Source organism: Narcine bancroftii, chromosome 6, assembly GCF_036971445.1.
Source record: "Narcine bancroftii isolate sNarBan1 chromosome 6, sNarBan1.hap1, whole genome shotgun sequence".
In the NCBI taxonomy this organism is placed as follows: Eukaryota; Metazoa; Chordata; class Chondrichthyes; order Torpediniformes; family Narcinidae; genus Narcine; species Narcine bancroftii.
The window spans coordinates 160,291,027-161,334,733 of record NC_091474.1 but is presented as its reverse complement, the minus strand read 5'-3'; the positions used below and the strand labels follow the sequence as shown (position 1 = coordinate 161,334,733).

General features: G+C 40.4%; 6 protein-coding genes, 4 long non-coding RNA genes and 4 other non-coding genes across 42 annotated transcripts; 10 read left to right on the top strand and 4 right to left on the bottom strand.

Annotated features, from left to right (window-relative positions):
* Positions 1 to 33,280: 33,280 nt before the first annotated feature.
* Positions 33,281 to 110,831, top strand: tmem214 (transmembrane protein 214). Of its 2 annotated transcripts, XM_069886512.1 has the most exons (18): positions 33,281 to 34,203; positions 47,234 to 47,436; positions 57,144 to 57,215; positions 58,977 to 59,040; positions 59,463 to 59,597; positions 68,630 to 68,712; positions 70,062 to 70,167; positions 72,517 to 72,598; positions 79,199 to 79,300; positions 80,050 to 80,191; positions 87,534 to 87,625; positions 89,706 to 89,754; positions 91,411 to 91,524; positions 94,074 to 94,191; positions 98,389 to 98,485; positions 102,627 to 102,795; positions 103,290 to 103,441; positions 108,417 to 110,831. In XM_069886512.1, the coding sequence occupies exons 1-18, from the start codon at positions 34,080 to 34,082 to the stop codon at positions 108,541 to 108,543; spliced, it is 2,031 nt and encodes a 676-aa protein (XP_069742613.1). In that variant the 5' UTR covers positions 33,281 to 34,079; the 3' UTR covers positions 108,544 to 110,831. The 2 variants fall into 2 exon arrangements, with proteins under 2 accessions (XP_069742613.1, XP_069742612.1); XM_069886511.1 differs by lacking the exon at positions 58,977 to 59,040 and having other exon boundaries at positions 33,282 to 34,203; positions 57,144 to 57,294.
* A 19,251-nt stretch (positions 110,832 to 130,082) lies between these two features.
* trnay-gua (transfer RNA tyrosine (anticodon GUA)) lies at positions 130,083 to 130,168 on the top strand. Its single transcript is given in 2 exon segments — positions 130,083 to 130,119; positions 130,133 to 130,168. It is a non-coding gene; the product is annotated as a tRNA-Tyr (tRNA).
* Positions 130,169 to 130,366: 198 nt separating this feature from the next.
* trnaa-agc (transfer RNA alanine (anticodon AGC)) lies at positions 130,367 to 130,439 on the top strand. The gene has a single exon. It is a non-coding gene; the product is annotated as a tRNA-Ala (tRNA).
* A 453-nt stretch (positions 130,440 to 130,892) lies between these two features.
* agbl5 (AGBL carboxypeptidase 5) lies at positions 130,893 to 297,906 on the top strand. 11 transcript variants are annotated; one of them, XM_069886501.1, is made up of 18 exons: positions 130,893 to 131,395; positions 157,763 to 157,834; positions 161,267 to 161,566; positions 165,988 to 166,159; positions 172,275 to 172,441; positions 177,766 to 177,943; positions 185,987 to 186,165; positions 186,335 to 186,890; positions 188,600 to 188,769; positions 190,535 to 190,670; positions 192,699 to 192,880; positions 195,665 to 195,885; positions 232,059 to 232,265; positions 251,206 to 251,321; positions 260,300 to 260,349; positions 262,064 to 262,221; positions 263,031 to 263,146; positions 297,526 to 297,906. In XM_069886501.1, exons 3-18 carry the CDS (start codon positions 161,346 to 161,348, stop codon positions 297,880 to 297,882), a joined length of 3,186 nt encoding a protein of 1,061 aa, XP_069742602.1. In that variant the 5' UTR covers positions 130,893 to 131,395; positions 157,763 to 157,834; positions 161,267 to 161,345; the 3' UTR covers positions 297,883 to 297,906. The 11 variants fall into 11 exon arrangements, 10 of the variants coding, with proteins under 10 accessions (XP_069742602.1, XP_069742608.1, XP_069742604.1 ...); XM_069886505.1 differs by lacking the exons at positions 157,763 to 157,834; positions 297,526 to 297,906 and adding exons at positions 264,314 to 264,395; positions 272,609 to 272,645 and having other exon boundaries at positions 130,895 to 131,395; XM_069886503.1 differs by lacking the exon at positions 157,763 to 157,834 and having other exon boundaries at positions 130,894 to 131,395; positions 161,378 to 161,566.
* LOC138736658 (uncharacterized) lies at positions 140,336 to 147,868 on the bottom strand. The gene is made up of 2 exons (XR_011340475.1): positions 147,787 to 147,868; positions 140,336 to 140,633 (listed from the first exon to the last, which is right to left on the bottom strand). It is a non-coding gene; the product is annotated as an uncharacterized lncRNA (long non-coding RNA).
* A 9,276-nt stretch (positions 297,907 to 307,182) lies between the features above and the next one.
* LOC138737803 (U6 spliceosomal RNA) lies at positions 307,183 to 307,289 on the bottom strand. Its single transcript, XR_011341245.1, has one exon. It is a non-coding gene; the product is annotated as a U6 spliceosomal RNA (small nuclear RNA).
* A 2,868-nt stretch (positions 307,290 to 310,157) lies between these two features.
* On the top strand, positions 310,158 to 378,040 carry selenoi (selenoprotein I). Its single transcript, XM_069886499.1, has 10 exons — positions 310,158 to 310,349; positions 355,333 to 355,401; positions 358,438 to 358,546; positions 360,697 to 360,771; positions 361,551 to 361,813; positions 364,077 to 364,185; positions 366,030 to 366,078; positions 367,122 to 367,302; positions 370,297 to 370,479; positions 373,456 to 378,040. Exons 1-10 carry the CDS (start codon positions 310,173 to 310,175, stop codon positions 373,519 to 373,521), a joined length of 1,281 nt encoding a protein of 426 aa, XP_069742600.1. The 5' UTR covers positions 310,158 to 310,172; the 3' UTR covers positions 373,522 to 378,040.
* On the bottom strand, positions 368,061 to 378,240 carry LOC138736655 (uncharacterized). The gene is made up of 3 exons (XR_011340473.1): positions 378,126 to 378,240; positions 370,150 to 370,398; positions 368,061 to 368,156 (listed from the first exon to the last, which is right to left on the bottom strand). It is a non-coding gene; the product is annotated as an uncharacterized lncRNA (long non-coding RNA).
* Positions 378,241 to 378,320: 80 nt separating this feature from the next.
* On the top strand, positions 378,321 to 471,034 carry drc1 (dynein regulatory complex subunit 1 homolog (Chlamydomonas)). 5 transcript variants are annotated; one of them, XM_069886490.1, is made up of 17 exons: positions 378,321 to 378,476; positions 379,057 to 379,147; positions 390,756 to 390,868; positions 394,039 to 394,222; positions 408,789 to 408,926; positions 415,706 to 415,792; positions 418,134 to 418,256; positions 419,509 to 419,648; positions 426,608 to 426,742; positions 440,331 to 440,566; positions 443,742 to 443,929; positions 445,308 to 445,397; positions 448,151 to 448,240; positions 449,894 to 450,111; positions 455,562 to 455,705; positions 458,428 to 458,530; positions 465,337 to 471,034. In XM_069886490.1, exons 1-17 carry the CDS (start codon positions 378,361 to 378,363, stop codon positions 465,397 to 465,399), a joined length of 2,259 nt encoding a protein of 752 aa, XP_069742591.1. In that variant the 5' UTR covers positions 378,321 to 378,360; the 3' UTR covers positions 465,400 to 471,034. The 5 variants fall into 5 exon arrangements, with proteins under 5 accessions (XP_069742591.1, XP_069742593.1, XP_069742590.1 ...); XM_069886492.1 differs by lacking the exon at positions 465,337 to 471,034 and adding an exon at positions 461,736 to 463,978; XM_069886489.1 differs by lacking the exon at positions 465,337 to 471,034 and having other exon boundaries at positions 458,428 to 458,732.
* On the bottom strand, positions 468,808 to 1,016,788 carry otofa (otoferlin a). 11 transcript variants are annotated; one of them, XM_069886480.1, is made up of 47 exons: positions 859,525 to 859,866; positions 858,000 to 858,049; positions 828,144 to 828,202; positions 768,111 to 768,199; positions 714,158 to 714,257; positions 670,278 to 670,480; positions 632,331 to 632,413; positions 628,956 to 629,082; positions 614,371 to 614,425; positions 604,876 to 605,007; positions 603,396 to 603,458; positions 601,588 to 601,672; positions 598,367 to 598,526; positions 595,016 to 595,202; positions 592,104 to 592,290; positions 591,719 to 591,942; positions 585,738 to 585,846; positions 583,796 to 583,979; positions 573,872 to 573,992; positions 556,069 to 556,169; positions 555,248 to 555,338; positions 553,275 to 553,391; positions 542,222 to 542,374; positions 537,910 to 538,099; positions 536,929 to 537,053; positions 535,556 to 535,690; positions 526,748 to 526,909; positions 526,354 to 526,473; positions 525,303 to 525,464; positions 523,013 to 523,175; positions 516,969 to 517,039; positions 515,464 to 515,493; positions 514,140 to 514,265; positions 513,191 to 513,260; positions 509,224 to 509,366; positions 507,443 to 507,577; positions 503,248 to 503,385; positions 495,652 to 495,779; positions 494,354 to 494,524; positions 493,716 to 493,876; positions 493,305 to 493,447; positions 489,789 to 489,877; positions 485,976 to 486,074; positions 479,393 to 479,634; positions 474,357 to 474,535; positions 471,842 to 471,942; positions 468,808 to 469,324 (listed from the first exon to the last, which is right to left on the bottom strand). In XM_069886480.1, the coding sequence occupies exons 1-47, from the start codon at positions 859,560 to 859,562 to the stop codon at positions 469,144 to 469,146; spliced, it is 5,982 nt and encodes a 1,993-aa protein (XP_069742581.1). In that variant the 5' UTR covers positions 859,563 to 859,866; the 3' UTR covers positions 468,808 to 469,143. The 11 variants fall into 11 exon arrangements, 9 of the variants coding, with proteins under 9 accessions (XP_069742581.1, XP_069742584.1, XP_069742580.1 ...); XM_069886483.1 differs by lacking the exon at positions 485,976 to 486,074 and adding an exon at positions 486,159 to 486,257 and having other exon boundaries at positions 509,224 to 509,336; positions 859,525 to 859,865; XM_069886479.1 differs by lacking the exon at positions 485,976 to 486,074 and adding an exon at positions 486,159 to 486,257 and having other exon boundaries at positions 859,525 to 859,864.
* On the top strand, positions 653,149 to 669,524 carry LOC138736653 (uncharacterized). 2 transcript variants are annotated; one of them, XR_011340471.1, is made up of 3 exons: positions 653,149 to 653,209; positions 658,776 to 658,858; positions 669,379 to 669,524. It is a non-coding gene; the product is annotated as an uncharacterized lncRNA (long non-coding RNA). The 2 variants fall into 2 exon arrangements; XR_011340470.1 differs by lacking the exon at positions 653,149 to 653,209 and adding an exon at positions 653,222 to 653,315.
* Positions 721,159 to 721,265, top strand: LOC138737798 (U6 spliceosomal RNA). The gene has a single exon (XR_011341240.1). It is a non-coding gene; the product is annotated as a U6 spliceosomal RNA (small nuclear RNA).
* Positions 788,930 to 792,687, top strand: LOC138737643 (uncharacterized). The gene is made up of 4 exons (XR_011341102.1): positions 788,930 to 788,970; positions 789,739 to 789,869; positions 792,015 to 792,167; positions 792,533 to 792,687. It is a non-coding gene; the product is annotated as an uncharacterized lncRNA (long non-coding RNA).
* Positions 859,661 to 888,237, top strand: cimip2c (ciliary microtubule inner protein 2C). 3 transcript variants are annotated; one of them, XM_069886496.1, is made up of 4 exons: positions 859,661 to 859,843; positions 864,271 to 864,544; positions 867,154 to 867,266; positions 872,462 to 872,970. In XM_069886496.1, exons 1-4 carry the CDS (start codon positions 859,770 to 859,772, stop codon positions 872,475 to 872,477), a joined length of 477 nt encoding a protein of 158 aa, XP_069742597.1. In that variant the 5' UTR covers positions 859,661 to 859,769; the 3' UTR covers positions 872,478 to 872,970. The 3 variants fall into 3 exon arrangements, with proteins under 3 accessions (XP_069742597.1, XP_069742596.1, XP_069742598.1); XM_069886495.1 differs by lacking the exon at positions 872,462 to 872,970 and adding an exon at positions 888,034 to 888,237 and having other exon boundaries at positions 859,662 to 859,843; XM_069886497.1 differs by lacking the exon at positions 872,462 to 872,970 and adding an exon at positions 888,034 to 888,120 and having other exon boundaries at positions 859,662 to 859,843; positions 867,154 to 867,300.
* Positions 1,016,789 to 1,043,707: the final 26,919 nt, after the last annotated feature.

Here is a 1,043,707-nt window from a genome sequence, read left to right as displayed (position 1 = left end):
GAAATTATCGTCTTTAACATTGAAATGAAATATCCATAAATAACATCTGTATAAATTTCCAGTAATGTTTATGAACACAGTCAACTAAAATTATGGCAATCTCATTCCCCCTTCTTTACGTTGCTGCCATGCTTTATCACATTATATCTAAAACTCCAGATTTGCTTCTGCTCCACCACGCATGCTCCAACTGGCACTCAAACCTTGAACACGTTGTGCATGCTCCTGGAACCATACATACACACAACAAAGATGACCGTGAAAAGTAAACACTAACTCGGGATGTCTCCAGGGACCAATGGGTCGCCGAGCTAACAAGATAAGTAAATTCTTTACACATTTTTGGCCCCTACAATATCGCCCCTTAATTATTATAATTAGACATAATATCTTAAATGATAATTACGCAATAATACAAATAACATAAATGTCAAACTTTCTATAGATCTTATTTTTTTCATAAAGCCAGAGGTTACCAGCACACTCTGGATCAATAAAGTCTGTAACCTATATAGCATAAACAACAAAATAAAGTCAGTTTGTACATAAAAGTTTCTTTGTCTCCAGAATCTTTGAACAAAATGGACACAGCTTTCCCTTTGACATGAGGTACCTCTTCAGCATGTCTTTTGGCTTTCTACAACATTTTGCTTCTCAAGAAGAATTTCCTCTTAACAACACATTTTTTAAAATTATGTGTTTCGATTTCAATAGTCTCTTTAACCTTCCCTGCAACAGATTTGCTCCTCTTTCTCTTTTTCTTTCTTTTCTGCAGTTGTTTATAAATAAATTTCAAACAACATAATTTCTTCATCTTGTTTGTCACTTTGCTTGTCTCTTTTTCTGCATTGTTTTTTTTAATATTTTACTTAAAGTTTAAAATCACAAAACAACATTAGTTACTACATTTGATACATTGTGATTAATCATTTTTATATATAACTTCCCCCCCCCCCCAACCACCCCACTAATATACTCCCACCTCCCTTCTTCACCTACAAAGAAAAAAAAAATCATCTAGTACAATCACTTTTAGAACTTTAAAGCTTCTTGGCTGCAGGAGTGGCGACATCCATTGGAGCGGACTGAGAGTTCATATTCTAAGATCAATAGTTTTCAAATATGGTGTCCAAACTTTAGCGAAGAAAAATATTTATCTCTCAAATTATATGTAATCTTTTCTAAAGAAATGCAGGCTTTCATTATGCCATCTTTTTATCCCTAAAATCAGGTCTGATTTCCATGTAATAGCTAAACACATTTTAGAAACCGCTAATGACAGGCACAAAAATTCAATCTGATACATATTCAATTTCAATTTTAAAGCTATTGACAATATCTCCTAGTAAAGACAACATTGGGTCAAAAGGTAAACTTACTTTTAATACCTGCTCTATAAACAATTTGCAACCAAAAACTTTTAACCTTAGGACAAGTCCACGTCAAATGAAAAAATGTACCTACTTCTTGGCCACATCTAAAACATAAATCTAAAGAACTAAGTTGAACATTTTTCAGTTTATATGAAGTCAAATACAATTGATGTAAAAAAATTACACTGCACTAATCTAGAGAGTACATTTATTACCTTAGTCATACTATCTTTACACATAGTTTTCCAAACATTTCCATCATTCTTTCTAGCTAAATCCAATTCCCATTTCATTCTTGATTTATGAAGATCTGGTTTAGGCATTTTATTTTGTTACAACCTATACATTTGGGAATTTTTTTTTTAAATCATCTTTTGTAAGTAATAATTCTGAAGAAGATTGTCTAGGTAATTTTAAATCCTGACCCAATTGTTCTAATACTTTTTTTTTAATTTGGTAAATTTAAAAAAAAGTGAAGGAATTTGAAATGTATCTTTCATGCAGTTAAAGAACAAAAATTTCCCTGCTTCAAAACAATTTTCAACTTTGTTTCTGCATTGTTGATAACTGATCCTTCAAGTTACATTCTTATTTGTTTTCTGTAGACAACTGTTTTGTGTTATTAACCAATGACTTATTCTTTTTCAAAAGATGAATTTCTTCCTCCAACCTCTTACATTTTGATAATGCTGAATCTCTTTCCTCAATAACTGTATTAATTTCTTTAGCAGTTATTCTTTTCTTTCATTTTCTGACCTGAGAATTTTATTTATAATTTAATCTTTATTCTCGTCAACTTTCTGGATCTTTCCCTCAGTTACTTTTGAAACTGAAGAATCATTCGAAACATCCTCATCCTTTTGAAATCCAGTTTTGGTTTCAATTACTAAGTTAACATCTTTCCTTTCACCATTTTCATGATTATCTAATATTTCTAAGCCCTTTTTCAACATTTTGTTCTCAGAATGCAATTTTACCAAATTGTTCCTTTATTCCATCAGTGCAATTTTCTGTGTTTGCCAGTTTTGCAGCATGTTGTGAGAATTCTTTATTCCTGTAATCTCCGTGATACAAAAACTACTTTCAAATTTGGTCTCTCTCTTTTGGTTTAGTCCTGCCTCTGATTCAATTACACAGGAATAATCACCAGCAGTAATTGCAACAGCTTCTAATACTTCATCTATTTCTGATGAAAATAATTCCTTCAATATTATTTTTTCCTTTGGAAGTGAATTTCTTATTTACTGTCTTGCTGTTCCCACAACTCATCAAATTTCACAACCAAAATCCTGTTGACACTTGTCTTTAACTGTTCCTGACCAATATAATTATTTCCTTCTAACTGTCCATCCAAGTCTGGTTTTAACAGCATAAGGTCCATCTCCCCTACATCTAAAGGTTCCAAAGCCTTTGGTACATCTGAACCAATCATCATCTTTACCTCAATTAATGCACACAATTGGGCAGAAATCAGAAGTGACAGATGATGGGAATCATGGGTGTTGTCGCTGGAAGTTGGTTGAAGCAGCTCAAGGAAAATAAAGTTGATTAAAGTGTTAAAGCCCAGATAAAGTCATTTGAAAGAACAAGCAAAACATGGTGACAGTGGTGTCTGAGTGAGTAAGAAAAGACAATAGTTTGTAAGCATGGCTATGTTAAGTCCAGTCACACCCATGCAGTTTACCAGCAATCCAGCCGATAATTGGAAACACTTCAATCAACGATTCACATTTATTTAGAAGCTGGTGGAATGGGAGAGACCAATGGAAAATGGAAAGCATCTCCGTTTCTGCACGTGATGTGTGAAGATGCCTTGGACATCTATAACAGTTTTCAAAATGATGAGACACCTTTCACATTGGACACACTGATGACAAAATTTGAGTATTTTGTTCCAAGTGAAAATGTTATTTTTGAGAGATTCAATTTTTTTTTCCCCTGTGACCAGAAACAAGGTATGAGCTTTGGCCAATACCTAGCCGAGCTTCACACACTGAGTGAGTCCTGTGAATTTGGAGATTTGAAAAATTCACTCATTAAGCAGAGAATAGTTTGCAAAATCCCAGATAATGGACTTAGAGAAAGACTGCTGCATGAAAAAGATTTGACTCTGGAAAAGGCTGTGGGTAAGTAAGGGAAAGAGACCAAGCAAGCACAAACTCAATGCAATGAAAACATAAGCAAAGCGAAATGGTAATCTCAAACAACAAATGCAGCAGGTGCGGAGGTAGACATATTTCAAAGATGTGTCCTGTTTATGGAAAGTCATGCAATAAATGTGGAAAGAAAAAATATTTGGCAAATTGCTGCAAAGCAGGGGATACCAAGAGAAAGATGCACAGTGAATGAAGAAATTCAGATTCACTACATACTGTAGTGGACTGTTCTATTGACTGTAAATGAGACAGTAATTCAATTTAAGCTTAACAGCAGAGCCCAGGAAACTCTGTTATCAATGGTTGATTACAAGACCCTCACTGTAAAGAGCAATATTTATCCTGTGAATGTAAAAGTGGCAGGCTACACTGGAGAGAATATTCCTGTAAAAGGGGGCTGTGTGGTGACCTTCTAATACAAAAGTGGCATCTAAAATCACAGCTAATGATTGTAGAAAGAGTACAGCCAATATTAGGTGAAGAGATCAACCTGGTGAAGAGTTTTCATAGTGGCTTCACAGACTGAAAATGAGCACACAACACTCACAGATGAGTATGCAGAGGTCTTTGAGCAGATTGTACACAAGATCCACGTAGATGACAGTGGTTCCTGTCATCCATGTATGCAGGAAAGTTCAGTTTCCACTTTGAGGGAAACTTTTTTACTGAATATTTTATTTGATTTTCACTGATTCATATAAATTCAAACATGCAATACTTTCTTCTTTCTTTGGCTTGACTTCACGGACGAAGATTTATGGAGGGGTATGTCCACGTCTGCTGCAGGCTCGTTGGTGACTGACAAGTCCGATGCGGGACAGGCAGGCACGGTTGCAAGGGAAAATTGGTGGGTTGGGGTTGGGTGTTGGGTTTTTCCTCCTTTGTCTTTTGACAGTGAGGTGGGCTCTGCGGTCTTCTTCAAAGGAGGTTGCTGCCCGCCGAACTGTGAGGCGCCAAGATGCACGGTTGGAGGCGATATCAGCCCACTGGCCACCACATGCAAATCAATCTGTATATAATATACAGAGTTCATTTTTATCTCCTCCCCCACCTTGCCCCGATACAACTAAGAATAACTTCATATAACTTATACAGAGGTGAAAAACACAAATACCAGTAAGGTCAACAACCTCGACAGAAACCAAGGCAAAAGCCCAGTAAAAAAAACAACCAAGGTAAGGAATAGTAAGGAATAAAAAGAAAAAAAAAACTGACGAACAGGGGTGTGGCAAGAAACGCCCGTTTTTACAATAATTTTCTAACAGCATAAAAGTTTTCTAAAAGTTTATGAGAAGAACTAAGAGATAAATATGAAGACTAGAACTCAAACAGCAAAGAAACCAAATTTGAAACAGTCGGTAAGCCTGGAAGAAGTGAGTGGAGTTGGAGCGGAGACTCGGGCAGTGCTCCTCGCCCTCGCCCTCAGTGACGACAGGTGGCCATTCCAAAAGTGACGCTGGTGCCAGCGCCGCGGAGCTCCGGGAAAGATGGCGCCGACGTCAAGCGCTGCTCCTGGAGCAGTTGTGAGCACGTGCACCTCTATGCGCGTGCGCACTCTCCCGAGGAGACTTCCCCCCCCCCCCCACGCAGCTCACTGACCCAATGAGTGGGGTCGGTGGAGGGAAAGGAAGACAGATTAAACTGGTGAAGGCAGAAGGACTGGGGGCTGGAGATACTGAACCTGAAAGCTCTGAAGAAGAACTGGAGTGTAGTGAGGAGGAGGATATTGAAGAAGAAATATCTCTAGCTTGTGGTAGGCCTACCGCTCAATATAAAGATTATTTTGCACAGCAATTCAACAGATTTCTTCTGGTTTTACATCTGTGAATAAACATCTGTTAAAAGTGGATGTGGTAAAATATGCCAAGTTGGTGGATAAAGTACAAGACAAACTTGAGGTTTGTGTTTACGATATTGAATCATGTCAAGTATTCAATTGAATACTTTGGATGATTCTTTCACTGGGTGGAGAATCGAGAAAAATGATTTATTAAAAAAAAATGATTCTTTAGATAATCAGACCTGGAGGAATAATGTGAAGATAGTGGGACTTCCAGAAGATTTTGAAGACTCTGAACCAGTCATTTTTTTTTTCAAAAATGGATTCCAGAAGTTTTAGGATAAGTTTTTTTTTCCGAATAGGCTGGAATTAGATAGGGCTCATAGAGCAATTCGAAAAAAAAGCCATTACCTGGTCATCCGCCCCGATTTGTTTTGGTAAGGTTTCTTCATTATCGAGATAGAGAGTTCATTTTATGATTGGCAGTCCAGAATACTCATCATCATGGAGGTCCATTGATGGCTTTACGAGCCCAAAGGACCCCAAAACCCAGCAGCAATAGACATTCACCAAGACAAGTAGATACTTAAACAAAAGTTGTTTTTAATTATCTTTAAACATGAAAACAACTTCAAACTTTAACTTATCTCTATACTTAACTAACCCAAAAGAAACCCCCTTCTAATTCTAAGCGCACGTGTATGATGTGCGTGTAAATTTAAGAAAAGTTATTTGGTTCACAGTTCAATCTCACTTCTCCTTCTTCCAAGTTCTCTGGTTGGAGGCAATTCTTATACTGTGCACAGAATTTAACATGTATAAAGTTCACCAGGCTTTGGTGCTCAAAAGGTAAATGTTTACCACTCAGGACGGTTCTTGTGGGGTTTGCAGAGAGAAATTTGTTGATCCAGGATTTCCACAACTGAGGTACCACCATTAGTCATTTCAATGTCTTGCTGATGAAATTTGCCCCATCAGGGTTCTCCAGATGATAACCTCTTTCCTTCATGCTATGACAAAGTTCCTTTTTGTTTCACTTATTCCAAGAGAAACATCAGAGAGATGGCACTTTCAGCGATTCACCACTCTGGAACTTTTTGTTTCCCACCACCTTTCCCTGGCTTGTTTCAGCCATGACTGTTCAGTTTATTTCAGTGTCACACACACACTGGCTGAGAGAGCTTGTCTTCTCTCTCTCTCTTTTTCTCTCTCTCCAACCGAGCCTGCTAGAAAGCCCATGTGACTCTCTCACTTGCAAAAACCCCCACCTTCTTTAGCAAACAACAGGAGTTATCCTTCTTATTCAAGCTGTTGTCTTAGGTAAACAAAACCCAGGAGTGACCTTTCTGTAAGCACTCTGTAGGTACTTGCAAACAGCCAGTTTGTCTCCTCCAAGACAATGGTCTAATCATTTCATGACATCATTTCAATTAGCACTTACTTGTGAAATGTACATATCATTCTCTGTTGTTTTTTGTAAAGTTCACTGAATATGAATTCTTAGTTTTTTCAATCTTACCAAATTTTCCCAAATATTTATCCATTACAATAGTTAAAAATAGAAGTTTTTTTTTAATATGCAGACCTTAGTCAAACTATTATTAAAAGATGTAAAGAATTTAATTCGGCGAAAGCAGTCCTCTGGAAAAATACCAGATACCCAGCTGTATTAAAGGTTTTTTATGGAGAATATGAGGCACAATTTTTTGATGATGATGGAAATACATTGGTATTTGTCAATTCTTTACCTGATCTTAAAAAGGGACAGGGTTCATCTTCTCAGATGCAGAAATCAAATGGTACCTTTGGAAAGAAGGGAGAACAAAAAGAGAGAAGGAAGAAAACCTTGAAAGATCAGAAGGATGAGCCACAGAAGAAGGAGAGTAGTGATTCTGAAGAGATATCCATTGATGATGATCAAGTGAATAAGGACTTTGAAGAAGCTTACCATACTTGAACTTTATATGAAATTGACAGTTTTAAACATGCGTCTATAATGTTCCCCAGAAGGTACAATTCCAGATTCTGTGGGAAATCCACCTTTGAAATTTTTTTGAGAATGTTGCCCAGGTCCTCCCAGAAGAATCTCACAAATGTACGCAGTCAGGTTGAATGGATAAAGGTTCCAATCTCCACACCAGACCTAAAACACATTTCCAAGATTTCTGCTTTAGATTTAAGTTTTTGAGGTGTGAGGTAAAGATGATGCAGAAAATTGCACTTAAACATGAGCTAGCACGCATGGAACAGCTACAGATTGGGTCAGCTCATTGGTTATCATGCAAAAGAAAAATGGAGGATTGCGTATATGTCTGGACCCAAGAGATCTCAATAAAGCCATCAAATTGCCGATATGGGAGGAAGTCATGGAGGTGCCAAGTGGTTTAACAAACTCATTGGGGTTTTGGCAGATGAAACTTGATGAGGCAAGTTCAAGACTATGCGCTTTCAATACTCCACAAGGAAGATACCACTTTCTTCGGCTACCATATAGGATCTTCTCCGCACCAGAGGTTACCATAAAACCATCCACATGATCTTTGAAAGTATACCTTGAGTTGAGTCCATGATGGATGGCATCATTGTATGGGGGTCCACCGAGGATGAACATGATACACAACTAAGGCAAGTGCTTGACATGACATGGATTGTCAATTTGAAATTAAATAAAGAGTACTGGAGTTTGGAGTAAAGACACTGACCTTCATAGGAGATGTCATATCTGAACAGGAGGTGAAGCTTGATCCAAGACATCAGCTATTGAGAATTCTGTGAGGCCCCAAAACAAAGAGAAGAGGTTTCTTGTGATTTTCCTGGCTAAGTTCATCCCTCATCTGTTGACTGTGTCAGCAGCACTTAGACCACTCCTTGAGCAGAAAAATGAGTGGATCTGGTCACAGGAGCAAGAAAATTGCTTCTGAAAATGTCCTAACAGAAGAGCCTGTACTAACATTTTTTGATCTGGATCGATGCACCAGGATCTTGGCTGATTCATCCCAACATGGCCTTGGAGCAGAACTACTGCAGCAGCATGAGGACACATGGCAGCCTGTGGCCTATATATCAAGGGCTTTAACAAGTGCAGAAGCCAAGTATGCACAGATAGAGAAAGAGTTTTTGCCAGCACATAGGCATGTGAACAGTTCCATTAATATATTTTTCAACAAGCTTTTGAAGTGCAGACAGACCATAAACCATTGGTCTCAATTATGTTCAAATCACTGAATGACTGTCCCATGACAGTACAGCGCATGTTGATAAGGCTACAGAAATACAATGTGAAAATGACCTACAAACCAGGACAATACGTGTTTGCAGATGGTGCACTGTCTCGAGCAGTTGACAAGAAAGGAAAGAGTGACCAAGACGTTAATGCAGAGATACAGGCCTATGTTAACATGATTATGGCCTCACTTCCAGTATCCCGGAATAGAACCGAGCAGATCAGGAAAGTAACAGAGACAGTTGAACCAATGAAAGACTCAAAAGATACAATATTGAAAGGTTGGCCAGCAGCTAAGAATGACTGTCCAATGGGTATTCGGGATTACTGGACATGCAGAGATGAACTGTCAGTTGTGAAAGATATAGTCTTCAAAGGGAACAGGTTTGTAATCCCAGAGTTGCTACACGAGGAAACGCTCCAGGCAGGGCCGGTGCCCGTCTATTTTGCGCCCTGGGCAAGGCCAACTACTTGCACCCCCAAAAAAAATTGCCAACTTCCATTTTCAAAACTAGATGTTTTGTAGAAAAAATTAAAAGCACAAAATATCTCTCTCTCAAACTTGTTGGGTACTTTTAACATTTTCCAGTTATGTTCCACGCATCCAGAAATCTCTTTCCTCTGAACAATGGCTCCTATCACATCAATTCCCATAATAATCAGCAGGGCTATGCTCAGAAAGAAAGATTGATGTGTTTTTGTTGGGTGGCTAAATAAAATTAATTGAATCAGTTGGCAAATTGATGTTTGTCCACTTGTACAACTTTGTTTACCTGCCAAGGCAGAAAGTGGGAAATCAACTGTGGCGTTAATAGTTATTCCAAGAATAGCAGGAGAAATATTAACTGTGTGATGTGTGCACAATGATCGGATGCACATGGACAAAGATCATGCAAGCCTTTGATTTCTTCTAGGTTGTTTTGATGAACTTCAGCATAACATTTTTTTAAACATTGTTTTCATAATTTAAATTATGTTACCACATAATTCCATGACAACTCAAATTGCAGAAAAAAAATCATCTTGCATCAACTTATGCTGATCATCTTACATCAACTAATGTAAGGTTACTTAAATCAAGAAGTGCATGCATTTTTATAATTACATTTGCCCGATTCAGTTTGAAAATTGTCTGTTGCTAATAACAGAAGTCAAATTATGTATTTAGTTGGCTATTTTTGTTCTCCTCCGAGTTTAACAAAAAATTCTCCATGGAATTTAAAAAGCTCAGTTGTTATCCATTTTCAAGCTCTTCTGTTTAAAGGCAGAATATTGATTTCATCTTTGACATGGGTTGCAGCTGAAAAAACATGAACTACCATCAGAGAATTTGATCTCTTAAGGGAATATTTTTCACCTTTTACACAGACTTCAGTCTGTAACGATACCAAAGTGGCAGATGCTCCTAATTTGCCCATAGATATTGAGCAAGTGAAGTAAATTGCTGAAAAATAGGCAATTACACTAAGCTGTTGTGCTCATTTTACACCTGTAAAGCAAAGAATAAGCCAGCTTGGTGGGGAATTGGGTAAACCTTGCTTCATCATAAGGAATAAGCCAGCTTGGTGGGGAATTGGGCATCATAAGCAAAAGTCATGATCAGTTCTTAGTTGGAAATTGAATTGGAGGCTTCACTCTCTGGCAGTTGAGCAAACTCCACATCAACAATTCCAGAGGCCTGAGAAGACTTGTATGACTTGAAGTAGAGCATCGGGAGAAGTACTGTGAGTACACGTGAGTACAAGTGTAAAGGATAGATATTTGTGAAATGTTATATAGGCTGTTATATCTGCAACACATGGAAGACTTTGTTAGCACTGCAGAAGGGAATGAGGATGGAGCCATTGGCTCAATGTGCTTGTTACTTGGAACCCCAAAAATTCTTAATTGCATAGAATCTGAATAGCATGAGAAGATGAAGGTGGGGTTGCTGGTTGACTACCTGTGTAAATTTGTAGAAGCCCAGAGGCAAAGCTCAGCTAAACTACATAGCTTGGACTTAAAGAGTATCTGCTACTTTAAGCAATTTGGTATATATGTGGCAAAAGCAAGGCAGGTCTGCAGTATTCTTTGGAGAAGATTACCTAATTTACCAGGTAGGTTTTTTTTTTGCTTTGGGCACAGTGGGGGAAAAAAATGTTCAGATATGCTCTGGTTGGTTTACATTTCAAGCTTCTATGAATTTTATTTTACTTAACCAAAACATTTGCATGAGCTGCATTGAGCAGGGTGATTCTTATATTAAAAACACTTCAAATAGTGATGTTCATCTTGCAATTACAGATGCATAAAATGTAGTTATTTATTAAAAGTAAATCCCATAGTAGACTGTCTTTAATGATTTTAAATTGCATTAAAAAATATACTGAGCAATTTACTAATTTAAATGGTGTGTTGACAAGTACATCTTTTTGTAGATTGTTTATATTTTTTAAATGAAATATTTTTGAAAACCTGATTGTCCAAGAAATTTACAAACTACAATGGCTGAAGATTATTTATTTTATGATGGCAACATGTATTGAAAATAAAACTAGAGTCATACTGATAATCATTTGTTGAACATGAAATAATGATTCCAGTTTTATTTCCTGTGCCTTTTTGAGAAGCAAGCTCAAAGGGATCAAATGTTGAAAATGAGTTGAGCTTTGTCATTTTTGGGATATTTTAATATTCTTCATGACAGAATTTGAGAAAGAAATTACATTTATCTCATGTTTTATAAAGTGAATTTGAACAAATTTTTAAAACCACTTTTGATTATAAACATTGAAATTATGTTTTAAGTTCAGATATTTCACCGTATGAAATCTCAAAGTCTGCAGGCTACTTCAGACTGATATAAAGAAAAGAGTTTGTTTACTTATCCACAGTCCATCAAATCAGGGAGGTTCTTTTATTTTTTATCATCTCAAAATATGTTTTCTTCAATTTGACCATCTCCAAAAGAAAAGAAGGCTATTTTATTGACAAGTTTGGTTAACTGGGAAAGTAGTCTGAAAACAACTCAGAAAGATAGTTGAAACAATCAGGTTTCAGACTGGATGGATGTAAATAGTAAATGCTTAAAGGATCAGTCCTTGGCTTTCAATCATTTATATTAATGACCAAGAGGAGCAGATAGAGTGTGAGCTAACCATGTTTGTTGATGTCTCTCAAATCAATGGAAAGATGGATTGCAATTAAGATATTTAGATTTTGCAACAGGACATAAGCAGGTTGAGTGAGTTCTTAAAAACTTGACAAATGGTGTTTAATGCAGGGAAGTTTGAGTATATGCACTTTGGTCTGAAAAATCAAAGCACACTATATTATCTGGATTGAAATTTTAATTTGGCCCATCAAATCAAAGCTGCTCCTCATAGACCGCACCTCTTTCCTCATAATTATTTCTACAAAAAACACCCTATTCCCTTTTGAAAGCTCTGGATGATTGTTTCCATCACCTCTGCAGGGAGAACTTTCCAGATCATATCTTCTTATGCTGTGAAAGTGAGTAAAATGCTATTTACCTCCAAATAATTATTAAATTATATATTTTGTGAGGAATATATTTCTATAACTTTTGTGCTGATGATGTCATTGTTTCACAGGAAACCACTGCTGATATTTTACTCTGTTTCTGCCTCTATAATCTTGTAAATAAATCTGCATTTCACTTGTTGCTGTAGCACAATAATGAGTGGTTTGTGAGGTACTTGCCAGCTTTTGGAAAAGGCAAAATAATTCATTGGACTCTGTACCTGATTGATGATGTAATACAATTAAGGGATAATTTTGGCCCTTGGTGTGCTATTTCACTCATGGCATGGGTGAAGGTGTCAGATTTGGCTGAATGATTACTTCTTGTGGAAACCATTCCTCTGGCAAAAGCACTGTTGACAGAAGGTAAACTAAAACAATAAGAAATCAACAGGTCAGGCAGCATTCAGGAAGACAGAAAGAGTCAGTGGCATGTCTTGGTAAAATAGTGCCATTGGCAAGTACTGAAAATGCTCCCCCCCCCCCCTGTTTAAAAACTGCACACAAAGTTGACAATTGGAGTAACACTAACTGCTACTCCAATAATGCCACCCGACATGTCCCTGTATATTTCACATGTCATGTTGTAATTTATTAGAAGTGAAGCAGTGGATCAACTCCCACCTGGGCCCCTAGGTTACTCCCTGCTCCCCCAGCTCCTCCCCTCATTAACAAAACCCTCAATTGTGAACCATGCCACACCACATTGAGGTTTATTATTTTCAGTCATCAAAACATAGGACGATCCAGCCCGCGTTAAGCGACCCAAGCTTTATGTTTATTACCTGCCGTTCCTGACTGGAATCACAGGCAAAGTGGCTGTTTTCCTTTCCCATAATCCCCCACGCAGCTGGAACCATTCTGCGTTTCTCTGTCACTGACAGAGCGATTCCAGCTGCGTGGGGGATTATGGGTAATGAAGAAGGCCATTGCCTAGTTTACCTGTGCCCGGAGGTTTGTGAATATTTCAATTCAAAACTTGAAAAATCACAACCAGAATCATTTGAATTCTAAATTACAACTTTTTTGTCTTTTCAATCCTATGTTCTTGTCTTCAATGCGCACACTTTGATTAGGAATGCATTTTAACAATCTGTTCACTCATAAGATGATCTGTGCCTGTGCATGCGATACTTAACCATACATTTTAAATACATTTTTAAAAATTGTTTCGCGCATGTATAGAATGCTACTTGTTATAAAAAGCCTTTTTCTAACAACGGGTAGCTCCCATGAAAATCACCTGCTGGCGCTCGCACTCAGAAACACTGGAAATGCGAGCGTGGACAGCGGAAGAAGTGACAACCCCCTTCCACTCATCCAGCTCCATGGGTGGTCTGCTCCCATTCACACGGTGCTGCGGAGATGCCGGTAGTCTTCGTGCTTTTGGCATACTTTCTTTTGTTTTGGATACACTGAGCAAAAGCACAAACTGATGCAGATCAATCCTTACATATCATCTGATATCTGACCACCAAGGAAATCGCCTACCTTCCATACCGTGGTGCTCGGCAGCTTTGTAAGGAGTTCTCCAAGGTAACTTACTGGAGTGACAGCGGGGACCGTCAGGGCAGCGGGAGCTGTCAGCGGGGACCGTCAGGGCAGCGGGAGCTGTCAGCGGGGACCGTCAGGGCAGCGGGAGCTGTCAGCGGGGACCGTCAGGGCAGCGGGAGCTGTCAGCGGGGACCGTCAGGGCAGGGGGAGCTGTCAGCGGGGACCGTCAGGGCAGCGGGAGCTGTCAGCGGGGACCGTCAGGGCAGCGGGAGCTGTCAGCGGGGACCGTCAGGGCAGCGGGAGCTGTCAGCGGGGACCGTCAGGGCAGCGGGAGCTGTCAGCGGGGACCGTCAGGGCAGCGGGAGCTGTCAGCGGGGACCGTCAGGGCAGCGGGAGCTGTCAGCGGGGACCGTCAGGGCAGCGGGAGCTGTCAGCGGGGACCGTCAGGGCAGCGGGAGCTGTCAGCGGGGACCGTCAGGGCAGCGGGAGCTGTCAGCGGGGACCGTCAGGGCAGCGGGAGCTGTCAGCGGGGACCGTCAGGGCAGCGGGAGCTGTCAGCGGGGACCGTCAGGGCAGCGGGAGCTGTCAGCGGGGACCGTCAGGGCAGCGGGAGCTGTCAGCGGGGACCGTCAGGGCAGCGGGAGCTGTCAGCGGGGACCGTCAGGGCAGGGGGAGCTGTCAGCGGGGACCGTCAGGGCAGGGGGAGCTGTCAGCGGGGACCGTCAGGGCAGCGGGAGCTGTCAGTGGGGACTGACGGGCCAGTGGGGGTGGCCGGTGCAGGCTAGGACAGCCACACCTGACCACTTCAGCCTTCGGGGCTAAAAATGCAGCAGAGCAATGGTTGTCTTTCCTACCCATAATCCCCTATGGAGCTGAAACTGTTCTGGGAACCAGAGAGCAGTTTCCGCTGCGTGGGGGATTATGGGTAGGGAAGACGGGCATTGGTCTGCTACTCACTGATGACGGGTGGTGCAACGGCACCAGTCGCCCCACCTCCATCGGATCTGGAGGGCGCTATGAGGCGTCTCTGGATATGAATGGGACACTGGAGCAGCCTTTTAGGACTGCTGTCTGAAAGGTAAGTTCCCATTTTTCTATTCGCTCCATAGCCGGTCTCAAGGCGGAGCCCTGACATGAAATGGCCTACTCTTGGCGGCAGCGATGCTGTGCTTCTTGGCGAACCACCTTGCCAGCGCTTAGGAGAGGGCAGGGGCACTGGAGACGAGCTATCAGATGGATGGCCGCTACTGTGCAAAGAGCTCCGCCAAAATAAATGCCACAGGGCAGCTGATCCTCATCCAGATAAGCAACGGTGCCGAAATGGTCAAAGTCATTTCACGCACTCCATCAGATATTAATGCACGGTGTATATGTTTTCTATGCCTAAAGAAATCTCTTGGTGCCTGCCACATTAACCACCGCCAGTGGGCTGATATCGCCTCAAACCGTGCATCTTGACGCCTCACAGTTTGGCGGGCAGCAACCTCCTTTGAAGAAGACCGCAGAGCCCACCTCACTGACAAAAGGCAAAGGAGGAAAAACCCAACACCCAACCCCAAACAACCAATTTTCCCCTGAAGCCGGTGCTACCGTGTCTGCCTGTCCCGCATTGGACTTGTCAGCCACAAACGAGCCTGCAGCTGACGTGGACATTTACCCCCTCCATAAATCTTCGTCCGCGAAGCCAAGCCAAAGAAGATATTGACTGTACATATTGAACTGTGAATTAAATGTAAACGGCAATCTATTTTCCTGAAAATATTATAGGGTAGTGTGTATGAAAGTAAACACTTGATATTTTTTCTAATACTCCTAAAATTTGTTTTGTACAGACAATAAGTTTTATCAAATATTTTTATTAATAATTAAAGAGCACCTTCAGATTACATGTAGATTCTTTATTATTTTAATGAAGCGTTGCTTGCATAGTTTAACAACTGGATGATGAATGTGACACAATTCGTGGCACAGTATAGCGTCTACACCAAGTTTTAGCATTTTTCAGCCATGGTCCACATTACTTAGCTTCAAGACAAATAAGGTATAAATCCACGCAAACAAAAAACTGTGGTGCGACTTCCTGGTATGAAATTTTGATTGGGAGTTTGGCTTAGAACTGTGATAATGATTTGTAATCTAACATTAACATGTGCTTGTTGATCTATTCATGGATAGAATTAGCTTTACAATGAGACTAATTGATAAGCTTTGTGGATCTCATTATCACCCATTTACAAATCAGTTCAACCTGTTGACACAGACACTGGCTTGATTTCCATCAGAAGCAAAATGTGACTGTGTGGCAGCACACCACTAGGCAGGACAACGGGCCCCTCTTGTAATCCACGCTGGAGGGCAGCTGGCCAAAGTGGCACCGTTGGGGATTTCCCCTTCTTCTCAGCACAGGGCTCAGAAGCCCGGGTGCTGAAAGAGGTGCAAAATGCGGTGGCCTGGTCCAGGGCGGTGACCATATGGTAGAATTTGGTGGTGTTGGATGAAATCTGGCAGAGATGAAACTGAGCCTCCGCGTGGCCAAACCAAGTCTCCGGCTCCTGAACCCAGAATTCAGGCAGCTTGACGGCTATAGCACTGATCCCAGGTTTGCTCATGATGTTTGAAACAGTAGGGGTCACCAATTGTAGCAGCAGCTACACTGCTACTGAAAGAACACACAACCAGATGGGTTGAGCTCAGTGAGCAGAACTGATTTATTGCAGGCTGCTGGGCTGGACTTATACTCCCAGCCCGGAACTGCCTTGAGTGCTCCTGGACATCTGCTCCACGCCCAAGGAGGATCTGCAGGCATCAGCTGAGCTGGTCTACGGCGCACCACTGGCACTTCCTGGTGAATTCATTAAAGCGCCTCACAACCCCTAGCGGTCGCCGCACGAGCTGCTTCCCCACCTCTGGGCCCGCTTGGACTCCTTTGCACCCCCACCGCCGCTCAGACACAGCACACAACCATCTCTCGTCCCCAGCGAGCTGCTTTCCACAGAGTACGTTTTTATTCAGTGGGGCCCATCCGCGGCACCTCTGCAGAGACCTTACGAGGGGCCGTACAAGATTGTCCAGTGTTCAGGGTCTACGTTCACGCTGGACGTCGGCGGCAGGCGGGAACTGTTTACTGTGGACAAGCTGAAGCCAGCGCACCTTGACCCCACTGAACCAGTGATTGTGGCCCAGCCCAAGAAATGAGGCCGCCTAGCTAAAAAGGACATTGGCGCCGGTTCTGGGTGGCTGTGTGGCGGCACACCACTAGGCAGGTGAACCGGCCCCGCTTGTAATCCACGCGGCGGGACAGCCAGCTAAAATGGCGCTGTTGAGAGTTTCCCCTTCTCAGCACAGGGCTCAGAAGCTCGCGCTGGGGGACCATGTGATGTCTGGGTGACGAGAGCACCCCCCAGCGCGGTTCTCAGCCAGGTCCGGACTGGGAGTACAAGTCCAGCCCAGCAGCCTGCAATAAATCAGTTCTGCTCACTGAGCTCAACCCGTCTGGTTGTGTGTTCTTACAGTAGTAGTGTAGCTGCCTTGTTCTTTTCTGCTGGTTCCGCCTGGAGGGTTGGAGCATAGACACTGATGAGGGTGATGTGACGCTTGTTTTGAAGTGGGAGTCGCATGGACATGATTCGGTCCGAGAGGCCTGTCGGAAGGTTTTCGAGTTTGGAGGCAATGAAGCTCTTGACCATGAAGCCTACACCAGATAGGCGTCGTTCATCCGAAGGCTTGCCAGACCAGTAGAGTGTGTAGCCCGCGCCGCGTTCTTGGAGGCTGCCTACATCTGCCAGGCGGACTTCACTGAGAGCGGCTATGTCGATGTCAAGTCTGAGGAGTTCATGTGCAATGAGGGCAGACCGACGTTCAGGTCGGTGGCTGTCAGTCTTGTCTAGCATGGTTCTGATGTTCCAGCATGCTAGCTTGAGTTTGTGAGCATCTTTTGAGGGGGAGGACGTGGAGGGGGAGGACGTGGAGGGGGAGGACGTGGAGGGGGAGGACGTGGAGGGGGAGGACGTGGAGGGGGAGGACGTGGAGGGGGAGGACGTGGAGGGGGAGGACGTGGAGGGGGAGGACGTGGAGGGGGAGGACGTGGAGGGGGAGGACGTGGAGGGGGAGGACGTGGAGGGGGAGGACGTGGAGGGGGAGGACGTGGAGGGGGAGGACGTTGAGGGGGAGGACGTGGACCTGTCCTCGGGCCTGCGCAAAGGAGCTTTTAGGTGGAGTGCAGTGCGCGCAGTACTGGCCCCACCCTTTACACCCATGGTTCGTGTGCCGTGGCCAAGCAAGCTGGGACGTGGCAGCGAGGTCCTTGGGTCGTAGGTTTTATATCGGAGTGGCCTTCTCCTATGCAGGTTTCTTACCCGGGCTGGAGGGGCCTGTCTCCCCTCCTAGGTCGGTCCATACTGCCCGGACCGGGGCCGAGGCCGCCGCAGTTCACCCTGTGCCTGGACTGGGGCCGCCGCCTCCCACTCCCTGCCCGGACCGGGGCCTCCGCCTGCCTCACTCGACCGAGGCCGGGGCCGCCGTCTCCCCCTTGCTCCTGCCCATATCGGGGCCGCCGCCGTCTACCCTTCGCCCGGACCGGGCGACCTGCGCAACCTCATCCAACGTACCCCTACAGCCGACAAGGTTGTCATCCTGGGCGACTTCAACGCTCGTGTGGGCAAAGACTCAGAAACCTGGCCAGGAATCCTGGGCAAGCATGGCGTCGGCAAGTGCAACGACAATGGGCGCCTCCTGTTGGAGCTCTGCGCAGAACAGCGGCTTGTCATTACAAACACCCTTTTTCAGCAGAGGGACAGCCTTAAGACCACCTGGATGCATCCCCGATCCAAACACTGGCACCTCCTGGACTACATCCTGGTGCGAGAAAGTGACAAACAAGATGTGCTCCACACCAGGGTCATGCCTAGCGCGGAATGCCACACTGACCACCGGCTGGTTCGCTGCAAGCTCAACCTTCACTTCAAGCCAAAGCCCAGGAACAATAAAGCCCCCAGAAAGAGGTTCAATGTTGGAAAACTGCAGTCAGACGAAGCGAGAGGAAACTTCCAGGCAAACCTCAAAGCAAAGCTCGACGTTGCAACCCGCCTCACGGACCCGTCCCCTGAAACCCTCTGGGATCAGTTGAAGGCTACCATACTGCAATCCACTGAAGAGGTACTGGGCTTCTCCTCCAGGAAAAACAAGGACTGGTTTGACGAAAACAGCCAGGAAATCCAGGAGCTGCTGGCAAAGAAGCGAGCTGCCCACCAGGCTCACCTTACAAAGCCGTCCTGTCCAGAGAAGAAACAAGCCTTCCGTCGCGCATGCAGCCATCTTCAGCGCAAACTCCGGGAGATCCAAAATGAGTGGTGGACTAGCCTCGCCAAACGAACACAGCTCAGCGCGGACATTGGCGACTTCAGGGGTTTCTACGAGGCTCTAAAGGCTGTGTACGGCCCCTCACCCCAAGTCCAAAGCCCGCTGCGCAGCTCAGACGGCAAAGTCCTCCTCAGCGACAAGATCTCCATCCTCAACCGATGGTCAGAATACTTCCAATCTCTTTTCAGTACCAACCGCTCAGTCCAAGATTCCGCCCTGCTCCAGCTCCCTCAACAGCCCCTAAGGCTAGAGCTGGATGAGGTTCCCACCCTGGATGAGATATATAAGGCAATCGAACAACTGAAAAGTGGCAAAGCAGCAGGTATGGATGGAATCCCCCCAGAAGTCTGGAAGGCTGGCGGCAAAACTCTGCATGCCAAACTGCATGAGTTTTTCAAGCTTTGTTGGGACCAAGGTAAACTGCCTCAGGATCTTCGTGATGCCACCATCATCACCCTGTACAAAAACAAAGGCGAGAAATCAGACTGCTCAAACTACAGGGGAATCACGTTGCTCTCCATTGCAGGCAAAATCTTCGCTAGGATTCTACTAAATAGAATAATACCTAGTGTCGCTGAGAATATTCTCCCAGAATCACAGTGCGGCTTTCGCGCAAACAGAGGAACCACTGACATGGTCTTTGCCCTCAGACAGCTCCAAGAAAAGTGCAGAGAACAAAACAAAGGACTCTACATCACCTTTGTTGACCTCACCAAAGCCTTCGACACCGTGAGCAGGAAAGGGCTTTGGCAAATACTAGAGCGCATCGGATGTCCCCCAAAGTTCCTCAACATGATTATCCAACTGCACGAAAACCAACAAGGTCGGGTCAGATACAGCAATGAGCTCTCTGAACCCTTCTCCATTAACAATGGCGTGAAGCAAGGCTGTGTTCTCGCACCAACCCTCTTTTCAATCTTCTTCAGCATGATGCTGAACCAAGCCATGAAAGACCCCAACAATGAAGACGCTGTTTACATCCGGTACCGCACGGATGGCAGTCTCTTCAATCTGAGGCGCCTGCAAGCTCACACCAAGACACAAGAGAAACTTGTCCGTGAACTACTCTTTGCAGATGATGCCGCTTTAGTTGCCCATTCAGAGCCAGCTCTTCAGCGCTTGACGTTCTGCTTTGCGGAAACTGCCAAAATGTTTGGCCTGGAAGTCAGCCTGAAGAAAACTGAGGTCCTCCATCAGCCAGCTCCCCACCATGACTACCAACCCCCCCACATCTCCATCGGGCACACAAAACTCAAAACGGTCAACCAGTTTACCTATCTCGGCTGCACCATTTCATCAGATGCAAGGATCGACAATGAGATAGACAACAGACTCGCCAAGGCAAATAGCGCCTTTGGAAGACTACACAAAAGAGTCTGGAAAAACAACCAACTGAAAAACCTCACAAAGATAAGCGTATACAGAGCCGTTGTCATACCCACACTCCTGTTCGGCTCCGAATCATGGGTCCTCTACCGGCACCACCTACGGCTCCTAGAACGCTTCCACCAGCGTTGTCTCCGCTCCATCCTCAACATCCATTGGAGCGCTCACACCCCTAACGTCGAGGTACTCGAGATGGCAGAGGTCGACAGCATCGAGTCCACGCTGCTGAAGATCCAGCTGCACTGGATGGGTCACGTCTCCAGAATGGAGGACCATCGCCTTCCCAAGATCGTATTATATGGCGAGCTCTCCACTGGCCACCGTGACAGAGGTGCACCAAAGAAAAGGTACAAGGACTGCCTAAAGAAATCTCTTGGTGCCTGCCACATTGACCACCGCCAGTGGGCTGATAACGCCTCAAACCGTGCATCTTGGCGCCTCACAGTTTGGCGGGCAGCAGCCTCCTTTGAAGAAGACCGCAGAGCCCACCTCACTGACAAAAGGCAAAGGAGGAAAAACCCAACACCCAACCCCAACCAACCAATTTTCCCTTGCAACCGCTGCAATCGTGTCTGCCTGTCCCGCATCGGACTGGTCAGCCACAAACGAGCCTGCAGCTGATGTGGACTTTTTACCCCCTCCATAAATCTTCGTCCGCGAAGCCAAGCCAAAGAAGAAGAAGAGTGTAGCTGCCACTACAACTGTAGCATTAAAGAACAACAGACCCGTACCTTGAAGTTATTTTGTCAGATGGAGATTCTTTGTTGGATTGAGGAGTTTGATATTGTGTGGGCAAGGCGAGGACAGTGGCACCCCCTTCAGGTGGCACCCAGGGCATGTGCCATATCCTAGACACGCCGATGGAAAGAGTCAACAGTCCAGGTCAGAGACACTTCAGAGAAAAGTGAGGAAAAAAATTAAGCACTTTGAAAGTGAACTAATTTGACAAGGAAAACAGAACCAAAATAAAAAAGGAAGGGAAATTATTGGATCAGAGGACCAAATGATGAGAAATGTCTTGTTTTCTTTAGACTGCCAAAGTAAAAATTAATATGTCAAGACTGTGGAAGGGGGCGTGGCAAGATGGCGTAGGGAGCGGATGTGCATTCCCAGTCTCCCCCAGGCAGTTATATAAATACCCGTTTTAAGAATATTTCTTTTCTGTTAAAAGTCTTTGTTTTGTTTATCAATTGTTTTTAGTTTAAAATGGCAACAAAGATTAAGGAAAATAGAGTTCAAATACAGAACAAAACTACACTCTCCGACTTTGGAAGAAACTCGGCCTACTTGCCCAGACAGAACCACGGAGTCAAGGCTGGAATTTTCTTAAGAACGGAGCTCATTAATTGGACTGTTGGATAAGCTGGCCTTGGACACCCCTCTGAAAGATGGTGATGAATATTGATTTGAAATGTTTTATGAAGATAAATTGCAGTAATTGGCATTGGTTGCCCGTGAGTTTTAAAAATCCAGATAACATTAAAGTTTATTAGTGATTTTTTTTTTGGATGGAATATCGGAAGGATGAATTTATTATCTATAAATACAGAACAAAATTACATTCTTTGACTTTGGAAGAAATTTGACCCATTTGCCCAGTCAGAGCTGGAGTTGGTGCTGGAATTTTCTCAAGAACAGAACTTATTAAAGTTGATTTCGGACTCCTTTTTGAAAGATGGCAACGAATGTTGATTTGAAATATTTTCTGAAGATAAACATATATATGGAACTCCTTGACCTGCAATAAGGTTTATCAGTGATTTTTTTTTTTGGATGGAATATTGGAAGAGTGAATTTATTATCTGTGAGTATGCATACATTGCAAACAGATTTTAATAGTTTTGAAAAGGTTTTTTTTTAACTAAACAACAAGATCAGTTTAATATTGAGAAAATTGGAAAAAACGGAAACTTTATTATTAAATTTGGAAATTCAGTAGAAAGAAACTATGAACAAGATTGATGATTTATAAAATTAAAGTCGAAGGAGCAATGTCCAAGAAGAGTTAAAAATTTTGAATGAGTTTTTTTTGAAAATAAACAATAATTTCAATTTAACATTGAGAAGATTGACAAAGTGGAAAATTTGGTATTAAATTGGGAAACACAGAAGAAAGAACTTATGAATAACATTGATGCTTTAGAAGATCAAGACCGAAGGAATTATGTTCAAGAAAATTTTAAAAGATTTTTAAAAAACTTTTTTTGAAAGTAAGCTACAAATTCAACTTGAGACTGAGAAGAATGGAAGATTCGATGTTGAACTGGGATGTTCAGAGGTGTTTTAATTCAGTGGATGAAATTCAGGAAGACTTGAAAAAAAAATTAAAAAAAAACTTTTATTGATTGTAAACAATGTTTAACTCAGTGTTGGGAGGGTGGAAAGGGTGCAAAATTTAATATCAAGTTTGGATTTTCAAAAAAAAGAATTTATGAATAAGATTGGTTAAATTGATGGACCGGGGTTTTATGGATATAAGAAATGATGATTTTTCGGTTTATACGTGTATTTTGTCTGCCTGGGGGGGGGGGGGGGGAGGGAGTGGTACTTCTGCTCCCGAAAGTCATATGCCACTTGTGGTTTATACCACACCCATTTGGGTTTTGGGGAATTAACCACCACAAGGTGGTTTCCTAAGGGGTTAGGGGAGGTGGGGGGGAGGTGAAAATTTGAAAATTATTTAGTATCTATTATGTAATATACTAAGTCAATTTGAAATTAATGTATGGAGATACTATAAATAAATTTCAGAAAAAAAAAAGGCTGTGGAAGAAAAATAATTTCAGGTATATGTATAAGAGAACATTTTCTATCGGTAAAGTAGAAAAATGTTGATCAAAGTATAGTACTAGATGTTGAAGTGGACAATTTGCCGTATTGAAGTCTTGTTAACTAGATGGACTTGTACAGGTATGCAATCCTTTATCCAGAACCCTTGGTGGACAATGTGTTCTGAATTTCAGATTTTTCTGGATTTCAGAAAGCCCACCCAAAATGTTCTGCCTTATCCACTCCCTCCCCCTTCCAGTCATCCGGGTGTCGCCCCCGACCGCGGTCCCTCGGCCGCCTCCCCCAACCACCGGTCCCCACTTTCCGGATTTTGGAGCTTTCTGGATTTTAGATGTCCGGATAAAGGATCATGTACCTGTAATTGGCTTTGCAGCAGGAAAATGAATGAACGATTGAATGAAGAATATATCAATATTAGTACACAAAGATGCGATGAGATGTCACCAGGTACATGAAACATATTAACACAATTTAAGTATAATTAACATATAAAAAGAGAAAACATACAATATATAGAAAAGGAAGAGCAATAAGATTGTTAGATAATTTTTAGATTTAGACATACAGCCCTTCCAGCCCATGAGCTGCAATACACCACAAAACCTATAAACCCCATACATTTGTGAAGGAAACCAGAGCACCCAGAGGAAACCCATGCAGACACAGGGAGAACATACAAACCTCTTACAGACAGCACCATATTCAAACCTGGGTCGCTGGCATTGTAATGGCATTGTGCTAACTGCTATAACTGTGCAGCCTGAATAAGTAACAAATATTCACACAAAAGGTTGGTTGGTTGGTCGTGGCATTTCAGAATGGTAGATTGGTTTGTCGTATATTTCTTGTGGATCAATTATGAGCCTCTTAATCTTTTTTATTTAAATTAATCTCAGGTGTAGAGAGCAAGGCTACAACCCTTATGGATGATGCAATACTTGGGAGGATGGCAGTGGCTTGAGAAGGATATAACCAGGATAATAAAAATGGGATAGAAGTATTCATAGCTGGAGTTCAATTCAGAGAGGTATGAAGTGACATACTTTGAATGAAATATATAAAACTGATAATTCAGCACACTTGGCACATTAGTGGCGCAGGACAACTAATTTTTCTGAACTGTTGGATGATATTTTTATTAAAATCTAAACACTCTTAATTCACAATTTTTTAGTTATACTATATATAATAAATTTAGACAAGAAAGGCTGCAGTCACTTAGGTTGAGTGCAATGCACAAATGTGCTGGAGAAACTCAGCAGGTTATGCAATATCCATAGGAAGTAAAGGGTAAGCAATAAATTTCCCAGTGAACCAATTGTAAAGGAAAGTCGTAATTGGAATCCTTGTAAGTTGGAAGAGCGTGATAAATGGGGCGCTGGAAAATGGAGTGGGAGTGCAGGAACCAGTGCCCAGTGAGCGGAAAGGGATCATGGCAAATGTTACCCAGTGAGCTAGATGCCAAAGTATCGGAATATCTGAATGACCTAACAGCAAATTAACAGTTTCTCAGAGTATTGCAGCACAGTGTTGGCACTTCAACACATTTCCTCACTCTGTTACCATTGGGGAAAAAGGTACAGGAACCTAACGACAAGCACAAGGTCAGCTTCTTCCCCACTGCCATCAGATTCCTGAACCATCAATGAACCAAAGCCACTGCCTTAGTTTGACTTTTTGTGCACTTATTATTTATTGTTGTAAGGTGGTTTATATGAACTTTTCCCCTGTGATGCTGCCGCAAAATAACAAATTTTGTGACTTGTTCATGACAATAAATTCTGATTCTGATGTTGTACTGGCCCACGTAAGCCTACTGCACAATAATCTAATTTTCCCTGACCTCACACCCTTAACCTTCTATTTTTCTGACATCCATGTGCACACCTGGGAGTCTTTTGAATATCCCTATTTTACGAACATCCTCCAGCACCCTCGGCAATGCATTCCAGGCACACATCACACTCTGTTTAAAAAAACCTTAGCTCTAGTATCTCCCTAAACTTCCTACACGCAAACAGAAACATGTCTTCTGGTGTTTGTCATTGTCTCCTCATTTGCTATTTTCACTGTAATATGGTAAAAAAGAAAATGATAAATGGCATAATTTTAAAAAGTGTAGTCAGAAAACTCTGTCCATCAGGGCAGCATATGATAAAATGGCCAAATTATCATGTTCGTTATTTGGATTTATACATTGAATAGAATATAAAAGCAACAAGATCAGCTGATTTTTCTGGACAATTCTAGATGAAGATGAAAAGGCCAAAAAAATGAGTACAGTGAAGATTTTAGCGATATGGTATTTAGGGTATAGTAAAGACTGGATAATTAAGGAATGTTTTTATTGAAACAGAGAAGTTAAGTAGGTGGCTTAAAACATGCTTTCATGATTAGAATAAATGAGGAATAGCTAAAGACCTGTCAGAGAGCAGAGGAGAATATTTTTTTCCCATTCAGATAGTTGTTGACCCATTTTATATAACTTACTTGTCCATAAATTCATTAAATGTTTCAATATTGGTACATCATAAGTTCGTAACAAATTTTTATTCCATCGAAATAAAAATTCATTCGAAAACTTTTCAGAAATAACTGCCAATTCTATCTGTGCCCAACTAGGCGTATCTTGTGTGGCCATTAATGCGCTAGGAAATCTAAATTGAGCTGCTTCATAATAAAATTGAAAGTTAGGTAGCCGTAACCCTCCAAATTGAAAATCCCACATCAATTTTTTCAACACCACCCTAGGAAATTTTCCTTTCCACAAAAAATCCCTAATTACTTTATATAAATCCTTAAAAAATCTTTTTTGTAAACAACAAGGAATTGATTGAAATAAATATTGTATACGAGGAAAAATATTCATTTTTATAGTATTAATTCTTCCTAATAAACCCAAAGGTAAATCTTTCCATTTAACTAAATCTGCCTTAATCTTCTTCATTAAAGGAAGATAATTAAGTGAATATAAATTTTGGTAGTCAGTATTAACATTAATTCCCAAATATTTAATTTGTTTTGTCCACTTCAAATTCGTAATATTTCTAAACATTGAATAATCATCTTTACTAATTGATAAAATTTCACTTTTAGTCCAATTAACCTTATAACCAGATAATTGACCATAAATCTCTAAGGAATCTTGAAGTGCTGGCAGAGAAACATCAGGATCCACCAAATACAGCAAAACGTCATCCACAAATAAATTTATTTTATAATCTTCATTCAAGACTCTCATACCTTTGATACTATCATTCTGACGTATTAATTGTGCTAGAGGTTCAATAACTAAAGCAAACAAGGCGGGTGATAATGGACATCCTTGTCTAGTAGATCTTGTTAAATTAAAGGATTCTGAAAGCAAACCATTAGTAACAACTCTAGCTTTCGGACCATTATACAGAGCCCTAATCATACCAATAAATGAGAGACCAAACAAAAACTTTTCAAGTACTTTAAATAAAAACTTCCATTCTACTCTATCGAATGCCTTTTCTGCATCCAATGAAATCACCATTGGATAATTCTTCTGAGATTTAGATCTATTTATCAAAGTAATTAATCGTAGAATATTATCCGAAGCATACCTATTTTTTATAAAACCTGTTTGATCACGATGTATTATCTTTGGTAAATACTGAGCCAACCTATCAGCCATAACTTTAGCCACTATTTTATAGTCTACATTTAACAAAGATATAGGACGATAAGAAGCTACCTGTAAGGGATCTTTATCTTTTTTTGGTATAACTGTAATTATAGCATTAGAACAGGACTCAGGTAATTGAAAAGTATCATAAAGTTGTTGTATTACATTCTTAAATAAGGAAGATATATCAACATAAAAAGTCTTGTAAAACTCAATAGAAAAACCATCTCTACCAGGCGCTTTTCCATTTGGCATATCTTTTGATCAGGTTTCTGGTACTTTTTTACATGCTGTTTGGTTGTGTGATCGGTTACAACAATTTTGGAAAGGTATTCAATCTGTATTTAATAATCTATATAATCTTCATATTGTATTAGACCCTGATATATTTTTATTAGGGAATATGCAACCGTTGATTGATTTAGAATTAGATAATTACCAGATCTCTTTTATTTACTTAGCGCTGGCAGTGGCCAAGAAATGTATAGCGATTACTTGGAAGAATAGAAATGTATTGTCTTTAGATAGGTGGTATTCAGAGATGAAGTTTTGTTTGGTTATGGAAAGAATATCTTTTTCTATACAAGATAAGATGTCTTTTTATGAGTTAAAGTCGACCCCATTTATTGATTATATACAATTTAAATAAGTTTGAATTAATCGTTTTTTTTCTTTAAAAAACTTTTTTTATTATATTTTTACTATATATGTTTTCTTTTTTTAAGTTTTTTTTATTATTAGTTGTTTTTTTTTCATTTGTTCTTTTTGTTTTTGTTTTTTCATATATATTTTTATATAATAATTTTTTTTGGATTAATAATTAATACTTAATTAATATTTTTTTTGGTTTTTTTAAATATATATCGATCTTTTTTTAAGAAATATATTTTTAATTTTTTTAAATTATACTAATAGTATTAATTCTTCACTCTTTACCGTGGGAGTGGGGAGGGGGGGGTTTAGGGGTTAAAAAAAGTTTTTTTTTAGTCTTAGTTTTTAGTTGTTAGGGATTGCCGAGATTGGTATTGTATTAACTATGTTACTTTGTACTTGTATTACTTTATTTTGTATTTTTTCTGTACGTGAATTACTTACTTTCTTCATATGTTAAAATTAATAAATAAAGTTTCGAAAAAAAAAAAAAGATAGTTGTTGACATCTGGAAGATGTAGTGGAAGCTGATTCCATAAATAAGAGAACGAGGCTGGACAGGTTACTCAGAATAAAGACTGCATCATATTATGGGTATAAAGATCTTTTTATATAAAGATGAAAAAGATGGACATTAGAAAACCATGAGATGGGTGCTGCAACAAGAGAATCGCCAAGCAAGAGCAGACCTCTGAGAAGAAGCTGCGAAGTTGGGCAGACTCTAATGTTGAGGGAATAGTTCTTCTAGTTGCGGCCTTGATGGCTGAGGGGACCAAGCCTCTTGTGTGGAGATGTGGCCTCAGGTCTTTGGCATTGCTTTTTGCCGCTGGTGAGGAGATGGAAAGTGGCGTAGTCAGAGGACGTGTTCCATGGAGTCTGGACTGGCGGAGTGGTGTGCCCAGTTCGGGGGTCCTGGTGGATGTGATGTCCTGGATCGCAGGGCCTAGTGCCAAAGCTTTGGGTTCTGAGGGATTGTGAACTGTGTGGCGCTTTCAAGCTGGCAGACTTTTAATATCTAGAATCTAGTAGATTCTGGTAAACCTGGCCTAAGATGGCAGCACAGCAGTAGCCTGCAGCAGCCTCTCCAGACCAGGTGAATGGTTTCTTCATTCAAACTAGCGGACATTTTAACATCTTGGGTCTATGATATTGCAACTTGGCTTTATCCATTACCTAGTTTTGATAATTAATGTATTATAGCACTTTTTAAAATATTTTAAGTAGTTTTGTGTAATTGTAGTTTTAGTGAAAGAGAAAGTTGGTGATGTTGGTGATGAAGTCATTCCAATGAATGTTGAGGATGGAGCGGAGACAGCGCTGATGGAAGCGTTCTCGGAGCCGTAGGTGATGCCGGTAGAGGACCCATGATTTGGAGCCAAACAGGAGTGTGGGTATGACAGCGGCTCTGTACACACTGATCTTTGTGTGTTTCTTCAGGTGGTTGTTTTTCCAGACTCTTTTGTGTAGTTTTCCAAAGGCGCTATTTGCCTTGGCGAGTCTGTTGTCTATCTCTTTGTCGATCCTTGCATCAGATGAAATGGTGCAGCCAAGGTAGGTAAACTGGTTGACCATTTTGAGTTCAGTGTGCCCGATGGAGATATGGGGGGGGGGCTGGTGGTCATGGTGGGGAGCTGGCTGATGGAAGACCTCAGTCTTCTTCAGGCTGACTTCCAGGCCAAACATTTTGGCAGTTTCCGCAAAACAGGACGTCATGTGCTGGAGAGCTGGCTCTGAATGGGCAACTAAAGCAGCATCATCTGCAAAGAGTAGTTCAAAGAGTAGAGCTGCCCTCAGACAGCTCCAAGAAAAGTGCAGAGAACAAAACAAAGGACTCTACATCACCTTTGTTGACCTCACCAAAGCCTTTGACACCGTGAGGAGGAAAGTGTTTTGGCAAATACTAGAGCACCTTGGATGCCCCCCCAAGTTCCTCAACATGGTTATCCAACTGCACGAAAACCAACAAGGTCAGGTCAGATACAGCAATGAGCTCTCCGAACCCTTCTCCGTTGACAACAGCGTGAAGCAAGGCTGCGTCCTTGCACCAACCCTCTTTACTATCTTCTTCAGCATGATGCTGAAACAAGCCAATAAAGACCTCAACAATGAAGACGGTGTTTACATCTGGTACTGCATGGATGGCAGTCTCTTCAATCTGAGGCGCCTGCAAGCTCACACCAAGACACAAGAGCAACTTGTCCATGAACTACTCTTTGCAAAAGTACATCCAAAATGTAGTTGATTGCAGGTCAGAAATTTTTGTTCATATTAAAGTTAACAATGAACCAGTCCAGATGAACTTCGACACATTAATTTTGAAAGATCTGAAAGACAAACTACTGCCCAAACTTGAAATGAAACAGTTGGACATAGTGTTAAAGATGGTTACCGGAGAAAAAGTCAAAGTGCTATGGAAATGTTAAATAGACATTGAGTATAAGGGACAGACAAAGAAAGGATTACCCCTTTACATTGTAGACACAAAAGGAACCACCTTGTTTGGAAGGGATTAGTTGTCACACATCCAACTGGATTGGAAGGAAATTGTTGTGGTGAAGAATGTACAAACTGTGAGAAAAAAGAAATCAAAACAGAAGCATGTACTTCAGATGCATTGGATAGTTTTTTGAGAAGGACCTGGGAAAAATTCAGGGAGTCCAGGTAAAATTGCAATTGGAACCAGAAGTCAAACCTAAGTTTGTTAAACCAAGGATGGTACCTTTCCCAATAAAAAAAAATAACTGAGATGGAGCTCAATAGATTACAAAATGAAGGAAATCTTAAGAAACTTCAGTACAGTGACTGGGCAGTTCCTATTGTACCAGTCAGAAAACCCAGTGGTGAAATCTGAATTTGTGGTGATTATAATGTCACAATTAACCAAGCCCTGCAAGTCCCCAGATATCCTATTGCAAGAGTGGAGGAATTATTTCAAGCTCTGAATGGTGGAAAAAAATTCACAAATTTGAACACCACTAGCATATCAACAAGTCAAATTAGACCCTGAATCTAGGAAGTATGTTGCTACCAACTCACCTGGGATTGTTCACCTATACCAGGATCCCTTATGGGAAATCATCAGCTCCAGCAATATTTCAAGCTGTCATGGACAAGCTATTGCAATGGCTAAATGTTGGATATTACCTAGATGACATCATCATAACAGGTCGGGATGACCCAGAGCACCTAACAAACTTTGCCAGGTTAGAAGAGGCCAAATTCTGTGTGGTGAAAGGCATTTGTATAGATGTATGGACTGGCCAGTTTGAACCTACCTGACCCTCTCTGACCTTCCCTAAGCCCCCCCTTGGCTCTCCCCAGATTTCCCAATAAAGGCTGGTGTGCCCAGACTTTCCCCCCACCCCTTCATACTCCTGTACCTGAAACCTAGTAAAGTAGTGTATCAGTAATGCTCAGGATTTTGGTAATTAAAGCCATTTAATCACTCCATCACATCAACGAGATTATTGCGTGCACCACAATTTAATTACCAAAACAAAAGCCATGGAAGCTTCGCATACAGGATAAAGCAGCAGCGATTGGGAAGATGCCCAGTCACCCAGCCCAAAGATGGTGGAATTAAACCAATGGTGCAGTAACAGACACATCATCTCTGCAACAGGTAATGGGAGAAGTTTGCCAACTGACCATGCTCATGATTGAACCCAGGGAGCCCAACGCAGACGTTATCTTCGAGAGGTGGCTGCATGGGATACAGATGTTCATGCCCCACCACAACCTAATGGATGCTGAAGGTATGATCTTCTGTTTGCATCCATGGGCGATTGAGCATTTCAAATAATTAGAGACTGCCAAACATACGATGAGGCAATGGTGCTGCTCCGGAAGCAGAGGTACAAATCAATGACCCGGTGTTAAAGGTCCCTGGGAACCCTTCGCACAGTTTGTATGGGCAATGAGAGAGATGGATAGAGCCTGTGGGTGTACCACAGTGAATGCTTCTGAGTATGCTGATGAACTGATGCGGGACGGACTGCTGACAAACATGATATTGATACAGGACCATCAAAGACTTCTGGAAAAAGGTAACTGCACGTTGCAAGAAGTACTGGATTTGGGGGAGGTGATGGAGACTGCGGTACAAAGCTGTGAGGCTTACACTGCTGGTGGTCTGGTGTCCTTTTGGGGAACTGCCATGTTGGGATATGTCACTGTTGGCAGTAGCAGCCAGGGCCAGGAAGTGTGGGTTCTGTGGGCTGGCCAGGCACCCTCGTAAGTCCCGCCTGGCCAGGAATACAGTGTACTCAAATTGCAAAAAGAGAAGGCACTATGCAAAGGTGTGCCACTTGCGATCTGAGGGAACGTTCCCGTATTTGGATAACGTCAACATCTAAGAATCTAAGGATTGTGACCAGGTGGGTGCTGAAACTCGGATTGGAGGAACTGTTGGCTGCTGTAGGGGAAGGCCCTTGAGATTGTGTTTGAGTTCAAAATATGTTGGCAGAATGAGGCTTATCTATCCCCCTATGTCGACTAGGAAGTCCTTCTTTGTTCGCTGCCCCTGAGGTAGAATAGGCCTTTGTGTGCCAACCACCGAGGCCACTATTGGCGGTCAGCCTGTCCATTTCCCGCTGCCGTGCTTGACCTAGCACTGGAGTACGAGCATGGAGGGACGCACCGCCGGGCGTTACGGCCCATCTGTGGTGGTAGCCTGAGTGCTGGTTACATTGCAGTTGGGCCGTGGTTACTGCTGGCGGGGAGCTGGCGGCGGGGCTGAACCGGCGGTGTTGACAGCGTAGATCAGTTGCACATATATGGAGCTCTGTTGCAGGGTGCAGATGTCTGTCTGCTTCTTTGGCTACCAGGTGTGGGGTGCTGAAATCCATGTCAGATAGTGCCGAGGAAACATGCACCAGTAGCTTGGAGAGGAACAGGACCTCGATTAAGAAACCGTTTGTCTGTCCATCTGCGAAGTTCACCATTTCGTGTTGAGCTTGGAGGGGTTCCTTTCACGCAGGCCTTGTATATTCAGGTTGTGGATGGCATACTCGTGTCGGCTGAGTTCCAGGGAATTGAGGAGGAAACGCCGGAAATGTTTGTAGGTGGATCTTCCAAAAAGGAGCTTACTTTTGTTGCAGTAGGCAATCAGGGCTCTGACAACTTGACATGACTTGATATCCTCCGAGACGATGCCTCTGACCTGTTACTGTGACTTGGCCAGGTGTAACCAATTTCTGGGCTGATTTGCCTAGGGCAGCAAATACATGCCCACAGCGTTGGTTGCAGCTGTTGCGACTGTAGCAGCCTGCATTTTGTTGCGTTTGAAATGGGTTCCAGAGACGTTGGAACCGTCGGGTAACAACTGTAGCGTCTGCTAGTGGCAGCGTTACCGAAGTGAGGAACATCCACACAACACAAGATGAACCAGGAGCGGAACTTTATTTTGAATTCCGAAGCTGCTCGAGGATACCACCGACTTCCTGCGAGGGGCGTGGTGTCCTTAGGAAGTGACATCAGCGCGTCACTCCCCGTCCAGCAGCACGAAACACGGTAGCGGCGCTGTTCCCCAGGCCACGTGTGAGGCTGCTCCTCGGAAGGGAAGGGAAAGGCAGGGTGGGGGGCCTATGCCATCTAGTGTCAAGACGACTGGGACGGCGATTCGTCCCGTCTAACTGCGCGGTCACTTGGCCTGCTACACTATGTTGTTTTTACTTGGAAACATTTCAAGCCAAAATAAAAATTTATTTCAGAATTTCTGAAGATAGAGTTAGCTATTGCTAGGAAATGTATAGCAGTGTATTGGAAACTGCTCAAGATCCCCGTGACTATTTTATTGCTAGGGGCATGAATGCTGTAATGGCCATATCACACTCATGAGTGGTGCATATGCACAGACGTGTAACTGTATTGTTACGCATGGCAGTGAACATTGGTGTAGTTACAAGAAAGTTAGCTGGAAATTGCGTCTCTCGAGTGCTTTATTTTGTCCTCCCTCTTACAAAAGGGACACGGCATCCTGGAATGCAAGTCATTGAAATTTACCACATCTAATATTTTACTGCCAAATGACTTGAACAGAAGTGGTCCAAGTGCATTGACGTAGATTCACTCTCTTCTAAAAAGGACCCACTTGCCCGAGTTAATCCAGTTAAGACGCCGTTGACTGGTTTCTGACAAGATGTGTAAACTCTGCTGAGAAATTGCCAAAACGAGCCTTACAATCTCCAGTGTTTAGAATCAGGTGATCTTGTTGACATTTGCTTGGTTCTTGTACGGCTTGACAAGGTGAATGATTCTTCAGAGTGACGAGTGGTTATCGTCTCAGAATAAGACCATCAAGGACTGAGGCGAGTCGTCATTCCGAGAGGAGTGAACATCTACCAGGGAGGCGCAGTCACAGATTTCCATCAAAACACAGAGATGAGATGAGAGACGGGGACAGTCGAGGAATCACGGCACAAAGGTGGACAATCAGCTACAGAAGGACAGTAAAGGCCACATTTAGACCTTCTTGACGCGAGACCACTTCAAACACCATCTCCGACACTCCCCAGCACCGGAAATGCCGTGAACGGCACCCATGTGACGTGGCGCAACGCACGCGGAGTTGGCGGGTTTGGGGCGCTGTGATTGGACGGAAGGCGCCGTTTGAAAGGCGCCCGGCTGGGAAGGGCTTGAAGCATTATCGGCCACAGGTGGCGTGAAGCCCCCTGAGTTGCGGCGAGCGTTGGTCATGGCGTCCTCCGGGAAGTGGGAGATCGTCAACAAAAAGAGTAAGAAAGCCACCTTCACCAAAAATGAGAAGAAGTTGGCCCGGAAAGCTCTGTCGGAGAACATGCCTCGGATAGACCCAGTCCGTGAGTATCGGGCGCCGTGTTCTTCTTCCCCGGGACTGCGAAGCCCTTCGGGGGTGGGTGGGGGGAGGAGGAGAGGAGAGGCGGCTTGTCGACCGTGTGGTCGGCGCCGAGCGAGACAGTAGTGGCCTGAGAACGACTTATCTGCTTTCAGAAATCTAACAGAACATTTTGCTGCTAACGCTTAAGGAAAGTGACACTCAGTCTTTCCTAAAAATACTGGGACCCCGACATTAGAAACAGAAGCCAGTCAAAGTGTTGGAGGGGCGAGAAACAACACTGAGGCTTTGGGTCAGGGCCTTTCGCCAGAAGAGCGAAGTTGGAGAGACGGGGAGTGGTGAACGATCAGGGTGTAGGCCAAAGTTGTCAAGATAATAACGACTTTAATAATCCTTTCTAGAGAAAGGGATACAATGACATAAATCGAACACAGAAAAGTGTCATCGCATCCAGGGAGGGAACCAAAGAAGTGTCCCCCTTTAGGAAGAGCATGTGCTCCTCCTCGTCCCCTTTCAATCGGTGTGCTGTTATTCCTCATGAAGGTTCAAAGCCCGAAACATTAACTATTTCTTTCCATGGATGCTGTCTGATTCGCTGACTTCATCCAGCAAGAGTTGGGGCCTGGGGCAGATCGATCCTATTGAGTGGTGGGACAGGCTGGTGGGGGTGGGCAGAGTAGCTTACTTGTTTATTCGTTTGCTGCCCTGTTCTCACTGACAACGTTGCTCCAAAGCATCCCAGCAAAAGTTTGTTTTAGTTTAAATTTTCTCTTTGCAACAGTTTAGTTTTTGTGTATATATGCTATATATATCTATAGATCTATATAGATCTATATAGATATATATATCTATATAGATATAGAGAGGGCCTATATATATAGATATATATATATCGATATAGATATATCTATATCTATATCGATATAGATATATCTATATCTATATAGATATAGATATATCTATATCTATATCGATATAGATATATCTATATCTATATAGATATATCTATATCTATATCTATATCTATATCTATATCTATAGGCCCTCTCTCTATAGGCCCTCTCTCTATAGGCCCTCTCTCTATAGGCCCTCTCTCTATAGGCCCTCTCTCTATAGGCCCTCTCTCTATAGGCCCTCTCTCTATAGGCCCTCTCTCTATAGGCCCTCTCTCTATAGGCCCTCTCTCTATAGGCCCTCTCTCTATAGGCCCTCTCTCTATAGGCCCTCTCTCTATAGGCCCTCTCTCTATAGGCCCTCTCTCTATAGGCCCTCTCTCTATAGGCCCTCTCTCTATAGGCCCTCTCTCTATAGGCCCTCTCTCTATAGGCCCTCTCTCTATAGGCCCTCTCTCTATAGGCCCTCTCTCTATAGGCCCTCTCTCTATAGGCCCTCTCTCTATAGGCCCTCTCTCTATAGGCCCTCTCTCTATAGGCCCTCTCTCTATAGGCCCTCTCTCTATAGGCCCTCTCTCTATAGGCCCTCTCTCTATAGGCCCTCTCTCTATAGGCCCTCTCTCTATAGGCCCTCTCTCTATAGGCCCTCTCTCTATAGGCCCTCTCTCTATAGGCCCTCTCTCTATAGGCCCTCTCTCTATAGGCCCTCTCTCTATAGGCCCTCTCTCTATAGGCCCTCTCTCTATAGGCCCTCTCTCTATAGGCCCTCTCTCTATAGGCCCTCTCTCTATAGGCCCTCTCTCTATAGGCCCTCTCTCTATAGGCCCTCTCTCTATAGGCCCTCTCTCTATAGGCCCTCTCTCTATAGGCCCTCTCTCTATAGGCCCTCTCTCTATAGGCCCTCTCTCTATAGGCCCTCTCTCTATAGGCCCTCTCTCTATAGGCCCTCTCTCTATAGGCCCTCTCTCTATAGGCCCTCTCTCTATAGGCCCTCTCTCTATAGGCCCTCTCTCTATAGGCCCTCTCTCTATAGGCCCTCTCTCTATAGGCCCTCTCTCTATAGGCCCTCTCTCTATAGGCCCTCTCTCTATAGGCCCTCTCTCTATAGGCCCTCTCTCTATAGGCCCTCTCTCTATAGGCCCTCTCTCTATAGGCCCTCTCTCTATAGGCCCTCTCTCTATAGGCCCTCTCTCTATAGGCCCTCTCTCTATAGGCCCTCTCTCTATAGGCCCTCTCTCTATAGGCCCTCTCTCTATAGGCCCTCTCTCTATAGGCCCTCTCTCTATAGGCCCTCTCTCTATAGGCCCTCTCTCTATAGGCCCTCTCTCTATAGGCCCTCTCTCTATAGGCCCTCTCTCTATAGGCCCTCTCTCTATAGGCCCTCTCTCTATAGCATATTTAAAATCGCATTGACCAAAATGCTGTACCAATCATGAATTCCATCTTAAGCAACTATTTAAAATGCAGTATAAAATAGGTTCTCTAGGTTCAGAATTGTACATACAACATGGTAAAAATCCACAATCACCTCAAAACGCTTGCGAGTAAAAATACAACTTCAGCCTAGATTTAAGAGTAAAAAGTAGGGGCTGATTTGATGGAAGGAGGAATGTTGTTCCATAGTTTGGGGACTACAATAGCGAAAGTGTGATCTCTCTTAAGTTTGCGATTTGAGTGTGGAACAACCAAGCATTCTATTTTGGCTGATCTGAGGACCTTGAAGTGGAATAGGGTATTAAGAGATGGGTGATGTAGGAAAGGACTAGTCCATTAATGGCTTTGTAAATAAACTGGAGAACTTTAAAATCTATTCCGAGCTGTATTGGCAGCCAGTGAAGGGAGGCCAGAATATGGTCCCTCTTCTTGGCTCCTGTCAGAAGCCTAGCTGGCCCACCCACTGATGACTTGTTCCCTAGTAACTCCTCCCCTTGTGACCCAGCCATAAAGGTCGACTGACCTTCTTCCCCCCCCCCCCCCCACCCCTCTCTGTCCTTCATTCGACCACGTGGAATAGGGCCAGCTACAATCTAAAATGTATTAGAGCCTATTGTTTCTCACTCACTGACTTTGGAGTTATTGATAGAGCTTATCAATTTAATGTACTTTAATTTCCACATGGGATGGATAAACTGCTGTGACCCAACTGGCTAGACATTGATCCACAGACATCTGGAGCTACCGAACAATACGAGTAGTGGATTGAGTGCTTCACAAACTTTCTGGAAGTCGCAGTGGACCTTGTGAACTCCGAGGAGAAGAGGCTCAAGGTCCTGCGAGTGAGAGTCAGCCACCGAGCATGCCAGGTGATCAGAAGCTGCACAACCTACCCAGCTGCAATGACTGAACTCCACAGCCTCTACCAACCCTGGGTGAATGATGTTTACTCACGGTACCTCCTATCCTCAAGGCAACAGCAGCCTGGTGAGTCCATGGACAAGTTCTTTTGAACCCTGCATGACCTAGGGAGAGACTGCAGCTGCAATATCTCGACCCCGATTTCTGCAGACCAGTGTGTGGAGGAGTTGATTCAGGATACCTGTGTGTCTGGGGTGAGATCCGACTACATCTGTCAGAGACTGCTTGAGGAGGACAGGCTGCCTCTGAAGAAAGCCCCCCAATTTGCTAAGACTAGATTCAGCCCAACGCAACGCTGAATTGATCGCTGAAGGTAAAACGGGTCCTCCATGTGCAGGTGCTGCCATTTTGGGATTTGGCTTCACAGACTGCCTCCATGCAAGGAAGCCCTGACCCGCCGTTGTGATCGAGCACCCGAAGTGCTACTTCTGCAGCCAGCTGAAGCACTCCCATTAACTCTGCCTGGCAAAGGAGGTCACCTGCTCGGAGTGTGGGAATAGAGGGCATTATCAGCGAGTTTGTAAGTCTAAACTCTCCTGATCGAGTAGCTCCACGTGCACCTCTGGGGATGGGCTATTGATCCTGATGTCACTTCTGGTCCTGAATGGCTTGACTGTGCGCAACCCAGGAGTTGCTATCTTCCTGGACAGCGTCACCTCCGTCTTCCTCCTCCTCCTCGTCCAGTATGGCAGTGAGATCAACATGGGGGCCACCATCTTACTGATCAGGTGACCCCCCCCTCCCCCCCCCACCAACAGTGACAATGATCCATTTCTGGCATCCATCATACTGAATCAAGGCAGCCCTCACCCAATCACCCACTCGATGATGGAGATTGAGGTAAAAGAGAAAAGAGCTAACTATCTGTTAGACCAACGAGTGGCATGATCTCAATGGCCGCAAAGGACCAATCTGATGAGATCTGCGGGTATTCTATTGCATTGTTAACGGTGGTGCGGGGGGGGGGGGGGGTAACGTTATGATAATTTTCATTTACTTGTAATGTCCCAGCTCTGCACGCCGATCCTCCTGGGCCTTGACTTCCAAAGCCAGTTCAGGAGTGTGACGATGGTGTTCGGAGGACCACAATTGCCCATGATGGTATACAACCCCCAGCTTACGGACCCCTCCCCTGCAGCCTCTCCACCTTCCGCATACCCCCTCCATCGTTATTTGAGAACCTGATCCTGGACTGCAAACTTATTGCGACAAAGAGCAGGCGCTATTGAGCTGAGGACAGGGCATTTATAAAGTCCGGGGTTGGCAGAGGGGGTCATAGCCCATAGTTCCAGCCCATGGAGAGCCCAAGTCGTGGTGGTCAGGGATGGAAGTAAATTCTGTATGGTGATCTACTAGATGATCAATCACTTCACACAGCTAGATGCTTACCCCCTCCCCTGGATTACCGATGTGGTCAATAAGATTGCTGAGTATAGGGTGTTCTCCACCATTGACCTGAAGTTGGCGTACTACCAACTCCTCCTTCATCCAGGGTACTGCCAGTATACCACATTTGAAGTGGATGGCAGGCTCTTTCACTTCCTCCGGGTACCCTTCGGAGTCACTAATGGTGTCTCTGTGTTCCAAAGAGAAATGGATTGTATGGTAGACTGACAAACTGATGGCCACTTTCTCCTCCTTAGACAATGTCACCATCTGTGGCCACGACCAGTAGGACCATGACGTGAACCTTGCTAAATCCCTCAATTTGGCCTACAATAAGGACAAGTGTGTTTGCCACAACTCGGTTGCATCATGTGATGTCATTGCCCCTGATCCCGACCACGTGTATCCCCTCATGGAGCTCCTGATCCTGCACAACCTTCCCCTTTATCAACAGAAACCTGGGCTGCATTCGCCCAAATCAAAGGCAACATCGCCAAAGCCACAATGCATGCTGTCGACTAATCCACCCCTTCCAGGTGGGAAGAGAGACCTCCAACTTCGCACTGGCTGCCACTCTCAATTTTCCCACACTCTTCACAGCCCGGAGACACAGCACTCTGTCAAGGAGGAGGCACAGGCGATCGTTGAGGCAGTACACCATTGGCGTCATTACCTGGCTGGGAAAAGATTGATAGTTTCGACTCTCCAATGGCAGTGTTCCATATAGATTTCCTCGATGGTCGGGAGAGATTTGCCTATGATGTACTGGGTTATATCCACTATCATTTGCAGGGCTTTCCGCTCAGAGGTATTGATGCCTCTTATCCCATGTCTTTGAAACTCATTTGCCCCCATCTTTATTGCAGGTGAAAATGGACAAGCATTTGTTGCCACAAGAAAAGCAAAGTACAAAAGTGCAGAGTTACAAAGAGGGTATGAAGCAAAGGCAAAATAGTTTGATAATGCAAGAAATTATCCTTTAAGCTTGTGCTGCGTGATCTCAAATTTGTGAATCTTCTTCTAGATGGTAGGGGTTGAAGAGAGTCTGGCTGGGTGGGATGAATCTTTTAATGTATTGGCTGTTTTCCAATGCAGCCGAATTTGTGATAGTCAATGGATAGGAAGGGGATGTATATGATGGAATGAACCATGTTCACAGCCCTCTATGGTATCTAGCTGTATTGGATGGAGCATTTTCTGTACTTTGCAGTGATGCACCCTGGTAGGATGCTTTCAGTAATGCACCTGTAGAAGTTGAGGGATGCTTGTGAAATGTCAAATTTCCTCAACCTTCTGACCAAGTAATGGTGCTGGGTGCTTTCTTGATGTGGGTAGACCAGGACAAGTCATGGTAGATGCTTACCCCAAAAAACAGAAAGCTGTCTCCTCAACATTTTAGCAATGTGGATCTATTCTGGGAGTGAGCTCTGCCCCTCCTCCAAAAGTCTACAACCAGATCTTTGGCCTTTCTGACATTAAGGGAGATGTTGTTGCCCTGACACCAAGCTGCAAGTCCCTCTTTCTTTTGAACCTTGATTCATCATTGTTAGAGATCTTGCCTATGGTGGTGGTGGGTCTGAATTTCTAGTTGGAGTTGTGTTTGGCCAAACAGCTGTGGATGTACTGAAAATAAAGTAGAGGACTGAGTACACACATTGTGGGGTCCCTGGTGCTCAGCAAGATCATGGAGGAGGTGGTGTCACCAATCCTTAATGTAGCCTGTGGGATAAAAGTTGTGAAATCTTTTTCAGGAGTCTGCTGAGACAAGGTTGGAGGATTAATTAGTTTGAAACTATTGATTATCCAGATTTTGCAGACCGAAGTATCAGACCAGGGAGGCAGCATCTGCTGTGGACTCATTCTGCAATTGATCAACTGAAGCCCAAGGAAGACTTTGCTCCTGTGTTTTCTTGTTATAAGGGCCGAGGTACTGTTTTCCCCCTTGATTGTCAGCAAAATTCGCACATTGGTCTTCAGCATTTTTTGTTTTGGAGACCTCTGAACATTGGATCTACCAACCTCGCCCCATTTGACAAATTCTTTGCCTTTCTGTTGTGTCTGCTAGTGTTTAATCTCATTAATATGTTCCATCCACCATATTCTTGGCACTCACTTTGCTTATTTGCCTCTTTTCTACTTGCAATCCCACTGAGGCTAATGTGATTAGCAAAATTGGAAGCATGCCATTTGGCCCCCTCAGACAGCCTTTCTCAGTGGCACCTCCCAGGGGCCACAGCACATTTAAGTAAAAGTCTTGTTTTCTTTTCACCTCACTGTATTTATGCAGTTGGTAGAAGAGAAATACAGAAGAAACCAAAACTTGACTGTTACACCAGGAAGGGGCCCCTTAAACTTTGAGCAGAGCCCTGGAGGGCCATAGCTGATAAAAGGTTGAGAATGGCTGATGTGAAAAGCTATGACCCTGGAGTTTACACCCTACTAACATGAGTGTGATCTGTTGATTCCCACTCTTAGCTTTGTCTGATTTGTTCTGAATTCATATTGATGCTTTATGGCCAATTTCATGTGCTTTCTTGACCTTTTTTTGGGAGTCTTCTGAAAATTCAAATACCAATCTCCAATCCACATGAACAGTTCCAGAATCTCCACAGTCAGTACGAGAACCACATCTCTAAATGTACATCTTTCAAAACTCAACTTTGCAATACACTTAATCACTAGCATTTATCAGCTAAAGGGTTAAACAAATTTTTATGCTGAGTTGGCTAAATGAAGGTGAACAACCAAAGTTTTGGATGTCTGTCTTGAAGAGATGGGTGGCAAAGAGCATCTTGAGAGTTCAAAGAAGAAAGTTCTGGATATTTGACCCATCTTGGTTTGGACATGGCTGCCTGTGGTGAAGTGCTTTATCAAATAAGAAGTGCTCAACACCAGAATTGCACAATGATAGCTGCTGGACAGTTATTTGACAGGAAGAGGAGAGGCCAAAAGGGGATTAGAAAAGCAGGGATGAAAACCTCAACAGTTTAGAGTTACAGAGCAATATTCACTTCTTGGTCCTTTTATGTTTAAAGGTACAGCTGAGGTACTCTGATGTTGGTGAATGAGTGCCTGGCCCATATTTTAATATAGTTTCCCTGAACTAAAGCTTTTGTGTGGGATAATTTTACAGGTGTTTTTACTTTGTTCAATATTTATACAATTTTTTTTACTATAACTGCAACACTTGAATCTATCCTGCAAATGGAAGAGTCCAATTATGACCTTTCAATATGTAGAATAAATAAAATGGAGCAATGGTGATGATTAGCTTGATCAATTTACCTTCGTCTATCAGTAAAGCAACAGTATTTGTTTGTGTAGTATCTGTGAACCTTGATTAAAACAAAGAATGAAGGGGGTAATGTTATAACACAAAAAGTAAGATTATGGATTTTGGATGTGGAGAATGTGCTTGGCATCTGCCACACCTGACAAATAAGCTTCATCTACCAAATTGCATATTTGTATGATTTTAAAGGTATTTCTTGGGCAATGATCTTGATGTCTGGTTTGATACTCTGGGTTATCTGTCTCACTTAACTGTAGAAGCTGAAATGGGAGTGTGATCTGGGAGCATTAAAATCATAAATTCAGCTTTGTTAAATTGTTTCTGAAGTGTTTACGAAGTAACACAAGGCACCTTTGGAACTTGGTACAATATCACATTTAATTACTGAAGTTCATCCTTCAGTTTTTTGTGATCTACTTTGAATTTAACAGCAAGTGCATAATGCATATACAAATTTTTTTCAATAGACCTTTTACTGTGAGGTACACATTTCTGTGGTGCCACCATCATCACCCTGTACAAAAACAAAGATGAGAAATCAGACTGCTCAAACTACAGGGGATTCAATGCTCTCCATTGCAGGCAAAATCTTCGCTAGGATTCTCCTCAATAGAATAATACCTAGTGTCGCCGAGAATATTCTCCCAGAATCACAGTGCGGCTTTCGCGCAAACAGAGGAACTACTGACATGGTCTTTGCCCTCAGACAGCTCCAAGAAAAGTGCAGAGAACAAAACAAAGGACTCTACATCACCTTTGTTGACCTCACCAAAGCCTTCGACACCGTGAGCAGGAAAGGGCTTTGGCAAATACTAGAGCGCACCGGATGCCCCCCAAAGTTCCTCAACATGATTATCCAACTGCACGAAAACCAACAAGGTCGGATCAGATACAGCAATGAGCTCTATGAACCCTTCTCCATTAACAATAGCATGAAGCAAGGCTGTGTTCTTGCACCAACCATCTTTTCAATCTTCTGCATGATGCTGAACCAAGCCATGAAAGACCTCAACAATGAAGACGCTGTTTACATCCAGTACCGCACGGATGGCAGTCTCTTCAATCTGAGGTGCCTGCAACCTCACACCAAGACACAAGAGAAACTTGTCCGTGAACTACTCTTTGCAGACGATGCCGCTTTAGTTGCCCATTCAGAGCCAGCCCTTCAGCGCTTGACGTCCTGTTTTGCGGAAACTGCCAAAATGTTTGGCCTGGAAGTCAGCCTGAAGAAAACTGAGGTCCTCCATCAGCCAGCTCCCCACCATGACTACCAGCCCCCCCACATCTCCATTGGGCACACAAAACTCAAAACTCAAAACGGTCAACCAGTTTACCTGTCTCGGCTGCACCATTTCATCAGATGCAAGGATCGACAACGAGATAGACAACAGACTCGCCAAGGCAAATAGCGCCTTTGGAAGACTACACAAAAGAATCTGGAAAAACAACCAACTGAAAAACCTCATAAACCTTGAGTTACAAGAAGTTCTTTTTAACCAATCGCCATCAGTCTCTTGAACCTCCCTTTGTTACACTAATCATAGACTGTCATCCAACACCATAAAATGACTATGTTTGCTCTATTGCAAGGTTTTTTTTCTACTGAAATAACTGACTCAAAATGTGGAATCAGAGGCAGGGAATCAGATATGGGGAATCAGAAGCGGGGAATCTTTTATATTTCTTTAATTCACTGGTGTATATTATAAAGTTCCTGTTCAGCTCCAACAAGTAAGAGTTTTGGTGCATGTGTATATTGTACAATCATGCAGTTTGGCATGCAGAGTTTTGCCGCCAGCCTTCCAGACTTCTGGGGGGGATTCCATCCATACCTGCTGCTTTGCCACTTTTCAGTTGTTCGATTGCCTTATATGTCTCATCCAGGGTGGGAACCTCATCCAGCTCTAGCCTTAGGGGCTGTTGAGGGAGCTGGAGCAGGGCGGAATCTTGGACTGAGCGGTTGGCACAAAGTTTTTCAAGCTTTGTTGGGACCAAGGTAAACTGCCTCAGGATCTTCGTGATGCCACCATCATCACCCTGTACAAAAACAAAGGCGAGAAATCAGACTGCTCAAACTACAGGGGAATCACGTTGCTCTCCATTGCAGGCAAAATCTTCGCTAGGATTCTACTAAATAGAATAATACCTAGTGTCGCCGAGAATATTCTCCCAGAATCACAGTGCGGCTTTCGCGCAAACAGAGGAATCACTGACATGGTCTTTGCCCTCAGATAGCTCCAAGAAAAGTGCAGAGAACAAAACAAAGGACTCTACATCACCTTTGTTGACCTCACCAAAGCCTTCGACACCGTGAGCAGGAAAGGGCTTTGGCAAATACTAGAGCGCATCGGATGTCCCCCAAAGTTCCTCAACATGATTATCCAACTGCACGAAAACCAACAAGGTCGGGTCAGATACAGCAATGAGCTCTCTGAACCCTTCTCCATTAAAAATGGCGTGAAGCAAGGCTGTGTTCTCGCACCAACCCTCTTTTCAATCTTCTTCAGCATGATGCTGAACCAAGCCATGAAAGACCCCAACAATGAAGACGCTGTTTACATCCGGTACCGCACGGATGGCAGTCTCTTCAATCTGAGGCGCCTGCAAGCTCACACCAAGACACAAGAGAAACTTGTCCGTGAACTACTCTTTGCAGATGATGCCGCTTTAGTTGCCCATTCAGAGCCAGCTCTTCAGCGCTTGACGTCCTGCTTTGCGGAAACTGCCAAAATGTTTGGCCTGGAAGTCAGCCTGAAGAAGACTGAGGTCCTCCATCAGCCAGCTCCCCACCATGACTACCAGCCCCCCCACATCTTCATCGGGCACACAAAACTCAAAACGGTCAACCAGTTTACCTATCTCGGCTGCACCATTTCATCAGATGCAAGGATCGACAATGAGATAGACAACAGACTCGCCAAGGCAAATAGCGCCTTTGGAAGACTACACAAAAGAGTCTGGAAAAACAACCAACTGAAAAACCTCACAAAGATAAGCGTATACAGAGCCGTTGTCATACCCACACTCCTGTTCGGCGCCGAATCATGGGTCCTCTACCGGCACCACCTACGGCTCCTAGAGCGCTTCCACCAGCGTTGTCTCCGCTCCATCCTCAACGTCCATTGGAGCGCTTACACCCCTAACGTTGAAGTACTCGAGATGGCAGAGGTCGACAGCATCGAGTCCACGCTGCTGAAGATCCAGCTGCGCTGGATGGGTCACGTCTCCAGGATGGAGGACCATCGCCTTCCCAAGATCGTATTATATGGCGAGCTCTCCACTGGCCACCGTGACAGAGGTGCACCAAAGAAAAGGTACAAGGACTGCCTAAAGAAATCTCTTGGTGCCTGCCACATTGACCACCGCCAGTGGGCTGATAACGCCTCAAACCGTGCATCTTGGCGCCTCACAGTTTGGCGGGCAGCAACCTCCTTTGAAGAAGACCGCAGAGCCCACCTCACTGACAAAAGGCAAAGGAGGAAAAACCCAACACCCAACCCCAACCAACCAATTTTCCCTTGCAACCGCTGCAATCGTGTCTGCCTGTCCCGCATCGGACTTGTCAGCCACAAACGAGCCTGCAGCTGACGTGGACTTTTTACCCCCTCCATAAATCTTCGTCCGCGAAGCAAAGCCAAAGAAAGATATTGTACAATGTATATAACAATAAGCTCATTATCATTTCATCAGTCTGTTGATCTCTCCTTAGACAATTCTGTCATTATCACAGTTCATTATTCCTCTTGGGTTTTGTGAAATGTTGCATTTGAAATTGTCCTGTTCACTCAAGTCCATGCATATATTAAGCAAAGCAGTGGTCTTGGTATCAACGTAATGTTGTCCACTGTACTTTTTCCTGCTCAAATTAAATGGGTTAGATTTCGCTTGCTGCAGAATGCTCAGACTCTATAGTTATAGCTGCACCTGGCTTCGCTGTTGCAGTTGGTCTGAAAATCAGTTTGTACTGTCAGAAGGCGCTCCACTATATAATATCTCGGAGAAACATTCAAATGTGGGAAAGTATTTATTACTGGGTTGTTAATACTCATTATCTAACTTTTTGAATTTTTTATTTTTATTGTTTATTAATGGATCATTCATTATTCAAGACAAATTCAATGCACATAAATTAATGAGAATATCAAAAAGCAGAATTTGATCGATAATTATACCTTCGTGTGCATTTTTAATGTTGGTCATGTCTTTAAATTGAGTCATCTGCATTGGATAGACTATTGGCAGCTGGCATGGAACTTTGATGGACACTCGGGTAGTGTATCTGGCTCCTCTCCGTAATAAATTTGTGGGATATCCCTATGGTGAATCCATGGACTAAAGAGGAAGCTAATTATGTCTGCTCTGACCTGTAGCCTTTTCTATATATCGGTCATTGCAAGCAAACCAATTACCTTGCACTTGTGGCCAATTTTTTTGTTGTTGGCAGACTACAGTATTACCACCCTTGCATTTAAGTATAAATCATATGATATACCTCAGAAAGCAAGCAGCTATATTCCAAGATGGTCAAAAAGACTACTCATCCATTACCCATTTGCTCCCTGTCAATAGGCAATTTTGAGACACGTTTTGCCACTTTAATCAGTTCCTGGATTCCTGGACAACAATGGAGAGTTAGTGATTCTGTCCAAAAGCCTGCAATTTGATTGCATTTAAGATTTTTCCTTCACGGTTGTCAGTTGAAAGGAAAGCAAGTGAACTTTTTAGAATATCTTGGTGTAGTAACCCTGTTATTTATCAATTGGCTATACCTATTAGATAGAGTTTGCAAATCCTCCCTCTGTGAGTTTATCCTCCCAAGTCCTCTGGGTTCCTCTTGTGTTCCAAAGTCTTGGGTTAATTGCTGACTAAATTGCACTAAGTTTGTGGCTTAGTGGTAGAATCCAGGGAATTGAAAGCCCTTGGAGAGAATAAAATGAACTTGCTTAAATGCCTTCTTCATGGGAGACATGTTCTTGGCATTGCTCTGATTTCCAGATGTTTGATTTCACTGACCAAAAGCACAAATGGTTACATCAAAGTCTATCTTCACTGTTTTATTGTTAAAATTTCATTTGCAAAAGGAAAATTATCTGACTTTTTTTAAACAGCTCCTTTGAAACCTTCTGAAACCCTCTTTGAACTTGGGTTTGAAAAAATGGGAAAGAAACAAAACAAAGAGCAAGTTCCTCCAATGTCATCTGAGCAACCACAGCAGAAACCATCCTCTGGGGGAAAGATGGTCAAGAAATCATGTGGTCCTAATGAACTAAAGCACAAGACATTTCCTTCTTTGGAGGCTGCCATGAAAATTGTATGTACTTGAGAAATATTTCTTTTATTATATTCCTTTGATGGATTTGTTTCATTAAACTAATCTTAGATAGAAATCTATTGAAATTTTGCACTGAAAATTTTAATAATTGCAAATGATATCTCCAAAATGAGTAGTTTAAATTCTGCTCCTGTAGAATAGATTATTAATAAACCCTATGTGCTCTAGAAAACATTTGACATGATCAAGACTGAGTACTTAAGGATGAGATGCAGCTGTTGCCAACCCTAGATTCTCTTGTTCCTGCAATATGCTGTTAAAATGAACATGGGAACAGTAGTAACCTGTTTCCCTTCAGGCCTGTTCTCCCTTCATGGAGACTCATTGTTGATCAGTATTTAAACAGCATGTTTCTTTATTCCTTATCCATTCTCACCTTTTAGTTAAAATCTCAGAATTGCAGGTGATACAAAGATGAGTGAAGGGGCAGGTTGTGAAGAGGAAATGAAGAGACTTGGATTGGGAGAATGGGTAATGAAGTGGCAAATGAAATACAATGTTGGAAAGTGTGGGGTCATGCACTTTAATAGAAAGAATAAAAGGGCCGACTGTTATTTGGATGGGGGAGAAAATTCAAAATTCGGAGGTGCAAAAGGACTTGGGAGTTCTCATTCAGGGTACCCTAAAGGTTAACCTTTAAGTTGAGTTGGTGGTGAAGAAGACTAATGCAATGATGGCATTCGTATCGAGAGGAATGGGATGTGATGTTGAGGCTTTATAAGGCACTGGTGAGACCTCACTTGGAGTATGGTGTACAGTTTAGGGCTTCTTATTTAAGAAAGGATGTGCAGACATTGGAGTGGGTTCAGAGAAGATTTGCAAGAATGATTCCTAGAATGAAGGGATTAGCATATGATGAATGTTTGACAGCTCTTGGACTGTACTCCTTGGAGTTCAGAAGATTGAGGGTGACCTTGTAGAAGCATTTTGAATTTTGAAAGGCTGGGATAGAGTAGATATGGCAGAGTTGTTTCCCATCGTAGAGGAAAAGTAAAAACAATGCTGGAGAAACTCAGCTGCAGCATTGTTTTTTACTTCAACCACGGTGTCTCCAGACTTTGGTGCCTTACTTCTAATGGTAGAGAAGTCGAGGACAAAAGGGCACAACTTCAAGATTGAAGGGCTTCCATTTAAACCAGATGCGGAGGAATTTTTTTTTAGTCTGGAAACTGAGTAACTCAGTTTCTTTGTATTCTGATAACTTATTAGTTTTCAATTCCTGAAAGATCTATCTGTTATCTGTGTTTTCTCAATTCATCTTTTTCTTTGGATATAAATTAAGCATTCATAAAATGAACTTTTTCCAATTAATATGCAGGTTCCTATCTACACTCAAGTTCAATTAAAGATTGCCAGAGATAATTTCACATACTTGGGGGTTAAAGTTACTAAATGATTTAAAGATTTATATACTCAATTTTTCTCCTCTTTTCGAGTTTGTGGGATTTTTTTTCTATATGGCCTCCTTTATCATAATCTTTAATGGGTCATATTAATGCCGTTGAAATGATAATGGTGAAGTGGGCTGAATGGTCGCGGCCTGGATGGGCAGAATCGCCGCGGTGTACTCACCTGAGAAGATGGCGTGGGTCCTCTGAAGTCTTGGGGCAGAAACATGCCCTGCTGGGATGCTTTGCAGACGCGTTGTGACATCATTTCCTGTTTCAGGTGTCTAAACCAGAAGTGGCATAAAAGCGAATCGCATGATTAAAGTCATTCTGCTGATGGTTGAGTAGTGTGCATTTATTTGGTAGCTCTGCTGTGGCAGACGCTACAATATTACCTAAATTTTTGCATCTATTTCAAGCAATTCCAGTTTTATCCCAAAGTATATTTTTGATAATATTGACTCAAATGTTTCTTCCTTTATTTGAAGAACAATAATTATAGAATTAGTAAATTTAATTTGCAAAAATTGAAAAAAGTGGTATGGTCCTAGCTAATTTAGATTTTATTACTGGGCTGTTAATACTCATTATCTAACTTTTTGGATTTTTAATTTTTTATTAATGGATCATTCATTATGGACAGATTTAGAATTGAAATCTATAAAGCAGTATTCAGTGGTCTCTTTATTGGGTACCTCTCTTCCATCTAGTTATTCCAAGATTAATAAAGATTGGGAAAGACAGAAAAATACTGGAACCCAGGAGAGAGAGTTTGTAGAAAACCTAAGAAGTGGTTTTTTTGAACAGCTTGTTGAGAAGCCCACCATGGGATCTGCAGTTCTGGATTGGATCATGTGCACTGCACCAGAGGTCGTTAGGGAGTTAAAGGTCGTAGAATCTCGAGAAAGCAGTGATCATAATATGGTTGAATTTAATTTAAAATTTGAAAAGGAAAATAATTTATCAGAAGTATCAATTTTTCAGTGGAATAAAGGAAATTACAGTTGTATGAGAAAATAACTGGGTCAACTAGACTGGAAAAGTAAACTAATCAGAGGATCAGAGCAGGATTGGAAGATATTTTTGCAAGTAATAAAAGGCATGCAGGAAAGATGTATTCCAAGGAGAAAAAAAATTGTCAAAGGAAAGATGGTACCAATGTGGCTAACAAAAGAGGTGAAGGCTAAGATAAAAGCAAAGAGGGGGCATACAAGGAAGCTAAAATTAGTGGGAAATTAGAAGGCTGGGATTCCCTTGACACTTGCAGAAAGAGAGAAAGAAAGTCATTTGGAAAGAAAAGATGAGCTATGAAAGGAGATGAGCTAACAATATTAAAAATGATACTGAGTTTTAAAAAATATTTAAGGAATAAAAGAGGCATGTGTTGACATAGGACTGATAGAAAACGATGCTTGGGAAATTATAATGGGTTATAAAGAAATGGCAGAAGAACTAAATCAATATTTTGCGTCTGTCTTCACCGTGGAAGACATTACTTCTATCTGGGACAGACAGAGGCTTCAGGGAGTAGAGTTAGATTCAGTTAAGGTTACTAGAGAAATTGTGCTAGGCAAACTAAATGGATTAAAGATTGATAAATCTCCCGGACCAGATGAGGTGCATCTGGGGGTTTTGAAAGAGGTGGTTTTGAAGATGTAGATCCATTGGCGATGATCTTCCAGAAATTGATAGACTCTGGAGAGATGCCAAAGGTTTGGAAGGTCGCAAATGTGGTTCTGCTGTTTAAGAAGGGTGGGAAACAGGAAAAAGGAAACTTTAGGCCTATTAGTCTGACATTGGTGGTTCGATATTCAAGGATGAGGTGATGAAATACCTAGAGATGCATGACAAGATAGGTCTAGGTCAGGATGTTTTTTTTTAAAAGGGTAGATCCTGCCTGACCAACCTATTAGAGTTTTTTGAAGAAATCTCAAGTAGGATAGACAAAGGAGAGGCCGTGGATGTTATCTATTTAGACTTTCAAAATGCTTTTGATAAGGTGCCACATATTAAACTGCTAAATAAGATGAGGGCCCATGGAATTACAGGGATGTTATTAAACTGAATAGAAAAGTGGCTTTTAGGCAGGGAGCAAAGGGTTGTAATTAAGGGATCCCATTCTGGACGGCTGCGTGTAACTAGTGGAGTTCCGCAGGGGTCGGTATTGGGGCCTCTGCTGTTTACAATTTATAATAATGATTTGGATTGTGGTACGAATGGTTTTGTGGTGAAATTTGCAGATGACACAAAGATAGGTGGCAGAGTAGGAAGGGTAGTAGAAACCATAAAGTTGTAGAAGAATATAGACAGATTAGGAGACTGGGCAAAAATATGGCAGTTGTACATTTTGACAGTGGAAATAAACAGGCAGAGTACTATTTGGATGGGGTGAAAATTCAGACCTTGGATGTGCAAAGGGTCCTCGTGCAGGGAAATCTAAAAGTTAATGACCAGGTGAAATTGGTAGTGAACAAAGCGAATGCTATATTGGCATTCATTTCAAGAGGAATAGTGTATAAGAATAAAGAGGTGTTGATGAGGCTCTTTGGGGCACTGATGAGGCTCATTTGGAGTACTGTGTGCCCCCTATCTTAGAAAGGATGTGAGAGGGTGCAGAGGATATTTACTAGAATGATTTCTGGAATGGAGGGGCTAACATATGAGGAGCGTTTGGCAGCTCTTGGGTTGTATTAATTGGAGTATAGGAGAATGAGAGGAGATCTTATAGAGGCATTTCATATTTTGAAAGATTTAGATAGGATGGATGCAGGTAAGATGTTTCCCTTGGTGGGTGAATTGAGGACAAGGGGGTCATAGTCTGAAAATGAGAAATGAGAATTTATCCATTTAAAACAGATCAGGAAGAACTTCTTTAGCCAGAGGGTCATGGATCTGTGGAGCTCACTGCCGCATACAGCAGTGGAAGCCAGATCACTGGGAGTATTTAAACAAGTAATAGACAAGTAGCTTATTAGTGAGGGCATCAAGGGGTATGAGGAAAAGGCTGGAAATTGGAACTAGTGTAGAGTAGCTTAGTGTAGATTTACGGAACAGACTCGATGGGCCTGATTCTGTTCCTTTGCCTTGTGATCTATATCTAATCCAATACTCAAACATGCATTGCAAATCTGGTTCAAATTTAGGAATTTTTTTTAATTAAAAAAAAAACTTGGCCTTATCTCATGCAATCTCTCAATTTTTTTTGACCCTCAATAATTGAGCAATTCTCTATATGAAAAATCAAAAGTATTATTTCTTCTGTAAATTTATCTAAGGAAGGTGGTTTAATGGCTTTTGAACAGGTGTCAAGTAAATATGACGAATCAAATATTCATTTTTTTAAAGATATTTATAGATTAGAAATTTCTTAAATGCCATAGTACTGGACTTTCTATTTGTATGTCCACCAGATCTAGTTGATGATAGTTTTCAATTGAATCATTCTCCGAAAGGATTAATTGGAATTATATATGATAGATTATTTAAATTGTGTACAGTAGTTCACGATAAGATTAAAAAGGCTTGGGAATTGGAAATTGCAAGACTCTTATTGGAGAATCATCCAGGTGAAGCCACAATCCAATCCAATAACTGCTCTTTTTGGGGTCATTGAACCTGTGCAATGGGTTGTGGCCTTCTCTACATTGTTTGCTAGAAGAGCCATCTTATTCAAATGGAAAGACTAGACTTCCAGCAATGTTTCAATGGTTCTGTCATGTCCTGTTTAAGTTTAGGAAAAAAAATTAGATATGTACTTAATTCATCAATGAAATTTGAAGAAACATGGCAACCTTTTGTCCTATTTTCATTTGATGAAAATGTTTTTAATGGCAAAATGTATGTAACCCTCAGGATAAGCTGCTCAGATTTTTTTATGGTAAGTTTTTTTTAAATAGAGTAGGTTGGAGTGGGGGAAAAGAAGGAATTTATTTTTTCCAGTGAATGGTAAATCTCTGGAATTTGTTACCATGGGTGGCTGTAAACTGGCCAGTTTGTTGGGTGTACTTGAAGCAGAAATTGATGGATTTCCAAATAGTCAGGGTATCAAGAATTATGGGGAGAAGGCAGAGGAGTGGTGCTGAGTGGGAGAATGGATCAGTTCATGATGGAATTACAGAGCAGATTTGATGGGCTGAATGGGCACCTTCTGTATCTTGTGGTTTAAAATTAACTATTGACTGGGAATTGATGGCCATTTGCACAGGAGTTCCAAATTGGTACAATATCACCTTTTGTGTGGTGACCAGGCTTTCTGAATCTGGAATCCCAGCTGTGGTAATCATGGAGGAGGAGAGTAACTAATTTGCCACTGAATCTAAAAGGTAATTGAGTTGCTTCCTTAAATTCAAGGGATATGAGGAAAAGGCTGGAAATTGGAACTAGTGTAGAGTAGCTTAGTGTAGATTTACGGAACAGACTCGATGGATGCCAAAAATATGACTTTAATTTGTTTTCAGTCCCCAGCAATGACACTTGTTTTTTAAGGAGCCTCTAAATTTTGATTTTTCAGAATTTACAAAGTGGTATGTTGTATCTTTTCCATCGTGGGTGGATAACCTTTCCATTTGCCATTTACTTTATTATTTTGGTTGCATGATATTTACAGCCTTGTGTTGTCTAGCCTTTTCCTCATAAGTGACAAATTGGGGGTGTGGTCATGTGATGGACCTTGGTAGATGTGTTTTAATCGAGCTCTCCATGAAGAGTATTAAAAAGATGGTTAAAACTTTAAAATTAAGAATTTTTTTGCTAATAATTGGACAAAACAAGTACTGAAAAACCAAGACAGCCAAAAACAAAAATGAAGAAGTTTCTACTCGGCCAGGAACATCAAGCGAAAGCACCAAAGGGAACGGTGCAAGAGGGGCCTCGGGACCAGCTGAGGAGTTGGGACAAGAACTAAATATTATCCTCAAGAAAAAGGAAAACTTGAGCAATGGATTTGCTGGCATCGAAAATGCAATGAGAGACGTGACTGAAATTAAAGAAATCATTGAAGACTTGACTGAAAGAATGACTCAAGCAGTAGTAGAATTGGTAAAAACACATGACAAGTTAAAAGCTTTGTAGAAAGATGCAAAGCAATGGGAGTCAGACAAACCAAATCTGCTGGACAAGATTGACCACATGGAGAATTTTACCAGATGAAATAATGTCTGAATTATTGGACTAAAAGAAGGAATTGAGGGAAGTGATCTGGTGAACTTCTTTGAAGCATGGATCCTGCAAGTGCTGGGAGAAGACAAATACAGAGAAAAATTGCATATTGAAAAGATTCATTGGACCCAAGAGAACTGGCAATCAGTGACCATGACCAGTCCTAGTAAGACTTTTGAGTTACCTGGAACAGGAAACAATTCTGGAAGCAGCATATGAATACTCTAAGCAAAATAATGGTCAGCCTGAGATGACCATGAAAAAGTTCTATTTTTCCAAGATTTTAGCCCTAACTTTGATTAAGCAAAGGAAGGAGGTTGATGATGTGAAAAGACAACTGTGTTCCAAAAACTTGGTGTTCCATGATATTCCCCATGACTCTAAGGGTTGAAGTGACATAAGGTAATCGACTATGAATGAGGTGGAAGACTTCCTGCAAGGTAATGAAAAGGTTACAGTTGCCAAAGAGGAAGACAGTGAAGAATGGTTACAATGGAACCAAGTAAAAGCTGTATTTTTAAAAATCTTGTATATATTGTTTAAAAGTAAATTTTATTGAAAAGTTCACAGAGAGCTCAGAAAAGAGAAAAAAAAAACTTGGGAAAGTAGCAAGATGGAAACTCCATTCTAAGGTTGGGGGGGGGGAAGAATGGTGCCCAGAGAGGAGTATTTATGAAAGATGACGCTAAAGGAAAGGGTTCTTCTTCCTTGAGAGATTCTACAAGCTTTTTTCGTGGGTTTTCAAGGTTTTGTCGATGTCACCATCAGGGCAGGGACATTGTATGTGTCTTATTAAAGAGGAAAGATAACTTATTTAAATTATTTTAAAAGTTTCATTATTAAACAATATTTGTTTTTTAAAGAAAAGTATCGATAGAATGTTAAAATTAATTAGTCTTAATGTTAATGGGGTGATGACCAAGAGGTGGGTCTTTGGCACCCCTTAAAAAAAAATTAAAGGCAGATCTAGTCTTTCGACAAGAGAAATGCATTACCAAATAGAACATGCTAAATTAGAGGATGGGTGGGACAATTAATATCATATTTATTTGGCTCAGAAGCCAGAGGAGTAGCTATTCTAAATAACAAAAATATACCAATAATAATAAAAGAGAAACTGACTGACCAAGCTGGAAGATTTGTAATGGCGCATTGTAAAATTTATGCAGAATCATGGACATTTATGAACATCTATTCACCAAATTATGATGATGAAGTCTTTATGAAAGATATATTTTTAAAAACAGCAGAGGGAAGACCAAATAAACTGGTCAGAGGAGATTTCAATTTCTGTCTAGATCCAATAATGGATATATCAGTCAGAACAGTGACAAGGATAAAAGCTGCAAAAACAACATTATCATTTATGAAGAATTTAAATTTGGTTGATATATGGAGGCAGCTTAATCCAGTAAAAAGAGACTATTTGTTCTACACAAGGGTACATGATTCACATACAAGGACTGATTTGTTTTTTGTGTTCGCCCAATTTAAAAAGTAGTGGTAAAAACAGAATATTTGGTGAGGCTTCTATCAGATCATTCGCCTTTAACTATTGCAAAAATGGAAAAACAAAGTGTATATAGATGGCATATCAATACCACACCGTTGAAAAGGAAGGACTTTTGTGAGTTTATTAGAGACCAATAGAACAATCCTGTGAAGCTAATATTTCTTCTACTGATGAGCTTTAAGCATATCCCATATTAAAAACTATTATCTAAGAATACAAATTATTTTCTTATACAAAAAGTCTTGAGAGAATATGCTACAGAGCTGGATGGTCTACAGAAAGATGTAATGAACAGGGTCACAAGAAAAGTATAGACTTAAAGAATTTAAAATTTGAAATATAACACTACAAACATATAGAATGGAAAAAATATATTAAAAATGAAACAAAAATGTTAAGAATTAGAATGGGTGCACAAATTTTTACCTTGGCAGTTAAAGGCAGAGGAGTAATCTAGAATGATTAATACAATAAAAACATGCTGATATATAATCAAAAAGAAATAAATAATATTTTTAGATAATATATGAAACTATATAAATCAGATTTATTAGGAGATGAAAATGAGATGGATGAATTTTAACAAATGTTGAACTTCCAAAATTAGAGGATGAATTGATTTGGATGCCTCTTGTTACAGAAGGTTGTGGTTTGATTTTGCAATCTGAGAAATTAAATAATGTTTGAAATTGAAGAGAGCTTGGAGTCACTAAATACTGATTATCTGCCTCCTCATCCATTCAAGTTCAAGACTAACATTACCGTCAGTCCTTATTGCCCTTGAACTGAATGGGTTGTTAAATTTAAAAAAAAAATTGAGACAGGCCATTTTGGCCCATGAATCTGTTCCTCCCAATTTACACTGAATTAACCTTCACCCCTGGTATGTTTCGAACAGTGGAAGGAAACCAGAGCTACCCAGGGAAAACCCATGCAGACACGGGGAGAACGTACAAACTCCTTACAAATAGGGATTTGAACGCCAGTTCCAATTGCTGGCACTTTCTCCATGTGCAAGACGCGTGGATCGTGTAGGCTTGATCCATGTGCAAGACGCGTGGATCGAGTAGGCTTGATCCATGTGCAAGACGCGTGGATCGAGTAGGCTTGATCCATGTGCAAGACGCGTGGATCGAGTAGGCTTGATCCATGTGCAAGACGCGTGGATCGAGTAGGCTTGATCCATGTGCAAGACGCGTGGATCGAGTAGGCTTGATCCATGTCCAAGACGCGTGGATCGAGTAGGCTTGATCCATGTGCAAGACAAACTATGCAAAAATGGTGGATTTCCTTCCCTGTAAAGCATGAATGAACCACGTGGCTTTTTAGAGCAGTGTATTCATTTCAGGTGTGATCCTTCATAAATCTGAATTGTATCCTAAATTTAAGTTTCTCATTGACTGTGGTAGGAGTCAAATTTGTGAATGCATTTCTGATGTTAACTGAAGGTAGCCACTGTGCTAGCAAATCATAATTTTGCCATTGAAAATCTATCTTACTGAACACCCTGCACTGCCTCCACCCCCCCCCCCCCCCCCCCCCCCGGGTTATTGCTGAATTAGGCAAAAATAGTACAATTACTCAATGTTTCCAAGTTATCTTAATTGAAGTTGTTGTTTTCTTTGCAGCTTGATTTGAAAGAACTTCAGGAGCAAATGAATAAAAGTCAGGACTTGTTTCCTGGGAATCCATCTGTCTGGGTAAAGGATTTGGCTGGATACTTGAATTATAAACTGCAAGCACCAGATTCTGACCCCACCCTCAGTCACTATTCTTTTGGTCAGTTGGACTTTTATGTTTAGTTTTTCCAGTTAACCTGTGTATTACCATTGATTCATACATGTGAAACAAAACATCTATTTCTTTTAATATTTTCTCATTTTAGCATAAATTCTTAATGGTCTCTTTCCTTCTAGTTGAACAAAAGTGGGAAATGCCACTTTTTTTTAAACCATGGCTATTGCTTTCTTTTGGGACCTGGATAAATTTTGATTGTTTTGAGCTCTGATTAGAAACTGATAGAACACTGCATTCCTGGCTTGAACTACAATGCTCCTTCATATTTTCTAGTCAGATGATAAAGTATTGGAAATTTCAGACTTAAAAACTGTACTCTTTGCCCTTGACTTCTAATTCCCTACCTTCTCTTGAAACTGAAATTATGTTCTCCATGTTTATTAACATGTGTGATCTCTAATTCATTTTTGACTTCTCTTACTTGCATAATTCTGATGCTCCATTGTAAATATTAGACCCCCATCTACAAGACATTGTTTCAGTAAACATTGCAAGTTCTATTGTATTTTTGCCTCCTGTGTCTATTCCTTGTGTGAAGGTGCCTTAACCTAATCAATGAAATTTAATCATTTCACTCAAAAAGTTTCATTCAGAGTTTAGTCAGTGGTAAAGTGATGGCAAGTCCTGGAATTCATTCTCTACAAGTAATGCCCATCTGTATAGCACAAATTTCCCTTAATTGGTACCTCCAGTTGTCAGATATTAGTTGAAAACAATCCCAACTGTGGTATCACTTAGTTAGCTGCACAGCTATTCACAGCATAGAATATCAACAGCACAATTTTTCAGTTGACTTTCAGCGTTTAGAGTGCTAAATAAGCATATTTGGTAATAGATGCCATGGTGAATGTGGAGACTGACCTGTTAAGCTTAAAACTCAGGTCTTGTAATAAAGTGTGACATAATTATTTTCTTTCTTTGGTAGAGAGAAATATTACATTATAAATTGTCTGCATATTAGTTACAAAACTTGTATAATGTTGTACAGAATATGGATCATAAGTGATTTGTACATTGTCTTGTAGACAATGCTCGAATAAAATAGAATTCCCTTATTTAAAAAAACTTATCATATTCTAATATTACAGCATATTCATTGTTCGTTATCTAATTGGACTAATCTCTTCTACTTATAATGGAAAAAGAAGACACCCCCCCCCCCCCCCCCCCATTCTAATCCTAAACATGGCCACCAGAAAATAAAATGTAAATAATTGAGTCCCAGCCTCTGGACGTCAGACAGAAAGTCCCCGAGAGCAGCCCACCTATGTATTGAAAATATGATAATAGTCTAAGAATGGACCCCATATCTTGTCAAATTCAATCTTGATCTCTTTAATGTTATATCTAATTTTCTCCAAACTCGAGCAAGACATAATGTCCTGTACCCATTGCATATGAGTTGGTGCTAACCTATCTTTGCATTTCATCAAAATTACTAGTCTGGTTATCATTGAAGTAACAGCTACTATTCTTTTTTGAATTATATTCAAGGAAATATTTTCCTCTAGAGTATAGTCAAACAAACTAATAAAAGGGCATGGTTCCAATTTAATCCTAAGAATTTCTGATAAAGTTTGGAAATGTTCCAAAGTTCTTTTAGTTATGATAATTATTTTAAAAGGTTAAATTGTATCCATTAAAACTAGTTTCCTTGGTTCCAGTGGAAATGGCTAAGACAGTGTAGCCTGGTGGAAATGTGCCTCGAGACTCACACCACCACGTCAGGTACAGTTGTTCCCCTCCATCAGACACCTCAACAACAAACTCAATCAGGGGCTCATTTAAGGACTCTTACTTTTGCACTGCATTCTCTCTGTAATGCACAATTTGGTTTACATTTCATTTTCTGTTTACAGTTCTTTATTTGTTTACATGTGTATGTTGTGTACAGTTGTGTTCTTTGCACTACCAATAAGTAGTAATTCTGCCTTGCCTACAGGAAAAAGAATCTCCGGGTTGTACATGATATCATGTATGCATTCTGACAATAAATCTGAAATAGGAATCCTCTTCGTGTGGGCACTAAAATCCCAGATCTGTTTTGCTGTGGTTATCATTCTACTTTAGATGATGTTTCATGATATTCATTCTTCTATTTGCAAGAAGCAACATTTCTTTACTGTATCTTTTTGAAAAATACTTTGCAGATTATCCGTACTGCCTTGCAAATAAGGAGCTTAGGAATATTATCAAATCACTTCTGGGGAAAGCATCTGACAGCCTGGAGCACTTTTTTGATCACTGTATCTACACAATGTTGCATGAACAAGACAAGGCTGCAGGTAAATAACTGCCGAGACCCATTTCAGCAATTTTATGTTTCATTGCAAGTCATGTTGGGTTTTGATGTCACCAAGAGAGCTGTCCAGATTTTTCAGTATCATAGCACACTAGTGTTCAGACTGATTATTGCGTTTAGTTTACAAGTCTAGCTCTGTACATTTTTATAAAACTGATGATAGAGCTACAGTCAACCATGAAAATGAAGATTAAATCAACCTGACTTTTGTTTCTGAAGTCTGAGAAGCAGACTAGCTTTACTGGAGGATCCCCAATCTTTGATTGTCTTTATGCATTATCTTTTCAGTTAAGTGTCTTGGCAACAGCTGAAAGTTTATATGATGATGAATAATTATCGAGAGCTGAATGAACTCTGAAGATAATTGGTGAATACTTGTTGTGGAAAAATCTTTGAGTCTAGCTCTGAATGATGTCCAAGTCGCGCGTAAGAATAGGATCTTATTAGGTATATAGGAGGCCAAGTATTGCTGAATGAAGTATATTAGGATGAGGATATTCATTCTATTTCACTGTGCATGATGTAATTTATTGGTTATGGAATTGTCTAATTTGATAGAATGATTTTGGAATTTGTCATGTTCATTAGAATTCAAAACAGCAGCACTGCTGCTGGTCTAGACCTGAGAGAGTGGAGACACGACATTGCTTCGAAGGGTTTAGCCACCCGCTGGTGGCTAAATGCTGGTAGCACTATACAGTTTTTTAATTTTTAATTTGTTTTCCATGTATTTATGTCAAAATACAAAGTGTAATAATATAGTAATAATTAATATATAATATCAAATCCATTATACATGAAGGTTTATATCCCCCCCCACCAAGCCCCCCCAAAATAATAACCCCACGAAGAAAGAAAAAAAAGAGAAAAAAAAAAGGATATAGGCAATGTTTGAAAAAGGTATTGTACCTAAGGGAAATGTATTCATTTTAATACAATCAACTCTTCCCAGTAATGTTATTGGCAATTCCATCCATTTTTTTTTGTCTTCATCAATTTTCTTAAGTAGAGGGATATAATTCTGTTTAAATATTATTTAAATTGTTATCTACCCATATCCCTAAATATTTTATTCTATTTATCAGCCATTTAAATTGTTTATCTCTTTAATCTGAGTATCTACTGAGTATAATTACCTCTAGTAAGAGGCATAATTTCACTTTTATCCCAAATTACTTTATAACTGGATACTATCCCATATTCTTTTAATTTTAAATGTAGTTTACATAATAATCCTTCTGGTTCTGTCAAGTAAACTAATACATCATCTACAAATAAATTAATTTTGTATTCCTCTCTGTCAACTTTAAAACCTTTTAATATCAGAGTCAGATTGAATCAATTCTGCTTGTGGTTATATTGTTAAAATAAATAAAACTGGAGATAATGGACACCCTTGCCTACTAGACATAGTTAAATGAAAAGGTACCGATATTTGCCTATTTGTTACCACCGCAACTTTTGATTCATTCTATAAAGCAGTGGTTCTCAATCCTTTACTTTCCACTCTGAGATTTGTAACGGATTGCTTAAGATGGTATGTGAGGGAAGGTTGAGAATCACTGCTCGAGACCTAAGTATTACTGAAATATTTTGAGAAAAATTGTCATTGGCCCATTTCCTTTGGAGTTATGAAACAATGCACATAATGAGACGATTAGGTACAATTAAAACAGTGGTTTTCAAACTTTTTCTACCCACATACCACCTTAAACAATCCCTTACTAATCACAGAGCATCTATGGCATAGGGAATATTGAAAGTGGTATGTGAGTGGAAAGAAAAAGGATGAGAACCACTGATTTAAAGCTTTAATGCAATTTGTCTCAACCTACATTTTTCAAGCATTTTGAACAAAAGATCTCATTCTAATCTATCAAATGCTTTTTCCACATTGAAAGCCACTGTTGTGCCCAAGTCTCCTTTCTTTTGTGCCAAAGGTATTGTATTCAATACTCAAGTTACATTATCTGCTGATTTAAAAAAAAAGCATGCAGTCTGGTTCATATATTAACTTTGGTTTTAAAAAAAAATTGCCAACCTATTAATAGCTTTGCTACTATTTTATAATCTGTTTTTAATAGTGATGATGTCTTTAAAGGGTCCTTATTTTTTTTGGTATTACAGTTATTATTGCTGTGTTAAAAGATTCCGGTAAGGTATGCATTTCTGCCACCTCTGCTAGTACCCTTCATAAAAATGAGAATCAATAAATCCATAATTCATTATAAAATTCAGATGGGAAGCCATCTCCTGGAGACTTGTTACTTTGTAATGAGCTCAGTGCTTCCCTCACATCTAGTGGGGTAAAAAGAGCACCCAGTTCTCTTTGATCTTACAAATTTAATTTTGGTAAATTTATTTGTACCAAAATTATTTATTTTATTATCATTTAGAGACTTTGATATAGTTTTGTATAAAATTGTTTGTAATTTTCATTAATTTCTTAAGGTTTAAAAGTAATTAAATTAAAATCATTTTTAGTTTCAATAATCATTCTTGATATTTGGTCTGTTTTTAACTGCCATGGAAGAACCTTGTGTGCCTTTTCACCTAATACATAATACCTTTGTTTAATTTTCAATATTGCTCTCTTTGTTCAATATGTTTATAAAGCAAGTTATCTTCGCTTCTCATTAATGTCTCTGTAAATCTTTTTCTAAGTTTGTTATTTCTATCTCCAATTGTTCCACCTTTTTCATATAGTCTTTCTTAATTTTAAAGGATAACTTTTTTGACCTTTCATTGCATCCCATAAAATTTATTTATTTACTGAATTAGAGTTGATTTCAAAAAAGGATCTTGTCTGTTTTCTAATGAAATAGCAAAAATCTTTTAATAATGCAGAGTTACAAAGAGTAAACTGATTTTTTTTCCTCATTTGTTGTTGATAATAACAATGTTGGATAATGATCAGAAACAAATTCTTGCCTTATAATCAACGTTTTGGATTCTATCCTGAAGTTGTGTGGATATTAAAAACAATTCTATTCTAGAATAAGAATCATGCCTATTTGAATAAAAGGAATAGTCTCTTTCTCTTGGAAGTACTTTTCTCCATGCAGCTATTAAATTTGGTCCTGTTATTTCTCTTGTTGATATATCTAAAACTGGATCGAAACAAAAATTAAAATCCACACTTATTAAAATGCTGTCATGTACATTCGCCATGTTGAGAAATATTTCTTGTATAAATTTTTCATCTACATGGGGGGGTATGTATGTATGTGTGTGTGTGTGTGTGTATATGTATGTGTATATGTGTGTGTGTGTGTTTCATAAGTGTCCAATGTTCTGTGGAGAAAAAAATGTCAATGTGCCATTACATATATTCCTGCAGGGCTTTGTATTTTAACTAGAAGAGACTTGTTCATTAAAATTACTATTCCACTTGCTTTTGAATTAAATGGAACAGCTGCGATATATCCTACCCAATCTCTTTTTAGTTTTTTAAATACTTTAATTATGTGGTCAAACAAGTATTAACCATTGCAAATACATAAAATGAAATAAAAAGAAAATCAGTGATACAGTTTTTCCACATTTCCAAACAGCCCCATCCTTCATTCCCCTCCCTCCACAAACAAAACCCCAAGATAGAAAATAGAAATGAAAGAAAGAGAATGAATAAAAGAGGGAAAAAAAACAAAAAAAGGAAGGAAAGAACTGTTGGGATCCGGGATCCATTTCAGAAGATCTCATTCTTGCCTGGATCTCAAATAAGGGTAAGAACAAGGGGCTAAAACTCAAGAACAGAATACATATCTTAAATATTCAACCCTGCATTGTGCAAATATGGTTGCCATACCTGCAAAAACAAAGTTTACTTAAATTGTAAGTAATTTTCTCCAGGGGAACATAACTATGCATTCTATCAGGCTTTGTCCAGAAGGGAATCAGTCTTCCAAGTAACTGCAGTACATTTCCTGGCCATCACAATGCAATTTTAAGAAATTCTAATTGGTTTTTAGACAGTTTAATTTTAGGTCTTATGTCCACAATATTTCCTAGGAGAAACAATTCTGGACTTTGTGGCAATTGTTTCCCAATAATTTGGTGTAATAAAATTCTTAAATTTTCCCAAAAGTTTCACTTTTGAGCATGAACAGTTGGAATATAAAAAGGTTCCTGTTTCTTTCCTGCATCTAAAAAATATATCAGATGTATTACAATTTAATTTATGTAACTTCTACGGGGTAGGATATAGCTGATGCAAAAAGTGTATTGCACCAATCTATTATCTTACATTAATTGTATTGGTCACGCAATCCTTGCACAAGTCTGACTAATTCTTATCACAATACTAATATTCAAGCCTGATTTCCCATCTTTGTTTTGATTTGTGTAACTCCCGCTTAAGAGTGCCTGATTGGAGTAAGGAATACATTATTGATGTAAACTTCTTTGTGTTCACTTTCAAATTAAAATCTCCATCACAATCCACTCTGGTAACATCATGATTGGTCCTAATTCATCTTTATTTTTAAATAAAGCTCAGTTAAAAGGAGCAGAAGGTTGTATTACTAAGAATATTATTTATTTTTTTAACTGTTCTAATGACATTAGTTGCCCTTGGATATCTTGCACATTTCTAATTCCTTTACAAGACCATGTATGTAGAATTGTATTATCCATTGTTAAAAGAATTTATCTATTTTGGGTCAAGGGCATTTTTGGAGATATTTTTCTTTTTGATCCAATGACGTTATTCAATTTATACCAGATATTAAAAATATGCTTTATTAATGGTCCTTCCTTTCCACCAGAAATAAATTTGTATCCCATTTACGTATAAGATTTTTTTCCTACTCTCTGACTTTGTGCAGTTCAATTTCAACTTATGAAGGCTTATCTCTTCCATCAAAGGGAGAAATGATAAATTTCATCTGGCTGCCCAATAATAATATTTAAGATTTGGGAGTTGCAAACCCTGATATGATACTTCCAAGTTAATTTTTCCATGGGGACTCTGACTAACTTACCTTTCCAAAGAAACTTTCCAATTATTCAAATTTTGAAAAAAAAACCCTTCTGTGGTAATGGTATTGGAAGAGTCTGAAAAAGGTATTGTATGCGTGAAAGTATGTTTGTTTTAATACAGTTAACTCTTCCAATCAAAGGTGTTGAAAGAGTTATCTATTTATTTAAGTCTTCAACTTTTTTAAGCAAAGGGAGGTCATTCATTTTGTACAAATTTTTCAGGTCATAATATCTGTTTCGATCCCCAAATATTTAATCCCATTCTTTGGCCATCTAAATTGCATATTACTTTGACAATTTGTATAATCCCCATCAGTTAATGTCATAATATCACTCTTATCCCAATTTATTTTGTACTCAAAAACCCTCCCATGATATTCCAGTTGCAAGTGCCACCTTTGCAAAGAAATCTCAGGTTCTGTCAGATATATTAATACATCATTTACAAACAGACTAATCTTGTGTTTATCTTGGTTAACCCTGAACCCCTTAGTGTCTGGATCCCACTGAATAATTTCCACCAAGGGTTCTATCGCCAATACGAAAAGCTGGAGATGGTGGACATCCTTGTCTGCTAGATCTGGATAGTGGGAATGTTGGAGATACTTGACCATTTGTCACAACTCTGGCCTTAAGTTCGAATCCAGTTTATAAAATTTTGACAATCCAATTTCTCCAATACTTGGAATAGAAAATCCCACTCCAGTCATTCAAAGGCCTTTCCTGCATCCAAGGCAACTGCCACACTTAATTCATCACTTTTCTGGGCAAAATGAATTATATTAAGCAGTCTTGTTGCATTGTCTGCTGATTGCCTTTTTTTTTTAAATCAAATCTTGTTTGGTGAAATTTTTACCAAAATTGATAAAGATCGATCTATTTGCCAAACCTTTGGCTAGTATTTTATAGTCCAATATCAACAAGGAAATTAGCCTATGGTGATGGTTTCAATGGATCCCTATCTTAGGAACTACCATCATTATTGCTGTTGAAATGGAATCTGGCAAAGTATGTGGTCCAACCGTTTGATTCAATACCTCCATAAAGAGAGACATTAACAAATCCTTATTTTTTAATAAAATTCCAGTGGAAAACCATTCTCACTGGGAGATCTATTAACATGCAAAGAATTAAATTCCTCCTCTCTTCAATTGAGTAAAAGATGCATTTTAATTCTATCTATTCAACCAAATCCAAATTTGGAAAAGCCAATTGTGACAAATAATTTATTAATATCTCCTTGAGATTCTGATTTATGCAATTTAGAATAACATGATTTGAAGACCTCAAATATTTTCTGTTGCTTATAAGAAATTCTTTGGCTTCTGTTCCATTTGCCTTAATTGTTTGAGAGACCTGTTTTCAGTTGCTTTGTGCATTCTTTCCCCCAGCTCGTAGTATCTGTCCTGTTCTCATTATTGCTTTCTCTATCTTATAAATTTGTAAAGTATTATACTTGAGCTTTTTATTAATAAATACTCTTCACTTCTGTTCTGAACTCCTCAATTGCAGGTCCTTCTCCAAATAGTATATCTCTTGTTCTAGTTTGTCGAGGTATAACTAATTATTTGACCCCTTAAATAATTTTTTAAAGTATCCCATACTGTAAATTTAAGGGAAATAGAATGGCAGTTAGTCTCACAGAAGATTCCAATATGCCTTCTAATAAAGTCACAAAATTCAGATCTTCTCAACAGCAGTGGATTGAAAAGCCATCTATCTACCATGTCATGTATATCGGGCATAACGATAGATAGTAATATAGGTGAATGGTCTGATAGGACTTTTGTCTTATACTAATTTTCCATGAAAGTCTATCCTGGAGTATGAATCATGTCTATTAAAGCAAAAGGATAGTTTATTTGTCTCGGATGTAATTTCCTCCAGGCGTCCATTAAGTTTAGCTCTCTCATTGACACTACTCTTTAGTTTCTGAAGCTATTTTTCAATTAAATGAGTTTCTGGGGTGGGGGGGAGCTGTATCTACTTTCATTTTCTTAATATGTGTCAATATTCTTTTTCTTTTCATCGGGCTTTTATGCCCATTCATATTAAACTTTAAAGTATTCAATATTTTACTCATTGATTTTTTTTAATCAACTTCAAATAATATCTCCCCTTCACCTATCTCCTCGCAACTCCTTGATATTTCAAACCTTTATTTATTATCTATTGTGCCAAGGCATGTCCATATCATCATTACATGTAAGAAGAAAAAAAGTAGAGTAAAAACAACAACCAAATGCCCCTCTATTAATGATTAAATAATAAACATTACCCCCTCTATTTTATGGGTTATGGCCCAAGCCACAAATACACGATTCGATAGAAGTCAGTCCATATCCCTCCAGCTCACTTGGATCTTTGCTATTATTCTAAATATACAATCTTGAAACAGCCTGGTAAAGGAGCCAACAGTGTTTTAAATTAAAATCATGCAACTTTTGGGTCTGTGTCCAAGATGGTAGTGCCTCTGCTCGGCAACGGCCACGAGGGGTTGCTTACTCCAGGGGCAGGGTTCCAGAAACTGGGAGAACACTACCACTGTTCCCCATCACCCCATTGAGAGGGAAAGGTATAGAAGATGACACTACAGTACAGTGACCATGGGAACAGATCACCAATAGGCTCAGCAGCTGAAGGACTCAATCTGGCTGTGGGTTGTTGCCAGATTGTGGTCAAAGGGCTTGCACAGGCTGTGTGGTATTCTGTGACTTGCAGTCAAAGGACTTACACCGGGCTGCAGGAAACTGGCTTATGTGATTCGAGAAGGTGCCCTAGGCAAGGAGAGATCTTGAAGGGCCTCAGATGCTGAAAGCCTCTTGATCATATCGGACGGAGGTTTTTGGATCTGGTACTCGGGTTGCCAATGGATTGTATAGAGGCTGCAGGAGCACAGGAGGAAAATCCACAGACTCTCTCTTGTTGCTTTTTCTATTGTTTGGGAAGGCAGACAATGCTCATGGTGACTCTGTGCCTTATGGCAGACAAAAGTTGAAGCCTATCATGTATATTACATTTTTAATGTATTTACGTGACAACTAGGCTGAATGATGCACTCAAGGTCACCAAAACCAAAAATCAGGAGGGGACAATCGGAGCTATATCATCCAGTGGTAATTGGGGGAATTAGGTTAGCAAATTTAAGCTCTTAGAAGTCACTATCTCTGAAGATCTTTCCTGGATCCTACTCACAAATGGCATCGTGAAGAAAGCACATCAACGCCTCTACTTCCTCAGGAGTTTGCGAAGGTTTGTATGACCCCAGAAACCCTGGCAAATTTCTACAGATGTATTGTGGAAAGTGTGCTGATTGGCTACATCATGACTTGGTATGAGGACACCAATCCCCTGAGCAGAAAACACTCCAATGTGTAGTGGATATAGTCCAGGACATCACAGACAAAACCCTCCTCACCATCGAGAACATCTACAGGAAACACTGCTGTCGGAGAACTGCAGCAATCATCAAGGATCCACACTTCTTATTGCTGTCCTCAAGAAAGAGGTATGGATGCTATAAGACTCGCACAGCTGCTACCCCTCCACTATTAGACTCCTCAATAACAAACTCAATCAGGGATTCATTTTAGGACTTACTTTTGCACTTTATTGATTATTTCTATTCTCACTCTATTGTACAGTTTGTTTACATTTCTTAATCTGTTTAAATTTCTTTATTATGTATGTTGTGTGCACTTTTTACGTTACCAATAAATGGTAATTCTGCCTCCCCTGCAGAAAAAGAATCTGTTGTATGTGATGTCATATATGTACTCTGAGAATAAACCTGAAATCAATAAAAGGAACCTTTGATGTTGATTAGGATGCCATTCCATATTTCTGAACTGTTAAACACAGTAGTGCAGTGAGCACCCTGGTAATAAATTTGTAAATAACTGCTAAAATTCATTTCATCACCATTTCTCTGCTCTGTCGGGTCTGCACCAGCGGCAACACTGCTGTTTTTGAATAGATGTGTAAATGAAAAAAGTGTACAACTATTTTTAATAAAGAACATTTTGCTACTTTTAGGTGAATCTCTGCATGGTTACAGAATTTGTATTCAAGCTATACTGGCAGACCAATCAAAAATTGCAACAATGAATGTTGGAAAGGTAAGGAAATTATGCCACCATTGTCTTGTTTCTTGGAGACTTGCAAATCAAAGCAAAATCCACTTTGTCTTATTACTTAGAGTTGAAACATTGGATGAGTATCTGAAGAAAGGAGGGTTAAGCTGATTTAAATGAGGAAAGATGACACCTGAGTAGAACTTTATTATCTTCCACTAGTTCAGCCGAATAGTTGATTTCCCCGTGTTTTTTGTGACCCACTGAACTTGGGTGGAAAGCCATCCTTTTAAAGCCAAGCTCTGCCCTTTTTTTTGCTCTTCTAATTGTTCATGCTGCTCCACCCATATTTTCCGTCATCAAATTTCTGGACCATTTGTCCTAGAGTACACGCACAGATTCATTTAAGCTATATTATTCTATCTTGTGTCAGCCTTGTATTTTGCCTTGATTGTAGCTATGTAGTTTCAATAAGCAACAATTGAGTTGTACATTGGCTGCATGATTCCTTCAGAATGTTCCCCAACTCTCAATGATTGCACCATCTCTATCATATTTGATTGTTGAATACGAGTTAATAAGTCCACAATTAATGAGAAAGGTCATTCTATTTAACAATTCAGTGAGAAATTTTGGCTTATCAGAATTCTGAGGAGCTGATGAATGAGTTTCATTTCAGCAAGAATCTGGAGCATTTGGATTTTGAAAATACTTCAGACAGTGCAGTTAGTGTAATGCTTTTTACAGTGCCAGCAATTGGTTCTGGGGTTTGAATCCCGCACTGTCTGTAAGGAGTTTGTATATTTTTTCAATGTCTGCATGGGTTTTCATTCGGGGCTCTGGTATCCTTCCACCCTTCAAAACATACTAGGGGTTAATTGGGTGTAATTGGGCAGCATGGGATTGTGGGCCAAAAGGGCCTATTAATTGCTGTATGTCTACATTTAAAGGCTTGTGGAGTAAAACAGATATAGCCAAGATTGCTATTTTAAGATTGTCTTGAATTTCCTTCAGCTCACTTTTTTTTTAAAAAAGCACACATTTCTGTATTTGGGTGTCAAGACCACAAAACTGCCTTGCAGCTATACAAGTCCTTGATGAGGAATATCCTGGTTGTTAAGATGCCAATGACATATTTCAACTTGCTTTGCATAACATGTATTATAAAAATGTGGTGATGCTATTTTATAGAAAATTATTGTACTAAAAACACACATCTTATGGAATTGACTAGCTTGAAATAGAGGTACATTTTTGATCAGTAAATGTAGCCACTGTCAGTGGATTCTCAGTCAGGGATTTCATTTTTTTTGGTTAATTACAAAGCTTTCTGCCTGGTAACATTTAGTGTTTTGTCTTAAATGTACAATCAACTAATATTTTTAAATTTTCAGTACCTAGAAATGCTAAGATCCCAGCATAATAAACCAATTAAATGCCTTAGCATCATGTGGGCCCTTGGGCAAGCTGGTGGAACAGATTTGGCGGAAGGACTGAAAGGTAAAGAACCATTGATTAATTTGGAATTCTTGGAAATTGAAGTGATTGGAATTGTTTTATAGTTTGGCTAATGTTATTTATTTCCATTTCCGAAGTGTATAAACTTCTGTCTCATTTAGTTTTAATTTTTTACTAAGTTAGCTGCTGGGGGGGCTCAATAAATACTGAAAACACTCAGCAGATCAGACAGCATCTGAAACGTTAGAGGTAGCACCTCTCAGATGACCAACTGTAACTTTTATATTCAAATCCATCTGTTTGTTCCTCTGGTATTTTAATAAAGATGATTCATAATTTGAGTTAATGTTATTAAGATTGAGAGGCGACTGGGTGGGTTTGTTGACTTGCATTTAAAATCTTCAAAATGTTTGAAGTCGATCCTATTGAGTCTCCACATCATTATATACATAACAGACCATAATATTTGGAATGGTAAGCAAATTTGCAGCCTCCAACTAGACACCCTACTGATGATGAGTTGTGCTGTGCTCAAGCATAACTGAATCATTCGAAGTGTGAAGTTGGTTAGGGCAATAACATTATGAATAAAAGAATACTGTTACAGATTTGTTATTTTAATTATTTAATATATATTATATTTTAGAAAGTTACTTAGTGGTTTGGACAGGATGACACACAACACTATTTTGAAGCAGTAGGAAAGGCACCCATGTTCAGAGTAATAAAACTAGTGTTATTATTCTCTATTGAAAGCCAGAAACAATTAATGTTTGTTAAGAGCGACAACTGTTTAATCAAAAGGGGCCATCTGCTTGATGACTCGTGTTTTTGAAAAATGAAATGGTGAACTGATATTGCTCAAGAAAGTCATGTGATTTGAGACACTTGAAAAACAGCATTTTTAGTATCAAACCAGAGTCATCTGGCGACAAAATCTGTGACTTTGGGAAGGATAGTCGCTTCTGCTATTACTCCTTGTAAAAGGGGATAATGTTACCATTGTCACTTGTGATTGACGCATATGTAGGTAAAGATCACTCTTGCATTTAGATCACGGCCATTTTAATAGTTATTCGTGCCTGAGTCTGTGAAAGCATTGTGGAGGTCACAAGAAAAAGGGGACCTGTGACAAATAATTTGTACAAAGAAACATTTTATTTTTGAAAGCAACTTGCCAAGAATTTGTGAGTTTTGAGATGTCTGATGTCTTGGTGTCTCAATTACATAATTATTTCTGAAAAACAGTTTTAAAAGTTCTAAGTTTCAACACAAGATTTCTAAAACTGAACTTTGAATCGACTTCAAAATTGTGCCTTAGCCGCAATGGTTTGGGTAGTTCACACACACTTGGATTAAGTTTAGAGTTAAATAAGATTTTATATTTCTAATAATTATTAATAAAAAATATTGTTTTGAAGATACCATTATCTTGGTGAATTTCTGTTGCTGTTGGTCTTTGTCGTAACAATATAAACTTCATATCTAAGTGTAGGCTGGCAGTTACCTGTCAATCTTCCACACTTAAATATTGATGAATTTCCTGCTTGAATTTCACATCCTTATCTGTATCTCTTTTAAATGGCTCGTTGGTTTGTCGTCTTGCAGACAAATCTATAGTCATCTTTTCAGAAAAAAATATTTTTGCTTTATGCTCATCATCCTTGAGTGGTCCTACAGAATAAGCATGTTTTGAACCTGATTGTTCTCAGTGGTCCAGGCAACTTTCCACTATTGTCAACAATTATTTTGCCAGTTGACCTCTTAAATATTTGACGTCATTGCCAATGACAGAAAATGAACTTATCTGTGAGTAGGTGGATTTAACCTTGATAAAGTCTGGAATTTATCTCCCATTGGAGGCAAATCAGTTGTAAATGTTTAACTTTTAACTTGATCATACAGATATTTTATGAATGCCAAACACATCCAAAATCCTTCATCAGAACAGGGAGAAAAGGCTTGAGAGTTTAGGGATAGAAAAAGTAGTTCTCAATAGTCTAGAAGATAGGCAAGCAGAATGAGAACATCTCTGATGGAATGAGACCAAACAGATTGATGTGGGAGAAAGAAGCACCTTTATGTTTGTTTTTGTTGCTAATGGCATGGCTATGGACATGTCCAGCAGATGAGGCTAATGGAGAGAGAAAAGTCATCCACCTGCCTTAGAATCAGCTGCTTCAGTTAGTCAATTGATTTTCAATATTTTTATGAATGAGATTCCCAGTATCTGGAAATTATTCTTTCTACAAGTATTATCATTTTAATTAACCTAGTTTCAAAATTTCCATCATTGCATTCTCCCCAAGTAATTAAGCAAAATGTTTAAATCGAAAATGAATATAATGCAAGCAAATTTTCTGCCTGAGAGCTGCTCTTTCTCTATTCTAGTATGGCTCAACATTATGCTTCCTGTATTGGGCATGAAAGCGCTATCGGCCTTTGCAATCAGCTACTTGGACAGATTGCTGATGTGAGTACACATTTAAAAAAAGATTTTAAATTGTGAAATCTGATGCCAAGTCTATAAATGTATCTGACCAGTTTCATGACAAGTATTCAATAAAGAATGGTTTGCTACTCTCTTCTAGTTGAATAGTTAAAAATATCATTTTTTCATTTTCCAAGTATAACTCCTGAATACTCTTCATTTGTAGATAGTGAGGATGGTTGCCAAAGATTGCAGCAGGATCTTGATCAGTTGGGCAGAGGAATGGTTGATGGAATTTAATATAGAAAGTGAGGTGTTGCGTTTTGGGAGATCTAACCTGGGTAAGGCCTACACAGTGAATGGTAAAGAATATAGGGCGTACTGTAGAGTGGAGAGAGCCACGAGTATCTTGAAAGTGACATCACAGGTACATGGGCAGGTCAAAGGTTTTCAGCTCATTGGCATTCACTCATCAAAATATTGAAGTTGGGAAGTTGTGTTGCATCTGTACAAGATCCAAGTGGGACCCCATTTGAAGTATTGTGTTCATTTTTGGTCACTGTGCAGGAAAGCTGTTGTGAAGCTGGAGAGGGTGTAGGGAATATTTGTAGGATGTTGTCAAGACTCTACGATGGGATGGGGGGTGGGGGAAGGGTATTGAGCCTTGGGGAGAGGCTTAGTTGGCAAGGACTATTTCTCAGAGAACAGGTTGATCAGTGATTGCACGATTTACCAAAACCATGAGTAATGATTTGTATGCAGAGAGCCTTTTGCCCAGAAAAAGGGAACTCATAACCAGAAGACATAGGTTTAAGATGTGAGCAGAAAGACTTAACAGGAACCTGAAAGGAACTTATTTTGCACAGAGGTGAAGTTTATGGAGGAGGTTGTTGTGGTAGGTGCTTTTACAACTTTTAAGAAAAATCATGAACAAATACATGGATAGGATAGGTGTGGAGAGATATGGGCCAAATGTAAGCAGGTGGTGCATTTTGGATGTGGGCAAATTGTGCTAAATGGCCTGTTTCCATGCTGCATGACTCCATTGATCTTTTGTCATGTAGTTATCTCTGGATTCTGTCAAATACAGTTGATCAATTGCCATTGAGTAAAGATGTGAATTTAGTGGCACTGCAAGTTCCAGCAAACTGACTGCCGAATGTCATGACATCAGGACACAGTGACATCATCGGTGTGGGAGACGCGGTGTTTTTAAAAAAGTTGCACGTGCCTATAAAGTAAATATAGTGAAACCTTGTTAGAACGTGATTCATTAACCCGTGGAATCGCTTATAGCGTGGGTGTCTGTGGACCCCAAACTACTAAGGGGCAGGCTGATGACAATCAGCCAGCGACGCCCCCCTCCCCGTTGCCTGACAGCCCCCTCCCTCCAGCGTGGGACGTCAGGGCAGGGACGCCGGCAGTCCCGCACTCTGAAATATATGCATCAGTTCCGTGACTCAGCTGTAACATGAAATCTTGGACCCCAACTACCGAATTCTAACAAGGTCTTACTGTAGTTTTGTTTCAACTTCCTCTCGACTGCAATTTGTTACTCTCTTCTCGAATTACCCACTGCAACATCAGTGGCTACAATTGATGACCATGACTGGCCCAAAATGAAATTTCAGACCAGCGATAGTGTAACACTATCCCTTAAGCTGCCCGTTTTCTGGATGTTGCAACCCAAAGTCTGGTTCAGACAGGCAGAGGCACAGTTCTATATCTGAAAAATAGACATGGATTCTACCAAGTATTATCATGAGGTGAGCAGCTTGGACCAGGACACAGATGGCCAGATTGTAGATTTCCTTCGGGAACCACCACTGCACACCAAGTATGACGTGCTGAAAGCACTCCTACATATTTCCGGGCTCTCCCGGTGTGAGTGAGCTGCGCTGCTCCTCCACATCAATGGCCTAGGAGACCATGCCCCTTCAGAGCTTGTGAGTGACCTGTTGGCATTGGAGGATGGCCGCAAGCCATATTTGCTCTTTGAACAGCTATTTCTAGAACGTTTGCCAGTTGACATCAGCCTCATCATGCAACAAGGATTTCAGTGACCCTTGAGCAATGGCCACACAGTCGGACATCCACACGAACCAGCAGGATGTGAAGCCCATTGAAATAAATGCTGTGTCATGCCCCAAGACACCAGACCTTCAAGTCTCAACGACAAGAATACAGTCTCCACCAGATGTAACGTGACCTAGAGAACAGCAGCTGGTGCTTCTTTCACCAATGTTGGGGTGCTGCTACCTGCAAATGCTGTGCTGCTTGCGTTTTCTTGGAAAATGCCCAAGCCAGCCATCGATAATGGCTATGGTGGCTAGTCACCGAAACAGCCTGCTTTATGTCTGCTACAGCTCTCGGTACAAAAATTCCTCAGGGACACTGGTTCGGAGCTTAGCGTCCTTTCTCCTTTAGGATTCGACACGTACCAGAGGAGCAGGTCCCGACCTCATGGCTGTAAATAACAACACTATCTCTACTTGCTGGACAAGAACATGGTACAAAATTTGACAGTAGCAAGTTTACATGAAGGTTCACTCTTTCTGCCGTATCCCAGCCATTGCTGGGAGCAGACTTCCTCCACACCTAATCCCTAATGGTGGATATGAAAGGACACTGCTTGGTGGATAGCACAACTTTCCAAATCTTCTGCCTCGGAGATTCAAAGTTACCTTCTCCACACTTGCACACCCCCAAATGTATGAAGAACGAATTTGCCAGAATCATCAAAGCACTCCCAGTTCTTTACTGCGAAAATGGTGTAAGCCACCATATTTTGGCCCAAGGAATGCCTGTATTCGCCAGAGCCTGTCATCCGCCGCCTGAAAAATTGCACCTTGCGAAGCAGGAGCTTGCTAAAATGGAGGAATTAGGCATTATACGCAGATCTTGTAGCCCATCGGAATCACATATGGTGCCCAAAGCCACGGGAAACTGGAGACCCTGCGGTGATCGGACACCTAAACAATGCAACAACAGCAGACTGCTATCCTGTGCCCCACATCCGAGACTTTACAGCAAATCTTTATGGGGCCAGGATTTACCACTGAATACCTGTTAACCCAGAAGACGTGCCTGAGACAGCAATTGTAAAGCCACTTGGCTTATTTGAATTTTTCCAGATGTCCTTCAGGCTGAAAAATGCTGCACAAACTTTTCAACATCTGATGGATGCAGTAGGGTATGGCATGGAATTCATTTTCATCTACTTAGATAACATTCTTGTCGCCAGCCACACCCACTAAGAACGTTGAAAACACCTGCATTTGCTCTTTAGCCATTTGAGAGTTCAAGCTCACGGTTAATCCAGCAAAGGGCCAGTTCAGACAGTCAACCATTGAATTCCTGGGACACATTCCTCCCCGTAATGCACAAGGTAATGTTCTTGTACATAAGAAGGATAATCACAGTGAAGGCAGCAATTGCCCTTCATCCATTCTGGTGTAAACTTTCCATAGCTGATTTTTGGCATTTTTAAACTAAGAATTTTGGGTCTGACTGAAACTCACTTCCTTTACCAAAGTTGCTTTGCTTACTTTTCAGATTGATTTATAATTTTTTATAAACCTTCATTCCATTCCAAAATTGCCTGCTCATTAATTGTGATTACTTGCCATAATTCTAGAGGCACATCAGCTTGGGGCTTACACACATCTCTATTTCCTGCTTCCTGCCCTGGCCCTCTGTCCCAAGACGCAACAAAGACTTGATTCCCCTTGTCCTCATCTACCACCCCAAGAGCCTCTGCATCCAAAATCAGAAATTTTCGCTACTGATAATAAGATCCTACCATCTTCCCCTTCCCTCTCTGCTTTTCACAGGAACTGCTCCATCTGGGACTACCTCGCTCACTTATCCTTTCCCATTAATCTCCCCCTTATGACCACAAGAGATGCTACAATGGTGTCCATTGCCTCCTCCCTCACTACCATTTTGGGCCCAAAACAGCCCCTCCAATTGACAATTGTGAATCTGTGGGAGACATCTATTGCATCCAACGTTCCCGATGTTGTTGCCTGAACGTTGTGGCTTTTGCATGTCCAAAAATGAGTCAGGAAATTCAGAGAATTTTTCAGAAAAGTTTGTCTTTATTTACAAACAAAAGCTGAGACAAATCAAAGCATGGACTCTGAAATGCCTGTTGCTATGAGACACTGCCCTTTTTTATATATTATAGTCCTGACTTAATCACATTTCTGCACCCAATCATTCATAACCTCATATCTTAACAGGACTTCATCCCTTGGCTCGCCAATTAGTTTCATTATTTTCCACCCATTAATCTAACCATGTTTATAACCACATTTTTCATCATATCCAGCCACTTACTGCCTTCTTTTCATTACTGTGGCTTTGTGTAGTAAATACATAATGGATTATAACTTTTGTAACATAGTGTGTATAAATTGTTACATAGTAAGGATGGTAGTTCATGTGGTTTATTTTCCATAAGGTCAGAGAGATTGGACCCAGACTGGGAGATCATTTCATTATGTTATGAACCATGTGTAACGAGCAGCAACAGACAATGAACCAGACAGTGTTTAATTTTGAAATACTAATTTTATTTCTAACTCTTAAACTGTAGTCTTTTAAACTGTCCTTAACACTAAATCTGTCCCCCCAACTATGCACAGTAGTACTAGTGTGTGTGTGTGTGTGTGTGTGTGTGTGTGTGTGTGTGTGTGTGTGTGTGTGCGCAGTCCCTTACAGTTAAATCCCTTACACTTTACTAAAATGGGAGCTTCCAATAACTATACATCTTCACTCTGTCAGCTGCAGTAACATGGTCCTCCCAGTGCCCAGCTCTTTTATCTTCCCACACCAACATGTCTATCCATGGCGTCATGCATTGCCAAACTGAGGCTACACCCAAATTGGAGGAACAACCTGGGCACTCTCCAACTAGACAGCATTAACATTGACCTCAAATCTTCATGAAACCCATCCGTGTCTCTCTTACCCTATCCTTCTGTTTCCTTTCCTTCAGTTCCCCATACTTTTCCCTTCCCTCTCCATTTTGAGAGCTACTCTCTCCCCATTATTTGTTTGCTTTTTTTCTCTTCTGCCCTTTCACCTGTATCCATTTATTGTAGTGGTTTTCAAATTGCCCCCCTCCCCCCAAACTTGCTTTCCATCTTGAGCAATTCCTATGCCATAAGTGGTCTGTGATTAGTAAGGGATTGCTTAAGGTGGTATGTGAGTGGAAAGAAAAAGGTTTGAAAACCACTGTTCTCATCATACCAAATCGACTTGTTTTGTGCACGATTTCTTAACTCCAAAGGAAATGGACCAAAAACAATTTTTCTCAACCAAAATATTTCAATGACAATTGGGTCAAGAGCAGTGGATCTCAGGAACAGGTTGTGGAGACTCACTCTGCCCTAGGGGAGGAGGGGACAGGTTGTGGGGACCCTTCTATTCTAGAATGGGAGGGGACAGGTATAGGGAATGGACATACCACCTTAAACAATCCCTTACTAATCAGAGCACTTGTGGCATAGAGAATACTTGAGGTGGAATGTGAGTTTAGGGGGGGCAGTTTGAAAACCACTGATTTATAACCTCTTGTGTGTTGGTCTGTACTTTTTCCCCTGCCCCTTCCTCCCTCTCTTTCCTCCTACTCCCACATATTCTTTTTTTCTTTTTGCTGGTACCTTCATGAAGGACTCTGGCCTGAAACTTTGGTCACCCTTTACTTTCTTCAGATGCTGCATGACCTGCTGATTTTCTCTTTGTGTATTGCATGATTCTTGTGTTTCTGGTTTTTTTTGCATTTGGCTACTTAGGTTTTGGTGTGATGTCTGAGCTGGTCAAAGTAGCTCAGTTCTAGGCCTGGAAGTAAAAATAAGATTGCAATAATTATGCAACATGCAGTTAAACAAGGGTAAAGACAGACATTAATAATATGAATAAGACACCGAACCGGAGGTTGTAATAAAAACAGTTCGGCAGGTTGGGCAGCATCTGTGATGAGGGAAACAGTATACATGTTTTAGGTTGATGATCCTTCAGTTCTAATGTAGGGACATTTATCTGAAATATCAATTCTGTTTCTCTCCACGTGTTGCCTGATCTGCACATTTGCATTTGGTTTTTAGCGTCAGTAGTTCTTCAAATTATTTTTTGCAGATAATTTATGCTAGGGATTTGAAAACTGAAGGATATTGATTTTAAAAAGGTTTGGGGCCAGAGGAGCAATGATGTTAATTTAAAAAAAATCCTTTGTAGACATTTTTTTTGTGGCGCTATTATTGGTGGACAGTTAGAAAGTATTCAAGAGTATTCGTGATGCTATTGGATTGATTTTTTTTTGTTCAGAACTATTTTAGTGTTACTTTGGATTTGCAGAGTATCTGAGAATTCCAGAGAGTTTAACAGTAGGTGTACCAATGCCTTGAGTTGCTATTAACTTTACTGTTGACATTATTCTTAAAATCAAATTGGGGCTGCTGTTTTGGTGAAGTATTTGACCTGTTATGTCTTAAGGAGCCCAGTATTTAATTCCTCAAAATCTATCACAATTAAGAATGAAAGTCGATTTTGGATAAATGAACAATCAGCTGTCAGGTGTGTTACTATAACGTGTGTTAATAAACATTATTATTTAGATTTCTAATTACTTTTCAGGATGCATTCTAATTTGTCTAAAGGATTTGGAACAATTGGACCCAAAGATTTTTTCCCATTGCTGGACTTTGCATACATGCCAAATAACTCACTTTCATCCAAGTAAGTTACAATGTTGAATCCCGTGCTATTGTGTGAAAACTATTGGTTTCTGAGAATATTCTTTTTGAAATTTATTTCAAGGCTGCATATTACCCCTTTTTCCCCTCATCAGCTACACAAATCCACTCTAATTTTGTACTGATATTAAAAGTGACTTTACTGTTTCTGAAATGATTGGAAATATAATACCCATTACCTGACCCTTTCTCATTGTATTTCCATGATTGGAAATTCACCTATCTTCATAAACTCTATAATAGTTTGTTGGTACTTGATCATCCTTAAATGTTGCCTTGTAATTTTCAATCTTCTGTTGGATTTTTATTTGTCGATGTTTTTGACTTATTAGCACATGGCCATTTTAGGCTAGGAGAAAGAACAGATGAGCTATTTAAACTTGTGTCGTTTAGATGTAAATTGACTCAATATTAGCAAAGGCAGAATTTTTCTCAACACGGGAGCTTCTCTTCCCCCAAACTACTCTTCCATTGATTGTCACCATTGTATCAGAAATTCAAAATTGCATATCTCAGAACTATTTTGTAATTTAATGCATCCTGTTTTGTAATGCAAAATAAATGCAGCACAATCTCAACTGGATTATATCTAACAGCAATGAAAGAGATTAAGATGTGCTGTTTCATGCAGCTTTTGGTAATTATTTCAGAACATGGCCTAGGCAGTGTAATGACTTGCAAATAGGAAAGTATTTTAATTGGTAATCTGTTACCATTTTCCAAATCTTTCAGTTTACAGGATCAATTGCGCCAACTTTACCCAAAATTAAAAGTGTTGGCATTCGGAGCCAAACCGGAATCTGCATTACACACCTACTTTCCCTCCTTCTTATCCAGAGCAACGCCTAACTGTCCTCCAGACATGAAGAAGGAAGTGAGTGATCAACTAATTTTTCTACAAAGTACTACAAGTTTGAGAGAATTATGAAATTTTTTGAAGAACCCCCCCCCCCCAACAATGTTATTTGTAGCATTTCAATTTTGTTTAAAAAAAAAAATATTTTGTACTTGGTATTTGCAAATTTAGTTAATGGCAAGGGCTGGGATGATATCAAATTTCTTTAATTCGACTGAGGCATACAACATGTTTTGCAATTTTTTTTTAGGTCACTTTGTTGTATTTACACCAAATCAATTTTCATTTACAATCCAGTTAACCTTGTGGAGGAACTGGTCCTACTTAATATAATTGGAAGCCAAAGACTCTTGTGTTTCAAATTAATTTTTGTTGCCTGAAGTAAAAACTGGTTGCATAACCAACTGATACCAATTAATGCTGTGCAAGTAGATCTCTGTTCCAACAGTCCTTTATTTATCTATTAGTTAACATTGAAATGAATTGGTTATATGTGGAACTCGACTTTCTGAAATTGGAGAGGTGAACTGTTGGTGAGGAAGATTAAAAGGGGGATTTAAGTAAATAATCAGAAAGAAATAAGCGTGTGGATTTGTGAAACTTGCATGACTGATTTTTGTTTAATGTCCCTCAGTTGAGTTGTTTGACATGATGAATTGATATGAGTGTAACTGTTTGCAGTTGAGCAGTGATATTGAAAAGCACATTTGAATTGCATCACATATGGTTGCAGGGTGGAGATAACTGGAAATGAAATATCCAATGGTATCAGGTGTTTTTGGAAGATAGGAAGCTGGGGTAGCACTCTAAATTAAGAATGAGATTGCAGCAATAGTGAGACTATTCTATTTTGTCAATCTGAGTAGAATTTAGGAATAGAAAAGGGGAGACAATTACTAGGAGTAGTCTGTAGGCCACCAAATAATGTGCTGCACAGGCAATAAAGACATAATGTAAGAATGGAACAGGACTCATACCTAGCTGAGTGACATTTGGGAGAGGAGAAGGGAATAGACAGTGCAGGGTACCCTTGTGGCCATTTCCGCAGCAACAAGTATACCTCTTTGGGTACTGCTGAGTGGGATGACACATGGCCCAGGCAATAGCCAGACCAATAGCATTGGGTTGGCTGAATCTCAGAAGGGAAGGATGAAATCAGGTAGAGTGATAGTCAGGGAAACGGATAGGAAATTCAGTGGCTACAAAGAGACTCTAGTTGCTGGGAGCTTGGGTCCAGGATTTCTCTGAGCTGATGCAGAATATTCTTGGCACCAATGACCTAGGCAGGTGCTGCAAAATGAATTTAGGGAGTTGGGAAAGAGGCCAAAGAGCAGAACCTCCAAGGTAGTAATCTCTGGATAACTCCTGGGACCACAAGCTTGGGAAGGTCAGAACAGGAAGATAGTACAGACAAATGTGTAACTGAAGTGATGGGGGAGGGTTTCAAGTTGGTCGATTATTGGAACCTTTACTGGGCTGTCCTATACAAGTGGGTCAGGTTGCAGGGAAGTTTGCTAATGCTGTTAATGAGTGTTTTAAGGGGATGGGAACTAATGTGAAGAGACTGAAGAGGTGGTTGGCACACAAATAGCAAGAGCTGGTAGGGGGGTTTGTGTAGAAGAACAGACAGATGGGGCAAAATTTGCAGCCAAAGGGATGAGTTGCAATGTAACTGGGACACAGTCAAAAGAAACAAATAAAGGATAAAAGTTTTGTTTTTAAATTAAAATGGGTAACCTTGTAGTACAGCTACACATTGACAGATATGATGTGGCCATCACTGAGTCATGTTTTAAAGGATTGGTGTCATTGGGAGCTTAATGTCCATGGATACACAGTGTATCAAAAGGATAGGCTGGTAAGCAGAGGGGGTAAGGAACAACATTAAATCGTTAGAAAATGTCATAGGTTAAGAAGATTATAGAATCATTGTAGGTTGAGTTCAGAAATGGTAAAGGTTTAAAAAAACAACCCAATGTTGACAGTTTTGTATGTAGGCCTCCAAACAGTAGACAGGATGTGGACAACAAATTGCATCAGGAAATAGAAAAGTCGTGTTAGAAAGGCAATGTTATGGTAGTCAGGTGGGATTATTACATGCAAATAGATTGGGACTGAATCTCAAGAGAGAATTTGTGGAAACCTGCAAGATGTTTTTAGAGCAGCTTGTTGATGAGTCCACTCTGGGATCAGCTGTAATGGATTGGATGTTGTATATTGCACTGGAGGTGATTAGAGAGCCATTCGGAGGTTTTGATCACAATATAATGGAGTTCAATTTGAGATTTAACCAGGAGAAACTCAAGTTGGATATGTTGATATTTCAGTGGAGTAAAGGGAATTACACTGGCTTGAGAGAGGAACTGGCTAAAGTAGATTGGAAGGTGACACTAGTAGGGAAAATGACAGAGCACCATTGGGTGGAGTTTCTGCAAGAAATGAAGGTGCAGGATAAATACATATCAAAAAAGAAATATTCAAATGGAAAAATGGCACAACTGTGGCTGACGAGAAGTTATTCCAATGTAAAAGCAAAAGAGGGGGCTTACAAGGAAGCAAAAATTAGGGGGAAAATAAAGGATGGAAAGTTTTTTTTAAAAAAAACTTGCAAAAGTTAAGTAAAAGAACTTGTAAGGAGGGGAAAGATGAAGTATGAAAGTAGGCTAACAAATACAGTTCAACTCTGATTATCTGAGTTGGTCAGGACCGGGCCTATTTTGGATAAAAGTTTTTTTTTTGGAGAACGGTCATTTTAAAAAAAAACAGACCAGTAGCGACAGCAAATCACATGTATCAGTGATAATATAACAACAAACAAGGTAAGGCTTTTTAAGATTTAAAATAAAGTTTGATTCTCACCAAAAAAAAAATGCTGTCCACCGCCGATCACCAATCCTTCCCTAATGAGGCCCCGTTCGTGCTTGGAGCCTGAGGATCCCACTCCTGCCTGGAAGCTTGAAGTTCCTCCTGCCGCTGGGGACCCAGGAGCCCAAGATCCTTGGTCAGTTTGGCTCTGAAAAAAATTTCAGATAAATGAGGATTTCAGATATCCTCGTTTATCCAAAATTTTTTTTAAAATTTGGATAACTGATGATTTTGGATAATTGGAGTGGTACTGTAATATCAGAGGATGCAAAAAGCTTAAAGTATATAAAGAATAAAAGAGAGGGGAGAGAAGACATAGGACCATTAGAAAATGGCACTGGAGAAATAATGGGAAATGAGGCAATCACAGAGGAACTAAATGAGTATTTTGCATCATTGTTCAAAATGAAAGACATTAGCAGGGTGCCAGATGTTGAGGGGTATCAGGGAAAGGAAATTAGTATTTATTATTTCAAGGGAGGGTGGATAAGTGTCCCAGACCTGATGGATTGTACCCTCGGGTCGGAAAGAGGTAGTGGTGGAGATTGTTGAGACATTGATAATGATTGTTCAGGAATTAATAGACTCTGGCCTGGTCCAGAGGACTGGAAAATTGCAAATATCACTCTTATTCAAGAAGGGAGGGAGGCAGGCAGCAGAAAGGAAATTTATAGATCAGTTAGCCTGATGTCAATGGTTAGGAAGATGTTGGAGTCTATTGTCAAGGATGAGGTTATGGAGAACTTGGTGGCTCATGACAAAATAGATCAAAGCCAGCATGGTTTCCTTAAGTGAAAATCTTGCTTGACAAATATATTGGAATTCTTTGAAGTGACAAACAGGCTAGATAAACGAATTGCAGTGAATGTTGTGTATTTGACATGGTGCTGCACTTGAGCCTACTTAACAAGATAAGAAACCATAGTTTAAACTGAAAACATAGTAGTGTTGGTAGAGCATTGGCTGATTGGCAGGAAGTAGTCAATGTAGGGATCATACTCTGGTTGACTGGCGTTTCTAGTGATGTTCAACAGGGGTAAATGTTGCGGCTGCTTCTTTTTGTGTTGTATATTATTGATTTGGATTATGGAATAAATGGCTTTGAGCCCAAGTTTGCAGATGATAAGGTTGGAGGAGGAGCAGGTAGTATTGAGGAAACAGGGAGGCTGCAGAAGAACTTGGATTAGGAGGATGGGCAGAGAAGTGATAAATTAAATTCAATGTTGGAAAGTGTACTCCCATGCTCTTTGGTATATTAAAATAAACAGGCAGACTATTTTTTAAATGGGGAGAAAATTGAAAATATCCAGTTGCAAAGGGATCTGGGAGTCATCGTGCATGATTACCTGAAGGTAATTTTGAATGTTGAGTTGGTGGTGAAGGCAATGTTGACATCCATTTCAGGAGAAATAGAATACATGAGAAGGCGAATGACACTTGGTGATACCTCACTTGGAGTATTGTGAGCAGTTTTGGACTGCTCATTTAAGAAAATATGTGCTGGCATTGGAGGAGAGGGTTCAGAGGAGGTTCACAAGGATGATTCTTGGAATTAAAGGGTTATCTATGAGGAGTGTTTGCCAGTTCTTGGCCAGTGCTTGTGACTGAGAGGGTATCTCATTGAAACATTTTGAATGTGGAAAGGCATGGCCAGAATATCTATAGAAAGGATGTTTCCCATGATGGGTGAGTCCAGGTCAAAAGGGTATAACTTCAGGGTTGAAGGGTGTCTGCTTGGAATAAAAATGTGAAGGAATTTCTTCAGCCAGAGGGTGATAAATCTGTGGAATTTGTAGCCACAAGCAGTTATGGAGGGCAGGCCATTGAGTGTATTTAAGGCAGAGATTGATAAGTTCTTTATTACCAGGCACCATATGTTACGGGAAAAGGCCAGGCAGTGGGGCTGGGTGGGAAAATGAATCCGCTCATGATTAAATAATGGGCAGACTTGATGGGCTCCTATGTCTTATGGTTTTACGACAATTGCAGTTATGGATTTTAATCTGCAAATTGATTGGTCAAATCCAGTTGGTTAAGTTGGTCTTGGGAAGTTCGTTTTCCTGAGCTGCATTTTACAAAACCTTCAAGGGAGTGTGCTATGTTAGAGCTGGTCCTCTGTAATGATGCAGGTAAAAATGAGTGATTTCATAGTCAAGGATCCTCTTGGAAAGATTAATTGCAGTATGGATGGATTTCTAACACAAATGGAAGGTGAAAAATTTAGATCCAAAGCTAGTGTCTTTCTCATATTTTTCATAATGCTCAATAAAAGTGTATTCTAATTTAAAAACAAGGACAGTAGGATAGCCAAGGAAATGAAGGTATAAATTAAATGGTCATGCAAACAAAGACATCAACAGTAGTGGGGCTTAAAAGAATTGGAGATATTTAAAAAAGGGACAAAGAAGCCACAAATCAAAGCAATAAAGAAAGGAAGGATCCATTAGGAACATATCATAGCACTGAATACAAAAACAGTGAAAGTTCTTAAAGTAGAAACAAGAGCCCTAAAAATGAAAAGAGGGAATTATCGGATAATGTGGAAATGGCTGAGTCTTTGAATAAGTATTTAGTCAATTCTCAGAGGAAGTTGAGTAATATGCCAGATATGGATGTTATCTCCAAATACCTCAGTACAATTGCTATCGCTCAGCAGAAGGTGCTGGGCAACGTAGTGGACCTGAAGGTAGATAAGTGCTCTGGTAGAATGCATCCCAGAGTACTGAAAGAAATGGTGCAAGTAAGAACTGAAGCATTTGTTATATCAGTAAGGAAGAAATAGTGAGACATCTGCATAGAAATAGTCTAGGCGGACATAGCATAGATTTAGAAAGTGTTTATTATGCTTAATAAATCTGAGGGTGTAATGAGTATAGAGGACAGAAAGGAACAGGTTGTATCTGGTATTTAAGTTTACAGATGTTTGAGTGGGTGTCGCACAAAAGACTTCTGCACAAGATAAAGAAGCACCCAATTGTTGTAATACATTAGTATGGTTAGAGAATTAGTTAACTAATAGAAGGCAAAGTGTTAGGGTATAACATTTATCTGTGCCATCAGGTTTGCCTGGAGTGCTGGAGTATTGTTGCTGAGCCTGTATCTGTTTAAAAATATGCATAAATGATTTGGAGGAAGGGACCAAGTGTAGTGCCATTTACTAATACGAAATTGGGTGTAAAAGCAAATTATGCAGAGAGGACTCTGTAGATTAAGTGAGTGTGTTAGGGCTGGCATATGGAGTGCATCATTGGTCAAGGTGAAGTTGTCCACATGGAAGGAAAAATAATAAATCAAACTTCTATTTAAAAGATGAAATATTGCAGCTTGCTGTTGTGCAGCGGCACTTGGTAGTTCTTATACAGAACAAAAAGTTGGCTTGCAGATGCAGTAAGTAAAAAGGAAAATGGATTGTTGATCATCATTACTGGAGAAATTAAATTCGATAGCTGGGAAATTCTGCTGCTAATATATACTTGTGAGGCTACACATGGAGGACTGTGTACAGTTCTGGTCGTCTTACTTTTTCAAGGCAATGCAAAGGAGGTTCACCGAATTGATTTTGGGAATGAGGTTAGTTTGAGGAAAGATTGTGTATCCTCAAACTACATTGGAATTTCAAAGAATGAAGGGGTATTTTAAAACATGAAATGAATAGAAAAGATAGAAGCTGGCAAGTTGTTTTCACTGGCAAATGAGACAAGAACTCAGAGACATCGCTTCAAGATTTGGAGGAATGTATTTAAGACAAATGAGGAGTTAATTCAATGGTATGGCAGAGCAGATAACCTCTTATTTCTTCTGTTCTTGTATCTGGAGCAACTCAGCCAATTTTTTCAGCGTCCATAAAAAGCAAAAAAAAATATTGCCATGTTTTGGGCCCGAGTTGTCCTTCAAGGAATAAACAGAATGAGTCAAAAGCAGGAAATCTCAGAATTCAGACAATGCTGGTTGGGGGAGGAATCCAGACCAACAAAAAGTCTTAATTTGGAATAGGGGGAGGTAAGAATTTATCATGTTTATGTGAAAGGAGACTGAGAAAATGTAGAGAGAGAATTTGATATTAATGCCATTATGACATTAATATCAAATTATCTGGCTTTCATTTAAACACCCCACCCCCACCCCACATCTTCCCCCAGCTCTGTCTTTCCCTTTTTCCCTTTCTCCTTTTGCACAGACATGATATATTCTTACATCTTCCCTTATCATATCCAATTAACATCTTTTGTTGGTCTGGATTCCTTCCCCAGCCAGCATTTTCTGAATTTTGAGATTTCCTGTTTCTGGCTCATTCTGATTATTCTTTGAAGGGTTCAGGTCTGAAACATTGGCAATATATCTTTGATTTTTAAGGATGCTGAAAAAAGCAGCAGAGTTCCTCCAGCATTTCCGTGTGTTTTTATTACAATACACTGTTTGCAGACTTTTGTGTTTCACCCCATTGTACCGTGTGCAGTTTGGTATAAAAATGTTGCAAATGTTTTTGTTTTTTCAGCTCTTGAGATGCATGGTTGAATGTTTGACCACAGATTCTAACAGCTTCAGTGTTTGGAGACAACTTTACACTAAACATCTTTCTCAGTCCAGGTAAATGGTGCACACCAAAAGACATGGTTGTGAGTAAATGAACAGTTTAGTGGGTTAACTGTGACAAACTGCCATGCTGTTGAAAGTAACTTGTGCAAATATAGCTCTAGCTTGCATAAACTTTTTACTTAAAAAAAAAGACAAACAGCACAGTAACAGGCCCATGATGCCCAATTAACCTACAATCCCCAGGTCATTTTGAATGATGGGAGGGGGGGGACCAGAGCTCCTGGGGAAAACCCACACAGATGTGAGGAGAACGTACACACTCCTTACATTCAGCACAGGATTCAAACTCCGGTCATGATCTCTGACACTGTGTGCTAACAAGTATGCAAAAAGTGCCCCCCTAAGATCTCCTTTGAATGACCTGGTCCATTTTGGAAATTCTGTTGCAGCTTGATATGAATGTTCAGAATTTTCCTGATTCCAATGCATATTGGAAATCTGTTTTCCTTTTGACTGAGCTACTTTGTCATCCAATCCAAATTTCCAGGGCGGAAGTTAAATCTTTAGCTCTACAGCTGTCAAGTTACTTACAATGGTAATGAACAGATTTTTGGATTCTTTAGCCTTGCAACCTCTCCCAATTATTTAAAGGTGGTATGTTTGGTGATATTTAGATTATGCTCAGTGAAGACTTCTTTAAAACAGTGTACAAGCTTAATGTCCATGATATATTCTGTGAAATTGGGTATTATGTGATGTGGACTTTGTGGAAAATCCTATTATACTTCAAAGCTATATGGGATATTGTTGTGTGCCTGTAAACTTCTTATTTGTAAGTAGGGATCAATGTGAGCACCGACATTGGGTTGTGGTGAGAGAGTGGGGCAGTCAGATCAGCATGGGGTCCAACACAAGGCTGTGGGGAGAGAGTGGGGCAGTCAGATCAGTTAGAGTATAGTTTCCTATAGCTAGCGATTGCTTTTTCTAAATTCCTGCGGACTTGCTCGCGGTAACTGAATGATTATGGGACCACGGACTTGTATGCGGTTGGACGTTACCTGAACAGATGTTAACTGGCGCATACCTGTATCATGTATATTTTTTATGTTCTGAGCAGAAAGATGCCAACTAAACAATGTGGCTACTTTTGAATTGCTATCTTGTTTACTCTCAAGTCCTTGGGATGGAAAGGAAATTTAAATGACACCAGGGATTTCCAGCATGGATGAATGAATTGCAGGTTATTAGAGAAATATGCCCCCCCCCCCCCCCCCACCCTACTTCAATCACTAGACAATTGTGGAGCTATGTCAGAGTATTTCCTTTTGAGAAAAGTTTTTATTTTCACACATGAATCAATAGTAAATGGAGTGTCAAGGATCTTTTTTTTTTATCATAGGTAAGTTTTGAGTGATAGCTGTTGCCTTTCCACTGTCAAAATTTCATTTGTGTAATTGCACGATGCTGAGAAAAGGGCAGGTTACTGTCATTTTAATAATGTGAAGGCCTCCAGTTGCTTTTCAAAGCATTGTTTACTCTGGAATAGTTTTTAGGTGTGTATCTGCCATTCTAGATGAAGATTTGGGACGAATGAAGTGGATACTATTGTGTGGCCACCAGGGGAAAAAATTGGGTATGCCATGTAGTCATTTAACATTTGGCACAGTGTTAATATTTGCTATTTTTTATTATCAAAGCAAGCTATGAGTGATGGCCATAATCAGATAAATATCTATATATTGGGCTGTAGTGGGATTAACTGATTCAGCACAAATCTTATTTTGATGCATCAGTTTGCCTTGGTAGAAGTTTAGTCTAATATTTTCTTTGAGGTAAGTTAATTTAAAACATTTTTTTGCAAAATGCAAATAACAAAAGAATTTTCTGCATTTTACTCAGCCACAGTTGTGATCTGCATTTCTTAATTTCAAGAAATGCGCAGTTTGAATGTGACAGAAATATTCTGTCAATTTCTTAAATTTGTGTGAAAGCAGCTTTTATCTTTCTTTACCTCTTTGTAGAGAACTTGTATGTTTACCCATCAGCATTTTGTGATCATGTTTGATTGCAATGTTGTTTTACTAGGATGGTTGATATTACTACCAAATTTAGTGATTTATTTTTCTTCTAGTCTTCTACTCAGTCATCTTTTGGAAACTTGGGACAATATTCCAATCAAGGTAATTTTATTCAATTCTACAGGAAATCCATAAGGTCATTTTATTTCATCTAAGTTTTACTGTTCAACCAGTCACCTTTCTATAGTCTTAATGGGGGGGGGGGGGAAACATTTTTTCATTCACTTTAACTAAGATGTGGGTATGATTGGAGGTGAAATGGAAACGGTTTCTTCAGACTGCTGTACAGATATGCATAATTATAGTCATTTTCTATTCCATTACATTTTGCAGATTTAAAAGGAATTGCAATGTTCCCATAATAGGTAATTGTTCAGAACTTGTGTTTTCTGGAATGATTTTGCTCAGAATAATTTAATTGGAGTTGGACATTCTGTTAAAAACCAAGGTGGTGCTGCATCTACTTATGGCAAAAAAAATTCCTGATGCAGTATTAAATGTTATTTTCCTCCTCCTCTGACTGAGATAGTCGGGCTATAATTTCTATTTGGACTCTGAAAGGGGAGTAGAATTATTTGCAAAGCAATTAAACAACTGATCTTTTTTGAGTTCTTTTTTTGTATCATTTTTTAACATTCACAGAAGTTTCTTTTGAGATTTCATAATATAGAAAACAAACCAAATAACAATTGGGGAGAGGGGGGACTGGTTTTAGTTGAATGGGAGTGAAAAAAGTACCTTTTATTATGAGCTCCCGCTTTAGTAAAATGGGATTATCACTGTAAGGGATATTATAGACAGGAAGGACTGAATAGTCACAGCACCAAGCACAACACAAATCACAGCCCAGCGATAATTCAATACATTGGAAGAACTGAGGGAAGGTTTATCACAGACTGTTCCAGATTCGATACATTTTGCAAAGACACTGATTTTGCTCAGAAGAACCATGCTGACTGCTGGATAGGAAACAGGTCTTTGAAAGTAGCTCTTGGGGCCAGCCATTTTTTTTTTTTGTGGAATTTAGAGCAAAGCATGCACTGTGAATGACTGGGCCTTTTTGGTGGATTGACCTGTGCCAGAAGGGGCTTTTTGGGAAGCAAATTATTTCATTTTGATTGTGACTAACAGTGGCGGTCACTTGGAGAGACTGCTTCATTTTGAGTGTGACTAGCAGTGAGAGACTTGGAGAGACCAGTGCCAGCGTCTTGGAAGCTTCATGGAGGCCACCCAGTTCATCTTGCCTACAAAGGACCAGGAGTGTTATGACCTCCGCTCATGTGGATGGACATTTCTTCAATGGCAATGCAGAATTTGTTACTCTGTAGCAGCCACAACTCCAGTTTTCCCATCAGTTCATCATTAATTCTGGGCATCAAATTTCAAAGGCCTACACTTCAACACTGAATTTGAAAGACTGAACTTTGCAGTAACTCTCCAGATTTTGGCCTGGACTGTAATGGTTTGGGTATATCACACATACACTAGTACACCTGTGCATAGTTGGTTACATTTAGTGTTAAGGATAGTTTAAACATTAAGACTATAGTTTGAGTTAGAAATAAAGTTACTGTTTTAAAATTAAACACTTGGAAAGTCACAGGTGAGGAATAATCGTGCCTTTACAGGGCAAACAAATGAAATTTTTAGTGTATTTTTGTGTGAGATAAATTGTAAATCTTTAATGTGCCCAATGTTCACATTTTATAAAATATAGGTGTAATCTTCCATAAGTTGACTTTAAATATCTCATTACAGATGCAGAAATCTGTACAGGAAACAGTGCGATCATTTAAAGTTACAAATGAAGAGCTATCTGGAAAGGGTGTCTTGAGTTCACAAGAAATAAGTGCTTGTGACTCTGCATGCAAAGTAAGATATTAAATTAACTTTGGCTCTGTGTATATTCATTGAATTTGCCCATTTGAATGGGGGTGTCTGGTTGATTTTGCATTTTAGTCACATAAATTATCTTAAACTTCTCAATGTTGTTCAATTTTTTTTCCCCAACACTTATTTTAAGTGGAGTGTGATTGTCATTGGTGACAATAGCATTAAATTTTCATTCCAAAATTCTCTCAGTGGTTTTGAACTGTTGTCTTGAATCATTTCGTTGAAGGTACTCTTGCAGTCCTGCTAACTATGAAATTATAAGCTTTGACCCAATGCTGAAGGAATTGTTTGAAAAGGAGAAGCATAAAAGCTGCAGGTATTGCAATCCTGAGCAATCAAAGTATTGCCAGAAGAGCTCAACAGGTCAGGCAGCATCTATAGGTTGAAATGGTCTGCCAATATTTCATGACTGGATCTCTCATCAATACTTAATAAAGGGTTCAGATTAGAAATGTTGACTGACCATTTCCATCCATGGATGTTGTTTGATCTGAATTGCTGGAGAAACTCAGCAATTCAGTTTGGGACAGACTTGCAGGTGGTTGTAGTGGTATAACCTGAGTGTTTACCCTTGGACTTCAATTATAAAGGGTTCTCGCTTTCCACATAACATCTGTCAGAATCCAGCTCTATCATGCTGCCACTTGGCTTAGCCATAATATCCTATCTGACAAAACATTTCGTCCCATATTTAATACATTATTTCAGGCAAGTGAAAGTGTTGATTTTCTATGCCTTGCTTAAGGATGATATAGACTGTAGCCCTTTTTGAAGTATGGAAATGCAATAGTCAGACAACCAGTGATGATTTTAATCTGTTTTCAATTTTGGAGGTTAACATTTCTCAGGACAATTCTCTTGCTCTCCTGTGAGTAGTGTCTTAAGATAGCTCTCAGCCACTTAATCTCACTGCTGCAGTCTAAGGTTCCCACCTTCTTCAAAGGGGCATCAATCATGGTGGTGCCTAGGAAGAGCAGAGTGCTGCCTCAATAACTGTTCCCCAGTTAGCACTTGCATCTACTGTAATAAATGCTAGAATTAACTCATACCCAAGCAAAAACCTGGACCCACTGCAATTTTCCTGCTGCCACAATCATTTCACGGCAGATGCAATCTCACTAGCTCTCCAATTAGCCCTGGATCATCTGAAGAACAGCAAGATGTACATCGATTACAGATCAAAATTCAACACCATCATCCCCTCAGTACTGGTCAGCAACTTTCAAAACTTTTCTGCACCTCCCTCTGCTACTATATCCTTGACTTCTTCATTGGAAGACCACAGATGGTATGGATCAATAACAGCATCTCCTCACTGACAATCAACAGAGGTGCATCTCAAGAATACATACTTACCCCACTGCTCTACTCCTTTTACAACCGTGACTGTGTGGCTCGGCAGAATTCGATTGCCAAATACAAATTTGCTGATAACACATTTGTCAGCAGAATCACAGGCGGTAATGAGGAAGCGTACAGAAATGAGATCAATCAGCCTGTTGAGTGGTGTCGCAACAACAACCTTGCACTCAACATTAGCAAAACTAAGGAACTTATTGTGGACTTTGGGAAGGGAAAATCCAGAGAACACGATCCAGTTCTCATTGAGGGATCAGCAGTGGAGAGGATAAGGAACTTCAAATTCCTGTGTGTCAGCATCTCTGGAAATATATCTTGGGGCCATGTCAATGCAATGCAATCATGAAGAAGGCTCACCAGTTGCTATATTTCATTAGGATCTTGAGGAGATTTGGTACATCACCAAAGACTCTTGCAGATTCTCTAAGGTTCTACAGGTGTCCCATGGAAAACATTCTGACGGGTTGCATCATTGTCTGGAATGGAGATGCTAATGGACAGGAAAAGGCTACAGAGGTTTGTGATCTCAGCCAGTGGGATCATGAGCATTAATCTTCACTCTTTTAAGGGCATCTATAGGAGGTTGTGTCTCAAGAAAGCAGCCTCGATCATAAAGGACTCTCACCACCCAAGCTATGCCCTTTTCTCACTGCTATTATCAGGAAGGAGATACAGGGGGCTGAAGACCCAATGTTCCAAAAACAGCTTCTTCCCCTCCACCATCAGATTTCTGAATTGGATAATGAACCACAGGTACTGCCTCACTTTTTTTTCTTTTGCACCTATTTATTTTTAAATGATGTATTTATGGAAATGTAATTTTACACCTGTAGTCCACAATAATTCTGCTGCAAAACAAATGTTGTGACACCTGTTCATGGCAATAAACCTGATTCTGACCAAGTAAGAGATGATGGGAACTTGTCTGAGAGATGAAACTTTCAATAGTGCATTAATACCTTCAACTTGCAGATGACAGTTTTGTGCTTGGTTCTTTAGAGTCAACGTTCTGAATTGCATCCAGTGGTATTAACTGATCAGCGTTGATTAAATGCAAGATATGGGTGTGAGATTGTCTTCCTGCTCTTTCTCTTTGGTGCCCAATTAGAGAGCATTTTCTTTCATGCATGTTGGAATGTGTAAAAAGTATTGACGTGTCCATTTTCCAGAATCTCCTGCAGAAGTTGAGAGGTGGTGGCTTTCCCTGGTTTCGTCTGCTACTTGTTCTGATTATTTTTACCGGAGGGTTTGTGCTGCACGATATGAGAGTACATGGATCCTTCAATGGTTAGTAAAATTCACTGTTACTGAATTTTTTTTGGAGGAAGCTTGATGTTTTAACTTTAAAGAAAGTCTACCAAGTTATCAAAGTGACTGGCTTCTCAACTGTTGAAATGGGATGGTATAAAAATCGATGCATAGACACAAGGGAGGAAGTCACCTGCATAAAGGTTAGTGGTGGGATAATCTGATCGGAATTTAGGGAACTACCACTGATAACATCACCTGATTGTGTTGACCAAAATAAGAAAAAAAAGCTAAGGCTTACATTTATTGTTGCATCATAAAGTGTGAAAAGCATTAAAGTAAAACCTAAGGAACACTTTAAAACTAACATCATAAAAAGCAAAACGAAAAGCCATGCAAAAGCAAATAAGAAAACAATTGAAGATGTAAAATTCGAGACAAATAACCAGTCATAAATTGTAAAATATTTAAAGTGCCAGTCACTGCAAATTTGGTCATCTGGATAATAAGGGACAATATGTTGGATTTTTAAAAACTTTAAGATACATTGGTTTTTGGAAAATGAAATATCCCTGGCACGCACGATAAAACCAACAAAAAAAATTGAGGAGATGCCATACAATTCTTTCTCAGCCTCTTTGGTAATGGGATTTGGATCTGGAGTTGTCCTTAAACCTTGTAGGCATTTTCAACAGCTGCCATATTATCGTTGACAAAAATAACATCGGGCTTGATTTCTATTTTAAAAAAAAAAGTGTTATCTAAAAACTAATATTTGTTTATGTCATATAAAATCTGGATCTTATATTGATACTAGCCTTGAGACCTGTTTTGCCAAGAAAATTCTCTTGGACCTTGAGATATTTGAAGTTTTGGGTGAATCACTCAGAAGGACAATGATGTCAATAAAGGCAAGAGCAGCCCAGAAGATGTTTTCTGATCAGGGGTAAACCCCTCTGTCATCCCTATCCAATTAACATAATATGTCCATAATGATATTAAATGAAATGCTTTACCCCTCATAAAAAAGGGATGGATTTGGTTCTGGCCTTTATTAATAAAAGATTCCACGTCAGACTAGAGATGTGTACAAGTTGGACAAAATGGGTGTGAACTTGCATCCTGGCCTAACCTTTTAAAAATCACCTTTATGACCGACAATTTCAAAGGCTATTGCCAGGTGTACAAAAACAATCACCAGGGCTTTTTGTTCTATTAGACCCTGACAGTAAGTTGGTAAGAATGGCAATATTTGGGTTACATCCAGTGGTAGACATGATAAATGATTTCTGGCATTTGTTCAATCTAACCACATCACTTCATCGTTTTTCCAAAGAAAATCCGTGAAAGGATTGATCCAATAATAGTGGGGCACCAATCACCAGTGTTGCAATTTATTGATGTCATCAGATTTAAGAATAAAGACTGTCTGGCTGCTTTTCATAATAGATGGAGTTTTACTGCACTTAGTTCATGAGGAAAACAACATAGTTAAAATATTGATGTCCATCTTGCGAACATCATGGATGGTCTTGGGTTAGATGGTCTTAACTTAAATACTCTGATAGTATGTAAAATCTTGTCTGTGAAAAAATTATATGAGGCCTAGTTACCAGCCCTTGCAAAGCAAGGGCAGAACTTGCATATGTTGGACATTTTATTTAAAACCATGGAATTAAAATTAAAATGTGGATCAAGTGTATCTAAAATGATGGGACAGCCAACCCCAGCCTAGATGCCCATCAGCAGTCTTGCCTGGGCCTTTCTATCCTTTTTGTACATTTTTTTTGTAATTTTGGAATGCAGCCTCCCTGGCAGCAAACCTTTCCTTCACACCTGAATTAAAACCATAATTCTACATTCGTATTACTGTTAATATCTCTATCATCCTATTTCACATTATAGCCAATCTTTCAATCAATGTCTACGCAATCTAAAAAAATCCACAAACAACTGCCTTGAGTGCCAAGAACACCCCTTGCTAAAACTCTCTTCTAATATCAACTTTTCTTGCTTCTCGTTCTGAAATTGCTAAAGGCACAAAAAAACACTCTCCTGACTGTTGGAAGATTAATTACATTGTCAGCACCCACTGTGCCCACCTCATTGACTGCAGTGGTCTCAATGAACTAATTAACCTCTGTGTGGGTTTTCTAATTGAGAAGGGTCAACATTGAATTGTACCAAATCCAAACTACCACTATTTATCAAGTTAAAGGCACCATCACTAAAATCCAAGTTTAAACATTCACCCATCACATAGTATCTTTGACCTGCTACCATCAGGAAGGATGTCCAGGACCATCAAAATCAGGACTGCCAGACTGGGAAACGACTTCTTCCTGCAGGCTGTGAGATTGAACGATATTCTGTAGCTGTGGGTCTCTTTTAAATGAATCAGTAAATTATTTCTACATATTTATTTTGTATTGTATTTTTATCAATGTATTTTATCATTTGCTGTGTGAGAAATGTGTATGCATTTTGGACTGGAGAAATACTGTTTCATCTGGTTGAATGAATACAATCAAATGAGGATAAACTTGAAATCCCTAATACCAGTAACATTTGTAAAACTACCCTTGTTGGACTTGGTATGGTCTCTACCAAAAATACTAAGAGCCCATGACTCAAGCGGTTAAAATGGTATTTAAAATAACTTGAAAATCTTCTAGGCAAGTTGGTTTTCTACACCATAGCCTCTTCAATGCTTACGCTGGTCTTGATATAATCAGCCACAAATGGAATTTTTATTCTCTGCAAGGACCTGAAACTGTCATTCTACTGGATAAAAGAAAATGATTTGGGGAAGACAGAGTTTCCATAATCATCACTGACCCAGTTTGCCTGGGTGACTCGGTCCACACAGTCTATATTTTACCTGGACTTTATGCAGTCCACCCTGTTGCAGTTTTGCTTTCCTCCCACTCAGAATTGTATATCCCACTCAGGAGGGAGCCAAACTTTTAAAGGCAGTTGACGGCTGCTTAACCAACTTGATAGGTTTTGTTAGCCCATGACTAGAGCACTAATTGTGTGGTTTTACCTCTCTGGTTACTGGGCTGCACCATGGAGAGGTAGAACCACAGAAATATGAAGAATACACTACCTAGACTCACTGAAACAATAGTTTTCTGCAATGTCAACTGGTATGACTGCCTCACTGCTGGCAAGTAAGCCACCCAGCCAAAATTGCATGATGCTCTACATCCCCTGGTATCTTGATTATTCCAAACACATCCATTTTTCCAGGAAGTCTGATTTGTTGGAAGTAAAATTTTTATTGAAGCCATGCTGAAATCGTGGACTAATGTGCTCCATGCTTGGATGTCTGTAGCCTTAAACTGCGTGGTTCACAATATTGTGTTCTTTTGGTTTTAAAGCTTCTTGACTCAATTTTAATTGTTGGGTTTCTTGTAAAAGAGGAAAAAAATCATTACTATAAACTGAACTTGTCTGTCAAGTATTTGGCTCTCACTGAAGAGTTTTTAATTATTTTGAGCCAACTAAATGGACTACCCTGGTATGTTGTGAAATTTTGAAAGTTTTCACATGAAAGTTCCTAACTTTTTGACCTTTATGTGGATGTGCTTTTTCCATTGAAGACACATCAGCAATTGGCAACTAAACCATTAGCATGCAATGGTATGAATATAATTTCTACTGTAGATAAATGAGATGAATGGAATCTGATGATTGGCAGTCATGAATCATTTTTACCCAATTATGTGATTGGAACTTTTTAAAATTATGTCAGTTAATTGAATCAGAAGGCAGTTTCAAACTCAGATTTGCCAATATTGTCAGGTTAAATTGAATAGTTGAATGAACTGATTATAATCTAATAGTTCTAGCTCCATTCATTGTTATAAAGGATGTCCATTGCACCCATTTCTCCTCATGAGAGGGATGCACAATTGTAAAAAGCAATTCAGGATTAAAATCAAAAAGCACATTTTCCACACAAGTATGATGAATATTTTCACTCGTATTGTCAGTTGATATAATTGAAATGTTTAAGAACAAGTTGGTTTCTTTTTATTCTTTCAGGAATGTCAAGGAATGTGAATAGAAGGCTGGAGGTACAGATTAACTGTACCTAAATTCATGACTGAACTGAATGATTGAAAATGCTTGGAGGACTGAATGACCAATTTGAGTATAGATATTTCCAGATGTTACCTTTTGTGCTGCTGGTTATGCAGGCTAATCATTGATTCTATTTTTAATCCTCAGCTTCATCATCTGCTCGTATCCTACAACGGTCAGGGGTGATGTCTGTATCTCAGCAGGCTTGGAATAAAGTGTCATACTATTCAAAACAGGGATACAGGTATGTGTATTTGATCAGACGGTTGGAAAATGTTGCTGCCTTTTTTCAGCTGTTCCCTCATCAAAAAATGAATATTGTATAAAATAAAATTTCACGTTTACCTTTCAATTCATTGGCCTTTCTCCATTGTTTGTGCCTCCTCTGTTGGTTTATCTTACCCTCGTTAACTGCTAACATTCAAAATCCAGCGAGTTAAATTAAGTAATTCATCTTGCCAGTAAATATGGTATTGTGTCAAAGTAGTTTGAATATTTCTACAGTCCAAAGGTTTGAAGCAGTAAAGATTAAAACACAAATGGTAGAATCTACTCCATTTAACATATCCAGTACTCTTTGTGGGAACAATTTTCAAGTTTATTGTCACATGTACTGAGGTACAATGAGTTCTGTGAGCAGTCCAGTTAGTCAACCCATACAGTCGAAAGCAGTAAAAACAAGTAGAGGGCAGAGATAGAGAGAACATTTAGAACAGACAATTATTTTATAATTTAAAAAAAAATTATTTTTTAACTTATAACAAAAGCAATATTATTTTGAGGTTTAGTCACAGCAGGGAAGAATGTGACCTTGAATCAGGAGATGGCTGATTTCACATTTATGAATCTTCTCAGTGGGGGACCCTGAAGACGGTGTGGTCGCATGGGATGAACCTTTTAACATGTTAGCTACTTTGCCTTGGGAAATGTTGCCAACACAGACACCCCCTTTAGATGGAGAGGAGGGAGTGTTTGTGTTGTGTCACATTGTATCTATTTGAATTTTTTTTTAACTTGAGGTAGTTATGTATTGATTCTGAAAATTAAAGATACATGGTGCAGTTACATTTCTAGATATCGGAGGGAGAATTTCCTGGGGTCTTGTGAGACGATAGAAGTGGGAATGCAGTTAGCATAAAAATATAAAAGCATGGGAAACTCCTGTGTTTGTGTTAAATTCCATGTCTGTATTTTCTAGTTGCATTAGGTTTTCATTCAAAGTATTCCAAATAATTTGCACACAATGAATAATTTGATAAAAAGTTCTCATTTATTATTTTGGTGACAGATCCCAGACTAGTGCATGGTATTTTTCATCTTGTGCTATTTACTTGAAGTCTGAAGGATTCTGTAGTATGAATCTTCAACATGGAGAACAGTATTCCTTAAATTCATGTCTGAATCTTTGGGGGCGTGGCAAGATGGCGTAGAGTCTAGACGTGTAATTTCAACCTCTCTGGCCAGACTTTTAAGAACCGGTTTTTAACTCTTTGTTTTTAAGTTTAATTTTTTTTTAAACTTAGTTTAAAGTATCAAGGAATTGTTATGGCTACTAATGGCAAAAAGATTAAACCTCAACTGCAGAAGAAACTACATTTTCGGAGTGTTGAAGATTCAGGGCCTGAAAAAACTGCTACGACTTCAGATTTGCTTTTCTCCATCTCGAAGTCACAAAGATTGCTTGTGGAAGCTGAAAGAAGAATGATTACTACTCACCAGGAGAAGGATTTCATTGGAAATACTTGTTCTCAGGAGGAAGGTGCGTGTTCCCAAGAAGTGGATCCTGATTCTGGCAATCTGCCAACGGCAGAGGGAGCTCGCAGAAAAATGAATCCATTGTTTGAAACCACTCAGGCATTACTTCAATCTGAAGAGCTTGATCTTATCCGTGAGTTCTTGAAATAACAGTGAGTTGTGGGGGGAGATCAGCATCAACCCCCTGAGGAAGTCGGGGTGTCATCGTTGGGAGTTCAGACTTGCAGTAAGACTGTTAAAATGCCTGCTGTTGAGTTGCAGCAGGAGTTGCAGTTATCTGGTTCTGACATTATCTATAAGAAAACAGGGTCGGGTCTTTCTGAACTACGTTAACCTGTTAAGTACCGTAACTCAGCTGATATTGCAAGAGTTAGCTCAAATGAAAGATAGTATGAAGTCAGAATTCACTACAGTTAATATACAAATGGAAATATTTTCTAAAGATCTTAAAAAAAATTTCAGTCTGCTTTTTTGGAATGTAAACAGCAAGTGGCCTCTAATACAGAAAAAGTGATGGAGGTGGAAAAATCCGTTAAAGAATTGCGAGAACGTGAAAAGGAGTTAGAGAGGAAAGTAGATTATTTGGAGAATCAAAGTAGAAGGAACAATGTGAAGATTGTTGGTTTGCCGGAAGGTATGGAAGATCAAGATCCTCTTCGTTTTTTTACAGAATGGATCCCACAAATATTGGGACAAGAATTTTTCTCTGGAGGCTTGGTATTGGAAAGAGCTCATAGAGCCCTAAGAAGAAGACCTCCGCCTGATCAATCACCGAGACCCATGATAATTCGATGCTTGAATCATTTGGACAGAGAAATTATACTTCGTCTAGCAGTGCAAAATGCGAGACAACCACAAGCTCCGTTAATGATTCAGAATAGTAGAGTTTTATCCCGATTTGAGTCAAGAGGTTGCTCAACGTCGGCGTCAATTTAATCCAGTTAAAGAAGTTTTGTGGCATAAAGGCTCTAAGTCTACTTTTCGTTATCCGGCAGTGTTGAAGGTATTTTATGGAGACTTTCAATCTTGGTTTTATGAGAATGATCGTGAAGCAATGATTTTTGCTGATTCGTTGCCAGATGTATGCGATTAAGACGTAGTCCACCATTGTTTCCTAAAGAAAAATCTGGTTGCTCTGGAAATGGAAGAAATGGTAGAAATGGGAATGGAAAGAGTCCAACTTCTCTTGAAATGAAGTCACCGAGTCTGCAATTTCTTGGATGAATAGAAGAACCTTTTTATTTTTACTTTCTTTTTATGTCATTATGATATCTTGTTGTTAGTTTTTGTTTGGCTGGGGAGGGAGAGATTTGTTCTATGTTCCATTAGTCATCAGCCACAGGTGGGTGATCCACACCCAAGTTTATAGGGATTACTACCTTTTGGTAGTTTTTTGGGGGGGATTTTTTTTCTTTTCTTTTTATTTTTTTTAAGACTTTGTGGTTTCTTTTTCTCCTATTGGAGGGCCTATTTACGTTGATCTGAGTTTTTGTATATTGATATTATTAGTTCTTAGTTATATTAGTAGGTATGTCAAAGTTGAAGTTCGCTACTTTTAATGTTCGAGGTTTAAACAGTCCGATTAAGCGTAAATGTATTTTGGCGTATATTAAGAAAATGAAAATTGATATTGCTTTTTTTTTACAAGAAACACATTTGAATGTCAAAGAAAGTATGAAATTGAATTTTAATGTTCGAGCCTTAAATACACCAATTTTTGTTTAGATGGAATGTAAAATTGTTACAGCAATATAATGTGCCTATATTAAAACATTTAATGAAGTTATGGACAAAGAAAAAGAAAATGATAGATATTAGTGGTGAATTGTCGGCCTTGACTCCGTTGTATAATAATCAAGCTTTCTTTCTCAATACATAATTGAAGTTTATTACATTGGAGATTTAAAGGTGTGGAAAATTTGGGAGATTGTTTTAAAGAAGGTAAATTTTTTATCTTTTGATCAGATGAGGGTTAGTTATGGAATTGTTAAGAATTCTTTGTTTCTTTATTATCAAATTTGATCTTTGGTAAAGTATGTGTCTGGTAGAGATAATGATTTTACCTGAAGGGTTATATTTCAGTTATGTATTAAATATTACAGGATATAAATTTCAACTTGCTTTTGTATATTTAGCATTATCTATAGTGAAAAAATGTATTGTTAGTATGTGGAAAGATACAAATATGATTGATATTAATAGATGGCATAATGAGATGAAATATTGTTTAATAATGAAAAAATCACATGTTTTGCGTGATAATGATAGGTTTTTTTTGTTGATGGGTGGTTGTTATATTCAGAATATTTGCATTTTGATTTGCATTGATTGGATCTTAATATGTATGCTTAATTTTTTTTTCTCTCGTGGCTCTCCTTAGGAGAGTTAGCTGAAAGAGGGGGGGTTCTTTTTTTTCTTTTTTCTTTTGTGTGTGTGTATATATATATATATACATCGTTAATGCTTGTTTATTGTTATGTATATTACTTATTATCTGTATTTTGAACAAATAAATAAAGTTTTAAAAAAAAATGTCTGAATCTTTGAATTGCATTTTAAGCTTTCTATTGCCAAAGTGCATGCTGGTCCAATTAGTTTTTGATCCATGTTTCCTTTTATTATCTTCACAGTTGGATTGAAACAAATATTCCTCATTATTATTCTGAAACTGTAACTATATTTGGACCAAGTCTTGAAATGGGTTGGAGAAAGCTCTCTGAGTCAGCAATGTATATAAAGGAGTTGTTGTTAAATCACATTTCATGGATCATTGAAAATCTGCCCAATTTTGCTGAATGGGTAAGTGGTAATGTTTTCAAAGAATTCCATGCGTGCAGCAGGTGTGAACCAACTACATCAATTTAGTGCAACAATACAGATTTTTTTCACTTAATTTTACATTATTGAATTTGAACAATTGCTAACTTGCCATCTGCTTTTCACAATTTACTTTTCTTTTGAACTTGAACTCTGACTCCACATTTTGTAATGTAAAAAAAGTCGAGTAAGATTTGTTGATCTCCATTCTTTATTCCAGGTCTTTGGTGTAGGTTAAATGGAGGTTCGTAATATTAATCTGAAGATTATCTCAAAGTATAGATCCTTGCATTGCATATTTTTGGTGTGCATTACACTACTAGAGCTAACTTAAGGGTAGAGTAACGTTCATGTGGAAGCTGTAACTTTCGTGGTACTTGTTTTCACCCAGTTTCATGTCGTGAATTTGTGAAAATCTGAGACTAGGACATGGTGTGAAGTCTACAGTGCTATAATTCATATCTTGTTTTTTCCAGCTTCACTTTAAACTACCAGATGCAGTGTTTGGCTTTGTAGAATATATCAAGGCATTGCTTCTCTTTGTTCATCAGAGTTACTTATTACCAGCTGTGGAATATATGAAAATATTAATAATGAATTGGTGGAGACAACTTGTTAATTCTTGCGAGTAAGTACCTGTAATGTAGTCTGAATTGTTCTATTAGATGCTTGGAGCTGAAATTATCTTTGGCATAAACTTCAGTGTGACTTTCATTCGGAGTAGAGTGTATTTGTGTATATTGAATTATTCCAGTGCAAGCTTATATGACAATTGAATTTCACTGGAAATAGTAAAAATCTGCCAATTTGGCACCCTTGTGGCTCTTGTCAGATTGGATGGACTTTGGATGTTCATACCCCAATAAATATTTCCTTTAGTATTAAATACATAAAGGTGTTGTTGAAACTCTGCAGCGCCCATAAGAGGCAAAGGTATATCACCAACATTTTGGGCCTGGGCCCTTTGCCAAGGTATGAGCAAAAAAGCAGGCAGGTACCTCAATAAAAAGGCAGGGGGAGGAATGAAGAAAGGGAAGGGGCCTAGTCCAATAGCCAAGATGCCATATGTGTACAAGGAGAAAATCTGAGAATTGATTGCAGACCTATAGGAAAAGAGAGAGAGGATAGGGAAAAGAGAGATGGCTGTGGAGATGGAGGAGGAAAGGAAGTATTGGGATAGGGGAAGAGAATGAGGTGGGGGGGGGGGGGTTTGCGATGCTAATGTCAACTTAACAAGGTGATGTTAATGCCATCTGGTTGGAGGATGCCCAGATGGAATTTGCAGGTGGTCTCAGTCTGGCAATGCATAACTTTGTTTCCCTTTGGTTGCATTTTTTGCCCCACTAAATCAGAAGAGATTAAAACAGTGGTTTTCAATTTTTTCTTTCCACTCACATGCCATTTTAAGTAATCTCTATGCCAGAGGTGCTCTGTGATTAGTAAGGGATTGCTTAAGGTGGCATGTGAGTGGGAAGGGAAGGTTGAGAATCACTGCTCTAGACCCAATTGTTACTGAAATATTTTGCTTGAGAAAAATGTCATTGGCCCATTTCCTTTGGAGTTATGAAACCGTGCACATAACGAGTCAATGAGGTACGATTAAAATAGTGTTTTTTTTTTAACTTTTTCTTTCCACCTTAGCAATCCCTTACTAATCACATGGCATAGGGATTATGCAATCTTAGCAAAGATAGATAAAAGACATAACAAATGTTTTGGGCTTGAGCCCTTCAAGGTATGAAAGAATGTAGGTAGGCACCTGAACAAAAATTATTGAGGTTGGGGGGGGGAGTGAGGAGCACAGTCCTACAGGCAGGAGGTAATAAGTGGATCAGGGAGGGAGGGCACACCAAGCAAGGGGAGGGGTGGAGATGTCTACATCAGAGAGACTGAACACAGACTGGGAGTACCTTTGCTCTATCCACATTAGTGACAGGGATCTCTCAGTGGCCAACCATTTCAATTCTGCTCACTCCCATTTTGGCATGGTCTCATGTACTGTCAAAGCAAGACATAAATGGAGGAGCAACACTTAATTTTCCATCTGGACTCTCTCCATCCAGATGGCATTAACAGAGACTTCTCTGGTTTATGTTGGCCTACTCTGTTCTCTGTCCCTTCCCATTCGCTCTGTCTTCTTTTCTCCAGGTCTCCACCCCCTTCCCTCTCCATTCACTGAACCATCTTTATTCCCCCCCCTCCCCAACTCCGCGTGCTGATGTGGCCTTCCTCCCTTATCCACCTACAGTGTTACCTCCTGCCTGTGGGCCTGAACTCCTCCCCTGCCCGTCCTAACCCACCATTTTGTTTGGGCGCCTGTCTATATTTTGTCAAACCTTGATGAAGGGATCAAGCCTGAAATGTTGGTTATGTATCATTATCTATGCTACATAAAGTACACTGTATGATCTGCTCAGTTTCTCCACCATTGTGTGTTTTTTTTAAAGACTTTATTTAAAATTTTATAACATGAATACAGTAAAGAATTACATTTAAATAAAAATAGAAAAAAAGAATTTAAAAAGGTATGATTACAATATTACATCAGAAAACTACACAAAATAACCCCCCCACCCATTAATTGTAACACAATATTAATAGTCTAACTTAAAATTAGTCCAACCCTCCCCCCCCAAAATAAAGAGTGAAGAGTTAATAAAATTGACAATATTATATATGGAAAAAAAAACCCACTTACAAAAAAAAGAGCTAAAACTTAACCTAAAACAATTCTAACAACAACAAAAAAAAATTGTCAATACTAAAATATCACACTTAAACATATATTTAAATCAAACTTAAATGCATATAATTAGCAAACGGAGTCCACTTTAACTTATAAAAAGACATCTTATCCTGAATTGAAAAAGATATCCTTTCCATAGTCAAACAAAATTTCATTTCCAAATACCACTTATCTAAAGTTAGTATATTTCTATCTTTCCAAGTAAGTGCTATACATTTCTTAGCCACAACTAAAGCTGAATAAATAAATGAAATCTGATAATCCTCTAAACCTAAATCGATTAATGATTGCAAGTTTCCTAATAAAAATATATCGGGATCTAATACAAGATGGATATTATATAAACTGTTAAAAACAGATTGAATACCTTTCCAAAACTGTTGCAATCGATCACAAAGCCAAACAGTATGCAAAAAAGTATTGGCCGTCTGATCACATCGAAAACAAGAATCCAACTTACTAAAACCAAATTTTTTAAATTTCTCCGGCATTAAATATAGCTGATGAATAAAATTATAATTAATCATCGCTAGTCTAGCATTAATTAATTTCCGAATACTATTCTGACTAATTTCCATCCAAGCTTCTTCAGCTATTTTATGTCCTAAATCTTTTTCCCATTTCATCTTATCTTTATCCCAGTCTTTTTTTACTATCAATTTCTTGTAAAATACAATACAAATCAGATATATATCCCTTTTTTGGTATTGAAAGTACATATTCTTCAAAACTAGATTCAGGCAATAAAATCATATGTCAACCACATAACTGTTTTACAAAAGATCTTAATTGATAATATACAAATATAGAATTTGCACTAATATCATATTTCCTTTGTAATTTGTCAAAGGAACAAAAACAACCCTCAGAAAAACAATCAGATAAATTTTTTATTCCCTTCTTTTCCCATTGTTTCAAAGTGGCATTAGAGACCGTAAAAGGAACAAGTTGATCATTATATAATGGCAATCTTCCAGAATATATATTTTTAAGTCCCAATTTTTTAAGTTTACTTGTCCATAAATTCAATAAATGTTTCAATATTGGTACATCATAAGTTCGTAATAAATTTTTATTCCATCAAAACAAAAACTCATGAGGAAATTTTTCTAAAATAACCGCCATTTCTATCTTTACCCAACTAGGTGGGTCGTCCATATTCATTAATGCACTAAGAAATTTGAATTGAGCTGCTTCATAACAATGCTGAAAATTCGGTAATCTTAAACCTCCAAATTGAAAATCCCACATCAATTTTCTCATTGCTACTCTCGGAAATTTTCCCTTCCATAAGAATTCTCTAATCGTTTTATATAAATTCTTAAAAAAACTTTTTAAAAAAAAAAAATAAGGAATTGATTGAAACAAATATTGTATTCTAGGAAAAATATTCATTTTTATGGTATTAATCCTCCCTAGTAAGCCCAAAGGTAGATCCCTCCACCTAATCAAATCTAATTTAATCCTTTTTATTAAAGGAAAATAATTAATTGAATATAATTCTTGAAATTCCGTATTAACATTAATTCCTAAATATTTAATTTGTGTAGTCCACTTCAAATTTGTAATATTTTTATATACTGAATAATCACCTTTACAAATTGGTAAAATTTCACTTTTAGCCCAATTTACTTTGTAACCAGATAATTGGCCATAAATTTCTAAACATTCTTGAATTGCAGGTAAAGAAATATCCGGATCCACCAAATATAATAAAACATCATCAGCAAATAAATTAATCTTATATTCCTCATTCAGAACTCTCATACCTTTAACATTTTCATTTTGACGTATTAATTGTGCTAAAGGTTCAATAACTATAGCAAATAAAGCAGGTGACAACGGACATCCTTGTCTAGTAGATCTTCTCAAACTAAAAGATTCTGAAATTTGGCCATTAACAGCAATTCTAGCCTTCGGGCTATTATATAAAGCCTTTATCAATCCAATAAATGAAAAACCAAAACAAAATTTCTCAAGTACTTTGAACAGAAACTTCCATTCCACACCATTGTGTGTTTTTACTGCTATCTGTATTGCAACTTATTAGGATACTTGCTATTCTTCCATTGCATTGCCAGCATTTCCTAGTCCCCAACAGCCACACCCTTAGCTTTACCTTTTTGGGTTGTTCAAATGCATTTGAGAAAGGACATTAAGCTTGATGTAGTTTATCCATTTCAAATCCTCAGTGACTCATCGGGCTCCAGATTTGTGGCTTTTTGTACCATTCCTTTGGTGTCGATGGGAGGTTTTTTGATCAGCAAAGGGCACTGATTAAATTACTAATTTATTCAAAAAAAAAATCAATGAACTCCTCCGTATTCATCCAAAAGTTGATGTCATTAAGTACTGATGACTGAAAAAAGGAGAGAGGAAATTTTCTTGTATTTGCAGGATGGTTTTACATTTGATAATTTGGGGTTTAGGTACAGGTGGTAGAACAGAATGTGCTTAATTGGTGTATTACTGTTAGGATTATTACTCACGCAAACTTGATGTTTAAACTTATTCAAGCGCTGCTACTGTATTTGCACTTGTGAATGATGTGAAATAAATAATTGAATGTTTTAAAAGCAATAAATCAAGAAGTCTTGGAATAACTGTAAGCAACTATTGAATTATTCTTTCACTAAACTTGAATCGATGCTGACAATCTGACCAAAACAGGAAATTATGGAATGCACAGCAGATCGAGCAGCATTTGTGTGAAGAACAATGTTTCAGATCAAATCTCTTGACAGATACAGCCTAATTTGCTGAGTTTTCAGTGTGAAAGTGCACACTCAGCTCGCTTTGTATTTTGAACAGGCATTTGCAATTTTATTTAATTATTCACATCTTTGCTATACTTTAGGGGTGAAATCAGTTGGGACTGTATGAAGAAACATTTTGTGAATGCCACACATGCAACATGGAGTTACCTGCTGAATACAACTACAGCCATCAAAAACTGGGCAGCCTCAATGATTTCCAGTCATTGAACCAAGTAGTAATTACACTGTTTTTGACAATTGATTGGATTTTTGCTGTGGGGAACTTGGAGAATCAGTTGAACTGAAATAAGTAATGCCATTTTCTTCTTTTAAAAAAAAAACAATGGCATGTATTTTGTACCCAATTTTTTCCAGAACTCTTCTATGCTGTATTTACAGAATGTGTTCTTTGCATTACAAATTTGAATGAAAATTCTCAGTACTTATTAATATTTAATATGCTAGAAATAGCTGTTTACTCAATTGCAAAAGTAATGATTTCAAAAATAATATGAATACAGCATTTTAATGAATATCTAATTGTACACAATGTGACAACCTGAGTACAAGATCATTGTAATGTTAATAGCTCTTGGCTAATCATCATTCTTGGTGGTTTGTGTCCAGTTATCATATTTGAGGTTGAATACATTCCTGTTGCATGTAGACTTTTGAAGGGTTTTATGTGAAATATTATTTGTAACAGGTATGGATGCTGAAGTTCAACTGGTTTATTTAAAATGTCAACTTTTAAACAGGTTGCCAAATCTGATTTCTATTTTTTACCTCTATGAGCGTAAATTCTGGCACACGGCCTTGGATCAATATTTTTGTATGGCTGCCTGGTATGCTGTTAATTACAGTACACCTGTTTAACACCAGAATGACATCACACTATTAATTGCTTAGTGATAATAACACAGTGGCAGGACATCAAAGGTCATTTTAAAGATGTTACCTAGTTATACTAAACATTGTCAATTACAGTGCAAATTTATATAAGGGTGTTTTGTTCTGATCTTGTTGCTTTTTGCTGTTTTTGTAACAATTTGCAAATATTAAACATATTCTATTTCATCAGTCCAGTGAAAATGTGATGCAGCCAAAATAGTTTTGATTAACATCTCCCTGGAAAAAAAATTAGATGGCAAGTGAAATATTGTCAATTATGTTGCTGTTTTGGTCCATGTATGTCTAACTCAACTTCCCAATATGAAAAGATTTTAATTGAAAGAAAATTAATTGCAAAGGAATTCCATTTTCAGCCAATGCTTTGTTGAATTATTTATTTCAAGAGGCTAAAACTGATTCATACTTCATTTATAGATAATATTCTATTTTTTCCCCCATTTGCAACAAATGCTCTCCTAAATGTTGTTGCCAGAGCACTGGCTACATTTAGTTAGATAGCAATGGAGCCTAAATAAGTCTGTAAATGAAAATAAATTCAAGTTTCACTTAGATATTGTTCTGATTAAAATTAAAAGTATTACAAATTGGGATGAGAATTTTCCCTATCAATTCTTACTTTCCTTCCTTTGATTTCTTGCCCAACATAAGCAAATTCAAATTTGCCTGTAAATATGTTGTATCTGTTTTGAACATCCCATTTGGCTCCATTTATAATTTTTTTTTGCTGTTGCAATGGAACATTTGTTTGGACACTAATTTATTAAAGGGTCATTTTAACTGGGGGAAATTATACAATGTACATGTGAATCGGAGTGCTAGTCAAATATATCTATTGCAGGACAAATGTGTTGTCTGCAAAAGTACATTTAAATCTTGAATTAATTTTTGGTGAAAAATAAAAGTATTGAACTAGTGCTTTGAAGGTTCAATTTTAAATGTCTTTCTCAACTCTGTTCAAACCATGTCTTCCCTCAAAACTGACTTTCCCCACAGTGCTTCATTTATCTGGGTATTTATCAGATTTTTCAAATCTCTTACCAATAAATATGTTTGAATAGTTGAGTTGTTAATCATTGCCACTGGAGGATCATGTGACCTCTTGGTGGGAACCTGAGCAGAAGCCACCACATCTGTCAATCAACGTCAAGTCATGGTTAACCCCTACCTTATGACTGGCTTTTTCAAAAGGACCACACACGTCACCAGCTCTGTTAATCATCTGGGCTGAGCCCACTGACCAAAAGAGGAGTATAAAACCCAACATGTGGAGCAGCTGGGGTCTCTTCCCCAAGGGTCGAACCCAAACTCCACTCCATGAGCCAATGCTGGTTAATCAATGTGTGCCATTTATGGATGCGGGGCTTTTGTGGTTAGCACTAACCAACCATCATTGTACTGTGCTTTTGAATTAATCTTAGTGCCATTCCTGCACTGGGTTGAGGGGTGGTGGTACTGTTGTTTCAGCATTATGTCAACATTTAGCACGATTTGTGGTGCATGCTTATTTAGTAGTATCCAGTGCGATGGTTGTACACACTATGTGAGTGATTATATTGCCTGTTGCGAATTTCCAGCACAGGCAAATAAAGACTTGTTAGAATCAATCTGTGTCCAGAATCATTGCTTCTCAGACCAATTGAACTTGTTCCTTACATAACAATGAGTTATAATGGATCTGTGTTAATATTAATCCTTAGTTTAATGTTAAAACTATATTTTATCTAGATATGGCTTAATAAGTTAGTTTTAGGTGGTCAAGGTAATGGACAATGCATTAACATTTCAATAGACACACATGGTTCTTTGCAGCTGATGGCTTCAGCATCATTAAATTTTAAACACCATTGACCATAGAAGGCGGTTTGAAAGACAGATGGCTGAGGTTGAAGCCAAGAGATGAAAAGATATATGATGGTTCTTGAGATAATGTAAACAATGGTTGTTATTTCAGAAACGCCTGTATAAATGTATGGCCATTTTGCTCTCGTGAACAGACATTATGGAGGCATAAGAGGACTTGGATGTGAAAAGATATGAACTTCAAAGACAAACAATGTCATATACCATGTAACAGGAGAGATTTGCCAGAAATATTGAAATGAGAGACAAAGAATACAGTTTAAGAAAACCTGCTGCTCTGTTCAGATGCAGAACAGACCAGCAGCAATATTTCCAGCAGAGGGGGAAGAAAGCTGCCTTTGTTACTCCTGGAAAAGGAGCTTTAAAATAAGTAAGCCCACTTCTGACTGTCTCTAAGATAAAGTGGGCAGTTTCAATTCTTGGAACACAGATTTCAAAAGTCTTCATTTAAGAGAAGTAAACAGGCTCCAGAACTCTTAGGCATGATGAGAGGGAGTTTGTGAAATCTCTAATGTGAAGAAAATCTCTCTGAATGATGACTCATCAAAAGAATTGCAAGTTTAAAGAGGCCTGAAGATGTGATGATGTTTAAAACCATCTTATAATTATTTCTGAAGTGAAAATTTAAGACCTTCAAGCAAGACCAAATGATGCTGGTTTTAGACTACACACTCACTTACATTTGCGCGTAGTGGGGGTTTAAGTCAGAGATAAGAAATGTCGTGTTGCTATAGTTTAATTAAAACTTATTGTGAGTTTACCATTGTCTGATGAATCTTTGCCATTGCTGGTTCCTTTGTTAATGCTAACAAGTCTTTTAGTGCCTAACAAAATTGAGAGGGTTGTTAGTTCGTAACAAAATTGGGGGTTTGTGATAGAACCTAAAATCTGATCTTAATTAAAACTTATTTGATTGAATAATATTTAGTTTGCTTAGAAATATTTATGAAAGCTAATTAAAAGGTGTGTGTGTATGTAGATCAACAATTACAATGGATTTTGATAAATGTTTGGCAACACCAATCTGTGTAGATTTGAAAATGGATTCTTGGTAAATGGGTGCAAAAATTGCAGTTGATTATGCTTTAAACCTCAAAACTAAATGTGGGCCAAGTGACACTTTCCAACAGGATATTAAAAAGTTTTTGGTATCACCAAACTTATTTGAAAAAAGTTGGGGGTGGGGAGGATGAGTTGTTGCTGAAGTTTTTAAAATGGACTTTTCAGAGTTTGGGACTTTAACACACAAACAGTTACATATGCGCATAGTGGGGGTTTAAAGTAGAATTTTTAGAGATAAGTAAGAAATGTTAGAATTCAAAAACTATTATTTTGAATTTACCATTTTCTGGTGAATTTTTGCCATTGCTATTCCTTTATTCCCAAACAAAATGGAGAGAGTTGTTAGTTCATAACAGAGTGAAAAGTTCAGAAATAGCAGGGAAGTTGCTCATAAGGGAAAATACAAAGAAAATTGTTTTTTTTTCCCCTGTGTGCTTAGTGCATATTATAGTAAAGGAAGAAGCCATTATGTGTTAACAAAAACAGTGAACTTGGAAATTTTTGAATGTGAACTGCACAGGAATGAAGAATCCAATCTGCAGGTGAGAATATTTTCTTACTTTTAAAATGATTTTTATTGTTATTTAAAGTATAAACAATTGAATGGTACAATTATACAATGTGCTACTAAATTAGGGAAAACATTACAAATATGATCATAATTAATAAATCCTGAGCACATTTTAATAAAGCATAGGAACAAAAAAAAACAAGAAAAAGGAAAAGAAGAAATTTCAAAACCCCTTCCTCTAAGCAAGGTTGAAAATTGACATATATGAATCAAGTAACACCTTCTTGGAGAGGGACAACACAGCTCCAAACTTCCAAAACAAAAAGAAATCTTAAAATTATAATAGTAGTCCGTAAATGACCCCCATATCTCTTGATATTTGGATCCTTGATAGCATATCTTTTTTTTCTAAATTTAAACAAGACATAATATCATTTAGCCAGTGTGCATGTGTAGATGGGGTATTATCTTACCATTTTATCAAAATTGAACATTTGGCTATCAATGAAGTAAAAGAAAATTTGGCTCTGAATGGAAATGAGTAACATTTTGAGATAATACAAAAAGAGCAATTAAAGGACCAGTTTCCAATTTTAAATTTAAAATCACCAATAATGTTTGAAAAACATCCTTCCAAAATTTTTCTAAGTTAAAGCAAGTCCAGAATACATGAACTAAAGAGGCATCACTTGTTTTACATTTGTTTTATAAAGAATTTGTATCTAAATAAAAAATGGGACAATTTTGATAGATGTGCTCTGTGGATGTGAGAATATTTTAATCCAGTAAATGATGGAATAAATTTACAAGGTGCTTTCATGATAGATGAAAGAATTTATTTTGTACTGGTACAAAACAAAAAAACTGGGGGAAAATGGAAGAATTTCTGAAATGAAAAAATGTACAAGGAATGTTGATAATATCTTGACCATATCATGCAGATGTTTCAGCAAAATTATGGATAAATCAGTGAACAAAGAGAAGCAGTGGAGATTCAACAGGACAGGCCACAATCATGGATAGAAATGGTCATTGTTTTGGGTCAGTGCTTTTTATCGAGAATAAGTAGAAAGGTATGATATCAAGTACATTAAGGTGGGGAAAGGTTAATAGATAATTAGGATATTGAACCATAGGTGGAAGAATGTAGGGGTGGGAGGAGGAGGAGGAGGAGAGTGGGGGGAAAGACCATGGGGGCAGGAATGGGTAGGAACTGATTAAGGTGAGAAAGATGAAACAGACAGATCATAGTTATCAGAATTTGGAAAGATGAATGTTCATACCATTTGGTTGAAGGCTGTCTAGGAGCAAAATGATGTGATGTTCCTAAAGCTTATCTTCAACCTCTATGGATGAGGCTGAGGACAGACATGTCTGTTGGAATGGTTAGGGAGATTTAAATGGTTGGGAAGTGGGAGCTTCTAGTTTAGACTCACAGACAGGGTGATCACTTCATCAAACACATGCACTCTCTATGGTTTGGTCTCCATTTGTGGGATAGGTGGTGTGGAAGTGAGAAATGGAAAAAATCCAGAATATGGCTTTATGAATGGCTTGAGGGAGTGAGGAGTATTTTCTTGAAAAAAGAGGTCTCTTGGATGTCAGGAGTGGAAGGCTTCTTCCTGAGAATAGATAGAAATGAGGAATTGGGAGGAAGGTATAACCTTACAGGAAGCAGGAGAGGTGGAATCCAAGTAGTTGTGGAAATCTATAAGATTGTAATAGAGGTCTGCAAACAGTTTGTATTCTAAAATGGAGATCCTGAAAGCGGACAGGTGTTAAAAATAATCTGAGTAAATTTAAGGGTAATCTGAGTAAATTTTGGATATGTCAAGTTCACATGTAGAAGAGGCAGCACCAATGTAGTATTGATCTAGTGAAGAAAGAGTTAGGGAATAGTTCTTCAATAGAATTGGAACACTGTTTCCACATCCCTGACAAGAATCCAGGCAAAGCACATGCCCATGACAACATCCTGGTTCTAGAGAAAATGAGAGTAGAAAGAAGTTAAGGGCAAGGATACCCTGCAAAGTAGAATATTGGTTGAGGGGCACCAAATTGCTCAGTATTCAAGAAAATGAAGCACCTTGTGACCTTCCAAATGGGTAAAGAGATTGCAGATCCATATTGAAGATGAAGTGGTGGGGGCTGAGGAAACGTGTTTTTCAGTGGAAAGCATGAATGTGTCATGCTGATGGCAAGGAACTGGTCAGGATGATATCAAGGGACAAGAGCGTGAGATTGGGGTACCAAATTGTTCAGAGTTTCCCTAACTAGAGACCCTGGATGAGTTAAAATCCCAAACTGCTGAGATCCAGATAATAAGCATTTCTTACACAAGGAGCAGGTATGACCAGTGAAAGTCTTATCACCTGAGCAAAGTGGAGATTCTGGATGAGAATGGAAGCAACGAAGGATAGCTGTGACAGGGCCTAAATGACATAAACTGGCACAAAACTAAATTTGGTGCAATAAGGGACAGCAAAGCTTCACTCCCAGAACAACAATGCTTTCTACCCCTGATTTGATCACCAAAACAAGGAAGAGCAATTGTGCACCCCCATGCCCCCTGGTGATCTTTGACTGTCCAAGAAAGCATTCCGTTTGGATGGAGTATCTGGCTGAGTACTGAAAATCTATGCTGGCCTGCTTTCCAATATATTCATGGTTAGCTTCAACATTTCACTCTGACAGGGTGTGGTGGCCGCCTATTTCAAACTGGCCTCAATCATACCTGTGCCCAAGAAGTGTGGTTATCTGCCTAAAGACTAGTGATCTGTGTGACTCAATAACATTTGGAACAAAGACATTTTTTGCCTTATATATGCCCGTGCTCCACAATTTTAAATTTGCAGTCAAACAATGCACATAAAGTGCACATTCCAGGTTTGACCATGAAGAGATTTACAGCAGTTTCTACACAGTCCCCTCATTTCAGGGCACCATGATGTTTGGGACATTTAGCTTTTAAGGTGTTTGTGATTACTCAGGTATGTTTCATTGCTTCACTGGTAGAGGTATAAGAGAGCAAGGCTTGCTTCTAAGCGTTTGATCAACCTTGGAGTCTGTAGCTGCCATTTTTCAACACCAGGACCAGAGTTGTGCCAATGAAAGGCAAAGAAGCCATTATGAGGCTTTAAAAAAACAAACAAGAATGAAACAGCAAGAGACATCACCCAAACCTTAGGATTACCAAAATCAACAGTTTGGAACATCATTAAGAAAAAAAGAGCAACCTGCTCAAGGGACTGGTCTTCCAAGGAAGAACTCCACTACTGATGACAGAATTCTCATAATGAAGAAAAAAAATCCCCAAACACATGTCCAACAGATCAGAAACACACTTCAGGTAAGACTGGCAAGAAAATGTATAAAAATACATAGTACTATAAAAGAGAGACAATGTAAATACAGAGGTTTAAAGTTGAAAAAGAGAAGGGATAGGGAGGAAAAAAGAGCTTTGTTATATGTATAGAAAATAGTGTTTCTCTGGGGGAGGGGCTGGGGAGGGGGGAAAACCGTCACTGTGAAATTGGTTGACGCTTGTGAGTATTATCGCAAACCAAATGGAAAGAGGAGTTGTGGTTGCCTGGCAAGGGTGTAAGAAAGCAAGGCTTGCTTCTAAGGGTAAAAGTATTGGTTGTGGGGATTTTTGGGGCATTTTGTGTTTTAAGTGTGTTGTCATGTATTGAGAAAAATAAGGAAAACTTTAAAAAAAAAACAATAATGGAAGAAAGGGGATGGGGAGGTGAGGAGGTGGAAAAGAAATGAAAACAAAAGTATAAGATAGCTATGTTGAACTATATGACCATAAACATCAATGGAATACATAACCAAATTAAAAGGAAGAGGCTACTAACACTACTCAAAAAGGTAAAAATAGATATAGCATTTGTACAGGAAACTTATCTAACCGAGGCGGAACATAGCAAATTGAAGAGAGACTGGGTAGAACACGTAGTGGCAGCATCATATAATTCAAAAGCTAGAGGTGTAGCTATACTAGTTAATAAAAATGTACCAATTAAGATAGAGGAGGAAATAGCAGACCCAGCGGGAAGGTATGTAATGATAAAGTGTCAGATATAATCAGAATTTTGGAATTTGCTCAATATTTATGCACCTAATGAAGACGATCAAGAGATTATGCAAGATATCTTTTTGAAGATGACAGATACACAGGGAAACATTCTGATGGGGAGGGGGGGAGATTTTAACCTTAATTTAAATACAGAGTTGGATAAAACTGGAAAGATAACAAACAAAAAGAACAAAGTAGCCAAATTCATGATTAAATCGATGCAAGAAATGAAACTAATGGATATATGGAGGAGGCAACATCCAAAATAGAGGGAATATTCATACTACTTGAGTAGGCACAGGACATACTCAAGGATAGATATGTTTTTTGATGTTGGCCCAAATTCAAGGGAGAGTCAGGAAAACTGAGTATAAAACTAGACTACTTTCTGATCATTCACCCCTGCTATTAGCAATAGAACTGGAGGACATCCCACCAAGAGCATATAGATGAAGGTTAAACCCCATGCTACTGAAAAGACAGGAATTCAGGGAGTTTATTGAATGCCAAATTAAGACATACTTTGAAATAAACACAGAGTCCATAAAAGATAAGTTTATACTATGGGATGTGATGAAAGCCTTCATTAGAGGACAGATAATAAACTATGTAAGCAAGATGGAAAAGGAATACAACTGGGAAGTAGAGCAGTTGGAAAGGGAGGATATAAAGAAAAAGAGAGAGTTGACAGACATAAAAATAAAATATGAAATATTACAAATGTACAAGGTGGAGAAGAACATAATGAAAACAAAACAAAGGTGTTACAAATTGGGAGAAAAAATACATAAAATAATGGACTGGCAACTTAAAACAGAGCAAGCTAAAAGAACTGTATTGGCGACAAGGAAAAATAATAAACAAATCATATACAACCCATAGAGATCAATGAAAACTTTAAGGAATTTTATAAGCAACTGTACCAAACTGAGAACAAAGGGAAAAAATGATAAAATAGATGAGTTTTTAGCTAAAATTGAATTGCCACAACTGCAAGTAGAGGATCAAAATAAACTGATAAAACCGTTTGAAATAGAGGAAGTACAGGACATATTAAGAAAGCTGCCAAACAATGAAACACCAGGAGAGGATGGATTTCCAATAGAATTTTATAAAACATTTAGAGTTATTAATCCCACCCCTCCTGGAAGTAATGAATCAGGTGGAAGAAATGCAAAACTTGCCAGAACCATGCAGGACAGCAATAATCACAGTAATACCAAAGACGGGGAAGGACCCATTAACACCAGCATCATACAGACCAACATCCTTACTAAACACAGATTATAAGATAATAGCAAAATTATTAGCAAATAGATTGGCTGACTATGTACCAAAATTAGTAAAACAAAACCAAACAGGATTTGTAAAGAAAAGATGAACAGCGGATAATGTTTGTAAATTCATTAATTTAATTCATGCAGCTCAAGGGATTAAAAGACCAATGGTGGCAGTTGCATTAGATGCAGAAAAAGCCTTTGAGAGGGTAGAGTGGAACTACTTATTAAAAGTGTCCAGAAAAATGTATTAATTGGATTCTTTGGCTTGGCTTCGCGGACGAAGATTTATGGAGGGGGTAAATGTCCACGTCAGCTGCAGGCTCATTTGTGGCTGACAAGTCCGATGCGGGACAGGCAGACACGGTTGCAGGGGAAAATTGGTTGGTTGGGGTTGGGTGTTGGGTTTTTCCTCTTTTGCCTTTTGTCAGTGAGGTGGGCTCTGCGGTCTTCTTCAAAGGAGGTTGCTGCCCGCCAAACTGTGAGGCGCCAAGATGCACGGTTTGAGGCGATATCAGCCCACTGGCGGTGGTCAATGTGGCAGGCACCAAGAGATTTCTTTAGGCAGTCCTTGTACCTTTTCTTTGGTGCACCTCTGTCACGGTGGCCAGTGGAGAGCTCGCCATATAACACGGTCTTGGGAAGGCGATGGTCCTCCATTCTGGAGACGTGACCCACCCAGCGCAGCTGGATCTTCAGCAGCGTGGGTATTATAATAGGCCGTTGGCAAAAGTAGTGGTTAATGGATATGTATCGAGCCAGTTCAAACTGAGCAGATAAACTAGGCAGGATGCCCATTGTCTGCTTCATTGTTCACCTTGGCAATAGAACCATTGGCTGTGCTGATAAGAAAGGAAAATAAAATAAAAGGGATAAAAAGAAAAGAGAAGGAGTATAAAATTAGTCTATTCACAGACTACATAATGGTATACCTAACAGAACCAGAAGGCACTTTCAGATGGCCACAATACCCGACTATAAGCCACACATTGTACTCCTGTGTGGTTGTCTGGTGGCGATCTGAAACTGGAGTACCCGGTCAGGAGGTCTACTTACCCTACCCTTCTCCAGTAGGTATAATATCCTGCTTGGAGTATTCCTCATTGCAGCTGAAAGCAGTTCAGGCAAAGCTGCTAGCAGCTTTGAGGTGGCTAGCAGCGGGCAGGCTGACTGTCAGCTGGTGACCTGCTGACAGCCACCCTCCCTGCTGGTGACAGCTACCTTCCCCGCTGCCGTCACATCCCTCCCTGCTGCCTGATAGTCCCCTGGCATGGGACTACGGGGCCGTGGCGGCCGGTTGGGGACTACAGGGCATACTCTCGCACACAAAATCCCACTAAATTTAAAAGGTGAGAGCTTTCGATAAGTCAGGATTCTCGGGGATAGCCACCCCGGCCCCGAACTCTTCCCCCCACCGGCTTCCCCAGCCCTACGTCCCACGCCAGGGGCTTCAGGCTGCGAGGATGGGGCTGTCAGGCAGCAGGGAGGCGAACTATCAGACTGCTGTCCCAAGTAGCCGGCTTTCACTGCTACACGGCTATCAGTCAGCTGGCATGTTCAAGTGCCAGAAAGGCGTCCACTCCGTGGCCACCTAAATGTGCCAGCTGAACTCCCCCAGCCGCAACTGCTGGCACATGATCTTCCTGGGAACACCTAAAAGCAGCTAGAGAGACCAATATGAGCTATACAAGAAATTGAAGAAGTATGGAGAAATATCTGGGTACAAGTTCAACACAAATAAAAGCAAATGATGCCAATGGGCAATGTGGACTATACAGAACTCAAAAAAAATCTCCATTTTAATGGCAATCACAAGTGACATGATATCTTGGTATCAGGATAGATAATAACCTGAACCACCTGAACAAACTAAAGCCACTTTCAGGTGGCCACTATATCAGACAGTAAAGCAGCTTATCGTACTCCTATGCGGCTATCGGGTGGTCACCTGAAAGTGGAGAACCCGGCCAGGAGGTTTACCTCCCTAACCCTTCTCCTGTTGGTATAATATCCTGCTCCAAGAATCCTCTGTTGCACCTGAAAGCAGCTCTGGGCAAAGCTGCTAGCAGCAGGCAGGCTGTTGACAGTCATCTGGAGACCAGCTGACAGACCCACTGCCTGATAGTCCCCCGGCATGGGACTACGGGGCTGAGGTGGCAGACGGGGGACTACAGGGCTGGGGCGGCCGGCGGGGGACTACGGAGCTTATGCACGCACACCAAATGCCGCTAAATTTAAAAGGTGAGAGCTTTCGATAAGTCAGGATTCTCAGGGACGGCTGCCTCAGTCCATACTCCCCCAGAGTCCCGTACTCATCGCCTCAGCCCCATACTCCACACCCCCTCCCCGTACTTTCCCTGCCAGCCGCTGCAGCCCCGTACTCCCCGCCGGCTGCCCCAGCCCCACAGTCCTGTGCCGGGGGCTTCAGGCAGCGGGGAGGGGGCTGTTAGGCAGAGGGGAGATGAGCTGTCAGACGTCTGCCCCTGCCCTTGCCCGGACCCAGGAGCCGGTGTTTACTCTATGGTCCCTCTCCCCGCTTCAGACCATCCAGATAGCAGAACACCTCCTTCAGTGCTGCCACCTGAACGTCTCTTCACAGACACTTGCAGCCTGCTCCAGAGCTGCATTCTCCAAGCGATTCCACTGAAAGTGGTTTAAATTATCAGCCATTAATAAGGAAAATACAGGAAGACTTGGAAAATTGGAAAGAATTACCACTAACGTTGATAGGGAGGGTGAACTGCATTAAAATGAACGTGTTCCCATGGGTACAATACTTATTTCAAATGATACCAATTCCCTTGACAGAGAAATTCTTTGTAGAACTAAGGAGAATAATAAAGAAGTTCTTATGGAAGGGTAGCACTGGACAAATTAACAGAGAGATATAAACAAGGTGGATTGCAGTTACCAAACTTCAAAAACTATTACAGAGCTGCACAATTAAGGTACTTATCAGATTTTTACCAGACAGGAGAAAAACTGTATTGGACTAGGATAGAACTAGATAAAATAGGAGAAAAGGTACTGGAGCATATACTTTATAAATGGGATGAAAAACTGATGCAATATAACAATTCATCAGTACTGTATCATTTACTTAAAATATGGAAGAAATACATGTAGAAAGAAAAAAGATAAATTGCCAAATACCAAAAATGCAATTGACACAAAACCCACTAATCCCTTTTACAATAGACAACCTATTTTTTTAGAGAATGGGAGAGAAAAGGAATCTAGAAAATTGTTTTTTTTTGGAAATAATTTATTAATATTTGAACAGTTGAAGGATAAATACAGAATAACTCACAGTACAATGTTTGCATACCATCAATTGAAGGTTTATTTAAAGGACAAATTGGGAAGCAGATTGAGACTACCAGAAGGAACTGTAATATATAATTACAGATACAATGATAATTAAAAGATTTATAACAAACGTGTACATTAAGCTGCAATGCAAGGAAAATGATGAAATAAGGTACAAACCTAAACAAAGCTGGGAAAATGATTTAAAGATAAAGAACGAAACATGTACTGGAACTATGAAGAACACAATAAACACAAGGCTACGTATGATACAATATAATTGGTTACACAGGCTATATATCACTCCTCAGATATTAAAAGAGTGGGACCTAACAATATTGGATAGATGCTTTTGCTGTAAACAAGAAATTGGAACAACAATACACGTAATTTGGGCATGCACAAAAATATATACTTTCTGGGAAGAGCTAAGTCAGATATTAAGAAAAATCACAAAAAAACAACATACCAAAAAATCCAGAAATTTTTCTTTTAAATAATATGAGATCAAGAACTAGGTCTCAAATTGGATAGAGCCCCAAAAAAGATTCATTATGATAGCCTTAGCAGTAGCAAAAAAATGTATAATGTCAACCTGGAAAATGGAAGAGAGCCTGAAAATACAATGGTACATGGAAATGAATAAGTGTATTCCATTAGAAAAAATTATGTATAATTTAAAAGACAAATCTACCTTGTTCAAACAAATTCAAGAACCGTACATGAAATATGACAGAAAATGCCGGCTTCGGACCTCCATCTCCTAAAGTGATAAGAAGATAAACATGATTAGATTTAGTGTGCAAAAGTAGACAACACCAGCTTTTTTGTTTTCTTTTGTGTGAAGATATTATTTTCTTGTATTTTATATGTTTAATATTTAGTGGTTTTTGAAGGGGGTGGGAAGGGTTGGGGAAGAAAAGAGGGAAAATATCACTGTGTATATTTAATGAAAAACATTTATTCATATTTTTGTTGATATGGTTCATAGTGCAATAAATTAAAAGTTACAAAAAAAAAGAGAAAAAAGGGGGAATAACACACTCTCTTTATACATTAAATTCATTGCAACAAATGGTACCCTCTGTTACTTGATTTTTAAACAAATTCTGAGCATATTCTTTGCCTTGTGCATAGTTTGTAAAAATATTGTACAAATATTTTTAAAGTAACTGGATAACGCAAAACAAATCTATAATCTTTATCATATAAAACTTTCTTAACTGGATTAAATTCTCTCTATTTCTTTAATAGAACTTATCTCGTCTGGATAAAATCCCTTCCATAGTTCAAAAGTCCATGTTCTCTAGCTCTTCTCAATGCCAAACCTAGAAGTCTCTCTCTATCCTGGTAGTTCAAAAAGGATAAATTAGGGTCTCTGGCTTGCACTCGGTTTTGGTCTCAAAGCTCTGAGCTCTCTCAATTAAAATCTTGTCCTCAAAATGATCTTCTCCATATATCTTCAGTATCCAGTTTATCTTCAGACATTCCCACTGTTTTAATATTATTTATTCTACTATAATTTTCAGAATATCAACTTTTTCCAACAGTTTTTCATTCATCGAAGTTAAACTGGTCATTGTATCTTGACATGTTAGACCTCTCTTCAATATATTGTACTTCTCAAACATCTTGAATCTTATTTTCCAACTTGTCATCTCTGTGAGATGTTATTTATCACCTTTAAAGCATTATCCACTTTAACTGTCAAAACTGTTTTCACTTGCTTCAATTCTGCAGTCAGCAATTTAAAATTATTTTCCAAAGTCAAATTAGGTCCATCTATTTTTGTCTCAATCTTATTAATTTCTTTCTTAAAAATCTTTTTCCTGCCTCTAAATTGTTCCTCTTCTGAACGTGACATTTCCTCTTCACCCTGATAATCTTCTGAAGCCTCTTCTACTGGAGATATATTTCCTTCTTGTTCAGATGTCGAGACGCTGGACTGCCCCTTTAAGAAGCATATTTTTTGGGGAAGTCACGTGATGGACTAGTGGCCGGTCGGGTTGAACCAGCCCTCTCCAGAAAAAAAAAGTTTGGAAAAGACAGAACTCAATGAATACAAAACTCAAGAAATAGAAGATAAAGTTAGAGAGAAGAACGAGAAGATGGCACCCAAGAAAGAGAAAGTAAGAACAATGGGAAAAAAGAAGAAAAATAACCGGAGAAGAAAGAAGGCCTTACCTACACGAAGGAGCAGGGAGCTGCGTTGGTGAAGAGCAGCTGATCTCAGAGTTTGGTGAGTGCCCAGCGAGGTTGCGACCTCCTGACCAGTGGACTCCAAAAATGGTTCTTGGAGTCAAACAAAAGCACAACTGCACATACGTGAGGAGTCGTGCATGCGCAGTGCACAATAAAAGGAAAAATTGAACATCGGCAGGAGGGGGGGCTCAGCTGAGGAGTGGACAGTCACAGCATGATCCGCTGAGGGATGCCCGGCATCAGGGCACTCAGCTGGAGGACAAAAATAACAGCAAGGAAAGGAGCGAGGAGCCGGATGAGGGAGAATGACAGCAGGGTGACTGACAACAAGAGGATCAACAGCAGGAGGCCCAACAGACAGACAGCCCATGAAAGGAAGACCAACAGCAAGAGGAGGCCCGACAAAGACATAGAAGTAATTCATCAGGAAAAACAAAAGGGACACAGTTACAAAGAAGAGAAGAAGACACAAACACAGGAACAGACACAGAAGAAGAGGAAGAAGATGACCAAGATCTTCACAGGGAAATAGAAGGTAAAACAGATGGACAGAATATAGATAAAGCCTTTTTTGAAGAACAAGTAAGATCATTAAAAGAATAATTGTCATTAGAATTTAGTGCAATTAAAAGAAAAATGAAAAGATCAGAAGATAAAATGCAAAGTTTAGAACTGGTCATGACAGAAATAGGGAAAAGAGTAGAAAATGTGGAGGAGTGGGAAATGGCTGTAGAATTGGAAGTAAATGATTTAAGAGAAAAATTGGAAGAAAGTGACAAAAAATTAAAGAGACACAAGAGTTGTTATCTCAGAAAATTGATATTTTGGAAAACAAGTCGGCGAAACAACATAAAAATAGTGGTCCTGAAGGAGGATGAAGAAGGTGCAGACATGAAGGAATTTATAAAAGGATGGATCCCGAAGGTCCTGGGAATGAAAGAAATTCAGGAAGAAATGGAAATAGAAAGGGCACACAGAGCACTAGCTCCGAACCCGCAGTCACATCAAAAACCAAGATCGATCTTAGTAAAATTTTAAGATGTACGACAAGAAAAAATATACTGGAGCGGGCAAGGAACAAAGTTAGGAAAGATAATAAGCTGTTGGAATATAAGGGACAAAAAATATTTTTTTTACCCAGACATAAGTTTTGAACTCTTAAAGAAGAGGAAGGAATTTAATACAGAAAAAACTATTTTATGGAAAAAAGGTTATAAATTCATGTTAAGACATCCAGCCATGCTTAAAATATTTATACCTGGGGAGCAAAACAGACTGTTCTCGGATCCATAGGAAGCACAAGAATTCACAGAACATTCGCAGGACAGAAGAAGAGATGAGGAGATGTAACAAGAAAGAAGACCGGCGATAATGTATATGTAAAGAACTAAAGATGGAAAAGAGAAGGGAAGGAAGGAAGGGGGGGGGGGGGAAAGAGAGAGCTTTGATATATGTATTAAAAAAAAGTATTTTCTAGGGGGCTGGGGGGGAAAGAATAACTGTCAATGTGAAATAAGTTGACGCTTACGAGCAAGATCGCAAACCAAATGGAAAGGTGAGTTGTGGTTGCCCGGCAAGGGATAATGGGCAACTCAGAGGGGGGGGGGGTGCATTTGGGTTAAGGTGTTATTGGGTGTGGGAATTGTTGGAGTATTTTATGTTTTATATGTGTTGTCATACATTGAGTTTAAAAAGGGAAAATTAAAAGATAAAAATGGGAAAAAGGGGGATGGAGGTGGTGAGGAGGCAGAAAAGAGGTGTAAACAAGATATAATATGGCCATGTTGAACTATATGACCATAAACATTAATGGAATACATAACCAAATTAAATTTTTTTACTGAAAAAAGAAAAAATAGATATAACATTTGTACAGGAAACACATCTAACTGAAGTGGAACATAACAAATTGAAGAGACTGGGTAGGACACGTAGCGGCAGCATCATATAATTCAAAAGCGAGAGGTGTAGCCATATTAGTTAACAAAAATGTACCAATCAAGATAGAGGAGGAAATAATAGATCCAGCAGGGAGGTATGCAATGATAAAGTGTCAGATATAATCAGAATTTTGGAATTTGCTCAATATATATGCAACTAACAATGAGGATCAAAAATTTATGCAGGATATTTTTTTTTTGAAGATTGCAGACACAAGGAGGGGATTTTAACCTTAATTTGGATCCAATGTTGGATAAAACTGGACAAAAGACAAGCAAAAAGAATAAAGTAGCCAAATTTATGGTTAAATCAATGCAGGAAATGAAACTTATGGATATATGGAGGAGGCAGCACCCAAAAGAGAAGGAATATTCATATTATTCGAGTAGGCATAAAACATACTCAAAGATTGATATGTTTTTGTTGTCAGCCCATATTCAAGGGAGGATTAGGAAAACTGAATATAAAGCTAGCCTACTTTCAGACCATTCACCCCTGTTATTAGCAATAGAACTGGAGGACATACCACCAAGAACATATAGATGGAGGTTAAACTCCATGCTACTTAAAAAGCAGGAATTTAGAGAGTTTATTGAATGTCAAATTAAAACATATTTTGAAATAAACACAAATGGTGAAAGATAAATTTATACTATGGGACGCAATGAAAGCCTTCATTAGAGGATAGATAATAAGTTATGCAATTAAGATGAAGAAGGATGACAATCGGGAAATAGAGCAGCTGAAAATGGAGATAGCATGTATAGAAAAGGAACTAGTGAAAAGGGACGATATAAAGAAAAAGAGAATTGGACAAAAAAAATGAAACATTACAAACATACAAGGTGGAGAAGAACATAATGAAAACAAAGCAAAAGTATTACAAATTGGGAGAAAAAAACATAAAACATTGGTCTAGCAACTTAAAACACAACAAGCTAAAAGAATTGTATTGGCATCAAGGAAAAAGGACAAACAAATCACATATAACCCAACTGTTATACATTGTTTTATGATTTTATTGTATATGTTGAATACTTATTGGTTTTGAGGGACGGGCCGGGGGGGGGGGGGTGGAAAGGGGGAAAATGCCACTGTATATTCAATGAGAAACGTTTGTACATATTTTGGTTGATATGGTTCAGTGTGAAAATTAAAAAATTATTAAAAAGCGTATTTTTTTCCAACTTTTTTTTCTGTACTGCACACACCCAACTTCTCGTGCATGTGCAATGCAGTTTTAATTTTTCCTCTGGTGCCTCTTTATGGGACACCACCAAGAAGGCTCTAGAGGAAGGTCCCTCACCAGTGCTTCACGACAGATCCAGAGAGAACTTCAGCGGCCCAACTTCTTCTTCTTCTTCCGATTTGTTTTTTTGGTAGGTGTTAATTTTGGTGTCTTTTCTTAGGCGACATCTTTTTTCTTTCGCTAATCACCTTAAATTAACTTTAAAATAGCTTTAAAAAAATTATCTTAATGTGGACTTTTTAAAATTAAACCTGCAGGAGTCGTTAGGGTGTGTGTTTCTTCTCTCGGCATCACGTGATGTCCCCAGTTCACATTATTGAATGGTGTTCTGATGTTAGCCTCTGCATGGATTCTCATTGGTACTGTTGAATTCTCCCTTTCAAAACGAGCATAAAAGGAGTTCAGATCATCGTTGTAATGAAGCATCACAGCCATTTATAATGCTAACCCTGTAGGGTGTACTGGCCTGAAAGCCTTGCCATACATGGCAAGTATCTGATTCTGTTTCAAACTTTGCTTGGAATTGCCTCTTTGCTGTTAAGATAGCCATACATAGGTCATTCCTAGACTTCCCATAGAGATCTGGATCGTCGGTCTTAACCCCATCAAGCAGGTTGTGAATCCTTTGATTTTTGAGAAGCTAGATATGGGCTCACAACATTTCCAGGCATCCTTTTTGGTACTTCAATGTGCCAACTGTCTAAAATATTCCACTGCAAACTCCATCTCCCTGGACACCAAGATGATTTGGGTTAGACAACTATTCATAAACTGCAGCTCTGCCTTCACTACCATAGTCCCAAGCAAACTCCTAAATGTCAAAATTTTGGCTAAAGCACCCTTGTGCATCTGGATTATTGATATCCTTTCGAACAGTGTGCAATCTGTGAACAAAGGATAGCAACATCTCCACAATCACACTGAATGCCAGTACTCCTCAAGATCCATACACGGTCCTCTACTGTACTCCCCCTGCCCCCATAACTACACAGCCAAATACTATTCCAACTTCAGCTTCAAATTCATTGATGACATCACAGTTATAAGCCAGGGAAGAACACAAAAGAGATTGTGAATCGTGTGCATGGAGACAACATAACCTCTTTCAATGGAAGGAGCTGATCGAAAAGTTTGAATGGATAGAGCTCTCACCATTGCCCACTGAAGTGCAGACAGTTAATAGTCTTGTTTGGGAGTAAATATTTCAAATAACCTGACCTGGACCAACAAGATGACAAATGTCAAGATGACCACACAACCCACCTCCCCCAACAAATCTAATTCCTTGGAAGATGAAGGAAGCTTGGCATGACCTCCCACACCCCACCCATCTCACCCAGTCTATTTCACTCAAGCAATCTCAAAGTACAGCTTCAAAAGTATTCAAGTTGGATGAATCATAACACGTAGAGAAGCTGCCCTGCCCAAGATCAGATGAAGCAATAGAAAATGGTGAATGCAGTGCAGATAATAACATAAAACCTCCCTCCCCTCCTTAGGCTCCAAATACACCTCCTGTTTTCTTTTAAAGGCAGCCAGCATAATGAAGAACCCATCCCACCATAGATGTATACTATTTTCCCTCTCCCATTGGAATGTGAAACAATGGCAAGCTAAAGGGGCAGGGGGTGTCCCTGAACACAGTCTTCAAAAGTAGAGCCTTTTTAGCAATTTTTAAACTCTTTATTTCCCATGTGTGATAAAAGTGAAACATCATTATTTATTTTTAAAACCTTTATTGCATGGCCTTGGAAGAACTTTCTGGATTCAACCTCCTGGTGTTTTGAAATGTATGCTCAGTCTTCAGTGATGCACTGGTAGCCACTAGCATCTGGAGAACCAAAACAAACCATCACCTCCTCTCTGATGCTGGATGATCCCATTGAACTTCATCTTCGTCATGTCACCAAGTCACAACCCCAGAAATATGTATTGGTAAGTTTCAAACATAATTACATTATTACTGAGACATGAATTTAATGAATGTAGAATACAATCATGTATAATATAGCTAGGTTATGAAATATTTTGTGGAATGTAACACAGCCACCTCATAAAACACCTGCACAGAATTTACGATTGTCTCATAGTAGGCTACTGTCCATTATAATTTTTATGGGACGCTCATATATAAGACTGGTTATAACTCAAAAATTAAGCATTTCTGCTGAAAATGCCATAGAAGAAAAGTGTCTTAGAATTAACTACACTATTGGAAATTGGTGAGTAGGGCAAAGAGAGAGTTACACTATATAAAAAGAGGAAGAACCTAAGTGTATCAGAAGGAAAGAGAGATGGTGGGGTACAGAAGCTGAGGATAATCTGAAGTTGGAAGATGTATTGTTCACACCACTGGGTTGTGGACTATCGAGATGCTCTTCTGGTTTGTATGTGGCCTCACACGGGCATTGGAAAAGGCCAAGGATAGATATGTCTGTATGGGAATGGGTGTTGAAATATCTTGTGACCTGGAGGTCAGGGTAGCAATTGTGCTCATTCGTTTCACCAATGCAGAAGGCCACATCTGGAACACCAAATGCAATAGTCTCTCTCTCTCCTTTCATGCCCCTCTTATCAGTCCATCACATAGTTTTGTTCTCCCACCCCCAAACCTGGTTCCATCCAACCATTTTCTTTCTTTGGCTTGGCTTCACGGATGAAGATTTATGGAGGGGGTAAATGTCCACGTCAGCTGCAGGCTCGTTTGTGGCTGACAAGTCCGATGCGGGACAGGCAGACACGGTTGCAGCGGAAAATTGGTTGGTTGGGGTTGGGTGTTGGGTTTTTCCTTCTTTGCCTTTTGTCAGTGAGGTGGGCTCTGCGGTCTTCTTCAAAGGAGGTTGCTGCCCGCCAAACTGTGAGGCGCCAAGATGCTCGGTTTGAGGCGATATCAGCCCATCATTACCCACAGACTTTTCCCATGGTTCCTCTGATGAGAGGTCTACCCATCAATCCTCTGCATCTGGTTCTACTGTCATCTTCCTCACTAGTCGGAATCCAGGATTGGCACTTGGTGCCTCCTTCCATCATCCCTGCACCCTTCCCTCTCTCCCTTTCTCCTGTTGTGTTTCCACCTCAGGCCAATTTCTGTCTCCCCACTCCATCTGTCAATCATCCCATCATTGCCCACCTATTTTCCTTGCTCAGCCGACTCACCCCTGCCCCTCTTCCCAAAATACTTCTCTCTACAGCCTCTGTCGTGAGACACGATCGACGCGCTGAGTCTTTCCTGCACATTTTTCTTTTGGCTCCCGATTCAGGACCTGGGTCTCCTCCCCAATGACTCAGTGACACAATAAAAAGCAATACTATACATACAAGCGACTGGACACAGGAGGCACGAGAGCTACGTATCTCCTAGTACCTTCGATAGCTCAGTTGGTAGAGCGGAGGACTGTAGGAGCTTCCTGGTGATCCTTAGGTCGCTGGTTCGATTCCGGCTCGAAGGACATTTTTTTCTCCACCTTTTTCATTTCAGGTAATGTTGTGCTTTATTTATCTCATAGAAACGCTCTGTCAGCAATTTATCTAGCGATAGGCGGCTCATAATCGGGAGAAAAGGATCGGGTGCATCTTTTAGTAATCATCATTATTCGTGGCTTGGCGCTTGGCCGTTCTTCAGCGTTCTTCGGGACACAGCCGTAAATGGGGGATTAGCTCAAATGGTAGAGCGCTCGCTTAGCATGCGAGAGGTAGCGGGATCGATGCCCGCATCCTCCAAATAAGTTTTTTCCTTCAATTGGTCATGAACTGTCTTGATGGGAAAAGTAGGTTAGCGTGCATGTTTCAAACGTGACAAGTAAATCCACACGACTTTTTCATTGATTAGCCACGTTGGGCAAATTCGTGTTTTAGAAGCAAAGATTAAACCAAAGCTGCTGGAGACGCGTTTTTCCATACATGAAAATCGAGGAAATTTAACATCAAGAAGACTGACATCATTTATTGTTCCAGATTTCTAATACGTGCTATAATTATTTTTGTTTGTTAGTTTGCAGGTTCAATCTATTGCATTACCCATGTGCTGGAGAAGCACTCCAATCACCCTCTGACCCACTCCCAAGTCAACCACCAACTGCGCATGCGTTCTTTATTTGGCTCGGACCCAGTCTTGTTCCAAAGTACAATGCTTTGTTGAGAACCAATCAGTGACCACCATGCTGCTGTGTGCGTGGGGGCCAATGAGGGGGGCTGTTGCTGCTGTCAAGCGGAGTGAGACCAAGTTGGCATCGGTTTGTTTGGGGAAATAGACAAAGCCGCAGGCACCGTTAGCGACCGAGACGGAGCCCGATAGACCGGCTGGCGGGGACCACGACACTAGCGGGCGCCGGAGGGCGGCCAGGGCTTCGGACCAAGGAGGCAGCCATCGGCTGAATCGTGAGCGAGTCGGCGACCTGGACAGCAGCTCAAGGAGCCGCTGGCAGCGGGAAGCCGAGGCGCGGAGGCGGCGTGACCGAGACTCCGTGACCCAGGGCCGGAGAGAACGGTCGATCGACAGCCCTGGAGAAGGCAGCGGAGAGCAGTCGGAGTTCGGGCAGCCGGCTTTGGAGAGCCAGTCAGAGGAAGGAACCGCTGGCACTTCTGACGGCGGTACCGAGAGCCCGCGGGATGGAAGCCGTTATCCCGGGCACCAGCTGAGCCCCGCCACGAGGAGGCGCCGCTTTTGTTGACTCCAGGTGAGTGGGGTTGGGGGTTGGGGGGTGGGGGGGGAACGACAGATGCCCTCGTGATGTCACAGGCGTGTGACGTCACGGCCAGGTGAGCGAGCAGCCTTGAAACGAAAGTCAGTGGGCTTTGATTATAGTAAAACTCAAAAGTGCTGAGGAACTCCGTAGGTCTCACACCGTCCATTGGAAGTAAATATTGTATATATAACCAACGTTTCGGACCTGAGACCTTCAAGATGTGAGCATAAGGCAGGAAACCAGAGAAGTCGATGTTAATGCCATCTGGTTTAAGGGTGCCCAGATGGAAAATGAGTGGACATTCCTCCAATCTGTTGGTGCTCTCAGTCCAACAGTGCATGAGACCATGGACATATACACCAACATACCCAGCCAGATGACAGTAGTGTCGATTTTTTTTCCTCCGTTGGACCCCTACCATCTTTCCCTTTCCTCTATGCCTATTTCTCATTTCCTCTAGCTCTGCATTCATGGAGGCATCTCCTCCCCTGATCAATTCTCACCTTTCCTCTCCTTTCTATGTCCAATTATCACTTTTTGTCTCAGAATTCAAGATGCAGCCTTCAGGACAGGAGGCAACTTGGTACTATGCAATCTGGAAAATAAAGTGTAGTCACCTGCATGACATTGGCAATGTGAGTTGTATGTGGCAAGGTATCAAAACAGATTAGAAGACAACCTTTCAAGTTGAGGACAATGGCACTCCCCCTCTGGACAGTTTGCACATCCAAGCATGGTTTGATGAGAAGAATAGGCTGCTGCCAAGAAAGCTCCGTCTCTCCCTGAAGAACAGGCCCCTTGCATGGCCAAGGTAAGAGGGATCCAATCTACACATGACAGTGAGACTAGACAGCATACCTGGTTGGGTACAGAAGGACAGTGCTGTCCAACTGACAGAAGTCCTTATAGAGGTCTTCAACACATCATTGCAGCAGTCCATTTTCTCCACAGGATTTAAGGTATCCACCCCCATCATCCCAGTACCAAAGAGACTGTCAGTAACGGGCCTCAATGACTTCCACACAGTGGTAGTCATCCACCACTATGAAATGTTTTGAGCATTTGGTGATAGGACATATAAAAGCGCACCTCCCAGGGATGCAGGACCCATTTCAATTTGCCCACAGACGGAATTATTCCATTGGCAATGCCATAACCATGTACCTCCATGTTCTGGTAAACTTGTACCTCTCACTTTGTTCGTTTTAGATTAGTCACAGTGTTTGAGCTACCGAAAGAAAACAGACACACACCGAGAACACTTCAGTTTATACAAATCTTTATTACAAAATCTAAAGCTGATTTCAAACTACAATATTGCAAGCCCTTCCCAATTATACTTATCAACGCCTGGACTGGTCCCAACTGCCAAAGCGAGGCAACGACCGCACACTTTTAGTCGGGTTGTCAGGGCGCCGGTAGCAGCTTCTCCACCTCCCCCGACCGGGACGTTGGTTGGACTCTAGAAGTTCTTCTTCTTGCTGAGAGACGTTTCCACCCCTCAGAGAGTCTGAAACTTCAGCAGTGGGACCATGACTTATATTACCCAAAAATTGTTTACTCATAGCTTATCACTTTGAACAAATGGTTTACTTCAAGGTCTCCTGACAGTCTGCGACCAACAAAAGACAACTGCATCTCTGGGCCTCATGGTGTAAATTAGATTAAGTCTGCTGATTCACATGCATCTCTGGGCCCCATGGTGGAATTTAGATTATGCATACATTATTCTCAAAGTAGGTTCCTGATACTCAGCCTTGCATAAGCAAAAGCATGGTTTAAATCCACCATTGCATTCCAAGCATTCGAGTACAGAAGGAGCAAAAAAGAGAAACCAAAACTACAATAATCACAAAAATAAGCAATAATGAGAGCAACCAACGGAGAATATTGTGGCCCAATCCCCTAAATGTACCAGTTAACCATGAAAAAGGATTCCAATCAAGGCTCAAACTATCCTGTGGGCCACAATACCCAGATGCTGAAGCTCACGAACAGATTTTGAAACATGCTGAACAATATCAGATATATTAGTGGATACATTGGGCCGTGTCCCCCACGGGCAACTCCTTCGGAACATCCTCGACATTACAAATCCAATTGTTGGCATCAAAGCAGCTGTTAAGCCAGATCAGCAGGAGCGCAAGATGGAGGACCTGGAACAAAGAAGCCTGACATATGTCACTCATGATGCCGTAAGCATTCAGTATTTAAACAAACTAAACCATCCTGTCCCTCAATAGCTACCCACCGAGTGTTACCGTGGGCAGGTGTCACTATTTCCCATTTTACAGGAGGGCCACTACCTGGTGGTGCCACCCATACCTTTTGTCCGGCATTCTCTAGCTCGGGAATGGGGGGGGGATTGACTGTTTTTCCTCTGGAATAGGCTGTAGTTCAGAAGCATGAGGAAGTCAGTGGAAAGGTGTACCTCCCTTTAAAGGGCGATGATTCAAATTGTCGGTTGCCTGCTGCAGCACATGGGACCACCCCTTCAGGGTCCCCAGTGGTGTTAACAAACGAATTTGTTCCTTCAGTAAGGCGTTCATTCGTTCAACTAACCCGGCAGCCTGTGAATAATAAGAGATATGGTGGACCCATAAGATACTGTTGTCAGTTACCCAATCACAGATTGCCTTCCCGGAGAAGTGCGAGCCATTATCAGACTGAATCTCCTCTGATACATCATAACGAGCAATTAAATGGTTTAGTCCTTGGATAGTGCTAGCTTGGTCAGCCGTCTTGGTGGGAAAAGCAAAAACCAGCCCCGAAAAGGTGTCAACCATTACTAGGACGTAACGTTTACCCTTACAGTCTGGCATGGGGCCCATATAATCAATTTGCCAGACCGCAGCTGAGCGAGCTCTCCATCTTATTCGGCCATGCTGACCAGGAGGAACGGTGCGGGACTTCACAAGCTGGCATGCTGGGCATGTACGCATGACCATGCGAACATCATCCTGATGGACGGGTAAGGCATGTGTACGGACCCACATAGCTGATCCCTTCTCCCCCAAGTGGCCACTCTGTTCATGTGCCCATCGAGCCAGATGGATGGTATCGGCGCAGCTGATAGTGGCAAATAGTGGGAGAGTGTACATAGCCCTGAGGGAGGCAAGTGAAGGTATGCTGGCGCCCCTTCCAGGTAAATGTCAATTGATCCTGTGGACCTCAGCTATAAGAATACTTAAGAAGGCGTTAATGAGATCAATGACCGCATACCATGTTCCAGAGTTCTCAGTAGCAATGTTTTCAGTAAAGGTAACAATGCCCGGAACTGCCAAAGCAAGTGGTGGGGCATGTTTGTTCAAAAAAATGATAATCCACTGTCATTCTCCAGGAGCCATCTGGCTTCTGGACCGGCCAAACAGGGCTATTAAAGGGCAATGTTGCGGGCCTCACTACCCCTTCTTGCAAAACATCGCGATGGTGGCAGTAATCTTTTCCTGCCCTCCAGGGAGGAAATATTGTGGAATGCATACTGGTTTTGGGGGGGAGGCGCCATCACAGGATCCCTCTTAGCCAGACCCACCACTAGTCTTTGTAATAGTCCGAATTCCAAATGCAAATCCCCCTTGGCTAGTATTAAGGGCCGTACCGGCCAACATATTGATGCCCAGGATATACTCATCAGTGGCAGCCACCAGGGCATGTAACCATATAGGGGAAGGGCCATCACCCACCGTGGTGTGGACTTTTATTTCCTTCGCCAGGGTGATCGCTCCTTCCATCCCCTCTATTTGAAATGTCGGTCCAGTTCAGAGGTCGGAGTTACCAGGAATCACCGAGTACTCCGCACTGGTATCGACCAAGACCAAATATTGGCGGTCATTACCCCCACCCCAATGGATTGTTAATGATATGTAGGGCCATGGGTCCCCGTATCTGCCGTATCTCAATGGAGTAGACACGAGAATCCCGCCCGCACCCTCATGCCTTTGTAGGGTTTGGGGGCTTCCAGGACCACATGCTACTATTATCCATAAGAGCCTTTTTAACGAATTGTTGTATCTCATCACGGGTAACTGGAGCAAGAGAAGCTGGCTCAATAGGAGCAGCAGTGGGAGCAGAAGGCACAGCTGGTCCAGGAGGACTCAACAGCTGGGGATGATGTTCCCCTGCCTTCCTCTTATAAAGGGCATAAAGGACCACAGTAGGTTTCCCATTAATATCACTTTTAGGTACATCTAACTTTAACAAGGTTAGAAAAAGGTCCTTATCGGTCTGTTATTAGCAGCAGCCTCTCCCCTTTCATCCTGCTTGTCTGATTTAACCTGGGTTGTACGTAGTGGATTTTACCTCCCAACTCTAATTCTCTAAACCCAGATAAGGCGTGCACCACCTCAGACACAGGGTGCCCAATTAACGGACTAGTTACGGACAGAACCAGTCCCCAGTTGGGCAGAACGAACCAATTGGGTATGCATTCCGGCAGTGGACATCTCTTCGTCAGGCCTTCCCCCACGTACTCACAGCCTCAAACACCCTGCATACAAGGCAAAGGCCAGGGCCTGTTGATGAATTACTGCTATACCCTCCTCTGGGGTTCCCCAATTGTTTTGCAAATGTTATTCCCAATCTATTGGTGACGGGTATACTTGTAATAGGGCATCCCCTAGAGTGGCAAGTAAGTAATCCACCCCTCTCCTTCTACCACGTAGCTCAGCAGTGACCCGGATATCAGTAGTCAATGTTCCTAATCCCAACGATTCTTCAGGGGTCAAATATACAAATTACAAATATACTTTACCCCCTCCTTGTTCCCAAACACCCAGGCCTCCAGAGTTTCTCCCGTCTTTTGCCTAAATCGATCTCCAATGGCGGCCAGCTCTTTTATAGAGAAGTCATGTATCATTGACTGCTCCCGACCCCTGTTCCCACTTTGGCCCACAGGGCCCTCTGCCCAGTGGACGGGAGGAGGCTGAGGCCATCCCATAGATGGGGGGGCCATAGAGCATAAGCAGGGGTTCGGGTACCTTCCACTGGCTCCGCTTGGGAGGCCATGGCATCTATCCCTTCTATCCCTACCATTACATCATACCCCTTTCCGTCTCCGTCTGTTTGAAAAATCCACTGCCTTAAGGGGCGGACATGAACAGCGGGTGAAGAGGGGAGTACGTCAGGCACATGCCGGGGGGCTATCTGCATTATTACCATTGTCAACATACCAGATATTCCCGTCCCAATCATCAATTACATCAGGATCGTCACCATTCCTTATCATGGCACGAAATCGATGTGGATCGGTTCTACCCCTTGCTTTTCCTTATCTCCACAGAGCTGCTGCCGGATTTTAATATTACGGCAGATCGTTTGGACATGCTTATCCTCCCATTCTTTGGCTCGGTCCTGACTGGTGCGAACAATCTCACTCATCATGGAACACCATTGTCGCATGGCTTCTACCTCCTCCTCTAGTTGCTCTCTCTTGTGCTGGGATTCTACTTCTCGCTGAACAAATTCTGCTTCACGCTGAACGGCGCAGCGTAAGGCTGTGGTCAGCATCCCTTTTTATCAGGAAATTTACTTTCTCGAAGGGGAGTGGCAATCCGCTCTCCCAGAGGTGCACTTGGTGGATCTAACCTCTCATCCCAACTAATGGGTGGTTCCAACAAAGACAGGGTATTGGCCAACATGCCAAACCCATAGTCTTTGGAAGTCCATCCCGGAATCAAGAACTGCTCAGGGCTCACCTCTTTCTTTTGGCGAAACATCTCAAGACCAATCCTGCCGACTACTACCAATTGTTCTGGTAAACTTGTACCTCTCACTTTGTTTGTTTTAGATTGGTTACAGTGTTTGAGCTACCGAAAGAAAACAGAGACACACGCCGAGAGCACTTCAGTTTATACAAATCTTTATTACTAAATCTAAAGCTGATTTCAAACTACAATATGCAAGCCCTTCCCAATTATACTTATCAACACCTGGACTGGTTCCAACTGCCAAAGCGAAGTAACGACCGCATACTTGTAGTCGGTTGTCAGGGCGCCGGTAGCAGCTTCTCCACCTCCTCCGATCGGGACGTTGGTTGGACTCTAGAAGTTCTTCTTCTTGCTGAGAGACGTTTCCACCCCTCAGAGAGTCTGAAACTTCAGCAGTGGGACCATGACTTATATTACCCAAAAATTGTTTACTCATAGCATATCAGTTTGAATAAATGGTTTACTTATCTTCAAGGTCTCCTGACAGTCTGTGACCAACAAAAGACAACTGCAATCTCTGGGCCTCATGGTGTAAATTAGATTATGTCTGCTGATTCACATGCATCTCTGGGCCCCATGGTGGAATTTAGATTATGCATACAATATTCTCAAAGTAGGTTCCTGATACTCAGCCTTGCATAAGCAAAAGCATGGTTTAAATCCTCCATTACACTCCACTCTGTCCTGACCCACCTGGAGAATGATATATCAGGCTGCATGCTGTTTATTGACCAGCTAGGTGTTTGATATAGTCATACCATAGAGGCTGGTAGAGAAGTGGACCCAACATCCTTCTCTGTAATTGGATTCTGGGCTTTCTAATGGAAAGACCACCGTCTGTCCAGATGGGCAGCTGAACGTCGAGCACTATCAAACTGACTACTGGCACACCCAAGTGCTGTGTGCTCAGCCCGCTCCTGTTCATGCTACTGACTTATGACTGCAATACTAGATTCAGCTCCAACAGAGTCCTCAAGTTTGCAGATGATGCAACAATAGTTGGCTTCATCAACAACAACAATGAGAAAATCTCGCAAAATGGTACAAGAATAACAACCTATGTCTCAAAAGGAGATGATTGTGGACTTCAGCTGGAATAGAGGCGGCCTCTCTCCACTGAACGTAAGTAGCTTTGTAGTGGAGAGCACCAAGTTCCTTGGAGTCCACTTAAGTGACCAATCCTGGACACATAAGATCTCCACTTGTCAGTTGTAACTACTTCCTGAGAAGGCTAAAACACCAAATGCTCCAGAAGCTCAGCAGGTCAAACAGTGTTCTTTATGTAGTAAAGGCAGATACATAACCGACGTTTAAATCAAAAGAGTAGATAATGTGGAGAAAGGAGAGAGGGGACAGCAGTAATGGGGGGAGGGGATGGTAAGGCTGTGTGGGTGAAAGAACTGGAAGGACAGGAAAGGGTGGGGGAGAGGGAAGAAAAGGCAAGCAGCTTTAATAGAAAGCAGTAAAGTCAATGTTCATGCCATGTGGCTGGAGGGTGCCCAGACAGAAAATAAGGTGTTGTTCCTCTAATCTGCAGGTGGTCAGGGTGGCCATGAACAGACATGTGAGCATGGGAGGGTGGCCAGGATTGAAATGGTTGGCCACTGGGAGGTCACTGTGGTTGCAAACGGAGTGGAGGTGCTGAAGGAAGCAATCTCCCAGTCTGCGACTGGTCTCTGGTGTGGAGAATGCCACAGAGGGTGCATCAGATGCAGTAAATAAGTCCTCTGAATGAACAACTGAAGTGTTGCTTCACGTGAAAGGCCTTTTTGAGGCCCCAAACCATGGTGAGAGAAGAGGTGTAGGTGTATGTGTTGCACCTCCTGCGGGTACAGAAGAAGGTGCTGGGGGTGCGATAGGTGGGAAGGGATGAGTACATGAGGGAATCGCAGAGGGAGCGGTCCCTACAGAAGCCAAGAGGGGAGAAGAGGGAAAAATGTTTGGTGGTGGGATCCTGTTTTAAGTGCCTAAAATTCCAGCAGATGATGTTTTGGATGTGGAGGCTGGTGGGGTGGCAGGTGAGGATGAGGGGATTGTATGTTTGCTGTGTCTGGGGGCAGATGGGGCCAGGGCAGAAGAGTGGGGAATGGAGGAGATGCTGGTGAGGGCTGAGGAAGCCATGTTTGTGGAAGAAGCTCTAGACTGGAAGACCTCATCTTTGGAAGAAATGTGGCAGAGATAGAGAAATTGAGATAAGGGGATGGAATCTGCAGAGAGGCGGGTGTGAGGAAGTGTGGTCCAGGTAGTTGTGAGAGTTGGAGGGTTTGTTGTACATGTCAGAAGAAAGCTTGTCTCCTGAGATGAAGATGGAGAGATTCAGGAAGGGGAAAGTCTTATCAGAGATAGACCAAGTGAATTTGATATCGGGGTGGAAGTTGGACGCGAAGTGGATGAAGCTGTCAAGCTCACCGCGGTGTTTGAGGCAGACCTGATGTAGTCGTCTCTGTACCGGAGGAAGAGTTGGGGGATCTTGTCTGTGTAGGCTTGCAGCATGGATTGCTCCACAAAGCCTACAAACAAGCAGGCATAACTGGGACCCATGTGAGTACCTATGGCTACTCCTTTGATTTAAACGTGGGTTATGTATCTGCCTTTACTACATAAAGAACACTGTTTGACCTGCTAAGCTTCTCCAGCACTTTTTTTAAATTTCAACCACAGTATCTACAGAATTTTGTGATTTACTTTATTTTATTCTTGAGAAGGCTGAGGCAAGTGGGCAATTGGCCACCATTCTGTCAGTCTTCTAGAAAAGCTCCATCAAAAGTGCCCTGGCCGGCTGCATGCATCATAGTGTCATTTGGTTGCTGTAAAGCATTGGATTGGAGGTCAATTCACAGGACCATAAAAGTGGATCACTGGGGTCTCTCTCCGCCACTACCCAACATCGACTTGATTTACCAGGTTCGTTGTTTAAAAAGAGCTTGCAAAATCTTTAAGGGCCCTTACCACCCTGCTTACAGCATCTTCTTGCTACTCCCACTGGGAAAGAGATACAGAAATATTAGAACCAGATCTGCCAGCTGAGGAACAACTTCCCATGGGTGGTGAAACTGCTGAATAACGACTAGATTGCTAAAACAACTTCCATGAATCTACTACTATTAATAATATTTATTTTAATATACAGTGCCTTCTGTAATGTTTGGGACAAAGACATGTTTTTTCCTTTATTTGCCCCTTTGCATCTCAGTTTTCAATTTGTAATCAAACAATTCACATGTAATTAAAGTGCACATTCCAGATTTTATTCAAGGTTATTTGTATACATTTTGGTTTAACCATTTAGAAATTATAGCACTTTTTATATATCATCCCCTCTTTTCAGGGTACCATAATGTGTGGGACATTTGGCTTCGCAGGTATTTGTGATTACTCAGATATGTTTAATTGCTTCATTGATGCAGGGATAAGAGAGCTCGGCTTGCTTCTAAGATTTTGATCAACTTTGGAGTCAGTAGTAGCCGTTATTCAACCTGAGGACCAGAGTTGTGCCAATGCAAGTCAAAGAAGCCGTTATGAGGCTGAAAAACAAGAATAGAACCATAAAAGACATCGCCCAAACCTTATGATTATCAAAATCAACTGTCTGGAACATCATTAAGAAAGAGTATACTGCTGAGTTTAGTAATTGCAAAGGGATTGCTGTAATATTCCAAGGAAGAACTCCACTGCTGATGTCAGAAGAATTCTCATCACAATGAAGAAAAATCCCAAACACATGTATAAAAGATCAGAAACACTCCTCAGGAGGCAGGTCACTGACTACTGTCTGCAGAAGACTTCATGAAGAGAAATACAGAAGCTACACTTTAAGATTAGTCAGATACAGAAAGAATGGCCAGATTACCATTTGCCAAGAAGCATTTAAAAGAACCTGCAGAATTCTGGAAAAAGGTCTTGTGGACAGATAAGACCAAGATTAACCTGTATCAGAATGTTGGCAAGAGCAAAGTATGGAGGTGTAAAGGAGCTGAACAAGATCCAAAGCATACCACCTTTGCCATGGATTGCATCCTGGAGTGTAGCCTCTGTATTTCTGTTCTTTTTTTTATTTTTTAAATTTTTTTATTTTTCACACCATAAATCACATTAGCCATGATATACATTATTTCTTTTTCACACATATACAGTGACTTTTTCTCCCCCCCCCCCTCCTCCCAAGCCACCCCCCCACCTCCCCCCCTCTCATCCATTTTAGGTATACAATCTAGGTTGCATTAAGCCAGTCAGACAATGTTGTCATTCAACAAAAATACACCAGAAATTCTACTGAGTCCATTCTTTTCTTTCCTTCTCCTTCCATCAACTTAGGTAATGTTTGTCCCCAGTAGGTTTTCGCTATTGTATTTAATGTAAGGCTCCCATACTTGTTCGAATATTTCAATATTATTTCTTAACCTATATGTTATTTTTTCTAATGGAATACATTTATTCATTTAAATTTAGTAGTTTCTTTTAATTTGGTTATGTATTCCATTAATATTTAAAGTCATATAGTTCAGCGTAGCCATTTTATATTTTGTTTATCTTCTCTTTCTGTTTTTCCATCATTGCCTTTCCTCCTTTTCCATTTCTGTTTTCTTATTTTCAACTCTTTATAAGACAACATTCCTACAACATCCAACATTTTCCTTATTCTCCTATTTCTATCTTCTTTATCCCCAATCTCCCCTTCCCCTCCTGAGTTGTCCTTTATCCCTTGTCGGACAACCACATCTCCCCTCTCCATTTGGATTTGCGAATCCACTCGCAAGCGTCAACTGATTTTGCAGTGACCGCTATTTCCCCCCACCCAGCCCCCCCCAGAAAAGATTTCACTTTTCATATGTCACAAAGGTTACTCTTTTAATTCCCTCCTTATTCTCTCTATTCCATTACCTTCCCTTATTAATTCTTGTCTATACTATCTATATTTTCCTCTAAGTACAGATACATTCACGTATGCACATTGTCTCTATTCACTCTTATACCTCTTTACCCACATACATATCAATCGTGATCATTTTTACTCTCATTACCCGTCTTCATCCCTCAGTCTATTTTTGTCTTTACCCACATACATATCAATCGTGATCATTTTTACTCTCATTACCTGTCTTCATCCCTCAGTCTATTTTTGTAATTGTTCTGCAAATTTTCGTGCTTCTTCTGGATCCGAGAATAGTCTGTTTTGTTGTCCTGGAATAAATATTTTCAATACCGCTGGATGCTTTAGTATAAATTTATACCCTTTCTTCCATAAAATCGCCTTTGCTGTATTGAACTCTTTTCTCTTCTTTAGGAGTTCAAAACTTATATCTGGATAAATGAAGATTTTTTGCCCTTTATACTCCAGTGGTTTGTTGCCCTCTCTTACTTTTTCCATTGTCTTCTCCAGTACCTTTTCTCTTGTAGTATATCTTAGGAATTTTACTACAATAGATCTTGGTTTTTGTTGTGGTTGTGGTTTAGAGGCCAATACTCTATGTGCCCTTTCTATTTCCATTTCTTGCTGTAGTTCTGGACATCCTAGGGTCTTAGGGATCCACTCTTTTATAAACTCCCTCATATTCTTGCCTTCTTCATCTTCCTTAAGGCCCACTATCTTTATGTTATTTCTTCTGTTATAATTTTCCATTGTATCTATTTTTTGAGCTAGTAGTTCTTGTGTCTCTTTAGTTTTTTTATTAGATTCCTCCAATTTCTTTTTTAAGTCTTCTACCTCCATTTCTGCTGCTACTGCCCGCTCTTCCATCTTGTCCATTTTCTTTCCCATTTCTGTTAAGGTCATATCTATTTTATTCATTTTCTCTTCTGTGTTGTTTATTCTTTTTCTTAAATCATTAAATTCCTGTGTTTGCCATTCTTTAAATGACTCCATGTATCCTTTAATAAGAGAAAGTACCTCCTTTATCTTGCCTTTCTTTTCTTCTTCTATTTCACTGTACTCTTCCTCTTCCTCTTCTTCTTCCTCTGGGTTGGCCATCTGTTGTTTCTTTGTTGCCCTTTCCTTCTCTTCTTTCTTGTTTCTATTGTCTTCTGTGGTCTCTTCTTGCTGCAGGTGTTCTGCAGCTGTCGTTGCCGGCTGTGGAGATCGACTCCCCAGCTGGTCCCCCCTCCCATCGGTGTGTTTTTTTTCATGCGCGGTTGCGCACTTTTACTCGGCTCAGCGAGCCATTTTTGTAGTCCATTATTTACCGACCTGAGGGAGCGGGTTTCTCTCTCCGCAGCGGGCCTCTTCGAACAGGTAAGGCCTTCACCTTTTTCCTCCGTTGTCTTCTCTTCCTCTCTTCTTACCGTTGCTTTCGATTTTTCTTTTTTTGTAGCCATCTTCTTTCCACCTTTATACTCACTTTTCTGTAACTTTTATTTCTGTGCCTTTGTGTTTTCCTTTGTTTTTCCCGACTTTTCTGGAGAGGGCTGGAGTTCACTGTCCGGCCACTACTCCATCACGTGACTCCTCCCCTGTATTTCTGTTCTTGAGGTTTCTGCGGACAGTAGTCATTGATGTATCTACACTTCCCACCTAATGATTGTTTTTGATTTGACAGACACGCGTTAGGGAATCTTTCTTCATTTTTTAAAAAACTTTATTTATTCGTTCAAAAAAACAAATAATATATGACATATACAGCAATTAAACATGAACATGAATTTTTTTTAATATATAGAAAAAAGAAAAAAGAAAGAATAGATTTTAATATGTATATTTATTTATTTTTAGTAATCAATATAAATTGAAATGTAAATATTCTGAGTATAACAGCCACTTATTAATAAAAAAATTATAATTATGCAAAACATATGTAATTTTTTCCATTATTAAACAATTTTTCATCTCATTATGCCATCTATTAATATCAATCATATTTGTATCTTTCCACGTACTACCAATACATTTTTTTCGCTACGGATAAAGCTAAATATACAAAAGCAAGCTGGAATTTATTTAATCCCAAGCCTTTCAGAGGTTTCAAACTACCCAATAAAAATACTGTTGGATCTAAAACTATTTTAATCTTATACAGATATTCTAAAAACGATTGAATTTTCTTCCAAAAAGATTGTATATGTATACATGACCAAACAGCATAAAAAAGGTTCCAATTGTATCACCACATCTGAAACACAAATCTGATTCATTAAAACCATATTTTTTTTAATTTTTCAGGTGTCAAATATAATTGATGTAAAAAATTGTAATTAATCATTGCATAATGTGCATTTATAAATCTAGTTACACTATCATAACAGATATCTAACCAATCATCTTCAGAAAAAATAAAATCAATATCCGCTTCCCATTTAATTTTAGATCTATCCCAACCCTTTTTATCCATACCATCCTGTAATATTTGATACATAAATGAAATATAACCCTTCTCTGGTACCTTCATAAGAAAAGTCTCAAATTTAGTCATTTTAGGTAAAATCATATCTCTACCAAACATACATTTTACCAAAGATCAAATTTGATAATAAAGAAATAAAGAATTCTTATTAATACCAAAATCTTCCCGCATCTGATTTAAAGACAAAAACTTACCCTCTTTAAAACAATCTCCCAAATTTTTCACACCTTTAAATCTCCAATGCAATAAACTTTGATTATGTATTGAAAAAGAAATAAGTTGATTATTATACAACGGAGTCAAAGCTAGTAATTTACCCCTAGAGCCTATCATTTTATTTTTCTTTATCCGTAACTTCATTAAATATTTTAGTATAGGCACATTATATTGTTGTAACAAATTTATATTCCACCTAAACAAAAATTGATGTATTTCAAATTCAGAAATACTTGCCATCTCAGTTTTAGCCCAACTAGGAGGCTGTACCAAATCCATCAATGAACTAATAAATTTAAGTGGGCTGCCTCATAATAATTTTGAAAATGTGGTAAACGTAGTCCCCCTAACTCATATTTTCAAGTTAATTTATTCAAAGCTACTTTCGAAAATTTACCCCTCCATAAAAACTCCCTAACCATTTTATTTAAATCTCGAAAAAAAAATTATCAAGTAAATATGGAATAGATTGAAACAAATAATGTTTACACGGAAAGATATTCATCTTAATTGTATTTATCCTTCCCATTAAATTAATAGGTAAATCTTTCCATTTAATCAAATCAGTTTTAATTTTTTTCATTAACAGAGCATAATTTAATTTACATAAAGATTGATAATTAGCATTCAAAATTATACCCAGATATTTAATTCGATCAGTCCACTTCAAATTAATAATATTCTTATAAACTGAATAATCTCCTTCACTTACCAGTAATATTTCACTTTTTTCCCAATTAACTTTATATCCAGAAAGACATCCATATTGTACTAAACATACCTTCAAATACAAAAGTGACTGAGCTGGTTTTATTAAATGCACCAATACATAATCAGCAAATAAATTAATTTTATACTCCTCATCTAAAACTTTCATACCTTGTATCTGTATATTTTGTCTTATCAACTGTGCTAAAGGTTCAATCACTAACGCAAACAAAGCTGGTAGTAAAGGACAACCTTGACGAGTTGATCGAGTTAACTTAAAAGATTCAGAAATCAAACCATTCGTCAATACTCTAGCTACCGGTTTACTATATAGAGCCCTAATCCAACCAATAAAAGAAGGACCGAACTTAAATCTCTCAAAAAGTTTAAACAAAAAATTCCATTCAACTCTATCAAATGTTTTTTCTACATCTAAGGATATCACCATCGGATGATCTAAAGATTGTTGAAATCTATTAATCAAACTAATCACACACAAAATGTTATTTGAAGTATATCTATTCTTTATAAAACCTGTTTGGCTAAATTTTTACCAAAGTTGATTCATATTTATCAATCTATTTGCTAATATTTTTGCTATCATTTTATAATCTACATTTAACAATGAAATTGGTCTATATGAAGATACTTTCAAAGGATCTCTCTTTTTTAGGAATTACTGTAATTAAAGCACTAGAACAAGACTCAGGTAATTCATAATGTTCTCCAACTTGACGTAATACATCCCCAAACACTGTAGATAAATCATCATTAAAAATTTTATAAAATTCAACTGAAAATCCATCATCACCTTTTATTAGTCATCAGCCACTGGTGGGTGACCCACACCCAATTTTGTTAGTTTTTTTGGGGGGGGGGAAATTTTCCTTTTTTTTCCTTTTTTCTTTTTTAATTTTTTTTAGTTTTTAATTTGTGATTTTTTTTCATTGGAGGGCCTATATAAGTTGATTTGAGTTTTTATATAAAGATATTATTGGTATTAAGTAATAATAGTAGATATGTCAAAGTTAAGGTTTGCTACTTTTAATGTTCGAGGATTAAATAGTACGATTAAACGTAAGTGAGTCTTGGCGTATGTTAAGAAAATGAAAATTGATATTGCCTTTTTACAAGAAACACATTTGAATGTGAAGGAAAGCGTGAAATTAAAAAGGGCTTGGATTGGGCATGTATATTCTTCAGTAATTCTAGAGCTAAAGGAGTAGCAATTTTGATACATAAAAATTTATCTTTTGATTTACAATCAATGGAGGAAAAGGCAGGATGTATTCTTAAATTGAATTGTAAGATTTTTAGTGAATTTTGGACTTTACTTAATATTTATGCTCCAAATGCAGATGATGAAGTATTTATTTTGGATGCATTTTTATGTTTGGGTCAGGCTAATGATAATATTTTAGTTGGTGGTGATTTTAATTGTGTTTTGGAACCTTTATTAGATAAATCTCCGAAGAAAGTTAAAAAATTCAAGATGGCAATTAAGGTCCAAGCGTTGATGTAAGATCTTAATTTAGTAGATATTTGGAGACGTCTTAATCCGACAGAGAAAGATTTTTCCTTTTATTCATCTAGATATGAATCGTTTTCAAGGATTGACTTCTTTTTAGTTTCAGCACATTTGCAAGGGAAAATACAACAAGCGGAATATAAAAGTAGAGTGATTTCAGATAATTCTCTGTTATATTTTACATATGAAACTTCTGAGAAAATTCAAATAGCTTATCGTTGGAGATTTAATACAATGTTGTTAAAAAATATGGAATTTATTGATTTTTTGAAAAAACAAATTAATGTTTTTTTGAAAGAAAATTCTAATTCTGTTCAAAGTAAGTTTGTATTATGGGATGCGTTAGAGAAACAGATCGATGAGTTAGAAAAGGAATTTCAGAAAGATGCTACAGAAGATCAGAAAATAGAATTATCTAGGCTGAAATTGAAATATAATACTTTGCAATCTTATCAATTTGAATGTGTGATTAATTGGACTAAACAACGGTATTACAAATGGGGAGAGAAAGCACACAAGGTATTGGCGTGGCAATTAAAGAAAGAACAGATATTGAGGACTATTAATGCTGTTAGACGGAATTTTCTTATTATTTATGAACCTCGTGAGATAAATGATGAATTTTATTCATTTTATAAAAAGTTATATACATCTGAAGAAAAACAGGAAACTGGATCGATTGATCTTTTTTTTAATCACAGTTGAATTTACCGATATTAGAGGATGGAGATATACAGGAGTTAGAAGAACCATTTACTGATTTGGAAATTAAAATGGCTATGCTGGAAATACCGAACGGTAAATTTTTCTTCATTATGATGAGAATTCTTTAGACATCAGCAGTGAAGATCATCCTTAGAATATCTGTCACTTTGTGATTACTGAGCTCACCAGTATACTCCTTAATGATGTTCCCTGTGGCGGTGTGAGCAGTGGAAGAAACACAGCCACCACATTGAGGGTTGTTAATGACAGTTTTTATTCAAATTCTGCGCGCCCCTTTAAGGGCAGCATGAGCTCAGTCACCTGGTGCATTGTGACATCATAATCTTTGCCCAGGGTGTGTGCTGGAAGAGATGCTGGAGTCAGAGAGAAACCTCTGACGATGCCCTTTCCCCATGGCTGCCCCGCCACGTGGCGATACAAGCGGGGCCGGTTCGCCATGAGGATATGCGCTGCCATACAACCCCCCCTCCCCCCCAGAACTGGCTACGCGGCGCTTGGCCGCCGCCGTCTGCACCGGCTGTGGTAAGTCCAGATGGGCCACCTTCAGGTGGTCCACTGTAAAAGGTTCCTCTCTCCCCACAATGTCCAGGGTGAAGGTTGTATGGCCCCTCGTACGGTCACTGTAGCGGTGCACCTTGTGGTCCCCTCTGTACCAAAACGAACTGGGCCAAGTCTAGCTGGGTGGGTGCCAGGGGTGGGGGAGCTAGGGATCCCAGTCGCCTGCGTAGGTCTGCCAGCAGGTTTTTGTCGGTGGCCGTGGTGTCAGGGTCTGGGCCGAAAGCAGTGCACCATAGACCATCTCCGCTGCTGAAGCCTGCATGTCCTCCTTGGGTGCCGTCCTAATCCCGAGGAGGACCCATGGTGGTTCATCTGCCCAGTCTGGTCCAGAGAGCCTGACCATAAGCGATGCCTTCAGGTGCCTGTGGAACCTCTCCACCAACCCGTTGGACTGCGGATAGTATGGTGTGGTGGAGCTTGACCCCCAGGAGCTTCGCCATCTGAGTCCACAGGTCAGACGTGAACTGTGCCGGGACTCCGAAACGGGCGATCCATTGGCTGACCAGAGTCCTGGCACACGTCTTTGTAGAAGCCTCCTTAATCGGGACGGCCTTCGGCCACCTTGTGGCCCGATCCACCACAGGCAGGGGTCCAAGGACATCAACGTGGATGTGTTGGAATCTGTGAACCGCCGGGTCGAAGTTCTAGATTGGGGGCTCACGTGTGTCACTGGACCTTGGAGGTCTGGCACCTGGTACAGTTCCTGGCCAGTTCCACCACCTCCTTCTTCAGTTTGTGCCACACAAATCGCTCCGCAACCATCCGCACAGTTGTCTTTACCGCTGGGTGAACGAGGTCGTGGATCAGACTGAAGACCTTTGCCCGAGATGGCAGTCTGCAAGGCCTGCGTCTGTGCATTGTTGCTCTGTGCCTGAGCTAGTTGCTCATAATCCAGGCCGTGTGTGAGAGTGTTGATGGCTGGACGGGAGAGCGCATCTGCCACTTCATTGTCTTTGCCGGCCCTGTGTCGGATGTCAGTTGTGAACTCAGACACGTACGAGAGGTGGCGCTGCTATCTGGCGGACCACGCATCCTTGGCCATCACCAGTGCTTGAGTGAGGGGCTTGTGAATAGCCTGCCCTCGAGGAAGTACCAGAAATGGCGGATGGCCAAATACAGTGCCAGGAGCTCCTGGTCAAAAGCGCTGTATTTGAGTTCCCGTTGGCACAGCTGCTTGCTGAAAAAGACCAGCGGGCGCCATTGTTCATCGAGCCACTGTTCCAGAACCACCCACCCCCCTCACTCCTGTACCTGAGGCGTCCACAGAGAGCACCAGCAGTTTGGTGCTGGCTAGAGCCTCCTTTGTCGTGATGAAAGCCCTGTCCACCTTCTCTGACCACGATAAAGTATTTTCTTTGGTGGCCATGAGCACGAACAAGGGCGTATGGTGCGTGCGGCTCCGGGGATGAAATGATGGTAAAAGTTCACCATCCCCGCGAACTCTTCAGGTTAAACAGCCGCTACCTTCTCTGGCACATGGGCGGCTCCAGCCGATGAAATGCTGTGTCCTAGGAACTGGAGGGGCTCCTTGCCGAACTGGCATTTGGCCATGTTTACCGTGAGGCCGAAGTCCGCCAGCTGGGCAAAGAATGTGCGGAGGTGAGCTTTGTGTTCATTGCGGTTGCGACTGTCAATGAGGATATCGTCCAGGTAAATGGACTCAAAGTTCAGCTCTTTTTCAACAGCGTCCATGAGGCGCTGGAACGTTTTGGCCGCATTCTTTAGACCGAAGGGCATACGCAGGAACTCAGAGGCCAAAAGGGGTGAGAATGGTCGTCTTACCCACATCTTCTGGATGTACTGGGATCTGATGGTATCCCCGCACAAGGTCCACTTTGGAGAAGACCCGTGCACCATGGAGGTTGGCGGAGAAGTCCTGTATGTGGGCACTGGGTACCTGTCGGGGGTGGTTGCACCGTTCAACCGACAGTAGTCCCCGGACGATTTTGGGACCATATGGAGCGGCGCTGTCCGAGCACCGGATAATTCCCAGTTTCTGGAGCCTGGAGAACTTCTCCTTTGCCTGCTGGAGCTTCTTGGGCAGCAGCCCTCTGGGTCTAGTATGCATCGGGGGGCCCTATGTGGTGGAAGACCCCATGCTGGGGCAAGGCGGCATTGAACCATGGCTCTAAGATGGCAGGGAATTCGTGGAGGATTTCATCGAACTTGTCCCTGGTGGCGGCTACGGCGGTGATTTCGGGCTTGCGGGCTTCTGCTATGTCCAGTCGGGTGGAATGGAACGTTCGGGCGTTGACCAGCCTTTTGTCCTTCATGTCAACCAGTAGGCCGTAAGCTCTGAGGAAGTCTGCCCCTAACAAAGCAGTGCCTATGGAGGCTAGGATGAACCTCCAGAGAATCTTCTCCTCCCCAATCTGGATCTGTGCCCTGCGGGTGCCATAGGTCCTGATGGTGGAGCCGTTGGCCGCCCGCAGGGTTGGACCTCAAGATCGGGTGCAAGTCTCTAATGCTGTGGGGGGAAGGACACTGAGCTCAGCCCCTGTGTCCACCAGGAATCGGTGGCCTGTGGATCTGTTCCTCACATGAAGGAGGCTGTTTGTGTGGCCAGCTGTCGCAGCCATCATCGGCGGCTGGCCTGGTCATTTCCCTGAAATCCTCAGGGCTGGCGGCATTTATGGGCTTGTGCTCCCCAGCGCTGGTGGTAGAAACACCAGGTCTACTGGCCCTCCTCTGGCTTAGTCTTGGGAGTGGCTTTCGATCGGCTGGCTCCTGGTCAGAGAAACCTCTGACGACCCAATTTCCCATGGCTGCCCCGCCACATGGCGATACAAATGGTTTGCCATGAGGATGTGCGCCACCACATTCCAAACATTTGATTTTGGTAATCCTAAAATTTGGGCAATGTCTCTTACTGTTTTCTTGTTTTTCAGCCTCATAATGGCTTGCTTGGGACAGCTCTGCTTCTGTTGAAAAATGGAAACTACAGACTCCAAAGTTGATCAAAAGCTTCGAAGCAAGCCTCACTCTCTTATACCTGCACCAAAGAAGCAATTAAACGTACCTGAGTGCTCACAACACCTGTAAAGCTAAATGTCTCAAATATTATGGTGTCCTGAAATGAGGGGACTGTGTTTTAAAAAAAAATTGCTGTAATCTCTACATGGTCAAACCAAAATCTATACAAATAACCTTAAAATCTGTAATGTGCACTTTAATTACATGTGAATTGTTTGATTACAAATTGATAAGTGAGGAGCACGGGCAAATAAAGGAAATAGAGTCTGTCCCAAACATTATGGAGGGCACTGTTTGTCTATAAGACGTATATAGATTTGGTGTATATGTTTATTTGTCTTTATTTGTGTTATTTCTATATGTGTGTATACTGTTTTTGCACCGTGAACTGTAAAACACTGTTTTGTTGGGTTGTACTGTTACAATCAGATGATAAATAAACTTGAACTTGGCCTGTGCTCCTCTCCCTGCCCTTTCTTCCCTTATCCCCCAGCCTTTTTACTCAGGCACCTACCTGCTTTTTGATCATGTGTTGAAGAATAGCTGAGGTCCAAAGTTTTGTTCATGTATCTTTGTATCTATGGACGCTGCAAGACCTGCTGAGTTCTCCAGCAATTTTGTATTTTAATGATAAAGAGTAGCACAGCACATGGTGGTCCTGTGAAATCACTGGTTGACATCTAATGCTGCCAAAGTAAATGTCAGCAATTGGGTCTATGTAACATCAATGTGGATGTGACTGGTACTGGCAATTACTGTTGCTTTGTAGTAGCTTTTTAGGGATAACACTGCCATTAATATTGGACACTGATAATTACTATCCATTAGTACGTAATTTCTGTCAAATACTGTTGTTGCATCAATAACCATGACTGAGTTGAGCAAATATTAATAAGGGAAGAGTCGAGAGACGATTAACACAATTACAAATTTAATCTGCATTTCATGATTGAAAGACCATCATCTAATGCTAAAAATAGAGAAAAATCAGTGTCTTATTTACTGGTTTTTGTCCATTGAATTGTATTGAAGATTAATTAAAGGTATCTAGGACTCAAACTACATTTTTGCAGGCTTAATTGCAAGTGATCCTGAAGGCAAGTATTAGCTACCACTACATGTTCCTTGGCATTCATGAAGTAGCTTTTGGATAAATCTTGTTAAAATGGAAAACTTTGGGGCTACCATCCCCTGTTGAAGTACATGGCAGATAAGATAAGGCAAAAAAAAGGGAATTCACACTGAACACCAAGAATTTAATACTGCAGACATTATGCAAGAATACAGAAATTGTTGAAATGTAAATTTGAAAAACACAAAGAGGACCTGGAAAAAAAAAACTATTGGAAAGTAAAAACCCAAAAATAAGTTACAAAAATTATTGCTTAATTAGTTTGAAAATTAATACTTAGAGAATGACCAAGGTAATGGCAAAGATACTTAAAAGAGTTCTTTGTGTTTGTCTTCAAAAAAGTGACAACAAAGTTGCTGTTGCAAGGAAGATGAGTGAAATATTGGATGCAAAAAGCACAGCAAAAGATTAATCGCTAGACATGAGTGAAATATACTAAAGGTATCCAAATAAGCATGAGAGGAAATTTAGGAGTATTTGATCATCACTTTTTAATCTTCAGGATTAGTGCCAGAGAGAAGAGAGCTACTTTTGTTTGAAAGAAAGTGAAAAGAAAAGCATTGAACTGTACAGTAAAACTCATTATCCAGAATTCAAGCAACCAGCAAAAAAATTTTGAGGAAAATAAATAAATAAGAATAAATACCAATTTAAATAAAGGTTTAAAATTGTAAAAGTAAATGTTCTCTGTAGTTACACATAAAGCTTTGATACAGATGGGAGGAAATATTCAGGTAGTGGATTGCCTTGGCTGAGCTTTGCTCATAGCAGCTGCTTGAATAAAGTTTGAATTAAGCTATGTTTGAATAGAATGGCCTCAGCAAGGATGAAGAGTTGGTTGACACCATTCACCATTGGGATGACTCTCTTAAAGTATCTACTTATCCCTGTTTAGTAAGAATCTTTATTAATATATTATTAAGTATATTAGTAAGACTTTATCTATAGATGGGGAGGGGGTTTAATTATTATGTAATTGTTCATCTTTTGGGCAGCTATGTGGAACTTGCAGTATCAGTTAATTGTTTTCAAAGAATGTGACTGAAAATAAAGTAAAATACTTTATATTCATGCAAGTTTTATATTCATGCAAGTGAAGTTTGTTCAGTGTAAGTACAATGTAGTCTTTTTAACTTTTAAACTGTTTCTTTTTAATGCAGGTGTAATAGCATTATTAGAGTGAGTCTCACTTATCTGGCATTTACCAATCCCTATAGGTGTCAGATACCCGGGTTTTACTGTAATTATACATCTGTCACTTTCTTTTGTTTGCAAGTTGTTTAATTTGATATTTGAGTAAGAATGTAAATCTTTATTCAAAGGGTATGACTTTCTGCACACCTGAATTCCTCATTAATTTGCTTCTGCAATTTTTATCCATTTAGAAAATAGTCTGTTACCAAAGTGCATGACATTATTCTGTTCCATTTTAAACTTTGTTTTCCAAGTTTTTGCCCAATGATTCAATTGATGAATATTCTTTTGCAGAAACCAAACATCCTCATCACATCATGCCCTCCCAACTTTTTGTGTCATTGGCAAACTCAGATACTTCATTGTCTGCCTTCTCTTGCATATCATTCATATAAATTGTAAATAACTGTGAACCAAAAACGGATCTGAGTAACGCTCTATGTTGTATTCTTACTGAATGAAAAACATTTTTTATGAGTTAATGTTCTATTCTATGGATAATCATCAGATAATGCTTACACAATTCACAATTCCCATGAGCTTTTATGCATCAGTCTTATACCTGGAAGCTTGTCACATGCCTTTTGAAAATTCAAATACACCATACTGCAGGTTTCTCTCTGAGTTTGCTTGTTCGATCCTTAAAAAGCTCCAGTTAATTTATCAAGCATGATTTATTTTTCATCGAATCAGGATGAAGTTGTGCTTCAGCCTCTGTCTTGGAATAGTTAAATTACAGGTAGGGGATCACGCATATGTCAGGATGCTCTTTCGTCTTTCATCACCATTTAGATATTTATACGTTGAAATTTTAAATTTTTTTACATTTTAATTTAAAAAAAAATTAGACATACAGTACAGAAACAGACTATTTATGTCCACGAGCCAGAGCCACCCAATTATACCCAATTAACCTACAAACCCTGGTACATTTCGAATGATGGAAGGAAACTGGAGCCCCCAGAGGAAACCCACGTAGACACGGGGAGAATGTACAAACCTGACAGCGTGGGATTCAAACCCCCGTCCAGATTGCTGTTGGTGTAATGGCATTGTTCTAACTGCTACGCCAACCACGCTACCCCTTAAAACCTCATTGCCTGAAAAACATCATCCCCTCAAAACTAATCAGCAAACTCCAAGACCTGAGCCTCAATACCCCACTGGGTAATTGGATCCGAGATTTCCTCATCTCCAGACCACAATCAGTTAGGACTGGTAAGAATATCTTCTCCATAATCTCCATGAGTACCGGAGCACATCAGGGCTGCATTCTTAGTCCTGCTCTACTTGCTTTAAATCTATGATTATGTGGCTTAGTATGACAACAACACCATTTATAAATTTGCTGGTATTGGGTTGTATAAAAGGGCAATGAGTCAGCATACAGGAGTGAGATTGAGATCTTAACTGAATGAGTACTAACAACAACTTTGCATTCAATGTCACCAAAATCAAGGCACTGATTGTGGACTTGAGGAGGAGAAACTCAAGGTGAATGATCCAGGATCAGTGGGGATCAGAGGTGGAGATGGTGAACAAATTTAAATTCCTGAGTCACAATCTCAGAGTTCCTTTCAGACCCAACACACTAATATCAATGTGAAGAAAACACGTCAGTGCCTCTACCTCCTCAGGAGTTTGCGGAGGTTTGGTATGACATCGAAAATCTTGGCAAACTTCTTGAATTAGAAAGTGTGCTGACCAGCTGTATTATGGCCTAGTATGGGAGCACCAATGCCTCTGAGCGGAAAGTCCTGCAAAAGGTAGTGGACACAGCCCAGTACATCACAAGTAAAACTCTCCCCACCATCGAGAAAATCTACATGTAACGCTGCCGTCAAAGAGCAGCAGCAATAATCAAGGATCCACACCAACCAGGACATGATTTGTTCTTGCTGCTGCTATCAGGAAACCGGTATAGGCACCACAATAATGTCCCAAAACATTAGCATCATATTAATCTCTGGTATCTTACTCAAAAATTTAAAGAAGTGTGCTTTGACGTACATTTTTAAAAATATCTGCCCTTGTGTTGCATTTTGGAATGCACTTGGAAGGTATATATTTAATCCAGCTTTTCAGTCATCTGCCCCCAAAATTTTATTTGTGTCAAATTTTCTTTGATAATACATCTGTGAGGTAATTTATGATGTTTTACTGGATAAATGTGATTTCCAAATTGGAGTTGTCCTTGAGGTATTTTACCTAAAAGATTAGAATTTCATTGAGGATTGGTAAGAACATCCATTAGTACTGGAGCACTTCAGGGCTGCGTTCTTAGTCCCCTTCTCTACTCACTTTAGACCTATGACTGTGTGGCTAGGTATGACAATTACATCATATGCACATTTGCCGACGATATCACGATAGTGGGTTTTAGAAAGAAAGGTGATGAGTTGGCATACAGGAGGGAGATTGAAAACTTGGCTGAATGGTGCACCAATATCACCAAAACTAAGGAGCTGATTGTTGATTTCAGGAAGGGAGAACCAGAGGTATACAATCCAGTGATCATGCGGGGGTAGGGGGTGGGTGGGGGGGGGGTGAGGATCAGAGGTGGAGAGGGTGAGCAAATTTGTTCTTGGGAGTCACTATCTTGGAAAATCTTTCCTGGACCCATTGCACAAATGGCATCATGAAGAAAACATGTCACCATCTCAACTTCCTCAGGAGTTTGTGGAAATTTGGTATGACAACAGAAACTATAGCAAATTTCTACAGATGCAGGTGGAAAGTGTGCTGACTGCTTGCTTCATGGTCTGGTATGGGGAGACCAATAGTCCTGAGGGTCAAGCCCTCCAAAAGGTAGTGGACGCATCCCAGGACATGACAGGCGAGACCCTCCCCACTGTCAAGAACATCTATAGGGAACACTGCCATTGGAGAGCAGCAGCAATCATCAAGGATCCACACCACCTAGCACATGCTCTGAACATGCTGCTGCCATCAGGAAAGAGGGAAAGGTGCCACTAGGCTTGCACCACTAGTTTTAGGAACAACTGCTGAACCTCTGACATCAGGTTCCTTAACAATGAACTCAATCAGGGACTCATTTAAGGACTCTCACTTGTGCACTTTATTAATTTTTTTATTCTCTCTGAATTGCAGAGTTTGTTTACATTTGTTATCTATTTATAGTTGTTTAAATGTATACACTGTGTACATTTCTTTTGCACTACCAATAAGTGTATCAGGTATCTACTAGATATCGGAACTGGGATGCAAGGGGGTGGCGAAGGCGCTGAAAGGTTTCTGACCATGTCGGAGGTTGGGATCTGAAGCTCAGATTGCCAATGGTTTGAACTAGACTGTGGCTGTGAATGCTCTGGAGGCGAATCCACGGACACTCGGTGTCTCTTGCTTCTCTTCTTCTGACTGTAAGGAGGCGTTTCAGGCAATTTCTGCTGATGGTGAATCTGTCTGCCTTACAGCAGGCAAAAACAATTTTATGTAATATGATACTGCTTTATTAAATTAACAATAAATTGAATCATGGTAATTCTGCCTTGCCTGCAGAAAAAAGAATCTGAGGGCTGTATGTGATGTCATTTATGTACTCTGATGATAAATCTGAATCTGATTTCATTGGAATAGAAAGAGTTCTTTATTTTCACCCATCAGTTTTGGAACCAAGGATATTATGGAAGGTATTAAAAACAGTAGAATTGAAGGGATTGCGGCATACTTCATAATTTGGTCAGTAAATTGGAGTTTTACTGTGCCTTCAGTGCATTTATAATTCCTGGAAAAAGACTTTGATATGCAAGTTGGCCCCATGCTCTTAATACCTTGATATTTTTTAGTGCAGAGTTAAAAACTGTTACTTGCAAGAAAGATATTTGAAAATGTGTTGACTAGGTATTTGGTATTATAGGTACTTTAACGTATTGTGTTGAGTATTTTAAATGACACACGTTTAGTAGTCACTGTTGGGGAAAAAATAAACTTAAAGATAATATGTTTTGATCACTCTTTGAAAGCTCGTTTCCCACACGCTTTCTATTCACAGTATTTAGAGCTATTATTGGGGAAACAGTCAAAGTTCTATTAAGGCAAACAAGAAAGACTTTAAGTGCAGGAAAACTGGAGTAACCCTCAAAGTGGAGGAAGGATGTGCACATGCCACACAACTCATACACCAGGTTTAGGAATAGTTGCTACCCTCAATATCAGACTGCTGAACAATAGACTCATGCAGAGACACATTTAAGGACGTATTTTGCTCATTATTTTTTACTGTTTATTTTTACCTGCATCTACATTTGTGCATTTTATTTACAGTTCTTTCTTCCTGTGAGTACAGTTTACAGACTGATAATAGAAATTCTGCCTGGCTTGCAGAAAAAGAATCAGGTATGTGATGTCATGTATGGACTCTTGACAGTAACTCTGAAATTAGAGGGTCAAGGCAATAGACAATGTTTCAGGCCAAAACACCTCATCAGGACTGGGAGGAAAGAGTACAGAAGCCAGAATAAAAGGGTGGGGGTGGAGGAGGGGGAAGGGCATGAGCTAGTAGGTGATAGGTAAATACACATGGGAAAGAAGGTGGGTGGGGAGGGAGGAAAATAAATGGGAATAATGTAAGAAGCTAGTTGATGAGAGGTCACATGATGTGGGGAGAGTAAGAGGAGGTGGATTCCAAGAGCTCCCAGGATTTTTGATTATAAACATGGTCAAAACCTCAACTGACCAGTCCAAAATGCCAAAAAAGAATGTGAGAATAATTTTTTTTAACGCAACATGACAAAAAAAAGCAAGTCTGCAAGCAAGAGTGCAAAAGAATCACCACCGAGGCGAGAGGGCAAGCCTGGAATGCCTTGTGGTGAGGAAAATGGCGGGACCGCCCCAGGGCCAGAAATGGGAAACGCAGCTCCAAAGGAGGAACTCGCCAGACGGGGAAAACAGGTCCTGGACAAATCCAGCGTCAATGCCCGGAAGGTATGGAGGGAAATCCCTCTGGAAGTCCCTGGAGAGAAGTAAAGGGCTACCCCCTCCCACAGCAGGACCGTGAAGTCAGGTGCACTCGTGGAGGGTGCGAGACCCGAGTGGTCAGCGTCAGCATTGGGTGGGGGGCAGCAGCGGCAACCCCTGTGGGGAATGGACCTGCCTGACAAAAGAGGAAGTTGCAAGAAACTAGCATTGCTGCCGGGACCAAGGGAGGGAGTGAAACTTACCTCTGCCCTGGCAGCAGGCCAAAAGTCAAACTACAAGTCTCAGTGGGAGTCCCAACAGCAAGCGATTTCAGAGAAAGCAGATCAGCCTGTGAGTCCAGCGCTGGATCAGAGGAGGCAGCAGTGAAGAGGGGTCCAGCTGTCTGGAGGAAGAGGAGTCCAACGGCCAGAGGAGACCCTGTGAAGCTATGAGCCCCAGGGGAAAAGGTCTGTTAAGGAAAAGTAAGCTGGGAGGCTCAGAGCCCTCCATGCAGGATGTAATTAACAAGCTAGAGCAGATGGAGGCCAGGATCTTCCTAGCCATTGACAAAAACACCCAGGACATGGGGGGAAAACTGGACAGGGTCCAGAGCACCTTATCTGGGCTAATGGGCAGGGTGACCGAGGCAGAAGAATGAATAAATAAGAATGAAGATGATATCCATATTATGTCCATTAAAATGGAAAAGTTAATAAATGAAAGGGAGAGCATCTGGAAGAAGCTGGATGCCCTCGAGAATTATAGCAGGAGGAACAATATTAAAATAGTCGGGCTAAGGGAAGGGGTGGAAGGTCAGAACCCAGTGCGCTTCTTTCAAACATGGATCCCTGAGGTGTTGGGTAAGGAGATACTGGGTGAAAGAATAGAGGTGGAGAGAGCACACAGGTCCCTTTTCCCCAAACCTGGCCCTGGACAAAGGCCACGCTGTGTTCTGGTGAGGCTATGTGGTACCAGGTCAGAAAGAAAATATTAGGAGCGGCAGCGATTGGGGCAAAGGAAAGGGGATCCCCTCTAAAGTTAGAGGGGAACAAAATCTTTTTCTACCCAGGTATTAACTCGGCACTCCTGAAGGCATTTGAACTGGGTAAGAGACTGTTCAAGCAGAAGAAATATGAATGTGTGTTCAGGTACCCGGCCACCCTGAAAATATCATTGCCAGAAGGAGCAAAGAAATGTTTTACAGATCCAGATAAAGCCCAGAAATATCTCACAGTCTTGTCCATGTTGGGGAGCACGACGGGAATGTAAAGTCTGGTCAGGGGACCTTTTGGACTTATCCATGTTGGGGAGCACGACGGGAATGTAAAGTCTGGTCAGGGGATCGCCTGGACTTATCCATGTTGGGGAGCATGACAGGAATGTAAAGTCTGGTCAAGGGACTGCCTGCAGTAGTTTTAATAAGTAACAAATTTGACCCATGGGGGATATAGACATGCCTTGGACTTCTTAATGTTATCTAAATTGTATAAATACAGAAGTTGAGAAAGAGGTTAGACCAAACAAATGAAAAGTTGTAATAGTAGTTTTTCCTGGTGAGCTCAGGAGTCGGGCAAAGGAGTTGATGGGTGATGGTGGCACAACCTGTTGTATGAGGGGTTTGTTGGTAATCAGTGAAGGTTATCAACAAAATAGAATGGGGGGGGGAAGGAGGTAGTATGGGATTAAGGAGAAGTATGACTGTGAATTTCTTTTGCATTTGATTTCATGTTGTTTTGCTCAGTTATTTGAGTTGTGCCAATGAAAGTCAAATAAGGCAATGTGAGGCTAAAAAACAAGAAAACAACAGTAAGGGACATCACACAAACCAGAGGATTACCAAAATCAACAGTTTGGAACATCATTGGGAAGAATGTACTGGTGAGGTCAGTAATTGCAAAGGGACTGATATTCCAAGGAAGACCTCCACTGCTGATAACAGAAGAATGCACATCATAATGTAGAAAAATCCCCAAATGTATGTCCAACAGATCAGAAAGACTTTTCATGAGGCAGGTGTGGATGTGCCAATGATTTCTGTCCTCAAAACACTTCATGAAGAGAAATACAGAGGCTACACTGCAAGATGCCAAGCCACAGAAAGGATGGTCAGATTACAGTTTGCCAAGAAGTATTTAAAATAGCCTGCAGAATTCTGGAAAAGGATCTTGTGGACATATGAGACCCTCAGAGTGATGGCAAGAGCAAAGTGTGGAGACATAAAGAACTGCCCAAGATCCAAAGCATACCACCTTTGCTATTGTTTGCATCCTGTTTTTTCATCCTCTTAATGGCTTCTTTGACTTTCATTGGCACAATTCTGGTCCTCATGTAAAAAAATGGGAACTACAGACTCAAAGGTGATCAAAAACTTTGAAGCAAGCCTTTGTCTCTTATAACCTGCACAAATGAAGCGATTAAACATTCCTAAGTACTCATAAACACCTATGAAGCCAAATGTCCCAAATCTTATGGTGCCCTGAAATTATGTATAAAAAGTGCTGTAATCTCTACATGGTCAAATCAAAATGTATACAAATAACCTTGAATAAAATCTGGAATGTACACTTTAATTACATTTGAATTGTTTGATTACAAATTTAAAACTGAGATACAAAGAGGAAAATAAAGGAAAAAAGTATCTTTGTCTCAAACCTTATGGAGGGCACTGTGTTCATGATTCATGCACATGATTCAATCATTTGGGTACAGTATTCTGAGTACAAGAAAAAATGAAAATTTTGGGTGTCAAGGATTAATCAGAATTTGATTCTGAAAAATCTGGATACTTAATTTTATACAACTCTTTTCATCTGCTTTTATGTTAGTTGGCCTTGATTCAATTAATAATGGTTGATTCTTTTCCCCATATAGATCTTCAAGAGACAACTCTCCTCTCGACAGTACAAAAAAGAATGTCAGATGTCTTGAAACGATCTCTCTTGCCACAAAGATGGAAATTAGTTGTGGTGGTTTGCTTTTCAGTTCCATGTTTGATTCTGGAAATATTGCTCGAGTTGAAAAGGTGGAACGTCCTGAAGGAGCAGAGGAATCAACTCCTAGTGGTAACGGAACATCTGGAAACTTTGGGAATGCCATATCCATTCCAGATTATGAATTTAATGTGTGGACCAAACCAGATTGTGCAGGAACAGAGTTTGAGAATAGTAATAGGTAAATTTGCATGTTTTTTACGTCACCAGAATAAAGTTTCTTTCTGTTAAAGATTTACAAATGTTTAAAGGAAGCATGAAGAAAATATTGTATGACAAGGTAAATCTGATATCAACCCTGTAGCTTATAATGACAGGGAAATTAAAATAGGATTTTAAGCAGAAGGTTTTATTGATGCGGACGCATTCTCAGAAATAAGAGTATATATGAAATCATTGGAAAAAGTGGTCATTATTAGCATTACACAATGAGAGTTGGCACTGCTATGGTGGAACCTGGGTACTGAAAATTGATGCAAACCCCTGCTCTCCCTACTGCTGTGGGGGAACCTGGTGCTGATGCTGAATTTGATTGCCTTAATATCAAGAGATTGCTGGTGTTGTACATGCTAGGGCATGTGGTGCAGCCAATTAGTGCTGAGCTGGGTTTTGGAGCTGTATCATAACTGGCATTATGAGCGAGAGTCATTACTAGGGACTTTATCAACCTTCAAGTTGAAGACAATCTTCAAGTTGTCTCTTGAAGATCTATATGGGGAAAAGAATCAACCATTATTGCTTTGACAAAGCGGCCAGAATGAATGGATGTGGTAGATGTCATTCTCTCCTCCTTCTCATTGTTTGACTACAGAGCTATCCTCAAACCAGAGATTTCTCTGTAAAAACAAGCTGAACATTTATGGCTGGCTATTCTTTCCAAAGTGAAATCTACAGGCTGGGAAGTGCTATGCAGCAGATAAAGAGAGGGATAATAAAAATGTCCTTCACATAATTTGGAAGGTACTGAGACCAAAGGACTTAGGACATTCAGCATTTAGAATAAGTGATGCCAGTGCCAAACAATAGCCTGCACTTATCATAACAATTGAGGTGCAGCCCCACTCCTTCATCTTGGTTCCAGGAAGTTAGTTTGACTTGTTCATCACCAGGCTTCACAAGCAAATAATCCTCACTGACCCTTTGGGTACTTCATCCCTAGACATTCCTAGCACAGCCATGGAGAAGTCAGGTTTCTTCTGTGCTTATTGACAGTTTTATATCCTTCTCCTTTGATTGACTGCAGAGCTCACCCTACCCTGGACATTCACTATGATGATTGGCCAGGAGCAACTATTGAGCTTGTTAGTGAAGAGACATTTCTGGTTTGGGGAAAAATATGTTTCAAACCAAAAATAGAGGGACGACAGCATCCATCATGTCTAATAAGAGTGATGGGAGAGGGCCGTTTTCTGTCTCTGCTTTAAAAAAATTAATAAGAGTGGAGGACCATAACAAATTTTTTTTGCCATAACTGGAGCAAAGAAAATTGCTGGATATGAAAAACAAAACTGAAATATCCTTGAAGCTGGCAGGTCAAGCAACATGGGGACAAAAATGGAGTAGACATTTTGAGTTTATGGCCCTTCAATATTGATGAAGTGACAAAAGAAGTGTGTTGAGTTGCAGAAGGAAATAGAGATGAAAAAAAGAAAACCAAGTAAAAGTCTGTCAAAAGTACCAACCTAAGTTGTCATGGAAACAGTTGCTTTCATTTTGTTTGCAATATGGGTCTTTACACTGGTGGAACTAACCACAGTTTTGATGACCACTTTGCAGATCATCTCTGTTCAGTCTGCAAAGGCAATCCTGAGTTTCCTGTTGGCTTTAATTCTCTATCTCACTCCCAGTCTGACTTCTGTCTTTGACATTCTACATTGCTTTAAATAATGCCTAACCAAGCACAAGGATTAGTATCTCAGCCTCGGTATGGAGAAACTACTGTAACAAAATTGAATTCATTTTAAAGTATTCACTCCTTTCTTATTTTTTCAGAGGTCACTGCATTTCTCCTCTTTCACTGTGTTTCATTCAATTGTTTTTTTCTCCAACTGCAGGTCTTTGAAATGATTGTCACTGGGGAAACTTTGAACACTATCAGTTTTTTTTCTTTTCATCACTCACACTTTCTGCAGCTCAAAACGTCAACATGTATTTATTCCATCTTTTCAGTTTTTCTTGGAGTGTATCATATGGTGCAATGCCTCCTGAAGAAGAAGAAAGATAAGTCTCCAACCAGACATGGAATAATCTGTGAAACAACAGTTTACTTCCATTCACAATTTTTTCAGTATAAAAAGAAACAAATTTATTTTGATTGATCTTGTACAGATCTTTACAGATCTTGCAATGGGATAAAGTGGTTACACTTTCTCCCTTATTTTCTAGAGATGTCATACTTAGGGTATGCATAATTAGAGGCATGGTACATTGTTTTACAATATTTTCACCCAATGTACGTTCTTTTATTGGCATAGAATTGATCAGGTAATAGTGAAGTTGTGATCAATAATCATTGAGATCACGGTCTCTGTGTTTTGTTGGCTCTACCTCTACCGTACATTCCTCACAAGATACTTCAGTGGTTTCTGATTTGTTTAACACTCTCAGTACTGATTGTTCACTGCAGTAAGATTAATTCCTACTCCCTGTTTTTATTGCATTCCATTGACTAGCTGGCTCCAAATCTTTCTTTCAGTGGTCAAGGAGACAGCTTGTATTGTTTTCTGTGTTTCTCCCCACCCCACCTATTTTTATCTGTCTTGCTTGTTTTTGTAAAAACTTTGATTGTTAATTGACAAAAGACCAGGGAGAAAAGCAACTTTTATTGTCTTTATTCATGTAGAAATTCAAAATTAACTCTTTGTTACCTGCCTTTATATCTTCACTATCCATCTTCTTATTCAGAAAATAACCCTCTCCAATATGTACATATATCACTCACCTCAGCAGTTCAGAAAATAATAAATATTTGTTTTTTTTTTCAATTTAGGATTCCAGTAGTTTAAATTGGTGTGCAATCTTTGCTTGATTCCATTCCCTTTTCTAAATTGACACTCATAATGAGCAATGCATTTCACAAGCTATTGACTAGAAATTCAAATTGTGTAGCAAAAGGTAATCAATATAATTTGAGGATATAAAAGCTTTTTGATAAGAGAATATTTGAGACTGATTCTTTTCTCAGTGGTCACTGATACAAATGCAACAAAATGCTTTATCCAAGGATATAACAGCGCCCTGATAATTTTTGTTTTGTTTGACTTAAAATGATCTAAAATGCTTTCAGAATATTAGACCCTATGCAAAAATCACATTTGTTTCAGTGTTAATTTTATTTTATTTGACTATCGAAAATTTATACAGTGGATAAATCTTTGGAAATGTTTTGTTGTGTGCATATAAGATCTTGTTGGACTGTTTAGACAACCCACGGCTGTTTATTCAACAAAAAGTACTACAGAGGCATCAAAGGAAATTCTGGATACATTTTGAACTAAATGTGAAAATTATGGATTATGATTATTTCAAATGCCAAACCATTTAAAATGTGTCATTCCTTAAAGTGGATTGTTGCACAAAGTTTTAATTTTTAAAATTGGTTTCATTCTCACTTCTTGTTTGCTATGAAGATTTGTTTCAATTTTGCAAAAAAGACCATTCTAAGGATAATATGATCTATTCCATAGACTCATTATAATTCAATTCTGGTTTTGATAAAGTTCTCTGTTATTAGTTTTTACCTTATTAACACAGTAAAGCATTCTTGTTAGCCTATTGGCTGACAGGCTTTCCCTGGAGATGGAGATAGAAATAGCACATGTTGAGAGTAAACTTGAGGGCTGATGCTTTCCATTATGAGGCATGGATGGAAAACAGATAACTTTTAATGGAATAAAGAGTCAAGAACGGGAATGCTCAATGTAGATGATACTTGCAATATTGACATTTACTGTCAATTTTTTTCCTCTAAACTGAGGCAACCAAGGATCAACTTCAATGACTTTGGACCTATGATTCTTAAGGCTTCCACTGCTGGGGAGTTCATCAAATACTGATTAGATCTGTCAAGGATTCATGGGAAATTGGAATGTAATGGGTGGCACAGCTAGCTTTATGGTTAACTCAACACTTTTACAGCGCAAGCCACCTTGGTTCAAATCCGACATTGTCTGAAAAGTCTTATTCTCCCAGTGACCTGAGTGGGTTTTCCCCGGGACTCTGGTTTCCTCCCACCTCTAAAATTGTACGGGGTTGTTTGGTTGATTGGGTGAGATGGGTTTCAATGGCCAGAATTGGCTTGTACTGTGCTGCAAGTACATTTAATTTAATTGATTGTTTTGATCAGTTGGCAATTCCATTATTGTTCCCTAAAAGTAGCATTTTGATAGCACATAATCTTCTTGATTGTGGCATTTATTTGTGGTGTATCCAATAAAAACACAAACTTTGTTATGTTTGGTGATACTTCCTACATTATAACATTCATTAGACCTTTTCAACTTAAAGACGCATTTTATGTAAAAAATTACTTTTTAATTTTTTTCAATATATATGCCAAAACTTGGTTGTGTTTAATCCTATCTTTGTCTTGATTATCTTCAGGTCCTGGTTTTATTTCAGTGTGAAGGGAGGAATTCCAAGTAAAGTCATTAAAATTAATATTATGAATATGAATAAACAAAGCAAATTATACTCCCAAGGAATGGCACCATTTGTTAGGACCTTACCTGGAAGACCACGCTGGGAACGTGTGCGAGATAGACCAACTTATGAGGTATGGAAACTGTTAAATTAGAGGTACTCTTACTAAATTAAATTGGTGAATTCTAGGTTATTTTCTGTTAAAGTGAGATATAATCTCTTATATTGAGATTATACATGAAATACAAGCGTTAAAAGGTCCATACAAAACTGTATTTCCTGTGTTTGCAAATTCAGGTTCACTGTTCTGTGGAGTGATGGTATAATTAAAATGAGTTCATCAAAAAATATTATGAATTGGGTGAGAGAATCCATAAAGTCCTCTCTTGGCACCTGAAGATAGAGCAGGCCTCAAGGACAATCATTGCAATACAAACGGGGAATGGCAGGATCTCGTACAAGACAAAAGAGATTAACGAGACCTTTCAGGAATTTTATGAGGGTTTATATAATCAGAATTGGTCGGTGTGGGGGAGGGGGGGGTGGTCCTGATAAAACTGATGAATTCCTGACTAAATTAGAGCTACCAAATTTAGACCCAGAAGAACAGGAGGGCCTGGATTTCCCTTCACAGAAGAAGAAATAGGGAAAGCATTGAATTCGCTGCAGACTAATAAGTCTTCAGGGAGGATGGGTTTCCACCCAGGTTTTATAAGGAATTTAAAGATTTATTGATGCCTCTCTATATGGAAGTGGTAGACCAGGCAATGGAGACCCATACCCTCCCAAAATCTTTCTTGACAGCAATCTTCACGACGATTCTAAAAAAAGACAATATTCGCTAATGCTATTTTCTTATAGGTCTATCTCGCTGATGAACATGGACTATAAAATACTTGACAAAGCTCTGGCAAATAGATCAGAGAAGCATATGCTGAAATTAGTAAATAAAGACCAAGCGGGCTTTGTGCAAAAAAGACAGGCAGTGGATAACATTGGCAGACTGTTGGAGTATAATATATTTGGCACAAACCAGAAAGTAGAGGGGTCCGGCTGTGGCCCTGGATGCGAAAAAGGCATTTGACAGATTGGAGTGGAACTTTTATTCAAAGTGCTGGGAAAATTTGGGCTAGGGCCAACTTTTATAAATTGAATAAGGTCACTATACCATACATCCAAGCTAAAGTTGTGACCCATAGACAAATTTCTCCAGCCTTCCCACTGACAAGATGAAGTAGACAAGGGTGCCTACTATTTCCAGCTTTGTTCGTACTGGCTATGGAACTGCTGGCCGAAGCCATTCGCCATGATCCAGATATCAAAGGTTTTAGAGCAGGCCAAGAAGAACATAAAATCAATTTACTTGTTGGTGATGTACTCATATATTTGACATACCCAACAAACTAACAAACTCGTTATCCAAGCTGCGGTGTACACTGGAGGACTATGGGAAGATCTCAGGGTATAAGGTCAATTGGGATAAGAGCAAAATCATGCCATTTACTGAGGAGGATTATAGTCAATGTCAAGAAAATAGTCATCTAAAGTGGCTGCAAAACGGGATCATATACCTAGGAGTTAGAATAGACATAACTTGAATAATTTATATTATCTGAGTTACACCCTTTGCTGGGAAGAATCGAGGAGGATCTAAATAGGTGGATGTCTCTGCCCATAATGCTAGTTAAAATGAATGTGTTGCTGAGGCTTCAGTACCTCTTCCAGACATTGCCCGTAGCATTGCCCTGGGGATTCTTCCAAAATTTGCTTTCGTGAATCAGGACATTTCTGTGGAACAGAAAGGTGGCCAGGGTTTCTATGGAAAAATTGACCTGGGATTATAGTCTGGGCAGATTATAAATGCTGGACTTCAATAAATATTATTGGGCAGCCCAGTTGAGGTAGTAGACGACTTTATTTATAAGTGGGATACTAAATTGTTGTCTGGAAAAACAAGCAGCCCCATACTGAGAAATAATTTATATCTGGAATAAGATCAAACAATATTTAGGAATCAAAGTAGGCTGTCTCCAAAAGCACCCCTGACTTCAAATAAACTAATACCGTTGATGGTGGGTAACGTGATCCTGGACACTTGGCGTTGTAATGGCATCAGGTACATAGAGGACTGTTACAAGTAGGGACGATTAATGTCATTTGAACAACTTAGGAACAAATATAATCTATCAAATAAGATGTTCTACTGCTACCTTCAGATAAGATCTTTTTGGCAGGACAAGTTTGATCCAACTTGGCCCTACCAGAGTGCAGTGACATAGAATCTCTGATTTGAAGGAGGAACGCATGAAAAGTTTATTTCGGCAGTGTATTTCATGCTCCAGGCAGAAGGACCGAGACCAGGCCTTCATAAGTCAAGGTAGAGGTGGGAATTGGACTTGGGAAATATCAATTGGTCTGACCTGTTTCGAACCAGTATGACTGCAATTATTAACTTGCAGTACAGGCTGGTGCAATACAACTTCCTGCACCTGCTATACCTGATGCCGCAAAAACTGAATAGGTATAAGCCAGAACTTTAGATCAATTCTTCAGATGTAATATTGAGACAGGAACCTTTGTGCGCACAACCTGGACGTGTACCAAGGTGAAATCTTTCTGGGTGGAACTGTGTCAAACCTTTGAAAACATTATAGGTAAAGAATTCCCACAGAACCTAGAGTTATTTCTGTTGGGAAACATAGTGGACATAAGACTCACGATGAACCTGTCCAAATTTCAATTCAATTCGTAATGATCACATTAGCAGTGGCCAGGAAGTGCATTGTGATTACCTGGAAGTCTAACTCCTGCTTGAGTGTTGCATGCTTGAATATAGAAATGCAAAGCTGTGTTCCTCTGTATAAAATCACTTGCAATTTAAGAAATAAATATGACACTTTCATAAAAATTTGGCAACCATACCTAAATTCCATAGGAACACAATTAGGGAGGGATGTTGTGCCTTGCTGCCTCACCCTCCCCATCAGGCCTGCAGTTGGCAAGAGGTGGGGGGGGGGCATTCCATTTCAAATCGGAAAATTCATGAGAATAAACAGCCTGAGCTCTGCCTGCGTGACGCGATAAACCAACGAACCCCTGATGTATAACTTATACCTTTGTTGTGACTGTCCTAAGTGTTATGTGCAATTGTGGTTGGTTGAATATTAGGTGTTAAATGTGGAGGGTATGGGGGGAGGGAATGAGAGGAAAAAGCTTGAACTCTACAAGGAATTTTTCTTTTTGTATAAAATTGACAATTGTAAATTGCAACTGGCATTGATATTGTTAATGTTAACATTGTGTGTGTGTATCCCATTTTAAATGATATCTTGTGTATACATATATGATTATTTATATTTGTCCTATTTTGCTTTTTTTGTCCTTCATTAATGAGGTTGAGAATCTGAACATCTTTGTAGATGTTTATCTCGGACAAAACAATTTTCCCTTTTTTTTGTATAAATACTTCAGAAGAATGAGCCTCGCAGATATAAATTTGAGACCAAATTTAATACACCAGTATTGACCAAAGCAATTACAATTGATAAAAATTGAATTCACGGGAAGTATTGTACAAATGGAAGAAAAAAGAACTGTCAAAGTTTTGGGTTGGAACCTCATCAACACTGACGAAAGGATTGGACCTGAAATGTCAACAGTTCTCTTCCACTGGTGTTGCTTGACCTGCTGAGTTACTACAGCAGATTGCTTTTTGCTCCTGACTGCAGCAGCTGCAGTCTCTTGTATCTATAATTGGTTGGACCTTTTTGAAACCTTCAAATTAATGAAATTAATTTCATTTTACTGTCTAGTGCCAGCTGGACATTGAAACTCTGGTCAGGAAAAAGGAGGAGCATGTCAGATTTAAGAAGTCTGCATCAAGTGAGTCCCTTGAGTGCAGGATATGCTTGAGGGAAATCAGGAGGGCAAAAAGAGGATGTAAGCTAAAGCTGCCAGGCAGGACAAAGGAGAGAACCAAGAGATTCTCCAGGTTTATTCAGATTAAAGGGTGATGAGGGAGATAATTAAGATTAACATGGCTGTCTTTGTGTGGAGCCATAGATGATGGGTGTGATTTTGAATGAATACAATCTTTACTGTGGAGGAGATTATGAAAGCTAAGGAATTAGAGGAAATAAGTGGTGAGATGCTGAATCATATTAGAACTACCATGGAAGGTGTTTTTAGCAGCCTTGAAGCAAATTAAAGAGAGCAAATCCCCAGGACCTGATGAAGTGGATCCTTATATCTTAAGAAGAAATTGTGGAAGGCCCTGGTACCGCTGCTATTTTTTCAGCTGTATTAATTATTTGGATAGCAACGTACATGATTAGTAAGTTTGCAGATGATATGAAACTTGAAGGTGTAATGGACAGTGAGGAAAGATATATATGTTTACCATAGGATCGAGGTCAGTTGAGTGGTAGGTCACGTAATGGCAAATGGAATGAACTCTGACAAGTATGACAAAGTTCCCTTTGGTAATTTAAACCAGGACAAGACTTGTATGGTGAATGGTAGGGGCTTGGAGAGAGTTGTAGAATAGAGAGACCTAGGGGTACAGCTGCATAGTTCCTTGAAAGGGCCACTCGGGTGATGAAGACATTCTGTATGCTAGTTTTCATTGGACAGGATATAGCATACAAAACTGAGAAAGTCATGATTTACCTGTATAAGGCATTGGTGAGACCACACGTCAAATACTGTGTCCAGTTCTGATTCCCTAACTTAGGAAGGGTATCAATTAATTGAAAGTGTGCAATGAAAATTCACTGGGCTGTGACTGGGACTGAAGGGTTGAGTTATAGGGAGATGTTGGATTGGCTAGCTCCAAGAGTGAAGGAGCTGTGGGGTGATCATAAAGAGGTTTACAAAATCATGAGGGACATGAATAAAGTGAATAGTCCTATTTATCCTGCAATAGATGATTCTATATCTGGAGGGCATCGGTTTAAATTTTAAATTTAGACCTGCAGCACAGTAACAGGACATTTCGGCCCATGAGCCTGTGCCACCCAATTACACCTGATTGACCTACAACCCCTGTATGTTTTTGAACAGTGGGAGGAAACCAGAGCCTCTAAGAAAAACCCACACAGTCACAGGGAGAATGTACAAACTTCTTACAACAGCGCAAAATTCGAGCCCTGGTCTCAATCGCTGGCACTGTAGCAGCAGTGCACTAACCGCTAAACTAACTGTGCCACCCCAAGATGAGAGGAAAAGACTTGGGACAGACCTGAGAGGCAATTATTTTCAATCAGAGAATAGTCCACATCTGGAATTAGATGCCAGAGGAAACTGTAGAAGCAGGCACAATAATAATATTCAAAACATATTTGGACAGATTTATGGATATGAGGGATTGGAGGAATATGGGTCAATTGCAGGCTAATCCTGCAGGTAAATGAGATTAGCCCAGAATACCTATTGGTCAGCATGGACTAGTTGGGCTAAAGGACATGTTCCATGTTATATAACCTTTTGGTGGTAGCATTGTGAGGCTAAGATAACAAAGCATCTGAGATCTTTGTGAAAATAGGGTCTATTGATGTTTTTTTTCTCTGAGCCAATACAATTTAAGCAAAGATGGTAAAATTGAGGAAAGGTTAACAAATCGTGGGTAGAAACATATGAAGAAAGAAATAAAAAGAGGGAAAGAAGAATTGTCTAAGATACAGTGAGGGAAAATTTTAGACTTTTTAAAATTTAAAATGTCATGACGGAATGAAGCAATCTGTAACTCATTATATAGCTTGACGTTCATACCAGTCACTACCGATTGTCGTCAACTGTAATTTTAATTGTTGAGAAGTTGATGAACAAATGAAAGAATTTAATATAATTTAAATACGTAAAGCTAGAAATATTCAGCATGTCAGGCCACATTTGTGAAGGGGGAAGCAGTGTTAACATTTCAGCACAAGCTCCAACCAGTTTAATAATGTTTTAAAGAAGAGTTAATACTTTCTAATTAAGTCAATACATTAGAAATATCTTTGCATGATGGTATTATTTTATACTAAACACTTCTTCTTGAATCAAATCTAAGGCAAGAGCTTCGGGATGAGTTGGGTCAGGTCAGTGAATATGTTTGTGCCAGCCATGATTGATTGAATCACTATTTCCTTTTATTGACTTGTTTCTTCTTGATGTACAAATTGAGTTCTTGTATTGGATATTCTTGTTTACAGAATGCCAGTGCTTATTTCTTATTATGTTTTCTTGTAATTTTTCTTTCAATTCAGATGGTTGAAAGTCAGTTTATTCTTTCCTTCATGCATCGTTTTCTCGACTATCGTGGAGCAACCACCTACTTTGCATTTTGTTTTCCATTCACATATGCTGAATGTCAGGAGATGCTGATGCAATTGGATGAAAAATTTGAATATTGTAAACACCTGACTTTAAGCAGGTACTGTGCAATCTTGGAGTTTCAACAGACAAACCTGATGCAGTTAATTCTGGTTTTCTATGAAAATATGATATTTTGTTGGAAAACCAGTTGCATACTGAATATTGAATGTATCATTACTATTTGGATTTAATGAGTAAAAATATACAATTGTTTTTCAGTTTCATGAACATATTCTATAAATTTAGGTACAGGCTGTCCGCAAGACTGCACAAACACAATCTACACATTAGGAACTGATGAAGCTTTCGTGAATTTGAAAAAAATTAGCAGTTAAAATTATTTTAATTTTCACTAAAGACTTTCCAATTCCTGATGTGACCAAGAAACAGAAGCAGATACCCATATTGTACTTTGCTCCGCATACCTGGTAATTTAAATTTATTAGTAGATCCACTTAAATTGAGGATGATTTCAAAACAACTGATGTTGCAAATTGCAGTCAACTCATCACATTAGTGAGATATGTCCATGATGGTGTCATAATGGAAGATTTCCAGTTCTGTGAAGATCTGAAAACAATCACAAAAGAAAAAGATGTCTTCCAGTGTGTGAAGGACTTCTTTGTGAATTATGACTTAGATATCCAAATTATTGGTTCGGTGTGTTCCGACGATGCCCCTGCTATGCTAGGAAATAAATCAGGAATTTTTGCACTGATGAAACAAGAGATTCTGCACTTGCAAGGTACCCACTGTTTTCTTCATCGACATGCTTTGGCATCAAAAACGTTGCCTCCAAAGAAAAAGGTCCTTGACACTTCTGTGAAGACCATCAACTGGATTAGGGGCCTTGCTCTGAATCACCGCCTCTTCAAGTCGCTTTGTAAAGATTTTGGAGTGAGCATTCAGTTTTGGTTTTCCACACGGAAGTCCGCTGGCTGTCATGTGGGAGAGCTTTAAAGCGCTTCTTCAAACTGCGAGAAGAAGTCAAAGCTTTTCTGAAGGAACGTGACTATGATCTGCCTGGAGAAATGGAATCACAAGAATTCAACCAAATGCTAGCCTATTTGAGTGATATTTTCACTCGTATGAATGACCTGAGTGTATCTATTCAAGGGAAAAACATAAACCTATTGAAATGCTGCGAAAAGTTAAATGCTTTTAAAGAAAAGTTACATCTTTGGTGTCAAAGAGTTAAAAGAGAGAATCTTTCAAATTTTCCAACACTCGAAGAAATGGTTGATGACGATGAGTCCCTAATTCCAAGTGCGTGTGAAAAAATTGTGGATCATTTGGAAATACTATCAACGTCATTTGATGGATATTTTGGAGGAGGAGAACAGGAAACTTCTGAAGAATGGATTATAAATCCATACTCCTTCAATTTGGATAATATGTCGGATGATGAAGAGCTGAAGGAAGATCTTATTGAACTGCGCACAAATCATGTTCTTGAAATGCAGTTTGAAAGCAAAACTTTGGAACAATATTGGTGTTCGGCAATGGACATGTTTCCAAGACTTAGTGAAAAAACACTAACTGTGCTCATCCCATTCGCGACGACATACTTATGCGAGTCTGGATTTAGTGCCCTTTTGTCGATCAAGACAAAATCTAGAAATCGCTTGGGTGCACAGGCAGACAAAGTGGCACGTTTTGAAAAACTCTTAAGCAATAAACAGGAACAAAAGAGTCATTAAATTTAAATTGGCTTATGAACATTTGAACATTAGTTTAATTTTTTAAAAGAAATTTCATGCATGGATGAAAATTTAATTTTTTTGTAGGGTTTATGCAACTTTTAATTTGTTGTAATATTGTTTCTTTTCCATATGTTTCATTTTTGTTTATATATTATTAAAAATTGATTATACATATTTGTTTTGGTCACCTTCACCTTTATTCTTAAATAAATTATTACTTTAAGGGGTGCGAGAACATATTAAAATTTTTTAGGGGTGCGGGGCATAAAAAAGGTTGGGAACCACTGATTTAGACCAATGATCAATCCTCTTTCCCTTCTGTAAGATTTAAATTTAGTTTCCTTCTTACTGCTTCTTATCTTGCATACTCATATTTGACTTGGTTCAATGGTAACATTCCTGTCTGTAAGGCAGAAACTTGAAGACAAGTTTCAATTGAGTGCTGCCACCAGTGAAGTATAGAGGGGATGATGGAATGTCTGAAGAGTCATATTTTCAGAAGAGAGGTTAAACTGGAGGCTGCCAGGTGTTAGGTCTGCTTTGTTCATGAATGAGTGAGACAAACACCAGGCTGAGTCGAAATCAGGGTTCTTTGTTCTTTATTACCGGATTGTAACACTTGCGACCAACCAAGTTAGTCGGAGAATGCATTCTGCTGTTATCAGCAAAATGGTGATTTTTTATACCCTTGGATACATGCTTAGAACATCATCATATCATTACTTGTCCAATGACTAAAACTGTTGCTATCCTTTCCCTGCTAGCTTCCTGCCTCTCAATCCATCAATGTCTCTCTTAAACTGTTGCTATCCTTTCCCTGCTAGCTTCCTGCCTCTCAATCCATCAATGTCTCTCTTATCTTGTAAGTACAAGGATGCATTCTGTTACTCCTTAGTACTGGGTGACTCCTTCTCCGGTCCCATCTCATGATGTTTTACCTAACAAGAGTACAAGGACACCTCCCCTTCTTGTTACTGCCCTGTACAGGGTAACTCCCTACACATTCCCATCTCATGATGTTTTACCTTACACAGGTTATGACCAATAAATGGGTCACTATTTTGTTGCTGTTCATGGGCTTTGTTGTGTAACTGAAGTGGAAAATTGTAACATTTTACAAGTAAAATTAGCTGTAAAGGTACTTTGTGATGTTCTGAGTTGTAAAGGATTGTTAAAATTAGTTACTCTGAGTAGATTCTGGCAGTTATCTTCCAGACAAAATGTTTATTCTCCTCATTGCTGCAGAACATGAAGATTTTGAGCTACAAAGAGCTTGCTGACCTTAATTTTGACTTGGTATCAAATGAAGGCAAGTGATTTCTAATGAATGAAGTGTAGATTAGCTGAAGAGGGATGAATAACTGAGTTGAGCAGTGGTTCAGTCTGATTAATGTATCAATGTAAAATAGGTAAATATTCGATTACTGGGAATAAAGAAGTTGACTCCATTAATTTTTGAAGGAAGTTGTACCACAAATGTAACATCATAGTTGTTGATTTTTTAAAAAAACTTATACCAATCCAAAATAGACTTCTCTCACCTGAAGTTATGATCAACATTGAGCTTGTGTTTTCAGTTGCTGCATTATGCTAAAATGCATGTGATTGTGACTATAGTTTTGTTATCAACTAAACAATACTTTTCGGTATCAAACTTGTAAAAGGTAAATTTTAGTTATGAAATTAAGATTGGTACAGCAATATAGGTATCTTTTTAAATTACTACAAGGAATTTTTGATCAAATTTGAGTAAATTTTCATGACTAAACCTAAATTATTCATTTTGCAAGATAGAATTTATTACAGATTTATAGTATGTAGATATTGTTGATTCTGATAAAATGTTGAGATTGTTATTTTGATATAAACATTAAATACTTGTTGGGAAATTGGTGTGAGATTTGGAAGATCTACTGGTTAATGTGCTGACTGATGGCTGGAAATTTTGGAGTGAACATGTGGGTATTAGGCTTTTATGACTCAATGATTTCATACATCTCCAAAATATAAGATGGAAGTAAGTCCAAGACATACTGGATACTGGCTTGGCTGACTTACTGGACTAACTATTGAACCCTGTCGTGAAATTGTGGTACTCTGAAGTGAGCATTTAGATGTATTTCAACCTGGTCAGTGGTTTGACAAAGGGGTGAGCCTATCAGCAGCAAACCCCATTCATTTGTTGGTCTCACTGCATAACTGTAAAATCCAGTCATCTCTATGCTTTGGAAGAACTAAATGCAAGCAGGAAAGAACCTTTAGGGGGAAATTAAAATAAAGGCAGTTCAGGTCTGGAACAATGCAGCTTACAGAGGGAAGTGTCTCAGAAATTGTTGTGGGAGCATCAACATTGAATGGGATGATCTTCACAAACTGCTCATTTGAGTGGTTTTCAAACTTCATTATCTCCTTCCATTGGTCTGATGACAGTGGCTAATGTGAATTGCCTGCGGTGTAGCAGAAGATTTTCCTGTAAAATTAGTGATCTAGCCTCTATTCTATTGATAATCCTGTTCAATAATATACAAGGTAAAGTTATCACGCTTTAATAGAAAGTGTGCCATTGAAAAAACTTTTCATTACATTCATATTATGCATCTTTCCCTGAGACTTTGTATTTGCATTGTTGTTAATGATTTCTTTTTGGCAAAAAGTTCAAACTAATATGTGAATTTTTATTGCCATGTTAAGTTCCAACCTTTTTTATTTCACAAAGGGTTCCAAGCAGGAATCTTGTGCAAGCAAGCAGAATCATCTCAATTGTCCCAAAACTCCAAAATGTGACTGAACATTTAGCCATTTATCACTTTAAAAACTTCCAACTTTTATTTTGTAATGATGCTCACCAAAGGTATTGGGAGTAAATCAGAGGAAATGGTCGAAATGCTACAAATTTATAGATGAGTGAAGATCTCAATGGCTGGCTGGTAGAAGCTATTATAGAACTGAAACAGTCAGCTCCTGCTCCAGTAATCACAAATGAAGTGCCGATTGTGCACCAGTTTCTCTGCATTTAACTATTATACTTCATGTGGTGATGCTTATACAGAGATACCTTGTTTAATACAGTTTTGAACAGTGAGGGTTTTGATATAAAGCGGTTTATAATTTTGATATAGTGAAACCAAAAATTGTTAAATTTTATTAATATTGCATTACCAACATTGGCACAATAATTTAATGTGTCAACAACAATGCTTGCTGCTTAGCTGCATTCATTCAGCTTAATTATTGATGAAATTGTTTTAGTGCCACCGTAGACTCTGAGCGGAAAGGCCGTGGCTGTTCTATAATATTTTAATTGTCTTGTATGACAAATATTTTTATTAATAAACAATGTTCACTTATTGCCAATAAATTAAAATATCTGTCATTTTTCAGTTTTATATATCCCTTTTACATATCCTTCATTGTAATAAGGCTTTTAACAGTGTGGTTTTCCATAACTGAACTTTTTTGGAACATATTAACAGAGTTATACAAGGTATCCCTGTATTGTATTTCAGAGCTACCACAGGCTGCAGGTCAGAATTTGATACTCTCCTTGAATTATCCCCTTCTGTGTCAATTGAAAAGTGATTTGAATTGATCGAGCGCTACTTTCTTGCCTACTTTTGATTTTGTGTCTTTGTCCTGAATTTTCTGGTTTGATTTTGTTATTTTTACAAATTTTTTTCAGCCCTGCCGATACTATTTATTATCACCGTGAGCCTCTGTGTTATTCTCTGGACAATCTACACGTTGACCTCATCACCATTACTTCGTGTCATGGAATGATGGTTGCCTGTGAACCAAGACTCGAAAAACTTTTTCCAGATCATTCCACTTCTCGTCCACGTTTATTCTCTGGAAAACAAGTAAGAAAGCATGTAAAATCTGTGGAGAATTTGCTAACTAATGCATTTCCATGTAAAAAGCTGCAGTAATTACAGGAAATTTAGTAATCTGCACTGATGATGATGTTTTGGTGAAATATTGCTTTATATTTACTGATCTGTATATCAGAGATAATTGGTGCAGTCAAGGGCATCAATCATCCCGGTGCCCAAGAAGAGCAGTGTGAGCTGCCTCAATGACTATCGCCCAGTAGCACTAACTTCTACTGTCATTAAGTGCTTTGAGAGGCTGGTCATGGCCAGAATTAGCACATACTTAAGCAAAGATCTGAATCCACTGCAATTTGCCTGTCATCACAATTGCTCCAAAGCAGATACAATCTCACTAGTTCTTCACTCAGCCCTGGATCACCTAAACAATAGCAACATGTACATCTGGCTACTTTTCATTCACTACACCTCAGCTTTCAACATCACACCATCAGTATTGGTCAACAAGCACCAAAACCTGGGTCTCTGCAACCCCACTCTCCAATTGGATCCTTGACTTCCTCATCGGAATATCCTTACACTTAATGTTAGCAGAACTAAGGAAGTGATTATGGACTTCAGTAGGAAGAAAATCATGAGAGCAGAAAGCAGACCTCATTGAGGGGTCAGCAGTGGAAAGGGTTAAGAACTTCAAATTTCTGGGTGTCAACATCTCTGAAGATCTATCCAGGGGCCTCAATGTTGATGCAATCATGAAGAAGGCATGCCAGCAGCTAAACTTCGTGAGGATCTTGATGAAATTTGGTTTGTCATGAAAGACTCTTGCAAATGTCTACAGTTGTTCCATGGAGGGCATTCTAACTGGTTGCATCACTGTATGGAATGGAGATGTGGATGCACAGGATAGATAAAGACTACCGAGAGTTGTGAACTCAGCCAGTGGCTTCATGGATATCAGTCTTCACTCCATCAAGGACTTCTACAAGAGTTAGTGTCTTCAGAAATCAGACTCTATCCTCAAGGGCCCTCGCCACTCAGGCCATGCCCTCTTCACACTGCTACCATCAGGAAGGAGGTACAGGAGCATGAACATGATCACCCAACAGTACAAAAGCAGCTTTTTCCTCTCATTTTCTGAATGAACAATGAACCACAGATAATACCTAATTTTCTCCTCGTTTTTACTAATTTAATTTTAAATTTAATTTATAGTAATATTTGCACTTGAAATGTTGCCACAAAACAAATTTTGTGACCTGTTCATGACAATAAACTCTGATTCTCATTCTGTTTAAAATGTATTTCCCATGTTTGCTTTTATTCTTGATTTAGTTTCATTGCAAAATATAATTGATTCCTTTTACTTCACCCGAAGTAGAAAAAAAAAACCACCTTTCAGTCTCCAAGGGTGCTGTATGTTTGGTGTTAATGAACATGTTCAGAATTAGCACTGCTCTAACCTGGAATGTGTTAATCGGTGATTAGACATCCACTGCTCTGTCCTTGCTTTATACAGTACGTTTCCGATTATCCAAAGTACTTGGGACCTGACCTATCTCGGTTATCCAGATTTTTCAGATAATCAAGAAGGTTTTTTTAAGCAGTAACAGTGGCATCAGCAGAATACTTGTATCCATGGTTACATTTTTCAAGCATAAAATAATGTAATAATGTTTAATTCTTAACAGATAACATCGTGATTTCTGCTTTGTGCAGCACAAAAACTAGGATTTCTGCATGATGGTTTTTTCCAGTGTCATCTGCCTCATTAACTGTCTGTCTTTGATTCTATACACTGACATGTTTTCTTGTTCTGTTATGAATGCACACTGCTCTCTTGCATCAATAAGTCCATCACATAGGTTCTCAATGTTATCCATAGGCACTTTGTCTGCAGTGTCAACTAAGTCCTCTTCACTGCACTCAGCTGGATGCAGAACAAGTTCAGCTATTTCACCATCAGTCAGTGAATAAACAACTGGAGCATCATTATCAATGTTTAAAATCTTTGTCAATATCCACTTCTTCCAGCTTACTGACAGATTCTGAATGTAAAATTTTTGCACAGGCAAGGAGGTCAGACACCATTTTTTTCTCCCCTGGCACACGGAACCCTTCAAAATCACCACTGTCTTCTTCATCATCAAGGAACATTGTTGCAGGCCAGAGATGGTGCCAGGCATGTAAAACTTTGCTCTAAGTGTTAGCAGCAGCATAAAGGGCATCCCTTATGATAAATTCCTTTTGGAAACCCACTACACCCAAGCCTCTGTTCGTTGCTGACAGCATGTTGTTCAAGAAAATGTTTTTATATTCACTCTTCATTGATCTAAGGATACCTTGGTCACTTGGCTGAATTAAGGAAGTCACATTTGGGAGAGGGTACATGACATGAACATTACACTTGTTGAGACTTTCAGCTGGACAATGAGCAGAACAGTCAAGGAATAAAAATAATTTTACAGTTGTCTTCCAGTTCAGCTTCCCTGTAGTGAGCATGAGCCGCTGGCACAAAATGTTTAACCAATCAGAAAAGATTTCTCTGGTGACCCATACTTTTCTGCTGGCATAATAATGGACTGGTAAAAAAAAATACACTCAGTTAAAACAATGAGGATACTGCTTTTGCCTATTTACAGCCACTTACACATATGCATGCCTGCTTCATTAACACATCCCAGCACAGTTATTCTTAATTTCTGTAGAAGCTGTCTCATCAGCTGTTGCCAGTGTTGTTCTGGGGCAAAAACACCAAAACAGTGATGTTTCATTGGCATTATGGACTTGTTCTAGCATCAGGTTTTCATCAGTGATGATCTTGGCATTCTTGTCAATGAATCTCTCTGCTGCTTTGTGATCAGCAGATGATTTTTCAACATTCATCTTTAACATTTTAATGCCATGACTTTTCTTAGATCTGCTCAACCAATCTAGTGAATATTCACAATTCTCTTCATTTTTCAGTTCATCATGAGAGAGCTTTGCTTGTCTCATGATCAGCAAACCATTAAGTGGCGTGTGTCTATCTGTCATTAACTTCTGTTCTTCACTTTCAGAATAAAACTTCAACAGTTTATCCTTCTGTTTCCTCAGGTCATAGATGGTGGTCATTCCAACACCATACTCTTCTGTTAGACGTTTCACACTTACACCATTGTCTAGCTTCGACAGCAACTTGAATTTCTGTTCTATAGACAGACATAAATGCTTCCTCCTTTTCTTCTCACTGATATCGACAGTGCTATCTGCAGATCTTTTTGCCATTGCAGCTATATCTTCCAACAGTACACAAGAGTTCCAGGGCGCTAACAGAGCGACAGACTCCCACAAGAGCTGTATACGAGAGTTTCTTTGATTCCAATGGCGCTAACTGCGTGACAGACCCCCCTCCCCACCTGACCTGAACTGTATCGTTGAACAGTACATGAGAGCTCTGTTAATTCCAATGGCATGAAAGACCCACTTGAGCAGTTGAGTGAAATCTTGCCCTTGCAGCTGTATCTTTGAAAAGTACATAAGAGCTCCATTGGTTCCAAAGGCAAAAAATGACAGACCTCCACCAGAGCTGTATCTTTGAACAGTACTGTACATGAGAGCTCCATTGATTCCAGTGGCGGCAGAGCCCCACTTGAGCATTTGGGTGAAATCTTGTCCTTCCAGCTATATCTTATTTCTCTTTTAATATTTTTATTGATTTTTCACAAATAAACATACATGTACAAAATATTTATGGAATGCATAATAATGACAAATTGCATAACTTAAACTATATAAAGCATATATAGAGCATCCATAATACAAAAAAGAAAATTTTATCACATACCAACCCCATACCAACATTTGCATGACTAAAGAAAAAATGTACTTTGTTCCTGAAATAAAATAGCAAGTATTAAAATTTGGAATTAATATTGTGCTTGGAGGTGATGAAAATAATTAAGGAAGGTCCTCACAACATTTTGAAATCTTATATTTGAGTTGTTAATTGAGTAACCGATCTATTCTAAATTTAAACAGGACATAATGTTCCTCAGCCATTGAGCATGAGTTGGCGGAGCAGCATCTTTTCATCTCTGCAATATTACACATCTAGCCAAAAGAGAAAGAAAAGACCAAGTATGATATTTAATTGAGTTGAAAGAATATCATCTTCTCCAGTTGTACCAAAAAGAGTGACTAAAGAATTAGGCTCTAAATTTACATTAAGGATTAAAGATAAAGTTTGAAATAACTCCCTCCAGTATTTTTTTAAGGCTAAGACACATCCAGAACATATGGATTGAAGAAGCCTCTCCTCTCTTACATATATCTAAATAGATATGAGATCATTTGACTTTAGACATATGTACAACTTTAAATTGTAACAAACAAAGATGTAGTAATAAGCAGCTTAAAAATGAAATCCCAAACTTCATCCGATAATGAAAGGTTTAAATGCCCTGGCTGACTGTCGTTAATGACTGTGACAGCCTTCTATATGTTGGGGATCAGCTATCCCAACATAAATTTTGGTGGACACGGGATCGGAGGTTAGTGTTTTTCCACCAACCTTTTTCAATACACGTCATCCTATCCCTAACCTCTAACCCACAGCAGTCAATAGTTCCAACGTACCCACATATGGCACCAAAAGAATGAATGTTCATTTCGAGCAGAACATTTGCATATGGTCTTTTATTATAGCGGCAGTGTCACAACCGCTATTCAGGGCTGATTTCCTTCGAGCTCATTCATTCATGGTGGTTTTAGAAGGGCGTCGGCTGGTGGATAGTACCACCTTTCAAACTATATGCCTGGCAGAATTGCATGTTTCTGCGCAATACCTTCAAGCCCTGCATAAGACTGTTGATAAGTTCTCCAGACTTGTAAAGGAGTTCCCTGAAATTACAACTCTGCAGTTTTTGACCCCCATTGTGAATCATGGAATATCTCACCATATTTCTACTAAGGGTCCTCCCATTCATGCTAGGGCACGTTGCTTGCCTCCAGAGAAACTGCAATTAGCTAAACAAGAATTCCATAAAATGGAAGAGCTGGGGATAATTCACAGGTCCAACGGCCCATGGGCGTCTTCATTACATTTAGTCCAAAAGCTCACCGGAGGGTGGAGACCTTGTAAAGGTTATAGACAGCTCAATTATGCCACTATACCGGATTGCTATGCTATTCCCATATTCAAGATTTTTCAGTGAATCGGCATGGGGTGAAAAATCTTTTCAAGTGGACGGTGCACGGATATCACCAAGTACCAGTGGAACCAGACAACATTCCGAAAATGGCAATAATTACTCCCTTCGGATTGTTCGAATTTTTACATATGCCTTTTGGTTTTAAAAAATGCAGCTCAGATGTTTCAGTGAGTTATGGACGCAATAGAGCTTGGCATGGCCAACATCTTCATTTATCTTCATATTAGTCACCAGCAAAACTAAAGAAGAGCACATGGAACATCTGCGAATGCTCTTTAGACGTCTGCAAGAATTTGGACTGACCATCAATCCAAATAAATGTGTTTTCGGACACAGTTCATAGAATTCCTGGGGCATACAATCACTGACAAGGGTGAGGTTCCACTGCCTTCCAAGATCGACGTCATTACTGAATATTCCAGATCATCCACTGTCAAAGGTCTGCAAGAGTTCTTGGGCATGGTTAATTTTTATCATCGATTCCTTCCAGCAGCAGCTCATGTTATGAAGCCTCTGTTCAATCTGCTCTCTGGTGATGCCAAATCTATTCAGCAGACAGATGAGAGTCGAAATGCTTTCATAAAGACAGAGGAGCTATTAGATCAAGCAACCATGCTCAGTTATCCAGTCTTTCGACAGATATGCCTGATGTGGCCATAGGGGGCGCTCTTGCGGCAGTATATGGAAGGACAATAGAAGCCGTTGGCATTCTTTAGACACCACCTCTGTGAGTCTGAGAAAAAATACAGCTCTTTTGACCCTAGCCATATATTTGCCCATCCGTCACTTCCATTACTTTTTGGAAGGCAGACACTTCACCATATTCACAGACCATAAACCCTTGACCTTCACATTTTTGAAGGTGTCAGAGCCATCGTCAGCTCGACAACAGCAGCAGTCATCCTTCAATTTGAAATTCTCTACCAGAATAGCACACATTTCTGGAAAAGATAATGTAGTGGCTGATGCACTTTCCCGCTCAGTTGCACTCGAGGTATCAGCTATAGACCACGGTATTGACTACATGGCTTTCACCGCTTCCCAAGCACGATAATGAGATTAAGTCATATCACACCTCGATAACCATCCTACAATGGAAGGATGTATAAATTGATACTGAAGGCAAGCAGCTCTTATGTGACGTGTTCACACATCCATGGCCAGTGGTTCTAGCTTTGTGGAGAGTTGCATTTTTGATTTTGTCCATGGTCTTTCTCATCCATCCATAAAATTGACCGTTCGTCTGATTTCAGACAGTTTTGTTTGGCACAGTCTGAAGAAAGACATCACACAAATGGCCAGATCTTGTATAGCTTTTCAAAAAAGTCAAAATACATTGGAAACTTGTTGCTTCATCAATGTCCTTGTAGACATTGTGGGACCAATTCCAGTTTCACGAAGCTGCCACCATCTCTTAATGGTGATTGATAGGTTTATGAGATGGCCTAAGGTAGTCCCCATGACAGATGCTTCTATGAACACTTGTGCATGAGCATTCCTTAATTCCTGAGTGGCTCACTTTGGCTTACCAGTGCATATCATAAATTAGATCAGCCATGATCATATTGAATGGTGGAGCAGGCTCGATGGGCCATTTTTGGCCTACTCCTGTTCCTACTTCCTGTGTTCCTATATCACTTCTGACAGAGGACCTCATTTTACATCTTTGTTATGGAGGGCCTTACCTTGGCTGCTTGGCTTTAGGCTTCATCATACAAGCGCCTATCACCTGCAGTCTAACAGGATAGTTGAACGATTCCATTGTCACCTTAAATCAGCCTTAATGACTCGTTTGGATGGTCTCAACTGGGCAGACAAATTACCATGGGTGTTGCTCAGCATTAGGTCAACTCCAAAAGAGGATCTTCACACTTCGTCTCTGGAGCTTGTATATGGCGCGCCTTTGGTGGTCACAGGGGAATTCGTTTTATGTGGATCAAGTAAAGATGAAGATCATACTAAGGGCTACCATAAGCAAATTATCCCCTGTACCACCATCATCATATAGCAAATGTTTCTTTTGTACCAGACGAAAAGAAGGACTGTGAATACATGTTCATACGTAGAGGAACACATGGAGAGCCCTTGCAGGTGCCATATAAGGGACCATACAAGGTGATAAGACAAACAAGGTCAACCTGCAGTTTGGACATGGCCGGGCACCCTCTGTCATCCACAATTGACAGGCTCAAACCTGCCCATGCAGACAAAACTGCCCCTATTCAACAGACAGCAGTCCAACACAGGGGTCGACCTCCCAAAAAACTACCAGATTATAATGGCAGTTCTGGGGGTGAGGGTGGTGGTGGGGGGTGTGTAGCGGCACTATAGATAGACTACAACTCCCAGAAGTCTAGTGAACTGGCACTGGACGTCATAATGCGTGTTGGTCAATGTTTTAAAAGAATACGTGCGTGACTTGAGAAAACGAGTTCTGATTTGCCTGCATCTGTGTGTGTTGTTATTTCGCATTCATCAACCATCACTACATTTTCAGTAGCTACAATATCAACATTTAATAAAGAAATTGGCCTGTAGGAGGAGCATTCAGTTGGATCCTTACCTTTTACTATGAGAGATATACATGCTTCGTTAATGAAGTAGCTGTATCTTTGACCAGTGCTGGAGAGCTCTATTGATTAAAAATGGCGCTAACCATGTGTGGACCCCCACTTGAAAAATGTTTTTTCAACTTTTTAAAAATTGTGAAGTCACGACTCCAACAATAAAAAAATTGGATATTCGAGAATTGAGGTAGATCGGTTTCCAGATAATCGGAAACATGCTGTATTTGTAGTCAGCAGTTTATGCTTTAAATTATTTGCATTTGAAACTGATTTGAATGAATGGATGAATATTGCAAATGACTGTCTTCTTTTTTTAGGTATTTTTCCTCAGCAGTCGTGTGCATCCTGGTGAAACTCCCTCCAGTTTTGTTTTCAATGGTTTTCTGGAGTTTATTTTGCGAACTGATGACCTTCGTGCTCAGATGTTGAGACAAATGTTTGTTTTTAAGCTTATACCCATGTTGAATCCTGATGGTGTGGTGCGGGGACATTATCGGTAAGCTTGTCAATATTTAACTGCAATTGAACTAAGGCCACCTGGAAATTTGTAAGGGGTCTATGAGTACTTCTTTCCTATTAATATGTCAGCAAATCTTGTGGTATATTTGGAAGGGACTTGAATTAACAATTTGACAGCATGGAATTCTTGTCTTTGTTTTTTCCAGGACTGATTCCAGAGGTGTGAATCTGAATCGGTTGTATATGGATCCAGATTTTAATTTGCACCCTTCAATTTATGCGGCACGTGCAGTCATCCTCTATCACCATGTCAACAATCGTGTGCCTTCAGACAAATGTGAATTGAAAATGTTCTCTTCATTGTTATCCAATGGACCTTTGTGCCCAAAAGACTTGAATCTTTCCACTAGTAGCCCTTCAATTTCCTCTGAGGTCTCACTGTCAGAATTGGAAAAAAATGAAAATTTAAAAAATGTTGCAAATGTTGAAATGGACAGCCTCATTACCTGCAAAGACCATGACCCATTAGATGCAGTGAATCAAAGCAAAAACAATAATAAGCAGCTGTTCCCAGAATTGTACAATGGGAATGTTGAAAGTACACTCGGTGAGAAAGCAAGTGATACTTCTGACTCTACAGAAAATACTGAGTACATTCCTCCTCAGGAGAGTGGGATTGCATACTATGTGGACTTGCATGGACATGCTTCAAAGCGCGGCTGTTTTATATATGGAAATTGTCTTCCATCAGAAAGTAACCAGGTTAGTATTCATTCTCTATTAGTTAATAATTTTTTGGGACATGCATGCTCGAGCAAACAATAACTTCAATAAGTTCATTTGATAAATGCTGGATTTGATTAATAGGATTGAATTCTGTACCCTCAACACTGAAAATAAGTTTTTGTTATAAATCTTGTACATTGGCTCATAGATATCTAGTCATTCCAGAAAACAGTGATTTGAGGAGTCTGTTTCATATTCAGGATGACAATAAATATAAAGCTTGAGTACTGTAAGTAGGATTTAATGTTGTATCAACAATACCAAATTTTTAAAAATCAACACATTCATGATCTTATTTTCTTTTTTATGCGTATGCTTAATTACTCATGAAAAATCAATGGCAGCTTCCATCATTTTCCAGATGATCAGCAGTATAAGGACTGGGTGCTTATTTGTCAGATTGGATATTAATATTATAGCTGACCTTGAATAGTTAAAAAGTGCAATTAGTTGTGGAGCACATCTTCAGTGCTACTGTTGAAAACTTGTCTGGTTCCATCACCTCAGCGTGATCTCAGCCATTTTACTTTTGTCAAAGCTACACACTATGACCAAGGTACACAAATGGCGGAAGGAATTTTAATGACCTTAGAAATCAGTCACGCTGTTGTAAGTGTCCAGTGAACTAATAATGTAAAATTCTTGAGGTACTTTCCGAAGGTGGGAACTGGATTCACTTCAGGTTTTAACTAACCTTTATTCCCATTGAAAAATCATGCTGACTGCTCGCAGATCTGTGCCCAAAAGGACTGTGATTTCAGAGGTCATTAAACAGTTGAGGTTCCTTTTGGGGACCAAATGCAAACTTTGACAATGCTTCCTCTCACCTTTGATCCCAAAATATGAGTAAAGGCAGCAAATGGAAGTGACCCTAAAGCCGATCTATTTATCATGCCTCTTTAAGGCTATCCAACATACCTGTTCCCTTAAGATTTTCTATCCAGTTTGCATTCCTAATTCCAAAACACGAAGTTCTGAAGTGCTTTATCAAAGAAGATTTTCACTTTATACTTACATACCCAATGGTCCCTGGATTTTTTTTGTTTGCAATAGCTAATAGCATTTTTTTTTAAATTAGATGTGTAACCTGTGAAGGCTTTTATGATGCTTGTGAGTCACAGAGTTGTATATCTTGGAAACAAGGCCATCCATTTCAACTCATCCATGCTGACCAAGGTGTCTTTCTGAGCTACTCCCATTTGCCTGCAATTGGTCCATATCTCTCTGAACCTTTCCTGTCCATGTAACCATTCAAATGTCTTTTTAATGTTGTAATTGCTCCTTCCTCAGCCTTAGGGGGATCTGAGGGGAACTTTTTTCTCCTAGAGAATGTTGCGAAAGCATGCACTGTAGATCAAGTGCAGGGGTCAGATTAACAACGATGTGCCCACTGGCTAGTATGGCTGTGCTGAATGGACTGTTTGACTCTCTGATTGACATATCATCTGAAAGATCAATGCACTGTGCCAGTGGTGTGAGCATCTCACTAAATATGCTATTTACTACATTTTTCAGATCCCAGATACTTCATAATTCCTGAGCGTTTTCATTTGCCAGAACTATCAGAAAAAATAATGAATTTAAATGCTTTTAGTTATATTTACTTCTGTATCTTCTTGCTCTGCAGTCATAAAAAGGGAGAAATTCTATTTTGTTAATTATGCTTTTTGTATTTGTCTTTTCAGGTAGAGAATATGTTGTTTCCAAAACTGATAACCATGAACTCAGCTCACTTTGATTTTGCGGCTTGTAATTTCTCTGAGAGAAACATGTATGCCAAAGATAAAAGGGATGGACAGTCTAAAGAGGGGAGTGGCAGAGTGGCAATTTACAAAGCCACAGGAATTATTCACAGGTGATAGGATGTTCCATGTAACTTATAAGTTGGATTGGATAAAAATATTCTTTGGATATGCTTAAAACCTTGCAAATATATCATGTTCAGTTCTACAGGTTAATTTAGGAGGCTTGATGACTGCAAATTTGGATTGAAAACAAAGTTTTGATGATTTATATAATGTGAAAAGTATGACACTTCCAACATGGAAAGTTTAAAGGATTTAGCATTCAAAATGAACTCTAAAAGTTGGCCAAGCAATAGCAGATGAAATTTAACTTAGACAAGTGAGAAGTGTTGCATTTTGGAAGGTTAAACCAGGGCAGGACTTGCATTGTGAATGGTAGGGTCCTGGAGACCATTGTAGACAGAAAGGCTTGGGTGTACAAGTGCATAGTTCCAGGTAGACCTGTTGGTGAAGAAGGTGTTTGGCACACTTGCGCTTATTGATTAGGACATCGAATACAGGCGCAGGGATGCCCTATTACAAATATACAAGACGTTGGTGAGACTGCTTTTGGAGTATTATGCATAGTTCTTGTCACCCAACTATAGGAAAAATATAATTAAGGTGGAAATAATGTAGAAAAGCTTAATAAGAATGTTACTGAGGCTAGTAGCATTGAATTATATGGAGAGGCTGGATAACCTGGGATGTCTCTTTGGAGCATAGGAGGTTATCGGGGGACCTCAGATGTTTATAAAATCATGAGGGGCATTGATAAGGTAAATGTGTTATTTTTTTCCAGGATAAGGGTGCCTGTCTAGAGGGCACAGATGTAAGATGAGGGGGGAAACATTTAAACGAGACCGAAGGCTACCTTCAGGCGGAGAGAGGTGCGTTTATGGAGCATGCTTCCACAGAATTCAGTAGGGGCAAGGGTAGTTGTAATGTTTTAAAGACAGTTAGACAGGTATATGAATGGAAACTATTGTGAGACAAATGACAAAAATGACTCACTCTGGGTGAGTTGAGCCATCCTGCTAGTTCCCATACTGTATAACTAAATTTGAAGGTAATTTTAAAAATGTTACACTTATTCCAAATAATTTTATTTACAAGTACATTTTCTTCATATGCAATTTTTTGACAAGCTTAAGAATTGTTAGATTTTCTTCAACTTTTAGTTTCAAACCTGATCATACTGTAGCCTATGAATTGAATGCAATGATAAAGTATATCAAGATGCATTTGCTTCAGGCAATAAATTAATTTTCTTTTTGCACTTGAACATTTGAAAATTTAGCAAGTTCGTCTGAAATTGATACATTTAGAACACATGTTTTCTCTTTGAAATATATCTGAAACCAACTCTTAATTAATAGTCAATTAATTTGTACATATTTTTGTTATGGACTGCATAGAGAACTTTACCATGACTACTATATCCTTAAAGATTACTGCCTTCGAATTTTCTTTTCATACTTTCACCCAAGGTAAGAATATACCACCAACTCAGATGTGTAAGATGGAAATATTTAAATTGATTTGTAACCATAGTGTTAGTCTTCCGATTGCAGTCAGCATAAAACTTAACCAGATTATTGTAATGCACAGCTGTTGATCAGAATGTAATATTTCTGTTGAAGAATTTGTATATGGTTCCAATTAAGGGTTGGTTATCAGATGATAGTTAGCAGCCTAATTGTATCTTTCTGTATGAAATAAAACTTGGAACATTTGATTGTGCTTTCAGTTTAACCACTTGATATAAATCTTTGAGAGAATGTTTCCATAAAGCATTGATTGTTTTAAAAAAAGTTTTTTTGTTCCATTCTGCAGCTATACCTTGGAATGCAATTACAATACAGGCCGTTATGTAAATCCAGTCCCTCCTGCATGCCATGACAGTGGGCGAGCAACTCCACCACCAGCACCTGCTTTTCCGCCTAAGTACACAATAGAAGTTTTTGAACAAGTATGTTAAGTAACATTTGCAGTGTTTCGATTAAGTGTTTATAGATGTTTGATTTTAAGGATATTGCAGATGAAGTTGTGCTTCAGGCAGCTTTTAAGGTGATGTTCACATTTATCACGTTCTGTGCAAGCATCACATGATTGGTAATTATTTATTTCTTTTTGGCACCTGATAAATACTAATGAACATTATAGCCACGATTTTGCAGCCAGAAATGAAAAATGTCCCTCACCATCCATGACATTTGACATTTTCCATAAACTCCATCAAATTTTTAATTTGAAGCATTTAATGGGTACCATGAGGCATTTGAATTCATTTCAAGAGCCATGACTTCACAAGGGAGCTCTGTCTTGTGTGAGAGGAGCAGAAAAGAGTGAAGATTTTTAATCAAGCAGATGAAATATTTTTTTTCTGAGGTTCACAAATTTTAAACTTGGAAGAATAAATTATAATACTTAATTTTTTTTTATCAAGAGCTGAGATGAACACAAATGCGGCAAGTATTACAATTCCACACACAGATATGGAATTTGATGGCAGTGATTGATGACAAGGTCATTTAGAAAGCAGCTGTCTGATTTTCATGCTTAACAGGACATTTTAATTTTATTTGACGCCATCCAATTTGCTTTATAATTGGGGAGAGTAATTCGTAATCAGGGAGAATAAAGTTTTCTTGTCCAGGATGTACAACAAAACCCTGTTATCTGGCACCTATGGGGATTGTTTGATGCCGGTTAAGTGAATTTTCCAATTGCTTGAGATCATGTGTTGACTAATTGCTAGGGGTACCAGTTTTAAACTTCCATATTTTTTATCTCTATTTTCTACAATTTTTTTTTGCTGGTTGCTTGAACGGGGGATTTTACTGTAATTTTTACAAAGTATATTTTTTACTTCTCTTTATAAATTATTGGCAATTTTTTTTGCATTCAATGGCATTTTTCGGGTAACAAGTTATGTATTGTCTTGTAATTCAAAGTAGTTAAAATAGACTTTGGCACATGAATGCCTGAAACTATAGAGCATTTACAATAGGCTCATTCACTTTGATGCATAAAGGATGATAATGATATATGGGGGTAGTTAAACATTCCAAGGAATTTGACTTGAAGGTGGGCAGACTGGAAATTAAGTCAGTAATCCTGTCTTAGATACTGTATCAGAATGTCAGATCAATAAAGTTTGAAATCTAAAATGGCAATGAGTGAAAAACAGTTGGTTAGTTGAAAACAGTGAATGCCACAGCCCTTCTTGTAGCAATTGTCATTTTGGGCTGAGAGAAAATTAGGAAATCAGATCTTTGCAACTGGCAGCTGATGTTGCAGAGAAGCAATGAGAAATAACATTTTTTGATTTTTAAATCTCAGAGACTGTCATACTCAGTGCCTTAAATCGAAGATTAAATTTAGTTAATGATCTCAAGTGGATGTCACAGACTTGGCCACATTTACAATGGACTTTGTATTAATCTTCATGTAGATTAGCTTGACATACAAATTCATGGAATGCATTCAAAACAATTTTCTTGATGAAACTCTCCAGGTGGCAATAAGTGGCAAACTGTATTTTAGGTATAGAATTGAATAATATGAGAGTGTTAGTTGATCAAATTTGATCCTCGGGGCAGGTGTGACTATGATAAAAATCAAACAGTTAAAGGTACAAGTTCCATTATTGGAACATAAATCTACATTTAGAATGTAACATACATTAAATTCTTTAACTTTTATCTACTGTAAGGCAGACAGAGCGCCGCTACTTTGTCCAGTGCCCTCACAGAAGCCTACTGCATCTGATGAGCCTAAGCAGTCTCCCTTCCAAGTACTGACCAGTGCTGAGCCTGCTTAGCTTCTAAGATCAGACAATCTCAGACATATTCAGGCTGGAATAGAGACATGACTTGGATAATCTGATCTCACATTTAACTGGTCATTTGAGTGGAGTGTGATATAAGAGAAAGCTGTGGCTATTATGTAAAATGAATTATTTGCTTTGTAGGTCACTCCCTTTTTTTTTACCCAGATAGGGAGAGCTCTAGCCATTGCTGCTTTGGATATAACTGATTGCAATCCTTGGCCAAGAGTTGTTATGTCAGAGTACTGCTGTCTCACAAAACTTCGAGCATGGATGTTGAAACATGTTCGGAATATAAGAAACACTACATTGTCAAAAAGAAATGGACCTCGGGTTTCTAAATGTTCCAGGCAAGTAAGAAAAAAATTGTGTTGGCAATTCCTTATTTTTAATTTTACTTGATAACTTTTCTGATATTAACCATCTGTTCCATTTTATCAACTTATTTTTATTAAGATTTGTGGCAGTACTAATATATTTGCAGTGATAGCATTGAATTTAACATTATATAATTATGTGCAAAAGTCTTTTTATGAAGATGTACAGTATTAGGTTTTACACTGCTTGTTTCATACAGTACAACTTAAAAAAAAAATAAGCGTGAAACTCAAGATGACTTCTGACCACTGCTTTTAAGTTATCCATATTCAAGCATGTTATAGAATCATAGATCTTTACAGCACAGAAACAGGCCCCTTCGGCCCTTCTAGTCTGTTCCAAATCATTTTTTTCTGCCTAGTCCCACTGATGTGAACCCAGTCCTTATCCCTCCACGCCCCTCCCATCCATGTACCTTTCCAAATTCTTCTTAAATGTTAAAATTGAGCCTACTTCAGCTGGAAGCTCGTCCCACTTTCCCACCACTCTGTGTGTTCCCTCTCATGTTTCCCCTAAACCTTTCCCCTTTCACCCTTAACCCATGTCCTCTGATTTGTATCTCACCTACCCTCAGTGGAGAAAGCCTACCTACATTTACTCTATCTATCCCCCTCATAATTTTAAACACCTGTATCAAATCTCCCTTCATTCTTCTACACTCCAGGGAATTCAGTCCTTACTTGTTTAACATTTCCCTGTAACTCAGTTCCTGAAGTCTGGGCGACATCCCAGTAAATCTCTGCATTCCCTATAAATGATGCTTCACCGATTTCTCTGTAAATCTCATCGCTCACCTGGCTCTGCATGGATGGCCATCAGCTCTGCCTCAGACATACTGCCGCCAGCCTTGTGATCTCTGAGCAAACCTGTACACAAACGTTGATAAGAGGAGAACCATGCTCCTGGGTAACTGGCGTCCAGCACCAGTCTAAAGCATACATCTCAGATACAAATCCTTTCTAAATTTCAAATTTAGACTGTCTAGGTAGCCTTAAGGTACACCCAAAATTATCCAATAATAATGCTTTAACCTGATAATAAGAAAAAAGAGTACTCGAAGATATGTCATACTTCTCTTTCATTCAAATAACCGCTTCATAACCATCTTCTACCAATTTAATTCCTTTCTGTTCCCACAACTTCAAAAGTTGATTATTAACCATAAAAGGAAAATGCTTAGTCTGAAACAAAGGAGTTTTAGCTGAAATTTTACCTTGAGTACCTATAATTTCATTCTTTTTATTCCATAATTCCATTAAATGTTTTAACACAGGCAAATTATAAATAATAACTGCGAATTCCATCATAAATAAATTGATCCATCTTCTTCTCACCTATCTGAGATCATTCAATATTAGCTCATATCAATGGATTATCCACTTGAAACATCCTATGAAAATAGCTATTTGTTTACCTTGCAATTCTTTATTTTGTTTAGTCAATATCTGCTCAGCCAGATACCATTGCAAACTACTAATCAATAACTGTTGTTTATAGGAATTAATGAATGCTTCACTGAAATAAAATTAGTGAAGGTTCTAAATCAAGTTTAATTTTATTACTATTAAATGGGATTTCCGTAGTGTGAAAGGCTTAGAGGAGGTGACATTTTTAAGATTCAACAATGAAACACCTTTATCGTTAGTAGACTGACCCATTAGGACTGAATTTAAACTTACTTCATGTAGCCTTGCAAGAGGTTCAGATGTTAGAGGGAAAAGGTTTAAAGTTTCAGACTTAAAGTTTCAAAGCAAATGGATTGGAAATTAAGGTCATGAACTGTGATAAGGATGATGGCATCATCATGAAACCTGTCCTGCATACAAAATTATGAGGGCATATTTTGGGTGACTATTAAGAAATTTCTTTTGACAGCAGAAATGTATAAAATCAAAGGCCATCTGCATTAGCTGAGGGATTCAATGGATTTGGAGGAAGTTTTCACCCAGAGGGTGGAGGGAATCTAGGAAACATTGAGTCAACGAAAAAGACAGGAACTCTCACAACAGTTAAGTATCTGAATGGGCACTTCAATAATCAAGCCATAAAAGGCCACAGATCAAGTGCTGACAGATGGGAATAAATAAGATGGGTTCTTGACAATTAGCACAGACTAAGAACTTACTTGTACATGTCTCTATAACTGTCTTGTATAAAATCTCATAAAATGTGACATAATTAAAGGGAATTAAGTATTTTGCACCTACCTGCCATTTGTTTCGCACTAAATGGAAATAATCAAAGAAAGCCAGATAGAGGTGTCAGGTCAGAACTTTGCAATAACTTTGTAAACTGTTAATGCAGCTAAGGAACTTGCAAGTGTTTGGCCCCATTTGATCTGAGCATCTGAGGCAATGGCAATTACACACAAATGTAATTATTATTTCTCCTAAAGAAGCAAAGTACAATGTTTTCAACAATGATCTCAGCGCATATAAATGAAACAACAGGAATGTATTAATATTCCATTCTACATCCGTCTGTAAACATGAAAATATTGTAATGTTTACAAAATCCTCTGATCATAATTACTTTTCTCATGAATTGTTATTTAGCATCTGTTATTTCTTATGTGCCTTTTCGTGCACAGATATAATCCAGTTGGGCATATGGATTCCCGTTGTTTTCTCTATCCAAGTTTAATATTGTATTAATGTTGCAACTTTTAAAACATATAACATTAAAATTCCCTTTTGTCACTGTAGATAATTGTTATTTGTGTTAAACATTATAAAAGATTTGTTCTCTTTGCTTAGTGGAATAACATCTTCAGTCTCAGAAAATTCCCTCTCTAAGACCAAAAGTAATGGGTTTGGGATTCATGGAAGCAGTAATGACCACCAAAATCCATCTCAAATTAAAGCATCTCCCAGTTTCACATTTGGCTGCACCGCTGGACTAACTAAAGGGATCAGTACACCAGCATGTAATCCTAATCCTTCAAAAGGAGGCCACAAAACACTTGGTCCAGTGAGAGGTAAGTTGCCTTTTGTGTGTGTGGTTTCTGACAAATAACTGCTGTGTTAGACTTTTCTGCAGAAAATTAAAGACAGCTTTAAGATAGTGTATACAGGCAAACCCTGCTTTTATGCAATTAATTTGTCCTAATAGAATCAATGGGAACAATTGCAATGAATCCCATTCCTTTCAGATTGTCTATCAAGACATAAAAATGTGTTTTAAAAACAACTTTTAGCTGCACATAATATCAAACTATTAAGGTTAATAAAATAATTATGAAACTTGCTGCAAAAGTTTGCATATCCTCTTGAAATTTATTTTCTTTAAGCATTGAAAAGATGTCTAAAGCTTTGATTTGAATTTTTTTGTACAAAGTGGTATTCACTTTTGGTTACAATCTTTAATCCAAAGATAAAGTAGCCGTTCCAATTCAAGCATTGATGGACTTCTGTTTCAAGTAATTTGAATGCTTAGAGAAATTGATGCAACTTTACCTTGTTCTTTATATTCATGCTTCTTACTTAAAATTCTGCGTTCTGTTGACTCATTGTAGCCCAGATTGTGTCTGATTTTCACATTGCTGGCACTGTCTTTGTGGTGCTACCACTATGTATATTGTACGTATGTGTTTGTGGGCTGGCCCACCCCTGAAACTGTGACTCCTTCCTCCCAGTTATCCCCATAATGGCTGTTACCCCTCCCTCAGTACCTGCCTTGGAACCAGGCCAGCAACATGTAAGATATGCTGACATCTAAAGGTGATTTAAAGCCTATTAATCACAGATCCTTGTCTAATGTAGTTGATTGGCAGCACAGTTTAATCACCTTTAAGTTTTGTGCCATGGACAAGGTAATATGGGCAGATAAACTCTAAGGATAAAACCTAAGGATCCGGAGGCCTCAGTCAAATTCAACCATTGGGTGCACTGCCTCAACACATTTTATGCGGTACAACGATGTACGAAGCAAAGAAGACAAACGTGATCTGCTCTTTGCTTATGTTGGCCACCGGGTCTTTCAAACAATAAGAGATTGTCCTATTTACACTCTGCAATTGACTTCCTTCAGAAACAGTATCAGGCTCCGATGAACGTCATCTACGTCTGATTTCTCCTGGGTAGTTGTAAACGAGCACCCAGTGAGTCCGTTAACAAATACATGTGAGCACTGTGGGAGTTGGCGCGAGCCTGTGATGCTGAGAAGTCTCAGCAACTGCCCACTTCGAAGGCCTGATATGCAGGCAGAGACTGCTTGATAAGGGCAATCGGAGCCTATAGGAGGTCATGGAATTGGTGAAATCGCTTGAGAGAGTGCAATGGAATGCTGAAGCATTCTCTGGCAATGTGACTGCCACATGGGAACGCAGGTGCCACCATCTTGGGACACGGGGTCCCACATAACCGTTGCCGCCATCGAGCACCCAAAGTGCTACTTCTGCGGACACAGGAAACATGTCCGGAAGAGCTACCTGGCCCAGAAGAGCTACCTGGCCCAAAGCATGACGAGCTCCGCCTATGGGAAGAAGGGACACTACATGAAGGTATGTAGGCCCCAACCTTGTGCCAGCAGTGTGGCTGCCAGCCCCTGCCATCTTGGACCCAGCACTTCCTGCTCCATCTTTGGAGTCACTTACGGTCATGGGAAATGGCTCAACGGAGCCCTGGGGATGGCAAGCCCAGGCAGTGCCACTTCTGGCAGTGAAGGACAGCACCGTGTGCGCGACATGGGGGCTGCCATCTTGGCAGGCACCCCCAAATCAATACAGCAGCAATTCGGAGAGCGGTCAGATGCTGGCCTCTATCATCCTTGATCAAGACAGCCTACATCAACTGGCCAAGGCCATGATGACTATCAAGGTAAACGGCCACACCACAAACTGCTTATTCGACACAAGAAGCACTGAGAGCTTCATCCATCATTACTCCCTTGCGTTAATGCTGGCACAATGTAAGGTCTCCTTGGTCTCCAAATCTCACTCAGCCAAGATCTGACGTTGACTATGCATGGGATGGAGAATAAGAACTTTAAACTCCTGATCATGCCCCACCTCTGCACACCAGTCATACTGGGACTGGACGTCCAGTGTCAGCTATAGAGTTTGATGCCCCACACCTGCTCCTTGTGGTCTGCCACACTAAACTCTTAAACCACCTGTCCCCTCCAAACATGACCTGCAGCCTTTCTACCCTCCAGATCCAGTCGCCGCCCCGTTCGTGAAACTCACCCCCAACTGCAAGCCTGTCACCACCAAGGACAGGTGATACAGTCCTGGCACAGAGCCTTCATCAAAGCAAAAGTCAAACAGTTCTGGCAGAAGGGATCGTAGAGCCCAGCACCAGTGCCTGGAGAACCCTAATGGTGGTTGTAAAGGGCAGGGAGAAATGCTGCATGGTCAGACCATAAACTGCTTCACCCAGCTTGATGCCTACCCACTTCCCTGCATCGCCAACATGGTAAATGAGATCACCCAGTACTGGGTCTTCTCAACCATTGACCTCAAGTTGATGTACCATCAACTGCCCATCTGGGCGGAGGACAGCCCAAACACTGCCTTCGAGGCAGACGGCCGCTTCTACCAATTCCTCTGAGTCCCCTTTGGGGTTACCAGTGGGGTCTCAGACTTCCAAAGGGAGATGAACCGGATAGTCGATGACTATGGACTCAAGGCCACATTTCCATACCTGGACAATGTGGCCATCTGCGGCAATGACCAGTAGGACATTAGGATGTCAACTTCCACAAGTTCCTCCAGGTGGCCAAAAGACTCAGTCCGACCTATAACCAAAAGAAGTGCATCTTTAGCACTTCACGGCTGACCATCCTGGGCTGTGTAGTGGAGAATGGTGTCATTGGGCCAGACCCTAACTGCATGTGCCCCCCTATTGGAATTCCCTTTGCCCCAGACCCTCAAGGCCTTGAAACGGTACTTGGGCTTCTTTTCTTATTATGCCCAATGGGCTCCCAATTATGTGGACCTATTGGCAGAAGCCCAAATGGTGTTCACACACATCATGCCAAGACAATAATGCATGCTGTGGATGAATCCATCCCCTTCCAGGTGGAGAGTGATGCATCCGACTTCACCCTGGCTGCCACACTCAACCAGCCAGGAAGACCCATGGCATTCTCCCGAACCCTCCAGGGCCCTGAACTTCGGCACTCAGCTGTTGAAAAGGAGGCCCAGGGCATAGTGGTAGCTGTGTGCCACTGGAGACACTACCTGGCTGGAAAATCATTCACCCTGCTGACTGACCAACATGCAGTCGCTTTTATGTTTATTACAAGCAGCAGAAAAAAATCAATAATGACAAGATCCTGAGGTGGAGAATTGAGCTATCCACCTTCAACCTCGTGATCTTGTACCATCCCGGGAAGCTCAACAAGCCTCCTGATGCACTGTCCCGGGGGGGGGGGACATACGCCAATGTACAGTTGGACCACCTCCAAGCCCTTCACATCAACCTCTGCCACCCCGGCGTCACCAGGCTCTACCATTTTGTCAGCGCTCGTAACCTCCCCAACTCTGTTGAAGACATCAGGGAGTTGACACAGAACTCCCTGGTCTGTGCCGAATGTAAACCCCAGTTCTACTGGCTGGACAAAACCCACCTCATCAAAGCCACCCGGCCCTTCGAGCGACTGACCATAGACTTTAAGATTTTAAGGGACCCCTCCTGTTCACAAACAGCAATGTGTATTTCCTCAACATCATAGACGAGTACTCCCATTTCCCTTTTGCCATCCCCTGCTCAGACATGTCCATGGCCACCGTCATAAAGGCACTGCGTGGCATCTTCACTCTGTTTGGATAACCCTGCTACATTCATAGTGACTGGGGATCCTCAGTCAAGAAGAAAGGAGCTACACCAGTACCTAATGGGCAAGGGCTTAGCTGTGAGCAGGATCAAGGGCTATAACCCCCTGAGGGAGTGGGCAAGTAGAAAGGGAGAATGCCACCGTCTGGAGGGCAGTCCTCCTAGCCCTGAAATCGAAGGGCCTGTCCATCTCCAGATGGCAAGATGTCTGCCCTGAGATACTCCACACTACCAGGTCCATCCTCTGCACTGCTACTAATGCCACACCACATGAAAGGCTCTTTTCCTTCCCCAGGAAACTGGCATCAGGAACAACATTGCTATCCTGGCTGATGAACCCTGATTCCATACTGCTTTGGAGGCACATCAGACACCACAAGGCTGACCCCCTGGTCGAGAAGGTCCATCTCCTCCACACCATCCCCCAATATGCCTACGTGGAGTACTGTTAGGTCTGCTTTGTTCATGAATGAGTGAGACAAACACCAGACTGAGTCGAAATCAGGGTTCTTTGTTCTTTATTACCGGATTGTAACACTTGCGACTAACCATGTTAGTCGGAGAATGCATTCTGCCGTTATCAGCAAAATGGTGATTTTTTATACCCTTGGATATGTGCTTAGAACATCATCATATCATTACTTGTCCAATGACTAAAACTGTTGCTATCCTTTCCCTGCTAGCTTCCTGCCTCTCAATCCATCAATGTCTCTCTTATCTTGTAAGTACAAGGATGCATTCACATCTTGTTACAGCCCTGCACATTCCCATCTCATGATGTTTTACCTTACAATCCCTCCTTTGTCCTCTTTAGAGGACAATCTCGCCCTGACTATGCTACCACCGCGTTACATTAGTTTGCCTATTATTGCCAAGCTCTATACGGGTTCTGTTCACAGGGTAGTTCGGCTGGTGGGCGAGGGCTCCCCCAACCCTCCTTTGCGTACACCCCCCATCCGTCACCCCGATCCCATTGCCCGTTTACAAGTTTCATCCCATTTGCCCCCAAGCAAAAAACTAGCTAACCCCCCGTACATTAGTAAATTCATAATACTTGTTCTACAATCTGATTAATAATGTTTGTGTTACAATCAATGTTATAATATTTGTTCTACAATCAAGGTTATAATATTTAGGTTACAAGCAAGGTTAAAATTATATGTGTAACAATCTAATTCACAATCCCTCCTTCCCATCACATTCCCCTTCAGACTCCAGATCGATCTCAGCAACTTTCTCCGCCTCCTGTAATGTGAGATAGTCTTGCTCCACAGCCTGCACAGCTTGATATTTCGGAGGCAGTTCATCACGGTCAGCAAAGGCTCTCTCTATGGTCCTCGTGACCAGCGTTCGAATGCATGGAATACAACAACAGCCACAAGTGATAAAAATTGATACAGAAATGAACAAACCCAGCAAAAGTTGTCCTAACAATGTGCTCCATCTCCCAAACACTCCCTGTAACCAGGATAAAACAGGATTGGAGACTCCAGACTGGGCTTTTAATTCTTTCGCCAATGCCCTAAGTTTCGTTAACCCCTTAGTGAGTGATCCATCTGGCCCTGTGTTATTAGAGATAGAAGTGCAGCATAGATCTCCAAACATAGCACACACTCCACCTTTCTCTGCCAGGACCATATCAATCGCTATCCTATTCTGAAGTGTCATAAGGGAAGTTTCTGACAGTTGTTGATGTATTGCCTCAACAACGTCCCTGGTCAAATTTGCAAGGCGCTGGACATTATAGTGAATAAGGTTGATCCTATTAACATTCTTATTTACAGTGATGGGAAAAATTGCACTAAAAACAGGAAAGCTTTCAAACCCAGCTGCAATCTCATCGGCTAATTTAAATTCGTCCGGAATATTCCGGGCTTGGCCAATGGCATCAATCCATACCCCATCAGGGTTCCTTCCTCCCGGCCCCAAGAGTCCAACACTCCTCCTTTTTCTCCACAGCCAACTCTCTGTGTGGTGCAATTCTAGGGAATCCTCGTCTCCCTCCTGCCTTTTGACAATCAGCACTGGCGCATTAAGGGTTACTAGAGCACACCGACCATCCCAGTTAGCGGGGAGCCAGTTGTACAGCACTCTTCCTCCACAAAACCACCAAATATCCGCCCTAGCCTGGGTCAAGCGGGTTGCACTAGTGCTATGTGAGAGATCAACGTGAGTCCTGCACGAGTCGCTGGGCAGCCAACCCACATGGAAAACGTGCGCTGCTGTGTTGTTGTTGGCAAAACAAGTAACATTAGTTATGCCTGTGGATCTAAAGACAGGGGGAGCTACATTAGCCGGAGCTATGGGAAACGTCTGTTCCCATATCAGACACCTATTCAGTGGGTTGGATTCTGACATTAGGGTCAAGGCGCAGTCCATAGCATCTGTCTCCTCAAAAATTGATCTGCTCATCCGTAATAATGGCCTTCCTCGGGCACAGACCCAGCAGTTCCCATAGCCTGCTTGGTCCGCATATTTACCCATCTGATCTATCCAGGAGTTTGACTCATCAATACCTGTCTCAATTGCTATCTTCTCTCCCCTGGACATCTTCGTACTGTCGAATTTTCTCACTTCCCCCTCTTTCGAAGTGGGTTTAATTATGTCCTTTGTGTATGTTAGTAAGTCGAACCTCACCACTCCCCAAGGATCTTTTCCATTAATAGACACTCCAATCATTAGATAGAAGAGGTCTCCGACACCATGTTCTCTCCCTGTGCCTCCCTCGCATGTCTTGTACTGTAGTAGGTTTTCGATACCCTAGTATCATTTCTCTATGTGCCTCAGACATGGCCGTACCGTTTTTACCCACGAGTCTTCCTAGGAAAGTTACCACCCTCCTTCCGACCTGACATTTCGACCTTTTTACTTTAAATCCAGCCTCGCCTAACCCCTTGAGTAAAACTGCTGTCCCTGTCAGGCACTCATGTGGCGTTTTCCTTGCTAATATTAGGTCGTCTACATACTGAATCAGTGTAACATCTTCCGGGAGCTTTAATTTCATTAGGATTTCGCTAAGGGCCTGATTGAACAGTCCTGGACTGTCCTTATAACCCTGAGGTAATCTAGTGTATGTGTACCGATGTGCTTGGTAAGTGAAAGTGAACCAGTCTTGGCATTCCTCAGCTAATTTCAAGCAGAAGAATGCGTTTGCCAGATCAATGACAGTATAGTATTCGTGCTCCGGACTCAGAGCCCTAAGTGCTACATATGGGTCTGGGACTGGTCTCCCGATAGTCTTGGTAGCCAAGTTAATCTCCCGGAGGTCGTGTACCATCCTCCAGTCTTTTCTACCCGGTTTGGGAACAGGCATGATGGGCGTGTTCCACATACTGTCAGGTGCCGCCCTTAAAACCCCTGACTCCATTAACCCTTCTATCGTTCCTTTAATACCCTCCTCCTGACTGGGCGACAAGCGGTATTGTTTTCTCCATATTGGTTTCTGCCCGGGGTTGGCCAATTCTAGAAATACCTCTCCTTTTATTACTCCCACATCATAGGGCCCCGTTGTCCATATATGTGGACTCAGATTAGAAAGATATTTGTCTGAGTCTCTGTGATCAATATTTTCTCCTTCTATGGCTCGGTCTCTTTCTACTTTCTCATTCACAACCTGGTCCCATGCTTCAATATTCAGTCTGACAAATTTTCCTCCCTCCGAGGTGGAATATCCCGGGATTTCTGTCTGCCTGTATTCACACCCTATCGCTTCCTTTACCATCGGACCCAGCTGTCGAGCGTGATGATCTTTGGCAATACCCAAGGTCACATGAGGCACACTTTCTACTCCTAAGCAGAACCACTCCATTTGTTCTTCTGTCATGACAACCATAGCAGCTATTCCCTCCTTACCTACAAAGATAAATGGACAATGTATCGTTTCTGTCTTCCCTTCTTTTAGAGAGTCCCACCTCTCCTCATATTCCTGGTCCGGGTGGATGGTGTAGTTTAATGTAACATGCATAGGATCTAGTGGATAATGGTAATCCCCATACCGAGGAATACTGGCCCTCCACTCAAAAAACTGTTTAATCAGCCCTGGGCCTGGTTCATCATACAGTAGCCGACTCCAGAAAATACTAACCTCCACAGAGTCTTCTGAAGCGTTAGATGGGGTCATTACTATAAACTGTCCTCCCCTTCTTATTGTATCCCCTGGGTATGTTAACCGAAGGCCCTTCTCAGAACATTGTATGGTTATTCCTAGTTTGGTAAGAATGTCCCTTGCTAATAAATTAATGGGGCAACTTGGCACAACCAGGACAGGCGTTTTAACCCTTTGTCGTCCAAATGTCATGTCGATGTTATCTGTATAGGGCTGTGTTTCCTTTATCCCGGAGAATCCTATTGTAGATAATGTTTTGCCCGAAAATGTGCTCCCTGGGGGTTTTTTAATCACTGTCGTAACTGCTGCCCCTGTGTCAACCATAAATTCAATTTTTTCTCAATTTACCGTCTCCCAAATTTTTGGTGGCTCCCAGGGAGGCGTGATTTTTGATTCTCCAGGGCACCTTCAATAATCAACTTCAGCACCTTCCTCAATATAGTCATTACACTGAGGTGCCTGGACTTGTTGATCACTCTGCCACCCCCCGATTCTCTGGGGCCCATCAATGTGTCCACCCCTACCCCTTGCTTGTCCTCTTAAGTTTCCTCCTCTCCCCCGATAGCCTCTAATAGAGGGTAATCTTTTTCCCCTTGCTCTCCCAGCCTCCGGACAGTTCCGCTGGTAGTGTCCAGGATTTTGGCAGTACCAGCATACTGCATGTTCCCCTCTATACATTGTACCTAGCTGTCTTTCCCAACCATTTCTTACTTGGGGTCCCGGATTTATCACTGGCCCCATGACCTGTGGGACTATCTGTTGGGCCGCTAATTTAACCCCTATATGTTCTATGGCTCTCACCAATTTATCGGTTGTCTTGTCCACCTCCTTCTGAGACGCACTTTCTGACCTAGCATGCTCTGATTGACGATGTCGTTTGATTGCATGTGTCAGGTGTCTTTTCCACAAATCCTCTGACATTGTCTCTACTCCCACAATGTCCCTTAATTTTGCTTGAACCGTAGCAGGTAGTCCGTTTATTATCCCATTACGAAAGTGAGCCCTTCCTAAGGGGCTGTGGTCAGGTCTTTCTCCAGTCCCTGTTTCCCATAAGTCCCATGCTCGAGTGAAATACTCGTGTGCAGTCTCTCCTTCCTTTAGTTGAAGCGTTACCAAGGCATCCAAACTATAGGGTGTAGGAAATGTTTCTCTAAGTGCTTCCCAAAATTTATTCCGAAGTGGGTTAAATTCTATTTCATCCCCCAATTTACTACTTCTTACAATTCTCTCTATTTGCTTCAGGGCCCCTTCTGCCTTTAATTTTATCATGATAGTTCTGACATCTGCGAGTGCTAATTGTTCTTGGCAGGTTTCTCGCTCAAAACAAGAAATCCATGGACTAGCCCCATTACTCAACGGAGGTAGTTTTTTCATTAAACTCTCTAAGTCCATTCGTGACCAGGGTAAATATTTTTGAGTTCCCCGTCCCGTGATCAGTAATGGGCATTGATATCTCAATTTTGGGGATTTCTGCTCCTTCTTTACTCTTGGCATGCATTTATTTATCCCACCTTGTTCTGACTCTTCTTCGTCACTGTCACTGTCCCTATCAGCTTCCAATGTCTCAGGGTCAAAGGTATATTGGTCACGTTCATCTCTAAGATAATCTTTTCGGCCATAGTTTAGTTGTTTCACATCTTTCTCTTTTGTTCTAACTATGTCCAGGTAGGCATGTCTATTTTTCTCCCTCCCGAGTCTTTTCTTTTTACTTTCCTCCCATGGTGGATCGTATCTCGTTTCCTCATCTGTACTACACTTTTCGTCCTTTACTCCTATTACCATTCCTTCAGCTTTAATTTCTCCTGACAGTGTTGTAGTTATCTTTTCCACTTCCTTCAATACACCTACCATTAATTCTTTTTGATCCTCACTGATCTGCCCCAGCACATTAATATCTCTGTTTAAGTTTTTAATGTTATCCTGAACCTTTTTCATGTTCCATTTCTGTATCTCTAACTCCTTTTCTATTTTCTTGGACTCCAGAGGGGTCTCCACATCTATTACTCCCCCTTCTATTTTTATTAAAGGGGCCTGTACCTCGTCTGATGTGTCCCTATTCCCGAGGTTCTTGTCACACCCCAGTGTCTCAATATCTGGATATAAGGGACGTGACTCCAGTATCCCATCTGGGGTGCCAGGGGCACCTTTTGACTCCACATATGTATAGGGCGGGGGTCTACAAGCTATTTCTACAGGGGCAGTAACAGGTGGGTTATCAGGGAGACCAAATTCTTCGAATATAGCTAGGACATCGCGGTACTGCATCTCCTTGTCTCTCACCCTCTTTTTTGCTGACTCGCGATTAAAGATTTTGTTTTCTGTGTCCCGTTTGTATAATTGTATAAGACTCACTTATAAATGATTTATTGTCAGAGTACATACATGACATCACATACATCCAGAGACTATGAGAGAGAGAGAGAGAGAGAGAGAGAGAGAGAGAGAGAGAGAGAGAGAGAGCATAGCGAGAGAAAGAGATAGAGAGGCAGATACACAGAGCACAAGAGATAGAGAGAGAAAATGCCTTGCACTGGCCCCACTGGGAGAAAAGTCTTCAGATTAACACTTTCGTTTCAAAGGTTTTAAAAGGTTCTCATCCTGTGATCACTGGTCTGGATCAGATTGGGTCTCCCACCACTGGGAACTATCACTCCTTCCTTCCCTCCCACCTCGAGTGAGCTACACGTCAGCCCACAATGTCTGCCCTGATCCCGCAATGGTGGGGGTGCGGGAAAAAGGGAGGGAGAGAGGATAAAACAGGATCCCATTTGATGCGGAGCTGGAATTGTGGGCACAAAATTAAAACCAAATTGTATTTCTCTGCCCTGCCCAACCTGGGGATTTCAGGGCAGCACCGCCATAGATTGGGATTGGAAGGGGGAGTGGGTGAGAGAGGAGGGGGGGGGGAGAAGAGAGAGAGGGGGAGGGTGAAAGGAGGGAGGGAGAGAGCAAACCCGGACACTTCGTGGCTGGAAACTGGAAACAGGCACTTTTCCTTTCCCTTCTGTGTTTTGTTTCTTCCAGCTTATCTAAGCCTCTACGTTTTAAAATTTTTTTTTTTCCTCACCTGTCAGGAACATCTCAGTGCCCCCGGGTAACCAACCCCTCTTCCTCCAGCGGTCTACACATTTTCGGAGCATTTTTTGTTTTTCCAATGCCGCATTACTGGTATTTCGCTCCTCTAATTCCTGATTAATTTCCTTAATAACTTGGTCAAAAGTCTTAGCAGGCAACTGTACAGCCATAGCTGCGGGACCGCTTTCTAATGCCTGTTTTAATTTAGGTTCTTGTCCGTTTAGGGGATCTATGTCAACGAAAATTGCTTTTAAAAATGTCTCCTTGCAAGCTGGATGACTAATATCTTTTAAAGGAACAGTCTCTAAGTCTTGTCCTCCAATTGACTTCAGACTGTCCTGTATACTCTGATTGCTCGTTTTCCACTCTCTGTTTTCCCAAAGGGGTCTGAAAGTTAAATTACAACTAGAAAACCAAATATTTGGGCTATACTTTTGTCCTGTTTCCCTGTATCAATCTATGAATTTACGTAACTTTATCTCCTTGGTGATGTTGGGAATACCCTCATTTAACTTATCAAAAGTATTTCGAATAAACCGGGTGTCTCTTAGGAGTTTGTCAACTTTTTCATTAATATCTCCTACCTGATCCGGACACAGCTGTCGCAGCCTTCTGTCGTCGTTCTTGTTCACCAGGCAGGCGTCCCTGAGTACTTTTTTTTGTTGTCTCAAGGTCTCTAGTGTCTGCTGTGGTATTCCACCACGGCGAATTGGGGAAATAAATTCTTAACTTCTCAAGTGTACAGACATTATCATACCTACCGGACATTTATAAGTCAGTCTCTCAGATACAATTGAGGCCAATAAGCCTGAACCTTTGTTTTCTTTCAAAGCCCAACCTTCACGTGGGAGATTTCTCCTCTTAATAACCAGTTTAGGGCAGAAAACTCAGGTCCTCAATTGTTTATAGACCACCTTCTCACTCTATTGGACTTTGCAACGACACAATAAAGACTTTTAAACTCTAGTAGTTTCTTGCGAAGCACTTAATAAATGTCATTCAAACACCTTAAGGACTTTTATCTTGTCTGTAATCACTTACGTGTTACAATCCTGGCATGCGACCTTCAATTGTGGTCGTCTAATTTGTCCGATCTCCAGTTCTTACTGACAATCATAAAGATTTTTAAAAAAAAGAGAATTTTGTTAAAACAGGCTTCTCTGGACCTTTTTATTAGCCGGCTGAGATGATTGTCAGAAAAAACAGAAACCGTCGTCCAGTGTTCACTCACCCATCACGTCGGGGTCACCAAATTGTTAGGTCTGCTTTGTTCATGAATGAGTGAGACAAACACCAGACTGAGTCGAAATCAGGGTTCTTTGTTCTTTATTACCGGATTGTAACACTTGCGACTAACCATGTTAGTCGGAGAATGCATTCTGCCGTTATCAGCAAAATGGTGATTTTTTATACCCTTGGATATGTGCTTAGAACATCATCATATCATTACTTGTCCAATGACTAAAACTGTTGCTATCCTTTCCCTGCTAGCTTCCTGCCTCTCAATCCATCAATGTCTCTCTTATCTTGTAAGTACAAGGATGCATTCACATCTTGTTACAGCCCTGCACATTCCCATCTCATGATGTTTTACCTTACAGTACCAGGATGGGTAACAGGGCACAGTCTCCATCTGGGACCTTGCGCATGCAAGGGACCCTGCAACCGACCAGTGCACACCACCCTTCTGTATCCCTGACCAACTGGTCCTGCCATTGGTGCCCAACCCTGACCAACCAGTCCCACCATTGGCACTCGACCCTGCGCCCAAATACAAATGGACCCAAACAATTCCACTGTACCAACCCCCACCCCTCAGCCACAAGAGGCACCGCCTGTCGCACAAGACAGGTATGCCACAGCAGACCCTGCGACAGATGCAGTGATGGATGAGACCGCCAGACAAGCTAAATCTGTAATGAACATTGTACCACAGCACCCTGCCAGGCTTTATTTTAAAAGAAGGGGTGAATGTGGAGCTACCACTGCATACTACCACTATGTATATTGTATGTATATACTTACGGGCTGACCTTCCCCTGAACCTGTGATTCCTCTCTCCCGGTTATTCCCATAAAGGCTGTTACGCCCAAACCCCTCCCTCAGTACCATCCTTGGAACCGGGCCAGCAACATGTAAAATATGCTGACATCCAAAGGTGATTAAAGCCTATTAATCACAGATCCTTGTCTAATGTGGTTGATTGGTAGCACAGTCTTTATGTCATTTAATAACTTCAATTTTTTCTTCTCAAGTACTGGGTAATTGCTTTTCTTTTTAGCATCACTGCCAGATTCTTTTCTACATTTATTTTATCAATTTTTAGTAGGGAGTACACACTGAGTCTGACTGTCATTTGCACATTTAATTTATGGCCGTTCACTTATAACTCAAGTTTTCCAGAAATTTCCAGAAAGATCTTGCTATTACTGCGTAATAATGTGCATAAAACAGGAAATGGATGCACTTCTCCAAATCGCGGTAACTGAATTGCACGTTGATTGAAGTAACGTATAGCGAGGTTTGCCTGTATTTTGTTGGCATGATCTTTTAGATCTTTTAGATCTTCAATCTCTTCCATTGTATTTATTGAGAGCAAAAGTACAATACCTGGAGTTATATCCATCATGCAACAGTTTGTTGCAAAATGTGAGAATGGAGAATATTTAAAGCAACTCTTTGTTTTATCAATTAAAGCAGCAATGCCTAAAACAAAATCAAATATATGAGAACCAGTATAAATTGGATAATCTAAAGAGAAAAGAGTGACAATTAAAATATAGTTACATCTCTAAAATAAAATTTGTGATACAATACAATTATGATTTTCCTCAAACACTGAATATCTCACTTATAATAACTGAAGATTAATATGTACTTCTCATTTGCTGATTTGGTCTGAAATGTAATTGATGTCTTCCGCTTCTCAATTGTTGTGAATTGAAACAGTAATTGGCAATTATATTAAATGGTGTAGAATAGCTGAAGATTATTTTGTTCTTGATTTTGTAGTAAACCAGTATTTTTAAAGTAATTATATTTTGTTATGTTTTGACAAATTGATAATAAAGCTAGTAATTTCTTCTTGTAGCTATGCACCTATTTTTAAGTGAATACTTATCTCTGTACCTTTACTGATCTCTGTTAACCAGACTTTTCTTTCTTTTTAGTTTAGCCAGGCCTAAACATCTATTTAGGATCATTGAACATTACAGCACAGGCCATTGAGGCCTTCTAATCTGTGCCAAACTATTATTCTGCCTAGTCCCACTGACCTGCACCTGTTCCACATCCCTCCATAACTGTTCAAATTTTTCTTAAATGTTAAAATTGAGCCGCATTCACATCTTCAGCTGGCAGGTCGTTCCATACTCCTACCACTCCGTGTGAAAAAACTCCCCCTCACGCTTAACCCATATCCTCTGGTGTGTATCTCACGTAACCTCAGTGGAAAAAGGCTACTTGCATTTACTCTATCTCTACTCATCATAATTTGTATATCTCTCTCAAATCTCCCCTCATTCTTCTGTTCTCCAGGGAATAAAGTCCTAACCTGTTTAACCTTTTCCTGTAACTCAGTTCCTCAGGTTCCGGCAACATCCTTGTGTGAGTGCTGCTGTGTGAATAATTCTGATGCAGACTCCACAGGACTGTACACGGGCTTTAATTAGCTTAAATTCGTACACACCAGTCTCAGTATCTTGCTGACTCCATGTTTTTGACTGTCCCCGAAGGGGCCAGCTCGAGCCTTTATACGGGCCGGTGGGGCCAGCCTCCCAGGTTGCCTACTTGCAGGTACAGTGGTTGCCCCCTGCAGTAGGCTGGTAGGAGTGTGGCCAATGTAGTGGTTGTATCACCACACCTAGTAAATCTTCTCTGCAGTCTTTCAATTTTATTGATATTTCCTGTAGTTCGATGACCAAAACTGCACATCAATACTCCAAATGTGACTTCACCAATGTCTTATACAAATTTACCATATCATCCAAATTCCTATGTTCAATACTTTGATTTACGAGGGCCAATGTGCCAAAAGCTCTTTTTCAAGTCGTGAAGTTTATTGACATTGTGCAAGTACAACTCAACAAAACAGGATTCTCTGATCATCGGGGCGAAACATGCAGACACACAACTGGACTTAACACATATACAGACAAATAATACACATGCGAACAAATATTTTATCAGAGAAAATAAATGAATTTTCTTTTATACAAATGAAAGTACTGTACTGACAGATGTGACAGCACAACAATGTTTCCTGGACATGGTCAACTACCTGAGCAAATTCATCCCAAACTCCAGTGATCTTACTGCTCCACTAAGGCAGCTGACGTTCAAAGACGCAGCCTAGTCCTGGCATAAGTAACAACAAAACACATTCGACGTATTAAAAAGGCAAATGCCATGCCCACCTGTTCTATCGAACTACGACAAAAGAAGACCTGTCTTGCTAACCTTTGATGCATTACAATATGGTCTGGTTGCAGCATGCCTGCAAAATGGAAAACCAGTAGCTTTCATATCCAGATCACTCACCAACACTGAGACCAGGTATGCCCAAATAGAGAAGGAGTTGTTGGCAGTAGTTTTTGCCTGCTTAAAATTCAACGACTACATCTATAGTTGGCCAGTGACCATAGAGACTGACCATTTACCTCTGGTCACAATTCTGAAGAAGCCAATTCCCGGAGCCCCTGCATGATTACAGGGAATAATGCTCAAGCTTCAAAAATGCACCTTGACTTTAGATTACAAGTGCAGAAAAGAAATGCACTAGCCAACACGTTATCCCATGCTCCCAGAAAATGCATGATCCAGCAAGCTGAAGAAGAGGGCACTTTTGATACAATGACAGTAATGCACATCTCCTCATCCCAGTTGGAGGAGCTGAGACAGCACATGACTGAAGATGCAACTTTGAGGACCCTGGGCACTTTTATCAAGGGTGGCTGGCCAGACAAGCAACACAGACTGCTACCTGAGGTACAACCCTATTTCCCATTCTGGGATGAATTACGGATCGATGATGGAATCATAATGGAGGGCCTGAGAGCAGAAGTCCTGAGTTCACTGCAAAACATCTATGTCAGCATCCTGCACAGAGGGCACCCTGGTGCAGAAGCAACCAAATGCAGGACTTGAGCCATAGTTTTTTTGAGCAGGGATGACCAAAGACATAGACCAGGAGGTAAAAGCTTGCTCAGTGTGCAACAGCACCAGGCCTCACCAGCAGAAAGAGCTGCTGCAATTCCACCGGTGCCAGACCTCCCCTGGTCAACCATGGCAACAGACATCTTCAAATGGCACAGTCAGCAGTATTTGGAACTTATCAATTCATACTCTGGATGGTTTGAGTTAGACCTTTAACCTGACATCACCGCTTTGGCAGTCATTACTAAGTTGAAGAGGCACTTTTTTGTGCATGGAGCACCTCACACTTTGCTATCTGACAATGGCACACAGTTTACCAGTGAGAAATTTAGGCACTTTGCAGCAACATGGAATTTCAACCACATCACTAGCAGCCTGGAGTACCTACAGTCAAATGTGTTGGCTGAAAGAGCTGTGAGGAGCACAAAAGAGCACATGTTGAAGTCTCACAGGGAGAAGACAGATGTGTTCCTCAATCTGCTGAACCTAAGGAACATCCCTCGCGATGCTACATTGAGCTCTCCAGCACAAAGACGTGTCCAGGCAGATGCAGACAACCCTGCCGTTGGCAGGGAGGCTCCTGGAGCCCCAGCCAAAGGACCCACAAGAAATTGTCTCAGCTACTAAACAGGAGACTAACACAAAAAGGTGATACAACAGCTGACCGCTCGAGCCATTAGCTGAAGGGCAAGTCATAAGGATGCAGACTCCACAGGGTTACGACAGCATGGGCATAGTCGAAAGGAGCTGCCTGGTAAAATCAGAAGGAAGGGTGTATCGGAGAAACCATCGACACATCCTACCCATAAGGGAGCCAGCCCCATCTCAAACCATTCCTGATGAGACTGTATACCAGGATCTGGAATGTTAACCCAGGGTAGGCAAAGCTTCCTCAGGAACAGCCCATGAAACAATTGGCTGCAATCCTGAGACCATGGATGGCACATCCTCTCAGGTTGAAGCACCCCAGGCATCCACTTCCACCAGTGGCTACTACATAACATGCGCTGGGCATATTTGTAAGCCCAACTCAAAATATCAGGTCTAAACTGGACTGGCTGTCTTTGCTCTTTACCCACTGCAATTGCACTGCAGCTACTGTACTCACCACAGCGCTACTGCGCATGCATGAGTCCCCATGAGGCATGGCAGTTAAAAACAGAGCTTGGCTGATAGCAGACGCCATTACAAGAAGCTCCCATTGTACATAGGGTTATGAGCCCAGATGGCCCCAAAGCCCAGCAGCAATATATAATCACCACAACAAATGGTTACTTAAACAAAAGTTGCTTTTAATTATCTTTAAATATGAAAACAGATTCACACTTTAACTTATCACTATTGACTTAACTAACCTGACTTAACCTCCTTCTAATTCTAAGCACACATGTATGTAATGTGGGTGTAAGTTCAGAAAAGTTCTTTGATTCACAGTCCAATCTCACTTCTCATTCCTCCACGTTTACTGGTTGCAGGCAATTCTTATACTGTGCACAGAATTTAATATTTATAAAGTTCACCAGGCTTTGGTGCTTGAAAGGTAAATGATTACTGCTCAGGAAGGTTCTTGTCGGTTTTCAGAGAGAGATTTGTTGTTTCAGGACACCCACAACTGATTTCTTTTTAATCAGCCACTTTGGTGTCTTGCTGACGAAATTTGCCCCATCAAGTTTCTCCAGATGATAGCCTCTTTCTTTCAGGTCACCACAGAGTTCTTCTCTTCTTTCATGAACCACAAGGGCTTTGACCAGGCTGAACTAAGCACTCACAACCCGTCTTCCAAATGTGGTTTTCCACAAGCTTGCCAGCTTGTCCTGTTCCAGTCAAAGTTGCTGCTGCTGACTAAAGCTGTAGAGCTGATCTGTCTGTCTGTCTGTCTCTCTCTGCCTCTCTGTCTCTGTCTCTGTCTCTCTCTCTCTTTCTCTCTCTCTCTCTCTCTCTCTCTCTCTCTCTCTCTCTCTCTCTCTCTCTCTCTCAGGTACCTCTCCAGACAGAATGCGGCTCCGACAAGTTCTTTTATCTGTTGCCTTTCTGTCAACAACAATCCATTAGTGAAGTCTCTTGGGCACTCTCCAAAGCTTTTGCAAAGGCTCTGGGGCCCTATGTCTAGCATGGGCAGAGCTCCAGTATTTTAAATAGGATCTATTTTAAAATGTTTGTATGTGACCAACATTAATAAACCTGCCCCAATTTATCTCCCAAAAACCTTTCTGTATTCTGTCACATTTTCTCCCTTCAAAGGAATTTTAACTCTTGAGTTAAGATTCAGTTATAATTAAACTGTCTTTAAAATCACTAAAGAGATAACAATATACAATATATGATGTTATAATAAAGTAATGTTGAGAGTATATATTTCTATACATGATCAATTTTAACATCCTGACAAAAAATCTGCTATCACATTATTTGTACCACTGATATGATTAATTTGCAGATTATATTCTTGTAATATTAAACTCCAGTTTAACAATCTTCTGTTTTTATTCTTTATTTTATTCAAAAGCACCAGAGTATTGTGATCAGTAAATATCACAATTGGTTCATGAGAGGTACTGAGATATACATCAAAATTCTGTAGAGAAAATATAGACAACAGTTCCTTCTGAATAGTGGAATAGTTCCTTTGATGTACATTGAATTTTTTTTCAAAAGTAAGCAACTGTGTGGTCAATTTCATTATGTTTTTGTAATAAAACTGCACCTGCTGTTCCTTCACTGGCATCCAATGCTAAAGAAAATGGTAATGGCATAGCATCTCCTTTAAATTTTCCAAAGCTGTCTGACAAACTTTAGTCCACACAAATTTCTCCCCTTTCTTCAAAAGATTGGTTAAAGGAAGAGCAACCTCAGCAAAATTTCCTAGAATATCCTGCCATTTCCAAAAACCTTCTCACTGCTTTCTTGCCATTGGGAATAGGAAACTCAGAAATTTCACTCACCTCAGCTTGAATAGATGCAACTTCACCATGACCAACTACATGACCCAAGTATGTCACAGTGGCATTTGCAAATGGACTCCAAATACCTTTGCAAAAGCTTTGGGAAGTGCCCAAAAGACTTCACTAATGGATTATTGTTTTGAAAAGCAACAGATGAAAGAACTTGAAGGATTAGGTTCGAAGCCTCTGAGTGCTGCTTGCTGCTCTAAGAGGGTCATGTGGTTTTGCAAGCAGAGAGAGTAAAACAGGTTTTTCTCTGTTAGAGAGAGAGAGGGAGAAAATGCAGTTCAGCAGCAGCAGCTGGAACTGGAACATGACAAGCTGGCGAGCTTGTTGAAAAACCCCATTTTGAAGACGGGTTGTGAGTGCTTAGTTCAGCCTGGTCAAAAGCCCTTATGGTCCATACAATAGGAGAAGATTGGCTGCCTAATATTTTACTTGAAATAAGAGAAACAAAAAGGAACTCTGTGGTGACTTGAAAGAAAGAAGATATCATCTGGAAAACTCTGATGGGGCAAGTTTCTTTGGCAAGACAGTGGAGTGGCTGATTAAAATTAATCAGTTTGTGTCCAGGAACAACAAATCTTTGTCTGAAAACCAACAAGAACCTTCCTGAGTGGTAACCATTTACCTTTCAAGCACCAAAGCCTGGTGAACTTCGTAATGTTAAATTCTGTGCACAGTGTAAGAATTGCCTGTAATCAGTGAACTTGGAGGAATGAGAAGTGAGATTGGACTGTGAATCAAAGAACTTTTCTAAACTTACACACACATTACATACATGCTCACTTAGAATTAGAAGTGGGTTAAGTAGTTAATAGTGATAAGTTAAAGTGTGATCCTGTTTTCATGTTTAAAGATAAATAAAGGCAACTTTTGTTTAAGTAACCATTTGTCTTGGTGAATATCTATTGCTGCTGGGTTTTGGTGTCCTCTGGGCTTGTAACAGCAGTCAAACGTCATTGTCCACATTGGTACCAATGACGTAGATAGGAAAAAATATGAGGTCCTAAAGAGGGAATATATGGGGATAGGAAGGAAGCTAAAAAGCATGACCTCAAGGTTGGTATTCTATGGATTGCTACCAATGCCTTGCACCAGTGAGGGCAGGAATAAGAAGGTATTGCAGATAAATAGTGGTTGAAGAGTAAGTGCAGGGGTTCAGATTTGTGGATCATTGGGATCTCTTCTGGGTAAAATGTGACCTGTAGAAAAAGGATGGGTTGCACTTGAAAAGGACGGGGACTAATATTTTGGCAGGCAGGTTTACTTTAGCTGTTGGGGAGGGTTTAATCTTGTTTGGCAGGAGGATGGGAACCAGAATGAGAGGGCAGTAAATAAGTCAGAAGATACACTGTGTAGTGAGATTGTGAGAAAGGATAGGCTGTCAATAGGCTAATGGAAACTGAAGAAGTCAATATTAATACCATCCAGCTGGGATATGAGATGTTGTTCCTCCAAGTTGCAGGTGGTCTCAAGTCTGGCATGAGACCAAGAACAGACATGTCGGCAAGGCATTGGGGCAGGGAATTGAAATGGGTGGCCACAGAGAGATCTTCCAGTTTGTGTTCAGTCTCTCTGATGTACTGGAGATCACAATGGGTGCACTGGATGCAGTAGATGATAGGGGCTCTGAATGATAGTGTCCAGGACGTGAGGGCACGTGGACAAGTGGAGCATCTCCTGTGGTCACGGGGGTAGGTGTTAAGTGGGGTGATTGGTAGGAAGGGAGGAGTGGCGATAAACTCATGGAGAGAGTGGTCCCTGCAGATGGCGTAGAGGGGAGGAGAAGGGAAGTCATGTCTGTTGGGGGATCATGCAGTAGGTGGCAGAAATGGTGGATGATGATATGTTGGATGCGGAGGCTGGTGTGGAGTTAAGTGAGGACAAGGGGAATCCTGTCCTTGTTGTGCATGGGAGTGGAGTGGGACAAGGCAGATGTGCAGTTAATGGAGAATATGCAGGTGAGGGATGAGTTAGTGGTGGTAGAGTGGAAGCCATTTTTTTTTGACGAAGGAGAACTTCTCAGATTTCCTGACATAGAAGACCTTGTCCTGGGAGCAGATGCAACAGAGACAGAGGAATTGAGAGAAAGGAATGGAATCCTTTCAGGGGACAGGGTGAGAGGAGATGTAGATGAGGTAGCTGTGGGAGTTGGTGGGTTTGTAGAAGATGTCTCTTGAGGGCTCGTCTCCTAAGATGGAGACCGAGAGATCGAGGAAAAGAAAAGTGTTGCTAGAGATGGAGCAAGTGAATTTGAGATTGGGGTGGAAGTTGGCAGCAAAGTGGATAAAGTCGATGAGCTCATCATGGGTGCATGAGGCAGCACCAAAATAGCTGTCAATGTAGTGGAGGAAGAATTGAGGATCCTTGCCTATGGAGGCTTGTAGCTTTTATCTTCAACATACAGCATCATAACAAGCTAATTCAGCCCATGAACTTTTGCCACCCATTTGACGTACAACCCCCGGTACATTTTGAATGGTGGGAGGAAACCCATGCAGACACAAATCACTGGTGCTGTAACAGCATTGCTCTAACCATCCATTACACTAAATGCACCGCATGGATTTCTCAGTGTGGCCAACAAAAAGTCAGGCATAGATGGGGCCCATGACTACCCCTTTGACTTGGAGGAAGTGGGTTGAGTCAAAGGAGGTTATTGAGGATGAGGACAAGTTCTGTCAGCTGGAGAAGGGTGTTGGTGGAGAGGGACAGGTTGGGTCTGTTGTCGAGAAAGAGACGAAGGTCTTTGAGATCTTCAGTATGGGGATGGAGGTGTATAGAAATTGAATGTCCATGGTTTGATGAAGCAGTTAAGTTCAGGGAACTGGAAGTTGTTGAGGCCATGTGAAGTATCACAGATGTAGCTGGAGAGGGGCTGAACCAGGAGAGACAAAAATGGAGTTGAGGTAAGCGGATACCAGTTCGGTGGGGCAGGAGCATGCAAAAACAGTGGATCTACTGTGACAATTAGGTTTGTAGATCTTTGGTAGGAGGTAGAACCAGGCAGTGTGGAGTTTGGAAACAATGTGGTTGGAGACTATAGGGAGATAGCCAAAAGTTATGAGTTCAGAGATGGTGCTCGAGAGAATACTTTTAGTGAGTATTAATGGGGTACTTTTGGAGGGATAAGTAAGACGAGATGTTTGAGAGTGGTTGTCTGGCTTTGGCCAGATAGAGATCAGTGCACCACCACAATAGCACCTTTGATGGTGAAGTTAGAGTTAGGGCAGAGAGAGTGGAGGGCAAGGCGCTTTGATGAGGTGAGATTGGAATGAGTGAGGGCAGTGGGGAAATCAAGATGGTTGATGTCATAGCGGCATTCAGAAATGTAAAGGTCCAGAAACAGATAGAAAGCAGGAATGAGGTGTCCAGGAGGAAAACGTTCAAGGTGGGAGGAGTCTGTAGTGGGGGAGGGAGGGGGGGAGAGTGGAGAATCCTGGTTGGAGAAGTGAGTACAAAATAAGAGCCAACAGAAGAAGAGTTTGGCATCATGGCGAGTGAAGAACTCATTGAGTTATAGACGAAGAGTGACGAAGGTGAGGCCTCTACTGAGGACAGAGCGTTCTGTCTCTGAAGGTTGGAAGGGATGGTAAAGACCAGGCAGTGGTTGCAGAGAGGGTCAAAGGGATGAAGGGTGTTGGGGTAGGGGAAGGATGGGGTGCAGGAGATAGAGGGAAGGAAGCATCCAAGGGAGGGGGGGTAGTGAGTGGGGCCAGAGACAGAAAGTTCTCATCTGAGGCTTAGACTTGTGAACGTCATGGCCAGGAGGAGAATTTGCATTTGAGGCTCAGTCATGTAGGCCGCCGAGGTCATGGTAGGATTTCACGTCGGGGGTTCGGTCCTGTAGGCCGCCAGGGCCACAGAGGGAGTTTGCACTGGAGGCTCTGTCCTGTTGGTCACGGGGCTGAGGTGAAGGCCTGTGTGAGAGGTTTGGTCCTGTAGGCCGCCAGGGTGAGAATTTGTTACAGATATTCAGTCCTGTAGTCCACCAGAGTGGGAATTTGTGATGGAGATTCAGTCCTGTAGGCTGCCATGGCCATGGTGGGAGTTTGCAATGGAGGCTTGGTCTTGTAGGCTACAGGGGCCGAGGTGGAGGCCTGCGTGAAAGGTTCAGTCCTGTATGTCATCAGGGCCATGGTGAGAGTTTACAATGGAGGATCAATCCTGTAGGGTGACAGGGGCATGGTGGATACCTGCATTCGGTTAAATGGAATTCAGTCTTTGGCAAGAAGAGACATGTTTCAGAAGACCGCAAATGCCTGTGGGGGTAAAAAGACACTGATGAGAAATGTATACAGACCTCCAAATAGTAGCCAGAATGTGCCTAATGAAACCACAGAAAAGGCATGAAAAAAGGGGAATGCAACAATAATCAGGGGGATTTCAATATGCAGGTTGATTGGGAAAATCAAGTTGATTCTCTTGGGATTCAGTATCCCAAGAGAAGGAATTTATCGAATACCTTCAGGATGGCTTCTTAAGAACAGCTTGTGGCTGAGCTGACCAGGGAATTCAGGATTGGGTATTGTGTAATGAACCAGAGTTGATAAGAGAGCTGAAGGTAAGCGGAGCCTTGGGAGGCAGTAATATGCTAGAATTTGCCCTGCAATTTGAAAAATTAAAATCAGAGGTGGAATTATTCCCCAATGGAATAAAGGGGACTACAGAGGTATGAGAAAGGAATTGGCAAAGTTGATTGGAAAGGCACACTAGCAGGGAAAGTGGCAGAGGAGCAATAGCTGGAGATTCTGTGATAAATAAGGAAAGTGTGGGACAGCTGTATTCCAAAAAATAATAAATATTTGAATGGAAAAATTACACCATTGTTGCTGACAAGAAAAATCAAACCCAAAGCAGAAGAAAGAATAAGCAAGGTACCAAAATTTAGTGGGTAAATAGAGGGCTTAGAAGCTTTTAAAACTGTACAGTTTTAAAACTGCAGCTGAGAAGGTCATTTAGATGGAAAAGAAGAACTAAAAAAAGAGGCTAGGAAATAAAATCAAAAAGGACACAAAGCTTTTTAAAGCTTTTTAAGAGAAAAGAAGAAGCAAGAGTAGATATTGGTTTGATAGAAATGATGCTTGGATAAAATGTAATGGGAGACAAGTTGAAGGACTGAAGTTTGAATCAGCCTTCATTGTGGAAGATATTAGGAGTATACTGAACATTCAAGGGTGTCAGGGAAGAGACTTGAGTGCAGTCACAATCACCAGAGAGATGGTGGTTGGCAAGCTGATAGATTTAAGGGTAAATACAGCACCCTCCATAATGTCTGGACCAACATTTTTTCCTTTTATTTGCCCCTGTGCTCAACAGTTTTAAATTTATAATCAAGCAATTCACATGTGACTAAAGTGTACATTCCAGATTTTATTTGAGGATATTTGTAAACATTTTAGTTTCATCATGAAGAAATTACAGCACTTTTTCTACATAGTCCCCTCATTTCAGGGCATCATAATGTTTTGGAAATTTGTGTTCACTGGTGTTTGTGATTATTCTGTTATGTTTAATTGCTTCATTGGTGCAGGTAGAAGAGAGCTAGGCTTGTCTCTAAGCTTTTGATCACCTTTGGAGCCTGTAGATGTCATTTTTTAACATGAGGACCAGACATGTGCCAACGAAAGTCAAAGAAGCCATTATGAGGCTGGTAAACAAGAATAAAACAGTAAGTGATATTGCCCAAACCTCAGGATTACTAAAATCAACTGTTTGGAACATCTTTAAGAAGAAAGAGCATACTGGTGAGGTCAGTTATTGTAAAGGGGCTGGTATTCCAAGGAAGATCTCCACTGCTGATGACAGAAGAATTTCCATCAGAATGAAGAAAAATCTTCAAACGCATGTCCGACAGATCAGAAACATTCTTTGAGAGGCAAGTGTGGATATATCAATGACTAATGTCCATGGAAGAATTCATGAAAAGAAATGCAGAGGCTACACTGCAAAATGCAAACCATGGCAAAGGTGGTATGCTTTGGATCATAGACAATTCTTTTACACTTCTGCATTTTGCACTTGCCATCACACTGATACAGGTTAAATTTGGTCTCATCTGTCCACAAGACTTTTTTCCAGAATTCTGCAGGCTCTTTTAAATACTGTAATATTTCAGTGGCTAACTAGTGGAACACTGCAGCATCTGTATTTCTTTTCAGGAAGTCATTCTACAGACAGTAGTCAATGACATATCTACACCTGGCTCCTGAGGAGTGTTTCTGATCTGTCAGATGTACTTTTGGGAAATTTTCTTCATTATGATGAGTATTCTTCTGTCATCAGCAGTGCAAGTGTTCCTTTAATATCAGTACTTCTGTGATTATAGAGCTCAGCAGTGTGCTCTTTCTTCTTAGTGATGTTGATTTTGGTAAACCTATGATTTGGATGATGTCTCTTGCGGTATTATTTTTGTTTTTCAGCCTTATAATGGCTTCTTTGTCTTTCATTGGCACAACTCTGGTCCTCATGTTGAAAATAGGCAACTACAGACATCAAAGGCGATCAAAAGCTTAGAACAGGGGTGGGCAATCTTTTCTTAAAACTCACATTTCACCTTAAGTATTCCCTATGCACCTTAAGTATTCCTTATGCCTCAAGTGTTCTGTGATTGGTAAGGGATTGCTTAAGGTTGTACGAGAGTGGTGTAGCGTCTGCTGTGGCAGCGCTGCCAAATAAAGAGACATCCACACAAGGTGAGTGTAAAACAAAGACTGGCTTTACTGGTTTGAATTCCCTGCATGGGTGCGCTGGCCTGCCCACTCCCGGTGATGTACCCTCTGACTTCCGGAAGTGATATGTTTCCCCCCCCCCCACCCCGGACTTCCAGAAGTGATGCCATCGTGTCACTCTCCGGCCAGATGGCTGCTACGCAGGCTCATTCTCAGCAGTGAAGGGGAGCCGTATCATCTTGGATTGGCTGTGTGTTGCAGCAATTTGGCCTGTTTGTCCTTGCGGCTGCTCGGCCAACTACACCAGGAAGGGAAGGTTGAGAACCACTGCTCTAGTCCCAATTGTTACTGAAATATTTTCCTTGAGAAAAAATGCCATTGGTCCATTTCCTTTGGAGTTATGAAATCATGCACATAACGACTCAATTAGGTAGAATTAAAACAGTGGTTTTCAAACCCTTACTAATCACAGAGCACTTATGGCATACTTATGAATACTTAAGGTGGAATGTGAGGTTTTTTTTAAAAAGGTTGCCCATCCCTGGCTTAGAAACAAGCCAAGCTCTCTTATACCTGTACCAATGAAGCAATTAAACATATCTGCTGAGTATCCACAAACACCTGTGAAGCCAAATGTCCCAAACAACATGTTGCCCTGAAATGAGGGAACTATGTAGAAAAAGAGCTCTAATTTCTACATGATCAAATCAAAATGTATATAAATAACCTTGAATAAAATCTGAAATGTGCAATTTAATTGCATGTGAATTATTTGATTACAAATTAAAGTTGTCGAGCACAGTGGCAAAAAATGGAAAAAAGTGCCTTTGTCCCAAACATTATGTATGTTGACATGTTGGTTTGACTTTGTAGAAATGTCAGCACTTTTTGTACACAATCCTCTTATTTTAGGGCACCATAATATTTTGGAAATAGCAATGGTATGTATATTAAAGTAGTCACGTTTAGTACTTTGTTGTCTACCCAATGACCTCAAAGTCTGTGATTCATAAATATCACCAGGTGCTGAGTATCTTCACAAGATCACAAGACAAAGGAACAGAAGCAGGCCACTAGGCCCATCGATTCTGTTCCGTAAATCTACACTAAGCTATTCTACATTAGTTCCAATTTCCGGCCTTTTACCCATATCCCTTGATGCCCTCACTTATGAGATACTTGTCTATTTCTTGTTTAAATGCTCCTAGTGATCTAGCTTCCAGTGCTGTATGCAGCACTGAGTTCCACAGATCCACGATCCTCTGGCTAAAGAAGTTCTTCCTAATCTCTGTTTTATATGGATGACCTCTAATTTTCAGACTATGACCCCTTGTCCTCGATTCACCCACCAAGGGAAACATCTTACCCGCATCCACCCTATCTAAACCTTTCAAAATATGAAATGCCTATATGAGATCTCCTCTCATTCTCCTATACTCCAATGAATACAACCCAAGAGCTCCCAAACGTTCCTCGTACATTAGCCCTTGCATTCTGGGTATCGTCCTAGTAAATCTCCTCTGCTCCCTCTCCAACAACATCACATCCTTTCTAAGATAGGGGGCCCAAAACTGCACACAGTATTCAAATTAGGTCTCACCAGTGCCCCATAGAGCCTCATCAACACCTTCAACACCTCTTTTTTCTTATACACTATTCTTCTTGAAATGAATGCCAACATGGCATTCACTTTCTTCACTACCAATCCCACCTGGTCATTAACTTTTAGGTTTCCCTGCACGAGGACACCCAAGTCCCTTTGCACATCCGAGGGCAGAATTTTCACCCCATCCACATAGTATTTTGCCTGTTTATTTCCACTGCCAAAATGTACAACTGTACATTTCTCTGTGTTAAATCTCATCTCCCATAATTTTGACCAATCTCCTAATCTCTCTATATCCTTCTACAACTTTACGGTTTCTACTACACTTCCTACTCCGCCACCTATCTTGGTGTCATCTGAAAATTTGGCCACAAAACCATTCGTACCACAATCCAAGTCATTAATATAAATTGTAAACAGCAGCGGCCCCAATACCGACCCCGGTGGAACACCACTAGTTACATGCAACCATCCAGAATGGGAACCCTTAATTTCAACCCTTTGCTTCCTGCCTATCAGCTACTTTTCTATCCAGTTTAATAACTTCCCTGTAATTCCATGGGCCCTCATCTTATTTAGCAGCCTAATATGCGGCACCTTATCGAAAGTCTTTTGAAAATCTAAATAGATAACATCCACGGCCTCTCCTTTGTTTATCCTTGAGATTTCTTCAAAAAACTCTAATAGGTTAGTCAGGCAGGATCTACCCTTTAAAAAACCATGCTGACTTGGACCTATCCTGTCATGCATCTCTAGGTATTTCATCACCTCATCTTTAAGGATCGACTCTAATATCTTCCCAACCACCAACATCAGAGTAATCAGCCTATAGTTTAAATTTTTTTTTCTGTCTCCCACCTTTCTTAAACAGCAGAACCACATTTGTGACCTTCCAATCCTCTGGCATCACTCCAGAGTCTATCGATTTCTGGAAGATCATCGCCAACGGATCTACAATCTCCATAGCCTCCTCTTTCAAAACCCGCGGATGCACCTTATCTGGTCTGGGAGATTTATCAATCTTTAATCTGTTTGGTTTGTCTAGCACAATTTCTCTAGTAACTCTAACTGAATCTAACTCTACTCCCTTAAGCCTCTGACTGTCCGGGATATTACTAATGTCTTCCACGATGAAGAGACGTAAAATACTGATTAAGTTCCTCTGCCATCTCTTTATAACCCATTACAATTTCCCCAGCATCGTTTTCTATCGGTCCTATGTCAACACGTCTCTTTTATTTCTTATATATTTGAAAAAATTCTTAATATTGCTTTTAATATTGTTAGTTTATCTTCTTTCATAGCTCATCTTTTCTTTCCGAATGACTTTCTTTGTCTCTTTCTGTAAGCGTCGAAAGGAATCCCAGCCCTCTGATTTCCCACTAATTTTAGCTTCCTTGTCTGCCTTCTCCTTTGCTTTTATCTTAGCCTTCACCTCTTTTGTTAGCCACAATGGTACCATCTTTCCATGGACAAATTTATTTTTCCTTGGATTATATCTATCTTGCATGTCTTTTACTACTTGCAAAAATATCTTCCAGTCCTGGTCTGATCCTCCAGTTATTTTGCTTTCCCTCTTTAATTGCGCCATTTACTTTCTCATACCAGTGTAATTTCCTTTATTCCACTGAAAAATTGATACATCCAATTAAATTTTTTTCCTTTTTCAAATTTAAATTAAATTCAAACATGTTACGATCGCTGCTTCCTCGAGGTTCTATAACCTTTAACTCCCTAACGACCTTGGGTTCATTGCGCATGACATAATCCAGAACTGCAGATCCTCTGGTGGGCTTCTCAACAAGCTGTTAAAAATAGCTATCTCTTAGGTTTTCTACAAACTCTCTCTCCTGGCTTCCAGTATTTTCCTGTCTCTCCCAATCCCCTGCCATGTTAAAATCCCCATAATTATTTTGACGTTATCCTTGTGCCATGCCCTCTGTATTTACTGCTGTAGCTTATTATCCACTTCCCAGCTATTGTTTGGGGGCCTGTATATAACTGGTAATATGGTCTTTTTACCCTTGACATTTCTTAATTCAACCCATCATGATTCTATCTCTTTGACCCTATGTCCCTTCTTTCTATTGATTTAATGTCATTTTTGATCATCAGAACCTCCCCTCCTCCTCTACCCACCTGCTTATCTTTCCTATGGACTGTGTAACCATGGATATTGAGCTCCCAATCACACCCCTCATTGAGCCACGTTTCAGTAATGGCTACAATGTCATAGTTTTTCAGTTGAATCTGAGCAACCAGGTCATCCCCTTTGTTTGTAATGCTACGTGCATTTAAATAGAGTGCCCTTAAACCTGATACCGAAATTGTATGTCCATATTCTTTTTGTACAGCACTTTTTCCTGCCTGCTCACCTGCCTTTTCTTTCTGTTGTTATTGAGTAACTTCACTATTTATTTCTCTCCCTGTTGTAATTCCCTATCTTGCTACCGTCCTATTCTCTGCACTCTCATTTTGAATTCCCTCCCCCTGCCAAACTAGTTTAAACCCTCCCCAACAGCTCTAGCAAACCCTCCTGCCAAGATATTGGTCCCCTTCCAGTTTCTGTGCAGCCCATCCTCGTTACAGAGGTGTGACCTTCCCCAGAAGTGATCCCAATGATCTAGGAATCTGAAGCCCTGCCCTCTGCACCAACTCCTTAGCCACGCATTCATCAGCCATATCTTCCTATTAGTACCGTCTAGCACATGGCACAAGCAGCAGTCCAGAGATTACCACCCTCGAGGTCCTATCTTTTAACTTTCGACCTCACTCCCTATAATCCCTCTTCTCTGGTGATGCTCTGCCAGGCCTCTACTGCAGCCATCTTCCACTCCTGGTTGTTTCAGGGGCTTTTTCCCTTCAGTTTTCTCTTCAGCATTGGATTTAGATCAGATAACTGACTTGGCCATTCAAGAATTTTCCAGTTTTTAGCTTTGGAAAAACTCCTTTGTTGCTTTAACAGTAGTTTTTTGGATTGTTGTCTTGCTGTTGGATGAAGTGCCATCCATTGAGTTTGAAGGCTTGGGGTTTCAATTAATTAGGATTAGAAAAATCAAAGAGCTGGAAGTAATTATATTTAATTATAGTTGATTATAAGACTGATATAAAATAATTTCAGAAACAAAACTAACAAAAACATTGGACTATATAGTCAAAGCATTGATATTGAAGCAGGATATGCTGACATTGTTGGACATCACTCAGACCACTTTGGGAGTGCTGAGTGCAATTCAGGTTGTTAAACGACATGAAGAATGTGCAAACATGACAAAACTGGGGAGAATATGAAGAAGAGTTGAAATGTAAGATCTTGCATAAAACATGCATAAACCTTACAATTCTGCAACTTTCAGGATGAGAATAAACTCCAGAAGGTTGTTAACTCTGCAACACCACAGTCACCAGACTTCACGCCATCGAGGACATCGACATGAGGTGGTGTCTTAAAAAAGCAGCCTCTATCCTCAAAGATCCCCACCAGCCAGGCCATGGCCTCTTTTTGAATTTTTTTTTAAACTTTATTTAAGATTTTATAACATGAATAACATATAGGATTACATTAAAAAAATTAAGAATAAAATAATAAAATTACAATACAGTATCAGTAATCTAAATAAACTATACCCTCCCCAATAATTATTACACATTAATAACCCAACTCAAATTAGTCCAATCCCCCTTTCCCCCCTAAAATAAAGAGTGAAGAATTAATAAAGTTAATAATATATGTGAGAAAAAGAAAAACCCACTTACAAAAAAAAAACAAAAACATAACCGATTAAAATACTAACAAAAAGAAAAGTAATTAATACTAAGATATCAGACTTAAAAAACATATTTAAATCAAACTTAAATGCATATATTTAACAAACGGAGTTAAGATGAAACATATATTTAACTCAAACTTAATATAAAAAATTAGTAAAGTTAGTAACATTATCTATCAAAAATTCTTAAACAATAATCAATTCTTAAAAAAAATTGTAGCATGGAAAAAAAAGATGAAAAAAAAAACTTTCTCTATAGAGATAAACCTTCACCAAATATCAACTAACTTCACATCTATCATCATATTAGTCACATAAACCACCATCTTAAAACAAAATTCAAACCTCATTAAGCATTGTACAATTCAATTTTAGTACTCTTCCACCATTTTTCCCTTTTACTCTTGAATAGTTATCCAATAAAAGCTCCAATACCACATTTAAATATCCCCAATCATTACGTTAAAATTCAGATATCCAAATAATAAAAACACATCTCCAACGAAATCTATATCTTCAACAAATGGAGCATAAACCACAAACAAAATTCAAGCCTCATTAAGAATTGTACAATTCAATTTATAACTTTCACCATTATTCCCTTCGTTCTATAACTAAAATAGCAAAATAATATACACCAGAATTACCACTCCTTTCACCTTAAAGTTAAAGAAAAAATATTAAAAAAACTTATCCATCCCATTCACATTTAAATTTCAAATATTCCTTATCTACTGAATAAACTTTACAAATAAAACCACATCAATTTTTAGTTTTTTAAACAATCAAATACTTTCTTATGCTTTTTTTAAATATTTAAACAAAAAAAAACCCCTTCACTCTTTAATCTAATAATACAAAAAAAAAGAAAAAAAACGGGTAGGAGGTTAAAAATACCCCCTCCCGTCTAAACTGCGCAATGCGGTAACTCCCAAAAAAAAAATGGGTGTGAGATAACTCACACGTAGCAGATGACTTTCAGGAAATAGTGCCTATCCAGTTCTCTCCCCCAACTCTCACTTCATCTTAAACTAATATCATTATTATTTAATATCCCTTTTTTTTAAAAAAAACATTAGAAAAATAAAGGACAACTCTTCTTTTAATCAGCTCCAACTGCCGAGTCACCATTACAACCATTCCTTCTTGGAGCACGGCTCTTTTCTTCCATCTCTTGCCTCCTTAGAGATCGCGGTGGACTATGTCTCTGTTGAAACTGAGTAATTGACAGCTCTTGAGCAAATGCTATAGCTTCCTTTGGAGAATCAAAGAACTTTGGTTGGCAACCATCTTGGAAAACCTTCAAAACAGCTGGATATCTAAAGGTTGCCTTGTAACCTTTCTTCCACAACAACTCTTTAGCAGGATTGAATTCCCGTCGTTGGAACATAACTTCTTGACTCAAATCTGCATAGAAGAAAACTCGATTATTTTGAATCATCAAGGGTGATTTTCTCTGTTGTGCATTTCTAATAGCCACTCGTAAAATTATTTCTCTGTCGTAATAATTCAAGCAACGAACCAAAACAGGTCTTGGACTTTGACCTGAAATAGGTCTTCTACGCAAGGCTCTGTGAGCGTTCCAGTATTATACCTTCCGGGAAATGTTCTTGACCCAGAACCTGCAGAATCCATTCAGTAAAAAATTTTCTTGGGTCTGGTCCCTCCATACCTTCCGGCAAATCAATAATCTTTATATTGTTCCGTCTGGATTGGTTTTCCAAATAATCAATCTTTTTCACCAAATTTTTATTTTGAGTTCGTAAGTCTTCGACCATTTTGGTCACATCAAAAACTTGATCCCGTATTTTGTCTATATCTTCTTCACACAAACTAAATTTATCTCTCACTTCAAGCTTAAAAGCTCCAAACTCAGCCATCTGTTGAGAATGTATTTTCACCAGAGTATTAAACCTAGTACCAAGTTCAGTCATAATCTTGGATAATCCCTGCATTGTATAAGATAATTTAGATTCAAAATTCACAAAAATCTTTTCAATTGGAAGAGATTTTGGCTCAACAGATTCCTGCTTCTTCTATTCTGGTTGCCTTCCTTATAGTATGACTGCATGTGGAAACCCCAGCCACAGCCTCTCCAGCAATGACTGGAGGATGCTGGCCGGGGTTTTCCCCAGTCCATAATGTATTAAGTTCTCCCAGTACATCAAGTTGTATAGGTTCTTCTATTTCAAAAGATGCAGTTTGCAGCGCCACCTCTACAGTTGACAAATGCCTTTGAGTAACTCTTTGTTCTAAAGGCTGTTTGGCGCCCTCTTTAGGGGGCTCTACCGATGTAACATAGAGCTCTACATCCGAACACTGTACCTCTCTCCTGGGATCCATTTCACGCTGAGTCCCGGTGTCTTTCCTGTAGGTAGGCTCCAAAACTTGAACTTTTGGAAAATGTAGTTTTTTGATGATCTGTTGTCGTTTTTTTTTTGCTCTTTTCCACCAATTGTACCATCATAAGTTAAATTAACAGCACTGAAATTATCTAAACTTTTAAAGAATTTTAACGGGCATTTCTAGACAAAACAATAAGATAGAGTCAGGAGAGGACTGGAAGACACGTCTGATCCTCACGCCATCTTGCCACGCCCCCCTCTTTTTGAAAATTTTATTTGTAGTTTTACAGACTCAAACTTTACAAACATTGCAGTGGATCACTCCGCTCCTTTCACAGATCGGTTTATATTGCGTCCTTATTTCCCTCCCCACCACTTTTCATCACCCTCCTACCCCAACATTAACAAAGAGAGACAAATTTCAATTACGAAAAAAAGGAGTGCCAGCCAGGCCTCTAAATTATCTCCTCATTCTCAACATTCTGGGATTTAGGTGCAGAAGCCTAAAGACGAGCACTCAATGGCTCAAGGACAGCTTCTTCCCCACTGCAATCAGATTCCTGAATGATCAATGAACCAAAGACGCTGACTTTTCATGCACTATTATTTAAATTTTTTAAAAAGTAATGTTGTAAAATGGTTATAATATGAACGCTTGCACAATGATTCTGCCACAGAACAGAATTTTCTGACTCATTCATGAGAATAAATTCTGATTCTGATTTTTGGCCACTGCATCAGGGTTAACTGAGTAAATTGTGCTCATGTATTACTCATCCAAGGGAAAGAAATAAACCATGCTTTAAGTGAATTATATCCACATTTGAATTAAGATGAATTTTTTGGAGATTATCTATGGGCATGACCCCAGCCCAGAAATATATTTATCCTGCATGGTAATAACTTTTATTTGAAGACACCCCATCTTCAAAATAATTATGCAAGATTTGACTTTTCAGTATTCTTTGAAAGTGATGAGTGAACCAGTTTTCATATTATTTGTTGATTGTGGGAAACATCGCAAACATTCCAAGAGTGTATGATTCCATGATTGAGTCAAAAGGTGAAGTGCTAGTTCTTGAGTCAAATTGGAATTAGTTGATGGAAAGGAAAAAGAAAGATTTGTTATCAAAAGTGCTGGAGAAACTCAGCAGATAATGCAGTATCAATAGGAAGTAACTAACATTTTGGGCTTGAGCACTTCATCAAGGTATGAGCAAAACTCAGACAGACGCCTGAATAAAAATGTGGGAGAGGAGGGAAGAAGCAGCAGGGGGAGGAGTATAGATTAACAGGTAGAAGGTCATCGGTGGACATAAGTGAGAGGGTAGAAGAGAAAAAAGAAGTGAGAGAGAGGAGGTGAGTAGCTCTCTTCTTGGAGAGGGAGGGAAGGGCAGTAGAGTGGAGGAAAGGGGAAAGTTAGTCTTGGGGGAGAGGTTCAATGGAAAATGGAGAAGTTGATGTTAGTTCCTTCTGGTTGGAGAATGCTCAGTCTAGTTTAGTTTTATTGGGTATCTGCCTGCTTTTTGCACATTCTTCAACAATGGGCTCACATCGGAAATGTTGGTTATCCTATAAATTTTGGATGGCTTGCTTAGTTTCTCCAGCACTTTAGTGTATTGCACTGTAGTCGCAGTATCTGCGCACTTTACTCTTTAACAATTATTACTCAATGTCATTTTAATGCAGATTTCACATTGAATTTGTTGATTGATCAGTACTGTATCTGATAAATGTGACATTTCATTCCTTGTTTGTGTGCTATCCCTTTTAACTGATCTTCCTCACACAGTCACTTGGCTCTCACATGAAATCCTGTGTCTGCTCAATTTGGGTAGCATAAAATATAGCAAAAATTTGGAATTGGTCTACCTGAAGATAGTGCACTTTGGAATTGTATCCCTTTGATGCACAAAAGTTTGAGCTGCTAATTTAGTGATTATTTTTTAAAAACTACATTCCAACTTGTCTCAATTGTAAATACTAAAACTAGTCATTCTGAATGGCTTCATGGAACTAATATTTAAATAATGTCATGCATTAGATGACAAGATTCTTAGTCATGTTGTCATTGTGTCTCAGAACGCAGAGGTCGCATCCAGATTTGAGAGGAAAGCTTCTTATTGTCACTCTTTGGCTTCACCATGAAAGAAATGAAAACTTTAAAAAAATCTTTCACCATGTTTATGTCATCTTCGTTCTGAGCTCCCTACAATGTATTCATGGAAACTTAGTGAAATTTTTGAAAGGTTTTATTACATTTTACTTGGGATCATATTGGACACTTAATTACAGGACTACTTCTTGATCATTCAGTAAGTATTTGGAGAGTATTTTATTTAGGTGAACATGAATACCTCATATGTATTACATTAACTGAAATATAGTTGCTGTGCTTTACAGAATTATTTTTTGAATAAAAGTCAAAATTTTAAAATGAAAGTCATGTAGTAAGTTATGTTGAACAGTTTGATCAGTATATCTCAATTTTTAAAATAAATATTTACATTTGAAATCCATGCAAAATTATTACTGAACCTCGTTTGCCGCACAGGCATTGCCATCAATGGGACAGGAAAGGAACAAAAGTGAACCTGGCTTAACCTTAATTTTTCCATTATTGCAACTGAAATTCTTTCAGATGAAAGTTGGATGTGGAATAAAGTTCATTAATTGTATAGCTTTTGTGTTTCGTTCATTTAGAAACTAGAGCACAGGATAAGCGTCGTCAGCATCAGGTCATGCTGCGAGCAGCAGCGGTCAACAATCCCAGCGGTCAACATCGTTCACCGACTTGTCGATACTTGCAGTGTCCAACATCTGTCTCCCTTGGATCCTCAAGAGACCTATCTCAAGTTCAGCTTTCCAGTTTAAGATCGTGTACTCTTCCAACGTCCTTCAACATGGCAGGTTTGTATGCAATCAAAACTCAAAGCATATCCAAGTATTACCCATCTCTGAAATCCAATGCCAAGCCAAGTTTGTTGAATGAAGCCTTAAGCAAACACCTCTCACCTCTGCTTCACCCAAGTATTTCTTCCCTGGGATTTCTGAATGAAAGGAACAGAATTTTGGGATCTTCGTATAGAATCAAGAGCCAGGAAGGAGGGGAAAATCAAAATTGAAAAAAAAGTGTGACTTACAGAAGGAAGGGATATACCTTCATAATTTTCATTATAGAAACTGTTGAAAGAGTGAGGGACTAACATGATGCAATTGTTTTGAGTCTCTCCTGATCTAACAGTTGATTGTACATTTGGTTCCACGAGCTGATTAAAAGGTTTGTTCCACCACAAAATGCAATTTCAAATTTATCTTTATTTCTTCCTTCTTTGGTGAATTAACATTGAACAAGCTAAGTGAAAAAGTTTAAATATTATTTTTAAAAACATATTTCCATCACAACTGGCTGGATATCAAAAAGTGATAGTCCATTTCTTTTCTCCTTCAAGCTCATCTTCGACAACGGAAATCAAGCTCAGTTGCAGTTCTATATGTTGATCCATGTGAGAATAACCAATTAATGAAAAAAAAAATGGCTTTGTGTTGAGATATAGATGAAATATTTGAATTTCTTTTACATTTTGGATTAACAATGTATAGATAAAGCATAATGTGTTTATAATCTATTAAGTATAAAAGGGTATCATGTCCTTTAATTGTTGATACGATGCTGAAAGCTTGCTTCTGGTTTAATGTGGGTCATTGCAAAATTCTATATTCTATACATTATCATCGTGAGATCAGGAAGTAATGTGAAATGCATTATTTTTCCTAATGCTAACAGGTAATTACAGAATAGCAATTTAATTTTGCGTTTGTTTTAGCTAAAATAGTTTTAGTCATAATAGAGGTAGATAATTATGAACGGTTTATGAAAAATAATTTTTCAAAAGTTGTTTATTGAAGTGTCCACGAGGACAAGGCACAGTTAGTGTAGTGGTTGGCGTAATGCTATTACAGTCCAGTGACCCGGGTGTCAAATTTGTCGCTATCTGTATGTACTTTCTCCCTGTGTCTACTCTGGGTGCTCTGGTTTCCTTCCATTCTCCAAAATGTATGGGGTTGTGGTTAATTGGGGTGAAATTGGGCGGCACGGGTTTAAATGGCTGGAATCAGCCTCAACCATGCTATAAATAAAAAAAAAAGAAAGCATATCAATAAAATTAATGTAACAGTGTGTTAGAATATGGATAGATAGAAAGTAAGTTAAATGTCAGAAAAAAGTTAGAAATTCATAAATCTATTTTATTATTGTTTCATGTGCCTGAAAGCTCTTGTGCCATCTCTCAAAAAAGATATTTAGTATGGTACATCACATCAAAATATGTTGACGTCAGTTATGCAGATAATGGTGAATAAAATTGCAAATTAATCTTATTGGGCCAATAAATTACTGTGTATTTTTATTTGTGGAAGTGTGCAGTACATTTTTGATTTGGAGATGATGTACTGTTGGTGCATCTGATGGTGTGTGGGTGGTGGCGAGGGGTGGAAAGAGTTGCTTCTTTTCATAGCTGGCGTAGAATGTCCCTTTGGAACTTAGAAGAATGCAAATTGCTGAGAGGGATTGACAGGGTAGATGCTGAGATGCTGTTTCCTTGGGCTGGAAGGTCTAAAACCAAGCTCAACATTTAACAGAAATTTATTTTTGGATTTATTCTATATTTATTGTATGCACTTAACAATTAAAACAATTAAGTGAGCCCATTATCACAACATAACATTGATAAGCCTTTCCTTTTTGCAAAATAAGATGAAAAGTAATGTAGTTTTATCAAAAGTGTTTGTTAATTATAAAACAGTTGAGGTTTGCTCTGAAACTATTATAAAACATTTGGATTTCGTTGCATATAGTGATGGAATCAAATTTAAAAGGAACTTCAATTCTTTGGCCATATGCTGGCAGACATGAATTTTTTTCCAGGAGATTTTTTTATTGTAATTATGGTTTGAACATTATTTTCCATCAAGTGCCAATGCAGTTTCTGTTTAGAATATTGGGTGTCTGAATTTGCTCCATCCTACATAAAACTGTGGAAAAGTGATTTTCCTCACATCCCCTTTGAACCTTTTACTGGTTTCTTTGAATTTGCATTCAGGCCTAGATTCATCATAAAAAGTGATTTTATAAAAATTTTTAACATTTTGAAATGCACGGACAGGAGTTTTTCCTGGTGCAGGAAGACTAGAACTGGAGGGCACAGATTGGGTACAAGAGGCAAGAAATTTTTAGGAGATCTGAGGGTAAGTTCTTCATCAGTATGACCCTCTGTGGAGCAAGCTGCCAGAGGAGGTGGTAGAGGCAGATTCAATTACAGGTGCTCCACTACTTATGATAGTCTGACTTGCGCTTTTTCAAAGTTACAGTGGTTCAAATCCGTACTTTCAATTTCGAATTCCGATCTGTTCCTGGACTTGCAATATATGCTTTAGTGTTCCCATCATCCTCACCATCCAACAATTAATTTTAGCTCAGTGCTTCAAATATTCTTCATGTCCAGTGTGCTTCCAGCTGTGGAATAAAGGTATTCAAAATGTAATTATAAAAAATGGTAGATGCGGTATTCTTTTTTGGCTTATGATTTTTTTTAAATTATGATGGGTTTGCCGGAATGTAACCTAAGGAGCACCTGTACAGCAAAATCCCTGTTATCCAGAATTCAAGCAACTGGCAATCTCAAGCATCCGGCAAAAAAAATCGCAGAAAATAGGTAAAGATACAGAGTTTAAAATTGGTGCCCCCTAACGGTTAGTTCACCAATCACATAACACGCAATCTCAAGCAACTGACAAATACACTTGGCATCTGCCAATTTCCATAGGTGCTGAATAACAGGTTTTACTAAAATCTTTGTCATGGCAGTGAAGGACTTGTATTTTTAAAAATAGTTTATTTTAAAAATTTGACCATAAAGACAGTCAATTACAAAATTAAAAATACAAAGTAAATCCACAATTTACTCCATGATGGTTGTACTCCAACCCCCACCACTCAAGAAGACCCCAAAAAAGATAGATATGGAAAGAAAAGCAAGAAAAAGAAATAGAAAATAAAGCAGACTGGATTGCTGAGAAGTGCCACACACTCCACAGGTCATAAATCATATTCTATTTACTTTTCTTTGGAGAAGATCAACGCAGGTCTCAAAGGTTAGGAAGAACACAACTAAAGATTTATACCTGAAAATTGTAAATATGGACACCAAACTTGTAACAATATGTTCTACTTATTTCTTAAGTTAATTCTAATTTAAGTTCTAATTTTCTCAAGGAGAATATAGCTATGTATTTCTGCATTCCAACATGCCATACCTAGATGTGAATCAGACTTCCATGCAACTGCTTTACATTTTCTAGCCACTGCCAATGCAATTTAACAAATTCCATTTGATATTTATATAGTTTCAGTTTAGATTTTTATCCCAGTAATAATAATTCTGTGTTTTGTGAAAATTTAATTCTTGTAATCTGCTCTAAGAAAATTCCTCGATCAACCCAAAAAGGACTCACTTTAGAACATAACCAGGTTGAATGTAAAAATCTTCCTACCTCTATGCCAGAACTAAAACATCGGTCTGATAAGTCTGAATTTAATTTATTTAATTTCTGTTGCGCGAGATATAATTTATACAGAAAATTATATTGTACTAATCTATATCTTACATTTATCGTATTAGTCATACTATCCCAGCATAGTTCAAACCAGATTTCCTCATCTATTCTTACATTTAAGTCTGATTCCCATCTCTGCCTGGACTTATGAACCCAAGAACTTGTATTTTTCAATTGGCACAGTGATTCTTTAATGTCTCTCAGTTCTGGATTGTACTTTAATAAATCCAGAGTTACAACTTCAATATCCAGCATGAATGCTTGTGACCACTCCCTATCAATGTATTGGAATATCATATAAAGGACAATATCTCCATTTGACAATCTCGAAATTTATACCAAATGCAAAATATCTAATTTACATATCTTTGTATATTATGAAGATGATTGAGATCACGTTGTCTTTTGAGATTCAGGATGATGATTGAAATCTGAAAGCAATTTAGTTTAAAATTAATATCACATGTATAAGTTTAAACATGGCCTAATCAAAATTATGAAAAAGGGTTCTTTGAATTGTATGCTGTTTAACATCAACAAAGTTCAGTGAAAATTTATCTCAGTGTTCTTATGAGAGAGTCAATTAATCACACTCATTTTCTTCCATCTTTATGAAGAAGAGAGAATAAGACCCAAGAGCAATTTATCTTTAGATTGTGGAGATAAGTAACATGAACTGGGATCAGACTATCATTTCTGTTTTCATGCTGCGTTATATTCATGTATGCATGCTTTTGAATAAACACCCATTCTTTTCATTTTTCTGAAAGCAGATCTGATTTTGGTGATGTAGTTTTATTTATACCATCTGAGGCTATAACAATCATAATTTATGTAACTCATTTTTTACAAGTTATCTTATTAAATGTTAATAATCCTCAATAAACAAAAAAAACTTGAAATGCAGCCTTAAAGGTAATTCACATGCAAAATGCACTGCAATCTCTTCCAGGAAACCATAGGACACTAGAGCATAGACACAGGCCCCTTCAGCCCTTCTGGTCTGTGCCGATCCTTTTTTTTTGCCTAGTCCCACTGACCTGCACCCAGACCATAGGTATCCATACCTTTCCCATCCATGTACCTGTCATTAATCCGACAAAGGCCCGATCCTGACCATGTCCAAATTCTTCTTAAATGTTAAAATTGAGCTTGCATTTACCACCTCAGCTGGCAACTCATTCCATACTCCAGCTACTCTGTGCGAAGAAGTTTCTTCTAATGTTCCCCCTAAACCAGGGATGCCAACCTTTTAATTTAGATATACAGAACTGTAACAGGCCATTTTTGCCCACAAGTGCATAACGGGGGTGTAGGTTAATTGGGTAGCATGGACTTGTGGGCCGAAATATATGTCTAAATTAAAAATTAAAAGGTTGGTGACCTCCAACATAAACTTTTCCCCTTTCATGCTTAACCCATATCCTCTGGTTTGTATTTCACCTACCCTCAGGGGGAAAAAGTCTATTTACATTTACTCTGTCTATCCCCCTCATAATTTTAAATACCTCTATCAAATTTCCCCTCATTCGTCTACGAAATAAAGTCCTATCCTATTTAGCCTTTCTCTGTAACTCAGTCCCTGAAGTTAGGGCAACATCCTAGTAAATCTTCTCTGCACTCTTTCTAACTTAATGATATCTTTCCTGTAGTTTGGTGACCAAAACTGCACACAATACTCCAAATTTGGCCTCACCAATGTCTTATACAACTTTGCCATAAACATCCGAACTCCTATACTCAATACTTAGATTATGAAAGTCAATATGCTAAAAGCTCTCTTTACAACTCTATCATTCTGTGACACTACTTTCAGGGAATTATGTATCTGTATTCCTCGACCTCTCTGTTCTGCTGCACTCCTCAGTCCCTACCATTCACTGTCTATGACCTTTCTTGGTTTGTCTTCCCAAATGCAACACCTCACACTTGTCTGCATTAAATTCCAGCTGCCATTTTTCCAGCTGGTCCAGATCCGTCTGCAAACTTTAAAATCCTTCTTCACTATCCACAACACCTCTGATCTTAGTGTCATTTGCAAATTTTATGATCCAATTTATCACATTATCATTCAGACCATTGATATAAATGACAAACAGCAATGGTTTCACCACTGATCTGAGAATCTGAGAAGCAATCAACCACTACTACTCTCTGGCTTCTCCTGTCTAGTCATTGACAAATCCAGTATATTATTTAAATTTAATTTTTTAAAATTTAGACATACAGCACAATAATCAGGCTATTTCAACCCTCAAGTCCATGCTGCCCAATTTACACCTCATTAACCTACACCCCCAGTACATTTTTGAATGGAGGGAGGAATCCGAAGCCCCCGGAGAAAGCCCAAGCAGACACAGGGAGGATATACAAACTCCTTACGGCTCTGGTTTCAAACCCTGGTCTGGTCCCATTTGCTGGTGCTGTAAAGGCGTTGCACTAGCCGGTATGCCAACCGTGCTGTGTCTGAACCTTCCTGACTAACTTTGTCAAAGCCCTTACTAAAGTCCATGCAAACAACATCCACAGCCTTTCCTGATATCCTCCTCAAAAAACTATAAGATTAAACACAACCTTCTACAAAGCCATGTTGAATATCCCTAATCATTTTCTGGTTATTCAAATAATTGTATATCTGATCTCTTAGAACATCTTCCAGTAATCTGACGTCAGGCTCACTGGCCTATAATTTCCAGGGTTACTTTGGACCCTTTTTTATACAGTGGAACAATGTGAGCTACCCTCCAATCCTCCCACACCACACCTGTGGCTAATGACATTTTAAACATTTCTACCATAACCTCTGCAACTTCTACACTAGCCTCCCTCAAAGTCTGAGGGAATATCTTGTCAGGCCCTAGGGATTTATCCACTTCCTCCTCTTTAATTTGTGTAGGATCCGTCAACGCACTGCTTGTTTTCCAACAACTCTGCCTGTTTCCTGAGTGAATACTGATGGAAAAAAATTCAAGATCTCTCTTGGTCATGCAAAGCTGACCACTGTGATTTTAAGGGGACTAATGTTGTCCCTTACTATCCTTTTGCTTATGATATACATGTAGAATTCCCTAAGGATTTTCCATCACATTGTCTGCCAAAGCAACCTCATCTTCTTTTCACTTTCCTGATTTCTTTCTTGAGGTTTTTCTTTCATTTTTAAATAATTCTCAATTACTTCATTTGCTCCATGTTACCTATTGCTGGTATATGAACTCTTCTTCTGAACCAGATCCCCAATATCCCTCGAAAACCAAGTTCCCTATGCCTGAGAAACTTGCCTTTAGTCCTGACAGGAACATAAAAATTCTGTACTCTCAAAATTTCACATTTGAAGGTCCTCCACTTACCTCGCACATCTTTGCCTGAAAACAACACATTCTAGATCCTTTCTTATTTCCTCAAAATTAGCCTTTCTCCAATTTAGAATCTCAACCCGAGGCCCGGACCTATCCACACATTCTAGATCCTTTCTTATTTCCTCAAAATTAGCCTTTCTCCAATTTAGAATCTCAACCCGAGGCCCGGACCTATCTACACATTCTAGATCCTTTCTTATTTCCTCAAAATTAGCCTTTCTCCAATTTAGAATCTCAACCCGAGGCCCGGACCTATCCTTCTCCATAATTAACTTGAAACTAATGGCATTATGATCACTGGATCCAAAATGTTCCCCTACACATATTTCTGTCATCTGTCCTGTCTCATTCCCTAAAAGGAGACCCAGTATTGCATTCTCTCTAGTTGGTATCTCTATATATTGATTTCGAAAACTTTTCTGAACACATTTGACAAACTCTAAGCCATCCAGCCCTTTTTCAGTATGGGAGTCCCAGTCAGTATGTGGAAAATTAAAATCCCCTACTATCACAACCTTATGTTTCCTGCACCTGGAAGATTTGTGATTCATTCAACATACGGCAATTTTTTCACCATTTAAATACTAGTCCAATCTACAATTTTTTTTTCCAAAGATGGTAACCTCATAGACTCTGTGCCCTGTATTGATAGATTAATTAGGTTTGAAAACCTAAAATTATAAAACTGACACGTTTCACACATTCAGATTTTTAATGAACATTTATCTGGAGTTTTCAAGATGAATAAACAATGTTGAACAACTTTTAGTACTTTACATATTGTACTTGAAGTTTGACAATTAAAATTGCCATTTTATATTGAAAGTGATATTCGATTGTGCTTTTACTGTTGAATTTTTGCATAAAATTATTTGAAAAATATATTGTAACAAATAGCCGTACTTTATGTCTTATATTTTCTTCATATGCTAGAATATGAAATATCCTGTTGAGGGGCAGGGGATATGGGGATGAAACTGCAGAAAGTTTTATGGCACAAGGTCAGGTAAGAACTATTCAGAAATGAATAAGAAGTAAAATAACAATGTTTTAACACTGGAAAATGGTCACCTAAAAAATGAAAAATATGCACCTGCTGAGAGAAAGGATAATGATGTACAAAGTTTGAGATCTTTGATGTAAAGTAAGTCGATTCTTTCTGTTAGCACAAGTACCAAACAAAGTAAGTAGGATATATTTTGGAAGTGTTACATTTGCAGTTTGTAATTTTTCCTTCAGTGCTCAGCTGTTTTCACTTGATATCCTCAGAAAATATTTGTGCACTTGTCAATAATTAACAATTTTGTGCCACCTGCATATCTCTGTCAATGGAATATATTCTACAATCGAATTATTCTTGTGGAGTTTGTGAAGTTTTTTGTAAATAAAATTTATTTGTATGTTTTCAAAAATATTTTCTATTGCATTGTTCCATTTTTTTGTGATCATGTGTGCACAGCTGATAACAAAGTAAGTCACAATAAAAGCAGAAGACACTCAAAGCATCAGTTGAAAAAGAATCAAAGTTAATGTGTCATCTCTCCCCATAGATATGGTTGGACCTTCTGAGTATTCCCAGAATTTTCAGTTCTTATTTTAGATTTCCAGCATCTGCAGTATTAATCTGTATTAATCTGTATTAATCACAAACTTCTTTATGCATTGATTCATTTTCAGTGCTGGGAAGATTTTTCAATTAAATAGTAGACATTAATCTTGCCTTGCCAAAAAAAGTCTTGCTACCTGTATTTGGTGGGAGACTTTGTAGAAAGGTGAGAACAGTTTAATTGCCTATTCAATGAGAATCACCAATCCCACTGATTAGGAGCCAGATTTGATTTGTTTCAGAATTTGTTAAAATTAAGTGCTTGAAGCAGTAAATTTTGAAGAGATAGTTGCTGACCAATTATCTAAATGGGGTTGGATGTTCATCAGAAGGAATTTCTACCAGTTGCTCAGAGGTCTTGATGGTTCATCTTCTTATGAATTGATTTTGTTTTGCATGGTGAGGATACAACAGAAATGCAGTATTAAGTGGTTTTCAATTGACTTCTTTTTGGGATCAGCATGACTGGCCACTCTAGTTGGAGGAAATTATCCATGCTATTCTGGTGTATGCTGTTCTATTTGTACAATGAAGTCACACACTGTGTGTGAGTTACTGAGCTATTTGCATTCAGCTCTGTCAAAGAGCATATGCAACATTCCAAAGAGATGAAGGACAAATGTAAACTATGTATGTGAAATTTATGAAATCAACATAGGTTTTTAAAGATTCATAGATTTCATATTGTGACAGTTTAAAAATAATGACTTCAATCTCTTCTAGCCACATCAATTCCTAACATTCAAACTTCAAATAGGAAAAAATTTGTTGGCCTGTTCCTCAATCTTCATTAAGAATTAGTCTGGTGGGTTCTTCATCCAATGTAATATCACCTTACCCTGCCAGATGTGGACAGTTCAATGTCATATTTGGCCAACCAAGTTGTTGGACATATCTAGATAAATGGTTGCAGTCTAATCTAATGAAACTTGCTGTGTCTTAATTTATATAATGACCAACAATCTGGTTTTTTGCCCATCAGGAAACATTGAATACTTGTAATTTTTCAGGACTGGCAGTCAGCTGCCTATGAAGCACATGACAGGATATTGACTGGTGATTTATATATATGAAAATTTGGTAGAATGTTGAATTTGCAACCAATTTAATAACTCCACTTTTCTTTCACTGCTAAAAATGACAAGAAGTGTTTTGTGGTTTCCTGTTGGATGGTTTGTAATTAATTTCAATGGGATATTAAAATTCTACACTTAACTTGCCAGTCAACTGCCTACATATATGCCCATCATCCTCACCCCTCCATGGTTCACCAATCCCCAACTGCTTTCAGTCTAACCCCTCCCCCTCCTTCTCTGTCCTCTTTGTACTGGGTATCTCTAGGCATTCAATCTTGATGAGGGATTCTGACTTGAAATATTGACAATTCTTTTTCACCTCCTAATGCTGCTCAGCCAGCTGAGTTCCTCCAGTAGATTGTTTTTTTGGCTGTCTGTCAATGCTGCAAATACAGTTAGAATGCAAATCTAAAAATCTCCTTGCGTAATGCATAAATATTAGAAGGAGCCTCCACTGCTGATGGCCAAAAAACAACTAAGACTTGATCTTTAGCCTTGTAGTTGCAGCAACTCAAGTGGAGAAGGAATTTAAGAATAAAGGAATAACACATAATGGTTAAAAAAAAATCTGAAGGGATAACATGATACCAATAAGTTCCTGTGGACTAGCTCAAAGTCTCTTCACCAAAACCTTGCTGTCTTCCTTTTAATTTTGAATATAAATTCCCATATTCCCCAATTCCATAATCTTAAGATGCTTCAAACTTTCCACAAGACTTGGAAAAAAAAAATCTTAGTTGGACACGCCATGACAAAGGATAAAGTTTAAGTACTTATACAAGTAACATCATAGGCCAATAGCAAACATTCCTTCAGAACAAGAACAAATTTCATTCAGCCAGAGTGTGGACTGAATGAAATTTGTGCATTGGCAGTGAGAATATTTCTGGAAATAATCCCACCCACCCCCCGCCCCACCATTGCATTCAATGCTTTAGATTAATGGGAAAATAAGTTAAAAATGCCTAATTGAATAGCCACAGCATGCTGCCATTTTACAAAGCACCAATAGAAAATGCTGATTAAACCTTGTGGCACTGCAAATTCATTGGGGAGATACAAGATTAGTTTCAAGTTTGAAGAAGTAAACTTTGCTGGAAGATCAGGAAAATTTAGGCAGGTACACAAAGTGTTGGGATGCACTGTTGTTGGATTATTCATTGCTCAAGCAAAGAATCAGTATGTTCAAGGGATTCCTTTACTCAGATTAAATAAAGACAGGATATAAATTTAAAATAAATAGATTTTTAATTTAAAAAATTAGACATACAGCACTGTAACATGCCAATTTGGCCCGACAAGTCCATGCCGTCCAATTTACATCCCGTTTGACAGGGCTGAATGCAAATAGCTCAATAACTCACACACAGTGTGTGACTTCATTGCTCAATACTTTTTTGAAAGATGGGAGGAAACTGGAGCTCCTGGAGAAAACCCATGCTGACACAGAGAGAACATACAAACTCCTTACAGACAGCATAGGATTCGAACCCAGGTCCGTTCCCAATCGCTGGCACTGTAATGATGTTCCACCAACTGCTAAGCCAACCTTAGTGGGATTATAAATATTAATGTGATTATAAATATAATTGAAAATGATTATCAGGAGAAACTACTTTCTTCAAGATGGTAACTTGCACATCATTAAAGGGAATATTTACAATGTAATTGGTGCTTGATTATGCAATCAGGCAGTCTCCGAGTTACAAACGAGATCTGGTCCTAAGTCTGTTTTTATGTTTAATTTGCACATAAGTTGGAACAGGTACATATGGTTCTTATTTAGCGTCAGTCAAATATTTGTCTTGGTATATATATACCTTTCTATGCATATAAAATTACTGGAGTCGCTCTTGAAGTAGGCATCAAGGGAGGTTTGTAATAGTTGAGGCCCTCGGTAACTGTACAGTAAAATTTGGTGAACCTCTGTATAAGGATCTTGCTCCTCTAACTTTGCCATCCCTGCCTCAATAAGACAAAAAGCTTCAGCTAATTCTTTAATCAAAAACTTTTTTGGTTCTGGAGTTTGTAGATCTCAGTCTTCTTCCTCAAATACTATCATCTGCTTCTCTAGTTCCATAAGGTCTTCATTGGTCAGTTCTTTGGCTTGAGAGTCGAGTAACTCTACCACATCATTTTCACTGATGTCTAACTGCAGTTGATTACCAATATCAACCACAGTTTGCCTGGCTTCGGCGATTTTGTCAGCTGTAAACCCCTGAAAACTATGCACAAATTTGGGCACAATTTGTTCCATATTCCTTTCATATTTGACTGGTTCACTTCATCCCATGAATCAGCAATATTTTTGATGGCATCATCGATGTTATAATTCTTCAAGAACTCCCTTAAGCTCATCACATCATCTTGGGTAGCCCTGACTGCTTGTGAGAAGGTCCGCCCTAAATAATAGGCCTTAAAGGAGGCTATGACTCCCTAATCCAGTGGCTGAAATAAAAACGTGGAGTTGGAGGGTAAAAATACAACCTTTATATTGGGGTGAGGGTCATCTAAAATGCTTAGATGTCCGGTTGTGTTGTCAAATACAAGGATAATCTTAAATTTTCTTACCCAAGCAATAACGTTCAACAGCAGGGACAAAATGGTTCAAGAACCAATCTTCAAAGATGGCAATTGTAACCCAAACCTTTGCATTTGCCTTCCAAATAACAGGAAGCTTTTACCTTAATGATATGGTGAAGTGGCCTTGGATTTAGGGAGCAAAACACAAGCAAAGGATTGAATGTGAAATCCCTGGAATCGTTACCCCCCCCCCCCCAAGCAATAATGTTAGCCTATCCTTCAATGCCTTGTGCCATGGTTCATTTTCTCCCCTTCTTGAAATGTAGGTCCTTTCAGGCACTTTTTTCCAAAATAAGCCAATCTCATTTACATTAAATATTTGGTCTGGCAACTAACTTTCCTTCTCAATCATTTTTTTTCAACATTTAAGAAAAACACTTGCAGCACTTGCTGATTCACCTTGCACTCTAATATGTAACTTTGCCCTCACTTTGAAACGATTGAATCAACCCCCACTCGCAACAAAATTCTTCATCACAATCACCTTCACTTGCTGTACGTGCAGCTTTTAAATAATTGAAAAGGCTTTGAGCCTTTTCTTCCACTAAAGTAAGGCTAAAAGGCATATTACACTGATTTTGATTGTCTAACCAAATTATCAATAGCTTTTCCATTTCAATAATTAAACAACTGCATTGCTTAGTAATAATTATAGCTTTCATCGGGGTAGGGCCTTTCATATGCCCCATTATTCTCACTTTATCCTTTAAAATTGTTCTGATCGATGAGTGGCTGTAGTCTTAACGCTTTTCCAATGACTGATGGCTTTTCACCTCTTTCTAATCACTTTATTTTCAATCGTGATCGTTTTCCTTTTCTTTGATGGATTTACACTTTGGAGGTACAGTTACAAGGGTAAATAAGAGAAAAGTTTAAGTCAAATACAAAGTTACGCATTCAGCACAGTGTTAATGGCAACATGATCTGACTTTAAATGGCGGAAGGCATTCTTCTTCCTCGAGCCAAAGAACTGTGTAGTTCATTCGTAAGTATGAGCTGTCTGTATGTCGGACGTTCTTAACCTGGGGACTTGCTGTATTATTACTGTTAGATTTTCTGGAAGCTTTAACTTGAATCATAGATGTCATGTATCATAACAACAAAAATTTGATTTGTTTTGGTTTGTCTATTAAACTAGTTTTTGCCATGAAGTGGTTCAACATTCCTGAAAATATAATGGCCACAAATTCTTGAGCTGTTTAGACGTTATTTCAAACAACCAAATGTTTGAAAACATTTTTTTTAAAGAGCATATATATCCCTTTAGTAATGCTCATTCCCTGTCAGCCTTGTTGCACATAAAATCATAGATTTGTTTATTTCTGGAAATTGCTTCACGTTCATGCAATGGTCCATCAGAGGATGATAAACTTTTATAGCAGAATGCTGCCAAAAAGCCCTCGGGAGACAAATTATGCAGGAACTAAGCTGTCCAATAGGAGGTTACTTGTTATAACCTGGCATTGTATCTCTTGGCCTGAGAATACCAGGAATATTTGGCATAATTGCTTCTGCAGTACAGCAGTCTTTGATTTTACATGAAGGATCTGGACTGGAGGTTCCCCTTGAATTCAAGATTCGGTATCAAATTCATCTTTGTGGATCTTGTTTCTGCTGCAGGTTGTTGCAGATATAATTATGGAGAATCCTATCATCTACAGATTATGTATTTTAACAAATGATTGTCACTCTGAATTAGGAATATCTGGAAATATTTTGTAAAATATTGTGTCCAACTGTGATAATATTTGGGAAAATTGGAAGGAGAGTATAAGCACATTTTTGGACTTGTATTTCCCGAACAAACTGTTGGACATCTTCAGTAGTCATGTTGTATGCTATCAAAGCACCTTTCATATAAAATGCCTCACTGCATCTTTTACAACTCTGAGGACTACACATTTGATCTTTCATCTTTTCAATGACTTGGGGGTTTTCAGTTTCTTCAGTGAGGAAAAGAATGAGAGAAAAATGTAAGGTAGATGTTACTCTGGATTGAGTAAAGCAGTGGTGGTATGGTGATTAAGTTACTGTACAAGTAATCCAGTGGCTTGGCACCCAATCTGGAGACCTTGGATACATTTTGATGGATTACATTCTTATGAAGTGTAAGTGTAGTTTATAAGCTAAAATGTTGAAAAAGAAGAGGAGGTTTCAGTGATGATCAAGATATTACTGGATTGTTGTAAATCCCTAATTATCATGGACAAGCAAAGCCGCCATCTTACCTAGTCTGTAAAAAAAACACAGATGCTGGAGAAACTCAGCAGTCATACCTTGAAGTAGGGCTCAGGACATATCTTTACCTCCTATGGATGCTGGGAGACTGACAGAGTTCCTCCACCATCTGTGTTTTTACTGCAGTCACAGAGTCTGTAGACTTTCATGGTTCACCCCCTTTTATCTTCTCTGCCTTAAAATCCAAATCCATAGCAATGTAGTTGATTGTGAAATGGCTTTGTGAGCTGTTCTCCAGGACAATTTTGGAATGGGCAACAAATGTTGACCTTGTCAGTAATGTCCATATTTTTTTTTTAAAAGTAATTTATTTTATTACAACTTCTTTATTGCTGTATGTTTCCTGAAATGCAATTTTGATTTATTTTGGTTTTTTTAAAGGCCGATATTTTCGTGCTTTGAATTGATTTTCAGATTTCGTTCCCCCACCTTTGTCAGGTGCAAAAATTCAAAGGTTGAGCAAGTAACTTTTAAGAGCCATACTTTGTGCATGGGATGGAATGGTGTAAGAACTGTTTCAAGGGCAATTGTTATTCTGTATTTTAGATGTAGCAGGATGAATACCGAACCCACACTGCATTGATAAATCTGTACAGAATTTCTTGAGCCTACAGTTGGAATTGCAGAAAGAGCATCGGGACCACAATAAACATGTAGATTTTTCTTTAATACCCCAGAGTCACACTTGGGCATCTGTAACTTTGATTCAGTTTTCTTCATTGCAAAGCCAAGGCAGTAGTCTGATTTAAAGAGACTTTAACGTAATTTGGAAAGCAACACCTAAACATTTGAGGGAAAATGAAAATTGGAACATTTGGAGCCATAAGCAAGGACAGCTGGCACAAAGATACATTTTTAAAGCTGGATGATGACAATTTTGACAGCGTAAGGGACTGTTATGGAGCTACTTACAATAGTGGTGCAAATGGGATGCTGCAAGTGTTGTGGGAAAATGTTTATGCCTATAGTGGAAGACTTCCAGGCTATTCAAAGGTATGAGATAGGTGTTGTTTCTGTGCCGAGGCAGAGGTTACATTGATTTCTGGCCTGAGCCCTTCAAGGAAAATCAGAAAAGGCAGAAGCAGAATATATCAGAGTGTCTCCAAATTCAAACAATGGGGGAGGAATCCAACCAACAAAAGGTGTGAGTTGGATGTGATGAGAGACTAGGTAGAATTTATCATGTCTGTGTCAGAAGGAGACAGAGAATGGAGATTTCTCTGGCTTTCGTTAAACACCTCCTTGCTCCCGTCGTCTCTCCGCTCCCATTCCTTCCCCCGTTGTTTGAATTCTGAGACCTTCTGATCTATCCGGCTTTTGCCTTTTCTGATTATTTTCCTTGAAGAAGGGGCTCAGGCCCGAAATGTCGGCGATATATCTTTGTCTCCTATAGCTGCTGAATAGACCATCTGAATTCCTCCAGGATTTCAATGTTTTTTTACTACAGTCACAGTGCCTACAGCCCATTCTGTTTTTCTCTGCATTGCTTTTGGAAGTGGGAAAGCTGCAAAGGTATTGTTTGCATTCAGAATCATGAGAAGAATGGACAGTGCTATCTGATGTAATCCAGCAAAAAATTGGAACGAGGGTCATCCACCTATTTAAGACCTCCTTGATTCTCTTGAGCAATGGGGTGTCGTTTAGCTTATATAAATTATTTAGGTTATTGTCTACCCTAATTCCTAGATATTTGATTCCATTTTATGGCCACTTCAAATGACTATTCTCTTGATATTATGGATGGGAGGGGGATGGTGGGATATGGGCAGAGTGCTGGTAAGTGGGATTAGAGGAGGGTACTTGGATCAGTGCGGACTAGAAGGGCCAAATTGGCTTGTTTCCGTGTTGTAATTGTTATATGAAGTGCCTTAAGTAGTTATATGTTCACTCCTTGAATATGAGAGTGAATTTAGGAGCGGTACTGTGAGCATGATGAGGTGGGGGACTACAGAGGTTTTCCTTGGGATAGGGCACAATAAGTGGAGGTGAGAAAGAGATTGTAGGGGACACAAACTGCAGAGAAATCCCAGTAAAAGAAGGGCAAAGCCTGAAATTGTAATGAGAAGTGATCTGGGGAGAGGGTTTTGCCCAGGAATTGTACAAAAAGAAATGAAGCAATGTAATGCGGGCAGCTGGATACAGAGGCCATTGATGAAGGAAAGAGAAAAGAAATGGTTATGGTTGAAGAGGAAATCTTGAGAAGTGAGAGGGATGGGTTGCAAATAAATCTTCAGAAAGTGATACATGACCAGGATTTAAAAGCAGATGAGAAAATTTGAAGAAAGCAGGATATTCAAGTGTAGGGGGAAAGAGAGCAACATATGAGCAGGCAGGTAAGCCAGTGAGTAAGGACGAGCCCATTTTTTTCAGTTACTGAAATCTCCACAATTCCTTTGGAGAATGTCAAGGGAGGAATAGATATTCACAGGGAATTACAAATAGTAGGTACAGAAGAGCAGTAAGAAGAGTGACGATGGGATAAATTTGTAGGCAAGAGGAAAGAAAATTACATTCTTGAAAGTCAAGAAAAAAGATGAGGGTGACAGTGGCCAGCAGAAGAAGCCATGACACTTGTTTTGGCAGTTTGTAATGCCATGTAGCAAATAACTTTATTTTAGGGTAAATTGGTAATTCATCAAAATGTATTTTCCTTCAATCTTAAATTTCAGGTTGCATTCTTAAGATAAAAGTTCATTTCCATCAAACTTTTGAGAGCCTCCATAAACAGAATGTCTTGGCTGCCAGCATTTAAGAAGATCAAATAAGTTTTAATGTCCTTGATACCAATATGGAAAATTAATCCTGTCTCCACTCATTTTCATTTTTATATTGTTGTGATATTTGTTTCTTAAAGCAAATGATAATAATTTTAACCCCTGATTCTTTATATAAAATCTTGTTCATTTCATCTGCTAATCGATGATCTTGCACATCTTCCCTAAGACTTTTAACAGCAGCTATAAATTATTTTATCACCAGTGAAGATAGGACTTGATTTAAGCTAAGCATTGTGCATCAACTTTGAAGATTAATTACCACATGCAACATCAACATATTACAAAGTAATACAAAATTAAGAGCTTATGCCTTAGCCATATGGGATGTAATTGAGACGAGAATTAGAGGAATCTGTATAGTTTTGGCTCCTTATTAAAAGAAGGCTGGTACAGAATCAATAGCATTTCAGAGAAAGTTGACAAGATTAATAGTTGGATAGTGTAGATTGTCTTTTGAGGAATGATTGGAAAACAAGGCTTCTTTCCACTGGAGTTTAAAGCATTATAACGTGTGTGTGTATGAGTGTGTGTGTGAGTGTGAGATCACATTTGGAGTATAGTGAAAGGTTTTGGGCACCATATTTAAGGAAAGGTATGCAGGCATTGGAAAGTGTCCAGAGGAGGTTGACAAGAAAAGAATAATGTATGAGAAATATTTGATGGTTTGGGTCTGTATTTGCTGGAGTGCTGAAGGAAAATGTTGGGGGGGTGGGGAGGGGGGTGGAATTTCATTGAAACCTTCCATATACTGAAATGGCTAGATAGAGTGGATGTGGAGTCGTGGGAGAGTCTGGGACCAGAGGACACAGCTTCAAAACAGAAGAACGTTCCTTTAGATCAGAGCTAATGAGAAATTTCTTCGGTCAGATGGTGATGCATCTACGAAATTCTTTGCCGTAGATGTGGACTTCAAATCCTTGGATGTATTTAAAGTGGAGGTTAATAGGTTCTTGATTAGTCAAGGTGTCAGAGGTTAATGGGAGAAGGCATGAAAATGGGGTTGAGAGGAAAAGTACATCAATTATGATTTGAATTTCCCAATTCTGCTCCTACTTCTTAAGGTCGTGGTTTGGGAGAGTGAAATGGGATTCATTTAAGACATAAGATTTGGGGATGTTTTGCTGGAGTGGTCATAGAAAGGATGTTTTTTCATGTGGGTGAATCTAAAACTGAGGGTCTTGTTTTCAAAATAAGAGCTGTCCAATTAGAGGCAGAAATTAGATAAATTTTTGTCTCTCAAAGGGATGTGAGCCTCTGGGCAACGGTAATTGGAAACAAAGTGTGAATATTTTTAAGGCAGAATATAGACACTAGATAAGAAAGGGGATTAAAGGTTAGCCTGGGAATAGCTTGAGGGGTTGTGGGTAATTTCTGCTCGCATTTCATATGCTTATACATATATTGAAAATTCCAGAAACACATGGAACCTAGGAGTCATTACAGCAAGAACAGGATGAAAATTAATTTCCTGAAATATATTCTCTGAATTGGAACAGGTACTACCAGGACAATTGAGATTCTTTTGAATAAACAGAGTAGTGAAGATTTTAAGAGTTGCAAAATGCTGAATTCTTACATTTATAATTATTAACATTCTAGGATTCAAAAGCACAACCATTCCTGGTGCACTTAACAATGGCATCCCTCAGGAAATATTAGAACACGCTCAACCATTGGAAAATAATACAGTTACTGGAAAGACGAGCCACCTGCAGGTACAAAATAATGTTTTAATGATGTGACTAAGAAAAACAACTGCTAAACTAACTTGGGAAAAACAAGTTGAATTGTTAACTTGGTTGACACATATTTCATTCTGACTTAGAACTGCAATAGAGTAATCCAATTGGATGATCAATATAATGAATTTGCTTACTCATAATTTGGAGTCATTGGGTTATAGAACACAGAAATAGGCCAATTGGTCCAAAATGACTATGCAAACCAACTTGTCCACCTGAGTTCATCCCATTTCCCTACATGGTTCATGTTCCTCTAAACCTTTCCACTCCATGAAACTGTCTAAATGTGTTTTAAATGTATATTGTACCTGCTTTTGCAGCTTCCTCTGGTTGGTTATTTCATATGCCCACCACATTCTGGTTGCTTTTAAAAAATTTTTTCCCTATCACTTTAAACCTAAGCTCTCTAGTTTTTGACTCCCCTACCCTGGGAAGAAGACTGTTACCATTTACCTTATGATTTACGTTATGATTGTATTTACATTTGTAAGGTCACTCTTCAACCTCCTGTGCTCGAAGGAAAAAGATCACAGCCTATCGAGCATCTCATTATTATTCAAGCCTACCAGACCTGGTAACATCCTCATGAATTTCTCCTGCACACTTTTCAGTTTGATTGCTTTGTTTCTATAGCTGGACAACCAGAACTGTGCACAATACTTAGGCTAGTGTTCTTATCGATGTTGTATTGTTGCAAATGATGTCCCAATTCTTGTACGCACTATCTTGACTGATGAAGGTAAGTATGCCAGTTGCTTTCTTCTGTGTTGCCACTTTTAGGGAACGATGTACTTGTACCCCTAGTTCTCTCTGTTCTACAATATTCTCCAAAGTCCTGCTCTTATTGTGTAAGCCCTGCCATGACTTGACTTAACAAAATTCATCACCTCATACTTATCAGACCTTGGCCCATATCTCCAGTTGAGCTAGATCCTGTTATAAACTTTGATACCGTTCCTCACTCTCCACCACACCATTGATTTTGGTGTCATCTGCAAACCTACAATGTGTGTGTTTATACTAAGGACACCTCGCATCACCCCGCATCACCTCGCATCACCGCGATTTTTTGTCCCTCGCATCACTGTGCATTTTAGGACTACCCGAACTATTTCTACCGAGCGATGAATACGCGGTGATGCAGGGCGATGCGAGGTGATGCAGGGCGATGCGAGGTGACCAGGAAGTCTGATGAGCAATTGAAAACCGCGGGTGAAAAATCGCGACTTCCAGTGAGTCACCCATGGTCGTCCCTCGCATCACCCCGCATCGACCTCCTCAAAAGTAGGACGCCGGAGCACCTTGAATCGCCGCACATCGGCCACAACCGGATGTGTTTACAGTGTGGCCAGATTCGAGGTGTCACCACGCATCACTGCGCTTCACCTCGCATTACCTCGCATCACCGCACTTTTCCCGGCTCAGTAGAAACACCCCCATCGTCAAACAAATTGTTAACATAGTTGACAGACAACGGGTCCCTGTGGCTCATCACTGGTTGAAGGCCTCCAATAAGAAAGATAACTCTCCACTACCATTGTTTCCAACCACCAAACCAATTTTGAATCCAGTTGGAGCACTCAGTCAGGATCCCATGTGATTTAATCTGCTGAACAAGCTACCATGTGGAGCCTGGTCAAAGGCCTTGTTAAAGTTCATATAAACAACATTTATTGCTCTGCCCTCATCAATCTTCTTGGTCGCAATTAAATTTCTGAGACATGATTTCTCACACACATAATCAAGCTGACTTTTTGTAATCAGACATGCTAGATCCTGCCTCTCAGAATCCCCTCCAGTACCTTGCCCATTACTGCTGTCATCAGCAGCCTATGGTTCCCTGGTTTGTACTTGCAACCCTTTTTAAATAAAGGTATATTAACCATCCTCCAATCTTCTGGTACCCCACCCATAGCTAACAAATATCTCTGCCAGGGTCCCAACAATTTTTTTCCATGTTTGCTCACAATATCCAAGGGTACGCGTGGTCTCACCCTGGGAATTTATCCACCTTAAGTCTACTTTAAGACTGCTAACATTTCTTTAGTAATTTGGATATAGTCCAAGACATCACAACTCATTTGCCTCAATTCTTGTGGTATTTTCCACAGTAAATACAGATGAGAAGTATTCATTTCAGACATTAATTTGAAAAGAAGTTCAAAAAAGTGGTATTCTTCAGTTAACTGAAATAAATTAAAACAATATGGGAATCTTGAACAATTAAAAACAAAATCTTCCAGAATACACCATGTGTTATTGGGGGACTGATGTAGAAAGAGGGTATAGCAGGACTAAATGTGAATATCACAAAATGTAGAGATGATTCAAAAGAGGATGTTAGTCTTTCTCAACCATGTATTTTGAATATTTGCAGGAAACCTCTCGTTAGGAAACAGTAATTTCAAATATTTGATAAATATTTTGTTAGTTTTTTTTCCCTCTTTTTTAACTGTATTACTTTATTAAAACATTCCAATAAATGGGACTAACATGGTTGCTTACATTATGTTTATTACTAGATGGAGTTATAAATAACTATTGATATAGTTATGCATATTTACTTGTGTACATTTGAATCATTATGCAATCGTCATTTACTAGTATGCTTATATGTTGAACTCAATAAAAATAATTTTAAAAAAGATAAATATTTTGTATCTGGACATAAAAGCATCTTGGGATGCGGATGATGATAGAGAACAATTATTGGAAAAAACTTTTAAATTGATCTGAGATTAAGGTGGATCAAACACCTTGTGATAATGGTCTGCACCTCGCTTGCTCAAAATTGCTCTGCCCATAATATTTCTAACCTTCTATTAATAAATTGTGCCATGGTACTGAACTGATGTAATACATCTCCCCACAAAGGAGAGGGTAAATGGCTATATCTCATTGTTGCCAGTTTTCACGAATCTCTAACGCAAAGACAATTTAGTCAACATAAAGGCATACGTAGTTAATCAGAAATTGCAGACCCTCTGAACATAGTCTTATACAGATCAGTAAATTTATGGGTAGTGCCTGAAGACTGGAAATTATCATGTGTTTAGGGGTAAACACTGTACCGAGTGACGAGTCAGTTTAATTCCTGTTGGGAAATTCAATAACAGTAATCAGGTATAGAATTGGCAGTCACTTAGATGTCTGAATTGATTAGAGTTCAAGTTTATTATCATCTGATTGTACATATACAACCTGACGAAACAGCATCTATCCACACCATGGTGCATGCGCAAAAACACATAATGCACAGAACGTAAAGATCACAAATAATCAAAATAAATATATATAAGTATTTTGGATGATGGTCACAATAACCGGATATTGTTTATCAGTCTGTGAGAAGAAGCTATTCCTTAGCCTGCCAGTCCCAATTTTGATGCTCCTGTACCTTCTTTTTGATGGTCGTGGTTTGAAGATACTGTGCACTGGAGGGAGATGTTTTCTATAATTCCTTGAGCACTCTTTAGTCAGCGCTCCATCTATAGAACAAAGAGAGACCCCAGTGATCCTCTCAGCGGTTTCAGTGATCCTGTGTATAGACTTCCAGTCTGATGCTTTGCAGCTACCATACTACACACTGATGCAGCCAGAAAGGTCACTCTCAATTGTGCTCCTGAAGGAAAAGTTCTCGTGTTAGGAGCTAATAGCTTTACCCTCACTAGCCTCCTTAGGAAGTGCAGGTGCTTCTGATTTTTTAAAATCATTTTATTTAAAATTTTCTCCATACATGCAGTAATCTGAAATAATATAAATCAGATTGCAAAAGAAATAAATCAAAAGTCACATAAATGATGATATTCACAAGCCCTTCTCCCTCCAAATAGACAATATAGAAGATATAATATAGCTATATAAATGTAGAAAGAAGAGAAAAAAATCAGGCTTGCACAGAGAGATGGCATCTAGCACACATAAATAAAAATTCTTCATTACAACACAGAGGAGAATCTCACAGGTCTAGAGGGACAGAAAGAATATTATTACAAATTTAAGTCTAATATTTGGGTATATGGGAACCAAACTTTGCAAATATCGGATATTTATTTCTCAAGCTATATAAGTATTTTTTTTCCAAAGGAATACTAGTTTTGAATTTCTCATCTTGGCATTCCTGAAAATATATCTGATTTCCAAGTAACTGCAGTACATTTCCTTGCCACCGCTAACACTACTTTAATAAAATTCTATTGATGGTTTTAATTTATGCCTTGTCCTTCAATATTTCCTAATAAAAATAAGTCCAGATTTTGTGGAAAAACAACTCAGAACTTGTTCCAAAATATTTCATAAATATACCCAAGAAGATCTTGCCTTAGGACAAAACCAAATTGAATGCAAGAAAGTTCCTACATCTTTACCACACCTAAAACATTGATCGGATAAATCTGATTTTATTCTATTCAATTTCTGTGGTGTAAGAAATATATGATGTAAAAAATGATACTGAACTAATCTATATCTTACATTGATAATCATACAATCCCTACATAGACCTGCCCATATTTGGTCATCAATTACTATATTCAAATCTATTTGCCACTTTTGTCTAGATAGGAACTCCTCGTTTTAAAAATTCCTACTTGTAATAAAGATTATATCATAGAAGTAAATTTTTTAACAATTCCTCTTCTCATAGGGAGTTCTACTCCAGTACAACTAGGCAACAACATGGTTGGTCCTAACTTAGCCCTCAAATATGCTCTTAGTTGGAAATAACAAAAAAAGAGTGTTATAAGTTGTACCATATTTATTTCTCAATTGCTCAAAAGACATTCATTGTCCTCTTTCATAACAATCTTCAACATTTATAATCCCCTTGTGAAATCAACTATCCAGAAATTGATTATCCTTTGAAAAACATATTAGAGGATTTTGAATCAAATGCATTTTAGGTTATATACATCCTCTTACACCAATTTCATCATTTATTTTATTCCATATATTACACTTAATTTTAGCCAAAAGGCCGAGAAGCAATATTTTATTTCATATATTCATCAAATGTTTCAATAATGGTGTATCTTTATCACCAGCCATTAATCTTGATTCCCACTTATATATATATATATATATATATATATATATATATAAATTCTACTGCTTTACTCTCTTCTATTTTAACCAATTTCGATTTTTCCTTTTCAAAAAAAAAGAAGCAAGAAATCTCATTTGAGCTGCTTGATAATTTTTAAATTAAGAAGCTGTAGACTGCTCAATTCATATTTCCATGTTAACTTCTCTATAGAATCTCTTGACATTTTGCCTTTCCAGAGGAATTTCCTTACATATTTATTATTGAAATTTTTTTTGAAGTATTAAAATAGGTAATCTGTGGAAAAGATACTGTATCCTTGGGAATATATTAATCTTAATACAATTAACCCTTCCCACCAAAGTTGTAGATAAATTAATCTTTTTTTTTTAAAATCTCTATCTTTTTAAGTAATAGTAAATAATTCAATTTGTATAGGTTCTTCAAATTATTGTCCATATAAATACCTAAATATTTAATACCCTCTTATGGCCTTTTAAATTGAGTATCCCTTTGACATTGAGCATAATCACCTTCAGTTAATGGTATAATTTTACTTTTATCCCAATTTATTTTATAACCAAAAATTTGCCCATATTCTTCCAATTAAACATACAGATTTTGTAAAGAAGTCTCAGTTTCAGTCAAATATGTTAAAACATCAACTGCAAATAAACTAATTTTATGTTCTTCTTGACCTACTCTAAATCCCTTAATTTCAAAATCACTTCAAATTGCTTGAGCAAGAGGTTCTATTGCCAAAATAAACAAAGCTGGAGACAGAGGGCATTTACTTCATCTAGCTAATTGAAACTGTAGATATTGTGTCCATTAGTCACTACTTTACCTCTAGGATTAATATTACAGTGCTCTGGCTTTGTTTTTGACAAATAAGGAGGTGTGAGTCCAGTATAGGTCATCTTTCAGATACATGCAAGGAACTTTGTGCTCTCCACTCTCTTCATGTCAGAACCATTGAGAGTGGTCAACCTTCGTCCTCCTAAAATCCTCAATCACCTCCTTTGTCTTGTCTATATTGAGATTCAGATTGTTGTTTTCACACCATTTTATGAGCCTTTCAACGTCCTCCCTATAATGCAACTCATCATTGTTGCTGATGAGGCAAACTACTATTGTATCATCTGCAAATTTGATGATTCTTTTGGAGCTGAATCTGGCAGTGCAGTTGGGAATCAGCAGTGAGAACTATAGCGTGCTGTGGACATAGGCCTTAGGTTTTGTGATAATTCTGTCACAAAGTCCAGAATCCTGTTGTAGAGATGGGTGTTGAGTGCCAGCAAGGATCATAACTCTAAGGTATTATTTGTTAAACGCTGAGCTAAAGTCAGTGTACAACAGCTTGGCATATGTGGCATTGTCCTCTTGATGGGTAAGACCAGAGTGTAGGGTCAAGGCTATTGCATTATCGGTGGATCAGTTTGGTCAGTAGGTTAATTGTTGACTTCAGGAGAGGAAAGCCAGAGGTATGCAATCCAGTGATCATTGGGGCATCATGAAAAAAGCACATCACTGCTCTACATCCTCAGGAGTTTGTGGAGGTTTGCTGTGATGCTCGAAACCCTGGCAAATTTCTACTGAGGTGTGGTGGAAAGTGTTCTGACCAGCTGCTTCATGGTCTGGTATGGGAGCACCAATAACCCTGAGTGTAAAGGCCTCCAAAAAATAGTAGACACAACTCAGGACATCACAGGCAAAACCCTCCTCACTATTGAGATCATCAACAGGGAACTGCCATTGGAGAGCAGCAGCCATCATCAAAGACCCACATGTTCTATTCTCACTTCTGCCATTAGGAAAGAGGAATGGGTGTCACAAGACTTGCACCACCAGGCTCAGGAACAGCTGCTACCCTTCCACTATTAGACTCCTCAACAACAAACTCAATCAGGGACTCATTGAAGGATCTTACTTGTGCAATTTATTGATTTTCTCTTTTATTCTCCCTGTATTGTACCATTTGTTTGTTTACATTTATTATCTGTTTGCATTTATTATTTGTTTACATCTATACGCTGTGTACAGTTTTTGCACTACCAATTAGTGGTAATTTGGCTGCATCCACATGAAAAAGAATCTCAGGGTTGTATGTGATGTCATTTATGTATTGTGAAAATAAAACTGAAATCTGAAATGGTTAACTAGATATGGTTTTCTGATCAATGAAGTAGTGAGGCAATTGTTGATGAATTCATATATATGGACTTCAAAGAGCCATTTCCAAGTGTTGCACATAGTAGGCTTGCATTTGTAATTGAAGGCCATGGAATAAAAAGTGTTGCAGAAAATTAACAAAGTTACGGAAAGCAGTGGGTGGTAGTGGAAGGTTTTTTGTGTTAGAGGGATGTGTCAAGTGGAGTTCTCCATAGGTAGGTCTGAGAATCAGAATTTATTGTCATGAACATGTCACTAAATTCGTTGATTTGTGACAGCATTACAGCTGCAAATATTGCTATAAATAACATTAAAAAATAAATTAGTACAAAAGAATAAGAGAAAGTGAGATAGTGTCTGGGTTCATTATACATTCATAAATCTGATGGTAGAGGGGAAGAAGCTGTTTGTCTTCAGGCTCCTCTAGCTCTTTTGTGATGGTAACAGTGTGAAGAAGGCATTGCCTTTCTTAAAATACAACCTCTTGTAGATGTCCTCGATGGTGTGAAGACTCATGCCCGTGATGGCTTTGGCCAAATTCACAATTCTCTGTTGTCTTTTCCTGTCCTGTGCATTGGTACCTCCATGCGTCCATGTTACCAGACAGAATGCTCTCCGTAGTACACGTAGAAATTTTCAAGCGTCTTTGGTTACATACCAAATCTATTCAAACTCTTCACAAAGTATAGCACTAGTGAACCTTCTTCATGATTGCCTTGATCTGGAGCCCTAGGATAGATCTTCAGAGATGTTAACACCCAGGAATTTAAATTCTTAACCCTTTCCAATGTTGATAAGGACTGGTCATGTTCTCATGATTTCCCCTTCCTGAAGTTTACAGTTTGAAGAAAACTGTTGCTTTTCTTAATCTACATTTGGACTTGGAAATACAGTGCGCAGTTTCTACAGTTTCTACATGGAGGCACAGTGAACCGTGAGAGGACCAAGGAGATCTGGATGGGCTGGAGAAATGATCTGATTGGTGGAAGGACCAATGCTGAGAAATGTGAATCCATCACATTAGATGGAATCCATTAGATGGAAAAATAAGAGATTATAGAAACTCATGCTTAGAATTTTGAAAATACAGGAATGGAGATCTGAGAATATATTTACTGAACGTAACAGGACTGGTTAAGAAAGTAGTTAACAAAATAACTGCAATCCTGAGCTGTACAATGAGAGGCATGAAATATGAAAACATTGCAATGGGAGTTATGAATATTATGTACAATTCTGCATGTCCCACTTCAAAAAATATGCAAAAATTTTGGAGAGGGTGCAGAAGGAAATGAGAAAAATATTCCAGGGATGAGCAATTTCAGTTAGTTGGCTAGATGAGGGGATCTGGGGTTGTTTTCCTTGGAACAGAGAAGGTTACAAGTTCATGTGATGGAGACATTTAAAATGATGAATTGTATAGAATGGTGGATGGAGGTAAAATCTTTCCATTGGGATTGTAACAGTTTTGTGATTTGAGAGCAGCATCAATGGATCATAATTACTTTCCCATACTGCCTTGTTACATGATTTACTGGCTCACCCATGAAAAGTATTCTTAAAATCCTGACACTGCCACAGCACATGTGCTAGTCTTTTTGACCTGACCATATGCACCCTTATGTCCACAAATTTGAATTTGGAAGCTATTCAGTGGGATAAATGCCTTATATTTGATTTTGGGTTGTTTTGAATCTGCTGTGTATTAGTTGTCTTAAAGATCTCTTTTGTTCTCCAGATCCCACTGAAGAACAAATTAAAAGTCAGGGCATCATTTGATATCATCAGGTAGTACAAAATTTATTTGTATTCTTAACCTGATTATTCTCTTTTAAAACTCTTCTTTACCCCCACATCACTCAAGGTCAGCATAGTAAGACAAATGTTTTTATTTTAGCTCCTTTCACTTCAAGTGCCACAGATCAATTGTTTTCTTTAAGACAGGCATCAAAGCATTATGCTTGCAAAAATGTTGTTCAGTGCTCCAGTAATGTTATTTATGAAGCTTTATCGATTTCATGTGAAAATAAAACACACATGTAAATGTAAATATCCCCTTAAAAGTTTTAATTTCCGGTATGAATTTGGATTTGTGGAAGTTTAATGTCATATAATTAACTTAAAAGCAAAATTGCAGTTTCTTTCTGTTGCTTGCATTATAATAAACTTCACAATGCCATGAAATATTTAAACTAAATTTTAATTTCTGACTTCTTAGCCAAAATTTTGATTTTTAAAAAAAATCATAACATGCTTAATTGCCTATTTTATACAGTTTTTTTTCTTCAAATGTTAGGGCTTTCTCCTATTTTATGTATACATCATGACTTGTTCTTTTTGTTTATTAAAATAATTTGGCTTTCTCAGAAAATCTGATAAATTTTACAAATGAAATTGGAAATTTCTTGGTTCACACAAGCTAATGTGACCTGGAAGTTGAGTTGAACTGTGTGCATATCTACAAATGTTTACACCTGCAAGAAATATTCTTTCACAAATTACCCAATTTGAAACTCTCCGATTACTGTTCCTTACTTCAATGCAAGTTACCATGATACCAAGTCTAAATGTAAACCTGTCAGATTTACTAATGACAATTAAAGGGAAATTGCAGCAGAAACTTAGTTGAAAAAGTGCAAACTGTTAAGTAAAACCTGATCATTCACTTTCCCACTATTTACTAAAATGGTTCCAGGATGAAGGGATATCAGCTGCAGTATTAGAGTGGAAAAGCTGCAATGATCTCCTCGAGAAAATATAATAGAAAGGAGATTTGCAAGATCAAGGTTGGGATGATTGATTGATGGATGCTTCAAGAGTTAAAAGGGTGGATTTTAAAATAATCATAATTTTAATTGGAAAGTGGTTATGATCTGAGATGGGCAATAACTCATAGTCCTGCCATCATTGCATTCATTCCACAAAATAAACATTTATTTTTTTCGATTTGTTCCCTTCCTATTTGTCCTCCTGCTGATGATAGTGACCTGCCATCTTGAATTGTTGTCATGCTTTTGCATTGTTCTGTTGTGTGAGAAGTTCCAAGATTTAACCAGTGAAGATGAAGAGACAGTGATATAATTCCAAATTGAAGATCCTTTCATAGAGATCACTTCCAGAGAGCTTCTGAATTTTTCTAAATCTCAGAGATGTAAATGTAAATACATCTTTAAGTTTTGTCTGTCAATAATCCTGGGCATAAAGCTTTAAAGCCATTCCAAGAGTATCCTGCCCTGCCTGATTCTGCACCAGAACCAAGTGTTGTCCAGGATCTTGCAGCTAGATCTTGGAATTGGTACAAAATCTAATCAGTTATGATCCAAACCCTATTTTTTAATTTTTACTGTTTGACTGTATATCCAGCTCATCCCCTAAAAGATCTTCAGAGCCACAAACACAATTTCTTCTGACCTCTGTAAATAAGATTCCTTCAGGATACGTTGAAAGTCTTAATATATTTTGTGTCTTTCTGGTAGTGACTTATATTTTTCTTCCTTCATAGTTCTGAACACCTGAGACCCAGTAGAATCCCAGTGAGAATACGTGACATGCTCACCTCCCAAGGAAATCTACGCCTGTCTACTTCCGCCAGTCATAATTCACAACTGAAAATACTGAAAAGTGATGAGCCAAAAGTTGTGCAACTTGAGCCAAAAGGTGGTAAGTGCACTGTCCCTAGTTCCAGTTGATCTTTCACCTTGGGGTGGCATTGCAGGCATTTTGTTAGATTTCAAAACATGGCATCACACCATTCGACTCACAGATTGGAGTAACTTGAGTTACTGTGGGACAGTTGTACTGTGGTTAGGTTCCTGGTCAACTATCCATCTGATCCAGTAACATGTTTAAACCCCACAATGGTACCCAGCCCTCAGTCACACAAAACCCCACTAATACGTGCTCAGATGAACAGTGAGTGGATGGTCAAATATCAACAGATATGAAATCAACATAAAATAGATTCTATAAAATAATTAACTTAATTCTTTTTATTTTAACCATTAAATTCCATTTGTATTATATTTCTACTTAAGAAAATCTTATTTTCACCCTGTTCCCAGCATACTCTCTTCAGTTTTCTCACTGAAGTGCTCTCTGTGTGGAAATTAAATCCATGTAGGGTAGCTTTAATATCAGGCAAGGGAGCACAATTGTCTTTGGAATCTGAATGCATTTGGCTCGAGTCTGCTGGAATATACTTCATTTTTTGACTTTACCTGGGAAGCTATGTGCAAACTATGATCTGGTCAGGATGGTGCAAGAACATCAAAGATACATACTACCTTTTTTGATCACAAAATTAACCCTTTTTTTAATCTCCTTTGTTTCAATTGTAAACATTGTGAATAAAGCTCGTGAAACCATTTCTATATGTTTGTTTCAATCCTAATTGGATCAAAAGTATCACACAAAATAAATCTTGCTATAATTTAGGAAAAAAGCAGTAAATGAGGGATTTTTGTTGTCAGGTAACAAGTTGGATTGTTCTGCAATGACCTTCACTGCATCGGCACTGAAATGTAGTTCTCAAGACTCTGTATGCACTAACAGTGAAACAGAAACTCGCCTGGATATCTGTGACAAGGTACTTGTTGTTATTTAGCATAAATGTCAGTATCTTTTGGCCAACATGGATCACTGCTGAGCCACTCCAACAGAGTTAAGCTCTTAGCTTCACAGATCTTTGATGACAAGATTATTTCACAGAGATAACTTTCCATAATCGACTTTATAAGCGTAGGACATTCAACACTTCACACTGAAAAAAATAATTGGCTCTTTTCTGCAATAAATGGTGTCTTCTTCCTACCTAGCACGGACATTTTAAAAGCTGAAATAACCTTACACCTTACATAATTTATTTTGTGTTGTGTACTTTTGAGTCATTTCTGAAAATGTCATGAGACAATATATAAATTTGTCTTTTATAGTAATTTAATTTGTATTTACCCCATAATGTGAAAATATTTCAGAATAATAACAAATCTAAATTGAATTCTATGTACACTTTCAAATTTATGACACCAAAAAACAGTATAGCACAGGAAAAGGTCTTTGAACCCACAATATCTGTGGTGAAAATGATGTCAAATTAAACAAATCCCATCAGTTTGGACAAGGCTCTCCATTTATTTATTCTACGGCAGTGCATTCCAGGCACCTACCACTTTATAAAAAGGAAAACCTGCCTCACAAATCTCCTTTTAAACTTTCTCCATCACCTTAAACCTATGTCCTCCAGAAATTGACATTTTCACCTGAGAGAAAAAGAGTCTATCTACTTTCTCTATCTCTGTCAACCTTGGATGCTTTGGATGTTTACCGAAGTTAACAATCCAAATTTGGCCAACCTCTCCTTATTGTGAATACCCTCTAATCCAGGCAATGTCCTGGAGAACCTCTTCCCCATTCACTCCAAAGGCTCCACTCTCTGGAATGTGGCAACCAGAACAGCAAACAAGATGCCAAATGTGGCCTGACCAACGTTTTATGCAGTTCTACAATGACTTGTAAACTTTTATATTCAGTACCCTGACTGATCAAGGCAAGTATGTTGTGTGCCTTTTTCACCATCCCATCTACTAATATTTCAACTTTCAGGGACGTGTCTACCACAAAATCCCTTTTTGCACAATGTCTCAAAGGGTACAACAACATATTGTGGAATTTTTACTTGCATTAGATCTCGCAGAATGCGCTACCTTACCTTGCCCAGATTAAACTCCATCTGCCATTTCTTTATTTTCTTTAGATATACATACAGCACAGTAACAGGCCATTTTGGCCCACAAGCCCGTGCCACTGAATGATACCCAATTCACCTACAACCCTTGGTACGTTTGGAACGGTGGGAGGAAACTGGAGCACCTGGAGGAAACCCATGCAGACATGGGGAGAATGTAGATAACGCGTGGTATTTGAACTTTTGTCCCAGTCATTAGCATTATAACAGCGATGTGCTTTCTTTTTTTCTTTGGCTTGGCTTCGCGGACGAAGATTTATGGAGGGGGTAAAAGTCCACGTCAGCTGCAGGCTCGTTTGTGGCTGACAAGTCCGATGCGGGACAGGCAGACACGGTTGCAGCGGTTGCAGGGGAAAATTGGTTGGTTGGGGTTGGGTGTTGGGTTCTTCCTCCTTTGCCTTTTGTCAGTGAGGTGGGCTCTGCGGTCTTCTTCAAAGGAGGTTGCTGCCCGCCAAACTGTGAGGCGCCAAGATGCACGGTTTGAGGCGATATCAGCCCACTGGCGGTGGTCAATGTGGCAGGCACCAAGAGATTTCTTTAGGCAGTCCTTGTACCTTTTCTTTGGTGCACCTCTGTCACGGTGGCCAGTGGAGAGCTCGCCATATAACACGATCTTGGGAAGGCGATGGTCCTCCATTCTGGAGACATGACCCACCCAGCGCAGCTGGATCTTCAGCAGCGTGGACTCGATGCTGTCGACCTCTGCCATCTCGAGTACTTCGACATTAGGGATGAAAGCGTTCCAATGAATGTTGAGGATGGAGCGGAGACAACGCTGGTGGAAGCGTTCTAGGAGCCGTAGGTGATGCCGGTAGAGGACCCATGATTCGGAGCCGAACAGGAGTGTGGGTATGACAACGGCTCTGTATACGCTTATCTTTGTGAGGTTTTTCAGTTGGTTGTTTTTCCAGACTCTTTTGTGTAGTCTTCCAAAGGCGCTATTTGCCTTGGCGAGTCTGTTGTCTATCTCGTTGTCGATCCTTGCATCTGATGAAATGGTGCAGCCGAGATAGGTAAACTGGTTGACCGTTTTGAGTTTTGTGTGCCCGATGGAGATGTGGGGGGACTGGTAGTCATGGTGGGGAGCTGGCTGATGGAGGACCTCAGTTTTCTTCAGGCTGGCTTCCAGGCCAAACATTTTGGCAGTTTCCGCAAAACAGGACGTCAAGCGCTGAAGAGCTGGCTCTGAATGGGCAACTAAAGCGGCATCGTCTGCAAAGAGTAGTTCACGGACAAGTTTCTCTTGTGTCTTGGTGTGAGCTTGCAGGCGCCTCAGATTGAAGAGACTGCCATCCGTGCGGTACCGGATGTAAACAGCGTCTTCATTGTTGAGGTCTTTCATGGCTTGGTTCAGCATCATGCTGAAGAAGATTGAAAAGAGGGTTGGTGCGAGAACACAGCCTTGCTTCACGCCATTGTTAATGGAGAAGGGTTCAGAGAGCTCATTGCTGTATCAGACCCGACCTTGTTGGTTTTCGTGCAGTTGGATAATCATGTTGAGGAACTTTGGGGGGCATCCGATGCGCTCTAGTATTTGCCAAAGCCCTTTCCTGCTCACGGTGTCGAAGGCTTTGGTGAGGTCAACAAAGGTGATGTAGAGTCCTTTGTTTTGTTCTCTGCACTTTTCTTGGAGCTGTCTGAGGGCAAAGACCATGTCAGTAGTTCCTCTGTTTGCGCGAAAGCCGCACTGTGATTCTGGGAGAATATTCTCGGCGACACTAGGTATTATTCTATTTAGGAGAATCCTAGCGAAGATTTTGCCTGCAATGGAGAGCAGCGTGATTCCCCTGTAGTTTGAGCAGTCTGATTTCTCACCTTTGTTTTTGTACAGGGTGATGATGGTGGCATCATGAAGGTCCTGAGGCAGTTTTCCTTGGTCCCAACAAAGCTTGAAAAACTAATTTAGTTTGACATGCAGAGTTTTGCCGCCAGCCTTCCAGACCTCTGGGGGGATTCCATCCATACCTGCTGCTTTGCCGCTTTTCAGTTGTTCGATTGCCTTATATGTCTCATCCTGGGTGAGGACCTCATCCAGCTCTAGCCTTAGGGGCTGTTGAGGGAGCTGGAGCAGGGCGGAATCTTGGCTGAGCGGTTGGCACTGAAAAGAGATTGGAAGTGTTCTGACCATCGGTTGAGGATGGAGATCTTGTCACTGAGGAGGACTTTGCCGTCTGAGCTGCGCAGCGGGCTTTGGATTTGGGGTGAGGGGCCATACACAGCCTTGTGCTAACACAGCGATGTGCTAACCACTACACAAACCGTGCCACCCATATTTATAACTGATTGATTTCTATCTTGCTATATCCTTTGACAATCTTCTTCACCATCCACAACTACACCAATTTTGTCTCTTTTGAAAACTTAGTAATCAGCCCACTTATATTTTTGTCCAAATCATCTTTATGTATCTTACAAATAACAGAAGCCAGCACTGATCCCTGTGGAACACCATTGGTCACAGACTTCAGGTCAGAGTAACACCTTTCCACCACTATCCTATGACCAAGCCAATTTTGAATACTATGTACCTAGTCATCATAAATCCCATCTGCCTAATCTCTTGGATTTGTCTATCATGAGGAACCTTATTGTGTTCTTTCCTGTATGCCATATACAACATTCTTTGCCCTTTCTTCATCAATTACCATTGTCACCTTATCTAAAAATCTCACTAAAGTTTGTGAAATGTGACCAACCTTGCACAAGATCATGATACCGTTGTCATTGGAAAGAATGCCAAAAAATTAATAAATATGTTTCCGGAACAGGCAGGCCTGAGTTTTCAAGAGATGCTGGCAGGGCTGCGAGTTTTCTCTCTGGATCCAAGGAGGCTGAGGGGGGATCTTTATAGAATTATCTAAAATCATAAAGGCTTAGATAAGATGAATAGTTGAGGTCTTTTTACCAGGGTGCCATAGTCTAAAACAAAAGGTCATAGATTTAAGATGAGAGGGAAAAGATTTAAAAGGGACTAGAGGGGCACCTTTATCACACAAAGTCAAAGTGATGTGAAATGAGCTGCCAGAAGAAGAAGTAGACTGCAATGTCTAAAAGCCAATTACAGTATTTACAAGTACATGGATGGGAAAAATATGGAGGGATATGGGCCGAACAGAGGTAATTGAAACCAGCTTAAGCAGGCAACTTGGTCAAGGTGGACAGGTGGGGCTGAAGGGCCTGTATCCATGCTATTAAACTTAAAGATACTTTCCGAAATATGTTCATGCCTTTCTATATGCGAGTAGATCCACTCCCTAAGAATCTTTTCTAATAATTTGTCTACCACTGATGTCAGGCTCACTGACCTATCATTTGTTTGATTATCTTTCCCTCTTTTGTCCTTGTGTTATGTTTTTCCCTTTCTCTAGCTACCTCATTGTTTTAAATGTATGCATAAAATGCCTTGTGATTAATAATGATATAAATTACCAAGGACAGTTTGTGGCCTATTTTAGCCCTCCTGACTCACTGTTTTAGTTCTTTCCTATTTCCTTTATATTTCTTAAGAGTCTTCTCTGATTTCAGCTTCCTACACCTTACATACATTTTATTTTCTTGTTTGCAGCATCACTCATCATCCTAGTCTGCAGGCCATTCTATCCTTTTATGTCTTCCTAACAGGAATAGGATGATCCTGAATTCTGACTTTTAATTACCCCCACATATCAGATGTGAAATTATCCAATAACAGCTGCTCACAATCTTTTCTCCACAGCTCCTGCCTAATACTGTGGTAATTAGCTTTCCTCCAATTTAGCACATTCCCCCAAGGTCCAGCCTTATCCTCTCAACCTGGCCTGTTTTTTTGACTGCAAGGTCCGCGGACCATTCCCTATTTAGACTACCTCCATACTATTTGCAGAAACCCTCTTGGATATACATAATAAATTCTGTCCCATCTGAGCCTCTAGCACTAAGGAAGGCCCAGTCTATATTGGGGAAATTCAAGTAACCGACTCCACAAACCCTGCACTTTTTACATTGTTCCATAACCTGCCTGCATATCTTATGTCTCCCATCATTGCTATTGCATCTTATTTATTCCTATGCTCTACCCATATTGCTTCACTGAAAAAACTCTTCAGGATGTTCTCTCTCTAGGTGCAGCTGTGATATTTTCCCTGTTCAGTTGCAGCAACTTCTGTACCTCTTTTGAAAATCATCTGAAACTTCTAAACCCAGGAAATTTCAGACAAAATACTATTTATTGTCATGTCATAACCCCCACCACCCTTCCCTTACTGAAGAGATCCTTATTTCTTGTTTTGTTTGCATTGAATGAAGAACTGTTTGATCAAACAGTTTCTAAATCGTTTTATATTCACAGAGAGAGAGCGTACTTTTTTCAATTTCTAAATGTAAATTTGATGTCCACGGTATTTTCCATCTTTGTGAAAGGGAAGTGATTTTTGAGTATGATTACTCAGTCTTGCTGTGTTAAGGGTCTAAAGGCATTTCATTTGGTTATTGTTCATTGGTAAATCAAGGCCAAACAACATTCAGAAATTAAGAAAAAATTAAGAAATAATTGTTTAGGTTAATTGATTTTTGCTTGATGTCCACTTTTATATTGGAAATGATAAACAATTCCAGACTGTCATTTTTTTCTTCAGGTCTGTAAACACAGAACCTTTTGGCAAATCAATACTGTATAATGCACGTAAATTGTTTGGTTCAGAACACTTTAATAGCTAGTTGTACCATTCTGTTGCTGACTTATGTTGGTCATTGCCTTTTACTTGATTATTTACTCTGGAGGAAGTCAGCATGTACCACGTTTAGTCATAAAAATAATTGATAAGGTATATATTGATCAATGTAACCTCCTATTTTTTTTTACTGAGAATTAACTATTTGCAACTCCATTCCAATTCTGGATGATTCTATTACTTCAGAAATGTCATTTACGATTTGGTATTTATACCTGAGTGGGTTAAAAATACAAGTGAATTTCAAGAAATCAATTTGTCCATATAACTTCCAAGAGCTGGGCATTGAGATGACAATGTTCTTTAATTACATATACTGTATATTTCGGCATATATGTCAAGTCATGAAACCCCGAAAAATCTCTCAGAAAATGGGGTCAACTTATATGGCAGATAAACTTTTGAGACCTTAAATTCAGCTCAAAATCCAATCCTTGCTGATCTGGCGTATAAGTCGACCCTTGAAAAACAAAAAAAAACCAACTGCAACAGATTTTCATTGAGATTTTTATTGAAAACAACAGCACAATTAGAACTCTTCAAAATCACTATCATTGTTTGAAAACAACAACACATTTAGAACCCTTCAAGATCACTCTCGCTTTCATTGTCTGAGGCAAAGATGGCAGTAAGTACATCCATACTCACTGTTTAAACAGTCTTCATATGGGTCCCAGTCTGTACCTGATGAGGCAGTTTCAGCTGCGTCACCACTGTCCCACAATAAATCATCTTCTGTGTCAGCAATTGCACAAGAGATACTGCACTTTTAAAATGATTTTATCAAAGTCTTCTCTTTAACTTTGTCCCATGCCTTGAGCATGAAGTTACACAGCAAATCAAGTGAAGCAGCATGCATTTCCCCGCCTTTTGTAAACGACTTTTCTGCTCTCAACATCATGTATTCCATTCCTTGCGCATGTGGTCTTTGAATGGCTTGTTCAAGCAGACATAGAGAGGTTGCAATATAGGCGTCCCACCCGGGATAACCACCATGTAAGTATTATGCATTGCTAATCTATTTTTAATCTTCTCAATTAAGTGGCTACAAAGAATATACCAGACCAGCAAACTCCATTCTTTGTGTATACCCCCGACCGCCTGTTCCACATATTGTCTATCCATAGTTTTACACCATTTTCATCCATCCAGCCTTTTTCATGAAAATGTACGAAAATACCTGCAGGGAATTTCATTTTTGGTTTAATTTTGCAGTTGAAGATGACCATGGGTCTTAACTTTGTCCTGTCAGCCATGCACGATAGATAGCACCATGGTAAACCTGGTTCTTTTGTGGCCTGCACTTCTGGTTTGCACAGTTTTAACACCTTTCCATTCCACTGTTCTATTGCTTATCATGTTGAAATTCATGGGGGTTTTGTCCATGTTGCTGATATTTGCTAATGCAAACTGGTATTTCTGCCGGTTCCATATAATAAACTGGTGAAAACTTAGAACTTTATGATCAAGATCTTTTGCTAGTTTCTGAGCAATTTTTGTTTTCTGTCGTAATACCAGATTTTTCCTGTTCATGAAACGAATGCACCAGTCTACTGTTGCCTCAAAATCTTTACTGAGGTCTGTGTGTGACTTTGCCTATTGCAGTGCAAATGTTCTTATTTTATTTGGGTGACTATGTAGCAATCTTATGTTACAGGCCCAGAAGACCCCAAAACCCAGCAGCAATAGAAATTCACCAAGACAAATGGTTAATTAAACAAAAGTTACTTTTAATTTTCTTTAAACATAAAAAAGGATCAAACTTTAACTTATTACTATTAACTTAACTTTACCCCCTTCTAATTCTAAGTGCACGTGGATTTAATGTGTACATGTTTAGGAAAGTTCTTTGATTCATAGTCTAATCTCACTTCTCACTCCTCCAAGTTCACTGGTATCAGGCAATTCTTATACTGTGCACAGAATTTAATATTTATGAATTTTCAACAGGGTCTAGTGAAAAGGTAAATGGTTACCGCTCAGGAAGGTTCTAGTTGGTTTCAGAAAGAAATTTGTTGCTCGTTGGACATACACAAACTGATTTCCGATGATCACTACTTCAGTGTCTTGCTGAAAAAACTTGCCCCATCAGGGTTTTCCAAATGATAACCCCTTTTTCAGGTCACCACAGAGTTTCTCTTGTTTCCCTTATTTCAGGGGAAACACTCTAGCCAGCTATTTCCTCTTGTAAGGACCACAAGGGTTTTTCAACAGGCTGAACTCAGAACTCATAAACCATCTTCAAAATGGAGTTTTCAACCAAGCTTGTCATGATACAGGTTCCAAAAGCCACTGCAGAAGAACTCCAACTGAATACTTGCAAAACTATATGACCTTGTAGGGCTCCAGACACAGTCTTTGAAAGATATTATCAGCCTCTGAGCGTGGACTGTTTCATTTGCACCTGCTTTTGAAGTTCCTTAGCAAAGCATTTCCAACATAGTTTTTATTGTCTTTGCAAAGGCCCTCGGTGCCTCAATGTCTTACATACAGCAAAGCTCTTGCATTTTAAATGAGATCTGTTTTGTGAAGTATTTGTTTATTTGTGACCTACACTAAACCCCCACAATCTATCTCCTTTAAAAACATATTTATATATAATCTAAAATATAATATACCTGTCAAACTTGCCTCTGTTCACGAACCCATTCTGCAACGTGATTTTCCAATTCTGACCAACGAGTGATTCTTTTTCTCAAAGAATATTGCCTTTTTTGTATGTTTCTTAAAGTCTCTTCTTTCTTCCTCCAATCTCTTACCGACTTCAAATGCACATCAAATGTTCTTGCAGCAGCGTAGTTGTTGGTCTTCTTGGCCATTTCTATTACTTTCAATTTAAAACTTGCTTCATACTTTTGCTGCGAGTTGTGTTATGTCGATGGACCTTCCATGATAGCAATCACCTCCAGCCAACACTCAGGAGATCAATCAGCACAATCTTTGGTATTTGATATATATGCCAGTCAATGACCCATCTCAAGCATCGCGATCTTTGGAGGTCATCTTATAAGTCGATAAATGGACCAACTGAGCTATCCAGAAAATTGGGGTCAACATATGTCGGATATACCATAAAAACCTTAAAATGAGCTGAAAAATGGGGCATCATCTATACTGAAATATGCAGTATATATGTTATTGGGAGTTCTACAATTCTTTATGTTCTGATTTATTTGGAATCTGGTAAGTGTCCATTTATCAAAAATACAAAAAGAACTTTGATATCGAGTGACAGCAACTGTGTCAAGTGGATCCTTTTTAAATAAGTTTATCAGTTCCATGTATGAGCAAACATGGTGCAGTTTTGAATTAGTAAGATTTTGATGTGTGTGCTATTATTTTGCTTTTGGTTATATATAGTTCAACAAAGTTTCAGAGTATTTAATACTTGTATTCCACAAATTATTCAATTCCAGAGATGTGTGTTCAATCTCTAAAATGGGTGTTAGATGCAAACTCTGTCAAATTGGTATGGATTGAAACAATTAAAGAGAACAATAGGTTCTCGCACAATTAGTATGCTTTTGGATAAATGAAGACAAATTAAAAATTCTGAATATTATTTACACAGCTCATTCTGTATCTTTTTCAACAGCTATCTTTGGCCACTGGAACAAAGCAGATACTAGTATATAAGAAGCTCTTTTCATTTTGTACTGATGGCTGAAACCCCAATTACACTATTTTTATAGTTTGTATGGAGTTATTTTCTCAAATATCTTTGAGTCCGCCTAAACTGTATGTGTGTCTGGTGTCAGTTTACTTATAACATTTTTTTTTAGAGATTTTAGCCTAGGTGAGAAAATTTTTCTTTAATTGTTGATGGGTTTAAAAACCTGAAATTCCCTGACCAATAATTTGTTAGAAACCTTCATAACAGAAAGTACAGCAGTTAAAAGATGATTTTCCATTTCTTTTGTGGACAATTGGGGATAGCTGTGAAATGGCAAGAACATTTTTATTGAACCTACCCTTTTTTAAAAACATACAGAAATGGTGCTTCTAGCTAGTTCAAAGCTGCCAATGTAAGTTCATTGAAATCATTATGGTTGTCTTGTTCTGAGTTAAATTAGGTTAACAAGTTAGGCTATTGGTCTGAACACCAGGGTAATTATAAAATATTTTTAAACTTAACACTTAGCCAGCTAAAGAAAGCAACAATGGTGATAGTCTAAATCACAGTTTCTGCTCCTGACCATGGATAGTTACAAACTTGTGGAGTAATTATTTTTAAAAGTAACATATCTGTGTTGAGAATTGTGAAATGTCTCCAGGTTTTTCTTCTACAGCATATCAACAGTCTCCTTTCAGTTTATTTTCCTGGTTCAGTTTTGTCAACTCTGTCTTACTTCCATTTATTACCGCTTTTAGTTAAATTTAAGATATTAGTTTCAAATCTGTTTTTCCCTCTGAAACTGAATTTGAAATTCTGTGCTGCTGTGATCACTCTTCCCTGGAAGACGCTTATGATGAGATCAAACATTACTCGCTGGTTGGTGCCAGCATCTTTAAAACAAACTGTAAACTTCATTTCTTGGAAACCAGTTAACTTCAATTGATATTCAAAAAGTCTAAAGCAATTGAAGTGAAATGTTATCTAATGTACTCCCTGAAAGAAACATGTTAAGATGCACAAAAATGCCAGTAGATCATTGTTTGGAATGGGGTGTAGACCACTAAATGTTAAATAAGTTTTAATTTGTCCATTTGTTTAGGACAAAAATCGAATGACTTCTAATGGATCTAAAGTAGAATCCATTGGGCTTCAGAGAATTGAATCTATCACATCATCAGAAACAAAAAAGTTTATTTATCATTGCAGAATCATTTGTTTGTGGTTCTAAAAATACCAATCTGTTGTAGTGCCAGCTACACTGCTACTGAAAGAACACACAACCAGACGGGTTGAGCTCAGTGAGCAGGAAACTGGTTTATTGCTGGCTGCCAGGCTGGACTTATACTCCAGCCCAGACCTGGTTGAGAACTGCTCTGGGGGGCGCCGACGTCACTCAGGCGTCACGTGGTCCCCCAGTGTGGGCTTCAGAGCCTGGTGCTGAGAAGAAGGGGAAACCCCTGATGGCACCATTTTGGCCGGCTGCCCTGCTGCGTGGATTACAAGTGGGGCCGGTTCGTTTGCCTAGTGGCATGCCGCCACACAGCCCCCCCCCCCCCCCAGAATCGGTGCCCATGTCCTTTTTAGCTGGGCAGTCTCGGTTCTTGGGCTGGGCCACAATCACTGGTTTGGTGGGGTCAAGGTGAGCTAGCTCCAGTCTGTCCATAGTAAACTGCTCCCGCCTGCTGCCGATGTCCAGCATGAATGTTGACCCTGAATGCTGGACAACCCTGTACTGCCCCTCGTAAGGTCTCTGCAGAGGTGCCGCGGGCAGGCCCTGCTGAATAAAAACATACTCTGCGGAGTGCAGCTTGCTGGGGACGAGAGATGGCCATGTGCCGTGTCTGGTGCGAAGGAGTCCAAGTGGGCCCGGAGGTGGGGAAGTAGCTCGTGTGGCGACTGCTGGTGGTTGTGAGGTGCGTTGATGAACTCACCGGGCAGTGCCAGCGGTGAGCCATAGACCAGCTCAGCTGATGACGCCTGCAGATCCTCCGTGGGCGTGGAATGGATGCCCAGGAGCACCCAAGGCAGTTCGACCTCCCAGTCGGGACCGGTGAGTCGCGCCATTTGTGCTGACTTAAGGTGGTGGTGCAGATGCTCGACCAGGCCATTGGCCTGCGGGTGATAGGCTGTGGTGCATTGTAGCTCTATCCCCAACCTGTTGGCGAGCTGTGCCCAGAGCACAGAGGTCAAATGGGCACCCCGATCACTGGTGAGGTGATTCAGAATGCCGAACCGGGTGACCCAACCATGCAACAGCGCCCGGGAGCAGGAGTCCATTGAGGCGTCTGGCATCGGGATTGCCTTGGGCCAACGAGTGGTGCAGTCTACCTCCGTAAACAGGTAACGGTTGCCCGGGAAACTGGTAAGGGCCCGACTATGTCCCGTTCCCAGACGTGCACGAAATCTTGGATGGGTGCCCTGGTGTGCCTGTGCACCTTGGACATCTGGCAATGAGTGCATGTTCTGGCCCAGCCTGCAATCTGCTTCCGCAGCTCATGCCAGACGTACCGCTCTGCCACCATACGGACCATGGACCTGATGGACGGATGCGAAAGGTCATGGATGTGACGGAAGACTTGCCTGTGCCACTGCTGGGGAACCACTGGCCGTGGGGTGCCCATGGAGACATCACATAGGACAATGCCTTTGCCGCTAGCAGTCCTGAAGGCTCGTGTCTCCTCGTTGGACTTCTGGTCCTGGGCAAGCTGGTCGAAGTCAAGGCCAGGTGTCAGCGCGCAGATGGCCGATCATGAGAGTGCATCGGTGACCATGTTGTCCTTCCCCGCCTTGTGCTGAATGTCAGTGGTAAACTCTGACACGAAAGAGAGGTGACGTTGCTGGCGAACCGACCAGGGATCCTTTGCCATCGTGCGTGCCTGAGTGAGGGGTTTATGGTCAGTGAAGATGGTAAAAGTCCTCCCCTCCAGGAAATAGCGGAAATGCCACACCACCAGGTACATGCCCAGTAACTCACAGTCAAAGGCGCTATATTTGCGCTCTGGTGGGCGGAGAAGCCGGCTGAAGAATGCCAGCGGTTTCCATTGTCCATTCACCTGCTGCTCTAAGACAGCGCTGACGGCTGTGGCAGAGGCATCGACGGAGAGCACCATATGCAGGTCGGTGAGCGGGTGGGAGAGCATGGTAGCCTTCGTGAGGATGTCCTTAATGGCCTCGAATGCACTGCAGGCCTCTGGTGTCCAGGTGAACGTTTTGTGCTTGGCTGTGATGAGGGCGAATTGCGGCTGCGTGATGCGTGCAGCTCCCGGGATGAATCGGTTGTAGAAGTTGACCATACCTGCGAACTCCTGCAGCCGCTTGAGGTTGTCCGGGCATGGGAACTCCTTGATAGCGGTGACCTTTGTAGCGGCAGGTGTGGCTCCTTTGGCCGTGATGGTATGGCCCAGGAACTGCATGGACTCTTTCACGAACTGGCTCTTGGCTGGGTTGATGGTGAGGCAGAAGTCGGCTAGCCGGGCGAAGAGGGCGCGCAGGTGGGCCTCGTGTTGCACCCGATCCCTGCTGGCAATGAGGATGTCGTCTAAGTAAATGAAGATGAAATCCAGGTCCCTGTCCACTGAGTCCATGAGGCGCTGGAAGGTCTGAGCGGCATTCTTTAGCCCGAATGGCATGTGAAGGAATTCGAACAAGCCGAAGGGGGTGATGATGGCCGTCTTGGGTATGTCCTCAGGGTGCACCGGGATTTGGTGATAGCCGTGCACCAGGTCAACCTTGGAGAAAACCCTCGCACCATGCAGGTTGGCCGTAAAGTCCTGGATGAGAGGGATGGGGTAACAGTCAGGAGCAGTTGCTTTGTTGAGCCATCGATAGTCTCCGCAGGGGCGCCAGCCGCTGGAGGCTTTCGGAACCAGGTGGAGCGGTAAGGTCCATGGGCTGTCGGAGCGCAGAATGATCCCCAGCTCCAGCAGATGTGAAAACTCTTCCTTCACCACCTGCAGCTTGTCAGGCGGGAGCCGGTGTGCCTTGGCAAGAACTGGTGGACCCTGGGTGGGGATGTGGTGGAACACCCCGTGGCGCGGTGAGGCAGCGGAGGACTGTGGCCTGAGGAGGGCTGGGAACTCATTCAGGATTTGCTGGAACTCATCTCTGGGCGTGCTGATCGTGGCCATCTACAGCTGCTCTGTGCAGGAAACGTCGAGGCGAACAGCCAGGAAAGTCCAGGTGTCTACCAGGCGCCTACCTTGAATGTCCACCAGGAGGCAGTGGGCGAGGAGGAAGTCGGTACCCAGGATGGCTGTTGGAAGGGATGAGACAGTGAACCTCCACAAGAACTTACGCCGGCGGAGGAGGAGTCACGTGATGGAGTAGTGGCCGGACGGTGAACTCCAGCCCTCTCCAGAAAAGTCGGGAAAAACAAGAGAAAATACAAAGGCACAGAAATACAAGTTAAAGAAAAGTGAACATAAAGGTGGAAAGAAGATGGAGACAAAAGGAGAAAAATCAAAATCAACGGAAAGAAGAGAGGAAGAGAAGACAACGGAGGAAAAAGGTGAAGGCCTTACCTGTCCGAAGAGGCCCGCTGTGGAGAGAAGACCCCACTACCTCAGGTCGGTAGAAAGAGAACTACAACAATGGCTCACAGAGCCGAGTAAAAGTGCGCAACCGCGCATGCGCGAGGAGTCGCGCATGCGCGATGCGCATGAAAAAAAACACACCGACGGGAGGGGGGACCAGCTGGGGAGTCGATCTCCACAGCCGGCAACGACAGCTGCAGAACACCTGCAGCAAGAAGAGACCACAGAAGACAATGGAAACAAGAAAGAAGAGGAGGAAAGGGCAGCAAAGAAACAACAGATGGTCAACCTAGAGGAAGAAGAAGAGGAAGAGGAAGAGTACAGGGAAATAGAAGAAGAAAAGAAAGGCAAGGTAAAGGAGGTACTTGCTCTTGTTAGAGGATACATGGAGTCATTTAAAGAATGGCAAACACAGGAATTCAATGATTTAAGAAGAAGAATAAACAACACAGAAAAGAAAATAAATAAAATGGATATGACCTTAACAGAAATGGGGAAAAAAATGGACAAGATGGAAGAACGGGCAATAGCAGCAGAAATGGAGGTAGAAGACTTAAAAAAGAAATTGGAGGAATCTAATAAAAAAACTAAAGAGACACAAGAATTACTAGCCCAAAAAATAGATATAATGGAAAATTATAACAGAAGAAATAACATAAAGATAGTGGGCCTTAAGGAAGATGTAGAAGGCAAGAATATGAGGGAGTTTATAAAAGAATGGATCCCTAAGGCCCTAGGATGTCCAGAACTACAGCAAGAAATGGAAATAGAAAGGGCACATAGAGCATTGGCCCCTAAACCACAACCACAACAAAAACCAAGATCTATTGTAGTAAAATTCCTAAGATATACTACAAGAGAAAAGGTACTGGAGAAGACAATGGAAAAAGTAAGAGAGGGCAACAAACCACTGGAGTATAAAGGGCAAAAAATCTTCATTTATCCAGATATAAGCTTTGAACTCCTAAAGAAGAGAAAAGAGTTCAATGCAGCAAAAGCGATTTTATGGAAGAAAGGATATAAATTTACACTGAAGCATCCTGCGGTATTGAAAATATTTATTCCAGGACAACAAAACAGACTATTCTCGGATCCAGAAGAAGCACGAAAATTTGCAGAACAATTACAAAAATAGACTGAGGGATGAAGACGGGTAATGAGAGCAAAAATTATCACGATTGATATGTATGTGGGTAAAGACAAAAATAGACTGAGGGATGAAGACGGGTAAGGAGGGTAAAAATGACCACGATTGATATGTATGCGGGTAAAGAGGTATAAGAGTGAATAGAGACAATGGGCATATGTGAAAGTATCTGTAATTAGAGGAAAACATAGAGAGTATAGACAAGAATTAATAAGGGAAGGTAATGGAATAGAGAGAATAAGGAGGGAACTAAAAGAGTGACCTTTGTGACATATAAAAAACGAAATCTTTTCTGGGGGGGGCTGGGTGGGGGGAAAAGAGCGGTCACTGCAAAATCAGTTGACGCTTGCGAGTGGATTCGCAAATCCAAATGGAGAGGGGAGATGTGGTTGTCCGACAAGGGATAAAGGGCAACTCAGGAGGGGAAGGGGAGATTGGGGATAAAGAAGATAGAAATAGGAGAATAAGGAAAATGTTGGATGTTGTAGGAATGTTGTCTGGTAAAGAGTTGAAAATAAGAAAACAGAAATGGAAAAGGAGGAAAGGTAATGATGGAAAAACGGAAAGAGAAGATAAACAAAATATAAAATGGCTACGCTGAACTATATGACTCTAAATATTAATGGAATACATAACCAAATTAAAAGGAAGAAACTACTAAATTTACTGAAAAAGGAAAAAATAGATATAGCATTTGTCCAAGAAACACATTTAACTGAATTGGAGCACATGAAATTAAAGAGAGATTGGGTAGGACATGTAACAGCAGCATCGTATAATTCAAAAGCAAGAGGAGTGGCTATATTAATTAGCAAAAATGTGCCATTTAAAATAGAAGAGGAAATAATAGATCCAGCAGGGAGATATGTTATGATAAAATGTCAGATATATTCAGAGCTTTGGAATCTACTTAATATATATTCACCTAACGAAGAAGATCAAAAGTTTATGCAAGATATCTTTTTGAAGGTAGCTAATACGCAAGGGAACATACTAATAGGAGGGGATTTCAATCTGAATTTGGATCCAAATATGGATAAAACGGGGAAAAAAATTAACAGGAAGAACAAAGTAACCAAATTTATAATTAAATCAATGCAAGAAATGAAACTTGTGGACATATGGAGGAAACAAAACCCAAAAGAAAAGGAATACTCATACTACTCGACTAGACATAAAACATACTCAAGGATAGACCTATTCCTGTTATCAGCCCACATACAAGGGAGAGTTAGGAAAACGGAATATAAAGCTAGACTATTATCGGACCACTCACCCCTGTTATTGGCAATAGAGCTAGAAGACATCCCTCCAAGAATGTATAGATGGAGATTAAACCCCATGCTACTTAAAAGACAGGATTTTAGAGAATTTATTGAAAAACAATTAAAAATGTACTTTGAAGTAAATACGGAATCAGTGGAAGATAAGTTTATACTATGGGACGCAATGAAAGCATTCATTAGAGGGCAAATAATAAGTTATGCAACCAAGATGAAGAAGGACTATAATCAGGAAACAGAGCAGTTGGAAAGGGAAATAATAAACATAGAAAAAAAATTAGCAATAAAGGAAGATACAACCAAAAGAAGAGAATTGGCGGATAAAAAAATAAAATATGAAACATTACAAACATATAAGGTGGAGAAGAATATAATGAAGACAAAACAGAAATATTATGAACTAGGGGAAAAAACACACAAAATCCTAGCATGGCAGCTTAAGACAGAGCAAACTAAGAAAATGGTATTGGCAACAAGGAAAAAAGACAAACAAATTACATATAATCCAAAAGAAATTAAGGAAAACTTCAGAGAATTCTATGAACAATTATACCGAACCGAAAACGAAGGGAAAGAAGGGAAAATAGATGAATTTTTGACTAAAATTGAACTACCAAAACTACAAATAGAGGAACAAAATAAATTAGCAGAACCATTTGGAACAGTAGAAATACAAGAGATAATAAAAAATTTACCAAATAATAAGACACCAGGAGAGGATGGACTCCCAATAGAATTCTACAAAACATTTAAAGACCTAATAATACCGCCCCTCCTGGATGTAATCAACCAGATTGATGAGACACAAAACTTACCAGATTCATGTAAAACAGCAATAATTACAGTGATACTAAAACAAGGGAAAGATCCACTCTCACCAGCGTCATATAGACCAATATCTCTGCTAAACACAGATTATAAGATAATAGCTAAACTATTAGCGAACAGATTAGCAGAACAGGTACCGAAAATGGTAAATTTAGACCAAACTGGATTTATCAAAAAAAGACGCACAACAGACAATATTTGTAAATTTATTAACTTAATTCATGCAGTAGAAGGAAATAAAGCACCGGCAGTAGCAGTTGCTTTAGACGCAGAGAAGGCCTTCGACAGAGTAGAATGGAATTACTTGTTCAAAGTATTGCAAAAATTCAGTTTACCGGAGAAGTATATTAATTGGATTAAAGCATTATATAAGGGACCGTTAGCGAAAGTGACAGTAAATGGACATGTATCAAAGCAATTTAACTTAAGCAGGTCAACGCGGCAGGGATGCCCACTATCACCATTATTGTTTGCGCTAGCTATAGAACCACTAGCAGAATCGATAAGAAGAGATAATAATATAAAAGGAATAAAAATAAAAGACAGGGAATATAAAATCAGTCTGTTTGCGGATGATGTGATAGTGTACTTAACAGAACCAGAACTATCAATAAAAGAACTATATAAGAAATTGAAGGAATATGGAGAAGTGTCGGGATACAAGATAAACGTAAATAAAAGTGAAGCAATGCCTATGAATAACGCGGATTTCTCAAAATTTAAGGAGGAATCCCCATTCAGATGGCAAACGCAGGCAATAAGATACCTAGGTGTGCAAATAAACAAAAATCTAGGCCAATTATATAAACTCAATTACAATCCACTAATGAAAAAATTACAGGACGATTTAGAGCATTGGAAAGAGCTACCACTAACACTGATAGGAAGGATAAACTGTATTAAAATGAACATTTTTCCAAGGATACTATACTTATTTCAGGCATTGCCAATACAACTGACAGAAAAATTCTTCAAAGAGTTAAAGAAAATAATAAGGAGATTTTTATGGAGAGGGGGGAAACCGAGGATAGCACTAGACAAATTAACAGAATGGTATAAACAAGGAGGCTTACAATTGCCAAACTTCAAAAATTATTATAGAGCCGCACAATTAAGGTACCTATCAGATTTTTATCAAACAAGGGAAAAACCAGACTGGACGAGACTAGAATTAGATAAAATAGGGGAAAAGATACCTGAACACATATTATATAAATGGGACGAAAAATTGGTACAACATAGAACTTCTCCAGTATTACACCATCTCCTCAATATATGGAAGAAGATTCATGTAGAAAGAAATAAAATAAATTACCAAATACCAAAACTAATATTGACGCAAAATAAGCTACTCCCTTTTACAATAGACAACCTTGCCTTTAGAAAATGGGGAAAAAAAGGGATTAAAAGAATAGAAAATTGTTTTTCAGGAAGTAGATTCTTATCCTTTGAACAAATGAGAGATAAGTACAATATAACGGGAGATACAGCGCTGGCATATTACCAACTGAGATCCTACTTGAAAGATAAATTAGGAAGCAACTTGAGTTTACCAGAGGGAAGTAACCTTGAATATGTGATTACAGATACAATGTTAATCAAAAGATTTATAAAAAATATGTATATTAAACTGCAAGAAAAGGAAAATGAGGAAACAAATGGTAAAACTAAACAAAAATGGGAACAAGATTTAAATATAAAGATAAAAAAGGAAACATGGGAGAAGTTATGCTCTGGAACGATGAGAAATACAATAAATACGAGGCTGCGTATGATACAATATAATTGGTTACACAGACTATACATTACACCGCAAAAGTTAAATAAATGGGACCCAACAGTATCTGATAGATGTTTTCGATGTAAAAAAGAAAGGGGAACAACAATTCATGCAATCTGGACATGTGAGAGAGTAGAAAAATTTTGGGATGATCTCAATCAGATATTAAATAAAATAACAGAAAACAATATACCAAAGAATCCAGAGATCTTTCTCCTAAGTAACATAAAAAATAAAGAATTTGGAATTGACTTGGAGGATGCACAAAAAAGATTTGTTAAGATAGCCCTAGCTGTAGCAAAAAAATGTATTATGTCAACCTGGAAATTGGAAGATAATTTGAAAATACAACAATGGTATATAGAAATGAATAAATGTATTCCATTAGAAAAAATAACATATAGTTTAAGAAATAATATTGAAATATTCGAACAAGTATGGGAGCCTTACATTAAATACAATAGCAAAAACCTACCGGGAACAAACATTACCTAAGTTGATGGAAGGAGAAGAAAAGAAAAGAATGGACTCAGTAGAATTTCTGGTGTATTTTTGTTGAATGACAACATTGTCTAACTGAATTAATGCAACCTAGATTGTATAACTAAAATGGATGAGAGGGGGGGGGATGGGGGGGTGGCTTGGGAGGAGGGAGGGGGGAGGGAGAAAAAGTCACTGTAAATGTGTGGAAAAGAAAAAGTGTATATCATGGCTATTGTGATTTATGGTGTGAAAAATAAAAAATTAAAAAAAAAAAAAAAAAAAAAAGAACTTACGCCGGCCTATCTGGAAGTGGACTGTCTTGTTCCCATACTTCCGGATCTCTGTTGCGTTGGCCGCATGGAGGGGAGATCCTCGAGGTCGGTTCCTGCACTTGATGGCCGTGGCCGGGATGACACTGATCTGGGCCCCAGTGTCGACGAGGAAGTGCCAGCCGCTGACTGAGTTCCGCAGGAAGAAGAGGCTGTGTCCTTGGCCAGCCGCCGCAGCCATTAACAGCGGCCAGCCTGCTCGTTTCCCTGGAACGAGCAGGGCTGACGACACTTCTGAGCCTTGGCTCCCCAGCACTGGTGGTAGAAGCAGAGGCCCGGAGCGGATGTCGTGCCCCTGGTTATGCTCTTTGTGGCCCCTGCAGGGGCCAGGTGTCCTACCGTAGCGCTAGGGGCAAGCTTGGTGTGGTCATGCCTGTGCCTCATGACCTGCTGGTCCATCCGGGAATCACTCCAGCTGTAGCACTTGGGTCTTCTGAGCAACTTTCCTTGGGTCGGTAAAGCTCTCTTGGACTAGTAATGGCTGGATGTCATCGGGCATATGGTTGAGGAAAATTTGCTCAAAGAGTGGGCAGTTGGTGTGATCACCCATGAGCGCGAGCATCTCGTCCATCAGCTCCACCGGGGACCTGTCCCCCAAAGCGTCGAGGTGCAGCATCCAAGCGGCATGCTGATGCCTGGATAGTCCGAGGGATCTGGTGAGCACTGGCTTGATGGTCCCGTATTTGTCTTTGGCGGGCGGGTGCTGAACGAGGTGCAGCACATGTTTGGCGGTGGCTTGTTCCAGGGCGGCAACCACATGGTAGAATTTGGTCCTGTTGGACGAAATCTGGCGGAGGTAAAACTGGGCCTCCGCGTGGCCGAACCAGCTCTCTGGCTCCTGAACCCAGAAGTCAGGCAGCTTGATGGCTATAGCACTGATCCCAGGTTTGCTCATGTTGGGTTCAAAGACGTTTGAACCAGTTGGGGTCACCAATTGTAGTGGCAGCTGCACTTCTACTGAAAGAACACACAACCAGATGAGTTGAGCTCAGTGTGCAGAAAACTTGTTTATTGCTGGCTGCCCGGCTGGACTTACACTCCCAGCCCGGACCTGGCTGAGAAATGCACTGGGGGGGCGGGGTGGGGGGGGCCGACGATGTCACTCGGGCGTCACATGGTCCCCCAGCGCAGGCTTCTGAGCCCGGTGCTGAGAAGAAGGGGAAACCCCCGACGGCACCATTTTGGCCGGCTGCCCCGCCGCATGGATTACAAGTGGGGCTGGTTCGCCTGCCTAGTGGCATGTCGCCACCCACTGTAATCATTCCTGAGGTGCAGTCTTCAGTTAATGCAGTCTGCAAATTTTGCATTGACAGATAAACTGCTACAAATCAATCACCACATCCTGAATTTTTAAAACATTTTTATTTTGCAAATCACCCTTTAACTAGGCTTTCAGCAACATACAATATTATTTAATTTCCTGATGAAGAGTGATCTGTTTAAGCTGGCAACTCAGAACTATTTTTACAATTTGTAGAAAGTTCAAATTTTAAAAAAAACTTTGGATGTTCATTTTTTGTTTTCCATTAGCTTGGTTTTTGACATAGTTACACCACTTTTATTGTTTAGAATGTTACTTGCAACAGAGGTAGTTCATTATTTTAAAAATACATATTTGACCTGCTTGTCATTTGAATATTTCCTCATATTTTTGAATTTCAAAATGAACTTTTTTAAAGCACATGATGTATACCTGATAAGTATATAAAGATAATTTGTGAAGTTGCTAACTTTTGGTCGAACAGTTAGTCATTCTGTAATATTGTGCACAGTTAATGTAATGTGATTGTGGAAATGGATGTACTGGAATTCATTGTCATTGTATTTACAATATACTTAAGTTAAAACATTCCAGTTTTTTGAATTATGCAGTTTAAGACATTTTTCAAATTTGCCATCTTTCCAAAATTGACCAGTTAATGTAACTTTATTTGTGCAAATAGCTTTTACCTGAATTATTGCTGGAAATTTATGCTCTGTTTCAAATGATTAATAACAATTAGTTATTAAATTAATAATGATTAGTTGTGGTAAAGAGACAGTAAACTTTATAACTGTTTGTAAAATGTAACATTATTTTTGATACAATGAAATTGTTCAATATCTGAGTGAAATTTATTAGTCTTTGATTGCTTTCCACCTGTTCACTTAATTGTGCATTCTTAAAAATGATGTTTATTTAAATTATAAGATTCAACACAATTTTTGGGATTATTAATATTTGTCTTTTTAGTGAAGACTCTTTTCTTCATTATGTGCCAGGAAATTAAGGCAACAGATTGTTGGCACTCTTTTTAACTCAGATTAGAATGTTACAACTTTCTCGAAAAATTTTAACATTTTGCATAACAATTCTAAATAAATCTCATTTTTATTAACTTTGCAAAATGAATGCTGCAAAACTAAATTGAGCAATGGCGATCAAAATCACAATTTTTAGTAATCTTTTCCCTCTCTATTCCTCACCATAAACTCTGCACTTTCTCTTAGGTAATAGGTCTTCATTTACATAGCGGTTAAAGAACATTTCCTGAAGTTCAATCAGTTGTTTTTGTATGAATAAAAGCCCAGCAAATAAACTCTTCTGCATCATGGTCACATTGTCCTCACATGTTCTGAAACAAATGTCAAAGGATTTTTATGGACTATACATTGGTAAAACCTTTTCTAATCAAATCTGCTAAAAGTTTACATTATCAACTTGACTTTGGTTGAATGTAATAAAAATGTGTTGCAGTATTTGGATCTTGCGTTTTGGATCTTGGGTTTTCAATTTCTAGACAAAGGATTGAATAAGAATACATTCAAAGATTTATCTAATTGCATCAATCAAATGCATTCTGGAGACTCTTGCAAATGGACATGTAAGATTGAAAGTCAAAACTTTCACATTTGTTGTTTGCAGAACTATAATTTAAAATGGGAAACATTTATTTTTCAGAATAAATCAGTGGAGGAACTAAATTTAATAGATATTTGAGAATAGATTTTTTAATATCAGCACAGTTGCAGGGTAGAATTAATTAATTTTGTTGAGTATAAATCTAGCATATTATCAGATTATTCTCCATTTTAATGGTATGTACAAAGTCTGACAAAAAACCTTCACCATATAGATGGAGGTTTAATATTGTTGTTAAAAAGAGTGGATTTTTGTGATGTTATAAGAAAATAAATTCAATATTATTGGATATAAATTCTAATTTAGGAGATAATAAATTTATTATATTGGAAGCACTCAAGGCTTATTTAAGGGGTCAAATAATATTATTCAATTAAAATGAAGAAATAATATATCAAAGATGAATCAGAATGAGATATAAGAGAATTGGAAAAAGTTGCAAAAGAAATCTTCTAAAGAAAAGAAGAGAATTAATTAAAAAACAATTTAATACTATTCAGGCATTTAGAACTGAAAAATTAATTCAAAAAAACAAAGCAGAAATATTATGAATTGGGAGAAAGAGCTCACAAAGTTTTAGCTTGGTAATTAAAAGCTGAACAGGTATCGAGAACAATTAATGCAATTTAAAAAAAACATTCTGGGATTATTACAGATAAACCACAAGAAATAAATGATTCTTTTAAGGAATTTTATTCTCAATTATATCAATCAGATCAATTCAAGATGAAAATAAGATTAATACGTTTTCATCTCAAATAGATTTACTTAGTTTGAATGCTCAGGAGGGAAAAGATTTGAATTCTCCTTTTATCGCAAAGCAAGTCATTGAGGTAATGAATTTATATAAAGTAGTAACTAGCCAGGGTGAAAATGCGTTTCCTATAGAGTTTTTAAAAAAATTTAAGGATATTTCGATACCTTCTTTTATGGAGGTTGTGGTGGCCTACAGCCATGGCGATCAAGCCAGTGCTCCGGGTGGCAAGTGCAACCAAAGGCCAGCAGCCCGCGCAGTGTCACTAGCCCAAACAAGTGAACTGGCAGGTGAACGGCAAGGGCAGCTTAAAGGCCAGCGACCCCAAAATGGCATTGGCCTTGCTGCACAGCCAACAGACAGAGAGCGCATGGGGAAGAAGAGCATTGTTACATTGTTATGCAAAAAAGTACCCACGAATGGGAAACCTACTTTTGTTATTCATGTTGTGATGTCAGCCAAAGTGGGCCACAGCGGGAACAGTTCAATATAAAAGTCGGGCCTGAGCCCTAATAAAACTCAGAGCTTAACCTGACCACATTACGTGTGTTTCTTCTTTTGAGTAACGGTTTGCGACAAGGTATTAAATCAAGCATTGAAAACACATTCTCTGCTGGATTCCTTTTCAACAGCAATTATTAGATAGATACAGATCTGTTGAAACCAGCTTCATATAGACCGATTTTATTATTAAATGATGATTATAAGATATTAGCTAAAGTGTTAGCAAATAGATTGATAAAATATTTACTGAAGTTAATACATATGGTTTAAACTGGATTTGTTAAAAATAGGAAATCTGCAGATAATGTGGCAAAATTGATAGTTTAATAAATTTAGTTCAAAAAATGGGTGACATGAATGTGACAGTGGCTTTAGTTGCAGAAAAAGCATTTGATAGATTAGAATGAGATTTTCTTTTTAAAGTTTTGTAAAAATTTAGGTTAGGGTCAATATTTATTGATAGGATTAAAATAATATTTAAGAACCCTACTGTGAAAATAATGACATATGGTCAAATCTCAACCACTTTTCGATTGACTAGATCAAGTAGATGAGGTTGTCCACTGTCACCAGCTTATTTGTTTTAGCAATTGAACCCTTTGTTGAATTAATAAGACAGGATTTAAAGATAAAAAGGTATTAAAGTGAATCAGGAAGAACACAAAATAAGTTTGTTTGTGGAAGATGCTTTGATTTATTTAACAGATCCATTAAACTCATTGCGACAAACTTAAATTTAGATTAAAAGAATATGGAGTATAATTGGGGGGAAAACTGCCTTTAGTAGAGGGGGCTTATGTAAAATGTAAGGAATGAATTGATTTTAAATGGCCAAATGTTGGAATAAAATAATTGGGTATTTGCGTGGAAGTGGAATTTTAAAATTATTAAATTATTCTCCCCAAAGGCTTGGCCTCCACAAGCATCTGTAGGAACAAAATAACCAGATTCACCACCCCAAAAGAAGATTTGGAAAGACTTAGTACATTGCCAATTACTTTAATAGGTAGAGTAAATTGTGTTAGGGTAAATGTTTTTCCTAGAATACAAATATATTTTTCAATCAATTCCTCAAAAATTCTTTAAAGAATTAAATGCATGTGTTAGGAAATTTTTATGGAAAGGAAAGATAGCAAGAGTTTCTTGAATGAATTAATGTGGAATTACAATGCAGGGGGTTTGCAGCTCCCTAATTTTATGAGTTATAAAGAAGCCGAGTTGCATTTTATTAATGTAATACATGATTTAAATAAAATTCCATCTTGGGTGTATATAGAACTTAGTAAAATAGGGGAACCAAGTTCACATTATTTTATTTATAAATGGAATTTAAGGTTGTTAACAATGAATAGAGAAACTCCTACATTGAAACATTGAATTGAACAGGTTGATAAAGAAATTAGGGGAGGAGGTTTATTGTCTGGAAAAACACCATTATTCCAGAATCAAGTGATTCAATTTTCCATGGGAAATACATTTTTAAAGATTTGGCAGTGTCAAGGAATCAACAAGATATAAGATGTTTTTGAAGCAGGGAAATTGATTTCTTTTAATAGAATGGTTAGAATGGATAATTTATTGGAACAAATAATTGGAAATAAGTTCCCACATGATCCAGCGTTATTGTTATAGAGTGATGTTAAGGGTGTTGTACCTAAGTTGAAATTGAATATGCATCAAAAGAAGTTTGTTCAAATTGCCTTAACAATAGCAAGGAAATGTATTGCCATAACCTGGAAGTCTGATGCAGTTTTGAGTATAGAAAGATGGCATGCTGAAGTTTGGAGTTGTATATCACTTAAGAAAATTAATTATAATTTAAGAGACAAATACATTTTGGAAGGTATGAAGCCCATATTTACAAAATATGAGTATAAATATTTAAATGAAGCACTGACCTTCCCTTTCTCCTTAAGGACTCAGTATACTATAAGAAATTTTAAATAGGCATCCCTGTTGAGGGTCTCTTGTCCCCTTCTTACCTTTATTTTCTTTAGTAGGGAGATAGAGGGGGAAGGGGTGGTACATGGGTTTTTTCTTTCTTTTTTTCTTATGCCAAATGTATTTGTATTGATTTGTATTATTTTTAATCATCCATATTTTTTGTGGTTCTAAATTTATAATTAAAAATTTAAATTAAGATATTCCTTGGGAAAATCATATTTACTTAAAAGTATTATTATTGGCAGATAATTGTAAGAATAGTGTGGAAACTATGAATATGAAGAAAACTGAGAACACTTGAAGTTCATTTGAAAATGAATTTAATTTTTTTGTATTATTGCAGTGATCTCTTTTCTGAAATGTAATTGATTGACTATTTTGATTCAATAAGAATCATAATTATTCTGATAGTTCAGCTTGATTGGGTTCTTTGTTGGCTGGCGGCTCTGTGAACCAGTATTTCTGACTTATGTGCATTGCATGGTAGAAATCTGGAAAAAGTGAAAGTCAGCTGCCTAGCTGATGTTCCTCAATGCTATTGTTCTGCACCAAGTCTGATTGACTTGAGGGCATCCATTCCTTTTGCTTTATGCTAGTTGTGGATAGTAGATGAAGTGGTGCCCATTCAACTGAATGGGATGTCTGAGCTGATTGACAAGGTATGTGCAGATAAGGTGTTTTTTTTTACTTAACAGCTTTCTCTCACAAACAAATTTTGAAGGTTTTTTATTTAAATTATATTTTCTGATTTAATAATTTGAATCTACTTCTGTTTTTGTCTCTGATCATTCAAACTAATTAAAGCAGTTAATATGGTATTAAAAAGCCCTTAATCAGGGCATTCTGGGGGTAAGATTTCAGGATTGGGCACTTTAGGCTGGACTGCCAATCATGGACTCTCCACTTTGAGGTATGGCAGAGACAGAGAGGACACCGGGGCCTGCAAGATTGCAAGAAATGATTTGAGGATTGATAAAGAGCTGAGTCATGTTGCAGAAGCAAGGTGTTTGCTGAGCAACTTGGACAGGTTTGAAGATTGGAGAAAGAAGTGGCAGATGTTTAGGGAAATGCATGGCCATGCGCTTTGGTCGAAGGAATATTTTCTAAATGGGGAAAGAATTCAAAAAAGTGAAAGTCCAAAGGGACTTGGAAGTCCTAGTGTAGGAGTCCCTGAAGGTTAACTTGCAAGTTGAGTTGGTAGTTAAAAAAAAAAAGGAAATGCAATGTTAGCATTTATTTCAAGAGGACTAAAAACACAGAAATGCTAAGAAAAACAGTGCCTTGCAGCATCCATAGGAGGTTAAAATGTATAACTGACATTTCAGGCCTGAGCCCTTTCTCAAGGTATGTAAAAGTAAGGATGTAATGCTGAGGCTTTCCAAGGCATTAGCCAGACCACATTTGGAGTTTCATAAGCAGTTTTGGGCCCCATACGTTGGAAGGATGCACTGGCTTGCAGAGGGTCCAGAGGAAGTTTATGAAATTGGACCCAGGGATGAGAGGGTTAACATGAGGAGTGTTTGATGGTTCTTAGCCTGTGCTCACTGGATATTCATCTCATTGAAACCTTCTGAATATTGAAAGGGCAAGATAGAGTAAACAGTGGCAGGACAGTTCACAGAAGTGAGAGAGTCTACAACTAGAAGACATAGCCTTAGAAAAGAAGAATTTCCCTTTAAAACCGAGATGAGGAAAAATCTAGAAGAGGGTGGTGAATCTGGATTTTGTTCCTACAGATGCTTGTGGAGGCCAAGCCTTTGGATTTATTGAAAGTGAGGTATGATAAATTCTTGATTAGTAATGGTGATCAAAGGTTATTATTTAAATGGCAAGTGATTGCAGCACGTTGCCGTACAGAAGGACTAGAGCGTGCTTGTGCATGAATTGCAAAAGGTTGGTTTACAGGTGCAGCAGGCTATCAAGAAAGCAAAGGGAATGCTGGCCTTCATTGCTAGAGGGATTGAATTTAAGAGCAGGGAAGTTATGCTGCAACTGCACAAGGTACTGGTGAGGCTGCATCTGGAGTACTGAGTGCAGTTCTGGTCTCTTTACATGAGGAAGGATGTACTGGTTTTGGAGGAAAGCTCAAGACATTAATTCCAGAGATGATAGAGTTAGCCTATGAGGAGAGATTGAGTCGTCTGGGGCTGTACTTGCTTGTATTTAGAAGAATGAGAGGGGATCTTATAGAAATGTATAAAATTATAAAAGGTATAGATAAGATAGAATTAGGTAAGTTGTTTCCATTGGTGGGGGACACCAGAACTAGAGGTCACAGCCTCAAGATCCAGGGTAGTAGATTTAGGATGAGAACGAACTGCTTTTTCCAGAGGGTGGTGAATCTGAAATTTGTTGCTCATTGAAGCAGTGAAGGTGACCTCAGTGAATTTATTTAAGTCAAGGTTAAATAGATTCTTGCAAAGTAGGGGAATTAAGGGGTATGGGGAAAAGGCAGGTAGGTGATGATCATCAAATCAGCCATGATCATATTGGATGGCCTACTCTTGCTCCTATTTCTTATTAGGAGAAGGCTGGAGAATGGAGTTCAGAGGGAAAATACATCAGTAGTTAACCTGTCTGAACCTCTTTAGGAATTGGTATTGGATCTCTTCAGGACATTGCCACATATGTAGGAAACAAAAGATGATATTCAGAAACCAGTCATCACCACTCAGGAGCATCCAAACACCCTAATTCTTTAAATTGTGGCACTACTCCATGAAATGGCCCCAAGTCTTATAAAAATTCACCTTTACATCTTTAACATTATATCTGATTTTTTAAATAAACTTAAGAAGGACATGACCTCCAGTAACCGTGGAGTGCTGTCTTTCCATTTCAACAAGATTTCCCGTTGAGCTATCAATGAGGTAAAAGCCAAAATTTGCCTCTGAAATGGCATCAATAGTACTTCCTCTTCTTGAGAACAACCAAATGGAGCAAATTAAGGGGCCTGGTTCTAGTTTGACCTTAAAATGACTGATAAAGTTTGAAAATAATTTTTCCAAAAATATTCTAAACTAGATCAAGCCCAAAACAATTAAGCCTCAAAAATTTTACATTCATCACTTAATGGATCATTATCAGAATAAAAGCAAGATACTTTAACTTTAGGCACCACTTTGAATTGTAACAAACAGAAGGAGGACTCATTCATCAAATTTAGAAAAAATATCCCAGTCCTCATCTGGAAGTGACAAATCCCAGTCATTCAACCAATCACTCTCGATCTTAACTAGTCCATCAAATTATCATAAATAATTGATATTGAGCCTCTATGAGAAAATTGAAAATCAATAAGTAATTCAAGAATACTTGTTTATGAAATGTGTGGAAAATCAGAGAGCTTGGACTAAACAAAATGTCTGACTTGTAGATATTTGAAAAAATGACTATTGGGTAATTTAAATTTGTTTTATTTCTAACATTAAAACCATTTAATTATAAATTATTGACTGCAGTGTATAGCTTTAGACTTCAGATTTGGATGTTTATTTAAAAATATAAAATTGTTTATGGTGATACAGATGAACATTGAAGAATCTGGATGAAAACTTAACTCTATACAACCATTTATGTTTTACTTTGATACTTGGCAATCAAAAGTTGTCAACACGGCAATTGAATCCTACCTATTCAAGCAGTAAAAATGCACTGGAAATCATGTACTAGAAAGATCAGATGGAGAGCAATAAAAATATACTCGCTTAACATTTATTAAAATATGTGACTTGCTAAAGAGCTTTCTTACAGCAATGTTAATAAAGTCTGTGAGAAGAAGCCCAATTCTCCTTCAAGATTAATCCAGCTGTCAATCTCACATTCCAGGGATCAACCTCATTGAGAGTTTCCTACAGCATGACAATCTCTTTTAGTTGCTCCTAACTTTTTCTAGTTTTCCAGTTCCCATGTTTTGATTTTTTTTCCTTGTTTTTTATTCATAATACCTTCTTTTCACATACGTTCATTATGACTGCTCATGGAACAAAAGAAGAAGAAGCCATTACCTCTGTCCTTACAATGATGGAATATATTAAAGACCTGAGGAAAGATGACAAAGAATGTAAAAATGATGGAAAAGAGATTAAAAATACTCTTGCTCTAGTCACCAAAAATTTTGAAGAGCTATGGTCTTCTTTTGTAATGCATGATACCAAAGTTAAGGAACTAGGAAAGTCAGTTGGATGTTGATACTAAGATATCGTCTATGATTTTGGCCTGTAGGTTAGAAAATTAGATACTCCTTATTATCTCTGAAGATCAAACTGACTTTATTAAGGGTTGTTTCACAATTTAATATCCTTCACCTGTTAAATATCTTATTTAAATCTACTGTTACTCCTTCTGAATGTATTATTTCATTGGATGCTGATAAATCATTTGACAGAGTAGAATGGGATTACTTATTTAATGTGTTAGAGAAATTTAACTATGGTCCTAAATGTATTAATTGTATTAAATTAATATTGAACCACAGTCAATAACTCACAAGATGGGAGCTATGCAACTAACATAGGCTTTTATTAGCAAGAACATGGCAATGTTCGCCATCTATGAGGCTAGTCCCAATTTGAGTTGAGAGCAGGGAACAGGAACACTTGAATGCAAGCAAAGTAGCTATTTCCCCCTAGTCAGCCTATAGCACTGGTCCTCCATACCAGCTAGCAGTGAACAACTACAAGCAACAACATTCTACATGCAAGCATGCAATAACAAGGATCACAACACTCACCCCCCCTTTTTTAAAAACATAAGCCAGCCATGACAGACTGGTCAAATAATGGACTAAAGGCTAAATTAAGAGTACACAAGTAGTATTAGTAGTTACAATTACAGGTTGAGTCTGTCCAGCAGTTTGATGTGACATCTGGTCCATCTCAGCTCCTATGGTGGTGAGATGGAGACTCTTGTCGTGGTGATACACGAGTTGGAGAAGGTCAGTGTCATAGGGGATGGTGGAAATGATGGCATCATGGGTGGATGTTCAGCACCATCATCTGTCGGAGTATGGTTAGATACTTGTAGAAGAAAATGGGTGTGGCAGGGTGAAGGGCCCCTCAGTGGAGTCGACAATTGTTCATCCCCATGGCCATGAGAGTTAGGTGGTTGGGGACCATGTGGTACTTGTGAGGGTGGGCTAGGTGTTTGAGGTAGAAGTGGTGACTCGGACAACCCAGCTGGTGCAAGGTATCGGACAGACATGATGTCCTCCCTCCCGTCTGGAAAAATGACAAAGGTATGAAGGAATTGAACTCATTCAACTAATGGATCTGATCTGTGGGGTCTGACATGATGCTTGAGCCCAGCACAGTTCCAAGGGTTGTGAGCCAGCTAGGCATAGTCTTTCCAGTAGTCAATTTCCTTGGGAAGGAAAACATACATTCGTGAGGTGTCACATTGGTGGCTGTGCTAAGGAGGGAGCAGATGGAATATAGCACAGTTGGGAGAAGTTCCTGCAAGCAGGAAACAGGTAGATGTTTAGTTTTGAGAGCAAGGAGTATGGCCTTCCAGATTGTGGAGTTTTCTTTCTCTACTTATCTGTTACCTTGTGGGTTGTAGCTAGTGGTACGACTGCTGGCAATGCCTCTGGCCAGTAGGTACTGGTGGAGTTTGTCACTCATGAAGGAGGATCTCCTGTCGCTGTGTATGTATTCTGGATAACCGAAGAGGGAGAAGAAGTGATCACTGTAGCGGAGGATGTGTCTTTTCAGGGAATTGCTAAAGGGAAGAGGGGGAATTTGTCAATAATGGTGGGGATGTATATATTGATGTTGGTGGAAGGTAGGGGCCCTTTGAAGTTGATACTGAGATGTTCAAAGGGATGGGTGGATTTGATAAGGTTGGTGCATGGTAGTTGGTAAAACTGGTTTGCAATCTGTGCAGATTAGGCAATTATGAGTGACCGCGCAAACCTCATCAACAGAGTGGGGGGAGGGGGTTGTGTGATTTCCCGAAGTGGTAGAGTCTTGTTACCCCAGGGTGGATTGGGTAATGTTTGGAGTTGAGTGAAATTTACAGAGGCACAAGTATCTCTTGATAGGGTGTCAGAGGGTTCATTGAGTTTGCCCAGGTGATACAGAATGTTGTAGTTGAATGTGGATAGTTCCAATCTCCAGTGGAGTGTTTTGTCATTTTTAATTTTGTTATGAGCCTGGTTGTTGAACCTGAAGGCCACAGATCATTGGTCAGTGACTGGGGTGAATCGTCTACCTGCTAGATAATGCCATCAGTGTCTAATAGCTCAGTCAATTGCCTGAGCCTCTTTCTCAACTGAGGAGTATCATATTTAAGGGCCTTGAAGGTTGCGGGAGAAGTAGGCAACGGGTCTACCTGCTTGATTAATGTAGCAGCCAGGATAAAATCTGAGGCACCGCTTTCCACTTGGAATGGCTTAGATTCGTTGATAGCATGCATGGAGGCTCTGGCAATGTCTAGGTTGATATTAGTGAAAGCAGCAAGAGCTTGTTCTGAGGGGGAAAGAGGACATTTTGATTAGAGGTTGGGCTTTGTTGGTGTAGCAAGGAACCCACTGGGCAGAGTAAGAGAAAAATCCTAGACATCTTTTAAGGATTTTGAGTTGTAGGGACCAGTGGTTCCATGAGAGAGTGCATTCAGTCAGGATCTGGGCTGATCACACCATTTTTGACCACATAGCCCAGGATGGTCAATTTAGTTGCATGGAAAATGTAATTTTGTTCATTGTGAGGTTTAGGTTCTGGGCAACTTTGAGAAATTTGTCAAGAATAGTGTCGTGGTCCTGTAAGTTGTGACCGCATACTGTGACATTAAGTAGGGATAGGGGGCAGTTAGGTTATTGTCATCCACCATGCAGTCCATTTCTCTCTGGAATACAGACACTATGTTAGTGACCCCAAAAGGGACATGGAGAAATTGGTAGAATCTACCATCAGCTTCGAAAGCCGTATAAATACGGACACTTTCAAGAATGGGCAGCTGGTGATAGGCAGATTTCAGGTCTATGGTGGAGAAAACCGTGTAGTGGGCTATTTTGTTCACCATGTAACTTATTCTTGGTAAGTGAATAAGCATCCAATTAAGTGAGTTAGTTTATAATTTGGCATCATCGATTCTTTGTCCCATGTTTTACTACTATGACTTGAGCACGCAAGGGTCTGGTGCTGGGTTTGATACCACCTTCCTGCAGTAGTCATTGTACTTCTGATTTGAGGAATGACCTGTTGGCAGCAAAGTAGTGCTGGGTCTTGTTTGCTATGGGTCTGCAGTTGGGTGAGGGATTGGTGAATAGACGCAATGGGGACACTCTGAGCATCGAGAGGTTGCAGGAGGGTTGTCCAACTACCAGAGATGGGTGGAGTCCATTGTAAGCTAGGGTTACACTTTCATGCAGGCTCTGGAAATCCCGCTGTAAGAGCACATAGGCACAGAGATTGGGTAGGGGGAGATCTTTATATTCAGTGCCCTTGATCGACAGGTTGGCAAAATGTACCTCTGCAGTGTGGGAGCTAGAGACTAGGCAAATTTTGCGGTGAGTGTTTCAGCCACAAGGGTGGATAAAACTCTCGGAGCTTCCACTGTCGAACAGGCAGTTCATAGGGTGTCCAATTACTTCTATACTTAGCATGGATCAGGTTAAATCATGGCTACTTGCCTGATTTAGCTCCAGCCAGGCCAGCATTGTCAGTGTTGCATTATCCTGCTCTTCAGGTTGCTCATCTCCAGGGAGCGCTGTTCAGCTAGATTCGTACAAAGGATTGTGAGCCGGTGGGGGGGGGGGGGGGGGGTAGATTTTGAGCTAAGCAGGCAGAAGGGATTGATGGCTGTTTCCACTCTTCCCCAGAGATTACAGCAGTTTTGGCGGTCCTTTTAGAGAGCCCTCTGTAGGCCTTTCCGTAGTGACCCTTCTTGGCGCATTTAACACACACAGATTGGGAGCTTCTTGAATTCCTTCATATTGAATCTCCCTCAAGAATTAGAATGAAATATGATAGGGAAGAATTATAATTTTAAACTGAATCATTAAAAAATTTATATCAGTTCTTTATGATTTATGTTGACGAGAGGTAATTTCTTGGACAAGACAAAGAAGCAACATTTTCAACAATTATTTTCTGATGCTACATGAGATTTTATTTTGAAATTGGTAAATTTATCTTCTCTATATGCCTGGCACTCATTATTACTATTTAAAGTAGTATATCGAGCTTACTTTCCCAAAGTTCAATTGGTTAAATTTTCCACCAATTCTCCATCACATAACTGCACCAGGTGGATTGATGAAGGTTTACTGCTTTCAGCCTAGTACAAAGAAAATAATTTCTGAATGAGAAGCAATAAAATAATTCCTTTCAAAGTAATCCCTGAAGATTTTTCCTTTTGTCCTTCCTCGTTTGCATTTTTGTCACTATTTCACTTTCTCTGACTGTTGCAGGTTAACATTGGTTGGATCGAAGGCTGCCAGTCACCAAGGTCATGGCTTGCACAGTGGATGACTGGTGTAACATCATGTTTCCTACCAGCAGGGGTAATAGGAGGATGCAGGGGACCATCATGGTGGATGGCCAAACAAGAGGCTGCTGCTGCTGCAGTCAAGGGGCACAGAAGTGCAATGGCCTCAAAGATCCAGAGAACCATGTTCAATCCTGACCTATGTGCCAGTTTGGATGTGTTCCCCCCCCCCCCCCCCCCCCACACACAGAGATTGCATGACTCTTCCCCACCCCACTCTGTTTTACCCAAAAAGTCAAAGGGACTCCGACTGACAGCTTGTTTGGTTAATGGAAATTAGCCCTAGTCTGGTGGGTGGTGGGTGGAGGAGGAGAATTGAGGTGAGGGGAGGGAAGGGAGGTGGGAAGAATGGAGGTAGATGGGAAATAGATGAGGAGGGCCGGGGGAGGGGGATGGTGAGGGATAGGGTAAGGGAGTGATGATCCAAAAGAACTAAAATCAGGTGCCTATTGTGCTCAATATCTATCTAAATAGGCAAGCTGACTGCAAGAAGACAGATGACCTTGGCTTAACATTTATATTACAGTATTCAAAGCACCTCATATCAGTGGTTGGGAAACTATTGAAAAGAATACTTGCTTAGGATTTATGCAATTTTAGAAAGTCGTGGTCAGATTTGGGACATTGTAATGGGCAGGTTAGTGATTTGATTGAATTTTTTGAGGGGGTGACATATGTTGATGAGGGGAGAGTAGTGGATGTTGTCTACATGGGCTTAAGTAAAGTGTTTAACAAGGTCTCATGGTAGGCTGACTGGGAAGGTGCAGGTGCTATGAATCCATGATAAGCTGAGAGTTCGGTTACAAAATTGACAGAGTCAGGCTGTTGTTTATGCTGAAGGCAAGTGACCAGTTTTGGGATCCACATTTGTGAAGTAACTTGTATGAAAAAGTTGATGAGTGGGTGAGTTTGCAGCTGATACAAAAATTGGTGGAGTTGTGCAGTGTAGAGGAAGATCAAATAATACAACAGGATATGGATCATTTATGGATATGAACAGAGAAATGGCAGAAGAATTTAATCCAAATAAGTATGAGGTGTTGCACTTTGGGAGGTCAAATACAAGGGGAATGGGTACAGTTAGTTGTTGGGTTCTTAAAAGTATGGATATGCAGAGGGATTTGTGGGTCAAGGGTGATAGTGGCAATGCAAGTAGATCGGGTGATAAAGAGGCATATGGTATGCGTAGCTTCATTGAGTGGAGCATTGTGTATGAAAGTATGGAGGTCATGTTGAGCGATATGTATATACATCTTTGATTCAGACTTCAGACATACTTGGAAATCCACATGCATTTCTGCATACCATATTACAGGAAGGACACCAAGACTTTGGAAAAGGTACAGAAGAGGTTGAGAGTGTATGTATTTGTAGGGCGAATAAAAGCTCTTACGACTGGAGGGAGAACAAATGGTTTTATTAGCTTATTACTAAGGGTAGAGTCTCACAGAAGTCTTCGGAAAGGTTCTGGGTTTAGGTGGGAAACCAACCAGAGTTATATGTGAGCAGATGGGGGCGGAGCCAGTCATCAGCACCACATACCACCTGTGAATCCCAGTTCACTGCAGTGTTATGGAGAGAGATTGGACAAACTTTGGTTGTTTTCTCTAGAGTGCAGGAGACTGAGGGGAGATTGAATAGAGATTTATAAAATCAAGAGAGGCATTAGTAGGCTGGACAGACAGAATCAGGGCAAAGGTGTCACACACGAGAGGATGTATTTAAGGCGAGGGGAAGAAGTTTAAGGGAGATGAGCGGGCCAAATATTTTACATAGAGAATGGCAGGTGCCTGGAATGGGCTGTCAGGTGAGGTGGTGGAAGCAAACAGGAATGTAAGAAACACCATTTACAATAGCAGATGTTAAATTATCACTTGCCAAAACAGAAATGGAGATAATAAATATAAAAGAATGGATAGATATTCACAGAGGTAATGCAAGCAAAATAAAAGGTGCAAATTGTGCAAACAGACCTTTTGGTGGTCCTGGAATATTTTATGGTTAGAGATGGGTGGGTTTAAAAACTTAGTAGCTGTTGGATCAAAATTGTTCTTGCACCTAGAAGTTCTAGACTTGATACTTCTGTACCTTCTGTTTGAAAGTAGCTGTATGTTGGATTTTGAATCTTCTACCAATTGCTTGTCTGAACCAGGGTTAATAACATCTCATTGTACCCGGAGAAGGGCTTGAAATTGGATGGGAAGTGTGAGGTATTATGGTCTATGTAGAATCCAGTGTCAAAGCAGACCTCATTCCTAATTCGAGCTGATTAAAATTTGAAGGCTGGAATCGAAGTGCTGAATATCTACAATTAATTTTTCATGGTTGAGCTGGGAAAATATTTTTTTTTTGTCATCATCTTCCCACCCCATGATCTGTCTCTGAAACAGATTATCTAAGGACCTCATCCAGCTCTAGACTCAAGGGTTGTTGAGGGAGCTGGAGCAGGGCGGCTTCTTGGACTGAACAGTTGGCACTGAAAAGAGATTGGAAGTGTTCTGACCATCGATTGAGGATGGAGATCTTGTTGCTGAGGAGGACTTCGCCGTCTGAGCTGCGCAGAGGGCTTTGGACTTGGGGTGAGGGGCCGTACACCACCTTTAGTGTCTTATAAAAACCCCTGAAGTCGCCAATGTCGACGCTAAGCTGGGTTCGTTTGGTGAGGCTAGTCCACCACTCATTTTGGATCTCCCGGAGTTTGCACTGAAGATGGCTGCATGTGAGACGGAAGGCTCATTTTTTCTCTGGCCAGGAAGCCTTTGCAAGGTGAGCCTGGAGGGCAGATCGCTTCTTTGCCAGCAGCTCCTGGATTTCCTGGTTGTTTTCGTCAAACCAGTCCTTGGTTTTCCTGGAGGAGAAGCCCAGTACCTCTTCAGTGGATTGCAGTATGGCCGTTTTCATCTGATCCCAGAGGGTTTCAGGAGACGTGTTCGTGAGGCAGTTTGCATCCTCAAGCTTTGCTTGGAGGTTTGCCTGGAAGTTTCCTCTCACTACGTCTGACTGCAAGTTTCCAACATTGAACTTTTGATTGAAGTGAAGGTTGAGCTTGCAGTGAACAAGCCGGTGGTCAGTATGGCATTCCGCTCTGGGCATGACCCTGGTGTGGAGCACATCTCGTTTGTCTCTTCATCGCACCAGAACGTAGTCCAGGAGGTGCCAGTGTTTGGATCGGGGATGCATCCAGGTAGTCTTCAGGCTGTCTCTCTGCTGGAAAAGGGTGTTAGTAATGACAAGCCGCTGTTCTGCGCAGAGTTCCAACAGGAGGCGCCCGTTGTCATTGCACTTGCCGACACCATGCTTGCCAAGGATTCCTGGCCAGGTTTCTGAGTCTTTGACGACGCGAGCGTTGAAGTTGCCAAGGATGACAACCTTGTCGGCTGTAGGGGTGCGTTGGATGAGATTGCGCAGATCAGTGTGGAACTTGTCCTTTTCTGCTGGTTCCGCCTGAAGGTTTGGAGCATAGACACTGATGAGAGTGATGCGTCGCTTGTTTTGAAGGGAGGAGTCGCATGGACATGATCCAGTCAGAGTGGCCTGTCGGGATGTTTTCGAGTTTGGAGGCAATGGAGTTCTTGACCATGAAGCCAACACCAGATAGGTGTCGTTCAGCCTGAGGCTTGCCAGACCAATAGAGTGTGTAGGCCGCGCCATGTTCTTGGAGGCTGCCTACATCTGCAAGGTGGACTTCGCTGAGAGCGGCTATGTCGATGTCGAGTCTGAGGAGTTCATGTGCGATGTGGGCAGACTGACATTCAGGTCGGTGGCTGTCAGCCTTGTCTAGCATGGTTCTGATGTTCCAGCATGCTAGCTTGAGTTTGTGTGCATCTTTTGAGGGGGAGGACGTGGACAAGTCATTGGGCCTGCGCAAAGAAGCTTTTAGGTGGAGTGCAGTGTGCACAGTATTGGCCCCACCCTTTACACCCATGCTTCGTGTGCCATGGCCAAAATGTTTGGCCTGGAAGTCAGCCTGAAGAAAACTGAGGTCCTCCATCAGCCAGCTCCCCACCATGACTACCAGTCCACCTTGCAGATGTAGGCAGCCTCCAAGAACACGGCGCGGGCTACACACTCTGCTGGTCTGGCAAGCCTCAGGCTGAATGACACCTATCTGGTGTTGGCTTCATGGTTAAGAACTCCATTGCCTCCAAACTCGAAAACCTTCTGACAGGCCACTCTGACTGGATCATGTCCATGTGACTCCCCCCTTCAAAACATCTCCATCAGGCACACAGAACTCGAAACGGTCAACCAGTTTACCTACCTCGGCTGCACCATTTCATCTGATGCAAGGATTGACAAAGAGATAGACAACAGACTCGCCAAGGCAAATAGCGCCTTTGGAAGACTACACAAAAGAGTCTGGAAAAACAACCACCTGAAGAAACACACAAAGATCAGTGTGTACAGAGCCGTTGTCATACCCACGCTCTTGTTCGGCTCCGAATCATGGGTCCTCTACTGGTATCACTTGCAGCTCCTAGAACGCTTCCATCAGCGCTGTCTCCGCTCCATCCTCAACATTCATTGGAATGACTTCTTCACCAATATCGAAGTACTCGAGCTGGCAGAGTCCGCAAGCATCGAATCCATGCTGCTGAAGACCCAACTGCGCTGGGTGGGTCATGTCTCCAGAATGGAGGACCATGACGTTCCCAAGATCGTGTTATATGGTGAGCTCTCCACTGGCCACCGAGACAGAGGTGCACCAAAGAAGAGGTACAAGGAGTGCTTAAAGAAATCTCTTGGTGCCTGCCACTTTGACCACCGGCAATGGGTTGATCTCGCCTCCAACTGTGCATCTTGGCATCTCACAGTTCGGCGGGCAACAACCTCCTTTAAAGAAGACCGCAGAGCCCACATCACTGACAAAAGACAAAGGAGGAAAAACCCAACACCCAACCACAACCAACCAATTTTCTCTTGCAACCGCTGCAACTGTGCCTCCCTGTCCCCATCGGACTTGTCAGTCACCAACGAGCCTGCAGCAGACGTGGACATACCCCTCCATAAATCTTCATCCACGAAGCCAAGCCAAAGAATGTGATACCCTTGTCAGAGACATCTTTGCTCTCTGATACTCTGGTTCAACTTCTATCTTTACCATTGTCCATTCCCTTCTCATGACATCTTACTCATGAACTGGGCTTTTCTAGGTTGGAGAAAGTACATGTAGATTGGATGGATCACTGCTTTGCTGGACTCCTTTCTCCATTTCATCCCACAGAGACCTCTTTATCTTTGATCTCTTTGATTCAACAAAGACAAATGAAGGATTTCCTTCTGACATGGCACATTATAATCCATTGGATTTTGAAATGAATTCAATCAACCCATTCAGTTTGCAATAGAACTATAGTTCTTATGAAAGGTCATCAATATGAAAGGATTATTTTTCTCTCCCCACAGTGGCTGCCTGACCTGCTGAGTAGTTCCAGTTTTTGCATTTTGTTTGCTTAAGAACCCATTCAACTGGCATAAGCTCCAATTAATCTTGGATTTGACTAATTTTTTGATGAATCAGAGCAAAAGGCATCTAGATAGAGCTTTTTAAAAGCAAATTAACCAAAGTTTCATATATATATATATATATTACTGTCATGTCACTCGTCTGAGTGCTACTGATACCATGTAACCCAGTACTACCTGTTGCATGGTTGGGTGGTCAGCAACTAAACTGGCTCCTCCACCAGGCTTGCCTGGTGCAGAGGGTGGCTAGACACCCTGAAGGATAAAAATAAGAGGGGCAGACGAACCATCTTGTAGGGTCAATGGCCATCTAGCAAACACATTCTGTGAAGCACGAAAGAGCATCTCTTGCATCAAAGCTTGGTCTGGCCATTCACTGCAGCAGAACATACCCCAGCCATTTTGGACCTCACCATGCCGCTGGCTCCAGAAGGGGAGGTCGAGAGGGAGGGTCTGGACCTGTTCAAACTCTACTCACCTAAATCCTATATATTTATATATGTGTATGTGGTTGAAGTTGTAATAATGTGAATAATGATTTGTGAGCTCTGACATATGGTTCAGTGATTTTAATGACAATTAATTGGTGAAAGAAGTGTAACATACTAAAATTGAACATGCACTATAGATTAATGGCATGATGGGGGTGTAAATGTGTTTGATCTCTTTGTCATTTCAAAGACAACAATCAGTTCTTGCTAAAATTGATTCCCTGCAACATCTCCTGGCTGTTGGTGAGCATCAAGCTGGCAGAGAACATTTATGTTTGACCTGACCTACCTTTTTTTACTTCTGTAATAGTACTTCTGAAGTTATGTATCTGAGCAGCTTGTCATCAGACATCCTTAGAAAGAAGAAGCATGAATCAAGGGAAGAGAAGACCAGGTCCTTATGACTAATTTCATCCATCACACCAAGAGGCTGGTAAATCCTTTCCAAAAGTGAATCCTGGTTGATCAGATTTCATACAGGCCAAGGACAATCCATAACTATCCATGATATATATAATTGATAAAACATGCACCATATTTCATATATTCCCACTAAATTCAATGTCTATCAACCCCCCCATCAAATGCTTCTTGGCATTCAACAAACAAATTTCATACTTTCTTGCTGTGTGCAAATTGGCTGCATCATTTCCCACATTCCAACAGCAACCACTATCAAAACAATTTCATTAGCTGTTGGGAGCACTTTGTCAGGTTATATTTTTCGCAGAAGTAAAATTTGTTTATACAATGTGAATCAGGATGTCAAGGATGTGATGTTTCTTTTATTGTAATAAAGAAACCTGTTTTTATCCTCTGCAGTGGAAGTGGTGGGGGGGGGGGGGGGGGGGGGTGGGAACCAAGTTTATACTGTTTGAAGTTTTATCTTCATATATATACATTTGTGATATTGTATTTTCAGTTATGTTTCCTTTTTTTCATTGTACTATATTTATTATAAAAACCAATAAAAAAGATTGAATATAAATAAAAAACTTGGGTTCTTTTAAAACAACTGTACTTTATTAGCCATGTGAAGGCATCCATCTTGAATCCAAATAAGCTGCAACAAACTAGTCTCCAACTCGCTCTCATGGTCACTAGTAGTCTATCACTCCATCCCCTTTCCTTGATATGTTTAATCTAACAAAATAACACACAAATACAGTATTCATTTCAATTTAATCTTCAACACAAACTTTTTAGTGTGCAGTTCTTTTGTTTCCTCTGTTGCTGTGCAGGCAGAATCTTCTGCATTTGTCTGTTCTTGCTGTGTCTCTTGTGTTTTCAGCAGGCTCTTTCTATTCCTTCTCACTATTTGACTGTTCTGAAAGTGTAGGATCTTGGAACAGTAGCTATTTTGTCCCAAGTATTAGAATCACTGAGCCTCACTATATCATGTTGTGCCAGTGGCCCTAAGCTTCTCACTGACTTGTCATAGCTTGCTTTTTGTCTCCCTTGTAGAGGCATTTGTTTTCATTCAACATCTTCAAAATGTCTGTTCTTGTTTGGGCCTGCAGAGTAGGGAAGTGTAGTGATTAGTCTTCGTACTATCAGAAGCTCAGCAGGTGGCATGCAATGTTCAAGTGGTGAAGCTAAACAAGGATCTGAATCACTGTCTAATACTTTCTTGAGCAAATGAACTCCTTTCTCTGCTATACCATTTGAATGTGGATGCAGAGTCACAGAGTCAACTTGAAGTTACATGTTGAAAATCATACTCTTCTGTGAAGTTCTGGAATTTTCTACAGCTGTAATATGGTCCATTATCACTGTAGACAATTTGAGGAGTTCCAGGTCTTGCAAAGATCTATTTCATACATTTGTTAACACAAGCAGCAGACATAATAAGAAGCAGCTTAATCTCTGGATAGTTCGATAGATAATCAATAACCAGCAAGGAAGTATTTCCATCCATATACAACAGATCAGTCCCAACTTTCTGCCATGATTCTGCAGGTAAGTCGGTTATTATCATGGATTCGTTTGTCTGCTTTGCTTGATGTTTCAAACCAGTCTCACAGCTTAAAACCATTCTGTTGATGTCAGCATTTATCCCTGGCTAATAAACAGCAGTTTTGGCTCTCCTCTTGCAATTTTCCATTCCAAGGTGCCCCTCGTGCACCATTTTCAGCATCTCTTGCCACAGTGATTCTGCTCTGTCTGAGTAGAAGCCCATTAACAACACACAGCTCTGATGTTGTTGTATGGCTGATATTCACCTCTAAGCCATGTTTAGATTCTTGATGACCTTCTGTAGGACTGTGACCTTTTCTCTTTCAGTTGCAATCTGCTTGGATTCCATGTAAGATATGGGAAGAGATTCAGTGATCAGAATGACATGGAGATTCACATCTGTCTCTGTGGAACTCTCATTGTGTGCTTCACTCTGCACTGTTGCCCTGGATAACTCATCAGCTAAACACAATAAGCTTCCCTTGTTTATACACCAGTTCAAAGCCATAATGTTGTAGCTTCATCTTAAATCTTTGGATTTGTTGTGACATTTCACAGAGATTTTTCTTGATTATGGCTATTAGTAGCTTGTGGTCTGTCTCTGCCATGAATGTTGGTAGACCATGACACAACTGTGGAATTTCTCATCCATAGACCAGATCTAGACACTTTTTCTCGATTTGTGCATATAGACATTCAGATGTTGTCATCGTCCTTGATGTGTGTGCTTCTGGCCTCCAATCGTCTCCCACAGTTTGAGGTAGTACAGCACCTATCCCATCTTTTGAGTATCATAGATATTTTTGACCTTCTGGATGCATCAAAGAATGTCAAAAGCACAGTTTCTGTGGTAAGAATGGTCTTCAATTGTCCCCATTCTTCCTCGTGATTGTCTGTCCTCTAGAATTCACATTTGTCCTGTACAGCTTCCCTAGGTACATTGTTTGGAAGACCGGTTTAGTATGAATTTACCAATGAAATTTATCATTCCCAGCAATCTCAATATTCCATTTTTGTCAGTGGGTCTGGACATCTCTAAAATTGATTTCACCTTGCTCTTGTCTGGTTCCATGTCTGCCTCTGACAGTTTATCTCCCAGAAAGGTGATTTCCTTCACACCAAATTGCCATTTTTCTCTGTTTAAGTTCAATCCATAATTCTGGATATGTTGTAGCATTTTGATGAGCTTCTCATTGTGTTGTTCTTTGTGGATCCCTATAGAATCATGTCATCCATGTACACACATACTCCATTCATGTCTTCTATGATGTGCTCCATTCTGTGGAACACTTTAGAAGCTGAGGTAATTCCAAAAGGCATCCTCAGATGAGAGTATCAGTCAAATGGTATATTAAACGTACAGTATTTTGTGCTATCTTCATGCAGTTTTATTTGCCAGAAGCCCTGGTAAGCATCCAATTTAGTGATAACTGTGGCAGCTGTCATATCAGAGCAGGGGATGGCAAATGGAAAATGGGAGTACTCATAAATAATGTGGAAGTCGACATTGTGGACTGTGGAGGGCAGGGGTCCTTTGCAATCAACACTCAGGTGTTCAAAGGGGCAGGTAGCCTTTATCAATTGCGCTCTGTCTGGCTAGTGTAAGTGTGGTTTGCATTCTGCGCAGATGTGGCAGCTTTTGGTCCTTGACCTGATCTTTTTTTAAAAACAATATGGAATGCTTCACGAATTTGTGCATTATCCTTGCGCAGGGACCATGCTAATCTTCTCTGTATCATTCCAATTTTAGTATATGTGCTGCCAAAGTGAGCACGACCTGATCCCTTCAATGGAGTATGGCAGGTTGCAGGCTCTGACTAAGTGGAAGAACCTGGTAACTTTGGGGTGGCAGAGATCATTGTGAAGGGCTTGTAAGCAGTTAATCTGTGTGGTGGCACAAGTCCCACGAGATAGGGCATCAGAACACTCTGAGTTTCCTGGGCTGGTGCAGGATATCATAATTGTAGGTGGACAGTTCAATTCTCCACCTCAATATTGTGTCATTCTTGATTTTACCCCACTGAAGATTATTGAACAGGAATACAACATTGTCAGTTAGCAGCGTGGATCATTTACCAGTCAGTTAGTGTCTCCACTGCCTCAACAATGGCTTGGGCCAGAGGAGTGTCGAAATTCGGGGCCCTGGAGGGTAAGGAAAGAAAAAGGAATGTCTGGCTACCTGGTTAAGGGTAGAAGCCAGAGTTTAGTCTGATACATTTTGCTTTCCACCTGGAACGGGATGGATTATTGCAGCCTTGGCAATATCTACCTTGATGCAGCTGAAAATTACACACGCCTCTGGTGTCAGAGGGAAAGAGGTGGATTTAACTTGAGGGTGGGCCTTGTCTGCATAGTTAGGGACCCACTGGGCATCGTAAGAGAAAAAGTCCTGGTACCTTTTTAAGGCTTTAAGGCTCTGGGGGAAGGAGAGTTCCAGGACACATGGAGTCAGGGTCTGGACCGATGACTCATTTCTCAATGACACAGTCAAGAATGGCAAGGCGGGTTGTGCGAATATGCACTTGGCCTTATCGTACGAGGTTAAGGAGCTTGGCGGTTTGGAAGAATTTTTGAAGGTTGGTGTTATGGATCTTGCAGGTCATGGCTGCAAATGGTGACATTGTCGAGATACGGGAATGTGTGCTGCGGCTTGTATTGATCTACCATGCAGTCCATCTCCCGCTGGAAGACTGAAACTCCATTGGTGACGCCGAAGGAGACCTGCAGGAAGTGGTAGTGGCAGCCATCTGCCTTGAACCCAGTGCAATTTGTTTCACCGTATCAGATTTATGGGGGAAGAGGCTAAACGTCTAGTTGTGTGTACCTATTAATGGTCTGACTATGGTCGATGACCATCCTGTTCTTCTCCCCATTCCTCACTACCATTACTTGTGCTCTCCAAGGACTGGTGCTGGGCTCAATAGTTCCCATTAAATAATGCTGCACTTCTCCTCGAATATAGGTCCTGTCTCTGCCACTGTATCTCCTACTTTTGGTTGTGACGAATTTACAGTCGGAGTGAGATTGGCGATCAACGAAGGAGAGGTGATTTTGAGCAGGGAGAGTCCGCAGCTCATACGTGATGAGCGACACGGTTGCTGGCTGGTTGCGATGGTGGGGCAGGAGAAGCTGAAGGGTAGATGGAATGCAGTGGGCAATTCAAGAACTGCTGGTTACAGGCAGTGAGGGGTGGATGGAGCCCATCGAACTCCATCGTCACGCTTTTAAGGTAACATTGAAAATCACAGGGCTGCGGCAACACCGAACGTTTAAAGTCTTTAACCTGCACTGTCAGAGTCACTCTGCAGTAGCCATGGACATCTGCTGTAATGTGATCTTGAAGCCAAGGAGACCTTTTGATTTGCTGGCCATACCACGAGGGAATAGTGTTGCACCGTGTTGGGATGAATGAAGCTTTCTGTGATCCCACTATTGAATAGGCAACTCATCATGTGACCATTTACCTGAATGTCCATCATTGACTTGGTGAGCTAATGCAGGCTGTCCTGGTAGAGTGTGAAGGACGCCAGTGTCGGAGCTTTGCTTGTTGCTTTAGCGGAGAGGTCGTATGCCAATTTGGATGATGGCGGTGTCTAAGATGGCAACCTCCATGGCCCACACGCACCGTTGCTGAATCCTGAAGATAGCACCTCAGATAATGGTCCCATGCCCGTGGAGGTGCTAGTTCCCAGCGATGGTGGCACCCAGTATGGCGGCCCCCACAATACACACACAGCACTGCTGGGAAGGGGTTTAAATCTACACACCTTAGCATAGTATCCTTTCTTCCTGCAGCTGGAGCAGACTGTGTCTTTCGGGAACCTTTCCTTGGGTGCCCAGCCTGCAGAAATAGCACTTCGGGTGGCTGTGGTTTGGTCACCCACTGCACTTAGCGGTGGTGCTTGAAGGCATTTGCGAGGTATTGCCACCATGGTTGGTGGGCCATTTCTAGTGTACCTGCCATAATCTTTGACCTGATCCCTGCAACATTGGTGTCCCTGATCAGGTTCTTCATGTACACTGCAGCCATCAATCCTTACATTCATAGGCCCTTCTGAGTCGCCGGGACACTGCTTTCGGGTTACTTGGATTTGCCTGGCGGAGATTTCATTAAACTTTCGTAGGTACTGGCCCTTTAGAGTGTCCATGGCCTCCTGATACGATGCTGCGTCCCAGATAATTGAGTCAACCAGGGTGCCAACTCGGGAGAGCAGTACCTGTAATTTGACGGTCTCTGACCACACAGTGGCCGAATCTGCCTCCAGAATGCCTCGGAACAGCGAGGCCAGAGTAGTTGCCTCGTGGTTGAGGGCCGATTTCCTGCTTCTCTGGCTTCAGGATCCGCTCCACTATGAAACTAAAGGTTCCAAGATTGATCAATGGCTCTAAAAGACTGAAGTTGATCAAAATGAGAGGGTTTTATTAGCTTGAGAACAAAAGTGCTCCCAGAATCCTTGGCAGATGTCGTTTGACCTGACCACTGTTCTGCACTGGGAAGGGGGCTGTGGGAGGAGCCACAGGCACAGTCGACCAATGGGTGTGTCCGAACAGTCAAACCTCTGCAGACAGCGGTTGACTTCAGGCAAGAGATGAGTCCTCCAGGTGATGCTGGGCTGTGCGGGGCTCGGCGTGAGCGCCTCGGCAGGTGGCGCTGCACATGGATGCCTGGGACAGACGCGCTCCTGTCTGCGCTCCGCTCCTTGTTGCCGCGGATATCAATGCGGGCGCTTCGGCTCCGCCGTTGTCTGGCCTCCCGAAAGCGTTCTGGCTGGTGGTCATGTTTTCTTACGAGTATGTTACGAAGGAGCAGCTGGCTGGCTTCGACAAGTACAAGGTAACCAGAACCCGACTGGCTTCTTCCCGAACGGCCGACTGCGGGGCACCTGCAGGAGGAACCGGCCGGTCCCCTCCATCCTCCCGCCTCCCGCCCCCGCCGCAACACGCGAATCCCTCGCAGGTGAGGTTGGAAAACCTGAGCACTTGCCTCCCTTGCGTGGACGGAGACTCTTCGGGGTGGCCATTCCGTTCAGCAGCTCTCCATGGGTGTTGGTGCTCCACGCCCGCCCGCCGCCGCCGCCTCCCCCCCTCATCCAACGCCGCCGCCTCCCCCCCTCATCCAACGCCGCCGCCTCCCCCCCTCATCCAACGCCGCCGCCTCCCCCCCTCATCCAACGCCGCCGCCTCCCCCCCTCATCCAACGCCGCCGCCTCCCCCCCTCATCCAACGCCGCCGCCTCCCCCCCTCATCCAACGCCGCCGCCTCCCCCCCTCATCCAACGCCGCCGCCTCCCCCCCTCATCCAACGCCGCCGCCTCCCCCCCTCATCCAACGCCGCCGCCTCCCCCCCTCATCCAACGCCGCCGCCTCCCCCCCTCATCCAACGCCGCCGCCTCCCCCCCTCATCCAACGCCGCCGCCTCCCCCCCTCATCCAACGCCGCCGCCTCCCCCCCTCATCCAACGCCGCCGCCTCCCCCCTCATCCAACGCCGCCGCCTCCCCCCCTCATCCAACGCCGCCGCCTCCCCCCCTCATCCAACGCCGCCGCCTCCCCCCCTCATCCAACGCCGCCGCCTCCCCCCCTCATCCAACGCCGCCGCCTCCCCCCCTCATCCAACGCCGCCGCCTCCCCCCCTCATCCAACGCCGCCGCCTCCCCCCCTCATCCAACGCCGCCGCCTCCCCCCTCATCCAACGCCGCCGCCTCCCCCCCTCATCCAACGCCGCCGCCTCCCCCCCTCATCCAACGCCGCCGCCTCCCCCCTCATCCAACGCCGCCGCCTCCCCCCCTCATCCAACGCCGCCGCCTCCCCCCCTCATCCAACGCCGCCGCCTCCCCCCCTCATCCAACGCCGCCGCCTCCCCCCCTCATCCAACGCCGCCGCCTCCCCCCCTCATCCAACGCCGCCGCCTCCCCCCCTCATCCAACGCCGCCGCCTCCCCCCCTCATCCAACGCCGCCGCCTCCCCCCCTCATCCAACGCCGCCGCCTCCCCCCTCATCCAACGCCGCCGCCTCCCCCCCTCATCCAACGCCGCCGCCTCCCCCCCTCATCCAACGCCGCCGCCTCCCCCCCTCATCCAACGCCGCCGCCTCCCCCCCTCATCCAACGCCGCCGCCTCCCCCCCTCATCCAACGCCGCCGCCTCCCCCCTCATCCAACGCCGCCGCCTCCCCCCCTCATCCAACGCCGCCGCCTCCCCCCCTCATCCAACGCCGCCGCCTCCCCCCCTCATCCAACGCCGCCGCCTCCCCCCCTCATCCAACGCCGCCGCCTCCCCCCCTCATCCAACGCCGCCGCCTCCCCCCTCATCCAACGCCGCCGCCTCCCCCCCTCATCCAACGCCGCCGCCTCCCCCCCTCATCCAACGCCGCCGCCTCCCCCCCTCATCCAACGCCGCCGCCTCCCCCCCTCATCCAACGCCGCCGCCTCCCCCCCTCATCCAACGCCGCCGCCTCCCCCCCTCATCCAACGCCGCCGCCTCCCCCCCTCATCCAACGCCGCCGCCTCCCCCCCTCATCCAACGCCGCCGCCTCCCCCCCTCATCCAACGCCGCCGCCTCCCCCCCTCATCCAACGCCGCCGCCTCCCCCCCTCATCCAACGCCGCCGCCTCCCCCCCTCATCCAACGCCGCCGCCTCCCCCCCTCATCCAACGCCGCCGCCTCCCCCCCTCATCCAACGCCGCCGCCTCCCCCCCTCATCCAATGCCGCCGCCTCCCCCCCTCATCCAACGCCGCCGCCTCCCCCCCTCATCCAACGCCGCCGCCTCCCCCCCTCATCCAACGCCGCCGCCTCCCCCCCTCATCCAACGCCGCCGCCTCCCCCCCCTCATCCAACGCCGCCGCCTCCCCCCCTCATCCAACGCCGCCGCCTCCCCCCCTCATCCAACGCCGCCGCCTCCCCCCCTCATCCAACGCCGCCGCCTCCCCCCCTCATCCAACGCCGCCGCCTCCCCCCCTCATCCAACGCCGCCGCCTCCCCCCCTCATCCAACGCCGCCGCCTCCCCCCCTCATCCAACGCCGCCGCCTCCCCCCCTCATCCAACGCCGCCGCCTCCCCCCCTCATCCAACGCCGCCGCCTCCCCCCCTCATCCAACGCCGCCGCCTCCCCCCCTCATCCAACGCCGCCGCCTCCCCCCCTCATCCAACGCCGCCGCCTCCCCCCCTCATCCAACGCCGCCGCCTCCCCCCCTCATCCAACGCCGCCGCCTCCCCCCCTCATCCAACGCCGCCGCCTCCCCCCCTCATCCAACGCCGCCGCCTCCCCCCCTCATCCAACGCCGCCGCCTCCCCCCCTCATCCAACGCCGCCGCCTCCCCCCCTCATCCAACGCCGCCGCCTCCCCCCCTCATCCAACGCCGCCGCCTCCCCCCCTCATCCAACGCCGCCGCCTCCCCCCCTCATCCAACGCCGCCGCCTCCCCCCCTCATCCAACGCCGCCGCCTCCCCCCCTCATCCAACGCCGCCGCCTCCCCCCCTCATCCAACGCCGCCGCCTCCCCCCCTCATCCAACGCCGCCGCCTCCCCCCCTCATCCAACGCCGCCGCCTCCCCCCCTCATCCAACGCCGCCGCCTCCCCCCCTCATCCAACGCCGCCGCCTCCCCCCCTCATCCAACGCCGCCGCCTCCCCCCCTCATCCAACGCCGCCGCCTCCCCCCCTCATCCAACGCCGCCGCCTCCCCCCCTCATCCAACGCCGCCGCCTCCCCCCCTCATCCTTCCCAATATTGATCAAAAATCCAGAAACATACAGAATAGTCATTGCTGGGAATAAAATGGGCTGTTGAAAACTTAAAACTAACTTGCATTGTGATTTTTTTTTTGGGGGGGGGGAATTTCGTGAATATTTCAATTCTGGGCAAGGACATCTTGCAATAGAGGCAAACAGACTGCAGATGCTGGAAGGCTGGAGTTAAATTTAAAATGCTGGAGGAACTCAGCTGGTCAAGCAGCATTCATGGAAGGCAATAGATGGTCTTCGTTTTGGGCCATTATTTTTCATCAGAAAGAGCATCATCCTGGATAAAAAGAGTATGGGACAGGGATAGGAATACAAGCTGGCTTTTAAAATGGGAATTGAGGTGCCAAATGACTGATCGTCCATGGTGAAAATATAGCAGTCATGGCCAGGAATTTAAAGTTGTTAAAATGATGCAGAGCTTGTGATGTGTCATTGAAGTATGTGGGAAGGGACTGAACCAAGGAGGACTTGATGGAGTTGAGATGTGATGATACGAGTTCATTGAGGCGGAAACAATAGGCCAGCCTCTGCTCCTTCCCCTTACCCCACCCTCTTCTTCAGGCCTCTAATCTTTTCTTGCTATTAACTTCCATGGGTGCTGCCTGACCTGTTAAGTTCCTCCTTTTATTTTTGTTTTGCTCCAATCTTTGCCACCATCTTTCTTGCAAGTTGCTTTTTGCTTATGGCACCAAGTTCCAAAATTATCTAAACTTATTGCCTGGTGTGTAACCTACAATAAGCATCAGTTTTACACAATATTGGGGGGGATGGGGAAGCAAAAGGTTTCTTTTTAGCCCACCCCTATGGCACATGTTTCTTCTCCCACCCATTACCACAAACTGTGCTACTTTTTCAAGAAATCTATCCCTTTGGTCACTAGTAGTCTAATCCCAGACACTCAACAAATAATGATAATTTTATTACTGAAATGCAAACTGCTTGTGCAGATGTGGTTCCATATGTGTCAAAGGTTTAATAAAAGGAAATCAGTGCTTTCTTTTGCATATCTCTTGTTCATGGATTAAAATATTTGCAGTAATTTCAACATTTAAAGAACTTTGACGAGGTGATTTAAGCAATTTAAATGATTGAATTCAAATCTAATTTTGCAGTGTCTTAGGATTGCTTAATAATTCTATCATTTTTAATTCAATATTACTGTAAAGGTTCATTTGCTTGAAATATTTTCAGTTGTGGTGAAAGCTGCAGCAGAATAACTTTCTGCCTGGAGGCATAATTTTGTTTTATGAATCATCATTTTGTCTTATGATGTATCACAACATTATGGAACTTTTCTATTTTTAAACATTTTTATTCTATTAATTTCAGTCTTGTATACTTGTATATTTTTATTTAATTTCATAAATTATGTGGACTACTGTAATCTTTTTATGGCAGTGAAACTGGAGTCAGTAAATTGTTATTTTTCTGGGTTGTTTTGTGTCAGTATGTGCTTCAATAAATGCATCTTTGCAGCAGCATTTTTATTTTGAGTTAGATGTGAAAGACCTTAGAATGTGGCCTCAGTTAATCTTTATTGTCCATCGCTCTTTGAAATGGAAAATTCCGTTGGAAAATTTAAAGGAGCTATTACTGGTCAAATTGATATTTTAAACTACATCCAAGTTTCGTCTTTAATCTTTTTTCTTTTCTGAAGAAATCATATTTTGGGTCTGCTGCAGTCAGAATTGAACCACTGTTATTTTGATTAATAATATTGAGACTGAGAATAGTTAAAAATATTGCAGATAGGTGTACAGGCAGTCCCTGGGTTGCGTAAGAATTCTGTTCCAGAGGTTTATTCAGCCTATTTTTGCGCGTCAAAAATGACAATTTTATAACTACCCATATTATTTTGCTTCATGTACACTGATTACAGTTTCTTTTCATTGAATCTCCCTAACAATAAGCCATAATTAAACTAATGGAATTTTTATCCAGTCATTAATGAACACTATGAAACATTTTATTATTATTGTTACTAGCTTGAACATACTTTAAACTGTATAAGAGAATTTGCTTTGGATTTTGATAATCAAGTCATTTGTAACCAAGGGAGCACATTATAATGACTTTAATTGGGCAAGTGCAGAGGTTAATTAATCATCTGGCAATTTTCAGATGACAGAAGAATGATTGAGTCACTGAACTGGTGTTTAGAGATTCCAGGATTGTTTATCCAGATATGAGTTTCAAATTTGTCACTGGACAAATTGACTTTGAATTTCCTATGGCAGCTGGGGAACTTGAATTCATATAGTGTGAATAGTGACCAACAAATGAGATTGCTTTAAAGTCCATCTAATTAATTTTTTTGGGAATTGAATATCCTAGTCAGGCTTTTATGAGATTACAGATCCCTCAATGTGGTTGACTGTCAACTGCCTTCTGGATTGGGCAAAGTGCTCATTTGGATGTAGACAATGGTTCAGATTTCAGCATCAGCAAACAAAAAGACCCTTGCTTGTGATGTCCATTTTCTGTTGATGAATTAACTAAAATAGACTGTTATCTCACCTTTTGTAATTCTGATAAAGTTTCTGTTATGCTTATTCTTTCCAGAGAATGACTTTATGGGGTTTCACACCCAGCCAACTTTATTTTTAATGAGTTGCTTTAACAGACTACCACTGACACCGCTTCATATGCCACTTCCTGTTTCTATCCAACCACGTGCTTGGAAATGTACTTCTACACAGGACCCTCATAACAACACACCTTTCCCCTTTTTTAAAAAAAAACCACAATACTATGTTTACATAACCAGTGTATTAACAGAGTATGTACAAGATACAGTAAACTGGACAGCTATTGTCTGTCTGCATTGGTTGTGCAGCAAGCACAAAATGTATTTTCATATAACAGGCAAGATCATTCTTAAAGTGGTACTGTAGCGGCGGCTGCACTGCTCCTGCAATAACACACGCAACCAGATGGGTTGAGCTCAATGAGCAGACTAGTTTATTGCAGGCTGCCGGGCTGCACTTGTACTCCCAGCCCGGACCTGGCTGAGAACCACGTTGGAGGCTGCTGACGTCACCTGGGTGTCACGTCCCCAAGCGCGGGTTTCTGAACCTCGAGCTGGAAGGAAGGGAAACCCCCCCCAATGGCGCCATTTTGGCCGGCTACCCCGCTGCATGGCTTACAAGCAGGGCCGGTTTGCCTGCCTTGTGGTGAGCCGCCACACAGCCCCCCCAGAACCGGCGCCAATGTCCTTTTTTTACTGGGCGGCCTCACTTTTTAGGCTGGGCAACGACCACAGACTCGGTGGGATCGAAGTGTGTTGGCTTCAGCCTGTCCATGATAAACAGCTCATGCCTGCTGCCAAAGTCCAGTGTGAACGTCGAGCCAGAACGCTGTATAACTCTGTACGGTTGCTGCAGAGGTGCCACGGTCAGGCCCCACCGAACGAAAACAAACTCTGCGAAAAGCAGCTCGCCAAGAATATGAGATGGGCGGGTGCCTTGCCTGGGTGGCGGTGGGGGCTCGAAGGTGTCCAAGCATGCCCTGAGGTGAGGAAGTAGTTCGTGTGGCGACCACTGGGGATTGTAAGGTACGTTGACGAACTCACCAGTAGAGCCAGCGGTGCACCGTAGACCAGCTCAGCTGATGACGCCTGCAGATCTTCCTTGGGAGTGGAGTGGATGCCCAGGAGCACCCAAGGCAGTTCGTCTGTCCAGTCGGGACCGGTGAGGCGGACCATGAGCACCAACTTAAGGTGGCGGTGCAGGGTTCGACCAGTCCATTGGCCTGCGGGTGGTAGGCCATGGTGCGGAGTAGCTGTGTCCCCAACCTGTTGGTGAGCTGTGCCCAGAGCGCAGATGTGAACTGGGCGCCCCAATCGTGCAACAGGGCTCGGGGGCAGGAGTCGGTGGAGGTGTCTGGCATCGGGATCGCCTCGGGCCAGCGAGTGGTGGGGTCCACCACCGTAAACAGGTAACGGTTGCCCCGGAAAACGGGAAAGGGCCCGACTATGTCCACGTGATTGTGGCTGAACTGTTCCCGTATGTGCTCGAACTCCTGTACGGGCGCCCTGGTGTGCCTATGCACCTTGGACGTCTGACAATGGGTGTACATGTTCTGGCCCAGCCTGTGATCTGCTTCCGCAGCCCATGCCATACGAACCGTTCTGCCACCATCCGGACCGTGGATCTGATGGACGGATGTGAAAGGTCGTGGATGTGACGGAAGGCCTGCCTGCACCACTGCTGCGGAACCACTGGGCGCAGGGGTGCCCAAAGAGATATCGCGCACGATGGTGCCTTCACCGCTCTGAGTTGGGAGGTCTCGGAACTGCAGGCCGGTGATGGCGGTCTTGAAGGCCCTCGTCTCCTCATCAGCTTCATGGTCCTGGGCGAGCTGGTCGAAGTCGAGGCCAGGCGTCAGTGCGCAGATGGCCGGTCGTGAGAGTGCATCGGCAACCAAATTGTCCTTCCCCGCCTTGTGCCGAATATTGGTGGTAAACTCCGACACAAAGAAGAGGTGACGCTGCTGGCGGGCCGACCAGGGATCCTTTGCCATCACGAGCGCCTGGGTGAGGGGTTTGTGGTCGGTGAAGATGGTAAAAGTCCTCTCCTCCAAAAAATATAGCGGAAATGCAGCACCGCCAGGTACATACATGGCCAGTAAATCGCGGTCGAAGGCACTATACTTGCGTTCTGGTGGATGGAGCAGGCGGCTGAAGAATGCCAGCGGCATCCAATGCCCATTCACCTGTGCTGCTCCAGGATGGCACCGACGGCTGTGGCAGAGGCATCGACTGAGAGTGCCATATAGCGGTCGGCATGCAGGTGGGCAAGCATGGTGGCCTTCGCGTGGCCTCGAATGCGGTGCAGGCTTCTGGGTTCCAAGCGAGCATCTTGTGCTTGGCTGCGATGATGCGCGTAGCTCCCAGATGAAGCAGTTGAAAAAGTTGATCACACCTGTGAACTCCTGCAGCCCATTGAGGCTGTTCGGGCATGGGAACTCCCTGATAGCAGCAACCTTCACAATGGGGGGCTTGGCTCCTTCTGCCATGATGGTATGGCCCAGGAACTGCATGGACTCTTTCCCGAACTGGCACTTGGCTGGGTTGATGGTAAGGCCGAAGTCGGTCAGCTGGGAGGAAAGGGCATGTAGGTGGGCCTTGTGTTGCACCCGATCCCTGCTGGCAACGATGATGTCGTCTAAGTAAATGAAGACGAAATCCAGGTCCCTTCCCATTGAATCCATGAGGCGCTGGAAGGCCTGAGCGGCATTCTTGAGCCCAAACGGTATGTGCAGGAATTCGAACAGGCCAAAAGGAGTGTTGATGGCCGTCTTGGGTATGTCGTCAGGGTGCACCGGGATCTGGTGATATCCGTGCACCAGGTCAACCTTGGAGTAGACCCTTGCGCCATGCAGGTTGGCCATAAAGTCCTGGATGTGAGGGAGGGGTAATGGTCAGGAACAGTTGCCTCGTTGAGTCGTCGTTAGTCTCTGCAGGGATGCCAGCCGCTGGAGGCTTTTGCACCAGGTGGAGCAGCGAGGCCCATGGGCTGTCGGACCGCCGAATGGTCCCCAGCTCCAACAGGTCTGAAAACTCCTCCTTCACTACCTGGAGCTTGTCAGGCGGGAGCAGGTGTGAACCGTCGGGCCCTGGGTGGGGATGTGGTGGAACATCCCATGGCGCGGTGAGGCAGCGGAGAACTGTGGCTTGAGGAGTGTTGGGAACTCGTCCAGGATCTGCTGGAACACTTCTCTGGGCGTGCTGATCGTGGCCATCTGTGGTTGCTCTAAGTGGGAGGCGTCGAGATGAACGGCCTGGAAGGTACGGACGTCCACCAGGAGCCTACCTCTAATGTCCACCAGAAGACCATGTGTGAAGAGGAAGTCTGCACCCAGGATGGCAGTAGGGAGGGACGAGACGGTGACCCTCCATGTGAAATTCCGTTAGCCGATCTGGAATGGACTGTTTTGTCTCCATGCGGCCGGATTGGCATTGCGTTGGCTGCATGGAGGGGAGGTCCACTAGGTTGGTTCCTGGATTCGATGGCCGTGGCTTGGATGACGCTGATCTGGTCTCTAGTGTCAATGAGGAACTGCCGGGTGCTGACTGAGTCACGCAGGTAGAGAAGGCTGTGTCTTTGACCAGCCGCCGCAGCCATTAACAGCGGCCAGTCTGGTCGTTTCTCTGGAACGAGCAGGGCTGACGATACTTCCAAGCCTTGGCTCCCCAGCGGTGGTGGTAGAAGCAGAGGCTTGAAGCGGATGCTGTGGCCTTGGTTATGCTCTTGGGGTCCCCTGCAGGAGCCGGGTGCTCTACCGCAGCACTAGCGGCGGGCTTAGCGTGGTTGTACCCGTGCCTCGTGACCTGCTGGATCACTGAGCCTTCCGAGAATCGTGCGAGCCATAGCTCTTGGGCCTTCTGGGTGACCTTCCTCGGGTCAGTGAAGCTCTCCTGAACCAACCGTGGCCGGATGTTCCCGGGCATATGTTCGTGGAAGATGCCTTTGAAAAGAGGGCAGTTGGTGTGCTCACCCATGAGCGCGAGCATCTCTTTCATCAGTTCCATCGGGGACCTGTCCCCTAGGGCGTCGAGGTGCAGCACCCCAGCGGCACGCTGGTGTCTGGATAGTCCGAGGGACCCGGTAAGCACTCGCTTGATGGTCTTGTACTTGTCCTCGGTGGGTGGGTTCTGAACGAGGTGCAGCACGTGTTTGGTGGTGGCCTGGTCCAGGGCAGCAACCACATGGTAGAATTTGGTCATGTCGGACGAAATCTGGTGGTGAAACTGGGCCTGCGCGTGGCCGAACCAGGTCTGCGGCTCCTGATTCCAGAATTCGGTCTGTTTTACGGCTATAGTTCTGAACCCAGGCTTGCTCATGATGGGTTCAAAGATGATTGAACCAGTTGGGGTCACCAATTGTAGTGGCTACACTGCACCTGAAATACACACACAACCAGATGGGTTGAGCTCAGTGAGCAGACTAGTTTATTGCAGGCTGCTGGGCTGCACTTGTACTTCCAGCCTGGATCTGGCTGAGAACTGTGCTGGAGGGCGCTGACATCACTTGGGCGTCACCTGGTCCCCAAGTGCGGGTTTCTGAGCCCCGAGCTGGAAGGAAGGGAAACCCCCCCTCCCCCGACGGCGCCAATTTGGCTGGCTGCCCTGCCACGTGGCTTACAAGTGGGGCCGGTTCGCCTGCCTTGTGGTGAGCTGCCACAGTGCCATTTACTTTTTTGAGGTTTGACAGGGGCTAATTTCAACTCCACAAAAATCAGCCAGTCACACAAACACTGAACAATATAAATGTTGAAGCAGAACTTGTCCTTTACGGATTTTTTGCCTGGACTGATGAAACAATTACCTCCTTGGCAGGACAGGTGGTCTGACAGATCCAGCTCTCTGCCCATTCTTTGGATATTTTTGCCTATTCCAACATTTCCAAGGCTTTCTTTTTCTGCTTCAAACCCTTCAGTTACAATTCTGGGATGCAATCTGAACTGGAGAGACCATCTTATTTCAGGAGCTCACCAATAATAAGCACATTGGATGTGGTGCCATCACCAAGTCATATCATCCTAAGCTGTAACCACTTCAACCATTAAAGAGGCAGTTGGATGTTCTATTTGCATTTCTTGTAACAGCACATTACCATCTTTGGTAAGTTTGATATCTCCAGCACCAGATAACAACATTTTCATGGTATCTTTATGGAGTGGTACCTCTTGAATACTGTGCTGTGCTTCCTTGGTCATCAGTTTACCCTGTAGGTCTTCCAGCTCAGCATGGAGTTTCTTTAGAATTGTTTGGGCATGCGACTTATCTTGTTGCAAGTTGTGTATCTGGGTTATTCTTTGTCCAAGTTCTATTTGTAATTTCTGTACCATCTGCTGGAGTTTTTTGTGTGACAGTAACACGTACACTAGAGTTACTGCCATTTGAATGTTACTTTGCTTTGACTATTAAATGTTGAAAATTTTCAATCTTCTGATTTTCCCTTTCTTCCATCATTGTTATATATCTTAACATTTGCTTTTCCTGATATGCTTCATCATGTAATACTATGGTCAAGGCAAGGTCTTTCTCCTTTTGTTCCAATACCAACTGTACCTGAGAATATTTAGTCTCCAGCAGTGTGATAGCCTTCAGTATTTGGACATTTTCAGAGCCGGCATCATACCTATGCTGTAGTTGTAACTGCTCCACCCTGGACTGCTGATGTTCCAGTGTTGCTAGATGCTCAGTGAGATGCCCATTTTCTTTCTCTAGTTTCTTCAATGTAACAGTCCACTTCAAACTGATTCTCTGTCACTTGTATATCAAGTCTTTTATTCTCCTTTGTTAAGTTATTAATTTTGATATTTGCCTGGTCCATTTGGGTTTCCATTTCTTGTTTAATATGTTCATATTGATGAACTGAAAACTTTAATTTCTCTTTCTGGTGGGCAATTTCAGACTCAAGAAGCATCTTTTGAGTCATTAGTCTTTTTCTCCATTGTTTCAAATTTCTGCTGGACCTCTATAAACTTCATTCTTAAAAATTTAAATTATTTTTTAATTGTTGCTTTTCATTCACAGTCACTAGAACAACCCATTCTGTTTTACCAGTAGCAGCAGTCTGCAGTGAATCCACAAATAATTCCTTCATTTCTTTGTCCACTGTGTACTTTTCTCTTGATAGCCCCTGCTTTGCAGCACTTTGCAAAATGATTCTTCTTCCCACATTAATAGCAGGACTTTCCATAGGCAGGACAAATCTTTGGAATATGTCTATTTCCGCACCTGCTGCATTTGCTTTTTGAGCTTACCACTTTGCTATATTGTTGCTTTGCAAAACTCTGGTGCTTTGCTTCTGTTTCCATCACATGCTCTGTTGTTTCTATATTGTGGAGGTCCTGAGCTTCTGGTCATGTAGCCTCTGCTGCCATACACATTCACAGTCTTTTCCAGAGTCAAATCATTTTCATGCAACAGTCTTTCTCTAAGTCCATTATCTGGGATTCTGAAAACTATTCTTTCTTTAATGAGTGAATTTTTTTGAATCTCCAAATTCACAGGACTTGCTCAGTGTATGAAGTTTGACTAAGTATTGGTCAAAGCTCATACCTTGTTTCTGGTCACAGGAGAAAAACTTGAATCTCTCTAATGTGACGTTTTTCCTTTGTCATCAGAGTGTCCAACCTGAAAGCTGTCTTATCTTCACCCATCATGTGCAGAAACGTAGATGCTTTCTGTTTTCCATTGGTCTCTCCCACTCTGCCAGCTTCTTAAAAAAAAATGTTGAAACGCTGTTTGAGGCATTTCCAATGATCAGCTAGGTTGCCAGTAAATTGGATAGGTGTGGGAGGACTTAACCTATCCATGCTTACAAACTATTGTCTTCTCTTACTCACTTAGACACTTCTGACACCATGTTATGCCTGCTTGTACATGGGTTTCATATTCAGTCGACTTTATTTTTAATGAGCTGCTTTAACAGACTACCACCGACAACCCTTCATATGTCACTTCCTGTTTCTGCCCAACCATACACATTGAATGTTAGGAAATGTAGCTCTACATAGAACATGCAGAACAACACAGTTTAATGTATTTGTAGTAATTCTGAATAACAATTGCATCTACGCAAAGTTTTTAAAATTGGGCTCCGTGGCATTAGTTGCTTATCAGGGCAAGACTGAATTGTTCCTTTGTTGGAAAGGAGGATGTGTGCTGATAGCAAAACTATGGCAAAAGAAAGATTTGTTTTGAGGAGCATGATTCCACTCCAATCGGGAATGAATCTCATTTAATAAGAAACGAATTCGATGGATTGGTGTCAGTTGGGTTGTAGCCTAACTGTAGCCTACTAAATGTGGTTGAGTGCCATGGTAATTTTGCAAGTTAAAATAATTAAAAAGAAAATAATTGAGCAAAAAAAACTACTGTAAGGCTGTGGCAGGTTGAGCAGCAACTGCAGAAGCAAAGAGATGGTCAAAACCTGCGTCAGGAGCTGTTGAGTTCTTCCTGTAGCTTGATATTTGCACTAGATTTCAACAACTGCAGTCTAGCGTCTCCAAAAATAATTTGAATTCTCTTTCTGAATTGGAGGAACTTTATCTTGCCTTAAGGTAAATTCTTTAAGGATTTACTAGTCGTCTTGAGTAAACTTAATAAATAGACACAATGGAAATTATAGGCTGGTGAGCCTGATGTCACTAGCAGATAAATTATTGGAAACTGTTCTGAGATTGGATATACAAGTATTTTGATATCCAGGGACTGAGTAGGGATAGTCAACACGGCTGTATGCATGGTAGATTGTATTTGACCAATGTGACAGAAATGGATATGTTTTTGGGAGATAAATTGGGGCAGGGTTTGTTTATGTAGGTCACGTTCAAACACTTTAAAACAGATCTTATTTAAAATACTGGAGCTCTGCCCCAAGGTAGACATGTCAGGGCCAATGGTCTTTGTAAAAGCTTTGGAGATTGCCCAGGAGACTTCACTAATGGATTGTTGTTTACAAAAAGGCAACAGATGAAAGAGCTTATCGTAGCTGCATTCTCTCTGGAAAGAAATTTGCTGTTCTAGGAGGGTCATGTGGTTTTGCAAGCAGAGAGTGTAAAACAGGCTGTGTGTGTGTGTGTGTGTGTGTGTGAGAGAGACAGAGTTAGTACTACAATGATGCAGTCAGCAACAGCAGCTGGAACTGAAACAGGACAAGCTGGCGAGCTTGTAGAAACCCCATTTGGAAGACTGGTTGTGAGTTCTTAGTTCAGCCTGGTCAAAGCCCTTGTGGTTCATGCAAGAGGAGACTGGCTGTCTAATGTTTCACTTGGAATAAGAGAAACAAAAAGGAACTGAAAGAAAGAGTTATAATCTGAGAACCTTGAAGGAGCAGGGCTCATCAGCAAGACAATGAAGTGGCTGGGTGTCCATCGTACAGCAAATCTCTCTCTGAAAACTGACAAGAACCTTCCTGAGCGGTAACCATTTACCTTTCAAGTACCAAAGCCTGGTGAACTTTATAAATGTTAAATTCTGTGCACAGTATAAGAATTGCCTGAAACCAGTGAACTTGGAGGAATGGGAAGTGAGATTGGACTGTGAATCAAAGAACGTTTCTGAATTTACACACACATTACATACAAGTGCGCTTAGAATTAGAAGAGGGTTAAGTTAGGTAAGTTAAGTCAATAGTGATAAGTTAAAGTGTAATTCTGTTTTCATGTTTAATGTCTTGGTGAATATCTATTGCTGCTGTGTTTTGGGGTCCTCTGGGCTCGTAACACCAATCTTTGCATTTTTTGAGGCGGTTATCCGGAAAGTTAACTTAGTTGCCAGCTTCCCCTCTATGGGATGATTACCCAGAAAGTGGCATCATGAGCCGGTCAGACTTGTTTGTCTCTGATATTGCAGTGAGTGGAACAGTTTTGTGAATAGAAAGTAAATAAGGGCTCTGCACTGATGGCATGTAATCATTAAGGAGAGAGGGTGAGGGTTGCCTGTTCAGAGTGGTGGATTGTGCTCGGACACTCGCTGCCTCCTCCCTGCCTTGCACTGAAGCGCAGCACTCCGCTCTGCTTGCTGCCCAGACTGATAGAGGGGAGAACAGCTGTCTCTGTCACTCTGAAGCCTATGAATTACTGTCAAAAGCTTGTTTGGGGAGCAGGACACTGGGCAGGAGGCCTGCCTTCACAACCACACTGCTTGCCTGGAATCAATTCCCTTCGGTAGGACCATTTAGTTACATCTCCCTTTCTCCCCCTCCCCCCCAAACAATCTGATCAACAATCCACCACCTTGACCCCACGCCCCCCAATCCCTTTCCTCATCCACTGACCTGCACAGACAGCACTCACCACCCATTACACTCCAAAAATGTTTCCAAAGGCGGCCAGCTTCCATCTCTTGGCAGCTCCCTCCATGGAACAATCCTCCTAGAAGCCAGCTGCTCAGAGGAGAAAGCAAGCCTTGGCCGCTGATGGTGGGGGCAGCAGGGAACCAGCTGCTGCGGAGAGCTCCATGCCCATGTCTGTCATCTGGTTTCCACCAACCGGTGTTGCTACCGCACACTGCAGCTCCACTCAATGTGGGATGAATGGGGAAAATGGCCATCTTCCTTACCCACAATCCTCACAACTGGAACTGTTCTGCTAGTGCCAGGGAAACCCAGAGCAGTTCCAGCTGTATGGGGGATTATTAGTAAGGAAGGTAGCTATTTTGCCCATTCATCCCACATTGAGTGAGGTGCTGGAGGGGCCCTGAAGTAGCCTGATGAGATGCTGGCTCAGAACAGCTCTCTGGGATGCTCAAGTGAGCCCTGGCAGCGCAGCACTCTGCTCCTGGGATAAAGATTCATTATTGGGCTAGGGACTCGGACATTGGGGGGGGTAAGGCAAGGACAGTGGCACCCTCTTGCAAGTGGAATCCTGGGTATGGCACGTGCTCTACCTGCCATACCCTAATATGCCACCAGTGGTAAAGTGTGTTGAAAAACTTCAGATGAAATTTATTGCAGACAAGTGTGAGGTCTTGCATTTTGGAAGGATTAAAAAAAGGACAGGCACGTTAAATGGTAGGGCACTGAGGAGTGAGGTAGAACAGAGGGATCTGGGAATACAGATAGACAATTCCCTGAAAGTGGTGTCACATGTTGATAGGGTTGTAAAGAAAGCTTTGGCCTTCATAAAACAAAGTATTGAGTACAGAAGTTGGGATGTTATGTTAAAGTTGTATAAGACATTGGTGAGGCTGATTTAGGAGTATTGTGTGTAGTTTTGGTCGCCTAACTACAGGAAGGATATCAAAAGATAGAGTGTAGAGAAGATTAATTAGGATGTTCCCCAGACTTCAGGAACTAAGTTACAGGGAAAAGTTAAACAGATTAAGACTTTATTCCCTGGAGTGTAAAGAATGAGGTTTAAAATTGAGGGGGATAGATAGACAGTAAAAATATAGATAGGCTTTTTCCTTTGAGGTTGGGTGAGATTCAAACAAGAGGACATGGATTAAGGGTGAAAGGGGAAAAGTTTCAGAGGAACATGAGTGTGGTGGGGGTGTGGAATGAGCTTCCAGCTGAGGTGGAAGATGCAGGCTTGATTTTAACATTTAAGGGAAATTTAGACAAGTACATGAATGGGAGTGGTATGGACTGGATAAGAGGGCTATTGGACTGAATGCAGGTCAGTGGGACTCTGCAAGAAAAAGTGGTTTGGCACAGACTAGAGGGGCAGAGGTGGCCTGGTTCTGAGCTGTAATTGTTCTATGGTAAAGTGTCACAACAATGCCTCTTGGTTCTGATAGCTGCAGCAGAAGGCATCATGCCCGGTGATCTGCCAGATGACTGAATTTATTTCCACTGCTGATTACCCTGGTAATCCTCCATTCTTCAAATGCTCCATTCTTCAAATGCTGTAAGTTGCCATGAAGTAAAGTTGACTAATTATCTCTGATATTGTGACTCCGACTGTGTGGCCAGGCACAATTCCAAATGCTATCTACAAGTTTGCCGATGACACCACAGTTGTCGGCAGAATCCAAAGCCAGGTTTGCATAAATCTGGAGTGAGACGGGAGTCAGATTTGGGTATAACAATTGATGAACAACTCTGGTCAGATCTATGACAGGGTATTTGTTGGCTACCATCAATGCCAGGTATAGATTGGTCCACTATAATTTTCTCCATCAGCTGTATCTCCCCTCACAGCAATTACATAGAATTAAAATATAAAATCTTTGGGGGGGGGGGGGTGGTTTGACGATTTTGCCTCTGCCAATCAGTTTACCTCACAGTGATCTCATTCTGCTCTTGTATACTAAAAGATCTTTCACTGTAACATTCTGCTCTGTAATGTGTCTTGTTCTTCAATTTCGTATTACTGGATTGCTCATGAAAATGACCCTTTTCAAGGGGGGCTTGGCGTGATGGCGTAGGTCGGAGACGTGAGGAGACACCTCTCCCGACAGAACTGCTAAAAACCTTTTAAGTTTTAAAAAAATATTAAATATTTTTATAAAGCACTGTTAACTGTAACAATGAGAGAAACTGTCTCACAGTTTTAAAAAAACTACCCAGAAGCCACCACTATCTACTGAAGAATTTGGGCCTACCTTTGAGATGGAGCCTGGAGAGTTGATTTCTCACCATCTGCGTCCACAGAGACTTATCTTCGGGAAAGGTACAGATGACTCCAGCGCTAACTCTTTGGAGCGCCGGAGAAGATGGCGCTGGAGCTCGGAGATGTTCGTGCATGTGCATTACATCAAGTTCGGCCCGTGGTGCAGAGGGGACCGATCTCCCGTGGCCCAGCGATGCTGGACCTTAGAGGGAGAGGACCAGACCCCACTGATGGGTTGAAATGCAGTCACTTTTGACGGGTAATCAGCAGTGGAACTGAAGAAGAGGAAGTCTATCTAGGCACAGAAGCAGAGGAAACTGTGATACCCAAGGGTAGGCCCTTATCTAAATACGTTCAGGAGAAGTCTGAAACTTTTCATTATCCAGACCCTGCAGTTCAATTAGATACTTTATCTAAACAAATTGAAATTATGTCAAAGCAAATGAATCAAGGTTTTTTATTTTTGAGTAATCAATTTACTGGTATGAAGGAAGAAATGCTAATCATTAATGAAGTGGCAAAATGTGTGAAGCTGGTGGATAAAGTACAAGATAAAGTTAAGAAGATTGAAAAGGACTTTCATGATTATCATGTAAGTGTTGAGCAATGCAAAGAAAGGATGGGGCAGATGGAGGATTCTCTTACTGGTTGGGAAATACAACAAAATGATTTATTAAAGAAGATTGACGCTTTGGAGAATAAGAGTTGAAGGAATAATGTTAAAATTGTTGGACTACCTGAAGATTTTGAAGGGGTAGACCCAGTACAGTTTTTTCAGGAATGGATTCCTGATGTTTTGGGAAAGATATATTTTCCATATGGTTTAGAGCTGGATAGAGCTCACAGAACAATTAGAAAGAAGCCCTTTCCTGGACAAATGCCTCATTTTTTTTTACACTGATTGAGTCATCCATTTGAATAACAATAGCGGGCGGGAATGTCCATGCATATGAATGCTCATGCAGATGAATGCCCTTCTTCCCCAGCCTGTTCCTGCTGAGTTAGCTGGGCAGCTTGACCAATGCCATTTTTGGGATGTTGGTCTGATGCTGTCCCAGCTTCTACCCCCGCTGGCTCGTTGTCCTGGTAGTTGCTTCGGCGATCTCTATCCGTGCCTGCTGCCACGCGAAGTTTCGGCCCGATCGCTGCAATTGCAGGCCACCACATGACCCCCCCCCAGAACCGGCATTACTATCTATAGTGTCCGTAGGTATAGATCTCAAAGTCTTGTGGTCTGCCTCTGTGTCAAGGTGTTGGTATCTCCATGGGTTCTGCTGGGTCTGTGTGGTGGGCAGGCTTTAGTCTATCTGTAGTGAAGACCTTTGGTTTACTACCGATGTCTAGCTCGGAGGTGGCTCCGTTGTTCTGGATTACTTGAAAGGGACCTTCGTATGATTTCTACAGTGGTGAATGGTGGGGTCCTCTGCGTACAAACATGTACTCACAGTCCTTGAGTTTTTTGGGGATATTGGACTTGGCTTGTTCATGTCTGGAGGGTGGGATCAGAGCCAGGTTACCGACATTATCACACATCCTGTCCAGGAAGGTGGTTAACTCCTCCTGCTGTCTTCTGGCCTGGGGATTGAAATCCCCGGGAACCATGAGTGGGGCTCTGTAGACTAGTTCAGCGGAGGATGCATGGAGGTTCTCTTTCGGTGCTGTCGGATGCCCAGTAGTGCCCATGGTAGCTTGTCCACCCATTTGGGGCCCTTGAGTCTGGTCATGAGGGTGGTCTTGAAGTGCCTGTGGAAACCCTCCACCTTGCTGTTGGCTTGTGGGTGATGTACCATTGTATGGTGTAGCTGAGCGCCCCACAGGTTGGCAATGTCTGTCCACAAACTGGAGGAGAACTGTGCACCTTGGTCAGAAGTGATGTCCTGGATTGCAAGATTCGGACTGCCACAGCATGAAAGGAGTGCTTTGGCACAGGACCTGGTGGATGTGTCAGTCGGGGTGATTGCTTCTGGCCACCGGGTGAAGTAGTCGACCACTGAACAGGTAGCGGAAACCCTGAGAGACTGGGAAGGGTCCCACTATGTCCACATGAATGTGGTCAAACCTGCGTTCTGTTGGCTTGAAAAGTTGTGGGGTGGTGTGTTGCTGCACTTTGGCTGTTTGGCACTACATACACGCCTTGACCCACCCCCAGACTTGTTTCTGCAATCCACGCCACATGTACTTGTTGGCCACCAGCCGGACCATAGTCCTGATGGATGGGTGATCCAGCCCGTGGATGGAGTCAAAAACTCGTCGCCTCCATGCTGCTGGGACAATAGGTCGAACCTGCCCGGTGGCCATGTCGCACAGGAGGCTGGTTGTATCTGTGCTGACTGGAGTGTCCTGAAGCCGAAGGCCTGTGACAGCGGTCCTGTACAGCAGGATATCGCCGTCCTGCTGCTGTGCCTCTGCCAGTGCTGCAAAGTCCAGACCATTGACCTTGTCTTGACAAGCCGTCCGCGACCACCTTGTCTTTGCCCGAGATGTGCTTGACGTCAATGGTGTACTCCGAGATACAAGACAAGTGTCTGTTGGCAGGCTGACCAAGGATCGGAGATTTTAGCCCAGGCGTGTCAGTGGTTTCTGGTACATGAAAGTCCTTCCCTCAAGAAACAAGAAAGTACCAGAAGTGGCAGATGGCTAAGAACACCACCAGCAGCTTTCTATCGAAACACTGTACTTTAATTCAGGGAGTCACAGATGTTTGCTTAAGAAAACTAGTGCGTACCGACTTCCTTCTATCTGCTGCTCCAGGACTCCACCGATCACTGTTCCTGAGGCATCGACTCTGAGGGCCATGGGTGCATCTGGTCAGGGCTTCTTTGGTTTCCACAAACGCATGTGCGGATTCGTCATCCCAGGTCAGGTCCTTCTCCTTGCTGGACATCAGGATGAACAGAGAGCGTATCACTCGAGCAGCTGCGATTAAAAGTTTATCATCCCCAAGAACTTCTGCAGATCTTTGGTTGTACTGGGCATCGGGAAGCTGTGGTTGGCCTCTACCTTGTCGGTCAGTGGTGTGGCCCTGTCCTTTGTAATCCTGTGGCCAAGAAAGTTGATGGTGTTCAGGGCAAACTGGCATTTGGCCAGGTTGATGGTGAGGCCGAACTCCTGCAGACGACTATAGAAATTTCGGAATAGCTGAAGGTGTTCCTGTCGGATTCTTCTTGCCACGAGGATATCATCGAGGTAGACAAAAGTGCCATCCAGGTCTCGGCCCACTGCGTCCATCAGTCGCTGGAATGTCTCTGCTGCATTTTTGATCCCGAATGGCATCCTCAGGAATGTGAGCAGATCAAATGGAGTGATGATGGCCGTCTTAAGGATGTCATCAGGATGCACCGCGATCTGGTGATATCCTCGCACAAGGTCCACTTTTGAGAATATTGTTGCCCTGTGCAGGTTTGCTGCAAAATCCTGGATGTGTGGCATGGAATAACAGTCCAGGGTGATGGCTTCGTTGAGCCGGCGATAGTCACCACATGGTCTTCAGCCCCCAGTTGCTTTAGGTACTATGTGCAGGGACAAGGCCCATGGGCTGTCTGACCGTCGAACAACACCCAACTCCTTGAGCTTGCGGATCTCCTCCTTGGCCAGTCGGAGCTTCTCTGGGGGAAGTTGTCTCGCCTTTGCGTGGAGATGTGGGTTGTTGGTCAGGATGTGATGTCTGACGCCGTGTTGAGGTATCTCCGCTGTGAACTGAGGGGAAAGAATTACTGGAAATCCTGCTAGCACCTTGGAGAACTCATCCTCCGAGCTGTGGACGGAGTCCAGGTGCATTGCCGGAAACCTAGCGCCCTTCAGTGCAATGGTCAGGTAGGTCTCGGTGTGGTTGAGTTGCTTACCCTTGAGGTCCACTGGGAGGCTGTGGGCTCACAGGAAATCTGCTCCGAGGAGTGGTTTTTCCACTGCGGCCAGCGTGAACTCCCACAAGAAGTGACTGCCCCTGAACTGCAGCTCGGCCCTATGAGTGCCATAGGTCAGTATACTGCTGTTGTTGGCAGCCCTCAACATGAGTCCCGCTTAGCCTGCGCTTAGTGTCCAACCCTGACGGGGGTATCACGCTGACCTCTGCTCCTGTATCCACCAGAAGCGTCTGCCGGACAGGCAGTCCCAGGTGTACATGAGTCTCTCTTGGTGGCCAGTCGTCATTGGCCTTGTCGTTTCCCTGGAACTCACAGAGGGACTGGCATCGGCGGGCCTTGGTGCCCCATCTCCGGTGGTAGAAGCGCCATCTGTCGCTGGACCTACTCCTCCTTCTCATCTGAGCTGGTTGGATTGCGGGACTTCTTTATGAACCCCACGTAGTTGAGCACTTCTGTTACTGTTTCCACAGAATGTCTGCCCTTGCTGCAACTTTCTGGGGGTCAGTGAAATCTCCCAGGAGCAGTTGGATGACTTCAGGCATCTGTTCCAGGAATGCCTGCTTGAACATGATGCCAGGCTGCTCATCTCCCAGGAGGGTCAGCATCTCATTGATGAATGCCAACGGGGATCAGTCTCCAAGCCCATCCAAGTGGAGCAAATGTGCTCCTCTCTTTCTCTCCACAGGAGTCCAAACATCTCAGTTAATAGCTCTTTGAAGGCAGTCTAAGTGCCTTCCAATGATGGGCTATGGATAAAGTTGGCCACTCTGTCTGTGGATCCAGGGTGCTGACCACATGGTAGTACCATGTGATGCCCCGAATTTGGAACTCTGCCTCTGGTCGAATCACATGCCGGGTTGAACTGTCCAGAAGGTCGGGAGCTTCAGGCTGACTGCTGCTTCGTTAGGTTCAGTTTCCTTCTAAACTGTCGGGATCATCAATTGTAGCCGACCGCTACAAAGAAACACACACGCACAGTGTGGCAGGTTAAGCTCTCTATTAGGACTGGAATGGCTGCTTATATGGAGTTCAAGTTCCCGTCGTTTTTGCTGATTGACTGAGTCATCCATATGAATAACAATAGCGGGCAGGAACATCCATGCATATGAATGCCCTTCTTCCCCAACTTGTTTCTGCTGAGTTAGCTAGGCAGCTTGACCAATGCCATTTTGGGGCTGTTGGTCTGATGCTGCCCCAGCTTCTATCCCTGTCGGTTCGTTGTCCTAAGAGTTGCTTTAGCGATCTCTGTCCGCGTCTGCTGCCGCATGATGTGCCTGCCCGATCTCCACAATTGCGGGCTGCCACAAAATTATGATGTAATTCATTACAAACATAAATTTGAGAAGTTGTTATAAAGAACTAAATGAAGATATTATGAATTAGGGGAAAGAGCTAATAAAGGTTAAGTTTGGCAATTAAAGACTGAACCATTTTCAAGAACAATAAGATTCAATTATTACATATAAACCTCAGGAGATTAATGATATGTTTAGGGAATTTTATGTAAAATTATCTGAATCAGATAAAGATGAAGTTAAAATTAAATTGTTTTTTATCTGACCTTTATTTACCTTCTTTGACTAGTTTGGATATTAAAGAATTGGATGCTCCTTTTACTACTTGAGAGATTATAGAAGCACTTCGATCTATGCCTAATAGGAAATCCCCAGGTGTAGATGGTTTTACTCCAGAATTTTATAAAAAAATTTCAAGATTTATTAATTCCATTATTGATGGAAATACTGAAACAGGTGACAGAGGTTCTTTTATTTTCTGGATTCTTTTTCTCGTCAATTATAGTTATTCTTAAAAAAAGATCGGGATCCTTTGAAAAATAGATCTTATAGACCTATTTCATTGTTAAATGTTTATTTCTAAAATTGTAATGAAGGTTCTATCAAATAGATTGGCAAGATATTTACCAGATTTGACTCATTTGGATCAGGCTGGATTTATTGATTTGGCGGCAATATTGTGAAATTGATTTTTTTGATTAATATTTCTCGGGAGGAATCCAACCTACCAATGGTTATATCATTGGATGCACAAAAGGCATTTGATAGAGTAGAATGGAGTTTTATATTTAAAGTTTTGGAAAAATTTAAATTTGGATCAATATTTATTGGTTGGTTTAAGGCTTTATATAAAAATCCTACTGCTAGAGTTGTGACGAATGTACAGTTATCTTTGCCTTTTACATTGACTATATCTACTAGACAAGGGTGCCCTTTGTCACCAGCTCTTTTTGCATTAATTATTGAACCTTTGGCTCAGATGATAAGGCAAGATAATATTAAGGGTATTAAAGTGAAGTCTGATGAATTTAAAATTAACTTTTTTGCAGATGATGTTTTGATATATTTAACAGAACTTCAGAAGTCTTTAAAATGGATACGTGATAGGTTGGAACAGTATGTTGAAATATCAGGTTATAAAATTAATTGGAGAAAAAATAGTGAGATCATGCCATTAGCAGGTGGATTATACTTCGTGACAGAGGTGCACCAAAGAAAAGGTACAAGGACTGCCTAAAGAAATCTCTTGGTGCCTGCCACATTGACCACCGCCAGTGGGCTGATAACGCCTCAAACCGTGCATCTTGGCGCCTCACAGTTTGGCGGGCAGCAACCTCCTTTGAAGAAGAGCGCAGAGCCCACCTCACTGACAAAAGGCAAAGGAGGAAAAACCCAACACCCAACCCCAACCAACCAATTTTCCCCTGCAGCCGCTGCAACCGTGTCTGCCTGTCCCGCATCGGACTTGTCAGCCACAAACGAGCCTGCAGCTGACGTGGACTTTTACCCCCTCCATAAATCTTCGTCCGCGAAGCCAAGCCAAAGAAAGATACTTCGTGTAAACCTATTGTTAAATTTAAATGGTCGGATCAAATTAAATATTTAGGTATTAAAGTAGATAGTAATTTTAGTAATTTGAATTAAATTATTAACTTTTTTTAAATTAAAAATTATTTGAATCAATGGAAAGATTTATCAGTTGCATTAATAGGAAGAGTTAATTGTATTAAGATGAATATTTTTCTGAGGATTCAGTATTTTTTTCAATCTTTCCTTGTAAGATTCCTCAATTCTTTAAAGATTTGAATTCTATTGTGAGAAAGTTTCTATGGAAAGCTAAAATGGCAAGGGTATGTTTAGAAGGTTTACAGCTTCCGAATTTTAAAAATTACAAAGCGGCACAATTAAAGTTTAATAGAATGTTTGATTTGGAAAAGTCATTGGAATGAACAAATATTGAATTACCTCAAATTGGTGAGAAGATTAATTATTTTATTTATAAATAGAATTCTCAGTTATTATGTAATTATAGTTCACCTATTTTGATACATTTAATGGAATTATGGAATAAAATAAATGATGTAATAGGAACTCGAGGGAAATTTTCAAGTAAAACACCCTTGTATCAAAATAAGCTTTTTCCTTTTATGCTTAATAATCGGTTTTCTAATTGTAGGATCAAAAAAGAATTAAATTTGTACAAGATTGTAATGAAGCAGGTTATTTTATTTCTTTTCAAAGAATGAAAGGAAAATATGAAATATCAAGTAGTCTTTTTTTATTATCAAATTAAAGCTTTATTATTGGATAATTTTGGACACACTTTATGGTTACCTAGACAATCTAAATTTGAAATTTTACTTACTGATCGTGGGAAGAAGGGATTTATATCTGAAATGTATTAATTATTACAGAATAAAATGCCTAAGTTGAATTTGCATAAATCTAGGTTAAAATAGGAAAAAGATTTTGGAATAGTTATTAATCAGGATGATTGGAGAAATTTATGTAAATCTAGTATAAAAATTGTTCATGTAAGATATCATTATATTTAACTCCAGAAAGATTAAAGAGATTTAATTTAATTTCTTCAGATTTATGTTTTCGATGTCAGAAGGAAGTAGATTTTATTTGACATTCTTCTTGGTCATGTGATGTGGTAAAAGCTTTTTGAAGCGACGAGGATTTTTTAGAAGTTATTTTTAAAGTGAAATTTATATTAGATTCATCATTATTTTTGTTAGGTAATATAAATAAGTTGAGTTTAGATTTAAGATTAATTATATTTCAAATTGCATTTTTGAGATTAGCATTGGCTGTAGCCTAAAAATGTTTAATGATTACTTGGAAAAATGAGACTGATTTGAGAATATATAGATGGCATATGGAACTAAGATCTTGTATTCCATTGGGAAAAAATAACATATAATTTACGCGATAACTATTTTTATTTGGATCATAGGAGTTAAAAATTTTGAATTTTTTGAGCACATGGTTGTGGTGTTAGTCTAATCCATGGTAATTATGATATTCTGATTTTCATCTTTTTTCTCCTTTTTACTTATAGGGATAGGTTAGTTGGCATGGGGGGGACGAGGTGGGTGGGATGGGTCACATAGGAGGAGGGTGGGGATTAGTTTTTTCTGGATTATATGTATGAATTGGTTTTTTTTTAATGTATGTATCATGCTTTTAATAAATAAAATATTTAAAAGAAAAAACAACCTTTTTCATTGTCCAAGGTATATGTGAAAATGGATTTGAAACTTGACCTTGGTGGTAAGAGGTCCAGTTCAGGTCACCACACTGACTGAGGAATGAAAGAGCCTTGGAATGCCTAAAAATTCCTGGGATAAGGAAGAGTCATTTGACTATATAGGGATTCTCTCTGAACAGAGAAGATTAAAAAAATGACATTTTAAAATTGAGGGATTCGTGCATGGAGCTGGAAGCTAGTCTCTCAGTGGAAGACTGCACCTAAGGCAATTTTGAAAAAAGCAGCTTTATGTAAATTGCAGGCTACCAAACTTTATCAGGACTAGGAAAGAGCAGTCCCAATGTCCTTGGGTGAGAGTGACACCTGATTTATTGAAATGTAAACTATCTAAAAATGAAGGAGGATTGCATTTCTTCAAAAGAACTTTGGGGATTAATGGAATGAGGCAAAAAAGGTTGGAGTTGAAACCTAGAATCTAATTTGCAAGGATGTGAAACAATGGCACAGACTTTCATATTAATACTGCTTTTTAAAAAAAAGTTGGTATATCCTTATGCACACAAATGGAGTTGTCTTTTATGGAACAGAGTTTAGGGTATTCTGGTTGGATTCCTTGAGTGGCAGAAGTTCATTGAACTGTGGTTTAGAGTATTTCTTAACAGTGATGAAAATGGATTAAAGAAAAAAGATTAACTGTTAAGAATCTCTGAATGCATTGATTTGAATTTCTCCTCTACTTACGATAAGGTTACTTTCCGATTTAAACCCGTTGTGATCGGCAAAATTGAAAAAGAGTACAGGATCCATTGAACATCATTACCTCGCCTACCTTAAATGTGCTCAGACCACTTACCATAGCCTACAGCTGGACAAATCTACCTAAAACAAAGCCTATTTTATAATTAAATGTTTGAATATCTTTTTGAATATCTTTTACTCCACACTGGGGGGGAAAAACAATTTTTAAACACAAAATATAGCACTAATGTACCACCATAACTTTTAAAAATTGTAAGTAGAGGTGCTCCTGGATTAGGTGGGGGGGGGGGTGTGTGGTGTGGAGAGAGAAACTCTTGCATTCTTTTTAGGAAAGTCGACCTCTGACACACAACAGATATTGTAAGATGGAGTAAAACACAAAAGTCTGCAGACACAGTGAGTGAAGTTAAAACACAATGCTGGAGAAACTCAGCAGGTTAAACAGCACACTTTATGCAGAAGTGGACAAGGGACTCGTGGAGGGAGCAGTTCCTACGGAATACGGAGAGGGGAAGATGTGTTTTGTGGTGGATCATGTTGTAGGTGATGGTAATTGTGGAGAATAATATGTTGGATGCGGAGACTGGTTGGGTGGTAGGTCAGGACAAGGAGAATCCTATTATTGTAGCCTTTATGGCAGAGGGGGCCAGGGCAGATGTGTGGGAAATGAAGGAGGAGGATATCTCGGATTTTAGATATTGTAAGATCCTGTTTTTCTTGCACCAAGGTAACTGCAGGGTATGATATTTAAAGTGAAAAGTAGAGTCAAACACTGCATAGCATTCAAGGGTTTAATGACAAAAGGAAAGAAACTGTTCTTGTATCTGGAGGTGGGAGAAGAGATTGTGACTGGAATAGCATCTGTCCTTTAACATGCTGACTGCTTTCCCAGGGCAGCTGGAAGTGAAATGGAGTTGATGAAGGGGAGGTTGGTTTGTGTGATGACTGCATTTGCAACTCTTCAGGTTCTTGTAGTCTTGGGCAGATCAGTGTGATGGACAGACTTGGAATGCTTTAAAAAGGCAGACCACATGCAGGTGACATTAATTTACTTCTAGATATGTGAAGTTTTCTGGAAAAGTAATATCTTTGCTTAAATATTTGTCTTTTTGATAAACAAAGGTCTTGGATTTCTTGTTTTATTCCCAAGATTCTGTCCTGTGTAGAAGTTTGATATTTTCATATCAAAAGCAATATTTTTTCACAACTCATTTTCATTGGGAATTTTGTGCATAGTTGGCCTAACTTTTTCATGTCCGGTATCTGGATGCAGTGAAATTGTTTATATTTTCCTTGATTGTGCACTTGGGAAAGAAATGTGGAATTTCATCACTAATTATTGAAAAGGTGAAATTGCATTCATCCAAAACAAATTTTGCAGTATTGAGGTATATTGTGAATAATTAATTTCAGATTTTTATGACAGCACATAAAACCTTGAGATTCTTTTTCCTGTGGACCAGGCAGAATAACCACTTATTGGCAGTGCAAAAAAAAACTACACATGTAAAGAAACAAAGCCATATGGAGAAGAAAACCAAACAATATGAAGTGCAAAAGTAAAAGTCTTTAATGAGTCCCTGATTGAGTTTGTTGTTGAGGAGTCTGATGATGGAGGGATAGCAGCTGTTCTTGAACCTGGTGGTGCGAATCTTGTGGCACCTCTGCCTCTTTCCTGATGGTAGTAGCGAGAACTGAGCTGGGTGATGTGGATCCTTGATAATTGCTTCTGCATTCCCCTGTAGATGCTCTCGATGGTGGGAAGGGGTTTGCCTGTGATGACCTGGGCTTTATGCTCATGGATATTGGTGTCTCCATACCAGACTGTGATGCATCGGTCAGTTCACTTTACACCACAAATCTGTTGTGATGTCATACCAAGACACCACAAACTCCTGAGGAAGTAGAAGTGCTCATGTGCTTTCTTCACGATGCCATTAGTGTGTTGGGTCCAGGAAAGATACTCCAAGACTCCCAAGAATTTAAATTTGTTCAGCCTCTCCCAATGATCACTGGATTGTACACATCTGGTTTCCCTTCCTGAAGTCCTCAATTGGCTCCTTGGTTTTGGTAACATTGAGTGCGAGGTTATTGTTAGTGCACCACTCAGCCAAGTTTTCAGTCTCCTGTATGCTGACACATCACCTCTATACAACCCACTACCATGGTATCATCAGAGAATTTGTAGATTGTGCTGCTTTTGTACTGAGCCACAGAGTCATAGTGAGTAGAGCAGGGGGCTAAGAACAGTCCTGTTGTGCTCAACGATGGAGATTGTGGAGGAAAGATTATTACCAATCTTCACTGATTATGGTCTGGAGGTGAGGAAATCCATGATCCAATTACACAGTTGGGTGTTGAGTGCCAGGTCTTGGAGTTTGCTGATCAGTTTTGAGAGGATGATGATGTTAGATGCCAAACTGTAGTTGATAAAGAGCATCCTTATCTTTGCTGTGCAGGTGTTACAGGGCTTTGTTTAGAGCCAGTGAAATGACATCTGCTGTAGAACTGTTGCAACAATAGACGAATTGGAACAGATCCATGTTGCTGCTCAGATAGGAGCTGGTATGCTTCAGAAAGGACTGTTTGACCAGCTGAGTTTCTCTAGTATTTTGTGTTTTAACTTTAAACATGGTGTTTACAGATTTGCATGATTTACTTCTGACGACTGCACAACTCAATGAAAGCTCTTCAAGGGATGCCTACCCTGAAGAAGTTCTCCTTTGCTCTCTGAAGGGAGTTCTGTGGGATTCTTTCTCTGCTGCTCATCTCTAACCCCTGCTGTTCTCAAGCTCTACGACTGTGAACTCATCCCGACTCAATTCCACAGCCACTTTGCCATCCTTGCTATTTGCCTCCACATTCATCTTGTGCCTCATGGTTTCTAGCTTCGATTGCAGGCCTTGCAGTTGGACCCCTCCAAGGATCTCTGGTATCTGCACAGCACTGACTGCTGCTCTGCCCGTTTCTCCCAACAAATCCTATACGCCATCCTAGCCTCGATGCGGAGATCCCAGTGGCAACTTCCTGCTCACTGCCACAGCTCCGGACCTCACCAGCAATGGCCTGCAGCAGACCCCTCCTGTACTACATCCATTGCCAGATCTACGTGTTCAACCACCGACTCTTCACCCACCTGGCATTCATCAAGGATTGCAAGCTTGCCTCCCTTGAGACTGCATCCTCTGCTGTGACCTTTAATGTGAATCCCTATCTCAGCCCTGGCTGCCTGCCCTCCGGAACTCCCTTCCCTTCTGCCACCTCCAATTGGTGCCCTGCTGTCGGATCCTCAGCTTCTGTCGCCTATTCCAGCCCTGGCTCCGGCAGCCCAACAAACGGAGCTCCCAGTGCCATGTCTGCCAACTGACTGGAGCTCCTGATGACACAGCTGCAGACCCAAATACTGGCCAAGGCTGCCAACTCGAACACTGGCCCAGGTCGCTAACCCCCACAGAGCTACCATCGCCATAGCAGCCTACTCCAACATGGGCCCTGGCTGCTGACCCAATGGAACTTCCAACATCATGGCAGCCATCTCCAATCCGGGGCACAACCCCCTACTCACCAGAGCTCCTTGTGCTTTGACTGCTGACTCCAGCACTGAACCAGTCCACCCGACGCTGGAGCTTCTCATGTTGACTCCAACCACGTGGCTCCTGACGGACTACTACTGGATTCTTGATCTTGCTCCTGGATCCCTCTCATATTCCCCCTTGCTGCTAATTCCCTATCCTCCTGCACCTCTCCCTACTCTACCCCCATCTCCCCCTTCCTCCACAGCCCCCAACCCTCAGACTTCCCCTCCTCTCTCTGGTTGCTCCCCCTCTGACCCCCCCCCCCGCCAACCCACTCAACCCTCCTCCTCTCTTCAACCTCCCCCACCTTCCATCTCAGACTTCCTCAACCCTCCACCTCCTCTTCCCCCCCCCCCAAATGCCCTCTACAACCCTGATTTCCACTTTGACCCCTTCTTGGTTTTTTACTATCCCCTATGACTTTACTGTCTCTTGAGAAGGAGCACTCAGCCTTTAGTAGAGGCCTCACCTTCATTCCCCTCCGCCCACACCTAAATGAGTTCCACAATGGCGAACTCTCTTTCTGTTGCCTCCAGCCTTACTTTCATGAGTGACTCTCCATGCCCCACTCAGACCCTTTTTCCTGCTTCAAGCTGCCTTCCTCCTCTTGGACACCTTGTCCTGGCTCTGGACTTTTTTTTATTTCCAACTGCTGCTGAGACATCAGCTGCCTGAACATTACCGCTCCCTTCTCATATATTCTAATCTTGCTCCCTCCGAATGCTCTGCCCGACACTCTCTCCACAACAATCCCAAACTCACCATCAAACCCTCAGACAAGGGTTGTGCTGTTGTTTTATGGCACACTGACCTCTACCCTTCTATCTATGCCTCCCACAGGACCCCACCATGGCTCATTAAACCAATGTTTCCAACATCATCTCCAACCTCCTCACCTCTGGTCACCTTCCTTCTTCGGCCGCCAACCTCATTGTTTCCAGCCCTGTACTGCTTGTTTCTACCTTCTACCCAAGATACACAAACCCAATCATCTGGTAGACTCATTGTTTCTGCCTACTCTTGCCCCACCAAACTAGTTTAATCTTACCTTGACTCTATCTTTTCTTTCCTGGTCCAATCCCTCCCCACCAACATCTGCAACACCTCACATGTCTTCCATCACTTCAATTACTTCAGATTCCCTGAACTAGACTGCCTTTTCTTCATGATGGGTGTCCAATCCCTTTATCGCTCTCTCGCTCTCTCTCTGCTTTTTTCTGGACCAAAGACATTACTACCACCACCACCACCCTCTGAACTTGTCGTCACTTTAAATTTTTTCTCCTTTAACTCTTCTCATGTCCTCCAAATTAAAGGAGTAGCCAAGGGTACCTGCAGATGTCCCAGCTACGCCTTCCTGTTTGTGGGCTTTGTAGAGCAATGCATGCTACAAGCCTACACGGTTAAGACCCCTCAATACTTCCTCTAGTATATCAATAACTATATCGAGGTTGACTCTTCCACTTCGCAGCCAACTTCCACCCCAATCTCAAACTTGTCATCTCTGATGACACTCTTCCTTCCTGTATCTCTTTTTCCATCTTGAGAGTCAAGCTTTCCACCAATGTATATTACAAACCCACCAACTCCCATGACTACCTCACATCCTGTCTCCTGCAAGGATCCCATCCCCCACTTTTTCATTTTCCCTGTCTCTGCTGCATTTGTTCCCAAGATGATGCCTTCCAGTCCAGATCTTCTGAGATGTCTGCCGTCCACAAACATAGTTTTCCCTCCACCACAATCAACTTGGCCCTCACCCACATCTCCTCCATTTCAGGCTCATCTGCCCTGGCCCCCTCCGCCCCCAGATGGAACAACAAAAAATCCCCCTCATCCTCACCAGCCTCCGTATCCAACACATTATTCGCAGGAATTTCCAGCACTTAGTACAGGATCCCATCACCATACACATTTTCCCTTTCTTCTTGGACTTCTGTAGGGACTGCTCCCTCTGTGATTTGTGCACTCATCCCTCCCCACCCCGGCACCTTTCTCTGATCATGGGAACACTTGCGCCCACATCTCCCTCACTGTAGTCCTGGGCCACAAACATGCCTTGCAAGTACAGCAATGCATGTTGACAGGACTAATTTACTGCATCTGTTGCTCCCTTTTTGGCCTTCTCTACATTGGAGAGACTGGTCACAAATTGGGAGTTTGTTTGCTTCACTGAACATCTCCACTTCTTCTGCTACAAAAGACCCCCCCCCCCACCACCACCATAGCCAACCATGTCAATTCTGAGTCACACTCCCATACTCTTGTGTCTGTCAATGTCCTTGTATACTATCCCACCCTGACCACCTGCAGATTGGAGGAACAACCCCTTATTTTCCATTTGGGCACTCTCCAGCCAGATGGCATTAACATAGACTGCTTTCTGATTGCCTTCTTACCCTATCCGGTTCCAGTTTTTTCCAGTTCTCCTCCTCCTCCCACCCAGCACCTGTCAGTTCAAGAGCAATTTCTTTCCAATAGCTGTCAGGTTTTCTTGTTACACTAATTGTGGACTGCTCCGACACCACAAAAAGACTGTCTGCAGTATTGCAAAGTTGCTTTTTTTTTAAACACAAGGATAACAGAATAATTATTTGCTATTTCTTGTCTCTTTTTAATTCAATTATGCATACTATTGTAGTTTTTTTGGCGAAGTATCTGATCTGCTGTAGCACATAAGACTTTCAGTGCACATGTACAGCATGTTATATGATCAAAAACCTATCTATCAAGTTGAAGTTTGAAGAACTTGATGCTAACTGATATTTCTACGAAAAAAATGGTATTTTGTCTTGCATTGTAGGATTAATGTTAGGGAAAAGGGAAGGTGCAATGAGAACTGGATACACTTGAATCTGAAAGCAATTGGCTTCAGTTAGCAATTAGGAAGGCAAATAATATGTAGCTGCCTTAGCAAGAATTTTGGTCTTGTCTGACGAGCGATCTTGACAAAGCCTCAAGAGATCCTGAAATAAATGTAATGTAAACTTGGCAGACTAATTTTTGTGAAAGAATGATGCATTTGAGCAGAGATTGGGTTCGTTAGGCCAATATTCACTATTGAAGAATGAGAGCCGACCTCATGAAGATGCACACAAGTGACAAGACATTAAACACGTATACCCAGAACCAGGCATTGTGGCCTTGGAATGCATTTAGAACTAAGGTTGGAACAAATATGTTCAACTGGAGAGGGGCAAACCTGTAAAATTCTCTCACCCAGAAAGCAATGGAAATCATCATCAAATATATTCAGAAAGGGGATGGATATATTTCTAAATGCTAAGGGGATCAAATGCAATCCTGTTGCTTTTGATGAATCCTCTTTATATACATTCAACCTGTTTCCGTATCTGGTGAGTATATGTTTAAAAGGTGAAATTCTGAAATGTGAGATGAAAGGATGCTTTTGCACAGGTGAAATTTAACCATGAACTTGTCCAGGTATAACTTGTCTTCACTCGAGATCTTCGTTCCTTCAATGTTTGTCTTTTCTCCACTGTTCTCCTATTACCAGATCCTCTTAAATAATTAAAGTGATTACAGACAATCCAGAGTAAATGATGCTATCAGATTGTTGCATAGAACTGAACAAAGCTGAAGTATCAGTTACACCACTGGCCTTTCTTGCTAGTACAATGGGTGAGTGTCTCTAAGCGGCATCTGCAGAAGTTTGTGTAGTTGTGTGGAACAATTTAAGGCAAGGTTGCTGAAAAGATGCAAAAAAATATAATCACACTTTAGAGAACCATTTTACCCTGTCTGACTTTCACTGTCTCACACAGAATTCAATAATTTTGATACATTGGCATTCTCAGCACTTCTCCATTATCTTGAATTCATTCATATATTTTTCTTGGTTAATCAACAGAATGTTTACAGCTTACAAGGATATAGTTGGACCAGTATCTAGTCTTGCAAGAGCAGTTCACCTTGTTCCATTTTCTTCCCTGCAAATTCCTTCCTCTTGGAGACTATCCATCTCTATTGTGAATGCTGCTATTGACCTTGATTTCATGACTGTACCTGATAGTCCATTCCAGGCCTAACTCTGGGTTTTTAAAATTTAAAAAAAAATTGCCTAATCAGAATACTGGTTCCTCCATTTTCACTTTCTCCTGACTCATTTGACCCTTTGCCCCTTTTACCACCTTATCACTTTTGTACTAGTTGACGTTATCATTCCCCTATACTCTAAAGAATATTTAACTTTAATTTTCCTTTTGTCTGATACGTTGACCTGAAACATCATCTGATTTTTCAGACATTGGTTTGGCTGCTATTTTAAGAAAGCATAACATTCTTGTCCTTTGAATACTTTATCAAAAACAGATTTTAGTTTAGTGGGAAGTGGGGTGGGAGGAGGTGGAACAAGACTTGTAGGTGAACCCTTACAAGGAAGTTGTGGGGAAAATAAATTGAGTGTGTATTGATATCCCAATGTTTTTTTTAAATGAACTTGCAATGTAGTCATGTGCCATCTGGAGTTTGAAATCTTTTGTGTGATGTGGACTTTGTCAAAGCACAAGGGAAATAAATGATATCATCAATTTTTTTTCTGTAATTTATTTCCTATGAGAAGGTGGTGATGAGCTGCCTCTGCACTCCATAGTTTTTGTCTTCAAGGTACACAAGCACGAATTAGTATCAGGATGTCTTTACAGGTGCCTAACCTTTTTATCCAGAATTTCAAAAACCGGCACTTTTTTCGGTAGATGACATCTGCTCATCAAAGATGGAGTTTGGCACCAAACATGACCTGATGCGACCCTAGCTCAACTCCTGTGTATCTCATCGTGTTCTGCTACTTTGAGTGCCTCTGATTTGCCTATACTGATGTCTGTCCAGTACCGCAGCACTTTCAGTTGGCCCGGTGGTAGTGACTCAGTTGCTGTTGTGGTCTCTACTCATAATTCCCCCATGCAGCTGAAACCACCGTGCCAGCACGGGAACAGAGAAGGGGGCATACTCTTGGCACTGGTACAGCGGGGTGGGGGTGGGGGGAAGAGATGGCAACAGGACTCAGTCAGGTGAGGGGGAGAGATATAATCCTGAGCAGAAAGCTCTGCACGAGGTAGTGGACACAGTCCAAGAAATCACAGTCAAAACACTCCCCACCATCCACAGGGAATGCTGCTGTGGGAGAGCAGCAACAATCATCAGGTATGCACATCACCCAGCACGCACTCTTCTTGCTGCTACTATACCATCAGGAAAGAGGTCTAGGTGCCACAAGACTCTCACCACCAGGTTCAGGTACAGTTGTTCCCCTCCACCATCAGACTCCTCAACAACAAACTCAATCAGGGACTCAATTAAGGACTCTTACTTTTGTATTCTATTTATTTTTTAAAAATCTCTTTATTGCAGTCAATTTGTTTACTTTGTTTGCATGTGTACATTGAGTACAGTTTTCTTTTGCACCACCAGTAAGTGGTAGTAATGTCTCACCTGCAAGAAAAGAATCTCTGGGTTGTAAGTGATGTCATGTATGTACTCTAACAATAAATTTAAATCTGAAATCTAATTCTGAGTTTGCCATGAATCAGTTGGCTAGTTTATTGAAATTCTGCTTTCTTAACATGTTAGAGCATGTCTTGTATATTTCCAATCTAATTTCTGTGCAGCTGGACAAATATGGTTTTGGTGATTGAGTTAGAATCAGAATTTATTGTCATGAATGTCACAAAATGTATTGTTTGGCAGCAGCATCACAGTGCAAACATTTCTATAAACCTCAATTCAAAATAAATGACAATAATGCCAAGTAAAAGACAAAGGCAGGTTATATATGTGGTTAATTCAGAAATCTGATTGCAGAGGGGAGGAAGCTGTACTTGTGGTGCTGAGTGCTCGTCTTTAGACCCTGTACCTTTTTTCTGATTGTAGCAGATTGAAGAGGGCATGGCCTGGGTGGTGGTGGCTCTTGAGGATAGAGGCTGCTTTCTTAAGACCTCACCTCTTGCTGTCCTCGATAGAGTGAAGATTGGTGTCCATGATATTCAGGCCCAGTAAATAACCCTCTGGAGTTTTTTTTCCTTTCTTGAGTGGTGGCATCTCCATACAGACAGTGATGCAACCGGACAAATGTTCTCAGTGGTACACCTGTAGAAGTTCTTGGTGAGTCTTTGGAGACGTACCGAAAATTCTCCTCCAGCCCCCCCGTCCCATGCCTCCCACTTTACTTTTTTTTGGATGCCTGGTGACGTTTTTCCATTCCTTGATGAGGGGCTCAAGGTAGAAACAATGATTGAATTTTTATCTTTGCTATATAAAGGACACTGACCTGCTAAGTTTCTCCAATGTTGTGACGGTGTGCCTTCTTCGTGATTGCGTCGTCGAATGTGGGGTATTTCTAAATAGAACAAAATTATTTTGAGGAATCTTGTTCATATTTGCTGCTGAGGTTGTTATGCATCACAGTGCAGTTACTGAAATCATTATTATGAAGTTTAATGTTGTGCATAATGTAAGGATTTCTGTTTGCTTGGGTGGAAAAAATGGAACAATCAGCTACCATTTAGTGATTCCTTAAAGGTTAATGTATGTAGTTTTTATTTGGCATTAAAAGCAAGTTTGTGGTGTGTGTTAATTAAAAGTATGGAATAAACACTATTTGCATACATGTCTTGGATGGGAATTGAACACTTGTTTATAATGAATTGCTGCAACAAAAGGTTGCTATTCCGCATGGGTATTGCAATAATATGATAGAATCACAAAGGATTTCTTCAGAAAAAATTGCCAATCATTGCAAGAAACCTTAAACTTGCTGTGAATTATTGGAAAAAAATAATTTGCTAATAGTTGTATCCTGGTCAGTTAAATAGATTTCTTATCTAGAAAGCTATGATGGGTAACATTTTCCAATACTGATACAATGTTGCAGAATTTTATGAATTGATTAATTTATAATCAAGTTGCAGATAAAACCAAAATGGATCTTGAATTGGGGAACCAAAATGGATCTTGAATTGGGGAACCAAAATGGATCTTGAATTGGGGAACCAAAATGGATCTTGAATTGGGGAACCAAAATGGATCTTGAATTGGGGAACCAAAATGGATCTTGAATTGGGGAAGGTTTTATGACCAGAAACGTGAATGACTTGAGCTCGGTCACAAAAAATAGTTCACTCAAGATGGTGGTCTCTGTGTCGCAGACTCTGGCGAAGCAGAGGACTGGTGCAGGGCACCAGGAAAAAAGGATTCAACTCTTTTTCCCCCCCCCCCCTCCTTTCAAATTAGAGGAGATGGGCCACAGGATGTTGATGATGACAATGTACCAGTGAGGGCTCCGAGGCCGAAGAACACACAGGTGGCAGGCTGTTGGTGATTCGAGGTGAGAAACCCACGCAGGTTGGAGGTTGTTGGCTGCTTTGGGCAGCTGGAGACTGGCTCGAGTCTGGCTTCAGGAGTACCAGGCATTGGATCCAGGATGCGAGAGGGTGCCGAGGCTGCTGTGGGCTTCCCGATTGTGTCAAAGCTTTGGATCTGGTGCTTGGCTTGCCGATGGTTTGGACTAAGCTACGTGGCTTAGGAGGCTGCGGGAGCAATGGAGGCGAATCCATAGGCACTCAGTTACTCTTGGGGATTCCCTTTTGCTCCTCTTTCTCTGACTGCAACTGGCACCTGGCAATTTATGCAGATAGTGAATCTTTGTCTGCCTTATGAAATGCAGTGAACTGGGATTCACTGGTTGTGTTGTGCTGATGGCTGGCTCTGCCCCCATCTGCTCACATATAACCCTGGTTTCCCACCTAAACCCAGAACCCTTCTGAAGACTATTGTGAAACTCTACCCATAGTTATAGGCTCATAAAAGCTTTTGTTTTCCCTCCAGTTGCGAAAGCTTTTATTTATGCTACAATTTTATTAGCTTATTCCGACACAATGGAAGTGCTACTCAAACCAGGTATGCTACTGATAGACCCTCTGTCCCCTGACGTGGCTGAGGAGTTCATTTACCGGCTAGACTACTTCCAGGTCCACCTGATGACCAGAGATGTCTTTCATACTGATAAACTCAGGAGGTCCGCACTCGTTTTGAGTGTAGGAATCAAAGGCTATGCAGTCATCAGGGACTGCACTACATATGACACTGCCATCGAGGCGTTGAAGGCTAGGTATCTGAAGTTGCAAAATGAGTTTCTAGCGAGGCACTGACTCTCTCTAAGTTGCCAATGGCCAGGAGAGACTATTGATGACTACCTGCTGGATCTGTGGACGCTTACCAAGAAGTGCAGAGGAAGCGGGTATGGGCCATGTTTGTGAGGAAGAACAGATCTTGAATACTCTAGTCACGGGGGTCCACTAGAGGTACATGAGGCAGCAACTGCTTGAGTCGGAAAAGAAGGTCCTGGCTAGCCACGTTGAACTGGCCAAATCGTTGGAACAGGCCAAGCTTGAGAATGACAACCTCAAAGCCAGCGAGCTCGCTCACCCAGGCAACCCCTTCCAAGATCCAGCTGCTGCCGCTACCCATGCTAGGGAGGGCTTTTTCTGTGGCAAGAGCCAGCATCCCCGATCTCGTTGCCCAGCTAAAGACTCTGTGTATTCCAGCTGTGGCAAGAAAGGGAATTGGGCGAGGGGAAGTCCTTGGCCTGCACCACTCCCGGATCTGATTCCATCCCCAAGCTATCTGCCCCGAATTCACCCAAACTCACTTGCTGTGCTGCACGCCTATGAAGAGTGGCAGTGAGGAAACTGCTCGGCAGCCATCTTGCTGTGACTCACATTCAAACTTGGCACCATCAATGTTGGAGGAGGAAGGAGGGCGGCTATCTTGCTGCGCCACTAGGTCAATGCCATCTTACCCATGTAGGGCAACCCATGATGGTTGGGGGCCACTCGAGTGAGGAGTATGAAGTCTCTGGGGACTTAGCCTTGATGGTCCTAGATCCGGACAGACTTCACCAGCTTAGCAACCCCATAGTGATTGTGAAGGTAAACGGACATTTCACTAAATGCCTAATTGACATGGGATCTGCTGAAAGCTTCATAGACTCACAGACTGTGCAAGAATACAACCTAAAGAAGTATCCTTCCAATTACCATATAATCTTTGCGTTTCATTCAAATTCTATGCATGTTCAACAACATTGTATAGTACATCTGTCGTTGGAAGTGGGGGGGGGGTAGATTTCTGTAAATTTCACTTGCATATATTTGATGAATTGTGTGCTCCGGTGTTGTTGGGTTTGGACTTCCTGTGTCACCTTGGAGCATGACCTGGTCCCCTCCCCCCCCATAACAGTTCAGAATGGAGGACCACTAAAATCAGAACCCACATGCAGCCTCTTCACTCTGAAATCGTCCTCCCACCTCTCTTCCTGAATCTGTCCTCTGACTGTAAACCTACCAAGAGCAGGAGGTACAGTACAGCAGATCGTGATTTTAAAGTCTGAGACAATGTCTGTTCGACGAAGGAATCATCGACCCCAGCACCAGCTCGTGGAGAGTGCAAGTGGTAGTGGTAAAAGGGGAAAACCTGTCCAGGCTAGTAATTAACTAGAGCCAAACTATTAATTGGTACACACTCCTGGATGCATACCCCCTCCCTCGAATTTCAGACATGGTGATGATATTGCGCAGTATCGGGTCTATTCGACCATCGACCTGAAAGCTGCTCAACAGCTGCCAATCTGTTTCGAGGACCGTCCACATACGGCATTTGAGGCTAACTGTCATCTCTATCAATTCTGGAGGGTATCACTAATGAGGTTTCAATTTTCCAGAGGTAGATGGATGGAATGGTAGATGCGTATGGGTTGAAGGCTACCTTCCCCTACCTTGATAATATTACCATCTGTGGCCACACCTTGGAAGACCATGATGCCAACCTCACTTATAACTGACAAGTGCTTTTTTGGGACTAAACAGCTGGCTATCCTTGGCTATGTGGTAGAGAACGGCATCATTGGCCCCGATCCTGATAGGATACCCCCCCCCCCGTTAGAGCTCCCCATTCCCAGGACCATAAAAGATTTGAGGAGATGCTTGGGACAGATACTTGGTGTGGAATGCAGTTTCCAAATCTCCATGCAAGAGAGAAAATTGTTTGTATGAAGAAAATTGCTCTGAAAACATCTCTACAAAATAAATTTGAGTTTGAGGTCTGATGACATGATGTATCAAAATAATTAATGATTTTGAGCAAAAATTTAAAGAAATGTGATGCCTCACACCTCATAATTGTTTTGAGCTGCAGTAAAAGTTTCAACAGAAAAGCATTCTGAGACTGAATTTTAAAACCTCTCTTTAGAATCAAGCGCACACAATCACACACTTGCGCATAGTTGGGATGTTAGAGTTAAAACTGCTGTTGATTTAAATTGTAACACTTTGTATATTTTGAATGGTGGGAGGAAACCCACACAGACACTGGGAGAATGTACAAACTGCTGACAATGCGGGATTAGAATCCCAGTCCCAATCGCTGGGACTGTAAAGACGTTGCTAACCACTGGGCCAGCAGTACTGCCCTAAGGTAGGGTAAAGAGTGGTTATGCTTTGAATAGCGAGAACAGAACAATGTTCCCCTTCTGGAGCATCCTCTGCTATTCTGCTAGGGTCATATCAAAGTAACTTATCCTCAGAGTTCTGAAGGAAGATGTAATTCTCCCTGAATTTGCAGCATTACTGATGAAGAGGTCCCAGGAAAAAGGAGTCCCTTTGCTAAAGTCCTTCACTGCCATCGTGACAGTGTTCCGGATTCTTTGTCGTCCCAAGGAATTAATTGCTGCGGCCATCCTCGTGAGACTGGTGGAGGTTGACGTATAATGATTTGTTGTGCTCTATTGACTTACTCCTCTCTTGATGCTACAGCTTATTGATTCAGTTGATCAGCTTACAGTAGGTGAGCTATACGATCTTGGCCAAAAGGCCAAGAAGCAATCAATTTCTAAGACCTATAATGAACATGGAGTTAAAAGCTGGCTGTGCAGTGATTTGGGGAGCCTGTTGGGGTGCAGTGTTGGGGCGATGAGAAATGAATCACTTAAAATTGAAGTCCTCAAGGAGGAGTCTCATGAGTTAAGGGAGCAGAGATGAGCTTTTGAAGTGAGGCATGATGACAGGCCTTTAAAAGATAACAATTTGAAATCCTTTGGACTGTATGTGAAAGTGTTCTCTTTGCAATTGCATCAGCTGAATTGAATGGAAGTCTTTGGACACATATGAACAGTGCTCTTTTTCTTCAAGTTGAAGACATTGTGTGCATTGAATAAATTCTAAGATTGACAATTTGCAATTACCTGTATATTTTGGCAAATAACTTGAGTCTTAAAACTTAAAAATCTCTCAAGAAATTGGGGTTGACTTCTGTGTAATTGAATCCTTGATTTCCTTGCCTCCAGACCACAATCAGTAGAGATTGGCAAAAACATCTCCTCCTCCATCCCCATCAGCACTGGAGCACCACAGGGCTGGGTACTTGGCCCCCTGCTCTACTTGATTTACACCCATGACAGTGTGACTTGGCACGACACTATTTATAAATTTGATGACTATACCACAGTAGAGAACTATATCAAAAGGGGCAATGAGTGTGCATATAGGAGGATGAAAACTTGGCTGAATGGGGTACTCTCATTCAATGTCACCAAAATCAAGAAGCTGATTGTTGACTTTAGTTAGGGAAAACCAGAGGTGTACAATCTAGATCTAGTAGTCTTTGAGGATCACAGATGGGAAGGGAGAGCAAATTTAAATTCCTTGGAGTCACCATCTTGCAGGACCTTCCCTGCACCCAGCGAGCTAATGTTATCGTGAAAAAAAGCACATCAGTGGCTCTACTTAGGAGCTTGCATTGGTTCGGTATGACATCAGTAACCTTGGCAAAGTTCTGTGGATGTGCACGAAACTCTCACCACTGTTGAGGAAAATCTACATGGAATGCTGCTGTCAGAGAGCACCAGCCATCATCAAGGATTCATACCACCAAGGACATCTTCTGTTGTCGCTGCTGCCATCAAGAAAGAAATGTAGGTGCCACGACTCGTACCCCCAGATTCAGGAACAGTTGTTACCTCTCCTCCTTTTAAATATATTTTTAATCCTTTTAAAAAATATTTTTATTGAGTTTGATATAATAATCTCATATACATGTTGCATTAATATAACAAAAAGGAAAATATATAACTGGTAAAAATGCACTAATTAACAATTTCCAATTTTGTTTATTGATTGATATTAAAATTAAAAATGAAAATCACATGAATGACATTTTAAGCAATCTGCACATAACTTGATATATCAAATAATGTTATGGTCTAGGACCATCATACATTAACCCTAATTATTTTTTTAAAAATTAGAAAAAGAAAGGAAAAAAACCTAATGCTAATCGAACCCTTTCCCTCTAATCAAGGTTACTTATAAAAACAAAGAGGAGAAAGAACAACCAAAATGGATCAGATTGCTACCTCCAGAAGCCAGATGGAGCAGCCAAACTACCAACAATGATAATATTCTATGAATGGACCCCATATCTTTTCAAACTGGAGCTTTTTATCTTTTATATCTAATTTTTTTCCTAACTTAAATATGCCATTTACATCTTGTAGCCACTGCCCATGAGTTGGTGGATGTTCATCTTTCCACTTCATTAAAACCAATTGTTTGGCTATCAGCGTGCTTTCTCTTGAGATACTGACAATAGGATAGTCGGATCAGAAATGAAGCCAAACAAGGCAATTAAAGGGCATGGATTTATTTTAGTCTTAAAAATTGTTGATAAAGATTGAAAAATGTTCTTCCAGAATTTTCCTAATTTGGGACATTCCCAAAACATGTGGATTATTGAGGCCTCTAAAATTTTACACCTTTCACACAATGGATCAACACCTGCATAAAAATGAGAATTTGTTTAGACGTGTATTCTGTGTACCATTTTAAATTGTATAATGTCTAGCATAAAATGACAAATCATTAATCAAGCTAAGAATGGAATGCGAGTCCTCATCTGACAAGGTTATATTAAGATCGTGTTCCCAGTCATTTTTAATCTTAACCATTGAGGTTAATCTTAAATCCAGTACATTATTGTAAATGCATGATATTAATCCACTGTAAACAAACAGTAAATCAAAAAAAATATCAAGACTATTTGTCTGAAATTCGAGGAAAATCTTGTAGCTTGGATTGGACAAATGCCTTGCCTTGCAAATATCTTTTATTAAAAAAAAAAAATTATCTATTGGAAAGAAATTTAACTGACAGTTGTTCAAAAGAAGTAAAATTCTTAAGAATAAATAAATCTGTAACTTTTAATACCTGATCTATACCATTCCTTAAAGCTTGCATCTATAACAGAAGGTGGAAAGAAGTGCTTATCTACAATGGGAAGTGCCAGGGAAAAACTATTACACCAAAGCATTTCTGAAATTGATTCAGTATTCTTAACCTATTCCTCATTATCTGATTGAGTCACTTCAGAAAATAATAAGAGGTAGATTGGAACCCAAAAGTATCAACAATGATGTTTTCCTAAAAAAATTCAGTTCCATTTCTATTCAAGAAGGGCAACTAACTAGTTGATGAAATTTTAATAGTAAAAAGTAAACTGCGTACATTAATCATCCAATCATAAAATTAAAGTTTGGAAGTGAAAGTTCTCCATTCCTTAGTTTTCTGAAGATGGGTTTTATTTATTCATGATTGTTTTCCCTGTCTTATATAAGAAAGAATCAAATATAATGAATCAAAGAACGATTAGGGAATAAAAATTGGTAAAGCTTGAAAAATATATAGATATTTAGGTAAAATACTCATTTTAATTGAATTAATGCATCCGATCATTGTAATCGAAAGTGGAGATCATCCAGCTAGTGATACTTTAATCTGATTTAAATAATGCTGCAAAATTTTCTTTCATAAGCTTTTTGACTTTTTCTAATTATAATTCCTAAATATTGAAATTGGTCCTTAACCGACCCTGTGTATCTAAAACACTGAAATAATTCAAATAGTATGTTTTGATTAATTAGAATGGAAACTCCTCTAATCTTAGCATTCAAGCAAGAATGGAAAAACTTGTCCTTTCCATCTAAACATTAACCTATCTTTAACAGACCTTTTTAATGTGTGTTTTCTGAAAAGGGACTAAATCTCCCTTTAAATTCATACCTTTAACATTCCAAGATATAATATCAATTGAAGAAATCGCTAATTTTGGCATTCAATAAACCATTGGATGCTCCGGCCCCCTGCCAGAAATCCAAAGGTCGCCACCCCAATCCAACTTGCATTTTAAAAAAAAAGATATAAGTAACCTGGCTACTCCTACTAAAAAGCTAAGCAAAATTCCACCCCCCCCCCCCCCCCCACCAACCCAGCCAAAAATGAAGGTCAACAACCAACGTTTACATGTTGGTTCTTTCTGGAATCTCAAAACAGTAAACTTATTAACTTGTGTGATAGTATTTCTCTTAATCCAATCCCACAGCTATTCCTGTTCTGTATCCTTTTTGTACGGTCATAATGTAAAATTTTCAAAGCAAAAAAAACTAGTATTTCAGTTGTTGATATTTTCAGATACTGAATGATGTAAAAAAAAAATTTGCATATTTGAGAAAATGGCAAGCAACTTGAAGGAAAGGTGAGGATAAATAATGTCTTAATGTCGTCTGAAGTACAAAAACAGGAATATGGCAAAATTGGGGTGAAATTGATTTTGAAGACTGGAAATTTGCAGATTAAGAAACTCTTGTACAGGACTGAAAAGTGAGGGGTATAAAGAAAGATTTCTGCTCCACAGGTGTTCAGTTTTAAAATCGCAACTAAATTTTGTATATTTTTTTATTCTCCACTGCTAATTTGACACCTTTCACAGGTTATTTATTCGTCACCAGTATTTTTGTGTTCTGATGAAAATTGTAGAATATTTTGTATACTGGAAATTTGGAAATCTAGAAAATGTGAATAACATTCAGGTGAAGAAAACTGAACTGTTTCTTTCAGGGATGTTGCTAGAACTGAATATTTCCAGCATTTTATTATTTTTTACTTTAAAAATAATTGTAAATACTAGACCAGCACTTTTCATGTCTGAACATAACCAAAACCTATAATGAAAATCTAACTGTGGTTGGGAGTGAAATTCCCAACAACTTCTTGGCTAAGTTACCATATTTACTGAAATGACTTAAAAAAAAAGACAACCCCACAATTTGTTTTCTAAAACAGATGTTTAATTTTACTCATATTTTGCCATAGTTATGTGGTTATTTAGGAAGCTTAAATCATTTTTAAAATGTGAAGATTTTAATTTGTAATGTACATCTCTTTGTGATTTCTTCACAGTACAATGCTGTGGATACCAATCCATTGTCTGTTTATGTTATGCATCCCTTTTGGAACTCTGTAGTAAAGGTAAGGGCCTATTCGTAACTTTTATCATTATTGAGTTTGAGTGCAGTTTCTTTGCCTTGTATGCTATCAGGTTGAATTAAATTTTAGATGGAAAGAAACATTTTCGTGAACAAAAATGAGCACTAGACTTCTTTAATTAAAAATACCTTGTGATAGCTATCAGGCCATAAGTTTTGGAATCAGAATTAAGTCATTCAGCCTACTAAGTCTGCTCTTCCATTCAAATTGTGGCTAATTTATTTTTCCATTCAATCCCGTTATTCCACCTTCTACCCATATTGGTTCATTGCACAGCACCAATCTAGAATTGTCTTTTCCCCAGTGGCTTTTACCACAATCTGGTCTTAAAAAGCCATCTCACAGGCATTCCACAATTTTTTTTCCCCTTCTTTCGAGTGATTTTCCCGTGAACTTATGTTGAGGTCTCCCATTAACATAACATTACATGCCTTCTCTAACTGCTGTTGTAATTTTGCTCTACATCATGGCCTGTGTGTTAGTCCTATAAGAGTTTTTTAAAATCTTTTTTAAAATTTCATTTATTTTACCAACACTCCATCCCTTCCGTGTCTTTTTGTCAGGATAGTTCCCTAAGGCATTTTGCTCCCTGCTATGATCCTTCTTCAGCCATGTCTGTTATACTCACAATATCTAATTTTTCTAATTGTATATCCATCAATTTCTAATTCCACTTCGTTTCATACACTATGCATTTAAATAAAACCCCTTCAGTCTCACGTTAACCATCTTTATTACGTTTGTCTCCACGTTGCCAGAGTTTAAATTCTTATAATTTTCCAAACTTTGTCCTATTTTATTCTGAGATTTCAATAACTTGTCCTGTGCTCTCATTCCCTTGAAATTTATCCATTTTTCTCATCTGCTGGACCTGCCTTCCTGGTGTTTAGTTTAAAGCCCTATGCACAGCTGTGATTAACAAGACCCTGGTCCCATTTCCTTCCCTAGTACTGGTGTCAATGAACTATGAACACAAACCCACTTCTTCTGCATCAGTCCTCATGCCATGCATATGAATCCTGAGTCAACTTGTGCATGGCTTGGGTCACAATCCAGAGATTACTCATTTTTTTTGCTTTTATTAAAATTTAATTCCAAGATGCTCAAATTCTCTCAGCAGAATCTCTTTTTCTTCATTTCAAACTATGTCGTTGGTGCCCATATGGACTGTGTCAGCTAGATCTTTCCCAAACCTCTCCAAATTCCTAAGCCGGCCTGATGTGATGTCATGAACTCGGGCACTGGGCTGGCAACCACAGCCTTTGCAACAAAGGCTATCCCTATCCCTATTACCACTACATTTCTCTTCCCCTCTTGAATGGCTTTCTGAACCGCAGTACCATATTCAGGTCATCCCTCCTACAACTCTCACTTTTGCCTGCACAGGGAGTGAGAATCTCCAACCTTTGGACGAACTCTAGGTCTGAGGTTTCTCTAGTTCTACCTCTTGACTCCCTCCCTCCCCAAAATCAAGGGGATGAGGTTGGCTCACAAACTCACCCTCTTGTCCCTGATCACCACTTAAATTTGATGCAGTTAATTAAATGTCTTCCTGACTCATGAAACAGTATCCAGGTAACTCTACCCAACCCTGACATGTCGTGACTCTTCCCCTAACCCTGGTACGCCGCGACTCTTCCCCTAACCCTGGTACGCCGCGACTCTTCCCCCAACCCTGGTACGCCGCGACTCTTTCCCCCAACCCTGGTACGCCGCGACTCTTTCCCCCAACCCTGGTACGCCGCGACTCTTTCCCCCAACCCTGGTACGCCGCGACTCTTTCCCCCAACCCTGGTACGCCGCGACTCTTTCCCCCAACCCTGGTACGCCGCGACTCTTTCCCCCAACCCTGGTACGCCGCGACTCTTTCCCCCAACCCTGGTACGCCGCGACTCTTTCCCCCAACCCTGGTACGCCGCGACTCTTTCCCCCAACCCTGGTACGCCGCGACTCTTTCCCCCAACCCTGGTACGCCGCGACTCTTTCCCCCAACCCTGGTACGCCGCGACTCTTTCCCCCAACCCTGGTACGCCGCGACTCTTTCCCCCAACCCTGGTACGCCGCGACTCTTTCCCCCAACCCTGGTACGCCGCGACTCTTTCCCCCAACCCTGGTACGCCGCGACTCTTTCCCCCAACCCTGGTACGCCGCGACTCTTTCCCCCAACCCTGGTACGCCGCGACTCTTTCCCCCAACCCTGGTACGCCGCGACTCTTTCCCCCAACCCTGGTACGCCGCGACTCTTTCCCCCAACCCTGGTACGCCGCGACTCTTTCCCCCAACCCTGGTACGCCGCAGTGTTTAAAGCTCAGTTTCCAAGTCATCAGCTTTGATCTTGCGTTTCTTGATCAACCAATACTTGCTGCAGATGTGATCACTACTTTATTTAATATGTTGTAAAGTGGTCTTTTGTTTGTTTACTGCTTGTACATGAAATGTATGTTTTAATGAGATGTTTAATGGTCTTCCCTAGTTCCATGTAATGCATCTGCTTACAGAAGCTTCTCAAGCCAAAGCCTCCAAGTCCTGCTCTTACATTGGTCACTCTTATAATGACTGCTTTTTTGAGCTTCCCTTTTATTGGCTGCTCTTTCAACTTGCCTCTTCAAAAGCCTCCTGCCACTCACTCTAGACCTGGCTCTTGTGCTTTTAGAGATGCGATTGCAGAAATGATGTGCAGATTGTTCTCCACTTTAAAATACCATGCCACATTATTTAAAATGGCAGTAACTCTGTCCAAAGCTGTAAAAGGCATATTTAAAAACAGAAGTGAATGCAAATGCTGTGATGTGTCTTGAAAGTCTGGGTGTTAAAATTAGTCCATGAGAGTTGCACTCGTGTGATTATACAAGTATCCTCTGTCCAGAACATTGATTTACAATAAATAGTGGAAGACTGCTTTCCTGGCTTGTCATATTTAGTATTAATATTTTGTTTTATTGACTGTAAAAATCTAGTTCATCTGGAATAGTGAATTCATTATCTCTGCTTATCACCTTTTTGTCTTTGCTTTAATAGATTTTACCCACTTGGTTGGCACCAAATCTTTTGACATTCTGTGGTTTCATACTGCTCGTACTTAATTTTTGTATGCTGGCCTGGTTTGATTATGATTTTTATGCTTCAGGTAAGAGTTTGGACAATGTATATTTTAAAATAAAAATGGTTTAAACTGGTCGTGGGTATCAGATCTGTAACACCTAAATTTATTTTGCTGGTTTTTGCAACTTGAATAAATTTTAGCTTGAGCAAGGGTTCATTGCTCTTTGGGTTGCTGCTTTCTTGTGCACTGTCTGTCTTGGTGAAGATGCATGTGGTTCTGATGCTGCTATGAAATCTGGATTACCCCTCTTCCCCACCCCCCCCCTATAAATTAATTACTGACCCAATAAATTACTTGAGGATCTTGGAGTTCGTTAGTGGGCTAAAATACAAACAGTGACTGAGATCTGCAGTGGCAACTGTTTTGCAATGGAGCAAATGCACCTGTCGTGCCTAGTGCCATAGCTTGTATTAAATTCACTGTCACTCATTTTATTTTTGATACCTCTAAGGAATTTGGATTGGTCAGGATCATTTGTAAGATGGAAGTCATGGCCAAGATCATTGCCATACTATGGTTGATGGTGTTTCACCTGAAAGTTATTGATAACTTTTATATAATTATATTCCACCATCACTAACTTTCGCTTAATGTTGAAGCAAACCTGAGTTGAAGTCTAATATATATGGACCAGCAGCAACCATGTGGAATACCAATTGCCGAAGGACCCATACTGTGTTCTACACTTTTCACTCAGTTTAGAAAGCAATTTTTTTTTAAAGTGTAGCTAACCTGCAGCTTTTAAACTTGCATGATTAATTGCCCAATTTCATTTTCTTTAGTTTTGCCTTTATAGAATCCCTTAGCTGTGATTGCATGTTGCTAACAGCTCAAGTAATTTTACATGTAGAAAATTTTATGTTGAATAAGTAGAAAAATAAGTTTCTGAAGCTTGTCAAACAGAAGCTTATTAAAAAAAAATTGATAAAGATCTCAAAAGCAGCGCTTTTTTTTTTGTATCTTGTAAAGGTTTAAGGAACTACATGGCAGAGCTGTATATTATCCTCCAGTACTTGCATAAATTGTTTGCTTCCACTTAAAATTTGCAAATCTATCTACCAATTTGTGATAGAAGTGAAGTACTTAAAATAATAAAATACCTGGTCCACTATGTAAATCAAGTACCGTACTTTTACACATGCATATTTTACAAACCAGGCACCCCTCCCCATGTATTATACGCATGTGCGCTTATACAAGGATATTTTTACATGTTGAAAAAATGTACACAATTTATAGTGGGAGTGGGAAAGTCGATCTGGCAATTTATAGTGAGTGTGAAAATACCATAGCAGAATTGAAAGAACACGCACAATTTATAGCGGCTCTGGGAAAGATGCACCAGCAATTTATAGCAAGCGTGGGAATATTATTAGTGATCATGAGAATGTAATAGCAGCAATGAATGAATGGGCCCAATTTATAGTGGGCATGGGAAATTTTGATCTTGGGAATAACTCTTTGTACTGAATGCCATGGTATTCCTATAAACAGGACATTCTGTCTAGGGCTCTGCACCATATCAATGTTAATTGCCCAGACCCATCCCTGAGAAAGGAGATTAACATTATCAAGTACCTCTGATTTGAGACATTAGAATTAAAATCCTGCTCAACTTTGAAGCCTGTCTTTGACCTATTTAATTGATTCCTCTCCAAAGCTTGTTAATGTGCTGCAGAAGGATATTATCTACAGAATGTGAGACACCTCTGGGGGAAAATTGATTGGGTATTAATTGAGAGAGATTAACTGTGACAAATACTGGCTTTATCTCATGTCCTATTTAAATGCAAATTGCTTTTGTCAGTCAGAATTTAGAATACTACACCCGACGGTATATGTGTGTGCGTGTTATATGAGTGAAGATATGGTAATTATTTTAAAAAATCTTTGCAAGTCTTCAGATTGGAAGTGTTTACATCATTCTGAAAACTGATTTTCCTTTATTTAATGCTTCATGAAATGATTGAACCCATCAACTAAGAGTCTTTGCATTGTGCATTTCTAGGGGCTGAGATCAATTGAAGTGTTGTCCCTTGTGCTATGCTGAATAAATAAATGTCAAAATATTAATTTTGCTCTCTGAAAAATGATTTGTAATACAGAGGAAGTGCTTATAAAGGTTTGATGTCTGTTTAGAGAATGACCTCAATATTTTGTCCTTTCTACTTCAGGTAAAGGTTACAATCACGTTCCGAGTTGGGTGTGGATTGTCGCTGGTCTCCTAAACTTCGCAGCATATACACTAGGTGAGCTGAATTCTTGTCCTTTGCTAACCTATTGATTGCCATGTTAGATTGGTATAGAGCATGCTTGAAATTATTTTATTTGTGTTGGTTAACCGCCTGGGTTGTTCTAATAACTTACTACATTATCAATTCTTAAAACTATTCTCTGTTGACAGCATACACTTTGATCAACTTTGAAAAGTTGGTATATGGCCAATTTCTCAAGGCCATGGAGCTTATCTCATCTACTCTTGTTCACATAACCTTTTTTCTCTCTACCCTCTTTTCCCACCCTCGCCCCCAACATCTTCGTCTTTATCCATACCAATGCTGTTTTCGTCTTGTGTTAATTTTTATCTGAAATCTACACTTATGAAAACTTCTGAAGAAAAGGTGTAAAATTTCCATGTTGGCAATAAATAAATTTTCTCCTAAGGGGTGATAACAGGAAGCATTAATTGGTACATTTTGTTGAACTGCTTTGATTAATTTGCTGGACAAGATTCTTTAACATTTAAAGAGCCAAAATGAATTGATAAAGTTGTTGCAGATTAAGATGGATTGAACTGAATTGTAGAACAGGGTGAAGGGGCTGGACAGCCTGTTCCTTGGTAAAATTTTACTGAACGTCAGGAATCTTGCTTCCTGTTGACTTTTTGCATATGCTATTATTGCTTATCCTGGCGTGAATTTGTTGCTATCTTTGCTTTATAGGAGGAGGACAAATTTTCCTATCATGTACCTTTTTTATACTGTGAATCATTTTGTTCAGGTGTTACATAGAAAATTTCTTCTTGCAGATGGAGTTGATGGGAAGCAAGCTCGGCGAACAAACTCTAGTACACCTCTTGGAGAACTCTTTGATCACGGTTTGGACAGCTGGGCATGCATATTTTTTGTGGTCACTGTTTACTCCATCTTTGGACGTGGGGAGGCAGGTGTCAATGTCCTCACACTTTTCCTCATATTGTGGGCAGTACTGTTTTCCTTCATCCTTTCCCACTGGGAGAAGTACAACACAGGAATTCTTTTTCTTCCTTGGGGATATGACCTTAGTCAAGTGGTAAGTGATTTACAAAGTAAAAATGTCTTTTGTAGAGCACCTTGCTATGCTGAAATGTTGAATGTTGTTGATTGGTTGTACCCTTTATACAAATAGTAAGCTATCCAATGGCCTGATGTGTTTACTAGCTGTTTCAAGTCCAATTAATTTTTAAACTTGACACACTTTATTGAATGAAACTGTTGTATTCCAGTCTGGTGATAATTGTGTAGACTAAATAAAATTTTATTTTCAGTCAAAGTTTTCTGAAATAGATTTAGGTCAATGGGAGTAAATTTAGATTTCTTTCCAAAAAAATATTGGTCACACAAAGATGGATACATTATTGTTTACCACCAAAATAGACCATTGAACCCCAAATGTTCTTTCTCCAGACAAACCACCTAATATCCTTTCAGACTGACATTGGTAATGGACAGATTGTTTGGGTAGGGGAGGGGGTGGGGGTATATACTAGTTGAAAGGTGTAAATTGGCATTTTAAAAGGGAACAGGCTGAGGTCAAGATGGATTTGGAACTCAGGTTGCCGATGGATTTACTAGGTGTCTGTGCAGCTGCAGAGGCTGGGGGAGTGCTGGAGATGAACCCACAGACACCAAATGACTCTTAAGGGACCTTTTGTGTAATATACATATTCTGTACTATTGCATGACAATAAAGGAATCTTTAATGTAATCATCAAAGAAGATGGATTTTTTTTCAGTAAAGATATCAATTACTGTAGATGAGCTAGTCAGCATTTTGAGTCAAGACCTTCCAGTGTTGAATTTGCTTCCACAGAGGCTGCCTGACCTGAAACAAAAAAAATTGCTTCACAGTGGTGGGAATATGGTGAAAGCACAAATCGTCTCGATTTGCAAGGAGTATGGAGATAGAGTACTGAAAGAGCAATGACCTTCAAGACCATGAATGATGAGATGGGAGAATGCAGCATGGATGTAGGCTGTGATTGCCTGTTGTGTGATTGTTACCATAATGCTAAAGTGGTAGTTGTAGCATTTTAAAATTCTTTGATTTATAAGATGTAATTTAAAGTTAATGATGTTTTGCTAGTATCTTCAGATTTTTTAAAATAAAAAATCAGTTCTGTGTTCAGCATTTAAACATACTTGCATCAGAGCTAAGAAGTTGCTGCATTGCTGCAGTTGATAAGATCATTGACCAAATATCTGAACAATGATGATTTTGCTTCCTGAACACTTTTGGGTCTACTTTATAGATTTTTGACAGCTTATCACAAAAATTTTCCTATCATGTACCTTTTTTAGATATAATCTAATTTTGTGATTTCTTGTTATATTTGAAGTCTACTAGTATATTGCTCACAAAGCAAGCTGTTTTGGTCAGTCCAAGTATGCCTGGGTATGCACAGAATGCAGGTGCAATGCAAATATTGTATGCTTAGTCATTATAAATTCAGATAGTCCATAAAAGCAGCTCGCATATATACAGATGCTATATATACATTGATATAGATTGAATGCATTGATGAACATGTTCTTCAGGTAATAGCACAGTGAATGTACTTAACAATATAATGTCTTCAGGAGGATTCAATACAGCAGAAATGTCTCATCAATGATGTGGATACATTCTGTTACATTTGTGGCGAGTATACACTGAAGGCTCAAAAATGCAACATTGTTTTACTTGTTAAGAAAGCCTACCAGCTCTACTTTGGTTGTAAAATTGGTGACTAAGATGAACCCTGATGTCCTCACATTTGTGTGCAACATGTGCAGTAAACCTGAGCGCCTGGCTCAGAGGTACTTGGAAGTCGATGCCATGAGCAGCTCCAATGATCAGGACAACTGGAATCAACTATTGTTGGACTCTGACATGATGCGGAGGACAAATGAAAATTGTGTTCTTGTGTGTGAAAATAAGAACTACATTTCCCAGCATGCAATACTGTGATTGGCCAGAAACCGGAATGACGTACAATGGGGGTTGAAGCGGCTCAAGGAAAATTAAGTTGGTTAAGTGTTAAACTCGCATAAAGTCATTCTCTCTGAAAGAACAAGAATTTATAGCAAAACATTTTTAGGTCAGTTGAACTAATGCAATTTGTCAGCATCATTTTGCGATTATACATGTGAAATTCAACAACTGTTAATTTAATGTTTCTTTAACTTCCTATGTTATACAGCACATCTGAAATTATCTTTGTGTTCATCTTGAAGTTGTCTATTGTAATCCCCAATTTTTTTTTAGGAAGCAAAGGTAACAAAAGAAATCTTTTTTTCTTCTTGCTCTGTTGCAGACTATTTCAATAGTATACATTATAACTGCAGTTGTTGGAGTTGAAGCTTGGCATGCACCCATCTTTCTCAATTTGCAGTACAGAGATCTCTTCACAACCATGATTTTGAGTATGTAGCTTCATATAATTATGGTATTGTTATCTGGATTTGTATGGGGGAGAAAAGAAAATTCGCATGCATTTCTCCACATAGTAAACTGCTGATTTCAAATTGACAATGTTATTAACATTGTCTTAAATTGCAAAATCCACATAGACCTGTATTACAACTGGATTTAATGCAATCATCATTAGATCCTGAAAGTTTTTTCCCCATAGTCATTTGTTTTATGTCGAGAGCAGAAATGAAGATAAGTGAATACATTATTTTTTAAACTTTGTATGTTGAAGGGATAGGTCAGAGTGATGGAAGGATGTAAATTCATATGATCTTCACTTTTTTTTTTTGCATGACTCATAGGTAATGTGATTATATTTAAAAATGACATTTCCAAGTTTTGCATTCCAAATCATAATTAAGCATTATTGGTTTGTGATGAGATAATATTTATTTGAGGACCCTACTGGGTGATTTAGCCATGTATGAGGCCTTGTGTTCCAATGGGCAGGAAGCTATGTCATTTTTGAGCCAGGTGCCTGGCAGCATTGCACAGGTTTTTAATGTGTCCAGTCCAACAGATTAGGCATAAAGGATTACTGATTTATTTTCTTTGCTAGCTTTGCCATTACCTGCAATTGATTCAGGTGGGGAAATGACACGAAAGGTAAAGGGAACAATTGAAGTCAGAAGTAAAGCCCTACAAAGTCAGAATTTGTGTGGAGCTGGTGATGAACTATTGTATTAAGAAATAAAAATGCCTTTGACCTGGGTTGAGGTGGAGGGGTGTGGTTTGACATTTGATTGAGGTTCTGTGACAACGGTAATTGGTTGGGTGTGATGGGACTGAAAGTCAAAGAAAATGGTTGAAATGTGCTATCCAAAAGGCATAATTGTTCTGCAGCAGACAAGAAACTCTGAGGTTGAATTGGTATGTAGTATCAAGGCCTGCATTGGTTTCAACAGCCCATGCTGTTCATGAGCAAAATTGTTTTGTGCACTTTATACTTGCATGAAGTCAAAATATGTGGTGCCCATTATTTACTGTAATTTTGTGTGCCACAGATGTGTGCTGAGGAGCCAGAGTAGATTTCTGGAAATGTGCAGCCTGTTCATAAAGAAAGAAATGGTGCTTAATTGAAATTCTGCTTCTTGTGCAAGAAACATACTGCACAATGCAGAAGGATTTTTAGACTAGCATTGATTTTGGGTTCAAATTTTAAGAAAATAGAATTCTAAGTTTTAAGTTTAAGTTGTTGTAGTAGTTGTAGAGGATGCATGAAGAATATTCCAAACTTTAAATTCTCTAAATCTGGCATGATAAAGCTGCTTTACTTTTTGGATCCTGTAAGTGCAGTCTATTAAGTCATAAAATTATGTTGACATTCCTTTTAGTTTCCTTTTAAAGTAAAGGTGTTGAGTAAGGAGTAATGCATCAACAAGATCAAAGTAATTCAGACACTTAAAGCCGAAGGCAGAATATGTCTTTTAAATCATAAAGGCAGGACTTGAATGTTAAAAAATGGATGGTGGACACTGGTAATTGTATTTGTCCATCTCAGTGATTATAATTATGAAAGTAATTGAAAATTGTGACACATTACCTCAAAATTTGACTTTTTGACAATTGTGAACAGAAATGTTAAATATTGGGGCTTTGACTTTTTTTGCTTCAAATTTTTCAAAATGTATTATCAGGAAATGTATTAATCTGTTGCTGAACATGATGCTTTATTGCCATCTTGAAAAGACCACCTTGTAGTTCTTTGGATGGCGAATTTGTTTGGAGTGGAGTTGTGCCACTGAGATTAAGAAATTTGTATTAATGCTTAAAAATGGATTAATTTGTTTTGTAGGTTGTGCCTTCATCATCACATTTCCTGTGAGTTTGTACAATGTTTTCAAGTAAGTGATTTGAATTTTTGCGTTTCAGAGATATTTTACAAATTGTTGATTGCTCTCAAATTTATTTGACAAGGTATTTCAAATGCTGTATTTTTATTATTCAAAACATAATTGTTCATTGTCTTGATGCATTCTTATGTTGCTTAATATGTTACGGATTTTAATAGTTACATTGCATTGAAAATATGTTAAAATGTTAATATATCTCCATTTCAAAGTCTAAAAAAAATAAATTTGAGAATAATCTCCATGTATTTGTATAGTAAAGTGCTTTGCAATTCCAAAAGCTTTAGGCATCTCCTGTGAAAATGACATTATTAGATGATCAACTACAATCCAATAATGCATATACAGCCTCACCCCCCCCACCTACGACCTGTGTGGCTTACGACCATCCGTACATTCAACTGAAAAAAGCTATTTAAAAAAATATATATATATATATATATAAATATTAAAAAATAATGCTTGGTCCACCAGTGGTAACGGCTGTGTGTATGCAATAGTGATTGTCAGAAAATATCCCAGCATTGTGTACATCACATCTTTCTCAGTTCTCAGGTTAAAAAACGCTGTGCGGGTATAGCGGGGTGTCGGGAGAGCTTGGGACAGTGGGATCAGTGTGGGGACTGTAGTGTGGGGACTACATGCCATGCTAACATATGTCTGACTGTCGTCCATTTCGAGATCCGATTGGTCAGAACGGAACTTGGATGTATGTTGGGAATGGCTGTATATGTTTGTTGTAATATTTATTTGAATGGATGTAATTTAGCAAATGGATTTAATAATTTTTTTAAACCAACTTGGCCAAAGTACTGGGAACAGAGATATCAGGAAAAGTTTTAAATCTGCAAAGTAATGTGTAACTACTAAAGGTGTTTAAAGCTGAATTGGATATCTGACTTGAGCAAAACATTGAGGTATTTGAAGTGCTGCATGTTATATTTCATAATGAAGCATCTTGTAATAAATGTGCTTTTCTTAGATAATTTTCCTAAAGTTGCACTTTTGTCATATACCTTGTTTTCCTTGAATCTTAGGGCATATAGATCTGGCACACTGAAGCAGCATTCTTTTTATGAAGCTATGCTTCCATTTATTTCGCCCGTAATACTCTTTGGTCTCTGCATACTTTGGGTCTGTACATCACCCTATAATGTTCTAGAGAAACATCCTAGAATATTATATTTCTTGGTTGGCACAGCATTTTCTAATATTACGGTAAGTCAGCGCATGCCAGATTATTTGTGAAATTTCTCGGTCCACATTGTGTCGTATTTCATAAATGCAAATTTTATACTGATACCTGTTCTTCACAGCAAACTTTTGTCCTCTTTTTTTGAATTAGTATGAATGTGGGTTATCTATTCAGTTGCCCTGTCACTTCTCTCTTTGCCAATCTCTAGCTGAGCCATGAACTTGCATTTTGAGTTTCTTATCGATTTCCTCTGTTGAGTGAATTTTGTTCATATACTGCTTTCAGATGATTATATATCCACAAAAATTCTAATTGTTCAACTTTACATCAACTAGAAACTATTCTGGAACCACCAAATGATCTGTTGCACTATTGAAACCTCACTTTTTTCTTGCACTGACTGCAACTGTAAAATTTGTCATTTTCATATCCTCTTTCCTGTGTTGTGGCATGGGTGGTTATTTAAATTGTACAATTGTTGATGTGTCTTGCACAACTGTGTGGCTACTGCAAGTGAGAATTTGAGTGCGTCTGTACATCGTAAAACTTGTGTATATGACACTCCTAGTTTTGATTGCTTCACTGGCACATGTTTTTGGTTATGGAAGAGTTCAGTAAAGTTCACTGTCTCTCTATACACCTTTTTTCCTTAATATATTGCTAATGTTGTATACAGATTACTTTGAGTCACTTCCTTTCAATCTTGAGGTGCTTTGCAAATTAAAAAAAAAAGCTTAAAAACATGATGTCATGCATAGTTGGAAGACCAAATCTCACCTGAGAATCAATTTTGTAACAGTCAGTTGGAATCCATAAGTTTTATTCCAGTAGCATCCTATGATGTGTACAGCTGTCTTTTCCTTGCAAATTAAGGGACCTATGGAAAGGCAAGATGTACACTGATTATCATTAATTTGACATTAACAGATATCAACCATGAAAGTATCAAAGTTCAAATTTATTGTCAGTACATGCATGACATCATATACAACCCTGTGCTTTTTTTCTATGGGGTAAGGAAGAATTTCTAATTACTAGTAACTACTCAAAGAAAGAACTGTAAACACATTGTACAGATGCACAAGTATAAATATTCAGTAATAAATAATGAGTATAGTGTGAGTACTTAAATGAGTCTCTGGGTCTTTTGTTCAAGAGTCTAATAGTTGAGGGGAAGCAACTATTCCTGGAGGTACGAGTCCTGTGGCACCTGTACCGCTTTTCTAATGGCAGTAGCAAAACAGCATGTTTCACTGGTGTGGATCCTTGATAATTGCTGCTGCTCTCTGATGGTGGGGAGAGAGTTGCTTGTGACATACTGGGCTGCGACCATTATATTTTGCAGGATTTTTCGCACAGAGGTTTTGGTGCCCACTTACCAAGCTCTGATGCAGCTGATCACACTTACCATGAAACATTGTAGGAGTTTGCCAAGGTTTCCGATGACATACTTAATCTCTGTGGTGTGACAGTATATAGATATGTTTTTAGGAGATCAATTGGGACAGGGATTTTAGTGTAGGTCACATACAAACACTTTAAAACAGATCTTATTTAAAATACGAGCTCTGCTCATGCTAGACATGACGGCCCCACAGCCTTTGCAAAAGCTTTGGAGAGTGCCCAAGATTGTTTACAAAAAGGCAACAGATGAAAGAACTCGTCAGAGCTGCATTCTGTCTGGAATAGAACTTTAGGTGGGTTGAGTGGTTTTGCAAGCAGAGAGAGTCAAACAGATTTTCTCTCAGACAGAGAGAGAGATCAGTTCTACAGTGTTACAGTCATCAGCAGCAGCTAGGACTGGAACAGGACAAGCTGGCAAGCTTGTGGAAAACCCCATTTGGAAGATGGGTTGTGAGTGCTTGGTTCAGCCTGGTCAAAACCCTTGTGGTTCATGCAAGAGGAGAGGACTGGCTGTCTGATGTTTCACTTGAAATAAGCAAAACAAGAAGGAACTCTATGGTGACCTGAAAGAAAGAGGTTATCATCTGGAGAACCCCGAGGGGGCATGTTTCTTCAGCAAGATACTGAAGTGGCTAATAAAAAGAAATCAGTTGTGGGTCTCAGCGTACAATGAATCTCTCTCTGAAAACCGACAAGAACCAGTAACCATTTACCTTTCAAGCACCAAAGCCTGGTGAACTATATAAATGTTAAATTCTATGCACAGTATAAGAATTGCCTGCAGCAAACTTGGAGGAATGGGAAGTGAGATTGGACTGTGAATCAAAGAACTTTTCTGAACTTACACGCACATTACATACATGTGCGCTTGGAATTAGAAGGGAATTTAGTTAGGTTAGTTAAGTAAATAGTGATAAGTTAAAGTGTGATTCTGTTTTCATGTTTAGAGATAATTAAAATCAACTTTTGTTTAAATAACCATTTGTCTTGATGAATATCTATTGCTGCTGAGTTTTGGGGTCCTCTGGACTCGTAACAGTGCCTTTGTCAATATGATAGGTGATGACTGAGATTGTATAACTTTGAAAAGATTCAGCATGAGGATAACTGACTGTTAATGTCCTTGAACTGATTCATGTTACCTTTTTCTTTGGATACTGTTTAAGTGAACTATGAGCAACAAATGTGTTATTTGGATTGTTGCAACGAGGGGACAATGATCAATGTAGCAAACTTCAGTGAGCACATAGGAATTTTAAAAAAATTATCTCAATTGTATCTTTTCACCTAAGAGATCCAGAAATGTTAAATTTTTTATTAAATAAAATATTAATTTGAGTGGGCTGTTCATTACAAAATGCAAGCATTACAGTAAATCATGGAATTTTAAGTCTGTATGCTGATTGTTATGTGCAAGTTGTGCGCTAATTCCAACCATGCTGAAAAATAGCAAATTTTTCTGTCACCTTAAGTTTATAGCTTGTGGCCAGTGTATGGGAACACTTCCTGAACTTGTGTTGGGTCTCTTTGATCGTTGTATTTGGGGTTGCAGGGTGGGGTTTATAAAATGACTTTTGTATAAATATGACTCCATATCATTCTTTTACTTGCAGTGTAAACTCATAGTTTGCCAGATGAGTAACACTCGTTGTCAGCCTTTCAGTTGTCTTCTCCCACCTTTGGCTATAGGCGTGCTCTTTGTGATTTCTGGTATCCTACAAGACAAAGAGTATTATCTTCTTATCCTTTTGACAATAGTAATAACAGCTGCACACATTCATTATGGAGTATGTGTGGTAAGTAGATTTCTTCTTCTTAAATAATTGCTCTTTAAGATGTATATAAATCTTGCAATGATTTGCAATGTTTCTATCTTACATCCAGAATGTATGCTTCCATGTAATGACATTGTATTATTTTACTTCTGGAGTTTAGAAGATGTTCTAGCCTGTCCAAAGGCTTGGTGGCAAACTGAATCTAAAATTGGCTTGGTGAAAGTGGTTAAGGGGTGTTTTTCTGACTGTCTGTAATCAGTTGTTTGCTGCAGTGCTGGGATCATTGCTTGCCCAATGAATGTGTTGTCAGCTTAGTAAATATGCTGATGCCACAAAAATTGGTGGATGAGTAAATAGCAAAGAAGGTGCTAAAGGATACAGGGGGAACATGGAATAGTTGGAAAGTCAGGGACAGTGATGACAGTTGGAATTTAATCCAGTTAAGTGTAGGGTAATGTATTTTGGAATGCTAAATACCAACAGGACATAAAAGAGCAAAAGGCAGGGATCTCTAGTGTACAGGTACTCTCTGACTTACAGCCATAATTGGGATCAAAGGATCAGTCATATCTCAAAATGGACGTGTTGGAATTTTGCCCCTGTGTGTGGAGTACCGAAGTCTTAAAGCAAACTTTTTAATCAAATGTCTTATTTGACAAACTATAACCGGGATTCAGGGCATGAAAGTGTCAAAATGTGTGTACTTTGTTAGTTGGCGTCTCGAGGGCCATAGGATGGGTGCGGCCATCTCTATTCCTGTGCATGTGCACCAGTCTTTGGTTGGTGCATGTGTGGTGGGTTTGCCTATTGGAGTTTGGTTGGCACATGCGTGAGTTAAGGGCGTGAATTCTTACGTGTGCACGAACCAAACTCCAATGCGCTAACCCACCATGCATGTGCACAGGAATCAAGATGGCTTCACCTAGCCTATGGCCAAGAGATGTCAACTAACAAGGTAAGTATTTGGCTTTTACATGCCCTGTATCCCTTTTATAGTTTGCCAAATACAACATAAACCGCGTAAATGTTATTTTTATTAAAAAATTCTGATGTATGAGCAGATATATTGATGTACTGAAGGATCATGAGGTGTGTAGTTTCCTGAAATTGGTGACACCAGTAGATAGGGTCATGAACAAGGTATTTGGCAGGCTTGCCTTTATAGGCTAAGGTATTGAGTATAAGAGTTGGAATGTTGTATTGTAGTTGAATAAAACATTGATCAGGCAACACTTGCAGCATTGTTTCTGCTCCTAGTTGCTGCACTGCAGGAAGAATGTGGTAGAATTAGAATTGGTGCAGAAGAGATTCACCAGGATGTAGCTTGGACTGCTATTATAAAGAAAGATTAGATTAGCTGATTTTATTCTCACTGGAACTTTGGGGGCTGACCGTAACATTATAGGTTTATAAAATGGAGGGGCATGGATAGGGTAGATAGTCTTTTACCTGAAATTGAGCAGTCTAAATAGAGGGCATAACTTTAAAGTGAGGTGGGAGAAATTTGAAGGAGATCAGAGGGGCCAATTTTTCAGAGGATGATGGTTTTATGGAGCAAGCTGGCAGAAGATGTGGTGGAAAATGCAGCCACGTTTAAAAGTCATTTGAACAAGTACTTGGATAGGAAATGATATGGAGCAAATGCAGGTAAATGTAGTTAGGAAGGATTAGATGGGCGAAGGAATGATCTTGGAGCAGTTTATAAATTGATGAGGGACACCAGATAGAGAGTAGGTCTGTTTTCCAAAACTAGATGACACAGAATTTGGGTGGCTAATGGAAAGGAGGTATTGCAGGTAAGTTTTCCCACAGGACTGATAGTTATCTGGAGTGAGCTGCCAGAAGAGAAAGTTGAGCTGAACAAAAAGACCATGTTCAGAAGGTATTTGGATCGGTCAGTTGTACTGTTGTGGGTCTAATGTAGGCAAATGGAATGAACATAAATGGTATTGTGGTCAGCATAACAAAGCAAGGCCAGAAAGAACCTTTCTCTGTTGAACAGGTGTATGCACCTCTGTTCTTTGCTGTTTGGTCACATTGCTGCATTTTGAACATTATTACTAATTTGGATTTTCTATGCATAAACTTTATTTTTTTTCATCATTGTTGCATCCGGAGTATAATTTGGCTGCATTTTTTTGGACTGGGAAATTTTTTGGTACATGAACTGGTTTTGTCTTTGCATTCTTAGTTCCTGTACTCAAATGAAATTAATACCTTCTCATTTATTCCCAGGAGAAGCATTCCTCAAAATGATGTGACGTTCACAATAGAACAAATAACAATGAAAGGGAGAAGTTGAGGGATGTCATTTCATCTATGAATGAGCAAAATGAACCAACTTAAAAATGATCAGTGAATTTGGTGCCCTTTCTAAAGACATGGTTGGCGTAGCGGTTAGCGCAATGTCTTTATAGCGCCAGTGATCAGGATTGGGGTTTGAATCCCATGTTGTCTGTAAGGAGTTTGTATATTATCCCAGAGTCTGTTGGTTTCCTCTGGGGGCTCTGGTTTCCTCCCACTGTTAAAAAAACTTACCTGGGTGTAGGTCAGTTGGGGTAAAATTTGGCGGCACAGACCCATGGGCTGAGATTTGGCCTGTTACTGAGTTGTATGTTTACATTTTAAACATTTAAAAATGTTTTAAAACTCCTGAATTTGTCAAATTTTTTGATGGGGAGGGGCTGGGGAAAAATAACCCTTCAAATTAACCTGACACTCACAATATGTGTCAATTTCCTGAGAAGGGAAAAAGTGTAACAAATATATAGAGAGGGTCTGAGAAAGAACAGTTTCACCAAGAGAATGGATGAAATCAGAAATGCAGTTGCTTTTAAAGAAGTTTTGGACACAAGCACCTGAATCGTCAAGGCATAGAAGGCTGAAGGCCAGGTGCTTGTAAATGGGATCAATACTGGGAAGTACTTGATTGTGGGCTAAATTACTGATTCTAATCACTTGAGAATACAGTTTCTGTTTGTATTTTCTCTTGAACAGGTAAATCAGCTGAGCAAACATTTTAACATATTCGCCTTCTCCCTGAAGAAACCAAATAGTGAATGACAAGACGAGGAGCAGAAAATTAGCTTGCAGGCCTCTGAAATATTGTAATAAGTGGTCATTTCAGCAGCCTGTGAATGCGTCAGCCATCACTGCAAACTGTGCTCAACACCATCAGTAGAAAACAGAAGAATCAGATGGTCAATTAAAGAGTATTAAAATATTGTTTTATTTGTGATTTACTGATAATACAGGTGTAATAGTTCAATTCAATATTTAAATATTGAATGTACACAAAATTTGTGTGCAACTGAATAGCACTGGATTTTATTTTAGTGATGCTGTCATTAAACCTCTGTTGTGCTGTTGAAGTCTTCAATAACGTAGATGTTAGCATGCATCCAAGAAAGTGCTAAACCTTTCAACATTTTTTTTTCTTTTTATAGATTCACAGCCTGATATTTGGGCATTATGTTCTTGTAACTCGTTCATTGGAAGACCTGTGCGTCTTTCGTTACTCAATCTATATTTTGAATGACCATTTCATTGAGCTTATAATACTCACCAATGTTCCAATTGATGATGGAAGTTGATTTTTTTTTTGAGAGGCAAGTATGAGAGGGTGGCATGTTTTTAATGAGGACCTTTTGAGTAAATTATAAACATTTACAAAGGGAATTGAGTGAAAATGTACAATCATTCTGAATATCGATCATTCTCGGAAACTAATCAAACCATTTTGCTGTTTTTACTTCATATTCAGTTTTGTGATGGTGAATGCATGTTGATTTTCTGCTTTAGTTTTCTTTCATGGTGGATTATGCTTGAATGAAGGGTATACTAAAAGCTTTGGAGCAAAGTATACTTGGAAGCAACAAGCGTGACAAGCAGGAATTGTTCATATAGATCAAAAGCAAAGTATTTATACCTGAATGGTGTTTAGGAAAGGAAATTAACGTGTGAAAGTTTGCATTTTAGTAATTGCACAGAAGTGAGGGTGATATTGTTTGGGATTATGTCTTGATGGTCCTGATTTGTGGTGTAACAAGTGACATGACAGATCGGTCCTTCCTAATGAGTACAATTTAGTAAACACTTTTCTCCATAAAAGTGCTGTATTTCTTACTGGTGACACATACCAAAATAAAACATGGCAACATTACTACTCTTCGCTTTAAATCAGTGTAATTTCTATTTGAAATGTTGCTTTGATTAATAGAATTATGGTAATTATATATCATTTACTAATTTGCACATTTGAAGGAATTCAGTTGATCTAGAATTTCACAAAAAGATGAAAATGTGGTGAAACATTCTGCTTACATCTTCAACTCCATGGCTTTAAGACTGCATGATGTGCTTGTTGAATTTACATTTAGAAGTTGTAGTTTTGCACCATGATAGCATTAACATTCTCTTTTGTGATGTGATTACATACTTTTTAATTTCTTTAAAAAGAAAACTTGAGTACATGGAAAAATTTCATTTGTGTATTGCTTTGGACTTTTTAAAAAAAAAACATGTATTTTCATTTAATATTTCAGCTGTGATTAGCACATTTATTTGGTTTTAGTGCAGATGTTGAGGATCTTTAAAAGTGAGTTCTGAAAATTCAGCTTTGCATTTCAATCACTGAACAGAATTTATTATAAAGTTAATAAATGTTCAATGAATCCACCCACATTCAGCCAAAGTAACGTCATAAAAATGAGTTGGTAAATAATTCTACATTAAATCAAATGTTACCATAGTTGTGAACAAACTGCTATTTTTCTTTTATTTAAGCTTTCTGTACATGTATTTGACTTTGAATTTGTGGAAGAGTTTCTTGAAGCCTCCTATTTGTGCATTCAAACAAAAGCAGAAAGAGCAGTCTTGTTGGTCTCACAGTGATCTGATCATGTGTATGTTCATTTTAGTTATATGGAGCAAATATGCAAGGCCTTTTAAATCTTCAGTGGCAATTACAAATTGGTATTACAGGAGACATTAATGTACTTCATTGAGTACACTAAGATTTGATTGTTGCTTCAATTATTTTTGAGTAATCCATAAAGTAGCTTATAACATTCATATTTTCCTGTATTCCAAAGGAAGGCTTTGATTTATCAAATTTCTGCTAATTGTCCCATCTGACCCATTTTCCCACTGATATTCTTGTAACTTTTTGTTTGCTCATTAACTCTCTGTGATTGTCTTGAGGATGTGGACGAAACCTAGAGAACATGTGCATAAGGTTGGAATGGATCCCTGCTATGTCACCTTTTGCTGAATCGCTTCAACGTTTATAATTTTGTTCTTGATGTGAGCAATAGTGAGATGAGTAAAATTATCTTTGAGTTGGTAAATACTCTAGATTTAAAGAATTAATGTGAAACAATTTGAGAGTATTTTGGGACTGATACAAATGCAAGTTTTGTAAAGCATTTTTAAATTTCTAAATTGATATGCAGTATACAAGTGCCATTCTTTCAGCAAATAAGAAATGGATCTGTTGTCTTCTTGCTCCAGTTGGAATCTATAAAGTCATTGTAATAACACTTGTACAAGTGCACTAATGTGATTTTTATGATGAAGTCCCAAAAAAAGGTTGTGTTCTGATGGGGATGGGCGTGTTAAGATTTTATGTAGAAATTCAATGGCTCTGCTATCTCCAGGGTTTGCAAAAGTTTTGCATTAAATTAACAAGTTGTATATTTTTAAATTTAAATATGTACAACCTATTAATTTAACTAACCTATACCCGTGGTACGTTTTGAACAGTGGGAGGAAACTGGAGCCCCTGAGGAAAACTCATGGAGAACTTGCAAACTCCTTACAGACACCGCAGGATTCAAACCCTGGTCCCGATTACTGGCGCTGAAAAGGCGTTGCGGTAACTGCTATACCAACCGTGCCACCCTAAATGTGCTTAACTATCCAATGTCTCTTCCCATCACTCTACCATTGAAATAAAAGCTCTGGGAAAGAAAATGAATTTTTCCCCCTCTCTCTCAAAGTGCAACAGCCAGCTGTTTCAATTATTGACATTTTTCCTAATGATGCCTGGAAGTCAATTTCCTCTTTCACCTTTCTCCACCACCTCTGGTTAAAACAAGGGTTTTTGGATTGAATGTCATTTTAATCTCAGACTCTAATATTTCTTGCAGTTCTGCAGGATTCATGGAGCCATTTTAGTTTTTCAGTGTACAATATAAACAAAACATTTCAAAATTCTTTAAAAGTAGTTGTGATATAGTTTGAAGAAATCTTTAAGTGTAAAATGAGTAAAGGACTAATGGTCAAACATGCTTTTTGTATTCTTAACATCATTGATTCATTGTTTGGCATTGAGGTGCTTTATACCTGCGTAGAATGAAATGGTGGTTTTAAAAAAATGTAATTTTGGTTCCAAAGGGGCTTGTAGATTTTAACATTTCCTCAAATCTCCAGATGTTTGAAATGTTTTTCATGCAATATACCAAGCTTAACCCTCCAGTGCAATTTGTTTGGTTTCATTTTGGTGATTTGAAATGTTTTTCATGAACTAGTAAATTCATGTTTCCACTGATGATCTAAATTTTACATTTTGAATGCAAATTTTGTGAATAAAGTCCTTATCAAATTAAAGTGCATTTGGGGAAATTAACTCTATGCAAGACTCATTACATAGTTAATTTGGTTAATCTAATGCAATGATTATTCTTGAGATTTATGAAATATAGTAAAACTGGCAAATGATTTGCATTTTACTTTGGATTTAATGACTAATCTAGATAGAATATATTGGTTTAAAAATCAAATGATTAATGAGCCCTTGCTGCCTTTATTGCTTGAAATTCCTATTCTACCTCATTGACAACAGAAAAATGTCATGGGACAAATGGTGTAAGAGACTGCTATTAATATTGGAACTATAGCAAGTACTAATGTAATTTCTGGAGCCTAATACTGTGAGGATATTCTATTTATTTTTTTAATGGTTAAAGCAGCTTATAAACTGCACGTTAAAACTTCTAAACGGTTCCCTCAGCATATTAGATGAATAAAAAAAATTGGATTTATGTTGAACAGGGTGATGCACAATTGATTTTCCTTGACAGCGCCAAATATACCTTGGACAGTATTTGTTTTACATCTGAAAGTAATGCAATGAATTTTTTAAAAAATTGAAGTTAATGAAACAAATACAAGGCCAGGCTTTGGAGTGAGTGACCCAAGAGCCTCTTCCATATAGCAATCAACTTCAAAACAAACAACTGAGGTTAACAAATTTTGCAGAACGAAACATTGGAAATGTCACTAAAATATTCTATTTCAAATTTGTAACTGCTTAAGGTAATGTAATTGATACTCTTGTGCGACCGACCCGTTCTCTCCTAATTACTTTTGCTGTGTAAAACACTATATTCCGTACCAAAGCCAATCATCGCACACCAGTTGAGCAGAAACATCATGCTTTATTCACTCAACATTGGTCCAAGCGAATGGTTGCATCCAGTTGGACAGAGTATCTATCCCCAGAAGTTTGTAACACATTGTAACGTTATTTATTTGTGTAATGTTGATTTGAAAGAAGAATAAAACTGGAAAGTAATGATCATGCCCTTTGTCAACATAGTTTCTTGAACAGATGAATTAAAACGCATAATTTCCTGTTTGGCCAATTTAAAGCGCTCGTTTCGCACCTTTTAAATGTGAGAGTATCGAGCACGATTTAGGGAACGAGTGCAGCGTTCCTGGAGTTTTCTCCACCTGCTTCTCCCCTGCTCGTCTCCATTCGCTGCTCTTCTCGCCCCCGAGCTTCCCCACCCCGACCCCACGCCGAGAGGGATGGCCTCATTCCTGGCGCTACGTCACCCCCATTGTATCGCCGGTCTCTGGGCAACCGGGCTCCTTCCCAGCGACCGCGCAGTGGAAGCCATGGCGTCTGCCAAGGACGAGCTCCAACCCGCCCCCAGTGTGAACTCTGAAGACCCCGAGGAAAGGATCGCCGCTCGCCGACTCCGGATTGCCCGGAGGCAGGAGGAGAGGAGACGGTGAGAGCTGCCACACAGCGCCTCATTTCCACTGCCTCCCATCCTCGCTGTCTCGATTCAGTTCCCCTCCGCGTTCCCCTATGCCGCCTCATGGCACTTTTCCCATGTGCCGTTCGCCTAGCTCCGCTTTGTCCCACTGGCTTTCCTGCCGCCCCCCCCCCCCCCGTCCCATTGGCTGACCTCTCCACCCTTGTCCCGTTTGCTTCCTATCCCCATTATTCTGCTGACTGACCTTTCCGCTCCCCCCTTGTTTTGCTGGCTGATCTCCCCCCCACCCTTGTTCTGCTGGCTGACCCCCAACCCCTTGTCTTGTTGGCTTTCTTCCCCACCTCTCGACCATGTCCTCCTGGCTGACCTCCACCCCGCGTCCAGCTAGCTGACCTCTTTCCTCCCCCCCCAAACCCCTCATCCTGCTGGCTAACTCCCTCCCCCTTGTCCCATTGGCTTTCTTCTATAACGAACTTTCTTCCTTTCTCCACGTGCCCTTTCCCTTTATCACTGCCTCTGCCCTTCCTTTCTCTTGCCCTGTCAAACTTAACATCAATGTGATAGATGAATAATACATAAAATCGTATTCCAGGGAAGCCAGAGGTGAAGATGAAGTTGCAGAAGGAGGTGATGACAAAGATGAGCTTAGTAAAAGCTGCAAACAGGTTGTGGATTCATGCCAGGTTAGCCCTTTAATAATGTTCTCCCTAAGCAACCTTTGTGTTTCAGATAACTTGCTTCTATCCCTATTCTGTAGGTTCCGAAATAACTGAAGTAATATGGATCTTGAAGACTACCTCAAGTGAGGGCAGGATGTGATTTCTGGAATAGATTGTTAGAAATGTGAAGAATCATGTGGTAGGAGTTTAATGCTTTGAGATGGCCTCAGGGACCTGAATGGCCTTGTCCTGTTCTAACATGATAAGCACGTGTTCTTTCTTCCCTCATCTCTTAACCAATAATGTCTTTTCTTGCAAACTTTTGAGGTCTCTTTATGCCATTTATTGACATATTTTGTTCGAAGCAGTTGAAAGTATTTTAAACATCCAATTTTCCATGTTCATTGCTGGAAAGAAATTAATCTGTGCTACTGCAATTAGAACGTGAAAAAATAATTACCAAGTTGTAGTGTGAATAAATGCTCTCATGACTGGAGGGAGAACAAATGCTTTTATTAGCTTATAACTACAGGTAGGGTTTCACCAGTAGCCTTCTGAAGAGTTCTGGGTTTAGGTGTGAAACCAGGGTTATATGTGGGCAGATGGGGGCAGAGCCGGGAGGTGGGGCCAGAGCCGGGAGGTGGGGCCAGCCATCAGCGCAACACACGAACAGTGAATCCCAGTTCATTGCATTCATCCCTTCCTGTAGAATTTAGGATCTGTGAATAAAGAAAGAAAGCATGGGTTCAGAAACGAGTGGTTTAAAAAAAATACAGTTAATTACAAATTTACAGATTTAAGCGGTCCAGGGGACTGGAGATCCTGGTGGAGCGACTTAGCATCAGGGGGTCTTGGACTCCTTGGGTCTTGTGGTCCCTTGTGAGGGAGGAGAGGCAGGCTGGGTCTCTGGCTTGATGACGGAGGGGGGTGCATTTTCCTCTTGAACTGGATCCCCAGTGGCCATGACTGGGGGTGGTGAGAATGAGCTCCATGCCTTGCAGGGCACCTGAGGCAATGAACCCTCTGTTATATCAGGATAAAAGAAAATCTTATCATTATAAATCCATGGCGATTGTCTCTCCTTCACTTGCTTCACAGCCAACTCCAAGATCTTCTCCCTCACTTCATAACGAAGCAACTTGACCAGAATCGAAAGTGGCTTCTGATCTGGCTGTTGCTTAGTTCGTCATGCTCGATGAGCTCCTTCAATCTCGATATCTCCTTGAAATTCAATTACTGCCCCCCCCCCCCCCATAGTTTGCGGAATCCAACATTGTAAAAATCTCTTCATATCTTGCCCTTAGTCACCTTCCTTATATCCAACAATTTTTATATTATTTCTTCTACTAAAATTTTCTAACATATCAGTTTTGAGTTCACTGATCTTTAGTTGTGGTTGCTTCAGCTCTTTAACATGCTGAATTTCAAATTCATTACCTTTAATTTTTTGCATCCATCACTTGAAATTTTTGTTCCATTTGTGACAGCATTCTCTCCACCTTCTTCGTAGAACCCTTATTTTCCAATTATATCCTCATTACAATTTTTAACTTCTATTGTTAACTGTAGCAAAATTTGCTGGAAAGAACCCATATGCTTCATTTCAGTCTTTAATTTTCTCCTGTTTTTTGGCCAAAACTCTCTGTTCAACGTATATTTCTTCTTCCTGTTCTTTTTGATCGCTGGAGCTGGAGGCTTCCTAAGCTTTTTTAAAATTGATCCTCGCACATGCACAGTGTCACTTCTTCACCCATGGCAGTCGGCCATTGTTGGAGGAGACCTTGTACAGTGATGTCCAAGGTCTCCCCAGCTCCAGGTCTGTCACCATGGGCATTTGCCTTCTGAAGAGCTCCAGGATCCTTCGAGGTCGGCTTCTATTCTTTATCAGCTTCTTTTTCTTGTTCAAATTCTTTAAAAGTAACAGTCAGTTTATATTTTTTAGGAGGCATTGTTTATTGTTCTCAAGGCCTTCCAATAGCTTTTTCTTCTATTTTCTTGCAGCCAGTTCAGGCTTAACTCTTTTAAACTTTTTCGGAGAGAGTAGAGAATTCAAGTCTTGCCCCACGTCCTCACGTGGCACGCCCCTTATACAATCTTTGAACACGCGTAGAATGCAAATTAGACGCAAGGAATATGTGGTAATTAGAAGGATGCATCTTCAGATTGTATTTTTGCACAGTCTGTGAGTCTATGAAACTTTCAGTAGAGCCTGTGTCAGATAGGTATTTACTGGAATGTCCGTTTACCTTCACAGTCACTATGGAGTTGCTGAGCTGGTGAGGTCTGTCTGATCTAGGACTATTGAGGCTAACTCCTTGGAGACTCCATGTTCTTCACTCAAGTGGCCCCCACTGTCCTGAGTTGCCCTGTGTGGGTAAGATGGCATCGACCTTGTGGTGTGGCAAGGTGGTCATCTTCCCTCCTCCGACGATGATGGCGCCATTTGAATTTGGGTTGCTGCAAGATGGCCACCGAGCCTTTTCGCACTGTTTCCTCACCATCACCCTCTGTTGGCGTGTTGTGCTGCAAACAGTTTTGGGTGAATTCGGGGCAAATGGCTTGGGGCTGGACTCGGATCTGGGAGCGGTGCAGGCTGTGGACTTTCCTGGGCTTCCCTTCACGCTGCAAACCCTTGCCCAATGGCCTTTCTTGCTACAGCTGGAACGCACTGGGTTTTTTTGCCAGGCAACAAGATCAGGAATGCTGGCTCTTGTCCTGGTAAAAGCACTTCCTGGAACTAGCAGCAGCAGTCGTTAGGGCAGGGGTAGTGGGAGCAGCCAGTCCTAGGAAGGGCTTGCCTGGGTGGGAAAGCTCGCTGGCTTCGAGGTCGTTGTTCTCGAGCTTCGCCTGTTTCAGCGATTTGGCCATCTTGGCGTGTCTAGCCAGGTCCTCCTTTCCCGACTCGAGCAATCGCTGCCCTGCAACTAGTGTCCCGGATCTGTTCTTCCTCATGAATGCAGCCCATAGCCGCTTCGTACCTGCACTTCTTGGCAAGTGTCCACAGATCCAGCAGGTAGTCATCGATGGTCTCTCCTGGCTGTTGTCGACGTAGAGTGAGTCGGTACCTTGCTAGGACCTCATTTTGCGATTTCAGGTACCTAGCCATCAACACCTCGATAGCAGTGCCATATATAGAGCAGTCCCTGATGACTGCATACTCTAACGTTCCTACCCTCAAACCGAGTGCAGACCTCCTGTGTTCATCGGTGTGAAAGACTATCTCTGGTTGCGTTCAGGTCGGCCTGGAAGCAGTCTAGCCAGTATGTGAACTCCTCAGCTGCGTCGGGGGACAGAGGGTCCATCAGTAGCAAACCTGGCTTGAGTTGTGCTTTGATTGTTAGGGAATAAACTAATAAAATTGTAGTATGAATAAAAGCTCTCACGACTGGAGGGAGAACAAAGGCTTTTATTATTGCATAACTAGGGGCAGGGTTCAACGATAGTCTTCAGAAAGGTTCTGGGTTTAGGTGGGAAACCAGGGTTATAAGTGGGCAGATGGGGGCGGGGCCAGCCATCAGCACAACACCCTACCAGTGAATCCCAGTTCAACTGCACAAATGCACGCCAAAAATAGTCTAGTATTTTAGTTTAAACAATGTTGATTTTATGGGAATTTTTAAGTACTTGTGCTGATCATTAATGGAATCCTGATTAGAACATTGGTTATGAGAGCTGCTAAATTACTCTTCCATTGTAGAATAGGTGCTACTGTTATGAAAAACCTGCCTTTAAAGTCTGTGGTCTGGTTCTTTAGGCAAGATATTTGGTACTTGGATTGCCTTGAGTTAACACTTGACCCCTTTGTGGTGGAGCTCTTCCTGATGTGGTGGTAATTACATTAGGCCCTTTCAAACTGCCGCCCCTGGGTAGCCCTCCTGGGATTTGGGTGCAACTACTGGTTTGTGGGTTCAGGTTGCACCTTTCACATCGCAGGCAGACCTACCTGTTAGATCACCAACACGGGGTTTAAGGGGGATTCTGCCCACCGCAACGATGCATTGAGTGATGCGTCAAGCACTCACAGGAACTATTGTGTGTCAGTTGCCAACCCCCCCGTGACGTGTTGCTACTGCGAACCGGGAGGGGGGTTGTGTGATTGCTGCTGCAACGTGTCGCTCCGCTTTGCGGCGACATCTCAATGCGGGAGCAACCAGAGTGGTTCCAGCAGCAAGGGGGATAATGGGTAAGGAAGAAAGCCATGGCTCCCGCACTCCTGCATTGAGTCGTTACTGCGAACCGGAGTGGTGTTGGCAGCAATCGCACATCGTGCCCCCCCCCCCACTCTTCCCCCCCCGCAATCATGGCAGCAACCTCTCTCCTCCCGATCATGGCCCCCCTCTGCCTGTGGCAGTGACCTTGCTTCCCCTCCCCATTGCAGCAGCAACCTTGCTCCCCAACCCCCGTCCATGGCAGCGACCTCGCTGCCCCCAATCATAGCCCCCCCAATGTACTCCAGATTGCGGCACCTCAGCCAGGGGTTTCCCTATGACGTAAGCATTGTTGTCACCAGTATAATCAGCCTGGCCGGCCATTTCCCCTTTCAAACCGCCGGACCAGGATGACCAGGTAAGTTTTACTGGGCTCCCTGACCACCTCTGAGGTAGGTCAGGGCCCCAGTTGGGTTCTGACTGGGATGACCTGGTTGGACCCTTACAAATCACCATGTAACTGGGTCTCTAACTGTGCAAATTTCCTGGTTAACTCCATTTTACATGAAAGTTTGAAGGGCCCTATTAATTCATGTCATTGGGCTGCTAATAGACACTCATCCCACCTCATGTTCAAGATTAATGTCATCTGATTGCACAAGTACAACCTGAGGAAACAGTGTTCTCTAGTCCTCTGTACAAAACATGCAGACGCACAACCAAACACAACACACATCCAGACACACAATATTCTATGCCAATGTTAAATGTTCTGCTTTTTAAAATTAATGGAGGGATGTAAAATATGGGATGGCAAGAGCTGTAATAACTGAGACCTATCTTCCAGTGGCCAAACATTTTAATTCAACATACCATTTCCACTTTAACGTATCTATCCTCGTGCATTGCCAAATGGAGGATACTTCCAAATTGGAGGAATAAAACCTGACATTCTGCTTGGTCATTAGCCAACCAGATGGCATTAACATCGACTTTTCCAGTTTCTGTTTAACCTCTGCCCTGTGGGCCCCCCCCCCCCAACTCTCTCTCCCTATCTCTGTTTTCTTTCCTCCAGCTCCCCAACCTTCCCTCTCTATTTGCTATCCCCTCTGGGCTTTTTTTTCTCTTCACACCCTCCACTCTACAGTATATCCATCTATGGCCTCTTGGCTGTCAGCCTGTGCCCCTTCCCCATCTTTATATTCAGGAGCCTCAACAAAGGGGTCAGGTCTGAAACATTGGTTACCTTTTACTTCCTATAGATGCTGCATGGCCTGCTAAATTTCTGCCCACTTTTTTCCATTGCATTCATAGCATCTGCAGACTTTCCAGTTTAATTCTAAAAGGAGATGTAGTTTTTACATTTAATAAATAAGAATGAGCATTCCCCTTTGTTTTTTTTTGGGAAAGATGACACTACATCTATCATAAACGCCAATTTCTGTGGTGAATGTTCAAGGGAGATTTTACAGAATGCATGGATTTTAAAAATGTAACGTCCAGTTCTAATTGTGGGGCACTGCACAATGTTTTCACAATGGCCCTTAGAGTGGTGGAGGAATGGGGATTTGAGGAAGGAGTTTGTTTAATTTTTTTGGTCAACAAAGTGATAAATCCTTGTAGGGCTTGAAATTTTCAGTTGGTGGTTGAAGCGTCAGGTGAGGAGATCAACAAGTTAACTTGAAATTGTAATTGTAAAATTCTCAATCAAGGTCAATTAATTTCAGCTGTTTGCACCAGTGCTTGGATGTTATTTAAAACAAAAACTGCAAGAGAAATCACTTTTTTCTCTCAATGGCTCTTGTCGTGCAGAGGTCTTGGTACAGAAAAGGTAAATGTAATTTAAAATTTTTTCTCTAAAGTTAGTTGTGAAAGTTCATAACTTTTTTAAATCACTGTTTGTTTTACTGGAGTTTTCAGTAATTAAATACTTTGCAATCGAGAACCATTAATTTTGTCACAATCTGAACTATTTTAAGTGCAGAAAAATGGAGGCGAGGAGATCAGGGTATTTTTAATTCCAAGTTTTCAGAATGTGGAGATCTGTGTGGCATTCCGTCTGAAGGTGCTTTAGGGACTTCTTATTCATGTCCTTTGGACAGTGTGGCATTTGTGCCAGTCAGTATATGATTGGTGATTTTTGTCACTTTTTTTGCAGTTTAAAATTTAATTGGGTAAAATTTTAAGGGGGCCTTTCTAATTTTATTTACCAGGATGTTGTCTGGATTAGAAGCAATGAGTGAAAAGGAGAGGATGAACAAATTTGGGATGTTTTCTTTTGAAGCTTGCAGGGAACCCTGCTGGAGGTTTATAAAATGATGAGAGCCATTGATAGACTATCATATTTTTCTCAGTGTAAAAATGTCAATGTGCTGGAGATTGTGTGTATAAGGTGTGCGGTGGGAGAAGAGAGTTTAAGGGAGGTGTGGGATGCTTTTTTCCATAGAGAGTGTTAAGGTGCCTGGAATGGGCTGCCAGGGGTTGTGGTGGAAACGGATACAATAGTTTGAGGCTTCTAGATAAAAACATGAATATGCAGGAAATAGAAGGATATGTTTCAGGAGTAAGCAGCAAAATTTCAGTTTAATTTGGCCCTCATTATTTGGTTCAGGCAAATTGGTCCAAAGGGATGTACTGTTCTCTGTTTAATGCATGGACTGCTAAACATCATGATGCAAGACTTCTGAGGGCTCCTTCTAGTGTGGATGCCGACATCTGTGCTGGAGACACTACAGTGCATCAGTGAGGCTGAAAGTTACGTGGATGGCCTTTTCTCTGAGATCACCCCATCGCTAAAGGAAACACCTTGAAAGAAGAAGTGGATGACCAGCAGATAAGAGAGGAAAGGCAAATAGGGAAGTTTTGGGGTGTATCTCAATCCAAGCTATGTTTTTGTGTTGGTAAAACAGGGGAACTGAATGTATCTCTGTGCATCTAGCTAGAACCAAGATCAAGAAAATGTGGATGACTTAGTTGCACAAGGGGAAAGGGTCAAGCATTCAAGGGCAACCAGTGTAGGAGATTTGCTAGGGAGGGGAATTGACAGGTGTTTCTGCAGACTGAGATGTGAATCCAATATCTGGGTTGCATCCATGGTGTCGGTGTGAGGATGTCACAGAATGATTGCAGAGCATTCCAAAGAGTGAGGGTTTTGGTTCTCTGTAATAATGACCTGGATAAAAAAGATAGGAGGTTTTTCAACATGAATTTGGAGAGCAAGCAGAGCAGGTAGGTTAAATATAAATAACTCCAAGGTGCTGATCTCTGGGTTACTTGTGGTTTTGCTTGGTGATGATCATAAGAATCAAAAGGGAGACCCCTTTGGCCATACAATCACTTGGTGTAAGAAGAAGTCTTCATGTTTCTGGATCACTGGGACTGTTTTAGGGGACTGTAGCACCTATATCTTAATTACAATGGATCCAAATTCTTTAAATTTTTTAATGTGGAGAAGCAGCATGGAAGTGGTCCTTTCAGGCCCCAAATACACCCATGTAGCCAATTAACTTACTAACCCTGTACTTTTCTTTGAAATTTGGGAGGAAACCCTTGCAGCGATGGGGAGGACATACAAACTCCTCACAGAAGGCACGGGATCCAAACCCACATTGCTGGCATTGTAATAGCATTGTGCTAACTATAACACCAACTGTGCCACTCTTCTGACCATGGCGCCCTTGCTGATAGGTTTATTAGTAAGGGAAGGTTTAACCTAATGTGACTGGGGAATGGGCCGCAGTAGATACATGTTTGGGTGGGAGATACAATGAAATAGAAAAGAAAGATTAAATTAATTGACATGGAAGAACATTCATTAAGAAAAGGCACATTTGAGGGATGCAATGCAAAATTGCATCTATTTTACACAAGGTGTCTGAAAGGAAGCCATATGAACTTAATGCTATGGACAGGATTAACAATACAACATTCCGGACAATAGAATCTTAAAGGGATTGTGAAAGAAGGTGGCATTACAATATTGATTGAGTCCATTACTGCAAAATTGAGGGAGGATATCCAATAAGAAGGCTGCAAGGATAGAGTTTTGGGGAGGAAAAAAGGGGGGATCAATTTGCTGGGGATATCCTTCACACCTCAATTGGTGGGGGAAAGAGGCAGATATGTTGTCAAATATCAGAAGTATAAAAATAATGGGGTAACAGGAGATTTCAACTACCCACAGCATTAACTGGGATTGTGTTTTGGCTGAAAGGCTAGGAGAGTTTGGACTTTTAATGTGCATGCAAGAGAGCTTTTGAGCCAGTGTGCAGAGAGCCCAATGAGAAAAGGGGTGGTATTGGACCTGATTTTGGGGGAACATCGCTGGCAAATGGTTGGAGTACCAGTGGGAGAATGTTCTTGACATTGTGACAGTAATTCTTGAGATTTATTGCAGTGATAAAAAAAGGATGAAAATGGTCCAGATATTTTCAGGAGAAAGCTAATGGGTGCTTTGGAGTGTAGCTACCTGCTCGGGTAAGTCTATAATCTGACAAGTGGGAGTCATTTACAGCATTTAGAATAAGAGTAACCAGGCCAAGTAGTAGCCAAAGGGGAAATATGTGTGTGGAATGAGAGGAATTGGATGAGATCTTCAGTAAAGGACAGTGTAATTGAAGAATTCAGCAAGGTAGCTGAAGGAATTCTGGAACATGATAGCATTTAAAAAGGAGGTGAAAGATGTATTAGCAGGCTGAAAGCTGGATAAATGCTTTGGGCCTGATGTGTATCCCAAAAAAGGGATACACATCAGGCCTAAAAAAGGGTATTGTTGGGCCCCTGAGATTTGTAAATGTTTGCTGGTGATCAATGAGGTGCTGGGATACAGGAGAATAGCAAATGTGATACCTTAATTGAAGGGCAGTTAAGAATAAGGTGGGAAATTGTAGGCCTGTGAGTCTAATATCCATGGTCAGGATTAAAAAGTCCTGAGTGGCAAGATCAATCTTCATTTGGAAAGGCAGGAATGAATCAAATGTAGACAGCATCATCTTTTGGAAGTTGGGGTGGGGGGGAGGGGAAACATGTCATATTTTTCATTGAATTCTGAGCCAACTGAGTGTAATTTTGAGTGAGTGCAGTTCTCAGACCTGTGTGTACTCAATGAAGGCCCTGACAGGGTTCAACGTGGACCTGCAACAAATTGGATCCAAAAATGTTTTGATAGTGGTTGGCAGAGGGTAATTCAGGAAGTTTGTTTTTGTGATTGGTGCCTATGATTAGTTGCATATGTGATAGAATATAGATATGTTTTTGGGAGAAAAATTGGGACAGGGATTTTAGTGTAGGTCACATACAAACACTTTAAAATAGATCTTGTTTAAAATACTGGAGCTCTGCATATGCTAGACATGTTGGGGCAAACCGTTTTTGCAAAAGCTTTGGAGAGTGCCCAAGAGACTTCACTAATGGATTGTTGTTCACAAAAAGGCAACAGATGAAAGAGCCTGTCAGAACCACATTCTGTCTGGAGAGGAACTTGCTGTTCTAGGGGGGTCATGTGGATTTGCAAGCAGAGAGAGTAAAACAGGCTTTCTGTGTGTCTGTCTCTCTCTCTCTCTCTCTCTCTCTCTCTCTCTCACACACACACAGAGATCAGTTTTACAGTCAGCAGCTGTAACTGGGACAAGACAAGCTGGTAAGCTTGTGGAAAACCCCATCGCTGAGGGGAAAGTTTGTCAGCAAGATACTGAAGTGGCTGATGGAGTACATCAGTTGTGGGGGTCCTGGAACAATAAATCTCTCTCTGAAAACTGACAAGAACTTTCCTGAGTGGTAACCATTTACTTTTCAAGCACCAAAGCTTGGTGAACTTTATAAATGTTAAATTCTGTGCACAGTTTAAGAATTGCCTGCAACCAGTGAACTTGGAGGAATGAGAAGTGAGAACACTTAGATTGGTTAATTCAATAGTGATAAGTTTAAGTGTTTAAAGATAATTAAAAGCAACTTTTGTTAAAGTAACCATTTGTCATGGTGGTTCTTTGCCTTGTGCCAGGCAGAAGGCAATTTTGTTTAATATTACATGTTCCATACCATTTATTACATGGCAATAAAGTAATTTTGAATCTTGTATCTTCAGTAAGCTCTTTGACAGAGTCCTTCATGGGACGTTGGTCAATAAGTTTTAGTCACTTGGCATCCAAGATAAAGTAGTAATTGGATTAGACAATGTCTTTGTGGGAGAAACCATAAAATGGTGGTAGGGGATTACCTCTGACTGGAAGCCTGTGACTAATGGTGTGCCTCAGGGTATTGTTTGACATTTATTTCACTGATCTAGATAATAAAGATCAGCAAATTTTCAGATGACACTAAGATTTGGGGTGCAGTGGACAGTGAGTGAGGAAGGCTCTCAAAGTTTGCAATGGCATCTGGGTTAGATGGAAAAATGAGTGGTAAAATGGCAGATAGAATTTAATGTGGATAAGTGTGAGGTGTTACACTTTGAGAGGACAAACCAGGAGTTGCATTGTAAACAGTAGGGAACTGTGGAGTGCGACAAAACAGAGGGATCTGGAAATGCAGACATGTAGTTCTTTGAAATGGTGCCACAGGTAGATATGGTCATAAAGAAAGCTTTTGAGCAAAATAGACTTCTTAACTGAAAGTACTGAGTGCAGGAGCTGAGATGTTGAAATTGGGTAAGACTTCAGTAACGCCAAATTTGGAGCATTATGTTCAATTTTGGTCACCAACCTACAGGGGAAAGATCAATAAGCTTGAAAGAGTGTGAATAACATTTGCAGGGTTGTAGGCAGAACTTGACGAGCTGTTAAAGGGAAAATATGAGTAGATCATGTGATTATTATGTGCTGTGTGTTGTGTAAGTACATGCATCCTGATCAGGAGAAATACTGTTTCATTTGATTGTATATGTACATTTAGATGAAAATGAACTGGAAATTGTACTTGATTAGGATTTCTTGGAGTGTTGGAGAATGACGGGAGATTTTACAGATAGAGTCAACATAAAAAGGTATTTTTCCACCTAAGTTGGATGAGACAAAAAGTAGAGGATGTGAAAGGTGAAATATTTAAGGGGAACATGAGGGGGAGCTTCACTCCAAGTGATGTGAGTGTGGAATGAGTTGCCAGTAGAGGTGGTGGATGCAGGTTAGATTTTGACATTTAAGAGAAGATTGGATAGGTTCATAGATGGAAATGGGATGGGGGGTGGGGGGGGTTATGATCAATGGGATAGGAAGAATAAAGAGTTTGGCATGGATTAGATGGATCAAAGGGCCTGTTTCTGTATTATAGTGTTCTACATTTGTGTGGAACAGGTGTTACACTGTTCTATTAGCATTCTTCAATTATTCTTTAGCATTTCTCTCTAATCTATCAATGCACTGCCTCTGTTTATTGAAAAGAAGCTCATTGGGATTATTTGCTTATGAAAATGCAAGTTTTTTTTATCAACTAGCAAGGGAACAATGTGAGGTGCATTAAATTAAATTGTAAGGACTTGTTCATTCTTTTAGAGACTATTGAAGTTAAAAAGAGATGGATTGTCATTGGTCACAAATGTACAAGTTGCTGAAGACTCAAGGGAGATGCAGAGGAGAAATGTAGAAAGAGAAGCACAAAGGCAAAGGTGAGTGAATTGTATTAACTATGCCCAAAGGAGAAATTTTTAAGGACTCCAGATTGAAATCCCCATTTAGATTTTGACCCACTCTCGATGTCCAGTCTTTCTCATTATTAACAAGCATAAGTTCTGACATGAGCCCCACAGTTAGGCAGTTTTAATGTATTTGTTTTCTTCTGAGTGACCACTTGTAACACTGGATTAATCTGAAAACTGGCAGAAGAGGAGCAGCATTTTGAATGAGTGTGTCCATCATTCATTCAGAGGGCACTGTCCATCATCATGTGTGATGCAACAACTGTGCTAAATGGGATGAAGTCTGAATGGACCTGAGGGCTTAAAACCAAGCATTGGCAAAGAACTATAAGCCATTGGCAGCCAGAAATGTGCCCCATCACAGCCTGTAACCTCATGGCTTGGTAGATCATCATTTTGCTGTAACTATCAAGTTGGGAATTCAACTCAGATCAAGAAAATGTGAATGCCAGGAACCAAACCAAAACTAAAAAGATGGGGTGCCTGCTGAATAAAGCTGCAATAGAGGATTACATGCATGTTAAGCAGGAAAAAAAAAACAATGGACAGAGCTCAACAAATGTCTGCACTTTTGCCATGTCTGTTTGTAAACATTTGTGCGAGAGAAGAGGATTTGCCAAAAACCCACCATCCTTAGCAGCGGCACTGTTGGGGTGGTGAAGCAAGCGCAGAACTATTTGGAGCCAGAATTGATTCATCTTGGTTTCTGCCATTATGGAGCCAGTCTCCAAGTAGTTTGATTAATTGCAGGTGATCTTGGGTAACAGCTGAAAATGTTAGATACAACCAGGCTTCAGAGGAGATCACATCAAGACAGCATTTGACTACATGCAGCCTCAAGCTGGAATATTGAACACTTGCAATCCAGAAGTACCTGTACTTCTTGTCAAGATGTTCCAGTATATTACAATGTTGGGATCCAACATTACCCCAAGAACTGGGAAACTGCACACTTGTATTCTGTTTATGAACAGCAGGATAAATGAAATGTGGCTAATGACCACTCAACAAAAACCTCTAAATCCTGAGCAAACCAACAAAAGCTCTTGCCAGGTATGCTTTCAAACAGCACTTTGTCATGAATGTCTAATTTGAGTTTATGGACATCATCAGAGACTTAGTCCAAACAAGGGCCAAAGAACAACATCCCAGAGATGAGAGTGACTGTGTTTGATCTTAAAGCAACATTGAAAAATGTACAGCATTAGGTACCCTGGTAAATGGGAAGTCAGTAGATATCCAAGAGAAAACACTTCAGTGGTTAGATTCATCCCTCACACTAAAGAAGATGAAGACTCTTGAAAACATCCAAGCTGGTTGCATCACTGCCAACTCTCAGGACCAGAAGAGACCCTAGCGGGTTGTTACTTCGGCCTGAAACATCACAGGCACCAGACTTCACTCCATTGAGGAGATCTACAAGAGGCAGTGTCTTTAAAAAAGCAGCCTCTATACTCAAAGGCCCCCACCACCCAGGCCATGGCCTCTTCACTCTGCTACCATCGGGGGAAAAAGGTACAGGAGCCTAAAGACAAGCACTCAAGGGCCCGAGGGTAGCTTCTTCCCCGCCGCCATCAGGTTCCTGAATAATCAATGAACCGAAGAAACTGCCTTACTTTTCGTGAACTATTTAAAAAAAAAAAATATTGTTGTCAGATGGTTTCTATGAATGTTTGGACAATGATTGCTGCTGCAAAACAACGGATTTCATGACGTATTCGTCACAATAAAATCTGATTCTGAGATGGTTGTGGTTGGTGGAGGTAAATTATCTGAACTCCAGCACATTACTGCAGGAAAGTAAAACACAAAAGTCTGAAGATATTGTGGTTGAAGTAAAACACAATGCTAGAGAATCTTAGCAGGTCAAACAGTGTCTTTTATATAGAAAAGATAAAAATACATAACCGGTGTTTCGGGCTTGAGTCCTTCATCAAGGTATTGATGATGAAGGGCTCAAGCCCAAGATGTTGGTAATGTATTTTTAACTTTGCTATTTAAAAGACACTGTTTGATCTGCTGAGATTCTCCAGCATTGTTTTACATTATTGCAGGAGTTCCTTGGAGTGCTGACAGAGGCCAAGCAATCTGCAGCAGTTTGGCATTTGACCTTTGGGACAGATATGGAGTTACCGTTATTGCACAATGTTCAATTCCATTTGCAACACTTCAGCAAATGAAGCGGTTTACATTTGCACAACGATTTGGGTATGGCTGATAAATGGAAAATAATATTTGAGCCTTGAGTGTCAGTTATTGACCATTTCAGCCAGAGTCTAACCAAGTAGCCTTAATGTCCTATGACATTGTCATCACTGAGTCCCCCACCATTTTTCCCCTGACAGTCACCATTTACCAAAAGGTGAACTTAACGAACCACATAAATACCATGACTGCAAGAGCAGATATCCTGAAGCCTATCCATTATCTACAAGTCACGAACACAATGAAACATGCTCTCCTTGCAAGCATAAATGCAGTGTCAACAATTTGAAAGAAGCTCAGTGTTATGGGGGTTAAAGTAGTCTGCTGGATTAGCAGCCTTCTATGATCTTGAACCACCACACAGTAATTGCAGTGTATATCTGCAAAGTGAACTTGCTCACTCCACTCTGACTGCTCTTTCCAAGCCCAGAACATCGAACACCTGGAAGGATGCATAGGAATTTCTCCCCCACCCCATCCCCACGGCTCATCCTATTCTGGTGTGGATATGCATCCTAATCTCTGGTTTAAATCCTGGAGATCCCTAACCAACAGTCGGGGTACCTTCACCAGGACTGCAACAGTTCAGACACCTAGAGGGCAATTGGAGATGGACATTGAAAGTTGGTCTTGCAAGTTATGAAAAATGAAGTTGCTTTTGTATTGTTTTATGAAAACAGATGAGTAAAACTAACTTTTGGTTGGATTGAGCTTCAAGAGTTGTGTGTAGGAGGCTGATACCCGAAACAATGCAGGTTCATATGAACTTCAATGAAGCCCTGCACACAAGCAGATTGGTTGGATCTTCTCAGTTGTGAGGCTCATCTAAGAATATGGTCAGCTTGGTTGATAATTGGGGGCAAATTTATTACATTTTACATGTTATTTGTTTACAAAATGTTGAATTTTTGAATGTTATTTTTTGTCTTTTGAAGGAGTGCAAAGTTGGAGAATGAAGCCATCATGAGTGAGGAAAAGTTTGAGGCCATCACAAAGAAATGGTTATCAGCAAAAGCTCTTAAAATTCCACAGGATTTGCGTGATGTTCTTCTCAAACAACAGCAGCTATGTGCTCAATTAATTGAAGGAAAAAACAAGCTTATTAATACTTTGCAGAAGGTAAATTATTTTTACAGAAGAAAGGTGTATGAATACTGATAGTTGAACTCCATCCTTTGTTCTAATTAGGGGGCATAATAGTTGAAATGTACTCCTGGGTAGGTTACAGTTTGTGAGCACACTCTTGCATTCTGAACCAGATGGTGGCACCATAGTTGAGAATGCTTTGGTTTTCCCTCCTGGATTTGTCATGAACCTCATCCAGACTTCTGGAATGGTGCATCCACCAGTTGTAAAGACGTATCAAAATGAGTTTGCACGATGATGGCAGAAGACTCTACTGGTGTTTCCAACCATTAAACCCCTTGCCTTTAACACCTAATTTAAAATGGATTTGTGTGTTTAAAAACTAATCTTAATCAGTCATATTCTTACCCTTGTGAGCAGCAATGCAAATACAAATTCCTTGTATGTATCAATCATGAGGTGTAACTAAAATTAAACAATCCACTGTATTTTGTAATGACTTTCTGCAAATTATCATCAAGCAAGTGATTTATACACCTGTATTTAGGGTGAAACAAAGTCTGCAAACGCTGTAATTGTTGTTAATACACATAAATGCTGGAGAACCTCAGCAGGTCCTGGAGCCACCATTTGAGGCAAAGATATATAATTAAGAGAAATCAATGTAATGCCATCTGGTTGGAGTGTTCCCTGATGGAATATGAAGTGCTGTTGTTCCAATTTGCAAGTGGTCTCAGTCTGGCAACGCACGAGACCATGCACCAATATGTTGGTATGGGAAGGCAGGGGGTGGAATTGAAATGGGTTGCCACTGGGAGATCCTCGCTGTTGCAGCAGACCGAATGAAGGAGCTCAACCAAAAGATCTCCCAGTCTGCATCCAGTCTCTCCGATGTAGAGGCAAGCACACTGTTGCATCACTTGGAAGAGCTTTTTGGGGCCCTGAATGTAGGTGAGAGGTTGGTGTGGGCATAAATATAGCATTTCCTGCAGTCACGGGTAAGCACCAAAGGGGCAATTGGTGGGAAGGGCAAAGTGGACAAGGGAGCCGTCCCGAGGCAAGGCAGAGAGAAGAAGGCATGTCCAGGTTTGGATCTCATTGTAGGTGGTGGAAATTGCGCAGGGTGATGTGTTAGATGCTGAGGCTGGTGAGGTGGGCAAGGGGAATACTGTCTTTATTGCATCTGGAGATGGAGGGGTCAGGATGGATGTGCAAATAATGGGGGATGTGCAGGTGAGGGCTGAGGTTTTTGGAGGACGACAACATCTTGGACGATCTCGCATGGAAGAATTCATCCTGGGGGTAGATGTGATGGAAATGGAGGAATTCTGAGAAAGGAATAGAATCCTTACAGGGGACAGGATGTGAAGAGTAGGTCAGAGTATATTTGGGGATAGCTTAATTGCATTTGATTACAGACTGTATATGATTTGTTAAGGTGGCTCTGTAAGTGGCTTTTTATGAGACATTTTCCTTCTCTTTTAAAAAAAATTAAATGTGGCTGCCGATATGGTGACTGTAACTGTTTTGAATCAAAGTTTAGAACTGCTCAAGCAGAATGTAATCACCTCTTGGGCCTTTATTCCCTGCCTGGATCATGAGGTAAGGATGATCTTGTACAGGTTTATAAAATCATGAGGGATATAATGAATGGTCACTGTTTTCCCCATGGCAGACCACTCCAGAACTGGAGGGCAGAGGTTTAAGGTGAGAGGGGAGAGATTTAAGAGGGCCCCAAAGGGTAAAATTTTTGCTTAAAGGAGGGTCCATATCTGGGACTGTGGTGTGCTGTTAGCCAGAATCAGACACACAAGGTAAAGACTGTACAACAGGCTTTAATCCACAAAGACTTCCACAGAAACAGGCTGGCTGTAGCTGCAGTAACCCTGAGTGAGACTTCGGGAGGCCGGCGCAGGCTTATATCCCGGAGGGTGATTGACACCCGACCGGGTGGGGCTTGATCCATTCAGGTCGACTGATTGACAGCTGGCTAGGTGTTGTCCTGTCCCCTTACACTCCTGCAGGTACAGAGGTTGCCCCCTGCAGTAGGCTGGTGGTGTACCACCAGCAGGGACTATCTGCCAGAATAAACTGCAGAAGCTATCATAATTTCAACATTCGAAGGACACCAACAGATATATGCATTTTAAGAATTTAAAAGTATATGAGGCAAATGAGTCTAGCTCAGAATGCCAAATTGGTCAACCTGGATAGGTTGGGCCGAAAGCCTTTCTGTGCTCTATGACGCCATGGCATCCATTTTCAGCAGGGGCCACAGATTGAAATCCTAAAATAATTTTTTTTTATGTAGTTGGTTTTAAAGAAGTACATAAGAAACCAACTAAATGACGATTTCACAGCGAAGGGGACCCATAAACTTTGAGCAGGAGCCTAATGGGGCTAAAGTCTTAAAAAAAAAGTTGAGATATTTATTTTCTGATGGTTAAGGTTCGTTTCTTGTCACATAGCAATGCACAAAAGTGATAGTGACAATAAAAATTGGAGGAGATGGCAGATGAAGAGTTGGTGCAGGAGTCAGGGTTTTAGGATCTCTTCAGGGGAAGGTGGGACCTGTACAGATTGAATGGCTTGCACTTGAACTCAAGGGGAGCAATATTTTGTGGGCAGATTTGCTAGTGTGGTTTGTGAGGGTTTAAACTAATTTGTAAGGGTGATGGGACCCGGAGCAATAGGTCAATGGATGGTGCATGGAGTAAAGCCAGATCTATAATTTAGAGAGGCTTTGAGGAAGGAGAAGCAGAATATAGGGTGTAAAAGTAGAAGGGCTAAAGTGCATGTAGTTGAATGCAAGAAGCATCAGGAATAAGGATGCAGCCTCCATTGCAGATCTTACATACTGCAGTCTATTGCCCTCTGTCAGCCTCCTGCTGGCAGCCAAGTATAATCAAACAGGAGCTACAGTGAAACCTCGTTAGAACGTGATTCGTTAATCTGCGGAATCGCTTATAGCGTGGGTGTCTGTGGACCCCAAACTGCTAAGGGGCGGGCTAATGACAATCAGCCAGCGACCTAACTCCCCACTGCCTGACAGCCCCCCTCCCTGCTGCCCCTGCCCCCCGGCGCGGGATGTCGGGGTGGCCGGCGCAGGACGTCGGGGTAGGGCCATCCAACGCCGGCAGCCCTGCACTCTGACATGTATGAATCTGTTCCGCGACTCGGCTGTAACGCAGTATGAAATCTTGGACACCAACTACCGCATTCTAACGAGGTTTTACTGTATATCCTTATGACCTCGCTAGAAGCAAATGCAACCATAACTAATGTTACATTTCCCTTTCTTAAAACAAAATTAGCTTACATTTAACTAACAAGTTTTCTTTGTATAATTCTGCAATTTTAACTTTAACATCAGGAACTTGGATTTTCATTATCATCAACATTTGTTAACATTTTTTAAAACTTATTTTGTGTGTTCACATTTACATCCGCTAAACTTGAAGAGCGAGTAAGATAGCACTACTTCATTCTATAACAGGAGTCTTTAAATTTTCTCAAAGAGTCTCTTAGGAGGATTCACATGTCTTGACGATCTCCTGATTGAATGTCCTTGAATCTGAGTTGTTGCATCAGACGATGTCTTCTCAGCTGTGTATTCAGGTTGTTCAATGGTATCCGCCTTTCCATCTAGTGTGGCTGGTCCCATTTGAAGATCTCGACGACTTATTCGCAGAACAGCACCTTCATCTGTCTGAATCTTGGTTAGACTTTACTAAGGACAGTTGCCTTCTGAGTCCAGAAGCTTGTTTTGTCTTTTAGCCTTACTTGGTCACCAGTTTCTCTGTAAAAGTAATTATTTTGCTTTTCCTTGTTGCTCTTTGAATTTCCGCACTTTCTTCCCCCTCTTTTGTGTTTAGGAGGTTCTCCTGAATGGGTAGGTTTGATCTCAGCCTACATCCCATAAGGAGTTGTGCTGGTTACATACCACACTCGAGTGGCACTATGCGATATACTAGCATGCTCTGGTAGAAGTCCATTCTACTGTCTTTTGCCTTGTACATTAGTCTTTTCACTGTGTGTACTGATTTTTCAACTAGACCATTGGAATGTGGAAAATGAGAACTTGATGTGTGTACAAAGTCCCACTCTTTGGCAAACTGTTGGTACTTTAAATTGCCAAACTGGGGTCCATGTCAATGAAAATCTCACTTGCCACGCCATGTCTCGAGAATATGGCTTTCATACTTGTTATTACAGCATATGTAGTGGTGGTGCTCAGTCTACACATCTCTGGAATCAGGGATAATGGTCTGTGGCTACCTTCTGGTAAGGTCTGTATGGTGCTGGGTGTGGCTGCGGGATTGCTTGCTTGATATTTCCAGCATATTGTACAGTTTGACACTTCATTTGTTATATCATTGTTGATTCTTTGCCAGTACATCACTTCTTGTGCTCTTTTCTTGCACTTTCCGACCTCTCCACTGTGGGGCTGGAACAGTTATTGGTTGGTTGAGGTCAAGGTGTGCCAGTTTGAGGAGGTCGACCCTGAATGTTTCCTGCCTACCACCAATGTCCAAAAGGCACGTAGTCCTGTTATGTCATAACACCTTGTATGGACCCTTGAATGGGTAGTGAAGGGGTGTCCAGTGCACGCCTCTCCTTAAGACATCTTCACAGTCTTCGAGATCCTTCAGGATGAAGGATGGAGCTGGACTGTGGTGTGAGGTTGGAATGGGGGCCTGGGTGCCCATTTTCTCATGAAGTCATGTTTGTTCCTGGCCATGAGTTGCTGGCACAAATTCTCCCAGGACTGTCAGTGGGGCCCCATAGATGAGCTCAGTCGCCAAATCCTCCTCTGGCGCTATGCGGATGCCAAGGAGCACCCAAGGCAGTTCGTCCACCAAATCTGGGCCTCAGAGCCATGCCATGAGGGCCATTTTCAAATGCTAATGGAACCTTTTCACCATGCCGTTAGACTGTGGGTGGAAGGCCGTGGTGAGATGTAACTGAGTCCCTAGGGTCTGTGCCAGTGTTGCCCATAGGCAGGATGTGATCTATGCCCCCCAATATTGGAAGGAAGGCCAAAGCGGGCTATCCAGTTGGTGATGAGGGCCCTGGCGTAGGATGTCATGGAGGTGTCTGAAAGCAGGACAGCTTCCACCCATCTAGTGAACCTGTCCACCATCGTGAACAGCTATGTGGCGCCTCTAGAAACCAGCAATGGCCTGACGATGTTCATGTGGACGTGGTCAAATCATCTGTGTGTCAGTGAGGAGGACTGAAGAGGGGCTTTCATGTACTTCTGCACCTTGGATGGGTCTGACAGTGCAGGCAAGTTCTGGCCCAGTGGCAGACTTGTTTACGCAGCCCATGCCACATGAATCTGCGACCAGTTGAGTTGTCACCCAGATGGAGGGTGGCCAACCCATGTAGCGCGTCAATGATGAAACGCCTCCACGTGGTGAGAATGATGGGCCTAGGTTGGTAGGTGAACACGTCACAGAGAAGTGTGGCTTCGGATGGCCCGAAATGCACATCTTCCAGCTGTAGTCCTGAGACTACAGTGTGGTAGGCTGGTATCTTGCCATCCTGCCACTGGGCTGCTGTGTGCACTGGATAATCAATTCCGTGGGACAGGGAGTGTACAGACAGGATTGACATATGGAACAGAGCTTCAGCCGTGAGGTTGTTCTTGTTGGAAATGCGCTTGATAGCTGTCATGTACTCAGAGATATGAGAGAGGCGACGCTGCTGTCTTGCCGACCACTGGTCCAACACTTTGGCGAAGGTAAAAGTGAGAAGCTTGTGATTCGTGAAGATCATGAAATTTTCTCCTTCAAGGAAATAACAGAAATGGTGTACAGTGAGGTAGAGGGCTAGCAACTCCCTGTCGAATGCACTATATTTCCACTCCAGGGGTTGCAGGTGTCTGCTGAAGAAAGCGAGCAGTCTCCAATGTCCATCAATCAGCTGCTCCAAGATGCCTAAAACGGCTGTGTTGGGTGCGTCAATTGTGAGTGCAGAGGGTAGATCAACGCGCAGATGCACTAGAAAGGTGGCATTGGCTAGAGTGTCTTTGGCCTGGTTGAAAGTTGCCATATGCTCCGCGTCCCAGCAGCTCGAAAAGAGGTTGCATGATCCTGGCAGCTGACGGCAGGAACTGATGGTAGAAGTTGACCATCCAAACGAACTCCTGCAGACCTTTGTCCGTAGTTGGCTTGGCGAACTTATGTATGGCTTCAATCTTTGATGGAAGAGGGACTGCCCCGTGTTCAAGAAAATCGATGGCCGTCAGGCCAAACTGACATTTCATTGGGTTGTTGGCTAAGCTGTAGTCATTCAGTCGCTGGCAGAGCAGCTGAAGGTGTATTAGGTGCTCCTGACATGAGCGATTGGCAATGAGGATGTCATCGAGGTAGATAAAAACAAAACCCAGGCCGCACCCCACCGAGTGCATGAGTCTCTGGAAAGTTTGCGCTGCGTTTTTGAGGCTAAATGGCATGTGGAAGAACTCAAAAAGGCCAAATGGAGTAATGAGGGCTGTCTGGGGGATGTTGCTGGGGTGCACCTGGATCTGGTGATACCTGTGGATGAGGTTGATGTTTGAGAAGATCCTCGTTACCTGTAGATTGACCATGAAGTCCTGGATGTGGGGAACTGGGTACCAGTTGGTTATCATGGTGATACTGAGCTGGCGATAGTCCCCACAAGTTCTCCATCCCCAGAAGGATTCGGCACCATGTATAGAGGAGATTCCCATGGGCTGTCTGAGTGTCGAATGATGCCCACCTCCTCCATCTTTCTGAACTCTTCCTTGGCAAGCCTCAGCCTGTCAGGATGAAGCCAATGTATCTGGGTGTGTAGTGATGGTCCCTGCGTGGGAATGTGGTGCTGAGTCGCACATTTTGAGACTGTGGTAGTGGTGGAGAACTGTGATGTTATAATGGTCAGGAATCCTGCCAGTATTCTGGCAAATATGTTGCCCGATAAGGTTACTGAGTTGCGGTGGGGGGCTGGGAACATGGCTTCTCCAAGAGTGAAGGTCTGAAAGGACTTGAAAGGCATTGGGCTCAAAGGCAGTCTGTGCCCAGTAGGGGCTGACATATGTCAGCCAAAGTGAAGATCCAGGTAAAACGGCAGGAGCCCGAACTTGAGCTGGATGGTCCACATGCAGTGCGAATTGTTTGCAGTGGTGAAGGACAGTCCTGACTTCTTAGCACGGGTGTCTCAGTTTGAGGGGGGACAAGATGCTGACCTCTGCTCCTGTGTCCACAAGGAAATGCTTTCCTGAGTGCTGGTCCCATAGATAAAGTAGGCTGTCTCAGCGGCTAACTGTCATAGCCACCAGCGACAGCCGGCCTCAGTGTTTCCTGAATGGGAGCAAGATGGATGGGCTCCAGAAACTCATTTCTTTTTTTTTAAACTTTATTTAAGATTTTATAACATGAATAAAATAAAAAGTTACAGTAAAAAGATTAAATGTAAGATAATAAAAATTACAGTACCTCATTGGCAGATTAAATAAACTAAACCCCCCCAATAATTAGTACACAACATTAATGACCTAGCTTAAAACGGCAGGAGCCCGAACTTGAGCTGGATGGTCCACATGCAGTGCGAATTGTTGGCAGTGGTGAAGGACAGTCCTGACTTCTTAGTCTAACCACTCCCCCAAGATAAAGTGAAGAGTTAATAAAATGAACAATATTATATAAAAAAATGCCCACTTACACAAAAAAAGATAAAACATAACAAATAAAGATACTAACAACAAAAAAAGTTATCAATGCTAAAATATCAGACTTAAAAACATATTTAAATCAAACTTAAATGCATATATTTAGCAAATGGAGTCCACTTTCACAATTGAAAAAGATATCCTTTCCATAGTCAAACAGGACTTCATCTCCAAATACCACCTATCTAAAGTTAATATATTTCTATCTTTCCAAGTAAGAGCTATACATTTCTTGGCCACAACTAAAGCTAAATAGATAAAGGAAATCTGATAATCCTGTAAACCTAAATCAATTAATGATTGCATATTCCCTAATAAAAATACACCAGGATCTAATACAAGACAGATATTATATAAACTATTAAATATAGATTGAATACCCTTCCAAAACTGTCGCAATCGATCACAAAGCCAAACAGTGTGCAAAAAAGTATTAGCCGTCTGGTCACAGCGAAAACAGCAATCCGACTTACTAAGGCCAAACTTTTTTAGTTTCTCCGGTGTTAAATATAACTGATGTATAAAATTATAATTAATCATCGCTAATCTAGCATTAACCAATTTCCGAATACTATTCTGGCAAATTTCCATCCAGGCTTCTTCAGCTATTGTAAAACCTAAATCTTTTTCCCATTTCAACTTATCTTTATCCCAATCTTTTTTACTATCAATTTCTTGTAAAATACAATACAAATCAGATATATATCCCTTTTGTGGTATTGAAAGTACGTATTCCTCAAAATTAGAATCAGGCAATAAAATATTATGTCGACCACATATCTGTTTTACAAAAGATCTTAATTGATAATACACAAATACAGAGTTTCCACTAATACCAAATTTCCTTTGTAATTCATCAAAAGAACAAAAACATCCCTTAGAAAAACAATCAGATAAATGTTTTATTCCCTTCCTTTCCCATTGTTTCAAAGTGATATTGGAGACTATAAAAGGAACAAGTTGATTGTTATATAATGGCAATCGTCCAGACCATTTATTTTTGAGCCCCAATTTATTAAGTTTACTTGTCCATAAATTTAATAAATGCTTCAATATTGGGACATCATAAGTTTGTAATAAATTTTTATTCCATCGAAACAAAAACTCATGAGAAAATTTTTCTGAAATAACCGCCATTTCTATCTTTGCCCAACTGGGCGGATCATCCATATTCATTAATGCACTAAGAAATTTAAATTGAGCTGCTTCATAATAATGTTGAAAATTCGGTAATCTTAAACCTCCAAATTGAAAATCCCACATCAGCTTTCTCATTGCTACCCTCGGAAATTTTCCCTTCCATAAAAAGTCTCTAATTGCTTTATATAGATCCTTAAAAAAACTTTTATTTAAAAAATAAGGAATTGATTGAAACAAATATTGTATTCGAGGAAAGATATTCATTTTTATAGTATTAATCCTCCCTAATAAACCCAAAGGCAAATCCTTCCACCTAATCAAATTTAATTTAATCCTTTTCATTAAAGGAAGATAATTAATTGAATATAAATCTTGAAATTCCGTATTAACATTAATTCCTAAGTATTTAATTTGTGTGGTCCACTTCAAATTTGTAATACTTTTATACATTGAATAATCATTTTTACAAATTGATAAAATTTCACTTTTGGTCCAATTTACTTTATAACCAGATAATTGACCATAAGTTTCTAAACATTCTTGAATTGCTGGTAAAGAAATGCCCGGATCCACTAAATGTAATAAAACATTATCAGCAAATAATTTAATCTTATATTCCTCATTTAAAACTCTCATACCTTTAACATTTTCATTTTGACGTATTAATTGTGCCAAAGGCTCAATGACTATAGCAAATAAAGCAGGTGACAATGGGCATCCTTGTCTAGTAGACCTTGTTAAATTAAAAGATTCTGAGATCTGCCCATTGACAGCAATTCTGGCCTTCGGGCTATTATATAAAGCTTTTATCAATCCAATAAATGAAGAACCAAAACAAAATTTCTCAAGTACTTTAAACAAAAACTTCCATTCCACTCTATCAAAAGCCTTTTCTGCATCCAGCGAAATCACTATTGGATAATTCATTTGAGATTTAGATTTATTTATCAAAGTTATTAAACGCAAAATATTATCTGACACATATCTATTTTTTATAAATCCCGTTTGATCACTATGTATTATTTTAGGTAAGTATTGAGCTAAACGATTAGCCATAGCTTTTCCTACAATTTTGTAATCTACATTTAACAGCGATATTGGTCTATAAGAAGAAACCTGTAAAGGATCTTTATTTTTTTTGGTATAACTGTAATTATTGCATTGGAAAAAGACTCTGGTAATCGAAAAGTGTCATAAATTTGTTGTAAAACATCCTTATAAATAGGAAATATATCAGCATAATAAGTTTTGTAAAACTCTATAGAAAACCCATCTTCACCAGGTGCCTTTCCATTTGGCATATCTCTTATCGCCATTTCTATTTCATTTTCTGTAAAGGATTTATCTAACTCCTGTCTATCTTCTTGATTCAATTGTGGCAATTTAATATTTTACAAAAAAGAATCTAGAGCATCTTCAGTTACATCTTTACATTCCGAAGTATATAATTTTTTATAGAAATTACAAAATTCCTCATTAATTTCCTTTTGACTAAAAGTAATACCCGATTTCTTTCTAATTACTGGTATAATTCTAGATAATTGTTCCTTTCTTAACTGCCGTGACAGAACTTTGAGCTTTCTCACCACATTCATAAAACTTATGTTTAGTTCGGTTCATTAAACATTCAAACCGATAAGTTTGTAATTCATTATATTTAAATTTTAAATTAGTTAACTGGTTCTTTTGCGTTTCAGTAGCATTTTTTTGACATTCTTTTTCAGTAACAGTTATCTTTTTCTCTAAATCTTCAATCTCTTTAATTCTCTCTTTCTTTACTTTAGAAGCATAACTAATAATTTGACCTCGTAAAAAAGCTTTCATTGCATCCCATAAAACAAAATGACTAGAAACAGAATTACTATTATTACTAATAAAAACCTCAATTTGTTGTTTTAAATAACTAATAAATTCCGGTTTTTGCAATAACGTAAGTGTTGAATCTCCATCTTGGAGCTCTCTGAACATCCTGTGAACTCTGATATTCTAATAATAATAATGAATGGTCCGAAACCAGGCTTGCCTTATAATTCACAGATGTAACCCTATCCTGCAAATGTGTTGGAATTAAAAGATAATCAATTCTAGAAAAAGAATTATGTCGTGACGAATAAAAAGAAAAATCTTTCTCTGTAGGATTAAATCTTCGCCAAATATCAACTAGATTCAAATCTGACATCATATTAGTTGCTTGAACTGCCATCTTCGATTTCTTAATTACTCTTGGATACTTGTCCAATAAAGGCTCCAATACCACATTCAAATCTCCCCCAATCATCACATTAGAATTTGATTGTCCAAGTAATAAAGACTTGTCGACAACAAAAGTTGTATCCTCAACATTCGGAGCATAAACATCAAGCAAAGTCCAAGCTTCATTAAAAATTGTACAGTTCAATTTTAATAATCTTCCACCATTTTTCTCTTCATTCTGTAACTGAAATGGTAAATTCTTGTGCACCAAAATTGCCACTCCTTTTGCTTTTGAATTAAATGAAGAATAAAAAAACTTGTCCAACCCATTCACGTTTGAGTTTCAAACGTTCCTTATCTGTCAAATGAGTTTCCTGTAAAAAAAAAAGCCACATCAACTTTTAATTTTTTTAAGTAAGCAAGTACTTTCTTACGCTTAATGGGATTATTTAAACCCTGGACATTAAAAGAAGCAAACTTCAATTTAGACATTCCTTACAGCAACTCAACACAAGAAAGAAAAAAAGAAAAAAAAGAAAAAAAAGGAAACCCCCCCAAAAAAAGAAAAAAAAACTCTCCTCTTATTCCCTCTTAAAACTAAAATCAAGAACAAATAAAAAAGGAAAAAGAAAGAAAAAAAAAATTATTTAAAAAAAGTAATAAAAAAAACTTCACTCCTTAACCCAAAAATTAAGGAAAAAAAACAGGCAGGAGGTTACTACTACCTCCTCCTGTTTAAACCACACAATGCGGTAACTCCCACAAAATACTGGGTGTGAGATAACTCACACGTAGCTGACGACTTCTGGAAAATAATGCCCACCCAGTTCCCTCTCCCAACTCCCATTTCGTATTAAGCTATCATCAATGACTAAAATCTTCCAAAATAAAAATTATTTTTTAAATCAATTTTATCACTTCGACCACCATTGCTTCCATTTCTTCTTGAAATCTGATTCCCATCTTGTATCCCCACTCTCTTTGGAGACCGAGGAGGACTACGTCGTTCCTGAAATTGCGTAATCGGTAAAGATTGAGCAAAGTCCGTAGCTTCTTTAGGATTATCAAAAAACTTTGGCTGATATCCATCCTGAAAAATCTTCAATACCGCAGGGTACCTAAATGTTATACAACTCTTTCACAGAATTAAATTCACGTCGTTGAAACATAATTTGTTGACTCTGATTCGGATTAAAAAAAAACACGATTATTCTGGACCATCAAAGGAGATCTATTTTGCTGAGTGTTTCTAATAGCCACACATAGAATTGTCTCTATCACAATAGTTTAAACAACGGACCAGAACAGGTCTTGGATTCTGTCCTGAAAAAGGTTTCCTTCTTAAAGCTCTATGAGCACGTTTCAATATTAAACTTTCAGGGAACTTGTCTTGCCCTAACACTCGTGGAATCCATTCGGTAAAAAATTTTCTTGGATCTGGTCCTTCTATATCTTCTGGCAAACCAACAATTTTTACGTTGTTCCGTCTAGATTGGTTCTCCAAATAATCAACCTTTTTTGCTAAATTTTTATTCTGAGTCTGCAATGTTTCAATTGTTTTGTTTACATCTTGCAGTTGGTCTTGTACATCAACTAAACCTTGATCACACATATCAAGTCTTTCAGTGGTTTCAAGTTTAAATGCTCCATAGTCAACCATCTGTTGAGTATTGATATTCACCAATTCATTAAGCTTGGAATAGACGTGGGTCATAGAATTACCTAACTGTTTCATTGAAGAATATATCTTAAATTCAAGATTCTTGACAATCATATCAGCAAAAGTAGATTCAGACATAGTAGGATCCTGCTGTTTCTGAGAAACCAAAGGGTCTTCTGTCCCTTCCCTTGGTTTAACAGCTTTTCTTGCAGTATGGCTCCGTGTAGAAACCCCTGCCACAGCCTCCTCAGCAATATCAGGAGGCTGATAGTCAGGGTTATCTTTAAGCCATATTTCATCAAAAGCCTTCATTATATCCATACCTGGGGAAAATGTCATAACTGGTGGTGCATTTCGCAGCGCCACCGCTATATCAATCGGAGGTCGGCTCTTTAACTCTCCAGCTGGTGGCGCCCCAGCTGATTCAGCTGTCAAAGTCTCGGTGACAGCGCTCACAGTGGGCGTTGTTTGAAATACACGCACCCGGCCAGCCCTTTGTTCTAAAGGCTGCCGAGTGCCATCTTTAAAGAGCCCTACCGGTACCAATGCCGAATCCTGCGTTTCTTCTCCTGGATCCATTCCACGCTGAGTCCAGATTTCTTTTAAACAGGTAGGCTCAGATAATTTCGGGAAATGTAATTTTTTAACGATCTGTTGGTGTTTTCTTTTACTTTTTTTTAACAAATGTACCATTAGGCATTAATTCAACATCTCTTACTATTTTTAAACTTTTTAAAGAATTTAACGGGCACTTAGAAACAAAACAATAAATCAGAGTCAGGAGAGGACTGGAAGGCACATCTGTTCCTTACGCCATCTTGCCACGCCCCCCCCCCCCCCCAGAAACTCATTTCTGATGATAGAAATACCACTGCTCTGAATTTGAGTCTTCATCTCCTGTGGCTGTTGCTTGCCTCCTCAGTGGACTGGGAGAGAGACTAGTTGCTGGGTGTGATGCAGCAACTAGGTCAATGACTGCCCTGCCATAATTGCTTGGCATGCCATAGAACAACCGCATGGGCTGCTAACCTCTGTGGGTCGCTGAAGTCATCCGCGAGGAGTAGGCTGATGTCTTCTAGTATCTGTTCGAGAAATATCTGCTTGAACATTAAGCAGAACCTGCGGCCATCCATTAACACCTGAATATCGTTCATAAGTGCGCCCAGGCCGTCCATGCGGAGCACCCATGCCGCTCGTTTGTGCCTTAATTGACTCATACCTGTTGGCGGCTGACGTAAGAAGTTGATGATTCATCCGGCAGTTTCCAGGTCGAATTAACTGACCATGTAGTAATATCTTGTGGAGTCTGCGGTGATCTGCCTGACCTGAAACTGGGCCAAAGACTGTTTGAACCAGACTAACGGCTATGAGGTCCAAAAGGTCAGCAGCTTCAGCGAAACTACATTCTGTGCACTCGTGTCATTCATTGTGGGGTCCAAAATGCAATTTTGGACTGTTGGGGTCACCACTGTGGTCAGTGTGCTGTTCAGTGAATGAAAGAAAATCCACACAGAAGCTGTGAGTGAGTTGAACCAACCACTCCAAGAGCTTATCAGCATGATCCTTTGCAGACCTCCCCCACCCCACCCTCCCTCCATACCATTGTGATGTCAGCCCCATGTGAGCCTGTCTCCGTGACCCGGTTCACTTGTGGATCAATGTAGTCCGCAACAACTTGCTTATTTTTTAATCTCCCTTTGGTATGTATTTGCTTGTATACAAATGATTCATTATGTAATAATCATTTATTATGTCTGCTTATTATGTTAAGCTCAATAAAAATATATTAAAAAGAAAGAAAGGAATTATATTTGTACAGCTTTGATAGGTTTGGGCAACTTGAAAAAATGTTAGAAGCACAGTTAAAGCATTCAACAAATTATCTGTTTTAATGACATTTATCATTGCAGGAGCTAAAGTTGAGTGATGATCGTTATGTAAAGGACTTGAAGAAATCAGCTGAAGATATAGATCTGTTGTTGGAACGTATGGAAGAACAAATAAAGACTTTGACCAAGTCCTATAGAATGGAAATGATAGAGATAGAGGTGACAAAGTTCAAAACCGTTTTCTTCACTTTTGCATTGAGTAGATTAGATAGGATGATGTCAGTTGCAATCCAAAGACATTACAATTGTTGAGGTCTGTTTATACTTGTGGGGAAAAGATGATATACCTCTTGCTGTAATCTTGAACTTATTAAATCAAGAGGTCTAGTTTGATGGCATAGGCCAAGTAAGCCCATATTAACTGCAGAATCAGTCTGTTTCATAAATTAGCAAAGTTTAAAGAGCATTTTTATATTGTGCAAGAATGACTGGAAAGCAACAGCAGATATCAAAATTATGTTCAATTTCTGACAGATGAGAGATCACTGAGAATGTTAATGTTGATAAAGGAAAGAAACTAATATTGAGGTTTGTACATTTGCCGACAACTGCAGAGAAACCATGTGTCCCATGCCAGATACTGTAGTTGGACACAAATTTAAGCTGACATTAAGGGAAATTTGTTGTCTTGCATTTTTGAAGATTATTCTCAGTGCTCTATCAAAGATATTTCAAGAAGGGTCTGCTAAAAATATTGCCTTGTTATTCATGTGCTCCTCTTTGTTGGAATTTAGTAAACTTTTAAGGTTTATAAGTTGGTTGCCATATTTTTTATTGTGACTATAATTCTAAAGTATAATTGCTGTTAAAGCAATTTAGGATGTAATGAAGTTGGGAGAAGCTCACAAAAATGGTTGTCATCCAGAAGAAAATTGTTAAATTCTTCAGGTTGTGGCGACTTGCCGTGTCAGCGGTCAAGCTGGTGCTCCGGTTCAGTGAGCGCCACGAAAGGCCAGCAGCCTGCACAGTCGCAATGACCCCAACAAACGACCCTCAAAATGACGTTGGCATTGCTGCGCAGCCAACAGACAGGGACAGCGCATGGGGAAGAAGGGCATTGTTATGCAGAAAAATACCCGTGAGTGGAAAACCCACTTTTGTTATGCATGTTATGACGTCAGTCAAGGGGTGGCCACGGCAGGAATAGTGCAAGTATAAAAGTCGGGCCTGAACCCTAATAAAACTCAGAGCTTAACCTGACTACACTACATGTGTGTGTCTTCTTTTGAAAAGTGTGTGGCTATAAGGTCCCAAATACATTGGATGCTTTTTATTTTTCACTGAGCAAATTCCCAGAACATCATTATTTTCTTACTGCTAGGGATTCTGTGGGAAAAAAAAAATGTGTTTACCAAATTATTATGAGTATCTGTAGATAGTTTTCTGCTTTGGGAGTGTTAAGATTTATAAGTAATTGAGGTTACCCCCAGCCAAATAGTTCAAGTGTGGATGTAAACATATTTGGGATGCTTACTTAACAATGTGGAAAATTGTTTGTGATATCTTGTTCACAAAAAGCAGAGCAAATTCAATTTGGCTAAATATTCATCCATTTGTTCACCCAGTCATCAATGAAGTGAGGGAAGGTGTTATTGGTACTTATATTAAAATTAGTCTTCCGATGATGCCCAGTGTTCTATACTTACTTCAAGATTTCCCTGTAGCAGGTAATCTCATCTTGATATCTATATTGTCAAGCCCATCAGAATCTGATGTCTAAGAATAAGATTACCTGTCACTTTTATAAAATCCAACGTGCTAATACTGTTGAGGGCCAGCCTTTTCAACTTTAACATTGTACTTACAATGCTGTATGTAAGATACCCAAACCTCTTTGTACAACAGAATTCTGTATTTACTCTCCATTTAAAACTTAGTCTGTTTTTTCTAATATTCCTTTCAAAATTTTCCCTGCATTGTATGCCTTTTGCCATTTTTTCTGCCCATGACATTTTACTTATTTCTGACTTAACGTTTTCATCACATTTTTCTTTCTCACCTGGCATCGTCAGCAAATTTGGCTACAGTATATTAGATTTCATCAAATGAAACTGATGCAGATCAAAAATAGAACTTCCCTCATGGCAATTTTTCTGACCTGAGAATGAACCATTAGTCCCAGTTCTGTTTTCTCTTGGTTGACCATAATCCAATGCATATTTATCTTGACTACCCAATAGGGACTTAGACATGTACCAATGTACCAAGTGTTTGTGCAGTCATGCTCAATGTGTTGATTTCTGGAATGCCTTCTGGAAATCCAAATACAGTACATTTCTATTTACTAGCCCTTAATAATCATGTTAATTCTGCTTGATTGTATTTTATAAGAATTGTATTTAATGAAGGATTCCAATATTTTCTGAATAACACACTGGGCTACCTACCCCTATTTTCTGCTTTCTGTCTGCCTCTTTGTGTAATAGGGATGTGCAGGCTTTTTGGGATCTGAACCCATCTGATTTATGCACTGTTCCTGTATCCCCTGTGGAAATTCTGCCTGCTGGTGCTTCTGAGGCAAGTTTAACATTAGTTGCATTGAGATGTTGAATTGCTTATCATTTCAGAGACCAAGCAAACACGTTCACTTGGTAAACAATAGAGAAGCACAAAAGCTGCCGATGCTAGAATCTTGAGCATAAAGAAACGCTCGAGGAACTTGACAGATCAGACAACATCTGTAGATAGAAATGGACAGTCAATGTTCCAAGTTGGAACCCTTTATCAAGACTTGAGATAAAACAAGTGAAATTACATTTATAAAGGGGGGGGGGAAAGAAGCTTGGAGTGGGGCCCAGACCTGAGAGGTTGTAGGACAGAAGGTGTGTGAGGTAGAGGGGAAAAGAAATGTGGCAGAAAAAATAAACGACAAGCAGGAATAAATAAAGAATAGATGGAAATAGTGGAACAATCAAGTTTTAAGCCATTATTTTTAAGGGCATCCAGGAAGAATATGATGTGTTCCTTAATTTTATGTTTCGTCTCGCCTTGACAGTGGATACAGCCAAGAACAGGGATGTCATTGTCAGAATAGTTGTGCAAGTTATATTAGTTGGGCACAGCAAGTTCAAGGTTAAACCCACAGGTGTTCAGAGAAACGGTTACCCAATCTTGCAAACAAAGAAGTGGCCACACTGGGTACATTGCAGCAGTTTAGGTTAGACAATATGCACGTAAAGCTATGATGCACTTGGATTTGCAGCCCTGGATAGAGGTGAGGGAGAAAATGTAGGGATAGTTGTGCATTTTCTGCAGTTATAGCTGAAAATGCCCATGAGGGTGGAAGGCTGGGTTAGGAAGGAAGAGTGGTTAGGGAGTCGCGGTGAGACTTTTCCCTGTGACAAGCAGATAAAAATGGAGAGGAGAAGATGTGACTGGATCTATCATGCTGAAGTTAATGAAAGTGTTGGAGGATCATTTGTTGCACATGGGCATTGGAAGGTGGGACCAGAGGGACTTTCTCCTTGCTTTGCCGGGGGAGATGGGAAAGGGAAGAAGTATGAAAAATAGATGGGATATGTGTGTGAGCATCATCAGTAATGGTAAGGGGGAATCCATGCTTAAAGGAAGTGGACATTGAGAATATCCTGAAGGCATCCTGGGAACAGATTTGGAGGAATTATGAGAAAGGCTGGATGTTCTTGCTGGGGTCAGTATGTGAAGTCCAGGTCACTATTAGAGTCTGAATTTTAAATAGATATTTTTTGTTTGTCCCTTGAGATGGAGAGAGATTCAGGAAGGGTAGAGAGAAGTCAGAAACAGTCCAGATAAATTTAAGGGCAGAGTAGAAGTTGGTGATGAACTTAATAAAAATTTCTGCACAGGTACAGGAGGCAGCAACAATGTAGTTATTGATGCAGCAGAGGTGGAGAGGACCAGTGGGATCTGAGTAGGATTGGAGGTGGGCATTTATTGGGAATTGATGGCTCTGCATTCAAAAAGGAAGCCGGCCCTGAGGTCCTCATGATGGAGAATGGATGCTTAAAGGGATTGCACATCAATAGTGAAGATAAGGCAGTGGGGACTGGAGAATACTTCAAAGGTGGAGAACTTGACTGTCTCAGATATATGGGGAAGAAGGAACCAGGTAATGGATGAGAAGTTCTCATTGATGTATGGGGAAATAAATTTGGTGGGGCAGGAAAAGGTAGAAATGATGGATCTGCTGGGAATGTGCTGTGTGAATCTTGGGTAGGAGATGGAATTGAGTAGTGTGGGGTTGAGGGATTGTCAGGTTGGAATGGTGGCAGGGAAATTCCCTGAAGTGCGAGGTCATGATGGTCTGGGAGATGATATCCTGATGATGGTAGATGGGATTTATGCTTGAGGCTAGATATCGGGTGTCTGAGAGCTGACATCTGGCCTCAATAATGCAGAGGACAGTATGTCTGACCAAAACTGTGCCTCACTTGTCTCTGAGTTAGTGCAGAGCAGTGCTTTTGGGAATGTTGAGGTTGGAGTGGTTGAGTGGGATGGGAGGGTCCAGATGGTTAACATCTTGTTGGCTACTCGAGATCAAAAGGTCAAGAGCAGAAAACTTGTAGGAGGATGGTGCCCAAGAGGAGGAGGACCATTGGAGATGGGCAAAAGGATCATTAATGAATGGCTGGAATTCTTTGTTGGAAAAAAATGGGCATGGAGGAGGAGGTGGCTTAAGAATTCCACATCATATCGAGTGGGGAACTCGTAGAAGTATGAAGATGAGACCTTTGCTGAGGGCTGATGTCACTGAATGATCAAAGAAAGGCTTGGGAATTCCTACTGTGACAAAATTAATTGGTGCTGATTTAGCTCTACTCAAGGTTGAAACTTCCTGCAAATCACAAAGCAGCAAAGAAATGGTGAATAATTTAATTCTTAATCTTGTGTATGAGCGATATTAGGGAAGCAAAGTGTGCGCATGCTTAGCGCATTCACAGTCACTTTCTGGACAGCAAGGACACATGATACATGTAGAAGGGCATCCAAGACATCACTAACCACAAGACTGCCCTATCTGCCTGTGCTGGTGATGCCTCCCTCCCAGACACACTGAACAACTTCTACTCATGCTTTGAGTTAAAAAACGACATTGCTTACAAAGAAGACTGCCTCTCCTCCAAATGACCAGGTGCTGTGTCTTGCTGTGGCTGACGTAGAGAGAGAGCTAAGCAAGGTCAACCTGGGGAAAGCTGCTGGACCGGATAACGTTCCCACAGAGTGCTCAGGGGATGTGCGGCTCAGCTGGCACATGTTCCCACCGACATCTTTAAGTGCCGTGGTCCCAACATGTTTCAAATCCACCACTATTGTCCGTGTGCTGAAGAAATTGTCTGTGTCCTGCCTCAATGACTACTGCTCTGTAACACCTGCATCCATTGTCATGAAATGCTTCGAAAGGCTTGTCATGGGGCACATTAAGCTCCTGCTATCCCCTTCACTGGACCCCACTGCAGTTCACATACAGACCCAACCGTTCTACAGATGATGCTATCATCACTGCCCTTCATCTGGCTCTCACCCATCTGGAAAACGAGGACTTGTATTTTCAAATGCTGTTTATTGACTTCAGTTCAGCATTCAACACAATCATATCTCAGTACCTGATAAGGAAATTGGGCCCTACTACTGGGTCTAATCACCTCCCTCTGCATTTGGATTCTCAACTTCCTGTCGGGGAAACCTCAGGCAGTCTGGATTGGTAATGGCACTTCCAAGACCATCACACTGATCATGCCCCCCCCTCCCCCCAGGGCTGTGTGATTAGTCCACTGCTGTTCATTCTGTTGATCCATGACTGTGCAGCTAAATGCAGCTAGAATCACATCGTCAAGCTCACTCATGACATGACTGTGGTGGGTCTGATCAGTAAGAATAACTTGCCGTGATGAGGTGCAGTCTCTAACTGATTGGTGCAGAACTAACAAGCTGTATCTGAACATTTAAAAACAAAACAAAAGAGGTGGTTATCAACTTCAGGAAGGCCCAGGGGCACAACGTTCCACTAACCATTGATGGCTCAACTGTTGAGGTTGCAAGAGTTTCAATTTCCTTGGTATGCACTTGGCAGAAAATCTCACCTGGTCCCTAACAGCAGCTCCATAGCCAAGAAAGCCCAGCAGTACCTCTACTTCCTGCGAAGCCTGAGGAAAGTTCATCTCCCAACCTCTATCCTCACTACATTCTACGGAGGGCGTATCTAGATCATCCTGTGTAACTGCATCACCACTTGATTTGGAAGCTGTACCACCTCAGACTGCAAAATCCTGCAGAGGTTAGTGAAGTCATTCATGGGGGCTCTCGTCCTACCATGAAGGACATATACAACACTTGATGTAGGCAAAAGGCAATAAACATTGTGAAGGACTCCACACATCCTTTCTCCCTTCTGCCATCTGGTAGGAGGTGCTGCAGCACTTGGGCCCTTGCGTTCAGATTGGGCAACAGTATTTTTCCCCCAAGCCATCAGATTCCTGAGTTCCCAGAACATTTGTGGATAGGTACCATGGACTTGTACTGTATATGTCTTATATTTTAATGTGTTTAACTTCTATTCTAACTTATTTATGTAAATATGCTCTGTGGTCCTGGAGAAACACTATCTCGTCTTTACCGTGCGAGCCTGATATGTATGATAAATAAAGATGACTTGATTCCAAGTGTGATGGCAGCTCTATCTCCTAGTTTCACTGCAGTTTTCAGTGTATGTTGTTGTTGCTTTGGCATAACTTTCTGTATTTGAAATTTCAAACAGATTTCCACCCTCTTCACTCACTCATTACTTTTTCAGTGTCATTATTTTCCCTTTGCAGTTTTTGATTTTTTGCAACAAAATCCTGTTTACTTATAATTAATAGTTTAAAAAATCTATTTGCTTCTAAATTTAATGTACACAATCTTGATCATACAAGTTTGAAAGTGAGCCATTTATCTATTTTTGTTTCTTTGATTTTAAATAGAAAGCCTTTCAGCTTGAGCGCCATGAACTTAAGACAAAATATCTTTTGATGTGGGAGAAGAAAATGCAGACACGAAGAGACAAAGAGGTGAGCAATTTTAACATCTATCTGCAGAAGCAAGTTATTAAGAATATCTCCATTTTTGGAAGTATAGTTAACATGTGTATACAGGTTATGGAATATTAGTTAATCTTGGAGTTAGCTAATCTGATGCTGGAAGATCAGTCACCACGTTAGATTACACATTTCTGGCTCAACCGTTGAGATTTCCTTTGATTCACCTTTGAATAGACAGCACTTTTGTAAGCAAGTTATAAATTAATTCTTTCTTTTTCTTTGGCTTGGCTTCGCGGACGAAGATTTATGGAGGGGGTAAAAGTCCACGTCAGCTGCAGGCTCGTTTGTGGCTGACAAGTCCGATGCGGGACAGGCAGACATGGTTGCAGCGGCTGCAGGGGAAAATTGGTTGGTTGGGGGTGGGTGTTGGGTTTTTCCTCCTTTGCCTTTGGCTGGGAAGTAGTAGTGAGTCGCGGGGGTCCAAAAATAATTGAATTCAGTTGTTAAAATTGTCAGAAAACCTGGCAAGATAGCTGATGTTGGTACATGCTCCTTCTGTACTGAAGAAGCATTACATTGTTTGAAAGAGTGTCATGACAGCCTAGAATTTAGTAATCTAATGTATTTACAATAGAAGTTTATTTACATATTGTCCAAAAGCCTCTTGCATAAGTTTCATGGTAAAACTGGTATATTTCAGTGCTTATGTTTGAGTCATAAGACCTAAATGCTTTAAAATATACCAGCACAAGTATCTGACATGATGTTATCAGTCTATTGACAAATAAATCTGAAATGCTTAGCTGCAAAGCATAATGTACCCTTTCAGGGTACCAATCAAGGTGAAAATTTCAAGTTCCCAGGAGGTTCCAGTTGGAGAAGCTTGAACTTGGGCTTGTTCAAAAGTTTCTCTCATTTAAATCCAAGGTGAGGCAAGTTATTTTTCTCAGAAGGTCATGATTCTTGAACTGCCATCAAATGCCAGTGAAAGATTAATCTTTGGAGGCAAATTCTTGATGACCAAGGGGCTAAAAGTTGTCATTAGTTGATAGAAATATGGTATTGAGTTGCACTCAGATCTGAATGGAACAGATTCAAGAGACCAAATAATATACCCCTAATTTACATCTTTGAGGATTGAGTTGGCAGTAGGGGAGATCAGAGCTAGATTGTCATTGCTTATCGATGGTGGTGAATCCAGTTGATGGAGATCCTTTTTGTGACTTCCTGGGTAAATAATGAATGAACTTTAATTTAGTTCCTCACAGCAAAACATCGACCATGGTGCGGCCACATCTAATGCTGAGCTTGACATTGAGTTTTCACTGAAGGTGGAAACTGTTATATTGATGGAGAATATTGCATCCAAAAGACTTTTTACATTCTATGTTGAATATTCTTTGTGACACTTCTTCAAACTTTCAATAGACCTTATTTGTAATCTTCTGATGAGATTCCTGTAATTCTTCCACATCATCTGGTTCTGCTTCATCAGATCCAGTGTCATTGCCAACTTTACAATCTCTTCTGAGATCTTGCAGGTTCATAAACATGAGAGGGTCATGAATGTATACCAATGCACATTTGATCCAAGGAGGAACTATCGTAGAGCGACAACTGGGTGAAGTATCATGAGTGCAAATCCATCAGAAGCTCACTACTGTTGCAAAATGTTGCTCAAAACTATATTATTGATCTTTTTGTCTGCTGGATGTTCTACTTACTGTGGTAAACCACTGTATAAATGTTTGGATGACTGTGCCTTGGGCTCCTCCCACTGACCCTTGAATAAAGGCAGCCATGCCACAGCCCCTCCTCAGTTCAGGACAGTCGACCAGCATGGACGGACATCCATTCTGTAGTTAATAAGTCTATCAGTTTCTCAACAACTTCTAGTCTTTGAAGTTATTGATGGTGCATCATTTTATCTTGGAGCAGATTTTTGAACTGTTCAGCCTGTGAACTGATAATTGTCAGGCACTGAGTTTTGAATTTTTTTTATTATGTAATTAGTACTGTTTCCCCCTCCTCCCTCATTTTATCTTATTTACATGGAGTCTTTTTCTTTCTGTTTGAGCATTAAAATTAAATTGCACATTATGCTAACAGGCCTGAAATGTAATAGTTTATCGGGCTAAAAAATGTTTTCTGTTCTTTCAAATGATTGCTGGTGTTTCACTGTTGATGATATGAACTTGAGCATAAGATCGTAATAGTTGATCCTCATTGTGAGGGTTTTTTCTTCTCTACAGAATAATGGAATGAAAATGAGATTTGATTGACAGTCATGAAGTAGAAAAGAAATAAAGAACCTGCTTATTTTTCTAAATTATTTATTCAGTGAACATGCAGTGTTTTTATTTTTTATCAGATTGAATATTTTGTAGTCAGAATGAAGAAGGTGGAGGAGTACGAAGATCAACTTCAGAAGGTCCAGTCTCAAGATGAAGAGGAATACGATATGATCAAAATGAAGTTGCTGACTGATGTAGAGGTATACAGTCTGTCCTCTTACTGAAATTCCCATCTTGCTGTTGTCAATTATGGGTAAAATAATTAATGATTCAATGGATATGAAAAGATGATGAGGGATCATGCAACCTATTGCATTTTCTCGGTGCTAATCTCAAATTTCAAAATTGATAGCCACGTAACCGTATTTTTGAGTTGGCTTGTTAGTTTGTGTGGTTAATAAGGTACAGGAAATGTGAACGAACATGAAATATGAATTTTGGAAATCTGAAACATCTAGGAACAGTTAAACATGGCAGGCAATTTGTACTGAGAAAGTTAGTATTTAATTGCTCATTTATAGCCTCTTTAACAGAACTGGCTGAAAAAAGTTAAAAGCTGCCAATATTAAATTTACTGCTACTTTTAAGCTGAAACAGATATAATTCAGACAAATATAAAATATCGCAGACTAAGGAGGAGTTTCAGCCATGTGGTTAAACACAGAAATCGGAGAATTTAAGTGGATGCAGGGAATGGAGAGAAAAATGTGAAGAATTTGAAATTTCAAATCTTCCTACATGTTTGATTCAATAATTAATTAACAATTTGCTGATGGTTACCTGATAAAGGGCCCAGGCTCAAAACATTGGTTATCCTTCTCTTCCTATGGAGGCTGTGTGACTTGAGTTTTTCCTGCACATCTGTGCATTGCAGCAAAGAAACATTTGGTTCGTTAACAAAAAGAAGTACAATTTTCATACTTCCTACCCTCCCAGTGTGCAACATATCTGGCAAGGGAGTACAAATCCTGTAAAGTCTAAAGGATTTCAATATAGAGTCCTGAAGCCACCTCCAATATTTTAAAAATGGTGTGCTGAATGTAGAGGCTGTCATCGATTCTTAATTTTGGGTGTCAGCGAGGTGCTGGTGGGAAAGTAAATCACAATGCAATTGGGATATTCATGATAGATGCTAGTGTATCTGAAATCAATGTGCCATCTTTAAGTGCCAACATAGAATTGGTACAAGCTGAGGAATTAGATGAATAATGCTGAACTAAGTATGTTAGTTCCTCTGCAATAGCTCATTGAAATCTATGTTGAAGTTGGAACAGCTTGGAGATACTGAATGGAAATTGCATGATTAATATGGTGTTCGCCAATGAAACATAATTGCAGAAGCCCACTGAGCTATATTAGTCTCTTGCTTATTATGCATTAGTATTCAATTTACATAACTAGCATCTGTCAGCCATGCCCAAAGTGTCTTCATTTAAGAACTTCATTATTTAGATTCTAGAGCAGCAGCTTGAGCAGATGAAAGCTACGTATCAACTAAATCAAGAGAAACTCGAATACAACTTTCAAGTGTTAAAGAAACGCGATGAGGAAAACATGATCACCAAATCTCAACAGAAGAGGAAGATTGCAAGGTTAGATCAAATTACTTTATAACATGGAAACAGTTATACAATGCAGGTGTGTGCTGAGGGTAAATTTCCTGACGTGATCGAATGATAATTTTTCTAATATTTTACTTGCGCTGTTCAAAAGGATGGTTGGTTAATGCCACGCATTCTATGCAAATTCAAGCCATCAGATGTTGGAGCAGAATTAGGTCATTTGCTCTGCCGTTCAAATCGTGGCTAATGTGTGATTCCTCTGAATCCCATTCTCTTGCCTTCTCCTCTTAACTTTTGACCCTCACAAGTCAAGAACCTGTTACATCTCAGCTTTAAATATACCCACTGACTTGACATCGACAGCTGTTTGTGGTTATGAATTCCACAAATTCATTCTTTTCATCTCTGTTCTAAAGGGATGTCCTTTTATTTGGGGCTATGCTCACAACTGGAAATATCTTCTTCACATCCACTCTCTAAGGATCCTTTCAATATTTGGTGTCCTCCCTCATTCTTTTAAACTCCAGCAAGTTCAGGCCCAGAATCATAAAGCACTTCTCATATGTTAGCCCTGTCATTCCAGGGATCATTCTCATCAACCTCCTCTGGACCCTCTCCAATGCCAGCGCATCTTTCCTCAGCTACAGGACACAAAAATGTTCATAACAAAAGTGGTCTGACCAATGCATTGTAAAGCATTAGCATTACATCCTCTTATAGTCTAGTTCTCTCGAAATTAATAATAACATTGCATTTGGCTTCCTTACTATTGACTCAAAATGTAAGTTATCCTTTTGAGCAATCCTACATTAGGAATCTGAAGTTCCTTTAGACCTTCACTTTCTGAATTCTCTCCCCATACCTTTAACCAATGTGCAAGAACATATACTTACCTACCCTGTATTTCATCATCCACATCTGCCCATTCTCCCAATCTGTCCAATTTCCTCTGCATGTTCACTAAACAGTCCATGCTCCTCATATAATCTGCAAATTTTGTCACAAAGCCTTCGATTCAGTCATTTAAATCTTTTACACAAAATGTGAAAAATAGCCAACTTAACACCTGTGGAACACCACTGGTCACTGGCAGCCAGCCAAAACAGGATCCCCTTTATTTCATTATTTTCCTTCTGTCAGTCAGCCAATCTTCTATCCGTGCTGGGACCTTTCTTGTAATACTATGGGTGCCTATATTGCTCAGCAGCCTCATGTGTGGCACTTGTCGAATCCAAGCGAACAAAATCCATTACCTGTCCTTTGCCAATCCTGCTCATTACTTCCTCAAAAAATTCCATGGATTTGTCAGTAAAATCTCCTCTGAAGGAAACCTTGCTGACCTTAACCTATTTAAGATGCATTTTCAACAACTGAGGTGTCTTGTAAAGACATTTTGGTGCCTAACTCACTGACTTCCTCCAGCTTCTCATTATTTAATGAAGTGTCTTGCATGTGCACACTGGTTCTCTATTGCCTTGGTTTTCAAGACAATAAGGGAGACCGACTGATATTGAGCAAATCCATGTAATCTCCTATTTAATTATATTTTCTCACCTTTGCTGATGGATGGTTGATGAGGTAGTGTTTATTGCTTCAACTTTTCAACTTCAGTCACTGCAAATCTATATACTGTAGCTAGCTGCTACAAGCTATGGCTCTGTGGAGCCTGAGGTTATAACTGTATGCAGGTTAGCTCAGAAAGAACATGCTGTTCCCAGAAAGAACGAAATGAACCCCAGTTGAGTGTAGTTAACACTGAGCTTTGTTGGGTTCACAGCTCTGTTTTTATTCTCAAACTGAGGGGTGTGATCAGGAGGAGTCGCATGATGGAGTAATGGCCAGTAGGGGAGTACCAGCCCTCTTCAGAAAAGAAGAAATAAAGTAAAGAAAATACAAAGTTCAAGAAATACAAAATATAACAAATAAAAGATAAAGTTGTAGAGAAAAGAAAGAAAATGGCACCCAAGAAGGAAAAAGTAAAAACAATGGGAAAAAAAGAAAAGACACCAGAAGAGAAAGGAGAAGGTCTTACCTGCATGAAGAAACAGGGAGCCGTCATAGAGAAGAGAGCCCGTTCTCTGAGGTTGATGACGGCCCCGCAGAGTCGCGACCCCCCCATCCGCTGGACTACAAAAATGGCTCTCTGAGCCAAACAAAAGTGCGCAGTGCGCTTACTAATGAGAAGAACACCGACGGGAGTAAATGGAAGAGGCTATTAAATTTACTGAAAAAAGAAAATATAGACATAGCATTTGTGCAGGAAATACATCTAACTGAAGTGGAACATAATAAATTAAAGAGCGATTGGGTAGAGCACGTAACAGCAGCATCATATAATTCAAAAGTTAGAGGTGTAGCTATATTAATTAATAAAAATATACCAATCAAAATAGAGGAGGAAATAATAGATCCTGCAGGGAGGTATGTATTGATAAAGTGTCAGATATATTCAGAATTTTGGAATTTGCTCAATATATATGCACCTAATGAGGAGGATCAAAAGTTTATGCAAGATATTTTTTTGAAGATTGTAGATGCGCAAGGAAATATATTGATAGGAGGGGATTTTAACCTTAATTTGGATCCAATGTTGGATAAAACTGGACAAAAGACAATCAAAAAGAATAAAGTGGCCAAATTTATGGTTAAATCAATGCAGGAAATGAAACTTATGGATATATGGAGGAGGCAGCACCCAAGAGAGAAGGAATATTAATATTATTCGAGTAGGCATAAAACATACTCAAGAAATGATATGTATTTGTTGTCAGCCCATATTCAAGGGAGGATTAGGAAAACTGAATATAAAGCTAGATTACTATACAGGATCATTCACCCCTGTTATTAGCAATAGAACTGGAGGACATCCCACCAAGAACATATAGATGGGGGTTAAACTCCATGCAACATAAAAAGCAGGAATTTAGAGAGTTTATTGAATGACAAATTAAAATGTACTTTGAAATAAATACAGAATCAATGAACGACAAATTTATATTATGGGATGCAATGAAAGCCTTCATTAGAGGGCAGATAATAAGTTATGTAACTAAGATGAAAAAGGACTACAATCAGGAAATAGAACAGTTGGAAAGGGAGATGGTAAGTACAGAAAAGGAACTAGCAAAAAGGGATGATATAACAAAAAGAAGAGAATTGGCAGACAAAAAAATAAAATACAAAACATTACAAACGTGGAGAAGAACATAATGAAAATAAAGCAAAAGTATTATGAACTAGGAGAAAAAACACACAAAATATTAGCCTGGCAACTTAAAACAGAACAAGTTAAAAGAACTGTATTGGCATCAAGGAAAAAGGACAAACAAATTACATAGAGATTAATGAGAACTTTAAGGAATTTTATGAACAATTATTCCAAACTGAGAATGAGGGGAAAGATGATAAAATAGAAGTTTTTAGCTAGAATTGAACTGTCGAAATTGCAAGAAGAGGAACAAAACAAACTGATAAAACCATTTAAAATAGAGGAAGTACAGGATATATTAAAAAAGCTGCCTGGAGAGGATGGATTCCCAATAGAATTCTATAAAACATTTAAAGAGTTATTAATTCCTCCTCTTCTGGAAGTAATGAACCAGATAGAAGAAACACAAAACTTGCCAGATTCATGTAAGACAGCAATAATTACAGTAATACCAAAGACTGGGAAGGATCCACTAACACCAGTTATACCAATATCTTAATTCTGATTATAAGATAATAGTGAAATTATTAGCAAACAGATTGGCTGATTGTGTACCAAAAATAGTAAAACAATATCAAACTGGATTTATTAAGGAAAGACAAACAGCGGATAATGTCTGTAAATTTATTAATTTATTTCATGCAGTTCAAGGAAATAAGATGCTAACAGTGGTTGTTGCTTTAGATGCCTTTGACAGGGTAGAATGGAATTATTTATTCAAAGTATTACAGAGGTTCAATCTATCAGAAAAATATATTAATTGGATTAAAACATTATATAATGGACCATTGGCGAAGGAGCAGTAAATGGATATGTATCAAACCAATTTAAATTAAGTAGGTCAACTAGGCAGGGATGTCCACTATCTCCCTCACTGTTCAGTTTAGCAATAGAACCATTGGCAGAACTGATAAGAACAGAAAATAAAATAAGAGATAAAAATAAAGGAGAAGGAGTATAAAATCAGTTTATTTGCAGATGACATCATAATATATTTAACAGAACCAGAAATATCAATTAAAGAACTACATAAGAAATTGAAGGAGTATGGAGAAATTTCAGGGTACAAGATCAACGCAAATAAAAGTGAAGTGATGCCAATGAGTAATGCGGATTATACAAAATTTAAAAAAGAATCACCATTTAAATGGCAAACACAAGCAATCTGATACCTAGGTATTAGATGAGATAATAATTTAAGCCACTTGTACAAATTAAATTATCAGCCACTAATAAAGAAATTGCAGGAAGACTTAGAACATTGGAAAGAATTACCGCTAACGTTGATAGGGAGGGTAAATTGCATTAAAATGAATGTCTTCCCAAGGATACAATACTTATTTCAATCATTACCAATTTCCTGAACTGAGAAATTCTTTAATGAACTAAATAGAATAATAAGGAAAATTTTGTGGAAAGGGGGGAAACCAAGGATAGCGTTAGATAAATTAACAGAGAGGTACAACCAAGGTGGTTTGCAGTTATCAAACTTTAAAAATTATTATAGAGCAGCACAATTAAAGTATTTATCAGATTTTTATCAGACAAATGAAAAACCAGACTGGACTAAGATAGAGCTAGATAAAATAGGGGAGAAGGTACCGGAACATAAGTGGAATGAAAAGCTGGTACAATATAAAAGCTCACCAGTATTGTATCATTTACTTAATATATGGAAGAAGATTCACTTAGAAAAAAAAACAAATTACTAAATAGCAAAATTATTATTGACGCAAAATCAGCTAATCCCTTTTACAATAGATAACCTTTCCTTTAGAGAATGGGAGAGAAAAGGAATTAAAAGAATAGAAAAATGTTTTATGGGAAATAATTTATTAACATTTGAACAATTGAAGTACAAATATGGAATAACTCATGGTACAATGTTTGCATATCATCAACTGAAAGCTTACTTAAAGGATAAATTGGGAAACAGACTGAGATTACCAGAAGAAGCAGCTTTGAATATGTGATTAAGATACAATGATAATTAAAAGATTTATCACGAACATGTACATCAAGCTGCAAGATAAGGAAAATTATGAAATAAGCTATAAACCCAAACAAAAGTGGGAAAAGGATTTAAACATAAAGATTAAAAAAATGAAACATGGGAAAAGTTATGTTCTGGAACTATGAAGAATATAATAAACACAAGGTTACGCCATGATACAGTATAATTGGTTATACAGGTTATATATCACACCCCAAAAGTTTTTTTAAAAATGTGATCCAACATTATCAGATAGATGTTTTCATTGTAAGAAGGAAATGGGGACAACAGTACATGCAATTTGGGCATGCGAGAAAGTGAAAAAGTTTTGGGAAGATGTAAATCAGATATTAAATAAAATCACAAAAAAACAACATATCAAAAAATCCAGAGATCTTTCTTCTAAGTAATATAAGTAGTAAGGAATTAGGCCTCAAACTGGATGAAGCGCAAAAAAGATTTATTATGATAGCCTTAGCTGTAGCAAAAAAATGTATAATGTCAATTTGGAAAATGGAAGAGAGCCTGAGAATACAGCAATGGTACATGGAAATGAATAAATGTATTCCATTGGAAAAAATAACATATCATTTAAAAAATAAAGTCACATTATTTGAACAAATTTGGGAACCGTACATGGAACAAAACAGAGAGGGTTTGCCTCAGACCTCCACCCCCTAAAATGATAAGAAGACAAAATGACTTGATCCAGTGTGTAAAAGTAGATGACACATTTTTCTTGTTTATTTTCATTGTGTGATGACATTGTTTAATGGTTTTATTGTATATGTTGAATGTTTATTGGTTTTGGAGGGGGGGGAGGGAAGGTAGGGGGGATAAAAGGGGAGAAAATGCCACTGTGTATATTTAAGAGGGAAATATTTGTATGTATTTTGGTTGATATGGTTCATAATGTGAAAAATAAAAAAGATAGGTCAGTTAAGCTCTTTTGTTTGTGGCCAATTGGAGGGCAGTGCTGCGGGCCTAGTGCAGCCTGCTGGATCATCGCATTCGTCCTTCATTTTGTGAGGCCCCGCGGGGGAGCTGCAAAGGGCTGCCACAATACAATAATTATGTGAAAGTTTGTTTCATATTTTAATGAAGGTGGTTAAGGCTCTACAGAAGTATAATGATATGGGACCAGATTGGTTGTCATGTCCCATTGTTGCTATCCAATTGATGCTTTAGACTTTCAAATATAGAAGAACAAATGAATGAATGTGAACTCATTTATCAGTATGAGTGATTGCCTTCAGGAGAGAAGAGAAAATAAAACATTGAAAGTAGTTAAAAGGAGCTAGTTCACAAATTTGGAATAACCAAAACAGTGGTTAGTTTTCTTCAGAAACTTGGTACCTTAAAGCAAAATGAAAAATGATGAAAGGGAGCATGACTCTTTTATCTAGGTCGAGAATGATATAATTCTGATTTTTTAAAAAAATTATCAATTGGTGCAAAGGACATGTTCCGTCAAGGAGTTACATGAGCAATTTTTGTCAGGTATGTTGTTTTCAGTGGGATAAAGACATTGTATTCAAAGCAGTGCTTTAATTAAACATTGTACCATTGTCCCTGAATAATGAAAGACACAAGTCACCAATGAGCACTGTAACGCCCAGAAATATTTGCATTATAATTTGCTACAACACTCAGTTGTCTTAGCATAGGACACAATAATCGTTTGAGGAGGAAAGTGTCCTGGCATGGCAGAAATGAGTCAGAAGGTTGGGAATTGCAAAATTTCATGATGAATCTGATGAAATATTTTGTGCTTAAATTGGTTCACAGGCTACATGATGTTCTTAACAGACTTTTGGCAAAATTGGCTAAACAAGAGAAAATGTATCGAGAAGAGAACCAGGCCCTAACTGACCAGTACAAGAGAAATGTGGAACTATACAAGGACCTCCAGAAGAAAATGAGGTTTAAAAAATCCCATTTGTAGTTTTGTATTTAATTTTTTTTCAACAAGATTTTTTGTATATTTGATTTTTTTTGCATCCACAGAAAAAAATCCTTCATCTCGTTTGATCTCTTTCCTATCTGACATTTGGAAAAATTGATCTCCAAATCTGAACAAACACACTCTCAAATGTGACCTTTTGAATTTACTGTGGAACTTGGGTAGATGTTGGTTTCTGCAACCATTCTTTCACATCCATCTCTAGTGTCATTGTTTTCCGCAAAGCTTTCACTTTTTCTCACTCTCTGACCAGTGTTGTCCGGTCCTTGCTCACTTTGTGCCTTGTCCACAGTTGCATCTGCCTGATGTACAGTTGACAGAGCTAACCATGCAATGTCATAGCTGGTTTGATCACATCAAGATTTCAGAACATCACATGATTACATTTATTTAAGTGTGTGTTAAGTGCAGATGGTTTTAGTGGTCGCCGTACCTTTGAATATCTGTAGAAAGTCTGAATCTGGCGCTGTCTATAAAGAGTTTTTATGTTCTCCCCATGTTTGTGTGGGCTTTCTCCAGTTACTCGGGTTTCCTCGCATTCTCCAAAACGTACGGGGTTGTAGGGTGTAATTGGGCACCATGGGTTTTAATAGCTGGAATCTGTTTCTATCTTGCTGCATGTACTTTTGAAAATTAACCCTTTCTCAAGGGTCATAAGGATTATCCAGTCTCATGGATAATTTCCAATTCCTCAAAGGAAATTTGTGTTCTTCATGGATATTAGTTGTTTAATATGCTAAAGTTCTTCACTGTACACTCAGTTCTTCTTATCCATGATGATAAGAATATGGACTTGCTGCAGATCGTAAAAGGTATTGCTACCACTAAAACCATTTGCATTCAACACAGCTCCAAATAAACATAATCGTGCCCTGTGATGTTCTGAAATCATTAACACATTAAGCAGTGCAAGGAAATGATAAGAGGTAACAAACTATTTCCATTGAATGTTTTGATGCTTACAATAGTAATTTTGAAATCTTGAATATTCAACTGTGTAAAGAAAGTCCACTTTCTGTTTGAACACTGCACAGCAGTGAGCTATTTGAAGTAAGTGTCTGGAAATTGATCATCATGTAGAGACAATGAAAATCTTCAAGATGGGATCTGAGGTGACCTCTTGAGATTGTGAATGGAGATATAATATAGATCATTAGGATTGTTGAGTATTCCCATACTTGCTGGTGACTTTTGGGCAACCATCAGTTGTTATGTTAGTGGAACTGCACAGCCATTCCATGATTTGCAATAGGGATACATGATTGGAATACATTCTATTGAAGACATTTTGAACACTAGAAGAGGATGGGCAAAATGCATTGAGTATTTTGGTACATTGTTTTTGTTCAGGTGAAGAATGGCATATTATTTGCTATAGTGAAAAGTAGTGTGATAAATTGAAAAGGTGTACTCCAAGAACTCTTCTCTTTGGCTTGGCTTCGCGGACGAAGATTTATGGAGGGGTTAAAAGTTCACGTCAGCTGCAGGCTCGTTTGTGGCTGACAAGTCCGATGCGGGACAGGCAGACATGGTTGCAGCGGCTGCAGGGGAAAATTGGTTGGTTGGGGTTGGGTGTTGGGTTTTTCCTCCTTTGCCTTTTGTCAGTGAGGTGGGCTCTGCGGTCTTCTTCAAAGGAGGTTGCTGCCGCCAAACTGTGAGGCGCCAAGATGCACGGTTTGAGGCGATATCAGCCCACTGGCGGTGGTCAATGTGGCAGGCACCAAGAGATTTCTTTAGGCAGTCCTTGTACCTTTTCTTTGGTGCACCTCTGTCACGGTGGCCAGAGGAGAGCTCGCCATATAACACGATCTTGGGAAGGCGATGGTCCTCCATTCTGGAGATGTGACCCACCCAGCGCAGCTGGATCTTCAGCAGCGTGGACTCGATGCTGTCGACCTCTGCCATCTCGAGTACTTCGACGTTAGGGATGAAAGCGCTCCAATGGATGTTGAGGATGGAGCGGAGACAACGCTGGTGGAAGCGTTCTAGGAGCCGTAGGTGATGCCGGTAGAGGACCCATGATTCGGAGCCGAACAGGAGTGTGGGTATGACAACGGCTCTGTATACGCTTTTCTTTGTGAGGTTTTTCAGTTGGTTGTTTTTCCAGACTCTTTTGTGTAGTCTTCCAAAGGCGCTATTTGCCTTGGCGAGTCTGTTGTCTATCTCATTGTCGATCCTTGCATCTGATGAAATGGTGCAGCCGAGATAGGTAAACTGGTTGACTGTTTTGAGTTTTGTGTGCCCGATGGAGATGTGGGGGGGCTGGTAGTCATGGTGGGGAGCTGGCTGATGGAGGACCTCAGTTTTCTTCAGGCTGGCTTCCAGGCCAAACATTTTGGCAGTTTCCGCAAAGCAGGACGTCAAGCGCTGAAGAGCTGGCTCTGAATGGGCAACTAAAGCGGCATCGTCTGCAAAGAGTAGTTCATGGACAAGTTTCTCTTGTGTCTTGGTGTGAGCTTGCAGGCGCCTCAGATTGAAGAGACTGCCATCCGTGCGGTACCGGATGTAAACAGCGTCTTCATTGTTGGGGTCTTTCATGGCTTGGTTCAGCATCATGCTGAAGAAGATTGAAAAGAGGGTTGGTGCGAGAACACAGCCTTGCTTCACGCAATTGTTAATGGAGAAGGGTTCAGAGAGCTCATTGCTGTATCTGACCCGACCTTGTTGGTTTTCGTGCAGTTGGATAATCATGTTGAGGAACTTTGGGTGACATCCGATGCGCTCTAGTATTTGCCAAAGCCCTTTCCTGCTCACGGTGTCGAAGGCTTTGGTGAGGTCAACAAAGGTGATGTAGAGTCCTTTGTTTTGTTCTCTGCACTTTTCTTAGAGCTGTCTGAGGGCAAAGACCATGTCAGTAGTTCCTCTGTTTGCGCGAAAGCCGCACTGTGATTCTGGGAGAATATTCTCGGCGACACTAGGTATTATTCTATTAGGTAGAATCCTAGCGATGATTTTGCCTGCAATGGAGAGCAGCGTGATTCCCGCCTATCTGGTGTAGGCTTCATGGTCAAGAACTTCATTGCCTCCAAACTCGAAAACCTTCCGACAGGCCACTCGGACCGAATCATGTCCATGCGACTCCCCCTTCAAAACAAGCGTTGCATCACCCTCATCAGTGTCTATGCTCCAACCCTCCAGGCGGAACCAGCAGAAAAGGACAAGTTCTACACTGACCTGCGCAACCTCATCCAACGCACCCCTACAGCCGACAAGGTTGTTATCCTTGGCGACTTCAACGCTCGCGTCGGCAAAGACTCAGAAACCTGGCCAGAAATCCTGGGCAAGCACGGCGTCGGCAAGTGCAACGACAATGGGCGCCTCCTGTTGGAGCTCTGCGCAGAACAGCGGCTTGTCATTACAAACACCCTTTTTCAGCAGAGGGACAGCCTTAAGACTACCTGGATGCATCCCCGATCCAAACACTGGCACCTCCTGGACTACATCCTGGTGCAAGAAAGTGACAAACGAGATGTGCTCCACACCAGGGTCATGCCCAGCGAGGAATGCCACACTGACCACTGGCTGGTTCGCTGCAAGCTCAACCTTCACTTCAAGCCAAAGCCCAGGAACAGTAAAGCCCCCAGAAAGAGGTTCAATGTTGGAAACCTGCAGTCAGACGAAGCGAGAGGAAACTTCCAGGCAAACCTCAAAGCAAAGCTCGACGATGCAACCCGCCTCAAGGACCAGTCCCCTGAAACCCTCTGGGATCAGTTGAAGACTACCATACTGCAATCCACTGAAGAGGTACTGGGCTTCTCCTCCAGGAAAAACAAGGACTGGTTTGACGAAAACAGCCAGGAAATCCAGGAGCTGCTGGCAAAGAAGCGAGCTGCCCACCAGGCTCACCTTACAAAGCCGTCCTGTCCAGAGATGAAACAAGCCTTCCGTCGCGCATGCAGCCATCTTCAGCGCAAACTCCGGGAGATCCAAAATGAGTGGTGGACTAGCCTCGCCAAATGAACCCAGCTCAGCGTGGACATTGGCGACTTCAGGGGTTTCTACGAGGCTCTAAAGGCTGTGTACGGCCCCTCACCCCAAGTCCAAAGCCCGCTGCGCAGCTCAGACGGCAAAGTCCTCCTCAGCGACAAGATCTCCATCCTCAACCGATGGTCAGAACACTTCCAATCTCTTTTCAGTGCCAACCGCTCAGTCCAAGATTCCGCCCTGCTCCAGCTCCCTCAACAGCTCCTAAGGCTAGAGCTGGATGAGGTCCTCATCCAGGATGAGACATATAAGGCAATCGAACAACTGAAAAGTGGCAAAGCAGCAGGTATGGATGGAATCCCCCCAGAGGTCTGGAAGGCTGGCAGCAAAACTCTGCATGCCAAACTGCATGAGTTTTTCAAGCTTTGTTGGGACCAAGGAAAACTGCCTCAGGACCTTCGTGATGCCACCATCATCACCCTGTACAAAAACAAAGGCGAGAAATCAGACTGCTCCAAGAACTAGTGTTACTGTATCCATCATTCATACATTTGAATTGTAAATTGAATAGTATCTGAATATCTTTTTTTTGCCACACTGTAACTTTTGAAATAGAATGTGGCAAAATTACCCCACACTGAGGTTGCATGAATGACCTTATAGGGAGGGGAGGTTGACCAAGTTGATTTTGGAAATGAGGAGGATAGCTCATAAAGAGAGATTAAATAGACTAAGATTATACTCATTTTAATTTGGAAGGATGAGGAGGATTTTACAGAAACATCAAATTACAAATAGAATGGACAAGATAGAAGTGAGGAAGTTGTTCCCACAGGCAGGTGATATTAAAAACTAAGGGTCATAACTTCAAGATTTGGAGGAGCAGATTTAAAACAGATGAGGAAGACCAGGTTCTTCCAGAGAATAGTGAATCTGTGAAATTGTCTATTGCCCAAGGAATAGAAGATTAAATAGATTTAAGATTATTACAAGCTCCTCGGGTTTTTTTTGAGTGTTTCTTTAGGGGTTGTTGCAGGGTGCAAATCATTCACAGATTTCACAGCTCACAGACAAAAAGGCACCATTAAATATTGACTATAAACAGAGTAATGCTCTGGAAGAAAAGAGAACAATGGTGTTTACTCAAAACAGATGGAACACTTAAAGAAACAGAATTCATTATTGATCATGCAGCCATTTGATGAAAAGCAAATGATGAGAGAGATGTGATTGAAAGTCACGTGATTGAGACACTTGGATTGATTAATGACCAACCAGAAATATGCAAGGCACAAACGAGCGGTGACTTTTGTTTGAAATGGAGAATTTTGCTGGTTCTCCTTGTCAAGATAAGTATTGACTCACCGTGACCCATATCTGGGTAAAGGAAGCAGGGGGACTCCTATATTTGGATCGTGACCATTCTGATGGTCATTTTATTTGACTTGCGCCTGGGTTTTGGAAGCATCGTGGAAGTTGCACCTTTTGTTTCTGCTACGTAGGGAGTTGTGACAATAATTCGTACAAAAGAACATTTCTCTGGAAGCATCACAACAAGAATTTGAGTTTTTGGTAGTCTGATCACACCGTTTCTCACCTCCTTCATGATTACTTCTGTATATCAGTACAAGAGTTGGAGTTTCAACATAGGATTTCTAAAACTGAACTTTGAATTGACTTTCAGAATTGTGCCTTAGCTGTAATGGTTTAAGTATCTCACTCACTCACTCACTCACTCACTCACTCACTCACTCACTCACTCACTCACTCACTCACTCACACACACAGAGTTGGGGGTAAATTAATTAATGTGTTATATTATTAGTAGTTAATAATAAATATATTGCTTTAAAAATGACTTTGTCTTGGCGAATTTCTATGCTGCTGGTCTGCTCTGTAAATCCACCATAAATTGTTCTTGCATCTAGTTCCAAATTCCAGCCTTTTCCCCATATTCTTTGATACCCTGACTAATTGGATACCTATCAATCTCCCCCTTAAACTCCCCCAATGATCAGGCCTCCACAGCTGTATGTGGCAATGAATTCCACAAATCCACAACCTTCCACAATTTTAATTCTAAGACCGTGCCCTCTTGTTTTGGATTCACCCACCAAGGGAAACATCTTATTCACATCTACTCTGTCCAATTCTTTCAGCATTCAAAATGTTTCTATGATATCCTTTCTCATTGGGGGGGGGGGGGAGAGAGTTATGGCATGATGGTGTAGGTGGGAGACGTGAGGAGACACCTCTCCCAACAGAACTACTAAAAACCCTATTTTAAAAGTTTTGTTTTTTAAAAAATATTAAATATTTTTATAAAGCACTGTTAACTAATAATGAGGGAAAAAAATCCAGAAACAGCCACTAACTACTGAAGAATTTGGGCTAACTTTGAGATGGAGCCTGGAGCCCAAAGACATCTTCATTTGGACTATGGAGAACAATCGCGCATGCGTGAAACTTTGGTCTGTGGAGCGGAGCGGCTCAATCACTCACGGCCCAGTGATGCTGGACTGCTGAGAGAGAGGAAAAGGCCCCGCAGAAGGGTTGAGATGCAATCGCTTTCAAACGGAGGAGGAAGAAGGTGAAGTTGTCAGTGGAACCGAAGAAGAGGAAGTTTATCCAGACACAGAAGCAGGGGAAACTGTGATATACAAGTGTAGGCCCTTATCTAAATATGTTCAGGATAGGTCTGAAACTTCTCATTATCCAGACCCTGCAGTTCAATTAGATACTTTGTCTAAACAAATTGAAATTATGTCAAAGCAAATGAATCAAGGTTTTTAATCTTTGAATAATCAATTTACTGGTATGAAGGAGGAAATTATAACCATTAAATCTGATGTGGCAAAATGTGTGAAGCTGGGTGGATAAAGTACAAGATAAAGTTAAGAAGATTGAAGAGAACTTTCATGATTGTCATGTAAGTGTTGAGCAATGCAAAGAAAGGATGGGACAGATAGAGGATTCTTTTACTGGTTGGGAAATACAACATAATGATTTATTAAAGAAGATTGACACTTTGGAGAATAAGAGTTGAAGGAATAATGTTAAAATTGTTGGACTACCTGAAGATTTTGAAGGGGGAGACCCAGTACAATTTTTTTCAGGAATGGATTCCTGACGTTTTGGGAAAGGAAAATTTTCCAAATTGTTTAGAGCTGGATAGAGCTCACAGAGCAATTAGAAAGAAGCCCTTTCCTGGACAACTGTTCTGTATTAGCCAGGTGTCTGCATTTTCAAGATAGGTTTTACAGGTTGCAGTTCAGAATGCAAGAAAAAAATGTCCTTTGGCAATTAAGAATAATAGAATTTTTCAATACAGATTTGAGCCAAGCTGTTTTTAAACATCGCAAAGAGTTTAATTCTGTCAAAGCTGTTTTGTGGAAGAAAGGATATAAATTTGCTTTTCAATACCCTGCTATTCTTTAAACTTTTTTATGAAGATTTTCAATCCCAGTTTTTTAGAGATGATACTGAAGCTCCTACATTTGCTAAAAGTCAAGAAAGTCTTTCTCAACAATTCAAACCAGCTCAAGAGGAGTAGAAGAATGGTTGTGCAGGAGAAGGAATGTCAACAGTTGGTTGAAATTGACATTGATGATGATCTGGTTAACAGAGATTTGGAGGAAGCTTATCTTACTTGAGATTATTTATTTATTCTTTTTATTTATTGATTGTTCTGTTCGAGGGAGGTGGTTTTGTTTGTCTCTCCTTCTGGAGTTGTTGGCCACTTTGTGGCATTTGTCATAACTTGTATAATTGAGGGAGGTCGTGCTGTGGTACAGTCCTTTTGTTGGGTTTTTATGGGGTTCTTTTTCTTCTATTCTTTCCTTTGAGGAGATGTATTATTTATGTATATTGACCATGAATTGGAGTCCCACAATATGTGGCATGGAGGTTTTGGGGTAAATTAAGATGATGACTAATTTAAATTTTGCAACTTTTAATGTTAATGGGCTCAATTATCCAATTAAGAGAAAGTGTTTTGGCTTATATTAAAAAGTTTAAAATTGATACTGCTTTTTTTGCAAGAAATGCATTTAACTGAGAAGGAACATCAGAAATTAGATAAAGATGAAGTTAAAAGTGGAATTTTTTTTAATCTGACCTTCATTTATCTTCTTCGACTAGTATAGATATTAATGAATTGGATGGTCCCTTTAGTTCCAGAGAGATTATAGAAGCACTTCGATCTATGCCTAATGGGAAATCCCCAGGTGAAGATGGCTTTACTTCTGAATTTTATAAAATTTCAAGATTTATTAATTCCATTATTGATGGAAGTATTGAAGCAGGCGATGGATGTTCCTTCTTTTGTGGATTCTTTTTCTCAGGCAATTATTATGGTTATTCTTAAAAAAGATCAGGATCTTTTGAAAACTGGATTGTATAAACCAATTTTGTTGTTAAATGTTGATTTATAAAATTGTAATGAAGGTTCTAGCAAATAGATTGGCAAGTTATTTACTAGGTTTGATTCATTTGGATCAGGCTGGGTTTATTAAAAATCGTTATTCGGTGGACAATATTGTGAAATTGATTTCTTTGATTAATATTTATTGGGAGGAATCCAACCTACCAATGGTTGTATCATTGGATGCAGAAAAGGCATTTGATAGAGTAGAATGGAGTTTTTCATTTAATGTTTTGGAAAAATTTAAATCTGGACCAATATTTATTGGTTGGATTAAGCCTTTGTATAAAAATTTTACTGCTAGAGTTGTGATGAATGGACAGTTATCTTTGCCTTTTACATTGACTATATCAACTAGACAAGGCTGCCCTTTGTCACCAGCTCTTTTTGCATTAGTTATTGAACTTTTGGCTCGGATGATAAGGCAAGATAATATTAAGGGTATTAAAGTGAAGTCTGATTAATTTAAAATTAACTTATTTGCAGATGATGTTTTGATATATTTAACAAGAACCTCAGAATTCTTTAAAATGGTTACATGATAGGTTGGAACAGTATGGTGAAATATCAGGTTATAAAATTAGTTGGGGAAAAAGTGAGATGATGCCATTAGCATAAGTGGATTATACTGCTTGTAAACGTACTGTTAAATTTAAATGGTTGGATCAAATTAAATATTTAGATATTAAAGTAGATAGTAATTAGTCATTTATATTAATTAAATTACTTATCATTGTTTTATAAAATTAAAAATGATTTGAATTAATGGAAAGATTTACCGATTACATTAATAGGAAGAGTTAATTGTATCAAGATGAAAATTTTTCCCAGGATTCAGTATTTTTTCTTCAATCTATTCCTTGTAAGATTCCTCAAAAATTCTTTAAAGATTTGAATTCTATTGTGAGAAAGTTTCTATGGAAAGATAAAATGGTCAGGTATCTTTACAAAAAATTAACTTGGAAAGATGAATTAGGAGGTTTACAGCTTCTGAATTTTCAAAATTATTATAAAGCAGCACAATTAAAGTTTATAAATAGAATGTTTGATTTGGAAAAGTCATTGGAATGGGCAAATATTGAATTATCTCAAATTGGTGAGAAGATGGATTATTTTATTTATAAATGAATTCTAAGTTATTACATAATTATAATTCACCTATTTTGATACATTTAATGGAATAAAATATCAAAATAAGCTTTTTCCCTTTATACTTAATGATCAGTTTTTGAAATTATGGGATCAAAAAGGAATTAAATTTGTATAAGATTGTTATGAAGCAGGTTATTTTCTTTTCAAAGAATGAAAGAAAAATATGCAATATCCTCAAATAGTCTTTTTTGTTATTATCAAATTAAAGCTTTATTATTGGATAATTTTGGACATACTTAACGGTTACCAAGACAATCTAAATTTGAAAGTTTGCTTACAGATGGTGACAAGAAGGGATTTACATCTGAAATGTCATAATTATTACAGAATAAAATGCCTAAGTTAGATGTGCATAAATCTAGATTAAAGTGGGGGAAAAAACATTTAGGAATAGTTATTAATCAAGATGATTGGAGAAACTTATGTAAAGATAGTATGACTAAAATTGTTCATGTGAGATATCCGTTAGTTCATTATAATTTTATACATCAATTATATTTAACTCCAGAAAGATTAAAGAGATATAATTTAATTTCTTCAGATTTATGTTTTCAATGTCAGAAGGAGGTAGACTTTTTTTCACATTCTACTTGGTCAAGTGAAACGGTAAAACCTTTTTGGGAGCGACGAGGATTTTTTTTTAGAAGTTATTGTTAAAGTGAAATTTATATTAGACCCATCAGTATTTTTGTTAGGTAATATTAAGAAGTTGAGCTTGGATATAAGATTAACTAAATTTCAAATTACAGTTTTGAGATTGGCTGCAGCCAGAAAATGTTTAGCAATTACTTGGAACAATGAGACTGATTTGGGTATATATATAGATGGCATATGGAACTGAGATCTTGTATTCCATTGGGGAAAAAAAACATATAATCTACGTGATAACTTTTTTTATTGTAAAACTTGGAGCATATGGGTTTTAAATTTTTAATTCTCCAATCACGTTACTCTAATCCATGGTAATTAATTAATTGTGTTATTCTGGTTTACATCTCCCCTTTTCTTTCCTTTTTTTTTCTTTACTGGGGATAGGTTAGTTGGCCTTAGTGGGAGGGGTGGGTAGTAGTAGGAGGGTGGGTAGTAGGGGGTGAAGTTTTTGGATTATATGTATTAATTGTTTTGAAAATATGCATCATGCTTTTTATAAATAAAATATTTAAAAAATTCCCCTCTCATTCTTCTATACTCCAATGAATACAATCCGAGAGCTGCTAAACATTCCTCATATGTTGGCCCTTGCATTCCAGGAATCATCCTGGTAAATCGTCTCTGTACTCTTTCCAAATTCATTACATCCCTTCTAAATTAAGGGTACTCCAAATGAGGTCTCACCAGTGCCCCATAAATCCTCATCAACACCTCTTTACTCTTATACATTATTTCTCTTGAAATGAATTCCAGCACAGCATTCCTGATTCAACCTGGTGTTTAACCTTTAGGTAACCCTGCACAAGGACACCCCCCCCCCACCCCTCCCAGCTAGTCCCTTTGCACTTCCAAATAATAATCTGCCTGATTATTTCCTTTTCTAAAATAGATAACCGTACATTTCTTAACATTTTATCTCATCTGCCATTTCTTTGCCCACTCCCTAAACCATCCAAGTCTCTCTGCAACCTTTCGGTTTCTTCAATACTTCCTACTCCACCACCTATCTTGTCATCTGCAAAATTAGCCACAAAACCATTTAATCCATAATCTAAATCATCCATATACATTGTAAAAAGAAGTGGACCCAACACTGACCACTGCAAAACACCACTAGTAATCGGCAACCAACCTGAACAGGATCCCTTTATTCCCACCCTTTGCTTTCTGCCTATCAAAACCACAGATATATTTTTGAATAATTGGGGAATTAAGGTTTATGGGGAATAGTCTGCTGAGAGGAACTGAGTTCATGACCAGATCAGCAGGCTTGATAGGTCATGTGCCCTATTCCTGCTTAAAGTTTCTATGTTCTTATTTGTCAGGTCACAAAGTCAGATTAAATGTTTGAGGCCAGTACATTCAAGTCCATATACTAAAGAGCTCATAATCTTGTTTGGTCATGTAATGGATCTGTATTAATCTTAATATTTAGGTTAATGTTAAGCTATGTTTCTTATAAATATGTCTTGGGTTAGTTGTGGGTTGGTTACAGGGTTACACACACATGTCACAGTACATTTACAGGGAACCATTGTACTCATTAAAAAAAGTTAATTCTCGGAGTTACAGCTAAGTGAACTGAAGTGGGTCTTGATTATTCAAAAATAATGGAGTGTTTGCTTTATTAAAAACTGAAGTATTGATGTACTCAAGGAGAACTGCTGAAGAAAGCCATATGTTTGAACAAAAACAGGTTTATTAGACTTTCCAGCATCGTAAAACAAGCCTCTTGAACAGACATGAGGTCAGAAGTTGTTATGGATATGGAATGGTTTTCAAAAAGTTCTGCAGAAATTAAACAAATAGTCATGTGGTTTACAAGAATTGGGTCTGACCTTGTTGATGATGTAACTGTCACATGATTTGGAGAAATATCATCATGACACACAGGAGGTGAATCCTTGAGAAAGACAGGGTTGAATTACAGTAACCAGAATAGGTGCTGTTATGTGTTACTCCTAATAAAAGGGAAACACAGAATAAGTAGATTTCAAAAGAGAAGCCTACTTCTGACTTTTTTTTAAGATAGAGGACAATTTCATCATTTGGAAAATAGATCCCAAAGTCTTTGTTCAAAAGAGGAACATTTGATCTTGGAAACACAGGACTTGTATTATCCTATTCACAGGAGATACATTTGTGGTTCAGAAGATGGTCACTTCTATTTGAAGAATATGTCTCAAGGACAACTCATCGAAAGAATTGTGAGTTTAAAGAGGCTTGAAGATGTGTGTTAAAGTGGTTTATAATTATTTCTGAACTGAAAATTTAAGACCTTCAAGCAAGAATAAAACGATGCTGAAGTTTTAAAATAGACTTTTCAGAGTTTGGAACTTTATTACACACATTTACATTGGTGCATAGTGGGGTTAAATTTAGAGTTAAGTTTAGAGGTAAGTAAAAAATGTTGTTATTAATAGTTTAATAAAAAAATATTTTGAATTTACCATTGTCTCATGAATTTTCCATTGCTGTTCCTTTGTTTGTGCTAACAAAGTCCCTTTAGTCCATAACAAAATTAAAAGGATTGTTAGTTCGTAACAGTCAACAGAAAGTCCATTTTTGAAATTGTGCACATTTATATCACCAATTTGTTGTCCAGTTGAGAGAAGAATGTCACGATTGAGTCTAATGATTTGGCTATCTAAGTTTTAAAAATGAGAATTCAGACCGAAATTGATATTGGAGAAAATATGTTTGAGAATGTCTCTGTAAATTACATGCAAACAGGTGCATTAAATTTTGATATAGGCTCAATAGTGTCAGGTTTCAAGACTAAGAGAGGTAGATTTGTTTTTATTTTGTTATCTAAAGATTAAAGATTAATTATTGTATGCAGTTTTGGTCACATACCTATCAGAAAGATATTGATGAGACTGAGAGTACAGAGAAAATTTACAAGGATATTGCCAGGACTTGAGTTATTGAGTAAGGTTGAATTGGATAGAACTTTATTTCCTGGAATGTTGGAGAATGAGGGAGATTTGATATGAGATGTGTAAAACTGATAGGGTAAACATAAACAGACTTTTTCCACTGAGGTTGGATTAGAGAAGAGCTGGAGGACATGACTTCAGGGTGAAAGATAAAATGCTTGAGGTATGTGAGCAGGAACTTCACTCAGAAGGAAGTGAGAGAGTGCAATGAGCCATCAGTGGATGTGGTAGATGCAGGGAAGAGAAGATTACATAGGTACATGGTAGGGAGGAGGGTGGAGTCTTATTGACCAGGTGCAGGTTGATGGGACCATGCAGAATAAGTAGTTTGGCTTGGACTAGATGGGTCAAAGGGCCTGTTTCTGTGCTGTAATGTTCTATGGTTCTAAGAATCAGTTACTGCTGTCTGACACCTTCAGTAGTTTAGAATATGAAACTCCAGTCCTTTTGTTTTACCAGACATTTTGCTTCTGTCGATGCTAAAAAGTTTGAGGGTATTTGGCTGATGAATGAGGAAGAAGCAAAGGATCTGGTCAGAAAGGTCCTTGATGCTGATCGGATCATTCATCAACAACAGCTGGGTTTGAACTGGACAATGCCAGAACTATATTTCATGAAGAATGTTGGACCAATTGTATCTTGCACTGGGGAGAAAAAGTCTGCTGTCCAAATGGTAGAAGAAGTTATTCTAGGAGGTAAGAAAATTAAAGTCATTCTGTAACTCATCTATAAAAATAGGCAAGGAGATTTTTGCATGGATGGGCCAAATGTTACATTATTATAACTTGTCACTTAATTAATGTGTGATGTGCATTGTTATTGCGCATAAACTTTGGCTGGTGAGGTGCTGCCTTTTGTGAAAACCAATGTCAAAAGTAATAAATAAAAGTAAAATCATGCATCTTTCTCTAAACAAGCTTCCCAATGTCAACATTAGATAGGGTGTTGTATCTTTCTTCATAAGATGAGAAGTGGAGATGTTTATTCCCTTCACTAGTCAAATACACAGTATCTGGAAAGGTCAAGTGATGTTGCCCACGAAATTGTCAAGAAATGGCCATCTTCAGTAAGATGATCTAATCACCTTCTCTGAATTTGTAATAGTATTGCCTTTGCCACATCCCCACTACTCATGTCTTGGGGATTCCCATCAGACAGAAATTCATTAGGTGTCTCAATATTGTGGCTAGAGGAACAAATCAGAAACTGTGGCCCTAAATTCTAAACTACTGAAAAATTGACTTTTTTGCATGCCAAAGCTTTCTCACTATCCAAAGATACAAATTGGGAGTATACTGTAACACAGCACATTTGCCTGGGTGATTGCATCTGCAACCACTGAAAGGAGATGAATGCCATTGAAGAATACAGAAAAATAGGAACAGGGGTAGACCATGAGACCCCTCGAGCCTACCCAGCATTCAATATGGTCATCGCTGATCTATGATGCATGCAACACCTCTTTTGTGTCTGTTTCACATAATTCTCAATTTGTTGATGTTTCAATGAGTTATTAATCTTCAGAAATATTTCCAATGATCTGAGCTCTACCATTCTTTGTGGTGGAGGAAGAGAATTCCAGTATTGACCACTGAGACAAGAAATTTCAATTTTAACTGTTTTATTGATATGCTCTCTTCATCATGAGCCTCCCATTGGTGAAAACACTTCAGCAACTATCTGATATGGTCTTGTATGCTTGAAGAAGGTCACTTCTCATTCTTCTAAACTTGAGAAAATACAAGCTCAAACTAAATAGTATTTCTTGAGAGGATGATTCTTGTGCCATGTATTTGTGTGGCGAAACTCCTTTGGATTGCATTCAATGTTGCAATGTTATTTATTTTTGGGTAAGGGGACCAAGTCTACACAGTTTTCCAGGTGTAGCCTTCCAACACCCTGTATGTCTATGACAAAACCTTACAGTTCAAATTCCAAACCCTTTGCTGTGAAGGTCACCATGCCATTTGTTTTCTTCACTACCTGTTGGGTTTGTCTGCTAACTTTTGTGATTTATGCTCTAGAAGATGTAGTTTCCAGTAAACTTCACTTGTTTGCACTCTCTTCGTATCGAAGATCAACCTTTTAGATTTCTCTTTCATGACCTAGCACTGCCACGTTTTTGCACAGTCACTCGATCTAACCATATCCTGCTGCAGAATTGCAATGTCCTCATTACATTGTACTTTTTAGCCAATTTATGTCATTGGTGAATTGTAAGCCTTTGTTTTGTTCCTTTCTGTGACAGTTCAGCTTGAGAACCTTCATGAGTAGGTCCTCAATGACTTACTGCCACAAATATTTTGTGCCATAATAATGAATGTATTAAAAGTTTGAAGAAACTTGTATTCTGGCTCTTAAAAGCAGTAAATATTCTTTGCATTTCACCAAATGATTTAATAGAAGAATTATTAGTTATTCAGCAGCTGACTGTGGCTGGCAAGGCTAACCATTTTTGTTCTTTTATTGCCTTTGAGAACTTCATTCGCTATTTTAATTCAGTTGCTATGGAGGAAGAACTTTTAGTATTTGGTAAAAACAGAAATGCTGGAGGAACTCAGCTGGTCTTGCATATAGACATATAGGAGGTAAAGACAAATAACTGATTTTTTTGGGGGACCTTAACCATTCAAGCGTTTCTGTTTTTAATACAATCACAGCATCTGTAGACTTTCATCTTTCACTCCTTTGAGTCTTTGGCCACAGTGACAATGAAAGATGTCTCAGAGTGTGCTAGAAGTAGAGGAAACCATGGATGGGCTTTCAATTAAGTATGTTGTTTGTTCTAAATGTTCTAATTTTGCTATTGGACCTCTAGGTGTTGAGGGAAGTAGAAAATATTTCTTGACTATTGATTTGTGCCCCATGGTGGAAAATATTTGCAGAATAAGGAGGCGAGTTATCACCACAGGATAAGCATAATCTGAGTTATTCTGTTTATTCTGTTGCCACAGTTATTGAGATTTTCAGATAGGTTTCTGGCCAGTAGAGCCTTGTGGAACGTTGCTCGGAGGAGACCTGGTATTGATGATATTGAATGTCAAACAGGTGGTTTATTAACTTTTTGAAGATGGTCACTGGTATCTAATGGTTTCAATGTTGCTTATCAATTTTCAAGACATTGTCGAGGTCTTGCTGCATAGATGAATAGACTAGTTTGTTAGCAGAGGATCGATGAATGGAATTTAACATCAGCAAGCAACCCTATTTCTGATGAGCTGATAAAGGAAAAGTAATTGAAGCAGCAGAAGATGTCTGGCATATGATAGAGTCAATGCCACAGTTTTGCCAGTGCTACTATGATTGACCTCTAATATGTGGGAGTTATTGATCCAATCATTACAGTACCTCCTTGAATTCAGATTTCTCATTCGGTCAAAAGAAAGCCTCAGTTATACCTTCAGTTTAGCTATTTTGTCCATGCTTAGGCCATGTCTGAAACTGATTCGTCCCAAGAAAAACTTTGGGTATTGATCAACAGTTATGGATGAGTAAATGCCATTTGATGACAGACTCTATTCTCATCATTTGCAAAGTCATGGTCAGAGTGGCATATTAGTGCTGAGTCAACTTTACCAGATGGTCTTGTCATGATAATTTGTTGCTATTGGCTTTCATCTCTTTCTTTCCTTTGTACCATTCCTTCCTTTTACTGAATCATGTGCCTTCTTTACACAACTTGAGGGATGCAATCCTGCGTTTAGCTTGCTCTTTGTTGTTCTGAACTATTGAAAAAAGACAAATTTGGTTTTCTTTTTTCAGCATCTCCCTGCAGTGTATTAGAAGTGAATGCCATTGCTGTTATTTTATACATTAATGCTCCAGCGTGAAAAAAATTTGCCATTGATATTTTCAAATACTTTATGACAGGCAAGCAGCCATGGGATTTACAGGAAGGAGAGGGAAAAGAAGAGAAATCATTGATGCAAAATTCCATTTTCCAAAACATTTGTTATTCAGCTAGTGAGGACAAGGCCATGACACTTTGTGGTGGCAGACCTGGAGAGCTCTCATTGAAGACAGTTAAAACATTGTTGGAAGTCTTGTGTGATGAAACAGTGAGTATTTGCATTTTAAGTTTTACCTTAATGGTATTGGCAATCAGTGGAATCTTTGCTCAGCCTTTATAATTTCCTTGATGTTTTTCTGTGGAATGTAATATTGTATTGTATAATCAATGCTATTGCATGCATTGTTTCTGAGAGGTTAATGGTAAAGCTTCTGCCTGCTCCTGTTATTTCCAATACCTTTGGACAAATTCGGCCAAACTAGTAGAAAATGACTGGAATTGCAAGAGCAAATGGAGTATCATGGGGCCTGTCCTTAAATGAAATTACCACAGATTCTGAGTTAGACAATATATTTATGCCATTGGTGCTCATGTAAGGCCCTCAGATACTCTTTAAAATTAAACTTTATACAAAGACAAGGACCCTAGCACCATTTAATTCATTTAAAAAAACTGTCCATGTATCAAAGAAATTAATGGTTGTTGTTTCTGCAAATCAATGGAAACTATTTTAAAAGAAGTTACCATTGGTGGATGAGATAATTCTAATGAAGTACCTTTCTTTCTCATCCTGCACAGCATTGGGCCATATTTTCACATTTAAAGATATTAATGAATATTTTGTATTGCGAACCATTATAGTTTGTTGTGTGGATGATTGTACATTTGCCATTAAATGAATGGGGTTGACTTTAATATCAGGAACAAACCAGATACTTTGTGATATTATCAACATCATACTTTCCTGATACTGCCAGTGTCATCTATGATATATTTGAAAAGTAATGTACTAGCAAACACAGTTTGGAACCTGATTATTGAATCCACCTGAAACGCACATTCAACTTTTATTTCTCAGGTTATTTTGAAATTCTAGTGTCGTCAATGAAAGTTCAAAAATTTAAAAGTGTTCGGAGGCCAAACATATCTCATCCATTTAAAAAGATTGTGACCAACCTGATTGTAACCTTAACTCTGCATTCCAGTTTACCTCTGTAACATTTACTTCCCTTGTTAAGAGTCTATCCACCTTTGTTTCAAATCTAACCAAAGAATCTTCTGACATAACCTTTTGCGGGGAATTGTTCTACAACTGTTTGATGCTCTGAATGAGGAAATTGCAAATCACTTCTAATTTATTTGGTTGCATGCTTATTTTTAATCAGTGACTCTTATCCTAGATTCTCCAAGAAATACCCTTCCTCCATCCATCCATCCTATCATTACACAAATGAACAATGTTTTGCTGAATTATAAAATTTATCTACTGATGCAATATTTTCTTAGAAAAGCTAAATGATGTGACATATATTTGTTCCAGTCGCAAGGGTGTGTGTTAATTCCATGGGCAATATATTAATTTCTACAGAATTGCCTTTATACTTCTAAATTGAGAATATAAAATGTCACTTTTTTTCTTTTGATAGGGATTCCTGATTGAAAGCAAGCTTATTAAAATTATTGATTCTCTCAAGCGTGATGAGCGATCGCTAATTCAACTTGACGCTATATTTGCTGTAAGATGAAGATTTTTATGGGAACAGTTCTGGGATGGGTGGCCATTCCAAAAGGAGGACATGGTCGTAGGTTACTGTGTGCGCACACACACTTTCACACAATATATTATGCACACACACAATATACTGCATGCACACTATATTACACACGCACACACACACACACACAAATTTAGGAAGCTGGTTCAAGATGAGAGAGAGGCCTATGCTAAATATAAGAAAAAAAAAGAAAACATAAGAAACAAAAGATTGATGAGATGTATAGATTGCAGAAAGAACATTAAGAGGGAAATTGGAAAGGCAAAAAGTAGGTATGAAGTGTCCATAGCTAATAAGGTGAAAATGAATCCTAAGGGTCTTCACAGATACTTGAATAGTAAAAGGAGGATTAAGGATAGAGTAGGTCCACTGGAAAATGGGAACGGGGGACTATGTGAGGAACCGTTTGAGATGGAGGAGATATTGAACAATTTTTTCTCGTCTGTATTCATGAGGGAAATGGACATTGGACTATGTGAGATAAGTGAGGCGAATGGCTTAGTTATGGAAAGGATAGAGATTAGTAAAGAGAGGGTTTTGGAGCTTCTAGAGTCAATAAAGGTGGATAAGTCTCCTGGTCTTTATGGGAATTTTCCCAGGACATTAAGAGAGGTCAGGGAGCAAATAGCGGAGGCTCTGACAGTGATTTTTCAATGATTACTGGAGGATGGTGTAGTGCTGCAGGATTGGAGGGTTGCAAATGTAGTTCTGTTGTTTAAAAAAGGCCAAGTAATTATAGGCCAGTAAGTTTGATTTCGGTGGTGGGGAAAGTTATGGAGGGTTTTCTTAGAGATGGTGTGTATAAATATCTCAATAGGTAGGGATTGATCAGGGGCACCCAACGTGGGTTTGTGAAGGGAAAGTCATGTTTGACGTATCTTGTTGAGTTTTTTGAAGAGGTAACAAGAAAAATGGATGAAGGTAGGGCGGTTTACATGATCTTTTTGGATTTTAGTAAAGCTTTTGGTAAAGTTCTGCATGTAAGGTTAGTAAGGAAGGTTCAGTCACTAGGGATTAATAGAGAGATAGTGAGATGGATTCAGAAATGGCTGAAAGATAGACAGCAGAGAGTCATGGTGGACAACAGTTTGTCAGGATGGAAGCCTGTGATTAGCGGTATGACTCAGGGATCGGTGCTGGGTCCCCTGTTGTTTATCATTTATATTAATGATTTGGAGGAGGGGGTGGTTAACTGGGTAAGCAAATATGCAGACGATGCGAAAATAGGGGGAGTGGTGGATAGTGAGGAAGATTTACTTGGATTACAGAAGGATTTGGTTTGTTTGGAAGAGTGGGCTGAAAGAAGGCAAATGGAATTCAATGTAGGCAAGTGCGAGGTGCTGCATTTCGGTTAAAAATAATCAGAATAGGACATATGCAGTTAAGGGGAGGGCATTGAATTATGCAGAGGAACAGCGGGATCTTGGAGTTATGGTACAGAGTTCCTTGAAGGTGGATTACCATGTAGACAGGGTAGTTAAGAAGGCATATGGTATGCTGGCCTTCATACATCATAGTATAGAGTATAGGAGCTGGAAAGTGATGCTGCGATTGTTTAAGGCATTGGGGAGGCCAGGTTTGGAGTATTGTGTTCAGTTCTGGTCTCCAAATTATAGGAAGGATACAGATAAGGTGGAGAGGGTGCAGAGAAGGTTTACAAGGATGTTGCCTGGCTTACAACATCTAGAGTACAGAGAAAGATTAAGAAGACTGGGACTTTATTCATTGAAACGTAGATGGTTGAGAGGGGATTTGATAGACGTATTTAAAATTATGAAGGAAGTAGATAGTCCAGACGTGAGTAGACTCTTTCCCCTGAGGGCAGGGGAGGTTGGAACGAAATGGTAAGGGGACAAAACTTTAGGAGAAATATTAGAGGATGCTTCTTCACTCAGAGAGTGGTGGCAGAATGGAACGATCTTCCAGAGGAGATAGTTGCGGCAGGGTCCTTTCTGTCATTTAAGAGAAGGTTGGATGTGTACATGGATATGAGGAGGTTGAAGGGTTATGGGCGGAGAGTGGGAAGGGGAAACGTGGAGTTGTTCAAGTGAACCGGCGTGGACTTGAAGGGCACACACACACACACACACACACACACACACACACACACACACACACACACACACACACACACACACACACACTATATATAAAAAATATATTACACACATATACCCAAACATAATTGGAATGCTGTTACTGTGAATTTAATGGAGGTTATTATCATTCATTGAGTTGATGTTTTTTCACTCTGCTACAATTAAGTTCATTTATGCTGGCAATCTAATTATTGGCTAATAGCCCAACATTTTTCTGTATTCCCCCTTCCCTTTTGGAGGGACTGTTAGTTCAGGCCTCTGCTGGTTTATAACTAGTAACAAACCAGGCTGTATTTCATAGGCTTCTGTTTTGAGAAAGATACGATTGTATGGTTTTAATGATGAGAGATTCACTGTTGATTATTTGACAAGCCAACCTGTCTGGATAGTTGTTAAAATTCTTGGAGGGAATGAATTGGTTAGAGGCACAGTTGTAAGTAATTGATGTCCCAAGTTAAGTGGGGATGTGAAGACTGATCTGGTGTTATCTATGATCAAATCTGAATAGAAACTAAAAAATGTTCTTTCTATCGAAGGAAACTTAGTAAATCTGTTTGCGGTACTTCTAACTTGAAGATTAAAATTGAAATTTTAAATGATTTTCACCATATGCAGGCTTTGGGAATTGAAAATGAAGATGATATCATCAAACTGACAGAGTTCTTTATAAAGAATTGTGAAATGTCTAAAAATGAATTGGATAAGGTAAGGTAACACTATTTTCAGATGCACAGTTTTTTGGTCATAATTGTTTTCTGAAAACCTTGGTTTGGAATTCCATTTGCAAGAGTTTTAGAATTTACCAGGCATTTTTCAATTTCCATGTTAATATTTGGATGCAACTCAATCTGTTGCCAAAAAAATTTAATTCACATGTAAAAGTGAAGTCGCCATATTAGTGTAATCATCTGTTGATATGTTGAATGAATAAATTGTGATAGCAATTTGGAATGTTTTCTAATAATGCAAGTTAATGCGGTTCCATTTCAAATGAAGTAGGAGATTTGTGGACAATTTGCCCATAATATCTTTAAATGTTAATCTGCAGTGGTTGTAGCTAGCTCCTTGAGTTAGAATTATTGTTATAATTTCATACTATGAATTCCCTGACTGCCTGCATTTCTAGCTCTGTGGTTATTTAGGAAGAGGACTTTGCCTCCATGTTAACAGTCAGACCCACTAGAGAAACTTGAGCATGAGTTTTATTTGGCCATTTCAGTGCAGAACTGAAGAGTGGAAATCCTTTCAGAACTGCCTCCTTTTTGGAAGAGTCATTAAACTAATTGATCTATTATCTTGGATGGATTTGTAAGATTATACAAAGTGCATTTCTTAAATAAAACATAATAAAATATCTTGGTTGTTTACTTCATAGTTATTGTTCAAAAGTAGTAGACATTTTCTTCACAACAGTGAGCACGACTAAAAAATGTATTTGATAGTTGCAAAACTTGGAAAGGATATACATGTGCAATAATTGTTTAATTTTCTTCCTCAAGACTGTTTAGGAGTTGAACCCAAAAGTCTGTAGATGCTGTGATTGTTGTAAAACACAATCTCCTTGGTGTCAGTCTTACTTTTTCAAGTCTTTGTTTATCAAACAAAGGGCAGCACAACTGGTGGAGTGGGCTCTTGTTTCCTAGTGGGATTGGCCACTGGAGAGAGGTGGAAATCAGAATTCACAGTGGGATGGGCTCTGCAGTAGTAAAGAATTGAGAATGCTTGCTGCTGACATCAAATGTGGTCCCTCCTATCCAATACAACCTGAGAAATAGACTTCCCTATTTTCAGTGACTATTGCGAATGGTTGGCAGTAAAAGCAGATTTCCGACATGCAGCAGCAGTTATTAGATAAATATTCAATCAAGAAAATATGAAATATTCAAGAAAAAATCAGGAAAAAAATGAATTTTTGATCATTGGAACACATTTCAACATGGTCCTGGGGATACGGAGCAATCTGCCAAAGGAAATGGTAGCGATAGGTATGTGAATATTGAAGGTTGAGTGGGAGTAAAGGCCAAATGCAGGTCAATGGGATTATCTTGGAGAGGCTATTTGGTTGGCATGTATTGGGCCTGTTTCTATGCAGTGAAACTCTCTTTGTTTATACACACAGGGATAGACGGTTACTGTTGCAATTGTCTGTGTCTCTCAGAACCATAGAGAAATAACGTATTTGAAATAGCTAGTATTTATCACTGTCTAATTATGTAACCTTAATGAAATATTTAAAAAAATGTTGGGAGTGTAATACGAATGTAAAAATGTTATCTCTATTTTAAATTGGTAATCTAGTGTCACAATAAATTATGTTGGTTCCTTTGTTTTGTAAATTGATGCATTTGCTAATTTCAGGAGATTGACGTATTGTTGCAGTATCTTGATGAAGAGGTATTAGAAAAAAGGAAAGCTGAAGAAGATGGTTTGGAAGTCAAAGTATGCATAAATGAAGATGAAGCGCAAAAGGACAAAGCTTGTGCAGAATTATTATCCCAGCAGCGTTTTCATCTTGTTCACCCCAATGACATCCTTAGAATTTTAAGACTTTTCCTTGAAGACCATCAGCAAGCAAGGTACATGTTTTCTTTAACTCTTTCAATCTCAAGCATGAAGCATTATTTTTTAAAGACTATTAAAAACTACTTGGTGTTTTCTACATTTAGTCAAACAGCAATTCTTTATTAAACTCTACTCAAGGGATGGGAGTAGGTAAACAGTTCAAAGCAGGTTTTGTATGTTTTTATAGCATAAGTGACGATTAGTATGCTGATGTGGCTTTTCACTACTTTATTTAATTGGCAAGAAGTACAAAGGTGGATCATTTATGAGATGGGATTTTATTTGCTACAATTTATTTATCTGAAGAATTCTTTGATTGTAAAATTTATTATTTGTGATGATGTTTTTAGTCATACAGGTTAGCTACTAATCATTAAATGTTCATAAAACAGAAACCATTAAAGCTTAGTACAGAACTTTGTTGACCCACGATATAGTGCCGACCTACATATACCTACAAAAACAAACCCTCTATTTTTCTTTCATCCATGTGCCTATTTAAGAATCCCTTAAATTCCCCTATTGTTCCAGCCTCCACCAGCACCATTCCAAGCACCCACAACTCTTAAGTATAAAAATTTACCCCTGATGTCTCCCCTAAACCTTCCTCCCTCACTTTAAACAGATATCATCTGCTCTTTGTTATTCCTGTCCTGGGAGAAAGGTGCTGGCTGTTTACCTTAACTCATAATCTTGTAGACCTATTAAGTCACCTCTCATCCTTCTTTACTCCAAAGAGAAAAGGCCCAGCTCTGTTAACTTTGCCACATTAGACATATTTTCCAATTCAGGTATCATCCTGGTAAATCTCCTCTGCACTCTCTCCATCGCTTCCATATCCTTCCTGTAATGAGGTGACTCAAACTATAGACAATATTCTAAGTGTGGTATCACTAGGGATTTGTAGAGCTGCAACATTACCTCACGATTTCTGAACTCAATCCCCCAACTGATGAAGCCCAGCATACCATAGACCTTCTTAACTATCCTATCGACCTGCGCAGCAACCTTGAGAGATCTCTAGTTTTGGACCCCAAGGTCCCTCTGTTTTTCCACACTGTTAATTATCCTACCATTAACCATGTTTTCAGTCCAAGTTTGACCTTCCAAACTGCATCACCTCACACTTATCTGAATTGAACTCCATCTGCCACATTTATACCCAACTCTGCATCCTGTCTATATCCTGTTGCCTACGACAATCTTCAACATTCTCCACAAATCCTCCAACCATCGTATCATCTGCAAATCATCCCTCTACATCTTTGGCCAGGTCATTTATAAAATTCACAAAGAGCAGAGACCCCAGAGCAGATCTCTGCAGAATATCACTAGTCGCTGACATCCAGGCAGAATACTATTCTTTGCTTTCTACAGGCAAGCCAATTCTGAATCCACACAGCCAAGGTTCCAGGGATCCCATGCCTCATGACTTTCTGAACAGGACCTTGTCAAATGCCTTACTAAAATCTATATAGCTCACATTTTCTACCCTACCTTCATCAATTTATTTTGTTACCTCCTAAAAAAATCTCAGTTAAGCTCATGAGGCATGACTTTACCCTCACAAAGCCAAGCTGACTATCCCTGAGAAGAAGGTAAAACACAGGATTCTGTGGACATTGTGGTTAAGTGAAAAAAACTCAGCAGGTCAAACAATGCCTTTATGCAGCAAAAGTGAAGATACGTTTCGGGCTTGAGCCCTTCATTAAGGTGTGGGGGAACATGAGAGATGTCCGAACAAAAGTGGGGAGGTGGGAGATGATAGGTGGAGGAGAAACACCACGGTGGAGGTGGGGAGTCTAGGCTAGGTGGAGAGAGAAGGAACTGGAATAACTAGTTAAGGAGGTGGGGGGGGGAGGAAGAAGGGGGAAAAACAAATTTTCATTTAAATCATCCCACTACCTCCAGATTAAGGGAGTAGCCATGGGTACCCGCATGGATCACAGCTATCCCTGCCTGTTTGTGGGTTTTGTGGAGAAACACATGTTCCAAGCCTATATAGGCAAGACCCCCCCACACCCCCCAACTTTTCCTCCTGTACATCGACGACTACATCAGGGCGACCTCGTGCACCCAAGAAGAGCTCGTCAATTTTGCAGCCCATTTCCACCCGGACCTCAAACTCACCTGGTCCATTTCCGATGATCCCCTCCATTTTCTGGATCTCTCGGTCTCCATCTCAGGAGACAGTCTCTCCACTGACATCTATTACAAACCCTCTAACTCCCACAACTACCTGAACTACACGTCCTCACACCCTGTCCCCTGCAAGGACTCCATCCACTTCCCTCAATGTCTCTGTCTGCACTGCATCTGCTCCCGAGATGAGGTCTTCCAGTCCAGAGCCTCTGAAATGTCTGCCTTCTTCCACAAACGTGGCTTCCCCTCCACCACTATTAACTCGGCCCTCACCCGCATCTCCTCCATTCCCCGCTCATCTGCCCTAGCACCCCCTGCCCCTAGAAACAATAAACACAGAATCCCCCTCGTCCTCACCTACCCCCCCCCTCCCCACCAGCCTCCGCATCCAACAGATTATCTGCTGTACTTACGACAGACACATTTATCCTTCTCCTCCCCTCTCAGCCTTCTGTAGGGACCACTCCCTCCGTGACTCCCTTGTCCATTCTTCCCTCCCCACCCATTACCCTCTCCCCCGGCACCTTCCACTGTGGTCGTAGGAGGTGTAATACCTGCACCCACACCTCCTCCCTCACGACGGTCTGAGGTCCCAAACAGACCTTTCAGGTGAAGCAAGACTTCACCTGTACCTTCAAAGAACTCATTTACTCCATCTGGTGCACCCTCTGTGGCCTTCTCTACATTGGAGAGACCAGTCGCAGATTAGGAGAACGCTTCGCCCAGCACCTCCTCTCTGCCTACAACAAAAGCCAACCATTTCATTTCTGAGTCACACTCTCAAGCTCACGTCTGTCCATGGCCTTTCACACTACCCCACCCTGACCACCTGCAGATTGGAGGAACAACACATCATTTTTCCTCTTGACACCCTCTAAGCCCCCAAGCATGAATGTTGAGTTCACTGCATTCCACTAATCAGCTTGCCTTTCCCCCTCCCCCTTCCCCCTTTAACTAGATATTCCAGTTCCTACTTCCTTTCTCTCTCCACCCAGCCTCGACTTCCCCCACCTATCATCTCCCACCCTCCCGCCATATCCCTTTTGTTCGGACATCTCTCATGTTTCCCCACACCTTGATGAAGGGCTCAAGCCCAAAACGTTGGTGATGTATCTTCACCTTTGCTACTTGAAGGCATTGTTTGACCTGCTGAGTTTCTCCAGCAGATGGTGTTTTTTCATCCCTGAGAAGAATGCGCATATACTGTATCCTATCCTTAAGAATCCTCTCCAATAGTTTGCCCACCACTGATGTAAGACTGGTCTATAATTATCTGGATTCTCCCTGTTACTTGTTTTTAAAAAGGGGATCACATTTGCCATTCTCCAATCCTTTGCACTCCCCAACGAAGTCAGCTCCAAAGGAAACAATTTAATAGGAATTGAACAAATTACAAATCATCGATGCAGTGCTGTCATGTGGTAGAGAACACTAAAAGTCATTTTCAGAAAAGATTTTAGAGATCATTTTTAGAGTTTCATAAAATTAAGATGTCTCATACCTATTGTTTTTTGGTAGGTTTTTCATTTTCAAGTGTAGCTGGATATGGTGAGAAGGGTTCATTTTGCAAGGAATCTAACAAGGCAACTTTAAGATTCATATAGAAGTACAAAGTAGAAGAGCAAAAGCAAAGGATAGTGTTTAGTATTCTTCTTCTTTGGCTTGGCTTCGCGAACGAAGATTTATGGAGGGGTATGTCCACGTCTGCTGCAGGCTCGTTGGTGACTGACAAGTCCAATGCGGGACAGGCAGGCACGGTTGCAGCGGTTGCAAAGGAAAATTGGTGGGTTGGGGTTGGGTGTTGGGTTTTTCCTCCTTTGTCTTTTGTCAGTGAGGTGGGCTCTGCGGTCTTCTTCAAAGGAGGTTGCTGCCCGCCGAACTGTGAGGCGCCAAGATGCACGGTTGGAGGCGAGATCAGCCCACTGATGGTGGTCAATGGGGCAGGCACCAAGAGATTTCTTTAAGCAGTCCTTGTACCTCTTCTTTGGTGCACCTCTGTCACGGTGGCCAGTGGAGAGCTCGCCATATAACACGATCTTGGGAAGGCGATGGTCCTCCATTCTGGAGACGTGACCCACCCAGCGCAGTTGGGTCTTCAGCAGCGTGGATTCGATGCTTGCAGATTCCGCCAGCTCGAGTACTTCGATGTTGGTGATGAAGTCGTTCCAATGAATGTTGAGGATGGAGCAGAGACAGCGCTGATGGAAGCGTTCTAGGAGCCGTAGGTGATGCCGGTAGAGGACCCATGATTCAGAGCCGAACAGGAGCGTGACAACGGCTCTTTGCAGACGATGCCGCTTTAGTTTAGTATTACAGTGAAAGTATTAGTTCTGTCTTTCCTGTAAGCACAAAAGACAAAACTAATACTTACTCCCATCTCTTGAATTGAGTTTAATAAAGAATTGTTGTTTTCATGTGTCTGAACAATCCAGTCACAGTTTCAAGATTTTGTTGCTGTTTCAATTTGGCACATCTTTTGAAGGTTCTCTTTGTCAACCTTTTTTTAGTTTACTTGGTCATAATGGTGATCTTGCGCATCCTTGTTTTATTTATAGCCGATGGTTTTCAAAAGCTGCAAATCGGATTTACTGTTTTATTGAAATTGGTATAATTGGAAGAATACAACAGCACTGCGGTTGTATTACCAAACGAGTAATCCGGAGGGTTGGACCAGGGATCCAGAAATGTGATCTCTGGTCTCACAAAGATTAATGGAGAATTTAATATTGAATGAAAAGTAATCGCAAAAGTGCAGGTGGTTGCCTAAATTCATTTGCTATAGGGCCCTAGCCTGAGTGTATTTCCCATTGAACCAAAAAATAGGACATCAACATTCTGCCTTGCAAAGAGATTGCCAATTCTGCATCATCATTAGGCCCAAATCCTGAAACTTCCTCTCCAACAGCACTTTGGAAGTGTCTGCAGATTTGAATGTGGCTTGCACCAGGCATCTTGTGGGCATTCAGGGATGGGGAACAAATGCTGGCCTTGTCAACAAAGGGTGAATGAAAATAAAGTTCTGTACCCTGTGAAATGTGGTAACATTAACGACCACCTCATCAGCTCAGCAAGCCTCTCGAAATAGCTGCATGCTGTGGGAGCAATTCAAGAAGTGGCTCACCTCCACTTTTTGGAGTAGAATGATATTGGCCTGACCAGTTAGGGAACATTGCACTTATCAATAAAAGAGCAAAGCAGTTAAAAAAATTTAAGGCACTTAATATTATGTTGAAATTTTTCCATATGACTCTGATCAACTTTGAATGATTTGATCATGAAGAGACAACATTTATCAGTAATGCTTCTCCTGGATTTATTTAAGGGGTAAAACAAAAGCTAAAACATCCACTGTGAAGGAAAGAGATAACTCTGAAGATGGTGCATACTGGAATGCCATGACAAAAGTAATCCCTGAGAGCAGATTAAGGGTCTGGAATTATCTTGAAGATGCATTGACCAAATACTTGTAAGTATCTCCTATTCCAAGTGGTAGCTAGTGCCTAATGGATGAAAGTTGTCATTCTAATTTGGCTTCATGACACTGAAAAGCAAAGATTTTTATTTTTTAATTGGCTTCAATTTTATAATGAGCTATAAGATTAGGTTATGCAAATGGTGTCAGCGTGAAGTAGCAGAATAAAATATTTTTTTTTACATGTTTAAATTAACTATTACACAATATGCACTACTCTCTCACCCAATGGGAATAGAAAAAATTGCTTACTGCTCTAATGTAATGAAATCTCCTCAATAAGTGTTTGAACAGTCTGTGAATGAACCCCTTTCAATTTCATGAGTTTCTGTTACTTGGGTCCAACAAGCTGATGTTTTGTCAAAATGTCGGGAAAGATGTGAAAGCTTTGGGCCCCCTATCTTAGAAAGGATGTGTTGTTGGAGAGGGTGCAAAGGAGATTTACTAGGATGATTCCCAGAATGCAATGGCTAATGTACGAGGAGCGTTTGCTGCTCTTGGGTTGTATTTATTGGAGTATAGGAGAATGAGAGGAGATTTCATAGAGGCATTTTGTATTTTGAAATGTTTAGATAGGGTGGATGCGGGTAAGATGTTTCCCTTGGTGGGTGAATCAAGGACAAGGGATCATAGTCTGAAAATTATAAAACAGAGATTAGGAAGAACTTCTTTAGCCAGAGAGTTGTGGATCTGTGGAACTCAGTGCTGCATACAGCAGTGGAAGCCAGATCACTGGGAGTATTTAAACAAGAAATAGACAAGTATCTCATTAGTGAGGGCATCAAGGGATATGGGGAAAAGGCCAGAAATTGGAACTAGTGTAGAGTAGCTTAGTGTAGATTTACAGAACAGACTCGATGGGCCTAGTGGCCTGCTTCTGTTCCTTTGTCTTGTGATCTTGTGATGGCGGAAGAAGGAAACAAAAGTGGAAATTTGGTAACCTGGTATTGCATGGCATTCATGTTACAGTACAGAGTAGTGTGCAATTTGGTGTGGATTGACCATGGATTTTAAGCAATTAATAGAAAATAATTTTTCTTTGATTTTTTTTTTAATAGACATGAAGCACAGTAGAAAGGCCTTTCTGGCCCACAAACCTGTGCCGGCCATTTAACCTACAGCCCCTGTACATTTTTGATGGGTGAAAGGAGACTGGAGCACCCAGAGGAAACCCATGAAGACATGGGAAGAACGAACAAACTCCTTAGAGACAGGGTCAGATTCAACCCAGGTCGCTGGCACTGTAAAAACATGCCACTAGCTACAATCACATTGCTACGCTAACTACAAAATTGATTTGTAGCTCATTGTTTTTTCTTTAAATACATTGCAATAGAGACAGCCCATTTTGAAATTGATTCTTTTATAGGTCTTTGTGAAGTCAAATAAGGCTATTTTGAGTTTTTCATTTTGTCATAGTTATCAGACAGTGGATAATTCCATAGTGCCCCAATATGTACAAAATCCATACTACAATTTGGGGAACAGATTTTCTGGCATCAGGATAATTGATGAGGTGATGATGTGTCCAATGCAGACAGCAGGGAGCCACCCCCCCAAAATAAAATGGTTCCATGACTCAAGATTTATTGTTTTATCTTGCAGCTAATGATGACAGTCGATCTCTGACATGCCTTTGGCCTCCCCTGCAGTGATCAGGATTTCTTTCTGATAGCTTTAGAACTTTCATGGGAAGACCATTTGCTTGCAAGGCATTTTCCGTCAGGCTCCATGTGATTTTTTTTTTAAACACTCCTTGCTAGTTAGCATGGCCAGCGGGGCTGGGCTGGCTCATCTGTTGTGAATAATGTTTACATGAAGGACATTCAGTTTTCATCCTGCAAGCTCTGAATGCCCCTTTATCCTTGATATGTTGATGGAGATAATAGAATGGTTGTTTTTGTAGACAATTGCAGCAGTTGATTTGGAAAAAGTTTCCACAAATGGAAAATGTGACTTTTTAACCAAATGACCTGCTGGGAAATTGGAGGCACCATAACACCCACCCCCCACCCCCCGTCGTAGAATCACCAGTGACACGGTTAGCGTAGCAATGAGTACAACTCTGCTACAGTGGGAGGGGGAAAAGAATGGGTGGGAATATATGGGTTGTTTTTCATTTTTGCTATCAAGGTAATTTAATTGATGGTATTTCCAGTTGTATGGGGGTGGGGTAGATAAATACAGATTCTGTATGTTACATGAATGTTTGATAAGTCTATGAAAATTAAAATAAAACATTCAAATAAAAAATCTCTGCCACAGTGACTGGGACTGGGGTTTGAATCCCACAGTTTGTAAGGAGCTTGTATGCACTGGTTTCCTCCCATCATTCAAAAAAGGTACCAGGGTGTGTAGGTCAATTGAGCAACATGTGAGCTTGTGAGCCAAAAGGGCACGTTACCATGCTGTGGGTCTAAATTTATTTTTAAATTGCCGATTAGACTGAGAAATTTAATGCCTCATGCTGGAGATTCCAACTGTAGCCATTCCTGTGGGAATGGTTTTTTGTTCATGTGAAGTGAACAATTTAAACTTTGTGGTGAAATGTACATTGACATTTTTTAAAAATAACCATCTTGGATAGTGTTATTGAATAATTCTTAACTGATCTATTATGGATTTACATTCTCATTACTAATGTGTAGCAGGTGATGTGTCTCCACATGTATGCAATATTGAGTGAGCAATATTCAATATTTTTTTTCATTCACAGCCAAATATTGGTCAAAAGAACAAACTTAAACAGTGAGAAGTGCAGCCTTGCTCAGCAAAATGCGGAGTTCAGGTTATTATTACAACAGTACATATGCTCCACAGTAAGTGATTTATTGTGCACAGTTTTGCATTTTTTTCTCCACATTTTCAAACTGGACATGCAGAAAGAACATCCTTAAGTAAGGAATAGTTCCAATGAGACCACTTGTGTTGTTGCATTTTAGCGCCATGACTGCTCGGATACAAATTGCAGTAGTTTTATTGCGGCATTAAAAATGTTGATGGTTTATGACCTTCTGTTCTTTGATCTGAAGAATTTTTTTTCAGATTAATAATGCTGTTGAGCATTTGCAACAGTTTTATATTAATTTGCCAGGTGCAATTCGTTCAAAGTCCAAGAAACATTGCCCAGTGGATTCCTTGAGACCTTGAGCAGCACAGTCGGTGGAGATGAAATTGCTGCAAGCTGAAGTGTAATATTGATAAAAATTTGAAGTCATCTATTTTAATGGAAAGAATCAGTATCGGTGAGAGACGAGAAAAATTTCTGTACAGAAAGTCTAGTGTGTTCTTACAAGATTTACTGAACATGCTTGGAGATATGGAAAATGGACTGGCAGGCACAAGTGTCTGGGCTTGAAATGCACATTGATGGTGTATTTGATTCGGACTGTAGAGCGTGAAATAACTCAGACTTGTTGACTCAAACCTTTATTAACAAAAGACTGGAGCGTCGTACATCGAGGTCGACCGGTCCAGACTGACCTGGGTCTGGTTAGGTGCAGCCCTTTATGACCTGCCAGTAGGTGTGGCTACAGCTCTCAGCCAATCACTATCACTATATGTAAATATATACAAATATATAGTGGTGATAGGATCCCATAATATCACATTCAACCCTTCTTTAAGAACTGACCCTGGGGTGAGTGGAAAGTGGGGGTGGGGGTGTAGCATGCAGGGGTTACGGGCGGCCTGATTGTCCAAGGTGATTGCCGTGGCACTGGGATCAGGGTAGCTGGCGGAGAGTCATCGTTGGAATCCCTGAATGTGGGTGCAGTTTCGTCTAGTCCACAGTCGTCATTGTCCGTATGCTGGTCCGGTCTACTGCTGTCATCATCCGCGAGCTGCTGCTGGTCCCGCTGCCCCGGCATATAACTTAGGTGAGGATTGGAGGGAGGTTGGAGGTTGAGCGTTACAATGTTAGACCCGGCTTGGGTGAGGTCCCTCACCGAGACCGTGTCCTCCCACTCGTCCGGGTACTCGATGTAAGCATAGTGCGGGTTAACGTGTAACAGCATTACCCGGTCAACTAGGGGATTGTTTTTTGAGTACCGGACATGACATCTCAGCAGGACAGGTCCAGGGACCATCAGCCAAGCTGATGTGGTTGTTCCCGATTTCGACTTCCATGGGAACGAGAACATGCGTTCGTGCGGGGTAGTGTTGGTGGCCATGCATAATAGAGACCGGGTGGAGTGTAGGGCATTTGCGAGGACGTCCTGTCAGCGAGTGGTGGGACTGGAGGGAAAGCATGATCACTTTCCAGGTGGTGGCATCCTCCCTTTCAACCCGCCCATTACCGCACGGGTTGTAGCTAGTGGTCCTGCTCGAAGCAATACCGTGCTCCAGAAGGTACTGCCTCAGTTCCACACTCATAAATGAGGACCCCCGGTCACTGTGGATGTAACTGGGGTACCCGAAAATGGCGGAGATGCTGTACAGTATGTTTATGACCGTGGAGGCGGTCATGTCTGGGTAGGGGCCCCTTGAAGTCCACATTGAGACGTTCGAAGGGCCGGATGGCTTTAATTACGTGGGTCCTCTTGGGCCGGAAGTAATTGGGCTTGCACTTAACGTATACAGGGCAGGCTCAAGTCATGAAGCAGATCTCCTCGACTGTATAGGGCAGGATGCGGGCCTTTACAAAGTGTGCGAATCTGGTGACCTCCTCATGGAGTCTCTGCATCCTGTCCATCCTGTACACTGGCACATGTCCCATGGGAAAGGGCATCAGGCGGGTCATTGAGTTTGCCAGGCCGGTACAGAATGTCGTAGTTGAAGGTAGAGAGTTCGATTCTCCACCTGGCAATCTTGTCATTTTTGATCTTACCCTGCTGGTTGTTGCTAAACATAAATGAGACTGCGCATTGGTCAGTCAGCAGTGTAAAGCACCTGCCAATGAGATAGTGTCTCCAATGACGTATGGCCTCTACAATGCCCTGGGCCTCCTTCTCGACAGAGGAGTGTTGGCTTTCTGGACCCTGGAGGGTCCTAGAAAAGGTGACAGGCCTACTGGCCTGGTTTAAGGTGGCTGCCAGTGCAAAGTCAGACACCCTGCTCTCTACTGGAAGGGTATAGTGGGCATGCAGAGTGGCCGTGGCAATATCCGACTTTATGCTGTCGAAGGTTGCTCTGGCTTCCGCTGACAAAGGGAAGGAGGTGGACTTGAGTGGTCGAGCCTTGTCAGCGTACTGTGGGACCCATGGGCGTAGTAGGAAAAAATCCCAGGCAGCGTTTGAGTGCCTTCTGGGTTTGGGGTGATGGAAGGTCCATGAGAAGGCCATACGGTCAGGATCTGACTTTACCACCCTGTTTTCTACCACACACCCGAGGATTGCGAGGTGAGTGGTCAAGAAGAGACACTTCTCAAAATTGTAGGTTAGATTCAGCCGTTTCACCATTTGGAAGAATTTCTCAAGGTTACTGTTGTGGCCGCAGATGGTGACATTGGCCAGATGTAGCTGTTAGGCTGTTCTGGTCTATCATCCAGTCCATCTCTCGCTGAAAGACCGCAACACCATTTGTGACACCGAAGGGAACCCTGAGGAATTGATACAAACCCTTGTTCGATTCAAAGGTCAGTCCTCCGGGCAGATGTGCACTCGGCTGCAGATGTCTGCAGAGATCAGTGGCAGCATTGTTCTTGAAGAGAACACATCAGAAATAGGAGCAGGAGTTGTCCATCTGGTTTGATCCCTCATTCAGTGAGATCACAGCTGATCTGGCCTTTGACCCAGCTCCGCCTTTCCCCCTTAAATCTTAAATCCCCTATATCTTAAAATATGTCTTGCTGTATCTCAAATATATTTAATGAGGCAGTCTCTACTACTTGGGCAGAAATTTTCACAGAAATCAGTGAGGTTTTGAAAATATTTGGTATGTATGTATACTTTTTGAGAATTGAAACTAATACAAATACCATTTTAAAAACTACATGCATGCATTTCTTAATATTTGTATAACTTTTTTACAAAATATGCATGCAAGAGTAAATGCATGTATGTAGTGTTTCTTCATGTCTTGCAGATCTCAAACATCTGAAGCTTATCAAATGTGGCTCTTGCATTTTGCAAATTCAGTGCATATTTGTTTATCAGAACACAGCAATTCCATAGCGAACCATCATTGAGGACAAGGGAAGGTTGAAGAAAATGAAGCATCAAGAGATGACCAATCAGAGTTTGTGGTTTTGGAGTGAACATTGGTCATAGTTTATACCAGTGGTTTTATAACTATTTCCACTCATATACCACCTTAAGCAATCCCTTACTAATCACAGAGGCAAAGGGATTACTTAAGGTTCTATGTGAGTAGAAAGAAAAAGTTTGAAAACCACTGGTTTATACCATTTACTGTGTTAGCATTGGAGAAGCAGATGTTAAATGCATGAGTGACAAATGGGGATGAAGTGGAATGGAATGAAGACTCAAAGGTGCATGTGAGAAGGTAACAGACTGCATTTGTAAATAGGCACTCAGGGAAAGCATACTGCACAAGTAGAAATCCATTTTGTGGTTGTTTCATCAACTCTAATACAGTACAACTCTAATTATCCAAAATGGTTGGACCAGGTCTATGTCGGATAAATGTTTTTTTTTTGGAGAACTGGTCACTTTTTAAAAACAGCCCAGTAGCAACTGCAAATCACTTGTATCAATGTTTAAACGACAAGGGAAGGCTTTTTAAACATTAAAATTTAATTCTCACCAAAAAAATGCTGGCCGCTGCCGATAACTAAGACGAACCCACCCGCCGCTGCCTGACACGAATCCACCGTTGATCCCTGGGGAGGTTTCCTGAGCTGGTGGAATACTCGTTGGTGAGTTGGGGGGCTCCTGACGCCAGAGTCCAGTCTCCAAATATTCCCATAGTCCTCCCTACACACACAAAGGGATTTGAAGTCGGTGTCTGATGTGCTGAGGAGGGAGGGAAGACCACTGAGCCCATCTGGAGACTGCTCTCCTTGATAATGCTGGGACAAGGCATTCTTCTGACTGGTTGTGGCTGGGAGACAGTGGCACACAGTTTGAGAAGGATTGGAGAGAAAAGTCAAGAGGGGAAGGTAAAGAAGAAATGGACCAAGAAAGGGGAGTTTCCTGAAACGAGGACAATTGTCATTCTAATTTCATGTTAAGTGAATTTTTTTTCAATTCTGCTCTGAAAAAAAAATTCAGATAAGTGAGGATTTCTGGGAATCTGATTTCAAATTATCAAGAGTTGTACAGTATGTGAAAACATTTGAAATTCAAATGACCTCCATTTGCTGGAGAATGCTCATTCACGAGATGAGTCATTGTTCACATCTCAAGTGCGATCCATTTAGCTTTGCCAACTGCAGTATTATGAGGCCCATTTTCTTTCTCCTGTGTTACATTGCACTTCAAGATCTTGTCGGTATTGTCTTTTCCTCAAGGATGGCAAATACAATAATATATTGTAATTAGTATCACTGTGGAATTGATAAAATTTGTATTTATTGCTTGTACCTAGTTGATACCAAGAAAAAGCTTGTACTGATTAGATTTGTGTCATGAAGATGAATTTTCAATGGTCAGATGGCTATTTGAGAGATTAATTCAGTGTTGTTGAAGAAACCAGAATTTAATTTGCAAGTGAGAATCAAATAGGACTTTAAGGGGAACTTGACTGCTGTGGTCATGAAGTGACTGCAGCTGCGTCAGCAATTGAACAAAGTACAATCAATCATCCTGCTTTCCGATGACAGTAACAGGATAGGATTGAATTGTTTAAAAAATGAATAGGAATTTCTGACCGGTTTGATTTTGAAAGGAAATGAAAGGGCCCTGGTATCCGGAATTCAAGCGACACTGCAGCCTCAAGCAACCAGCAAAAAAAAAATCAACAAGATAATAGGTAAAAAATGTAAGTTTAAAATTGTAAAATTAAATGTATGCTCTCTGAATTAGCGCAAAATGTTTGATGAAGATGGGAGCAAATATTCAGCCAGCAGAGTGAGTTGGCCTGCTTTACTCGTAGCAGCTGTTTGAATGAACAGTTGTGTGAAACAGCAATGGTGTCAACCAGGATGAAGAGCTGGTTGATGCCGCTCACCATGGGGAGGGAAGGGGGTATTAATTACAGTATCTATAATGTTATTGTTCATCTTTCAGGCAGCTCCGTGGAGGAACTTGCAGATGCAATGACAGTTAAATGTTTTCAAAGAATATATTTTAAATAAAATGCTTTAAGTTTATATATTCATGCAAGTGAAATTTGTTCTGTGTAAGTAGTGTATTATTGTCTTTTAAACTTTCTATTCTTAATGCAGGTGTATTAATTAGGCATTTAAGAATAAGCCTTAAGCATCTGAAAAATACACTTATCAGTCATCTACCAATCCCTTATAGGTGGTGGATTGAAGAGGCAGTCTCTTCAATCTGAGGCGCCTGCAAGCTCACACCAAGACACAAGAGAAACTTGTCCGTGAACTACTCTTTGCAGACGATGCCGCTTTAGTTGCCCATTCAGAGCCAGCTCTTCAGCGCTTGACGTCCTGCTTTGCGGAAACTGCCAAAATGTTTGGCCTGGAAGTCAGCCTGAAGAAAACTGAGGTCCTCCATCAGCCAGCTCCCCACCATGACTACCAGCCCCCCCACATCTCCATCGGGCACACAAAACTCAAAACGGTCAACCAGTTTACCTATCTCGGCTGCACCATTTCATCAGATGCAAGGATCGACAATGAGATAGACAACAGACTCGCCAAGGCAAATAGCGCCTTTGGAAGACTACACAAAAGAGTCTGGAAAAACAACCAACTGAAAAACCTCACAAAGATAAGCGTATACAGAGCCGTTGCCATACCCACACTCCTGTTCGGCTCCGAATCATGGGTCCTCTACCGGCATCACCTACGGCTCCTAGAACGCTTCCACCAGCGTTGTCTCCGCTCCATCCTCAACATCCATTGGAGCGCTTTCATCCCTAACGTCGAAGTACTCGAGACGGCAGAGGTCGACAGCATTGAGTCCACGCTGCTGAAGATCCAGCTGCGCTGGGTGGGTCACGTCTCCAGAATGGAGGACCATCGCCTTCCCAAGATCGTGTTATATGGCGAGCTCTCCACTGGCCACCGTGACAGAGGTGCACCAAAGAAAAGGTACAAGGACTGCCTAAAGAAATCTCTTGGTGCCTGCCACATTGACCACCGCCAGTGGGCTGATATCGCCTCAAACCGTGCATCTTGGCGCCTCACAGTTTGGCGAGCAGCAACCTCCTTTGAAGAAGACCGCAGAGCCCACCTCACTGACAAAAGGCAAAGGAGGAAAAACCCAACACCCAACCCCAACCAACCAATTTTCCCCTGCAGCCGCTGCAACCGTGTCTGCCTGTCCCGCATCGGACTTGTCAGCCACAAACGAGCCTGCAGCTGACGTGGACTTTTACCCCCTCCATAAATCTTCGTCCGCGAAGCCAAGCCAAAGAAGACAGGTGGTGGATACCAGGGATTTTATTGTATTCTGTTGCATTTTGTATTCTCATTGATCTGGGTTTTCAGATGGTGCAGAAAATGGAATCCCTAGCTGTTTATGAACAAAAGGCTACCACAGACCAGCAATAATGTCAACTTATTACTGAAAATATTGTTTTTTTTTTAACCCCTTAGGTAAACAATGAGCTTGAGATTCCACCAACGCAGGTGATGCAATTTAATCTTGAGGATAAATAAGCCATGAAGAAAAACTTCCCACAGGCAAGATGAATCCTTAAACAAGCATTCAGGGATGTATGAGAGTTTACAGTGGACTGAACCTGGGTTCTGGAGTGCCTTGTGCACATTTACTGCATTTTGTTGCCCAAAGACAGGGTGGGGTTGTCTGGTTGATTGGACTTTGTTACCAAATAATAGATTATATGGAAATGTGAGTGTTATTTAATGTTTTTTTTAATCTGTTATTAATCTCTTTCCATGCGTGATTTGTTCTATAGTAATGCAACTTGAAAACTATTCAAAGAAGATTGCTGAGAAATGAAAATGAATTTTGAGTTTTTTTTTGCAATGTTTTCTGGGTGGAGATCAGAAGCTGTGAGTTAACTGAGACAGGAACTTCACACGCCAAACAGTCCTTTAACCTTTTTAATCATGTCTGCAAAGAGACATTGCTTCATGAAATGTGCTGCTTAAAGAAATGGTTCTTGGGCTGATGACTGAAGTTGAGCTTGGTATTCATTACCTTTGGTGACTGGAGGTGTAAGGATTACTGTGAACACAGTGAGCTTTTAAAAAGGGCATTGGCTGTAGTTCAGAGGTCTCAAGAAGTGATTGGAGGACATTCTGCAAGCTGATGAAATTAGTAACAGACCAGTTGTGAAGTGTTGGAACATAGTGTTGCAAGGGAAACCAAGGTGCAAACGTGAACTGGGGAAATAAATAGTTTTGCATTTTATTTTGAAGGCCATGGAATTTAGAAATGAACAACACTAGTCTCCAAAGATATCTCATCTAGTGCAACTTTGATAATAAAGTGGGAAATACAAATGGAAGCAGAAGGTCTATAACATCTGATACTGCCATTAATAAGATTATGGATGCTGTTTTACCTTTACTGCATTACCAGAGAAAGGTCATGCAAAGCACAATTTCAATGCTATCCAATGTTAACAAACTTGGCTGGCCCATTTGCTTAAAGAACGTGAACATGTTGCCTGGGTAAGATTTAATTTCCGCCATCTGTTATGATTATTGAATGGTTTGAGATACTATAAAAACTTATGGTATCTGGAATTTCAGCAGGTCTTGAGCAATTTGCAAAAAAAGAGGGAAATAAATAAGAATAAAATAAAAGGTTAAAAATATGTAAGTTTAAAAATGTGTAAGTAAATATTCTTTGAAGTAACACAAATGTATGGTTGGTGTAGCGATTAGCACAATGCCTTTACAGCGTCAGTGATTGGGATCAGGGTTCGAATCCTGCGCTGTCTGTAAGGAGTTTGTTGTCTGTGTGGGTTTTCCGCATTTCCTTCCACTGTTTATTTAGGTTAATTGGGCAGCACAGACGTGAGCTGAAATATCCTGTTACCATGCTCTATGTCTAAATTTAAACCTTTGATGAAAATTTGAGCAACTGTTCAGCCTGCAGGGTGCCTTGGTTGGGCCTCTGCTCTCAGCAGCAGTTTGAATAAAGTTATGTGAAACAGCACTGTTGATGCTGCTCACCTTTGGGGTGACCCCTTCCCCCAAATTTATCATCTATAATGCTATTGTTTGTCTTTCAGGTGGCTCCGTGGAGGGTGGGGAACTGCAGAAATGGTTAAATGTTTTCAAAGAATATGACTGCTTTAAGGTTTTTATATTCATGCAAGTGAAGTTTGCTCCATGCAGGTACCATATAGCATTTTTAAAAAAATGTAAACTGTTTATTCTTAATGCTGGTGTATTAGTTGAGCATTCTAAGAGTAAGTTTCAAGCAACCAGAAAATACACTTATCTAGCATCTACTAATCCCCATAGGTGCTGGATACTAGGGGTTTTACTGTACTTGAGAAAGAATGAACCTGACAAGCTCTTGAAGAATTTTATACATTTTAAAAGGTGACCTGTAATTGTTCTGAAAGCCAAAGGACAAACTTGGCTTGACAAGGTAATCCCTTCAGTGCAGGATTCAACAAATGAACAATCTTGAGATAAGTGTATTTGAAGTCGATGGGGTGTCCCTGCAGCTGTTTTCAAAACTTTATTTTAAATAGTAATATTTAATTGCATTGTTCTCACATCAGAAACAAAAAATGTAATTACACGAAGGTCCTTAAAAGAGAAAGCAGAACTTGAACTTAAATATTGTGGACATTAAATTGTACTTTCACCATGTAAATAATGAGAAAAGTATGATAGCTAACTACCAGTTATCAAGCAGGAAGAACATGAAAATTATCAAGTGGATGCTGTCTGCCATTTACAAGAGGGCAATCAGCTTTGTAAAGTGCAATGTCATGAACATAATTTTTTTTAAAGTTGATAAAAGATAAAATTGTAAATGTAGTCTTGGACAAAATGGCATCTATCTGATCATGATCTAATGAATATCTATTGAATATTTTTGTTTGGAGTTCTTGGGAAGTTGATGGTCTTTTAGCCTGGGGTTCAAGGAAATTACATGCTTGTTTAGGCTTTTGAAGATTTGACCATTCACTTAATGAACTTGCCACCAAACCAATTGCTGCAATAAGCTTTTGTTGGATGCAATGTGACCTGAGAAGAATGTCATCTGATACATTCAAAACATTAGAAGACTGCTGGCTTGGGAACAGGAGAGTCCAATAGATTTGCAATACAGTAGTGAGGAAATGCCTATGTAATCCTTGTTTTAAATGGCTGATAGCACATTTATGAATACTGAAATTTAAATTCATGATATGTAAATGAGGTCAGATTGTTTTAAGTAAATTATTGTAGTAGATAATGAGGGAAAAACCTTAAAAAGGGTGCAAATGTAAAGTGGTAAACTAGTGCGAAAATGTTATTCCTCATGGTGATGTAATGGCAGCGTTTCCACAGAGAGAGGAGACGCAGCACTCCTTTGCAGGGTTCAAATGGCCTATTTAAGGAGATGATGGTGTTTTGTTTTTAAAATCCTGTGCCTTTGAGAGGACTGTCGCAGGGCACCAGAAAAAAGGTGACTGCTCCTGTTTGAGAAGGAAAAGCAGAGGAGACTAACCTAAGGGACAGTGACTCGGATAGCAGACCAGTGAGGGCTGTGTAGCTGAAGAACACGAGGGTGATTGGCGACTTGAGGCAAGGACTCACATCGGACTGCTCGATTCCAGCTGAAGGTCTATGTGAGATGGCGTTGAGGGACTCACAATGGCACTGAAGGCTTTGTGATTGTATCGGTTTATAGACTGAAGTCTGTGGCTGGAAGGGAGCACTTGATGCGAATCCACAGACACTCAGTGATTCCAAAGGGGCAATTTCACCCTGTGGAAGAGTAAATGCAATTTTAATGTAACAGCTGAAAAAGCCTGAAATGTCAATCTTTCAAGCAAATGAATTATGATTGAAAAATTAACCGAGCCGGGGTTGAAGATTCTCTCTCTCTATTTGATGTGGTCAGAAATTGTAAAGACAAGGGTCACAGAATTGCAAGAAATAGATGGATCATTTCCAGTTTATCAAGTAGACAACATGCATTGGTCGAAATGTACAAAAGATATTTTGGGAAACTACTCCACAGAATTAGTAGCCATGTAACCTTTGACAAATTGAGTTCATGCAAGCAAAATGTACTTAAAAAAAAAAATGAGACATTTAAGAATGTTTCAACTTAGATCCTGAACAGTGGGACACTGCACGCAAAATAAAGAGGTTGGGTTTGAGTAAACAGGCCGTGATTGTTGTATCCTCGTCTCCCAAACCTCACACACTGAGAATTCATTGAAAGCATCATCTGTCATAGGTAATCAGAGGTGCGGCAAATCATGCTCCAAGCAGCTTCTTCACCATGTAACCTGGCATGCTGTAGAGGAACAGGCCAATCATGATCACCAGCAGTAAAGCCAGAACAATCTTCACAATGAGCCACTTGTATCGAGTGCAGATGAGGTATTTGATGGATTTCAGTGGGTTGAGGAACCATATAAATGATGTGTCTGGCCGACTGTTGAAAGAATCATTAAAGAGAAACAAGGATTAGTCCTCTGTGAGAGAGATAATAAGCAGACATAGTAATACATGCAGAGTGAAAGTAAACAGTGGAGAGATCTACCATGTTCACATCACTATGCTCCAAGCATCTTCTTCACTAGGTAACCAGGCATGGAGTAAAGGAATAGACCAAATAGAAGGAGAAGCAGGAGAAAGGCTAGGATCTTCAGAAGGAGCCACCGATAATTGTGCCAGATGAAATATCGGATAGATTTTAGAGGATTCATAAACCAGATAAAGCTGGTGTCAGGACGACTGCAGAAAAAGAATGAAAAGGAGTAAAACCATAGGAAAAGAAATATCAGAGAATTTAAGCACTATATATAGACACACAAGACATCTTAGACCAATTTCAAATGAAGGATGTTCACCCCAAAATATATACCGTGTTCCTTTCCAGAATGGCCTGATCTGCTGAGTATTTTGACTTAAAATGTGACCAGTGTACTGTACCATATCCTATTGCTTCCTTTCATCACCTGCACATTGTGATGTCCCCCATTTTCTGGTTAATTTTATTTGCTTCTAAGAGAGACGAGATTTAGCAAAAGCCTGCAGGTTTTGGAAAGTGACTGTGAACTTGCAGCAGGCTTCGGCAATAGCATGTTCTTTACTTGATACATTTTGCACAGAGAAGCCCTGAAGCAGAGACCATGTGACCAACTTCTTAAAAAGACTACACATTTTGTTCAAGAGGCCATTTTAAGAAGGCAGCACAAGAGAAACATCTCTTCAACCTCCTTTGTGGGATTGAGAAACCCACATGGCCTCATTGTGTGGTTATAGACAGAATTGTCAGATTTCCTCCTTTTGCTTACTGAAGGATGAGAAACCGCTTTGACTGACCCATAAAATGGGTTCTCTAATTGCTGAAGAAGGTATTTGTGAGTTAATCAACCTTCTGTCACCCGCAGTCTTTCACCTAATTCATCAACTGCTCCTTCCATCTAAGTTGGAGTCTCAATCATTTAAAGCAGTGGTTTTTTAACTCTTCCCCCCACCCCCCAAAAAAAAACCCACATTCTGTCGATAACCACACAATGAGTCCAAGTGGGGTTCTCAATCCCACAAAGGAGATGCCATGTGCTCTGTGATTAGTAAGGGATTGCTTAAGGTGGTATGTGAGTGGAAAGAATAAGTGTGAAAACCAATGTTTTAATCGAACCTAATTGACTCGTTATGTGCACGGTTTCATAACTCCAAAGGAAATGGGCCAATAACAATTTTTCTCCAGCAAAATATTTCAGCAACAATTGGGTCTAGAGCAGTGATTCTCAACCTTCCCACTCACAAACCACCTTAAGTGATCCCTTACTAATCACAGAGCACTTACAGCATAGGGATTACTTAAAGTGGAATGTGGGGGTGAGGGAGGCATGTTGAAAAGCACTGATTTAAAGCCTGTGTGTCACATCAATTTCAAACCCATGTCTCGTTATTGAATTTATGAACTTGGAACGGCCTTCCCAGAATTGAGCTGTAGTGGCTTGGGGTAGTCCACACGCACCAATATATTCACACATAGTTAGAGTTAGTAATTGTATATAAATTTAGTTTAGGTGTTATATAATTGTTGGTTAATAATTAAAAATATTTTAAATACTACTCTGGACTAATCTTTATCACTGCTGTTGGGTACATGTCAACTTGCTTGGGAAATGACATCCAACCTATCTGATGGTAAGTGTGCAAACAGAACAGGAACATTGTTGGTATCTATGCACAGCTTCTTAAAAGCAGGAGCCAGGCATGATACAGGGCAAAAGTTCTTTCCACTGTACACTGACTCTCTGATCATCAGAGATATTCATTAAACATATTTTTACCTGAACGAAGGATTTGAAAGCTCTGCTGCTTGGATCACTGATGAAGGAATAATTGTCAGTGAGCTCAGAGCCTCCAAGCTTTATGATAAATGCTGATTTTTTACATATCTAGCCTAGTATATCTGAATCATTTCTTTTTCCTGGTCTTTCAAGTTTTTTGGCTCTTTTATTTGAAGTATAAACAACCAAAATGGCCTGTGGGCTGGCAGACCCCATTTGATCCTGGCCAAGGCTACTACTGTCTGTTTGGAAGTTGCAGGCTTTGTTTGACTGCCTCAGTTCACTGGGTGGTCTCTCTCCCTCCACAAAATGTGCAAGGAAAGTGACTGCAATAAATTGTCCTAAGTATACAGGAGTATCTCTGGCCTGGGATTGTGGGGATTAGTGCTCGTGGGTGATTGATGCTCGGCACAGACTATGTTGGAAAAATTGCTCATCTCTCTCTCTCCCAAATAACTCCATTAGTAATGCAAAATAACATTCACATTATAGTCATACTTTCTCTTTGTTGTTGTTTGTAATAGAGAGATTACTCTTGCAATTTGAATCTTAATTCTGCTCCCACTGCCTACTCCCTCCCATTCCTCAAACAGCAGCTGTCATTTTTAGTGAGATTGCGGAGCCAGGAACCGCACAAGACTTACTTTGGCTTCTCCAGAGGTTCTGGTTCATTTCGAGCCAGGCCTGCAGGGCTCTTCTCGGCTTCCTCTGCCGTCAACAAGTGCAGCTCAGCCTCGACTTTACCCTGAAAAGAAAATGGTTTGAAGTATGCAATGACTTTCATTGTCGCCTCCACATTTATATTGGAATCACGTGCCCAGAGAGACCGCACTACAGGTGATTGCAACAATTTGCTGCCAGTGAGGTAATACGCTCTCTACATTAAAAACAAGTCATATGTGGTCAAAATTCTCTTCCAATCTTTCATGACTGATTATTCTTCTACTCAAACTGAGACTATTACTCCACACCAACCTGCCCATTCCAAAGTTTCTTTGTTTCTGTTTGTGAACATAGGAACATCTGCATGAGATTAGATTGCATCATTTGCTTATTTAATGTTTGAGGGGTTGATATTTTAAGTTATTTTCAAATGTCACCACTTAGTTGCAGATGAAGGTGCTGATAAAAACAAAACAGAATTACAATGAGTCAGATTTGGAGTGCACCAGACATCTTCGTGCACAGCCACTATGTTATCGTGTTTCATTTATTCCTTCCAAGATCCTGACCCAACAAAAACTTGTGCTAATTACAACATATTACATTGATAAGTGCTTTCCCACTAGCAAAACACACAGTTCTTTTGAACCACTGGAGCAAATAATAGAGCTGCTGTTGGCTGAAAATTAAGAGTCTTGCAGAATTTACAGTTCTAATCATAGAGGATGGAGATTTGTTGATATTTTACCTAACTTGCAATGCGATACAGCTCCATCTATTTCCTGCATATTCATATGTCTTGAACACTCCTATTGTATCTGCCTCCACCATGAACGCTGGCAGCCCCTTCCAGACACCTATTGCTCTCTGTGTAAGAAAACTTCCCTTCCCACACCCCACATTAAAAAAATATCCTCATGGATGTGACATTTTGGTTACCTATCCATGCCTCTCATAAACTTATTACATCTCTCCTTGGCCTGCAATGCTCCAGACAAAATATCTCGAGTTTGTGAAATCTCATAGAGCTCACATCATCTGATCCAGGCAGCATCCTGGTAAATCCCTTTGGCACCCGTTTACAAAGTCTCTACATTTTTCTTGGAGTATCTTGTACAGAGATTATCCTCTTACCTTCGGTCACACTTTAATTCTTTGGAGTCTGACCATTTTTTAACTTTTCATAATATATACTCTGGACTGGATCCTTGATTAAACTCCAGTATGAACCAACTGGTGATTGGATATAAAACCAGTCCTGGAAAATGGGGGCATGGAGTATATGCACTTGTTGGTAGTCCCTGAAAACTGGGACACTGAGTCCAAAGGGTTAATATAAAATCTTAACATAGGTTTCAGTTTGTAAATTAATAATGTAATAACAGGATTCTTTTATTGCTCTCTTCAAAGAGAACCAGCATCACACATTCAATGTATCAAACAGGACCAGAAATTTAGCCCTCCTTGTCTGCACGGAGCATGACATATACCAACTCTAGTCCCATGTGTCTGCATGAGGCTTGATACTTCTATGCTACTCCTATCTCATGCCTTTTAAAGATTGTAACTGTATCCTCTATCGTTTCCTCTGGTATTTCCTTTCAAATAACTCAGTGCACTCTGAATGAGGAAATTCTCCACCAGATGATCTTTCTCTCCACTCACATTTAACTTGTGATCCTATTCATGTCCCTTATCATTTTATCAACCTCCAAAAGGTCATCTCTCAGCTTCTCACATTCTAGAGTAAACCAAGCCTTTCCAATGTCTCCTTTTTACTCCATTCCAAGCAACGACCTGATGGATTTCTTCTCCACTCTCTCTGTAGCCACCCTGTCCGTCCTGCAGTGACCAGAACAATATGCTCCTCTTGATGATTTGTTAATCTGTGAATGCAGCCTACTGACTGCCTGATTTACAGTAATCTCCACCTTTCAGGGACCTATGGATTTGCTCATCAACATTCCTAATGTCTGTTGTTTACTCTGTCAGGTCCTACCTGAATTTGAATATCCAATATTCATTACCTCACACCTGTCTGGACAAAATTCCATCTGCCCCAGCTCTACTTGACTTTCTAGCTGATCTGGATCTATTTGCATCCTGGGACAACCTTCCTGCCATCTTCGACTCCACCCATTACCAATTTGTCTGCAAGCTATATCAGACCGCCTCCAATCTATTCTCGGTCACTCTCTCTATTACAAACAACAAAGGTCTCAGCACTGATTCCTGCTATCTACCCACCAATTGTTAAAGATATACAGTTAGAAAAAACTACTTTCTGACTCCTGTCACCAAACCACTTTTAAAAACATCTCACTGACATGCCTCAGATCCCTTCTTGATTTTCTGGATCAACTGAGCATTTTTTTCTGAAGTCCTCATAAGCCAAACATCATTTTTCTAACTCAAATAAAACTCTTTGATTTGTAAGATGCAATCTCTTTTGCCTGATAAGTGACATGGTTGAACTCCAAAACAAAGACTTCTTACTGTAAGTTCCATTTCATCATTTTCATTTCTGGCGACAAATGGCCACCATCCCTTCACTCTCTTCTGCTTAAAAATGGAGACCATGGGGAAAGAAGATTCATCCGTCGCCATTTCAATTGTACACAGCTTGGCTGTTTTTGCTCCTCGGGTAAACCTGTTCAGATCCAATTCGATTGCACCTGTCAAGAAAAAAAACAATCCCAATGGAGAGAGGGTCTAGACTGCATTGTAGGACAATGTTTCAAGATATTGCATTTGCATTTCAAAATACCTATTTTGAAGTTGATCTTGTTGCATGGCCTTGGAGAACTTACAGTAGACAGTCTTACTTGTGGGATCAGAAAATGTACCTTTGAACACATTGAAAAGCTGTGTCTTTCTTTCAATCCAACTCAGTCCTTGTTGCTTCCTGCTCTCCTGGTGAACTGGAATAATGTCATGGTTTCTGCAAGCAATTTCAATCCTGCTCTCACCTTTAAGTGATCTTCCCTTTTACTGCATTCTTCCTTTATCTCCACCTCAAGGAACAAGTTCCTAACTGATATCCATTGCCAACTCACAATCTCTCACAGCTTTCTCAACTCCACTTTCTCCTGCCCTTTTTACCGTGAGCACCCCATTCCATTCTCCTTGTCCCTCTGTCTCTGACACATCTATTCCACTGATGAATCTTTAAGCATGGTTACTTCTGAAATGTCTTGCCTTTTTCTGACTTGTGCTTGACCGTCATTGCATCTCATCCCATCTTCTTAGCACAGCAACCATAGGTTTCACCTGGCCCTTGCCTTCCAACCCCCATCAAAGAGATCAAATCACTAAGTAATCCTACTCCTCTTTCATCTTCCCAAAGGGTCTGCACTCTTGCGACTCCCTGGTCCAGCCACCTCCCCTTCTCACGGGACTTTCCCAAAAGATAGCAATGGACCCAATATCTGATCTTCTAACTTGTCCTGTCCTACCTTCTGAGGACCCAGCAGTACTTTCAAGAAGCAATTCAATTTCATTTCTTCTGATTTACTGTGCTGCATTCAATGCTCACTGTTCAATCTCCTCTACACGAGAAACGATGTATACTTGAAGTGACCAGTTGGTGCGGCACATCCTGTCGGCAACCCTGAGCTTTCAGGCACTTACGCTTCCTCATCTCTCACTCTGACCTCTCCATCAGTGGCTCCTGGACCAGTTCCATGAAGCCTGTTGTAGGCAGAGGCTGTGCGGTTAGTGTAGTGGTAGGCACAATGCTATTACGGCACCAGCAACCCAGGTTCGAATTCAGTGCTCTTTGTAAGGAATTTGTACGTACTCCCCATGACCACCCCAGGAGCTTTAATCTCTTCGCACCCTCAGTTAACTGGGTGATAGAGGTGGCACAGGTTTCAATGGCCTGAATCAACTTCTAACATACTATATTGTAAATAAAGTTAATTTCATTAAAAAAAAATTCCTCTGGACACATTGCAACCTCCGTATTAAATTCAACAACTTCAGTAACTCCATTCTTTCAGTTTAAAACTGGCCGATTCTACCCTTAGTTTACTTCGAATACTGATTTGCTTTTACTTTACAGACACTGCTTAATGCACTGATTCTTTCTGACATTTTATTTTTCCTTTCATTCAACCTCAGCAATAATCACTGTGGTGATACAGCCACGACACTGGCCGTACTCCTCCCAGCCTACTGTAGGGGGCAACAAATATACCTGCAGGTAGGCAGCCTGGGAGGTTGTCAATCACTGGCCCGTATAAAGACATGAGCTGGCCCCTTTAGGAGCCAGCCAGACATGTGGAGCCAGGAGTGGACTGAGACCTGGTATGTAGAAGTTTAAGCTAGTTAAAGTCTGTGGACTTTGCGTCAGAATTATTCATGCAGCGGTGCTCACAGTCACGACTAACACTCCACCACAACTCACGTCCCTTTGTTTTCTCTCTCTTGAATGGATCCGGTTAATCGGACCACTCTGTGACATTGGATTCACTTCAAAAACCTGGACTTGGCATGTCAAGCAACATTCCTTTTGTCCTGTCTATTCCCTCTTCACCTCCTTAACAAATTACACATAACTTCTCTCTTTCACAGTTCTGACTAATCTCATGAAATGGTGTGAGAGGAACAACCTGAGGCTCCACATGGAGATGATTGTGGACTTCCGGAGGACTAGGAATGACCACCCTCCACTACACGTCAATAGCTCTGTAGTATAGAGAGTGGAGAGCACCAATTTGCTTAGAGTTCACTTAATTTATGACCTATCATTGACACTCAACACCAACTGCATTTCTTAAACAGACTGAAGTAGGCAAGGCTATTGGCCACCATTATGGGAGCTCTGTCCAGAGCATCCTAACCAGCTGCATCACAGTGTGGTACAGTTACTACAGAGAAATACTTTGGAGGCCAATCCACAGGACCATAGGGGTGGGGGAGAGGATCAATGGAGTCTCCTTCCAACCCCCCCCCCCCCACCCCAATTGACGCAATTTACCAGGATTGTTGTGTGAAGAAGGCACACAAAATCGTTGAGGACTCCTTCCACCCTGCACACAGTTCTTTCAGCTGCTCCCGTCAGAAAAGAGAAACAGGAATATCAGAGCCAGCACCATAGGCTGAGGAACAGCTTCTTCTCAGGGGCAGTGAGAATGCTAAATGACCAAAGGAACTGCTCACACTCACTATATGAGACTCATATTCATGAAAAAAATTATTTATTGCTTTATTTATATAGATGAATACTTGTCCTGCATATGTATTGTTCATCTGTATGTATGTTATGTCGGGTTGTGTGTCTGTGTGTTTTGCACCGAGTTCTGGAGAAAGCTGTTTCGTTGGGTTGTACTTGTACAATCAGATAACAATAAATTTGACTTGAAAAGGTAATTGACCTGAAAATGATACAATGCACAGAACTGCTGAAGGTGGGGATGGGGTATGGGAGAGTGGGAGTACAGGCTTACATGCTAACAGGTGACTGGTGAATAAAGGCAAGGAAGAGGCTGGAGAGATGACAAGGAGGTTACCAGAAATTGGAGAAGTTAACAATGACGTCTGGTTGGAGGCTGCTACGATGGAATACAAGGTCTTGTTCCTCATATTCCTTTCAAACACCTTGCATCCTGTCTCACCTGTCCTCACCCCTGTTCTCTTGTTTTCTCTCTCTCTTCCCACAGACTCCTTTCCTCCAGCCCCCTCCTTCTTATGTCGGCATTTGCATGATTTTTGGCATATCTGAAGGGCTCAGGTTCAGGCCTACTACTGTACTTCCCATGGACACTGCTTGGCCTGCTGAGTTCCTCTTGCACTTACGTGTAGCGTACTGAAAATGTAAACAGATTTTTTTTCTTTTTTTTAAGATTAACTTATCAAATATGGGTTTAATATGATTGTCATAGATCATATTATTAGACAGAACTTATCCTTTGTTTAGATCAAGGAATAGTCTAATGTAGCTTTACTTATTTTCTATCCATATGTATAATATATGACATGTTATTTGCTTTATTAAAAGATGTATGTAGGATTTATATGTTAATAAAAATATTTTAAAAAGAAAACTAAATGTAAATTGTCTCATTTCCCACAGAGATGTTTCCTGATCTCTGGGCAGCGGCCATTCTGCATCCTATGTCAAGTATTTGACACACAATACACAAGTTGACATGCTAACTTTTCCTGTGAATTTTGTTTGAATTTTGTCATGAAATAATGTACACAGACAATGCTATGTAGAGTCCAGGAAGAGCAGGTGGTGGAGAAGCTAAAAGCTGCTGAGGCTTGAGGATGTATTGCTCAAATCTTTTGTTTATATTTCCTCAATGTTTATGGGTGACACAAAAATGTGTGGTGTGGCTGATAGTAATTGGGGAAGTCGAAGTCTAAAGCAAGCACAATATTAATTAGCAATTCAGATCTGCACAGCAATGGCACATAAAAATTTCATCCAGATAAGAGTGAAGGGTTTCCCTTCTGGATTAACAAGCGTAGGCCAATGCACTATAGGGCCCTAGGGAATTACTGAGGAATTTAAGGAAAGGTAAACATGTCTAAGGTTACAGTACATGTCGATCAGTTGGCAGGTTAAGGGGGCACGTGGAATACTTGGCTTTATCAGCTGGGGCACAGAATACAAAAGCTGGGACGATATATCACAATACTTTAGAACACTCATGAAGCTGCAGCTGGAGTTGTGTCTAGTTGCCCTGCTGTAGGATGGGTGCACTTGCACCGAAGGTTTACCAGGAGGTTGCCTGGCATGCAGCAGTTCACTGATGGGGAGAGATTTGGTAGGGTAGATTTATTTTCCTTGCAATTGAGGATACTAAAGATGAACCTAACTGAGGTGTAAAAACATGATGAGGGCACAGATATGGTAGATTGTGAGAAAGTATTCCCTGTGGTAGAAGTGTCAGTAAATAGAGGACATAGGCTTGGGGTAATGTGCAGGTTTAGAGGGAATATGATCATTTTTTTCTACCCAGAGGATGGTTTAAATCTGGAATATATTTGTCTGAACATTTTAATGGTCTGAAGAAAAACCAAGGGAGCAAAGGCCCAAGGTCCAGTGTTGGTGAATGGGATTATTATTCATAGGTTCTTGACCGTTGGATTGGATATGATGAGGGTGGGATGCAAAGGGGCCACTTCTGTGCTGTGTGACTTTGTGACCCAGTGAATCACAATTATTATTGATGTCAATTATTTATTTTGTCCAAATGGGAGCAGGAAAGGAAACCATATGGTTATTTCCCCTCAATCTGGAATGTAACTTGTTCAGAGTAAAAGAGTTACCCTGAATCATAAACCTACATTGGCCAAAGAGTAAGGATGTAATGATCAGAATGACAAAAGAGTCAAGAATGATACACAAATTGTGCTGGAGTTTCCTGACAAAGGGGTCAGACCCAAAAAGTTGATTGCCTCTAACTTCCTGCGGATGCTACATGACCTGTCGAGTTTCTCTAGCACTTTTGGGTATTGCACCCAACCCTAGTGTCCGCAGATTTTCTTGTTTAACTAAAATGGATAGCATTTCTACTTACCGAGGAAGTCATCAGCTGAGAAGTGGTCAGCATCCCAGACTTGCAGAGTCAAGCGTGCTGGGATCTTGTACTCTGTCTCATCCCAGGAAAACATGGACTCCTTTTTGGACATGACAATCTTCTCTTCAGCCATCAAATAATCAAAAGGGAAGATGAACCGCCAGTTGAAGTTGCCTTCACCAGTCAATGAGTGATAATGCACGTCAGTGTCCTGCTTATCCTCCTGCTGCCCTTTCAGCCAGCTATAAGAGATGGTCATTGTCATAACAGTTAATACCACAAAAACTTCAACTGGTCAAAAGAAATCCAGACTGAAATAAATCTGCAATTGTTTCACATTCATTGAGAACTTTTACTCTGTAAGAGTCTTGGAGAAGGGAATACTTCAGGAAATGCATGGAGTGACACGAAAACTTATGTTGCAATGTAGTAGAGATCTATTCTTGGTGAAACCTTGCTCATTGCAAAATTGGTCTGGACACTTCAATGCTATTTTCTAGTTTCAGGCACAAATGTATTTGTGTTACTAATCATGATTTTTTTCACCACCATTCCTTCCTTCCCTGGCCTAAACTGTAAAAATCTCTTGCTTGTTTTCTCTTTGGGGCCATGCTAAAATTGTGAGACTTCAATGTGCCCCTAAAGAACTGATTGCAGGCTGCTCAAAAGCCTTTCAAAGTCTATATAGTGTGGGCTCTTTACTTTATTTAATTTGCAATATATTCTTTCTGTGGTTTCTTCAGCAACACTTCATCACTGGAAGCAAGATACAAAATGTAGCTTTGACAGACAGGAAGCAAAGACACATCTATTCATTTGTTGCTCACATCTCCCAATTAGCTTTTCACCGATAGAGCAGAGAGGTCCACTGGCAGTGTTTTGTTGCAGAAAGGATTTCATCTACCTTGATTCAATGAGGACCATGGGAACTTGCTGGTATCCTTGGCTTCTCATGAGTGTGGGCAACTGTTGATTGCTCATCATTTGGGCCTTTCCATGATTGGAAAATTTTCCACTTCCTCAATGCGCAGGTTGATGTGGATCATCAAAAGAATTGCCCCATGGTAAATGCCATGTTTTAAGTAATTACAAATGGGAACTTCATCCTCAGGGACACTCCTGCAGTGAACATTTAGAAGGGCCTCAAACTGCCCAGAGGGATCAATTCTGAGGGATGAGTTCAAATTCTCTCGATAAAGTGCAGTAACTGCTCTAATTTCTAAAATGAGCTTTTTGCTGTACAAGACTTGTCTAGAATCTATATTTCTAAATTTGTCATTGACTTCTCAGTTCAATTGTAATACAGGTACACAATCCTTTATCCGGAACCCTTGGGGGACTGTGTTCTGTATTTCGGATATTTGATGATTTCGGAAAGCCCACCCGAATTGTGCTGCCGTATCCACCCCCTTCCAGTCACCCGGCTGTCTCCCCCAACCGCCGGTTCCTCGGCCGCCTCCCCCAACCGCTGGTCCCTCGGTTTTCTCCCTGTGGTGAATGTCTGCCAAGCTGCCTGTCTCCCCTCTGGCAAGCCTTGCTGAGCATTATCTCTACTGTTAAGGCAACTCCCCTTGGATATAACTGCATATGCATCTATTGTCTTTCATTATTGTACCATGAGTTTCTGCTGATAAAAGCCATGATTACTGTTAGACCACATCATCTTTGTCCACTTCATCAACTGGCACTTCACTCCCCCAACCGCGGTCCCTCAGCCACCTCCTCCAAATGCCGGTCCCTCGGCCGCCGGCAGTCTCCCCCAATCGCCGGTTCCTCAGCTGCCTCCCCCAACGGCAGTCCCCCCCAACTGCCAGTCCCTTGGCCACCTCCCCCAACCGCCGGTCCCCACTTGTCAGATTTTGGAGCTTTGAGAATTTTAGACGTCTGGAATAAAGGATCGGGTACCTGTGTACATTTCTGGGCTGTTTCTACACAAAGAACCTTGTAATATCCAAAAGCTGTCTAAGTGCACTTGAGAATCCAATGCCATCAAACAGGATGTCAGATACCTGCATAAATTGTGGAATGTTATTTAGTGTTTGGTGTGGCATAAAACTATTTTCAAATTTAGTCAAGGCTGACCATTATTTTAGTTACTGCTATATCTTCTGTTACTTTAATTTATTAATGTGTATCAACTTGGGAGTTGACATCTAACAGCAATGATGTCTAAAAATTTGTCCTGCCATGAAACCCACAGATTTGGGTTTAGATGAAGGCTATTCTTTTTCTTAAAGCACCATTTCAAGGATAAATTGTGGGTTATAATTTTAATGACCCTTGCTTCATCAAATACACTGATTCAAAAACTCAAAAGTCCAAAAGCATATTGCAAGAGTGGGAGCGTAATATAAACCACAGCACATCAACTTTTAAAACTATTGACTAGAAGTTGGAGTTACAATTAGACACATTTCGTTAAAGTATTAATGATTTCCTTCAATTACATTACAAACCAACATAAAGTTCTGCCTTAGTCAATGATATCCAACTACTTGAGATTAATTATAAATTAGGGCTAATCCATTTCATGTGAACCTCCAGATTAATGTTTCACAATGAATGGAAACTGGCAGTTTCAAGTTTTTCCTCAGCAACTGCCAAAAAAAAATCTAAAAACATCTGCTAACATCACTTACTTTTACAACAGGATTCTACTGTTAGTCATCTTCTTGGGTCGATGCACTATGTTCCCATTATTACACAAAGTACTTGTATATGTGGTCCAGGAAATGGAATGAAAAGTCATCCAAGTAGATATTTCATGAAACATGCTGCAAATCTGGCTTTGAACCGATTCCAATTTAACAAACTCAACCTCCCCTCTTTGCAGTTGGTACTTTAGTGTGATATATTGCACGTACTCATGCATGGCCAGACTGGCTGCAAGCAACATTGCAATTTTTGCATTACATGTCCATGATATGCAGTGAACATATTTACCCCACAGAGCAATAGCCAAAACAAAAATGGCACTACTGTTTAAGAGATGTTTTAAGATCGTTACTTCTCCTTTCATCTGGGATTGAAAGTTAACATAAATGGAGTTACTTTGTCACAAAAAACATTTCTGGCTTCCTGACACTCTTCTCTTTTTCTACAGCCTATCGGGTTGTCAAGTGCTTTCCAAATGTCTCCATGATTTTGGAATCAAGAATGCTTCAATCTTAAAGAACAGTCAGAATAGTTCACATGAACAATATGTTTCTTCTTCCTCATTGACAAAGGAAGCCCCAAAATAACAGCCCTTGGAAATCAGCATTAAGCGCTCTTCCACCTTCTGCAAAATGCTTTGTTATTTAGAATTTCAGACAAGTCCTCCATTTGTTCCTTTGGTGTGCAGAAGGAATTGGGGGGAGTCTAAAAAGTGACCCACCCTTGCACGTAAAAATTTGGCTCCAAAATAAGGTGTGATACCACAGAGGAGTAAGGATGCAGCAGGTGATTTGAGTGACTTCCGAATTTGTGTGAAGTGCCCTTTCTGAGAGGAAGGACAGAAACTTCTGTGATGGACCACTCTGACTGTCCTCACATCCCACCTGCTGGGAAGTTGCAGACACTATACATCTGGGAAGGGTCACCACTGACTATTGCAGAAATGGTATTCAGGTTGTGGTGTGGTGTTGGAGGATACAGAAATTTGATTGGGAGGAAAAAAATAATTAATGAATGCCCAATCATTTCCTCATGCTAGATGGTTCAAATTGCTCTGCTTCAGAGCTGGAGTAGACATGAAGGCCAAAATACCCCCACCCCCCTCCCATGTTGTAACCATTCTATGATTTTATGATAATCTTTTAATCATCATTTACAATCATAAACCTATGAAAAAAGTCTGTTTTCTTCTTCAGCGCTTGACGTCCTGCTTTGCGGAAACTGCCAAAATGTTTGGCCTGGAAGTCAGCCTGAAGAAAACTGAGGTCCTCCATCAGCCAGCTCCCCACCATGACTACCAGCCCCCCCACATCTCCATCGGGCACACAAAACTCAAAACGGTCAACCAGTTTACCTATCTCGGCTGCACCATTTCATCAGATGCAAGGATCGACAATGAGATAGACAACAGACTCGCCAAGGCAAATAGCGCCTTTGGAAGACTACACAAAAGAGTCTGGAAAAACAACCAACTGAAAAACCTCACAAAGATAAGCGTATACAGAGCCGTTGTCATACCCACACTCCTGTTCGGCTCCGAATCATGGGTCCTCTACCGGCACCACCTACGGCTCCTAGAACGCTTCCACCAGCGTTGTCTCCGCTCCATCCTCAACATCCATTGGAGCGCTCACACCCCTAACGTCGAGGTACTCGAGATGGCAGAGGTCGACAGCATCGAGTCCACGCTGCTGAAGATCCAGCTGCGCTGGATGGGTCACGTCTCCAGAATGGAGGACCATCGCCTTCCCAAGATCGTATTATATGGCGAGCTCTCCACTGGCCACCATGACAGAGGTGCACCAAAGAAAAGGTACAAGGACTGCCTAAAGAAATCTCTTGGTGCCTGCCACATTGACCACCGCCAGTGGGCTGATAACGCCTCAAACTGTGCATCTTGGCGCCTCACAGTTTGGCGGGCAGCAGCCTCCTTTGAAGAAGACCGCAGAGCCCACCTCACTGACAAAAGGCAAAGGAGGAAAAACCCAACACCCAACCCCAACCAACCAATTTTCCCTTGCAACCGCTGCAATCGTGTCTGCCTGTCACGCATCGGACTGGTCAGCCACAAACGAGCCTGCAGCTGACGTGGACTTTTTTACCCCCTCCATAAATCTTCGTCCGCGAAGCCAAGCCAAAGAAAGAAGAAATTTACTGTTGTGAATTACATCTTCCTGTGAACCAGACGCTGTTGCTGTGAACAGTGTCTGTCATTTGTAACCCACTGATGGAGTCAGTAATAAAATTGCCCCCCAATGAAAATGCACCCTCTTTTCTTTTAACCATCCAGAGAAAATATTTACATTAGCATCAGGAAAAGCTTCAGCTGAAGATTACTGGAGGCCAAAATCCATGTTGCAAATGAAGATTCCAGAGGGATTTAGCAAATCCAGATAATTAACATTAAATACATGCACCCATAGGAATTATTTCATTTAATGTGTTCAAAACCCTTTGAAAGTAGCAACAAGGCAGCAGCTTTCAAGCATGAGAATGTCTGCTTTCATGCTGCAAAGGAAAAACAGATTCAGAGAGCACTCTTTAGCAGAAATATGTAAGCATGTGAGCAGAGATTCCATACCAACCAGGTTTTTAGTTCTTTTCAGATGCACTGAATTGGGTACCTGTCAGTTTATTCTTGAATTAATTAGCTAGCCATATTCAATTCTAAAAATCAGTGGAACAGATTTATTAAGAGTGAAAATCTATATTGATTTTATGCTGCAAAAAAGGTTGTTTTTTAAATTCATGAAGGTGAGCCCTTGAATGAGCTTGGAAAAGATTATGGCAAACTAACTTTCTCAACCTTTTCAGTTCCTTAAAATAGAGAAAGACTATTTGGCTTGCTTGCAAAGCAACTGACAAGGTATAATTGATTTTTGCACCGTAATGGTTGTTAAAACACAAGATTGCATGCTATGGAAATTTCTGCAGGGAAATGACAGAGATATATCAGAACTATAGAGTCATAATATTGGGAGATTGTGATTATCAAATCCTTATTGGGGTAATATTATGATAGATGAAAGGAAGGGCAGAGCTTTCTGAAATGTGACTTGCTGACTGATATCTTCAAGGCACAACTGAATCTGCGGACAGAAATGAGGGGTATGTGGTCCTTCAGTAATGTGATTGTTACATCAGAAGTTTTGAATCAGTAATAGAGAACGATGAGGAATTTGCTGAAGTAGAACTTTGGAATGGCGGAAGAGCTTACTTTAACGGGTTGTGAGGAGATCTAGCCAAGGTGGCTCTGAAAGAAGAGGCATTTCTAATATAGGTTTGGTATATTTGCCCAAGAAGGAAAGGGAGAAGAACTGTCAATTGGCCACATCAGTTGACTGGGAAGAGAGACAATACTTTGGCGCAAAAGTAGGGTGGGAATGATGCACATCAAATGAATTTTTCAAATGTGAGCTGAGAAAGGAAGCCACAGAATTGAGTGGTGAGGAAAAGATTAAACATTCTTTTATACTTATGAGGATCATAAAGAAATTATTCAAAGACATCTGTTCTACTTCCTCAATGCTGAAATATATTGCAAAAGTTATTTTGGTGTAGAATGGACTGAATTATTTTTCTTCACCCACTTTCTCGTTTATTATCCGAGATTTGAATGGTTAATCTTCTGCTGAATTGGAATTTTAACTCCAAACTTCCCACAACAAGAATTTTTAATTTAATCAGGAGCTGGGTCCTGTGACGACAAATTTCCCAAAGAGCTTTTTTGTTAAGAGGAAATTGCACAATGTTTCTTTGATGAATACGTTACATTGTACTTCATGCAAATTGTTAAATGAACTCAAAATATGCTTGCTATGGATCTGAAATGCAGTTTAATGCAATTGCAAATAGCTATGTGGCCCAAGTGCAGGACGAGAATTTGCTCAGCATAGAGGAGGGATGAGCTGTGCAATTGAATCATTACCCCCTGACATAGATGTCTGACATCTTCTCTCCTGTCATGAAAGCATCATCTTGAAGAATAACGTCATCAGTGTTCCAAATAATAACACGCAGTTCATAACTAGTTAACAACAAAATCAACAGGGAAAATTAGAAAATCAAACGCACTGCACAATCCCAACACACATCACACAGTAGTACATACCCCCTGACAAAAATGTCACTAGATTTCTCTCCAGTGAAGTAATCATCGTCTTCCAAGATAACCTCATCTGTATTCCAAACTATCACTCTAAGCTCATATCTGGGAGGGAGGAAGGAAGACAGGATAAATGCTGAGGCACAGAAATACTGAATGCTTACCCATCAAGTTGCATTCTCTCTGATCAGTATTCACTTGGCACTGTAAAACTTTCAATTAAAGTAAAAGTATTTGTGGATTCCTTGCTGTAAAGTACTCAAGGAAATGGAAAATGAAATAAGGTGAGCTCCAAAAGTATTATAAGAGTGCTCCTTTGATATAGTCAATGTAGATTTCTTGGGACAACTGTCTTGCTGTACTTAACTCAAATGCTCTTATTCCTTATGGGAGAACATTCCATGCTTCAGCTATTTTACATGACAGTTGCATTTTTATCATTGAAAACCAGTATTTACATAATATCCCAAAACAATTATTTACATTTTGTTTCATAAAGCAATTCCTAAAATGTTCATATTCTGGCCAGGTCAATAACAACAAAGGTAAGTCAAGGAATCTGAGCAAAGTGCAACTTGTCACATTGCCTCACCTTTCTGATAAGGACACATGGGTTAATAAAGAATAAACAAGTGAAGGAAGAAACAATGAAACAAAATGCTCAGTGGTCAATTCTTTTGGAGCATTGGAAGACAGTCCCTCTTGGGATAATAAAGTTTCAGGATTTATTATAACGTGGGACCTGCAAGGTCATTGTTTTGCTTGGCACTCTTTCTGTCAGCTCAGTAGGGCTGGTTCTATACATATGCAGTATTTGCATAGATACTACTGGAAGCATTTCCAGAAACCGCTCTGTCATAATTATACAAGGAAAGATCTCTGAATGGCATGGTTATGTATCTGCGGAAGATATTGAACAAACTAAGATTGTGTTTCCTGCAATTTTGAAAAACAAGGGGGATTTCAATTACATTTGCAAGAGAGTAAGAGGAATTCATAGGAAGGATAGATAGAGAAAATTTGCATCCATTGATTGAGGACTTGAGCATTAGACTGAAAAGTGGAGCTAAACCTTTCAGGACTAAAATTAAGAGTAATCTCGCCTCAATGAGCTTCATGGAAATTTGAAACTTTTTTACAAATTGCAACTGCTGCTCCATCAGATGCCACTTCTAAATTAAAGCTATTAAGAGATACAATGCAAAATGAGGTCATGTCTCCCATAATCTCTCTGAATTTAAACTCAGGATGGAAGGACAATATTGTGATAATACTGGTAGCGATTACATTCTCTGCTGCTGAACCTTTGAGCACATACACCAAACTCTGCTAATCTTTTCTGAGGACTTGGCTCTAGGGTTTACATTACTTCAATTGGCCAGAAACTAGTATGGACCTCGTGCTTGATGTTTAATCAATGTCCTGATGAGAAAGGGTTCACACTGGGACCCTGAGGCTGAAGAATTAGAGTAGTTAACATGATTTTGTAACTGGGAATTCATGGCTTACAATCTGAGTTTTTAGAAGATGTGACCAAGAAAGTTGACAAGAGCTATGGACATTGTATATATGGATTTTGGCACAGTATTCAATAAGGTTCTACTTGGAATGGTGCTCTGGAAGGACAGATTTCATGGGATCCATGGTGAGATAGCAGACTGATGGAAAATTTGCTTCATTGTCGAAAGCAAAGGGCATTATAGTGGAAGGTTGCTTTTCAGACTGGCAGCTTAAGACAAATGATGTACCACAGTGTTTGGAACTGGGTCCATTGCTGTTTGTCATCCATATCAATGATTTTGATTAAAATATACATGGCATGATAATCAAGGTTGAAGATGACACTAAAGTATCCAATATTGTACATATGTGATGATGATTGCTAAAGATTGCAACAGGGTCTTGATTGGTTGGGCAGGTGGGCAGAGGAATGGTTGATAGAATTTAAAAGAGTAATGTGAAGGGTTGCATTTTGGGAGATCTACTGTAGGTAGGACCTACACAGTGAATGGCATGGATCTGCGAAGTGTTGTAGACCAGAGAGATCTGGGAGTACATGGACATAGTACCTTGAAAATGGTGCCACAAGTAGATAGGATGGTCAAAAAGGTTTTTCGCACATTGGCCTTCTTCAGTCAGAATATTGAATACAGATGTTAGAAAGTCATGTTGCAGTTGTATAAGATGTTGGTGAGGCCCCATTTGGAGTATTGTGTTCAATTTTGGCTACTGTGCTACAGGAAATATGCTGTCAACCTGGAGAGGGTATAGAGATTTGTGAGGATGTTATCAGAATTTGGGGGCCTGAGCTATAGATAGAGTTTCAGCAAGGCTAGGTCTTTATTCATTGGAATACACGAAGAGAGGCGATCTCATAGAAGTTTACAAAATCATGAGCGAAATACAGTGGGTGAATGCAGAGTATTTTGCCCAAAGAAGGGGGGAGAGATTTAACAGGAACCCGAGGGGTAACTTTGAGGGGGGTGAGTATATGGAATGGGTTGGCAGAGGAAGTGACTGAGGCAGGTACTATTGCAATGTTTAAGAAACAATTGGACAAATACATAGATAGGATAGGTTTAGAGGAATATGGGCCAAAGGCAGGCAGATGGGGCATGTAGGTGGGACAGTTTGGGCAGTGTGGATGTTGAGCCGAAGGGCCTGTCTCCATGCTGCATGAATCTCTGACTTTATTAATTCTTTATTAAATCTTTCTAATTATCTTCCAGCATGACATAAATCACAAGAGTGCAGGGACTAAACATAATTTGTAAGAAAGATGTATTGTTTTGCCTGGCAATTTTCCTTTGCATTAACAAGTCCTCATATTGTTCAACAGTTGCTGAAACAAAACAATAATGAAGTAATGAAGCAGCCTGCCCTATTTAGTTACATGATGGGCATGAGCTGACAGTTGAAAGAGCAAAAGAACCTTTGAAAAAAAAATAACTATGGTTCTGATTGGAGAACAAAGGTTTTTCATACCATTTGAAAAAATAATCATGATTTCCAGCCTCTTGTACCAGTTTTAGACTTATTCACTAGGAGGCCCTAATGTGTAGAGAACAGGTGACCGGAGTTACAGGTTGACAATTCCTGCTGTGATGTCATGCTATTGGCCAGATGAGAGAGTTAGGATATGAGGAGGTGGGGAGCAATTCTGAATAAACCCATGTCTCTTTCTTATGGAAAAAAACTTGGAGGCGAGATTTTTGTAAAAATATAAAGGTTGTTAACAATGACTAAAAGTTCAAGCCAAGACTAAAGTACATGATCACAGAGCAGCTATATTACAGCAATGCTGATAAATTGATATGAAAAGTCTCCGTTTCGTCATTCAGAAAGGCCAAACTGAAGGCCTTCTTTTGAAGTGCCAATCTGTCCACTTCCAGGGACAAATGTTTCAAACTTAAGAATACCACTTTGGAAACATATGGAGGTTGTAGGTTAATTGGGTGTATATGGGCAGCATGGGCTCACGGGCCAGAAAGGCCTGTTACTGTACCGTCTGTTTAATAAATAAATAAATAGAAACAACAATTTTCCCTCAGAATATTGTAATAGACACAAAAAGAAAAATTGTACTGAATTTAAGATGTTACACTTGGCACCTCTAATAATATGAGAATACTTTACTTCTTTGGCTTCCTTGGTGATATATCAATTGCTGCTCCTGGTGCAGGCTGGTCCTTTGGAAACATATCAACAAACAGTTCAATACGGCCCTGAAAATTGTATAGAAAGGACATTTCAAGTTACTCTTCATTGCCGTGCACTCATTTGCTGAATTCCTTCTCCAATCTCCTGTGATACCATTTGCTTTGGATACAAAATGTAAACAAACTGACTGGGCAATACAGAGAGAAAAAAATCAATAATGTGCATGGTAAGAGTCCTTAAATGAGCCTCGGACTGAGTTTGTTGTTGAGGAGTCTGATGGTGGAGGAGTAGCAGCTGTTCCTGAACCTGCTGGTGTGAATTTTGTGGCTCCTATGCTTTTTGCTGATGGTAGCAGTGAGAACAGAGCCTGTGCTGGGTGTTGTGGATCCTTGCAGATCTGCTGCTGCTCACTGACGGTAGTGTACCCTGTCAATGTTCTCAATAGTAGGGAGGATTTCATATTTGATATCAATATGGATCAATTGTAAAAAAATTGGAATAGGTCTGGATTACAGGGAGAATTATTCAGCTATTCTTTATGCCAATGTCTTATTTTTCTGATATTTTTTCTCTAATTGTTTTTTCTAGCCTACATGTAGTGTAACTTTAGATTAGTTACTTTAGATTAGTGTAACTGTAGATTACACTACGTGTAATCTAGTGTAACTTTAATTAAATACCAGCTTTGGTTATAAAAAAACAGCACCGACATGATTTGTTTTGAATAAAGAATATAATATCAACATTATGCCATTATTAATCATGCTATTTTTTTAGATATAAAGTCTCTGCAGAACAATTCACATCTTCCACACTACACTGTACTGTCCAGCTCGAACATTCCACCAAAAAGCTGGAAATTCCATGTGGAACAGCCAGTTTTTAGTGCTTTATTCTTGTCGGAGTTCACAATTCTTGTGTGAGTTTTGGATAAACTCAGAAATCATGAAATTCCACCTGGCTACTGACCGCTGACAGGACAACTGTGCTGACAATGTTTGAGACCAACAGAGGAGCAGGAGCTTGCACAGATTCCCTACCATTGATCTTAATGCAGAGCAATCACTGGGATTAAAGGTGATTTTAGCTAATTTAAATATACTTGCTTTTAAGTACTTTAATTGCTTTTTCAGCTGTTATTTACTCTTTGAAAGCTGTTATTACTTTACAATATAGCTGAATTGGCTCTCAAAGTACTTTTGTGGGTTAGCCCTTTGCTGAGACCATGTGACAAGTGGGGTTCCACAGGGGTCAATGTTGGGTCCTCAGTTGTTTATCATTTATGTAAATGATTTGGATGAGGGGATTAATAACTATATATGCAAATTCACAGATGACACTGAACTGGGTGGTAGTGTGAAGGGCGAGGAGGATGTCAGGAAATTGCAAGGGGACTTGCACAGGTTAGGGGGTGGGCAGAGAAATGGCAGATGAAGTTTAATGTGAATAAATGCGAGGTTGTCCATTTTGGAAGCAGAAATAAAAGAGCAGAGTATTATTTAAATGGAGTTAAGCTAAGGAGTGGGGTAATGCAAAGGGATCTGGGGGTAATTGTTCACCAGTCATTGAAAGCTAGCATGCAGGATTCGTTGGATAGATTTAAGAGAGAGTTGGATAAGGCTCTTATGGGCAGGGGAGTTAAAGGTTATGGGGATAAGGCTGGAATTGGTTATTGAAAGAGAAAGATCAGCCATGATCTGATAAATGGCAGTGCTGGCTCAATGGGTCAATTGGCCTACTCCAGCACCTATTGTCTATTGTATGACTGAGCAGGTTGGAGCCAGATTGCTTCTGAGAATTTATGTGGAGGAGTTCATTCCTGGTAGGAATTGTGGATCATTGGTGATGGATGCTCAGTGTCAGTGCTTCAGACCAATATTTAATCAGATGTAAGTGAAGATTGTGGCCACTTTCATTACTTTCTGGATTACCTAGAAAATAGCCACTCATATGTATGGCTGTCTTCATTGACTACAGGTCAGCCTTCAACACCATTATTCGCTCAGTACTGGTCAACAAACTCCAAATGTTGGGCATCTGTATTTCTTCATCGGAAGTCCACATTCAGTACAAATTAGGAACAACTTCTCCTCCTCACTGACTAGCAACACAGGTTCAAGGATGAGTGCTTAGCCCACTGCCCTACTCACTATTCATCCATGACCACGTGGCCAAAAACAATACCAATGCTATCTACAAATTGGCAGTTGTCTCTACAGTTGTCAGCAATGAGGAAGAGTAGAGGAGGGAGATAGATCAGCTCATTGAGAGGCATCACACCAACAATCTTGTGCTCAATGTTAGCAAAACCAAGGAATGATTATGGACTTCAGGAGGAAGTCAGGAGAACACAATGCAATCCTCATCAAGGTCTCAGTAGTGGAGGTAGTCAAGAACTTCAAATTCCAGGGTGTCAACATCTCTGAGGATCTGTCCTGGAGCCTCCACGCCAATGCAATCACAAAGAAGGATCGTCAGCAGCTATACTTTGTGAGGAGTTTGAGGAGGTTCAGTATGTCACTGAAGGCTCTCGAAAATCTCTGCAGGTGTACCATGGAGAGCATTCTGGCTGGTTGCATCACTGTCTGGTACAGATATGCCAACTCTCAGGGCAAGAATAAACTCCAGAGGTTGTTAACTCGGCCTGCAACATCACGGACACCAGTCTTCACTCCATTGAGGACATCTACAAAAGGTGGTGTCTTAAAGAAGCATCCTCTATCTTCAAGGACCTCCACCAGCCAGGCCATGCCCTCTGCACTCTGCTACCATCGGGAAAAAGGTACAGATGCCTAAAGCTGAGCACTCAGTGGCACCAGGACAGCTTCTTCACTACTACCATCAGATTCCTGAATGATCAATGAACCAAGGACTTACTTTGCCTTTTGTATGGTGGTTTATGTAAATTGTTGAACTATGATTGATGCCGCAAAACAACAAACTTTGTAACTTTTCATGACAGTAAATTCTGATTCTGATCCAAAGGACTGGTCTTTTTAGTCTTTGAATCTTTTAGGCATTCTTTGAAAACGGTTCCTCTTTAAGAAATTTGACCTAATGCTCAAAACCAAGGAAGACTATTTTGGGTTTAGATTTCTGAATACGGATCGGAAATAAAGTGGAAAATCCTGGTCAAGGAGGATGCATGAAGAAAGATGAGTAGTTAACATTTCAGATCAATGAACTCTCATCAAAACCGATGAAACTTTGTTTCTCTCTCCACAGAGGCAGTCTGAACTGTTGAGTTTTTTTTTCAGTTTTTCAGCCTCTGCTGTCCTTGGCTCTTGCAAAGGGAATCAGCTTATTTACACTAAAAATGCAACAGCTTTGCCCTCTGTGCACTTACTGCAGTGCCGTACTTTTTGAGAGAACATATCTGAAATCTTGGAGCATGCTATTTGTGGTTTTCCATGTTCCTTATGAAGAGAAAGTCATAATGTTTGATTTTTCAATGTATTAGGATGTGTAATCTTTCCCCCTAGTTTACTGTACCTGCTCAATGCCTGGCTTCTCAGGATTTAGTAAAGGCCTGGTTTCTACATGCTCTGGAACCAACTTGCAGCCGACCCGTGGCATCTGCTCCCAGTGCTGGAGAGTGATCAAGGCTAGGTGTTCATCAGTCTCCTTCTTCACTCCTGGTGATGAGAAATACGAGAGATGGGTCAACTTCAAGGATTGGTTTATCAGAAGAATTCTTGTGATATTGAAGGGTAAACAGCTGTAAATATTATAACAAATCAGCATGAATCAATGTGCTTATTCTAATAGAATAAAACAGTTACATTTCCCAATTTTTTTTCCCCATGAAGGAAAAAGTATTGTCAAGGTGGAGAATTTTTACTTTTTCACAATCTTGTAGCTGTCAAGTATTTGAGAGGATGAAGAACAGAGATCACTTCATACCATTTTCATCTTCAATTTCTGTTGGACCTGTAAAGACTCTATTAGCAACCTTCACTCTTCCTCCAGGTCCAAAGTGAGGCCCATCTATTTTGCCTTCTTTGCAAAGTTTTGTCAGTATTTGATTAGGTTTCATAGGATCTCTCCAGGCATTGTATCCATGGCTGTGTACAGGAACAACACATGAGTGTGCATGAGAGGATGGAGAACCAATAGCAAAATGCAATAAATGCAAGACATCCTTTTGTTAGTCTGACCTCAATGACCTTATGACATTTTATGATCCTGACTGCCTCCCTCATTTCCCCTCATACTTCAGGTCACTGACTTGCACATTTAGCATGCTGACGTTTGAAGGGCCCAATCCACCTTCTGAATGAGCATTTAGATAACCGTCCATTAATGCATTAGGTTTTCAGATGGAACGATCTGCCACCGCACGTCTTGAGGGCCTATGTGCTTTATAGGCTCATAGCTAGCAATTAAAAGTTCCTCTTTGGTAAATACTAGAAACATTGTCTTGTGTTTCCTTCTCATACCACATAATAGTCTTAAACTGGCTTTCTTCAGTAGTCATTAACTTTAACATGGTGATTTCAAATGCAACTTTACTAAATTAAACACAGTCTTAATGTACTTACAGAGAATATTGCTGTGCAATTCCACATGTTGCTCTGTGCTTGCTGTAGAAGCGATTCTCGAGATCAATTTTTGTTTCTCCAATTAGATCATCTGTACCCACTAAATCCCAGTCAAATATAGCCACTGTCAGCATAGACTCCATTGGAAATGTGGCTTCAATGTCAAATGATCTGGATTAGAGGATAAAATCAAAGACTGAAATGTCAACTTGTTGTTGACTTTCACTGTTTTATTGGCAAGTGTATGGTAGATAGAGAGAAAAAAAACATTCAATCTGCAAACAAAACTGCAATGTATACTGCCTGTTCAGGGATCAAAACAATCCACATTTAGCTTTAAAGTATGGTTAGATTGATACCTGTCTCTGCCCCAAACCCTGGGCTGCTCCTTGTTGGGAACAAACACCAGCTCTTTGGCAGTAAATGATCAATGTGCTCTGGAAACTTGGAGAGGGTAGCGACTTCAAGAGCTGGGCTCAGAGATGGATTTAGCAAAAAAACCTTGTTTGGTTTTAGCATCCCAGCAGAGGCGATGAATTCACAGCTTGAATTTATTTCCAAACTTGTGTCTGACATCAAAAGCTTTAGGTGTTTAGGAGCAGGAATACGTCATATAGGCCGTTGAGCCTGCTCTCCCATTTAATAAGGTTGTGGCCAATCTGGCTGTGGACTCAGCTCCACTTACTCTCCCACCCTCTGTTGTCCTTAATTCCCCTTTTTTAAAATTGAATTATCAGTAGCTAGAGCTAACCTGAAATAGGTGAACCTGGAGGCGATCAAAGGTTCACATGGTGAGACACATTGATTAAAGCTCAAATGTTTCTCACCTCCGTCTGTTAAGCTGATGGTATGTTGTGACATAGTTCCTTCTCCCTAAGTTCTTGAGCAATGAGGCAGGGATAATGCAGTGGATATTGTTTCTCCAAAAAACCTACCATCTTGATGGCAATACAGGATTATGAAATCATTGAATCTCACAGCAGAAATGAGGTTAGCTTGGGCCATTGCCTGTTACAAATCTTTGCATAAGCTGTCCAATAATGCCAGCCAAAAAGTATGATTTCCTCTTGAAAATAGTAGTAGAGATTCCAGATTCCTTTATTGTCATGTAATAATCCAGAATATGTAATATTATATGAAATCGCCTTCTGCCTGCAATAAGGCAGTCAAGGAGCTGCTATTATTGCAGAGGATGCTATAATGGCAAACTTGTTTAAAATACATTAGATTGAAATTTGGTGGAACAAAAAAATAGTTAACTATTTTGGGCATTTTTTGGACTCATGCGAAGGACTTACTTGCCAAAAACAGGATTGAGTTGCTTGGAGATGTAGTTCTCCTTGTCTTTGATTTCTGTTTTGCCTAATTTTATGACGATATATGGATCTGCTTTTCCATTGATATCAGCTGGATGTAATTCTGTGGCCTAATAGAACAGATTAAACAAAATGATAAAACTAAGAACCGTCAAATCCAAGGGAATTCACTTATTGAAACTTGATGAATGACCAAGAATGAAAATGTTTATGCTCAAATCATGGAATTCAAATACAGAAACAAAGGCAAAATGGATACTGATTTTCTATTCTGTTGCATCTGTGGATGTAAACATGATTAGATGAGGAAAATGTGTCCAATACTAAAGTGAGAAAAGTACAGTAAAACTCCGGTATCCGACACCCCTATAGGGATTGGTAGATGCCGAAGAAGTGGATTTTCCGGTTCCTTGAGACTTACTCTTACAATTCCTAACTAAAACTTATTCGCTGCTTCATAATCCGCTGAGGCAGAGATGTTGTCAACAGACAAGCCTAATATACGGATTTTTTTCCAGTTGCTTGAGGCTGCCGGTTGCTTGAATTCCAGATACCAGGATGTAAGGATGTAATAATAGAATGCTAGTGATAATCCTAACCAATAGAGGGTGTCTAACATGAGTTGTTGCAGCTAGGAATAGATTCAAAATGGATGCCTGCACAAAGTCTTGAGTACTGTAGCTAATAAAGTATAGTTGTTATAAATTAACCCAAGTTTCTTTATTACAATAAAAGAAAGATCACAAGGTACTAGGAGTGGAAGAAACACCAGGAGTGTGCAGAGTGAGAATCAGTTGCTAATAGATAGCAGAAAACATAGAGAGTGCAAACAGTCCTGATGCTGTAGATTGGACTAGAAATTTTGACCATGAGTGGAGGTTGTTCAAACAACAATTTATGCTGTACCTACATGCCATTGGACTCGATAGCAAACCAGATACATGGAAGATTCCACTACTATTTACTATGGTGGGACCTTAAGCAATAGAGGTTTTCAACTTGTTCGTTTTTGCTGAGACAGAAGACCAGGGAAAATTTGAAAAAATTATCGAGATGTTTGATGAACACTGGTCTCCGAAGAGAAATGATACATTCCAAAGGTATGTGTTTTGCTCATGCACGCAACTGCAGGGAGAGAGCTTTGATACTTTTTCTAGTGGACTTGAAATTAAAGGCAAAAACATGCAATTTCAGATCGCTGCAAGATTCAATGATCTGTGATCAAATTGTGTTTGGGATTACTGATAAGATAGTTAGAGAGAGGTTGCTAGGAGAGACAGAGCTGGAACTGTGAAGATATGCCATGCCAGTGAAAATGACGGCATAGTTATAGCCACAGTGTTTGGACACACACACAAACAAAAAATGAGATATTGGAAACAAAGGTGGAGAGACATTCAATTGTAAACAATGTGGCACTCAACATGCACCAAAACAATGCCTAGCCTATGGAAAAGTCTGTAATAAGTGCAAAGGGGAGAATCATTATGCAAAGCAATGTTTTTCCAAAGGGAAACAAAACAGAAGTGAAAGCATGCACACTATAGAAGAAGCTGCTCTCAGTTTTGCACTTTTCATTGGCATGGTAGTGCAGAAAGACTAGTAACCATCAGACACTGAACAGCCAAGCGTAATCAGAGCTGAGCAGGATAAATGGACTGTGTCATTGCAAGCAAATGGAGCAGATACTCCTTTCAAGCTGGACACAGGGGCAAAGGTCAATTTGATCTGTGAGAGTCACATCAGGACAATGAAGATAAAGCCATACATCATGCAAATCCTGTGCAGCTCAAAAGGTATAATGGACAGAGCATCGACACGAAAGGTGCATGTAACCTCAAGGTGAAAGTTAAAGATAAAGAGCACCAACTCAGGTTTGCAGTAGTCCCAGATGGACATGAATCGCTGCTTGATCACAATGCACGTGAAAACTTAAGCCTAGTCAAGAGGGTCTATCGCATTAACAGTGCCAATGCATGGAACAGCATAGAGGAAATAATGGATCAATTTGCAGACATCTTCAAGGGATACAGTTAAAAGAGGTTGCACAGCCAGAAGTGCATGCCCCGAGGCAGGTTCCAGCACCACTAAAAGAACAGCTGAAGCATGGACTTAATTAAATGATGGCACTAGGGATTATAAAGAAAGTGGAAGAGCCCATAGAATGGGCGAATTCAATGGTGTGTGTCAAAAAGAAGAACAGTGCATGGACCCAAAATACTTGAATGCCAATATAAAGAGGAAACATTATCAGATTCCAACCAGGCATGAAATTACAAGTGAGATGGCCAGTGAAAAGTTTTCACCATTTGGCTGATACTCCTGTGTGAGGATGCCTTTTGGAATTTCCTCAGCTCTGGAAGTGTTTTACATGTCAATAGAGCACTTCATAGAAGGCAAAAATGGGGTATGTGTGTACGTGGATATGATCTGATGGGAATATACACAAGAACCACACAAGAGGCTCATTCAAAGAGCTACATCACATCCAGGAGCATGGATTAAAGTTAAACAGAGAAAATATCAGTTTGGTGAGAAATAAATCATCTTTCTGGGAGATAAACTGTCAGAGGCAAGTATGGAGTCAGACAAGAGCAAGGTGAAAGTAATTTTAGAGATGCCCAGACATCCTTGACTCATCCAGAAGGATGAATATATGTACGGACACTTCAAAAGATGGAATAGATGCCATGCTATTTCAGGCTGTGGGAGAAGTTTGGAGGCCAGACACATATGCATCAAGGACGATGACAACATCTGAATGTCGATATGTGCATATGCGTCTGGCCTATGGACTTGAGAAATTCCACAGTTATGTGTATGGTCTACCAACATTCATGGCAGAGACAGACCACAAGCTAATAATAGCGATAATCAAGAAAAATCTCAGTGAAATGTCATTGCAAATCCAAAGACGGATGATGAAGCTACAGCACGATGACTTTGAATTGGTGTATACACCAGGGAGGCTTATTGTGTTAGCTGATGTGTTATATAGAGCAATGATGCAGAGTAAAAGCATACAATGAGTTCCACAGATGTGAATCTCCATGTGAACCGGATCAGTGTACCTCTTCCCGTATCTGTCATGGAATCCAAATGGATCCCAGTTGCAAAGCCTAGAGCTCTGCAGAAGTCATCAAGAATTTGAATGAAGCAAAAAATTATATTGAACCAATCTATATTGAACATGAATAATTTTTGTCATATTTTCTTTACATAATTGCATCCAATCATTTTCATCTATTCGTCTATTTAAATCAACCTCCCATCTTAATCATAATCTTGATTTATGAATTCCTAAATTTAGAGCTTCTTTTAAAGTAATTTATTCATCACCGAAATGAACTTATTCAAGCCACCCTTACATATCAATAATTCTAATTCAGTCTGTTAGGACCTAACTTATCAACCAGAAAGCCTTAACCTGATAATAACAGAAAAAAGTATTATTTGGAACATTGTTTTTCCTTCATTTATCGGAAAGTAATAAATTTACCAGCTTCAAAGCATTCTTCTATTTTCTTAATCTCTATTTAAATCTTCAAAAATTGATTATCCATAGAAAAAATGCATTTTGATATAAATGCATTTTTACAGAAATCAAAGAAACTTTTCCATCTATTTCATAATCTATGTTATTCCATAATTCAATCAAATATTTCAAAACAGGCATATCTCTACTTCCTATTAACAATTTTGAATCCCATTTGTAAATAGAGTCCATTATGTTTTCTCCTATTTTACTCAATTCTATTTAAACCCAGGCTGGAGATTTATCAACATCAAACATCCAATTAATACATTGCAATTGAGCTGCCTAATAATAATTCTTAAAATGGGGAATTTGCAAACCTCCCAATTCAAAATTCCAGGTCAATTTTTCCAAACACACTCTAGCCATCTTTCCTTTCCATAAAAACATCCTAATACTCAAATGGAAATCCTTAAAAATATTTTGAGGAATCCAACAGGGAATTGGCTGAAAAAGATATTGAACCCTTGGAAAAACATTCATCTTTATACAATTCACTCTACCTACTAGGGTTATGTCTTGGGTAAACTATACCTGTCATTTTGTTCATTTTAGATTGGTCACAGTGTTTGAGCTACCAAAAGAAAATAGACACACACCCAGAGCTGTTCAGTTTATACAAATGTTTATTACAAATTCAAAAGCTGATTTCAAACTACAATATGCAAGCCCTTCCCAACTATACTTATCAACGCCTGGACTGGTCACAACTGCCGAAGCGAGGCAATGACTGCACACTTATAGTAGGTTGTCAGGGAGCCGGTAGCAGCTTCTCCACCTCCCCCAACCGGGACGTTGGCTGGACTCTTGAAGTTCTTCTTCTTGCTGAGAGATGTTGCCACCTCTCAGAGAGTCTCCAACTTCAGCAGCTTAAGCAGTTGGCTTATATAAAGCTTAAAATATAAAACCTTTCTGATGTCCTTTCATCAGATAACTGCATCTCTGGCCCCTCGGTGGAATTTAGCTTATGTCTGCTGATTCTAAAAACAAGCAGGTTCTCAGCCTTACAGAAGCAAAGGCTGCAAAAGTAAAAAACACGGTTTAAATCTTCCATTACAGGTTATAGGCAACTTATTCCAGTAAAGATAAATAATTTTTTGCATTAATTATACTTAACTCCCCAAATATATTTTTAAAAAATTGAATCCAATATCATCAGAGCTATGTTTTAGATGTGGTCTGGAAGTTGGTTCATTTTTGCATTCTACTTGGATATGCCCTAGAGTAAAACCTTTTTGGATAGAGGTAGGAAATTTTTTGGAGAAAATATTAACGGTTAAACTCGCACAGTACCCGATGTTATTTTTGTTGGGTAATACTAAAATGGTTAGACCAAAATTAAGGTCAACTATGTATCAAATTGATTTTTTATGACTAGGAAGTGCATAGCCATTACTTGCTGAATTGTGTACTTGTATCCCACTTGAGAAAATAGCATAATTTATATATTAAGTATCAATGTATTTTGAAAATTTAGAACTCTTTGAAAACCCATCCTATTGGTAATCCCCAATCCCATTATATTAGTATTGAGATTTTATAGTTTTTTTATACTCCTCTTTCTTTTTTCTTTCTTTGATAATATTTTGAGGGGGAGGGTGGTGCATGGGGAGAAGGGAGGGAGAGATGGGGTGTGGGGTTAACATACACATAAACCATGAATATATTTTTCTCTTGTAGCTTTATTGAATATGTATACATATGTGGTTATAAAATATTTAAAATTCTTCAATAAAATATTTTAAAAAATAATCTGAATGAAGGATGGCCTAGAGGTGAATGTCAGCCATTCTACAACATCAGAGGTGAGCTGATGAGATGCTAAAAAGGGTGCATGAGGGGCACCTTGGAATGGAAAAATGCAAGAGGAGAGCCAGAACTACTGTTTATTGGCCAGGGATAAATATTGACATTGACAGGATAGTTTCAAGCTGTGAGACCTGCTTGAAACACCATGCAAAGCAGGCAAAGGAACCCATGATAATAGCTGACTTACTGGCAGAACCTTGGCAGAAAGTTGGGACTAATCTGTTCCGCATGGATAGAAATAATTACTTGCTGATTATTGATTATCTATCAAACTATCTGGCAATTATGCTGCTTCCTAACACATTTGCTGTTTGTGTGATCAAATAAATGAAATTGATCTTTGCAAGACATGGAATTCCTCAAATTGTCTATAGTGACAATGGACCATGATAAAGCTGTAGAGAATTACAGAATTTTGCAGAAGAGTATGATTTTCAACATGTGACTTCAAGCCTTCTGCATCTACAGTCAAACAGTAAATCAGAGAAAGGAGTTCACATAGTTACAGTTGCTCAAAAAAGCACTAGACAGTAGCTCAGATCCGTATCTAGCTCTATTGAGTTACAAGTTTCACCACTTGGATGTGGCATGTCACCTGCTGAACTTCTGATGGGATGTAGACTAAGCACCACAGTTCCCATATCAGCAGACCCAAATAAGAACCAAGATGTTGAATGAAAGCAAAAGTGTCTGTAATGGAAGCAAAAAGCAAACTATGACAAGTCAGCAAGATGCTAAGGGCCACTGGCACAACATGACACAGTGAGACTCAGAGATTCCAACACCTGGGACAAGATGGCCACTGTTCTGAAGGAAGTAAATCCAGGATCCTACATGGTCAGAACAGAGAATGGTCAAATACTGAGGAGGAATTGAAAGAGCCTGCTGAAAACACAAGAGACAATGTAAGAACTGACAATGCAGAAAATCCAGCCTGCACAGCATCAGGGGAAACAACATCAGTGCTAGACAGTAGTTGTCCAACAGAGCCAACACAAGCAGCTGTGTTAAGAAGATCCACACGTGTTATCAAAGCACCTGACTGATTGAATCTCAAAAAGAATAAGAACTGCACACTTAAAAAGTTTTGTGCTGCTAATGTTTGTGTTGAACTTTAAATTGAAATGAATTCTTTATTAGTGTGTCATGTTGTTAGATTAAACATCTCAAGGAAAGGGAATGTAATGATAGAGTGCTAGTGATAATTCTGACCACTAGAGGGAGTCGGAGTTGAGTTGTTGCAACTAGGAGTAGAATCCAAATGGATACCTCCACAAGGTTGAGAGTACTCTAGTTAATAAAGTATAGTTGTTATAAAAGAACCAAAGTTTCTTTCTTACAATATAAGAAATATCATACCAGGGGTTTTACTGTGTTTAAATGAATACCTTTACATTATGTCTTTCACTACCTGGAACATTTAAAGGATTCCTTCTGATTAACCATAAACATTTTAGAAGAGGCTGTAGAGTAATGGTATAAATGGCTAGCAGTGGATGTTTCCTGATGTTTTTTCCTGAAGGTGCGGCAATGCCTCTTCTTCCCTCGTTTCAGTTTACCATGTTTTCTGTTCACAGGTCAGGCTTTGAGTTTCAGTGGATTAAGTCATTAATTCCTTTGAACTGCTCACTCTAGATCAGTGGTTTTCAAACTTTCTTTTCACTCACATACCACCTTAAGTAATCCCTGTGCCATAGATGCTCTGTAATTTGTAAGGGACTTAAAGTGGTATGCAAGTAGAAGGAAAAAGTTTGAAAACCACTGGTCTAGATGATCTCTTGCATAAAAGTAGAGTTACCAGATCATTTCCAATTTGCTTGATAGAGAAGTGCATTACACAGATAATTGTTTGACAAGGACCCCATGACAATTTTGAACTACAACCATGTGAAGGCCAAAACTGCCTTTGGCAGTTTTCATGGACTGACCCTCAAATGTTTGCCATGTGTGTTGGCGAACTTGGTGCTGCTACCTTGAGGCAAAGCTCTGAATGGCTGGAATTCGGATTGGCACTTCAGATGGAGGCAAGACTTCATGCAGGATCAGCAATTCTCGGCGATCTCCCACCCCCAACAATGATTGTTTGATGCCAGTTAATTCAATTCAATTAATTAATTAAAATGGGATAAAATTCTGGCTTAGTTCTGAAGGAAAGAATCATTATTGACAAACAAAAGGAAATATATGTTCTATCGATAGCTAGCTTTTCTGTGACTTGTTTGCTCATTACTTACCCTTACTACATACACTCTGATTAAAACATTGATGAGATCATTACTCGGGATACCCTGGAACATTCCAAATGTCGGTTCGTAACCTGCCTCCCGAGCGACATCATCTGGGAGGGGTACTTTGTATACGCAGACAGAGCCCTGTATGCAATTTTAAAGACACAAAGAAATGAAAGATGACAATACTTCAAGAAACTTGTTCCATAGATAAATATAGATCAATAGATATCTAGAAATATACATGATCCATGAAGGCCACATAAGGCTAGTTCCTTAAGATGATCATTTCAAGCAATTTTATTTGCAAAAACTAAAGTGAAATTTTATTTAAGATCACAACACTATTCTCAACAGAGTACAGGTAACTAAGTGTTTCAATTAAACCTCATGGCCAGAATACTGTGAGAGAGATCATTTATTAAACAAGAAAGTCTGCAGATGCTGAGGTTAAATGCAATTCACAAATGTGCTGGATGAACTCAGCAGGTCATGCAGCATCCATAGGAAGTAAAGGGTAACCAATGTTTTGGGCCTGGGCCCTTTGTCCAGAAACAGGCGTAAAACTTTCTCCATCCCATTCCCTTGCCGACATGTCTGTCCATGGTCTCACGTAATGCCAGTCTTAGTCCACCCGTACAATGGAGGAACAACATCTCATCTTCCACCTAGGCACCCTCCAACCTGATGGCATTAATATCAACTTCTCTTGCTTTTGTCAAATAAAAATCCCACTCTTTTCTTCCCTGTTATTTCTTCATTCCCTGTCTCCTTTTGCACAGATATGATCAATTCTACATAGTTCTCATGTTGGTCTGGATTCCTCCCCAATTGTTTGAATTCTGAGACTTTCTGATATATCCTGCTTTTGCCTGTTCTGATTTTTCATTGAAGAAGGGCTCAGGCCTGAAACATTGGCAATATATCTTTGTTTCCTATAGATAATGAAAAGACCAGCCGAGTTCCTCCAACATTTCGGTGTGTTTGCTACAATCACAGCGTCTGTAGCCTATCGTGTTTCACTCTGAAATCTTGGTCATCTTTACTCCCTATGGATGGTGTGTGACCTGCTGAGTTTCTGCAGCACATTTGTGTAATGCATGAGAGATAATTTATGCATGCTTCATGAATTCTACTCACACCTGGATAATCTCAAATGGCAGTGAAATATTTCTGCACATTTCAATTTTTTGATATTAATTCAAAATTCTACCGTAAAAATTGGGTTGGATTAAACGAGGAACAATAAGCAATTAGTTCCCTTTTAAATAAAATAAATATTATATTTCACAATTAAAAGGTTAATCCCTCAACCGGAAGATTACATGTTCTTTTTTTCATTTGCCCCAGTCTGGGGCTGGCTGCTTCCTTCTCTCACTTACATCTTCCTAGGAACATCCAACTGTCACCTATTACATTTACAGTTCCTTCCCAGAGAACAATGTCCCCACCAATTGCACTATCCAGGCTCCTCCTGTTTCAGAGAATGCTAGATGGCATTACTGCATTAATGCAAAGGTTTGAGGTAGATAACTCCAAACCTCATGCACAAATTACGTGTGTGATGTAGCCTTAAAAAATTTGGAGGTAAACTAAGCACATCTTTTCCAGTGGTGATTGTGATGAGCAATACCTCCTGACCTCAATATAAAGATCGTGGTTTCTATTTAACAGTGCCTGCTCCAGCTTTGATGAATTAACACACGCACATTGTTTAATCCAAAACCACTAATTATCTGATAATTCCAACTGTCAATGCTATTAGGGAAATAAACTTTACTGTATCACAGTATTGAACATCTTGTTGAAAAAGTCATTTTATTTCTTAACTGAAACATTTTACAAAATAAGCAGTTCTGTCAACATCCTCACATGTAAGATAAATGTATTGTGGAATGAGTGAAAATATATTATATCAAAGGGACAGTTTTTGCTCTATTCATGTAATTGTGAAAATTAATTCAGTTTCTGCAATAAAGAGGCAAATAGAGTATAAAAATATCTTAAGGAAGAATTAAAGGCTAAAAGGAGATATGAAGCTGCTTTGGCAGGAAAAGTAAAAATAAATCCAAAGGGTTTCTATAGGTACATTAAAAGTAAAAGAATAGTGAGGGATAAAATTGGACCCCTTGAAGATTAGGTGGGGTAGGCTCCATGAGAAGCAAGAGGAGAAGGATGAAATTTTAAATGATTTTTCATCTTCAGTATTCTCTAAGGAAAGGAATATTGAGCCAGATGAAGTGAAGAAATATGGTAGGGAGGTCATGGATAATATAAGAATTAATGAGGAGGTAGTGTTGGCTGTATTGAAAAAAATCAAGGTGGATAAATCTCCAGGTCTTGACAAAATATTCCCTAGGACCCTGAGGGAGGTTAGTGAACAAATAGTGGTGACATTGACAGAAATATTTAAAATGTCACTGACCAGGGGGGAAGTGCCGGAGGACTGGAGGGTGGCCCATGTTGTTCCACTGTTCAAAAAAGGATCCAAAAGTAAATCTGGTAATTATAGGCCTGCAAGTCTGACATCAGTGGTGGGCAAATTAATGTTCTTAGAGAAGGTATAAACAACTATTTGGAAAGACAGGGATTGATTCGGAGTAGTCAGCATGGTTTTGTACATGGTAGATCATGTCTAACAAATCTTATAGAGTTTTTTTGAGGAGGTTACTAAAAAGGTTGATGAGGGGAAGGCAATGGATGTTGTCTATATAGACTTCAGTAAGGCTTTTGATAAGGTTCCTCATAAGAGATTAGTAAGGAAGGTGGAAACATTAGGTATTAATGATGAAGTTGTGAGGCTGATTCAGCAATGGTTGGATGGGAGATGCCAGAGAGTAGTTGATGGAAAATAATTTGTTGGATTTGAGGCTGGTGACGAGTGGAGTGCCTCAGGGATCAGTCCACTGCTGTTTGTCATATATATTAACGATCTAGATGATAGGGTGGCAAATTGGATTAGTAAATTTGCAGATGATACAAAAGTTGGCAGTGTTATGGGCATTGAGGAAGATTATCAAAAGCTTACAGGGTGATATAGGACAGTTAGAAGAGTGAGCTGAAAGATGACAGATGGAGTTTAATACTGATAAATGTGAGGTGCTACATTTTGGTAGGACTAATCAAACTAGGATATATATGTTAAATGGTAGACAATTGAGGAGTGCAGTGGAACAAAGGGATTTAGGAGTCATAGTACATAATTCTCTGAAAGTTGAATCACAGGTGGATAGGGTGGTGAAGAAAACATTTAGTATGTTAGCTTTCATAAATCAGAGTATAGAATACAGGAGTTGGGATGGTATGTTGAAATTGTATAAGGCAATGGTGAGGTCAAATTTGGAATATTATGTGCAGTTTTGAACGCTGAATTACAGGAAGGATAGGAACAATATAGAGAGAGTGCAGAGGAGTTTTATGAGAATGTTGCCAGGATTTCAGGGTTTGAGTTACAGGGAAAGTTTGAGGGGTGATTTGCTAGAGGTATTCAAAATTATAAGGGGAATATAGAGTCAATGTGGATAGGCTTTTTCCACTGAGAGTGGGGGAGATTCAAACAAGAGAGCATGGATTAAGAGTGAAATGAGATAAGTTTAAGGGAAACATAAGTGGGAATTTCTTCACGCAGAGGGTGGTGGGGATATGGAATGAACTTCCAGCAGTGGTGGTAGAAGCGAGATCGATATTCAAGAAAATGTTGGATAGATATATGAACGGGAGGTGTGAAGGGTTATGGGCCAAATGCGGGTCATTGGGACTAGGTGGGAGAAGATGTTCAGCATGGACTATTAAGGCCAAACTGGCCTGTTTCTGTGCTGTAAAAAGTTATATGGATAAGGCCTGGTGTTGTTGCTTTTAGTTTCCAAAACTAAAATTAATAAGCTCAGCTCTCAATGGTCCAAACATTGACTGAAAGGAACCGCATCCTATTGACAAAATATTGATATTTCCATTTGTGTTTTGTTTTAATCAAATAACTCCTTTCATCAGAAAGACAATAATGTTCAAGGATATTCATGGAATCTCAGAATTGGTGCCGGGCAGTCAATGCACAAAGTACATGACAGCTTTCAGCTGGCCAAATCCTGAGAGTCCCACTTGACCACCTTTTCCCCCTCTGCCCAAACATATTCCTCACAGGAATACAAGCCCATTTAAATGAATATTATTCAGCTTTATAATTCTTGGAGTGTTCACTCACTTTAAAGCGCCCAACAATTCGTTCGTCGTCTGTTGAACTGTCATCATCGTCTCCAATTTTACCTCGATACAGATTAAATGTGTGCAGCCAGTCTTCAAAGTTTCCAAACTCAGTTTCCAATTCCTTGTGGTAAACCTATACATTGGGATGGAAGACAATTTAATCTCCTGTGTAAAAGGCCATTTAATCCCTGGTGACTGGTCCTCATTCTTCAGGGAGTCTTGCCATCTACACTCTCAGAGGTTGAAAATAGTATTTTTAAGCCTGTTTGCTTTATATTATAACAGTGAAATTATTCAAAATACATCAGTTAAATTATCATTAAAATAGTCTCAATTTTTATTGTAAGTACAGTCACATATGTAAAATGTTGTCACAACTGCTTTTAAGATAGTATATTTTTCAATTGCTGTAAATTCTATGGAATTTATGTTGGAGGTGAATATCTTTCAATGCATACATTTAAAAAGAAGTAACCTTTTTGGGGTGCTTTAACAGACGTATTGGGATTAAATTTTGAGAGCATGCTTTCTTTTCTATACTGTAGGTATAACATGTTCAGTGCTCAACTCAGTTTTTTTTTGTCTTGAGGCCCAATCCATTTTAACGAAGAAGCTCGAAGGCAATGGAAATATGACATAACAACCTCATTATTCTGACTCACTCTTTGCATCATAAACCATCCCAGAAAGGGAATTCATAAATCTTGGCTCATGGTTTTAAAACTTCTCTACCCTGCTTGACATCCATTAGCTCACAATTTACTGAGATCAACTCCAGATTTTCACTGGTAGTAATAGAATAGCAAAATAACTGATACTGCTTTTTTCAGTCACATACTTCCAGGAATCTGAACTCCATAAGTGATCAAAGGGCAATTTCCGAACACGGCTCATAGCCAAGGGATACAGCATAGGTCATTTTGGAGCAATTCAAGAAGAGTTTTGAAGCCAAATCATTAAATATATTAAATACAGTGGCTAATGAGTACAAATAATCTGGGGGGAGAAAAAGCAGTAATGGTAACTGATTTGGAAGATCAGCCATGTTCGTATTTAGTGACTGTGAATGCTCTTAATTCCTTTGCATGTGTTTGTTTGACTAAGTCATTGCTTGAAGCCGACACTGGCTCAAATCATACTTGCATTTTGCTGGCAATTCAGAAGAGAATCACCAGCAAGGAGTGTTTTCTTTGTACGTCAGCTCTTTCATAATTTTTACGCCTGTGCATTTCAACACTGAAGTATGGAAGGCACAGAAACCTCACTCTATCCTGTGCAGGATGGCGTCGGATTGATTTGAACTAAGGGGATGGGACGTGCTCTGTACTCAGTCCCTCAGCTTTCTGCCAGCCATTGCTGACCCATCTCGCCCAGCCCATTGGGATGTAATCACTGAACTTGATTACAAAGGGAAATGAAATTTAAGTTTTTATTTGTATTTCCTCATTCTTTTAATTACTTTTAAAGAACTTTTAACTATACTTATTTTTATTTGTAATTAGTTATTGAATATCTCCCCACTATTAAATTTATCTTAACTATTTTATGTCTGATCATTGGTGCAGAGTTCTTTGATCATGAGCAGGGGAAAGGCAACCAGAAAGAAGAGTGGATGGAAAAACATGGAGGTTTACTTGAAGCACATGTTGTCTTAAATATGATTTAATCCAATTGCTCAGTTTATCTCCTTGCAATAAAAAGCTAATTTTCTTTTTAATCATTGGGAATTTTCAGAGCAGTGATCGAGAATCGAACATATTTGAATACTTATGTACTCACACGTAATTCATCAATTTTCACTTTGTCCTTCTTTTCAACCACTTCCAGCCGCTTTTTCTTCTTCTCTTTCTCCTGACCTTTGGCCTTATCTTTACCCTTGAATGATTTAGTGCCTTTCATAGGAGAGTCATCAATTTTGATCTCTGATTATGGAGAAGGGAGGATGGGCACAAAACACTCGAACATGAATGGCATGAAAGTTGACACTAACTTCTGCTAGGCTAGGATGGAAGCTACCCAAACTGGACCTATGTTCTATTGCAAGCCACTAATCCTAGAACAATAAACAGGTCACAAAGAAAACTACAGAGTCCCAAGGATAATCAGACCACAATGAATATTAGGATCCAATGAAGAGTTCAGGATGAAACAAAAAGCCTGCAAACAAATTGAAAAATAAATAACCAAGCCAATGAAGAACATGTGCTGAATATGGCAACAAACTACCAAGACAGACCAGATTAGGACAATGGAAGATTGCTTTTACATAAACTTAATGTAGTGAACAGACAATGTTGTGTTAAATTTGTCATTGTCAGCAATTTTCTTTAATAGAGAAATCTTCATGAATGCCCACTATTTCAACACTTTGCCTATTGCTTTATTGTGACAAATTATGTGATATTAATATATGTTTTAAAGGAGATAAATTGTGGGTTTCTTTTAGTGTAGGTCACAAAAAACACTTCATAACACAGATCTTATTTAAAATGCCAGAGCTCTGCTCAACCCAGACAGTCCAGGCTCCCAATCCCTTTGTAAAGACAATGGAAACTGCTTTGCTGAAGGACTTCACAAGTAGGTGTTAATTGGACATAATAGATTATTGTTTTGGAAAGCAACAGATGAACGGACTCAGAAGATTGGGTCCAGTGTCACAGTCTGTCCGAATGCAGTTTGCTGTTCTTGGAAGGTCATGTGGTTTTGCAAGCAGAGAGAACCAAACATTTTTTTCTCTAAGTGTGGCAGAGAGAGAGAGAGAGAGAGAGAGTGCTGGTTTTCGGAAGCTTGTTTGAAACCCCATTTTGAAGATGGGTTGTGAGTTCTTAGTTCAGCCTGGTCAAAGACCTTGTGGTCCATACAAGGAGATGGCTGGCTGTATAATGTTTTATCTGAGATAAGGGAAACAGAAGAGGAACCCTGTGGTCACCTGAAAGAAAGAGGATATCATCTGGAAAACCCTGATGGGACAAGTTTCTTCAGCAAAACACTGAAGTGGCTGATTGGAAGGAATCAGCTTGTATGTGTCCAACAAGCAACAAATCTCTCTGAAAACTAACAAGAACCTTCCTGAGCAGTAACCATTTACCTTTCAAGCTCCAAAGCCTGCTGAAGATTCATAAATGTTAAATTCTGTGCACAGAATAAGAATTGCCTGATACCGATGAACTTGGAGGAATGAGAAGGGAGATTAGACTGCGACTCAAAGAACTTTTCTAAACTTATACACACATTACATACACATGTGCTTTGAATTATAAGGGGCTTAAGTTAATAGTAATAAGTTAAAGTTTGATTCTGTTTTTATGTTTAAAGAAAATTAAAAGTAATGTTTGTTTACAAAACCATTTGTCTTGGTGAATTTCTATTGCTGTTGGGTTTTGGGGTCCTTTGGGCCTGTCACACCATTAACCTGAGTGATCTTCATTCACTTTTATTTCTGACTGAGTGCATGCTAGCCTGAAATTGCACAATCTCATTCAATACTCAAAATGATTTCTGGCCAAATTATTCAGTCGCTATTTTTGTCCTTAGGAAACGACATTTTAAATGCCTAAAATATGTTTCCAAAGTTAAAAAAAAAAAGCTAACAACATTCATCCACATTATGGATATAGTGATTCATAATTGTAATGCTGTTTCCATTTGATGCCGTCAATTCCTCCGATATTGTTTTTAAATTTCCTGAGGTTGTGATTCAATCAGTGAAAGTTAATGCATTTGATATTAGCTGTCTTTTTTCACAGGATGCATCCGTGACTTCATCAATAGCCTGTATTAATTATTTTTCTTCAGTAATTTTCATTGAATAATTTCATTGATAAAGTGGACAATTTCAGAAATTGTACTTAATTTATTTATTAATGTGTGGCATGGTTAGCATAGCAATTAATGCAACACTATTTCAGCGCAAACGACCCTGGTTGGAATCCAGTGCTGTTTGTAAGGAGTTTCTATGTTCTCTCCCTGCTTTTTCCCGAGCGGTCCGGTTCTCCCTCACCCTCCAAAAATGTACAGGGTTAGTAGGTTAATTGGATGTAATTGGGCAGAATGTGTTTTGTGGGCCAGAAGCGGCTTCTACTGTGCTGTATTGTTAAAGAAGGTTTTGTGTATATGCACGGGAACAAGAGAGAGGAGGTGACTGGCAACATGGCCATTTTTAATGCAAGTTTAAAAAATCTTTCATGGAAACTTGTAAAAGTAGTGAAGTTAACTCAGCTTAAGTAAATACACAGTAAAACTGGAATGAGAATTTTTCAAAAAATGGAATAAAGACCTGCAGTGTTTCAATTGTAGTACTATTTGAGCCTAGTTCAGCAAATGATCTTTTAACTATCACAAACAAAACACTGTGGCAGGTTAATCTGACTGTAGAAAAGCTAAACACAAATCATGCCAAGGCCATGAAATGACACAAATCAATCATCTTTCAACAATTTCTTAAACAACATATTTGTGAACAAGGGCTCTGGAGAAAAAACTGTGTCAAAGACAATTGCTTGCAGCTGTCATCCGCTCTTCCCAAATCTGGTCACACCTCCTGCTGTAAACAACCGCAGCTACCGCTGCCTGGCCTTGCAGCTGTGGGTGTTTTGTTCTCAGTGCCAGCACTTGTGTTTAGTTTGTGCCAACTTTCATGTTAGTTTAGTGATGTGGATGAGTGATAAATTTCGTGGTGATAACAATGAATGGTGAGTGGGTAAGCCAAACATTCACAGCAAGCAGAGAGTTTGAGGAGTACCATTAACAGATGGGATTGACACATAACCAATCCAAATGTAATAGTGATCATTCAAAACAGATTACTGCAAATCATTTTTACTAAAAATCCTATAGTTTCTTTCATAAAAATCCTTAAGAATTCTTAAGGATGACAGAACAATCTCAAAGTCACACAGAAAGGTTGTGAATTTAATAGGATATCAATGATTTGATGTAAATTAATAGGATATTGTAATGAGCACCAAGATCAAAGAGGTGAATCAATGCTAATAACATCGGTAAACAGAGTGAAGGAAATTAAAATCCAAAATATTACCCTCCTTTTGTTTCCGTAACAACAGCTGTCTCTGCCTGTTCCAGCTCAGCTGCTGTTAATGGACTCACTTTGTTGCTTCTTGCCAAACTGTCCTGATACTCTCTGCAAACCTGATGCCCCCACCACAACACCCAGTCAATTCCAGCCATCTCCCTTGTCTCCTCCTAGTTCAATGCTGTCATGTAAATCTGTTGATTGTATTTTTGAATCCTTCCTATCATCCCATTCCTTGAGATGCCCACCAATTGTATAATCCTCTAAGATCTCTGCCTTCCTTGAGCTTCCCTGCTTTTTAATCACTTCACCATTGTTATTCACTTCTTTCAGCTGACATGGCCCTAAATTCTGGAATTACCTCCTCTTTTAAAACATATCAGCTCAGTTTACGTAATTTTTTGTATTGTTCTTGTTTTCTGTTCTGTCTCACCATCAATTTTGACTGGATTACATGGATGTAATGGACCAAATGTATCACAAACATTAAACTGTAGTTGTCAACACATTCTAAGCCATCTATGCAGCCATCAGTGCTCAACAGGGCATTAGCATCAATTCATTCCTTAGTCATGCATATGGTCGCAGAGAGATGAGTTTTTCGCCACAAATGCAATGCCCCACAGGCAACATGCACATGCATGGGTTAGCAATTTCATTTCCTCATTTGCATTCAATGACAAAGGAGGATGTTTATTTTTCCCCTCTATTTACCCTCTGCTGCTATCTCCATATCCTCCTTCTCCTCTGCTTCAGCTGCAGCTGCTTCCTGCTGTCGTAGTTGCTGGAAAGAAATTCACAGGATCACCCACAGTATTGAAAAAGCCATATAATCAATAAAAGGATAGTGTGAATCGTTTTTCTTGTGCTTTTCTTATCCATTGGGATCTTTTCATCTTGTCCTGAATTAAAGTCATCACTGTTGCTCAGCTGCAAAAACATGTAGAGTGTGAGAACAGCAAGACTCCAGCCTGAAGGAAATTCCCATTTAACATTGCAGCTTCATGTCAACATTCCTCAGATGGCTGCCACTAGATAAAGAAGAGTGTCCCTCTATATTGGCCCTGCAGACTGGAAGATCCGCAATAATAAAATCTCAAAGTTGGGTTTCAGCCTTATCTTGTGTGCTAAAGAGCTTTGTTGCTTTTAACCCTCCCAATAAAAAAAATAACATCGGGCGGGATGGGGGGGAAAGGAGTTTTTAAGGCTGCATAAACATCACCACGGGAATCCTGCAAAATCCAGGAATATCTGAGGGATCAGCCCTACCATATCAGGTGCCAGCAATGAGAAAAGACATCAACAGTACTTTGTAAAGGAATAGTAAAGGGAACCATTTCAAAGACCATTTTGCAGGAAGGCCCGGTATTGTAATGCACCTTATTAGAAATGAAGGGGTTGGATTAAACCCCACTGCAGAGCTTCAGTACAAAAGCAAATGTCACCTTTCTTTACAATACTGAAGAAGTGGTGGAGGATGATCAGGCCCTGCTGAGCATAAAACATGTGCCCAAATGCACGAAGATTGTGACACCTATTTTAAGAACACTATTTCATACTCATGTGCAATGCATGTATCACTCACTAGTGAATATATTCCATAATTCATTCTTAATATCAACTTTCACAATAAACAGAAGCACTCTTTCAAATCATGGCATACCTCCATGAGAGTTTCAATGGAAGCAAAGTATTTAGACCACCAATCCAGCATGCTTTCATCTGGCTCATCCTCTTCCATTTCTTCTCCTTTCTTTTTCTTCTTCTTTTTGGATTTCTCATCTTCATTCTAGAGACACGAAAATATACAGAGTGAGGAACTCTTGAAAGTTTTCAGTGCCTTCAATGAGGTGGTGGAAGAAATACTTTTTAAAATCTCTTTCGATGCTCAGCTTGTTTTTTTTAAACCAATGCTACACTGTTTCTGAAATATTTTTATCATAAATAAAACCATGACACAAAATTGAAATACTGGAACTCAGTATTTCTAGGAGACAGTTCCATCATAATGTGTTTGTAATTGCTCATAGGAAATTGATGAAGTATAACCAATGCTATGATTTATCAATCACAGTGGCATTCAACCTATTGAGAGAAACTTTGACTCACGTGATAGGAGAAGGGTTGATGACATCTGCAAATGCATGTGTTGTTATTTCACATTTTACAATAACCACAGAAACTTGTTTAAATGAAGGCAAGCCTCTTGAAGGTTTCAATGGGCACAAAATATTCTGTCCCATAGAAACTTGCATTTATCTGGGTGAGGATATGTGCAAGACTCAACACTGTTAAAATATTTCAGTAATGTGTAGCATTTTTTGTTACTGCCAATGTAGCATTGAAACCATTAGATCTTAATCTTTTGCAATTTAATAGAAAATGCATCACAGCTCCAATATAGGATAGAACTTGATTCATTGAGGCTTTGAAATCTATTTATTAGTGTTCAATTTTTGCACAAAGCATGTTGCATCAGTGTACCTTTGGTATTCCAACAGAGAATCCAGTATCAATGCTACAGCAGGATAGGATGCAAATGAGCAATTCAAAGAGAGAGAGAGAAGTGAAGGATAAGGTCTTGCTGATATCATTGCTTGAAATTTAGCAGCTTGAAGGTTGAAAGGGAATAAAATGACAAGATGAGGTGGTATTGGAATGCAGGGTCCTGGAGGAGGAGTCTTGATATGATACTTGCCTTCAGTACGCTAAGGTGGTAAAGACAGCAGTGCACGTTAGTGTCTGTGGAGATCAAACGGGACACAGGAGGAAAGCTGAGAGCAGGATAGTTGTGTGTATGGTGAGAATAGCAAAGCACAAAATAAGGTTGTAAGATTAAAAAGTAGTGTACCTTATTTGTCAAATGAGCTATTGTTTAGAATTGTGGGACAGCCATTCATGTACCAGATGATTCAGGAAATTCTGAATTCATTAGGCAACAAAAAGTATTCTCCAACTGAATATTTATGATTGCTCTTTCAACTCACCGCATCAAGTTTGACAACAGCATCAGAGTTCTGTCATCAAATGGAAACAGACAAAATGAGATGATGTCAACAACACAATTGATAGCATGGTTATCGAATTTATGTTCTTTCCATCTCGATTACAAATAGAAAAGGACAACATCAATGGAACACAAATTCACATGGAGAACTTAAACATTTGTATATGTTTAAATAGCATGAACACTCACAAAAAATATTGCAACTTAATTTAAAATTTGAAATAAAAAAGCAACTTGTGGACATGAATTACAGCCAAATCCAGGCATCCTGAAACCCTGCAACTCCACATGATTAGTCAGGTTTTCACATGTCTTCTTGAACTTAGCAGAATTAAACTCTACAGATCAAAATCTCAACTTCACTTGAAGGGTTTTGTCAAGCAAGAGTAACATATCTCGTTAGTGATGATCAACATTTTTATGTGTACTCTTCCAGTCATTTCATAAAGGTTCATTTCCTCATCCTCAGTCTTGGAAATGCTATTCATTGCAGAAACTAACTTGCAAAGAACTTTCAGAGGTGGTGTATGAGACTCAGATTCTCACCCAATGCATTTAGAACAAGCAGCATGGAGGATGGCACAAAATGACCCCAGTTTCAATCACACAAGCACCAGCTGATTCCTTTCTGCAGCCGCTCTCTCCTTACGAATGCTAGCACCCTCTTGTTCCATTGAGTTCCTGCCCTCTCCTCTTTGACAAGACTGGCTGGAATCAACTGCCTGCAAATGACCTGATCATCGCCTTCCGTTTGCTGAGACCTCACTGCTGTCTTGGCTAAAGGAATATTCGGCAGAGATCAAGGAGGACGCCTGATGGATAGCAGGAGTATTCCCCTTACAGCATGATTAGCGTAGTGGTTAGTGCAACGTTATATCTGAATCCGGTGCTGTCTGTAAGGAGTTTGTACCTTCTCTCCAGGCTCATGTGGGTTTCCTCCAAGTACTCCAGCTATCTTCCACTTTTCAAAACCATTTGGTGGGAGAGGGGGGGGGGTTGTACGGGTTGTACGTTAATTGAGTGTATTTGGGCGGCTCTGGTTTGTGGGCTGGAAGGGCCTGTTTCTGTGCTGTATGTCAAATTTAAATTAAAATATTTATGAAACCTTCTAGCACATCCCATGTGATTGTGAGAGCTGCATTTGAGAGAGTCAGCAACTCATGATGGAACAAGAGAGGCTCCTTCTGTCTCATGTGAAGTGCTGCAAAGATCAATTATATTACAGAACGCTTGGCTGAAACCCTCTTTTAATTGCTGTTTCCAGACCCCGGGAGACATGCAACATGTGTTAACTTCAAATTGGGCTCTCAGTTATAAAGCAGAGTCTTACTTAATGAAATTAAGGACCATCCTGCCAGAACACCTACAGCCCCTGAAATCCACTGTCACTTGATCAAGTGGGTTTGCGATCTGTGCCTTTCCATTTTTAAAAATTGTTAGTGACTGAAAAGGTAATGAAAGAGTTAAATTAAAAGCTGTACTTACAGCATCCAGTTTGACTACAGTCTCTATTTTCTTCACTGGGATTTCTGTTTCCATGTTAATGTTGATGTCACCTGCAGGGTGAGAGATGGGGCCTCCATTTGCCAATGCTAAGCATCCCTTCATTAATGTAGCTGAAGAGAACCCCAGTGAAATCCAGTCGAGAAAGAAGGAGAGAGTCACACACAGAGAAAAAGGATAGAACAAAGAGTAAAAAGAATGAGAATATGGACAGAAAAGATGCAGAGATGAAAGGGAAGCAAAAAGATCATAAAACCTTCTGAAACACCTCATTGATATGTAACCAAATGCATACCAACTAGGACGGATGGTGTTTCATTAATAAGAGGATATCATATAATCATTAAGAATGCTGAATTCCAACAACATCGTACAGTAAGAGGGAATATGTGGAAATCTAAACCTGCTAATTGTTAATGCAATGTTCTTAAACGAGTATTTTAATATTTTCTCTAAGCCTACCATTACACCCACTTACCCTGATTAAATACCGAGGCTTTTTGAACCTACTCAATTGTTTGAGATGGTTGCAGATGGCTCCTTTCACGAATGTTAATCACCATAATATTATGGAGTGGTAACTATTTCTCAGACATTTGCTTCAAATCATGAATTCATGGTGGACACCAATCATCAGCTTTAATTTTGCAGAATTAAGTTTGTCAACGTCACAAGTTTCCACTCAAAGACAAGAAAATTGCATACTCAGGACATCATAAAATCTTCCCACAGATAGTCCAGACAAGACAGTAGACCTGGATGCTGACAGCTCTCACCCAGCACTCTATCCCTGCTCCCGTTTCCCACTCTCCACCAATTTGATCTTGTGGGGTAGATATTCAATTTTTTGAACAGAACCCCCTGCACGGGTTCATGCTATTGAGGGGCAGCTTGCACAGTAGACATGGAGTTCAATGATTTTTGTTGGCAAAATGCACCTCAATGATTTATTGTTGTAACTTTTTCAGGTTCTTTTGCTGTTGAAGCATCCCTGTCCAGCAGAATATCGGAGTACACCATGAGAAGGTGTAACAATAGGAGGGGATGGCACGTGAGGGGACAATCCTTCACTCAAAGGATGGTGGCATGTGGACGAGCTGCCAGACAAAGTGGTATAGGCAGATATATTAGCTTTCTATAAGAAATAACTGAATGGATGGGATGTGGATTGTACCGATTGTAGGCACATGGGGACTAAACAGGAGGGTACAATGTTTGGCATAGACAAGCCAGGCTTCCATGCTGTGGAATTCATGATATTTTCATCCCAGGTACACTTGAAGCCAAATGGAGAGGGGATGGAACATCTTAACAAAATTACTGAAACGGCATTGGTTTTCAATAGACCAAATCTTATCCACTGTTCTGGACATGTCTGACTAAATTCCTTAGAAGTAATAAGGGGCAGTATGGTTAGCGTAGTGGTTAGGTTGCAGGTTTAATGTCTGAGTACATAAATGGCATCACATGCAACCCTCAGATTCTTTTTCTGCAGGAGACACAGAATTACCACTTACTAGTGGTGCAAAAAAAACCAACTGAACATTGTTAACCAATCAAAAATTGTAAATAGATAATGAATGTAAACAAACTGATTGTGCAATTCAGAGAGAATTAAAAAAATAAAGAGCACAAGTAAGGTGCTTAAATGAGACCCTGATTGAGTTTGTCGTTGAGGAGTCTGATGGTGGAGGGATAGCAGCTGATCCGGAAACTGGTAATGCAATTCTTGTGATATTTATACCTCTTTCCAGTGAGAACAGAGCATGTGCTGTGGATCCTTGATGATTGCTGATGAAGCGTTCCCTGGTGATGTTCTCAATAGTGGGGAGGGCTTTACCTGTGATGTCCTGGGCTGTGTCCATTATCTTTTGGAGGGCTTTACGTTCAGGAGTATTGGTAGCCGATCAGCACACTTTCCACCACACATATAACCATATAATATAACCATATAATCATTTACAGGCCGAAATTTGTCAGGGTTTCTGATGTCATACCAAACCTCCAAGAACTTCTGCAGAAGTAGAGGCACTGACGTTTTTTTCTTCATGATGCCATTAGTATGTTGGGTCCAAGAAAAATCCTCTAAGATAGTGACTTGGTTTTGATGACATTGAGTGCATGATTCAGCCAAGTGTTCAATCTCCCTCCTGTATGTTGACTCATCACCTTCCTTTATACAACCCACTACTGTGGTATCATTGGTGAATTTATAGATGGTGCTATTGTAATACTGAGCCACACAGTCATAAGTATAAAGGCAAAGAACACAACCTTATGGAGGTCCAGTATTGATCGGGTTTGTGGAAGAGATGTTCTTACCAATCCTCACTGATTGTGGTCTGGAGGTGAAGAAATCCATGATCCAATTACACAGTGGGATGTTGAGTCCCAGGTCTTGGAGTTTGCTGATCAGTTTTGAGGGGATGATGGTGTTAAATGCTGAACTGTAGTTGATAAAGAGTATCCTGATGAATGCATCTTTACTGTTCAGGTGTTCCAGGGCTTTGTGTAGTGCCAGTGAGATGGCACCTGCTGTAGACCTGTTGCTACAATAGGCAAACTGAAATGCATCCATGTTGCCGCTTAGACAGGAGCTGATCTGCTTCATCACCAGCCTTCCAAAACACTTTATCACTGTTGATTTAGGAGCTACTGGTCGATAAACATTAAGGTAGGTTACCACACTCCTCTTGGGCAGCAATATGATTGATGCCTGTTTGCAACAGGTGGGTGCCACACCCTGTACGGTGTGAGATATTGAAGATATTCACAAATATATTGTTAAGTTGATCAGTACAGAATTTTAATACTCAGGTACTCTGTCTGGGCTGCATGCTTTCCTCGGATTCACTCTCCTGAAGGCAGCACATATGTCATTCTTGGATACAGACAGATAGCATTATCAGGGGACGTGGGAGTGTGAAGGGGTGGTTCTTCGCTGTTACTGTGGTTAAAAAAAAAACAATCGGGTGTAGAAAGCATTGAGTTCCTCTGGGAGAGAAGCTTTGCTCTCTGCTACTGCACCAGATTTGGTTTTGCAGCAGGTTATGGCATTTACGCCCTACCACAGGTGTCGTGTGTCCTTTGTTGTTTCCGTTTTCATCTGGAATCTCCACTTTGCCCAAGAGATGGCTTTTTGAAGGTTGTGCCTGCTCCTTCTGTATTGATCTGTATCTCAGGACTTAAATGCCTGTGATCTGGCTCTCAGCAGGTTCTGGGTTTCATTGTTCATCCAGAGCTTCTGGTTGGGAAAAACCCCTAAACAATTTGATGGGGACACACTCGTCCACAGCTTTTGATAAAGTCTGTGACAGCCCTGGTGTAATCATTCAGATTCTCAGCTGAAACCTTGAGCACTGCCCAATCCGCTGAATCGAGGAAGTCCTGTAACTGTTCTTCAGCCTCCTGTGACCACCTTCTAGCTGTCCTGATCTCCGGAGCCTATCTTTTTAGGCTCTGTCTGTATGAATGCAGAAGGAGCACAGCCAGGTGATCCAACTTGCCAAAATACAGCAAATGCAGTCTTGGGAAACAATAGCAGGCCTTCATTATCTTGGTGTAGTATGATCAAGTGTGCTGGGACCTCTGACACATCAAGTTACATGCTGTTGGTAGTTGGACAAGGTTTTCTTGATGCAGGCCTGATTAAAGTTGCCGACTAAGATTGTAGTGCTTCGGACTGGGCCGTCTCTTGTTTACTAACCACATCATGCAGCTCCGCAAGTGCCTGTTTGTAATCGGCACCGGGAGGGATATAAACTCTGGTGAGCATTACTGATGAGAATGCTTGGGGTAGTTTGAAGGGTCTGCATAGAGATTTGCTCTAAGGCAGTAGAGCAGGAGGTTGACATAACCCCAATGTCCATGCACCACCCAATATTAACAAAAAAAGCACACTCCATCCCATCACTTTGCCAGAATCTGAGTTCCGTTCCAGTCTATAAATGGTGAAGCTTTGGTCGGATAGCGGTGTGTTCTCTGTAGCCAAGTCTCCGTGCAACAAACAACTGAGATTTATCTTGTCTGTCTCTGATAAAGCAGCCTTGCCCTCAAGTCGTCAATATTATTCACAAGTGACTGGACATTTGCCAGTAATATAGACGGTAGGAGAGGTTTCAGACCCCTGCGCTCCAGTCTTGTTTGGATCCCTCCCCTCACTCCACATTTCTGACCTCAACCTTGGTGGTTGCCTGTCCGTTTAAGGCCTTTCCTTCCAGCAGGCCTGTTCCTGATTCAGCCATTTGTAAATCATTAACTCTGTTCAGTGGCTTGTGGGTCATAAAAAAATGGGCATGCAGTTGATTGTAATGAAAGCAGCTGGGAAGGCGACTATTTTAAAGGAGTATTTAACAGGGTTTCTGCCACCCACAGAAAGTCACCATGGGTCGCTGGTGGCATCTTGGATTTGCAATGCTGTTACAACACCAGCGATTGGGACTTGGGTTCGAATCCAGCACTGTCTTTTCTCCCTGTATCCGCGTGGCTGTCCTCCAGGTGCTCTGGTTTCCTCCCTCTGTGTAGGTTAATTGGGTGCAATTGGGAGGCACAGGCTCATGGGCCAAAAGGGCCTGTTACCGTGCTGTAAGTATATGATATTCCATGGTTTTCTTCCATAGTACATTGCAAGTCTTGGAAATACTTGATGACTAAATACCTTGATGAATGGCTCAGGCTTGAAACATTGGTTATATATCGTTCCCTCCTATGGACGCTGCAAAACCTGCTAAGTTCCTCCAGCTATTTTTTGTTTTTACTATAACTATAATGCCTGTAGACTTTTGAGTTTCCTCCCTCATATGGGACTATGTTCCTTCAATTCAGAGCATATCTCAAACAAATAATCTCTGGTGTACACATTAAAAAAAACCTTGTCTAATGTATAAGCAGTTTTCCAGTGTAATTTTATATGACTGAAAAGTTTAAGACAATCTAATCCCCAAGTTTTTTTTTAATAACAACTTCTGTTTTGCCAAAATTTGAATGGATAAATGCTTTCCTCTCTCTAGAACAGCAACAAAGTGAGATTGCTTGGTCTACGTATTCAAAATGGAATTTAAATAAGGTGACAAAGCAATTGTATGTCATTCCCATAGAGAGGTTTTGAATCCAAGTAATTTAAAGTGTCCTTCATTTGCTTTAGATGATGTCACCAATCATCTACCTCCAGCATGGAGCTATTATTTGAGAGAATACTGGTTCCTTTTAATGTGACTTCCTGACTAGTGTACAGGATTGATAAAATTGTCCGATGATTCTGGGGCTCGTTTTGAAGCTTATTTATGTCTAAACCTGTACCAAAAATAAAAATGCTTCCCTTTTGTGCACAAAAATAATTGAATTTCCCACATATTAAATGTCTGTGCTTTAAATTATAATTGTTGTAGGTGTCTTTATTGATCAAGGAAATGGTGTATTTCTATAAGATGAAAACATGTCCCAGATTATTTAGATATTAAGTCAGAGGGAGGAAACCCTGGTTATAGCTGCGGCAAGGACAAGTGAGAAATGAATAATCATGATAAAGATATGAATCATTGTTCTTTATAAAAGTTCCAAAAAAATTACTTTTTATTTTAAAAATGAATAAATTTACAAATTAATAAAAAGGGCAATTTAAAATAAAATATGTAACAGTTAATAAAACCAAATAGCTTGTCAAATTCATCTCTTTTACTTGGATACTTAAGTGAAATTACATTTATGTCAGGTTAAATCATTAAAATTGAATACCATGGAAAAATTGCTTGTCAAAATTAAATATGATGATAAGTTGGGGATTCCAAAAAGATAGCTGGTGATGTTTTGAAAGAATAACCTGAATTTGTTATAATATTAGCCGTAAGGGCAAATCACAGGGTTCCAGCTGCCAGTCCAGTGGATCTGGTTCAGAAAGTGTGATCTACAATCAAGGAAAACATTTCCAAGTGGAACACTGTGAAAGAGTGAGCAGGCAGAAGAGATTGATAGACCTGTCGGGCCCATGAATATATTATTTTTCTATTACTTTGTAGCTGTAAATATACCTGCATTTGCCCAGTTCTGAACTGTGTTGTCAGGTGGTCTATAGATGAACTTCCTCAACGAACCAACAGCATGTGAGCCCACTAGTGTGTATCTGCCAAAAGCACGACAATCCACCACTCGGATGTTAAGGGGAGGATGAAGTAATTCATTCTCTGGTAGATCCTATATGCAAAGGAACAGGTAAGCATTAAATACAACAGTACAGCTGCCAAAACAGAGAATAAAATGCAGGTAGCAGTTGCTTCCACTCATGCAGATATCACATTCCTTACTCACATACCTGCTGTGATTAGTTAAGATGCAGTTCTCATTGAGACTGAGGTAGGCCAGGTGCATTTGTGATTTTTGTTTCAAGATTAATGAGACAAGTCAGAAGTACACAATGGATCAAAAACTATCAAAACACAGTATGTTCTCAGCAGTATCCCAAAGACATGCAGGTTGACAGGCTAATAGGCTACTGTAAATTAGTTCTGGTGTATAGGCGATGGTGAAATCTGGTGGGGAGTTGATGGGAATGAGTGGAGAATAAAATTAGTCATTTTAAATTAGTAAATGTAAATTAGTGCATTATGGTCAGCACAGACTCAAACCAACATGAGGCCTGCTTCAGTAATACTTAATGGGAATCTGCCTGAACACGTCCAACAGCGGCGCAATGTACTCAGAACATAATAGGACTAGAACATAATAGGACTAGATGATGATCATTCGGCTCATCAAGCCTGCTCTGTCATTCAATAAGATTATAGGTGATCTGATGATAGGCTTATCTCCGGCTCGTTGTGAGTTACACTCTCAGACTCCACAATTCCCTTTCTCAAATGCAACCTTGTTTTAGCCCCCTCAATCTACCAAATCTCAACCTCTCCAACATGATTAATTCACTGATTTTTTTACCCCCCACTCAAAGCCGATCACAATTCATCCTGACAGTACTGTCTAAACCCCAGGACCTAATACCAACTTGCACCAACTAATTCTATTTAAATCTGCCACCTAATGCTCATCGCTTTTCCATGTATCTTGTCCATTTCTTGACTGAATTTCACCTCCCCCACACTTTACAACCTAGAAATCATTACCTTACTGGTTTTCGCTGCTTATTGCACAATATAAGTACCCAAAACACCATCAAGCACGAGCCCTGAGGCATTGAGTGTTGTGTGCAGTAAAATTTGGCAAAAGCAGATCTTTGTCAGAAAATTTGATTTGGCCTGTTAGGAATCAAATGTTTAACCCGAGTTTTCAGATGTTCATGATTTTTCAGGCCACCAACTTTTCAATTACAATGTAAGATTTAAAATTATACAAAATAACAATTTTTGAATCAATTATCTTGTAACTCACAGGTTCAATTAAGATTGGCCCCAAAAGTACTCTGACAATATTTATTCTGGTTGAATACTTGTTGAGTTTGGTACATTTGAATTGTTGATATGTGCTCTGCCAACCCACTGATTTGTAGTTTGGTATTTTATTACTTTGAATCAGCAATTATTTTCGTCAATGATATTTAATGTATTTCAGTCGCACCTATGAAACCAAGGCTGAGTTTTGTGAAATCCTGAACCACCCACAGAATAGCTGAAAAATTGTAAGCAATACACCAGTGATTTTTGGATACACTGCAGCTGTGGTAATGCATCATGGTAACTGTGGAATCTTGTGGTAAAGTGTTTGCCTCCGTGATTTGCTGAGGAATTTCTCAGTTTTAATTTGAAATTGCCTTCAGCTTTGCTGTGATTTGGTCTCTCCTGTTAATTACCATAGTTCTGCTGCCTCATGCAACAGAACTGGATACTGGTGCACCATCTGATAAGACAAAGATAGGCCTAATGCACTTATTATCAATTTTCTTTTCAAATTGCCTCAGATTTTTGCAAAATTGGGGAAGAAGAGTTTCATGGCTTATTTTAAACTGGTTGATGACTATCCTATACAACCAATTTGGGTCAATAAACTAAATGGTTGAAACACTCCTTGTTCACTTGCACCAAACCCACAAAGTAGGAATGGTGCCATTTTGTACTCTGCTTCTGAAACTCTGGCTCAATAGAGTTGCTGGAATTAAATTTCAGAGATGGTACAGATGAGGCAGTTGTGATTACAGCACTCTTTTGGTTTAAGGTTGCCTTCTTTAACGTTCGATGCAAGAAAATCATTTGCTTAACTAGTTGAAATAACATTTTCGGTATAAAATCTTTTCAGGGATAGGTGTAGGCCACCAGACACACACATATCATGGTCAGGCTTAACGCATGTACAATTGCAATGGTCAATCCTCACCACTTCAAAATATTTGACTAATGTACTGAAGTTGGGATTCTTCTTGTAGTTTTGAATGACCGCTGACTGCACACCCTTTCCAGCACACTCAATGTCGACGCGTGGTCTGTCAACCTGTGCCAGGTTCACACGCTTCAGATCCCGGAGACCCCAAAAGAGAATCTGCAGGGAATTTAAAAGGAAAGCGACTTTATGCACATGTCCATCAACACATCAGTTAGCTATTATTAGCACCAGCATCTCAGGTTCAAATCTGGCACTGTGTCTGCATGGGCTTCCTCTGGGTTCACTGGCTTCCTCACAAATTGCAAAAATGTACAGTGTGGGGGTGGGTGAGGGCAGTGTAGGTTAGTACGGTATATTGGGTGGTATTGGCTCATTGGGTGGAAGGGCCTGTTACCATACTCTACATCTACATTTAAATTGCAATTCAAATATTGCAGTTTTGAGAAAATTGTTGCTGCAGATCAGAGGGGTCCAGTTGCTTTGGATTGAGACCGTGTTCTACACATTTCACTGATTTGACTTCAGGCTTCAGTTTCAATAATTTCATTCATGTAGGGAGGTCAAATGTTCATTTAATCATCTGGTACAAGCTCACATTGTACCTTTGTGTGCAGTCGCTCCCCATGTTTTTACTATGATGCTGGAACAATGGTTCACTTTGTGCTAATGTACAAGAACACTGTTCACATCTCCCTGTCCCAACAAAGTAATTCAAATATCATCCCCTCAACTTTGATTTGATACTAACAATTGATGGTTTATTAGATATGGGAAGTGGAAATAGATAAGATTGTTCATTCTTGCCTTGCTTGGACATAAATGGCTTCCTTCTGTTCTGTATATTTCTGTGTTTTGATGAAAGCCCTGACAGAAAGGCCAATGTCTTTCAGTAATACCTTGCATTCATATCCTGTCTAGTCCATTGTGGTTGATCCTTCGTGGTCTCCGGACAAAAGAGATGGAACAGAAATGCTCACCACACTGAGGCATGATCATTCATGTCCTGTGTTTTTATGACAATGACCGACTTCTAGATGTTACCTACCTCGATCCTGTACTTGCTTAATACTGGGCGGATCCCTTTTGGGACAGGAAGAATTGGACCACGGTCAGAGTCTATTGGACCATCAATTGGTGGCAGGTTGTGCTTTCCAGAAGGAGGAATCTGGATGGAAGGAATAAAACTGTAAATAAATAATCATCAAAAAAGCCACACAGAAATAAACTGTAAAACATTGACAAGGATGTGGTTGAAAATCTACTGTTTAAGCTATTGTTTTCTTCCACATCAAAATCTATCATGGAAATATTAGGTCAGAAGAAAACTGTCAAAACAAAATGAGTGTAAAACAAATCTGCTCTTAATTTCTGTACACCGACAACTAAAGGCAGTAAACCTGAGCATAATTATAGCTCTGCTTGGATCATCATCACATTACCTGCAGGAGTTCAAAAGCAGCCAGCAAGTCTCCAGCTGTCGAATTCCCCCTATAGATCTGATAATACTCCAGCTGAGGAGGGAATCGAGGAGGTCCATATTCCTCCTCTGCCATCTTCACCACAGGCTTTGAAAACGTTCGTCCAATATACTCTGCCTTCCCCTGCAACCACAGGTTTGTAAAGAATGACCTAACTTTACATGATCGAAACATGAATCTGCACACATGGATACACAAGGTTTTGCAGAAGTTTTTAGTTCTTGATAATGTATATTGGCAGGTTTTGCTTAAGAGAAGACGAGATGTACCACAACACTGTCTTCTGCCATGAACAAGAACTTGAATTCAACAGTCCACTTTTAGGTCCCATAAGAGTACTACAAATGTTCTGGGAATCCATTTATTATAATCACAGAAATATTTCAATTGTCTATTTCTTCCACTACTCTACAACTTGACTAATGAATTCATCATTTTTAATTTTAAAAATGTTCTTACCGGATCTATGTCAAACTTTGAAGGCTGTTTCATTTGGCATTTCATTGTGTTCATAAGATGGAAAAGTTAGTGCAGAGTTAACCAAAGTCATGATGTTCTGTAAAATGACTGTTTCTACAGATTGCCCAAATATCTTTAAGACTCCAAACATACAAACATTCTGAATTTTCTCAAAAAGAATTATTCCATTGGTTCCTTACATCACTGGCTTCGGTTTTAGATTCACCTTTACAGATTGCTTCAAAGTTGCAAACCTGCCTTGATATCTTAAAATCCTTTCACAGGTTATTGGTGCACATGGCAAGAGCAGCATTTGTTGCCAATCTCTTAATGGTTAGCTGCCTTCTTCCACTGCTGCAGTACACATGATGTTGGGTGGGTAGTCCCAGGAAATCTACTGAGGTAATAACTAAAAGTGGCTTTGATGGCAAGGTGATTTTAAAAAAAATAGAATGTAATGTGTGCCTAGGAAGGAAATCTGGAGAGGGTGAAAATCCCACCAGCTTACTGTCTTTGTTTATTAAGGTGGTTGAGGTCTCCAGGTTTGGAAGGTATTGCTGGAGAAGCCCAAGCAAGATACTGCATCCTGTAGATGATGGTGGAGTCAGTTAGTGTTTAGTTGTATGTGATCAGTCCTATGTATAAACAAATAAGCTGACTGAGGAAAGGTAAGGAGGCCCACAAAATATCAAAAACACAAAAACACTGGAGGAACTCAGCAGTGATCATAGGAGGTAAAAAATATATATAACCAATGTATTGGGCCTGACCACTTCTTCAATGTACAATCACAGCATCTGCAGAATTTCGTGTTTCACTCCGTAGGGTGGCACAGTTAGCACAATGCTATTATCACTCCAGTCACCTGGGTTCAAATCCAGTGCTGTATGTAAGCTTTAATGTTCTCCTCATGTCTGCATGGGATTCCTCCCACCTTTCAAAACAGGCTAATTGGGATATTTGGGTGGCATGGGCTCATGGACCAGAAGGGCCTGTTACCGTGCTGTATGTAAGGAGTTTTAATGTTCTCCTCGTGTCTGCATGGGATTCCTCCCACCTTTCAAAACATATGGGGGGGTTGTAGGCTAATTGGGATATTTGGGTGGCATGGGCTCATGGACCAGAAGGGCCTGTTACCGTGCTGTATGTCTAATTTTAAAATAATAGATTGTGATGGAAAATCATTCAGGTGCTACTGAGGGTTCTTGGATTAAAGGGATCCCCGCTAATGAGCTGACAGATCTGTCTAGCACAGGAGAGATGCTGATGGAAGGTCCCCTTCTTGTGAAGATGGGATCATAATGGCAGAGCAATGGATTTTTCTGCCAACCCTATTGTGGAACAATAGATCTGGAACAGTTAGATTAGTTCCTTGTGTGTTTCTCTCACCATGTGTTGCAGATCCATTCTGATAGTTGCATCCTTTGTGTCTGAGTTAGCCAGATCACTCTGAATGGTGGTTATAGAATACTCTCACTGCATCTCCCAAATTATATTAAAAATGGAGTGATACTGGTTCATCGATGGACTGTAGGTGATAACTGTAACCATGCTTTAGTTGATGATATGGAATTTCCTATGATTGGGAGTGAATATTGACAGGTTCCATGATGGTATATGGTCTTCTGCTTCTGTTTAACAGGCTGTGCACGGGGTTGGCCATGACAATGATAATGAAGGATGTGAGGTCATTGGTCTGAAAGCCAGGTTTCTATCTCCTTCTCTGTTTCTATTTAAAAATTGTAGCATCTGCAAGTTTCTACTTTTGTGTGGTGCTGAATGAGAATAGGTAATTTTCTGAAATACCTGTATTTAAATTATAACAACAGGATGTTATTTCACTAATCTATGCGATGAGTTTCCAATTTTTGCCTATCTGCACTGCCACATTTAAACAGAGCAATTATCTGCCTTCTTAGTCAACAAACAAAACTCAACCATACTGCCGTCGGCTGAAGTTATGCACAATGGAATATTTCAATCCCTAAAAAACATGAGTGATCTAGTCAGATATATCTAAGATGATCAAGTTGTTTCATAACTTCAGCATTTTATTCCATATTTACTTTATAATTGTCTTTAAATTCTCAATTTGCCAATATGCCCTGGCTTCATAGTTGGGCTGTTAATCCAGTAATGTAACTACAATATCACTTTGCTATTATTGATAAGATGGACATTGGGCAATTGATCTGTTTTGTTTGGTGAAGTCAAATAATTTTTCAAAATCAAGATGCATTGGGTACTCAATATTACATTGGAAATTGTTAGCAGAAGATGAATTTTACTGGTATAAGAAATAAATGTTCTAGTCTCGTAAAGATTATGCAAGAGCAGCCATTTCAGAGTTGAAACCATCAATGGAATATTCAATTTTGAGAGATTCAAGACTATATGGACGACATGCAGAAAATAATATAGTTGCAGAAATTGACTGAGTTGACAAATTAAAATTTGAACTGAAAAATAAAATATTCTTTAACTTAAATATTAATCTTTAGCATGATACTCCTCTTTGCTTTCCTCCTTTATTCCCTCTATTACCTCTGGTCGTCCTTCCCTGCAGCCCATGACTCTCTGCTAAAGTACTGAGCACGCTTTGGTTACTAATCACCTAAAGGATTGTGGGCAATTTGACTGAAGGGAGCAGCACATTTCAGCTAAATTTTTCTCTGCAGGAGAAAAAAATCTCACCGTAGATTCCTTGGCAGAATTCCGAAATAGTGAAACCATATGACAGGAAGTTAAAGAAAAGGCTTTTTTTTTTAGTATTTCTGTTGACTCTTTTGGATATTCATAATTAATTTTGGTACATGGGTAATGTTGGGAAAGCTTTAATTATTGTTCACCTTTGTGGTGGATATGTCTTGTAGGTCCTTTGCAGTCGGGGAATATATAATGGGGAATAAGGAAATGGCAGACCAATTAAATTCTTACTTTAGTTCTGTTTTTACAAGAGAGGATACAAATAACCTCCCAAGGATGTTGGGAAACATAGAGACTAATGCAAGGGAGGAACTGAAAGAAATCAGTATCTCTAAGGACAGGGTCTTGGGGAAATTGATGGGATTGAAGGCAGATAAATCCCAAGGGCCTGATAATCTACATCCTAGGGTACTCAAGGAAGTGGCCATTCAGATAGCAGATGCTTTAAGAATTATTTTCCAGAACTCGATAGACTCAGGATCAGTACCCATGGATTGGAGGGTAGCTAATGTTATCCCATTGTTTAAAAAGGGGGGTAGAGAAAAAGCGGGGAATTATCGGCCGGTGAGCCTTACATCAGTAGTGGGCAAAATGATGGAATCCATTATTAAGGATGTAATAGCGGAGCATATGACTAGCAGAGAAGGGATCGAACGGAGTCAACATGGATTTACAAAAGGTAAATTGTGCTTGACAAATCTATTGGAATTCTTTGAGATGGTGACAGGTAAAATAGATGGGGGAGAGCCAGTGGATGTGGTGTACCTGGACTTCCAAAAGGCCTTCGATAAGGTCCCGCATAAACGACTGGCTTCCAAAATCAAGACTCATGGGATTTGGGGGCAAAGTATTGATGTGGATTGAGAACTGGCTGGCAGGTAGAAGACAGAGAGTTGGGATAAATGGCTCGTTTTCTGAGTGGCAGGCGGTGACCAGTGGGGTACCACAGGGATCTGTACTGGGACCCCAGCTGTTCACAATTTACATTAATGATCTGGATGAGGGGATTGGATGTAATATCTCTAAATTTGCAGATGACACTAAGCTAGGAGGGGTTGTGTGCACGGAAGAGGGGGTCAGGAAGCTCCAGTGTGATTTGGATAAATTGAGGGACTGGGCAGATATATGGCAAATGCACTACAATGTGGATAAATGTGAGGTAATACAAACCGGAGGGCAGATTACTATTTGAATGGCAATAGATTAAGAGATGGGGAAGTGCAGAGAGACCTACGGGTACTTGTACATCAGTCTCTGAAGGCGAGCATGCAGGTACAGCAGGCGGTTAAAAAGACAAATGGTATGTTGGCCTTCATATCAAGAGGGTTTGAGTATAGGAACAAGGATACCTTACTGCAGCTGTACAGGGCCTTGGTGAGACCCCACCTGGAGTATTGTGTGCAGTTTTGGTCACCTTATCTAAGGAAGGATGTTCTTGCAATGGAGGGAGTGCAGAGGTGATTCACCAGGCTGATACCTGGAATGGCAGGAATGACTTATGAGGAAAGATTGCGCAAATTGGGATTGTACTCGCTGGAGTTTAGAAGATTGAGAGGGGATCTCATAGAGACCTATAAAATTCTGACAGGACTGGACAGAATGGATGCAGATGGGATGTTTCCAATGATGGGAAAATCCAGAACCCAGAGCCATGGTTTGAGGATAATAGGCAAATCATTTAGGACCGAGATGAGGAGGAATTTCTTTACCCAGAGGGTGGTGAATCTGTGGAATTCATTGCCACAGAGGGCAGTAGAGGCAGGTTCATTAAATATATTTAAGAGGGAATTAGATATATTTCTTCAGTATAAGGGTATTAAAGGTTACGGAGAGAAGGCGGGGACGGGGTACTGAACTTTAAGATCAGCCATGATCTCGTTGAATGGCGGAGCAGGCTCGAAGGGTCGAATGACCTACTCCTGCTCCTATCTTCTATGTTTCTATGTCTTTTACCTTGATATTTCCTTGTGGTTATTTGTGCTCCCACAGTAGTGTGTGCCTGGAAGTCCAAGGTAATGATTCATTTCCAACAAGAAAGAATGTCACTCTTGGAGGGAATCTTGATATACGAGCCAGTAATTAGTAAGAAGGAAGGTTGGGATTTGGATTATGGATTGGCAGGATGTGACAAGTGATGTTTTGAGGCTTCAGAGCAAATCATAAACCCAATTTTACTGAGAGGAAGGAGTAGGGAAGACACCAAGTGTATGACTGCTGAATTTGACAATGAACAAAGGTACGATGGGACATTAGTTGTGAATTTGAGACAAGGAGCATCTTGCATATTTAGGGATTATATAGACAGATGTAGTCGATTGTTAAAGGTATGTCCAAGAGAAGATAATGTGGGTAAAGGTGAAATTATCCATTTTGTAGAGAAAAATAGAGACAACAATCTGATCCAAATGATGGGTGGTAGCAGAGCTATGATGGCCAATGACTGATTTACCTGTCCTGGTTCATGATATGCAAAAAGATAAGGTGAAGATACAGTGAACATTTAATGCAGTTAACAATGGCTTGTTTATAGATGGGTAAATGAATACAAAAATAGGGAGGTTATGCTCAGGCCATTTCGGGAGAATAATACAAGACTATATCAGGATTATGGTGTACAGTACTGATCTTATTTAAAGAATGGAAATATATTGCAAACGGTTTGCAGATGGTTACCAGAACGGGCAGATTGTCTTATGATAGGATAGGGTGGGGTTGTATATGCTGAAGTTTAGGAGAGGCAACATGATAGAAACATGCAGGATTCGAAGGTTCCTTGATAGGGTTGATGGGAGAGAATGTTTCCCTTTATGGGTAAATCTAAAATGTGACACTATTTCAAAAAAAGTTGTCCATTTTCTGCAGAAATGAGCTAACATTTTATCTTTTATTGGATTGTCAGTCTTCAAAGGTGAAGAACCAGAGGTTTTGAATACTTTATCGGGCAAAGATAGAAAAATACTAGAAAGACAAGGAAAGAAAGGTTCAATGGGGCAAATAGTGTTCTCCTGCTACTAATTTGTATGTTTGAACATTTGGTTTTCATGCACACAAATGCTAGGAAGCATTGGTTATGTGGATGGGAATAATACATTAAAAAGGAACATCGATTAAATAAGTACATGAAAGTTGAGCAGATGGATTTTGTTCATTCATATTAAATCCCATCAAGACAAATTTTTCTAATGGAAAGAATCACGTCATTCTAGTAAGAGGACACAAGTTCAGAATGAGTGGGCGACTGCTTAGAACAGAGATACTTTGGAATTTCTTCACCCAGAGCATGATGAATCTGTGGAATTTGTTGCCACAGGTCGTTGTGGAGGCAAGCTCATTGGGTGCATTTAAGGTTTTTGATTAGCTGTGGCATCAAAGGTTATGGGGATAAGGCCAAGCAGCGGAGCTGAGTGGGAAAATGGATCAGTTCTTGATTATTCAATCATGCTAAATCGCCTATTTCTGCTCCTATGTCTTATGGCCTTATCATGTCTAATAACACCAAAATCTCATGCTGAAATACGATAAATAATCAAAAATCGTAGTCTTTACAAAGTGTTGCTTTAGTTGTATATGTGTTCTGTTGTGGACACCAAATCACAAGTTAAATATATTGGCCTTCAAGGAGACAGCATAAAGATTTACTCAAACTTGGAAAGGTTACAACAAGAGGATTGGATGGATAAATATAGTTGGTTTCCCCTTAGGTTTAGAAGGTTGATCGGAATGGGAACTTACAATGAAAAAGGGATTCAATACGATTTATACTGAAAAATACATTATTTTTGATCGGGGATTTCACAACAGGACTTAGCTTTGATGTTGGAGCGAAGCTATTTGAAAGTAAAATTAGATAACATCTTATGCGCATAGATGAGTTATAGTCCTCTGCTTGTTTAACCATAGGACTACATTTATCTATCATTTTGGCTGATAGTTTGCAGTTAGCTTTATTTGGCAGTTGCACTGTATTGAAAGCCCATTCGAAAAACGTCACCTGCTGCTCTAAGCAGGTCTCTTCAAAATGCATTGGGGTATGTTAAGGTTGGAAATGGAGGATATTAATTTAAATATGCTTTCCTTTCTACAATATGTGCTACATATTTGGCTGCTAGATCTGCCTCGTTCCACCAATCACAATGCCAGTTATGAATTTGGAAATTGAATTAAATTCACTATGAAAATTGGATGGAAAAATAGAGCAAAGTATATGGTAGGAATATCATGTTAAGGAAATATGAAAGTATAAATATTTATTGAACTCTAACATATTATTGGTTGACTGCACAAAACATACAGTTGTGGATTTAAAGGTGCAACACTGCTTTCAATCAAAGTATGATCAGATAGAAATTCTTGCTGTTGCACCTTTTACATTGAGCTACCTAATTTAATAAAAATCTTTTCTAATGCTATGCAAACTACAGCAAGCTTTAACAATGCAAACTCTACTTAGCCCATGGTACACAAGCATCCAGCCACAGAATAAGTGAGAGAAAATAAAGAACAATCATACAAGCAGCTCTTATATCAACACATGGAAACTTACAAGGGATTCCTTAGTAAGATAGACGGAGGTTGAACCAAGGTGATCGATCTCTTTTCTACACCTACTCTGGCTTTAGTTTCACAATCCAAGATTATCTTTCTTACATACTGCTTAACATTATTAAGTTGCTTATTTTCATAGTGGAATGTACTATGAGCCCCATTATTTTATTCCAAGGTCAGTGGACTATTATGAGATGGCTCCATCAGTACTTGTGTTGGCTAGTGTACATGTGCACTCATATGGATGTCATAATTATCCAAACTGACAACAGGTAACAGAATCTGATTCATTTCAAAGGAGGGGTTGTTAAAAAGTGGAGATATATGAATGGAAAACATACATGGTATACTTTGAAGGAGCTATGACAAATAATGATGGGAAAGGAAAATACCTTAGCAATTGTGTCCAATCAACATTAGATTGAAATAAGTAACAGATGTAAAAGGATATGCATCTTCATCTAAATTAAGCCTTGGGTTTGAGAGGTTTGCTTGAGTCAGCTATGTTGCCTATAAAAGGTATGAATGGGCAATGGCAAACCATGCACTTATTTTTCACCATTCTCATTTTTTTTAAACCTTGAAAATAAGTTGCATAGCTGTTGAAATGAATTTCACTGTGCTAATTCTGTGTCAATGCCTGAACGCTGAATTAGGATCAAAAGCTCTAAAGATAAAGAGTACAGAGTGATGTCTAAATTATTTTGATCTTCTGCATTCTGAAACAAACGATGTATCATATTAAAAAAGCAAACTGATTAATTGTTGAACAATATATGAAGTAAGGTTGGTTGTTGCCTCATTGACTTTGGATGGTATTTGAGACAGATCTGAGGAGGAAAAAAAATCTCCATTGGTTGAACAACATTTTCCTGGTTTATGCATTAAATTCCAAGGAATCTTTGGGTATGTTCATTTATAAATGCACATACTGAATTGCACTTTCATTTAACTGACTTATCTCAAGGCCTATTTTTCACAGTGATTTACAATATTAACATCTTTTAGGGATTACAGTGCCGAACTCTTTGTCTAACAAAAGATATTAGGACTCCTTACCACAGTATCCTGGTCATAAATTTCTATGACCACAATGGGAGGATCATCTCTCAGCTCCTGTGCTTCCCCATACAATTCAATATTATCAAACACCAACATCTGATCCCAGGTAGGACAAAGTGTCTCCTGTAAAACCTATACAAGACAAAATAATGAAACTGAAATTGGAAACCTGACAATATAGAAGTAATATATTCCATCAAAAATTTCAGTCCTTTTTGCCTCCCATCCTCCTTTTAGCTGAAATTAATGAATCAAGAAATTATCCTATGTATTTTGCCCTCGCAGAAACCTGAGAAAAATTATCAAGTTGTAAAGTGTTATAACAGATCCTGAGAGGAAACTCAGTCAGTGATGTTTAAACTAACAGCTGAGCATCCTCATGTTAAAATTACAGTATAATTTGCCAAGCATTGCCTAGGATAGGATTATCAACCCTTAATTTAATATTAAAATATTAAAGAAAATAGATCCTCAAGTGTACTGCTGTGATTACTGCAGATCTGCTACAGGCATCATATTCTCTTCTGTACCAGTTCTCCCTCAATCCCCTGATCTTTAAAAAAAATACTTCCTCTTTAAATACTCAGAGTAACATAGCTTCAACAATGTTCTGGGCAGGGAATTCCAGAAATTCACTACCCTCTGTGAAGTTTGAGATTCTCCCACTGGACTCACATCTTGACATCTACCCTGACAAGGCCTTGAAGATTTTATATGTTTGTAGAGCGTGTCGAAAGAACCAAAGACTTGTTGATCCAAACCAAGGCTTTTATTAACTAAAAGACTGGAGCATATCACATGTAGGTCGACCAGTCCAGAATGACCTGGTCTGGCTAGGAGCAATCCTTTAAGACCTGCCAGTAGGTGTGACTACGCTCTCAGCCAATCACAGTCATCCTACACTACCATCTGTAGATATGTACATATACACATTGGAGATAGAATCTGTACTATCACAATGTTTGAGTAAGGTCACCCCTCAATCTTCTAAAGTACAAAGGCAATAGGTCTAAGGTAAAAATCAGAGGAGTCATTTTTCCCCCCCAAACTAGGTAAATGGGATGATACTTTCTATATTTTAATTCAGTTGAGAATGTAGGCTGATTTTTACTTCCATAGCTCTTTCATTGCTTATCTTGTAACTGATGTAGGATTTGGAACACATTTCACTTACCCAAACCCAGAGAGCTTCAACATTAAATTTATAGAATAATTGAATCCCCTTTCCAATTTCCAGAGCTGCATCCTTTATTTCAAAATATACTTTATTGATAAAGTTGTCAGATGCACACAATACTAAACCGGTGCATTTTTGTATGTCAGCCTTTTCTTCATTAAAGCAAATCCCCCTTTGATCAGACAGTAATTACCTCAGTGCACTGGCTCTGGGTGGAGAAGAAGACTCGTGCGAATGGGTCAGAGAGACCACTGCTGTCTGCGGCACACAGGCTGCGGGCTTGGTACATATGAACCCTGAGCTGGAAAAGCTGCTTTTCTGGTTTGGCAAAAAAAATTATGACAAATAACACAATGAAAATTTGAGGAAAGTAAATTAAGTTCAAATCTATCAAATATCACTGAATAAACAGGCAAACATTAGACAATTTGCTTTGGCAAGAATTTGATGCCTTGATTAAAGCAATAATATTGTCAACAACTTGTCAAAAATTCAGTAGAGGCCACTTTTACACTGTGCCACTTTAGGCAGTCCTTTCCTCCAAACCCTTTTGGAAGGAATCCTGCAGGCAACCTCTGGCCTCTCACTATTCAATGTGTCTGATCTCTACACAAGTGCATGGACATGCACAAGTCTGAGGCAAGTCGGACATTAACCCCAGTATGCTAGAGATTTCCACATTGACCCTAACGAGCACATTTGTGCGAGGAGAGAGAGTCAGTGCACAGCGCATCCTGAACTTAGGTTTTTGCCTCTGACAATTGCTCCACGGGCCACTTCTCTGTGGAGAAAGTTATTTAAATTATTTTATGCAATGAATAATAAGTTTAATTTTGTTTGTTGCTTAAATCCAAGTAGACCACCAGAAATGTTTAAGGTTCAAAAGTCTTTGACATCCAAAGAGTTTTCAAAGGGTTCCAGCAGCAAAGCCTTAGCAGCACGTTGGCTGGTTTAGTTGCACTTCAGACCTTGCAGGAATGGGAGGCTGATGCTTGAAGCTATGGTTCTCCATAATGTTAAAAGAGTCTTGGAGTGAGCTCTGAATCAGACACCTTTTGACTTGTTCAGTGTGGAGATGCTGCCTTATCAGCTAAAATTTGGCATTTATTTAGAGTGCATGTTAAGATCTATCTACTACACAATTTAATCATTTACTCTCAAGAGTGGTACTTACTGATATAGGTCAGACTTATAGGAGGGATTGACTGCATTCCTGGGCCTTTTACTACTTTGTTCTCTTCATATCCATTGGGGAGGCCACAAAGGAAGTCCTTCCGTTGCTTATTCAAGCCCAGCCAGAAGTAAACCTCAATCTTCGACTGGACTGTCCAACCAGCGGTGCCAAAGCCTTTCTTTCCAGGAAGCTGTGGAGAAGGTTATTGTAAGGCTACACATTTAGACAAATGCACAGCACCAAGTGCAGGTGGAGGGTGCAACTAATAGGACCTTAGGGAGGTTGTAAGGAAAATTAATGGTAGGGCAGGGCAGGGCAATGGGATTGCTCTGAGTCAGCACAGCCAATGAGTTGAATGACCATCTTCTTGATCACAAGGAAATATAGAAGCAAAGGTCAAGGTTATTACTGTTTGGAAGTTTTGCAAACTGAGAAGCCTGGGAAGGAATGCATTTCATGAAATAAAGGAATTTCCCTTGTTAATATTAATCAGCATTACCTGACTTTGTTTTAGCTTACTTGACCACTATTAGAAAATGGAACATCACAGCACAGTACAGACCTTTTGGCCCACGATGTTGTTCTGACCCGTGTCAACCTACACAATAATCTAATCCCTCCTTACTGCAAACTCATAGCCCTCTTATTTTTCTTATATCCATGGGCCTATCCAAGAGTATTTTAAATGTTCCTATTGTATCAGCCTTCACCACCACCCCCAGCAATGCATTCTAGGCACCCACTACTCTGTGTAAAAAAAACCTATCTCTGACATCTCCCCTAATCTTTCCTCCTCTCGCCTTAAACAGATGGCCTCTTATATTTGCTATTGACAATTTGATATCATTGCCATTTGATATCATTGCCATTTGATATAACAAAGAGTACATTGCCACATGCCAGAACACAATAGTTGCCTGATGATCACAATACCAGAGTCCTGATGGTGAATGCAGAACAAAGCACAAAGATCCAGCAGGAACAGGAAGCCACAGATCCAATTCCCAACCTGACAACTCTTTTCATTGCTACACTTGTGCCCACATCTCGTCCCTCATCACCATTCGCAACCGCAAACAGCCCTTCTGAGTGAAGGAACACTTCACTTGTGGATCTGTAGGAGACAGCTACTGCATCCGGTGCTCCTGTGTGGACATCAGAGAGACTGGATGCAGACTGGAAGAACATTTCATTGAGGACCTTCACTCTGTCCAGCAACCCATTTCAATTCCCTGCCCAATTCCCATGCCAACATGCATGTCCACCAGCTCTGCCTTCACAGAGTTACCCCACCCCCCTTTACCCAATCAATCCTCATCCTTTTCTTGTTTTCCCTCTTATCCATGTACACCTAAGGCCTCTTGCTTGTTGGCCAGTGCTCCTACCCCTGCCAGGTTCTCGCCCTCCTCCTCCCACTTTTTTTATCCAGGTGCCTGCTTGCTTTTTGCTCATACTTTGACATACAGCTCAGACCTGAAATGTGATTACATATCTTTGGATGTTGCAGGACGTGCGGAGTTCCTCCAGCACTTGTGTGAATCGCGGCATCTGCAGACTTCCTTGTTGCACTCACATTTTTTTCGCAAGTTATTTTCCCACTGCTAACAAATTGTCTTGTGCAAACTTCAACGAAACAAAAGTGGACGGGCTCTGGTAACAATATCTATGCTTAAAGAGTGAGTGGGCTTCAGAAGGAACTTTACATGAAGAGGAGCCCAACATGGAGAAGGCTTTTCAACGCAGTGACATGGTAGCTCTCCGAAATGTTCACTGACTTTGTCCCCATCTCCTCTAATGATTCCATTTTGTGGGGGGGGAGTAGAAATTGCTTTAAGTAGAGAACAATGACATACACATGTTTTCCCCAAATCCTATCACGGTGGTGCTAAGGCACAGTGAAGATGGCTGATGCAATTCATAGTTGATTATTTGAAGGAATTCTCCATTTATCAACATTTTTACAACCAATGTACAATTCTGAATTGTAGGGCTGTCGTGTAGGAAATGCACCATCCAATTTGCACACTAAAAACTCCCACAAACAGCAACAGGATGTGGACCAAATGATATATTTTTAGATCTCTTGTAAACATTCAGATTTATTGTCAGAGTAAATACATGATATCACGTACAACCCTGAGATTCTTTCTCCTGCAGGTGAGGCAGAATTACCACTAATTGGTAGTGCAAAAAAAAAAGCTGTACTCAATGTACAAATTGACTGCAATATAGAGGAAAAAACAACAACAAAGTGTAAGAGATCTTAAAAAGTCCATGAAGAATTACTTTTTACTCTTTTTTAAAAAAATACTGCAATGGGATCTTGTTCACATTTACATCACAATGCATTTTCATTTTGAGATCTCACCTAAAAAAAGGCATCCCTGCTAATGCAGTAGTACCTCAGTAATATTAACTGTTATTTTTTGATCATGTCTTTGGACTGGGATTCTGGAATTGTGAGCAGAAATGACAAACCATGAGGCCCAGCTGATTTTGCCACACTTTGAAAATGTAGGCACTAGTTTTGTGTTGATTGACATGGCAGTAATTGAATCATTCACACAAAGATCAGCGTGTACAGAGCCCTTGTCATACCCACGCTCCTGTTCGGCTCTGAATCATGGGTCCTCTACCGGCATCACCTACGGCTCCTAGGACGCTTCCATCAGCGCTGTCTCCACTCCATCCTCAACATTCATTGGAATGACTTCATCACCAACATCGAAGTACTCGAGCTGGCAGCATCCGCAAGCATCGAATCCACGCTGCTGAAGACCCAACTGCGCTGGGTGGGTCACGTCTCCAGAATGGAGGACCATCGCCTTCCCAAGATCGTGTTATATGGCGAGCTCTCCACTGGCCACCGAGACAGAGGTGCACCAAAGAAGAGGTATAAGGACTGCTTAAAGAAATCTCTTGGTGCCTGCCACATTGACCACCGTCAGTGGGCTGATATTGCCTCCAACCGTGCATCTTGGCGCCTCACAGTTTGGCGGGCAGCAACCTCCTTTGAAGAAGACCGCAGAGCCCACCTCACTGCCAAAAGACAAAGGAGGAAAAACCCAACACCCAACCCCAACCCACCAATTTTCCCTTGCAACCGCTGCAACCGTGCCTGCCTGTCCCGCATCGGACTTGTCAGTCACCAATGAACCTGCAGCAGACGTGGACATACCCCTCCATAAATCTTCGTCCGTGAAGCCAAGCCAAAGAAGAAAAAGAATTGAATCATTACAGGTCAGTTCACTCATCTGAGTGCTACTGGTATCATGTAACCCAGTACTACCTGTCGCATGGTCGGGTGATTGGCAACTAAACCTGCTCCCTCACCAGGCTTCCCTGGTATGGAGGGTGGCTAGACACCCCACAGGATGACAAAAAAAACCATCAAAGAATGAACAAACCCTCTTGTAGGGTTAACGGCCATCTAGCAAACATGTGCCGTGAAGCGCGGAAAGGGCATCCCTTGCATCGAAGCTTGGTCTAGCCATCTTGGACCTCACCATGCTGCTGGATCCAGAAGGGGATGTCAAAAGGGTGGGTTTGGACCAGTGCAACTCCCTACTCACCTAAAATCCATTCAGACACATGTTGTTCCTTTCGAAGGAGTGGGCTATCCTTATATCAAACCCCACAAACTGACTGAAAGGAACCATTATCATCCTATGGGATGGAGAGCCAGAATTGAATCATTGAACATTACGGAACAGAAAACAGGCCCTTTGGCCCTTCTAGTCTGTGCTGAACTATTATTCTGTCAAGTCCCACTGACCTGCACCCAGTCCATAGCTCTCCATACCTCCCCCATCCATGTACCTGTCTAAATTTTTCTTAAATCTTCACTTATAACCATTTAACAGTTTACAGCATGGAAACAGGCCATCTCGGCCCTTAAAGTCCACGCCAGTTCACTCAAAGGATGAACCCACCACAAGGCAAATCATGACCAGACCACACATTTTAACAATATTTAGAGATAAATACTCCTCAATACACCAGGAAAACTTCCATTCCAAAATGATAATTACTACAATGCTGGAGACACTCAAATAGTGTACTTTATGTCGCAAAGATAAAGATACATAACTAAATTTTGGGCTTGAGATTGACGTCCTTGGGCCGACCACATCTACCACAATGATTAAATGGGTCCACCTGGGTATTATGGGATTGGCTCTTGGCCTCCTGTATTTGTTCTGTCACTTGGTGAGCAGAATGTGAAAGAAACTCAGGTCATAATGTTCCTGGATTTTCAATCCAGAAGCTTAAGACCACCCAATGATCCTGGCAATAGAAACATTGAGATTACCTTTAAAAAGACCGTCTTAACTTTGCCACAGTCTTTGCCCATTTCTTCATCCACGACTGAGTACAGTATATCTTTGGATTGAATTCGAGCATAAGCAATCCTCTTGTTGTTGCTCATCATCCAGATGAAAATTTCAGGAATGTTGTGCTGAGGCTGCAATAGAAATTTAATGTATTTGAAGAAAACGTAGAAAAAGCTGTTTCAACATTATAGATACATCGGGTAAAACACTGGATTCCGTTGACACCGTGGTTGAGTGAAAAAACACACAAATGCTGGAGAAGCTCCGCAGGTCAAGCAGTGCCTTTATGAAACTTGAGCCCTTCGTCAAAGTGTGCGGGCACATGAGAGATGTCCAAACAAAAGGGGAAAGGGGAGGGGTGAGGATGGGAGATGGTAGGTGGGGGGGGGGGGGGGAGGACTGCAGGAAGCGGTGGGGGGGGAGAAGTCTAGACTGGGTGGAGAGAGAAAGGAAGTAGGAACTGGAATATCTAGTTAAAGGGTGGGGGCGGGGGGGAAGGCAAGCTGATTAGTGGAATGCAGTGAACTCAATGTTCATGCCCTGGGGTTGAAGGAGGGTGCCCAGATGAAAAAATGAGGTGTTGAACCTCTAATCTGTGGGTGGTCAGGGTGGGGTAGAGTGAAAGGCCATGGACAGACATATGAGCTTGAGAGAGTGACTCAGAATTGAAATGGTTGGCTACGGCGAGGTCGCTTTTGTTGTGGAATGAGAGGTGCTGGGCGAAGCGATCTCCTAATCTGCGACCGGTCTCTCCGATGTAGAGAAGGCCACAGAGGGTGCACCAGATGCAGTAAATGAGTTATTTGGAGGTACAGGTGAAGTGTTACTTCACCTGAAAGGTCTGTTTGGGACCTCAGATCATGGTGAGGGAAGAGGTGTGGGTGCAGGTATTACACCTCCTATGACCACAGTGGAAGGTGCCGGGGGGTAGTGGTGGTGGTGATGGGTGAGGAGGGAAGAGTACACAAGGGAGTCATGGAGGGAGTGGTCCCTACAGAAGGCTGAGAGGGGAGGAGAAGGAAAAATGTGTCCGGTGGTGGGGTCTTGTAGTAAGTGCCGGAAATTCTGGCGGATAATGTTTTGGATGTGGAGGCTGGTGAGGGGCAGGGGTGTAGGTGAGGATGAGGGGCATTCTGTGTTCATTGTTTCTTGGGGCAGGGTGGACTATGGCAGATGAGCGGGAAATGGAGGAGATACAGGTGAGGGCTGAGTTAATAGTGGTGGAGGGGAAGCCACGTTTGTGGAAGAAGGCAGACATTTCAGAGGCTCTGGACTGGAAGACCTCATCTTGGGAGCAGATTCAGCGGAGACTGAGAAATTGAGAGAAGGGGATGGAGTCCTTGCAGGGGACAAGGTGTGAGGACGTGTAGTCCAGGTAGTTGTTGAGTTGGAGGGTTTGTAATAGATGTCAGTGGGGAGTCTGTCTGCTGAGATGGAGACAGAGAGATCTAGAAAAGGGAGAGTGTGATCAGAGATGGACCAGGTGAGTTTGAAGTCAGGGAGGAAATTGGCCACGAAATTGACGAGCTCATCGTGGGTGCATGAGGCCGCCCCAATGTAGTTGTCGAAGTACCGGAGGAAGAGTTGGGGGGGGGGGGTCTTGCCTGTGTAGGCTTGTAGCATGTTTTGCGCCACAACAGGCAGGCATAGCTGGGACCCATGTGGGCACCCATGGCTACTCCATTAATCTGGAGGTAGTGGGATGAGTTAAAGGAAAAATTGTTAAGGGTGAGGACAAGTTCTGCCAGGCGGAGAAGGGTGGTGGTGGAAGGTGACTGCTCAGGTCTGAGGTCCAGGAAAAAGCAAAGTGCTTTAAGGCCTTCTTATGTGGGGAATGGATGTGTAAAGGGATTGGACATCAATCGTGAAGATGAGGCAGTCCGGTTCAGGGAATCTGAAGTCAAGGAGGAGGTGGAAGGTGTGTGAGGTGTCGCAGATAGAGGTGGAAAGAGATTGAACTAGGGGAGAAAACGTGGAGTCAAGGTAGGATGAAATTAGATCCGTGGGGGGAAGAGTAGAAGATAGTAGAAGTAGAAGATAGAAATGGGCAGTGTGAAGATGGGAGACAATGGGGTTGGTGGGGGGGGAAGAAGGTGCCCAGAGTTGATGAGTTGTGAGATGGTGTTGGAGACGGTGGCTTGATGGGTGATGGTGGGGTCTTGTGGGGGGACTTGATTGGAAGAGGTGTCTGAGAGCTGTTGACTGGCCTCAGCCAGGTAGAGGTCAGTGCACTGGACTACAACAGCACCATCCTTGTCTGCGGGTTTGATAGCGAGGTCAGGGTTGTTGCGGAGAGTGTGGAAGGTGGAGAGTTCTGAGGAGGTGAGGTTGGAGTAGCAGAGGGATGTAGGGAAGTTATGGTTGATGTCCCGGCGGCAGTTGGAGGTAAAAAGGTCCAGATTGGGCAGCTGGCCAGGAGGTGTCCACAAGGAGGAAGAGGTCTTGAAGCGGGAGAAAGGGTCTTGGGGGGGGGGGGGGGAACGTTGGAGAGTTGCGGCCAAAGTAGTGGTCCTGGAGAAAGAGGCAATGGAAGAAGAGTTCAGCATCGCAGCGCGTGTGGAACTCGTTGAAGTGTGGATAAAGGTGGACAAAGGTGAGACCTCTGCTGAGAATGGAGCGCTCCACCTCTGAGAGGGGAAGGTCAGACGGGATAGTAAAAATCTGGCAAGGGTCCGAGTGGGAGTCGGTGTGGTGAAGGGTGTTGGGGGAGGGGGGATTGGAGAGTTCTGAGAATGGAGAAGGGAAATGGGTTAAGTTGGAGGGGGGAGGAGTGTTGGGGGGAGGATGGGGGTAAGGAAGTGTGAGGGGGAAGGATGGGAAGGGAGAGAGGAGGGAGAGAAGCATACAAGGGGTAGCCTGAGGGAGGGGGGGAGAAAGAAGATTGGTGATTGGGGGGTAGGGGAGAAGTGGGCAGAGAGGGGGAGATGAGGGTGAAGTAGTGGGAAGGAGGAGTGGGGAGGGGTTAGGTGAGTGGGATTCAATAGAGAGATCAGGGCTCTAGATGCAGTCTGTATTGGGAGCCACGTGGGATGAGTCAGCGAGGAAGGCTCTAGCATCTTTTGCAGGTCCAGTGCTGGAGTTGGCAATGGTGGCGTCAGGAGCTGCAGTGAGTAGGGGTCGGAGCCTGGGTTAGGATGGGCTGCGGTGGTGTTGGGAGCTCCATCGAGTTGGCAACTGGGGCCCGGAATGGGGTGGGCAGTGATGACTTCTGGAGCTCCGTAATACAACATTTTCTTTCACCTTTTATGTGGGCCTCTGCACTGCACCCCACCCCCCCTCCCCCGACCCCCCACAACTGGATCTTTGACTTTTTCCATTGGAAGACAGTCAGTATGAATTTGAAGCAATGTCTCCTCCTCACTGATTATCAACACAGGCGCATCCTAAGGGTGTGTGCTTAGCCCACTGCTCTACTCGTTATACACCCTAGATTCTGTGGCCAGACACAATTCCGATGCTATTTACAAATTTGCTGATGACATCAAAGTTGTCGGTAGAATCATTAACAGTAATGAGGCAGCGTACAGGAGGGAGAAAGATCAGCTCGTTGAGTGGTGTCACATCAACAACCTTGCACTCAACGTTAACAAAACCAAGGAGATGATTGTGGACTTCAGAAAGGAGTCAGGGGGACATGATCCAGTCCTCATTCAGGACTCAGCAGTGGAGAGGGTCAAGAACTTCAAATTCCTGGGTGTCAACATCTCCGAGAAACAGTCCTGGAGCCTCCAAGTTGGTGCAATCATGAGGAAGGCCCATCAGCGGCTATACTTTGTGAGGTGTTTGAGGAGATTCAGTATGTCACCCAAGACTCTCAAAACTTCTACATGTGTACCATGGAAAGCATTCTGGCTGGTTGCATCACTGCCTGGTATGGATCCACCAAATCTCAGGACAAGAAAAAAACTCCAGAGGGTTATTAACTTGACCTGTAACATCACAGGAACTAAACTTCACTCCATCAAGGACATGAGGTGGTGTCTTAAAAAGCAGCCTCTATCCTCAAGGACCCCCACCACTCAGGTACAGGAGCCTAAAGATGAGCACTCAGTGGCACAAGGACAGCTTCTAACCTGTTGCCATCAGATGCATGAATAATCAATGAACCAATGAGACTGCCTTACTTTTCATGTGCTACTATATTTATTTATTTATTTTTATATATTATTGTAAGATGGTTATAATATGAACGTTTATACTAAGATGCTGCCGTAAAACATCGATTTTCGATACTTGTTCATGACAATAAATCCTGATTTTGAAAAATATAAACTAAAATCAGTGAATGCATGAAACGCTCATGTGGACAGGCAGCAGCTAAACTTTCTTAATCAATCCAAGGCATTAATTTTTTTTTGCTTTTTCTGCTGATGCTATCTAGCCCTTGAGTATTTTATTCTAATTGTCTACATTGATATACAACAGTGGAGGAAGCAAATCTTCAACTGTCTAAAAGTGAACAATAAATGTTTAAAATAGATTGATGAATCTGAGAAATTACACAGGTTTAGAATGCCAAGCCAAATTTATTGTCATCTGATTGTACAAATACAACCCAATGAAACAGTGTTCTCTGATCCTTGGTGCAAAACATGCAGACACACAACCAGACATAACACACATGCAGACAAACAATACATATGCAGGACTAATATTTCATCCATCCAAATAAATAAATAAATATTGTTTTGTACATGTGAGCGCTTTGGATGGTTAGTGTGAGCAGTTCCTTTGATTGTTCAGAATTCTCATTGCCTGTGGGAAGAAGCCTGGTGGTGCTGGCTGGCTCTGATACTCCTGCATTGTTTCACTGTTGGAAGCAGATGAAAGATATTGTGTGGAAGGAGGAAGAGTCCTTGATGATTCTGGGAACCCTCATTAGACAATGAACCTAGTAGATCACGTCAAAGGTGGCAGGGAGGAAGACTCCAGTGATCCTCTCTGCCACTCTTATGGTCCGGTGAATCTCTGCTGTAATCATACCTCACTGCAATGCAGCCAACCAGAACACGTTCGATAAGAGTTCCCGTAGACTTGGCCGGTAATAGCAGCCAGTAGCCTTGCCTGCTTCAGTCTTCTCAGGAAGTTCAGTCACTATTGCACCTTCCTGACAAATGAGGAAATGTTGAGTCTCCATGATCAGTCACTTGTTAAGTGAACTCCAAAGAACTTGGTGCTCTCCACTCCCTCTACAACAGTTGTTTATGTGTAGTGGAGGGTGGTCATTGCTGGTCCTCCTGAATCATCTCCTCTGTCTTGTCCATGTTGAGACTCACGTTGTTACTCTCGCACCATTTCATGAGATCTTCCACCTCTTCTCTGTCATGCGAATCAACATTATTGCAGATGAGGCCAACTACTGTTGTGCCATCTGCAAATTTTACGACACTGTTGGAGCTAGATCAGGTGATGCAGTTGTGGGTCATTAATGTGAACAGAAGCAGGCTGAGCACACAGCCCTGAGGTGCACCTGTACTCAGTGGAAGGTGCTCGACGTTCCGCTACCGACCTGACAGACTGGTCTTTCCATTAGGAAGTCCAAGATCCAGTCACATAGAGGGGTGTTGAGTTCAAGCTTCTCCACTAGCCTCTGGGGAATGATCATATTAAACACTGAGCTGAAGTCAATGAATAGCAGCCTGAAATATGAGGTTTCGTTCCCCAGGTGGACCAGGATGGAGTGAAGCGACAAAGCTATAGTATTGTCTGTGGAATGGTTTCTTCTATACGTGAATTGAATGGGTCCAGCATCCCTGGAAGGTTTTTTGATGAAGTCCATCATCACATGCTTGAAGCATTTTATAATGGTGGAGGTCAGTGTCATAGGGCGGTCATCAATGAGACCTGTTATTGTTGTCTTTTGGGTACTGGGTGATGGTGGCTGTCTTGAATCCTGTGGGAACAATGAACTGCTGCAGTGAGATGTTGATGATGTCCGTGAAGACCTCCGTCAATTGGTCTGTGGCGTACTTCAGTACCTGATCAGTTATGCTGTCTGGTCCCACCGTCTTGTGTGGGTTCACCTTGGATAGGGTTCTCCTCAACATGGCTGCAGCTATGCAGAGGTCCCGTCATCAGGGGGACACAGAGCTTTCTTTGGTGCCATCCTGTTCTTCTCATCAAATGTGGACAATGTGTCTGAAGAATTTGTGTCAAAGAGACTGAACAGGCAAACGAGAAAATCTTCAGATATTGGGGTCTTGTGGAGTACACACTACCACGGTAGCCTTTCCCCTTCACTGCTCCCGACCTTATAAAATCAGGCAACTGCCTTATTTTTAGCGCTCGTGAAGAAAGATTCAGGCTTGAAATGTTGACTTCCTTTTACTTTCTATGGATGCTGTGTGACCTGCAGAGCTTCTGCAGCACTTTTGTGTACTGCAAGAGATTGAAAAGGTCTTGTAGATGTTTATTATTTCCTTCTGTTTTACATTTTTAATCATATTGTAGTGGCTACTACAGTAGAGCTACTAAAGAAATACAAACACACGCCGAAGTAGTCAACTCAAGACTGATTTATTCAGGGCTTACAGGCTTCTTTTGTATACTGTGTGCCCCGGGCTCCACGGGACAAGGTGGGACATCACTATGAGATTGCTGCTCAATCACGGGACTGGCAGGTTTAAATCTAGCCTTGTAAATGTCCCATGCCTTCTGGTAGGTGACTCAACAGCTCAATGTGCCGTTCCTCGGCACTCAGTATACCTTGCATGCAGTCCATTAGATGAGTAGGCAGATGTCCACATTAGGGTTCTGCACGCCCGCAGAACCGTGCCGGTGACAGTTCGTGTTGCCGTGCTGTGCACCCGCTCGACCTGCTACACGGCCGCTACATCACTCCCCCCCCCCCCCCCCCCCCCCCCAAGACTTGTCACCAGAAATTAAAACACTAGTTGCTTGCACCTTAGCAGGTCGCCCACGCCGTCTGGGCTGGGGTCATTGAATGGGTGTAGTGGGATCCATATGGGCAGGATTGAGTCTGTCTAAACTAGACAGCTGCGAATGTCCCCCAATGTCCAAAGTAAACACAACTCCATCCCTCTTAATCATGCGGAAAGGGCCCTCATATGGTGTTTGTAACAGTGCTCCTGGGACCTGTCTGCGTACAAAAACAAAATCAGCGTCAAGGAACTTTGTGGGGACATGTTGTTTAGGGGTTCCATGCCAGCTGGTAGGAACAGGTTTCCTGCTAGTGATAACATGTCGAAGTTGCTGAAGAACATCCAGGTCAGAGTTAGTTGTGAAATGAATGTCCCCTGGAACTGTAAGTACCGTGCCATAAACCATCTCTGCCGACGATGCAGACAAATCTTCCTTTGGGGCTGTGTGAACTCCCAGTAGAACAAGCCGTGTATCTGGTTGAAAAGATGTCATCTCCATGATGCCGGAATCAATGGTCTAGGGTAGCCCAAAGACACGTCACAAAAAGGGTTGGGCCACCCTGTTGTGGTGCCACCCATTGTATGCCCAGATTAGTAATGGCTGTACTGTATGCCTGAACATCAGAGTCTATGGCCTGTGCACTGGCCAATTCAGGAATATCGATTCCACCCTGAAAATGATATACAGTCGGTCTGGACAGCATATCTGCGACAAAATTGTCTTTCCTTGAAATATGGCGCACGTCCGTCATGAATTCTGAATACAATGTCAACAGTTCCCAATCAAATGTACTATATTTAATTTCCACTGGCCTTAAATGCCTGCTGAAGAAAACGAGGGATTGATAGTGGAAATTAATGTAGTGCTCAAGAACCGCACCCATGGCCGTACTCCAGGCTTCAGTGCTCAGTACCAAGGTACCCCCAGGGTTGGGATGGGCGAGCATTGCTGCTTTGGCCAATGCCTCTTTGGCAGTTGTAAATGCAACTTCCGCCTCTGATGTCCAGGTAATGTCCCTGTGCTTGGTGGAGACAATCTGAAACAGTGGTCAAAGAATGTCAGCAGCTGCAGGAATAAACCAGTGATAGAATTTTATCGTGCCCAGAAATTTCTGCAATCCCTTAACCTTGGTAGGTTTGGAAAAAACACGGACTGCGTCTACCTTGCTGGATAATGGAAATATATCATTGGCCGTGATTGTATCCTAGGAAGTCGATGGTGGATCTGCCAAATTGATATTTTCCAGGGTTGATGGTAAGACCAAATTCCTCTAGCTATTGGAAAAGGCGGCACAAATGCAGGTGGTGATCTTGCTCAGTTTGACTGGCTACAAGGATATCATCCAAGCAAATGTATGCAAACTCCAAATCCCTGCCTAAAGCGTCCATCAGCCGCTGGAGGGTTTGAGCAGCGTTTTTCAATCCAAATGGCATCCTGAGGAATTCAAAAAGCCCAAAAGGGGTAATAATTACTGTTTTAGGGATATCATCTTTATGGATAGATATCTGATGATATCCTTTGACCAGATTAACCTTGGAAAAAATGTGGCAATGGTGTAGATGGGCAGCAAAATCCTGTATATGAGGAATTGGGTACCTGTCAGGTGTAGTAACATCGTTAAGCCTATGGTAATCGCCGCAGGGTCTCCATCCACCTGTCTTCTTGGGTACCATGTGTAATGGTGATGCCCAAGGACTGTTGGAGCATCGAATGATACCCAACTCTTCCATTGCCGTAAACCCCAACTTTGCTTGCAGCAGTTTATCAGGTGGAAGACGACGAGCCATGGCATGAATCGGTGGGCCTGAAGTGTCTATGTAATGAGACACACCATGGGCTGTTTTTGAGGCATTGAAATTAGGAGTGAGAATATGGGGATCATATGTACCCCTGGCTGAGAAACTCTCCCTTTGCTGCATGCCAGCGGGTATGTTTGAAAAGTGGTGGCATGAACCAATTTCCTCCGTTTCTTGTCTACCAGTAAGTCATGGGATCGTAAAAAGTTTGCACCCAAAATGGGCTGAGCAACAGCAGCTAAGACGCAATTCCAATGGAATGTGGTCCCACCTATTCCATTTGTGATCCGTTGTGTGCCAAAGCTGGGAATGGTAGTTCCATTTGCCACTCGAAGAGCCAGGCGTTGTTGGTTATGAGTCCTTTCAAAATAGGTCGGTGGGAGTAAACTGACCTCAGCACCTGTGTCTACAAGAAACTTGCGCTTACCCACGCTGTTTTGAAGATACAAAAGGCCCGTATTTGTGTCAACTGCCAAAGCCACTACTGGCAGCCGGCTCTTTCGTTTCCCACCATTTTCCTATAATAGGTACATGGGTGGATGCATTTATGGGCATTTTTCCCCAAATGGCGATGGTAAAACTACCACTCTCAACTTACTACAGCACGTTCCTCCTTTTTTGATTGGACTGCAGATATAGGAGGTTCGCAGGAAATGGGAGATGTATCTGCTGCCAAAACAGGCTGTATTTGAACAGACTCTTGTGTAGAAGTACGATAGAGCCTGTCAGCCTCCCATGCTATGTCATGGGGACAGCGGAAATCCATGTTAGCAATGGGTATGGTGACACGAGCTGGCAGCTTCGATAGGAATAGGGTTTCAAAAGGCAGGCAATGGGAATGACCATCTGACAATGCCAGCATCTCATTCATTAGGTCTGATGGATTCCTGTCGCCCAGGCCTTCCATGTTCAAAAGCCGCATGCTACGCTCATGCCTTGTCAATTCCAGTGTATCTAGAAGAAACTGACAGAATCTGGTGTACTGGTTCTCTGCTGGGAGATTGGCAATAAAATTTGCTCACTTGAGATGGAGTAGCAGCGTCCAACGCACCTACGATATGCCAGAACTTTGTGTCCTCTGTTGTTATGCCCCGAAGACGAAACTGGGTTTCAGCCTGAATAAGTCAAACCTGAGGTTGATGTGTCCAGAAAGGAGGCAAGTGAAGTCTAACTGCATAAGCTGCCGTTGCTGCTGTAGCTGCATCCATTATGACTGTAGACTCAGACTTTGGCCGAATCTTGCAGTCGGAGTCACCAGTTGTAGCGGCTACTATGGTAGAGCTACTAAAGGAATACAAACACACTCCAGTGTAGTCAACTCAAGACCGATTTATTCAGGGTTTACTGGCTTCTTTTATATACGGTGTGTCCTGGGTTCCATGGGACAAGGTGGGACGTCACTATGAGATTGGAGCCGATCCATGGGATCGGCACATTTAAATCTAGCCTTGTAAGTGTCCTGCGCCTTCTGGCAGGAGACTCAAGAGCTCAATGTGCCATTCCTCGGCACTCAGTATACCTCGCATGCGGTCCATTAGGTGAGTAGGCAGACGTCCACATTAGGGTTCTGCACGCCCTCAGAACTGTGCTGTGCACCCGCTCGGCCTGCTACAATTTAGTATATATGACTGATAAGGATTGCAGCATGTGGTCAACTGAACAATGCAAACGATGCAATGATATTTATGTGTTCATCTCTGCAAGTACAAAACACACAGATTCTCTCTCTCTCTCCAAGTTTTTTTCATTTCACAAATCATTTCGTTCATTTAAGTTCAGTAGCTTAATCAGTAACACTCTTTGACAATTGTAACATACAGATTTCAATCAGTAGAACTATTTTAATCGAACACTGAGGATTTTGAGGCTCTTACGCCAGATGAGAAAGTGATTCACTAAATCACAAAGAATGCAAGGAAGTAAATTCATTCTTTGTTCTGTGCTGAGAGATTGGGTTATTCACTGGAGGGAGCCTTGGTTAGCAACAGTCTCTTTGTATCAATGGAACCTTAGGATATCTTAATGGTTGATCACAATGACAATAGTTGTTCTCAATTATGCATTATGCATGAGGAACTTGCAACAGCCATACAATGAGGGAGAGGGAAAAAGAATATTAGTGCATTAATTATGAGGGAAAGAAAGTTAACTTCACACTTATTATCTACATTTATTTCAGAACGAAACCATCCCTGTACTTAAACGCTGACCTTCAAATTCTAAGCTGTCAGTTCTCTCAGAGTTCAAATGTCAGAGCAAGAAATTATCAATACAAAATTAAATTCTGATCTATTCTGACTTCTCAGCAAAGTAGAATATATTTATTGCATTCTGTATGCAAGAAGTCTCGTACCTCATCAGCCATGAAGCGGAGTTTATGCAGGAAGCTCTGAACCTGCTTCAGTTTGTCCCTGAATGTGTTTTTCTTCACCTGGGTCCGAATCGTCTTTGCCTGTTGTGCCATGTTCTCCTGAAATCAGACCGATATGGTCATAATTAGTGTGAAGATTGATTTTATGAGATTAATCTTTAAACAAAAATAATATTCTGTACCTTATATACTCATGTAATACTCGACCCCCATGTAAAAGTCAATCCCCTTTTTAAGCCATAAAATCGTGTATTTTCCATGTATCCCATGTAAAAGTTGATCCCCAAATTTTGGCACTGACCGCCCGCTCATCTGAACTTCTAATGTCTCGACTGCAGACTCTCTTCCCAGCCTCCCGCCCACTCGAGCTCCCGATGCCTCCATCGTGAAATTACCAGCTGGTCCTGGACATCCGAGCTCCTAATGACTTGAATGACACAGGTACTTACTGTGGTCAAAAGTAGTATCCATGTAAAAGTCGAGCCCTCCCCCCATATTTGACTCAAAAAATTGTCCCCAAAACTTGACTATTACATGAGTACATACGGTAACTTACACGCTCGACATTGCTTATTGCATTCTTATTTGGAACTTTATACCAATTCCACTATTCATTAAATTAGTATTGGTCATTGACAGTGATTATCCATGAAAGTGGAACAGGAAATTATTTCTCAATCACCTGTGGTATCATTGAAACAATTTTCTCTCTGCTCTATGATTTTGAAAATATCAGGCAAGTGTCTCTTGACAGAAGCCAAATATAAGCAGGGCAGCTATCTGGCATTCTGCTATATATTGTGGGATTTGATGAGAATGGAGATTCACGATTCATAGAAACATAGAAGATAGGAGCAGGAGTAGGTCATTCGACCCTTCAAGCCTGCTCCGCCATTCAACGAGATCATGGCTGATCTTAAAGTTCAGTACCCCGTTCTCGCCTCCTTCCGTAGCCTTTAATACCCTTATACTGAAGAAATAGATCTAATTCCCTCTTAAATATATTTAATGAACCTGCTTCTACTGCCCTCTGTGGCAATGAATTCCACAGATTCACCACCCTCTGGGTAAAGAAATTCCTCCTTATCTTGGTCCTAAATGGTTTGCCTATTATCCTCAAACCATGGCTCTGGGTTCTGGATTTTCCCATCATTGGAAACATCCCATTTGCATCCATTCTGTCCAGTCCTGCCAGAATTTTATAGGTCTCTATGAGATCCCCTCTCAATCTTCTAAACTCCAGCGAGTACAATCCCAATTTGCGCAATCTTTCCTCATAAGTCATTCCTGCCATTCCAGGTATCAGCCTGGTGAATTGCCTCTGCACTCCCTCCATTGCAAGAACATCCTTCCTCAGATAAGGGGACCAAAACTGCACACAATACTCCAGGTGGGGTCTCACCAAGGCCCTGTACAGCTGCAGTAAGGTATCCTTGTTCCTATAAGTGATTTTAAAATGAAATGAGGGTGGTGTGAAGAGTAAGCATCAAATGATAAAATCATTAACTGGAGGTAATCAGGACATTTGAAGCCGACTGAATCTTCAGGCCTTTCTCAGAATGTCAATGAGAACATAGATTTGAAAACAAGAGCAAGGGCAAACAGCCCAAAAGCATCCTTGTGCTTCACAACTTGTCCTTAATCTCAACCCTTCCAATTGACATAGCTTTCAATTCCCTATATATCAAATGAAGGTATGAAATGCTCTGAAAGGTTCACAACTTTCTGAGTGAAGATTTTCTTCTCATTGTAGTCTTAAAAGACAAACTTCACCTGAAACTATGATGCACAGTTCTAGACCATATGAATAAATTAGGGATAATATACAATATTGAATTCTGTAAAGCTAATATGAATATCCAATGCAATATTTGTACAAGCACCCAGATCCTTGCTTTCTCAGTAATGTTTCTTGATTCAATTCCTCAGCAAGGGACAAGAAACATTTAATGTACCATTTCCCTTATGCAGGTCTTCAGCCTCTCTCTATCCAGCTTTGTCCTCCCCAATGAATTTTGGTCCTTATTTCCCAGAGTCACAAAACGGCTGTTGGGAGAACACAGAGGCAACAGTTCAGAAAAAAGTGAATTTCTTCAAAATGCATATTACATGTGAAATGGAAGAATAATGCAAAACAATCATACATTTCATTCATATCTGCAAAATCTCTAATTATTTTCATTATCTTATCTCAAAACATCTTCCTAACATCATGTTAGAAATTCAGTGTTATATTCAAAGTGCTGTACAATGTGACAAATGACCATTTAATTAGTTTTTAGTGATACCAGTGGAGAATGGAATGTAGGTTAAATACCAGGAGAAAATCCTTCCAACAGTGTCACAGACACTGTAACATTCATCTTGTCCAGGATCCCAGACCTAGATTTAACATTTGTGAAGCTGTACCAATGCAACAATTCCCCAATGTGGATCAAAACACACACCTTATAAACCACAGGAAGAGAGTTACTAAATAAACCTGACAGACAGTGAATATATCTCAAAAGAGCAGGGCAAGAAAGGAACAGTGATTGTCAGAAAATATATGGAAAAACAGTACAGTTAAAAATAAAGATTTACATAATGCATTATGTCCTTAAGATAATAATTGAATTCATTGAGTCATCCTGCACCAAATATGTTACAAGAAATCACCTTCTCATTCATTAATTAGTTAAAGAATGAATTTGCATTGATAAACTTGCTCTTATTGACTAAAGCACCATCACAACCCTTTGAGAGACAGGTAATCTGTATCTGCATTTATACCCACATGCATCCACTGCTCAACTCCTCCAAGATGCCTCGGAGCCGTCGTTCTGGGTGTGGCTTTTCTGTCTTCATGATCTCCTGAACATCATTCAAACCTTCCTCCTATTGTCAAAAATTGAAGGATATTACATAACAGCAAGACTGAAGAAAATAAACCCCATCTGCCTTGCTCCTTCAAACTTAGCTGGCTACCATTCTCACTAAATAATGCCTTAGATGCACATTGCCGTATAATTTATCAGCCTTGCTGGGGGGAAAAAAAGTCTTAGACCCTTAAAATACAAGAAATAAAAGTATATTGGAGCATTCCAACAGTAGAAAAATCTGCCAGTCTGGATGCACCTCAGTTCCTTGAGTTGTTATACAGGAACAGCACTGACAGACAATTTATGAATTTGAAATCTTATAATGAACTTTTTCTTGTTTTATTTATTTTCCTCCTCAACCTTACATCTTCAGAAGGATTTTATAAATTCTCTTCTTCATCAGACCACTTGGGGGCAGGTGAGAGCACGGTGGGATAACTCATTGGAGAAGCTACTACCACTGAAAGTAACAACTTGAAACTGAGAGAATCTGAAGCACAAGCTGCATTCTGAATATTGAGCATTGTTCAATGGGCCATCAAAAAAGTCACTGTATATGTGTGAAAAAGAAACAGTGTATATCATGGCTAATGTGATTTATGGTGTGAAAAATAAAAAATTAAAAAAAAAACATGTCTGAGCTCTAAGATTGCAAGTGGCAAACAAATTATTGCAGTAAATTGCTTCCTTAAGCCATGAATGTCTTTTTCAGAGCCTGGAAGCAGAATCAAGTTGTAATGATGTTGAGGGTTTTTGAATGTAATTTTATAAGGGATAAATCAAATCACTGCCAATACAGACCACCAAGCTTCAAGGACTTTTTTCCCCATCAAGTCTCTTGATAATGTCAACACTCTCCTGATCCGCTGTCTATATTAATTATGATCCTGGCATCTGCTGTCATATGTTTTGACCTGTTTCAATCTGTAAGGACTTGATAATAAACAGGACAATAGCGAGAAGTTCTGGAAAAAAAAGTAATAATTAGGGTGGTCGAGTTATAAATAAAAGTGAGTTATTAAAATTGTCTAGAAGTTGGACATCATGTTACAGTTGCACAGGATGTTGGGAAGACCACATATGGAATACTGTGGGCATTTCTGGCCATTTTGCAAAAATGATATAATTAAACTAGAAGGATGTCAAAATGATCCTGGCCGATGTTACTGAAATTGAATGGCTTGAGTTGCAAGGTGAAGCTGAAAAGGGTACTGGACGTTTTCTCCCCCTCAGGAGCATTAAAGATTGAGGGTGCCATTGTACAAAATTGTGAAGGACATAGATAAGGTGATAATCACAGACTTTTCCCCAGGATAGGAGGGTCTAAAACTAGAGGGCATAGATAAGACATAGGAGTAGAAATAGACAATTCAGTCCATCAACTCTGTCTCACCATTTTATCATGAGGTGATTAATTTTCCCAGTCAACCCCATTGCCCGGCCTTCTCCCCATAACCTTTTGATGGCCTGGCTAATCAAGAACCTATCAATCTCTCCCTAAATACAGCAAATGACGTGGCCTCCACAACTGCCTGTGGCAATAAATTCCTCAGATTCACCACCCACTGGCTAAAGAAGTTCGGCTGCCTTTCTCTTCTAAGAGGACGGCCTTCAATCCAGAAGTTGTTCCCTCTTCTCCTAGACTCTCCTACCATGGGAAACAACCTTTGTACATACCTTTCAACATTCGCAATGTTTCAATGAAATCCCCCTCAGTCTCCTAAATTTTAATGAGTACAGACAAAGAGTTGTCAAATGCTCCTCATATACCCTTTCATTCCCAGAATCTTCCTATCTACAATGTCAGCACGTGCTTTCTTAAATGAGGAATTCAAAACTGCTCACAATACTCCATGAGGACTCTCCTGTGCCTTATAATCTACGTACTGTGCTTCCAAGATTTTACCAAAATGTATCATAATACGAGGTGAAATAAATGTGGCTGATGTTTACAAAACCACGAGCCTCCCTCACCTGGGCCAGTCTGACCATCTTTCACTGTTTCTGTTTCCCGAGTATAGCCTAGTCATTAAACGTGTAAAACCCACAAGGAAGACTATGAAGAGCTGGCTTGAGGGAGCTGGTTTTGTTCTTCAGCAACATTTTCAACATCCAGATTGGAGCATGTTTGCTGCCCCTGCTACCACAGACTCTCAGACTGATATTGATTTATGTACCGACTCTGTCCTCGAGTACATCAACAAGTGCGTGGATGGAGTGACATCACAAAAACAAATAAAAATATTTGCAAATCAAAAACCATGGAGGTTCGCCATCTGCTCAAAGACAGAGATTTAGCCTTTAGATCTGGAGACTGGGAGACTTGTGGCTCAGCCAGGGACAACCTAAGGATGGGAATCTCTCAGGCTAAACATACATACAAAGAATGAAGATCATTTCAATTCCTCGGATCCCCGGTGCATGTGGCATGGCGTATAGATCATTATTGTCTAGTACTGTGCCCCCTTCCAGCTGTGCCTTCCTCGCTGAGGAGCTTAATTATTTCTACACTCATTTTGATTGAGAGAACAATGAGGTCACCTTCAAAGTGGATCTTCCACCTGATAAACTGTCTCTCTCACTTTCCATCTCTGATGTTTGGGCCACCCTGAGTAGGGAGAATGTACGGAAGGCAGCTGGTCTTGATGGTGTACCTGGCCGAATGCTTAGAGTCTGTGCAGAACAGTTTGGCCATGATCTTCACAGACATTTTCAATCTGTTCCTGGCCCAGGCAGTTGTTCCCATATGAGATTCAAGATTGCCACCATCATGCCAGTGTCAAAGCGATCGACCACCACGAGTCCAGTTGCACTCACGTGCACCCCCATCATTGCAAAGTGCTTTGAGAGATTGGTTTTATCACATTTGAAACTCTGTTTGCCCATTACCTTGGACTCTCATCAATTTGCCTATCATATCAACAGGTCAACTGAAGATACCACTTCCATGACACTTCACTCTCTGCTTTGACCCACTTGGACAGCTCCAATTCTTATGTCAAAATGCTGTTGATTGACTTTAGTTTGGGGTTCATACTGTGATTCCCTCCAAACTGATCGCCAAACTTCATCAGCTTCATATCAGCTCATCCTTCCGTAATTAATCTTGGACTTTCTGACTAACTATGTTGCGCAATCAAACAGAAAGCAGACACAAAACATCAAGTCTGTTCAACAGGCTTTATTCAACATAAACTTCCACAAAGATGGCTGTGAGAGTGCTGCGCAAGCTCTGAGACTGACCTCGAGGGGCCAGATCTAGCTTATATCCCGGAGGATGATTGACAGCCGGCCAGGTGTTGCCTTCCTCCAGTGCTCTTCTGCAGGTACACACGTTGCCCCCTGCAGTAGGCTAGTGGTGTATCATCACACTAACAGACCCCAATCTGTTAAGTTAGGCAAACTCCTCTCTTCCATTTTCACCTTCAACACTAGCTGAGCCCTCTCCTGCATTCCCTTTTCACCTATGACTGTGCTCCTGTATATGGTTTTAATTCCATAATCAAGTTCACAGATGAGACCATGGTGATTGACCTGATCAGAGGGGATGATGAGTCTGCCTATAGGGCTGAGGTCCAGCACCTGGCCGCTTGGCATGCTGACAACAACTTGGCACTTAACACTCAGAAGACCAAGGAGATCATTGTGGACTTCAGGCAAGCTGGAAGCTACACTCATGTCCCTAATTACATCTATGGAGTTGTGGTGGAACGTGTATTGAGTTTTAAATTCCTTGGTGTCTACATTTTCTCCCTAACTCCTCCATCCTGATCAAAAAGTTGCAATAGTGACTTTATTTTCTGTGCAGCATGAATAAAGTGTACCTCAGAATATTGATGGATTTTTACCACTGTACCATTGAGAGCATACTTACCTATGGCATCTCGGTATGGTATGGCAATTGTCTTGTATCGGACCATAAAGCACTTCAGCAGGTGAAAACTGCCCAGCAGATTATGGGCATCCAATTGTCCACTATTAAGATCATCTATCAGGAACGCATGCTGGGCATCATAAAGAATGCATCTCACCCAAACTATGGACTCTTTACTCTTCTTACATCTGGCAGGCTCAAGAAGAGCTTTTCTCCCCAAGGCTGTGACCCAGTTGAACTTTAAATCACAGCGATGACATTGTACTGCCAGTACTTTTATAATTGTTTGCTTGCTGAATGCACTTGTTTTTATTTGTATGTAATTATTTGTATTTGTATATAGCTCTTTTTTTTAACTTCTGGTTGGATGCTAATTTGTATTTCATTGGCTTTGTATTTTACTTGACTCAATGACAATAATCTAATCTAATAAGGCTCAACACCACATCCCTGCTCCTATTCTATTCCTCTTGAAATGAATGCCAGTGTTGCATTTATCTTCTTCACCACTGATTCAACATGCAAGTTTACCTTCAGGCTATCCTGGATGATGACTTCCAGGCCCCTTTGCATCTGGGTATTTTCAATGATCTCCCCATTTAAAAAAATAGTCTGCCCGTTTATTTTTTTCTGTTAAACTGCATGATTGTACATTCTCAGACATTGTAAAACATGCCCCCCACCACCCCCCCCCCCCACAACAGCTGATTCATTTTCCCACTCAATTCCACTGCCTGGCCATAAACCAATGCCCCTTCTCCCCACCCCCAAATGACATGATCTACCGGGATCATTGTCTGAAGACGGTGCAAAAATCATTGAGGACCCCTTCCACTCTGCACAGAGCATATTTCAGCAGCTCGCATTGAGGAAGAGATACAGGAGGATCAGAGCCAGCACCACCAGGCTGAGGAATAGCTTTTTCCCTCCATGGGCGACCAAAGGAACAGCTCACACTCACCATCCAAACCTCTCAGCTGTACAAAACAATATTTATTTATTTGCACAGATGAAATACTTGTGTTTATGACTGATTGTGTGCCTGAATGTTTTCACAATCAGATGACAATAAACTTGACTTGACATTTGCCCCTTCTCTGCCTATTCTCCTAATCTAAATCCTCCATAGCCTCCCTGTTTCCTCAACACTACCTGCTTCTCCACTTACCTTCGCATCATCTGCAGAAAAAATGCAGAAAGTCATTCATTTCATAATCCAAATCATTAATATACAACATAAAATTAAGTGCCCCAAACACCAGCCCCTGTGGAGCACCACTAGCAAATGGCAGCCAACCAGAATATAATCCCTATATTCCAAATATCATCTTCCTGCCAATAAGGCATTATTCTACCCTTGCTAGTATGTTTCCTGTTATACCATGAGCTTTTGTTAAGTAGCTTCACGTATGGTACCTTGTCAAAGACCTTCTGAAAATCCAAATTCACAATATCTCTGCATCTTCTTTATCTACCCTGCTTGCCATTTTTTCAAAGAATTCCAATAGGTTTGTCAAGCAAGATTTTCCCTTAAAGAAACTATGCTGACTTGGCCAATCACGTCATGCTCCTCATACTTTACAATCAACTCCAACATCTTCCCAATCACTGACATCAGGCTAACTGGAATAGAATTCCCTTTCTGCTACCTCTGCTGAATAGTGGGGTGACATTAATGATTTTCAAGTCCTCTGGGACTGTATCAGAATCAATGTCTGCACAATCTTTACTGCTACTTCTTTCAGAACCCAAGGGTCCAAACAATCTGGCCCGGGAGACTTATCCACCCAAAGACCATTCAGCCTTCTGATCACCTTCTCCCTTGAAATAGAAACTGCATTCAATTCCCTTCATCATCTGGCACACTGCTAATGTCTTCCACAGTGAAGATTGATGCAAAATACTCATCTAGTTCCTTTACTCCCATTATTATATCTCCATCATCATTTACTAGTTGTCCTATATCTAACCTCAACTCTCTTTTACTCTTTATATACTTGAAGAAGCATTTTGCTAGCCTACTTTCATACTTAATCTTTTCCCTCCTTATTGAGTTATTTTAGTTATCTTCTGGAACCATATCACAATTTACAGCACAGATACAGGCCAGTTCGGCCCTACTAGTCTGTGCCAAATGTCTTCTCCCACCTAGTCCTACTGACCCGCATTGAGCCCATAACCCTCCACACCTCTCCAACCTTTCCTTGAATATTAACATTCATCTAGTTTCTACCACCTCTGCTGGAAGTTCATTCCACACCCCCACTACCCTCTGCATGAAGAAATTCCACCTCATGTTTCCCCTAAAATTTTCCCCTTTTAATCTGGATCGATGCCCATTTGTTTGTATTTCCCCCACTCTCAATGGAAAACGCCAATCCACATTGACTCTATCTTTCTCCCTCATAATTTTAATAACTCTATCAAATCACCCCTCAATCTTCTAGACACCAGCGAATAAAGACCCAGCTTGCTCAACCTTTCCCTGTAACTCAAACGCTGAAACCCTGGCAACATTCTCGTCTTAACTCTCTCTATACTATTTATATCCTTCCTGTAATTCGGTGATCAAAACTGGACACAATATTCCAAATTTGGCCTCACCAATGTCTTATACAATTTCAATACAGCATCCCAACTCCTGTATTCGATACTCTGATTTATGAAAACCAACATACTAAATGACTTCTTCACCACCCTATCCACATGTGATTCAACTTTCAGGGAATTATGTACTATGACTTCTAAATACCTTTGTTCCACTGCACTCCTCAATTGTCTACCATTTAATGTGAGTGTCCTGTCCTATTTTGATTAGTCCTACCAAAATTGTAGCACCTCACATTTATTAGTATTAAACTCCATCTGTCATCTTTCAGCCCACTCTTCTAACTGCCATATATCATCCTGTAAGGTTTGATAATCTTCCTCAATGCCAACCTTTGTATCATATGCAAATGTACTAATCTAGATCGTTAATATATGTGACAAACAGCAGTGGACCCAGTACTGATCCCTGAGCCACTCTACTCATCACCAGCCTCCAATTCGACGAACAATTTTCCACCACTACACTCTGGCATCTCCCATCCAACCATTGCTGAATCCATTTCACTACTTCATCATTAATACCTAATGCTTCCATCTTCCTGACTAACCTGTTATGCAGAATCCTATCAAAAGCCTTACTAAAGTCTAAATAGACAACATCCACCACCTTCCCCTCATCAATCTTTTTAGTAACCTCCTTGAAAAACTCATCCTCCATAACTTCCTGGGGCATTGACAGAAATATTTAAAATGTCACTGACCAGGGGGGAAGACTGGGGGGTGGCTCATGTTGTTCCACTGTTCAAAAAAGGATCCAAAGTTAAACCTGGTAATTATAGGCCTGTAGGTCTGATTTCGATGGTGGGTAAATTAATAGAAAGTGTTCTTAGAGATGACAGGGATTGATTCTAATTAGTTAGCATGGGTTTTGTATGCGGTAGATCATGTCTCCTTGGTAAATTTCATATTGTGATCTCTGTCCCCAAATGGTTCTTTTACTCTGATGCTCTCAAACCACCCAATCCAGTCCAAGCCCATCAACAAGCTGCTCTAAAAAGCCATTTGATAGGCTTTCTACAAATTCACTCTCTCAAGATGCAGCCCCAACTCAGTTTTCCCAATCTACTTGCATGTTAAAATCCCATGACTACCATAACATTGGCCTTCTGATAAGCGTTTTCTATCTACTGTTTGCTCACCCTTCCCCTTAAGAATATCCTGGACCCAAGCACCTGGGAGGGAACATGCAATCCTTGAGTCACTTTTGCGGCGGCAGAGTCTCCTATCTGTTCCCATCACTATTGAGTCCCTTATGACTATTGCCCTACCTGACTTCACCTTCCCTTCTGAGGCTCAGAGCTGACCATGGTGCTATTGGTCCAGCTGCTTCCTGGCCCAGATAGGTTATCCCCCTCAGCAGTATCCAAAAGGGTAAACTCATGGCTGAGGGGAAATGGCCACAGAGGTACCCTGCACTGCTGCCTATTATTTTTCCTTCTACACACTGTCACCCAGCTACTTTCCTCCTCACTGTGATTGTGTTCCTGTAACTCCTGTCTATCAACCCCCCCCCCCACCCCCGCACCTTGCTATTTAACCTCTCCTTCTCTCATTCACAGTCCTGCTGTTGTAGCCCCATTGAGATTTAAAAATATAAGGTGAGAGGTGAAAGATTTAAAAGGGATTTGAGGGGAAACATTTTCACACAGAAGGTCATACGTATATGGAAAAAAGCTGCCAGAGGAATCTGTGGATACAATATTCAAAAGATATTTGGATAGATACATTAGTAGGAAAGAGTTCTCCACCATTACATAAGATCGTAGCTGATCTGATCCAGGCCTTAATAACACTTCCCAGCTGTTAGCATATCAGATGGCTTATTTAATGCTTAACAGTCTGCTAATCCTTTACTTAAAATATATTTGATTATTCCACCTCATTTTTTTTTTGAATATTTTATTTAAAATATAATCAACCATGATTACACCAATAATGTACAATAAAAATATATCTTCAAATTTAACATAGTTTATAAAACCACTCTATCCACCCCTAACCCATACAATAGTACACCCCCCACCCCTACTTACCCCAACTAACCCCTAATAGAGAAATAGTAAAAGGAAAAGAAAAGAGAAACCAAAACAAGAGTTAATACCTCGTGGAATGAGGGAACCCCACTACATCCAGATTAAAATCTTCAAAGTTTCCAATTCAAATAATCTAAATAAGGGCTCTAAACCTTCCTGCAAATAAAGTGATTATCTCTCAAATTATACGTTATTTTTACCAAAAGAATACAACCTTAATTCTGAATCCCATCTCTGTAAATTAAGTTCTATCCAATCTTTCCACGTACTTGTGACACATTTCTTTGCCACTGCTAAAGACAGTCTCAAAAAAAGCTATTTGAAATTTATCCAATCTATATACCAAACAAATTCCACTTATATCAGCAATTAAAAAAAATTGAATCTAAAGAAAATTTTATTTTCAAAATATCCTGTAAACAATCCTTAACACAAGACCAAAAAGGTTTAACCTTATCACAAGACCATACTGAATGTAAAAATGTACCCTTCTGTCTATTATATCGAAAACACAAATCAGAGAAAAATCAAATTATATCTTTTTAAATGTTCCAGTTAAATATAATTGATGTATAAAATTATAATTTACAAGTCTATATCAGACATTGATGATTTTTGTCATGCTATCATTACAAATAGTTTTCCAATGACCTCTATCCAAATCAACTTCCAAATCCTTTTCCCATTTTAGTCTTGATTTATGCAAATCAATTTCAGACATTTTCTGTTGCAATAATTTATACAGTTCAAATATAAATCTTTACTTCCCTCCGTCGTGAACCATCATTTCAAATTTCAACTCTTTTGGAAGAAACAAATTCTTCTCAAAAGAATCATATAACATTGATTTAATTTGACAATAACAAAACAAAAAGAGTCTAAATTAGAACTTGATATGTTTCTTTCATTCTTTTGAATAAAATAAATTGGTTTAATTCATAAAAATTATTACTATCTTAATCCCTTTCTGATCCCAAATCTCAAGAAGATAATTATTAACCATAAAATGAAAAAGTTTATTCTGATATATCTAGATATCTTACCTTGAGTACCAATTTCATTATTTATCCCATCCCATATATCTATCAAATGAGAAAAAAATTAACGACTTATAAGAACCTAACAATTTAACATTCCATTTATAAACAAATTGATTCCTTCTATCCTCACTAATTCTATTTGATTCTATATCCAAGTCATAGAACCATCAAGATCAAACATTCTATTACTAAATTTTAACTGAGCAGCCTTATAATAATTTTGAATATTTAGAAGTTATAATCTCCCTAATTCATATTTCCATGTTAACTTATGAATAGATACTCTTGCCATTTTGCCATTCCATAAAAATTTCCTAACTATTATATTCAACTATTTTAAAAAAATTAAAAATATTACAAGGAATAGATTGAAAAAGATACTGAGTCCAGTAAGGACATTTATTTTTATATAATTCACTCTACCAATTAAAGTTTTTGGCAAATCTTTCCATTTAATTAAATCCACTTTAATTATAGAAAATAACGGTAAATAATTTAAAGCATACAAATGATTTATATGTCTATCTATTTTAATACCTAAATATTTAATTTGATCAGTCCATTTAAATCATGCTACTCTTCTACAAACAGAATAATCATCTTCAGACAATGGCACAAGTTCACTTTTATTCCAATTCACTTTATACCCTGATAATTCTCCATATTGTTTTAACTTCTCCTGTAACACTTTTAACGACTCCTGTGGTTTCATTAAATAAATGAACACATATCCACAAATCAACTAATCTTAAATTCATCTAATCCTGTCTTAATTCCCTTTATATCCCTATCCTTTCTTTTTAATTGTGCTAGAGGTTCAATCACCAATGCAAATAATGCTGGTGACAGAGGACAACCCTATCTAGTAGATCTCTCTAAATTAAAAGATTCAGATAAAATCCCATTTGTCACAACTCTAGCTTTTGGTTGTTTATATATTGCCTTAATCCAACTTATAAACATTGGTCCAAATCAAAATTTTTCCAACACTAAATAAAAAACAGCATTCCACCTTATCAAATGTCTTTTCAGCAACTAAGACCATTGGTAAGTTGAATTTCTCCTGTGAAATATTAATTCAACTAATTCATTTAGTTACATTATCAGTAGAATATCTACCCTTAATAAAACCTGTCTGATCAATATGAATCAACTTAGGTAAATATTGCACTAACCTATTAGCTAAAGTCTTAATCAAAAGCTTGTAATCAACATTCAATAATGAAATTGGTCTATAAGTTTCAAAGGGTCCTTATCTTTCTTAAGAATAATAGTTATAATAACTTGTGAAAAAGAACCTGGTAAAGATTGTGCATCTCTACCTTTTCAAAAAACAACGGAAGTAATAATTTTTGAAATTTTTTATAGAAATCTGCAGTAAAACCATCCTCTCCTGGAGATTTACCATTTGGCATTAATTTAAGAACTAGCATAATTTCTTTAGAATCTATGGGTTTCCTCAATTTTTCCTTAATCCAATCATTCAAAATAGGTAATTGTAACTTATGTAAAATCTGTCTATTTTAATTTGATCTTGCTGCATTTCTGAAGTATATATAATTTTTATAAAATTCCTTAAACTGCTCATTAATATCATGAGGTTTATAAGAAATTTTTGAATTTTTTTAACTGCCTTTATTGTTTTAGATACTTGCTCAGATTTCAATTGCCATGCCAAAACATTGTGTCTTTTCTCCCAATTCATAATATTTTTGTTTAGATCATAGCAATAAATGTTCAACTCTAAAAGTTTGTATGTATATTTCAATTTCTTAGAATTTAATTGTACCTTTTTCTCTTTATCAAGTGGATTCCTCTGTAATCCTTTTTCCAAAACATTTATATCTTTCTCTAACATATCAACCTCAACTAAATATTGCATTTTAAGTTTGACTGTAAAATTAATAATATGACCTTTTAAATATGCTTTTAAAGCATCCCATAATACAAATTTACTGTACACAGAATTTCTATTTATATCTAAAAACTGTTGTATTGTTCATTAATATATTTACAAAATTCTTCATTTTTTTAAATAATAGAATTAAACCAATGATATATAGAGTCAATTTTTTCCATTGTTGCATATGTCAAAAAAACAGGTGAGTGATCTGACAAATTTCTAGATTTATATTCAGTTGATACTATATTATCCAATAAATGAACCGATAATAAAAAAAAAACAATTCTAGAATAAATATTACACTGAGCTGAATAAAAAGGATAGTCCCTCATTTGGGTTTACTTTCCTCCATATATCAATCAAATTAAGTTCCTTCATAAAAAAAAACATCATTTTTTAAGCCATCTTTGTTCTAGGCATCGCCTTACCAGACCAGATTTATCCACTAAAGGATCTAAACAACAATTAAAATCGCCCCTATCATAATTTGATCATGAGAATATGATAAATTAAATTAAAAAATCCTGAATAAACATCTCATCATCCACATTTGGTGCATATATATTCGCCGAAGTCCAAAATACTGAATAAATTTTGCAATTTACTAACAACTCTCCCTATTGACTCATATAATGATTCCAAAATAAATGCCACCCCTCTTGCTTTAGAATTAAAAGAATAAAATACTTGGCCCACCCATCTCTTTTTAACTTTTGATGTTCTATTCAGTTAAATGAGTTTCTTGCAAAAATGCAATATCAATTTTTAATTTCTTAATATAAGTTAACACTCTCTTATGTTTAATCAGGTTACTGAGCCCATTCATATTAAATGCAGTAAATTTTAAATTAGCCATCTAATTTCATTAAGATCCCAATCTGTGCAGCAGGGTCCCCATCCACATAAAAGTTACATAAATTAATCCAAATCTCCTCAAAAGAATAAAAGAAAAAGAAAAAAAACATACCCAAAGCAATATAAAAAAAAACCCCTCTCCCCCCTTCCCCCCAGTACTCCCTTCTACAACACAGGTAGCGGCCTAAGCCACTAAGTGAGCGACAATGTCGGTTGAGCTACAATGAGATTTTGCAGCTCTCCCAAACAGAAGTAACAAAAGCTTATGAACAAAAAATTCAGGTCTGATAGGCTTCTTCCAAGTCTCTATTCACTTACTCATCATCAATCAAGATCTCTTCAGAATCACTAGATTGCTTTTTTTGCATCTCCTTCAATCGATCTTTCTTTTTCTCCTTCTGAACACTATTACCGTTTTTCCTAACAACTCCATTCAGTTTTTGTGATAGAGAGGATGAAGTCAGACCTTTTTTTTAAGACTGGGCAAAGAATTAGCATCTTCATCATCTTCATATTCCCTATAAAAATCTTAAAACAGCAGAATTTATAACCCTTCTGCCAGAGGACTACCTTTGCTGAGTTGAATTATTTACACCCTTTTAACAATATTTTGACTAAGATCCACATAAAAATCTCTTCTATTCTGAACCATCAATGAGCCTCCATTTTGACATGCATTTGAACTGCCAATCTTAAAATCAGTTCTCTATCCTGATACTGTAAACATCTGACCAAAACAGATCGAGGTGGTTGACCAGACAGTGGTTTCCTTCTGAGTGCTCTATGGGCCCTATCCAATTCCAATCCATTCGGAAATAAATCCGAACCTAAGACATCAGCTGTGCATTTTTGAAAAAAATTACTGGTTCAGAGCCTTCAAAGCCTTCTGGCAGACCCACTATATTCACGTTATTCCTCCAGCTCTGATTCTCCAATGAAACAATTTTCTTCAACAAATAATTTTTCTCTATTCTCCATCCCATAAAAGAATCATCAAAAGTATTCAACTTCTGTTGACACTGATCAATATCACAGACACAATCCTCCAGCTTGTCTTCCATCTTCTTAACCTTCTCTTTTACTTTATCCATCACTTTTGCATGTTTTGCAACATCAGCTTTAACAGTTGCTACATCCTCCATAACATTTGAAAGCTTATTTTTAAACAGATATAAAACCCAAAGAAATCTGTTGAGACATTACCTGAAAGTGTTGCTCAAAGTAATCTTTACGTTTAGGTAAATGCCTGCCCTGAGCTGCAGAAAGTTCTTGCATTTCTTCTTGTTCACTAAATTGAAGGTCTTCGTCTGAGCTTGGCTCTCCAAACTCTTCCATTGCTCCTGCTCCCACCACCGTCAATTTCTTACTTCCCCTTCTCGGTTTTTAGACCGATCCTCCACCGATCCAGACTCACCAGACTGGCGAGCACCATTCCGCCCCCGCAAGGAGAAAAACAAACAAACAAAAAAAAAAACTAGGAATAGTGCGTGTGCACATAGAAGTGCTCATGCGTGAAGGTGCTTCCACTTCAGTGGGAGGACATCGTTTCATCTCAGCGCCATCTTTTCCAGGATTCTGCGACGCTGGCACCGGCATTACCCTTGAAGTGGCCAGCTATTATCGCTTGGAGCAAGGAGGAAGATTACCTGAGTCACTTGGATCCAGCTCCAAGGTAGGCCTTATCTCTTCCAAGCTCAAAGATTGCTTTAAAATCTGCTTTTTCATTGTTTGAGCCCTGTTTTTTTTCAATTATTTCAGGTTGTTCCAATAATATTCTGTTAAAATTTTATATTATTAAAAGGGCAGTTCAAAACAGGATTTTCATAAATCCGTTGGAAGACATGACTACCCACGTCTCTCTCCTATGCCATCACACCACGCCACCCACCCCCCCCCCCCCCCCCCCCCACTCCAGTCCACCTCATCTTCAGCTGTTTATTTTTGCTGCAAGTTCTAGAAAACCTGATTGTGGAAAGGATAATCTTATTTGCCTTTAAAACCTTTTATATTATAAATAACATTGCCTCTCAGTCTTCTAAATTTCTGTTCGCCCAAGCTGATTATTTTGTCTTTATATTTCAGTCTCTTGATCCCAGGAATCCACCTCGTGAATCTTCCCAGCACACACTTCAATAACAGTACGGCTATTGTGTGTGTGGGAGCGAGAGACTGCAAAAGTGTGCAGAGCACTCCAGGTAGACTCTCACCAGTGCATGTAAAATTTCATAAAAACATCCCCATTATTAAACCCCATGCCATTTGCAATATATATATATGTATATATATATATATATATATATATAAAAGAGTCCCATTAACATTTCTAATTATTGATAATACTTGGATGCAGATTTTTGCTGTTCATGGATTAGGAATCTTCACATCTCTTTGTACCACAACATTTTATTGGCACCTTTAGTTTAAAGTGGATAAGCTCCTATTTTTCCACATTCTCCTTCATCCAAAAAAATGGCGGCTCTACTGGTGCTGCTGTAATGGCAGCACGGTGCAGACCCAGGAGAGCAGAGACACAGCACAGCTCTAAAGAGTTCAACCACTCAGCTCTAATACTGGCAGTTCCATACAGGTGTTAAACAGCCTGTTAGAGGAGCTGACAGTGTTTTAACCTAAATCCTGCAACCACTGTTCTGTGCTCAAGATAGTGGCACCTGTGCTTGGCAGTGGTCACAAGACATTGCAGACTCTGGGGAGCAGCGGATAGGCACACAGCATGAAAAATAGGGAGAACCACCCCCCCCACCCCCCCAACCATTAAGGACAAACAGTGAGGGCCTCAGCAGCTGAGAGGCCCACGAAGGCTGCAGACGACTTGATGTTGGGTATCCACGTGGACTGCAGGTGACGGGCTCATGGGAACCAGGTATTACAGCCAGGATCTGAGAGGATGCTGGTGGCAAGAAGGTCTCATGAAGGGGCTTGGCTGCTGAAGGATTCCGATCATGTTGGAAGTTTGGATCTGGATCGGACAGGGGTCCGTGTGACTGCAGAGGCTGAGAAATGCTGGAAGTGAATCCACAGACACCCTGAGACTGAACGGACTCTCTTTTGCTTCTCTTTCTCTCATACTGTAAGGGGCACCGGGCAACAGTAATGATGACATTTTGTCTGCCTTATAGCAGGCAGAATGCAATTTTGTGTAATATTACGTGTCCTGTACTATTACATGACAATCATCTTGAATCTACCCACTTTATGCCTACTCAGTGAATCTAATTATATTGCTTTATAGCTCTTGGTCTGCTCCTCACACATTGTACACTTAACTGTCATCAACATATTTTACCACAGTTTACTCATCCGAGTCAGATAGTTGAGGGTCAGTTGCAGCACACTGATTATTTAATGCTCATGAATATGGCCTATGAATCACTTGCAATGCACCGGTTTTCCTTTATTCACCTTGCTTGCAACAATCGTATAGAACTCGAGCAAATTTGTCAATTTTCTATTCATAAAATCATGTTTGACCATCATATAATTTTCTAAGTTGTCAGTTCTTACCTTTTTATAATGGATATGGTATTGATGTCTCTACTTCTACACTTCATGATTAACTCTGTGCTACTGAGTCAGATGGGATACAGGAGGGATTGGGAGGACTTGGGAGTAGAGTCAATTGTCAGAGATGCAACATAGGGAGAGGAAGGGATATTCTTGGCTCAAGTAATTGTTGGGAGGAGAAAATATTGGAGCTGGCTTCATTTCTTACTTTTTGTAAACAATGAACACCACGATCTTCATTGGCATTGAAAGATATTGTATTTATTTGTGATCAGATTAATTTGTGTTCAGTGACAGTTCCAATAAGAAAAAATGGACAAAATTAAAAAGAAAATTAATTTTTGGCAGCTTACAAATATTTTGAAATGACATGGCCTCTGCAATGCTTCTTCATTCAGCAGAAGGTGCGCAGAGGGCTAACAAGTACATGGTCCAAGGCCTCGGTGCACCAAAAATCAGAGCTGGGTAATGATTGTGAATGCATAACAGAACACTGGTTCAGTGTTGGTTTGGATCTGGGTCTCACTGGGGAGATGGGAGGGCAGGGCAGCAGGAGAGTTTGAACATCAGCTAAAGATGGGCCCAAATCAACATAGTTTCCTTAAAGAAAAATCATGCCTTACAAACCTACTGTAATTTTTTGAAGAGATCACACGTAAGATGGACAGGGGAGATGTAGTGGATATTGTGTATTTGGACTTTTAAAAGGCCTTCAACAAGGTGCCACACTTAAGGCTTCCAAACAAGAGGAAGGATACCAGCATGGGCAGAGCAGTGGCTGATTGTCAGGAAGCAGAGAGTAGGAATAAAGGGATCCTATTCTGGTTGGCTGCTGGTTTCCAATGGTGTTCCACAAGGGTCGGTGTTGGGGCCACTTCTTTTCATGTTGATTATAAATGACCTGGATTATGGAATAGATGGTTTTGTGTTTAAATTTGCAGACAAAACCAAAAGAGGTGGTAGGAGAGGTGGTGCTGAGGATATTGAAAGGGTACTGAGAGGTTTGGAAAGATTAGAAGAATTGGCAAAGAGGTAGGAGATTAAATACAATGTTGGAAAGTGTACGGACATGCACCTTGGTAGAAGAAATACATAGGCAGACTATTGTTTAGATGGGGAGAAAATGAAAAAATTCCCAAGTCCTAAGGGACTTGGAGTCCTCATGCAGGATACCCTAAAGGTTAACCTCCTGGCTGAGTCAGTGATGAAGAAGGCAAAAGCAAAGTTGGCATTTATTTTGAGCGGAATAGCATACAAGAATAGGGATGTAATGTTGAGACTCTAGAAAGCACTGGACAGACTTCACTTGGAGTACTGTGTACAGTTTTGGGTGCATGATTTGAGAAAAATACATGCTGGCGTTGGAGAGGATTTAGTGAAAATTTACTAGAATGATATCAGGAATGAAAGGGTTAGCATATGAGGCATGATTATTGGCTCTTGAACTGTACTCATTGGAGGACAGATGGATGAGGGGGTACCTCATAGAGCCATTTTGAATGTTGAAAAACCTGGACAGAGTAGATGTGGCAAGGATGTTTCCCATAGTGGGGGAGTCTAGGACAAGAGGGTATAACTTCAGGATAAAAGGACGTGAATTTAAAATAGAGATGTGGAAAAATGTCTTTAGTGAGAGGATTGTGATGCTATGGAACTTTTGCCACAGGAAACTATAGAAGAGAGGTATTTAAGGCAGAGATTGACAGGTATTTGATTAGTCAAGGCATCAACAGTTACAGAAAGAAAGCCGGGACTGAGGCTGAGTGGGAGGATGGATCAGCTCATGATTAGAATGGCAGAGCAGACTCGATGGGCCAACGGGCCTACTTCTGCTCCTATGTCTTGTGAATTGTCAGAGAGAGAAAATTTTAGAAAACTAACCAGTTTGTCGGCAATCTTGTCCATGATATTTGCATTGTAGAGTCGCCTTCGCTGGTCCTGCCACCAGCTTTTGATGTATGTACAAGGTTTCTTTTCAAAGTATGGCAGATGGAAGTAGTTTCTGAAACAAAATCAGAACAAGTAACAATGTAGATTAGGTCAATAGGCCTTTTCCATAATGGCGGCACAGTTAGTGCAGTGGTTAGTGTAATGCTGTTATAGCACCAGAGACCAGGGTTCAAATCCGCTGCTGTCTGTAAGGAGTTTGTATGTTCTCCCCGTGTCTACGTGGGTTTCCTCCCACCCTTCAAAATGTACAGGGGCTGTAAATCAATTGGGTGTAATTGGGCTGCATGGGCCAAAAGGGCCTGTTACTGTACTGTATGTCTAAATTTAAATTTATATTGCTTTCTTTTGGATACTGTTCACCCTCACAGAAAACACAAGCAATGCAACATGTTTAACTCGCTGGCTGAGACATTTACTTGGGATATAACAAAAAATTGCAACAGATTTATTCACAACCTCAACTGCAGTCAAGTCTCCATAGGACTTCTGTTCAGGGAAGAATATCATCAGAAGATGTCCAGAGTAATCACTACTCAACCAGATGACCTGTCTGAAGTATCACAAAATATCAGTGGAACCCAAGGAAATCCAGTTTTATTTTCATGAATACTTCTGCCAGTCCTCCAGACACTAAGCAATGGTGCATAAATATGACTAATACTTATAATAGTTGAGTAGATCTTCCAATAATTCTGTTCAAAGTTGCTATATGGTGACCATAACAGACTTGTCAAAATATAAAGCAAATTAGAAGCATTACTGGGAAACAGCATCAGATTTAAAAGATTGTTCCTTTCAGGTTCCTTTCAAATATCCTTTCATCTGATTTTCTATTTATTAGCTCCTGTCATCACTTCAAATTATTCTTGTGTCGGCTGTGTCCTTGAAGTGGCATTAGAATTACTTCCTCACCCTTACCCTCTCCTACTATTTCAGAGTGTAGCAGTTGGCAGCTGGCCTTAGGTGGGGAAATGAAATAAAGAAAACAGAGACTGAAAGCCCACCTTAAAAACTTCAAATAGTGGTCATTTTAAACAATAACCTCACTCTCAGTGTCACAAAGTCAAGGAGCTGATCGTTGACTTCAGAAAGGGAAAACCAGATGTGTATGATCCAGTGATCAGAAATGGAGAGGTTGAATAAATTTAAGTTCTTGGGAGTCTCAGAGGATCTTTCCTGGACCCAACACTCGAATGACATCATGAAGAAAGCATGTCAGCACTTCTACTTCCTCAGGAGTTTACGGAGGTTTGGAAATAACATTGGAAATCCTGGCAAATTTCTACAGATGTGTGGTGGAAAGTGTGCTTAGTGGTTGCAACACAGTCTGGTATGGGGACCAGGTGCCCCTGAGAGTAAAGCTCTCCAAAAGGTAGTGGACACAGTCCAGGACATCACAGGCAAAACCCTTCCCACCATCGAGAACATTTACGGGGAATGCTGCCGTTGGAGAGCAGCAGCAATCATCACATCATCCAGCATACGCTCTATTCTGCTGCTACCATCAGGAAAGAGGTATAGACATCACAAGACCTGCACCACCAGGTTCATGAACAGCTGCTACCCCTCCACCATCAGACTCCTCAACAACAAACTCAATCAGGAAAACAAAACACAAAAATCTACAGAAACTGTGGTTGAAGTAAAAACAAAATGCTGGAAAAATAAAGCAGGTCAAACCGTGTCTTTAATATAGCAACCTTGTTATGTATTTTTATCTTTGCTATACAAAGGACACCATTTGACCTGCTGCATTTTCTCCAGCATTGTGTTTTTACCGTGACTCAATCGGGGACTAATTTAAGAACTCTTACTTTTCCACTTTATTGTTTTTTTTCCCTCTGTATTGCACAGTTGTTTACATTTGTTTATTATAGAACATAGAATAATATAGCACAGTACAGGCTCTCAATGTTGAGCCAACCCATATATCCCTTCCTAGAAAAAAAGTACTAAACCCTCCCTACCCCATAATTCTCTATTTTCCTTTCATCCATGAGTTTAAGAGTCTCTTAAATGCTCCCAATGATTCAGGCTTCCCCACCATCCCTGGAAAGGCATTCCAGATACCCACAACTCTCTGTGTAAAAAAAACTTACCCCTGATGTCTCCCCTAAACTTCCCTCCCTTCACTTTGTACATATGTCCTCAGGTGTTTGCTGATCCTGACCTCGGAAACAGGTGTTGGCTATCCATGCTATCTATGTCTCTCATAATCTTGTAGACTTCTATCAAGTCTCCTCTTATCCTTCTGTGCTCCAAAGAGAAAAGTCCCAACTCTGCAAACCTTGCCTCATAAGACTTGTTTCCCAATCCAGGCAACATCTGGTAAATCTCCCCTGCATCCTTTTCATAGCTTCCACACCTTTCCTATAATGAAGTGACCAGAACTGAACACAATACTCCAAGTGTGGTCTTCCCAAAGATTTGTAGAGTTGACGTCTCTACTCCTGTATTCAATCCCCCTATTAATGAATCCCAGCATCCCATACACTTTCTTAACTATCCTATCAGCCTATGTGGCAACCTTGAGAGATGTATGGATTTGCACCCCAAGGTCCACACTTGCAAGTAACTGACCATTAACCGTGTACTCAGTCTTCTGATTTGTCCATCCAAAATGCATCACCTCACGCTTATCCAGATTGAAATCCATCTGCCACTTTTCTGCCCAACTCTGCATCCTATCTATATCCTCTTGTAATCTTCGACAACCTTCAGTTCCATCCACCACTCCTCTAATCTTCGTGTCATCCACAAACTTACTGAGCCATCCTTCCGCCTCCTCATCCAGGCCATTTATAAAAATCACAATAACAGGGAGTCCCAGAACAGATCCATGCAGGACTCCAATAGTCACTGACCTCCAGGCAGAATACTTTCCTCCCACTACTGCTTTCTTCCTACAAGCCATTTTTTAAATCCATGCAGCCAATTTTCTACTGATCCCGTGACTCATGATTTTCTGGTTGAGTCGGTTGTCAAATGCCTTGCTAAAATCCACGTAGACCACACCTACCGCCCTACCTTCATCAATTTCTTTCGTAACCTCCTCAAAAAACTTAATTAGACTTGTGAGGCACAACCTTCCGCTCACAAAGACATGCTGACTATCTTTTGTTTTGAATAGTTTAATTTTGTGGTCAAACATGTATCAAGAATTAACTATTTCAAATACATAAATTGAAATTAAAAAAATCAATGATAAAGATTTTCCATATTTCCAAACAGGCCCACCCCCAAACAAAACACCAAAATGGAAAAAGAGAAAGGAAAGAAAGAGAAAATAGATGAGAGAGAAACAGAAAAGCAGGAAAAAGGAAGAAAGAGAAAATGTTGGGATCTTGGATCCACTTCAGAGGATAATAATTACTTTTCTATTTAGATCTCAAATAGGGGAAAGAACAAGGGCACAGAACTCAGGAACAGAATAAGTATCCCTAAATATTCAACCCTGCATTCTGCAAGTCTGGCAGCCATACCTATAAAACCATGTTATACTTCCTCCTTAGATTATAAGTAATTTTCTCCAGGGGAACACAATTATGCATTTCAGCATTCCATCAGGCTATATCCAGAAAGGAATAAGACTTCCAAGTAACTGCAATACATTACGTGGCCACCGCCAATTCAAATTTAAGAAATACTGATTGGTACTTGGACAGCCTCATTTTAGGACTTATGTCCACAATATTTCCTGGGATAAACAATTCTGGACGTTGGGCAATTGTTTCCCAATATTCCGGTCTAATAACATTCTTAAATCTTACCAAAACAGTTTCACTTTAGATCAAGATCAAGTGGAATGTAAAAAGGTTCCCGTTTCTTCACCGCATCTAAAACGTACATCAGATATATTGGAATTTAATTTATGTAATTTAGCTGATGCAAAAAGTTATATTGCACCAATCTATATCTTACATTTTTTGCAATGGTCATGCTGTCCTGACATAAATCGCCAGTTTTTATCACCAATACTAATATTCAAGTCTGACTCCCATCTTTGTTTTGATTTATAGAACTCCTACCTGGAAGTTCCCGATTCAAGTAAGGAATACATTGCAGATGTAAACTTCCTTGTGTTCCCCTTTCAAATCAATGCTGACTGTCCTGGAGTAGACTGTACTTCTTCAAATGTTCATAGATCCTATCCTTAAGAATCCACTCCATTAGTTTACACACCACTGACGCAAGACTCACCAGTCTATAATTCCCAGGATTCTCTTTATTACCTTTTTTAAACAAAGAGATTATATTTGTCACTCTCTGGCGCCTCCCATATGGCCAAAGAGGATTCAAAGATCATAGCTACTGCCCCAGCTATCTCTTCTCTCAGCAGCCTGGGATATATTGCGTCCGGCCCCGGGGACTAATCAATCTTAATATTTTTAAGAAGATCCAACACTTCTGCTTCCTTAATCTCCACATTGTCCAGCAGATAGGTCTGTTCAATTTTAACCTCACCATGATCAAGGTCCTTTTCTCTTCTGAATACTGAGGTAAAATATTCATTTAGGATCTCCCCAACCTCCTCTGCCTCCAGGCACATGTTGCCTCCTTTATCCTTTAGCGGCCTCACCTTCATTTTCATCATCATTCCGTTCTTCACTCACAAAGAATGCCTTTCAGTTCTCCTTAATTCTACATGCCTGAATTTCCTACACAATTCCAAATTCCACCTGCTTATCTGTTCCTCAGTGTCCTGAAGGCTATTTGGGGGCCTATAGACTACCCCCAGCATAGTGATAGCTCCCTTCCTATTTCTGACTTCAACCCAAACCTATTCAGTAGACACTCCCGCTGCAGCGTCCTTCCTTTCTATAGCCATGATGCTATCCCTGTCCAGTAATGTTACTCCTCCCGCACTTTTCCTCCTCCCAACCTATTCCTTTTAAGCACCTAAACCCAGGTACCTGCATCAGACAATCTTTCCCTTCCTCCATCCAAGTTTCAGTAACAGCCATATCATTGTAGTTCCACGTACTCCAAGGTCATCCCCTTTATTCCTCATACTCCTAGCATTGAAGTAGACACATTTCAAACCTCTGACTGGCTGCCTTTATATTTTTTTCCCCCTGCCTGTCCTTCCTCACCAACTCAGAATGTGCTTTTGTCCTTCTACCCTAATCTCTGCACTCAAATTCTGATTTCCACCCTCCTGCTAAACTAGTTTAATCCCTCCCCAACAGATCTAGCAAATCTGTCCACCAGGATATTGGTCCCCCTCCACTTCAGGTGCAGCCTGTCCTTTTTGTACAGGTCAGACCTTCCCCAGAAGGGATCCCAATGATCCACAAATCTGAACCCCTGCCCCTGGCACCAACTCTTCAGCCACAACTTCCTGTTTCTACCCTCTCTGGCATATGGTACAGGCAGCAATCCTGAGATTACCACCCAAGGTCCTGCTTTTCATCTTCCTTCCTAACTCCCTATATTCCCTCTTTAGGACTTCATCCCTACTTTCTAATTCATTAGTCCCCACATGGACCATGACATCCACCTGCTCGCCCTCCCCCTCCAGAATGTTATGAACTTGATCAGAGATATCCCTGACCCTGGCACCTGGGAGGCAAAATATCATCTGGGAGCCTCGATCTTGATCACAGAACCTCCTATCCACTTGTCTAACCAATAAGTCCCAATCACCATCATTGCTCTCCTCTTCTCCCCCCCTTCTCTTCTGAGCCGGGGGAGGGGGCAGCCAGATATGCGACCACCTTGACTTATACCCGGTAGGTTGTTCCCCTAACAGTATCTAAAACTGTATACTTGTTGAGGGGAATGGCCACAGGGGAGCTCTTCTCTTTCTGCCTCTTCCCCTTCCCTCTCCCAACAGTCACCCAGTTACCTGTCTCCTGACCTTTAGAGATGACTGCCTCCCTGAGACTACTGTCTATTGCTATCTCTGCCTCCCTTAAGATTCGTAGTTCATCCAACTCCAGGCCCCTAATTCAGTTTGTCAGGAACAGTAGTTGGATGCACCTTTTGCAGATGTAGTCATCAGAAATAAATGTGCTGTCCCTGACTTCTCACATCTTACAACCAGAGTAATGGACTGCCATAACCGCTGACTCCATTACCCTCTCCTTAATTAATTAATTAAAGAATCTTACCTGCCTTACCTCACTGGGACTAAACTCTTCCTCAGCCTCTCCTCGCTGAAGCCTCTCGAGCTGATGCCTCAGAGCTCCACCTCTACACTGGGCCACTCCTCTTTAGCTATCCTTCCTTTTGTTGCTGTCCCTGCCAAACTATCCCAATGACTCCCTCCCACAAATCAACAATCTGCTTAACCTTTTATTTCCTTTCTAACTCTTTTTAAACACTAGCTTTGACTCCTCTCTCTCTCCTGTCTGTAGCTCCTCCTCTCTCCTCTACCCTCTCATTTACACATGCAGCTGTTCAGCACACTTTCCACCACACATTTGTAGAAATTTGCCAGGGTTTCCAATGCCATACCAAACTTCCACAAACTCCTGAAGAAGTAAAGGTGCTGTTGTGCTTTTTTTCACAATGCCATTAGTGTCTTAGGTCCAGGAAAGATACTCCAAGATAGTGACAATTAAATTTTCTCACCTTTTCCATCTCTGATCCCCCCAATGATCATTTTCCCTTCCTGAAGTCAACAATCAGGACCTTAGTTTTGGTGACATTGAGTGCAAAGTTGTTGTTACACCATTCAGCCAAATTTTCAATCTCCTCTTGTATGCCTGATCACTCACATTTCTTTACACAACTCACTACCATGGTATCGTTGCAAATTTGTAGATGGTGTAATTGTCGTACCGAGCCATACAGTCATAGGTGTAAATTGAGTAGAACAGGGGGCTAAGAAAGCAGCCCTGTGGTTTTCCGATACTGATGAAGATTGTGGAGATGTTCTCACAAATCTTCAGTGATTGTGGTCTGGAGGAGGGGAAATGCATGATATAATTACATAGTTGGGTGTTTAGTCCCAGGTCTTGGAGTTTGCTGATCAGTTTTGAATGGATGATAGTGTTAAATGCCAAATTGTAGTCAATAAATGGCATCCTGATGAATGCACCTTTACTGTCCAGGTGTTCCAGGGCTTTGTGTAGTCAGTGAGGTGTCACCTACTGTAGACCTTTTGCTATGATAGGCAAACTGGAACACATGCATGTCGCTGTTCAGACAAGAGGTGATATGCTTCATTTTCAACCTTTCAAAACACTTCATCACCAGTAAGTACTCCTGGTCAATAGTCATTATGGCAGGTTATTATGCTTTTCTTTGAAACCAGTAGGATTGATGCCAATTTGAAACAGGTGGGTGCCACTCCCTGCTGGAGTGAGATGTTGGATAGCTGTGAATACATTGGTAAGTTATTCAGCACAGATTTTTAATACTCAGCCAGGAACTCTGTCTGAACCAGATGCTTTTTTTGGATTCACTCTCCTGAAGACAGCACACATCATCCTTGGATACAGACAGTATAGGATCATCAGGGGACATGGGGGTGTAGAGGGTGGAGGGGTGGTTCTTCTCTGTTATTGTGATCAAATCTGATGTAGAAGGCATTGAGTTCCTCTGGGAGTGAAGCTTTGCTATCTGCTACTGTACCAGATTTTGTTTTGTATCAGGTTATGGCATTTAGGTCCCGCCACAGCTGTCGGGTATCCTTTGTTGTTTCCATTTTCATCCGAACCTCTACTTCGTCTGGGAGAAAGCTTTCCGTAGTTCAGAACCTGCTTCTTCTGTATTGATTTGCATCTCCACACTTAAGTGCCTGTGATCTGGCTTTCAGCAGGTTCCAGATTTCATTGTTCATCCAGGGCTTCTGTTTGGGGGAAAATCCTGAACAATATGGTGGGGATACACTCATCCACAACTGTTTTGTAGAAGCCTTTGACAGCCCTGGTTTAATCATTCAGGTCCTCAGTTGAGTCCTTGAACACCGCCCAATCTGCTGACTCAAGAGAGTCCTGTAACCATTCTTCAACCTCCTGCGATCACTTCCTTTCTTTTTAAAATATTTTTATTGTTTAACTTATTAATCCTGCAAAGTCATCTAATATGGCAAATGACTGGTCATATCATATGCACATCACAAATTAATATAAATGGAATTCAAAGCCATCCATATTGGTTGATTAAACATTATTACTTAACAATAATTCTGGATAGAAACCAATTGAGTTACATTATACCAAGCCGAGGTCATAACACAGAGTAGCATCTGTCTAATGTGATAATATGATCTATGATAACCATAATAAAACCCGTACATAATCAGTTAATCTAAAATAGGAATACAAAGAAAAAAACGTAAACAAAAAAACAAACTAAATTTAATCTAGGCCCCTCTCTCTAATCAAGATTACCTTCTGGAGAAAAAAAAGTAAAGATATGGATCGAATAGCAACCATCAGAACTAGACAGAGAATCACCGGAGCATCCAAATTACTTAAATCTGCCAATCGTGATAGTATTCTATGAATGGGCTTCACATTGTTTCAAATTGAAGCTTTCTATCCATAATGTTGCATCTAATTTTCTCCAATCTTAAATATGACATTACACCATGTAACTACTGTGATGAGTAGGTGAAGATTCATCTTTCCATTTCATTAAAATTGCTCGTCTAGCTACCAACATGTTAAAAACATGATCTCAATGTAACATTTTCAGATGAAGGCCGGTACTCTGCTCTTAGTTTGGCTCAAGGCATTTTTAATTGCAATTTAAGGTGATACATAGAATACATATGTCCAAACTTAAATGATTTCATTTTTATGCAGATCCATTATGAGAGAAGTGTAAAATTGTTTGAAGCATCATACTTTTTGGGGGTGTCCCATTTTGGGAAAACATTTTTCAATCCTTATCAATGATTTTTAAGATCAAAACAGAATCATACCCTAACATTGCCTTGCTTGTTTTTTCTCATGAACTGGATAAACTTAGGTCTGCATTTTAAGATAAAGTTTTAGCTTTCTGCGATCACCTTCCAGTTGTCCAGACCTACTACACACTGTCTCTGTCCCCACATTTCACTCGTCTAAATGTGGGGTAAAAACTAGTTCTAATTAGATTAATGCAGAACAATATCTGGTGTCACATAAATTACTTATTTAATAGGAATGAAGAAGAGAGGATTTAATACAAATTACAAAATGTAATTGTGCCTTTAGTAATTAGGTTCATGGTTTATATACAATGCACAGAGGAATTTTTGTTTTGGTTGTAAGTTTGGCCCAACAATGTAACAGGCCAATTCCAATAACCTATTTGTATTTAAATACAGATGTACATCAATACAAGCAGTGATTTAAGTTGATTTTCTCTATGTTATCTGCTTTGGACCAAAGCATGCTGAACCAGTTCCAGAAGTCTGTTATCTTACTTCACAATATTATGAAATAAATGGAAATGAGCCTCTTGATGCCTCTCCTCTGGAATTAAGATGCCACATTTAAGTGCCGTTTAGAAACTCCTGAGTAAAGCATGCACCAACAGGCTTAAAGGTAGATTCACAGCAGTTCTCAGGCCTCCAGAATGAACTCTATATCATTATTAACCTGCTACTTTTGCTTGGTGCTAATTGATCTTCCTTTTCATTGTTATCCCATGGTCTGTAAATTGTGCTCTTCATATAGCTGTTGGAGATAACCTGCTAGTCTGGACACAGAAGAAGGTATTTCACTGTATAGGGTATTTTGTGACAAATAAGCTTAAACTTAGAAAAATTAAAGATGGGTATTAACAGAACTTCTTTATTGCTGAAAGGAAAACAGGACAGTGGAACCGAGCTATGTGCTTGCAGTCACATTATTCTTTCTGCTAAAGACAAAACATCAATTTGTTGATAATCTCCTTTCTGTTTAGAACACTGACCTGTCAGTAATAACGGGTTTCATTGGTGGAGTGCAGGACACAGAAACAAGGTCCCCGTCATCATCTGCTTCATCTTCACTAGAGTTCTGGAGAAGCTCTGACTCCTCCTCGTCTCCATCCCCTCCACCTTTTCTCTTACGAATTATTGGCTTGCTTGTTCCATCAAATTGGTTTCCATAGTTACCTAGGAAGGTGGTGTAACGAGTTCAGTAAATCCCATATACCAGCAGCAATAGAAATACACCAAAGCAATGATTCCTTCAACAAAATTAGTTTAATCCTCTGAGTATAGAACCACAAGATCAACACTTAACTTATTAACACTAAGTTATTTACACAATCCCTTCCCACAATCTAATTTAAGCACAAGTGTGTGTAATGTGTCTTCAAGAAAGTCCTTTTTACTGGCCAATTTTCCACTGTCCACGTTTCCAAGGCTAGTTTCCAGTAATCTTCAATCCTGTGTACAGAATCAGTCATTACATTCAAGCAAACTTCAGTGCTTTACTTAGAATTAACAGGCAGGAAAGTTGTGGAGGGTTTCAGAGAGATGGTTGTTGCTTGTTGGACACCCCAAACAGAAGTGTCCTCCAGAAGAAAGTCATCTTCTTTCCTGATTCTTCCTAGAGAGATCCTCTCCTCTTTGCCACACCAGGAAGACCAGCCACACTCTTGATCTCCACAGAGAGTACCACACCAGAACTCTGCTCAGTCTTGAAAAAGGAGTCTTTTCAGCAGAATTCTTTTCTGTTCAGCCTTTTCTCAGACTGCCTCCTGCTTACTGCCTTCTCTCTCATTCTCTGCCCCTCTCCTCCTGATGTTCCAGGTACTGTTTTTTTTGTTTCAGATTGCAAATGTTGCAGTTTCCAGGCTTTGCTTGCAAAACCTTCTGTTTACACCTGCCTTTGGAACTTTGCAAGGCTGTGTCTGTGAAATGCATGCAACCTAACAACTAACCCAATTATAACTTCTTTAATAAGCTTATATTTAATTAAGCCAATGCTTAACAGTGGAGAGAGGCTAAAATTCCTTGATCTAGGGAAACATTATAATCACAGGTGTTAATGTGGCAAATGCTCAAAAAACTGGAATGCAATACACTTCATGCAATAGATTTCATCACATCCTAGAGTTAACCAGCATGCAAACAGACCCTTGGGGTTTAATTCAGAAAATATATATTTTATAGAAACCCCCCCAAAAGGTGACTATTTCCCTATTATTGATTTGCACTTCTGTTTCACCATATTCTGTTTCACCATATGAGAATTAGCTCCTTCATTTGGATTCAGTGCATGGGCACAATAATAATTTTGGCAAATTTTATAGAAAAGTCCTGAACACAATATTAAATGCATATTTAGGTTGACTTGGGGAAATTATTGCGCTTGATAATTCCTCTGTAGCTCTGAGACAATACACTCCACCAACTCCAGTCCAAACCACACATCTTGTGGTCTTTGTTAGATAGTGCCAGAATTAAACAAGCACAATTGATCTAATTAGAATAAAGGAACTGCAAAGATAATTCAATGAATATCCATATGACATTAAAATATTACTTAATTATACTTTGGAATATTGGCATTTTTCCAGTTATCAGAAAAGCTTCAGTTTCCAAAGGTGAAGGCATTTTTTAAACAATGTTTTACTTCTCAAAATGTTATTAGTTTACTGTCTACTTGGTTGTTCCTTTTCCTGAAAAATCTCTCAACAAAAGTAATTGTGTTGAGAATATATGACAAGTAGATAAACTAAGATCCACTGCTATCTATGTGAGGTGATACCTACTGCAAGGTGGGAAATTGAGAAGGTTTTCATCCATTACCTACCCGCTGACACACTGTGAAATTAGATCTATTCATTTCAATCATGGGTTCAAGATGAACAATTTCTTACTAGTTGTTCATGAAGGAGAACCAAAGCTGAAAATTGCACTTACCTATTGTAACTTCAAAATTGACTGGTTTATCTCCAATTCTCCTGTCAAGCATTGTTGCTTCCAAGAAGGCACCAAAGAGGAAAAATTCCTCAATTTTTCCTGTAGAATTCTATGATTAAAAATTCAAACATATTCATACAATGTTGTTCTCATTTCAAGAACTGGTCCTTCAATATGGTTCTCAATTCTCTTAATATTGGTCAAAGCAGGGGTGTCAAACTCAAATTCACAGAGGGTCAAAATTAAAAACTTGGACTAAGTCGTGGGCCAAACTAAATATTTATTGAAAATTTTCAATGTTTAATAATAGTTTTGGTTAAACTCTTTCCAGAAGAAGCATTAACAAATGAGAAATAAAATATTCAATAAATAATATTTCTCTATAGCCTTTAAGCTCCTTTTTAATGTATTTTTTTTCACAAGCCAACAAGTCAAAAAAAACAACTTGCTTCAATAAAAATTCAATCTTTCAACTATGAACAGTCCATAGTTAACCAAAGAAAATATGAATCCAAGCTTAGCTTGCTACACTGTGATCTACTCTGATGCACCTGGGTCCAAACCAGATACTTGGCATCTCTTCTTAGATGCAAGTTCATCAAACTCTGGGGTCAGAGTTTGCTTCCCACCTGTCTTGAAAGGTCCTGTTTTCTGTCTTTCGTTTGGCCATTTTTTGTAAGGGGTTTATTACATGTGAGTTGGGCGACAGGTCGCAGATGCTAATGAAAGTAAACAGAGGAGGTGGGGGCGATTAGCGGGCTGGTGGGCTGGCGCCAACTCATTTGCAAAGCATTCTGGGATTTGTAGTATTAGCTGTGCATGCACTATACTGGCGCAGCGGTCAGTGGGCCAGCTCTAATACATATTTAATATGATCTTGCGGGCCAAATGTAATTATATCACGGGCCAAATTTGGCCCGCGGGCCTGAGTTTGACATGTGTGGTCTAAAGGATCTAAGGCAGCATAAAGTATACAATGCTGTGAAGCAAATATCTCTTCATGACAGATTCACAAAGTAGACTTCTTGAACCTGATAGGATCTCCATCTCCCTTCATGGAGACTGTGCAGGGGTGGGGTGGGAGTTGTCAGGGTGGAGTGGGAGGGCTGGTTGAAGTTAACAGCTGCCAGGCCAGAGTTTAAGTTTACAATCACATCGAATTTATGGACTATCATTTTGTACAATGCTTTTTTTGCAACGGAAGAATGCCTTTGACAATGGGTTGAATTGTACAGGCCACGTGGTTGGCTGGCCCTTCTGAATGTGGAATGCCATTTGAACTTATCCAAGTCTTGGATTTACACTCACTGATTGCGAATCCAGGACTTACACAAAGATTCAAAGGTGCGATTTCTCAGTAACGTCCTCCTGTGGAGATCAACCTCACTTTGTAATTGCCACTTGCATATTTTTCCAAATTAGTCTGAAACAGGATCTGAAACCTATCAACATCAAAGAGGATTCCAGGACTCAAATTGAGAGGCCGAGAAACTTACTTTTAAATGACTTTCAAATGTTTTAATATTTTTAACTTTTTAATTGCTTGTTAAAGTTTCCTCATTTAAATATCTGAATGACAGAGGTGTTTGAAAAGTGTTATTATTATGGTGTTTTGAGTTTGTTAGTGTTTGTAAAGGTATCTCTGGCATGCAGTCTCTGTTTGAATTATTCTTTTGGAGGGGTACTAGATTTAGGGATAAGATTAGTATCAGATGTAGGATTAGGTAGCCCCTAAATAGCCCTGGGGACACTGAGAAGCAAATAAGTAGGAAGATTTTGGAAAGGTGCAAAAATAACTGTTGCTGTTATGGGAGATTTCAATTTTCCTCATATAGATTGACGCCTCCTTACTGCAAGAGGGATAGACGGGGCAGAAACTGTCAGGTATGTCCAAGAATTCCTGACACAGTATGTGAACAAACTGAGGAGAGCCCATGCTGGATCTCGTACTAGGTAATGAACCTAGTCAGGTGACAGTGTTCTTGGTGGGGAGCATCCTTGACCTTGAGCATAGCTATGGACAAGGATAGGAGTAGACATAAAGTAGAGTGGCATGGTTAGTGTAGTGGTCAGCACAATGCTGTTACAGGCCAGTGTCTGGGGTTCGAATCCGGCACTGTCAGTAAGGAGTTTGTTTGTTCTCTCTGTGTCTGCATGGGTTGCCTCTGGGTTCTCCAGTTTGCTTCCACCCTTCAAAACGTACCAGAGTTGCTGGTCAATTAGGTGTAATTGGCGGGACAGGCTTGTGGGCTGAAAGAACTTGTCTTAAATTTAAAATGGTAAAGTGTTGAATTGGGGATGGGCTAATTATGATGATATTAGGCAAGAACTGGGGTGAGTAAATTGGGAACAGATGCTCTCAGGGAAAAGCACAGAAGTAAGGTGGAGGATGTTTAGAGACCACTTGCAGAGAATTTTGGATTTGTTTATCCCACCCAGTCAGGGAAAATATGATAGAAAAAAATGAACTGTAGTTGTTAAAAGAGATGAGACAGCTGGTTAAGAGGAAGAAAGAAGCATTCATAAGGATTAGGAAGAAAAATCATGAAGGTCTAATAAGAATTATATAATAGCTGGGAAAGAAATTGAGCGACTCTGGAGAGCTAGAAGGAGACATGAGGTGGTCTTGGCAAGACGGATTAAGGAAAATCCCAAAGTGTTCTATGCATATGTGAAGAACAGAAGGACGACTCAACTGAAGGTGAGGCCGTTAAGTATAAAGGAGGCCACATGAGCCTGGAAGGACATTTAAAAGACTCTTAGACAGACATGTAAATGAAATAAAAATAGATGGCTGTGGGTATGAGGTAGGGAAGGTTTAGATTGTTGAGTAGGTTTATATAGGTCGACACAACATTGTGGGCTGAAGGGCCCGAACTGTTCTCTAATGTTCTATAAGTAGCAGGTGATGGATGTGCCCCCTACTAGGTTTGGAGATGTTGGGAATAGGAACCTATGAGGTGAGTTGGTCCTGGAGAAATTTTAAGTGATTGTGGATCCAATTGTGGTTAGAAGGCTGAAGCCTAAAGGAGGTCATTAGTGTCAAGGTAGGAATTTATTGTCCTTCTTAATTGCTCTTGACACCTTGAAATGCTGCTGACCTTCTCTTGGAGGTAATCACATGGTATGGTGGGAGAGGTATGGTGGGAGAGGGTGAGAGAGGGAGAGGTATGGTGGGAGAGGGTGGGAGAGGGTGAGGTATGGTGGGAGAGGGTGAGAGAGGGAGAGGTATGGTGGGAGAGGGAGTTATAGGAATTAGTCCCAGTGAGAATGGTAACAGGATGGTGGACCTCTTTGTGAGAAATATGTAGATGTGTTGTTCCTGATGAGGTCAAGAAAGGAAGTTTAGGAAATGTTGTTTGGAGTAAACTATTTGAGTAATTATTAAAGAGTACACTCTTCAACTACTGTGCCTTGGAGGAATTAATGTTTAGGATGAGGGTGTTAGTCAAAAGGGCTGCAGTCATCCAGGCAAGTGGAGAGAATTAAGTCATGGTCCTGACATGCCCTGCAGTTGATGGAAAAGTTTTGAGATGTCAAGTGGTGAGTCTTTTCTACAGGACAGACAGCTTCTGACTAGCTCTTGTAGCTACAGTATCTAGTTGGCTGGTCTAGTTGAGTTGTGGTCCCTGGAACATTGATATTGGGGTGCTGGAAATAGTAATGTCATTAAATGTCCAAGGTTGGTGGTTCAACGCACCTGTTATTGGAACTGGTCATTGCTGAGCATAATTGTTAATTTTTAGCCTCTGGTTCCTATTGTACTCTTCATTTAACCAGCTTTGCTCTCCTCTACGTTCTGCACTGCCCAAGGCTGAATCACTGTTTGGATCTCGATACTAAATTAGAGACTTTGGATGACCAGCAACATTGGCCCAACATAGCTGATCCAGGTAAGTGTGGCTGTGTGGGGTCAGCAGAAGGCAATTTTCAGCTGTATAGCTCACCTAGTATAATCTAGCCCTTAATAAAAAGATCCCAAAATTAAACTATTTGTCAACTTCACATTGAAGGCACAAAACATCAAATATGGTGGTTCATTTTTTTGAGGGGATGGGGAGGAGGAATTAGGAGTCTTCATTTCAGAAGAACGATAATGAAATATTCTCTGTGAACCATTGAGGACATATTCATCAATGCAATTTGCAATGACAAAAAGAAAACATCACAGCCACCAGTGCTCATCTCCAAACCAAAACCATCCAAATGGGAGAAGTTGGTTGTGACCATGGCATTAAATACTCTGTCACATCTGTCTGAGGCTGACGTCAGAACATTATTCAAGTGGGTGAACACTTGCAAAGCATCAGGCCCTGATGATGTGCCTGCCAAGGTACTGAAGTCTTTGCCAATCAACTAGCTGGACTGTTCACAGAGATTTTCAATCTTTCACTGCTGCAATTGGACATTCCAAATTTTCAGTCTTTTGCTGCTGCAGTTGAAGGTTCCCATCTGCTTCAAAAGGGTCGCAAATCACCCCTGGTGCCCAAAAAGAGCAGAGTGAGCTGGCTCAATGACCATCACCTAATAAACAGCACTCACATCTACTGTGAAGAAATGCTTAGAGAGGTTTGTTATTGCCATTATAAACACATACTGGATTGGACCCACTGCAATTCGTCTACCATCACAATTGCTCCACAGCAGATGCAATATCATTGGTTCTCCACTCAGCTCTGAATTACCTAGAAAATAGCAACTCATACATACTGCTGTCTTCATTGACCAGCTCAGCCTTCAACATCATTATCCCCTCAGAGCTGGCTAACAAGCTCTAAACCCTGGATCCTTGACTTCCTCATCAGAAGATCACAGTCAGTGCAAAATGGAAACAATGTCTCCTCTTCACTGATGGCCAACACAGGTGCACCTCAAGGATGTGTGCTTAGCCTACTGCTCAACTTACTCTACGCTCATCACTGTGGTTATCTACTCAATTCAAATGCTATCTATAAATATGCTAATTACACCCTGGTTGTCAGCAGAATCACAAAGGGCAACGAGGAAGTGTATAGAAGGGAGATAGATCAGCTAGTTGAGTGGTGTCACAACAACAAGCTTGCACTCAACATTAGCAAAACCAAGGAGCTGACTATGGACCAGGAGGAAATCAGGAGAACACGAACTAATCCTTATTGAAGGGTCAGCAATGGAGTGGGTCAAAAACTTCAAATGCTTGGTTGTCAGCATCTCCTTGGTTGTCAACATGTTGGTGCAATCAAGAAGAAGGCTCGTCAGCAGCTATTCTTTGTGAGGAGTTTGAGGAGATTCAGTATGAAGGCTCTCGAAAACCTCTGCAGGTGTACCGTGGAGAGCATTCTGGCTGGTTGCATCACTGGCTGGTACAGATGTGCCAACTTTCAGGGCAAGAAAAAACTCCAGAGGTTTGTTAACTCAACCTGTGACATCGTGGGTACCAGTCTTTATCGAGGACATCTTCAAGAGGTGGTGCTTTAAGAAGCAGCTTTGATCCTCACAGATGCCCACCACCCAGGCCATGCCCTCTTCACTCTGCTACAAGCAGGAAAAAGGTAGAGGAGCCTGAAGACAAGCACTCGGTAGCCCATTGACAGCCTCTTCACCTCTGTGGTCAAGATTCTTGAATGAGCAATGAACCACAAACACAGCCTTACTTTGTCTTTTTCTTTCTCTTGCACTATTTTCATTGATGTTGTCAGGTGCTTATATACATGCTTGGACTGTGAAGTTACCGCAAAACAATGAATTTCATGACATGTTCATGACATTAAATTCTGATTCTGCATAAAAATGTAGTACCTGCAACAAATTATTTGGTGCTATTACTTGATCTTTCTGTTTCATATGGAAACTACTTCAATTAATAAAAAGCAGGAGAAATTTAATGCATTTGTCAATTGCAGACAAGATTTAAGGTTTCAGTATAATATTTGTACATCTATTTTCTTTATGAACAAGAATAGCAGGATGACGTAGCACTCAATTTCACAGGTAATACTTACATCTGATAGCTGTTGTATCGACTCAACTTGAACTTCAGTAGAATTCATTATTTCTGTTGAGGATGTGTCTAAGATTTCCATACCAATACTGATAAGTAATCGAGCTCTGAAGGAAACACCCTCGCCAAGCCCTTCATTCAAGTCCTGATGTTCATCCATTAATGTGTAGTTACGAGTGGAACCATACATGTTCACCCAGGAAGGGCCAAAAGTGGGCAGAAACCCTATAAAAAAGAAATGATGACACTCTCTTAATGGATGGAATTAATTTAGCTGACAGGCTAGAATTGCAAATCAAATTTCTGAAGAAAATGAAAGTATTCTTTGTTTTTACCTTCAGATGCTGTTGAGCAAAACTTGGAAAAAAAAAGTCACGATCCCTTACCTTTGTCTCCATCATTTGCAATCTTCCTCAGGTCAACAAAGTGGCTTCCAATAGCAACCTCATTCACTTTGTCTGAATCACGGATTTGGATTTTAATTCGCGTGCAGAGGGGTGGAAACATTTCAGTAAAAATGATTTGTTCATTCCATGTTGGTTCATAAGAGTTTTTTTGGACAGAGGTCTTTCCCTAGAAAGAAAAGAAAAGACTAGTTATGAGCAGGTCAGAGTTATTTGAATTAAATGGGAAAACTGATTACACTGAACTAGGAAGATTTTTCCTTCTGAATATTTTATGGATTTTGGGCTGCTGATCACAAAAATCACCTTAAAAATTTTCTATCATGTACCATTTTTAAAAAATAACCTATTTTTGTGATTTTCTGTCATATTATTAACATGCTTCAAGCGTACAAAATCATGAATGGCAACATGCCATTGAAAATTCATTTTCTGCATTTGCACTTGGACGTCTTCCCTGCTAATTTTGGTGCAGTCAGTGACAAACACGGTAAAAGGTTTCACCAGAACATTACGACCATGGAAAAGTGATATCAAGGGCAACTGGAGTTTATCAATGCTGGCTGACAATTATTGGACACTAACATGAGAGGTATCAGATGCTGAGTACAAACAAACATCAATGGCAAAACATTTTTGATGGCAGTTGATTTAAAGCAATTTGTCAACATCATTATGCGATTAAACATGCTAAATTCAATAAAGACTAATTTATTGGTTCTCCCATTTCCTGTGCGATACAGCAAATCTGAAATTATATTTGTGTTCAGCTTGAAGTTGTCTATCACAACCCCCAATTCTTTTTCAGGAAGTAAACCTTTTGAAAAAAAAATTGTTGTCCAGTGTTATTTTTGTAGTTTTGTGGTATGTGCACTTACTGGAATGGGATTAATATTTAAGATCAGGAGGATTTGAAACACCAAACACAATCTGCTGGACAAATTTGATTGGTCAAGCAGCATCAGTGGGAGAGGAAAAAAAGGTCGATGTTTCGAGCTGAACCACTTTATCAAGTCTGCTGGAATGTAGTACAGAGTCCAGAGTCCAGAATGTAGTATAGACCCACTAGTTATATCTTTAAATATAACTACTTCTTCCATGTGTAACATTCATATTTCAAAATATTCAATTGCTATGAAATGTTAACTGATTTTTCTTGACGTGTGTTACATGAATTCCTGAGTACTGTAAAACTCCTGGTATCTGGCACATATGAGGATTGGTAGATGCTGGATAAGCAAGTTTTCCAGTAGCTTGAGACTGTGCGCTGCGTGATTCGGGAACTAACAGTGAGGCGCACCAATTTTAAACTTAGGTACTTTTTAATCCATTTATTTTCCACAATTTTTCTTGCCAGTTGCTTGAAGTTGCTTGTTGCTTGAATTCTGGATAACAGGGATTTTACTGTATTTGTAAAGATTTTGGTTGATCATTGTTTCATTGATTTTGTAATTTTCGGAACAGTAAGAAGTCATATTTTTATATTTAGACATACAGCATTGTTACAGGCCACTTCAGCTCTCGAGTTCATGCTGCCCAATTTACACCCAATTAACCTACACCCTGTTGTGGAACACAGTACTGCAGGCATGTCCTGGTATGTCCTCAATGGGCTGGGCAGGCTGGCCCGCCTTCTGTACTTCTAGCCCCTCCCCATAAAATTCCCTAATAAAGACCAAGAGCCCTAATCTCCTCCCTCATACCTGCCTTGGATGTAAGCCAGAGGCATGTCTGGGTCTTCTGTTCAATAAAGCCTTTGACTCTTGCTTCGTGTCTGCGAGTGGTCATTGATCGTGCCACCCCCCCCCCCCACCCGCCCAGTACGTTTGAATGTTGGGAGGAAACCTGAGCCCCTGTGGAAAACCCACAGAGACATGAGTAGAATGTACAAGCTCCTTACAGACAGAGTGGGATTCAAACCCAGGTCTGGTCCCGATCACTGGTTCTGCAAAGGTGTTGTGCTAACTGCTACGCCAACCATGCCACCCACTAGTTATATCTTTAAATATAACTACTTCTTCCATATGTAACATTCATATTTCAAAATAGTTATGATAAATATAATGGCACAAAATTTTCCCATTGTTGGGGGGAGGGTGATCTTTTCCAGTCTCAACTTCATTCTAATCATTTGCTACCATTATGGGAAAAGAACAAATAACCACTGATCAGCATGTGTGATTTCAACTAAGCTAAGAGCCTTTTTAAAATTGAGACTAAAATAAAAATGTGTTATGTGTTAGTCAATTGGTTTTTAAATATGCCTGTGCTGTGTTGCTTCCAGGGCTGAAATGGCCACACTGAGTAAAAAGGAATGACAACATTAATTCCTGAAAGAGAATAAAACAGGCAACATTTATGGAGAGAGAAAAACAGAGTCAACAGTAAAATAGAGAAACACAAAAGATGCAGATGCTGAAATCTTCAGCAAACTAAGAAATGCTGGAGGAACTCAAAGCATTCGTGGGTAGAAATGACCATTTTTACTCAGATATGCTTTTTTTACATATAAATAATTTTTTTTTCTGCCATCAATTTTCAACTTAGCTTCCAGAGTGGCCGTTCACACAAAACAACCTGTGTACGAATATTGCCATATGTTTAGGCTAAATACCTGACGTGCGGTACTTGTGTAGGCTGGACATGGGTTGACGTCATCTGTTAGGTTGTATTCATTAGCCCATTGTTGCTGACTGTCTGCAGTTCAATATAGACTGCAGGCAGTCTGCAATAATGTCTAGGGGTGCCGCAGGTAAAATTTCAGGATGATGGGAATGTACAGAAAAACATAATAGATTCTGTCTGATCTGCCTGCACAAATTCTTTGTTTGCTCTACAGTATAATAGGTGGTAATGAATTGAGTAAATTGTTCTTTATTGGTTTTTCTTTGTACCTTTTGTCCTGCAAATAATACTTGAACAAAGGGATCGACCAAGTCTTTGTTTTCTCCAATGAGTGCCTTTTTCATATTAGCCATTATGCTAGTATTCATCTTTGGCAGCCCCTCTGCTTTGTAGACCTTGACATAATAGCGGGCCCACTGCCTCTCTAAGGGCACTCCTTCAGGAAGCAATAAGTTCCTGTTGAGAAACCATAGATACATTATAAAATTGTGAACTATCCAATATTCAGAATGACATATTTTGGCTTCATTATTAAATCTAGAAATTAATCAATGATGTCTTGCTTGTGTTCTTTCACTTTGAATCCAAAGCAGTAGTGAAACCCCAAAAGATGATCAATTTTCTAGTATGTTCAAAACTAAAAGCAGGTTGTAATTTTTGACAATTGTCAAGGGCAATATAACAGCAAAAAAATAATATTTGGGTACGAAGCTAAAGCACAATCCATTTAATGTCATCAAAGTCACTTACAAAACGCACAATGAAGCACTTTAATGCCATTTACTGTTGCTAAATCATGTGTTTTAAAACAAATTAAAAACAGATGAAGTGAAAATTTTTTATGAAGGTTACATGGCAATAAAATGTAGCATTCACTTAGCATTTCAAAGAGTTCTTTCCATAAAATTTACATATACTGCACAATAACAAGGCTTACTACCCAAATACCCAATTAACCTTCAATTCCCGTACATTCTGAAGGGTGGGAGGAAACCGAAGCACCCGTTGGAAAGTCACAGGGAAAACGTACGAACTCCTTACAGACAGCATTGGATTCGAACACGGGTCACTGGTGCTGTAATAGTGTTGCACCAATTGCTACACTAACTGTGGCACCCTGATTGCAAATGACTGCAATCTGACATTTAACTTTAAAATGGCAATTTCTCAGTAAGTGAGAATTGTTTCACCGTAGTCACAGAAAACTTTTCCCATAATTATATTCTTAATAATATCACATAGTATGTACATCAGCAACCATGCATTAGGGTACACAGATTCTTTTCAGAAATTAAACTGTAGTAATGGATTCAGACGAGAATTCCTTGATTAGGGGGAGTGGTGCAGAGGAAATTGGACGGTGTGTGCTGGAATATTCCACATGGTGTGTGACGGATATATTATATTTTATATTGTATGTCTTTAAAGGAGATAAATTGTGGGGGATTAGAGTGTAGGTCTCGTCATACAAACACTTCAAAAACAGATCGTATTTAAAATGCAAGGGCTTATCTGAAGCCAATCATGTAGACACCAAGAACCTTTGGAAAGACAATAAAACAATGAGACCGCTTTGCTAAAGAATTTCAAAAGCAGGTGTAAATGGATTATTATTTTGAAAGCAACAGATGAACAGGCTCAGAAGATTCGGTCCGGTGCTGCAAACTGTCTGGTTGAAGGTCATGCAGTTTTGCAAGGTGGAGCGGGCGGGGGGGGGGGGGGTGCGGGGGGGAAGAGTGTGAGTGTGTGTGAGATGACCTGCAACAAGTGGAAGCTTGTTTAAATCCCATTTTGAAGACAGGTTGTGAGTCTGAGATCAGCCTGTTGAAAACCCTTGTGGACCACACAAGAGGAAATGGCTGGCCAGAGTGTTTAATCTGAAATAAGGGAAACAAGAGGAACTCGGTGGTGACCTGGAAGAAGAGGATATTAGGAAAACCCTGATGGGACAAGTTTCTTCGACAAGACACTGAAGTGACTGATGGAAGTAAATCAGTTTGCCTGTGTCCAATGAGCAACGAATCTCTCTGAAACTGACAAAAACCTTCCTGAGTGGTAACCGTTTAAGCACCAATGCTTAATGAAAATTCATAAATGTTAAATTCTGTGCACAGTATAAGAATGGCCTGATACCGGCGAACTTGGAGGAGTGAGAAGTGAGATTGGACTGTGAATCAAAGAACTTTTTGAACATATACATTACATACACGTGTGGTTAGAATTAGAAGGGGGTTAAGTTAGGTTAATAGTAACAAGTTAAATTTTGATCTTATTATGTTTAAAGAAAATTAAAAACAACTTCTGTTTAAGTAACCATTTGTCTTGGTGAATTTCTATTGTTGTTGCGTTTTGGGGTCCTCTGGGCCCATAATAATTGTAATTTTGTTTGTTATTTCCCAGATTGTTATGTTACATGCCCAGAGAACCCCAAAACCCAGCAGCAATATATATTCACCAAGATAACTGGTTACTTAAACAAAAGTTACTTTTAATTATCTTTAAACATGAAAACAGGATCACACTTTAACATCACTATTAACTTAAATAACCTAACCTAGCCCCCTTCTAATTCTAAGTGCATGTGCATCTAATGTATGTATAAGTTCAGAAAAGTTCTTTGATACACAGTCCAATCTCACTTCTCAATCCTCCAAGTTGACTGGTCGCAGACAATTCTTATACTGTGCATAGAATTTAACATCTATGAAGTTCACCAGGCTTTCGTGCTTGAAAGGTAAATGGTTACCATTCAGTAAGGTTCTTGTCATATTTCAGAGAGGGATTTGTTGTTCACTGGACACAAGCTGATTCCTTCTAATCATCTATGTCAGTGTCTTGCTGAAGAAACTTGCCCCATCAGGGTTTTCCAGATGATAACCTCTTTCTTTCAGGTCACTACAGAGTTCCTTTTTGTTTCCCTTAATTCAAGTGAAACATTATGCAGCCAGTCCTCTCCTCTTGTATGGACCACAAGGGCTTTGACCAGGCTGAACTAAGAACTCACAACCTGTCTTCCAAATGGGATTTTTCTACAAGCTCGCCAGCTTGTCCTGTTCAAGTCCCAGATGCTGCTGCTGAACTGTAAAACGGCAGAAATAAATTCTCGCTCTCCCTCTCTCTCTCTCACTCAGAGAAAAGCCTGTGTTTTATTTACTCTCTGCTTGCAAAACCACTTGGAACAGCAAACTGTATTCAGACAGCCAGCAGCTCCGGACCTAATCCTCTGAGTTCTTTCATCTGTTGTTTTTCAAATCAAAAATCCATTAGTGAAGTCCCTTGGGCAACTCTTGAAAATTTTTGCAAAGGCACTCGGAGCCGGGCCTGTCTGGCTTCACCATAGCTCCAGTATTTTGAATGAGATCTGTTTTGAAGTGTTAGTTTGTGACCTGAACTAAAAATCTGCCACAATTTATCTCTTTTAAAACATATTTATATACTATACAAAATACTACATAATTTGTCACAGTTAGAAATAATTTTTTAAATGTAAACATAGCACATTCATTTTACTGTTGCTGAAGAAAGATGATAAATGTTATTTTCTTTTAAAATATTTCAACTTGTCTTGGATACAAGCATTGAAAGTCTTTCAAATTCAAATTAAAAATTAAATGTCTTACCCTTCTATGTCATCCTCATCAGTCTCACTGGATTTATGTGGTGTCTTAATATTATCTCCTTTTCCAACAACAGCAATGTCACACTTTATGTAACCTTTCACTCCAGCAGTGATGTCACCAGGATCACAGAGTATCGCCCATTTGTGGTAGAACTGATGTTCTGTTTAAACAAGAGAAAACCCATAGGAAGGTCACAAATTTGGAGAATCAAATTTTTAACATCTAAGAACCATTGAACACTACAGCACAGACACAGTTCCCTTTGGCCCTTCTAATCTCTTCCAAACCATTTTTCTGCCTAGTCCGATTGACTTGTACCCAGTCCATAGCCCTCCATACCTCTCCCATCCATGAACCTGTCCAAATTCCTCTTAAATGTTATAATTGAGCCCACATTCACCATTTCAGCTTTCAGCTCTTTCCATACTCCCACCCTCTCAGTTTGAAGAAGTTCCCCTTATGTTCCCCCTAAGCATTACCCCTTTCACCTTTAACCCACGTCCTCTAGTTTGTATCTCACTATCCTCAGTGGAAAAAGCTTCCCTATATTGACTCTGTGTATTCCCCTCCTAATTTTAAATACCACTATCATATCTCCTCTCATTCTTCTATGCTCTAGGGAATAAAGTCCTAACCTGTTTAACCTTTCCCTGTATCTCAGTTCCTGAAGTCCACGCAACATCCTAGTAAATATTCTGTGCACTTAAAAAAAAATCTTATTGATATCTTTCCTTTAGATAGGTGACCAAAACTGTACACAATACTCCAAATTTGGGTTCACCCATGTCTTTATACAACTTTACCATATCATCCCCACCCCTATGCTCAATACCTTGACTTATGAAAGCCAATATGCCAAAAGCTCTTTTTATAACCATATCTATCTGTGATGCCACTTTCAGGGAATTATGTATCCCTCTGTTCTACCTCATTCCTCAGTGGCAACCATTCATCGTCTATGTCCTTTCTTGGTTTGTTCTTCCAAAATGCAAGACCTCACACTTGTCTGTATTAAATTATATTTGTCATTTTTCAGCCCATTTTTCCAGCTTGTCCAGATACCTCCTCAAACTTTGAAAACCTACCTCACTGTCCACTACACCTCTAATCTCTGTGTCATCTACAAACTTGCTGATCTAATTTACCACATTATCATCCAGATCATTGAGACAGATGACAAACAACAATGATCCCAACACTAATTTCTGAGTCACACCACTAGTCACAGGCCTCCCCCAGTCTGAGAAGCAATTATCCACCACTACTTTCTGGCTTCTTCTGTCCAGCCATTGTCGAATCCAGTTCTCTACTTCATCATGAATACCTAGTGCCTGAACCTTCCTGACTAACCTGCCATGTGGGACCTTATCAAAGGCCTTACTAAAGTCAATGCAAAAAACATTCACAGCCTTTCCTTGTTCAATTTCCCTGGTAACCTCCTCGTAAAACTTTTAAACATGACCAACCATGCACAAAGCCATATTGACTAATCAGTCCCTGGCTATCCAAAAACTTGTATATCTGACACCTTCCAATAATTTACCTACTACTGACATCAGGCTCATCAGCCTATAATTTCCAGGGTACTTTTGGACTCTTTTAAAAACAACGGACAACATGAACTACCCTCCAATCCTCTGGCACCACACCTGTGGCTAAGGACATTGTAAATATTTCTGCTAGAAGCCCTGCAATTTCTATTTTAGCCTCCTTCAAGGTCCAATGGAATATCTTTTGAGGTTCTGGGGATTTATCCACCCTTATTTGCTTTAAGACAGCAAGCACTTCCTCCTTTTAAATCTGTATAGGTTCCATGACCTCACTGCTTGTTTTATTTACTTAAACAACTCTTTTTCTGAGAGAATACTAAATTAAAAAAAAACATTTAAGTCCTCTCCCATCTCTTTTGGCTCCATACAAAGTCAACCATTCTGATCTTCAAGGGGTCCAATTTTGCTCTGTAGAAACCCTTAGGATTTTCATTCACATCATCTGTCAAAGCAACCTCATATCTTCTTTTAGCTGTCCTGTTTTCTTTCTTGAGGTTTTTCTTATTTTTATACTACTCAAGTACCTCTTTTGATCCATGTTGCCTATACTTGTTGTACACCTCTCTCTTCTTCTGAACCAGATCCCCAATATCCCTCAAAAATCAAGGTTCCCTTTTTCTTCTATTCTTGCCTTTGATCCTGACAGGAACATACAAACACTATACTCTCAAAATTTCACTTTGAAGATCCTCCACTTACCTCCCACATCTTGCCTAAGAACAATTTATCCTAATCCATGTGTTCTAGATCCTTCCACATTTCCTTAAAATTGACCTTTCTCCAATTTAGAATCTCAACCCAAGGCTATTCTTCTCCATAATTAACTTGAAACTAAAGGCATAATGATCACTGGACCTAAATGTTCCCCTACACATACTTTTTAATAGACCATTTCGGCCCACAAATCCATGCCTCCCAATTTACACCCCCAGTAAGTTTTGAATGGTGGGAGGAAACTGGAGCCCCCAGAGAAAACCCATGCTGACAAGGGTAGAACATATAAACTCTTTACAGATAGCAAAGGATTCCAAGCCCGATCTGGTCCTGATTGCTGGTACTGTAATGGTGTGTGCTAACTGCCACGACAACCATGTCACCCATAATATTCAGTTACCTATCCTGTCTCATTCCCCAGTAGGAGATCCAATGTTGCATACTCTATAGTTGGTACCTCCATATATTGATTTAGAAAACTTTCCTGAACACGTATGACAAACTCCAAGCCATCCAGCCCTTTTACAGTATAGGAGTCCCAGTCAACAAATGGATACTAATTAGAATGGATTGATAGTTTGTTTGCAATGTGTATTTTCTTTAAAAAAAATTATATACAATTCAGTAGCCTAAAGGTAGTGCTACCAGTTTGGAAACAAAGAGTTTGCCTTGTTGACATGAATCCACATGCCAAGAACTTTTTGTATGAATACAGAATTGTTCTGGAAATATTAATTATAATGCTATTATAAAGTAACTGCCTTTGGAATGCCTGATTGAAAGAATAGTTAATTGGTGGTAATGGAAGGGATTTATAAATAAAACATCAGCATAGATGAAAGTTAGCAGAACAAAGGACCATGGGAAAGGGTGAGGGAGAACCTTCTTTGGGGTCTCAATACTCATACCAGGGGCAGTGAAATATTTGTCTGTGTGTTATAGATTCAATGTAATTACCAGGCTGAGAATAGATAGTTCCGACATCCAACTTGAATGTGCCTACCAATGTACCACTTCGCAGGAGGTTTTTGGAATGAATCACCTGCAAAAGAGTTAAATAATTTTGATAGATTTTATTTGTTCTGACAAGTATAAAACTTTACTTATAATCATAAAATAAAGTGAAAGGACAACGGTCTATTCTTACTAATTACATTAAAAAGAAAAAAATATTTAATACTAATTTAAATTTTCAGCACTTCTACAATATTATAATATTTATTGCATTGCATATTGCCTCCATAATCCATTTGAGGATTCTTGTTTACATGCTGGAAACAATATGATAATTCAATATAATCTAAACATTTAACAACATATGGCTCACATGCAGATTTGCTCATTGCTTTATGTTTTTCTCCTTACCCCTGGCCTCCATCATCAAAGATGGTTCTCTTAACCACCATAAATACTGCCCAGAGGCATGAGGATGAAGCTTATATCAATCTTATTTGAATTAAAGTAATAGGTATGAATGAGTGTTATTTCCCCATCAGTGCACAGCCAGGATAATTCACTCAATCTGTCCTGTATCTGTATAGTAGCTCTTAATTCACAGTAAAATAAGTTTTACAATGTGAAATGTAAAACTATAGAGAATACAAGTAGCACCAGCAGTATCTTGTACAAGTCAACTTTATTTACAAATATTTTTATATTTGAGAAAATTGACTTTTATAATGCTCTTGGAAACATGATCAGATTTGTATTTTTCTTCAATTAAACTCCTAGCAGATGTATTATATCTGGTTTGAAATAAACTTCTTGTGACCAAATGCTTGTCTTGAACTGATCCTATTCAATTAAAGCATGGTTGAAATCTATTTATATCAAATTAGTAACTTTTCATATCCTTACACAATGAAATCAGTTTTCTGTCCTCAATGTTTTGACCCTATTTTACTTTTGACAGAAGCAAGGGGAAGCAGAGGAGGAGGAGAGGAAGAGTTCAAAATTTCCACTTAGTTTTGTTGGAAAATAGCTTTCCTGACATCACTTGCGGATGGTCTCTTTCTCATAACAATGTTGAACCCTCTTGTTCTCCTTGTGTTTAATCAAATCCTTCAGTCATCAGATCACCCTTTAATGGCCTTCACTCAACAAGTCATGCACAGAGGCCATTTCTGTTGCTTGCTTCTGAAGTGCTAGTATTTGATAGAATTGTCAGGGTGGTTTTCAAAGACAGAGGCTGCTCAATGACAGCTTTAGAACATCAGGTGGAGTTGCTAATGTCTTTCCAGTTTATGCTAATCTGTGGGAAAATGTAATGCTTTGCACTCCATGTCCCGATTTTCCGGGACTACCAACAAGCACATGTACTGTGTCCCAGTTTCTGGGACTGGTTTTATGCTCAACACCCAGCTGGCTCATACTGTACTTTACTATTGTAAAGGTTTACCAATGGACCTAGTCTGGAGTAGATATTACGAAGATTGAAAATGGCCAGAGTCCAAAGGGTTAACCTTTCAAAGGCAGTTTTTTGACATCACATGAAATTGAGGAATGACCTTTTAGTACATCATCAATATTTCTGTGATGTTTTTAGAGCTCCCCCCCCAACCCCATCATTACCCTCTAGCCCACACTCCACTGCTATAAAATGTAATGAACTGCTTGACCCATCAAACTGTATCTGAAAATGTACTAGTGGAGCAATAGTAGGCCTAGGCTGTTGATATTGTACCTGTGAGATTTTGGAAAGTTTTTTTTCTCAAATTCTGTTCAGAACAATCAATTTATTGTTTATAATATATAAACATTCTCACCGAGAGCTTGACTATCTTATCGAACATGACATCTGGAGATACATGGAAGTCAAAGACAAAGTACTGAAGACAAAAAAGGAGAGAACTTTATTAGATATTCAATCATCATTTGTTGAACATTAGGCAGGATATCTGTGATGTAATATCAACTTTGGTTATAATTTAATCTGAAGAGATGGCCAAGGAACATAACATAATGATTTTAATTCCACATTCTTAGATTAATTGTGAATATCTGAATTACAGTTTAACCTCAATATTATATGGGTGTTGGGGGAAGATGGTTAACTAACAGACACATTATAAGGTATCAAGGCAAACTAACGTTTATCTAATTTTAGAATCCCTCTTTCTTTACATGCAGGAGAGTATAGATTCAAACTTCCTCACACACAAACAGAATGCAAATAGATTTCCAAAGTCCACTACATGCTCTCCAATTAATTTCTATTGCTGAACCCACAGCTAAAGTTTGCAGAATTTTCTTTTCCCCATAATCTATTGCTAAATTGATTTGGACTATCCAAAACTGTAATATAACAAGCCACACACGTTATATTGAGTTTACTCTCAAAGAAAAATTAGCAAAATTGATTAAACAACATCACAGACAATTGAAATCAGATGAATTCTTCCTGAAAAAACATATTCGCAATAAAATTAGAATTGCTTCTAAAACAAAACCATTTTGATCAGAAAGCAGCTTGGATTTTTGATTTAGTGATTTTTAAAATTTTATGCATTTGATCATATCAAAATAAAAGCAAAAGAAACATCTGGATTTGATGGATTTTTTTTCCCACATGGTAGACCAACAATTGTATACAAGGGAAAGAACATTATAAATACTAAGGTCTTTAATTTTAATTTAGCAGACAGAAGAGTGAACTATTGAATCTATGAGTGGACATTCTTATATTCCAGAGATTGTAGCAGCCACCAATGGGATTACTCGCTGGATAGAATTTTTTGAAATAATGTCTCATTGCAAAGATCAAGTTAACAAAATAATGAAATATCGATACACTTTTCCATGGCACTGTAATTTGATCCTTTTCTTTAAGGAATACTGAATTAAAATTGGCATTCCTATCTTCATGTTTTTCTTTACAAACAAATGAATAATCTTAAATACCTCTATCAAATCCCCTCTCAACCTTCTATACTCCAAAGAATAAAGACCTAATTTGCTCAATCTTTCTTGGTAATCTAGATTTTGAAACCCAGGTAACATTTTCGTAAATCTTCTCTGCACTCACTTTATTTGCTGTTGATATCCTTCCGATAATTTGGCAACCAGAACTGCATACAGTACTCTAAATTTGGCCTCACCAATGCCTTGAACAGTCTCAACATCACTTTCCAACTCTTGAATTCTATGCTTTGATTTATAAAGGCCAGCATACTGAAAGCCTTATCTACATGAGAGTCACAAGTTAGTTATAGATGCAGTATAAGTGAATGAAGCAACAATATGCACCTCATTGTAGTAGGGACAACTTGTCGATTCCTTCATGCTGGTATATTTCTTTTCATCTCCAATCTCAACACAAACCACTGGATCCATGTTCAATCCCACCAGCTGTCTTGCTTCGATAATTGTAATACTCACCTAGAGATAGAAAATAACGACAGCACAATATCAACTCAAATATATTTTGCTACTTCATGAAAAAGTGAGGCAAACTGGTAAAGAAACATGTCTAAAACTGTGTTTATATTAATAATGAAAATGGTTCAAAAAGCGATCAAAACAGACATACAGTTATCATCATATTTTCAGTTTTATTTCCAATGGGGAATATATTTTTGTATTCCTCAACATATGTCCAAACAAATGAAACCAGGATAATAGCGTGGCCTTGATCGAGAGTGAGAGCATCCTGGCCGGCTGCAGCACAATGTGGTACAGTTGCTGCAGAGAAATGGATCGGAGATCAATCCACAGGACAATAAGAGTGGCAAAGAGGATCACTGGAGTCTCCCTCCCCCCCGCCCCCCAATCAATGTATTCTACTGGGATCATTGTCTGAAGAGGATGTACAAAATAGTTGAAGGCCCCTTGCACAGCATCTTTCAGCTACTCCCGTTAGGAAAGAGAGACAAGTGTATCAGAGCCTGCTTCTTTCCATGCGCAATGAGAATGCTGAACAACCAAATGAACTGCTCACACTGAACATGCGAGGCCCTCATATTTATGAAACAATATTTATTTACATGAATACTTGTCCTGTATATGTCTGTATTTGTGCTGTATCTTTGCATGTTTTGCACTGAGGTCCAGAGAATGCTGTTTTGGCAGATTGAACATGTGCAATCAGATGATAATAATCTTGACTTGACTTGATATCACATTCATATAAACAGAGGATCAGAACACTGGAAATGCTCAGCAGACTGACCTGAATTGTTAAATCAGTTTCTTTTAGCATGGATGTTGCCTGACTATTGTAAATGCATTCTTGCTTTATGTAGTTGCATTTGACATCTCTATCTGCCTCCTTAAGAAGATGAACAAGGTTTTAAGCATGTTCACATAACTACCTTTTTTAATACTTCCAGCATCTTGTAACTAGCCAAAAATCAAGGGAGTGGTCAGACAATGAGCATGAATTTATGGCCAAAGGTGAACTTCTCATGCTTATGACCTACTTGAATGGTTAAGTACAAATTGACCTCTTGCAGAATCAACAGAGTCAATACTGATAGGTGCAGCCCCGATCCTCTAAGGGGAACATAATGCTGTCATGTGGGAGATGAAGAAAATGCTTGCACATGGAACAGTTTAATTAAACACACCCCCATCTGAGCAACCCATTAAATCTGTCAAGGACCTTGAATAAAAATAAAATATTCACAATGCGAACAATTAAAATAAGCGAATGTTAACACATATATGGTCTTAAAACCATATATTAGATCAGAAATATGCCAATTACATAGAAGTTTTGAAGATCTATCACACCTGGAACTTTCCAATGAAATAAATTACCTTGCTACCTTGTTAAGGCTAAACTAAATTCAACAAGCAAAAGTGCTGGAAATTTGTGCAAGTTCACAATCTTACAGTTGATTCCATGAGGAGATCAATATCAGAGTATAGTTAAACATCTCCAACCATGACTGAAAGGTTATTTTGGGAAATCAGTATTTACTCAAATTATTTACCAAACCATTTGTTAATATTACATAGTAACATTTGGCTCATTATCCATGAGCTGTGGTAAGATTATAGCAATGTTCCCAAGTAGATCATTGCCCTCATGTCCTTCCACAGTCATGTCAAACTTATGTCTTGGTAACTGTTCTCCTCTTATCCAATTTGTTAATGTAGTATTTGCCATCACTTTGCAACAATAATGTTCACTGCTTGAGTTAGGGATCTATATCTGAGCCTAAAGCTAAAGTAATAACTAATGGTCCAATTTTATTAGCACTCCCACTGTCCAGATCTAGCAGACAAGGTTGTCCATTATCTCCAGCTCTTTTCCTCCTGGCTATTGAACTGTTAGCAGAATCCATCCATCTAGATCCAGACATAAAGGGTTTCAAGATCAATCATAAAATCAATTTATTTGCTGATGATGTTCTGATATATCTGACAGAACCAGTTAACTCATTACAAAAATTGCAGTCTAAATTGGAAGATTTTGGGAGTATATTGAGTTATAAAGTCAATTGGGACAAGAGTGAATTTATGCGTAGAACTTATGAACAAATTAAGAGAAATTCTCAATTTAAGTGGCTGCTCAGTGGGATTAAATATTTATGTATTAAGGCAGGTCTCCGTCTCAGGCCGGGAACCTATAGGATCGAGCCTTCAACATGAATTTCACCCTGAATTCAGTGACCTACAGAACTGACCTTTGGACATGGGTTTCCACCTTGGTCCCTGCAACCAACAGGACTAAACCTCCATCACAAACTCCCACCCTGGCTCTGGGAGCGCATGGGTCTCTCTCCCTCTCTCTCCACCTTCTGACTTTCCCAACCCTCTCCATCCTCCCTTGAACCCTTCATACCCTCAATCTCCCCATTATCCTCCCCATCACCCTCCACCTCATTGAACCTCCCCCTCACCCTTGCCTGGTTTTCACCATCCCCTCTGACCTTCCCTTCTCAGAGACTAAATGTACAGTGCTCAATATAGAGGCCTCACCTTCATCCCCCTTTGCCCACACCTTAACGAGTTCTGTGCACGCCATGATGCTGAAGTCTTCTTCCGTTGGCTCCATCTCCATGCTTACTTCCACAACCACAATTCTCCACCTCCACAACAGATCCCTTCTCCCGCTTTAAACCTTCTTTCTTATCCTAGACACCTCATTTCGGTCTTCTGCCTGCTCTGGACTGTTACATTTCCAACTGCCACTGTGACATCAACCACATTGTCTTCACTACTCCTCTCACTCTTTCCAATTTCACCCCCTCAGAATGCTTGGCCCTTCACTCTCTCCACACCTCACCATCAAACCTGCAGACAAGAGTAGTCCTGTTGTGGTCTGGTGCATGACCTCTATCTGGCTGAAGCTCAGACACCTCCTTTTTATTCCTCCAACAGGACCCCACAAAAACCACTGTATCATGCACCATCACTGAACTCATTACTTCTGGTCACCTCCCTGTCATAGCCTTCAATCTTATTGTTTCCTAACCTTATACTACAAGCCCAATTGTCCTGGCAGACTCATCGTGTCCACATGCTCCTGCCCCACCGAATTGGTCTCCATTTGTTTCTCCCTGGTCCAGTTCCTCCCCACCTACATCTTGGACACATCACACACCCTCCATCACTTCAACAAATTCCAGTTCCCTGAACTCAATTGCCTCATGTTTACTATGGAGATCTAATCTCTGTACACTTCCATTCCCCTTATTGAAGGCCTCAAAGCCCTTCATTTCTTTCTGGACAATAGAACCAACCAGTGCCCCTCCCTCCATCACCACCCTCCTCTGGCAGGCAGAACTTGTCCTCACCCTCAATAATTTCTTCTTTGACTCATCGCACTTTCTCCAGGTTAAAGGAATAGCCATGGGTACCCGCATGAGCCCCAGCTATGCCTGCCCTTTTGTTGGCTCCATGCTACAAACCAACGCAGGCAAGGCCCCTCAATTCTTCCTCTGCTACATTGATGACTACTTTAGTGCTGCCTCATTATGAGGTCGTTGACTTCATCCACTTTACTTCCAATTTTCACCCCAACCTCAAAATCACTTGGCCCATCTCTAACAGCACTCTCTGAACTCTCTGTCTCTATCACAGGAGATAAACTCTCGATAGACATCTATAAACCCACCAACTCCCACAGCAATCTTGACTACACCTCTTCCCACCCTGTCCCCTGTAACGATTCCATTCCATTCTCTCAATTCCTTCATCTCCATCGCATCTGAACCCAGCTTGAAGACCTCCATGCCAGATGTCCTCCTTCTTCAAACAATGTGGCTTTCCCTCTACCACCATTAACTCGGCGCTCACCCATATATCCTCCATTATCTTTTCATCTGCCCTAGTTCCCTCTGCCCAGCCAGCATTGTTTAATTCTGAGACTTCTTGAGATTTCCTGCTTCTGGCTTATTCTGCTTATTCCTTCAGGTGCTCAACAGGCTCGAAACATTGGCTACATATCTCTGTCTCCTATAGATGCTGAAAAGACTGGCTGAGTTCCTCTAGCATTTCGGTGTGTTTTTACTTCAATCACAGTGTCTGCAGACTTTCATGTTTCACTATCTTTTTATTTTAAACTTTATCATGTCATTGCAATAGATTTGACTATTTGATAAACTCATTTACAGCAGCGAACTTTGAAACAGTGTAATAGGTTACATTTATAAACTTGCTTTATCATAAAAATACCGTCTTTATTCAACAAAGTTAAATAAACAGGGTCTTCTTTATTATGGAAACTACTGTTATAAAGATTGTGAGAATACATTACTACACAAATCAAATTTAAACATCTGTTGGAAGCATGCCTGCCTTCCTTAAAGCCTTGAGAAATTTAAAAAAAATGAAAGTACATGTTTCTAAAACCTGAATTAATTGCATGCAATGACTATTGGTGGTATTGGGATACTGCATGAGGTGAAGTGAATCCATAAATTCATTGACATTTATATTCTATAATCAAATGTATAGTAATAATTCAGCCCTTGTTGAAGAGGGATCATTACAGCATTTAATATCAGCATAATTTTTACAGTAAAATTGATGCAAACATAACCATGGACTATCCTCCCTGCGATGTGCAAAAGGACAATATATGTCATCATTTTGATGACTGAACTTCATTGTTCAAACTCACAAAAAGGTATGACAAACTCTTATTAGCTTGTCACTCTAGGTTCATACTTTGATGTACCTGATCTAAGCTATTTAATATTTTATGCAATTAATTAGCTACCTTCTACCTGAGCTACAAAAACTTAATTATTTATAACCATTTACAAATGTTCAAGCCTCTCCTTACACTTGAAGCGACATTTGTTCCTTTTCCCTTTGTCGTTGAATGGAAACCAGAACTATATATTGGAGTCGGTCAAATGGGCCTGATGCAACTTTCTGGGAAGCTGAACAAGTTTATAAAGAGAAACAGTCACCTTCTGCTTCTCATCAATAGGCAGGATAAAAGAAACTGGTTTGTGGGTAATGCTTGTCGCTCAGAGGATAAAAGGATGATTCATCATAAAACTAATAAAACTAAATGAAAGATTTTAAGATGACCTTCCTATATTCTAAAATATCACTCCTAAATGTCTCATTTTATTCACCAGCCTGATCTCAGTTATTTTGTACTTGCTGTGGATTACTTTATCCAGTGGAGTATACAGTATTACATTTAACCCATCACTTTTCCTCTGGTAACTTTTGCCACTTCATCATCTGAAAATTAGAATTTTTCTGCTTAAAGAATGACAAGTAGTTCCACCATTATTTGTATTAATAGAAGTTTGATTCATTATACAATATCAGGAAGAAAACTAACACCCATTTTGTCTTTAGGCAGCTGTATCATTGTCTAAGATGTTTGGCATCCGTTACATTGAAGCCTTCCTTAATGCGGCAAATGCATAAAATTGTGCAAAGACAAATAACACATTTTTTAAACAAAAGAAAGTAAAATTATAATCCAAAAAATATTCTCCATAAGACCATAAGAGTTGGGAGAAAAGTGGGCCATTCATCCGATCGAGTCTTCTCTGCCATTCAAATCATGGCTGATGTATTTTTCCCACTCAATTCCATTCTCTCGTCTTCTCCCCATAACCTTTAACATCCTTACTAACCAAGAACCTATCAACTTTTGCTTTAAATATACCCAATTACTTGGCCTCCACAGCTATCTGTGGCAACAAATTTCACAGATTCACCACCCTCTGGCTGAAGAAACATTTCTTATCTATTCTAAAGGGAAGTCTTTTTATTCTGAGGCTGTGCCCTCTGGTCCTAGACTCTCCCACTACTGAAATCATCTTCTCCACATCCACTCTATCGAACATTTTCAATATTCAATATGTTTCAATGAGACTCCCTGCACACTTCTCAATTATGGTGAGAACTGCTAGAGCCATCAAAAATGCTCCTTGTGTGTTAACCCTCTCATCCCTGGGATCATTCTTGTAAACTTTCTCTGGACCCTCTCCAATACTAGTGCATCCTTCCTTAGATATGAGGCCCAAAACTGCTCACTATATTCCAAATATACCCTGATCAACACCTTTTAAAGCCTCAACATGACATGTGGTTTTTCCATTCTAGACCTCGCAAAATGAATGATAACATTGCACTTTGGCTTCCTTACCACTGAATCAACCTGCAAGTTAATCTTGAGGGAATTATGCATAGGGAATTGCAAGTCTCATTGGATCTCCCCTTTCTTAATTCTCTCCCCGTTAAAAAAAATCATCTATTTCTTTATTGCTGCCCAAGTGTATGATCATACACTTCCCTATGCTGTATCCCATCTGACATTTCTTTACCCAGTCTGTCAACCTATTCAAGTCGCTCTGCAGAATAAGCCTTTCCCATCTATCTTTGCATCATCCACAAATATGGCCACAAAGCCATCAATTCCATCATCAAAATCATTCACATTCAGTGTGAAAAATAGTTTACCCAACACTGACCCCTGCGGGGCACCACTAGACACTGGCAGCCAACCAGAAAAGGCCCCCTGTATTTCCCACACTTTGTCTTCTGTTAGTCAGCCAATCTTCTATTCATGCTGGTACATTTCCTGTAATACCATGGGCTCCTATTTGCTTTAGCAGTCTCATGTCCAGCACCACATCAAAGGGTTTCTGAAAATGCAAGTGAGCCTGTGCTCCTCTGCACCCCCTCCCCCCCCCACCCACCTAATTATTTTATTCAGGCATCTGCCAACATTTTGCTCATACCTTGATGAAGAGCTCAAGCCTGAAACATTGGTTATTTTTATCTTTGCTATATAAAGTACGCTGTTTGACCTACTGAGTTTCTCCTGTACCTGTTTGTGTTTTTACTTCAATCATTGCATCTGCAGACTTTCAAGTTTTACAACATACACTGACTCTCCTTTTCTATCCTGCTTATTACTTCCTCAAAGAGTTCCAACAGATTATTTAGGCACGATCTTCCCTGACATCAGCCTATTTTCTGTTCTACTGTCAAGAACACTGAAACCTTATCTTTAATAATGGACTGGAATCGCACCAACCACTGAAGTTAGGCTAATCAGCTTGTAATTTCCTCTTTTTTGCCTCTCTCCTTTCTTAGAAAAGAGTGACGCTTGCAGTTTTCCAGTCCTCTGAAACCTCTCCTGATGTTAGCAATACCTGAATGATCTCTGCAAAGGCAGTCACAATCTTTTTCAGCTACCTCCTTCTGAACCCTGGGTTCATCCAGTCCAGGGGACTTATCCACCTTCAAACCTTTCAGTTTCCCATGCACCTTCTCCTTAGTGGTTATATTCACTTCTGCCCTCAATTTCTCAAATTTCTGGCACATCATTGTGCTTTTGAAAATGAAAACTGGTGCAAAATACCTAGTCAGTTCATGCTCTATTTTTTGTTCATCTCCACTTCTCCAGCATCATTGTCCAGCAGTCCTGTGTCCAGTGTTGCTTCTCTTTTACTCTTTATATATTGGAAAAAAACTTTTGGTGTCCACTTTTCTATTATTGACTAGCTTCCCTTCATATTTAATCTTTCCTTCCCTTATTGCTTTTTTGTTTCCTTCAGTTGTTTTAAAAAGCTACCCAATATTCTGGAGTCTCACTAATTTTTGCTTGTCCATGTGGCCTCTCTTTTGCTTTTAGTCTATTTTTGACTTCCTTGTCTGCCACAATTGTCTCGCCCTCCCTTTAGAATGCTTCTTCTCTGGGAATAAAATGATCCAGTATCTTCTGATCATTTGTAGGATCTCCCTGCCATTGTTGCTCTATAGTCTTCTATGCAGGGGTTCCCTTTGGCTAGCTCCTCTCATGCCACTCAACTGTAATACTGATACATCCAAATTCAGCTTCTGCCTCTCAAACTGCCAAGTGAATTCTATCATACTGTGATTACTGCCTTCAAATGTTTCTTTTACCTTAACCTCCCAAATTTAATCCAGTTCACTGCACAGCACTTAATCCAGAATTGCCTCTTCATTTGTGAGCTCAACCACAAGCTACTCTACAAAGCCATCTTGTAGGCCTTCCACAAATTATTTCTCTGTGCCGACCTGATTTTCTCAGTCTACCTGCATATTGAAGTCCCCCATGACAAATAACGTGGCTCTTTTTAAAAATATAGCTTCTCTAACTCCTATATCCTGGCTGCTATCTGGAAACATGTTTGGAACTCCCATCAGGGTCTTTTTACCCTTGCAGTTTTCTCAACTCTACCTACAAGAACTTTACACCTTTTGATCTTATGTTTCTTCTTGCTCAGGATTTGATTTCATTTATTTTACCAACGGAACCACCTCAGCTCTTCTGCCCACTTACCTGTCTTTTTGATAGGATGCTTAGCTCCCAGCCATGATCCTCCTTCAGCTATGTTTCTGTTATGGTCACAATGTCATACCAGCCAATTTTTAACTGCATGTTAAGCTCACCTACATTCCACAACACTGTAGACATTCAAATACAACATCTTCAGCACCCTCTCACATTTGTCTCCAAGATCCCCGAGTTCACATTTTTATCCTTTTCTAAAATTTCTGTCCTTTTTTTTATTCTGAAGACTTCAATAACCTCTCCTGCACCCTCCTTCCCTTTAATTTTATCCATACTTTTCCAATCTGTTGAACCCTCCTCCCTTCTATTTGAAGAATTAACAAGAATAGCAAATAATAAGGAATGAAATAACAATCTTAGGATTTACAAGCTTCTAAACAGCCACAAATAATAGCAGAGTAAATGATTCAAATTCCTGGCCAAGCTTAACTGAAAGATTACCATTTACTTCATTCAATGCAATACAAAGTGTCTGAATTTTTTTCAGTCACTTAGGTGAAGTGGTGAATTAGGTTTGATCCCGATGTCTGGTGGAGGCGAGTTAGCTATTCCATCTATCATAATCAGTATTAAGCTTGCTTTTAAACTCAGTAATATCTTGAGGAAAAGTTGAAATTTGCTCTAAGAAATGCATATGGAATCCTATGTAACTAAAAATGATCAAGTACTAATCACAGATTAATGTGGAGGAAAAATACACTGTTGCAATTAATTGTGTAAATTCACATTTAACAGCAAGTACAACAGACTACATTACAAAAGCAGTAAAGGTATCGAACACTTTAGTGGTTTTTTTTGGTACTATTTCAGAGAGCAGAGAACTGCTTCAACAAGCAATTCTGGGTGAAGAGTTTCCAAATTTGTGACAGAATTCCATTTTTGACAGTGTGGAATAAAACCAGCCACATTCTCTCATTTGTTAAATGAATTCATCACCACAAACCTTCAAACACATCCAATGTACTGAACTAGGTGTGAAATCTACTGGAACTTACTTGGTAATCCTGAGGCCTTCCTGCACTGGGTTCCATTTTAATATCAGGCTTTGATCTGCAGAAGAACAAAAAAAAATTTTTCTAAATGAGTCAGTAATAATAAAGTTGATGAATGCACTTACAGTAAAATACATAAACTAAGACATTGATTGATTGAGGAGAGCAATTTATTGAATACCACTACAGTACTTATACATCAATGGTGCAGAACATTTAATTTTAGGCAGGTTGAAGTGTTTTCACATTTTTCCTAAAGCCCTGCTAATCAGGAAATTGGACCTGGCACTTTCCAATAAAAATCTGCTTTGCAGAAATGTCACTTCCCCATTATATTTCAAACATGTACATCAACATGTACAGCACATTTAGATGTACAGAATGGTATAGGCCTTTCCGGCCCATAAGCCTGTGCCCCTCATATACACCAATTAACCAACCATCCCTTGTTTGTTTTAGAAGGGAGGGAGGAAACCAGAGCACCTGGAGGAAACCTATGCAGACAGGGGAAGAATGTACAAACTTCCTACACTACTCGAACTCAGATCTCTGACACTATCATTAGTGTTGTATTAACCACTACACTCGCCGTGCTGCCCATCTTATTTGTTTAATGGCAGAAATGGTTCAAAAGTTTACAAAATGCTGAAAACAGTGAAATATCTCGATTTAAAATTTCCCTGGGGATATCTTTTTTAAATGTTGAAAATCATACCTGGAGTTTTGTAAAACTTTGTGGCAGATCAGGGCTGCTGTGAGCTCATTTAACTGCATCTCATTGCATGCTGTAGGTGTTGCCAGTCCAGTGAATGTGTTCAAGTTGGGTTTCAACATCATTTCAAACATGATAAATCATGGCAATGTTATCTTTCAGTGCATATGTCCACATTGAAAAAACAGTTTTATGACTTGATTTGGCACCAGGGTTAACCTTGGTAGATATTTATTACACCAAAAGCAGATAAAACTCAGTTTCTTGACTATAACATGTGGAACTTCTGGCGAAGGGTTAAAATTTCCATAAACCATCTCTATTTAATCGAATTATTTCAAACATCAATCAGTTCTCTTTTCTCTGCTCTCTTCCTCTTGATTAAAGGCATTGGTTGTGAGCTTGCATTGGCTTCAAAATGAACTGTTGAACATTCTTTATTCCATTGAACTCAAAACCAAACCCTTGTCCTTGTATATTCATTGTAGTGTTAGAGTGCTACCACCAGGAGGAGTCAGAGTATGTAGCTTCTGGGTGTGGTGATACAATGACTACACTGGGCGCAATCCTACCAGCCTACTGCAGGGGGCAACCATTGTACCTACAGGTAGGCAATCCTGGAGCCTGGTCCCACCTGCCAGCTGTCAATTACCGGCCTGTATAAAGACTCGAGCTTGCCCTTTTGGGGACAGTCTGACACGTGAGACCAGCAAAGATACTGAGACTGGAGTGTACAAGTTTAAACTAATTAAAGCCTGTTGTACAGTCTGTGGACTTTACATCAGAATTATTCGCACAGCAGCACTCACAATTTAATGAGCCTAAAATTAAAAGGTCCATGGAGAAGTTCCTCACCACAGAGAGGCTGGATGTCGACCTCAAAATTCGGATGCTCCAGCATACTTCGAGATCTAGAAGCATGCGATTGAGGCAATTATCCACAAACAGGCTGAGGTCATCAACACTAACCAAAAGAAACTCATGGTACTACGCACCAAGATGGGCCCACGCGCTTTTCAGGCTATCTGAGACTGCATGGATTTTGAATCAGCAATGGCCATCCTGTAAGGAGTGTACCATCCCACGACAAACATAATCTACACCCGGTACCTGTTCAGCATCAGAGTACAGCAGCTAAGTGAGAAGGCAGATGCTTACCTGGGGGTACAAAGAACTAGCACACCTGTGCACGATCAAAGCTGGGGTGACTGCTGGGGAGGTGGAGTGACTCATCTGAGATGCCTGCGTGTGAGGGCTGCAATTGAGGGAGACTCGACAGAGGCTGTTGGAGGAGAATAATGCCTCCCTTACCAGGATCATGGAGATAGTCCGCTCCCCAGAAGCTGCAGCTCACCACGTAGAGGTCTTCAATGCTCACCTCCCCCAACCTCCGCCCAGGCCAATGCCGATGACAGCAGTAGTTGAGGGACCCCATGTGGAGGAAATGATTGCAGCTGCCGACACAGTCCGCTGCTGTAAGTACTGCGGGTCTCAGTGTGCATCTGACAGGTATTCCCAAAAGAACTACCTGGCAAGGAACTCTCATTGCTCCTGATGTAGCAAGAAAGACCATTTTGCTAAAGTGTGCCTCTCCAAACCCATGGGGAGCGCTGCAGATCTCCGTGACCAACCAGAAGCCCCTTCCGACTCTCTGGACGCACCACGTGCGAGTGCTGGGCAGTGCCATTACTCCGATCACCACTCTGCCTGCGCTGATGACATTACTTCCAGCCTGGCTGTCCAACCAATCTGCCATCGTGTACTCACCACAAATGCTGCCATCTTTCATCGTCCAACTTCTGCTTGCACCGATGACATCACTTCTGACGCCACTTCCTGTTGAGTTGCCCAACCATGCTGACACTATGTGCCAGCTGACTGTCAACCACCCCAATTTGCCTGACTCGCTGACCAGATGATGTGGTCAACATGCCCACGTGCAAAACCGTGCATGCGCCGCATCCCACGCTTCTACAGGCATCCTCTGGCCGCTACTTGCCACAACCATTGGGGAGCAGTGACTCGGACCCTGAGGTGGTCCTAGCGTCCACCACGCTAACAGAGAACATTCCCCACAGACTTCAGCACTCGAGGAAGGACATCACTATCAACAGGAAGGTAATAAAATGGCTGTTTGATCGCATTTGTCCTCTGTGCCCTGGTTATCCTGAGACTAGACTTCCAGTGTCACCTCCACAGCCTCACCCTTGCCTTTGGTGGCCCTCTCTCCATCCACAACACAAAGTCCATCGAATGCCCCCAGTCCATCTGTAGGCTCTCCACACTATGGGTGTTCCCTCCATCCTGCTTCAACTACCTGACACCAGACTGTAAGCCTATAGCGGCCAAGAGCAGGTGCTACTGTGTGGCCGATAGGACCTTTATCAAGGCCGAGGTGAAATGGCTTCTGGTGGAAGGAGTTACAGAGCCCAGCATCTACCCCTGGAGAGCCCAGGTCTTGGTCGCAAAAGGGGGCATCAAACTGAGGATGGCCATCGACTATAGTCAGACCATCAACCGGTACATCCAGCTGGACACCTACCCACTGCCCCGCATCGCCGACATGGTCAATGAGATAGCCCAGTCCAGAATTTTCTCCATGATTGACCTAAACTTGGTCTACCATCAGCTCCCCATCCATGCCTGGGATAAACCTTATACCATCTTTGAGGCAGAAGGATGCCTCTATCAGTTCCGCTGGGTCCTGTTTGGGGTCACAAATGGAGTTTCTGTTATTTAGTGGGAGATGGACTGCATGGTAGACTGGCACAATCTAAGAGTGACCTTCCCATACCTGGACAATGTCACCATCTGTGGCCACAACCAGCAGGACCATGAGAAATTTCTCCTGGAGAGATTTCTCTGGACGACAGAGGCATTGAACCTCACTTACAACAGGAAAAAGTATGTTTTTAGTATCAACCACCTTGCCATCCTGGGGTGCATTGTGGAACATGATATCATCAGTCTCGACCCTAAACACATGTGGCCTCTAATGGAACTGCCCATTCCCCACATGCTCAAGGCCATCTGCAAGTACCTAGGGCTCTTCTCTTATTATTCCTAGTGGGTCCCTCATTTCACAGACAAGGTCTGCCCACTGGCCCAAGCCACCACTTTTCCCCTCCCTGCAGAGGCGCAAGTGGACTTTGCCAGTATCAGACAGAATATCACCATCGCCATGCCATGGACGAGACCACCCCATTCCAGGGAGAGTGCGATGCCTCTGATGTTGCCCTTGCTGACACCCTCAATCAAGGGGGAAGACCTGTGGCCTTTTTTTCCAGGACCCTCCATGGTTCAGAGCTCAGACACTCCACCATTGAAAAGGAGGCCCAGGCAATCATGGAAGTGGTCTGCCACTGGGGCCACTACTTGGCAGGCAGGAGGTTCACCCTTCTCATAGACCAGTCAGTGCACAGTGGCATTCATGTTCAGCACCACCCACAGAGGCAAGATCAAATACGACAAGATCCTTGCGCTGGAGAGTCGAGCTGGCCACTTTCAGCTACGACATTCAGTATAGGCCGGGGAAGCTCAACGACTCCCCCTATGCCCTCTTCCGGACCTGAGCCAGTGTGCAATCTGATCCAACTCCAGGCGCTGCATGGCAACCTTTGCCACCTGGGCATCAGACACCTGTACCACTTCATTTAGTCCTGGAACCTTCCCTTCACTGTCCAAGTCCAGACCATGAGTGAGTTCTGAAGGGTTTGTGCAGAGTGCAGATCATGCTTCTTCCGGCCGCCACAGGTCCCTTCAAGTGACTCAGCATTGAATTCAAGGCACTACTGCCTTCTACGAATAAGAACGTCTATTTCCTCTTGGTCATAGACGAATACTCCTATTTTCCCTTTGCCATCCCTTGCCCTGACACCTCTACCACCTCCATTATCAAAGCACTGGCACTGATCTTCACCATGTTCGGTTACCTGGCATTCATCTACAGCAACCAGGGGTCTAGCTTCATGAGTGAGGAGTTGCACCAGTACTTGCCGGTAATCGTAGCTAGTCGCATGACTAGCAACAACCCCAGGAGCAATGGGCAGGTGGAACATGAAAACAGGGTAATCTTGAAGGCAGTCCTCCTGGCCCTGAGGTCAAAAGGCTGGTCCATCAACTTTTGGCAAGAGCCCCTCACTGAGGCACTCCACACCATACATAGCTCATGCACAGCTACCAATCAGACCCCTCACAAGCGCTTTTTCTCCTTTCATAGGAAATCGGCGACTGGCGTCTCCCTTCCAGCATGGCTGATATCTCCAGGATCAGAACTCCTCTGCAAATACATGGGACCCACAAATCTGACCCCCTGGCCAAGCAGGTGCACCTCCTCCAATCAAACCCAAATTATGCCTATGTCAGGTACCCCAATGGACGTGAGGACACCGTCTCGACCAGGGACCTAGCACCAGCAGGGGCTAAGCCCTCTCATCCCGGGCACCCTTTCCCATCCAGGATCCTTTGGGAGGTGACACCCTCTCTCCGCCTCTTCGGAGGGCCCCACTCCCCATGGCCCCACCCTATACCTACACCCACATTCTGCCACATAGCATCCCGCACGCATGACAGCTGCCCCGGACTCTACCGACTTTCAACAGGAGCCTGTTCTGCAACTGTCCCAGAGGCACAGATGACTGCCAGACCACCTGAATTTGTAGATACTACTCGGTACTGAGAACACCCACCCCAACTCCCCTGGACTCATTTTAAGAAGGTGGTGAATGTGGTGACACAACCACTACACTGGTTGCACTCCTACCAGCTTATTACAGGGGGCAACCACTGCACCTGCAGGTAAGCAACCTGGGAGGCTGGCCCCACCTTCCAGCTGTCAATCACCAGTCCATATAAAGACTCAAACTTGCCCCTTCTGGGACAGTCAGACACGTGGAGCCAGCAAAGATACTGAGACTGGAGTGAACAAATTGAAGCTAATTAAAGCCTGCTGTTTCATCTATGGACAGTATGCATAGTGAGTAATAGTTGATATCAACAGTGAAAATATGGAGAGTTTAACAACTTTTAATGCTGTAAATTGGACTGGAAATATGAGTGGAGGCTTTTTAAACAAAGCTTTTTACTGTACCTGCAAGCCATTGGAATTGATAGTGAACTGGATACTCTGAAGACTGTACTGCTACTTGCCGTGGTGGGAAATCAAGCACTAAAGGTTTTCAACACATTTATTTTGCTGAGGCAGAAGACCAGAGCAAATTCAACAAGGTTTAATTAACACTGTTCACCATAGAAAAATGAAACCTTTGAGAGGTACATGTGTCACTCGCACACACAGCTGCAGGGAGAGGGCTTTGATACTTTTTTTTAAACAGAAAAATTAAAAGCAAGAACATGCAATTTTGGATCGCTGTAGGATTCAATGATCCTTGATCAAATTGTGTTCAAAATTAATGATAAGAAAGTGAGAGAGAGGTTGCTGTGAGAGACAGAGCTTATCTTAACTGGAGCTGTGAAGATATGCCAGAGTTTGGCAATAATGTAAAAGCCAGTGAAAATGAAGGCATAGATGTAGCCACAGTGTCTGGACACACACAAACAAAAAATGAGATACAGGAACCAACAAAAAGATGGAGAGGCATTCAATGGTAAACGATGTGGCATTAAGCATGTGCCAAAGTAATACCCAGCTTATGGAAAAGTCTGTAACAAGTCCAAAGGCAGAATCACTGTGCAAAGCAATTTTTTTCCAAAGGGAAACTAGTAGAAGTAGAAATGTACACACTACAGAAGAAACTGCTCTCAGTGATACATTTTTCGTGGGCACAGTGGTGCATGAAGTTAACAGTGTTGAACAGGATAAATGGACTGTGTCATTGCATACAAATGGAACAAATATTCATTTCAGGTTAGACATGGGGCAGAGGTCAATTTGATCTCTGAACGTGACATCAGGGCAATGATATTAAAGCCATTCATCCATGCAAATCCTCCACTGCTCACAGCATACAATGGACAGAGCATTGACACGAAAGGTACATGTAATCATAAGGTCAAAGTTAAAGATGAAGATGTTCATAGTAGTCCCAGATGGACATTATTCACTGCTTGGTGACAAAGCATGTGAAAACCTAAACCTAGTCAAGAGGGTGTATTGCATATACAGTGACCATGCACAGAGCAGTGTAGAGGAAATACTGGATCAATTTCCCGTCATCTTCAAGGGGTTTGGAGATCTACCATTCACCTATAAGATACAGTTAAAAGAGGATGCACAGCCAGGAGTGCATGTCGCGAGGCAGGTTCCAGCACCACTAAAAGAAAAGCTGAAGCAGGAACTCAACCGAATGATGGCACTAGGGGTCATAAAGAAAGCAGAGGAGACATTCTGTGCATCAAAAAGTAGAATGGTGACCTACACATGTGCATGGACCCAAAAGACTTGAATGTCAATATAAAAAGGGAACATTATGAGATTCCAACCAGGGATGAAATTACAAATGAGATGGCTGGTGCAAACATTTTGACTAAATTGGATGCACCCCAGGGCTTCTGGCAAATAAAACTGCATGAAGATAGCACAAAATACTGTACATTTAATATACCGTTTGGTTGATACTCCTGTCTGAGGATGCCTTTTGGAATTTCTTCAGCTCTGGAAGTGTTCCACAGGACAATGGAGCACATAATAGAAGGCATAAATTGGGTTTGTGTGTACATGGATGACATGATCCTATGGGGATCCACACAAAAATAACACAATGGAAGACTTATCAAAGTGCTACAACACATCCAGATCTATGGATTAAATTTAGACAGATAAAAATGTTAATTTGGTGTGAAGGAAATCACCTTTCAGGGAGATAAAATGTCAGAGGCAGGTGTGGAACCAGACAAGAGCAAGGTGAAAGCAATTTCAGAAATTCCCAGACTCACTGGCTTTGGCAAATACTAGAGCGCATCGGATGTCCCCCAAAGTTCCTCAACATGATTATCCAACTGCACGAAAACCGACAAGGTCGGGTCAGATACAGCAATGAGCTCTCTGAACCCTTCTCCATTAACAATGGCGTGAAGCAAGGCTGTGTTCTGGCACCAACCCTCTTTTCAATCTTCTTCAGCATGATGCTGAACCAAGCCATGAAAGACCCCAACAATGAAGACGCTGTTTACATCCGGTACCGCACGGATGGCAGTCTCTTCAATCTGAGGCGCCTGCAAGCTCACACCAAGACACAAGAGAAACTTGTCCGTGAACTACTCTTTGCAGACGATGCCGCTTTAGTTGCCCATTCAGAGCCAGCTCTTCAGCGCTTGACGTCCTGCTTTGCGGAAACTGCCAAAATGTTTGGCCTGGAAGTCAGCCTGAAGAAAACTGAGGTCCTCCATCAGCCAGCTCCCCACCATGATTACCAGCCCCCCCACATCTCCATCGGGCACACAAAACTCAAAACGGTCAACCAGTTTACCTATCTCGGATGCACCATTTCATCAGATGCAAGGATCGACAATGAGATAGACAACAGACTCGCCAAGGCAAATAGCGCCTTTGGAAGACTACACAAAAGAGTCTGGAAAAACAACCAACTGAAAAACCTCACAAAGATAAGCGTATACAGAGCCGTTGTCATACCCACACTCCTGTTCGGCTCCGAATCATGGGTCCTCTACCGGCACCACCTACGGCTCCTAGAACGCTTCCACCAGCGTTGTCTCCGCTCCATCCTCAACATCCATTGGAGCGCTTACATCCCTAACGTCGAAGTACTCGAGATGGCAGAGGTCGACAGCATCGAGTCCACGCTGCTGAAGATCCAGCTGCGCTGGATGGGTCACGTCTCCAGAATGGAGGACCATCGCCTTCCCAAGATCGTGTTATATGGCGAGCTCTCCACTGGCCACCGTGACAGAGGTGCACCAAAGAAAAGGTACAAGGACTGCCTAAAGAAATCTCTTGGTGCCTGCCACATTGACCACCGCCAGTGGGCTGATATCGCCTCAAACCGTGCATCTTGGCGCCTCACAGTTTGGCGGGCAGCAACCTCCTTTGAAGAAGACCGCAGAGCCTACCTCACTGACAAAAGGCAAAGGAGGAAAAACCCAACACCCATCCCCAACCAACCAATTTTCCCCTGCAACCGCTGCAATCGTGTCTGCCTGTCCTGCATCGGACTTGTCAGCCACAAACGAGTCTGCAGCTGACGTGGACTTTTTACCCCCTCCATAAATCTTCGTCCGCGAAGCCAAGCCAAAGACTCACTGACAAAAATGGAATATTGAGAGTGCTGGGAATGATCAATTTCATTGTTAAATTCATACTAAACGTATCTTCCGAAACAATGTACCTAAGGAAGTTGTTACAGGATAAATGTAAATTCAAGTGGACAGACAACCACGAGGAAGAATGGGAATGACCGAAGAACATTCTAACCACAGAACCAGTACTTCTGACATTCTTTGATGCATTCAGAAAGACAAAAATATCCATGGATGCCTCAAAAGATGGAATAGGTTCCGTACTACTTAAGGCGATAGAAGAAAATTGGAGGCCAGTAGCACATACATCAAGGACGATGACAACATCTGAATGTCAATAAGCATAGATGGAGAAAGAGTGTCTAGGACTGGTCTATGGATTAGAGTAATTCCACAGTTATGTGTATGGTCTACCAACATTCATGGCAGAGACAGACCACAAGCCATTAATAGCAATAATCCAGAAAAATCTCAGTGAAATGTTGCTGAGAATCCAAAGACTGATGATGAAGCTACAACATTATGACTTTGAATTGGTGTACACACCAGGAAAACCAGTTGTGTTAGCTGGTGCGTTATTCAGAGCAATGACGCAGAGTGAAGCTCACAATGAAAGTTCCACGGAGGCAGAAGTGAATCTCATCACTGAACCTCTTCCTGTATCTGACTTGAAATCCAAGCAGATCACAGCTGAAACAGAAAAGGACACAGTTCCACAGAAGGTCATCAAGAATCTGAATGAAGGATGGCCTATAGGTGAATGTCAGCCATACTGCAACATTAGAGCTGAGCTGAGTGTTGTCAATGGGCTTCTACTCAGACAGAGCAGAATTATCATTCCTCAATCATTTGGAATGGAAAAAAGCAAGAGGAGGGCCAGAACTGCTGTTTTTTGGCCAGGGATAAATGCTGACATTGACAGGATGGATTCCAGCTGTGAGACCTGCTTGAAACATCATGAAAAGCAGACAAAGAAATCCATGATAATAAATGATTATTATAGAACTATAGACCAGCAGAACTATAGCAGAAAGTTGGGACTTAGCTGTTCCATATGGATGGAAAGAATTACTTGCTGGTTATTGATTATCTATTGAATTATCTGAGATTGTGCTGCTTCCTAGTATGTCTGCTGCTTGTGTGATCTGATATATAAAATCAATCTTTGCAAGACAGAATTCCTCAAATTGACTACATTGACAATGTAGAGCTGGAGAGAATTCTAGAAATTTGCAGAAGAGTATGATTTCAAACATGTGATTTCAAGTCCTCTGCATCCAGAGTCAAACTGCAAAGCAGAGGTAGGGGTTCACATAGTTAAACAGTTTTCAAGAAAGCACAAGATCAGTGGCTCAGATCCATATCTAGCCCTATTGAGTTACAGAGCTTTGCCACTTGAACATGGCATGTCACATGCTGAGCTTCTGATGGGAGGTAGACTACACACCACACTTCCCTACTCTGCAGGTCCAAACAAGAACCGAGATGTCGAATGGAAACAAAAGCATTTGCAAGGGAGTCAGAGGCAAACTATGACAAGTCAGCGAGAAGCTTAGGGCCACTGGCACAACATGGCACAGTGAGACTCAGATTCCAACACTTGGGACAAAAAGGCTACTGTTCTGGGATCCTACAGATCAAATTCTGAGGAAGAATCAAAGAAGTCTGCTGAAAACACTGCGGGAACAGATAAATGCAGAGAAACAGCCTACACAGCAACAGAGGTAACACCTCCCATGCAAGACAGTAGTGGACCAGCAGAGCTGACACAAGCATGTGTTAAGAAGATCCACACAAGTTGTCAAAGCACCTGACAGACTAACTTTAAAAGGAAAAGAACTGCACACATAGAATTTTGTGCTGCTGATGTTCATGTTATATTTGTGTGGAACTTTAAATTGAAAGAATACTGTATTAATGTGTAATGTTTGAATAAACATCTCAAGTAAAGGGGATGTAGTGATAAAGTGCTACCACCAGGAGGAGTCAGAGACAGAATGATTATCTTGGGGAATGTTGCATCTTCAAATGTTGTTGCATCTTGAGTAAATTCAAAATGGATGCTTCCATATGAGGTCTGGCATGTGTATGTTCTTCACCATTTACAGCATGATCTCTCCCTCCTTTAAGAGGACCAGCTTTTTCTAGGACACTGCTGTTTGCAGTCTCTCAATTTTCTTTTCCATGCAAATATCCAACTGTACAAATACAATTCCTCCCATTCCACCTCTTCCCATACCATAAATCAAAGCTCTCAATCTCCCTTCATGATAGAAAGAAATTTATTTAATATTCCCCAATTAGTATGCCACATCCCTTGTAAATGGTGTGACTTTCTTTACCAAGAAGTCAGGATTCCTTTATTGTCATGTAATAGTTCAGAACAGGTAATATTACAAGAAATTGCCTTCTGCCTGCTGTAAGGCAGACAAAGAATCACCATTAGTGTGGCTTGGTGCCCCTTACAATAAGAGAGAAAGAGAAGCAAAAAAGAGTCCTTTCAGAGTTATTGAGTGTCCATAGATTCACTTCCAGCGCTCGCACAGCCTCTACAGCTGCACAGATTCCTGTTTGATCCATTGGCAACCCAAGCTCCAGATCCAAACCTCTGTCACAATCAGGAACCAAACACAGATTTGGAGACTTGCTCCATTGGGTACTTTTAGGTGCTGTGAGTAACTGAGGAAATAATGCCATTAAAATGTATTTTGCCCACATGAAATACTTTCATATCTTTAATTATGAATTGAATTCCCCAGAATAAGATGGGATAGTAAACTAATTCTTCTAAATCAATAGTCCATGTCTAGAAATGGATACAGTACATCTTTACATAAAGTATAAGGTTATCCATGAGCATGTTGAGTGGTGAAGCAGACTTGAAGAGCAACATGACTTGCATGTCTTGTTGTATATCCGGATTCAGGCCATTGCCCAGACTTGCCATCCAAGTTTCATACTAATTTGCTTCTACCTTTTCAGAATGTGGAGGGGCAGGCTTGTTAACCCTCTGACACCAAGAAACATTGCACAAAGCCAAGCGGCCTCTGAACCATGAATAGGCTTTTGACATCATACCCTGGAACACCACGGCAACCTCTGAATGCTCACTAAACTATTCAAACAGATTTAATAAGTCTCAAAAGGTTACAAACATAATTCAGAACAGTAAAATACTGACATACATCTGAAAAAAACATGACAGCAAAGTAAATTAAGTCAAGGGTTTATCTGTATTAAACTTTTTCATAGGGTTGCAGCCCAGCTATTCCAATGAATAGGTTAAGTAGCTCTGGGACAAATGCAAAGTGCATCTGACATGGGGATGCTCCCTTCTGGACACGAATGCCTTGCAGTTTCTCTTGCTTTTCAGTCTTTCACCCTGAAAGGTGCTTGAATGCTCCGTTGTTAGTCAGCGTCATCTTTCTGAGAGCTGCAGTCCACTGATAAAAAATAAACTACTCTGATCAATTTCAAATGCAAGCTGATTTTCCTGTCTGTTTCTTTCATTCAATTTCCCCAGAAATCTTTTCCACTCTCAACATGGTTTTGGGTCATTTTATTGCATTTCACCATCTTTTATTTGAATTAATTTCTCCTATTTTAAATTTTATCAGTTTTCAATGCATTTTTACAGCTTGATTGCTCACGATTACTTTGTCTTATTCATGTGTTTTCATTGTCAGATTTAAATGAATCATTGTGCACAATTCAATGGATTAATGTCTCATACTGCAATTTCAAAACAATCTGCTTTAGTCTGTTAAACTCATTTCAACAATTGTTTCTCATAATATTTACCACAGGCAACCCTGATTTTTATCTGCAGCCTTCCTACTACAATCGCTCCCTAAAAGGAGTTCAGTTTCAGTTCCCTTCACAGAGTCTATTGATGGCAAACCTGCCATTTTTATGCAATAAAAATCACAAAATACTGGAAAGACTCAGCATTTTAGGGCAGCATCCGTGGAAAGAGAAATATTTAATGTTTAAAGTTTGGGATTCTTCTTTGTATCTGAGAAAAAGAGGAAACAAGTTCTGTGATCGTAGTGAATACATAAGAATGCTGGAGGTACTCAGCAGGTTCCGCAGTGTCCATAGGAGGTAAAGATAATATAACTGTTTCAGGCCTGAGCCCTTCTTCGGGTAGATGAGAAGGTGGGGGAGAGGATAGGCGTTGCATAGGGAATATCTCTGTTTAGGTAAGACCTGATAATGGATGTGGCAGTCAAGGGGAAGTTAAAATCTGATTCAGCACCTGAGACAAAGAGAGAGAATATTATCTCAGCTTGGAGAATCTAATATTCCCCAGTCAGAAGATAATGTTTGTTTCTCAAGTTTGTAACAGTTGAGTAACCCACAAACAAAAAAGCTTTCTGCAAAGTGGCTATTAAATTTTACAGAAATCTTTCCAGTAAAAGTTTGCAATAGAACTCAAGGTATGAAGTTTCCAATGCTGTGTGTGGGTCCAGTCAGCCTTCGGGCACGCATGCAGTTGGCTTCTGGGCAGAGGTGATTTTGGCCCATATTCAAAATTGACTTCTAAACTTTTTTAGCATCTGGCTGGTTGTGTTCTTTTTGGTCATGTTACTAGTTGCTCTTGTCTGTCCATTCCACAGATTTGCCATGCTAAACAAAGCACCACAGAAAGCAACACAGCTTGGCTGTTCTGCATTGATCTGGAATGCTTCAATCGTGCTCAGTGACCCAAGTTACTGAATGCTGAGGGCTCCCTCTGCCCAAGAGACTAAATCTTTCAGATCTTCATCCTTCAAATTTCATGGAGTGAAAAGAAACCTGCCCTAGTTTTCAGCAGATGTAAAATTAATAAATCATAATAGCTGCCATTAAATGTTTTTTTTTAATATTTACGATGAAAAGCAATGGCACACATGCAGACCAAAACCTATTTCCATTCATGAAGCCTCAAGACCTTAGCAGCAGCATTAGTCAACAACAGAGCCCTCCACTTTGGGATATCTAGCCAAATTCTGTGAGGGCATTGATTATGTGCGACTCAGACAACAAGGCATACTTAAGATGTAACTCTGTAGTGTATTTTAAACATCAGGTTATGCATCCTTTGCAGTGGCAATCAAAACAGCAACATTTTGTTACTACCTTGCTGAGGAATCATAATGCTTGTTCTTTCCCAACTCAACTGCCAGAATTCCAATTCCTGATCTTCACTCAGAGCAAAGGGAAGTGAAGAGAAAGCTCAGAATTCCCTGTGATGGAATAGGACTTGTGCTTTTGAATAGAATGGAAATGATGAAGGAGGCAGCACTCCAACCCACCTACCTCATCCAGCCAGGAGAATGGTTATGAGCTGACAAAGGCTCATATATCAGTGTTATCAATTCATGGAGTCTATGCCTCCTGCCTATATTAGGTGCATATCCAACTCATCCTATTTTATCCACGTATCCATCCATTTCTAAACATTGCAATAGTATCTACCTCAATTACCTTTTCTGGCAGCTTGTTCCCTAAACCCATGACCTACTGTGTTAAAAAGTTACCTTCAAGCTCCTATTAAATCTCTTAAACCCATGTCCTCTGATTCTCAAGCCCCGACTTTAGGTAAAGGCTGTGTGCTAAACCAATCTATTTCTCTTTTGTGCTAAACCAATGGCTGCAATTCAGCTAAAAGTGCAATTACCTCTTGTTTGAAACATTTGTGGTGACTGCAGTAATGGATGCCAGTGAGATGGTGTCAGGGTCCAAGCCTCCGCCAAACCGTTTTCCTTTTCTGTCCAGGTCTTCTGTTTCCAGAACAGCAGGTTCATCTGGAAGAATCAAGGGAATTTGTTATTGCTTAAATAGATCCAGAATTGCCCACTTTATGTAATTCAACTGTACCTATACAACCCAAAGAAATCATGCTTCTCCAGACTACAGTGCACATGCATTCACACAATACAGTAAATAACAATCACATATATACAAAGAGACATAGTTTTAAATAAATATTAATATTTTAAGATGATTTACTCAGTTAGAGCTGTTCAGCTGTGGGAAGAAGCTATTTCCCAGCCAGGGAGTCGTGATCTTGATGCTCCTGTTTATCCTTCTATATGGCAGTGGGTCAAAGACACTGTGTGCCAGATGGGAAGGGTCTGCTATAATTCTTTAAGCCTTATTTAAGCTATGCTCCCAGTAAATGAAGTTCCTAGTGAACTTCTTGGCCATTTTGATGATCCTCTGGTCCAAGGCTTTGCAGCAACCATACTATGCAATGTTGGAGCCAGACTGGATACTCTCAATTGTGTAAAAAAGCTGTTAAGATGAGGGCCAGTAGCCTTGCTTTCGTCAAACTCCTGAGAAAGTGTAGGCGCGGCTGCAACTTTCTAAAGAGAGAGGAAGTGTTGTGGATCCAGGATAGGTCATTCTTTCTATGCATACCAAGGAACTTTGTGGTCTCCCTCTTTCCATGATGGAGCCCTTGAATGTATAGTTGAGAATGGTCAACCTTCAGCCTCCTGAAATAATGTTTCCCTTCAAATATCAGCATTGCATAAGATTGGATCCGACTTTAATGTCATTCTCAGAGTGATGCCTCTGGTACTTAAGATTATTCAAGGAAAAAAAATGGCACATGAATGTCAGATGAAGAGAAATTAAGTGGTTACAGTTACACGTCTTTAGGGTGAGTTGTGTTACTTCACCGCTGGCTTTGCAAAAACAGCATCCATCTGCCTCACCATTAACATTTTTTTTTGAAAATTTTACTTATCATTTGCATCAATACAGAACATTAATTCAATGAAATAGTAGCTTGCAATAAACATCCATTAACATTTATTGAATAACAGAAGGATGTGGTAAGTAAATTTGTCACAATTCATTAAATATTATTTCATATGGAAGTACTATTTTAATATGGTGTTAACTATTAATTCCTTAAAAACAATCTCTCAAATTGAAAATAAACTTTCACAAATTTGAAGCATTGCTCCAGAATGCAGTATGTAAGAGAGAAATCATCCTCCAGGCCCCTTATATCTGTGAACATGATCACAACCGATCTACGCTCTGTTCCTCTTCTGTGGCAGATTCCCATCGCCTTCAACTCTTAGACTTTCCAAAAACCCCACTGGGATAAAGAATTTTCAAAATTCATCACCTTCTATGAAATTTTCATTAATCTCTGTTTTAAATGACCTGCCCCTTACCTTGTTACTATGTGCCACCATTCGAGGCTCTCACCAATGAAAGTATCTCAATGTTCACCCTGCCATTCACTCCCTCCACCCCAGTTCCTAATCAATAGGGTCACCCCTATTCTCCAGAGAATACAAATCCAAACTATTTAGCCCCTCTTTCTTGGAATTGACCTGATTAATCTACTTTGGACAGCCTCCAATGTCACTATATCCTTTATTAGGTAAGGGAATCAAAACTGTGCCCTGTACTCCACGTGTGGCCTCAACACTGCAACAAAAAAACAAAATAAAACTTCTACAATACAACTGCAGGTATCTGGAATTCAAGCAACTGGAAACCTTAAGCAACTCGTAAAAAACAATTGAGGAAAATAAATTAAATAAATAAGAATAAAATAATAGGTAAAAATTATCCTTTTAAAATTGTTAAAGTAAATGTTCTCTGAAGTAACACATGAATCTTTGATAAATATGGGAGCAAATATTCAGCCAGCGGAGTGCCTTGGTCATGCTTTGCTCATAGCAGCTGTTTGAATAAAGTAGTTGTGAATAAAATGGGTTTGCCCAGGATGAAGAGCTGGTTGATGCCTCTCACCATTAGGGTGACTCTCTTAAAGTGCTCCTTATCCCTGCTTAGAAAGAGTCACCTCAGTCAGAGGCTTTATCTGTAAACTTGGGGGAGGAGGGGTTAATTATCTATAATGTTATTGTTCGCCTTTCAGGCAGCTCCATGGAGGGGGAGGAATCTATAGATGCTGTGATGATTAAATGTTTTCAAAGAAAATGACTGAAAATAAAGTGCTTTAGGTTTATATATTCATACAAATGAAGTTTGTTTTGTGTAAGTACAGTACAGTATTTTTGTCTTTTAAACTGTTTATGCTTAATGAAGGTGTATTACTTCGGCATTGTAAGCACAAGTCTCAAGCAAGCAGAAAATACACTTACCTGAAATCTACAAATCCCCATAGGTGTCAGATGTAAGGGGTATCTGTATCCACCTATTACCTCTTACCTGTGCTCTGCCCCTCTCCCCCACATTTTGGATCAGACATTTTCTTGATTTTCAACATTCCTAATGAAGGGCTCTGGCCAAAACGCCAACTGCATTTCTCAGATATGAGAGGAAAATTGAGTGCTTGGAAGAAGTTTAAATTTGACAGTGTCAGTTTGCAGCTGGGTTAACTAGAGCGGTAGGACAGCAGCACCAGCTGCAACATCATTGTGCAGGAGTCTGCCGGAACAAGTTGATTCTGATGATGAACAGGTTGTATTATTTGAAAGGCCGAGCAGGTTAGCAGAACCCCATTGGAGTTCAGAAAAATGAGAGACAATCTCTCTGAAGTATGTAAAATGTTAAAGGAGCTTGGCAGGGTAGATGCTGAGAGGTTGCTTCCCCTTGTGGAAGAATCTAGAGGTGATGGTTTTGAAATAAAAGAGCAACCATTTCAGATCTTCTGCCAAGCATTCCTGTTCTTCGCCCTGGAAAGGGTGAAGGAATCCTTGGAATTCTCTTGATTAGATCATTCTGGTGATGGGCTCTCTGAGTATATTCAAGGTTGAAATTGACACATTAATATTATAGATTAGTCAAGGAATATGAAGAACAGACAGGGAAGTTGAGTTTAGGCCAATGCCAGATCAGCCAACTTAAATAGTTAAGCATGGACTATTCATAGTCCTATGCAGATTTATATAGTTTTATTTATTGCAGCAGTAAGATGTGTGAATCAGTGGGAATGTGCATAGGCTATGGGATCATGTACACTATTCTTGCTGCGTGTTCTTACATTCTATTCCTGTACTATATTATCTGATAGAATTTAACAAATGCGACTTAGAAGAGAAATTCAAGTTCACATTATCATTACCTCCATGACCTTTCTTGTGATCATCTTTTGAATGACGTGCTTTCCCCAACTTCATTCCTGAGAAAACTCCTTTAGAGCTTGATCTGCAAAACAACCAGTTATAATTTTAGTTGTATTCATATTCAACAGGAGTATATGATTTAGATGCCTTCATCAGAAGTCTTCGATAGAGGTAGTTTTCTTAAAACTGAAGAAAGGAAAACAAAATTTGCAGTTCACATGGATTTAATTTATTGATAGCATCAAATATATGGGGCAATGCTATTTGCGCCTATATATGGGGCAGAGAAAATTGCAAGGTAGTTTTAACATTTTTTAAAATGTAATTTAATGGTAACAGTCCCTTCCAAGCCTACGCCACCCAAATACACTCATGTTACTAATTAGCCTACTGATTTTGTGTGCCTTTGGACTGTGGAAGGAAACCCACTCAGACAAGGGGTGAATGTACAAACTACTTACAGACACTGCTGGATTTGAACACAGGTCTCTGGTGCTGTAATAACATTGTGTTAACTACTTCACTAATTGTGCTGCCTGACAAAATCAGTTGAAATTATGAAATCAGTTATTATATCTGAAGTTAACTTGAAAACAACTTAATGATTTCAGTTATATATAACAAAACAGTCTAACATCTGGAAAGAAGATGGTGAGCAATGTGTCTTGCTGGGTAACAAGACAATGTGACACAAGTAGCCAAGGGTTTAAAATGTATCTACTGCCAAGATTTATTACCAGAGTACGTACTTGACATCTCATACATGGGACTCTTGCCTATTTCTATAGGTGTATCATGGAGAACATTCTGAACCAGCCAGCACCATCATAGACATTAGTCTTCACTCAATTAAGGACATTGATAAGAGTCCGTATGTCAAGAAAGCAGATGCTATCATCAAGGATTGTCACCACATAGTCCATGCCTTCCTCTCACTGCTACCTTTAGGAAGAAGATGGGCCTGAAGATGAACACCTAACAATACAAAAACAGTTTCTTCCTCTCACCATCAGATTTATGAATGGAGACGCTATCTCACTTTTTCTCTTCATTTTGCATTTACTTAAAAATGTAATTTATAGCAATTTTTGCTCCTGTAATGTTGCTGCAGAACAACATATTTCGTGAGTCTATCATTGACATTAAATTCTGATTCTGATATTCTTTTTACTGTGGGCCCAATACTCAAGAAAAGATACGTATGCAAAGAAAGAAAGAAATGTAAACAAGGAGGAAGTGCAAAGGTATAATTTTTGGTTTGTAAGTTCCTTTCTGTGTGAGGCAGAATCTGTAAGTGCAGGTTTACAAAAACTTCTAGAAATTTTATGACCTCTGACCATAACCAAGCTGAAGGCAACACCTCCATCTTAAAATGTCAGTATCCATATATTCATACATTTTCCTATTTCTGACATTGCAACAATTCTAACATTGATTGAATATTTCCAGAACTGATTTTTAAAGTAAAAATAATATTAGTAATGTTATTTGAATGGGTTGCATGGCTACCATTGCGATGAGCACAATGCTGTTACAGCACCAGTGATGCAGTTTGAATCAGGTGCTGTCTGTAACAAGTTTGTATGCTCTCCCCGTGTCTGCATAAGTTTTCTCCCATCCTTCAAAATGTATAGTGATTGCAGGATAATAGGGTATTTGGGTAGCAAGGGTTCATGGGCCGGAAAGGCCTGTTACAGCACTGCATGTCTAAATTAAATTGAATTTGTGCAAATTGCTTTAGCAGTTTCTAGGAAATATATAGCAATATCATGGAAGTCAGATATAGATTAAGTATGGAAAGATGGCATGCAGAACTTTGTAGTTGTATACCATTAGAGAAGATTACGTATAGTTTACAAAATAAATATATATTCGTTTTGGAAAATATGGTGCCCATATTTACAAAATGTGGGCTTTTTATGTTTGATAAACTCTCTGAAGTCTTCACCTCTTGGTAACCTCCAATATTAGACTTTATGATATAAATGCTTTATTCCCTTGGCATTCTTTCTTCAATCTCTTTTACTTTCTAGTGGTTTTGGAGGGAGTGAAGAGGGGTGGGGGGAAGGGTTTTTAAAATATATATACATGTATAACTTTCTGAAATAATTTTTGAATTTAATGTGGTTTAAAATTTATAAATAAAATATTCAAAAAAATTGTCAAAGATGAGGTTACAGAGTACCTAGAGGAACATCACAAAATAGGTCCAAGTTAGCATGGTTTCCTTCAAGGAACATCATGCCTGACAAACCTATTGCAATTTTTTGAGGAGATAACATACAGGATAGACAGGAGAGAAACAGTGGACGATGTACACTTGGACTTTTGAAAGGCCTTCGACAAGATGACACATATGAGGCTGCTTTACAAGATGTGTGCTCCTGGAATTACAGGCAGGATATTAACATGGGTAGACCACTGGTTAATTGGCAGGAAACAGAGAATGGGAACAAAGATCCTGTTTGGGTTGCCTGCTACTAGTGGTGTTCCACAGGGGTCAGTGTGGGGGCTGCTTCTTTTAACGTATATAAATGATTTAGATAATGGAATAATAATGGATAATAAACCTTTGTAGCTAAATTGTGGATTACACCAAAATACTGTAGGCAGTAGAGCTGGTGCTGAGGACATGGAAAGGCTGCAGAGAGACTTGGATAGATGAGGATGGCAGATGAAGTACAATGCTGGGAAGTGCAAGGTCATGCACTTTAGTCCAAGAAATAGACAGGCAGGCTATTATTTAGAAGGGGAGAAAATTCAAACTTTGGAGGTGTAAAGGGACTTGAGAGTCCTCATGCAGGATACCCTAAAGGTTAACCTCCAGGCTGAGACAGCAGTGAAGAAACCTAAAACAATGCTGGCATTCATTTGCAGAGGAATAGCATACAAGGGGAGGGATGTAATGATGAGACTCTATCGGCGCTGGTGAGATCTCACTTGGAGTACTGTGTACAGTTTTGGGCATCTTATTTGAGAAAGGATGGGCTAGCATTAGTGAGCATTCAGAGAAGATTTACTAGAATGATACTAGGGATGAAAGGTTTAGCATATGAAAAACTTATGTTGGCACTTGGACTGTACTCATTGGAGTACATTGGGGGGGGGGGGAGGGGGGGGGGAGAAACTCAGAGATATTTTGAATGCTGAAAGGCCTGGACAGAGTAGATGTGACAAAGTTGTTTTCCATGGTAGGGCAGACTAGGACAAGAGGCCACAATTTCAGGATAAAAGGGCATCAATTTAAAACATATGCAGAGACATTTCCTTAGCTAGAGGGTCACAGGCAACAGTGGAAGTGAGGTCATTGACAGGTATTTGATTAGTCTGGGCATCAAGAGTGAAGGGGAGAAGGCTGGAGAGTTGGGCTGAGTGATAAGGATCAGCTCATGATTAAATGGCAGAGCAGACTGGATGGGCTGATTGGCCTACTTCTGCTCTTATATTTGCGATCTTGTGAATCATCTTATCTTTGTTGAGAATCTTCATTGTAGAAGGTGTTAAATAAAACAAATGATCCTATAATACCTGTTTGCTTCATATTTTTATTCTTGGCCTACTGCCGATCACCACATGTTCTCCAATGAACTGGGATAGCCTTTGTCTGGGTTCAGACTGTTCTGAGTCATTTGATATCAGGATTATGACATGTAGTAAAACATAAATTCCACTATCTTTGCTGTTTTCCTTTTTTCAAACAAAGAGTGAGATAAATTCACAAGACCATCATCTAATAGAATGATATTCCACTGAGTGCCAGTTTAGAGACTTGCGAGTAGTTTGATTTTGAGCTCTGAGTTTAATTGGGATGAGCAGGCAAAAGACATACAATGGTGAAAATCAGCTGGTTTATTTTAATTTTATCATTCAACTGCTCATTGAATCAAGCATGAACATTGTTTGGGCTGTGGGCAGGAACTAGGAAGAAGACCATGATTGGGGCTCGCAGGAAGGATGTTCGAGTCTGACCTAAGAGTGCTTTTATCACCAACAAATGTTCTCAGTTTAAAAACAAATATGTTTTTTGTTATCTTCTGAGACTGCTAGTTTGTTGGAGATACACAATAGTTTGTTGATGTTGGAATCTGGAGATAAAGATAATCTTTTATAGGGTCAGTTTTCTCTTACAAGGTAAGTAAGCAGCATTGCCTTCCTGACAGCAAGTTGAAAGAGCATCAAGTTCTGAGTGACAGTTGTTTTAATGAGGCCACTGACTACATGTGACAAAGGCCCCATTGTTTCTCAAAACCTTGAAATTGAAGTACCAGCCGACGTCTAGTGGTGTCAAATATAAGTCAGATGCTGCTTCTGTTTTCAATGTCCATTTACTCATCCCTCTTGTATGTGTAGAATTAATAATAATAGATTTTAGGCTTGGTGCTGATTCTCTCTCGTCCTCATTCCAAGATTAAATAATGGCCAAAACCATTCCAATAACCTTAGATTCTAGCAAATGATCTTCATACCTTTTTGCTTATATCCAGCTTGTCTTAAAATTCAGTAACATGGTTAATGCAAGTTAAAATGTCTTTGATGTATTTGAGGATAATATTTAATGAATGTGCCAATACAAACACCTCAGAAAATGAATACATTCTTTTCAGAATCTTATACTTCGTCTGATCTTCTTGTCAATTACGGTTTTTTTTAAAACAGGTGTAACCTTAGCAACTTGTTTGTGTTGGGAAATGTGGATCAAAGTTAAATGAAAAAAAAAATAGTGCAATATGGAAGCTAAAATAGCCTCAAAACGTACCTTTGGAAAATAATGATCGATTAGATACCCAGTGTAGTAAACAGAAGCATGGAACATTATTTTACTCTCATACTTCAAGGAAGTTTCTACTTACCCAGATAATAGAATATCATATTTCTTGTCAGTCATATTTTAACATACTAGCCTGACTTAATTATGCTGAATAAAATAATAATTCTTTGCATTTACTTTTTTGCACTGTCATGTAAGAAATATTTTCAATATTCTATTGAAGAGGCATAGTTCATGCCCATGTCAAACTTTCCAACATTGCAACTCAGAAAATTAATTAAAAATTCTGTAGTAAGTGAACATATCAAGTGAATTCACAGTATATAAATGTGTGATCTAAATCAAATAACAATTCACTTAATTTCTAAAGGACAGCACATCTTTCAGTATCAGATAAAAACAGGACAGCTTTGAAGCATATTTCTCACATCGTTGATTTTACGTGAGTCCTTTCAAGAACAGATCTTTGATAAAACAAACACAATTCTAAATGGACCTCATTGTTTTTCATTACACTTAAACAAGTGCAGTTCATTAATGAGGTATGAATTTTTCTTATAACAATTTCAAATTTAAACCATTGGTTTCAACTGAAAATTGTAATATATTTCTGAATTATATAATATAAAATGTATATTATATTTTATAAAATATGGATCAAATCAGTTTTGTCAATGAAATAATTTGTTCAGCAATGTTACATACCGCTTAGAACATTTGCTTCGTCACTTTGAATTTCTGGCACCAGTCAAAATTGCATACGTTGGGAAGGGAAGAGCAAAAATGAAAAATGTAATTCCTTAGAATAAAGTGCTCCTCTCACTCATTTGCAATTCTATCTTGATATAGATGACATTAAAAAGAAAGGAGAAGCATCATTGGAAAATGGGACAAAAATAAACACTTTAATTGAGATAGAGGTAAGAGACTGGAGCTGTGAGAGGGCAACTGTTGAATGTTGTATGAGACGGAGAGAAGCTGAGACTCTGAAAAGAATGCTTAGATCAGTCGTTCACACTGGCGCCATCTTCCAATGCAAGGGAAATAGTGACAAACATAATACTGGAACTGTAATTATCAGTGAAAATACAGTTGAAACTAAGATCACTTTGCCCTTAAGTAAATAATGAAATTTTAATGGATCTCATTGCTATTGGTTATCAAAGTACACACTCCTTGCATTTTATCTTTATTTCATTATGTATTAAAATACCAGTATTTCCTAATCCTTCATCCATTTAATTTTATTTCTTTTACTAAAACTATTGGTTTCGTACGTTTCAATTGCACCTGAAGTGCAATTTAAAAAGATGTAGGGATTTTATTTGTATTTATTATTAATTGCATTCTAGCTTCTTAATTAATTGCTGATTATAAATAATTAAAGCTCTGTGTTCAGTGTGTTTAGTTGCACACATTCAATTCTGCAATTTCTACAAGACAGATGTTAACTATTATTTTGTTCTTAATTTGTGTGCTCGATTACACTCACAAAACTGAACAACTATTGATATGAGCACTTTCCCCTACATTGATTTTCTGCAGGCTATACTTTTTTTAAAAAACTAATTCCTACCTGTTCACAGCAATCTTGGACACATCAGAGGTTCTGCAGCCACCAGCAGACTGACTGTCATGTGGAAAGAATTGTGTGGTCAAGTGATATCATTGCTGGATTCTCTGGATACAATGGTGTACAGTATTGCATTTCTACATGTTGGTGCAAACCAACATTTCACATGCAAACCAGTGGACAAACTATGGGCTTAATTGGTAGTACTCTAAAAATTGAAATGTGCTCCATTTGGTTGACAGAGCACATGATCAATTGTTTAGAGCTGACCTAAATACTATAGGATATAGATATGACAAAATCTATTTAGTACAAGCTCACTATCCTTTTTTTAAAAAAGCAGAGATGATGTTAGCACAGGATGTTATATTTGAATAATTAATAGATAAGGTGTGCATCTCTGATGACTCACTGAGGTAGATGTCACCAGATTAGCCATGTACAATGGATCTTGGACATGCCTTTTAGGTCCATAGCACAAGTAGTTTCTTCCTTGAAATAATTTGGATTTCGCACTTTGAGAATTTAACGCAAGCAGACAGAATGTCATCGTGGTGCTGACAAGGTTATATCAATGGCGGCTATTAATTGCATTGGTGAAGGGAAAGATTGTCATTTGAATTTAATGGATACTAAACAAACAGGATATTGTTTCTTGATCTCTAAAGATTTATTATGAATCCATCTCTACATATTCTGTTTTCATTCAGCATTCTTTAGATTAGATGGAAATAATAAGTGCAACAGTGAACCCTCTGAGTGTCCTATGAGCAGACGAGAGGCTGTGGTAGGTCTGTTCATATATAAAATCGTCTACTTCTCCCCCAAGTTGAGGGGGGAATTTACACATGCTTCGTGAAATGCTTTTAATATTTCTTATTAGCTATGTTCCTTCTGTGATTACTAAGGATGCACTTCAATAAACCGATCAGCAACTACAAAGACTGATTGAGGAATTCTACTTAAATAATTCAAAACAAATTACTTTATCAATTTACCTCATTAGTATCTTTCACTCTTCTACTGGAATTGACATTCCTGACAGCAGGAAACACTACCATTTTTACACACAACCTTCACTGGTATCAACATTACTTTCTTATTTTGCTTTGCCATCCTTTGGTTTGAGTGCATTTTTGCCTTAGTTAAATGGTAAACAGACCACAGAGTGAAGAATGTAAATCCAATAACAGAAACAGATTGGATTTAAGTGTTGGAGGCTTGGATTTGGAACTCGGGTTGCCAATGAACTGAACAGGAGTCTGTTTGGCTGCAGAATCTGTAGGAGCACTGGAGATGAATGCACGGAGACTCAATGACTCTGAAGGGACTTTCTTTTGCTCCTCTTCTATTGTTAGGGGTGCTGAGCAATGCTATTATATTTGTTGTATTGAAGACAAAAGTTAAAGTATATAAGTTTTAACATATGGTATTACTAGGTGACAATAAAAGGAACTTTTAATCTTGACCCAAAACTTAGTAAGAAATGCAGTATCTGATTTGGAAAAAAATTCTCTTGTCTCCATTTAATCCATTGGATACTTGCAAGGGATAATAACTACAAAGGTCTGACCAATTTGTCAAATTTATTTTCAAATGTAAGAATTACAGAACTACAACAGTCACACTCACATAATAATAATAATACAGAATGGACGTTCAGTGAAGATTCTGTACGATAGACTCACTCTAGAAAATAAGGAATGGATGCCAAGGTTAAAATTGTCCTTAGTTACATGTACTAATTTTTTGCCATTGTTCAACAGATTTCTTATTCCACTCCATATTTTGTGTTGAAACCAATCCAACAGTTATGGGGAATAGCGAGCAGTTTCAGAGCCAATTTTGCTCCAGGATTTAAAGGATCAATTTGCACCTCACCAGCATCCTGAATAAAATTCAAGAAAATTGATATGACATCCAATTTCGATGTACCAAATTTGTTTACAAAGGCTTTCAAATTCAACATATGCTATGATCTTAATTTTCTTTCTCATTAATCCACGTATAATCTCAAATGAGAACTTGCCTTTTAACTCTTGTCATTTTGAGGGAAGTGCCCTCGATCAATGTTTTCACCATGCATCTGCTGACTTTATTATCATTATATCTTTTAACTTGATATTTACAGTTCCAAATCTGGATCAACTTGCAGCAGTGTTATTAACAGCAAATTGAACATCTACCTGAAATTAATTCTGTCTTTTTCTTGATATTTTGTAAATATGTTGAAAGAATGTTAAAAGTGATTTACACACATAAAGACCTTCTTTCATTCAGATACTTCACTCACACATTACTTGGTTTCCTTCCCCATTCAACTGCTTGCATCTTTTTATTTCAACTTTATCTAGAATGCCTGGAGAATAAGTGCCATTTATGATCTGACTTACTATTTTATTTTAGAATTTTGATTCTTTTAAACTGAGATCTCAGTTACTCATAATAAGGATCCTCATTGAGGAGATGATCTTACAATGAAGCAATTACGTAACTCTGCCTTCACGGTCAGAAATTTCAAACGTTTGTTGTATATTATAATAATTATAATTATTATTATCCAAATACTCCTCATCTACATTTATTCATGGTGACTGAGATTAAACTGCAAATATCATCAAGCATTTTAAAAATTAGCAGCTGAAAACAATTAATTTGCAAATTTTGTGGTAGAGATTCAAAATGTTTTTGCCAGTGCTAATTAGAATACTATCACCCATCTGTTGTACACACTTTCTGTTATTTGTTTGCACTGAAGTCGTGAGCTTGTCTGATTGGACTAGTCGATGAGAATTCATACACAACTCTGATACACTTTCTATTTCGAACATATAAACATCATTGTCTTGGCTGAGACCAGCTAACATTCTCTCAAGTCCTCTGTGCTGTTCAGTTCTATTTAGTACTTTAGTATAAGCTGATTTTAAAATCAAAATCCCAAATATCTTAGTTTAAAAATGAAAATTTAAAAAAAGTCCATACAGCTGATTTTCAGGTCTAAAAGAGAGTCAAGCTAAATCTTCATTAACATATCTTTTTGCTTTATGATGTTAATATTTGCACCAACAAACAAATTCCCCCCAATTAGCATTACCATGGATATATAGAATGCTGATATAAAAATATATAACAGATGGAATTTTTCTGAAGCCAGAGACATGTCTATGACAGATAGATAAGTATGAGGGAGATGAAATATTTGCTCTGCTCTTTATTTGTGGCAAAAAGCACTCTGCAATATAAAGGGCTGGTGATTTAAAATTAAGGTGCTTAGAAATTTCCTTGTGTTGGGGTCAGTGAATCTAGGAATCATTGGGCCCCAGAGGGTGGTGGAGAGTAGAACATTTTTTGTGTCTAAAATAGACTTTATTCACAATAAATCATTCACAAAAAAGAAAACTGTTCAAAGTCTCTTCACATCCTTAGTGTCATGTTCATGCATTCTCATGATTGTACATTGTTACATAGGTCTCCCTTTACATGTCAGCACTCCTCCATCTGTTGTTTGAGGGGTTTCAATGCCTGACACTCAATGCCCAGTGATGCAAAGACTCCAGACCAGCCATTCTCAACAGGGGACCTACAGTGCACTCCCCCCCCACCCCCCGGAAGGTCCAACACATTGTTTTCTTTTCATCTCATGTAACAATTTTTAAAAATGTTTTTAATGTACCTGGTAGGAGAGAAGTATTGAAGAAACCACAACTTGATTGCTCCATAGGGAAGGGAGCCCATAAAATTTGAGCAGAGTCCAGGGAGGGGTGGGGGGTGGGGGGGGATGGCACATAGCTGAAAAAGGCTGAGAATGCCTGCTTTAGACTTGTGGCTCTTACCTACAGCACCCTTTTGTTGGCTGCGCCAAGCCTTAGTGTGTCCCTTGGCACATATTCCTGCAGCCTAGAATGTGCCAGTCAGCAGCATTCCCTCACCAACATCTCCATGTGCTGAAAGACCAACAGTTTCAGGCAGACCAAAGGGCACCTTTCACTGAGTTGCTGGTCTTCTAGCAGTTTTGAAGTCCATCTCTGTGTGTGTCCCTGGGAACAGCCTGCAAATCAGAGTCCTCTGTCATGTTGCTGCTGGGAATGAACCATTGCAAGAACCCTTGCATCCTTCACCACACACTCTTGGCAAATCTGCAATGATGTGGGTGACTGCCTCTGCTCCTCCTCAGTCATCTCGGTGACAAGTGTTATGGGTGATATTCCTATTATACAGGAAAAATCTGACTGGGAGGGTTCCTCTCACCACTAGACAGGCCAAATCCCAGTACTTGTGATAAGCACTGGCAATGAGGCATTCCACCTGATGACCCGGACTGCCTGCTCAGAGAACCACCCTATAGTATTCATTGAGTCCTTGTCCCCCTCAGTGTTAGCAGGATATTCCGTGCTGAACACTGCTTGATGGACATGGTCAAAAGTGTTTGTCCAGAAAAGTATACAAGGTGGAAAAAAAAATCAATATTTGAAAGATTGAGGAATGGAAGATTATGGTGAAATTTCTTTTAAAACTACATTTGCCCTTGGTAAATAGCTGTCAGAGAAAGCAAGAAACATGATTTTGTGTTATGATACCTGAACAATTGATTTTTAATAAAAAAAAGATGTTTGAAGTAATTGTCCCAATTATCTACCTATTAAGTTCCTAATATGCAAATATAATCAGCATCTTACTACTTTACAAATAGAAAACAACAATTTTCTTTTTATTAATTCCATTGAAGGAAGAATCTTCTTGCATTCCTTGTGACGTGAATTATATTGATGATATTTATGATCTTCAGGAGCAGAACTCAGATATTTTATCTTAGCAGCACTTCTCTGGTTTCTGCTGGACCCCTCCCTTTTCTCCCTCATCCTTCTGTCTCCTTTCCTCCAGCTCTCCACCCCCTTTACTCTCTATTCACAGAGCCATCTCCTCTCCCCCCTATATGTCATTGTGTCCTCCCTTCCTCATCCACCTCTTGCCTCTGGGCTTGTGCTCCATCCCTGCCCTCCCCCCACCATTTTGTCTGCATTTTGCTCATACCTTGATGAAGGTCACAGCCCTGAAACATTGGTTATGGATTTTTATTGTTGCTAAAGTATACTGTTTGACCTGCTGAGTTTCTCCAGCATTGTGTTTTTACTGCCAGGACTAAGGCTCGCTTGCTTCAATGTTGCAGTAGGAGGGAGGCATTTATTCTTATTCTTTATGTGGATGCAAAAGATCTCTAATAATACTTGTGGAGATTTTTTTCTGGTTTTTATTTGGCCATTTACCTATTTGTAGCAATATAAATATTGCTAACCATGTAGTTAGTGCATGGAAGGCAGCCAATTGAACATTGATCAGTTCCATTCTACTTCCTTCTCTCTGCAGATACTCATCCAGCCCCTTCTGAATGCATCAATGAATCCATTTCCACTACTAACAGTGTATTCCACTATCTAACCACCCAGTGCACATAAAAATACATGTACAATCCTTAAATCTCTTCTAGTTCTTTTGCAGTTTAACTTGAAGTGTGCTTTGACCGAATTTCAGCACCTTCCAGTATTTCATAAAGATTCGCCACAGGCTGGAGTTTTCCACGAGGATATAAATTTATTCCATAGGATGTACATTATATTCATTGTGTGTTGTATGTTAGTTAGGAATCTGAAAATTCCAAATATTTAAAGAGTGGGATTATTTCCTTTTTTGTCATAAGCTGGTCTGGCTCACGCTACAATTTTGGTTTTGAAATTTGGTCATAATACATTTACCTGTGCCATTATCTTCACTCTGCAAATATCTTAAATAGGCTTTTTCACCTTCATACATTTTAGTAAAGTCAATTGGTATCAAACCAGCAAGAATGTTTATAATTGCAATATTGTTTGCTTTAAACAAAAAGAACAATTCTGGGTAACAATGACACCCATCTTTTACTTTACTGCAAACAACAATGTTACAGTTTGGGTCTGGGTGAATCAAGGAATTCATTTTGGAGCTCATTTATCTATGCCCATAAAGCTTCATATCTTTCATATATTTCTTTAGATGAAACAATTCTTTGTTTTAGTCTGTCATTGCTCACAAAAAATGGAAATACTTTTTCAGAATCAGAATTTATTGTCAAGAACAAGTCACAAAATTCCTCAGAAGTCAATCTGAAAACTTACAAAGTTGGCAGCCATTTGGCCTATAATATGGCTTCTTTAAGACTTGGATTATTTGGAATGTTTCCTTGTGATATAAGTGGGTTTGTCTGTCAAATTGATCACCATTTCCTTCTTTTCTTGAATTCATGACATCCACAAAGTCAAAGTCATCTCAACATCAAAGTCAATAAATGGAAATTGTGTTTTTTGACATTTATGAAATTTTTTGAGAGTTTACTGACTCTATTGGTAATTTTCAAATGTACTAGATAAGTAAATTAAATAAATTAACACGCACAAATAAAGTGCTGCTGTTGGAAAAATCCCAAATCTTTATAACTACTAATTTTAAAAGAAAAACAAATGGTGAGATTTCAAATTGTAGAGAAAGCTCTAGTCACCCAACAATAATTTCTTTCCCGTGCAAAATTATTATACAAATATTTCTTTTCCCAAAATTACATTCCATCCATTAAGAACTTCCATGGATTCTGTTCTGAGTTGGGAATAGTTTTATATCTTTTTCTGTGTCAACTACTAACATCCAGTTTTCAGAAATGGAAAATGCAAGACAAAATGAAAGTGCATCTTGAGTCTAGTTGGTAAAAAAGGTAAATGGGGGAAGTTCTGTCCCTCCCCACTCCCCCACACACATACACCAAAATACATAGTCAAGATTTTAATAATTATTTCCTGTAATAATGGAATTTCATATTTTTAAATTTCAGAACTTACACCACGGCACAGTTAGCTCAACACCATTACAATGGCAGTGACCCAGGATTGAATCTGGCACTGTAAAGAGTTTGTACATTCTCACTGTGTCTGCGTGGGTTTCCTCTGGGTGCTACAGTTTCGTTCCACCTTTCGAAACACACAGGGGTTGTAGGTTAATTGGAGTATTTGGGTGGCATGCGCTTATGGGCCAGAAAGGCCTGTCACCATGTCTAAAATTTAAAAATTAAAAAAAAAATTCTTGATCGCTGCTAATTAGCTTAATCAGGCTCACAATGTTAAACTGACTACATGGGAATAATACTGATTTTAAATTTAATTAAAATATAGAAAAATAATAGAAGCAAGATCTGATTTGGGATCAATATTCTCTTTTTTTGAAAATGTGATTTTGAAAAATTAACTCAAAGTATTAAACAATTACCTGACTAATGGCTCTGTTCCTAAATGCCAAATGAATCTTTTGACATCATATTAAGTAATTCTGCAATGATAACTTAATCAAGCACAAGTAATTTTATGTTCAAAGACTATTATGTTGGATTAAATAAGACTATCAATTAAAATGTTCAGGACACAGTTAAATTTAATGGAAGAATATTTTTCATCAATTGAAGAAAAATGATGTTGCAATTTATCAACTGGTAACAAGATACTCTGACATTGAATTGATGGTTTTTCTTCTTGGAAGTTTGCTATTTCAGAACAGGCACATGACTTAACCGGAGTGCTCAGCCTATGATTTGCCACACTGTGGTAAACCACTGTATGTATATATTTATCTGTTTGGGCTCACCCATTGGCCGCCGACTGTATCTGTGGCTCCACCCAAAGACTCCTCAATAAAGGTGATGGTTCCACAGCCCCCACCCCATTTCAGGACAGTCGAGCAGTATGGATATGGCTTTGTTCTATAGCAAATAAAAGCCTATTAGTTTACTCACCTTTAGTCTATTGGAATAATTGATGGTGCATCAATTTTATTCACTATAGTTATTTTAAAATAATGGAGCAGATCCTGCAGCCAGAGAAGCTGGAAATCAACACTTAATCATCTGTGGCATCGACCAGGTTTGAACTCTGGCTACACTGTTTCAAGGCATTCCTGCAGGCACCTTCAGCATTGTGCAGTCAGAGACCAACAAATTATAGGTATTCCACTCCCGAATTGGGTCCCTGGTGTTCTCGATGATCAAGATTGCCATGTCTTATCAGCCTGTGAAGAGCAGCTGAGCTGGCAGGTATGCTGGAGGTGGCCTTCCAGAAAATGGAAACCTACTCAACGGAAAATACAGCCGCCTCATGGTTGCCCCAGGCACCGACATCTTGGGATGCACTGCCCCCCTCTTGCCCTGCTAGCGATCCAGCCATGGCGGCAGTATTCCAGGAGCACCCACCACCACCATGTTCCATCAGCGACCTGATCGTGGCTGCTGTACTCCGGGAGCTCCTGAAGTGCTCCTTCTGCGGTCTGGGCTGCATCTGAAGAAACACTGCTCAGCAAAAGATGCAGTCTGCTCCAAATGCAGGAAGAAAGGACACTATGTAAAGGTGTGTAGATCCAAACCTCTTCCGAGCAGCGTTGTATGTGTATCATGGGGGCTGCCATCTTGGATACCACCATCACAGGGAACTAGCAGTGCCACATGCGAGTTGCAGTGGGTGCCATCTTCAGGATCCAGCAGCTCCACGTGCGGGCTACCATTTTGGGCATCGCCACCTTCCAGATCAACACGCGATCTTCCCACCAGAGCAACAAGGAATGATTTGACACTGGCCTCCATCACACTCGACTGGGACAGCTCACCAGGTCAATGATGGATATTCAGGTAAACAGCCACGTGATGAGTTGCCTGTTTGATAGTGGGAGCACTGAGAGCTTCATTTACCTATATGCTGCAGTGGTACTCCCTCGTGGTAAGGCCAGTAAACCAAAAGGTCTCTTTGACCTTAAAGCCACGTATGGCAGATGCCCGCGGCTACTGCTTAGTGATTCTGACCGGCAGGGCACAGACTATCAAGACTTTAAACTTTTGGTCATGTCACACCTCTATGCTGCCGTACTACTGGGACTGGATTTTCAATGTCACCTTAAAAGTGTGACAATCGAGTACGATGGACCCCATCCACCCCTTACTGTCAGTAACCAAAGTACTTAAATCGCCCACTATGCTCCACCTACTCTTCAGCTTCCTCACTCCCCCCCATCACACCTAGCCAGTAACCTAGACACTCATTGCACACGATCTGCAGATTCTCCATGCTCAAAATCACCCCTCCACCACTGTTCACCAATCTCAAGCCCAACTGTAAATCCGTCGCCACTAAAAGTAAATGATACAGTGCTGGGGTCAGGGTCTTTTATAAGGGCGGTGGTGCAGTGGCTACTCATCAATGGGATCATTGATCCCAGCACCACCCCTTGGAGAGCACAAGTGGTGATAGTGAGGAATGGGGAGAGAATAGAATGGTCATCGACTACAGTCAGACGATTAATAGGTACACACAACTAGATGTATATTCCCTTCCCCATATATCCAATATGCTGAACCAAATCGCACAGTATCGAGACTTCGCTACCATCGACCTAAAATCTGCATATCACCAGCCCCTTATCTGCCCAAAGTACTTCCAATGTACTGGATTCAAGATGGATGGCTGCCTCTGTCACTTCCTGTGGGTCCCCTTCGGTGTCACCAACGGAGTCTCAATCTTCCAGCGGGAGATGGACTATATGTATGGTTGAACAATATGAGCTGCAGGCCACACTCCCATATCTCGACAATGTCACCTCCTGTGGCTAAGACCTGCAGGATCATGACACCAACCTTCAAAAATTCCTAGAAATCACCAAGCTCCTCAATCTCAAATACAGTAAGGCTAAGTGCATATTTCGCACAATCCACTTTGCTGTCCTTGGCTGCATTGAGGCCCCTGACCCCGATAGCATGCGCCTGCTTCTAGAACTCCCCCTTCCCCACAGCCTCAAAGCCCTGAAAAGGTGCCTGGGCTTCTTTTCCCACAATTTCAAATGGGTCCACAACTATGCAGACAAGGCCCGTCCCCTAGTTAAATCCACCTTTTTCCCTCTGCTGCTAGAGGGCCCGTGCAGCCTTCAGCCGCATCAAGGCAGATATTGCTAAGGCCACAATACACACTGTGGGTGAATCCACCCCATTCCAGGTGGAGAGCAGTGCATCTGACTTTGCTCTGGCTGGCACTCTTAACCAGACAGGCAGACCAGTTGCTGAAATTCAACACTCCAGTCTTGTACTGGCCTGGGAAACAAAATGCCCTATCCTGTGGAACCTGTGCCAGCATACAGACTGACCGCTTACAGGCCCTTCATAATGACCTCTGCCACCCTGGAGTTACCAGGTCCTTCTACTTCATCAAAACCCACAACCTGCTGTACCTGAGGAGATCAGATCAATGACCAAAAACAGACAGGTCTGTGCAGAGTGCAAACCATGCCTTTCCCAGACAGACAGAGCACAGTTAATAACGGCCACCTGCTCCTTTTAACATCTGAATGTTGACTTCAAAGGACCCCAGCCTTCCTTGGACCACAATGTATTATTGATAGGTACTCATGTTTTCCGTTTGCCATCCCCTGCTCTGACATGATAGCTGCCATGGTCATCTAGGCCCTACGCAGTCTCTTCACTCTTTTCGGCTTCCCCAGTTATCTTCATAGCGACTGGGGTCCTCATTTATGAGAGACAAGCTGCGCCAGAACCTGCTGGCCAGAGGCATTGCCACGAGCAGGACCACCAACTACAACCCCTGGGGAAATGGCCAGGTGGAAAGGGAGAATGCCACAGTCTGGAAGGTCATCTTCCTACCCTTGCGGTCAAGGGGCTTTCGTGTCTCCATCTGGTAAGAGTTTTCCCAGAGGCGCTCCACTCCATCAGGTCCCTCCTATGCACTGCCATGAAAACCACACCGTATGAACACATTTTCCTTCCCCAGGAAATCTGTGACAGGGACCATGTTGCCAACATGGCTGATGTCCCCAAGGCCAGTCCTCCTCTGGAAGCATGTGAGCAGTCATGTCCGACCTTCTTGTTGAAAGGATCCACCTCCTCCCCGATACCCCCAATACTGCTATGTGGCGTACTCTGATGGACATGATTGGGTACCCTCAGGGGCTCTGAAGACCACCATTGATCACTCCATACCTCACTCATCTCATCCACCCATGATTGCCACATACCCACCAGCCTAACACCAATGACAGTACACAGGCACCCCAGAGTGCCCAGGACCCCATCGCTGCAGCCAGTCTTACAACAGTCACAACAGAAAACCAGACCACCTGAAAGACTTAATCTGAAATTGTATCGTCAATACTCCATCCCGCCGTATTCTTTTTAAAAAGAAGGGGTGAATGTGGTAAACCACTGTATGTACATATTTATCTGTTTGGGCACACCCATTGGCTGATTATACCTGTGGCTCCTCCCACAGTCTCATGAATAAAGGTGACAGATCCACAGCCCCACCCCAATTCAGGATATTCAAGCAGCATGGACGGGCTTTCGTTCTATAGAGAATAAAAGGCTATCATTTTGCTCAACTTTAGTCTATTGGAGTCATTGATGGTGCATCACACATGTCAATAATTCTTCTGCTGTGCCTCACTATGGAGGTCAGCATGGGACCGCAATCCTGCTTGGCAGCTCACTAGTCATTAAAAGAACCATCCCAATAACGACAAAAGAAGATCCATGTCGAAAAGCTGCAGGGGAAGATTTTATGGAGAAATTGCAAAAATCGTTTGGCATAAAAATAAACCAAAAAAGGTGACTCAACCGTGGATAACAAGGGAAATTAGAGACAGCATTAGGTCCAAAGAGACAGCATATCAATTTGCTCAAGAGAGCAAAAATAAATTACAAAAGTAAGCTTGTGGCAAATATAAAAACCGACTGCAAAAGCTTTTATAAATATGTCAAGAGGAAAAGATTGGTGAAATCCAGAGTAGGTCCTTTGCAGTCAGAATCAGGGGAATATATAATGGGGAATAAGGAAATGGCAGACCAATTAAATTCTTACTTCAGTTCTGTTTTTACAAATAACCTCTCAAGGATGTTGGGAAACATAGAGTCTAATGCAAGGGAGGAACTGAAAGAAATCAGTATCTCTAAGGACATGGTCTTGGGGAAATTGATGGAATTGAAGGCAGATAAATCCCAAGGGTCTGATAATCTTCATCCTAGGGTACTTAAGGAAGTGGCCATTCAGATAGCTGATGCTTTAAGAATTATTTTCCAGAACTCGATAGACTCAGGATCAGTACCCATGGATTGGAGGGTAGCTAATGTTACCCCACTACTTAAAAAGGGGGGTAGAGAAAAAGCGGGGAATTATAGGCTGGTGAGCCTTACATCAGTAGTGGGCAAAATGATGGAATCCATTATTAAGGATGTAATAGCAGAGCATATGACTAGCGGAGAAGGGATCGGAGGGAGTCAACATGGATTTACAAAAGGTAAATCGTGCTTGACAAATCTATTGGAATTCTTTGAGATGGTGACAGGTAAAATAGATGGGGGAGAGCCAGTGGATGTGGTGTACCTGGACTTCCAAAAGGCCTTCGATAAGGTCCAGCATAAATGACTGGCTTACAAAATCAAGGCTCGTGAGATTGGGTGCAAAGTATTGATGTGGATTGAGAACTGGCTGGCAGGTAGAAGACAGAGAGTTGGGATAAATGGCTCATTTTCTGAGTGGCAGGTGGTGACCAGTGGGGTGCCACAGGGATCTGTACTGGGACCCCAGCTGTTCACAATTTACATTAATGATCTGGATAAGGGGATTAGATGTAATATCTCCAAATTTGCAGATGACACTAAGCTAGGAGGGGTTGTGTGCACGGAAGAGGGGGTCAGGAAGCTCCAGTGTGATTTGGATAAATTGAGGGACTGGGCAGATACATGGCAAATGCACTACAATGTGGATAAATGTGAGGTTATCCACTTTGGTAATACAAATTGGAGGGCAGATTACTATTTGAATGGCAATAGATTAAGAGATGGGGAAGTGCAGAGAGACCTAGGGGTACTTGTACACCAGTCTCTGAAGGCGAGCATGCAAGTATAGCAGGTGGTTAAAAAGGCAAATGGTATGTTGGCCTTCATATCAAGAGGGTTTGAGTATAGGAACAAGGATACCTTACTGCAGCTGTACAGGGCCTTGGTGAGACCACACCTGGAGTATTGTGTGCAGTTTTGGTCACCTTATCTAAGGAAGGATGTTCTTGCAATGGAGGGAGTGCAGAGGCGATTCACCAGGCTGATACCTGGAATGACAGGAATGACTTATGAGGAAAGATTGCGCAAATTGGGATTGTACTCGCTGGAATTAGAAGACTGAGAGGGGATCTCATAGAGACCTATAAAATTCTGGCAGGACTGGACAGAATGGATGCAGATGGGATGTTTCCAATGATGGGAAAATCCAGAACCCGGGGCCATGGTTTGAGGATAATAGTCAAACCATTTAGGACCGAGATGAGGAGGAATTTCTTTACCCAGAGGTTGGTGAATCTGTGGAATTCATTGCCACAGAGGGCAGTAGAGGTAGGTTCATTAAATATATTTAAGAGGGAATTAGATCTATTTCTTCAGTATAAGGGTATTAAAGGTTACGGAGAGAAGGCGGGGACGGGGTACTGAACTTTAAGATCAGCCATGATCTCGTTGAATGGCGGAGCAGGCTCGAAGGGTCGAATAACCTACTCCTGCTCCTATCTTCTATGTTTCTATGTTTCTATCCAGCAGTTGTTTTTGAAGAAAAAGACTAACACCTCTGGATTTGGACCAACTGTGTGACTTAGCCACACTCACGGTCCAGGTGCTTCTTTCTGTGAGCTTTGTAGCCAACACCAAGACAGGAAACTGGTGCTCAGCTGCAGTCATTCCAAGTCTTCTGTGATTACCAAAGAATTTCAGGTAAGGATTCCCAAGAAAATTCCAATGAGCAGAAGTAATTGCATTCTGACCATTCTCAATTGCTACCATGGTGGTAGTGCTGAGACCTGAGGTCAAATGGAATACATTTAGGCTTTTCTGTTGTTGTATGCAATACTGTCTTTCAAGATAGGAAATCTCCCTTTGTGGTTAGTTTTTATGGATAGTTAGTACTTCTCTCACCTTTACCCAGTTTCATGAAATTTGTAAAATTACGAAAGAATGCTTTTTAAAACTTATTTACATTAGAATAAAATCTCTTGGTGCCCGCCACATTGACCACCGCCAGTGGGCTGATATCGCCTCAAACCGTGCATCTTGGCGCCTCACAGTTCGGCGGGCAGCAACCTCCTTTGAAGAAGACCGCAGAGCCCACCTCACTGACAAAAGACAAAGGAGGAAAAACCCAACACCCAACCCCAACCAACAAATTTTCCCCTGTAACCGCTGCAACCGTGTCTGCCTGTCCCGCATCGGACTTGTCAGCCACAAACGAGCCTGCAGCTGACGTGGACATTTACCCCTCCATAAATCTTCGTCCGCGAAGCCAAGCCAAAGAAAGAAAGACATTAGAATAGTACAGTACAGTTGCCCATTCAACCTGATGCTTTTGTTGTCAAGCAACCCACTGTTGAGTCATCACTTGGAACATATCAGTAATTCATGAGAGTGTGACTGCATATTGGCACGTGATGTTCCAGTAGGATTAAATTTTTATTTTAATGACCTATCAGGAGGTATCATGTTTGGAATTGTTAGCTCTGGAGACTGCCTTTGATTAATACCAACAGAAAAGGAAGGTGGTGGTGAGAGAATGAGGAGCAAATGATCTTTCTCACAAATAGTGTGGCTTGTAATGGAAAAAACTAATATTGCAATTCAGCCCATATAGTTTCTTGTTCGGTTCCCATTTAGCTCATCACCTACAAAACAATCATCATTCTTTTTAAATTAGATTAATAGTTTAAAAATCCAATTGCTGCTATCAGCTTCTTATTAATAATTTCAAATTTTCTTAACAAAGCACAAATTTATTATGAAACAAGAAAACAATGAGTTATCCTGTGCCAAGCAGTTTGCAGATAGAATGATAGTACAAGATTGTACCTCTAATCTGGTGACTTTGGGACCTGGCCAATTGTGACCATAGAAAATACTGGAAAACACAAATTGACCCCTCAGGTAGATCAAAGTTTAAAACAGGAAATAATACTGTGGGACAGCCTGGTTAGCACCACGCCTTTTACAGCACCAATGATCAGGACCAGGGTTCGAGTCCTGCACTGTCTGTAAGGAGTTTGTATTAACGGTGGCAAATTCAAATGTGCCAGACCATGGGAGTTGCTGGATGACAGAGTGCAGGATAAGAGAGGTACCACCAGTACTCAATTTTTGAAGTGGTTAATTTGAGATAATTAATTATTCACCATTTCAAAAACCATGCAAGGTTGCATGGTCCAAGTTAAAATAATTGGTCTACTTCTAAAGCAGTGGTTTGCAACCTTTTTCTTTCCACTCACATACCACTTTAAGTAATCCCTATGCCATCAGTGCTCTGTGATTAGTAAGGGAGTGCTTAAGGTGGTATGTGGGTGGAAAGGGAAAGTTGAGAATCACTGCTCTAGACCCAATTGTTACTGAAATATTTTGCTTGAGAAAAATTGTCATTGGCTCTTTTCCTTTGGAGTTAGGAAACTGTGCACATAACGAGTCAATTAGGTACAATTAAAACAGTGGTTTTCAAACTTTTTCTTTCCACCCACATAGCACCCCTTACTAATTCCAGAGCACCTGTGGCATAGGGATTACTTAAAGTGCTATGTGAATGGAAAGAAAAAGGTTGAGAACCACTGACTTAAAGCCAGTTTTTATTTTATTCTCTGTTCTCTTGCTGAATTAGAAATGCAAATTTTCTGAGGAAAAGATTTTATTATTCCAGATTACAGAAAATGTCATGCAATAATTTACCTAGAAGTGTAGATGGCCTACTTAATCTACCATAGCTTTCTAACTGAATTCTCAAAGGCATTTGTGAAAGAATTTTGTTAGTTTTAGGTGATCTGCAAAGAATGACCTCTGATCTATTTTTCATGAAGATTGGCCAGAACTGATCCCAACTTTATTTAATTTTAAAGACACAAGAGGATAATAGGCCTTTTTGGCCTAAATACCATCTAAATAGACCCCTGTGACCAATTAATGTACTAAGCCCATACATTTTTGGGATATGGGAGGAAATTCATGTCGACATAGGGAGAATGTACAAATTCCTCACAGATAGCGATGGATTAGTAATAGCTTTGTGCTAATCGCTTGTCTAACTGTGGTGACCATAATGATATAAAACATTTTCTCTATGGAGAATAATCTTATTTATTGTTATCCTATCAATATAAATGAGCAATTATCCACATTTATTTTGTTATCTATTTGATTTTTCATGATCATTGCCTCATGATCAGCCTTGTATCTATCTTACAATGTGCATGAAATTTGATCAACTTAATTCAAACTTTAATCAACATTTGTAAATGTTCATTTACCCCAGAGAAATTCTGAAGCAGAATAAGTTAAAATGGAGCACTTGGAACTCTTTCATATTCAGACTACAGTGTAGAAAGAACATTCAATGTAATTAAAAGGAATTAAGCACCCTGACAATATTCAATTTGTGCCCTTAACTGTTGAACATGTGCCTACCGAACTCTAATACGTGAAGCTAATGTGCATGTGCTAATCGAAGGAATCAAGATGGTCACGCCCCGCCTATGGACCCTGGGATGCTGACTAACAAAGTTAGTTCGCACATGATGGCTCTTACATGCCCTGTATCCCTGAAACTGTACATTGAAGTATTGGTGGCACAGATTTTTTGTGGGTTTTTTTTCTGTGATATAATTGCAACTGAGTTACTTATGTATAATAAATTTAGTTTAGCTTGTGATTTAATTAATTTTATGTAAAGCTTTGAATCTAAAGTATAAATTGTGTTTAGTCTAGTGTTTTGTGCTTTACCCCAATGTTGCACCAGTCTCTTAAGAGTGTTATCTCATTTTTAAAAAACTGCTGCTCATTACAATTGCCGCAGCTTTAAGAAATGATGATGAACTTTGTATTTGTATTGATTCCCCTGACCTTAGATAAAAGTCTTGGCCTCACTTTTGTCATGGTTGTCTTGGGAGCTTCAATGCCCACCCAGATAGTTTGGGCTTGTAGGGCACGGGGTTGAGTCGACTGTGCTAGTTTGTTTAGGCAGCCTATTGCTGCCCACATGTTTCTCCAGCCCATTTCTATTCTGCAAGATGACTCTTTTGTCCAGTGTCGAGTTTTTTATGTTTGTTGATTTTGTGCTTTGAGTATTTTTTGATTAATTGGTGTAAAGCACTTTGGATCAACATTCCGCTGTGTTTAAAATGTGTCTTATAAATAACATTTTCAATTAAATAAAATTCAGTTCACTGGGTCAAAACAATTATTTCTTCATGTCACTTTTGATTCTTTTGTAAATCACTTTCATTTTTATTCCCTTGTTCTTCCCCTCCCACCAAGGGGAATAATTTATCTTGGCCTACTTTATCTACAGGTTTATACTTTTTATCATTTTCAGTACCTCTGTTAGGATCCCTCCCTTGCCTTAGGTTTCAAGTACAACATTCCTCATCCTTTGAGTTACTTTGTTAAATCTCTTTTCCTCCCTTTGTAAACCCTTAATATCCTAATACCCTCAAGTGTAAGGTCAAGAAACAACATTTTGGAAATGTCCATCTTGACTTGTGTATACTCTATGCCCTCATTTGTAAAGCTCAGGATCCCTTCTGCTTTTTTTTTTAGCATTTTCTCAAATTGCCTTGCTACTTTCAATAAACTGTCTCTTTGTTTTTATGTTCTCTATAAATTTAAAGTTTATATTGCCTCTTCTCATTCTTCCTACCAAAATGTGATACTTCACATTCCTCAGCATAACATTTCATCCACCGTCTATCTGCCTGTCCCATCAGCTGACTCTATCTCCTTTATTTACCTACTCTCACTTCACTCCATTGCCAAGTTTTGTGCCATATGCAAACTTGGAAATAGTGCCAATTCCAAGACAATATATATATATAGATATCTATATATATCTATATATAGATATCTATATCTATATCTATATATAGATATCTATATCTATATCTATATATAGATATCTATATCTATATCTATATATAGATATCTATATCTATATCTATATATAGATATCTATATCTATATCTATATATAGATATATATCTATATCTATATATAGATATATATCTATATCTATATAGATATATATCTATATAGATATATATATCTATATATATATATCTATATATATATATATATATCTATATATATATATATATCTATATATATATCTATATCGATATAGATATATATATGTAAAAAATGTCGATATAGATATATATATAAAATATTGATATAGATATAGATATATATCTATATATACACACACACATATATATATGTATATATTTTAATATCATATACATATACATATATAAATATAATATAGGTACCTCTGTGCCCCACAGGCACCCACATTACCATCAGCCCCCACAATGCAACCTCTCAGGCCTCACCAGTGTGGAGAAGTTCCGGCCCTGCAAACAATCCACAAATCAGCTCTATAATCTCAGTGAGGCATCCCCTCAAGCATGTCTGCCAACTTCACCCAGCAACAAACCTGGGCTCCACCTCAGTTACCACAGCTCCACATCAGTCATCCTGACCTAGGCTGGGCCACCCTGGCCTCCACACTGATTGCTTAGGCCACGCTACTGTCCTCCAAGCCTCCATGCTGACATTCCAGGCACCCACCTCAGCCATCAGGATCTATGCATTGGATGCTCCTCAGATGGAGCTAGAGTCATCGCCTGCAAATTTTTCAAGATGCCGGATCCAATGCCTCAGACATTGTACACGGCTACATACTGGTAATGTACACCCGTTGGATCTGGAATTCACTGTCAAGATTCATGGTGCACAGATTTAATGGTAGGGTTCAAAGAATGGCTGGAGAACTTGCAGAAAGAACAGGATTTACAGGGGAGAGCTGGGTGTGGGACCAGTGGGATTATGATTTCATAGAGCCAATCCAGATTTGACAGGCTGAATGTCATTCCATACTGCAGCCAAAGATTCTATGGCTATTATTTGTTATTAGAAATCTAAACAATATATCAATCCAAAATAGCATGACAAAGTTTTCTCATTGCTAGAGCTAATTGTTTCATGTGACAATTTGCAATTAATCATTTTCAAAGAACTCAGCCAGCACTCAATTTATCATTGCTAAAATGCTGGATTCAATCAAATCACACTTAAAAATCACATCAACCTTATAAGAAACATAACCAGACATGTTCTAACTGAGCAGATCTACAGGAAAAATACAATCATAACAATTACTCTTCAAAAATTTTAATAAACTCCAGTAGAAGAGTAAAAAGAAATTGAAATACTGATCACAGCACTGTCCTTGCTTTGTTGTAAGCTTGGAAGAGCTATCTAGTGCACAAGAGCGTGATTTGAAAATTTCCTGTTGGATCACAGTGGCAGCCTGAGTTCAGGATTTCTTCCAGCTCACAGCTAGTGTGAGATTTCTTGTTTGTGTCTGTACAAAAGTGAAATATTAAATTCTACCTCCATGCATTACTGCAATTCATCAACCCAACTGAAAAATATGGATATTGGTTGATGATAGGATTAACCCTGGCATTAATGATCCCATCCTGCCGTGTTTAACTCTAATAAACTACATATCTGAAGAATGGTCATTTGCATGAGTTGAAGAGATCTAATAGTAAGTAGCTGTAGATCAAGTCCAGAGGCAGGTGAAAATAGGAGATGAATATAAAAAGAAAAATGAAACACAGCATTAATATAGTTAAAGCTCAGGGATCTGCTACACTGCCATGATATCAAGAGGCCACATGTTTAGCAAAACGCTGTTACAGTACCAACAACTGGGGTTTAAATCTGGTGCTGTCCTTAAGGAGTCTGTGTGAGTATCCTTCGGGTGTTCCAGTTTCCTCCCACCCTTCAAAACATATGAGGTTGTAGGTTAATTGTGTAGCATGGGCTCATGGGCCAGAAGGCCTGCAATGTCTAAATTAAATGAAATGGCTTGAAAAAACAAAACAAAAACAAAATCAAGCAACACCGATTAAATTCCACAATGTGGGAAAATGTGTTAAGCTATTTATTCATGATTTATTTGGCAGGTTGACTGGTCATGAGACCCTTTTAAATGATTTCCATTTAAGGAAACACACACTGCAGTCAGAAGGGCCAGACTCATCTGAAGGTGAGCTTGACCCTGTTCTTTTCTACCTTGTGTTTGCTTTACCACCTTCCTCCCTATTGTAACAGTTTTCATCACCATCAGTCCTGCGGTCAACATTGGAGGAAGCAATGGCAATGTTTCTTTTGATCGAATATTGCTTGCGTTAGTCTGTATCTGGAACATACACAGTAGAACAGTCCTGCAGCTATATGGGCTTTCGACAGAGGTCCCGACATATAATTGAGTCTTCCTGTCTGACTAAACCACAAGGTTGAGAGCAGTGACGAGTTCTCAGACAGTGATGATGTCCCAGCCCTGGACCACCCTGGCTTTCTGACAGCTTGTGCAGCCATCAGAGGCATACAGAAGCAATCATTTTAAAACTAATGTTATCCAAAAGATTGACTATTTTTACGCAATATTTTCATTATTACAATAATTCCTCTTCATTAACCATATTGCACAGCACATATTAGAAAGCATGAGAAACAGTTGTATGGGCACAGGAGTGTGATGTTGTCCCACAGTTTTGAATTTTTCTCCAGTAAATTTCAAACAGCTGTCCAGCACATTCCAAGTTGAGTTCCTCCATGGAATTAGCTCAAAATTCAAACACACTGCCACTTTTCTCAACAGTGGATGAGAAAAGGCCTTACTCATAGGATACTTATTATAGTCGTCACAATCAATATCATCAAACTTCACAGTCCCTGCAGGATGTGGGAAACCTGGGAGAGCACAATTGTCCCTGATGACTAGATCTGTAAAAGTTGCATTCAGCTGCAGGCCCTTACAGACTGAGTTGGAACTGGAGCTGGATGAACTCCAGATCATTTGGGAAGCAGGCAGGGTGATGGACAGAAGCCAAGGAGACTGTCGCACAAAAGGCAAGAGGCAGATAACTGGGTGACTGTTGGAGAGGGAAGGGAAATAGGCAGTCAGTACAAAGCACCCTCAACAATAAGTATACAGTTTTGGATATTTTTGGGGTGGGGGATGATCTACCAGGGACAAGTCATGGTGGACAGATCTCTGGCACAGTGTCTGGCTTTTCGGTTAAGAAGGGAAGTGGGGAGAAGAGGAGAGAAATAATGATTGGGGATTCAATAGTTGGGTGAGTAGATAGGAGGTTCCATAAACAAGATGGTATGTTGCCTAACAGGTACCAGGGATGCCTCTGATAGAATCCACAGCATTCTGAAGTGGGAGGGTGAGCAGCCAGATGTCATGGTCCATGTTGGTACCAAGGATATAGAAAGGAGTAGGGATGAGGTCCTGAAGAAGGAATATTGTGGAGTAGGCAGGAAGTTGAGATGTACGGCTTCAAGGCTATTAATCTCAGCATTGCTGCCTGTGCTCTGCACCATTGAAGGTAGGAATAGGAAGTTATGGCAGATGAATACATGGCTGAAGAGTTGATACAGGGGACAGGGGTTCAGATTTGTTGGTCATTTGGGTCCCTTCTGGGGAAGTTGTAACCTACACAAAAAGGATGAGCTGCACTGGAACTGGAGGGGGACCAATATCCTGGCAGGCAGGTTTTCCAGAGCTGTTGGAGAGGATTTAAACTGGTTTGGCAAGGGGATAGGAACCAGTATATGAGGGCAGAGAATGAAGCAGAAGGTGGAAAGGATGATACAATGTGTGGTGGGTTTGTGAGGAAGGACGGACAGGGGAGGAAGCATAACTGTAGACTATTGGAGGGTTTGACATGTGTCTATTTCAATGGAAGGCATATTAGGGATAAAGATGAATTTAGAGCATGGATCAGTATGTGGAATTATGATGTTTTGGCCATTAAAGATACTTGACTGACACAAAGGCAAGTTTGGCTGGTGCAAGTACCGGGGTTTATATATTTTAAAAGGGATAGAATGAGAGGTAAAAGTAGTGGGGAGTGGGGTGGTGGTGGGAGAGGTATTACTGGACACAGTTGCAGAAAGGAAGGATGCTGTGTCTACTGAGTCAGTGTGGGTGGAATTTAAAAATAAGGAGGGATCAATTATTGTATTGTGTATAGGGCCCTAAATAGCCCTCAGCTACTGAGGAACAGACAAGTTGGCAGATTTTGGAATGGTGCAGAAATAACAGGGTTGTTGTTTTAGGAGACCTCAACTTTCCAAATATTGACAGCTACCTTCTTCTGCAAGAGTGATCGATGGTGCAGAATTTGTCAGGTGTGTCCAAGAGGATTCCTGACACAGTATGTGGAACAGTTGACTGGAGGAAAGGTCATACTGGATTTAGTACTGAGTAATGAATCTAGTCAGGTGGCAGGCCACTCAGTAGAAGATCATTTCAGTGATTGTGAATTCAATTCCCTAAGCTTTAGCATCGATATTGACAAGGATAAAAGCAGACAAAACGGTACAGTGTTAAAATGGGGAAGGGATAAATATAATGGGATGAGGCAGGAACTAAGGACAGTAAATTGGGAATAGATGTTCTCAGAAGAAACAGAAGTAATGAGGAGGGTGTTTAGGGACAACTTGTGCAGGGTTCTGGGCAGATTTGTCCCATTGAAATAGGAAAAATATGGTTGGAAAAGGGAACTATAGTTGATAAAACAGGTGAGGCAGTTAGTTAAGAAGAAGAAGCACACATTAGATGTAGGAAGCACAAAACAGGAAAGGCTCACAAGAATTGTATGGTAGCCAGGAAGGAACTTAAGAAATGACTTAGGAAAGCTAGAAAGGGGCATGAGAAGGCCTTGGCAAGTAGGATTAAGGAAAACCCTAAGGCATTGTATGTGTATGTAAAGAACAGAATGATGATGAGAATGAAGGTAGGGGTGCTTAAGGATAAAGGAGGCAACATATGCCTGGAGGCAGAGGAGGTTGAGGAGGTCTTAAGTAGATATTCTGCTTCATTTTTCACCACAGAAAAGGACCTTGGTCAAAGTGAGGTCAGAATAGAATAAACTGGACCATGTTGAGATTAAGAAAGAGGAAGTACTGAATCATCATAAAAAAACACAAGGAATTGATAAGTCCATGGGACAGGATGAGATATACCCAAGGTTGCTAGGGAAGGATGGGAAGAGATTGTTAGGACATTGGCGATGATCTTGACTTAGCCCACAGGGGAAGTGCTAGAGCACTGGAGAATGGCAAATATGGTTCTTTTGTTTAAAAAAAGGTAATAGGGAAAGTACTAGGAATTATAGACCAGTGAGTCTTACATCAGCTGTAGGCAAACTATTGGAGAGAATTTACTAGCATTTAAGGAAATAGTTATCTCAGGAATAGTCAGCATGGCTTTGTGAGGGGAAGGTCATGCCTCACAAGCCTAATTGAGTTTTTTGAGGAGGCATTTTAGTGAGTTTTACTGGATTTTAGCTCCCTATGGGAGACTCATTCAGAAAGTCACGAGGCTTGGTATCTGTGGAACCTTTGCTGAATGGATGCAGAATTGGCTTGCCTGAACAAAGCAAAGAGTAGGAGCAAATGGAAAGTATTCTGGCTGGAGGTCAGTGACTCGTGGAGTTCAACTCTTTGTGAATTTTACAAATGACCTGGAAGAAGAAGGTCAGAAAGGTTATGGATGATACAAAGGTTGGAGGTATTGTGGAGAGTGCTGAAGTTTGTTGTAGACTACAACAGAATATAGACAGGATGCAGAATTGGGCAGAAAAGTGGCAGAAGGAGTTCAATCTGGATAAAGTACGAGGTGATGCATTTTGGAAGGTCAAACTTGAAGGCTGAGTACATGGTTAATGGTAAAATACTTAACATGTGGAAGAATGGAAGGGCCATGGGGTCAAAATCCATAGATCTCTCAAGATTGCCCTGGAGGCTGATAGGCTAGTTAAGAAGGCCTATTGTACGCTGGGTTTCATTAGTCAGCAGTTTGTGTTCCGGAGCCGTGAGGTAAAATTGCTGTTCCATAAATCTCTGGTGAAACCCTCCAAGAATATCGTGTTTAGTCCTGGTCATCTCATTACATAAAGCAATGGAGACCATGCAAAGGAGATTTACCAGGATGTTGCCTGGATTGGAGAATATGTCTTGAGGCAAGTTTAGTAGAGCTAGTGTTTCTCTCATTGAAGCAAAGAATGCTGAGAGGTGACTTAGAAGTCTACAAGACTATGAGAGGCTTAGATAAGGAATGCAGCCAGCACCTTTTTCTGAGGGTGGGAGGAGTAAACACCAGAGGGACATCTGTAAAAAGTGAAGGGAGAAAAGTTTAGGGGAGACATCAGGGGCATGTTTTTTTATATAACCCAGGGCATTGTGGGTGAATGTAATGCATTGTCAGGTGTGGTGCTGGAGGCTGGAACACTAGGGGCATTTAAAAGACTCTTAGGCACATGGATAAAAGAAAAATAGAGGGTTACGAGTTAGGGGGAGTTTAGCTTTTTTTTGGTCTGCATCTATAGGTCAGCACAGCAATGAGGGCTGAAGGGTGTGTACTGTGCTGTAATATTCTATGTCCATGTTAAGTCATGCAAGATTTGATAGATCTGAGAAATCTTATTTAAATTTGTTAGAAATTTTATTTGACTGACTTCCTGATTAACTGTACTGTTGAAATGTACACAATAAACAAATGCAACACAGTACAAAATGAATGCAAATTACCTTGTACTGTTGCAAAAGTTGTGGTGGTTTTTAACTGATTTGCCAAAATATATAACTAGAATTGCAGATTTGAGAATGCAATCCATTTCAATCCTTCTCCCTTGTGTGAATACATGTTGCATTATTGGTTTATTCCAATAGTTGGTGGTCTCAGTGGGAAATGTTTCCCACCCTGAGAAAACGATGGGTGGAAAGTCTCTGATATTCTATTTTCAGATTTTGAGAATTTTTGCTCAAATATTTAACTTCAGCTCATCGAATGACTCTTTCGGTTATTTTAATTGCTTAGTTGAAATTGGAAACACAAATTTGAGGAAGTCAAATGCCAATGCTGGGCATGTTCAGGTAGACGTTGTGGGTGTAAAAAAAGTACCTGTAGATGACCTAAATTGTAAAAATAGTTGAGACTATCACACAACTCTCCTCGACTCCATTGATATTTCCCACTGCAGGCATATTTAAAAAAATCATTCCCAATCTGGCTACTCTCCCTTCACCCTCCTGTCGTCAGGAAGATTTTTTAAGTATAAGATCACGTACCACCACTTTCTTTCCCATTACTGTCAGATTCCTGAATAAACCTCACATCAGTAGCCTTACTCAGTACTGACAGATCTCTCTCTCATTCACTCGGCATGTCTATACTGTTTTTATTAAACTTGCTGTACTATGCATTTGATGTCTGGCTGGATTACTCGCAAAACAAATAAACTTGAACTTGGAATATGAAATGAAAACAGAAAATGCTAGAAATACTGGAGCCAACCACAAGTTCACAGACTCCTATAATTAACATGGTTACACTGGTCAGCAAATTTTTTCCCCCCAAAAGATTTGCTTCCTGATGCTGACAAAATGCGTTAGTTCAACTGACCTAAAAGTGTTTTGCTGCCGATTTTTGTTTGTACTCAGGATTTGATGCCTCTCATGTTAGTGTCCAACTATAATCAGCCAGCAGTGATGAATTCCAGTTGCTCTGATACTGACCACTTTTCCATGGTCACCATGTCCTGGTGAAACCTTTTACCATGTTCATCACTGACTGCAGCAAGATCAGCAGGGAAGAAATCCAAGTGTGAATGCAGAAAATGAATTTTCAATGACATGTTGCATTTAATGGTTTTGTATGCTTGAAGCATGTTAAAATATGACAGGAAATCACAAAAATAGGTTAGATCTAAAATAATCGTATGTGATGGGAAATTTTAAAGTTATTTTCAACAGTCCAAAATCCATAAAATACACTCATAAGTGTTTAGGAAGCAAATTATTTGCTGTTCAGTGTTACACCCAGCGTCTTGTAAGGTTTTCATTCCATTCTCTCAGTTTCTCCCCTTTTATCTTGTAGGCTCTACAATACCAGACACGGTAGTCATTTTGAAAATTCATTGTGGATTGAAGGTTTTGTTGATAGCTTTAACCCTACTGTTGGTATTTGTCTTTGTAAATAGCAACACTAAAGCACTGATGGTGAGATATTCCGCACCAGTGGAATCTTGAAATCTTCCCTCTTCCCCTCTACTGTCATGGACAGAGCCCTTGACTGCAAATGATCTACTTCCTGCACCAATGCACTCATTCATTTGAATCCTGGATAGTATAGTGCAAGACAAATCCCCTAGTCTTCAATGATTCTTCCTTTGATCCATCCATCAGTTGGACAGGATTCCCCTCCTTTTATTTTCTCAGCATTTTGAAGGGATTGAACAAACAAAGGGCAACTGGAGAGACTCAGCAGATTGGACAGAATCCATGGGAAGAAAAGGATAGTCAAGGTTTTGATTCAGGACTGTTTCTCAAGACCAAAGTGGGATGGGGGAGAAATCAAGCCTAAAAATAGGGTGGAATTTTGAGGACAGACCAAGAGATGGTAGGGTACTGGAAAAATGAAGATGGGAGAAGTGGAGAAATAGATTGGGGAAGAAAACATGGGGGGTGGGGTGATGAGTGAAGAATGATTTGAATGACTGAAGAATGGAAGCAGGTAAAGGAGAAATGGAAACAGTGGAACCAAGACGGGGTGGAGGTCACCTGAAATTGGAAATTTTTAGTGTTTGTGCCTTTGGGGTTTAAGCTATTCAGGCAAGATGCGCTGTGTTGTTTCTTGAGTTTATGTTTGGCTTCACCCTGACAATGGGTAAGGCCAAGGGTAGATAGTTCTGTGTGGGACCAGGGAAAGAAATTAAGGTGGCTGGCAACTATGAGCTCCAGCATGTGTTTCTCTATTTTGAATGGACTGCTCTCTTTGTAACTCCATGATCCAATTTTATGACCCCCACCTATAACTTTCCATCTAGGCATCTATCCATGCAACCACAGGAGGTACAATTCATACCCTTTCACCTCTTCCTACCTCCCAGGGACCTAAACATTTTTCGAAGGACAGCAATTCACATTCAATTCTTCCAAATTAGTCCACTGCATTTGTTGGCTTCATCCACAATGGAGAAACCAGACTGGGGGTCATTTTGCAGAGCACTGGTGCAATAGTGACCTCGAGCTTTCGGTTTTCGACTTTTTTAACTCATCATCCCACTCCCTCATTTGTGGTCCCCTGCACTCAAGCAACAACACCTTGTGTTTTGTCTGGACACATTACTGCCTGCAGGATTCAATGTTGAATCATCTGACTTGGAAAACAGGCAAGTCTTTCTTTCGGGATCTGGACTAGTTATTTTTGTTTGCCATTCCTCTCTTCCTTTTCTCCTTCTGTTGTAATATTTTCATAGGGCCAGGGTGCACAACTTTGCAATTCATTGCACAAAGGAGCTTCCTACCTACTGATTTAACATCCTCACATTATTTGCCCCCTTACAGACTTTTTGTTCCATCCATTGTCCTCCCACCTTCTGCTAACTCAACTAACTGATGACCTGAGACATCAGCTGTTTCTCTTTTTACCTGCCAAGTTTTTCCAGTATTTTCTGTAAATTAGTCAGGTTTTATTTTTATCACTTTCTATGGTCACTGAATAACTCTGAAAAAGTTCCTTTCAATAGAAGTTGGAGCTGAATCTATGGCATTATTAAAAAGTACACATTTTGTAAGTGGGACAAAACAAGAGTTTTTCTTTCTGCTCATGCTGTTAGCAAAGCAACAATGAGTGAGAAGGAAATTTGCCATTCTTACCTGGGCAGACCTAAAGACAGTTCTAATCACAACACAAATTATTCTTAATTGCCTACTGAAGTAGCCAATGGAACCAGTCAAGTTCTCCAACAATGTTTTGGAGATTAGTGATAGAAATTAAATAGTTTACTTGTTACATGATACCTTGAGAATGAAAATGCTACCTTAATTATAAAATTCAGTTTTCATGCTAAATTACGGAAGATCACACACAGCTATTACTAGTTTGTAACAGTTGCACACTGGCAATTCGCAAAGCTAAAATGCTCTCAGAATGCTTTGACAAAAGGTAATAGAGTGGTGATCATGTGGATATTTGTATACATGAAATGTAAGTATGAGACTTCCTTTAAGGAATATGTGCACACTGTGATATCTTGTAGGCTCTACAATACCAGACACGGTAGTCATTTTGAAAATTCATTGTGGATTGAAGGTTTTGTTGATAGCTTTAACCTTACTGTTGGTATTTGTCTTTGTAAATAGCAACACTAAAGCACTTACAATTAGTACACTGTGTACACAAAGTCATTGTGCAAGTGTATTCATGTGAGAATCTTGTGTGTAAGGATGAATATTGAAGCAGAAAGCACGTGCATGTGAAAGGTTGACATATACATTGGAATCCTTGTACATATGAATAATTGGTGTGCCAGAAGTGTCAGTACATCAGCCTCAAAATCATCCCATTCCTGAGATTCAGCCGTAAAGATCAATCCTGGTGTCCTGGGTAATTTCTTTGTTTAAGAGGTGCTTTCAGATGAGATGCTAAACAAAACCTAATCAACCATCTCAGGAAGAGACATGACTATTTTGAAATGTTTTTGACCAGAAAGTTGGAATTTCTTCCAGAGCTTCAATTAATATTTATTCTTCAACAAACAACACTGAAAGGTAAAGGCTCCATTATTGTCATGTAATACCACATTTATAATGTAACATACATGAAATTCTTTAACTTTTGTCTACTGTAAAAAAGACAGAGTCACCACTTTGTCCAATGCCCCTCCCAATGACAGATCATCATCCTGTTTCATTTTGCCAAAATGCTCTCAGAATGCTTTGACTTTGTGATCTGTCGGTGTGCACGTGTGGCCCTAAACAATGTTAGCTGGTGTAGATGCACATGGAGACAGAAGAATAAGACACAAAGGAGTATTACATGGACATAATTATCTCTGCACAGAAAATATGTAGTTAAACCTTCAAAAACAACATAACCCCAATCTCAGCAGGAAGTTAATATTTCCCTTTATTACTATTTGCTTCCCTGTGGGACTGCTGGTTCCACTTTGTAATTTGTTGATAAACTGGTGGAAGCATCATATCTAAACTGATTATATCAGTTGAAGGCCCATTACCACTCCCACAGGGCAGCTTGCGAGTCAATACCTTGTAAGTGTTATCTCAATTCTGAGAACTTACTTGTTGAATAATTGAACTGCCTGAGGTTGGGGGATACATTTTTGTGATTTAGTTGTTGTCTAAACACAGATTCTACTCAAATAAGTTTCCTTTGTGTGATATTTAAGTGCAATACTAGAGCTTCATATTTTCACAAAATTAAAATAGAAGAATTAATTTTAAGTGGATTTTGTTGTGTTGCATATGAAATTAAACCTTGAAATATTTTATGATAAATAACACTTAAAGGATCTTCGGCAAAACTCAGCATATTTAAAAACTTTCTTCTGAATAATTTGATCTTTCAATGAGGCTGCAGTAACATGCACGTTTGGCAGTTCAGCTTGAGATTATAACATTTTGTTGGAGGGTCCAGTTTTAAGTACTGAAATGCAATTCTGACCTGAAGGTGATAATCTTAGGGAACCTTAGCTTTATGCTGATACAATTATATAGTTCTTGGTGTAAGAAAGGCAAATGCAATGTTAGCAATAATTCTGAAAGGACAAGAATATAATGCAGAAGTTTAAAAGGATTTGGTCAGACCACATTTGGAATATTGTGAATAGTCTTGGGCTCTGCAGCTAAGGAAGAGAGCTAGCTGTGGAGAGGGTCCAGAAGAGGTTTATGAGAATGATTGAAGGGATGACAGCTCTAATGTATGAGGAGTCTTTGATGGCTCAAACCTGTAATCACTATTTAGCAGGAGGATGGGGGATCTCATTGAAACCTGCTGAAAATTGAAAGGGCTGGATAGAATAGATGTGAAGAAGGTGCTTACATGAGTGGGAGAGTCCAAGATCAGCAAGCGCAACCTCAAAATAAAAGGCTATCACTTTAGAATAGAGATGAAGATAAATTTCTTCAGCCAGAGAGTGGGGAATCTTTGCCACAGGCTGCCGTGGAGAACAAATCATTGGGAATTTTAAAGTGAAGGTTGATAGGTTCTTGAGCAATAGGCATGTCATAGTTTAAGGAGAGAAGGCAGGAGAATGGAGTTGATAGCAAAAATACATCAGCCATGATTCGAATGGTAGAGCCTACTTAATGCGTCATGGCTTAATTCTGATCCCATTGCTAATGATCTTATGGAACAGGAGGGAAACTTTTTAAATATCACAGTATTATCAGTAGGATGTTTCTGGATGGCAGTGAGAAATTAATGAATGAAAACATCAGAAACCCTAACCCTAATGTTGTGAATACTGAAGTTATCAGGGATAATTACTATTTCTGTTGGCTTTCCTACACTGCTGGGCTCATTAAATCAACCAATGCAGTTTCACTGCTGGTGTTACTGGCACTTAATGGCTTAAACAATAATCTTATTTATAAATCTAGCACAACAGGAAAAGCTGTTGAAAGAAAGTAGTAATTTGTTTTCACTCTTTTCAAAATGTTGATTTCTATCAGTATCTGTTTCCACAGCCACTCATCCTTCAGTACAATGAACAACAACCATTTTCTGGGCCAGAGAGACCAACAAATTCCAATCACTTGCTCTGATGAGGGGGATCGTGAGTGGGTCTGATCCTTCAAGTTCCTTATGAGCAAAGGGTTTGCAACTATCAATAAAGATGATTATCAATAAAAAAATTATTGGGAATGGTCACATTTATTGATGTCATTTATTACACATTCTCTAGAGATCACCAGCATGTTTGAAATTGTTCACTTTGATACAGACCGGGCTGTGACATTTGTTTTACCCTAAAGATGTGTACACCATTCATTTATGACTAAAAGCAGCAACATTAAGGTTTTCCTTCACCTTTCACCTTCAGGTAATAAAACAAGGGAACTCTTCTTAACATTTTTTTGCAAATCAAAATGATGTTTATTATTTTATTCCAAATTACTGACAAAATTATGAGATTTCTTCAAAGCTAAAATAAAACTGAAACAACTGAATGAGTGACAGAGTGGTGCAGGTAGAAGAACTACTGTCTCACAGCTTGAGTGACTTCAGTTTAATCCTGACTTCTCTGTGTATATGAGCCGACCAATCATCGTTGTGTAGATTAACCTACCAATCCACACGCTCCATGTGACTTTATCCCAAAGTCACACAGATTGTGAGGTTAATTGGATGTTGTACTTTGCCCCTAGCATGTAGGCGAGTAGCGGAATTTGAGGATAATTGATGAGAATGTGGGGAAAACAAGATTAGTGAAGGTTGATGCATTGGATAGTTTAGATTTGGGATGGACGGTGGGCTGAGCACCTGTTTCCCTGCTGCAGTCTCAACAACTAGGTCTTCTTTGAAATTTACACAGTTCCAAAGGCATAACCCTTGCTGTAATTTAAAAGGGAAACCATTTACTTACTTTTTCCTTTCTCCCAAGAGATTTTGGTGGTATTTGCCTGGGGAGATCCCTGATCCTTGACTCTGGCCACTGGCAGACAGTAAGCTTTCTGTTTCAAAATGAAAGATGGCGTCCTGCTCTGGATTTTCAAGGAAGTCACTTTCATTCCATACTCCGACAGTTCCATCTACTGCTTGGTACTTTATCCCAATGGAGACACTGGTCTACACAAAAAGAAAGGAGAAAATTGACACAACAAACTTATTTCCAAAAATTTATTACCTGTTTAATACAGGCCCAGGACAAGGGACACTTTCATTTTTCTCCAAACTCTGATAAGGATTTTAAGCAGCAAGAATTTGTATGCAGTTTCACAAAAAGGGATATCAAGTACTTATTTTTAGACAATTAAAGTATTTTTTTCACTCATACTTTACTATCATTCACCAAACAGAAGGTATGATAGAAAAATATGTTCATGCTCCTCATACCAAACTGTATTCTTCAGTGTGTGACTAGGACAACTTAACATTCTGCTGGAATTGATTAGGAATTTGTTCCAGTTTAAATGACACGTTTGTTACAAGTACCATAAAATTTTAATCAAAATAATCCAGACATGATTTTTCAGTATTGTTGGACCTATAGACAGTTGTGCAATTAAGTTTTTCTTTTATAGACTGAAGTTTTGCCTGCATTTAGTTGCTTTTCCTCATGTGGCAACACAGGGCACTGTGGCAGGCATTTGAAATATTGCCACATAATTACCATATTTATGACAGTAAAATAATTAATGTTCTGAAAAATATTTTAATACTTTAAATCCAGTCGGTTGTACAATACTGGTTGAAGATCAAAGCAGTTTCTTCCAGCTGATAATGGACATAAATGGTACAGTTAAACCAAACAAAAACTGTTTGAGGAAAGAGCCACTCCAAACATTGAAGTGCTGTGGTAAAATGCAGCTTATCAAAAGGGAAAAGGGATTGTGTAGACCGCACATCTTCCTTGTTTCTGATGTTTTCCAATGTATATAAATACAGCAAATGCTGAGCTAAAGGAAAATCTATTTATCTCTCATATTAGGTCACAATGTAGATCTGGTTATTTGACTCACACCCCCTTTAAACAAAGCGTCAAAATTGGGAACAAATTTGTTTTGGATGAATGCCACATAATCAACATTAAAAACATAGTGTGGATATTTATCTCTCACGCACATTGAGGCAGCAACTGTGTGCTTTATTCTGTTTTCAAATATGATCTGAATGAAGCCAAAGAAAACAAACAGACCACATTCACATTGTGACAGAGAATACAATTTATTCTGAGATGTGGATACTGAGGCATTAATTATGAAAGATGGATAAAATCAATTTTCAATTTCCAACTTTAGTCTTGAACTCCATTTTCCTCTGCATTTCCTTGTCCCTTTAATATGCAGGAATCTTAGAACAGATCCATTATCACTTCCTTTTAAATTTCCCAGTTTACCCCGTACATTTTGTTTACCTTTCCATTAATTTGTGCTTAGCCTGTCTTTGTTTTCACAGCCATGTTTCTTAATGATGAGAAATCCATTTTAAAAATGTTTATTAATAAATATTACATTGTAATGGGCAAGGGCTCCACCAACAGTCCTTGCCCCATCGTCCTGGCCACATAGAGATGCAGATCAGCCCACAAAATGGCAGACAAATGCAGCGACCGTGCGGACGGCACTGGCCTCATCCCAGTTGCGGCTGCGGCTAGCAATGAGGATAAACTGATGGTAAACTGTGGTGGGAATGCCAGCCAATCCCAGGCCGGCACTCCGATGATGTGGTGCCCTGACGTCAGCACCTGGGGCCCATATATAGACATGATGGCCAGTGCAATAAACCAGTCTCAACTTCAAGTCTTTGGTGTGCATGAACACTACATTGGTGACCCCAACAGGTCCAACCGGCAGTTGGATCTGAAGATGACGGACCAGACGGAGCCAGCGACCATACTCAGGCTCCCAATATTTTGGGTGTCGCAGCCACACGTATGATTCAAGCAGGCCAAAGCTCAGTTCCAGATTTGACATATCGTTGCCGACAACACCCGCAACTTTTACGTCGTGAGTGCACTCTGGAGTGCCTCCAGAGCAAGGCAGATACACGGATCTCACAATTTTGGGCTCTCCTGGCACAAGCGTGCTGTCCAATTGCTGCACATGGACGGATTGGGGGACAGAGCCCCATCCACCCTAATGAGCGAGATGCTCGCTTTGACTGAGGGCCACAAGCCTTGACTGCTCTTTGAACAGACTTTTCAGGAGTAGCTGCCTGAGGATATCTGAATCTTGCTCACGGATGAGGATTTCAGTGTCCCCCGGATGGTTGCGGCCCTGGCGGACATCTTTTGGAGATCAAAGAAGGATACCAGCACCATCATAGACCACATCAGCAAACCTCACGAAAAGCCAACTGCGAGACCAAGACCCAGTGGAGAGGCAAGTTAATAACCCAGGACAATTCTGCTACTATCATCAGTGATGGGGTGCGGAGGCCCATCGATGCTGCCCACCCTGGGGTTTCTGGGAAATCCCCTGGCCAACTGACATTGATGGCTGCAGCTGTTGGCCCACATGATAGCCTCCTCAATGCTTGGGGCTCCTTGTTGGGTAGGCGTTTTCTGGTTGATACCAGCACCGAGATAAATGTCCTGCCCCCTGCAGGCCTCAACACCTAGAGGGCCTAGCACTGAGGGCAGCTAACAATTCCTCCATTCAGTCTTTTGGTACCTGCACCATTCTCCTTCAGTTTGGCAACATCAGGTTCACATGGACTTTTACCCTCATGGCAGTGGCAAAACTGCTCCTGGAGGACGACTTCCTTCATGCCCACTGCCTGCTTGTAGACCTCAAAGGATGGCGCTTGGTGCACACCAGAACTTTTCAAACTCTACCTCTGGGAGGAGTTCAAGAAAATGGAGGAGCTGAGGATTGAGAGGTGCTTCAACAGTTCCTGGGCCTCCCCCCTCCACATGGTACCAAAATCTGGGGTGGGGGAGGGGGGTTGGAGGCCATGTAGTGACTACCAATGCTTCACCGAGGCCATCATTCCTGACAGATAACTTATGCTCCATATTCAAGACCATCACCACCAACCTGCATGGGTGTTTTCCAAGGTGGACCTCATCCGGGGGTACCACCAAATCTAAATTCATCCCCAGGATGTCTCCACGAATGCAATTACAACCCTCTTTGCCATGTTTAAATTCCTATGCATGCCCTTTAGCCTGAAGAATGGGGCACAAACTTTCTCGTGGCTGATGGATGCTGTGGGCTGGACCTCTCATTTGTGTTCATCTATTCGGATGATATCCTCATTGCTAGCTGCAGCCACAAAGACCACCCCGCTCACCTGAGACAACTGTGCACCCAGTTGAGTGAATTCAGTTTGACAATTAACCCCGCAAAGTGCCAATTTGGCCTGGACACTATTGATTTCCTGGGGCTCAGAATAAACCAACATGGGGCAACCCCCCCCCAAAAAAAAAAGATGAAGGTGGACCAGCATTTCACCAAGCCATGAACAGTTAAGGGGCTACAGGAATTCACCAAAATGATAAATGTTTACCACAGATTCATACCAGCAGCAGCCCACATCATGCGCCCCCCCTGATGGCAGGCAAGTCCAAGGACATTACCTGGGATGATGAGTCTTCGAGGCATTCCAGAATGCCAAAGATGCACTGGCCAACTCTACCCTCCTGGTACATCCAAGACCAGAGGCACCTACTACTCTGACAGTCAACGTGTCCAGCACAGTGGTAGGAGTTGTACTGGAGCAGCTCATTGAAGGCCAAAGGCAACCCTGGCCTTTTTCAGCAGACACCTCTGTCCCACAGAGCTCAAATACAGTGCTTTTCATCGAGAGCTAATGGTGCTATACCTGATGGTAAGACATTTCTGTTACTTTTGGAAGATTGGCATTTTAAGGTCTTCACCAATTACAAGCCATTGACCTTTGCCTTCTATAAGGTATTGGACCTGTGGTCAGCCCGACAGCAGAGACAGTTGTCTTATTTGTCTCAATTTATCACGGACATACAGCACATTGCATGGAAAAGGAATGTGGGAGCTGATGCTCTGTCACATCCCCTTTCGACTATGTGGCCCTCACCAAAGCGTAGCAGCAGGACCCTGAGATCCCCGTGTATAGGACAGCAATTTCCTGTCTCAGATAGGAAGACATTTCCATCTGCCCAGGTAACCTGACACTACTGTGCAATGTCTCCACTAGCAGCCCTTGCCCCATCGTCCTGGCCGCTTGGAGGTGCCAGGTTTTCAACTCTATACACAACTTGGTGCATCCGACAATACAAGCCACAGTCAAGATGGTGGCTAGCAGGTTTGTATGGCATGGCCTCTGCCTGCAGGTCAGCTAATGCGCCAAGACCTGTACAAACTGTCAGTCCGCAAAAGTGCTGACTAACACAAAGGCGGCCACACAGACTTTTGAACCAGTGCGGTGCAGGTTCAGTCACGTACATATTGATATAGTGGAGCCATTACCAGTTTCCTGTGGCTTGAGATACTCGCTGACTGTGGTTGACCACTCCACAAGGTGACACGATACCACCACAGAAAACTGCGCCAGGGGACACAGGTGTCCAGATTTGGAGTCTAAGAACACCTAACCTCAGAGAGGGGGACACAATTTACCTCTGAGCAGCGCTGGCTAACTTTCTGGGGACACACCTCCACCACACCACAGTGTATCACCCTCAGGCCAATGGGTTTCACAGGCATCTCAAGGCAATCTTGATGGCCCGGCTCAAGGGCCCCAACTGAGTGGACGAACTGCCTTGGGTCCTGCTGGGGATTCGTACCACGCTGAAGGGAGACTTTAATGACTCGGCAGTGGAGATGGTCTACAGTGCACCCTTAATCATTCCGGAGGAGTTCTTGGCCCCTGACAAATGCCTGGAAGACCTTGTGGCCAGCCTTGAGAACTTGCGACGAAAACTGGGGTCCCTGGTCCCACAACAAACCTCACCACATGGCCAGCCTGAACATAATGTCCCCAGGGACATGAAGACTTGTCAGCATATGTTCACACAAAGGGGCACACTCCAGCCGCCCCTACAATGACCCTATGAAAGGCCCTACAGGGTCATCAGGGACAACACTCCACTTTCTCCCTCGACATCAACCACTTAAGTCGGCATATCTGGACTGTAACCAGCTGGTCTGGTCTCCACTCCTCCCCCGCGATGCAGGGGCAGACCACTCAAGTCAATGGCTTGATCGTCAGTTCTGGGGGGGGGGGTTGGTGGGTTGTGTACCGCCCAATGCTCAGAGATGCAGAACCCGCCCACAAAATAACCAACGTATGTGGCGACAGCATGGACCTGGTGGGAGTGACACCAGCCGTCATCCCAGGTGACCTAATGGATGGCAGGATGACGGTGAACTGTGGCAGGAATGCCGGCCAGTACCAGGGCAGCACTCCGATGATGTGGTGCCCTGATGTCAGTGCATGGGGCCCATATAAATGTGACAGCAGTTGCATTAAACCAGTGTTGACTTCAAGGCTTTGGCGTGCATGTCGTTCTTTGTCACGCCCGCATAGCGCAAATGCTACAACATAAAATTATAAAAGAATCATTTGTTTATAATTGGTTTTGTTTTTATAATGAATTTTAAAGACTCATAAAAAAAAGATACGAGGCTCTTATTTTATTTTGCTTGATGTGAAAAAGTATATCAGCAAACCAGGAATTTGACTTGGTGATTCCTTTTTTGGGAGAGGAGATCATGCCTTGGATGTCTTCTGTCTGTAGGGTTTGTGAATGTGTGTGTCTGGTCTTGGTCTAACTGCATGAAACACCCTTATTTGAGGACTGTTTTAAGTTATAAATGTCATGATAATGAATATGCATGATATGTATTAACCTGACCGGAAGTCAGATGGTATGCACTGGAGGTGGAAGGTGCAGAATGATGAAATAAGGGAAGCAGAAAAATAAAGACACTGAGATGTTCAACTGGTAAAGCATGTGGTGATGGTGTTATTAATTTCACATTTCAGGCCACAAATGTGACATTGGCGACGAGGATAAACATTTTGGATTTTAAATGTGATAAACATTTTGGATTTTAAATGTGATAAACATTTTGGATTTTGAATCGGTGGCTTTGAGCTGGAAGCTTTTCTTCATGGCAGTCACAGGAGCTGAATTTCTAGCACTTCGAGGTGTTCCTCATTTTGACCCGACGGGTGATGCAAGCACTGTGAGTGTGAAGTGGAAGGCATGGCTGGAAGAATTTGAAGCCTATGCCGAGAGTCGTGGCCTATTTCTCGATAGCAGTACGGCGGAACAGAAAGCGCAGCGGAGGGCGTTACTTTTCTTCACCGCAGGACCCGCAGTTCGGGAAACTTTTAAGACGCTTTCGAATACTGGAAGGAAGGAGGAATACCAGAAAGCCGTAGATGCATTGAATGCACACTATGTGGTGACATCGAATGCTACATTTCAACGCTATTTGATTCGCAAGACAAAACAAGAAGATGGAGAAATGGTTGCCCAGTACGTGACGAGATTCCGACAACTGGCTGTGGGATGCAATTACGTGGTAGCAGATTTGGACAACCAGTTATTGGATCAAGTTGTGCAGCACTGCAGATCAGACAAACTCAGAAGGCGACTGCTGGAAAAAGGGGGTGAGTTGAAACTTACCAATGCTTTAACAATGGCTGCTGCATTAGAGGCTGTTGAGGGGAAATTTCATACCATGAAACTGAAAGACAACTCAAGCCAGCCCAGTAAAGACAAAGTTGGTCAACAAGTAAATAGGCTCTCGCATAGCCATAGCCAGCCAAGAAATATGCTGACACATGACTTGGAGTGTTACAGATGTGGAAACAGAGGTCATTTTGGAAAAGACCCATGCTGCCCAGCAAAAGGCAAAGTTTGTAGAAAGTGTGGAAGTAAGGACCACTTGCAAAGAAGTGCAAAAGCAAGTCCAATGCAAACCAGAATGGGAAGAGTACAGCTTCTAAGGGCAAAGCTTGGGGGAAAGAAAAGTATCCTGGAAAGAAAGGCACTATTTGCCATATAGAAGGTGACCCAGAAAGTGACGATGATGATGACAACCAGGATGGGCAGAAATACTATCAGTTTACATTGAATGATGTACATCATGAGAAGGTCCCAGTGATAATTGGTGGCGTGACAGTTCCGGTCATTGTAGACTCAGGCAGTGACAGTAATGTAATTGACCGACCCTTATGGGAGAAATTGAAAAGAAAAAAGATAATTTGTACATCAAAGAAGTGTTCAAAGAAACTGTATCCATACACAGCAACCAAGCCATTGCAGACCATTGGATGTTTCACTGCAACTGTTGAAGCTGGTGACAAGTACACTGAAGCAGAGTTTGTTGTCATAGACGAGAGGGGGGAACCATTGCTGAGCAGACGCACGGTGCAAGACCTGGCAATATAAAGGAAGAGCATGACAGACGGTTGAGGTGTGTGCTATCCAGACTACAGGGGGGAGGCCTTACCGTGAATGGAGACAAGTGCCAGTTCGGTGTTTCAGAGATGGACTTCATGGGACACAGGCTTACACGGGAAGGACTGAACCCAGCTGATGCCAAGGTGAAAGCTGTTGCAGATGCACGTGAAACCCAGAATGCAATGGAGATGAGGAGCTTCTTGGGATTGGTTAATTATTGCACAAAGTTCATCCCTAACTTTGCTACACTGGCAGAACCACTGAGGAAACTAACCAGGAAAGGTGTACCATTCCATTTTGGCTCTGAGCAGAAGGAAGCATTCACAGCTCTGAAACAAAGTCTGATGAATGCCGATACTCTTGGGTATTATGATCCGGCTGCACCAACCAAAGTCATAGCAGATGCTAGTCCTGTTGGTTTAGGAGCCGTGTTGGTCCAGATGCATGATGTGGGACCAAGAATCATTGCCTATGCCAGCAGATCTTTGACAGATGTGGAAAGGAGATATTCTCAGACAGAGAAAGAAGCACTCGGACTTGTATGGGCCTGCGAGAGATTCCATGCATATTTGTATGGCATTGAATTTGAACTCATCACGGACCATAAACCATTGGAGGTGATCTATGCCGCCAGGTCCAAACCGTGTGCCAGGATAGAACGATGGGTGCTCAGACTCCAACCGTACAAGTACAGAGTAGTTCACATTGCCGGGAAAGCAAACATTGCTGATCCGCTGTCCAGGTTGTTGAAAGATGGATGCCCACAATCCAAGTCAGAATTGGGGACAGAAGCAGAGAGCTTTGTACGTTTCGTAGCTATCCAGTCGACACCGGGAGCTGTGACAATGAGGGAAGTCGGGAGAGAGTCCGAACATGACCCAGAACTCATGGAAGTTAGAGAATGTATCCAAAGTGGACAATGGGACAAGTGCATTCACAAGGCATATATTCCCATTAGAGATGAACTTTGTTGCATCAGGCATTGTGTATTGAGGGGGTGTAGATTGGTGATACCACAGAGGTTGAGACCGAAGATCGTATCATTAGCTCATGAAGGACACCTAGGTATTGTTGGTACCAAGCAAAACCTCAGGAGTAAAGTATGGTGGCCAGGTTGTGATAAAGATGCAGAGAAATTAGTCAAAACCTGCCATGGGTGTCAACTCACAAGTAGGAGTAATCCTCCAGAGCTGATCCAGAGTACGCAACTCCCGACAGGACCGTGGATCGATCTAGCTGTTGATTTTCTCGGACCTTTACCAACTGGTAGTGGTAGATTACTACAGCAGATATTATGAGTACTCTGTGATGAGGTCAACGACCACTGAAAAAACAATACAAGCATTGGCAGAGATCTTCGCGAGATATGGATTGCCTGTTACGTTATACTCTGACAATGGTCCACAGTTCATTTCAGAGACATTTACTGAATACATGAGGACCACAGGTATCCACCATCATAAAGTAACTCCTAAATGGCCGCAAGCCAATGGGGAAGTTGAGAGACAAAATCAGTCCATCGAAAAATGATTACGGATTGCTCATTCAGAAGGACAGAACTGGAGAGAGGCATTGCTATCCTATGTAGCTGTCTATCGGGCAAAGCCTCATGCAACCACACGAAAATGTCCAGCAGAAGTACTCTTCGGGAGGAAAATTCGCACCAAGATGCCCGAACTGAAGGAAATCAGGGATGACCAGGATATGAGGGACCACGATGCTGAAAAGAAGGGAGCAGCAAAGCTGTATGCAGACTCGAGGCGTGGGGCCAGGCACTCAGACATCATGCCCGGAGATAATGTTCTTGTGAGGCAAGAGAGTGGTGGTAAGCTAGACACACCTTATTACCATCAACCCTACACTGTTGTATCCAGAAGCGGCAGTATGGTGACAGTCAAGTCTCCAGCTGGAGTCCTGTACAAAAGAAATGTGTCTGGTGTAAAAAAGTACCAATCCAGAACGACACCGAGTGAAGTGGTTGGAAGTCCAATACGAGATGCTCAACCTGAGGGACCAGATGATGTTCCAGAGGTAGTTACCAGCATTTCCGATGAAGTGGCCAGAGTACCAGAAACACCAGTGGCTGCAGCGAGCAGTGTTTCCGGTGCTGAGGGTGAACAACCAAGTTGCGATAGTAGCATTGCAGGAAGGCTGAGATGGGACAGGAAACCACCTAAGCGATATGAAGATTTTGTGCCATATTTCTAATTGTGCCCGCATTATCACGAAAGTGAAAGTTTGTGATAGTTGGAATGAGTTTCAATGAAGCGCAGTAATGTTACTCACCAAGGAAGAGAAATGATAATGGGAACATTTGGACAGTGATTTGATCAATACATCATAAAGTACATGTTTGAGTGCTGTATGAATTGCATTTTGTTTAGTCGACTATTTGGTATTAAATGAAAAAAAAACAAGTATTGGAATTTAAACATGTGAGGTGTATAAATTTAAATGTTTACATTTTGCATATGAGGTGAGCATTGTATTAGTATAATTACAGAAGAACAGTTGAGCTATTATATTACATTGGGTTATAACATGTTTATGTTACATTTTGTGAAGAGGGAATTTGAAGTTGTTTTGTTGGTTCAGAAGGCAGAAAAATGCTATTGATAGTGTTAAAGTGTTTACATTTAAACATAAAGATATAAAGTTTATTTCTGGTGTAAGGAGGGATGTCATGATAATGAATATGCATGATATGTATTAACCTGACTGGAAGTCAGATGGTATGCACTGGAGGTGGAACGTGCAGAATGATGAAATAAGGGAAGCAGGAAAATAAAGACACTGAGATGTTCAACTGGTAAAGCATGTGGTGATGGTGTTATTAATTTCACATTTCGGGCCACAAATGTGACAATAAACATTTTAGAATTCATGGTAAAAGATATGATTATCTGAAACTATAAAACATCCCACTTCTAACAGAAATGAACAATGCCTCATTTTCTCAAAAAAGATAAAATGAGAATAACGTTCTTCTCATTCACAGTTGAAAATCTTATGCAAGCATCAATTGAGGTGTGGTCATTTCAATCTCTGACTTACATTTGTCCATCACTTGACCATATATTCAGACTGAAAGCACCTGTATGGACTGCAGAGTCAATTTACAGTAGTCAATGGATAGGTTTGTGGTAGCCCGCAATTGTGGAGATCAGGCCGAGACCAACAGGCCTAAAATGGTGTTGGTCAAGCAACCCAGCTAACTCAGCAGAAACAGGCTGGGGAAGAAGGGCATTCATATGCATGAATGTTCCTGCCCGCTATTGTTATTAATATGGCTGACTCAGTCAATCAGCAAAAACGGCGGGAACTTGAACAGCAGCCTTTCCAGCCCTAATAAAGGAGTGAGCTAAACCTGCCACACTGTGTGTATGTTTTGCTTTGTAGTAGTTGGCTATCTAAACCTGGCAATTGAGAACGAAGCAGCAGTCAGTGCAGTTGGCCTGAAGCACCTGACCTTCTGGACAGTTCGATCCAGCGTGTGGTTTGACCAGGCGGAGGCTCAGTTCCAGATTCAGGGCATCACAGCAGAGACTACCTGTGCTGCCATGTGGTCAGCACCCTGGATCTGCAGACAGAGTAGCCAACTTTATCCACAGGCCATCATCTGAAGGCACTTACACTGTCTTCAAAGAGCTATTAATCATGATGTTCGGACTCTCACGGCGAGAGCGAGGAGCACATTTGTTCCACCTGGATGGGCTTGGAGACAGATCCCCGTCTGCACTCATCAACGAGATGCTGGCCCTCCTGGGAGATGAGCAGCCCGGCATCATGTTCGAATAGGCATTCCTGGAACAGATGGCTGAAAACATCCAATTGCTCCTGGCGGATGCAGATTTGACTCATCCCCGGAAAGTCACAGCACGGGCAGACATTCTATGGAGGCAGAAACAGAAGTGCTTGGCTACCATGGGGCTTGTAAAGAAGTCCCACAATCAAACCAGAGCAGTCCCAAGCAAGGAACAGCAGATGAGAGGCAGGAGTGAATCCAGCAACAGATGGTGTTTCTACCACCGGAGATGGGCCACAGACGCCCCCTGCAAGTTCCATGGAAATGACAAAGCTAGCCGTTACTGATGGCCACGATGGCTGGCCACCAAGAGAGCCTCCTGTACGTCTGGGACCGCCTGTCCAGCAGATGCTTCCTGATTGATACAGGAGCAGAGGTCAGCGTGATACACCTGACATGGTTGGTCACTAGGCACAGTCTAGCAGGACCCATGTTAAGGGCAGTATATGGACCTATGGCACTCGCAGGGCTGAGCTGCAGTTCGGGGGCAGTCACTTCTCATGGGAGTTCTCGCTGGCCACAGTGAAACAACCACTCTTCAGAGCGAATTTCCTCCAAGCCCACAGCTTCCCAGTGGACCTTAAGGGTAAGCGACTCATCCACACTGAGACTTACCAAACCATTGCACTGAGGGGCATTAGGTTTCCGGCAATGCATCTGGACTCCATCCACAGCTCGGAGAATGAGTTCTCCAAAGTGCTAGCGGGATTCCTGGTAATCCTTTCCCTTCAGTTCACAGCAGTGATGCCTTGACATGGCGTCAGACATCACATCCTGACCAAGGGCCCACTTCTCCATGCAAGGGCGAGACAACATCCCCCGGAGAAGCTCCAAATGGCAAAATGGCAAAGAAGATTTCCACAAGCTCGAGGAGTTGGGTGTTGTTCAACGGTCAGACAGCCCAAGGGCTTCGCCCCTGCACATGGTGCCTAAAGCAACTGGGAGCTGGAGACCATGTGGTAACTACTGCTGGCTCAATGAAGTCACCACCCGGACTGTTACCCCATGCCACACATCCAGGATTTTGCGGCAAACCTGCACAGGGCAACAATATTCTCAAAAGTGGACCTCATGTGAGGATATCACCAGATCGCGGTACATCCTGTTGACATCCCTAAGACAGCCATCATCACTCCATTTGGGCTGTTCAAGTTCCTGAGGACGCCATTCGGGCTCAAAAATGCGGCATAGACATTCCAATGACTGATGGATGCAGTGGACCGAGACCTGGACGGTAGGACGGTACTTTTGTCTATCTTGACGATATCCTCGTGGCAAGTAGAACCCGACAGGAACACTTTCAGCACCTCCGAAATCTCTGTAGCCATCTGCATGACTTTGGCCTCACCATCAACCTGACCAAATGCCAGTTTGGCCTGAACACCATCAAATTCCTGGGCCACAGGATTACAAAGGACAGGGCCACACCACTGCCCGACAAGGGAGAGGCCATCCGCAGCTTCCCGAAGCCCAGTACAACTAAAGTCTACAGGAGTTTGTGGCGATGATAAACTTTTATCGTCCCGGATTGCAAAATTCGGACTGACACAGCACATCACTTCGGACCAAGGCACACAGTTCACCTCCAGTTTGTGGACCGACATTGCCAACCTGTGGGGTGCTCAGCTAAACCATACGACGGCATACCACTCACAAGCCAACGGCATGGTGGAGCATTTCCATAGGCACCTCAAGACCACCCTCATGATCAGACTCAAGGGCCCAACTGGGTGGACAAGCTACCATGGGCACTATTGGACATCTGAACAGAGCCGAAGGAAGACCTCCACGCATCCTCTGCTGAACTCATCTACAGTGTCCCACTCACCGTTCCCGGGGATTTTGTTCAACAGGCCAGAGGACAGCAGGAGGAGACAACCACCTTCCTGAACAGGCTGCGTGAAAAGGTCGGTAACCTGGCTCCGATCCTACCTCCAGACACGGACAAGATAAGACCAACATCCCCAAAGAACTCAAGGACTGTGAGTAAGTGTTTGTACGCAGAAGACCCCATTGTTCACCACTGCAGAAGCCATATGAAGGTCCCTTTCAAGTCATCCAGAACAATGGAGCCACCTTCGAGCTGGACATCGGTGGTAAACCAAATGTCTTCAAGCCTGCCCACACAGACCCAGCAGAACCCGTGGAGGCACCAACACCTCAACGCAGAGGCAGACCAGAAAATACTTTGGGGACTATACCTACGGACACTATAGACAGTAATGCTGGTTTGGGGGGGGAGGGGTTGCAATTGCAGAGACCAGCACATTGCACGACAGCAGATGTGGACAGATATCGCTAAAGCGACTCCAAAGGACAATGAACCGGTGGGGGTAGAAGTTGGGGCAGCATCAGACCAAACGCCTAAAATGGCGTTGGTGAAGCTGCCCAGCTCAGCAGAAACCGGCTGGGGAAGAAGGACATTCATATGCATGGATGTTCCTGCCCGCTGTTGTTATTCATATCGATGACTCAGGCAATCAGCAAAAATGGCGAGAACTTGAACAGTATAAAAGCAGCCTTTCCAGCCCGAATAAAGGAATGAGCTTAACCTGCCGCAGTGTGTGTGTGTGTGTGTGTGTGTGTGTGTTTCTTTGTAGCGGTCAGTTATAGTTTCAATCATTTTGATTTGTAGAAACAGTGCAGTTAAGCTGTAAAAGTCGCCAGAACTTGGTGTGAGATTGGCTCTAATGGAATCAATAATTCGTGGTGGAGGAATTCTCACTCTCCTTTGCTTGGAATTAATTCTACTCTTAACAGTTGACTTATTAATTGCAGATTTGCATTAGTACTGATTTCATTTTCCATTCACAGCATCTGCAGTATTTAATTATCTATTATTTTGCTGATGAGGCTCTTCAGTTAAAAAAATAGTATGTGGCAGTGGAACAAAAACATTTGAAAGGTCTTGAGCTTATATAGCATCTTTCAGTCTTTTGGATGGCTCAAGGCAAATTGCCATCAAGTAATCAATTATGAAGTCAAGTTACTATATGTTGTCAGCAAACAGGGCAGGCAAATTAGGTTGGCATAGCAGTTAGCGCAATGCTGTGACAGCGCCAACGATCGGGGCTGGAGTTCAAATCCTGCAAGGAGATTGTACGTTTTCCCCATGGGTTTCCCCAATGCTCCAGTTTCCTCCCATTGTTAAAATGTACCAGAGGTGTAGGTTAATTGGGTGGTATGGCTGAAAGGGTCTATTACCATGCTTTATGTCTAAATTAAAAACATTTAAGATATAAAAAATTAAGTTGAACTTAGTTCCAAAGAATAAATAGGTCAAGATAAAAGTTCAGAGTATTAATATATTGGTGAGAAATAAGCTTAGTTCAGGACACAGAATGAACTTCCAACTTGCTTTATTAATGGTCGCAAGGCATATTTTAACCCCTTAATGGTGTCTGAGCCCTTAATTTATCACTTTATGTGAAACATACCATGATCAACATTGCAATACTGTATTCATCCATGAATCCAATGTCCAAATCTATTTTGCAGTCAGAAACTCTGGGGCAGCTCTTGAATCCTCAACCTTAAGATCCAATGGCCAACAAATCTGACAAACTAGAGACAAAATCTCAGCAGACCTAGTTTAATGTCACCTTGGCCTTTGGCCCTCAATTAAGCATCACTGAGTGTGAATCTAGAGTGTGGCATTTGAAAGAAGCCTTGATGTAACTTTTGCATTCAATAGAATGATAAATTGATGTAGATATTCACTGGTGGTGGAGGAGACTAGTATAATAGGTACATCCAGGCACTTACACTGGAATTTTAATATGAGGAATCCTTCATCTTTTGGGTTTCAAAGGGGGAAAATAAAACTTCAGTCTTGTTTTGTGCAGTTTGAAAAAAAAATCAAAGCTACTCAATGTCCTGTGAAGCTCAGCAGACTCCTGATTCTGAAAGCTTTGCTGAGATTCTACTACTGGAACATGGTTAAGTAACCAGGTTGGGCTTTACAATTTCGTTCAACTGCAGTTTATTTTGACACACAGCTCAGAGAATTACCAAGCTGCAAAAAGTTGATTACTTTTTTTTAAGTGACACGAGCAACAATTCAAATTGAATGAGTTGGCTTCCCTGTGGTTTATGCAATCTTACAAATTTGATGCTAAATCTACCCATGCTCAAAGTAATTTTGGACACATGAAAGCCTCAAGAAGATGGAGTGGAAAGTTAGTGACTGAAAGCCAGAAATGAATCTAGACTTTTCTTCATTGAAATCGGATGTGGGCAATGTCATCATCAGACCATTCTGCTTGCATGGCTCCTGATCAATTCAAGATGCACTTATTAGCTGAAGTAGAAAAGCTGTACAGTCACAGCCAGGGTGTTTACATTGCACACAAAACCATGACCGACTTTCAAGCATTGTCTCAAGCTAGAATGTAATAAGTGAATATAAGTGATAGCAGCTGAAATTCACATTGCAGCAGTTGGCAGTTTTGTGTACTGGAGAAACTATGAGGATAGTTTGAAGTTCCAGTAGTTAACTTACACAGTCAAAAGAACAGAGCCAAGGCACACAACTCGATAGAGTGAGATCTAAAATTCAAGTGGTTTATTCACATAACACATGGCTCAAGTGATGGTCAAGTCACATTCCAAGGCAGTTCAGTCACAGGTGTACAGAGCTTACATTTTACCACATATGGTTATAGTGGACATTCCTTGGGTACTAATTATGTCACAGATCATTGACATAAAGCAATGAGGTTAATGACTTGACATAATTGCATAGTGACAAAACACTATATCAGCTTTTGATAGAGAATTTTGAAGATGTTATAAATGAAGAATATGGAGAATTTTATAAGAGTTTGAACTTTTTTTTCTTTTTTTATATAAGGGGAGGGGAAGGGAATAAAAAGTTTATCTGATTGTTTTTCTAAGGGATGTTTTTGTTCTCTCGATGAATTATAAAGGAAACTTGGTATTAATGGAAATTCTGTATTTATGTATTATTAATTATGATTTTTTGTATTACAGATATGTGGTTGATATATGATTTTAATATTTGAACTTAGTTTTAAAGTGGATTTCATTTGTTAAATACATGTATTATGTTTGATTTAAATATATGTTTAAGGGTATTATTTTAGTATTGATATTTTTTTGTTGTTAAGTTTTATCCTTTTTTTTGTAAGTGGGGTTTTTTCTATTTTATTTATAACATTGTTAATTAATTCTTCACTCTTTATTTTTGGGGGGGAGAGGGTTGGACTCATTTTAAATTAGATGATTAATGTTGTGTTATAATTATTGGGGGGGTTAATTTGTGTAGTTTAATGATGTAGTATTCTAATTATATTATAATTATATAATTATATTATAATTATATGGCGAGCTCTCCACTGGCCACCGTGACAGAGGTGCACCAAAGAAGAGGTACAAGGACTGCCTAAAGAAATCTCTTGGTGCCTGCCACATTGACCACCGCCAGTGGGCTGATAACGCCTCAAACCGTGCATCTTGGCGCCTCACAGTTTGGCGGGCAGCAACCTCCTTTGAAGAAGACCGCAGAGCCCACCTCACTGACAAAAAACAAAGGAGGAAAAACCCAACACCCAACCCCAACCAACCAATTTTCCCTTGCAACCACGGCAACCGTGTCTGCCTGTCCCGCATCGGACTTGTCAGCCACAAACGAGCCTGCAGCTGACGTGAACATTTTACCCCCTCCATAAATCTTCGTCCGCGAAGCCAAGCCAAAGATTCTAATTTTTATTATCTTATTTTTTATTATTTCTTTAAATGTAATTTTTATTTTATTCATGTCATAAAATTTTAAATAAAGTTTAAAAAAAAACCAAAACACTATATCAGCATGGATGCTGACTTATAGGATACTACAGGCAGCACGAGGTAATACTCAACAAGGTGCAACAGGAAGAAAACAAAGTAAGTTGTCTCGTGTAAAGTCAAGGTTTTTTAATATTTTCAATCATCCTGATCCTGAAGCAAAGGGACAGTAGAAGAGGCTTTCGAAGACGATAAAGAAACTGTGCTATCATGGTCAGATTGCTGGAAACATAGGGGCAGTAACAATTTAGCCTTGAATTGGCAACTGGCATTTGACCCTGAGGAGAATCATTTAATAATGAGGCCCATTAAAATTTTGACAACCACGTTTTAGGATTTAAAAAGTTGCATGCAGATAAATGTGATTGCAAATGCAAAAAAAAAATCACGTACCATTTGCCGACATGCAAATCAGTTTAGATCCCAGAAATTCCTACCAGACAATTTAAAATGGCTCCAGTCATTATTTTTGCTTCTGACTGGACAAATTAGTAACAATTACATAAACCTCAGATGATCATGCAGAATTCATGGAGAGAAATGGATAGTTAATGTCTCAGGGTGAAACAAGAAAGTCTGTAGATGCTATTACTGTAGTTGATAAACATGCTGGAGGTCCCACGGCAACCATCGGAGGCAAAGATATAGGACAATATTTTGGGCCTCAGTCCTTCATCAAAGTACAAGCAAAAACAGGCAGGTGCCTCAATAAAAAGGCAGTAGGCATCAGAGGGATGGAAGTGCAGGGGGAGGAGCATAGGTGGACATGGGCTTCAGGGCATGAGAGAAACGTTGAGAATTGATAGGGGCTTGGAGTAGCTCTATGAATGCAGAATTGGAGGAAAGGAGATAGGTGGTAGAGAGAGAGGTGGAGAAAAGGAGACATAGAGATAGGAAAGGGTGAGACTGGGGGCATGGGTGCTAATGGAAACCAGAGAAGTTGATGTTAATGGTATCCAGTTGTTTGAGGTGTTGTTTCTTCATTTTGCAGTAGATCTTAGCTTGGCAGTGCATGATGCCATGGACAGGTATGTCAGCATGGAAATGGGGTGGGGAATTAAAAGGGGTGGCCAATAGGAGATCCCCACTATTAGAATAGACAGAGCAAAAGTGGTTAACAAAGCGATCGCCCAATCTGCATCAAGTCCCTGTGATGTAGAAGAGGCCACAAAAGGAGCACCAAATGCAGTAGATGACCCTTGCATATTCACAAGTGAAACATTGCTTCACTTGGAAAGACTGGTTGCGGCTCTGAATGGTGGAGAGGGAGGAGGAGTGGACACAAGTGTAGCATTTCCTTTGATCACGGGAGAGGTACTAAGGGGGAAATTGGTGGGGATGGGGAGTGGATGAGCAAGTCACAGATGGAGCAGTCCCACATAACTGCCCTTGGCTCCATCTGGTCCAAATGCAACAAGGATCAGATTCCCCTTGTCTTCAACTATCATCCCACCTCCCTCTGCATGAAACACAACTTCCTCTTAAATTTCGAGCACCTATAACATGATCCCACCACCTGACTCATGCCTTCCTATCCATGTTCCTCTTTGGTCTCTTGGTTGTTGGCCTGTGGTCCTTCCCATGCCCTTTCTTCCCTCCTGCCCTAGCTTTTTATTCATGCGTCTGCCTGCTATCTGTTCATAATTTGACGAAAGGCTCAGGCCCGAAACGTTGGTTATATATCTTTGCCTCTTATGGATGCTTCAGGGCCTGCTGAGTTTCTTCAGTACTTTTGAGTATAAACAGTAATGTTTCAGGTTGGGACCCTTTCTTGAGACCTAGGTGAACAAATTAAACAGTTTTCTCTTGTTCCATGTTTCATTCTGTTTCGTGCTTTATGCTCTCATCTATTTGATATTGCCATCTCAACAATTCCAAATTCATCAGATGCTCTCTGTCCACTAAGCACCAATGTTGGTCTGTCATTCTGAACAATGCATAGGTTGTCAACATTGATACAACACCTGGCTTTGAATCCAGTCGGGATCATTCTGATGAAGTTCAATACCGCATACTGAGCAAAATTAGTTCAGCAGTCTATTTGACATATATTCCAAATTTTATTTCACTGATGGTAAGTAGAAATGCAGAAAAAAAATCACCTAAACATTAAATTTAGTTGAAAAACTGCAGGTCAGAAGATGGTTTTCCAACTGAATTTTATAAAGAATTTAAGGAATTACTAATTCTTGTATTTATGCAAGTACAAGACCAGGCTTCACTAACATCTACTCTTCCAGAATAATTTTCAATGTCAATAATTACTGTGATTACTAAAAAAGATATAGACCCTCTAAAACCTTCATCTTATTGATGTATCTTGTGACAGATTATGTTGTGTTTTTATTGTATATGTATAGATATGTTTTTGGGAGATAAATTGAGGCAGGTTTTTTTAGTGTAGGTCACATACAAACACTTCAAAACAGATCTCATTTAAAATACTGGAGCTCTGCTAAGCCAGACAGGGCAGCTCCTGGGGGCTTTTGCAAAAACTTTGGGGAGTGCCCAAGAGACGTTTCTAATGGATTATTGTTTTGAAAAGCAACTCAGAGTATAGAACACAGGAGTTTGGATTTAATGCTGAAATTGTATAAGGCATCGGTGAGGCCAAATTTAGAATATTGTGTACAGTTTTGGTGGCCGAATTACAGGAAGGATATAAACAATATAGAAAGAGTGCAGAGGAGGTTTTTGAGAATGTTGCTGGGGTTTCAGTGTTTGAGTTACAGTGAATGGTTGAACAGGCTGGGACTTTATTCTCTGGAGCATAGAAGGTTGAGGGGTGAGGGTAGGATTAGCAGCTCTGTTCAAATTCATTACAATATAGAAGAATGAGAGGGGATCTCATAGAAACATTTTGAATAGTGAATGGATAAGACAGAGTGGATGTAAATAAGATGATCCCCCCTGTCAAGTGATTCCAGAACAAGAGGAAACAGTCATAGTATTAAAAAGTACCAATTTACAACAGAGATGAGGAGACATTTCTTTAACCAGAGGGTAGTGGATTTGTGGAATTCGTTGCCACACGCAGCTGTGGATAGTGGATCTTTGGGAGAATTTAAAGAGGAAATTGACAGATATCCAATTAGTCAGGGCATCAAGGGATATGGGGACAAGGCTGGAACTTGGAACCAGATGCGAGAAAAATTTAGCTCCGGGAAGTTTCATGGAGCACACTCGATGGGCCAAATGGCCTGCTTCTGTTCCTTTCTCTTGTGATCTTGTGAACAGATGAAAGAGATCTGAAGAGTAGTTCAGATGTCTGGAGTGCAGCTTGCCATTCTAATAGGGTCATGTGGTTTTGCAAGCAGTGAGAGTCAAACAGACTTTTTCTCAGAGAGTGAGAGAGAGAGAATTCTGTTTTGGAGTTTTACAGTCAGCAGTTAGGACTGGAACATGACAAGCTTGTGGAGAAACCCCATTTTGAAGATGGGTTGTGAGTGCTTAGTTTAGCCTAGTCAAAGCCCTTATGGTCCATACATGAGGAGAGGACTGGCTGTCTAATGTTTCACTTGAAATAAGAGAAACAAAAAGGAAGTTTGTGGTGACCTGAAAGAAAGAGATTATCATCTGGGAAACCCTGAGGGGGCAGTTTTCTTTGGCAAGACACTGATGTGGCTGATTAGAAGGGATCAGTTTGTGTCCATGAACAACAAATCTCTCTCTGAAAACTGTCAAGAACCTTCCTGAGGGATAACCATTTACCTTTCAAGCACCAAGCCTGGTGAACTTCATAAATGTTAAATTCTGTGCACAGTATAAGATTGCTTGCAACCAGTAAGAAGTGAGATTGAACTGCGAATCAAAGAACTTTTCTGAATTTACATACATATTACATACACGTGCGCTTAGAATTAGAAGGGGGTTAAGTTAGGTTAAGTAAGATATTTAAAGATAATTAAAAGCAACTTCTGTTTAAGTAGCCATTTGTCTTTGTGACTATCCATTACTGCTTGGTTTTGGGGTCCACTGGGCTCGTAACAATCTCGCTATTAAATGTGGATTATAAAACAGTAGCAAATGTTTTGGCAAATAGAATGAATAATTTGTTACCTAAATTAATTTATATGGATCAGACAGGATTTGCTAAAACAAATTTCAGAAAATGTAGCTTATAATTCATTTCTTCTTCTTTCTTTGGCTTGGCTTCACGGACGAAGATTTATGGAGGGGTATGTCCATGTCTGCTGCAGGCTCGTTGGTGACTGATAAGTCTGATGCGGGACAGGCAGGCACGGTTGCAGTGGTTGCAAGGGAAAATTGGTGGGTTGGGGTTGGGTGTTGGGTTTTTCCTCCTTTGTCTTGTCAGTGAGGTGGGCTCTGCGGTCTTCTTCAAAGGAGGTTGCTACCCGCTGTGAGGCGCCAAGATGCACGGTTGGAGGCGATATCAGCCCACTGATGGTGGTCAATGTGGCAGGCAACAAGAAATTTCTTTAAGCAGTCCTTGTACCTCTTCTTTGGTGCACCTCTGTCTCGATGGCCAGTGGAGAGCTCGCCATATAACATGATCTTGGGAAGGCGATGGTCCTCCATTCTGGAGACGTGACCCACCCAGCGCAGTTGGGTCTTCAGCAGCATGGATTCGATGCTTGCGGACTCTGCCAGCTCAAGTACATACGAATGTTGCAATTGGGTTAGATGCAGAAAAGAGTTTGATAGATTAGAGTGGGATTTTTTGTTCAAGGTTTTAGAAAAGTTTGGATTTGGATCAAATTTTTAAAAATTGGATTAGAGCTTTATACAATCGCACTAAAGCTAAAGTAGTAACAAATGGACAAATGTCTGTGCCATTTAAATTAACAAGATAAAGTGTTTGTTTGTCACCAGCCTTATTTATTTTAGCCATAGAATGACTTGCCCAGGTAATTCAATCTGATTTACAAATTAAGGACTTTTGGGTGGGCCAGGAGGAATATAAAATTAGTTTATTTGCAGATGATGCTTTCATATATTTGACTGACCCCAAGCCATCTTTATGAAGACTGTATTCTCAATTGGAATAATATGGAAAAGTTTTGGGTTATAAAATAAATTGTGATAAAAGTGAAATTATGCAATTGTCAGTAGGTCATTATATTCAATGTCAGAGGCCAAAAGAAGATATTAAATATTTAGGAATATATACAGATAGTAATTTGAAGAATTTATATGTGATGAATCGATGTTGAGCTGTCAGCCTCTCACTGTGCCTAGCCCTGCTTTACTGACATTGGACATGTATTATCTCTACTACTTAAGACACTCCCCTTGGGTATAACTGTGTATGCACCCAGCTGAACTTAAACATCTGGCCATTGAAAGAGAAGCCCAGGCTATCATTTAAGCTGTTCACTACTGAAGACACTTCCTAGCTGGCATAAAATTTACCCTGATCACTGATCAGAAATCTACAGCCTACATATTTAGTACTAAACACAAAAGTAAAATTAAAAACGATAAGATGGCACGCTGGCGAATAGAACTCTCAACTTACAATTATAAGATCCTATACATACCTGTCAAGTTAAATGATCCCTCTGACACATCGTCACAAGCTGCTGCTCAGCTTGAAGGACTAAAGGAGATCCACAGCAGACTGTGCCACCCAGGGGTCACAAGATTCTTCCACTATATAAGGGCTAACAACCTTCCTTACTCCCTCAAAGAAGTCAGAAAACTGACTAAGAGCTGTCCTATTTGCATAGAATGTAAACCACAGTATTTTAAAATTCTGGAGGCCACTCTCATTAAAGCAACCCGACCTTTTGAGAGGATCAGTTTAGATTTTAAAGGGCCGTTACCTTCTAACAACAAAAATGTATTTTTCCTTACTGTAATCGATGAATATTCAAGATTTCCCTTTGCAATACCCTGCCCTGACGTCTCAACGGCGTCTGTCATTAAGGCACTTGATAGAATTTTCAGTATTTTTGGTTTTCCCTGTTACATTCATACCGACAGAGGCTCAGCATTTATGAGCACAGAGCTGCTCCAAGCTCTGTTATGCAAGGGGATTGCCACCAGCCTAATCACGAGCTACAACCCCCAGGGCAATGGGCAGGTCAAAAGGGCTAATGCAACAGTCTGGAAGACTGTTAACCTCGTGTGAAAGACACATGGTTACCCTGTTACTCGGTGGCAGGAGGTGCTGCCTGAGGCGCTACATTCTATTCAGTCTCTACTGTGTACTGCAACAAATCATACACCTCATGAACATATGTTTACTTTTCCTAGGAAATCAGGGACTGTGATGGACTGGCCAGCCTGCCTATCTGAGCCTGGGACCGTACTGCTGAAGAGACACACTCGGACGTACAAAACGGACCCTCTAATCTAGCCAGTTCAGCTACTGCACACTAATCCCAATTATGCCCACGTTTAATTCCCAGACAGGAGTATGGACACTATACCCCTAAGAGATCTGGCTCCCACCTGGTTCACCCCTTCTGCACACCCCTACTCGGAGTGATCCTGAGAGATTGGACTCACTACCCCAGCCTGTGACCCCCTAATAAAAACATTCAGATGGCCATGCTGAGGCCCCACTGCCTCTTGCTGGTGATTCTGGAGCAGCTTTAAAAGTCCTGCCTTCTCACACTACAGACCAGGGAATTGTATCAACACCGCCAGTTCCCAAGGTTGCCACTCCTGCACCTGTTCCTATAAGGAGGTCTACTCATATTCGTAAACAACCAGAGAGGCTTCAGTATTCATAAACATCTCATTATATTCTGATTGCTCTGCTAGTTACCATTCTTGCTTTGGCTATGTCAGTGAAATCTCAATGCCATTTATTTTATTGTTGTATTACGCTTGCAGTAGATTTACTTGCCTGCTTGAATCCCTTTGATTTTAACCCTACTTCTGCTGGGGGGATACTGTGGTAAATCAATGTTGAGCTGTCAGTCTGCTTTACTGACATTGGATGTGTATTATCTCTACCACTTTCGACTCTCCCCTTGGGTTTAACTGTGTATGCACCCATTGCCTTTCATTATTGTACCACTAGTTTCTGCTAATACGCTGTCTTTGAAAACTTCATTGACTGGCACATCATTATATAAATTGAATTATTTGTTTTTACTTAAAAAAGATTGAGGAAGAATTAAAAAAAAATTGATAAATGTATCTTTAGTTGGAAGGGTGAATTGTATAAAGGTGAATGTAGTTCCAAGGATACAATATATATTTTTCAGATGATACTGCAGTGAACTGGGATTCACTGGTAGGATGTTGTGCTGATGGCTGGCACCGCCCCATCTGCTCACATATAACCCTGGTTTCCCGCCTAAACCCAGAACCCTTCTGAAGACTACTGTGAGACCTTACCCATAGTTATAAGCTAATAAAAGTTTGTTCTCCCTCCAGTCATGAGAGCTTTTATTCACACTGCAATTTTATTAGCTTATTCCCTACATGATAGAAGCGCTACTCAAGCCAGGTCTGCTGCTGATAGACCCCCTGTCCCCTGATGCAGGCTAGATTGCTTCTTGGCCTACCTGAATGCAATCAGAGACATCTTCCATACCGATGAACTTAGGAGTTCCAAACTTGTTTCGAGGGTAAGAATGAAAGGGTATGCAGCCATCAGGGACTGATCTATATATGATGCTGCAATTGAGGCATTGAGGGCTAGGTACCTGAAGTCGCAAAATGAGGTCCTAGTGAGGCATAGACTCACAGTACATTGCTAGCAGCTAGGAGAGACCATTGATGACTACCTGCTGAATCTATGGGCACTTGCCAAGAAGTGCAGGTATGAAACGGCTACAGGCTGCATTCATGTGGAAGAATAGATCCGGCACACACTAGACGCGGGGGTCCATTCAAGGTACATGAGGCAGTGACTGCTCGAGTTGGTAAAGAGGACTTGGCTAGCCAGCTGAGCTGCCAAAATAGCTGGATCAGGCCAAGCTCGAGAACAACAACCGAAGCCCGAAGCCAGCTAGCTTGCTCACCCAGATGACCCTTCCTAAGGACCGGCTGCTCCCACTACTACTGCCCTAACAGCTGCCACTTCTTGTTCTAGGAAGTGCTTTTTCTGCAGCAAGAGACAGTATCCCCGATCTCGTTCCCTGCTAAAGACTCAGTGTATTCCAGCTCTGGCAAAAAAGGGCATTAGGCGAGGATTTGTCAGGCAAGGGGGAGTCCTAGGCTTGCACTGCTCCTGGATCAGATTCAAGGCCAAAGCCATCTGCCTGAAATCACCCAAACCCACTTGCTGTGTTACACGCTGACAGAGGGTGGCAGTGAGGAAAGGCACAAAAAGGCTCAGTAGCCATCTCGCTGTGACTCGGTACCATCATCGTCAGAGGAGGAAGGATGGGAGCCATCTTGCTGTGCCATGAGGTCGACACCATCTTCCAAATGCAGGGCAACCCAGGATGGTGGGGGCAACTCAAGCGAGGAGCATGGAGTCTCCGGGGATCTTGCCTTGATTGTCCGAGATCAGGAAAGATCTCATGAGCTCAGCAACCCCATAATGACTGTGAAGGTAAACGGACATTCCACTAAATGCCTAATCAACCTGGGGTCTACTAAAAGTTTCACAGACTCACGGACTGTGCAAAAATACGACCTAAAAGTGTTTCCTTCCAATTACCACACATTCCTTGCATCTTATTCGCATTCTGCACGTGTTCAACAACATTGTATAGCACATCTGTTGTTTGAAAGTGGGAATTCTGTAAATTTCATTTGTATATACTTGATGAATTGTGTGCTCCGGTGCTGATTAGTCTGGACCTTAAAAGCGTGACCTTGGAGTATTCTGGTCCCTTCCCCCATTATGGTTTGGAACAGAGGGCCCCTAAAATCAGAACCCACATGCAGCCTCGCCACACCTCTCTTCCTGAATCTGGCCTCTGACTGTAAACCCTTTGCTACCAAGAGCAGGAGGTACAGTACAGCAACGTCTGCTCGACGAAGGCATCATCAAACCTAACACCAGCCTGTGGAGAGCACAAGTGGTAGTGGTAAATGGGGAAAACAAGTCCAGGCTAGTAACTGACTATAGCCAAACCATCAATCAGTACACCCTCTTGGACACTTACCCCTCCCTTGAATTTAGAACATGGTGAATGATGCTGCACATCATCGGGTCTATTTGACCATTGACCTGAAAGTTGCTCATCACTACCTGCCTATCCTTTCTGAGGACCATCTCTATACAGCATTTGTGGCTAACAATCATCTCTATCAATTCTGGAGGTTCCCTTTCAATATCACTAATGGGGTTTCTATCTTCCAGAGGCAGATGAACAAAATGGTGGACGAGTATGGGTTGAAGGTTACTTTCCCCTACCTCGATAATGTCACCATCTGTGGCCACACCTTGGAAGACCATGATGCCAAGAACAACAAGATTGCTAAGTGGAGGTCTAAGCTCTCCAGCTACAATTATGACATTGCTTATCGGCCATGACCCTCCAGATGCCTTATCCAGAGGAAGCTGTGCCTCTGCACATGCCGGCCAAGTGCGGTCTCTGCAATAATGAGCTCTGCCATCCAGGGGTTACCCACATGGCTCATTTTGTCAAGGTGTGCAATCTGCCCTACTCCATGGAAGACATTAGGGAAATGACCAGGCATTGCAAGGTCTACGTGGAAAGCAAGCTGCACTTCTACCGCCCCGCAAAGGCACACCTGATCAAGTCATCTAGGCCTTTTGAACAGCTCAGTGTTGATTTTAAGGGATCTCTCTCCTCCACGAATGGGAACACTTTCTTCCTCTCTATCTTTGATGAGTTTTCCTACTTCCCATTTGTCATTCCATGCCCAGACACATCCTTTCGTCAGTCATAACGGTCCTAGATTCCATTTTCACCCTGTTCAGGTATCCCAGCTATATTAATCGTAACCAAGGCTTATCTTTTATGAGCGATGAGCTACGTCAGTATCTCCTGGTGAGGGACATCATGTCCAGCAGAACTACTAACTTCAACCTCCGGGGGAACGGGCAGATTGAAAAGAAGAACACCACGGTCTGAAAGGCTGTCAAACTGGCCCTGAAGTCAAAAGGCCTTCCTGACTCATGCTGGCAGGAAGTCCTCTCCATGGCACTCCATTCCATCCAGTCGCTATTATGTACCATGACCAACGCTACTCCTCACGAGCTCCTATTCACTTTCGAAAGAAGGTTGGTATCGGGAACTACACTCCCAGTCTGGTTCACCACTCCTGGTCCAGTCCTTCTCAGGAAGCATGCGAGGAGAAGCAAAACTGACTCCCTGGTGGATAGGGTGAAACTGCTCCACACCAATCTCACGAATGCCTATGTGGAGTACCTGGATGACAGGGAGGACACAGTCTCCATCAGGGACCTGGCACTAGCTGGAACAGAGGATCTGTTGCCTCAGGTGCCCTGCGAGCCATGGAGCTCATTCTCCCCACCCCCAGTCAGGGCCTTGGGGGATCCAGTTCAAGAGGAAAGTGGATCCCCCTCCACCTTTGAGCCAGAGACCCAGCTTGCCTCTCCTCCCTTACAAGGGGATCAGGAGACCAATGCTCCCTGGTGCTAAGGTACTCCACCAGGATCTCCAGACCACCGGACCACTTAAATATATAAATAACTGTATATTTTTCAACCATTTTTTTCTGAACTCATGCTCTCGGTCTTCATTCACAGACCCCAAAAAATTCTGCAGTAAGGGTGAATGCAGTGAACTGGGATTCACAGGTAGTGTGTGGTGCTGATGGTTGGCTCCACCCCCATCTGCTCACATATAACCCTGGTTTCCCGCCTAAACCCAGAACCCTTCTGAAGACTGTGAAACCCTACCCATAGTTATAAGCTAATAAAAGTGTTTGTTGTCCCTTCAGTCCTGAGAGCTTTAATTCATGTTACATTTACCAAAAATAATACTTTTTAAATAAAGATAAATAAATCAATAAATAGATTAATAAATAAATAGATAGATAAATAAATAAATAGGGAGATTTATTTGGAAAGGTAAAATGGCAAGAGTTTCTGTAGAAAAGCCAATGTGCAAATATGAATTGGGAGGTATACAACATCCTAATTTTAGAAATTATTATCGAGTGGCATTGATGAGATTTCTTGTTTTATTTCTTTAAAATAAAAAACATAACTTAGGAAATAAATATTCTATGTTTTTACAAATTTGACGTCCGTACTCTCAAATAATGGGATTGAAGTTGAAGTGATATCCTTCTAGCCCTGCGAGATTCTCCTCTGTATGTTTTATTTTAGATAGATGAGTGGTAATGGGTGATATCTCTCTCTGCAATCCAAAGATCTCTTTTCTTTTTTCCCTTTACTTTTTATATATCTATAAAATTTTATATTTTCAATTTGTATATTGTTTCTTTGAGGGGATGGTTGGGTGGGAGGAAAGGTTTTTGGGATGGAGCAAAAACCATGTAATCAATTTGTTACTTCTTTGATATTTGTAGCATTATAATAATTATAGTTACTGTATGTATCTTTCTTTGGCTTGGCTTTGCAGACGAAGATTTATGGAGGGGTAATGTCCACGTCAGCTGCAGGCTCATTTGTGGCTGACAAGTCCGATGCGGGACAGGTAGACACGATTGCAGCGGTTGCAAGGGAAAATTGGTTGGTTGGGGTTGGGTTTTTCCTCCTTTGTCTTTTGTCAGTGAGGTGGGTTCTGCGGTCTTCTTCAAAGGAGGTTGCTGCCCGCCGAACTGTGAGGCGCCAAGATGCACGGTTTGAGGCGATATCAGCCCACTGGCGGTGGTCAATGTGGCAGGCACCAAGAGATTTCTTTAGGCAGTCCTTGTACCTCTTCTTTGGTGCACCTCTGTCTCGGTGGCCAGTGGAGGGCTCGCCATATAACACGATCTTGGGAAGGCGATGGTCCTCCATTCTGGAGACGTGACCTACCCAGCGCAGTTTGATCTTATATTGAATAAAATATACAAAGAAGAAAACTGCAGGTCTTTTGCCTTGACGATTGGATTTAATACAACTTTTTTTGCTCAAAGAGTAATCATAGCCCTATAATCCGCAACCATGGTAGAGAGGGCAGTAATGAATAGGTGGCTGATGAATATAGAGAATGAATATAATAGAGAAGTTATGTTATAGCTAAACAAGAGCTCTGGTTAGACTACTACTACACTCTCAAAGCAATTTTGGACAGTAGGCATTGGGGAGGATAGATAGATCTTGGAGGGTGAAATGCAGATTTACCAGAAATGATATGCAAACTTAAAATGTTATTGCTTGCACTAAAATATGGGTCAAGGAGATATTCTGCACTTGATTTCCTGAGTTTTACTTGATGCTTGAACCACAGTCTTTCATAATTATTTGACTATTTAAACAATATAAATCTTGATTTTTTTTTTGCTTCAATGTGCAATAAGAGACCATTTCCAGGTTTCAGCTGTACTGGCTGACATAAACTTGTACTAATCAATGTAATGATCTCTAGGATGGAGTGAGAGGTATTCATGGTCTTTAACCACTGATAGAAGTCATGGGATACTCAGTCTAACCCAGTAAATTTGGAGGAGATCTCCTGATTCTCAGCCAAAGCTCTGAATTGAAGTGCACACTATGTACAGAAACCTGCACTTGTGGAAGTCCAAGTGCCTTCCAGATCTATGGGAAATCAATAATGGGAACTGGTGGCTAGGATTGCTTCCTCAATACCTGGAGTCAAAGTGCAAAACAGTATCTTGGGCCCAACTCATGAGAGTGAGAGTGACACGGAGAGTGTGAGATAGAGCGAGTATGCCCTTTGAACATTTAATTGTACCCACTTCTTCTGTCGTTTCTTCTGGCAGCTCACTCCAGATACTGACTACCTTGGAAATTAAAAAAAAAGTTTTTCTCTTCATATCCCTCAAATCTCTCCTCTCTCACTGTACACATAGGCCCTTTAGTTCTAGAATTTTCTATCCTGGGAAATAGACTAAACATTTACATTATCCACATCCCTCATGATTTTGTATCAGCCTCCTATGCTTTGGAGAATAAAGACCTAACCTCTCCAATCCCTCCCTATAATTAAAGCCTTCCAATCAAGGCAGCATCCTTGAGAATCTCCTCTGCATTCCTATCATCTTATTGATAGCCTTCCGATAACTAGGCTACTGAAACGGCACACAGTACTCCACTTGGGGTCTCACTTATATCTTTAACATCTGCATCATGGTGTTCCAACTTGTATGTTCAATATCCTGTGCAATGAAGAAAAGTATGTCCAATGCCTTCCGCATCACCCTGTCAATCTGAGTTGTCGCTTTCATGGAACTGTGCACCTGAACTCCTCTGTCTCTCTGTACTACAATGAGGTCTTGTAGTCCTAATAGTCAGAGAACTTAGAAGGATGCTGGAAAGAAAGAGAAAAGAATAGAGGAAATCAACATTCAAAGAACTGTTTTCCTGTATCATAGGGAGAGCTATATCAAACTGTGATACAGACCTAGTGAGCACAAAATTATTGATGAGAGATACTTCTATTCAATAATGAGGGGAAATGTTTTATTCACTTTATTTAGATCATGTTAAAGTGAAAGTTTAGTTTAAATTCACAGGAGAAAACATGGAATTTTATTGAAATTGAACAGTAATCCAGTACTTTCAAGTGAGATACTAATGTAGGCTGATGGTTAATCTCTTAATCTCATAGGAAAGGATTTCTGTTTAGGTGTCAAGAACTATTGGACAAATGAAATTGACTGCTCTTAACTATATTGTCAGGTTGAATTACTGACCCATCAGAAAGGTGTAGAGCAAATTTTATGCAGTACAAGAAGTTTAATATGTGATTGTGATAATTTACCAACTACTTTATAATTAGTTTTATACAACAGCAAATAGAGCTTCAAAATTCACCTGTCAGCAATCAGTACTTAACAGTATTATTCTCCCAATGTCCATGAACCAACTTATTGCTCATACAGACGTATCAGATCTTAAATGCTCTTTCAACTAACCAATTGTGTCATCTCATTCATGCCAACTCCAATCCTTTATCATAGGACATGGTGGCAAGCAGCAGAGTCCCCTCCCATGTTCACAGATATGGAGGAATGAGGAAAGGAAACTTGCCATGATATGATGAGGGAACTTATAGTGCATGCTCCTACATTCACACCCTCTTTTAAAAAAAGTCTGGCAGGGTGAAGTGAATTCACGTCCATCACTAATTCAGTTTGTCTAGTGGTCTTGTCTGCCATTGTGACCATCATAGCACCAGTTGAGGCTCAGCTGTTGGCTCTTGGACAGTCTGGCTGTTGTTGGTGGGTAGAGTGTCCGGCAACTGAACTGAGGCAATTGGGCCAGGGGCTGGGGTAGGGAGACATGGCAAGTGATTGGTGATTGGAGGGGGCAGATGTACTGGTTTGGCTGGATGGAGTCCTGGGGTCTCTCGTGCATTGCAAGTCCCAGACAAACACAGTGTCCTCATGCCCTTCAGGGTACGCCACATAGGCATATTGGGAATTGCCTGGAGGGATCAGAGGCCGCAGGTCATGGGTGGGTTGAGGGTTGGATGCATTTGGAGGGGAGGGCAGGCAGTTTAAAAACTGTTGGTTGTAAACCATAAGGGGTGGAAGGGGCCTGTCATATACCATGGCTCTTAAGGTGGGACTTAAACTCCAACCCAGTACAGAGTTGTGGCATGTTCCTCATTGGGAGTGACATCGTCCAAGATGGTGGTGGCTCCCTCTGCCCACACGGGGTGCTGCTTGGGTTAGAAGGTTGCTTAGATTTTCATACCTTTGCATAGTGTCCTTTCTTCCTGCAGCCACTGCAGAGAACGTCCTTTGCCAGGCCGTGCTTCCTGGGGAGCTTCTGCTGGCCGTAGAAGTAGCACTTTGGGTATTTCTCAGTGGCAGAAGTCAGGTAGGGACGTGGGGCAGTCTGCAATCCCACAATTCATGATGGTGCTTCCCTTCTTGGGTTTTAACCAGTTGAGGATGGCTTTCTGCAGTTTCAGCTCACTCTGTTCTAGTAGTCCATGGCTTCAGTGAATATCCTGCAGTCTCTGGCCATGAGGCAAATGAGGTGCCCAACTCATGAGAACAGTAGGTGTAATTTATCTGTGTCAGATTGTACGATCTTGATGGAGGCCTCCATAAACATGGTGAAGCAGCGCAGCCAGAATCCAAACTTGTTGGATACTTCTGGTGACTCTGGGTCGATTTCCAGCCTCTCTGGTCTCAATAACTTGTCCATTCCAAAAAAATATGGTAATAAAATTGATGCACTATCAATAACTCCAAAGACTAAAAGTTACCTGACTGATAGGCTTTTATCACCATAAATAGAAGGCACATCTCATGATATTGACCAGAGACCTGAGCTGGTTCTGCGGGTGGGGTTATGGTGCTGCTGCCTTTATTAGGGAATCAAAGGGGGAGGAGCCACAGGTACAATCAGCAAGGGGCGGGTCAACTGTACATGTACATCAGTAATAGTGGTTCCACCACAATGATCACTTCTCATATTCCTGCACTCCAAATAACTAAGCCTAATCTGCTCAATGTATTTAAAAAGATACAAAGGCTTCTCACCATATTCTTTTTCTTCCAGTGAACGCTTGTGTTATTGAAAGAGGATAGCATTAAATAGTGGGCCAAGCTTGAAAGGCCAAATGGCCTGTACCTGCTTCAGCTTTTCTATGTTTTCAACTTTTCTTCAACTATCAACTTGTTCATTGGAGAAACAACCTACTGAACTCTCTTGGCATTTCAACATAACTGAATGTCGCATTCCAGGCATGGGCTCAACAACACCACAAAGGTCCCTAGTCTTATTCTGTTTTTAAAAAAATATATTTATTAATCAAAATAAGTCAATCAAAATCAAAATGAAAGTACATAATATTTGTCCCATATAATCCCCCCACGCCCCCAACCATAATGCCCCCACCCATCCCAACCCTCCTCTAATCTACGCCAAAAGAAAAAAAAAATGAATAGAAGATAGATGAGATCAACTTACATAATAATCATCAACTATTGCCATGGTTTAGTGCAACCCCAACAACCATGGGAAAAAACTATTACAAATTCCAACCCATATCTTGTATATGGGCTTCACACTTTCACAAAAAAAAGATAATTATTAGGTAAATTGTATGTTATCTTATCCAATGGAATACAAGACCTAATTTCCGAATGCCACCATTGAATACTCAAATCGGACTCATTTTTCCAAGTAATTGCCAAAACATTTTCTTGTCACAGCTAATGTCAATCTCAGAAAAGCAATCTGAGACTTATCTAATTTTAGTTCCAAACTCAATTTCTTAATATAACCCAATAAAAATACAATAGGATCAAGCAAAATTTTAAATTTAAATAAAACTTCAAAAAATTCCTTAATCCTATTCCAAAAAGGTCTCACTGTTTCACATAACCAAGTAGAGTGCAAGAAAGAGCCAACTTGCTTATGGCACCTAAAACATAAATCAGAAGAAATAAACGTATATTTTCTTAACTTCTCAGGGATTAAATATAACTGATGTATGAAGTTATAATGAACCAATCTATACCTTACATTTACAATTTTAATCATACTATCCTCGTATATATTCATCCAGTCATCCTGAGAAATAGTTCTTCCCATTTTAATTTAGATTTATGAATCTCCAGTTTAGGCATCACATTCTGTAATAAAGCATACATCTCAAATATAAATTCTCTCTTACCCCCTTCAGTACGTAAACTTTCAAATTTAGACTGTCGAGGTAACCACAGTGAAAGCCCAAAGTTATCCAACAGTAAGGCCTTAAAGGGGCGCGCACAAAGTTCAAATAAACAGTTCAACTGAAACCTCCACCGTGTCCAGTGGTGTGTTTCTGTGTGTGTAGCAGGTGCTACAATCTATTAAAATTCCTAAATATTTAATTTGGTCAGACCACTTAAATTTCAAAATATGTTTACAAGATGAATAATCCGCATCAACCAAAGGCATTATTTCACTCATATCCCAATTAATCTTATAACCCAATAATTCACCATATTGTTCCAGTCTTGCATGCAAACTCACAAAAGATTGCATAAGTTGCATTAAATATATCAAGACATCATCCGCAAATAAATTTATTTTATACTCATCTGCTATCACTTTAATATTACCATCTTGTCTAATCAACTGATCCAAACGTTCAATAACCAATGCAAATAGAGCTGGTGACAAAGACAGCCCTGTCGAGTCAATCTAGATAATACAAATGAAGAAGATACCCGTCCATTTGTCATAACTCTGGCCAAAGAATTTTTATATAAAGCCTTAACCCAGCCAATAAAAAGAAGCCCAAATTTAAACTTTTCCAACACTTTAAACAAAAAACTCCATTCCACTCTATCAAAGGCCTTTTCAGCATTAAGAGAAACTACCATAGGTTGGCCGGATTGCTCTCGAGAAATATTAATTAATTAAAGAAATCAACTTCACAATATTGTCTGCTGAATACTGATTTTTAATAAAGCCCGCCTGGTCTACATGAATCAAATCTTAGCCAGACTTTGGCAATAATTTTATAATCCACATTTAATAAAGAAATATGTCCATAAGATCCCACTTGTAATGGGTCCCTATCCTTCTTAGGAATGACTGTAATAAGTGCTCTAGTAAAGGAATCCAGAAAATAACTAGTTTCTGTTGCCTGTTTCAATACATCCATCAATATAGGAATTAATAAATCCTGAAATTCTTTATAAAATTCAGCAGTAAAACCGTCCTCTCCTTGAGATTTCCCACCAGGCATTGATCACAATGCCTCCCTCACCTCTGTAATAGTAAAAAAAAAGCATCTAAGTCTTTGATATCTGTATCCCTCAAAGACTGTATAGCCAATTCCGACAAAAAAATTATCACTTTTTATGTTATCTTCCAATACTTCAGAAGTGAACAATTTCTCATAAAATAAAATTCATCATTAATTTCCTGAGATATGTAAGTAATTAATGTGTTGCATCTAATAGCATTTATTGTCCTAGTAGTTTGTTCAATTTTTAATTGCCACATTAATACTTTATGGGGTCTTTTACACAACTCATAGTAACACTATTTAGTCCTCTGCAATAACTTCTCAAATTTATAAGTTTGTAATGAATTATACCGCAATTTCAAATTAGTTAAACAAACATTTTTTTTTAGCTTCCGTAGATTCCCATTGTAATTCTTTTTCCAAAATCTCTATCTCCTTCTTTAATTTATTAGTTTCAGGCAAATGATTTTTTAATTTTATCTGTATAACTAATAATCTGTCTCCTCAAATAAGCTTTCAAAGCATCCCATAAACAAATTTACTACCAACCGAATTTATATTTATTTTCAAAATCATCTGTATATGATCCCTCATAAATATGATATCAGGGTTTCTCAACAACATAGAATTAAATGTATAGCTATACAAATTCTCCACTATTTCAGAACCTGTACAAGTAATTAACAACAAAGAATGATAAGACAAAATCCTACTCTTATATTCAGCTTAAAAAAAATTTCCTTGTAATTGCACTGATACTAAAAATAAATCTATTCTAGAATAAGGGTCATGTCGAGATGAATAAAATGAAAAATATTTCTCATTAGGATTTAAAAATTTCTCCAAATCGCCACCAAATTCATATCTTTTATTACTGTCATTAACTGTTTAACCATTTTTGTTCCAACTACCATTTTTGGAGATTTATCTAACAATGGATCTAAACAACAATTAAAGTCACCTCCAACCAACATCTTATCATCTGCCTGATTTAGATTAAAAAGGAATCCACCATAAATTGTTCATCATCTATATTAGGATCATAGACATTAATTAAAGTCCAAGATTCTGAAAAAAAATTACAATTAACAATCAAAAGCTTCAAAAACTGAATCTAATGTAAAAGATAACTTCTTATGAATTAAAATAACAACACCCCTTGTTTAGAATTAAAGGAAGATGCTATAACTTGTCCAGCCAAATCTCTTTTTATCTTTGATGTTCATTTACAGTCAAATGAGGTTCTTGCAAAAATGCAATATCAACTTTCAACTTTTTAATATAAGCTAATACCCTCTTTCTCTTAATTGGATTATTAAGCCCATTAACATTAAATATAACAACATTTAAATTAGCCATAACAAGTTATATTTACCTCCCACAGCAGTGAAGCACTCCCCATAGCTCCATTACAAACATGTATAAAGATCTCCTCAAAAAATTATAGAAAAAACTCATAAAGAACCCCCCAAAAAATACAACAATATAAGTGTAGTACCCCCCTCAATTATGCAGGAGTGACAAAAGTCACAATGTGGCCGATGATGTCAGAAGGATTAGCAGTTGAACCCCCAAACAGAACAAACAAAGAAAAAAACCCAATCAATTCAAGTATGATAAGCTTCTTCCAAATCACAGTTGACTTGATCATCATCAACACCAATGTCAATTAAATGCTGAGTCTTCATCTCTTGTTTCCCATTCTTCCCTTTTGGAACCAAAACAAGCTGTTGAGGAAACTGATCTTGTCCCTGCTTATTAACAGGCAAAGGATTACCAAAAGTAAGATGCTGAGCATCATCATTAAAAAACTGAGTTTGTTAATCCCCATAAAAAAACTTTTGACACAGCAGGATAATGAAAAGCAAATTTGTAAGCCTTATTCCACAAAACAACTTTAGCCGAATTAAATTCTTTATGACATTTAATTACAGCCTGGCTCAAATCAGCATTAAAAAAACTTATTTTGAACAAGCAAAGGACCCTGATTACGTTTAGAATTCTGTACTGCAAGTCTTAAAATCAATTCTCTATCCTGGTAACGCAAACATCGAATCACAACGGATCCTGATGCTTGACCCGGAAGTGGTTTCCTTCTTATTGCTCAATGAGCTCTGCCCAGTTCCAAGCCATTCAGAAAATAAGCTGTTCCCAAAATTTCAGGAATCCACTTCTGAAAAAAAAATGAACTGGATCTGAGCATTCAAAATCTTCCGGAAGACCAACAATTTTAGCATTATTCCTGACTCTGATTTTCCAAAATATCAATCTTCTTCAACAAATCACTCTTCTAAATTTCCCAACCAGTAAATGAATCCTTGATATGTCCCATATTTTCTTTACCCTGATCCACGTAATCTTTACAGTCAAGAACTGCATCTTCATTCTTCTTAAATTTATCTTGAACCTTATCCACTGCTCTCAAGCACTTAGCCACATCATTTTAATAGAAGACATTTCACCCTTCATCTCAGTCAATTGCTCCTTCACTTCTGAAAACCCTTGCCTCACCTGCATGGCAAGTTCTTAATTTGCTTAGATAAGTAAGACAAGGCAGTATCAGAATGAGAAGAGTCAGACTTAAGATTAAAAGGTGCCTCAACACAGGCCTACTCCCAAACAAGCCTGCTTCCTTCCACCCGGCTGCTCCTCTTCCTCTTCTGTTCCAGCGACGTCCTCCTCCATCGAAATGGGAGTTGAAATGGCCCAACTTCGGGTGTGGACTCCCCTCCCCGCCAGCCCAGAGTCACTGGACTGAGGGATGTCAGGTGCCCCCATAGCCTGGGCTGTTTCAAACACAGCATGCATGCGAAGTTTCACGCATGCGCAATTGATCCTCTTGATCCGGAGGAGATTGATGTCGATTGCCGGCACCATATTGCGCAACAGTACGCGAGGACAGTGCTGGCGTGGTATGGACCGTACCCATTAATGATCGCTGTGGTCAGGGCTGTGTTGAAATAGATGCCAGAGGCTCCATGTACATGGTAGGCTGACTTTCTTCAGCAGTTACTGACTGTTTAATCACCATTTTATTTACTGTTTGAGCTTTAATCTTCCTCATAACAGTTTATAAGGTACTTCAACAATACAGTCAACAGTTATAAATTAAAAAAACTTTTAAACGGGTTTTGAATAGTTCTGTCAGAGGAGGTGTCTTCCCACATCTTCTCCCTATGCCATCACACCACACCCCCTCCAGTTTTATTCTTATTAACAAAAACTAACATTACATTTTCCTTCCCAAACATGAAATCAACTTGCCTACATTCTTTCTCTGTTTGCAAAATTAGGATGAAAGAAATGATTTGCATTGCAGCACCACTACACTATAGAGCAAGGATGGAAAGGGGTAGACAAGGACTATGCTTTCATTACTCCAGGGCAGGAGTTCTATAATGAAAATGACAAAAAGACTCTCTGTAATAAAATTTGAACAAGGGCTCTGCTCTTGTTTTGTGGAAGGTTGTAACAAGGTCTGTGTTCCTTATAAGGTAGGCATAGTTGGCAGAGTGGAAGACTTTGCAGTGGGGGATCTGGACCAGCTGGAAAAAATGGGCTATAAAATAGCAAATAGAATTTAATGTGGACACGTGTGAGCTGTTGTACTTTGAAAAGACAAACTGGCATAGGACTTGCATGGTAAACAGTGGGGAATTTGATGTACAGCAGAACGAAGGACCTTGAAATATGGATAAACAATTCCTTGAAAGTGGCATCAGTGGCAGAAAAGTTCATAAATATATCTTTCACCACATTGGCCTTCATGAATTAAAGTAATGAATACAGTAATTAGGATTTTTTGTAAAAATTGTACAAGTCATTTGTAAGGTCATATTTGGAGTATTGTGTGCATGTTTTGTTCACCCACATACATGAAAGGTTGAAAGAGGACAGGTAACATTTACAAGTATGCTGCCAGCACTTGAGGAGCTGAGTTGTGGGAAGAGAGAGAGTGAGAGAGAGATAGAGAGAGAGCACAAAATTCTAAGTTGTCTTCTTATGTTGCTTGCAATGAGAGGAACAATGGCTTGGTCCGGATCCTTCTGGCTGCCTTCGGAATATTCATCCCTTTTAAAATGCCCAACATTCTAAACTGTCTTCCAGACAATTACTCATGTTTTGGGCCTTATTCCACTCCACAGCACCACCCAGTGGTGGTTTGTCTTCCAAGTCCAGAAATTTTTAGATAATTTTCTGCACATGCACAGTCCGTCTCCCACTCTCTTGGCAGTCCACCTTCACCTTGGCTCTCTAAGGTAAACTGTGACTTTCCAACACAAAACCAAACACATAGGCTGATACACAACACAGAACTCTGTAACAATACCTTTGAATTCTGAATTTGTACCCTCTAGACTCTCCGACCATGGGAAATAATATTTCTACATCTACTCTGTCCATGGCTTTCAACATTCAAAATGTTTCAATGAGATCCCCTCCCCCTTCATTCTCCTAAGTTCCAATGAATACAAGCCAAGAGCTGTCAAATGCTCCTCATAATGATAACCCTTTTATTCCTAGAATCATCCTACTCCTTTGAACCCTCCCTAACTTCAGCATGTCCTTTCTCAAATGAGGAGTCCAAAACTGCACACAATACTCCAAGTGAGGTTTCACCAACGCCTTCTAAAGCCTTTATATCACATCCCTGCTCTTACATTCTATTCCTCTCAAAATGAATGCCAGCATTGCATTTGCCTTCTTCACCACTGACTCAACCTGCAAATTTACCTTCAGGCTATCCTGCATAAGATCTCCTTGCATATTTCTTGTGGGATGGATGCTACTTTTCTCTACATGAACACATTTGCCTGGAGACCTTAGTAGAAAATAATTATTTGAGCCAACTTAGAGCAGGCATAGCATACTTACTGTTATGATGCTGTTATGTTTCAAAAATATTAAGTACAATTTTAAAGTGATTAAATACATTGTATTTCACTGAAACTAGTGAAGAGTAATATAATGGGTGCAGAAACAGAAGCATTTAAAATACTACGGTAATTTGACTTTGTTTTTAACAAAAGTTTATATATTTTGGATACATTTATATATTTTGCAGTCCTATAAGCAACACATCTGGTTAGGATTGATGGCATTCACTTTTAATCACTCGACTTTCTAGGACATCCTCTTTTACAAATTTCATTTTACCCATAGTCATACTTTTTTTCCTTTGAGCAGCATCCCATTCTTTTCTAAATAAAATTCAAATAATCATTTAATATTTCATGCACAAATTATCTTTATTTCACACAATTGGTCCTATCTCTTATTTTACTGCCTAGTTACTATGAATATGCCAATTGAAAGCTTCTGGTTTTTTTTCCAAAGTAGCTGTCAGTCTGCAATCATTTTTCTCTTTTCCCGTATTTTCTTTCTCCTTTCCCCTTTTAGCTCTTCAAATGTGACCCAGGTTTCATTATTCTAAGCCTGCCAATGTTGGCTTGAGTGTCTGATTTATCTTACCATTTTTCTCTTTCATCACCCAAGCTGCCCTGTCCTACTCTTTGTGGGAACATACCCTATTCAAACCTGAATTACTTAAAGGATGGTTATTGTTTTGTTCTCTATTACTGCATGCAGAATTTTGTGTCTTTAAATCAATGTGCAAATCATATATTGATGCTTAACAATTTCAATGAAATTCCTTGTTTACCATTGAAATAGTCAGTTGCTCGTCATTCTGAAATTTTAATACTCAAGAATTTGAAATGATCTCTATTTACAGCCATAAATTGTTCTGCTGACTATAGAAAATGCCTAGAGTCTTAAAAAAAGACAAATAACCCCCATAATAGAAAGATCCTCATTGCTTTATACTGCTCTTTCACAGTGTGATTTGCAGAGGATTTAAAAAAATTACTGCACATAAAGGTATGCTGTGAATAGTATAACAACCACAGAGAATCATTTCATTCCATGTTTAAATGCTGATAGACAATTCATTTTAAAATGATCAGCTTCAGTCATACAAACAGAATAGTTCAAGAGGTAAACAAAATCTACAGATGCTGGGGTGAAGTACATAAAAGTGCTGGAGAAACTCAGCAGGTCACATAGAAAGTAAAAGGTGTGAAAAGTAAGAGGGCAGAAAACCAAATAAAAAGGTGAGGGAGGGGTTAAGGGGTGGTAGGAGCACGGGTGAACAGTTAATAGATGGATATAGGTGGGAGGGTAGAAGAGCGAGAAGCTGAGAAGTGATTGGGAGAGGGCAGAGGTTTAAGAAAAGTTCTCTGATAGGAGAAAGAAGGGATGGGGATGTAGAGGAAGGAGAAGACCAATTTCTATAGCATCTTTCAACATCTTAGGAAACACCCAAAACACTTACAACATGTTTCAATACTTTAAGGTTTGCCACTCATTGTATTGTAATAAATTGATATGCCAATATGAGGACAGTAAGCTCAACACATCTCATTTTCCACACATTTTGGTTTTTAATAGGACTTCCTCTTGCTTCCCTGTGCTGTAAAACATATTACAACTTTCTTTGATCTTGCCTGTTACTAATTTTTCATGCAACCCCATTTGTCTACCCAGTTCTTTTTTAGTTTCTTTATTTTGAGCTTCCATCCTTCAGGCATTGTTTTGGTGAGGTCTTAGTACCTTTCATTTGAGTCACTTCCTCTTGGTGTAAAGGGAAATTTCAAAGTTGTTAGGAAAAGAAATCACCAGTGGTGCTAAGAATCCACTAATGCTTCCATTCAAAACCTGAGCCATTAACGCTGGTATTTGTTGAGGGCTGATACAAGTTACTGGGAAAATATTACTGGATGGTTCAAACCAAATATTTCTTTACAAAGTTTCAGGCCAGACTGTGCAGATTTGTGCATCTGTTGTTTCCATGGAGGATTGGTGACCAGTTGTCACATGTGCATTAGGGTATTCTGGACTTCCACACCTGGACAGAGCAAGTTGGAACACAGAACAAGCTGGAGACCAAGTACACACACTGAAACTCTCCCTCAACTCATGAGACCAGGGATTTCCTATAAACTAGGAAACATTGGAGTTTGAGCTTTACACTACTCAGTGCTGACATGTTTAATGCAGTCCAAATTATTTGAATGTTATTGAACTTCATTAAAAGAAAGCAGGCTTTCCTAGTACTTGCATTTGTAATTCATTGACAACAGAAGGTGTTGCTTTCAAATACATTTGAAACAGACCTATGTGTGTTTGATGAGGTACTAAAGTCCATGGAGGAGAAGCTGAAGATGAGAAATTTGGTCACTTAGTAAGGTCAACTTCAAAGGCAAGACAGCCATGGAACCAAAACCTGAAGGTCATTTCGAGCAGCACAGATAAAAAAAAGTTTGCATCCACAGTTCTAGTATGAGGGTGAGAAGGTGATGTGGTGCTGGCAGTGCAGTGAATGCAGGCAACAGATGGGATTAACCATGATATTTTTTCCATATATTTCTCCATGGCACATGAGAGCATTGCAGCCTACCAAGTCTATGTTAGCTCATGATGCAATCCAATTCCCATGAGCTGGACCCACAACCTATTTTTTCCCACTTTTCCATCAACTTCGCTCTCTCCAGATTCTACCACTCACCTACACAAGGAGCAATCTACTGGAGTCAATTAACCTACCACACAACAGGTCTTTGAGAAAATGCAAGGTTTGCAAGGAAAAATTGACATAGTCGCAGGCTGCACATAAATTATTGAACCTGGCCATCTGTGATGCAATAGCTCTGCCAGTTATGCCACTGTGCCACCCTCCCTAAATCTAGCTTAATGATTGCTGCTGAGAAGTAGTGCATTATTCAAAGCAAGACTGATAATACTTAACAGTTCAATAGACTGTGAAGCACTCAAGACCTCCCTTGCATTGATTTCATCAACACTTCTGGCTCCCTTGGGAAGACAGGTGACATAATAAAAGACCCATATCACCCTGGTCATACTCTTTTCTCCCATCTCAGGTTGGCCACAATATTCAAGGGTTTGAAAACATATACCATCCAATTCATGCAGGCTTCTGCCCTGCTATTATCAGACTCTTGAACCAATTTCTCAGAAGTAAATGATGGCCTCATGACAGCCCTTGTAATGCTCCAACTTTACTTTTCTCCGTGGCACTGTTTGATTTCACACCACCTTTGCATGGATTGATTTGCCCGGATAGCATGTAAAGCAAAGTAATGCACTGCAACTTTGCACATGTGACAATAATAAACCAATTCAATTCAAGCATTGAAACTAGAACAAACTCAAAGAATACTGCACAGGCAACCAATGTAAAAAGACGGACATATTGAAAGCTAGAGATAAAGATGGACTAATGAAAGCCTGAAATGAAGCAAAACGGAAGCAGAGATGCTGCCAAAAAAGGATACTCTGTAGTCATCCCTTTTCACTGCTTGTTGGAAATGCAAACAAAGGAGGGATGGTCACATTGATGTCCTTATAAGACATTTAATTTAATAAAATGCTCTGGAACTCAAAGGGAATGCACTATTGCAATTGACAAAATAGGTCTCAAGAAAAGCAGGTCGAAGTCATAAAAAGTAAATCACTGAAGAACTTCATTGGTCATGAACTTTCCGTTAAAAATAACACAGGACAGTCATCAGGTAAAATGTGAAAATACAAGCAAAATCAGAATTCTTCTTTTGTACTCATTCAGAAGTACAAAACAATGGACATTTTGACCTTGCACTGCAAAAAGGAAATTAACAGAGAATTAGGACCCTTACATCAACGATTGTTGACTTCTCCAGCAATACATGTCCACTGAAAGAGAGTTCTGTTCATAAATAGTTAAAATTAATGTTTCAATACAAGTTTTCATTAAATTTTATTTGACCATGTTCCCTCACCACCTATCGTCAATAAAGATGAGATGGTGGTGACTGAGAGAGACAAGGCAATTGGAGTGAGGGGGCTGGGGGAGGGCAGATGGAAGGCAGTGGATTTTCACTTGAAATACATATACTCCTATGCTAATAATTCTAACACAAATCATTTTAGTTAGAGCTCCAAGACACCCTTTTATCCTTTGGAACATAATTTTCATTCCATTTCGACTGCAGCAAAGTTGAGTAAGATAATACAAAGAGAGAAAACTGTCCAAAACTTACTCTGATGCAGCTGTTGTTGTCATCGATTAATGTGTCAGACACGTCCAATTGTCCTTCCTCCACCACCTTTTGCAATACCATTGCAAAGGTTCCAATCAGCCTGAAAACAGTAGAAAGGAACATCAGCATTTCTTGAATCCATTGTAAGTGGATAAACCCACATTATGTCAGATGTTTTATTTCCAAAAGCAAATTGACTTGTTTGCATGACATGTTTTATGACAGAACTATCAAGAAAAAATCAGACATAATAAAGAGAAACAAGATATCTGGGACTTTAGACTGGGTGAGTCCATGCTGACCAAACATTGTTCACAGCAATTTTGTCCTCATTTCACTTTGTTGTCTAAGGTTCCACCACTCATCTGCACAGTAGAGCAAATATATATTGTCCAATTAACCCACAAGGCTTTGGGAACTGGGAGGAACACAGTGCCACCCAGAAGAAGCCCTTGATGTCATTGGGATGTGGTGGGCATGATAGACAGCAGGCAATCAACAACTTCACAAGCTGGTGTCTCTGTGCTGTTTCAAAAGACCTTTGAGGCAAAGAAACACCATTTTGGAACTCTCTCATGCAATTGATGCTGAGCCATTTGTTAACTTTAAACCTCAGACTGACGCATTTAAATAAGCAACCCAGAGAGTTCACCACAAATAGGGAAAGTAGGATCTGTTTAATCACATGACTGTGTCTTTAGTTATTTTCAATCTTGAATGTAACAGGAATGGGCTGGATTTTACAGAGAAATGGGGAATATCTGAGTAAGCTTTCACACATTCAGAAGTTCAAAACTGGCTAGTAACTGTTCATAGGTGATGCCATGAGCGCACATCACTGCAGAATTCCTTGTGGAGTGAGGAGCAAAGTTGTAATAATAGCTTTCCATTTGTTAGAAAATTTGTTCCAGGCTGGTTCAAGATCAGGGAATTCTTTTCCACTTATTTTTGTTTTTTTTAAAAAAAAGTGCGATGCGCTATTGAGCAGAAAAGCAGGCTCAAAGCAAGGTCTGTTCAACAGGCTTTATTCCACACAAACTTCCACAGAGGTGGCTGTGAGAGTAGCTGTGCTGGCTCTGAGACTGACATCGAGGGGCCGGGTGTAGCTTATATCCCAGAGGGTGATTGGCAGCCGACCGGGTGGGGCTTGGTCCATTCAGGTCAGCAGATTGACAGCCGGCCAGGTGTTGCCTGGTCCTCCAGTGCTCTTCTTGCAGGTACACCTGCAGAATGCCAGTGGTGTTTCACCACAAAAAGTATTTTAGATTTTTATTTTTATCAGATATTTGAATCATTTCATTACAGTTTTTTCATATTAACTGTCCTGCATATTTATCAAATTGTAGTGGCGAACCGGCCCTGCTTGTCACGTGCGGTCAGTGGGGTAGTGTGGCAAAGATGGCGTCAAGGATTCGGTTCTTCCAGTGCAGACCAGAAGTGCACATAAGGGTTTACATCAGCATGACGCGAGTTCCGGGACGCGAGGAGTGGGCTCTGGACCGCCTTAGAGGCTGCAGCATGAATTTCATAGTAAATTAGTTGTGCTAAATGAGTTCACAGCCTGCTGACTTAGTTCTTTCACTGCAATGAACCACAACACGCCACACATGATATTTGCAGGTTCGGCTATTTATTCATTAAAAGTTTGTTCAGTTACTCACTTAATTCCCTCAGCCCTATGTGGAAACCCATGCCTGGGTCATAGGAGTTGTTTCACTTATTAACACTCAAAAACACATGAAAAGCCTTTCTCATTTTATAGTTAGTTTGTTGCTTTTCTTTATTTACTTTCACGAGATCTGTCAGTTAATCATCAGAATGAGTTGAGGATCATAAGGTCGTAACAGCATTGACAATTTTTGTACATAAGCTTTTAAATTTTTAGTTATATCATTGTTTTGTAGATTATGATTTAATTATTGTCACATTAATGGAAGAAACTGACATTTAAAACTGCTACCCTATTCATATTTTAAATGAATGCTATTAATTCCTATTTATATTCTGCTTTTTTCACTATTTGGATGTCTTTCATTTTATTGGTCTAATTTTGTTAACAGAAATTCCCGGGATGCAAGGACAGACTGAGGAATGTTGGAAGAGTTCCTTCAACAAAGGACATAGAATGTTAAAGTACAGTGCAGGCCCTTCAGCCCACAATGTTAGGCTGACTGATAGAAATCCACTCAAAAAACTTAAGGATTTGTCAGAAGTGAATGAGATGCAGTTATGTTGTTGAGTTACATTCAAGATTCAATTTATCATAGTAATAAAACTGTCATATTTACATGAAATTTCTTTTCGACTGCCCGAAGGCAGACAGGTTTGCCACTGGCAGGAATTGCCTAAGCCCGACTTACAGCAAGAGAGAGAGAAGCAAAAGAAAATTCCCCCCCCCCCATACCCGAGTCAACTAGTGTCCAAAGATTCACCTCTAGCACTATGCAGCTCCCCCGCAGCTACACAGAGTCTAGTCCAAACCACGGCAACCTGAGCTCCAGATCCAAGTATTTGACATGGTAAGGAACCCTTCAGCGTGCTCAGCGCCTCCTCGCATCCCAGTTCCAATACCTGGAACCACTCCAGCCAGTCTCCAGCAATCTGCAGCCCAGCCACAAGTCTCCTGACAGCAGTCTCCAGCAGCCTGCAGCTTCCTTGCCTTGAGTCTCTAGCAGCCTGCCGCATTCACTGGTCCATCACCGTGGTCATCACCACTGTGGGCCATCTCCTCCCTATCAGACAGATCCTCCGCTTCTCCAAAATCTCCAGCCATATTGAGTGTAGACCCGCAGTCGCCAGATTTCAAATAAAAACCCCAGTCAGCTCCATCAATGGGCTGTTCAAAGCCTTTTTGGAGCTGATGGCAGTTGACTGGGTGTATGGACCCTGCGGAAGTGCTGCATCTCCACTCCCTCACTCCCTGTGGGTCTGCACCAGTGTTGCTGTTGCAGTGGCTCTGGCAGCACCACCACCTTGATGTCACACATGATGATACAGAATTTGTACTGTAGAATTTACATTTGAAAAATGTAAAGCTATTTTCATTAAATCTAAAAGTGAAATCCACTCATTTCCTTTATACTTCACTTGTTGGATTTATGATCCAGAGATGATGGAAAACAAAAGTCATACTATATGACTAAGTTAAGGAATAACGCTCAAGTCAACTAAAATTGACGATCACGTATCCTTCCTTGAAACAGCCCATATGAACATTTACACATTTAAAATTATCTCCAATTTTAAATGAACTGGAAGGGCATCAATATCTAGTTTGGCAGGGGGATGGGAAAGAGAATGGTAGGGCAGAAAATAGAGCAGATAGTGGAAAGGTTGATGCAATGTGCCATGAGATGGTGAGAGGGACAGGCAGTGGAGGAAGCATGAACTTAGTCAATTGGAGGGATTGAAATGTGTATTTCAAAGCAAGTATGAGGAGATGAACTTAGAGCATGAACTTTGACTGTGAGCCAGAAGAATGAATATCACTGGATGGATATACATCTATCATGCTTTAGGGATCTTATCATTTCAACCACTTATTCTTCCTCAGAGTCAAATCGCACAGAAAAGACCCATCGGCCCATCTCATTCATGCTGACCAAGTTAGTATTCTGGACTAGTCCGATTTGTTTGGAATTGGTTCATGTCCTTCTCAGAACTTCTTATCTATATATCTGTTCAAATGTACTTTGAACATTGTAATTGCACCCACTTTTATCACTTCCCCTGGTAGTTCATTCCAGATATGGAACACCCTCAGCATGAACAAGTTGCCATTCAGGTCCTTCTTAAATCTCTCTCCTCTCACTTTAAAACTCTGCCCTTTAGTTCTAAACTCATGTGTTCTGGAAATAAATTCTGAGCATTATCATTCTATATCATAATTCCTTCTTGCAAGTTTACCATGCCCCTGGATTGGAGGCCCAGCATTCATTTTCAACTTAACGACTTAAATAAAATACTAATTTAAAACTAGAATTTGTTCTTTTATAGGATTGAATATACAGGTTTTCTGGAAATGTCTTATAGTCAACACAAATTTAACATAAAATTATTCATCTAACACAAATCATTTGCTTGTTTTGGATGGGAACCTGAAGTTGACAACTGGATAGGAAATTGGGGCTGTAATGAAACTGAAATCTCATAATAGCAACCAAATGCCCACATCCAAACATTCCTGAAGCACTAAAAGTTTGAAGACACCTTATTTCATGACTTCATCTCAATCTAGCATCCATCAACATCCATCAACGTACTTATGGTTGGGAGATTGCCAGGGGGGCTAAGCCTCCAGAACAGTGCACATAATAGGATATTAGATGTCATTGAGTAGAAGATTTTTGTGGAGATCAGGGGACTACTTTCTAACTCAGTAAACAGATACCAAGCTGGCACCCACAACAGGTGCAAAATCACAAATTCATTCAACTAAGAGCTAAATGGCTGGGACCCTGTACTTTTATCAATGAGAACCTTAGTTCATGTGAAGGTGCAGTGCTGCAGGAACCAGTGCCCTCTTGTCTCATTAAGAAATATCTGAATAAATTCAGGTGTAACATCTTCACTGAATAAAATCTTCAGTCCAGACGTTTGGATTATGCTAAGTATTTTGCACAGGCTAATAGTGCACACATAAATGTGTATAGAATCAAGAAGCTGAATCTCCTCATGAGGAGAAAATAAAATTCTGCAGACGTACCTTAAAAGCAAAATTGATTTCAGGAAATTTAACTAACCTGCTTTAAAAATGGGAGGGCTCCAATCGCTCAGTAGTTAGAGCATTGATCTTGCAAAACAGCGGTCGTGAATTTGATCCTCACTGGGGATTCATTTGTGTGAGGGGTACTGGATAAAGTGATGACTCTGTCTTCAGTATGGTAGACAAAGATAACAAATTTCATGTACAGGAATGTTACATTCTGAATGTAATATTCAGTAACCATAATGGAACCTTTACCTTCACCATTGCTTGTCCTTAAAGAAAATCCAGAATAATTTTGCGTGAATGGATCCACAATGAAAATTATTTTATCCATGGCCACAGTACTTGAACATGCTGACTCCATTTGGTAGACACCAAAGGCATGGATTTGGAAAAAAAATCTGCTTTCACTTTGCCTTATTCTTTATTACCATCAGTGAGGAAAAAAATCATTTCTTCCATTTGATATTATTGTGATGTCTCAGACAGTTATTTAGACTTCATCAGAAAATAATATGCTGGTTGCACACAGGCTCATTAATAATTATACATGGCTTGTCTCCTCAGCTGCAGCACAAAGCAACATGATGAAAAATGGATCAAATAGCAATTCTAATTGCACAGTATATTAATAACTGACATTGAAGCTGTATGGATATGACCAGATATGAAGACATAGAATTACAATCACAGTACAATTTAAAATAAAGGTACAACTGACCATAAGGAGGAGCAGAATTGGGCTATTCAGCCCATTGAGTCTGCTCTACAATTCAAAGCATGGCTGATGTAATATTTCCACTTAATCCAATTTTCTTGCCTTCTCCCATAATCTTTGACACATTCCCTCATCAATAATCTGTCAACCTTCACTGCAAACATACTAATGACTTGCACCTCCATAGTCATCCTTAGCAATGATTTTAACATTTTCACCAACGTCTGAAGAATTTTTTTCTCATCTACTGAAAACATTTTCTCCACATCCACTCAATCCATCCCTTTCTACATTCCATAGGTTTCAATGAGATTTCCCTTTGAAACTCTAGTGAAAGACTCAGAGCCATCATATGCTCCTCATACATTAACCCTCTCATTGTCAGAATAATTCTCGTAAACCTCCTCGAGACACTCTCCAATGCCAGCATGGGACTCTCCTTCGATTTGGAGCCCAAAATTGCATTCAGTACTCTAAAAGTGGTTTGACCAATGCCTTATAAACTCTCAGAATTACATCCTTACAGGAGTAAAAGTATGGAAATAACAAATTCAATGGCCCCAAACTCAGTTTCTTCATAATTATAGTCATTCAATAATAGGGAATTAAACATGTCACAGTGGAAGCTGTTCCATAACCCCCCAGTTGAAATATTACATTGTCAGTTGTTATAGCAGGTGGGGGTGATTCTTAAATGTATTTCATAAATGTTTTTCCATTTGTGATTTAATAGATGCTAATATTCTGTACATCCACTATGCAGTACAGTAGGTGAACATCATTCGAATCTCAAGTAAAGCATAGAATTACTCAATGTTTTTTAAACATGTGGAAGAAGCTACTGCAATTAATATGCTGTCAAGCTTTGTACTTGAAAGACATTCAATTATAGTTTCAAGTTAATGTGATCTGATTCATGTCAAATTTAAGGAGATTTGACATACACAATTTGAAAACTCCTTGATGCAACTCAAATTTTGCTATTCTGAGTAAAGCATCAGCATTTAGATGAAGGAGGGTGCCCTGTTTGTTGCTTAGTGTTTCAATGTCAATGTGAGTTCATGCACAGATGCAACAGGATTCTTATTTGCTGTAGGCAAACAGGGTCACAATGTACACCAATTAAAATAGTAAAAATTAAATTATCTCAATAAGCCAAGACAAAAAAAAACAGGTCAAAAATTCAATCCTGCAGAAAGATCTTATGGTAGTTTTGAGCTCAATAGAGGTTGGATAAAAACTCTTCTTGAATCTGGAAGTGCTGGACTTCTGCACCTTCTCCCTGAAGACAGCAGCAAGAAGAGAATGCAATCAGGGTGGTGGGTCCTTAATGATATTGGCAGCCCCTGAGGCAGTGACTCACATAAAAGTTTTCAATAGATGGATTGCAGGTGCACATGATAGACTTGGCTGGGTTTTACACTCTCTACAGCCTTCTGTGCTCCTGACTTGAGTTAAAAAGCCAGGCCATGATGCAACTGGGCTGTACACTTTCCACAGTACACCTGTAGAAATTTGATAAAAGTATTTGATGACATGCCAAATCTCCTTAGCCTCCTGAGAAAGTACCATCATGTGTTTGCTTTGGCAGCACATATACTAAAATTGGAATGATACAGAGAAGATTAGCATGGCCCCTGCGCAAGGATGACACACAAATTCACGAAGAGTTCCACATTAAAATAAATAAACAAACATAAATAAACAAGCAAATAAATAAAGTAGCGTCACTTGTGTACCTCCTTCGCAGTTGCCATGATGTTTTGGCTCCAGGAGAGGTCCTCTGATATGTGGACTCACAGGAACTTAAAGGAACTAACTCTCTTCACTACTGTCTTGTCAATGAAGACAGGTGGATGGTCCCTCAGCCTCCCCTTCCCAATGTCCACAATCAGCTCCTTGAGATTGCTGACATTGAGCGCATATTGTTGATGTGCACCATCCAATAAGATTCTTAATCTTCAACCTATATTCCGACATAATTTCCTGTTATTTAGCCAACAAATGTGGAGTCATCAGTAAGCTTTTTGACTGCATTCTATTTGTAGTTGGCTGAACAATCATGAGTGCGTAGGAGAATAAGCACACAGTCTTGAGGCACTGGTGTTTTTGGTCAGTGAGGGGGAGGTGATGTTACTAGCCACACAAATAAGGAAATTCAGGATCTGGCTGCAGAGGGATAAACATTTAATTTTCATTCCAGGATAACCCTGGTGCAGAACAGCTCCAACTTTGTAATCACAGTTATAATATGGAGTGTGAATGTGATTTTACATTTAGAGTGAGAATACAGGAATACTTATTTTATATTTGCTTGTAAAGTTCCCAAATTGCATTGTTTGATGCAATGAGCCAAACATTATTGTTAATTACATTTGCCAGTAAGAAATCATGTTGTTCTCAATGAGCATCCTTTCATTGAGAGAACTGATTTCTATTTATCCTTACATATACCATTTTTGGTTGCACAAACTCATTAACAACTGCTAACTGACTTTGTAAACATATAGACACTGGAATTACCAGTTGAAATTTACCAGCTTTGGTCAGAGAACAGAAGTCAAAATGAACACATTGATCCAACAGATTTAATCCAAGTTTTCAAAAACATTTCTGATTATTTAAAATGCTCAGGATTGACGTGTATTAGTTAACAGCATTTTTCAGATATCTGACAAATGGCTTTAAGCAGGCCCAGTTTAAACAGCAGGACACATCCCCACTGCTGTCGCTGAACCTGACAAGACACTTGAGATCCCCACTCCGATCCCAAACACCTCCCCTGATTGGCACCATCAATAACCACAGAGTCAAGAACTGAGGGAACAATAGGCTTTAATATACACAAGACTCAGGCTGGCCCGGATCCAGGCACAGGAATGCTTGAAAGGGGGAGGTAGCTCGAGCTTTATGGGCCAGGGCAAAAGGGGAGGAGACATAGGGGATGAGTTATTAGTGGGCGGGCCAGCCTCATATGTACAGTAGTTGGTAGAGACTATATACAGTGGAGGACAACATATCAGTACATCCCTACTGCCAACAGGAAACTGCCCTTGAGCCCAAGGTTCTTGCTCAGATATGCGATGCCTTGCCACCGCCATCACTGAACCTGCCCATGAGCCCAAGGTCCCCTTTCCCCCAGCCCAGTTCCAACAGCATAATACTTGTATCAGCCATTAAAATAACAACAAAGAACAGGGGAAGGGTTTAAGAATGAAATTAAAGTTTAATTCTTACAAAAAAAGTGATCTCAGCTTACAAAGATAAATACAGCAACATTCAAAATGGATTCAAAATGACACTAACAGCACATCAGAGACCCATTTGAGCATAGCAGGTTAAAAAAAAAACATTTTTTTTTCAACTTGTGACATCATGTTGCTGTTGAAAACTTTTGTGGATAACTGAGAATTTTAGTAAAGTTGTTTTCCGATAATCAGAAATGTACTGTAGTAGCACAACATAAGAGAATTTTAAAGAATTTATAATTAAAAAATAGCATTCTGCTTGATCCAAGATGATGGTTATTCATTCCAATGTAATCTTCCATTGTTTTAGTCATTTACAAAATGTGCAACTAAATTAAGGATGCGAACCACAGAGACATCAAAATGGCTTCTAAAGAGCTATTTGGGAGTTGACAGCCAACTCAGCAAATCAACCAGTCTGTAAAGCAGTTAGTTGCATTGAAATGAAAAATAATTTCACAGAATGATAGAATGATCCAAGAGCATAGCTACAAGCTACTTGGCCCATCAAACCTCTGGTGACTTGGTATTTCCAATCATTTCTAATCTCCTGTGTCCTCCCCTCCCCACACAACCCTCCAATTATTTCTTCTTTGAAATGCATTCCAGAAGTTTCTATTGAATCTGGATCTACATTCAAAGTCATAAAATAATCATCTTATCTTTCCCTGCTACTGCATTTGTGATTAATCTTCTGAAAAATATCATTTATTAGAAGTGGGTATTTGGATTAATGCAGACTTCAGCTGAGTGAAATTGAGTCAACCAGAGAGAATTTATAATTTATGTTCAGGAGTCCAGAAGTGGGGGGGGGGGTGGAAGAAAGAAAACATAAATCACCACCGTCCATCACTCTGGCAACAGATATAATTGGGCTAATTATCGGCCAGGAGAATTCAAAGAATCTGTAAACCTCAAGAGACTTGTTTCCTGTTTTGTCCTTTTGGAACTTTGCTGCTAAGTAATTTCTGCTTTTATCTCACAGTCTTTGACAAGGTTGGGTGTTTTAAACTTCTCAGCAAACTATCTTGGAAAAGCATTGTGTGGTTTCCTTTTTTCTAATCTAATTGCTCCATTTGAACTTTTGTTGATGGCTCATTCTCTTCCTCTTCATTAAGTCACTATATCTTCCATTCTGCCTTTCATCATTTTTTTCCCATCACTTGATCTTATCCATGATATCCATCCTCTGTTTGGGGAAATGAACACCCCTTTGCTGCATTGCTGTTCACCCCACAGACATAAGAATCAATGCTTATTTGTCTATTCCTTTAATTTTGCCTTTCTCTCTTTAGAATTCTGTATTGGCTCATTTCAACCTTCCAAACTCAGTTCAGATCATCAACAATTCTCTTCTCACTTTTACAGCTGTCACAATTTTAAAAAATTCTGGTAAATTGGAAAAACTATGCACCATCCTCTCCTCACATCTCCTCCAGATATTTTTGTTCCTTATTTACCAATGCCTTCAGCATCCTCTGCTCTATTGGCCTTCCCTTTCCTCGAACTTACCAGTGACATTACTTTTTATTCCCTCTGCACCTTCCCCAATCCCACCTTCCATATCTCCACCAGCCCAAGCCCAAATTCTCTGCATCTTCCTTCATCTCTAATTTTTCCCAGTTTTGATGCAAAGTCATTGACTTAAAACATAAACCCGGTTTCATTGTCTTCCGATGTTGCCTGAGCTGTTGAGTAGTATTACATTATGGATGAGAAGACGGAGTGCCAACTTCATTGGATAGGAAGAATATTACCGTGAACATGTGAAAATACCACTTGTTTGAAATAGAAATAGTAGTAAAGGAGGTTTGAGGAAATTTGATTTCAATAAATAGATTATTTTTGCAAAATAACATTTTGAATTTGAATTCTTAAAAATTATAGTTTGAAAAAGTGGATTATAAAGGGATATGAGGAATAAAGAACATGCGATTGGCTGTGATGAGTCGTACAGAAAAATGTCAGCATATACAGGTTGGATTCTGGGGTGTGTTACATTCACTTTGGTCCAATAACTCCATCGTTTTAATCCCTTAGACATTTCCTCTCATCTTTCCTGTTTGGTTCCTTGATTAATAATTTATCAGCACAGATCTCTCTCTTATCCCATCTCCCCAATTTCCATTTTTCTCCTCATCATCCATTTCATTCTTACTTTCTTGATTCAAAGACATATTTTGGATTTTTTTTTGCATCCATTTCAAGCACAAGGTCAAAAATTGCTCTTAATCTCAGTGACTTTCACAAGTGCACGAAGGTTAGTACGGACTCTATAAGCATATAGACACTGGAATTACCAGTTTAAATCTCTCAGCTTTGGTCAGAGAACAGAAGTTGCTGTCTTGTGTCTATCATTGATCCAATAGATTCAATCATCTCAAACGTTTATTCTGTGACAAACATTAATCAAAGGATGGAAGGTTTAATTTGAACAAGAAAGTCTGCAGACGCTGTGATTGTAGTTTAAAAACAGAAATATATAATCAATGATTTGGACCTGAGGCCTTCATCAAAGTATGAGCAGAAAGCAGACATGTGCTCAAATAAAAAGGTAGGGGAGGAGGGAAGAAGGGGCAAGGGAGGAGCACTGCTTCTGATTATCTCAATCAGTTTTGACAGAAGCTGAGAGGCTTGATCCAGCCATGTTGCCTTGCCACAGGCTATCATATTGTTCCAAGGCCAGTGAGGCCTCATTATGCCTTGTGCCCAGCTATGAGAGAACTTTTTCAGCTCTCTACACCTGGCCTGGATGATGCATCCTCTTTAGCAGGCCAAACCCAGCACAATCTGGGACATCAATTTTGAGAGATAGAAAGTAGTCATAGACAGTCATTATGAATTAATTAAGCAAATGCTCAGCCTAATTACCCTGACCATATTTCATGTTGTTGTCAATAAAGATGTGACATACGAGGCCACAGATTTGAGCAAATTGTTTGGCAGGATCCCAAATGGAATTCTGATCAGAAAAGTGAACTCCTCAGGAATGCTTACAAGAAGTAAACTGGATCCAAATTTGGCTCAGGGGCAAGAAGTAATTAGTATTTAAGCTTTAGGAGCCAAGATTAGAAATTTGGCAGAAGACGGCTGTGTGTTTGATATTGAGGAAGACTAGATGGTTAGGTGGGCAGAAAAGTGACGGACTGGAAAAGTTAGAGGCAACACATTCGAGGAGCAAACAAGCAATATACAAAAAATGGCAAGGCAGTGAGAAGAGAGAAGGAACACAGGAAATGGATTGATCCCCCTCCCAAGGTCAACAGCATTCTGGAATAGAATGATCTATCTCTCCAAGCACAAATATGAATGAGAATCAGATTAATAACAATTACTGGTAGTTATATGTAAAAAGATTAAAGGGGAATGGAGGACCTCAGTTTTCTTCAGGCTGACTTCCAGGCCAAACATTTTGGCAGTTTCCGCAAAGCAGGACGTCAAGCGCTGAAGAGCTGGCTCTGAATGGGCAACTAAAGCGGCATCATCTGCAAAGAGTAGTTCACGGACAAAATGTTTGGCCTGGAAGTCAGCCTGAAGAAAACTGAGGTCCTCCATCAGCCAGCTCCCCACCATGACTACCAGCCCCCCCACATCTCCATCGGGCACACAAAACTCAAAACGGTCAACCAGTTTACCTATCTCGGCTGCACCATTTCATCAGATGCAAGGATCGACAATGAGATAGACAACAGACTCGCCAAGGCAAATAGCGCCTTTGGAAGACTACACAAAAGAGTCTGGAAAAACAACCAACTGAAAAACCTCACAAAGATAAGCGTATACAGAGCCGTTGTCATACCCACACTCCTGTTCGGCTCCGAATCATGGGTCCTCTACCGGCACCACCTACGGCTCCTAGAACGCTTCCACCAGCGTTGTCTCCGCTCCATCCTCAACATCCATTGGAGCGCTTACACCCCTAACGTCGAAGTACTCGAGATGGCAGAGGTCGACAGCATCGAGTCCACGCTGCTGAAGATCCAGCTGCGCTGGATGGGTCACGTCTCCAGAATGGAGGACCATCGCCTTCCCAAGATCGTATTATATGGCGAGCTCTCCACTGGCCACCGTGACAGAGGTGCACCAAAGAAAAGGTACAAGGACTGCCTAAAGAAATCTCTTGGTGCCTGCCACATTGACCACCGCCAGTGGGCTGATAACGCCTCAAACCGTGCATCTTGGCGCCTCACAGTTTGGCGGGCAGCAACCTCCTTTGAAGAAGACCGCAGAGCCCACCTCACTGACAAAAGGCAAAGGAGGAAAAACCCAACACCCAACCCCAACCAACCAATTTTCCCTTGCAACCACTGCAATCGTGTCTGCCTGTCCCGCATCGGACTTGTCAGCCACAAACGAGCCTGCAGCTGACGTGGACTTTTTACCCCCTCCATAAATCTTCGTCCGCGAAGCCAAGCCAAAGAAAAAGGGGAATAAAATTCAAGAGGAGTGCTTGAGAAGATGATAAAAGCAGAAACTTTCATGTTTATAAAGTATGGAATGAGTACTTGGAAGTGCTATAACCAAAGATCTGTGAACTGGAAGCTAAGAAATGGTATTAGTTTAAAAAACTTATTTTCAGCTGGCTTGAAGACAATTGGCTGAACAGATTCCTTCAAAATTACAGTTAATATATTCGACTGCTCACTGTACCTCCTGAAAATGTTGTTAATAACCCTTGACAATTGGCTAGGCATTGTAGAGCTAAGCTTGAAGTACAGATCAGTCTTTGCCAAATATCCCAAGTTTCAGATATCTTTGTCTAACATTCAAAATCCTTATCACTTATCCCTCCTATACCAGTCAACCTTTCTCACTCATGAAACGGCTACAGGCTTTATTATCGAGATCACAGAGTTTGAAGGTAATCTTACACAGATTCATAAAAGCATGATGCATGCAAAAGATCAATGCATAGTTTTTCCCAGGGCAGATTCTAGCACTGCAGAGCATAGGTTCATAATGAGATGGGAGATTTAAGAGGGACCCGAAGGCAACTTTTTCAACAGGAGGGTGGTGATGCATCTGGGATAAGATGCCAGCAAAATTGTAGAAGCAAGCCAAATTTTGATATTCAAAAGACATTGGGACCGATCTATGGATAGAAAAGGTCCAGAAGCATATGGCCAAAATTCAGGAAAATGGGACTAGCATAGACAATCAACATGGTCAGCATGGGTGAGTTAGGCCAAAGGCATATGAATGGACAGGGCCAGCGTCTTCTCAGCCCAAACTCAACATAATCCCAGAGTGGCTTGACCAAGAAAACTGACTTACTGAACGTACTGAATTAAGTAAAAAAAAAACAAAAAGCATTGGTAACAGAAAAAGTACAAGTGTCAATAAGCAAGATTCTATTTGTCTAAATGTCTGCCTCAATAAATTCTTTAAAGCTGCATTTTAGAACAGAAACTTCAGGAAAAGTAAAATATTGCTTATGCGACTCTTGATATGAACAATACAGAAGCCGATTCAGGCCACATACACCATCAGCCTGTTATCCCCACCACTGAGCCCACCTTGACATTGATTAATGTATCTCCAGACAATTAGCAGCTATAGGCCAAGCATTGAAAAACTGGAATTAGTATCAAGGGATGCTTGATTTTGGAAGTGGTGGGCAAAATGGCTGATCAATATGATTATGGCTGACCCTGCTCCTCAAGTCCACCTTTCTTCCTGATCCCCATACCCTCCCCATTATTTTGTTATCCCAAAGTCCATTGCTCAGGTTTGAATATACTCAATGATTGAATATTTCTTGCCTTTTGGAGAATTACAAAAGATTTATAATCTTCATTCAGCATAAAAAATTACCAAATCAGGCTTTAGACCAAATATTTATTCTGAGATAAAGCCTCTGTTTCCTCTCTACCCTCTATATTTGGGAAAAAGTTTTTTTTGGCCTCTAAAACCTAGCATCCAGCAGTACCAAGGTGTGTGAATTATTCATCCATCAATGTATCAAATGTTTGTCAATAAGTTGATTCACAAAGGCTAGTATAAATTATTCAGCTACTGTTGCTGTACCAATTTACTCTCAGGTGTTCTATAATTCACAAGCTCTCAGTTTTCAGCAATATTTACCTTTCTGGGGTCTCCAATGATCTCACATTGAATTCTGTGATCTCACTTACATGTTGATATTTGATAGTACAGAGTGCACACATCTGGATTATGTTAGAAGATGCATCTTGATGAGTAAAATGTAAAAATACTTTTGATTGTTTTGAGCAAGGCATGTTTTGCCACCATGAGCAATAAAGTTTGAAAAGCATGAACCCCTCTATGCACACTCACAAGTCTCACTGCCCAATACCAGGGCACAATCATTTTTTTTTACAATTTATGTAATCATCTGATCAACGATTTTTCTTTCCAAAGTAGATGACCTCATAATTACTTATATTCGTGCTTCTCATTTTTGAACAAATGCAGTTTATTTCGTGGCAAATAGAGCTGAAAATGTTTGTTTGTTTGTTTGTTTTGGGGTACCATGGTGCAATTTCTTGAAACCAGCAAAAGAAGACTTGTTTCAGCACCTGCATGGCTTAATACAAATTACTGCCTTGAAGAAAGCTGCTCTGAAATCCGTCCCCATGGAAAATTTCCTGACATTCAAATACAGATGCATGTGCAGGTTATGAAATATGCATAGAGAGTTTTCATTTCAATGACAAACTATTGCAGCATCCAAATTGGTTGGCTGCAAGTATGTCCACATATTATAAATGAAACTAATAAAATATTAAAAATATACACCAGTTTTCTCCATCTTTTAGCGAGGGAATAGATCTTCAACTATTTATCTCTGTATTTTTTGTATTGTTCTATTGCAGTGGTTCTCAACCTTTTTCTTTCACTCACATACCACTTTAAGTAATCCCTATGTCATTAGTGGACTGTGATTAGTAAGGGATTGCTGTGGTATGTGAGTGGGAAGGAAAAGTTGAAAATCAGTGCTCTGGAACCAATTGTTACTGAAATATTTTGCTTGAGAAAAATTGTCATTGGCCCATTTTCTTTGGAGTTATGAAACCATGCACATAACGAGTCAATTAGGTACAATTAAAACAGTGGTTTTCTGTTCACCCACATACCACCTTAAGCAATCCCTTACTAATCACAGAGCACCTATGGCATAGGGAATACTTAAAGTGGTATGTGAGTGGAAAGGAGCAAGTTTGAGAACCACTGTTCTATTGTAACCGGCAAGCAACTCAAGTCCAAGTTTCTACATGCATTTTTACTTGTTCCTTTGTTGTTTAGATATTTTGGAGATTGGCAAAAAGCTATGTGTAAAACTCTTGTCTCACTGTTTACACCAAGCAGCATCTGGGGATGTCTACATCATTTAACATACATTTTGAAAAGATCAGAACAAAGTATCAAAAACTTTCATAAAGTACATCACCTGATGCAGTCTAAAACCTAAATGTCAACTAGCCATTTGCCTCCAACAGATATTGCCCGACCTGTTGAGTTACTCGAGCAGATTGCGAATATTGCAAAAAAAAGTCTTGTCTCCATAGAAAAAATCCACAATTCTTGCAATAGAACTTTCCTTTGATATTTTGTATTACATTTCTCCAAGAAAGTACAAAATCAGTTGTAGTAAAAGCAAATATTTCAGAATAGAAATTGGTTCTCATTGTGACCGTAAAACAGACATGAATAATGAGTGTCCACTGACACTTGAAAATGTCCAACTCAGAAAAGAGTCTCGCAAGTCTCAAGATCTGCCTTAAAGCATGTGATAAGACAATAAATCTGAGTTTCTTGAAGTAAAAAGAAATCACAAATATAGTTTCAGCACCATTCAGGAAAAGAGAAAATGGGAATCACATTGAATCTCTTGGAAACTTGGGGCAATAACCTCTTTCTCAATGTCAATAAGACTAAGCAGATAAATCTTTGACATAAAAATGATGAGGCCACACCTGGAATACTGTGTGCAGTTCTGGGCTCTTTTAAAACACATCGTTGATTTTCACAATGACTATGTGTACTTTTCACAGCTTAAAGTGGTGCATCCACTGCTGTTAATTCTGGAATGAGACCAGGTCCTCACCCGGTTTCCAGGGGAAATCATAGCCAATAGCCTTGCACTGAGGTATTATTAATATTAATCAGCCTGTTCTTGGGATTTTGGTTAAATTGCTAGATGTTATTTCAATCAATAATCCATAAACACCCGCAAAATCTCAACAGATAGTTTAATTGTGAGACTGCAAGCGCTAACAGCAAAACGTCTGAAGCTTTTAATTCCCAGTTCCGCCATGGGTTTGTTATTGTTCTCATGCCACAGACCCCTGGGGCTGATGACAAAACCATGAAAAGTAATCTTGTTGGTCCGGGTTAAGTCCATGACCTGCTGGGAAAGATGTCTATACTTTTCTTCGAACATCCTCAGGATGGAATTTTGATCACCTTCATATCTTATTGTGACATCAACCCTAATTGCCTTTTGATTCCTGACAAAAATCAAATCAGGTTTCCACAATTGACCTTAGTCATCATGAAAATGTGGTTCGACGTAAACTTCCCATCTATATTGCATTAGTTTTGCCCTCAGAAGTTCTGCGATTTTATTGTGTCATTTGATTCTTGTCTTTTTTTACTGCCCAACACTAACTGGAGATGTGTGCAATGGTTTCATTAGCTATGTTGCATCTGACAAGTTTTCACTCTGTCAGCTTTTCTCTTATTTCTTGTACAGTGTGAGGGATATTGTCTGCATTTCAATAAAAGGGCATTAATGAATTGATGCTCTTTCCATGTCTTGTGCCAAGAGACACACGCATTGGAAATTTTGTTTCTGAATTTCCAAATACCTGAGCCTTGCACATGAAGACTCACCCATCTTTCAAATTCACAGTTGCGCCAGTTAAACTTAAACAAAGACCTCTTGTTAGTTTTAGCTTCAAAATCCCCTTCCAAGTGATCAAACAGGCTATCAGCCATCAATCCGGTCTCTCCTTTACTCAGAATTGACTAAATGATCTCAAGCTTCAATAATTTATCAATTCTGGCTTGGTTTTCTTCCTCTGCAAAATAAAAGGAGTCCCGAATGATGTTATCTTCTGACCTCTTGAGTGCTCGTCTTTTCTGAATCATTGTGATCCGGATTTGAATTTCTAATTTTGGAAGAGCTAGTCCTCCGTCTCTATTTCTTGCATAGAGAATGCTGTCAGTGGTATTGAGTGGCAGGTGGAGTATATTCTTCACTGTTTGAATTTGTCTATCCAGGTCTTTTGAGATATTTTGTGAAGCTTCACACAAGACCAGATGGTAGAACAATATTTGTTTACAAAATTTCAACTTTCTGACTCTGCTTGAGTTTTGAATGAATGAGGCTATCAAACCAACATGTCAGTTTCTCTTTACAATTGCCTCCTAATGCACTCAACCATGGGTCTATTCATGCATCCAGATATTTATCAATTTTCCATGGCTGTACAAATGTGATCTTTTTGTTGAATCTCCACTTTTCCCTCACGTTGTACAAGTAAGGTTTTCTCTTGCTGACAAAGTGGAATGTTGTCAAGATGTTGACGTTCTCCACCATCCCTTCATAGGAATCATTCAGGATTGTTACGTCATCTGTGAAGGCTAACACAGTACATTTTGAGGTTCCTGTCAGTGTTACCATCTCAATACGCTTTCCTTGCTGCTCAAGAGTAGAGATAAGTGGGTCCATGGTGATGTTAGAAAGAATGGGGGTGGGGGTACGGACAAAACTTTCCATGTTCTAATATTTCCCAATTTCAAAACATATCACCTTCAAGGAAACATGAGTGACAATATTCCGAATTACCATTTTATTAATCCAATAAACCAAACTTTGCAGATGCAGCTTTAAGTAGCTTTAAGTCCTTAATAAAACAAATAAACATTTTGCATAACTTCACATTAAGATTTTCATAATGACAAATAAACAAAACATACTGTATAATGATATAACAATATCCAACTTCAAACAGATACAAGACAAAATAAGATGAATTAAAAGAAAAGTATCTTGAGCTTACGTCCCCTTCATAATTTTTTGAAGAATGAGATGCAAGCTCTTGGTCCCCTCTGATATTACAACAGATGATGTCAGAGTCACTATGGTAACACTAAAAACAATTTTTCTTAAAAAGGATAGGCACAAAATTAACTATGAAACAAAAACACAAGGCTTTAACCTTTATGGGGGAACAATCGCCTTGCTTTATCCTTCTCACGATGTTAACCTTCCCAGTTTTCCCCCCTCTGATTTCTACTGTCATGGTGGTGTTAATATTTAGATCTGTGATCAGTTCTATAAAAATCTTTGGGGCTCCCACTCATCAATACCTTTTGTATGTCTTAATGGCCCTGCTGAGTCAAATGCTTTAGCCAGGTCCACAAACACAACTGCCAGATCTTTATTGTTTTTCTTGGATCTGCTGATCATGTTTTGCAGGATGGCAATATTCTTGTTACAGCATGATGTATTGATTAGAAAGCCCTTTTGTCTTTCCCTCACTTAGACGTTTTGTTAGGATCTTCATAAACATCCTCAAAATAAGAGCCCTATCGTAATTGGCCTCCAGTTGGTCAGGTCTTTAAGTTCTTCCTTGTCTTCCATCTTTGGAATCAATACCATCTGGCTGTTCTTTAAACATTCTGGGATCACTCAAAACTTGAGCCATATATTAAAAAAGTTTGGTTAGTGTATTCATCATTACCCATTATGTTTAGCAGGTCCTTCTTTTTCAGACCATCCAGACCTGGAGCAGTGTCCTCCTTCGTAGTTTGGAGTGCTGCTTTTATTTCCTCCATTTCAATGTCCTTAAGGAGCTTTTCTTCATCAAACTCACCCCAATATCTCTCCAATTTCTGCAGGTCGGCTCAATTATTTTCAGCTCCAAATCTATATTGAAGAACTTTTCCACATCCTGCTTCATTATCAAACACTTGCATTGTTCTGGCACACCCATGATCTTTAATGCTAAGCATTTCCATTCTTTTTCATAAAGTGTCTGGGTTTCTCTGTAGATTGCCTTTTTTCTGGTTGTCATTCTGGCATTCCCAGTGTCCCTGTGGAGTGCTTTATTTAAGTAAATATGTTCAGTGTTTGCACGTGACTTTCCATTCTGACATGCAATTTTCTTAATAATCTTCATGGAAGTACCGTCTAGAAGATTGAGACCAGAGTCATAATTTTTCTTGTTCTTATTGCCCAACAATATCAAGAGCTGATCTATTGATTCCTGGATGTTTTCAGGCATCATATCTATGTTCATCTTTCCAATAGTTTTCTCAGGCCTCTTGAAGGGCAAATCCATTGCAATTATATTAACTGGCATAGTCTATTCCTTGCAGATCTTCTAATGCTTCAGTTTTTCTTTCTATGCTTCTGCAGAGGTCTCCTTTTATCAGATCTCTGTTGGTTTTTTGTCGTTCAAATCTTCGCAATCTCAATGTTAATAAATCGTGCCCTTTTACATTTTTCCTCCAGTTCAATTAATAAAGCTGTTTCATTATCTGTCCATTGATTTATTTTCTGACCAGGTTCCTTTTTGCCGAGCACCCCTTCGACATGCTTGATATTTCAGACTTGGAAAGGTTGGACTCGGGGTCGGAGGAGGCAGTGAGTCAGCGGCTGGTGTTGGGTGAGAGGAGGAGGAGCCAGGAGTAAATTGGGGTTAATTGGTAAGGGCTAATAAAAGGAGTAGAAAGGGAGGGAGCGGCGCAGTGAATGAGTGTCCCAGTGTCGGAGTGGGGACTTGGGACTTTGGCTCGAGGGACTTCGGCGAGAAGGAGCTCCTTGTGTGGAAAGGTATCTTTGAAATAACATATTTATAGTAAGGAAGGAGGAAATGGAGTCAGTTGGGGTAGTTAAGTGCTCCAGTTGTGGGATGTGGGAAATTAGAGACAGCACAGCTGTTTCTGATGACTACACCTGCAAAAGGTGCATCCAATTGCATATAATAAGTGACCGTGTTAGGGAGCTTGAGCTGCAATTGGATGAACTGAGGATCATAAGGGAAGCAGAGGCAGTGATAGAGAAGAGTTACAGGGAAGGCAGGAGTCAGGGAATCGGGTGACTGTGAGGAAAGGAGGGAGAGTGCCTGTGCAGAGTACCCCTGTGGAAGTGCCACTCAGCAACATGTATTCGGTATTGGATACTGCTGGGGGGGAACAGCCTAACGGGGACGAGTCGTGGGGGTCAGGTCTCTGGCACAGGGGCTGCCCCTGAGGTTCAGAAGGGAAGGAGGGAGAAGAACAGGATATTTGTAGTTGGGGACTCATTAGTCAGAGGGACAGATAGAAGGTTTGTGGAACGAGATCGGGGATCCAGGTTGGTCTATTGCCTCCCTGGTGCCAGGGTCAGGGATATCTCTGATCGAGTTCATAGCATTCTGCAAGGGGAAGGAGAACAGCCAGAAGTCATGGTCCATGTGGGGACCAATGACTTAGTTAGAAGTGGGGATGAGGTCCTGAAACAGGATTATGTGGAATTAGGTAGGAAGTTAAAAAACAGGACCTCCAAGGTAGTAATCTCTGGATTGCTGCCGGTGCCATGCGCTAGTGAGGGTAGAAATAGGAGGATGTGGAGGATGAATGTGTGGCTAAAGAGATGGTGCAGGGGGTCAAGGGATAAGATTTCTGGATCATTGGGATCTCTTCTGGGGTCGGACCTGTACAAAAGGGACGGACTCCACTTGAACTGGAGGGGGACCAATGTGCTGGCAAGCAGATTTGCTAGAGCTGTGGGGGAAGGTTTAAACTAGTTTGGCAGGGGGGTGGGGAACAGAGTGTGAGAGTAGTGTCAAGGGAGCATGGCCACCTAGATAGGAATAATAACGATAACAAAGGTAGGATGGAGATTAGGGTAAAAGGTAGAAAAGAGAATATATGTGAGGGTCATTCTCTGAAATGCATATATTTTAATGCAAGAAGCATAGTGAACAAGGTAGATGAGCTTAGAGCATGAACAGATACTTGGGGTCATGATATTGTGGCAATTAGTGAGACCTGGCTACAGGAGGGGCAGGACTGGCAAACTTAATATTCCAGGATACATTTGTTTTAGATGTGATAGATCAGGGGGTAAAAAAGGGGGAGGAGTTGCTCTGCTTGTTAAGGAGGACATTACTGCCGTGAGGTGGCAGGATGGTATGGAGGGATCGACCAGTGAGGCTGTTTGGGTGGAATTGAGGGGTGGAGGAGGCAAGAGGGTGCTAATAGGGGTGTATTACAGACCACCAAATGGGCCAAGGGAATTAGAGGAACAAATTTGTAGGGAGATAATGGATATGTCTGAGATTCATAAGGTAGTGATCATGGGAGATTTTAACTTCCCTCACATTGATTGGGATACCCATACAGTTAGAGGGCTGGATGGGCTAGAGTTCGTTAAATGTGTTCAAGATTGTTTTCTAAATCAATTAGTAGAAGAACCGACTCGGGACGGTGTAATACAAGATCTCCTGTTAGGGAATGAGCTAGGTCAGGTATCGGACATTATTGTTGGAGAACAAATTGGGTCTAGTGATCATGACTCTGTTAGTTTTAGGGTAGTTTTAGGGAAGAGCAAGGAGGGGCCTAAAGTTGAGGTTCTGGATTGAAGAAGAGCAAATTTCAAAGGAATAAGAAGGGATTTGGGGAGTATTGAGTGGGACAGGATATTTTCAGGTATGGATGTAAATGAAAAATGGAGGATATTCAAAAAAGAAATTTTGAGGGTACGGAGTAGATATGTCCCAGTGAGGATCAAAGGAAAGGCTGGAAGTCATAGGGAGGCTTGGTTTTCGAGGAATATTGGAAATTTGGTTAGGAGAAAAAGGGAGGTGTACAAGAGGTATAAAGACCAAGGAGCTGAGAATTTGAAGGAGGACTACAAGGAGTGTAGAAGGAATCTTAAGAAAGAAATTAGAAAGGCCAAAAAAAAGACACGGAGAGGCTTCGGCAGACAGAATAAAAATAAATCCAAAGGGTTTCTATAGGTACATTAAAAGTAAAAGATTAGTGAGGGATAAAATTGGACCCCTTGTAGATAGTGAGGGTAGGCTGAGTGAGAAGTCAGAGTAAATGGGGGAAATTTTGAATGATTTCTTTGCCTTGGTATTCACTAGGGAAAAAAATATTGAACCAGTTGAAGTAAAGAAAAATAGTGGGGAGGTCATGAAGCATACAAGGATAACCGAGGAGGTAGTGATGGCTGTGTTGAAAAAGATAAAGGTGGATAAATCTTGGGACCAGACAAAATATTTCCAAGGACACTCAGGGAGGCTTGTGGACAGATAGTGCGGCCATTAACAGAGATATTTAGGATGTCACTGGCCACGGGGGTAGTGCCAAAGGATTGGAGGGTTGCGCATGTGATTGTGCTGTTTAAGAAAGGGTCCAAATGTAAACCTGGGAATTATAGGCCCATGAGTCTGACATCTGTGGTGGGAAAGTTGATGAAAAGTGTTCTGAGGGATGGTATTTACAAATATTTGGAGGTACAGGGATTGATAGGGAGTAATCAGCATGGTTTTGTCAGGGTTAGATCATGCTTGATAAACCTGATTGAGTTTTTAGAGGGGGTTACAAAAATGGTTGATGAAGGGAAAGCTGTGGATGTTGTCTATTTAGACTTTAGTAAAGCTTTTGACAAAGTTCCCCACAGGAGGTTAGGAAAAAAGGTGGAGGCATTAGGTATAAATAAGGAGGTAGTGAAATGGATTCAGCAATGGTTGGATGGGAGGTGTCAGAGAGTAGTGGTAGAAAATTGTTTGTCCAATTGGAGGCCGGTGACCAGTCAAGTTCCTCAGGGATCGGTCCTGGGCCCACTATTGTTTGTTATATATATTAACAATCTGGAAGTAGGGGTGGAGAATTGGATAAGCAAGTTTGCGGATGAAACAAAGATTGGTGGTGTGGACAGTGAGGAAGATTACCGTAGATTAAAAGGTGATTTAGGAAGGCTGGAGGTGTGGGCTGAGAAATGGCTGATGGAATTTAATACAGATAAGTGTGAGGTGTTACATTTTGGAAAGGCAAATCTAAATAGGTCATATGCATTAAATGGTAGCCTATTGAGATGTGCAGATTTAGGAATAATGGTAAATAGTACCCTCAAGGCTGATTCTCAGGTAGATGGTGTGGTGAAGAAGGCATTTGGAATGTTGGCCTTCATAAATCGGAGTATTGAATTCAAGAGTAGGGAGGTTATGATGAAATTGTACAAGGCATTGGTGAGGCCAAATTTGGAGTACTGTGTACAGTTTTGGTCACCAAATTATAGGAAAGATATAAACAAAATAGAGAGTGCAGAGAAGGTTCACGAGAACGTAGAAAGGATTTCAAGGTTTGAGTTACAGGGAAAGGTTGTGCAGACTAGGGCTTTTTTGTCTGGAGCGTAGAAGATTGAGGGGGGACGAAAGAGGTGTTTAAGATTTTAAAAAGGGACAGAGTAAATGTGGATAGGCTTTTTCAATTAAGAGTGGAGGAGATTCAAACTAGAGGGCATGGTTTAAGATTGAAGGGGGAAAATTATAAGGGGAACATGAGGGGAAATTTCTTTACGCAGAGGGTGTTGGGGATGTGGAATGAGCTTCCGGAAGACGTGGTCGAGGCGGGATCATTGGTTACATTTAAGGATAGCCTGGATAGTGTAAGGTAAAACATCATGAGATGGGAATGTGTAAGGAGTTACCCTGTACAGGGCTGTAACAAGATGTGAATGCATCCTTGTACTTACAAGATAAGAGAGACATTGATGGATTGAGAGGCAGGAAGCTAGCAGGGAAAGGATAGCAACAGTTTTAGTCATTGGACAAGTAATGATATGATGATGTTCTAAGCATGTATCCAAGGGTATAAAAAAATCACCATTTTGCTGATAACGGCAGAATGCATTCTCCGACTAACATGGTTAGTTGCAAGTGTTACAATCCGGTAATAAAGAACAAAGAACCCTGATTTCGACTCAGCCTGGTGTTTGTCTCACTCATTCATGAACAAAGCAGACCTAACAATAGTTACATGGAGAGGAGAGGACTTGAGGGGTATGGACCGGGTGCTGGTCAGTGGGACTAGGAGGGTGGGGATTTGTTACGGCATGAACTAGTAGGGCCGAACTGGCCTGTTCTGTGCTGTAAGTGGTTATATGGTTATATTTCGAACTTCTGCATGCTGATGTCACTCATGTTGACCCAGCCCCCACAAACCTCACAAGGAAATCCATTTATCAATCCTTTGATCAGGGGTGATTTTATATTTTCCTGAATGTATGGCAATTGAGTAGAGTTCATCTGTCCTCTGACACTTACAGCAGGTGGTCTTCAATGATCTGGTGGCTCTTCTTCTTATGTGCATGAATCGCTCCTAGATTATTGAAAATCTCCCCACTCCACTCAGCTGGACAGGTTTCAATAGAAATGGGCATGCTAACATTCACAATCATGTTTGGAGGGTTGACTTTTCTACTTTTCACACCACACTTTATATGCTGTCATTTTAATTCGATCTCCCTGGTTGTCAGATCCCGGGAGTCAGATGGTATATTTTCTTTAAATAGAAAAGATCAGTACACACTGATCTTTAAATTAATCTCTAGGTCATGAGATCCAAGAGACAACATCCTCAATATAAGTTTCATCCTCCTCCTTTGGATAATTATTTCGTGTTCCCTTCGCCTGCAGCTGCCGCCTCAACCCAGGTAACTCGGAGCACCTATGGTAAATCTTGCTCTCAAATCCACCTCTCCAGTTTGTGTGGAGGTGGATATCTTCATTGGTGCGGGCCGGACACCTGAACAAGTGCAACTAAAGGATTTCACACCAACTACCATTGTGAGTTGTAAGGCAGGACAGTTCTTTGCCCAGTTATATATCCATCTGGTAAAATGAATGGAATCCATGCATAACATTCTTTTAGAGTTGCCTGGATTCTAAAGTCATTTCAGCCACCAGTCATGGTTTTACCAGCAGGACCAAGAGGAGGTATGTCTCACTGCAGACCAGAATCCAAGAAAGATCATCCACAGCTACATGTAAGATTCTTGATTTCAACTCTATTGCCCTAGCAGCTGGAAGCCAAGAGAACTCAAGAGAGTCATAGTTAGTCCTGTTACTTGAGTAACACCTAATATCCTGTTTGGACACCCTCGAAACAAATGGCATCAACATCGACTTCTCCAGTTTCTGTTAGAATACTCCCCATTCTCCTTCCCTTCCCTATCCTTCTCCTGGTCTTCTTTCCTCCAGCTCTTTCCCCCTCCCTTTGGTTTCTGTTGTGCCCTCCATATCATCTCTTGCCTTTGAGCCTGCGCTCCTCCCCCTGCCTCCCATCATTTTATTCTGATGCCTGCCTACATTTGCTCATAATTTGATGAAGGGCTAAAGCCCAAAATGTTAGTTATGTATCTTTATCTTTGCAATATAAAGTACACTGTTTGACCTATTGAGTTTCTCCAGTATCGTGCATTCTATTTGAGAAAAGATGAACTGGCTTTGGAGGTGGGACAAAGGAGGTTCCAGTTGACTCTAAAAATAAGGGGGTTAGCCAATGAGGAGAAATGAGTTGGACATTTTCAAGTGTCAGTGGACATTATAATTCATCTCAAAACTAGTCACTTCCACATTATAATGAGAACCAATTTGTACTCTGAATTATTTGCTTTAGCTCATATTCATTTGAATTTAGAAGAATTAGAGTGGATCTTTTTTTTTTTTTTCGAAACTTTATTTATTAATTTTAACATATAAAGAAAGTAATTCATGTACAGAAAAAATACAAAATAAAGTAATACAAGTACAAAGTAACATAGTTACTCCTGTTACTTGAGTAATACCAATCTCGGCATCTCCCCCTAACTAAAAACTAAGACAAAAAAAAACTATTTCTAACCCCTAAACCCCCCCTCCCCACCCCCACGATAAAGAGTATTAATTCTTCAATACTATTAGTATAATAAAAAAATAAAATATATCTTAGAAAAAAGATCAATATATATAAAAAAACAAAAAAAATTAATTAAGTATTAATTATTAATCCAAAATTTTTTTATTATATAAGAATATATATGAAAAAACAAAAACAAAAAGAACTTAAACGAAAAAAAACCAACTAATAAAAAAACTAAAAAAAAGAAAAAAAAACATATATATAGAAAAAATATATAATAAAACGTTTTTTTAAAGAAAAAAAATGATAAATTCAAACTTATTTAAATTGTATATAATCAATAAATGGGGTCGACTTTAACTCATAAAAAGACATCTTATCTTGTATAGAAAAAGATATTCTTTCCATAACCAAACAAAACTTCATCTCTGAATACCACCTATCTAAAGACAATGCATTTCTATTCTTCCAAGTAATCACTATACATTTCTTGGCCACTGCCAGCACTAAGTAAATAAAAGAGATCTGGTAATTATCTAATTCTAAATCAATCAACGGTTGCAAATTCCCTAATAAAAATATATCAGGGTCTAATACAATATGAAGATTATATAGATTATTAAATACACATTGAATACCTTTCCAAAATTGTTGTAACCGATCACACAACCAAACAGCATGTAAAAAAGTACCAGAAACCTGATCACAACGAAAACAAAGATCTGACTTACTAAAACCAAATTTTTTTAATTTTTCGGGTGTTAAATATAATTGATGTATAAAACTATAATTAATCATTGCCAATCTAGCATTAATCAATTTTCGAACACTATTACGGCGGATTTCAGACTAATCTTCTTCAGTTATTGTTAAACTTAAATCTTTTTTCCATTTCATTTTATCTTTATCCCAATCTATTTTATTTTCACTTTCCAACAAAATACGATACAAACCTGATATACAACCCTTTTTTGGAAATGAGAGCACATATTTCTCAAAATCAGTTTCAGACAGTAAATTCATTTGACGACCACATACCTGTTTTACAAAAGATCTTAACTGAACCGCTTGTAGTATCATCAGCTGAAGTATTACCAGCTGAAACACCGGCTGGGTAAAGGCATTTGTCATCTGTAGTGGTGGCGCTGCAAACTGCACCTCTTGAGATAGAAGAACCTATACAACTTGATGTACTGGGAGAACTTAATACATTATGGACTGGGGAAACCCCGGCCAGTGTCCTCCAGTCATTGCTGGAGAGGCTGTGGCTGGGGTTTCCACACGCAATCATACTACAAGGAAGGCAACCAGAATGAAGGAAGGAACAGAAGATCCTTTGGTTATGCAGAAGAAGCAGGAATCTGTTGAGCCAGAATCTCTTCCAATTGAAAAGATTCTTGTGAATCTTGAATCTAAATGATCTTATACAATGCAGGGATTATCCAAGATTATGACTGAACTGGGTACTAGGTTTAATACCCTGGTGAAAATACATTCTCAACAGATGGCTGAGTTTGAAGCTTTTAAGCTTGAAGTGAGAGATAAATTTAATTCGTGTGAAGAAGATATAGACGAAATACGGGATCAAGTTCTTGATGTGACCAAAATGGTTGAAGACTTACAAACTCAAAATAAAAATTTGGTGAAAAAGATTGATTATTTGGAAAACCAATCCAGATGGAACAATATAAAGATTATTGGTTTGCCGGAAGGTATGGAGGGACCAGACCCAAGAAAATTTTTTACTGAATGGATTCCGCAGGTGCCAGGTCAAGAATTAGAGGGGATCTTATAGAATCATAAAATTATGAAAAGAAGAGATTAGATAAAGGCAGGAAAGCTGTTTCCACTGACCATAAGTCTCCTGAATGGAATTGGGCTATTTTTGGCATTTCTTCTTGGCCATCAGCAACCTCTACAACTGCACCATTAAAGCATACCTGTTGTAAGCATGGCAACGTGGTGATTTGCTCAAGATTAGAAGGTGTAGCAAGTCAGGTAACATCCATGCATAGTCAGTCAACATTTTAGGTCAGGACCCTTTATCAAGACCAAAAATAAAATGAGGGTGATATTTTATATATGAAGGGGGAAAGAAGCTGGGAGATGCCAAAGGGTGATAGGATGTTGAACAGAAGGAGAGAAAGGTGGAGAAACAGGAAGGGGGGGGAGTGGTTGGAGACCATGGATGGCAGGTAAACAAGATAAAGAAAGAACAAAATAAAGAAAGAGATGGAAACAGAAACCATAGAGAGGTGGAGGGTACCATATCAATAAGGAAAATTGCCATTCATGCTGTTGGGGCTGTTCAGGAGGAATATGTGTTGTTCATCTGATTTACATTTGGCCTCACCCTGACAATGGATGGGGTGGAAGACGGACATTGTGGGAATGGTGAGAGGAGTTAAAATGTTTGGCTATAGAAAAATCAAGATGAGGCCTACACATAGTCCGCAGGTGATCATCAAAGTATTCACCTAACCCTCATTATTACTTCAAGCTTATTCGTTCAAGCTAGAATCACTTCAATATAAACCATTGGATGCTCTCACAATATTAAAAATCCACAGCAGAGATCTGTCCTCTCGGAACCCATGCATCAAATAAAAGCAAACATGCCATATTTATGTATATATTGTGAATTGATACCAGAGGCACAGGGCTGGGAATTATTGCTGTTGCACAATTCACTTCTTTCAATTCTCTCCTGCTCTTGCATTTATCGAGCCTCCCAACCTTCCAAAATATTTACTGCTTCAATTCAATTGTTTGGAGCATCTCTATTATGCCGCAATGAATTATGCCACAAATGGTGGCTGTCCGTTTGAGCTGGCATCCTGTCTGTTGACTTTACCAAAAATGCTAGTTTTACAGTTGGCCTTTGTGCAAGGGAGATGAACAAGAATTCAGATTTCCCATTATGATTCATTTCTAGACACTCTTGCAGGAAATTGCCTCTTCTTGCATTCTAAATGAGAAAGCTTGGCTTCAAGCTTTGTCCCATTTTATTTATTCATGGGATACAAATGTTACTCTTATCAGCTCTGGGATTCTTTCTGGCATCAATAAGGGCCTGAGGCAAGATCTCTGGAGTTTTTGGTATGTTTTTTTTGTGATTTTATTTAATACCTGATCTAGATTTTCCCAAAACTTTTCCACTTTCTCACATGCCCAAATTGCATGTACTGTTGTTTCCGTTTCCTTCTTACAGTGAAAACATCTATTTGATACTGTTGGGTCCCATTTATTTAACTTTTGGGGCGTGGTGTATAGCCTGTGTAACCAATTATATTGTATCATGCGTAACCTCGTGTTTATTGTATTTCTCATAGTTCCGGAGCATAGCTTTTCCCATGTTTCAAGAACTTGGCCTCGATTTGGATGAAGGACAAAATAGATTTATCATGATAGCCTTAGCTGTAGCAAAAAAAAATGTATAATGTCAACCTGGAAATCAGAAGATAGCCTGAGAATACACCAATGGTACATAGAAATGAATAAATGTATTCCATTGGAAAAAATAACATATAATTTAAGAAATAACATCACAAATTTGGGAACCGTACATGGAACACAACAGAGAGGTTCTACCGTGGACCTCCACCATCTAAAATGAGAGAATGAGAAGAAGACAAAATGAACTGACCCAGTGTGTAAAAGTAGATGACACAATTTTTTTGTTTATTTTCATTGTGTGATGACATTGTTTAAAGGATTTAATGTATTGTATATGTTGAATGTTTAGTGGGAGGGGAGGGGGGTGGGGAGGAAGGAGGGAAGGGGGGGGGGGAAGGGGAGAAAATAACACTGTGTATATTCAAGAGGGAAATGTTTGTGTGTATTTTGGTCAATATGGTTCATAGTGTGAAAATTTTAAAAAAATTTAAAAAAGGGCCTGAGGCAGGAGAAGTGAATGTGGCTGACATCGTTTCAAATTACAATGAGATACTGAGAAAATAAATATTAAACTGCCCATAGTACAGATATTTAGAGCCACTACAGATGATTATCAAATGATGAAACAATTGCTAAGTTGCAAAGGATTGAAAGGTGTAGAAAAGAACTTCCATATCTATCTACGCATTCTCTTAAAGTTGACAATTAGGAGGGAAAATGGCATTTTGCCCTTATTGTAAAGTAATTGGAGTACAATAGATATCTTACTATAATGTGATAATGTACAGGACTAGTCTCTCTACCCAAGAAAAACTACAATTTCATTCGAGTGCAAGAATAGTTGAATAGATTGATTCCTGGGATGAGAGGTTTGCCTGCTTAATTTCTCCTCAGATGTCTGGGCCTAGAGTCTAAAGTTTTGAAGAATAAGAGATGATCTTATTCTTAAAATGCTTAAAGGGCTTGACAGGATAACTGTTTACACTGGTGGGTTGACCAGTACTAGGGACAAGAGGGTGTAATTTAAGCCAAACAAATAAACCTCATTCAAAATAGAGCAAGTCTTTGGAATTATCACTGCAAAAGAGCTGTAGAGGCCCAGTCACTGAGTATATTGAACACACTGATAGATTTTTAGAGAGTAAGATGATCGAGGAACTTGATAATAGTGCAAGAAAGTGGTGCTGAGATAAAAGATTAACAATGATTTCATTGAATCATGGATCAAACATGAAGGGGCTGAATAACCATCTCCTGCTTCATTCCAGATTGCCCTTGAGGTAATGATGGGTTTCCATCTCAGCTAGTTGACATCAATAACAGCCATTTCAGCAACTTGGTAAATGTTTGCTGGCAGTTAGCTGGTAAAATGCCTCAAGTAATGGCCGTGCTTACCTGAAGAATACCATTGGGATAATAAATAATTAACTGCCTGAAGAAATTCACAGCCTCAACATGTCTCAGTCACAATGAAAGGAATTATGATTGTAGGCCAAAAATGTTCAAATAGTGTTATATATTGGTGAGACCTTGTGCAAGGCAATAGGAAGTGCAAACTTGTAATCCTTAAAATTTTGCTTAAATACACACACACACACATATATATATAAATACACATATATAAATACACATATATATTAATACACATATATATATATTTATAAATACATATATATTTATTATGTATACACAAGCAATATATATCATACACATATACTGTGACAGATTATATTATATTTTATATTGTATATAGATACATTTTAAAGGAGATAAATTGTGGCAGGTGTTTTAGTTTAGGTCACATATAGATACAAACACTTCAAAACAGATCTCATTTAAAATGCTGGAGCTCTGTTCAAGCCAGACAATTCAGGCTCCGGGTGCCTTTGCAGAAACTTTGAAGAATACCTATAAGGATTTCACAAGTAGGTGTTAATTGGACTTGCTGTGGAGCAATGGATTATTGTTTTGGAAAGCAACAGATGAACAAACTTGGAAGATTAGATCCAGAGCCGGGTTGTGAGTTCTTAGTTCAGCCTGGTCAAAGCCCTTGTATTCCATACAAGAGGAGAGGACTGGCTGCATAATGTTTCACTTGAAATAAAGGAAATAAAAAGGAACTTTGTGGTAACCTGAAAGAAAGGGGTTATCATCTGGGAAACCCTGATGGGGCAAGTTTCTTCGGCAAGACACTGAAGTGGCTGATCAGAAGGAATCAGTGTGGGTGTCCAATGAGCAACAAATCTCTCTCAGAAAACCAATAAGAACCTTCTTGAATGGTAACCATGTACATTTCAAGCACCAAAGTCCGGAGAAATTCATAAATGTTAAATTCTGTGCATAATATAAGAATTGCCTACAACCAGTGAACTTGGAGAAGTGAAATTGGACTATGAATTAAAAAAACTTTTCTGAACTTATATTACATACATGTGTGGTTAGAATTAGAAGGGGGTTAAGTTAATACAAGTTAAAATTTGATCCTGTTTTTATTTTAAAGAAAATTAAATGTAACTTTTATTTAAACTGTTATTCCAAATGGCTGTTCACAAATAAAACACCAAAGAGAAATATCTTCCTAATGCATTCCACATTAAAATACAATTCTTTGGATTTAATTTCAATACATTGAAATTACATCCAGTATAAGGAGAAAATACAAATAAGCTGTAATTGCAGAGATAGTAATTAAATCTCTTCTTTCTCATTAAATTTACAAATCAAGATTAATACAAAAGACAGGCATGCAAAAGGTGATGGATAATTGTATGGAACAATGCAAAAAGTAACTGTCTACAAAGACTAAAGTAATTCATTTTGGTTTTTTTTTAATGCCTTTACAATGATCCTCAAATGGAAGAGAGAAATAAATGTCTAGTTGTTACGCAATGCAACGAGAGTGAGTCAGATTTAATTCACAACTTTCTTGTCAAATTCAGGTTGCTTTCCAAGAAATCAGTTCCTTTATTGGCCTTTGAACAGAGAAATATTTTGATATTTATTCTGGTTCAATTGAACATTAAAAATATAAGCAAACTAATTGCTTGAACTGTATCTTTTTTTGGGCTTTGAGGCACATTTGATTCTGCAAAGATTGTGACTGAACTCCCATACCCTGAGAAAGACATTCCACACCAATGTGCTTTTATTTTAAAAAAAATGGCACTTAAAACTCAGTAGAATAGTACATTTGTGTCAGTGCTGTGCAATTGCTCAGCAAATAGAGTAATAAGGCACTCCTTTCATCTAATAGCCTACAGGTCACCCTTGGGAAAGGTGTAGTACCTATTTAGCCTCCTAATCAGTGTCACACAAAGCCATGGATTGCTGATAGTGGATGGTTTTTACAAGCAGATTCTATAAAATGGAATTTATAGTTGTAAAACTAAAAATGCCGGGCAGATAAATCTACAGATCAATGGACAGGGTCACCTGCCCAGTATGGACACTGCAATTGAAGAAGCCAAAGGGAAACCACTTCAATATTTTCCTTTGTCTAATCATGAACTCAACATCAACTATGGTCTCAGCTCAAAGATGGAGCTTTCACCGAAGGAGAAGAGGCAACAACTACAATTCGGAGGGTCAGAGATCATGATGGAGAGACATGATCACCTATGCTGAATGGCAAGATGCCTGAAATGATGACCAAGGCTAATGCCAGTTCATTTTGCAGGTATGAACACCCCCCCCCCCCCCCCCATGTAACTGGATTCTGGACCTCCTAATGGAGAGACCACAGTCTGCCTTGTTTGGCAGCAGAATATCAAACACCATCACGCCGAGTACTGGCAGACCTCAGGGCTATGTGCTCAGCTTGCTCCTGTTCACATTACTGACCCATGATTGTAATACCAGATCCAGCTCCTACAGGGTCAAGTTAGTAAATGACATGACAGGAGTTGGCCTCACCAGCAACTTCAATGAGTTGCACTACAGAGAAGAGGTGGAAAATTTCATAAGATGGTGTGAGAATAACAACCCAAGTCTCACTATGGACAAAATGAAGGAGATGATTGTGGACTTCATGAGAACCAGGTTGACCACCCTCAACTACACATTAATAGCTTGGTAGTGGAGAAAGTAGAGAGCATCAAGTTCCTTGGAATGGACTTAAGAAGTTATCTATCCTGGTTACAAAACATCTCAACAATGATTGAACTTCCTAAGACTGGAGCAGATAAGGCAACCAGCCACCATCCTGTCAACTTTTTACAGGAACTATTGAGATTGTCCTGGCTGGCTGCATCACAGTGTAGAGCATCAGACTGCAGGTCAATCTATTGGACCACAAGGATGGATCACTGGAGTCTCCCTTCACCTCCACCCCCTCAACCAAATCGATGAGATTTACTTGGACCCTTGTCTAAAGATAGCGCTCAAAAATCAGGAAGACCCCTACAACACCGCACGCAGCACCTTTCAGATACTCCTGTACATCGAGAAAGATGTACAGGAGAAACAGAGCCAGAACCACTAGGCTGACAAATGGCTCCACCCCAACGCCCACACCACGGGCAATAAGACTGCTCAACTGCACATACAAATCCTCCCATTACTCAAATATTTATTTAACAATAATACTTATTTATTCTAAGATTTGTATACAAGTTCTGTGCATATGTATCATTTTTCTGTATGTGTTTTTGCAGTGTGTTACACTGAGGACTGGAGAATGCTACTTTGTTGGGTGGACTTGGACAAGTGGATGATCCAACTGTCATGGAAACAAAATAAAACAAGTTGAGAAGCAATCCTGTGTGCTTTTGTTTCATCTCAAGTAATCCGCAAAAGAAATTAGAAGTCAGAAATATGAAAATAATACCATCAAGACAACCTCACAGTTCAGTTGAAAGAACAAATGAATGAGAAATTTAAAAACTCTGATCTGTTCCTGACCATACTGAATATGCATCATTTAATGGGTTTCTGATTTTTCAGTTTTTTTTGTGTTGAGTAGCTTTCTGTAAATATTCATGTATAATGCATTCCGTGTATAATGCGACTCCCCCATTTTTGAGGGGAAAAGGGGGAAAATTTTACCCCCATGTATAATACAACCCCGTCCCCTCGCCCGTCAACTTTTTACAGGAACTATTGAGATTGTCCTGGCTGGCTGCATCACAGTGTAGAGCATCAGATTGCAGGTCAATCCATTGGACCACAAGGATGGATCACTGGAATCTTCCTTCACCTCCACCCCCTCAACCAAATTGATGAGATTTACTTGGACCGTTGTCTAAAGATAGCGCTCAAAAATCAGGAAGACCCCTACAACACCACACACAGCATCTTTCAGATACTCCTGTACATCGAGAAAGACGTACAGGAGAAACAGAGCCAGAACCACTAGGCTGACAAATGGCTCCACCCCAAGCCCCACACCACAGGCAGTAAGACTCCCCCATACACGCTGCCGTCTCTCCCCTATCGCCCGCCCAATTTGCACTTGCATCTCTCTCCCCCCTCAACTACCTAAATCGTGCTGCCGTCAATGTAGGCAGCTGCTGATAATCTTTCTTATCATTAAACTTGGCAGAATTTTAAAAAATAACTTCCCCTACTTTGAGCTCAAATTTCAGTACAACATTTTTCACATTATACTCAAATATTTACTGTAGATCCTGCACATATTTATTATTTCATTTTATACATTTTAATTAAACTTTTGTCCCACTATCTTGAGCAGTGAACCATACACCAACATAATTAATAATTCATTTATTCAAGATCATAAAAAGAATTAATCATTTCCTTAAATGATGAGTTTGTTGTCACATACATATGTTCTACTTATAAATGTACCCATTCTTACTTGCTGCATCCACGCAGATGTGCAAGATGCGCCAACTACAATTATACAAGCTAAATGACCACAAGATGCCAAGACAGAAGAGAGATAATCAGTACAAAAGGATTGACAAGTAAATATTCACAGTTGCTCTTAGTGTGAAATATCATAAGCAATGTGAATGCATCAATAGAAATTTAACAAAGACCACTGAAGCACTTTATAGTGCAGAGATTGATTAGTGGTACTTGAGTTATGGCATGCAGAGGTTCAAGAGCCTGATAGCTGTTCTCGCACATGGAGGTGCTGGACTATAGGCTTTGGTACCTCTGCCTGGAGGAAGCAGTGAGAATAGGTTGTGACCAGGGAGATGGGGTCATATATCATGTTGGCTGCCTTCTCGAGACAGTGCTTCCCCTAGCTGTCTTTAATGGATGGGAGGTCAGTGCTCTTTATGGACTTGGCTAGGTTTGCTATCTTTCTGCAGCCTTCCATGCTCCTGGCACTTGAGTTTCCAAACCAGCTGTCATCAACTAGTCAGTATTACTTTCCCACAGTGCAAAATATAGAAGTTTGATAAAGAATTCAGCAACATGGAACATCTCTGCAGACTTCTTAGAAAATGGAGGCATTGGTGTGCCTTCTTCATGATTGCCTTGATGCTGAATCCAATATACGGGTTCCCAGGAATTTGAAGTTACTAACTCTCTCCACCATCATCTCAACAGGTGTGTGGTCCCTTGGCCTCTAGTTCTAAAAGTCCACAATAAACTCCTTCGTCTTGCTAATATTTAGAGCATGATTTGTTGCTCTGGCACCATCCAACCTGATTTTCAATCTCCATTCTTTATTCTGACTCATTGTTGTCAGTGAATTTATAGACTGCATCTGAGACAGACTTGGCTATATAATCATGAGTGTAGAGCGAATGGACAGAGACCAAGCACACAGCCTTGGGGGTGTCCCAGAGGTGGTGATCAGTGAAGAGGATGTAGGCAATCCATAGTGATTGAAGTCTACTGATAAGTCAAGAATCCAGTTGCAGAAGGAATAACAGAGCTAGAGTTCCTTTAGTTTGATCATGAGGTTTCCTGGTATTAAATCTTTAAACACCTGAAATGCAGTCAGTGAACAACAGCCAGATGCAAACTTTCCTGTGCTCCAGGTGATCTGACAGAGTGGACATCCATTATTTCTTTGCAAAGTACAAACATTGATTTTTTTTTTGCACTAGTATTATCTCTTATTGAAGCAAAGTTCTTTTCATAGGTTTGATCAACCAGAATATCTTCCATTAAAATATTTAGCTTTCATGTTGAAATAATTTTTTTTTCAGGGACATGACATTATGACAACTTCAATTGGATTGAAAGTGGAATAACAAAATCAATCAAAAGGTTGCTCTTAATTTCTTTAATTTTTATTGTTAGCCTTTAAATTTTTTTTTTACAAGTAATCATATAAAGTAGATCATTATAATCAGTATCCTTTACTCTCACTACTTGTACACAGGTCAAACAATCATAATTGTGGAAAAGAACATAAAAGCTGCGGATGGTGGAATCTTCAGCAAACAAGAAATTGCTGGAAGAACTCAACGGGTCAGACAGTGGATGGGATTCTTTATTAAGACCAAAGGGAAGGCAGTGATATACACTGAGGGGAAATATCTGGGGGGAGTGGTCCTGAGGGACAAGTCCCATTGGCATTTATTCTGATCATCCCCAAATCTGGGTTAGTGTATTTACGATCTTTTAAAAATATTTTTATATAAGGAGTGTTCCCCTTGCACAGATTGATTGTTTGGACAATGAGCATGTTAATTACAGAAATCAAGGTTTTATAACTGGTTAAGATGCTGACTACAGTTTGAGAGGATACAGTGATTTGCAGTGTATATTTACTCCTGGGTTCAGTCGACAAACGAGTCAGTGACTCCACAATAAGTACTAGGAACTGCTGCAATCGTGAATTGTGGGCTTGATAAAGATGGTGGCTTGGAACTAACTGTGGAAGGACACATTATTAGCTTATAACCCAAGGGTAAGAATTTAAAGAGAGACTAGAGTTCAACAGAATAGTGATTTCCTCACCCAATGCTAATTGCAGGTCTTCAAAATAAAGACATTGCTTTGAGATATAAAATTATACATTCAAGACGAACACATCTGGTCATCTTTTAATATATGTTGTGCAGAGTAATTTAAAAAAGCTCAAATTGATTATTTTACCAACACTATTTAATCACAGTGTGGGTTATCATTTTACTTTGTTCCCCACTAAATAAAGGCCATTGTCAGACAAATTCTTTATAGCTCCCCAACACCAACATCTTCAATCACTTTCAGTTATGGAAACAATCTAATTGCAACAGCAGACCATATTGAAGTGGCCAAGTTGTTTGATTTCTAACTCTCGTTTCAGGTTGCAGAGATAAGGGATGTTAGAAATACAAGAAAAATTAATTCAGCATTTGGGAAAATTTATGCCAGAATCAGGAGAGTGAGCTAAAAATGTCAGATGCAAATAATTATATGTCCCTTTCTTTAGGAAGGTGTGTGACAGATTATGTTGTATTTTGTATTGCATATAGATATGTTTTAGAGAAGATAAATTGTGGCAGGATTTTTAAAGTTTAAATGACATACAAACACTTCAAAACAGATCTCATTTAAAATACTGGAGCTTTGAGTGCCTTTGCAAAAACTTTGAAGAGTGCCCAATGCACTTCACTAATGGATTGTTGTTTTGGAAATCAACTTTTTGCGGATGATGTATTAATTTATATAACAGATCTGCAGAATTCATTAGCTGTACTGTATAAAAAGATATAGGATTATGGTATCATATCAGGTTACAAAATTAATTGGGTCAGAGTGAGGTGATGCCATTGGTGGAAGAAAATTATGACCGATGTAAAGAAGTTGTTCAATTTAGATGGACTAAAAACCTGATTAAATATTTAGTTATTAAAATTGATAATTTAGAAAATTTATATGTTAAACTATATTCAATTACTTGATAAAATTTAAAAAGATTTAGAAAGATGGATGACTTTTCTATTACTTTGAAGGGAAGAGTGAATTGTATTAAAATGAATATTTTTCCAAGAGTACAGTACCTTTTTCAATCAATCCCTTGTTTTATACCTCAAAAATTCTTTAAGGATTTAAATTTAGTTATACCTAAATTTTTGTGGAAAACTAAGATGGAAAAATCTTTGGAAAAATTGACGTGAAAATTTGAATTGGGAGGTTTACAATTTTGTTTCCTTATTGGGTTCATTTATTAATTATTTCAAAATTTATAAAGTTACTTTTGATTTTTTGACCTCATTAATTACCTTCGCCCTTTTTTAAAAAAAAAACTAGGTAGTGGGCTGTTTATTTTTAGCCAGTAGTCTCTGAAGGAAGGGATTTGATAATTAGTATCGTGTATTTATTTTAGGTTATTTTTCTTTTTAATGCAACATAGATCTTAACACAATTTTTATTATTATATGTGATTCGTTAATACTTTATTATCATGTACCAATGTAAAATTTACTTGATGAAACCAATGAATATTGAAAAAGAGTGCTTAAACTTGACTAAAGTTTTCAAAGTTAGCAAAGAAAGTTGAAGAAGTGAACACAGGATTTAGAGACAATAAAAAATGGAAAGAGCACACGGCAGTAAAGTTGCAGGGGTGGAAGTGCAGGGGGAGGTAATTTACCAGAAATCTTCAAGAAATTAGGGATTTCAATAAAGTAACTGCTCTCCTTGGAGAAAAGGTCAGAAAAAGAGAGACAAATCGTTTTAGGCAGGTAAAAGGAGGAAAACTAATTCCACTATTCTACGTGCAGAGGATTTGAAGTGCAGCGACTCAAATTCAATTCCTCAGACTTCAGAATTCCTCATTCTGACATAGTGGGCATAAACCTCAGTCATCCAGACTCACAGCTTTTTGCCTTGCCAATCTGTTCCTTGAAGCTTACTTTTTAAACTAGCTTGTCTAGGTGGATTTCCCTTGCATTGCTTACTGCCAAATTTGGATCAAAGTGCTCCTACAAAAATACATTTTTCAATGTCATATACAAAAGGCATATTTTTGTATTTGAGAATGCCTTACTACATATCAGCAACAAAGTTGAAAATTATTTGAAAACTTTGTACCTCTGAATGGCTCTGATTTGGACAATATACAGTGCATCCTCCACCTTATTACAGTTTTATGTTCCTTCGTTCAAATCAGTTGTATATTTGGAGAATATTATGTTCCAGCACATATATCTGATAAAAACAATTATCTCCAGCCAAAAAATTACTATCTATTTCATTTCCAACCCTAGAATGTATAAATTAGGAATGTGAAAGATGTAGAAGATCAAATAACAGATCGGCACAAAGAATTCTGAAGCCAACTTTAGCTGTTGTTTCCTAGTCTTATACTCCATGTCCAACATTATAAGGCCATCTCCAATTCTACATTCTATCATGGTACTCTTTAGTGTGGAACCTCTAGAAGTCCACATTGACAACATGCACAACCTTTCCATTTTTATCAAAGTACTTGCCTACTCACCTTGCCATTCTGTGCCTTATCAATTATGCTAAGATCTGATTTTAAATTAGCAAGTACTTACTGAGTTGCTTTCTGTTGTATTTTATTAAATGCCATTTGCAAATTCCAGAGAATGTTTTTATAAGCTTATATTTAAACATACAGCAGTGTAACAGGCCCTTTCAGTTCACTAGCCTATGATACCCAATTACATCTTCAAACCACCGTCCCGCTCGTTGGCACTGTAACAGCATTGCTCTAACCGCTACACTAACCATGCCCTAAAGGTTGTTAAATTATACTCCTCATTGCAAAATAACACATCACCTTCCCACCTGGCCTCATGCATTGTTATTCACAAGCCATTTATTTCAGAGTTCCTCCATTTCATTCTCTTCTCAGCACCAGCTTTGTCCGAATGACAGGGTCTCTCCCACAGATATTCTGGCCCTAATCTCAGACTGGCAAAAGTAATCTCTCTCAAGTGTGAATTATACAGAGATAAGATGTTCCAGAAAATTAAAGAATAACAATGGACACCTGAGAAGAATCAGGCAACAGAAATAACTGAAAAAGGGGAAGCAATACTGAAGTGAAGGAAGCAGATACTAAACAATAGAAAGGTTTAAAAATATGCTAATGGATTTGTATTTTTTTCTCCATGAACAACCAAATTACACTTCAACTATCCATCATAATTTCCATCAAATCTTTTTGTCACTGATAGAATTTATTTTATGATAATTAAAATTAGGGTAATTAATAATGAAGCAAAATCATGAGTTACCTTCTTCAGGAAATGAACATGAATAGTTTTACCAGTAGTTTTTGAGTAATACTGCCAATTTAAGAATTTACCAGCACTTCATTTAAAATGGTCCAGAATTTCCTTGGCGTTTTCACATTTTGCCAGCACAACATTGTGTGATGCACAAATAGGCCTTACAATCAATTTCTATCAAAATCCAAACAGCTTTTTGGTCACTCCAGAGGTTCTTTGGTCCCTAAAACATAAATGCTGAATTTGTAACAAAAATATTCTGGACTTTTGGGATAAAACCTTACTCTTAATAGATGCTGAACTAATGAGATACAGCTGTTTGCAGTTAGCCACAATTTTGATCCAAACTGATAAACACAATTTTAGCATGACTGAGGATACTGACATAGTTGCCTGCCAGTTTAACACACAAGTGTCAAGTCAACACAGGTTAATTTACCCCAATCCTTCTGACCATTGGAAATGATACAGTCCATTCTGTTCTTCACACTCATTGCCTCCTCCAATCAGCTGGACAGTGCAGATGGAATTTGGAAAAACAGCTGAATTTAATTCTGCTCACCATTATTGTGGGCAAGATTTGTAAATCATTCACAGCTAATAAAGATGGAAATGTTTTCTCATGGCCTACGTGAAATATATGGAAATTGTACCCATATTGAATGGTGTTGAAAGGAGGTAGAAGAAAATAATTTCACTCACAGAAATCAGCTTCAGAGTATTACACAATCACAAAATACTCTGAAATATGGAAGCTTACTCAGCTGACAATGTCGCTATCTTGTGGTTGCTCCAGGCGCTGCCATCTTGGGAGGTACTGCCACCGTCACACACCACCAGTGACCCAACCACAGCCACTGTACCTCGTGAGCACACGCAGAGCTACTTTTGTGGCCTGGGCAAGCACCCAAGGAAATGCTACCCAGCAAAAGATGCAGTCTTCTCCAACTGTGGGAAGATAGGGCATTATGCAAAAGTGTACAAGTCCAAGACACCCCAATCCAGCAGCGCTGTGTAGGAGCTGCCACCATCTTCGAATCCCAGCAGCTTCACATGTGAGCCATGGGGCTTCCATATTGGATGCCACCATCTTGCGACTGAACACATGAACTCTCCACCACAGCCACCGAGCAACTCGACACAGGCTTCCATCAAGCTGGATCAAGGTAGTCCTCACCAACTTGCCAGATCGATAATGGACATCCAGGTAAACTGCCATGTGATGAGCTGTCTGTTCCATAGTGGGAGCACAGAGAGGTTCATCTACCCAGACATGGTGCAGCATTACTCCCTGTAGAGCTCGTCGAAAGAACCAAAGACTTGTTGATCCAAGCCAAGGCTTTTATTGGCAAAAGACCGGAGCTTTTCACAGGTGGCCAACCAGTCCGGAATGATCTGACCTGGCTAGGGACACAACCCTTTAAGGCCCAGACAATAGGTGTGGCTTAGCTCTCAGCCAATCGCTGTAAGCACAGTCTAGATACAGTAACTATATACACTATGTACATTGGTGATAGATCTGTACTATCACACTCCCTCACGATTAGGCCAGTGATTTAAAGTCTCCTTGGCCTCCATGTCCCACATGGCTGATCTCCATGGCTACTGCATTGTAACCCTGACTGTGCGGGGCACAGACTATGAAGACCTTAAACTCCTGATGATGTTATAGCTCTGCATTGCTGTGCTACTGGGACTGGACTTTCAATGCCACCTTAAAAGTGTGACAATGGAGCACAATACCCCCTCCCAACTGTCTGTAACCAGCAGTTTTGAAATTGCCCACTGCGCTCCACCAGAAAGAACCCACCATCCCCTATTCCCACTGTTTCCAGCCAGCAACCTGAAAGTTGCCTAAGGTGCATGACCTGTGGTCTCTCAATCCTCAAAATCACCCCTCCACCACTGTTCGATAACCTCACCCCTGACTGTAAACCCTTTGCAACTAAAAATATGCAGTATAGTGCCGGGGACAGGGCCTATATAAGGTCGGAGGTGCAGTGACTACTCAATGAGGGGATCATTGAAGCCAGTACCAGCCCTTGGAGAGCCCATGTGGTGGTGATCATTGACTATAGTCAGACCATTAATAGATACATGCAGCTAGACGCATATCCTCACCTGCAAATCCAATATGGTAAACCCAATCATGCAATATCAGGTTTTCTCTGCCATTGACCTTAAGGCAGCTCATCACCAGATTCCCATCTGTCCGGAAGACCACCAATACATTGGTTTCAAGGCAGATGTCTGCCTCTCCCATTTCCTGAGGTTTCCCTTGGTGTGACCAATGGGCTTTCAGTGGGAGATGGACCAAATGGTAGACCAGTATGAGCTGCAACCCACATTCCCGTATATGGACAGCATTACTATTTGCGGCCACGACCTGCAGGACCACGATGCCAACCTCCAAAAATTCCTCTAGACCCTCAAACACCTTAATCTCACCTATAACAAGACTAAATGTGCATTTCACACAACCCACCTTGCCATCCCTGGCTACATCATGGAGAACGAAGTCACTGGCCCCAACCCCAATCACATGCGCCTGCTTTTGGAACTCCCTCTTCCCCACAGCCTCAAAGCCCTGAAAAGATGCTTGGGCTTCTTTTCCTATTATGCCTGGTGGCATAGTGTACCATGTCTGGGTAGACGAACCACTCTGTGCTCCCACTATGGAACAGGCAGCTCATCACATGGCAGTTTACCTGGATGTCCATCATCGATCTGGCGAGTTGGTGAGGACTACCTTGATGGAAGCCTGTGTCGAGTTGCTCTCTGTGGCTGTGGTGGAGAGTTCATGTGTTCGGTCGCAAGATGGTGGCATCCAATATGGCAGCCCCATGGCTCGCATGTGAAGCTGCTGGGGTTCGAAGATGGTAGCAGCTCCTATACAGCACTGCTGGATTGGGGTGCCTTGGACTTGTAAACTTTTGCAATTATGAGGACAAGGCTTGGCCTCTCATTAAATCTACTTCCTTTCCTCTGGCACCAGAGGCCCGTGCAGCTTTCAGCAGCATCAAAGCGGACATTGCCAAGGCTACGATACATGCCATGGATGTATTCATCCCATTCCAGGTGGAGAGTGATGCCACCGACTTTGCCCTGATGGCTACACTTAAACAGGCAGGCTGACCTGCCTTTTCACACACCCTCCAGGGCCCTGAAATGTGACACTCACCTGTTGAGGAGGCCCAAGCTATTGTCGAGGCCTCATGGCACAGGAAACACTACCTATCTGGCAAATTATTTACCTTGTTGACTGACCAACAGGTAGTGGCTTTCATGTTCAACAACCAGCCATGGGGTAAAATCAAACTACAAGAAATCAAGGTGGAGAATTGAACTATGATATCCTAGTACTATAAACTAAGTAACATAAACTGAATGAACTCCCAGATGCTTAATTCCGCGGAATGTGTGCCAGTGGACAAACAGACTGAGTGCAAGTCCTCCACAATGATCCCTGCCAACCTGGAGTCACGAGGTTCTTCCAGTTTATCAAAGCCTGGAATCTGCCTTACTCCATTGAGGAGATCAGAAACTGCCAGGTCTGCACGGATTGTAAACCACACTTCTATCAACTGGACAGAACACAACTGTTAAAGGCCACCGGCCCTTTGAATTCCTGAGCATCAATTTCAAAGGATCCCTCCTCTCCTCTGATCACTGTGTGTACTTTCTCAACATTATTGAGTATTCACAATTTCCATTCGCCATCCCCTGCTCAGACATGACTGTTGCCTCTTCACTCTGTTTGGGTTCCCCTGCTGTGTTCATAGCGATCAGGGGCCCTCCTTTTTGAGTGACAAGCTGCACCAGTACCTGCTGGCCAGAGGTATCACCACAAGTAGAACCACCATCTACAACCCCCGAAGGAATAGACAGGTAGAAAGGGAGAACACCATTGACTGGAAAGCCATCCGCTTCACCCTGTAGTCTAAAGGTCTTCCAGTCTTTCACTGGCAAGATGTCCTCCCTGAGGCACTCCACTCATTCAGATCACTCCTTTGTACCATCACCAATGCCACTCCACATGAAAGAATGTTTTCCCTCCCCAGGAAGTCTGCAACAGGGACCACATTGCCGGCCTGGCTGTCGTCCCTAGGGCTGATCCTACTCTTGAAGCATACGAGGAGCCAGAAGTTCTACCCACTGGTTGAAAGGGTCCTCCTCCTCCAAACCAATCCACAATATGCCTATGTACCTTACCCTGATGGGCACGAGGACACAGTATCGGTTAGGGACCTGGCACTCTCAGGGGTTCCAGAGACCACGACTGACCACCCCGAACCCCCCTCCTATTTTTACCATGATAAACCAGAGCCATGGCAGGTTACCACAGCCCCAACGGATGGCATGCCAAACTTGTCACCACGCATCCATCAAACCAACGCCGATGACTGCATACAGGTGCTCCAGCCTGTCCAGGATCCCATTTCAGCGACTCAGCCACAGCCAGCCCTATGATGGTCACAGCAGAAGATAAGAGTGCTAAAAGACAATTTATGATAACTTGTAATGACCTTCACCCTGCCAGATTCTTTTTTAAACACAAGAGGTGAATGTGGTAAACAACTGTGTATTTAACTCTCTGGGCATGCCCATTGGCTGATTTTACATGTGGCCCCTCCCACAGGCTCCTAAATAAAGTTGACTGCTCCACAGCCCCATCCCCAGTTCACGGCAGTTGACCATCATGGACATGACTCCATTCTATTGTGAATAAAAGCTTGTCAGTTTGACATAACTTCAGTCTTTTGGAATTATTGATGGTGCATCAAAAAGATATTCCATTTTTATGTAGACATACAGCACTGTAACAGGCCCTTGCAGCCCACAAGTAGGCACCACCCAAATACCCTAGAATCCCTGTACACTTTTGGAGGATGGGAAGAAAACTGAGCATCCGGAGAAAACCTAAGACATGGGAAGAACATACAAGCTCCTTACAGACAGTGCCGGATTTGAACTCATGTCTCTAGTGCTGTAATAGCATTGCACTAATAGAAAGCAAAATAATATTTAACCTGCACAATCTGATAGAGTAGAAGCTGCAAATTACACTTCCTTGAGCAAAAAAAATGAAGGCCTGATTAGACTGTCATCATAAAAACATTTGAATGCACTTTTGGAACTTTATATAGCATACTAAGAGAGAGATACTTGCAAAGTTTGAACGATGAAATACTAATCCCCCATGAAAAGTTTTAATATTTGGACAAATGCAATGTATGATACATTACAAGAGCTGGTGTGTTTAACTACCAAGATTAACTTGATTTGTTTAACTGACTGCATCACCAGACCATCATTGTTAGGCTGAGATTGGCCAGGCTGAGGGAGAAAATGGTTCAGCTCATGACTGAATGGTCAGACAGATTCAATGGGCTGAATAGCCTATTTATGATCCTATGTCTTATGGTCTTAAGGCTTTACTGAAAGGATGTCTTCAATGCCTCCATGCATATTCTAAAGGCAAATATAATGTAACACAAAGAACAAATCTATAGGAGACAAACATAAAACATAAGGTATTAGGTGTCTTATTTCTTAAAAAGCCAAGAAGAGTAAGCCCAAGCTAGAGGTGGCATTTTGCAGTCACTCTCTGGTAATTTCAATAATAATTATACTTGAGACAGATAATGATAGAAAGTACATTGATAATAAAGTAAATACATTAGGAAAATGATTCTGAGTTATAACATTTGACAAGAAATGCAAGAAATTGTCTTCATAGGGAATAGATTTTAAAAGTAAATATAGGTAAGTTTTTTTCATCCTCAATGGAGTGCACAAACTTCTTGGCTCCAAATTAACAACTTGCTATTTCAGCTACAGAGCACGTTTATACAACCCAGCAAGAAATACTAAACAGACAATCTGTAGTGGAGAGTCTGTACATCAACAGATCAAGGTTGAATAAAATGGGAATTTAGAGCAAACATTCTCAGAAGATGCACTTTGGATGAGTTAGGGATTTGCAACACAAATAATTAATCCCATGATGTTTGAAACCTGAAGGATGTGACACATTGGGTTCAATGTCCTTTTGGATTCAATAATTAAATCTGCGTCCATTTGATACAGCATCCATCCTGTTTTTATTGCTCAGTAAGAGGAACACCACATGTGAAATATTAATAGGGGGTACATTTAATTTCACCATCAGAAATTAAACCCGATTATAAATGCATTGGCTTAATAAAAATAAAGATAGCCAGCATAGACAATAGAATTACTGCATCATGCAGGAACCATGACATGTGCAGCATTCGTTCACAAGAGTGAAAAGACTGTTTAAATAGGAACTAATTTCTAAGTTTCATTTGTGATCCGTTGCCAAACACCAACATGTCCAATATGTCATGAGTTACATGAGATGTAAAAATAATAATTAAACAGATGGCTGCGACCAAAGATTAGGTTTATGTTTTCATTACATAACACGTAGCAACTAAATCTCATGCTCTGGTGGGTTTTATGAGAATGAGTTTTGTGCATTTATATCTTTTAATTTTATTAATTTAACCATTATTTAAGTAGTCTTGATTAGGAGGTATCTTGGGTCAATCGTTGAGCTGAAACAATATGGATAACATACAACTACAATTTTTCACAGTTCCCTTTGTCTCCCAGCTTTCTGACTTTTGTTGTGAACATAGATCGTGTTAAGATCAATTTCACTCAAATATAAACATGCATTATGGGCAGTGGTGGAATATCTCTTGGACCGCCCAGAAACTACAAATTATCAACTCCTCTGTGAAAGTCGATGGAATTGCTTTCACAAGCAGGTGTTGGCTTTTTCTTATCAGAAATGCAGCATCATAGATTTCCCATGAACTAGACAAAATTCTTTGCTCATCATCTTACCTCAAATAACAGGAAGTATTATGCTCTTTCTGGTAATGGAAATTCACCCTTACAGAAATCACAAATTGCTACTCAAAAATTTGGGATATGGTATAATATTTGATCTCAGAGAATTTATATGAAAATAAGCAAATATATCAAATATTTTTTCAACCCACCTTGGCATTAAGGAAATTGAAATATGGATTGTTTTCCATGAACGTAACCTCTAATTTCACCCCTTTGCCTGTAATGCAGAAGTTGTTTGTATATCCTCTGCATGAATACTGATTTGGGAAATCATATATCAAGTTTTGCATTCATTTACCTGATAACTCCCTGAATTTGTGTAATTGTGTTGCATTTGAAGGTGCTCAAAAGATTAAATGGAAAGATAAAGATGATCTGGTTCAGTGGCTACATCCACCTTAGAGTGAAAGACATGATAAAAGCAAATAGTTTATCTCACTGAAGGGTCATGTATCATTTTACTTTGAGAAGGAAAGTGAAATCGAGGAAACAAGTAAAATTTGCTTAGTCGTTTTTATTTTTACTTGTCTGTTAAACAAACCAATTTGGCCTTGTCAAAGACAGTGGTACAAATCCTTCAGCCCACTGAATCCATGCAAAACATCAAAAAACAAGTTTTACACTGGCATTATCAGAATCAACTTCATTCTTGCCCACATTCCTGTAAACTGCCCTCAGATTCTACCACTCATCTACACACTGGTGGCAACTTACAATGGCCGTAAACTGCCAACCCATGTACTATTGGGATGAGAGAGGACACTTGAGCACCTAGTGTGAAATTCACTTGAGAGAATGTGAAAGCTCATTACACACACCACTGGAGGTCAGGAATTAACCCAGACGGCGAGAACTCAGGCTGCAACTCCACTAACTCTGCGGGGCTCGTTAAATGCTTCAGTACTATAAAAAGGCACATGAAAGACCAAAATGCAGCAATTTGTCCTTTGCCATAGTCTGCAAGTAGATACATATGCTAATCTATATCTTGGAAATGTGGCTGCATTGACAACTGTGGGACCAAATTTCAAACAGGGAGTTCAATGTGCAAACAACTTTTCAAATTCTTTCTTTCACTCTCATATATATTTTTAAATCAAGTCTCAAAAAAATTGTTGCAGGATCTCAGAGGGTCAGGCAGCGTCTTTGGAGGCAGAAAGATAGCCGATGGTTCAGGTCAAGATCTTGCATTAGAACATTCTGTCACATTCCAGCATTTCATATTTAAGATTTTTAACAGATTGATCTCACTTCATGGACCAATTAACAACTTTATAATGCCCGACAGTGTCTTCGACAGGAGTAATGAAAGAGGCAAAAGGCACATATTGTAGCAATAGCTACCAACTCTGAAACACACCACAGCACCGAGGAGTTTCAGTTGAACTGATTTATTTGAACTTTGCGCTCGCCCTTTAAGGGCAGCATGAGCTCCGTCCTGCGCAGGTGGTGACATCATCACATTTGCCCGAGGCACGTGCTGTGGCCTGAGCCACGAAGCACTGAGATACCCCCGACGGTGCTATATTCCTGCAGCTGCCCTGTCAGCGCGGCAATCTGTGATCCTTTGGTGTTAAAAATAATGCACCTCACCTGATGCTGCAAAATTTGAACAGATCTAAACCAGATTTATCAGACCAATGTTTTAGATGTGGCATTATGGTAAGAACTTTTGTGCAGGCAACCTGGACATGTGCCAAGGTGAGACCCTTTTGGATGGAACTGGGCCTAGCCCTGGGAAAAAAAATCATAGGTAAAGAATTCCCACAGGACCCAGAGCTGTTCCTGTTAGGAAACATAATGGATGTTAGGCTTACAATGAAGCTGTCCAAATTTCAAATCCAATTTGTCATGATTACATTGGCAGTGGCCAGGAAGTGCATAGCAGTTGCCTGGAAGTCCAACACCTACCTGAGCATCGAATGCTGGAACACAGAAATCTAGAGCTGTGTTCCCCTGGAGAATATTACCTACAACCTCAGGAATAAATACAGCACCTTTTTGAAGGTTTGGCAGCCCTACTTAAACTATATAGGAGCACAATTGTAGTGAGGACCACCGTGCTTCACCACCCTACCCTACCCTCCTAATCTACCCCTCAATTGGCGGGGGAGCAGATCCCATCCTATTCTAATCAGGAAAAGCCACAGAGAAAAGAAGGCAGTCTAGGCACTGACTGCTGCGACTCGACAAACACATAAACCCTAATAGTTTCATACTTTTGTTGTGAGTGTTTTGATATTGTGTGGAAGTGTAATTAGTTTGGTGTTAAGTGTTCAATGTTGCGGGGGAGGGGGGGTGGGGGGAGGGAAGAGGATAAAAATAACAAACTCTATGAAAAGTTTGTATGGAATTAACAAATATGAGATGTAAATAATGTTGATGTTGTTGATAATGATATTAACAATTGTTGGAGTTTGAGTGGAAAAACTATTAATAAAATACTTTTAAAAAATCCACCTCATTAATTAATCAGGTCTCCAGCTTGTTTTCAAAATTTTGAACCCAATTTACAAGGAAACTAACCACGCAACCCAAATATAACTAGAAAATGGTTTTGTTCTTCTAAGTTATTTTTATTATTTCAATTATTTCAACCTAGTAATGGACAAGAGACAATGGGGAAAACTGCTTGTATTTTCATAAATGATCTACTTCCATTTTATCGAATTGCACCAGGTTACCACTCTGAATCATGTCAAGAAACGTATATAAATCAAAGCAATTTGTTTCCTTAAATAAATGTCTAACTGCTATTATGATGCAAATGATATTTAAACATCTTGATGAAAAAAAAAGGTGTTTTTCAAATCAGAGGAATTTGAATAGAATTTGGTCCTGTTTACAGATTTCATGGTGCAGAAAACTTTCAAGACAAGGACTTCAGCAAATTATTCATTTTCTTCCAGGTGAATAGTATCTCTGCAAACCTACAATATATTCATCAATGGTCACTGTCAAACTATTCATTTTATTGGTTTTTTTTAACATGAGGTTCGCAGGAATTAAATTAAATACGTTTTTCAGTTTGAATGTTGGCCTTTTCCATGACATCATTTCAGTGGAAAATATTTTTTTGTTATGTAACCAAACAAGAACTGTTATTTTTCAGACAGGTTATGTTGAAAATCTGGCAGACAGATTTTTCACGTTAAATTAGCTTTGTCAACAATTGGGGAATTTTCATAAAGAAAAAGATTAAGAAGAAAAATGAGGGGACATGTTTCCTGATACTTCATAAATACCCAGATGTACGTGCAACACTGTTCCATATTGAGCTGGTTTTTAATCAGCATTGCTATTTTATGTTGTGGCAATGAACTTGTAGCCTATTTTGTTTAAGTGGACCAAAATATTTATTGAAAAAATGGTAAGAACTCTTTCACAAAATGCATTTGTAACTAAATATCACACATTTACCCACTGGGATTGATATAGCCTGCATAATCACTTTTAATAAATTCCCATTGAAACACAAGAAAATCAGAGCACGAGTAAACTACCTTGGTCTCTCAATCCTTCCTCTGCCATTCATTATGAATATGGCTCATCTATGCTGGCATCAACTCCTCTTCTGTGCCAGTTCTCTTTAACCTCAATCTTTCAAATATTTATCTACCTTCACCTTATGTAATGATCCACCCTTGAGGGCAGTAAATTCCAGAGAATTATTACCATCTGAGAAGAAATTTTAGTTCACCACAGCTTTAATTGAATGCCCCCTTATTTTGCAGCTACGTCACTTTGCTTGTGAATCTTCCATTAGTGAAATCAGCTCAATATCTATATGTTCAAGAACTAATCCCTGGTTACTCTACTGGTTACATCCATTCCATTTGGAAGGACCTATTTATTCTAATGCTTTGTTTTCCATGTGACACTCAAATTTCAATCCACTTCCCTGAAATCATGTTACAAACTGAAATGTTTTACTTTATTAACCTTATTTGGTTTGGTCATATTTATACTATTACGAGTCCAGAGGACCCCAAACCCCAGCAGCAATAGAAATTCACCAAGACAAATGGTTACTTAAACAAAAGTTGCTTTTCATTTTCTTTAAACATAAAATTAGGATCAAACTTTAACTTATTACCATTAACCTAACTTAACCCCCTTCTAATTCTAAGCACACATGTATGTAATGTGTGTATGTTCAGGGAAAGTTCTTTGATTCACAGTCCAATCTCACTTCTCACTCCTCCAAGTTCACTGGTATCAGGTAATTCTTATACTGTGCAGAGAATTTAATATTTTTGAATTTTCACCAGGCTCTGGTGCTTAAATGATTACCACTCAGGAAGGTTCTTGTTGGTTTCAGAGAGAGATTTGTAGCTTGTTAGACACACACACACACACACACACACACTGATTCTCTCTGATCAGCCACTTCAGTGTCTTGCCAAAGAAACTTGCCCTATCATGGGCTTTCCAAATGATAACCTCTTCTTCCAGGTCACCACAGAGTTCCTCTTGTTTCCCTTATTTTAGGTGAAACACTCTAGCCAGCCATTCCCTCTTGTAAAAACTACAAGTGTTTTCAATAGGCTGAACTCATAACTCATCTTCAAAATGGAGTTTTACCAAGCTTGCCATGTTGCAGCCTTAAAAGCCACTGAGGAACTCTCTCTCTCTCTAGAAGAGAAATCCTGTTTGTTTTTCTTCTATCTCTGCTTGTCAAAACCAGAACTTGTTGCAGGCCTAACTCAATCCTTGAAAGATCCTTATCAGCACTGTGAGCCTGGACTGTTTATTTGCACCTGCTTTCTAAATTTCCTTCCAAAACACTCCCATTGCCTTTTTAAACAGGTGATATTAAAAAAAAGCTCAATATTTTGGAAACATCCTTGGATCATCAATTAAAACTGGCTTATGAATATTGTCTTCCAAGTTTTGAACTTGCTCAAAAGTAGCCCAGTCAAAAATATATTGTCTAGATTGCCCTAGAGCTCACCCATCACCTGAACTCTACAGCCAGTGTCCATTTGAAGAGTAGCAACAACCTCCATGAAAAGATGCAATTACATTTATGGTTATACCAAGATATCCAAGAACATCAAAACCATATACATCTACCTGGAACAGGATACCATAATCTAAGTTCCATAGTTACAGATGCTGGGAAATAGTCACCAAGGAAAGAACTGTTTCATCAGAGCTGATAATTTCCCAGAACGTTGCTTGCATGCAATAGGGATTCATCTTCAGCTTTCACACTGCTTGTGAACCTTTTCCACATGATAGTGTTGTGAAGAGCAGCAGTCCAACCTGTTCTCTAAAGCTGGAGAGGCTCAACACTGGAAATCATTCTTTGCAAGTTTAAATGGTTATGGCTTTGACCAATACTGTGTATGGATACAAGATTTTCACCTTCCACACTCTAGGTACACACTCTTTTTACTCGGGAGCACACACTCATCTACAAGCATCTTCCTTTAATGTGATCACACAATTTTTCTCCATTAAAATAAAAGAATGGGAAATTAAGAAAATGAAATGTGTACATTCACTTATCAAATATTATGCTCTGTATAAAGAGCATGAAAGTTTTAAAATTATTCCCCAGGATAAAATTCATTGTTTCTTCTTGTCCTTTGAATAAAGATGAAATACTGCATCTGTTGACAGATCAAAACTAACTCTTAAAACACAGCTGGCAACGTGATAAGCCAAGAGTTTAAAAATTTTCTAGTTAACCCTGTCACCCAGTGTAATTGTGGAGATCAGATCCAACTACAGTTTTAAATTCAATTACTTTGTACTACAATTACAATACATCATTACCGCCTGGAATGCTTGCTGAACCCATAAATAGGCTGTAAATTAGTAATTATTATTTTACTCAAAATGTATGAAGAAAACATTGATTGCAGTTTAACATTATTTTGTTCTATTGAGAGACATAATTGATAACCCAGATCATTGCATTTCTGACAATTTTATTGAACAAAGGCAGCATGGGCTCAGCTGAAGTCAAACCAAGCTTATTAATTCAACTTAATAGATTATTCTGTCATACCTATTTGTGAAGACTTTGCTATAGTTGAAAACTTGGATCTCCAACATTTCAGTCCCGTCAATGTTGCTGGCAACAGGCCATCGGAAAGTCTGTCAGTTAAACAAAGGGATCAAAATCAGTAAGACTTGTCAGCATATTTCCATTAACTGCATAACAAGAACATTATGAGCATTGCTGTATATTGATGAATGCACACAATAAATTGTCAATCTACTTCAATTTCCAAATGCCCTAATAATCTTGTCAAAATAAATAAAAGCATAAACCAAATCTGAAATGCCCCATGAATTTTAATAATCACAATTTGTAGACCTTTGCTAGTTTTAATATTAATTCTAAATTCTTCCACTATTTCTAACTAGATTACTTCTTGCTCAAGCATCACAATACCATTTACAACAGTCAAATCTGCGGATACTGGGGTCAAGTACCATGCACAAAAGTGTTGGAGAGAAACTCAGAAGATCACACAGCATTCATGGGAAGCAAAAGGAAGTCAAATACTCCTGATGAAGGGATTAAGCCCAAAATGTTGAATGCTTTTTACTTCCTAGGATCATGTGTGACCTGGTGAGTTTCTCCAGCACTTTTGTGCACTGCACAGTCACACTCGAGTTGTACTTATAAATAGCTCTAATAAACATGGCAGAAACTGAATGGATGGTAGCCACATCACATAAGGTACTCACAGTTGGCCATCTATATGAAGATTTAAAATCTTTCTAATGATGTATCTATAATCCACTATTTTCCCAATACTAGGGATCTGCACATCATTGGTGAGATAGCATGTAATGTTCACCCTGATTATACAGGAGGAAGTGCAGTGCTAAAATTTACATTGTTGGGGTCCTTCTATGATATAGAGAAGACAAATCAGTCCTATAGCATTAATTCTGTTTCTCTTTCAATGTATGCTGCCTGACCTGTTGAGCATTTTCAACTTTTTTTTGCTTTTATTTCAGAATTCCATCATCTGCAGGAAGTTCCAGAATTTTGACCCAGTGATGGAAAAAAAGAACAGCAATATACTTCCAAGTCAAGATGCCATGTATTTGGAGAGGAGTTTGTTTATGGTGGCATTACCACATGACTGTTATCTTTATCTTCCCAGGTTAAGATGCTAGACATCAACATAATCAGTTTTAAGATAGCAATCTGGTTGTTTCATGCAAATATTTAATACATTTCTGAAATGCCCAAATTCTGAGACATTTTACTGGAATATTTTGTGAATAATTTGTAAACAAAATGTGCATAGCTGCCAAAAGAATTCAGAAATAGTGGTCCTTTAAAGAAAGTAAATGCCTTTCCTAATTTGAGGTGTATGATTAGACTGTTCTAAACCATAGACATTGAATATCAGTGATGAGAAGTTGTTAATTTATAACTGTCATTATAAAATGCTGCAAGAATCAAGGTCCTGGAGCATAAAAACCACAGGGGGTAGAGTAAAGCTCATTATCATAAGGCTGGGATGGCCAACATATGGTGCATGCACCAAAAGTGGTGCATTAGATGATTAGAAGTGGTGCATTGCACCCTCGTGATGATAAGACGAAAGTAAGCCTACTCATGCAAAAATAATTAACCAAAAACTGATTTGTATAAAAAAAATCTATAACAGGAATAAATCTAAAACTTAGCAATTATTTTTAGCAATTTTATTATTTCATGCACATATTTTAGCGAATGTTTCTTCTTTTATATTAATCGATTTTTCAATTGAAAAATGTTCAATGAGTCAAATTAGGAAAGAAGAACTTTTATTCTGCAGTCATTCCATAAATGTTCAATGCTCGTTTGTTCCTGAGCCGCCAGACATCTGCACCACTGGTGCATCACAGGTTTTTGCCAGTCAGTTTGTAATTGGCTGGAATTGTGCTTTGTTTGTCCTTTGTGAACATTTGTAGTTTTGTATTTATTTGAAAATTAAGCCTTTTTATTTTACATTCAGTTACCTAACACAGTGCAAAAGAAAATGAACAGCAGAAAATGAACATGAGCATGAATTCAATGAACAGTGGGAAAATAAGTTCTTATTTATAGCAGCTCCCTCAGTATAACCACTGTGCATTGTTTGTGAAAACACTTTCTCACATGATAGAAGACATTATCTTAATTGACACTATAAAACATCAGATTGAAAAAGAAGAAAAACTGAAGTCTGGGTTGCAGAAAGAATAGGTGATTAAGAAAAAGGAAGAAATCAAAACAAGACAAAATATATCTGTTAAAAGAAGTTGTGAAAGTTTGGCGATAACAGAAGCATCCTACGAAATTTCTTTAGTGTTGGCCAAAAAAATGGAAGTCTTTCTCTAATGGAAAAGAAATTGTTAAGCCTTATGTCCAAATATTTGCAAGATGGCTTTGGTGATAAAAATATTGAAAAGAAAATAGAGGAAATTGCTCTGTCAAATCAAACAGTTACCATACGCACTGAAGATACTTTCATGATGTATCTGAGCAACTGAAGGACCTTGTCCATGCTTGTACTTTCTTTTCTTTAGCTTTGGACAAATTTTCTGACACATGTAATGTAGCCCAGTTAAGCCATGAGAGGAATTGATGATAATTTTAACATCTTTGAAGAGCATATTGGTCTCGAGTCGCAAGATGATCAGACATATCTGATAAAGTAAAATTATCCCTAGAAAATCTACAACTAGATTATAGTAAATTCATTGATGTTTGCACTGTTGGAACACCATTAATGATAGGTAAAGCGGTTGGGACTACAACTTGGCTTGAAAACTTTTTAGGTCATCCTCTACTAAAGTATCACTGCATTATGCACCAAGAGTCACTGTGGAAAAACTTTAAATTTGCAGCATGTTATGTTACTGGTTGTGAAATGTGTGATTAAAATTAGAGTAAGAGGATTAAACTGACAAGAATTCAGAGAATATTGTGAAATGTTAGATTTGGAATATGACAATCTCGTCCTTCATTGTGGTGCACTTGCTTTCTAGAGGATAAGTTCGGAGTAGATTTTGGAAACTGAAAAATACTGTTCATAAATTTCTAGAAGAGAAAAATGAGCTGCCTGAGGAAAGAGCCCTTTTATGTGATAACAAATGGCTATCTGATTTAGCCTTTTCGTTGAAGTTACCAGCCATCTCAATGATTTAAATTTGAAACTCCAGGGCAAGAACAAATTGTTTCCAAGCTTAGTAAATTATATCAATGCATTCAAGATGAAGATAAAACTCTTATCTCTCAGTTATAAAATGAGTATTTGAGCCAGTTTCTGCAGATTGAACATGCTGAAGATAATGGCAATTTTACAGAATATATTGAAAAATATCAGATTATTGCAAGAATCATTTGAAAGTCATCATTATTTTGCTAAAGTTGATGACTTGCATTTATAAACCTATTTTCACTTAGTGAACAACAGAACCATGAAGATGCCTTGTAACATGCAAATGGAATTGATTGACTTGAAAACAACTTCATTATTGAACATGAAATTTGATGAGTTTCCCTCAGGCCCAAATGATTAATTTCTGGCAATTATTACTCCGTGAACATTTTCCAGACTAAGAAAATTTGCCCAGAGTTATATCCGGAGTTTCGGAATGATGTAGATACGAACAAGCATTTTCACCCATGAAATTGATTAAAAACAAAATGAGGATGTGATTGACTGATTCAAATTTGAAAAATTCTCTGCTGCTCTCAGTAACTAATTTAACTCCAAACATTAAATGCTTGGAGAAATCAACACTGACTCAAAAGTCTCATTAAAATAAGTAATGTTTATCTTGTTTTTATATGAAATCAATATATCATTTAAAATGCTAAATATGTCTTTATTAACATATTTTTACAAGAATTGAATGGGGGTACAAGAGTTGTATGGTGTATCTGAACTCGTGCGTGAAAAAATTGACCCAAGGAATGGCCACCCCTGTCGTAAGGGAATATTTAATATACAACAGACATTCAGTGGATCTCCGATCACACCACAGTGCTCATTTACATCACCTAACAGCTGTTTCCTTATTTTCCATTAACACTTAAATTGGAAATTAAGTGATAACATTGAGGAACCAAATGCTATACAGGGTGCTGGCACATAAATGGAATTCACCAGTTAAGGACTGGGAACATCCACAGCAAGTTATTTAACCTGGGTCTAACATGTTTCTTTTTGGAATATTTTATTTAACATTTTTAGAACAAAAAAAACGATAGTATATTAAATTAATAAAAAAATTATACCTATAAAAGAATCTTTGGCTTGGCTTCGCGGACGAAGATTTAAGGAGGGGGTAAAAGTCCACGTCAGGTGCAGGCTCGTTTGTGGCTGACAAGTCCGATGCAGGACAGGCAGACACGGTTGCAGCGGCTGCAGGGGAAAATTGGTGGGTTGGGGTTGGGTTTTTCCTCCTTTGCCTTTTGTCAGTGAGGTGGGCTCTGTGGTCTTCTTCAAAGGACGTTGCTTCCCGCCAAACTGTGAGGCGCCAAGATGCACGGTTTGAGGTGAGATCAGCCCACTGGCGGTGGTCAATGTGGCAGGCACCAAGAGATTTCTTTAGGCAGTCCTTGTACCTTTTCTTTGGTGCACCTCTGTCACGGTGGCCAGTGGAGAGCTCGCCATATAACACGATCTTGGGAAGGCGATGGTCCTCCATTCTGGAGACGTGACCCACCCAGCGCAGCTGGATCTTCAGCAGCGTGGACTCGATGCTGTCGACCTCTGCCATCTCGAGTATTTCGACGTTAGGGATGAAAGCGCTCCAATGGATGTTGAGGATGGAGCGGAGACAACGCTGGTGGAAGCGTTCTAGGAGCCGTAGGTGATGCCGGTAGAGGACCCATGATTCGGAGCCGAACAGGAGTGTGGGTATGACAACGGCTCTGTATACGCTTATCTTTGTGAGGTTTTTCAGTTGGTTGTTTTTCCAGACTCTTTTGTGTAGTCTTCCAAAGGCGCTATTTGCCTTGGCGAGTCTGTTGTCTATCTCATTGTCGATCCTTGCATCTGATGAAATGGTGCAGCCGAGATAGGTAAACTGGTTGACCGTTTTGAGTTTTGTGTGCCCGATGGAGATGTGGGGGGGCTGGTAGTCATGGTGGGGAGCTGGCTGATGAAGTACCTCAGTTTTCTTCAGGCTGACTTCCAGGCCAAACATTTTGGCAGTTTCCGCAAAGCAGGACGTCAAGCGCTGAAGAGCTGGCTCTGAATGGGCAACTAAAGCGCATCATCTGCAAAGAGTAGTTCACGGACAAGTTTCTCTTGTGTCTTGGTGTGAGCTTGCAGGCGCCTCAGATTGAAGAGACTGCCATCCGTGCGGTACCGGATGTAACAGGCATCTTCACTGTTGAGGTCTTTCAAGGCTTGGTTCAGCATCATGCTGAAGAAGATTGAAAAGAGCGTTGGTGCGAGAACACAGCCTTGCTTCACGCCATTGTTAATGGAGAAGGATTCAGAGAGCTCATTGCTGTATCTGACCCGACCTTGTTGGTTTTCGTGCAGTTGGATAATCATGTTGAGGAACTTTGGGGGACATCCGATGCGCTCTAGTATTTGCCAAAGCTCTTTCCTGCTCACGGTGTCGAAGGCTTTGGTGAGGTCAACAAAGGTGATGTAGAGTCCTTTGTTTTGTTCTCTGCACTTTTCTTGGAGCTGTCTGAGGGCAAAGACCATGTCAGTAGTTCCTCTGTTTGCCCGAGGACAGGTCCACGTCCTCCCCCTCCATGTCCTCCCCCTCCACGTCCTCCCCCTCAAAAGATGGTCACAAACTCAAGCTAGCATGCTGGAACATCAGAACCATGCTAGACAAGGCTGACAGCCACCGACCTGAACGTCGATCTGCCCTCATTGCACATGAACTCCTCAGACTTGACATCGACATAGCCGCTCTCAGTGAAGTCCGCCTGGCAGATGTAGGCAGCCTCCAAGAACGCGGCGCGGGCTACACACTCTACTGGTCTGGCAAGCCTTCGGATGAACGACGCCTATCTGGTGTAGGCTTCATGGTCAAGAACTTCATTGCCTCCAAACTCGAAAACCTTCCGACAGGCCACTCGGACCGAATCATGTTCATGCGACTCCCCCTTCAAAACAAGCGTTGCATCACCCTCATCAGTGTCTATGCTCCAACTCTCCAGGCGGAACCAGCAGAAAAGGACAAGTTCTACACTGACCTGCACAACCTCATCCAACGCACCCCTACAGCCGACAAGGTTGTCATCCTTGGCGACTTCAACGCTCGCGTCGGCAAAGACTCAGAAACCTGGCCAGGAATCCTGGGCAAGCATGGCGTCGGCAAGTGCCACGACAATGGGCGCCTCCTGTTGGAGCTCTGCGCAGAACAGCGGCTTGTCATTACAAACACCCTTTTTCAGCAGAGGGACAGCCTTAAGACTACCTGGATGCATCCCCGATCCAAACACTGGCACCTCCTGGACTACATCCTGGTGCGAGAAAGTGACAAACGAGATGTGCTCCACACCAGCGTCATGACCAGCGCGGAATGCCACACTGACCACCGGCTGGTTCGCTGCAAGCTCAACCTTCACTTCAAGCCAAAGCCCAGGAACAGTAAAGCCCCCAGAAAGAGGTTCAATGTTGGAAACCTGCAGTCAGACGAAGCGAGAGGAAACTTCCAGGCAAACCTCAAAGCAAAGCTCAACGATGCAACCCGCCTCACGGACCCGTCCCCTGAAACCCTCTGGGATCAGTTGAAGACTACCATACTGCAATCCACTGAAGAGGTACTGGGCTTCTCCTCCAGGAAAAACAAGGACTGGTTCAACAAAAACAGCCAGGAAATCCAGGAGCTGCTGGCAAAGAAGCGAGCTGCCCACCAGGTTCACCTTACAAAGCCGTCCTGTCCAGAGAAGAAACAAGCCTTCCGTTGCGCATGCAGCCATCTTCAGCGCAAACTCCGGGAGATCCAAAATGAGTGGTGGACTAGCCTCGCCAAACAAACCCAGCTCAGCGTGGACATTGGCGACTTCGTGGGTTTATACGAGGCTCTAAAGGCTGTGTACGGCCCCTCACCCCAAGTCCAAAGCCCGCTGCGCAGCTCAGACGACAAAGTCCTCCTCAGCGACAAGATCTCCATCCTCAACCGATGGTCAGAACACCTCCAATCTCTTTTCAGTGCCAACCGCTCAGTCCAAGATTCCGCCCTGCTCCAGCTCCTTCAACAGCCCCTAAGGCTAGAGCTGGATGAGGTCCTCACCCAGGATGAGACATATAAGGCAATCGAACAACTGAAAAGTGGCAAAGCAGCAGGTATGGATGGAATCCCCCCAGAGGTCTGGAAGGCTGGTGGCAAAACTCTGCATGCCAAACTGCATGAGTTTTTCAAGCTTTGTTGGGACCAAGGAAAACTGCCTCAGGACCTTCGTGATGCCACCATCATCACCCTGTACATAAACAAAGGCGAGAAATCAGACTGCTCAAACTACAGGGGAATCACGCTGCTCTCCATTGCAGGCAAAATCTTCGCTAGGATTCTACTAAATAGAATAATACCTAGTGTCGCCGAGAATGCATGTATGTATATCTTTGGCTTGGCTTCGCGGACGAAGATTTATGGAGGGGGTAAAAAGTCCCCTCCAATGTATATAACATATATACATACACACATATTTTCAGTTTCTGCATTTATTATAAAAAGTAATTAAAAATGATTGAAAAAGGGCGAAGCCTGAAGACCAGCAACTCCAGCAAGGTTCAGGAACCGTGTCTTATCAATGCAATCAGGCTCTTGGATCTGCCCTTGTTACGCTAATCATGGACTGCTCTGGATAGCACAAAAAAGACCGATGCATTATTGTAAGGTCTCTTTTTAAAATAATCGTGCACCATGGTAACTGAAAATTATTAATCTTTTGTATATATTACCTTTATAATTTAATGAGTATTATAGCTATTTGTCATTTTATACAGAATACCTGTTCACCAGTAGCAAGAATTTCTGTCTATATATACATTATACAACAGGTATGTTTTATTATTATTAAAACAACCACCTGAAGAAACACACAAAGATCAGCGTGTACAGAGCCATTGTCATACCCACGCTCCTGTTCAGCTCTGAATCATGGGTCCCCTACCAGCATCACCTACGGCTCCTAGAACGCTTCCATCAGCGCTGTCTCCGCTCCACCCTCAACATTCATTGGAATGACTTCATCACTATCTTCGAAGTACTCAAGCTGGCAGAGTCCGCAAGCATCGAATCCATGCTGCTGAAGACCCAACTGCGCTGGGTGGGTCACGTCTCCAGAATGGAGGACCATCGCCTTCCCAAGATCGTGTTCTATGGTGAGCTCTCCACTGGCCACTGAGACAGAGGTGCACCAAAGAAGAGGTACAAGGACTGCTTAAAGAAATCTCTTGGTGCCTGCCACATTGACCCCCGCCAGTGGGCTGATCTCACCTCCAACCATGCATCTTGGCGCCTCAGTTCGGCGGGCAGCAACCTCCTTTGAAGAAGACCGCAGAGCCCACCTCACTGACAAAGGAGGAAAAACCCAACACCCAAACCCAACCCACCAATTTTCCCTTGCAACCTCTGCAACTGTGCCTGCCTGTCCCGCATCGGACTTGTCAGTCACCAACGAGCCTGCAGCAGATGTGGACATACCCCTCCATAAATCTTCGTCCGCGAAGCCAAGCCAAAGAAAGAATGATATATGTATTGGTTCGCTTTTCCTGTCCTCTTAAAGGTGTATTTTTTTTTCTTCATTCTGCAAAATTATGTAATTGTATACTTCTCAAAGTTAAATTTGATCTACTACATCTTTCCTCTTAATATACTGTTGCTTTTACTATCATCTAAAAATTGTAATGGCTGTTACATTATGTCCTGTGCATGATGCAAGCCATTCCTATAAATAGGAAAGATCTAATTACCCATTACTTTTAAATCGGAATAATCATTCTAAATACTTTTGTTTCCATTCGCAAATAGATGACTGGTATTTTCAATATACAGAGTCAAACAATTAAAAAATACTTAGTTTTGCTTTGAGTATCAATTTTAATTCAAAATAGCCATAAACATAAATTGGTCACTTCAAGCAATGGTGCTTACTTTTCATTAGTGCTGTACAAGGGGACTCAAGTGTGTACACGCAGGCTGTACCACACATATCCCCATTATTTTTTCACTATTTGTGAAGTTGTAGTTTTGGTCATTTGTTTAATGTTACCTTCAGTAAATGGTAATGGACTCTCTGGATTCCCACCAGATAATCAACAGCTGTATACGAATCAAAAGTCTCAGGACAATTTTCAGGTTTAATGAAGAACTGGAATTGTCAGGTAATCATGAATCAATTGACTGAAACCGTAGAGAATTGGACTCGTGCTAATTCCTCTTAAGCGATTGAGTGTTGCCGTTTAACATAGCCCTGTTGAATTCAAAGGTGGAATTGCAGTTCTCTTTTAGACTCTATGACCAAAAACTTGATCTATATATTTGTAGATGATGCCACTGTCATAGGTGGTTCAAACAATTATGAGATGGAGGATAGGAAGAGGATCAGGTGTCAGGGTAACCACCCCTCCCTCAACCTCGGCAAAATGAAGCAGCTGGTCAATGATTTCAGGAAATAGAAAACAACACGTTCGTACTGTGTCAAGGTGGCCTTAAGTTCTTTGGAGCACACATCGCTAACATCCACTTTAATGTTACAACCAAAAAAGCAAAAACTACTTATTCAAAAGCCTAAAAGAAAATTTGCATTTTACAGATGCACCTAAGAAATATTTTGCCCAGATGCATCCTAGCTTGCTCATGCTCTGAACAAGGCTACATAAAAATGCAGAGAGTTGTAAACACAACTCAGGTCACCATGAAAACCAATCTTTCCTCCATCAACTCTATCTCTCTTGCTGTCTCAGGAGAGCTTCTTAAATACTAAGATAAACATATCCCATCCCAACCATGCTCTCTTCTCTTTCAGTCAGGAAAAAGATAGATGTGCTTGACACACCTTCAGATTCAAGAAGAGTTTATTTCCTTCTGTTCACAGACTCTTGAATGGATCACACATTGGCATGCATTGATAGATTGCCTTTTACAAATGAATGTTTCTTAATCCCCTGCACTATTTGACTACCATTGGTTACACTGATCCCTACACACCATTGTCTTATTTGTTATTAATACACTACTTGCCGTAGCTGTTGGATTGCCAAGATACTATGCACAATGAAGCTTTTCACTGTATTTCAGTTCAAGTGACAATAAAAACTATTCAATTCACTCTGAGGTAAGTTTACGACTACAATCATTACCTGTGCTAATTGTAGCTAATTATTCAGAACAGCAGTGCTTTTCTGTGTTTCTTGTGACAAGGAGATAAGATCTAGATTGAGCCAGGCCAAAACTACTGCACAAACCCATTCCATATGGTCCCACAACACACACAAATGTTAGAGAAACTCTGCAGACCATCATAAGCATCAAATGGAAGGTTAAACCAACATTTTGGGTCTGAGCCCTTCATCAATTTGCCTGACTAAAAAGCTGGTGAGTTGTGGGGGTGGGGGAAGAGAAGAGGGGAGGAGGACTGAAGGGGCAGGCTAACATTTCACAGATCATAGGGGGATATGTGGGAGAACAGAAGAGAATAAAAGCTGAGAAATGATAGGAGGGCAGCTTTGTGAATGGAGAGAGAAAGGAAGGGGGTGTGGAGCTAAAGGAAATGTTAATGCCATCTGCACTCAGGCCCAAAGTTTTGGTTATCCTTTACTTCCTATGGATGCTGCTTGACCTGATGAGTTTCTCCAGGACTTTTGTGTGTTGCACTTCAACATCTGCAGACTTTCCAGTTTACAAGTAGACTCCACATATGATATTTCAAAGTTACGATGGTTCTGTTCTCACACTTTTTTCAGCAAAATCTTGCAATTTTTTTCACTGAGATATATGTTTTTCAACAAATATCGCATTTTTTTGCACAATTTCAATTTACGATAATTATGACTCACGATGTGAATCCTGGAACTGAACCTACCTATAACTCCATCTGGTCCCATCTCACTTTACTTTTTGTGAAAAATAAAGGGCTGACTTATCTGAGGCATCTGGAGTAGGGCTGCTAGCTTCATTCTTTAACCAAGGCCTCAGATGCCATTTTTTGAAAAGACTAAACAGCTTTTAATTATATCTAATTGAAGGCTATTCAGAGTTCTTCAAAAATTTAATTAAAATTATTAAAGATACATTTGTTTGAAAGCAAATCAAAATAAAATGTAATTTGACACATTAAAATAATATAAAATTAGCTAAACGCATAGTTTTGAATACACCTGTTGTTAATAAATAAGATTGTTGTTCTCACAAGTGAATAGTTGAGTGCCTTTTGTGAAGTGCATCTGGGACTGTACTTTTGCCAGGAAGGTCTGAAAGGTTTGCAATTGTCCTTTTTGAGGTGTACCCCAAGAAGATGCATTACAAAGAACTTTGACCAGTCTGTCTTAGGGATTATTACTGATATGGTTTTTAGACTTCAGGCACAATCAATGAAATTTGCCATTACATGGGCAGTCTAAAAAGGAAAGTGGAGGAATTTTTAGTCAATTCCTGCACTACAATTTATCCTGCAGGACCCCCTATTACTTTTCAGGGGAAGTCTGCAGTCTAAATCGCACGGCAAAACTCACCTCATGAATTCAATGTCCAGCTGATGACTCTTGCCATGTTGCTCCATGTAAAAGCATCAGGACTAACGTGCACAGGAACTTATGGCATGCAGTGTAAATGACCACAAGGTGAATAATGATCTCAATTTATGTCAATTTTTTTTACAGATTTTTCTGACATTGTTGTCTAAAAAACACGAGACAGACATCATTTCATTTGGGAAATCATTCACTCGGTGAAGAATACATTTGACTTTTCTCTGCTCAAAACTTATTGGTTTTTCGGGTAAGGTAACCTTTGCAAGTTAAGGCTACTAGGGTCCAGGAGTATATGTCGAAGGATACACTGAAGGCCCTGCAAAGGCTTTGAAGGAAAAGGTGCAAGTCTTTAGTAAAAGCACAAAACTGAGCCCAAAATGCCTGTAGTATATTTTTTACCTCCTCTGGGCACTGTGAAACCCACTGAGTTACTCCAACATTTCTGTTTTTACTACAATCACAGTGTCTGCAGACTTTCATGGTTCATGATGTGACTTTAGTCCTCCAGTCATTGAACATTTAAGGAGTGCGAGCTGTGCAAAAGGCTATCAAACACCTCATGAACATTATTTTAAGGAGAGATGAATAGCATTGACTCATTGTGAGAGATTTGATGGTACAATGAATGAAGAGAAAGACGTACTTATAGTATTTACTGCATACATTAGAAAGTATATTTTTAAAAATAATAAAGGCATCATTTGTTGTCACTGGACTCCCTAGGAGTCCAGAAATAGATAAACAGTGTGAGATGTTGGTATCAGATCTTCAGAAAGATTTTGATGTCTGCATCTCTCCACATGTTAGAGACACACAGATAGCTTTGGCATGATTATCAGACATCAGCATTTTACTCTCCAGCTTTAAAATAATAACGATCACAATAATTACATTTGTGGATTTACTTAATCACTAGATAGCCTCTTGCGTTGATCTGCAATTTCCTGCTCTCCAAAATAACTATTTATTGTTTTCACAGCCACAGCCTTGGGAAATCAAAATCAAAACACCAGGAAAACATCATTCCCTCAAAAAAATTCTCTTTGCCACGAGTGGATAGCATCTTTGTTTGTTATATACTCTTGATGCATTTGCAGCATTTATCCAAATTCAACTTGTGTTGTGCACCATTTCAGAAAGACATAACAATCACGTCAATTAACATAAAATTAAATTGCTTGGTAACATCAGAGTTCTGGACTTTATGCAAATTGATTTTTTAAAAAAATATTTCTGCCACCTTATTTTCAAAGTGGAAGTTGAATAATCAGAATTTAATAGTCTGAAATTGGAACTTGCTAAAGTTCTCAGTATAGTTTCCCACTTATTGGGCTTAGTATTCAAAGAGAGGAAATCCAAGAGAGAAAACAGGTTGATTGAGATAAGTGTGAAGGAGCAAATCATACAATTGTAACAGATGTGAAGTAACTCTCCTAACACAGCTTTCAAGCTTTTTGGATATGTAGAAAGCTCAGAAGCTTCGGAATGTTATAATTCATGGGCATGAAGGTTTGGCAGATGCTTGAGGATAAACAAAATTGGCACTATTCAAGAGTTAAATGCAATAATTGAAATTAGTGGCTTGTATAGCAAAAGTTCACTGAAAACCAAACTTTTGTTGGTGTACAGTATATGAAATCCAGTGTGCATATCCATAAGGGCCAAGGATGAACTGAGCTCTTTTATGATGGTAGCCCCTGAATCGCATAATCAGTTCTTGATACATAAATGAACTTCAGCACAGAAGTTACACTATGACAACATCCCCTAATGTTACCATTGCTGACTTCATGGCCTGAAAATTATTTTTAATGAGTAAAGGACGTGGAACAGATGGGATGAAGTTTGTGCAGGATTGAGATGATGAGGCTGGCTGAGAAGATGCGAAGAAATAAAACATTATTATGGGCATGAGTAGGATTGCAGGAAGACCAACAAGGTTCCATAGTTCATGACTCTATTCACTCTGAAAATACTTTCCAGCTTTCAATTGGTGAAGTGCCTTGAATACTTCCTGAGTTATCATTAACATAAAAGACCCCCATCACTCTGGTCATAACCTCTTCTCGCTGCTATCTTTCGGCAGAAGGCACAGAAGCTTGAAGACCAGCATTATAGACGACACTTTCCAAGATCTAGTATTTCCCAATTTCAAAACGTGTCATCTTCAAGAAAACATGAGCGATGATGTTTAGAATTTCTATCTTATTAATCCAATAACCAAATTTTGTAGATGAAGCTTTAAGTAGCTTTAATTTGTTGATAAAAATGGATAAACATTTTACATTGAGATTTTCCTGACAATGAATAAACAACGCATACTGTATAATGATATTCAACTTTAAACAGATAAGAAGAAATAGATGAAATAATATGAAATTAAGATGAATTAAAAGAAAAGGATCTCAAGCTCACATCTGTGTCATGATTCTTCGAAGAATGAGATGAAAACTCTCGCTCCACTCGAATATTATGACATAGGTTATCATAGTCTCTATGGTAACACGACCAACAATAATTTTTCTTTAAGGGATAGGCACAAAGTTAACTACGAATCAAAAACAAAGGTTTTAACCTTTATAAGCACCTCAAGAACCGTGTCTTTCCAACAGCCATCAAACTCTTGAACCTCCTCTTGTTAAACTAATCAGGTATGATTTTTAGACTGTAATATCAGGAAAATTGCTGAAAAAATTAACATAATTTCTGCTCATCTGGCCGTTCATACTAGGCACCTTTTTAAACGGCAAGTACCTGAGTGCAACAGTCCCAGTGGTTGGACGAGCAGTAGAGTGGATGACCGACAACAAATTTTTCTAGTACAATTTACACTGCACGCTTCCTCCAAAAAGTCCTGCAGGATAAATCACGGTGCAGGAATTGGCTCAAAATTTCTGTACATTCTTTTTTAGACTGCCTGTATAGTGGCAAAATTCTTTGATTGCAAGACCTGCAGTCTTAAAAACTATAAGGGACTACTCTGACAGCACAAAAGGACTGACTGCACATATTGCCAAGCTACTTATTTTTGCACAAGGATAACAGAGAATATTTATTATCCTCCTCTTTTTTGTATTTTTGAGATAAATCAAACAGCCTAGATTGATCAGCAAAAGAAAATGACGATAATCCCGTTCTATCTGCTGGGCTTGGAACTGGAAATAGAGCTGTTCAAGTGATTTATAACATGGGTGTAAAATACATAATTAAAAAAAAATGAAATCTTAGATATCTGTTTTGTTATAAGCTACACTGATCTTCTATAAGGGACAGAAGTGTTAGAAAGACCCCAATCTCAGGATGCCTCAATAGTCTACAGTCAAGATTATGTTTCTAAGGCAAGTGTAAACAGGATGTTGCCATCTACATTTTGTGTAGATAAATTAACAAAGAGAGGAGGAAGTATAAAGCCACAGTTTGTTGAGAATACAAAAAGGAATTGAAAACATGAATGAGAGAATAATATCACAAATAATGTTAAACACATCATCTTCTGTCTTCATGCATTATGAAGCACATTTATTTTTTTTAGTGGAGTAAATGAAAGGAAGAAAAATATCTTCTTAATGAACACTTTCTTGATCTGTTCTCCAGAGTGGAACTTTGCAGCTTGCATTAAGTTAGGTGGCATGGCCATGCTAAGGATTTAGACCAGTGGTTCTCCATTCATATACCACTTCAAGTAATCCCTATGCCCCAAGTGCTCTGTGATTAGTAAGGGATTGCTTAAGGTGTTATGCAAGTGCAAAGGGAAGGTTGAGAACCACTGCTCTAGACCGAATTGTTACTGAAATATTTTGCTTGAGAAAAATTTTCATTGGCCTATTGCCTGGAGTTATGAAACCGTGCTCATAACGAGTCAAATAGATACAATTAAAACAATGGTTTTCAAACTTTTTCTTTCCACCCATATATCACCTTAAGCAATCCCTTACTAATCAGAGAGCACCCATGTCTTAGCGAATGCTTAAAGTGGTATGAGAGTGAAAGGAAAATGGTTGAGAACCACTGCTTTAGACAATACTATATGAAAATATATAAATTAGAATTAGTAGGAGATCAGAATGAGATGAAAGTATCACTCCATTTTCTTATATCCGTGTGCTCATCTCGGAGACTTTTAGATGTTCTCTATTATGCCAGCATCCACCATCACCTCCAGTGATGTATTCCAGGCACCCACCACTCTGTGTGTAAGAAAAAACTTACCTCTTATCTCTCCCCTAAATCTTCCACCACTCATCTTAAGCACGTGTCCTTTAGTATTTGCTATTGTCACCCCAAGAAAAGGGTGCTGGTGGCCTCTCTCATCTTTTCCTCTCTCTTATTTACTTAAATTAAATAATCTTTCATACTTTGTTGTTCCAAAGAGAAAAATCCTTGTGGTTAATGTTTCTTCATAAGGCATGTTCTCCAATTAAGTGAACACCCTGGTCAATCTCCTCTGTGCCTTCTCCAAAGCTTCTGTGTCCTTCCTATAATGAGGTGACCATAACTGGGGGGAATAAATAAATAATTATTCAACTGCATGATAGAAACTAAGCGTAATTACACACTATGCGCTTCCAAAAATCAATTTCCATCCTAGTGAAAAATGATTGCTTGAATGTGTTGTGCCAATTTTTGCAGGAACATGGCATCAGGAGGGTAAACGAGAGGAAAGCATCTGGTCCAGATAGAGTAGCCAGCCAAATATTAAAAGCCTGTGCTGACCAACTTGCCAATGTATTCACAACGATCTTCAACATCTGACTTTGGCAGGCTGCGGTACCTACCTGCTTCAAACTGGTGTAAATTGTACCCGTGACCAAGAATATTGTGGCAACTGGCCGATGGCATGTACATCAACAGTGATGAAGTGCTTTGAAAGACTGGTGTCAAAGAATATCAGCTCTTGTTGAGCAGTGATATCAATCTGTTCCAATTCGCCTATCATTACAACAGGTCTACAGAAGATGCCATCTCACCAGCTCTACATAAAGCACTGGAACACTGGACAGCAAAGATGTAAAGCTGTCCGTCAGGATGCTCTTTATCAAATACAGCTCAGCACTTTAGACCATCATCCCCTCAAAACTGATCAGCAAACTCCAAGACCTGGGACTCAACACCTCACTGTGTATTTGGATCCTGAATTTCCTCACCTTCAGACCACAGTCAGTGGGAATTGATAAGCACATCTCCTCCTCAATCTCTACCAGTACCATATCACCACAGGGCGGCAGATGTAGCCCGCTGCTTCACTTGTTATACTATGACTGTGCGGCTCAGTACCACAACAATATCATTGACAAAACGCTGATGATACCACAGTAGTGGGTTGTATAAAAAAGGACGATGAGTAAGCTTACAGGATGGAGATTGAAAATTTGGTCGAGTGGTTCACCAAAAACAACCTCTCACTCAATGTTACCAAAACCAAGAAGCTGATTGTTAAAGTTCAGGAAGGAAAAACCAGAGGTATATGATCCAGAGGGGGATCAGAGAAGGAGAGGGTGAGCAAATTTAAGTTCTTGGGAGACGCTTTCTCGGAGGACCTTTCCTGGACCCAATACACCAATGGCATCATGAAGAAAGCACGTCAGCACCTCTACTTCCTTAGGAATTTGCGGAGGTTTGGCACAACATCAGAAACCTGGCAAATTTCTACAGAGATGTGGTGGAAAGTGGGCTGACCGGCTGCATCACAGTCTGGTATGGAAACACCAATACACCTAAGCATAAAGCCCTGCAAAAGGTAATGGACACAGCCCAGGACATCACAGCGAAACTCTCCCCATCTCTGATAAAATCTGCAGGGAACACTGCTGTCAGAAAGCAGCAGCAATCATCAAGGATCCACATCACTCAGCACATGCTCCGTTTTTGCTGCTACGTCATGAAAGAGGTATAGATGCCACAATACTCATACCATCAGGTTGTGGAACAGCTGCCACCGCTGCACCATCAGATTCCTCTGTATGTAAGTGGTAGAATTAATGGGGGTGAGGAAGGAATTTTTGGAATGTGGGGGTGGGGGGGAGGTGTGGCAATTGTACATGGGTGTTTAACAATTACAAGCACTGAGTGGGCTGTAGATTCTGTGCTGCACATGGACTGTGAAAACATTTAATAAAAACTGCACCAAAATAAGCAGAGCCAACGAAACACCAGAACATCAACCGAATTGTACAACCCAGTATTTAATCTTAATTGGGAAATATTAAATTGCTGTAAATGCATAGTCATTTGTAGGTTAGATTAAAAAAATACTTCAACTGTTGATTTACAGATGGACTTGCTGTAATGTATTGTAATACACACAAGGTCAACACAGTTACTGACTCTAGTAAATGGGGGACTGGATACAAAAGCCCCAAATGTTTTAACTATATTATTTTTCAAACCATTAAGTGCAGCAAAAGATCCATTAATAACACGGTAAAGCATTTACCCATTTAAACACTGTGGGAACTATCAGCAACAGATCTATGGGCCTGGTAAAGAAGACCCAACCACTTAGATGCAGAGGGGGGCTGCAGGTCAAGTTGAGACGCTGGGACCTGAGGCTTCCACTCCCTACCATCCTCCTGGCCAAATTATGGTTCCTGGAGAATAAATGATGAATTCCAAGCCAGACTTCAACACCAGAGAGACATCAGGGAGTGCTTCACAGAAATGTGGCTAAACGCAGACATGGTGCTAAAGACCAAGGGCTACACTTCCATTGTGCTGACCGAACAATGGCACCTGTAAAAACCAGGAAAGGCAGCATTTGTGTCATCATTAATTCATTGTGGTGCACAGATAGGACAGTCATATCCCAGTCCTCCTCCCCTGACCTGGAACATCTGGCAATCAAGTGTCACCCATTCTACCTGCCGAGAGTTCACCGCCATCATCCTCGTCACAGTGTACATGCTGTCCTAGGCTAATATCAAGCTGGCACTGGAGGGAGTGAGCACTGTGATAAACAGCCATGAGACAGCACATCTTGATACCTTCCTGATCATTCTGATAAACTACCACCAACACGTCATAAGCGAGACCAGGGGAACCAACACACTCGACCACTGCTACACCAACATGAAGAATGCATACTGACCACTTCAGTAAGTCTGATCACTTGGCTGTACTACTTCAACTGGTGTACAAGCAGTGTCTGAAGACCACAGCACCAGTGGTGAAGACGGTGAAAGTATTGTCAAGAGAGTCAGAGGAGAGTCTGCAGGACTGCTTTGAATCGGTGGACTAGAATGTTTTCAAGAACTCATCCATAGACTTGAATGAAAATGTAACAGGTGTCACCAATTTCATCAAGACCTGCTTGGATGAGTGTGTGCCCACGATCAAATACAGGGTGTTCCCCAACCAGAAGCTCTGGATGAATCAGAGAATCACAAGGGCGTTCAAGGCCAGGGATCAGGATCTTTATAAGAAGTCCAGGTATGACCTGCAGAAGGCCATCTCAGTGGCAATTCCAGAGGAAGCTAGGGACAGAGACACGTCAGCTATGGCAGGAAGTGCAGGCCATTACAGCCTACAAAGCAAAGGAGCACTACAGATGGCTGTAATGCTTCACTACTTGAGGAGCTGAACACCTACTATACCTACTTTGAGAAGAACCACCAAACAGTGCCTACTAGAATCCCTGACAAGGTTGAGGAAGGACCCTGTGGTATCTGTCTCTGAGGCCGATATCAGAATATCATTCTAGAGGGTAAACCCTCACATCAGGCCCTGACAGCATACCTAGAAATCTGCACAAACCAACTTGCCAGAGTGTTCACAGACTTTTTCAACCTCTCATTGCTGCAGTCAGAGGTTCCCATTTGCTTCAATAGAGCATAAATCATCCCGGTACCCAAGAAGAGTAGTGTGAGCTGCCCAGTAGCACTTACAGCTACTGTGATTTCTGCTTTGAAAGGCTGGTCATGGCCAGAATTAACATGTACCTAAGAAAAATCTGGACCCACTACAATTCGCCTATTGTCACAATCGCTCCACAGCAAATGCAATATTGCTGGCTTTCCACTCAGCTATGGATCACCTCGAAAACAGCAATTCACACACACGGTTGCTCTTCATAGACTACAACTTGGCCTTCAGTATCATTATTCCCTCAATACTGGTCAAGAATCTACAAATTCTAGGCCTCTGTACCCAACCCCCACCCCCCTGCAACTGAATCATTGATTTTCTCATTGAAAGACCACAGTCAGTACAAATTAGAAACAATGTCTCCTCCTCACTGATCATCAACACAGGTACACCTCAAGGATGTGTGCTTATCCCACTGCTCTACTCATTATACACCCATGACTATGAGGCCAGGCACAATTCCAATGCCATCTAGAAGTTGGCCGATGACACCACAATTGTCGGCAGAATCACAAACAGCAATGAGGAAGTGTCCAGGAGGGAGATAGATCAGCTCGTTGAATGGTGTAATGACAACAAACTCAATGTCAGCAAGACTAAGGGGGTACATGACCCAGTCCTCATCGAGGCCTCAATAGTGGAGAGGGTCAAGAACTTCAAATTCTTGCGTGTCAACATCTCTGAGGATCTGTTCTGCAGCCTTCACATTGATGCAATCACAAAGAAGGCTCACCAGTGGCTATACTTGGTGAGGTGTCTGAGGAGATTCGATATGTCACTGAAAACACTCAAAATTTCTACAGGTGTACCATGGAGAGCATTCTGACTGGTTGCATCACTGCCTGGTATGGAAGCACCAACTCTCAACATAAGAATAAACTCCAGAGGGTTGTTAACTCAGCCTGTGACAATACAGGCCACAGACTTCACTCTTTTGAGGACATCTACATGAGGCAGTGTCTTAAAAAAAGCAGTCTCTATCCTCAAGGACCCCAACCACGTAGGCCATGCCCTCTTCACTCTGCTTCCATTGGGGGAAAAAAAGGTACAGGAAAGAGCCTAATGATGAACACTCAACAGCACAAGGTCAGCTTCTCCCCCCCCACCATCAGATTCCTGAATAATCAGTAAACCATAGACACTGCCTTACTTTCGTGCACTATATATTGTGAGTTTTTTTTAAAGTAGTAATGCTGTAAGATGCTTGTAATATGAATATTGGCATTATGACGCTGCCATAAAACAATGAATTTCATGACTTGTTCATGACAATAAATTCTGATGTTTTACTCCCTTAAGGACCTCTGTACATGCAACCAGTCTGTGACAAGAGAGGTTCAGGTAGAAAATAGGAATTCATCAAACATATTTCTGGGCACATGCTTCAGAATGTTTTATTCTCAGGATTATTACGATGGGCATAAAGCACCATGAATTTCCAGAAGCATTCTTTATTGCAATCAGAATTTTGCTCAAATAATTTGCGGATGAATTTCACGTGTTCACAATAGTGAGTTGCACTGCCTTTCTTGTCCTATTTTGAAGCAGCAGCACAAAGGTTGTTTTGGAAAATGTCTTGCTGCTTGGTTCCAAATAGGTTCAATTATATTAACATATTTTGTCAAAGTTAAATATGACCTTTACACAAAAGGAAATGCACTACTGTAGAACCATCACCATCTCCACGAGGGCACTTGATGGGAAAAGATGAAGGCACAGAAGAAATTTGGATACATACACCAAGTACACTAGTAAGAATTGAATGCATTAATTTGGCTCCATTGTAATTAATATCATCAAGTATACATAAATGAGTCCTCTCTTGACAGAGTCATAATGAGACCCAACATACGCTTGAGGATCAAGATCTCACCTTCCCTCTGAGATTATCATATCCTTCCAGACTCTATATCAAATTCAACAATTTCGGAATGATCACTTTCTTGATTTGTTTCAGAACTGGTCAGCTCTGCTGTTGTTCATCTATCATCAGGAACAGTTTTTCTCTCTCCAGTGCAATGTCACTTGCTCAGCATTGCCTGCTACTCTGCAATTTACTGTTTTTATCTTATGCAAGGGCTGTAAGCAACATTGTTTCCTAAATTTTAGATACACCTACTTTGGAGGACATGAATCCTTGTGAATTCAGGAGAAGGAACAGAAATATCATGGAGTAAGTCATCATTAAACATGAGGAAGTGATGGAGATCCTGAAGTCCCCAGGACCTAACCAGCCATAGGTGAGATAAAAGAGTAGTGGAAGATAGTGAATATTGGGCTTTTAAGAAGGTGACTAAGAATAAACTGGAGAACTACTAGTTAGTGAGCCATACATTAATGGTGGGAAAAGTAATGAGAGAGATTCTGAGAGACAGGATTTATTTTCATTAGAAAAGGCAAGGAATTATAGGGATAGTCAGCAGGACTTTGTACATGAGAGGCCTTGCCTCACATTAAACCCTTTGAAAAGGTGACTGAGAGGATGGATAACAGCAGGGTAGTAGAACCTGTCTACATGAACTTCAGCAAGGTTTATGACATTACCTTATATTGTAGACTGGTGTGGAAGATAAGATCACATGATATGCAGGTTGAACTAAATTGGAACCAAAATTTGGCTTGGTGGAAGGAGGCAGAGATGGTTAAGGAAGAAAGTTGCAGATGCTGAGGAACTAGAACTATACACAAACGTGCTGGAAGAACTCAACAGGTCATGCAGAATCCATGGAAAGGAATAGGCAATTGACATTTCAGACTTGATTCTTTCTTTAGGATTGCCAAAGATCAAGCAAATGCCCAAATAAAATGGAGGTGGGCAGGAGAAAAGGGTTATAAATTATAGGAAAATGCCAAAGAGAGGGGAAGAAAGGAGCTAGCAGGTGAAAGGTGGAGTGGGTAGAGGGTTGAGAAAGATGATCTCTGACAGGAGGAAGGTAAGGAGGCCGGAGGAAGTAAAGTGTAGGTTTTTGGCCAGGGAAGAAGAGGGAAAGAAATCAGATGAGGGAAAGCAAGTGGGAGTGGTGGGGGAGGGGGGGGGAGAAGAGAGAAAATAGAGTGGGGAGGGTTTACTGGAAATTGAAGGTTGATATCGATACTGCTAAGATGGAACTTTAGATGTTGGCCTCAACCTGCAGCATTGTGAAAATCAGCCTGCAATGTAATAAAACAAACAGCAGAGCCAATTAAGCTTTCTTTATTCAACCTTGTAATGCTAGTGGGAGTGAGGGGTACAAAGAAAGAGTTCAGAAACTCATTCTCTACACTGAGCCCCACTCAAAGCATTTTTATACACATTTGGGCAGGGGTCTGCATGAAACCCTACAAGTTTCACACGAGTTTCACACAGCTGGCTATTCCGGTTTTTATAATATGTTCTATTGTGGTGTCTGTCGGCAAGGTGGCAAAAGCAACATGACCTTGGTGTTAGTTATCATCTCACCACAGAAAAGGGAAGGTCATGTTAGAAGGCAGTCATATTCTCACTTATGTTACAAGGCAACTATATTCTCATCCAATTCATTAACCGTTTATTAACCCCATTCATTAAACATATTCTTTCACAGCATGATGCAATGGACAGATATGTCATTGAGGGAATGGGAAGTGGAAATGAAGTGGCTGGTTGCTGGGAGATCTTTGCTGTTGCAATAACAATGATAAGGTGCTCAACAAAGCAATTCCCCAATCTGCATCCAGTCTCCCTGATATACAAGAGGCGACATCGGGAGCACCAGATGCAGTAAATGACCCCTACAGGATGATCCCACAACCAGACATACCTTTCCCTCACCACTTTGGGCAGGGATCATTCTCTCCACGACTCCCTCAGTTCAATACAACCCGTACTTTAAACATGGACTTCTGTGTTCACACTGTTTCCATGGTATCCAATAATTGTTCCAAAAGCTTCAATTGTTCGACGATAAAAGGAAAATTTGGGGGTGGGCATTTTAACCGGTTAATTTCACATTGCATAATTGGTTTAGCTGTCTAAAGGCTTGAAATAATTTCTTCTCAGTACTCATATGATTCAAAATCTTGGTCCTGATTAGACAATTAACAAGTCAGTTCCCAGTAAGCATACCTGGAATTAAATACTGCACTACATAATGCCAATTAGTAATATTACTGTATTCAGATTGAGTTGTAGCTTGAAAACATTTTCACTTTTCTGTATGAAAATCCTTAGTATGATTAATATAAAATTCACCAACATTTTCAAGAATAGGCAGTGGAGGTCAGCTGGGCTTTTAATGAACTTAGCCTCTAAATTAATACTTCAGGCAAAAAAATAAATGTTTGTACTGTACATATCATTGTAAAGCCAGGTGATGGTGGAAGTGCAATATTTGGGCAAGCTTGAACCTATTCCTTTGCTACTGCAGAATAATAATTCCTCCAGTTCTTCCTATACCCGCAACACAAGCTTTGAACACCTTCCATTGAACAAGAAATTTTGCAGATGCTGGCGTTGAGTGCAATGTACAGAAATGCTGGAGAAGCTCAGAAGTTCACACAGCATCCGTAAGAAGTAAAAGGTAATCAATGTTTCAGGCCTAAGCCCTTCATGGAGAATAAGGAAAAACAGGTAGATGCCTGAATAAAAAGGTGAGGGCGAGAGGGGAGAAGGGAGAAAGGGCAAAGGAGAAGAGCACAGGTAAGAGGTAGGAAGGTAGAAAGAAAGAAACTGAGAAGCGATGGGTGAAGAGGGTAGAGGGCTAAGAAAGGTGGCTCTCCGACAGGAGAAGAAATGGAAGTGGTGGGATGCGGGGAAAAGGAGACAGAGGTGTAGGGAAGAAAGAGACTGGGGAAAGGAGTTAACAGAAATTGGAGAAGGCTGTATTATGCCGTCTGGTTGGAGATTTCCGTGATGGAATACAAGATTTGTTCTTCCCATTTGCAGGTAACCTTGATTTGGCAGTATGAGGCCATGGACAGACATGCTAATATGGCAGTGGTGTGTGGAATTGAAATGGATGGCCACTGGGAGGTCCTTGCTGTTGCATTGAACACCTGGGTCACAGCTATCACTTTAAGTTCCACAAATGATTCAAGTACTGAAGGACCTGTCCAATACTGATGCTAATAAAAATAAATTCAATGTTTGTCAGCATCAGTGGGGCAAATAAATTTGCATTATTGAGCAATCTTAGAAAGTTGGAAAAGAAAAAATATTAACTTTTGGCCAATGTAAATAATCATAAAGAAAGATGATTTAATGAAATGGAACGAGGAAGAAGATTATATTTCATTTAGTGCTCGATCATGAGGACTGGTATGAAACTGAAGACTGGAGCATACAGTAGCAATGGTTCTTCAGACCCACTTTATGGAGCAGATGGCCACATCTTCCCTGGCATGCCTTTTACAGTTGCGAGATGACCCGGTGTTCCTGAAACGTTTAAGGCTGGGACTTCATTCTTCAGGTTAGTGACCAAGTTGAAATTATCTTCAGCCATGGGATGCACCACTGAGAAGGTGAACTGTCATGAATTGTAGGATTGGAGTGTGCATTTTCAATGTCCTGGGGTTCTTAATGCACAGGCAAAGGTAGAAAGGGCATTGTGCTTTATGCTATTATTTCTCAGGATGGAGATATGAATTGGGTTTGGAAAAGAGGTTGCAGTTGGGAGACTGAAACCTAAATTTGGTAATAAGAGAATATGCGAGAAAGAAATGTCCATCTGGAAACTGGAGAGTTTGGATGTTGAGGATCTGAAGAAAAAGGAAAGACTCAGAATTTGTGGGGTGGGATGAAGCCTGTGGGAAACCACAGGTCATGGGTGAGAGCAAAGAGGAGAAAAGGAATAATTGGATAGACCAACCAACTGATCTTCCTGGGGATGGGTTGGGAGTGTTGAGTGCTCCTTCTTTTTCCAGACTCCCAGAGATACATCAGTGTAAAGCATTCACAGATCCCCTGTGATGGCGGGAGAATGGGAGAAGTGTGGGATACGTGCAGAGCACTTCCACTTATAAGGGAAAGGAATGGTGCGTAGCATCCTGTTCTCCTTGTTTGGGGAAGCACATGCTCCTGGTGACCTTGCAGGTGGTAAATTCCCTCTAGCTGCTAGATTCGTGAAACTTGGCAAATTGGTGTAAAAACTACTCTTCAACAGCACCCTCATTAAACCATTCAAAAGGGCTCACATACAGACTTCACTGAAATTGGAAGAGATGGCTGAGTAAAATTTAAACTTTGTACATAATCCAAACCACCTGCTATCTTGGGTTTAAAATGATCCCTGTTTTTTGGTCAAATCTACCAATAAATTGGTTTACTGTTCACTTCATGCCCAGGACTTCCCTGGTAAGTACATAATATTAGTTTTTCAACCAAAAAATACTGGCCTTTCTTGTGGGGGATGATTACTGTTTTGGTTCCAAATGTATGGAAATAATTATAGAATATACTATTCTTTATCCCAACATCTGCAAATTTAAACAGAGTTAGCTGTATTTGGTGTGAATGGAGGAGAAAGCAACCTTGTTATAGTATCATGTCACAGCACCCCAAAAATAACAATTTAATAATGATAAAGAACTTTGTTTAAAGAACTTCCTCACTTGTATACAGTTACCTCAGTTAAATCTGGTTCCAATACAACACAATATTCATTATTGTCAGAATGTGAGAATAGAGAAATATTCTTCATGTTGTAAATAGAAAAAAAAACCAAGAGGACAAGACAGGATACAAAACATGAGTCTTTACCCTGATTAAAATACTTCCTCGTATTTCTAGGTACATTGGAGTATATGTGAAACTCTGTGATAATCTTGTTCACACCAGCAGATGATGAACTCCTCAAGGGTGATACCAAAATTCACTGTTATAGTTTCATACATAGTTCAAAGTTCATATTTATTGTCAGAATACATACTGTGCCCTCAAAGACACATTTGGGACATATTTTTTTCCTTTGTTTGACCTGTGCTCCACATTTTAAAATTTGTATTCAAACAATTCACATGTAATTAAAGTGCACATTCCAGATGGTATTCAATGTCATTTGTATATCTTGACCATATAGAATTACAGCATTTTTGATACATAGTTCCCCCCATTTCAGGGCACCATGATGATTGGGGCATTTGCATTCACGGATGCTTGTGATTACTCTGGTATATTTAAGTGCAGGTACAAGGCATCTACGCTTGCTTCTAAGCTTTTAATCTCATTTGGAGTGTGTAGTTGCTATTGTTCAACAAGGACCAGAGTTGTGCAAATGAAAGTCAAACAAGCCACTATGAGACTGAAATACAAGAACAGTAAGAGACATCGCCCAAACCTTAGGATGACCAAAATCAACAGTTTGGAACATCATCAAGAAGAAAGAGTGCATTGGTAGGCCAAGGAAGACCTTTACTGTTGATGGCCGAAGAATCCTCATCATAATGAAGAAAAATTCCCAACTGCCTGCCCGACAGATCAGAAACACTCTTCAGGAGGCAGGTGTGGACGTGTCAATGACTACTGTCTGTAGAAGACTTCAAGAACAGAAATAGAGACTACACTGTAATATGCAAACTACTAGTTAGACACAGAAAGAATGGCCAAATTACAGTTTGCCAAGAAATATTTAAAAGAACCTGCAGAATTCTGGAAAAAAGGTCTTATGGACAAATGAGACCAAGATTAAACTGTACCAGACTGATGGCAACAGAAAATTATGGAGCTGTAAAGGAACTGTCAAAAATCCATAGCATACCACCTCGTCTGTGAAACATGGCGTGGTTATACATGGTTGCTACAGCTACTGGTGATGATGTAACCGCTGATGGATGTATCAAAATGAATTCTGGGGTTAATAGAATCATCTTATCAGGTTCGAGCAAGTGCCTCCAAACTCATTGGACAGTGCTTCATTCTACAGCAAGGTAATGATCCCAAGCATACTCCTGAAGCCACATTTTTCAAAGCTAAAAATTGGAAAATTTTTGAATGGCCAATCAGTCACCCTATCCAAATCTAAGTGAGCATGCTTTCCATGTACTGAAGAGAAAACTGAAGGGGTCAAGCCCCTGAAACAAGCAGGAGTTGAAGATGGCTGCAGTAGAGGCCTAGCAGAGTATCACAAGAGAAGTTGTTCAGCACCTGGTGATGTCTATGAATCACAGAATTTAAGCAGTCATTGCATGTAAGGGATATGCAACAAATTACTAAACACAACTACTGTAAGATATGTTCCAATTATTAAGGTGACCCAAAATGAAAAGACTATACATAAAAAGTACTGTAATTTCTACATGGTCGAACCAAAGCATACACAATATCCCTGAATAAAATCTGCACTTCAATCAAGTGAATTGTATGATTACAAATTTAAAACAGTGGCGCTCAGGAAAATAAAGGAAAAAAAGTGTCTTTGTCCCAAACATCATGGAGGGCCCTGTACATGACATCACATACAGCCCTGAGGTTCTTTTACCTGCAGGCAAGACAGAATTACCACAAATTGGTAATGCAATATAAAAACTATACTTAACAGACAAATGGGAACAAATAAAGAAATGTGAACAAATAACTGCAACACAGAAAAAAAATCAATAAAGTGCAAGAGTCCTTAAATTAGTCCTTGATTGAGTTTATTGTTGAGGAATCTGATGGTGGAGGGGTAACAGCTGTTCCAGAACCTGGTGGTGCGAGTCTTGTGGCACCTATACCTCTGTCCTGATCATAGCGGTGAAAACAGAGCATATGCTGGGTGACATGGATCCTTGATGATTGCTGCTGCTCTCAGATGGCAATGTTTCCTGTAGATGTTCTTGATGGTTGGGAGGGCTTTACACTCAGGGGTATTGGTATCTCCATACCAGATTGTGATGCAGCCGATCAGCACACTTTCCACCACACATCTGTAAAAATTTTCCAGGGTTTCTAGTGTCACACCAAACTTCCACAAACTCCTGAGGAAGTCGAGGCACTGACATGTTGGGTCCAGGAAAGATTCTCTAGTATAGTGAGTCCCAAGAACTTAAATCTGCTCACTCTCTCCACCTCTGATCCCCTAATAATCACTGGATCGTACGTCTTTAGTTTTCCCTTCCTGAAGTCCACAATCAGCTTCTTGGTTTTGGTAACATGGAATGTGAGGTTGTGGTTGGTGCACCATTCTGCCAAGTTTTCAATCTCCCTTCTGTATGTTGACTCATCACCCCTAATTATACAACCCACTAACTTGTTATCATCAGAAAATTCATAGATGGTGTTGTCATACTAAGCCACACAGTCATAGGTATATAGTGAGTAGAGCAGGGAGCTTAAAAACTCAGCCCTGTGGTGTTCTGATACTGATAAAAATTGTAGAGGAGATGTTCTTACCAATCCTCACTGGAGGCGAGGAAATCCAGGATCCAATTACACAGTTGGGTGTAGAGTCCCATGTCTTAGAGTTTGCTGATCAGTTTTGAGGGGATGATGGTGGTGAATGCCAAACCAGTTGATAAAGAGCAGCCTGATGTATGCATCCTTTCTGGCCAGGTATTCAAGGGCTTTGTATAGAGCTATTGAAATGGTATCTGCTGTAAACCTGTTGCTATGGTCGGTGACAAGCTTCAACACCAGCCTTTCAAAACACTTCATCAATACTGATGTGTGTGCCACTGGTCAATAGTCATTTAGACAGGTTACCACACTCTTCTTGGGCACTGGTAGGATTGATACCTGTTTGAAACAGCTGGGTACTACGCCCTGCTGGAGTGAGATGTTAAAGATATCTGCAAATTATATTGACGTGGAAACAGGCTTTTCAACCCACTGAGTTTCTGTCAAGCATCTCTTCACATATTTCAGTTAACTTTTCTCATTTGTACAAAGGGACAAGGTGATCTACAGGGGCCAATAAATTACCAAACAATGTCTTTGTGATGTGGAAGCACTGGGGGGGGGGGGGGTGGGGGGAATGGTGGGGGAGAAACACACACAGTCACTGGAAAAACATGCAAGCTCCACACTGGGAACCAGGGTTGCTGGTGTTACGTTGCAGCTGTTCTACTCGCTGTGCCACCCCCATTGTTTTCATGATGTTCAAATCAATAGAACAGTAATATTGAGGAACATTGCCCATACCTCATATAAAATGTAGGCAAAGGCTTTTGGACTATCATTGAATCTGGGATCTTAGCTTGGCCTGATATTTCACTGGAAAGTGGACAGAATGTCCCCAGCACAGCACTGAAGAGTCAGTCTTAGTTTTAGTTCAGAATGACTTGAACCCATCGAGTCATCTGCAAGTGCTGACAACTGAACTCATTGAACACAAAAGTGTGCAGTTGCTGTGACTGAACCAGACAGACATCATCAGAACAAGACAACCACAAATTCAAAGGAAAAGTTGGGATGGCTGATAAAAGAGTCTTCCCAATGTTACCTACATTACAAGAACAAAGTTTGATGGAGAAAAAAATTGTTAAATAAAGCAAAATTATTCTATATACAAGTCTGATGATGAGAAAACAAAAACAATACTGGCAGGAAGTGAAACAATAGTAATTACAAACTGTTCTTATGCAAGCAGGGAATTGGCTTACAAGCTACTCAAAATAATTGCCCATTTTATCATCCTGCTGTATTCCATGTGTGTTTTGACCTCTGAAGCTCACCAAAAACAATTGCACACCTTTTAATTCATTTCAAAGAAAAATCCACTCATACTTGTGAACTTGCGCTCTACAATAACAAAATTTTAAGATTCAATTATTTGATTGTCATATAATAAAACAAAAAATATATTACACAAAAGTTCCCTTAGTCTACCCTAAAGCAGACAGATTTGCTATCAGCAGAAAATGCCCAGTGCCCCTTACAGCCAGAGAAAGAGAAGCAAAAGAAAGTCCCCCACGGAGTCACTAATTGTCCATGGCTTTGCATCCAGCACTCCTATAGCCTCTGCAGCCACACAGCCTTCAGTCCAAACCCTCAGCAACCCAAGCTCCTGATACATACCTCTGACACAATCAGGAAGCCTCCAGCACTCTTGGCACCCTCTTGCCTCTTGGTTCTGATACCCCTTCAGCTAATATTGAGCAAGTCTCCAGCAGTTCACAGCCTAGTGCGAGTCCCTTGATCGTAGTTGCCAGCAACCTGCAGCCTGTGTGGGTTCCTCGCCTTGAGTCACCAACAGCCTGCTGCTGCTTATGTGTTCTTCAGCTGCAGAGCCCCTTTCTGGCCCTGTCCTGTGGGCCATCTTCTTCTCCTTTGGGGGATTGGGGGAGGGGCTGGTCTTCCCATTTTCTGGTGCCCTGCACCAGTCCTCAACTTCCGCAGAGTCTAGAACACCTCATAGCCACTGCGGATCATAGCCGTCGCCTTCTTGGGCCCGGAGCCAGCAGTTACAGGATTTCAAAATAATCTTCTGTTACTTTCTTTAACAGGCCATTTAAAGCCTGTACAAAGGCGACAGCAATTGGACCGGGAGGTTCGACCCTGCGGGGGAGCGCTGGTAGCTCTCCGAGGGTTAGCACCAGTGGCAGCGCTGCAATTACAGCAGCATTGGCAGTGCTGCATATTCTTTTCAAAAGAAAATGCAAGAAATCTTTTGTGGAAATCCAGTCTAAACTGATCACACTCCCAATGGTACAACTCCCCAAAACACAGACCTTTGTCTGGAGAGGCCAGAAGGTCCCGTGGGCCATTGGTTCATTTCTTTTTACATTACAAGTTTACAGATAAAATTGTCACAAATCTTCTATGAAAAATATGAATCACTTAGTTAACAGTTAATATGAAGCATTATTTTTTTTAATCCCCATGAAAATTCGGATGTCGTCATTCTCAGCAGAATGTAAAGAATCTCCCTAGATTTCAATCATTCATTTTGGTTTTATGATGAAGCACAAAGACTAATATGGCTTCGGGCAAAAAATATCATGGGCGTGGATTAACACTGCCAGATTTCCACTAAAACAAGAGGCATCTGAGGATACACAGCTAGCATTCTTATATCATTGGTGGAAAAGGGAATCCACTCGAGTACCAATATAAGTGTTTAAAATTAATAAAAATATTTTGAAATCCCTGATACCAGACATATCTGTTGCCCCATACCCAAGTTAGATTTACATGCTAAGACCATGATACATCTCCAGCAGATTTTCTGCTGGCTTCACCCTTCTCTCACTGTTAGTAGTAGCATAAAGAGACTTGGAGGTACAGCAATGTAATTGAATGAAAATGGTAACACACGTAGTAGACAAGATAGAGAAGAAGGCATTTTTGTTCATCGATCAGTGAACAGGAATAGGGATATCAAAATACAACAGAAGAGACTGCAGTTGGAGTATTGTGCATGTTTTTCCTCACCCATCTAGAGGAAAACTACCATAAATGGTGCCAAAAAAGATTGAAAATAATGTTATGGCCCCGTAGGCTTGATTATAAGGAGAGCTTGGATTTCTATGAAGAAGCCAGGGAACCTTATGTTGGCTTAAAAAACTTAAGAGCAGCATAAGCATACTAAATAATCATTGCCTTTAACCCAGGGCAAGGACATCTAAAATGAGAGAGCATAAAGTGAGAGGGGAAAGATTTAAAATGGACCAGAGAGGCACCTTCACACAGAGGGTGGTGAGTTTATGGAACAAGTTGCTAGAAGAAGTGGTAACGCTGGTGATGTCCAAAAGATGTTTAGACAGGCACCATGATAGAAAATGTTTTGAAGCACATTGGCCAAACAAAGGGAAATAGGACAAACTTGGTCAGCATGGGGAAGATGGGCCAAAGGACCTGTTTCCGTGTTGTAGCACTACATGCCACTAAGTACACATACAAAATATGTAGCCTTCAAAATTTCTGTTTCCTTGTACTCTTCAATGAGCCTGTAATTCTTCCACGAGTAAAAGAGATTTAAATTGCCTGGCCGCTGTTAATTTAAATTCAGCTTCCCACACAAAGTGCGGATGAAAACTTGGATTTCATTGAGAGCTGCTGAAAGGGTTTGCTTATCTTTGGGCTACAGTGTTAACCTTGATGCTGATTGCATTGTGAAATTGCATGAAAGTTCCTTAGAAATGTAACCAGTCATCTGATTAGGCTCGGAATCTGCATAATCGTGGTGGTACAGTTGGCTAGCGGTTAGCACAATGCCTTTACAGTGCTAGATCCACTGACCTCCACCTGGAGCATATCCCTCCCATCCAAGTACCTATTCAAATTTTTAATAAATATCAATTGAGCCTGCATTTACAACTTCATTTGGCAGCTTGTTCCACACTTTCACCAGTCTCTGTGCAAAGAAGTTCCCCCTAATGTTCCCTTTAAACTTTTCCCCTTTCACCTTTAACCCATGTCCTCCAGTTTTTGTCTCACCTAGCCTCAGTGAAGAAAGCCTGCTTGGATTTATTCTGTCTATACCCATCATAATTTTGTATACATACTTCTGCCATGGAATATTTTTCTCGATATCCATTTTAGCTATACTTCTCATAATTTGGAATAGCTCAGTCAGGTCTCCTCTTAGCTGTAATGATAGTGATCATGGTTGCAATACAACTAGCAATGCCTTACTGTTTGATTATACTTGGCTGCCAGCAGGGGGCTGACACAGAGCAAGACCCACAAATATGCAGATCTGCAATGGAGACTTGCAGCCTCATCACCTGCCTTATGTGCTGTTTACACCCACTTGAAAGTGAAGAACCTTTTCCTTCATCCAAATGTTGTCCAAAAACTCTCACATATGAATAGAAGATGAAACATTAGCCTTCTCCACTCCAAGGAAAACAAACACAGCTCTCCTTGTAAATTAAACACTCCATCACAGGCAAATATATAAATGTGTGTGTGTGTAAATTTTGTTCCATGAATAATTAGAGTCTTGGATGGTTCATGCGAGTAGTTCCTTTGGTTGTTCAGCATTCTCACTCTTTGTGGCAAAAAGCTATCCCTCAGCCTGGTGGTGCTGGCTTCTGATACACCAATATCTCTTTCCTAATTGGAACAGCTGAAAGGTGCTGTGTGCAGGGTGGAAGGGGTCTTCAATGATTTTGTGCAGTCTCTTCAGACAACGATCCCGGTAGATCATGTCAATGGGTAGGAGGGAGACTCCAGTGATTCTCTGCTTACCTTACCAACTCATTGAAAATGTTCTGTGGCTAAAAACCTCAATTCTCACTATCCACAACACCAACAAAACTTGGGTTATCAGCAAATTTATGAAACATATCTCCTATTTTAATATCCAGGATGTTAATGCATACAACTAACAGCAAGAATCCCAGTATTGATCCAAGAAAACAAAGTTTATTAAACAATTTCTTAACATTCCCTTCCATCTTTAAGCATTTTGCAGCATGTTAGTCAGGTTCTCTCAATTCCAACACATCTTTTACAAATCCCCCATTTAGTCTGCACTTGCTCGTATTCTTTCTGCCAATTGCATGACTTCACACTTTGATCCCATCAATAAGCCTGAGGTTTATCTATTTATGGGTGGCACAGTTGGCTTAATAGTAAGTGCAATGCCTTTATAGCACCAGTGATTGGGACCGAACAGGGATTCAAATCCTGTGCTGTCTGCAAGGAATTTGTACAATTTCCCCATGTCTATGTGGGTTTTCTCCAGGGGCTCTGGTTTCCTCCCACCATAAGTACTGGGGGTGTGGGTTAATGGGGTGTAAATTGGGCAGCACGGACCTATGGGTCATAATGGCCTGTCACTGTGCTATATGTCAAAATTTAAATTAAAAAAATTAAATGATCATTTGAACATCGAATGGTGGAATCATCAGGCTACATCATGAAATCAGATCTGAATGAACTATAGATTAGATTTTATTCTCAGGTCAGAAATTGCAATTATATTAAATGCAGAGAAATAAGGCTGTTTTCATTTCAGCTGGAACATGTTAGATCATTTGCCGAAGGACCAGAGAGATGCACACTATTTCAAGGATACGTGTTTCACTAATGACATTTTGCCATCAGAATTAGCCTCCTTTTGTATGTTTATTGGCATATCATTTTATTTCAATACTTTTTCTTAAAAATTATAATCCAACATGAGGAATTGTGTAACTGAATGACAATTTACTGACATTAAAATTAATCTTTTTAGAGCATCTTTCTGATTAACTCTTGAAACTAAAGTGGATCCCCGATTTAACGTGAATTCAAATATAATGTGATGAGTCATTGGACTTGGGCTTCGGGCTGCTGTTAGGTGCAAGTACAGGTGTTTGGGGCTCACGGGGACTTGATTAATTTGTGTTTTTAATTTCAACTGTAACTTCAATGATTTATTGAAACCCTGATTTAGTCCAACCCCGCTTTCTTCGCAATGCAATTTTTTTGGATCCAAACCATCGTGTTATAATGAGGTTCCACTATATCCTGAAAGAGAATGATGTCCTCAGACCAAATGAACATGTCAATGTGAAAGTCATTCACATAAAAAGGTAGTGTACATTGTATTGTATGAAAAAATCCCCAGGAAGAAATGAACTCAGGCACATTGGCACAAGTGGGTTTTGGCCACCTTCCAAAGTGGGCATCATTTTCAGCTGTGAAATCATTGTACATTTTCAATAAAAATTGTAACTGAAAGCTGAAAAATGAACCAGATGCGATTGGTACATTGAGTTCTTGAGAGGCTTAATTACACAGCTGAGGAAAATGTATTACAACATTAAATAAGTAATTCATTTAAATAACAAAACTTATTTTCAGCAATAATTAGTTGTCATGTGTGAGAGTAGATAGATATCTTTTTGGGAGATAAATTGGGAAAGGTTTGTTAGAGTATGTTATGTACAAACACTTTAGATCTTATTTAAAATACTAGCGCTCTGCCCCAAGCTAGACATATTGGCACCACAGCTTTTGCAAGAGCTTTGAAAGAGTGCTCAAGTGACTTCGCTAATGGATTGTTGTTTACAAAAGGCAACAGATGAAAGATCTTGTTGGAGCCGCAGATTGTCTGGAAGAGACCTTGTTGTTCTAAGAGCGTCATGTGGTTTTGCAAGCAGACAGAGTCAAGCAGGCCTTCTCAGAGAGAGAGAGACAGAGAGAACTTGTACAGTGTTACAGCCAGCAAAAGCAGCTGGGACTAGAACAGGAAAAGTTGGCAAGCCCATTTATAAGATGGCCTGGTCAAAGCCCTTGTGGTTCACTTGGAATAAGGGAAACAAGAAGGAACTCTGTGGTGACCTGAAAGAAAGAGGTTATCATCTGGAAAAACCCTAACGGGGCAAGTTTCTTCAGCAAGACACTGAAATGGCTGATTAGAAGGAATCAGATTGTGTGTGTCCAACAAGCAACAAATCTCTGAAGCGACTGATGGAAGTAAATATACAAGAAATCTCTCTCTGAAAACTGACAAGAACCTTCCATAGTGGTAACCATTTACTGTTCAAGCACCAAAGCCTGAACTTTATAAATGTTAAATTCTGTGCACAATATAAGAATTGCCTGCAACCAGTGAACTTGGAGGAGTGAGATGTGAGATTAGATTGTGAACCAAAGAACTTTTCTGAACTTACAAACACATTACATACATGTGCACTTAGAATTAGAAGGGGGTTAAGTTAGGTTAGTTAAGTCAAGAGTGATAAGTTAAAGTATGATTCTGTTTTCATGTTTAAAGATAATTAAAAGCAACTTTTGTTTAAGTAACCATTTGTCTTGGTGAATATCAATTGCTGCTGGGTTTTTGAGTCCTCTGGGCTCGTAACACATGTATTTAGCTTGTGATCAAACTCTTTAACCAATTGGAAATCAAATGTATGTTATCTATATTGGACTATTGTGAACATCAAAAATGTATATTTCTGATGTGTATAGTAGTTTGAGAGCATTTTGTAGCATGTTGTTTTTGCCCATGGAATAATAAAATATTTTTTCATGAATTTCTTCTCTTTGGAATGCTGATCACACCTTGAGCATTGATAACTATTTTGATTCATCTTACATATTTCACATAATTTCCAGAGATGCAATGGAAGTGAAATAAGGGCAAATGAGCTAAGATTTTCTTAAAAAGTTGAATCTTAATAATTGTCTTAAAAGAAAAAAAGGTGGAAGTGCTTTTTAAGTACTTTCTCCCACAAATCTGTGAAAATTGCAAAGTATTTAATTTCAGACAGAACTGGTATTCATGCTCCCTATTCAAATGAGCCTTTGGGACATTAACTCAAAGCCACTGATTGCTCTGGCAGACAAGTAGTAAAGAATGCACAGCACAATACTGAAGATGATCCTGAAAATTCTTTATTTCCTGGCCTAAACCATTAGAACACATGAACATGAGTTAGGAGAAAGAGGAATAAGTTATCCATCCCCTCAACTCCACTTCCTGTCTCACCATGGCAACATTGTACCCCTTGCTGATCAGGAATCTATTTATCTCAAAAGTATTCAAAGGCCCTACTTTCTATTACCCTTTCAAGAAGGGAGTTCAAAACACTCGCAACTCTCAGAAAAAAAAACCCTCATATTTCTTAAATTACTCCTTACTTTTAAATTGTGACTTGGAGTTTGCAACACAAGCCCCTTTCACACTTGCAAGTGGCCCCAGGAATTAACTGCTAATTGGCTTTTAAAGTGATTAGTGTAAAAGGAAAATTGCCTCAGTGCTGGTGTCAGATTACATAATTTAATGCTGGGGAATGATCGCCTCGAACCCTAGTACAATCCCCGGCATCTACAGGCACTGGTGTTGTAATCAGGCAAGTGTAGAACAGGCAATTGCATTGTGGGATTGAAATGACCCAAGTTTTTGAGTGAGTGCAGGAACTTGAAAAAAGATTAAAATGAAGATATAAACTTTGCCGTGGGAAAGTTGCAGCAGGAGAGAGAGAGGAAATGAATAGCAATAGCAGAGAATTTTTAAACAGTATGGGAAAGTTGGTAGCACTATAGCACATGATTTATAAAGACTGCTGCACGGAATTCAGGGAGGGCAGGTCTGCCATCACTTTTTTCCATGGTATTTATAAATTGTACATGATAGTGCTACCAACTTCCCCACGTTGTTTAAAAATTCTCTGCTATTGCTATTTATTGCTAGCATTTCACCACGGACCCTCAAAGGTTTATATAGGACATCACAACATCAGGGGCTGAAGGGCTCATACTGTGCTGAACATAAAGTTTAATTATGCTATAATTAGGTATGATTAATTTTGTTCAAATACATTGATCAGGATTTAGGGCAGGTCCATCATCACTCAATGCATCAAGATGTTACCAGTAGAAGGTAGAACATTCTTAAGCCCGGGGACGGCTCCCTGCAAGTGTGAGTGTTCAGTGTCCCAGTTAGGAGTGGTCAAGTGTGAAAGGCCAAACCCCCATTCCTATTCTGGGACATTGAATGACCGATTTAGCAGGACGCAAGTGTGAAATGGGTTACAGAAACACTTTCCATATCCACCTTTTCCCACAGGATCCCCTCAGGATCTTTTATGTTTCAGCATTTTCAAGCCTATTCTGTCCAACCTTACTTGGAATGAACCAGTATTATGAAGAGTTCATCCAATAAACTCCTTTTGATTCATTAATATTCTTTCTAAATAAAGAGATCAATTCTGTATAGCATGCTCCAGATATATTTTTGACAATATCCTACAAACTGAAGTATAACCTCAACTTTTGGATTCACTTGCTCATGTAATAAATTATAACGTTTGATTAGCTTCTCTAATTAATGCATTTGCATTCAACTTTTTGCTCATCATCCTTCCATGTTTCAGAATAGACTGAGACAAATTAGCAAAAGATTGAAGATTTTTTTGCAACGTAAAAGAGATGGATAAGTGGCTGTTGAAAGGGTTTATCTAAAACTTGGATTGATAACTGTGAGATAAGGGCTTATGCATTTAAAATAGAAATGAAGAAATTCCTCCTCTTCTACCCTCGCGATTCTCTAGAATTCTCAACTCCAGAGGCATGGCTTTATTGAATATCATTTGAGTATTTGCAGATATTTGTACTGGAAGAAATGTGAGCAATATGGGAGAGAGTTGAATGGTGATTTTTGAACTAATATTGGATCTTATTAAAAGGCAAAACAGGTTCAAGGGTCTAAATGCCTGACTCTTGCTTTCTGCATTCAAGGACTCTAATCTCTCACCTGTGTGCAGGGCTGGCACTACCATTAGGCAAACTAGACAGCTGCCTAGAGAACAGACCTCGGAGGGGTGCTGATAAAGAGAGCAAATTGTGCTCCACAGTTCAGGTATGCTGAAGGGAAGGTTTGGAGTTGGTGTTAGAAGCTCCAGTGTGCACCTGTAGGCCAACCGCCAAGGGGAAGGTTCGGCCTTCAGAGTCGGATGTTGGGAGCTTGAACAGGTAGTAGCTGGTTTCTAATAGCAGAAAAACTATCAATATTCATAGATGAGAAATAAAAATATATACATTTTTAAAATTAATCAACTCAACAATTATATTACTGATTTTGTTTTTCCTAGTTGTCAAAGTTTCATAAAACATGAGAACCTCAAAAGGCAGTCTAATAGAAAAGCATTTTTGAATTTCCATGTGTAAAGACTTGCTGAAATGATATAGTTACGTTTTGCTCAGGATTCTCTATCAATGTATTACAAGTTCTCACGTTGTGTAATATAGAGATACTCTCCTTCCAGGCAGTTCTTAAAGAGGCATGTAATCAACTTTATTATTGCTGTAGCTGAGGCTGAGGTGCGATTGATAGAGCTACTACCTCACAACTCCAGTAACCTGGCTTCTGCTCTGAAATCTGACCCTGTGTGTGCAGTTTGCACATCTCCCTGTGACCATGTGAGCTTCTTCTGGATGCTTCAATTTCCTCTCGAACTCAAAGATGTGGACAGGTAGATTATTGGCTATTGTTGTAGTGTGTGAGTTGTGGTATCTGGGGAAATGATAGAAATGTGGGAAAATAAAACAGGCAATAGCATAAATTTGTAAAAATGTTTATGAGAAAGTCAGAGCAAATTTGAAGGGCTAAAGGTGCATTTTCAAACTGCACCATTGTTGTGGAGGAAAATGGACTCTGGAAGGTATATAGACTTAAAGGTGTGTGAAATAAACAATTTTAATGTTGTGTTGCCCTTGGTAGAGGTCTGAATTCTACTGAGTGCCCTTTAGTTCAAAATGATTTGCATGCTCAAATATTTTCTTTTGTATTTGAGAAAGATAATCAAAGATTGATGCATTACTTATTCTTGCAATTTAAAATAAATTTAGCAGTTTCAAGTTTTATGCTTTTCATTTTTTTTCTACAAATCATTTACTTTTAAAAATAGAGGTTGGCAATTTTTTTTTGGCAGGGGGAGGAGGGTGCAAGTAGCTGGCTTTGCCTAGGGTGCGAAATAGTCTGGCACTGGCCCTGTCGGTGCAAAATGGCAGCTATGTTTTCCATGTTACAACTATTTTTAATGTCATACTAAGACACAATTACTGTGTAACTGTGTCATTCCCTTAGATAATTAAAATTTTATTCTCATTAAATTATTAAAAAATAATTATATACTTAAAAAAAAATACATTCACTGACAATCTTTCGGCATCCAACTTAACTTCACCACTGTATCCCCAGTCACTATCTCACTCACTGGAAAACATTTAGAATAGTTAAAGTTGCGCTGCTGGTTTATTGGCTTGTTGAAATATTTTAAACGTACTTGGTTGCTCAACAACCTGATGGGGTGAGTTACTTCTTTCTAAAGAAACCTATTCTAAAAGAAAATGATACTATAAAAACCTCTTAACCAAACAACATTCTTGTTCCTAATGTAAATCTAAAACGCAAAGTTAAAATAATGAAACTACAGGAGACAGATCCATTAGTGTCACGAACAATAGGTTTTTTTTGCATTTCCATGAAAAATTGTGCAAGGATATAAAGAGAACATTTTAAGTTATTGGAATTTTACATCCCATCGGACAGATTCAGAAAAAAAAAGACAAGTTTCAATCTTTGGTTATTCTGACAGGAAGCATAGCGCTTTCAAACATTTACTCAGCAACATAAAATCACTTCTGCATGGCTTTGTATTGATGTGCTCTATATCGTGTTGTTCTCAAGATTATTTCTGAAAACACCAGTTCTTGGGTGTTCCTGCACGTCTCATGTGCTGCCAACGGTAGCAGCAATGCTCAGTGGTTCTTTCTCTGGCCTTCATAAATTACCAACTTCAGAACTGAAAGAATGAAAATGTTACATTGCCCTGGTTAGGATATCATCAGGGCATTAACGCCAACAATTACAGCTATTTCATCCATTGCAATGAGCATATTTTCGCCTGTGAAGTATGAACAATAGATGGCAGCTTTGAACATTGGATAATCAGCTGGAAAGGCAGCTGGTTCTTTTAGACTTGGCCCTGTCCAGATGCTGGTGTCAGAAACATTCCACCATCAGATATCAACATAATGCTCATAATGAATGTGCATGGCATGAACCAATAGCAACATATCCATGGGTAAAATACTGCAGATTCTGGAAATATGAAAATAAATTGAAACTGCTTGAAAGGTTCCACAATTTAGAGAACAACTGTGGAAAAAAAATTGAAATCACTTTTCAGAATTTCCCTATATTTCTTATGTTTTGGCTTTGGAAGACACGGTAAGTATAACCTGAAACTTCAACTCTGTTTCTCCCTTCACTGATGCTGCCTGACATACTGGGCATTTCCAGTCTTTCATTGATCAGGAGCCAAGAACAGTTTGCTAACCTTTGAATTAAATTTCCTTCTTCCTTAAGGTCCTAAAATGACCAAACCCTCATTTCTGAGATTCTACCCTTTGGTTCCAAACATCCCATTCTAAGGAAATATTATCCCTGGCAAGTACTGTAAGAATTCTGGATATTTCATTTTATTTAAAACTCGCAGTCTAATGTCTCTTCAAATCCACCAATGAAATAATTTTCCTGCACTTTTTCTGTCCCATGCATATTGTTAATTGGACAACAAGACCAGATTTTTTACACAATATTTAATTTATGCTCTCACCTGGGCCGACGCAAATGGAGCAAGACATCATTATTCATGTACGTAAAAGCTCTTTAATAAAGGAAAATATTTTATTTTCCTTTCTATCTGCTTGCTGTATTTGTATGTTAACTTTCAGTATTTTGTGTATAAGGACATCCAGCTCCATCCAAACATCAGCACCTTTCTCTCTCTCACTATCTAGAAATGCTTCAAGCATCTGATATTTGCCCCCAAAAATCAGATCACCACACATATTTTCACATTCCATTCCCATTTATCTAATACAAAATGAGGACATGCAATCTAGCATATTTATACTAGCTCTTTAAACTGCTGTTCAATTAGTCTCAATTATCTGCTATTTCCCAAATGCTTTGCAAAATAAACAATTCCATTTTGAAATTTCAGAACATTTTAATGTTTACTCTCTGAAGAATGAAGTAGGATTGGAAAATTGCCATCAGACTCTTGAAGCTGTCTGAACTACCCTAACCAAAAATTACTTTTGACTATCAAAAAGTGTCTACACTTCTGAAATACTACTTTTGTTTTGCACTAGCTGCAACTATGAATACTTACTCATCCATCCTCTAAAATGTATTCTCTCTTTTCTGACTCATGGTGTATTATGGTAATTTAATTTATACTATTGCTGTTGATGTATCATATGCACTTGTGTGGCTGCAGCAAAAAATAATTTTGATGCATCTGTGCATTGTATTCACAGACAACAATAAACCCTGGTATCATTAAATCAAATTTTTAATTCACATTATCAAGGCAAAACAAAGGCTTGCAATTTGCAGCCATGTTGGCGGCTAAACTACAGCCATTTAGCCTCTATAAAAATTACTGCAATTTCAGGATTTTCCCTCATTTACAGATAAACATTGTTTCACAGTTGTCTTCAAATTATGGGCCAAGGAGGAAAATCAGGACAAATCACGTTTTCATTACCTCAGTTTAAACTGATGCCTGCACAAGTGTTACAAGTCCTTATCAAACTGAAAGAAGTGTATTTCCATAGAAAGTCTGAAAATTGAATGCCAGCTCTTGAAACATTTGTGCAGGACAACCAACAATTTTGTTTTTTGGAGTCTGCAGCAATCTTCATTTGTAGTCAAGGCCTTGTGCTCATATATCCGTTTCTGGGTTGGTATGTGGGTTATTTATTGATGGTGTGATGGAATATTTGGAAATTTTTTTTGGAGATAAATTGGTAAAATTAGAGTATGTTACATACATACACTTTAAAACAGACTTTATTTGAAATACTGAAGAATTCATATTCAGTGATTTTATAGAAACTATGAAGAATGGTATGCACATTTCACAAGTAGGTGCTAATTGAAATAATGCCATGAAATGAATAGGCTATTGTCTTGGAAGAGCCAGGTTGTCTGTTTTGGTCCTTTTTGCAAGGCATTCGACCTCTTTGCAAAGTGCTCACTCAGAGGTCATGGAGAGGTTTGCTTACTTAAAACAACAGATGGGAGCAGAAGACAAACTCCTATTGTTTGCTGGAGAAGGTCGAGGGTTTTGCAAGTGAGAGAGAGAAGGACATGCTGCTGGGAGTTTGAATCTCAGACAGAGGGGGAGACAGAAGGAAGTCTTTGACTGTATGTGACACAGAAAACTAACAAGCCAGGAGAAGCTTGTTGGAACTGAAACAGAAGCTTCAGAGTGGCGAATGGCTAGAAGTGCTATCTGATGTTTCTTTTGGAATAAGTGGAACAGAAATGAACTCTGTGGTAGCCTGAAAGAAAGAGGTTATCATCTTGAGAACCCTGATGGGGCAAGTTTCTTCAGAAAGTCATTGAGGTGACTAATGGTGGTACCTCAGTTGTGGAAATCCTGGAACAACACATCTCTCAATGCAAACCTACAAGAACCTTCCTAAGCGGTAAATATTTACCTTTCGAGCAACAAAGGCTGGTGAACTTTGTACATGCTAAATTCTCTACACAATATAAGAATTGCCTGCAACCAGAGAACTTGGAAGAATGAGAAGTGAGATTGAACTGTGAACCAAAGAACTTTTCTAAAATTGACACACACACATTACATACACGTGCACTTAGAATTAGAAGGGGGTTAGGTTGGGTTAATTAAGTTAATAGTGATAAGTTAAAGTTTGATTCTGTTTTCATGTTTAAAGATAATTTAAAACAACTTTTGTTTAAGTAATGACTTGTCGTGGTGAATATCTATTGCTGCTGGGTTTTGGGGTCCTTTGGGCTCATAACAATGGGTAAAGATGAGAACGGGGGATAAGATCAATGGGAAAAAATGGTAATTGTTCACTGTGGCTGAGGTGACAAGGTGCAGATTGGTAGCCAGATCTGTAGGGAGACGAGCCAAGGGTCAAAAATTCAGATGGGTGCAGCAACCTGAGATATGTACCAGGATCCGCAAGAGGCAGCTACTGTGAAAAATAAGAATTTAACTTGATGGGTATTAACTACACATGAATAATCCTAAATTGAAGAAGAATTATCATACACAAATACCTGGGCTCCAAGTGTCAGTGTGTCAGTTACACAGAGATCCTGAGGAAAATAGGGTCATGGAATTCTGAGCAAGTTTGATTTCCTTTGTGATAATTTACACAAAAAAATTGAACTGTGTAATTCCCAAAACATGATACTATTATGTTCAACTTTCTTGCACAATACTTAATCATAAACTTTACCCATATTATCTTATATTTTAGAAGAGATCAATCATACAGTGCACCAACCACCTTTGAAGCATGAAGGTTTTCTCTGACAGGAGTCTCTCAGAGGTTGGCATTTTTCAAATACGAGTGCTGACGGAAAACATTCATTAGCAGTATAAAGACAACTGTTTCACACAACAGATTTAAAATGTGCTTGTTCCGTGAACACCAAAACTAGCAGTAGCCTGTGTGGCATTTCATAATGAGGAACTCTGAAGCTTGCATCAATTATAGAACCCTATGGGGATTGAACTGCATGCAAGAGAAGCTCCAGAACAAAAATGCCTGAACTGCACAACAAAATGTCTTCAGCAGATACAGTATCTGAAGTGAAAACAATACAACTTAAAGGCTAAATATCTATACATCTGAGTTATGATTTATTATTTATGTGCAGCAAATGATACATGTTTGATCAAATTCCCTCACAATTGTTCAAAAATGTGAGCAGACCTACAATGGCTTATTTACAGAATCATGCATTAAAACAGGGTTAGCTGATCCCAATGATCAGCCACAATGAGTGCCACAAGAGAAGCTCCCAACTGCTGTTACTTTCAACAAGAGGACAAATTTAAAAAAATGTTGATAGAAGGAATAGATCATGAAAAAGATGACGGTTGATGTTGACTGCTCATCTCTCTCCACGGTCGAGGTCTGATCTGTTGAGTCTCTCCAGCTTTCCTTTGTTTGCTCAATATTTCAGCATCTGCAGTTTCCTGTGCTTCTCCTTTATGACATGTATTATGCCTTAAAGGAACACTCCACATGACAGCCACATAGAATCGCATAAAAAGCTGCCAAGAAGAGGGTAAGTGGATGTAGAACGCAGTGCCTTCCTGTTGTTTAGGTGCCTTCCTATGAGATAGTCTGCTCTGATCAAGTCCAGTGGACTCCATGCTGCTAGATGGTACAGGAATAATCAGTGAGGCAGAGATTTTGCCTCTCTCCTATTGAAAGACACACTGAGCAATGCTCATGGCGACTTTTTAAATCAGACAACAGACAAAAATTGAAGTATATCATGTAGATTATATTTTTAATGTATTATAATGTGACAATAAAAAGAACCTTTGGGATTGCAGTGGCATCACTAGGGGGGGTGTGACGAGCACACCAGGTGATTCCATCAGAGGGGCTGACACCAAAATAACTTTCCATCAAATTTTTGTGCAATGTTTCAGCATTAATTAATTTTTATGAAAATATCCCTGTAGTTAGCTATAACAACAAAAACATTTTTCATAAGCCCATCTTACATGTATCACTATATCTACAAGGCTAAAAATCTATGCTAATTTACATTTTGAACCTTCTAATGTGCTCCGGTCAGAGCTGTCATTATTTCCCAATTACAATGATGCTTTGAATCACGTGGTTTCGTCTGCACGTGCTACAGCACACGCTGTTGTTTTTGTTGCTGCTGGTGGTTTTAAAAAAAAAATAGTTGCTGCCTTTGTCAAATTTTCTGATTTTTTACAACTATGTATTTTTTCACCTTAACCACATGAAACTATGTAAATAAGTTTAGGCTGTGGCTACGATATTGTCATTTAAAAGTAATTTTAATTTTGGTAGTCGTTTATCTCACTACTATTGCATTTACATTCAGTGATATATGGGAATTACAATTTATGAGTAACATTAATATTAAGAACATTATTAAGGATTCTGTATGGTCTGGTATGGGAGGAGGTCTATTGGGGGATGGGGTGGGTGGGTAACACCATGAGATACCACACTGGGGGACACCAACCCTAATGATGCTACTGATTGCATCTTATAGCTATTGTGCATAAGATACTAAAGGGATATAATCAGTGGTGAAATAACTTGCGACAAGAATTCAAGTCTCCCAAGCATGAAACGTGGATGCTGGTCAATGTTACATACAAGATACTGACAACATGGAGATCCTATATCTTGCATATTATTTGCAATCCTAGAGCTGCCAACTCCCTATTTTTTTTGGGACTGTTAAAAAGAAAATCATGGTTGGACCCCAAAGTTCCAGTGTATGAAAGCAAGGGAGGAAATGAGGGTGCATCAGGTTCATGACTGATGCTTGAAAAATAAGGTCAAATTGCTGAGGCCATTTTCCTGATGGGTACATTTTTACCAAATGTTCTGTAACGTGGATGATCTCACTCATGTTAACTTGATTTGCACATGTGAAACCAACATTAATGGAACAAATCTGGGTCATAATATGCTATCAATACGAAGCAACAAAATGATTAAGTTAGGGACTCCAGAGCTGCCAGGATGTCCTATGAAGCAGAAGTTTAATATTATTAAAATTTTTTCCATTATTTGGTCTCCCAGGGATTTAAGAGAAATGTTTGCTCCGAGGACTGAAATGGTTGCCAGCAGGAGAATGGAGCAATGTGGGTAAAGATTGGGGTGCGATAATGATGGGCCAAGAAAAGGGACCAGTAATTTGAAAATAAATTGTGTGGAACTGGGAATGATTTCTTGAATGGAAACAAGTAATTAATGTGGACCAATAAAAAAAATCCATATTTTAACAAAAACATTGATTGAATATTTCTGCAAATAATGCAGATGGAAGCCGAGCAGACAATTAAAATAAATGTAATTCAAAATTGTTCAATAATGTAGCAGGTTCTCCAACATCTCATATTAATGGCAATAAGTCAAGCTGGATTGAAAATTGGCTTGGTATCAAGCAACTGGAGGCGGATTTAAATACTATGGTACAGTTTTTAATGATATGGATGTAGGTGGATAAAGCTGCAAATGTAAATAATTGTGCGTAGCTCATGTTGTTACATTGTTTAAAAAAGGCTCCAAAGGTAAACCAGGAAATTACAGGCCAGTGAACTTAACGTCAGTAGGAGGTAAAATTATTGGAGGGTGTTCTGAGATCGGATATACAAGTATTTGGACATCCAAGGACTGATTAAAGATAGTCAGCATGGCTGTGTGTGTGGTCGGTCATGTTTAATGAAGAGTTTTTCGAAGAGGTTGCCAAGAAAGTAGATGAAGAAAAGGCTGTGGGGGTTGTTTACATGGACTTTAGTAAGGCCTTTGACAAGGTCCCAATGGGAGGATATTTAAGAAGGTTCAGTCACTAGGTATCCATGGAGAGAATGTAAATTGGATTCGAAATTGCTGGATGGGAGAAGACAGAGTGGTAGTGGATGATTGCTTCTCAGACTGGAGGCCTGTGATTCATGGTGTGCCTCAGGGATCGGTGCTGTGACCATTGTTGTTTGTTGCCTACATCAATGATCTGAGTGATAATGTGATAAATTGGATCAGCAAATTTGCTGATGACACTAAGAATGGCAGCATTATGGACAGCGAGGAAAGTTTTCAAAGCTTGCAGAGGGATCTGGATCAACTGGAAAAATGGGCCAGAAAATGGCAGGTGAAATTTAATGCAAACAAGCGCGAGATGTTTCATTTTGGAAGGACAAACCAAGGTAGGATATACAAAGTAAATGGTAGGACACTGAGGAGTGCAGAGGAACAGAAGGATCTGGGAATACAGATGCATAATTCCCTAAAAGTGGCAGCACAGGTAAACGGGATTGTGAAGAAAGCTTTTGGCATCTTGGCCTTTACAAATCTAAGTATTGAATACAGGAGTTGGGATGTTATGTTGAAGTTGTATAAGACATTGGTGATGCCAAATTTGGAGTATTATGTGCAAACTACAGGAATGATATCAGTAAGATTGAAAGTGTACAGAGATTTACTAGGATCCTCCCAGGTCTTTAGGTGTTAAGTCACTGAGAGAGATTAAACAGATGGGGGCTTTATTCGTTTAAGCGTAGAAGAATGAGGGGAGACTTGACAGGGAAAAGGTTTATGGCAGTGGTTCTCAACCTTTTTCTTTCTGCTCACATACCACTAGGTAATCCCTATGCCATTGGTGCTCTGGGATTAGTAAGGGATTGCTTAAGGTGGTATGTGAGTGGGAAGGGAAAGTTGAGCATCACTGCTCTGGACCCAAATGTTACTGAAATATTTTGCTTGAGAAAAATTGTCATTGGCCTATTTCCTTTGGAGTTAGGAAACCGGGCACATAACGAGCCAATTAGCTACAATTAAAGCAGTGGTTTTAAAACTTTCTTTCCATCCACATACCACCTTAAGCAATCCCTTACTAATCACAGAGTACCCATGGCATAGGGAATACCTAAAAGTGGTATGCAAGTGGAAAAAAAGGTTGAGAACCACTGGTTTAGGGAGAACATGAGGGGAAACTTCTTCACTCAGAGTGGTGTGAGTGTGGAACGAGCTGCCATTTGACTCTTAAATTTAAAAAATAAATTGGATAGATACATAGATGGGAGAGGACTGGAGGGGTATGGAGTGGGTGCAGGTTCGTGGGACTAACAGAATGATGTTTCGGCACAGACTAGAAGGGTCAAATAGCCTGTTTTCTGTGCAGTCATGTTTTATGATTCTAGAAGTAAAGCAGGCAGTGCAGATTGCTTCAGATATTGGGCTCAAAACTGATTATTGAGGCGCAATTTGGATAAGCACATGAATTTGCATATGGATAATGGCACAAGTCAATAATCAGTAAATAACAGTAAATAATGCAGGTAAGGAAGTCATTTGAGTGGATCTTCAAACAGAAGGGAACAAAAGCACAGAGTTAATGCTGGAGCAGTTACTAATTTAGATCAACGGAAATTTGAGCACAAGGCAGTGCACTCCTCTGTCTTGACAAAGTTTTCCTTGGAAGGCTGCATAGCATCTCATTGACGACATATAGTGATTAATATTTCAGAAAGTTTACAGTGGAGCACTAGTTGAATAGCACACAGTATAAAACAACTTAGTTCACAGGAGATATAAAAAGAGGATCAACTGTTTACATCACACCCAATACAAAAGAAAGCCAAGGTCCCCGGCCAGTCCGATCATCCATCGCCCACGTTGCAGTACTAGATTAAATTAGGCTGCCGGATCATTATGTAGTGGGACAGATACAGACAGTCGCCATCTCATATGACACAGAGGCTTGTGGGGGGTGGGTGGTGTTGTGGTTGGTAGGAGGGAGCTATGGCAGTTGAGTACAATGTTGGTCTTGAGTAGGCCTGGTTGCCAATGATGATGCATTAATAGTGATGCTTGGGAAATATAATGCACATACGTGGGCTAGAAAGGGGGTCAGGAACAATGGAGTGGATAATATGAATGTGCGGGTTTGTAAAGAGGAGAGAAAGGAGCGTCTGGATTACCTGAAGGTCTAGAGTGAATCAGAAAGGCAGACGGTGTGCTGAAGAAGCTGTTGAGAAGAAAGTGGTTGTTGGAGAGAAAAAAATAAAAACATCGGTGTAATTTTATGGTTTATTGTATGTACTGGCCAGAACAGGCTGGGGCTGGCCCGCCCACCTGACGACATCCTCTCCTAGACTCCTCCCCTGTGACCCAGGCCATAAAGGTCGAGTCCCCTCTTCCTCTCCTCACTTTCCCTAGCCTTGACCCGGGCCAGCAGTCTCTTGTGTAATAAAGGCCATCGCTCCCCTCAGTCTTTGTCTCTGTGGTTATTGGGGTAACTGGTAGTGCCCAACAGTTGGCACAGTTTTTTTTTGCTGAAGATCATTGAGTGACTTCTTTATTGTTCATGCAACATGCAGGCAGCAGTTCCTACAAGAGTAGGAAGGGAAATATTAAATTTAGAGATGATCCTTCAGGAGCCTCTGTCAGGGGCAAAGTACTTAACAATAGGGGAGTGTGACATTGTACTTTTAATTGACTGGATGAGAAGGGAAAGGCTTACATGTATTGCAAAAGCCTCCTTCTGCATGTCTGGTTTTGCTGGTCACTCACGAATTAATTTTGTAGACGTGCCATCAAAACATATGCCAAATAACAGAGGCCATCTTGGTGAATGAGCATTTAGAAGCAAGGACCAGAGGAATCTAATACCATGAATGCGCCATGCAATAATTGATACTTCCATCATCTCTCATTTCTCATCAGACACTTCACGATGGACTGAAAGGAAAATTCCCTGGTTTTTATTTCCCTTAAAAATGGCTCGAGTTTCAATCCAATTTTCTTTATTTGTTCCAAATTTTTAAATTATCTAATAAGAGGTGCAATCTAATAGGAGGATATTATGATTCTGCAATAGAACATAGATTTATTGAGCAAGTTGGCAAAACATTTGGAAAATGGAGTTTAAAGGGGAAAGTGCTCAGTGAGAGGAATCAAAAGGTGGATTGTTATCTAAATAAAGGGATTGCAAATGAGTGAAGTTTTGGGGGGAATCAGGTGCATGATTCACAAAATATAACCAGGCAGGTGCAACAAGCTGTAATGGAGGCAAATGAAATATTGGCCTTTATTTTGAGGAGTATGGGGTTTAAGGATTAGAAGATTTTGATAGAGTTGAACTGGGAGTTGACGAGGACACAATAGGAATACTGTGCACAGTTTTGATCCCCTTACATAAAAAAGAAACTAGTAGCATTGGAGGGAGTCCAAAGGAGATTTACCAAGCTCAGAGATTTGGTCTGTATTCCTTGGGAGTTTTGATGAATAAGGAGTGACCTAATTCTCATATACAAGATAGTATGAGAACTTGACAGAATGGATATTGAAATGTTCTCACTAGCAGAAGAGTGTCATAAACCAGGGGACATTGCTACACAGTTAGGAGCTAATCATTTAAAACCAAAGTGCTTGGAAATTTCTTCTCAAGGAGAAAAATTAATATCTGGAATTATCTGCTTCAAAAGGGTGGTGCAGATCAGATAATTGAATATATTTATGGTGTAGACAGAAACATTTGAAAGATGGAAGAGTTGAGGGTTACAAGGAACTGGCACAGATGAGGACAGCTTAGAGGAGCCATCATCACAGTACTGGTGGGGCAGACTTGAACATTCTGGTGGCCTACTCCTGCTCCTAGTTTTCACATGTTCACAAGTTAAACGAGCAGAAGCAGGGCATTAGGCCCATTGAGACTTTTCCATGACTCGACACTAAGTTGAATTATGCTCACATCTAGTTCCAATTTCCAACCTTTTCCTCACATCCCTCGATAGCCTTACTAATGAGATACCTATCCATTTCCTGTTTAAATACTCCCAGTGATTTAGTCTCCACTGCTTTGTGCGGCAGTGAGTGCCACAGATCCACAACTCTCTGACTAAAGAAGTTCTTCCTCCTCTCTGTTTTAATTGGACAACTTCTAATTTTAACGCTATGACCCCTTGTCCTCCATTCACCCATCAAGGGAAACATCTTATCCGCATTCACTCTGTCAGAACGTTTCAATATTTATGGATGTCTTTCTGGATATAAAGTTAATTGGGAAAAAAGTGAAATATTACCAGTAAGTGAAGGAGATTATTCAGTTTATAAGAATATTGTTAATTTCAAGTGGACTGATTGAATGAAATATCTGGTTTACCTATGATAGATTTGACTTATTTATCTCTTCCTGCGGATCGTATGATTGCTTTTCTTACACTAATGGCTAGAAGATCTATACTATTGAATTGGAAAGAGGTTAGTCCTCCCACTGTTTTCCAATGGTTTACCCAAACTATACTATGTTTAAATTTAGAGAAAATTAGAAACTCTGTCTATGAATCCCCTTCTAAGTTTGAGTTAACCTGGCGACCATTTATTCAATATTTTTATTTGTGGTGAGTTGATCTGGCTCTGATTTCTTTCTATGATTATGTATGATAATTGGGCTGTAAGATGAGATCGGAGTGATCGGCGTGGTTTAGCTATATCTGTAGGTTTTTTTTGTTTTTTTTTTAAGTTTTTTTAATTCAGATTTGTTTTTTCTTCTTTTTTGGGGTTTTTTTTCTCTTTTTTCATATATTGTTATTAATTATATCTTTTTTTTTAGAGATAGTTCACACCCTAAACTGATCTAAAAATTTTTTTTATGATATATTTTTATTCTGTAATATTATTGTTTAATATCTCTGTATTAATTCATTACTTACTATGTATTTTTTATCTCTTTGAACTGTATGTGTTTATAAATTATAATAATAATAAAAAGATTGAAAAAGAAAAGAATTAAATATCTGGGTATAATTTTGAATGTTAATTATCAATCTTTATATAAATTAAATTATGCTCCTGATTCAATGGAAAGATTTACCTATTAATTTAATGGGAAGGATAAATACAATTAAGATGAAAATCTTTCCACATATACAATATTTGTTTCAATCTATTCCGTATTTACTTGATAAATTTTTTTTCGAGATTTGAATAAAATGGTTAGGGAGTTTTTACGGAGGGGTAAATTTTCGAGAGTAGCTTTGAATAAATTAACTCGGAAATAAGAGTTCGGGGGACTACGTTTACCACATTTTCAAAATTATTATGAGGCAGCCCAACTTAAATTTATTAGTTCATTGATGGATTTGGTACAGCCTCCTAGTTGGGCTAAAATTGAGATGGCAAGCATTTCTGAATTTGAAATACATCAATTTTTGTTTAGGTGGAATATAAATTTGTTACAACAATATAATGTGCCTATACTAAAACATTTAATGAAGTTATGGATAAAGAAAAATAAAATGATAGGCTCTAGGGGTAAATTATTGGCTTTGACTCTGTTGTATAATAATCAACTTATTTCTTTTTCAATACATAATCAAAGTTTATTGCATTGAAGATTTAAAGGTGTGAAAAATTTGGGAGATTGTTTTAAAGAGGGCAAGTTTTTATCAGATGAGGCAAGATTTTGGTATTGATAAGAATTCTTTATTTCTTTATTATCAAATTCGATCTTTGATAAAATGTATGTTTGGTAGAGATATGATTTTACCTAAAATGACTAAATTTGAGACCTCTTGTGAAGGTACCAGAGAAGGGTTATATTTCATTTATGTATCAAATATTACAGGATGGTATGGATAAAAAGGGTTGGGATAGATCTAAAACTAAATGGGAAGCAGATATTAACCATATAACCATTTATGGAGCGGAAACAAGCCATGTTGGCCTTTCGAGTCCGCACCGGTTCACTGATTTTGTGCGCCCTCTTCAGGCATTGGTCCTGGTAGATCTTCATTCAATAACGATGGGCGAATTCAATGCAGGTGGAATCTTAATGAAATTGAAAGCAAGATTGTTGTCCTGGCACCACACAACCAGATTCTTTGAGAAACATAAACTCTGGTATGGATCAGCTAGGCTGAATGGTCAAATTTTGGGCTGCAAATTCCCTGGTAAACTGATTACCTGGAAACATATACTTTTTCTGAAGAGGATTGGTTAGATATCTGTTATGATAGTGTAACTAAATTGATAAATGCACGTTATGCAATGATTAATTACAATTTTTTACATAAATTATATACGACACCTGAAAAATTAAAAAAATATTGTTTTAATGAATCAGATTTGTGTTTTAGATGTGGTGATACGGTTGGAACTTTTTTTCATGCTGTTTGGTCATGTATACATATACAATCTTTTTGGAAGAAAATTCAATAGTTTTTAGAATATCTGTAGAAGATTAAAATAGTTTTAGATCCAACAGTATTTTTATTGGGTAGTTTGCAACCTCTGAAAGGCTTGGGATTAGATAAGTTTCAGCTTGCTTTTGTATATTTAGCTTTATCCATAGCGAAAAAATGTATTTCTAGTATGTGGAAAGATACAAATATGATTGATATTAATAGATGGCATAATGAGATGAAATATTGTTTAATAATGGAAAAAATAATATGTTTCACATGATAATTATAATTTTTTAATTAATAAATGGCTGTTATACTCAGAATTTTTACATTTCAATTTATATTGATTAGATTTTATGTATATTTAACTTTTTAAAAAATATTATTTTTTCTTTTTAATGGCTCTCCTTAGGAGAGTTGGCCGAAGGAGTGGAGGGTTCTTTTCTTTGTGTGTGTATATACATATACAGATATACAATACATATATATATATATACACACACACATATACACACATATACATATATACAATACATATATATATAAATGTGTAAAATGTTCATGTTTAATTGCTGTATATGTCATATATTATGTTTTTTAATGAGTAAATAAAGTTTAAAAAAACCTTTCAATATTTGAAATGTTTCCATCAGATCCCCCTCATTCTCCTATACTTCAATGAATACAATCTAAGAGCTGCTGAACGCTTCGCATACATCAGCCCCTGCATTCCAGGAATCATCCTAGTAAATCTCCTCTGCACCCTCTCCAACATCACATCCTTTCTAAGATAGGGGGCCCAAAGCTGTACACAGTACTCAAAATAGGGTCTCACCAGTGTTCCATTAACAGATCTCCACTCATACACTATACCTCTTGAAATGAATGCTAGCATAGCATTTGCCTTCTTCCACTACCAACCACACCTGGGCATTAACTTTTAGATTACTCTGCATAAGGACACCCAGGTCTCTTTGCACCTCCAAGGAGTGAATTTTCTCCCCATCCAAATAGTACTCTGCCTGTTTATTTCCACTCCCAAAATGTAGAACCAAACACTTCTCTTCATTGTACTTCATCTGTCATATATTTGCCCAGTCTCTCAATCTGTCCATATCCTTCTGCAATTTTACAGTTTCTTCAACAGTTCCTGCTCCACCACCTATCTTGGCGACATCTGCAAATTTGGCCACAAAACCATTCTACAATCCAAATCGTTAATATAAATTGTAAGCAACAGCAGACCCAAGACTGACCCCTGCAGAACACCATTTGATGCAGGCAGCCATTCTGAATTGGATCCCTCAATTTCAACCCTTTACTTTCTGCTTATCAGCGCATTTTCTATCCAGTCTAATAGCATCCCTGTAATTTCATGGGCCTTCATTTTATTTATCAGCCTAATATGCAAAACCTTATGAAAGCCTTTTTAAAATCCAAATATACAACATCCCTTTGTCTATCCTGAGATTTTTTCAAAAAACTCTAATAGGTTAGTCCAGCATGATCTACCCTTTTAAAAAAACTATGCTGACTAGGACCAATCCTGTCATGAATTTCACAACTTCATCCTTGAGGATTGACTCCAATATCTTCCCAACCACTGACATCAGACTTATAGATCTATAATTTCCTTTTTTCTATTGCCCACCTTTCTTGTACAACAGAACCACATTTGCAACCTTCAAATCCCCTGGATTCAAATCCCCTGATTTCTGGAAGATTGCCACCAATGGATCTACAATCTCCAAAGCCACCTCTTTCAAAACCCACGGGTGTACTTTGCTCAGTCCGGGATATTTATCGGTCTTTAATCCCTTCAATTTACCTCACACAATTTTTCGAGTAATCTTAGCTCTACTCCCTGAAGCTTCTGTCTGGTAGGAATATTACTAATGTCTTCCACAGTGAATAGAGATGTAAAATATTGATTTAATTCTTCTGCCATATCTTTGTAACCTGTTATAATTTCCCCAGCATAGTTTTCTATCACTCCTATGACAACATGTCTCTCTTTTATTCTTTATGTATTTAAAAACCTATCTTTTTTGTATTGTTTGTCAATCTCCTTTCATAACTCATTTTCTTTCCTTATGACTTTATTTCTTTCTGTAAATTTCTGAAGGAATCCCAGTCCTCTGATTTCCCACTAGTTTTAGCTTCCTTATATGACCTCCCCTTAGCTTTTATCTTGGCCACATTGGTACCATCTTTCCTTTGACTAATTTCCTTTTCCTTGGAATATATCTATCCTGCATGCCTTTAATTATTTGCAAAAATATCTTCCAATCTTGCTCTGTTCCTCTGACTAGTTTGCTTTTTCAGTCGACCCGAGTCAGTTCTTTCCTCATACCACCATAGTTTTCTTTATTCAACTGAAAAATTGATACATCTGATAACATTTTTTCCTTTTCAAATTTGAAATTGAATTTGACCATGTTATGGTCACTGCTTCCTAGAGGTTCTAAGACCTTTAACTTCCTTACGACCTTAGTTTCATTGCACATGACCCTGTCAAGAACTGTGGATCCCCTGGTAGGCTTCTCAGCAAGCTGTTCAAAAAATCCACCTCTTAGGTTTTCTACAAACTCACTCTCCTGCGATCCAGTAAATTCCTGTCCTTTCCAATCCCCTGCCATGTTAAAATATCACCCACAATTATTTTGATATTGTCTTTGTAACATGCCCTTTGTATTTCTGTCTGTATCTCATAGTCCACTTCCCAGCTGGTATCTAGTGGCTTGTATATAGCTGCCAATATAATCTTTTTTGCCCTTAGTATTTATTAGTTCAACCCATACTGATTCTACTGCTTTAGACCCTATGTCCCTTCTTTCTAATGATTTAATGTCATTACTCATCAGAGCCACCCCTCCACCTTTACCGTCCTGCCTATCTTCCTATAGACTGTATATCCACAGATATTGAGCTCCCAATTGCATGAATCATTGAGCCATGTTTCAGTAATGGCCACAATGTCATACCTTTTTAGTTGAACCTGAGCAACTTACATTTTTTCTGATGTCACTTGTATTAACATATAGTGCCCATAAGGCTGTTATCGATGTCGTTTGTGCTATATTCTTGTTGAACATCTTTCTCCTGTCTGCTCACCTACCTTTCCTTTATGTTATTATTGACCACCTCTTTACTATTAATTTCTACCTCTATTGTAACTCCCTGTTTCACTGCTATCCTATTCTCTTTGCTCCATTTTGATTTCCCTCCCCCAGCAAAGCTAATTTAAACCCTCCCCAACAGCTCTAGCAAACTCTCCTGCCAGGATGCAGCCCATCCCTTTTATAGAGATCTGACATTCTCCAGAAGCGATACCAATGATCTAGGAATCTAAAACCCTACCCTCTATACCAACCTTTTAGCCATACATTCATCTGCCGTAAATTCCTAGCACATAGCACAGGCAGAAATCTGGAGATTTCCACCCTCAAGGTCCTGTCTTTTAACTTTCTATCTAATTCCCTATATTCCCTATTGAGAACCTCTTCTCTACCTTTATGTCATTGGTCCCTACGTGGATCACAACATCTGGCTGCTCTCCTTCCCCTTCCAGAATGCTGCTGAGACAATTTGAGACATCCCTGACCCTGCCACCTGGGAGGCCACATACCATCCGGGAGTCTCTATGCATCCCAGCAAACTTCCTGTCTGCCCTCCTAACCAACAAATCCCCTATTACTAATGCTCTCCTCTTCTCAGCCCTTCCCTTCTGAGCCGAGGAGTCAATCTCTTGTGCCAGAGACTTGACCGCCTCGACTGGTCCCTGCTAAATTTTCCCCACCAGCAGTATCCAAAACCACATACATATTGGCTGTAGGAACGTCCACAGGGATACTCTGCATTACTGGTCCCTTCCTTTTACCTCCCCTGACATTTTAAGATTACAGCACAATAGACAGTCCAATTACACCCAATCAACCTACCAAACTTTTCAAAGAAAACCAGAGCACTTAGAGAAACACCATGCAGGATATAGAGAGAATGTCCTTGCAGACAGTGCTGTATTTGAACCTTGGTTGCTTTGCTAACCACGCTCTTGTCTTTCACAGGAGATTACATTGGACTAATTGAGATGGACTTGGTTCACAGTCTGGATTTACTGCTCAATGTTTCCACCTGCCACACTTTCTTGGCCAGGTGCAGAGGTCACCATGAAGTGATTGCATCCAGAATAATAGGCTCTTAACCATCACCAAATGTCAGGCAGCAAACTAGAGCCTTGCCCTCTGACAATTTTAAGAAGAGACAAGGCAGAGATTGTAGCTGCCTCATGTCAGAGTCGGTGAGTTTTTGTAATGGTTAATAATTGCTTCTGACATTTTGTAATGATTCAGAACAATTAGAATTGCTGTAACATGTAGGAGTGACAGTATCGAGAAAATGTAGGGAGTGAGAAGGAGAATGGGATTCAGTAAGACTGAAATGAGGTGGTTTTGGATAATGAAGATATTGAATCCAAAGGGACATTATTTTTAAAAGACTATATGGACTATTAAATGGTACAGGAATGGGATACTATTGGAATAGATTGTTGGGGCATTGATGGTTATGGGGAGTGAAAGTACAATAGGATTAGATTGAGAAAACTTCTATTGATTAAAATGAGAAATCAACATTTACAGGAGGTAACTGAACAGTCTTGAATGACATTTTTATCTGCCTGTAGCCGTTTTGAGTGAGTTATATGCCTTAAAAAAGTCAGTTGAGCACCAGTCTATTCAAGTGGGGTACTTTCAATCTACGAAGATTCAATCTCAGCTCTGGTCCAAAGGACTATTGGAACAGCATTTTAGCAGGAAGAAGAATATTTTGAAAGGGGGAGAGAGGCTTTAAGTAGGGTTGAAGGCCACAGGATCCATCAGCTCATCTTTAAGCGAGTGCTCACCTTATTTAGTGAGGTGTTGAACTCCCAGTTATTGGAGAATGAGTGCCTGTACGCAAAGTATTTCTTGCAAGAAAATAGATTGTTGAACAATGACAGTACACAAGAGTGATGCGAACAATGAGAATAATATTTTGGATGTTTATGGAAAAATACTGCTGATCATTACACATTTGGTGAATTTCTGTTACAGTGAATTTCCCACTCAGCAATAATAAATTGGAAGTCTACACTGACAGGTCAGATATATGACATGGTTTCTTGTCACATAAATAATTACAATGTGCAAATGCACCAAAATTCTTTCTTGTTGCAGCTACGTAAATGCGCATGATCTACTAACAAGAGTACAAATTAAATTACAATGTGCCATGAGACAAAAAAAGTGATTATAAAATACAAAAATAGGTAGATGAATAAATATTCATAGTTATGATTGGTGCAAAAATATTGTGATGCTCCGATAGTGGGCAAATCAGTGGTGGCCCTGGAGAGGTATATGGTTAGGGCAATATGAGGAGGTTCAAATGCCTGATAGGTTTTTATTTACAGCAGTGGCTGTCTTCAACCAAGACAAATGTTTAAAAACACAGATTTCACAGGACAACCATAGATCAGCATACTTATCTTCAAATTGAGGGATAGCCACCTATGATTGGTTAACTTTAAAAAAAAAACTTTAGGGTTCAGGTTATGGTCTGTAAATGGCCTTTTATAATCAGTAATGAATTTAGGTATTCAGTTTAAAATGAAACAATGTTTGATATCAGTGAAAACATATATAAATGCATTCAAGGAATTTTCCCCTCCAGATTTTATGGTGCCTTTTCATGTACTCTATGATTCATACTCTTCTTAGGTACTCCAAGATATTCTATTTAACAGCATCCAATACAGAACAATAAATGCTAAAATCTCATATAACATTATAAGTAGTCTTTACCATATATGTGGAAATGTGAACAAAAATAAAAATCAAGGACACCTATCCTCCACTTGATAAGATGAGGAAAACTAGATAGTGTGAAGATGCATTTGATCATCCCTTAAACTGAGGCAGAAAATATCACCTCAATTTAAAAAAAAACCACACACTAGCAGTAAATGGATCCAAAATTCAGGTTCACAAATCTGTTGCTAGCCAGAACGGATTTTAAAAAACCCTTCATTAAGATAACATATAATTTACGTGATAATTATCTTTTTTTTTCCCAAATCAGAAAACATGGAGCCCTTATTCGGATTATATGGGTTTAAAAAGTTTTGAACTTTCTTCAGCCAATTGTGGCGGTGTTACTACCCCATTCTGTGGCATTTAATTATGTTATTGATGGGTGTATCTTTAGGGTTGGGGGTAATAGGGAGGGATTGGAGGGAGGGGTATTGGGGTGGATGGGTGGGAGTGGGGGTGGTGGAATTTGGTATATACCACATTGATTTTTTTTGTATACAAAAAATATTTGAATGAAATGTGGCTTGAAATTTTAAATAAAGTATTAAAAAAATCTTGATTTCCATTTAAATAATAAAATAACCACTAATGTAATTTTACCTCATCAAAGTGCGCCTCATCTTCACAGTTTTCCAGAACTCTGGTGTAATATGAGAGTCCTTGAATTTGAATAGAAAAGAAAAATATCAGTCAGAAACGACGACAAACATTAAATGTCATTTTTGAAAGCTGGATTCAACTGCATTTATAGTTACAATTGAAAAAAAAAGCTTTGCACTCAATAACTCAAAACATTAAAAACACAACGCTGGAGAAATTCAGCAGGTCAGGCAGTGTACATTATATAGCAAAGGTACATAACAGGCTTGAGCCTTCATCAAGGTATGGAGAATGTTGGTAAGCACCTGAACATAATGGTGGGTGGGTTATGGGGAGAAGCATCGTCGCAAAGGCAAGAGATAATACGTGGATGGGGGGGGGTGGGAAGGGCACAGCAGCAAGCAGGGGGAGGAGGGCTAACTGTGTATAGAGAGGAAAGGGGGTGGAGAGCTAAGAGAAAGAAGAGAAGGGAGGGAGAAGGAAGAGTAGGTTCAGAGAAAATGGAGGTCAATGTTAATACCAGCCCCCCACAGAAAATCAAGTGTTGTTCCTTCAATTTACAGGTGGTCTTGGTGGGATAGTACATGAAGCCATGGACAGGCATGAGAGTCTGGGGATGGGATGCAGAAATGAAATGGTTGGCCATTGGGAGATCCTGGTTACTGATGCATAGAGGGAAGATGCTCAGCGAAGTGATCTCCCAGTCTCTCTGATGTAGAGGGGGCCACAAAGGGAGCACCTTATACAGTAGTTTTATAGCAGAGTGAGAGTTCAGGAGCCTTGCAGTGGGTCTGTGCCCAGGTTGGTAGTGTTTGTGCTCCGTAGCTGCCACAAAGGATTGCAGGCTCCAGCGGAGCAGCAGACCGGTAAAATGCACCAGAAATGGGGAGAACACTCTCAGTTGAGAAGCAGAGGAGAGAGCCCTACAGGATGTTCTCTACAGCAGCAGACTAGCAAGGCTGCAAGCGACTTGCAGCTGTGGACCCACACTGGCTGCAGACTGCGAGAGACTGACTCATTGGAACCAGGATTTGAGAGGGTGCTGAGGGCAAGAAGGGATCCTGAAGAGCATTGGGCACTGAAGGTTTCATGATCATGTCAAAGCTTTATCTGGAACTTGGGTTGTTGATGGATCGAAAAGGAGTCTGTGCAGCTGCGGGAGCACTGGAGGTGAATCCACAGACACTCAACGACTTTGAAGGGACTCTCTTTTGCTTCTCTTTCTCTCTTACTATAAACGGTGCCGGCATCACTAATAGCAACTCTGTCTGCTTATAGCAGGCAGAAGGCTATTTTGTCTAATATTACATGTTCTGTACTATTACATGACAATAAAGAAATCTTGACTCTATAGTTTTTGATATTAATATGGACTCTTAACAGCTAATTAATTTGGATTGGAAAATACTCATGAACAACAAAGCTCTAGTTCATATTTAAGCTTTGAATGTGTGAAAGATGAATGGCCATCTTCTTAACATTAATTTGAATATGGTAGCTTTTATATTGTAAATGCAGATGACAATTTTGAAAATTAAGTGGGAAATCAAACTGCTTTCACAAATCATTAGAAATATTTTAATGCAAAAACATAATCAAACCCGTTTCTGAGATCCCGTATTCCAGATGGGACAGAACATTGGGGTGATGCACATATTACTCAAATTTGAAAGGACTCAGTTATTCTTTCTAATGACCATGTGGGATTACAAGCGATTTGTGTTGATATCAGCTTGGAATCAACAGACTAAGTAACTACGTTGCTCATTATTGCCTAGAAATAAACATCTCTTCCCAAATGAACAATCATAGACATCAGGATGAAAGTTGGCTTGGGAAATGTTAGAATGTTATTTTTTAAATTCAATTTTTAGACCATTTTCATTTCTCTTTTATTCCTTTCTTAATCAGTCCTTTCTTGCTCCTTTTTTTAAAAATATATATTTCTACAATTAATTTAACATCATATTTGCTTAGTCATCCATCTTAATTCTTCCTCTATTTTCAATTAATCTGGACTAAGATCCTTCTATCAAGGCATTTGATCTGAACAATTGAAACTTTTTTTTTGCATTGTCTGTATCTGTGAATATTAATCCATACTTTCATAATTATCTTTTCTTCATAGCTATTTCATTTATAAGTATGTCTTATGTACCTGTGTGTCTGTAGAAGAAAGAATTTTGGTGAATCTGCATTGTATTTATATTAATGTCAATAAACACTCACACCCATAAATCAATCATTTCGGGTTTCAGAAAAATAAAGGAACCTACTCTGGACATAACAGGAGCAATATGCTTGGTCTTTTAATTGGAATTAAAAATGGATAAGACATTAAATCAGTTGAAAAAATACATTTTGGGGTTAATGTTAATCAATGCTTTACCAGCTTTTCTCCTTAGACAACTAGCAATCAATGTCCTAATAAACTCATTTTACATAAAGGTAACATTATCTTCCTTGAGTGGTTTTAAATTTAAAATTTATAAAAAGACTTAGACATACAGCATGGTAACAGGCCACCTCAGCCCAAAAGCCCGTACGGTCCAACCACACCCAACCAAACCATAAACCGCAGCACACTTCGAACAATGGGAGGAAACCGGTGCCTCCAGTGGAAACCCACTCAGACACAGGGAGCATGTACAAACTACTTACAGACAGCACGGGATTCAAACTCTGGTCCCAATCGCTGGCACTGTAACAGTGTTATGCTGACCACTAGGCTAACCATGCTGGTTTTTTAGGAAAATAATTAAGGCACATTTTTAGTATATGGTTTTATCATCTACATTGATTCTCAAAGATTGGAACCATCAGTTTTGAGTTTCCAGTGCAGCTATTTATTGGATTTAAAATATTTGTTTAGCACTGAACAGATGCAGAAAACCAAAAACATAATTGATAACTGATGCTATAAAAGGATCATATGTACTTGTTCCAAATTAAATACAAATTCGAGTTAAAGACAGACCTAGGTAATGCAACTCGTTTTTAATCCAGGGACTGCTTGTACTCCAAGTGTGTTCTAACCAAATACCTTGTAGAGCGGAGTCATGGAGTTCCCAATTTTTGTTCTCCATATCTTGCCCAATTAAGGAAAACAGGTCAAACATCTTCACAACCTTGAAATGTACCTACCAATGCAACAAATGTACCTCCAAACAAAGAGATTGCTTTATCTTTTTAAAAAAATAGAAAAATGCAGCACAGCCACTGGCCATTTGGCCCACAATGTTGGCCCACAATGGGCATGATGCCAAATTAAATTTAAAAATCTGCTGTATGCTCATAGTACCTGATCCTCTATTTCCTGCATATTTGTGCATCTTTCTAGAAGCCTCTTTAATCCTACTTTTGTATCTGCTTCCATCACTATCCATGCCAGTGTATACAAGCAACTGATCAGACTGTGTAAAAAAACTTGCCCCATACATATTTAAACTCCCTCCCCATTCACCGAAACACATAATCTAGTAGGACTTATTTTTACTTTGGGGAAAAAAGATTGACCATCTACTCTATGCATCTTAGAGATCTGATAGAAATGCAATCAACCTCTCTCAGATCTCCCCTCTAATGCTCTCCAAATAGCTCATATCCTTAAAACCAGGCAGCATCCTAGTAAATATCTTTTGTTCCCTTATCAAAGCCTCCACATCTTTCCTGTCATGGTGTGACCAAAATTGCACTCAGTATTCCAAGTGCATCCTCAAAGATTTACATCATTGCAAAATGACTTCCATTCTTTTCTACTCAATGCCATGACCAACGAAGACAAGAATGTCAAACACCACCTTTATCACCCTTTCTACTTGTGCCTGCACTTTAAGGGATATTGCCGTTCTGATCCCTCTGCACATCAATCCTGTTGGATTTCTGCACATTCTCCTTACATTTGACCTCCCAAAGTGCCATTTCTCTAACCACATATGTAACTGATCTACACTATTCACAACTCCAAGCTTCATGTCATCTACAAACTAAACCCACCACCTACTTTTTCATCCAAGTCATTTGTATATGCACAGGCTCCAATGGCAAACAATCAGCCCAATCATTGAATCACTATCTGGTTAACATAAAACCACACGTTTCTTTTTGGATCTTGACAAATAAATTTAACCAAACTAAAAGTTTCCTGGCAATATATCCTGTTGTGGAGGCTTACAAATGATAGGGAAATTGATTGATTAGGGTATTTCTTTTATTATGATAGAATGTCTGTGAACTTTATTTTCAACTAATCTGTTTAAGGGGATATACTATTCAAGCCTCCAACAGTTCACAATGGGACAAACAGTCAGAATAGTTTGTCAGAGTTCATTATTTCTGAAATGTTCATAGTTTGTTGTTTATGATTCATATTAATTGCCACATTTCAGCTGCGAACAACTTGCTCCTCAACAGATTAGATGGTCATATCTTTTGATGCAGTACCATCTATACTCATCTACAGGTTCAATTTGAACCTTTACGCGAGAATGAAATGACACTCTACAGGTCAGCAGCAAAATAGTTCAAAGATAATATCTCAGATCCCACCAGCTCAGAAGCTAGTTTTAAGCCAATTCATTTCACTCCATGTAATACAAGAAATGGTTGAGAACACTGGATAAAATAATGACTGTGGAATCAGGACCACTGTGCTCTAAACCAGAGGGCCAGTGTCCTGTAGCAAGTGTGGCTCACCTCCTGACAACCATCTTCGACCAGACAAGTCAGAAATGGGACGGATTACATTTCACTTGCCTAGATGAGTGCAAACAACTCCCAAGAAACTCAACAACCCAGGGGTCAAAGCTGTTCACTTGATTAGCACCCTATCCACTACTTGAAACACAGAGACCAACAACAAAATGCCTTTGTAGAGATCATCATGAGAGCATCTCCCAAGCTATGACCCATCCAAGCTGCATGTCTTCCAGACTTAGAAATATGTTATTGACCCTTTGTAGTCATTAGGTCCAAATCCTGCAACTCCTTTCCAAATCTATTGTGGGAGTTTCTTCACTAGAAGGCTTGCAGCAGTTCAAGGCAGCTGTTCATTGGCCTTGTTGCCAATACCCAAATGCCAACAATTATTTTAAAAAAAAGTTCAAGTCATCAGTTATCCAAAATTTCTGTTACTTTATCAAACCAATCAGAAATTATCCACTCCTTCTTAATTTGAAGAGGTCATGAATTTACCTTTGATCTCACACTTTGAAAATCTTTATTATAATACCATTGCCTTTTTACTAACCAAAAAAAAACATTCTCAATCCAGCTAGAATAAGCTTCCAAAATCTGCAATCCACACAAAACTCATCATCTGTTATTACCAGTTATTGTGTCATTCCTTTAAGAGAGCAGAAAACATTGGACTGTTCAGTGATATAAATATTTTCTGCTTTATATGCCCTATATATGTTGGTAGGATCTCAAAAATATACATCTCCCACTGTGGTTAAATACTATTCTGTGTGATTTATGTTGAAGTTACTTTCATGAATTAAAATTAAATGCCAGAACTTTCTCTGAACAGTGGTGTGAATGTTTTTTTTTAAAAAAAGAAAGAAAGCAGTTCAACAAAATTTAATTGATTTGAGTGGGCACAGAAACATTTACGTTAACACCAGTGAAGTGGGGAGTCACAAACCAATGTGGAGGAGTACTTTGGAACCATTAAACATTTAAACTGCATTTAAAAAAAATATATCAAAGATCTATTGGTAGCAACCTGAAGAAATCAGGTAACACAACATTAAAAATATCAGATCATAGCCTTGGCTGACAAATGAAAGAAACCTATGAGATTTAATGGGATCCAATACCTCCACCAACACATTTTGCCACAAGTCCGAGACAAATTATTGTTGTGTAAAGCAGCTTGGCTCACAGTATGACCTACTAAGGTATGAAATCTCTTGAGGATTGTGAAGAATATAAAAACTGTAAAGAAATAAAAATTTGCATTCATAGAGCATTTCATGACTTCAAAATGTTCAAATTAACCTTGAATCCAATGAAGTACTGGTGAAACTTTGTTTTCTGTAACATTCCATCATTTACAAAACCCAAGTCAGGAGTCTGGGGTAATATTCTCCATTTGCTCCATCAACAATAGCCATGAGGCTCAACACATCCACTCAAATCATTCTTTTCCTTTGCCACCAGAGTTCAGTGACTGAAGTGTGTAGCACCTGCAAATTATGCTGCCATTATTCATCCAAGCTACTCTGGCAATTTATCCTACACTAGTAACCTTTGTTCCCAAGAGGACAAGGGGAGCAGGTGCATAGGAACATAATCATCAGCAGGTTTCCCTCCAGGTCTTCACTCTCCTCACTCAGAAATATCATCATCACTCCATCTCATGTCATAACTGTGTCTAAATCCATAGTCTCCCTACCCATCAGCACTGTGGGGTGGGGGCTTCCTTCACCAGAAGTACAGCAAACTTCCACCATCAGCAATATAATAGGTCAATAAACTAAGAATATTGATTGAGAGATAAATTATGGCTGGGATATCAAAGACAACTCTCCTCTCTTTCAGAATCATTCAAGTTTTTCCTTGATATCCACATTAAATGGGAGTTAAGCTAGGAAAACTGCATACTACTATAGAATTCCCTCAATATTACAATGAGAAATCATTTCATATTTTAGTGGTTACATTTAAACAAAACATTCCAACTCTGTAATGAGCCACAGATGATAAGCTACAATATTAAACACAAGTTTCTCTCTATATTCTTAATTTTCCTTTGTGTAGCAAATTCACAACTCTCAAATATTTCCTGATGTAGATTTGACAGACTAATTGTCCTCTTCTATTTTGGCTCAGTGCAATTGCAATAATCCCATTCCTCCACTTTTTTTGCTCCCCTGTGAACTATTCTTTCACATACATAAATTAACACCCACTCCCAACCCAATTTTCCCACCTGCAATGAGGGCAATTTCCAGTGACCAATGAACCTAAACACCATTACTCATTTTGGAGTGCAAGAGGAAACCTGAGCATAGAAGGAAACCTGTGTGGACACAGGAAGAATATATCCGACAGACAGTACTGGTGGACAGGTCACTGGAGCTGTGGACACTGACATCACTTCCAGCACCACCTTGCTGCCCAACAACCACAAAGATAGAAGGAATGGAAAGTTAGCAAAATTAATTTGCACAACCTCTTGCAAATTTATTCCAAATTCAAATATTATTTCAAAATACAAATTGGCTAATTGCCCAACATTTATTTATAAGAAGCAGATAAATGGAATTAGACTCAGTAGTTGATGCAGAAAACACAATGGGTGCTGACTTGATGGGGCAACTTACTCATTAGTGATCATCAATTCCATCTGTTGCTGTCTGGCTGTTTTCCAGAACACATCATAAAAATCGAATGGATTGGAACCCATCAAATTCTATTACAATAGCAATGATGGTCAACAATGCCTCATTCTTCAGGCTCAAATGGAAACGTATTCACAGAAAATACAGGGTTTGATGCCATCTCCTAATGATCATACCTTTGAATTAATTGGTTGATTACATATCACTGCATGTCATAAGGAAAATATTCACTTGAACACAGAAGTACCTAGAATGCACTTACATAGGGCTCTGATTTGAAATTTTCCTATCTATTCATCAATACAGGCATCAATTAAAAAAAACAGATCCTCCCGAACAAAGTTGAGGAAAGTGTAGAAGACAGAATGGAATTGTTTGGATTGCCAAGGCATGTTTATTCCATGGGTCATTGGGTGGACTCCCTTGTATTACAATCCTATTTGCCCGAATAGGCTTGAGATTTATGATCCTGGAAGGTCAGCAGGCTCAGGCCTGGTCAATACTTGGAGGGGAGACTGCCTAGGAACACTAGGCACTGTAGGTTTCTGTGAGGGGTGCTGGACAAAGTGGCAACTCTTAGTTTTCCTTATGGTAGACAAAAGTTAAAGAATTTCATGCATGTTACATTCTAAATGTAGTATTATGTGACAATAATGGAGCCATTACTTTTACTATGTACTGGGTCTTCAACTACCCAAAGGGCATCAACTTTTGGAATTAAAATTAATCTAATTACAATACATGGAATAAAGTTCCCAATGGTGTTCCAGGTAAACAATGGTTTTGAAATGACTGTTACCAGTACAGAACCTCACCCATAAACTGTTCTTCATTGAAATTATAAAGGTGAAGTACACAATTTTCTGCTACAGTTCAAAGAGCAAAAAAGCACCTTCAAAACTTCCATCATTAATGTGCAATTTTGTCTCTCATCTTGTTGTACAGAATTAAATTACCTTCACCTCATTTTATTTCAATGGGATGGATCAGTTATATTCCTCTTTTTAAACTTAAAAGTAGCAGATGAATTTAATCCGGATAAGTGCAGAGTGATGCATTTGGTAGGTTGAACTTGAAGGCTAACTAAACGGTTAATGGTAGGATACTTAACAGGGTGGAAAAACAGAGACCTTGGGGTCCAAATCCATAGATCTTTCAAGTTTGCCTTGCAGGTTGGTAGGGTAATTATGGTTTGCTGGCCTTCATTTGTCACGAGATCGAATTCAAGAAATGAGAGGTACTGTAATTTTGCAGTTCTGTAAAACTCTGGTTAGACAACACTAGGAATATTGTGTTCATTTCAGGACACCTCATTACAGGAAGGATGTGAAGTTTTGGAGAGAGTGCAGATGATATTTACCAGGCTGTTGCCTGGATTGGAAAATGTTTTTGAAGCGAGTTTAACAGAGCTAGGACTTTTCTCTTTGGAACAAAGAGGTGACTTAATAGAGGTCTATAAGATTATGAAAAGCATGATAGGGTGGACTGCAAGCACCTTTTTAATGCTGTAAGCATTTGATACCTCACAAGGGAAAACAATTATAAAATGGTTTTAGATAATGTCTCAGTGGTAGAGAGTTGGAAAGGTAGAATGGTTACTGGAGTCCCAGAACTTAGAACTGTACATATAATGGCACAGCTGCAAGTGGTGAAGAGATTAAAGCAATGAAATAACCAAAAGGATAGGACTGAAGGGTCATGTACATGTTCCATTGTAACAGGAATGGAGGAGATACATACAGAGTGAAATTTATGGAAGGATTTGAATTAAGAGTGAATTTTAAAATTGAAAAATTTCTTAATCCACATTGAATGCACCTCAGCAAGCACAGAATGGTGATTGAAAGGCAGGCAAGAGGCAAAATATATGCACATCTCTTGTGTTACTGCTTTGGGGTTGCTTTCTCCATCTGTTCAGAACTCATCAATTTTATTAACTTGGCTACTAACTTTTACCTTGCTCAAATATTCACTTGAACCATTTCTGACACTTCGCTCCCCATTTTAGATAACTCTCTCTCCATCTCAGGAGGTAAGCTACTTTATATATTGATGTTTACAACAAAACTTCCAACTCCCACAAGTACCTCAACGACACCTATTCCCACCCAGTAAAGATGTTGTCCCTTCCTCTAGTTCCTCTGCCTTCACTGCAGGCTGTCTAAAAGTAATTTGAATGTCCCTCTTGTACCAGTCTCCATCAGCCCAGGCACCCTCTTTTCTCCCCATCCCCCCCCCCGAGTTTAAAAAACATACCATTGACATCTCCTCTAAACTATCCTCCACTCACCTTAAACAGATGTCATCTGGTATTTTCTACTGCCATCCCAGGGAAAAAAGTGTTGGTTGACCATCCTATCTATCTCCTTATAATCTTACATTACTCTATTAAATTATCCTTTGTCACTCTGAGGAGAAAAGTCCGAGTTCTATTAACTTTGATTTATAGGAATGTTCTCCAATCCAGGCAACATTCTGGTAAACTCTTCTGGACTCTCTCAAAGCATCATCTATATCATTCCTAAAATGTGGTGATGAGAACTGAATGGAGAATTTCAAGAGTGGTCAAACCAGAGTTTTATAGAGCTGCAATATTACTTGATGCCTCTTGAACTCAATCCCAAACCAATGAAATCTTCTTAATCACTCTATCAACTAGCTGGCAACCCTATGCCCCTGGATCCAAGATCTCACTGTTCCTCCACACTTAAGAATCCTACCATTAACCATGCACTCTGCCTTTAAGTTCAACTTTCCAAAGTGCACCACTTCACACTTATCCAGATTGAACTCTATCTGCCACTTCTCAGCCCAACTCTTCCTCAAATCTATATCCTGTTTTAATGGATGACAACCCTCTGCACTATATACATCTCCAACTTTTGTATAATCTGCAAACTTACTGACCCACCCCTCCATTTCTTCATCCAAAACATTTATAAAATCACAAATTACAAAACAGATCCCTGCAGAACACTCGAGTCACTGACCTCCAGTAGATGTTCCATCTACAATTATGCTCTACTTTCTATAGGCAAGCCAATTCTAAATTGAAGCAGCCAAGATTCCTTGGATCCCATGGCTCAATACTTTTTGAAAGAGCCAGCCATGGGTCAATAGAACCACCCCCTGCAGTTCCACAATCTCAGAGTTTTGCTCTTTTTTCCCTCTCCCTTCAAACACTACAGGGATAGGGTTCTCTTGTCCTCACCTTTCAACGCATCTACCTCTGCATTCACTATATCATCCTCTGATATTTCCACCAGCTGTGACTTGACTCCACTACCAGATGTGTATACTCCTCTTCATCCCTTTCTGTTGGAATGTGAAGCAAAAATTGCTCTATGAATCCCTTGTCCACTCATCTCTCACCACCCATCTCTCTGTGACTCCCCCACCCATTTGTCTGTGACCACCCCCCCCCGCCCCCCGTACTTACCTCTGCAACCACAGGAAGTGGTACAGAAAATAAGAGAACGATGAAATAAGCTGTAAACCTCCTCGCTCATCATCATACAGGGACTCAAACTAGCCTTCCACGCAAGATTTTAAAAAAATCATATGCATCTACTTTAACCTCATCCACTGCATTCAATGCTGCCTAAAGCACACTTGGAGCCATTTTGCACAAGAGCTCTGTCTGCAATGGCCATCTGAGCTCCTGAGTTCATGCTATTTCAATTCCCCTTCCCACATTGACCTCTCTATCCCAGGTTTTCTCCACTTTCAAAGTGAGGTCCAACATAAACTAAAGAAACTGTAGCTAATGTTCCACCTGGTCAGTTGATAGCCCAATGGTATCCACATAGACTGTTCTCGTTTCAGGTAACGAATCCACTCTCTTATTTACTTTTTTTTAAAATTTTATTTTTTTATTTTTCACACTATGAACCACATTGACCAAAATACACAAACATTTCCCTCTTGAATATACACAGTGTAATTTTTCCCCTTCCCTCCGTCCTTCTCAACCCCCTCCCCACCCACTAAACGTTCAACATATACAATACAATAAACCCATTAAACAATGTCATCACACAATGAAAATAATCAAGAAAATTGTGTCATCTACTTTTACAAACTGGGTCAGTTCATTTCATCTTCTCATTCTATCATTTTAGGGGGTGGAGGTCCGTGGTAGGCCCTCTCTCTTGTGTTCCATGTATGCTTCCAAAATTTGTTCGAATACTGTGATGTTATTTCTTAAATTATATGTTATTTTTTTCCAATGGAATACATTTATTCATTTCTATGTACCATTGCTGCATTCTCAGGCTATCTTCTAATTTCCAGGTTGACATTATACATTTTTTTGCTACAGCTAAGGCTATCATAATAAATCTTTTTTGTGCTTCATCCAAATCGAGGCCAAGTTCTTTACTTCTTATATTACTCTGGATTTTTTGGTATGTAATTTTTTGTTTAATACCTGATTTAGATCTTCCCAAAACTTTTCCACTTTCTCACATGCCCAAATTACATATACTGTTGTTCCCGTTTCCTTCTTACGGTGGAAACATCTATCTGATACTGTTGGATCCCATTTATTTAACTTTTGGGGCGTGGCGTATAGCCTGTGTAACCAATTGTATTGTATCATGCGTAACCTCGTGTTTATTGTATTTCTCATAGTTCCGGAGCATAGCTTTTCCCATGTTTCATTCTTTATCTTTATGTTTAGATCTTGTTACCACTTTTGTTTGGGTTTACAGCTTATTTCATCGTTCTCTTATTTTCTGTACCACTTTTGCTCTTCTCTTCCCCCTCCCCCATCCCATCTCCTTTCCTTCCCCTATTCCACTAATCCATACATTCTCATCCCCTCTCCTCTCCAGTTCTACCCTCCTATTTCCTCAATGGATTTATCCTCATTCTTCCCACCCATCCTGCCCCCTTCCCTCCCCCTCTTGTTCCCAGCTGGTATGTCCTTATACCACCATTCTCTCTTTATCAAGTTATCCCACAGTGTAATTACATTCTTAATTTCTTAACCTCCAATGTCAATCAGTGTAGATTGGCAAGAACATCTCCATGATCTCCATGCAGGGCTGCATACTTAGCTCTCCACTCCACTGCAGGGCTGCATACTTATCCCCCTGCTTTACACCTACGACTGTGTAGTTTGGTACAACACCATCTGCACGATTGCTGACAATATCACAGTAATGGGATGTATGAAAAGGGCAATAAGTCACCATACAGGAGGGAGATTGAAAACTTGGCTGAATGGTGTACTTACAACAACCTTAGACTCAATTTCACCAAAATTAAGGAGCTGATTGTGGACTTTAGAAAGGGAAAACTGGAGGTGTACAATCTCGTGATTATTGGGGGAATCATAGGTGGAGTGGATGAGCAAATTTGAATTGCTGGGGTGGGGGGGAGGGGTCGCCATCTTAGAGAATCTTTCCTGGATGAAACACATGAATGTCATTGTGAAGAAAAAGACATCAGTGCCTCTACTTCCTCAGGAGGTTTAGTGTGACATCAGAAATGTTGGGAAACCTGTATAAACATGTCGTAGAAAGTGTGTTGAGTGGCTGCAATCATGGTCTAGTAGGCGGACACCAATATCTTAGAGTGGATCGCCCTGCCCAGTATATCACAGGCAAAACTCTCCCACCATTGAGAAAATCTATATGTAATGCTGCCGTCGGAGAGAAGCAGCAATCATCATGGATCTACATCACCCAGTTAATGCTCTTTTCTTACTTCTACCAACAGAAAAGGGGTACAGGTGCCACAAGACTCGGACCACCAGACTCAGGAACAGTCACCAGCCTTCCACCATCTGACTCCTAAACAACACTCATTTAAAAATTCTTACCTTGCACATTATTACTGATTTTTTTTCCTGTATTTGCAGTTTGTTTACATTTCTCTTATCTATAAACATCTTTTTTTTCTTGAGTACAGTTTTCACTGCTAATAAGTAGAAATTCTACCTGGCCTGCAGGAGAAAGAACCTCAGGGTTGTATGTGATATTATGTAGGTAAGATTACGTTGAGATTCCAGAACTGGAAGCCTTTGTCTTCTAATTACCCACTCCATCCTGTAGGACTCATCTTCGTCCACCTGACCCTTTGTTTTTCTTGCCTCTCTCCCTTGGTCTTACATCTGCCAACCTAGTTCCTCTGTCCACCATGTTTCAAATTTATCTAGTTCTCCAATCCCACCACTTGTTTATTTTGTGCAAAGTGCCAAGTTTTACAGGCTCTTGTCCTATTTCTACTGGTTTCTCTTCTCCATATCACTAGTCTGGAGGAGGGTTTCAGGCCAGAATTTTTTTTTTCTCCCACTGATGCTGCTTAGCCCACCGACTTCCTCCAGCAGATTGCGTTTGCCTTCAGATTCCAGCGTATGCAGTCCTTTCTGTGACTCCATTGGTTCATAGCGAGAATAAAGGAAGTCATCCAATTATTATTGGAATCTATTGTTCGAAATAGGCTGGAGTCAGATGGCTATACAGAGGCAATAAAATGGAAATCTTAATGGTGGTTTTAAAGGTCAAAAGTGTGCTCTCGCCATCAGTAAGTGACTGAAAATGATGCTACTCGTGAGTGCTATTCACTCATTTTTGGGGACGGAAGGAGCAAATTCTCCTCTTTTAGAGGGGGCTGCGGTGTAATAGGTTTCCTCCGCTTTTGGTGTTTACAGAGTAAGGGACTGTTGGTTGTACAGTTTGTCATTGTGCAGCCCCACGCCAATTCCTTGCGCTCTACAACGAGAGCAAAAGGGCGCTATTTGCAAAAGACCACAGGTGGTCTTCTCATATGATATTTACTCACCCACCAGCATCACTAAAGGAGATTGTTTATCCCTTTCACATTATTAGTTCATTGACAGCTATCCTATGCTCCTATGAAGCTTCTTGGCCTCAACGATGCTAGTAGAGAGCAAGTACACCTTTATTAGATAATAAAGCAACTCACTCGCACCCACTTAAATGTGACAGCTGAACAAATGGAGCTCCGTGCACTTGCAGTTCAATCCGAAAATCACGGTGCAACTCCGGCTTCTTTACAAGTACCCGTCCCAGACTAGGAGGCACGCAGTAGAATTTAAGGGTGAAACGTTCACCTTTATACTGAGTGAAACCGATGAAGTAAAAACATCTGTGGAAAAAAGTTATAGGTTTCCCCGGAATATGACACAATTTAGAAGTAATCCAAGAACGGATAGAGCAATTGTTCAACAGCAATCCGATGACATTCCTGTTTCTCCCCGATTTTTGGATCCGGTCATTAACGAAATAAGAAAACGAATTGAGGGAAAAGTTCAACTCTCCTTTTCAGAGATGCGGCCGGATCCACCGAGAGTTTCCACTCTTTTTAACAAAATAGAATCAAGGAATTGTGGAAATTTAATAAAACACGCGAGTTAAACATTACGGCACAAAACGACCCGGGTCTCACTGCAAACCTGCAGGAGGGAGGAACTCCGCAGTTCAGGCGGGGGAGGTGATGGACTGTCAACGTTCCGGATCGAGCCCCTTCCCCTGGACCTTTGGTGCTCCAGATTCTAGCACCAGAAGTCTCCAGCGTTACTCCGTCTGCTCTTTCAATGGCAACATTGAATCGTTTGTATAAAAGGTTTCATTAAATTAGCAATCTGTCGAAGCACCAGGGCTTGGTTCAGCAAGAATTTCGTGTACTTTAAGGCACCACGGGTTAGTCTTACATCCAGAAGATTTGAAAAGTCACTCAAAATTTTGAGATTGAAGCTGTTCCCTAAACTGCAGCTTACGCTGTTCAGTTAACATTCTCCAGGTACAACTGAAAACGCGCTAGGAAATGGTAGGACATCAGGTGTCCCTCCCCAGCGCCCCGACATCGGGTGTGACCCCCTCCCCCTCTCTCTCCAGCGCCCAAACAACAAGCCTCCAGCCCTTCACACCTCTGAAAACCAGCGATCAACCATGGCAAGAGCTGTGGGAGCAAATGGTGTCTTTCTGAGCATTTGATGAATGTTACCGTGCAACGATAGCCCGAAATATGGATACTGCCACGACCAACGCGCATTAGTATAGCAGGTTGGCAAAGATTAGAAGCCAAATGAACATGGACTTACTCATGTACTTTTTGGAACGAGAAATGAACAGGATGCAACACCACAATATGCCAGAGTTAGCGTGATCATGTTAATAAATGGATTAGAAAATACATGTGGTGAAATACGAATGTCTGTAGACGCTGTGATTTGTAGGAAAACCACAGTGCCAGAGAAACTCAACAGGATTTACACACGAGTCCATGCATTCTCTCCGGCCATCACAACTTTCTGTGGTGGAATCCTTGAATGGATTTTGCCCGGGCAAAAATTCCATGATTACACCTTGCCGACAACTGGATATTCTCTCCAATATCCGGCAGCTCATTCACATCCCCACTCCCACATCCAGATGAACCACGTTGCTATGTAAATGCAATCAGAGAAAAGAAACGTCTCTGCGTTTACCTCGAAAGGCTACTTTAGCAATCCTGTCGCTTTTCCCCCGGAGATCGGTGACCGTTTTCAGGTGCACGATAAGAGCCATGCCGAGTCCGGTGTAGTCCGGACAGTGTTGCTCTCGGAGCAGGAGCAGGTGCCTCGCTTCCCTCGGTCAGTTCCACTACAGCGCCGAGCAGTCACAGGGAATCAGCTCCCAACGTCTCCTCCCCTATGTACAATTGACTAGAGATCTCGTGCTTTGTTAGCAAACCCTAAATAATTCAGAAGCTTCATTAATGGAGAGGATATCGTTGACATTTTTATTAACGCTCTTCCACAATCATAGCTACAATTCAGCAGATATCAGTTAAGTCGATCCAACTGTTGGGGGCGTTAGCATGCAGTGGAGAACTGGTGCAAAAATATTTCCAATGCGTACACATTCACGGCGAAAGGTGTTCCTGGTGAATTGCGGGGGGGGTTATTGTAGCACACAATTATTACCATTTTAGACCCGCTTCCGCTGAGGACAAACAATAGTTAGAGGATAGTCAGAGGTCTCAGGGCAGAAAGGAACAAAGTGGGCGGAAAATAAATAGAACCAGACCCACAGGCCAAATATGTGGCACTTAAATGGTGAGGGGTTGGAAATGGGACTCTGAAGACCAGTCAACCTGACCTCCATTGTTGGCCAGTTACTACTACTTAAAAGCCTAATACCAACTATTCTTTACTCGAAATTGCTATGTTAGGATCTAAAATGTTTGTACTTTGCTCGCTGACTGTTTGAGTCGTTGAATTATTCCATGATTGCTATTTGCAACCTTTTTTGGACATTTGTCAATGTAGTTGTTCTTTTAGCTTCCTTGTCTTCAATATATTTCCAGCAATGTTATTGACATTAGTTCAACCCACGTGACCTATATTCTGTGAAGCATGTTTTGGACTGTCACGTTGAAGAATTGAATCTCTAATGAAGAAATGTGAAACTCAGTACTGGTTTGCTAAGGTCAAACTGGGCAGACAAAGTAGGTGAGAGAAAAAAAAATGCCCTGGGTTGGGTGAAGGCAGAGCCAGTTCAGTAGAGGAGCCAAAAAGTTACGCAGAGATCTCATTGCGTTTTGAACAGTTTTCTGGCTGATTGAATTCAAGAGTGTAACAAAGGGCCACTTGGTTGTCTGCTGCAAAGAAGGAAATTGTGGGGAAGCTGTATTAAACAGTGGTTAAACTAAACCAACCTTGAAGAACCAGGAAAAATCCATGGTGAAGAAACCTGCAAAGGATTTGTAAGTTAACTGCCAAGCAACATCAGTCATCTCTCTCTCTCTCCCATGTTCATATGGAATCCTGTTGTATTCAGTAGAGGAACCAAATTGGGACATTGAACTTGGAGAGTGAATTCTGTGGACTGTATTTTTGGACCGACTTACTTGACCAGACTGACGAGGGGGGATTTGGGGATTTTTTTTTTGTTCCTTCTTTTGTTTTTCCACTTATGAGCCCAGAGGACCCCAAAACCCAGCAGCAATAGAAATTCATGAAGATAAATGGCCACTTCCACAAAAGTTGTTTCTAATTATCTTTAAACATGAAAACAGGATCACACTTTAACTTATTACTATTAACTTAAACCCCCCCCCCCCCCTTTTAATTCTAAGTACATGTTTAGGTAATGTGTATGCAAGTTCAGAAAAGTTCTTTGATTCACAGTCCAATCTCACTCCTCCCAGTTCACTGGTTGCCAACAATTCTTATACTGTGCACAGAATTAGGCATTGATAAATTTCACCAGGCTTTGGTGCTTGAAAAGCAAATGGATACTGCTCAGAGAGTTTCTTGTCTCAGTTTTCAGAGAGATTTGTTGCTTGTTGGATACCCATAACTGATTTCTTTAGATCAGCCACTTCAGTCTTGCAGAAGAAACTTGCCTCATTAGAGTGTTTCAGATGATAATCTTTCTTTGAGGTCACTACAGAGTTCCTTTTTTGTTTCCCTTATTTCAAGTGAAACATGATGCAGCCAGTCCTCTCCTCTGTATGGACCATAAGGGCTTTGACCAGGCTGAACTAAGAACTCACAACCAGTCTCCAAAATGGAGATTTTCCACAAGCTTCCCAGCTTATTATATTCCAGCCCCCGCTGCTGCTGAACTGTAGAACTGAACTCTCTCACTCAGAGAAAACCCTTTTAGAACAACAAACTGCACTGACTGCAGCAAGGACCCAATCTTTCAAGTTTGTTCATCTGTTGCTTTCCAAAACTATAATCCATTACTCCTCAGCAAGTCCAATTAACACCTACTTGTGAAGTCCTTATAGGCATTCTTCAAAGTTTTTGCAAAGACACCCAGAGCCTGGACTGTCTGGCTTGAGCATTTTAAATGAGATGTTTTGAACTGTTTGTATCTAACTAAAAAATGTGCCACAATTTACCTCCTTTTAAAACATATCTATATACAATACAAAATATAACAATCTGTCACAAAAGGTTTGGGTTCTTCCCCACTCCCCCTTCCCCCCCAATACATACTTTTTATATCATTGTTAATAGAAGCATTGAAGAGACTGCCATCCGTGCGGTACCGGATGTAAACAGCGTCTTCATTGTTGGGGTCTTTCATGGCTTGGTTCAGCATCATGCTGAAGAAGATTGAAAAGAGGGTTGGTGCGAGAACACAGCCTTGCTTCACGCCATTGTTAATGGAGAAGGGTTCAGAGAGCTCATTGCTGTATCTGACCCGACCTTGTTGGTTTTCGTGCAGTTGGATAATCATGTTGAGGAACTTTGGGGGACATCCGATGCGCTCTAGTATTTGCCAAAGCCCTTTCCTGCTCACGGTGTCGAAGGCTTTGGTGAGGTCAACAAAGGTGATGTAGAGTCCTTTGTTTTGTTCTCTGCACTTTTCTTGGAGCTGTCTGAGGGCAAAGACCATGTCAGTGGTTCCTCTGTTTGCGCGAAAGCCGCACTGTGATTCTGGGAGAATATTCTCAGCGACACTAGGTATTATTCTATTTAGTAGAATCCTAGCGAAGATTTTGCCTGCAATGGAGAGCAACGTGATTCCCCTGTAGTTTGAGCAGTCTGATTTCTCGCCTTTGTTTTTGTACAGGGTGATGATGGTGGCATCACGAAGATCCTGAGGCAGTTTACCTTGGTCCCAACAAAGCTTGAAAAACTCATGCAGTTTGGCATGCAGAGTTTTGCCGCCAGCCTTCCAGACTTCTGGGGGGATTCCATCCATACCTGCTGCTTTGCCACTTTTCAGTTGTTCGATTGCCTTATATGTCTCATCCAGGGTGGGAACCTCATCCAGCTCTAGCCTTAGGGGCTGTTGAGGGAGCTGGAGCAGGGCGGAATCTTGGACTGAGCGGTTGGTACTGAAAAGAGATTGGAAGTGTTCTGACCATCGGTTGAGGATGGAGATCTTGTCGCTGAGGAGGACTTTGCCGTCTGAGCTGCGCAGCGGGCTTTGGACTTGGGGTGAGGGGCCGTACACAGCCTTTAGAGCCTCGTAGAAACCCCTGAAGTCGCCAATGTCCGCGCTGAGCTGTGTTCGTTTGGCGAGGCTAGTCCACCACTCATTTTGGATCTCTCTTCAATCTGAGGCGCCTGCAAGCTCACACCAAGACACAAGAGAAACTTGTCCGTGAACTACTCTTTGCAGATGATGCCGCTTTAGTTGCCCATTCAGAGCCAGCTCTTCAGCGCTTGACGTCCTGCTTTGCGGAAACTGCCAAAATGTTTGGCCTGGAAGTCAGCCTGAAGAAAACTGAGGTCCTCCATCAGCCAGCTCCCCACCATGACTACCAGCCCCCCCACATCTCCATCGGGCACACAAAACTCAAAACGGTCAACCAGTTTACCTATCTCGGCTGCACCATTTCATCAGATGCAAGGATCGACAATGAGATAGACAACAGACTCGCCAAGGCAAATAGCGCCTTTGGAAGACTACACAAAAGAGTCTGGAAAAACAACCAACTGAAAAACCTCACAAAGATAAGCGTATACAGAGCCGTTGTCATACCCACACTCCTGTTCGGCTCCGAATCATGGGTCCTCTACCGGCACCACCTACGGCTCCTAGAACGCTTCCACCAGTGTTGTCTCCGCTCCATCCTCAACATCCATTGGAGCGCTCACACCCCTAACGTCGAGGTACTCGAGATGGCAGAGGTCGACAGCATCGAGTCCACGCTGCTGAAGATTCAGCTGCGCTGGATGGGTCACGTCTCCAGAATGGAGGACCATCGCCTTCCCAAGATCGTATTATATGGCGAGCTCTCCACTGGCCACCGTGACAGAGGTGCACCAAAGAAAAGGTACAAGGACTGCCTAAAGAAATCTCTTGGTGCCTGCCACATTGACCACCGCCAGTGGGCTGATAACGCCTCAAACCGTGCATCTTGGCGCCTCACAGTTTGGCGGGCAGCAGCCTCCTTTGAAGAAGACCGCAGAGCCCACCTCACTGACAAAAGGCAAAGGAGGAAAAACCCAACACCCAACCCCAACCAACCAATTTTCCCTTGCAACCGCTGCAATCGTGTCTGCCTGTCCCGCATCGGACTGGTCAGCCACAAACGAGCCTGCAGCTGACGTGGACTTTTTACCCCCTCCATAAATCTTCGTCCGCGAAGCCAAGCCAAAGAATAGAAGCATATAGTTGGGGGGATTTGGAAAATAATTTGTAGTGTTAATAGTTATTAATAAAATGGAATTAGAATTAACCCTCTTGTATTTTGTCCACTATTGTTGCTGATTTGGTGTCATAACAAGTGTTCAGTGTTGAATAAACAGTTATTATTTACAGTACATCAATAGACTACTAGGAATCAAGTGGATGGGTGATATTGTGGTACAGAAACAATCTCAAGGCAGGATCACTGATGCTTTTATAAGTTGGGAGAATATTCGTTGATACCATCTGTCTTTGGGTTGCCCGAGGATTCAACCACAGGACGACACTGTTGAAGAGCTGAACTTTTCATCAGCCTCTTGTCTCTCATGTCAGAGCCCTCTCTAACCACGTGCTGCTAGGTCCCCTCCACCGAGTCAGTTTCCTTGCATAATTGGCATTTCCATTCATCACTCCTTACAAGTCATTCTTCTGAATTTTCCTGCACAATTATCTTTGTAAAAAAATGATCGACAAAGTAAAATAATCAGAATATTTGCATTTCTGGGAGGGGTTTACACACAAAAGATCACATTTTATAAGGCTAACTGTTCTCTCAGGTGACACTAGTCCCTGGAATATTATTCCACCAAGGCCTATTGAAGCACAGTTTGAAATATTTAAGGAAGAAGCAGATAAATACTTAATAAGCAGGAGGCAGATAGAACACAAGATTAACATTTCAATTAGATCAGCCATGATTGAAACTTGGCCTCCACGTTAATGAATGGTGGAACGGACTAGACAAACTGAGTGGCCTACTACAAACATGCATGTTCACACTGTTCTGTACTCTAATTGTTTAAATGTCAAAAGGAAGGCATTTGCTTTTTTTTGGGCTCACCCTGCTCACCTCAATCCTTGTCACAGCCACAAAAATGCATTCCCTGGCAGCTATGCTGCTTTCTATTCATCAGTAGGATCAGTACTGTGAGACTAGGGAATTAGAATAAAAGATTTCACTACACTGAAAAAAATCTTTCAACCCAACACGCCTTTGCTGACCATGTTGTACCCATTTACTTGTATTTGGCCCATCTCTCCAAACCTTTCCTATCCACGTACCTGTCTATCCTTCTCCATAGTAGTTAAAATAAGGTGCAGTTCCCCAGCAGCCTTCTACATGTACACAAAGCCTAATTTCCACACAATTCAGAATTTTAAAAAATATTTTGCATTGCTCCAATTTTTTGAAGTTTCCATTTGTTTTAAATCAACTTTAAAAAAAAATCAAATATTTAAAAAAACTTTTATTACCTGCATTGTTCAAATTAGGATCATTCATTGCTGCCATGCATCAAATCCTTCCCCCACCCCTACCACAAAGAACATCCTCCAATCTTCAGAATCAGAATTTATTGTTCTGAACAAGTCATGAAGTTTAGTGTTTTGCAGAAGCATCAAAGTGTAAACAGTCATAACCATCTTACACCAATACTATTAAAAAAGTGCATGAAAAGTAAGGCAGTGTCTTTGGTTGTTCAGAAATCTGATGGCAGTGGGAAAGTTGTCCTTATGCCACTGAGTGCTAGTCTTTAGGCTCCTGTATTTTTCTCTCTCCTCCCCCCCCCCCCACCGCCGCCAATGGTAGCAGAGTGAAGAGGGCATAGCCTAGGTGGTGTGGGTTTTTGAGGATAGAGGCTCCTTTTTTAAGATATCATCTCATGTAAATGTCCTCGAAGGGGTGAAGTTTGGTACCTGTGATGTCACAGGCCGAGTTAACAACCCTTTGGAGCTTATTCCTGTCCTGAGAGTTGGCACCTCCATATCAGGTAGCAACGCAACCAGCCAGAATGCTCTCCACTCCATAGTATACCGGTAGAGGTTTATGCGAGTCTTCAGTGACATACCGAATCTCCTCTGTCACAATAGCCACACAATGCAGGTAAGAATTTCAGGCTGCTGTTTTTTGGACTCTTTACCAAAAACTTGAGGTCTGATCTGGGTTAGGGCCAGTTTAATGCTCATCATACATTTTTCACCCAATCCATGGAATATTTCACATTTGGTGATATCCCAATGTGTCTGTTGTAAAACTGAACCACCTTCAGAAAACTGGTATGATTTCAAGCACAATTTAAATGCAGTTTCTGACTGTACTGAAGGTGGTTTTACCAATACAAATCTGTTAAATGGTGATAACTAGGATTCAAAAGGTTAAAACAATTATAATTATTGGTTCATGGTTTATTCATACAGCAGCTTCCATGGAGGCAGAGGGATTATTTTACTGTTGGAAATGCAAATGCTAATGTGATCTGAAGTGGTTGATCTACGATATTTCACTGAGCCAAGTACAGACGCGACTAATTTCTGGGCATAAATCATTCAAGATTCCTTGTGAAGGAGATAAAGCAAAGGGTTAATGAATCTTTTGACAGCATATTAATCTCCATGCTCTTATTGCCCACCAATTTAATATGCCACACAAAATGAATAAGAAAAAATTACAGGTGCGCAGTCCAAAACAAAGGGTTGGGTGACACTAAAATGATAGAACAGAACGAGAAAGCATTAATCAATACATTGAAGTCTGTCCAGCAGACTATTTAAATTTCTTAAGAGTTTTAATTTTCCCCAATTTAAGAATCTTGTTCCATATCCTTCCACCATCCTCTTCTCCATTGTCCCAAATTAAAAGCTGGTCTTGTCAACCAGAGTTAAATCCAATAGCTTTCCAGACCGTCTTGGAAGTCTGTTAATCCGCATCAGTAATATATTTTTATATGATATAAAAATAATCTTTTATTATTGTAGCAGATCAAGACTTTTCCTTCATGCATGAAATAAAGTCCAATGCAAGGCAGATTACACAAGGTTCGTAAAAGACAAAAATGTTTTTTTTTCATGTCACATCCTTACTTCAGCATTTTTATTTCCAGTGCTGTATTGAAGACATTATGTTCTCATCATAGAATTACCTGTGATGTTTCTTTTATTGTAACAAACAAACTTGGGTTCTTTTAAATTAACTATATTTTATGAACCATAGAACTCAATGGAGACTGCATGGAGACATCCATTTTGAATCCAACTGAGCTGCAACAAACCAATCTCTGACTCCCTCTAGTGATCAGGAGGATCAATAGCACTCTATCTAACATGATAGACTAATACAGTATTCAATTTAAAGTTCAACACAAACAAACAAACATCAGCAGCACAAACTTTTGAGTGTGCAGTTCCTTTTCTTTTGTGATTCAGTCTGTCAGGTGCTTTGATAACATATGTGGATTTTTAAAAAATAAAACACAGATGCATGTGTCGGCTCTACTGGTCCTCTAGCAGTAGTGGTATTTCCTCTGTGGCTCTGGAGGCTGTTTTTGTTTCTGCAGTGTCTCTTGCATTTTCAGCAGGCTCTTTTGATTCCTTCTCAGTATTCAAACACCCTCTGTTCTGATAGTGTAGAATCATGGATTTACTTCCTCCAGAACAGTGGCCATTTTGTCCCAAGTGTTGGAATCTCTGTCTCACTGTGTCAGGTCATAAGCTTCTCTCAGACTTGTCACAGTTTGCTTTTCGTCTCCATTGCAGATACATTTGTTTCCGTTCAACATCCTTGACAGCTCTGGAGAGTAGGGAAGTGTGGTATGTACTCTATGTCCCATCAGAAGACCAGTAGATGACATGCCGTGTTCAAATGGTGAAGCTCTGCAACTTAGAGCTAGATGCCGATCTGTGCCACTGTCTAGTGCTTTCTTGAGCAACTGTTTAACCCTGCTTTATGGTTTGACTATGGATGCAGAGGGCTTGAAAGTCACATGATGAAAATTATACACTTCTGCAAAATTCTGGAATTCTCTACAGCTGTATCATGGTCTATTGTTATTGTAGACAAGTCTTGCAAAGATCAATTTTGTACATTTGATTAAACAAGCAGCAAAACACAATTGGATGCAGTTCAATCTCCAATAATTTGATAGATAATCAATAGGAAGTAATCATTTTCATCCATGTGGAACAGATCAGTCCTAACTTTCTGCCATGTTTCTGCTGATAACTCAGTTATTATCATGGGTTCTTTTATCTGCTTTTCGTCATGGTTCAAACAGGTCTCACTGCTGGAACCACCCTGTCAATGTCAGCATTTATCCCTGGCAATAAATAGCAGTTCTGGCCCTCCTCTTGCATTTTTCCATTCCAAAGTGCCCCTCGTGTCCTTTTTCAGAATCTTTTGTCATAGTGATAGAGGAATGATAATTCTGTTTTCTTTGAGTAGAAGCCCATTGACAACACTCAGCTCAGCTCTGATGTAGTATGGCTGACATTCACCTCTAGGCCATCCTTCATTCAGATTCTTGATGACCTTCTATAGAACTGTGTCCATTTCTATTTTAGCTGCAATCTTCTTGGATTTCATGCAAGATACAGGAAGAGATGCAGTGATCAGATTCATGTGGAGATTCACAGCTGTCTCTGTGGAACTCTCATTGTGCGCTTCACTCTGCATCATCACCCTGGATAACACATCAGCTAACACAGTTTCCCTGGTGTGTACAAGCTCTTGACTAGGCTCAAGTTTTCACATACTTTGTCACAAAACAGTGATTCATGTCCATCTGGGACTACTGTGAACCTGAGGTGTTCTTCATCTTTAACTTTCACCACGAGTTTACATGTACATTTCATGTTGATGCTCTGTCCAATGTAGGGTTTGAGCTGCAGAGGATTTGCATGTATGCATTCATTGCCTTGATATTGTGGTCACAGATTAAATTTACATTTGCCTGTGTCCAGCTTGAAAGGGACATTTGATCCCTTTATCCTGCTCGACTCTGTTCATGCTTGGCTGTTCAGTGTCTGTTGGTTTAGAATCTTCCTGCACTATCATGCCAATAAAAAGTATCACAGATCGGTTTCATTTATGGTGTATACAGTTGCATTTCTGTTTTTTATTTCTTTTGTGAAAAAAGATTGCTTTGCATAATGATCCTGTACTTTGCACTAATTACAGACTTTTCTATAGACTGGGTATTGTTTTGTTGCAATGTTGAGTGCCATATAGTTTACAAATGTATGTCCCTCCTTTTTGTTGTTTCCTATATCTCATTTTTGCTTGTATGTGTGGACACACTGTGACTATGGCTAAGCCTTCATTTTCACTGGTTTTTGCACTCTCACTGAACTTTTATGTGCTGCAAAGCTAATTCACTGGTGTGACACATCTTCACATGCCAGCCAAGGTAAGCTCTGTCTCTTACTCTCTCTTATTAATAATCCCAAACACAATTTGATCATGAATCATTGAATCTTGCAGTGATACAAAATTACATGCTCTTGCTTTTAGATTTAAGTCAATTAAGAAAGTATCCAAGTTCTCTGTCTGCAGCTGTGCACGCAAGCAAAAAACGTACTTCTCAAACGTTTCATTTTTCTTTGGTGAAAAGTGTTCAAACATCTCTATAACCCTGTTAAACTTGCCTTGGTCTGCCTCAGCAAAAACAAATCTATTGAAAACCTCTAATGCAGGGGCGGGAAATTTTTTAAAAATAAAAGTCACATTCCAAAAGTAAGTATTCCTTACACGGTTTTCTTTCCACTCACATACCAACTTAAGGATTCCCTTTCTCATCAGAGCACTTATGGCATAGCAAATACTTAAGGTGAAATGAGAGTTTTAAAAAGTTTACCCACCCCTGTTCTTGTGCTTGAGGTCCCACCACAGCAAGTAGCAGTGCAATCTTCCATGCATCACATTTGCTATCGAGTCAAATCGCTTGCAGGTACAGCATGAATCTTTGTTTGAATCTTGGTCAGCATTTCTAGCCTAATTCACAGCAGTAGGAGTATTACACTCTCCATGTTTTCTTTGCTGATAATGACTGATACACATTCTCCACACCCCAGTGCTTCTTCTACTCCCATTACCATGTGATGTTTCTTTTATTGTAATAAATAAACTTGGGTTCTTTTAAAATAACTATTTTATTAGCTATAGAAATCACTCAAGATCCAACTAAACTGCAACAAACCACTCTCTGGCTCCTCCTAGTGGTCAGGAGGATCACTAGCACTATCATTATACTACCTGCAAGTACAATTATGGTTTGAATTTTTTGAGAAGATTATGATACACTGCAATCTATACTATTTTGTGAAATACATGGATCTAAAATACAAGCATAGATACAAGTTTTATTTTTAAAAAATGCCATCAAAATTCCCAAACTCAAAATGCTCCTTGAAATTGACCATATTAGTAGAAATGAGTGGTAAAGGCGGCATATGGCAGGGGTGGGCACCTTTTTTGTAAAACTCATATTGCACTTTAAGTTTCCCCTATGCTATAAGTGCACTGTGATTGGTAAGTGATTGCTTAAGGTGGTATGTGAGTGTCAAGTGTCACTGTTGCTGAAATATTTTGCTTGAGAAAAAATGTAATTGGCCCATTTCTTTTGGAGTTATGAAATCGTGCACATAACCAGTCAATTGTACAATTAATAGTGATTTTCAAACCTTTATCTTTCCACTCACATACCACCTTAAGCAATCCCTTTCTAAGGGAAGGGTGGGAAAGTTATGGAGATGCGTGGGGCAAGTTTTTTTTTACTCCCCACCATACACAAAAAATGGTTGGTGCCCAGAACTGGCTGCCAGAAATGTGGCTTCAAGAGACACTCAAATATAATCGAACATGGATCTTTTTCAAGTGAAAGAAATTTGGTTTAATTTAGCATTATGCTCTGCACAGACATCATGGTCCGAACAGCCATTTCCTGTGCTGTAATGTCCCATGTAATAATTTGAGATAAATATTTAAAACAACTATACAATGTTCAACCTCAAGAATAACTGAAATTGATGTTCAATATTTAAGTTTTGTGACAACTATTCCTGATTTTGTTTAGTCATGTTCACCAAAACTTTTTAAATGGTAAACAACAATACAAAGATCAGAGGAGGGTCATATAGTGTTGAGAAAGCACTGAGTCTGCAGTAGAAGACAGATTAGGAGATTGGTCAAGGAAATAGCAGACAAAGTAGCACAGAAAAAAGTGCATGATCATGCACTTTGGTAGAAGGAATAAAGGCATAGAAAATTTTCTAAATGGTAATGAGTTTAGAAACCAGAAGCACAGAGGGACTTGGCAGTCCTTGTGTAAAACTCCCTAAAGGTCACCTTGCATTTGGAATTGGGGCAAGGAAGGCAAATGGAAAGCTAGTATTAATTTCCAAAGGGATAAAATTCAAAAGCAGGAAAGTAATGCTGAGGCTTTATAAGGCATGGGTCAGACAACACTTGGAATATTGTGAACAGTTTTGGGTTTCATATTCATAGAAGGATGCGTTGGCATTGGAGAGGGTCCATAGGAAGATTACAAGGATCACCTCCAGAGTGAAAGGGTTTTCAGAAATGAGGAACATTTGAAGGCTCTGGTATTGTACTCACAGGAGTTTAGAAGAATGATGGGGCAGGGGAAAGAAATAAATCTCAAAATTTATAGAATACTGAAAGGCCTGAATTGGAGAGGATGTTTCCTATGGTTTGGGGGATGGGGGGTGGGGGTGGGGGGAAGGAGTGTAAAGGAGAGAGGGAGGGAGGAGTCTGGAACCAGAAGGCACAGATTCAGAATACAAAGACGTCCCTTTAGAACAGATGAGGAGGGATCTTTACCCATAGGGTGGTGAATTTGTGGAATTCTTTGCCATGGACAGCTGTGGAAGTCAAGTCATTGGGTATATTTAAGGCAGAGATAGATGTTTTTGATTAGGGGATCAAAAATTACAAGGAGAAGGCAGGAGAATGGAGTTGTAAATCAGCAATGATGGAATGGTGGGGTGGTCTCCATAGTCCAAATGGCCTAATTCCACTCCTCCATCTTATGTTCTTATCCCAGATCTATTTATTTATTTATTTAATAAAAGAAATACAATAGATAAGCCAGACTGTTAAAGCACATATATCTGATTACTGTAGCTTTTTTTTTTAAAAAAAATGCTGTCCTGTGGGAGGTATACTGATAAAGCGAGTGGCCTGCCATTATTGAATTCATTTACTTTTCATTCCATTCCATGGCTAAAACATGAAAAATAAATAAGTCCAGAATAGAATACTGATTCTCAAGCACTAGGATGGTATTAGCATGTATTTGGGGTTCTTTTTAGGTTGAAGATTTTGGAAATAGGATAAAAATTATTGCTGATTTTATGAATTATACAATTATAAAGTGGAACAAACAAGACAATGTTTTATATTCAATAGTATGACATTACTCAACTTAAAACAAATTTTAATTATCAAATGTTCGACTCTACTAATCAGAAGATCCAGCATAGTACAATTAGGACAATGTTGAAAATGAAAATGGCATTTATAGCCCCTTTTCCATTGACACCCTGTCCTAGGAATTAACTGGGACAGGGTCCAGTGGAAAAGGAACCTGTCTGAACGCCAGCGTGAAGTGACAATTTCACGCTGGGGATTAACCACCTCTACCCCTACTCACATAAGTGTGCTGATAAAACCAGTGGAAAAGGGATAGCAGACAGTCATTCATTTCCACTTGAGGGTAGAACACCCAATCCACAGCGATGAGCGTGTTCAGTGGAAAAGCAATTAGTTAAGGGTGGCCCATTGGAAATGGTACAAAGGGCTTCCTATCCCAGGACACTGCACAGCCACTTAACTGGGAAGCCAGTGGAAAAAGGGCTATGACAGTGGTTCTCAACCTTTTTCTTTCCACCCACCTACCACCTTAAGCAATCCCTTACTAATCACAGAGCACCTATGGCATAGGGAATAATTAAAGTGGTATGTGAGTGGAAAGGAAAAGGTTATGAACCACTGGGCTATGACAATCTTATATTGAATTATGCTAAAATTTCCACTCTTTTTGCTGCAGGTTTTTTTTTTGCTACAAAAGATCACCAGCTGCTTTCCCTTGGATCATGCCATTTCTTTCAGGGTTCAAATTGAATGTTTGTTAATATCTTTGTCATATAAAGATTCCACAGGACTGAGCTGCAAAGTAGTTATTTAAGAAAAACAATTTGTACATGAAAAACTTAAATGGTCAAAACATTTTTTTTAAATTTACTGATTGAAAAATCAAATAATATTTAATTTCTCCATTTCAGTGGGGCCACTGTACCTTGAGTAGGCATCAGAGAATTTGGATATCTGTGAAGCGCAAACCTATAATTGATATTGAACCTTCAGATATCCAAGATGTTAGACTTTCATTCATATCAAAAAGGTGGCAAGAATATTAAATATATAAGGGCTTATTCTTTATTATAGCTAGAATTGGAGTATGAATCACACACCACAGAAGCAGGCCCTTCAATTTAACAACTCCACACCAACCATTTGCATTAATTCTGCAATCCCACATCAACCTCCCATTAGCATCAACTCCCCCAAGACTCTACACTTAATCCCACACTCAGGGCAAGTTACCTACCAGAATGCACATCTTTGAATAAGGCAATCCTGGACCACGTGGGAAAAGTGCTAAAATGGGGGAAGGAACAGGAATTCATTGGAAACTGAGGTTTTAGAAGGGTGCACACCCGACATGTAGGTGTTGTTCAAGATCAGCTAATTAAACTCCAGGACCAGCTACATGAATGTTCCAGTAAGGAAGGTCAGGTTTGGCAAGATAGTACTTTCAATAATGAGAGAAATCATGAATTTAATTAAAAAAAACATATGCAAGGTTTAGAAAGCACTTAATACAAAAAATACGTATCATTAGGAAAGCTAAAAGGGGCAGATTAAAGGGGCAGATGAGCAGATTAAAGAAACTCAAAGGAAACAAGTTGATAACGAGGAAAATTAGGGAGAGGGGAGGATCATTCGAGGACAAATTCATACTTGGGAGTCAGTGGAAGTGGGTAGGTATTTCACATTGTTATTCATCAGGCAGAAGGACTTGGATGAGTGATGAATACTCATGTGTTGGGCCATTTTGCGGTGCTAGTTCTTTTGAAGAGCATTAAGGTGAAGTAACCAGGGCCTGGTGCGATATATCCCACGTATTGAAAGAGGCAGGCAAGGACATTGCTGGGGACAATGGATCCTATGTTTTTTTCCCTTAACTACATTCTTCTAACATTATGGACATGCATTTTTCACATTGAATTTCATTTGAGAAATACATTGGTTTAGTGGTTGTTCAGCACCTGTGTGATTGACCTGTAATGTAGTTTACTTATGGACTTCTCTAAACATTTAGACTCACCCAATATGCATCACATGCAAAAGGGCAAATCTTAACCCAAAGAAATTGAATTTCTGAGGAGGTATATGGGTCCAATTGCATTATATAGCAAAAGAAAAAGGAATTTCAGATGTATAGAGCTGAAGAATAGACTATCGTATCTAGATTTCAACAGGACACGTTTTTATTTCATATTTTACCTGTAGCTAAGGGTGCATTAATAACATTTGCAATCTCATAACTGCCAAAATTAGCTATATACACACAAATTGTGGCACCACTCAAGTGGAGTTTTCACAGTAGGGTGATCCAAGAACTTGATGTTAGCAAAATGCTACCACCCATGCTTATAATCACCTCATCTAACAGACTGTTCAGGAAATTGTTGTATTTGAGGAACATTATTTTCAATTAGAAACACTAGTTAATTGGCTTGAATACATACAGAATATTACAATCAGAACCAAGTGGCACGTTTCTTCCTGTACTATCTGTCAAAATAAAAACTGCTAGCTTCATTGTAAAGGTTCAGATACAAGCTTCAGTTTTTTTCTATTTCAGTGTCTGGTATTTATATTTCAAGCGCGTTTTAACTCTTCAGTGAAATTCCATTTTAAATGGATTCGCAATCCATACATTTTATTTGCTAATTAAATACTAATTTGGTCTGAAAAGGAAACAAAACAATGCAGGCTTTAGCGATAGGGATAGCAAGATAGTGATGGATTCGAAATAGAGTGCATCTTTGAGTGGAGTACATCCTTACCATGGATGCAGCCTTCTCCACGATAGGAGAGAGCCCATCGGCTGTGCCAGCCTACAGTACAAGGACAGTAGTGTGTTTACCTCCCTGTGATTCACGCCGGCAGCGCGACGTGGTTGCTTGGTGACAGATTGTTACACACAGGACGGAGCTGATTGACAGCTCCGGTTCAGTGCTTTCCTGGGGAAAGCGTCGCCAGTGCAAGAAAACAAAGTAATCAAGCAAGCAGCTTTCATTCGCCTGGAGTCATGGCTTCACGTAGTGCTGGAACTCTTATAACTAACTACAATGCGACGTACATCCCTCCTGCCTTAATGCCCGGGTAAGAAAGGCGCATGTGATTGCATATGAAACATCAGAATTGTGCAGTCAGCGAATTAATGATCAGAAAAATTTCAGCAATACAGAAAATGCCATTTTTGCGTCTGTTGTTAAAAAACCGACGTTGACAGGTTATAAATATTCGTAAGTTCTCGATCATACTTCAGAAAGGGCAACTTTGGCGCCACCAGGGTTGGTGTCACTCACATTACATGAAGATGAATTGAAGCGCTAATCCGTCTAATTTTTGTGTCTCGCGTTAAATCTATTTCTATGATAGTAATGGTTCAAGGTTAAACTTTATTCCAGCTCGGAAGGCAATCCAGGTTGCCAGCTTTGGCAAGCTGCATCCCATGTCAAGTCAATTTAACTCTTCAAAAAGAAGAATCAATCCATCATATTCTAACATCCCTAACGTTTAATTCTGATGTTAAAGATTCTCCAAATCACAAACATTTACTCCTTTTTGCAATGCACCAACCAATAGAAGCAAACTTTTGTTATTCACTGTCAAAATATTTGGAATTTTTAAATCTTCACACATTTTACTGCATATAAATCAAAATATGTTCTTACTTTATGAACCATTAAAATCTGTAATTTTCTACTTTTGCCAGCCTTTCAGCATATACTTTATGGATTTCATGGTCCTTCAAAGAATGCGAATGCAAAATATCTAGGGCATCGATCACAAGATAAAGGAACAGAAGCAGGCCACTTGGCCCATCGGGTCTGTTCTATGGTTATGCACTTAGCTAAACTAAACGCACCCTTAGTTCCAATTACCAGCCTTTTCCCCATATCCCTTGATACCCTTACTAACGAGATACCTATCCATTTCCTGTTTTAATACTCCTAATGATCTGGCCTCCACTGCTTTGTGTGGCAGTCAGTTCCACAGATCCATGACCCTCTGACTATAGAAATTCTTCTTCCTCTGTTTTAATTGGATAACTTCTAATTTTAAGACTATGATCACTTGCCCTTGTCAAGGGAAACATCTTATCCACATTCACTCTGTCAAATCCTTTCAATATTCTAACTGACTCCATGAGATCCCTTCACTCTCCGAAACTCCAAGTACAATCCTAGAGCTGCCAAACGTTCCCCATACTCCAGCCCCTGTGTTCCAGGAATCATCCTAAGTAAATCTCCTCTGCACCCTTCCCAACATCACATTTTTTCTGAGATAGGGGGCATAAAACTGTACACAGTACTCCAAATGGGGACTCACCAGTGCCTTATAGAGCCGCCGCTCAAGGCCGCCGCTCAAGGCCGCCGCTCAAGGCCGCCGCTCAAGGCCGCCGCTCAAGGCCGCCGCTCAAGGCCGCCGCTCAAGGCCGCCGCTCAAGGCCGCCGCTCAAGGCCGCCGCTCAAGGCCGCCGCTCAAGGCCGCCGCTCAAGGCCGCCGCTCAAGGCCGCCGCTCAAGGCCGCCGCTCAAGGCCGCCGCTCAAGGCCGCCGCTCAAGGCCGCCGCTCAAGGCCGCCGCTCAAGGCCGCCGCTCAAGGCCGCCGCTCAAGGCCGCCGCTCAAGGCCGCCGCTCAAGGCCGCCGCTCAAGGCCGCCGCTCAAGGCCGCCGCTCAAGGCCGCCGCTCAAGGCCGCCGCTCAAGGCCGCCGCTCAAGGCCGCCGCTCAAGGCCGCCGCTCAAGGCCGCCGCTCAAGGCCGCCGCTCAAGGCCGCCGCTCAAGGCCGCCGCTCAAGGCCGCCGCTCAAGGCCGCCGCTCAAGGCCGCCGCTCAAGGCCGCCGCTCAAGGCCGCCGCTCAAGGCCGCCGCTCAAGGCCGCCGCTCAAGGCCGCCGCTCAAGGCCGCCGCTCAAGGCCGCCGCTCAAGGCCGCCGCTCAAGGCCGCCGCTCAAGGCCGCCGCTCAAGGCCGCCGCTCAAGGCCGCCGCTCAAGGCCGCCGCTCAAGGCCGCCGCTCAAGGCCGCCGCTCAAGGCCGCCGCTCAAGGCCGCCGCTCAAGGCCTCTCAAAATGAATGCTAGCATAGCATTCACCACCTTCACTACCTGGCCATTAACTTTTAGATTACTCTGCACAAGGACACCCAGGTCTCTTTGCACCTCCGAGGATTGAATTTTCTCCCCATCCAGAATGTAGAACCGAACACATTTCAACATTAGGCAAATATATGGCTGATGAAGTACAATCGGTCTGTATCCCTCTGCAATTTTACGGTTTCTTCAACAGTTCCTGCTCCACCACCTATCTTGGTGTCATCTGCAAATTTGGCCACAAAACCATTCATTCTACAATCCAAATCATTACTATAAATTGTAAACAGCAGTGGACCCAAGATTGACCCCTGCAGAACATCACTTGTTACAGGCAGCCATTCTGAATGGGATCGCTTAATTTCAAACCTTTGCCTTCTGTCTATCAGCCAATTTTCTATCAATCTAATAGCATCGCTGTAATTCCATGGGCCTTCATTTTATTTATCAGCCTAGCATGCCTTTTGAAAATCCAAGTAATCACATCCACAGCCTCCCCTTTGTCTATCCTACCTGAAATTTCTTCAAAAAACTAATAGGTTAGTCTAGCATGAAAAAAACATGCTGACTCAGACCTATCCTGTCATGAATTTCCAGGTATTTCATAACTTCATCCTTGAGGATTAACTCTAATATCTTCCCCACCACTGATATCAGTCTTATAGATCTATAATTCCCTTTTTTCTGCCTCCCATGTTCTTGAACAATGGAATCACATTCACAACCTTCCAATCCCCCAGAATCACACCAGAGACTAATGATTTCTGGAAGATTGTCACCAATGGATCTACAATCTCCAAAGCCACCTCTTTCAAAACCTGTGGTTGTACTTTGTCCGGTCCGGGAGATTTATCGGTCTTTAAACCATTCAATTTACCTCGCACAATTTTTTGAGTAATCTTAACTGTATCCAACTCTACTCCGAAGTGTGTCAGGGAAATTACCAATGTCTTCCACTGTGAATACAGATGTAAAATATTGATTTAATTCTTCTGCCACATCTTTGTAACCGATTATAATTACCCCAGCATCATTTTCTATTGGTCTCATGTCCTCTTATATTCTTTTTTTTTTTTAAACTCAGCTTTTTAAAAAAAATATTTCATTTGCCAATTATCTTTTCTTTCATTAAGACTTGATTTCTTTCTTTCTGCAAGTATTTAAAGGAATCCCAGTCCTCTGATTTCCCACTAGCTTTAGCTTCCTTGTATGCTCTCCCCTTTGCTTTTATCTTGGCCTTTTCTTTTGTTAGGCACATTGGTATCATCTTTCCTTTTTCTCAGAAAGTGTCTATTCTGCATGCTTTATCATTTGCAAAAATATCTTCCAATCTTGCTTTATTCCTCCTACTAATTTGCTTTTCCAGTCGACTTGGTCTAGTTCTTTCCTCATACCACTATAGTTTCCTTTATTCCATTGAAAAATTGATACATCCAATAACCTTTTTACCTTTCCAAGTTTGAAATTGAATTCCACCATGTTGTGGTCACTGCTTCCTAAAGGTTCAAAGACCTTTAACTCCTAAACAACCTCAGATGGAAATTATACATTACAACATTAACCCATTTTTGCAGAATGAATTTCTGCCCCCAGGGTGTATCAACTCCACCACGTTAGTTTTTTTTGGAATTAGGCTGTGTCAAGGAAGAGGAATTGCTACTGTTCATTGTTTCACAATGTTAAAAATGACACTGTCCGTAATATGGCAGGGGTGCCTGAACTCTGTATTAAACTTAACATTATTACTTTTGGCCTGCCAGCCAAACCTTGGCTAATATTTTGTAAACATGGAGAAGGGAACAACTCAACTGAGGCTAAAATAACCAAGAGGTATGTTCATTTCTCCCCTTGACTGGCCAAAATCCTTCAACATTATCAAGGTTTCCTGCTAGTTCAAGAAATGTGGACACCAGATACAAAAAAGTGATACTAGGTATAAAGTTTCATAACTTGATAATTTCCTTCCCAAATTCCACAGGAGGCTGCCCCTGTGCAGATTCATTCCGACTATATTCTGGGGTGAATTACATGCCCATCCCAAACTCTCATCTAAGTTTGACAATCTGGATGCAATAGGATTGAATTGAATCACCATGTTTCTCTCATTCATTGTTGCATAATGAATAATAATTGAGCAATCTCCTTTCATCTGTGAGACTGAACTAAACCAAATTATATATTTAGAATTTGGAATTCACTTTCTGTGGATGATAGATAAGGAATTAATGTCTCCACAAGGGATTTGGAATTTTTCTTTTGGGGTGGGGGGGAAGAAAAGGGTGAAAAGAAAGAGTGTGAGCGAGCATTTTGGGAGGTTTTAGTAAAAATCAGAAGAGCAGCAATGATGGAAATAACCAGGCTGGTTGGCTGAAAGTCTCCTTCCTGCGCTGTAATGAACTGACCATTCTATGCAATTGATATGTTCTTGATTCCAGATACCATGGCCATGTTCCAACAATAAATTTTACATATGGTGATACTTATGGAAACAGCACCAGGAAATACTTTGGAGATTTCCGTATGTCAGCCCTGAATTCAAGTCAGAGTCCTTACAGCAAAGGAGGGCAATTTCCAACCATTTATTCCTACAGTCCATCTCTTGTGATAGAAAATAGGATGCACAACAGGAATAGATGGCTGTCTGCACCACGATGGAGCAGATATGATGTCGATTTTAACAGGGAGGAAGAAATTAAAACTTTTGATAAGGTAACAAGATAACAAAGAAGCAAATGATGTAATTACACTATATGTACACCAATAACAATGAGATTCAGTTTGCACTCCCCATGGGCTTTCATTGTTTATTGTCTATTGCAAAGCAGACATTTTCCTGATTTTCCTCTGACATGAGTGATTGTTTTAAAAGTTTACATTCTGGGCTAGATGACCATTCCTTAATGCCCCTTCCCACAACCTCCGTCCCCTCACATCCCACAAACCACTGTTCAAAACCAAATGAAATACGTTTACCAAACGCCTTGAACAAGGCAGTACCTTGGCAAGGTCAGATCTTTAAAGTTGAAAATTCTTGAATGTTTTATTGCTAAAAGCACAAGAGCCTTTCACAGTTAGTGAAGTTTGCAGTGAACTCCAGCTAAAAATGCAATGGGACCACTGTGGTGTGCTATTGAACAGAAGCAGGGCAGCAGCTTCACTAGCTGTACCATTGTGCCAGCCTTGTTATCTGACAAGGTATATTGATGTTCATATTGATATTGTACAACATTGTTAAGCAAGAATCAAAAGTATGATTTCCAAATGTTCAGGCTTTATTCATCATAAACTTCCACAGAGCAAGCTGTGAGGAATGCTGTTGCAACACTGTCTTCAAAGGGCTGGCTTATAATCCCGGAGGATGATTGACAGCCAGCCAGGTGTTGTCTTGTCCCTTGCAGAGGTTTCCCCCTGCAGTAGGCCAGTGGTGTACCACCACAACTACTTCTTGTGTACATACATTTTAGGACTTGAGTCAAGCTGGTTGATTTTGTTACCCAATTTACCCATGCAGACAGAAAACCACTTTGCAATGTGTACCACAAAATGAAAGAAAGACAGGCTGCAACGATTTATGGGTAATGCAACAAAAATGTCAAAACATGGGGGCCAGAAGGGGAACTCAAGCTTTGTGAATTGATGATCATTTTCTGCTTAGATCTGTGTTTCTCACTTTTCTTTCCACTCACATACCTCAAGTATTCCCTATGCCATAGGTGCTGTGATTAGTAAGGGATTGCTTAAGGTGGTATGTGGGTAGAAAGAAAAAGTTTGTTTTATTTGTACCTAATTGACTCATTATGTGAAGTTTTATAACTCCAAAAGGAAATAGCCCAATGACAATTATTCGCAAGCAAAATATTTCGGTAACAATTGGGTCTAGAGCAGTGATTCTCAGCCTTCCCTTCCCACTCACATACCACGTTCAGCAATCCCTTCCTAATCACAGAGCACCGATGGCATAGGGATTACTTAAAATGGTATGAGAGTGGAAAGGGAAGGCTGAGAATCACTGGCTTAAATCACCAATAATTTTTTAAATTTTATATAAAATGCAAAACTGGCATCATATTTGTTAAGAGTGCATTTTTGTACTGTAGGTAAAGATTAATTTCAGCTTTACTGCTTATTGCTTTGAAAAGAATTTCCAATCACTTAAACAAAAAAAGTGAACTTGGGAAGACTTAAAAATTAAACTACCAAAAATGTAAAAGTGGACACTCGTATGTAGTGTGTGGAAAGGAAATGGAGGCAAAGGAAGAGTTATATGCCTCAGGATACCCACGATATACTCTTCTCGTCAATGACGACTGATTGTATGGGTTTTGGCAATGTCAGATTTAAATATCTGTCAAGATGAGGTTGTTGGAATTTCTCTTGGAGATGTACACAGTTCTGGATTTGCATGATGTGAATCTAACTTGCTATTTGTCAGGCCTTGTGAGAATGATATCCATGTCTAGCTACATGAAGCTATGTACTGATCAACTATTAGATCTGAAGTGAAAACAACCATTAACAAAATGCTCTGGATTCTCTCTGATCATTGAACTATATGGACAATGATTGCACTTGGGGCATAACTTTCAGGAACCACAGGGAATTTGAATGTCTTCCACTGACAAAGTTCCCATTAGTTTGGATTTTATGTTTCCTTCATGTAGCATCTTCTCAATGTCAGGAAGGATGGATGGATAGAAACAAAATGATCTTCAGTATTTCATTACCCAGACAAACTTTGTTCAATTGTGCCTTTTCCAATTTGTTGGGAGTTTCCTTACAGCATGGAAACAGACCTCAAAGCCCACTGAGTCTGTAATGACCTCCATACATTTGGGACATGGGAAGGAAAACAAGCTGCTAGAGGAAAGCTACAGTTACAGAAAGGACATGCATACAGCAGACAAGGTCAGGCTTGAATCTGGATCACTGAAACTGCAAGGCAGCAGCTTCACTAGCTGTACCATTGTGCCAGCCTTGTTATCTGACAAGGTCGATTAATGTTCATATTGATATTGTACAACATTGTTAGGCAAAGAATCAAAAATATGTGATTTCCAAATGCCAAACAGAAAACAGTGACACAATAATGTAAGCCAGAAACCAATGTTGCTGTAATAACGAGTCAGATAACAGATGATATTGCAGAATTGAAAAGATATAGGAAGTTGGCGATAACTATGTTGCCAATCATTACAGAACAACATATTACTCAAGAGTAAAGCATGTTCCTGGTGCATAAGCAAAATAGGAACAAAGAATAAATTAGATGGTTCATAACTGCATCTTTATGGAATAGTTAATGAAATGTATTTTTCTAGTTATCTCAGCAACACCGGGAGAACTATAAAGATAAGACCGGCACAATACCAGGAGTGAATCATTTTGTACTGCCTGGAAAAGAGGAAGACACATTCCGTTGTTTACCAAATATGTGAGTGTGGCTAGGTGGGAAGAGCAAAGGACAGGTTATTACATTTCACTAATTTAGTAGCATCCAGGAAATGCTTTGGAAATGAAGGTGCAAATTAAATGCAACTTTTATAATGGAATTATATATTCCATTACTTGTGGAATCATTAGTAAGCCGATAACAAAACTTTAAATTTAGAGAAACAGCGTGACAACAGGGCCTTGCAGCCCACATCATCCAATTACTCCCATGTGACAATTAACCTGTTAACCCCACAAGTCTTTGAAATATGGGAGGAAATTGGAGCACTTGGAGGAAACCCATGCAGACACAGGGATAATGTACAAACTCCTTACAGACAGCACTGGCTTTGAACCAGTTTGCGGGTGTTGTCAAAATACATTTTCCCAGCATTATTGAACAGATCCATTTTCCAATTAAGGCCTTCCTGTATGCAGAAATGAGCAGAGTGCAGGAGGTACAATAGGAAAAAACTTAGCTCCTAATTAAATCAAACCTTCACTTGAGAGTGAGAATCGCCTGACTTTTTTTGAGCAGTGGTCAGTGCGGGACATGAATAATACTGACTGGCATTCATGGAGTCTGCAACTAATATGCAAGGAGACCAGAGTAAAATTATAGGGCATCTTGTCATGTTACATCCCTTAGCTTCTGTTTATTCTCTCCAAACCACTCAATAGTTGCTTACAATTGATTGGCTTGCTGGCCCTCGTCGTAAGATTGGGGAAGCTAAATAGGTTGACAATCTCCTTTCATAAAAGGGCTGTAAGCAAAGCGAATCAAATTTATTATTTATTATTGTGGGATCTCAGCTATGAATCTCTGTATTGCCAGTCTAGCACTTGAATTTTTATTATTGTGCAATGCATGAAAGAGCAATGGAAATATTCCATCTTACTGGTTGGCCAATGAAGAAATGAATAAATACATTTGCAGGTAAAATTCACCAGAGTATGAAAAACATGATTTTAAATTGGAACCAATAACATTTAAGGTGATTATTTTTGTCCTATTAGTAGCACAAAATGAATATTTTACTGTAGATTTCAATCCAATTTTTTTTTTTTTAAAATAAAAATCTACCAGGCAAAGAGTGTTCATTTTGGGATGATAAATATGTCCAAAGTTATGTTCACTTCTAATTAGAGTGGTTATCCTACAGAAACTACTAAATCTAGATTCTCTGACCATAATAGATTTTGAAATAGAAAATGTTTGAATTATAGCAAAACTAGAAATAAGTAACAATACTGTAAATAATGAAACTGAAGTATAAAACAAGTTTAATTCTATTTATGTTACCGAAAGATGCCTAGCCATGGGGAAAATTGGTTGCTAATACATTTTCCAGATTCCTATACAATTTATAAACAGTCTTAGTTGTTACAAGTCCTTGTAAGGATGTCAGTGTGCTTTAGATACAAAATTGCCATTTCTTAAATTAGTAGAAGTGTATAGAAAACTAAAACTAGTTTTAAGATGGTTTTATCTAGATCACAATTATTGTTTTGAACACATCACAAAATTAGTTGTTGTGTGGCAGCATTACACTGCAAATATTGCTATCAATTACATTTTGAAAATAAATAAACAAGAAAATAGGATAAAGTGAGGTAGTGTCTGTGCTTCATTATCAATTCAGAAATGTGATGACAGAAGTGAAGAAGTTGTCCTTGTACCACTGGGTCCTTGTTTTCAGGCTCCTGTAACTTATTCCTGATGGTAGCAGTGTGGTGGGGGTCTACTAGGATAGAGGCTGCTTTTGAAAGATGTAGCCTCTTGGAGATGTCTTTGATGGAGTGAAGACTGGTGCCCTGTGATGTCACAGGCTGATATAATTCTTGGGAGTTTTTTTTTGTCCTGTGTATTGGCACCTCCATACCAGACAGTGATGCACCCAGACAATACACCTGTAGAAATTTGATCCCCTTTAATAACATTCAAAATCTCCTTAAACTTCTCATGGTCTAGCCACTGGTGAATCTTTGTGATTGCATCAACGTGGAGGCTCCAGGACAATTCCTCAGATATTGACCACCAGGAATTTAAAGTTCTTTACCTCTCCATTGCTGATCTCTCAATGAGGACTGGTTTGTGTTCTTCTGATTTCCTCCTGAAGGGATATCACAGCCATTGAAAGGGAGGATGCTGCAGAGTCACAGTAGATGGAAGTCTGAAATAGGAAGGGAGCTATCACTGTGCTAGGAGCTGTCTCTAGTCCCCCAAATAGCTCTTGGGAAACAGAAGAACCGATGAGTAGGCAGAGTTTGGAATGATGTAGGAAATACAAGTTGTAATTATGGGTGATTTCAACTTCATTAATATTGACTGGCACCTATTGACTGCAAGAGGGATAGATGGGGCTGAATTTGACAGGTGTGTTCAAGAAGGATTCCTGACACTAGAGGAGACGCCATACTGGATCTGGGCAATGAACCTGGTCAGGTGGCAGAACATTTTGGTGAGAGTGACCACAACTCCCTTAGCTTCAATGTAGTCCCTAATCTGAGTGGACAGGAATACTTGTATGCAAGCAAGGTGGTTACTTCCCCCAGTCACCCTATAGTGCCGGTGCTCCATATCAGCTAGCAGCAAGCAACTACATTCTACATACAAGCATGCAATACCAAGAATCACCACAGTCAAACTGCAAATTGCTTAAATAGGATAGGGCTAATTATGAAGGGATGAGACAGGAACTAATGAGAATAAATTGGAAACAGATGTTTAAGGGTGAAAGCACAGATGTGGAGAAAGTTTAGGACCACTTGTGCAGAGTTCAATAAAGGTTTATCCCACTGAAACAAGAGATGGTAGGAAAATGAAACCATGGTTGATGAACTAGGCCTGAGAACAAGAAAGAAACAGATACAAGAAGCAGGAAAAAGGGCTCTTGAGAAATATATGGAAGCCAGGAAGGAGTTTAAGAAAGGACTGAGGAGAGCTCGAAGGGGGCACAAGGCCTTGACATGTAGATTAAGGAGAACCCAAAGGCATTTTGTGTATGTGAAGAACAGAAGGATGACAAAAATGAAGGTGGACAAAAATGAAGGGAGAAATATGCCTGGAACCAGAGAAGGTCCTAAATGAATACTTTACCTCAGTATTCACAAGAGAAAAGGACCTTGATCACAGCAAGGGCAAAATTGAACAGGCCTGTGTGCTGGGCATGTAGAGATTAAGGAAGTGGAAATGCTGGATCTTAGAATCATCAAAATTGAAAGGTTCCCTGGGCCTGACATACAACCAGGTTATTGTGGAAAGTGAGGGAATAGATAGTTGGGGCAGTAGCTATGATCTTTTAATCCTCTTTGGCCACTGGGGAGGTATTGGAGGATTGGATAATTGCAAATGCAGTCCCCTTCTTTAAAAAAAGTTAATAGGAAGAATCTTGGAAATTCTAGACCGATGAGTCTTACACAAGTGGTGTGAAAATTAATAAAGAGGATTCTTAAGGACAAGATCTGTGAGCATTTGGAAAAGTACAGTCTATTCAAGGATAGTCAGCATGGCTTTGTGAAAGGAAGATCATGCCTCAAATCTAATTGAGGTTTTTTTGAGGAGGTAACAAAAGAGATTGATGAGGGTAGGGTGGTAGATGAGGTCTATGTGGATTATAGCAAGGCATTTGACAAGGTCCCCCATGAGAGACTTATCCAGAAAGTCATAAAGGATCAGTGAAATCTTGGCTACATAGATTTTTAAAAAATTGGCTTGTAGGAAGAAAGCAGAGAGCAGGAAAGTATTCTGCCTGGAGGTCAGTGACTAGTGGAGTGCCGCAGAGATCTGTTCTGGAACTCCGCTTGTTGTGATTTATAAAAATGACCTGGATGAAGAGGCGGAAGGATGAGTCAGTAAGTTTGCCGATAGCACAAAGGTTGGAGGAGTTATGGATGGAGCTGAGGGTTGTCAAAAGTTGCAAGAGGACAGACAGGATGCAAAGTTGGGTATAAAAGTGGCAGATGGATTTCAATCCAGATAAGTGTGAGGCTGCAATTTGGAAGGACTAATCCAGTTCTCAACATTTTTCTTTCCACTCACATACCACTTTAAGTAACCACTATGCCTTTAGTGCTCTGATTAGCAAGCAATTCTGCTCACTCCATTTGAAGAAGGATGTGGCAGCTTTGGAAAGGGTACAGGGAAGGTTGACCAGAATGTTGTCTGGTGTTAATGGAGAGACATTGGACAAACTGTTGTTTTCTCTGGAGTGTTGGATACAGAGGGAAGGCAGATGTACAAAATCATGAGAGGCTTTGGTAGGCTGGACTTGCAGGGCAAAGTGTCACACACTAGAGGGCTTGTATTTAAGGAGGTTTAAGGGATATGGATGGGCCAAATATTGAAACAGTGAGTGGTTGTGGAAACAGATGCAATGGTAGCATTTAAGAGGCTTCCAGGTGGACATGAATATGAAGGAGATGGAGAGATATCAGCAGCAAGCAGTAGTTTTAGTTTGATTTGGTCATCATGTTTGTCACAGATGCATGGGCTAAAGGGCCTGTTCTTGTATTCTACATTTTAGTGACTGCCTTCATTAACCCATCAGCCGGATGACATCATTTGCATCTCATCATAAACCTCACAACAGTTATTTCCTATGTCTCACTACACATATCCTTCCCAACCCCACAAATTGATCAGACCTTTTCCCTCACTTCCACTTTTGACAGCTGCACACCTTCAGCACCATCATGAGGATTTTGCAGCCACACTTCTGCCTACAGATCCACCATTGAAAAGTTAGTTCCTCAAGACAAAATCATTCCAAAATTCCCTCAGTGGAGGCAGGAAGAGCTGAAAGTCGCGATTGCCCCAGTCTGCTTTCCAAAACAACTCCTTTGGACGGACACTGGTGGATAGGAAAGCAAGCAAATGAGCCACGAGTGGTTCTGACCCCTCTAGATGGACTGAAGGGAAATGGCTCCAAATAATTCTAATGGTTTCCTTGCAGTTTCAAACTGAAGGGCCAATTTAATTAGCAAATTTCTGCCAATCAGGTACTACAATGGACTTGTATATTTTTCCTGCATTTGTACATTTTTGCTTTTACATTACAATTTTACAGTGTATTAATAAATAATTTTTTTGAACTAACATTCATGAATGATTGTTAATGTACACAATATGTACATTCACACAAAACCCAGATTTTGAAGTTTAAATCTAACATTTATTTGGTTGCCCAACATCAGGAGGGGAGGAGAATGAGAGAGACAACAAGTCCTGAAGGCAGAGTTGGAAACTAGGCAGCAATAAAGCAGTATCTGTCAAGCACTGAAGTTGGAGAGGATCAGGAAGAACGTTACTTTCCTACAGCAGGATCTGTAGCGAGCCACAGCTACGCCCGAGCACTAAATTGTTGGAGGTCAGGGTTACCCAGAACTCTATGGTTCAATGCACAGCCAAAGAAAATGCATAGATCATCAAGTACACACAAAAATGGATGAAGGAACAAATGACAAGAAATTTGCTTTTAGTTATTACAAGCAATTCATTGTGATGTTTACTATTTGATTATACAATTAGGAATTGAAATTCTGGCCTGGGACTCGCAGCAAAACTGATCAGATCCTTTGCTCACATTCAAGTTGACTGTCCAATTTTGAGACAGTACTGATGTGATATTCAGTCCAGCTGAAAGCTTCAAGGACAAGGTTACTAGCCTACAGCAGGATTATTAAGCAACACAATCTTTATCCAATCCCAATATGTCAAGGATGGTGCTCACAAATTAAAATCTTAAAGAGGATTTTCCTTGTGTATTGAAGCTACTTTCAAAAATCACATGGCAGTGCCACATCAATGTAATAGAAAGGCTAAGAGAAGGTAAAATCTGGTTGGTGTAGTGGTAAGGACAACTTTCTTTTCCTCTATTCCCAGGCCAACAGTTGCATATTTTGCAACTCAATATAAAAAAAACTGTGTCCAAGGGCAAACAAGGATCAGTCCAAATTCCGATCAAAATGAGAGGAGCTGGTTTTACACCCCTCTGCAGAATCTCTGCAATTTACTTTAAATGTGAGACAGTATTGGAGAAGCACAATGGACAAGGGAACAAATAATATTTTCAGTTGCAAAAGCAGACATTTCTACATGCAGTTTCTATCATTCTTTCCTGTGTGCTTGAGAGATTACACAAAATTCAATTTCTGCTTTATTGTTCTATTTTCCCTCAAATTTCTTTACCTTATTAATGTAATAGTGGCAATAATATTCAGGGCTTGAGGAAAATGCAAGAATCATTCTTTAACAATGAATGATTAAATTATAAATTAACCATCACACATTTACATTAGGCACAGCAAAATGCAATTGTGAGATTTGTTCAGATTTACTGTGCTTCTTGAACAGATATTGTAGTAATGAGAATAATAAAACACCCAAAAATTATAATAAGCTCAGAACTTTTTTTTTTAAACCCAGGAAGAGTTTTCTGTGGGATGAGATCCAATCTGAAACAGGATCAAAACATGTTGAAGGAAACAAATTTGCATGTGCTTCTCTACATGGAGATAGGTCATTGCCTCAGACACATGCATACACAATATGAAATCCCACTCAATGAAGTAGATGGGAGAAAATACAAAACAATTACTTTCACATAATGCTTCACTTTCATATTGAGAGCAATTGTGAAAATTTGAATTTGTTTCTCAAGTTTTCTCATGCTTTTATTAATGCTGTGAAAATCCCTCATAGTTTTGACCAGAAGACAGGAGAGGGGAGGAAAGAAAGAAAAAAAAAATCGCAAATATCAGCCCACTTTTCAAGGGGTGGCAGGAGGCAGCACAAAGGGAATTATAGACTGGTTAGGTTAGCCTGATGACAGTGGTTGGGAAGATGTTGCAATAGATTGTAAAAGTCGAGGTGATGGGAGTACTTGGAAACATATGATGGGATAGGCCCAAAGCCAGCACAGTTTCCTTGGAATAATCTTGTCTAACAAACTTATTGGAATTCTTTAAGGAGATGACAAACAGACTGGATAAGGGGGATGCAGTGGATATCTATTTGGATTTTCAGAAAGTTTTTGACAAGCTTTCAATAACGAGGCTACTTAAGAGCCCATGGTACCACAGGAAACAACAGGGGTAGATCATTAACTTATTGGCAGGAAGCAGAGCTGGTATTATGTATGTTAGCATACAGTAACTCCACATTCAGTTGTAGGATGGTTCAAACAGGATGTTTTATTAAACTCTCAACTGTGTGCAGCTTGCCTTTGACATGTACTAAACATCACGCAATGACATCACACACATCATTTGCATACTTTACACTCCTCCCTCCTAAGCTTTCTTGACCTATGACAGAAATATCTGGTTTCCCACAATAATGTTTCTTAATCTAGTTTCTTATACAAAGGGAGTTAACTATCTATCTACCTGCATTACACATTACCCATTTACATTAAAAAACTCAGAACATTACATTGCAGGAGTAATGTATCTACATTTACGATCTTCAGCCATTTATTACATCTCTGCAACAAACCTCGCTGGTTTTCTCCTTATCCTGCCAGAACATGTCCATAGAGGGGTAGCTTGGAGCACACATTCTCCCAAATTTTTATCAAGTCTCTCAGGTTTTGGCGTCTTAGATTCTGCGATCTCCTCTCTGACTGGTTGTGACTGGCAATTGTACTTCATCTCCAGGTTTAGAAGATAGCTCTCCCACTTGATTATCTTTGTTCAGTAGTAGATGGCTCAATGCAGACTTGTTCCTTGGTTATCTGTGCAGTGCATGCAGAAGTTGAAATCTGCCCTTCTCATCTGGTCAATGTGACATTTCCACCCACGGCTGTCATCTGTGCTGACAATGTGAGACTTGGGCACTGTGCGTTCAGCAATGGTACCCCTATGCCAGGTACCTTCCACCTTGAAGTCTTTCACCAGTACTTGATCGCCTGGATAGAATTCTCACAAATTCTGCCTCTTGCCATGGTGTTGCTTCTGATCATTCTGCGGGACTTCTACAGTGATTTCCACACTGGGCTTAACCAGGGACAACCTCATGTGAAGCTTGCATCCCAGGAACAAACTGGATGGTGTTTTTCCCATGGTTCTGTGCTTCGTTGATCAATATGACAGAGAAAAGCTGTCCAGATACAGCTGTGTGCTGCAACTCATGCTTTTGCTGGCACTCAACAAACGCTTGAACAATTTGACCATTTGCTCTGCCACCCCATTGCAGTATGGTAGGGTGCAACTAGCACTGGCTTCACACCATTCATTTTCTGGAAGTGCTGAATCTCTTTACCGTAAAACAGTGGTCCATTATTGCTCACTACTTGATTTGGTATGCCGTACTTGGCAAACAAGTTCCTCAGCCCTCTGATGGTTGCACTTGCTGTTGTTTGTTTCATCATGATGTTTTTGGCCATTTTGAATGTGCATCCACAATGACCAGGAAGACCAATTTCTCCTTCTGGGTGAAATCAACGTGGATATGATTCCATGGACTTCTCGACCAGACCCATGGAATCAAGAGTGCCACTGTGGGAACATTGCGAGTCTGTTGACAGGTTACACATTGTTTCACTAGTCCCTGTCAATGTTCGGCCACCACACGTGACTTCTCACGATTTCTTTCATCCATACTATTCCTGGATGTGATGTGTGTAGTTCAACAATATGCTTTAGAGCCCATGGGGAATGACTATCCTGTATCCCCAGAGGATGCAATCTTGCTCCACTGTTAACTCATGATGTCGATGTATGAATAGCTGTAATAGCACATTGTGGATATCATTAGGCCAATTCCCGGACTTGACCCATCCGAGCATTTGTGACAATATTGGGTCGGTATGTGTCCTCCTTCTCACATAGTCACTCATAATTGGTAAATTTTACAAATGATGCATTGCGATATTGTACAAGGCATCATCTTCTCTCTTGGTCTCAGGTAGCGGGAGACGTGACAGAGCATCTGCCACTATGTTGTCCTTCCCAGCTACAAACTTCAATTCAGTCAAAAGCAGACAGGATGATAGCCCATTGCTGCAGTCTCTGAGCAGCCAGTGCTGGAATTGATGTCTTTGGACCCAAAATCCTTTCCAGTGGTCTGGCCCTGGACTGACCTTGTTCAGCAGATTTAGCACGACACTGATCAAAATTTTTTTTCCCATCTTCTGACATTGATAACAGGTTATATTCTTGTATCAACACTGATCCAGTTTATAATTCGACATACCATAGCAATCACACCTCTTCTTCATCCATCCTGAAGAACTGGGCTGCCTACCCTTTGATTCCTTGGACAACTTGTTCATCATCGTTCCTTGCCATGTCCTTGGCAGAAAGGATCACCACTTCATCTGAATGCTGGTAGATGCCAAGCTACCAACAAATCAATCCCTCAGCGCCTTGTCAATTGCACCCCTGAAAACTCACAGTGCAACACCATTTTCTTCAAATGCAAAATGTACTGCAATATACTTTAACCAGGAGCCTGAGATGTATTATAAAACTTAAATCTCTGAGTCATTGCCAATCTCTTGGGAAAATGATGCTCTCTTAGCAATGTACACAGTTCACCAAATCTCTTATTAGTCGGTTTGTCAGGAAATGCCAACACTACTCAGTAAAATGGATCGACATTCAAATGCATTGCACTCAGTCTTGTCTGTCCAAAGCAACAAGAAACTGCTCTAGTCTATTGATGTAGAAATCCATGTTCTTTTCCTGAGTCTTAAAACGATTCAAAAATCTGAGCCTGCTGCCATTCCATCAACAGCCATGTCCATCCCGCACATGCATCCAACGTCCAATTTAAATTACAATTCTCTATAAACTATCGTTCCGACAGGTGACTAATATCTCGGTAGAAGGCAGTATCAGGCAATCTTCGCATCGAGTGTGGCATGTTCTGTTCCTAATGGCACTCTCTGGTTGTTTCTTATACCCAAATAAAATGCATAAACTTGCCTTTTTTACATTTTCTACACTTCCTCTGTCAGCCAATGAAGAGGTGATGTAGTGTGGAACAGACCTTAGCTTCATGGCATGCTGACACAGTAGAGGAGAGAGAAAGAAAAAACCCGGCATGCAATACACTCCCACACGCGGCTGCTAACTTCACCTTCCCATTCAAAAATTCAGTCGAGCAGCATCCATCCTCATCTCATCACCAGTGTTAAGTATGTTGGTATACAATAATTCCATGTTCAATTGGGATGCTTATTAGACTCTTAACTGTGTGCAACTTGCAGCCATGGAGGGCCTTTGACACGTAGTGACATCACATGCATCATTTGTATATATTACAGTTGGAATACAAGAATCATCTGATTGGATGCCAGTTGCTAATGGAGGTTCACAGGGGTCAGTGTGGGGGCCACTTATTTTTATGTTGTAGATAAATGATTTGGATTATGGAATTAATGGCTTTATGGCCCAGTTTGCAGATAAGGTAGGTGGTGGTAACAGGTTGCAGAAGAACTTGGATTAGGAAAATGGGCAGAGAAGTGGCAAAATGAAATCTAATATCAGAAAGTATATGGTGATGTACTTTGGTAGAAAAAACAAACAAAATGACTTTTAAAAAATGGGGAGAAAATTGAAAATACCCAGTTGTAAATAGATCTGGGAGTCCTCGTGCATGATAGCCTGAAGGTAAACTTGCAGGTTGAGATGGTGAAGGTGGCATATGCAATGTTAGGATTCATTTCAAGAGGAATAGAATACAAGAGCAGGGTTGTAATGTTGAGGCTCCATAAACGGTGAGACCGTGGCAGCATGCTACTAGGCAGGTGAACTGGCCCCACTTGTAATCCACGCGGCGGGTCAGCTGGCCAAAATGACACCATCAGGGGTTTCCCCTTCTTCTCACCACCGGGCTCAGAACCCCGCGCTGGGGGACCACATGACACCTGAGTGACGTTGCACCCCCCAGCACAGTTCTTAGCTAGGACAAGGCTGGGAGTACAAGTCTAGCCCGGGAGCCAGGAATAAACCAGTTCTCTGCTTAGAGCTCAACCAGTCTGGTTGTGTTTTTTTCAGTAGCAGTGTAGCTGCCGCTACAATTGGTGACCCCGACTGGTTCAAATGTCTTTGAACCCAACATGAGCAAACCTGGGATCAGTGCTATAGCCATCAAGCTGCCTGACTTTAGTCATGACCATGCCAATTCTGCCATGATTTCCAGGCCGTTCGCCTCGATGCCTTCCGCACAGAGCAGCCGCAGATGGCCACGATCAGCACGCCCAGAGACAAATTCCAGTGAATCCTGGATGAGTTCCCGGCCATCCTCAGGCCACAGTTCTCCACTGTGCCACAGGATGTTCCACCACATCTCCACCCAGGGTCCACCGGTTCACGCTGGCTCGCACCTGACAAGCCCAGGTGGTGAAGGAAGAGTTTTTGCATCTGCTGGAGCTGGGGATCATTCGGCGCTCCACCGGGTCCTGAAAGCCTCCGGCGGCTGGCATCCCTGCGGAGACCATCAACGGCTCAACAAGGCAACAGTTCTTGACCGTTACCCCATCCCTCACATCCAGGACTTTTTACGGCCAACCTGCATGGTCCGAGAGTTTTCTCCAAGGTTGACCTGGTGTGCGGGTATCACCAAATCCTGGTGCACCCTGAGGACATACCCCAGACGGCCATCACCATCCCCTTAGACTTGTTCGAATTCCTTCACATGCCGTTCGTGCTAAAGATCGCCGCTCAGACCTTCCAGTGCCTCATGGACATGGACCTGGATTTAGTCTTCATTTACTTGGATGACATCCTCGTTGCCAGCAGGGATCAGGCACAACACTAGGCCCACCTGTGTGCCCTCTTCTCCTGGCTGGCTGACTTCAGCCTCACCATCAACAGAGCCAAGTGCCAGTTTAGGAAAGAGTCCATGCAGTTCCTGGGCCATACCATCATGGCCCAAGGAGCCACTCCCTCTGCTACGAAGGTTGCCGGTATCAAGGAGTACCCACGTCCAGACAACCTCAAAGGACTGGAGGTGATCGTAGGTATGGTCAACTTCTATAACCTATTCATCCCAGGATCCACGCGCATCATGCAGCCGCTATTCAACCTCATCACAGCCAAGAACAAAACACTCACCTGGCTGCAGTGCATTCGAGGCCACCAAGGATGCCCTTGTGAAGGCTACCATGCTCGCCCACCCACACACCGACCTCTATGTGGCGCTTTCTGTTGATGCCTCTGCCACAGCCGTCGGCACCATCTTGGAGTAGCAAGTGAATGGATAATGGAAGCCGCTGGCATTCTTCAGCCGGCTTCTCCACCCACCAGAGCGCGTACAATGCCTTTGACTGAGTTACTGGGCATGTACCTGGTGGTGTGGCATTTCCACTATTTATTGGAGGGAAGGACTTCTACCATCTTCACTGACCATAAACCCCTCACTCAGGCGCTCACGATGGCAAGGATCCCTGTTTGGCCCGCCAGCAGCATCACCTCTCCTTCATGTCGTAGTTTACCTCCAACATTCGGCACAAGGCAGGGAAGGTCAAAGTGGTTGATGCACTCTCATGACTGGCCATCTGTGCACGGACACCCAGCCTCAACTTTGACCAGCTTGCCCGGGACCAGAACTCCGACGAGGAGACGCGAGCATTCAAGACTGCCATCACAGCCCTGTGGTTCCGAGACCTCCTGACTCATAGCGGCGAAGGCACTGTCCTGTATGATGTCTCCATGGGCATCCCGCGGCCAGTGGTTTCCCAGCAGTGGGGCAGGCAAGTCTTCCATCACATTCATGACCTTTCACACCCGTCCATCAGGTCCACGGTCCGTATGGTGGCAGAGCAGTTTGTCTGGCATGGGCTGCGGAAGCCGATCGTGGACTGGGACAGAACATGCACCCATTGCCAGATGTCCACAAGGTGCACAGGCACACCAGAGGACCCGTGCAAGAGTTCGAGCATGTCCGGGAACGGTTCAGCCACATTCATGTGGACATAGTCGGGGCCTTACCAGTTTCCCGGGACAACCATTACCTGTTCATGATGGTAACCGCACCTCTTGTTGCCCCAAGGTGACCCCGATGGTAGATGCCTCCATGGACTTCTGCTCCTGAGTGTTGTTGCACGGTTGAGTTGCCTGGTTCAGCGTTCTGAATCACCTCACCAGCGATTGGGGCTCCCAGTTCACCTCTGCACTTTGGGCACAGCTCACCAACAGGTTGGGGGTAGAGCTACACCGCACCACGGCCCATCACCCACAGGCCAATGGGCTGGTCGAGCGTCTGCACCACCACTTTAAGTCGGCACTTATGGCCCAACTCACCGGTCTCGACTGGGTGGACTAACTGCCTTGGGTGCTCCTGGGCATCAATTCCATGCCCAAGAAAGATCTGCAGGCGTCATCAGCTGAGCTGGTCTATGGTTCACCGCTGGCACTGCCCAGTGAGTTCATCAACGTGCCTCACAAACCCCAGCGGTCACCGCACGAGCTACTTCTCTACCTCCAGGCCCACTTGGACTCCTTCACACCCCCACCACCGCCCAGAAACGGCACATGGCCATCTTATGTCCCCAGCGAGCTGCACTCTGCAGAGTACATTTTTATTCGATGGGACCCGCCCGCATCACCTCTGCAGAGACCTTACAAGGGGCCGTACAGGGTTGTCCAGCATTCAGGGTCTATGTTCACGCTGAACATCGGCAGCAGGTGAGACCGGTTTACTGTGGACAGGCTGAAACTAGCTTCCCTCGACACCACCGAACCAATGATTGTGGCCCAGCCCAAAAAGCGAGGCCCCCAAGTTAAAAGGACATTGGCGCTGGTTCGGGGGGGGGGGGAAGTGTGGCGGCATGCCACTAGGCAGGAGAACTGGCCCCACTTGTAATCCACATGGTGGGTCAGCCAGCCAAAATGGCACCATCAGGGGCTTCCCCTTCTCAGCACCTGGCTCAGAAGCCCACGCTGGGGGACCACATGACGCCCTTAGTAACGTTGGCACCCTTCAGCGTGGTTCTCAGCCAGGTCCGGGCTGGGAGTACAAGTCCAGCCTGGCAGCCAGCAATAAGCCAGTTCTCTGATCACTGAGCTCAACCTGTCTGGTTGTGTTCTTTCAGAAGCAATGTAGCTGCTGCTCTTGGAGGTATTGTGAACAGTTTTGGCTCCTCTCCTGACATTGGAAAGAGTTCAAAGGAGGTTCACTAGAATGATTCTGGGAATGAAAGGATTATAATACAAGGAGTGTTTGACAGCTCTTGACCTGTATTCATTGAAATGTTATTGAATGGGGGAATAAATCTCATTGAAACGTTTTGAATGTTGAAAGGCATGGACAATAAATGTTGAAAGGTTTCCCCATGGTGGGAGAGTCTCAGACAAGAGGGCAAAACTTCAGGATTAAAGGGCATCCACTTAGAACAGAGATGCATAGGAGTTTCATCAACGAGATGATGGTAAATCTGTGGAATTTGTTGCCACAGGCAGTTATTGAGGCCAATTCATTGGGTATATTTTAGGCAGATATTGATTCGTTCCTGATTAGCCAGGGCATTAAAATTATGGGAAGAAGGCCAGGCAGTGGGGCTGAGTGGGAAAACTGGATCAGCTCATGAATGAATGGCAGGGCAGACTAAATGGGCTGAATAGCCCATTTCTGCACTTATGTCTTATGGTTTTAAGTGACTGGAAATGCAAGGCTGCAAATGCTGGAATCGAGAGCAAAAACTGCTGAAGGAACTCTACAAGTCAGACAGCATCCATGGAGGGACATGGACAGACTTGGTCTTAAACACCACTTCAAGACCAAGGGCAGAACTTCAACTGAAAATGCCAACAATCTATTTCTCTCCACGAATGCTGCCTGTCCTGCTGAGCAACTCAGCAGTTTGCTGCTAAGGTGACCATGTCTGTAAGTTTGTTGTAATATGAAGTTTTTTGGAGTAAACTAACTATATATGGTAATTTTACAATATTTGACATGACCTGTTAATTGATGTAAAATCTTATCCAATAATTTGCAGATTCCAAAATGTAATATATCAGAATCATTTCTTTCTGTTCCATACTTCTCACTGGCAGTCTTAAAATGCACTTAAAATCAAAACTCAGCTTCACTAGCAGATACTTGAATCAGAAAAGCATAGTGGGATATAGCAAAGAAATGGCACTGGACTGAAAAGACATCTTCGTTGTCATGGATATGTTAGAGTGAAGGGCATGTTTCATGGCTGTATGATTTAAACAACATAATTCTAGTCAATATCTATGCTGACTCGTAATTTATAGACCAAGTAACAAGTTTTGAATTATACTTATTTGAGGAAAATAATATTGCATGTTATTCCAGATAATACATTATGCAAATTAATATGTACATTTCCACAGGAAGTTCAGCCACACAAAATAATATTTAAAAAATCATATTGAAAATGATCATATTTCTAATCTTAAATTTATACTCTAGATGTTCAATGGGCATTTTTATTTCAAATATTGCATTTGCCAATAAAATTTGCATTTATCTCTCATCTTGAACATTTCAAGGTGCTGTACAGAAGCTCAAATTAAATTATATTCAAGGTCGAGTCACATAGATGTTAGATGTATGCAAAAGTTTCATCAAAGAGGCAGGCTTTCAGGATGACGGAAAGTGGGAGAATAGGTTCAGAAGAATGAAACTAGATGTACATACTTAAACCTTAATCTTTGGTTGCTGTCAAAACAATTCCCAATTTGTAACATGTTAAAATAGGTTTGGTAAACTGGGCAGATTCACCATTGCCACCTAGTGGAAGAGGGACGATTCACCATTGCCACCTAGTGGAAGAGGGACGATTCACCATTGCCACCTAGTGGAAGAGGGACGATTCACCATTGCCACCTAGTGGAAGAGGGACGATTCACCATTGCCACCTAGTGGAAGAGGGACGATTCACCATTGCCACCTAGTGGAAGAGGGACGATTCACCATTGCCACCTAGTGGAAGAGGGACGATTCACCATTGCCACCTAGTGGAAGAGGGACGATTCACCATTGCCACCTAGTGGAAGAGGGACGATTCACCATTGCCACCTAGTGGAAGAGGGACGATTCACCATTGCCACCTAGTGGAAGAGGGACGATTCACCATTGCCACCTAGTGGAAGAGGGACGATTCACCATTGCCACCTAGTGGAAGAGGGACGATTCACCATTGCCACCTAGTGGAAGAGGGACGATTCACCATTGCCACCTAGTGCAAGAGGGACGATTCACCATTGCCACCTAGTGCAAGAGGGACGATTCACCATTGCCACCTAGTGCAAGAGGGACGATTCACCATTGCCACCTAGTGCAAGAGGGACGATTCACCATTGCCACCTAGTGCAAGAGGGACGATTCACCATTGCCACCTAGTGCAAGAGGGACGATTCACCAGTGCCACCTAGTGCAAGAGGGACGATTCACCAGTGCCACCTAGTGCAAGAGGGACGATTCACCAGTGCCACCTAGTGCAAGAGGGACGATTCACCAGTGCCACCTAGTGCAAGAGGGACGATTCACCAGTGCCACCTAGTGCAAGAGGGACGATTCACCAGTGCCACCTAGTGCAAGAGGGACGATTCACCAGTGCCACCTAGTGCAAGAGGGACGATTCACCAGTGCCACCTAGTGCAAGAGGGACGATTCACCAGTGCCACCTAGTGCAAGAGGGACGATTCACCAGTGCCACCTAGTGCAAGAGGGACGATTCACCAGTGCCACCTAGTGCAAGAGGGACGATTCACCAGTGCCACCTAGTGCAAGAGGGACGATTCACCAGTGCCACCTAGTGCAAGAGGGACGATTCACCAGTGCCACCTAGTGCAAGAGGGACGATTCACCAGTGCCACCTAGTGCAAGAGGGACGATTCACCAGTGCCACCTAGTGCAAGAGGGACGATTCACCAGTGCCACCTAGTGCAAGAGGGACGATTCACCAGTGCCACCTAGTGCAAGAGGGACGATTCACCAGTGCCACCTAGTGCAAGAGGGACGATTCACCAGTGCCACCTAGTGCAAGAGGGACGATTCACCAGTGCCACCTAGTGCAAGAGGGACGATTCACCAGTGCCACCTAGTGCAAGAGGGACGATTCACCAGTGCCACCTAGTGCAAGAGGGACGATTCACCAGTGCCACCTAGTGCAAGAGGGACGATTCACCAGTGCCACCTAGTGCAAGAGGGACGATTCACCAGTGCCACCTAGTGCAAGAGGGACGATTCACCAGTGCCACCTAGTGCAAGAGGGACGATTCACCAGTGCCACCTAGTGCAAGAGGGACGATTCACCAGTGCCACCTAGTGCAAGAGGGACGATTCACCAGTGCCACCTAGTGCAAGAGGGACGATTCACCAGTGCCACCTAGTGCAAGAGGGACGATTCACCATTGCCACCTAGTGGAAGAGGGACGATTCACCATTGCCACCTAGTGGAAGAGGGACGATTCACCATTGCCACCTAGTGGAAGAGGGACGATTCACCATTGCCACCTAGTGGAAGAGTATGTGAAATTGCCTCAAGAACTGCAGATGTTAAAAATCTGAAATTAATCCAAAAAAATGATGGCGCACTTTGCAGCGGAGACCAGGAACTTAGGCAGCCCACTTGGAAAGAGAAACAGAGTTATTTCAAATCTAAGATTCTTCATTGAGCAAATGGCTTGGAATGGAAAATATTAGCTGGTGGAATAGAGTATTTCACTTAGACCTATGCATGCAACTTCTGAATATTTTAATCTCAGATTCATAGAATGATCATTTTGAATGCAATTTAGTTTTGTGTTTTTTTTTTATATAAACACAGTATAAAATAATTTACTTGATGTCATGGCTGCAAAGAAGAACAGGCTGACACCAAAGTTCAGCATCCCCCTGATGAACAGGCCCCTTGCATAGCTATGGCTGAGGCAAGGAAAAATCTGTTCAAGATGAACACACACAAGGCAGCTGGACCAGCTAGTCAGGAATTGAAGGACTCTGCAGACTAATTGACAGAGGTCCTTATGGACATCTTCAACACCTGATTACAGCAGCCTATCATCCCTGCAGGTTTCAAGACTGTAGCAGTCCTCAATGACTGCTATCCAATGGTAATGATCTCTGCTGTTATGAACTGCTTTGAGCATCTGATATGGAATGGATCAAAGCACACTATTCAGACACTAGCCCATTTCAATTTGATAGAACCATTCCACTGATAATACTATGTATGACTTTGCCCTCCACACCACCCTGACGAAGGTGGATAATAATTCCTCATACACCAGGCTGCTGTTCAGGATTTCAGGTCAGCATTTAAAATTCCCCAGATTCTGGTGGAGAAGGTGTCCTCATTGTGCCTCCAACACCTGGTTTCATAATCGAAAAACCACAATCTGTCTGGGTTGGCAGCAGAACATCAATGAGCAATGGCGCACTCCAGAGCTGTGTGCTCAGCCTGATCCTGTCCACAGTACTGATCAACAACTGCAATGCCAGATCTCACTTGAACAGTCATCAAGTTTACAGTTGACACAACTGTAGTTAGCCTCTTCAGCAACAATGATGCGCTGCAGTCCCAAGAGGAGGTGTGAGAATAACAACCCAAGTCTCAAAATTTACAAGATGATTGAGGACTTCAGGTAGACCAGGGACGACCACCTCCCATAACACATTAATAGCTCGAAAGTGGACAGAGCACCAAGTTCCTTGGAGTCCACTTAACAAGTGACCTATCCTGGACACTCAGCATCTCCTCACTTGTCAGGAAGGCACAACACCACTTCCTGATGAGACAGAGGCAGGCAAGGCTACCCACCACCATCCTGTCAACAATGTGCAGGAGCTCAGAGTGGTATGTTACTGTAGAGCATTGAATTGGAGGTCAATCCACATGACCGTAAGACTAGCAGAGAAGATCACTGGGGTCACCCTTTCTTCCTTGCCCTCCCAAGTTGATGTGATCAACTGGGATTATTGTCTGAATGCTCATAATATCATTGACGACATAGCCTCTCCCTTCAGGAAATAAATAGCAAAGTATTAGAGCCAGAACCACCAAGCTGAGAAACAGCTTCTTCCTAAGGGCAACAAGACTGTTGAATGACTCAGACTTTACTATTTATTTAACAATATTTATTTTTATATATTGAATGTACATACTGCATATCAGAATTTGTCATGAAATTCAGCATTTTGCAGCAGCATTTGTGCAGATATTCATATTATAATCATCTTAAAACATTACTATAAAAATAAATAAGTGCATAAAAGTAAAGGAGTGTCTTTGGTTCATTGATCATTCAGGAATCTGGTGGCAGCAGGGAAGAAGCTGACCTTGTGCCACTGAGTGCTCGTATTTAGGCTCCTGTACCTTCCCCACCCCCCACCCCCCCCCCCCCCCCCCCGTGAGAGCATGGCCTGGGTGGTGGGGATCTTGAAGGATAGAGGCTGCTTTTTTAGGACACCTCCCCATGTAGATGTCCTTGATGGACAGGCTGGTGCCTGTGATGTCTCAGGCCAAGTTAACAACTCTCGAGTTTATTCTTTTGTTGAGAATTAGTGCTTCCATACCAGCAGTGATGCAACCAGCCAGAATGCCCTCCATGGTACACCTGTAGAAATTAGTTTTTGGTGACATACTGAATCTCCTCAGACACCTCAAAGAATAGCGACAGGTGAGTTTTCTTTGTGATTGTACCAATGTGGAAGCTCCAGGACAGACCCTTGGAGATGTTGACACCAGGAATTTGAAGTTCTTGACCCTCTCCCCTACTAAGTCCTCAAAGTTCACAATGATCTTCTTGGCTTTGGTGACATTGAGCGCAATGTTGTTGTCATTATACCATTCAGTGAGCTGATCTATCTCCCTCCTGTTCGCTACCTCATCATAATTTGTCCGTGTGTTTTATGTCTATATACTTTTGCATATATTTGCAGAGGACTAAAGAATGCTGTTTTGTCAGGTTATACTTAAAATCAGATGATAATAAACTTGAACTAAGATATTGAAGTACAAAACAATATAAAGCAACCATTTCCAATGTAAAAGTCAATTCCTTTAGTTTACATCCTTTACAATATCAAAAGAAAACAAACTCAACAAAGAGCTATTAGAGAAAAATAGCCCTTATCCCAAGGAATTTTCAAACACCCAACAAGTCAAAGATGGCTGTCCTTCTCCCAACTATATTTCCTGGCATACAAGTACTTGGACAGTTGCTGCAAAAGTAATGCCCCTTTCCAAAAAGATTCTGGAGCTTCCATGGATAAACCACTGAACGTACAATTATTTGTACTCCAAGAATTACAATAGTATGCTTCATTTTAATAGATATTAAATTCTTTTACCTTGGAAATGAGATGGACCAACTTGTAATTTTAGACAAAAGAAGTTTCTACCTTTCATACGAGATGATGTCTTTCACTGCAAGTTTCAACTGTCAATGAAGGACTTATGATTGAGCTATAGATGTTTTCTTACAATAACAACTACTTTTAGTCTCAGTTGTGAGTGAAAGCAGGCAAAATTTGCGTCAACTTCTCAAACATTATCTGTGTCCTCGTCAATTACCACCACAAATCTTGGCCCTTGCTAAATGAAGCCAATCCCTGAAAATCAAGGGATGTTAATCTGAATGTCAATTGCCTTGTTGTATCTGGGTACATTTTCAGAAAAGCACCCATCATGCACTCTAATGTCTAAATGGACTTTAATAAAAAAAGCAGGATTTATTGTTAATGGCAGCCTTGTTAAAAAGCAATCTCCATTCAGCCCTACAGCAATTATGTCAAACACTGATTCACAGAAATGTTACTTCATTAAAAGTTGTATTTCTTGCAGATGTCTGCATTGCTCAACACTGGATAAGGGGATGCTGTTTGGTGGCAATGATCCAACATTACCATTACAATGCTGTCTCCAAAATGTTAGTGACTACCAAGCTGGACATGATCAAAGAACATACTTTTGTTAAGACAAATAATGAATGGAAACAAGTGCCTTAATTACAGGGGCTGAATTTTAATAAAACATGCACTGACCTTATTTTCTGCCCTTGGTTTGTCTGCCATTTAATAGCATTGATCATTTTATGCTGCTTCTTCCTTTGCAGTCAATTTTCCATTTGAAAACAATCAACAAATACAGTTGACCACTCAACAAAGTGGAAAAGCAGGAAAATTACACAAGAATATCAGAAATAGGCCATCTGGTCCATCAAACCTGCTCTGCCATTCAATGAGATCAAGGCAGATAGGCTCATCTTCACCTACATTTTCCCCTTAATTCCCCTCATGAAAAATCTATCCAATCTTGCCATAAATACATTGACTGAGGTGCTTCCACTGCTTCAATCGACAGCAAATTCCAGTTTCACCATCCTGAGAAAAGCAGTTCCTCCTCCTCTCCATCCTAAATCTACTACCCTGAATCTTGTGGCTAGTTCTAGTCTCCCCTACCAATGTAAACAACTTAGAGAAATAACACATTTTGAGCAATCTCATATAGTGAGCAATCAGATGAAGTGATCTAACTAGACCAATCACTATGCTAATGAGATATTTTACCCACTCATATCAACTCCACAGCTATGTTGGTTGAGATAAACTTCTTTGTGCCAAGGTACATATTTTCTTCTTTGGCTTGGCTTCGCGGACGAAGATTTATGGAGGGGGTAAAAAGTCCACGTCAGCTGCAGGCTCGTTTGTGGCTGACCAGTCCGATGCGGGACAGGCAGACACGATTGCAGCGGTTGCAAGGGAAAATTGGTTGGTTGGGGTTGGGTGTTGGGTTTTTCCTCCTTTGCCTTTTGTCAGTGAGGTGGGCTCTGCGGTCTTGTTCAAAGGAGGCTGCTGCCCGCCAAACTGTGAGGCGCCAAGATGCACGGTTTGAGGCGTTATCAGCCCACTGGCGGTGGTCAATGTGGCAGGCACCAAGAGATTTCTTTAGGCAGTCCTTGTACCTTTTCTTTGGTGCACCTCTGTCACGGTGGCCAGTGGAGAGCTCGCCATATAATACGATCTTGGGAAGGCGATGGTCCTCCATTCTGGAGACGTGACCCATCCAGCGCAGCTGGATCTTCAGCAGCGTGGACTCGATGCTGTCGACCTCTGCCATCTCGAGTACCTCGACGTTAGGGGTGTGAGCGCTCCAATGGATGTTGAGGATGGAGCGGAGACAACGCTGGTGGAAGCGTTCTAGGAGCCGTAGGTGGTGCCGGTAGAGGACCCATGATTCGGAGCCGAACAGGAGTGTGGGTATGACAACGGCTCTATATACGCTTATCTTTGTGAGGTTTTTCAGTTGGTTGTTTTTCCAGACTCTTTTGTGTAGTCTTCCAAAGGCGCTATTTGCCTTGGCGAGTCTGTTGTCTATCTCATTGTCGATCCTTGCATCTGATGAAATGGTGCAGCCGAGATAGGTAAACTGGTTGACCGTTTTGAGTTTTGTGTGCCCGATGGAGATGTGGGGGGGCTGGTAGTCATGGTGGGGAGCTGGCTGATGGAGGACCTCAGTTTTCTTCAGGCTGACTTCCAGGCCAAACATTTTGGCAGTTTCCGCAAAGCAGGACGTCAAGCGCTGAAGAGCTGGCTCTGAATGGGCAACTAAAGCGGCATCATCTGCAAAGAGTAGTTCACGGACAAGTTTCTCTTGTGTCTTGGTGTGAGCTTGCAGGCGCCTCAGATTGAAGAGACTGCCATCCGTGCGGTACCGGATGTAAACAGCGTCTTCATTGTTGGGGTCTTTCATGGCTTGGTTCAGCATCATGCTGAAGAAGATTGAAAAGAGGGTTGGTGCGAGAACACAGCCTTGCTTCACGCCATTGTTAATGGAGAAGGGTTCAGAGAGCTCATTGCTGTATCTGACCCGACCTTGTTGGTTTTCGTGCAGTTGGATAATCATGTTGAGGAACAGTCAGACGAAGCGAGAGGAAACTTCCAGGCAAACCTCAAAGCAAAGCTCGACGTTGCAACCCGCCTCACGGACCCGTCCCCTGAAACCCTCTGGGATCAGTTGAAGGCTACCATACTGCAATCCACTGAAGAGGTACTGGGCTTCTCCTCCAGGAAAAACAAGGACTGGTTTGACGAAAACAGCCAGGAAATCCAGGAGCTGCTGGCAAAGAAGCGAGCTGCCCACCAGGCTCACCTTACAAAGCTGTCCTGTCCAGAGAAGAAACAAGTCTTCCGTCGCGCATGCAGCCATCTTCAGCGCAAACTCCGGGAGATCCAAAATGAGTGGTGGACTAGCCTCGCCAAACGAACACAGCTCAGCGCGGACATTGGCGACTTCAGGGGTTTCTACGAGGCTCTAAAGGCTGTGTATGGCCCCTCACCCCAAGTCCAAAGCCCGCTGCGCAGCTCAGACGGCAAAGTCCTCCTCAGCGACAAGATCTCCATCCTCAACCGATGGTCAGAACACTTCCAATCTCTTTTCAGTACCAACCGCTCAGTCCAAGATTCCGCCCTGCTCCAGCTCCCTCAACAGCCCCTAAGGCTAGAGCTGGATGAGGTTCCCACCCTGGATGAGACATATAAGGCAATCGAACAACTGAAAAGTGGCAAAGCAGCAGGTATGGATGGAATCCCCCCAGAAGTCTGGAAGGCTGGCGGCAAAACTCTGCATGCCAAACTGCATGAGTTTTTCAAGCTTTGTTGGGACCAAGGTAAACTGCCTCAGGATCTTCGTGATGCCACCATCATCACCCTGTACAAAAACAAAGGCGAGAAATCAGACTGCTCAAACTACAGGGGAATCACGTTGCTCTCCATTGCAGGCAAAATCTTCGCTAGGATTCTACTAAATAGAATAATACCTAGTGTCGCTGAGAATATTCTCCCAGAATCACAGTGCGGCTTTCGCGCAAACAGAGGAACCACTGACATGGTCTTTGCCCTCAGACAGCTCCAAGAAAAGTGCAGAGAACAAAACAAAGGACTCTACATCACCTTTGTTGACCTCACCAAAGCCTTCGACACCGTGAGCAGGAAAGGGCTTTGGCAAATACTAGAGCGCATCGGATGTCCCCCAAAGTTCCTCAAGGTACATTAATATACCTAAAAATGGGAAGAATCAGGGCTTCACTCATCCCTTCCTACTAATTGATCCACCTTGGTAAATCACTCCCTCCACAACTCTCTTCTACTCATTCCTTCTCAATGCTTACCCCCTTGCTACTTATCCTTGTGACCACAGGAGGTGCTTCACTTGTGGCCACCCCTCCTCCACCACCACCACTATTCAGGGTCCTAACCAGTTCTTCCAAGTGAAGCAGCACTGCTCTTGTGAATCTGCATGGATCATCCACTGCATCCTATGCTCTTGTTGTGGCCTTATCCCACAGAAAGACCGAACACAGACCGGGAAATTGTTTTGTTGATCACCTGCCCTCTGCCCAGGACAATGACAGGGATCTCTTAGTGGTCAACAATTTTAGTACCACACTAACATGCCTGTCCATGGCCATATTCACTGCCAAACTAGGGGCACCCTAAATTGGAGGAGAAACACCTAATATTCTGTCTGGGAACACTAACCAAATGATATTAATATTGGGACCTTCAGTTTCCATTATGCCACTCCAATTCTCCCACTCCAATTCTCCCCTCTTCCCTACCCAGTCTCCTTTCCTCTAGCTCTCCACCCATTCCTACTGCATTCAGAGCCAGCTCCTTTCTCAATCGCTTTTCAGCTTTTTACTCTTGTGTCCTCTCATCCTTTATCCACCTATGACTTCTTGTGTGTTGGCCTATGCTTCTCACCCTGCTCCTTCTTCCAGCATTTCATTCTGGCACCTGCCTTTTTCATACCCTGATAAAGGCTTCAGGCCTGAAACATTGGTTATGTATCTTTCTTTGCTGCTTGGAAAAAGGGTAGCTTTCAGATTTTCAGCTTTTGCATGTAGCTGTGATGGGAATCATCAGATATTGTCCAGAATGATGACAGATCAAACTCAAAGCCACAGAAACCAACATAGCTGCAAGGATGTATAATTTAAATAGTACTTTGGAAGACCTAGCAATCATCAGAAATGGTAAACACTGATGGTCCGTAGGTGATTTAAACAGCGGACACTGGCTGTTTAAAGAGGGCACAACCACACCGATGCTGGGGGGAGGGGGTGGGGGAGTGCTACAGGTTAAACTAATATGCTGGTGCCAGAGGCTTCCACTCACTATCATATTCTTGGCCAACATACCATCTTTAGGAAATAAACTGGATGAATGGATGTAATGGTATGGATTGTATAAACAAATTGGCTTGGGCTGGCCCACCCCCTGATGACACTCTTACCTGGACTCCAGACCATAAAGAACAGGCAACCTTTCCCTTCCCTGCACTGCCCCACTTTGGATCCGGGCCAGCTCAAGTCTTCTGTGCAATAAAGCCTATTGTTCCCCTCAAGTCTTTGTCATTGCAATTATTGGGACAACTGATACTGCCCAACAATTTATTTCAGAGAAATTTTAACGTCTCCAGTAATGGAGAAATTGCTGCACCCCGATCGGCTTGAAGTGGACCCCCAAGCTCCCCAAGGAGCTACCTGCTTGGGCTGCAGGAAAAAGGGCCACTACCAACATGTCTGCAGGTCCAGAGCCCCATCTCAGAGCAGCATGGCGCATATGGCCGAGGAGCTTCTGGCACTGGCTGGGTGCATGGCAAGGCAAGCGCCATTTTACCCGCTCCTGCTGCCACCCTCAGCACAGCAGCAACCCTCACCAGTGACATCACTTCTGCCACCAATAACATCACTTCTGTCTTCACCAGCACTGGCAGGGTGGTCAACATGGAAGTCACCATCTTGGGCATCGGGCCTCCCCACCAACGACAAAGACATCTATCCTGGCATTGATCACCTTGGACCAAGCCAGCCCTCACCCGATCACGAACTCCATGATGCAGATCGAGGTGAATGGGCACAAATCGAACTGCTTCTTTGACAGTGGCTGTACTGAAAGTTTTATCCATCCTGAGGTGGTCAGTTTACTCTCAATCCCCATTTGGCCGATGACCAGGTCCATATCAATGGCAACAAAAGACCAACGGACTTGTATCCAGAGGTACTGTGTGGCGTCACTGGCAGTTGGGGGGGGCGGGGGGGGGAAGTGTTATAAGGACTTATTGTTGGTCATGCCCCAGCTCTGTGCGCCGATCCTCCTGGGCCTCGACTTCCAGAGTCAGTTCAGGAGTGTGACAATGGCATTTGGGGGGCCCCAACTTCCACTCACCATTTATAACCCGCAGCTTACGGACCCCCCCCCCCCCCCCCCCCAAATCGAGCACCCAGCCTTCTACACAGTCTTGCAGCCTCACCACCCTACAGGTGGCCCCTCTATCACTATTTGCAATCCTCACTCCGGAATATAAACTGATTGCCACCAAGAGTAGGTACTATAGCACTGAGGATATGGCATTCATCCTGGCTGAAGTTCAGTGACTCTTGGCAAAGGGGATCATAGCCCCTAGCACCAGCCCCTGGAGGGTGCAGGTCCTCCTGGTCAGAGGTGATTGACTATAGCCAAACCATCAACCCCTTCACCCAGTTGGATGCGTACCCCCACCTTGGATAGCCAATTTAGTCAATAAGGTCGTACAATATAGAGTCTTCTCAACCATTGACCTCAAGTCGGCCTATCATCAACTCCCCCTTCACCTAAGCGACCGGCTCTACACTGGTTTTGAGGCCGATGGCAGACTTTTTCAGTTTCTGTGGGTGCCTTTCAGTGTTACTAACGGTGTCTCTGCTTTTCAGAGGGTCATGGATCAGATAGTGGAGGAGCACAAGCGGATGGCGTCGTTCCCGTATCTCGACAATGCCACCATGTGCAGCCATGACCAACGGGACCACAAAACGAACCTCCTTAAGGTCTTGTGTATGGCCAAGTCTCTCAACTTGATGTACAATAAGGACAAGTGTGTGTTTAACACAGACCATCTGACCCATCTCGGTTGCATCATAGCCCTGGACCCCAACCGCATGCGACCCCTTATGGAGCTCCCAGTCCCAAACACCCTAAAGGCACTGAAAAGATGCCTGGGGCTGTTTTACTACAGTGGGTGTCCAATTACACCAATAAAGCCCACCCTCTGATCAAGTCCACAACTTTCCAGTTATCGGTAGAAGCCCAAGCTGCATTTTTCCAGATCCGAGGAGACATCGCAAAGACCACGATGCATGCAGTGGAAGAGTCCTTCCCATTTCAGGTGGAGAGTGAAGCCTCCAATTTCGTACTGGTCGCCACTCTTAACCAGACAGGCAGACCAGTAGCATTTTTCTCTCACACCCTGAATGGTCCTGAGGTATGTCACTCCTCGGTCGAGAAGGAGGCCCAGGCGTTGAGGCGGTGCGCCACTGGGATCATTACATAGCCAGTAAACATTTTACCTTGCTGACAGACCAAAGGGCCATGGCCTTCATGTTTAATACTAAACAGCGAGGTAAAATCAAGAATGACAAGATTCTTAGGTGGAGGATCAAGCTTTCCACCTATAATTATGATATTTTGTACCAACCAGGTAAACTCAACAATCCCCCAGACACCCTATCCAGGGGACATGCGCCTGCGTGCATCTTGACTGTCTCCAGAACCTCCACGACAGTTTGTGCCACCTCAGAGTCACAAGGTTATACCACTTCATCAAGACTCTGAACCTTCCGTACTCCATTGAGGACGCCCGGTCCACAACCTGATGCTGCCAGATCTGTGGTGAATGCAAGCTGCAGTTCTACTGGCCCAAAAAAGGCACACCTCATGAAGGCCACACGCCCTTTTGAATGGCTCAGTGTCAATTTCAAGGGCCCCCTACCCACTACAAATAGGAATGCCTACTTCCTGACGGTGGTGGACGAGTTCTCCAGGTTCCCCTTTGCTATTCCCTGCTCAGATATGACCTTGGCGACGGTCATCAAAGCGCCGTGCAGTATCTTCACCCCGATCGGGAATCCAGAGTACATCCAGAGTGATCAGGGGACCTCATTCATGAGTGAGGAACTGTGACAGTACATCCTGGCCAGAGGCATTGCCACCACCAGGACCACCAGCTATAACCCCAGGGATAATGGCCAGGTGGAAAGGTGAGAATACCACCGTCTGGCAGGCAGTGCTCCTGGCCCCTAGATCCAAAAACATGCTGATGTCCTGCTGGCAGGAAGTTTTGACTGAGTGCTTCACGCCATCCGATCGCTCCTGTGACTACCACCCTACATGAACGTTTGTTCGCCTTCCCTAGGCAATTGGCGAATGGTGCCTCCATTACTCCTTGGCTGGCAACCTCAAGAGTTGGTCCTGCTATGGAGACACGTGAGGGGCCATAAGAGGGATCTACTGGTGGAAGTGGTACACCTCATACACGCCAACCCACAATATGCATTTGTGACGAACCCCAATGGCCACCTGGACACTGCCTATCCAAGACCTGGCAAGGTCCTGCCACAGCCCATCCTGTGGAATAGACCATCCCACACTGGAGGCCGAGCCACCCTGCTCTCCTCTCCAGGAGTCAGTCCTCCGGGAGGCATCAAATCCCCCTTTCTCCTGGGAGCCCTCAAGCATTACCCTGACCCAGACTGCTCCCACTCCTGCTCCACCCCCCTCCCAGGACCGCTTCCCCTCCAAAACAGCAGAGCTCAGACATGCCTGCTCTCTGGCAGTCCCGCAGAAGGAGGAAGTCGGCGACGCAGCTAAACCTCTAGCAATATTTTCTCTCTCTCTTCCAGCCCTCTCGTTGTGTAAAAAGGGGGGGGTAGTTTCTGTTTAAAAATAGGGGGTGAATGTAATGGTATGGATTGTTTATGCCAATTGGTTTGGGCTGGCTCGCCCCCTGATGACACTCCTACCTGGACTCCTCCCATAAGACCCAGACCATAGAGAACAGGCAACCTTTCCCTTTCCTGCACTTCCCTAGTTTGGATCCAGTCCAGCTCAAGTCTTCTGTGCAATAAAGCTGTTCCCCTCAAGTCTTTGTGCAATTATTGGGGCAACTGATAGTGCCCAACAATGGAGAAACAGACTACAGCAGGAGAGGGACATCAGGGATTGCTGTGATGTGGTTCACTGAGGCCTGGCTTAACGAGAACATCCTAGAAGCCTGAAGACTTCACACTCTACTGTGTAGACTGGACACTGGCATCAGCTAAAGGCAGAGGCCGCAGCATTTGTATCATTATCAATTCATTGTGGTGCACAATGATAACAGTTATGAGCTAGTCCTGCTCCCACCCCCAACCTGGAACACCTGGCAATCAAACGTCATCCATTCCACTATAGGAAGTTCTCCACTATCATCCTGGTTTTTGTGCTTCCTGCCTCAGACTAACATCAGGCTAACACTGGGGTACTGAGCACTGTAATCAGAAGCCATGAGACAGAACACCTTGATGTCTTCCTGATAATTGCTAGCGACTTCAATAGATTCTCTCATGGAGGAAGTGATTTACCAAGGGGGAGGGGGGGGGGAAGAAGAGGGGAAATTTGTAGGAAGGGATGTGAAACCCTGATTCTTCCCATTTTCCCCTCTCCCCCCCCCCCCAGAGTATTTTTAGGTATACTAATGTACCTTGGCACAAAGTTTATCTCAACCAAAATAGCTGTGGGGTTGATATGAGTGGGGAAAATATCTAATTAGCATAGTGATTGAAGACTAGTTGGATCACTTCATCTGATCACTCACCGTAAACCATCACCAACCTATTATCTGCGCAACTAGGGGAGGCAACACACTTGACCACTGCTACATCACATTTAAGAAGGCCTACCGAGCCACTTCAGCAAGCCTGATCGCCTGGCTGTACTTCTACTCTGGGATAGAAGCAAGGACTGAGGACTACGCCACCAGTGGTGAAGATGGTGAAAGCATGGTCAAGGGGGGCAGAGGTGGCCCTGCAGTATATTTAAAACATTCCAGGTATCATAGATCAAATGGGTATAATTGGGAAGCATGGGCTCGTGGGCTGAAAGGGCCTGTTACCATGCTGTATATTTTGAATTGGTGGACTTGACCATATTCAAGAACTCTTCTTCAAACTTGAATAAATATGCTACAGCTTTTACAGACTTCATCAGTATCTACATGTATTAGCAAGTCCCACATGCACATATGCTGAGTACCCAAACCAAGAGCTGTGGAGGAATCAAGATTTGCAACCAGCTAGGGGCAAGGTCGAAGGCAGACAAGGCTATAATCCAGATCTCTACTGGAAGCCCAGGTACTACCAACAGAAGGCTATCCTAGCAGCAGAGGTAATTCAGAAGGAACCAAGAAACAGTCAAATACTCACCATTGTGGTAGGGCCTGCAGGCCTTTACACATCACAAGGCAAAACTTAATATTATAAATGGCTGTGAGCTGAACAACTTTTATGGTTGCTTTGAAAAGGAGAATTTAACAGTACTAATGAGAATCCCTACAAAAGCTGCAGACTCTGTGACATGCGTCTCCAAAGCCAATGTCAGAATATCTTTAAACAGGGTGAACCCTTGTAAGGCATCAGGCCCTGATTCTATATCTGGCAGGATACTAAAATCTCTGCCAACCAACTAGCTGGAGTGTTCACAGATATTTTCAATCTCATTGCTGTGGTCAGAGGTTCCCACCCACTTTAAAAAAGGCACATATCACACTGGTGCCCAAGAGCAGAGTGAACTACCTCAGTGACAATGGCCAGTAGCACTCACATCCTCTGTGATTAAATTCTTTGAGAGGTTAGTCATGGCCAGAATTAATTCATATCCAAGTTCTGGACTTAATGCAATTCACCTACCACCACAATCGCTCTAAAGCAAATGTATTCTAACTGGCTCTATATTCAGCCCTGGATCACCTTGACATTAGCAACACGTACATCAGGCTGTGTTTTATCGATTACAGCTAAGCTTCCAATACCATCATCCACTCAGTATTGGCCAACAAGCTTCAAAATCTGAGCATCTGTACCTCACTCTGCAACTGGATCCTTAACTTTCTCTTCGGAAGACCATAGTCAGTATGAATCAGAAACAGTGTCTCCTCCTCACTGACAATCAATACAGGTGCACCTCAAGGATGCATGCTTAGCCCACTGCTCTACTCTACACTGATGACCAATTGGTTAGGCATAATTCAAGTGCAATCTACAAATTTGCTGATGACACCATGGCAGAATCACAGATGGGTATGTGGAAGGATACAACAGCAAGATAGATCAGCTGGTTGAGTGGTATCACAACAACTTTCAGATTTATTGTCAGTACATATATGACATCACATACAATCCAGATTCCTTTTTCCTCCAGGTGCAGAAGAATTACCACTAATTGGTAGTGCAATACAAAAAAACTACATAGCATATACATGTCAACAAATATACAACTAAACAGAATGAATGTAAACAAAATGCAAAACATTAAAAAGGGAAATCAATAAAGTCTACATGTAAGAGTCCTTAAACGAGTCTCTGATTGAGTTTGTCATTGAGGAGTCTGAGCACTCCCAGCAAAACTTAGGAACTAATTTTGGACTTCAGGAGATGGGGGGGGGGGGGGGAAGAGGGTGGGTGTGAAAAGAAACAAGTACACAAACCTGTCCTCATTGAGGAGTGAATAGTGGAAAGGGTTAAGACCTTCAAATTCCTAGGTGTCATCATTGCTGAAAACTATCCTGGGGCTTTCATGTTGATGCAATCATGAAGGTTCACCAGCATCTATACTTCATGAGGGGTTTGTGGAGATTGACATGTTAAAGACTCTTGCAAATTTCTACATGTGAACCATGGAGAGCATTCTGACTGGTTACATCATGGGAAGGAGATGCCAATGCACAGTCCAGGAAGCCTACAAAGTTGTGAACTCAGCCAGCACCATCATGGTCTTCACTCTACAAGAGGGAGTGTCTCAAGGAAGCAATCCCTTTCCTTAAGGACCCTCACCACCAGGCCATGACCTCTTCTCACTGCTGGTATAGGATCCTCAAGATGAACACCCAACAGTACAAAAACAGTTTCTTCCCCTCTGCTATCAGATTTTTTGAATGGATAATTAATCAGATGCTCCCTGACTTATCTTTTTTAGCAATTTAAAAAATGTAATTTGTAGCAATTTTGTACTTCATTGCTGCCTTAAAACAGATTTAGCAAAACATGTTCATGACAACAGTTAGTTTCTGATAAAGACTGCTGTATGACTGATTTTCTCCAGCATTTTGTGTAAATTACAATTACAACGTCTGCAGTTCTTTTTGTTTAAGAACATAACTGATGTTAATACTCCAATACTGGCCTTCTTGCACTTCACAGCAGAATAAAACATGGATATTTAGCAGACACTAAACTGAGGATCTCAGCATTGCATAACAGTGCAAGTACTCTCCAACTAACTGATCCAAAACGGCAAGTATTCTGTCAAACTACTCCGTCACAATGAGAATTACAATAGATAAACAGATCAAGATTGTACATGCCAAGCAACCAACCAACCACTGTTTCTTGATGTTTGTTAGAGTTCAGTTTTATCGTCAGAGTGACATGACACAATACAACCCAAAGATCCTTTTTCCTGCAGGCGAGGCAGAATTACCACTTATTGGTAGTGCAAAAAGTTATACTCAAGATATGTATATGTGTAACCAAATAAAAATGTAAATATCCGTACAATACAGAGAAAAAAAAAAATCAATAAAGTGCAAAAGAGTCCTTAAAGGAGTCAGAGTTTGTTGTTGAGGCGTCTGATGGTGGAGGGGTAGAAACAATTCTTGAACCTTGTGGTACAAGTCTTCTGGCACCTATACTACTTTCCTGATGGTAGCAGCGAGAACAGAGTGTGTGGTGGGAGGTGTGGATTCTTGGTGATTGCTGCTGCTCTCTGATGGCAGCATTCCCTGTAGAGGTTCTCGATGGTGGGAAGGGACTTGCCTGTGATATTCTAGGCTGTGTCAACTACTTTTTGCAGGGGTTTATGCTCAGGAGTATTGGTATCCCCAAACCAGACCATGATGCAGCTGGTCAGCACACTTTCCACCACACATCTGGAGAAATTTGTCAAGGTTTCCAATGTCATAATCTCCACACACTCCTGAGGAAGTAGAGGCACTGTTGTTCTTTCTTCATGAAGTCATTAAGAATGTTGGCTCCAAGAAAGATCCTCCGAGATAGTGACTCCCAAGAACTTAAATTTGTTCACCCACTCCACCTCTGATCCCCAATGATCACTGGATCATACACCTCTGGTTTTCCCTTCCTGAAGTCAACAATCAGTTCCTTGGTTTTGGTGACATTGCGTCCTTTAGCTTACCCTTTAATTTAGGGTGTGCGCACATGGAGGCTCTGTTTGCAATAGAGCATCTATAGGTCTGATTTTCAAGAATCAGAAAGCATAATCATTTTGCCCATCTTATCCATAAGAGTCAGGACACAGGAAAGTACAGAGGCTGGAATCTGGAGCAAAAATGAATAAATTACTGGAGGAACTCAGCAAGTTGACCAACGTCTGTGGTGAAAGGACATTGCCATTTTGGGTCAAGACTGCATCAGGGCTTGATATTGACCAATGCTAATTATATTTGCCTGCATTAAGACATGCCTCCTTATCCAGGTACCTATTTAAAAACCTTTTACACATTGAAATTGTATCCCTCTATGGAAGAAAGTAATTTGAGCAAGACATGGTAAACAATAGATGTGCGTAGTTTTCCTTCAATGCTATTACTTACCCAGCCCCATGGAGACTCATGGAAAAATTGAGTGAAAAGAGAAAAACTAAGCAATCAAATATGATTTTTAAGGAAAGATTTTTTAAGATCTAGGTGAAGTTTCAGAAGTAGTCTAATTTCTGGAGGGTCTTTTAACATTTTAGGTGCAGAGAGCCAGATATATGGGCTTCAGTAATTAGCCACATAGAATGCAAAAATTTTGGAGTTAGAAATTGAGACCAGGAAGGAGATATTAAAAACAAAGATGATGCCAATTCAAGGATCTTAAATATGAAAGAACTCCAAGGTCAGTGGTGATGGATAAGTGGTATTTTTTGCAGAACAAGACTCAAGTTTTTTTAAAAATCTAAAAAAACCCTGAAGTTTACATAAAGAATGGGAGATTGGCCAGTGCAACACTGAACAGATCAAGCAAAGGGGAAATCAGTTTCACTCACCAAAACCACACCTGCCAAATTGGTAAACATTTCTACAGTGTGAAGCCATCACACTACACCTATCCTCAGATGATGCCTTCAAAGTGTTCACAACACCAGGCAGTCTACTTGCATTAAATTGTTGTTAGGCATTCTACTTGCAAGGAGCAAGACACTTGGAAATAAGGCATCAGCTGGAGAGCATGGCGCTCTATCTGCTCACCATAAATGTGAACAACACCACATTCATAGCAACCAATGAGCCTTCATTTTTAAAAAAATGTTTGCAATCAAACGGATACCAAGCTTAAGTCTAGCCACTAAACAATCATTTTAGGTAGCGGTTATTACAGCAGCCATCATATCACAGAGTAACTGACCACTGAGTGCATACTATTGGAATGAGCAGCAGCCAAGTGGAAGTAAACGATGGAAAGTAATTCTCTCAGGTCATGTTCATCCTAATTTGTGATTTCTCTTCTAAGTGAGTGAGGAGCCTCAGGACTGGATCACTGAACTTACATTTAACATCACCTTCAAGCAGATGTGTGCATTTGGTCAGTAGCACAACAGAACACAAAATGTAAAGGGAATGCTTTGTGCTATAACCCTAAGCAATTGTATCAGTTTCTGGTTTAGGATTAATTCACATCTGGCAGTATCCACAGAGTTGTGAACTCAGCCAGCACCATCGTTGGGATCAATTTTCACTCCATCAAGGACAAGGGACTTTTCAAAGTCAACCCGCCCATGCGACTCGCCTGCTCCCTCAACCCTCTTAGTAAGCTGCTGACGACATTACTCATCTTTCCAGTGTCTGCACTGATTAATAACTTGGACCTCTCTCTTTGGGTACCGTGTCATCTCCTCTACCACCAGAACCCGCACTTCAAATTTTCCATTATCACTTTTCAATAAGCTATCCATCAACTCCTGCACCTTAACAAAAACATCACCTCCAACCTTGTTTTTCCTCTTGAAAAATCTTAACATATATGGCACCTTCCCAAACTTGTGACCATCTGATCAAAAAAAGTGAAAATATTCATTTCAAGACGACAGATTTTCTTTGTTGATCCAATTGTTCCCAAAACATATATGGCACCTTCCCAAACTTGTGACCATCTGATCAAAAAAAGTGAAAATATTCATTTCAAGACGACAGATTTTCTTTGTTGATCCAATTGTTCCCAAAACATATATGGCACCTTCCCAAACTTGTGACCATCTGATCAAAAAAAGTGAAAATATTAATTTCAAGACGACAGATTTTCTTTGTTGATCCAATTGTTCCCAAAACATATATGGCACCTTCCCAAACTTGTGACCATCTGATCAAAAAAAGTGAAAATATTAATTTCAAGACGACAGATTTTCTTTGTTGATCCAATTGTTCCCAAAACATATATGGCACCTTCCCAAACTTGTGACCATCTGATCAAAAAAAGTGAAAATATTCATTTCAAGACGACAGATTTTCTTTGTTGATCCAATTGTTCCCAAAACATATATGGCACCTTCCCAAACTTGTGACCATCTGATCAAAAAAAGTGAAAATATTCATTTCAAGACGACAGATTTTCTTTGTTGATCCAATTGTTCCCAAAACAAATGACACTAGAATATACAAGATAATTATTCTTTTACACTGTTAAAGAGAACTTGAAGCAGCAGCTGTTCAAAACCAACATGATTTGTGGATTATCCTGTTGATCCTGAGACAACATAACTCATTGGTCCCTTCATTCACATACACATTTATACCTGCATGTCCAGCTTTATCCTTCTACACTGACAACCTTTTTTTCCCCCATAGATCCTTAAAAAATGAACAGCACTAAAATCCAACCTGTCATAACCATAGTGAATTGTGCCCAGACACAAGTTATGGTGCTTCTTTATCTATTTTCTATTGTTGTTTTCTTTCCCCATAGCTTGAGTCATTGCAAAGTACTGAAGGAACTTAATAGGCCTCACAGCATCCATAGGAGGTAAAGCTATATTACTGACATTTCATACCAGAGTCCTTTTTCAAGCAAAAAGCAGGCAGGCACCTGAATAAAATAAATGGCAAGGGGGAAAAAGTACAAAAGATATTAATTGGATATGGAGAAGGTGATAATTGCTGTGCCGGAGAAATGATGGGAGAGGTGGTGGAAATGGTGGAGGCTGGTGGGGTGGTAGGTGAGAACAAGGGAATCCTGTCCTTGTTGCATGTGGGGATGGACGGGGCTGGGGAGATGCACAGGTAATGAAAGATATGTAGAAGAGGGCAGAGTTGATGGTGGTAGAGAGGAAGCCACCTTGTTTGAAGGAGGGGGAGGATCTCTGATTATCTGGCATGGAAGACCTCATTCTGGGAGCAGATGAGAGAGATAGACAGATTGTGAGAAAGGAGTGGAGACAGGGTATGAATGTGCAGTCGAAGTAGCTGTGGGAGTTGATGGGTTTGTAGATGTTTGTTGAAAGTTTGCCTCCCAAGATGAAGACAGAGATCAAGAAAGAAAAAAGTGTTGCTAGAGATGGACCAAGTGAATTTGAAGTCAGGGTGGGAGTTGGCAGCAAAGTGGATAAAGATGATGAGCTCATCATGGGTGTATGAGGCAGAACCAAAGTAGTCATCAATGTAGAGGAGGAAGAGTTGAGGGAGCTTGCCTGTGTCAGCATGTAGAATGGACTGATCCACATAGCCAACAAAAAGGCAGGCATAGCTGGGTACCCATGGCTATCCCTTTGACTAGGAGAAAGTGGGATGTATCATAGGAGAAATTATTGAGGGAGAGGACAAGCTCTAGCAGCCAGAGGAGGGTGGTAGTGTAGCAGTAATAGTTAGGTCTGTTGTAGAGAAAGAAACAAAGGGGTTTGAGGGCTTCAGTATGGGGAGGATGGAGGTGTGTGTAGTGATTGGATGTCCATGGCAAAGATGAGGTAGTTGAGTTCAGGGAACTAGAAGCTGTTGATGTGATGAAGATTATATGACAGATGTAGGTGGGGAAGGACTGGCTTGCTGATCCAGTGGATTAAAACCTTCAAACAAAAGCATTTCTTGGTTAAATCATCTAATTTCCAAATAATCATGGAAGGGTAAATGTTGAGACCAAAAATTTCTCAAATAACTGCCAAATAATCATTTGAATCAGCAGTTATTGAAATATTGTAAATGTAAAGATGTGTAGAATTAAACATTTCAAAACCAAGCTTAAAATCCTCATGATGTGTCTAATGCATCATCCACCTCTATTATTAGCCCTACTTCACTTTCATTCCTATCAGTTATTTGAAGACAAAATTCTCCAGTGCATTTCGGAATTTTATTTGTTCATCACCTTCCATTAAAGTCAATGCATTATGAACTCTGCACCTAAACCATAAGATCTGCTTGCAGTTTCACAGGTTCCAACTTTCATCCTCTCGAGTTAAATCTTTCGCCATCAATTTAATTCCCTCTTATCCTACAACACTCCAAATTCTCAATTGCCTGCACCCTTCTCTTGCCATTGGCTCAATTGTTAGCATTTATAATTTGAGCTGACAAGATCAGACTCATTTTCTCATCCTCCTCTTCCATCATTTCCATCACCCTTTGCCGCAGATTTTTTTAAACCCCTTGTAATATTGAAAACATGACATTTGTAAACACATCTTTACATTTACAATATTTCAATAACTGCTGATTCAAATGATTATTTGGCAGTTATTTGAGAAATTTTTGGTCTCAACATTTATCCCTCCATGATTATTTGGAAAAAAAAATCTTTTATTGAAGTTTATTTGCCATGTACAAATCTGACTTGTCACAATTAGGTGAGAGCAAACTCTCACACTATGTAAGTCTTGTGTCTGAATTTCTGATAGAACAGCTTCAGTATCTTTACCTTGCAGTAACTACACCTTGCCAAGAGTGATATTACTGAGTACCTTTGCTATACTTCTGCCAGAACCCAAGCTCTTAAAAAAAATTCAACTCTGCGTACCAATTTGTTATTATTTATAGTTAACTGGCAAGCAAAAATGTGAAAAAGAGTTAGAATAAAAATTAAGATATCCCCATAACAAATTGTTATACATCTCTCCAATAATCAGCTCAGACAGCGACTTATTTCCTGACGATCCAAAACCTTTCTGCCATCCTGAAAACAAGGAAGGAATGTGGTAAAATGACTGCAGGAGGGTAGCTTCAGCAACACAAACATTTTGACATGATTCAATTAAAAACAAACAGGTGGTTGATTGGTACTTTACACACCATCCAAGCACATTCATTCCCTCCCTCCCTCATTAGGTGCAATATTTACCAAATGCACAATGCATTATAATTAGAGCACTCCAACATCCTCAACCACCAAGGAGGGGCACATATTGCTGCAGATTCCTCTTCTCCTGACTTGACAAAATATATCATTGTTCTTTCAATTGATACTGTGTACCCATCCTGGCAGACCAAACAACAATATGGACATATTGGCATCACATGGTCTGCAGCTGTTTATCACCACCTTCAAGGATTTTTAAGCATGATCAATAAATGCTGGTCATGCCATCAGTACTCCATTCCCAGAAAAATGATTAAAGATCATTTCCAGAATGTAACATGACAGAATGATTTAAAACTTACATTTCTACTGATCACAATTCTCATACTTGTCTTTCCCTGTGACTTCTGTTTTTTATTCTTTCACCATTCTCCTATAGATGGCACTAGTGCACCTGAAACCTACATCTCAATCAATTGCTGTGCCACAGAATGCATCACGTTTCTGGCTTGATGCTTACAAGACATCACAACATAAAATTCAAGTGGATTGGAAAAACAATGTTCCAGACAAGGGTTTGCTGAACATTTTGTACAGTTCCTTTCAGAATGTCTGGTCACAAGGTGCACCAGGGCTTTTCAGATGTATATAGAAAAATATGAGATGCATGCACGTGTAATACTCAATAGGAGTTGAAAATGGGTAACTTCCCCCATTCCATCTTGCAAACATTGCTGGCTACTCAAAGAATCTGTTTTGTTATTATAATACAAATTTGATGAATAAAAAAAGCCACTTGGCCAATTACCCCTACAATGTTGTATATTATAAAAACTGACAACAAGTTGCCAAGAATACACCTGGCAAAGGCACCTCCACTGTTCTACTTCTTACCTCATCACCTCACACACATTTGTGGCAAGTGTTTCATTAGATTTACTATATTGAGATAATTTAAGAGTCCATTTAGCCCATCATATCTATGCCAGATCAAATCCCATTCCTCACAAATTTCATCTGCAACTGGTTCTCCCCACATAAGCTTCAACTTCTCCCAGATTTTGCCAGGAGGCAATTTACAATGGGAAATTTACCTCATATTTTTTGGGACATGCAAGGAAACTAGAGCTCACAAGGAAAAATGCAAATTCCACACAGAATAACACTCTTGGTCAGGATGGAACCTCAGTCACTGGAGTATTCTGCTAGGTTCCTTCTACCTTTCCTTAATAATAATTTGTCAGTTTAATTCACCATTTCATTCTGCCTAATTGAAACAGAAGGTTAAATATCACACAGAGTGGGAAGTGATGAAAAAAGTCCCTCACCAGCTACTTTATTGCATCAAGATTTCCTCAAGGATCTTCCTGAACTATACTCCCAGGGAATGACATAACTGGGAAAATGCCTTCACAATGTCAGTCTTTGGTATTCAATACCCAAAGTCCAAATCATACACTTACTGTGTGCTCTTTACTCTTTCACTTAAACCCTACCTGCTGGTATTTTTACAAGCCAAGGCTGATTTGCACCACCAACATTTCAAACAACTTGGCAAAACTGGCTTCTGATAATGGACAAAACATTCCTCAGACAACAAACTAAGCAGTGAAATCATTCCAGAGAAAATACCACTTTGTTACCTTGCAAGCAGCCAAGAACTCCTGCTCATTCTGACTTCATGAGGAAGATTGAATGGAGCTGGCTTAATTAACAACATCTGTCCTTAAACATTTCTCAGCAAACACAGACAAATCATTAACTGTAATCAATTGGCTTAATTAAAGATTCCAACAGACTTGCTCTGATTAAAGTCACAGCACCAATTACTGAGTACCAACAAAGCACTTTACCACCTCTTACTGATCGAGCCAAGAATGCTTGAAGGCTCTGACTCTCCACTGAATCACAACATTTCCAGTGGCCCATTACAGTAAAAAAATGATCTGGCATGCTCAGGAATTTGTCAATACTGGACTGGCACATTTTCCAGACTATTCAATGTTATTCATGTTAATTTTAAAACATATTTAAAATTAGCTTTTTTTAAATATGCAAAGAAAGAACCAAAGAAGAATTCCAATTCCATTAAAGCACTTCATCTTCCAGTTCAAGGATTATTAAGAATAATACCACTTTCATTACCTTACTTCAGCTTATAAGGGTTCCATGGCTTTGTGGCTAAAGTCCTGACATTTAAACACATAGTCACAGAATGATGTTCTCCAGGGGCTAATAAATGTTTCAGTGGAAGAGAATGGAAACTTTAAAATTATATGCAAAAGTTTAATAGATTCAAAACAATTTGAAAGTAGCTTGAATACCTGTAGGTTCTTGTTACGTTTGAATAAAACTTGCATCAAATTGTTGATGAGAGGCTATTACAGTTAATGACATTCTATTTGCAATTTTGAAGCCATATATACGCTGAGCCTCTAAAAGAACACACCCTTCTCAATTATGTCATCAAACAAAAAAAAAGTCAGAAAAACATTAGATCAGTGGACAGATTCTATCCATGAGATAGTTTTGAAGGAGTCCCTCAGAGGGAAGGTTCTGGATCTTGGTAGTTGAAAACAAGATTTCCAATGATGTTGCAGTTAAAAATCACGGATAATGAAAATGACACAATTGGCTGAGCATAGTTACAGATATCTTTTTGAAAGTTTTACTGGAGCAGATATTCATTCATCATTTTAATTTATATTTTATGCTGTGAGATAGACCATTTTATTTCTACTGATCTTCTCTACATTTCTATTGGTTTATTGGGAGTAAGCTGTGCAAGGTCAAATAAGATCATATACTGTGGAGAATGTTTTGACCAGTTATTTAAAAATCTATCTTTGACTAAAGCCTTATTTAGGAAAATATTCTTCCTTAACACTTCTCTAACCGAGGGTTTTAGATTTATGTCCCGGTGTTGTGGGCTCTCCACAAAGGGATAAAGGCCCTTCCTGTTCACATTCCACAACATTGTACATCTCAATATAATCTCCCATCAGCCACCTTTTTTCTAAGGGAAGCAAATCTGAGTCTAGTCAGTCTCTCCAAATTAAAATGTATAGTTTCTGGCAATATCATCCCATGCTATTATATCCTTCTTTTAAACATGTGAATTAGGAACAGAAGTAGGCAACTCAGACCCTCAAACCTGTTTGTTCCTCATTTAAAAGCAATGGCTGATCTACTTGTAACCTGAAGTTTGCAATTCTCTCCACCCACAGTAAGATTATTGTGGTGTGCACAAAAGTTCCAGAGAAACTCAGCAGGTCATGCAGAATCCATAGGACGCAAAAGACAATCGCCGCTTTGGACCTGAGTGTTTCATCAAGAATGTCGAAAATTAGGCAGATGATGGAATATAAAGGTGGGGGGAGGGGGGGAGTGATGGAAAGGACAGAAGCACAACCTGACAGAGGTAGTAGGTGGATCCAGCTGGGATGGGAGGAGAAAGAAACTGAGAAGTGATAGGCAGAGAGGGTAAAGGATAGCTTCTTTATTAGAGAAGGAAGTGTAAGGTGGGGGGGGGGTGGTGAAGGAAAGAGAGAGACCAGGGGAGGGGTTAATGGAAATTGAAGAAGTTGATATTAACACCATCTTGTTGCAGTCTGCTGACACAGAATATAATTTTCTCCATTTTGTGGGTGGCCTCAATTTGGCAGCAAATGAGGCCATGGACAGATATGTCAGTATGGTAATGGCATGTGTTTGTCCTCTGGGTGGTCCTTGCTGTTGCAGCAGGCAGAGCGAAGGTGTTCAATGAAATTATCTTCCAGTCTGCCTCCAGTCTTTCTGATCAGGAGCACCAGATCCAGTAAATGATTCCTATAGATTCACAGGTGAAGTGTCGCCTCACTTCGAAGGACTATTTGGGGCCCCGAATAGTAGAGAGGGAGAAGGTGAAATTATTATGCATTCTTCTGTCTTTGTCTTAAAAAAACATAAAGATTCTTGTCTCCACAGCCATTTAAGATGAGGGTTCCAAATCACACAATCACACAATCTTATTTTAAAGGTGATTAAAATAAAATCACCTCCTCTGTAATAAATGGGTGATGCCTCATTTTTAAACAGTGTACTCTTGTTCAAGATCCCCAAACAAGGGGAAACATATTCTCCACATCCAATCAGTCAAGATCCCATAATAGCTTATGTATTTAAATCAGTTCCCCTCTACCTCTTCTAATCTCCAGCACATTAAAACTCAGCTTATCTAAACCCTTTTCTTAAGACGACCTGTAATGTGAAATGTGAAACTTTCCTGCCATGTTGATTGCAAAATTATGAAAAAAAAACCCCAAAAAATAAAAAAAGGGGGAAATAAGGCCAAAGTTACCTGGGAGAAGTTGCTTTGAGTTTTTTTTTAAATTGCAGGGCCTTGTTTTTAAATTGTGATCTTCTGAAAGAGGAAAGTAAAATGTTCCAGAGTTGTGGATAGGAACTTACTGTATATGGAGAACAGTGGAAAGAACATTTGTCCTGGACTAATGTCCCGCTGGGATAGTAATCAACCTTGTAATTGGACTACAGGATTGTCAAAATATGTGCTATTATTGGTTTGTACTTCTTAAAACAAAATCAATAATTGACAGCTACATGTGAATTGTAGCCATGCACACTTTAAAACCTACATTTCAAAAAGGTCCCAGAGTAAAAGAAGAATTGCATAATATTATTAAGCACTTTCTGCAGTTATTTTCCACATTATTTTTTATTGTCCTAAATATTGTTATAAAAGTGTTCAGAAATAACTGGAAATCATGATTAATTATCACTGTTTACTTGAATACTTGAAAGGACCTACATTACAGTTCTTCAAAAATGAGATCATGCGTGATAAATAATTTTGGGAAATTATCAAAATACTTATGTTATCTTTTAGTTGAAATTTCAAAAAGTACATTGAAGTGCCAAAAGACAGTTGTGGTATGGGAAATCATGAGATATATGATGAAGAATATCAATTGATACAAGCTCAAAATGAGTTATGAGAACTTTCTTTCTGTGGACCACGATTTTCACTCATTACTCTTAACACATTTGATTTTAACAAAGAAATGGAAAAGTGCATCTTGTAGAAATTGTGATCCAAATTAATTGCCATTGCTACTAATAGAAAATTGGGTAAGAAGTCACATTTAAAAATACCATTACAAACAAGTTCCATCAATCCATTTGGCGGGATATGAGCTGATTATAAATATTCAAAACCAAAATAAATTTCAATTTTACTTTTATTTTTGCCACATTAATGTATAACATTTACCTCTGATGAAATGAAAAACAGCTACTCTTTCATCTTTCACATAGAAAAGTTTATGGCTGCAGATGTTGCCAGTGAGAATGACAAAGTGTGACAAGAGTTAATCCTGGATGGCTATGTTCAACAGACTATGACAAGGCACTGATAAATGTTATTACATCATAAATCAATTGATGATTTCTCAAAGGAATGCAATTCATTCATTGCTGCTGTTACGAAGCAGAGTTAAACTGTTGTTTTGTATAATTGGTATTAAGGAATTATACTAGTGTTTTTGTGAAAAAAAATTGCTGAACAGGAAACAGAAACACAGAGATGAAGATAAACTTACTTTTGGAAATTTATTTCATCATAAATAACTTTTCCAGGTAATTAATAAGTAACTTAACTGTTAATCTGTCAATTTTATTCCCCTTTAAATCACCTATTTCATGAAACAAGCAGCACAATCTCAAGCTTGTCAAGGAAGTGATGATAAGCCTGTTCTGAATCTTATTTGCTTTAGTTATAACACTTATTATATCTTTTTTTTCCTGAATATTTAAAGCAGCAAATCCAGGAGATTTGACTGGTACTATTTATCACTTTAGTAACAAGTAAAGAATTACCGGGTAATCTGTTTCTAGTCCCATCATGAAATATTTTTATATCAGGTATTACCTTGCAAAGAATGTACCAATTTTAAAACTAGACATTTAAGTCAAATATGTTCAATATTGTTTCAAAAATCCTCTGTCTTTTGAAAAACACTTTTGCCAGACCAGAGATGTGGGAATTTCTTGAAAGGAAAATAAAAGTAAAAAATATCTATTTATAAGCAGTTCTCACAAGTGAAACAAAAACTATTCTTGATTTTAATCTCCATTAAATACAAATCATGATGAATTGAACAAATATTTAAGAAAATTAATAATAAAAATGTTGCTCTTTATTAATACATGAAGAATATTCAGATTTCAATTACAGTATAATGTTTGATTTAAATTTGTTTTAAATACGTACAATTTTCTTTTATTAAAATTTGCTCATAGCCATGCAACAAACAGATGTTTTGAAAATGAAAAATATAGATTGGATGGCCTGTGAGTTACTGATAAACGAGGTACGATATACAAACTTACAGAAGTTCATGAGAATTTCAGAGAGAATAATCCTTTGAACTGAAATCTGTAGTCATAAATCCAGCAAGCTCTATGAAAGAATTACTGGTTCAATTAGACATTACAGTTTATAGCTTTACGTTTCAGCTTAAGAGACAAAATTGGAAAGGGAATAATTTCCTGAAAACATTTTTAGTGCTTTAAGACTGAATAATATTGGAATGCTTTTAAATTTCCACAGGAAGAAGGCAGACAAATCTGACCCATACCAAGTCCTTACCTAACAAAGTTTATGACCACCAGCCTTTGAAGTGCCCCTCCTTTCTCCCCCATCAAGTTTATCCCCATCCCATTTCTTCAATCGGTTCAGTTTTTTTTCCTGAAATGTTCTTCAATAAGGTTACAGTAAATGCATTTTGCATTCTGTGAATAATTATATATGCAGGCTGGAATATGTTGCCTATTGCTGGAAGTAGTGTTTGGAGGTGCAGGAATTCAGCTATTGAAAGGGATATCAATCGTGGACTTCAGCAGGTGCAGAGGAAGTAGGCTACTCAGTCCCTTGAGTCTGTATTAAGAAGATCATGGCTGATCGTAACCCCATATTCCCACCTATTCTGATTGATTTTTACCACTTATTTATGAAGAATCCACCTACCTATATGTAAGTGTACTGTATCTAAAAACACAATTTCCTCACACAACTGTTTGACAGAACATTTTTATTTAATCTCTATCACGAATGGATGACCTCTTATTCTAAAACAGCGTCCTCTGACTCAAGGCCAAATGTTCAGGTTGACAACAATTGAATAAAGTTCCAATGAAGAGTTTCCATAATTTTCCACTTTTGTTTCAGATGATTTTGAACTTGGTTCCAATCAGGGATTTGTTACTGGAGTCAAAAGACCAGATGGCAGCTTGAATTGCCCATGGATAACACATGGACTTCAGCACCAGGACCAATTTTGTTGAATTTCCAAGCCCAATGCTTTTGGATTTTTGTCTCAGATTCTACATCAGGTTAGAACTAATGATGGAGCCAAAGGCCCTGCAGATTTCAAAGAGGATGAATTGGCAAAGACTTCAGAGACAAAGAAGTGAATTAAGAAAATGATTTTTGGGCGTGTCACGTGATGATGTGGAGTTAGTAACATAATCTGTACACTCCACGAAAAAGTTTAAAAAATATAGAAAAGTTTAAAAGGACAGTGAAAGAAACCATCGGAAGAGTTGAAGAACAGGATACCACCAAAGAAGGAAAAACTTCTTGTTACAATGCTGGAAGCAGAAATAAGGGCTACCTCAAAGAAGGAGCCTGGAGCTGTCCTTAGGTTGGTCCCCTGCAGTGAAGGCCAGGGAGTTGGAGAGACCTAGAGTTCTTTTACTCAGGGTCTTCCCTGACAATGGCCACTGTAAACTGAAGAAAAACATCTACAGCGCAGGCATGAGGAGTCACGCATGTGCAGAGAAGAAAAAAAATGGATGCACTTCTAATAAAAATCCTGAACCTGACAGCTCCGGGGGAGAACCAAGTGAAGAACTAAAAGAGGTAGAAGTTGAATCAGACACAATGATTCAGAGAAGTTGGTAAAAGAATCTTTATTATTGGCCTCAGAGGTCAAAATGTATATGGGTAATTTGCAGTGATCTCTGGAAGAATCATTGCAACAGACACTTAAAGTCATATCTGATAAAGTGACAGAAACCAGAGATGTGACAGATCAAGTGCAGAATACCGTAAAGCAAATAGATAAAAAATTAGAAGTTATGGAAGAAAGAATAAAAGGAAATGAATTGGAAATACAGGTACTAAAAGATGAGGTGAAAAATTTGCAAGCAGAATCAGAAATAATAAAGGATAATTTTAGACAGAAGATGGACACTTTGGAAAATTATAGTAGAAGAAATAACATCAAGATTTTGGAGCTAAGAGAAGGTGATGAAGGTCAGGACATGAAGAAATTTTTACAAAGTTGGATACCGTAAGTACTGGGAATGGAAGAATTTAAATGAGACATTGAAAATTAAAGAGCGCATAGAGCTTTAAGACCAAAACCACAAGAAGGTCAAAACCCTCGTCCAATATTGGTTAATTTCCTTGGCTGAGGTGAGAGAGAAAGTCTTGGAACTGTGACAAAGCAAGTGAAGGCAAGACAAGCCCCAGTGATTTACAATGGAAACAAGATCTTCTTCTATCCAGATATAAGTTTTGAACTGCTGAAAAAGAGAAAGAAATTTAATGTAGTTAAAAATGTTTTATGGAAGAAGGGTTATGCATTTGTTTTGAGATATCCTGCTGTATTGAAATTTTTTTCTTGATGATAAGCATAGATTTTTTTTTGGATCCTGATGAAGCCAAAGTTTTTGCTGAATCTTTGCTTGTTAAGTTGGGAAGCAAGGAGTAACCTGCAAAGATGGGCAGTAAGGGGTGAGGAGTTATACTGTTTGGTTTGATGGTAAAACAGAAAGATTGTGTTTTTTAAAAACTTTTATTTAATTACAAGGGTAGGGAGTTAAGATAATATCAAAAGGTACTTAAGTAACTGATGATATATGTAAAGGCTGGTCAGCATAAGATTGGGGGGGGTGGGCAAAGGGAATGTGTGCCGGTTGCCACCGAATCATGTGTGCGGGTGTAGTCTGAACTACAGCCCATAAATCACTCCTATAAATAAGGGTGATAAAAAGGGTATGTTTTTTGCATGTGCTTTTTTTGGGGAATTCTATCTTTTCTTGGTTCTTGTTTGGTGTAATAGATCTAATGAAGAATAATGTCTTTGTTATGTAAAAGGAGGATTTGGAGGATGAAGGCTGGATGAGTAGAGGATTAATTTGATTGAAAATGGTTGGCAAGATTATCTTTGTGTTTTATTGTTAATGGGATACAAAATAAAATAAATTATAAAAAAGATATTGGTATTTATGAAAGGAAAGAACATAGATACAGATTTTTTTACACATTTAGTGGAGAAGGAACTAGATAAATTATAAAGGAATTGGGTGGGTAAAGAAGTGGCAGCTTCATTTAATTCAAAGGCTCAAGGAGTTGCAATATTGATAAATAAAAATCTACCAGTAAAAATTTTAAATCTAGAAAAGGATGTGGCAGGAAAATATCTTATGGTAGAATGTCAGATATACTCAGAAAATTGGACCTGTTGAACTTATATGCTCCAAATATAGAAGATAATAAATTTATGCAGGACATTTTAATGACATTATCAAATGCCAATAGTAAAATCTTGATGGGAGGATATTTTAATTTGATGTTAAATTTAAAAATGGATAGATCGGAAAAATATGTAGGAGATAGTAAAGTGTTTAAAGAAGTAAAAGAATTAATGGTAGATATGGGATTGATAGATATTTGGAGAAAAATGGATATGAATGAAAGAGATTATTCATTTTATTCTTTTCAACATAAGACATATTCATGAATTGATGTTTATATTGACAGCTCAAGTTCAATCTACAGTACAACGGGGGAATATTTGGCATGTACTATCTCGGACCATTCCCCTTTGTTATTGTCAATAGTATCTGAGGAAGATAAAATTAGTGGATATTGGTGGAGATTAAATAAAGTATTGATGAAAAGGAAAGATATTTGTGATTTTGTAAGAAAACAAATTAAGTTTTTTTATGGAAAACAATAGAGACTTGGTAAAGAATAAATTTGTTATATGGGATGCTTTAGAGGCATAGTTGAGAAGACAAATTATTAGTTATGTGGTAAAATTAAAAAAGGATTATTTAAAGGAAGTAGATCAATTAGAAAATGAATCTACTGATTATGAGAAAACAAATCAAATTAGTCCAAATGAGGAAAGAAAGAAATTAACGGAAAGAAAAAAGTTCAAGCTTAATATGATATAAACATATAGAGTTGAAAGAGATATTTGTGAACTAAACAGAAGTATTATGAACTGGGAGAAAGAGCTCATAAGGTGCATGGGATTTAAAGAAAGAACTGGTATCTAGGACTATAGTAGCAATGAAAGATAAGAATGGTCAGATGCTTTATAAGTCGAAGGAAATAAATGAAAATTTTAGAGATGTTTTTGAGTAGTTATATAGGTCTGAGTTAAAACAAGATGAAATTAAAATAGAGCAATATTTGTAACAAATTTAATTACCAAATCTGTGTGAAGAGGAGAGGGAATAATTATCTAATTCCTTTACAGAAGCTGAAATATATGAGGTTCTGAAAACATTCCTGTGATAGTACAGATCTATCACCAATGTACATAGTGCATATAGTTACTGTATCTAGACTGTGCTTACAGCGATTGGCTGAGAGTTAAGCCACGCCTATTGTCTGGGCCTTAAAGAGTTGTGTCCCTAGCCAGGTCAGATCATTCCGGACTGGTCGGCCACCTGTGAAGAGCTCCTGCCTTTTGCTAATAAAAGCCTTGGTTTGGATCAACAAGTCTTTGATTCTTTCGACGAGCTCTACAATTCCAAAATAATAAAAAGCCAGGAGAAGATGTTTCTCCTGTAGAATTTTATAAGGAATTTAAGGAATGGTTGGAAGCAATCTTTAAAGAGATATTAGATCAAATAAGAGAAGTAAATGATGTGCCAGAATCCTTTAAGATGGCAGTGATAATGGTAATACCAAAAAAGGGAAAAGATCCATTACAAACAGTTTCATAGAGACCAATATCTTTGCTAAGTGTAGATTATAAAATTGTATTCAAATTGTTGGATAATCGTTTGGTTAAGTCACTTCCAAAATTTGGATTTCCTGAGGCATTAATAAAAGGAATAAAAGCATTGTCTAATGAACAAAAGGCAAAAGTAATTGTAAATGATCAAACATTGGGTCTGATTAGATTAGGTCTTCTAGGTAGGGTTGCCCACTTTTGTCATTCTTATTTGCATTAGCTGAAATAATTTGAAGGGATGAGGAAATTACACGTTCTGAGATAAGGGATAGGGTTCATAAAATTTGTCTGTTCTGTGGATGATGATTGACTAAACCTGAAATTTCAAATAGATTAAATGAAAGATTAATAGAATATGGATTAGTTTCAGGATATAAAGTTAATGTGGATAAAAGTGAATTTATGCCATTGGTTAATGCAGATTATACATAATGTAAAAAGTTAGTAAAATTTAAATGGCAAAATGAGGGGGTTAAATATCTGAGGATAATGGTAAGTAATCAATTGAATAATTTGTATAAATTGAATTATATTCCACTTTTAAGAAGATTGGAAGAAGATTTAAAAAGATGGAAGGAATTACCAATAACATTAATAGGACGGGTGAATTGTGTTAAAAATGAATATTTTTCCCAAAATTCAATACTTATTTTAATTCAGGTACCTGAAATGTTTTTTCACACAATTCATTAAGAATATTAGGGAGTTTTTATGGAAAGGAAAGTCAGCAAGGATAAGTATGGAGAAGTTGACATGGAATAAAGATCAAGGTGGTTTGAGATTACCAAATTAAAAAAATTATTATAAGGCAGCTCAATTGAGATTTTTGTCTTCTTGGTATCAAAGGGAAGAAAAAGTATCTTGGGTAGATATTGAGATGAATACTATACGTGAAGAAAGTCCAGACCAAATGCTGTATAAATAAAAATATGAAAATTTTAAAGGAAGAAAAGAAATACCAATTTTAAGGCATTTGTTTTGAATATGAAACAGGATATATGTGGAAAGAGGTCTAAGGAATTATTAGTGGGCTCCATTGACTTTAAAACAGAATAATTCTTTATTTGACAATTGGTATGAAAAAGGTATACAGAAAATATGAGATTGTTTTAGGGGTTTATTGTTTATGACATTTGATCAGTTAAAGGAAAAATATGGGATTGTAGCGGCACACATCTTTGTGAGTGAACCGGCCCAGTTTGTACCGTCACACTGACGGGGCAGTTGCAGAAGATGGCGCCGTCAGGGCTTGCTCATTGCCTCATGGCTTAGGCCACAGCTCGTGCCCCGGGCCACATGATGATGTCACCGCTGCGCAGGGCGGAACTCATGTTGGCCTTAAAGTGGCGCACGCGATATTCAAATAAACAGTTCTACTGGAAACCTCCACCGAGTTCAGTGGTGTGTTTTCTGCGTTGTAGCAGCCACTACATTGGTGATCCTGCAGAGCCCAGACATTATCTGGTCTCAAAACATGGATTCATCAGCGATTAGTGGTGTTTCTGTGAAACTCCCCCCTCCCCTCCCCGTTTTGGACCCATCGGGCCTGCATGTGGTTCGGGGAGGTGGAGGCGCAGTTTTGACTCCGGCAGATCACCTCGGACTCTACCATGTTCTACCATGTGGTGAGCGTCCTTGATGAAGAAATGGCAGCCAGAGTGGATGACCTGATCCACGATCCTCCTGAGGAGAGCAAGTACATCACCCTCAAAACCCTCCTCCTCAGCAACTTCGACTCTCCCGTCGCCAGCGCATGTTCAGGCTGATGCACCTCGGTGGCCTGGGGGACAGAGCCCCATCTGCCTTAATGGATGAGATGCTCTCACTGGCAGAGGGTCACAAACCCTGCCTGATGTTTGAGCAAGCCTTCCTCGAACATCCAGCTCCTGCTAGTGGACGAGGACTTCTCAGACCCCAAGAAGGTCGCAGCCCACGCTGATGTGTTGTGGTGGATGAAGTGAGAGAACGAGGCCACCATGAATCAGGTCACCTGCCCTGAACCCAGCCAACCACAGCCGCCCCCAGACAGAAGACAGAGGAGTACCAGTTGACAAAATGCTTCTATCACTGATGCTGGGGAGCACAAGCCTGCAAATGCCACCAACTCTGCTCATACTAGGGAAATGACCAGGTCAGCCGCCGCTGATGGCTGTGATGGCTGGCCATACGAACAGCCTTTTGCATGTGGTGGACAAGACCAACAGATGGCGTTTCCTGGTGGACACTGGAGCAGAGTTGAGCGTGCTGCTCCTGACCACCCTTGAGACCTCCATGAGAGCACGAAGTCTGATCCTGCTTGGCATTCGAATGGCCCCTAAAGAAGACCTCCAGGTTTCATCTGCAGAAATCGTCTATGGTGCACCGCTGTCACTACCAGGGGAGTTTCTTGGAGCAGATGCCGAGCCCGGAGGTGAGACCCTGACCCTACTTGCGGACCTCCGCAACAAGCTCGCGACATTTGCACCTTCATTGCCCACCCACCGCAGCAAGCACCCGGTGAACATCCCCAAAGAGCTGGACTCAGCTGTGTTCATGTTCATCCAGCCTGGTCCTCACCTGGCATCCCCCTGCAGCACTAACGATCGGGAAAAGCCTTTACTCTGGACATTGGGGGCAGGGAGGAACTATTCAAAGTCGACCGACTAAAGCCAGCATACATGGACTTAAAGCAAACTGTGCAGATGGCCCAACCTAAATGGAGGGGCCAGCTGCCCAATCAGCGGGACACGTAAGCCTGTTCTAGGGGGGTTGGGTGGTGGCGCACATCTCTATGAGTGAACCGGCCCCATTTCTACCGCCACACTGGCAGGGCAGCTGCAGATGATGGTGCTGTCAGGGCTTACTCATTGCCTTGTGGCTTAGGCCACAGCTCGTGCCTCGGGCCATGTGATGATGTCACCACTGCACAGGGCAGAACTCCCATTGGCCTTAAAGGGGCACGCACAAAATTCAAATAAAGAGTTCTACTGGAAACCCCCACCGAGTTCAGTGGTGTGTTTTCTGCATTGTAACAGCTGCTACAGGATATTAAATAATACAATAGTTGCATATTATCAATTACAATCATATTTGAATAATAGGAATGAACTTGAGACTTCTAAAATATAGAAAAATTGAATATGTTATACTTTTATTATTTGAAGATTTATAATTACTATGTATAATAAATTAGAAGAAATAAAGGAAAAGCAGGATGTGTATAAAACTAAATTGAAATGGGAACAGGATTTCAATATACAAATTCAAGAAAAAATATGGATGAAATTGTGTTGAGATACTTATTATTGCTACATATCAAATAGTTCAATATGATTTTTTTCACCATATGCCATATAAGTTGAATAAGTTTATTTTGAACTTTTCTGCTCAATGTGTTAGATGTAAAAAAGAGGTTGGTAATTTTTTTGCATTCAGTATGGTCATGAGAAAAGGTAAAAAATTTTTTGGAGAAATATGTGTTATTTTAGAAAAGATATTACAGTGAAGATTAAATTAGATCCATGAATCAATTTGCTGGACAATATATATGATGAAGATACTAAGCTGGAATTAGATAACTATATCAAGAGATTTCTGAGTCAAGCTACAGCAATAGCGAGAAAGTGTGTAGCTAAAATGTGGAAATTGGAAAATAATGTTAAAATAGAAGAATGGTTTAATGAAGTAAAATATTGTCTCCCATTAGAAAGAAATTACGTAATATGAGAGATGATTATGATAGGTTTTGTCAAATATGGGAGCCTTATATGAGATTTATGAATATAGACTAATCCAGACCTTCTAATCCAATCCCCCCTTGAAAATATGGTATTTTTATCAAGAAATATTATGGTATTATTAATGTGGTTATAATTAGTACGATCAATGTGTTCTCTTTTCTTTTTTCTCTTTTTTTCTATCTGCAGGGGTTAGGGATGGTGGGAGTTGGGGGGTGAAAAGTGAAAATTATTTAGTATCTATTTTGTAATGTTATAGCAAGTTAATTTGAAACGTATATAGATACTAATAAATAAAATTTTCAAAAAAAAAGAAAGTGATATTTTTTAAAAATTCAGTGCTATGTCTTTTTCTTTTCTTTTTCAATGTCAAACTTTAATAGATTTTAAAAATATTAAAAATACTCAAAATTTGCAAAGCACACTTCCTAGATTAGCTGACTATCAAAGGACAGATTTTCCTCATTGCACCGTATTGCTGCATTCCAGGAAGTGGAAATCCAGTGAGATCATGCTTAAACATAGTCACATGGTTGCTACTTTGGCTTGGCTTCGCGGACGAAGATTTATGGAGGGGTAATGTCCACGGTAATGTCCAGGCTCGTTTGTGGCTGACAAGTCCGATGCGGGACATGGTTGCCTAATTATTACATTTAAACATTAAATTTAATATTGCTTAAACATAGTCATTGGTGTTCTGCTATAAAACATCTTCAGAGACAGCTGCACAACATATTACTAATCAGCCATTATGCACAATTCAATTTTTTTAAAGCACAAAACACTGAATTATCCATGATTGACATGCTTTGTTAGTTTTGAATGACGTGTTTGAATAAAGATATGGACTGAGACTATGAAAGTAACAAAGCCCCAATGATTCCCAGTGGTTTCTTTAACACCAAATGTGAGTGCTAAATTTTTAAGCTACTGTCCACAACAAGATATTTGATCTCATTCATTTCCATGAGACAAAAATCATAGAAATGTTGCTAACCTTGACTAAATCCAACTCAAGATATCACTTACTTTCAAGACAGTGAACTTTGCTAAATGCAGTGTGTGGTAAGCCACTGTAATACTATGATTGGATACTTTACAGGGGCAAGATGCCAGCCAAGCATGGGACACAGAGCCAGTAGTGTCAGCCAGCGAGGAGAAGTTACTGCTCCAGAAAAGTCAAAAAGTTGTACTTCTGTTTGGTGTTTTCCATCCCCAAGATGATCTAAGAGAGAAAGATACTCTCCAGTACCTCTCATAGACTATGTGCAGTGACCTAAATATGGTGTGTTTCCAGTTAATGCATTTTCAAGTTAGATTGTGTGGTGTCTATAATTACAATTATTAGTTGAATTTATGTTTGAGTTCTCTGTAGTGTTTACAAGTGTTAATGTATTTGAGTTAAACTTTATACTTATTTAAGTACAAAAATACTTTTTTGAGGGGAAGAGTGTTATGGGAACGTGCGTGTGCGCGTTACATCGTAAAAGGAGTTACATTCATATTGTGTGTTCAGTTAGACACCATCTTGATCAGAATACAGAGTGCTTACTGTTTCTCTCGTTTGAGGTGATTCCTTAAGACAAAAATGGGTCAGTTTTGTTGAATTCTCTACATAATTAAAAACCCCAGTTATTGTTTCTTTCTTATTTTCCAAAATTACTGACCTATTACAACCATTTTGAATGCAGGGGTGCTCACATTTAATGAGGTTTTAAATATGCCTTCATCTCTACATGATTAAAATAATTTGTTCTGATTTATAATCAAATTCCCTTGTGATACATTCCATTACTTGATTAATTTTGTTGCTAACAGCTTCATATTGACCAGATATATTAACTTAAATGACCAAATTCCTTTCCAACTTTATTATTCCACACCTTTATAAGGGAGACAGGTTTCATGTTCCAGTGTCCATTACCTCCCATTTGTCCACATTAAACTCCATCTGGCATTAATTAGTTCGTTTATTTAATTGATCCTGATCCCATTCCAAACTAAAGGCTTGTTTATATTAATCATCTGACCACATAGCTTGTTAGTAGCAAATTCTAAAAATATTAGTGGAAGAACTCTGTTGATAAGTAGTATGAGGAGCAGATGTTGTTTAACATTAGTAGCCACTGCCTGGAGTCCATGGTGAAAGTTTTTTCCTCCCCATTTGTCATCACCAATTTATTGAGATAAATGTCACATTCTTCCTATGTAAGACAATACATTCAGAGATTTAAGGGAGAATTTATGTAGTTTCACTGTGTCTTTGCTGAAGGAGTGCAAATCATAGGTTTATTATATGGGCCATGACTTAGGTCGCATGGACCAAGTTGCAATGTGACTAGATATTTTAAATTTGCTTTGTAGGAGAGATGTGTGTGGTGAGCAGTTTACTGACCTATCAGAGTTAGAAGAATGTCAAAGCCAGTAGGTGTTAAGTTTGGATTTGAATTACATCTTTATTTAAGTTGTTGCCATTTGTTTTTCTGTAGTCTGTCAGGAAAATTCATTATGAACAGTTCTTTATTAATAGTTCCTTGTTACTACTTGACTCCATTCAGTGTTCTTGGTAGAGGGATCCTGCAGTTTTTGCCTTGGCTTTAGTGGTGCATTTAATTAGTTATTGATTGTTCTGTAATTAACTTCTCATTATTCTCAAAATGCCTACATGTTAAAGGATGGCATTTTCCTTTGGGTGAATGCAAAGTTAAGGGGAAAATGGAAGGAAGTTAATTGTGAATCATTTTATTCCTTTTTGTTTTGAGAGTGTTCTTGTTGGGAATGAGATGGGATTCACTGAATGTAAAACAATTGAAAAAGATTCTTTCCTTCCTTTGTGGCAGGTAGCCAATTCTTCTAGGATAATTCCATTGTCAGCAATATCTTGTCAAAGTGCCAATATTCAGCTGAAATCCAGGAGATCCAAACCCAACCACATCTTGACCCAATATTCACATCAACCAACCCGGCCAGGTCTGTTGGATGCCATTTAGAAAAGGAAACACTTAATAAATTCAAAACAGAACTCAGATACAATGTGTTATTTGCAAGTGACTCAATAATGCTCCTGGACTGCATCATTACAGATACACCTACTGTCAGGACTTCACTTGGATTTATACCAACATTCATTCCCTTTTGGTGCAGAACAAAGTAATCTGATCTATTGGCTCCTTCACCAAAGCCAAATATTTTTCTGTATATACAGACCCAAGGCCTCTCCTGCACCAATCTGGTGCTGTTTTTCCTTCCACCCTGCCAGCTTCTTTCTGTTCTAAGAATGCCTAGTGCTGATTTTTGTGTCCATCCTGCTGGCTCTTTTATGCTTTGTAAGTGGTCCTGCTCTGAATCTCTATCTGAACTGGTGTATGTGAAGGAGAATGGGAACTCATGGTGTGAAAGGGGCAAAGAAATATAGTGGCCAATCTCCTCTGCTGATGTCACAGTGTAAAATGAAGAAGGAGAAAATGTTCAGACGTAGTCAAGTCGAAGTTCAGTAAAAGTCATTTACTTAGTCACACAGCTTTTTAAAACCCTGCAAGTTTCAAATGATGTCATCGCATTGTGACATCACTCAGAACCTCCCAAACCGGTTCAATTAAGCCTCTGGCAAGCAGGTGCATGGTCCCCATTCCCCCAGCCCCCAGAAGCAGCAATATGAGGCTAAAGCACTGATGACATTACTGTCCACCACTCTTGGGTGGTTGTCCGTGCCTTCGCGTCGGGGGTCGTGGCAAGGGCCGAACAAGATCAAGATGAGCGAGCTTTAGTCAGTCAATAGTAAATGTCTATGGATGCACCCTCCCAATGTTCAGTACACAAGTTGAACGATTGTTTTAAAGCACTTTGAAGGGGCCCTCATATGGCCTCTGTAAGGGTGGCCCGTGTGCACCTCTACACACAAACTCAATCTCATGTTCCTGGAGATCCTTTGGGATGAAGGGTGTCATTGTTCGATGTTCTGATGTAGGAAATGTGGCCAATTTTCCAAGCCACTCCTGCAGTCTGTCTAAGACTGCAGTTGGTGGCACTTCTGTCCATATGCTGAGGGCACGAACTCCCCAGGTACAATGAGTGGGGCTCCATAAACCAATTCAGTTGATGAGGAGTTGACATCCTTCTTGGGTGCTGTTCTTATTCCTAGGAGGGTCCAGGGCAGCTCCTCTGCCAATCAGGTCCTTGGAGGTAGGCCATCAGTGCCGACTTCATGTGACTATGGAACTGTTCCACCAGGCTATTTGACTGCTGGTGGTGTGGGCTGTTGTGTAGTGGAGCTGCATTCCCATCAGTCATGACAAAACATCCCAGAGTGCGGAAGTAAACTGTGGGCCTCTGTTGGAGGTGACGTGTGTGGATTGGCCGAACTACGATATCCAAGCAGAAATAAAAGCTCTGGTGCATGAATTGGTTAATAAATCCATCATAGGAACCACCTATGGCCACCTAGTAAATCTGTCAATGACCGTTAACAAGTACCTCAACCCTCGTGACACCGGAAGCGGAAACGGGCTGACAATGTCGACATGCATGTGGTCAAATCTGTACCTTCATGTGCCTTTGCACTTTTGCAGATTGCCAGTCCATGCAAGTCTTTGCCCAGTGACTTGTTTCTGAGTCCGTGCCATACAAACTTTGGCTATCAGGCGGACTCACTCGAATGGAGGGGTGGGACAGTCCGTGAATGACATCACAAATGTAATGTCTCCATGCAGCAGGGAGAGTGGTACCTTGTAGCCCAAAGGCTACATCCTCAAGTTGTAGGCTGGTGACAGTGTTCTATAAGCTGGGAGTTCGTCATCCTGGCACTGAGATTTGGTGAGAGCCATTTAGTCTATATCCAGAGAGAGGGAACGGATCAGGGCACCTGCCACCACATTACTCTTACTGGAGATATGTTTAATCCTGGTTGAAAACTCAGTTATGTAAAATAAGTGGCATTGCTGGCTAGCTGACTCAGGATTTGATGCCTTCACGAAGATGGTCGTTAATGGTTGGTGGTCAGAAAAAACAGTGAAGTCCCTGCCTTCCAAAAAATAGCAGAAGTATCTGACCACCTGGTACAGCACCAGCAGTTGCCTATCGAATGTGTTGTAGTTTGTTTCTGGAAGGTGGAATTGCCTACTAAAAAATGCTAGTGGCTTCCATTGTCCATTGGTGCACTGTTCCAAGACCCCGCCTACTGCCATGTCGGACAAATCTATTGTCAAGGCAATTGGTGCATCCATAGTGGAGAAAAAAAAACAGGTACTTTTATGCATTGTAAGAAAGTTAAATCCTTTTGGGAAAAAGTTATTAAATTTTTAAGAGATTTATTTACAATCAATTTGCAAATGGATCCAATGATGTGTTTATTGGGTTACATGAATGCTATTTGGGATTGGCTGATAAGTTGCAAGAAAATGTATAGCGATAACTTGGAAAAATAATGTGGAATTGAATATACAAAGATGGCATAATGAACTGCAATTGTGTTCATATTTGGAAAAAAAACTTAAAATTTGTGAAATAATTATTCTTTTTTTGTTAAAATGTGGAGTTTATATTTGGATTGTATGGCTATTGATCTTAAGTGAAAGTTATGTCAAGGTTGGCACGTTGATTACTTAATTTTAAATGTCTAATTTTTTTGTAAGGTTCCGAGGGGTGGGGGAATATTATCATTATTTTTCATATTTTGTTTTTTTCTTTTCTTTTTATATATCTGTATTTTTGTATCTTTGTATTTTCTTTCTTTGTAATATTTTATAAAATTCTTAAATAAAATTTTGAAAATATAAGACATAGTCGCGTCGGAGTTCAGTAAAAGTAATTTACTCAGTCACATGCAGCTTTTGAAAACCGCATGCATTCCTAATGATGTCATGACGTCACTTGGAACCTCCCGACCTGGTATGATTAAGCCTCTAGTGAGCCGCTACAAAGGTACATTTCTCAAGATTACCTCCCAGGTGACAACAGCAGTAGGTGATGCCTTGAGCAGTGGCCCTCACATCCACAGTAATGAAGTTTTTGTGAAGTTGAACCATATCAGCTTCTGTCTGGGCAGCAACATGGATCCATTCCAATTTGCCTACTGCAGCAACAGGTCTATGTTGGAACACTTGAACAGCAAAGATGTATCCATCAGGATGTTATTTATAAACTACAGTTTGGCATTAAACAACATCATCCCCTCAAACTGATCAGCAAACTCCAGACCTGTGACTCCTCATCTTCAGATGCCCATTCAGTGCAGATTGGCATGAATAACTCTTCAACAATCTCCATCAGCACTGGAGCACCACTGTGTACTTTATCTCACTGCTTTACTTGTTTCACATACATGACTGTGTGGCTCAGTATGACAAAACGCCACTTACAAATTTGCTGACAATACTAACTCCAGTCGTGATTGATATAAAAATGGGGATGAATCAGCATACAGGAGGAGATTGAAATGTGGCTTAATGGTGTACTAATTTTAGTCTCACTCAAAGTCACCAAAGCCAATGAGATGATTCTAGACTTTAGGAAGGGAAAAACCAGAGGTGTACAATCCAGTGATCATTGAGGGATCAGAGGTGGAGAGGGTAAGCAAAATTAAATACCTAAGAGTCACTATCTCAGAGGACCTTCCCTGAACCCAACCTACTAGTGGCACCGTGAAGAAAGCACAATAGTGACTTTACTTCATTAGAGGTTTACAGAAGTTATTTATGACATTGTAAAACTTGGCAAACTTCTACAGATGTGCAATGTAAATTGTGCTGACTTGCTGCATCGTGGTCTGGTATAGAGTTATCAATACTTCTTATTGGAAAGCACTGCAAAAAGGAGGGGACACAGCCCAGTACATCAGAGACAAAAGTGTCCCCAGCATCGATAAAATTCACATGGAAAGCTGCCATCGGAGAGCAGTAGCAATTATCAACGATCTACATCATCCAGGATATGCTCTGTTCTGATTACTGCCATTAGAAAAGCAGTATCAGTGCCACAAGACTCATGCCACCAGGTGCAGGAACAGTTGCTAATCCTCCCACCTACTCCAAATCAACAGACTCAGTAAGAGACTCATTAAAAGGCTCTTAGTTTGCATATTAACAGAATCTATTTTTTTCTGAATTTACATAGTCAGTTTGTTTGCATTTCTTTCTTGCTTACATTTCTCTCTTTTGCATATGTTTCTTTTTCTTGAGTATGGTTTCACTATCAATAAGCAGAAATACTTCCTGGCCACAGGTAAAAGAATAAATTTGAACTTGAACTTGATCAAGTTCAGGAAGGTGCTTCCCATGTAATGGATTAAGGGAAATTCCAAACATACGGTGGTATGTGGACCAGCGGGTGATAGTAGAGTTATACTGGATCTAATACAGGGTAATGAACCTGGTCAAATGGCAGACCTCTCAGTGGAGTAGCATTTTGGTGAAAGCGCTCACAACTCCCTGAAATTTAGCATAGCTATGTACAAGGATAAGGGCAGACAAAATGGGAAAGGGTTTAATTGGAAAAAGGCCAATTATAATGGGATGAGGCATAAACTCGCAAGAGTAAATTGGAAACAGATGTTCAAGGGAGAAAGTACAGAACTAATGTGGAGGAGGTTTATTGACCAGTTGTGTTCAGTTCAGGATAGGGTTATCCCATTGGGATAGATAGGAAAAGGGAACTGCAATTGATAAACAGGTGAGTAAGCTTGTTAAGAGGAAGAAGGAAGCATACCCTAAACATAGGGAGCAGGAAACATAGGACTCATGAAAATTATATGGTAGCCAGAAAGGAACTTAGGAGAGCTTGAAGTGGGCATGAGAAGGTCTTCACAAGTAGGATTAAAGAGGACCCCGGCATTCTATGAATAGAAAGATGATGAGAATTAAGGTGGGGCCGCTTAAGGATAAAGGAGGCAACATGGGCCTTGAAGCTGAGGAGGCTGAAGAGGTCCTAAATGAATACTTTTCTTCAGTATTCAAAAGAGAAAAAGGACCTTGATCAGGGTGAGGTTAGAATAGAACAGGCTTGTTTGCTGGACCGTGTTGAGATTAAGGAAGAGGAAGTGTTGGATCTTCTTAAAAATTTTAAGATTGATAAGTCCTCAGGGTCAGATAATGTATCACAAGGGAAGAGAAGGTCATGCCTCATGAGCCTTATTAAGTTTTTTGCAGAGGTAACAAAATAAATTGATGAAGGTAGGGCACTAAATGTGGTCATTATTTAGTAAGACATTTGACAAGATCCCCCATGAGAGACTTGTTCAGAAAGTCATGAGGCATGGGATTCATGGAGCCTTGGTTGAGTGGATTAAAAATTGGCTTGCATGTAGAAAGCAGAGAGTAGTAGTGGAAGGAAAGTATTCTGCCTGGAGGTCAGTGACTAGTGGAATTCTGCAGGGAATTGTTCTGGGACCCCTGCTCTTTGTGATTTTTATCACTGACTTAGATCAAGAAGCAGAAGGGTGGGTCAGTAAGTCTGTGGATGATACAAAGGTTGGAGTAGTTGTGGATGGTGCTGAAGATTGTCGTAGATAGTTGGGTGGAAAAGTGTTTAAGTGTGAGGTAGCACATTTTGGAAGGTCAAACCAGTAGGCTGAGTACAGGGTTAATGCTTGGATACTTAACGGTGTGGAGGAACAGAGGAATCTTGGGGTCCAAATCCATTCAGCTCTCAAGGTTGCCACACAAGTTAATAGGATAGTTAATAGGATAGTCAAGATGGCCTATGGGATGTTGGGCTTAATTAATAGGGAGATCAAGTTCAAGAGTTGAGAGGTCATATTACAAGCCTACAAATCTCTAGTGAGACCATGCTTACAATATTGTGTTCAGACTGGTCACCTCATAATAGGAAGGTTGTGGAAGCTATGGAGAGGGTGCAGAGGAGATATACTAGATTGGAAAATGTCTTATGAGGCAAGGTTAGCAGAGCTAGGACTTTTCTCTTTGGACCAGAGAAGGATGAGAGGAGACTTGGAAGAGGTCTACAAGATTAAGGTGGACAGCCAGCGCCATTTTCCCAGGGCAGGAATAGCAAACACCAGGTGACATCTCTACAAAGTGAAGGGAGGAATGTTGAAGGGAGAGATCAGGGGTAAATTTTTTTACACAAAGAGTTGTGGATGACGAGAATGTCTTGCAGGGAGTAGAGTTGGAGGCTAAAACATCAGGGGCATTTAAGAGTCTTCGATAGGCACATGGATGAAATAAAAATAGAGCACAATGATGTAGGAAGGGTTTAGTTTTAAAAAAAAATATAGGTCATCACAACATTGAGAGCCAAAGGGCCTGTACTAGGCTGTAATGTTCTATGTACTATGTTCTGTACATTACTGTATATACTCATGTAATCCTCAAACATTTTGGACCAATTTTTCAGGTCATATTTGTGGGGTTGACTTTTATATAGGTCATACTTTTGACCATTGTAAGTACCTGTGTCGTTCAAAGTGTTGGGTGCTTGGATGGCTGGGACCATTTGGTGAGTCCACATTCAGTGTGTCTGGCTCTTGGATGGGCGGGTGGCTGGGGCAAGGATCTGTGTTCAGGGCATTGGGATCTCTAGTAGGTAGGTGGCCAAGGCAAGGATCTTCAGTTGGGGTGTCAGAGGTGACTTAATAGAGGTTTACAAGGTTTACATACAGTAGATAAGATAGAGAGTCAGCGCCTTTTTCCTTAGGCGAGATTCACAAATACCAGAGTATATCTGTACAAGGTGAGGGGAGGATAGTTTAGGGGAGATGCCAGGGATAATTTTTTTACACCAGAGTAGTCGGTGCCTGGAATGCATTGCCAGGGGTGGTGGTGGAGGCTGGTACAATAGGGCAGTTTAAAAGACTTAGATAGGCACATAATTGTAAGTAAAATGGAGGATTCTAGGTGTGAGTTAGCGAATGTATAGTTTGTTGAGTAAGTTTGTATATATCAGCACAACATTGTGGGCCAAAGGACCTGTACCATGCTATAATGTTCTATGTTCTATATTCCAGCATCAACTAGTTTCAAAATGTCAAGAAAAATTCTGTGATATTCTGTGACATTTCAGCGAATTGTTGCAAAGTACCAAAGTATAAACCTATGGCATTAAGATTTTACACCTTTCACTTTTACTTTCCCATTTTACTTTAGATTTTCTCTTTTAAAATTGGCAGATGTGCAAAGCTGAAATGGAATTGGGATCCTCTTCTCAATATTCAAGATTCCTTTATTGTCATGAAATAAAGACAGTGCAATATTACACAGAATTTGCTTTTGTCTTCCATAAGGTAGACAGATTTGCCATTGGCAGAAATTGCCTGAAGCTCCTCTTACAGTCAGAGAAATAGAAGGAAAAGAGAATCTCCTCAGAGTTACCCTGTCTGTGGATTCACTTCCAGCTCTCCCAGAGCTCTTGCAGCTGCGTAGAGTCCAGTCCAAACTGTCAGCAGCTTGAACTCCAGATCCAAACCTCCTACACGATCAGGAAGCCCTCAGCACCCTCGGCATCCACTCGCATACCTTGTCCCCCTTCAGCCAGTCTCGTGCCAGTCGCCAGTGGGCCTCTATCCTGTGTGAGTCCCTTGATTTCCATCACCATCAACTCACAGCCTGAGTGGGTTCATGACCTCAAGTCATCAACAGCCCACTACCTGTGTGTTTCTTCAAGTCCAGAAACCCCAATGGTCCACCGCCATGGTTACCATCCCATGGGTTGTCTCCTCTGCTTCTCCTTCACCAAAGCGGGAGGAGGTGGGGGGGGGAGTTTCACCCCGTGTTCTGATGCTCTGCACCAATCCACTGTTTCCCCAGAATCTGCAACTTCTCGTGGCTTCTGCCAATCATAGCCACTGCCGTCTTGGGTTCAGACCCTACGGTCGTGGAATTTTAATAGTTTGACTAGATTTTGAAGCTCAAATGATTTCTAAATAAAAAGTAAACTATTCTTCCTCCCCTCATTAATCCATATGAGTCCCAAGAATATTTATTTTTGAAAAAGTTGAAACTATCTTATTTGGCTGACTTGACCTCACAATACCCAGAAACTGCCATTTTGCATTAAAAATAAGTCATACAAAGATATTTAAATATGCTGCCTGCCACATTAGGCACTGCATTTGGGCAAATTGTTGTTTTTTGCCAGATGGAAAACAATATGGTTGGCAGCCGGTAACTCCAAGACTTGGAACTCAATATCCCACTGTGTAATTGGATCCTGGATTTCCTCACTCCATTCCACAATCTCCATCAGAACTGGAGCACCACAGGGCTGAGTTCTTATAGTCCCCTGCTCTACTTGCTTTACAGTTATGACTGTGTGGCTTGGTACGACAACATCACCATCTACAAATTCACTGACAATACCATGGTAGTAGGCTGTATAAAAAGGGGAAATGAGTCAGTATATAGGAGGGTGATTGAAAATTTAGCTGAATGGTGCACCAACAATAACCTCACACTCAACGTCACCAAAACCAAGAAGCTGATTCTTGACTTCAGGAAGGGAAAACCAGAGGTGTATGATTCAGTGATCATTGGGAGAAACAGTGGTGAAGAGGGTGAGCAAAGTTGGGTGTCACTATCTCAGAGGATCTTTCCTGAAGCCAACGTGCTAATGGCATCATAAAGAAAGCTTGTCAGCGCCTCTACTTCCCCAGGAGTTTGTAGAGGTTTGTTATGACACCAGATACACTGACAAATTTCCACAGATGCATGGTATAAAGTGTGCTGACTGACAGCATCATGGTCTGGTATGGAGACACCAATACCTCTGAGTGCAATGTCCTGCAAAAATAGTGGACATAGCCCAGGACATCATAGGCAAGCCCATTCCCACCTTAGAGAGCATCTACAGGGAACGCTGCTGTTGGAGAGCGGAAGCAATCCTCAGGATCCACACCATCCTGCACATACTCTATTCTCACTGATACCATCAGGAAAGGGGTATAGATGTCACAAGGCTCGCCAGGTTCAGGAACAGCTGCTACGCCTCCACCATCAGATTCCTCAACAACAAACTCAAGGACTCATTTAAGGACTCTTGCTTATTCAATTTATTGTTTTTTTTTCTCCTCTCTGTATTGCACAATCAGTTTTTAACCTTTGTTTATTTGTTTACATGTATACATTGTGTACATTTTTTTTGTATTACCAATAAGAGGTAATTCTGCTTGGCCCACATGAAAAAGAATCACAGGGTTGTATGTGATGTCATGCATGTACTTGATAATGAATCAGAAATCTAGCATGTCTGAGCATACAAGAAGTTCAAACAGATCTTTACAGCACAGTGCAGGCCCCAATGTTGTGCTGACCCATGTTATTTGGTTTTTTTAATAGTCATTTAGCTATGCATGCAAGGTTATTTCCAATGAAATTGATGTGTGCAGTTTTCAGCGAGATAAGTGAGGAATATGGGAGATGCTTGAGATTAAAATAATGGGTTGGATTTGTGCATACTTGTTTGCTTGTGATGGTACTGCTGGATTACTTGTTATCGCTTGCTAGTTAATAAGAAAAGGAAGCTTAGCCCAGAAACTTTTGCCTTAAGTTCTCTGCTTCATGTGTCTGAATGGTGAAAACTTGTTGGACTGAAGGTTGTCAGATCCATACAATTATATAGGGAAGTTACCTGATTACTCAAGTGTACAAGGAAATTGAAAGTTCAAATTTTGTTCCTTGCAATGTGTTTCAAAGGGTTAAAATGTTATTTTTGCAATAATACCTGCAAGGGAAAAATTGTAATTCACTGCAAAGCTTCTGCTGCTGAGCTGGGGAGGAAACATTTGGTTTCAATGGACTTGCCTAGATGGAATCACCTAATCAAGTACCTGCCCATACACTTCATTCATTTCAAAAATTACAACAGAAGAAGAGGAAATTGTGAAGGTAACTTGCCAACTTTTTGAAAAAAAGTCACATAAGTAGAGCACAATTTCATAGTTGATGCCAAGGGATGGAGCCACCTGCAATATTCGATCAGAAGAAACCATTCAGTTTAAATTGCCTCTCCTTTCTTGTATAGTTGGTAGGTAAATAGCTACTGAGGTTCAGGAAGGAAGTTAGTGGAACTTTATTTTTAATTTGCAACAGTAAATTCTTAAAGCAGTGGTGATCTTAAATGTAGAAAATGTCTGCTGTTTGCATTCTGATCCAGCTACTTAAAAAATAATCTTCTCTGAAAAAATTAACATGAGTACGCAGAAGCAGTATTTTAGCTTGCACAACCATGTATCACCCAAACTAACTAAATTATGTTCCAAGTTGAAATGAAAGCTAAAAAGAATAATGCACAAATGCAATTGTAAGCATTTGGTTAAAGATGTGCTGCAACACCATCAATAATGAGAAAATGAGTAAAAATATTATTTTCACAATCTGAACATATTGGTATTGGGAACATAAATTTTGTTCCTTCCTTTAAAACTGGATTGAGATTGGTGATGGAGTAGAGAGTTTGCCCTTAAGATGGCAGCGCTGATCTATTCCAGCTTTTCTTCAGCAGAGCCTTCAGTAATGCCTAAACCTCTGGATTGCTATTTACTTCATGGTCTAGCTAATTAAAACAGGTTTTATTGATGTACAATGGCTCTATAATATCATTTTAAAATGACTGTCACAAATATATTTAATTTATTAATGTGTCTTACCTACTGGGCATTGAATTTCCTGGCAATTAGTTGCAGCTTATTTTTCATTAAAGTCTAGAGCACTTACATCATAGTCATTAATCCTCTTGCTTGAACGTCTTTCTGAATTTTGGACATGAGTTTTCCACCAGCTGGCACTCACACTCTTAGTTGCTGCCAGCATGACAACAAAATAAAATTCCACATCAAATTGAAGCAGAGAATATCATAAACAAAAACAGATATGAAGTGTAGTTTAGGCCTGGTTTTAACTTTAGGGTTCAAGTGATGGATATCAATGCTTAAATTTTGCTCTTGTGCCTAATGATAGCATTTGAAACCACCAATAATATTATTGCCTTAAAGTCACTTCTCATTCTGTGTTATTCAGAGTTTATGAGATTTTCTATGTGAATGCCCATATGCATCATGAAGCTGAAATCAGCTTGTATGGATTCAGATCAAAAGTCATAATGTTGGGTGTGTGAGATATAAAAAGCTGATTAAATAACCTTCTCTGCATTCCTGTTTTCTATTGTTTTCCTGTTGTTTCAGCAAGGCGGTATGCAACAGCCATGAATCCAGAAGTACTGCACAATTACCTTGAGACTTGAGTGTGATTTTGTTCCAACCCAATGACCAAAAGCAAATGGTTCACAGATTATGAATGTTACTAATTTATTTTGACATATGCCCTACTTTTATTTTTCTCCAATTGTCCTCCTGGCTACTTCTTCTCTGAAGAAAGATGGTCTATTGTGGAATTCAAATCCTCAAGTCATGGAAGACTTCCAATAGTTCTCCCAAGTGGTGATTCTTAGGTAATTGCAATGTATGGTGAGTCATGTTGATCAGGAAAAGCTCACGGTGAATGGTCTGGGTTGAATTTTCTGTTTGGTTTCTTCCACCATAAGTCTCCAATGCAGGCTGATGAGAAATCAACAACTGCAGTGTTTCTGTTTGTCTGCTTTAGGTGTTGCTGACAGACATGTGGAGACATAATCTGTGTGCAGGTTGTGACACTGTTGGTTTTTAATCAAATAAGTTTCAAGCAGCTTTTCAATGCAGTGCATCACTAAGTCTCTGATCAAACTAGGACCGCCAAACATTAAAACATTAGCTTAGCCAATTAACTGAAATTGTATGAGGGAAAATGTTCACTTTCCCACCCCCCATCCTCCCCCTTTCTCAGAGTTCTGTAAGTGGATCAAGGGGTCATCATACCTGGCCTTTGGCCACATCCCCACAGATGCACTGCTTGAAACTCATGGCCAGTAGAATGTTGCAATGCAATGGAAGAGGACATAGACTTCAATTTCTACCAGGTACTCAGGGTAAGAATTTTCTGATTGTTTTCCATAAAGCCAGCCCAGGGAGAACCCAAATCAGGATATGAAGATCCAAAAAGACAAAATCAATTAAAAAGATTGAGGGTAGAATGGCATGAATCAAATTTTCAAAGGAGCACAGTAGAAACTTTACGCCTTCCTTATCATACCAATCTATCCATAGCTACTCTTCTTTTTGTAGGTACAGTTCATGGACGTCACACTGGTGACTGAACCTACATTGATTTTGGCATATGGCTCTTGTGCTCTTCAAATAATGGTAATTAGTTTCAACTTTGTTTTAACACCTACTACCTAGTTTGAATTTTAAATTTAAATTTAGACACACAGCATGGTAACAGACCTTTTTAGCCCATGAGCCCGTGCCGACCAATTACATCCAGTTAACCTACAACCCCCACATGTTTTGAAGGGTAGGCGGAAACTGGAGCACCCAGAGGAAATCCAGCAGACAGGGGGAGAGCATACAAGCTTCTGACTGACAACTCCAGATTTGAACCTGGGTCACTGGTGCTAACCATTACACTAACATTGCTGCTCTTGAATATTTGTTTAATTTCAAATACTGTACACCAGTACTTCACTGAACACGTCAGATGCAATAAATAGAGTGTTAGTGCCAAGGGTGTGAATAGATTTTATGGAGAGCGAGATGTTTATGACAGTGCAACTGAGTGAGGAATCTGTTGTGAATAGAACCATGAGTTGCACCATGACTGAGTGTGGAGAGGCTGTCTGGATAAGTTACAAAAAGACAGGTAAATGTAGCTGAGTCCACGGTCAGATCAGCCATAATCTTATTAAATGGCAGAGAAGGCTCGAGGGGCAAATGGCTTACTCTTGCTCCTATTTCTTGTTCTTGTGTTCTCAGCAATGATATACATGTACTCCCTGGTCTTCATGGTAAGTGTGGGCAGTGGATGCTCCATTTGGTTATGAATGGCCCCAAATCCTAGTCTCTCATCAGCTTCTATTGGATATGATGGAAGCAGCTGTATCCTCTCTTCATTTGGTTGCATTGTACTTCCCTGTCCAGAATATTCTCCAAAGTAACATGCTGGATGGTTGCTAGATTTTCATTAAACCAGTCTGAAACCTGGATGAAATGGTACCTCCTTACTGTTCTAACTGCAGACTTTGCTTAATGGCATTGTTCCCATTATTTTGAATGGTTTCCTGCTTTCTAAGTCTGAGATTTGCAGCAGTCCAGAGGTTATACAGCCCTTAATCATCACCTGGTGATTTGGAAGATGAAAATGCCATTCAAAATCTCACCTCATGTCTCCATCAGGAAGTAAAAATCAAGAGAGACAATTTTATGTCACTATGAAAAGACACCTCAGTGGACAGAGATTTGTGAAAGCTATAGCAATGGCCTTCATGAACTGGAGCTTAGTGAGCCATAGCAAAATGACACTGGCTGCGTTATCATGTAATTTGCTTAATTCCTCTTTCTATAAAAAACTAACCTTTCCAGAAATTAACGCAGTGATTTTTTTACAGAACTCCAGCATCACAGATTCATCCATCCTTACAAAGACCACATAATATTCATGATGTAGTTTCAGGAGGGTGCTCTATTACTGGAACAAGACATCTCTACTCTTGCACCTTTTTCCATTGAAGGTTAATATTGCTATTGTTTGCCCAATTTGTAAGCTGCATATTAATCCTCAGTGATTCAAGCACTCAAGTCCTATGAACACCAACAACTTTCATTCCCTCAAAATTCAAAAAAAAATCTGTCTTCCTGTTTGTTTTCTTTATTTGGAACAAGAGATGACTTCATACTTTTCTGCTTTATATTCCATTTGCTGTGTCCTTGACTATTGTTGCTTTCTTCAAACTGGAATGGCCAATTGAATGGGCAAGAATTACTGGCCATGTCCATACTTCAGAAATTAAATAATCAATACAAGCAGTCCTTTGACCATATTCCAATTCAAAAGAAATAACATTTTTTGCAATTTGTAATTTCCTTAACCTTTGTTTTCCAAAAGGAAATTAACACAGATGATGGAGAACTAAAGAAAGAGTGTCGGCAAAAAGCATCTTTGACCCATTGCGCACCTGTTTGTCAATTAACTGGCATTGTATTGTTTTGGCTCTTTTATTGCCTAAAGCCTTCCTGGGATGAATGTGAAGTTTAATTTCTTACATTGAGGATAATGTTCAAATTCTAGTTATTGGGCATGAAAATTAGGTCATTGAAATTGCATCTCAGAAATTCCACTGGTGTTGTCAACAGATGAAGCTCCCCATTGACAATTATTCACTTAATTATTCCATCTGGTGATTTATTGTACATGGATAAAGTTGTTAAACCTTTTAAAGACTGTTTGCATCAACAAAAATGAATAAAATGGTCACTTGGATTTTTATTCCTTTGAGATTCACGGTGCTCTGATCTGTTGCTACAAGGAAGTCAGCTGTCAGGAAAGCATGGTGGCAATCTTACACCAACGGAGAAGCTAATGCCTTCTGACCTCAATTCAACCCTGGAGTCTTCCCATCAAATCAAGCAAATGTTGGAGTATAAAATGCCAGCTGGTAGTCTGGGTATTCCTCCAGGACGTGGGCTTAAAATCTATAGGTAGATCCAACTTTTTTATGCTTCTATTACATTAGTTGTCTTTTTCCTGTTAAAAAAAGTTATTTTTGCTTTTGTGGGTTTGTAGAAGAGTTAACCAGCTTGTGCTCCTTGCTTGCACTGGTGAGCCAACCAAGAGCAAAACACAACACAGCAGTGTTATTCTGGAAAATTAAATCAAATAGAAGGAAGGAACTTGCACTACAAACCATGGAGCAGTCCTGTGACATGCTACATAAAATCCTGCACCAGTTTGGCACTTCTTTTTTGAAACTCTTTGATTGCAATCTGTGATTTCCCAGAGTGCATTCCATCTAAGCCTGGTTTCTTGCTGAAGTTTTCAATTTATGGGTTCAATGCCAATATCTTCTCAGTTTGATCGCCCTCTAAAAATGTTTTTGTTGAGTCAGAAAAAGCAACTGACTCCAGATCATGGTCAAAAATATCAGATCCCATTAATATTGCAAGACTTTGATCCAACAAAGTGTTATAAACATAGGTTTGGAAGAGTTACATATTGTTTGATTCCTTAGAATTTTGGCAAGAATGCATTAATCTATTTTTTTAAATATAGGATATATTTGTGGCTGGGAGGTTTGGGGGAGGGGGTGAGATGTTGCATGGTGCATTGGTCTTCTTGTTTTAACATAAAGTAAAATTGATGGAGTATGTATTCATGTTATGTGTGGGCACGAGACAAACCTAAATCCAAACTTCATCATGCCTGAGTTGCACAATGGAATTCAAAAATTTGCCTCACTTTGTAGAAAATGTTGGAATCTAATATTTACATATTAATCCTATCTTCTAACACTTGGTCTATAGTTCTGCTCACCATCTGTTTTCAAGTATGCATCTCCAACTTAAAAATGTGATGTTTAGGGGGGCATCCCCGCTTCTACCAGCCTTTCAGGCAGAGAGTTCTCAACCCCTATCATTGATTGAATGCTTCTTTCCTCATCTCTCCTCTACTCTATAGGAGGCCATAGGTGCTCTTTGGTTCGTAAGGAATTACTTAAGATAGTAAATGAATGGAAAAAAATGATTGAGAACTACTGCTTAAATGTTATGCCCAAGAATATTTTATTCTCGGGGGAATACATCTTAAATGACATAATTTTAATATTTTACCATATGAAAGATTATTATGCCATTAAATCTTGACTATGATGAACTTCTCCTAAGTAATTGTCTTTTTTAATGACACATCTTTTGAAGTATTTCAGTTAATGGGTAAGTCAGAATAGGATTGACTTGGTTTACATGATCTGCCCCACTAAGTCTGGAGTCTGGAATTGAAATTGGATGATAGTAAGATCTGTATGTGGCTGAAGTAAATACCAGACATCCTGGAAGTATTGGAAACAGAAGTTAAAGATTCTGGAAACAGCTGAGATAAAAGCCAATGATCATGATAGAGACCAGGGATGCCAGTAATGGCTAGAATAGAGGCTAGCAACTAAAGATCGCAACTGAGATGGAGATCAGAGACCATAGGAGCTAATGGAGATGGAGGCTGGTGATCTTGACTTTCGGTGCAATGGAGATGAAGGTCAGTGACTGTGAGAACAATAGAGATGAGGGTGAAAACTTCAGGAATGGGAAATGGACAATCCAGTCCATGTAATAAAAGCCTGATATTATGGAATCAGGATCTCCTGCAATATTGTAATTTAATTAAATTCTTAATCCTATTATTTGGTGACCTATGATCCTGCCCAAAAATTTTCTCTAATTGTTACAGTTAAAAAGCTGCCTGAACCTATACACAAAGTCTGTTCTGAAGTTAAAGTGAACGAAACATAAATAATGACACCTTAAATAAAATCGCCTTTTGCGACAACTGAAGTGTAACAAGGAGATGCCAAAGGTCTGATAAAGTGAATTTTACCAAACCACTGGGTAATTATATTTCATAACTGCAAAAAGATATTACTGATAAAATGTGTATTTTATGGCTTATTTGTTCACTTTAAGTTTGAAAAACAAGAACATTTGCTAGTATTCTAGAAACTGCTTTGCATGTGATTTGCAAGCCAAGCATACTGTACATGCATAATGTAACTAAGTACATGTTTATCATCTCTAACTATTTACTTCTGTGTTTTTATACTAGATTTCCAATATATATCTCTCTTTTAAATTTCTAAATGTCACATCTCAATCTCCATTTCAGAGGAGAAAGAAAATCAGAGCAAGTCTGCTGAACGTTTGGATGACAATGTCTTTTAGTCATTACCTGGGAGAAATATCTATCTTGTCAACAATTTTGTATTGCATTGTCCCATGAACAATATTAAGCAAATAAATAGCTGCCAGATGACCTGAATGAGTGACATTGGCAGAAAGGTAAGCAATGCTAAAACAAGTAAAATTCTCCTGTTCTTGATACGACACCATAGGATGATTTACATTCACCAGTGAATTCAGATGCAAAGTTTAGTCATTTGCCAAAAGACAAGAACTCTGGACTGCACATTTCCCTAGTAACTGTATGAGTCTTTGTGTTTGGGTTATTCAGTCATCTTTGGAATGATACTTGAACCTAAAACCCATGTACTCTGTGGAACTTCAATTGATGCTGTAAATTACTTGATATTTCATAGCTTCTAAGAGCTCATGTTCAGTGTGATCATTTAGTAAATACATTTATTCTGCATCATTCTGCATCCTTCAAATGTAAACCATAATTCATCATCATTTCAAATCACAACACAATATGCTACAGGAATGCAGTGACCTGTCCCACTCTGTTTCCTTTTAAATAAATAATTTATTTCAGGAACCAATCATGGGGTGTTCTGAACTAGAGGGAGCATTTAAGCTCATGCAAAATCGAGATGAAGCTTACCTAATTCTTTATATTTTCAAGATTCTGTGCAGATGCACATAAATGTAGTTTTGGTGTTGGAATACAATTTGAAATCACCTTGACTGTGGAGAGTGTACTTACATTGTAGATTTCTTGGCATGGTGCTTATATAGGACAATCGTTTAGTACAGCCCACGATTTTGTGCCAGCCTTTAGACTCTGCCTCACACATAACCCTCCCCTTTAAATTCCTCCATATGTCTGTCTAGTAGTCTCATGAAATTCACCAATGTACCTGTGTCCACCATTGAGCCAGGTAGTCCATTCCACGCACCAACCACTCTCTGGGTAAAAAAAACCTTCCTTTTTTTATCTTCCTTGAACTTCCCTTCCATTATCTTAAACCTATACCCTCTTGTATTGAGCAGTGGTGCCCTGGGGAGGAGGTGCTGTCTATCTATTTCTCTTAATATCATGTCATTTCTCATCCTCCTTCTCTTCAAAGAGTAAAGCCCTAGCTCCCTTCATCTCTGCTCACAATGCATACTCCCTAAATCAGGTATCATCCTGGTAAATCTCCCCTGCATCCTTTCCAACACTTCCACATCTTTCCCATAATGAGGTGACCAGAACGGGACACAATACTCCAAGTGTGGTCTAACCAGAGTTTTGGAGAACTGCATCATTATCTCATGGCTTTTAAACTCAAACTCTCAAAGCTAGCACCCCATAAGCTTTCTTAACTACCCTGTCTACCTGTGAGGCACCTTTCAGGAATCTGTGGACATGGCCCCCATGTCCACAGATCCACACTACCAATAATCCAGATTAACTTTGTATTCTGCCTTGGAGTTTATATGCTGGGGGTAATGTCAGTTTAAAGTTTGAATAGATGTGATTTGTATTAATGGCTAGCATTCAGTCGAGGCAGGATTGGTGGAGTCACAAAAGATTGTGGTTAACTCATAATTTTTTATATTTTAGATTGTTGTTCTTGACTGGAGTTTGGTTAATGTCTAAAATTGGCTCATTTTCCCTCCTGTTTGCCCCATCAAAGTGTTTTCCTTAAAAACAGGTTATTTTCTTCATTTGTATGCAGAAACCCCAATATTTAGATTGTACCATTCTATGTCATGACTGCCTTTGCACCCTTTCAGAATGCCAGAGATTTGGAAACAAAAAAATCATACCATTAATTCTCTGGCACAATATATCTCTCAAATTGAATAAACAGCAAAAAACCATGTCCTGGAGCAAGATGCAATAGTTGGCACATCAACACACTCCTCAACATTGATTATTATTAACTGAGCAGCTGTTAGGATCACTACCAACGTTACACCATTTAGAAGCTGAGTTAGATAATGTAAATAACATTCATATTCCTGCCAATGGGACAAAAAAAATCATGTAACTTCCTCTCATTGAATGGTGCATTTTAAAGGATATCAAACCATCTATTGATACTATGGAGCGATAATAATCTCTGCCACCACCCACTGCTCACCAGCTTGCATCAGTTTTTCCACAAATGTCTGAATGATATCTAATTCATAGCTTCTGGAGACAAATGAGAACAATGTATTAGTTTAATCTAAAATAGTCCCAATTAAGACAATTTATGAAGGATATTAATACAGGAAAATGTAATGGTAGGTGTGATAGTACAGATCTATCACCAATGTACATAGTGTATATAGTTACTGTATCTAGACTGTGCTTACAGCGATTGGCTGAGAGCTAAGCCACACCTATTGTTTGGGCCTTAAAGGGTTGTGTCCCTAGCCAGGTCGGATCATTCCGGACTGGTCGGCCACCTGTGAAGAGCTCCGGTCTTTTGCTAATAAAAGCCTTGGTTTGGATCAACAAGTCTTTGGTTCTTTCGACGAGCTCTACAGTAGGATTTAGGGAAAGAATTCCAGAGCACGGATCGAGAGGTTTCGTTGCTTGTGAAAAATTAAATGGACAATAGTGAATCAATGGAGAACTTGAAGGATTTTAGCCAAAAGGATTCAAACATGAGTCTGCGAATTTCAATTTGAGCATGCTAATAGGTGCTTACAGATATAAGAAGATGGGAAGACAGTGGGCAGAGTATTTGATTGGTTGGGTCAGATAATGAGAAGATGCGATGCTTCAGCAGTTGAAATGGAAATTGGCAATGGATTAATATTAGCAGAGAATAATTGTTGCAAAATACCTCACTTAGCCTGAGACTGTAGCAGGGTAGGGAATAGAATCAATGGCGCTAGATCAGAATTTGTGATTGATGCCAAAATGAGTTGTCTTGATTTTAAGAGGAAATTGACTATTTACCCTTGTAACCATTCCAACAATTTCCCATGTCATTTTGTATGCAGAAATCCTGAAATTCCAGTCAGCTTTTTTTTTATTTTTCTGAATATGCTGTGCCCTTGTCTGATATAAATGGCTCCCATCAGACAGAAGGACCATGGTTTATTTTCCAGATTCCTAAAGTAAAAACAAAACATATGCAAAAAGGGACAGTTGATGGAGATCTAAAGATACAAATCATCAGTAAACTGACCAAAGGAACTACTCAAGAAGGGAGGGAGGCAGAAAGGAAATTATAGGCCAGTTAGTCTGATATCAGTGGTTGGGAAGATGTTGGAGTCGATTGTCAAGGATGAAGTTATGGAGTACAGGTAGTCCTCAAGTTACAATCAATGCAAGTTACGTCTACCTGCACATACGACTGAATTATTTAAAAATAAATACTGTACATATGCTGAGATTCTTCATTAAAGGTTCATTTGTTGAACTTTAAAAAAAAATTGCTTTAATACCCCGTTAAGACATGCGAAACTGACTTATAACTAATCCGCATTATGACCAATCATTTGGACCTAATTATGGTCATAAGTTGAGGACTACCTGTATTTCGAGGCTCATGACAAAAGTGACCATGTTTTCCTTCAGGGGAAATCTTTATTGAGAAACCTATTGGAATTCTTTGAAGAAGTGACAAGCAGGCTGGATAAAGGAGATGCAGTCGATGATGTGTGTTTGGATTTTCAGAAGGTCTTTGACAAGGTGCCGCACATGACACTACTTAACAAGGTAAGAGCCCATGGTATAACAGGAAATAGACTTAAAGGAAGCAGAGTCAAAATACAGGGATCATATACTGGTTGGATGCCAGTTTCTGGCAGTGTTTCATAGGTTGGGGTTGGGGCCACTTCTTTTTATGTTGTATATTATTGATTTAGATTATGGAAAGTGGCTGATTTTTCAGATTATGAGATGTGGAAAGCTCTATGGCCAAGTTTACAGATAATATGAAGGTAGATGGAGGAGTAGGTGATGTTGAGGAAACAGGGAGTCTGCAGAAGAACTTAGACAGATTAGGAGAATGGGTGGAGAAGTGGCAAATGAAATACATTGTTTAAAAGTGTATGGCCATGCACTTTGGTAGAAGAAATAATGAGCAGACTACTTTTTAAACTGGGAGAAAATTGAAAATTACCAGATGCAAAGTGACCTGGGAATCTTCGTGCAGGATAACCTGAAGGGAGACTTGCAGACTGAGTCAGTGGTGAAGGAGGCAGACGCAATGCTGGCATTTCTTTCAAGAGGAATAGAATATAAGAGCTGGGAGGTGATGTTGATGCTTTATAAGGCACTGGTGAGACCTCACTTGTAGTATTGTGAGCAATTTTGGGCTCCTCATTTAAGAAAGGATGTGCTGATGTTAGAGAGGGTTCAGAGAAGGTTCACAAAGATGACCAAGAATGAAAGGGTACGCTTGATGGCTCTTGGCCTGTACTCATTGGATGGATGGAAGGGCATCCTCTTAGATCAGAAATGCAGACAAATTTCTTTAGCCAGATGGTGGTGAATCTGTGGAATTTGTTGCCTTATGATTGAAAGCCAGGACAGACTCAATGGGCTATTTGTGCTCCTATGTCTTATGGTTTTACAAAGGATCAATGACAAATATAAAAGGCCAACAAAATGCCTGTAACTCGCAATATCAAAGAATATTACAATGAGGGGATCATATGGCATCTGCTATATAGTTCTTTGAATTGTCCCTTTATTTATGGGTAGTTTCCTGATCCACCCAAGGCAATGTGAACAAAAAATATCTCAGAGAGAGCTGATTAGAAAACAAGATTCTCTGGATATAATGATAGTATAGCTTTGAGTTTAATTTAAAGATATGGAATACCAAACTAGGGGAGGTAACCAATAGAGAAGATGCCCTTTCCATGGCTTGAAAACACAAGAACATTTTACTTTGAGTTATTTTTATGAAAACAGGAACAAGAGAGACCTCCAAGCAATTATTTTAATGGGAAACATAACCAGAATGTTATTGTCAGCAGAAACCTGCAAATCAAGATGGATTCAGTGAGTAATGTATTCAAGATAACCTTGGAAAAGTTGTTGTAATGTTCCTTTCTTTATTTAAACACATTTAGAACTGGCTAGCAAATAATTGTTGATTTTGTAAATGTGATTTATTCAATTTGTATCAAATACAAAGATTGGAAATACACATTTCGTGCAGTGTGTCTTTCCTTGTTTATTTATTGCACGGTGCATTTGAAGGTTACGTGCCAATAATTTCAAGTATTCCTTCTCAGTGGTTTCCGGTTAATTGCTTTTGTTACCAATACTGACATGAATTATGGAGGAGTCTGGAGACTGGGGGAGATAAGTGACATAGATGTTAGACAGGTGTCTACTATTCTCTGCTGCTCATGCAATGGATTATGTGGCCAAGTTGGTGCAGATGTATTGGCCCACCATAATAATTTTGTATCCACAAGCAGACCTCACAGGCATTGTGATTTTATACAAGCTGTATTTAGCAATTACTCTATGGGACAAGTCATCATGATTTCAGAACTTTTTGTTGAAGAACTTTGGAAATGGTGTAATGTAAAACTATTTTAAACCTGTGAGTTTTGATCAAAGTGAAGGCTAATTGGTCAAAACCTGAAATTGGGTTTAATCCTATTTGGAAGGAGCGCTGAGAGTATCCAGAGAGCATGAAGTTCTCATGGAGAGGAACTTCAATGTCTATTACTAAAAATGTCTTGGTGGCATGCTTCTGATGACCAAACATCTGATGAACACAACGTCTGCTGAACACAACGTCTGCATCAAATGGCAAAATGTTAAATTCACCTGATCTTAACTCTATCAATTCACTTTTGTAATATACCAGACAGCAACAATAGAAATGAGCCCAGACAGTGTTATATTTAATAATATTTTTAATCATTAATTAACAATATTATAACACCTTATCTAATTTATCTAAACTTAACCCTCAACAAAATGCGAATATATTTATGCATGTGTGTGTGGAATGCCCTTGCCTCTAAAGTGCAGGCCTAATTCTAGAAAGGCAGTTCAAAGTTCAGTCTCAGAAAATCCAACGTTGACACGCACGTTTTAAAGGGATGCAAAGAAGTTCACAAAGTAGGTGGGAGATACCGGGGTGACAAATTGTTTATTATCTCATGAGATCCTTGTTGAGGTGATTCCAGAGCAATGTCCTTTTAGCCGAGTGACAACCAGAGCTCCCCTTTTCCATGTCGTAAGGAACACGAAGCTAGTGATTTTGATAAAGCTTCCACAAATCCTTTCAGGGATTAGCCGAGTGACCCTTCTTCCAGAACCCTAACTGTGGGTCAGCCATTCACAGTGACCTTCATGTTTTTGGTCACATGTATTCTTATTCCTCTCTAACACAGAGAAATCAGACAAATTGTCTATCACCACATGAGGCCACATTCACCACAGTATCTCTTCAAAGGGTGTTTCTCCATGTGCTGTCTCCTTAGAATGGCCACTAATCATACCCCTTGTGGTGATACACCACTAGCCTACTGCAGGGGGCAACCTGTGTACCTGCAGGAAGAGCACTGGAGGACAAGACAACACCTAGTTGGCTGTCAATCAGCTGACCTGAATGGACCAAGCCCCACCCGATCAGCTACCTATCATCTGCCGGGATATAAGCCACATCTGGCCCCTCAAGGTCAGTCACTCAGAGCTACAACTAACTGCAGCAGGGACTTTAAGTAGAATAAAACCTGTTGATCAGTCTTTAAGTTTTGTGTCTGCTTTCTGTATGACAGCGCACCACAATTTATTCCACTTAAAATTTAAGCTGCTATGGAGAAGCTCCTAAATGCCGGGAGCCTCGAAGTCGACCCACATCACCCAGAAGCACAAGCACGCTTCAAAATCTGGAGGTACACGGTTGAAGCAATCATCGAGGCACACTCCAACATCCCAGATTCCAACAGGAAAAAGCTCGTCATGCTCTGCTCGAAGTTGGGTCCCCGAGCCTTCTAGGCCCTCAAAGACTGAACTGAGTACCCGGAGGCAATGAACACCCTGGAAACAATGTATAAACCCCCAACGAATGTTGTCTTTGACAGGTACCCCTCCTAAGCATTCGTGTCCATCAGCCTGGAGTGACAGCCGAATCCTACCTGGAAGCCCTGTGTGAGTTGGCCCGACCATGTATGGCCGACCCGGGGTGACCAAAAAGGAAGTCAGAAGATAGATCAGGGATGCCTGTGTCTGAGGTCTGTGCTTGAGAGCCATCAGGCAGAAGCTACTGGAGGACAATATTTACTGCCTGGCCAAAATTGAAGAGGTAGTCCAAGCCCTGGAGGCAGCAGACCTACACACTGAAGCCTTCAACTCCAGACTCCCCCAGGTCTCCTGGTGGACAGCACAGAGAGCAGTTGTGGTCCAAAATCAGCTGGTGGACGTGAGCATCGCCCTAATGGGTGCCCCACGCCCTTGTAAGTACTGTGGTTCTCAATGTGGGTCTGATCGGCCGTCGCGACAAAACTGCCTGGCCAGGAATCAATTCTGCTCAAAATGCGGCAATAAAGGCAACTACGCTAGGGTATGCCTTTCTAAGCCTGCCAGCAGGTCAGAAGCCCTCTACAACCAACAACCCTCCCTCCCCACATGCGATTGCCGGTCGGCGCCATTGCCACCACAGTGACTTTTGGCCTCCCCAGCTTCAGCAGCCTTACTTCCAGCCTCACCAGCTATGATCGCTGCATGCTCACCATGAGTCCAGACCAGCCCCATGCCACACCAGCACTGCCCCGCTAAGACGCCACATCCGCGGATTACAAGGACATCACTTTTGCATCACGGAGTGACATCACTTCTGCCACCTGTGACATCACCAGCACAGATGGACAATGGCATGACATCACTTCCTCCGGCACAACCAGAGGAAGGCCAGCCATGCTGCCGCCACGCACCCCCACGCAGCACCGCCATCTTGTGCTGGGCGGGTGCAGGCACCACAGCCACTTAGGGCGTCCCAGGACTACCTTGCGCAGACTGCTTATCTCACCAGCACCGATGATGATGTTGATGACGTGGTCAACACGGGCCATTCCAATGCACCCCATGCTTACGGAGAGCACCACCAGCCTACATTCATCTCTCTCAACGCACCCCACACATGCAGAGGGTGACACCGGCCGCAGCTCGTCTCCACAGTTGGGGAACTGCAGCCCGGACCCTGAGTTGGTCCGAACGGCCATCACACTGACCAGAGACATCCCTCACAGCCTCGGGTGCACCATGATGGACGTCAGAATCAACGGGCAGGTAACAAAATGCCTGGCAGCACCGAGAGCTTCATTCACCCGAACATGTCCTGCTCTCTGAATCTCAAAATCCACCCCACCATCTTTTCTATTGCCTTTGCCACCCAGTTCCGAACTATTAACACCCTTGGGTGCTGCTCCACCGATCTGACTGTGGGGGGAGAGGGAAGAGACATACACTGGGTTCAGGCTCCTGGTCATGTCCAAACTCTGTGCCCCAATCCTCCTGGGCTTAGTCTTTCAATGTCACTTGCAGAGAGTCACTCTCACCTTCAGGGGGCCCCTACCCCCACTCACGCTCCACAGCATGCCACCCAACCAGCCCCGGCCAACCTGCAGCCTCTCCACACTACGTATTGCCCCACCCTCCCTCTTCGCACACCTCACACCAGACTGCTAGCCGATAGCTACCAGAAGTAGGCACTATTGCACAGCAGATAGAAACTTTATCAAGGCAGAGTGCAGTGGCTTCTGGTGGAAGGTGTCATAGAACCCAGTAACAGCCCATGGAGAGTCCAAGTCCTGGTGGTCAAAGGGGGCAGTAAGCAGAGGATGATTATAGATTACAGTCAGACCATCAACCAGTACACCCAACTGGACACCTACCCCTTACCGAGGATATCCGACATGGTCAATGATTTAGCCTGCTACGGGGTCTTCTCCATAATCGACCTGAAGTCAGCCTATCATCAGCTCCCGATCCACGCGCAGGACACTACACCGCCTTCGAGACAGGCGGGTGCTACTACCAATTCCGCCGAGTTGCATTGGGGTCACTCACAGCGTCTCTGTCTTCCAGATGGATATGGATCGCATGGTAGACTGGCACAAATTAAAGGCGACCTTCCCGTACCTGGATAATGCCACAATGCTAACCTGGAGCGATTTCTCTGGGTGTCCGAGGAGTTGAACCTTACGTACAATAAAGAGAAGTGCACGTTTAGCACCACCTGCCTCACCATCCTGGGGTACATGGTGGCACATGTTGTCATCGGCCCGAATCCAGAACGGATGCACCCATAAATGGAGCTACGCCTCCCACACACACTCAAGGCCCTCTGCAGGTGCCTTGGCCTTTTCTCGTACTACTCGCACAGGGTTCCCTGCTGGCCCAGTCCACCACTTTTCCCTCCCACCTTCACGCACATCAGGCAGGACATCCCGGATGCCACAATGCATTCCACGGAAGAGGACTCCCCCTTCCAGGTGGAGAGCGATGCCTCCAATGTGGCCCTCGCCTCTATCCTTAACCAGGACGGCCATCCTGTCCTCTTCTTCTCCAGAACCCTCCATAGTTCCGAGCTATGGCACTCCGCCATTGAAAAGGCAATCGTGGAAGCAGTCCGTCATTGGTGCCACTACCTGGCTGGCAGGGAATTTACCCTCCTCACTGACCAGCATGCAGTGGTGTTCATGTTTAGTGCCACCTACAAAGGCAAGATTAAGAACAATAAGATCTTGTGCTGGAGAGTCGAGCTAGCAGCGTTAAGCTACGACATCCAGTATCGACCGGGTAAGTTTAACCACTCCCCTGACACCCTCTCCCAGACCTGTGTGTTGCTCCATGATGACCAGCTGCAGGCCCTGCACAAATCCCTTTGCCACCTGGGTGTCACTCGCCTATACAATTTTATCAAGTCCCGACACCTCCCATACACTGTCCAGGATGTCAGGACCATGACTGAAGCGTGCCAGGTCTGCGTGGAATCCAAGCCCCTCTTCTTCTGTCCACCCCAGGCTCACGTTGTAAAGGCCACCCGGCCCTTCGAACGCCTCAGCATAGACTTCAAGGGGCCCCTGCCTTCCATGAATCAGAATGTCTATTTCCTCGCAGTCATAGATGAGTATTCCCATTTCCCCTTTGCTATCCCATTCCCAGACACCTCCACGGCCACCGTCATCAGGGCGTTGATGGAGATCTTCACCATGTTTGGATAATCCTCATTCATCCACAGCGTCCGGAGGTCCAGCTTCATGAGTGAGGAGCTGAGCTAATACCTGCCTGCAAGGGGCATCGCAACTAGTCGCACAACTAGTTACAAGTTGAGGGGTAGTGGGCAGGTAGAGAGTGAAAATGGGGTAATTTGGAAGGCAATCATCCTGGCCCTTAAATTCAAGGGCTGGTCCATAGAATACTAGCAGGACACCCTCCCCAAGGTGCTCCATACCATCAGGTCACACCTGTGCATGGCTACCAAGGAGAACCCTCACAAACGCCTATTTTCATTCCCCAGGAAATCAGCGACGGGAATCTCTCTCCCAGCATGGCTCATGTCCCCGGGACTAGTGCTCCTGTGTTGACACATGCAGGCCCACAAGGCCGACCCCCTGGTCAGGCAGGCGTTCCTCCTACACGCCAACCACAATTATGCCTATGTTAGGTACCCCAGCGGCAGGGAGGACACCATCTCAACCAGGGACTTGGCATGAGCGGGAGCACCCACCACAACACCACAGCTTCCATTGCCCCAGGACTATGCCGGCCCGACACACTCCCCTTCCCCGGACAGCCTGCGTCAGCCTGCCATACCTTCCCTACCCCGGCACCCCAGACACACCCAAACCGTGGGGGATGACCCCATCCCCCCACCCATCCAATGCCTCACACTTGCTCCATCTCCGGCCACCCCACCGCGCTGCACCATGCCAGCCACTCCAGCCCCCACCCCAGCCCCCCCAACTAGCTCCTGCTTACCCTTGCTGACCCTCGACCAGGAGCCAATCCTGTAACAGTCACAGAAACTCCGACAGCCGTCGGACCATCTAAATTTGTAAATATGTATATATGTTAGGGGCTTGCAGAACATTGGGTGTAACCGCCACTTCCCGGGACAATTTTAAAGAAGGGGGTGAATGTGATGTTACACCACTAGCCTACTGCAGGGGGCGACCTGTGTATTAGCAGGAAGAGCAATAGAGGACAAGACAACACCTGGCCGGCTGTCAATCAGCCAACCTGAATGGACCAAGCCCTACCCGGTCGGGTGCCAATCATCCGCCAAGATATAAGCCACATGTGGCCCCTCAAGGTCAGTCATTCGGAGCTACAGCTAACTGGTGTAGGGACTTTAAGTGGAATAAAGCCTGTTGATCCGTTTTGTGTCCGCTTTTCTGTACGACAGCGCACCATACCCCTTTAGCATCAGACAAATTGTCTATAACTACACACAAGACCACTTCAGTACTGTATTACTTCCAAGAGTTCTGCACCACAGTACTGGTTCATTAAAATGGCCCCCAGGAAAACTGTGTTGTGAATCTGTTGGTCACATGGTCTCTGCACCTGGGTTTTCCAGGGCCTCTTCCTTTATCTTCACATGTATTCAATTTAGGAACATGCTGTCCTCAGCCTGTCTGTCAGCTCACAGTCAAACACCAAAGCCTGCAAGATTTTGTTAAATTTGTTCTCTTAAAATGATAGTCTCACACAAATGGAAAATGAACTGATAAAGGGAGCATGTAATACTTGTTTCAGATCCATCTGTTCATTCCAGTGTTGCGAGGTCTCTGAGCAGATCTCTGGGTAGACCTTGAGGAGGCAGAATCCTGACCTCAAGAGAGACACCTCTGTGACACCAAGATTATATTAAATGCAATATACTCAGAAAAAGTATAGCAAATCAAAACTTTATCCATGAGATCCTGTGGGCAATCTGCAGCTTCAGCACCACAATCTGAAAGCAACTGGGTTGGCATATTCTTCACTCTACTGTTAAAATTATGCCACTGAACAAAGTGATAAATGTTTTCTTTGGATTCCTAAACTTAAATATTTATTTGCAGAGCACACACATAAATATATGAGAGGCACATGCAGCTCAAATTAAATTGACATCTCATTTTTTATTCTCCTTTCACTAAAATCAACTCTCCTATCCCCAGATTCTTACATTCATTGACACTCTAGCCTGGGGCAATTTACAATAACAATTAACCAACCAACCAACTTCCATGTGTTTGGAACTGGGGAGGAAACTAGAGACCCTGGTGGAAGCCCAAACAGTTACAGGAAGAATGTGCAGACTTCACAGCGGTCAGGATTGAACCAAAGTCACTGGACTGAGAAACACAAAAGCTGCAGTTGATGGTAGCTTGTGCAAAAAAAAAAAAAAAAAAAAAAAAAAAAAAAAAAAAAAAAAAAAAAAAAAAAAAAATCGCTGGAGGAACTCCTCATGTCCATGGGTAGAAATGGTCAGTCGACATTTTGGTTCTGAATCCTTTATCAAAAGGGAAGGGGATGTTTTGTATAAAGAGCAAAACTGCTGGGGGAGGACCCAGAAGCTGTGAGAGGTGGAAAGACAGAAAAAGGGAGAAACATTTAGGAAGGGGGAAGAAAAGTTAGAGTGAGGTAAAGAAGAGTGAAACAGTGAATCCAGAAAGGGATAAGGGTTATCTAAAATCGGAAAAATCAATTCTCATACTGTAAGGCTTAAAACTGTCCAGGTTAAATACAAGGGTTGTTCCTGAAGTTTATACTTGGTGTTATGTACACAGGAACCGTGATAAAATTATTAACCTACTCTAATTTTACTACTAATCTAAACGTAACTAAATTTATATACAATTACCTAACTTAAACTCTTACTGTGCACAAGTATATAAGTGTGTGTTCAATACCCCAAGCTACCTCAGCTCAAGGCTCAGTTCTCTGAAGGCAGTTCCAAGTTCAGATTCAGAAATTCAGTGGTGATCTGTGGGTTTGAAAATGATGCAATGCATAGGCTTTAAAATTGGTGAGACATAAAGGCCTTAGGTGAATGCGACATGCAGGCTTTAAGATGGGTGAGACATGCAGGCTTTAAGTGGATGAAATTAGCAGTTCCTGAAGTGGGTGAAAAAGACTGGGGGCTGGCAGAATGTTGATTACTCAAGACACCCTTGTTCCAGATGATTCAGAAAAATGTCCTTTGTAGATGAGTGCCCTCTTCTGCAGCTAAAACCCTTTTCATGGGTCATTCGAATAAAATGCAGTATTTCTTCTGCAACTTTAAAACCTTTTCATGGATCAGTTGAAGTAGTCTCTCATTCCTCTCTAACCAAAAGGAGGAAATCTGACATTCTGACTATAACCACACAAAGAGGTTAAGTGGGTTTCTCATTTCCACAAAGGAGGTTGTTTGCTCTTGGGCTGCTTCCTTAAAATGGCTTCTATGGCAAAATGTGTACATTTTTTTTCAAGAAGTTGGTCACATGGTCTCTGCTCCTGGCTTCTCCAGGGTTTCTCCCCTTCACTCTGCAAATGTATCAACTTTTTGGAATATGCTGTCTTCGAAACCTGCTGCTAGTTCATAGTCACCTTCCAAAACCTGTAGGCTTTTGCTAAATCTATTCCCTTAAAGGGACAGTCCAACATAATAAAATGAACTTCAAAATGGGAGAACGTCACATTGGCCTTTTCCTGACATTGGATGAGGCGAAGAGCATTCTAGGAATGGTTGGAGGAGTTAAAATGGTTGGCTGCAGGAAGCTCAAAATTTAGACCCACAAAAATTTAGACCTGAAAGCACTAATATAGATCATTATGTCTTTACGCTGATTGTTGGATTCTTTGAAGAGCAGCGCTCATATCAACACTGGCATAGTCATGGTAATTAAATAGATATCCTGTGTACCTTGCTTCTTTTGATGCAAAAAGAGGTTGTTCAGTCCACTAAATCTATTTCAGCCATGCACAGAAATCCTGTTTTATGTTTTTGCTATTTCCCCCAAATTCTGGAAATTATTTTCTCTCATATGTCTTTATAATTCCCTCTTGAAAGCCCTGATTGATTTTACTTCCATCACCCATACGAGCTGTAAGTTCGAATTCTAACTATCCTTTACACATTTTCCCCACACAATTCTCTTGTATTTTTTGCTCAGAATTCTAAATGTGTGCACCTGGTCCTTGAACTTTCCACCACTGGGAATTAATTCCCCTAATTGCCCTGTTTAAATTAATCATGATTTTGTACACCTCCATCAAATCCGTTCTCATCCTTCATTGCCTGAACGATCTGAGTTTACTCTGTCTAACTTTACAGCTGAAATCCATCATCCCTGGAACCATTCAAAATAATCTTTTCTGTACCCTTAAGCATCTTTATATCCCTTCTGAAATCTGGTGACCAGAAATGGATATGGTCCTCTTGTTTTATCCTAAGTGTTTTCTATTTAAATTCAACATCCCATCTTATACATGATATTTGTTTTATGAAGCTTGGGAGATCTTGTATTGTTAACAGTTTACCCATGTTCCCATCCATTTTCAAGGATTTATGCATTTGTACACAAAGATTCTTTGGCTCTGCATACTCTTTGGAACAATACTATATAGCCTCTGTATTCCATCTTATTCTTTCTACCCAGGTATCACTTCATTCCTGTACAAATATTTATCCACTACTTGCTTGACTATTCAGTAAATCTATCCACAACATCTTGCAATCTATTCCCATTCCATAAGATTAGATACTCTTCAACACATGGTGTCATCTATAAGTTAGGGAAATTTCACATTGTAACTTTTTATTTAAACTATTAACATATTTTACACAAATCAGAGTTCACAGCAATGAGCTCTGAGGAATGCAGTGATCCACAATCTTCCAATGTGAATATCCAATAAACCATTACTCAAGATTGAAGGCCCCTTTAATGAAAACAGTGTAATATTACACAAATTTGCCTTTAGTCTGCTGTAAGGCAGACAGATTTGCCATCACCAGAAATTGCTGGTTGCCTCTTACAGTCAGAGAAAGAGAAGCCAAAAGAGTCACCGTGTGTCTGTGGATCTGCCTCCAGCACTCCCGCAGCCTCTACAGCTACACAAGCTCCAGTCCAAACCATTGGCAACTTGAGCTGCAAATCCGAACCTGTGACATGATTAGGAACCCTTCAGCACCCTCGGCACCCTCTCGATCCTGGTTCTGATATGTGACACCCCTACAACCAATCTCGAGCCAGTCTCCAGCAGCCTGCAGCCTGTGTGGGTTCCTTGTCTCAAGTTGACTGTGTCTTCTCTCTCTACCTGGTTACCACTTACACGACTCAAAGACTTCTGGATTCTCTTTCATGTTACCTGCTATTTTGTTCTCATACTCTGCTCTCTGTAATTTCCTTCCATTTCCCCTTTCAACTTACTCTATTCCTAGTCAAGGATTATGTTGTAGACATACATTGGTTGGAATTTTTTTTCTGCAGTTTATTGGATAATGTTAATTTTTATGACACCACACTGTAGCTACTAAAGCTGAAGAAAGAGTTAAAATTTGCAGAATTCATATTTATGGAAATAGTTCTCATTGATCCCTTTTTAGCAAACAGAATTTCTTCATATTTTCTTCCAAATTAATTGCAGTAACTTTAACAAAAGATACTTAAACAGAACCTTTGAAGATCTGAAGTTGATGGTTAGAACAAAAGCCTATGACAGTTTTGATTTAATTGCATCAAGTATTTTAACAATTCGGCCCAAACCGATGTACAAAATAATATATTTATTTTTAAAAAAATCTCAAGAAATCACTCTCAATTTGTAGTCTTGATTAAATGTAATGATTATAAAAAATTACAAATGTTCTTTACCAATGGCTAAGTGATAATTATGCATAATACCACCTGTACTAGCTAGAGTCAAGCAATTATCTCAGGAGATCTTAAGCAATTGGTAATAGATTCATGGCTCCAACAATATTGTTGGCAGCATAATTACATTTGAAATATTATGGTGGATGCTGTTGAAAAAATATCTGCATACAAGTGATGTTACAATCCAGAATATAATGTGTTGTAAAGAAAAGACACCCGTGAATTGGAAATTGCTCCAAGTAACTGTCTGATTAGCATGGATTTTCTGTCTTTATGGAAATGGAATTATTCTCAGCAACTTCCATGAAGCTGTTGGAACTGTACATTAATTACCCACTAAACCACAAAAATAAAATCCAGTAATTCATAATTACTTTTTTTTAAAGAAAGTGGCAATTGTTGATACAGATTTAAAAGTACTTTCTGCCATCCACCTTAAAAGGAACAATATTTGCAAATTTTGTACAAATCTTAGCAGCTATAGAAAAGCGTAATCAAGTATACCACCTTACCCAGAATTCCATTTAACTTCGAGAATATGTAGATTTACATAATAAAAATATTCCATTTGTCTATGCAACCGTAGTTTCCAAAGATTTACAAATCTATAGGATAAAACAAAACTCAAATCCAATTAATCAATTTAAAAGTACAAGTATAACCAAACTAAGAATCTTGCTATTTACAGCAAGTCTCAAGCAACTATTAGCAACCAAAATCTTTAATTCATTTTCAAATTACCATTCACAAAGTTTTCAGTGAGAATTTTTATTCTCCACTCAGGTCAATGGGACTACCATCACTATTTTAAAACATACATGATTCTGAAAAAGAACGGAAGTCAATTTTCAGGTTCACCTCATGCCAACCTTTCATTTTATCGAGAAATTTAAGTTAGGGAATGCGCTGAGCCTTGGGAACCAAAGGTTACCAGCTGCAGTGCTCGGTGTACAATGTACTGCAGAGAGAGAAACTATTTTCCTGCTGTAGAAGGAAATAATTTCCAGTATGTATCATGATAGCCCACTGTCAAAAGGGCAATAAATCTTTTGACAGCAATAAGGATTAATAACCTCTGACCCAAATAATATGATTTATATCCTGTCAGCATTTTATCCGACACAAATTATTGAAAAATTCTTGAATGAACTGGACTAATATTATTGAATTTTTACTGAGGACTATCACTTGAACCAGGAACAGGGAAATCCAAAAAACTCTGTAACAGTGAACAAAGGGGTGATCTTAATAATTTATTGATCATACTATAACCTACAGATCACTCTGTTCACTGATCATTCCTCTATATTTTTGTTTTACTGAAATCAACAGAATAAACAGAACTTTATATAAAGAGCGACTGAACCACTTCATTAGATAACAAGTGAATGAAATAACTTCTCCTTAACTGAGCTCTGTAGGAGTCTGCAAGTGCAGAGACACAAAATCCTGACCTGTGAGCCTGATATCTTCAAAGTCAAAAGTCAAGTCAAATTCTAAGTTCATATTTATTGTCAGAGTACATACATGACTTCATATACAACCCTGAGATTCTTTTTCCTGCGGGCCAGGCAGAATTTTTACTTATCGGTAGTGCAGAAAAAAATAAACTGTACTTAAGAAAAGATATGCATACAAAAGAGAGAAATAAAGCAAGAAGGCAATGCAAACATACTGTGCAATATAAAAATTAAATATTCAGTAATAAATCATGTGCAAAGTAGACTTTTTAAATGAGTCTCTGATTGACTTTGATTCAGGACTCTGATGCTGGAGGGGTAGCAACTGTTCTCTAACTTGCATTTGTACCTCTTTCCTGATGGAAACAGCGATATCAGAGCATACCCTGGATGATGTTGGTCCTTGATGACTGCTGCTCTCTGATGGCAGCATTTTCTGTCCAATTCTTGATGGTGGGGAAGGTTTTACCTGTGATGTACTGGGCTGGGTCCACTACTTTTTGCAGGGATTTCCCCCAGAGGTATTGGTGCCCCCATGCCAGGCCATGATGCAGCCGATCAGCACACTTTCCACTACACATCTGTAGATGTTTGCCAAGGTTTTCGATGTCATACTAAACCACCACAAACTCCTGAGAAAACAGAGGTATTGATGTCCTTTCTTTATGATATGATGTTCATGTGTTGAGTCCAGGAAAGGTCCTCCAAATTAGTGTCTCCCAAGAATTTAAATTTGCTCACCCTCTTCAGCTCTGATTCTCCAATGATCACTGGATTATACACCTTCAGTTTTCCTTTCCTGAAGTCCATAATCATCTCCTTAGTTTGGCGACATTGAATGCAAAGTTGTTGTTAGTGCACCATTAAGCCCTCCTATATGCTGACTCATTGCCCTCTTTTAAACAACCCACCTCCATGATATCATCATCAAATTTATAGATGGTGCTATTATCATACTGAGCTACACAGTTATTGGTGTAAAGTGAGTAGAGCAGGGGGCTGGATATGCAGCCCTGAGGTCTCCAGTAATGATAAAACTCTCAGGACAAGAAAAAATCTCCAGAGAGTCGTTAACTTAGTCTGTGACATCATAGGCACCAAACTTCACTTCAACGAGAACATCTACAAGAGGTGGTGTCTTAATCAAGCAGCCTCTATCCTCAAAGACTCTCATCACTCAGGCTATGCCCTTCACTCTGCTACCATTGGGAAAAAGGTACAGAAGCCTAAAGACAGGCACTCAGTGGCACAAAGGCAGCTTCTTCCCTGCTGCCATCAGATTCCTGAATAATCAATGAACCAAGGACATTACCTTACTTTTTGTGTACTTTAAAAAAAAATATTGGTGTAAAACTGGTTTATATGAATGTTTGCACCATAATGCTGTTGCAAAACCTCAAATTCTGTGACTTGTTCATGACAATAAATTCTGATTCTGAGATTGTGGAGCTGATGTTTTTATCAGTCCTCAATGATGGTGGTCTGTAGATAAGGAAATCAAAGATCCAATTACACAGTGTGGTGTTGCGTACCAAGTCTTGGAATTTGCTGATCAGTTTTGAGGGGATGATGTGTTAAATGCCAAATTCTAGTCGATAAACAGCATCCTGATGAATGTATCTTTGCTGTCCAGGTGTTCCAGGGATTTGTGTAGGGCTGGTAAGATGGCATTTTCCGTAGTCCTGTTGCTGTGATAGGAAAATTGGGAGCTGATATGCTTCAACACTAGCCTTTCAAAACACTTCATCACTGTGGATGGGAGTGCCACTGATTGGTAGACATTTAGCACTCTTCTTAGGTGCAGGTACGATTGAGGCTTCAAAGTATGGCGAGGACTGGCTTCTGCCTGTGGGCTGGGTATCGGGCTCAGCAGTAAGGCCTTCCAGTGGTGGTGAAGCATAGATGTTTCCTTAGATTCCACAGAAGTATCTCATCCCAACATTTCTTCCAACCTCCCCACTGCTGACCTCTTTTCCTCTCTTGCCATAGTCCATGAGATTGCAGACTGAACACTTGATTCTACTTGGTTCCCTGGGATTAGTGAACAATGAGCTTGCAGATTTGGCTTCAATTCCTGATCCTTTTGACAAGGATTCCCAAAAGGCTCCCATCAAATTTCATTACCTACAGCAAAATCCAACTTCTATTTGATCTAAGCATCAAGCATGAGTTGGCACTCTCAGAGTAAAAGAGTTTAACAGGACTGGAGAATATAGGGGAAAAATTGGATAGCTCTTTCAAAAGAAAGCACAGGCATGAAGGGCCAAATGGCCTCCTTGTTCTGTTGCATCATTCCAACTTGCTGATGTAGGTTTAGTTGTATATACCAATTAAGCCATGTTCTGAATGACCAGATATGAATACATCAGTCCTGTTGATTATAGCAATGGAGCTCCTATATTCTCTGGGGTGAAATAACAGGCAATCTTAACCCACAAAACCATTTAACCAGTGCTTTGCCAATTTGACCTCATCACTTCAATGTGGGAAATTGAGTGGTGTCAGAAAAAAACATTTATGGATGTAACATTTCAGTTGTGGGAAATATTAATTCTATTGGGACAGATCCGTTAACTGGCTCTTAAATCTCCAATGAATGAACTTCTGTAATTGGTCAAAAATGCAGGAAACAGAGTAAAATAGAGAATATGTTCTCTTCCTTTCTCTGCAGTTAGAGCCATACTTTCAAAATATATTTCCACCACTTGACAGCTGCTTGCTGAAGATAATTTAGTCTTCTATCTGGAATATTATTAAGACCAGCTGCAAGATTATTGAATTAACATCTTTGATGAGGTATGAGAAGCTGATGTTAAAATACTTCATGGAGTACTGTAAATAACACTCTAGCTAAAAAAAATCCACCCTAAATTAATAACACAGTGCAGATGGAGTTACTGGTATTAATGGGAAAATCTGTTAAAAATGTAAATTACAACACAAATGTAATTTGTGCCAGAAAGCAGAATGGAAAGTCAAATTATGCCAGCGGACTATATATTTGTGCCAAAGTGCTAAGGGGAAACTTGGGGATGTTGTTTGGAAGTAGCTCTTCAATAGATTATTTATTTTAATTTAAAACAGCATTTTACTGTAAACCTTTTGTTCTATGGCATAGCTTTCAATGCAAACCCTGGATCAGGATATGGGAGATGAAGGCACTGCAATGTGGCTGCAGCTGATTGGTAGAGGTCAGTGCATTGTGAGGAGAAAGAATCTTACTTCAGGAAACATTGAGAAAAATAACAATGGAATCACTCCTGCAGCTCCTACAATTTTTGGCTTCGATATGGTTAATCTGTAAATCCAGAGTGGAATGTTAGTAAACTTCATCGTAGACTTGAAATATTGTCTGTGCTTTGGAGATGCTTTAGTGAAATATTAAAAAAAAAGCATGCAAAATCAAAATAACGATTCTATCATGTTTTTCAAAGAATCAGAATCTGGATTTATTGTCATGAACAAGTCATGAAATTTGGTGCTTGCAGCAGTATCAAAGGGCAAACATTCATATTATAACCATCTTACAACATTACTATCAAAAATTAAAAAAATAACAGTGCACGGAAATTAAGGCAGTGCCTTTGGTTCATTGATCATTCAGGAATCTGATGGCAGTGGGGAAGAAGCTGTCCTTGTGTCATTGAGTGCTCATCTTTAGGCTCCTGTACCTTTTTCCTGATGGTAGCTGAGTGAAGAGGGCATGGCCTGCTTTTTAAAGACTCTGCCTTATTTAAATGTCCTCGATGGAGTGAAGTCTGGTGCCTGTGATGTCACAGGCCAAGTTAACAATCCTCTGGAGTTTATTTTCATTCTGAGAGTTGGTGCCTCCATACCAGGCAGTGATGCAACCAGCCAGAATTCTCTCCAAGGTACACCTGTAGCAGTTTATGAGAATCTTCGGTGACATATCGTATCTCCTCAGGCACCTCACTAATTCTAGCTGCTGAGAGCCTTCTTTGTGATTGTATCAATCTGGAGGCTCCAGAACAGATTCTTGGTGATGTTGACACCCAGGAATTTGAAGTTCTTGACCCTCTCCACTACTGAGCCTTCAATGAAGATTGGGTTGTGTTCCCTTGACTTCTTCCTGAAGTTAACAATCATTTCGTTGGTTTTTCCAATGTTGAGCGCAAGGTTGTTGTCGTTATACCATTCAACGAGCTGATCTATCTCCCTCCGGTATGTTTCCTCATTGCCATTTGTGATTCTTGCAAACTTGTAAATGGCATTGAAATTGTGCCCGGCCACACAGTCGTGGGTGTATAATAAGTAGAGCAGATGGCTAATCATGCATCCAAGGGGTGCACTGTGTTGATGATCAGTGAGGAGGGGATGTTGTTTCCAATTTTTACAACGTCCATTAAAGTAGTGGTTCTTAAACTACTGTTTCTGCACCGCATACAGACCAATAAGTATGTTGCTCTAATATCTAACTGAATTTATTTTCAAGTGGAAAGATGGGGACATTGGGAGCAACAACCGTGGACCACTTTGGCAAGTATGTTGAGAAGTATTGACTACTTATTTGGGAAATTTGGTTGCACAATATAGTTTTGTTTAAATGTTATGTAATTGAAAATTGTCAGAGTGAAATGTGAAAATGAAAATTTTTACACCATTTTGGATTACTTCTGGAATTAGAACTACATTTCCAGGTGTGAGTAATTCCTTGAAGGCCCAGAGAGATTATAGAGGAAACTGAACCAAGTTCTCCCAGAATTGATGATTATTGAGCAGTCCAAGGACTGCAAACACTTCCCAATACAATATCAGATAGGCATCTGTTAAATAAGTATTACATTAAATCACTCAGCAACACCACTCCTAACATATGCAGTACATGGCTTGCCATTACACACAAACACTCAGATTTTCTAGATCCCAACTAGCCCGAACACCAGATTCTCCAAACTCTAAATTCTTGTAAAGTCTGATCCTATGATTTCTCGTTTCTGCATTTCCATGTCCCTGCTATTCCTAAGAACCACTTCCTGACCCCTTGAGCCCCTGAAAACAACCACACATTCTTAGTCAATCATTGGTGACCATGGGACACATTAATTTGTGGCTGCAGTCCTTTGTCCCTTCCACCCTGACTCAATGGATATATAATTCCTTCCTGCAACTCCCTTCTCAAGGTGCAGGCTTGCCAGAGGTGACAGCACAGCTCTGATTTCCTTTGTCCCCCACACCTACCCCTTTACTCACAAATACCATAATCACAGCCACAGCACAAGCCCAGGGCAGGCTTGAAATTAGCAGTTATACGTAGCCTGCAATGGGGTTTGATGCACCATTAATTACCACAAAGACTGAGGTTGTGAAACTAATAGGCTTCTATTGTCTATGGACTGGAGCACCAACCAACCTCATCAAGTGATCATGGCAGGAAGAGCGGGGAAGCAGGGGTGATGTGTAGGATTGGTCTCAGAAGGTGTGTCCAGCCAGCTGTAGCCAATCACAGTATAACATTGGTTTATCACATTAATCCCTCCATTTTAATAAGAATCCTGTGGGGTGGGACTCATCTATCACATGCATCGCTGCCTTGCCAATGTCATCCTTGATATGGCCAAAGGCTGCGCAGACCTCTGCCTGCAGGGGAAAAGAAGAGACTTTTACTAATGGGCAAGCCTTGTCCGTGAAGTTGGGGACTTACTGAGTGTAGTACGAGAAGAAATCCAGGCATCTCTTCATGGCTCTGAGGGTGTGGGGATGGAGTAGCTCCTGTAGAGGGCCATGCAGTCAGGTCCAGGATCAATGATGCCATTTTCAACCATGTAGCTGAGAATGGCTAGTTGGGTTGTCCAGAACACAGACTTCTCTTTGTTATAAGTGAGGTTCAGGAGCTTCATGGCCCGGAAGAATTTTCAAAGGCTGGCATCATGGTCCTGCAGGTTGTGGCCGCAGGTGATCACATTGTCAAGATATGGAAAAATGGCCTGCAGTTGGAAAAAGGGCCTCTGGAGGAAGTAGTAGACGGCCATCTGCCTTGAATGCAGAATACTGGCAGTCCTCCGGGTGGATCGGGAGCTGGTGATAGGCTGACTTGAGGTTGATCGTGGAGAATACTCAATATTGTGTAGTCTGATTAACCATATCGGATATGCAGGGAAGGGGGCACACATTGAACTGCGTGTTCTGGTTGATGGCCTGGATATAGATATGACCATCCTGTTCTTCACCCTGTTCTTTACTACGACCACCTGGGACCTCTAGGAACTATTGCTAGTCTCGATGATGCCTTTTCCCAACAAATGCTGAACCTCTGACTTAATAGAAACTCTGCCTGTGGCGCAGTATTGCCTGGTCCTGATGGCCACTGGCTTGCAGTCAGAGGTAAAGTTCATGAACAATGGTGGAATGTGACCTTGAGGGTCAAGAGATTACGGGTCATGTGGGCCATCCAGGAACTGTTCATTGCAAATGGTGAGGTGAGGATGGAATCCATTGACTCCAATATAACACTCTTAAGTTAGCCCTGTAAGTTCATCCCCATCAGCAAGGGGGCACAGAGCTGTGGCATGATGAGGAACCTGAAGTGTTTGTAAACTGTGCCTCCAACAATCAAAGTTACTGTGCAGGACCCGTGGATATCTTCCATATGGGATTGGAATGCGAGTGATATCTTATGGCTGACTGTCCATACTTCGAAGGATAGGCATTTAGTGCTATTAGGGTGAATAAAGCTTTCAAACAAATCCCACTATCAAACAAAGTTTGTTACACACCTGTTTACCTGGATGTCCATCATGGAGCAGGCGAGTTCGTGTGGTTCCTCTTGGTTCAGGGTGATGGAGGCCAATATGGACTCACTATGGAAGTCTAATGATGGCCCAATTTCCCAATATGGCCACTGTCACTGTTCCCCTGCAGTGCTGTAGGCCTGAGAAGATGGCACCTGCCCTGTGGTCAAAAATGGCTGCCCCCATGACTCACATGTGGCGTCACAGATCTGCAGAGGGGATGGCATCAGTCTTGCTGTCTGAGGTGGTGGATATCCGCATGCAGTGCTGCTAGGTTTCACAGGCAAGTTAGACTGGCAGATTTTCGAGTAATGACCCCTTTCCCTGCCTCCTTGGCAGGGAAGTGTTTCCTCAGGTGCTTTCCCTGCCCACAGAAATAGCATTAGGGACGATCACCTATCATGGTGGAAGAGGAGTGGAATGATGCCTGCGGCCATTCGCTCATGGCGTGAGACGGTCCCCATCCCAAGACAGTGATGCCAAAGGCAGTAAAAGGGGAAAGGGGAAGATGAGTAGATTTCCGATCATGGCAGGAAGATTGGGGAGCATGCAAGGGGTAATGGGTAGGATCAGTCTCAGGAGACTGTCCAGCCAGCAATAACTAATCACAGTAAAACAGTGGCTTACCACAGGGTTTATGAACAAAACCATCATTGATGCCCACTACAATCTCCATCTTGATATCCTTTCCCATTCACTGAAATATCACTTCACTTTGGTCAATTCCTACTGGCACATAAAAGTTTGTACTGAAAGGAAAGACAAAATTGGCTGGATAATATTAGCAAGCACTAATGTTCCCCACCTTGGCCTGCTCTTCTGTTAGCAGGCCTGGACTGGAGTTGTAAATGTAACCTGTGTTACTTCGTGGGTGTTGTGCTTTTCATTCTGTGGCTCTGAAATTTTGCTGGCCCTGCACATCCTATCGGGCAGCAGGCTTTTGGCAGTGCAATGAAGAGGCCTCCACCTGCTAGCCTCTGGCAGCCAGAGAAACTGAACCAAGGGCAGATCTTTGCTGGCTGGATGGGTGCAATTAATTTTTAGGTTTCTAAAATGTCGCTGACATTTAGAGAAATGTAAACATTATTCAAACTCAAATAAATCATGAAAAACATTTAAAACCTGGCCAAAATTAGATTTTAGAACAGTTAATGTCATTTTAAGAAATGAAATAAAGCAAATTCATTTTTACAAAATGTAACTTGTCTCCTCATTCTTTGCTATGACATCCGCAATGAGATCAATGGAATTTTATTTCCATTGCCAGATTTGGCCAGGACTAACTGCAGCTTAACCAGCTGAACAGTGGTGGTTCCAATCTTTCTCCCTCTGCTTCACAGGAAATAAGGCAAATACATGCAAACAACAGCCAGTGGCCAACTGCAGCCCAGCCTTGCCAGCACAGTCAATTCCACCCCACAGGGCCCAATATTTCTTAATTTACTTTATTTGAATGTTTTGGACATAGATATTTTCAAAGACTTGTTCTCAGCTTAATTTCTTCACTGATGAATAGAATCTCAACCAGAACAATAGGACCTGTTGTCAACAGCAATGATAATCATATGGATAAGAATGCAAAACTCCAGAGTTTCAATAGATGTGGACTCAAATGTCATTTGCCCATTGCTTTCATTTATTTTGTACACTTTTACTGCTGTGTTGTTGAACACCTCCAGTCCCTGGGATATTGTTTGCCCGAAAAATTGTTAGAGAGGAACTTAAGACACAAATTCACAGCCTCATTTCTTGCATCTGGAAGAAGAAGGAGGACACACCTTGAAACCTCAGAGATGTTGTAATTGTGACAGAGATCAAGAAAGAAAACAAGTCTGACTTAATTAACGATCAAGTGGCTCCCCTGCTTGTAAAAGGGGGAAAAAAAACTGTACTTTATGGAAATTTGAAATCAAATCAGAAAATCCATGGAACACTCAATAGGTCAGGCAGTATGTGTGGAGTGACAATACAGAGTTAGAAATTCTCAGGAAAAAAACATTAGAAGGGCTACAGTGGCTGAAGCATTGCTCAGCATATTATATTGTGGATTCTATACATCAGGAGGTATCAATCACATGACCTATCCCTCTTGTCAGCTTGAGGCAATATGCAGGATGATGTTTTTTTGACCTCACTAAAGGCTAATGTCTCCAACATACATCTGGCATGGGACACCATGCAAGCTCTGGTTTTAACCATTAGGTTCACAAAACACTTAATCTCATGGAAACCTAAATCAATACCATTTTCACTATTTCTTACCAAAATACTGCACCTCACTGGGACTAACAGATGCAAAACTATTCAACCTGATTTCCCTCCTCCAGGAGCAAGGCCTTCGGCCTCAGTGGTCAAGCTACAGTATGGAGATGATGTTTCTGTAAGTGCACATTTGGAGTTCAAACGCCAAGACATTACAGTCTTGTTGAGAGAAGTTTTGGAGAAAGTTGAACTAACACGAAGCATCTACAAAATCAACCTTTTTCTGCTCTACTGCATCATTCCTGATAATGAACGTGCATCACTACAAACACACACTGGGTATACACATAATGTGCACAAACTCACATTGGACACACACATTTTGAGACCCAGGAAAATATTGATCTTTTTCCATATCTCAACGACCAACTCTCAATGAAAGCAGACAAGGTTGATGAAATTCATTATGCTTTCAATGCATTATCAAAGCTATTGGCCATCTGGGAAAACAAATATTTGCAGCTCAAAGTCTCAGACCCATGTCAAAACCTGAGAAGCAGTGATTACCAACTCTCTGTTCCAATAGACTCTTCAACCTTTTGGAAAGGTCCCATCAACATTGTCTCCACAAAATTCTAGAGTCTGCTAGTAGGATACATGAATTAATGCCAGTGTCTCCTTCCAGACCCACATCCTCAACATTGTGACTCCCAATTACACGTAGCCAGCTTTGACAGACAGGCTATATTGTTCACATCACATGCATTGGACACTTTAGAGCCTACAAGGGGATAGAGAAAACTATTCAGGGAATTTGTTTGTGTGTTGTGGAAAAGTGGAATATCCCTATTGATTAATGGAATCCCTGAAATCATGGTTGTTCAAAATGTAGGAGCCTTCAGAAAGGTATTGAGAACATGCAGAAGCTCCACATAAATGGTGGAATGAACCCATCATCTCCTAAACCACCTACCAGCCCTCTTAGGCACTTCCTTCTGCACTTGAGGCAAAATCTAAGTATTCCACATAGGCCTTATCAGGCAGCTCAGAAGCTCACAGACTGGAATGGAAGGAAGTTCACATTAACCCTGAGGGAATATATAGGAAGAGAAGGGGTGCTTTCACTTTATCTACTGATATCAGAGACAATTGGGAAGGGCAAAACATAACTAATAGCTGCTCATGAGCTGCAGAGTCAAATTTTGTTTGATTGTTCTGCTACAAAGTAACTTGGAATGTTTTATTACGTTAATGACACCATGGTAAGTTAAGTTGTATTTGTGAAACACCACTTGCTGAAATGCAATTGGATAATGGGGAGTTCAGCTCCCTGGGCAATGTTACAGCATCACAGTTTCAACAGAAGCTGGAGCTACTCACAGAGAAGCATGAAATAAAATTGTTAGTATACTGCTTTACACTGAGAAAAAAAATGGTGAAATAGTTCTCCAGACTTTTAACAAGTTAAAATGTTGACTCTGTGAACTTCAGCTCTTTAGAATGTTTATGACCATCTTGGAACATCAATCCCCACAGAGAAACTGTGCTACATTGCAAGGGGTTTAATGGAAACATACAGCTGCTGCTTGGCTTCAACACTCAGAGAACCTCAAAGGGACAGTTGTACAATGGGAAGTTAAGGGGAAACTTGCTTTGACCTACAATAGGAAGTTACTTTCTGGATACACGCTGAGCTGTTATTTGTTTAAGAAAGCCAAACTAATAGCAGGATCTTGTGGGTAAGGTGTAAAGCAGTAAAACTTTTGGATCAATGAAAGGGAATAGGTTCAAGAGCTCCTCTCAACACCCTCTTCTGATTGAAATATTCAACAGGGAACTATGGATAATTTTATGTCAAAGGAGGAGAAAAAATCAACAATTGGGACAGGTCAAGGACAAATGTACAGTATTTTAGGGTAGGAAATGAGAAGTGCAGATACAGTGGGAACAAACATCCCAAATAGTTACATGTGGGCAGGTAACTGAAAGCCAGCATTGGTCCACACTCATTCTATTCTAATCAGTGTTCCCAGATTAGAATAGAACCAGGCTGTGCTCATTCATGTTCACACTCTTTGAGTTGTCACCCATGACTGTGTGGCTAGGCACAACCTAAGGAATTGATTGTGCACTTCAGTAAAGGGAAACCAGGAGAACACAACCAGTCCTCATCAAGAGATCAGCAGTAGAAAGGGTAAAGAATTTCAAATTCCTGGTGTTAACAGCTATGTGGGTCTATCCTGGGGCCTTCACATTGATGCAATCATGAAGAAATCTCACCAGCAGCTATACTTCACTAGGAGTTTGAGGAGATTTAGTATGTTTTACCAAAGACTCAAAGACTCTCGCAAATTTATACAGGTATACCATGGAGAGCATTCTGACTGGATGCATCATTGTCTGGTATGGAGGTGTTAATGCAGAGGACACGAAAAGGCTACAGACATTTGTGAACGCGGACAGCACCAACATGGACATTAGTTTTCACTCCATTTAAGACATCTGCAAGAGACGATGTCTCAAGAAAGCAGCCTCTATCAACAAGGACTGTCACCACCCATGCCCTCTTCTCACTGCTACCAAAAGGAAGGAGCTACAGGGGCCTGAAGACAAACACCCAACAATACAAAACAGCTTCTTCCCCTTGGTAATCAGACTTATGAATAGACAATTAACTCACTTTTTCTTTTCTTTGCTTGTATCAATTTATTTATTTTTAAATGTAATTTATGGTAATTTTGCACCTGTAACAGTGCTGCAAAACAATGTTTTTCATGACACATATTCACGACAATAAATTCTAATTCTGGTCCCATCAAACTTTGATTGCTTGTTTTCCTATTCAAATCCCAAGCTTTCTGGCTTATGCTACATATTAAATGTTATTCACCGGAAAATCACAGGACCTTCAGAAAAGCAAAAGATCACAGAATGCAATCTGGTTGGGGATCTTCAATGTCTATCATGAGACTTTGCTTGGCAACAACATCACAGACAAGTTCACCCAATCCTGAAAGGCACAGTTGCCATACTGGATCAGTGAACTAATGTGAGTTCATATGGACAGGATATATGAGCATTTGGAGAAAAATAACCTTATTAGGGATAATTAGCATGGCTTGAAGAGAGACATGAATTCAAAATGAGTTTTTCTAGGAGGTGACAAAACAGATGAAGGTAGAGCAGTAGATGTGATATATATCTATTTTGGGAAGGCTTTGACAAGGTTCTCCATGGAAGACTCAACAAGAAACTTATGATGCATTGGATCCATGGAAAATTGGCCACAAGAAATTGGAATTTGCTTTCCCACAGAATGTAAAAGGGTGGTAGTAGACAGAACATATCCTGACTGAAGATTGGTGACTAGTGGTGTTCTACTGGCAGCAATTCTGGGACCTCTGTCTTTGTGATCTTCATCAAAGACCTGGATAATGATATGGAGGGGCAGGTTTTTAAGCTTGCAGATGACATGAAGACTGGTGGTGTTGCGTATTATATAGATGGTTGTCTTCAGCTGCAACAGCACATAGAAATGGGTGGAGAACTGGAAGAGAGAGAGAGTTCAGTCTGGTTAAGTGTGAAGCAATATGTTTTTGAAGATTGAAATTGAAGGTGATGTGCATGGTTAGTAGCAAGATTCTTATCCGTGCAAAGGATCAGAAGGATCTTGGGGCCCAAATCCAAAGATGCCGGACAAGTTGATAGGGCAGATAGGAAGGAGTATGGGGGGCAGGACTTTATTAGCCATGGGATTGAGTTCAAGAGCCACAATGTAATGTGATTAATAGGTTCTTGATTAGCCAGGGCATCAAAGATTATGGGGAGAAGGCCGAGCAGTGGGGCTAAGTGGGGAACTGGATCTGCTCATGATTAAATGGTGGAGTAGACTTGATGAGCCTGTTTCGATTCCTATGTCTTATGGTCTTATGGTATTGTTGCAGTTCTATAAAATTCTGCTTAGACCATACTTAGAATTTTGTGTTCACTTCTGGTCACTCATTATGGGAACAATACAGAAACTTTGGATAGAATGCAGAAGAGATTTACCAGTATGATGCCTAGATTAGAGAATATGTCATATGAAGGTTAAGTGAGCTAGAAATTTTGACATGAGAGGTAACATTAGAGGTAAATTTTGAGGGGTACAGATAGAGTGGAGAGCTGCTGTCTTTTTAGGTGTCAATGGCCAATACTAGAAAACATCTGTTTAAGGTCAATGGATGAAAGTTTAGTTTAGATGTCAGAGGTATTTTTTTTGTACAGAGAATGGTGGGTGCCTGGAACATACTGCCAGGAGTAGTGGTTGGGGCTGATACAATTGGACATCTAAAGTACTTTTAGCTGGGCACATAGGTACATGGATACAAGAAGATGGGGAGTGAGGGGTTATGGACTGTGAGGCAGGAAAGGATTAGATTGATCATGGATTATCTTTATTTAGGTCAACATAGCATCATGGGTCAAAAGGCCTATAGTGGGCTATACTGTTTTATGTTCCATGTTCTAAATTTAAACTACCTGTGACAGGCGCATCTGTCAAGATCACATTAGTAGAAGTGATCCCTTGTGGAGACAAATTCTCACCTTCACTTGAAGGATACCCTCTGTTGTTTAGTGATACTACGGTCATGGCAGCTCAAAACCAGGCAGCAATAAGATGATAAGGACATATGGCACCTGCAGCAGAAATATACGCCATGACAATCTCAAATACTCACCTGGAATTTCTCTCACTCAACCATACTATCAAATCAGGGATCAAGTCTGGTTCAATGCAGGATGCAGAAGGACTTGCCAAAAACAACACCAGTCCAGTGAGGTCATAATACAGGATGCATACCAAATATCAAAAAATGGCAGATAAAATGTGATTTAATCACCAATGGATCAGGTTGTAGCTCTTCAGTTCTACCACATCTAGTTGTGAATAATCTTTGGCTTGGCTTCGCGGACGAAGATTTATGGAGGGGGTAAAAAGTCCACGTCAGCTGCAGGCTCGTTTGTGGCTGACAAGTCCGATGCGGGACAGGCAGACACGATTGCAGCGGTTGCAGGGGAAAATTGGTTGGTTGGGGTTGGGTGTTGGGTTTTTCCTCCTTTGCCTTTTGTCAGTGAGGTGGGCTCTGCGGTCTTCTTCAAAGGAGGTTGCTGCCCGCTAAACTGTGAGGCGCCAAGATGCACGGTTTGAGGCGTTATCAGCCCACTGGCGGTGGTCAATGTGGCAGGCACCAAGAGATTTCTTTAGGCAGTCCTTGTACCTTTTCTTTGGTGCACCTCTGTCACGGTGGCCAGTGGAGAGCTCGCCATATAACACGATCTTGGGAAGGCGATGGTCCTCCATTCTGGAGACGTGACCCATCCAGCGCAGCTGGATCTTCAGCAGCGTGGACTCGATGCTGTCGACCTCTGCCATCTCGAGTACTTCGACGTTAGGGATGTAAGCGCTCCAATGGATGTTGAGGATGGAGCGGAGACAACGCTGGTGGAAGCATTCTAGGAGCCGTAGGTGGTGCCGGTAGAGGACCCATGATTCGGAGCCGAACAGGAGTGTGGGTATGACAACGGCTCTGTATACGCTTATCTTTGTGAGGTTTTTCAGTTGGTTGTTTTTCTAGACTCTTTTGTGTAGTCTTCCAAAGGTGCTATTTGCCTTGGCGAGTCTGTTGTCTATCTCATTGTCGATCCTTGCATCTGATGAAATGGTGCAGCCGAGATAGGTAAACTGGTTGACCGTTTTGAGTTTTGTGTGCCCGATGGAGATGTGGGGGGGCTGGTAATCATGGTGGGGAGCTGGCTGATGGAGGACCTCAGTTTTCTTCAGGCTGACTTCCAGGCCAAACATTTTGGCAGTTTCCGCAAAGCAGGACGTCAAGCGCTGAAGAGCTGGCTCTGAATGGGCAACTAAAGCGGCATCGTCTGCAAAGAGTAGTTCACGGACAAGTTTCTCTTGTGTCTTGGTGTGAGCTTGCAGGCGCCTCAGATTGAAGAGACTGCCATCCGTGCGGTACCGGATGTAAACAGTGTCTTCATTGTTGGGGTCTTTCATGGCTTGGTTCAGCATCATGCTGAAGAAGATTGAAAAGAGGGTTGATGCGAGAACACAGCCTTGCTTCACGCCATTGTTAATGGAGAAGGGTTCAGAGAGCTCATTGCTGTATCTGACCCGACCTTGTTGGTTTTCGTGCAGTTGGATAATCATGTTGAGGAACTTTGGGGGACATCCGATGCGCTCTAGTATTTGCCAAAGCCCTTTCCTGCTCACGGTGTCGAAGGCTTTGGTGAGGTCAACAAAGGTGATGTAGAGTCCTTTGTTTTGTTCTCTGCATTTTTCTTGGAGCTGTCTGAGGGCAAAGACCATGTCAGTAGTTCCTCTGTTTGCGCGAAAGCCGCACTGTGATCCTGGGAGAATATTCTCGGCGACACTAGGAATTATTCTATTTAGTAGAATCCTAGCGAAGATTTTGCCTGCAATGGAGAGCAACGTGATTCCCCTGTAGTTTGAGCAGTCTGATTTCTCGCCTTTGTTTTTGTACAGGGTGATGATGGTGGCATCACGAAGATCCTGAGGCAGTTTACCTTGGTCTCAACAAAGCTTGAAAAACTCATGCAGTTTGGCATGCAGAGTTTTGCCGCCAGCCTTCCAGACTTCTGGGGGGATTCCATCCATACCTGCTGCTTTGCCACTTTTCAGTTGTTCGATTGCCTTATATGTCTCATCCAGGGTGGGAACCTCATCCAGCTGTATAATGGAGAACAATTAAATAGCAAATGGCAGGAGATTCCAAGTACATCCTGTGGTGATACGACCACTAGCCTACTGCAGGGGGTGATCTCTGTACCTGCAGAAGGACTACCTGGAGGCTGACTCCACCTGGTCGGCTGTCAATCAGCCAACCCTAATATAAGCCTGAGCTGGCCTTTCCTGAGCCAGTCGCTTGGGAGCCACCACAGCTGAACTGGTGTACAGACTTTTAGCTGAATAAAGCCTGTAGTATAATCTTTTGCATTTTGTGTCTCTTGCTGCTACCACAGCACATCACACATCCCCATCCTCAATGGTACCAGGACCTAGCCAGGGTTGGTTGGTTAATTAGGTAACATGGTTTTAAATGGCGAGAATGGGCTACTACTGTGCTGTATTGTTAAATTTTAAATAAAATATTTAACTTAATGCTAAAGAAAAGACTAAACTATTCACAAAGACGGTGTGTGTGATGGAAACAAGGTCTCCCTGCCTATCTGGAATGTGTGTATTGTGGGTGGTCACATGTCCTCCCAGGCTGAATCTTATCTAAATAGGTCATATGCATTAAATGGTAGGCTATTGCTGAAGATCCAGCTGCGCTGGATGGGTCACGTCTCCAGAATGGAGGACCATCGCCTTCCCAAGATCGTGTTATATGGCGAGCTCTCCACTGGCCACCGTGAGAGAGGTGCACCAAAGAAAAGGTACAAGGACTGCCTAAAGAAATCTCTTGGTGCCTGCCACATTGACCACCGCTAGTGGGCTGATAACGCCTCAAACCGTGCATCTTGGCGCCTCACAGTTTGGCGGGCAGCAACCTCCTTTGAAGAAGACCGCAGAGCCTACCTCACTGACAAAAGGCAAAGGAGGAAAAACCCAACACCCAACCCCAACCAACCAATTTTCCCCTGCAACCGCTGCAATCGTGTCTGCCTGTCCCGCATCGGACTTGTCAGCCACAAACGAGCCTGCAGCTGACGTGGACTTTTTACCCCCTCCATAAATCTTCGTCCGCGAAGCCAAGCCAAAGAAAAAAAAAATTGAGATGTGCAGAGCAACAAAGGGATTTAGGAGTTATGGTAAATAGTACCCTCAAGGCTGATACTCAGGTAGATGATGTGGTGAAGAAGGCATTTGGAATGTTGGCCTTCATAAATCGGAGTATTGAATTCAAGAGTAGGGAGGTTATGATGAAATTGTACAAGGCATTGGTGAGGCCAAATTTGGAGTACTGTGTACAGTTTTATTCACCAAATTATAGGAAAGATATAAACAAAATAGAGAGAGTGCAAAGAAGGTTCACGAGAATGTTGACAGGATTTCAAGGTTTGAGGTACAGGGAAAGGTTGTGCAGACTGGGGCTTTTTTCTCTGGAGCGTAGAAGATTGAGAGGGGACTTGATAGAGGTGTTTAAGATTTTAAAAAGGACAGACAGAGTAAATGTGGATAGGCTTTTTCAAATTTCTTTATGCAAAAGGTGGTAGGGATGTGGAATGAGCTTCCGACAGATGTGGTCGAGGCGGGATCATTGGTTACATTTAAGGAAAGACTGGATCGTTACATGGATAGGAGCGGACTGGAGGGGTATGGAACGGGTGCTGGTCAGTGGGACTAGGAGGATGGGGATTTGTTACGGCATGGACTAGTAGGGCCGAACTGGCCTGTTCTGTGCTGTAAGTGGTTATATGGTTATAAGTCTCCTCAACTGTCAATCAAGGTTGGACACTGGTAACTCATTAGTTTATACCTTGTCGCTCGCCTAGGATCATTATTGGCTAGAAGCACAGGTTAGTACTGTATATAACACCAATGCACAGCACTTTCTCTCTCTCTCTGCTTTGTGGTCCAAGCCCCGATGCTACTGTGTCATGGCAAGGTGAGCACTGCACTGAAGCTGAGCCATAGTATTGCAATATGCTTGTTTTTCAAGAAGAATGACTTTATGTGGGTTTAACACTTAACCAACTTTATTTTCCTTGAACTGCTTCAATCAACTTCCTGTTACAACCCCCACGACTCCCGTTATATGCCACTTCCCATTTCCACCCAACCTCATGCATTGCATGCTGGGAAATGTAGTTCTTATTTACATGCATAATAAGACATCTTTCCCCAAAATCACAAACACAATACAGGTACTATGTCTACATAACAAAGTATCTACATTCTGTGGTCAGTCTCTTTCCACCAGTTGCATCTGATGACTTCTGGCTTCACAAAGTTATTCGTTCATTCAGGGCATCCATAAGATTCTGCTGAAATTCAGAAATCCATGAAGAGGTTCCTGTTTATCAGCAAGTTCATGAACAGTCACCAGTAGCCATTGATTTTGCTGTTGCAGTTTATCAACATTATGATAGGTCACCAGATGCTGAGAAATCACTTCAGAGCAATGCTATCGCTGAGCAATCAGCAGAAATAACTTCATCTTGTAAAATATGACTTTCTTGCATGTCTTCCAGCTTCATCAAAAGCAACCTATTCTGCTGTGAAAGATCTGACTCTTGCATTTTGTAGTTTTGATTCTCCCTGTTGAGTAATGAAGCATGCTTATTCGCCTTATCAGTGCATCTTTGTAAATGGCAAATTTCTTTCGTGGCATCTTCTAATTTAGCTGAGAGAAAAACTTGGGGAAGTCGTATATGATATGAGTTGTAGGGGTTGTTGCTGGAAGTCGGTTAAAGTGGTTCAAGGAAAATAAAGTCAGCTAAGTGTGAAAACCACGTAAAGTCATTCTTCTTGAAAGAACAAGCATAACATGGTGTCAGAAGTGTCTAAGTGTATAAAAGAAGACAATAATTCATAAGCATGGATAAGTTAAGTCCTTCCACACTGATGCAGTTTACCAGCAATCTAGCTGCTAATTGGAAAACCTTCAAAGAGTGATTCAGCATTTATTTAGAAGCTGGTGGAATGGGGGAGAGACCAAAGGAAAATGGAAAGTGTCTATGCTTTTGCACATGATAGGTGATGTCTTTGTGAAGATGGTGAAGATCTATAACAGTTTTCAAATTGATGAGAAACTTTCATGTTGGACACTCTGATGACAAAATTTGAGGAGTATTTTGTTCCAAGTAAAAACATCATGTTTGAGATATTCAAGTTTTCTCCTGTGACCAGAAACAAGGTATGAGCTTTGACCAATACTTAGCCGAGTAAGTTCTGTGAATTTGTAGATTAGAAAAATCACTCATTAAAGACAAAATAGTTTGCAGAATCTCAGATAATGGACTTAGAGAAAGACTGTTGCTTGAAAAAGATTTGACTCTGGAAAAGGCTGTGAATGTGTGTAGGGCAGCAGAGACCATACATGCACAAGCTAAGGAGCTGCAGAGGATAGGCACAACAGTGCATGCAATGAAAACAGAGAAGCAGAGCACAAGGAGTTTACCAAAGCAACAACAACATAAAGTTGTAAGCTCAAACAGTAAATGTAGCATGTACGGAGGTAGACATATTCCAAAGATGGTCCTGCCTATGGGAAGTTCTGCCATAAATTGGCAAGAAGAATTATTTTGCAAAGTGCTGTAAAGCAGGGGATACCAAGAGCATGGTATACACAGTGGATGAAGAAATGGAGGAATTCTTCATGGATTCACTCCAGACTACTGCTGGCAAAATGAAATGGATTGTTCCAGTGAATGTGAATGAGACAGTAAGTCCATTAAAGCTTGACACCGGAGCCCAGGTAAATCTGTTATCTATGGATGATTATAAGATCCTCACTATAAAAAGCAAGATATATCCTGTGCAATTAAAAGTGGTGGGCTATACTGGAGAGAACGTTCAAGTAAAAGTATTAACTCAGGACTCAACTGCCTTGGGCAAGAGCAATCTATCTCAACTTGTAAGTCTGCATTCACAACCATCCAATTCTGAGACTTGAATTATGCAATCTGGCACTCATGCACAAATTCAAGAACCCTCTTTCAGAACAACATCAATAGGAAAATCAGGAACATGATATGGTGATTGGGAGTTGGTGATCCTCTCGACACTAGAGTGCATCAGAGACAGAATATCCCATCTTTTTTCCATGCACAAAATGGATGTGTTACAGGAGGTTGTGAATTGATAATAAGATATAAGTAATACAAAATAACCCAAGTTTCTTAATCACAATAGAAAAAAAAAAATCACATGGCACCAGGAGTGGGTATCAGCAGGAGACATGGGAAGTGTGAAACTGACTAATGCTGTGAATTGGACTGGGAATGTTGACCACGAGTGGTGATTGTTCAAACAATGATTCATGCTTTATTTGCAAGCCATTGTACTTAATACCAAACTGAACGAATGGAAGATTGCACTGCTACCTCAAACACTAGAGGTTTTCAACACACTTGTTTTTGCTGAGGCAAATGACCAGGGAAAGTTTGACAACGTTATTGAGATGTTTGATGGACACTGCTCACCAAAAAAAAAGTTTGAGAATTATGTGTTTCTCTGAAGCACGCAGCTGTAGGCAGAGAGTTTTGATACTTTTTTAGCAGTCTTGAAATTGAAAGCAAGAACATCCAATTTTGGATTGCTGCAAGATTTAATGACCCGTAATCAATTTCATTGGTAAATTCATATCAAGTTTGTCTTCAAAAACAATGTATCTGAGGGAGTTGTGAATTCAAGTGATGGTCAACCATTACGAAGAATGGGGACAACTGAAGACCATTATAACTACAGAACCAATTCTTTGAACAAACAAAAGGACAAAAGTATCTACAGATGCTTCAAAAGATGGAATAGGTGTTGTACTATTTCAGGCTGTGGGAGAAGATTGAAGGCCAGGTGTATACTGTTATGGTCTTACCAGCAAGTAGGTCACCAGTGGAGGTTGGGCCAACTACCCATTGACAGTCACATATACACATATTTGTATCAGTCCCTCCACAATGGCTTTGCAGCCATTGATATCATGCCACTCATTGGTCTGACAGGGAGATAGAATTTGTGAGCAGTGTCTGGGTGGATAAAGCTTTCAGTGCTTCCACTGTTGAACAGCCAGTTAGTTAGTTTCCCATTTACCTCAATCTCTATCATTGAATGGGTGATCAGGTGAAAGCTGCCCTGATCAAATTGATGGATGCTAGTACCAGACTGTTATTGCTGTTGGAGGGGGAGCCAGTTCTTTAAGATGGCAGCCCCCATGTTGACAATGCAGTCGCACCAGAAGAGTTGGATGAAGATGGTGGAAGTGACGTCATCCACAATGGATAAAGTGGAGTTGGGTATGATGGCAACCCCTGGGTCATGCATGTGGTTGAGGCGTTTGAGGCTGGAAGTGACGTCGTCACTTCGGGAGGAAGTGGAATCGGGCCAACTACAAGTCTAAAGTTGTAATAAATTTAGGCGCCCAATCAATGCATCTAAAGCCGTAGAGTGAGGAATGTTAGGCTTTATTATACTTTAGTCTTGTAGCTCGCCCAATTCCAATTGCTAAACTGAGGACAGGGAGAGGGAGGTTGACCTTTATTTCAGGTAATGAAGGGATGAGTTACCAGGGAGCGAGTCACTAGTGGGGGACAGGCCAGATACCTATTGACAGTCACATATGCACACATTTGTATCACCACACATATACATCAATGACAATTACCACATCTGAATGTCGATATGCACAGATAGAGAAAAAGTGCCTAGGTCTGGTCTATGGACTTGAGAAATTCCACAGCTATGTATATGGTCTACCAACATTCATGACAGAGACACACCATAAACCATTAATAGACATAACCAAGAAAAAACCTCAGTGAGATGTTGCCACAAATTCAAAGACAGATGATGAAATTACAATGTTATGACTTTGAATTGATGTAGACACCAGGGAAACTTGTTGTGTTAGCTGATGCGCTGTTCAGGGCAATGATGCAGAGTGAAGCACACAATGAGATTTCCACAGAGACAGATGTGACCCTGATCACTGAATCTCTTCTCGTATCTGACATGAAATCCAAGCAGATTGAAGCTGAAACATAAAAGAACATAGTTCTATAGAAGGTTATCAAGAATTTAAATTAAGGATGGTCTAGAGGTGAATGTCAGAGCTTAGTTGAGTGTTGTCAATGGCCTTCTACTCAGACAGAGCAGAATTATCATTCCTCAATCACTGCAACAAGAGATGCTGAAAAAGAGGGGCACCTTGGTTTGGAAAAATGCAAGAGGAGGGCCAGAACTGCTGTTTATGGGCCAGGGATAAATGCTGGCATCGACAGAATGGTGTCTAGCTGTGAGATCTGTGTGAAACATCACACAAAGCAGCCAAAGGAACCCATGACCATAACTGACTTACTAGAGGAGCCAATGCAGAAAGTTGTGACTTATCTGTTCTGAAAGAATTACCTGTGAGTTATTGACTATCTATCAAAAAATTCTTAGATGGCACTGCTTCCCAACATGCTGCCTGTGTGATTAGACACATGAAGTCAATCTTTGCAAGACATGGAATTCCTAAAGCTGTCTACAGTGACAAAGGACCATGCTACAGTTGTAGAGAAGTCCAGAATTTTGCAGAAAAGTATGATTTTCATCATGTGACTTCAAGTCCTCTGCAACCGCAGTAAAACCCTGAAGCAGAGAAAGGAGTTCACATAATTAAACAGCTTCTCTAGAAAGCACAAGACAGTGGCTCAGATCCATATCTAGCTCTGATGGGTTACTGAGCTTCACCACTTGAACATGGCCTGTCACCTGCTGAGCTCCTGATGGGATAAAGGCTACGCACCACACTTCCCTGATCTGCAGACTTAAACAAGAACAGAGATGTTGTATGGAAACAAAAGCATCTGCAAAAGTAACAAAAAGCAAACTATAACAAGTCAGCAAAAAGCTTAGGGCCACTGGCACAACATGACACAATGAGACCCAGAGATTCCAACACTTGGGACAAAAAGGCCACTGTTCTGGAGGAAGTAAATCTAAGATCCTACACTGTCAGAACAGAGGATGGTCAAATACTGAGGAGGAATCAAAAGAGCCTACTGAAAACACAAGAGACACTGCAAGAACAGATAAATCCAGAAGATCCAGCCTGCAGAGCAGCAGAACAAACACCACCAGTGCTAAACAGTAGTGGACCAGTGGAGCTGACACATACACTTGTGTTGACAAGATCCACATGTGTTATCAAAGCACCTGAAAGGCTGAATCACTAAAAGAAAAAGAACTACACATTTAAAATTATTGTGCTGTTGATGTTTGTGTTCAACTTTAAATTGAAATGAATACTGCATTACCGTGTAACATTGTTAGATTGACCACCTTAAGGAAAGGGGTTATGGTGATTAGGAGTTGGTGATCCTCCTGGCCACTAGAGGGAATCGGAGATGGAAGGTCCCACCTTGGGTTAGATGCCCAAAATGGATGAATCCCATGAGGTTGTGAGTTGATAATAAAATATACGTAATACAAAAGAACCCAAGTTTCTTGATCACAAATAGAAGAAACACCACACATGGGTTCATTTTAATTGATACACCAGCACAGAAAACCACAAACTGCCTCCTTCAAGTGCAAATCAGTAAAGAATGTCGATGGATCTGGGATTCCTACAACTCAAATAAAATTAGAGCCATTTGTCCAGACAACACCAATAAAGTAATCAAAAACAAGTTCAGACCTGTCAGTTTTATGGGTTGTAAGTGAAAAATTGAGGCTAGAACATTACATGTGCAATTTTATAGGAATTAAACAGAGTATTTTAACAATAGTCAAGTGTCACATCAAAGAATAGCCATCATCATTAAAGCCCTGAAAATTGTGATATATTTGCACTTGCATTGATTACTTGTTGGATTTTCCTGTTCAGATTTCATGAGGCTTCATGTTTGGAAAGGGTTATGCTGGTTACTATTGCCTCATTATTGGAAGAGTTCTACATCAGAATATTCATAATATGTGCATCTATCTTTCTATCTGTCTCTCTCTCTCTCTTTCTATCTATCCATCTATCAAATACACGCATGCACACACAACAACACTCACATATATACAGTAATATACAGTATATACATAGACATATATACACACATATATACAGAATATACAGAGACACACACACACACGTGTGCACACACACGTGTGCACACACACATACACATGTGCATATGTAAATATAAAAACATGCAAAGATTGCTACAGGCAGGAGAAGCCCTTTGAAACTTTTAGCCCAGCTACTCACAGCTTTAATGTCGGCAACTTCAGATACTTGTACATAAATAGCTTTGAATTGAACTTGATATATTTTTTAATGTATTTTCCTCTGTTTTCAATTTCCTAAATGTACTTGAAAATTTAAAAGAAATATCATGTATTGAGGTAATTGCCTATTGAGATCAGATTTCTCAAAGCAAAATGAAATAAAAGCCCATGTTATTAAAGCTTTCTTTATCTGCAGTCCATTTGCGCTACTTCAAGTTACTCCTCGCCCAAGTTCTAAACAAACCATATCTTCAACAATTGTGCATTTGGTTTGCTATTGACTTGTTAACCTTGATCTCTAGTTTTACCTTTTGGGCTAGATAATGCAGACAGTGGTTCTAAACAGAGTCAAGGACAGTTGTAGAGTATGTTCTGCACAGGTACACTACTAGCATGTCTGTGGGGCTTCTGCAATTTACTGAACCACGTGGCTGCATGACCTTTAATCTGATTCCTTGCCTTCTGCTTACCTTAGTTAGAGTGTCCAGTACAATTTCATTCATTTTGGGATGTCTAACCTTCATTAAGTTTAGCTGTGTCTTTTGTTTTGCTCAATATATTGTGAATTAATAGTGAATAGATGCAAAGTTAAATACATATACTCTTTCTTTGGCTTGGCTTCGCGGACGAAGATTTATGGAGGGGGTAAATGTCCACGTCAGCTGCAGGCTCGTTTGTGGCTGACAAGTCCGATGCGGGACAGGCAGACACGGTTGCAGCGGAAAATTGGTTGGTTGGGGTTGGGTGTTGGGTTTTTCCTCCTTTGCCTTTTGTCAGTGAGGTGGACTCTGCGGTCTTCTTTAAAGGAGATTGCTGCCCGCCAAACTGTGAGGTGCCAAGATGCACGGTTTGAGGCGATATCAGCCCACTGGCGGTGGTCAATGTGGCAGGCACCAAGAGATTTCTTTAGGCAGTCCTTGTACCTTTTCTTTGGTGCACCTCTGTCACGGTGGCCAGTGGAGAGCTCGCCATATAACACGATCTTGGGAAGGCGATGGTCCTCCATTCTGGAGACGTGACCCACCCAGCGCAGCTGGATCTTCAGCAGCGTGGACTCAATGCTGTCGACCTCTGCCATCTCGAGTACTTCGACGTTAGGGATGAAAGCGCTCCAATGAATGTTGAGGATGGAGCGGAGACAACGCTGGTGGAAGCGTTCTAGGAGCCGTAGGTGATGCCGGTAGAGGACCCATGATTCGGAGCCGAACAGGAGTGTGGGTATGACAACGGCTCTGTATACGCTTATCTTTGTGAGGTTTTTCAGTTGGTTGTTTTTCTAGACTCTTTTGTGTAGTCTTCCAAAGGCGCTATTTGCCTTGGCGAGTCTGTTGTCTATCTCGTTGTCGATCCTTGCATCTGATGAAATGGTGCAGCCGAGATAGGTAAACTGGTTGACCGTTTTGAGTTTTGTGTGCTCGATGGAGATGTGGGGGGGCTGGTAGTCATGGTGGGGAGCTGGCTGATGGAGGACCTCAGTTTTCTTCAGGCTGACTTCCAGGCCAAACATTTTGGCAGTTTCCGCAAAACAGGATGTCAAGCGCTGAAGAGCTGGCTCTGAATGGGCATATACTATTGAGGTTTTAATGACATGGAGCAATGGCACTGCGTCATATGGTTCACTCAGAGCTGCAAACTGCAGGGCCAATTAATATGGAACAGGAGCAGAGCAAGCAAGACACAAGATTGGAACGAGTACGGTTCAGTCCATTGGAGACACAAGAGACTGCAGATGCTGGAATCCTGAGCCATGAAACAAACTGCTGGAGAACTCAGCGTCTGCAAGGAGACATACATTTTTGACACCAGGTCAAAATCCGACATCATGACACTCCTTTCCAATGTTATTCAGGATATTGTACAAAAAAAATTAATATTGATGAGAGTTAGAAAGTTCACATTTTAGGGTCCTGAAACTCTGGCTTTGAAATTACAAAACCATTTGTGAAAATAGTTAAGTAGCCATTTTAAACCATTTCTCAGTCTTCAGCCAGATCACTAACCACAAAACATATGCAGTTTTTATAAAAATTGGTTATGATCAGTAATCTTTAAGGTTTCCACCCTTTAAAAGATTTTGTCAAATAATGTGAATAATTGGTCTTTGGGTTACAAAAGCTGAGACAATCTGTGAAAAGCTCTTGAATAAATTTTGCATTCTTTGAGCTTCTTGTTTACCATATACATTCTGCAGAGAAATTGGCCAAAGGTTAAGAACCAATTGAACATGTAGGTTTACAAAGAGGAACCATCAAACCAGATGAAACCGAAAGGAATGTGATATTTTTAGTAATCATGAAGTACTTTAATTATTAGGGCAAGATTGAACCTGAACATAATCAGTCAATTCTATATGAACAAGAGAGACTGCAAATGCAATAAAAATGGAACAATACCCAAAATATTAACCATATAACCACTTAGAGCACAGAAACAGGCCAGTTCGGCTCTACAAGTCCGTGCCAAACATCTTCTCCCACCTAGTCCCACTGACCCACATTTGGCACATAACCCTCCACACCTTTCCTGTCCTTATACCTATCCAACCTTTCTTTGAATATTAACATCGATCTTACTTCTACCACCTCTGCCGGAAGTTCCTTCCATACCCCACCACCCTCTGTGTGAAGAAATTCCCCCTCATGTTTTCCCCTAAATTTTCCCCCTTTTACTTTCAATCCATGCTCTCTTGTTTGAAACTCCCCTACTCTTAGTGGATGAAGCCTACCCACATTGACTCTATCTTTCCCCCTTATAATTTTGAATACCTCTATCAAATCACCCCTCAACCTTCTATGCTTTAGAGAATAAAGTCCCAGCCTCCTCAACCTTTCTCTGTAACTCAAACCCTGAAACTCCAGCAACATTCTCGTAAAGTTCCTTTGCACTCTCTCTATATTGTTTATATCCTTCCTGTAATTCGGCAACCAAAATTGCACACAATATTCCAAAATTGGCCTCACCAATGCCTTATACAATTTCGACATAACATCCCAACTCCTGTATTAGAGGAACTCAGCGGTTCAGGCAGCATCCATGGAATTCAATAGACAGTCAACATTTCCTGATGAAGGGTTTTGATCTGAAACATTGACTATCTATTGCCTTTCATGGTTGCTGCCTGACCCGCTGACTTCCAGCATTTTGTTTGTTGCTTATTTGATTGGTGGTAAGTTAGATGTTCAGTAACTAAGTCCAGCAAAGAGTAAGACTTGTCAAAATGGTCGTGAGAGTCTTTTGTTTTTCTAAAAACAAGAGTGGCATGACATATTTTCTTTATCACTGTTCAAGACTTAGTAAAAAGTATTTTCTTTTTAAATCCTGAGTAGAAGAGTAAGATAATTAAGACTGTTTCAGGCTCCAAATAATGCCTCATTCCCTGCAAGATTATTTCCTGGAACAAAGTAAGAGATAGAATGAAGGAATAATCTCGAGACGTGCCTCATCCATTCTGTGAATGGTGGACAAAGGTTTGAAAATTCCAGGGAGAGGTCCGAGGAAAGGAGCAGCACGGGTCAAAAGGACCCCGGTGATTAGATTTAGATTATTTTACATTTGTGTTAATTTGACTATCTGAAAATAGTACAATTGGATAGTATCTAAGCAAGAATTTTAAAATGGTCTCGAAGTATTACAGGCAGTTTGACTTTATAGTTTGTGCATCAGATCATTTGGCTATAAAATTTGCTTCAGATTTTATTTCTACTTCAAGCCACCATTTCCTCCAAATACAGTATACGTCTCTAAACATACAGAATGGAAGAAGGAACCTCTTGACTGCTCTAACACACTTTTGCTAAGAGTGATTATATAATTTACAGTGTCAAACATTCTCCCTCGTTTACTTAACCTCTGAAAGAAATAGTCATCAGTAAGTTTCAAAAAGAGGAAGCAGTAAATATGTTTCCCTAATGTTGGAAAGCAATTGAGTGGAAAATTCTTTATTAGTCCAAATTATTCAACCTTACTTGCATTCCACAATCAACATTTTCATAATCCCAGTAGGACTGCAGCCATTTTCCTCCATGATATGTGTGCCAATCTTTACCCTGTAGTAAATGTGCTTTTGTGATGTGACGTTCATCAGATCCTCTCTAAGCAGCTGTCTGCAAAATAATTATTTTTGATGGACTTCTGCTCCTCATTTTCTGGCAAAGTAAAATCTTCTAAACTTTATTCAAGATCCATGCCACTTTAATAAGCCTGATAATTCTCTAGTTTGTTTTTGGAGCATGGACATCAATGCCAAAGTGGCAATAATATCCATTTCCAGTTGCCCTCAAGAAACTTGTGCCAAGATATTTAGCTGAATTGCTGTAGCCCATTTTGTGAATACCCACCAGTAATTCCAGCACTTTTGTTTCCATCAGTTGCCTCAGTGCTTTTCCCACGAAGCGACTTTTAGGAAGATTTAGCTGTTTTGTTTCTTTCATATTAATTACTTTAATTTGAGCATCTGGAGTTGCAGAATAGTGCTCCACTTTTATAAAATCAATATTTTTAATATGATCGTGGAATGCTGCAGTCAACTTGGTTTTACGACGTAGATTACAGAATCAGACAGCACAGAAACAGGCCCTTCAACCCACTGACTCCAGGATGACCATCAACCACCCATTTTACAACTAAATTACAAATCACATTTTCATTGTCCTCAGTAAAACCTCCCGGTATTGGTCACATGTGGAGATTATTAGACACTGGATAAGTGGATTTTCCAATTGCATAAAATTGCGCTTTGAGTGATTAGCGAACTAACTGCTAGGGGCGCCAATTTTGAACATTTGTTTTTTTTGCACCGATTTATTTTCTGCAATTTTTTTGATGGTTGCTCGAGGTTTCCAGTTGCTTAAATTCCAGATAACAGGTACATTGTACTATGTACATGTGCACCAAAATTCTTACTTGCTGCAGCCAAACAGATACTTCACGAAAAAAAATAACAAGGTTGTGATCTCAGGATTGCTACCCGTGTCACGTGCTAGTAAGATTAGAAAGAGGAGGATAATGCTGTTTAACACATGGCGAAAGACATGGTGCAGGAAAGAAGGGTTCAGATTTCTGGATAATTGGGCTCTCTTCATTCAAGGGATGTATCTGAACTGGAGTGGGATTGCTGCCGCTGCTGCTTCAGGCCGTTTAAACTAGATTTGTAGTGGGTTGGGAACCAGAGCAGATGGTGGAGTAGAAATGATGTTAAAACTGCATATAAAGACAGAAATCAAAGGGTTGTATATAGTGGAAATAATGCAAGGAATATTGTAGGAAAGGCAGATGAGCTTAGAGCATAGATTGGCATACGGAATCATCACATAGTGGTCATTAGTGAAACTTGGTTGCAGGAAGGGCAGGACTAGCAGCTCAATATTCTGGGCTGCTGTTGTTTCAGATGTGATAGAACAGGAGGGATGAAAGGGGGAGGAGTGGCATTGCTTGTCAGCAGTGGCGCATCAAGGGAAAATAGCACCTATGGCAAGCACTGAAATTGCACCCCCTTGTTAAAACTTACTTACTTCAACCCTTCACTCACACCTTTCAAAACATAAGGGGTTGTAGGTTAATTGGGGTATTTTGGGGCACAGGTTCGTGAGCCGGAAGAGCCTGTTACCATGCTGTACGTCTTCCTTTAATTTAAATTTTAGATATTTGTCATTATTCATTTGCCTGCCCAAGTTCTTCTTACTCTTTACTCAGAGCATTGCAGCATCCATTCTTTCAATGGCAACACAGCCCTGTTAGAAGACTCCTGCGTGTTTCACCTCAAGAAGTTCTAAGAGTTGCCTGAAAGATCACGCCATTGTGTGGCATAGTTACAATGGCAAAAACTGGGAATTCATCAGAGGTTTGCCGAGTGTAAAATAGGTATGATTTTTTTTCCACGTTCAGATGCGCAAGTGCTGTCATTTATTTAGATTTTAAATCACTTTAGCAGCCTGCTTTGCATGGGAAATTGCATAAAAAAAGGTCAAATTCCTTTTCTACAAGACAGAGAATTATTTAGATTTCTCAGGATCTGTTGATGAAAGATGTCTCCTGCTCATTAAAGTTAGAATTATTATGTTTTTACATAGATATCAAATTCATTTTACTTCAAAAGCCAGAGTACCATCAATGAGAAAATGGTCCGCTGTACTGTCCTACAAATAGAATCCTTGACTGTTGTCATGCTGCTTATGTGTGGATATAATCTACAAGAGGTGATGTGCTATAAACAGATTGTCCAAACATTTTAAATATGCAGGCCATCAAATTGCTCCACACCAGTTTTTGTTTTGATTTTGAACAAATCTGCAAGCTCCACTGCCACTGGATAAGTGACATAAAGAGTCAAAACTCCAAACACCAGTTTTGCCAAATTTCCCTTGCAATTTGAATAATTCAAATTAATGTTCTGCTTTGACGCTCACCCTCATCCCAATATATTTCAACATAAATTAGACAGAATCTTCACCCTAATTCTGTTTTAAATCATCTGGCATTTTTGGGATGGGAGGGTTTTTGGAAGCTGTATGTATAAATGCTTTTTTATTCAAATGTAACTTATAAAATAAACACAGTTCCATATATATTAGTAAATTGCAGGCAACTCTAACCTAAATAATTATGTGTGGAAAATGCACATATAGTCTACGGCTGCATATGGTTTAGTGCTATTGGCAACAGGATACACCACACCTCCTTACATTTCACATCTTCCTCTACACACTGCATTCCATTTGCTGGATTGCATAGATATGATGGAGATATTATTTATATTTCCATTAATCCACTCTGCTGACAACCCAAGGCTCCAGTGACCCAAGCCACTTTTCGAATTGATGAAAGAATTGAATATCACCAGAGCTGAGAAGACCGTGACTGTCAAAGCTTTGTGATCCCACACAGACTGATACCACAACTCTCCAGCAGATATTAATGCACTGTGTAAATGTTTTCTATGTGTTATATTGACTGTACATATTGAACTGTAAATTAAATGTAAACAGCAATCTATTTACCTGGAAATATTATGTGTGTATGTAAGTAAACACTCTATATCTCTTCTAACACTCCTAAAATTTTGTACAGACTATGTTTTATTAAATATTTTTATTAATAATGGAAGAGAATACCTTCAAATAATATATAGATTCTTTATTATCTTAATGAAGCGTCACTTCCACAATTTAGCATCTGAATGATAGATGTGGCATAATTTATGATGCGGTCTAGCATCTGTGCCAAGTTTTAGCATTTTCAGCCATGATCCACATTCCTTCCCTTCAAGACAAACAAGGTATAAATTCATGCAAACAAAAAATTAGGTGCTGTGACTTCCGGGTATTAAATTTTGATTGGGAGTTTGGCTTAGAACTGTGATAATGATTTGTGATCTAACATTAACATCACTGACTGATGTTAGCTGTCGCTCAATTAAAAACACATGGTGGAAACGGACTGAGGAAGACTTCTTGTTAGATCCACAGCTGGGGACACGCAAGAGACTGCAGGAATCTGGAGCCAAACTGAATCTGCTGGTGATGAAGGCTTGGCGAAGGGTTCTGGTCTGAAACGTTAACTGTTCTTTTACTGTCACTGATACTGTTCAACCCACTGAGCTCTTCCAGCAGGTTGTGTTTAGATCCACATCTGTCTGATCTTCTTCCATCTGCAGGTGATGGACTCAGACAACCCTGCCTGGGCCTTTATGTAACTCACACAGTTAGACATTTGACTCCAGCGCATGCTCAGAGGGTTGAATTGGCAGTCAATAGAAAAGTGCATTGTCCGTGAGTTACAATTTTATGATGAGTATTATCTACTAGGCAGATCAGCGAGGCAAAGGCAGTCGGGCGTCAGGAGTTACATTGGGGTGGGGGGGGGGTGACAGATGGTTGGGGCCAAGGCAGTCAGGCATCAGGAGTTAGATGGGGGGGGGGTTGGTAACAGATAGCTGGGGCCAGAAGTTAATGTCAAGCTTACTTGGGCAGTGCCTCAGCAGGGGCAGGATCAGTGGTCAGGTTGGTGAATGACAGGCATAAAGTGAAAGGCAAGGATCAGCGTTGGGCTGGGTTTGGGAGTTCGATATTGAGCAGGTGAGGAGAGGACAGTGGCAATGCCCACATTGCGGTGCCCACAGAACATGCCCTGGCTGTCATACCCTAGATTTGCCTATGCTTGTCAGAGAAAATATCACAGCTGTGCTCAGACATGCCAGACTAGATGGCTCATTTATTGAGGTTACATGGGTGGAGCTGAGGAATGGGAATGGTATGACCATATCAATGGGGTTGTATTATAGATCACCGAATAATCAGTGAGAATTGGATGAGCAATTTGTAGAGAGATATGAATCAACTGCAGGAAACAAAAAGTTGTGATATTAGGTGATTTTAACTTTCCACTTATTGAGTGGGACTACTATACTATAAAAGGGATAGATGGCTTTGAGTTTGTCAAATGTATTCTTTGGTCTCTGGTTCCCATCCCCCTGGAGCAGCACTAGCAAACCTTCCCACAAGGATATTAGTCCCCCTCCAGTTCAGATGCAAACTATCCCACCAGTGCAGGTCCCACCTTTTATTTTCTGGAAAGGATGTGCTTGGTAAGTGGAAGGCCTTCACGAATAATTTTTTTATATTACAGAGTTGCAGGAATAAAGGTAAAATTAACAGGCATAGGGAACCTTGGTTCTAGATATTGGGGATCTGGTTAAGAAGGTGTATGGCAGGTCTATGCAACAAGGAGCAAATGAAATACTTGAGGAGTATAAAAATGCAGCAAATAAAATGAAGAGGGAAATAATGAGGGCTGACAGATGGCATGAGGTGAAGGAAATTGCTAAGGGTTTGTACAGGTATATTAAGGGACCTCATTGGTCCTCTTGAAGCTTAGAGTGGTTAGCTATGTATGGAGCAAGAACAGATGGGGGAGATCTTAAATGGGTTTTTTGCATCTGCATTTACTCAGGAAACTGGCACAGAGACTCTGGAAGTGAGGCAAACAAGAGTGAAGTCATGGTACTAAAGAGGAGGAATTGCTTGCTGCCTTAAAGCAAAATAAGGATGTATTTCTCCCCAGGACCTGACAAGGTATTTCCTCGGACTTTCAGGGAGGCCAGTGTAGAAATTGTAGGCACCATGGCAGAAATATTTAAAATGTCCTTAACCATGGATGAGGTCTTGGAAGGTTGGAGGATAGTTCATGTTGTTTTGTTGTTTAAATATTGTTCCAAAAATAACCTAGGAAATTTTAGGTCAGGTGAGTTATTAGGTAAATTATTGGAAGATGTTCTAAGAGATAATCAACATGAATTTGTGTGTGGTAGGCCATGTTTTTTTGAAGATGTAACCAGGAAAGTTGATGAAGGAAAAGCTGTGAATATTGTCTATATGGACTTTAGTTAGGCCTTTGATAATGATCCACATGGGAGGTAAGTCAGGAAGGTTTAGTTGCTTGGTATTCATGGCGAGATAGTAAACTGGATTCAATATTGGCTTTATGAGAGAAGCCAGAGAGTGGTAGTGGATGATTGCCCCTCTGACTGGAGGTCTGTGACTAGTGGTGTGCCTCAAGGATAAGTGCTGGGTCCTTTGTTGTTTGTCATCTATATCAATGATCTGGATGATAATGTGGTAAATTGGATCAGTAAGTTTGCAGATGATACGAAGATTGGAGATGTGGTGGTCAGCGAAGAAAGTTTTCAAAGCTTGTAGATAGATCTGGGACAGCTGGAAAATGGGCTGAAAAATGGCAGATGGAATTTAATGCGGACAAGTGTGAAGTGTTGCATTTTGGAAGGACAAACCAAGAAAGAACATACACAGTAAATAGTAGGGCACTGAGAATTGCAGTAGAACAGAGGGAGGGATCTGGGAATACAGATGTACAATTCCTTGAAGGTAGTGTCATAAGAAGATTACATTGGAAAGAGAGCTTTTGGCATATTGGCCTTCATAAATCAAAATACTAAGTATAGGAGTTGAGATGTTATGGTAAATTTGTATAAGACTTTAGTGAGGCCATATTTGGAGTATTGTGTGCAGTTTTGGTCAATAAGATTGAAAGAGTGCAGAAAAGATTTACTAATCTATTGTCTGGACATCAGGTACTGTTACAGGGAAATGTTGAACAGGTAAGGAGTATGGAAGAATGAGGGGAGATTTGATAGAGGTATTTAAAATAATGAAAGGTATAGTAAATTATAGGTAGGGTTTTTCCATTGAGGGTAGGTGAGATACACCTAAGGGTGAAAGGGGAAAAGTTTAGGTGGAACATGAGGGGGGAACTTCACACAGAGTGGTGAGGGGGTGGAACGAGCTTTCATCTAAAGTGGTGAATGTGGGATCAATTTTAACATTTAAGAAACATTTGGACAGGTGTGGTATGGAGAGATATAGATTTGGTTCAGGTCAGTGGGATTAGGCAGAATAACAGCTCAGTGCAGACCAGAAGGACAGAAGGGCCTGTTCCTGTGCTCTAATGATCTGTGGTTGTTTGGTTAATAGCATGTACTAAATTAAATTGACAAACAGACAATAAATGGAAAATATAGATCACTATATTTTTCAGGAAATGAAATGTGCTGTGATTTGTCCATTTTAAGATGGAATTACCACAAATGAATTTTTCCAAAGGTGATTAAAATGTGGTTCTGAGGTTTTGCTCAACTGTATTGGTGTTCATGGAGATATAGCCTTTTATATTAATTTATGAACATAACATTGTAAGTCTACTAGACTGATCAGGCTGCTTTATTTCAGCTAAGCAAACTTACTGGTTTACAATTCTTATAAAAATATGTTTCAAAATTGGTCTGTGAAGATCCAACTATAATATATGGAAATAATTAGCAATAATTAAAATCTTATAAGAAAATAAAGTGCAGTAAAAAAAAATTGGGGCCTGTTTAAATAAAATCTGCATAGTTTCCCACTTCCCTAAGTGGTTGTTTTAATGATATCACATTGAAACAGTGCCTGGTATTCAACAAATTGTGCTAAGTGGACTGCTCTGGGTTTGGAATGCCATGAGTTATTCAGATGCAATCATTAATATGCCATTTATTGGACTAAATTAACTCAAATTAATTTTTAATAAATTACTTTTTCTTTTGCAATTAGTAAGAATTATGCTACCGGGACAATTCATTAGTGCAATTGAGGTTACTGGAAATACAAATTGGGCAGTTGTAAAATAGCATCCTGACTCTACCACTTGCTTCATGCTATTGCATAAAGTCTAGACTCATTCAAGTCATTCTTAAACTTCTTACAATATAAATATAGTTTCAGTGAATACAACATAAATGTTGGCCTTTCAGATATTTTAGTATGTTTAAATTTTCTCTGAAGGGTTCCAAAATTGTGTTTCAAGGCAAACAGAATCTTTCTTTACACAGCACAGAAAAGACAACACAGATCTGCCAGATTTTAACTTCATAATCAGTCCAAATGTAAACAGGAACTGTCAAAAATAAACCAGTCACATGATAATGTTTAACTTTGAGTGGTTCTTCTTTCTCGCTTGTCATTGGTGAGATTTAGTCAAGTGTTTGAACCATAATTGTTCTTAAGGATAGAGACCAGCTGAACAGAAGCAGATTTGTCAGTTTTTCATTCCTCCATTGTATATATTTATATGATGAATTTTCTTACTGTATTTGTTTTAATAAAATATACTTATAATGGTGAGAACTTGCAATAGATAAAATTTGCATATAAATTAAACAATTAGAAGCAGCTTTGAAATTCAAATTCTGATTATTGTCACTCATGACAAGATTTAGTGAGAAAGTTTGTATTACAAGCACTCCAGTTAATTAGAAATTACATAGAGTTGCCATTAAAACAAATAATAATCAGCTTTAAGTCTGATTTCAAATTTAACCTGCAAGTCATAGTCAGTTTTGAAATTACAAAGACAAAACAAACAATGCTGTCTACCAACCACCTGCAGGGCATCAGTGAAGAAATGTTTTCAACACTGACGTGACTATGAGCATTTTCATATGCAGTGGCCAAACGAGCAGATTAATCAAAAATATTCTCCAATAAACCACACTTTAGACATGTTGAGCTAAGATATTTGGTGCCATTTGACAGAATTCAAGGAAGGTTCCAGATTGGCTACTTTGCCATTTAGCATATGGTCAGATGAAAGATTTGTTCTGTCAGTTAATACTCAAGGTGTTTGTGCACCAAGATTGTCAGCCTTCAAAATAATGCAATTAAAACTAAAGAATTCCCTGGTCTGGGAGCTAATGTCCTCAAAAGCTTTTAGACCATCTGCATGAACTACTTTGCCCCAACAAAGGTATCTGAGCATTCAGAGCGCTGTCAATTAAGAAGTAATTTTATGGAATAATTTGTCTACACTCAAAACATTGATATAAACTCTGCAATTGTAACTATTGAAATAATATTTAATCACCTACAGTTATCACTGTTGGTAAAGAGTTTAAAAAATGATGTATTTTGATTTTTTAGACAGATGACATAATCAGATTCTCACCTTTGTGTCGGATTGAGCTGAATAAAGGCCTGTTACATCTACAGCTTTGGTCTTTATGTGGCTCAATTAAAGTTGAAACACTACATACACATACAAATTCTTGCACGTATTATATAAGCATGAACAAGTTTACATGCAAGCCTGAATGATCAGAAGCTCAATGCTCATAAATCAGAACTTCAAAGTGGTCAATTGGTGTTTGCGTCCAAGTCCAATGTTGTTCTACATGCTCAAGTGCTTCTGTAGATACTTGTGCTTTGACAGAGTAAAGGTACAGCTGCACTGTATGGAAAAAAACCAGTATTGTTTTTCCACTTGCATTACATGTTCCTCTTGGCGGTGTGTAAAGAAGGCATGGTACCACATTTAGTTAGCATATTCCTCTTTCATCAATGCTTTGAGTTTGCATGCATTCTAGAAATAAGAAAGCTTTTACTTTGTACTGGTTTGTGAAGTGGAAAAATTGCATTGTTGTAGAAAAGTGCTTGTACATTTGATCCAGATGTACTTCATGAACACAGGCACAACATAGATTCAGTGGTTGAGCAGTTGTTTCCAGCGACTGAATACTTTTATTCTTAGAGTACATGTTATAGCTAGAATCTTAGAAAAACTGTATAGGTTGAAATTTTCTAGTCTGGCATTCTGTGGTCTGGCAAGTCTGATAATCTGGCATGTTTTGAAGATGTAATTCAGATCTATACTGATAGAGCATAAAACATTACAGCACAGTACATGCCCTTTGGCCCACAATTTTGTGCTGACCTACTCTACAAAATTCTAACCCTTCCCTATCTCACACCATCAACTCTATTTTTCTTATATGCATGTGCCTTTCTAAGAGTATTTTGAATGTCCCTGATGTATCAGCATTCACCATGACTCTTGCAGTGTATTCCAGATTAAAGAAAAACTTCACCTCTGACATCTTCCATAAACTTTCCTCCACTAACAAATGTCCTCTGTATTTGCTAATGGCACTAAGTCAAAAAGGTGCTGGCTGTCAACCTTATCTGTGTCCCTCATAATCCTATGTAGCTCTATTAAGTCATATCTCATCCTTCATCACTCTAAAGAGAAAAGCCCTAGCTCTATCAACCTTGCTCCATAAGATGTTCTCTACTCCAGGCAACATCCTGGCAAATCTCTCTGAACCCTCTCCAAAGCATCTATATCATTCCAGTAATGAGGTAACCAGAACTGAATGCAATACTCTGTGTGGCCTAACCAGAGTTTTACTTCACGGCTCTTGAACATAATGTTTCACAAATGAAGGCCTGCATACCATATGCCTTCTTAACTATCCTATTAACTTACGAGGCATCCTTGAGGGATCAATGGACATGGGTCCCAAAAACTGTCCATTCCTCCACACTTAAGAATCCCAATGAAGTCCAGAGTAATTCTAATGAAGATCTGTACTAATCTGCAATTCATTAGCCTCTGGTGCAAATTTTGCCATCTCAGCCAATAGTCTTCTGACTTCAGATTCAGATTTATTGGCAGAGTACATACATTACATCAGATACAACACTAAGATATTTTTTTTCTGCAGGTGAGGCAAAATTTCATTAATTGGTAGTGCAAAATTTAACTGCATAGCATGATCATATAAACAATCAAAAGAACTATAAACAAATGCAAACAAACTTGCTGTGCAATACAGGGAGAGCAAAGAAAATCAATGAAGTGTACAAGTAAGAATCCTTAAATTAGTCCTTTATTGAATTTGTTGCTGTGGAGTCCGATGGTGCAGGGGTAGCAGCTGTTCCTGAACCTGGAGATGTGAGACTATACCTCTTTCCTGATGGCAGCAATGAGAATAGAATGTGTGCCGGGTGGTAAGGGACTTTGATGATTTCTGCTGCACTCCAATGGCAGCATTCCCCATAGATGTACTCAATAGTAGGGAGGGCTTTGCCTGTGATGTCCTGGACTGTGTCCACTACCTTTTGCAGGGCTTTACACTCATGGATGTTGGTGATCACATATGAGACTGTGATGCAGCTGGTCAGCAAACTTTCCACAACACATCTGTAGAAATTTGCCAGGGTTTCTGATGCCATACCAAAGTTCTGAGGAAGTAGAGGTGTTGACGTGTTTTCTTCACAATGCCATTGGTGTGTTGGGTCCAGGAAAGATCCTTCAAGAGAATGACTCCCAAGAACTTAAATTTGCTCACCCTCTCTACCTCTGATCCCCTATGGATCACTGGATTGTGGATCACTGGATTGTATACCTCTGGCTTTCCTTTCCTGAAATCAATAATCAGCTCCTTAGTTTTGGTGATTTTGAGTACAAGGTTGTTGTTGGTGCATCATTCAGCCAAGTTTTCAATCTCCAACCTGTATGTAGATTTATCCCTATCCTTTATACAATCCACTACTGTGGTATCACTGTTAAATTTATGGATGGTGTTACTCTCATACTGAGCTACACACTCAGAGTAGAGCAGGGGTCTAAGAACACAGCCCCATGGTGCTCCGGTGCTGATGGAGATTGTGGAGAAGTTCTTACCAATCCTCACTGTGGTCTGGATTGAGGGAGACGTTGAGCAGGCTAAGGCTCTATTCCTTGGAGAACTGGAGGATGAGGGATGATCTCATAGATGTGCACAATGATGAGAGGAATAGATTGGGTGAATGCACAGAGTCTTCTGCCCAGAGTAATGGAATAAGTAAACAGACACCATAGGCTTAAGGTGCAGGAAGATAGTTTTAACAGAAATCTGAATGGTATCTTTTTTACATAGAGGGTGAGGGTGTATGTGAGGGTGATGAGAAAGGTGCTGGAGGAGGTGATTGATGTAGGTTCTTCTATGACGTTTGACAAAATATGGACAAATGCATAGATAGGATCGGTTTAGGGGATATGGACCAAATACAGTCAGGTAGAACTGGTATGGGTGGGACATTTTGGTTGGCATGATTAAGTTGGGCTGAAGGGGCTGTTTCCACGTTGCTTGACTCTATAAAAAATGTTTACATATTTCTTCAAAGCCTTGAGTTTTCTCATGTTTGTTTCAAATAAATATTGCAAGCAAAATGTCACCACACCAAAGTACCTTCAGGTTAAAGTTGCAGTAGTATTTATAGATGTTTTAAAAAGCACACAGAAGCTTAAAATAAACAGGATTAAGATTAGGTGAATACTCCTGAGGTGAATGATCAGACTAAGATTAATTTGCTGTTTTTGAGAGAATTTCTTCTGCAGAATATTGCTTCAGTAACAAAGTAATCTTTTGCCTCTTTGAAGTTCACACTCTGAATGCTGTTCTTGATTTCATGGAACCTGTTGATATTTAGGAAACAGTAAAATCTCTCAATTGCTTCAATATTTCTATCTTGTTTTTTTTTTTATCTTGATTCAACCATTTAATGTGAAAATCTCAATTATGGAACAAATCTGTTGTATGCCAATAACGGAAGTAATAGCTACCAGTATATTGTTTTATCATAGTAGAATAGAATAGGAATTTATTTATTTTCAATGATCAGATAATGCAGATGCAAAAAACAAACCAGATGTAACCATTTACAAGATATGGCAGGATTACTGTCAGGATACTCATTCCCTGTTAGCAGCAATTAAAAAAAAAAGTGCAAAATAGAAAGATCAGTACATTGTATTCTACTTCTGAAATTCATTCCAGTTGTGTCCATTCCATTGAATATCAGAGTCAGAATACAATGCTGTGTCATCATCATACAGGATATTTTGCACAATAAAATGGGGACAAACTCCAAGTGAGTAGATCCACTTAAACAATTGAGCAATGTGGGGCAATGCTGGATCTAGAGTGAACAAGGTTTAAAAATTAGATTTGTTATGAAAAATTAAAGAATTAAAGGGGATAGTCATTATAAAAGAGCATGTAAATTAATTACAGGAATATATAATGCCAAATATTGCAGTTCTAGATGCTGTGAGAACATTATTTTTCAAAAATGCTATTGTGACCACTGTATTGTGTAGGTGGCCCTGAAGGAGTCAGACATTTTATTGAATGGAGGAGGGGGCACACATCAATCAAAATTAAGTTCTGCCCCTGAAACACCCAAATAATGTGATATGCAAAATTATCTAACATCTTCCTTGAATCAAAGTTTGGATTGTGAATTCTAATTCAAACCAGATTGATTCATGCTCATCATTCTTGTATAAGCAGGATTTGATGCATCAGTTTGGAGAAATTTTATTTTGCTTGTGGAGTGGATGCAGTCCATGGAATTCACCTTGGACTAAGCCTTTGTTACTGGCACTTGTAGTAGAACTGTGTGGTTCATGAACGCTACTCCTGCTTTTGACAAATTATACTAAATCACAGTCAGAGGAAAATTATATCATTAGGACTTAAAGATGATTTTCCTCTGTACACTGCAAAATAAAGTCAGTTCACCTTGAAATCAGTGAAAGGAGATTTCTCACCACCCAAGATAAATAAGCAAAACACCTGGGCTCTAATTCTATGAGTTAGCTGACAAATGCTTATGTTTGTCTTGGATTATATTTGATGTCTAGTAAACATTGCTCTAGCCTAATGGAAACAGTCAACTGGAATGCATCCAAAAAAAGATCTGCGTAATAAGCTTCTTTTCAGTGACTGAATGGGAATACTGATGTCAAGCAGCAACCATTATGGTATTGTAAAATACAATTATGCTGTTGTTATATCAAAAAAAATGTATAGCATAATTATGTTGATCCGATAGAAGCGGGCAGCAATTTCTAGTTTTAAATGGTGGTCTTGCCAAAACTACAGCGAACAAAAGCTAAATGGGCCCCTTAATTACAGTGGAATGGAGCTTTAATGTGCCCAAGCCAGAATATGTATTAGTTTGGTCTGTTTGTTTTGCAGTGACCTATAGAGCTTTTGTCTGGTATATGTAGTTATTTTATAACTTAATAAATCTATTGAGGTCCTAAATTTCAATTTTGACACTTCTAACGAGTTGTAGATGGGAAACGTATGAAAAGTAACAGAGTTTACTTTTACCTGACCTCCCACTTGAGTTCACTGCACATAACTAATGCTTCTATGGAGTATAATGTTTGTGTAAATGCTCTAAGCTAGATGTCACAAGATTTAGGCATGAGATATTCTCCATTAAAATCTCCATTCCTGCCAGTTAATACTCTCAGTTATTTTGTGTCTCTTGTGATTATTAGCCTGTGTAAATAAATATTGCATTTGTTAGGAGACAGTAGCATAAACTGCTGGAAGTGCCTTTTTCAATTAGCGACTCCAGCAGAATGCACCCCAGAATGAAGGGATCAAGATTGAATCTCTTATAGTTTTTGATTCCTGATTTGGATTCATAATTCTGCTCTAATTGCACATAAATTCAGAAACATTGATTGGCCTCCTCATATTGTATCAAAACATTGCAATTTTGTTATAATTAGAAAAATGACAAAGATCAGGCAGCTGGATATCCTTTGCTTCATTGTCAATAACAATTCTACAATTCATTACATACATACACTCTGAAATTTTCTTTCCAAATTCAAATATTTCTCTTAATCTATAAATCCTTCTAAAATCTTCATTCTTTCAAAATACCTAGGCTAATTTCATCATCTTTCCTCTAAATCTGCTTCATTTTTATTGCTTCTCCCATCTTTTCTCAGCAGGCACAATCTTTGCTTCTGCCCTTACCTGCATATCATTCATTCCACACATCTGACTTGGCCCCCCTCTGCTCCCACATGTAACAAGACAGGATTGCACTTGTCCTCACTTACCACCTCACCAACCGCTGCAGCCAACACATCCTCATCTGCCATTTCCTCCACCTGCTATGTGATCCCACCACATATTCCCCTCTCCTCCTCTCCCCCCACCTTCCACAGTGACTGCTCCCTCTGTGACTCCCTTGACCACTCCTCTCTTTTCCAATCATCCCCTTGGTACCTACCCCTGTGACCACAGGAGGTGCTCCATTTGCACCCACACCTCCTCCCTCACCACCTTTTAGGGCTTTGAAACAGTTCTTCCAAATGAAGCAACATTTTACTTGTGAATCAACAGGGAAGTCTCCTCTACATCAGAGAGATTACAGACTGGTAGATCACTTTGTTGAGTACCTCAGCTCTGTCCACTGCAATAACTTGGATTGATTAGTGGCCACCCATTTTAATTCCCAGTCCCATTCCCTTCCCGACACCTCTATCCATTGTTTCATGCACTGCCAGACTGAAAACACCTGCAAATTGGAGGAATAACATCTAATCTTCCGTCTGGGCACCCTCCAACTGGATGGCATTAATATCGATCTCTCATCCCTCCCATCCCTCTCCCCTTTTCTTCTCCTCTCATCTTCCCCCAGCTGTCTTTCTCAGTTTTCCCTCTGTCTCCTTTCATGCAAAGTCGATTCTCACCTTTCCACTTATCATATCCAATTTACACCTTTTGTTGGTCTGGACTCCTCCCCCAGCCAGCACTGTCTCTATTCTGAAATTTCCTGTTCTTTGCTTATTCCTTGAAGAAGGGCTCAGGCCTGAAATGTCAGCAATATATCTTTATCTCCTATGGACACTGCAAATCTGGCTGAGTTCCTCCAGTATTTCAGAGAGTTTTTACTACAATAACAGCATTTGCAGACTTTCGTGTTTTGCACCATCTTTGCCATAATGAAGTGCATCTTATCTTTAAAGAGTTAAAATGGAAGAATGAGTATGCATTGTAGGCTTGCCAACAGAAGGATATCCAGGCAATCTCCAGTGTTGTCTGCAATTGCTTTGTATTGACAAATAAATACCATACTTCCCTTTATGAAATTGACATTGTTTTTGGGGCAAAAGACAGGGTCTGAAACCTTCAGAGATCATTGACAGAAAGAAAAAGGAAACAGCAGATGCATTAAATAAATTCTTCAAATTAGTGTTCACAAATGACAACCACAGTCCAGTTATGTAGAGCCAGGAAACAATGAAACAAGCAAACATCTGTAAAGCATTTGTTACGATGAAACTCAAAACATTAAATATCTAGAAGGCACTTAGACCCGTGGAGAACTCCTTTGAAATTTTTTTTTAAATTAAAGAAGAAAAAATAGTTCCCAGGCAGAAGAGTGAAACAGTGTGAAAAGTCTTTCCATCTTGGGAAATTATGTCAGAATCCAAATGTAAACAGTTATATTTCAATACAGTTTCTGGACCTAAATTAGCAGGATGAATAAATAATTTAGGTTTCACCAACATAACCTGAGCAACAGCGAGTCCATCACTCAATGGTAATAAATCATCTTCCAAATTAGAAGGGGGAGCAACTTTAATGAGCAACACCTAATGAGTGGAGATTGGAGCTCCAGTTATGGATTCTGGGTTGGAATCCAAGTGCTGTTGGCCTTGTGATGCTATAAGAGATAGCATGAAAGTTTATTCACAGGATGCTGTTAATTACTTCACCTTCTTTTCTGAGAGATTTTCAAGTACAAGTTTATTGTTACATGTACTAAGATGCAGTAACAGTGATTGATTTACAAGTGGACCAAGAGATAGTTCATTCATAGCACATTGATACATGATGTGCATGGTAGAGAGATAGAGAGAGAGAGAGAGATTGAGGTATATAGATACATAGATCAATGTAGTAGATCACTTTTTTTTTAGGCATACAGCCTGGTAACAGGCTCTTTCAGCCTACAAGGCAATGCCATCCAATTATACCCAATTAACTTACATCCTCAGGTACGTTTTAAATGGTGGGAGGAAATCAGCACCCCCAGGAAAAACCCATTCAGACACGAGGAGAACATACAAACTCCTTACAGACAGGACAGGATTCAAAACCAAGTTCCGATTACTGATGTTGTAACAATATTGCGCTAACCACCAAGTTAACTGTGATGCACCTTAAAATCTTACCACTCAGATCTCATATCTAATGCATAAGTTTATGAAGAAGTGCCATTCCCAAATAAATACTAGCCAAATGTGTCTCTTTTAATCGTTTGGATCTTTCTGTGCAGGAACTAATCACTCATGTACATTTGCCCATAAAACTTGAACCTCAAAACTTATTTCAGCCCATCGATGGAGATTTCCATTGAACCAGTGTGACAATATTAACAATTGACCTTTGGTAACCACAAGGGCCTAAAACAGTACAAAGTCTCATGAAACTCACAGATTACAAAACAAGACGCAGAAATTAGTGAATACATCACAATTTCTTTATTTTAAGAACTAGAGATGTTAGTCCATGTTAATTATCATGAACTAACCATTCCCTTGATGACTCATCTGTTAACTCCTCTCTTCCCACCAATCACCCCCTTGGTTCCTATCCCTGTGACTGCAGGAAGTGCAATACTTTCATCTACACCTCCTCCCTCACCACCATTCATGGTTTCCAAGCAGTCCCGATTACTTAAGTGTGGATGAACAGAGGGACCTCAGGGTACAAATCCATACATTCCTCAAGGTCGCTGCACAGATTGATAAGATAGTCAAGAAGGTCTATGGGATGCTGGACTTCATTAATAGGGGGATTGAGTTCAAGAGCAGAGTCATCATGTTGCAAATCTACAAACTTCTGGTGAAACCACACTTAAGAGTATTGTGTTCAGTTCTGGTCACCTCATCACAGGAAGGATGTGGAAGCAATGGAGAGGGTGCAGAGGAGATTTACCAAGATGTTACCTGGATTATAAAATGTCTAATGAGGCAAGGTTAGCAGAGATGGGATATTTTTCTTTGGAGTGTAGAAGGATGAAAGGAGATTTAATAGAGGTCTACAAGATTAAGAGAGGCATAAATAGGTTCACCTGTTTTGCAGGACAGGAATAACAAACACCAGAGGACATGTGTAAAAAGTGAAGGGAGGGAAGTTTAAGGGAGACATCAGGAGTAAGTTTTTTTTATGCAGAGATTTGTGGGTGCCTGGAATGTCTTGCCAGGAATGGTGATGGACGCTGAAACATTAAGGGAATTTAAGAAACTCTTAGACAGGCACTTGGTTGGAAGAAAAATAGAGGGTTACAGGGTGGGTGGGTGTGTTAGGTACAATAGCGGGAATCTCTCAGTGGCAACTCATTTCAATTTCCCCACCCCATTTCTCATGTTGACATTACTGACAATTGTCTTATGCACTGTTAGACTGAGACCACCTGCAAATTGGAGGAACAACACCTAATATTCCATCTGGGAACCCTCCCACCAGATGACATTAACCTCATCCTCCAGTTTCAGTTAGCACCTCCCCATCTATTCCAATTTCTCCTTTCTTCTAGCTATAGTCGCTCTTTCCTTTTCCCTCTGTCTCTTTTCCTCTAACACAGTTTCTCTTTCCTTTTCCCTCTGTCTCCTCTAACTCGGTTTCTTTTTCCTTTCCCCTCTGTCTCTTTTCCTCTAACACTGTTTCTCTTTCGTTTTCCCTCTGTCTCCTTTCCTCTAACTCAGTTTCTCTTTCCTTTTCCCTCTGTCTCCTTTCCTCTAACTCTGCATTCACAGAACAACCCCCTTCCTGATCACTTCTCACCTTGCCTCCTTTGTCCTATCTATGTCCAATTATTAACTTGTATCGGTTGGTCTGTGCTCCTCCCTCTGTCCTTTCTTTCTTTCTCCTCAGCTTTTAATTCAGGAGTCTAAATTGGGAGCAGAGGAATTTGAGGAAATGCACAGCATGAATGTGTCACAAGGAACAGAAGAAGTACCAGTGGATTTGAGGGCTGCAAATGTTGTTCCTCTATTCAGGAAAGGGGGAGTGACTCTTACTTCCGTGGTGGACAAGCTGCTGGAGAAGATCCTGAGAGTCAGGATTTACAAGCATTTAGAGAGGCATATGTAGTGTATATGGATTTTGGTAAAGCATTTGATAAGTTTCCCTATGCAGGGCTCACTTAGAAAATAAGGAGGCATGGAGTCCAAGAAGGCCTTGCTTTGTGAATATCGAATTGACTTCCGCATACAAGACAGATGGTGCTAAAGCTGCTCTGTATTCTGCATGGAGGCCAGTGACCAGTGGTGTTCCAAAGGGATCTGTTCTGGAACCACTCCTCCTTGTGATTTTTATAAAATATCAGGAAGAGGAAGTGGTAGAGTGGGTTAGTACATTTGCAGGCAACATAAAAATTGATGATGTTGTTGATGGTCTCGCATTTTCCCAAAGGTTAAAAAAGGGACATTGATAAGATAGAGAGCTGTCCTGAGAAGTGGCAGATAGATTTTAACTCAGAAAAATGCAAAATGCTTAATTTTGGTCAATCAACTTTGAATGTAGAATTACAATATATATAGGACAACTTTAAACAGTGTGGAAGAACTGAGAGAACTCTGACAGAGGTCACCCATCAACCTCTATCACTCTAAGGACAAAGACCAGGTTCACTCAACCTATCATCATTGAGGCTTGCTCCCCAATCTAGGTAACATTGTTGTAAATCTCCTCTGCACTCTATAGCATCCTCATCACTCCTGTACTGAGGTGACCAGAACTGAATGCAATATTCCAAGTGGGGTCTTCTATAAATTTTCTACAGCTGCAAAATGATCTCATGGCTCTTGAACCCAATCCTATGGTTAATGAAGGCCAACACAAGGTTGTGTTCAGTATGGGTTTGATGGGTTCAAAGAGAATCAAGGCTGGACATGTATTATTAATAAACAGTGGTCTTCAATCATACACAGAGGAATTCACAAAAGAGAACACATTCACACAGACTAACCTGGAATAATACACAAATAACTACACATTGAGTAAAAAAAAATTGCTAAACATGATCAACTTGATCGCAGCACTCTAATAAACAGTAAATGAAATGCAACTAACAAATATATCAAATGAATTTAGTCTCCAGCATAGCCCACAGCTTGAGATCCAGGATGGGCCATTTGCAATCAACCCTCCAGAAAGCCTGATACCTGCAGCCTGGTGTTCAGTGATGGTCTCCATGCAGCAGCAAGAACAGAGAGTGCCAGAGAAACTGTACATGCTGCTTTTCCAATGGAGGGTCTGGCCACATGACCTGTGAGGACCAATCACATGTCCACCTCAAGTGGACAGCTCTAACCATTGATTGGCACCTGGAGAAACAATTACACATCAGCTACAAGGGCCAATCATGCATCAGCCACACAGGTGGGCAAATCTAACCATTGATTGACAAGTAAGGTGACTTCTGATGAGGTTCCAGTTGGTTATATGACTCTCCACAATCCACATTCCAACCTGGTACCAGCCGGAAAGGTCACATGACACTCCATACTCCACATTTTGACCAGGTTCCATATGGAGAGGTCACATGACCCTCCAAAATCCACACTACATGTATCATATACCTTCTCAACAAAACTACCAACCTGTGCAGCAGCATTGAGTGTCAAATCAAGTCAAATTTATTTTTATCTAGTTGCACCAAACAATGTTCTCAGGTCCTTAGTGCAAAACACATAGATACATAACCAGACATAACAGACATACAGGCAAACAATACACATGTAGGACAAGTATTTATACACACACACACACACACACACACACACACACACACAAAAAAAATATTGTTTTGTTTCTGTTAGTTTCACAGAGCTGAAATTAGCCAAAGACCACGGGTTCCCCATATACCCCAGCAACAGGCAGATTCTCCTAGCATCCAACAACTACTCAGTGGAAGTAAAAGGGTACTGTGTGGTGACACTAGAAATTAAAGGGAGTGAGTATAAGGACTTCCGTCTGCTGGTCCTGGAACAGCCCTGGGTTGTTGGGATTAGATTTCCAGTGCCAGCTGGGGAGCCTCACGCCAGTCCACAATGGACCACAGCCCCTGCTAGTGCATATGAGCCAAAAGCACTGTGAGCTATCGGTCCTTAATATCGAGTCCCCCTCCTTATTTACCCACTGCACCCCAGACTGTAAACCCATAGCCACAAAGAGCAGGAGGTACGGCCCCAGCGACAGAGCTTTTATTAAAATGGAGACACACCGATTGCTGCAAGAGGGCATTATTGAACCCAGCAACAGCCCATGGCGAGCCCAGGTAGTCGAAGCAAAGACAGGGGAGAAACTACGCTTAGTGGTTGACTATAGCCAGACCTTTAATAAGTTCACACAGCTGGACACATGCTCTCTCCCCCAGATTAGCAAGATGGTGAATACGATAGCCCAGTATAAGGTCTTCTCCACCATCGAACACAAAGCTACGTACCACCAGGTGCCCATCAGGAGGAACAACAGGCCCTATACGGCATTTGAAGCTGATGGCCGACTCTATCAGTTCCCCCGACTCCCGTTTGGAGTCACTAATGGGGTTATCACTTTTCCAGAGGTAAATGGACCGACTGGAGGATGACTACCACCTGGAGGCTGTTTTCCCGTACCTGGACAACGTTACCATCTACGGGCACTCGGTGAACGACCACAACGCAAACCTAAAGAGATTCCTGGAGGCAGCCAAAGAACGCAACCTGACATAAAACAAAGACAAGTGTGTGTTTGGGGCTAGGAAGCTGGCTTTGTTGGGTTACGTAGTACAGAACGGGGAGGTGGGACCAGATCTGACTTGCATGCAGGCCCTGATGGACCTATCCATCCCCACTATGCCCAAATCGCTTAAAAGATGCCTGGGCTTATTTGCCTATTACGCACAGTGGATACCCCTGTCCACTGATGAGAGCAAAAGAATTTCCCCTGCCCAGTGAGGTGGTCCAGGCATTTAATAGCCTGCATGATCACTTGGCACACATCAACATGAGGGTTGTAGATGAAATATTCCCCTTCCAGGTGAAGACCGACGCCTCAGATGTAGCCTCCTGAACCAGGAGGGACGCCCGGTGGCTTTCTTTACTCGAATACTGCGGGGCTCAGAAACCATGCACTCAGCAGTGGAGAAAGATGCCCAGGCCATAGTGGAGGCAGTAAGGCACTGGAGGCACTACCTGGAGGGCAGCCGCTTTACAGTGGTCACAGACCAACAGTCTGTATCTTTTATATTTGACAACCAGAACAGGGGGAAAATTAAGAATGATAAAATCTTATGTTGGAGGATCGAACTGTCTATTTACTTGTATGACATCCGGTACCACCTTGGTAAGTTCAGTGAACCCCAGGACACACTGTCCAGGGGTCCATGCAGGGCCATTCAACACATGTGCTAGCTGCAGAACATCTACAGCGAGCTGTGGCACCCCAGAGTGGCCAGGATGTTCCACTTCATTAAGAACACCAACATGCTGTTCCTGGCAGAAGAGGTAAGGACTACTATAAAGGGTTGTCATATATGTGCAGAGTGCAAACCACAGTTCTACCACCCACCAGAGGTAGCCCTTATCAAATGTACCCGGCTATTAGAGAGTTTCAGCATCGACTTTAAAGTCCCCCTCCCGTCCACCAATAACAACTGTTACTTCCTCACTGTGATAGATGAGTTCTCCCAATTCCCCTTTCCCATCCCCTGCTCAGATGTGTCCACGGCAGCAGTAATTAAGTGCCTGAAACCCATCTTAAGTCTGTGTGGATACCCTAACTACATCCACACAGACAGGGGGGCAACCTTTATGAGTGCGAAGCTGCTGCAATGCTTCCGAGAGAGGGGGATTGCTACTAGCCGCACCACAAGTTACAACCCTAAGGGAACGGGCAAATAGAGAGGGAGAATGGTACCATTTGGAAGACGGTTCTTCTGAATCTAAAGTCAAAGGACCTCTCAGTATCCAGATGGCAAGAAATGTTACCCGAGGTGTTACACGCGATACACTTGTTATTGTGTACTGCCATGGACATGACCCCACATGACAGATTTTCTCTTTCACAAGGAAATCAACCTGGAGCTCGGAGGTGACATGTTGGATGATCTCACCGGGCCTGGTGCTAATCAAGAAACATGGCTGAACACATAAGATGGACCCGCTGGATGAGAGGGGAGAGCTGATCCATGCGAACCAGAACTACACGTTTGTGACATTCCCCGACCTGGTGCCAGCCGAAGAAGAAGAGGAAGAACTAGAAGAACCCCAGTCTGACCAAATTGACATACCGTTGGCATTCCTTCAAGTACCCACACCACTCTCAGCCGCACCGTGGAGGGCGAATGCCACCCCCCTGGGGAACCCCAACCCACCCAGTATATTCACAACACCCAGCTGAATGACTGCCCCCTTCTAGCCCAAACCACGCACCCTCCCTAGGAGGTCCCAGAGGGTGTGTAAGCCAAGGATACACCTGGACTTGTGAGTAATACCAGGAATTTTTTTAAAGGGGGTGAATGTGATGATACCCTGCGGTACATCACTTGGCCAACAGGTGGCCTAGAGACACGGCACCCAGCCTAATGACATCTGACCACCAGGTGGGCCTAGAGGGCCCATGGTATAAAGCCAAGGTCCGGGCCATGTGCTCTCTCTCTCTCCCTGGGATCACTGCTGCAAGCAGCTAGCAACCAACTATCTTTATGTGAGTGGAATAAAGCTGTGTTGACCCAAACTGCATTGTGCCTGTGTTTTCCCTTGGTGCAGCCTGCTGCAATTAGGTTGGCTAACCAGCCTCTATACTCAAGGACCCCCATCACCCAGTCCATACCCTCTTCACACTGCTTCCATTGGGAAAAAAGGTGCAGGAGACTAAAGACGATCACTCAACGGCTCAAGGACAGCTTCTTCCCCACTGCCATCAGATTCCTGAACAATCAATGAACCTAAGATATTGCCTTACCTTTTGTACACTACAATTTTTTTTAAAATTTAGAGTAATGTTGTAAGATGGTTTATAATAGGAATATTTACACTATGATACCACTGCAACACACTGAATTTCATGACTTGATCTTGACAATACATTCTGATTCTGATTCTGAACCCTGCTGTAGATTTCTGTTATATGTTTTATGTTCAATAAAAATATAGTTGATCTGGCTCTGTTTTCTTTCTATGATTATGTATGATAATTGGGCTGTAAGATGAGATCGGAGTGATCGGCGTGGTTTAGCTATATCTGTAGGTTTTTTTTAAAGTTTTTTTTTAAAGTTTTTTTAATTCAGATTTGTTTTTTCTTCTTTTTTGGGGGTTTTTTTTTCTCTTTTTTCATATATTGTTATTAATTATATCTTTTTTTTTAGAGATAGTTCACACCCTAAACTGATCTAATTTTTTTTTTATGATATATTTTTATTCTGTAATATTATTGTTTAATATCTCTGTATTAATTCATTACTTACTATGTATTTTTTATATCTCTTTGAACTGTATGTGTTTATAAATTATAATAATAATAAAAAGATTGAAAAAGAAAGAAAGAAAAATATATTTTCTCAAACTGAACATTTGAAGTAGTCCTATGTGAATTTTAAATATTGCTAAGTTATAACCTAAACTGCTGGATGAACTTAAAAATGTAGCAGTTATGGGCAAGACAGAGAAATCAGTGAAAAATAATATTTGCTGTTGTGAATTTTTGGGACCTGCAGAGTCAGTGGGCTTTTTTTTCAGGAGGGAGGGGGTGTAGTGATATGGTACAGGCTGGCCTGCCCTCCTGATGACATCCTCTCCTCGATTCCTCCCTGGTCTCCTCCCATGTGACGCAGGCCATAAAGGTCGAGTCCCCTCTTCCTCTCCTCATTTTCCCTAGCCTTGACCCAGGCCAGCAGTCTCTTGGATAATAAAGCCTATCGTTCCACTTAGTCTTTGTCCTCATGATTACTGGGGCAACTTGTAGCGTCCAATAGGGGGAAAGAGAATTATTGATAAAAGTATATTTATATTTGTTTAAATGATTTAAACCGTGGTGTCAAATCATATGACTGTGGTTTTAATATTAGTACCACTAATCTTTTTCAGTATGTTAATTATTCATTTGACTTATTGCAGTTCATTGCTGAGTCACGAGGACATATTTGGTTTGGTTTGTGAGGGCTGCTGTTGAGATAGAGTCTCTGTGGTTTGGGCAGAGTGGACAGGCAGATGGCAATCCCTGTGTGCTGCCACAATGAAAGGTTGGAACTCTGGGTGTGGGAGTGGGTTGGACAATCAGTAGAAGCAAACATTTCTGCAGCGTAACAATGTAGATTTTATCCTTACATAGGAATAATTGGGAAATCATTAATTTCATATCCTGGCGATAGAATGGTTTCTAGGTAGGAATCACCATCAAATTTTTCTGGCACATGTCACGGTAGCTTCCAACCCAAATGGTGTAAATAGTAATTGATCATATCATAACATATATATCTCGTTTAACCATTGTTGAAATAGCAGCACTCTCTTGATGAAATTAGGCAATGCTACCCTTATAACCATATAACCATTTACAGCTCAGAAACAGGCCCTACTAGTCCATGCTGAACATTCTACATTTGTTGTTAAATAAAACTTATGTTTTAAGTCTAAAGTTAATTGTCCATTGTAGTTGTTTGTGAGGTTTCTCTTTGAACTACCATGGTCCCTGGATTGAAGACATTCTTACAATTGCGTTTGAGAGAGAGTTCAGATATTTTGATATAATAACAAGGAATAGTAATATATTTTCTTCTCAGACCTGTGAAATTTTCAAAGGAATTTGAATTTGGTGCTATTTACACATAGCTGGTGCTCTTGTCTTTCCAGGGTTATAGAAGCTGTGGATTTGCAAGGGCGTGTCAAAATATAGTTGAGAGTTTATATGTCACATACATAAGTACATATCCAAATGCACTAAAATTCTTACTTGCTATGGCCACAGAGATATGTGAGATACACTAATTGCAATAGTAGAAATTCAATGATCACAATATGCCATGATAGAAAAAGATAATAAACATAAAATGATAGATACACAAGTAAGTAAATAAGTGTCTATTACAAGTTTCTGCTCGAAATGCTGACTGTGAAATCGACAGGATGTCAATGGTGGAGGAGTGAACATATAAGTTGGGGTTGGTTGCCAATCAAGAGGACTAGTTTGTCTTCATTGTTATTGAATTTGCAGTGGCATTCATTAGAATCTTTTTTCATGTAAGGGTTAAAATGTATTTCATGCTTGCAAGCGAATTCTGTTTATGGCTTTCAAGATGTTGTTAACATATTTTTTGCTGTCCCCTAGCAACATCTTTGCTTCAAGGTTAGATTGCTTTTCTTTGTTTGGTAAAGAGATAAAATGCTTAGTTTAGTTCCTTTGTTCTATGAAATGGGAAGAATTAGAATGTTCTGACAATTTTTACTGACTGTCTGACAAAGTTTTAGCACTATCTAACAATGTTTAATGTCTTGTAATAATGCATAGCAACTGATAATAACATTAACAAAGTTTAATATAATTTAAAAACACATTGGGAAAACTCAACTCAACTTTAGTATGATTTGTTTGAACAAGTTATAGTCAACAACAACATTCTTTGATCCTCCAAGAGACTATAAAGGAAATTAGTTGCTACAATTTAGTCAATAAAAAAAGGAATTTAAGACAATGGAAAATTGGAAAATGGTTTTGGAATCAGACTGGATTGATTGGGCTCTGTATAAAGCATTTTGAACTCAAGAAGGCCTGATCATCAACAGCATTACCAAGGCCATTGAAGAAATGGTAAGTCTTACTTAAGGATTCCTTCTGTGAGTTTATAGCAAGTTAGAACACAGTTTGGAGAAACTGGTGCTTTTCCTTTGAGGACTGTTTTGGTTTTGGAGTTATTGTCGTACATTTTATGTCAGAGGGTGAAGTTTGGCTGGATGGAGAAGGATAATATGGCAGCTGCTGAAGCTGCTGCCCCTGAGGAGCTAAGTTTCAAGAAGATGAAGGTGACGGAATCTAGAAAAGAATTGCAATGGCAGCACTTAGATACAAGTGGGGCCAAAACTATTCTCTTGTGAGACTGAATGAGGAAATAGAAAAGGAGAAGGTTACGGCTGCTGGGAATACAAACCATACAGAAGTACTGCAAAAAACATTAATAGAAACTAAGAACAGCCACTTGCTATTGCCAGAAGGTGTGCCACAAGATGGTGATGTGGAGGATGGGCAATCCAGAGTAGAGACAAAGTCAAATATTAATGCAACATCTGAAATAGAGGATGATATATTACCAGATGATAGGGCATCAAATACTGATAGCAGGAGAAGCAAGAGGAGTTCTAGAGAAAGCTCCAGTGTTTCAAGTACTGGATCTACATGTGTGAAGGTTCAGGTTGAAGTGACCACTCTTGAAGCAGAACAAGAATAGCTAAAATATAAATATGCCTTAGAAGAATTAGAGGAAGAACAGCTATAAAGAGAGGAGCAGCTAAGAAAGCAACTAAGGACGCAAAAGGAGCCACCGGAACTGAGAAAAAAAAAGCTGTTAATGAAGCCAAGTCGAAGGTATGAGATGGCTCTGAGGTATCTAGTGTTCCAGTAAATTCTCTAAAGCATCTAACGATTTGGAGTCACGTTTTAAGGAAGGACGAGAGAAAGATAAATTATTTAATACCAAAGAAGATCCAGTATTACAGTTACAAGATGTGCATGGACCCGAACAAGCCAGGTTAAGGCACAGTGGTGCCAAATCTCAAACCACAATGGTGACCCCAGTGGACAGAGATGTGACCCAAATGCCATCTTATGATGCAGATTACTTGTTGCTCCTGACAGGTAACAGGAATCTGGGTGAACAAAGTAACTTAATGCTAAGGCATGAGATGGCAAGATTAAATGGCTGCATTTTTAATTCAGTTACAGTCACTCTCTTCTCTGCCCAAGATAAAGATTCCAGTTTTTGATGGTGACCAACTTCAATTTCAAGAATTCATGAAAAACTCTGAACACAGTATTAAAATTAAGAGCCAAAACTCATAGGATTGTCTAAATTATTTTGAACAGTTCACAATTGGACATCCACAAGAATTTATAAGGAGTTGCCATCATATGGACACAAATGAAAAATTTGAAAAGGCTAAGTTTTTACTAAAGAAGTATTTTGGCAACAACATAAAATTGCCACAGGATGTACAGAAGGCTCTTTCATGGTCATCACTAAAGCCAGATGACACAAAGGCTTTACAAGCTTATACCCTCTTTCTAAGAGAATGTTGCAATGTCATGGAGGAGCTTGGCCATCTACAAGAGTTTGACATGTCTACGAATATGCTAATCATTTTAAATAAATTACCCTACTCGCTGAGAGAACTAGGGAGAAGTTCCTTTGTTGAATACCAGGAAAGATGCAATAAAATAGCTACTTTTATGGATTTCGTGGAGTTCATTGAAGAGCAAGTGGACGTTGACACACATGCAGCATATGGAAATATCAAAGGCCAAATCATATAATGAACCAAAATTTTTTAAAAAGTACATTTGCCACCTCCCTGACAGTTGCAAATAAAGAAATTAAGGAAAATGAAAGTTTGCCTGCTGGAAAGAAGTGTTTGTTCTGTAATGATAAGCATACTTTGGAAAAGTGTGCACAATTGGAAAAGAAGGCACACAGTGTAAAATTCACTTTTTTGAAAGAAAATAGAGTAGGTTTTGGCTGTCTGTGTAAAGGACAAAACAGCAAAAACTGCAAAAAACGACTCAGCTACGACATATGGAGTCAAAAGGTTCCCAAAATGTTTAATCTTTTCCAGGAAAAGAAGAATTTGGAAAAGGAACAAAAGGAAAGAAAAGAAACAGATGGAAACAGTGCTGAGTGCTCGGTATTGACAAATGGTCTTACAGGAGCTGAAGAGGACAACTACAAACTTTTAATAGTACCTGTGCAGGTCAAGGTCAAGAAAGGATGAGCAATAGTGCACACTTAGGCATTTCTTTTTTTAAAGTTTTATTTAATTTTGCATATGGATTAAAACTTACACATATATTTCTTGTTCAAAAATATTAAAAATTAATAAATAGTGACTTTGAAAAAAATCCCCTCCCATCTTCCACCCTCCCCCCAACAACCTGATAGAAAAGAAGAAAAAGGGAACATCTGGATATTATTTATCAAAATTTACTAAAACTATCAAATAAATCTAGAGATCTTAATTTTTAGGAGTCAGAAGATTCAGGTTGGGCGATTACAACATAATTCCAACAATTTTAAAATATAATTTCCAAATCTTTTGAAAAATGTCAAATTTATTATTAAATTATATGTAATCTTTTCAAATGGTATACAATTACCTATTTCAGTATGCCATCTATTCATTCTGACTTCCAAGTTACTGCCACACATTTCTTAGCTACCACTAAGGCTATTTTAATAAATTCTTTTTGATATTTATTTCATTTTAATTTCAATTTTGTGTCAAAAATATTTGGATCTTGAGGAAACTTAATTCTTTGCAAAAATAAACCAAATTCTAACAAAAAGGGTCATAATTTTGAACATTCCCATGTAGAATGTAAAAAAGTACATATTTCTTTATTATATCTAAACCATTTATCTGAAAGATTACAATTTAATCCATTCAATTTCTGTGGAGCAGGATATAGTTGATGTAAAAAATTATACTGTACCATTCAATACTGGACATTAATTGTATTAATCATACAATCCTGACAAAGTTCTAACCAAGTTTCCTCTTGAATATCTATTTTTAAAACTTTCTCCCATCTTTGTCTTGACTTATGAACTCCTGGTTTATACATTCCTTTCTGCAAAATTGTATACATAATTGAAATAAGCTTTTTAATATTTATATCTGTGATTAATTGTTCCAAATAACTTTGTTCAAAACTGGACCTAAATTATGTCTTAAATATGCCTTAACTGATAATAAGAGAATATTATATTGTTTTGTATCCATATTTTCTTTTCAATTGTTCAAATTACATTAAAGTTGAACCTTAAAAACAACCTTTTATTATCTTAATTCCTTTATTAAACTAAATATTTAAAAACATATATTATTTATTGTAAAAGGAATAAATTCATTCTCATTCAATATCATTCCTGGTGACTGAAAACTTCTTATTCCCGTTTCCAAATTTATTTTACTCCATATTGTAAAAATATGTTTTAACAAAGGAATATTTTTATCTCCAATAAACAACTTATCATTCCATTTATACATAAAATTCTCTGATTTATCTCTGCCTATTTTATTCATTTCTATATGAATCCATGCTGGGTTCTCTTCCTCTTGAAAAAAAAGTAGAGAGAAATCTCAATTGTGCTGCTCTATAATAATTTTTAAAATTTTGTAATTGTAGTCCCCGCTTAAGCATTCCTTGACCCAAGTTGCTCTGTGTCATTTTAAAATGTGGGGCTAATGAATAAGCTTCATCTTTATGCAATAAGGTCAAAAATTCTATTGAGAACTATAGGTCAATTTAAACACATTGAAACCAACAGTGTTTTGGGCCTAGAGATTGCTGGACTGGATAGTAATGATTTTTGTGAACTCCCAGGCATATACACTCAGAAAATCATATCACATCAAAATGATATTTAACTGTGGACGCATTTGAAAAATGTTTATTTATGCAAAATCAACTCTGAGATAGAGTTGCTGATTGGTTCAGATGTACCAAACAGTGAAACTACTAGATATGGTAAGGAATGTGGGTGACAGACCTTATGCTGTCAAAATTATGCTTGGTTGGATGATTAATGGACCATTAGGAGGAAGAAAAGAGGTTAAAAAGCAGTCAGTTATAGTGACAACAAAATAGCAATTGTTAAGCTTGATAGGCTACAGGAGCAGCAGTTCAAGAATGACTTTCCTGAGTGCCCCAGGGATGACTAAAGGAAGAGCAGCAGTTCTTGGAATTGGTGAAAAAAACTGCCAAGCTTGTTAATGATCCTTATTGCATTGGATGATCTTTAAAGAAAAGGGCAATATACATTTCTGATACTAGAAGCGTTGTTGAACAACGTACAAAGAGAAAATTCTGTTATGGAATCCAGAGGACCCCAAAAACCAGCAGCAATAGATATGCACCACAACACAGGGTTACTTAAACAAATGTAGTTTTAATTATCTTTGAACAAGAAAACAGAATTAAACTTTAACTTTAACTACTTACTTAACCTACCTAACCCACTTAATCCCCCCCCTCTAATACTAAGCACAGATGTGTGTAATGTATATTTAAGATTAGAAAAGTTCTTTGGATCACAGTCCAATCTCATTGTTGCAGCCAATTCTTGTACTGCACACAGAAGTTAGCATTAAGTTCACCAGACTTTGGTGCTTAACAGGGAAATGATTACCACTCAGGAGGGTTCTTGCTGGTTTTCAGAGAGAGATTCCTTTTCCAGGACACCTGCAACTGATTCCTTCTCAATCAGTCTTGCTGACGAAACTTGCCCTCTTTAGGGTTCTCCAGATGATCCTCTTTCTTTCAGGTCACCTTTCTGACTGCCAGTCTTCTCCTTCAACCAGGCAGCCTTCCAAAGTTTGCCAACTTTGTCCTTCTGGAACTGATTTCTGTGTCTCTTTGTTTCACTCCCTCCCTATCTGAGAGCAAAACTGTTCTGAGTCTGCCTGCAAAGATCACATGCTCTCCCAGGCCAGCTGTATTCTGCAATGTTGTTGCTCTTTCTGCAAAAAGCACTCTGCAAAAGTCCTGCAAAAATTCTGTGTTTTGAAAAGTGCGTGAGCAAGCTGCTCTAGCATTTCTTCTCAAGTCACCTCAAAATACTCTGTCATATTTCAAGAAAGATTCTTCCTTTAATACAGATGACACCAACTATGACATGATACTTAAACTTTATGCAGAGAAAGTACCAGATAATATCTTGGAATGTAGTTATGTCAAAAAATGGTACTTACCACACCATGGGGTTTTGCATCCACAGAAGAAACAAACTTTGTGTGGTGTTTGATTGTGCAGCAACATTTTGGGGAGATTCATTCAATTCTCATCTCTTACAGGGTCCTGATTTGACCAATATATTGATAGAAGCCTTAACTAGATTCTGTAAACAATGTATCATCATCACCAAATAAAGATCGTGACTTGTTATGATTCCTTTGGTGGCCTGATAGAGATTATGGTCAGAACATGGTGGAATATAGAATGACAGGGCATCTATTTGGAGTGACTCCATCACCAAGTTGTGCGAATTTTGTCTTCAGGAAGTGTACTGAGGACAATATGGAACAATTTAGCTCTCATGTTCTAAGCACCATTCAGAATAACTTTTATGTGAATGAATGTCTCACTTCTGCAGCTACAGTAAATAGCTCTTTGTCATGAATTGAGAGCGATCTGTTTCAAAGGAAACTTTATACTTACCAAATCGATAAGTAACAGTCACCAGGTGTGGTGGCCATACCTGAAAGAGAGAGGGCAAAATAAATGCTGTGTTCATTTTGAAGGATCGACCCCTCACAAGAAGGTTGATTCTATCAACAGTCAGTTTGATATATGATCCACTAGGAATATTGGGACCAGTTGTCCTGACTGCCAAGAAGATCCTGCAAGATTTGTGTTGGAAGAGGATTGATTGAGATGATGAGATACCTGAATCCATTATATAATGTATGTGTTGGATACAGGATCTTCGTAAGTTGGAAGTCTTCAAGATTGATAGATGCTTCAAACCCTCAAATTTTGGATCTGTAACATCTGCTCAATTGTATCATTTTTGGTGATGCTAGTGAAATGGTTATGGAACTATTAGTTAACTATTACTGCATAATAACAAGAATCAGGTATATTGTGGATTTGCAATGGGAAAGCCCAGAGTGGAGATTTGTTGGTTGAGCAACGGGGCGGTAAGTACATAAAAAGCTTACTTACTGGTCATGCTTAATCGGCAAGGGAGGGACAAGCAGTGGCCCAGTGAGTGAGTGGCGCAGCGAATGAGTACGACATGGGACGTCCAGGCTTTGGCTCAACAGGCTTCGGTGAAAGCAGGCAAGGAGAAAGGTAAGATGTATTATTTGCCTTTCTTAATGTTTAATATAAAATTCAGTTATGCCTATGGGTTAGTGCTGTGCTCTGGGCGTCAGATGTGGGAACCATGGGTGACGTCCACCCTCCCCAAAGGCCACACCTACATCAGATGCACCAAGATGCAGTTCGTTAAAGTCCAAGTTGGGGAACTGGAACTGCAGCTTGATGACCTGTGGCTTGTAAGGGAGAGTGAAGAGGTAATTGATAAGATGTACAGGGAGGTAATTATCCCTAGACTAGAGGTGTTGGGTAAGTGGGCAACTGTCAAAGGAGGAAAGAAAAATGCTAGGATAGTGCAGAGCACTCCTGTGGCTATTCCTCTCAGCAACAGGTATATTGTATTGGATGCTGTTGAAGGAGATGACCTGACAGAGGATGGCCACAGTGACCAGGTCACTGACACTGAACCTGGTGCTATGGTGCAGAAGGGAAGGAAGAGAAATGCAGTGGTCAAAGGGGACTCCATTATCAGGGGTACAGACAAGGGATTCTGTGAACCTGATAGATATATCCACATGGTGTGTTGCCTCTCAGGTGCCAGGGAGTGAGATATCTCAAATCAGGTCCAGAGTATTCTGAGAGGGGAGGGTGAGCAGCCTGATGTCTTGGTACTTGTGGTTACCAATGACAGATAAAAAAAAGGGAGGAGGTCCTGAAGAGGAATTACAGTGAGTTAGGATGGAAGCTAAGAGACAGGATCTCAAGGGGAGTGATCTCTGGATTGCTACCTGTGCCGAGTGCAAGTGGGCGCAAAAATGGAAGGATTAGATGGATGAACGTGTGGCTGAGGGGCTGGTGCAGAAGACAGGGTTTCAGATTCTTTGACCATTAGGATCTCTTATGGGGGAGGCATGACCTCTACAATGATGGCAGGTTACATCTGAACCAAAAAGTAGTCAATATCCTGGCAGGCTGGTTTAGAGCTGTTGGGTATGGTTTAAACTAATTTGTCAGGGAAGTAGGAACCTGAGTGATAGGGCAATGGATAGGAAAGATAAAATAGTGTGACAAAGTGGCTTGGGAGGAATTGCTAGAGCAGGTTGCACACACACATTTCAAAACACAGAATTTTTGCAGGACTTTTGCAGAGTGCTTTTTGCAGAAAGAGCAACAACATTGCAGAATACAGCTGGCCTGGGAGAGCATGTGATCTTTGCAGGCAGAGACAGAACAGTTTTGCTCTCAGATAGGGAGGGAGTGAAACAGAGAGACACAGAAATCAGTTCCAGAAGGACAATGCTGGCAAACTTTGGAAGGCTGCCTGGTTGAAGGAGAAGACTGGCAGTCAGAAAGGTGACCTGAAAGAAAGCTGACCATCTGGAGAACCCTAAAGGGGGCAAGTTTCGTTAGCAAGACTGATTGAGCAGGAATCAGTTGCGGGTGTCCAGGAAAAGGGATCTCTCTCTCTGAAAACCAGCAAGAACCCTCCTGAGTGGTAACCATTTGCCTGTTAAGCACCAAAGTCTGGTGAACTTTGTTAAAGCTAACTTCTGTGCACAGTATAAGAATTGCCTGCAACCAGTGAGATTAGACTGTGATCCAAAGAACTTTTCTAATCTTAAATATACATTACACACACCTGTTCTTAGTATTAGAGGGGGGATTAAGTGGGTTAGGTAGGTTAAGTAAGTAGGTAAAGTAATAAGTTAAAGTTTAATTCTGTTTTCTTGTTCAAATATAATTAATTTTGTTTAAGTAACCCTGTGGTGTGGTGCATATCTATTGCTGTTGGTTTTTGAGGTCCTCTGGACTCCATAACAATAGGAAAAGTTTGGATAGGCTGCAAAATTAAAAGGGCAGATGGAGCAGAAAGGGATCGGAGAGTATGGCCAAGTGTGTCAGGTAACAAGGTAAGGGGTGTGGGGAGTAACAGATTCAAGGTATTATACATGAATGCAGAGTATAAGAAATAAAATGGATGAGGTTGAGGCTCAATTGCATATTGGAGGGTATGATGTTATAGGAATAACAGAGACATGGCTGCAGGAGGGCCAGGATTGGGAAATTAATATTCCAGGGTATATGTCCTACTGATAGCACAGACAGGTGGGTGGGGGGGGGGGGGTGGGGTGGCTCTGTTGGTGAGGAATTATTTTCAGTCCCTTGAAAGGAAGACATAAAAGCAGGTGGAATAGAGCCTGCTTGGATAGAATTGAGAAATTGCAAGGGCAAGAGGACCATAATGGGAGTCATATATAGACCCCCAAACAGTAGCTTCGATATAGGAGGCAGAATAAATTAGGAGTTAAGATTGGGATGTCAGAATGGTAATGATACAGTTGTTATGGGCGATTTCAACATGCAGGTAGACTGGGAAAATCTAGCTGGTGAGGGACTGCAAGAAAGTGAGTTTATGGAATGTCTCCAGGATATATTCTTAGAGCAGCTCGTGATGGACCCCACCAGAGGGAAGACAATTGTGGTTTGGTTTTGTGTAATGATGCAGATTTGATAAGGGACCTTGAAATAGGGGAGCCATTATATAATAGTGACAACAGTATTACAGTTGAATAAAGGGAATTATGCAGCCATGAGGGAGGAGCCCACCAAAATACAATGGAAGGATACCCTGGCTGGGCGAACAGTGGAACAAAAATGGTAGGTATTTCTGGGCATTATTCAGAAGGTACAGGACCACTTCATTCCAAAGAGGAAGAAAGGTTATAAGGTGAGCAAAGGGCAACCGTTGCTGACAAAGGAAGTCAAGAAAACTATCAAGTCCAAGGTGAGGAAGTATAATATAGCAAAAAGGAGTGAGAAGCTAGAGGATTCAAGAGGGAAATGTTTGTGTGTATTTTGATTGATATGGTTCATATAGTGAAAAATAAAAGAAAAATTAAAAAAGAGCAAGAGAAGATAACTAAGAAAATTATTTGGGAGGAAAAAAGGAGGTACGAGGGTAAACAAACAAGTAATATAAAAGGGGATAATAAAAGCTTCTTTAGGTATGTAAAGAAGAAAAAAATAGTTAGGACCAAATTTGGGCCCTTTAAAAAAAGAAACATGCAAAATTATTAAGGGAAGCAAGGAAATGGCTGACGAGTTTAACAGATACTTTGCATCTGTCTTCACCAGGGAAGATACATGGTCAGATCGGGGGTAGAAGTCTTGGAGTATTGAAGGAATTGATAGAAATTTCAATGGTAATGGAGGAATTGATGGAAATCCAGATTCGGAAGCATGTGGTTTTGAGTAAATTGAAAGGACTGAAGGCTGATAAGTCCCCAGGGCCTGATGGACTGCATCCCAGAGTGGTTGCTCTTGAAACTGTGGATGCAATGCTCGACATTTTCCAATGCTCTATAGATTCAGGGGAGGTGTCTGTGGACTGGAGGGTGACTAAAGTTGCACTGCTTTTTAAGAGAGGGAAAGAGAAAACAGGCAATTATAGATCAATTAGCCTGACATCTGTGGTGGGGAGGATATTAGAATCTATTATAAAAGAAGAAATAACAGAACACTTAGAAGTAGTAGTATTATTACTTCAGCATAGATTTATTAAGGGAAAATCATGATTGAATAATCTTCTGAAATTTTTTGAGGATTTGACAAGGAGGATGGACATGGGAGAGCCAGTGGATGTGGTGTACTTGGACTTGCAGAAGGCTTTTGATAAGATCCAACAAAGGAGATTAATAGGCAAAATGAGAGAGCATGGTATTGGGAGTAGGGTGCTGACATGAATAGAAAATTGGTTGACAGACAGGAAACAAAGAGTAGGGATTAACAGACACTTTCAGGATGGCAGGATGTGACAAGTGTGGTCCCACAGGGCTTGGTGCTGGGTCGTCATTTGTTTATCATATATATTAATGATTTAGATAAGGGGATTATAAATAACATTAGCAAATTTGCAGATGACACAAAACTGGATGGCAATGTGAAGTGTGATGAGGATGTCAGGAAAATGCAGGACTTGGACAAGTTATGTGAGTGGGCAGATGCATGGAAGATGCAATTTAATGTGGATAAATGTGAGGTAATCCACTTTGATGGCAGAAACAGGAAGGTAGATTATTATTTAAATAGAGTTTTAGGGAGTGGGGAAGTGCAATGTATTCTAGGTGTACTTGTACATCAGTCACTAAAAGCTAGCATTCAGGTTCAGCAAGCTGTGAAAAAGGCAAATGGCATGTTGGCCTTCATAAAAAGGGGAATAGAGTATAGGAGTAAAGATGTCCTTCTGCAGGTGTACAGGACCCTGGTGAGACCACACCTGGGGTATTGTGTCCAGTTCTGGTCTCCTAGTTTGAGGAAGAACATTCTCGCTATTGAGGGAGTGCAGCATAGATTCACCAGGTTAGTTCTTGGGAATGGCAGGATTGACGTATGCTGAAAGGTTGGATAAACTGGGGTTGTATTCATTGTAATTTAGGATGAGGGGAGATATGATTGAGGTATATAAGATTATCAAGGGTTTGGACACAATAGAAATTGATTACATGTTCCCAATGTTGGGGGACACTTGTACTAGAGGACATAGTTTAAGAATACAGGGAAGGCCCCAGGGACAGAGATAAGAAAGAAAAATTACCCAGAGAGTTGATGGTCTGTGGAATGCTTTGCTGCAGAGGGTGGTAGAGGCGAGGACTCTGGATAAGGTTCTTGTGGACAAGGGAATTAAAGGTTATGGGGAGAAGACAAGGTCAGGGTACTTACTGATAGTGGAAGATCAGCCATGATCTAAAAGAATTGTGGTGCTGGCTCAATGGGCCAAATGGCCTACTCCAGCTCTTATTGTCTATTGGGTCCATTAAAACCAGCCACTATCCCATGAATGGAGTTGATGGCTGCTACCATGGTGAGCAGAATGAATACAATGTTGAAAAGAAAGTTGCAGATGAAATTAATAAGTTCCATATTTTGGTCTCCTAGCACCTCTGTGTGCAAATACCATCAACAATAAAACCACAAGGTTTCAAACTTTCATGGCTAACAGAATGACTGAAATTGATAAAGTTTCATGTCTAATACAGTGGAGAAACGTTAACGCCGTTAACAATCCCTGCTGATCTGGCTTCCTGAGATTTGAAAGTCAAGTCTTTTCTGAAGAATGAAATGTGGGTGTTCGGACCTTGATTTCTTCTACAGCTTCAAAAAGAGTGGCTTTAAGATCCTGATAAACTAAAATAAATTTTACCAGAGTACCCTGAAATCAGGAGTAAGGCTGCAAATATTGTTCATATAATGTCTAAACGAATAGATACAGTTACTCACTTAATCCATTACTTCTCATCCTGGAATGGTTTGATAACTGCAACAGTGTGGATGCTCAGATTTAAAAGATGGCTTCTGAATTGTAGCAGAAAGAACAAACAAACAAACAATGTTCCTGCCCACTTTCAATCAGATAACATCCATCAAAAAGATCTGCCATAAAAAGAGACAGGCAGTCTTAAGACTCAAGATAAAATAAGTCTCACAGTTGAAGAATTGATTAATGCTGTGTAGTGAACTGGGAATCACTAGAAATGTTCTGTACTGACGACTGGTTCCCATCTCCTGGCTCCTCCCCGGGAGCCCATATATAACCCAGGTTTCCCACCTAAACCCTGAACCCCTCTGAAGCCTGTTCATGAACCCTACCTGTGTTGTAAGATAATAAAAGCGTGGGTTCTCCCTCCAGTCAAGTGTGAGCTTTTATCTATGCTACAATTTTATTAGCTTACAAGCAAGGATGGATGTGTTGTTCAACCCCATTATGTTGCTAATAAACTCCCAGGCCCCCGACATGGCTGAGGAGTTCGCATATTGGCTAGACTGCATCCAGGCTTATCTGAACACGATCAGGGATGTCTTCCATATAGACAAGCTCTGGAGGTCGGCACTTATCTTAAGGGTAGGGACAAAGGGGTACGCAGTCATCTGAGACTGCCTGATGTACGAGGCCGCCATCGAGGCGCTGAAGGCCCACTACATGAATGTTCCAAACGCAGTCCTAGCGAGGCAATGGCTTACCCAATGTCACCAACGGCCAGAGAGTCGATCAACGACTACATGCTGGATCTGCGGATGCTGGCTAAGAAGTGCAAGTATAAGGCTGATTCGGGCCGCGTCCAGGAAGATGAAGAGATCTGGGACACCCTGGTTGCAATGGTCCACTTGTGGTATTTGAGGCTGCGGCTGCTTGAGTTGGGAAGGAAGGACCTTGCGAGCCACATCGAGCTGGCCAAATCACTGGCGGCCAGTCTTGAGAACAATGATCTGGAGGCCAGTGAACTCATGCTCTTGGGTGAGCACCTCCAAGGTCCAGCTACTCCTGTTATGGCAGACCCCGCTTTAATGGCTGCTGCTTCCCAAGCACGGGAGTGTTTTTCCTGCGCAAGAGACAGCACCCTCGTGCCCGTTGCCCGGCCAAAGACTCGGCATGTTCTAGCTGTGGTAAGAAGGGAGATTGGGCGAGGTTCTGCCATGTGAAGGGAGGTCCATGGCCAGTACCATTTCTGGATCCGATTCCAGCCCCGTCATCTGCGCCAGACTCGCCCAAGATCACTGGCTGCACAACCCACCGCCGAATGGTGCAAAAAGGGTCAGCGGCCATCTTGCAGCCGTCGATTTTGAATTCTGCACCATCATCAGAGGAGGAGGAGGAGGAAGGAGGGTGGCCAACTTGCTGCACCACAAGGTCGGTGCCACCTTCCATGCACAGGTCGACTCAGGACAGAGGGGGCCACACGAGGGAAGAACACAGCGCCTCCAGCAACCTGGCATTGCTGGCTCTTGACCAGAATAGACTTCACCAGCTCAGCAACTCAATGGTGACGGTGAAGGTAAATGGACATTTGACCAAGTGCCTGATTGACACAGGCTCCACAGAATGTTTCATAGACTCATGGACTGTGCAAAAATATAACTTAAAAATGTACCCCTCTAATTACAGAATCTTCCTAGCATCCCAGTCCCATTCAATGCATGTACAGAAATATTGTATAGTCCATTTGTTGTTTGAAGGGGGGGAATTTTGTAAATTTCACATTTCGCATGTACATTTTAGATGAATTGTGTGCTGGGTCTGGACTTCCTGTGGTGTCACCTTAAAAGCATGACCTTGGAGTTTTCACTTCTCCTTCCCCTAGTAACAGTTCAGAATGGAGTGCCCTCCAAACCAGAACCTACTTGCAGCCTCTCCATGCTGAACATCGACCCCCTGCCTATGTTCCCAAGCCTGTCTGCCGATCGCCACCAAGAGCAGGAGATACAGCATGGCAGACTGGGAATTAATAAAGATGGAGACCCAACTCCTTCTGGAGGAGGGGATAATCAAACCCAGCACCAGCTCATGGAGAGTGCAAGTGGTGGTATTAAAGGGGGAAGTCCAGGTTAGTGATTGACTATAGCCAAACAATTAACAGACACATACTCCTGGATGCATAACCCGTCCCTTGCATTTTGGATATAGTGAATCATATCATGCAGTATCGGGACCATCGACTTGAAAGCTGCCTATCACCAGCTGCCAATCTGTTCCGAGGACCACCTGTACACAGCATTTGAGGCTAATGGTCGAATCTATCAGTTCTGGAGGGTCCCTTCGGTATTACCAATGGAATGTCTATTTTCCAGTGGCAGATGGACATGATAGTGGATGAATATGGGTTGAAGGCTACCTTCCCCTACCTCAACAATGACACCATCTGTGGCCACTCTGTGGAAGACCATGATGCCAATCTCCAGAGCTTTCTACATGTGGCGAGAGCCCTGAATCTCACCTACAATTCTGATAAACGTGTATTCAGTATTACACGACTGGCTATCTTTGGCTATGTGGTGGAGAATGGCATCATTAGCCCTGACCACGATAGGATGCACCCCCTGTTAGTGCTTCCCCTCCCCAAAACCACAATGGCTTTGAGCAGCTGCCTGTGATTTTTCTCATATTACACCCAGTTGGTCCCTGAAAAGATTCGTCCCCTCTTAAAGGCCACCACTTTCCCCTTTTTTGCCGAAGCCCAGATGGCTTTTAATTACCTCTGAAGTTACATTGCAAAAGCCACCATGCAAACGGTAGACAAGAATGTATCTTTCCAAGTGGAAAGTTACACTTTGGACATAGAACTGGCCGCTACCCTCAATCAGGCGGGCAGGCCAGTTGCCTTTTTCTCATGGAGGCTTCAAGGCTATGAGCTCCGGAACCCATCCATGGAAAAGGAGGCTCAGGCCATTGTAGAAGCCATAAGGCACTGGAGGCACTTCCTGGCTGGTAGAAGATTCACACTCCTCACGGACCAACGATATGTTGCATTCATGCTCAGTAACACTTAGAGAGACAAAATCAAAAAATGACTAAATTGCTAGGTGGAGGATTGAATTCTCCACCTACAGTTTTGACATCACTTACCAGCCAGGGACCTTTAATGACCCTCCAGATACCTTGTCCATGGAATGCTGTGCCTCCACACATATTGGTCAACTGTGGACCATACACAATGGGTGTATGGGGTCATCCGCATGGCTCACTTTGTGACTTTGTCGTCCCGGAATTTTCTCTACTCAATAGAAGACGTCAGGGAAATGACCAGGTCTTGCCAAGTCTGCACTGAGTGCAAGCCGCACTTTTATCATCCTGCAAAAATGCACCTGATTAAATCATCCAGGCCCTTTGAATGGCTCACTGTAAATTTTAAGGAACCTCTCCCCTCCATGAACAGAAACATCTACTTTCTCTTGATCATCGATGAGTACTCCCATTTTCCGTTCACCATCCTATGCCCAGAAACATCTGCCTTGTCCGTTATGAAGGCCCTAGACTTTATTTTCACCCTATCGGGTATCCTTGCTATATTCATAGCGGCCAGGGAACAGGTCTCAGCCTTCATGTGCTGTAAGCTGCGTTAGTACCTGCTGGTGAGGGGCATCACATCCAGCAGGACTACCAGTTAAAACCCCCAGGGGAATGGGCAGGTTGAAAAAGAGAACACCACAATCTGGAAGGGTGTCAAACTTGCCCTGAAGCAAAGAGGCCTTCCAGGCTCGAGCTGGCAGGATGTCCTCTACATTGCGCTCCACTCAATTCGGTCGCTACTCTGCACTGTGATCAGTGCTACTCCTCATGAGCTGATGTTTACATTCGACAGAAGGTCAGCATCAGGGACAACACTCCCAGCCTGGCTCACTAGTCCTGGTGCGGTCCTTCTCAGGAAGCACATGAGGAGAAGCAAGACTGACTGCCTGTTGGAAAGGGTGAAACTGCTCCATGCCAACCCCATGTTCACCTACATGGAGTACCTGGATGGCAGGGAGGACACTATCTGCATCAGGGATCTGGCACCTGCCGGAACAGAGGATCCGTTGCTTCAAGTGCCCCATGAGCTACCTAATTCTTTTTCTCTACCTTAGCCCCGGGCCTCAGGGAACCCGGTTCAGAAGCTGAATGAACATCCCTCTATTGATGAACCAGAGCCCCAGCGCACTACTCTTCCATCACAGGTGGACCAGGAGACTCAAGGAGCCCAAGCCCCCCCCCGGTGCCAAGGCGCTCCACCAGGATCTCAAGGCCCCCGGACCACCTGAATCTGTAAAAAGTATTGTAAATTTTTCTCTTCTGTGTCAATTACTGGCTTCTGATCCTTGTTTTCTTCATCCACAGACCCTTAATTCTGAAAGAAGGGTTGAATATAGTGAACTGGGATTCACTAGAAGTGTCCTGTACTGATAATTGGTCCCGCCTCTTAGCTCCTCCCATGGGAGCCTATATATATAAAACCCTGGTTTCCTGCCTAAACCCTGAACCCCTCTGAAGCCTATTCATGAACCCTACCTGTGTTTTAAACTAATAAAAGTATTTGTTCTCTCTCGTCGAGTGTGAGCTTTTATTTATGCTACATGCTGAGATGGAGATAATATGGTTTTGCCATAGGAAGAGATTTGCAGATGAAATTTCAAGTCTGAAAAAGGGAATGGATATTAAAAGAACAGGCCACATTTATAAACTCAACCCCATTCTGGAGGATGGTCTATTAAGTGTTGGGGAGTGACTTAGCAGAGCAGTAATGCCAGAAGAGATGTAACATTCTGTCATACTGGTCAAAGATCTTTATATCTCTGATTTAATTCTTTGGCATATTCATGAAGAGGTAGGCCATAGTGGTTGCAACTTCATGTTATCCAACCTATGCCAAAATATTGGATTTCTGGTGCCACTGGGTCAATCAGAAAAATTATGTGAAATTGTGTTTGTCAGCAGGCAAAAGCTACTCCTGGACAACAGCAGATGTCAGATTTGCCTCTGGACAAAGTCTCTCCTGATGAACCTTCATTTACATTTGTTGGAGTTGATTATTTTGGATCCTTTGGAGTAAAGCATGGAAGAAGTGTTGTGAAATGCTAGGTATTTTTTCACAGGTTTAGCAATAAGAGCAATTCACATTGAAATGGCATAATCTTTTGACACAGACTCCTTCATTAATGCCCTTTGGTCAGGAAAAAGAACTACGATCTGAAAATGGCACTAACTTTGTGGGGGCTCAACATGAATTATAGAAAGTGCTTATGGACTGGAATCAGGATCAGATTCATGATATACTACTCCAAAAAGGAATTAGCTGGATCTTCCATCCCACTTCTGGCTCACACCATGGAGGTGTATGGGAAAGATTGATTAGATCAGTGCAAAAGGTTCTCAATTACATACTAGATGGACAAAATCTTAATGAGAAGAGATTTCAGACAATTCTATATGAAGTTGAAGCTATCCTTAACAGTCATCCAATCACTAAGACTTCTACAGATCCAAATTATCTTGAGGCACTTAACCTGAATCACCTTTTATTTTTAAGACTAAGCCTTTGTTGCCACCAGAGCAGTTTCAGAAGGAAAACATATATGTATGCTATATGTGGAAGTAAGTGCAATTTATATCGGATTTGTTCTGGAAAAGATGGGTGAAAGAATATCTTCCACCATTGCAAGAATGACAGAAATGGTCCAAGATCAGGTGCAATTTCATGTGTCGTGATCATTATGGATCATTCATGCCTCAAAATTCCTGGTTGATGGGGAAGATTGTTGATACCATCCAGGACAAAAAGGACTTGTACGTCAAATTTGGATCAGGACTAAGACTGCCTTTCTGAACAAACCAATTACCAAATCTGCCTTTTACAAGAGGCAGAAAGCTTTGATAATTGACTTTCATTTTCTTTTGAAATTCAACAAATATATCATGATGTACTATATTTGATTTTTTTCTTTGTGATGGTAATTATTATTTTTTAAACATAATAATTAGGGGCTGGGGCGGGATAAAATGTTGCTTGCAAGCAAATTTGGTTTATGGCTTTCAAGATGTTGTTTATGTATTTTTTTGCTGTTTCCTGGCAATACCTTTGGTTCAAATTTAGCTAGCCTTTCTTTGTTTGCTAAAGAGATAAAGATACTTAGTTTAGTTCATTTGTTCTATGAAATGGAAGGAATTAGAAATGTTCCTATAATTTTTATTGACCATCTAACAAAACCTTAGCACTATTCAACAACTTTTAATGGCTTGTACCATTAACAATGTTTCATATCATTTAATAAACTTTGGAAAACTCAACTCAACTTTAGTAAATATTTGTTTGAATGAGTCATAAGCCACTTTTAGGTGGCCTGTTGAAGATTACCCACCTGCAGGCATGGTTTGCGGAGTTCAGCTGGCACATTTAGGTGGCCACGGAATGGACAGCTTTCTAGCATGTAAACAAGCCATCTGACTGCTAACCATCTAGCAGCAAAAGCTGGCTAGTTGGGACAGCAGTCTGACAGCCCCCTCCCCAATGCCTGATAGCCCCCTCCTCACTACCTTAATCCTCCCGGACTGCAGAGCTGGGGTGGCTGGCAGGGGAGTATGAGGCTGGGGCGGCCGGGGGTGGGGGGAGACTTCAGGGCTGGGGTGGCCGGCTGGGGACTGTGGGGCAGGGGCGGCTGGGGAGGGAGTACAGTGCTGGGGTGGCTGGTGGGGGAGTATGGGGCTGGGGTGACTGGGGGGGAGTACGGGGCTGGGGCACCCGGGGGATTGTACGGGACTTGGGCGGCCGGTAGGGTGGTGGGAAAATTCGGGGCTGGGAACTGTGGGGCTGGGGTGGCCGGAGGGGGGAGTTACTGGACTGGGGCGGGCAGCGGGGGTGTACGGGGCTGGGGCGGCCGTCCCCAAGAATCCTGACATTAAAAGTTCTCACCTTTTAAATTTAGCGGGATTTTGTGTGCGAGCGTAAGCCCTGTAGTCCCCTGCCAGCCGCCTAGCCCTGTAGTCCCATGCCAGGGGACTGTCAGGCAGCGGGGAGGGTAGGTTTCGGCAGTGGGGAGGGTAGCTGTCATCGGGTCGCCAGCTGACAGTCAGCCTGCCTGCTGCTAGGCACCTGAAAGCTGCTAGCAGCTTTGCCTGAGCTGATTTCAGCTGCAATGGGGAATACTCCGAGCAGAATATTATACCTACTGGAGAAGGGTAGGGTGAGTAGACCTCCTGGCCGGCTTTTCCCTTTTTAGATGGCAACCCAACAGCCGTACAGGAGTATAATGTGAGTCTTTATAGTCGAGTATGTGGCCATCTGAAAGCGGCTATAGACAACAACAACATTCTTTGATCCTCCAAGCGACTATAAAGGAAAGAATATAAAGTCACGACTTTTCACATTTCTGTTGCAACACTCCATGAATTTGTTGGAAAGTGTTTAGACAGGAAGGTGCCATTCCCAGGAGGTGAATCTGTCACAACCTTTGATATACTCTTGTAGTTAAAGATTTGAATGCTTGCTCCAGTAAAGTTTTCAATTTCATGCTGGCATTTTCTTTGTCCAAACCTATAATCAGCCAAGGTATTTCAAAATATTTCCCCACTAATTAACTCATGATTCATGACAAATGTAGACTTTCATGAAGCATTAACATTCATGTGAAATAGAAGCCCAATTGTGGCTAAATGGAGAGGGTAAGGATAGTTATAGAATAGATAATGTTTACAATTCTGTCTAATTGTGTGAAGGAAGTGAGAAATGAAAGAAAGCTTAACACGAGTAAAGGAAGTCAAAGACAATTATGAATACATGTAGAATACGTTATAATTTGATAAAAGGATTTAACATGGTTACATAGATCAATTCAATATTTTTGAGGTATTACAAGCAATTATTGATGTAGTTTTATCTACTTTTTTCTATTGGATTTTTTTATTTGTGCATGCTTGTATAGAAATGAATTATTATATAATTGTCAATTTTGTTAAACTTAATAAAAATATTTTAAAAAGGAAGATAAGCATACATTAAAACAAGCAAAGATAATGGGAAGCAGGGTCTAATGGAGATTTTAATTTCCATGCTGAAGACACAGTTATTAATGTGACTAATGACTGACAAAAGTCCATTTCTGAAATTCTTCCCCAAAAGGCTATTAAAAAAATATAGAGTAAAAATAGTATGTGGAATGATTGTTTTTCTGAAATAAATTATCAGATGGTGGAGTGGTTTGCATCTTCAAAGACATTAAATGTAATTTTGCAGTTCAACAGAGAAAAAGAAGAGAATAAAAACACAACTAAAGCTTACATCAACATGGGGAAAATTGATAAAATGCCAATAATAGAGGTATAATTACACTCAAAATGATTGGTCAGAGTTTACATAGTATTATGAAAGGGAAATACCATTAGAGTTTTTCCAAAGATATGTCCAGCAGTATAGATATAGAATTGCAATGAATATCTTTTTTTCAAAGGTCCATTCAATGCTCTTATTGAAAAGGTTGCAATACAAGATTCAGGCTCTTCAGACAGAGTATTAGCATAAATTGAAAATTATCTAAAAACAGTAAAGAATTTTAGAATAACTAACACAATTTTTGATTGGGTGCAATAAGATTCAATAGTTAGTCCTCAACTATTTACAATCTTTATTGGATGAGCGTCCCCCAAAATGCTGGGAATATAAAACAATGCGACAAAGTGAACTGAGAAGAGGATACAAAACAATTGCAGGGAATGTTGAACAAGTCATGTTCAAGTTTTTTATTATCTGCCAAAACTGCATAGAACCCATTGAAACAGTGTTCCCTGGTCCTTGCTGCAAAATATCCAGGCATGCGACTAGATATAACACACATATGGACAAGCAATACTTATGCAGGACAAATATACACACATAGAATACATAAATAAAGATTGTAAATATTAGAGTCCTGGATGGTTAGTGTGAGCAGTTCCATTGGTCATCTAGCATTCTCACTACCCACGGAAAGAAGCTGTTTCTTAGCCTGGTGGTGTTGATAATCCTGTATTTCTTTCCTGTCTGGAGAGCTTTAAAGATGCAGAGTGTTTGGGTGCTCTCTACTCTTTCCACTATTGAGTTATTGATGTGTTAATGGAAGTTGACCATTCCTGGTCCTCTAGAAGTCCACTATCATCTCCTTCATCTTGTCTATGCTGACTCAGGTTGTTATTCTTGCACCATATCATGAGATTTTCCACCTCTTCTCTGTAGTGTGACTTATCCTTGTTGTTGATGAGGCCAACTACTGTTGTAACATATGCAAAATTGATGACTCTATTGGAGCTGGATCTGGTGATGTAGTTGTGGGTTAGTAGTGTGAACAGGAGCAGATTGAGCACACAGTCCTATGGTGTATATATAATTATACAAAAAAGTAGCAGATAAAATACTCTGTTGGGGAAAAATCCAGTTTGTCAGAAAGTATATAAAAGTAGAACATTACTTCAAAGGATGACAATTTCATAAATGTTGATACTTTGAAGGATTTCAGCCCTTTTACATAAGTCATATGTGTGCATGTGCAATACTCAATTCAGAAAACAAATGGTATGCAAACATTTATTGCAAAAATGCTGGAGCAATGCAGGGCTGAAGCTGTGACCTGTCTGAGATTCTATCCTTAAGATGTGATTATATACTGGTGCATTGCAGTTACCTTCTAAAATTTGACTCTATTGACTTCTTTCTTCTTTCTACTGGCTTGGCTTCGCGGATAAAGGTTTATGGAGGGGGTAAATCTCCACGTCAGCTGCAGGCTCGTTTGTGGCTGACAAGTCCGATGCAGGACAGGCAGACACGTTTGCAGCGGTTGCCGGGGAAAATTGGTTGGTTGGGTTTTTCCTCCTTTGTCTTTTGTCAGTGAGGTGGGCTCTGCGGTCTTCTTCAAAGGAGGTTGCTGCCCGCCGAACTGTGAGGCACCAAGATGCATGGTTTGAGGCGATATCAGCCCACTGGTGGTGGTCAATGTGGCAGGCACCAAGAGATTTCTTTAGGCAGTCCTTGTACATTTTCTTTGGTGCACCTCTGTCACGGTGGCCAGTGGAGAGCTCGCCATATAACACGATCTTGGGAAGGCGATGGTCCTCCATTCTGGAGACGTGACCTACCCAGCGCAGTTGGATCTTCAGCAGCATGGATTCGATGCTGTCGGCATCTGCCATCTCGAGTACTTCGATGTTAGGGATTAAGTCACTCCAATGAATGTTGAGGATGGAGCGGAGACAACGCTGGTGGAAGCGTTCTAGGAGCCGTAGGTGATGCCGGTAGAGGACCCATGATTCGGAGCCGAACAGGAGTGTGGGTATGACAACGGCTCTGTATACGCTAATCTTTGTGAGGCAAACTTTATAAGCAAACTGCAGCAGATCTATGTTATTATTTGCAATTGGCACATCCAACTGTGGATGAATTTTCAGTCTATGGAGTACAATGTAGAATAAAGATTTGATTGATTCTTGATGTCCTATGAGTTTAGAATATATTATCTGATGTTCAGAGGATAAGAAGCAATCTTACTGAAATGTGTGCAATTGGGAAAATAGACAATAAACATTGAGAGGATGTTTTCTTTGGCAGAGAATCTGAACCTAAGACTTTTTAATCATAGGATAACAAGCAGAGATTTAGGGCGGTGATAAGGCATTTTTTTCATTCATAGATTGTACATCATTAGAAAAAATGAGTGCTTTAAGGAAGGTGGAATTGAAATAGAAGATCAACAATGATTTTATTGACTGACAGAACAAGATGTGAAGATGCACAGCCTCATTTATTACTGAAAACTGATAGTTTACATTTGGACAAGAGAAATATCACACCAATTTATCAGAAAAAATGAAAAAGTCATATTATGGAAAGTGTGTTCTGTTCTTTCACATCAAATTAATGAGCTAGTTTCTAGTGATGCCTTCTCCTGTTTGCTGGCTTCTCAATCTGCATGCTATGTGACAGCACAAGTAGAAATTAATTGAGATTAGTTTCCAAGCAAGATTCCAGAATTAAAATTGAATACTGCTTCCTGCAAACCATTGTGCAGCAAAGAGAATTACAAGCAGAGGATAATGGCATCTACCATCTCCCACACTCTCCACATACTTCAGCAATTGGTAGAATGAATTCAGACTATGCTAATCATAGAAATTTGTAATTTCTTCATATGCAATATCCTAACTCATCATCATGGATTGAAAGGAGCACAAAGGAGTGACTTATTTTCAGGGCATCCTCTGCAAAGAAGCTGTTCGAGTGGTAACATCCTACCTCCAACCTTTCTCCCTCAGTTTGTGTGCTAATATTTGGTACTTGATGCAAAGAAACATACCTGTATGTATGTATGTGCAAATATGCAGTACTCATCATTGCTCTCAGAAAGAGTAACCCTGAGACTGCTTAAGGCTTAAGCTGCGCTTTCAGGTGCATGGACCATAGATAATTGGGCAAGGGTGTAATGGAATGGTGGATCCTGAGCAGATTGTGAGCATGAGGGTGGTGGTTGCAGTAACAGTTAAACAGCAGTTGAATCAGCGTTTTCACTCACTTTTTCTGAACTGACCAGGCATGATGCTCCTGCCTTTTAACCCATGTTTTCACAGTGCATTGGGGGATAAAGATGCCATTCCTTTACTACAAGCCTGGTAGACCTTTCAAAAACTACCTTCAATTCAGTCAGGTTTATTTTGTGATCTCATTGCATAATGATAATCATTAATTAAATGAGCAACACATTTCAGCAAAAATGATACATTGCATTCATGACTGTTTTTCATGAGGGGTGGTTGATGGGGACTTTAACATTTTAGTAAGTTCTTCCAAAATATTTTGACCTGCATTTCATGTAATATATTTTCTATTCACACTGGAACATTTTCTTGAACTTATTTGTCAGATGCATTTAGTATTAGCACTGACATAAGACTATACTAATATGCCATGGGAAAGGAATGTTGAAGACTGAAAGCAGATCTTTTCCTTTGCCTTGATTGAATCAAATGAGATATAACTTAGTGGTACACTGGCACAGGGGTGTGATTATTATTGTACTCTGAAGCTTGTAATACCTAATTAACTTTTCAGATTAGATTCCGAATTACTTCCATGGCAATCTTCAGCTGTAGCATTTTGCAGAGCATGGTCATTAGAGAGTTTGCACATTGGATCACAATGTTTGTCAATAGTCTTGATGTTTACTCTGCAATTACATCTATCATTGATTTAGATTTGGAAACAATTTCCATTGACGTGTATTGTAAAGTGTGCATAAGTTGATATTAGTCTAAACTATACTTAGCTTACTTTCTATAGGTGTTAACTTTAAGTCAATGTAAGGGTGGGATAATATGTGTGTTACCTGCAGTAATATCAATGTGTTAGGTCACAAATGTCTGTAAATTCTGGTGAATTAAATTGAGGTTTCTGTGGGGTCAGAGAGGTAAAAATATTCACCTTCAATCCTTTCTGTCACTGCACATAACCTGGTGAATAATGATCATTCAAATTCCAGAGGAACAAGATGCTTTCCCCTTAACATCTGTAAATATGTGAACAATTAAGAATTGATAAGAATAACTTGGTAAAGGGTAGATGGAGCAAAACTAAGGCAAATTCATTCAGTAGTTAAGTATTTTGAAGTCTCTCACAACTAAACATAGCGACTAAATGCCTATGGATCATATTTCCTTGATTTTCTGAACAGCCGTGACCCCTAAACATCTTTAAGTTGAAAGACAAAGATCTTGTACTGCACAAATGAGGGAAGTATCATATTTCAAGAAAATCCCTTTACACAAAATTTCTAATGAGCAGATGCAAGTACTACATATGATAAACATGTGAAAATATGACAGAATTGAAAAAAGTAGTGCAGGCAGCGTAAATAAATCTTTTGATAGGCCCATAAATATCAGTTTATCAGTGGATGTATAGACTTAACTTTCTTCTGCACAGTTCAAAGTTTGAACACAGGAATACTAGTGTTTCTTTAAAACAAAAACTGCAAATTCAAATGCTATTGCTATAAATATAACTGCAAAAATGAACAATGTTGGAGATTTTAATTATACCATTGAGAAAATAGCACTACTTTATTAAAGGTTTTCACTTAAACATCAGGAATTAATCATATATTGTGATTTTGTTTAAGAAGCTTCCATTCTACATCAGGTGAAATATGAGATAAACTATTAAAGAAAAGAGTGATCTCTCTTAATTCTAAGCATAAGCATGTGCTATTGATTTGCAATTTTCCCTTACAGTTTTGATACATATGCATTTCAGACAAAAGTGGAACGTTGAATATTCCAGTCAATTGACAACTGCCTCATGTATGACAGCTTTGCCTCTTTTTCAATTTTCTTCTTGTCATATTAGATCCAAACAAATCAAACAAACTCTGTCATTAAACAGTAAAGTCTGCAGACGCTGACATGTTCTGGTATCGTGCCCAAATGACCGTCATTCAGGAATAACCAAAGGAAAGCTCATGTCTACTCCTTGATGGAAAATATCAAAATGAACTCAATGCTTGTTCTCAATGTTTTATTTTCATTCACATCTGTCAGCAGGATCCATTAGAAAGCAAACAGGTGACAAATCCCAAAATGACTTCTTCTTCGCCTAAATGCACAAATGCTTTCATTTGGTTATTTTCATTATCTTTCTAAACAATTGTCATATCTCAATATTTTATTCTCTTTTCAATGAGCTTTCTTGACTTATTGTTCTAATCAGTGGTTCTGACCTACACCCTTTATTTCATCCATAATTATACTTTCACTCTTCTCCCTTTTCCATGACAGTAAGTTGTTGCTATTTGAGGGAACGTTGATTGTTAATGATAATAAACACGTTTATTTTTATTTATATGTTTTTGAAGATCTGGACATAATTAGCAAGTCCAATATATATTGTTCACCTTTAATTGCCCCTCGAGAAGAGGATGATGACCACCAATAACTGAGTGGCTTGCAAGGCAATTCCAGTCATATAGAGAACAGATCAGGCGAGGAAGATAACATTTCCTCTGACAGAGGAATGACATCTGCAGATGCTGGGGTTGAGTGCAATACACAAGCATGCTGGAGAAACTTAGCAGGTCATTCAGCATCTATAGGAAGTAAAAGGTAACCAACATTTCAAGGCTGAGCCCTCCATTAGAGTGGTGGTAGTGCCTAAATATTGATTAAAACATGTAAATTGACATTCCTGCATCTCTTGATAGTTGAAATAAATAGTTGGATTGTTAAACTTTGGTGGATTTTGAAAATGGGGGATATTGAATTGTATGCTAATCTGGTGGGCCATCACCAGCATACATTCTTATTAAAGATGTGAAGTGATACATTTTGGAAGGTCAAACATAATGGCAGAGTACATGGTTAATGGCAGGGTTTTAACAGTGTGGAAGAACAGAGGAGCCTTGGGGACCAAATCCATAGTCTCTCAGCGTTGCTGCACAGATTGATAAGGTAGTTAAGGAGGCTTATGATGTTCTGGCTTTCATTAGTTGGGAGATTGAGTTCGAGTCATGAGGTAATGTTACAGCTCTATAAAACTCTAGTTAGACCACACTTGGAATATTGTGCACAGTTCTGATCCCCTCATTATAGAAAAATATGGAAGCTATGGAGTGGGTGCAGAGGAGATTAACCAGGATGTTGCCTGGATTGTAGAATGTGACTTCTGAAGCAAGGTTAGCAGAGCTAGGGCTTTTCTATTTGGAGTGAAGAAGGATGAGAGGTGACTTAATAGAGGTCTACAAGATTATGAGAGACATAATTAGGGTGGACAGCCAGCACCTTCTTCCCAGAGCAACAGTAGCAAACACTATAGGACATCCATACAAGGTGTGAGGAGGAAAATTTGGGGGAGATGCCAGGGGTAAATATTTTTACATAGGAAGTAGTGGGTGCCTGGAATGCACTGCAATGGGTGGTGGTGGAGGCTGGTACAATAGGGACATTTAAAAGACTCTTAGGCAGGCACATGGGTGCATGACAAATGGAGGGTTATGGGTGTGAGGTAGGGAAGGTTTCATTTGTGAGTAGGTTTACATAGGTCCACATCAGGGGTGCAGTTCTGCTGGAGCTCACTGGAGCGGCACTCAAACACCTCAGGGGGCAGATCTGGCATCTCATGGGGCCAGTTCAGGCACCTCCTTGTTGTTGTTTTTGGTGAGCTTTGGCACCTAAAAAATGAGCACTGCACCCCTGGCCATCACAACATCTTGGGCTGAAGTGTATGCACCTTGCTGAGTTCTATGTTCTGCTCAGAGGTTTCATAAATGTCTTCCATTTTTTCTCATCTCCAGGTAAGGAAGAATATTTCTCTGGTTTGGCTACTTTGCCAAGTTAATGTTAGTATTGAAAGTTAAGAGTTAGATGTCCTGGTTCTGTCATGGCTTTTGTTCTGGCGTGGGTTCATATATGGGAAAATTAATGCTTCAGTATGGTCTCCAAACTCACCATTCAAGTTCTAGAGCCCCTGAAAGTCACTAAAATGTCCAAATAGAGTGGTGAAATTTAATAAATTGCTCCTCATAATGAAACAAAAAATATATCTCTGGTCTGTGGACAATGACTGGTAAAATTATCTGCATATGGAGAAAATAAGATGAATTAAAAAATTATTATAATGGATGATTATATGTGTGTAAACAAGTGCAGAATTGCTGAAATTTGTTTTGAGGAAATAGTTGTGGAAACGACTGCTCACTTGGGAGCAAAATGTACCATAAAATATTAAGAAAAACAGCTAATCTTTAAATCTATTAAGATGAAACTGCATGAGGGATTGTAGGGTAGGATAACTGATTTTATCCCACTATACGCAAAGTATATAATGCTATAATTGTTTCTATATTGACCTCACTGCTGGTTAGCCTCTTGCAGTGCACGTGTAGGTGAAAATAATAAATTCAAACAAGGAGAAACTGCTTTCAAACTAAGGCACTGGGGATTCCATGCAGCTATGCACTTTCAGCTAGCTACCTTATTCAACATACAGTAAAACCCTTGTTATCTGGAATTCAAGCAACCGGCAGCCTTAAGTAACTGGCCAAAAAAATCACAGAAACTAAATGGACAAAAATACGGAAATTTAAATGTAGCACACTTCGCTGTTAGTTTGCCAGTTATGCAACACACAATCTCAAGCAACTGGAATATTCACTTATCTGGCATGTACCAATACCCAGAGGTACCAGATGGCAGGGGTTTTTACTGTAGTTTGAAGGTTTGCAGAACACACCCTGAAATGGGCACCAGTTGCTATTCTGGTACAATTTATGGGCCATCTTAATTGGAGGGCAAACAACGATGACAATGGAAGCTTGAAGCTAATCCTGATAGAGGTAACTGCAAAAGGTCCAAGTTTAGTAATTTGGCTTTAATTTATACATTTTATAGATTTCTGTCCAATTCATAGCTGGTAAAATATTCAGATTCCAATGCGTAGTATCAAATGTACCTTAAATATTTATCACCATTCTCCACCATATTTTGAACAGTGGTGGTTCCTATCCACCAAAACTAAGGTCAAAAAAATATGGAGGCATGGGAATCTGCAGATGCTGGGATCCAAGAAAAAAAATCTGCTGGAGTAATTCAGTGGGTTAAACAGCATCAATGAGGGGAAAGGGAATTATGGGCCTTGATGAAGGATTTTGACTCAAAATGTTGATAATTCCCCAACCCCTTCCAACTGGATGACGCTCAATCCATTGAGTCCCTCCAGTAGACTGTGTTTTGCCTTGTTTCAAAAAAAGTCTCTGACTCAGAATGAAATAACAACTAACATCTGCAATAGTCAATTCTTAGATAATCTTAGATTAAATGCTTCAGAAATCGTGGATTTTTAAAGCATTTAATCATGCTATGCCTTTCTCTCTAGAATGGAAATCTAATATTAAATTTTATGTCATTCTAAAATGTAGTGATTGATTAGTGGCTGCAAAACATGGCAGTAAAAGTAATAACAGCATAATCAAAAAATGACTGAAGAATGTATACTTTAGAGATCAGTTTTATTATAATCCAGCAAAATGTGTGTTGTAATTAATTTTCAAGAAGTAATCAATTGTTTAAAAAGTTATAATCCAAAGTATCAGGCATGGGAGGACGTAGCTGTTAAGTCAAACTATCAGTGTAGTAGAGCTTTAGATGTAACTGGTACACATGTAGGCCTCCTGTAGTCCCCAGAGACCCAAGGCATCCAGAACATCAACAGACTTTCATGGGAACCTTTGTATAAGCCAAAACACTTTTTGCAAGGCTTGCAAAAAGTGAATTATATGAGAGACTTTTAGGTAACGTGTCATATATCTAAGACAGAGTGCAGCAACATAAGCTCCAGCTTGGAAGATTACATCATTAAATAGTAAAGAGAATAAGCATTTAACATCTAGGGTGAGGATTAGCCTTGTTATTAATATTTATTGCTTGCTCTGAGGTAGCATGTGATATTTTGGCTAAGTAATAATATTCTCACCTTGTTGCGGAGCCATTCGGATCAGATATCTCTGCAAGCAACCTATTCCCTAAATTCTATATTTACACACCGATACATGAAGCTGATCGGCGTGGGCAGAGGTCGTCCTGGGCACTGCAATGTAAAGATTCTGCCATTTGTAATCTAGTTGGGAGAAGATATTTAGGAAAGTACGATCATGAAAAAGGTAATTGAAACTGTCAGCATTCTTCCTTAGAAAATGGATATGGAATTGATGTTATTACAGTCATGGCACAACTCAGACACTTCTTGATGTACTTGGAGGTGCTTTGTACACCAGTATTCCTGGCTGTATCTGGAAGGTACAGAGTTTCAGTGAGTGTAAATAGATGATTGTTGACATTAATCTTCAAATAACTTAAGATTACATTTGTCAACCACACAAAAAGTATTTTTTATTTTGTTTCTTACCCTGTAAAGGCACACAAAGGGAAACTATTAACACAGTGCCACTATCTAGTCAAGATAGAGAAGCAATAGGGATATTAAGTGACTATGGCTCCTGTCCATCAGTCAATCTGAGCTCAAAGCATCCAAGTGACCCTCTCTGACCTCTGGTTCTGGATCCATGAAACAAATGGGAAACTGTTGAGCACCAGAGATCCTTCAGGAGCCTTGCTCGCCATTAGCACCCTCAAGGATCCTGCACTTGATTCCTGTTTTCCAGAAGCCAATCAGTGAAGCTTCAGCTGCTGAACCCCGAATTGCAGCCTAATCTGCTGCTATGATTTCCTACATTGAAGGGTCCTCTCCCCTGCTTCTTCCTCTCCAAAGGCTGGTGGGGGTGTAGCAGGGATGGGGGGTCCTTCTCCCATTCTGGTGCTCTGTGTTGATCTGTTGCTTCCTTGGAGCCCACAACCCTCAAAGGCTGGTCTTCTGAATGTGGGTGCTACCAATCTTGGATGCTAGACCTCTGAATAGGTCGATGTAAAAACTGCCACTGGCTTCATTCTCCAGGCAATCTAAACCCGCATGGGGCTTTCGGGCAGATGGATGGACAATACCACACCACAGAAAAGTGTTGAGAGACCAATGCCCAACTCCTCACTCTTCCCATGTCCGCACTTGCTCCCTTTGCTCTACTAATATAGGAAAGGCATTTTACAAACCTGTACAAATGCAGGTCCTGTCATTGAAATGGGATCTCACTGCTAAGAAAAACTTGCTTGTGTAAAATTTTAGGGAGAATCTTAAATTTCTAACTGATGAAAATAACCTGCTTAATGGATGCCTGCAGATACTAGAAAGGTCCAACAACCTCAGCGTAAAACTTTTTATCATGGCAGAACATGGAGGAGGAGCCCAAAGAAGATCCACACAAGGATTATTGCCTCCTTCCAAATCAGTGGTGTTGGTTAGAGAGCAGGGGAAGCTGACATACCAGTCATGGACTCAAGTTACAGGCTGAATTTTAATGCCAATTACTTATCATAATGGTGGACAAGTGGAGTTCAGTTAGTCAGTGGAGATGGAGACAGATTCCTTTATTGGCATAGATATTTTGTTTGGTATAAAGACAAGCCATGCCGCTAGCCCTGAATCCCCACCAATCAGAGAAAAAAAGCAAAATAGTTCCATCAGAGAGAGTTAGTGTCAGTGATTTGCCTCCTGTGCTCCTATAACCTCTGTAGCTGCATGGGCCCGTGTTCTTCAAGCAGTGGAACTGAGCTAATTCTGAACCTCCAATGAGAACAGCAAGCAGTTAACACTCATAACCCTTTTAGAGCCCTGCTCTCCACCAGAAATCCCAGATTCGATACCTGGTTCTTTAGAGCTTGTCTCCAGCAGCCTGCAGCCCGATGTAAGTCCTTGGGCCTCCGTGCCCCTTGCTGGTCTGCTACTGTGGTCACATTCCCTGCAGGTTTCTCTCCCAGTCCTCTCCCTCTCAGCTCGGTGGTGTTCTCCTGTTGTGGCCTGGGGAGGTCTGCTAATCCCCTGGTGCCTGCAACCCTTGTGATCCACTGCCAAGCACAAGCACTGCATGAACCTCTGTGGATTCATTAATGTTAAAAAAAACATTGAAATCTCCTTTTATAGGCCATCAAAAACCTATAATGACCAGGCAGTATGACTAAACGGAGGAGCACTGTGAGTCCATTCCCCACTCTCCCATGTCTGTACCAGTGGCAGCACTGCCATTACAGCAGCTGCTGTAGAGCTGCCATTTTTTTAATGAAGAAGATTGGATGACATTTTTGAACAAGAAACCTTCTGATCCACTTGGCTTACAACCACATAGTTTGATGCAATCATTCAAATGCTTTTGTGTGGACTGGGCTGAAACAATGCTGGAGTTACTTCACAGTCAATGTCACTTTTCTTTACCTTGGAAAGCTGAAAGTGACAATATGACTTTAGCATATTGGCTACTTAGGCAGTGTTATTATTTTAAAGTGTTGAATAAACCCATAACATTACTTGCAAATTACATCATTATTGTTAATCAAATACAGAGTCATCGGTTTGGTTATTGTTTAAACTTGGCAATGACTCTTATTGTTCTTGTTCCCTGTGCAGATGGAAAATACTTGTTCAGAGAAGCACAATATCCCCTCTCCCCTGACTTAATTCAACCAATAAACAGCTGCACTCCTGATGAATTTGTGTGGTGAACTTGTTACAGAATGGTTAACTACTTCAAACAAATATTTTTGATGCAAGAAATGTTTATTTCACATTTGTTGTTCTGTGAATCTTTACTGTGAAATTCAGTTTCATTTCATTATGCAATATTATTATCAGAGACAATGTTTGCAGAATGGAAGGAGGTTATTTGCATGAGGGATTCATTTTGTTTTACCTATTTCATGGATGTACTGTCAGAGATGGTGTTGCACAGGCTTAGATGGAAAAGCGGTACAGAAAAAGCCCCAGTATCCAGCACCTATAGGGACTGTGGATGGCAGATATGTGAATTTTTTGGTTGACTGAGACTCACTCACCCAATGCCTAACTAATACATCTGCATTAAATATACACAGTTTAAAAGACAAAAGACAGTGCAAAATGTAATGTAATTTGAAAAAAGTCAGGACTTTAATTATATAAAATGCACTTTAATCAGGTAAATCCCATAACTTCAAAATTTAAATTTAAATTCAAACACCAGTCACTGGGGCTGTAACAGTGTTGTGCTAGATGTTAAGCTAACCATGTTGTCATCATAATTACCCCCTCCCTCCAAATTTACAGATAAAGCCTTACTAGTATACTTATTACTAATAAATAATCTTATCAGGCAGGGATAGAGAGACACTTTGTGAGAGTCATCCAGCGCCAAGCAGCATCAGCTGCTGTTCATCCTGGGTGCCACCATTTTATTCCAACACAACTTTATTGAAATTTTATTCAAATAGTTGCTGCGGGTGGGGCACGACTGGGACTGAATGTTGGCTCCCATCTTTATTCTTATGAATATTTATTTATCCACCCATTTATTTATTCCTTGTTTTATTATGCCAGTTGATTGGGTTGCCAGTTGCTTGAATTTTAGTGTAGATATTTAACTGAGCACCCTGAATTTTTAAATTCTGCTCTGAGAA

Coding starts and splice junctions, on each gene's coding strand:
- tmem214 (XM_069886511.1), top strand. CDS start 34,080: ATGGCGTCCTCCGGGAAGTGGGAGATCGTCAACAAAAAGAGTAAGAAA. Junction 47,437..57,143: donor TGGAGGCTGCCATGAAAATT/GTATGTACTTGA, acceptor TTTTCTTTGCAG/CTTGATTTGAAAGAACTTCA. Junction 68,713..70,061: donor CAACAATGAATGTTGGAAAG/GTAAGGAAATTA, acceptor TTAAATTTTCAG/TACCTAGAAATGCTAAGATC.
- agbl5 (XM_069886501.1), top strand. CDS start 161,346: ATGGAAATTAGTTGTGGTGGTTTGCTTTTCAGTTCCATGTTTGATTCT. Junction 190,671..192,698: donor CAATAGAAGTTTTTGAACAA/GTATGTTAAGTA, acceptor TTTTTTACCCAG/ATAGGGAGAGCTCTAGCCAT. Junction 251,322..260,299: donor GAAAGACGAGCCACCTGCAG/GTACAAAATAAT, acceptor TTTGTTCTCCAG/ATCCCACTGAAGAACAAATT.
- selenoi (XM_069886499.1), top strand. CDS start 310,173: ATGGATGCCTGGGACAGACGCGCTCCTGTCTGCGCTCCGCTCCTTGTT. Junction 358,547..360,696: donor TTATGATTTTTATGCTTCAG/GTAAGAGTTTGG, acceptor TTTCTACTTCAG/GTAAAGGTTACAATCACGTT. Junction 370,480..373,455: donor TTCATTATGGAGTATGTGTG/GTAAGTAGATTT, acceptor TCTCTTGAACAG/GTAAATCAGCTGAGCAAACA.
- drc1 (XM_069886489.1), top strand. CDS start 378,361: ATGGCGTCTGCCAAGGACGAGCTCCAACCCGCCCCCAGTGTGAACTCT. Junction 394,223..408,788: donor TTATTAATACTTTGCAGAAG/GTAAATTATTTT, acceptor TTATCATTGCAG/GAGCTAAAGTTGAGTGATGA. Junction 426,743..440,330: donor GACCTCCAGAAGAAAATGAG/GTTTAAAAAATC, acceptor TTGTTTTACCAG/ACATTTTGCTTCTGTCGATG.
- otofa (XM_069886480.1), bottom strand. CDS start 859,562: ATGGGCTCTCTCCTATCGTGGAGAAGGCTGCATCCATG. Junction 605,008..614,370: donor GAAGGCCTCAGGATTACCAA/GTAAGTTCCAGT, acceptor TTCTATCTCTAG/GTGAGTATTACAATTATCGA. Junction 556,170..573,871: donor ACAAGATTGCCGACAAACTG/GTTAGTTTTCTA, acceptor TTTTGACAATAG/GAGGAAGGTTTGAATGATGT.
- cimip2c (XM_069886495.1), top strand. CDS start 859,770: ATGGCTTCACGTAGTGCTGGAACTCTTATAACTAACTACAATGCGACG. Junction 859,844..864,270: donor CCTCCTGCCTTAATGCCCGG/GTAAGAAAGGCG, acceptor TCTTGATTCCAG/ATACCATGGCCATGTTCCAA. Junction 864,545..867,153: donor AAATTAAAACTTTTGATAAG/GTAACAAGATAA, acceptor GTATTTTTCTAG/TTATCTCAGCAACACCGGGA.